General features: G+C 41.6%; 4 protein-coding genes and 2 long non-coding RNA genes across 16 annotated transcripts; 4 read left to right on the top strand and 2 right to left on the bottom strand.

The window, feature by feature from the left end:
- Positions 1–6,594: 6,594 nt before the first annotated feature.
- On the bottom strand, positions 6,595–600,423 carry OPHN1 (oligophrenin 1). Of its 9 annotated transcripts, none has more exons than XR_009350083.1 (25): positions 600,122–600,422; positions 599,425–599,595; positions 429,577–429,672; positions 391,555–391,616; positions 386,235–386,306; positions 314,886–314,987; positions 294,028–294,138; positions 291,420–291,524; positions 289,544–289,673; positions 286,770–286,870; positions 282,682–282,773; positions 274,476–274,554; positions 269,750–269,783; positions 269,184–269,246; positions 267,755–267,829; positions 186,855–186,939; positions 181,850–181,908; positions 180,359–180,464; positions 149,078–149,237; positions 98,349–98,496; positions 68,754–69,080; positions 41,724–41,889; positions 40,639–40,689; positions 27,302–28,294; positions 6,595–10,552 (listed from the first exon to the last, which is right to left on the bottom strand). XR_009350083.1 is itself a non-coding variant. In XM_059158455.1 (25 exons), the coding sequence occupies exons 2-24, from the start codon at positions 599,576–599,578 to the stop codon at positions 29,547–29,549; spliced, it is 2,412 nt and encodes an 803-aa protein (XP_059014438.1). In that variant the 5' UTR covers positions 599,579–599,595; positions 600,122–600,422; the 3' UTR covers positions 6,595–10,552; positions 29,539–29,546. The 9 variants fall into 9 exon arrangements, 8 of the variants coding, with proteins under 8 accessions (XP_059014438.1, XP_059014439.1, XP_059014437.1 ...); XM_059158455.1 differs by lacking the exon at positions 27,302–28,294 and adding an exon at positions 29,539–29,580; XM_059158454.1 differs by lacking the exon at positions 6,595–10,552 and adding an exon at positions 29,539–29,580 and having other exon boundaries at positions 22,912–28,294.
- A 23,190-nt stretch (positions 600,424–623,613) lies between these two features.
- YIPF6 (Yip1 domain family member 6) lies at positions 623,614–661,821 on the top strand. The gene is made up of 7 exons (XM_059157075.1): positions 623,614–623,769; positions 640,602–640,730; positions 642,015–642,093; positions 651,914–651,956; positions 654,633–654,758; positions 655,389–655,546; positions 657,306–661,821. Exons 1-7 carry the CDS (start codon positions 623,713–623,715, stop codon positions 657,422–657,424), a joined length of 711 nt encoding a protein of 236 aa, XP_059013058.1. The 5' UTR covers positions 623,614–623,712; the 3' UTR covers positions 657,425–661,821.
- A 38,788-nt stretch (positions 661,822–700,609) lies between these two features.
- LOC131821810 (uncharacterized) lies at positions 700,610–701,421 on the bottom strand. Its single transcript, XR_009349991.1, has 3 exons — positions 701,342–701,421; positions 701,101–701,220; positions 700,610–701,008 (listed from the first exon to the last, which is right to left on the bottom strand). It is a non-coding gene; the product is annotated as an uncharacterized LOC131821810 (long non-coding RNA).
- A 39,256-nt stretch (positions 701,422–740,677) lies between these two features.
- STARD8 (StAR related lipid transfer domain containing 8) lies at positions 740,678–781,588 on the top strand. 3 transcript variants are annotated; one of them, XM_059156989.1, is made up of 14 exons: positions 740,678–740,866; positions 768,120–768,191; positions 770,335–770,416; positions 771,374–771,437; positions 772,592–774,006; positions 774,620–774,793; positions 775,840–775,999; positions 776,444–776,642; positions 777,300–777,510; positions 777,797–777,911; positions 778,171–778,395; positions 779,430–779,647; positions 779,748–779,924; positions 780,076–781,588. In XM_059156989.1, the coding sequence occupies exons 1-14, from the start codon at positions 740,806–740,808 to the stop codon at positions 780,191–780,193; spliced, it is 3,291 nt and encodes a 1,096-aa protein (XP_059012972.1). In that variant the 5' UTR covers positions 740,678–740,805; the 3' UTR covers positions 780,194–781,588. The 3 variants fall into 3 exon arrangements, with proteins under 3 accessions (XP_059012972.1, XP_059012974.1, XP_059012973.1); XM_059156990.1 differs by lacking the exon at positions 740,678–740,866 and adding an exon at positions 748,058–748,260; XM_059156991.1 differs by lacking the exons at positions 740,678–740,866; positions 770,335–770,416 and adding an exon at positions 748,057–748,260.
- A 101,663-nt stretch (positions 781,589–883,251) lies between these two features.
- EFNB1 (ephrin B1) lies at positions 883,252–896,179 on the top strand. The gene is made up of 5 exons (XM_059157728.1): positions 883,252–884,174; positions 892,690–892,967; positions 893,763–893,855; positions 894,044–894,172; positions 894,334–896,179. The coding sequence occupies exons 1-5, from the start codon at positions 884,047–884,049 to the stop codon at positions 894,744–894,746; spliced, it is 1,041 nt and encodes a 346-aa protein (XP_059013711.1). The 5' UTR covers positions 883,252–884,046; the 3' UTR covers positions 894,747–896,179.
- Positions 896,180–1,029,145: 132,966 nt separating this feature from the next.
- LOC131821578 (uncharacterized) lies at positions 1,029,146–1,034,783 on the top strand. The gene is made up of 3 exons (XR_009349947.1): positions 1,029,146–1,029,285; positions 1,029,598–1,029,735; positions 1,034,533–1,034,783. It is a non-coding gene; the product is annotated as an uncharacterized LOC131821578 (long non-coding RNA).
- The last annotated feature ends 118,650 nt before the right edge of the window (positions 1,034,784–1,153,433 follow it).

A 1,153,433-nucleotide genomic window follows, 5' to 3' on the forward strand; every position in this document is an offset into this window, starting at 1 on the left:
GTTAGCATTTCTAAGACTCAAAGTAATTGTGAATCTTCTATTCCTATTGAGAATTAGTTGGCAGGGGCAAGGGTGGGTGGATAGTATAAGCTAGACATGGTACTCTATAGGAATAAAAATCAAAGGCTTTGGAGATTCTGTAAGAAGCAAAGACTTAAAGGAGGGCCTGAAGAATCTTCTGTGAGGGTCATCTCCCTTGGCGGGTGAAGCTTTCCTGACAAGACAGGTCTGAAATAATCACAAAATAAATGCACAATTGTAGAATATGAAAAGTGCTATTAAGGAAAAATAAAGAATGGGATAATAGACCATAACAGAGAAATTGTCTGGCTTAGTTTGGGAGTTCAAGACAAAATTCTAAGATATTAACATTTAACTAGGTAGTTAGAGCTGAAAGATAAGACATTAACTCATGCAAAGAAATTGTCCAAGTTTAAAGAAAAAGTATGTGTTAGGGCACCTGGGTGGCTCAGTGGGTTAAAGCCTCTGCCTTCAGCTCAGGTCATGATCCCAGGGTCCTGGGATCGGGCCCTGCATTGGGCTCTTTGCTCAGCAGGGAGCTGCTTCTTCCTCTCTCTCCACCTGCCTCTCTGCCTTTTTGTGATCTCTGCCTGTCAAATAAAATCTTAAAAAAATAAAAAGTATGTCTTAAGGCTCTGAGACAGAGAGGAGGATGGTATGTTTGAGGAAAAGAAAATAGGCCAGTATATCAGGAGGAATGTGAGCATGAAGGGAAAAATACTGTGAGATGAGCTGGAGAAGTCCTCTTGGGGGATAATGTGAGATTGTAGGGCATATTAAAAATTTGGGTGTCAAGTAAAATGGAAAAACACTTCTAGTAGGGCTGTGGCATGATCTGATTTACATCTTTAAAAATCACTTTATGGTACTGGCACAAAAACAGACACATAGATCAATGGAACAGAATAGAGAGCCCAGAAATAGACCCTCAAATCTATGGTCAACTAATCTTCGACAAAGCAGGAAAGAATGTCCAATGGAAAAAAGACAGCCTTTTCAATAAATGGTGCTGGGAAAATTGGACAGCCACATGCAGAAAAATGAAATTGGACCATTTCCTTACACCACACACAAAAATAGACTCAAAATGGATGAAGGACCTCAATGTACGAAAGGAATCCATCAAAATCCTTGAGGAGAACACGGGCAGCAACCTCTTCGACCTCTGCCGCAGCAACATCTTCCTAGGAACAACGCAAAAGGCAAGGGAAGCAAGGGAAAAAATGAACTACTGGGATTTCATCAAGATCAAAAGCTTTTGCACAGCAAAGGAAACAGTTAACAAAATCAAAAGACAACTGACAGAATGGGAGAAGATATTTGCAAACGACATATCAGATAAAGGACTAGTGTCCAGAATCTATAAAGAACTTAGCAAACTCAACACCCAAAGAACAAAGAATCCAATCAAGAAATGGGCAGAAGACATGAACAGACATTTCTGCAAAGAAGACATCCAGATGGCCAACAGACACATGAAAAAGTGCTCCATATCACTCGGCATCAGGGAAATACAAATCAAAACCACAATGAGATATCACCTCACACCAGTCAGAATGGCTAAAATCAACAAGTCAGGAAATGACAGATGCTGGCGAGGATGCGGAGAAAGGGGAACCCTCCTACACTGTTGGTGGGAATGCAAGCTGGTGCAGCCTCTCTGGAAAACAGCATGGAGGTTCCTCAAAATGTTGAAAATAGAACTGCCCTATGACCCAGCAATTGCACTATTGGGTATTTACCCTAAAGATACAAATGTAGTGATCCAAAGGGACACATGCACCCGAATGTTTATAGCAGCAATGTCCACAATAGCCAAACTATGGAAAGAACCTAGATGTCCATCAACAGATGAATGGATCAAGAAGATGTGGTATATATACACAATGGAATACTATGCAGCCATCAAAAGAAATGAAATCTTGCCATTTGCAACAACATGGATGGAACTAGAGCGTATCATGCTTAGCGAAATAAGTCAAGCAGAGAAAGACAACTATCATATGATCTCCCTGATATGAGGAAGTGGTGATGCAACATGGAGGCTTAAGTGGGTAGAAGAATAAATGAAAGAAGATGGGATTGGGAGGGAGACAAACCATAAGTGACTCTTAATCTCACAAAACAAACTGAGGGTTGCCGGGGGGAGGGGGTTTGGGAGAAGGGGATGGGATTATGGACATTGGGGAGGGTATGTGATTTGGTGAGTGCTGTGAAGTGTGTAAACCTGGTGATTCACAGACCTGTACCCCTGGGGATAAAAATATATGTTTATAAAAAATAAAAAATTTAAAAAAAAAAAAAAAGATATCAAGATACATCCAGGAAGAATAAAAAATAAACTTCCTCACCCACAAAAAAAAAAAAAAAAAAAAAAAAAAAAAAAAAAAAAACTAAAAAAAAAAAAAAATCACTTTAGTATTTATGTGATATATTATAAAGTGAGATGAGAGGAAATATGGAAACTAATTAGAAGGATATGAAAATAGTGAGAGATAGTGGTGGCTTAGTCCTAAGCGATGGTCATAAAGAAAAAAGTGCATAGTTTTTGGATGTATTTTGCATGTAAAATTGACAAAACTCACTGATGCATTGGAGTGGTGAATGAGAGAGAAGGAGGCATATAAATTATGCCCAGGTCTTTTGACATGAGCAATTGCATGATATAAAACTGAGTCCCCACCCTTAAGGAGACAGCATGACAAACAATCCCATTGAGATACAGTATACAAGTAGCATTTTGAAAGTGCCTGGGTGGTTCAGTGGGTTAAGGCCTCTGCCTTTGGCTTGGGTTATGATCCCGGGGTCCTGGGATGAAGCCCCGCATCGGGCTCTCTGCTCCATGGGGAGCCTGCTTCCTCCTCTCTCTCTGCCTTGCCTCTCTACCTACTTGTGATCTCTCTCTGTCAAATAAATAAATAAAATCTTGAAAAGTGCCTGGAGTATACGTGAAGGAGATTTATTTACTGATCTCAAAGTTTCTGCTGGGGAGGCAGGGATCATACTTGGAGATTTCTCCAAGAACAAAAGGGCTGCAGGTGTTGATTCTCTCCCCCTCTCCCTGGCCTAGACAACTGGTGTAGGAATCTGTGAGAACAACTTCCATCTAACTTGCTAACATTGTGCACCCTGCCACCACATTCTCTTATGGATCTGCATCATCCAGACTGTCCCACCAGATAGCAATCCCTCCAAAGGAGTTCCTGTCCCCTTTCATCTTCTAAGCAGCCCCTGCAGGGAATGGTACAACTCCAAAATCACTTCTGCCCTGGGGAGAAGGGAAGATAATAAGACACACCAGCTTGAGTGCAGTCTCAGCAGCCAAAATTTGTAACTGGCAGTGTGGAGAGAGTGCTCTGACAGTCAGTATGTCTGCAGCCAGGTCAGACTGACTGGGGACAAGTCTCTCATCTGACTTTCAGATCCATCCACCAACAAAAATCTCTCAGGGGATGATGCAGGGAGAGAGCCTTGCAGTTAGGGACAACAACAGACCTGGCAAGCAGCATGAGGGCAGGCATTTGGTCCAACACAACTGCAAGCCCATGGAAGACCAAGACAGGCCCTTATTAGCAAAGGGACAAAATTCTGCCCACAATAGGCAAAGTGGGCCATTGCAGCCAACTAGACTGAAAGCAAGTAAGACTCAGCCACAACATTTGGCCACACACAACACAAATAGGAGACACTCCTGAAGTGCCTGGTTCAGGTGAATAGGGAACATTGTGGTACAGGGCAGCACAGGACATCTTCATTAGGCCAATACTTGCAAGATCAGGAGATATAACTGAACTTCCTAATACATAGAGTAGAGATAGACAAAATCAGAGACAGAGGAATATGTTCCAAATGAATGAACAGGACAAAACCACAACAGAAGAGCTAAGTGAAAAAGAGATAAACAACATGCCTGATAGATAATTCAAAGCAATGGTCATGAAGATACTGTACTTGAGAAAAGAGTGGAAGATTTCAGTGAGACCTTCAACAAAGAGAGAGAAAATATTAAAAATAACCAATCAAAAGTGAATAATTCAATAACTGAAACAAAAAATACACTACAGGAAATAATTGCAGATTTGAAAAGGCAGAAGGATGTGTCAGGTGAGCTGGAAAACAGAGTAAGAGAAAGCAACCAAGTTGAACAGAAAAGAAGAAAAGAATAATAAAAAGATGATAATGGGTTAAGAGAACTCAGTGACATCATCATGAATAAAAAAATTTGCATTATAGGGATCCCAGAAGACAAAGAAAGAAAAGGGGGCAGAGAATTTATGTGAATAAATAATAGCTGAAACCATATCTAATCTGGGGAAGGAAAAAGATATCCATATCCAGGAGGCACAGAGATTCCCCAACACAATCAGTACAATAAGGTCCATGCCACGATACATAATAATTAAAATTGCAAAAAGTAATGACAATGATAGAATTTTAAAAGCAGCAAGACAAAAGAACATTACCTACAATGGGAAGGTCCATAAGGCTGACAGCTAATTTTTCAGCAGAAACATTCCAAGTCAGAAGGAAGTAGCATGATATATTCAAAGTACTGAAAGGGAAAAATCAACAACCATGAATACTATTTCCAGCAGAGCTAGCAGTCAAAATATAAGAGGAGATAAAGAGTTTGTTAAAGGAGGTTATCACCACTAAATCAGCCTCACAAGAAATGTTAAAAGGATTTTGGTCGTGGAAGGAGAAGGCTATAATCAGGAGTGGAAAAAAAAAGAAGAAAGGGAAAAATTACACAGGTACATACAAACAATAAATGTAGTAAATTAAACACTTATAAAACAAATACAGAGTTTAAAGCACAAAAGAACTGAAATCAATTATTCTTTTAAAGATTTTATTTACTTATTTGAGAGTGAGAGAGAGAGCATAAGCCAGGTGGTGGTGGTGGGGACATAGGGAGAGGCAGACTCTCTGCTGAAGAGGGAGCATGATTCAGGGCTCCATCCCAGTACCTGGGATCATGACCTGAACTGAAAACAGCCAATTAACTGAGTGAGCCATACAGGCACCCTAACACTTAAATCAATTGTATCTATAAAAATTAGTCAAGGGTCTAACAAAAAAAAGTGTGTAAAGCATAACACCATACATATAAAAGGGGAAGTAAAAATATAATGCTCAAATTTAGGTGGCCATCAACTTAATATAGACTGTAAGGTGTCATATATGAGTCTAATGGTAACCACAAGTCAAAAATATGATCACTGGGTGTTACACACAACTAATGAATCCCTGAACACTACATCAAAATCTAATGATGTACTATATGTTGGTTAACTGAACATAATAAAAATAAAATAAAATAAATGAAATAAAATAAAATTTAAATAAATAAAATAAAAATAAATAAAATAAAATCCTTAAAATCAGAATCCTTAAAAAAATCTGTAACAGATACACAAAAAAATAAAGAGAAATGTATACAAGCATATCACAAAAGAAAGCTATCATACCACAACAGAAGAGAGCAAGAGAAGTAATAGAGAAGAGCTATAAAAACAAGTAACAAAATGGTAATAAGTACCTACCTATGAGTAATTACTTTGAATGTAAACGGACAAAATAATTTGATCAAAAGACTTATGGTGACTAGATTGATAAAAAAAAGAACTATCTATATACTGCCTACAAGACTTCAGCTTCAGTCCTAGAAACACAGACAGATCGAAAGTGAAGGGATGGAAAAATATTTACCATGCAGATGGAAGCAAAGAAAGCTGGAGTAGCAATATTCACATTGAAGAAAACAGACGTTATTTTTTTTTGTAGCTTCAAGGTTTTATTTAAATTCCAGTTAGTTAACGTACAATGTCTATTAATTTCAGGTGTAGAATTTAGTGATTCATCACTTACATTCAACACCCAGTGCTCATCGCAAACACCCTCCTTAATACCACTGCCCATTTAACACATCTCCCCTGCCCATCTCCCCTCCAGAAACCCTCAGTTTGTTCCCTATAGTTAAGAGTCTGTTTTCTGTAAGTCAATCAGAGAAAGACAATTATCATGTGATCTCACTGATATGAGGAATTTGAGAAACAAAACAGAGGATCATAGGGGAAGGGAGGGAAAAATGAAACAAGATGAAACCAGAGAGGGAGACAAACCATGAGAGACTCTTAATCTCAGGAACAAACTGAGGGTTGCTGGAGTGGAGGGGGGTGGGAGGGATGGAATGGCTGGGTGATGGACATTAGGGAGGGTATGTGCTATGGTGAGTGCTGTGAATTGTGTAAGACTGATGAATCACAGACCTGTACCCCTGAAACAAATAATACATTATATGTTAATTTTTAGGAAAGAGTCTGTTTTCTGGCTTGCCAATATGTTTTTAATTTTCCCCTATGTTCATCAGTTTTGATCTTAAATTCCACATATGAGTGGAATCTTATGGCATTTGTCTTTCTCCAACTGACTTATTTTACTTAGCATAACTCTCTAGATCTAATCCATGTTTTTTTAAGACTTCTTTCCTTTTTATGGCTGAATAATATTCCATTGCATACACACACACACACACACACACACACACACACACACACACATAACTTGGAGTATATATATATCAATATTTTTATTCATTCATCAGTTTGTGGATATTTGGGCTCTTTCCATACTTTGGTTATTGTGGATAATGCTGCTATAAACATAAGTGTGCATGTATCCCTTAAAATCAGTGTTTTTGTATCCTTTGGGTAAATACCCAGCAGTGCAATTGTAGGACTGTAGGACAGCTCTATTTTTAACTTTTTGAATAGCCTCCATTTCCCAGAGTGGCTGCACCAGTTTGCATTCCCACCAACAGTACAAGAGGTTTCCCCTTTATCTAAATTCTTGCCAACATCTGGTATATCCTGTGTTGTTCATTTTAGCCATTCTGACAGGTGTGTGGTGATATCTCAATGTAATTTTGATTTGTATTCCCCTGATGATTAATGATATTTAGCATTTTTCATGTCTGTTAGCCATCTGTATGTCTTCTTTGGAAAAATATATATTCATGTTTTCTGGCCATTCCTTAACTGGATTATTTGGTTTGGGGGGTAATGGATATGAAAAGTTCTTTATAGACTTTGGATACTAACCATTTATCAGATATGTCATTTGCAAATATCTTCTCCCAATTCCTATAGCTGCCTTTTAGTTGTATTGGTTATTTCCTTTGCTGTGCAGAAGATTTTTATTTTGATGAAGTCCCAAAATTTACTTTCCTTCTGTTTCCCTTGAGTAATGAGACATTATCTGGTAAGAAGTTACTATGGCTGATGTCAAAGAGCTTACTTCCTGTATTCTCCTCTAGGATTTTCTTTAAAGATTTTATTTATTTATTTATTTGATGCAGAGAGAGAGATCACAAGTAGGCAGAGAGGCAGGCAGAGTAGAGAGCTGAGTAGAGAGCCTGATGTGAGGCTTGATCCCAGGACCAGCAGACCATGACCCGAAATGAAGACAGAGGCTTTACCATCTGAGCCACACAGAAACCCCTCTTTAAGATTTTGATGGTTCCCTGTCTCATATTTAGGTCCTTCATCCATTTGAGTTTATTTTTGTGTATGTTATATGGAAGGGGTCCAGTTTAATTTTTTTGCATGTTGCTGTCCTGTGTTCCTAATACCATTTGTTGAAGAGACTGTCTTTTTTCCTTAGATATTCTTTCCTGTTTTCTCAGAGATTAGTTGGCCATATAGTTGGGGGTCCATTTCTGGGTTTTCTGTTCTGCCCCATTGATCTGTGTCTGGTTTTGTGCCAGTACCATACTGTCTTGATCACTACAAGTTTGTAGTATATCTTGAAGTTCAGAATTATGATGCCTCCAGCTTTACTGTTCACTTTCAAGATTGCTTTGACTATTTGGGGTCTATTGTGCTTCCTTACAAATTTTAGGATTGTTTGTTTTAGCTCTGTGAGAAAGTTTGGTAGCATTTTGATGGGAATTTCATTAAATATATAGGTTGTTTTTGGTAGTATAAACATTTATAACATATTTGCTTTTCCAATCCACAAGCATGGAATGTTTTTCCATTTCTCTGTATCCTCTTCAATTTCTTTCATCAGTGTTTTATGGTTTTCAGGATTCAGATTTTTACTTCTTTGGTTAGGTTTATTGCTGGGTGTCTTATGGTTTGGGGGGCAGTTGTAAATGGGATCAATTCCTTGATTTCTCTTTCTGCTGCTGCATTATACGTGTATAGAAATGTAACAGAGTTCTGTACATTGATTTTGTGACTTTACTAAATCCGTGTGATTTCTGGCATTTTTTGTTGTATCTTTTGGATTTTCTACATAGAGTTTCATGTTGTCTGCAAATAGTGAAAGTTTGACTTCTTTATGATTTGAATGCCTTTTATTTCTTTTTGTTATCTGATTGTTGAGGCTAGGACATTCAGTACTATGCTAAATAACAGTGGTGAGAGTGGATATCCCTATCTTGTTCCTGACTTTAGAGGAAAACTCAGTTTTTCACCATGGAGGATATTAGCTGTGAGTTTTTCATATATGAAAACTCACATATTTCATATATGTGAGGTTTTATTATGTTGAGGTATATTTCCTCTAATCCTACTTCATTGAGGGTTTTTATCAAGAATGGATGTTATAGGGATGCCTGGGTGGCTCAGTTGGTTAAGCAGCTGCCTTTGGCTCAGGTCATGATCCCGGCATCCTGGGATCGAGTCCCACATCGGGCTCCTTGCTCAGCAAGGGGCCTGTTTCTCCCTCTGCCTCTGCCTGCCATTCTGTCTGCCTGTGCTCACTCTCCCTCTCTCTCTCTGATAAATAAATAAAACCTTTTAAAAAAATGGATGTTATACTTTGTCAAATGCTTCCCCCCACCGTGTCTATTGAGAGAATCATATAGTTCTTATCCTTTCTTTTATTAATGTGGTTTGTCAACATTGATTTCTGAATATGGAGCACCCTGGCAACCCAGGAGGAAATCCCAGCTGATTATGGTATATGATTTTTAAATTTATTTTTATTTATTTTTATTTTTTATTTTATTTTTTAAAAGATTTTATTTATTTATTTGACAAAGAGAGATCACAAGTAGGCAGAGAGGCAGGCAGAGAGAGGGGGAAGCAGGCTCCCCACTGAGCAGAGAACCCAATATGGGGCTCAATCCCAGGACCCTGAGATCATGACTTGAGCCAAAGGCAGAGGCCTAGCCCACTGAGCCACCCAGGTGCCCCTAAATATTTTTTATTTTTTCAGTGTTCCAAGATTCGTTGTTTGTGCACCACACCCAGTGCTGTGTGCAATACATGCCCTCCTTAATACCCACCACCAGTCTCACCCACCTCCCCACCCCCCCAAAACCCTCAGTTTGTTTCTCAGAGTCCACAGTCTCTCATGATTGGTCTCCCCCTCCAATTCCCCACCCTTCATTTTCTCCTTCCTTCTCCTAATGTCCTCCATGCTCTTCCTCAATTTAAGCAAAACTATATGATAATTGACTTTCTCTGCTTGACTTATTTCACTCAGCCTAATCTTCAGTCCCATCCATGTTGATGTAAAAGTTGGATATTCATCCTTTCTGACAGCTGAGTAATATTCCATTGTATATATGGACCACATCTTCTTTATCCATTTGTCTGTTGAAGGTTGTCTTGGCTCTTACCACAGTTTGGCAATTGTGGACATTGCTGCTATGAACATTGGGGTACTACATCTGTATCTTTGGGGTAGTGCAATTCAGGGTCATAGGATAGCTCTATTTTTAATTTCTTAAGGAATCTCCACACTGCTTTCCAAAATGGCTGTACCAACTTGCATTCCCACCAACGTGGAAGAGGGTTCCCCTTTCTCCACATCCTCTCCAATACTTGTTGTTTACTCTCTTGCTAATTTTGGTCACTCTAACTAGTGTAAAGTGGTTTCTCAATGTGGTTTTGATTTGAATCTCCCTGATGGCTAACGATGATGAACATTTTTTCATGTGTCTGTATCCATTTGTATGTCTTCTTTGGAGAAGTATCTGCTCATGTCTTCTGACCATTTTTGGACGTAACTATCTATTTTTTAGGTGTTGAGCTTGAGGAGTTCTTTATAGATCTTGGATATCAGCCATTTGTCTGTAGTGTCATTTGAAAATATCTTCTCCCATTCCGTGGGTTGCCTCTTTGTTTTGTTGACTGTTTCATTTGCTGTGTAGAAGCTTATGATTTTGATGAAGTCCCAAAAGTTTATTTTCACTTTTGTTTCCTTTGCCTTTGGACACATGCCTTGAAAGAAGTTGCTGTGGCAAATGTCAAAGATGTTATTGCCTATGTTCTTCTCTAGGATTTTAACAGATTCCTGCCTCACGTTGAGGTCTTTTATCAATTTCGAATTTATTTTTGTGTATGGTGTAAGAGAATGGTCAACTTTCACTCATCTATACATAGATGTCCAATTTTCCCAACACCATTTATTGAAGAGACTGTCTTCTTTCCACTGTATATTTTTTTCCTGTTTTGTGGAAGATTATTTGATGATAGAGTTGTGGGTCCATATCTGGGCTCTTTACTCTGTGGAACTAGAATTTGAAAAAACAATTAAAAAGATATTAGTTGGGCTTTAAAAAAAGCATATAAAACAGTGGAGAATCCCTTACTAGAGAAATAAAAGTACTAAAATGTAATCAGACAAAAATGTAAAAATGATATTACTGAGGTGCAGTAAAAAAAAAAAAATGGAGGCTCTAACTACTAGGATAAGTGAGGCAGAAGAGAAAGTCAGTGATATAGAAGACACAATGATGGTAATAAAGAAGCTGAGAAAAAAAAGAGAAAAACAAGAGGTCCTTAATCTACAGGCTGGCAGCAGACATGTTCTCAGAGACCAGGCAGTCCTGAAAGGACCAGCATGATATATTCAATGTGCTAAATGGGAAATATATGCAGCCAAGAATTTTACCAGCTGTCATTCAGTATAGAAGGAAAGATAAAGAGTTTTCAGGACAAACAAAATGTAAAGGAAATTGTGAACACTAAACCAGCCCTGTGAGAAATATTAAAGGGATCTTTTGAGCAAAGAGAGAGCCCAAAAGTAACAAAGACTAGAAATGAAGAGAGACAGTCTATAGAAACATAGACTGTACAGGTAATACATTGGCACTAAATTCATATCTATCAATAATCATTCTGAATGTAAATGGACTAGATGCTCTAATGAAAAGACACAGTATAACAGATTGGATTTAAAAAACAAGACCATTGATATGCTGTCTAGAAGAGATTCATTTTAGACAAAAATATCACCCTCAGTTTGAAAGTGGATGGGGTGGAGAACCATTTATCATGCTAATAGACATCAAAGGAAAGCTGGAGTAGCAATCCATACATGAGACAACCTAAATTTTAAACCAAAAATTGTGTTAAGAAACAAGAGAAGGACACCATATCATCATAATAGGACCCAACAAGAAGATCTAACAATTGTAAATATTTATGACCCTAACTTGGGAGAAGCCAATTAATAACAAAATTAAAGAAACACTTTGATAGTAGAGGACTTTAACACCCCACCCAGAGCAATGGACAGATCAACAAGGAAAAAAGGGCTTTGAATGAAATACAGGACCAGATGGACTTCACAGATATATTCAGAGCATTTCATCCTAAAGCGAGAGAGTATACACTCTTTTCAAGTGCCCACAGAACATTCTCCAGAATAGATCGCATACTGGGTTACACATTAGGTCTCAACGAGTACATAAAGACTGAGATTATACAATGCCTATTTTCAGACCATAATGCTTTAAAACTTGAACTCAATTATAGAAGAAAATTTGGAAGGAACACAAATACATGGAAGTTAAAGAGAATCCTACTGAAGATTAATGGGTCAACTTGGAAATTACAGAAGAATTTAAAAAAAATACATGGAAGCAAATGAAAGTGGAAACACAACATTTCAGAACCTTTGGGATACAGGAAAGGCAGTCCTAAGAGGGCAGTATATAGTAATATAGGCCTTCCACAAGAAGCAAGAAAAGTCTAATATACACAACCGAACCTTACACCTAAAATATCTGGGAAAAGAACAGGAAATAAAGCCTAAATCCAGCAGGAGAAGGGAAATAATAAATATTAGAGCAAAAATCAATGAAATAGACATCAAAACAGTAGAACAGATTAATGAAACTAGAAGTTGTTTCTTTGAAAGAATAATAAGATTAATAAACCCCTAGCCAGACTTATCAAAAAGAAAAGGGAAAGGAACCAAATAAATAGGATCATAAATGAAAGAGATCACAACCAACACTGAAGAAATACAATTATAAGAACATATTATGAGTAATTATGTACCAAATAATTAGGCAATCTTGAAGAAATTGATGTATTCCTAGAAACATAACCTACCAAAACTGAAACAGGAAGAAATGAAAACCTGAACAGTCCCATAACCAGCAAGGAAAGTGAATCACTGATCAAAAATCTCTGAACAAACAAGAGTCCAGGGCCAGATGGCCTCCCAGCTGAATCAATACCTTTTCCTCTGCATCTGTTTCAAAAAACAGAAATGGAAGTAAAACTTCCAGTCTCATTCTATGAGGCCAGCATTAGCTTGATACCAAAACCAGACAAACACCCCACAGAAAAGGAGAATTACAGACCAATATCCCTGATGAACATAGATGCAAAATTTCTTACCAAGATACTGGCTAATAGATCCAACAGTACATTAAAATGGTAAGTTACCATGATCAAGTGGGATTTTTTCCTAGGCTGCAAGGGTGGTTCCACATCTATAAATCAATGTGATACACCACATTAATAAAAGAAAAGGCAAGGACCATATGACCCTCTAACTAAATACAGAATGCCAGAAAAAGCATTTGATAAAATACATCTTTTATTTATTTTTAATATTTTATTTATTTATTTGAGAAAGACAGAGAGAGAGGGAAATCATGAACAGGGGGAGGGGCAGAGAGAGAGAGAGAGAGGTACAAACAGACTCCCTGCTGAGCAGGAAACTTGTCACAGGACTCCATCCCAGGACCCTGGGACCATGACTTGAGCTGAAGGCATATGTTTAACTGACTTAGCCTTCCAGATGTCCCCTATAGCACCCTTTCTTAATTAAAACTCTGCAATGTAGTGATAGAGAAAACATATCTAATGTCATAAAATTCATATAGGAAAAACCCATAATAGGGGTCCCTTGGTTGCTCAGTGGGTTAAGCCTCTGCCTTTGGCTAAGGTCATGATCTCAGGGTCCTGGAATTGGGGCCCAAATCAGGCTCCTTGTTCAGCAGGGAGTCTTCTCCCCATCCATCTCTCTTTGCCTGCATTTCTGCCTACTTGTGATCTCTGTCTGTCAAATAAATAAATAAAATCTTTTTAAAAAAATCACAATGAATATTATCTTCAGTAGGGAAAAACTGAGAGCTTTTCCCCTAAGATCGGGAACATAGCAGGAATGTCCACTCTCACCAATTTGTTCAACATAGTACTGGAAGGCCTAGCCTCAGCAATCAGACAACAAAAATAAAAGGCATCTGAATCAATAAGAAGGAAGTCAAACTTTCACTCTTCATGGAGGGCATGATGCTCTATGTTGGAAATTCAAAAGAGTTCACCCCCAAATTTCTAGAATTCATACAAGAATTCAGCAAAGTGGCAGGATATGAAAATCGGTGCATAGAAGTCAGTTGCATTTCTATATACTAGCAATGAGGCAGAAGAAAGAGAAATCAAGGGATTGATTCCATTTACAATTGCATCAAAAACCATAAGATACCTAGGAATCAACCTAACCAAAGAGGTAAAGGATCTATACTGGAAGAACTACAGAACACTCATGAAAGAAACTGAAGAAGACACAAAAAGAGGGAAGAGCATTCCATGCTCATGGATCAGAAGAATAAACATTGTTAAAATGTCTCTACTGCTTAGAGCCATGTATACTTTCAATGCCATCCTGATCAAAATTCCACTGGCATTTTTCAAAGAGCTGGCACAATCCTAAAATTTGTATGGAACCAGAAGAGACCCCAAATTGCTAAGGAAAAAAGAAAAACAAAACTGGGGGCATCATGTTACCTGATTTCAAGCTTTACTACAAAGCTGTGACCACCAAGAGAGCATGGTACTGGCACAAAAACAGACACATAGACTAGTGGAACAGAATAGAGAGCCCAGATGTAGACCTATAACTTTATGGTTAAATAATCTTTTATAAAGCAGGAAAAAATATATGCTGGAAAAAAGTCTCTTCAATAAATGGTGCTGGGAAAATTGGACAGCAATGTATAGAAGAATGAAACTCGACCATTCTCTTACACCATATGCAAAGATAAATTTGAAATGGATAAAAGACTTCAACGTGAGGCAGCCACCCATCAGAATCCTAGAGGAGAACATAGGCAGTAACCTCTTCGACATCAGCCACAACACCTTCTTTCAAGACGTCTCCAAAGGCAAAGGAAATAAAAGTGAAAATGAACTTTCGGGACCTCATCAAGATCATAAGCTTCTGCACAGCAAAGGAAACAGTTAACAAAACAAGGAGGCAACCCACAGAATGGGAGAAGATATTTGCAAATGACAGTACAGACAAAGGGTTCATATCCAAGATCTATAAAGAACTCCTCAAACTCAACACACACAGAACAGATAATCATGTCCAAAATGGGCAGAAGACATGAACAGACACTTCTCCAAAGAAGACATATAAGTGGCTAACAGAAATATGAAAAAAATATTCATCATCATTAGCCATCAGGGAGATTCAAATCAAAACCACATTGAGAAACTACCTTACACCAGTTAGAATAACCAAAATTAACATGACAGTAACAAGTGTTGGAGAGGATGTGGAGAAAGGGGAACCCTCCTACACTGTTGGTGGGAATGCAAGTTGGTGCAGCCACTTTGGATAACAGTGTGGAGATTCCTTAAGAAATTAAAAATAGAGCTACCTTATGACCCTGAATTGCACTACTGGGTATTGACCCCAAAGATACAGATGTAGTGAAAAGAAGGGCCATCTGTACTCCAATGTTCATAATAGCAATGGCCACAGTCACAAACTGTGCAAAGAACCAAGATGCCCTTCACAGACAAATGGATAAAGAAGATATGGTCCATATATACAATGGAGTATTAGGCCTCCATCAGAAAGGATGAATACCCAACTTTCATATCAACAGGGATGGGACTGGAAGAGATTATGCTGAGTGAAATAAGTCAAGCAGAGAGAGTGAATTATCATATAATTTCACTTACTTGTGGAGCATAAGGAATAACACAGAGGACATGGGGAAATGGAGAGGAGAAGTGAGCTGGGGGAAATTGGAGGAGGACACAAACCAGAAGAGACTGTGGACTCTGAGAAACAAACTGAGGGTTTTGGAAGGGAGGGGAGTGGGGACATGGGTGATCCTGGTGGTGGGTATTAAGGAGGGCATGTATTACATGGAGCACTGAGTGTGGTGTATAAACAATGAATCTGGGAACACTGAAAACAAAATGAAATTTTTTTAAAAAAGAAAAAAAATGTATGAAAGACCTAAATGTGAGACAGCAGTCCATCAACATCCTATAGAAGAACAGAAGCATCAACCTCTTTGACCTCAGCTGCAGCAACTTCTTGCTAGACATGTCTTTGAGGGCAAGGAAAACAAAAGCAAAAATGAACATTTGGGATTTTATTAAGATAAAAAGATTTGCTCAATAAAGGAAACAGTTGACAAAACTAAAGGCCAGCCTACAGAATGGGAGAAGATATTTGCCTATGTCTTATGAGAGAAAGAGGTAGTATCCAAGATCTATAAATAACTTATCTAACTCAACACCCCCCCAAAAAAAACACCCAGTCAAGAAATGGGCAGAATACATGAACAGACATTTCTTCAAAGAAAACATACAAATGGGCAACAGACACATGAAAAAATGCTCCACATCACTTGACATCAGGAAAATACAAATCAAGCCACAATTATACCACCTCACAGCAGTCAGAATGGCTAAAATTAACAACTCAGGAAACAACACATGCTGGTGAGGATGTGGAAAAGGTGAACCATCTTATACTGTTGGTGGGAATGCAGACTGGTATATCCACTCTGGAAAATATTATGGAGGTTTCTCAAATAGTTAAAAATAGAAATACCCTATGATCCAACAAATGCTCTACTAGGTATTTATCCAAGGATACAAACATAGTATTTTGAAGGTGCCTGTGTACCCCAGTGTTTATAGCACCAATGTCCACAATACCCAAAATATGGAATGAGCCCAGATTTCCATTGACAGATGAATTGATAAAGAAGAGGTGGTATATATATAGTTATCTATATAGATATCTATATATCTCAGCCATCAAGAAGGAAATCTTGCCATTTGGATGGAACTAGAGGGCATTACGCTAAACAAAATAAGTCCATCAGAGAAAGACAAATATCAAATGATTTCATTTATATGTGGAATTTAAGAAATAAAACAGATGAACATAGGGAAAGAGAAGGAAAAATATCCCACTCAGAGAGGGGGATAAAGCATAAGAGACTCTTAACTATAGGAAACAAAGTGAGGGTTGTTAGAAGGGAAGTAGGTGGGGGGATGGAGTAACTGGGTTATGGAGATTAAGGAGGACACTTCATGTAATTAGCACTGGATGTTATATGCAACTGATGAATAACTAAACTCTATCTCTAAAACTAATAATACACTATATTTTAATTAATTAATTGACTTTAAATAAAAAAGAACACAATGGAATATTAGCCAAAAAAAGAAATGGAATCTTGCCATTTGCAATGGCGTAGATGGAGGTAGATTATTGTGCTAAGTGAAATACATCAAAGAAAACAAATACCATGATTTCACTCATATGTAGAATTTAAGAAACAACAAATAAGCAAAAGCAAAAAGTAAGGGTGAGACAGACAGAAATGAAGAAGAAATCTTAACTATAGAGAACAAAGTGATGATTATCAGAGGGGAAGTAGGGGGCAGATGGTAAGGAGTATAGTTGTTGTGATGAGTACTGGGTGATATAGGGAATTGTTGATTCCCTATATCATACACCTGAAACTAATATCATACTGTATGTTAACTATATTGTAGTTAAAAAAAAAAAAAGACTTGGAAGAAAAAAAAAGACTGGTAGAGCTTCAGTTTCTACATATCTCAAATTAGTATAGCGTTGTCTTTCCCAGAGCTATTATGAGAAATAAATGAGAAATAAAGTGTATAAGAGCCTAGCAGAGGGCCTTTACCTCTTTCATTGCTTAAATCTTTCTCTTAGCTACCCGTCAGCAGTGCAACGCTTTCAGGGCTTCAAAAATGTAAGTTAATACTGTAAGTTCAAAGCCCTTCTTTCCCTCTAACTTGGCTTCCATAATTCTTTTCCCTTAGAACCATGTAGGCCTTAATAGGTAGAATAATCTTCTAGTCCTTAGATTGATCTGAGGCATACTCATTAATGCCTGAGTTGTTTCATGATTATTTCACCTCCTTTGCACTTCTGGGCACCTCTTCAGGGCCACAGAATGTGGCTGTGATGGCCACATCTCACCTTTCAATCAGAGATCTGTCTACTTATTAAATTTTTCTGGTGGATGGCCATAATGTGTCTTGAGCAATGGGTATTTTTCTAATTCCCACAAAGTCTCCATGTAAACTAGAAGTAGTCCCAGAGCACCTGGGTGGCTCAGTCCATTGGTGTCTGCCTTCAGCTCAGGTCATGATCCCTGGGTCCTGGATGGAGCCCCATATTAAGATCCTTGCTCAGTGGGGGGTATGCTTGAGGATTCTTTATTTCCCTCTCTGCCCCTTGCCTCCACTCATTCATTCTCTCTCTCTCTCTCTCTCTCTCTCACACACACACACACAAATAAATAAATACCATTTTTAAAAAGAAATAAACTAGAGGTAGTCCTGTACTTCCCTATGCCAAACTTGCTTCAGGCACTGGTTCTATACTCATTACTTCTTGCTCCACCTCTTAAAGCACTATAATGAGAAGTTTCTTTTAGAGATCAACTAGTTTGGGGGCCCTCAATGTTAAAAACGTTTCAGTAATGAGAATATGCCATCTTTTTACAGGATCAGGATTCCCATAAGTCTACATTCCTATCTTGGCTTCTACTATTTAATCTCTATGTGACTGAGCAAGTAACAATTTTTCTGGATCTCAGTCTCTTTATCTGCAAAATGGGACTAAATGAGGTATTGGAGAGGCTCAAATGAAATAATGTACATACAGCGTGTGTAATGTGCCCCCCAGATGGTAGTACTGTTTTTATTTTTCATTTTTTCACCCAGTTATCACTCTAACTAAAATGCCAGATCTCCTGGAAAGGATTCAGGCTCCTTCTACTTCATGCTTGGCTCATGATAGATACTCCACAATGTTTGTTTCCTTCCCTTAGTGTCAGGGGACCTGCCAACTTCATTGTGGGTCCTGTTTCAATTCCCAATGACCTGAATTCTAGAAGTACAGATTGTACAATGTCTCTGGATCTGATTCTCATAACCTATGTATTTGTGGTTAGGGCTGGGCCCTTTTCTGCCTTTGTCGCAGCAGGATTGTCCTGGCTCTTTAGACTCATTTCCCAACACATTTTGTGATGTCTTATTTATTACAGGGAAAATAATGTGATCTTTTCCTGGACATAAATACACCCTGGACAGCCAACCAAGGATTAATTTACAATTAAGCATGAAATAGCCAGTAGCAGGATAGGGCTTCTTTCTATCACCCCTGTAGGACTTGTCTACCCTTTTACTGAATGCATTTGAGGAAGTACTATAAGCACAATTATAATGGCAGTAGGATTAAAAAAGGTAAGAGGGAGAGTAAAAGAAAGTGAGGGAGAATGGAAAAAGAGCTGCTCTCCAAAATATCCTAAGAGATGCACAAAAATGTGCAGATACCCTAGCTACATCACCAGGAGCATAATTGTCGTAGGAAGAAAAAGCACCTGTCAGACCTCAATTCATAGGACTCCTCCAGACCTGGCTGTTGGCAACTGCACAGGGCAGAGGAGTTGGAACTGTTTTGTTTTGTTTTGTTTTTTTAATTTTTAATTTTTTAATAAACATGTAATATATTTTTATCCCCCAGGGTACAGGTCTGTGAATTGGAACTGTTTTTGGCATGAAACTCCTGTATGAGAACAAGTTTGGGGGGGAACTGAGCCAGTTCTGGGAACAACATAGGGTAGTAGTAGTGGTCAGGATGGCTAGTTACCAGTACAAAGGACATAATAGTTCCCAACCAAACAGGTTACACTGCATTGTAAACAGGTTACACTACACCGTAGGGAAGATTCTATTCCTGGATAGCAGCTGAGGCAGCTGTGCTACCATCATCACCACCACCATCACTCCTTCTATGACTACTTCGGGTTACTACTTCTATTACTATGGCTGGTTATTAATTGAGCATTTATTAAGGGTCAACCACAGTTATTAGGGTGAAATAACTTCCCCATGGTGAGTTAGGCATGAATATAGATAATAGTGTTTCAAATTCCTTCCATAGAATTAGAGGCCAGGGTCTGATCTGCAGGGGCTAGCAAAGAAGACACAGGGAGCAATAGAGAAAATCAGTCTTTATTGTGTCCTTCTAGATCTTAGCCCCATAAGGGAGACAGAATTCTAAGTCCTGCCGGATGATAGTAAGGGTGGAGAAAAGGTGAGCAACAGTTTTGACTGAGGTGGTTCATACTCAACCTACCTTTTTTAAAAAAGATTTTTATTTATTTATTTGACATACAGGGATCACAAGTAGGCAGAGAGGCAGGCAGAGAGAGAGGGAGGCAGGCTCCCCACTGAGCAGAAAGCCCGATGCAGGGCTCGATCCCAGGACCCTGAGATCATGACCCGAGCTGAAGGCAGAGACTTTAACCCACTGAGCCACCCAGGTGCCCCCCTACCTCATATATTAATGGCTCTGGGAACTACAATAGGTTGGTAGCATCATGGGACCTAGATGGGAGTAGCTGAAGAAGCAGAAGCCAGAGGAGTAAGTCTAGGTCTGACAATTCTTGAGTAAATTCAGTACCCCCAAGCTTGCCAAAGGCTGGGAAAGAGCCAGCATAGAGAAGATTACTGCCTAGTTTTGTTCTCCAGGACCAGGAAAGCCCTCTTTTGCAGGCTTAATTTTAGGTATTTTTTTGGAAATTATGAGGGCTTGGGCCTTCAGGAAATGTGCTTCACAGAGAGTCAGAAAAAGTAGTACAACTTCAACACACCTCTCATGTGGACAGAGCATTCCTGAGGTCAATCCATCTTGACCCCATTCACAAGGACTGACAGTCACCTGTTCTTCCAGCCTCTGAGAAAAGACTGGACACCTTTGCTTTGTGGTCCATTGGCTCTGTAAAACCCAAGAAGCCTAAATTTAACATACTCTTTCAGAAAGTTCAGCAGTGTTCACTTGGGTTCCCAGAATTCCAGGACCCTGAGGGCAAGCTTAGAGAATCAAAGGTGCAAGGGACTTTTAAATCAATTTGGCCTCAATGTCTCTTTTCCTCTTTTCTCTGTCTGATGGAAGCCACAGAGGATTAGCCACAGAGGAATTTAACTTTTCCTGGCGCTGAGAAATTGGGCAAATGACATAATCATTCTGTGCCTCAGTTTTCTCATCTATGAAATAGAGTTATCACCATTACTTACCTCTTAGAAATATCAGGACAAATTCAAAATCAAAATCACATAAAGACATATTTGGCATATAGTATATGCTATATAAATGTTAGCACCTCTGGTCAAGTTATATGGGGTGTGTATATCTTAATATATATGACAATATATATCTCATCTTGGGCCTTTGGGGGAAGCTGCTTCCCCATCCTAGATAGAATGAGAACAGTTAAGGAATTGGTCACCAGCATCAAGGTGACATCTAGGAATACCATCAGCTTCCAGAGAGCCGCCCTTACACTCCAGCTACCACTTTCTTTGGAGTGCTGCCCAATTGTGTCTGAGTGAATTTGAGAGTTGGGAGAAGTTGAACAGCTTCAGAGTTTCCAACTGCTCATGTAAGTGGGATGAAAATGTTAATTTTTTTTCATCCACAGGATAAAGATCTTGATAATCATGTGTCTTTACAGTGAAAGGTAGGGCTTCTGTAGGTAGCTGCTTCAATGTAAAGAAAAGTTATGACCCCCAAGAATATTTTATGTTCTAATCTTTAGAACTGTAATTATATGGCAAAAGAGATGCTGAAATATGATTAAGGTTACTACTGACTTTAAAATGGGAAGACTACCCTGGATTATCTGTGTGGGCCCAATGAAATCACTCCAATAAAAGAGTAAGCCCTTAACAGAAGAGGCAAAAGAAGTTAGAGAGATGCAAAAGGGGAAGCAGGAAGATTTGACCTGCCATTGTTAGCTTGAATATGGAGAGGAGCACATGTCCAAAAAAATGATGACCTCAGCCATATAACATGGAACTGATTTCTGCCAATAACCAGCAAGCTTGGAAGAAGATTCTTAGCCCCAAATGACAACCACATCACCAGCTGCTATCTTGATTTTAGTTCAGCAAGACCCTAAGAAAAGAATCCATCCACACTATGCTGAACTTGAGACCTACAGAAACTTTGAGAGAATAAATGAATGTTGTTATAAGCTGCTCAATTTGTAATCATCTGTTACAGCAGCAACAGAGAACTAATACAATGCTCTGAGCCTCAATTTGTACATCTGTCAAATAGTGCAAAATGCCTTGTCTTGTCTAACTTTGGGCTGTTATGAGTATAAAATGATGGATCTAATAGGGCTCTGTAGTTTCAAGTTATAAGACTGTTAGGATATTCTCCAACAGGGAAAAAAAGGTCCATCTTTCTCTCTTTTTTAAGATTTTATTTATTTATTTGAGACAGAGATCGCAAGTAGGCAGAGAGGCAGGAAGAGAGAGGGGGGGAAGCAGGCTCCCTGCTGAGCAGATGTGGGGGCTCAATCCCAGGACCCTGAGATTATGACCTGAGCTGAAGGCAGAGGCTTAACCCACTGAGCCACTCAGGCACCCCCAAAAGTCCATATCTTTTGAAGCAATTGGACTGAAGCAATTTAAAGCTTAGAGCTGAATTTTCCAGAAGTGCTGAAGGTTTGGAGAGCTGCTTCTCCTCTCCTAGAGAAGCAGTGCAATATAGATGAAATCAGAAAACCTAGGCCTATTTATTTTTAACTTGCATGTCCTTAGTCATTTTGTGTCACCTCTCTAAGCATCAATAAAATGAAGGTTATCATATCTGCTCACCTAAGTGATATGGCTGTGCGAGGCTTGACTGAAATAATGACTGTGAACATGTGATGAGGACAAAATACCCAGATGGAAGGTCTATTACTCCTCCCCAGTGTGTGCTCCGATGCTGGAAGCAGATATGATTTGGGTAAAGTAAGCACCCAAAGAAAGTAGAGTTGAACTTTGATCACTTGTTTCTTGCCATTGTCTCTGGTATGTGGCCTTAGACATATCCCTTCTCCTCTCTGGGTCTGTTGTCCCATAATAAGAGGTTATATTATAACCAGTTGTCTTCAGTTAATAGACATCAAAATCATTTCTAGAGATGAGTGGCAGATGGGAGATAAGTAGAAGTCCTCTCTTTTTTATATGTCTCCTCCTACCCCAAATAAGCTATCGCCTAAAAGTCAGAGCAAGTGTACTTTATTAAATCACACAAAATAAGCCCATTTAGGATATAAGATTTGAATCCCAAGTATGTGGTTTGAAGCAATTAGTTCTCAAATTTCAAAGTTTTCAAATTTAAAATTTTCCTAGCGAATTTCAAGCTGGTTAACTAGAGTCATGCCCTCCCCACCTCCTTGGAGTTCCCATTAATGTTGCTTTGTTGTGACTGAGATTTCCTCCCAGAATATCCCTTCTAATGTGAACCGAGGATGCCAAATTAGGGTCAGACATAAACCTATAGATTTGTCCATGTTTTAATTAAATGTAGTCTGTAGCAAAACCCACAGTGGAGAATAACAGAATGTCAAAACTTAAAAGGAACTTTGAGACTATCCTGTTTAAAGACACTCACATGTGGAATATAAGGAATAGTGCAGAGGATCACAGGGGAGGGGAGGGAAAATAAAATAAGATGAAATCAGAGAGGGAGACAAACCATGAGAGACAGATATTGGAAACAAACTGAGGATTGCTAGAGGGGAGGTGGTGGGAAGATGGGGTAAGTGGGCAATGGGCATTAAGGAGGGCACATGATGTGATGAACACTGGGTGTTACATGCAACTGATGAACCACTGAACTCTACATCCAAAACTAATGATTTACAATTTGAGACCTACAAAGAGGGAGATACTTGCTGAGCATAAAGAGAGTTAGTGACAGAAGCAAATCTGGAACACCCCAAGGCTTCTGAAAGGAGTTTCTTCCACTGCTGCATGTGGTCTTTCCACTGGCTCCAGTGGCCAGAGATTTGAAAATCAGGTGATTTTCAGTCTTTTTCCTAGGCTGGTTTCATTGTTCTTTGAAGTGGAGAAACTTCATTTGCATCTCATTGAAGTACAGGGCCATGTACAAAGCACTCTAAGAAGCAGTCAGATATGGACACAATCTTTGTAAATACTCCTAACATAACCAGATTGGCCTTATCCACCATTTTTGGTCTTTGCCTCACCCAAAGTCTCCTTCCTCAACTTGCTTTTTTGTTTCAAGTGCCTTATATCAGCATTTCTTAAAATTTAGTGTACATAGAAATATAGATATCTTATTAAAATAAAGGTTCTGATTACAAATATCTCTGGTGGTGCTCAAGAATGTGCTTCTAACAAGCTCCCAGGTAATGATGATGCTGAAGGGGATGATGGACCACATTTGGAGTAGCAAGACTTGTAGATGTTGTTTCCACCAGCCTCATTTCTAAGCATCTTCTCTATTTACCATCAGGATTCCTTTACTACTAAGGGGGGGGGGGTAGTGTGATGTATTAGAAACAGTAAAGCTTCTGGAGCTTCCAATCCTGAATTTTTACCAGTCATTAGCAAAGTCATTTCTCATCTCCCTCATCTCCCCCACAACATTCCTTATCTGTAAAACGGGGTTATTAACCATCATGCAGCAATATTGTGAGGCCTGAGGGAATGACAAGGACTTGGTGCAAAGTAGACTGTAGACTGAGAATCCCAGTTATAAAAAGATTCTGTGCCTGGGTTTCCTTAGGATTGCAAAAGATGACATGAGCAGGGCATGGTGGCCGCATCATCATGTCTAATAAGCTCAAAGCTTTTTTTCCATGAAAAAATTACAGCTGGGTATATACAACTGATAAATCACTAAATTCTACCTCTGAAACTTATAATACATTGTATGTTAACTTGAATTTAAATAAAATTTTAAAAAACTGCAGATGGATGCCATCAGTACCGGAGAGTCTGCATATTTTATTGAAAGTCACATGAATGGGCCCCAGGATCTCTTTCTTTTGTCTGATGTTTCCCTTAAGAAGTCTTTCTAGCATCTATTAATGTCCTTGGTATCAAGTGCTTCTCTTGCCTATGAAAATGAAGACCTTTCTTCATCCAAAACATCTCTTCAAGCTATCTTGCTCCTTTCTGCAATTTTTAAATGCTCCGGAAGCTTTTGGGGCTTGTAGTGTGTAGTGTAGTGTGGCTATGTTAAAACTAGTATCATTGATCTCCATTCTTTTGAGAGCAATTTTTTTTTTTTTGGTCACAGAGATACATCTCCTTCTACTACTTTATTCTACTTATTACATAATCAAGGAACTTCTAGAAAAGGGAGAGATATTTCCCCTTGAAAACCAATTATTTTAGAAATACTAGAGTATTTCCATATGATGCTGTTTTATTACTGAAGTCGGATGCTGAGTGGCTGGAAAACCTCTCTGCCTTTTTTAAGCAAAAACTTCAATAATATCTTTTATTCTAAATCATCTCTTAAACTTTTTTTTTTTTTTTTTTTTTGTCACCACAGAAAACCTTGTAAAGATTTGACCCCAAGACATTAAGTACCAGAGAGGCATCAATACCTTTTTTCCTTCTCAAACTGTATGTGTAGATGTCTTCAGACTCTTGGACTGAAAACACACACCTTAGTAAAGTACATAGACACATACAGGTACCATTTTTCTTTAATAAACAGCTAATCCAAAGACTTAGTAACTACCAACTAAAAAGATAAATCCTTCATTTCACAAGGTAAATTTGAATGATCCTTTTAAAAACATTACCATATGAGTATACAGAAGGTGAGGAGAAAGCCCAACTTGGAAATCTCCTCCAGCCCAGTTTTCATTCCCCTGTAAACTAGACCTGCCCTACTCCCCTTCAAATGCTTGCTTTTTAATATTTTATTAGGCAGAAAAAGTCAGAGTCATACAGTTCTAATAATGTAGCCTCTGTGTGGCAAAGAGAAAACAGCATGGAGTACAGTCAGAAAGACCTGGATTTGAGTCACAGTCCTGTTATTTATTTTCTGTGAGCCCTTGAGCCAGTTACTGTAGCCTCCTGTGCCATAATTCTTTTATCTGTAAACTGAGGGAATAGCATCTACCTGCATCATTGTTGTAAAGACAAAGGAGATTATGTATATGAAGCACATAGAATTTAATAGGGGCTTAATAAATATTGTCAGTTCAAGGTTTATGGTTCATCCATTGCCAGTTTCTCTAACCTGCTGGCCAACGTATGCAGATAATTTCCTATACTTGTCACTCTTCAATTATCATCCCATTCCCATAGCCTCTTCTGAATGACTATTCATCCAAGCTTGGGCCAGGCCAGTCTCATTTCCGTGACAGTGTGCCTCACCACAGATTTTCTCTTTAAATTAGAGTGCAAAAGCGGGACGTACTGAGGTTCATTTCTGGGCATTCTTTGGGTATATCCCAGGGCAGGGGCAGAGCTATCCAGCCACTGCTTCCTGGTCTCCAGCCAGCCTGTGGTCCCAACTTTCTAGGCCAGGCTCTTATCTATATCCCAGGAAACACACAGTAATCTCATGGTTACATTTCTGGGACATCTATTCAACTGGGACTGCAGTGGCTTTCTCTGGTTCTCAATAATCTTTTAATATTTGTAGCGGCGATTATGGTATCTCCCCCTCCACAAGGAAACAAGAGCAAAATGATGTCTCCACCATCTTCAAGTGTACTGAAACCCCATTGGCCACTGCTTCTGTGGCCAAAATCTACACTTACTTGCTTTAATTAGTTATCTAGTGGGATAGAGTAAGCAGAGGGGCCACAACTCTGACAACAGGGCTCAAAAAGCACTTCCTGTGTGAGGCCAGCGGTCTCACAGCAACTTCCTTTGGAGATGAGCCTCAGGTAGAATGGTGATCACTTGGCTCTCTTGCTCCTGGTTCTTATTAACTTGGACTCTGACACCAGGTAGAGCTGAGAGAGTTTTACATGGCCACCTGGGCATGTCTTTGTTGGGAACAGCATCAAGTTTCCACTCAATTCCTTCCACAAAGGCCTACATGTTACTAATTCACCAATGGGTGATATTGAGTTCAGTCTTAAAAGTGGCTATAATTTTTTAGTAACACTGCTTCAAAGGCATCTCAGAGTTGGTTTGGGCATGTGTATATTCTCTCTCTTCCCCTTCCTCCGTCTCCCTCTCCTTTCTTCTCTCCTTCTCCTCCCTCAACCCATCTCTGTGCTTCTCTCTCAGTTTCATAGTCAGGGTCTTGCTAGAAGGGTCCAAGTAGAAAAGCTCTTTTTCTCATACTTGGCCATATTATAATTTCATAGACTCTAACGACAGATTATGGCCCAGAGAACATGGGAACACACGCAGTGACACTTTCCCCAGCAGCTTCCCATCAATAAACAAGAATCAGAAATATCTACTCAGATTTCTGAGTCACTGCACCAGTTGTGTTTTAGATGCTTTCCAGTGATTGAAATGGCAAATGGAACACCAGGAGCTTATGTATGAAAGTTTTCCACTTGATAATGAATATGGGAGGCTCAAGATAGAGGGTAAAAGCCAAAAACACTCAAAATGATGACCACTAAAGCCACTAATCATAAGCTCCTCATTAGACAAGTATTGTATAATGGGAAGAAACTTGTACAGGAGCCCAGGGACCTAAGGACTTGTTTAGGCATGGCTGATAATTTTCTAGTTTCTTCAATAGTAAACTAGACACTTGGACTAAATAATTTTGGAAGGCCCTTCCAATCAAATACTTTATGGATTGTAAAGAGTCTTTTATCTCAAGTGCTGTAGTTCTTAACCTTTATTGGGTCACAGGCCCATCTGAAATTCAGTAGAATTTTATGGGCCATCTCCCCAGAAAAGGCACATTGTCATGGAATTCTGCATACCATTTTAGAAACTTCATGGAGTTTCTGAATCCACCGACACTGGGCCAGGGGTTGCTTCTTGGAGGAGATGAAAGAGCTTATCTGCAGAAGGCAAATATGAAGCAACATGCCAGCTGCCTGGCCTCAATCCATCTTAACTATTTTTCCCAGTATTTGATCCAAAAATGGAACTTCTGCAGGACAAATATAGTCTGTCTTTTTAAAAGAACTGTTTTCAGCTTTTGTTTCTTTCTTGATTTCTTAGAAATTAAGCTGTTGGGAAATAAATGGGAAGAAAAATAATCCAAACAGACCTAGGCTTCAACATGCAAGATATTCTTTGCAGATTTGTCCTAAGTGGTTGTATGCAAAAACAGAAAGGCCGCCATCCTGAGTTCACATGAAGAAGTTGTGGTTGGTATCACACATACTGTCTGACCCAAAAGGAGCAGACAGGTTCTTGGCAATATACTACAGTGCCAGAGCTCCAACCTGGTGCCAGGGTCATTATCTTCAGTAAGAGACATGTTAAGATTCACCAATGTTTGACAAACATTCCTACACTTCTAGTTCCAAGGCAAGCAATGGCCCCAACTCAAGTAGCTTTTAATTCAGGGTAAGACCTCTGAGATCAGTCTTTAGTCCCAATATTTCAGAGTTTGATGGTCTTTTGAGGAGACAGGAAATTCAGAGAAGAGTTGAAAACTAAGCTCCTTTCTTCGACTCAGGTTAGTAGATAGTTTGGTTTCTGCAGTCTGGCTTGAGGGACTTCAGCCATTCACAATCATATAGGAGCTCAACATAGACCTTCCGAGGGAGCAAAGAGAGAATACATAAGAGAAATAAATCTGTGTCTAAGATATGTGCCCCTTATTTTATAGCATCCTAGAGCCTGAAGTTGCAGGGCCAGGAAGGAGGTGCTCTCTTCAGCACAAAATAATTCAGCATAGAAGAGTTTGAAGAAGACCCTTCCAGAACCTGTGAAGGGTCCTCTGAGGCCAAGGATTGTAAAACCTGAAAAGGAAAGAAGAGAGTAAGTAATTGGCTAGGACTGTTCAAGTACTTAATAGCCACTGAGAAGTGAGGCCTGTCTTGTTAGGTAGCTAATTATATAATTGGTAGCTAATCTTCTGAGCAACAGAGGTTGGCTAGGAAAAGACCCTTAAAACTCAGAGCCCCCCCCCCAAAAAAAAACCCCTCAGATCCCATGAAATAGGCCTAAGATGTTGCTATAATCAGGGCTGGAAACTGTGTGCATTTGACCTCAATTCTAATCCCTCAAAAGTCTACAGAAGATGAAGCCTGACATGTTTGACTACCCATCCACAACATAGCCACTTCCTTAATGGTCCTATACTGACTCCAGATTTCTTTTCTGGGATTTCACTTCCATGAGGGATAATAAGCAAAATCTTATTGACCCATGTACCTCTGAGGACTGTAAGTGATAGGAAGTAAAGGAAAGCTGGGGGAAAATGGAAAGCTCTTCTCCAGATACCCAGATCTCATTTATATGTATATTGGTTCATTCATGCCAGCAATCTGACAGTCAAACAATTAGAACTCCTAAGTGGAGAAAAAAAATTCTATGATCTCTGTAGCTCCTGTGACCTTAGCAAGTTAATTTATCCCCTCTGAACCTTAGTTCCTTTATTTGCTAAGTTAAAATACATATTATCCTCCTTATCCTGACATTTGATATGGATCAAATCAAATAATGGAAGTGAAAGGTCATTACACTCATTAAGTTTCATCAAACAATGATAAAGGACTAAGGATACAGGTTTGGGGGATAAGACTTAAATACTGATTTGGTCTGATTTCATGATGTGGACTCATGGTACTTCCTATGATACCAAAAGAGAGGTTACGATTTCCTTACAAACCCAAAGGATGTCGGAGTCACAGGTTTCCAAACTATTAATTTTACAGATTAGAAAATTGGGGTTAAGAGAACAAAATGTACTTGCCACGAATGTCACAGTTTAGGATTCCTAATGAATTTTATCCAAAGGCAACTTGTAAAATTACCGTAATTTGTTTGGGGGAGAAAGAAAGAAAAGAGGAGAGACTTAAAAACACAGAGAACCTCAGAATTGGAAGGCAGTAAGTCACATAATTATAGGTTAATGAACTGAGACATGGAGTGTGTTCCTACCCTCTGGACCTACAAGACATTTTAGTTCTCGAAAGCTCAGATCCCACAAAGAAGGCTTACATATTACAAGGTTCTGTAATCAGGAGTGGAGACTACATACCGGAGGCCTCAACTCTCATCTCCAGGAACTCTGCCTTGAGAACTGTGGGTAAAGGAGGAAAAACATTTCACTAAGTCTCTAGAAATCAGAACTGGAAAGGTGAAGCAAAGGGATGGGTGACCCTTCCAGGCCAGTGCCAGAGTCCATTTGAAAAATAGGAAGTGATTCTATCCAAATGTTTCAGAACATCTAGGTCTATACTTATAAGTTGGGCTATCTCTGGCAGATTTAGAAAGCCCAGTAACCGAGATACAAAGAAATCCCTCAGATGTCGGAACAATCCTTTAAGTGTTAGACTATGGAAGGCTAGTAGAGCCCAGAGAAACTGGCTCAAAGACTATATTCTGTGATTATCTCTCACAGGTAGAAGGGCAAGCTGGAAGGGCAAATGTCATGCAAAACATGAATCATACTTTGCCTTGAAGATCAAACCAGCTTTCTCCAGCCTTTTGGTGGGCTTATATCAGTACTAAATTAGCTTTGTCTAGGAAGAGCTGGAGGGAAGAGACAATCCTACATATTGTTACCAGAACATCACAGAAAAGAGCTGGGCCCTGGGCTATTTCTGGCTTTGTTTTTCACTTCTTTCACAAGTCCGTTTATACTTACTTCTTGAGTGATCTTATTCCCACTCATGGTTTAAATCACCTCTAAATGCTGGGAAACCACCAAGGGGCCACTATTCACATCATGGTGAATATAAGTGCCCCATGAAGTTGCACAGTGGCTGTAATCAACAGTTCTACCCTTAAATCTCTGTGGTTCAACCCCAATTACTATTTTAAGTTGCAGTTACCCAGTGGACATTTCCCTTTTTATTTAAGTTTCATTTTAATTCCATTGAGTTGACATACAGTGTAGTAATAGCTTCAGGTGTACAACACAGTAATTCGACACTTCCACCATACCGGGTGTGAATCACAAGTGTCCTTCTTATGCCCACCACATATTTAACCAATCCCCACCCCCCTTTCCTCTGGTAAACATATTGTTATGTATAATTAAGAGTCTGTTTCTTGGTTTCTGTCTCTCTCCAATTTTTTCCTCTTTGCTCATTTGTTTTGCTTCAAAAATTCCATTTGAGTGAAATTATACAGAATTTCTCTTGCTCTGACTAATGTATTTCCCTTAGCATAATACTCTTTCCCTCCATCCAAGTAGTTGCAAATGGGAAGATTTCATTCTTTTTTGTAGCTGAGTATTATGCCTGTGTGTGTGTGTGTGTGTGTGTGTGTGTGTGTTTATAATATGTATATATCACCTCTTCTTTATCCATTGATCAGTCAGAAATGGGCTGTTTCCATATTTTGGCTATTGTAGATAATGGTGATATAAACAACAAGGTGCAGGAATCCCTTTGACTTAGTATTTTTGTATTGTTTCAGTAAATACCTAGCACTGCAATTCCTGGATGATAGTGAAGTTCTATTTACCTTCTTAATAGCAACCTCCATACTGTATTCCAGCATGTCTAAACCAGTTTGCATTCCCACCAACAGTGTACGAGGGTTCCCCTTTCTCCACATCTTCACCAACTGCTGTTTCTTGTATTGTTGATTTCAGCCATTCTGACATACGTGAGATGGTATCTCATTGTAGTTTTGATTTCCGTTTCCTTGATGAGTGATATTGAGCATCTTTTCATGTGCCTGTTGGCCATCTGGATGTCTTCTTTAGAAAAATGACTATTCATGTCTTCTGCCCATTTTTTAACTGGATTATTTGATTTGGGGGTGTTGAGTTTTACAAGTTCTTTTTTTTTTTAAATTTTTAATTTTTTATAAACATATATTTTTATCCCCAGGGGTACAAGTCTGTGAATCACCAGGTTTACACACTTCACAGCACTCCCCAAAGCACATACCCTCCCCAATGTCCATAATCCTGCCCCCTTCTCCCAAACCCCCTCCCCCCAGCAACCCTCAGTTTGTTTTGTGAGATTAACCACTTATGGTTTGTCTCCCTACCAATCCCATCTTGTTTCATTGATTCTTCTCCTACCCACTTAAGCCCCCATGTTGCATCACCACTTCCTCATATCAGGGAGATCATATGATAGCTGTCTTTCTCTGCTGGATTTATTTCGCTAAGCATGATACGCTCTAGTTCCATCCATGTTGTTGCAAATGGCAAGATTTCCTTTCTTTTGATGGCTGCATAGTATTCCATTGTGTATATATACCACATCTTCTTGATCCATTCATCTGTTGATGGACATCTAGGTTCTTTCCATAGTTTGGCTATTGTGGACATTGCTGCTATAAACATTCGGGTGCACGTGCCCCTTTGGATCACTACGTTTGTATCTTTAGGGTAAATACCCAATAGTGCAATTGCTGGGTCATAGGGCAGTTCTATTTTCAACATTTTGAGGAACCTCCATGCTGTTTTCCAGAGTGGCTACACCAGCTTGCATTCCCACCAACAGTGTAGGAGGGTTCCCCTTTCTCCGCATCCTCGCCAGCATCTGTCATTTCCTGACTTGTTGATTTTAGCCATTCTGACTGGTGTGAGGTGATATCGCATTGTGGTTTTGATTTGTATTTCCCTGATGCCGAGTGATATGGAGCACTTTTTCATGTGTTTGTTGGCCATCTGGATGTCTTCTTTGCAGAAATGTCTGTTCATGTCCTCTGCCCATTTCTTGATTGGATTCTTTGTTCTTTGGGTGTTGAGTTTGCTAAGTTCTTTATAGATTCTGGACACTAGTCCTTTATCTGATATGTCGTTTGCAAATATCTTCTCCCATTCTGTCAGTTGTCTTTTGATTTTGTTAACTGTTTCCTTTGCAGTGCAAAAGCTTTTGATCTTGATGAAATCCCAATAGTTCATTTTTGCCCTTGCTTCCCTTGCCTTTGGCGTTGTTCCTAGGAAGATGTTGCTGCGGCTGAGGTCGAAGAGGTTGCTGCCTGTGTTCTCCTCAAGGATTTTGATGGATTCCTTTCGCACATTGAGGTCCTTCATCCATTTTGAGGCGATTTTTGTGTGTGGTGTAAGGAAATGGTCCAATTTCATTTTTCTGCATGTGGCTGTCCAATTTTCCCAGCACCATTTATTGAAGAGGCTGTCTTTTTTCCATTGGACATTCTTTCCTGCTTTGTCGAAGATTAGTTGACTGTAGAGTTGAGGGTCTATTTCTGGGCTCTCTATTCTGTTCCATTGATCTATGTGTCTGTTTTTGTGCCAGTACCATGCTGTCTTGATGATGACAGCTTTGTAATAGAGCTTGAAGTCCGGAATTGTGATGCCACCAACGTCGGCTTTCTTTTTCAATATCCCTTTGGCTATTCGAGGTCTTTTCTGGTTCCATATAAATTTTAGAATTATTTGTTCCATTTCTTTGAAAAAGATGGATGGTACTTTGATAGGAATTGCATTAAATGTGTAGATTGCTTTAGGTAGCATAGACATTTTCACAATATTTATTCTTCCAATCCAGGAGCATGGAACATTTTTCCATTTCTTTGTGTCTTCCTCAATTTCTTTCATGAGTACTTTATAGTTTTCTGAGTATAGATTCTGTGTCTCTTTGGTTAGGTTTATTCCTAGGTATCTTATGGTTTTGGGTGCAATTGTAAATGGGATTGACTCCTTAATTTCTCTTTCTTCTGTCTTGCTGTTGGTGTAGAGAAATGCAACTGATTTCTGTGCATTGATTTTAGATCCTGACACTTTACTGAATTCCTGTATAAGTTCTAGCAGTTTTGGAGTGGAGTCTTTTGGGTTTTCCACATATAGTATCATATCCTCTGCGAAGAGTGTTAATTTGACTTCTTCTTTGCCGATTTGGATTCCTTTAATTGAGTTTTACAAGTTCTTTTTACACATTGGATACTAACCCTCAATAGGATATGTCATTTGCTAATATCTTCTCCCATTCTGTAGGTTGCCTTTCAGTTTTGTTGATTGTCTCCTTCACTGTGCAGAAACCTTTTATCTTGATGAAGTCCCCAAATTTATTTTTGTTTTTGTTTCCCTTGCCTCGGGAGACATATCTAGTAAGAAGTTGCTATGGCCAATGTCAAAGGGGTTACTGCTTGTGTTCTCCTCTAGAGTCTTAATGCTTTGCCGTATTAGGTCACTAAGGTCTTTCATCCATTTTGAACATATTTTTGTGTATGGTGTAAGAAAGTCATCCGCTTTCGCCCTTTTGCATGTTGCTCTCCACTTCTCCCAACACCAGTTGTTGAGGAGACTGTCTTTTCCACATCAAATATTCTTTCCTGCTTTATCAAAGATTAATTGACCATATAAGTTATGATTCATTTCTGAGATTTCTATTCTGTTCCACTGATCTATGTGTCTATTTCTGTGCCAGTACCATACTGTTTTGATCACTACAGATTTGTAATATATCTCGAAGTCCAGAATTGTGGTGCTACCAGCTTGGCTTTTCTTTTTCAAGATTACTTCGGCTATTTGGGGTCTTTTGTGGTTCCACACAAATTTTAGGATTGGTTATTCTAGCTCTGTGAAAAATGCTGTTGTTATTTTGATAGGGATTGCATTAAACATGTAGATAGCTTTGGGCAATATAGATTTTTCATGGTATTTTTTCTTCCAATCCATGAGCATAGGATCTTTTTCCATTTCTTTGTGTCATCCTCAATTTCTTTCATCAGTGTTTTGTAGTTTTCAGAGTACAGATCTTTTACCTCTTTGGTTAGGTTTCTTCCTGGGTATCTTACAGGTTTTGGTGCAACTGTAAATGGAATCAATTCCTTGATTTCTCTTTCTTCTGCCTCATTGCTAGTGTATAGAAGTGCAACTGACTTCTGTGCATTGAATTTATATCCCGCCACTGTGCTGAATTCCTGTATGAGTTCTAGCAACTTTGGGGTGGAGCCTTTTGAATTTTCTATATCGAGTGTCATGTCATCTGCAAATAGTGAATGTTTCACTTCTTCCTGGTGATCTGGATGCCTTTTATTTCTTTTTGCTGTATGCTTCCTGTGGCTGGGCCTTCCAGTGCTATGTTAAATAACAGTGGTGAGAGAAGACATCCGTTGTCTTGTTCCTGACCATAGAGGCAAAGCTCAGTTTTTCCCCATAGGGATGATATTAGCAATGGGCTTTTCATAAATGGCCTTTATTACACTGAGGTATGTTAGAGGGTCCCTCTAACCCTACTTTGTTGAGGGTTTTTATCATGAATGGATGTTGCACATTGTCACATTTTTTCCCTGCATCTATTGAAAGGATCATATGGTTCTTTTCCTTTCTTTTGTTAATGTGGCATATCCCGTAGATTGATTGTTGAATAGTGAGCCACGCTTGCAGCCCAGGAATACATCCCAGTTGATCCTGGTGAATGACTCTTTTAATGTACTGTTGGATTTGGTTTGCTAGTATTTTATTGAGAATTTTTGCAACCATATTCATTAGGGATGTTGGCCTCTTGTTCTCTTGTTTAATGGAGTATTCATCTGGTTTTGGTATCAGGGAAATGCTGGCCTCAGAGAATGAATTTAGAAGTTTTTCTTCCTTTTCTATTTTTTGGAATAGGCATTAACTGTTCTTTAAATGTTTGGTAGAATTCCGCTGGGAAGCCATCTGGCCCTGGACTTTTATTTGTTGGGAGACTCTTGATTGCTGATTCAATTTCTCTGCTGGTTTTCAGTTTGCTGAAGCATTCTATATCTTCCCGTTTCACTTTTGGTCATTTATATGTTGGGAATATAAATGTATCTATTCAGGAATGTATCAGTTTCTCCCAGGCTGTCCACTTTGCTAGCATATAGTTTTTCACAATATTCTAATTGCTTGCACATCCATGGTTTTGGTTATTTCTCCTTCTCATTTGTGATATTATTTATTTGGGTCCTTTCTCTTTTCTTTTTTGGTTAAGTATGGCTAGAGGTTTATCAACTTTATTTACTTTTTTTCAAATAAACAGTTCGTGCTTTCATTGATCTCTTTTATTTTTTTTAAGCTTCTCTTTCATTTATTTTTACTTTAGTCTTTATTATTTCCTTCTTTCCCCTGTATTTAGGCTTTGTTTGATGTGCTTCCTGCAGGTGCTTTGTGCTTATGCTGAAGGGTGGGCAGTGAAATGGCACCATCCAACTCCTCTATTCCTGGAGGTATCTCTGTGAACACTGTCTCTCAGAGATGTACTCTGAGATAAGTGAACAGTCTCCCCTCTGTGTTCTACAGGTGTTCTTCAGATCACTTTTTCCATGCTGTCTGTTTCTGGGTTGTTTGCCTGCCTTCTTTCCAGGAGCAACACAGTGCCTTCAGGCCTCTAGCTCAGCCAAACCCATTCTCCTTTAAAACTCCAGGTTTTAAGCCCTTCTGAGTGAAAGAATTCAGGAAAATCAAACACTCTCATTTTTCAAGCCAATGACTTTAGGGAAATGTTCTTTTTGTACATCCCTCTGTGTGCTGGTCTCTCTCTTGCCTTTGTCTATAACTACAACAACCTCCCCTCCACAGCACCTGGGATCCCTTTCTCCCCTAAGCCTCCTCTCCCCTTCTTACCTTCTTTAATGGGACCTCTTCTCTCCCTTTACTTGAGGAGTTTTTCTGACAGTCTTCATGTCTATTTCTGGGATATTTAGGATGATTTTTAGTTATCTAGTGCGTTCATTGGATGAGGCAAGCCAAGGGTCCTCCTACTCCACTACCATTTTTCTCTCAACCTGTACTGGGCATTTCGGTCTGGATATCTCACAGGGTTTTCAAAACACTGTGTCCAAAATTGAGGAGAGCAACTTTCCCACAAAACCTGTTTTTTGATGATTATTACCATCTACTTAATTTTCCAGGCTAGACTTTTTTCCCTCTTAATCCTTCTCCAATGCTCCATGTTTTTTTTTTTTCAGATATTATTGATTTATTTGAAAGAGAGAGAAAGAGAGATATCAAGAGCACAAGTGGTACGGGCAGAGGGAGAGGGAGATGCACAGTCCCTCCTGAGCAGGAATCCCAATGTGAGGCTCAATTCTGGGACCCTGGTTTCATGAACTGAGCCAAAGGCAGATGCTTAACTGACTGAGCCACCCAGCTGCCCATCAAATGCATTTGTGTGTGTGTGTGTGTGTGTGTGTGTATGTACCATAATTTATTGAAATCAACTCTCATTGGCCATTTGAATTACTTCTTTTTTTTATATTCTAAGCAGTCTAGCAATGAATAACCTTATTAGTTAACCTTCATGCACTTACATGATAATTTATATGTATGATAATTTTCTTAGGATACATTTCTTTTTTTATTTAATTTAATTTTTTTTCAGTGTTCCAAGATTCATTGTTGTTCCAAGATTCAATTCACTGGGTGTGGTGCATAAATCTGCCCTCCTTAATACCCACCACCAGAGAGTCAATTATCATATCATTTCACTTACTTGTGGAGCATGAAGAATAAAATGTGAGGACATTGGGAGTTGGAAAGGAGAAGTGAGTTGGGGGAAATTGGAAGGGGAGACTAACCAATGCTCTCTGTTTGAAAAGTCACAGGTCTTCTTGTGTCTACCTCACATCTGTCCTTTTCCATTTCACTGGCAATGCCATAGATTAGGGCCTCATCAACTGTTGTGATGATGATTAGTCTCCTAATTGATCTCTGTCTCCAGTCTTTGCTTTCCCACCTTCTTTCCCATTATTAAAATAATGAGGTTTTTTGTTTTTGTTTTGTTTTGTCTTGTTTTGCTTTTTACAATGCAGTCATCTCTGAATATGCATTGTCATGCTTACAAGTTCCATGATTCCCTAAGGATTATAGTCTAAGGACCAAATTCCTTACCTTGGTATTTCCTGTAAGGTCTTTACAATCTGGTCCAAGTCTATCTTTCTGGCCTCACCTCCAGGTAAGCTTCCCTCTTTTCACCCCCATACTGTAGCTAAAGTGCAACATTAATCACTTACTGAACCTGTCTTGCATAAGCTGTTCTGCCTTGCTGAAACATCTTCCCCTTCCTTCTCTTTTTTGATGGACCACTTCTCATTTTCACATAAGTTCTAAGTTTTTTATTGGTTGATGAAGAGAGATGAATGAGGAAGTAACATGATTCAAATGTCAGGCTACAGTCAGGTAAAAATGGGAAGCATAAAGGTACAATCAAAATTGAAACAGATCATTATTTTCATCACAGATGAGAGAAGAGCTTGCAAACAATGTCTGTAGATGGTACTGATGTGGATAATCTGAGGATCTTGACCAGTGTCCAGCATGTAGATGTACTGGTGTAAGTGGTGGTTACAAGGTGGGACCATAGACAGAAGAGGTGTTTTTTCCTATGTGGATATAAATGGGAGAAACCCGTATGGCTTTATGGCTCATGACACACTGGAGGACAGGTGTATTCACTTCACTCTTGTCCACACTCCTGCCAAGATGGAATCTGGGGTTAAGGAACAGGATTAAATTTAGGTTCCAGAGGCCTAAATAGAGGATAAGTAGAGTGGTACTCTAGCCTGCCATTCCTGGTTTGGCATTAGCCCCCTTATTTTCTGGATTGGTCCAAGAATTCCCTGAACAGTAGGTGACAAAGCTCAGATAGAATTTACCAATTTTCCACACTCTCAACATCAGTTTGGCTATAGTTTACCTATTAGAAATTGGCCTGAGGAATTAATCAAAATCCTAGAAGAGAACATAGGCAGTAACCTCTTTGACATCGGCCACAACACCTTCTTTCAAGACATGTCTCCAAAAGCAAATGAAACAAAAGCAAAAATGAACTTTTTGGACTTCATCAAGATCATAAGCTTCTCAACAGCAAAGGAAACAGTCAACAAAACAAAGAGGCAACCCACAGAATGGGAGAAGATACTCACAAACGATGCTAGAGACAATGGGCTGATATCCAATATCTATAAAGAACTCCTCAATCTCCACACTCAAAAAACAGATAATCACATCAAAAAAATGGGCAGAAGACATGAACAGACACTTCTCCAAAGACATACAAATGGATAACAGACAAATGAAAAAATGTTCATCATCGTCATCAGGGAGATTCAAATTAAAACCACAATGAGGTGCCACGTTACACCAGTTAGAATGGCCAGATTTAATAAGACAGTAACCAACAAGTATTGGAGAGGATGTGGAAAAAGGGGAACCTTCTTACACTGTTGTTGGGAATGCAAGTTGGTGCAGCCACTTTGTAAAACAGTGTGGAAATTCCTAAAAAAAATTAAAAATAGAGCTACTCTATGACCCTGCAATTGCACTACTGGTTATTGACCCCAAAGATACAGATGCAGTGAAAAGAAGGGCCAACTGTATCCCAGTGCTCACAGCAGCAATGACCACGATCACCAAATTGTGGAAAGAGCCAAGATGCCTTTCAATAGATGAATGGATAAAGAAGATATGCTACAAAGCTGTGATCACCAAGACAGCATGCTACTGGCATATAAACAGACACATAGACCAGTGGAACAGAGTAGAGAGCCCAGATATGGACCCTCAACTCTATGGTCAAATAATCTTTGACAAAACAGGAAAAAATATACAGTGGAAAAAAGACAGTCTCTTCAATAAATGGTGCTGGGAAAACTGGGCAGCTATATGTAGAAGAATGAAACTCGACCATTCTCTTACACCAATCACAAAGATAAACTTGAAATGGATAAAAGACCTCAATGTGAGACAGGAATCCATCAGAATCCTAGAGGAGAACACAGGCAGTAATCTCTTCGATATCAGCCACAGCAACTTCTTTCAAGATATGTCTCCAAAGGCAAAAGAAACAAAAGCGAAGATGAACTTTTGGGACTTCATCAAAATCAAAAGCTTCTGCACAGCAAAGGAAACAGTCAAGAAAACAAAGAGGCAACCCACGGAATGGGAGAAGATATTTGCGAATGACAGTACAGACAAAAGGTTGATATCCAGGATCTATAATGAACTCCTCAAACTCAACACACACAAAACAGACAATCATATCAATCCATATGATGGTCCATATACACTATGGAGTATTATGCCTCCATCAGAAAGGACGAATACCCAACTTGATGAGTTAGGTCTCAGAGTTTTGACTAGATGATGTTAAAGTTACCCTAGCTCCACTGTTGGTAAAGGCACATTGTTATTTTAACTGACCACCTTGAAGATTTATACTCTTATCAACCATCAGGAAGCGCAATTTCAAACTCTCTAAAAAGCAACATGGAGCAAACTCACAAAAGGGCCCCTAAAAGCTAAGCAACTATTTCTTTAGGTATTTTTGTCTAAAGGGTCCCAAATGCCAGGCTTTGGACAATTTGTACCAATACTTTAGAAGTTTTAAAAACAAACTAACTGGAAGGAAGGTAAAAAAGAAGGAAATAAAAAAAATAGATTCCCAGGTCCCACTCTTAGAGATTCTGTTTTAGTGGGTCTAGAGTGGAAAGAAAGAACCTGTTTGTATTTTTGTTCCCTCAATTGTTTCCAGGTTATTTATATCACACCACCTAGTGTTTAGCTATGCTTATTCTAAGGCTGTTTATGTTAGAGTGTAATGTTCTATATATTCCTATTAGCTGCCCTTTTAGAATATAATAGAGTCTAAATAAGTAAATGAACAAAAAAATAAGACCGACATTGAATGTCATGCTTTTGTGCAATTTTACTTAGTGAGAACTGTATGTGTGTGTGTGTGTGTGTGTGTGAGAGAGAGAGAGAGAGAGAGAGAGAGAGAGAAAGAGAGAGAGAGAAGCAGAAGAGAGGAAGAGATTGAAAAACATAGAGACTGAAAGATACAACAGATATAGAAGCAGGCAAAGAAAGAGAGACAGAGGGGGGAGATACAGAAAAAGAGTAAAACGAACAAATAGGGAGCCAGAGAGACAAAGACAGAAACAGAGATGTACAAAAACACAAAGAGAGACAGAAAGAGACTGAGAATGACAAAGACACAGAGAAAGAAACATCATGAGAGAGACATATAGAAAAACAAACACAGAGAAACATATGTACAGAGACAAAAACAGATGTACAGGGAGAGACCAGGAAACAGAGAGACAGAACTAGGGGAGAGAAAGGGATAGAGAGACAGAGATGGAGCTGCAGAGAAACAGAAAAATAGAATGTAAGAGCAACTGTGATGCTCATGATCCATTTAGTAAAAAGTAATTTGATTTCTCTTCTGTCATCTATGTGTCTTACCTTCCTGTTTTTCGGGAAGCTGTTTCAAAGAACCTGGTCCTGGAAGCCACCCTGCAAACAGAGGCCAATCAATTCTCATGAGTTGCTCTGGATTGTGTATGAAAACCACAGCCAATGGACAAGACAAAAATTATAAACCAGACAGGCCACCAACTGAAGGGTCTTTCCTCACTTGCAAAGGACCTGGGTCTAAGGAGAGACTCAAATATCGGAATGTGAAATGACTCAGAGATCATAAGCACCCCAAGGCTATGCCTAATGCCCTTTGCTTTCCCATGGTTCAGAGTGGCCTAAATGTGTTTTTTATTCAGGTTATTCTTTTGAGAAATAAGTGAAACAAATCCTTGGGTTCAATGTATAAATTTTTGACATTTTCATAAATATACTTAGCTACTTAATCAACATGATAGAGGCTTTGTTATTCTTATTCCCACATCTTACAGTTATGGAAAACAAGAGACACAAGAAAAAGGAATACTGGGAGGCAGTGTATGAGAGGGGTCCCAACACTAGCTGAAGAGGGACCAGTCAGGCTAGTCGCGACCATACAAGGCTGGTCCTTGAGAGGGCTGTGGCCCTGCATTAGCTGCTTTATACCTTGTTCCTTAGCTTCCAGTCCCACTTCAGGAAAACCTGCTGCACATTGGCTCAGTTCTTACCTTACAAGAGGCTCTCTGGAGAATCTGAGTCATTTTGGAAGATTTTTAAAAAATCATATCATTGATTTAAAAAGAAAGCCTGAAGGCACAAGTACAATGAACAAATCTGTTCATTAAATTTCTTTAAAAAACAGTAGCCATAATAAGAAAGTATGAAAAATTTCCAGAGCCAAGGGAGCATGAAAACAGAAGGTAATCTTATTACCCAACATAAATCAGGGCAGCATTAGTTAAATCTCTCACCCTTGGGTGCTGAGTGGAACAGTACAAACAGGACTTGTCTGTGAAATTTCCTTAGACTATGAAGTGAATGATATCCTGGGGTTGTGCACTGTGTACCCTTCAAAACCATTATGATGATCCTGAAAGAACTCCTGGTGGCCTAAGATGAGCCTTACGCCAAGGTTTAGGAAAAACTCAACTTACACAGATGATGGGATTTCCCCTGCATTGATAACCACAATATCTGGCTTTTGTTCTGGCTTTTGGGGAGTAGTTGTCCGGCACGGAGGATCTGGAGGCCTCACTGGGGGACGAACGATGGTAGGCTTTTCTCCTGGAGGCCGCACTTTGCTGAAACTGTCAGAGTCTCCTGAAAGAGAACACATAGTTCAATGATAAGCCAAATGGAACACTATTCATGAACAAGCACCCAGTATTGAAGTTATCTGGGCTACCTCCCTTAGCACCCACTTATTTTTGGTCACTAACAACTCTGGATTTCTTTTCTTTTCTGTGTGTGTGTGTGTGTGTGTGTGTGTGTGTGTGTGTGTGTGTGTAATTCTTCCTACAGCTTAATCCTTCAGAAAGTCTGTTTGAAACCCAGCTCTAGAACTTCAATTTTTGTGACCTAGGGTATGTCATATCAATTTGCTAAGTCTTAGTTACCTCATCTATATAATGAAAGCCAATAATACATTATGTTACAAAGATATTAAAATTTTAATTAGATACTAACATTTTTAGTATGAGACTGGCACATAGTGGGCATTTAGTCAATTATTGATGATGAATTTGAATGTGTTAAATTCATAATTACCCAAACTCAGACCCTTTTAACTTAGATATTGACTATCACAGCAGTCTCCTAACTTGCCTCCTTGCACCTATGTCTCTGGTTGCCAGGTTAGTCAATATAAAATAAATATATATAATTTTTTAATGAAATGGATTTAGCAGGAGCTTTGGCATGAGAGACACTAATGTACTTGCTGGAAGCATTGTACACTGTACACTGGGCTTTTTCTATCTACATAGCCATAAAAAATATATCTACATAGCCATAAAGAATTCTGGAAAAATGTTGATTAAATGTAAAATCATACATTTGAGATACTTCATACTTGTTGATCCAGTGGATCCATTTTGGGGAACAGGCCAAGGGAATTAACTGCCCAAAAATAGGAGAAACAATTGGCACAAATATATTCTTCTTAATAGCAGAAACTTGGGCCCAACCACAAAGCATAAGCAAACCCATTTTGTACAAGTACTTAGCCAATACATATTGTACATGAACTTACAAGGTCAGGTCAAAAAAATATGCATTTAAGTGGAAAAATCCATAGAAAGTACTCATGGCCTAATGAACACCAGGCATGTGTACAACTATGCAAAGTTGTTAGCTGGGGGTGGGAGGGCAGAGATGGGAGCTAAGATGGTAGTGGAGTAGGACTCTAGACTCATTTTGTCTCTCAAACACAGCTAGATAATGATAATTATCTATATCTATAATATAGATATAGATATAATATATCTATAATATTATCTATATCTATAATATTAATGATAATTATCATAATCATTCTAAATACTCCAAAAATAAACCTGAAGCCAGGAAGAACAAACTCCACAATTAAGGAGAGAGGAATCAAAGAAGCTAGGAAGTGTGGACACTTGGTTTGGGAGAGAAATGGATCAGGGGTGTGGCAAAATGAAGGAGCCATGCTCGTGGAGAAAGACAAGAAAGAGAGGAGCACACACAGGGGAATGCACCACCAAAACCATTGGCTGGGAAAATGGGAACAGCTGATTTTCATGAGTTCCAACCAGGGGTGTTTAAAGACTGCTGTTTTAAAGTTTGGCATGCTTGGCTGTGATAGAGCTCTGAGGGAGCTTCCTAATCCTGGAGAGAGGCAAGCAAACAACCAAGGGGGAGACAGCAGGGAAACAGTGATCTGAGGAACACTTGGGGCACATAGAGGGGAGATTATTCACTCTTCCTGGAACACCATCCTGAAAGCAGAGTTCATGGAGATGCCTCTTTGGGGACAAAGGAGTTGGCTGGTGCCTCTTTCTTCCCCGACCCTTTAACACAAACACAGAGCTACCTACAGAGGGCAGCTCTGCCCTTACACTGGCTGCTTAACTTGCTTATACCAAGTCCCACACTCCCGCCCTCTGGCACAACTGCTCTTCTCTGTCAAGCTCACCTCAATCCCAGCATGGTGGGCCTCTTCCCAAGCAGAGCAGCAAAGGCCCCTGCTCACACCACATTACTAAAACCTAGAGTTTTAAAAGTCAGCAGGCTTGAAGTAATGAGCACTTGGTGTTACATACAACTGATGAATCACTAAATTCTACCTCTGAAACTAATAATATGTACTATGTTAATCAAATTGAATTTAAATAAAAATTTTAAAAAAACAAGCACCTAATGAACTTTCATTTTCAATTTAGAAGATGCATTTGTGGTTAATATTTTGAAAAATTAATTATACTGGCCGTTTTGATTTGCCAAAATGATGGAGGGACCCACTGGCATTCAAAAGGATAGGTCAGTATGCTGGCCAGTCCACATAAGGAAGAACTATCTCACCTGTTAATGTTCCTTGATGAGCACCTCGTCACAGGGTAATTATACATACATTGGACATAATACTGTGGTATTGCACATAGATACCTTTTTCTTTTCACAATTTCCATTAATGCTATTACATATAAAATTTATCTGGAAATGAGGAAGAGCTAAGCAGGGTCGGGCCTGGTTAGTACTTGGATGGAAATGAGGAAGAAACTTATGTAAATGATCCGAATTGAAGAAACTAGAGAAACCCAAATATGGAAACAGAGTTTATTCAAAAAACAATTAACTCCATTTTCTCCAGACACTGTGCTGGGTGCCCTAGAGGATGCAAAGATGAATAAAATATGGCTTTTGCTCTTAAAAAGAAAATAAAGTCAGCAGGCTTCATTGGGATAGAGCCTGAAGAGTACTGTGCTGCTCCCAAAGAGAAGGCAGTATACAACCCAGAGTGTGGAAACAGCAATCTGAAAAATGCTTGGGACACGTGGTGGGGAGATTATTTGCTCTTCTTGGAGTGCTTTCCTGAGAGGCAGTGTGCACAGAGGCACCCCTCCAGGGACAAGATATCTGGCACCATTCCCCCTGCCCAAGCCCCCCAGCATAAACAAAGAGCAACCTGCAGGAAACACTACAACACCAAAACAAGCTGCTTACACCAGGTCCCACACCATTGCTCTTTGGTGGTACTGCCCTTCTCAGTCAAGCTTTCATCAATCACAGTGTGGTGGGCCCCTTCTGTAGAAGACCAAAGAAACCCTTGCCCACACTACAACTCCTGACCAGAAAACTCTGCAGTGCTTCAGTTCCAGTGGAAGAAGTATTAGCTCTCATTTCAATAGCAGACCAGAGCACACATAGTTAAAACTTGCCATATTTGGGGGAAGGATCAAACACTGCCCACAGCAGGCAAGGAGAACCTCTGAGGATGACTGGTCTGAAGGATAGAGCAGCAAAACACAATAGCAGAGCACATGCAGCACACACGAGTGACAGTCTCTGAAGCTCCAGTCCATGGATACTGTATGACCTCTTCTTCATAAAGCCATTACTTTCAGGAGCAGGAAATATGACTGGCTTTTCTAACACAGAGAAGAAGACAGATACGTAGGAAAAAAAATGCAAAGACAGGGATTTATCCCAAATGAAACAACAAGATTAGGTCACAGCCAGAGATCCAAATGAAACAGATATAAGTAACATGGCTGTTGGAGAAATTAAGGTGGCAAGGATATTTGCTGGGCTTGAGAAAAGAATGGAAGATTTCAGGGAGGCCCTTACCACAGAGACAAAAGAGTTAAAAAAAAAAAAGAATCAGTCAGAAATGAAAGATGCAATAACTGAAATTGGAAACAAACTTGATGGAATGAACACTAAAAAGTGAATAAGTGAGGTAGAGGACAAAATAATGGGAAATAATGAAGCTTAACAGAAGAGAAAAAGTAATTATGGAACATGAGAATATTTTTAGAGAACTCAGTGACTCCATCAAATGTAATAACATTTGTGTTTTAGCAGTCCCAGAAGAAGAGAGAAAAGGGGGCAGAAAATTTGCTTCAGCAAATCATAGCTAAAAATTTCCTTATCTGGAGAAAGAAACAGTTATTCAGATCCGAGATACACAGAAAACTCACATCAAAATCAACAACATCAGGCCAACGTTAGAATATGCTGTAATTAAATTTTCAAAATATAATGATATAGAAAATATCTTAAAGCAGGAAGATAAAGAACTCCATAACTTACAGGGGAGACTCATAAGGCCAGCTGCAGATTTCTCAACAGAAACATGGCAAGACAGAAGCAAGATGTATTCAAAGTGCTATATAGGAAAAATATGCAGCCAAGAATACTCTATGTGGCAGGGCTGTCATTCAGAATAGAAGGGGAGAAAAAGAGTTTCTCAGAGAAGCAAAAAATAAAGGAGTTCATAATCACTAAAACAAGAAATATTAAAGGGAACTCTTTGAGTGGAACTCTTTGAGTGGAAAGGAAAGACCAAAACTGAAAAGGACAAGAAAGGAACACAGAATATGTCCAGAAACAACAAATAATGAAATGGCACTAAATATGTATCTATCACTAATTACTCTGAATGTAAACAGACTAAATGCTCCAATCAAAAGACATAAGGTGTTGAAATGGATAAAATAATAAACCCATTAATATGCTGCCAACAAGAGATTAATTTTAGACTTAAAGACACCTGCATATTGAAGAGACGATGGAGAATTTTTTATCTTACAAAAGGATATCAGAAGAAAGCCAGATTAGCAATACTTATATTGGACAAACTAGAGTTTAAACCTAAGACTGTAACAAGAGATAAAGGAAATATATCATAATAAAGTGGGCAACCCAAAAAGAAGATATAACAATTGTAAATATTTATGCCCACAACATGGTAGCATGGAAATATATAAAACAGTAACAAACTTTAAGGAACTCACTGAAAGTAATACTATAATAGGGGACTTGAACACCCCAACTTACATCAATGTACACATCATCTAAACAGAAAACCAACAAGAAAATCAAGAAAACAATGGTGTTGAATGAGAACCTGGACCAGATATATTTAACAGATATATTCAGGACATTCCATCCTAAAACAGCACAATATGCACTGTTTTCAAGTGTGCATGGGACATTCTCCAAAATAGATCACATACTATGTCACAAATAAGACCTCAACAAGTATGAAAAGACTGAGAACATACCATGCATCTTTTCTGACCACAAGGCTATGAAACCTGAAGTCAACAACAAGAAAAAATTTGGAAAGGCCACATAGAGGTTAAACAATATGCTACTGAACAATGAATGGGTCAAACAGGAATTTAAAGAATAAATTAAAAAATACATGGAAACAAATGAAATGAAATGAAAATGAAAATATGATGGTCCAAAATGTATGGAATGCAGCAAAAGTGGTCCTAAGATGGAAGTATATATAGGAATATAGGTCTACCTCAAGAGGCAAAAAAGATTTAAATTACCTAAACTTATAATTAAAGGAGCTAGAGAATGAATAATAAACAAAGCCTAAAACCAGGAGAAGGAAGGAAATAATAAAGACTAAAGCAAAAATAAATGAAACAGAACCTAAAATATACCCAATAAAACAGATCAATGAGAGAAGAGGGAGCAAGATGGCAGAGAAGTAGGAGACCCTGTTTCAACCAGTCCCCTTAAGAGAGTTAATTATCTCCCAGAAGACTTTGTACACCCATGAAATAAGCCTGAGATGTAGGATTATACACTTCTGGATGTCTACAGGGACAGAACACACCAGTGGAGAGGAAAAACAGAGTGGGGACGCTCGGTCTGATATCAGAGGATAAACAGACGGGGAAGGGAGCCACCAGAAGTGACCCATTGGAAAGTAATATGCAATATGAAAGTGCCCTGTGATTGGGGACCAGCATTAACTTGGAGTCTGGTTAAAAACACTCAAAAAAAGCAAAAGATCTTAATGGGAAACTGGTGAAGTTGGGCAGTCATGGGCATGGGCCTAAGCCCACAGACCCAGGACAGCTATCACTGTGACCACCTGGGCCAAAGAGAGTGTGGTGAAGCCTCCAGTTCCTGGTCCCTGAGCCCCTGGGGTTGGGCAGTTTGCACCACCACTTGGCTGGGCACGCTCCCGTCCCTGCATGAGAGAGTCTGGTGTGGTTGCCAGCCTGAACTCTCTAGAACTACAGCCTTTTGTACTCTATGAGCACTGCACAACCAGGATCTGACCCACTCCCCACCCACACCTGAGAAAGCTCTGTGCGAGTGCTAGTCAGCAGTTTCAAGGACCAGAGGAGGGTCTGGATGATCGAAGCCCGGGCCTGAATGAACTCAGCACAATCTCTGGCCGGGATCCTTCAGAGGCAACCTGTGTAACCCTGAGGTCTGAACCCCAGATAGCAGTCTCAGCAAAGGCAGCTACAGGAAGTGGGCTCCCTGGACCAATACTACTTGTGGTTTTAGTGGCATGGGGGTGCAAAGACAAGTGGGCACTTCAGGTGACCCCTGAGATGGTGGCTGGGTATGTGCACTGCCTATGGGAGGTTGCAGGGTACAGCAGTTTGCGGAGGTGGAATCTGGTGTGTTCTGGACCACCCAGAAGGGAACAGTCTGAGGCTTCTCTCTGAGGCAGAAGTCTGGGTGCAGTTTGCTTTCCACCAAACCTCTGAAAAGCAGCAGAAAGCTTCCAAAGAACAAAAACCTCCAGAAAACAAAAGCCTGAAAAACTGGTTTCCAGAGAGCCCAGCCCCTTGATAGGGGGCAGGAGGACTAAACCCAAGCAACACTGAAAAAAAAATGTGGCAGGTCCCTCCCCCAGAAAGCAAGGAAGAGAACAAGAGGACAACCACCACAGTGTCCCCATAAAACTGTAAAACCCAAACATCAGGGGAAAACAATATAATAAGCACCCGGTATTGCCTTAAAATCTGTGTATTTCATAGATACAACATTTATTCTTAATTCGTTCTCATTTTTCTTGTTCTTTTAAAAATTTTTAACCTGCTTACCATTACAACTAGAGGTTTAATACAACATATTCCATAATAGACTTTTTTCATTTTTTAAAATTTTTTGTAAACATATAATGTATTTTTATCCCCAGGAGTACAGGTCTGTGAATCGCCAGGTTTACACACTTCATGGTTTACACACTTCACGGCACTCACCAGAGCACATACCCTCCCCAGTGCATAATAGCCTTTTAACTTGAACTTTTTAAATACATATACCTGTGTTTTTCCTTTCCTTTTCTTTTCTTTAATATACATATAAGCTTCAAGGTAATCCTCTTTCGCTAATCAATACTACCCCTATATATAAACCAGTTTTAATTTCCCTTTATCTCTGGGAAGTTGAGATAAAGGGAGTAAAGTGTGTAGAGATACATCCACTTTCATTTCAAGGTTTAAAAGAGTATGTGACCCAGGAAGAATCAAAATACCCTTCCTTGCCACACTGAGGATTTATAACCACCCTCCCAATTTTTTCTTCTGTCAGTGTTTATGTGTATTTGTTATTGTTCTGGTAGAATATAAATCTCATCCTTGGGGTTCACTTTGACTAGGTTCTTTTTTTTTGTCATTTATCTGTCAGTCTTTTTGTTTCTCGGTTTTTGTTTTTATACCATATCAATCTTACTTGTGGGGGCTTATTCTGGCTTGGTCTTCCCTTTGCTCGCTCTCTCTCTCTTGTTCATCCTTTCTCTCTCTTTTTCTTTTTTTCTTTCTTTTCAATGGTGACTCTGATTGCTCTGAAATGTTCCAGGGTGCACCTTGCCTGGATTGTAGTTGATATATTCAGCTATACATTTTCTCAACCAACTCTCACCAAAACGACTAGGAGGAGGAACACACAACAGAGGAAAAATTCAGAGATTGTGCCCTTTCCATCAGAACTCTTGGCTATGGATATAAACAGTATGTTGGGAAGGGAACACAGAGTAACAATAATCCAGGCAATGGTGAGGTTGGAGGAAACCATTAGTGACAACATAGAATCTCTAAGGGCAGAAGTGAAAGCCACCCAGAAAGAAGTTAAAAGTGCTATCAATGATATCCAATCTAATCTAAATACTCTAACAGCTAGGGTAACCAAGAAGAGCATAGAATTAGTGATCTAGAGGACAAACTGATAGAGAAAAAGGATCAGAAGGAGGCATGGAAGAAACAACATAGAAGCCATGAAAACAGAATTGGGGAAATAAATAACCCCATAAAATAGTCCAATATTAGAATTATTGGGATCCCATAGAGGATGGAGAAAGAGAGAAGACTAGAAGATATAGTTGAACAAATTCTGGATGAAAATTTTCCCAGTTTGGGGAATGGAACAAGCATTCATGTCCTAGAGGCAGAGAGAACACCCCTCAAGATCAACGAATCTAGAAAGACCTTGAAACACTTGACTGTGAGACTGACAAATCATAATTTTAGACAGGAGCTTCTGACAGAAGCTAGGGGGAAGAGATTCCTTGTGTACAGAGGAAGGTCAGACCTGTCCACAGAAACCTGGCAAACCAGAAAGGGCTGGCAAGACATATATAGGACAATAAATGAGAAGAAGATGCAGTCAAGAATACTTTACCCAGTAAGGCTGACATTCAAAATGGATGGAGAGATAAAGAGCTTCCAAGACCAGCAAGGTTTAAAAGAGTATGTAACCACCAAGCCAACATTACAAGAAATATTAATGGGGATTCTATAAAAGAAGAAAAAAACCTAAGAAAGACATAGAACAGAAACTTACAGAGACAATCTATAGAAACAAGGGCTTCACAGGCAACATGATGTCAATAAAAACTTACCTCTCAATAACCACTCTCAATATAAATGGCTTAAATGCTCCCATAAAATGCACAGGATTACAGATTGGAAAAACAATAGAACCCGTCCATATGCTGTCTACAAGAGACCCATCTGGAACCTAAAGATTCATTCAGACTGAAAGTGAAGGGATAGAGAATCATCTTTCGTGCCAATGGGCCTCAAAAGAAAGCTGAGGTAGTGATTCCCATATCAGATAAATTGGATTTTAAACTAAAGACTGTAGTCAGAGATACAGAAGGACACTACATCATTCTTAAAGGGTCTATCCACCAAGAAGATCTAACAATTCTAAATATTTATGCCCCCAATATGGGAGCGGCCAACTACATATGCCAATTGTTAATCAAAATAAAGAGTCATATTGATATGATTACATTAATAATAGGGGATCTTAACATGATACTCTCAGTAATAGATCATCTAAGCAGAAAATCAGTAAACAAGAGCTTTGAATGACACGTTGGACCAGATGAACTTCATAGATATATACAGCACATTCAACCCTAGAACAACAGAATACTCATTCTTCTTGAGTGCACATGGAACTTTCTACAGAGTAGACCACATATTGGGTTACAAATCAGGGTCCACCTGATAACAAAAGATAGAGATTATTCCCTGTATATTCTCAGACCACAATGCTTTGAAACTAGTATCCAATCACAAGAAAATTTTGGAACAAATTCAAACACTTGGAAACTAAATGCTACCCTGCTTAATAATGTTTGGATCAACCAGGAAATCAACAAATAACATAAAAAATTCATGGAAACCAATACGAATGAAGACATATTGGTCCAAAACCTATGGAATATGGTAAAGGCATCCCTAAGGGGGAAATACATAACCATCCAAGTCTCAGTCAGAACAACTGAAAAATCCAGAATACACAAGCTGTCTACACCTTAATGAACTGGATAATCAACAACAACTTAAGCCAACACAACACACAAGAAGGGAAATAATCAAGATTAGAGCACAGATCGATGAGATAGAAATTAGAGATATGGTAGAATACACCAATGAAACTAGAAGCTGGTTTTTGGAAAGAATCAATAAGATTGATAAACCATTGGGCAAAATGACCCAAAAGAAAAGAGAGAGGACCCAAATTAATAAAATTATGAATGAAAAGGGAGAGATCACAACTAACACCGATACAGAAACAATTATCAGAAATTCTTATCAAAAGTTATATGCCCCCCCCCCAGCAACCCTCAGTTTGTTTTGTGAGGTTAAGAGTCACTTATGGTTTGTACAGTAAGACACAACTTGTTAGATCAGTTAAGATTACTAAAATCAGCTGACTGACAGTACCAAATGTTGGCGAAATTGTAGAGCAACTGGAACTCTCATCCATTGCTGGTGAGAGTATAAAACAATAAAATTCCACTCCTAAGCAGTAGTATACCGAGGTGGGGGCAGGGTGGTGTGAGTGATACGCCCCAGGTCAGGCAACAAGGGGGTGTGATATCTGCAGAGAATTTAAACACAATAATAAAACCAAGCCATCTAAACAAAAAAAAAAAAAGTTATATGCCATTATGTTAAAATAAAACCAAAATTTGGGGCATCACGTTTCCTGATTTCAAGCTTTACTACAAAGCTGTGATCAACATGAAATGGATGCATTCCTGGAAACCTATAAACTTCCAAAACTGAATCAGGCAGCAGTTGACAACCTGAATAGACCAATATCTAGTAACAAGTTTGAAGCAGTGATCAAAAACCTCCCCAAAAACTAGAACCCAGGACCTGACAGATTCCCTGGGGAATTCTACCAAACATTCAAAGGAGAAATAATACCTAGTCTTCTGAAGTTCTTTTAAAAATAGAAACAGAAAGAAAACTTCCAGACTCTTTTATTTATTTTTTCTTTTTTAGTATTTAATTTATTTATTTGATAGAGATCACAAGTAGGCAGAGAGGCAGGCAGAAAGAGGAGGAAGCAGGCTCCCTGTAGAGCAGAGAGCCTACTGAGCCACCCAGGTGTGCCCCAGACTCTTTTTATGAAGCCAGCATTACCCTGAAAACCAAACCAGGCAAAGACCCCATCAAAAAGGACAATTTCAGACCAATATCCCTGATGAATATGGATGCTAAGATTCGCAACAAGATCCTAGCTAATAGGATCCAACAGCAAATTAAAAAGATTATCTACCATGACCAAGTAGGATTCATCCCTGGGTTGCAAGGATGGTTCAACATTTGCAAATCAATCAATGTGATAGAAAAAATCAATATAAGAAGAGAGAAGAACCACATGGTCCTCTCAATTGATGCAGAAAAAGCATTTGACAAAACCCAGCATCCATTCCTGATTAAAAGACTTCAAAGTATAGGGATAGAGGTAACATTCCTCAACTTCATAAAATCTATCTGTGAAAAACCCACAGCAAATATCATCCTCAATGGGAATAAGCTGACAGCCTTCCCTTTGAGATCAGGAACATGACAAGGATACCCACTCTTACCACTCTTGTTCAACATAGTATTAGAAGTCCTAGCAACAGCAATCAGACAATGAAGAGCAATAAAAAGTATTCAGATTGGCAATGAAGAAGTCAAACTCTCTCTCTTTGCAGATGACATGATATTTTATATGGAAAACCCAAAAGACTCCACCCCCAAACTACTAGAACTCATACAGCAATTCAGTGATGTGGCAGGATACAAAATCAATGTACAGAAATCAGTGGCTTTCTTATACACTAACAATGAAAATACAGAAAGGGAAATTAGAGAATCAATTCCATTTACTATAGCACTAAGAACCAAAAGATACCTGGGAATAAACCTAACCAAAGAGGTACAGGATCTTTACTCGAAGAACTACAGAACACTCATGAAAGAAATTGAAGAAGACACAAAAAGAGTACTCCATGCTCATGGATTAGAAGAATAAACATTGTTAAAATGTCTATACTGCCTAGAGCAATCTATATTTTCAATGCCCTTCTGATTAAAATTTTACCGGCATTTTTCAAAGAGCTGGAACAAACAATCCTAAAATTTGTATGGATCCTGAAGAGACCCTGAATTACTAAGGAAATGTTGAAAAATAAAAACAAAATTTGGGGCATCACATTTCCTGATTTCAAGCTTTACTACAAAGCTGTGATCAACAAGATACAAATATAAACTCAAAATTGGTAAAAAATTTCAACATGAGGCAGGCATCCATCAGAATCCTAGAGGAGAACATAGGCAGTAACCTCTTTGACATCGGTCACAGCAACTTCTTTCAAGATATGTCTCCAAAGACAAAGGAATCAAAAGTGAAAAGGAACTTTTGTGACTTCATCAAGATCAAAAACTTCTGCACAGCAAAAGAAACAGTCAACAAAACAAAGAGGTAACCCACGGAATGGGAGAAGATATTTGCAAATGACACTACAGACAAAGGGCTGATATCTGAGATCTATAAAGAACTCCTCAAACTCAACACACACAAAAGAGATAATCATGTCTAAAATAGGCAGAAGACATGAACAGACACTTCTCCAAAGAAGGCATACAAGTGGCTAACAGAAGTATGAAAAAAATGTTCATCATCATTAGCCATCAAGGAGATTCAAATCAAAACCACATTGACTCTGAAAAACAATCTGAGGGTTTTGAAGGGGCGTGGGGTGGGAGGTCGGGGTACCAGGTGGTGGGTATTATAGAGGGCATGGATTGCATGGAGCACTGGGTGTGGTGCAAAAATAATGAATACTGTTATGCTGAAAATAAAAAATAAATTTAAAAAAAAAAACATTGAGATAACACTTTATACCAGTGTGGCCAAAATCAACAAGACAGTAAACAACTAATGTTGCAGTGGATGTGGAGAGAGGGGAACCCTCTTACACTGTTGTTGGGAATGAAGTCAGTGCAGCTACTTTGGAAAACAGGGTAGAGATTCATTAAGAAATTAAAAGTAGGGGCATCTGGGTGGCTTAGTGGGTTAAGCCTCTGCCTTCAGCTCAGATCATGATACCAGGGTTCTGGGATCAAGCCCCACATCGGGCTCTCTGCTCAGCAGGGAGCCTGCTTCTCCCTCTTTCTCTGCCTGCCTCTCTGCCTTCTTGTGATCTCTGTCAAATAAATAAATAATATCTTTAAAAAAAAGAAATTAAAAGTAGAGCTACCCTATGACCCTGCATTTGCCCTACTTGGTATTTACACCAAAGACACAGGTGTAGTGAAAAGGAGGTCCAATGTTCATAGCAGCAGTGGCCACATTCGCCAAACTGCCGTACAACAGACAAATGGATAAAGAAGATATTGCCCATATATACAATGGAGTAGTATGCCTCCATCAGAAAGAATGAATACCCAACTTTTGTATCAACATAGACAGGACTGGAGTAGATTATGTTGAGTGAAATAAGTCAAGCAGAGAGAGCCAATTATCATATGGTTTCACTTACTTGTGGAGCATAAGGAATAGCATGGAAGATATTGGGAGATGGAGAGGAGAAGTGAGTTGGGGGAAATAGGAGGGAGAGAAAAACCATGAGTGACTGTGGACTCTGAGAAAGAAACTGAGGGTTTTGGAGGGGAGCAGGTAGGGGGTAAGCCTCCTGGTGGGTACTATAGAGGGCACGTATTGCATGGAGCACTGGGTGTGGTACATATAAGATGAATTTTGGAACACTGAAAAAAATTAAAGTAAATTTTTTAAAAAAGAAAATATTTGAGAGACACCGGTGTGGCTCAGTTGGTTAAGCAAATGCCTTCAGCTCAGGTCATGATCCTGGAGTCCTGGAATAGAGCCCCACATCGGGCTCTCAGCTCCAAGGGGAGTCCGCTTCTCCCTCTGACCTTCACACCTCTCATGTTCTCTCTCACTGTCTCTCTATCAACTAAATATTTAAAAAAAAAAAGAAAATATTTTAAAAAAACCCCAGATCAATGAAAGCACGAACTGTTTATTTGAAAAAAAGTAAATAAAGTTGATAAACCTCTAGCCATACTTAACCAAAAAAGAAAAGAGAAAGGACCCAAATAAATAATATCACAAATGAGAAGGAGAAATAACAAAACCATGGATGTGCAAGCAATTAGAATATTGTGAAAAACTATATGCTAGCAAAGTGGACAGCCTGGGAGAAACTGATACATTCCTGAATAGATACATTTATATTCCCAACATATAAATGACCAAAAGTGAAACGGGAAGATATAGAATGCTTCAGCAAACTGAAAACCAGCAGAGAAATTGAATCAGCAATCAAGAGTCTCCCAACAAATAAAAGTCCAGGGCCAGATGGCTTCCCAGCGGAATTCTACCAAACATTTAAAGAACAGTTAATGCCTATTCCAAAAAATAGAAAAGGAAGAAAAACTTCTAAATTCATTCTCTGAGGCCAGCATTTCCCTGATACCAAAACCAGATGAATACTCCATTAAACAAGAGAACAAGAGGCCAACATCCCTAATGAATATGGTTGCAAAAATTCTCAATAAAATACTAGCAAACCAAATCCAACAGTACATTAAAAGAGTCATTCACCAGGATCAACTGGGATGTATTCCTGGGCTGCAAGCGTGGCTCACTATTCAACAATCAATCTACGGGATATGCCACATTAACAAAAGAAAGGAAAAGAACCATATGATCCTTTCAATAGATGCAGGGAAAAAATGTGACAATGTGCAACATCCATTCATGATAAAAACCCTCAACAAAGTAGGGTTAGAGGGACCCTCTAACATACCTCAGTGTAATAAAGGCCATTTATGAAAAGCCCATTGCTAATATCATCCCTATGGGGAAAAACTGAGCTTTGCCTCTATGGTCAGGAACAAGACAACGGATGTCTTCTCTCACCACTGTTATTTAACATAGCACTGGAAGGCCCAGCCACAGGAAGCATACAGCAAAAAGAAATAAAAGGCATCCAGATCACCAGGAAGAAGTGAAACATTCACTATTTGCAGATGACATGACACTCGATATAGAAAATTCAAAAGGCTCCACCCCAAAGTTGCTAGAACTCATACAGGAATTCAGCACAGTGGCGGGATATAAATTCAATGCACAGAAGTCAGTTGCACTTCTATACACTAGCAATGAGGCAGAAGAAAGAGAAATCAAGGAATTGATTCCATTTACAGTTGCACCAAAACCTGTAAGATACCCAGGAAGAAACCTAACCAAAGAGGTAAAAGATCTGTACTCTGAAAACTACAAAACACTGATGAAAGAAATTGAGGATGACACAAAGAAATGGAAAAAGATCCTATGCTCATGGATTGGAAGAAAAAATACCATGAAAAATCTATATTGCCCAAAGCTATCTACATGTTTAATGCAATCCCTATCAAAATAACAACAGCATTTTTCACAGAGCTAGAATAACCAATCCTAAAATTTGTGTGGAACCACAAAAGACCCCAAATAGCCGAAGTAATCTTGAAAAAGAAAAGCCAAGCTGGTAGCACCACAATTCTGGACTTCGAGATATATTACAAATCTGTAGTGATCAAAACAGTATGGTACTGGCACAGAAATAGACACATAGATCAGTGGAACAGAATAGAAATCTCAGAAATGAATCATAACTATATGGTCAATTAATCTTTGATAAAGCAGGAAAGAATATTTGATGTGGAAAAGACAGTCTCCTCAACAACTGGTGTTGGGAGAAGTGGAGAGCAACATGCAAAAGGGCGAAAGCGGATGACTTTCTTACACCATACACAAAAATATGTTCAAAATGGATGAAAGACCTTAGTGACCTAATACGGCAAAGCATTAAGACTCTAGAGGAGAACACAAGCAGTAACCCCTTTGACATTGGCCATAGCAACTTCTTACTAGATATGTCTCCCGAGGCAAGGGAAACAAAAACAAAAATAAATTTGGGGACTTCATCAAGATAAAAGGTTTCTGCACAGTGAAGGAGACAATCAACAAAACTGAAAGGCAACCTACAGAATGGGAGAAGATATTAGCAAATGACATATCCTATTGAGGGTTAGTATCCAATGTGTATAAAGAACTTGTAAAACTCAACACCCCCAGAACAAATAATCCAGTTAAAAAATGGGCAGAAGACATGAATAGTCATTTTTCTAAAGAAGACATCCAGATGGCCAACAGGCACATGAAAAGATGCTTAACATCACTCATCAAGGAAACGGAAATCAAAACTACAATGAGATACCATCTCACGTATGTCAGAATGGCTGAAATCAACAACACAAGAAACAGCAGTTGTTGGTGAAGATGTGGAGAAAGGGGAACCCTCGTGCACTGTTGGTGGGAATGCAAACTGGTTTAGACATGCTGGAAAACAGTATGGAGGTTGCTTTTAAAAGGGTAAAAATACCCTGGAGCAAATAATATATTATATGTTAATAAAAATAATTTTAAAAAACTAATGATCTACTTATGGTGACTAACATAACAGGAAAAATTAGATGATAAAAAAATTAAATGAAATGAAATTTTGTAAGAATTTAAAAAAAGAAAAGGTAAAAATAGAACTTCACTATTATCCAGCAATTGCAGTGCTAGGTATCTACTGTAACAGTACAAGAATACCAATTCAAAGAGATTCCTGCACCTTGATGTTTATAAGCGACATTATACACAATAGTCAAAATATGGAAACAGCCCACTTCTGACTGATAAATGGATAAAGAAGAGGTGATATAGACATATCATACACCCATATACACACCCATCTCCCCCACAGCAGCATTATTACTCAGCTATTACAAAGAATGAAATCTTGCTATATGCAACTACTTGAATGGAGGCAGAAAGTATTATGCTAAGTGAAATACATGAGTCAGTGCAAGAAAAATACCATATAATTTCAAGAAATTTAAGAAACAAAACAAATGATTATGAGTAGGAGAAAAAAGAGGAAAACAGGAAACAGTCTTTTAATTTACAGAGACCAAAAGATGTCTGTCAGAGGAGAGATGGGTGGGGAAATATGTTAAGTAGGTGATGGGGATTAGGTTGTGCACTTGTGACGAGGAGAGGGCTTTTATATATATATGTATATATATATACACACATAGTGGAATATTGTATATATTATGTATATATAGACACAATGAAATATATATGTGTACATATGCATTCAATATTGTGTGTATATATATCTTTATATATACACATACATACATACACAATGGAATATGACTCATCCATTATAAAGAATGAAATCTTGCTATTTTCAATGATGTAAATGGAGCTACAGAGTGCCATATAAGCAAAATAAATCTGTCAGAGAAAGGCAAATACCATGATTTCACTAAAATGTGGAATTTAAGAACAAAAAAAATGATCATAGGGGAAAAAATGTGAGTTGCACACCAAGAAACATACTCTTAACTATAGAGAACAAACTGATGGTTACCAGAGGGGACATGGGGAGTGGGTGGATAACTAGGTGTTGGGGATTAAGGAGTGCATTTGTGATTAGTAGAATGTTTTAAGTGTTGAATCACTAAACTGTTCACCTGATACTAATATTACACTCTATGTTAACTAACTGGAATTTAGATAAAAACTAAAAAATAGAGGGGCGCCTGGGTAGCTCAGTGGGTTAAGTCTCTGCCTTCGGCTCAGGTCATGATCTCAGGGTCCTGAGATTGAGCCCTGCATCAGGCTCTGTGCTCAGCAGGGAGCCTGCTTCCTCCCTTTCTCTCTACCTGCCTCTCTGCCTGCTTCTGATCTCTGTCTGTCAAAATAATAAATAAAACCTTTAAAAAAAATCTAAAAAATAAAGAAGAAGAATATTGTTGGTAGATTTTTATATTTCTTGATTTTTTTTTGTTTAGTATGTCTATATTTTCAAGTTTTCTTCTATAGAGTTTTAAGGTAAATATAAAAAAAAAACTTTAATCCATATAATATTGTTATAAGGTTTACCCTAAGTATTTTAACATTGTTTTTCTTCTTAAACGTCATACAGTAGCTATAAAATGTATAGGATGAAGTTCAAATTCCTTAATATATATTCAAGGCCCTCTATGAGCTTCTCCCAAGTTATAATCCCAGGCAGCAAATCTGGACTTTATCTTCCAGCTCTACTCTATTCTAACTGGTCTCCTAATTGCCCTGTCAAAGCAAGCCCTTGATTCTTTCTTTCTTTTTTTTTTTTTTAAGATATTATTTATTTATTTGAGAAAGAGAGCAAAGAGACAAAGAACATAAGCAGGCGAGAGGGCAGAGGCAGAGGGAGAAACAGACCCTGCACTGAGCTGGGAGTCCAATTCAGGACTCCACTTCAGGCCTCTGGGATCATGACCTAAGCCAAAGGCAGATGCTTAACTAACTGAGCCACCCAAGCATCCTGCAAACCCTTGATTCTTACTTCTAGGTGAGCCATTATGGTATAGTGGAAAATACTGAAAGTTTAGAGTTGAGTAGACCTGATTTTGAGGTATTGAGCTGCTGCTTCCAAGTTAGTGGACTCTGGGCAGTTATTTCCCCTTTTTGACCATTCCCCTTTTGACCATTTCCCCTTTTTGACCATTCATTTGCAAAGTGAGTATAATAACCTCTCACCATCAGGTGATCGTAAGGACTAAATGTGCCTAATGAGACTTCCTAGCATATAGTAGGGATAAGTAAGTGTTAGACTCTGCTTGCTTCCTGCCTGATATATGCCCCAGCTCTCTTGTCTTATCTGTACTGTAAGCATCCCTCAAAACAGCTCCGATTTCACCCCGCTGAACATTTCAGGTAACACTCATGAAGTACTTATATATTGCCTTGTGGGTTTTTTTAATTCCTCCAGCTAGCCAGCCATTCTGGTGAGGGTGACAGATATGAAAAAAGACAACGATAATACAATGTAATACCTCTAATGGAAGAATTTGTTTATACACATACAAATTCTGTCTCCCCATCTAGACTGTATCTTTTATTTCTGAACATGCCATTCCCCCTAGCACCAGGCTAGGTACACAGAATTGCAGCTAAAAAATGACCAAAATTATAATGATAATCTGATTTTTCTAACACACTTTATACTGTTCAAACCAGTCTTCCAGATAACTATTTGATGTTCACAATAAGCATGGGAGGGAAAAAGCAGTGGGTCTTATCTTCTTCATTTCATAGAGAACAAAACTTAGGTTGAGAAAGATGAAGTAATTCAAGTCACATAGTTAGGTAAGTGATAGAGTGAGGGTTGAAAGCCCTATCTCTTGTTCCTGCATCCGCTGTTTTTCCTAGTGCCTGCTGTTTTGTTATTATTAATCATATAAAAATTATAAATGGTAAAAATAATAGTAACGGTGATAACATAACTGGTAAAAATTTTAGCTATTTTTTATTGAACACTTGCTCTGTTCTAGATATTGGGATACTATACTCAGTATTTTATGCATATATTCTCCTTAAACATAGGTCATAAACTTCCAAGGTAGAAAGTGTCCTATTCTGCAGTTGTGAAAACAGAGACACAGATAAGAAGTAACCTCATAGATAATTGGCAATAGATTCAGATACATCTGATTTCTGAAGTCCATGTAGACCTAAGTACCAGTAGTTTTCAACCTTGGCTATACATTGGGAACATTAAAATCATATAGTATCTGAACCCAATCCCCAGAGATCCTAGTTTAATTTATTAGGGTAATGACTTGGGTATGGGTATGTTTAAAAGCTCCTCAGGTGGAATGCCTAGGTGATATAGTTGGTTGAGCATCTAACTCTTGGTTTCAGCTCAGTATGTGATCTCTGGGTTGTGAGATCAAGCCCTGTATCGGACTCTGCACTGGGCTGCATGAGGTACTCTCTCCCTCTGCCCCACCCCCCCTCCACTCTCTTTCTCTAAAATAAATAAATAAATAAATCTTAAAAAAAAAAAAAAGAAAAACAAAAAAAGTTCCCCAGGTGATGCTCTGTGTAGCCAGAGTTAGGAACCACCAGGACACATGACACTAATTTTGTCACTGCAGATCAAAATGATCAGAGCTGATAATGCTGTTCCATTTCAACTGGATAGTGGAGGGGGTGTTGGGCAGGAAGTATGTGCTGTAGTCAGAGTCAGAAAACACTTCTACCCAAACATGGGTCCATCTTAGTGTGACTGCTCTTCTTTATAAGAGAGCCAGATGATGCCTCCTTAAATATGAATCCCATTTCTTTCCAACTTACAGCCAAATCCAAATGGACATCAAACCAAGGCCTTAGAAAACAAACATTAGTCTCTTCACTGATGATTCATTACAAGTCAAAGTTTGAAGTCACAGCAAAGGGGTTTCTTGGTTGAAAGACTCCAGTGTTATTCTCTCTTAACTCTAATTTGCCACAGTAAAACCACAATGAGGAGGCAGAGGTGGAAGAGTAATGTAACTGGGAGTCAAGAGAGCTAGATTCCAGTTTTAATACTAAAACTAACTTGTTGTATGACCTTGACAAGATCACTTCAATACCTGTGAAATGTGGATTTGGACTGTTTCATAGATCAGTGGGTTCATGATATAAGTCTATAGACCTATCTATATCTCTCCCTGCTGACTTTTAAATGCTGTTTTGGCATACTTTAGAAGCCAGTTCTGATCATGTACTTAACCAGCCTGAAGAAAATCTCTTCAAAAATAGATTATTTAGATTTAGACTCTATAGTTCCCTGTTGCCTGCAGAATAAACTCAATCATTTTTAACCTGGAAGTCACTATCCTCTTCCACTTGACTTCAACTGATCTTTGTGATTTGCCTTTCTGCTATTTCTCTTCACATATCCTACAGTCCACACAAACAGTATTATTTGTTGTTCCATATACCTGTTTCACAATTGATCATATTTTCCCCAGGTTCCCTTTACCCTATTCCCACATGCCTAAATTTACATCTGTTAAGATTCAGCTTAAGTGCTCCAAGACTAAGATGCTCCAAATTCTTTTCTCTGACTCCTAAGGTGCTAATCATCTTGTACTTTGAATCAGTGCTCTTTGTTTTGGTGTCTCTATGTTCCATATTATAATGGAAGCAACCTGATGACAAGATCCATTTCTGTAGTCACTAAAAGCCCAAGTAAATTGCTTTGCACATAACTGATATTCAATAAATATTGAGTAAAAAAAAAAATGATGTACTTCAGTCCAATAGAAGGACAACATACAGAGGTTTTCTTTTTTAAGTTCCCACTTGTGACATCTTTGACACATACAAACATGATATAGCCAAACTTCAGGGCTATTCTGAAACCTAAATTGAAAGGTTTTCAATATGTTGTGTTTCTTGAGGGCTTTTGTGCCCAGTCTTAGTGATATGACATAGACCTTGCCCTCCAGGGGCTTAAAACAGAATTAGACAATGAAGTCATACATTTGGGAAATAAGTGTGAATACTGTAACTCAGCATCCACATTAAAGGGTCAAACTTGAATGTCAGAAGAAATGAGGTAAGGTAGAGTTCCCTGGGGCAGAAGGCTTCATGGAAGGAATAGGACTTGAAGTGGACCTTGAGGGATGGCTAAAAATCCTTCCTTGTCCCTTCCCTTCAACAATGGCCCTCCTCTTTCTCAGTGTTTGGCAAGGTCAGAAGAAGTTCAAGGGTGGAAAGAGTATCTCTGAGTTCTTTGATGACATCTATGCTTGAGGCTTGAGGCTTCCCATAGGCTCCTAAATACAAAAGAGTAAACATGTACCATCTTCTATGGCTGCCATTTCCTGAGAAATTGTTACCCATCCAGTAACATCACTTTTTGAACTTCTATTGTATTATTGTATAAATGTTTTCTATACATAATCTTAATTTTTACCCACAAAAATGTTTCCTACAATGTAGCCCTTGTTCCCATTTACAGTTAATAAAACTGGCTGAAAGAAGTTAAGTTTACCTAAGATTATGTAGCTAGTATTTAGCTTCCTGTAAAAGCAAATCAACTGCTACCACTTACTGAGTACTCATTATGTGCTATGCACATTGATACCTTATTCCACTGTTGCAATAATCTCATGGGCATAATTATTATCTTCATTTTATAAATAATACTAAGACTTAGAGAGGTTGTGGCTTGCCAAAAGTCCCACACCTCTGAGGCAGAGCTAGGAATCAAAATCATATCTGGGAGACTCTGAAGCCTGTCAAATCTGAGACTTCACTAAGCCTTCTGAGCCTATGATCTCTCTAACAAACTGTACATCCCCTTAATTTCCTTTTCAATTTGGTCCACAACATGACTTTTACTACAAATTTGACCTCCCTCTCCAGCCCAGACTCTTCTCTCCCTCCCCATTCTCTGTAAAATGACCATAGCCAATCTTAGCACTTATTGATTTCTTACCTCAAGAGGTACTAAGAAATCACTTTAAGCAACTTTCTCCGATCTTTTCTTATATTCATCTACACCCAACCTAACAGCATGATAAGGAGTGGTTCTTTCTACTTGCACATTCTTCCAATTTTCTAGAATCATCTCTTACTTTCTAGGAAATTCTGCCATGCTCACCTGAAAGCCTCTCTACTCCTGTAGCCACTAATTACTCTTTTGGATCACTTGGGGGTTAGGCTCTAGGAAAGGCAGAGAATTAAAACCAAATGCAGCAGATTTTAAAGCATAATGAATTCAAACAACCAAATGTGAATAATGGCCAGCACAGCCAATTATTTCAAGAACAAGTCGGTTTCTAATACCTCTGGAGAAGATGCAAATGCTATTCATTGAAATAGTTACCGTAGTGGAGAATTAATGGCCCTGTGGCTGAGCAAGGCCTTACAAGCATGCTTTCTCCAAATCCTAGAACACACCATCATAATGACACCATCAGAATGCAGTCTTTTCTCTCTAGTAAGGCAGAAGAAAGAGCCAAGAAGTGCTCCTAAGCACATATATTATAAGTTTCCAGTGTAGTTATATCCTTCATTTTTATCTCAGAACCTAAGGCAGAGTGAAGGGCTCCTTGCCCCATACTCCAACAGGAATTAATTCTCACCCACATCAGAACATGGGTCATACTGGATTGGGACTGGTTGCTTACATGCCAGCCTCGCCATGAACCTCTGGAGGGCAGAGACCATGCATGGTCTTTCATCTCTTTCTCTCCCATTGCATAGCACTATGCTGGAATACATGAACAAATGCAGGTAAATAGATATCTTCCCCACCTTATTCTCAAAAGGAAAGTCCTAAGTCCCTTTGTAGAAACTAGAGAAAAGTCCTCTTCAAAGCCAAGCCTGGTTAGAAGCAGTGATATCAAGAAAGGATAGGATATTGGCTTGTATAATTTTTCTCTCTTAACAGCTAATGCTTCTTAGACAATATAAAGGAGAAGGTAGATAAAGCTGTTTAATAAATAAAAATGTGATACTCAAGAAGCCAAAGTTCAAGCTCTGTCCTCCTATCTTACAACATTGGTGACGCTGGAAAGTTGTTTCACTTCTCTAAGCCTCAGTTGTTCCTTAATGGGGGAAATAAATGTGAAATGAAGAAAAAAGAGACTATCTCATAGGTTTCTCATAATTAGATAAAATAGAAAAAGAGAAAGTATCCAGTTCTATGTCTGGAACAGAAAAAAGTCCTTGACAAAATTGTAACAGCAAACAATTTTGATTTTATTTTAAGCCAACTGCCATAGAACAATGTGATTTAACACACAGCTTGTGTTTGCTATTTTTAATTGCTGAGGAAAAATGTAAAGAATATCAAGTCCACTCAAATGTTGGACTGTGACAAAGGATGGAGATGGAAGACAAGACAGTGGCACAGTTGGATCACTAAAGCAATGAGGCCTTGCACTGGCTCTTGACATGTAGGTAAAGCTCTGAATAAAAAGAGCTGAAATAGAGTGACAACTGGAAGGTGCAGAGTGGGTCAGCTCAGGTGGCAGTTCCTTCCCTCTGACTGTCATTTAGGCTGCTGGCCAGCACTTGGGGAGATAACAACTACCAGTTATATGTCAGGACAGTCTTTTATAGCATTTTCTTAACTGATATTTGTTCTGATGCCTGGAATCTATCACTGGAGTGACAGCCAAAATGGGGAGGAAGGGAAGGAGAAAGAGGTGAGTAGTGAGCAAACTTCAAAGAGGCAACTACAGAGACTTATCTAGTAAGAAGTTGCTATGGCCAATGTCCAAGAGGTTTCTACCTGTGTTCTCCTCTAGGGTATTGATTGTTATAGCAGCATTATATATAGTTCCCAAATTATGGAAAGATCCCAAATGTCTATGTCTATTGACCGATGAATGGAAAAAAGTCATGATATATATATATATATATATATATAAAATGAAATATTACTCAACTATCAAAAAACCTGAAATCCTGGGCACCTGGGTGGCTCAGTGGGTTAAGCCGCTGCCTTCGGCTCAGGTCATGATCTCAGGGTCCTGGGATCGAGTCCTGCATTGGGCTCTCTGCTCAGCAGGGAGCCTGTTTCCTCCTCTCTCTTCTCTCTCTCTCTCTGCCTGCCTCTCTGCCTACTTGTGATCTGTCTCTGTCAAATAAATAAATAAAATCTTTAAAAAATTAAATAAATAAATAAATAAATAAAGACCCTGAAATCCTGCCATTTCAATGATGTGGGTAGATCTAGCGCATATTAGGCTAAGTGAAAATAAGTCAGAGAAAAACAAGTACCATAGAATTTCAGTCATATGTGGAATTTAAGAAACAAGGAAGATGAACATAGGGGGAAATAAAGAGAGAGGCAAACCATAAAAGAGACTCTCAACTATGGTTGCTGCAGGGCAGGTGTGTGGGGGGTATGGGCTAAATGGGTAATGGATATTATGGAGGGCACTTGTGATGAGCACTAGGTATTATATGTGAATGATGAATCACTAAATGCTACTCCTAAAATGAATGTTACACTGTATGTTAACTAACTAGAATTTAAATAAAAGCTTGAAAAAAAGGAGGCAGAAGTTTGCCTGATTTTCCACCAAGGCCAGAACCACTACCTCAGTTCTGTCTTCTGTAGCTAAGGCTGGAGGCATGGCGCCTTGAGAAAAGCTGCATCACACTAGTCTGTTGCTGACTGATTTAAGATATAAAGCAAAAGCAGGCAATTATGTGGCCCAAATTTAGATATTCTGGCTGATACTGGACAGTAAGATCAGTACTTACATTAACTGAAACTGTTACTTGCTGCCAGAAGTCTGGAGCAGGACTGTGGAGAAAGGGGAAGGGGGAATGCATCTGGAATTTAACTTCGCAGTAGATGATGGAAGAAAGAGGGCTAAGTTACTGTGTGTGCTAAACTTATAGGATCTAGCTGACCTCAAGGCTTGGCAGCAGGCAAGACAAACTTCACTGTGATGAATATAATTTGAGTTACCCAACTCTGTAACAGATTGATGTGAAGGTCAACACATGACCTATAATTTGAAACTGTGTCTACATAGAAGTCCGGTTCTAGTTGGCTATTTTCCTGAATAGAAAAATCTTAGGAAGAGGAAGGGCAGAGAAAGGGAATTAATAACATATTTTGAATATTGGTTATATGACAGATATTTTGTTATTTCTTTTAACCTTAGCAATAGTTCTGTGGGATGAGCTGTTAATCCTATTAACAGATATAGAAACCAAGGTGCACAGATCTTAAATAACCATTAATCATACAGACAGACGCATCACTGGGTCAAGCCAAAGAATTCATAGTCAGTTACTTAGTGGAAATCTTATCAGACTCTCATAGAATAGATTTTACTGAATTGTGACCAGAGACAATGTCATCAGCCCATATGCAATAATCCTTGAGATAAAATGCTTCTTAGAAGTATTCTTTGGCTTCAAAAATGGATGAGTTGTGTTTTTTTGAACAACTTGCTTATTATTACCTCAAGACCATGGATTTATATGACTATTAAGTTCTTTCTCTTTTCATTTTCTCTAGAAAGTTTGGAGCCAAATCTGTGACACTGTTCTGGCAAGTGTGTAAGGCTTCACAGCAAACATTTTGTGGACTAACTTCATTCTTTCCATATCCCTACTATCCTACCATTTTCCCCCTCTCTTGGCTTCATTTTTTCTCACCTGCACTCTCTAGAATCTAAGGCAGAAGTCAGCAAACATTTTCTGTAAAGTATCAGATAGTTAATATTTTAGGACTTGTGGGCAATAAGATCTCTGTTGCTACTACACAATTCTGCTGTTTTAGTGTGAAAGTAGCTTTACACAATATGTAAATGAATTGTTGTGCATCTGTTGATGGGCACAGAAATTTGAATTTCATATAATTTTCATGTGTCATGACATATTATTTTTCTTTTGATATTTTTCAGTGAAGATCATAGTTTGCTAAGCTCCGATATAAGTCTCAAGAGAGTAGGGACCTTATGTCTTATTCATTCTTATGTCCTCAATACCAAGAATGGGGCTAGACAAACAGCAAGTACTCGATAAATACTTGTTGAATAAATTATTCTTACTATTTTTAAGTTCTTATATTTTCTATATTGTGAAAGCCTTAAATCCTTTCTGGAACAAGACAGGATAAAAATCAAGGCACATTTTTAGAAGGTCATCTAGCTAGAAAGTAAGAGTCACAATTTGGGTCTGAGCTTTTGTGATATCAAAGTCCATATTCTGTCCATTATATCATATTAGCTTCATGGAATTATGTACCACCCTCCAGATACCCTCTGGATTAGCCCCCAACCTCCAAACATGAGTCTCGAATTAAATTTACCAAAGTCAGCCACATCTTGGATTTGTAATTTAGAAAGTCCAGAGTTTTGCAGAAGTTGTGCCCGTTTGTCTGTATTTTGACTAATCTGAAAAGTGAGAATGAGAAACCACTAGTTCATGAATTTCAAAGCTTCTTATATGAATTGATAGTTCTGAATTATTGGAAATAACACAGGCTTTGGTACCTGCCACACTTGGTAAGACTGAGATTCCAGCTCTGCCAGTTAGTAACTGTGAACCTTTGGCAAGTCACTTAGCTCTAGGATCCTCAGTTTTCTAGTAGGAAAGAAAAAGAGTAATGTGTTCTTCACAGTAAGGTGAAGGATCAGAAATAATTTGTCAATATCTAGTTCAGTGCCAGGGATACAGTAGATATTCAATGGCAAAAGCAGCAATAATAACATTGATAAAAATATTATTATTATTATTAATTTATTTTACAAACAATTAGTGCTTACCTTGTGACAGTCAAACATTGTTCTAAGTACTTGGGATAAAGAAGTAAATAAAGCAGGTCCCAAATCCCCACCCTCATTAGCTTTACACTCCAGTGATTATTGTGAATGGTTTTTATGTTCTTACCCACAATTCCAATATTAGTGACAGTAAATTGGAACTAGATTCCTATTTAATTATCTCCAACCTCAGAAAGATCTTAAGATGCAAAATTGCTGGTTTCAATTCTGATTCCAATGGAATTCTCAAGCACTTACCCTCCTTATGGTGAGCCAGGGGCCGAGGAGCTGGTCTCTTTATGTGGAAAGAGGGGACTTTTGTGGGCCCAGTGCCTGGTACAGGTCCATTGGTGGCCTTTGGTATGGACTTGGTCCCACCATCCTGCAGCCTAGACACCAGCTTCCCTACATCCACTTCAGGACAGGACTCCAACTTGCCGTCTGAAACAGACCAGTTGCTTGGAGACTTCCTCCCAGTGTCAGATTCCCCACTCCTCTGAATAGGCAATTTGGGGTATTGTGGTAGCCTCGGGGGTTCTATACTGCTGGTGATAATACCATTGGGTGTTTGATGTTGGATTTCATCTAGGAAAAGGTGGTGCAAAGAGGGAAGATTAATGCTAACTTTATTGCCATTTCATTTTTATAAATGTATATATAATATCAAAGAATTTTACACATACTCAATGGAGTTATTATTGTGGGACAAATCACTGATAACTTGCATAATCAGTCTCTACCTACCCCAACCCATGTGGAGTCACAGATCCTATCAAATAGGGAATTCATTACAAGATGAGAGTTTGGTTTTCACCACAACTTAGTAAAATCATAATATACCAAGATGCTTTATTCAAAGAGATATGTAATTTAGTGAGAAGAAGGGCCATATGTACCCCAATGTTCATAGCAGCAATAACCACAATTGCTAAACTGTGGAAAGAGCCAAGATGTCCTTCAACATGGATAAAGAAGATGTGGTCCATATATGCAATGGAATATGACTCAGCCATCAGAAAGGATGAATACCCAACTTTTGTATCAACATGGATGGGACTGGAGGAGATTATGCTGAGTAAAATAAGTCAAGAAGAGAAAGTCAATTATCATACGGTTTCACTTACTTGTGGAGCATAAAGAATAACACGGAGGACATTAGGAGAAGGAAGGGGAAAATGAAGGGGGTAGATGAACCATGAGAGACTGTGGACTCTGATAAACAAATTGAGGGTTTTTTGTTAAAGATTTTATTTATTTATTTGACATCACAAGTAGGTAGAGCAGCAGGCAGATACAGAGGAGAAGCAGGCTCTCCACTGAGCAGAGAGCCTGATGTGGGGCTTGATCCCAGGACTCTGAGATCATGACCTGAGCCAAAGGCAGAGGCTTTAACACACTGAGCCAACCAGATGCCCCCAAATTGAGGGTTTAAAGGGGAGAAGGATGAGGGGATGGGGGAACCAGGTGGGTATTAAGGAGAACATGTATTGCATGGAGTACTGGGTGTGGTACATAAACAATGAATCTTGGAACACTGAAAAAATAAAATAAGATTATTTATAAATAAATAGATAGATGATAGACATAGATGGATGGATGGGTCTTAAGAGTCCCCAAGTATAACCCTGATCTTTTTAGGAGACATTAGTCAATCCTTAACTATTTCTATTTCTCTCAAAAGTAATTTGTTAAAATCTCTCAAATTTAAAGTTAAACAACAGAATTTAACTTCATTCTCCACCCTCATGAAGAAACCTCCAACTAGCCACTTTATGTTCCTCCCTTAGCTTTTGTGGTCCACAATTTTCTGTGACAATAGTATCTACTTTACCGTTGTTATGAGTCTTACTTAAGACTTTGAGACTTTAATAACAGCCAAATTAACCCACACAAACATGAAAAATTTTAAAAACTATTTTTAATTTAAAGAGATTCATAGAGTCCCTTAAAGCTTTTAATCCCTGATTGAGAACTGCTGTAAGGAAACTGTCACATTTCTTCATAATAGAAAACCTAGATTAGAGTGCAGTGGTTAAGAATAGAGGTTCTTGGATGCAATTGTAAATGGGATTGACTCCTTAATTTCTCTTTCTTCTGTCTTGCTGTTGGTGTAGAGAAATGCAACTGATTTCTGTGCATTGACTTTAGATCCTGACACTTTACTGAATTCCTGTATAAGTTCTAGCAGTTTTGGAGTGGAGTCTTTTGGGTTTTCCACATATAGTATCATATCATCTGCGAAGAGTGATAATTTGACTTCTTCTTTGCCGATTTGGATGCGTTTAATTTCCTTTTGTTGTCTGATTGCTGAGGCTAGGACCTCTAGTACTATGTTGAATAGCAGTGGTGATAATGGACATCCCTGCCGTGTTCCTGACCTCAGCGGAAAAGCTTTCAGTTTTTCTCCATTGAGAATGATATTTGCGGTGGGTTTTTCATAGATGGCTCTGATGATATTGAGGTATGTGCCCTCTATCCCTACACTTTGAAGAGTTTTGATCAGGAAGGGATGCTGTACTTTGTCAAATGCTTTCTCAGCATCTATTGAGAGTATCATATGGTTCTTGTACTTTCTTTTATTGATGTGTTGTATCACATTGACTGATTTGCGGATGTTGAACCAACCTTGCAGCCCTGGAATAAATCCCACTTGGTCGTGGTCAAAACCATAAGATACCTAGGAATAAACCTAACCAAAGAGACACAGAATCTATACTCAGAAAACTATAAAGTACTCATGAAAGAAATTGAGGAAGACACAAAGAAATGGAAAAATGTTCCATACTCCTGAATTGGAAGAATAAATATTGTGAAAATGTCTATGCTACCTAAAGCAATCTACACATTTAATGCAATTCCTATCAAAGTACCATCCATCTTTTTCAAAGAAATGGAACAAATAATGCTAAAATTTATATGGAACCAGAAAAGACCTCGAATAGCCAAAGGGATATTGAAAAAGAAAGCCGACGTTGCTGGCATCACAATTCCGGACTTCAAGCTCTATTACAAAGCTGTCATCATCAAGACAGCATGGTACTGAGACAAAAACAGACACTTAGATCAATGGAACAGAATAGAGAGCCCAGAAATAGACCCTCAACTCTATGGTCAACTAATCTTTGACAAAGCAGGAAAGAATGTCCAATGGAAAAAAGACAGCCTCTTCAATAAATGGTGCTGGGAAAATTGGACAGCCACATGCAGAAAAATGAAATTGGACCATTTCCTTACACCACACACAAAATCGACTCAAAATGGATGAAGGACCTCAATGTGCGAAAGGAATCCATCAAAATCCTTGAGGAGAACACAGGCAGCAACCTCTTCGACCTCAGCCGCAGCAACATCTTCCTAGGAACAACGCCAAAGGCAAGGGAAGCAAGGGCAAAAATGAACTATTGGGATTTCATCAAGATCAAAAGATTTTGCACAGCAAAGGAAACAGTTAACAAAATCAAAAGACAACTGACAGAATAGGAGAAGATATTTGCAAACGACATATCAGATAAAGGACTAGTGTCCAGAATCTATAAAGAACTTAGCAAACTCAACACCCAAAGAACAAAGAATCCAATCAAGAAATGGGCAGAGGACATGAACATACATTTCTGCAAAGAAGACATCCAGATGGCCAACAGACACATGAAAAAGTGCTCCATATCACTTGGCATCAGGGAAATACAAATCAAAACCACAATGAGATATCACCTCACACCAGTCAGAATGGCTAAAATCAACAAGTCATGAAATGACAGATGCTCGCGAGGTTGCGGAGAAAGGGGACCCCTCCTACCCTGTTGGTGGGAATGCAAGCTGGTGTAGCCACTCTGGAAAACAGCATGGAGGTTCCTCAAAATGTTGAAAATAGAACTGCCCTATGACCCAGCAATTGCACTATTGGGTATTTACCCTAAAGATACAAACGTAGTGATCCAAAGGGGCACGTGCACCCAAATGTTTATAGCAGCAATGTCCACAATAGCCATACTATGGAAAGAACCTAGATGTCCATCCACAGATGAATGGATCAAGAAGATGTGGTATATATACACAATGGAATACTATGCAGCCATCAAAAGAAAGGAAATCTTGCCATTTGCGACAACATGGATGGAACTAGAGCGTATCATGCTTAGCGAAATAAATCCAGCAGAGAAAGACAGTTATCATATGATCTCCCTGATATGAGGAAGTGGTGATACAACATGGGGGCTTAAGTAGGTAGGAGAAGAATCAATGAAACAAGATGGGATTGGGAGGGAGACAAACCATAAGTGACTCTTAATCTCACAAAACAAACTGAGGGTTGCTGGGGGGAGGGGGTTTGGGAGAAGGGGGTGGGATTATGGACATTGGGGAGGGTATGTGCTTTGGTGAGTGCTGTGAAGTGTGTAAACCTGGTGATTCACAGACCTGTACCCCTGGGGATAAAAATATATGTTTATAAAAAATAAAAAATTAAAAAAAAAAGAATAGAGGTTCTTGTTAGTTAAATGAGACTTGAGAAACATGTTGAGCAGTTGTAATACATATATCTTTTTGGATCCTGATTTTAAAAAAATATGGAGTATTTGAACATTGACTAGATAGCACTCTTAAGGAATTACTGTTTGTTTTGTTTTATTTTCTTTTAGGTATGATGATGGTATTTTAATTTTGGTTTCAAAAAGTCCTTATCTTTTAGAGATATATATTGAATAATTTATGGATGAAATACATACATGATGTCTTGGCTGGGGATATGGGTAGGAGTACAGATGAAATAAGAATGGGCATATGGGTGGTAAATGTTGAAGCTGGGTGGTAGGCACATGGGGAGTACATTATACTTTTTTTTTTTAACTTTGGTTTATGTTTGAAACTCTTCATAGTAAAATGTTAAAAGAAATGCAGGCTTTGGAGTCAGATAGCCAGGTTTGAATCTCAGTTATGCTTTTTATCAACTGTAGGACCTTAAGCAAATTCATAATCTCTCTATACCTCAAGTTTTCTCCTCAGTAAAGTGGAAGTAATAATAGTAACTACTTTATGAGGTTGTAGTGAGGGTTACATGAGATTGTATACTTACTTCAGTGCCTGGGACATAATAAACACTCTATAATTGTTAGTTATTATTTATGCTATTATGCTCTAAAAGGGCAGTGAAGCAAGAGATTTTATGTGGGAAGGAAGGGCTAAGATTTGCTGCAAAGACTTTCTCCCCCAGAGAACTTTCTTCTCCTTGAGAACTTGTCACCAATCAGTGCTGCCACCATTATAGGGATCAGGGACCAAAGGATTCCCTCTATAGTTTCCCTACTCTGTACCAAGGTAGGTATATAGTCCTGCTTTTATTAATTCTAGCACAATTGCTGTAAGAATAGAACATTCAAGCAAAAATTCACTAAAGGATCACAAATAATAGTAGGGACATAAGCACAAAGGAGCCATGTTAACTAGATCACATGCAACTAGACATGCCTTAAGCCTGAGGTAGCTTGCAAAGCTCTAGCATTTAGGAGTAACCCTAACCACATTTACCCTCTCAGAACAATGAAGGGAACAGTGACATGAATTTTTTCTCTCATGTGCCTAAATATTTTTAGGCCCCAAACCTCAGTTACATGAATACTTTCTTCTAACTTCAGAAGACACCACAGGGGTTGGCTGTTCCCTACAGGCCATAACAGCATTGTTACCATCTCAGTACATTTAGGGAAGTCCAATCTCATAAAGATGATCCACATATACAGTCTCAGAGAGGTCACTACTTTCCACATGAGAAAGGATCATTTCCTGACTCAAGGAAATAGGGGATGGAATGATAGCAGCAATGGGGACTCTGAATAAGACCTTCTGCCAAGGGAAACTAATTCTAGGTTCTGGAATATGCTGAATTATTATTGACAAAATGAGAAAATGGTGATGATAATAATGATAGTGATGATGATGGTAACAGATACCATTATTTGAGCACTTTATCTGCACTAAGTCCTGTTCTAAGTGCTTCACAAAGATTATCTCACCATTATCTTCAAAACTACTCTATAAAGTAGTGAACCCTTAGTCTCATTTTACAGATAAGGAATCTAAGACTGATACAAGCTCAATGTCACAAAACTAATGCGGCAGAACCAGTTTTCAAAGTCTGAAGTCTGTTTCCAGAGTCCACTCTTCTTGAAGAGAGTTTATTCCACTATAGATAATAAGAATTTAGTGTCATTCTCTTTCTTTAACCAGCCATCAATTTCCACAGGAAAACACATAGAACAGCTTCAGAAACTGCAGAAAACTGGGAATGGATCAGGACTGACAGGGAGGGCTCACAAATAGGTAAGTAGCCAATAGAGGGGCCTCTCTTCTATGTGTGGGTAAGTGGTAGGAAGAATCTTCGAGATGTAACATACTAGTGCAGCAGGAGAAAAATAATAGTTACTATAAGACAAGTAGAATCATGCAAATAAGTGCTATGAGGAGGACCTGCTAATTCTGTCTGCAGGGGCTTAAGAAGGTTTTGTAAAAGAGGTACCATTTGAACTGGGCCTTGAAGTAATGCAATAGGTAGAAAAGTAGGAAAGTGAATTTCAGTCAGAACAATTTGGAGGAGTGAAAGATCATGGTTCACCAAAGATTATGCTGAGTGAAGTAAGTCAAGCAGAGAAAGCCAATTATCATACGGTTTCACTTACTTGTGAAACAAGGAATAACACAGAGGGCATTAGGAGAAGGAAAAGAAAAGTGAAGTGGGGGAAATTGGAGGGAGAGAGACCAACCATAAGAGACTGTATACTCTGAGAAACAAACAGGATTTTAGAGGGCGGGGGAGGGGGGGTGAGCCTGGCTGTGAGTATTAAGGAGGACATGAATTGCATGGAGCACTGCCTGTGGTACATAAAAAGAATCTTGGAATACTGAAAAACTAAAATGAAGTTATTTTTATATAAAATAAAATAAAATATAAAAATATTTTTAAAAATATAAAATAAAAAAATTTTAATTTAATTTAAAATATTAAAAAATGTGATCAGAGCCTCAAAATCACCTAATCAGGATAATTGGAAGATGGCAGAGGAGTAGCAGGCTGAGGTGACATCAGGAAGGAGGAGATCAGCTAGATATTTTATCAAACGATTCCGAACACCTACAAATCCAACAGGAGTAAAGAGAAGAAGAGCAGCAATTCTTGAAACAGAAAATCAACCACTTTCTCAAAGGTAGGACCTCTGGAGAAGTGAATCCAAAGTGACAAGAAGATAGACCATGGGGGTAGGGGCCAGATCCTGGCAAGTGGTGGAGCAATGGAGCACAAAATCAGAACTTTTAAAAGTCTGCTCCACTGAGGGACATCGCTCCAGAGGCTAAGCCAGGGTGAAACCCACACAGCAACAGCGTGGTCGCAGGTCCCATGGGGTCACAGAAAGATTGGCAGAGTCTGAGTGTCACAGAGCTTGCAAGTATTAGAGGGGGGAAGCCGGCTACAGAGACAGAGCCAAGGAGTGAGCTCTCAATTGGGGGGTTACCTTAAACTGTGATCCATCACACAGCCAGACCACTGCTCTTTGAGCAGGGATCCCACAAGATCTGGGGAGACCCCCCCTGGACGACTGCAGGGATCTGCTGGGTTTGGAGACACCAGACAGGGCTGTGTGCCAAAGACAGAGACACTTGGTCACAGGCTGGGTGAGCTCAGAGCATGGCCGGTGGCCAGGGAGATGGGAGTGACTAGGTGCTTTCTCGGAGGGCACACTGAGGAGTGGGGCTCCGAGCTCTCAGCTCCTTCAGGCCAGAGATTGGGAGGCCACCATTTTCATTCCCATCTTCCATAACACTATGGAAAATGTTCATGGAACAAAAACTCCCAAAACTGAACCCCAGCAGATTACTTAGCCTGGCCCCTGGTAAAGGTGGTGCAATTCAGACTCGGGCAAAGACACTTGAGAATCACCACAACAGGCCTCTACCCCAGAAGATCAGCAAGAAATCCAGCCAAGACCAAGTTCACTTACCAAGGTGAACAGCAAAATCCGAGAGGAGGAGAAGGCAAAGCATGGAATTCATGGCTTTCTCCCCATGATTCTTTAGTCTTCCAAAGTTAATTAATTTTTTTCATTTTATTTTTTTCTTATGCTAAAAGTTTTTTAACTTTTATTCTTTCCTTTTTTACCTTTTTTAACTAATTTACCTTAACAATACCTTTCATGAAAAAAATCTTTTTGATCCTTCATTATTATAGTCCTATTTTATACTTCATTGTATCTAAATTTATTTTTTGTATACACATAGGGTTTTTCTTCCAAAAAAAATTTGGGATACAACTTTTAATAGATCAAAATATACCATAAATGAAGCACAGGGCTTTGCTCTAGTATCCAGCCTGAGCAAATTCTCTCCACTTTCTTTTTCTTTATTCTCCAAACCAACTTATCTTAACTCCTTTTTTAGAAAATTTTTTAAAATTTTCATCTTTATAGTCATATTCCATCTCTTCATCGTGTTTACCCTTCTTGTGTGTGTGTGTGTGTGTGTGTGTGTGTGTGTCTGTGTGTGTATACATATATATATTCATTCTTTAAAATTTTGAGAGGTAGTTTCTTCTAAGAGACCAAAATACTCCAAAATTAAGTGGGTGACTCTGTTCTATTCACCAGTCTAATATATATTTTTTATTTTTTATATTTTCTCAATTTTTTCCCCTGAACTTCTTTTTTTAAAAGATTTTATTTATTTATTTGACAGACAGAGATCACAAGTAGGCAGAGAGACAGGCGGGGCGGGTGGCTCCCCACCAGGCAGAGAGCCTGAAGTGGGGCTCGAGCCCAGGACCCTGGGATCATAACCTGAGCCAAAGGCAGAGGCTTTAACCTGCTGAGCCACCCAGGCGCCCCTCCTGAACTTCTTTTTACCGTCTTTCTTCCCCCCATGATTTGAATTCTCTTCTTATTTGGATAAAGCACATTTTACTGGGGTATTTGCCACCCTTTTAGTATTTTATTCTCTCCTTCATATATTCTTACTTGGATAAAATGAGAAGACTAAAAACTCACTATAAAAGAAAAAGAGCAAGAGGCAGTACCGAAGGCTAGAGACCAAATCAATATGGACATTGGTAATATGTCAGATCTAGAGTTCAGAATAATGATTCTCAAGGTGTTAGCTGGGCTTGAAAAAGGCATGGAAGATATTAGAGAATACCTGTCTGGAGAAATAAAAGCACTTTCTGGAGAAATAAAAGAACTAAAATCTAACCAAGCAGAAATCAAAAAACCATTAATGTGGTGCAATAAAAAATGGAGGCTCTTACTGCCAGGATAAATGGGGCAGAAGAGAGAATTAGTGATATAGAAGAACAAATGACAGAGAATAAAGAAGCTGAACAAAAGAGAGACAAAAAACTACGAGACCATGAGGGGGAGAATTCGCGAGATAAGTGATACCATAAGACGAAACAATATTGAAATAATTGGGGTTCTAGAAGAAGAAGAAAGAGAGAGGGGTTCAGAAGGTATATTGGAGCAAATTATTGTAGAGAATTTCCCTAAAAGCATCAAAATCCAGGAGGTGCAGAGAACCCCCCTCAAAATCAATAAGAATAGGTACACACCTGTCATCTAATAGTAAAATTTACAAGTCTTAGTGACAAAGAGAAAATCCTAAAAGCAGCCAGGGACAAGAAGTTTGTAACAAAAAATGTTAAAAATATTAGATTGGCAGCAAACTTATCCACAGAGACCTGGCAGGCCAGAGAGAACTGGCATGATATATTCAGAGAACGAAACGAGAAAAACATGCAGCCAAGAATACTATATCCAGCTAGGCTACCATTGAAAATAGAGGGAGGGATAAAAAGCTTCCAGGACAAACAAAGCCTAAAAGAATTTGTAAAGACCAAACCAGCTCTACAGGAAATATTGAAGTGGGTCCTCCAAGTGAGAGAGCCTAAAAGTAGTAGACCAGAAAGGAACAGAGACAATATGCAATAATAGTCACCTTACAGGCAATACAGTGGCACTAAATTCATATCTCTCAATAGTTACCCTGAATGTAAATGGGCTAAATGCCCCAATCAAAAGACACAGGGTATCAGAATGGATTAAAAAAAATCAATATGCTATCTACAAGAAACTCATTTTAGACCCGAGGACACCTCCAGTTTTAAAGTGAGAGGGTGGAAAACAATTTACCATGCTAATGGACATCAAAGGAAACCTGGGATGGCAATCCTTATATCGGATAAAGTAGATTTTAAGACAAAGACTATAATGAGAGATGAGGAAGGATACTATATCATACTCAAAGGGTCGGTCCAGCAAGAAGATCTAACAATTTTAAATATCTATGCCCCTAACATAGGAGCAAACAACTATATAAACCAATTAATAACAAAATCAAAGAAACACATCAACAATAATACAATAATAGTAGGTGAGATTAACACTCCCCTCACTGAAAGGACAGATCATCTAAGCAAAAGATCAACAAGGAAATAAAGGTCTTAAATGACACACTGGACCAGATGGACATCACAGATATATTCAGAACATTCCATCCCAAAGCAACAGAATACACACTCTTCTCTAGTACGCATGGAACATTCTCCAGAATAGATCACATCCTGGGTCATAAATCAGGTCTCAACTGGTATCAAAAGATTGGGACCATTCCCTGTATATTTTCAGACCACAGTGCTCTGAAGCTAGATCTCAATTACAAGAGGAAAATTAGAAAGAACCCAAATACATGGAGACTAAAGAGCATCCCTCTAAAGAATGAATGGGTCAACCAGGAAATTAAAGAATTGAAAAAATTCATGAAAACAAATGATAATGAAAACACAACAGTTCAAAATCTGTGTGTCACAGCAAAGGCAGTCCTGAGAGTAAAATACATAGCAATACAAGCCTTTGTCAAGAAACAAGAAAGGTGTCAAATACACAACCTAACCCTACACCTAAAGGATCTGGAGGAAGTACAACAATGAAAGTCTAAACCCAGCAGGAGAAGAGAAATAATAAAGAGCATAAATCAATGAAATAAAAACCAGAAGAACAATAGAACAAATCAATGAAACTTGGAGCTGGTTCTTTGAAAGAATTAATAAGATTGATAAACCCCTGGTAAGACTTATCCAAAGGAAAAGAGAAAGGACCCCAATAAATAAAATTATGAAAGAAAGAGGAGAGATCAAAACCAACACAGAAGAAATACAAACAATTATATGAACATATGTGACAATCTGGAAGAAATGGATGCATTCCTAGAGACATATAAACTGCCACAACTGAGCCAGGAAGAAATAGAAAACCTGAAGAAACCCATAAACAGTAAGGAGATTGAAGCAGTCATCAAAAATCTCCAATCAAACAAGAGCCCAAGGCCAGAGAGCTTCCAGGGGAATTATATCAAACATATAAAGAAGAACTAATTCCTATTCTCCTGAAACTGTTCCAAAAAATAGAAATGGAAGGAAAACTTCCATACTCATTTTATGAGGCCAACGTTACCTTGATCCCAAAACCAGACAAAGATCCCATCAAAAAAGAGAATTACAGACCAATATCCTTGAGGAACACAGATGTGAAAATTCTCACCAAAATACTAGCCAATAGGCTCCAACACTAAATTAAAAGGATTATTCATCACGACCAAGTGGGATTTATTCCAGGGCTGCAAGGTTGGTTCATCCGAAAATCAATATGACACATTAATAAAAGAAAGAACAAGAACCATATAATACTCTCAATAGATTCTGAAAAAGCATTCAACAAAGTACAACATCCTTTCCTGATTAAAACTGTGCAAAGAGTAGGGATAGAGGCTACATAGCTGAATATCATCAAAGCCATCTCTGAAAAACCCACCGCAAATATCATTTTCAATAGAGAAAAACTGAGAGCTTTTGCGCTAAGGTCAGGAACACGGCAGGGATGTCCATCACCACTGCTATTCAACATAGTACTAGAAGTCCTAGCCTCAGCAATCAGACAACAAAAAGAAATTAAAGGCATCCAAATTGGCAAAGAAGTCAAACTATCACTCGTTGCAGATAATATGATACTATATGTGGAAAACCCAAAAGACTCCACTTCGAAACTTCTAGAACTCATTCAGGAATTCAGTAAAGTGTAAGGATATAAAACCAATGCACAGAAATCAGTTGCATTTCTTTACACTAACAACAAGACAGAAGAAAGAGAAATTAAGGACTCAATCCCATTTACAATTGCACCCAAAGCCTACCTAGGAATGGTTGAGATATCTAGGAATAAACCTAACCAAAGAGGCTAAGAATCTATCTCAGAAAACTATAAAGTACTCATGAAAGAAATTGATGAAGACACAAAGAAATGGAAAAATGTTCCATGCTCATAGATTGGAAGAACAAATATTGTGAAAATGTCTATGCAATCTACACGTTTAATGCAATCCCTATCAAAATCCCACCCATTTTTGTCAAAGGAATGGAACAAAGAATTCTAAAATTTATATGGAACCAGAAAAGACCTTGAATAGCCAGAAGAATGTTGAAAAAGAAAGCCAATGTTGGTGGCACCACAATTCCAGACTTCAAGCTTTATTACAAAGCTGTCATCATCAAGACAGTATGGTACTGGCACAAAAACAGACATATAGATCAATGGAACAGAATAGAGAGCCCAGAAATAGACCCTCAACTCTATGGTCAACTAATCTTTGACAAAGCAGGAAAGCATGTCCAATGGAAAAGAGACAGTCTCTTCAACAAATGATGTGAGAAAATTGGACAGCCACATGCAGAAAAATGAAACTGAACCATTTCCTTATACCACACATGAAAATAGACTCAAGATGGATGAAGGACCTCAATGTGAGAAAGGAATCCATCAAAATCCTTGAGGAGAACACAGGCAGCATCCTCTTTGACCTCAGCCGCAGCAACTTCTTCCTAGGAACATCGCCAAAGGCAAGGGAAGCAAGGGCAAAAATGAACTATTGGGACTTCATCAAGATCAAAAGCTTTTGCACAGCAAAGGAAACAGTCAACAAAACCAAAAGACAACTGACAGAATGCGAGAAGGTATTTGTAAACGACATATCAGATAAAGGGCTAGTATCCAAAATCTATAAAGAGCTTAGCAAACTCAACACTGAAAGAACAAAGAATCCAATCAAGAAATGGGCAGAGGACATGAACAGACATTTCTGCAAAGACATCCAGATGGCCAATAGACACATGAAAAAGTGTTCCACATCACTTGGCATCAGGGAAATGCAAATCAAAACCACAATGAGATACCACCTCACACCAGTCAGAATGGCTTAAATTCACAAATCAGGAAATGACAGATGCTGACAAGGATGTGGAGAAAGGGGAATCCTCCTACACTGTTGGTGGGAATGCAAATTGGTGCATCCACTCTGGAAAACAGCATGGAGGTTCCTCAAAAAGTTGAAAATAGAGCTACCCTACAACCCAGTAATTACACTACTGGGTATTTACCCTAAAGATACAAATGTAGTGATCCGAAGGGGCACGTGCACCCAAATGTTTATAGCAACTGTACACAATAGCCAAACTATGGAAGGAACCTAGATGTCCCTCAACAGACGAATGGATAAAAAGATGCAGTGTACATATATACAATGGAATACTACACAGCCTTCAAAGGAAACAAAGTCTTGCCATTTGCAAAGACATGGATGGAACTAGAGGGTATTATGCTTAGTGAAATAAGTCAATCAGAGAAAGACAATTATCATATGATCTCTCTGATATAAGGAAGTTGAGAGACAGCATGGGGGTTTGGGGAGTAGGAAAAGAATAAATGAAACAAGATGGGATCAGGAGGGAGAAATCATAAGAGACTCTTAATCTTACAAAACAAACTGAGGATTGCTGGGGGTAGGGGGGTAGGGAGAAGATGGTGGGGTTATGGACATTGGGGAGGGTATGTGCTATGGTGAGTGCTCGGAAGTGTGTAAACCTGGCAATTCACAGACCTGTACCCCTGGGGCTAATAAAACATTTATGTTAATAAAAAATTAAAAAAAATAAAAAACGTAAAATAAAATTTAGTGTGGCTTGGGCACAGTAACTTATTTTAGATGAAAAGTGTGTGTAGTTGGAGATGAGGTTGTTAAGGTGGATTGGGAATGTATCATTAAGGCCATAAATGCCATGTTTAGGGATATAAACTTTATCACTGGGTTAAAGAGGTTATTTTTGGGCCGGGAAGTGGCATTATCACATGTGTTTTTAGAATATCACTTTTGGGTCATATTAAAACATAGGAGTAGAGAGACTAGAGGTAGGGAGGCAAGATAGGAAACTGCTGATGAGAAGGATCTAAATTAGAATACCAGCAGCAAAGAGAGACAGAGTCAAGAGATGTAAAGAGTGGAATGGACATTGTTTAGATATGTGGGTGTGCAGGAGTCCGTGATGTTGGTGAAAAGACTCACTGAAATACTCTATAGAGTGGAATAACAAGTTTGGGAGTGAAATAATGAAATGTTGCTGGTAAAGAACAGTGGTGAGTAGGATCAATGGCTTCTCGGAAGAGTGTTTAGACACTATGTAGTAGACAAATGAGTTTTCGAATGAGGTGGATGCAAATTGCTGCTCTGTCATTTAGAAACTATGTGGACTTAGCAAACTACTTACCCTCTCTGAGCATCCAATGATGTCACTACAAAATGGATCTCAACTTACCTATCTTAAATGGGAAGTCATAAGAATTAAAGGTGTATGGATTCACATCCACTTATGACAGCAAGAATTAAAAAGATAACAAGATATAGAAACAATTTAAGTTTCTGCTAACAGATGAATGAAGAAAATATAGCTATATAATCACATATATGAATATTATTCAGCCTTAAGAAAGGAGGCTATCCTGCCATTTGCAATGATATGGATAAAACCCGGAAGACATTATGCTCAGGGTAACAAGGTAGACACAGAAAGGAAAAAAACCTGCATGATCTCATTTATATGTGGAACCTTAAAAACTCAAATACACAGACTTGCATTGATTCTGTAGATAATCCTTCCAATACATGAACACAGAATATCTTTCCATTTATTTATGTTTTTCTCAATTTCTTTCATCGATGCTTTCTAATTTTCAGTGCACAGGTCTTCAACTCCTTGGTTAATTTTATTCCTAAATATTTTTTGATGCTATTGTAAATGGCATTTTTTAAAATTTCTTTTTCTTTCTTTTTTTTTTTTTTTGATAGTTCATTGTTAGTATATAACACAAGTGAATTTTGTATGTTGATTTTGTATCCTGTACTTTGTTGAATTTGCTTATTAGTTCTAACAGTCTTTTGCTGGAGTCTTTAGAGTTTTTTATTTATTTTATTTAAAAAATATTTAATTTACTTATTTGAGGGAGAGAGAAAGAGTGAGAGCAATCGAGAGAGAGCGTGCACAAGCAGGGGGAGTGGCAAAGGGAGAGAAGATGCAGGCTTCCCACTGAGCAGGAAGCTTGACCTAGGGCTCAATCCCAGGACCCTGGAATCATGACCTAAGCTGGAAGGCAGATGCTTAACAAGTTGAGCCACCCAGGACCCCCTAGGATTTTTTTCTATATAAGAGCATACCACCTACAAACAGACAATTTTACTTCTTGCTTTCTAATTTGGACACTTTTCTTTTTTCTTTTTCTTGACTAACTTCTCTGGCTAGGACTACAATATTATGCTGAATAAAAGTGGAGGCAGTGGACATCCTTGTTCTTGATCTTTCTAAGATCAAGAGCTTTCAGCTTTTCACCTTTGAGTATAATATTAGCTGTGGGTTTGTTATATATGGCCTTTATGATACCAAAGTACATTCCTTCTATATGTAATTTGTTGAGAATTGTTATCATGAAATAATTTTGATGAATATGCTTTTTTCTGGATCTACTGAAAAGATCATATAATTTTTATCATTCATTCTACCAATGTGATGTGTCCCATTTATTGTTTTATTTATACTGAACCATACTTGTACCCATCCTAGGGATAAATCTCACTTGACCATGGTTCAAGATTCTTTTAATCTGCTGTTGGATTCAGTTTTCAAGTACTTTGTCAAGGATTTTAGCATCTATATTCGTCAGGGATACTGGCCTACAATTTTCCTGTTTTATATTGTCTTTCATGGCTTTGGTACCGAGGTAAGCCTGGTCTCAAAAAATGAGATAGGATTGTTCCTTCTTCTTAAAGATTTGCAAGGGTTTTAGAAAGATTGGTATTAATTCTTCATTAATGGTTGGTAGAATTCTCCAGTGAATACATTAGACTGTGAAGCTTTTCTTGGTTGGGAGGTTTTTGGTTGCAATTCATCTCCTTACTCATTATTGGTCTATTCAGTTTTTCTATTTATAATTCAGTCTTGAGAGCTTGTATGTTTCTAGAAATGTATCCATTTCTTCTAGCTTATCCAACTTGTTGGAATTTAATTGTTCACAGTTGTCTCTTTATGAATCTCTGAATTTCTGTTGTAATGTCTCCTCTTTCATTTTTAATTTTATTTAAGTCTTCTCTTTTTTTCCCTAGTCTAAATAAATGTCAATTTTCTTTGTCTTTTTTTTTTTAAAGATTTTATTTATTTATTTTACAGACAGAGACACACAGAGATAGAAGGAACACAAGTTGGGGGAGATCTATCTGTTGATAGATATCTAGGCTTTTTCCATATTTTGGCTATTATGGACATTGGTGCTATATAAACATTGGGGTGCATGTGCCCCTTCAAATCACTATGTCTGTATCCTTTGGAAGAATACCTGGCAGTGCAATTGCTAGATTGTAGGGTAGTTCTATTTTTAACTTTTTGAGGAACCCCAATACTGTTTTACAGAGTGGCTACACCAGTTGGCATTCCTCTTTCTCTGCATTCTCACCAACATTTGTTGTTTCCTGACTTGTTAATTTTAGTTATTCTGACCAGTGTGAGGTGATATCTCATTGTGGTTTTGATTTGTCTTTCCCTGCTTCTGAGTTATGTTGAACATTTTTTCATGTGTTTGCTAGCCATTCGTATGTCTTCTTTGGAGAAATGTCTCTTCATATCTTCTGTCCATTTTTTAAAAATTGGATTTTTTTTGAATGTTGAGTTGTATAAGCTTTTTATATATTTTGGATACTAACCCTTTATCTGATACATCATTTGTGAATATCTTCTCCAATTCCATAGCTTGCCTTTTAGTTTTGTTGATTGTTTCCTTTGCTGTGCAAAAGCTTTTTATCTTGAACTCCCAATAGTTCATTTTTGCTTTTGTTTCCCTTGCATCTAGAGATGTGTCTAGCAAGAAGTTGCTGTGTCTGAGGTCAAAGAGGTTGCTGCCTGTATTCTCCTCCAGGATTTTGAGGGATTCTTATCTCACATTTAGGTCTTTAATCCATTTTGAGTTTATTTTTGTGTATGGTATAATAAACTGGTCCAGTTTCATTCTTCTGCATGTGGCTGTCCAATTTTCCCAACACCATTGGTTTTCCATTGAATAGTCCCTCCTGCTTTGTTGAAGATCAGTTGATCATAGAGGTGAGGGTCCATTTCTGGGTTCTCTATTCTGTTCCATTGACCTATATGTCTGTTTTTGTGCCCAGACCATACTGTCCTGCTGATTACAGCTTTGTAATACAGCTTGAAGTCTGGAATTGTGATGCCACAAGCTTTGGTTTTCTTTTTAAACATTCCTTTGGCTATCTGGGATGTTTCCTGGTTTCATACAAATTTTAGGATTGTTTGTTTCAGCTCTGTGAAAAATGCTGATGGCATTTTGATAGGGACTCTATTGAATGTATAGACTTTTTTGGGGTAGCATAGTTGTTTTAACAATATTTGTTCCTCCAGTTCATGAGCATGGATGATTTTTCCATTTCTTTGTGTGTTCTTCAATTTCTTTCATAAGTTTTCTATAGTTTTCAGAATAAAGACACTTTACTTCTTTGGTTAGGTTTATTTCCAGGTATCTTATAGTATTTGGTGCATTTATAAATGGGATCGATTCCTCTATTTCTCTTTCTGCTGTGTCATTGTTAGTGTATAGATATGGAACTGACTAGTGTACACTGATTTTATATCTTGTGACTTGGGGAAAATAGGCTTTAAAAAAAAAGACTGTAGCAAGAAACAAACAAGGACAGTGTATAATAATAAAGGGGAAAATCCAACAAGAAGTTATAACATTTGTAAATATTTATGCACCTAACATGGGAGTAACTAAGTATATAAGACATTTAAAAGCAAAAAAAGGAACAAATTGATAGTAACACAATAATAGTAGGGGACATTCACATTACAGACAGACAATCCAATCAGAAAACCAACAAGGAAATAATGGCTTTGAAGGAGACACTGGACCAGATGGATTGAGCAGATATATTCAGAACACCATCCTTAAACAGCAGAATACACATTCTTTTCAAGGGCACATGGAACATTCTCCAGAATGGGACACAAATTATGCCACAAGAAAAGTCTCAACAAATTAAAAAATATTAAAGTAATAACATGCATATTTTCTGACTACCACACTATGAAACCACAAATCAACGAAAAGAAAAAAATCTGTTAAGAACATAAACACATGGAGACTAAATAACATCCTACTAAAGAATGAATGGGTCAACTAATAGATCAAAGAAGAAATATAAAATTACATGGCAACAAATGAAAAAGAAAACATAGCAGTCCAAAAATCAATGGGATACAGCAAAGGGAATGCTAAGAGGGAAGTTTATAGCAATATATGCCAAACTCTAGGAGCAAGAAAATTTTCAAATAAACAACCTAACTTTATACATAAAGAAGTGAGAAAAAGAAGAATAAACAAAACTAAAACCTAAGGGGAAGGAAGGAAATAGTAAATATTTGAGTAGAAAAGAAAAGATACAGAAGCTTAAACACAAACACACACACACACACACACACACACGCACACACACACACACACACACGTAGAACTAATCAGTGAAACCAGGACTTGTGTCTTTGAAAAGATAAGCAAAATTGATAAAACTTTAGCCATACTCACCAGAAAAACAAAGAGAAATTACTCAAATAAAATCACAAATGAGAGGGGAGAAATAGGAACCAACACCACAGAAATACAAGCAAATGTAAGAAAATATTATGAGACACTATATGCCAACAAACTGGACAACCTAGAAAAAACAGGTAAATTCCTAGAAACATATAACCTACCAAAACTGGAGCAGGAAGAAAGAGAAAACTTGAATAGACCAATAACCAGCAAAGAAAGTGAATTCAATTATCAAAAAACTCCCCAAAACCAGAAGTCCAGGACAAGACAGCTTCATAGGCAAATTCTACCAGACATTTAAAGAAGATTTGATACCTATTCTTCTCCAGATATTACAAAAATAGAAAAGGAAGAACTTCCAAATTCATTCTATGAGACCAGCATTACCCTGATACCAAGACCAGATAAAGACAGCACAAAAAAAAAGAATCAAAATCTGACATTTCTATTGAATATAGATGCAAAAAAAATCAACTAAATACTAGAAAACTGAATACAACAATACTTCAAAACATTCATTCACCACGATACAGGGGAATTTATTCCAAGGATGCAAGAGTGATTAAATATAAGCAAATTAATCAATGTCATACATCACATCAATAGAGGAAAGGACAAAAACCATATGATCATTTCAATAGATCCAAAAAAGACATTTGACAAGCACCAATCCATTCATGAAAAACAAAATAAAACAAAATAAAATCTCAACAAAGTAGGTCTTAAGGGAACATGCCTCAACATAAAGGTCTTACATGAAAAACTCACAGTGAACACCATACTCAGTGGGGAAAACCTAAGAGCTCTCCCCCTAAGATCATGAACAAGACAAGGATATCCATTCTCACTGCTTTTTTAAAAAAAAATTTATTTTAAAAAAATTTTATTGAGATAAAATGTCCATGCAAGAAAATGTATCTATTTTAATTTTTAATTTTTTTATTTTTCTTTCTTTCTTTCTTTCTTTAACTTTTTATTTTTTATAAACATATATTTTTATCCCCAGGGGTACAGGTCTGTGAATCACCAGGTTTACATACTTCACAGCACTCATCAAAGAACATACTCACCCCAATGTCCATAACCCCACCCCCCTTCTCCCAACGCCCCTCCCCCCAGCAACCCTCAGTTTGTTTTGTAAGATTAAGAGTCACTTATGGTTTGTCTCCCTCCCAATCCCATCTTGTTTCATTGATTCTTCTCCTACCCACTTAAGTCCCCATGTTGCATCACCACTTCCTCATATCAGGGAGATCATATGATAGTGGCCTTTCTCTGTTGGACTTATTTCGCAGGCAATATACGCTCTAGTTCCATCCATGTTGTCGCAAATGGCAAGATTTCATTTCTTTTGATGGCTGCATAGTATTCCATTGTGTATATATACCACATCTTCTTGATCCATTCATCTGTTGATGGACATCTAGGTTCTTTCCATAGTTTGGCTATTGTGGACATTGCTGCTATAAACATTCGGGTGCACGTGCCCCTTTGGATCACTACATTTGTATCTTTAGGGTAAATACCCAATAGTGCAATTGCTGGGTCATAGGGTAGTTTTATTTTCAACATTTTGAGGAACTTCCATTGTGTTTTCCAGAGTGGTTGCACCAGCTTGCATTCCCACCAACAGTGTAGGAGGGTTCCCCTTTCTCCGCATCCTCGCCAGCATCTGTCATTTCCTGACTTGTTGATTTTAGCCATTCTGACTGGTGTGAGGTGATATCTCATTGTGGTTTTGATTTGTATTTCCCTGATGCCGAGTGATATGGAGCACATTTTCATGTGTCTGTTGGCCATCTGGATGTCTTCTTTGCAGAAATGTCTGCAAATGTCCTCTGCCCATTTCTTGATTGGATTCTTTGTTCTTTGGGTGTTGAGTTTGCTAAGTTCTTTATAGATTCTGGACACTAGTCCTTTATCTGATATGTCGTTTGCAAATATCTTCTCCCATTCTGTCAGTTGTCTTTTGGTTTTGTTAACTGTTTCCTTTGCTGTGCAAAAGCTTTTGATCTTGATGAAATCCCAATAGTTCATTTTTGCCCTTGCTTCCCTTGCCTTTGGCGATGTTCCTAGGAAGATGTTGCTGCAGCAGAGGTCGAAGAGGTTGCTGCCTGTGTTCTCCTCAAGGATTTTGATGGATTCCTTTCGCACATTGAGGTCTTTCATCCATTTTGAGTCTATTTTCGTGTGTGGCGTAAGGAAATGTTCCAATTTCATTTTTCTGCATGTGGCTGTCCAATTTTCCCAGCACCATTTATTGAAGAGGCTGTCTTTTTTCCATTGGACATTCTTTCCTGCTTTGTCGAAGATTAGTTGACCATAGAGTTGAGGGTCCATTTCTGGGCTCTCTATTCTGTTCCATTGATCTAAGTGTCTGTTTTTGTCTCAGTACCATGCTATCTTGATGATGACAGTTTTTAATAGAGCTTGAAGTCCGGAATTGTGATGCCACCAACTTTGGCTTTCTTTTTCAATATCCCTTTGGCTATTCGAGGTCTTTTCTGGTTCCATATAAATTTTAGCATTATTTGTTCCATTTCTTTGAAAAAGATGGATGGTACTTTGATAGGAATTGCATTAAATGTGTAGATTGCTTTAGGTAGCATAGACATTTTCACAATATTTATTCTTCCAATCCAGGAGCATGGAACATTTGTCCATTTCTTTGTGTCTTCCTCGATTTCTTTCATGAGTACTTTATAGTTTTCTGAGTATATATTCTGTGCCCCGTTGGTTAGGTTTATTCCTAAGTATCTTATGGTTTTGGGTGCAATTGTAAATGGGATTGACTCCTTAATTTCTCTTTCATCTGTCTTGTTGTTGGTGTAGAAAAATGCAACTGATTTATGTGCATTGACTTTATATCCTGACACTTTACTGAATTCCTGTATAAGTTCTAGCAGTTTGGGAGTGGAGTCTTTTGGGTTTTTCACATATAGTATCATATCATCTACAAAGAGTGATAATTTGACTTCTTCTTTGCCGATTTGGAAGCCTTAAATTTCCTTTTGTTGTCTGATTGCTGAGGCTAGGAATTCTAGTACTATGTTGAATAGCAGTGGTGATAATGGACATCCCTGCCGTGTTCCTGACCTTAGCGGAAAAGCTTTCAGTTTTTCTCCATTGAGAATGATATTTGAGATGGGTTTTTCATAGATGGCTTTGATGATATTGAGGTATGTGCCCTCTATCCCTACACTTTGAAGAGTTTTGATCAGGAAGGGATGCTGTACTTTGTCAAATGCTTTTTCAGCATCTATTGAGAGTATCATATGGTTCTTGTTCTTTCTTTTATTGATGTGTTGTATCACATTGACTGATATGTGGATGTTGAACCAACCTTGCAGCCCTGGAATAAATCCCACTTGGTCGTGGTGAATAATCCTTTTAATGTACTGTTGAATCCTATTGGCCAGTATTTTGGTGAGAATTTTCGCATCTGTGTTCATCAAGGATATTGGTCTATAGCTCTCTTTTTTGATGGGATCCTTGTCTGGTTTGGGGATCAAGGTGATGCTGGCCTCATAAAATGAGTTTGGAAGTTTTCCTTCCATTTCTATTTTTTGAAACGGTTTAAGGAGAATAGGCATTAGTTCTTCTTTAAATGTTTGGTAGAATTCCCCCGGGAAGCCATCTGGCCCTGGGCTTTTGTTTGTTTGGAGATTTTTAATAACTGTGTCAATCTCCTTACTGGTTATGGGTCTGTTCAGGCTTTCTATTTCCTGGTTCGGTTGTGGTAGTTTATATGTTTCTAAGAATGCATCCATTTCTTCCAGATTGTCAAATTTGTTGGCGTAGAGTTGCTCATAGTATGTTCTTATAATAGTTTGTATTTCTTTGGTGTTAGTTGTGATCTCTCCTCTTTCATTCATGATTTTATTTATTTGGGTCCTTTCTCTTTTCTTTTTGATAAGTATTCCCAGGGGCTTATCAATTTTATTAATTCTTTCAAAGAACCAGCTCCTAGTTTCGTTAATTTGCTCTATGGTTTTTTTTTTTGGTTTCTATTTCATTGATTTCTGCTCTGATCTTTATGATTTCTCTTCTCCTGCTGGACTTAGGGTTTCTTTCTTGTTCTTTCTCCAGCTCCTTTAGGTGTAGAGTTAGGTTGTGTACCTGAGACCTTTCTTATTTCTTGAGAAAGGCTTGTACTGCTATATATTTTCCTCTCAGGACTGCCTTTGTTGTGTCCCACAGATTTTGAACTGTTGTATTTTCATTATCATTTGTTTCCATGATTTTTTTCCATTCTTCTTTAATTTCCCGGTTGACCCATTCATTGTTTAGAAGGATGCTCTTTAGTCTCCATGTATTTGGGTTCTTTCCAAACTTCCTCTTGTGGTTGAGTTCTAGCTGAAAATATACAGGGAATGATCCCAATCTTTTTATACCGGTTGAGTCCTGATTTAGGACCCAGGATGTGATCTATTCTGGAGAATGTTCCATGTGCACTAGAGAAGAATGTGTATTATGTTGCTTTGGGACGAAATGTTCCGAATATATCTGTGATGTCCATCTGGTCCAGTGTGTCGTTTAAGGCTTTTATTTCCTTGCTGATGTTTTGCTTGGATGATCTGTCCATTTCAGTGAGGGGAGTTTAAAGTCCCCTACTATTATTGTATTATTGTTGATGTGTTTCTTTGTTATTAATTGGTTTATATAGTTTATATAGTTGGCTGCTCCCACGTAGGGGGCCTAGATATTTAAAATTGTTAGATCTTCTTGTTGGACAGACCCTTTGAGTATGATATAGTGTCCTTCCTCATCTCTTATTATAGTCTTTGGTGTAAAATCTAACTGATCTGATATAAGGGTTGCCACTCCTGCTTTCTTCTGATGTCCATTAGCATGGTAAATTCTTTTCCACCCCCTCACTTTAAATCTGGAGGTGTCTTCGGGCTTAAAATGAGTTTCTTGGAGGCAACATATAGATGGGTTTTGTTTTTTTATCCATTCTGAAACCCTTTGTCTTTTGATTGGGGCATTAGCCCATTAACATTCAGGGTAACTATTGAGAGATATGAATTTAGGGCCATTGTATTGCCTATAAGGTGACTGTTACTGTATATGGTCTCTGTTCCTTACTGATCTAGCACTTGTAGGCTCTCTCTTTGCTTAGAGGACCCCTTTCAATATTTCCTGTAGAGCTGGTTTGGTGTTTGCAAATTTTTTCAGTTTTTGTTTGTCCTGGAAGCTTTTAATCTCTCCTTCTATTTTCAATGATAGCCTACTGAATATAGTATTCTTGGCTGCATGTTTTTCTCGTTTAGTGCTCTGAAAATATCATGACAGCTCTTTCTGGCCTGCCAGGTCTCTGTGGATAAGTCAGCTGCCAATCTAATATTTTTACCATTGTATGTTACAGACTTCTTTTCCTAGGCTGCTTTCAGGATTTTCTCTTTGTCACTGAGACTTGTCAATTTTACTATTAGGTGATGTGGTGTGGGCCTATTCTTACTGATTTTGGGGGGTGTTCTCTGAACCTCCTGAATTTTGATGCTTGTTCCCTTTGCCATATTGGGGAAATTCTCCCCAATAATTCTCTCCAGTATACCTTCTGCTCCCCTCTCTCTTTCTTCTTCTTCTGGAATCCCAATTATTCTAATGTTGTTTCGTCTTATGGTGTCACTTATCTCTCAAATTCTCCCCTCGTGGTCCAGTAGCTGTTTGTCCCTCTTTTGCTCATCTTCTTTATTCTCTGTCATTTGGTCTTCTATATCACTAATTCTTTCTTCTGCCTCATTTATCCTAGCAGTGAGAGCCTCCATTTTTGATTGCACCTCATTAATAGCTTTTTTGATTTCAACTTGGTTGGATTTTAGTTCTTTTATTTCTCCAGAAAGGGCTTTTATATCTCCCGAGAGGGTTTCTCTAATATCTTCCATGCCTTTTTCGAGCCCGGCTAGAACCTTGGGAATTGTCATTCTGAACTCTAGATCTGACATATTACCAATGTCTGTATTGATTAGGTCCCTAGCCTTCGGTACTGCCTCTTGTCCTTTTTTTGTGGTGAATTTTTCCGCCTTGTCATTTTGTCCAGATAAGAGTATATGAAGGAGCAAGTAAAATACTAAAAGGGTGGCAACAACCCCAGGAAAATATGCTTTAACCAAATCAGAAGAGATCCCAAATCGTGAGGGGGGAGAAAGAGGATAAAGCGGTTCCGAAAGAAAGAAAGGGACAAAAAAAGGAAAAAAAGAAAAGAAAAGAAAAGAATTAAAAAAAAAGAAAACGAATAAAGAAAAATATAAAGACAAATATATATATATATATATCAGATAAACTAGTTAAAAAATGCTAAAAAAGAAAAGGGTACAAGTTAAAAAAAAATTTTTAGCAGAAGAACCGAAAAAAAAAAATGAAAAAGAAAAAAATTAAATTAACGGCAAGACTAAAAAGATCAAGGGAGAAAGCCATGAGTTCTGTGCTTTGCTTTCTCCTCCTCTGGAATTCTGCTGCTCTCCTTGGTATTGAAACCGTACTCCTTGGTAGGTGAACTTGGTCTTGGCTGGGTTTCTTGTTGATCTTCTCGGGGAGGGGCCTGGTGTAGTGATTCTCAAGTGTCTTGCCCTAGGTGGAATTGCACCGCCCTTACCATGGGCTGAGTAATCCGCTCAGCTTTGCTTTCAGGAGCTTTTGTTCCTTGAGCGTTTTCCGTAGAGTTCTGGAGGATGGGAATACAAATGGTGGCCTCCTGGTCTCCAGCCCAGAGGAGCCGAGAGCCCGGGGCCCCACTCCTCAGTGCGCCCTCAGAGAACAGCGCCCAGTAACTCCCATATGCCTGACCTCTGGCCGCGCTCTGAGCTCACTGAGCCTGCAACCGGTTCAAGGTAAGCCCGAGGTGTGAGCTTACTGTCAGCTCTGTCTCTGTAGCCAGCTTTCCCGTTCCAATACCTGTAAGCTCTGCGACACTCAGACACCCCCGAACCTTCTGTGACCCTGCGGGACCTGAGGCCACGCTGACCCCGCGTGGGCTTCGCCCTGGTTTAGCCTCTGGAGCAATGTCCCTCAGCGGAACAGACTTTTAAAAGTCCTGTTTTTGTGCTCCGTTGCTCTGCCACTTGCCCGGAGCCGGCCCCTCCCCCGGGGTCTATCTTCCCGTCACTTTGGATTCACTTCTCCGGCAGTCCTACCTTTCAGAAAGTGGTTGTTTTTCTGATTCCAGACTTGCTGTTCTTCTCTTCGATCTGCCAATGGATTTTCAGGTGTTTGCAATCTTTAGACAAGCTATCTAGCTGATCTGCTAGCTGAAGTAGTCTCAGCCTGCTACTTCTCCGCCATCTTGACTCCTCCTCCTATTTATTTATTTTTTAAAGATTTTATTTATTTATTTATTTGACAGAGAGAGAGAGATCACAAGTAGGCAGAGAGGCAGGCAGAGAGAGAAGGAAGCAGGCTCCCTGCTGAGCAGAGAGCCCGATGCGGGACTGAGCCGAAGGCAGCGGCTTAACCCACTGAGCCACCCAGGCGCCCAATTTTTTTATTTTTTAAATTACTTTTCACTGTACTAGAATTCATTGTTTATGCAACACACTGAGTGCTCCATGCAATATGTGCCCTCCACAATACCTACCACCAGGCTGGCCTAACTTCCCACCGCTCCCTCTCAAAACTCTTAGATTGTTTTTCAGAGTACATAGTCTCTCATGGTTCATCTCCCCCTCCAATTTCCTTCAACTCCCTTCTCTCCAACTCCCCATGTCCTCTGTGTTATTTCTTATGCTCCAGAAATAAGTGAAACCATATGATAATTGACTCTCTCTGCTTGACTTATTTCATTCAGCATAATTTCTTCCAGTCCCTCAATACTTTTTTAAAAAAGACTTTATTTATTATTTATTTGACAGAGAGAGGGAACACAGGCAGGGGAAGAGGGAGAGAGGGAAAACAGGCAGGGGGAGAGGGAAAAGCAGGCTCCCCACTAAGCAGGGAGTCTGATGTGGGTCTCAATCCCAGGACCCTGGGATCATGACCTGAGCTAAAGGCAGATGCTTAATGATGGAGCCACCCAGGGTCCCCCATTTTCACCAAGTCCTAGCTACAACATTCAGACAAGAAAAAGAAATAAAAGGCGAGGAAGAAGTAAAATTTCACTATTTGCAGATGCCATGCTAGTATATATAGAAAAAACTGAAGACTACCAAAAAACTAGTAGTACTGATAAATAAATTCATAAAGTTGCAGGATACAAAATCAATGTTCAGAAAAGTCAATGCATTTCTATGTACTAATAATAATGCAGCAAAAAGAGAAATTTAAAAAACAATTCTTTTTAAAATTGCACCAAAAATAATAAAGTATCCAAGAATAAACATTGTGAAAGAGAAGAAAGACCTGTACACTGAAAACTACATAACATTAAAGAAATTAAAGATGACACAAAGAAATGGAAAGACATTCCATACTCATGGACTGGAAGAACAAGTATTGTTAAAATGTCTACACAACCCAAAGCCATCTAGAGATTTAATGAAATCTCTACCAAAATACCAGTAGTATTTCTCACAGAACTGGAGAAAATAATCCTAAAATTTATACAGAACCACAAAAGACCCCAAATAGCCAAAGCAATCTTGAAAAAGAAAAACAAAACTGGCAGCAGCACAATTCCAGACTTCAAGTTATGCTACAAAGCTCTAGTAGTCAAAAGAGTATGTTACTGGCACAAAAATAAGTAAATAGATCAATGGAATAGAATGGAAAACCCGGGAATAAATGCACAATCGTATGATCAGTTAATCTCCAAAAAAGGAGGACAGAATATACAATGGGGAGAAGATAGTCTTTTCAACAAATGTTGCCTCTAAAACAGCGCAGTTATATGCAAAAGAATGAAAATGGACCAATTTCTTACACCATATGAAAAAAAAACCTCAAAATGGATTAAAAATCTAAATGTGAGAGCTGAAACCCTAAAAATCTTAGAAAAGAACATAAGCAATAATTTCTCTGACATCATTTTTTCTAGGTATGTCTCCTGCGGCAAGGGAAATAAAAGCAAAAATAAACTATTGGGACTACCTCAAAACAAAAGCTCCTGCACAGTGAAGGAAACAATCAACAAAACTAAAAGGCAACCTGCTGAATGGGAGAAGATATTTGCAAATGACATTTCTGATTAAGGGTTAGTATCCAAAATATATAAGCAACTTACACAACTCAACACCTAAAAAACAAATAATCAAATTTAAAATGAGCAGAAGAAATGAACAGACATTTCTCCAAAGAAAACATACAGATGGCCAACAGACATGAAAAGATGCTCAACATCACTCATCATCAGGGAAACGTAAATCAAAATTACAATGAGGTATCACCTCAAACCTGTCAAAAGGGTGAAAATTAAAAATATAAGAAACAGCAAGTATTGGTGAGGATGGTCAGAAAAAGGAAATCTGTGCACTATTGGTGGGTGTGCAAACTTGTACAGCCACTGTGGGAAACAGTATGGTGTTTCCTCAAAGAATTAAAAGTAGAACTACCCTATGATCCAGCAATTATACTACTGGGTATTTACCCAAAGAATACAAAAACAATAATTCAAAGGCATACATGCACCCTTATGTTTATAGCAGCATTATTACAAGAGTAAAATTGTGGAACCAGCCCAAGTGTCCCTCAACAGATGCATGGATAAAGAAGTGTTCCTTGATAGATGAATGGATAAAGAAAATATGGTATATATGTGGAATATATATAACGCAATATTACTTATCCATAAAAAAGAATGAAATCTTATCATTTGCAATGATGTGTTTTGAGCTAGAAAGTATTATGCTAAATGAAATAAGTTACTCAGAGAAAGACAAATACCATATGATTTCACTCATATGTGGAATTTAAGAAACAAAACAATCCAGCAAAGGGGAAGAGAGAGAGAGAGAGAGAAACAAAGAAACAAACAAAAAGAACAAGTAACAGACTTTTAACTATAGGGAGTAAACTAATGGTTACCAGAGGGGAGGTGGGTGTAGGAATGGATAAAATAGGTGATGGGGATTAAGGAGTACATTTGTTGTGATGAACACCAGGTGTTGTATGTAAGTTTTGAACCACTATATTGTATACCTAAAACTAATATAGCACTTTATATTAACTATTTTGGAATAAAAAGCTTAATAAATAAAAGAATACTTTATTGCTTAAAAATGCTAAACATCATCTGAGATTCCAGCAAGTCATAATATTTATGCTGGAGAAAGCTCTGGCCTTATTTTTGATGGCTGCTAACTGATCTGGGTGATGGTTTGGTTAGCTGTAGCAATTTTTTAAAATTAGACAATAATGAAGTCTGCTGAAATGATTGACTTTTCTTTTTACATGCCATTTCTCTTTAACATGTAATAGTGTTTGATGGCATTTTACCCACAGTAGAACTTTCAAAATTGGAGTTGATACTCTCAAACCCTGCCACTTCTTTATCAACTAAGCTTATTTAATATTCAAAATCCTTTGTTGTCATTTCAACAGTCTTTACAGCATCTTCATCAGTAGATTCCATCTCAAGAAACCACTGTCTTTGCCCATCCATAAGAAGCAAATCCTCATCGGGGCGCCTGGGTGGCTCAGTGGGTTAGGCCGCTGCCTTCGGCTCAGGTCATGATCTCAGGGTCCTGGGATCGAGTCCCGCATCGGGCTCTCTGCTCGGCGGGGAGCCTGTTTCCTCCTCCTCTCTCTCTCTGCCTGCCTTTCTGCCTACTTGTGATCTCTCTCTGTCAAATAAATAAATAAAATCTTTAAAAAAAAAAAAAGAAGCAAATCCTCATCTGTTGAAGTTTTCTCATGAGATCGCAGCAATCCAGTCACTTCTAATGCTATTAAGAAGCTAAGGATATACCTCAGTACTGACCTTCACGTTCATCCAGGGAAGAAGTATAAAAAATTGCTCTTTCTCGCAGCAAGCGTTTTGAAATTGTGATTGGTTTGTGCCTTCTTGCTGTCACTCGAGGTGGAGGCACTGGGGGTGTACAACTTTCTTCAGGTGGACCTGAATAGATCTGTAAAAGAATATTTTGAGGAAACAATGAGAAAGTCCAAGTTTTGTCTCCCTAATTCTAACTACCCATTGATGCCTACCAACATTACACCTAGAGTTTGCGATAGCAATTCTAATATGACTAAAGGAATTGGGATTTTTAAAATCATTCCAGCTACAAACAAGTGTTTAGAAGTCTGCCATCATGTTTAAGACACAGTACCCGGCCCTTCACATTGTGGAGGAAAGAATGCAAACAAAAACTGCACAGTCAATCCTGGATTTTCACTTACTCCCTGGAAAACCTTAGGCAAGTCACCTCCTATCTCTGAGTTTTAGATTCCTCATCTGTAACATCGGGAGATCACCACTACCTCACACGGTGTGATAAGAATCAAGTGAAAAGGGTAGTCAAGGTACATTGTATGGGTAGGGGTTGGTTGTGGAGGGTTACTAAAATTCACCCAATATTTCTAAAAGGATACCAAAAAAATTGGTTAACTTGTTTGCTTCAAGATAGGAATAATAAGTGGCTGAGGAAAGGATGGCGGTAACTTATTTCTGTGCAGGGTCCATGCCCAGCACAGAGCTCAACATGGGGCTTCAACTCATGACCCTGAGATCAAGACCCAAACCGAAATCAAGAATCAGATGCCTAACCGACTGAGCCAGCCAGGCACCCCCAAATGATTACAATTTTTATATAGTGTCATATGTATTTGAAAACCTTTCTTGGCTCTGGGAGAACTGAGCTTTTGGCCAGAGTGCACACACTCTGGGAGGACACACACATGGTGAGGGAGGAAGGTGACAAATGAAATCAACCCAAATGATTAGTGCAAAAAGAAATGCCAGAGACCAATATTGTATCAGGCTGCAATGTCACAGAAATTACAGGATTGGGAACACAAGGAAACCCTGTGTAAAAGCTGATCAATGATAGAAAACATTGCAAGCACAATCACAAGGCAATACACGTCTCAATGTCTCATGGCATAGGAAAGAGAGAATATGACATAGTAGCAAGCAAATAAACTTTGAGGCAATACAGTTTCAACACTAATAGTAGTAATATTCTGAATAATTACCATTTTGTGAGCATATGTTTATGCACTATAGGAATTGTTAAGAATATCTCTTGCTGGGGTGCCTGGGTGGCTCAGTGGGTTAAAGCCTCTGCCTTCAGCTCAGGTCATGGTCCCAGGGTTCTGGGATTGAGCCCCACATTGGGCTCTCTGCTCAGTGGGGTGCCTGCTTCCCTCGCCCCCCTCTCTGCCTGCCTCCCTTCTTACTAATGATCTCTTTGTGTCAAATAAATAAAAATCTTTTTTTAAAAAAAGAATATCTCTTGCTATTTATCAAACACACCACGGACTTTGTACTGAGTGTTTCATCTACCTGGAGTGCTCTTCCTCCAGATATTCATATAGCTTGCTCTCTTAATTTCAGTAGGTTATGATCAAATATACTCCGTTCAGTGAGCCCATACCTCCTGTATGCAATGCGTCCTACCCCCCCCTTTTTTCTCCTTAGCATTTTTTATTACTTCCCAACAAAATATATTGTAATTATTCATTTTTTTGTTTTTGTGTCTGCCACTCTAATCTATTGTAAGCCATAGGGAAGTACATTATCATATTCACTGTTATATCTCCAGCAACTAGAAGAATGACTGGAATTGCTGAGTCAAAAGAAAAACACATTTAAAATACTGATATAAAAGGCCAAACTGTCCTCTGAAAACACTATAATAGCTACTTCCACTTCTAGTCAAGGTAGGACTACAGGTATTAGGTTTACATCTTTTGCAACTAATAATTTAAAAACTAGAAAAAATACACATGACAATGGGCTTTAAGACATTGGAAATCTGATAATGAAAGACGGTGATCCATGAGAGACAGGAAAAAGAAATGAGGTGAGTCTCATGATATTTCCAGCTTACAGCATGGAGAAAGTCTATAAGCCATAATTTATGGAGGAAAGCTCAGAGGGAGCCCATCAGTCAGCTTAAGTTGAAGACACAAGTTGCAAGTATGGAGAGGGCAAGAAAGAGAATTTTTCAGGGTAAAATATCAGAGAGAAGGTAGCTGCACAAAGAGCTCTGGAGAGCTGCAGAAGTTCTCTTTAAGACTTTAGCTGAGGTATGATTAATACTTATGTGTGAGGAAAGAACCACACAATTGAATTAGAGGGATTAATTACCTAAGATCACACAGTGCCTAAGAGAATTCCAGCTCTCACCAGCCACAGTGGAAAATCAAATAATTAAGTGCTATGGGTGGTGGGCACTGCAGATGTGCATCATGCAGGCATCTGGCTAGCTCCAGCAGCATGAAGGCTGAGTTGTGACTTGGGTGTCATTATTCTTTTGTCTTAAAGTGAGTGTTCATCAGCATAAAATTCCCTCTTAGAACTGCTTTTGCTGATCCCCTAAGTTTGATACACTGTTTTTCTACCGTCATTTATTTCAAAATATTTATTTCCCTTTTGATTTCTTCCTTGACCCAATCGTTATTCAAGAGTGTGTTGTTTAATTACCACATATTTGTGAATTTTCCTCCTGTTACTAATGCCTAGTATCATAAAATCCTGGTCAGAAAAGATACTTGGTATGATTTTAATCTTCATACATTTGCTAAGGCTTGTTTTGTGACCTAACCTATGATCTATGCTTTAGAAAGTTCCATGTGCACTTGAGGAGAATGTGTATTCAGTTGCTGTTGGATGCAGTGTTCTATAAATGTCTGTTAGGTTCATTTGGTCTGAGGTATAGTTCAAGTCCAATACTGCTTTATTGATTTCCTATCTGGATGATCTATATGCATTGATGAATGTGGGGTGTTTAAGTCCCCTACTATTATTTTTTGTTATCTATTTCTCCCTTCAGATCTGTTAGCATTTACTTAATATATTTTTGTGCTTTAATGCTGAGTGTATATATACTTAAAATTGATACATCTTCTTGAAAAATAGACTTATCATTATATAATGACCTTCTTTTTCTCTTGTTATAGTCTTTGGCTTAAAGTTTACCTTGTCTCATGAAAGTGTAGCTATCCCTGCTTTCTTTTTGTTTCCATTTGCATGGTATTATCTTTTTCCATCCCTTTATTTTGGGCCTCTGTGTGCCCTTAAAGCTGAAGTAAGTCTCTTTTAGGCAGCATATTATTGGGTCTTATTTTTAATACAATCAGCACTCTATGCCTTTTGATTGAAATTTTTAATATACTTACATTTACATAATTATTGATAGGTAAAGATTTACTAATTATATCTTTTTTATTATTTAGATTATGTTATGTTAGTCACCATACAGTACATCATTAGTTTTTGATGTAGTGTTCCGTGATTCATTGTTTATATATAACACCCAGTGTTCCATACAATACTGTGCCCTCCTTAATACCCATCACTGGGGGGCGCCTGGGTGGCTCAGTGGGTTAAGTTGCTGCCTTCGGCTCAGGTCATGATCTCAGGATCCTGGGATCGAGTCCCACATCGGGCTCTCTGCTCGGCGGGGAGCCTGCTTCTCTCTCTCTCTCTCTCTCTGCCTGCCTCTCTACCTACCTGTGATCTCTCTCTGTCAAATAAATAAATAAAATCTTAAAAAAAAAATACCCATCACTGGGCCAACCTATCCCCCACCCCATCTAAAACCCTCAGTTTGCTAATAACTGTTTTCTGGCTCTTTTGTAATTCTGCTGTTCCTTTCCTCTTCTCTTGCTGTCTTTGTTCTAGTGAACTGATCATTTTCTGTGCCGGTATGTTTTGATTCCTTTCTCTTTATCTTTTGTGTATCTACTTTTAGTTATTGTTTTGTGGTTACCATGAGGCTTTCCTAAACAAAAATATCAATATAAAAACCTCTTTTAAGCTGAGAACAACTTATCTTTGATCACACACAGAACCTCAACCATTTTACACCTCTTCACATATTTTGTTTTTGACGTCAAAATTTACCTCTTTTTTTTTTAAGATTTTATTTATTTATTTGACAGATAGAGATCACAAGTAGGCAGAGAGGTAGACAGAGAGAGAAGGGGAAGCAGGCTCCCCGCTGCATGAAGAGCCTGATGTGAGGCTCGATCCCAGGACCCTGAGATCAAGACCAAAGACAAAGGCAGATGCTTTAACCCACTGAGCCACCCAGGCACCCTGAAAATTTACCTCTTTTTATATTGTGTACCTATTAAAAATTATTGTACCTAAAGTTTTTTTTAACACTTTTGTACTTTAACATTTATACTAAAGTTACAAAGTTAACATACTACCATATTACAGTATTAGAGTATTCTGAATTTGAGAATATACTTATCTTTACCAGTAGATTTTTTATTTTCATATATTTTTATATAACTAATTAGTGTCCTTTCATTTCAGCATGAAGAATTCCTTTCAGTACTTCCTGTAAGGCAGGTCTAGAGTTTATGAACTACCACGGCTTTTGTTTGTTGGCAAAGTCTTTATCTGTCCTTCATTTCTGAAAGATGACTTTTCCAGGTAAAATATTCTTGGTTGAATTTTATTCCTTCCACATTTTGCATATGTCAACCAACTATTCCTAAGCCTGAAAGACATATGTGGGAAATCTTCAAATAGCCTTATAATGTTCCCTTATAGGTTTTACTTTCTCTCTTACTGCCTTGAAAATTCTTTTCATTTTTCATTTTACATGATATCTTGGAGAAGATTGTGTCAGGTTGAAATTTTTTTTTAATTTATTTTTTTTCAGCATACATCCCTAGGAGAGCCCCATGCACTATGAGTTTCCCCTTCCTTTAGGATTTGTTTCTTCTACCTTCAAAGGGTATACTGTTATTCCTTTCTCAGAACATGGTTAGATGATTGTCTTTTCATGGATAATCAAGAAGTTGATAGGGAATTGAGTAGAGCAGAATGGGTTTCTTTTCATGTGCCTTTCTTAACTCCCTTTGTCTCTAAAAGTTATCCCCTCATTAAAACTGGGCTGCCAAAAGTGAGTCCAGAGACCATAGGCCCATCATCTCTCCCTTCTCCTCTCATAAGAGAAACTATGAGGATTTTCCCAGGATTTCCTTCTGAGGGTCAGTAGTTAATCTGTAGTTTATAGTTCTATTTTTGAAGAGCTAATGATATCTGTTAGTTAAATGAGTACTTACTAAATTCTTATTGTATATACCTATAAACAAAACAAAGGATCTTATATTCTACTTGGGTAAGACAAATGATAAACAATTTGATATATTTGCCAGGTGGTGGTAAGTGCTCTGAAGAAAAATAAAACAAGGTAAGGGATTGTCATCTTATAGAAGATGATATTAATATAATATGATATAATATAATATAATATATTTTAGGCAAAAAAGTAAATTAATTAAGGGTACAAACCATGGTGGATATCTTGGGGAAGAACTGCTCCAAGCATATTGAACAGCAAAGGCCCTGATGCAGAAGATTTTGGCATGTTGAACAGCAAAGAGGCCGAAGTGGCCAGAGTTGAATGAGCAAGCAGGACCATTTACTCCATTTCCTTGTGAATAGCAGTAACACATAGGTTAAAGCTCATTTAAAAAGAGATGCGAAATGAGACCTTTGGAGGGCCCACAGAACAGAGAGAGGTAGTGGATTATTCTTACAACAGTAATTGCCAGTATTTCCACATTAAAGCCTCTCTTCAAGGTTTGCCTCTGCAGGCCAGCTTTGGAGAAGATGTTGTAATCTGTGTTGACTATAGGGTTGTAAAGGCCATGTTTTAATTTTAGAGAGGATGCACAGCAGAAAGTGTCCTCTCTGTTTTTCTAGACTTTTCTCACTTAGAGAGAGTGTGAACTTAAGCCTAATAAGCATTTTTTCTGGCACATTGGCAAAACTGGTCTCAAAAGACTCCCAACCAATGTCTTAGTCTATTTGGTGGAGACAGGAACTATAGCCAGCATCCTGTACAGGTAAATTTGGAAGCTCTCAGTACAAACCCTAGAATTTGGTGAGCCCATATCCATCTTGGGGCCTGGGTAATTCCTTGAAGAGCAAGCTGTAAAGAAGGAGATTTTATCCATTCATCTGTTGATGGACATCTAGGTTCTTTCCATATGCTCTTTACATATATCTTCTTTCCATTGTGGAAAGAACCTAGATGTCCATCAACAGATGAATGGATAAAATCTCCTTCTTTACAGCCTGTTCTTCAAGGAATGAGAAGTGAATAATTTGTGTAACTGGAAGAAGGAAATGAAATCATTTAATCTGCCAGAGACCTCAAGGAACCAACAAGTTCACATCCCCTGATTTGATTAGCACATAACCACTTCACCTCTTATTCTTCCAATCTCTGCTTCCCTTGTGCCCCAGCTACTTATCACCCTTACCAAGGAAACATGGGTTTAAGTCCTTTTTAGGATTGCTAATAGTTATAATTTATTGAGTATCTCATGTGTTGAAACTATGCTCTTTACATATATCTTCTTATTCAATCATTACAAAAACCCTATAAAGTAGATGGTATCATTATCCTAATTTTGCAACTGTTTGCAAAATGCAAACTGAGCTTCAAGTGTCAGGCTCATATAGTTTAAGTACCTTGCCTGAGGTTGCTTAGCTAGTAAGTGGTAAAGCCCCAACAAAATCAAAGCTGTCAGTAATCTATATAATATGCTTTCTTTTCCCATTTGCAGTTGGAGAAGGAATAAGTGAGAATAGGCTCTATTATTTAATAGGCCTTGAGGGGCCTGGCAGCCGAGATTCATTTATTAATTCTGAAAACTGCCATTGAGCCACTAACTTTTGTCTGGTGCCCTAGTAGGGCTCTTACTTCTAAAGATGAATGAGACAAAAATCTTAACTATTAGGAAACTTATGATACTGACAGAGAATTTGGACCAGCTAACATTCAGGATATTGTATAATAACTACTGAAGATGAGGATATATATCAGATGCTATGAGAGCACAAGGAAGGGGAATATATCTCTGTTTGGGAGTCAGAGAAGCATTCATACATTGGGTAATGCCTGATTTGAGTCCTGAAAGTTAAAGAGGAGTAGATAAATTAAAGTACAAGCTAATTCCTGTAACATAAAGGACCACACATTCAGTGATACAAATAAGATAAGAAAAGTTCGTTTCTCTCATGGAGAAGTCTAGAGGTAAACAGTCCAGAATTTGTGGGGCAGCTCTGCTCTCCTCACCACTTGGCTTCAATCTCTTGGTACTCATCAGTACCACCCACAGAGAAGAGGGAAAAGAGATAGAATGGAAAAAAGAAAATTTCTTCATAAAAACATGTACCAGAAGTTTACATACATAATTTTCACTTGTATTCTATTACCTATAACTTCAGTACATGTTATGTAACATGGACTTACCTAGTTGCAAGGGAGACTAGAAAATATAGGCATAGATACCCAGCTAAAACTCAGTGACTTCTATGAATAAAAGCAAGAAGAAGGGATAGACACTAAGAAACAATTAGCAGTCTGTGCCATAAGAGGAATGGTGTTATAAGCACAGAGAATTCTGTATACACAAAAGAGTAAGAAAACATGATATGTAAAGAACTATAATAATTCAGTATGACTGTAGTATAGTATGAATATAAAAATAATGGAAGATGAGACTGGAGAGTGCAGGCAGTGGCCAGATTATAGAACACCTTGTGTACTAAGGAATTTAGAATTTATGCCAAAGATAGTGTAGGGTCACTGAAATATTTTAAGCAGAGGAGGAGCAAAATTAAATGTTGAATTTATACAGGTCACTCAATCTATACTTTGGTAGACATATTAAAGGAAGAAGTGAGAGGAGGCACAGAAAAACAGGATACCATTGTAGTAATATTAGAGAGACATGATGAGATATGAAACTATGGCAGTGAACATAGAGGATATATTAGAGAGATTAAGGAAGTATAACTGATAGAACTTGGTGATTAAATGGATGTGGGATATGAGAGGGAGGATACAAGGATAATAATGTTCAGATTTCTCTCTTGGATATTAACAACACTTTTTAGTAATAAACAGTTATAAGGGAAGAATTAAATGTGTTTAATTTTCAGAATATTGAAGTTGAGATATCCAAATGGCATCTACTGAGCAGGTAATCAGATATACTGGTATAGAAATTATTAGAGAAAACTCATAATGCAAACCATGAGAGTAGATTAAAGTGCTGAGAGAGAGAGAGAGAATGAGTCTAGATAAATGAGATCATTAGAGGACTGAAAACATAATTTTTGGGAAGATCAACATTTAGGAAGAGCCAGTGAAAAAGACTGGGCAGTGTTCAGAGAGGCAGAAATATGTTCATTCAGAAAGGTAAAGAGTAAGGCATTTATAGAGCAGGAATGTAAACTCTGTCAAATGCTGGAGCAAAGTCAAAATAAGGATTGAGAAAGGACCATTGGATTTGGCAGTTAAAAGGTTGGTGGTAATCATTGTATAAAGAGTTACAAGAGTGGTATGGACAGAGACCAGGTTGAGGAGCAAATGGGCTGTGAAGAAGTAGAAGCCAGGAGATTGTGGAATGACATCGGCCAAATGGCAGTATAGGAATTTCTAGCTCCAGTCCTTCCCCAGAAACATAAATTTGAACAGTTGTCTATATGCAAAAATATGTTCACAAGAACTAAGGAATCCTGGTTAGGGATAGCAACACCTGGGTGAAGCATAGAAATAAGAAAAGACACACCAAGTAGGATAGATTGTTATGTTATTTCTGTCACCCCTCCTGCAATCTCTGACAGCCCAGTGCAGAGATAGACACATGGGAGGAGAGTAAAGTGAGCATCTGACTTCACCATGGACCCAATAGCTGGCACTCCCTAGGACCAGACCAATTCCTGCAGGATGGGGTGTTTTCCATGGCCCTAATCTCATGGTGGGCTCCTAAAAACCCAGTTCCTTATGCCACCCATGTGTCCTCTAGCTTTTGTGGTCCCAAGTAACTCTTGTAGCCCCAGAAAGTTTCCACAGCATCAGGCCTAGCAGGTTCTTGTGAACCCAGTTCCTCAAGCCTCACCACCATCACCCAGATCCCATGCCCCTAGGCAGCTCCCAAGACATCAGGCTATGGGTAGGCTGTCACAAACCAAGGCTTTTGGCCCACCCACTCACAGTCAATCCCCATGTCCCCAGGCTCCTGGTGGGCTCCAGTGCACACAGACTCTTGGTTGATTACAGAACTCACAAGCTTCCACAGAACTAGCCTTTAGGCCACCTCCCATAGACCCAGACTCCTGGCCTGCTCCAATACCAGGATTGTCCCTGTGGCTCAAGCTCCATGTGGGGTCCTGTGGATCCAGCCTTCTGGTCTACCTCAGTGCTAGGCCAACAACTGCCGCTTCAGCCTATAGGCTAACTCTCATGGACCTAGGCTCTTTGTCTGCCTTAGTACCAGGCCAGGCCTCATAGACCCAATCTTCAGGCTGACCCCCAAGACCCCAGGTTACAGGTCAACTTCCATGGTCCTAGGCTCCAGGCTTACTCTAGTAGTAAGCCAGCCCCCATGGCCCTAGTCTTCAGGCCAGTTCCTATGAAACCAGTCTCCTGGCCCACCCAGCATCATGCCAATTCCTGTGGACCAAGATACCAGGACCATCCCAGTAATCTCCTGAGCCTAGTGAGCCCCCATGGACCCAGATCCAGGTTTAGATCCATCCACATAAACTCAGATTGCAGGTCCATCATCATAGACTCAAGCTCCAGGCCCACCCCCTTGGGCATCAGGCCTGCCCATCTACTCACCCACACACTAGATATACCTGTCAAAGAACTCCAGCAGCAAGTCACCCCACAGACACCACCGATGGCCCATCAGGATCTCAGAATGAGCTAACTGCTGAAGGGTTCTGCCTGCTGAAGCCAGTTTACAAAAAATGGAACAGGTGCCTACTTGGACAAATGCACAGACACAAATGCAAGGACACAATGATCATGAATAATGGAGGAAACATGACACCATCAAAGGAAACTAATAAAACTTCATAACTGACCCTAAAGAAATGAAGATCCAGGAATTGTCAATAAGGAATTCAGAATAATAATCTTAAAGAAATTAGGTGAATGTTAAGAGAAGAAAGATAGACAACTAAATAAAATCAGGGGAAAAATACATGAACAAAATGAGAAGTTCAACAGAGAAATAAAAACCATTAAGGGAAATTCTAGAGTTCAAGAAACAGTGACTGAAGAATTCAATAGAGAGCTTCAGCATCACACTTGACCAAACAGAAGAAAGATTTAGTGAAGAGTGTTTAAAATCATACATTCAGAGGAGCAAAAATAAAACAAAAAAGAATAAAGATAGTTTGTGTGAACTGTGTGATCCATTAAAAGAAACAATCTGTGAATTATTGAAGTCCTAGAAATCCCAGAAAAAAATAGGAGAAAGATTATTTAAAGAAATAATGCCTGAATATCCAAAGGGAAAGAATATCTCTTCATCAAATGGTATTGGGAAAACTGGTCAGCTACATGGAAAAGAAAGAAACTGGACCACTTTCTTACACCCTGCACAAAAATAAACTCAAAATGGATTAAAGGCCAAATTTAGAAAGAGCCAAGATGCCCTTCAACAGATGAACTGATAAAGAAGATGCGGTCCATGCTAGAACTTATACAGGAATTCAGTAAAGTGTCAGGATATAAAATCAATGCACAGAAATCAGTTGCATTTCTCTACACCAACAGCAAGACAGAAGAAAGAGAAATTAAGGAGTCAATCCCATTTACAATTGCACCCAAAACCATAAGATACCTAGGAATAAACCTAAGCAAAGAGACACAGAATCTATACTCAGAAAACTATAAAGTACTCATGAAAGAAATCGAGGAAGACACAAAGAAATGGAAAAATGTTCCATGCTCCTGGATTGGAAGAATAAATATTGTGAAAATGTCTATGCTACCTAAAGCAATCTACACATTTAATGCAATTCCTATCAAAGTACCATCCATCTTTTTCAAAGAAATGGAACAAATAATGCTAAAATTTATATGGAACCAGAAAAGACCTCGAATAGCCAAAGGGATATTGAAAAAGAAAGCCAACGTTGGTGGCATCACAACTCCGGACTTCAAGCTCTATTACAAAGCTGTCATCATCAAGACAGCATGGTACTGGCACAAAAACAGACACATAGATCAATGGAACAGAATAGAGAGCCCAGAAATAGACCCTCAACTCTATGGTCAAGTAATCTTCGACAAAGCAGGAAAGAATGTCCAATGGAAAAAAGACAGCCTCTTCAATAAATGGTGCTGGGAAAATTGGACAGCCACATGCAGAAAAATGAAATTGGACCATTTCCTTACGCCACACACAAAAATAGACTCAAAATGGATGAAGGATCTCAATGTGCGAAAGGAATCCATCAAAATCCTTGAGGAGAACACAGGCAGCAACCTCTTCGACCTCTGCCGCAGCAACATCTTCCTAGGAACAACGCAAAAAGTAAGGGAAGCAAGGGCAAAAATGAACTATTGGGATTTCATCAAGATCAAAAGCTTTTGCACAGCAAAGGAAACAGTTAACAAAATCAAAAGACAACTGACAGAATGGGAGAAGATATTTGCAACGACATATCAGATAAAGGACTAGTGTCCAGAATCTATAAAGAACTTAGCAAACTCAACACCCAAAGAACAAAGAATCCAATCAAGAAATGGGCAGAGGACATGAACAGACATTTCTGCAAAGAAGACATCCAGATGGCCAACAGACACATGAGAGGAACCCTCTTCCACTGTTGGTTGGAATGCAAGTTGGTGCAGCCACTTTGGAGAACAGTGTGGAGATTCCTCAAGAAATTAAAAATAGAACTTGCCCATGACCCTGCCATTGCACTCCTGGGTATTCACCCCAAAGATACAGATGTAGTGAAAAGAAGGGCCATCTCTACCCCAATGTTTATAGCAGCAATGGCCACGGTCACCAAACTGTGGAAAGAACCAAGATGCCCTTCAACGGACGAATGGATAAGGGAGATGTGGTCCATATACACTATGGAGTATTATGCCTCCATCAGAAAAAAGACGAATACCCAACTTTTGTAGCAACATGGATGGGACTGGAAGAGATTATGCTGAGTGAAATAAGTCAAGTATAGAGAGTCAATTATCATATGATTTCACTTATTTGTGGAGCATAACAAAAAGCATGGAGGACATGGGGAGTTGAGAGAAGGGGGTTGGGGTAAATTGGAAGGGGAGGTGAATCATGAGAACTATGGACTCTGAAAAACAATCTGAGGGGTTTGAAGTGGCAGGGGGGTGGGAGGTCAGGGTACCAGGCGGTGGGTATTATAGAGGGCACGGATTGCATGGAGCACTGGGTGTGGCGAAAAAATGATACTGTTATATGGATGGGGACAAACACTAGATGCCATAGGATACAAAAATCGCTCCTCTGTATCTCATGCAATCATTTCAAAGGGGAAGTGACATCAGTGGCAGGAAAGGGCATAAATGGTGGGACTAGATGCTGACCTAGAAGACTTTCTAAAAAATGGCTTTGGTGGCACAAAATTTTTTTCCAAGTTCAAGCCGAGGGTCAGAGCTGTTTTTAATGACCAACTCCTATACAGTGTTTATTATGTACCAAGCACAGTTTTAAACATTCTGCATATATGAATTCATTTACTGATTTTTCACAAATTTCTTTCTCTGAACTTCCAAAGGGAATTTAGGGTTGATCAACTAGCATATTAGGGTAACCACATAATAAATTCCTCTATCCACCCTTTTTCATAGGATTAAAAAAGGGGAGAATAACTGACAACATAAATGGAAAGTTAAAGAAACTCACTAAAACTTGACAGGATCCCTTACTTTCCTCCACTCTGGTCACTGGAGTAGCTTTTCTGTAGGTGAAAACCAAGCTGGGATTTTTAAATCTTAGACAGACTAGGTCAATTCACTAGAAAGAAGGCTAGACAGAGGATTTGAGGTCAAAGAGTTGGCTAAGAATAGTATGCATTTTCCAAGGTATCCTGATCCTAAGTAGCAGGACCATGATATGAACTCAGTTGTATCTGACTTCAAAGTTAACATTTTTCTACTATATAACGTAGAAGGAAACATTTTAAGCTTAAAAAATAATTCCTTGGGTGGAAAGGGTATTGGGCAAATGGGGGGTTATTTTCCCACCCTCCAAAACTCCAGCTAGAGAACATACTGATCTGGCTTTCTGTGGACTGGTTAGGAACACTTAGTGTTTTGTAGTCTTTGATAGTGACTTCAAGAAAAATACCAGAGGGAGCCAGAGCAGAGTCTGTGGATAAACCAGTGCTTGTTTGCTGGGTACATGGTGGCACTGAATTTATGTTAGCTGAGTTGAATTCTAAAGGCCTGGTCTAAAAAACTCAATATTGAAGAAATACTATTTCACTCTGTTGGGCCCTGGGCATTGTCTAGGTTGTAATCAGGAGTCCAACTCCTGGAAATTCTTCTGAAAGCTTCTGAGAGCTAACACTGGATGATAAAATTTGTAGAGATTTGAGGGACAGCCAGAGAAGGATCAACATAGGGAAGGGGGTTCATGAACTTCTTGCCTGACTGGCCATATATTAACCCTCTTCTGGTTTCTTCTCTTCCATGTATTTAGGTGGGAAATAGAGAAGAAATTCAACACAAAACAATCATTTTTCAATTGCTAATTGTCATGAGGTGAAGATTCATTCAAATTCTCAGAAATTTTGGCAGAACTGAGCAACTATTCAAATTCTTTCCAGATGTTGCTTTAGGGCTACAAATACTAGACTGTATGAAAAGCATCTTGCCTTTCTATAAATCAAGGCTACAAGATTTGGCCTTGATGAGATCCATCTTTCCACTGAGTCTCCATTTATACTCTAGCTGAGGCTGTGTCAGGCTTTCTGGTGTTTGGTTATATTAGCAAAAGCTGTACTCTGAACTTCATCAGAAAAAAAGTGGTATTGGGGTTAAAATAATGAGCTCTTAGCATTTGGCAGAGATCACTTTAAACATCAAGCGTGTCACCAAGTTTTTTTAGGGTATGCACAGAAATTTGAAAATATCATGTCTGTTTTTACCAAGAGCCAACTTTTTAAAGAGGGCTGTTACCAGCTCTGTCTTTGGTCTCTTCAACACATAGTCTTTAAGGCCCATCTTGATGTAATAATCTAGAATCCTATCTAGTCTTACCCATACATCACACTATGTGAAAACTAATGTCCAAACAGGGGAAGTGACTTGCCCAAGGCTACAAAGCTAGTAGGTGGAAGAACTGAGATAAGAACCCAACAATTCTAATCCTCAATCTGGTACCCTATTCCCTTAAAACATAGTACTTCCTATATAAAAGTTTATACTCCCACTGATTATATCTAATAGGTCTATATTCCATGTTCTGTCTGTCCGTTCATTCCCCTGTCGAGTTGACTTGGGAAGAGAATACTGAGAGAGAGAAACAATAGTCAAATTCTGCTAAGGACACACCCATGTACGTGGCATGGTTTATGTTTTCTACTAAGAATGAGATTGCATATTTCAAATGAAATTTTCCTTTTAGATATATTTAGGATGCTTTTAGGCGGGGGAAGTGAAGTTTTTGTATCACTTAACAACCAATAATTAAGAATGGTCTAGTGACAACTGAGGAAAGCTCATTTCACTACAAAGACTTAACAGATACCAAGGGAAAAGGATTGTGGAAGAAGGTCATCACTAAGATAAAGTTAATTTCCTATAGTAGTATATGGCAAATGGAGGTATTAAAATTTGGTGGGAAATACTACCTACAAAGTACTTGACATATTTATCTCATTGAATCCTTCCAACAACAGAGTGAGGGAGATCTAATTATTAGCTCCATTTTTAAAGTAATGGTAACTGGGCTCAGGAAGGTAGACTAGCTTGTTGAAGACCACCCAGCTAGCAAAGGAAGGAGATAGGATTCAACCTCAGGACCATCTGGTTCCAAAGCCTTTTTCCATTCTTTCCATCATATACTTACCTTTAGTAGTATTTGGCAAGGCTAGAATTGGCCTTGGCATTTTCAGGGTTATTTTAATACAAGAAAGTAACAGTGATCTAGCCATCAGTTCCAAAATCTCAGAACAAAGAAAAAGTCCACCCAATTTCAATGGTCCCTGACTGATTCCTGGTTTTTAAAGTTTCTATAGGCAGTACTACCAGACTGAGGAACTTCAGTCTGCTTCATGTCTAACTGCCAAAGTACACACCTGGCCCTCTAGCACACTGGCCACAGTCTTACCATCTTATTTAGGCTCTGATTTTCAAACCTGAGAATCAGACCACTCAAAGGACAACAGGAAAGGCAAAAGTATATTCTTAATTCTTAATTCTCAAAAGTCTCTAACTCTATAATTCTCTCTCATTCTCTCTCAACAAGTGCACACATGTACAAACATATGCAAGCAAACTACAAAAATACAATAAAAACAGATACCTGACTTTGGTATTCCCTAACAAATTTAGCCAGCCTCTTTAGACCTCAGTTTACCTCAAGTAAAATGAGGGGATACCTCATAAAAGTTTCAAGGATTCAATGAGATGTTGAATGTCAACTTCTTACCATAGTATATGGCACATAGCAAGCTCTCATTAATGCTATCATTTTTGCTGTTGCAATTATTGTTTCAGTGCCAGCTGAAGGGAGAAAATGGAAGGAGAAGGCATTTCCACCTTTTGCTGAATCTTGAATTAGGGTGACAAGAATCAAAAGTGTGACTCATGGGCTATGTTTCAGCTCTCTGAAGGTTGAAGGGTAAATAAACCCCAGATCACAGCTGCATTCTACACTTATCACACTATCTCATCAGGCTTGGACATGTTTATTCATTTCAAACAGGTCTTTGACTTAACTTCAAAGCTAAGACAACTAGGCTTTTGGAAAGTGTGTGAAGATCCTCTTTTTTTTTTTTTTTTTTTTTTTTTTTTTTTTTTTAAGATTTTATTTATTTATTTGACAGAGAGAAATCACAAGTAGATGGAGAGGCAGGCAGAGAGAGATAGAGAAGCAGGCTCTCTGCTGAGCAGAGAGCCCGATGCGGGACTCGATCCCAGGACTCTGAGATCATGACCTGAGCCGAAGGCAGCGGCTTAACCCACTGAGCCACCCAGGCGCCCGAAGATCCTCTTGATTTAGCCAGAATTGAAAACTTGAAGTTATGTTTTCAAAGATTCACTATGACTAATGAACACATCTGAATTTCTCAATCTTAATAATTCTCTGTTCAAAGATGTTTTCCTTCAGGTTACAGTTTGCTCTTAAAGATATTTTTTCTGAAGATTCATTTGAAAATGCTTGCCAAATCCCAGCTAACTACATATTAGACTGAAAACGTGTTCACATGTAGAAGCTAACAAGGCATTATTTTTAATAATTTTTGGGTTAACTTTATCATTTCGGAAATGAAAGACAATGAAGTAAAGACCCGGCTTAATTAGATTCTCTTGCTCTCTCCATATGCATATATGTGTGTGTACACATATAGGTATATATGTAGTTAGATACATAGATATATATTTTAAAATATATAAAACATAAATCTATATCTATATTTACTTATATCTTAAACCATGCATCTATCTACCTATTATTCCAGAAAGCAGAGGTGGAGGGAAACATTCATCTATGCTCTTGCTGCCCTCTGGTGGCAGACCAAAATTCACAGAAGCCACATTTCAGACAAAGAGGAGGAACAGACTAGGACTAGAAGGGTCTGTTTCCTCTGAATTGCTAGAGTGGGTGTCTAAAAAAATACATAAATCAGAGCTGTTCCTTAAAAGGGACTCTTGTTTGATTTCCAAAATCCATTATATTGCTACGATGTTGAGTTTTTCTTGGACAAGATCCCATTTGGCCATTAGGGAACTAGGCAACAATTGAGTTCCCCCAAACTGTACAAAGAACAACCTAGCTTACTCTGGCCAATTTACAGAAAGATCTGCCCTCAGCCATATAGCTCTGTAGCAAAGACTATACTGTTTAGTTTCCTCAACCATGGCTTCTAACCATACATATTTAGAAATAAGAATAAAATCCATTTCATATATACTGATAATAGATTTTCCAATTGTCTTGAAAATAACTATTTACCCAGAAAACTGCACTTAAGGCATTAAGGCATGATTCTGTAGGATTAAAAGGCAGCCTGTCACCCAGTAAAAGGAAAAGATTGGCAATGTGGATAGAGCTCAAGGGATGTTAGAAAAGCTAAGTCAACATCAGTGATGCAAAGATAAGTACCACAACTTGCTACTGTTGTTAACATCTCACATAAAACAGATTCACATTCTCTGAAGTCCAGCCTTACCATAACAGACCTAGATTTAAGTCATGGCTTTGCCACTGACCACACTCAGTGCCTAATCCAAAAAAAATGAAAATACTAATATCCATCATTCACAGAGTTATAATAAGGAATAAGTGAGTTTAAAAAGTACATTGCCCTGGGGTGCCTGGGTGGCTTAGTGGGTTAAAGCCTCTGCCTTCAGCTCAGGTCATGATCCCAGGGTCCTGGGATAGAGCCCCACATTGGGCTCTCTGCTCAGCAGGGAGCCTGCTTCCCCCTCCTCTCTCTCTGCCTGCCCCTCTGCCTACTTGTGATCTCTGTCAATTAAATAAATAAAATCTTTTTAAAAAAAGTACATTGCCCCACACTGGTCACATAGCCTGATTTCATGTTCCTTGAATACAAATCTAAATCTAAAGAGGCAAACTTGCTGGTTCCTAGCTCCAATATAATGATCTCAGCAGTAGTAAAAGGAAAATGCCAGTTTGCATAACTGAGAAGATGAGTTTGCAAAGCACAAGTGAAACAGCTGGTAAGACTTTGGGGCTGGTACCAGAGTCCTTTTATAAACTAGCTGGGAAGAACTGTGGAAGAAGGTGAGAGGGGGTGGGCTAAAGTTCCAAAAAGTAGATGACTGGGGATGGAGTTGGAGAAATGCAAATTTGTTACCGCTATTGCTGCATGCAAAAAGGGACTGAATTTAAATGATGAGCCTAGACCAGAAGATCTTCAAAGTCCCTTTCCCAGTACTAATATTTAAATGGATCTATCCTATATTTTGTCTTCTGAAGTGAAATGACTTGCTGTCCTCAAAACAAAATTGACCTCCCTTCCACTCTATTTCCTGAAAGTTTCCCAAGACAAAATGTTCAAAAAACTGGTCAGCTTTCCTCTATCAGTCCAAGTTGCCTCTGTATCTCAAGACAGCAGCATCAGATTTGGGCCCTGACACATACTGCTCAATGAGGTGGGAAGAGAGAGAACTGAAGAATAATTATTGTTGTTCTAGGGATCAGAGCAGAGGCAGATCTTCCCCAATCATTTACCTACCTACCAACTCAGAGAACAAATAATTTAGAAAAGATGATTCAAATTGTTTTAAAAATACTTTTAAAAAGCCTTGCAAATAGACTCCTTAAGTATCAATTCTTTTGATGCATTTAAATTTTATTTACAAAACCTGGACATTCTTTTTTTTTTTTTCCTATTTTTATTTTTTTATTTTTTTAATTTTTAATTTTTTATTTTTTATAAACATATATTAAAAGAAAGGCCGAAGGAAAGGAATGACAGGGAAACTTAAAACCAACGTGATTAAGCCCTTTTCTATTTAAGAGCAAGTATAAATGGAAAAAAACACATTACTGAAATTATAACATGTCAACTGAAAAATCATATCCCATTAACAGAACAACTTGGCAGGAACATATAATCCCTAATACTTATAGAGCAGTATCAGTTCTCATATATATTATCTCTTTTAATCCTTGCAACTATCCTATAATGTTATACCTACATAAGGTCCAGAATTTCTGAAACAATCTCACCCACACATCATTTTGTTCTTTTTTAAAAAGGCAATTCAATATAAATGTATAATAAACTGTGAATTCATTTCATAGTATTTCATATGAAATACATTTATAAGTCAGGGAAGATCCTTGGTTACCATGTCTTTGTTTGGAAAACATGGTCAGAGTATATCTCTGGTATCACACAAAGGTCAGAACTTCAATCATTTAACACATATTTACAGGTTACAAGAGTATAACAGCTTCACTTAAAAGCTGACCATTGGTTAGTAGAAATGACTTCCTATTAGATCCTGGGGATAACAGATTATCAACACTTTAATCGCTCCACAGAATACACTTTTGGTGTCTTGGCCAAAAGCATAGCAAAATCACACTAACAAACTCAGTGGGGGTTGGGTTATTCACTAAAAAAGGACCTTCTGGTAAATTGAAGTTGACATTTTCCCTAAAAATTATACAGAATAACAATACAAAAGCCCCTATTTTGTTAGATTAATGAAGAGAGACTGAGCACACTGTGCCAATCTTGTATCCACTTATTAATTAATTATAACATTTAAAATGCAATGAATCATGCAATGAGCGTCCATGTCTCCCTACTACCTTCAAAATATAAGACCTAACCACTTAGCCAAGCATACCAGATGCATGATCTGACCACTAAATGCTAAAATTAGAAGAAAATCTCCTAATGCAACTTGTCATGGTCTATGTAGGTGACTTCTCAGCAACTCTTGACTCAAAGTTCCTTAGTCTTTTCATCACCAATGACCTTCACCTCCATTTCAGGTACCTATTCTTATGAAAGTAACAAAGATCTTGAAGTAGTAAAGATCTGAAGTCTATGGTTCCAAATTTGAGCTCCCATACTTACTCACTCTGTGACCCTCAACAAGTCACAACTGCTCTGTGCCTTGTATTTTTCTTATGTGAAATTAGGTGTAAATTTCCTAACATGTGTAAAGTGCTTCAAACAGTGTTTGGCATATAGTAAGGACCTTGTAAGTATCAGCTAGTATTGTTTTCATTGCCTGAAAATTTACTTCACCTTTGATATTTAAAATACTAGCCATTTGTGGAGGCTGTCGGAGGCAGGCCCCTGGCCAGGGCGGCCTCCGCCATTAAAAGATGGCACCTGGCTAGTTGCCAGGTTAGGATTGCCTCGTGAGACTAAGCGGAACGCCCAAAGAGGAAGTAAACAGCATTGGTTGCTAGCGAAGTTGTTCGTTTAGGTGCACAGCCTGATTTGCTCCCTCCTGTACCCTGCTCGCTGATTGGTCATGTAAGCGTATATAAGTGTGTAGACTTGCGGAAATAAAGAGAAAGAAGAGAGAGAAGATGCATCCGAACCAGGGCGTCTTGTCGTCCTTGCGGGGCGAGGGCGATAAATGGCGCCGGCACCCGGGAACTAAAAAAAGGAATCTTGCAAGGTAATCCGCAGGAAATCGGGGAGTAAAGGTCCGCAGGTAAGCAGGGACATTAGCCATGTTCAAAAGTGGGAATTCCGCGGTAAAGCGGGGAGTAAAAATAGAAAAACCTTGCAAGGGAGAAGTCCGCAGGTAAGCGGGTAAAACCACGACAAAGGTGGTGGGAAACTTGTACAAGACCGCAACAAGAAGCGGGGCGGCCATAGAGCCGCGATTTTCTTATTGAAACCGCAGGTAAGCGGGGAAGGGACCACGATCAAAGTGGTGGGAATCTTGTACAAGTCCACAATAAGAAGCGGGGCGGCCTTAGAGCCGGGATTAACTTGTACAAATCCTCAATAAGAAGCGGGGCGGCCTTAGAGCCGGGATTTAGCGAGTCCGCAATAAGAAGCGGGGCAGCCTTAGAGCTGGAATTTAGCGGCGAGTCTTTAACATCCGCGTCTGTTGTCTGTGTGTTCAATGGGATCTAAAGTGCGGTTGGAAGGTCTTTAGAAGACCTGTTGAAAGCCAATGGAACTCCACTAAAAGCAAAAACTGCTTGGGCCTTTTTGAATACAGTGGAAAAGGCGGCTCCATGGTTCCTAGATGAAGGCTTGCTAAACATACCTCAATGGGACCACTTAGGGGAGGATTTGAAGAAACAGTGCTTTAACTCTTTGCCCCAAATTTAACATAACAAAAGCACAGGCACGGGACATAGTAGTCTCCTGCGGAAATTGCGTGATCTTATTACCTGCACCGACCTTGGGGGTTAATCCTAAGGGTTTGTTACCTAATCATATATGGCAAATGGATGTTACACATGTTTCAGAATTTGGAAAATTAAGATATGTTCATGTCTCTGTAGATACCTGCTCTGGAATAATTTTTGCCTCAGTGCATATGGGGGAAAAATCCAGAGATGTTATTACCCATTGCCTACAGGCTTTTGCGGCATGGGGAAAACCACGCCAATTAAAGACAGATAGGGGTCCAGACTACATATCACAACCCTTTAAAGCCTTCCTACAACAACTTGACATTCACTTGATACATGGAATACCCTATAACCCACAAGGACAGGGTGTTGTGGAGCATGCGCGTCTTACAATAAAAATTGTGCTTTATAAACAAAATGGGGGAATAGGGGACACCTTCAGGTCCCCTAAAGATAAGCTCAACACCATTCTCTTTATTTTGAATTTTTTAACGTTGGACAAAACGGGTAAATCAGCTGCAGACAGACATGCAAGTGATGCTGCTGCTTCCCCTAAGCCTTTAGTACTTTGGAGGGACATCCTCACAGGAAAGTGGAATGGACCAGATCTATTGTTAGTATGGAGTAGGGGGTTTGTATGTGTTTTTCCACAGGAAAAGGAGGCTCCAATTTGGATCCCAGAGCAGCTGGTGCGTGCAGCCTTGCCTCCAAACACCAGTCATGATGCTGAAGATGCTGATAACTCCGGGGATGCTACATCTCCTGTGGCAGACTCAAGCCAGAGAGCTGTGGGCAGTGGTTAAAGCATGGCTATATCCTTTACCAGTGACTAACTCTTCTCTCATATTCCCTCCTCTCCCTTTGATGCATGGCAGGTCTGTAACTTGCTAGGAGCATGTACTGATATCTCAGCAGTGTCCATGTTAAATGGTGGCAAATTCCTCAACTGTTCTTATAAACAAAATGACTCTAGTATCTTTGAGACAACAGTTAATGTGTCTTGTCCCAATAATATTACTTATCAGCCCACTCCCATATGGGTCTCACCACCATTCCTTTTCCTCGTAACAAATGCTAGTGAGCTGAATGATACGTTGAATTGCACTAAGAATTGCTATCTTTCCCAGTGCTGGAATGTCACGGCCTTCAAGCTGGCTGTGATTATGCGGATCCCTACCCATGTTCCTATCCCAGTTTCCATTCCAGAGGACAAGTTACTGGTGGTGCTATCCAGAAAGAAGAGAGATTTTGGAATCACAGCCGCCGTTGTGAAAGCATTGGCTATATCTACAGCAGCTGCCACGGCAGCAGCAGTCTCACTTGCTGCAACTATACCCACTGCGGAAGCTATGAACACCCTTGCAGAAGGAACGGCAGATGCCCTTCAAACATAGACTCAGATCAATGCACATCTGCAAGCAGGAATCCTGATAGTCAACCAGAGAGTGGATTTGGTTCAAGAACAAGTGGACATATGGGGGGCCCTATTGGGACTGGGATGTATAGCACCCTTCCCGGCAATTTGTGTAACTCCCATAGCCTATACTAATATGAGTGACTTACAGAATGTCTCCCGACAGCTCTCCCAATACTTGCAGGGGAATTAGTCCTCAGAATTCCAAAACTATACTCAGCACCTGCTACTAGGCATAACAAGGATAAATAACACCAGAGGTGAGCTTGCAACCCTCCCAGAGATAATCAAAACATTGCAAGATGTGTTAACCTTTATGAAACAATGGGCTAGCGTAATTGGTCTGATGACAGTCCTCGTAGTGGGCTTGATTCTGCTAGTAAGGAAACTGCAAATTTGGAGGCGACAGCAATCTAGGCAACAGCAAGCCATGGTGCAGGCCTTGTTAGCCATCGAAGCTGGAACATCCCCCCAAGTGTGGCTAAGTATGCTGGATCGGTAGTCAACGACGGGTAAGATTGGTGGGGGAAATATACCAACCTAAGACAGGACGCAGATCATTGATATCTGCCGTCTGATGACGGGTAAGGATATTCCCCGCCACTGACAACCTAAGACAGGCACGATCCCTGCCATAAAAGAAAAAAGGGGGAGATGTCGGAGGTAGGCCCCTGGCCAGGGCGGCCTCCGCCATTAAAAGATGGCGCCTGGCTAGTTGCCAGGTTAGGATTGCCTCGTGAGACTAAGCGGAACGCCCAAAGAGGAAGTAAACAGCATTGGTTGCTAGCGAAGTTGTTCGTTTAGGTGCACAGCCTGCTTCGCTCCCTCCTGTACCCTGCTCACTGATTGGTCATGTAAGCGTATATAAGTGTGTAGACTTGCGGAAATAAAGAGAAAGAAGAGAGAGAAGATGCATCCGAACCAGGGCGTCTTGTCGTCCTTGCGGGGCGAGGGCGATAGGAAGCAAAGGAAACAAAAACAAAACTGAACTATAGGGACTTCATCAAGATAAAATTTCTGCACAGCAAAGGAAATCATCAACAACACTAAAAGACAACTTACAGAATGAGAGAAGATATTTTTCAGTGACATATCTGGTAAAGGGTTAATATCCAAAATCTATAAATAACTGATCAAACTTAACATCCCCCCAAATCCAAATAATCCTGTTAAGAAACAGGCAGAGGACATGAATAGATATTTTTTTCCAAAGAAGACAAATAGATGGCTAAGAAATACATGAAAAGATGCTCAATATCACTTATCATCAGGGAAATACAAATCCAAACCATGATGAGGTTTGGCTTAATGGCTAAAACGGACAACACAGGAAACAGCAGGTGTCAGTGAGGATCCAGAGAAAGAGGAACCCTCTTACACTGTTGGTGGGAATGCAAATTGGTACAGCCACTCTGGAAAAACAGTTTGGAGGTTTCTCAAAAAGTTAAAAATAGAACTACCCTATGATGTAGCAATTGAACTACTAGGTATTTATCCAAAGGATATAAAAATATTGATTCAAAGGGGCATGCACATGCACACTGATGTTTATAGTAGAATTATCAACAATAGCCAAATTATAGAAAGTGCACAAATGTCCATTGACTGATGAATGGATAAAGAAGATGTGGTGTGTACACACACACACACACACACACACACACACACAAACACAACAGTAGCACTCAGTCATCAAAAAGAATGAAATCTTGCCATTTGCAATGACATAGATGGAGCTAGAGTGCATTATACTAAACGAGATAAGTCAGAGAAAGACAAATACTATATGATTTCACTCATGTGGAATTTAAGAAACAAAACAGATGAACATCGGAGAATAGATTAAAAAAGAAGATAGGCAAGCAAACCATAAGAGACACTTAACTATAGAGAACAAACTGAGGTTTGATGGAGGGACATGGGTGGGTGATGGGCTACATGAGTAATGGGTATTAAGGGGGGCACTTGTTGTGATGAGCACTGGCTGGTATATGTAAGTGATGAATCAGTGAATTCTACTCCTGAAACCAATATTACTCTATATGTTAAACTAACTAGAATTTAAATAAAAACTTGCAATGAAAAATTAACGCTAGTATCCAACTTTGAGGATAACTTCTTTTTTTTTCTTCAAAAGTTCAGAAGTTGATTGAAAAGCAGAAAGTAACTTTTTAAAATTAACATATAATGTATTATTTGTTTCAGGGTACAGGTCTGTGATTCAACAGTCTTATATGACAACTTCTTATCCTTCTAACAAGCTCATGCTTTCACTCTCTCTATTCCTGGTCTTTAATAATAAAACCTCTACTTCCTTGATTATTCTGCTTTCAGCCTACCAATTCCCTCAATTCCTTCCCCTCCTTCTCAGATTGGTCAAAATGGTGGAATAATAAATAACTATGTCAGCATTTTTGGTCTTTGTTCATTTTCTGCACTTCCTTAAAAACACCTGAAGGCAGCACATAATCAGTCTTTTCTAAATGTTCACACTGGCTTCTGAGCAGTGCTGGGTGGAAAAGTAAAGCCCCACCAAGGATGGCACCACTCTAGATTTATGGTGTGCAGTTTCCCTTAATAACAACCCCATAACGTGTCCTGAGTCAGCTTCTCCATTCCCTTCATAGACTGTTCTAAACCTTCTCCTACTCACTTCAAGCTTCCAGCCCTACACCCATTTTCCCTTACTCTCAGCAGATAAGATAAACTTACATTTTATTTGAGAAAATGGAGTACAGCAATCATTATCTTCTTCAGTTTTCACAGACACTGCCTTCTCATGCCCCCAGTTTATAAACTCACATGCATTTAATCTCATTTTCCCTCCCTCCTAAAAGGTCATTCAAAACAATCCTTCTTGCAGTAATCTGGAGGCCCTCTGCTCAAAGCTCCTTAGGGACCTCCCTCCATCAATTATCTTCTCTCTCACTTAGATCTTTAATTGCTTCTATCGTAATAATTCTATTCACCCTGGTTTAGAAACATGTACAGGTTTATCAGTTTTAAAATTATTATCTCTTGAATCAATGCCTCTTTAGCCATTGTCTTCAATTTTTCTTTCCTTTTATAACTAAGTTACTTAATGTTCACTTCCTTACCTCCCACTAAATATTTTAAAATAATTTACTATGAAATATTTAAGATAAGAGATTAAAAATATAACAAAAAAACCTGTGTAACTACCACTCATTTTAAGATTAATAATCCTCACCAATTGCACTCCCTTTCTTCTCACAGAAGCAACCACTATCCTGAAGAGAAGTTTTTAGTGATTAAAGATTAAATGGGTAGGGGTGCCTGGGTGGGTTAAGCCTCTGCCTTCGGCTCAGGTCATGATCTCAGGGTCCTGGGATCAAGCCCCACATTGGGCTTTCTGCTTGGTGGGGAGCCTGCCTCCTCCTCTCGCTCTGCCTGCCTCTCTGCCTACTTGTGATCTCTATCTGTCAAATAAATAAATAAAATCTTTAAAAAAAAAAGATTAAATGGGTATACAAGAATAATAGGCACACATCCAAATTTCAACCCAGTAAAAACAATCTGCCACCCCCATCTCTCAACTAAAATAGATCGCTGTTATGGACTGAAATGTGCCCTCCCATTCATATTTTGAAGAATTTACCCCCAATGTGACTGTATTTGGAGATAGGGCCTTTAAAAGATAATTAGGGTTAAACAAGGTCATAAAGGTGGAGCCCTAATCTAATATTACTGGTATCCTTAAAACATGAGGAAGAGACTCCAAGGAGACACACACACATAAAATGCTACATGAGGACACAGTGAGAAGGTTACCATTTGCAAGCTAAGGAGAAAGGTCTCAGAAGAAACCACCCTGCCAGCACCTTGATTTTGGACTTCCATCCTCAAGATGGAATTTCTGTTGTTTAAGTGACTCAATATGTGCTATTTTGTAATTACAGCCCTAGTAAATTAATAGAACCAATAAACATATGAAAGGATAACTAATCTCATTCATAATTTCTAAAATTTATTGAAATCAATGAAATATAAATATTCATTTACAATCTGGATAGCATTAAAACATTTGGTAATATCCTAGTTTATTGACAATGTGAAGAAGACTAAATAATGATGGTGTCAATATATATCAATAAAAGTGTTTTTAACTTTTTATTTTGGAGTGATTTTTAGACTTACAGGAAAATTGCAAAAATAGAACAGATTCTCGGTATAACTTCCACCCAGATTTCTCTAACATTAACATCTTATATAATCATAATGCATTTATCAAAATAAGGAAACTAATATTGACCAATATTAACTAATCACAAATTTTGTTTGAATTTGTCAGTTTTCATATTAATGTCTTTTTTTTTTTTTTTGGTTTAAGATGCAGCCCAAGATCCCATGTAGCATTAGGTTGCCATGTCACTTTAATCTCCTCCAGTCTGTGATAATTCCTTCATCTCTCTTTGTCTTTCATGACCATAACACTTTTCAAGAGTACTGGTATGATAGAACAATGACACCCAAGATGTTCATGTGTTAATCCCCAGATACTGTTATTATGCTATCTTACATGGCAAAAGAGACTTTGCAGATATGATTAAGGTAAGGATTTTGAGATGAGAAGATTATCTTGGATTATCTGGGTAAACCCACTATAATCACAAGGGTTCTTATAAGTGGGAAGCAGGAGGGTCAGAGAGATAAGCTGATGTGATAACAGAAGCAAAGGTGAGTTAGTGAGTAAGGGAGTGAGAAAGAGAGACAAAAAGACAGAGATTAAATTGAAGATGCTATACTTTGAAGATGAAGGAAGGGACACAAGCCAAGGAATGCAGGAGGTCTTTAGAAGCTGGAAAGGGCTAAGAAAGAGAGATGCAGCATTGCCAACTAATTTTATACTTCTGACTTTCATACTTGTTAAGATAATACATTTGGTTTGTTTTAAGCCACAAAGTTTGTGGTAATATTTTACACCAACTGTAGGAAATTAATATAAATTTTGGTACCTGGAAGTGGTATGCTGTACACAAAATATATAAAAATTGTGTAAGTTGAAGTTTTAATAAAATTGTGGAAGTGGCTTTGTAATTGGGCAGTGGTCAGCATGATAGAAGCATGATAGAAAATTGGGCAGTGATCAGCATTATAGAAAATCAACATGATAGAAAAGGCTTAGACTGCCTTCAACAAAACTGTTGGAAATGTGCATATTAACAATTCTGCTAGTGAAGGCTCAGAAGGAAGTGAAGGGCACAATAGAAAAAAACTGTATATTGTCTTAGAGAACACTGAAATTGTTATAAACAGACTCTTAGTAGACTTATAGATATTAAAGATGCTGTTGCTGAGAGTTCAGAAGGAAATGAGCATGTTAGTAGAAACTGGAGGAAAAGGGATTCTTGCTATACAGTGGCAGAAAACTTAGCTGAGTTGTGTCCTACAGCAAGGTGGGAAGCAGAACTTAACAGTGACCTGAGTTATTTAGCTGAAGAGATTTGCAAGCAAAGTATCAAAAGATGTAGCTTGGTTTCTTCTTGCTGTTTATACTAAAACACAAGTGCAAAGACATAAATTAAGGAAAGAACTGTTAAGCAAAAGGGGATAGGTCTTCTATGACTAGATAATTTAGGAAATTATCAGCCTGTGCAGACTGTAAAAGATTCTAAAATTAGGGGATTCACTGTCAGAAAAGCATGTTCTTGAGAGAAAGACAAAGATGTGGCTAGATAGCATTTTGCTAGTGACTCAGAAGGATCAAAAGAGCACAGTAGTTACACAGGGGACTCTTTAAAGAGATTATGCATATGACTCATGGATCCCCTTAATTATCTCAGTAAAAGCCAAAATTAGAGATGGTATGGCTAAGGGGATTATTTAGGAAAGACTTGTGGAGAAACTTCTTGTCTCATAGAATGAATCTAAATGACATAGTTGGGGGACCCACAAGATTTTGAGGATACTTATACCAACGTAAACACTACCAGCTTGGCCTCAAGAGAGTAGATGAAATGAAAGAAGGCTCAGACCCTCAAAATTCTACAAGTAGGAAACAGGCTGATGAAACTACTCAGCTTCGAACATAGGCTACTTTTCATGAAAAAGGAAGGATGACTCAGAGGGTGGAGCTGCAAGCCCAAAGGATTGAGCCACATTCACAGAGACTCCATAGATTCCAGGCCTTGAAACCTAAAAAAAAAATTGCCCAGCTGGATTTCAAAACTGCTTGGTATTGGTGGCTCATTGTTCCTTCCATCTTCTCCCCTTTTTTCTTGGGAATATCTATAACTGCTTTTTTGTATCTGTCCTACCACTATATTTTGGGAGAAAATTACTTGTTTTGTAGATTCACAGGTGGACAGATGGTAAGAAATTTCACCCTAGGATGAATTATAATAAGAGACTCACCATATATAGTTTAGATAATTTAGATGATGAAATTTGTGACTTTTGAGCAGATAATAATTAGATGAGGTTTTGGACTTCAGTTGATGCTATTAATCAGTTGAGACTTTGGGGGAACTTGGAATAATTTGGATATATTTTGTATGTGGGATGGATGTAAAACTTTTGGGTCCAGAGGGTGAATTGTAGCAGGCAGAATAATGACCCCCACAAAATGTCCACATCCTAATCCCCAGAACCTGTAAATAGGTCACCTTACATGGTAAAAGTGCATACAACTGGGCAGTTATTTTGTAGGATTCAGGCAATGTGGGATTTTATGATATTGTCTCATGATTAGATTTAGGTTATGCATTTTTAGAGAAGATGTGATGCTGTACCCCTCCCAGTGCATCATATTAATGACACAAGATATTAATATATCTAATTACAGGTGATACCAGACTTTCCACCATAAAAATACCACTTCCCTGCTTCTCATTAATAAGTATCTTGCAGAGGGATATTTTGAAACCATGAAGATATCTTGATTCTGGCCATACTTTGGTCCACTAATTTTAATATCTGTTAATGGTTCTTTCCTGAAAATACTGTGCTATTTACTATAGTGATTTTCTATTTTTCTTATTCATTCTAATTTGTGATATAAAATTCTATGGTAAGAAAGAGCTGTTAATTCTCCCTCCTATGTGTTGGTTTATATCAGTATGAGATCATATATAGTTACCTTAATCTATGGCTTATACTTCAATAATAACACTATTTTGTTGCTCAAATATTCTCACTTTGACCATTGTGATCAATTTCATGGTGGTTCCTGTGTCCTTTCATCATATCCTTGTAATTACTTTTTAGCTTTTCCTTACTTTCTGACATCACAAGACATTCTAATCTCATCTTGTATTTTCCATGCTCCAGATCTGGAATCTCCTATTTCTCTAAGAAATCCTGGTTATTTTTTGGAGAATGGTATTTAGAAACCAAGATCTGGCTGTTAATGTGCTCATTGCTACTGGAGTGGCATTGCTTCTAGGCTTTCTCAGGAGACAGACATGGATACATACTTACCTGTATTTACTTCTATATCTATCTGTGTACTTTTTTAAAAATTTATTTGACAGACAGAGATCACAAGTAGGCAGAGAGGCAGGCAGAGAGATAGAGGGGGAAGCAGGCTCCCTGCCAAGCAGAGAGCCCGATGCGGGGCTCGATCCCAGGACCCTGGGATCATGACCTGAGCTAAAGGCAGAGGCTTTAACCCACTGAGCCACCCAGGTGCCCCTATCTGTGTACTTTTTAAAAAATGAGTTTACATTGATTCTTTCCATTCTAATCAAATACATGATAATCATTGTAACTTCCCCCCTTTGTTTATTTTTAATGTCCATCTCCAGTAGTAACAAATCTAATTTTTAATATTCATAACATACTTTTTTTGAAAAAAAAATTATTTGTCAGAGGGAGAGAGAGAGAGAGTGAACAAGCAGGGAAAAATTCAGGCAGAGGCAGACAAACAGACTCCCCACTGAGCAGGGAGCTGAAACAGGACTTGATCCCAGGACTCTGAAATCATGACCTGAGCTGAAGGTAGACACTTAACTGATTGAGCCACCCAGGCATCCCTATTCATAACATACTTACTTATGTAACCTTAGAATATAAGTATATTAATTTCAGAATTCCTAGCCCATACCAACTGTGAGCAATAAATTTACCAACTAGAGTATGTTGTTATTGTACAGTTCTTTTTTTAATCTTTTTTTTTATCTTTAGTCTTATAATACAGAGTAAAAATACTATTTTCCAAATTACTGTTGTTAGTTCTTTTTGTCCCATCCTCTTCAATTACTATTACTGATTTGTAATATAAGGTTAATTTGTTACTGTGTGTACTTCACTTTAGGTTCTTCTCCCTACCTAGTTGATCTTATTTATTTAGTTATTTTGAGTACATGAAATGTTACTGTGATTCTATAAGTCAGACCAATGCAAAAAAAAAAAAAAGTATGCTCAAAGAGTTGCTCCTCTCTCCTCCCTACCATTCTCACTATCCCATTTTTACCAACCTTTACTCACCAGATGACTACACATAACTAATTCATTAGGTTCTGGTTTACCTGTCCTGTAAAATTGTACACAACATGAAGACACATTTCTATTTTTTTCCATCTCCTTCTTTCTTATTTAAAGCAGAGTATATTATAGATATACTTTAGCACTAGTCTGTTTTAGTTTAAATGTATATAATGGAAATCATCCATATGAGCATGTTGAGAATTTCTTCATTTAAAAAATTTGTATAATATATTTTATTAAACCAGTTATGTCCAAAATATTATTCCCACATGTAACCAATAAAAAAATTTGAATTGATTTACATTTTCTAACTTTTTATTTTGAAATAATCACAGGTTCACAGGATGCTGCAAAGACAGTAGAGAGATGCTGCACATACCTCTCACCCAGTTTCCCCCATAAGATGACATTTTACGTAATTACAGTATAATATCAAAACTAAAGAATATTAGCACAATGTGTATATAGTGTTATGCCATCTTATCACATGTAACCACAATCACAATCAAGATACTATTTCATCATCTCAAAGATCTCCCTGTATATCCTGTGTGCTCACACCCATCACTCTTTGCCCCCACATCACTAAAAAATGGCAACCACTAATATGTTTTCATCTCTATAATTTTGGCATTTTGAGAATATTATACAAATGGAATTATACAGTATGTAACCTGAGATAGGCTTTTTCACTCAGCATAATGCCCTTGAGACCCATCCCAGTTGTTGTGTATACCAATAATTCATTACTTTTTATTGCTGAGTAGTATTCTATTGTATAATTACTGCAATTTGTTTAACAATTCACCCATTGAAGGACACCTAAATTGTATCTACTTTTTGGCTATTGTTTACAAATAAAGCTGCTATTAAAATGCCTGTAGAGATTTTGTGTGGACATGTTATTATTTCTCTGGGATAAATGCTCAGGAGTGTAAAAGATGATCTCTATAGTAAGTACATGTTTAGTTTTCTTTTTAAGAACTTGCAAAACTTTTTTAGAATAGCTATACCATTTTATATTCCCAACAGAAGAATAGGAGCGATCCAATTTCTGTGTATAATAACACCAGCATTTGGTGTTATTGCTATTTTTGATTGTTCTAATAGTTATGCAGTGATATCTCCTTGTGATCTAAATTTGCATTTCCCCAATGCCTCATGATCTTAAACACCTTTTCATGTGCTTATTTGTGAATCACACATCTTTTTCACATCTTGCTCATTTTCTAATTGGATTGTTTGATTTTTACTATTGACTTTTCAGAGTTCTTTATATATTCTAAATATGAGTCATTTGTCAAATATATGGTTTGCAAATATTTTCTCTACATTGGTAGCTTGTTTTTTCATCTTTTTAAAAAGGTCATTCACAGAGAAAAGTTTAATTTTGATGAAGTCCAATTTATTGATTTCTTTAATGGTTTGTGCTTTTGTTGTCATGTCTAAAAGCTCTTCAATAAGACTCTTCAACAGATTCCAAACATTTTCTCTTATGTATCTTCTAAAAGTTTTATAGTTTTACATTTAAATGCATAATCATTTTGAGCTAATTTTTATATAATGTGAGGTTTAGGTTGAAGTTTACTTTTGTTGCCTATAGATAAGCAATTGCCTTTTCCAAGAACAATTTGGCTGTACTTTGTGAGGCTATTTGTGGATTCTCCATTCTTTTCCATTGATCTATGTGCTTATCCATCTGCCAATCTTACAGTGTCTTTCTTACTGCAGCAATATAGTAATAATTAATATTAGTAATACCTCCTAATTTATTCTTTATTTTCAAAACTGCATTAGCTCTTCTAGTTCCCTTGTTTTTCTATATATATTTTAGTATAATATTGTCTCTATTAAATATTTTTAAAGGTCTTATTTATTTATTTGTCAGAGAGAGAGAGAGAGAGAGCACAAGCAGAGGGAGTAAGTAGCAGGCAGAGGGAGAAGCAGACTCCCCACTAAGCAAGGAACATGATGTGTGACTTGATCCCAGGACCCTGGGATCATGACCTAAGTCAAAGGCAGATACTTTACCAACTCAGTCACCCAGGTGTCCTTCTATCTACAAAATATTTTTTTGAGATTTTGATATGAATTACCTTAAATTTATATATCAGTTTAGGAAGAACATATTCATTACTAGGAATCTTCCACTTCATGAGCACAAGATGTCTCTGAATTTATCTGTATTGTCCTTTACTTCTTTTATCAGCATTTTGTAATTTTCAGCATATAAATCCTGTAAATGTTTTATTTGATGTAAAGCTACTTGTTTTACTTGTTTTTGAGAGTTTGTAAATTGTATTTCTAATTCATTTTCCACACATTCATTGCTAGTATATAAAAATTCAATTGATGGGCACCTGAGTGGCTCAGTTGTTAAGTGTCTGCCTTCAGCTCAGGTCATGATCCCAGGGTCCTGGGATCGAGTCCCACATCAGTATCCCTGCTTGGTGGGAAACCTGCTTTCCCTCTCTCACTCCCCCTGCTTGTGTTTCTGCTCTCACAGTCTCTCTCTGTCAAATAAATAAATAAAATCTTTTAAAAAATAAAATAAATAAAACAAAAATGCAATTGAGCTTTGCATGTTGGCCTTGTACTCTGTAACCTTGATAAATTCCCATATTCGTTGTAGGAGGTTTTGTTAATATATTCTTTATGATTTTTTTATGTAGAAAATCATGCCATCAGCATATAGAGAAACTTATATTTCTTTCATTCTGACCTGTATGTGTTTTATCTTCTTTTCTTGCCAAATTGCACAGGGTAGAATTCTATTACTATGGTGTATATAGCAGTGGTGAGATAAAGCATTCTTGTGTTATTCTCAATCTTAAAAGGAAAGCTTTCACTATCTCACCTTATAGTCTGATGTTAGCTACAGGTTTTATTTATTTATCTATTTATTTTTATAGATGTTCTTTACCAAATTGAGATAATTATCCCCTATCCCTAATTTGCTAGGTTTTTGTTTATTTCTTTATGAATATATGTTGATTTCTTCAAGTACTTATTCTGTAGAAATAGGTATGATCATGTGATTTTGCTTCTTTAGCCTGTTAATATAGTAGTTTATATTGACTGATTTTTAAATCATATTTGGCCACCTTTCATTCCTGGAATAAATTCCACTTGAGCATAATATATATATGTATATGTATATAGGTATGTATATGTATATACATAAAATAATACAATGTTTATATAAATATGTATTTATGTAAAACCTAACCTCACAATTATATAAAAATATATAACTCAAACTTCACATATTATATAAAAATTAGCTCAAAATGATTATACCTTTAAATGTAAACCTATTATATATATATATATATATATATACATATATATATATATATATATATATCTGGTAACATTTTGTATGATTCTTACCCCTAAATTATGAGGGACATTGGTCTATGGTTTTCTTTTTTTGTAATTTTTTTCTGGTTTTGGTATCAGGAGAATACTGACTTCATACAATGATTTGGAAGGGGTTTCCTCCCATTCTATTTTCTAAAAGGAATGATTAGAATTAGTCTTACATTTTCTTTAAACAGTTGGTAGAATTCTCTAGTAAAACCATCTGGGCCTAAAGATTTCTTCAGATGCTACTTTAATTATGAACTGGATATTGTTAATAGCTTTAGTGCTATTCAAATAATCTATTTCGTGTTGGGTGGGTTTTGGTAGTCTGTGCTTTTTAAAGAACTGGTCTGTTTCATCTTAGTTGTCAAATTTATGTACAGAGAATTGTTTATATTATTCTCTTATTATCCTTTTCAGATCCACAGGATTAGTATGATACCCTCTACTTTTCCCTCTTATTGGCAACTTATGTTTACTGTCTGGTTTTCTTTCTCAATGCTTTAAGAGGATTGTCAATTTTATTGGTCTTTGGATACTTGTTCTTTGTACCCAGCTCTTTCACTGGTTTTCTCTACTATTCTGGTTTCAATTCCAAGGATTTCTATCTTATCTTTATTATTTATATTTATTATTTCCTCCTTTCTACTTGCTTTGGATTTATGTTACTCTTCCTTTTCTAAGTTCTTAAAGTGGGCAATTGAGATTACTGACTTCACACTTTTCTTTTCCAAAATAAGTATTTAAAATAAAATAAAATAAAATAAAATAAAATAAAATATTCAATCCTATGATTTCCCTATTCTCACTACTTTAGCTGTTTTCTGTAAAATTTTGACATGTATTTATATTGTCATTCAGTTCAGTGTAATTTCTTATTTCTCTTGAGACCTCCTTATCTACACATGAATTACTTGGAAGTATGTTTAATATTCATGTTTTTGGAGTTTCTCATTTTGCCTTTCTTTTTTTCACCTTCATTGAATTATAACTGACCTATAACATTGTGTAAGCTTAACGTATACAACATGTTTAATAGATTTTTATATTGCAGAAGGATATCACCACAACATTAGCTACCACCTCTATCCCAACACATAATCACTATTTTTCTTTTGTGTTTAGAGCATATAAAATTTACTGAGGAACTTTCCAGTATACAATATAGACTATTAGCTATAATCACCATGCTATACATTAGGTCTCCAGAACTTGCTAATTTCATAACTGGAAGTTCATACTCCTTAACCAATCTCTCCATTTTCTCCACCTCTCATCTCCACTCTACTTTCTGTTTTCTAAGTTTGTATTTTCAGTTTCCACAAAATATGTAATATCATACAATATTTTTTTTCTCTGACTTATTTCACTTACATAATGCCCTGAAAGCTTATCCAGTTATCACAAACCACAGATTTTCCTTCTTTCTCATGGACACTTAGCTTGCTTCCATATTTTGACTATTGGGAATAATGTTGCAATGAACAAAGGGGTACAGTCATCTCTTTGAGAACCTGTTTTCATTTCCTTTGGGTATAGACCCAGAAATGGGATTTCTGGGTCATATGGTAGTTCTATTATTAATTTTCTGAGGAATATCCACAGTTTTCCAATTTGTACTCCCACTAAAAGTGCATATGGGTTCCCTTTTCTCCACATCCTTGCCAACACTTGCTATCTCTTGTATTTTCAAAGATAGCCATTCTAAATAGTGTGAAGTGATTCTGATTTTCATTTCCCTATTAATTAGTGATGTTGAACACTTTTTCATGTACCTATTGGCTACTTGTATGATTTCCTTGATAAACTGCCTGTTCAGTTCCTATGCTTTCTTTAAAATTGGGTTGTTTCGATTTTTACCATTGAGTTGAGCTCTTTCTCTATTTTGGATATTAACCTCTTATCAAAAATATGGTTTGCAAATATTTCCTCCAATTTTATACTTTGCCTTTTCACTTCATTGATTGTTTCTTTTACTGTGCAGAAGCTTTTGAGTTTGATGTACTCCTACTTATTTTTCCTTCTATTGCTTATGTTATTGGTGTTACATCTAGGAATTCACTATAAAGACAATGTCAAGGAATATTTTCCCAATGTTTTCTTCTAGGGTTTTTATGGTTTCAAGTCTCATATTTAAGTTTTTAATCCATTTTGAGTCAATTTTTATAAGTAGTGTAAGATAGGGTTCCAATTTCATTCTTCTGCATGTGGTTATCCAGTTTTCTCAGCACCATTTATGGAAGACACTACTCTCTCCCTAATGAGTACTCTTGGTTCCCTTGTCAAATTCTACTTGACCATGTATGTGAGGGTCATTTCCGAGCTCATGCTTCAGTTCTATTGGTCTGTGTGTCTATTTCTTATGCCAGTACCATATAGTTTTAATTACTACAGCTTTATTTAGTTCAAAATAAGGTAGTATGATACCTCTGACTTTGTTCTTTCTCAGGATTGCTTTGGCTATTTGGGCACTTCTGTTACTCCACAAAAACTCTGGTTTTTTTTTTTCGAATTTTGTGAAAAATGTTATTGGAATTTTTATAAGGACTGCATTAACTCTATAGGTGGATCTGGGTAAACAGACATTTTGACAATATTACTTTTTTCAAACCATGAATGCAAGACATGTTTCTATTTGTGTCTTTTCCAATTTCTTTCATTAAAGTCTTAGAGTTTACAGGATATGGATACTTCACCTCCTCATTTAAATTTATTCCTAAGCATTTTATTGTTATTTATGTTATTGTGTGTGAATGGGATGTTTCCTTTCCTTCTTTTTCACATTTCTTTTTGCTAATGTGTAGAGACACAATTGTATTCTGTATGTTGAGTTTGTACCCTGCAACTTTACTAAATTTTTAAAAAAGATTTTATTTATTTATTTGACAGACAGAAATCACAAGTAGGCAGAGAGAGAGGGAGGGAAGCAGGCTCCCTGCTGAGCAGAGAGCCTGATGTGGGACTCGATCCTAGGACCCTAGGATCATGACCTGAGCGGAAAGCAGAGGCTTTAACCCACTGAGCCACACAGGTGCCCCTGCAACTTTACTAAATTTGCTGATTAGTTCAACCAGGTTTTTGGTAGAGCCTTTAGGATTTTCTAAATATAAAATCATATCACATGCAAATGAAAACAATTTTAGTTCTTTTTTTTTCCTATTTGGATGCCTTTATTTTCCTTGCCCAACTGCTCTGGCTATAATTTACATTCTATGCTAAATAAGAGTGGTGAGAGTGGACACCTTGTTCCTGATTTTAGAGAAAAGGTTTTCAGATTTTTACCATTGAGTACGGTGTTGGCTGTGGGTTTGTCATATATATCCTTTATTGTTTGGGGGTATGTTCCTTCTTTACCCAATTTGTTAAGCATTTTTATCATGAAATGATGTGTTTTCTCAAATGTTCTTCCTACTCTTATGCGGATGATTTTTTTAAAATTTTCACTCTATTAATGTGGTGTATCATATTTAATGACTTGGTTAAACCACCCTCGCATCCCAGGGATAAATCCCACTTGATCATGTAGAATGATTCTCTTACTGTACTACTGTGCTTCTGTTTTCATTTATTTCAAGATATTATTAGATTTCTCTTTTTTTTAATTTTTTATTTTTTATAAACATATATTTTTATCCCCAGGGGTACAGGTCTGTGAATCACCAGGTTTACACACTTCACAGCACTCACCAAAGCACATACCCTCCCCAATGTCCATAATCCCACTCCCCCTTCTCCCAGCCCCCCTCCCCCCAGCAACCCTCAGTTTGTTTTGTAAGATTAAGAGTCACTTATGGTTTGTCTCCCTCCCAATCCCATCTTGTTTCATTTATTCTTCTCCTACCCACTTAAGCCCCCATGTTGCATCACCACTTCCTCATATCAGGGAGATCATATGATAGTTGTCTTTCTCTGCTTGAAACTTATTTCACTAAGCATGATATGCTCTAGTTCCATCCATGTTGTTGCAAATGGCAAGATTTCATTTCTTTTGATGGCTGCATAGTATTCCATTGTGTATATATACCACATCTTCTTGATTTATCTTTTGATTTTTTCTTTGACCTATTCATTATTCAGGATCATGTTGTTTAATCTTCACATATTTGTGAATTTTCCAGCTTTCTTCTAGTTATTGATTTTTAGTTTCATTCCATTGGGGTTGGAAAAAATGCTTGGTATAATTTCAGTCTTCTTAAATTTGCTAAGATTTGTTTTATGACCTATCATGTGATCTATTCTGGGGACTATTCTAGGTACACTTGAGAAGAATGTGCATTCTGCTGCAGTTGGAATAAATGTGCTATATATATCTGTTAGTTCCATTTGGTCTAAAATATGGTTCATTTCTGTAAGGACCTACTTAGCAAGAGGCTTTCATTAAAGTTAAACTGTCCCTGCTCCCCTTCCCCCGGGGGATTCACTTAAAACAAGTCCTGGAAACCAGCTCCAGGTAACAAAGCCCAGATACAAGGGAGGGGCAGGCCAGGTAGAGACATCCAGTCAGTGGGGGGATGCATACTGTCTCCCTGGTTAACAAGGAGTATAGGCCCCGCCCTTTGGGAGCCTTTTGGGCGCCAATCCTAACCAAGTTATGATAGGCTAAATCAAATGTCTACTAGGGTAAATTGTAACTCATTTGGTAACCTGGCATCACTGTGGAGTTTACTGTGTGTGTTACAATCTCTTTGTTCACCTGTGCGTGGCCAGGCCCGACCGCATGGCCTTTGCCCTTAAAAGCTAGTCTGTGAAACAGAAGGGTCGCCCTCTCTTGTAAGAGGTGCATCCCCAAGCATTCGGTTAGATTCTTGATGCTTGGCGTGAAATAAAGCTTTGCTTGACCTTCGCTTTATATCAGTCTCCTCCTTTAATCACGGACCCATTATTGGGGCATAACAATATCCATTGTTTTCTTGTTGATTTTCTGTCTGGATAATCTTATCTATTGTTGAAGTGGAGGTATTTAAGTCCTCCACCTATTGTACTTTTCTCTATTTCTCTCTTACAGTTTTTGCTGATAGTGATTGCTAATTATATATAGGTGCTGTCATATTGGGTACACATATATTTATGATAGCTACATATTGTTAATGAATTGACCCCCTTATCATTATAGAAAGTCCTTCTTTATCTTTTGTTATTATTTTTAGTTTATTCTATTTTGTCTTATGTAAGTATAGCTACCCCTGCTCTCTTTTGGTTTCCACATGTCTGAACTATTTTTTGGCCTCTTTTCACTTCAGGCCTGTATGTCCTTAAATCTGAAATAAGTCTCTTTTAGCATATCATAGGGTCCTGTTTTTTTTTTTTAATCCATCTAGCCACTCTATGCCTCTTGATTGGAGAATTCAATCCATTAATATTTAGAGTAATTATTGATAAAATCTTACTAATATCTTATTAATTATTCTTTGGCTATTTCTAGCTCTATTTTTGTTCATTTCTTGTTGCCCTTTTTATGGATAAATTGATTATTTTTTAAGTGGTGTGTTTTGATTTTCCTCTCTTTATCTTTTGTGATTCTACTGTAAGTTTCTTGTGATTGGTGTGAAACTTACATAAAACATTTCATATAAAACAGCCTATTTTATGCTAATAATTTAACTTGGATCTCATTCCAATACTCTATACTTTTAGATTTTATGTATTTATTTGAGAGAGAGAGAGAGCAAGTGCACAAGCAGGGCAGGGGCAGAGGGAAAAGGACAAGCAGGCCCCCCACACTGAACAGGGAGCAGGATGCCTGTTTTATTCCCAGGAAACCAGGATCACGACCCAGTCCACAGGCAGACACTCAACTGACTGAGCCACCCAGGCACCCCCATTTATGCCTTTTTAAATATTGCATATCTATTAATGTATTGTTGAAACTAGCTAGTTTTCAAACTTTTGTCCTTTAGCTTTTAGAAATAAGTAGCTAACACATCACCATATTATAGTATTAGGGTATTCTGAATCTGCCTATATGCTTACTTTTACCAATGTGCTACATATTTTTCACATTACTGATTAGTGTATTTTTGTTACAGCTTAAAGAACTCTTCAGAATTTCTTGCAAGGCAGGTTTAGTGGTGATGAATTCCCTCAGCTTTTGTTTATTAGGTTTCACCTTCAACTCTGAAGGACAATTTTGTTAGGTAAAATATTCTTGGTAGGCAGTTTCTTTCTTTTAGCACTGTGAATATATCATCCTATTTCTCCTGAACTATAAGGTCTTTGCTGAGAAATTCAGGAATGGTCTTATGGGGGTTCCTTTTTATGAGAGAATAATTCTTTCTTGCTGCTTTAAAAATTCTCTGATCTTTAGTTTTAGACAGTTTTATTATTGTGTCTTTGACAAGTTGTTTTGGAATGAAATTTTGTGATAACTTATTAGCTTCATGAATGTAGATGTCCAAATCTTTCCCCAGGTTTGGGAAGTTCTCTGTCATTATTCCTTTAAGCTTTCAATCCCTTTCTCCCTCTCACTTCCTTCTGGGAGTACATTATTTTGCTGGAAGTACATTATTTTGCTTGATGTTGTCCCGTAAGTCCAATAGACTTTTTTCACTCCTTTCCATTCTTTTTTTTTTCTCCTTTTACTGGATAATTTCAATTGGTTTGTCTTCTAACTCACTGATGCTTCTGTTTGCTCAAGTCTGTTTTTGAAGTTCTTTATTGAATTCTTTTGTTCAGTCATTGTATTTTTCAGATCCAAATTTGTTTCTTTTTTGTTTTCTCTTTGTTGAAATTCTCATTTTTAAAAAAGATTTATTTATTTATTTTAGAGAAAGAAAGCATGAGCAGGAGGGGCAGAGGGAGAGGGAGAGAGAATCTCAAGCAGAATCCATGCTGAGTGTGGAGCCTGACATGGGGTTCAATGTCACGACCCTGAGATCATGACCTGAGCTGAAACCAAGGGTTGGACACTCAACCAATTGCACCACCCAGGTGTCTCTCAACTTCTTGTTTTGTTCTTGAATTGTTTCCTGATATTGTTACACTATTTATTTGTGTTATCTTATAGTTTCTGGGCATCTGTATAACAATTATTTTAAATTCTTTGTCAGCAATTCCTGGATCTCAATTTCTTTGAAGCCAGTTATTGGAGGTTTACTGTATTCCTTTGGTGGAGAAATGTTTCCAAATTCTTTCAGTCCTTATAGCCTTGTGTAGATATCTGCTCACTGGAAGAAGAAGTCACCTCTTTTAGACTTTATAGAGTTACTTTTGGAAAAGAAACCTTTCACCTATAAGTGGGGGCATGCTTAGGTGTGCTATGATCCTTAGTCTAGCGGTACAGGCTTCTAAGTGTGGGAGAACATGGTAGCACCAGGTCTAGAGGGAGTATGTTGTCTCTTTAGTTCAGGCTGCTGGGCTCCACAGGATTATCAACTGTGTGACCCTTAGTGAGCACTTCAGGGGGTCCACAGTGGATGCAAGTGTTGCTGAGTTCCCAAGTGTCACCTCTGGGTCCAGCAGCTAGAGATAATGACAGATAGCAGTGGTGGTTTGACCTGGTGGTATACACACAGTCAGCTGTAAGATCCAGTTAAAGGTGCCCATGTATAGGCAGGGGTCATTTGCAGACATACACATAGGGACCAGAGCAGACAGCAAGGGCTGGGGCTATCTATGGGCTCACTGGCTACTGCAGAGTTCCTGGACATCACTGTGATCTCACACGGGTGCACATTCTACCCTGAGGCATATATACATCAGTGGAGCTTGGTGATGGGGTTCAGGCTAGGGTGTGCAGATGCACAGCTAGAGGGACTAGCTAAAGGCAGGCATAGTAGTGTCAGCTAGTGATCTGCTGTGATCTGCCTGATCTGGGTCCACAAACAGCTGTAGAGGCCCTGGTTGTTGGTATGCTCACACTCTGCCCAAGGGCATGCACACTACAGTGTTACTGGTGATAAGGGTTGGGCTAAGTGCATGCATGTGCATGGAGGGCCAGCTACCAGTGAGCATAATGGTGCTGGGGGGACCAGGCTTTTGGCATGTTCAACCATGTTTGCACATTCATTTTTTAAAAATATTTTATTTATTTATTTGACAGAAAAAGACATAGTGAGAGAGAACACAAACAGGGGGAGTGGGAGAGAAAGAAGCAGGCTTCCCACCAAGCAGGGAGCCTGATGTGGGGCTCGATCCCAGGACCCTGAGACCATGACCCAAGCCAAAGGCAGATGCCCAATGAATGAGCCAGCCCGGTGCCCCATGTTTGCACATTCTTACCTCAGAACGTATGTGCTGTGGTAGAAGCCAAAGACAGGTATCAGACCAGTGGTATGCAGCTGCACAGCTGGACTAGACTAGCCCACAATGAGCGCACAGTGGTAGTGGTCAGCCTAGGAGACCTAGGCTGGCATTTTCCACTCATTAAGCCGCAGAGGCCCAAGCAGGCTGTAAGCATGTCTCTTGGGCTCCAGTAGGGGTGGCACAAGTCCCAGGCAGGTACCATTTTAAACTTGGGCATCTGCAGAGATCTTGGATGACTGCCAGTGTGGTTCCTGGGCTCCATCAAGGGTGAGGGAGTAGAGAGTAACTCAGGTGGCTGGCATTAGGGAACATGACTACTATGGGGAGAAAGCTGGTGAAATCTACAGTGGGTTCACACTGTTGAACACATACCACTGTTGAACTGTTGGCTTTAGCAGTGATGAAATCTGCTGAGTTTGCCTGCAGAGCAGGTATCTGTGAACTGTGATCACTCCCAGTGCATGTCTGTAACAGCCTACGCTTTTCTTCCTTATTCCTAGCCAGCTATGTACATCTCAGCTTTGCTAATCTGAGTGGGGTAAAACTGAAGATGGACCTTCACACAGTGCCCTGAGAGGATGGAGAAGCTGGTTGTTCACATTATTCTTCCTTTCATGGTGAGGGGAAGATTTTCTAGCTGGGAAGTTCCTTCTTGGCACTGAACAATGACACCTTGGAGAATGGGATGATATAGGCAAATGAAGTCAGTCTTTTTTCTCTTCTAGCACAATTATTCTCAGGTTTTTTTTTTTCTCTTGGTTCCACTGTGTTGCTAAAACTTCCTAAGTGAACTCTATAGGTATGCCAAAGCTATTTGTGTTCACAAACATCTATCCAATCATTGATCTTTGTGGGGAGGATGGAGAACCCGGGTTCTTCAATGTTGCCATTTTTCCCTCTAAGCCTTATGTTGCCTTTTGTTACTGATTTTTAGTTTGATTCCATTGTGGTCAGAGAAGACATTATGCATAATTCCATTTTTTTGCATAATTCCATTTTTAAGGTCTTTTTAAAGTTTGTTTTATGGCCCAGGATATGGTCTATCTTGGTATGTGTTCTGTGGCCACTGAAAATAAATTTATATTTTTCTGTTGTTGGTTGGAGCATTCTGTAAGTTCTTTTGGCTGATAGTATTCTTGAATTTTTCTAAATAATTTCTGATTTTCTATTTAGATGCTCTTTCAGTTGTTGAGAGAGATGTGTTATTTTTTAAAAATATTTTGAGTTTTTATCTAAATTTTAGTTAACATATAGTATAACATTAGTTTCAGGAGTAGAATTTAGTGATTCATCACGTATATACAATACCCAGTGCTCATCACAACAAGTGCCCTCCTTAATACCCATCAGCCATTTAGCTCAATCCCTGCCTGCCTCCCTCCATCAACCTTCAGTTTGATAATGATCATTAAGTGTCTCTTATGGTTTGCTTCCTTCTCTTTTTTCTTTTCCCTTATGTTCATCTGTTTTGTTTCTTAAATTCCACATATGAGTGAAATCATGTGATATTTTTCTTTCCCTGAGTGACTTATTTCACCTGGCATAGTACATTCTAGCTCTGTCCACCTTGTTACAAATGGCAAGATTTCATTCTTTATGATGGCTGAGTAATATTCCATTGTATAAATACACCACTTCTTTACCCACCCATCAGTCGATGGACATCTAGGCTCTTTGGGCTCAACAATTTGGCTATTGTTGATAATGCTGCTATAAACATTGGGGTGCATGTGCCCCCTTTGAATCTGTATTTTTTTATCCTTTGGGTATATATATACCTAGTAGTGCAATTGCTGGGTCCTAGGGTAGTTCTATTTTTAACGTTTTGAAAAGGTTTATTTATTCATTTGAGAGAGAGAGAGAGGATGAGAAAGAGAGAGAAGAAAGAGAGAGAAGGAGAAAGAGAGAGAGAGAAAAAATGAGCAGGGAGCAAGGAGCCTGATACAGGGCTCTATCCCAGGACCTCAAGATCATGACCTGAGCTGAAGGCAGAAGCTTAACCCACTGAACCACCAATGTGCCCCTCTTTTTAACTTTTTTGAGGAATCTCCATATTGTTTTTCAGAGTTGCTGCACCAGTTTGCATTCCTACCAACAGTGTAAAAAGGTTCTAAGAGAGGGGTGTTAAAATCTTTGAGTATAATTGTAAATTTTTCTACTTTTCCTTTCAGCTCCACAGATCTTTGTTTCATGTCTATGGAAGTTTTGTTGTTTACTACATAAAACATAAAGGCTTAGGATTTCTGTGTTTTCTTGAGCACTTTTTATAATTCCAGTTTGATTTATCTATAGTGTTTCTGAGTATATCTCATTGTATATATTTTTAGTGGTAGTTTTAGGTATTACATTTTACATATATAACTCATCACAGGCTACTGGTTTCAACATTTTACCTGTTTGCTGAAATGTACAAACCTTACCTCCTTTTAACATTCTTTATGCTCCCCCTTTTATAATGCAATTGTCTTAAACTTTTCTGTCGTATACATTGAGAATCACATCAGATCATACTGTAAATTTTGTTTTATCCCAATAGAGCTAAAACACAATTTGCTTTAACCATCAAACACAATTGGGAAACTCAAGAGGAAAAGGAAAGTCTATAAAATTTACCCATATATTTGCTTTTTCTATTGTTAATTTTTCTTTCCCGATATTTTAAGATTCCTTCTTTTGTTGTGTCTTTTTTGTTTAGAGAACTTACATTAGCCATTCTTCTAGGAGAGGTCTGCTAGCAACAATTTCTCTTAGTCTTCTGTTGTTTGGATTGAATAACTTCTGTTATTCTAAAAATTCAGTTTCTCTCCCCTGTCCTCTCCATTCTATTGTTGAGCCCATCCATTGGATTTTTAAGTTTCATTTATTGCATTTTGCAGTTCTATAATTTTTGCTTAGTTCTTCTTTATTTATATCTTCTATTTATTTGCTGAATTTGTATTTATTTTTTTTAAGATTTTATTTATTTATTTGACAGATAGAGATCACAAGTAGGCAGACAGGCAGGCAGAGAAAGAGAGAGGAGGAAGCAGGCTCCATGCTGAGCAGAGAGCCCAATGTGGGGCTTGATCCCAGGACCCTGGGATCATGACCTGAGCTGAAGGCAGAGACTTTAACCCCCTGAGCCACTCAGGCACCTCTGAATCTGTACTTCTTTGCAGAAACTTTCTATTACTTGGCTGAGATTCTCTATTTTTTCTTCAAATGTATTCCTAATGGCTCATTAAAGCATTTTTATAGTGGCTACTTTAAAATTCTTGTCAGATCATTAACATCTGTGTCATCTTGATGTTGATTTCTATTGATGGTCTTTTCTCATTTATGTTGTGATGAATCATCTTGGTAAGATTTTGACAAATGATTTTTGACTGAGGCCTGTACAATTTGGGTACTATATGAGTCTTGTTCTTACTTATATCTTCTGTTATAGCAGGCCTCCTCTGACACTACCACTATAAGGTAGGAGGAGCACTGCCTCATTTCTGCCAGGATGGAGTCAAAGTCCAGGTTTTCCACTTGTCTTCCATTGACATCTCAGTGGAAGGTAAGAACTTGTTGCTATTGCTAGGCAGGTGTAGGTGTTCAGACTTCTCACTACACCTCTGCTGATACCATTCTGGCTGGAGGAGGAGGGGTAGCTCATTACTGCTCCCCAAATGGTCTCTTCTCCACTGAAATCATAGTGTGCTAACCTTATTACCACTGAGTGGTGGTGAAAGTCCTGTATTTCTACCAAGCCTCCTCTGATGTTACTCCAATGCTAAATAGGCATGGGCGTCCAGGTGCTTCATGTAGTCTCCACCGATACCATTGAAAGTGGAGGATGGGGTCTCATTACCACCAGGTAAGGAGGAAAGTCTGGGTCCCCACTTGGCCTTCTTGACAGCACTGCATGGAATCAGGGGAGAAAGGCTCAGGTGATTGCTACAGCCTAGAAAAGGTAGAAATCTAGATTCTCCACTCAGCATTTGCTGGAAGGGGTGGAGGTAGGGCTGCGTTTTTCTTCTGTGCTATTTTGCTGGAGTAGAGAGGTTATTATCTAAATTGTTTCTGAGTTTTAGGGCTGTTCCTTTCCAGGTCCTTTGTCTAAAGAGAGTAGGCTTTTGTTGATACCTCTTTTGACTGCATCTGTTGGTGTTCTCAGGTTGTCAGCTTCTACACTACCCATCTGGGAGATGAGGCAAAGACAAAATCCAGGTGAGTTGTGGTCATGTCATTCCTCAGGTCCTAAGGTCCCTAGCCAGTCTGGTTCACCTTCTTCCTTCCATATTTGAGAGTCTTCTTGTGTTATTTTTATATATAATGCCCAGAGATTTTAGCTGTACTAAGTAGAAGAATAATATATGCATATAAAATATATCAAATATTTTAGTGCATGTATATGTGTATATATGTACTTTTTTCCATCACCAAAGTGACAAAAAATTATTTAAATGAGATTGGAATTAGGAGTTGAGCATAGGTAAAGGATAGAAATGTGTTCTATTCTGTATAGTTTGTGTTTTTTGCCAGATACATATATTGCTTATATTTTTAAAAAATCACCAACATTTAGAGCAGTAGGTACTTTTCAGTGCTTGTCCGACATGATATGTCTTGAGAAATTGAAACTTCTGTCCTCTCTTTCTTCTTAAGACTCTCTCATTTCCAGGGCCTGTGTCTCCTAGTTCCATCACTGACCAATCCTTCTCAATCTGTTTTGTAATCTCTTCTATTAGCCCTTCAAACACTGGCACTTCTTAGTTTAACATTTATTCTCTCACACAAGTATTCATTAGGCAAAAATATTCATTCATATTGTCTTAAACACCATCTCTATGCTGTTAAAGGCCAACTCTATTTCTCTAATCCTGTTTCCTTGTTTCCTTCTCTGACCTTAGATGTCACACAGGCTGAAATGCGTTTTTTTTCCCCTTTCAAATCTGTCCTCCTTCATTCTTATATATCTCAGTAAATGGCAACTTCATCCTTCCAATTGATCAGATTAAAAACCTGGAAGTTACCCATGACTCCTCTCTTCTATATTCCACATGTGATTTGTCAGCAAATCCTGTTGGCTCTGACTTCAAAATACATTTAGAATTTGACCACTTCTAATTTGACCATCTCCACTATTACTATCCTCATCTAAAATACAACCATTTTCTGATTGCACTGTTAAAACAGCTTCCTAATTAGTTTCTTTCCTTCTACCCTTATTTCTACACAGTATCCAGAATAGTCCTGTTAAACATAAATCAGATTGTGTTATTTCTCTTAAAAACCTCCCTTTTATCTTACTCAGATACAGTAAAATCAAAATCCTTCCAAGGACCTATAGAATTTACTCAGCTTTCTCTATTTTCTTTCTGAATCCATCTTCTTCTATTTCTTTTTTGTTTGTTTGCTTAATCTTTTTTAGCTGTTTTAGCTAAAAACGATTTTTGCACTTTGAACATGATAGGCACATTTCTTCTTCAGGGATATTGTGCTTACCATTATCTCAGCCTAGAATGCTTTTCTCTCAGATTATCTGAAAAAAAAAATCACTCCTTTATTTCCTATGAATCTCTGCTCAAAATTTGTCCTTTTAGTGAGTCCTTATTGTATTTTAAAATTGCAAAATCACTTTCCAACCCTTCCTATTCCTCTTCTCTGCTTTATTTTTCTTCTTAATGTTTATTACCATCTAATATACTATGTATTTTACTTATTTTGCATATTGTTTTTCTACTTCCTTTAGAATGTAAATTCTAAAGATGAATGTAAAGGGCTGTACCTCCAGGGCCTAAAATAGTACCTGGCAAATAGTGGGTACTCAATACATATTGGTTGAATGAATATCACTCAAGTAATAAATCAATAAATGAAATTTGGGCTTTAGACCAAGAGTCAAGAAATTACAGCCCATAGGCCTGCTCCCTATTTTATAAACAGAGTTCTATTGGAATATTCATTTGTTTATATGTTATCTATGGCTGCTTTTCCAATATAAAGGTGGAGTTGAATAGTTGTAAAAGATTTCTGTGACCTGCACAGCCTAAAATACTTACCATAAATATTTTCTTTGAGTAAACTTTGTTATTCCTTACTTTATTCCAGCTACTTCCTAAATACTGCTTTCTCAATATCCTTCAGGAATCTGACTTTCAACTCGCAGCAAATCGAGTTTTTTTTTTTCCATCTTCCCCCAAACTTTCCCATTCTCTATTTCTTATATTTATGAAAGACAGCCCCATCCATCTAGTCAGCCAAGTCAGAAATCCAGAGTTCAGACATCTTCCACTCCCGCATTTTCCACTTCTAATCACTAAGTCCTATGCTTTTCCATACATGTTCCTCTTCCCACCACCCTGACTCAGACTACAGTTATTTATTGATCTGACAATGGCACTACCCTCTCTCCTGTAATCTATCCTTCACACTACAGACAAGATAACATCTCCTGAATGTAAGTCTATCCATCATACTATTCTACTTTTAAGCAATGCTTTCCCAAGCCTGTAGGAACAATGACAAACATTCCAAACTCTTCAACGAGACAAGACAAGGTCCTTTTAGGACCTGGCCCTGTTTGCCTCCATTCACATCTCTGGCCACTGCTATTTTTATTTCATGTTCCAACAATACCAAATTTCTTGAAGTTTAAGGTGTTTGGCCTTTGTTCATGCTGGGTCATCTCCTTGAAATTTCCTTTCCCTATTTTCCTTTATTTCCACATTTAGTACTTACATAGGTTGTACTTCTCTGCAAGTACCCATCCTTGATAATCCCAAATTGTCCTCTATGCCCAATAATATCACCATTCAAAAATGATTCATCAGGCAGCATTTCATAGTGATTAAGTACATCAACTCTAAGCCGGGCTACTTGGATTTAAACCCTGTCTCTCTTACTAGCTAAGTAGCCTTGGACATGTGACTTTCACATAGTATAGGTTTATTATCATCTTCACATTTCAGCTAAAAAAATGACTATCAGAGAAGTTGTTTGATGTTACACAGATAATATAGAAGAGAATGCCAGTTGTAATCCAATATATATTATCTTATTTTCTTTTAGAAAAAGAACTAAAGACTAATCTGGGCACTAGAGGGCCCCAAATGAAAACTATACTTCCTTAACTCATCCACCAGATGTGACCACTGGATTATTTTGGAATGTTATTTACATACCATTTATTTACATAAAAGTGATATACGTGGTTTCCAGGTCCTGGCCTTAAAGGAAAGTGTTATATCCTTCATTTGACTTTCTTTCATCCTTCTCAACTGATATAATATAGAAGGTATTTATATGGTCATGCAGGTGAAGCAGTACCTTAGAGATGGCAGAACAACAAGAAAGAAGGAAACTGGGTTCTTGCCCCTGTCAAGTCACCATACCAGCACTGGAATACCTTACTGGACTATTTCCTAATCAAGTAATAAATGTTTCTTTTGTTGGAGCCACTGTGTTTGTATGTAGAGTCTTAGAAACCTAACCTGTATCCCACCAAATATAGGTTAGTGGTAATATAGGTGGTAAGTGGCAGAGCTTGGGTTTAGACTGTGTCATTAGACTCCTCCCCCTGCAGAAAAGTTTTTATTGAATTATACCTTCCTAGGATGTTACTGGCTGCTAGAAAGCTTAGAGCCAGATGAAGGGCCATCTGTAACAAGTGCACAGGACTTGTTAATGATTATTTCTTGTCTAGCCTCATTCCTGGATTCATTTTCTGTCTCTATACTTAATTTTTCTTTTTTATTTGACCTAATTATAATGTATAGTACCTTGAGTTTTATATACCATATAAAATATACCACGGTATTTTTGTTTTTGAAATGAGATGAGGTTTAAAAAGAATAGGTATTTCTTTATGGTTTCATTATACATGCAACACTTTTATATCTATCATCTTCATTTGTATATATGGCTATCTTCATATTAAGCTGTTAACTCTGTAAAGGCAGGAACAATGATTTTTTTTCTTCTTCTATACCAAGTACATCTGATAATGGTGTCTGATAATAAAATAGTTACAGAATTGAGCCTGGTGTCTGATAATAAAATAGTTACAGAATTGAGCAATATTTGCTAAATGAATTTCACAGTGTCAGAAATGCTATTAAATGCCATTGTGTCATAATGGAATTTCCTTCCATTACCAGCTTGAGCAAGGGAGGGAGACACAACTCTAAAAGTTGGTTAGGAGAAAGTGTCACATGCTTGGAGAAGTGATAGTGAGAACAGGGAATACATACCTTGATGAAGTGCTCGATTAGAATTTCCACCACAATGTTCTGGAATTTGATGTTCATCATGGCAGCAACAGTGTCCTCCTGAGCTCTCATCAGAGTGGGCCCAAAGATAACACCCATGTTGGAGGGGGTCATAAGATTCTCTTTGCTGTGCTCACATACACTGCCAAAAGAGAAAAAAAAATGATTAACAAAATTCTCTCCAAGAACTCCTTGTAACCAAGACTATGTTAAATGATATAGGGGGAAAGAGAAACTAAAAAGTAGGAGAAAAGGCAAGTCTAAAATATATACGAGAAGAAAATACCACAAAGAAAACAAGTAGCAAAGAATAAAAGATAGTATATTATTAGGTACCTAAGTGAGACATAGCTAACTTAGTAGCATTGTAGGAGTTAAGAGAAGGAGAGTAGGCAGCTATAGTTAGAAAGTTATTTAGAAAGACAGGAAAGAAGCAAGACAACATTCTAGGCAACAAATATAGCATGTATAAAGGATGCATAAAAAAACCAAAACACTTAGAGAAGTACCTACCAGCTTCACCAGTCTGACTTCAGTCAGGAATCTAGCCCCTCCCCCACCCCTAATTTGAAAGTAAAAAAACTCAAAGAGCTAGAAGGGATCTTTAAAATTAGCCCTTTATCATCACTGTCCTCAATTTACAGATGAAATCTCTCTCTCTCTCTCTCACACACACACCCCAAAACAAAAACAAAACGAACAACAACAAAAAAAAAACCCAGAGGTCCAAAGAAGAAAGGGGATTTCCTTGAAATCAGTCAGTCAGTCTCATCAGAGTAAAGCCTGCAATCACCAATATTCTGATTCCTAATCACTCTCCTTTCTAAAATTCTCTGTAGGGGCTTTGTAGCTCTTATAGGATAGGGCCGACTCTCTTCAAAGTTGCAATTTATAGCCTATTTTCTAATCCTAGTGTACAGGTTGGACTCCGAATCTGACCTAGGTTTGAATCCTAACAGTACCACTCAATTTTGCAACAGTATTAGTGACCTAACTTCTCTGGACTTCAGTTTTTCTGCATGCAAAAATAGTATCCACCTCAGAGGGCTGTTACATAGAGTAAATTGCTTTAGAATGGTATCCTGGAAATATTGCATTAGAAATCTCTGCTATTATTATTACCTCTTTAGGAGTCTCCATCTGAGGACTGCTGACCTCTGACACTCTCGATACACTATACCGCTTAGATTAGGTTTTCTGGCTATACCATGTTGTTTCATGCCACTCCTTCTGCTTAGAATGTCCTCTTCCTTCTGAATCTAAATAATGTCTATTTATCCTTTAGGTGACATCTCCTTCAGGGCTATCACAGCCTATTGTCCTCTTCTTGACTGACACCATTGGCAAGCAAATACATTACAATTTTCTGTTTCTTATCTGCCTCCCTTACCAGGTGGTAAACTTTCAAGTGCAAGTGCATGTGACGCATACAAAGCAGGTATCAGTTAATTATTTTTAATGGAACTGAGTGCCTCCACTGATCTTTCAAATAGTACTAGAGGCAGCAAATAAAGTATAGGAAGCTGTTTGGGGGCAGAGAGGTGAGGCAGTGAGACAACCCATCTCAAACACTAATTTTCAAACTCCCCACCACCAGGTAAATGCCCCTGAGAGACTGACCCCATCAATAGGCATGCTCTTTTTACTAAGTGGGTCATTGCCTGAGACAGAATCCTTAGACAAACCCTGATGAAATCTGTTAAGCCACTGACAAAGGCTGGGTTCCATTCACGTGATAATGAACAGCAACTATTCACAGGCATTTTTACTTTGGGGCTGGTGATGGGTCGCTTTAACAGTTTAAATATTTTGATAATTACCCTTATTATTTAACAACAATATTTTTGAGATGTTAAAATGGAAAAGCTACTCCATACCACCACCAAGTGGCTAAACCACTAGTAGCAAGGCAAGGACACTTATGTAACAGCCTCCAACATGTGTGAATGCTTATCTCCTTTTGTGAACTCTGAAAGGAATGGACTTCTGGTAAACGTGACAGAGCTCACTTAATATTCCCAACTCCAAAAAGGCAGAGTGTTTTATCTCTGAACGCTACATTCACAGAAGGTAAAGCACTTAATCAAGGTCACACAGTTTGTGACTTCATGGCAATACAAGGATTCAAATTCATATTTGTTGGGTCACAAGTCTTACAGTCATCCTATTGCATCTCAGTGCTTGCTTATCTAATTCCTGTTAAGGAAACACGCTTACAGGGTTCCCTTTAAGCTAATGCCACATTCTATTTTTCTAAGTGAGGTTCCTGGTATCCTATTCAGGACATTATTTTTCTTCTTGTCCTTCTTACAAGATTTGGAAGGTAAGCTATTTGGGAGGGAGATTTTTTTGCATTTGACATCTCTCTTTTTATTATACATTATCATTAAGAGGTATAATTCACACTCAAAAGTGTGAGATAATGAGAGAAATAAAATAAAAATAAGAGCATTGTTAGTAGTGAATTAGGTAGGAGTTTGTGATATGACTTGGCAGCAAACAGATCTTAAATTCTCTAGTCCACATGGACTAGCAAAAATGGATACAACTTCTGGAACATCAAAATTTAAAATAAAAAAAATGGCTATCAGAGAAGGTTGTAAAAAGCATCCAGTTTAGAAAAATAATTTTGATTAGAGGGCTTAGATCAGAGGTCATAAACTAAAATGTGTATAAAATAGAACTACCTTATGATCCAGGAATCCCACTTCTGGATATATACCTTGATGAGAGAAAAGCTCTCTCAAGGACTGATATACAAGGGAAGCCATTTTAGATTTCTTCTTTAGTTTTAGCATGACTGTACACAAACATTGTTTAAATCAAAAGCCTGATTTATGGCTCAACATGTATTCATTGTACACCTACTTTGGGAATGCACAGCCTAAAGGAAAACCATCATGTCCTTGAGATGTCAGTCAATGTTCCTACTCCCTATGATGTGGAGAACAAAGGCAAAAGAAATGTAGATAAAATTAAATTTCCTTACAACTTGCAGCCCACTGAGAAATAACCTGAGATATGCAGGGTGTGACATTCCACAAGGAACTCATTGTTACTTTAGTGTTGATGTTTTGCTAGAGATTTAAAAGGGACTTTAGCTTGACAATAGCCAGACCTCCAGGATCCTTTAAATTCTCTTTAACATGTGGAAATCCCTTTATTGACCTCCCTTATCTCTCTCCCTCAACTTGAATGTATATAGTCAATTGCTCCACACAGTCACAGTACACCAATTTTACCCATGGGTCCTATTCCATGCTTTAATAAAAACCTTCTGCACTGAAAATGTGTCAAGAATTCTTTCTTGACATTTTTCTCTCAGAAATTCAACATCACCTGCATTACTGTATGAAAAAACTTGTGATCCCTGTCTATGTGCTAATCTATAATATTTTGAGCCTTTATAAGACGTAAAAAAAGGATATAGACCCACAAAAAATGTTCATTTTCTGGAGCACTTCCTTCCTTGTAAAGACCATGTTTCCTGGTCAGCTGTCCTAACTTGGGCTCAAATGAAACTCTCTTTCTACTTTTATTAGGGATTCTGAAAGGTTTGTTCATTTTGCATAGACAATCCAAAGGAAATGAAAGAACTATATCAAAAAGATATGTGTAGTCCCATTGCAGTCTTATTCACTTTAGCCAATATATGGAAGGAAATTAAGTGTTCAACAATGGACAAATAGATAAATATATACATATAATAGAATGTTAATCAGTTTTTAAAAAGAAGGAAATTCTGCCATTTGCTACCATCTGGATGAACCTAGAAACATGTTAAATGAAATAAACTGGACATAAAAAAACAAATACTAAACAATTTTGCTTATATGTAGAATCCAAGATAGTCAGACTTAGAAGTAGAGAGTAGAATGGTGGTTGCCAGGAGCTGGAGGGAGGGGAAAATGGGAAGATGTTAGTCAAGAAGTACAAAGTTCCAGTTTTAATAAGATGATTATAGAATTAATAATACTGTATTATACTTAAAATTTGCTAAGTGGGTAAATGTTATGTGTAATCCCCACAAAAAGAAGAAAATTAAATTAATTATGAAATTAGATATATTAATAGCTTTCTTGTGGCAATTATTTCACAATGTATACATACACCAAACATTAAGTTGTATATCTTAAATATATATAATTTTTACTTGTCAATTGTACCTCAATAAAGACAGAAAACATAAAAACTGAAGCAGTTCATTAAAGCTGGTTCCATCACTTATGTGATTTTTGGCTTATTTTTTTTATCCCACTTATGTATTCTCTCATCTGTAAAATGAGACAGTTACTAGGTCATCGGAAGATGCTTCCAGCTCTGCCATCTAATGAATCTAAGAAAGTCCTTCTCTTGAAAGTAATGGGGGGGGGGGGAGTCATACATTATGTGTATATTGTTGGAAGAACAACAAGTGTGCTTGTCTTTCCCACAATAAACACCACCAACAACAGCACTATAAAAATACCAAAACAACACAAAACAAACCCAAAAGCAAATATCTCAAAACAACAAACAAACAAACAAAAAAACCCTAAAATCAAATAGCTAAAAAAAAAAAAAACTTGTATCAGGAAAGAGAAAAAGAAAAAAGAACTGGAATAAGCACAAGCCTCTCGATCCAACTTTAAAAAACAAATGATCACTTTTCATTAAAAAATAAACTAAAGGAAAAAAAGATGTAGAAATCTATAGATTGGGGACACAGTAAAAAGATAGAAGCCCACTAGTGCCTGGAATGGGTCAGCCAGTTAAGAATCTGACTCTTGGGGTGCCTGGGTGGCTCAGTGGGTTAACGCCTCTGCCTTCAGGTCAGGTCATGATACCAGGGTCCTGGGGTCTAGCCCCGCATCAGGCTCTCTGCTCAGCAGAGATTCTGTTTCCCTTCCTCTCTATCTGCCTGCCTCTCTACCTACTTGTGATCTCTGCTTGTCAAATTAAAAAAAAAAAAAAAAGTTCAGGGCGAGGAGTCAAGGTGGCGGAGAAGTAGCAGGCTGCGACTACTTCAGCTAGCAGTAGATCAGCTAGATAGCTTGTCTAAAGATTGCAAATACCTGCAAATCCATCGGCAGATCGAAGAGAAGAACAGCAATTCTGGAAACAGAAAAATAACCACTTTCTGAAAGGCAGGACTGGCGGAGACGTGAATCCAAAGCGACGGGAAGATAGACCCCGGGGGGGGGGGGGGGAGGGGCCGGCTCCCCGCAAGCGGCGGAGCAACGAAGCACAAAATCAGGACTTTTAAAAGTCTATTCCACTGAGGGACATCGCTCCAGAGGCCAAATCAGGGTGAAGCGCACGCGGGGTGAGCGTGGCCTCAGGTCCCGCAGAGTCACAGAAGGATAGGGGGTGTCTGAGTGTCGCTGAGCTTGCGGGTATTGGAACGGGAAAGCCGGCTACAGAGACAGAGCCGACAGTAAGCTCACACCTCGGGGTTGCCTTTAACCAGCCACAGGCTCGGTGAGCTTGGAGTGCAGCCGGAGGTCAGGCAGACGGGAGTAACTGGGCGCTGTTCTCTGAGGGCGCAATGAGGAGTGGGGCCCCGGGCTCTCGGCTCCTCTGGGCTGGAGACCAGGAGGCCGCCATTTTTATTCCTGTCCTCCAGAACTTTACAGAAAGCGCTCAGGGAACAAAAGCTCCTGAAAGCAAACCCCAGCGGATTACTCACCCCGGCCCCTGGTAAGGGCGGTGCAATTCCGCCTGGGGCAAAGACACTTGAGAATCACTACAAAAGGCCCCTCCTCCAGAAGATCTACAAGAAATCCAGCTAAGACCAAGTTCACCTACCAAGGAGTGAGGTTTCTTTCTTTTTTTTTTAAAGATTTTATTTATTTATTTGACAGAGAGAGATCACAAGTAGGCAGAGAGGCAGGCAGAGAGAGAGGAGGAAGCAGGCTCCCTGCCGAGCAGAGAGCCCGATGGGGGACTGGATCCCAGGACCTGATATCATGACCTGAGCGGAAGGCAGCGGCTTAACCCACTGAGCCACCCAGGCGCCCGGAGTGCGGTTTCAATACCAAGGAGAGCAGCAGAATTACAGAGGAGGAGAAAGCAAAGCACGGAACTCATGGCTTTCTCCCTGTGATTTTTTTTTTTTTATATACATATATTTTTATCCCCAGGTCTGTGAATCACCAGGTTTACACACTTCACAGCACTCACCAAATCACATACCCTCCCCAATGTCCATAATCCCACCCCCTTCTCCCCAACCCCCTCCCCCCGGCAACCCTCAGTTTGTTTTGTGAGATTAAGAGTCACTTATGGTTTGTCTCCCTCCCAATCCCATCTTGTTTCATTTATTCTTCTACCCACTTAAGCCTCCATGTTGCATCACCACTTCCTCATATCAGGGAGATCATATGATAGTTGTCTTTCTCTGCTTGACTTATTTCGCTAAGCATGATACGCTCTAGTTCCATCCACGTTGTTGCAAATGGCAAGATTTCATTTCTTTTGATGGCTGCATAGTATTCCATCGTGTATATATACCACATCTTCTTGATCCATTCATCTGTTGATGGACATCTAGGTTCTTTCCATAGTTTGGCTATTGTGGACATTGCTGCTATAAACATTCGGGTGCATGTGTCCCTTTGGATCACTACATTTGTATCTTTAGGGTAAATACCCAATAGTGCAATTGCTGGGTCATAGGGCAGTTCTATTTTCAACATTTTGAGGAACCTCCATGCTGTTTTCCAGAGTGGTTGCACCAGCTTGCATTCCCACCAACAGTGTAGGAGGGTTCCCCTTTCTCCGCATCCTCGCCAGCATCTGTCATTTCCTGACTTGTTGATTTTAGCCATTCTGACTGGTGTGAGGTGATATCTCATTGTGGTTTTGATTTGTATTTCCCTGATGCCGAGTGATATGGAGCACTTTTTCATGTGTCTGTTCGCCATCTGGATGTCTTCTTTGCAGAAATGTCTGTTCATGTCTTCTGCCCATTTCTTGATTGGATTATTTGTTCTTTGGGTGTTGAGTTTGCTAAGTTCTTTATAGATTCTGGACACTAGTCCTTTATCTGATATGTCGTTTGCAAATATCTTCTCCCATTCTGTCAGTTGTCTTTTGATTTTGTTAACTGTTTCCTTTGCTGTGCAAAAGCTTTTGATCTTGATGAAATCCCAGTAGTTCATTTTTTCCCTTGCTTCCCTTGCCTTTTGCGTTGTTCCTAGGGAGATGTTGCTGCGGCAGAGGTCGAAGAGGTTGCTGCCCGTGTTCTCCTCAAGGATTTTGATGGACTCCTTTCGTACATTGAGGTCCTTCATCCATTTTGAGTCTATTTTTGTGTGTGGTGTAAGGAAATGGTCCAATTTCATTTTTCTGCATGTGGCTGTCCAATTTTCCCAGCACCATTTATTGAAAAGGCTGTCTTTTTTCCATTGGACATTCTTTCCTGCTTTGTCGAAGATTAGTTGACCATAGAGTTGAGGGTCTATTTCTGGGCTCTCTATTCTGTTCCATTGATCTATGTGTCTGTTTTTGTGCCAGTACCATGCTGTCTTGATGATGACAGCTTTGTAATAGAGCTTGAAGTCCGGAATTGTGATGCCACCAACGTTGGCTTTCTTTTTCAATATCCCTTTGGCTATTCGAGGTCTTTTCTGGTTCCATATAAATTTTAGAATTATTTGTTCCATTTCTTTGAAAAAGATGGATGGTACTTTGATAGGAATTGCATTAAATGTGTAGATTGCTTTAGGTAGCATAGACATTTTCACAATATTTATTCTTCCAATCCAGGAGCATGGAACATTTTTCCATTTCTTTGTGTCTTCCTCAATTTCTTTCATGAGTACTTTATAGTTTTCTGAGTATAGATTCTGTGCCTCTTTGGTTAGGTTTATTCCTAGGTATCTTATGGTTTTGGATGCAATTGTAAATGGGATTGACTCCTTAATATCTCTTTCTTCTGTCTTGCTGTTGGTGTAGAGAAATGCAACTGATTTCTGTGCATTGATTTTATATCCTGACACTTTACTGAATTCCTGTATAAGTTCTAGCAGTTTTGGAGTGGAGTCTTTTGGGTTTTCCACATATAGTATCATATCATCTGCGAAGAGTGATAATTTGACTTCATCTTTGCCAATTTGGATGCCTTTAATTTCCTTCTGTTGTCTGATTGCTGAGGCTAGGACCTCTAGTACGATGTTGAATAGCAGTGGTGATAATGGACATCCCTGCCGTGTTCCTGACCTTAGCGGAAAAGCTTTCAGTTTTTCTCCATTGAGAATGATATTTGCGGTGGGTTTTTCATAGATGGCTTTGATGATATTGAGGTATGTGCCCTCTATCCCTACACTTTGAAGAGTTTTGATCAGGAAGGGATGTTGTACTTTGTCAAATGCTTTTTCAGCATCTATTGAGAGTATCATATGGTTCTTGTTCTTACTTTTATTGATGTGTTGTATCACATTGACTGATTTGCGGATGTTGAACCAACCTTGCAGCCCTGGAATAAATCCCACTTGGTCGTGGTGAATAATCTTTTTAATGTACTGTTGAATCCGATTGGCTAGTATTTTGTTGAGTATTTTCGCATCTGTGTTCATCAAGGATATCGGTCTATAGCTCTCTTTTTTGGTGGGATCCTTGTCTGGTTTTGGGATCAAGGTGATGCTGGCCTCGAAAATGAGTTTGGAAGTTTTCCTTCCATTTCTATTTTTTGGAACAGTTTCAGGAGAATAGGAATTAGTTCTTCTTTAAATGTTTGGTAGAATTCCCCCGGGAAGCCGTCTGGCCCTGGGCTTTTGTTTGTTTGGAGATTTTTAATGACTGTTTCAATCTCCTTACTGGTTATGGGTCTGTTCAGGCTTTCTATTTCTTCATGGTTCAGTTGTGGTAGTTTATATGTTTCTAGGAATGCATCCATTTCTTCCAGATTGTCAAATTTATTGCCGTAGAGTTGCTCATAGTTGTTCTTATAATAGTTTGTATTTCCTTGGTGTTAGTTGTGATCTCTCCTCTTTCATTCATGATTTTATTTATTTGGGTCCTTTCTCTTTTCTTTTTGATAAGTCGGGCCAGGGGTTTATCAATTTTATTAATTCTTTCAAAGAACCAGCTCCTAGTTTCGTTGATTTGTTCTATTGTTTTTTTGGTTTCTATTTCATTGATTTCTGCTCTGATCTTTATGATTTCTCTTCTCCTGCTGGGCTTAGGGTTTCTTTCTTGTTCTTTCTCCAGCTCCTTTAGGTGTAGGGTTAGGTTGTGTACCTGAGACCTTTCTTGTTTCTTGAGAAAGGCTTGTACCGCTATATATTTTCCTCTCAGGACTGCCTTTGTTGTGTCCCACAGATTTTGAACCGTTGTATTTTAATTATCATTTGTTTCCATGATTTTTTTCAATTCTTCTTTAATTTCCCAGTTGACCCATTCATTCTTTAGAAGGATACTGTTTAGTCTCCATGTATTTGGGTTCTTTCCAAACTTCCTTTTGTGGTTGAGTTCTAGCTTTAGAGCATTGTGGTCTGAAAATATGCAGGGAATGATCCCAATCTTTTGATACCGGTTGAGTCCTGATTTAGGACCGAGGATGTGATCTATTCTGGAGAATGTTCCATGTGCACTAGAGAAGAATGTGTATTCTGTTGCTTTGGGATGAAATATTCTGAATATATCTGTGATGTCCATCTGGTCCAGTGTGTCGTTTAAGGCCTTTATTTCCTTGCTGATCTTTTGCTTGGATGACCTGTCCATTTCAGTGAGGGGAGTGTTAAAGTCCCCTACTATTATTGTATTGTTGTTGATGTGTTTCTTTGATTTTGTTATTAATTGGTTTATATAGTTGGCTGCTCCCACGTTGGGGGCATAGATATTTAAAATTGTTAAATCTTCTTGTTGGACAGACCCTTTGAGTATGATATAGTGTCCTTCCTCATCTCTTATTACAGTCTTTGGCTTAAAATCTAATTGATCTGATATAAGGATTGCCACTCCTGCTTTCTTCTGATGTCCATTAGCATGGTAAATTCTTTTCCACCCCCTCACTTTAAATCTGGAGGTGTCTTCGGGCTTAAAATGTGTTTCTTGGAGGCAACATATAGATGGGTTTTGTTTTTTTATCCATTCTGATACCCTGTGTCTTTTGACAGGGGCATTTAGCCCATTCACATTCAGGGTAACTATTGAGAGATATGAATTTAGTGCCATTGTATTGCCTGTAAGGTGACTGTTACTGTATATGGTCTCTGTTCCTTTCTGATCTACCACTTGTAGGCTCTCTCTTTGCTTAGAGGACCCCTTTCAATATTTCCTGTAGAGCTGGTTTGGTATTTGCAAATTCTTTCAGTTGTTGTTTGTCCTGGAAGCTTTTAATCTCTCCTTCTATTTTCAATGATAGCCTAGCTGGATATAGTATTCTTGGCTGCATGTTTTTCTCGTTTAGTGCTCTGAAAATATCATGCCAGCTCTTTCTGGCCTGCCAGGTCTCTGTGGATAAGTCAGCTGCCAATCTAATATTTTTACCATTGTATGTTACAGACTTCTTTTCCCGGGCTGCTTTCAGGATTTTCTCTTTGTCATTGAGACTTGTAAATTTTACTATTAGGTGACGGGGTGTGGGCCTATTCTTATTGATTTTGAGGGGCATTCTCTGAACCTCCTGAATTTTGATGCTCGTTCCCTTTGCCATATTGGGGAAATTCTCCCCAATAATTCTCTCCAGTATACCTTCTGCTCCCCTCTCACTTCCTTCTTCTTCTGGAATCCCAATTATTCTAATGTTGTTTCGTCTTATGGTGTCACTTATCTCTCGAATTCTCCCCTCGTGGTCCAGTAGCTGTTTGTCCCTCTTTTGCTCAGCTTCTTTATTCTCTGTCATTTGGTCTTCTATATCACTAATTCTTTCTTCTGCCTCATTTATCCTAGCAGTGAGAGCCTCCATTTTTGATTGCACCTCATTAATAGCTTTTTTGATTTCAACTTGGTTAGATTTTAGTTCTTTTATTTCTCCAGAAAGGGCTTTTATATCTCTCGAGAGGGTTTCTCTAATATCTTCCATGCCTTTTTCAAGCCCGGCTAGAACCTTGAGAATTGTCATTCTGAACTCTAGATCTGACATATTACCGATGTCTGTATTGATTAGGTCCCTAGCCTTCGGTACTGCCTCTTGTTCTTTTTTTTGTGTTGAATTTTTACGTCTTGTCATTTTGTCCAGATAAGAGTAAATGAAGGGGCAAGTAAAATACTAAAAGGGTGGCAACAACCCCCGGAAAATATGCTTTAGCCAAATTAGAAGAGATCCAAAATCGTGAGTGGGGAGAAAGGGGATAAAAAGAGGTTCAAAAAGGAAGAAAGAAAAAAGAAAAAAAAAAAAAAAGAAAAGAAAAGAAAAGAATTTTTTTTAAAAAAGAAAACACCTAAGAAAAATGTAAAAATATAAATATATATATTAGATAAACTAGTAAAAAATCGTTAAAAAAGAAAAAGGTAACAGTTAAAAAAAAAAAATTTTACCCGAAGGCGAGAAAAAAAAAAAAAAATGAAAAAGAAAAAATTTAATTAACTGCAAGACTAAAAAAAATCACAGGAAAAAAGCCATGAGTTCCGTGCTTGGCTTTCTCCTCCTCTGGAATTCTGCTGCTCTCCTTGGTATTGAAACCGCACTCCTTGGTAGGTGAACTTGGTCTCGGCTGGATTTCTTGTTGATCTTCTGGGGGAGGGGCCTGTTGTAGTGATTCTCAAGTGTCTTTGCCCCAGGCGGAATTACACCGCCCTTACCCGGGGCCGGGGTGAGTAATCCGCTAGGGTTTGCTTTCAGGAGTTTTTGTTCCCTGAGCGCTTTCCGTAGAGTTCCGGAGGACGGGAATACAAATGGCGGCCTCCTGGTCTCCGGCCCGGAGGAGCCGAGAGCCCAGGGCCCCACTCCTCAGTGCGCCCTCAGAGAACAGCGCCCAGTTACTCCCGTCTGCCTGACCTCCGGCCGCGCTCCGAGCTCACCGAGCCTGCGACCGGTTCAAGGTAACACGGAGCTGCGAGCTTACTGTCGGCTCTGTCTCTGTAGCCGGCTTTCCCGTTCCAATACCCGCAAGCTCTGCGACACTCAGACACCCCCGATCCTTCTGTGACCCTGCGGGACCTGAGGCCACGCTGACCCCGCGTGGGCTTCGCCCCGGTTTAGCCTCTGGAGCGATGTCCCTCAGCGGAACAGACTTTTAAAAGTCCTGATTTTGTGCGCGGTTGCTCCGCCGCTTGCCGGGAGCCGGCCCCTCCCCCCGGGGTCTATCTTCCCGTCGCTTTGGATTCACTTCTCCGCCGGTCCTACCTTTCAGAAAGTGGTTGTTTTTCTGTTTCCAGAATTGCTGTTCTTCTTCTCTTCGATCTGCCGATGGATTTTCAGGTGTTTGCAATCTTTAGATAAGCTATCTAGCTGATCTCCGGCTAGCTGAAGCAGTCTCAGCTTGCTACTTCTCCGCCATCTTGACTCCTCCCCCCTCCCTGTGATTTTTTTAGTCTTGCAGTTAATTTAATTTTTTTCTATTTCATTTTTTTTTTCTTGCCTTCTGGTCAATTTTTTTAACTCTTACCCTTTTCTTTTTTAACGTATTTTAACTAGTTTATCTAATATATATATTTTTTCTTTTTTATATTATTCTTTATTCGTTTTTTTAAATTCTTTTTTCTTTTTTTTTTTTCTTCCTTTTTGAAGCTCTTTTTATCCCCTTTCTCCGCCCTCACGATTTGGGATCTCTTCTTATTTGATTAAAGCATATTTTCCTGGGGTTGTTGCCACACTTTTAGTATTTTACTTGCTCCTTCATATACACTTACCTGGACAAAATGACAAGACGGAAAAATTAACACACACACACAAAAAAAAAGAACAAGAGGCAGTACCGAAGGCTAGGGACCTAATCAATACAGACATTGGTAATATGTCAGATCTAGAGTTCAGAATGACAATTCTCAAGGTTCTAGCCAGGCTCGAAAAAGGCATGGAAGATATTAGAGAAACCCTCTCGGGAGATATAAAAGCACTTTCTGCAGAAATAAAAGAATTAAAATCTAACCAAGTTGAAATCAAAAAAGCTATTAATGAGGTGCAATCAAAAATGGAGGCTCTCACTGCTAGGATAAATGAGGCAGAAGAAAGAATTCGTGATATAGAAGACCAAATGACAGAGAATGAAGAAGATGAGCAAAAGAGGGACAAACAGCCACTGGACCATGAGGGGAGAATTCGAGAGATAAGTGACACCATAAGATGAAACAACATTAGAATAATTGGGATTTCAGAAGAAGAAGAAAGAGAGAGGGGAGCAGAAGGTATACTGGAGAGAATTATTGGGGAGAATTTCCCCCATATGGCAAAGGGGGAACGAGCATCAAAATTCAGGAGGTTCAGAGAATGCCCCTCAAAATCAATAAGAATAGGCCCACAGCCCGTCACCTAATAGTAAAATGGACAAGTCTCAGTGACAAAGAGAAAATCCTGAAAGCAGCACGGGAAAAGAAGTCTCTAACATACAATGGCAAAAATATTAGATTGGCAGCTGACTTATCCACAGAGACCTGGCAGGCCAGAAAGAGCTGGCATAATATTTTCAGAGCACTAAACGAGAAAAACCTGCAGCCAAGAATATTATATCCAGGCAGGCTATCAATGCAAATAGAAGCAGAGATTAAAAGCTTCCAGGACAAACAAAAACTGAAAGAATTTTCAAACACCAAACCAGCTCTACAGGAAATATTGAAAGGGGTCCTCTAAGCAAAGAGAGAGCCTACAAGTGGTAGATCAGAAAGGAACAGAGGCCATATACAGTAACAGTCACCTTACAGGCAATACAATGGCACTAAATTCATATCTCTCAATAGTTTCCCTGAATGTTAATGGGCTAAGTGCCCCTGTCAAAATACACAGGGTATCAGAATGGATAAAAAAACAAAACCCATCTATATGTTGCCTCCAAGAAACTCATTTTAGCCCAAAGACACCGCCAGATTTAAAGTGAGGGGGTGGAAAAGAATTTACCATGCTAATGGACATCAGAAGAAAGCAGGAATGGCAATCCTTATATCAGATCCATTAGATTTTAAGCAAAAGACTATAATAAGAGATGAGGAAGGACACTATATCATACTCCAAGGGTCTGTCCACCAAGACGATCTAACAATTTTAAATATCTATGCCCCCAACGTGGGAGCAGCCAACTATATAAACCAATTAATAACAAAATCAAAGAAACACATCAACAATAATACAATAATAGTAGGGAACTTTAACACTCCCCTCACTGAAATGGACAGATCATCCAAGCAAAAGATCAGCAAGGAAATAAAGGCCTTAAATGACACGCTGGACCAGATGGACATCAAAGATATATTCAGAACATTCCATCCCAAAGCAACAGAATGCACATTCTTCTCTAGTGCACATGGAACATTCTCCAGAATAGATCACATCCTCGGTCCTAAATCAGGACTCAACCGGTATCAAAAGATTGGGATCATTCCCTGCATATTTTCAGACCACAATGCTCTAAAGCTAGAACTCAACCACAAAAGGAAGTTTGGAAAGAACCCAAATACATGGAGACTAAACAGCATCCTTCTAAAGAATGAATGGGTCAACCAGGAAATTAAAGAAGAATTGAAAAAAATCATGGAAACAAATGATAATTAAAATACAACGGCTCAAAAACTGTGAGACACAACAAAGGCAGTCCTGAGAGGAAAATAAATAGTGGTACAAGCCTTTCTCAAGAAACAAGAAAGGTCTCAGGTGCACAACCTAACCCTACACCTAAAGGAGCTGGAGAAAGAATAGGAAAGAAACCCTAAGCCCAGCAGGAAAAGAGAAATCATAAAGATCAGAGCAGAAATCAATGAAATAGAAACAAAAAAAAAAAAAAAAAAAAACAATAGAACAAATCAACTAGGAGCTGGTTCTTTGAAAGAATTAATAAAATTGATAAACCCCTGGCCAGACTTATCAAAAAGAAAAGAGAAAGGACCCAAATAAATAAAATCATGAATGAAAGAGGAGAGATCACAACTAACACCAACGAAATACAAACTATTATAAGAACATACTATGAGCAATGTTACGCCAATAACTTTGACAATCTGGAAGAAATGGATGCATTCCTAGAAACATATAAACTACCACAACTGAACCAGGAAGAAATAGAAAGCCTGAACAGACCCATAACCAATAAGGAGATTGAAACAGTCATTAAGAATCTCCAAACAAACAGAAGCCCAGGGCCAGATGGCTTCCTGGGGGAATTCTACCAAACATTTAAAGAAGAACCAATTCCTATTCTCCTGAAACTGTTATAAAAAATAGAAATGGAAGGAAAACTTCCAAACTCATTTTATGAGGCCAGCATCACCTTGATCCCAAAACCAGACAAGGATCCCACCAAAAAAGAGAGCTATAGACCGATATCCTTGATGAACACAGATGCGAAAATTCTCACCAAAATACTAGCCAATAGGATTCAACAGTACATTAAAAGGATTATTCACCACGACCAAGTGGGATTTATTCCAGGGCTGCAAGGTTGGTTCAACATCCGCAAATCAGTTGATGTGATACAACACATCAATAAAAGAAAGAACAAGAACCATATGATACTCTCAATAGATGCTGAAAAAGCATTTGACAAAGTACAGCCATCCCTTCCTGATCAAAACTCTTCAAACTGTAGGGATAGAGGGCACATACCTCAATATCATCAAAGCCATCTATGAAAAACCCATCTCAAATATCATTCTCAATGGAGAAAAACTGAAAGATTTTCCGCTAAGGTCAGGAACACGGCAGGGATGTCCATTATCACCACTGCTATTCAACATAGTAATAGAAGTCCTAGCCTCAGCAATCAGACAACAAAAGGAAATTTAAGGCATCCAAATCGGCAAAGAAGAAGTCAAATTATCACTCTTTGTAGATGATATGATACTATATGTGGAAAACCCAAAAGACTCCACTCCAAAACTGCTAGAACTCGTCCAAGAATTCAGTAAAGTGTCAGGATATAAAATCAATGCACAGAAATCAGTTGCATTTCTCTACACCACCAACAAGACAGAAGAAAGAGAAATTAGGGAGTCCATCCCATTTACAGTTGCACCCAAAACCATAAGATACCGAGGAATAAACCTAACCAAAGAGGCATAGAATCTATACTCAGAAAATTATAAAGTACTCATGAAAGAAATCGAGGAAGACACAAAGAAATGGAATAATGTTCCATGCTCCTGGATTGGAAGAATAAATATTGTGAAAATGTCTCTGCTACCTAAAGCAATCTACACTTTTAATGCAATTCCTATCAAAGTACCATCCATCTTTTTCAAAGAAATGGAACAAATAATTCTAAAATTTATATGGAAGCAGAAAATACCTCGAATAGCCAAAGGGATATTGAAAAAGAAAGCCAAAATTGGTGGCATCACAATTCCAGACTTCAAGCTGTATTACAAAGCTGTCATCATCAAGGCAGCATGGTACTGGCACAAAAACAGACACATAGGTCAATGGAACAGAATAGAGAGCCCAGAAATAGACCCTCAACTCTATGGTCAACTAATCTTCGACAAAGCAGGAAAGAATGTCCAATGGAAAAAAGACAGCCTCTTCAATAAATGGTGCTGGGAAAATTGGACAGCCACATGCAGAAAAATGAAATTGGACCATTTCCTTACACCACACACGAAAATAGACTCAAAATGGATGAAGGACCTCAATGTGCGAAAGGAATCCATCAAAATCATTGAGGAACACACAGGCAGCAACCTCTGCGACCTCAGCCGCAGCAACATCTTCCTAGGAACATCGCCAAAGGCAAGGGAAGCAAGGCCCAAAATGAACTATTGGGATTTTATCAAGATCAAAACTTTTGCACAGCAAAGGAAACAGTTAACAAAATCAAAAGACAACTGACAGAATGGGAGAAGATATTTGCAAACGACATATCAGATAAAGGACTAGTGTCCAAAATCTATAAAGAACTTAGCAAACTTAACATCCAAAGAACAAATAATCCAATCAAGAAATGGGCAGAGGACATGAACAGACATTTCTGCAAGAAGACATCCAGATGGCCAACAGACACATGAAAATGTTCTCCATATCACTCGGCATCAGGGAAATACAAATCAAAACCACAATGAGATACCACCTCACACCAGTCAGAATGGCTAAAATCAACAAGTCAGGAAATGACAGATGCTGGCGAGGATGCGGAGAAAGGGGAACCCTCCTACACTGATGGTGGGAATGCATGCTGGTGCAACCACTCTGGAAAACAGCGTGGAGGTTCCTCAAAATGTTGAAAATACAACTGCCCTATGACCCAGCAATTGCACTACTGGGTATTTACCCTAAAGATACAAACGTAGTGATCCAAAGGGGCACGTGCACCCGAATGTTTATAGCAGCAATGTCCACAATAGCCAACTATGGAAGGAACCTAGATGTCCATCAACAGATGAATGGATCAAGAAGATGTGGTATATATACACAATGGAATACTATGGAGCCATCAAAAGAAAGGAAATCTTGCCATTTGCAACAACATGGATGGAACTAGAGCGTATCATGCTTAGCGAAATAAGTCAAGCAGAGAAAGACAACTATCATATGATCTCCCTGATATGAGGAAGTGGTGATGCAACATGGGGGCTTAAGTGGGTAGAAGAAGAATCAATGAAACAAGATGGGATTCGGAGGGAGACAAACCATAAGTGACTCTTAATCTCACAAAACAAACTGAGGGTTGCTGGGGGGAGGGGGGTTGGGAGAACGGGGTGGAATTATGGACACTGGGGAGGGTAAGTGCTTTGGTGAGTGCTGTGAGGTGTGTAAACCTCGTGATTCACAGACCTGTACCCCTGGGAATAAAAATATATGTTTATAAAAATTAAAAATTAAATAAAAAGTCCCTTAAAAAAATGAATCTGATCTGACTCTTGGCTTCAGCTCAGGTTCATGATCTCATGGATCCTTTGATAAAGCCCTGTAACAGGCCCCATGATCAGTGGGTTGTCTATTTGAAGATTCTCTCCCTTTGACTCTTGCCTCACTCATGTGCATTCATGCTCTTTCTCTCTCAAATAAATAAATAAATCTCTTTTAAATCCCATAGAGGCCTTATCCTATATAAAGACCTGGCCTCTGTGTTTATTAGCCCTCTAAGTGTTTATGATACACATCAAAGTTTGAAAACTACTGCTATAGATCAGGGTTCAATGAAGTATGGCTCTTGGGCCAAATGTAACTTGCCATCTGTTTTAGTAAATAAAATTTTATTGGAGCATAGCTCTGCCCATTTCTTCACATATTATCAATGGCTGTTTTTGTACTACAAATGTAGAAATAAATAGTTGGGACAGAGTCTATATAGCTCACAAAGCCTAAAATATGCATAACCTAATCATTCATGGAAAACATTTGCTGACCTCTGCTAAAGATTAAAAGAGGTTTAAGAAACATTTTAACAGATGTTATGTGTGGATATTATTTGCATCCTGATTCAAGGAAAAAAACCCATAACATGTTTGAGACTTAGAAATTTAAACACAGAATATTTAATAATAAGTAATTATTACTAACTTATGTTTAGACATCATAATTGTGTTCATGTATACAAATAATTTTCTTTTTTCAATATACATATTAAAATATTTATGGATAAAATAATACGATGTCTTGGATTTACTTTAAAATAATATGGGGGAGGGTAAATGGAAATATTGATGAAACAAGATTGGCCACATGTTGATAACTATTGAGGTTGGGTGATAGGCACATGAGAGGTCCATACATTGTTCCTTCTATTTCTGCATATACTTGAAATCTTGCATAATAATAAGTTTTTTAAGGGATAAGATACTAAGAGAGGGAGAGTGAGTCAGTGTCTGTCACAAAGTGAGAAGTCCCCATTCTTGAGGATAGTGCCCTTAGGGCAGACAAGTTTGGTTTCCTCCACTGGTGTTATATTAACTTCAATTTATTTTTTTATTTTATTTTATTATCTATAATTTACTTTTTTCTTTTTTATTATTATGTTCATTAGTTTTTGATGTAGTGTTCAATAATTCATTAGTTGTGTATAACACTCAGTGCTCATCACATCATGTGCCCTCCTTAATACCTATCACCCAGTTACCCCATCCGTCCACTGTCCCCGTCCCTTCTGTAACCCTCAGTTTGGTTCCTGGAGTCCAGGGTCTTTCATGGTTTGTCTCCCTCTCTGATTTCTCCCCCTTCAGTTTTCCCCCTCTTTCCCTGTGTTACTCTGTGCTATTCCTTATGTTCCACATATGAGTGAAACCATATGATAATTTTCCTTCTTTGCTTATTTCTCTTAATGTAGTCCCTTCCAGTTTCATCCATGTTAATGAAATGGTGGGTACTCATCCTTTCTGATGGCTGAGTAATATTCCATTGTATATTTGAATAAAGAAAATGTGGTTCATATCTCCAATGGAATATAATTTCCATTTAAAAGCTTCAACACAGTCGGTGTAAATGTCCTGAATTTCATCAATGTCATCATTTGTAACCACACCAACATTTTATGGACCACTAATAAAAAAAAATCACTCTATTGTCAAATTATTTAGTATTTTTAAAACCTTTTAAATAGAAAATAAACCCAACAATGAACAAAATTTTACCAAAATGACTACAATATGAATGGCTAGGACCAAGTTCATGAATATAAAGGTTATGATAATTAAACCAAAACTGCTCTGCTGCCATTCCCTTAGAATTGATAAAATTTGGGGGCACCTGGGTGGGTTAAGCCTCTGCCTTTAGCTCAGGGCATAATCTCAGGGTCTTGGGATTCAGCCCTGCATTGGGCTTTCTGCTCAATGGGGAGCCTGCTTTCCCCCTCTTCTGCCTGCTTCTCTGCCTACTTGTGATCTCTCTGTTAAATAAATAAATATTAATAAATAAAATCTTTAAAAAAAGAATTGATAAAATTTGATATATGTTTGTTAGCTTTCATGTATATTCTAGGATAGTTATAAATATAGTATTCTAATTATAAATACATACTTACTATACTAGGAGTGATTAATCAGTATTTTAAAAACTCTAATCAGAAGGCAGAGGAGTTACTATAAGCCTCAAATAACTGGACCTTCAATCAACACCAGTAGCTTTGTTAATTAGCATCATTGATGGTAAAGTGACTTCCCATTGTTTAGATGTGTCAAGATATATGGATTGGCGGGGTGCCTGGGTGGCTCAGTGGGTTAAGCTGAGCCACTGCCTTCAGCTCAGGTCATGATCTCAGGGTCCTGGAATCAAGCCCCACATTGAGTTCTCTGCTCAGTGGGGAGCCTGCTTCCCCCTCTCTCTCTGCCTGCCTCTCTGCCTACTTGTGGCCTCTCTCTGTCAAATAAATAAATAAAATTTTTTAAAAAAGATATATGGATTGGCTACAAATATTGTATATATACTCTCAACTTCCACAGACAGGTTAGAAGAATAGTGCAATGATTAATCATAACATCACTAAGGTAGACCAACAAATACGCATCTTCAGATGTGATATAGCATAAGGGACACAGTATTGCTTATGATGTGTTCTGGCCAAAAAAATAGTTAAACTGAATTCATCTGTCTTTAAGTATAATCTCCACTTTATAAGAAATAAAGAAAATGGGGGAACAAGCTCAAAAATATAACACTGAAGAAAGTAGACAAAACTAGTAAGACTCTGTAGGACAACTGGTGGATCTAGTCCTATCAACAAGCCACTCGTTAAAAAAAAAAAAAAAAAAAAAAAAAAAGACCTGAGCTAGAATTTTTGAAAAATGAAAAGAATATAAAAAATAGTGTGTGTGTGTGACACTATATTGAGTACTAGTTTGGGCACACCACCTATAAAGGGCATTTTTGGGTAAACTAGGGAAATGTTAACATTGTATGGAAAGGTGGAAATTATAGAACTGAAAAAAAATAAGCTGCAAAACACCATAATCTCATTTTGGTAAAAAATGTGAATGCATGTGTGTGTGTGTGTGTGTGTGTGTGTGTGTGTGTGTGTAGAAATACACACTAACAGAATGATCTGAAAGAAAATAAGCTAATTATTAATAGTAGTGATTTTGGATACTGGGAAGAGAAAACTTTTACTTTTTAAATGTTTCTGTATTTTCTAATCTCTAGAGTGCACATTATTGCTTCAAAAGTAACAGAAATATTATTACAAAAATAAGACTCTAGTAAGCTTAGTAACCTACAACTAAATCAGCAGTGAAGAAATGAAACTCTTAATATTCACTGAGGATATGATACTTTATGTAGAAAACCCGAAAGACTCCACCAAAAAATTGCTAGAACTAGTCACAGGATACAAAATAATGAACAGAAATTTCTGAAATTTTATACACCAATAATTAAGCTGAAGAAAGAGAAATCAAAGAACTGATCCCATTTAAAATTATACCAAAAACCATAAGGTACTTAGGATTAAACCTCACCAAAGAAATAAAGGATCCATACTCTGAAAATTATAGAACATTTATGAAAGAAACTGAAGATGGCACAAAGAAATGGAAAAACATCTCATGCTCATGGATTGGAAGAACAAAATACTGTTAAAATGTCTATGCTACCCAAAGCATTTAATGCAATCCCTATCAAATACCACCAGCATTTTTCACAGAGCTAGAAGAATCCTAAAATTTGTATGGAACCATAAAAAGCCTCAAATAGCAAAGCAAGCTTGAAAAAAAGAGCGAAGCTGGAGGCATCACAATTCTGGACTTCAAGTTATATTACAAATATGTAGTGATCAAGACAGTATGGTTTTAGCACAAAAACAGACATATAGATCAGTGGTACATAAGAGAACCGAGAAATGGACCCCCAACAGAAAACCAAGAAATGGACCCCTAAAGTATATTATCAACTAATCTTCAACAAAGCAGGAAAGAATATCTTAGAGAAAGAAGAGTTTCTTCAAGAAATGGATAGCACAGGGGCGCCTGGGTGGCTCAGTGGATTAAGCCGCTGCCTTCGGCTCAGGTCATGATCTCAGGGTCCTGGGATCGAGTCCCGCATCGGGCTCTCTGCTCAGTGGGGAGCCTGCTTCCTCCTCTCTCTGTCTGCCTCTCTGCCTACTTGTGATCTCTCTCTGTCAAATAAATAAATAAAATCTTTAAAAAAAAAAAAAAAAAAAAGAAATGGATAGCACAACAGTGGACAGAAAGATGCAATAGAATGAAACTGGACTATTTTCTTTTACCATAGACAAAGGTAAATTCTAAATGGATGAAAGACCTAAATGTGAGACAGGAAACCATGAAAATCCTAGAATAGAACACAGGCAGTAATTTCTTTCATAACATCCATAGCAACTTGTTATTAGGTATGACTCTGGAGTCAAGGGAAACAAAAGAAAAAATGAACACTGGACTTCAAGAAAAAAAGCTTCTGCACAGTGAAGGAAACAACCAACAAAACTAAAAGGCAACCTTCAGAATGGGAAACGATATTAGCAAATGACATATGTGATATATGGTTAGTATCTAAAATATATAAAGAACTCATCAAACTCCACACCCAAAAACCAAATAACCCAGTTAAGAAATGGGTAGAAGACATGAATGGTCATTTTTTCAAGGACATTCGGATGGCCAAAAGACACATGAAAAGATGCTCAACATCACTCAGCACAAGGACAATACAAATCTAAACTAGAATGAGATATCACTTCACACATGTCAGAATGGCTAAAATTAACAACACAGGGAAAAGCAGGTGTGGTGAGGATGCAGAGAAAGGATAATCCTGTTACACTGTTGGTGGGAATGCAAACTGGTGCAGTCACTCTGGAATACAGTATGGACATTCCTCAAAACTTTAACAATAGAACTAGCCTACAACCCATCAATTGCATTAGTAGGTATTTACTCAAAGAATAGAAAAATATTGATCTGAAGGGATACATGGACCCCAATGTTCATAACAGCATTATGAATAATAGCCAAATTATAGAAAGAGCCCAAATGTCCATCAACTGATAATTGGATGAAGATGTAGTCCACAAATACTATGGCATATTACTCAGCCATCAAAAAGAATGAAATTTCGCCATTTGTAATGACATGGATAGAGCCAGACTGTATTATGCTAAAGGAAATAGAGTAAGACAAATACTGTATGATCCCTTTAATATGTGGAATTTAAGAAACAAAACAAATGAACATAGGGGAAAAAAAGAGAAGCAAATTAGGAAACAGACTTTTTTTTTTAACGATTTTATTTATTTATTTGACAGAAAGAGCTCACAAGTAGACGGAGAGGCAGGCAGAGAGAGAGAGAGACAGAGAGGGAAGCAGGCCCCCTGCTGAGCAGAGAGCCCGATGCGGGACTCGATCCCAAGGCCCTGAGATCATGACCTGAGCTGAAGGCAGCGACTTAACCCACTGAGCCACCCAGGCACCCAGGAAACAGACTCTTAACTGAAGAGAACAAGCTGAGGGTTACTCTAGGGGAAGTGGGGGAGACCACTTGTGATGAGCACTGGTCATTGTATGGAAGAGATGAATCATTTCGTTCTAGCACTGAAACTAAGATTACACTATTAACTATCTAGAAGTTAAATAAAAACTTAAAAAGAAAGAAAGAACAAACTGTTCTACAAAAATCACAAAATATTTTAATACCCAAGAAAATTTACAGTGTCATATTATCCAATTAGTGGTCCACCTTCAGATTTTTCTCAAATGTCATGCAAAAAATTATTTTATACTTGGGTTTTTTCAAACCTAGATCCAGAGTTCATGCACTACATTTGTTTATGTTTCTTTAATCTCTTGATATAGAACAGTACACCTACCTCTGTTTCCCGGACAGTGAAAAGTCCAGGCTAGTTTCTTAATAGAATATCAAGGAGTCTGTATTTTTCCTATACCCTCTACTTTTTGTAAATTGGAATGATTTAATTTGATTCAGGTTAAACCTTTTTGACAAAATTATTTAAGTTATATTGTGTACTTCTTCCTGTATCCTATCAAGAGGTACATAAGGTCAATTTGTACTATTATTAGTGATGCTAACTTTGCTCAATTAACTAAGATGATGTTTGCAAGATAGCTTGATTATAAAGATACATTTTTCATTTGTAATTAGTAAGTAATCTGTGGGTGATACAAGGGAATTATGTGAATATGTTGTTCCTGAGCAATCTTTTACCCAATGGTTTTGATGTATGCCTGAAACAGGGTACTGAGATTATAAACTACTGGTTTATCTAATTCTATTATTCCTCCCACATCTATTAGCTGGCATTCTTCTGTAAGGAAGAGCTTTCCTTATTGTACTCATCTCCAATAAATATTTATTCAAAAAGTTATACTCAAATATAGCACTTTTGTTTTTGATGTTTATGTTGACTCCAGATGTAATCAATGTCAGCCTTTTCAAACAGGTTGCTGTGTCCTTGTGACACAACTGTATCAGTACTTAAGCTCTCATTTGTTTACAAAGGTATACTTTATCCTAGGCTCACCTTGTATTTTCCTTGCCTTAGACCAGTAGTCCGCCATTTCTCTAGGAAGTGAATGTTGTTTAGAAACAAAGATCTGGGCATTATGTATGCTCATTGCTTTTTTGGAGGGGTATAATCACTTCAAGACTGGTTCAATGAGTAGAAGTTTTGTTGTTTTGCTGGGGTTGTTTTTTGTTTTATTCTATTTAAATTCCAATTAGTTAACATATATTAGTTTCAGGGTAGAATTTAGTGATTTATAACATATAACATTTATACATATATCACCCAGTGTTCATTACATCAAATGCCCTCAATGCCCACCACCCAATTACTCCATCCTCCCAACCACCTCCCCTCCAGCATCCCTCAGTTTGTTCTCTATAGTTAAGGGTCTCTTATGGTTTGCCTACCTCTCTATTTTTACCTTATTTATTTTTCTTTCCCTTCCCCTATGTTCATCAGTTTTGTTTCTTAAATTCCACATATGAGTGTAATCATACAGTATTTGTCTTTCCCTGATTGACTTAATTATATTAAAATAATACACTCTAGATCCATTATTTTCTTTTTTAAATCATGAGTTCAGGGGCTCCTGGGTGGTTCAGTTGTTAAGCATCTGCCTTTGACTCAGGTCGTGATCCCAGGGTCCTGGGATCAAACCCCATACTGAGCACCACATCATGCTCCCTGGTCAGTGTGGAACCTGCTTCTCCCACTTCCTCTGCTTGTGTTCACTCTCTCACTGTCTCTGTCAAATAAAATAAATAAAATCTTAACAAAAGGAAAAAAATTAAAAATAAATCACTAGTTCATACTGGCTTTCTTAATTCGGCTTTACCATTATAGATTTTATCTATTTATTTATTTGACAGACAGAGATCACAAGTAGGCAGAGAGGCAGGCAGAGAGAGAGGGGGAAGCAGGCTCCACACTGAGCAGAGAGCCTGATGTGGTGCTCAGTGTGGGGCTTGATCCCAGGACCCTGAGATCATGACCTGAGCCAAAGGCAGAGGCTTTAGCCACTGAGCCACCCAGGCGCCCCATTATTATAGATTTTTAATATCTTACATTTTATATCCTTATCTCTTTTTCTTACAGCATAAATCTTCTCTTGTGATAATATTAATATACTCACTTTTTAACTTTTTTCTTTATCCTTGTGATACATAAGTATAAAATAGTTTAAAATTTAATTACAATATTATTACTAAACCTACTGGGTGATGCTTACTACTTTTTTGTAGCTTTTCCTGTTTTTAAATATTATCTCATTAAGGATGAGTCAGAGGACTACACAGTAAATTAGTTGAAATAACTATTTTCTTTATGTGGTTATGTTATCAATTTGATAAACATTCAGACTCATTTGCTTTTTAAAATATTTATTTATTATTTATTTATTTGAGAGAGAGAGCATGTTTGCACATGAGCAGGGGGAGGGGTAGAGGAGAGGGAGAAGCTGACTCCCTCTGAGCAGGGAGGAATCCCATTGAGGGGCCTTATCCCAGGACCTGGAGATCAATGACTTCAACCAAAGGCAAAGGCTTAAATGACTAAACTACCCAGGTGTCCCTCATTTACTTTTTAATCTTCAATCTCAGGGTTTATAATCCTTGGTTGCATTTTACTTTTTGGATATATAAAATATTAGTATGGTTCAAAAGTCGAAACCATACAAGGAGGTGGATTTAGAGGAATGTGGCTCTCATCACCTTTATCACTTCTACCCTATTCACCACCTACTCCCTTTAGTAATCATTTTCATTAGGGTGTTTTTTTTACCTTTTGGATATTTGTACCTCTTAATCTCCTTCATCCATTCCCCCACCCACCTCCTCTCTTACGAATACCAGTTTGTGCTCCATATTTAAAAGTCTGTTTTGTTTGTTTTGTTTTTATATTCCACATTATTTGTCTTTCTCTGTCTTATTTCACCTAGCATAATACTATCTCCATCCATGTTGTTGCAAATGGCAAGACTGTGTTCTTTATGACCAAGTAATAGTCCATTGTGTGTGTGTGTGTGTATGTGTGTGTATGCACATACACAACATGCATTATACATATAATATATGTAGTATTTATATAAAATATCTCATATCTTCTTTATTCATCTATGGAGGGGGCACTTGGATTGCTTCATTACCTTGCCTATTGTAAATAATGCTTCAGTAAACACAGGGGTGTATATATCTTTTTGAGTCAAAATGTTTTCGTATTGCTTTGGTAAATCCAGTAATGGAATAGAATTACTGTAATTCTATTTTTTTAACTTTTTGAGGAAACTCCATACTGTTTTCCACAGTGGTTGCACCAATTTACATTCCTGCCAACAGTGCATGAGGGTTTCTTTTTCTCCATATCCTCACCAACACTTGTTATTTCTTGTCTTTTTGATATGAGACATTCTGCCAAGTGATACCTGATTATGGTTTTGATTGGTCTTTCTCTGAAACTAAGTGATATTGAGCATCTTTTCATGTGTCTGTTGGCCATCTGTATGTCTTCTTTGGAAAAAGATCTATTCATATCTTTTACACAGTTTTAAATCAGATGGTTTGGGAATTTTTGTTGTTGAGTTGTATGATTTATGTGTTTTGGATATTAACTTCATCTTCTTCCATTTGATAGTTTCCCTTTTTGTTTTGTTGGTGGTTTCTTTTGCTGCACTTATTAGTTTGTTTTTATAAGAGCTTTATTGAAATATATTACATATACCATACAGTTCACCCTTTTAATGTTTTTTCCCAATTGTTTTTAGTATATTCACAGAGTTGTGTAACCATCATCACTATCTAATTTCAGAGTATTTTCACCACTCCAGAAAGAAACCCCATAGTAATCACTACCCATTCACTCCCACGTCTGCATATCCCAGTCTTAGGCAACCACTAATCTACTTTTGGTCTTTGTAGATTTTTCTGTTCTGAACATTTTATATAAATGGACCCATATAATATGTGGTGTTTTGTGTCTAGATTCTTTTACTTAGCATAATATTTTCAAATTTCATCCTTGTTGTAGCATGAATCGGTGCTTCATTTCTTTTTTTTTTTTTTTAAGATTTTATCTATTTATTTGAGAGAGAGAATACCAGTGAGAGAGCATAAGAGGAAGGGCATGAAAAAATGGAAAGATCCAAGATGACCTTCAAGAGACAAATGGATAAACGTGATGTGGTCCATATACACAATGGACTATTACTCAGCCATCAGAAAGGATAAAATACCCAACTTTTGCATGAACATGGATAGGACTGGAAGAGATGATGAGTGAAATAGGTGAAACAGAGAAAGTCAATTATCACATGGTTTCACTTATCTGTGGAACATAAGGAATAGCATGGAAGACATTAGAAGGAAGGGAAAAAGAAGGGAAAGAAATTGGAGTGAGAGATGAACTATGAGAGACTATGGACTCTGGGAAACAAACAGAGGGTTTCAGAAGGGATGGGGTGGGGGAAATGGGTGAGCCTGGTGATGGATATTAAGGAGGGCATGGATTGCATGAAGTACTGGGTGTTATATGCAAACAATGAACCATGGAACACTACATCAAAACCTAGTGACCCATTCATCTGTTGATGGACATCTAGGTTCTTTCCATAGTTTGGCTATTGTGGACATTGCTGCTATAAACATTCGGGTGCACATGCCCCTTTGGATCACTACGTTTGTATCTTTAGGGTAAATACCCAATAGTGCAATTGCTGGGTCATAGGGCAGTTCTATTTTCAACATTTTGAGGAACCTCCATGCTGTTTTCCAGAGTGGCTGCACCAGCTTGCATTCCCACCAACAGTGTAACCATAAGTGACTCTTAATCTCACAAAACAAACTGAGGGTTGCTGGGGAGAGGGTGTTTGGGAGAAGGGGGTGGGATTATGGACATTGGGGAGGGTATGTGCTTTGGTGAGTGCTGTGAAGTGTGTAAACCTGGTGATTCACAGACCTGTACCCCTGGGGATAAAAATATATGTTTATAAAAAATAAAAAATTATATTTAAAAAAAACCTAGTGACAAACTGTATGGTGACTAACATAACACAATTAAAAAAAATAAATGCAAAAAAAAAGAGTAAGGGCAGAGGGAGCGAGCATGAGTGTGGAGGGGAAGGGCAGAGGGAGAGGGAGACACAGACTCCCCACTGAGTAGTGAGCCAGATTTGCGGCTGGACTCCAGGATACTGGGATCATGACCTGAGCCAAAGGCAGATGCTTAAATGACTGAGCCACCCACGTGCCTTAGTGCTTCATTTCTTTTTATCACTGAATAATATCTCATTGTATATTTATACCACCTTTTTTAAATTTATCACTTGGTGGTCATTTGGGTTATTTCCACTTTTGGGTAACTACGAATAATTTTACTGTGTATATTTGTGTATATGTTTTTGCATGAAAATATGTTCTCATTTCTCCTTATTATATACCTAAGAATAGAATTAGTGGGTCTTGTGGCTTAACTTTTTGAGTCATTCGTTTTTTATCTTACTGCTTAATTTGACAAAAGTAAGAAAACATGTGTTTAATATTCTTATATATTCTTATTTCCCTCTTTTTTTCTTATAGAAAGGGTAGCATACTCATATATCTTGTTTTAAACTTTGGGTTTGTTTTTGTTTTTGCTGTTGTTCTCTGTTATACACCCTGACATTTGCAATGCATTCTAAATCACTACAAAATAAAGTTTGTAGATATTTTCTTAATACTTTTTTGACTGTATTTTATGACTACCTACAATGACTACATTGTTTGAATATACCATTATTTATTCAAATAGTCCCCTATTGTTGGGTGCTTCTGCTATTTCCAATATTTTGCTATTAAAAAATTATGCCACAGTGTTGAACCTTGTGTATATGTTGTTTGGTACTTGTGGAGGTGTGTCTTCAGAGTGTATGTCTAAAAGTAGAATTTCTAGGCATAGGGTAAGTGAATATGCAGATTTGTTAGATCTTGTCAAATTTGCCTCCTCTAGTTATATATTGCATTAATGTCAGCAATGTAGTTGAATACCTATTTGCCCCAAAGTCTCATCAATAGATCATGTATTAGGTTTCAAGAATAAGTGGTATCTCAGTGCAGGTTTAATTTGCATTTTTCTCCTTTGAGAAAATGAGCAGTTTTTCATATACTTAAGGGTATTTGTTTTCTATTTCTGTGTCTTCTATGTTTGTGTCTCTTGTCTCTTTTGTTCTAGGCTTTTTGAAGATCAAGATCGTTGAGATAAGGTAGTAGCCAGACATTGGGTGAATGGAAGTAGGTGCTCCTCGATAACTGCTAGCAGGATAATCCTTAGCTAAGTCCTTGTCACATACTAAGAATCTTAGAAAATCAGAGCAGGAATAACTATTTCAGATTAGCTAGTTCAGTCCTCTCATATTATAGATGAATAAAAGGAAGCCCAGAGAGTGGGAGGAACTTTCCTTCGTTCACACAGAAAATTAGATATAATGTGGAACTTGAACCCAATTTCTCTTTCCCCCAGGGTAACTTCAAATTAATATGCAAATGATTTATGTGTTGTTTTTTGTACTTTCACTAAGATTATCACAAACAACATTTTGGGAAGAAATTGCCTCTCAATTAGCCCAAATTACAAATATTGGCAATAAATATAAAAGGTATCCTCTTGCTAATTCTGCCTTTTTATCTACATTAGTGTCTATAATGCTAATTTGTTATAGAAATATAAAAAAAAACCCAGACTGTCAGAGTTTCACTGAATCTTGGTAATATCTCATTATATCACAGGGAAACCTGAGATCCAGAGATGCAGAATTTATCACAGGGGGTGACCAAGAGGGCCATTGAGCCTGGAGCCTCACCTTCACTAAGGGTTTCAGGTTTAGGTATTTGAGATCTTCTCCAAATGAGGTTAAAAATGTATGATTACTGCATTTTTGTGAGTGTGATGATAGCTTTATTTTGAAAAATAGACACACATAAAATCCATTGCAATTTTTCAAAGCTTGTTGTCTCATTTCTGTACTTTTTAATATACCAGGAGAAGCCTTGAGGGTGACCTGTCCATGATTATCAAGAAAGCTAGTAACAGAACTGACACCAGAACTCAGGTTTACTGACCTGTCCATAGTCCGAGTGCTTTCTGCTGTACCATACTTCTTCATAAGAGCAACTGGCTCTTATGAGTCAAGTAAATTCATCTTTATCCACAAAACTGAATCCTCTGGCCAAAAAGTACGACCCATGCCACATAAACACACCATCTCGGAGCTCATCACTAGGCCTACTCTCTACAATATGTCTTTCCTGTCTGCCATACCCAAGCAAAAAGTTGGCCACAATCTTAATAACTCCCATTTCTTGAGAATCTCTTATGTGCTATGCACTTTATCTGTGTTCATTCAAATACACAGAACAGTCCTGCATGTTGGGCAATACTATTTTCATTTTACAGATGACTAAACAGGCTAAGAGAGATTATCTAAGATTATATCTAAGAGGTTAGATGATATCTAAGAGGTTATGTAAGATTATACAGGTAAATAAGTGATACAGCTGGAATTTAAAACCAAATTTATCTCACTACAAAGCCCATGTTCAGCCCACTTTATCTGGTAATACCCTTCAATTGAGATGGATGATGACACTGGGAGGATATATATACAAGGGCCAAGGCAAAATCACCTTCTTTATAGAGCACTCAGCCTGTCCAGGATTAAACAGTTGGTGGCTGGGATTTAAGGAGATAAAAAACAGTTTCTCTGCGTACCCTGTGGGCCAATCCTCAAATAGAAACTCTTCCTGAAAACTCAGAAGTTACTTACTTGACCAAGTGTCTTATAAGAAGTTCCAGCATCTCTCGATTCTTTTCAGGTAGCTTATATACCAGGGAATGAATAGCTCCCAGCCGGTAATCCAGGTTGTCAGACTCTGAGAGAGAACAGAGAGAGACAGTTTTGCCTTTTAGGCAACTGGATCAAGCAAACTCTCATATAGGCACCCGTGCGCGTGCGCGCGCGCGCGCGCGCACACACACACACACACACACACACACAATCAGAAACAGAGAGATGAAAAGAGAAAGAGAGAAGCAGGTACAATGAAACAATGGCAAAGAGACACCAAGGAAAAAAAGACATTGAGACAGAGAGAGAGAGGGAGAAAGACAAAGACACCAAAAGAGAGATAAAAGACAAAAAGAGAGATAATAACAAAGAAATAGGTCTGGGAGTTTTGAGAGAGAGAGAGAGAGAATAGAAAGATGAGAACACAAGACTATCTCTGAGGAAGTCAAAGTTCTAGGTACAGCAGGTTGTTCTACCCTTTCACATGTAAACTTACGCTGAAAACCCTTGCCCATCCATCTTTTTGTGGTGCTGGGAGGGGTACTGCTACCTTTGGGTTTATGTGAAAATCCCTGAGACAGTTTAGAGGTCTAAGGTCAGATCAAAGGTCCATTGCCTCAACAAATATTCATTATGAGGTCAAGTCTTATCAGTCTTTTTCCTGTACACCACAGAGAGCACAGAATAGAAGGGTCATGTAAAGATAGGGAGGGATACCCATACAGTGGCCTCAGCCAAAACTTTTAATACTTCTTCAGCTGCTGACTTTTGGGGTGATTCTATATGCTTTATTTCCCATGCAATGTTCCACTGCACCCTCAGTTTTATCTAGAAAATATGATTCTAGCATTAACACATTAGGAGTAATAATTCATAGCACAAATGAAAAACATTCAAAAAGGCAAAGCTATGAAAAAAATCTAAAACAGCAACTATAATGAAACCATTCTGCTGCCCCCAGTTATGTGAATTAATGCTCTTATTCTGGCAGAAGAGGCATATGCAGTCAGTAAAGCCCTCACACCCGTAACATCCCTCATGTTAGCCAGTTTTATCCAACCTACTCAACTTCTACTTATTTATGAAAAATAATATAACACTTGAGTTAGACAGCAAGCAAGAATACTCTCATTTGGTAGTGGACAAAAATCTATGGATATTTTTCCCCTCACTTTTTCTCAAACAGTTTTCTAGGTTTATTGCTAATGAACATTATTTTTTTTAAATATTTTATTTATTTATTTGACAGAGAGAAATCACAAGTAGATGGAGAGGCAGGCAGAGAGAGAGAGAGGGAAGCAGGCTCTCCGCTGAGCAGAGAGCCCGATGCGGGACTCGATCCCAGGACTCTGAGATCATGACCTGAGCCGAAGGCAGCGGCTTAACCCACTGAGCCACCCAGGCGCCCCTACTAATGAACATTATTAAGAAGCCAAAACAACACAATTAACTAGCAACATAAATACTTACTGGCAGCAGAGACCAGCTCTTTGTGAAGTCTATAGGTCATGACAGGTTCAGAAAGATTCCTGAAATTAATGAAGACTGTAAGTTCCTTTGGGGAAGCCTTGGATTTTCAGTTCTGTGGGCAGCAAGGCTTAAAGTTCCTAATCCCTATAGCTTAGTGAGATTACATGTATTTCTCTCTTCACCTGAAACTTTGTCAGAGGAATGCCACTTACTGGTAAATCAATAGAAGACCTGCAAAAGTATAAGCCAATTAGTCCTGCAGGGTCCCTAATTAGTTTTCAAAGGTGAAAGGAGTCATAAACCAGCCCTGAAAAATTCCAAAGTGGACCCAATCTGAATGCTGTTATAAAGTCCTTGCAGTTTGATAGTTCCTTAGTTTTCAAAGTACTTTCATATCTATCTTCCCATCTGATCCTTCCAATGATCCTGTGACATGCAGCAGTTATTCAAATCTCAGCTTAATGGAGGAGAAAACTGAGGTCCAACAGATTTCTTTATTTAGTTAAATATATATATATATATATATATATATATATATATATATATATATATACATAGGCTGAGCACCTACAGATACCTGACATTGTGCCAGATATTAGGATCCAAAGATGAGTAAGAAAGACCCCCAAACCTTCAAGAGCTAATAGTCTAGTTGAGAAGAGTGCCATATACAGAATTAACAATGTAAAAGGACCAGTGTGATGATAATAATATTAGTAAATGCTTCACTGTTCTAAATGATTTGCATATATTTACTAATTTAATCCTCATGACAACACTGTAAGGTAGATATTGTTATTATATCCATTTTATAAATGGGGAAACTGAAGTTCAGAAAAGTTAAATAAGTCATCCAAGACCACGCAAAGCCAATAAGTGGCAGAACTAGGCAGTCTTTCTTGAGCCTATGCTCTTAATCACTATGTTATATGGTCTGACATTACTATTATCATAGTAATCCAGTTGAGAGGTAATAAAGACCTAAACAAAAATAGTGGCATCAAAGAAAAAAAGAAATGATAAGGAGAATTATTTAAAAGACATTAAAGACAGAGCTTCTTCAATGATTGGGTGTACTGGTAAGGGAGAGAGTCATCTGGTTTGTGAGACTAGATAGAATAGAAATGGATTCAGAAGGAAGTAGAGACGTTAAGCCAGAGGGACTTTTGGGGTAGTCAAAGGCACTTGTCTATTAGGCAGATGGATGGAATGCCCTTCTATATCTGAGAAGTAAATATGAAAATCATAAACCTAGGTGAGTGTTTAAAACCATGAACATAGGTGAGCAGTTAAAACCACAAGAACAGATACCACTGCTCAAGGAGAGATGACCAACTCATAGCCAAGAGGCCTTCCAATTATTATTTGTTCAGAATAGTGTATTAAAAAGACAAGTTGTATTAGGTGTCAAAATATAAAAAAAAACTGAGATACCTCACATAAAATCTGCATTTTCTGCCTCTATTGAAAAATGGAAAGACCTGGTTATATTGAGCCCATATGGTTATTTGTGGAAATAAATATTATGGCTGATTATATATAAACAAAGGGATCACTATGCAAATACAGGTTCAATATGTAATGTTTTAATAGGAAAGTAGTCTGCTTCATTCATTTCTGTGGATATTTGAATTTTTTAACCCTCAATTATAGTAAAAAGAGAGGAGAATCCTGGAAAATATCAGGTAGAAAGTCCATAAAGGGAACTTCTAAAAATGGTCAAAAAAGGTATGAGGAAAGCCAAAAACAAGTGATACAGTAGAATCCAAAAGGGGAGAAAGTATCAAGGAGGCTTCATTAACAGCTTCAGATGTTGCAAAGAAATCAAGTAAGGACTGACAATTGTACATTGTGTTTAGCACTGAGGGAATCACTCGTGACCTTGGCAAGAGCATTTGCAGTGGAGCAGAGGTGTTGGGACGGTGACTGCAATGGGTTAAGGAGAAAACTGGGAGGTTAAGAAGTAGAGACACTGGGACACCTGGATGGCTCAGGTGGTTTAGTGTCTGCTTTTGGCTCAGGTCAGGAACCCAGTGTCCTGGGATCAAGTCCAGCATTGGGCTCTTTGCACAGCGAGGAGCCTGCTTCTCCTTCTGCCTGCACTCCCAATTTATATGCTGTCTAACAAATAAATAAATTTTTAAAGTCTTAAAAAAAAGAAGTAGAGACACTGTATGTAGATTACTTCATGTATTGATGCTTGGATAGGAAGGCATGAATTATCCCTCTTATTAGGAAATCTCATCCAAGCTCCTGCCTCCCAATTATCATATACATTGTTGATGACTCACAGTTTTAACTCAAGCTCAGAATTCTTCTGAGTTCATTCCCATATATTCAATTGCTCACTTAATATCTTGCCCTGATGTCGTTAGACACCCACATTTGACATATCTAAAGTCCATCTTGTCATCTCCCCTGAATCTAGTCTTTTTCTTGTGTTTCTCAAATCAGCAAATATATGGCTACCATTTGGTTATATGGGCCATAAACTTAGAAGTCATGCTTTTATCTCCATCTCTCCTATTCTCATATCTAAGTTTACTCCCTAAATTTCTTGAATATGCTTATTTCTACCAATCTACACTGCTAGTTCAAGCAGAGGCATCATCCCTTTCATAGAGCACAGCAATAGCCTACTAACTGGTTTCTATCTCTACCTATTTTGATTCCCTCTAATCTGATCTTTATATGTTTTTTTTCAAAATGCAAATCTCATCATATAACCTACTGCTTAAAATCTCTCAATTTATTCCCATTCCTTTTAAAATAAATCCAGACCCCAATTCTTATGTCCCATATGACCTTGCATGATCTGGCTTCTAATATCTCTCCCTCCCTCTCTATACTGGTACACATAGTTTCTTGAAAGGATCATTCTCTCTTGTGCTTCAAGGCCTTTGTGTATATCTCTGTCTGGAACTGCCTCTTCTCAGCTGACTGTAAATTATAATTCAAACCTCGGTTCAAAAAACCACCAGAATAAATCAGGTATTCCTATTACATGCCTTCATAACACCTTGCACCTTTTCTTCAGAGCACTTATTATGGTTTGTTATATTTGTATGATTATTGATTATATGATTATATCATGTTGATATGATTATTTGTTTTTTACTGCTTTCCTAACTGGACTATGACTTTTTTTAAATTTAGAGACCACATCTATTCACAATTGTATGCCTAATGCCTAGTATCATGCTAGGCATAGACTAGATACTCAAGAAATGTTTATTGAATGGTTTAATAAATGGCAGAATGAATTTATTCATTTATGAAAAAACACACAAGGTCAAAGAGATGTGTTTTATAGGAGTATATTTATATGCTGAGAGGAAAGAGTTGAATAAGAGAGAGTAAAGATATTAGTGAAAGAAAGGATAGTTTTAATGAATCTTAGAACACTGGAAAAATAAATTAAAAAAGGAAAGGATAGTTTTAGTTTTTAGGGTACTTTCCTGGTAATGTTGGAGATAAGGAATAAGTTATGTATGTATAACACAGATGAAGAGTCCCCTTTCTGAAAATACTGAATTATTTGAGAAACCTAAAGGGTGTTAACTGGTTAATGCATATTAAAGGCCCATACATTAAGTGTTAAGGACAAATCTCTTATTGGAGGTATTGCTCATTCAGGCTTTCAGGCTTGATCTTCCCATCTTTAAAAGGGGCCACACTGCTTATTATGGGATGAGTTGGGAAAGATTTAATGTGGGGAGTTACTTAACTTATATAAAATTTTGGAAAAAACTGACTCCTTTGAAAAAGGCTACAGACATAGAATCATTTACTCTCATTATTATCATCACCAGTCTTCTAAAAGTATGCAGAGTAGATTGCTCTCTGTCTTCACTAATATGACCCAGGCAACTTCAAGAATGCTATAGCCCCTGAGGATGGGAAATGGGAAGAAGATGCTCCAATACCAGTGACCTATATGTCAGGGATACTTAGGTTGAAATAATGTGAGCTGTGAGCATGGATAATACTTAACTGGAAAGTGGTGCCTTTCAATTTCCTCATCTGTAAAATTAGTTATGATACCACATACCTTACAGGATTATTGTAAAACAAAACAAAACGAAACAAAAAACGATATTGTCAATGTAAACCTAGAACACCTTCTAACAACAGTACATTTCTTCTTTGGCAGATGCTAGAGAAATACTCCTGGAAAGAGCACTCAAGTTTATATAAAGTTCTAAGATGATAATACAGCAAAACGTCATTTAACAGCAATATCTGGGACCCAATTTATTTTGGATTAATGATATTCAAGTATCTATCCAAGTACCTAAAGAGTACAATAATTGAAAAAAAAGACGATTAGTAAATAATGTATGATACATACAATTGGACATAAAGAATAGAAAGAAATGAATGAGTATATGTCCCCCCCAAAAAATATATGCCCCAAATATTTTTACATGATATAAATTTATGCTAGTGAACTAAAAGTTCTATTCATCACCATTATGTACCACCAAATTTTGCTGATAAGGTAAATTTTGTTTTCTTATTGCTCTCAATTCACTCAGTTCTAACATTTGTGTAACTGTATTTTCTTGCTTTTTATTTCTATTATATGGATGAATGCATAAAACATGACACATAACACAGAAACACAAATATGTTTGTCCAAACACAATTTAATGTTTCAAAATAGTTATTATTCAACCAAGCATGTTAACAACTTTGAATTGTCATAAATACTGAGCACATTGTGACATCACTCTACGCACAATGGCAAAACTTCCATTACTTTAAGGAAAAGCCATTTTTCAATAATAATTCTATTATTTTGATGCTTAATTTGCCTAAATTCCCAAATTAAAGGTTTTCTAATACACGTTCTTTTTTGATGGAAATTCTTTTCACTTTTTTTTATAACAAACCTATCTAACCTCCTGAGCTCCTGAGCTATCCAACCACATAAGCTCCAATCTCCACCTAGACAAATTTCACCAACTATGAAAAACAAATTCCCAAATTGTATCAGACATACCTGAGGTAGAATTTCAAAGAGCTGGTGATTGTCTTAATGTCCCAGTCACTACTATGAAAATCAACGTCTCCTGGGCATTTAGGATCTATTTGAGGAAAAAAATTAAAAAGTTAATATTCCAAAAGTTCTTACTTTTTACCCCTTGCCTGGGTGGCTCAGTTGGTTAAGCAACTGCCTTTGGCTCAGGTCATGATCCCAGGATCAAGTCCCACATCGGGCTCCCAGCAACATGGGGAGTCTGCTTCTCCCTCTGACCTTCTCCCCTCTCATGCTCTCTCTCTCTCATAAATAAATAAAAAAAAAATATTAAAAAAAAAAAAAAAGAAAAAGGAAGTGGGGTGTCCAGGTGGCACAGTTGGTTAAGCATCAGACTCTTGGTTTCTGCTTGGGTCATGATTTCAGGGTGGTGGGATAGAGAGCTGGGATGGGCTCTGTGTTCAGTGCCTCAGAGTCTGCTTGAGACTCTTTCTCTCTCTCTCTCTGCTCCTCCCCCACCTTCTCTCTCTAAAGTAAATAAAATCTTTAAAGAAGAAAAATAAAATACATTATATTAAAAGATAGTCACTCTACCCAGTTTTCAAGAGATGGAAACTTTGTACAACAACCATGTCTTTGATGTCTTAAAAATTCCCTTGCATTCCACTCAGGCATGTAAGACATTTGGAAGTCATGTCTTCCAACCACACAAGGAAAAAAGTATAATAAACCAAAAATCAACTCCTCTTAGATCCATCAGCGATCTGAGGTCACACAACAAACTACTGTCCTCAAAACTGTAGAGAGAGACTGGGAGAGCCAGAAAATAGAAACTTACTAGAGGAGAAGCCACGGAGCAGAAAATTCTATGGGAACAGTACAAGGTTAGGAAAACCTAACCTACAGTTGATTTGCTAGAGGCTCAGTGGATAAGTTTGAGAGTTAAGAATTCTAAGGGGGACTGGTCCTGGGGTACCTGCACACTTCTGTGAATTTTGCCTCCAGGAGCCCTATGAGGTTCTCACAGTGAAGATCTAAGAACAATTCACTCATGTTTCTGGGCTCTTTTTTTCTTTCTTTCCTTCTCTCTCTCTTTCTTTCTTTCTTTCCTTCTTATTTTCAGGTTTCAAGAGAGCACAAGCAGGGGGAACAGCAGAGGGAGAGAGGAGAGAGAGAAGGAGCCTGATGTGGGGCTTCATCCCAGGATCCTGGGGTCATCACCTGAGCTGAAGGCAGATGCCTAATGACTGAGCCACCAAGATGCCCCTTCATGCTTCTTTTTAATAAAAGGATAAGAACCATAAAATTCTCTCAATAGATGCAGAAAAAAGCATTGACAAAATATAGCATCCTTTCTTGATAAAAAATCTGCAGTGTAGGGACAGAAGGAACATACCTCAATATCATAAAAACCATATAGGAAAAACCCACAGTGAATATCATTCTTAATGGAGAAAAACGGAGAGGTTTTTCCCTAAAGTCAGGAGCACAACAGGGATGTCTGCTCTCACCACTGTTGTTCAACATAGTACTAGATCCTAGCTTCAGCAATCAGAAAATCAAGAGAAATAAATGACATCCAAATCAGCAAAGAAGAAGTCAAATTCTCACTTTTCACCAGAAATAGCTATGCTGGTGGATCCCAGCTATTTCAGACCTGGATCCTATTATATACATAGGAAAGAGGGACGTGACCTTATAAAAGGGTAGAGACTACATTAGCAGCTTAAAGTAAATTCATCTGTGAACTATTGGTTTTCCCTGGATTCAAATTATATCAAGATTATTAATAACATTTATAACCCTGAAGCAATAATTCTATGTCAGCAAATTTACCCAAAGTATATATCAGAATAGACTCATCTATAAATACGTCATCACAAAAAAGGAAAAAAGTAAAATGCTCAATAATAAGGAAGTTATCAGATAAATATTTGTTCTTTCATTTACTGTAATTTTATGTACCAATTAAAATATTTACAAAGTATTTATAACCATATGTGATGCATATGTCAAGATAATGTGGTTAGCCATCTAAGCCTAAGTAACCCTACACATCCTCCAGAAAACATAGAACGAAGAGAAAAACAGGGTTACACAAAGCCATGTCCTCCACATAACAGAAACATAGAGAAAAACCAAATTCCAAATCACTTGAAATTAGAAATATAAACACTAAATCCCAGGGAGATATCACTAATATTCCATCTCCACAAACATTTGCAGAGAGCAAGCAAAATGCCAGCAAATTTTCATTCATAAGAAAATAAGAGGTCTGGAAGACTAAAATTAAACTAAAACCAGCACCAGAAAGACAAAGTCTAAACGAAGTATAAAAATACTGAAAAATAGAGCTAATCAGAGCACTTGTGGAAGAGTGTTCTAAGTGCTCTTCAAAAAGAAGTCATGGAAAGAGGAGGAGTCAAGATGGCGGAAAAGTAGCAGGCGGAGACTACTTCAGCTAGCAAGAGATCAGCTAGATAGCTTATCTAAAGATTGCAAACACCTGAAAATCCATCAACAGATTGAAGAGAAGAAGAACAGCAATTCTGGAAACAGAAAAACAACCACTTTCTGAAAGGTAGGACTGGAGGAGACATGAATCCAAAGCGACAGGAAGATAGACCCCGGGGGGAGGGGCTGGCTCCCGGCAAGCGGCAGAGCAATGAAGCACAAAATCAGGAATTTTAAAAGTCTGTTCCACTGAGGGACATCGCTCCAGAGGCTAAATCGGGGCGAAGCCCACGCGGGGTCAGCGTGGCCTCAAGTCCCACAGGGTAAGAGAATGATCAGGGGTGTCTGAGTGTTGCAGAGCTTGCGGGTATTGGAACGGGAAAACCGGCTATAGAGACAGAGCCGACAGTAAGCTCACAGCTCGGTGTTATCTTGAACCAGCAACAGGCTCGGTGAACTCGAGCGCGGACGGAGGTCAGGCAGACTGGAGTTACTGGACGCTGTTCTCTGAGGGCGCAATGAGGAGTGGGGACCCCGGCTCCTGGCTCCTCCGGGCCGGAGACCAGGAGGCCGACATTTGTATTCCCGTCCTCTGGAACTGTATGGAAAGTGCTCAGGGAACAAAAGCTCCAGAAAGCAAACCCGAGCCGATTACTCAGACCGGCCCCTGATAAGGGCGGTGCAATTCCGCCTGGGGCAAAGACACTTGAGAATCACTACACCAGGACTTTCCCCAGAAGATCAGCAAGAAATCCAGCAAAGACCAAGATCACCTACCAAGGAGTGGGGTTTCAATACCAAGGAGAGCAGCAGAATTCCAGAGGAGGAGAAAGCAAAGCACGGAACTCATGGCTTTCTCCCTGTGATTTTGTTTAGTCTTGAAGTTAATTTAAATTTTTCTTTTTCCTTTTTTTTTTTTCTCGCCTTCTGGTAAAAATTTTTTTTAACTTTTACCTTTTTCTTTTTTAACTTTTTAAACTAGTTTATCTAATATATACATATATTTTTTTATATTTTTCTTTATTCGTTTTCTTTTTTTAATTCCTTTCTTTTCTTTTTTATTTCTTTCTTCCTTTTTGAACCTCTTTTTATCCACTTTCTCACCCGTCAGGATTTGGGATCTCTTCTGATTTGGTTAAAGCATATTTTCCTGGGGTTGTTGCCACCCTTTTAGTATTTTACTTGCTCCTTCATATACACTTACATGGACAAAATGACAAGACGGAAAAATTCACCACAAAAAAAAGAACAAGAGGCAGTACCGAAGGCTAGGGACCTATTCAATACAGACATTGGTAATATGTCATATCTAGAGTTCAGAATGACAATTCTCAAGGTTCTAGCCGGGCTTGAAAAAGGAATGGAAGATATTAGAGAAACCCTCTCGGGAGATATAATAAAAGCCTTTTCTGGAGAAATAAAAGAACTAAAATCTAACCAAGTTGAAATCAAAAAAGCTATTAATCAGGTGCAATCAAAAATGGAGGCTATCACTGCTAGGATAAATGAGGCAGAAGAAAGAATTAGTGATATAGAAGACCAAATGACAGAGAATAAAGGAGCTGAGCAAAAGAGGGACAAAAAGCTACTGGAGCATGAGGGGAGAATTTGAGAGATAAGTGACACCATATGACGAAACAACATTGGAATAATTGGGATTCCAGAAGAAGAGAAAGAGAGAGGGGAGCAGAAGGTATACTGGAGAGAATTATTGGGGAGAATTTCCCCAATATGGCAAAGGGGGAACAAGCATCAAAATTCAGGAGGTTCAGAGAACGCCCCTCAAAATCAATAAGAATAGGCCCACAACACATCACCTAGTAGTAAAATTGACAAGTCTCAGTGACAAAGAGAAAATCCTGAAAGCAGCCCAGGAAAAGAAGTCTCTAACATACAATGGCAAAAATATTAGATTGGCAGCTGACTTATCCACAGAGACCTGGCAGGCCAGAAAGAGCTGGCATAATATTTTCAGAGCACTAAACGAGAAAAACCTGCAGCCAAGAATACTATATCCAGCTAGGCTATCATTGCAAATAGAAGGAGAGATTAAAAGCTTCCAGGACAAACAAAAACTGAAAGTATTTGCAAACACCAAACCAGCTCTACAGGAAATATTGAAAGGGGTCCTCTAAGCAAAGAGAGAGCCTACAAATGGTAGATCAGAAAGGAACGGAGACCGTATACAGTAACAGTCACCTTACAGGCAATACAATGGCACTAAATTCATATCTCTCAATAGTTACCCTGAATGTTAATGGGCTAAATGCCCTTGTCAAAAGACACAGGGTATCACAATGGATAAAAAAACAAAACCCATCTATATGTTGCCTCCAAGAAACTCATTTTAAGCCCGAAGACACCTCCAGATTTAAAGTGAGGGGGTGGAAAAGAATTTACCATGCTAATGGACATCAGAAGAAAGCAGGAGTGGCAATCCTTATATCAGATCCATTAGATTTTAAGCCAAAGACTATAATAAGAGATGAGGAAGGACACTATATCATACTCCAAGGGTCTGTCCAACAAGAAGATCTAACAATTTTAAATATCTATGCCCCCAACATGGGAGCAGCCAACTATATAAACCAATTAATAACAAAATCAAAGAAACACATCAACAATAATACAATAATAGTAGGAGACTTTAACACTCCCCTCACTGAAATGGACAGATCATCCAAGCAAAAGATCAGCAAGGAAATAAAGGCGTTAAACGACACACTGGACCAGATGGACATCACAAATATATTCAGAACATTTCACCCCAAAGCAACAGAATACACATTCGTCTCAAGTGCACATGGAACATTCTCCAGAATAGATCACATCCTCGGTCCTAAATCAGGACTCAACCGATATCAAAAGATTGGGATCATTCCCTGCATATTTTCAGACCACAATGCTCTAAAGCTAGAACTCAACCACAAAAGGAAGTTTGGAAAGAACCCAAATACATGGAGACTAAACAGCATCCTTCTAAAGAATGAATGGGTCAACCGGGAAATTAAAGAAGAATTGAAAAAAATCATGGAAACAAATGATAATGAAAGTACAATGGCTCAAAATCTGTGGGACACAACAAAGGCAGTCCTGAGAGGAAAATATATAGCGGTAGAAGGCTTTCTCAGGAAACAAAAAAGGTTTCAGGTAAACAACCTAACCATACACCTAAAGGAGCTGGAGAAAGAACAAGACAGAAACCCTAAGCCCATCAGGAGAAGAGAAATCATAAAGATCAGAGCAGAAATCAATGAAATAGAAACAAACAAACAAAAAAAAAAACCACTAGAACAAATCAACGAAACTAGGAGCTGGTTCGTTGAAAGAATTAATAAAATTGATAAACCCCTGGCCCGACTTATCAAAAAGAAAAGAGAAAGGACCCAAATAAATAAAATCATGAATGAAAGAGGAGAGATCACAACTAACACCAAAGAAATACAAATAATTATAAGAACATACTATGAGCAACTCTACACCACAAATTTGACAATCTGGAAGAAATGGATGCATTCTTAGGAACATATAAACTACCACAACTGAACCAGGAAGAAATAGACAGCCTGAACAGACCCATAACCAGTAAGGAGATTGAAACAGTCATTAAAAATCTCCAAACAAACAAAAGCGCAAGGCCAGACGGCTTCCCGGGGGAATTCTAGCAAACATTTAAAGAAGAACTAATTCCTATTCTCCTGAAACTGTTATAAAAAATAGAAATGGAAGGAAAACTTCCAAATTCATTTTATGAGGCCAGCATCACCTTGATCCCAAAATGAGACAAGGATCCCATCAAAAAAGAGAGCTATAGACCAATATCCTTGATGAACACAGATGCGAAAATTCTCACCAAAATACTAGCCAATAGGACTCAACAGTACATTAAAAGGATTATTCACCACAACCAAGTGGGGTTTATTCCAGGGCTGCAAGGTTGGTTCAACATCCGCAAATCAGTCAATGTGATACAACACATCAATAAAAGAAAGAACAAGAACCATATGATACTCTCAATAGATGCTAAAAAAGCATTTGACAAAGTACAGCCATCCCTTCCTGATCAAAACTCTTCAAAGTGTAGGGATGGAGGGCACATACCTCAATATCATCAAAGCCATTTATGAAAAACCCACCACAAATATCATTCTCAACGGAGAAAAACTGAAAGCTTTTCCACTAAGGCCAGGAACATGGCATGGATGTCCATTATCACCACTGCTATTCAAAATAGTACTAGAGGTCCTAGCCTCAGCAATCAGACAACAAAAGGAAATTAAACGCATCCATATCGGCAAAGAAGAAGTCAAATTATCACTCTTTGTAGATGATATGATACTATATGTGAAAAACCCAAAAGACTCCACTCCAAAACTGCTATAACTTGTCCAGGAATTCAGTAAAGTGTCAGGATCTAAAATCAATGCACAGAAATCAGTTGCATTTCTCTACACCAACAACAAGACAGATGAAAGAGAAATTAAGGAGTCAATCCCATTTACAATTGCACCCAAAACCATAAGATACTTAGGAATAAACCTAACCAACGGGGCACAGAATATATACTCAGAAAACTATAAAGTACTCATGAAAGAAATCGAGGAAGACACAAAGAAATGGACAAATGTTCCATGCTCCTGGATTGGAAGAATAAATATTGTGAAAATGTCTATGCTACCTAAAGCAATCTACACATTTAATGAAATTCCTATCAAAGTACCATACATCTTTTTCAAAGAAATGGAACAAATAATTCTAAAATTTATATGGAACCAGAAAAGATCTCGAATAGCCAAAGGGATATTGAAAAAGAAAGCCAAAGTTGGTGGCATCACAATTCCGGACTTCATGCTCTATTACAAAGCTGTCATCATCAAGGCAGCATGGTACTGGCACAAAAACAGACACATAGATCAATGGAACAGAATAGAGAGCCCAGAAATAGACCCTCAACTCTATGGTCAAGTAATCTTCAACAAAGCAGGAAAGAATGTCCAATGGAAAAAAGACAGCCTCTTCAATAAATGGTGCTGGGAAAATTGGACAGCCACATGCAGAAAAATGAAATTGGAACATTTCCTTACACCAGACATGAAAATAGACTCAAAATGGATGAAGGACCTCAATGTGCGAAAGGAATCCATCAAAATCATTGAGGAACACACAGGCAGCAACCTATTCGACCTCAGCCGCAGCAACATCTTCCTAGGAACATCGCCAAAGGCAAGGGAAGCAAGGGCAAAAAAAAACTATTGGGATTTCATCAAGATCAAAGCTTTTGCACAACAAAGGAAACAGTTAACAAAATCAAAAGACAACTGACAGAATGGGAGACGATATTTGCAAATGACATATCAGATAAAGGACTAGTGTCCAAAATCTATAAAGAACTTAACAAACTCAACACCCAAAGAACAAATAATCCAATCAAGAAATGGGCAGAGGACATGAACAACATTTCTGCAAAGAAGACATCCAGATGGCCAACAGACACATGAAAAAGTGCTCCATATCTTTGGCATCAGGGAAATACAAATCAAAACCACAATGAGATATCACCTCACACCAGTCAGAATGGCTAAAATCATCAAGTCAGGAAATGACAGATGCTGGCGAGGATGCTGAGAAAGGGGAACCCTCCTACACTGTTGGTGGGAATGCAAGCTGGTGCCGCCACTTTGGAAAACAGCATGGAGGTTCCTCAAAATGTTGAAAATAGGGACGCATGGGTGGCTCAGTTGGTTAAGCAGCTGCCTTCGGCTCAGGTCATGATCCCAGCGTCCTGGGATCGAGTCCCGCATCAGGCTCCTTGCTCCGCAGGGAGCCTGCTTCTCCCTCTGACTCTGCCTTCCACTCTGTCTGCCTGTCCTCGCTCTCGCTCGCTCTCTCTCTGACAAATAAATAAATAAAAATCTTTAAAAAATGTTGAAAAAAGAACTGCCCTATGACCCAGCAATTGCACTACTGGGTATTTACCCTAACGATACAAACATAGTGATCCAAAGGGGCACGTGCACCCGAATGTTTATAGCAGCAATGTCCACAATAGCCAAACTATGGAAAGAACTTATATGTCCATCAGCAGATGAATGGATCAAGAAGATGTGGTATATATACACAATGGAATACTATGCAGCCATCAAAAGAAATGAAATCTTGCCTTTTGCGACAACATGGATGGAACTAGAGCGTATCATGCTTAGCGAAATCAGTCAAGCAGAGAAAGACAACTATCATATGATCTCCCTGATGTGAGTAAGTGGGGATGCAACATGGGGGCTTAAGTGGGTAGAAGAAGAATCAATGAAACAAGATGGAATTGGGAGGGAGACAAACCATAAATGACTCTTAATCTCACAAAACAAACTGAGGGTTGCTGGGGGGAGGGGTTGGGATTATGGACACTGGGGAGGGTATGTGCTTCGGTGAGTGCTGTGAAGTGTGTAAACCTGGTAATTCACAGACCTGTACCCCTCGGGATAAAAATATATGTTTATAAAAAATAAAAAATTAAAAAAAAATAAAAATAAGTCATGGAATGGTACTGTTCCTAGGAAATGAAAGGGCAAAACATAATGGAAAGACATCAGCCAAAGGGCAGTGAAGCAAAAGATAAAATTTAGGAATGGGCAAAGATCTAGGGACGCCTGGGTGGCTCAGTTGGTTAAGCAGCTGCCTTCTGCTCAGTCATGATTCCAGCATCCTGCGATCAAGTCCCACATCGGGTTCCTTGCTCAGCAGGGAGCCTGCTTCTCCCTCTGCCTCTGCCTGCCATTCTCTCTGCCTGTGCCTGCTCACTCTCCCTCTCTCTCTCTCTGATAAATAAGTAAAATCTTAAAAAAAAATGATCTACCAGGAAAATGCAATCAGTATCAGACAAAGTAGATTCCAAGCACAAAAGTACGAAATGAGACAAAGAATACTTTTTAATGCTAAAAGCCATAGTGAAAATGAAAGTAAAGCAGATGGATATCTGCACATCAAATAACATGGCAACCAACTTATAAAGCAAAAATACAGGGTATAAAAGTAGTCAACAATAGGGACTTCCAGTGGAGAAGGAGGACTCTAAACTCACCTCTCCCAAGGATACAACTAGGTAACAATTGCACAGAGCAAACAACCCAGAAAAAGACCCAGAGACTGGAGGAATAACTCCATAATTAAATGTAGAGAAGAAGACACATTGAAGCAGATAAGAAAGGCAAGGATTTGGTGGGAACATAAAACCTATGGGTCTGAATGCTGGAAGGAGGGAGCTGCAGGCTCAGGGGGGAGCAAGAAACAGACTAGCACACTGTGGAGCCTACAAAGGAAAAGACATCCCCAGAGAATTTGGCTTTGAAAATCAGAGGGGCAGAATCTTGCAAGTGCTTATGGCCAGTAGGACGTAAAACCTGGAACTACAAAAATCAGCAGGCTCTGAGAAGGCAATAGGAAACTGAGCCCCTTTCCTTAGAGACAGCACATCAAACAGCTCATGGGGGTACAGATTGGAAGCAGCAGTTTGAAAGGTACCTGGGACTTACAGGAGGGAGAATTAGTTACTAATCTCAGAGTTCACTTGAGGGACTTCTCCAGGAACAAAGTAGCTGGCAGGTGACATTTAGCTCCCCAGTCCAAATTCACAGATGCACAGCCATGTGTGGGAAGTATTGCAGCACCAGCACTCACTACCTAACATGCTTACACCAGAGCACATGTCCCCAGCCATACCTCCCTCAGTCCCAGTGCTACAGATCCCCTCGCCTAGAAGACACATGCAAACCTTGCCAACCCTTTATCAGTCAACCTCTCAGAGAGGATGTACAAAACTTGTTAAAACTGCACCTGCTGTCCACCATGAGGTATGGAGCAGTGAGCCCCAGTCTCTGTAGCAGATGTGCATCCCCAGTGGAGGAGGGCCAGTGTGAACAGTTTTTGGCACAGTGCTCCCATCAGTCCACTTAAGTTTTGTGCAGTGGCCTTTGCCAGTTCCAGGCTTCACAGTGGCTGAGTATCTCCTATGGTGGAAGACAAGTGCCACCTAGTACAAAGTACACACTCTGAACACTACTTTCTAGAACAGTAAGTATAGCTGACTTTTCTAAAACACAGAAACTGACACAGAAAGGTAGGCAAAATGAAGAGACAGAAGGATATATTATAAAGGAAGGAACAGGGCAAAACCACTGTAAGAGACCAAAGCAAAAAGGATCTAAGTAACATGCCTGATAGAGAATTTGAAATAATGATCATAAAGATACTCACTTGACTTGAGAGAAGAGAGGAGGACATCAGTGATATCCTTAATATAGGGGAAATAAACAGAGATGAAGAAAACAATAAATGAAACTAGGAATACAATTGATAGGACAAATAGCAGGCTGCAGAGGAATGAATTAATGACCTAGAAGACACAGTAATGTAAAGTAAATAAAGATGAACGAATGAGAGAAAAATAATTATGCAAGGTGAGAATACACATAGGGAAACTGGTCACTCTAGCAAGGATAACATTCACACTATAGGCATCCTAGAAGGAAAAGACAGAGAAAAAGGGCCAGGACATTAACTTTTAAAAAATTATATCTGTAAATGTCCCTAATCTTGGGAAGGAAAAGGATATCCATATTTAGAAGGCACAGAGATCCACCAATACACATAGAAATTAAAATGGAAAAAGTAGTGATGAAGAAAAAGAAAATTAAAATCAGCAAGAGAAAAGAAGATAGTCACATAAAAAGGTAAATGCATAGGGCCATGAACAGATTTTTCAACAGAAATCTTACAAGCAAGAAGAGAGTGGCAAGATATAGTCAATGTGTTAAAAGGGAAAAAACTACAGCCAAGAATATCCACCAAGGCTATCATTCAAAGTAGAAGGAGAGAGAGAGTTTCTTAGATAAAAAAGAACTACAGACGTTTTTGACTACTAAACCAACCTTACTCTGCTTGACTTATTTCGCTAAGCATGATACGCTCTAGTTCCATTCATGTTGTCCCAAATGGCAAGATTTCATTTCTTTTGATGGCTGCATAGTATTCCATTGTGTATATATACCACATCTTCTTGATCCATTCATGTGTTGATGGACATCTAGGTTCTTTCCATAGTTTGGCTATTGTGGACATTGCTGCTATAAACATTCAGGTAAGGGACACTTTGAGTGGAAAGTAATGATGAAAAGTGAGAGTATGAAAAGAAGGAAACACAAAAGCAGTAAAAATAAGTAATCCTATAAAAAAAAAAGTAAAGGGAGCCACAAAATAAAAGGTTTTAAAATATAACAAAATGTACCTAAAATGGGGTACAGATGAGAAAAGAGAGGTTTCAAATGTAAGTGACCATCAACTAAATAAACTGCTATAGGCAGAAGATGTTATATACAAACCTAATGGTAACTATGAATCAAAAACCATCAGTAGATATATAAAAAACAAAGAGAAAGAAATCCAAGAAAACCAAGAAACTATGAAAGACAGAGTAGTAATACTTCTATCAGACAAAATAGACTTAAAAATAAAATCTATAAAAACAGACAAAGAAGAAAATTATATAATAATAAAGGGGGAAATTCAATGATAAGATATAACCATTGTTAAGTGTTTATGCAAACAATATAGGATAACCCACATACATAAAACAGATAATGAAAAACCTAAAAGAACTTATAAATAGTAATACAATAATTGAAGGGGAATTTAAAACCCAATTACACCAATGGGTAGATCAGCCAAACTCTGTTTGACTTTAGGAAGGAAATAGTGGCTTTGAATGACACACTGGACCAGATAGACTTAACAGATATATTCAAAACATTCCATCCTAAAACAGCAAAATACACATTCTTTTCAAGTGCACATGAAACATTCTCCTGGGTAGCTCAGTTGGATAAGCAGCTGCTTTCAGCTCAGGTCATGATCCCAGTGTCCTTGGCAGGAGGCCTGCTTCTCCCTCTGCCTCTGCCTGCCGCTCTGTCTGCCTGTGCTCGCTCACGCGGTCTCTCTCTATCTCTCTCTCTGACAAGTAAATTAAAAAAAAAAATGAAACATTCTCCAGAATAGATGACATAAAACAGGCCTCAACAAATACAAAATGACTGCATGTACCTTTCCTGAGCACAACATTATGAAACTAGAAGTCAACAACAAAATTTAGGAAAGACCAAAAATACATAGAAGTTAAACAATATGCTACTAAAAAATGAATGGTTCAACCAGGAAATCAAAGAAGAAATTAGAAAATACATGGAAAAAATGAAATTGCAAAGACAACTGTCTAAAACCTTTAGGATGCAGCAAAAACAATACAGGTCTACATCAAGAGACAAAAAAAATTTCAAATAAACAACCACGTTACACCTAAAGGAGCTAGGAAAAGAAAAACTAAACCCCAAACCAGCAGAAAGAAAGAAACTATAAAGATTATAGAAGAAATAAATGATATAGAAACTTATAAAAAAAGAACTTATCAATGAATCAGGAGCTGAGTCTGTGAAAAGATAAATAAAATTCATAAGCCTCTGGCTAAACTCATCAAAAAAAGAAAAAGAGAGAGAAAGAGGACCAAAATAAATAAAATTACACATGAAAGAGGAGAAATAACCAAAACCACAGAAATACAAACAATTGTAAGAAACTATTATGAAAAACTCTTTTCCAACAAATTGAAAAACATAGAGGAAATGGATAAATTCCTAGAAACATTTAACCCACCAAAAGTGAAGCAAGAAGAAATAGAAAATTGAATAGATGGATACCAGCAAGGAGATCAAATCAGTAATCAAAAAACAAACAAACAAACAAAAAACAAAAAACAAACACCTGACAAACAAAGTCCAGGACCAGATGACATTATAATTGAATTCTACCACAGATATACCTATTCTTCTCAATATATTCCAAAATATAGAAGAGGAAAAAAAAAAACTTCCAAATTCATTCTATGAGGCCAGCACTATCCTGATACAAAAACCTGAATAAAGACAAAAAAAAAACCAAAAAACCAACCCACAGAGAACTATAGGCCAATATCCTTGATGAACATAGATGGAAAATTCCTCAAAAAGATACTATCAAAAAGAATCCAACAATATATTAAAAAAAAATCATTCACAATGATCAAGTGGGATTTATTCCCAGGATGCAAGCGTGATTCAATATTTGCAAATCAATCAACATGATGCATCACACCAATAAGAAAAAGTATAAAAACATATAATCATTTCAATAGATGCAAAAAAAGCATTTGAAAGGAGCACCTGGGTGGCTCAGTCATTAAGCATCTGCTTTCAGCTCAGGTCATGATCCCATGGTCCTGGGATAGAGCCCCACATCAGGCTTCCTGCTCTGTGGGAAGCCAGCCTCTCCCTCTCCCACTCCCCCTGCTTGTGTTCCCTCTCTCACTGTGTCTCTCTCTGTCAAATAAGTAAGTAAATATTTTTTTTTAAAAAAAGCACTGGACAAAGTACATCCATTCAGGATTAAAAACCTTCAACAACGTAGGTTTAGAGGGAACATGCCTCAACATAAAAAAAAAGAACATATATGAAAAACTCACAGAAAACACCACACTCAATGGAGAAAAACTAAGAGCTATTCCCTCTAAGCTCAGAAAGAAGACAAGGAGGTCCACTCTCACCACTTATATTCAACACAGTACTGGAAGTCCTAGCAACAGCAATCACACAACACAAAGAAACAAAATGCATCCAAACTAGTAAGGAAGATGTAAAACTTTCATCATGTCATTGCAGATAACAAGATACTCGAGATAGAAAACCTTAAAGACTCACCAAAAAACTACTAGAAATGGTAAATGAATTCAGTAAAGTCATAAGATGAAAAATCACTGTGAAGAAATGTATAGCATTTCTATATACTAATGATGAAGCAGCAGAAAGAGAAATTAAGAGAAAAATCTCATTTACAATTGCACCAAAAATAATAAGATACCTAGGAATAAACCTAACCAAAGAGGTGAAAGACCTGTCCTCTGAAAACTATAAAGTGCTAGTGAAAGAAACTGAAGATGACACAAGGAAATGGAAAGACATTCCATGTTCATAGATTAGAAGATATTGTTAAAATATATTCTATATTTTATATTTATATATACCTACATATTATATCTATAATATGTATATTATAGATATAATATAATATATATTACCCAAAGCAATCTACACATTCAAAGCAATCCCTATCAAAATGCCAACAGCACTGTTCCCAGAGCCAGTACAAAAATCCTAAAATTTATATGGAACTAGAAAAGACTTCTGCTAGTGAAAACAATCTTGAAAAATAATGGCAAAGCTGGAGGCATCACAATTCCAGACTTCAAGTTATATTATAAAGCTGTACTAATAAAAAAATTATGGTATTGGCACAAACATAGACACACAGATCAGTGTAACAGAAGAGATAACCCAAGAACAAACCCACAATTATATGGTCAATTAATCTTCAATGAAGGAGGAAATAATATGTAATGGGCAAAAGACAGTCTGTTTCACAAATTTTATTGGTAGAGCTGGACAGCTATATGAAAAAGAATGAAACTGGACCACTTTCTTTAGTATACACAAAAATAAATTCAAAGTGGATGAAAGACCCAGATATGAGACTGAAACCATAAAAATATTAGAAGAGAGCATGCCAGTAATCTCTCTGTATTAGTATTTTTCCTAAATAGTCTCCTGAGACAAGGGAAATAAAATTAAAAATGAACTATTCGGATTACAATAAAATAAAAAGCTTTTGCACAGCCACAAAACAATCACCTTAAAAGCAACTTACAGACTCAAAGAAGATATTTGTTAATGACATACCTGATAAAGAATTAGTATCCAAAATATATGCAGAACTTATAAATTTGAATATGGAAAAAATAAATAATCCAATTAGAGATAGGTAGAAGATATGAAGAGACATTTCTCCAACAAAGACATAGATGACGAACAGAAAGATGTTCAACATCATTCAGCACCAGGGAAATCTAAATCAAAAGTACAATGAGATATTACTTCACACATGTCAGAATGATGAAGAAGAAGGAGAAGGAGAAGGAGAACAACCAAGAAGCAACAGGTATTGGCAAGGATATGGTGAAAAGGAACTCTTGCCTTTTAGGTGGGAATGCAAACCGGTGTTAGCCACTCTTGAAAACAATATGGAGGTCCCTCAAAAAATTAAAAATAGGACTAGGTATGATCCAGTAATTGCACTATGAGGTATCTATTCCCCCCAAAATAACACTACTTTCAAAAAGATACATGCACCCCTATGTTTATAGCAGCATTAATTACAATAGCGAAATGATGGAATCTGCCCAATTATCTACTGATGGATAAATGGATAAAGAAGATGTGGTATATATACAAAATGGAATATTATCCTGCCATAAAAAAGAATGAAAACTTGCTCTTTGAAATGATATGGGTGGAGCTAGAGTGTATAATGTTAAATGACATAAGTCAGTGGGAAAAAAGAAATACCACATTATTTCACTTGTATGTCAAATTTAATAAGCAAAACAAATGAGTAAAGGGGGAGAGAGAGAGAGAGATAAACCAAGAAACACACTGTTAAATATAGAGAACCAATTGATGGTTACCAGAAGGGAGTGGGTGGGGGTTGGGTTAAATAGGTGATGGGGATTAAGGAGTATACTTGATGAGTGCCAGGTGACATAGGTAAATGTTAAAGTATATTGTAAACCTGAAACTAATAATAATAAACTATATTGTAAACCTGAAACTAATAATAACACTATGATAGCTAACTGGGATTAAAACAAAAACTTTTTAAAAAACAATTTTAAGGGGCGCCTGGGTGGCTCAGTGGGTTAAAGCCTCTGCCTTCGGCCTAGGTCATGATCCTGGAGTCCTGGGATCGAGCCCCGCATCAGGCTCTCTGCTCAGCGGGAAGCCTGCCTCCCCCCCTCTCTCTATCTGCCTCTCTGCCTGCTTGTGATCTCTGCCTGTCAAATAAATAAATAAAATCTTTAAAAAAAGCAATTTTAAGAATAAAAACTGGACAAAACAAAAACAGGTGGAGGCTAAACTACATGCTACTAAACAACCAACAGTTCAATAAAGAAATCAAAGAAGAAATTTAAAAATACATGTATATGGAGACAAATGAAAATAAAAACACACTGGTCCAAAATCTTTGGGATACAGCAAAAGCAGCCGTAAGAGGATAATTTATATCAATACAGGACTATCTCAAGGAACAAGAAAAATCACATTACCACTAAAGGAACTAGAAATAGAAAAATAAACCAAACCCAAAAGTTAGTAGATGGTAGGAAATAAAGATCAGAGTGGAAATAAATGAAATGAGACTAATGAAACAATAGAAAAGATCAATGAAACCAAAAGCTGATTCCTTGAAAAGGGAAACCACATCAATAAACATTTATACAGACTCATCAAGAAGAAAGGAGAGAAAGCTCAAATAAATGAAATATGAAAGAAAAAACAACCAATACTATGAAATACAAATGATTATAACAAAGTACTATAAGAAATTATATGTCAAGGCGCAGGTCATGATCTCAGAGTCATGGGATCCTGCCCAGCATCGGCTCCCTGCTCTGCAGGAAGCCTGCTTCTCCCTCTCCCACTCCCTGTGCTTGTGTTCCCTCTCTCGCAGTCTCTCTCTCTCTCTCTCTCTCTCTCTCTCTGTCAAATAAATAAAATCTTTTTAAAAAGAAATTATATTCAAATATATGTCAAATAACTGAACAGTTATTTGACAACCAACAGTTGAACATATTTCTAGAATATCTAAGGAACATATTTCTAGAATATCTAATCTTACATAATTGATTTAGGAGGAAATAGACATTTTGTTACCAATTACTAGTAACAAAATTGAATCAGTAAACAAAAAACTACCAACAAACAAAAGTCCAGGAGAAGATGGCGTGTGAATACTACCAAATAGTTAAGGAAGAGTTATAGAGTGCCTGGCTGGCTCATCCAGTGCAGTGCGTGACTTTTGATCTCAGAGATGTGGGTTTGAGCCCCACGATGGGTGGAGAAATTGCTTAAATCTTTTTTAAAAAGAGGGTTAATATCTATTAACCCTCTGTTACATTTATTATGTAACATAGTCAATATGTGCAAATCAATGTGGTATACCACATCAACAAAATGACAGATAAAAATCTCAATGCAATCTTTATTAAAACACCAGTGACATTTTTCACAGAAATATAACAAAAAATACTAAAATATGAGTAGAACTACAAAAGAACCCAAATAGCCAAAGCAATATTGAGAAAAGTACAATGCTGGAGGTATTACAACCCCAGATTTCAAGATATACTACAAAGCTACAGTAATAAAAATAGTAATGTTATTGGCACAAAAGCAGACATACATCAATGGAACATAACAGAGAACCCGGAAATAAACCCACACTTACACAGTCAAGTAATCTATGAAAAAAGTGGCTGGAATATACAATGATAAAAAGACAATCTCTTTAATAAATGCTCTTCAATAAATAAGTGCTGAGAAAACTAGATAGCTACATGCAAAAGAATGAAACTGGACCACTATCTTACACCACACACAAAAATAAACTCAAAATGCACTAAAGACCTAAACATGAGAGTGCAACCATAAAACTAGCAGAATATACAGGCAGTAATCTTTTTGACATTAGCCTTAGCAACATTTTCTAGATAGGTCTTCTCAGCCGAGGTAAATAAAAGCTAAAATAAATTATTGGGACTGCAAAAAAAAAAATTAAAAACAAAAGAACCACAACTTTTGCATAGTGAGGGAAAACATCAAGAAAATGATAATGTAACTTCCTGAGAGGAAGAGAATATTTGCATATGCTATATATGATAATATTCAAGATATATAAAGAGTGTATGCAACTCAACACCAAAAACCAAAACAATCACAATAACAAATGGGCCGAGGACCTGAATAGACATTTTCCCAAAGAAGATATATCAATGACCAACACACAGGATAAGATGCTCAATATCACTAATAATCACAGAAATTCAAATTAAAAACACAATAAGATGTCAAATTATATCTGTTAGAATGACTAGTATCAAAAAGATAGGAATAGCAATCTCACTCCAGGATATATATCCAAAAAAACTGAAATCAGTATCTTGAAGAAATATCTGCAACCCCCGTGTACACTGTAGCACTATTTACAACAACCAATACTTGGAAACAGTCTTGTTAAGTGTTCTTCAACGGATGAATATATAGAGAATATTATTCAGCTATGAGAAAGAAGGAAATCCTGCCACTTGTGAATTTGTGACAACATGGATGGACCTTGAAGGCCTTACTCTAAGTGCGGTAAATCAGACAGAGAAGGACAAATATTTTATGATATCACTTACATGTGGAATCCAGAAAAAAACTGAAGTTGTTTTTCTTTTCATTTAATTTCATACAGGTTATGTATATATTTGGAACAGCATTTTGAAAGTATAAAGGGCACACTATAGTAAAGAAAGTCTCCTTCTACCCTTGGTTCCTAATTGTCCAGTTTCCAACCCAGGAAGCAACAGCAGTCACCATTTTCTCTACTATCCAGTTCTTTATTTTGTTGTTGTTTAATTGAAGCATTGTTGACACCTAATGTTACATTAGTTTCAGGTGTACAACATAGGGATTCAACAGGTTTATACATTATGCTATATCTACAAGTATAGCTAACATTTGTCAGTATACAATGCTATTATAATACCACTGACTACAGGAATGCCTGGGAGGCTCAGTTAGTTAAGCGACTGACTTTAGCTCAAGTCATGATTTTGGGGTCAAAAATCAAGCCCCGTGCCAAGTCCTATATTGGGGTCTGGAATCAGTAGGGACTCTGTCTCTCTTCCTCTCTTGCTCATGCTCTATCTCAAGTAAATAAATAAAATCTTTTTAAAAAAACAAAATAATATCACTGACTACATTCCCTATGCTCTAATTTTTATCCTCATGACTTATTTATTCTGTAACTGGAGGCCCATATCTCCCACTCCTCTTCACCACTTTTTGTCTATCTCCCCACACCTTTCTGCTCTAGAAACCACCTTTTTTCCTCTCTATTTATAGGTTTGTTTCTGCTTTTTGATTTGTTTCTTTGCTCTTTTGTTCGCTTTTTAGATTCCAAATATAAATGGAATTGTATCATATTTGTGTTTCTTTGTTGGTTTATTTCACTTAGCATAACATCTTCTAGATCCATCCATGCTGTCACAAATGGTAAAGTCTCATTTTTATGCCTGAGTAATATTCCGTTGTATGTATATGCCACAACTCCTTTATTTATTTACCTATCAATGATGGGCTAATTTTGTATCTTGACTATTATAAATAATGCTGCAATAAATATAGGGATGCATTTATCTTTTCTACTGGTGTTTTCATTTTTGGGGGGTAAATACCCATTAAGTGAGGTAATGGATCATAGATATTTCCATTTTTAATTTTTTGAGACACCTTCATACTGTTTTCCACAGTAGTTGCACTGATTTACTTTCCAATAGTGCACAAGGTTTCCCTTTTTCTCCACATCTTTACCAACTTTTGTTATCTCATGTTTATGATAAAAGCCATCCTAACAGGATTCTTAAAAAACTGAACTCATAAACATAAAGAGAATGGTAGTTTACCAGGGGCTTGGGTTGGGGGATTTGGGGAAGTGTTGCTTAAGGGTAAAATATTACAATTAGTAGATAAATAAGTTTTGGAGCTTTATGCACACCAAGTGAGTATAGTCAACAATACTATGTTATAAACTCTAAAGCTGCTGAGACAAATTCTTAACTCTTGTTAACAGAAAAGAAATGATAAATGTGTGACATGATAAAGGTGTTAGCTAATGCTACTATAGTAATAATGCAACAATATATAAATGTATGAAACCAACCATTGTATACCTTAAACTTATGCACTGTTATATGTCAATTGTATTTCAATTTAAAAAAAGAAAAAAGTACAAAACCTCAACATGGGCAAGGCCCCACCAAGAGAGTGCATGTTGGCTACTTGCTGTCCCAAGAGGAAGTGATTACAGATTTAACCAGAGAACACTAAGAAAACAGGGCACTCAGAAATCTCTATCCAAACACCAACATTCTGAGGATAATTTTACTCAAGATAAGAAATAACAGCTTACCTTTAGACCTAGCAAGTTTCAGCTGACACATTCTCAGTGGGAACTTTCCTTGAGCTAAATAATGACTATGTGTAAAGAGAAAAACTAAACTCTGAGGCAATTCCACTGAACTTGGTATAGATACTTTAGAAGTTTGACAATGACAGATACAACATATTAGATCCACACACTAGGAAGAAAGCCTCAGCAGTAACTGATGAGGCCATGAAAGAGATGGATCAGCTTGAAACAGTCATCCCACCTGCTGCCATATCTTTACAAGTTCATTGGACATACAAAATAATCACCCAGAATATTTCCTTCCTTATGGAAGAGAAAAAGACTGAGGAACCTAGATACCAGAGGAACAATTGCATGATCTGACCAATGATCAGAATTTGAAAAAAAGCAAAGACTGTGCCTGGTTTTGCTCATATTTCTATCCTTAGCATTTATCACCATGTTTGACACATAGAATTTATTCAATACACACTCAACAGAAGGACTTACAATAGGCCAATATAACAGGAAACACTCATAAGGGCAGTATGAAGAATCTCTGTCATGTTGCTTTAGTAGGCCAAGATAAAGCAATGTGGTAAGATCAGGGCAGAAACAAGGGACTACATGTAAACAAAATTTCTGTGTGTGGAAGTTACCAGTATGACTTTGTATACTTTCTTAAATTACTACTACTTCAAATCTAAGATAACTTTAAATAAAATTTCTACCATTACTTCTGTATTATTAAGAGAAAAAAGAACTGTCAATTATACTATAACATACCATCATTTATGAAATAAATCTCAACTTAATAAATGCTAAAATGTGAAAAATGCATGGTTCTTGGAATCAATGAAATATATTTATGGTTGCTGGGACTGGCTCTTTACCAGTGTGGGTACAGCTATTCATAAAGAGGGTCAATGGATGAGACGTATGGGCAAGAGAGGCCCTAAAAGAATCCAGAATTGCATTCTGACCAGGAAAAGCAAAGTCAAAAGAGGGAGAGAAATTGAAGATAGGTATGATTTAATAGCAGAAAACATGGTGTTGCTAAGAGAAAAGGAATTGGAGAGTCAAGGGCCCAGCTTGTCAGAGTTACAAATGAAGAGAGTTGCCTATGGATCTGAACAGTCTTTGAGATGATACCTACAATTGGACCCCTGGCAAACAGCCCTTTGGTCCTGACATTGTCCCCTCCTTCAAATATTCCTACATGGTTTCCTAAAACTTATGAAACATCTATTCAGCTGAATGAATTATAACGGTGCCTATTCCATGTTTTAGATGGTGCTGACACAAGACTTAGGACACAAACAACAATATTCTAAGACATAATACCCTGGGGAATTCTTATAAGAGTATGATGACATAGGTGTTATACAAATATAGATGCTAAAGGATTATTCAAAGTTTTAAGAACATACATGAAGATAAAGTATTACAGTGTGATAGGGATAAGTATGTGATTAGTAGTTAAGAGGAATGAAACATTTTTTCCAGATAGTTTTAATTTGAGTAAGGATGGATATTTTATTGGTAAACAGAATCATTATTTTAGAAATTTATGATATAAAATCTTGAGATAAATTACCCATTCTCTGCTTGATAATTTGCAGTGAAAAAATATAAAACTGGAGAACAATTATGGCATGGTAAAATTTTGTGAAAATCTGGACCTGGCAACCACTCTCAGTAGGATTCATCAAACATAAAGTTTTACTTTATACACATCCCTATTCCCTGCTTTTGTTTGATTTAACTTCTGAGATGTTAACAAAAGTGAATAGGAATTATTTATAACAATATTTAGGATATCTGGGATGTTCTATGTGTGTGAAAAATTTTTGCTTCTTATGATGGATTATGTTCAGTACTTGAATTGTGCCTATGCTTCTTTTTCTTTGATAAAAATCTATGATCAGATTTATTCCACCAATAATACATTGTCAAATGGAAATTACATAGCTTTAAAAATGTCAATAAGCATCAAGCACTGTTCTTGGTATATATTATCCTACAAGGACCTTTTTGTCATGTCTAATTTCAATTGCTCAGATTAATAGATAAACATGATTTGTGGTCTCTTACCTTCTATGTTAACCCTTATAGAATAAGTCTTCTCTGTGAGTTCCTTTATTCTGGATTTAGACTTGAAAACCACTTATTTTGGTAAGGAAATGTGGGCTCTCAAAGAGGATTCTTGAAGACCCTAGGGTTCTTAGAGTAAACAAGAAAGTACTTTTTGGAATCATACCCTATCTCCGGCATATAACCAGACTACTGGGACTCAGCAGATGCAATTTTCTTTTTAGTTTTTCTGTAATTCAACTGACAATGACTATGGCCACTGTACCATAATAAGTGACAATAATAGAGAGTAATGAACTAAAACAATGAGGCAATGACAGCACAGATATAAGCATCAAATGTGAAAAAAAAAGTTTGCAGAGTCACACAAACAAGTTTCAACTAAGTAACCAAAAATTCACATTTAAATATAAAGGTTTATAAAACACATTCAACACATGAAATTGGGTGAGGTAATAAATAGCATATTACACAGAATCTGATATATGCCTGTTGTATATGAAAAAATAAAAAAGGAAACAGGATCTCAAAAGTAAAATCATACTAAAGTAAGAAATAAAAAGGGAACTGGTATGAAACTCTAAGTTAATCAGTCACAAAGCACCCAGAGCTTTGAGTTTCCACCTTCCACTGTGTTATCTAAAATTGCCTTCAGAATAACCCCATATCTCACTAGAAACCATGCAGAACTATGCCCTCTGAAAGGAATAACATCATTCATTTTTTTTTATTCAACACATGTTTCTGAAGTAATTTTTCTGTGCCAAACACTTTCAAGGTTCTAAGAACATAGCATTAAATAAAATAAAATTTCTGTCCTCATGGAACTCAATATACAGTTCATTTCATAACTCTTCACCAAATGAATTCAAGGTCAATAGAAAAGAATGCCAGCCTTGATTTGGAACAAGAAAAGCAATGGTTACAGAGCATCATATTATTAAAAAGGCACAATACTGTTCTCCAAATTGAATATAGTTCAGTATCAGGCTATTTTTGGAGACAATAAGAAACATAGGAAGGACAGAGTATCTTGAAGGATATCAACAAGGAAGGCTTCTGGGAGGAGATGGGACATTGGATGGATATTAAGGAATTATCAAGGTTTTTTTGTTTTGTTTTTTGCTTTTTGTTTTTAGAAATTATCACGTTTTAATGCTGTGATGTGCTTACTTGTCACTGGCCTTCAAAGAGTATTATTCCTGCTGTTAAAACCTTGCTCACTATCTTTTCTGCTTGAAAAATTCCTTCCATATTGAGCCTATTCAAATCCTACCGATCTTTTTTTAAAATTTTTTTTAATTTTTTATAAACATATATTTTTATCCCCAGGGGTACAGGTCTGTGAATCGCCAGGTTTACACACTTCACAGCACTCACCATAGCACATACCCTCCCCAATGTCCATAACCCCACCACCTTCTCCCAACCCCCCTTCCCCCAGCAACCCTCAGTTTGTTTTGTGAGATTAAGAGTCACTTACGGTTTCTCTCCCTCCCAATCCCATCTTGTTTCATTATTCTTCTCCTACCCCATTAACCCCCCATGTTGCATCTCCACTTCCTCATATCAGGGAGATATGATAGTTGTCTTTCTCCGTTTGACTTATTTCGCTAAGCATGATACCCTCTAGTTCCATCCACGTTGTCACAAATGGCAAGATTTCATTTCTTTTGATGGCTGCATAGTATTCCATTGTGTATATATACCACATCTTCTTGATCCATTCATCTGTTGATGGACATCTAGGTTCTTTCCATAGTTTGGCTATTGTAGACATTGCTGCTATAAACAGTCAGGTGCACATGCCCCTTCGGATCACTGCGTTTGTATCTTTAGGGTAAATAACTAGTAGTGCAATTGCTGGGTCATAGGGCAGTTCTATTTTCAACATTTTGAGGAACCTCCATGCTGTTTTCCAGAGTGGTTGCACCGGCTTGCATTCCCACCAACAGGGTAGGAGGGTTCCCCTTTCTCCGCAACCTCGCGAGCATCTGTCATTTCCTGACTTGTTGATTTTAGCCATTCTGACTGGTGTGAGGTGATATCTCATTGTGGTTTTGATTTGTATTTCCCTGATGCCGAGTGATATGGAGCACTTTTTCATGTGTCTGTTGGCCATCTGGATGTCTTCTTTGCAGAAATGTCTGTTCATGTCCTCTGACCATTTCTTGATTGGATACTTTGTTCTTTGGGTATTGAGTTTGCTAAGTTTTTTACAGATTTTGGACACTAGTCCTTTATCTGATATGTCATTTGCAAATATCTTCTCCCATTCTGTCAGTTGTCTTTTGGTTTTGTTAACTGTTTCCTTTGCTGTGCAAAAGCTTTTGATCTAGATGAAATCCCAATAGTTCATTTTTGCCCTTGCTTCCCTTGCCTTTGGCATGTTCCTAGGAAGATGTTGCTGCGGCTGAGGTCAAAGAGGTTGCTGCCTGTGTTCTCCTCAAGGATTTTGATGGATTCCTTTCGCACATTGAGGTCCTTCATCCATTTTGAGTCTATTTTCATGTGTGGTGTAAGGAAATGGTCCAATTTCATTTTTCTGCATGTGGCTGTCCAATTTTACCAGCACCATTTATTGAAGAGGCTGTCTTTTTTCCATTGGACATTCTTTCCTGCTTTGTCGAAGATTACTTGACCATAGAGTTGAGGGTCTGTTTCTGGGCTCTCTATTCTGTTCCATTGATCTATGTGTCTGTTTTTGTGCCAGTACCATGCTGTCTTGATGATGACAGCTTTGTAATAGAGCATGAAGTCCGGAATTGTGATGCCACCAACTTTGGCTTTCCTTTTCAATATTCCTTTGGCTATTCGAGGTCTTTTCTGGTTCCACATAAATTTTAGGATTATTTGTTCCATTTCTTTGAAAAAAAAAATGGATGGTATTTTGATAGGAATTTCATTAAATGTGTAGATTGCTTTAGGTAGCATAGACATTTTCACAATATTTATTCCAATCCAGAAGCATGGAATATTTTTCCATTTCTTTGTGTCTTCCTCAATTTCTTTCATGAGTACTTTATAGTTTTCTGAGTATAGATTCTGTGCCTCTTTGGTTGGGTTTATTCCTAGGTATCTTATAGTTTTGGGTGCAACTGTAAATGGGATTGACTCCCTAATTTCTCTTTCTTCTGTCTTGTTGGTGGTGTAGAGAAATGCAACTGATTTCTGTGCATTGATTTTATATCCTGACACTTTACTGAATTCCTACACAAGTCCTCGCAGTTTTGGAGTGGAGTCTTTTGGGTTTTCCACATATAGTATCATATCATCTGTGAAGAGTGATAGTTTGACTTCTTTGCCAATTTGGATGCCTTTAATTTCCTTTTGTTGTCTGATTCATGAAGCTAGGACTTCTAGTACTATGTTGCACAGCAGTGGTGATAATGGACATCCCTGCCGTGTTCCTGATCTTAGCGGAAAAGCTTTCAGTTTTTTCCCATTGAGAATGATATTTGTAGTGGGTTTTTCTTAGATGGCTTTGATAATATTGAGGTATGTGCCCTCTATCCCTACACATTGAAGAGTTTTGATCAAGAAGGGATGGCTGTACTTTGTCAAATGCTTTTTCAGCATCTATTGAGAGTATCATATGTTTCTTGTTCTTTCTTTTATTAATGTGTTGTATCACATTGATTGATTTGTGGATGTTGAACCAACCTTGCAGCCCTGGAATAAATCCCACTTGGTCGTGGTGAATAATCCTTTTAATGTACTGTTGGATCCTATTGGCTAGTATTTTCTTGAGTATTTTCGCATCTGTGTTCATCAAGGATATTGGTCTGTAGTTCTCATTTTTGATGGGATCCTTGTCTGGCTTTGGGATCAAGGTGATGCTGGCTTCATAAAATGAGTTTGGAAGTTTTCCTTCCATTTCTATTTTTTGGAACAGTTTCAGGAGAATAGAATTAGTTCTTTAAATGTTTGGTAGAATTCCCCCAGGAAGCCTCGCTTGTGTGAATTTTTCTTTTCCAGTCTACCTACGTTGTCTCCTCAATGCTACAAGAGGAGATCAAACATACTGAATGTTTGTTTCATTCTGAATGAATGTTTCATTCTGAATATGTTTCCTTCTGAAACATACTGAGCCAAAACCTGCTATGCCAAGCAAAAGGCCTTATCTGATAAAGGCTTTCCAACACCTGAGACTTCAAATTGTACCAAGCAGGGTATGAGGAGAAAATAAAAAATAAAATGGAACCAGCTGAAATTGCAAAGTGATTTTGAGTCCATGATAAAATTGAAGAAAAATGACAAGTTTAACATGATCTGAGTTATCGAAGACAGATATTTCAAAGTAGGTGTAAGGAGCACATTTTTATTAGGAAGTAATCACTATAACTATTAAGAACTCATATGCCAATGACAATAAAATCACAAAGAGCTATATGATATCACAAGGGAATTTGTCCAAATATCCAGGACAGACATCTACTGTGCAGAGTAATAAGCACAATCCCAAGGGCCCATGATACTTTCAGAGGTTCAAAAAATAACTTTTTTAAAATAAAAAGAAAATATTAATATAATTCAGTCTCTATAAATGCCTTTATAACAAAACATCATAAAATAGAACTTTTAGGAGTACCTCCATGGCTCTGTTGGTTAGGCATGGGCTTTTGGCTCAGGTCATGATCCCAGGGTCCTGGCATTGGGCCCCATGCTGTAGTCTGGCTTCCCGCTCAGTGGGGAGTCTGCTTCTCCCTCTCCCTCTACACCACCTCCATTCGTACTTTCTCTCTCAAGTCAATAAATAAAATCTTTTATAAAAAGATTTTTTAAGGGGCACCTGGGTGGCTCAGTGGGTTCAGCCTCTGCCTTCAGCTCAGGTCATGATCTCAGGGTCCTAGGATCGAGCCCCGCATCCGGCTCTCTGCTCAGTGGGGAGCCTGCTTCCCTCCTCTCTCTGCCTGCCTCTCTGCCTACTTGTGATCTCTGTCAAATAAATACATAAAATCTTTAAAAAAAGGAATTTTTAATATTTCTTATGGAAGAATGTCCCATGAAAGCAGAAGTGCCTAGGGCCCATGAAAACCATAATGTGGCCCTTAAAAGAATTCCCAAATTCAGGAATATTATAATGAAAAATAACAAAGCCACAGTTGAGATTTATATGCTTAAGACTCTTCTGGACTCACTTCAGTAAATAATTCCTTGCTTCTCTGGCTTCAGTCTTAAAACCCATACCACAGAAATAATTAACTGTACCAAATAAAAAAATCACCACATATACTGACCATTTCTGGGAAAGAATCAAAATAATTATTACATCTTTGAGTGTCAGGCTCTAATGAATGTGGGAGAAAACAATTTATAATAAGTTATACCAAAGTTTGAGCCAACATGCATTAAAATAACCTCCAGGTATATTGTTCATGACAAGTTAAGATGTCACTGACCTTAAAGCTCATGATTTTTATTAACATATAATGTATTATTTGTTTCAGGGGTACAGGTCTATGATTCATCAGTCTTACACAATTCATGGCACTCACCATAGTACATACCCTCCCCAATGTCCATCACCCAGCCACCCTATCCATTCCACCTCTCTCCCCTCCAGCAATCCTGTTTGTTTTTTTAATAAAAACTGTATTTATATGCAATCTGTTCCCTAAAATTGAGATAGAAAAGTGGAAATGTATACAAGAATACATCACTAAAAAAGACATGCAAATGGCTACCAAGCATATGAAAAAATGCACAAATCATTAATCATTAGAGAAATGCAAATTAAAATGACAATGAGATGTCATTTCAGAAACAAAGTGATGGCTATAATTTAAAAAAGCAGAGAATTACAAGTGTTGGCAAGGATGTGGAAAATTGGAACACTTGCACGTTGTTAGTGGGAATGTAAAACTGTCTGGCTGCCACAGGAAACAGCTCAGCTTTCTTCAAAAAGTTACAGAATTACCAAGCAATCAAGAAATTCTATTTCTAGTTATATAACAAAAAAATTGGAAACAGGTACTTAAGTACATGAACATGCATGTTTATACCATCAATGTTATAATAGCAAAAAGGCAAAAATATCCCAAATATCCATCAATAGAATATCATTTAGCCATAAAAAACATGAAATATTCACATATGCCACAACATAGATGAAACTCAAAAATATTATGCCAAGAAGCCAGACAAAAGATTACATATCATAAAATTCCATCTACATATAATATCTGAATATGGAATATCTAGAATAAGCACATCTACATAGAAAAAAATCAGATTTTTAGGTACTAGGGCAGAGGGAAGGGGGGCATGTGGAACTAGTGCTTAATGGGAATTGGGTTTCCTTTTAGAGTATTAAAAACGTTTTGGAACCAGATAAAGGCAGGTTATCCAACACTGAAAATTCACTAAATTCCACAAAACCATTTACTTTAATTTTTAAGATTTTATTTATTTATTTGATAGCATGCTCACAGGTATGGCTAGGCAGAGAGGCAGGCTCAGATAGGGGGAAGCAGGCTCCCCACTGAGCAGAGAGCCCAATGCAGGGCTAGATCCCAGAAACCTGAGATCATGACCTGAGCCGAAGGCAGAAGCTTAACCCACTGAGCCACCCAGGTGCCCCCAAACCATTTATTTTAAAATGGCTTATTTTACTTAGGTGAATTTTGTGTCAATAATTAAAAGGAATGCATTAAATCACTTTGAAACATTTAAGTCATTCTCTACATTTATCCTGAAGAGAAGGTACAAAATGTAGGGTAGAGTGGGCTACAATAGAATAAAATAATAAATTATAGCAAAAATCTAACCAATCACTATTTTAGTAATAAAGTACAACAGCAAAGACTTGCTTAGTAGTGGTGAAGGAGACAATAACAACTTAATGTGTAGCAGGGAGATTTATAGAAAAGAATAAAGAACTTACAAAAGACTATCTGAGAATTTATATTGGCATTTTTTTACTTAAGACTAAAGGAGATGAAAAGTCAGTAGATTGATGACTACCCTTGGACTTGTCAGGGACTGATTTTTAAAATGGATTAGCAATGATAATTAAGTCATAGTAAATGGATTCTAAAATGATGAAAGAATGGCTTCAAAATAGAGCTTTTTAAGGCCATTTTATCTAAACCACCTTTTGAATGTGAAACTGCAAATTGAGGAAAATGAAGAGATAAGTCTGTATAGAAGCATGGCTATATATTTGTGAATAAAATTTTATGATAAGAAATAATCGATATGATAAGAAATAATTTTATGATAAGATTTAATTAATTTATCATAATTAATATGATAAGAAATAATTTTATGATAAGAAATTTGAATTCTAATATTACTCCAATAAATCTATTTATTATTAATAGACTTACTAAAATTACTTAAAATTCAAAAAATTAATCTAATAAGTCTATTCTACTATTATTCTAATAAGTCTTATTTAAGACTTCACACTGGTAGAACTAATAAGGTAAAAATCATATATATAATGTAACAGAGGAATTGAAAACACATGAATTATATCTAAATAAGAAAATGGATTAAAGACAGCAATGTAAGACCACTAAACCACCTGAGTGAAAGAAGGATGGCAAGTAGCCCACAGTGTAGCTGTGGCTTCTGGATTCAAGCACCAGTTTGAGGGCAGGGGTCAGCAAACTTTTTCAGTAAAGGACCTGATAGTAATTACTTTAGATTTTGCCAGCCAATATAGTTTCTATTGCAACTATTCAAAGCTGCCATTGTACAGCAAAAGCAGCTATGAACAATAAGTGAAATAATTGGTGAACCTTTACTTCAGTAAAATTTCATTTATAAGAACAGGCAGTAGACCATAGTTTGTTTACATGCCCAAAAGGACAGCTACATATATAATGTCTTTCCTGTCTCTTAATAAGTATGAGTCTGCTGTTTCATATTGAAACCCATTCTCCATCAAACTGCAATGAAAATAAAATGATGTTTTGTAAAAAGAGACCCTAAAATCCATAGGTACTAACATTTGTACCTGTTATAACACTATACAGTTTTTAGAACACCACAATGGGGAAAGCCTAATAGTAACAGGTCTTCTGTGTGAGGGTTTACCCCATCCTGCACAGGAGCAAGTGCATTACTTTACTTATAGCCATGAAGGAAATTCCATAATTGGGACACCTGGGGGCAGCTAAGAACAAAGGTAAGAGATGGGTTGCTTAATACAGGGACATGGATTTGCAAGACTGGGTGAAGGTACACAGTACTGAGGCTTTTCTCCCAGGACAGAGCGAAAGGAGTGAGGAACATACATCCTCAGAAAAACTTTGAGAAGCTCCTAGAGTCTCTAGCACACTGATTGGTGGTCTTTTCCAGTCAAAACCAATCCAAAAAGACTAGGAAGGTAGCTGTTGTTTGAAATGTGCAGAAACTAAACCAACACCACAAGGAACATTAAGAATGAAGAACTATGATGCAACTAAAGGAAGTACTGGCAAGCTACCCTAAAAAACATGGAGATCTATGGATCTCTGAAATGGAGATATATGCAAAAAAAATAGTAATTCAAAATAATCACCTTAAAGAAACTCAGTCAGTTATAAGAAAACAAATGTAGACAATTAAAGGAAATCATGGGGAAAAAAGAGAAACCATATAAAAAGAACCAAACAGAAATTTTGGAGGTTAGAAAACAATGAGTGAAATGAAAACCTCAATAGAGAGCCTCAAAAGCAAATCAGATCAAGAAAAAGAAAAGAAGCAGTGATCCTGAAAACAAGTCATTTGAAATTATCCAATGAGAGGGGCATAAAGGAAAAAAAAAAAAAAAAGCCTAAAGGACTTATAGAACTCCCATCAAGTGAACCAATATACACAAGCTGTACCAAAAGGAGGAGACAGAAAGAAAGGAACAGGAAATCTATTTAAAGAAATAATGTCTAGGGATGCCTGGGTGGCTCAGTTGGTTAAGTGTCTGTCTTTGGCTCAGGTCACACTATCCCAGGGTCCTGGGATTGAGCCCTACATTGGGATCTCTCCTCAGTGGAAAGCCTGCTTTTCCCTCTCCCTCTGCATGCCACTCTATCTACTTGTGATCTTTCTCTCTCTGTGTCTGTCAAATAAATAAGTAAAACCTTTTCAAAAATAAACATTTTAAGAAAAAAATGTCCAAAGAAGTCCCAAATACAAGGAGGAAAACAGACATCCAAATTCACGGGGTCCAAAATCCCCCCCAAAAGATAAACACAACAAGACCAAAATGAAACTCATTAAAATTAAATTGGTAAATGTTAAAGAGATACTTTTGGAAGCAGGAGGAAAAAAACAAATTTTCACATACAAATTAGCCTTCATAGGACTATGGGCAGATTTCTCAGCAGAAACCTTGTGGGCCATAAAAGGAGTAGAATAATATATTGAAAGTGCTAAAAGAAAAAAAAATACTGCCAAAGAAGAATATTTTACCCCATAAAACTGTGCAAAAATGAAGAAGAGATAGACTGTTCTAACAAAGAGCACTTAACTGTGCCAACCAGGAACCCCTATTTATTTATTTTTTAGTTTTAATTTTAATTCACTTTTTTTTTTACTTCCAACATGACAAGATAGAGGAATTCACTCCAAAAGAAAGAACAGGAAGAATGATGGTCATAGCTTTAATCAATACAGATATAAGTAAGATGTCTGAACTATAATTTAAAATAATAATTATAAGGATATTACCTGGGCATGAAAAAAGGAATTAAATTTAGTCAGGCTGAAATTAAAAAGGATATAACCTAGATGCAGCTGAATGGATGTCAGAAAAATGAGGCTGGACAAAGCAGAAGAATGAATCAATGACATGAAAGATAAAATTATGAAAAAAGATGAAACTTAAAAGAAGAGGGAAACAAAGATCATGAAGGTAGACTTAGAGAACTTAGCAACTTTTTTTGAAGATTTTATTTATTTGACAGAGATAGACACAGCAAGAGAGGGAACACAAGCAGGGGAAGTGGGATATGGAGAAGCAGGATTCCCGCTGAGCAAGGAGCCTGATGTGGGACTCGATCCCAGGACCCTGGGATCATGACCTGAGCTAAAGGCAGCCGCTTAATGACTGAGACACCCAGGCACCCCAACTTAGCAACTTATTAAAATGGAATAACATTCCAGTGAATTCTGGAATTTCAGAAGAAGAAGAGAGACATAAAGGGCCAGAAGGTTTTTTAAAGCAAATTATAGCCGAAAACTTCCCTAACCTGGAGAAGGAAAAAAAATCAGAATCCAAGAAGCACAAAGAATTCCATTAAATTAAAAAAAAGGTGAGCTATTGCCAAGTTATATAATAGTCAAATTTGCAAAATGCACAGAAAAGGAAGGAATCCTGAATGCAACAAGGGGGAAAAAGTCCTTATCCTATAGGGAAAGACAGATCAGGTTTGCAGCAGATCTCTCCACAGAGACTTGGCAGGCCAGAAGTGAATGGCAGGATATATTCAAGGTGCTGATTGAGAAAAACCTTTAGTCAAGAAGACTTCATCCAGCAAGGTTGTCATTTAGAATAGAATGAGAGATAAAGAGTTTCTCAGACAAAACAAAACAAAAACTAAAGGAATTTGTTGTGACCACTTAACCCGTCTTGAAAGAAATATTAAGAGGTATTCCTTAAGTGGGGGGGGGAGGACCCAAAAGCAACAAAGACTATAAGGGAACAAAGGAGATCACCATAAACACCAACTTTACAGGTAACACAATGGTACTAAATTCATAGTTTACAATAATAACTCAATGTAAATGGACTAAATGCTCCAATCAAAAGAAATAGGGATTCAAAAATGGATAAAAAAATTAAACAAGATCCATCTATAAGCTGCCTACCGGAGACAGATTTTAGACCTAAAGACACATGCAGATTGAAAGTGAGAAGATGGAGAACCATTTATCATGTTAATGGATGTCAAAAGAAAACCAGGATAACCATATTTATATCAGACATACTAGATTTTAAAACAAATTTCTGCACTTTTAAAAATAAAGGCTAACAACAAATGAAGAAGGGAATTATCTCATAATTAAGGGGTCTATCCATCCAGAAGATCTAACAATTGTAAATACTTATGCCTCCAACAAGGAAGCATATAAATATATAAATCAATTAATAAAAACACAAAGAAACTCCTTGATAATAATACAATAAGAGTAGGAGACTTTGACCCCCACTTACAGCAATGGAAAGCAGATCATCAAAGCAGACAATCAATAAGGAAAGAATGGCTTTGAATGATATACACTGGACCAGATGGAGTTGAGGAATATATTCAGAGCACTTCATCAGCAAGCAAAACACATATTGTTTTCGAGTGCACATGGAACATTCTCCAGAATAGATCACATGCTGAGTCACAAAACAACCATCAACAAGCACAAAAAAGTTGAGATCATAGCATGAATATTTTTAGGCCAAAGTGCTATGAAACCTGAAGTCAATTAAAAGAAAAGAAAATATGAAGAGACTATAAATACATGGAATTTAGAAAACTTTGTACTAATGAATCAGGGGTTAATCATGAAATTAAAGACAAAATAAAAAAGTACATGGAACCAAATGAAAATAAGAATATGACCATCCAAAACCTCTGTGATGTAGCAAAGGCAGTCCTAAGAGGAAGTATATTGTAATACAGGCCTACCTCAAGAGCCAAGGGAAGTCTCAAATACACATCCTAATCTTACATCTAAAGGAGCTAGAAAAGGAATAGCAAATAAAACCTAAAAGCAGAAGAAAAAGGGAAGTAGTAAATATTATAGCAGAAATAAATGTTAACAAATATGTTAACAAACATGCTAAAAAAAAAACTCTCAGTACAATAGATAAACAAAACTGAGAGCTCGTTCTTTGAAAGAGTAACAAGCTTGATAAACCTATAGCCAGATTTATCGAAAACAAAAGAGAAAGGACCCAAACAAAATCATGAAAGACAGAGGAGTAATCACAACAAACACCCTACAAATACAACAATTATAATAGACCATTATGAAAAAATTATATGCCAACAAAATGGGTACTCTGGAAGGAATGAACAAATTCCTAGAAACATACAACCTACCAAAATTGAAACAGGAAGAAATAGAAACCATTAACAGACCCACAACCAACAAAGAAATCGAATCAGTAATAAAAAATCTAACAACAAACAAAAGTCTAGGGCCACATGCTTTCCCAGGGAAATTCCACTAGAAATTTAATGAAGAATTAACACCTATTTTTCTCAAACTACAACTATTCTTCTTAAACTATTCCAAAAAATAGAAATGGAAGGAAAATTTCCAGCCTCATTCTATGAAGTCATCATTACTTTGATTTCAAAAACAAAGACCCAACTGAAAAGAACTAACAGGCCAATATCTCCTACGAATATGGATGTAAAAAAATTCTCAACAAGACACTGGCAAATCAAATCTAACAGTACATCAAAATAATTATTCACCACAATTAAGTGGGATTTATTCTTGAGTTGCAAGGCTGGTTCAATATTTGTAAATCAATCCAACATATTATACCACATTAATAAAATAGCAGATGAGAACAATTTGAACCATTCAGTAGAGGCAGAAAAAGCATTTGACAAAATACAGCACCCAATCTTGATAAAAACCCTCAACAATGTAGAATGTAGGGATAGATGGAACATACTTCAACATCATGAAGGCCATCTACAAAAAAAAAAAAAAAAAAAAAAAAAAAAAACACAGCTAATATCATCCTAAATGGGGAAAATTGAGAGCATTTCTTCAACAGTCAGGAATAAGACAAGAAGGTCTACTCTCACCATTTCTATTAAACACAGTTCTGGAAGTCTTGGTCTCAGCATTCAGACAATAAAAAGAAATAAAAGGCATTAAAATTGGCAACAACAACAAAAAAAGGTTTACTATTTGTAGATGGCATGATACTCTATACCAAAGACTTGAAAGACTCCACCAAAAATTGCTAGAATTGATACATGAATTCAGTGAGGATGCAGGATAAAAAAATATATATATGTACAGAAATTTGTTGTATTTCTATACACCAATAATGAAGCAACTGAAAAAGAAACCAAGAAATTAATCCCATTTACAATTACACCCAAACCCATAAGATACCTAGGAATAAACTTAATCTAAGAGGTAAAAGACCTGTACTCTAGAAAACTGTAAAATACTGATGAAAGAAATTGAATATAAAATAAAGAAAGGGGAAAATGTTACATGTACTAGAAAAGAAAATATTGTTAAAAATCTAAATTACATAAAGTGATCTATACATTTAATGAAATCCCTATCAAAATAACAGCATTATTCACAGAGTTAGAGTAAACCATCCTAAAATTTTTATGGAGCTACAAAAGACCCCAATTAGCCAAAGTGATCTTAAAAAGAAAAGAAGCTGGAGATGTCACAATTCTGAATTTCAAGCTATATTATGAAGTTGTACACATCAAGACAGAATAATACTGGCATATAAATAGACACACAGATAAATGGAACAGAATGAAAAACCCAGAAATGGACCCAAAACTATATGGTCAATTAATCTTTGACAAAGCAGGAAAGACTATCCAATAAAAAAAGATAGACTCTTCAACAAACAGTGTTGGGAAAACTGGACAGTGACACAAAGAACAATGCAACTGGACCACTTTCTTACACTACACACAAAAATAAACTCAAAATGAATGAAAGACCTAAATATGAGATAGGAATCCATCAGAATCCTAGAGGATGACACAGGCAGCAATTTCTTTGACCTCAGCTGTAGCAACTTATTAGACGCACTGCCAGAGGCAAGGGAAACAAAAGCAAAAATGAACTATTGGGACATCATCAAGATAAAAAGCTTTTGCACAGTGAAGGAAATAATCAACAAAACTATAAAGCAGCCTATGGAATGGGAGAAGATATTTGCAAGTGACATATCTGATAATGGATTAGTATCTAAAATCTCTAAATAACTTATCAAACTAAACACCCAAAAAACAAATAATCCAGTTAAAAAATAGGCAGAAGACACAAATAGACACTTTTTCCAAGAAGACATCTAGATGGATAAGACATGAAAAGATGCCCAACATCATTCATCATAAGGGAAATGCAAATCAAAACCATGATGAGATATCCCCTCACACCTGTCAGAATGGCTAAAATCAACAATACAAGAAATAGCATGTGTTGACAAGGACTCAGAGAAAAGGGAACCTTCTTACACTGTTGGTGGGAATGCACACTGTGCAGCTACTCTGGAGAACAATATGGAGATTCCTTAAAAAGTTATAAGTAGAACTACCCTACAATCAATCAATTGTACTACTAGGTATTTAACCAAGGACACAAAAATATAATTTGAAGGGGTACATGCACCACAATATTTATAGTAGCATTATTAACAGTAGCCAAACTATGTATAGAGCCCAATGTCCATCAATCGATAAATGGATAAAGAAGAAGTGGTACATACACACAAACACACACACACACACACACACACACACACACAGGAATATTAGTCATAAAAAAAATGAAATCTTGCAATTTGCAATGATGTGGCTGGACCTAGAGTATATTATGCTATGCAAAATAAATCAGTCAGAGAAAGATTAATGCCATATGTGGACTTTAAGAAACAAAACAGATGAACATATGGAAAGGTGGGAAAAGAAAAAAAAAAGAGAGGGAAACAAACCCTAAGAAACTCTTAATAATACAGAATAAACTGAGGGTTGATGGAGGGACATGGGTAAAAGAAGGGCTAGATGGGTGATGGGTATTAAAGAGGGCACTCATGATGACCACTGGGTGTAGTTATGTAAGTGATGAATCACTGAATTCTACTACTAAAACCAATATTGTGCCACATGTTACAGAATCAGTATTAAAATAAAAATTAGGGGTGCCTGGGTGGCTCAGTGGGTTAAAGCCTCTGCCTTCGGCTCAGGTCATGATCCCAGGGTCCTGGGATCAAGCCCCACATCGGGCTCTCTGCTCAGCAGGGAGGCTGCTTCCTCCTCTCTCTCTGTCTGCCTCTCTGCCTACTTGTGATCTCTGTCAAGTAAATAAATAAAACCTTTAAAAAATAAAATTAAATTAAATTAAAAATTAAAAAGATACTTCTCAGCCTCAAGAAAGAAAAAAAGAATTCCATAATACTTTATTGGTGGTATCTAACTTTTTAGTATAAAAGTTAAAAGACAAAAAATTTAAGAATCACTTCAATTAAAAATTATTAATGGATATACAATATAAAAAGATATCAGTCATATCAATAGCAAACTGTGGGGCACAGAAGCAGAAGCATAAAGTTCTTCATAGATTGAATTTTATTTTTAGCTTGAAATAAACTTTTAAAACTTTAAGATGCTTTACAAAAACCTCTGGTAGCTACAAAGAAAATACTTACAAATTAAAAAAGAAGAAGAAAACAAGAGTGCATGTTATGTGGTAGAGTAGGAGGATCCTGAGTTCACTTCATCCCACACAGTCACTGAGACAGGAGCTACATTTCACCTAACTCTGAAAATAACCTGAAGACCAACAGAAAAGATCTTCCACAGATAGTTGTAAAGAGAAGGCCACACCAAAAAGGGGAGGAGGGCTGTAGAAAAGGTTGGGAACCAAATTCCCAGTATGATTAACCACAAACAGGAAGGGTATGAAAAGCACAGAGAAGAGAGGGTGTCAAACACTTCAGGCATCCCCAGGTCTGGGGACCCACATTGGGAAGATAAGTCCCCAAAATGTGTGGCTTTGATAGTGGGGTTGAGTGCTGGCATGTTAGAAATTAGTGGCCCTTAACTCAAAGAGCCAGAGGGCTACAGAAAACCAGACCACACCTTTAAAAAGACAGCACACTAAATAACTCTGCCTGAGACACAGCAAAGGCACATTAATTTAAAATGTACCCGGAGATAGAGTAAAATGGCAACAGAGTAGGAGGACCCTAGGCTCCTATCTACCCACTAATACAACTAGATAATTATCAAATCATCCTAAATGACCCAGAACTTGACCTGAAGACTGACAGAACAAACTCCACAGCTTAAGGCAGAAAAGAGGGCACACCAATAGGAAGCACAGAAACAAGGCTTAGGGAGAATAGGGATGACAGGTACTGTAGAAGGGAGGGAGCCATGGTCACAGAGCAGAGCAAGTGAGAGGGGAGCCCATGGGAATGCACAGGTAGAACATTTCCCCAAAGTCACTGGCTTGAACAGTGAGAGGAGATGAATTTTCTGAGTTCTTGCAACCAGTGGGGCTTAAAGCCTAGAGTTTTAAAGGACAGTGGTTTTGGCTGGTCTAAGTCTGGAGGGTACTGCATTGCTCCTGGAGTGAAGGCAGGCAAACAATCTGGGGGCAGACAGCAAAGAAACAGTGATCTAAAGAATTCTGGGCAAACAGGAAGATTATTCTGAGCACATCTCTGATAGGCAGTATTCACACAGATGCCTATTCTGAGGCAGGGAAATGTCAGCATCATTCCCCTTCCCTTAAACTCAGCATAAACACAGAGCCACCTGTTGGAAGCAGTACAGACCAACACTAGCTGCCTAAGTAGCTTACATCAAACATCATTCCCCTTTGCTCCAGTGAAACTTCCCTTCTCAGTCATGCTTCCTTCAGTTCGAACACTATGAGGCACCACCCCCAAAATATCAGTACAAAACCCTGCCCACAGAATGACTCTGAACCAGAGAGTAAAGCAGAGCTTCAGTTCCAGTAGAAGTGGTGTCAGATTTTATGACACAAGCTGACCGGAACATACCTACTTAACACTGGCCATATTAAAACCAAACACTGGCCTACTGCAGGCCAGAAGAGCCTCTGCAGATGACTGGCCTAAAGGACAGAGCAGGTAAAACACAACAGAAGATCACATAAAGCACATACCAGAGACACTCTGTTAAGTGTCTGCACTTCACACCATGGACACTATATGACTTCTTCATAAAATCATTTTTGGTAGGACCAGAAAACACAACAGGCTTTGCTAACACACAGAGGAAGGCAGAGAGACAAAATGCAAGGCCAGAGTGATCTATTCCAAATGAAACAAAATATGGTTGAGGACAGAGATCTAAGTGGAACAGACATAAGTAACACATATGATGGAGAATTTAAAGGAACAATCATAAGGTTACTCACTGGGCTTGAGAAAAGAATGGAAGATTTCAGGGAGACCTTTACCACAAAGATAAAAGAGTTAAGGAAGAATGAGAAATAAAAAATGCAGTAACTGAAATTGGAAACAGATGATGCAATGAACAAAATGCTGGAAGAAGCAGAACAAGTAAGTGATATACAGTCCAGAATAATGGAAAATAATGAAGCTGAACAAAAGAGAGAAAGAGGAATTATGGAACACAAGAAGAGACTTAGGAAACTTGGTGACTCCATCAAATGTAATAACATTTGTATTTTAGCAGCCCCAGAAGAAGAAGAGATAGAAAAAGGGGCAGAAAATTTGAGGAAATCACAGCCAAAAAACTTCCCTAATCTGGGGAAATGGACATCCAGATCTAGGAGGCACAGATAACTTTCATTAATATCCACAAAAGCAGGCCAATACCAAGATATATTGTAATTAAATTTGGAAAATACAGTGATGAAGAAAAAAATAGAAAACGCAGCAAGGCAAAAGAAGTCCCTAATACACAAGGGTAGACCAATAAGGTTAGCTGCAGCTCTCTCAACAGAAATTTGGCAAGCCAGAAGAAAGGGGCATGATATATATAAACTGAATGGAAAAATCTGCAGCCATGAATACTCCATCCAGCAAGGCTATATTTAGAACAGAAGGAGCAATAAACAGTTCTCCAGACAAAACAAAACAAAACAAAACAATACAAAACAATAAAAACTAAATGAGTTCCTGACCACCAAACCAGTCCTGCAAGAAATATTAAAGGGGATTCTTTGAGTGCAAAGAAAAGACCAAAAATGACAAAGACAAGCAAATATCAGAGAAATCTCTAGACATAATGACAAAACAAGTAATAAAATGGCAAAAAAACCCACATATCTATCCAGAATTACTTTGAAAGTTAACGGACAGTCAAAATACACGGGTATCAGAACGGATGAGAAACAAGAGCTATATATATGCTGACTACAAGAGACTCAATTTATCTCTAAAGATACCTGAAGATTGAAAATGCCAAATGCAAAAGAATGCCAAAATTAAGCCAGAGTAGCAATACTCAATCAGACAAAGCAGATTTTAAAACAATGACTCTAGGGGCACCTGGGTGGCTCAGTCAGTTAAGCGGCTGCCTTCAGCTCAGGCTATGATCCCAGAACCCAGGATCAAGCTCCACATTGGGCTGCCGGTTCAGCAGAGAGTCTGCTTCTCCCTCTCTCTCTTCCTCCCGCTATGCCTACTGCCTACTTGTGGTGTCTCTGTATCTCTCTGTCAAATAAATAAATAAGCTCCTTAAAAAAATAAAAAATAATAAAACAAAGATTGTAGTAAGATAGTGTACTATAAAATCATAGCAGGGATATTCCACCAAAATATAACAACTGTAAAATATTTATGACCCCAACAATTGACCTCACAAACATGTAAAACAATAACAAACATAAAGAAACTCATTGATAATAATACAATAATAATAGATCCCACTCACAGCAATGGACAGATCATCTAAGTAGAAAATCAACAAGGAAACAATGGCTTTGTATGACACACTGCACCACATGGACTTAACAGATATATTAAGAACATTCTATCCTAAAACAGCAGAATACACATTCTTTTCAAGTGCACATAGAACACTGTCCACATGGGTGCCTACGTGGCTCAGTGGATTAAAGCCTCTGCCTTCAGCTCAGGTCATGATCCCAGGGTCCTGGGATCAAGTCCCACAACGGCTCTCTGCTCATCAGGGAGCCTGCTTCCTCCTCTCTCTCTCTCTCTGCCTGCCTTTCTGCCTACTTGTGATCTCTGTCAAATAAATAAATGAAATCTTAAAAAAAGAACACTGTCCACAATAGATCACATATTATGTCATGAAACAAGTCTTGACAAATATAAAATGACGGAAATCATACCATACTCCTTTTCTGATCCCAACACTATGAAACTAGACGTCAACCACAAGAAAATTTTGGAAACACCACAAATACAAATACGTGGAGGTTAAACAACATGCTACTAAATAATGAATGGGTCAACCAAGAAATCAAAAAAGAAAGAAGAAAATACAGGAGTGCTGGGTGGCTCAGTTGCTTAAGCGTCTTACTCTTGATTTTGGCTCAGGTCATGATCTCAGGGTTATGAGATTCATCCCTACATTGTGCTTGGCACTGGGCATGGAGACTGCTTAAGATTCTCTCTCTCTCGGGGCACCTGGGTGGCTCAGTGGGTTAAGCCGCTGCCTTCAGCTCAGGTCATGATCTCAGGGTCCTGGGATCGAGTCCCGCATCGGGCTCTCTGCTCAGCAGGGAGCCTGCTTCCCTCTTTCTCTGCCTGCCTCTCCATCTACTTTGATTTCTCTCTGTCAAATAAATAAATAAAATTTAAAAAAAAAAAAGAAAAGATTCTCTCTCTCCTTCTACCCCTCCCAGTTCCACCACCCCAGCTTGTGAGCAAGTGCTCTCAAAAGAAAGGAAGAAAGAAAGAAAGAAAGAAAGAAAGAGAATTTAAGGAGAAATAAGAAAATACATGGAAACAAATGAAAATGAAAACACAACTCTCCAAAAACCTTTGGGATGCAACAAAAGTAGTCCTCAAATGGAAAAGTAAACCAATACAGGCAACGTCAAGAAGCAAGAAAAATCTCAACCCATCTTACACTTAAAGAAGCTAGAAAAAGAAAAACAAATGAAGCCTAAATCCAGTGGAAGGAAAGAAATAATAAAGATTAGAGCAGAAACAAATGATACAGAAACTAAAAAACAGTAACAAGAACAACAATAACAACAAAACCAAAAACAATAGAACAGATAAATGCAGGAGCTGTTTTTTTTTTTTTTTTAAAGATAAACAAAATTGATAAACCTCTACCCAGACTTACCAAAAATAATAGAGAAAGGGCCAAAATAAATAAAATCATAAGTGAGGGAGGAGAAATAATCAACAAGCAGGTTACTGCCTGTGTTCTCCTCTAGGATTTTCATGGCTTCAGGTCTCATATTTAGGTAATACATTTTGAATTTATTTTTGTGTATGGTGCAAGAGTGGTCTGGTTTCATTCTTTGCATGTTGCTGTCCATTTTCCCAACACCAATTATTGAAGACACTGTCTTTTTCCCAATGGATATTCTTTCCTGCTTTGTCTAATATTAACTGACCATATAGTTGAGTGTTCATTTCTGTTCTCTTCTATTGATCTATGTGTCTATTTTCATGCCAGTACTATGTATTTTTTGTTACTACAGGGTTGTAATATAATCTGATGTCCGGAATTATGCCAGCTTTATATTTCTTTTTCAAGATTGTTTTGGCTATTCAGGTTCTTTTGTGCTCCCAGAGAAATTTTAGGATGATTTGGTCTACTCTGTGAAAAATGCTGTTGGAAATTTGATAGGGATCACATTAAATGTATAGAATGCTTTAGGTAGTATATACATGTTAACAATATTTGTTCTTCTGATCTGGAAGTATGGAGTATCTTTCCATTTTTGGTGTCCTCTTCAATTTCTTTCATCAGTGTTTTATTGTTTTCAGGATACAGCTCTTGCATCTCTTTGGTTAGATTTATTCCTTGGTATCTTATTAATTTTGTGCAAATGTAATGGAATTATTTAATTTCTCTTTCTGCTGCATCAGTATTGGTGTATGGAAATGCAATATACTTCTGCATATTGATTTTGTATCCTGTGAATTTTATGAACTCAACCTATCAGTTCTACTAGATTTTGGGTGGAGTCTTTTGTGTTTTCATCTAGTATCTTGTCATCTATAGATAGTGAAAGTTTTACTTCTTCCTTATGGATTGGGATACTTTCATTTCTTTGTGATATCTGATTGCCATGGTTAGGACTTCCAGTACTATGTAAAATAACAGTGGTGACAGTGGACAACCATGTCTTCTTCCTGACCTCAGGGGGAAAATTCCGTTTTTCCCCCATTGAGTGTGATATTACCTGTGAGTTTTTTCATATATATCCTTTACTACACTGAGGTACATTTTATCTTCAGCTACTTGGTTGAGGAGTTTTATCATAAACAGATCTGTATTTTGTCAAATGCTCTCTCTGCATCTACTTAAATGACCTTATGGTTCTTATCCTTTCACTTAGTGATGTGATATATCATGTTGATTGATTTGTGAATATTGAACAACCTTGTGTCCCAGGAATAAAATCCGCTGTGTTTAATGATTTTTTTTTTAGTGTACTGTTGGATTTAGTTTGCTAGTATTTTGTTGAGGATTTCTGCATCTATATTCATCAGAGATACTGGCCTATAGTTCTCCTTTCTTTTATGGTGTCTACCTCTGGTTTTGATTGATATTGGAGTTATACTCATTTCATAGAATAAATTTGGATTTTTTTTTTCTGGAATGATTTAAGAATAGGTAAGAATTTGCCTGTGTAGCCACCTGGTCCTGAAATTTTATTTGTTAGGAGTTTTTTGATTACTGAGTCAATGTTTTTGCCAGTAATCAATATGTTCAAATTTTGTATTTTGTCCTGGTACAGTTTTGATGGGTTATATGTTGTCTAATCTTTACCATATAGTTTTTCCTAATATTCTCTTATAATTGTTTGTACATCTGTGGTGTTATTTCTCCTCTTTCATTGGTGATTTTGTTTATTTGAGTCCTTTCTCTCTCTCTCCTTAAATGAATCTGGCTGTTGGTTTATTAATTTTGTTGAACAGCTCCTGATTTCATTGATCTGTTCTACTATTTTTTAGTTTCTATATCACTTATTTCTACTCTAGTCTTCATTATTTCCTGCTTTCTGCTGTTTAGGTTATGGTTATTTGTTGTTGTTTTGTTCCTTTAGGAATAAGGTGAAGGCTTTGGTATTTTCTTGCTTCTTGAGTTAGGCTTGTATTGCCAGAAACTTCTCTCTTAAAACCAGTTTTGTTGCATCCATAAGGATTTGGACCATTGTGTTTTCATTTTTATTTGTTTCCATGCACTTTTTGATTTCTTCTTTGATTTCTTGGTTGACCCATTCATTGTTTAGTGACATGCTGTTTAACATCAATGAGCTTGTGGTCTTTCCAGATTTTTTTTTTCATGGTTGGTTGATTTTTAGTTCTTATCATTGTGGTCAGAAAAGATGCATGGTATGACTTTGGTCTTTTTTAATTTGTTGAGGCTGGTTTTGTGAGCTAATATGTGATCTATTCTGGAGAATGTTCCATGTGCTCTTGAAAATATTAGATCATTCCATTTATTATTATATAATAAGGCGTATAAAATATGCCTTCATTTTAAGGTGCATTTTGTCCAATTATGATATTGCTAGTCTGGCTTTCTTTTGATATTCATTTGTATGATGTATATTTCCCCATCCCCTCACTTTCAAACTACAAGTGTCTTTGGGTCTGAAATGAGCCTCGTATAAGCAATATATGCATGTGTCTTGCTTTTTCATGCACTCTGTCTCCCTATATCTTTTGATTGGAAAATTTGGTCCATTTACATTCAAAGCAAGAATTGATAGATATGTATTTATTGCCATTTTGTTACTTATTTCATGTTTTTGTCTTTCATATCCATTCTTCTTTCTCTCTCTTTCATAGTTTGCTGGTTTTCTTAGTGATATACTTGACTTCCTTACTCTATTTTTTGCATATCCATTCCTATTTTTTCCTTTGTGGTTACCATTCATTGTATAAGTAACATCTTTTGCATATTGTAGTCTATATTAATTTAATTTTATTTTTTTAATATTTTATTTATTTGTCAGAGAGAGAGGGAGAGAGAGCGAGCACAGGTGGACAGAATGGTAGAGGCAGAGGGAGAAGCAGGCTCCCTGCCAAGCAAGGAGCCCGATGTGGGACTCGATCCCAGGATGCTGGGATCATGACCTGAGCTGAAGGCAGCGGCTTAACCCACTGAGCCACCCAGGCATCCCTCTATATTAATTTTAAATTCATTATTTACTCCTCTTGCCTCCACATTTCCTATATTTGGTTCATATTCTGAATCCTTTTTTGTGCTTTACTTGACTGATTTTTACAGATATACTTATTTTTTCTGCATTTGTGCTTATTTTTCTTACTCTTACTTATGGATTTTGTTTTCCACTATCAGATTCCCCCTTAACATTCTGCATCTGTGCACATGGAACTTTGCCCAAACTCAATCATGCAAGCACCAATAATGAAAAACCTACCTCAAACCAGATTTGAAAAACCTAGTACGTATACACTCCCTTTGATTTTCCTCTTCTGAAAGGATACTAAGACAGTATCCTACAGAGATGTTTTAGCGCTCATGAATTATTTTAACTTTTGTTTGGGGAACACTTTATCTCTCCTCTATTCTGAATGATAGCCTTGATGGATAGAGTATTTATTCTTGGCTACAGAGTTTTCCCTTTTAGCACGTTATATACACCATGTCCCTGTCTTCTGGCTTGCAAAGTTTCTGCTGAAAAATAAGCTAAAGGTGTTATGTGATTTTCTTTCTATGTAACCGTATTGTTTTCTCTCATAACCTTTAAAATCCTTACTTTATACTATTTTTGCCATCATAATTGCTGTATCTTGGTGTGGACCTCCTTGGGTTGAATATTTTGAGGGATCTCTGTGCCTCCTGAACCTAGGTCTCTGTTTTCCTCCCTAGATTAAGGAATTTTGTTATTATCTCTTCAAATACATTTTCTGCCCCCCTTCTTTCTCTTTTCTTTCTGGGATCCCTATAATGCAAATGTTATTATGCTTGATTTTGTCACTGATTTCTCTAAGTCTATTCTCACTACGCAGTATGTATCTATCTTCTGATTAGCTGAGACTGACTACTTTCCATTACTCTATCCTCCAGGTCACAGATATGTTCTTCTGATTCCTGTAGCCTGCAATCTCTTCCATCTATTGTATATTAATTTCATCTATTGAGTTCTTCATTTATGATTTTTTTTTTTTTAGCTCCCCATCCTGTTTTTCGGTACTGTCCTCCATGCTTTTCTCAAGTTCAGTGAGTATCTTATGGTCATGTCTTTAAATTATCTACTGGGCATATTACTTATTTCTCCTTTTCTTTGATCTCCTGCTGTGAGTTTGTCCTGTTCTTTCATTGGGATACAATTCTCTGTCTCTTCATTTTATCTATTCTTTTTTGTTTGTTTCTTTTTGTTAGGAAAGTCAGCTATGTCTTCTGCTCTGCAGTACAGTTCCCCTGTTCACCAGAACCTGGCACTTCATAGGATTTTCCTATGTGTTCTGCCTGTGTCCTGCTGTTAAGTCTAAGTCACTTTTCCTTTTAGTCCAGACATTTGAACTGATTCTTTGCCTGTTGGGAGTTTTGCTTTCTCTCTCTGATGTTAGTGATACCCAGGCAAGCTGGCTCTGAGGGAGCCTGAAAGCAGAAGGAATCAGACTGGCAGTATTAGCAAAGTTTGCACTGAGCCCCTAGTCATAGGCCAGATCCCCCACAATCCAGTGGCTGCCAGGTGCATAGTGCACAGCCACAATTCTGGCAACTTGGGATGCATGGCATCTGTGTGTTCTGAACTCTGCCCAATATGAATTACATAGGCATGAATACCCATAAGCTCTGCGACACTCAGACACCCCCGATCCTTCTGTGACCCTGCGGGACCTGAGGCCTGAGACCTGCCTCAAAACAGATTCCAAGAATCTCATAATATGCACTCCTTTCTTTGATTTTGTCTTCTGCGAAGATACTAAGACTAAGAAACTAAGCATTTTAATCATTGTGGCCTTCCTTACAATAGTGCAACAAACTTGGATTTGCTTGATCCATGGATTAATGCCTCATGGAATCATAGGTCAATAAAATGTAAACCTAATTAATAAAACTTATTTTAAAATATTCTTTCATTTCTCATTTTTCTTATGCTAAGGAATACAATATTAACATGACTTATTAGTTCCTGTAGCACCTGACCCCACATTTAGGTTGCCAGACAAAATATAGGATACCTGAAGATGGCGGAGAAGTAGCAGGCTGAGACTGCTTCAGCTAGCCGGAGATCAGCTAGATAGCTTATCTAAAGATAGCAAACACCTGAAAATCCATCAACAGATCGAAGAGAAGAAAAATAGCAATTCTGGAAACAGAAAAACAACCACTTTCTGAAAGATAGGACCGGCGGAGAAGTGAATCCAAAGCAACGGGAAGATAGACCCCGGGGGGAGGGGCCGGCTCAGGGCAAGCGGCAGAGCATCGGCGCACAAAATCAGGTCTTTAAAAGTCTGTTCCGCTGAGGGACATCGCTCCAGAGGCTAAACCGGGGCGAAGGCCACGCGGGGTCAGCGTGGCCTCAGGTCCCGCAGGGTCACAGAAGGATCGGGGGTGTCTGAGTGTCACAGAGCTTGCGGGTATTGGAACGGGAAAGCCGGCTACAGAGACAGAGCCGACATTAAGCTCGCAGCTCGGTGTTACCTTAAACCAGTCGCAGGCTCGGTGAGCTCGGAGCGCGGCCGGAGGTCAGGCAGATGGGAGTAACTGGGCACTATTCTCTGAGGGCGCACTGAGGAGTGGGGCCCTGGGCTCTGGGCTCCTCCGGGCCAGAGACCAGGAGGCCGTCATTTGTATTCCCGTCCTCCAGAACTCTACGGAAAGCGCTCAGGGAACAAAAGCTCCTGAAAGCAAACCCGAGCGGATTACTCACCCCGGCCCCTTGTAAGGGCAGTGCAATTCCGCCTGGGGCAAAGACACATGAGAATCACTACAACAGGCCCCTCCCCCAGAAGATCAACAAGAAATCCAGCCAAAACCAAGTTCACCTACCAAGAAGTGCGGTTTCAATACCAAGGAGAGCAGCAGAATTCCAGAGGAGGAGAAAGCAAAGCAGAGAACTCATGGCTTTTTCCCTGTGATTTTTTTTAGTCTTGCAGTTACTTTAATTTTTTTCTTTTTCAATTTTTGATTTTTTTCTCGCGTTCTGGTAAATTTTTTTTAATTTATACCTTTTTCTTTTTTAACGTTTTTTTATCTAGCTTATCCAATATATATATTTTTTCTTTTTTATATTTTTATTTGTTTTCTTTTTTTAAATTCTTTTCTTTTCTTTTTTTTTCTTTTTTCTTTTTTTTTCTTTCTTCCTATTTGAACCTCTTTTTATCCCCTTTCTCCCCCCTCACGATTTGGGATCTCTTCTAATTTGGTTACAGCATATTTTCCTGGGGTTGTTGCCACCCTTTTAGTATTTTACTTGCTCCTTCATATACTCTTATCTGGACAAAATGACAAGACGGAAAAATTCAACACAAAAAAAAAAAGAACAAGAGGCAGTACCAAAGGCTAGGGACCTAATCAATACAGACATTGGTAATATGTCAGATCTAGAGTTCAGAATGACAATTCCCAAGGTTCTAGCCGGGCTCGAAAAAGGCATGGAAGATATTAGAGAAACCCTCTTGAGAGATATGAAAGCCCTTTCTGGAGAAATAAAAGAACTAAAATCTAACCAAGTTGAAATAAAAAAAGCTATTAATGAAGTGCAATTAAAAATGGAGGCTCTCACTGCTAGGATAAATGAGGCAGAAGAAAGAATTCGTGATATAGAAGACCAAATGACAGAGAATAAAGAAGCTGAGCAAAGGAGGGACAAACAGCTACTGGACCATGAGGGGAGAATTCGAGAGATAAGTGACACCATAAGATGAAACAACATTGGAATAATTGGGATTCCAGAAGAAGAAGAAAGAGAGAGGGGAGCAAAATATACACTGGAGAGAATTATTGGGGAGAATTTCCCCAATATGGCAAAGGGAACGAGCATCAAAATTCAGGAGGTTCAGAGAACGCCCCTCAAAATCAATGAGAATAGGCTCACACCCCGTCACCCAATAGTAAAATTTACAAGGCTCAGTGACAAAGAGAAAACCCTGAAAGCAGCCCAGGAAAAGAAGTCTGTAACATACAATGGTAAAAATATTAGATTGGCAGCTGACATCCACAGAGACCTGGCAGGCCAGAAAGAGCTGTCATGATATTTACAGAGCACTAAACGAGACCATATACAGTAAAAGTCACCTTACAGGCAATACAATGGCACTAAATTCATATCTTTCAATAGTTACCCTGAATGGGCTAAATGCCCCTGTCAAAAGACACAGGGTGTCAGAATGGATAAAAAAACAAAACCCATCTATATGTTGCCTCCAAGAAACTCATTTTAAGCCCGAAGACACCTCCAGATTTAAAGTGAGGGGGTGGAAAAGAATTTACCATGCTAATGGACATCAGAAGAAAGCAGGAGTGGCAATCCTTATATCAAATCAATTAGATTTTAAGCCAAAGACTATAATAAGAGATGAGGAAGGACACTATATCATACTCAAAGGGTCTGTCCAACAAGAAGATTTAACAATTTTAAATATCTATGCCCCCAACATGGGAGCAGCCAACTATATAAACCAATTAATAACAAAATCAAAGAAACACATAAACAATAATACAGTAATAGTACGGGACTTTAACACTCCCCTCACTGAAATGGACAGATCATCCAAGTAAAAGATCAGCAAGGAAATAAAGGCCTTAAACGACACACTGGACCAGATGGACATCACAGATATATTCAGAACATTTCATCCCAAAGCAACAGAATACACATTCTTCTCTATTGCACATGGAACATTCTCCAGAATAGATCACATCCTCGGTCCTAAATCAGGACTCAACCGGTATCAAAAGATTGGGATCATTCCCTGCATATTTTCAGACCACAATGCTCTAAAGCTAGAACTCAACCACAAAAGGAAGTTTGGAAAGAACCCAAATACATGGAGACTAAACAGCATCCTTCTAAAGAATGAATGGGTCAACCGGGAAATTAAAGAAGAATTGAAAAAAATCATGGAAACAAATGATAATGAAAATACAATGGTTCAAAATCTGTGGGACACAACAAAGGCAGTCCTGAGAGGAAAATATATAGCGGTACAAGCCTTTCTCAAGAAACAAGAAAGGTCTCAGGTACACAACCTAACCCTACACCTAAAGGAGCTGGAGAAAGAACAAGAAAGAAACCCTAAGCCCAGCAGGAGAAGAGAAATCATAAAGATCAGAGCAGAAATCAGTGAAATAGAAACCAAAAAAACAATAGAACAAATCAACAAAACTAGGAGCTGGTTGTTTGAAAGAATTAATAAAATTGATAAACCCCTGGCCCGACTTATCAAAAAGAAAAGAGAAAGGACCCAAATAAATAAAATCATGAAGGAAAGAGGAGAGATCACAACTAACACCAAAGAAATACAAACTATTATAAGAACATACTAGGAGCAACTCTATGGCAATAAATTTGACAATCTGGAAGAAATGGATGCTTTCCTAGAAACATATAAACTACCACAACTGAACCAGGAAGAAATAGGAAGCCTGAACAGACCCATAACCAGTAAGGAGATTGAAACAGACATTAAAAATCTCCAAACAAAAAAAAGCCCAGGGGCAGACGGCTTCCCGGGGGAATTCTACCAAACATTTAAAGAAGAACTAATTCCTATTCTCCTGAAACTGTTCCAAAAAATAGAAATGGAAGGAAAACTTCCAAACTCATTTTATGAGGCCAGCATCACCTTGATCCCAAAACCAGACAAGGATCCCATCAAAAAAGAGAGCTATAGACCAATATCCTTGATGAACACAGATGCGAAAATACTCAACAAAATACTAGCCAATAGGATTCAACAGTACATTAAAAGGATTATTCACCACGACCAAGTGGGATTTATTCCAGGGCTGCAAGGTTGGTTCAACATCCGCAAATCAGTCGATGTGATACAACACATCAAAAAAAGACAGAACAAGAACCATATGATACTCTCAATAGATGCTGAAAAAGCATTTGACAGAGTACAGCATCCCTTCCTAATCAAAACTCTTCAAAGTGTAGGGACAGAGGGCACATACCTCAATATCATCAAAGCCATCTATGAAAAACCCACCACAAATATCATTCTCAATGGAGAAAAACTGAAAGATTTTCCGCTAAGGTCAGGAACACGGCAGGGATGTCCATTATCACCACCGCTATTCAACATAGTTACTAGAGGTCCTAGCCTCAGCAATCAGACAACAAAAGGAAATTTAAGGCATCCAAATCAGCAAAGAAGAAGTCAAATTATCACTCTTCGCAGATGATATGATACTATATGTGGAAAACCCAAAAGACTCCACTCCAAAACTTCTAGAACTTATACAGGAATTCAGTAAAGTGTCAGGATATAAAATCAATGCACACAAATCAGTTGCATTTCTCTATACCAAAAGCAAGACAGAAGAAAGAGAAATTAAGGAGTCAATCCCATTTACAATTGCACCCCAAACCATAAGATACCTAGGAATAAAACTAACCAAAGAGGCACAGAATCTATACTCAGAAAACTATAAAGTACTCATGAAAGAAAATGAGGAAGACACAAAGAAATGGAAAAATGTTCCATGCTCCTGGAATGGAAGAATAAATATTGTGAAAATGTCTATGCTACCTAAAGCAATCTACACATTTAATGCAATTCCTATCAAAGCACCATCCATCTTTTTCAAAGAAATGGAACAAATAATTCTAAAATTTATATGGAACCAGAAAAGACCTCGAATAGCCAAAGGGATATTGAAAAAGAAAGCCAACGTTGGTGGCATCACAATTCCGGAATTCAAGCTCTATTACAAAGCTGTCATCATCAAGACAGCATGGTACTGGCACAAAAACAGACACATAGGTCAATGGAACAGAATAGAGAGCCCAGAAATAGACCCTCAACTCTATGGTCAAGTAATCTTCAACAAAGCAGGAAAGAATGTCCAATGGAAAAAAGACAGCCTCTTCAATAAATGGTGCTGGGAAAATTGGACAGCCACATGCAGAAAAATGAAATTGGACCATTTCCTTACACCACACACGAAAATAGACTCAAAATGGATGAAGGACCTCAATGTGCGAAAGGAATCCATCAAAATCCTTGAGGAGAACACAGTCAGCAACCTATTCGACCTCAGCCGCAGCAACATCTTCCTAGGAACAACGCCAAAGGCAAGGAAAGTAAGGGCAAAAATGAACTATTGGGATTTCATCAAGATCAAAAGCTTTTGCACAGCAAAGGAAACAGTTAACAAAATCAAAAGACAACTGACAGAATGGGAGAAGATATTTGCAACGACATATCAGATAAAGGACTAGTGTCCAGAATCTATAAAGAACTTAGCAAACTCAACACCCAACGGACAAATAATCCAATCAAGAAATGGGCAGAGGACATGAACAGACATTTCTGCAAAGAAGACATCCAGATGGCCAACAGACACATGAAAAAGTGCTCCATATCACTCAGCATCAGGGAAATACAAATCAAAACCACAATGAGATATCACCTCACACCAGTCAGATGGGTAAAATCAACAAGTCAGGAAATGACAGATGCTGGCGAGGATGCGGAGAAAGGGGAACCCTCCTACACTGTTGGTGGGAATGCAAGCTGGTGTAGCCACTCTGGAAAACAGCATGGAGGTTCCTCAAAATGTTGAAAATAGAATTGCCCTATGACCCAGCAATACACTATTGGGTATTTACCCTAAAGATACAAAGGAAGTGATCCAAAGGGGCACGTGCACCCGTATGTTTATAGCAGCAATAGCCAAACTATGGAAAGAACGTAGATGTCCATCAACAGATGAATGGATCAAGAAGATGTGGTATATATACACAATGGAATACTATGCAGCCATCAAAAGAAATGAAATCTTGCCATTTGCAACAACATGGATGGAACTAGAGCGTATCATGCTTAGTGAAATAAGTCAAACAGAGAAAGACAACTATCATATGATTTCCCTGATAGGAGGAAGTGGTGATGCAACATGGGGGCTTAAGTGGGTAGGAGAAGAATAAATGAAACAAGATGGAATTGGGAGGGAGACAAACCATAAGTGACTCTTAATCTCACAAAACAAACTGAGGGTTGCTGGGGGGAGGGGGTTTTGGAGAAGGGGGTTCGGATTATGGACATTGTGGAGGGCATGTGCTTTGGTGAGTGCTGTGAAGTGTGTAAACCTGGTGATTCACAGACCTGTACCCCTGGGGATAGAAATATATGTTTATAAAAAATAAAAAATTAAGAAAAATAAAAAAAAATATATAGGATACCCAGTTTAATTTCAATTTCATATAAACAATGGTTAGGGCTTTTTTTTTTGTCTTATTTTGTATATGTGTGTCCCAAATCTGTTTACCTAAAATTAACGTTCTACAGGGCATCCTGTAGTTTTGCTTGTCATATTTGGCAACCTTCCTCCATCTTTATCTTAGGGTCACTTTTCATTTTTCCATTTTTTTAGAGGTCAGTTCTCAGTATTTATCCATGGGGTACACAGATACCATATGTAGAACATTGGGCAGAGGCTGGATGGAGGCAGTAATGCAGGTTATTAGTCTCTGCAGGAGGCAATTAACTAACTGAGCATTTGGGCTCAAGAGTGGGATGATCTCCCAGAATGCTGGTGATTACATACAGATATAGGAGAGTGGCTGCACAATGGGCACCAGAGTGAAGTAATTACAGTTTGATAAAATCTTAGGACTGACATAGTAAAAATCTCTGTATCTTCTTTCTCTAGGGTGACAGTTTCTTCACTAGGGGGGTTGCCTATGTGTGCGTAAATAATCAATATACACTGAGCAGATGTCGGAGGCAGGACCCTGGCCAGGGCGGCCTCCGCCATTAAAAGATGGCACCTGGCTAGTTGCCAGGTTAGGATTGCCTCTTGAGACTAAGCGGAATGCCCAAAAAGGAAGTAAACAGCATTGGTTGCTAGCGAAGTTGTTTGTTTAGGTGCACAGCCTGATTCGCTCCCTCCTGTACCCTGCTCGCTGATTGGTTAGGTAAGCGTATATAAGTGTGTAGATTTGCGGAAATCAAGAGAGAGAAGATGCATCCGAACTGGGGCTTCTTGTCGTCCTTGCGGGTCAAGGGCGATAAATGGTGCCGGCACCCGGGAACTAAATAAAGGAATCTTGCAAGGTAATCCCCAGGAAAGCGGGGAGTAAAGGTCCGCAGGTAAGCGGGGACATTAGCCACGTTCAAAAGTGGGAATTCCGCGGTAAAGCGGGGAGTAAAAATAGAAAATCCTTGCAAGGGAGAAGTCCGCAGGTAAGCGGGGTAAAACCACGACAAAGGTGGTGGGAAAGTTATACAAGACCGCAATAAGAAGTGGGGCAGCCTTAGAGCCGGGATTAACTTGTACAAATCCGCAATAAGAAGCGGGGCGGCCTTAGAGCCGGGATTTAGCGGCGAGTATACGTGGAACAGCAATTAGGTTGGGATTCTAATTATGGGATCTGGACTTTCAAAGTCGAGGTTAGAGAGTTCCCTTAAGGACCTTCTAAAGGCCAATGGCACGCCGTTAAAAACGAAAACTGCTAGGATAAAAACAGTCAAGCAGCAGCTGAAAGACATTCAGCCCGTATGGATTCTTCCCCCAAGCCGTTAGTTCTTTGGAGGACACTGCCTGCCGTAATGCAGCGGCTGGAAATCCTCAGTGGGACCTAAAAATGTTAATGGGAATAGGACCATACATGGGAAAGCAGGCCCAAATACAATACAACCCTGCGGTGTATCTGCAAATAGCCGTGGCAGCCACTAAAGTATGGAAGACAATTCAGGGCAGTGGGGATTTACACGGTCAGCTGTCTAAGGTAATACAAGGACCAAATGAAGCATATGCTGATTTTGTAGCAAGGCTGATGCAAACAGCTGGTCGAATATTTGGGAGGTAGAGACAGCCATGCCATTGATAAAACAGCTGGCTTATGAGCAGGCTAAATAAATGGTGTAAAGAAGCCATCAGACCTTGGAAAAGCAAAGACTTGAGTACATATATTAGTGTTTGCAGGGATATCAACGACAGTGTTATTCAAGGGCAGGTTATGGCTGCAGCTATCACTCAAGGTTTACAAGGATTACAGGGAGCTCAACAATATAAACATAGGGATACTCCTGGAGTTTGCTATTACTGCAGGAAGCCAGGACACCTGTAGGAGCTATAGTTACCAAAGAAGAGAGTTGGACCTTCCTATTTCAAAGCTCCTCTCCCCAAGAAACCAAGCTTCTCACAGTGATAAAAGCATTTCAAATGTTTCATCAAGAACCCTTCAACCTTTTATCAGATAGAAGATATGTGGTGCAAGCTGTCTCTAATATGAGTGACTTACAGAATGTCTCCCGACAGCTCTCCCAATACTTGCGGGAAAATTAGTCTGCAGAATTCCAAAACTATACTCAGCACCTGCTACTAGGCATAACAAGGATAAATAACACCAGAGGTGAGCTTGCAACCCTCCCAGAGATAATCAAAACATTGCAAGATGTGTTAACCTTTACGAAACAATGGGCTAGCATAATTGGTCCGATGATAATCCTCGTAGTGGGCTTGATTCTGCTAGTAAGGAAACTGCAAATTTGGAGGCGACAGCAACATAGGCAACAGCAAGCCATGGTGCAGGCCTTGTTAGCCATCGAGGCTGGAACATCCCCCCAAGTGTGGCTAAGTATGCTGGATCAGTAGTCAACGACGGGTAAGATTGGTGGGGGAAATATACCAACCTAAGACAGGACGCAGATCATTGATATCTGCCGTCTGATGACGGGTAAGGATATTCCCCGCCACTGACAACCTAAGACAGGCACGATCCCTGCCATAAAAGAAAAAAGGGGGAGATGTCGGAGGCAGGCCCCTGGCCAGGGCGGCCTCCTCCATTAAAAGATGGCGCCTGGCTAGGTGCCAGGTTAGGATTGCCTCGTGAGACTAAGCAGAACGCCCAAAAAGGAAGTAAACAGCATTGGTTGCTAGCAAAGTTGTTCGTTTAGGTGCACAGCCTGATTCGCTCCCTCCTGTACCCTGCTCGCTGATTGGTCATGTAAGCGTATATAAGTGTGTAGACTTGCGGAAATAGAGAGAAGATGCATCCGAACTGGGGCTTCTTGTCGTCCTTGCGGGTCGAGGGCGATAAGCAGGTCCTAATTTGACAACTCTGAGAGACATGAAGGGCCCTAGGGAAACTGATTGCTTGGAAAATGGAGGCTTCGTAAACAGAAGGACTCCTATTGGAAAAAGTTAAAATAGATAAAGAGAAGTCAGGAGAGAAGAGAAAAAAAAGGGGGGGAGAGGAAGAGAAAAGAATGGGAGAAGTAGAGGGACTCAAAAGGAACAGAGAAGAGAAACAGTAGAATCATCTCTGGCCTTTTTGAAATCTAAGAGTTGTGAATAGTTGATATCCAAAAAGTACCCAGAGATAAAGCATCCAGCTGGGACCATGCAACAGATAATAGACTGGTCTAAGGGGTCATTGAAAGGACTGAGGTTAATGTTGAAAATAGAGGTCCTGTCCAAGAAGTTTGTAGACCCTTCTGCTTACATATCATTTCTAAATATTCAGGAAATTTGTGGTAAGAGTGTCTGTCACAAATTCCAGATATCCCCAGGAACTCCAGATGGAAGTGAAAGATTTCAAAGGCCCACAGTCATATCCCACTGAATTAAGATTCTAGAAATTCTTGATATGCATATATACATTATGCTAAACCAAGATTAAGCAGTAGTCCCTCTCCTTAAGACACAGTGAAACAGGACAGATAAGTCTCAAAGTAATTACATCACAGTAGGAAATACACAATAATAGAAATTGTGTAAAGTACAGAACTAGTAGAGAAAAGAAAGTGATTAACTGTTTTGAGTAAGATGTGGTTTGGCTTCCATGGGTACAGAACAGAATTCTAATAGGTGAATAAAAATTGACAAGGTGGACAAATATGGAACTATGGCCAAACTGCTTGGCTTTAGAATGTACATATATTTTTTTTCTTTTTCTGAGATGACAGTTTCCCCACTAGAGGGAGACCACAATATGCTCTTTAAAAGAATTAAGATGAATTGGGTGGGAAGAATAATCAAAACTGAACTAACTAGCCAGGTAAGAACAGCCTATAGAAAGGCTGGATATGATCATCAGTCAGCAAAGGGACAACAGTGAGGGACAGATGAGGGAAGTATGAAGAAAAAATGAAAAATACCTTCCAACAGAGAAAAGAAAAGCTGTTATTTCCTTTTGCCAATTCTAATCTACATACTTTAAATGAGGGATAGCCTCTGATGGGGATTTAGGCATCTTTGAGAATTCTGGCTTCCCATGTGAAAATATTACTAACTTGTTAATTACTATCCGTTATTTCCAAATATATAGTTTAAAGATTTTATTTATTTATTTGACAGACATAGAGAGCACAAGGCAGCAGGAAAAGGAGAAGCATGCTCCCTGCTGAGCAGGGAGCCTGATGTGGGCTTGATCCCAAGAGCCTGGGATCATGACCTGAGTTGAAGACAGATGCTGAACTGACTGAACCTTCCAGGTGCCCCTGTTATTTCCAAATATTCATTACATGTCAGTTTAGATAACATGGTGGTACTGATGCTATCTGTAGAGATTCACAGAAACTGTATTTTATAAAACTATATATAGTAGGAATTTTATTCAATGGTATGAAGTACAATCATTTATAGAATGGTTTCTATTTTTTGAGAAACAAATTCTCCTGGGACAGATATGCATCAAAAAATAATTTCAATACAACATGATAGGTGATAAGTACAACAAAAAAATGTGTTCATGATATGAAAATAGTTCAGAAGAGTAAAACATTTATTACTTTAATTCTGAGCAATAGAAATCCTTATTGTTAAATTTGTCCATTATTTATGGGTTTCATGCTTTTAGTCATGATTTATTAGTTCTCTTCTCTGTATTCTATAGAAATTTGAGTTATTAAAAATTAGGACAACAGGCCCAGAATGGAATCACTTATGTTAAGTCCATGTTACCAAAGTGAAACTTAATTACGGTTTTGGCTCTCAAGAAAAATGGAATTTTTAAATAACCAGGAATCACTCTTACAGCACTAGTTAGATAATCTCCTTAATAAACTGCTGCCATCCTTTATAAAAGAAATAAGCTTGCAATAACCAGCATGCTGTTTTGGTAGTATAACGTCCTTGTTCCTGCTTTCTGCCCATAAAAGTATTTCATTTTGTACAGCTCTTCTGAGCTCCTTTCTATCTGCTAGACTGCATGATGTCTGATTTGAATTGATTTTTGCTCAAATACGGTTAAAGTTTTTAATTTGCCTCACTTTATCTTGTAACAGTTCTGATGTCACAAATAGGATCTGAAGGAGAACTGACTCCCAAAGGCTTGCTTGTTGTCCAGGAACAACAAGCAGCCACACAAGGGTACCAGTTGAGTCCCCTGAGCTTGCTGTTTTCTTGCTGCCTCTGGAGTTTGTGGGTAAGTCCTTTTTGGATCCTGGCTCTGCAGCCTTTGCATTATAAGTTTTCAGAATTTATTTGAGCATATATTTTTCTGGATTGAGTCTGATGTGGAAACCAGACTGGGCCCAGCATCAGAGATTGATTTAGAAGCCAGACTGGGTAGGATCAGACCGAGACTGACTTAAGCTGGACTGGCTCCAATGTGAGGCCTCAGATGGATGAAATTTTATTTTAAGGATGAACAAGCACATTAACCTTACTAAAATAATCTTGCATTGCAACGACTACAACGAAGAACTTTTAACTTAAGTATGCGTATCCTAAATAGGAAATCTTCTAGAGATAAATGGGCCTCCAGTCAAACAGTCACCATAAAAGTAGAGGGAAAATTATCTTTCCTCTCCTATAGTATCTGTTGACTATGATAATACCAACTGGGACACCCCACTCACATCTAGAGTCTACAGATGTGATCCCAGAAAAATGGGCAGAAGCCAGCAAATGGTGAAAATTCTTACCAAAATCAGCTCTCACAGATCTCTGTAGTGCCTGGTCCAGAGAGAAAGGTAAACATTTACAGTATCCCTTCCTTCTCAAATTCAGATTTCCAGAATTAAACTTTTATAAGAATTAAATTTGGGGGAAAAATTAAATTTTGAACTGTGATTCATGACTTTGCTTTCAGATACTTTTGTCATGGATTGTTGATCTTTACCGTGGACAGCCATTGCCTTCTTTGTCTTGTTTTGTGTCCTAAGAGTTTGGCTTGACAGTTGTCAGGTTGGGGAGTCTCCCAAATGTGGCCAGACAGAAATGTGGTCTCTACCTCAATTACAACTAGCTATGGCTGAACAGAAATGCAGGTCACGTTTGATTTGCATCTAGGGTCCTACCAACTATTGCCTACTCTCAGGGGAATTGATTACATCTTTCTTTCTGTTTTTTTTCAGCTATTACTTTCTTTCAGTTCTGTATCTTAGGAGGTAGCATCTTCTCTTTTGGGACAATTCTTACATCCAAAGGGTTGTTCAGTATTGCCAAGAATATTTACTATTCATCCCAGTTGAATCCTGACAAGATACTGAAATGATTTTTTTTTAAGATTCTTATTTACTTATTTGACAGGCAGAGATGGTAAGTAGTCAGAGAAGCAGGCGGGGGGGGGGAGTAGGCTCCCTGCTGAGCAGAGAACCCAATGTGGGGCTCGATCCCAGGACCCTGGGATCATGACCTGAGCCGAAAGCAGAGACTTTAACTCACTGAGCCACCCGGTGTCCCTGAAATGATTTTTTTAAGGTAATTCTAAGTTCAGAAGTTGGTTAAATTGGAAGTTTATATTCAGAGCCTGATAGAAAGTTTTTAGGCCTCCACCCCTAGGCTAAAATGAAAGATGAAAGATCTCCTTTTGTGATTGTACATTTATGAATGTCTATATATGTATGTTATAGATGTGTGTTTCCTAAATCTTTTTGGTAAAATAAAACATAAAAATTATACTGAGGTAAGTTAAATGATGGATATTCACTGAATATCTAGATCATTTCCAAATAAGAAAAAACACTGAAACATCAATTAATAAACATAAGTTTATCTACCTTTGGCTTCCCTTTATAGAGGAACAGATATGTGAGCCTATAATTAAATATATTTTGTGCCACTCTGGAAAATTCACTATGAGGGAGAATATACTTCTAGAAATTATTAAATGTACTTATAAATGTTCCAGTCTACTATCATTTACTTCTTGATATTTACTAGAAATCAAGGATTCTAAGGGTTAAGAATTCTAATTAATATATGTAGTTAAAACTACTAGAAATAATAAGGGTTTTAAAAACAAGCTAGTATACTTATGTAAAACTAAAGCTAAAAATTTTCTTTCATATTCTAAAAGGAAAAAAAAATTTCCTAGATTATTGGTCTGCTCTTGATAAGAACTGATGAAAGGTTTTTCTTTGCCTTTTAATAAAATAATCTACAAGGAACACAAAGATTTTGTGTCTGACCAAAATAACTTACTATACTTCACACTGTCTTGATCAGGTCTTTAAGATTAAGAAAACCTAGTCTTCTCAATATTAACAGAACTAAATTTTGTTCAGAACTATGTAACCTTCGGGGCACTTGGGTGGCTTAGTCCTTAAGCATCTGCCTTTGGCTCAGGTCATGATCCTTGGCTCTGGGGATGAGCCCCATGTCATCAGGCTCCCTCCTCCACAGGAAAGCCTGCTTCTCCCTCTCCCACTCTCCCTGCTTGTGTTCCCTGTCTCACTGTCTCTCTGTTAAATAAATAAATAAAATCTTTTTTTAAAAAAGAACTATGTAACCTTCTGAGTTTGCCTTTACCATCTTCTATGTCACTTTGCTTAAATATATAAAATATTATTTCAAAATGATCTTTGACACCTTTTAATCAAATGCTCAAAACTTTGACACTTTCTCAAAATCAAATTCTAAATGGCATCTTTTTTTACCTCAAACTAACTTTGAAATTTCTCACAGGGACCTTGAAAAATCTTGAAGGATTTTTCTCTCACCTTGTAAAAGAGAAATGTTAGGCTTATTTGGTATGTTAAATTACATGGAGGATATTGTTAGATAAATGATGATAAACTTTCTTAGGTGATATTGTATGGATGCATGTTATCAATATAAGTGATCTAGAAATCAGGTGAAATTCCTAAAAATCTGATACATCTTGGTATAATTCCATCAGTCATAATTCTAGTAATTACCATAAAATGTTATATGTCACAGATATAGCCAAATTTTGTTGACAATTCTATTATACTGAGCTATCATTAGCTCCTTAACCACAGACATTTGTCTTCTGCCATTTACAGGCAGTTATTTACTCTGATGTCTTTGCAAATGCACTTCCTCATTGAAAACATTCATGAAAAAAATCTGAAAAATACGCTAGAATATGGTAATGTTACCATTATAAACCTGAACTGAGCAGGAATGTCTAGAACTAATGGAAAAACTGGACTTAAGTAAAACAACAATAACATGATGATGAATGAATTAATGAGGACAACTGTATTTTTTAAAGCTTTTTGTTTGAAACATTACTAGTTCCTTCATGTTTTCTTTTATCCAGATTTAATGAAATCTTTTTCTCTTAAGCTATCTATGAATTATAGGAGTTTTATAAAGTATAACTTTTTAAACAGAATGTAACTATTTACTGATTCTCTCTACCTGGCTTCTCTAGAATTTGGAAAGTTACTGAGTTTTCTTATTTTCAAGACAATATAGTTATTTGAATAAGTTCAGTAAGAATTTGTTCTCCTTAAACATAACTGGAAACAATGATTATGTTACCAATGCTTTCACTGGAATGTTGTATTTGAGAATATGTATAGAATCAAATACGAAGAGACAGCTTTAAGGAACTAAGGTTGACGGTATGGACTCAATACAGTCCCTTGGAAAAGGATCTATAAAGAACTCCTCAAACTCAACACATACAAAACAGATAATCATATAAAAATGGGCAGGGGCGCCTGGGTGGCTCAGTGGGTTAAAGACTCTGCCTTCAGCTCAGGTCATGATCCCAGGGTCCTGGGATCAAGCCCCGAATAGGGCTCTCTGCTCAGCAGGGAGCCTGCTTCCTCCTCTCTCTGACTGCCTCTCTGCCTACTTGTAATCTCTGTCAAATAAATAAATAAAATTTAAAAAATAAATAAATAAAAATGGGCAGAAGATATGAACAGACACTTCTCCAATGAAGACATACAAATGGCTATCAGACACATGAAAAAATGCTCATCATCACCAGCCATAAGCCTGGTACCTTACTTATAGGATTCCTGGCAGCCTAACCAGTGAGTAAAGGAAGTTACTTCCTGGCAGGACTAGGGACTTCAGAATATATTGGGGACCTCATGAAGAGAGGAATTCATACAAATCTAAATGTATTCCAGAAGTCTGGTGGTAAGTCTTTGGATTGGTTTCTTAGCCTTGAGAGGGTTTTAAAAGTCTGCTCTAAGATTACTTATGAAAAATTCCAGTAAAGCAGATCTAAAAAGAGCCAATATGGTCGATGATTCTTTTGCTACATTCATATAAATAATCAGGCCAGTGTAATGAGACTAGACTTATTGTGAAAACAAATTAATCTCACTGGGATTATCTTTGATAGAAGTGAGAGTGATTGTATAAAAAAATGAGTGTTACTCAAGAAAATTATAACACAACTCTGAAATATCTAATTCTAGTCCTATTTATTGTCATTGAGATTTTGTTATAACTCTACACTGGAGTAGATTTTAAATTTGCTACTTTCCTCAATTATCCAGGTTTCAATCTATAATTTTTCCAAAATAATACTTCCAATTTTTCTCCTATTCTTCTAGTTTAGAATCATTAAGAATAAAAAGTGTTCTTGATCCTCCTTGAAAGGGATTATACTATGGACCCATCACCACCCAGACAGGAGTCAAACTTCTGGAACTTGAACCTCCCAATTTATGAAAGCTCCTCGACTCTTGGAGCTGCACACTGGCTGGAGATCTAAAATTACTATTGACTAGGGAGGTTCCTCCCCAGAAATAGATGGCATCTTGAAGTGAAGAGCTCTCCGAAGGTTGTAGATCAGGATCTACATCTCCAATAGGAAGCCTTTATTCCTTTTGCCTTTCACTACTTTCTTTTTCTGTTAATACACAGGAAAATAATGCTCCTTATCTCTGGTGACTATACCTGAATCTATTACTTGAGCAATAACTGTCCAACAAATAACTGTCCTAGACTCTGGATAAAATTGTTCTTGATAATAGGGTAGGCTTTGATTATCTTTCGAGTAGGCGGGTGTTTGTGCTATGGTTCATACCAAATGCAGCACGTGGATTGACGCTTCTAGGGAAGTTGAGGCTTAGCTACATAAGATTACTGAACAACTCACTTGGGTTAAGAAGGCAACTTCAATGGGGTCTTTCTTTGACTTTCTTTGACTCTGATTGGTTTGGGTATTGGGAACCATGGCTCCAATGTACACGCCAGACATGGGGAATTATCTTCCTTGTAAAAACCATAGCAGTCTCCCTCATACATTGTATTTCTCAAAATCTAAATGCAAACTCACAGCTGCTAATCACCAAGAAAATAAACTCCCTGAGATTAGAATGTCAGAAAAAGAGTGAAGAGAATGACCAACTTAAAGAATGTGAACCTGATGTCATGACATATGAATACCACACAGATTCTAAAAAGAAAAAACCAAAAACATAAAGTGAAAAAGCTGTGAGCACTTCAGTGCAGGAGCTGGAAGTAGCACTAGTGCTTTAAATTTTGATCACATCTTTCAGTTAGGCTGAAGGTCTGTTAAAAATAGGTGGACTTCTTTAAAAAAATGACAAAAGGCCCAAAATAAAGTCACTTATGGTAAGCCGCATACTGCTCAAACTGAGAATTATTATTTTGCTTTCCCCAGAAAAAGAATTTTAAACCAGTCCATCAGAAATCACTTGATCAGCTCTAGTTAGATTATATGTCTGATAGACCCCTGTCATTTTCTAAAGGAAAATAACCTTGCTGTAAACAACCTACTTTCCCCCTAATATAACTTCCTGTTACTGCTCCCATCTGTTATAGTCTTTCATTTTCTCTGCTTGACTTAATTCACTTAGCGTATTCCCCTCCAGTTACATCCCTGTCGATACAAGTGGTGGGTATTCATCTTTCCTGTTGGCTGGGTACAATTCCATTGTATCTATGAAACACATTGATTCTCTAATTTCCCTTTCTGTATGTTCATTGTTAGTGTATAACAAAGCCACTGATTTCTGTACATTGACATCGTATCCTCCACGTTGCTGAATTGCTGTATGAGTTCTAGTAGTTTGGGGGTGGAGTCTTTTGGGTTTTCCACGTAAAGAATCATGTCATCTGCGAAGAGAGAGAGTTTGACTTCTTCTTTGCCAATCTGGATACCTTTTATTACTCTTTGTTGTCTGATTGCTGTTGCTAGGACTTCTAATACTATGTTGAACAAGAGTGGTGCGAGTGGGCATCCTTGTCTTGTTCCTGATCTGAATGGGAAGGCTGCAAGCTTTTTCCCATTGAGGATGATATTTGCTGTGGGTCTTTCATAGATAGATTTTATGAAGCTCAGGAATGTTCCCTCTATCCCTATACTTTGAAGTGTTTTAATCAGGAATGGATGCTGGATTTTGTCAAATGCTTTTTCTGCATCGATTGAGAGGACCATGTGGCTCTTCTCTTTTCTCCTATTAATTTGTTCTATCACATTGATTGATTTGCGAATGTTGAACCATCCTTGTAACCCAGGGATGAATCCCACCTGGTCATGGTGGATAATCTTTTTAATGTGCTGTTGGATCCTGTTTGCTAGGATCTTGCTGAGAATCTTAGCATCAATATTCATCAGGGATATTGGTCTGAAATTCTCCTTTTTGGTAGGGTCTTTGCCTGATTTGGGGATCAGGGTAATGCTGGCTTCATAGAAAGAGTCTGGATGTTTTCCTTCTGCTTCAATTTTTTGAAAAAGCTTCAGGAGAAAAGGTGTTATTTCTTCTTTGAAAGTTTGATAGAATTCCCCAGGGAATCTGTCAGGTCCTGGGCTCTTGTTTTTTGGGAGGTTTTTGATCACCGCTTCAATCTCGTTACTAGATATGTCTATTCAGGTTGTTGATTTCTTCCTGGTTCAATTTTGGGAGTTTATAGTTTTCCAAGAATGCATCCATTTCATCTAGGTTGCTAAGCTAATTGGCATATAACTGTTGATAATAACTTCTGATGATTGTTTCTACTTCCTTGGTGCTGTGATCTCTCCCTTTTCATTCATAATTTTATTAATTTGGGCTTTCTTTTCTTTTGGATTAGTGCAGCCAGTGGTTTATCTATCTTATTGATTGTTTCAAAAAGCCAGCTTCTAGTTTCATTGATATGTTCTACTGTATCTCTGGTTTCTACCTCATTGATCTCAGCTCTAATCTTGATTATTTCCCTTCTTATGTGTGGAGCTGGTTTGATTTGTTGTTGATTCTCCAGTTCTTTAAGGTGTAGAGACAGCTGCTGTGTTCTGGATTTTTCAATTTTTTTTAAAGATTTTATTTATTTATGTGACAGACAGAGATCACAAATAGGCAGAGAGGCAGGCAGAGAGAGAGGAGGAAGCAGGCTCCCCTCTGAGCAGAGAGCCCAATGTGGGGCTTGATCCCAGGACCCTGAGATCATGACCTGAGCTGAATGCAGGGGCTTTAAACCACTGAGCCACCCAGGCGCCCCTGGCTTTTTCAATTTTTTGAGGGAGGCTTCGATGGCTATATATTTCCACCTTAGGACTACCTTTGCTGTATCCCATAGGTTTTGGACGGAAGTGTCTTCATTCTCATTGGTTTCCATGAATTGTTTCAGTTCTTCTTTGATCTCCTGGTTGATCCAAGCATTCTTTTTTTTTTTTTTTAAGATTTTTATTTATTTATTTGACAGAGAGAGAGAGAGAAAGAAATCACTAGTACGCAGAGGGTGGGGGGGAAGTGGGGGAAGTGGGCTCCCTGCTGAGCAGAGAGCCTGATGTGGGGTTCGATCCCAGGAGCCCGGGATCATGACCTGAGCCGAAGGCAGAGGCTTAACCCACTGAGCCACCCAGGCGCCCCAATCCAATCATTCTTAAGCAAGGTGGTCTTTAGCTTCCAGGCGTTTGAGTTCCTTCGGAACTTTTCCTTGTCATTGAGCTCCAGTTTCAAAGCATTGTGATCTGAGAATATGTAGGGAATCATCTCAGTCTTTTGGTATGGGTTGAGTCCTGATTTGTGACCCAGTATGTGATCTATTCTTGAGAAGGTTCCATGTGCACTTGAGAAGAATGAGTATTCTGTTGTTTTAGGGTGGAATGTTCTGTATATATCTGAGGTCCATCTGGTCCAATGTGCCATTAATGCTCTTGTTTCTTTATTGATTTTCTGCTTTGATGATCTGTCTATTTCTGAGAGAGGCGTGCTAAGATCTCCTACTATTAGTGTATTCATATCAATATGACTTTTCATCTTGATTAACAGTTTTCTTATGTAATTGGCTGCTCCCATATTGGGGCATAGATATTTACAATTGTTAGATAATCTTGGTAGATAGTCCCTTTAAGAATGATGTCGTGTCCTTCTGTATCTTTGACTACAGTCTTTAGTTTAAAATCTAATTTATCTGATATGAGAATCGCAGCCTTCTTTTGAGGCCCATTGGCATGAAAAATGCTTCTCCATCCCTTCACTTTCAGTCTGGGTGTATCTTTAGTTTCCAAATAGGTCTCTTGTAGACAACATACGGATGGGTCCTGTCATTTTATCCAATCTGCAACCCTGTGCTGTTCTATGGGCGCATTTAGGCCATTCACATTAAGAGTGATTATTGATAGATAGGTTTTTATTGACATCGTGTTACCTTTGAAGTCTTTCTTTCTGTAGATTGTTTCTATATTTCTGTTCAATGCTATTCTTAGGATTTTTCCTCTTTTATGGAATCCCCCTTCATATTTCCTGCAGTGTCAGCTTGGTGGTTGCATAGTCTTTTAAGCCTTGCTGGTTGCATAGTCTTTTAAGCCTTGCTGGTCTTGGAAACTCTTTATCTATGAAACACATCTTCTTTATCCATTCCTCTGTTGAAGGGTATCTCAGCTCCTTCCACAATTTGGCTATTGTGGACATTGCTGCTATAAGCATTGAGGTGCATGTGCCCCTTCTTTTCCCTGTATCTCTATCATTGGGGTAAATACCCAGTAGTACAATTGCTGGGTCATAGGGTAGCTCTATTTTTAACTTTCTGAGGAACCTCCATATTGTTTTCCAAAATGGCTGTACTAGCTTGCATTCCCACCAACAGTGTAAGAGGAACCCTCTTTCTCCACATCCTCATCAACATTTGTTGCTTCCAGCCTTGTTAATTTTTGCCATTCTAACTGATGTAAGGTGGTATCTCAGTGTGGTTCTGATTTGCATTTCCCTGATGGCTAAAGATGTTGAACATTTTTTTCATGTGTCTGTTAGTCATTTGTATGTCTTTTTAGAGAAGTGTCTGTTCTTGTCTTCTGCCCACTTTTTGACTGGATTATTTGTTTTTTGGGGTGTTGAGTTTGAGAAGTTTTTTTATAGATGTGGCTTCACTCATATGTGGAACATAAAGAATAGCATGGAGGATATTAGGGAAAAGAAGGGAGAACTGAAGGGGGGAATCAGAGAAGGAGATGAACCATGAGAGACTACAGTGTGAGGGTTTCAGAGGAGTGGGGGGTTGGGAGGATGGGGTAGCCTGGTAACAGGTATTAAGGAGGGCATGTGCTCTAATGAGCATTGAGTGTTATATGAAAATAATGAATCCTGGAACACTACATCAAAAACTAATGATGTACTGTATGGTGACTAACATAACATAATAAAAAAAACGTTGGAGGCGGGTTGTGAGGAGTTATTGCTTAATTGCTATACAGTTTCTGTTTGTGATAATGAAAAAGCTTTGTAAATAAATAGTGGCGATGTTTGCTCAACACTGTGAATGTAATTAATGCCACAAAACTGTATGCTTAAAAATGGCTAAAATGGCAATTTTATGTTGTATATACTCTATGACAATAAAAATGTTTTAAAGGAAAAAAAAAACCTGTCATTTTCTACAGATCCTTGCAGCTCTTTTCTAACTGTTAGACAGTATGTTGCCCAATTTAAAAGGATTTTTGCGCAAATTAGCTCTTAAAATTTTTAATATGCCACAGTTTATGTTATAGCAGTACATGTACCTACCATGGAATGTAAAATTGTGAGTGCAAGTATAGACTGATCAATCTGTAAAATCAATTTAGAATGTATACTCACACTACAATGGTACTTACTGAGCATTCTTATTCTACAATTTTGCTAATTTCTAATGTTTATTTTTATTTGAAAAAGTATGTGAACGATTGCTAAATGTAACTGGCAATTAATTATTTGTACCATGATTAAAACTATATGAGAGTTTGCGCATCAAAAAAAGTACATGATAAATATATGAATATGGAACTATAGCTCGATTTTGCTGTGGCTAACACTGTGTCATATGTTTTGGACTTTTGGAATTATCTTTACAGCACTCATTCATTCTACAAATATTTATGTCAGTCATTGTGCTGGATATTAGATTGCTAGAGATCCAAGAGAAAAAAATCTTGTGAAAAAAAAAATAGATTGAGGAATGCTACAGCATGTACTACCTACCTGAGAATTCTATAAATGAAATTTTCCCAGATGACAACTAGCTTTGATCTAGAGAAGACTAGTCTTTCATTTCTGATTGACTTGAATGGTTATTTGTATTTGAAAGGGTCTCCAGTGTGAGCTAATGGGAGACATATTATGAAAGTAAATTGATAGTCTCAATATATCAAAATAGAAGGCAAGGGATATGTGAAGAACAAGAGAAAAAGAAAAAGATAGAGAGGTAAAGACCAGCCATAAACACTAATGTCTATAATATAGTAGACATTCAATCAACACTGGATGAATCAATGGATGAAATGTCATTAACTGAAAGACTGGTCTAAGGAAAGTAGAAAGGGGTTCACAAGCCAAGACAGGAGGAGGCAGAAGATAAGCAATAAGATTAGGAACAAAATGAGAATCAGTGGAGTTCAGACAGAGGAAATGAAGCATATATACTCTCTATCAGAAAAAAAGAATATATCTACATTATCCCAAAGTTAATATATTCTTCTTATATGCTTCAGATAAATGGTACAAAGACTTTGGTTCAAGAAGCAGAATGGTTCTTCATAAGGGAACACTGTGATTTCTATTTTCCAATTGCCTATACTGTCAGGTGGAGATCAATAGAACCCTGGATCTGGGATATTCCAGAGTTTATTCTGAGGGGAAAATGGAGGACTATATCCATGAACTATATGGCAGCTGCTAAACTCTATGCTTCATGAGGAATGAGATTTTTGTCTGTTTTTTTTACTAATATACACCTACCACCTGATACAGGTGATGGCATATAGGAAACAAGGAAAACTGCCATCTCCTAGAAGCTGCAAAAGGCAAAGGAACAGATTCTCCTTTAGATACTCCAGCGTGAATGCAACCCCACCAATAACCTTGATTTTAACTCCCTAAGACTGATTTGTTACAGTAGCGATAGGACATTAATGCAAAAAGTTCCCCGGTTCCTTATTCATAGTGAGATAGCAAATAGACTATCCAGATTAGAAACCCAGCAGCAGGGAGCAGGTACAGTAAGGAGGCTACCAGATTTACATGTCAACAATTTAACTTTTTTTGTAAGTTAAGATACTTCTGACACAAGTATTTCTATCCCCCTTTTCACACATTGACAAGAATGCTAGAAAAGGGCAATATGTTCGTTGGGAACTAAAGATGAATTTGGTATCTGTTTTTTTAGTTTTTAAGAAAACAATCGATAAAGAACAAATATTCAGACCACAAACTTTATTTCTAGCTTCAAAACTGGAGGCAAATAAATAATTTCAAAAAGGACAACATTAAATAACTATTTACCAATTATTCCAGCCTCTTGTAGTACTGTGCTACATGTGTAGCACACATGATCTGAGAATACTCAAAGTACCTATCTAGGTTACCAAGTATAATTGTGATTAATGTGCTGAAACTATATAAGTTTTTAAATACATGCACGTGTGCACATATACACACACCTGACTTTGGGAATAAAAATGCCTTGATATATATTGAAAAGTAAAGTTCCCCACTATACTTGAGTATAAAAAAAGTGATTAACCTACAGAATTGCTTTACAGATAAATGCATAGAGTTCAAGTTTTACAGCTCCTAAAGTGGAGTGTGATATGGTTTTGTTTTACTTGCTAGGGGTATTATTTCACTGTTACTCAAAGAACTCATATAATTTGAAGTTGCTTCTTTTTGATACATATTTATTATCTATTTGTCTAGATATATGTGAGGTTTTTTTTTTTTTTAATTTTTTATTTTTTATAAACATATATTTTTTATATACATATATTTTTATCCCCAGGTCTGTGAATCACCAGGTTTACACACTTCACAGCACTCACCAAATCACATACCCTCCCCAATGTCCATAATCCCACCCCCTTCTCCCCAACCCCCTCCCCCCGGCATCCCTCAGTTTGTTTTGTGAGATTAAGAGTCACTTATGGTTTGTCTCCCTCCCAATCCCATCTTGTTTCATTTATTCTTCTACCCACTTAAGCCTCCCTGTTGCATCACCACTTCCTCATATCAGGGAGATCATATGATAGTTGTCTTTCTCTGCTTGACTTATTTCGCTAAGCATGATACGCTCTAGTTCCATCCATGTTGTTGCAAATGGCAAGATTTCATTTCTTTTGATGGCTGCATAGTATTCCATTGTGTATATATACCACATCTTCTTGATCCATTCATCTGTTGATGGACATCTAGGTTCTTTCCATAGTTTGGCTATTGTGGACATTGCTGCTATAAACATTCGGGTGCATGTGTCCCTTTGGATCACTACATTTGTATCTTTAGGGTAAATACCCAATAGTGCAATTGCTGGGTCATAGGGCAGTTCTATTTTCAACATTTTGAGGAACCTCCATGCTGTTTTCCAGAGTGGCTGCACCAGCTTGCATTCCCACCAACAGTGTAGGAGGGTTCCCCTTTCTCCGCATCCTCGCCAGCATCTGTCATTTCCTGACTTGTTGATTTTAGCCATTCTGACTGGTGTGAGGTGATATCTCATTGTGGTTTTGATTTGTATTTCCCTGATGCCGAGTGATATGGAGCACTTTTTCATGTGTCTGTTGGCCATCTGGATGTCTTCTTTGCAGAAATGTCTGTTCATGTCTTCTGCCCATTTCTTGATTGGATTATTTGTTCTTTGGGTGTTGAGTTTGCTAAGTTCTTTATAGATTCTGGACACTAGTCCTTTATCTGATATGTCGTTTGCAAATATCTTTTCCCATTCTGTCAGTTGTCTTTTGATTTTGTTAACTGTTTCCTTTGCTGTGCAAAAGCTTTTGATCTTGATGAAATCCCAGTAGTTCATTTTTTCCCTTGCTTCCCTTGCCTTTTGCGTTGTTCCTAGGAAGATGTTGCTGCGGCAGAGGTCGAAGAGGTTGCTGCCCGTGTTCTCCTCAAGGATTTTGATGGACTCCTTTCGTACATTGAGGTCCTTCATCCATTTTGAGTCTATTTTTGTGTGTGGTGTAAGGAAATGGTCCAATTTCATTTTTCTGCATGTGGCTGTCCAATTTTCCCAGCACCATTTATTGAAAAGGCTGTCTTTTTTCCATTGGACATTCTTTCCTGCTTTGTCGAAGATTAGTTGACCATAGAGTTGAGGGTCTATTTCTGGGCTCTCTATTCTGTTCCATTGATCTATGTGTCTGTTTTTGTGCCAGTACCATGCTGTCTTGATGATGACAGCTTTGTAATAGAGCTTGAAGTCCGGAATTGTGATGCCACCAACGTTGGCTTTCTTTTTCAATATCCCTTTGGCTATTCGAGGTCTTTTCTGGTTCCATATAAATTTTAGAATTATTTGTTCCATTTCTTTGAAAAAGATGGATGGTACTTTGATAGGAATTGCATTAAATGTGTAGATTGCTTTAGGTAGCATAGACATTTTCACAATATTTATTCTTCCAATCCAGGAGCATGGAACATTTTTCCATTTCTTTGTGTCTTCCTCAATTTCTTTCATGAGTACTTTATAGTTTTCTGAGTATAGATTCTGTGTCTCTTTGGTTAGGTTTATTCCTAGGTTCCAAAAAATAGAAATGGAAGGAAAACTTCCAAACTCATTTTATGAGGCCAGCATCACCTTGATCCCAAAACCAGACAAGGATCCCACCAAAAAAGAGAGCTATAGACCGATATCCTTGATGAACACAGATGCGAAAATACTCAACAAAATACTAGCCAATCGGATTCAACAGTACATTAAAAAGATTATTCACCACGACCAAGTGGGATTTATTCCAGGGCTGCAAGGTTGGTTCAACATCCGCAAATCAGTCAATGTGATACAACACATCAATAAAAGTAAGAACAAGAACCATATGATACTCTCAATAGATGCTGAAAAAGCATTTGACAAAGTACAACATCCCTTCCTGATCAAAACTCTTCAAAGTGTAGGGATAGAGGGCACATACCTCAATATCATCAAAGCCATCTATGAAAAACCCACCGCAAATATCATTCTCAATGGAGAAAAACTGAAAGCTTTTCCGCTAAGGTCAGGAACACGGCAGGGATGTCCATTATCACCACTGCTATTCAACATCGTACTAGAGGTCCTAGCCTCAGCAATCAGACAACAAAAGGAAATTAAAGGCATCCAAATCGGCAAAGAAGAAGTCAAATTATCACTCTTCGCAGATGATATGATACTCTATGTGGAAAACCCAAAAGACTCCACTCCAAAACTGCTAGAACTTATACAGGAATTCAGTAAAGTGTCAGGATATAAAATCAATGCACAGAAATCAGTTGCATTTCTCTACACCAACAGCAAGACAGAAGAAAGAGATATTAAGGAGTCAATCCCATTTACAATTGCATCCAAAACCATAAGATACCTAGGAGGTTTTTTTTTTTTAAAGATTTATTTATTTATTTGACAGACAGAGATCACAATTAGACAGAGAGGCAAGCAGAGAGAGAGAGAGAGAGAGAGAGAGAGAGAGAGGAGGAAGCAGGCTCCCCACTGAGCAGAGAGCCCGATGCGGGGCTCGATCCCAGGACCCTGGGTTCATGACCTGAGCTGAAGGCAGAGGCTTTAATCCACTGAGCCACCCAGGGCCCCGATATATGTGAGTTTAATACTAAACTTAATTCTTCAGATGCTGAACACTTAAGTATGAGGGATTTTTTTTAAAAGTCTATTCTCATCTCTACTCTATTTAACTGTCTACATATGATTACATTAGGTGCTCCATTTGGTTTCTGAAAATTAAATGTATTTTCTGTTAATAGTGTAAAGATAAAAGGAGAAATTTTAAAACCTAAATAAGTAACATCTTACCAATGGTTTGTTACTTTACTCACTATATTCGTTTCTCCTCTGTTTAGTTCAGTAAATAATGATTTTCTGTGGATGACTTCCTAGCTAGAATCAACTTCATAAAGGACACATGTCAATACTGCTCTATCTCACCCCTCTGTTTCAGTCATTGTGAAATACTCTCTAGAGCACAAGATTTTAGAGTTCCAGTGAAGGAACAGTTACTGAGTACCTGCAATGTGCTAGGTACACTGGTATTGTCACGAGCATGATTATAATTATTAAAATTATAATATAAATATATGTAATTATTATAAGAGGCATTATCATTAATAAGATGACAATGACTTGATAAGAGGTGGAGAAGCAGAACACTTAGATGCAGTACCAAGCTGTTTCTGAGGTAATCAGATTAGCTTCTCTGTGACTTGAGTGGTTTATGATGGATTAAGCATGAGTGAAGATGCTTCCCATCAGTTTGTAGGATATGTTAACATAAAGCATAATGCAACAATCTTGGGTGGGGGAGAAATGTGACTAACCCAATGGTGGACTGAATGAAAAATAATTATTTATTGTGGATGTGTTTCCCCCTCCCACTGACTTAGCAGTCTGTGTTGCATTTTATTTGCCAAAAAGACAGATTTTCAGGTGGGGAAAAAATGGAAGTCTTTAGTAAACAACAGAAAAAAGCCCACAGTCATGTGTTGTAGGAAACACTATAAAGAAAGTAGTCTAAAGGTTGTTGAAGTTAAAAAAACAATACTAGAAGTGTACTTTTGATGGGCATAGAGCACAAGACTTAAGGAAAAAAGAGAGGAAAACATGCTGTGCTAGTAAGAGGAATGTTCTTTCTCCCAGAATAAATCATGATGAGTCTATACAAAGCCAAAGCAGTCAGCCCCTAATGGTGTGAGAATAGATCAGGGAAGGGTGAAAAGAAGCAAGACAACTTTGAGGATCCCATGAGAATCCCCGGAAGATAGAATATAAAAGAAGCTTAGAAGGGAGATCACTCCACACAAAGATAAATTGTAAGTTAGCAGAAAGTCAGTCTATCCTACAGAATGTAAACTCCACAAAGGTAGGAAATGCTAGTGGTATGTTCACTCTAACCTATACCCTTGAGCAAAATGCCTGACCCTTAGTAGATTCATTTGCTAAATGAATAAGGATCATCAAATCTAGAATTGGAATTAGGGAAAGAATCAGGGATTACTACTTTTATGCAGAAATATGTAAAACAGGCACTGTTTTATATTGTATGTATAAATATTTATATCCAGAAATTCTTGGGCTACTTTTCAGATATTCACGTAAGTAATATTTGGAGCTGGATGTTGAATAGATGCAATATGCCAACCCTGCCACTTTCTATGATACATGAATCAAATCATATTGCCATGTACGATTTGAAGGAATCATTTCAGTCCTATTGAAGCCTGTAAGAGAATCAGTAGGATGCCGAGCATGGCACATGTTTCAGCTTATTATATATTAGGTAGAAGAACGAAATTAACTAAACAGTTAATGAGTCCAATAATTTTTCAGAAACTAAATATTCTGGGCCATGCTCTAAGCCCTTTCCCAAACAAAAAAGTGTCCTATAGCTTATAAAATGTGCTGTAAAAGGCCAGGAATAGGACAATGTGAATTTTTAAGTCAAGAATATAAAGTGATAAAAGCAAGCAATGCTGAGGCAATAATAATGTACTCTATAATACAAAAACTCTACATTCTGCTATTACTACATGTTGTTGCATCCTCATGTACTAACAGGGTTATGTTGTCAGGCCTACAGGGTTATGAAAATTAAGCTATGCATCACAGAAGAGACCAAATATATGTGCTTTATTCAAACTGCAGCTCTCCACACTCAGTTTGTTTTCTGATGCTTTATGAAAACTGAGATTATCAGTTCACTACCATTCACAAAAGGAAGAACAACAGGTTTGCAGAAAGATAAAAACAATTAAGTTTAGTTCTGGACATGTCAAATATATGTATCTGTGAAACATGTATATACAGACAGAGACTATGACAAAGACAATTCCAATTCTGATTCCTTCAGCCTTTGGAGATTAACATCTCTGCCATGCCATGATGATTTAACAGACTATGCTATACAGATATGATCACTCTATGTTTAGTAAGCACAGGTTCAGTGAGAAACTGGAGACACTGAGTTTAGAACTCAGGAAATGATGTCTAGACTAGAGATTTTTGGGTGCTGTTAGCATAGAAGTGCTAGTAAAACCCTGCAGAGGGACTTTATGCCAGGCCATGTTGGAATAACTGGCACTAGACTTGCTCTCCTGTTGTGACAATAAGAACACTGGACAAAATGTAAGTAAGAAAGAGCTATTTGTAGTTATTGAACAATGGACAGCATAGGACTATGACTCTGAAAAAAGGGGAAACAAATAAAATAAGTCCTACCATTGTCACACCTTGCTACCTAAAAGCACTTTCTGAATAGTAGCATCAGGAATAAGAACTCAAAGCTCAGCATGGAAGTCTTGCTCAGGTGGAAGAGAAAAAGCCTGGAGTTCAGAGAGGCTATGGAAGCTAGAATTTGCAGGGCATTATGCCAGAAAAGAGGGAGCTGTACAGAGAAAGAACAACAACAACAACAAAAATTCCGTGGATCTCCTTGAGTCTGTCCATTGAATACTAAGCTATGAGTGGCCAAGATAAAACTCTATGAGGCTAGGGGCACCTAGGTGGCTCAGTCAGTTGAGCATCCAACTCTTCATTTTGACTCAGGTCATGATCTCAGGGTCATGGGATCAAGCCCTGCATTGGGCTTTGCACTCAGTATGGAGTCTGCTTGAGATTCATTCCCTCTCCCTCTGCCTCCCTCTCTGTTGCTCCCCTGGCTTGTGAATTCTCTCTCTCTCTCTCTCTCTCTCCCCCTCAAATAAATAAAAAATCTTTTAAAAAAAAGTCTACAAGGTTAGCCAATGGACAGATCAAGGAATTTTAAGCTGAACAATTCCAAGAAGTGATGCAGAGCTGGCAGATGTTTAAGTTCCAAACAATAAGAATGAAGAGACAAAAGAAGACAGACTTCAGTAGTAGGGCTAACCTAGCCAGTAAAAGATACCTTATTTTGGTCCTTACAAGCTTAAAAAGAAGCATCAAATGGATAGCTGATATACAAATAACTACCTAAAAAACAAATTTCAATACTCTTTAATAGAAGTCAACAAAATAGACATGTAATACCCATGATTTTCAGAATCCTATAAAAATTGCTAGACATACTCTTAAGAGGGCAGTATATACCAATGTAGACCTACTTCAAGAAGCAAGAAAAATCTCAAACATACAAACTAACCTTACACCTAAAGGAGCTAGAAAAAGGCATAAATGAAGCCTAAAGCCAGTAGAAGAAGGAAAAAAAAATTAGTGCAGAAGAAATGATGCAGAAACAAAACAAACAAATAGAACAGAACAATGAAACCAGTAGCTGGTTCTTTGAAAAAAATTAATGAAGTTGATAAACTCCTAGCCAGGCTTATTAAAAAGAAGAGAAGAATGACCGAAATAAATAAAATCACAAATGAGAAAGAATAAATAACAACCAAAACCACAGAAAGATAATTATAAGAGAATATTATGAAAAAAAATGCCAACAAATTGGACAACCTTGAAGAAGTAGATAAATTTCCAGAAACATATAAATTACCAGAACTGAAACAGAAAGAAATAGAAAACTTGAACAGACTGAAAACCACTAAAAAATTGAATCAGCAATAAAAAAATCTCCCAACAAACAGAAGTCCAGAGCCAGATAGCTTCACAAGGAAATTCCAGCAAACATTTAAAGAAGAGTTAATACCTATTCTTCTCAAACTATTCCAAAAACTAGAAGAGGAAGAAGACTTCCAAATTCATCCTTGAGGCCAGCATTTTCCTGATACCAAAAGCAGATAAAGATTTCACTTAAAAAGAGAACTACAGGTAAATATCCTTGATGAACATGGATGTAAAAATTCTCAACAAGATACTAGCAAATTGAATCCTTAACAGTACATTAAAAGAATCATTTGGCATGATCAAGTGGAATTTATTCCTGGGGAGCAAGTGCTTCAAAATTTGCAGATTAATCAATGTGACAAACCAGATTAATAAGAGAAAGGAAAGAACCATATGATCCTTTCAGTAGATGAAGAAAATGCATTTGACAAAGTACAATATCCACTCATGATAACAATCCTAAAAAAGGTAGGATTAGAGGAAATACCTAAGCAATGTAAAGGCCATATATGAAAAACCCACAGCTAATATAATTCTCAGTAAGGAAAACCCGAGAGCTTTTCTTCTATAGTGAGAAACAACAGGGGATGCCCACTCTCACCACTGACACTTAACATAGTACTGGAAATTTTAGCCACAGCAATCAGACAAGAAAAAGAAAAATTTAAAAAACATCCAAATTGGCAAGGAAGAAGTCAAATGTTCACTACCTGCCAATGATATGATGCTATATTTAGAAACCCTGAAAGACTAGACCAAAAATTTGCTAAAAACAATAAATGAATTCAGTAAAGTTGTAGGATACAAAACCAATGTAAAGAAATCTGCTGTGTTTCTATATACCAATAGGGAAGCAGGAGGAAGAGAATTCAAGGACTCGATCCCATTTACAATTCTACCAAAAAGCATAACATACATAGGAAGAAGCCTAACTGAAAAGATAAATGATATGTACTCTGAAAACTATAAAACACTGATGAAAGACATTGAAAATGACACAAAGAAATGGAAAAAGATCCCATGCTCATGGATTGGAAGAGGAAATATTATGAAAATGACTATAGTATCCAAAGCAGCCCCTATCAAATTACCAACATCATTTTTCACACAGCTAGAACAAACAATCTTAAAATTTGTATGGGACCACAAATGACCCGAAATAGCCAAAGCAATCTTGAAAAGCAAAGCTGAATTCATCACAATTCTGGACTTCAAATTATATTACAAAGCTGTAGTGATCAAGACAGCATGGTACTGGCACAGAAAAGGACACATAGATCAATGGAACAGAATGGAAAACTTGGAAATGTACCCACAATTGTATGGTTAGTTAATCTTCAATAAAGCAGGAAAGAATATAAATGGAAAAAAGACTGTCTTCAAAAAATGATATTGGGAAAACTGGTAATCTACATGCAAAATATTAAAAGCAAAAATAAACTACTGGGACTTCATCAAAATAAAAAGCTTCTGCACAGCAAAGGAAACGATCAATAAAACTAACAGACAGCCTACGGAATGGGAGAAGATATTTGCAAATGACACATTGATAAAGGGTTAGTATCCAAAATTTATAAAGAACTTATAAAACTGAACATTTAAAAAAAAATGGGAACACATGGCTAGACATTTTTTTCCCAGGAAGACAAATAGATGGCCAAAAGACACATGAAAAAATGCTCAATATCACTAGTCATCAGGGAAATACAAATCAGAACTATTATGAGATACCACTTCACACTAGTTGGAATGGCTAAAATTACAACACAAGAAACAACAGGTGTTGATGAGGATGTGGAAATGGGGAACCCTCTTACAGTGTTGGTGGGAAGGCAAAGTGGTGCAACCACTCTGGAAAACTATACGGAGGTTCCTCAAAAAAGTTGAAAACAGAACTACCCTATAATCTAGGAATTGTGCTACTGGGTATTCACTCAAAGAATATAAAAATACTAATTCAAAGGATAAATGCACCCCAGTGTTTATAGCAGCACTTGAATATAAGTCAAAATATGGAAAGAACCCAAATGTCCATCAACTGACGCATGGATAAAGAAGATGTGGTATATACACAATGGAATATTACATAGCCATCAAAAGGAATGAACTCTTCCCATTTGTAATGGCGTGATTTGAGCTAGAGAGTACTACACTAAGCCAAATAAGTCAGTCAGAGAAAGACAAACACCATACGACTTCACTCATTTGTGGAATTTAAGAAGCCAAACAAGTGAGCATGGGGGGAAAAAGAGAGAGGTAAACCAAGAACAGACTCTTAACTGTAGAGAACAAAGTGATAGCTATCAGAGGAAAGTTGGGTAGGGATAGGTTAAATAGGTGATGGGGATTAAGCACTGCATTTGATGAGCAACTGATGTTGTATGGAAGTATTGAATCACTATATTATATATGTGAAACTACTATCACACTGTATGTTAATGAACTGAAATTTAAATAATTTAAATAAAAACTTTAAAAATTACTTGACATGTAAAAAGTGAAAAAATGTCATGCATAACCAGGTTAATATTTCTTCATTGGGAATACATGTAGAGGAAGAAATAAAGGGTGGTAAAGAGGGAATGCTGGAAAATACCCAGCCAAGATTTAAAAGATGAGAAGAAAAAGGACCTGAGAAGAGTCACTTGAAAGTTTTAACACAAGATTTTAGAAAAATCACAAGATGTTGAATCACAGAAGTCACATAGGGAGAAAGTTTCAAAAAGGAGGGAGTAGTCAACAAGGAGATCAAGCCAGATAGATTGTGAAAACCGTCCACTGTGAATATCTTCAAAACTTTAAGCAAGACAAACTGTGAGAACTATCTGCTGTGAATATCTGCTGTGATATCTTCTATGCCTGGCAAAAGTAGTTCCAGTGGAGAGGTTGGGGTAGAAGCCAGACTGCAAAGGTTCTCAGGTGTCAATATGATGTGGTGAAGAAGAAATGCTAGTTGTATCAATGCAAGATTGTCTCTGAGCCAGGGTAGGCAAATATGTGTATATTTTTCCTTTGAAAATATTTCTTAAACATTCTATAACCTTTTTTAGCAATGTCTCCTTTCTCTTTTAGTCACATTTATTTTTAATACACAATTTCCAATAAGAATTATGAAATTAAAATTGTTACCAAAAAAGGCATTCAGCAGCTTCTGAACCTGAATGTTGCTGCCCACAGTACGATACAATCCCTCTGTCTTGATCCCTAGGGAAAGAAATTGAGATCAGTTTTGTTTCACAGCTAGAGCTTTCATTTCCCTCAGGGTAAAGAAAGTAGGTACTTACATCCTAGTCAGTTCAAACAGAAAAGTGTCTCCCTACCCTCTCCATGCTCTCCAGCCTTTCCCTACAATAGGGGAACAGTTTTGAAACCTCTCTCCAAATTATTCTCTCTACACTTTCATTTGGATTATACCAAAATTTCATTAATATGAACAGAAGAGAATATACTCTATAGTAAAAAGAAAAATATGCTTAGGTGGGTAGCAGCGGGTGGCTGGGAAAAGTGCCACCATCTTGGAAGGGAGCTAGGTTTTAATTGAAAAAGGAGGAAATACCAATCTCCGAGTTGCCTGTGAGCAGTGATATAAAGGAAGAAAGGGATGGACTATGGCATATGTTAAACAGAGAGGCTTGGCTCATATACTACCTGCCTACATTCTAACAATTCTCAGAGAGAGACTAGAGAGTTAGAGTTTTTTAAGGATTTTATTTATTTATTTGGAAGAGAGAGAGATCACAAGTAGGCAGAGAGGCAGCCTGAGAGAGAGGGGGAAGCAGATTCTCTGCTGATCAGAGAGCCTGATTTGGGGCTCAATCCCAGGACCCTGAGATCATGACCTGAGCCGAAGCCAGAGGCTTAACCCACTGAGCCACCCAGGCGCCCCTAAACTGATATGTACTGTGGTAGAAATTGAACTCTTATTTATTTATGATGGAATGGTAAGAACACTACTTGAGGAGTGTTCAGTAGTACTTTAGAATATCTTATAAGATGTTGGAAGCTCTTTCTCTTTATTTATTTTTTTGAAATACAAGAGGCTGTACATATTTAATATATACAACTTGGTGAGTTTGGAGATAAGTGAAACCATCACCACAATCTACCCATCACATACCCATCACCTCTAAAGCTTTCCTGTAGCCCTCCTTATTCATTATTTTTTTGTGATAAGAGCTCTTAACATAAGATCTACCGTCTTAGCACATTTTAAAGTCTACAATACAGTATTGTTAATTACAGCTTTATGCTGTACACCATATCTCTAGGACATAATTATCTTGTATAACTTAGAACTTTGTACCATTTGATTAATTAAGCTCTTTCTCTTTAAATGCAGGAAACCACAAATTATCCCAATATACTTGGATACCACTGGCTTGAAATTTGCTAGAATTTTAGAAATTTATGTCTAGTGTTCCAGGTTTATAAATAGTCTTTATCGCTAAAATGAGTCCTGACCAACAAACAACATCATTGCTAATTTTAAGAAATTTCCCTAGAATAAATTCAGAGTGACCAAATTCAAACACCACCAATACTCTGGTTCATTTCTTACCTTTGGTCTCAATGACATTGATGCACTTCCTAACAAACTTGAACCCCACTTCATTCAGTTCCACTATTTGAAACAAAGGAAAACAGAGTTAGATCCTGCTATAATAAGCTTTACCTACCAACCATTTATTGATCATGCTAGGAGACTGCAGTGAGAGATTAAGGGGTATGGTTTTTCATCACTAATACCCTTAAATAGAAATATTTTCCCCTTAAAAGAGTTTTTTACTCTTCTACCACAAAACACTGTTACTGATCTCTTTGCATTATGTTTATTTTAGGCATGAGCAACATCAGACATGAAATGTCAGGGTAGAAATGCGCATAATTTCTATCGTGTGTTTAGAATAAGAAAGATACAATGTTCTTCTCTATATTACTATTACTACCTATACCATAAACTAAGATAAAGTGACTTCCTTATTTCACTAAGTATACATACTAAAAAATAGGTATGAATTTTATTCCACACAGAGTCATCAACACATTTGCGTCAGTATTACAGAACATTAACTGATTAGGACAGCAAACAGTTTGTAATGTCAATAGACCATAAATTTGACTCACTTTCTTCCTGTTTTGTTATGGGGCTGTGGTAGATCTACAAAAGAAGAGAAAGAAAAAGCCAAGGCTATTGTCAATCACTATAGATAAGTGTGGCAAATAATACTAATCTATTTTCTCAGGTAGTCCATCAAAACCATTGGTGTCCCTGAAGCTTTAATAAGATGAAAAACTGGGCTAAGCAGAATCTTTGCATAGGTCCCCAGAAAACACTTGGATTAACAATCTTTGAAGCAGATTCCAAGTAGCTCACTGCAGCTGAAGTTGTAGCCTACCCATCTTAGAAATTTACTTATGTAAAGCCTGGAGAATTTTTCTGATGGAGCAAGAGAGCATGCGAGAAAAGAAACAGTTTTCTAATAGATACATGGCTAATGGGCATTGGCAGTAAAATGTAAATACTTCCAGTAACAGCCTCCTACCCCAAAGGCTAAGTAATGGGTGTTTCTCTGTAGAAAAGCAAGTGTCCAGCTGAAAGACACCCCTGCACTGATCAAGATTTGTCTGAGTCATATTGAAGAACACACTGAGAGCTACATGAGACACCAAAGGGGAGATCCTCAACAAAGTCTAGTCCTGGTTCCACCTCTATCTCATTAGGATATCTCGGGCATGTCCTTTTTGTCTCTATACTTTAAGACTCGTATCTCTAAAATGATGAGGATTGGAACAGATGCCCCTTCAAGTTCTGATCTTCTTTGACACTTTAAACAAAGGCATGTATACCACATCTAAGATTAGTGAATTGGGGTGTTTAGTAAATCAGCAAGAATAATAATGTGAAACTGCAGGAAGGAAGCCTTCTCTATGGGATTTGTTAGTCGGCTTTAACAATCTCTCCTTTTATTTATTTTTTTAAAGATTTTATTTATTTATTTGACAGAGATCACAATTAGGCAGAGAGGCAGGCAGAGAGAGAGAAGAAGGGAAGCAGGCTCCCTGCTGAGCAGAGAGCACAATGTGGTGCTCAATCCCTGGACCCTGAGATCATGACCTGAGCCGAAGCCAAAGGCTTAACCCACTGAGCTACCCAGGTGTCCCAGCAATCTGTCCTTTTAAAAGAAAATCATCTGCATATGTGTGTATGCCCATGGACAATTCAATGAGGGAGATTTCTGTGCTGACCAGCCCTAGCTGCCACTTTCATTAACAAGCTATTTGCGGAAACACTATCAAAGTCAAGTTGTTAGGGATCAATATTTAGTGAATCCATATTCTAATGTCATTCTCCACAAAAACCCATCTGTATCCTTCAACCTCTAAAACCTAAAGAGAGAACAAATTTAAAAGAGGGAATCAAGAATAAAATGCCCTGCTGAGCCTCCTACCATCTTCCTAAAGAAACATCAGAGGCATGCAATAGTTAAGCTCCAGGTTTCTGGGAAGGAGGGAGAGACAGGTCATGGACTACTTTCTGTATGCCAGTCCTCACAGTACCACTTCCCTCCTGCTACCTTCTTGGTTGCTATAAATGCAGTCTGAGATCTGACCACTCCTCTTTAGTCTCCAGGGCACTGAGGAGACACAGAAAGAAAAGTCTGTGGTGTGTTTCCCCTCTTAACAAATTTTTGCCTTGAATAAAACAAGAATATTAGACTATATTCAAATATTATTGAATTGCAGTAGCCTTGCACTCATTCTTTAGTCCAGTTAGAAGCACCTAAAACTAATACAGCACATTACAGTTGACAGATATCCCATTCATTTGATTTTTCAAAGCAATTCTGTGAGTTAAGTGGAACAGAGATTATTAAACCCATTTTACTGAAGAGAAGAAAACTGAATCTCAGCTACAATGACTTGCTTGAAGTCACACAACTGCTGAACAGCACAACTAGGATCCAAATTCAGGCTTTTGGAATTCCAACACTAGGAAGGTAATATTAGTTCATATGCCACTAGAAGAAACCCACATGGAAGATACTGAAGAGAAAAAGTGCTTTTCACTCGTTTCTGACTCCTCATATTGGTTATTCTATGATAGTCACTAAAACATTTAAGGTATTGCTTGTACTCCTGTGTAACAATGTTCTAAACAGACTGGTACATCTTGAAACATAGGATGACAGTACCATCTTTCCCACCAGCTGTACCCTTCAAGAGAATAAGCTGATTTGGGAATGTAAGATGGGGGCAGCAAAATAATTTTGAATAAAATCTTAACAAATGCTTATTCAGTTATGACAATTATTTTCCATCTTTCTATATAAATACATATTAGTTTTATAAACTGAAAAAGCTTAATTTTCTTTTTTTTTTAATTTCTTTTCAGCGTAACAGAATTCATTGTTTTTGCACAACACCCAGTGCTCCATGCAATCTGTGCCCTCTCTAATACCCACCACCTGGTTCCTCCAACCTCCCACCCCCCGCCGCTTCAAACCCCTCAGATTGTTTTTCAGAGTCTCTCGTGGTTCACCTCCCCTTCCAATTTACCCCAACTCCCTTCTCTTCTCTAACTCCCCTTGCCCTCCATGCTATTTGTTATGCTCCACAAATAAGTGAAACCATATGATAATTGACTCTCTGCTTGACTCATTTCACTCAGCATAATCTCCGCCAGTCACGTCCATGTTGCTACAAAAGTTGAGTCTTCATCCTTTCTGATGGAGGCATAATACTCCATAGTGTATATGGACCACATTTTCCTTATCCATTCGTCCGTTGAAGGGCATCTTGGTTCATTCCACAATTTGACAACCGTGGCTATTGCTGCTATAAACATCGGGGTCCAGATGGCCCTTCTTTTCACTACATCTGTATCTTCAAGGCAAATACCCAGTAGTGCAATTGCAGGGTCACAGGGAAATTCTATTTTTAATTTCTTAAGGAATCTCCACACTGTTTTCCAAAGTGGCTGCACCAACTTGCATTCCCACCAACAGTGTAAGAGGGTTCCCCTTTCTCCACATCCCCTCCAACACATGTTGTTCCCTGTCTTGCTAATTTTGGCCATTCTAACTGGTGTAAGGTGATATCTCAATGTGGTTTTAATTTGAATCTCCCTGAGGGCTAGTGATGATGAATATTTTTTTCATGTGTCTGATAGCCATTTGTAGGTCTTCATTGGAGAAGTGTCTGTTCATATCTTCTGCCCATTTTTTGATATGATTATCTGTTTTTTGAGAAGTTCTTTACAGATCCTGGATATCAACCTTTTGTCTGTACTATCATTTGCAAATTCCTTCTCCCATTCCGTGGGTTGCCTCTTCGTTTTGTTGACTGTTTCCTTTGCTGTGCAGAGGCTTTTGATCTTGATGAAGTCATAAAAGTTCATTTTCGCTTTTGTTTCCTTTGCCTTTGGAGACATATCTTGAAAGAAGTTGCTGTGGCTGATATCGATGAAGTTACTGCCTATGTTCTCCTCTAGGATTCTGATGGATTCCTGTCTCATCTTGAGGTCTTTTATCCATTTCAAGTTTATCTTTGTGAATGGTGTAAGAGAATGGTCGAGTTTCATTCTTCTACATATACCTGTCCAATTTTCCCAGCACCATTTATTGAAGAGACTGTCTTTTTTCCACTGTTTATTTTTTCCTGCTTTGTCGAAGATTATTTGACCATAGAGTTGCGGGTCCATATCTGGGCTCTCTACTCTGTTCCACTGGTCTATGTGTCTGTTTTTATGCCAGTACCATGCTGTCTTGGTGATCACAGCTTTGTAGTAAAGCTTGAAATCAGGTAACGTGATGCCCCCAGTTTTATTTTTGTTTTTCAACATTTCCTTAGCGATTCAGGGTCTCTTCTGATTCCATACAAATTTTTAGATTATTTTCTCCAGCTCTTTGAAAAATACCTGTGGAATTTTGATCGGAATGGCATTAAAAGTATAGATTGCTCTAGGCAGTATAGACATTTTAACAATATTCATTCTTCAGATCCAAGAGCATGGAATGGTCTTCCATCTTTTTGTGTCTTCTTCAATTTCTTTCATGAGTGTTCTGTTGTTCTTCGAGTACAGATCCTTTAGCTCTTTGGTGAGGTTTATTCCCCAGGTATCTTATGATTCTTGGTGCTATAGTAAATGGAATCGATTCTCTAATTTCCCTTTCTGTATTTTCATTGTTAGTGTATAAGAAAGCCACTGATTTCTGTACATTGACTTTGTATCCTGCCACGTTACTGAATTGCTATATGAGTTCTACTAGTTTGGGGGTGGGGTCTTTTGGGTTATTCACTTAATTTTCTTTCTTAAGAAGAAGATTTGTGGGTCAGATACCTGAGTGGCTCAGTGGGTCAGATACCTGAGTGGCTCAGTGGGTCAGATACCTTCAGCACAGGTCATGGTCCCAGCATGCTGGGATCGAGTCCCACATTAGGCTCCTTGCTCAGTGAGGAACTTGCTTCTTCCTCTACCTCTGCCTGCCACTCCCCTGCTTGTGTTCTTTCTCTCTCTCTGGCAAATAAATAAATTAAATCTTAAAAAAAAAAAGATTTTGTGGGCACAGCTGCATAATGTAACACTGAAGCAAGAAGCTCAGAAACCTGAATTTTACGCCCCACTGTTATGCCTTTTCTGAGAAATCCCAGATAAGTCCTTCACTCTCTCTGGAACTCAAAATAGCTTACTTTTTAAACAAGAAATGTCAAGTCAACAATTCCTTCTAGCTCTAAAATTTTGAATCTGACAATCTGACTATTTAATTTTCCTAGACCCAGTGAACCACTAAGGGCCCTCACACACTGTACTATGGTGCTGAGGTTTCTCTAGTATCCTGAGGCAACTTACAGGTTCTTTTCCATCCATGGCTTCCATCCATAGCCTTCTGTTAGCTTCTGAAAGGGCCTGCAAAGTGATGGTTCCTGGCCTAATGGGGGAAAAATGACAAGTTAAAAGTAGAAAACTCACTTGAGAAATTGGAGTGTTGTGATCTAGGGTCCCTCTCAGCCCTGGGAGGTATCACACTGAGCAGGCACATACAGAATTCCAATTTTTCAAAATCTCTTTTACTCAAAAAACCAATGGAACATTTAGAGAACAGTAACTTTGGGAACCCTAGGAGAGATGGTATCTTGGCAGCATCATGCCAGGGTCAGGCAAGGAGATAGGAAGGTAGATGCCAAGACACTTCACCATAATACACAATTAAATTAGCTCCATTGTACTTGAGACAAACTGTGTCTCTCTACTTTTCTCTTTGGGAAGGCAGCAGTTTCGTCTGGGCTCTAGGAGTAAGCATATTCAGCATGGGCACATCCATCCACCAAAACCAAAACAGAACAAAAACGGCTTTCCTACTTCCCCCATCTATGGTGTCTAAAGAGTATTTCCAGTTGGAAAGAATTCAACAACATGCACGCTGGCTCAGCACAGGGAGGAGGCCTTCTGGCTGACTAAAGCAATCTATGACTAATAATAACGGTTACTGAATGCTCACTAGATTGGTACTTTCTAAGTTTCTAAGTACTTTATAGGTATTAATTCATGTAATCTACCCAGGAACCTATAAAGCAGATACTATGTAGGAATCCTTATTTTACAGAAGGGGAAACTGAGGCATTGAGGTGTTCCTTAAGTTCATGCAGTAGGTAAGTATAGAACCAGGATATAAAATGTAGGAATTCTGGTCCAACAGCCATCTTCTTTCTTTTTTTTTTTTCTTATTTTTTTATTTTTTCTAAACATATATTTTTATCCCCAGGGGTACAGGTCTGTGAATCGCCAGGTTTACACACTTCACAGCACTCACTGAAGCACATACCCTCCCCAGTGTCCATAACCCCACCCCCCTTCTCCCAACCCCCCTCCCCCCAGCAACCCTCAGTTTGTTTTGTGAGATTAAGAGTCACTTATGGTTTGTCTCCCTCCCAATCCCATCTTGTTTCATTGATTCTTCTCCTACCCACCTAAGCCCCCATGTTCCATCACCACTTCCTCATATCAGGGAGATCATATGATAGTTGTCTTTCTCTGCTTGACTTATTTCGCTAAGCCATCTTCTTTCTTAACCACTATGCTACAACACTTTTTCTGTATCGAAAATGGTCTCAACCCCCTTTTTTTTTTTTCCTATTTAATTGTAAGCTATGTATAACCAAAGATACCCCAAGGTGGTATAATCTGTATGGTCTTTTTAAACCTTCATGACCAAGCTCAAAATTTCAGATTGATCGTATTATGCAGATGTAAAGTCTCCTTGCATTCTCTGTATATCTGCATCATTATGAGAAACTCGTCCCTCTTATTCCTTCTGTTAAGAAAAGACCTCTCTGACTCATGGAATGGTGCAAACAATGACAAGAGTTCAGAGAGCCTGGAATAGTAACTGGGCCTCTATGGGCCTCAGTTTCTTTATTATAAGGGTGCACAGAAATCAGTTGCATTTCTCTACACCAACAGCAAGACAGAAGAAAGAGATATTAAGGAGTCAATCCCATTTACAATTGCATCCAAAACCATAAGATACCTAGGAATAAACCTAACCAAAGAGACACAGAATCTATACTCAGAAAACTATAAAGTACTCATGAAAGAAATTGAGGAAGACACAAAGAAATGGAAAAATGTTCCATGCTCCTGGATTGGAAGAATAAATATTGTGAAAATGTCTATGCTACCTAAAGCAATCTACACATTTAATGCAATTCCTATCAAAGTACCATCCATCTTTTTCAAAGAAATGGAACAAATAATTCTAAAATTTATATGGAACCAGAAAAGACCTCGAATAGCCAAAGGGATATTGAAAAAGAAAGCCAACGTTGGTGGCATCACAATTCCGGAATTCAAGCTCTATTACAAAGCTGTCATCATCAAGACAGCATGGTACTGGCACAAAAACAGACACATAGATCAATGGAACAGAATAGAGAGCCCAGAAATAGACCCTCAAATCTATGGTCAACTAATCTTCGACAAAGCAGGAAAGAATGTCCAATGGAAAAAAGACAGCCTTTTCAATAAATGGTGCTGGGAAAATTGGACAGCCACATGCAGAAAAATGAAATTGGACCATTTCCTTACACCACACACAAAAATAGACTCAAAATGGATGAAGGACCTCAATGTGCGAAAGGAATCCATCAAAATCCTTGAGGAGAACACGGGCAGCAACCTCTTCGACCTCTGCCGCAGCAACATCTTCCTAGGAACAACGCAAAAGGCAAGGGAAGCAAGGGAAAAAATGAACTACTGGGATTTCATCAAGATCAAAAGCTTTTGCACAGCAAAGGAAACAGTTAACAAAATCAAAAGACAACTGACAGAATGGGAGAAGATATTTGCAAACGACATATCAGATAAAGGACTAGTGTCCAGAATCTATAAAGAACTTAGCAAACTCAACACCCAAAGAACAAATAATCCAATCAAGAAATGGGCAGAAGACATGAACAGACATTTCTGCAAAGAAGACATCCAGATGGCCAACAGACACATGAAAAAGTGCTCCATATCACTCGGCATCAGGGAAATACAAATCAAAACCACAATGAGATATCACCTCACACCAGTCAGAATGGCTAAAATCAACAAGTCAGGAAATGACAGATGCTGGCGAGGATGCGGAGAAAGGGGAACCCTCCTACACTGTTGGTGGAAATGCAAGCTGGTGCAGCCACTCTGGAAAACAGCATGGAGGTTCCTCAAAATGTTGAAAATAGAACTGCCCTATGACCCAGCAATTGCACTATTGGGTATTTACCCTAAAGATACAAATGTAGTGATCCAAAGGGACACATGCACCCGAATGTTTATAGCAGCAATGTCCACAATAGCCAAACTATGGAAAGAACCTAGATGTCCATCAACAGATGAATGGATCAAGAAGATGTGGTATATATACACAATGGAATACTATGCAGCCATCAAAAGAAATGAAATCTTGCCATTTGCAACAACATGGATGGAACTAGAGCGTATCATGCTTAGCGAAATAAGTCAAGCAGAGAAAGACAACTATCATATGATCTCCCTGATATGAGGAAGTGGTGATGCAACATGGAGGCTTAAGTGGGTAGAAGAATAAATGAAACAAGATGGGATTGGGAGGGAGACAAACCATAAGTGACTCTTAATCTCACAAAACAAACTGAGGGTTGCCGGGGGGAGGGGGTTGGGGAGAAGGGGGTGGGATTATGGACATTGGGGAGGGTATGTGATTTGGTGAGTGCTGTGAAGTGTGTAAACCTGGTGATTCACAGACCTGTACCCCTGGGGATAAAAATATATGTTTATAAAAAATAAAAAATTTAAAAAAAAAATAAATAAAAATAAAAAAAAATAAAAAATAAAAAAAAAAAAATAAGGGTGTGGAACCAGATGAGCTGGGAGGTCCCATCCAGTTTTGAAACCATAGGATTCCTATTTGACTTTCCATCTTTTACTCCATTCAAGTGCATCTTAAAAAAGAAAAACTCCAAATGATCTTTAAGCCAAAATCAACTGAAAACCAGGACTTGGCTTTGGGCACTGGATTCTTTCAAGTTTACTTTTCTCTAACCAATAACCAACCTTTTGGATATATCGCATGGGGCTAGAAAGTCTAGAAATCCTTGTAAAGACATCTACACACCTGAATCCTAAAGCCAGAGGAAGAACAAGGAAATGGGCAACAGACATAAAAGCAGACAGTACAGACCAGATATGATACTAAACCCATTCTGGGGGCGCCTGGGTGGCTCAGTCAGTGGGTTAAAGCCTCTGCCTTCGGCTCAGGTCATGATCCCAGGGTTCTGGGATCGAGCCCCGCATTGGGCTCTCTGCTCAGCAGGGAGCCTGCTTCCTTCTCTCTCTCTCTGCCTGCCTCTCCGCCTACTTGTGATCTCTGTCTGTCAAATAAATAAATAAAATCTTTAAAAAAAAAACATTCTGGAACTCAGCTTCCCTATCTGGGAAATGAAAAATCCAATGTGTATGTCTCCTCTTAACCTTACAGAGCGCTTAAAAGAATGAATAAGTGATTATCCAAGAAGCACTGAGGAATCTTAGGTGCCACAGAAAGTCAAAGTAACAGAATAATATTTATAAGAACAGGATGACAAAGTAGAAAGAACACTGACTTCTAGTCCAGGATCTTCCATTGACTATCTTAATGACCTTAGACAAATCCCCTGTACTTCCTGAGGTCCCAGTCACTCATCCAGAACAAAAAGGCTTATATAGCATATATGCAGTACAATGCAATGGTTAAGAGTATGGGTTTGAAGACTAGAATTCCTGGGTTTGAATCCTGGCTCTACCATTTGCTATCCATGTTACCTAAATTGCTTCATTTCTCTCTCCTTGTCTTCTTTTGTGAAAATGGGATAAAACCACATGCCTCATGGAATTTTAGTGAGGATTAAAGGAAATTATGCATTTCAAGGACTGAGAATAGTGCCTGGTATGGAGGCTATTGTTAGCAGTTGTTATGTTGTTGTTGTTATCATTGCACTTCAAGCTCTATGAGCTATAAACCTGTGATTTCAATATTGGCAGAAAAGCTAATTATTTTTTTAAAGATTTTATTTATTTTATTTGACACAGAGAGAGAGAGCAAAAACAAGCAGGGAGAGTGGCAGGCAGAGGGAGAAAGAGAAGCAGGCTTCCTGCTAAGTGAGGAGCCCGATATGAGGCTCGATCCCAGGACCCCGGGATCATGACCCAAGATGAAGGCAGAGACTTAACCAACTGAGCCACCCAGGCACCATGGCAGCAAAGCCAATTAAAAAAAAATGCCCTCTATTGCTGAAATAGTAAAAGGGACTCAGGAAGTCCTTTGTTCTTTGTGCTGCAGTGACATGAGTATAGGTACCTAATGCCTATTGGGAATGCTGACTTTGTTTCTTATATCAGATTTACTAGCCAGGAAAGCAGATGCCACACCCCTCAGAAAACTCCATGTCCACAGAGGTACCTCAGCACCCATTCATTAATATTTTGACCCTTCATTTCACAGCATGTTTATTCTCCTTATAAGACAGTGGAACAAAATTAAACAACAACAACAACAACATGGACCTTGAAGAACTATAAATGGGTGTTTGAGCTCAGCCTTGCCACTGTGTGACTTTGGGCAACTTACTTAACATATTCAAGTCTCATTCTCCTCACCGGTAAAATAGGGGAGGGGGATTAAATGAGTGAATGTTGTTTATGTGCCCAATATGTGGTAATTAAAATCATAGACACAGCAAAACTTTAATTCTTGGGTTCTAGTCTCAGAATTCCCCAGTGTTATGGGGTGGGAAAATGCATTTAAAAATAAATACATGGAGCACTGGGTGTGGTGCATGACAATGAATCTTGGAACACTGAAAAAATATTAAAAAAATAAATAAACACACGCCAAATTTAGTACCTATCATGAGCCATGCATACCACTAGGTAGAAGATACATGAAGATAAACTGGCGAACCAAGAGAGACTGCAGACTCTGAGAAACAAAACTGAGGGCTTTAGAGGGGAGGGAGGTGGGGGAATGGGTGAGCCCAGTGATGGGTGTTAAGGAGGGCATGTAGTGCATGGAGCACTGGGTGTTATATGCAAACAATGAATCATAGAACACTACATAAAAAACTAATGATGTACTGTATGAGGACTAACATAACATCATCATCATTATCATCATAAAGATAAACTGTTCCCAGCACATAATCTCAGGGCCAAATTGTCTGTAACTGCTTTGAGTCTATGGGGATATTATTTGCATACAGCTTGCAAATTTAAGCTGAAGGGGAATCAGAATGAAACTGGACACAGAAAATTTTAATTTCTTTTAAGCATCTTGATGATACATAGCAAAAGACAACAAAGGTTCATGAAAAAAAAGCCAAACTCAACAGTCATTTTCTGCAGTATATAGAAGTATAGTTCAACAGCCTGAAGCTGTTGGAAAAATAAGTGACAGCTGCATGGTTTCCAGTAACAATGTTTACTATCACAACCATCTTTGGTCAGGACAATCCATTTTTAACAAAGAAATCATATGGATTGACAAATAGAAATTTCAAATGGGGAAATGGACTTTTTACTTATTACCAGACTAAAAAGCAAAGCCCTCATCTCTTAGTATAATCTTTATAATTCCATTCATTGATAGTTTTGTTCATATGATATTATAATTCAACCTTTAAGTGCCTTTCTAGGAATCTGAGCATTTTTTAAAATTCTCTTCTACTATGCAGAACACAATATATAGAAATACTAGAAAGAAATAATATATAGTAACATTTATTCACTGAATTTTGGATCAACCTCTCACCTGCATAATATGCTTTCCTCCAAAGTAACTCCAAATGTTCTAATTTTAAAATTTCAAGGTTAAATGCACCTCTGATAAAACTGCCCAGATCCAGAAAACAAAAAGGGGGTACTGGAGAGAAACAAATATAACATAGTACAAAGTTTGAAAGCCTTAACTGAAATCAGAAAGTTGATAATCCAACTATTTCCAGTTTACCTGAAAAGTAGAAGTCTGTATCATGTTTGCACCAAGTGGGGGAAAAAGACTCCCCAATATCACTATCACCCTCCATCCCTTCTATCTCCCCTTAAAAAGGTGTTCTAATTCACTTGTTCTTGTATGTTATATTAGGAGATAAAAGAATGAATTTTGCTGAATGGGAGAAGATACTTGCAAATGACATGTCTGATAAAGGGTTAGTATCCAAAATATAGAAAGAACTCCTCAAACTCAACAACCAAAAAACAAATAATCCAGTTAAGAAATGGGCAGAAGACACGAATAGACATTTTTTCCAAAGAAGACATCCAGATGGCTAACACATGAAAAGATGCTCAACATCACTCATCATCAGGGAAATACAAATGAAAACTATAATGAGATACCATCCCACACCTGTAGAATGGCTAAAATTAACAATACAGGAAACAACATGTGTTGCCAAGGATGCAGAAAAAGGGGAACCTTCTTACACTGCTGGTGGGAATGTAATGTAGTGCAGTCACTCTGGAAAACCATATGGAATTTCCTCAAAAAGTTAAAAATAGAGCTATCCTATGATCTAGCAATTATATTACTAGGTATTTACCCAAAAGATACAAAAATACTTATTTGAAGTAATATATGCACCCCAATATTTATAGCAGCATTATCAACAATAACCAAACTATGGAAAGATCCCAAGTATCTATTGACTGATGGATGGATAAAGAAGATATGGTGTACACACACACACACACACACGCACACACACACACTGCAATATTACCCAGCCATCAAAGAAAGAAGGAAGGAAGGAAGAAAGGAAGGAAGGAAGGAAGGAAGGAAAGAAAGAAAGAAAGAAAGAAAGAAAGAAAGAAAGAAAGAAATCTTGCCATTTGCAACCAAGTGGATCGAGCTAGAGAGTATTATGTTAAGTGAAGTAAGTCAGTCAAAGAAAGACAAATACCATATGATTTCACTCATGTGGAATTCAAGAAACAAAACAGATGAACATGGAGGAAAAAGAGATGCAAAATAGGAAATAGACTCTTAACTCTAGAGAACAACCTGGGGTTGCTGGTGGGGAGTTTGCTGGCGGGGGGGTTAAATGGGTGATGGGTATTAAGGAGGGCATTTGTGATAATGAGAACTGGATGTATATAAGTGATGAATCACTAAATTCTACTCCTGAAAATAATATCATACTATATGTTAACTAACTGGAATTTAAATATCTAAACTTGATACTACAAAAACAATGAGTTTTGTTATGTTGTCCTTATAGTGTTGCCGAATATTGACCATTGCATATCTGATAGCAAATTAAATCCTAGGAGTGATTTATTCTGCCTAGAGGAGGTGAGGCAAAGCTGACTGAAGTTTCCAGTCAGTTCTGGGCCAGGTCTAACAGGGACCCCTGTGAACAGCAGCCAGAAGAGCCAAGACAATAATGTCATAAATAGATTTGCTCATTTTCATCACAAGAGATGACAGAGGAAAATAAAAGTTCTACTCAGGCTTAGCACCTGGTACATGAGGACATTACCCATTCATACTAGCACAGCTTACCTTTCATTAGTTTCTATATCAAAACAGAACCTTTTGTCGATAGACTCTGTCTTCCTCCTCACGCAGTACTTCAGGGTTAAGTCCAAAGGCCCCTGATATAAGAGAAGGATTAATAGCCAATTTGAAAAAAAAATGCACAGAAGCTTCTTATGCCTCCTGCAGTAGCCTCAGTCAGTTGGAAGGCATCAGTCAGGGCAGCAGGAGCAATGTTTAGCCTCACCAAGAACCTTGTCCCTTCAAACAGTATTTACAGCAGATGGGTTTCTTCTTGCTCCAGTAATTAATGGTTGAGATCAGGACAAAATGCTACAGGTAGGTCAGTACTCTTTTTTTTAGCATGGTAGATTAAATAGGAAGCTCATTATACATAATATAAGGGGAATATAGGACAAATGGGCTGACCAAATGGCATTAAGTGTACTGAATAAAATTTTCATAAAACCTGCAGGTTGGGAGTGGCCTTATGCAGTCTTCCTTCCATTAAACTGGCAGATGGAGGAAGGGAGAGAAACAGTTTCATTCCCCACCTCCAGACTCTTCAGGAAGACAGAAATCACAAAAGCAATCTCTCCAAAGATAGGCAGAAGTACAGAAAATGAGCAAATTTATATATTACAAAGTTCCATTTGGTATTTCATATATGCAAAACAGCGTAGCCCACCTTAGTCTTATGGTCACTTAATAAGGCCATTGAAGTCTGCTGTGTCCACAGATTAAAATTTCCCAATCCAACATTGTTCGGTTTCCCTCTATTATCTCAACAGAGACAATAGGAAAGAGAAGAAACACTTAACAATTACTACTATTTGACACACATTATGCTAGGTATCTTTAAACCAACTTTCTTCATAACAACCCTTAGAAAGAAGTAAATAAAGCTCAGAGAGGTAAAATGGCTTACCTAAAGTCACCCAAGTCAGTATAGTGGAAATAGTATTAAATTAGGAAGTTTAAAATTTGGGGTTTTGTCTCAGTTACTCCATTTACTAGCTTACAATCCAGAGCAAATGACTTTCCTCTCTGAACCTTAACTTCACAATCTATTAAATGGGAAAAATGCCAACCACTTTGATGCCAGAAATTCAGAAATAATTCCCAAGTGTCAGTTCTGGGTCTAGGTACTATGCCACCCAAACTGGTCCATACAGTTGATCCAACTGATCAAACAATACTTTTTTATTTATTATTTATTATGTTCAGTTAGGCAATATATAATACATCATCAGTTTTTGATGTTATGTTCGACAATTCATTAATTGCTTGTAATACTTATTTCTTATTGGTACACTCAACTCCCTTTCAGGCCTACCCTTTTACTGCCCCTATACTATAAAAACTCAACTCTAAATTCATCCTTCAATCTGCCTTATTTACCCTAACACTGAGGGTATCAAGAATTACAAGTCCTTCAGGATGACAGCAACTAACAGCATCATATACTCACCCTCCCCCTTTAAACTCTCAACTCTCTCAGATTCAGAGGCATCATAGCTCAGGGGCCTAGGCCCTGTCTATTACTCCAGGTTACCCCTAGCCACCCCCATCTGTTTTATGCCCCATCCATGCAGAAGTGCTCTCATTTCACACATGTCATAACTCTCATGACTCCATAACTGCAAATAATGTTTCCTCCACCTGCAATGACTTTATCTATATTCTTGGTCTGGCTAAACTCATAATTGTTCTACATACTGCAGTTCAGCTTTAATTTCCTCCAAAATTCTTCCCCAATCCCATACACTGTTCACTATGTATTTTGCGCATTATATTAATGCTTCCCGTTTTCATGCCTTATTTCCCCAACTGACTGAGAATTCAAGGGCATGGGCAGCATCTTATTTATCTTTTTATCTCTAGGATCTAGGAATGATTAGTGCCCAAGAAATTTTTATGAACTACAGTATCATTCTTGCCATTTTTCTGATGAGGAAAATGATACTGAGCAATATTACATAATTTACTTGGGGTCAAAAAGCTACTAGGTCATAGAGGTAGGATTTAAACCCAGTTGTTGAAAGTCAAAAGATAGCACTCCTTCCTCTTACTACAACTGCCTGACAGGGAAATGATGGGGATCCTATAAAAGAGAATTTGGGAAGATAACCTATAAAATGAGCAGCACAACAAAAGTGGAAGTTGATAGGCTGAACTAGTAGGGAACACTGTTAAGTACCATAATCAGAAAGAGGGATCCGTCTTCAAACTGAACTACTAATACTTAACAGGCATACTGAGAAAGTAAATGAAGTGCTTGACCAAAAGTGTCTAGCTCAGTGCCAGGCACACGTAGATGTCAATAAATAGTGGATTTTATGGTGTTATTATAGTCTCACTTCCTTGTATTATTTACCTTTCTAAAACACAAACCAGGAATAGGAACTGAGAGAAATGACAAGAAGAAATCATTTCCAACTTCATTTTAGGGAAATTTAAGTTACTAATTTACCTTCCCCTCCTTCTAAATAGAGAACCAAGTTCTTCTTTCCACTCCATAAGGAATCCCATATTAAAACTGCTTAGGCTGACTATTGCAATTTTACAAGCAGCCACTCAATGAAAAGGGAAGAAGGAAAGAAAAACTAAAAGGAGAGCTTGTGCTCATCTCCTAGGAGGATATGAAAGTGGGATGACTGCTTCTGTCTTGAGCTTTTCAGTAAGTGCTTGAGCAGAAAAGGGCCTAATCAGCTTATTTTAAAGTCTGGGACTGGGAAAGAAATGTGTGTAGGAAAAGGAAAGGAAGAAACTACAGGACAGTGCTTATAAGCACTAGTCAATAAGATACATCAGCTAAGTACCGACAGAAATGGAAAAAATGCTGTGATAGAGACCAAGATAAATTTAATGAAACTACTTGGAAGGTACTTTGGCAATTAACAGACTGGAAACTAAGAAGAGTTTTGGAGTCAAGAATGAGTAACTGGCCCATATAGAAGCATGGATGAGGGTTCTGGAAACCCTATTTGGTATCCTTCATTAGAGGTGCATTCCATCTCCAATACCCATTCAAAACTGAATGACAAAATTCTGGGTTCAAGACAAAAAAGGCAATTTTCTATAGCCTGACACCAAATCTCAGTCCTCTCTAATTTTCTGTGAACAAGTCACACAGGAGAGATCTTCCAGGGAAAGCACCAGCAAAGGAGACAGAATGGCCCAGTTTTTCTCCAAATTTCTGCCTACCAAAATTAGGTTTTTTCATGCCACCAAGGTTCAGTGCTAACAAAATGAACCTTGTTTGACTTTGTAAACAATTTATAAAGAATAGAAATCCTTAAAAATAATGCCTTACAACCCAGTCTGAGAGACAGTTTAAAGGGACACACTAAACTACTTTTAGAATATGAATATTCTATCAGCTTTTATCTTAATAAACCCTTGAGAGACAGAATTTCCAAAGATAGGCAAAAAGTGAGATAACAGAATAAGTTTTTTGGCTGTGTTGTCATATATATAATATACTATAGCATAGTAGAGTAAGTATAGTATAGTATGTAATATATAAGATTAGGTTCTTCCAGGTAAGTAACTATCTTCTTAGTGTGTTAAACTCATCTTGACATTTTAGGGGATGGGGAAGGTTTGAAGGACAGAAGAAGAAGCATTACCTGCTTAAATATATCTGAAAATTATATACAATAGGGGGTACAGATTATTCTAACTTCAGGAAACAGACATACTTCTCTAAAAAACAAGGAATTTCAGAAAGTATTTTAAACACTTGCTATTTAAAGGAATCCTAAGAATCCTAAGAAGTAGAGACTTCTTAAAGGCAAGTAACACTATCCTCTTGCAATTCATCCATATTCTTGCAAATTTTCTTGTACAATGTGACAAGAACTTGTAATAATTTAATAAATGATCTGAAAAAGCACAGGCATTTTCAGAAGGCTTGACATAATTAACAGACATATTTCACTCACCTGAGTAGTAGCTGGCCCAATGCAAATTTGTGTCAAGAGGAACATACAAAATCATGGCTTCACATAACCATGCTGGACTTGATTCTTTGAAACTAAGTCAAGATATACTCTTTTCTAAGATACAGTCACAGATGCATTTCAAAAAATATGGCACACAAAAGAACTGACCTGTTTAGCACCTGGCTTCTGCTCCATAGGTGTCATGGTGAGCATTTTGGTCTCCTTCTCATACTGGCAGTAATATTTCACCCAGGATATTCCCAAAGCCCCTACAATGATAGGCAAAAGTGAGCTGACAGACTATATCCATTTGGCTGTCTGGTCAATACACTCCTAAGATGGAAGTGGTATAGCCTGCTCTTCATAATCACAGGGCTTTGGATCTAGCTCTAATCTTCCCCTGAACTCCAACCCTGTGGGCTATTGATGCACAGCACATACAGAGATCCTAATCCTCATCAAATGCTTTCCATATCTGCTCTAGCTTGCTCCAAATAACTCTTTTTGTCATGTCTCTTCTAAACGCTTCTGCTGTTCATCCTATTGTATGAGTTGGAAACATGTGTAATCTTCTGCTTCTTCTTCCCTGTAACTTGTCTCTTTTGACTGGTGGCTGGGAACTGCTCATTATTTTTCCAACATGTCTCTCCTTCAGCTGTTTCTTCTCTCCATCCCTTCTAGAACTGAATTAGTTCAGGACCCTATTGCTGAATTCCTTATAATGTTTTATGATCTACTTCAAACAAAATAAAAATTGAACATTTCACTAATTAATTATGACAGTGACCTTCTCTCTGATTGCTCCCATCTCTGATCACTCCTTTCCAGTCCATTCTCTATTCTTTAGCTAAAGGAATTATTTTTTAAATACTGATGTCTATTATATCATTTTTCTTATAAATCTTGCATGGCTTCCCCACTGTCTCTAAACTCATGTTGGCCCACAAGACCCTTCCTAATATGACATTTACCTTTCCTACTTTGTCATTTGCCACCCTCTATGGTCCTGTCTCATTGAATTACTTTCAGTTACCAAATAAACAGGTGACCAAATATTTTTAGTCCAAATTCAATACATATTTAAGAGTGAATGGGTCACTATTAATAATTACATCAGGATGGAAAGTGTATACCAGGGCTATTCTTTGCAAACTATGACCCTGAAAATTAACTACATCCTCATACCTTTGTGCCTGAGTAACATGCAATGGTATATACCTGGAATTCCCCCCTTTTTTTGTCTATCAACCTTCCACTCATAATTCAATTCCTAATTTAAACATTGCTTCCTCAAAAAAGCCCTTCAATATATGCCCCAAATGCAGTGTTCAACACATTTCTTTATAATTCTTGATATAGTTGTCTGTCTTCCTCATCACACTATGAACTTCTTGAAGGTTACTAACAGACCATAATAAAAGAATAACAAAAACTAAAAATAAATAAAAATAAAAATAATGTTGGATTTCAAAAAAAATAAGATTGGTTCATATTTTTTAAAATCCTCAATGCACTACATATCACCTGGCAAAAAGGATGTTCGGTAAACATTCAACTGAATAGCAACATCATATCCATTCGACACATTAGAAAACTGGGGCACAGAAGCACCACATAGCTAGTTGATATTAGAGCCAAGATTAGAAAATCATTATTCCCACATCATTTATAATATAGCAGTAGTTTTCAACCAAGGACAATTTTGCCAAAGAGATATTTGGCAATGTCTGGAGACATTTTAGGTTGTCATACCTATGAATGCTATTAGAATAAAGTGAGGACAGGCCACAGACGCTCCTAAATATCTTATAATGTACATGACCCCCCTCTCAGAACAAAGAACTACCCAGCCCAAAAAGTCAATTGCACTGAGACTGAGAAATTCTGCAATGCACAGTTGTAGAGATAAACCCAAGAGATTAAAGAACATATGTTTGAAAACCACCAGAAGTTAATTTCTCTTAGAGAAGAAAAGATGATACTATCACTGCCTGAATGCCATGCTTTGTGAATTGCAGTAGTTTTTGTCACTGGTAACATGTAAATAGCCTCCTTTGCCTCTTCTTCTCAGGTATAATAAGTCTGGGCAGGGCTGAAACCACAGGCTTTGAAACCATTGGGTCATAGTTCATAAGGAAATCAAAGAGCACACATAAGTTTTCATAAAGTAATTTAGGAAGTAGGAAGGCTTAAATACTCTGCAATATTCAGTGAATGGAGAAGTTAATCCATGGGCCTTGGTTAGCAATGAACAACTGTCCTGCCCACTGAAAGCACAATGGTTGTTGTTTACTGCTTTAAGAGCAATCATGTATTCCTAAGGCAGTGGAAGGTATAGGGTATAGTGATAGGAGGATAGGTTTTGGCATTTCATAGAACTGAGTTTACTCAGGCTTGCTAGTTGATAGTTGGGTAACTTTTTTGTTGTTGTTGTTGATGGTTTTTAATTATGTTCAATTTGCCAACATATCACTGGGTAGCTTTCAACTAGTGATCACTATAAGCCTCAGTGGCCTCAAGTAAAATGGTATGGTAAGTGGTTTTAAAGATTAAATGAGATAGTATATTTAATGCACTTTGCACCATGCCTGGTACATAGTAGGTATAATAAATACTACTTTTCTGCCTCCTTTCCCCTACCTCCTTTTCCCCCCCAGTCATAGTCATCAGAAGGATTAAACAATTAACAATCCCCACTTTGGATCACAGAGAAAAACCTTAGATCTTATCATCCCCAAGTCTTCAGAAGACAAATCCTTAACTACTACCCCTCGAATTTCTCCTTCCTTTTCCTTTTTTCCCTCTGTTCCCAGACTGTTCTCCAAAGAGGTATAGCTGTCAGGGGTCTATGAACAATATGGGTGCCTGGAGTTTGGAGATGCCAAGTGGCAGTAGGTGCTAGCCTACTGAAACCCAGTGTGTATCCCTGTATTCCCACACACATTTCTCTTGTGTATAGAGATAGCCTTCAATGGTAGGCTGTCCTGGAAGTTTGCATGTCTGGGGAGCTTCCTTCATCCTTTTCTTAAGTTCTTCCATCTCTTCTCGGGTACTGGAGAAATGATTTCTTGTCTGTGAAGACATTATCATCATAATTATTCTCATTATCACCATGGTTATTAAAAAGCACTTATTGGTTATAGATCCAGTGCAGAGTTTTCTTGGTTTGCATAATATGCTACAACATAGCAAAAACAACAACAAAAATGTTGAATAGCATCGTGACTAGAAAACAACTTTACGAGATTAACAGTGCCAAAGACTAAAAGGGAAACAGAAACATAAATAGCAATATAACCATAAAAATACATCTGGGAGACTTTATTCTAATGGAAATCACATAAGCCAATAAATAAAGGTTCTTAGAATTCTAAGCGCCAGACTGAACTCTGCTTTACAAAATAGGAAATTGTAAAAGTTTTCAAAGGTAATATTATCATGGCAACTTCTAAGCTCTCCCTCAAGTAAAGTTACTGCCTACTTGACTCTGAATCAAATTCTGGCTTATTAGGATAAAATACATGACAAGGTGCTATCTTTGAAGATGTTAATAACAAAAACTAATGGTAAGAAGAAATCTATTTAAAACTGCACAACTAAAACACAATAGCAAAACACTGCTTGAAATGTGGGTATGAAAATCATTAGAGATAGGTTCTTAATGTCCAGTCTCAAGATTGTTACATCAGTCACAAAGGTGATCTGAGCTAGCTATCTTGTTAGGCCCACACTATTGATTATCTTGTGAATGAGTTCATCATATACACAGATACAAAACATTGCTATTAAACTCATACTTTTCAAGTTCTATTTGGAGGAAGATTCAAATGATTAACCTGGTTATAGGAAGATTTTAAAAATCCATAGAAATCAGGGACTCACATTCTGGTGAAGATGAGTACCCACATAGAAAGAAACAAAACAACTGTAAGTCAGGATCCTCCTAAACAACCAGGTGAAGTTTATTTTCCACTAACAACCTTATTAGCAACTTTTTCGTATAAAAATACTCTACAAATTTCATGTAATGTAACAACTAGTCCAAAGTCACTATCTCAGCGATGCCTTCTCTGTGTCAGGCTGTCAAATGTTCCACTTTCTGTGCTTCCTTAAAATTTCTGGTCTTGATGCTATTCAAACACTTATCACAAGGAATTATGGTGTGTTCCAGTGTTTATGTATCTTTCCTGCAAGAGACTGTATGTTCCCTGAGGACAGAAAACCTAACATACTTCATTATGGTATGTCCATGCCTGGCACAGAGTATATGTTATATCCATAGCCATTCACTGAATAGTGGGTTAAATAAACAAATGAGAAAAAATATATATGTTACGAAGATGGGAAGGCTATGCCTATGGCCATCTATAAGAACCAGATGGGAAAGAAGGTGAATAAAACCTTTATATATAATTTATATATAATTTAAAGGAAGAGAGGGAAAAATGGGCATTCATGTCATAAAACTCACAAGTGCCTTGACTGACCAACATGGAAGTAGCATAAAACCTGTGCTTAAACAAGCCCATAGTTGTGTTCTGATCTGAGAGGGATGCAGTAAATTAGCAACATTTAATGTTTACTGGATAGATATAAGTGTCAGAGGGTAGAAGGGTAGGTTTGAACAACAATAAGCCTCAAAGACTGGTAAGAGTTGAAACTGGAAGAGAAAGCATACTAAAATAATTATGATCCACATTAGTATGTCCTGACAAATTGGCTAGAATGCAATAAGCTGGAATTTCAAGATCAAGGTCATTGCAGCTGAGATCCAGCTGGAATGCAGGGACAGGTGAAGAAATCCACATGCAAACTCACATTCTGCAAACTGAGCTGGAGCTGCTGTTTGTATGGGAGGAAATCCTGCGTGAGCGCCACAGTCAAGTTGTTGGAAATGAAGAGACTATGAAGAAAGGCCAAAACCTAGGGGAAATGTGTAAAAATAACTTCATCATCAGTACCTTCTCATTACTAAATAAAGGAAAAAGAAACTTGGAAAAGAAACTCCATATACCAAGTATAGTGTTAAAAGTAATCATGAAAACACAAGCAGGTCTACACATAGCTATTCTCTTATTAAACATTTATGTTGAACTTAGTTCCAGAAAACAAGAACTACTAACAAATGTATTCATTCAAATCCTTTCCAGATAGCATATAAAACCATTCATTGTTTGGACCATGGAATAGACTGTGCATTTTCTCTCTATATCCTCAGAATTGTCACAGAATAGTTGATCAATATTTGTTGGGCAAAAAAAAAAAATAGGTGAATAAATGAGTAAAGTATGTACCTTAATGAAGAATGTCCTAATGCTAAAAGATTCAAATAGTATGAACCCATTTTCAAATTAAAAATATTTCAGAGGGGTTTAAGAATTAGACATAAAATAACTAATTTTTTTAATGTTCCAAATATTCAAATTCATTAATAAATACACAGAAAAACAATGAAAATATGATTTCATCTATGAAATACAAACCTTTAAACAATAATGCTCACTTCTGGCAATAATAAAGTATAATAATAGGAAGTAATAATAATTTCTCTATTCTATTTAGAAAATAAGTGGATAGGTATATGTAAATATGCACAAAGATACACAATATGCATATACACATGCATATATTATACATATAAACACAAACTATGTATACACAAAAACACAATAAAGGTACATATATATACACATGTACATATATACATTTATTTATATATAAATGTAATTGGGTTTGTGTACTACATACCTTGTCATATACACAATCTTTCTGTTTCTCTTCCAAGCTTTCTCATCTCAGGAAATGACACTACCACTTACTCAGTCAAGCCAGAAAGTAAAGAATCATCCTTGATTTCTTTTCCACTCACATCTCAATCCAAATTCTGTCAGTTTTACCACCAAAATATATCTCTAATCCAGCCATTCTTTTCTGTTTCCACTTTCAGCACCCTAACCCAAACCAAGCTCTTTTCTTGCCTAGACTGCTGTAGTAGCCTCCTAATTGGATTCCTTGCTTCCACTGTTGATCTCTTCCAAGCCATTCTCCACACAACAAAATCAGCTTATATCATATCCTGATTAAAAAACTTATATCCATGGTTTTCCACTACACTTAGACTACTATCCAAACTCCTTACCATGATTACAAGTCCTATGCCTTCCTATCATACATTATTTCCTGCCAGTCTCCTTTTCTATTACCTATATCTAAAGGCACTAACATTTTCATTCCTCAGGCACACCATTCTTTCCTAACTTAAGGATCATGCACATGTGTTTTTTTCTGCATCTTTAATATTATTTCCCCATTATGCATGTGGCTGCATCCTCTCTTTCTTTAGAACTTATCTTAAGTGATACTTTCAGACTTCCTCCTTGACCACTTAATCTAAAGTAGTTGCCCATTCTTGTTATTTGTTTTAGCCCCTATTATAACTTACAATTAGTTATATTTATATATATTCTTCTTTCCCTTCTGTCTACCCAATAAGAGTGTAGTCTTTATGAAGACAGAAACAGAGTTTGTCTTATTCACTATAAGATACCCAGTGCTTAGCACAGTGCCTGACATATAACAGAAGCTAACTGTTTTTTGTATAAATAAATAAACACTTGGTTGCACACAGATATACATGTTCATATACATGTATACATGTATATACATATACATGTTCATGTGAAAAATATATACATGTGTAAACAGACCTGCACACATGTGTACATACATCCACATCTAAAGTACAAAGACAGACATATATAGAGAGAGAAATATAACAAATACAGAAATTTTGGAAAGAAAATGCCAAAATATCAACAGTGATTATCTCTGTATGGGAATTTGTTATTTTTGTTTTTTCCTATATTTTTTTCTAGATTTTCTTTACTAAGAATTAAAATTCAACATAGCTGTCATATCAAAGCACACCCTTTTTATAGTCAAGGAGATGTAATTAGAAAATAAAGAAGATCAAAGTAAAAATAGTACAATAGGAAGTCATTAAGTGCAAGGGACATGTGCTCCTAGGAAATTGACAGGCATATTATAGGCACTATAAAAGTGTTATGAAAGCATGAGAGCAAGGAAGGGAAGAGAAAAAAAAAAAGAAAGGGTGTCAGAGAAATCAAAGAAGGGAGAAAAGGAGAAAGGAAACAAAAAAGAGAAGGAAAGAAAAATCATAGCTGAGGGGACAGAAAATGGGAGAGGAAAAAAAGGCAGGGGAGTAGAGGTAAAGAAGAGAGAGAAAATACTGTTAGTAAGAGAGCAAGAGCAACCCAAGCTACTGTGTTTATTTTCTTGACATTCATTATTAAGCATTAAATATCCTTCAGCATCTTTGAAATCTCAATTTTATGGTCAAAGTTCTCCATATTTACCTGGTATTTGGTAAATATTTTTAGACTATTCATCAACAGATAGAACTTACTGGCTCCACAATGTTGAACTTCTTGGACTCCTGAACTTCCTGGATTTGATATACATAATCAAGGGAGGACTCAAAGAAATTCTGCCTCTCCTTGTCCACCTGGAGGTCTGCCTGTAAAGAAGAGTAGCAAATGTCACATAACAGCACAGTCACTTTTGCAAGTCACTGCTTATGGACTCAACAGAATGCTAGAGCTAGGGGAGAATTTAGCCACCAAGTAATGATCTTATTCATTTATTTTACAGACAGAGAATTATAAACCAAGAATTAAAAAGTGATCATTGTGAAACTTCTGATTTCTGGTTCAACAATTAAAGATCTTGAAAGTTACCTCACCCATCCTCACAAGAAAAATGATGAACAAACTGAAAATGAATAATTCCCCTTAGAAACAACAGAGAAGTAAAGTCAGAAGGAAAACAGTTGCCTCCAATATTAGATAGACAGTTGAAAATAGAGAATCAGAGATTACCAGAGCAGAAGCACAGAAGCAGAAATTAGACTACCAGTTATTTAAGAATAATTCTCAGGGTGCTTGGGTGGCTCAGTTAAGTGTCTAACCCTTGCTTTCAGCTCAGGTCATGATCTCAGGATCATGAGACTAAGCCCCACATCCGAATCCAAGCTCAGCAGAGAGTCTGCTTGAGATTCTCTCCCTCTACTCCTCTCTGCCCCCCAAATTCACTCCCTCTTCCTCTCTCTCTCTCTCTCAAATAAATAATTATTTTTTTAAAGAAAAAAAGAATACCTCTCTAAAGAAAGCAAAAGACAACAGGGAAAACAGAAAAAAAAAATACCAGAGGAAATTTTGGCTTCAGAACAATAGTTAGAAAAAACCAAGCATAGTCGAAAAGCAAACTAAGCCCAGCCTAACTCCTAGTAATGTAAACATAAAGCCTCATACTACAGGCCTATTTATTTCAATTCCTTTTACCTGGAACATCATGCCTGGCTTTCAACAAAATAGTACAAGGCATTCAAGAACAAAAACCAGTTGAAGATGAAGAACAAACATCAAGGGGCACCTGGGTGGCTCAGTGAGTTGGGCCTCTGACATCAGCTCAGGTCTTGATCTCAGGGTCCTGGGATCAAGCCCCACATGGGCTATCTGCTCGGCAGGCAGTCTGCTTCCCGTCTCTCTCTCTGCCTAGCTTTCTGCGTACTTGTGATCGATCTCTCTCTCTCTCTCTCTCTCTGTCAAATAAATGAATAAAATCTTTAGAAAAAAAGAACAAACATCAAAACCAAACTTAGATAAGGTCAAGATAGTGGATAGTGGAACTATTACACCAGAAATTACAGCAAAGGCATTAATTGAAAAAGAGGAAAACACACAAGAACATGTGAATAATATATGTGGATATATGAAAACTTGAAGTATTAATCAAAAGGAAATGCAAGTAATCAAAAACAATAGCAGAAATGAAGAATGCCTTGAATGGGCTTATCGACAGCCTAAAAAAGACTACAGAAAAAATCAGTGAACCTGAATGTATGTTTAATAGAAACTTCAAAAACTGAAATGCAAAGAGAAAAAAGAATCAAAAATACAGAAATATTTATGAAATGTTGGACAATTATAAAAGGTATAAGATATATAAAGGAGGGAAAAATGGAATATAAGAAATACTTAAAGTGATGACTGAAAATTTTCCAAAATTAGACAGGTACCAAACAAAAGATTGAGAAAGCTCAGAGAACAGCTGTATAAATACAAAAAAAAAAAAAAAAATACATGTAGTCATATCATATTCAAATAACACAAATTTAAAGACAGAGAAAATCTTGAAGAAGAAGAAACACCTTATCTAAAGATGCGTAAAAATAGAATTTCTCTCAAAAGACCATGCAAAAAGAAGAGTAGAGTGAGATATTTTAGATATTGAAAGAAAAATCACAAATTGAGAATTCTGTATCCAGTGACATTATATTTCAAAAGTGAAGAAGAATTAAGGATTTTCTCAAACAAACAAAATATGGAGGAATGTGTTGCTAGTAAAATTGTGACCCAAGAAATATAATAAGAACTTCTTCAAAAATAGTGAAAACAATGTGAGAAATGCATACCAACATAAAGAGAAGAAGAGCGGGGAGGAGTCAAGATGGCAGAGAAGTAGCAAGCTGAGACAACATCAGGTAGCAGATCAGCTAAGTAACTTAACAAACCATTCCAAACACCCAAAAATCCAACAGGAGGTCGAAGAGAAGAAGAGCAGTAATTCTAGCAATAGAAAATCCATCACTTTCTGAAAGGTAGGACTGGCGGAGAAGTGAATCCAAAGCGACAGGAAGATAGACCGTGGGGGGAGTGGCCGACTCCCCGCAAGCAGCAGAGCAATGGAGCACAAAATCAGAACTTTTAAAAGTCTGCTCCACTGAGGAACATCGCTCCAGAGACTAAACCGGGGTGAAGCCCACATGGGGACAGCCTGGTCTCAGGTCCCACAGGGTCACAGAAGGATCGGGGGTGTCTGAGTGTCACAGAGCTCACAGGTATTAGACCAGGGAAGCTGGCTACAGAGAAGGAGCTGAGGAGGGAGCTCTCAACTCAGGGATACCTTAAATTGTGATCTGTGGCAAAGGCCACTGCTCTGTAAGTGGGGACCCCACAAGATCTGGGGAGACACCCCTGGAAGAACACAGGGATCTGCTGGGTTTGGAGACTCCAGGCAGGGCTGTGTGCCAGAGACAGAGATTCTTGGTCACAGGCTGGGTGAGCTCGAAATGCAGCCAGAGGCCAGGGAGATGGGAGTGATTGAGCATGTTTCTCCGAAGGCACACTGAGGAGTGGGACCCCGAGCTCTCGGCTCCTCCAGGCTGGAGACTGGGAGGCGGCCATTTTCATTCCTGTCCTCTGGAACTCTACAGAAAGTGTTCAGGGAACAAAAGCTCCCAAAAGCAAACCCGAGTGGATAACTTAGCCTGGCCCCTGGTAAGGGCGGTGCAATTTCATCTTGGGCAAAAGCATTTAAGAATCACTGCAACAGGCCCCTCCCCAACAATATCACCAGGAAATCCAGCCACAACCCAGTTCATTTACCAAGGAGAACAGTGGAATTCCAGAGGAGGAGAAAGCAAAGCATGGCATTCATGGCTTTACCCCATGATTCTTTACTTGTACAAAGTTAATTAATTTTTTTTAATTTTATTTTTTCCTTCTGCTAAATTTTTTAAACTTTTACCCTTTCCTCTTTTAACATTTTTAACTAGTTTGTCTTAACAATACCTTTCAAAAACTATTTTTTGAAACTTCATTATTATAGTCATATTTTATCCTTCATAATATCTAACTTTACTTTTTGTATACACACTGGGTTTTTTTATTCTAAAAAATTTTGGGATACAACAACTTCTTCAAATAGATCAAAATATAACATAAATCTAACACAGGGCCTTGTTCTAGTCTGCAGCCTGAGGAAATTCTCTCCACTTTCTTTGTCTTTATTTTACCACACAACTTATCAATTCCTTTTTTAGAATTCTTTTTTAAAAAGTTTTTCAACTTTATACTCATATTGCATCCCTTCATCGTGTTTACCATTATATACGTTTTTCATTCTTTAAAATTTTGGGAGGTAGTTTCTTTTAAGAGACCAAAACACTCCCAAAATTAAGTGGGTGACCCTGTTCTATCCACCAGTCTAAAATATATATATATATTTTTTTCTTTTTTTAATTTTTTGTTCTGAACTTCTTTTTACCCCTTCTCCCCCGCACCCCAGGATTTGGGGTCTCTTCTGATTTAGATAAAGCACATTTTATGGAGGTCATTGCCACCCTTTTAGTATTTTATTCTCTCTTTCATACATTCTTACCTGGATAAAATGACAAGACTGAAAAACTCACCACAAAAAAAAAAAAAAAAAAAAAAAAAAAGGAATAAGAGGCAGTAGTACCAAAGGACAGGGACCTAATCAATATGGACATTGATAATATGTCAGATCTAGAGTTCAGAATGACAATTCTCAAGGTGCTTGTGTGCCTCGAAAAAGGCACAGAAGATATTAGAGAAACCTGTCTGGAGAAATAAAAACCCTTTCTGGAGAAATAAAAGAACTAAAATCTAACCAAGTTGAAATTAAAAAAGCTATTTATGAGGTGCACTAAAAAATGGAGGATCTCATTGCTAAGATAAATGTGGCAGAAGAGAGAATTAGTGATATAGAAGACCAAATGACAAAGAATAAAGAAGCTGAACAAAAGAGAGACAAACAACTACTGGACCCTAAGGGGAGAACTTGAGAAATAAGTGATACCATAAGACAAAACAATATTAGAACAATTGGGATTCCAAAAGAAGAAGAAAGAGAGAGAGGGGCAGGAGGTATATTGGAGTGAATTATTGTAGAGTATTTCCCTAAAATGGCAAAGGGAACAAGCATCAAAATTCAGGAGACTCAGAGAGTCTCCCTCAAAATCAATAAGAATAGGTCCACACCCCATCATCTAATAGTAAAATTGACAAGTCTTAGTGACAAAGAGAAAATCCTGAAAGCATCCCAGGATATGAAGTCTGTAACACACAGTGGTAAAAATATTAGATTGGCAGCAGACTTATCCACAAAGACCCGGAAGGCCAGAAAGAACTGGCATGATATATTCAGAGCATTAAATGAGAAAAACACACAGCCAAGAATACTATATCCAGCTAGGTTATAACTGAAAATAGAAGGAGTGATAAAAAGCTTCTAAGACAAACAAAAACTAAAATAGAGTTCGTAAACACCAAACCAGCTCTGCAAGAAATACTGAAAGGGGTCCTCTATGAAAAGAGAGAGAATAAAAGTAGTAGACCAGAAAGGAACAGACAATATACAATAATAGTCCCCTTACAGGCAATACAATAGCACTAAATTCATATCTCTCAATAGTTACCCTGAATGTAAATGGGCCAAATGCCCCAAGCAAAAGACACAGGATATCAGAATCGATAAAAAACCAAACCCATCAATATGCTGTCTACAAGAAACTCATTTTAAACCCAAAGACACCTCCAGATTTAAAGTGAGGAGTGGAAAACAATTCACCATGCTAATTGACATCAAAAGAAAGCTGGGGTGGCAATCCGTATATCAGATCAATTAGATTTTAAGCCAAAGACTATAATAAGAGATGAGGAAGGACACTATATCATACTCAAAGTGTCTGTCCAACAACAGGATCTAACAATTTTAATTAACTATGCTCCTAACATAGAAGCAACCAACTATATAAATCAATTAATAACAAAATCAAAGAAACACATTGACAATAATAAAATAATGTAGGGTACTTTTAAAAAAACTCACTGAAATGGAAAGATCATCCAAGCAAAAGAGCAACAAGGAAATACAGGCCTTAAATGACACACCGGACCAGATGGACATCACAGATATATACAGAACATTCCATCCCAAAGGAATAGAATATTCATTCTTCTCTAGTGCATATGGAACATTCTCCAGAATAGATCACATCCTGGGTCACAAATCTGTTCTCAACCCGTATCAAAAGATTGGGATCATTCCCTGCATATTTTCAGACCACAATGCTCTGAAGTTAGAACTCAATCACAAGAGGAAATTTGGAAAGAACCCAAATACATGGAGACTAAACAGCATCCTTCTAAGAATGAATGGGTCAACCAGGAAATTAAAGACTAATTGAAAAATGTCATGGAAACAAATGATAATGAAAACACAATGGTTCAAATTCTGTGGGACACAGTAAAGGCAGTCCTGAGAGGAAAATATAGAGTGATAAAAACCTTTCTCAACAAACAAGAAAGGTCTCATATACACAAACTAACCCAACACCTAAAGGAGCTGGACAAAGAACAACAAAGAAAGCCTAAACCTAGCAGAAAAGAGAAAAAAATAAAGATCAGAGCCGAAATCAATGGAATAGAAACAAAAAACAAAACAAAGCAAAATAAAACAAAAAAAAAATTAAAACAATTCAAAACCAATAGAACAAATCAACGAAACTAGGAGCTAGCTCTTTAAAAGAATTAATAAGATTGATAAACCCCTGGCCAGATTCAAAAGGAAAAGAGAAAGGACCCAAATAAATAAAATCATGAATGAAAGAGGAGAGATCAAAACCAACACCAAAGAAATGCAAACAATAATAAGAACACATTAAGAGCAACTATATGCCAGCAAATTTGACTATCTGGAAGAAATGGATTCATTCCTAGAGGCATATAAACTACCACAACAGAACCAGGAAGATAGAAAACCTGAACGGACCCATAACCAGTAAGGCGATTGAAGCACTCATCAAAAATCTCCGAACAAACCAGAGTCCAGGGTCAGACAGCTTCCCAGGGGAATTCTACTAAACATTTAAAGAATTAATTCCAATTCTTCTGAAACTGTTCCAAAAAATAGAAATGGAAGGAAAACTTCCAAACTCATTTTTTGAGGCCAACATTTACCTTCATCCCAAAACCAGACAAAGATCCCATCAAAAAAAAAAAAAAAATTACAGATCAATATCCTTAAGAACACAGATGCGAAAATTCTCACTAAAACACTAACCAAAAGACTCCAACAGTATATTAAAGGATTATTCACCACGACAAAGTGGGATTTATCCCAGGACTGCAAGGTTGGTTCAACATCCGAAAATCAATCAATATAATACAATGCATTAATAAAAGAAAGAACAGGGGGGAGGAGTCAAGATGGTGAGAAGTAGCAGGCTGAGACTATTTCAGCTGGCCGGAGATCAGCTAGATAGCTTATCTAAAGATTGAAAACACCTGAAAATCCATCGGCAGATCGAAGAGAAGAAGAACAGCAATTCTGGAAACAGAAAAACAACCACTTTCTGAAAGGTAGGACTGACAGAGAAGTGAGTCCAAAGCGATGGGAAGAGAGACCTCGGGGGGAGGGGCCGGCTCCCGGCAAGCGGCGGAGCAACGGCCCACAAAATCAGGACTTTTAAAAGTCTGTTCTGCTGAGGGACATCGCTCCAGAGGCTAAACCGGGGTGAAGCCGGGGGGTCAGCGTGGCCTCAGGTTCCGCAGGGTCACAGAAGGATCGGGGGTGTCTGAGTGTCGCAGAGCTTGCGAGTACTGGAATTGGAAAGCCGGCTACAGAGACAGAGCTGACATTAAGCTCGCAGCTCCGTGTTACCTTGAACCGGTCGCAGGCTCGGTGAGCTCGGAGCGCGGCCAGAGGTCAGGCAGACGGGAGTAACTGGGCGCTGTTTTCTGAGAGCGCACTGAGAAGTGGGGCCCTGGGCTCTCTGCACCTCCGGGCCAGAGACCAGGAGGCCGCCATTTGTATTCCCGTCCTCCAGAACTCTACAGAAAGTGCTCAGGGAACAAAAGCTCCTGAAAGCAAACCCGAACAGATTACTCACCCCGGCCCCTGGTAAGGGCGGTGCAATTCCGCCTGGGGCAAAGAAACTTCAGAATCACTACAACAAGCCCCTCCCCCAGAAGATCAACAAGAAATCCAGCCAAGACCAAGTTCACCTACCAAGGAGTGCAGTTTCAATACCAAGGAGAGCAGCAGAATTCCAGAGGAGGAGAACGCAAAGCACGGAACTCATGGCTTTTCCCCTGTGATTTTTTTTAGTCTTGCAGTTAATTTAATTTTTTTCTGTTTCATTTTTTTTTTTTTCTCGCCTTCTGGTAAAATTTTTTTTTTAACGTTTACCTTTTTCTTTTTTAACGTTTTTCAACTAGTTTATCTAATATATATATTTTTTCTTTTTTATATTTTTCTTGTTTTCTTTTTTTTAAATTCTTTTCTTTTCTATTCTTTTTTCTTTTTTTTTCTTACATCCTTTTTGAACCTCTTTTTATCCCCTTTCTCCACCCTCATGATTTGGGATCTCTTCTAATTTGGTTAAAGCATATTTTCCTGGGGTTGTTGCCACCCTTTTAGTATTTTCCTTGCTCCTTCATATACTCTTATCTGGACAAAATGACAAGACAGAAAAATTCAACACAAAAAAAAGAACAAGAGGCAGTACCGAAGGCTAGGGACCTAATCAATACAGACATTGGTAATATGTCAGATCTAGAGTTCAGAATGACAATTCTCAAGGTTCTAGCTGGGTTCGAAAAGGCATGGAAGATATTAGAGAAACCATCTCGAGAGATATAAAAGCCCTTTCTGCAGAAATAAAAGAACTGAAAACTAACCAAGTTGAAATCAAAAAAGCTATTAATGAGGTGCAATCAAAAATGGAGGCTCTCACTGCTAGGATAAATGAGGAAGAAGAAAGAATTAGTGATATAAAAAACCAAATGACGGAGAATGAAGAAGCTGAGCAAAAGAGGGACAAATGGACTACTAGACCATGAGGGGAGAATTAGAGAGATAAGTGACACCATAAGACAAAACAACATTGGAATAATTGGGATTCCAGAAGAAGAAGAAAGAGAGAGGGGAGCAGGAGGTATACTGGAAAGAATTATTGGGGAGAATTTCCCCAATATGGCAAAGGGAACGAGCATCAAAATTCAGGAGGTTCAGAGAACGCCCCTCAAACTCAATAAGAATAGACCCACACCCCATCACCCAATAGTAAAATTTAAAAGTCTCAGTGACAAATAGAAAATCCTGAAAGCAGCCAGGGAGAATAAGTCTGTAACATACAATGGTAAAAAAATTATATTGGCAGCTGACTTATCCACAGAGACCTGGCAGGCCAGAAAGAGCTGGCATGATATTTTCAGAACACTAAACGAGAAAAACATGCAGCTAAGAATACTATATCCAGCTAGGCTATCATTGCAAATAGAAGGAGAGATTAAAAGCTTCCAGGACAAACAAAAACTGAAAGAATTTGCAAACACCAAACCAGCTCTACAGGAAATATTGAAAGGGGTCCTCTAAGCAAAGAGAGAGCCTACAAGTGGTAGATCAGAAAGGAACAGAGAACATATACAGTACAAGTTACCTTACAGACAATACAATGGCACTAAATTCATATCTCTCAATAGTTACCCTGAATGTTAATGGGCTAAATGCCCCTGTCAAAAGACACAGGGTATCAGAATGGATAAAAAAACAAAACCCATCTATATGTTGGCTCCAAGAAACTCATTTTGAGCCCGAAGACACCTCCAGATTTAAAGTGAGGGGGTGGAAAAGAATTTACCATGCTAATGGACATCAGAAGAAAGCAGGAGTGGCAATCCTTATTCAGATCAATTAGATTTTAAGCCAAAGACTATAATAAGAGATGAGGAAGGACACTATATCATACTCAAAGGGTCTGCCCAACAAGAATATCTAACAATTTTAGATATCTATGCCCCCAACGTGGGATCAGCCAACTATATAAGCCAATTAAAAACAAAATCAAAGAAACACATCAACAATAATACAATAATAGTAGGGGACTTTAACACTCCCCTCACTGAAATGGACAGATCATCCAAGCAAAAGATCAACAAGGAAATAAAGGCCTTAAACGACACACTGGACCAGATGGACATCACAGATATATTCAGAACATTTCACCCCAAAGCAACAGAATACACATTCTTCTCTAGTGCACATGGAACATTCTCCAGAATAGATCACATCCTCGGTCCTAAAACAGGACTCAACCGGTATCAAAAGATTGGGATCATTCCCTGCATATTTTCAGACCACAATGCTCTAAAGCTAGATCTCAACCACAAAAGGAAGTTTGGAAAGAACCCAAATACATGGAGACTAAACAGCATCCTTCTAAAGAATGAATGGGTCAACCGGAAAAGTAAAGAAGAATTGAAAAAAATCATGGAAACAAATGATAATGAAAACTAAACGGTTCAAAATCTGTGGGACACAACAAAGGCAGTCCTGAGAGGAAAATATATAGCGGTACAAGCCTTTCTCAAGAAACAAGAAAGGTCGCAGGTACACAACCTAAACCTACACCTAAAGGAGCTGGAGAAAAAACAAGAAAGAAACCCTAAGCCCATCAGGAGAAGAGAAATCATAAAGATCAGAGCAGAAATCAATGAAATAGAAACCAAAAAAACAATAGAACAAATCCACCAAACTAAGAGCTGGTTCTTTGAAAGAATTATAAAATTGATAAACCCCTGGCCCGACTTATCAAAAAGAAAAGAGAAAGGACCCAAATAAATAAATTCATGAATGAAAGAGGAGAGATCACAACTAACACCAAAGAAATACAAACTATTATAAGAACACACTATGAGTAACTCTACGCCAATAAATTTGACAATCTGGTAGAAATGGATGCATGCCTAGAAACATATAAACTACCACAACTGAAACAGGAAGAAATAGAAAGCCTGAACAGACCCATAACCAGTAAGGAGATTGAAACAGTCATTAAAAATCTCCAAACAAACAAAAGCCCAGGGGCAGACGGCTTCCCGGCGGAATTCTACCAAACATTTAAAGAAGAAATAATTCCTATTCTCCTGAAACTGTTCCAAAAAATAGGAATGGAAGGAAAACTTCCAAACTCATTTTATGAGGCCAGCATCACCTTGATCCCAAAACCAGACAAGGATCCCATCAAAAAAGAGAGCTATAGACCAAAATCCTTGATGAACACAGATGCGAAAATATTCAACAAAATACTAGCCAATAGGATTCAACAGTACATTAAAAGGATTGTTCACCACGACCAAGTGGGATTTATTCCAGGCCTGCAAGGTTGGTTCAACATCCGCAAATCAGTCAATGTGATACAACACATCAATAAAAGAAAGAACAAGAACCATATGATACACTCAATAGATGCTGAAAAAGCATTTGACAAAGTACAGCATCCCTTCCTGATCAAAACTCTTCAAAGTGTAGGGATGGAGGGCACATACCTCAATATCATCAAAGCCATCTATGAAAAACCCACCACAAATATCATTATCAATGGAGAAAAACTGAAAGCTTTTCCGCTAAGGTCTGGAACTCGGCAGGGATGTCCATTATCACGACTGCTATTCAACATAGTACTAGAGGTCCTAGCCTCAGCAATCAGACAACAAAAGGAAATTAAAGGCATCCAAATTGGCAAAGAAGAAGTCAAATTGTCACTCTTCGCAGATGATATGATATTATATGTGGAAAACCCAAAAGTCTCCACTCCAAAACTGCTAGAACTTGTACAGGAATTCAGTAAAGTGTCAGGATATAAAATCAATGCACAGAAATCAGTTACATTTCTCTACACCAACAGCAAGACAGAAGAAAGAGAAATTAAGGAGCCAATCCCATTTACAATTGCACCCAAAATCATAAGATACCTAGGAATAAACCTAACCAAAGGGGCACAGATTCTATACTTAGAAAACTATAAAGTATTCATGAAAGAAATTGAGGAAGACACAAAGAAATGGAAAAATGTTCCATGCTCCTGGATTGGAAGAATAAATATTGTGAAAATGTCTATGCTACCTAAAGCAATCTACACATTTAATTCAATTCCTATCAAAGTACCATCCATCTTTTTCAAAGAAATGGAACAAATAATTCTACAATTTATATGGAACCAGAAAAGACCTCGAATAGCCAAAGGGATATTGAAAAAGAAAGCCAACGTTGGTGGCATCACAATTCCGGAATTCAAGCTCTATTACAAAGCTGTCATCATCAAGACAGCATGGTACTGGCACAAAAACAAAGACACATAGATCAATGGAACAGAATAGAGAGCCCAGAAATAGACCCTCAACTCTATGGTCAAGTAATCTTCGACAAAGCAGGAAAGAATGTCCAGTGGAAAAAAGACAGCCTCTTCAATAAATGGTGCTGGGAAAACTGGACAGCCACATGCAGAAAAATGAAATTGGACCATTTCCTTACACCACACACAAAAATAGACTCAAAATGGATGAAGGACCTCAATGTGCGAAAGGAATCCATCAAAATCCTTGAGGAGAACACAGGCAGCAACCTCTTCGACCTCAGCCGCAGCAACATCTTCCTAGGAACAACGCCAAAGGCAAGGGAAGCAAGGGCAAAAATGAACTATTGGGATTTCATCAAGATCAAAATCTTTTGCACAGCAAAGGAAACAGTTAACAAAATCAAAAGACAACTGACAGAATGGGAGAAGATATTTGCAAACGACATATCAGATAAAGGACTAGTGTCCAAAATCTATAAAGAACTTAGCAAACTCAACACCCAAAGAACAAAGAATCCAATCAAGAAATGGGCAGAGGACATGAACAGACATTTCTGCAAAGAAGACATCCAGATGGCCAAAAGACACATGAAAAAGTGCTCCATATCACTCGGCATCAGGGAAATACAAATCAAAACCACAATGCGATATCATCTCACACCAGTCAGAATGGCTAAAATCAACAAGTCAGGAAATGACAGATGCTGGCGAGGATGCGGAGAAAGGGGAACCCTCCTACACTGTTGGTGGAAATGCAAGCTGGTGCAGCCACTCTGGAAAACAGCATGGAGGTTCCTCAAAATGTTGAAAATAGAACTGCCCTATGACCCAGCAATTGCACTTTGGGTATTTACCCTAAAGGTACAAACGTAGTGATCCAACGGGGCACTTGCACCCGTATGTTTATAGCAGCAATGTCCACAATAGCCAAACTATGGAAAGAACCTAGATGTCCATCAACAGATGAATGGATCAAGAAGATGTGGTATATATACACAATGGAATACTATGCAGCCATCAAAAGAAATGAAATCTTGCCATTTGCGACAACATGGATGGAACTAGAGCGTATCATGCTTAGTGAAATAAGTCAAACGGAGAAAGACAACTATCATATGATCTCCCTGATAGGAGGAAGTGGTGATGCAACATGGGGGCTTAAGTGGGTAGAAGAAGAATCAATGAAACAAGATGGGATTGGGAGGGAGACAAACCATAAGTGACTCTTAATCTCACAAAACAAACTGAGGGTTGTTGGGGGGAGGGGGTTTGGGAGAAGGGGGTGGGATTATGGACATTGGGGAGGGTATGTGCTTTGGTGAGTGCTGTGAAGTGTGTAAACCTGGTGATTCACAGACCTGTACTCCTGGGGATAAAAATATATGTTTATAAAAAATTATAAAAATATAATAATAATAAATAAAATAAATTAAAAAAAATAAAAGAAAGAACAAGAACCATATGATACTCTAAATAGATGCTGAAAGAAATATTTGACAAAGTACAGCATCCTTTCCTGATTAAATTCTGCAAAGTGTAGGGATCGAGGCTACGTAGCTGAATATCACCAAAGCCGTCTATGAAAAACCCACTGCAAATATCATTCTCAATGGAGAAAAACTGAGAGCTTTTCTGCTAAGGTCAGGAACATGGCAGGGATTTCCATTATCACCACTGCTATTCAACATAGTACTAGAAATACTAGCGTCAGCAATCAGACAATAACAACAGAAAGAAATTAAAGGCATCCAAATCAGCAAAGAAGAAGTCAAATTCTCAATCTTTGCAAATGATACTTTATGTGGAAAACTCCCAACCTGTGCAAATGATACTTTATGTGGAAAACCCAAAAGACTCCACTCCAAAACTTCCTGCACTCATACAGGAATTCAGTAAAGTGTCAGGATATAAAATCAATGCTCAGAAATCAGTTGCATTTCTCTACACCAATAGAAAGAAGAAATAGAAATTAAGGAGTCAATCCCACTTACAATTGCACCCAGAACCATAAGATACCTAGGAATAAACCTCACCAAAGAGGCAAAGAATCTGTACTCAGAAAACTATAAAGTACTCACTAAAGAAACTGAGAAAGACATAAAAAAATGGAAAATGTTATCATATGTTCTCCCTGATATGAGGAATTTGAGAGGCTACATGGGGGATCTGGGGGGTAGGAAAAGAATAAATGAAACAGATGTGATTGGGAGGGAAACAAACCATAAGAGACTCTTAATCTCACAAAACAACCTGAGGATTGCCAGGGGTAGGGAAGTAGGGAGAGGGTGGCTGGGTTATGGACATTGGGGACAGTATGTGCTATGGTGAGTGCTGTGAAATGTGTAAACCTGGCGATTTACAGAACTGTACTCCTGAGGTAATAATACATTATATGTTAATAAAAATTTAGAAAAAGAAAAAAGAAAAACCACATGACGAAATACAGCATCTTTTCCTGATTAAAACTCTTCACGTTGTAGGTCTTTCAACCATTTTGAATTTTTTTATTATATCCTATAAGAAAGTGGTCCACATTCATTTTTTTGCATCTTGCTGTCCAGTTTTCCCAACACAACTTATTTAAGAGACTTTGTTTTTTTTACACTGGATAGACTTTCCTGCTCTGTCAAAGACTAGGTGACCACAGAAATCTGGGTTTATTTCTGGATTCTCTATTCTGTACCATTGATAATGTGTCTGATTTTATGCCGATAGTATACTTTCTTGATGACTACAACTTTATAATATAGCTTGAAATCCAGAATTGTGATGTCTCCACTTTTGTTTTTGTGTTTCAGAATTGCTTTGGCTATTGTGGGTCTTTTGTGGTTGCATACAAATTTTAGGATTGTTGGTTCTAGCTCTGGTGAAAATGATGGTAATATTTTGATGGGGTTATATTTTGTAGTATTTTGACTGAGACTATAGATCTTTTACTTCTTTAGATAGATTTATACTAGGGATCTTATTGTTTTTGGTACAATTACAAATTAAATTGGTTCCTTGACTTCTTTTTCTTGCTGCTTTGTTATTGGTGTATAAAAATGCAACAGATTTCTGCACTTGATTTTACATCTTGTGGAATTACCAGGTCATTTATGCATTCTGGCAATCTTTTGACAGTCCTTTGGGTTTTCTACATAGAGTATCATGTCTGCACATAGTGAAAGCCTGACATCTTCCATGCTAACTGGGATGCCTTTCACCACCTGAATATCTTTAATCCAAGCATGTCCTCCATGGTAGTGAACTTAGAAGTTCACAACCATTTTGCACTCCATTGCTTCTAATAATTTTTGGTAGGCTCTGTAATCACGCTTCCTCCGTGCTGCCACATCCACAGCTATGTCTCCTCCAGGTGAACTTCCATACTTCCTACCTTCTAAAAAACTGGTTACTTTTCTACTTGTACTTGAAGATTTGTTCTCTCAGAATTCCAATTGACTTCTTGGGTGCTCAGAATAATTTGATAACTAGCTAGATGTGTTCAAGGGATGAGACAAGTTTAGGGTCATTCTACTATTCTGGTGACAATTTTTTAGATATAATATCAAAAGCATAATACACAAAAGAAAAAACTGATAAGTTGGATTTCATTAAAAATAAGAAAAACTATGTCCACTTTGTGAAACACTCAGTTAAGAGAATGAAAGACAAGCCATAGACTGGAAGAATATCTTTGCAAAACACTCATCTCATAAAGGTCTGATATATAAAATAGGCAAACAAGTAATAATATCAACAATAGCTGAATTATTAAAAAGCCCACATGCCCATCAATTGATGAATGTATGAAGAAATGTGGTCTGTGTGTGTATATATATATATATATATATATACATATATACATATATATGTATATATATATATACCACATTTGTATGTGCGGGTATGTGTATATATATGTGTGTGTATGTGTGTGTGAAGAACCACTAAATTCTACCCCTGAAACCAGTATTACAATATATGTTAACTAACTAGAATTTAAGTAAAAACTTTAAACAAAAACCCATGTTAAAATTTTATTTTTACTCCTAGGGGTGGGGTGGGGGGTGGGGGGCAGTGACAGGTGGACAGTAGTAGGATATTGTTTTAAAAAAAAGGAAATTAAAAATTTATTAAAATTAAAAAATAAAAATAAATGTCTTTTAAGAAAAGCCACCTGGGTGGCTCAGTCAGTTAATCAACTGCCTTCAGCTAATGTCATGATCCTAGGGTCCTGGGATCAAGTCCCATATTGGGCTTCCCACTCAGTGGGGAGTCTGTTTCTCTCTTTTCCTTTGCCTCTCTGCCCCCTCCACCCTCACACATGAAAATAAAAAATAGAAATAAAAATAAAATAGACATCCAGCTCTTGAAATGCAATAGTAAGAAAGCAGTCCAATTAAAAAGGGTAAAATATTTGAATAGACACTTCACCAAGAGATCTATACATGGCAAAAAAAGCATATGAAAAATGTTCAGCATCATGTCATTAGGGAAATGATTTTTTTTTGGTGGGCAGCAAAGCAAAGTGTATTGAGAAATAGGGTCAAGCAATAGTACAAAGCTCCTGAAGAGGGAAGGGACCCAAGAAAATTGCCCAGGAAATGAAAATTATAATCGCAAAGAGGTAACAGTGCAGACCTATTAGAATGACTAAATTCCAAAACACAAACACCAAATGCTGGCAAAGAGAACAAGAGCAACAAGAACTCTCACTCATTGATGATAGAAATAAAAAATGGCAGTCACTTGAAAGAAATTTCAACAGCTTCTTACAAAACTAAATTTACTCTTACCGTGCAATTCAGCAATTGTGGTTTTGGAAAATTTCCAAAATTATTTGAAAAATTATGTACATAAAAACCTCTTCACAAATGTTGATAGCAGCATCATTAATAACTGACAAATCTGAGGGACACCTGGGTGGCTCAGTCACTTAAGCATCTGCCTTCAGCTCAAGTCCTGATTCCAGGGTCCAGGAATGAAGCCCTGATTCAGGCTCCCTGCTCAGTGGGGCTCCTGCTTCTCCCTCTCCCTTTACCCCACTCCCATTTGTACTCTCTCTCATATGTGCTCTCTCGCTTTCAAATAACAATCTTTAAAAAAAATTGACAAAGTTGAGAGAAAGCCAAGATATCCTTCAATAGGTGAAAAGATTGAAAAAAAAAAGCCATGGCAGGGGCACCTGGGTGGCTCCGTGGGTTAAGCCTCTGCCTTCAGCTCAGGTCATGTTCCCAGGGTCCTGGGATTGAGCCCCACATCGGGCTCTCTGCTCAGCAGGGAGCCTGCTTCCTCTTCTCTCTCTCTCTCTCTCTCTCTCTCTCTCTCTCTGCCTGCCTCTCTGCCTACTTGTGATCTCTGTCAAATAAATAAATAAAATCTTTTTTAAAAAAAGCCATGGTAAATCCACACAATGTAATATTATTCAGCACTAAAAATAAGTGAGCTATTAAGTCATGAAACGACACAGAAGAAACTTAAATGCATAGTGCCAGATGAAAGAAGCCAATCTGAAAATGCTACATGCTGTATAATTTCAACAATAAAATATTCTTGAAAAGGCAAAAATATGGAGACCATAAAAAGACCAATAGTTTCTATGGGTCTGCAGGTTGGGGAAGGATTATGAAGGAATGAATAGGTGGTGCTCTCAGATTTTGCTGGCAGTGACGCTATTCTACATGATAGTATAATGGTGAATTCATGTCATTATATATTTGTCAAAACCCACAGAATATACAATACATTGGCTCACCAATTTTTTCAATATATCTCACTAATACAAATGTTACTAGTAGAGGAAACTGCATGCTGGGAATTAGGGATATATAGGAACTCTGTACTTATGTTCAATTTTTCTGTAAACCTAAAACTGCTCTAAAAATAAAGTTTCTTATTTTTTTAAAAAAAAGTGACACTGGGTCCAGATTATTTTTAGTTGAAGAAGTACAAAGGCTACATTCTTGCTCTTTAGGAAAGTCACCAGGAACATCTACATAAAACACGAAACTTCTAGGACATTCCAGAAAGCTTTCATTGCAAAATCCTCAAAAAGAATAAAGTTTGGACTGTGTCCAGGGTTACAAATCCCCACCTTTGGTAATTCTCTAGAGGGACTCAAAGGACTCAGCTAAGAGTCATACTCATGGCTAATATTTACTTTAATGAAAGAATATAGAGCAAAATCACCAAAGGAAAAAATATATGGGATGAAGTCTAGAGGAAGCTAGGTGAAAGCTTCCAAGGGTTCTCCCTTAAAACAGTCACACAGGACACAATTAATGTCTCCAGCAGCAAGTTATAACAACACATGTGAAATTTTGTCTACTGTGGAAGCTCTTTAGACTCAGTGCCCTAGGTATTTGTTGGGGGTTGTACAGAGGCACCCACTGCTAAGCATATACCAAAATTCCAGACTCCCAGAAGAAAATAAGATGTTCAACATAAACCACATTGTTTGTATAGGCAGTCTAGGCACAGTGAGTCACTCTAACCATTTAGGGAAAATTTTATATCCTGTGTAAGAAACTGTTCACAAGCCAAGTTCCCAGATACAAGCCAAGAGCTAATCTTGTAGTCAGATTTTTCTAATCATAGTAGACTTAGGCCTATTATGTTAACTCCTTTCTGCTTAGGAACCTAATCAAGAATAGATGCAAAAGGAAGAAAACAAAAAACTGCAGAAGGAAAATGACAGAAGACCTCAGACTATTCCACTTTATAGAAGAAAAGTAGTCCTTCACCTTTTCAATACTAACTCTATTCACCACTGAGGCTCCTGACATGATATAATTAATGGAGAGTCACCAAAGCACATATCAGGAGATAAACTTCAGCTTTATCACAATCTGTATAACCTTGGACAAGATAATTTCTAAGAACTTTCATAGCCATGTCAAAGACTTTACTCAATTGAGTGTCTCCTTTTATACTTGAATCTAAAATATCTCCAACTTTTACTGGACCTATTATTCAACACATAGATCTATCCATTAAAAGTTTTATTTTTTAATGTTTTATTTATTTTAGAAAGAGAGAGAGAAAGAGAACTCACATGGGGAGAGGAGCAGAGGGAGAGGAAGAGAGAAATTCTGAAACAAGCTCCTTGCCCAGTACAGAGCTCAATCCCATGACCCTAAGACCATGATGTGAGCTGAAATCAAAGTCCAGTGTTTGACTGAGCCACCCAGGCACGCTACCACTGAAAACAGTTTTAATCAGTTAATTCCTTCCCTTCCTTCTCCAGTGCCACTCGTGTGACTTAGGCTCTCTCCTCTAGATCACAGCAATGGTTTGCTGACCTGGTTTTCTTGCTTCCACTCTCTCTCAGATCTAATTCATCTTACAACCTCAGACAGTTTAAGATTCTTAAAAGAGAATTCTACTCATATTGCTTGTACTACCAAAAGCTCTCAATGATCCTCCCAGGGCGAAAATAATTCAATACAAACTCCTGAGCCTATTACTCTATAATATGACCTCAACTTGCCTGATCCTATCTTGTCTCTCACTACTCTCCAATAGCAATAAAAATTCTGGTCAAACCATATCCCAAACATACTCCATGTTTTCTATTCTTGGGACCACTTCCCTCCATGTGAGAGGTCCATTTCTCCATTTCTGTCAAAGACTTTACCTTTTGTTGAATGGGCACCACTATGGTACCACATCCAAATGTAAGTATTTTTTATCTTTCAACACCTTCCCACCTCTACAAGGACACCGCATGCACATTTTTGTTACAGTCCGTAAAAATTCTACTTGTTAAAGTATCACGTGTATTCTTTTTTAAAAAAAAAAAAAAAAAAAGATTATTTATTTATTTATTTAACAGACAGAGATCACAAGTAGGCAGAGAGGCAGGCAGAGAGAGAGGGGGAAGCAGGCTCCCTGCTGAGCAGAGAGCCCGATGTGGGGCTCGATCCCAGGACCCCAGGATCATGACCTGAGCTGAAGGCAGAGGCTTTAACCCACTGAGCCACCCAGGTGCCCCTATCATGTGTATTCTTATTTTAGCAGTCCAATTAGAAGCTGCAGAAGGATAAGAAGTATGTCTCATTGTCTTTGTAGTCCTGTTGCACCCAGCACACACTTGGAATGGTGGCTTAATTGAATTGAAGTCACTGAAAGCCAATTTTTAAAAAAAGCTAATGTTGGAATATCTCAGGAAAAATGTAGATTTGCTCCTGATCTTTCAAATACAGCCTTAGTTTTACTTTATCCTCATGTAGATACTGGAATCAGAAACATAGAACTGAAAGGAACTTTGGATATCACTGAGTACCACTCCTCCTTTGACAGGAACATGAGGCCAAGGAAAAAATGTTCTGTAGTCACACCATGAAAGACAAGAAATAACAAGTGTCAGGGAAGATGTGAAGAAAAAGGAACCCTTAAGTACTGTTGGTAGGAATGCAAACTGGGGCAGCCACTGTGGAAAACAGTATGGGGGCTCCTCAAAAAATTAAAAATTAGCATTACGATATGATCCAGAAATTTTACTACTGGATATTTATACAAAGAAGATAAAAACACTAATTCAAAAAGGTATATGCACCCCTATCTTTATTGCAGCATTTACAGTAGCTAAGATATGGGAAAAAACTAAATATTCATTGATAGATGAATGGATAGGGAAGATGTAGAAAATGATGAGATCTTGCTGTTTGTGAAAATATGGATGGCTCTAGAAGGTATTATGTTAAGTGAAATAAGCCAAACTGGAAAGATTCATAATCATAATTTTACTGATATGTGGAATTTAAGAAGCAATACAAATGAATAAACAAACAAAAAGCAGAATGAGACCTATAAATACAGAGAAAAAAACTGATGGTTGCCAAAGGAAAGGGGGTGGACAAAATGTGTGAGGGGGAGTGAAAAATACAGACTTCTAGTTATGGAGTGACTAAGTCACAGGAATAAAAGGCATAGCATAAGGAATATAGTCAATAGTATTGTAAGAGTGTTGTATGGTGAAATTTTATTTTCTCATACTTGCATTTTATTCCTTTCATAAACACTATGTATTAAATTATTTATTCTAAGGTCCAAAAAACAAACAATAACAAGAATGTCACATGGTAAGTTACTGGAGGAGCTGCTTTGAGAACTCAAGTCTCCTGAGTCCCAGGCAAAAGTTTTAACTGTAAGCACTAATATTATAATGGAACCCTGCTGAGGCAGGGCAGGAGGAAAACTTTTTAATAGGAAGATCCCAATGTTACCAAGGCACAGCCAGCAAAGGAAGGTGGGAACAAGCTTTTTGAACATACCTCTTGTAACTGAGATTCTTTCTTTTTGGATGATAGATGTAAGTGCCGATCCAGCAAGGAATAAAACCGCTCACCATCCTTTTCAAATTTTTTTTTCCGTTCCTAGATGTGAGAGAGAAAGCACACATTAAGATATCTATCTATTTTGGGGGGCACCTGTGTGGCTCAGTGGGTTAAGCCTCTGCCTTTGAAGTCAGGTCATGATCTCAGGTCCTGGGATCGAGCCCTGCATCGGCAGGGCTGCTCAGCAGAGAGCCTGTTTCCCTTCTCTTTCTGCCTACATGAGATCTCTCTCTGTGTCAAATAAATAAAATCCTTAAAAAAAGATATCTACAGTTTTTAATTCACTCCACTCAGAACTGAGAATAAAGAATGCATTGTCAGGTTTCATGTGTCAGCTTTCCAATCTCTCTAGCCTCTGGAAAGAACAAAGAAAGAGAGAATTTGCATTTGCATTGGTCTCAGCAGTTTCAGTTTCCTCAAATATAACCCTGAACCATTCCACCTACACAACTGGCAATTCCTATTAGTAGAGCTGAAAGCTCTGGGAGCTGCTGCTCAGAAAATGACACTTAAGATGGGCATGTACACTTGTTACTTTTTCTTCTTCCCAATATTTTTGTTTTTTTTTTTTCACATGCATTAACTACTCATTCATTTTTTTCAAAGGAGAAAGAAGGAACATAGTGATAAACTAAATATATGCCTTTAAAAGTAAGATACAGGGACGCCTGGGTGGCTCAGTTGGTTAAGCAGCTGCCTTCGGCTCAGGTCATGATCCCGGCGTCATGGCATGAGTCCCACATCGGGCTCCTTGCTCCGCAGGGAGCCTGCTTCTCCCTCTGACTCTGCCTGCCACTCTGTCTGCCCGTGTTCACTCGCGCTCGCTCTCTCTCTGACAAATAAATAAATAAAATCTTTTAAAAAAATTAAAAAAAAATAAAAGTAAGATACAATGCATTTAGACAGACTAATACTAAGTAAAACATTTCCAAGGCAATAGGAACCTTGGACCGCCTCTATAAATGATGAGTTCTTTCACACTGTTTAAGTTTTTGCTACTGCCTATTAAAAGATGATATAAAAAATGAGGAAACAATCCTGGGAAGTGTAGCTAGAGAGCAAGAGTCAAAAAGCTTTATGGAAGATGGAGAACTCAGTCATCACTCTCATTAAGTATGAAATTTAATTAAGTTCTCTGCCTCAGCACAACCAAAAGTCACACAGCCCCAGAGGAGCATTAAAAATGTTCATCTGTTACACAGTAATGCTGACACTCTGCAATCCTCTCAACACCATGCTGGGAAATTCATGTAAAAAGACTGCTGTATCATAGTAAATCCAAATTCACTGAGCGCCTACAGTGTGCCAGTTACTGCAAGAGACACACAGCCAAAACGAAGAAAGAAAACAAAAAACAAAAAACAAAATACATCCTCCATGATTTATATCTAGAGGCAATCTGATCCCAGGCAGAAAGCCAGGACAGAAATCAGTGACCTCTGACCTGGAAAGAAAGTGCTTTTTACCAAAGATAAAGAAGTTGAGAGGAAGCTATCATTAATTGAGGCCCACATCAGGTCAGGCAGTGAAGTAGGTACTTCTAATCCATTATTTCACTTAGTCTTCAAAACCCTGAGAAATAGATGTTGTAAAGGAACTTAAGGTTCTAAAAAAGTGAACTAACTCGCCCAAGGTGACATAATATACAGATCTATTTAATTTCTTCCACATAGTCAAATAGAGCCCAGATGACCATACAAGGAATTACACTCAGGAGGCCTGTAAATAACCAAGAAACTTTGTGAATAAAACTGAAGCAGGTCTATAGCCCTAGCACAAACTCATACCAAAACACATGAGATAGAAATTTTCACACAAAACATTGGTAAAATAAGCTGTTCTTATAGCTGGTGAATTTTTCAAAGTAGCAATTCCTTGAAGATAGCATTAGGGCCAGAAAATGTCTGTGACTTTTCTAAGAACAGATAAAGTTCTGTTGGTCATTTCCTCCTCCAATTCCTTTTTTAAAATAAAAACTATGAAATTTAATTCACATATCATAAAATTCATCCTTTTAAAGTGAATAATTCAGGAGTTTTTAGTGTATTTACAAAGTTGTGCAACCATCACTGCTGTCTAATTCCAGAATATTTCCATCACCTAAGATAAACCCTATACCTATTAGCAGTCATTTCCTCCCTTCTCCCAAAACTCACCTCAAGAAGCCACACTTTAATTTTTGTCTCTATGGATTTGTGTATTATAGAGATTTCATATAATTCTAGCCATACAGTATGTGACCATGTATGCGTCGTCTTATACTTAGCATGTTTTCAAGATTCATCCAAGTATCAGTACTTCATTCTTTTTTATGACTGAATAATATTTGATTATATGGATATACCATGTATTCCTTATAAATTTATCAGCTGATGAACATTTGGGTTATTTCCATTTCCTCAGCAATTATGAATAACGCTGCTGTGAACATTCATGTACAAGATTTTCTGTGGTCATGTTTTCAATTCTTTTGGGCATATATACATAAATAGTGGAACTGCTGAGTGATATGGCAACTCTGTGTTTGACTATCTAAAAAATGGCCAAATGGTTTTCCAAAGCAGGTGTATCATTTTACATTGTTAACAGCAATGAATGAGAGTTCCAATTTCTGCACATCCTCACCAACTCTTATGTGCCTTTTTGGTTACAAATAACCTAGTGGGTGTTAACTTGCATTTATTGTAGTTTGACTTCAAAATGTCTAATGATGTCTTTTCATGTGTTTATCGACCCTTTGTGTATACCTGTATACATACACACATATGTATACTCTTCGAAGAAATGTTTAATTATTTTCCCCATTTGCAAATTTGCTTTGTATCTTTATATTTTCAAGTTACAAGAATTTATTACATAACTCTGGATGCCACCTGTGGTGTATTTTCTCCCATTCTTTGGGTTGTTTTGGTACTTTATTGGTAGTGTCCTTTGAAGCATGAACATGTTTAATTTTGTGAAGTCCAATCAGCCTATTTTCTTCAATTTCTTGTGTTTTTGGTGTTATATCTCAGAAAACGCTGCCTGATTAAAGGTCATGAAGATTTATAGCTATATTTTCTTCCAAGAACTTTATATTTTTTGGTTTTAATTTTTTTTATATATTTTATTTATTTTTTTTGAATTTTTTATTTTTTATAAACATATATTTTATCCCCAGGGGTACAGGTCTGTGAATCACCAGGTTTACACACTTCACAGCACTCACCAAAGCACATACCCTCCCCAATGTCCATAATCCCACCCCCTTCTCCCAACCACCCTCCCCCCAGCAACCCTCAGTTTGTTTTGTGAGATTAAGAGTCACTTATGGTTTGTCTCCCTCCCAATTCCATCTTGTTTCATTGATTCTTCTCCTACCCACTTAAGCCCCCATGTTGCATCACAACTTCCTCATATCAGGGAGATCATATGATAGTTGTCTTTCTCTGCTTGACTTATTTCACTAAGCATGATACGCTCTAGTTCCATCCATGTTGTCGCAAATGGCAAGATTTCATTTCTTTTGATGGCTGCATAGTATTCCATTGTGTATATATACCACATCGTCTTGATACATTCATCTGTTGATGGACATCTAGGTTCTTTCCATAGTTTGGCTATTGTGGACATTGCTGCTATAAACATTCGGGTGCACGTGCCCCTTTGGATCACTACGTTTGTATCTTTAGGGTAAATAACCAGTAGTGCAATTTCTGGGTCATAGGGCAGTTCTATTTTCAACATTTTGAGGAACCTCCATGCTGTTTTCCAGAGAGGCTGCACCAGTTTACATTCCCGCCAACAGTGTAGGATGGTTCCCCTTTCTCCACATCCTCGCCAGCATCTGTCATTTCCTGACTTGTTGATTTTAGCCATTCTGACTGGTGTGAGGTGATATCTCATTGTGGTTTTGATTTGTATTTCCCTGATGCCGAGTGATATGGAGCACTTTTTCATGTGTCTTTTGGCCATCTGGATGTCTTCTTTGCAGAAATGTCTGTTCATGTCCTCTGCCCATTTCTTGATTGGATTCTTTGTTCTTTGGGTGTTGAGTTTGCTAAGTTCTTTATAGATTTTGGACACTAGTCCTTTATCTGATATGTCGTTTGCAAATATCTTCTCCCAGTCTGTCAGTTGTCTTTTGATTTTGTTAACTGTTTCCTTTGCTGTGCAAAAGCTTTTGATCTTGATGAAATCCCAATAGTTCATTTTTGCCCTTGCTTCCTTGCCTTTGGCGATGTTCCTAGGAAGATGTTGCTGCGGCTGAGGTCGAAGAGGTTGCTGCTTGTGTTCTCCTCAAGGATTTTGATGGATTCCTTTTGCACATTGAGGTCCTTCATCCATTTTGAGTCTATATTCATGTGTGGTGTAAGGAAATGGTCCAATTTCACTTTTCTGCATGTGGCTGTCCAATTTTCCCAGCACCATTTATTGAAGAGGCTTTTTTCCATTGGACATTCTTTCCTGCTTTGTCGAAAATTAGTTGACCATAGAGTTGAGGGTCTATTTCTGGGTTCTCTATTCTGTTCCATTGATCTATGTGTCTTGGTTTTAATTTTTGAACACAGTGTGATTTTAGGGCTCTAACTTCATTCTTTTGCATATGGAGAGTGAGTAGTCTCAGAACCATTTCTTCTAAAGACTATTCATTCCCTATTTATTTGTATTGGCATTCTCAGAAAATATCAATTAGCCTTAAATATATAGGTTTATTTCTGGACTCTCAGTTCTATTCTATTAATCTATATATCTATCTTCATGTCAGCACCACACTGCCTTGATTACTATAGCTTTGTAGCAAGTTCTGAAATTAAAGACTGTGACTCTTTTTTTCAATATGTCTTTTTCTATCTAGTCTTCTGTTTGGATTTTAGGGTTACCTTATCAAGCTATGAAAAATGGTCAGCTGGAATTTTAGTAAAGATGACACCGAATCTGTAGATCAATTCTGTGACTATCCTATCTTAGCAATATGAAGTCTGACTCATGAACACAAGATGTGTTTCTATTTATCTTTCTATTTATTTGTCTTAGTTAATTTATACCATTAATGTTTTGTATTTTTCAATTTATAAGACTTGCATTTTTTAAAATTTATCTGTAAGTACTTTAATATTTTGATGTTACTGCAAGTGGGAATTTTTAAATTTAATTTTCAGATCATTTACTAATAGTGTATAGAAACACAATTTATTTTTGTATATTGATTTTGTTCCTGCAACCTTCATGAACTAATTCCAATGGGGTGTGTGTGTGTGTGTGTAACAGGATTCTATATATAAGATGAGGTAATCAGCAAATAGAGACAGTTTTACTTCTTCCTTTCCAATCTTGGCTATTTATCCTGGGTAGAACCCCCAGTACAATGGTAAATAGAAGTGCCAAGAGTGGACACTCTTGATTTCTTGATATTAGAGGGAAAGATTATAGTCTTTCACTATTATGTATATGGTATTAGTAATGGGTTTTTATATTTCTCAAATTATCAGGTTGAGAAAGCTCCCATCTATTCCTAGTTTGTAAAATATTTTTATCATAATAGGGTGCTGGATTTTGTCAAAAGACTTCTTTGTGCTGAGATGTTCATGTACTTTTGTCCTATAACCCATTAATATGCTATACAGTATTGATTGATTTTTGTTGGATGTTAAACCAACCATGCATTCAAGGGACAGATTTCACTTGGTTATGGTATACACTTATTTTTATATGCTGCTGGATTTGGTTGGCCTGTATTTTGCTGAGAACTTTTACAGCTATACAGTAGTACACCGGTATCCACAATTTTGATTTCCACATTTCAGTTACTGAAGTCCATCAAAGTCTACAAGAAGAACATCCTCTTTCTGATTTAACATCAGAAAGTCAAAAATAGCCTAAAAATATGTCACAGTGCTTATGTCATTCATGTCACTCCATCTGATCACACAGGAATTTTATCATGTCACATTATCAAAATAAGGGTAAAGAAGGGTAAATAGAGTACAAACAGTATTTAGAGAGAAAGAGAAAGCACATTCTTACTACTTTCATTATAGTATTGTTCTATTTTAATTTTAGCTATTATTGTTAATCTCTTACTGTACATAACTTATAAACTTTATAACTATATAAAACTTATAACTTTATAAATATATATTATATATATTATAAATATGTATGTATGCATAGGAAAAATTATATATATATATATGCACACACACATGCAGATATATACATATATACATACATATACAAACATACAGCTTGGTACTAAAAATTTGGTATCTATACATACATACATACATACATGGCTTGGTACTATCCATGGTTTCAGGCATCAATTTGGGGGGGTCTTAGAATGTATCTCTCATAGATAAGGGGGAACAACTCTATTCATGAGACATACCAGCATGTAGTTTTTTTTTTTTAAGACTTTATTTATGTATTTGACAGAGAGATATCACGAGTAGGCAGAGAAGCAGGCAGAGAGAGAGGGGGAAGCAGGCTCCCTGCAGAGCAGAGAGCCCAATGTGGGGCTCAATCCCAGGACCCTGAGATCATGACCTGAGCTGAAGGCAGAGGCTTAACCCACTGAGCCACCCAGGCACCCCACCAGCATGTAGTTTTGATTTCTTGTTATGCATTTGTTTCCGTATCAGGATAATATTTGCCTTATAGAATGAGTTGGGAGGCAATTCCTCCTCTTCTGTTTTTGGAAGGGTTTGCAAAAGATAAGTGTTAACTCTTTAAACATTAGGTAGAATTCCCAGTGGGTCCAGTTAGTCCAGAGTTTTTCTTTCTAAAAGTCTATTAAGATTTTCTATTTCTTCTAGAGTTCACTTACATTTAATTCCACTAATGTCAAAAATCAGTGACATCAACCTACTATTTCCAGGACATTCCAATATCGGTTAAAAAGAACTTTCATTTCAGGGATAATTTGACTCCAAAGTCAAATATAGCAGAGGCTCTGATCAACAGTCACTGTCCATCATCAAGCTAATTGTATTAAGACAATTGTTAGACAGATGAAGAAGGAAAGGAACCCTATACATTGATAATACAACTTTCCCAAGCAGGAAGTGAGTTTCTTTATTGTATGTCAACTACCAACTCTAAATGCTAGGTTTAAATTTAACAAAATTTCTTATTTAATAGAAATTTATAACTAAAGAGAGACTGAATAGAGAAAACAGAACCAAAAATTTGCTTGCAGCATTACACTCATAATGCCCATGTGATCACTTAAGAAGCATTCATGTTTAAGACTTTTATTATTTTTTTAAAATTCAAATTATCATCTAGTTCCATGCAGTAGGCTAAGACAAGCAGCTATCCCCAATCACATTTTCCTATTTCCTCTTCTCTAGAAATAACCTCTTTCTGTCTCTAAGCTAATTACCTAGTATTTACTCCTGTATTTTTAATATCTCAAAATAAATTTATATTCCTATTATGAATTTTTAAGTTTTGTGCATTATCTATTAACTTCCAAAGAAAGATGAGGATTTAACTCTTTCCTCAGTCTCATCACCACCATCTCCTTTGCTCCCAACCCAAAACCGTTTCCTGATACACCCAATATACTTTTAATGAAATTTTTCTTAATTTATAGTCAGTAGTTATATTTTTATGACAATCTAAGTATTACTTATAGCTCATATATATATTTCATTAATGTTAATTTCCTGTAGAACTAGATAACTATCAAACCACCCTAAATACCCAAGAAATTGACCTAAACACAGGAAGAATAAACTCCACAGCAAAAAATAGAGGCCACATGAAAGAAGGTAGGAAGAATGGAGATGTCCTTTGGGAGAGAAACAGATCATGGCTGCTGCAGTCACAGGGAAGGGTGAGAGACACACTAGCATACAGGGGAGTTCACAAGGAAAATGAATTCCTGTAGCAATTGGCTTGGAAAACAAAAGGGGCCAATTTCTTGAGTTCTTACAACCAGCAGGGTTAAAACCTGGAGTTTTAAAGGTAAGCAGGTTTCGCTGGGATAGAGTCCAAAGGCACTGCAGTGCTCTTGGAGAAAATGCAGGCAAACAATCTGGTGACGAACAGCCTGGAAGGAACAATATGAAGACCCAGAGGCATAGAGTTGGGAGATTACTCATTCATCTCAGAGCATGTCCCAGAGAGACAGAATTCAAGGAGAGACACCTCTGGGAACAAAGAATCTGGCCAGTGACAATTCTATCCTCCAACACCTCCACATAAACACAGGGCCACAAGCAGAAACCAGCATAAAAAACAACCCTTCCTACTTCACATGCTTACAAGTCTTCCATCTCCCACACTCTAGTGGAACCACCCTTTTCAGTCATCCTTGACTCAGTCCCAGTGTGGTGGGGACCCTCCCTGGGAAGAGTTGCCCACACCCCTGCTCATACCATATATCTCAATATGAGAGTTTTGCAGAGCCTCAGTTCTGGAAGCAGGTGGGATAGGTGTCATTTCACAATCATAACAGGGCACATCTTGTTAAAATGCACCACACTGAGGCTAAGGACTAAACACTGCCCATAACAGGCAAAGAGAACCCTGATAGACAACTGACCTAAAAGATAAATCAGATAGGACAAAACAGAACACATGCAGCACACACTGGGGACAGTACTGAAAGTGCCAGAACCTGGGGAACAGGGGACATGACATGGCAAGACACAAATAAGAACTCTTCTTCATAAGGCCATTAACCTCAAAAACAGAAGATGTAACTGATTTTCCTAACACAGAGAAACAGGCACAGAGACATAGACAAAACGAGAAGACAGAGAAATTTATCCAAAATAAATGGACAGGACAGGCCATGGCCAGAGAGCTAAGTGAAACAGATATAAGTCACATGCCTGATAATTTAAAGCTCATAAGAATAATAACAGTACTTGAGAAAAGAGAGGAAGACATGAGTGAGACCCTTAAAACCTGGATAAGAAATAACCTAGGAGAGTTAAATGACTCAATAAATGAAATGAGAACCATGACTGATAGAAGGTACAGAAGGCTGGAAGAAGCTGAGGAAGGAATTGATGACATAGAAGACAAAGTAATGGAAAGAAATTAAGCTGAACAAAAGAGAGAAAAAAGAATTATATAAAATGAAAATAGACTTTAAAAAATGAAAATAGACTTAAAAAATATGAAAATAGACTTAAGGAACCGAGTGCCTCTATTGAATATAGTAACATTTGTATCACAGGAGTTCCAGAAGAAGATGTAGAAAAGAGGGCAGAATATTTATTTGAAGAAATAATAGCTGAAAACGTCCCAAAACTGGGGAAGGAAACAGATACCCAGATCTAGGAGACACAGAGAACCTTCATCAAAATCAACAAAAACAGATTAATTGTAATTAAATTGACAAGGTATAGTGATAAAGAAAAAATTTTAAAAACAGCAAGACAAAAGAAGTAAGTTACAAGGAAAACCCTATAAGGCTATCATCTGATTTTTTAGCAGAAAATTTGAAAGCTAGAAGGAAGTGGAATGATATATTCAAAGTGCTGAATGGGAAAAATCTGAAGCTAAAAACACTATATCAGGCAAGGCTATCTTTCAGAACAGGAGAGAGAAAGCCTTTCTGAGATGAACGAAAACTGGAATTCATGCACTAAATCAGCTCTGCAAGAAATATTAACAGAACTCTTTGAGTGGAAAGGAGAGGCCCAAACTGATGGCATAAAGGTAGGAATCACAAAAGCAAATAAAAATCATAAAAGCAAGTAAAAATCAGTCAAGGAAATCACAAAATAAAAGTATATAAAATAAGACAACACATACCTAATGTGGGAAGGAGTAAAGAATGGATTCAGGGGTGCCTGGGAGCTTCAGTTAATTGTCCAGCTCTTGGTTTCAACTCAGGTCATGATCTCAGGGTTGTAGAATCAAACCCCTCATGATCAGTGTAGAGTCTGCTTGGAATCCTGTGCTTTTTTTTCCCCATATTTTACTTCCTTGTCCTCTCACTCTCTCTCAAATGAATAAATAAATAAATAAATTTTTTGGAAAAAAAAAAAGAATGGGTTCAAATTTAAACAGCCATCAATATACTATAGACTACTATATACAGAAGAGGTTATATATAAATTTAATGTTAACTATATATCAAAATCCACTAATAAATATGCAAGGAGTAAAGAGAAAGAAATCCAAATATGTCACTGAAGAAAACCAGCAAACCTTAAAGGAAAGACAAGATAGGATTACAGAAAATCTTCATAAACAAGTAAAAAACAATAAAATGGTGATAAATGCTTATCTATCAATAAGTACATTGAATGTGAATGGATTAAATGCTCAAACAAAAGACACAAGGTGACAGAATGAATTGAAAGAAATAGACCCGGGGCGCCTGGGTGGCTCAGTGGGTTAGGCCGCTGCCTTCGGCTCAGGTCATGGTCTCAGAGTCCTGGGATCGAGTCCCGCATCGGGCTCTCTGCTCAGCGGAGAGCCTGCTTCCTCCTCTCTCTCTGCCTGTCTCTCTGCCTACTTGTGATTTCTCTCTGTCAAATAAATAAATAAAATCTTTAAAAAAAAAAAAAAAGAAAGAAAGAAAGAAATAGACCCATCTATGTGCTGCCAATCGAGAGACTCATTTTAGACCAAAAGAAACCAACAGAATGAAAGTGAGGGATGGAGAAACATCTATCATGCAAATGGATGTCAAAAGAAAGCCAGAGTAGCAACAGTTATATTGGACAAGATAGAGTTTAAAACAGAGTATAGCAAGAGATGAAGGACACTATAGAATCATAAGTGAGAAAACACAACAAGAATATGCAACATTTGTAAATATTTCTACATCCAATATGGGAACATGCCAATACATAAAACAGATAATAAAAAATATAAAGGCCCTAACTGATAATAATACAATAAAGGTAGGTGATCGGAAATAAAAAATGCACTTCTCCTGATGAGCACTGGCTGATGTATGGTATTGTTAAATCACTAAATTATACATGTGAAACTAACATTACACTGTATATTAACTAACTTTAATTTAAATTGAAACAAACGCATTGATAACTCAAAAAAATGAAGGAAAATTATGTTATTTTACATAAGATGAAGGCATCAATACCCACTTTCAATAATGGATAGAATATATAGACAGAAGATCAATAAGGAAATACAAAACAAACAATACCATAAATTATCTATACCTAACAGACACATGTTAAACATCTCACCTAAGAAAAGCAGTAAACACATACCTCTCAACTATACATAGAAAATTTTCTAGTCTAGAGGAGCAAGATGGTAGAGGAGTAGGACACCTAAATATCATCGAGTCCCAGGACTTCAGCTAGATAGTTATCAAACCATCCTGAACACCTAAAAACCCAACAGGATATTGAAGAGAAGAAGTGATTCTAAGAATAGAAAACTGACCGCTTTCTGGAAGGTAGGATGTGCAGAGAAGTGAATCCAAGGTGATATATGGGAAGATAAACTGTGGGGGGAAGGAGTAAACTCAGTAAGTGCTAGAGCACCAGAGCACAAAATCAAAGAAGTCTGCTCCACCAAGGGACGTCCCTCTAGAGGTTAAGCTGGGGGGTGGAGGCCTTGTAGGGTCAGAGTCATCTCAGGACCCACGGGGTCTCCAAAAGACCAGGTTGTCTGGATGTGGCAGAGCTCCCAGGTATTAGAATGGGGAAGCCAGCTACAGAGACAGAGCCAAAGAGTTGGTTCTCAGCTCTGGGTTGCCTTAAACTGTGATGCGAGGCACAGTTGGACCAATACTCTTTGAGCAGGGACCCCACAAGTGGCAGAGGCGGGAAGACACCCCTCCTTCCTCCTCTAAGAGGAAAGGCGTGGGAGCATGAAGTATGAATCTACAGGGTTCAGAGACTCCAAAAGGAGCCATGTTCCAGAGACAGAAATGCACAGTCACAAGCTGAGTAAGCACAGAATGCATCTGGAAACAAGGGAGACAGGAGTGAATAACTGCTGATCTCTGAGGACACATTGAGGACTGGGACCCTGAGCTCTCAGCTCCTCTGGGCCAGATATTGGGAGGCCACCATCTTCATTTCTGTACTCCAAAGCTGTGTGTAAAGTGTTCAAGGAACAAAATATACTGAGAGCAAAACTGAGCAGATTAGTCTGGCCCTTGGCAAGGGTGGTGCAATTCTTCCTTAGACAAAGACATTTGAGAATCACTGCAACAGGCCCCTCCCCCAAAATATCAATAAGAACATCCAGGGAAGAACAAGCTCACCAATCAATGAAAACTGCAAAATCTCAGAGCTATGGAAATACACCAAATAGAATGCATGTGTTTCTTCCCATAATTCTTTAGTCATTCAAAGATAAATATTTTTATTTTATTTTTTTCTTATTCTAATTTTTTAAAAATTATTCCTCTTTCCTATTTTAACATTTCTTAACTACTTTATCTCATCAATAAGTTTTTAGAACTCTTTTTCAATTTTCATTGTTATAGACATTTTATTGCTTCATTTTATTTAACCTAATTTTTTGGATACATATCGGTTTTCCTTCCTTTGAAATTTTGGGATACACTTTCGTCAAATAGATCAGAATATACCCTAAATCTAGTGCATGGCATTATTCTAGTCTCCAGCCTGATCATATACATTCCTCTTCTTTCTTTTTCTTTTTCAAACAACTTATCTTCTCAATTTCTATTTTAGAATCTTTTTAATTTTCATCTTTACAGTCATATTCCATTCCTTCCTCACCTTTACACTTATTTATATTTATATATTTTTTGCTTTGAAATTTTGGGAGGCAGTTTCTAATAACAGACCAAAATATGACCCCAAATCAAGTGTGTGGCTCTGCTCGATTGACCAATCTAATATCCATATATATATACATATACATATATATGCATGGATATATATATTGTGATCACAGTGTGTCACACACACACATATATATATTTTATATATGCATATATGTATGTATATATATATATTTTTTCTTCCTTCTTCTCCCACCAGTTCTGGGTCTCTTCTGATTTGGTTACTGTATATTTTTCTGGAGTTGTTGCTACCATTTGAGTATTTTGACTCTCTCATTCATCTATTCTTATCTGGATAAAATGACATGGTGGAAAAACTCACCTCAAAAAAAAAAAAAAAAAGAGAGAGAGAGAGAGCAAGAGACAGTACCAACATCTAGGGACCTAATTTATACAGACATTAGTAAGATATCAGACCCAGAGTTCAGAATGACAATTATCTAGGTGCTAGAAGGCCTTGAAAAAAGCATGGAAGATACTAGAGAATCCATTTCTGGAGAAATAAAATCCCATATGAGACAGGAATCCGTCAAAATCCTTGAGGAGAATACAGGCAGCAACCTCTACAACCTCAGCCACAGCAAATTCTTCCTAGAAACATCGCCAAAGCCAAGGGAAGCAAGGGCAAAAATGTACTATTGGCACTTCATCAAGATCAAAAGCTTTTGCACAGTAAAGGAAGCAGTAATCAAAACCAGAAGAGAGAAGAAAAACAACAGAATGGAAGAAGATATTTGCAAATGACATATCAAGTAAAGGGCTAGTATCCAAAAGCTATAAAGAACTTATCAAACTCAACACCCAGAGAACAAATAATCCAAACAAGAAATGGGCAGAAGACATCAAAAGCCATTTCTGCAAAGAAGACATCCAAATAGACAAGAGACACATGAAATAGTGCTCCACAACCCTCAGCATCAGGGAAATACAAATCAAAACCATAGTGAGATACCCCCTCACACCAGTCAGAATGGCTAAAATTAACAAGTCGGGAAATGATAGATGTTGGCAAGGATGCAGAGAAAGGGGAACACTTCTACACTGTTCGTGGGAATGTAAGCTGCTGCAGCCACTCTGGAAAACAGTATAGAGTTTCTTCAAAAATTTAAAATAGAGCTACCTTACGACCTAGCAATCCCCCTACTCGGTACTTATGCAAAAGATAAAAATGTAGTGATCCGAAGGGGCACATGCACTCCAATGTTTATAGCAGCAATGTCCACAATAGCCAAAGTACGGAAAGAGCCCAGATGTCCCAGATGAATGGATAAAGAGGATGTGAGATATATATATATATATATATATATATATATATATATATATATATATCTGTCCTCTAGTTCCATCCATGTTATTGCAAATGGCAAGATTTCAGGGTTTTTTAATAGAAATATATATATATATATATATATATATATATATATATATATATTGCCATTTGCAATAACATGGATGGAACTAGAGGGTATTATGCTAAGTGAAGTAAGTCCTTCAGAGAAAAACAATTATCATAATATTTCTCTGATATGAGGAATTTGAGAGGCAGTGCAGGGGGTCATGTAGGGTAGGGAGGGAAAAAATGAAATAAGATGGGACTGGGGAGTAGGACTAACCGTAAGAGACTTTTTAATTTTTTTTATTCTTTATTAACATATAATGTATTATTAGGCCCAGGGGTACAGATCTGTGAATCACCAGGTTTACACGCTTCACAGCACTCACCATAGCACATACCTTCCCAATGTCCATAACACTACCACGCTCTCCCTAACCCCCTCTCCCCGGCAACCCTCAGTTTGTTTTGTGAGATTAAGAGTTTCTTTTTTAAAAAATACTTTATTTATTTATTTGACACACAGAGATCACAAGTAGGCAGAAAGACAGGCAGAGAGAGAGAGAGGCGTGGTGGGCGGGGAAGGAAGAAGCAGGCTTCCCGTTGAGCAGAGAGCCCGATGCAGGACTCGATCCCAGGACCCCGAGATCATATGTCCATAACCAGTATCCATAAACCAACCACCCTCTCCTTACCCCCTCCCCCCGGCAACCCGCAGTTTGTTGTGTGAGATTAAGAGTTTCTTTTTTAAAAAATACTTTATTTATTTATTTGACACACAGAGATCACAAGTAGGCAGAAAGACAGGCAGAGAGAGAGAGAGGCGTGGTGGGCGGGGAAGGAAGAAGCAGGCTTCCCGTTGAGCAGAGAGCCCGATGCAGGACTCGATCCCAGGACCCCGAGATCATATGTCCATAACCAGTATCCATAAACCAACCACCCTCTCCTTACCCCCTCCCCCCGGCAACCCGCAGTTTGTTGTGTGAGATGAAGAGTCTCTTATGGTTTGTCTCCCCCCTGATACCATCTTTCATTTTCTTCTTTCATTCCCCTTTCTCCACATCTTGCCAGCATCTGTCATTTCGTGACTTGTTAATTTTAGGCATTGTGACTAGTGTGAGGTAGTATATCATTGTGGTTTTGATTTGTATTTCCCTGATGCCAAGTGATACAGAACACTTTTTCATGTGCCTGTGGGTCATTGGGATGTTTTCTTTGCAGAAATGTCTGTTCATGTCCTCTTCCCAGTTCTTAACTGGATTATTTGTTCTTTGGTTGTTGAGTTTGGTAAGTTCTTTGTAGATTTTGGATACTAGCCCTTTACCTGATATGTCATTTGCAAATATCTTTCCCCATTCTGTCGGTTGTCTTTTGGTTTGATGAATGCTTCCTTTACTGTGCAAAAGCTTTTGACCTTGATGAAGTCCCAATAGTACATTTTTGCCCTTGTTTCCCTTGCTGTTGGTGATGTTTCTAGGAAGAAGTTGCTGTGGCTGAGGTTGTAGAGGTTGCTGCATGTATTCTCCTCAAGGATTTTGATGGATTCCTTTCTCACATTTTGGTCCTTCATTCATTTTGAGTCTATTTTCGTGTGTGGTGTAAGGAAATGGTCCAGTTTCACTTTTTGACATGTGGCTGTCCAATTTTCCCAAAACCGACTGATGATGAGACAGTCTTTATTCCATTGGACATTCTTTCCTGCTTTGCTGAAGATTAGTTGACCATAGAGTTGAAGATCTATTTCTGGGCTCTCTATTCTGTTCCACTGATCTATGTGTCAGTTTCTGTGCCAGTGCCATACTATCATGATGATGACAGCTTTCTAATAGAGCTTGAAGTCTGCAATTGTGATGCCACAAACATGGCTTTCTTTTTCAACATTCCTCTGGCTATTCAAGGTCTTTTCTGGTTCCATATAATTTTAGTATTATTTGTTCCATTTCCTTGAAATAAAATGGATGGTATATTGATAGGGATTACATTAAAGCTGTAGATTGCTTTAGGTAGCATAGACATTTTCATAGTACTTGTTCTTCCAATCTGTGAACATGGATCATTTTTCCATTTCTTTGTGTTTTCCTTAATTTCTTTCATAAGTACTTTATAGTTTTCTGAGTGCAGATTCTTTGCCTCTTTGGTTATGTTTATCCCTAGATATCTTGTGGTTTTGGATGGATTTGTAAATGAGATTGACTCCTTAATTTCTCTTTCATTTGCCTTTCTCTTGATGTATAGAAAAAAAAACTGAGGGGCTCCTGGGTGGCTCAGTGGGTTAAAGCCTCTGCCTTTGGCTCAGTTCATGATTCCAGGGTCCTGGGATCGAGCCCCACATGGGGCTCTCTGCTCAGCAGGCTCACTGCTGAGCAGAGAGCCCACTTCCCCTCCCCCCACCTCTGCCTGCCTCTCTACCTACTTGTAATCTCTGTCAAATAACTAAATAAAATCCTTATTTAAAAAAAAAATGCAACTGGTTTCTGTGCATTGATTTTATATCCTGACACTGTACTGAATTCTTGTATGAGTTCTAGCAGTTTTGAAGTGGAGTCTTTTGGGTATTCCACATAAAGAATCATATCATCTGCAAGGAGTGTGAGTTTGATTTCTTTGTTGCTGATTTGGATGTCTTTAATTTCTTTTTGTTGTCTGATTGCTGAGGCTAGGACTTCTAGCACTATGTTGAATAGCAGTGGGGATAATGGACATCCCTGCCATGTTCCTGACCTTAGTGGAAAATCTCTCAGTTTTTCTCCATTGAGAATGATATTTGTGATGGTTTTTCATAGATGGCTTTGATAATATTGGCTTATGTACCCTCTATCCCTGCGCTTTGAAGAGTTTTGATCAAGAAAGGATGCTGTACTTTGACAAATGCTTTCCCATCATCTATTAAGAGTATCATATCGTTCTTGTTCTTTCTTTTATTAATATATTGTATCACATTGATCAATTTGTGGATGTTGAACCAACCTTGCAGCCCTGGAATAAATCACACTTGGTCATGGTGAGTATTTCTTTTAATGTACTGTTGGATCATATTGGCTAGTATTTTGGTGAGAATTTTCAAATCTGTGTTCATCAGGAATATTGGTCTGTAATCCTCTTTTTTGATGGAGTCTTTGTCTGAAGGTACATGTTCGCCTCATAAAATGAGTTTGGAAGGTTTCCTTGTATCTCTATTTTTTTTTTTAACAATTCAGGAGAATTGGAATTAATTCTTCTTTAAATGTTTGGTAGAATTCCCTTGGAAAGCCATCTGGCCCTGGGCTCCTCATTGTTGTGAGATGTTTGATGACTGCTTCCATCTCCTTACTGTTTATGGGACTGTTCAGGTTTTCTATTTGTTCCTGGTTCAGTTTTGGTAGTTTATATGTCTCTAGGAATGCATCTATTTCTTCCAGATTGTCATATTTGCTGGCGTATATTTGCTCATAACATGTTCCTATAACTATTTTTATTTCTTTGGTGTTGATTATGATTTCTCCTCTTTCATTCATGATTTTATTTATTTGGGTCCTTTCTCTTTTCTGTTGGATAAGTCTGGCCAGCGGTTTATCAATCTTGTTAATTCTTTCAAAGAACCACCTCCTAGTTTTCTTGATTTCTTCTTCTTCTTCTTCTTCTTTTTTTTTTTTTTTTTTTTTTTTTTTGCTTGTTTCTATTTCATTGATTTCTGCTCTGATCTTTATTATTTCTCTTCTCCTGCTGGGTTTAGACTTTATTTCTTGTTTGTTCTCAAGTTCCTTTAGGTGCAGGGTTATGTCATGTACTCAAGACCTTTCTTGTTTCTTGAAAAATGCTTGGATCACTATGTATTTTCCTCTTAGGGCTGCATTTACTGTGTCCCATAGATTTTGAACAGCTGTGTTTTATCATTTGTTTCCGTGATTTTTTTTTAATTCTTCTTTAATTTCCTAGTTGACTCATTCATTCTTTAATAGGATTCTCTTTAGTTTCCATGTATTTGGGTCCTTTCCAATTTTCGTCTTGTGATTGTGTTCTAGATTCAGAGAATAGTGGTCCTTAAATAAGGAGTAAATGATCCCAATACTTTGGTACCAGCTGAGACCTGATTTGTGACCCAGAATGTGATCTATCCTGGAGAATGTTCCATGTGCACTAGAGAAGAATGTGTATTCTGTTCCTTTGATATGGAATGGTCTAAATATATCTGTGATGTTCATCTGGTCCAGTATGTCATTTAAGGCCTTTATTTCCTTGTTGATCTTTTGCTTGGATGATCTGTCCATATCAGTGAGGAAGCTGTTAAAATCCCTCACTATTATTGTTTGTTGTCAATGTATTTCTTTGATTTTCTTATTAATTGGTTTATGTAGTTAGCTGCTCACATGTTAGGGGCATAGATATGTAAAACTGTTAGATCATCTTGTTGGACAGACACTTTGAGTATGACAGAGTGTCATTCCTCATCTCTTATTATAGACTTTGCCTTAAAATTTAATTGACCTGATATAAGGATGGTCACTGCAGCTTTCTTTTGATGTCCATTAGCATGGTAAATTGTTTTCCAACCCCTCACTTTAAATCTGGAGGTGTCCTTGGGTCTAAAATGAGTTTCTTGTGGGCAGCATATTGATGGGATTTGTGTTTTGTTTTGTTTTTTCCATTCTGATACCCTGTGTCTTTTGATTGGGGCATTTAGCTCATTTAAATTCAGGGTATGTATTGAGAGATATGAATTTACTGCCATTGTGTTGCCTGTAAGGTGACTGTTATTGTATATACTCTGTTCCTTTCTGGTCTACTACTTCTAGGCTCTCTCTTTGCTTAGTGGATGCCTTTCAATAATTCCTGTATAGCTGATTCTGTCTTTAAAAACTCTTTTAGTTTTTGTGTGTCCTGGAAGGTTTTTATCTCTCTTTCTATTTTCAATGATCACTTAGCTGGATATAGTATTCTTGACTACATGTTTTTCTCATTTAATGCTCTGAATATATCATGCCAGCTCTTTCTTGCCTGCCAGGTCTCTGTGGATAAGTCTGCTGCTAATCTAATATTTTTATCATTGTATGTTTCAGACTTCATATCCTGGGCCGCATTCAGGATTTTCTCTTTGTCACTAAGACTTCTAAGTTTTACTGTTAGACGATGGGGTGTGGACATATTCTTATTGATTTTGAGGGGGGGCTCTCTGAGCGTCCTGGATTTTGATGCTAGTTCCCTTTGCAATTTTAGGGAAATTCTCTACAATAATTCACTCCAATATACCTTCTGCCCCCCCTCTCTTTCTTCCTCTGGAATCCCAATTATTCTAATATTATTTCATCTTTTGGTATCACTTATTACTCAAATTCTCCCCTACTAGTCCAGTAGTTGTTTGTCTCTCTTTTGTTCCGCTTCTTTATTCTTTGTCTTTGGGTCTTCTGTATCACTAATTCTCTCTTCTACCTCATTTATCCTAGCAGTAAGAGCCTACAGTCTTTATTGCATCACATTAATAGCTTTTTTCATTTCAGCTTGGTTAGATTTTAGTTTTTTATTTTTCCACAATCCAGACAGTGTTTCTCTAATATCTTCCATGCCTTTTGTGAGCCCAGCTAGCACCTAGAGATTCATCATTCTGAACTCTAAATCTGACATATTATCAAGGTCCGTATTGATCAGGTCTCTAGGCTCCAGTACTGCCTCTTCTTTTTTTTGTGGTGAGTTTTTTTGCCTTGTCATTTTATCCACATATGAATATATGATTTAGAGAATGAAATAATAAAAGGGTGGCAAAGACCCAAGAAAAATGTGCATTAACCAAATCAGAAGAGAACACAAATTGGTGGTGGGGGGGGGAATAAGGGTAAAAAGAAGTTAAAAAATGTTTAAAAGTAAAAGAAAATACATATATTAGATTGGTGAATAGAACAGAGCCACCCACTTGATTTTGGGAGTATTTTGATCTCTTAGAAGAAATTACCTCCCAAAATTTTAAAGAAAGAAAAACTTATTTATATATAGAAAAATAAGAGTAAACATGATGAAGGGTTGGAATATGACTGTAAAGATTATTTAAAAAAAATCTAAAAAAGGAATTGATGAGATAAGTTGTTTGGCAAAAGGATGAAAAAGAAAATGTAGAGAATTTGCTCAGGCTGGAGACTAGAACAATCCCTGTGCTAGATTTCGGGTATATTTTGATCTATTAGAAGGAGTTGTACCTCAAAATTTTTTAGAAGAAAAACCCCTATGTGTATACAAAAGATAAAATTAGGTAAAATGAAAGATAAAATCTAACTATAATAATAAAGGCTCAAGAAATATTTCTGAAGAAATTTATTGTTAAGATAAAGTACTTAAAATTTTTATTTTTTTTAAAGATTTTATTTATTTATTTGACAGAGATCACAAGTAGGCAGAGTAAGGCAGAGAGAGAGGAGGAAGCAGGCTCCCTGCTGAGCTGAGAGCCCGATGTGGGACTCGATCCCAGGATCCTGGGATCATGACCTGAGCCAAAGGCAGAGGCTTTAACCCACTGAGCCACCCAGGTGCCCCCTTAAAATTTTTAAAAGAGGAAAGAGCAATGGCAGGGTCATAAGGAAGTTCTATTTTTAATTTCTAGAGGAATCTCCACACTGTTCTCCAAAGAGGCTGCACCAATTTGCATTCCCACCAACAGTGGAAGAGGGTTCCCCTTTCTCCACATCCCCTCCAACACATGGTGTTTCTTGTCTTGCTAATTTTGGCCATTCTAACTGGTGTAAGGTGATATCTCATGTTTTAATTTGAATCTCCCTGAGGGTTAGTGATGATGGCAATTTTTTCATGTGTCTGATAGCCATTTGTATGTCTTCCTTGGAGAAGTGTCTGTTCATATCTTCTGCCCATTTTTTGATATGATTATCTGTTTTGTGTGTGTTGAGTTTGAGGAGTTCTTTATAGATCCTGGATATCAACCTTTGTCTGTACTGTCATTTGCAAATATCTTCTCCCATTCTGTGGGTTGCCTCTTTGTTTTCTTGACTGTTTCCTTTGCTGTGCAGATGCTTCTGATTTTGATGAAGTCCCAAAAGTTTATTTTCGCTTTTGTTTCCTTTGTCTCTGGAGACATATGTTGAAAGAAATTGCTGTGCCTGATATCAAAGAGATTACTGCCTATGTTCTCCTCTAGGACTCTGATGGATTCCTATCTCACATTGAGGTATTTTATCCATTATGAATTTATCTTTGTGTATGCTGTAAGATAATGGTCGAGTTTCATTCTTCTACATATAGCTGCCCAATTTTCCCAACACCATTTATTGAAGAGCCTGGTCCATATACACGGTGGAGCCTCCATCAGAAAGGATGAATACCCAACTTTTATAGCAACATGGACGGGACTGGAAGAGATTATGCTGAGTGAAATAAGTCAAGCAGAGAAAGTCAAGTATCATATGGTTTCACTTATTTCTGGAGCATAACAAATAGCGTGGAGGACATGGGCAGTTAGAGAGGAGAAGGGACTTGGGTTAAATGGGAAGGGGAGATGAACCATGAGAGACTATGGACTTTGAAAAACAATCTGAGGGGTTTGAAGTGGTGGGGGAGTGGGAGGTTGGGAACCAGGTGGTGGGTATTATAGAGGGCACGGATTGGATAGAGCACTGGGTGTGGTGTAAAAATAATGAATACTGTTATGCTGAAAATAAATTTAAAAAATTAAAAAAATTTAAAACAAAAAAGAGGAAAGAGCAAAAGTTTTTAAAAAATTAGAATGAGAAAAAAAATTAAAAAATTTAACTTTGCACGTGTAAAAATTCAAATGGAAAAAGCCATGAATCCCATGCTTTGCTTTCCTCTCCTCTAGAATTCCGTTTTTCTCCTTGATCAGTGGGCTTGGTCTTGGCTGAATTTCTTATGATCTTCTGGGGGAAGGGCCTTTTGCAGTGGTTCTCAAGTGTCTTTATCTAAGGTGGAATTGCACTGCCTTTGCCAGGGGCCAGGCTAAGGAATCTGCTCTGGTTCGTTCTCAAGAGCTTTTGTTACCTGAAAGCTTTCCATACAGCTCTGGAGGACAGGAATGAACATGGCGGCCTCCCAATCTCTTCCCCAAAGGAGCCGAGAGCTCGGGACCCCACTCCTCAGTGAGCCCTCGGAAAAAAAGCGCTCAATCACTCCTGTCTCCCTGGCAATGAGCTGCGCTCCAACCTCACCCGGCCTGTGACCAAGTGTTTCTGTCTCTGGCACACAGCCCACCTGGAGTCCAAACCCAGAAGATCCCTGCTGCTCTTCCAGGGGTATCTCCCCAGATCTGCCACTTGTGGGGTCGCTGCACAAAGAGCTGTGGTCTAACTGTGCCACGGATCACAATTTAAGGTAACCCTGAGCTAGGAGCTTACTCCTCTGCTCAGTCTCTGTAGCCAGCTTCCCCACTCAAATACCTGTGGACTCTGTGACACTCAGACACCCTCGATCCTTCTGTGACCCCGTGGGATCTGAGACCATGCTGTCCCCGTGAGGGCTCAACCCCTGCTTTGCCTCTGGAGCAATGTCCCTCAGCAGAGCAAACCTCTTAAAGTTCTGATTTTGTGCTTCATTGCTCCACCGCTTCCCAAAGCTAGCCCCTACCTCTGTGTTCTATCTTCCCGTTGCTTTGGATTCACTTCTCCAGAGGTCCTACCTTTGAAAAAGTGGTCGATTTTCTATTTCTAGAAATGCTTCTCTTCTTCTCTATTATCTCCTGTTGGACTTGTAGGTATTTGGAATGGTTTAAAAACTATCTAGCTAAGGGGGAGGAGTTAAGATAGCAGAGAAGTAGCAGGATGAGACTATTTCAGCTAGCCGGAGATCAACTAGATAGCTCATCTAAAGATTGCAAACACCTGAAAATCCATAGGCAGATCGAAGGGAAGAAGAACAGCAATTCTGGAAACAGAAAAACAACCACTTTCTGAAAGGTAGGACCGGCGGAGAAGTGAATCCAAAGCAACGGGAAGATAGACCCCGGGGGGAGGGGCCGACTCCCAGCAAGTGGCGGAGCAACGGCGCACAAAATCAGGACTTTTAAAAGTCTGTTCCACTGAGGGACATCGCTCCAGAGGCTAAACCGGGGCGAAGCCCACGCGGGGTCAGCGTGGCCTCAGGTTCCGCAGGGTCACAGAAGGATCGGGGGTGTCTGAGTGTCGCAGAGCTTGCGGGTATTGGAACGGGAAAGCCGGCTACAGAGACAGAGCCGACAGTAAGCTCGCAGCTCGGTGTAACCTTGAACAGGTCGCAGGCTCGGAGAGCTCGGAACGCGGCCGGAGGTCAGGCAGACGGGAGTAACTGGTTGCTGTTCTCTGAGGGCGCACTGAGGAGTGGGGCCCTGGGCTCTTGACTCCTCCGGGCCAGAGACCAGGAGGCCGACATTTGTATTCCCGTCCTCCAGAACTCTACAGAAAGTGCTCAGGGAACAAAAGCTCCTGAAAGCAAACCCGAACAGATTACTCACCCCGGCCCCTGGTAAGGGCGGTGCAATTCCGCCTGGGGCAAAGACACTTCAGAATCACTACAACAAGCCCCTCCCCCAGAAGATCAACAAGAAATCCAGCCAAGACCAAGTTCACCTACCAAGGAGTGCAGTTTCAATACCAAGGAGAGCAGCAGAATTCCAGAGGAGGAGAACGCAAAGCACGGAACTCATGGCTTTTCCCCTGTGATTTTTTTTAGTCTTGCAGTTAATTTAAATATTTTCTTTTTAATTTTTTGTTTTTTTTCTCACCTTCTGGTAAAATTTTTTTTTAACTTTTAACTTTTTCTTTTTTAACATTTTTTAACTACTTTATCTAATAAATATTTTTTACTTTTTATATTTTTCTTATTTGTTTTCTTTTTTTAATTCTTTTCTTTTTTCTTTTTTTTTCTTTCTTCCTCTTTGAACGACTTTTTATCCCCTTTCTCACCCCTCACGATTTGGGATCTCTTCTAATTTGGTTAAAGCATATTTTCCTGGGGTTGTTGCCACCCTTTTAGTATTTTCCTTGCTCCTTCATATACTCTTATCTGGAAAAAATGACAAGACGGAAAATTTCAACACACACACACAAAAAAAAGCAAGAGGCAGTACCGAAGGCTAGGCACCTAATCAATACAGACATTGGTAATATGTCAGATCTGGAGTTCACAATGACAATTCTCAAGGTTCTAGCCGGGCTCGAAAAAGGCATGGAAGATATTAGAGAAACCCTCTCGAGAGATATAAAAGCCCTTTCTGCAGAAATAAAAGAACTAAAATCTAACCAAGTTGAAATCAAAAAAGCTATTAATGAGGTGCAATCAAAAATGGAGGCTCTCACTGATAGGATAAATGAGGCAGAAGAAAGAATTAGTGATATAGAGGACCAAATGACAGAGAATAAAGAAGCTAAGCAAAAGAGGGACAAGCAGCTACTGGACCACGAGGAGAGAATTCGAGAGATAAGTGACACCATAAGACGAAACAACATTAGAATAATTGGGATTCCAGAAGAAGAAGAAAGTGAGAGGGGAGCAGAAGGTATACTGGAGAGAATTATTGGGGAGAATTTCCCCAATATGGCAAAGGGAACGAGCATCAAAATTCAGGAGGTTCAGAGAATGCCCCTCAAAATCAATAAGAATAGGCCCACACCCCGTCACCTAATAGTAAAATTTACAAGTCTCAGTGACAAAGAGAAAATCCTGAAAGCAGCCCGGGAAAAGAAGTCTGTAACATACAATGGTAAAAATTTTAGATTGGCAGCTGACTTATCCACAGAGACCTGGCAGGCCAGAAAGAGCTGGCATGATATTTTCAGAGCACTAAACGAGAAAAACATGCAGCCAAGAATACTATATCCAGCTAGGCTATCATTGAAAATAGAAGGAGAGATTAAAAGCTTCCAGGACAAACAACAACTGAAAGAATTTGCAAATACCAAACCAGCTCTACAGGAAATATTGAAAGGGGTCCTCTAAGCAAAGAGAGAGCCTACAAGTGGTAGATCAGAAAGGAACAGAGACCATATACAGTAACAGTCACCTTACAGGCAATACAATGGCACTAAATTCATATCTCTCAATAGTTACCCTGAATGTGAATGGGCTAAATGCCCCTGTCAAAAGACACAGGGTATCAGAATGGATAAAAAAACAAAACCCATCTATATGTTGCCTCCAAGAAACACATTTTAAGCCCGAAGACACCTCCAGATTCAAAGTGAGGGGGTGGAAAAGAATTTACCATGCTAATGGACATCAGAAGAAAGCAGGAGTGGCAATCCTTATATCAGATCAATTAGATTTTAAGCCAAAGACTATAATAAGAGATGAGGAAGGACACTATATCATACTCAAAGGGTCTGTCCAACAAGAAGATTTAACAATTTTAAATATCTATGCCCCCAATGTGGGAGCAGCCAACTATATAAACCAATTAATAACAAAATCAAAGAAACACATCAACAATAATACAATAATAGTAGGGGACTTTAACACTCCCCTCACTGAAATGGACAGGTCATCCAAGCAAAAGATAAGCAAGGAAATAAAGGCCTTAAATGACACACTGGACCAGATGGACATCACAGATATATTCAGAATATTTCATCCCAAAGCAACAGAATACACATTCTTCTCTAGTGCACATGGAACATTCTCCAGAATAGATCACATCCTCGGTCCTAAATCAGGACTCAACCGGTATCAAAAGATTGGGATCATTCCCTGCATATTTTCAGACCACAATGCTCTAAAGCTAGAACTCAACCACAAAAGGAAGTTTGGAAAAAACCCAAATACATGGAGACTAAACAGTATCCTTCTAAAGAATGAATGGGTCAACCGGGAAATTAAAGAAGAATTGAAAAAAATCATGGAAACAAATGATAATGAAAATACAACGGTTCAAAATCTGTGGGACACAACAAAGGCAGTCCTGAGAGGAAAATATATAGCGGTACAAGCCTTTCTCAAGAAACAAGAAAGGTCTCAGGTACACAACCTAACCCTACACCTAAAGGAGCTGGAGAAAGAACAAGAAAGAAACCCTAAGCCCAGCAGGAGAAGAGAAATCATAAAGATCAGAGCAGAAATCAATGAAATAGAAACCAAAAAAACAATAGAACAAATCAACGAAACTAGGAGCTGGTTCTTTGAAAGAATTAATAAAATTGATAAACCCCTGGCCTGACTTATCAAAAAGAAAAGAGAAAGGACCCAAATAAATAAAATCATGAATGAAAGAGGAGAGATCACAACTAACACCAAAGAAATACAAACTATTATAAGAACATACTATGAGCAACTCTACGGCAATAAATTTGACAATCTGGAAGAAATGGATGCATTCCTAGAAACATATAAACTACCACAACTGAACCATGAAGAAATAGAAAGCCTGAACAGACCCATAACCAGTAAGGAGATTGAAACAGTCATTAAAAATCTCCAAACAAACAAAAGCCCAGGGCCAGACGGCTTCCCCGGGGAATTCTACCAAACATTTAAAGAAGAACTAATTCCTATTCTCCTGAAACTGTTCCAAAAAATAGAAATGGAAGGAAAACTTCCAAACTCATTTTATGAGGCCAGCATCACCTTGATCCCAAAACCAGACAAGGATCCCACCAAAAAAGAGAGCTATAGACCGATATCCTTGATGAACACAGATGTGAAAATACTCAACAAAATACTAGCCAATAGGATTCAACAGTACATTAAAAAGATTATTCACCACGACAAAGTGGGATTTATTCCAGGGCTGCAAGGTTGGTTCAACATCCGCAAATCAGTCAATGTGATACAACACATCAATAAAAGTAAGAACAAGAATCATATGATACTCTCAATAGATGCTGAAAAAGCCTTTGACAAAGTACAACATCCCTTCCTGATCAAAACTCTTCAAAGTGTAGGGATAGAGGGCACATACCTCAATATCATCAAAGCCATCTATGAAAAACCCACCACAAATATCATTCTCAATGGAGAAAAACTGAAAGCTTTTCCGCTAAGGTCAGGAACACGGCAGGGATGTCCATTATCACCACTGCTATTCAACATCGTACTAGAGGTCCTAGCCTCAGCAATCAGACAACAAAAGGAAATTAAAGGCATCCAAATCGGCAAAGAAGAAGTCAAATTATCACTCTTCGCAGATGATATGATACTCTATGTGGAAAACCCAAAAGACTCCACTCCAAAACTGCTAGAACTTATACAGGAATTCAGTAAAGTGTCAGGATATAAAATCAATGCACAGAAATCAGTTGCATTTCTCTACACCAACAGCAAGACAGAAGAAAGAGATATTAAGGAGTCAATCCCATTTACAATTGCATCCAAAACCATAAGATACCTAGGAATAAACCTAACCAAAGAGACACAGAATCTATACTCAGAAAACTATAAAGTACTCATGAAAGAAATTGAGGAAGACACAAAGAAATGGAAAAATGTTCCATGCTCCTGGATTGGAAGAATAAATATTGTGAAAATGTCTATGCTACCTAAAGCAATCTACACATTTAATGCAATTCCTATCAAAGTACCATCCATCTTTTTCAAAGAAATGAAACAAATAATGCTAAAATTTATATGGAACCAGAAAAGACCTCGAATAGCCAAAGGGATATTGAAAAAGAAAGCCAACGTTGGTGGCATCACAATTCCGGACTTCAAGCTCTATTACAAAGCTGTCATCATCAAGACAGCATGGTACTGGCACAAAAACAGACACATAGATGAATGGAACAGAATAGAGAGCCCAGAAATAGACCCTCAACTCTATGGTCAACTAATCTTCGACAAAGCAGGAAAGAATGTCCAATGGAAAAAAGACAGCCTTTTCAATAAATGGTGCTGGGAAAATTGGACAGCCACATGCAGAAAAATGAAATTGGAGCATTTCCTTACACCACACACAAAAATAGACTCAAAATGGATGAAGGACCTCAATGTGCGAAAGGAATCCATCAAAATCCTTGAGGAGAACACGGGCAGCAACCTCTTCGACCTCTGCCGCAGCAACATCTTCCTAGGAACAACGCAAAAGGCAAGGGAAGCAAGGGAAAAAATGAACTACTGGGATTTCATCAAGATCAAAAGCTTTTGCACAGCAAAGGAAACAGTTAACAAAATCAAAAGACAACTGACAGAATGGGAGAAGATATTTGCAAACGACATATCAGATAAAGGACTAGTGTCCAGAATCTATAAAGAACTTAGCAAACTCAACACCCAAAGAACAAATAATCCAATCAAGAAATGGGCAGAAGACATGAACAGACATTTCTGCAAAGAAGACATCCAGATGGCGAACAGACACATGAAAAAGTGCTCCATATCACTCGGCATCAGGGAAATACAAATCAAAACCACAATGAGATATCACCTCACACCAGTCAGAATGGCTAAAATCAACAAGTCAGGAAATGACAGATGCTGGCGAGGATGCGGAGAAAGGGGAACCCTCCTACACTGTTGGTGGGAATGCAAGCTGGTGCAGCCACTCTGGAAAACAGCATGGAGGTTCCTCAAAATGTTGAAAATAGAACTGCCCTATGACCCAGCAATTGCACTATTGGGTATTTACCCTAAAGATACAAATGTAGTGATCCAAAGGGACACATGCACCCGAATGTTTATAGCAGCAATGTCCACAATAGCCAAACTATGGAAAGAACCTAGATGTCCATCAACAGATGAATGGATCAAGAAGATGTGGTATATATACACAATGGAATACTATGCAGCCATCAAAAGAAATGAAATCTTGCCATTTGCAACAACATGGATGGAACTAGAGCGTATCATGCTCAGCGAAATAAGTCAAGCAGAGAAAGACAACTATCATATGATCTCCCTGATATGAGGAAGTGGTGATGCAACATGGAGGCTTAAGTGGGTAGAAGAATAAATGAAACAAGATGGGATTGGGAGGGAGACAAACCATAAGTGACTCTTAATCTCACAAAACAAACTGAGGGTTGCCGGGGGGAGGGGGTTGGGGAGAAGGGGGTGGGATTATGGACATTGGGGAGGGTATGTGATTTGGTGAGTGCTGTGAAGTGTGTAAACCTGGTGATTCACAGACCTGGGGATAAAAATATATGTATATAAAAAATATATGTTTATAAAAAATAAAAAATTAAAAAAAAAAAAAAAAAGTCAGGAGGTTCAGAGAACGCCCCTCAAAATCAATAAGAATAGGCCCACACCCTGTCACCTAGTAGTAAAATTGACAAGTCTCAGTGACAAAGAGAAAATCCTGAAAGCAGCCCAGGAAAAGAAGTCTGTAACATAAAATGGTAAAAATATTACATTGGCAGCTGACTTATCCAAAAAGACCTGGAAGGCCAGAAAGAGCTGGTATGATATTTTCAGAGCACTAAATAAGAAAAACATGCAGCCAAGAATACTATATCCAGCTAGGCTATCATTGAAAATAGAAGGAGAGATTAAAAGCTTCCAGGAAAAACAAAAACTGAAAGAATTTTCAAACACCAAACCAGCTCTACAGGAAATACTGAAAGGGGTCCGCTAAGCAAAGAGAGAGCCTACAAGTGGAAGATCAGAAAGGAACAGAGACCATATACAGTAACAGTCACCTTACAGACAATACAATGGTACTAAATTCATATCTATCAATAGTTACCCTGAATGTTAATGGGCTAAATGCCTCTGTCAAAAGACACAGGGTATCAGAATGGATAAAAAAACAAAACCCATCTATATGTTGCCTCCAAGAAACTCATTTTAAGCCCAAAGACACCTCCAGATTTAAAGTGAGGGGGTGGAAAAGAATTTACCATGCTAATGGACATCAGAAGAAAGCAGGAGTGGCAATCCTTATATCAGATCAATTAGATTTTAAGTCAAAGACTATAATAAGAGATAAGGAAGGACACTATATCATACTCAAAGGGTCTGTCCAACAAGATCTAACAATTTTAAATATCTATGCCCCCATTGTGGGAGCAGGCAACTATATAAACCAATTAATAACAAAATCAAAGAAACACATCAACAATAATACAATAATAGTAGGGGACTTTAACACTCCCCTCACTGAAATGGACAGATCATCCAAGGAAAAGAGCAACAAGGAAATAAAGGCCTTAAATGACACTGAACCAGACGGACATCACAGATATATTCAGAACATTTCATCCCAAAGCAACAGAATACACATTCTTCTCTAGTGCACATGGAACATTCTCCAGAATAGATCACATCCTCAGTCCTAAATCAGGACTAAACCGGTATCAAAAGATTGGGATCATTCCCTGCATATTTTCAGACCACAATGCTCTAAAGCTAGAACTCAACCACAAAAGGAAGTTTGGAAAGAACCCAAATACATTGAGACTAAACAGCATCCTTCTAAAGAATGAATGGGTCAACCGGAAAAGTAAAGAAGAATTGAAAAAAAATCATGGAAACAAATGATAATGAAAATACAACGGTTCAAAATCTGTGGGACACAACAAAGGCAGTCCTGAGAGGAAAATATATAGCGGTACAAGACTTTCTCAAGAAACAAGAAAGGTCTTAGGTACACAACCTAACCCTACACCTAAAGGAGCTGGAGAAAGAACAAGAAAGAAACCCTATGCCCAGCAGGAGAAGAGAAATCATAAAGATCAGAGCAGAAATCAGTGAAATAGAAACCAAAAAAACAATAGAACAAATCCACGAATCTAGGAGCTGATTCGTTGAAAGAATTAATAAAATTGATGAACCCCTGGCCCAACTTATCAAAAAGAAAAGAGAAAGGACCCAAATAAATAAAATCATGAATGAAAGAGGAGAGATCACAACTAACACCAACGAAATACAAACTATTATAAGAATATACTATGAGCAATGTTACGCCAATAAATTTGACAATCTGGAAGAAATGGATGCATTCCTAGAAACATATAAACTACCACAACTGAACCAGGAAGAAATAGAAAGCCTGAACAGACCCATAACCAGTAAGGAGATTGAAACAGTCCTTAAAAATCTCCAAACAAACAAAAGCCCAGGGCCAGACGGCTTCCCGGCGGAATTCTACCAAACATTTAAAGAAGAAATAATTCCTATTCTCCTGAAACTGTTCCCAAAAATAGAAATGGAAGGTAAACTTCCAAACTCATTTTATGAGGCCAGCATCACCTTGATCCCAAAACCAGACAAGGAACCCATCAAAAAAGAGAGCTATAGACCAATATCCTTGATGAACACAGATGCGAAACTATTCAACAAAATACTAGCCAATAGGATTCAACAGTACATTAAAAGGATTATTCACCACGACCAAGTGGGATTTATTCCAGGGCTGCAAGGTTGGTTCAACATCCGCAAATCAGTCAATGTGATACAACACATCAATAAAAGAAAGAACAAGAACCATATGATACTCTCAATAGATGCTGAAAAAGCATTTGACAAAGTACAGCATCCCTTCCTGATCAAAACTCTTCAAAGTGTAGGGATGGAGGGCACATACCTCAATATCATCAAAGCCATCTATGAAAAACCCACCCCAATATCACTCTCAATGGAGAAAAACTGAAAGCTTTTCCGCTAAGGTCAGGAACACGGCAGGGATGTCCATTATCACCACTGCTATTCAACATAGTACTAGAGGTCCTAGCCTCAGCAATCAGACAACAAAAGGAAATTAAAGGCATCCAAATCGGCAAAGAAGAAGTCAAATTATCACTCTTCGCAGATGATATGATACTATATGTGGAAAACCCAAAAGACTCCACTCCAAAACTGCTAGAACTTGTACAGGAATTCAGTAAAGTGTCAGGATATAAAATCAATGCACAGAAATCAGTTGCATTTCTCTACACCAACAGCAAGACAGAAGAAAGAGAAATTAAGGAGTCAATCCCATTTACAATTGCACCCCAAACCATAAGATACCTAGGAATAAAACTAACCAAAGAGGCACAGAATCTATACTCAGAAAACTATAAAGTACTCATGAAAGAAATTGAGGAAGACACAAAGAAATGGAAAAATGTTCCATGCTCCTGGAATGGAAGAATAAATATTGTGAAAATGTCTATGCTACCTAAAGCAATCTACACATTTAATGCAATTCCTATCAAAGTACCATCCATCTTTTTCAAAGAAATGGAACAAATAATTCTAAAATTTATATGGAACCAGAAAAGACCTCGAATAGCCAAAGGGATATTGAAAAAGAAAGCCAACGTTGGTGGCATCACAATTCCGGAATTCAAGCTCTATTACAAAGCTGTCATCATCAAGACAGCATGGTACTGGCACAAAAACAGACACATAGATCAACGGAACAGAATAGAGAGCCCAGAAATAGACCCTCAACTCTACGGTCAACTAATCTTCGACAAAGCAGGAAGGAACGTCCAATAGAAAAAAGACAGCCTCTTCAATAAATGGTGCTGGGAAAACTGGACAGCCACATGCAGAAAAATCAAATTGGACCATTTCCTTACACCACACACGAAAATAGACTCAAAATGGATGAAGGACCTCAATGTGCGAAAGGAATCCATCAAAATCCTTGAGGAGAACACAGGCAGCAACCTCTTCGACCTCAGCCGCAGCAACATCTTCCTAGGAACAACGCCAAAGGCAAGGGAAGCAAGGGCAAAAATGAACTATTGGGATTTCATCAAGATCAAAAGATTTTGCACAGCAAAAGAAACAGTTAACAAAATCAAAAGACAACTGACAGAATGGGAGAATATATTTTCAAACGACATATCAGATAAAGGACTAGTGTCCAGAATCTATAAAGAACTTAGCAAACTCAACACCCAAAGAACAAAGAATCCAATCAAGAAATGGGCAGAGGACATGAACAGACATTTCTGCAAATAAGACATCCAGATGGCCAACAGACACATGAAAAAGTGCTCCGTATCACTCGGCATCAGAGAAATACAAATCAAAACCACAATGAGATATCACCTCACACCAATCAGAATGGCTAAAATCAACAAGTCAGGAAATGACAGATGCTGGCGAGGATGCGGAGAAAGGGGAACCCTCCTACACTGTTGGTGGGAATGCAAGCTGGTGTAGCCACTCTGGAAAACAGCATGGAGGTTCCTCAAAATGTTGAAAATAGAACTGCCCTATGACCCAGCAATTGCATTATTGGGTATTTACCCTAAAGTTACAAACGTAGTGATCCAAAGGGGCACGTGCACCCGAATGTTTATAGCAGCAATGTCCACAATAGCCAAACTATGGAAAGAACCTAGATGTCCATCAACAGATGAATGGATCAAGAAGATGTGGTATATATACACAATGGAATACTATGCAGCCATCAAAAGAAATGAAATCTTGCCATTTGCGACAACATGGATGGAACTAGAGCGTATCATGCTTAGCGAAATAAGTCAAGCAGAGAAAGACAACTATCATATGATCTCCTTGATAGGAGGAAGTGGTGATGCAACATGGGGGCTTAAGTGGGTAGGAGAAGAATCAATGAAACAAGATGGGAATGGGAGGGAGACAAACCATAAGTGACTCTTAATCTCACAAAACAAACTGAGGGTTGCTGGGGGGAGGGGGTTTTGGAGAAGATGGTGGGATTATGGACATTGGGGAGGGTATGTGCTTTGGTGAGTGCCGTGAAGTGTGTAAACCTGGTGATTCACAGACCTGTACCCCTGGGGATAAAAATGTTTATAAATAATAAAAAATTAAAGTTAAAAAAAAAGAAGTGGGCAGAATACATGAACAGACATTTCAGCAAAGAAAACATCCAGATGGCCAACAGACACATGAAAAAGTGTTCAGCATCATTCAGCATCAGGGAAATACAAATCAAAACCACAGTAGATACCACCTCACACCAGACAGAATGGCCAAAATTAACAAGACAGTAAACAACAATTGTTGGAGAGGATGTGGAGAAAGGGAACCCTCTTCCACTGTTGGTGGGAATGCAAGTTGGTGCAGCCACTTTGGAGAACAGTGTGGAGATTCCTTATGAAATTAAAAATAGAGAACCCTATGACCCTGCAATTGCACTACTGGGTATTTACCCCAAAGATACAGATGTGGTGAAAAGAAGGGCCATCTGTACCGCAATGTTCATAGCAGCAATGTCCACAATCATCAAACTGTGGAAAGAGCCAAGATGCCCTTCAAGAGACAAATGGATATAAAAGAGATGGTCCATATATACAATGGAATATTGTGCCTTCATCAGAAAGGATGAATACCCAACTTTTGTATCAACATGGACGGGACTGGAGGAGATTATGCTGAGTGAAATAAATCAAGCAGAGAAAGTCAATTATCATATGGTTTCACTTACTTGTGGAACATAAGGAATAACATGGAGGACATTAGAATAAGGAAAGGAAAAGTAAATTGGGGGAAATCATAGGGGGTGATGAACCATGAGAGACCATGGACTCTGAGAAACAACTAAAGGTTTTAGAGGGGAGGGGTAGGTGATGGGTGAGCCTGGTGCTGGGTACTAAGGAAGGCATGTTTAGCATTGAGCACTGAGTGTTATAGGTACACAATGAATTTTTAAACACTATCTCAAAAACTAATGATGCATTGTATGGTGCGTAACATAACACAATGAATATTTTTTAAAAAATGAATATGGGTTCTAATTCTAGCTCTCCCACTAGCAGATATCACATATAGTGTTTGCCTTTCTCTGATTTATTTCCCTTATCATAATACTCCCTATTTCTATGCATGTCATCACTAAAGGCAAAATTTCATTCTTTTTTATATAGCTCAGTAACATTCCACTTTATATATACACCATATATTCTTTATCCATTTATTAGTCAGTGGAAATTTGGGCTCTCTCCATAATTTGGCTATTGTTAATAATGTTGCTATAAACATTGGGGTGTATGTATCCCTTCAAATCAGTATTGTTATATCCTATATACCTAGGACTGCAATTGCTGGATTGTAGGGTAGTTCTACTTTTAACTTTTTTAGGAACTTCCATAGTGCTTTCAAGAGTGATGAGCATTGGGTGTTATACACAATCAATTGAGCACTACACCAAAAACTAATGATGTACTATATGTTGCCTAGTTGAATTTAAATAAATAAAAAGAAAGAGTGGTGCACCAGTTTGCATTCTCACCAACAGGGTAAGAGGTTACTTTTTGTTCATACCCTCACCAAAGCCTGTTGTTTCCTGTGTTCCTAATTTTAGCCATTGACAGGTGTGAGAATGGTGATATCACATTGTAATTCTGATTTGTATTTTCATGATGATGAGTGATGATGTCATCTTCTCCTATGTTTGTTAGGCATCTGTATGTCTTTCTTAGAAAAATGTCTATTCATGACTTCTGATCACTTTTTAACTGGATTACTTATTTTGGGTTTTTTTTTTTTAAGTTCTTTATAGATTTGGGAAAGACCCCTTCATCAGTTATGTCATTTGCAAATATCATTCCATTTCGAAGATGGCTTTTAGTTTTGTTGTTTCCTTCAGTGCACAGAAATTTTTATCTTGATGAAATCCCAATAGCTTATTTTTGCTTTTGTTTCCCTTGCTTCAGGAAACATATCTAGTAAGAAGTTGCTATGGCCAATGTCAAGATGCTACTATTTATATTCTTTCAAGGATTTTGATGATTTCAGGTTTCACATTTTAGTTGTTTTTTTTTTTTAAGATTTTATTGATTTATTTGACAGATCACAAGTAGGCAGAGGCAGGCGGGGGGTGGGGGGGAAGCCGACTTCCCGCTGAGCAGAGAGCCCGATGCGGGGCTCGATCTCAGGACCCTGGGATCATGAACTGAGCAGAAGGCAGAGGGCTTTAACCCACTGAGCCACCCAGGTGCCCCTCACATTTTAGGTTTTTAATGCATTTTGAATTTCTTTTTCGGAATGGTGTAAGAAAGTGGTCCAGTTTCATTCTTTTGCATGTTGCTGTCCACTTTTCCCAACACCATTTGCTAAAGACATTGCCATTTTTCCATGGGATATGCTTTCCTTCTTTGTGGAGGATCAGCTGACCATACACTTGTGGGTACATTTCTGGGTTTTCTATTCAATTCCATTGATTTATGTGACTGGGTTTTGTTTGTTTGTTTGTTTGTTTGTTTTGTTTTGTTTTGTTTTTTTCCCCAGGACCATACTCTCTTGATCACTACAGCTTTGTAGTACAACTTGAATTCTGGAATTGTAATGACTCTGGTTTTGCTTTTAATTTTCGAGATTGCTATGGTGATTCAGGGTCTCTTGTGGTTCCATACAAATTTTTAGGCTGTTTGCTCGAGCTCTGTGAAAAATGCTGTTGCTGTTTTGACTATTTTGGACTGCACTAAATGTGTAGATTACTTTGAGTAGTCTAGATATTTAACAATATTTGTTCTTCCAATCCATGGGCATAGAATGTATTTCCATTTCTTGGTCTTCTCTTCAATTAGTTTCGTGTTTTATACTTTTGAGAGTACAGATCTTTTACCTCTTTAGTTAGGTTTATTACAGGCTATCTTTTAGTGTGTGTGTGTGTGTGTGTGTGTGTGTGTGTGTGTGCAATTGAAAATGGGAGGAATTCTTTGATTTCTATTCCTGCTGCTTCATTATTGTTGTATAGAAATGCCACCTATTTCTACACACTGATTTTGTGTCCTGTGACTTTACTATATTCGTCTATCTGTTCTAGCAATTACAGTGGTGATAGTAGACATCCCTATTTTGTTCCAGGCCATAGAGAAGAAGTTCTGTTTTTCCCACTGAAGATATTAGCTGTATTCTTTCTTATATGGCCTTCATCATGTTGAGGTATGTTCCCTATATCCCTATATTATTGAGGATTTTATCATGAATGTATGTTGTACTTAGTAGATGCTTTTTCTGCATCTATTGAGAGGATCATATGGTTCTTATCCTTTCTTTTACTAATGTGGTGTGTCATGTTAATTTGTGAATACTGAAGCATCCCTGCACCCCAAATATAAATCCCACTTGGTGGTGGTAAATGATTCTTTTAATGGACTGCTGAATACAGTTTGCTAGTATTTTGTTTACAATTTTTGCATACATGCTCACCAGAGATATTGGTCTGTAGTTCCCTTTTTTAGTCGGGTCTGTCTGGTTTTGGAGTCAAGGTAATGCTGGCCTCATAGATTCAGTTTGAAAGTTTTCCTTCCATTTCTGTTTTTTGGAATACTGAGAGAAGAATAGGTATAAACTCTTCTTTAAATGTTCGGTAGAATTCCCCTCAGAAGCCATCTGATCCTGTACTTTTGTCTTTGGGGAGGTTTTTGATTAATAGTTTATTTTCTGGTTATTGGTCTTTTCAAGTTTTCTATTTCTTCTTGTTGCAGTGTTTGTAGTTTATACATTTCTAGGAATTTACCTGTTTCATTGAGGCTGGTCAATTTATTGGCACACAATTTTTCATCATATCCTCTTATACATGTTTATATTTCTGTGGTGTTGGTTGTGATCTCTCTTTTGTCATTCATGATTTTATTTGTTTGGGTCCTCTCTTCTTCTTAATAAATCTACCTAGGGTTTTGTCATTTTTATCAGTTTTTCCAAGGAGCTAACTTCTGGTTTAATTGATCTGTTATACTGTTGATTTTCTCTGTATCATTTATATTGTCTCTATTATTTGCCGTCTTCTGCTGACTTTAGGCTTCATTTGTTATTCTTTTTCTAGCTCTTTTAGGTGTAAGGTTAGGTTGGTGTACTGGAGATTTTTCTTGAGGTAGGCCTGTATTGCTACATACTTCCCTCTTATGATCACTTTTGATGAATCACACAAGTTTTGGATAGTGCTATTTTCATTCTCATTTGTTTCCATGCATTTTTTAAAATTTCTTCTTTACTTATCTGTTTGACAAATTCCATGTTTAGTAGCATATTATTTAACCTCCATCTATTTATAGTCTTTCCAATTTTTTTGTGTGTGTGGTTAACTTCAAGTTTCATAGTGTTGTGGTCAGAAAATATGTATGGTATGATCTCAGTTTTTTTGTACTTGTTGAGGCCCCATTGGTGACCTAGTATGTGATCCATTCTGGTGAATGGCCCATAGGCACTTGAAAGGAATGTTTATTCTACTGCTTTAGGATGAAATGTTCTGAATATATCTGTTAAGTCCACCTGGTCCAGTGTATCATTCAAAGCCATTTTATCTTTTTTGATGTTCTGCTTAGATGATCTGTTCCTTGATGAGCATGGGGTGTTAAAGTTCCCTACTATTATAGTATCATTATGATTGGGTTTCTTTATGCTTGTTATTGTTTTACATATTTGGGTGCTCCCATGTTGGGGGCATAAATAGTTATAATTATTAGATCCCCTTGTTGGGCAGACCCTTTGTTGATATAATGTGCTTCCTTGCCTCTTATTAGTTTTTGAATCAAAATCTGGTTTGTCTGATATAAGTACTGCTCCTCTGGCTTCCTTTTGACATCCATTTGCATGACAAATGTTTCTCCTTGTCCTCACTTTTAATCTGCAGGTATTGAAAATGGGTCTCTTTTGGACAGCATATAGATGGGTCTTGTTTTTTTTTTTTTTTTTTTTTTTATCCATTCTGATACCCTATGGCTTCTGATTGGAGCATTTAGTCCCTTTACATTCAGAGTAATTATTTATAGATATGAATTTAGTACCATCTTATTGCCTTCTATTGTATCTGTTCCTTTCTAGTCATTTTACCAAAGACTCCCTTTTTTTTTATTGTGTTATGTTAATCACTATACAATACATCATTAGTTTTTGATGTACTGTTCCAAGATTCATTGTTTAACACCCACTGTTCCATGCAATACATGCCCTCCTTAATACCCACCACCAGGCTCACCCATCCCCACACCCTCCTCCCCTCTGAAGCCCTCAGTTTGTTTCCCTGAGTCCATAGTCTCTCATGGTTCATCTCCCCCTCTGATTTCCCCCCTTCACTTTTCCTTTCCTTCAACTAATGTCCTCCATGTTATTCCTTATGTTCCACAAGTATGTGAAACCATATGATAATTGACTTTCTCTGCTTGACTTATTTCACTCAGTATAATCTCCTCCAGTCCCACCCATATTGATTCAAAAGTTGGGTATTCGTTCTTTCTGATGGCTGAGTAATATCCCATTGTATATATGGACCACATCTTCTTTATCCATTCATCTTATGAAGGGCATCTTGGCTCTTTCCACAGTTTGGCTATTGTGGCCATTGCTGCTATGAACATTGGGATGCAGATAGCTCTTCTTTTCACAACATCTGTATCTTTGTGGTAAATGCCCAGTAGTGCAATTGCCAGGTCATAGGGTGGTTCCATTTTTAATTTTTTGAGGAATCTCCACACTGTTTTCCAAAGTGGCTGCACCAACTTGCATTCCCACCAACAGTGGAAGAGGGTTCTCTTTCTCCAAATTCTCTCCAAAATTTGTTGTTTCCTGCCCTGTTACTTTTTAACCTTCTACCTGGTGTGAGGTGGTATCTCAATGTGGTTTTAATTTGATGGCTAGTGATGATGAACATTTTCTCATGTGTCTGATAGCCATTTGTATGTCTTCATTGGAGAAGTGTCTGTTCATTCCTTCTGCCCATTTTATTGACATGACTATCTGTTTTTTGAGTGTTGAGTTTGAGTAGTTCTTTATAGATCTTGGATATCAGTGCTCTGTCTATAGTTCAAGACTCCCCTTTAATATTTCTTGCAGGGCTGGTTTAGTGGACATGAACTCCTTTAGTTTTTATTTGTCTGGAAACACATTATCTCTCCTATTCTGAACGATAGCCTTGGATAGAATACTCTTGGCAGCATATTCTTCCCAATCAGCATGTTGAATATATCATGCCACTATCTTCTGGCCTGCCAACTTTCCATGGAAAAATCCACTGCCAACCTTATTTGTATCCCCTTGTAAGTTAGGGACTTCTTTTGTATTCCTGCTTTTAGGGTTTTTTTTTCCTCATTATCTCTATATTTTGCAATTTTAACTACAGTATTTTTGGTGGCCTGTTTTTGTTTATTTTAATAGGAGTTCTCTGTGCTTCCTGGATTTCAATGTCTATTTCCTTTCCCAGATTAGGGAAGTTTTCAGCTATAATTTCTTTTTATTAATCTTCTATCCCTTTTTGTCTCTTTTCTTCTTCTGGGACTCCTATGATATGAATATTATTATGTTTCACTGAATCACTGAGTTCATTCACTAAATCTAGTTTCATGATCCAAGATTTTTGTTTCCCTCTTTTAAACGGTTTCATTATTTTCCATATTCTATTTTATATATCACTTATTTGTTCTTCTGCTTCTTCTACCCTTGTGGTCATTACATATACTCACTTTAAAATCTTGGTTTTATGCTCTTTTAATGCTGCAGTAAGAGAATACCTGATGCCATCTTTGATTTTCTCAAACCAGCTAGTATCTTCATGATTGTTGCTTTAAATTCTGAATCAGGCATACTATTTATATCTGTTTCAATTAGATTTCCTGGCTGTGACCTATGCTTATTCTTTCTTTTGGGATGAATCCTTCCCTATTTACATTTTGTCTAGGTTTCTTCCATATGTTAGGAATGGCTGTTATGTTTCCTGCTCCTGAGAGTAATGGCTTTATGATGAAGAGGTCATATAATGTCCAGGGCCTGGTGCTTCAAGAAGTGTCTCTGGTGTATGTCACATGCACTCTGCTGCTCTGTTATGGCTTCTCTATCCCTCAGGACTATTTTCCACAGAGTTTCTCCTTGTCTGCAGTGGGTTGTGTTTGGGCCTTGGCCAGAATGCAGCAAGTTTTAACAAGGTGTGATCTGGTCTGCTTGTTAGAAAAGACCTGATGGTATTTCCACTAGAACTGAAACTTTGAGGAACTCTACTGTCAGTAGACATAATATGTTCAGGGATTTGCACTGGTCTTCTGGGGAAGGTGTCCCCTGTGCTGGTTCTTAGGCTCCCTTGCCTATGAAAAGCAGTACGAGCAGAATGCAGGGGCGGGGGTTGTAATCAGGTTAGGCAGCTTGTATTGTCACTGTGCTATTTACTAACATTAGTTTATACTGCAGGGCAGGAGAGGGACATGTTGCCAACCAGCTCCTTTGTCCCAGCAGAGTGGAGTCTGGCTCACTGCTGTAAGGGAAGCCCCCCCAAAACTGCAAATGATTTCAATTCATGTGCTGTACGTGTTTTTCAGATTGCTGTTTTCCCACTGTTTTTGGGTTGCTTGCCTACCTGGACCAGCACAGTGCACTTTGGGTTCTATGCCAGCCAGGCCATCTGATATTTAAAACTCTAAACTTTAGGGAACTGATGTGGTGGGATGTGCACTGGCCTTCTGTGAAAGGGTCTCATCACACTGGAATTGATGCAGGTTTGATCCAGAAGGGCAATCACACCAGGGTACAGGAGAAATGGGTTTGGAGCAAAAGCACTAAAGAGGCAGTGCCCTAGTTAGCTACCCTCAGCAGGTGTCTCTGTGCCTATGCTAAGGGGCAGGAGAGGTAAATGGTGCCTGCCATGCTACCTCTCTCAGATGCACACCAGGAAGGTGGAACTGTCTTTCCCAGTCCGTCTTGGGTACTCCACAGTTTGTACCCTTTGCCCCCAGGTCACCTGCCTGCCTTCCCTACAGGAGCACTGCAGTGCCCTCAGGGCTTTAAACCATCCAAACCACAGACCTCCAAAACTCCAGTTTTTGAGGCCTAATAGTTGGAAAAACTCATGAAAATCTTCCCTGCTTTCTTTCCAAGTTAATGGTTTTGGGGAAATATTTTCCTTGTGTGATCCCCTGTGCACTCCTCTCTCTCCTTGCCTCTCTCCATGATCAGGGCTCCTTCCCCTCTGCAGCATCCAAGATCTGTTTCTCCTCCAAACCACATCTCTGCACTGGCTACCCTCCACGATGTGGTCTCCTCTCTCCATCTGTTTGTGCAGTTCATTCTGTCAGTCCTCAGATTGATTTCTGAGGTATTCAGAATTATTTGATATTTACCTACCTGTGTTCAAGGGGTGAGAGAAGCCTAGAGTACACTTACTACTCCACCATTTAGCTTCTCCAGGAATTATTTTTTGCTTCAAGTTAAGAAGAAGCCCAACTGACTCAGTCACTTTATTCCTGGCTACTTACTATTCTTCCTGAATTTCTTACTAAAAGAAAAATCATCATCAAAGCCCTTGGAATCTAATGTATTGACAAACCAATTTGTTAATGCAAATTAGCAGTTAAGAATTTGCAACTACCTGTGTTACAGGGCATTGGATTTAATTTTAATTTTTTATTTTTAAAAATTTCTAAATAAACATATTATGTATAGGGCATTGAATTTTAAACTTTCCTTATTAATAGCTAGAGCCAAAAGGAAAGAACAAAACTGTATCCAAAACATACAAGATGAATAGAATGACTTTGGAATTGGAGAGACCAGGCAGACTGGAGTATAATCTTGGCTCTACTATTTTGTACCTGTGAAATGTTGGACAAGTCCTTACCCTCTCTGATCCCTGGATTATTCATCTGTGAAATAGGGATAATAATGTCTTCACAGGTATTGTGAGAATTAAATGCCAATATAGACTGCAATGCATAGTAAGTGCTGAACAAATGTTAGCTCCCCTATTTTTTATATTGAATATTTTTTATATTGAATTTTTTTTATATTGAAGTACAGTTGAAACATAATGTTACATTAATTTCAGGTGTAGAACTCAGTGATTCAATGAATCTATTATATATTATGCTATGCTCACCACAAATGTGGCTAGTATCTGTCACCATACAACATTATTACAAAGCCATTGATTATATTTCCTATCCTGTACACTTCATCCATATGACTGCATTCTATAACTGGAAGCCAATCACATTCCCTATCACCCATTTTACCTCTCCTGCTACCCCCTCCCATCTAGAACAGTTTGCTCACCATGTAGGTTGGTTTCTGGTTTCTTTATTTGTTTATATTATTTTTTAGGTTTCACATATAAGTGAAATCACATGGTATTTGCCTTTCTCTGGCTAATTTAATATCACAGTATATTCTAGGCTCATTGATGGAAAAAGTTCATTCTTTTTAGGGATGAGTAATATTCCATTGTATATACATAACACATCTTTATGCATTCATTTGTCAATGGATACTAACTTATGGTGACTAATGCAAATTGTATTGCAATAAACATTAGAAAATATGTATATTTGAAGAAGTGTTTTTTGTTTTCTTTGGGTGAAGACCCAGTAGTTAAATTATTTTATCATATAGTATTTCTATGTTTAATTTTTTGAGAAACCTCCATACTATTTTCCACAGTGGCTAAACCAGTTTGCCTTCCCACCAACAGTCCACAAGGTTCATTTTTCTACCTATCCTCACCAGCATATATGGTTTCCTGTGCTTTTTATTTTAGTCATACTAACCAAAAGGTGATATCTTATCATACATTTATTTTGCATTTCCTTGATGACTAATGTTGGTGAGCATCTTTTCACATGTCTCTTGGCCACCTGTAGATTTTCTCTGGAGAAATGTCTAAGTCTTCTGGCCATTTGTTTAATTGGATTATTTGTTTTGGGGTGCTGAGTTGTATAAGTTATTTATGTATTTTTGGATACTGACCTTTTATCAGAGAAGGAATTTGCAAATATGTTCTCCAAATTAGTAGGATTCCTGTTAGTTTTGTTGGTTGTTTCTTTGGGTGTGAAGAAGCTTTTTTGATGAAATCCCAAATACTTTATTTTTCCTTTTATTTCCCTTCCTTAAGACACATATCTAGAAAAATGTTGCGGGGTGCCTGGGTGGCTCAATGGGTTAAATCCTCTGCCTTTGGCTCAGGTCATGATCCCAGGGTCCTGGGATCAAGCCCATCAGCCTCTCTGCTCAGCGGGGAGCCTGCTTTCTCCTTCCTTTCTGCCTGCTTCTCTGCCTACTTGTCATCTCTGTCTATCAATTAAATAAATAAAAACTTAAAAAAGAAAGAAAGAAGAGTGTTGCTATGGCTGATTTCAGATCCATTACTGCTGTGTGCTCCTCTAGGATTGTTATGATTTCAGGTCTCACATTTAGGTCTTCAATCCATTTTTTTTTTTTTAAATTGGAAAGGCACTGACTGTCTCTTTTATTTATTTATTTATTTTCAGCATAACAGTATTCATTGTTTTTGCACCACACCCAGTGCTCCATGCAATCTGTGCCCTCTCTAATACCCACCACCTGGTTCCCCCAACCTCCCACCCCCCGCCACTTCAAACCCCTCAGATTGTTTTTCAGAGTCCATAGTCTCTCATGATTCACCTCCCCTTCCAATTTCCCCAACTCCCTTCTCCTAACTCCCCTTGCCTTCCATGATATTTGTTATGCTCCACAAATAAGTGAAACCATATGATAATTGACTCTCTGCTTGACTCATTTCACTCAGCATAATCTCCGCCAGTCACGTCCATGTTGCTACAAAAGTTGAGTCTTCATCCTTTCTGATGGAGGCATAATACTCCATAGTGTATATGGACCACATCTTCCTTATCCATTCATCCGTAGAAAGGCATCTTGGTTCTTTCCACAGATTGGCAACCGTAGCCATTGCTGCTATGAACATTGGGGTACAGAAGGCCCTTCTTTTCACTACATCTGTATCTTTGGGGTAAATACCCAGTAGTGCAGTTTCAGGGTCATAGGGAAGCTCTTTTTTTAATTTCTTGAGGAATCTCCACACTGTTCTCCAAAGAGGCTGCACCAACTTGCATTCCCACCAACAGTGGAAGAGGGTTCCCCTTTCTCCACATCCCCTCCAACACATGTTGTTTCCTGTCTTGCTAATTTTGGCCATTCTAACTGGTGTAAGGTGATATCTCAATGTGGCTTTAATTTGAATCTCCGTGATGGCTAGTGATGATGACCATTTTTTCATGTGTCTGATAGCCATTTGTATGTCTTCCTTGGAGAAGTATCTGTTCATATCTTCTGCCCATTTTTTGATATGATTATCTGTTTGGTGTGTGGTGAGTTTGAGTTCTTTATAGATCCTGGATATCAACCATTTTTGATTTATTATTCTGTATGGTATAAGTGGTCCAGTTTTATTCTTGTGTATGTAGCTCACCAGTTTTCCCAACACTATTTGTTCAAGAGACTGTCATTTATCCACTACATTTTTTTTCCTGCTATGCCAAATATTAATTGACCATATAACTGTGACTTCATTTCTGTTTTTTTTTTTTCTGTTCCATGGATCTTTGTGTCTATATGTGTGCCAGAACCACACTGTTTAGGATACTACCGCTTTGTATTATAACTTTTATTCTGTAATTGTGATATCTTCGATTTTGTGTGTCATTTTCAAGGTTGCATAGCTATTTGGGCTGTTTGGTGGTTCTATATAAATTTTAAGATTGCTTGCTCCAGTTCTGTGAAAAATGCTGGTGGTATTTTGCTAGGGTTTGCATTAAATATGTAGATTCCTTTTGGTAGTATAAACACTTTAACAATATTTATTCTTCTGATCCATGAGCATGGAATATTTTTCCATTTGTTTGTGTCATCTTCAATTTCTTTCACCAGTGCTTCATAGTTTTCAGAGTACAGGCTTTTTACCTCTTTGGTTAGATTTAATCTTAGGTATCTTATTGTTTATGGTGCAATTGTAAGTGGGATTGGTTCCTTAATTTCTCTTTCTGCTGCTTCATTATTAACATATACAAATGCAACAGATTTCTGTACATTTATTTTGTATCCTGCAAATTGACTGAGTTCATGTATTAGTTTTCATAGTTTTTTGGTGGAGTCTTTCAGGTTTTCTACACTTAGTATCATGTCAGCTGCAAATAGTGTAAGTCTGATGTCTTACTTACCCATTTGGATGCTTTTAATTTCTTTTTCCTTTCGGTTTGCTGTGTCCAGGACATCCAGTACTATGTAGAATAAATGTGATAAGAATTGACATCTTTGGGGCACCTGGGTGGCTCAGTGGGTTAAGCCTCTGCCTTCGGGTCAGGTCATGATCTCAGGGTCCTGGGATTGAGCCCTGCATCAGGCCCGCTGCTCAGAAGGGAGCCTGCTTCCCCCTCCCTCTCTGCCTGCTTCTCTGCCTGCTTGTGATCTCTCTCTCTCTCTCTGTCAAATAAATAAATAAAATCTTAAAAAAAGAGAATTGACATCTTTGTCTTGTTCCTGACCTTAGGTGATAATTTCTCAGTTTTGCCCATTAAGTGTGATGTCAATTGTGTTTTTCATATATACTTTTATGATGATGAGGTATAATGAGGGCTTTTTATCATGAATGGATGTTATATTTTATCAAATACTTTTTTTCTGCATCTATGGAAATGATCATATGGACTTTATGCTTTCATTCATTAATGTGATTTATCACATGCATTGATTTCCAAATATTGGACCTCTCTTGTATCCCAGGAATAAATCTCACTTGATTGTGGTGAATGATGTTTTTAATGCATTGTTGGATTTGGCTTGCCCGTATTTTGTTGAGGATTTTTGTATCTATATTCATCAGAGAAAGTGGCTGGTAATTCTTTTCTTTTTGTGGTATCTTCACCTGATTTTGGTATCAGGGTTATATTCACATCACAGAATGAATTTTAAAGTTTTCCTTCTTCTTGTATTTTTTGGAATACTTTGAGCAGAATAGGTATTAACTCTAGAATTTGCTTGTGAGGCCATCTGGTCCTGGACTATTGAAATTTTCTATTTCTTCCTGTATCAGTTTTGGTAGGCTACATGTTTCCAGAAATTTATCCATTTCTTCTAGGTTGTCTAATTTTTTGGCACACAGGTTTTCACAATATTACCTTTAAATTACTTGTTATAAGTGTGTTGGTTGTAATTTTACCTCTCTCATTTGTGATTTCATTTATTTGGTCCTATTTTTTTTTTCTGATGACTCTGTTTAGAAGTTTACCAATTCTGTTGATAATTTCAAAGAACCAGCTCTTGATTTCTTTGACTGGATATATATGTTACATATATGTTATATATGTTATTTGTTATAATAAAGTTATCAAATATTATATACATTAGTGTATATATATAACATATGTTAATGTGACCATCAACAATATAGACTTCTCTATGCAGAAGATGTTATATATAAGCTGAATGGTAACTTCAAATCAAAAACAACATATAGATATGCAAAGAATAAAGAGAAAATTTTACCACTAAATAAAACATATAGATATGCAAAGAATAAAGAGAAAAGTTTACCACTAAATAAAACCAGCAAAACATTAAAGAGAAAAAGACAAGAAAAGATCAGAGAAAAATTATAAAAACAACCATATAATGAACACCAAAATGGCAATAAATACATATTTATCACTATAAATGGACTAAATTTTCCAGTCAAAAGACATTCTGTGACACATTCGGCAAAAAAATAAAAATAAAAATAAAAATAAGGACCCATCCATACAGTGCCAACAAGAGACTCATTCCAAACTTAAATATACCTGCATATTAAAAGAGAGGGGATGGATAAATATTTATAATAATAGCTGTTAAAAGAAAGCTGGAGTGGCAATACCTATATCACAAGAAATGGACTTTACAACAAAGTCTGTAATTAGAGACAAAGAAGAACACTATATAATAAAGGGACAATTCAAAAAGAAGACATAAAAATTATAAATATTTATTTATTCAACATGGGAACACTCAAATATATAAAGTAATCAATAAAACTTTAAAGAAAAAATCAATAGTAATAAAAGAATAGTACAGGACTTTAAAACAATACACACATCAATGGACAGATCATCTAAACAGAAAATCAATAAGGAAAGAGTGGCTTTGAATATCACACTGAAACAGATAGATGTTAACAAATATATTCAGAACATTCATCCTAAAATAGGACAATACACATTTTTCTCAAGGTGCACACTGAATATTCTCCAGCACAGTCCACATATTAGGATGCTAAACAAGGCTTAGAATACTCAAAAAGATAAAAGTCTTACCATGCATCCTTTCTGATCACACTGCTATGAAACTTGGAATCAGCCACAAGAGAAAAGATGGAAAGAATACAAATATATGGAGGTCAAATAATATGCTACTAAACAATAAATGGGTCAACCAGAAGTCAGTGAAATCAAAAAGTACATAGAAACAAATGAAAATGAAAACACAATGATCCAAAATATTTGGGATACAGCAAAAGCATTATAAGAGGGAAGTTTATAGTAATACAGGCCTATCCAAAGACTCGGGCAAAATCTCAAATAAACAATCTAGCCTTATACTTAAAGGAGTTAGAAGAAGAACAAAAAAACCCCACAAAACTTCAAGCTGGTGAAAAGAAGGAAATAATAACAATTAGAGCAGAAATAAAGATATACAAACTAAAAAAGCAATAGAAAAGATCAAAGAAACCAATAGCAGGATCCATGAAAGATCAACAGAATTTGAAAATCTTGAACCAGTTTAATCAGAGAAAAAATACTCAAACAAAATCACAAATGAGAGAAGATAAATAACAACCAACACCACAGAAATGCAAACAATTTTAAGACAATATGATGAAAAATTGTGTGCAACTTATTTGTGGAGCATAACAAATAACATGGAGGACAAGGGGAGATGGAGAGGAGAAGGGAGTTGAGGGAAATTGGAAGGGGAGGTGGACCATGAGAGACTATGGACTCTGAAAAACAAGCTGAGGGTTTTGAAGGGGCAGGAGTTGGGAGGTTGGGGGAACCCGGTGGTGGGTATTAGGGAAGGCACGGATTGCATGGATCACTGGTTGTGGTGCAAAAACAATGAATACTGTTACGCTGAAAAGAAATTAAAATTTTTTTAAACACTGAAAAAAAATGTGTGCAAACAAATGGTACAATCTGGAAGAAATGGATAAATTACTAGAAACATATAAACTACCAAAACTGAAACAGGAAGAAATAGAAAACATGAACAGACCAATAAAGCAAAGAAATGGAATCAATAATCAAAAAACTCCCAAAAAACAAAAGTCCCAGGCCAGATGGCTTCACAAGTGAATTCTAGCAAACTTCTAAATTAATACCTGTTTCTTTGAAACTATTCCAAACAATAGAAAAGGAAGGAAAACTTTTAAATTCAATATTTGAGGCCAGCATTACCCTGATAACAAAACCAGATAAAGATTCCACAAAAAAAGAAAACTATAGGACAGCATCTCCGGTGAGTACAAATACAATAATTCTGAATAAAATACTAGCAAACTGAATCAAACAATACATTAAAAGAATCATTCACAACAATCAAGTGGATTTCATTCCAGGGGTGCAAGTGTGATACAATAATTGTAAATGAATCAATGTGATAATTACATTACTAAAAGAAAGGATAAGAAGGTATGATCATTTCAATAGATACAGAAAAAGCATCTGACAAAGTACAACTTCATTCATAATAAAGTCCATATGTGAAGCTCCCACAGCTAACATGGTCTCCAATCAAACAAGATAGGGATGTCTACTCTCACCACTGTTATTTCACATAGAACTAGATGTCCTAGTCACAACAATCAAACAACAACAACAAAGCTTCCAGATCAGCAAAGAAGTAAAAATGTCCCTATTTATAGATGACATGATACTCTATATAGAAAACCCAAAAGACTCCATCAAAAAACTGCTAGAACTGATAAAAAAAAAAAATCAGTAAAGTCACAGGATAAAAAAACCAACAACAGAAATCTATTGAATTTCTATATACCAATAATTAAGCAGTAGAAAGAGAAACTGAAGAAACAATGCCGTCTTAAATTAAATCAAAAACAATAAAATACCTAGAAATAAACCTAACCAAGAGGTGAAAGACCTGTACTCTGAAAACAGTGAGGAACGAAACTGAAGATGACAAAATGAAATTGAAAAACATTTCATGCTCATGGACTGGAAGAACAAATATGTTTTAAATGTCTATACCACACAAAGCAATCTACATATTTAATGCAGTCCTTATCAAAATACCAACAGCATTTTCACAAAGCTAGAACAAACAATGTTAAACTTAGTATGGAATCACAAAATACCCTGAATAGCCAAACCTTGAAAAGGAAAGGCAAAGTTGGATGTATCACAATTTCTGACTTCAAGTTATATTACAAAGCTATAGTAATCAAATCAGTATGGAACTGGCTTATAAACGACACATAAACCAATATAACAGAATAGAAAACCCAGAAATGTACCCACCACTATATGGTCAGTTAATCCCCAATGAAGCAGAAAATAATATCCAATAGAAAAAAGACAGTCTCTTCAAAAATGTTGCTGAGAAAACTGTAGAACAACAAGCAAAAAAAAAAAAAAAAAAAAAAAACCGAAAACAAAACATAAAACATTAAAAACCCCAAAAAACCTGAACCAACATTTTGCACCAAACACAAAAATAAATTCAAAATGGATTAAAGACATAGATGAGAGACCTGAAACCATAAAAGTCCTGGAAGAGAACACAGGCAGTAACATCTTTGACATGGGTCATAGCAAATTCTTACTAAATATGTCTCCTGAGACAAGGAAAACTGATACAAATAAACTATTGGAACTTCATCAAAATAAAAAGTTTCTGCACACTAAAACTAAAAGGCAACCTATGGAATGGGAGAAGATATTTGAAAATGGCATATCTGATAAAGGGTTAGCAGCCAAAATATGTAAAACTTATAAATCACCAAAAAACAAATAACTCAACCTAAAAAGGGGTAGAAAACATGAATAGACATTTCCAAAAGAAGACATCCAGATGGCTAACAGACACATGAAAAGATGCTCAACATCACTGATCATCAGGGAAATACAAATCAAAACTACAATGAGATATCACCTCACACATGTTAGAATGGCTAAAATAAACAACACAAGAAACAACAGGTGTAGACAAGGATGTGGAGAAAGGGGAAAATCACACTCCAGGTGAGAATGCAAAGTGGTTCAGCCACTCTGGAAAACAGTATGGAAGCTCATCAAAAAGTTAAAAATAGAACTACCCTATGATCCAGAAGAATGCAAAAATATTAATTCAAAGGGTACATGCACCCTGATGTTCATAGCAATACTACTTACAATAGTGAAATTATGGAAACAGCCAAAGTGTCCATTGATTAGTGAATGAATAAAAAATATGTGGTATATGTATACCATGGGATATTATTCTGCCATAAAAAAGAATGAAATCTTGCCATTTGCAATAACATGGATGGAGCTCTAAATTATTATGTTAAGTGAAATAAGTTCATCTTAGAAAGACAAATACCATATGATTTCTTTCATATGTAGAGTTTAAGAAACAAACAAATAAACAAAGGGGTAAAAAGAGAGAGTGATGCAAAGCAACAAACATACTTTTCATTATAGAGAACAAACTTGTGGTTACCAGAGGGGAACAGGGTGGGGAGGGTGGGTTAAATAAGTGAGGGTTATTAAGGAGTGCATTTGCTTTGATGAGCACTGTGTAGAAGTGTTGAATCATGGAAGTGTTGAATCATTTCTATACCAGAAACTAACATTATACTGTATGTTAAATAAGTGGAATTTAAATAAAAACATGAAAAAAAAAACTAAAATAGTGACCTTAACTATTCTCAACAGGATAAATAAAATGGGCTAATAATGAATACACAAACAACAGAGAAATAAAAACTATAATAATCAATGTAGTTCTAAAAGTGAAAAATTCCACTTTTAAACATTTACCCAATAGAAATTAAAACATACACACACAGAAACCCATATTCAAATGTTTGGAGTAGCAGTGTTTATAATGTCTCCAAGGGGGAAAAATACAAATGCCCATTAACTGGTTAATGAATATATTCATACAATGCAATATTACTAGGCAACAAAAAGGAAGACACTACTGATATGTGAAAAAAAATCCTGAAATATATAAAATACTTATAAAATTTAACACCTAAGAACAAACAATCCACTTAAGAAGTGGGCAGAAAACATGAACAGACATTTCTCCAAAGAAGACATACAGATGGCCAAAAGACACATGGGAAGATTTTCATCACTTACAATCAGGGAAATACAAATAAAAGTACAGTGACATTTCACTTCACAGATGTCAAAATGGCTACAATCAGCAACACCAGGAAAAACAGGTGTTGGCTAGGATGCAGAGAAAGAGGAACCTCTTACAATTTTGATGGGAAAGCAAACTGGCGTAGCCACTCTAGAAAACAGTATGGAGGTTCCTCAAAATGTTAAAAATAATCTCCCCTTGGGTCACCCGGGTGGCTAAGATGATTGGTTGTCTTCCTTCATCTCAGGTCATGATTTCCACGTCCCGGGATTGAGCCCCATGTTGGGCTCCCAGCTCACTAGGGAGTCTGCTTCTCCCTCTCCCTCTGCCACCCTCCCTGCTTGTGCTCTATCTGTACCCTTCTTTCTCAAATGAAGGAATAAAATCTTTTTAAAAAATAGGGGGTAGGGAGGTGGGTGAGTCTGGTGATGGGTATTAAGGAGGATATGGATTGCATGGAACACTGGGTGCTGTATATAAACAATGAATCTTGGAACACTGCATCAAAACTAATGATGTATTTTATCGTGACTAACACCACAATAATTTTTTTTAATACATACATACATACATAAATATAAAAAGACTGTACGAAGAAAGTAGAAAAAAATAAAGACCTAAATCAGGGAAAATATCTCAGTTCATTTAAATGAAATAAAAATAAAATATCTCAAGTAAACACCCTCTGTGTGTCCAGAGTGGTTTTCAGATAAGTTTCCATTATGCCTGCCTCTGGATTGTTAGCATGTCTTCATTCTAGGAACAGCACAGTGCCCTCTGTACTCTACCACAGCCAAGCCTCCTGACTTTAAAACTCCAGGTTTTAGGGGTGCCTAAGCATCTGATTCTTGATTTTGGCTTAGGTCATCTCAGGGTTGTGAGATCAAGCCTCATGTCATGCCCCATGTCAGGCTCCATGCTGGATAGAAAGCCTGGTTAAGGTTCTCTCACTCCCTCTCCCTTTACTCCTCCTTCCACCACTGCTCACATACAGTCTCTTTCTAAAATAAACAAACAAACAAACAAACAAATAAATAAATAAATAAAACTCCAGGCTTTAGAGAGGCAATGTGGGTAGGGCCCTGTGCTGGTCTTCTGGGAGAGGGGCCTGCTACACTGGGACAGAGAGGAGCTTGAAGAAGGGCAATCACACCAGAGTGCAGGGGTATGGGACTCGGTGTAAGCTAGTTAGGTAGCCTCTGAGCTGCTTCCCTCAGGTAGCTCTGCGTTTGTTCATGCTGAGGGGCAGGGAAGGGAAATGACACCAGATGGATTCCTTCTCCCTGGAGAGGCGGTCTCCCTGAACTTTTCCTCTCAGGGATGCACTCCAAGAACAGCAAATAATCTACTCCCTGTGTGCCCCAAGAGTTCTTCAGAACCCTCTTTCCATGCAGTCTTCCCCACAGTTCTTTGCTTGCCTTCTCTCCTGGAATAGGGCAGTGCTCTCAGGGCTCTAGCCCAGCCAAGCCCACTAACCTCCAAAATTCCAGTCTTTAAGCCCTGTTGCTTGCAAGAACTCATGAAAATGAGCCCCTCTAGGGATATCTGGGTGGATCAGTCAGTTAACTATCTGCCTTCAGCTCAAGTCATGATCTTGGGGTCTTGGGATCGAGCTCTACATCAGGCTCCCTGCACAGGAGTCTGTTTCTCCCTCTCCATTTTTCCTTCCCTCCCCTACCCCATTCATGCTCTCTCTCTCTCTCTCTCTCTCTCTCTCTCTCAAATAAATAAATGAAATCTTAAAAGAGAGAGAGAAAATAAAAGAAAAGAAAATAGGCCACTCTTATTTTCCCAGCCAGTAGCTTTAGGGAATTGTCCTCCTTGTGCATTCCCCTCTGTGCTCCTCTCTATCTTGCCTTTCTCTACAACCACGATTCCCTCTACTCTGCAGCACCTGCAATCTGTTGCCCCCCCAAAACCAGGTCTCTACACTTTCTGCTTCCTTCAGTATGGCTGCTTCTCTCCTTTTCATTGTGAAGTTTGTTCTGTCAGTCTTCGGGTAGATTTCTGGGGTACTTAGAATGACTTGAGAGTTATCTAGCTGTGTTTGAGTGAAGAGATGAGCTTAGAGTCCTCCTATTTGCCACCATCTGACTTCCAATCTTCCAGACCCTATATTTCTACTTGAATGACAATTAGGTTTAAAACAGATTACTATGGGGCGCCTGGGTGGCTCAGTGGGTTAAGCCGCTGCCTTCGGCTCAGGTCATGATCTCAGGGTCCTGGGATCGAGTCCCGCATCGGGCTCTCTGCTCAGCAGGGAGCCTGCTTCCTCCTCTCTCTGCCTGCCTCTCTGCCTACTTGTAATTTCTCTGTCAAATAAATAAATAAAATCTTAAAAAAAAAAAACAGATTACTATGTTAGAATTTATTTTCCATCAGAATTTTGAAATCATTGTTCATAGTGTCCTTGAGATCTGTTCTTTCTCCCTAGAAGCTTTTAGATCCTTTCTTTGTTCTTCTCGTTGTGAAATTTCACAGTGTAGTTGTTGTTACCCACTGTGTCGGGCATTTGATGGACCATTTCAATCTAGATTCAATCTAGAATCTAGAAGTAATACCCTTAAGAACAGCCTTCCCTTTGAGATCAGGAACACAACAAGGATGCCCACTCTCACCACTATTGTTCAACATAGTACTAGAACTCCTAGCAACAGAAGTAAGACAACAAAAAGAAATAAAAGGTATTCAAATTGGCAAAGAAAAAGTCAAACTCTCTCTCTCTTTGCAGATGACATGATACTTTATATGGAAAACCAAAAGACTCAACCCAAAAATTACTAGAACTCATACAGCAATTCAGTAATGTGGCAGGATACAAAATCAATGCACAGAGATCAGTTGCTTTCTTATACACTAACAATAAAACCCTAGAAAGAGAAATTAGAGAATCAATTCCATTTACAATAGCACCAAAAACCATCCAATAATTTGGAATAAACCAAACCAAAGAGGTAAAGGAGCTATACTCGAGGAAATACAGAACACTCATGAAAGAATTCAAAGGAGACACGAAAAGATGGAAAAGCATTCCATGCTCATAGATCAGAAGAATAAACATTGTTAAAATGTCTTTACTGCCCAGAGCAATCTATACTTTCAGTGCCATCCTATTCAAAATTCCACCGGCATTTTTCAAAGAGCTGAAACAAACAATTCTAAAATTTGTATGGAACCAGAAGAGATCCTGCATTGCTAAGGAAAAGTTGAAAAAGGAAAAACAAACTGGGGGCATCATGTTGCCTGATTTCAAGCTTTACTACAAAGCTGTGATCACCAAGACAGCATGGTACTGGCACAAAAAAGACACACAGACCAGTGGAACAGAGTAGAGAGCCCAGATATGGACCCGCAACTCTGTGGTCAAATAATCTTCAACAAGGCAGGAAAAAAATACCCCTTGGAAAAAAGACAGTCTCTTCAATAAATTATGCTGGGAAAATTAGACAGCTACATGTAAAAAAATGAAACTTGACCATTCTCTTACACCATACACAAAGATAAAATTGAAATGGATAAAAGACCTCAACATGAGGCAGGGATCTGTCAAAGTCCTAGAGGAGAACATAGGCATTAACCTCTTTGACATTGGCCACAGCAACTTCTTTCAAGATATGTCTCCAAAGGCAAAGGAAACAAAAGCAAAAATGAACGTTTGGGACTTCATCAAGATCAAAAGCTTCTGCACAGCAAAGGAAACAGTCAAAAAAACAAAGTGGGAACGCATGGAATGGGAGAAGATATTCGCAAACGACACTACAGACAAAGGGCTGATATACAAGATCTATAAAGAATTCCTCAAACTCAACACACACAAAACAGATAATCACATCAAAAAATGGGCAGAAGACATGAATAGACACTTCTCCAAAGAAGATATATAAATGGTTAACAGACACATGAAAAAATGTTTATCCTCATTAGCCATTGGGGAGATTCAAATTAAAACCACATTGAGATACCACCTTACACCAGTTAGAGTAAACAAAATTAACAAGACAGTAAACAACATGTGTTGGTGAGGATGTGGAGAAAGGGGAACCCTCTTCTGCTATTGGTGGGAATGCAAGTTGGTGCAGCCATGTTGGAAAACAGCGTGGAGATTCCTGAAGAAAGTAAAAATAGAGCTTCCCTATGACCCTGCAATCGCACTACTAGGTATTTATCCCAAAGATACTTATAGTGAAAAGAAGGGCCATCTGCACCCCAATGTTCATAGCAGCAATGGCCAAGTTGCCAAACTATGGAAAGAATCATGATGTAGTTCAATGGACAAATGGATAAAGAAGATATGGTCCATATATACAATGGTGTATTATGCTTCCATCAGAAAGAATGAATATCCAACTTTTGTATCAACATGGATGGGACTGGAGGAGATTATGCTGAGTGAAGTAAGTCAAGTAGAGAGAGTGAATTATCATATGGTTTCACTTACTTGTGGAGCATAAGGAATAACATGGAGAATATTGGGAGATGGAGCAGAGAAGTGAGTTGGGGGAAATTGGAGGAGGAGACAAAGCACGAGAGACTGTAGACTCTGAGAAACAAACTGAGGGTTTTGGAGGGGACGGGGTGGGGAGTTGGGTGAGCCTGGTGGTGGGTAGTATGGAGGGCACGTATTGCATGGAGCAGTGGGTGTGATGCTTAAACAATGAATGCTGGAACACTGAAGAAATAAAATAAAATGGAAAAAAAAACCCAACTTCTAAAAAAAAAATTCTTCTCTTATCTCACTGAGGACATTACATTTTTTAAAGCTTTCTTCTCCCTATGGAGTATGTATGTTCAAATCACTTTGCTGTTTGTGATTTTAGTCTCAGCCTTCCCTGTGGCAGGATTCTCCCATGTATTAGGCAACTCTTGGCTGTCTTCCCACAGTGAGGGAAGTCTAAACAATGAAAGCAAACTGGATATACAGGTGTTACTTATTGACTTTGAGCTTCACTTTAAGGCAATCTGGGCAGGCCATCCACTGAGGAACCGTAAGTCAGTCTTTTTGGATTGGTCAAGTTCAGCTGTACAGTCTTCTGATGACTTCTTTGGAAGATGGAGGTTCTAAAGCTGATAGGCCAGGTCAGCTTGTGCTTGGCAGGTGTTGACCTCAATGTCATATAATTCTTTCCTTAGCCCATAATTTCCCTAGGCCTTGGCCATCTTGATCTCTCTGGTACTAAGTGGATACCTTTTGCTGCTTGGCTTTGGCCTCCCAGATCCCAGCACCTCTTTTGGCATCCACTTCCCCAATCTAAGCATCTTATTTAACATGAGCTGTTCAGGCATTCCCTGAGGAGTACAAATTGTCATGATCATCACGAATGTCCTTCAGGTTGTAGCTAACCATACTGATGCCCATGTTGACCAGGTTTGAGGAGGCCATTTTGAAAACTTGCTCTAAGAATTTCTGCCTGTCCTGATAGATTTCCTCCACAGTCATATGGGACATGATAGCCCTCTGGTGGCCCTCCAGAGTCTCCAGTGCAATGTGGACAACTAGAGAAGTTTATAGCAATACTGGACCTATCTCAGGAATAAGAAAATTTTCAAATAAACAATGTAACCCTATATCTAAAGGAGCTACAAAAAGAAAAACAAACAAAACCCCAAACCAGATAATAAAGGAAATAATGAAGATTAGGACAGAAATAAATTATATAGAAACTTAAAAAAAAAAAAAAAGATGAAATCAACGAAACTAGGAGCTGGTTCTTTGAAAAGATCAGTAGAAACTGATAAACCTCTACCCAGACTCATGAAAAAAGAAAGATAAGAAGAAAGGACCCAAATAAATGAAATCACAAATGAAAAAGAAGAAATAATTACCACTACCAGAGAAATAAAACAATTATAAGAGAATGTTATGAGAAATTATATGCAAACAAATTGGACAACCTAGAAGAAATAAATAAATTCCAGGAAACATATAGCCAACAAAACTGAAGCAGAGAGAAATAGAAAATTTGAACAGACTGATGACCACCAATGTAATTGAATCAGTAATCAAAAACAAAAGGCAAAGACCAAAGAAGTTCACAGGTGAATTCTAGCAAACACTTAAAGAAGAATTAATACCTATTCTTCTCAGGTACTTCCAAAAAAATAGAAGAGGAAAGAAAATGTCCACATTCACTTATGAGACCAGCAATACTCTGATACCAAAACGAGATGAAATCACCACAACAAAGAGAACTACAAACCAGTATCTCTGTTGAACATATAAACAAAAATCCTCAACAAGACACTAGTAAACAAAGTCCAACAATACAGTTTAAAGTATTATACATCATAATCAATGTGATTTAATTCTGGGATGCAAGGGTGGTTCAGTATTTGCAAATCAATCAATGTGATATCACATCAATAAGAGAAAGCATATAGCGAAATAAGTCAAGCGAAGAAAGACAACTATCATATGATCTCCCTGATATGAGGAAGTGGTGATGCAACATGGGCGCTTAAGTGGGTAGGAGAAGAATCAATGAAACAAGATGGGATTGGGAGGGAGACAAACCATAAGTGACTCTTAATCTCACAAAACAAACTGAGGGTTGCTGGGGGGAGGGGGGCTGGGAGAAGGAGGGTGGGTTATTGACATTGGGGAGGGTATGTGCTTTGGTGAGTGCTGTGAAGTGTGTAAACCTGGCGATTCACAGACCTGTACCCCTGGGGATAAAAATATATGTTTAGAAAAAATAAAAAATTTAAAAAAAAATAAGAGAAAGCACAAAAAATATGATTATTTCAATAGATATAAAAAAGCATTTGACAAAATACAACATCCATTCTTGACTTTAAAAAAAAAAACTTCAACAAAGTAGTTCTATAGAAAACAAACCTCAAAATAATGAAGGCCTTATATGAAAACCCTACAGCAAACATACTCAATTGGGAAAACCTGAGCACTTTTCCCCTAAGATCAAGAACAAGACAAGGATGTCCATTCTCATCACTTTCATTCAGCATAATACTGGAAGTCCTAGCCACAGCAATTAGACACTAAAAAGCTGTAAGAGGTATTCAAATTGATAAGGAAGAAGTAAAAATGTTGCTATTTGCTGATGATATGATATTATATATAGAAAACCCTGAAAATACCACCAAAAAATACGAAAATAAATGAATTCAGTAAAGTTGCAGGATACAAAATCATCATCAGGGAAATGCAAATAAAAACCACAATGAGGTATCGCCTCACATCTGCCAGAATGGCTAAAATGAACAACACAAGAAACAACAGATGTTGGCATGAATGCGGAGAAACAAAGGGGAACAACACTCTTGCACTGTTAGTGGAAATCCAAAGTGGTAAAGCCACTCTAGAAAACAGAATGGAGGTTCCTCAAAAAGTTAAAAATAGAACTACACTATGATCCAGCAATTGTGCTACTAGGTATTTACCCAAAGAATACAAAAATACTAATTCAAAGGGATATATGCACCCTGATGTTGATAGGAACATTATCTACAATAGACAAATTATAGAAAAAACCCAAGTGCCCATCAACTGATGAATGGGTAAAGAAGGTGTGGTGTGTACACACACACACACACACGAATATTATTCAGCCATAAAGAGGAACGAAATCTTGCCATTTGCAAAAACAATGATGGAGCTAGAGAATATAATGGTAAGTGAAGTAAGTCAGTCAGAGAAAGACAAATACCATATGATTTCACTCACTCATATGTGGAATTTAGGAAACAAAAGAAACAAACAAATGGAAAAAGAGAACATGAAAAAGCAAGAAACAGACTCTCAATTATAAAGAACAAACTGATGGTTATCAGAGCGGAGGGAATGATGTGTTAAATAGGTGATGGGAAGTAAGGAGTGCACTTGTAATAGAATTGCTGAGTCACTATATTGTACACCTGAAACTAATACAACACTGTATGTTAACTATACTGGAATTAAAATGAAAAACTTAGTAAAAAAAATTGTAACATACAATCTGAAAAATACACTATTCTCAATAAATATTCACAAACTAAATATACCTATGTAATCAGCACTCATATAAAAAGCCAAAATATCACCACCACCTTTAAAGTTACTCTTGGGCCTAAGTTTCTCACTTATACCCTCACTCTTAGGTAACCAGTATCCTGGCTTCTAACACCATCACGTATTTTTGCCTGTTTCTGAGCTTTATAAAAATATGTACATACAGTAGGCAATCTTTTTGTGACTAGCTTTTTTTCCCCTTGACCTTATATCTGTCAAATTCAACCATGTTGTTTTATACAACAGGCCTAGTTCATTCATTCTTATTAGTGTAAAATACTGTGATTTTATCAAAATGTATTTATCCATTAAATTGTCAGTAGGCATTATTAATCTATCTTTATAAATTTTTTCATAGCAACCCCACAAAGCTGGGTTCAAGATACATAAAATAGAAAAATATAATTTATGGAGTTACAAATATCTAGCTGAAACTTGTCTGTTAATAACTTTCTGTCTTTGGACAAGTTATTTGGCCATTATGGGTCTTGACTTCCTCATCTGTAGGAAGTGGATAATGATGCTTAATTGAGATAATATAGAACAAGTACCTAGTATGTGATAATTATTATTATACAGCATATAAAGTATTTGATGTTGGCTTGAAAATCACTTACGGACTACTGTCAAACAGCTTAGCTCTTGAGCACATTAAGTACTCGACTCTCCCTGCTAATACATTATGGGGCCATTGAAACTCAAACAAGGGATGAGGGGATCCGAAATTCAAAACTGTTTGTAGCTTTTCAAGGTTATTTTCTCCTGCTTCCCTTCGCTCTGTCCCACACATTTGCAATCCAAGGCAGATTAATACCCTTGGCTTCACCTACCCTATCAGGGTGCATTCTGTTCCATCTTCTTTATTTTTCCAACATTATCTATCTCCAGAACAAGCCCTTTTCCTAAAGTTCTTTCTATGATCTCTGTTCACAAAAAAAAAAAAAAAAAAAAAAAAAAAAAAACCAGTAAGACTGGCAACCTCATACATTATTGTCAATGCCCACTTGCCTGACAACTGTTGGGTGAGAACATACTATATCATAGCTTCCACACAAGCTCCAACTCTCCAGAGATTCAGATGTCTTGGGCCATTTGGCCCTTATTCTTACCAGAGAATACACAAAGGCTTGATTCAATGACTGTTCTTTGGCAAGAGCATCCTTGAAAAAGAACTGAAAACATAATACTGTGGGCAATTCTGACAAGCCCCAAAAAATATGAATCAAAGGGTACAAATACTTTCTCTGTCATGTGTCTATGGTGGATGACTAAGTCTTTCTTCTGCCATCTCCAATGGGCAGTTCAGCATTCTACACTGCAGGATGAAAGACCCATTATGAACAGAACTGGACTGAGGTTGGTTTGTCCTTCTTTGACCTTGGTGCAGGAGGTTCAGGGAAGTTGAAAGGTGGTGAGAAGGGGAATAGTGGTGAGATGGGTTCTGCTAATCAAATAATAGCTAAAATATACACATGGGAAACTACTCACAAGATTTTCATGTGCCGGGACTTTAGAGAGGTGAGAGGAATAGAAGGAGTTAACCAAATAGGAATCTAGAGCAGGTAGACAAAAAACCTCTAAGCCTAGTAGACAAGAAATTAGGAGAAAAGGGTAAAGAAAGGGATCATCCTTGATCTATCCTAGCCACCAGAAATTAATATTCATATTAATCCAATATAAGAAATGTGAAAATTCATGGACTTGCATCTGAGAAACTTGAGTTCAAATCCTGGATTTGTCACTTGCATTTCCCACTATAAAATGAGTTTAATAATAACCACGGACAGGATTTTATTAAGGCTCCAGAGTAGAATAGTAATGTGATCAACCCTATGAGTGAATAGTGAAGGTGTGGCTGACAGGATTTGAGGGTTTAAAGGTAGTAAAGGAAGACAGAAGTGTTAATATCTCCGTCTTACAAAGCCACAGTCAAAAGCTGATGAAGTAAGAAACAGGGGTTAAGTATATTATTTAAAGTAACAGAGAAAAAAAAATTAAAGTAACAGAGATAAGAAACAGAAGAAGTAAAAGGATGTTATAGTTAACAAAAATTTAAAGTGTTAGAATAGACAGTTCGGCTTTAACAGGATGTCTGGCGGCCAGTAAAATGGTAGTCATGGCCCATTATCAAGAAAGTTAGAAATCTGTATTGGCAGTACTCCAAACACAAAGCCAAAGGAAGCCAGATCACATGAGATGGGCCCTAGACAAAGAAGGCTTGAGAGCCTGACCAAGTAAGGGAGAAAAGGCTCCCAAAGAAACCCCCTCCACAAATAACAAATATTTTACCCCTTCGTTAATAACTGTTAATAAAAGATAGAGACCCCAAAGTTAGCACAGCTCTCCCTTGAGCTCACCAGCTCTCAGATCTCGAGTGTACTATCACTTTAATAAACTTTTCCACTTGCACCACTCACCCACTGTGTCTGATCCATCCTTGAATTCTTTCTTGTAATGAAACAAAGAGCCTCTGGCAATAACCCAGAGATAGGCTGGGAGGAGGTGTCAGGGTCTGGGGGGTCTCCCCTGTCCACCCAGCAACAGAAGGGGAGGGAAAGAGAGACATAAGCAGTGATCTCCTCTGTTCCTAGCAAGACAAAATAAATAATTTCTCAAGTAGATAATGCAAACAGCAATAAAAGCATTTTTTATCTGAAAGTAACCACCAAAAGAATACAAATGGTTAAAAATGTGTGACTTTGAGGAGTGGGGAAAGAATGAAGACTGTTGAGGTTTTTAATAGATCTTATTGTATTATTTTATTTTACATTTTTGTGTAAGTGTGTGTTGCTTTTAAGTTCAATTTTTACAGTAGAAAAAATAAAGACTTTTTTCTCAAAACTCAAGAGCTGTAAAATTAGTCTGATTACATTGCAGATGATACACTAACATCTACCTAATTGCCTAAGTATCCTAACTACCATACAGAGACTAGAAGACATACAGACTTATATTTAATTGGAAAAGGGAGACCAATCAAGTTTTAGCATAAAGAGGTGGTTTGCAAATTTTTTAGCTAATAGAGTCCTATTAAAAAAAATATTGCCCCAAAAGTTCATTATATAAAACAGATCCAAGAGAAACCGCTCTGGCTAAAGTAGGGAGTTAGGAGCCCTACCAGCACAATTGCCCCTGGGGAAAAAGTCCTCTGATGGAGAGGATACCTGTAACATCATTTGGCCCATGATTCTATGCTTAGGAAGCCTACCATCTGAGGCATTTAGTAGCTATTATATAACAAAAGCTGGTATCCAAGGCATGACAGAAAGGCTAAACAGATAAAGAAACTGTTGTCTTTGTGAAATATCTCGGTTACAAAATGGCCTTTTGAGATTCTGATTATTGAAAGAGCCTGTCCACTGGGACTCAGTCAGCCAAGTGGAACTGACAACAGAGTTCATTCGTCTGCAAATGGACTCTGTGAACAGAGTAACTTGCATTACCTAGCAAAATTCCTAACCAATAGCTCAAAATTTATTATAGGAGCCAGAGAAGAGTATTATTTGAGTATTATACATCAATAACCACCATGCATGTCCCAAAATTTTCCACAAATTTCACCCAAGACATTTATTATTTCAGTAGGTACTATCATCAGTGTCATTTGAAAAGCCTAATCCTCTTTGAACAACAAGAAGAATTTATTCCAAATATGACCCCTCTTAGTTCCCAACACTCTCAGTTATTTGTCCCTGACCTTTTTTTGAAATTCCTATGACAAAAAGACATCTCCCACATCCTGCAGAGCCAGAGACACAAATCTGGAGATCTAGTGACATGAAACCCCTCCATATACCAGTAATCATGTGGGAAACATTCATTGCCACTATCTTTCTCTTCCTGTCTCATTAATTTCTCTTCTTGTGAATTTTTAATCAGCGTAAGATCATCACCAATTGGACAATTTCATGGAGAGTATTCTATTTTCTTTGTTTTATAGCCAATAAAAATGATAATGATGAGGATGATGAGGATGATGATAACAACAACAGAAAACACTAATATGTATTACATGCTAGGTGTTATTTGAATAATTTTATGTTAGCTAATTTAATTAATTCTATATCTATGTGTATATGATTTTTCATCAAACGCTGCCTTCCTGTTGATTCTGAATCCAGAGAACATATGAAATGGCAGAAGCTTTCTACCAAAAGTAAATACTTGGACCTAAATATGAGACCTGAAACCAAAAATCTCCTAGAGACAGTATAGACAGTAAACTCTTTGACATCAGCCAACATTTTCCTAGATATATCAACTTGGGCAAGGAAAACAAAACCAAAATTAAACTACTGGGGGAGGGAGGCAAGATGGTAGAAGAATAGGGGAACTCCTTTCATCTGGTCCCTTGAACTTAGCTAGATAACTATCAAACCATTCTGAATACCCATGAATTCAGCCCAAGATGTAAAAAACGAATTGCTGGAATTCTACAAACAGAAAAGTGACCACTTTTGCAATGTAAGAGGTACAGAGAAGTGAACCTGAGGGGATATATGGGGAAATAAATGTTGGGGGGAGGGAGCCTCTGTAAGCCAGCTACTGGAAACTGATATAGCCCCAGAGTGCCAAATTGAAACCTTTGGAAGTATGCTCCAGTGAGAAATGTCCCTTCCTTAAAGATGCTCAGGTGGTGACGCAGGGCAGAATGCTAGCTGGGACACTGTGAGTGTGGTCTCAGGAACCCAGGGGTCACAGAAAGAACAGGGGTCCCTGAGTTCGCAGAGTTCCTAAGCATTGGAATGGGGAAACTGGTTGCAGTCAACAAGCCCAAGAGGGGGCTGTTGGCTCAGTTTGCCATAAATCCTGAACTGTGTGCAGCACTATCGGGTGACCACTTTCCATGTGGGGCCCTGAAAGGGGCAAAGACCCAGCAACAATTTACCTTGCCCCAGGAAGGGCATCATGGATGCGTGCAGGGCTGGGCGACTGCTCTCTGTGTGGGGAAACAAAAGCAAAAGTGAACTACTGGGACTTCATCAAGATAAAAAGCTTCTGCACAGCAAAGGAAACAGTCAACAAAACTAAAAGTCAACCCACAGAAAGGGAGAAGATTACTTGCAAATGACACTACAGACAAAGGGCTGGTGGATAAGGTCTATAAAGAACTTATCAAACTTAATCCCCAAGAAAAACAAATAATCCAGTCAAAAAATGGGCAGAAGACATGAACAGACACTTTTCAAAAGAAAACATACAAGTAGCCAACAGACACCTGAAAAATCTTCCACATCACTTGACATCAGGGAAATACAAATCAAAACCAAAATAAAATACCACCTCATACTAGTCAGAATGCCTAAAATTAACAAGAATGGAAACAACAAAAGTTGGTGAGGACGTAGAGAAAGGGGAACCCTCTTATACCGTTGCTAGGAATGCAAGCTGGTATAACCACTCTGGAAAACAGTATGGAGGTTACCCAAATGTTGAAAATAGAGCTACCCTACAACCCAGCAATTGTACTACTAGGTATCTACCCCAAAGATATAGATGTAGTAAAAAGAAAGACCACAGGCACCTCAATGTTCATAGCAACAATGTCCACAATAGCTAACCTATGGAAGGAGCTGAGATGACCTTCAAAAGAGGAATGGATAAAGAAGATGTGATTCATAAATACAAAAAAATATTACTCAGCCACCAGAAAGGATGAATACCCACCATTTGCATCGACATGGATGGAACTTGGAGGTATTATGCTAAGTGAAATAAGTCAAGCAGAAAAAGAAAATTATCATATGGTTTCCCTAACATGTGGGATATAAGGAATAGGGCAGAAGACCATAGGGAAAGGAGGGAAACCTCAATAGGAAGAAATCAGAGAAGGAGATAAACCAAGAGAGACTCTGGACTCTGGGAAACAGAGGGTTGCAGAAGGAAGGGGGTGGGAGATGGGGTAACTGGGTGATGGACATTAAGGAGGGCATGTGATCTGATGAGCACTGGGTGTTATACACAACTAATGAATCATTGAACACTACACCAAAAACTAATGTTAGCTAATTGAACTTAAGAAAAAAAGAAAAAAAAAAAGAAGATGTGGAATATATGTACAATGGAATATTACTCAGCCATCACCATTTACATTGATATGGATGAAACCAGAGGGTATTATGCTGAGCAAAATAAGTCAATAAGAGAAAGACAATTTTGATATCGTTTCACTCATATTTGGAATGTAAGACATAGTACAGAGAATCATAGGGGAAGGGAGGGAAAACTGATGGGAAGTCATCAGAGAAGGAGACAAACCATGGGAGACTCTTAACCATAGGAAATAGGTTGACAGTTGCTGTAGAAGAGGTGGTGAGGGGATGGGGTAATTGGGTGATGAGCATTAAAGAGGACACATGTTATGATGAGAAGTGGGTGTTATGCACAAATGACAAATTACTGAACACTAAAAAAAAATAAAATATTGGATGACACCAAAATAAATAGCTTTTGCACAACAAAGGAAACTATCAACAAAATGAAAAGGCAACCTAGTGAATGAGAGAAGATATTTGCAAATGGTATACCTATAAGGAGTTATTATTCAAAATATATATAGAACTTGTACAACTCAGTATCAATAAGCAAATATCCAAATAAAAAATAGATAGAGGATCTGAAGAGTCATTTTTCCGAAGAAGACATCTAGTTGGCAAACAGTCACAAGAAAAGATGTTTAACTTCACTAATCACCAGGGAAATGCAAATCAAAACCAGGATGAGATACTACCTCACACCTGTCAGATGGCTAAAATCAGCAACACAGGAAACAACAAGTGTTGGCAAGGATACAGAGGAAGAAAGGGGAACCCTCTTGCACTGCCGCTGGGAATGTAAGCTGGTACAGCCACTGTGAAAAACAGTATGGAGTTTCGTCAAAAATTCAAAATTAGAAATACCATATGATTCAGTTACTCCACCACTGGGTGTTTACTCAAAGGAAAAAAAGAGCACTAATTCAAGAATATATATGTAGCCCTATATTTACAGCAGCATTATTTACAATAACCAAGATATGAAAGCAATCCAAGTGTCCATTGATAAATGAATGGGTAAATATAGTGATATTACTCAGCAATAAAAACAGAATGAGATCTTGCCATTTGTGACAACATATATGGACGTAGAGGGTATTATGGGAAATAAGTCAGACAAACACAAATACCATATGATTTCACTAATATGTGCAATCTAAAAAACAAAACAAATGATCAAATGACAAAACAAACCAGCCAAAAAAGAGACTTTTAAATACAGAGAACAAACTGGAGGTTGCCAGAGAGGAGCGGGGTGGGGGATGGGTAAAATGGATAAAGGGAATCAAGAAGTACAAACATTCAGTTATTAAATAAATAATTCAACTGTAATTCCTTTGTTTAGTTCAGTGTTACCAAATAGAAATTTAATGCAAGCCATATCTATAATTTTTACCTTTCTAGTAATCATATTAAGAAAAGGAAATAGAAACAGGTGAAATTAATTTCAATGGTGTATCTCATTTTACCCACTATATCCAAAATACCATTTGACATGTGATCAATAAAAACACTAAAGATATTTTACATTTGTCACACTGCCTTCAAAAACATATTTTATATTTATAGCACAGTAAATTCTGACTAGACAATTTCTACTACTGAATAGATGCACATTTAGTTAATTACCCTTAGAATCTCACACAGAAGATTAGATAAGAATTATTTATCCATTGTTTTTGTAGTACATATGAGAAAACTGAGGCCAAGAGAGAAGTGTTATCTCTCATAAGGACTTTTTTCCCCCTTGGGATTCTTGTGGGAAAAATAATGGCCTACATTTCATATTATTTGAATAATTTCTGCTAACAATATTTACCTGAGAATTGAATTATTTATTATGAAATACTGGACATGTAAGCCTGCCTTTATTAGAAAAGGTGATTCCTTGATATGAAGCATATAAAATTGGAGTTATTTCTCAGAACATGCAGGCAGACGAAACTGGACCCTGCTGCAAAGGTTTTTTTGTTTTCTTTTGTTTTATTTTTCCTCTAGGCTCAGAGCTTTTGGATTACTTGGCAAATTGAAGTAGCACATCTAATTGTGGTATATGTTGTGTATGTTGCCTCTAAATATTGAAGTAGTAAATTGAAGTAGCACATCCAATTGTGGTATATGTTGTGGTGTACATTGCCTTCTAAAAACAGAAGAGATCAACTTAGCATTGCCCCTCTTAGCAGGCCATGCTAAGTGGACGGGTAACAAGGAATCCCTCCCTTTTTTTAAAACTTTTTAAAAAAGTAATCTCTATGTCTAACATGGGGCTTGAAATCATGACCCCAAAATCAAGGGTCACATGCTCTACCAACAGAGCCAGCCAGGTATTCCCCAAGGAACCCTTTAACCATTAAAGTTTTCCATTGAGTATTACCAAGATATGTACCTGCAGTGGCTCCATCTGGACCTGCAACCTGGGATCCAAGGTGTTTCCCGCCCCCTACACACACACTTACAACCAAGAGAAATGAATTCAAATCCAAGCTCTGCCACTTCCTGATTGAATGACTTTAGACACCACACCTCACCAAATCTTAGTGTCCTCATCAGTTAAAAAAGGACAGTAAGTTCTTCTTTACAAGGTTCAAATGAGAACATACATCTATGTTTTTAAGGGCACATACCACTCACTACCAGTTAAGTCACAGAGCCAACTAACAGCAGCGCTGGTTGTATCAGTCTAGGCCTAATCAAAAGATAAAAACCACTATACAAAATTAATAAGCTACTAACTTACTAAACTAAAAAAAAAATACTAACTATAATATATAAGGAAATTCTTTACAGTACTCTGAGGCTGAGGGAAGGCACCCAAGGAAGGGCAAATTTGGACAGGGCTACAAACTCATTGGAAACAGTGTGATTTAAGCAGAGCAGTTAGCTTAAATTGGTTTGGCCTGGTGGTCTAGAGTTGCTACGTAAGTAGGAGGCAACTCTCCAGAGTGCAGGTGTGGAGCAATCAGCATCCAGTGGTATAGGAATAGAGAGAGAATGGGGACCTTTTAGGTTACCAGCAAGCTTTGCAGGACCAGTCTGCCTCATTGGAACCTCCTAAGGAGCAAGCATATTGTATGGGGGCTGGTGGAGGAAGTAGGCAGCAGCAGCTCCCTTAAAAACCTTCATTCAGCAGGTGGGAAAGGGGTGGGAACTACAGAGGGAAGCTGGGGGGTGGAGGGACAGAACGAGTGGGTAGGTGTTCAGGGAAAGACCTAAATTGAGAGACGTGCAGATAAGTTATCTATTGCCAGGCCAGGCAGAGGCTTCAAAGTCATGGAGCGACTATGTACTCTAGATGTGTGGCTGGGTCAGAGACCACACCAGATAGCTCACTCCTCTACTGACCCCCACTTTGCAGCAGTTGGAAACTACAGGAGAGCCCCTTCTTCCTACAGTATCCCTCCAGCACCCTCTACTGAGAAAGTTTAGCAGCTTCATCACTGTAAAGGAGAGATGCTTAAAGGAATTCCATCCATGTTCACTAAATAGGTACTGAGAAGTGTTGGAACTGATAGGCAATAATTTGAAAACACACAGGCGTAGACCAGAAGCTGCATTTTCTAGTCCTTAGTTCACTGCTCTTTCTATTACCCTAAATTTTACTACCAGGATAATTCTAGATAGTTTCTTGAAAACAACACTCACACGGAGAGTTGGTCACTCTCCTTTTAGGTGTGCAAATTGACCCTCTGGTAAAGAAATAGAAAAAAAGGCTGAAACTGAGTCTGTTTCTTCATCGAGATAATGGATATTATACATCCTACTTCATAGGTTTGCTGTAAGAATTAAGGAAGACAACATATGTAAAATCCTCAGCACAGGCCTGGAACATAGGAAATAATAGAAATTTGTTTTCTTTCTTTCAGAGGACATGAGGTCAACCATGGCAGCATATTCTTTCCTTTTTCCAAATCTTATCCAGGAGTGAAAGTACACTGTGGGAGGATTTTCACATTATCTATCCTTCTTCATACTCTTTATTCATTGTTACTTAATACCTGTCACGTCACTTAACTATTTTCATACCACACTTGTGACTTTAAAGGTTCTTCTCTCCTTCAATTATATATATTTTCCAAATTAAGTACTTATGTTAATGAGATTCCAGATATATCAAGTGGAATCTAGAAATGCTGGGCTATCCAGATTAACTTATTTAGCCTGAATGTCACTCAAATAATGCCCAGGTCAAGATGACTGATGACATCCAGCAGTGACATCACATCCACTAATCTCATCTTTCCACTTTCCTCTCTGAACTTGATATGGTCAAACACAAACTGCTTGTCACAATATTCCAAATAATAACCAGATGGTGTGTTCTCACTCCTTTTTAGGACAAGATGCTTAGTCAAGATGCTACATTTAGTTCTGGAAGACCATCTAGGTTGCATAGATATTGAAGTTCACAAAATAGGTCTATACCTAGCTGAAAAGAATAAATTTACAGTTTTCCATACCTTTTTATGAGACACTGGGGAATCAGATCCATGAGTGGTCAAGCTGAAAATAATCTGAAATTATCTGGCACAGTGCTGATCAGTAGAAATTTCTACAATGATGGAAATGTTCTATATCTGTGCAATCCGACATCGTAGCTCTACTAGCCACATGTGGGTACCAAGCATTTGAAATGTGACTAGGATGATTGAGAAAATGAGTTATTAATTTTATTTTATTTATATAGCTATGGGTACCATATTCGACAGTAAATATCTATACAGTATGACTTAATGGAAAAAATGTAGAATTTGAAGATTTTAAAAAAGTCCTAATGTCTAAATGCTGGCTACTGTCACTAACTATATAACTTTGGTCAGGTTTTTTTTTATCTTCCCCAAACCTCAGTTGCCTCATTTGTAAACTGTGGAAAATACCAGAACTTCACACAATTGCAGTGATTAGAGAATGACTGTAAAGCATGTAGCCCAGTGTTTAGCAAGCACATAGTAAGAGCCCTTTAAATAATGCCTATTATCAAGCTCCTCGTTTTACAGATGGAGAAACTGAAGCTCCAAAAAGAGAAGAGACTTGTTCATAGTTGTATAGCTGGCTGGAAACACTTTATCAAAAACTAATGATGTATTGTATGGTGACTAACAGAACACAATAAAAAATAAATTTTAAAAATAGCCAGGTGCCAATTCCAGCTTTTTTCACTTTTTTGAATAGATTTTCTTATATATATGAACCCTCCTCATCCCTAAAGAGTGAAGAGTGGTAGCCCAAACTACTCAGCTATAAAAAATGTCTCATATATTTGGAGAAAATGTACCTTGGTGAAGCCTATTTGCTCCTTCCGAAAATTTTCCAGGGGTTTAATCAGCAAATCACTAGCATTGTGTACCTGGAAAGGAGAAAGAACACATAAAACAACTTTCAAATTAGAAAGGATCAGATTCAAGTTTCCTTGTTACTAAGGCATTAGCATGTAATACATCAACCTGCAAGATGCAAACCAACTGGCGTTGTTTTTGTTTTTGTTTTTGTTTTTTTCATTGTTGTTACTGTCTTTTTTCCCCATATTGGTCTCTTAAAATCAAATGTTTTTTTGAGAGGAAATGAGAGAAGCAACACTGGGGGCATTTCTCTGTAACTAGTAGTCTGATCATTGATAAATATCTATAGCCATGTCCAGAAACAGATACAGGGGGCCTGAAGTATATGTGGAAATGAGAAAGAGAATGGAAAATGTATGAAAATACCAATTGCACCAAGTACAAACCATTTTACGGGAGGTAAATGAGTTAGCAATAATAGCATCAGGATAAATCCCAGGATAAATTGTTTCTGGTCCTGCCAGGGTATGTCATAAAATTAGAACATTTCCTTCGGAACTTAAGAGCATCTTACAGCATCACAGAGAGCACCAGATCAGGCCTTCAAACTACCTATATTTGCTCCAAAGCGGATAAAAACAGCCTGTTCAAGAATGAAGAATATTGACATTAATATGGTTCTAGAGATATAAAAACACCATTTGCAAACCATAGCCCTTGCTCAGCAGGCAAGCAGAGATATACAAAGCTTTGTGTTCATATAATCCTCTTCAAAGATTGCATCTGTCCAAGGCAACAATATACAAATCAGCTGTATATTAATGGAGGACCTAAGAGACTACATCTAAAGGGCTGGATTTTAGGACCCATTCCATTAATTTTGATATAAGATAGGGAAATGAGGTAGTGCCTTTCTTGTCAAATGAGACAAAGTGTCAGTAAGACAAGATATAGCTTCATAAAAAAAAAAGGTAGAAAAAAAGAGTAGAAAGCCAGTTTTGACCAGTCCTATATTCTCCAGATTAAGAAGCAGTTTTTAAACTACTACCAAAATGCATGGCAAGTTGGGGCATTAGTACATATTTTTAATCTGTGTCCTGCAGGTACTTTGGGTCAAAGTCCAGGAATGAAGAGAGTTCAACCAAATGGCCAAACTCCCATCTAATCAAAGCTCTACCAGAACCCCTAGTACCAAAATTAAGGGCAGCAGTGATTCTCCTTGATCAAAACTAAGAATTATTCTATTAAAAGTACTAACCCAATTGAGGAAGGCATGTGATAGGGTGAGCATTGGGTATTATACACAACTAATGAATCACTGAACATGACATCAGAAACTAATGATGTACTATATGTTGGCTAACAGAATTTAAATTTTAAAGTACTAACCCATCTCTCTCACCCAACACAATCTACAGTTCTATGGACTGTGAGTTACATGATATCAACTTTGTGTATATACTTGGAAACAAATTATGTCACTAGTGTCATAGATCCAGTACAGAAAGTCATTTTACTTCTCTCCTTTTGTAAAAGCTTTAAAACATGGCCACGGAATTTGTGACACTTCCCCTGTTGAGAGGTGAGGTCTCTGTCCCCTCCACCTTTAATATGAGTGGGTTTATTACTTCTTTGAACCAATGGAGTATAGCAGAAGTGACACTATGTGACTTCTCAGACTAGGTCATAAAAGGCCAACAACTTCCACCTGATTATCTTGTAACACTCACTCTGGGGAGCCCTGAGACACTCTATAAGAAGTTAGACTCCCCTGAGACTACTAACCTAGAGAGGCCAAATACACACTTGCTAGTCAAAAGTCCAGCTGAGCCCAGCCTTCCAGCCATTCCACTAAGACGCCTGATAGGTGAGCAAAGCTGCTTTGGACTCTCCACTTCAACCAGCCTCCCAGGTGTATGCTACCACATGAAGCAGAAAAATTACCCAGCTATCCCCTGCCTGAATTCCTGACCCACAACATAATGAGATGAAATTAAATGGTTTGTTTAAGCCACTATATTTTGGAATAGGTTGTTATGCAGCAACAGATACTTAGAAAAACATTTTCGACTTTCACAAAGGTGACACAAAAAGTGATGACCTGGGACACACTGAGGAAGTTTAGCTTTGACTACGAAGTGAACATACCATTTCTCAGGAGAACAGTATCTCTCAAACTTCCATATGGACTTTCAGCTGAGCCCTTGCATACACAGGCAGCCCAAGGATGGCACAGTTGCCAGTTTTTATGTTTCAAAGAGAATTTTCTTCTATAAGCGGGTGTGCCAGCCACTGCTTATGAGGGGTCCATAAAGCCATAAAGCTTTTTGAATGTTTGGCCCTGTCTCTGTCTAGAAAAATAGTACATGATTCACTGAAATTGGAGACCATAGTACTCCCTTGATCACATTGATTATAATATTACTCCCAGTCTCCAACAACTCAAATAGATACTCTGAGCATTTACTCTCTTTGACACTCATTGGTTATTATAATACTTTATGCCAGAACACAGAGCTAGAGATATAGGAAAACATCACACTGAAGCTTGGCTTGTTTTTGTTTTTTTCATTTTATTTTATCCTTAAATCCCTTAGAAGTCTAGCAACTATTCAAAAAAGAACTTTTAATTAAACATGATATTTATTCCCCTTTCTGATCACTGAATCCATTCCATAAGCTCTCTAGCAGAAAAGCTCCTACCTGCTATCTCAGGGTAGAACCCCCAGCATGATAAGCGACACTCTAAACATATTAGTAAGTTTAGCTAATCAGGTACCTATTGCATGAATCCCATTTAACACTAGATAGTCATTTAGCAGATTAGAGTTGGTACTCAATCCAGCACGTTAGGACTGTTCACAAATCTTTGATAGTTGACTAATTACCAAAAGGAGTCTTTGAGGATATACTGCTTGAAACAATATGGTTCTCTTTAGGTCATTCTCAACAGTCCTCAAAGACAGAACTTGCACATTGCTAATAGGATTCCCTTCAGAGTCAGAAAGTCAAGCCAAAAGTTAATCAAACAGGAAGTCTGTTATCCAGACTTTCCAAGGCCATCTTCTGAGTTGATACAATATCCCTAGGATACTATTTAAGAACATCATAGTTGGAATGCCCCCCCTCAATTCTTTCCTCCATAATTGCTTCCACAATTTAAGTTCATTTACAGGAATGACTAGACATTTGCAATTATTACAGGCTAGAGCTGTGAACTTACTTCCTATTCTAAAGCTTCTTTTGGTCTCTTCTTATAGAAAGGATAAAAAGCTGTTTAACACCTCCCAGATTATCCATGTTGGGATTAGAAGTCTTTTTACCACAGTTCTAGAAAAAGGGAGAGGTGCAGTCAAGCAATGAATTCCTGGCATGTTGTGAAAGGCCCTCATTGAGCCTAACCTTTACGGCATTCCTAGAATTAAATGGGAAATGGAGAGCCAACACTCAATACATGATTGAAGAGTTGTGGGGACAAAAAGGCATGATATAATGAAAGACAGAAGAAAATGAGTCAATCCTGTGGAAAAGAGCCAGCAAGAAGGGTGAGAAAAACTATCTTAAGAGATGAGTCCTACTTTAATATTTTAGAGCTTTGTAATTGGATAAATAAAAGAGATCAAGAAACAACAAGAGCTAAAGAGAAGTACAGTTAAGATTTCTAGTGGTATATGAATGAAATGCAGTTGAATGCCTTTGAGATCAACATTGGCAGTAGTCCACAAACTCTTCAAGCAGAAGAAAACATTTAGTAGAGTACAGATTAGCTATGGAGACCATCTACCAGACTCCAGGGAAATTACCCATATTGGTCTCTCATTAATATTCTTAGAAGCAAGTCTCTTAATCTAAGAAAATCCCCAAGTCAAATTTCCATAAGCAGAATCTTGGGAGTAACAAAAGTAAACTACAAACAACACTCACTGAATAAGTGTTTTTTGCTATTCATAGAACATTTTTATATTCATTATATCATTTGGAGTTCTTATAACAACCTTAGGAGGTGGGAATTATTTTCCTCATTATACATACGGAAAAAGAGAGACAATGAAATACCATAATTAATTTGAAGTTAACAATTAGTGGCACTGACATTGTAGCACCCAAGTCTCTACATCCCCTACCTTCAAGTCCTGCCTTCAATCCCACTTCTCTAGGAGCCTAGTTGATATGATAGCAGTATTCTTGGAAGCCAGTATCACACTGTTGAAAAGGATGAGTAATAACAGATGAAAGAACTCTGGCTATTGAATAGGCTTAACAAAACTGAACTGCCCACAGGAAGTCATCCTATTAAGAAAGGGAAGATAGAATTCTCATTGCCCTCTACAAAGTTCCATCATTACCCTCACAACCCTAGTAAAAATAAATATTGACCAATTTAGGTTAACTTCTAGATTTAGTCCAAACAGGTCTGGGGTGGGGCCAAAGACCTGCATTTCTAACAATTTCCCAGGTGACACTGGTGCTGCTTGTCTGGGGACCACACAAAAAGATTATTTTTAAAACTGATAAAATAGAATTCACAAAAAATGAAATACTTAAGAATATATCTAACAAAATAAGTACAAGATCTATGTAAGGAAACTACAAAACAGATGAAAGAAGTCAAATAAGGGTTAAATAAATGGAGAGATAACCCATGTTCATAAATATGAAGACAATATTCTTAGGATGTCAGCTTATCCCAACTTGTTCTATAGATTGAATATAATCCTGATAAAAATCCCAGCAATTTATTTTGTGGGTACTGACAAACTGATTCTGAAGTTTATATGTAACATTAAGTCTTACTACAAAGCTACAGTAATCAAAACAGAAGAAAGGGATTATGTGAAATCTCTCTATACATTCCAATCAGTGTTTTTGTAAAACTAAAAGTGCTCTAAAAAATGTCAATTATTTTAAGAAATAGAATTTAAATATAAGGAAAAGTCTTCACACAGATTTAAATAAAACAATTATATGTCAAATATAAATAAAGCTTTCTAAAAGCAGAGAAACAGATAAATAAATGAATAATTTAAAGAATTAAGGGCCACAGTTTCTTTCTACATGTTCAATAGCTCGGTTTAATGTCTTTCAAACCACTTGTCCCTGATATGAACAGGAATGGAATTTCCACATTAATTTCTCTCTACCTAATGCTAAACTCCCAGGGTAAATCTTGAAATAGAATAATCAGATCTATTTCCTAAATATTTTTATTGTTCTAAACAGCCATGAGACAGAAACTGAAACAATAGACTATTAATCCAATGAATGAGGACAGAAAAATCTCCCATATCAGTTCAAGATCCAGTGTTAGAGACCTACCATCATCATCCTCTCATTTTCTACTTCGTTGAGCAATTCGGCAAATTCCTTGAAGGATTCAGCTAGGACAGAATAAAAATAAACCAAATTAATCAGAGTACTTGGTAGGGAAGTGGGCAGAGATCAGTGCTACAAGGTGGACACTAGGGGAAGGCATCAAACCTAAGGCCAATAGGAGAATGTGTTCAATGCATGTTGAATATTACTTTTCTTTTCTTTATTCTTTCTTCCTTCTATTTTTAATGTTTTGAGGGACCTCCATTCTATTTTTTCCACAGTAGCTGCACAAATTTGCGTTTCTACCAACAGTGTACAAATGTTCCTTTTTCTCCACATCCTCACCAGCATTTGTCATCTCTTTTTGATGAAAGCCATTCTAACTGAGGGACATTGTGGCTTTAATTGCATTTCCCTTACGTTTACTGATGTTAATCAAGTTTCATGTACCTCTTGGCTATTTCAGTATCTTCTTTGGAAAAATATCAATTCAAATCTTTTGCCCATTTTTATTTACTTTTTTTTGTTTGTTTTGCTATTGAGTTGTCAGAGTTGTTTATATTGAGTTTGTCAGAGTTGGCTATTAACCCTTACCAGATACATGATTTGTAAATATTTTCTCCCATTCCTTAGGTTTCCTTTTCATTTTGTTGATTTTTTTCTTTGGCTGTGCACAAGAATTTTAGTTTGATATAATCCCTCTTGTTAATTTTTTTTTTAATGTTGTTGCTTTTCCTTTGGTGTTATATCAAAAAAACTGTCAAGACCCAATCAAGAAGATTTTTCCCCATGTTTTCTTCTAGGAATTTTATGGTTTCAGGTCTTACATTTAAGTCTAATCCATTTCAAGTTAACTTTTGTGAACAGTGTAAGATTAGGATCTACTATCATTCTTTCACATGTGAATATTCACATGTGAATAGCTTTCCCAGCACTAGACTGTCTTATCCCATTATATATATCTCTAAGATGTCAGGAGCCAGTACAGGAGGCCTACTCTAAGAGCCGTAAGGGACTGAATATGATTGGCTGTTCATTTAGGTCCACTCTCGTGGGAGGTGCATGAGCACTGCATTTTGATTGGTTAACACTGCCTGTATAAAAACGCATGCGCCGAGGGTAAAGGGGGAGAAGAAGAAAAAAGCGATTAAAGAAGAAGGTTCGCCGCTACGTGAGTCTCCGAGTCGTTCTTGCGGGCCGAGAGCGACAAGTGGTGCTGAAACCCGGGATTCTCATCGTGAGAGACGCACGGAGTCGGCAACGATCAGGTAAGGAGTGCACCTATTTCTGTCTAGTGAGCGACAGGGAAAGTTCCTAGGATAAGGACGAGAGTAAAGCTTTCCGGGATGGGAAACGAGATGGCTGCATATAAAATGTTGGGGCCGCTAACTGACGTTCTTAAAGCAAATGGGACCCCTTTGAAAAATAAGAAGGCTCGCTTATTTCTAAAAGAAGTGGGTCAAACCGCTCCGTGGTTCTTAGAGGAGGGATTGCTTAATATTCCCCAGTGGGAATATCTAGGGGAGGACCTCAGGCGTGACCCGCGCACTATGCCGGGAACTCTCACTGTTTGGTCCTTAGTGAAGGTCTGCTTACTATCGTCCTGCGAACCCATACGCAAGGCGGTTCTACAGGGAGGAGAGATCTTAGAACAGGTAAAAGAGGAGTCTTGCAAAGGATCCTGGAGAGATTCCAGTTCTGAAAGTGAAAGCTCAGAAGAAAGCTCGGACGAGGAAAACGCCCGTCCGGGTGATAAGAGAAAAGTGACGGGAGGGGGTCCCTCTGATGATCAGAGAGTGGAAGAAATGAAAAGAGAGCTTGCAAAAAAGGAGGAGGAACTAAAAAAGGCTATGGCGCAGCTCAAAATGAGGGGGAAGTTATGGCGCAGCTGAAATTAAAAGTGAAAGAAGGAGCCATGGCGCAGTTACAAACAAAGGAAGTGGTAGATAACTTAGATCTTTTGCCCACGCGCCCAGCCCCAACAGCGCCACCTTACGAGGGGCCTCCTCCGTATAAACCTTGCTGCACCAAGGCCTGCTATTGTGCGAGCTGCACCGCACAGAATTGGAGAGAAGTATTAGGGCCAGAAAAAGGGTTTTTCCCCGTCATGGAAGATCAACATCAGCAAAGATATCATCAGCCCCTAGACTTTAAACTCGTAAAGCAGCTGAAGGAAGCAGTTATGTCCTATGGGCCTCAGGCTGCTTTTACGGTTTCTTTGGTTGAAACGCTAGGTAGCCTTTACCTCACTCCTGAAGACTGGAGTAACTTGGCTAGAGCAGTTTTATCTGGTGGGCAATATTTAGAATGGAAGATTCATAATCAGGACAATTGCCAGGACACGGCGCGAAGAAATGCAGCAGCAGGTAACCCACAGTGGAACCTAGACATGTTAACAGGTGCGGGACAATATTTTGGGTCACAGGCACAAAGTAATTATCCGCCAGGGGTATATCTCCAGATAGCAACCGCAGCTTTGAGGGCATGGAAGACGTTAAGGGGTGCTGGAGATTTGCAAGGACAGTTATCCAAAGTGCTACAAGGGCCGAATGAGCCCTATGCAGATTTTGTGGACAGGTTGATACAAACAGCTGGTAGGATGTTTGGGGACGTAGACCAGGCTATACCCCTAGTTAAACAATTGGCTTTTGAAAATGCCAATAAATGGTGCCGAGAAGCCATTAGACCCTGGAAAGCGAAAGACTTGTCAGCGTATATCAAGGTCTGCAGGGATATCACAGGACCTCTAGTTCAGGGCCAGGTCATGGCTGCTGCTTTTGCACAAGCGTTGCAAGGTGCAAATGGGGCTAGGACCAAAGGGTGTTTCTTATGTGGGCAAGAAGGTCATATGAAAAAGGACTGCCCACAGCGCAACAGCCAGGCACGAGGAGGAAGACAGAGTCAACCAGTCCAATTTGTGAAGGTGGAAGAGGCGCATCCAAATAAAGGTCATGGAGGACCGAAACCACAGCTATGCCCCAGATGTAGAAAGGGGAATCACTGGGCTAGCGATTGCCACTCAGTCACTGATATGGACGGAAATCGGCTGCCACCAAATAATTGGGGGAGTTCAAAAAACGGGAAGCAGGGCCTTTCCCCCCGGGGCCCGAACCAAATGTACGGGGCGGTCATGGCGCTGCCGCAGAAGGCGAGACAGATGTTTCCCCCTACGGACCCAGAAGAGCCACCACAGGCTCAGCAGGACTTGACCTGCGTGCCACCACCCGAATGGTCTTAACCCCTGAAATGGGTGTGCAGGCGGTGCCCTCGGATTTCCATGGGGGCCCGCCAGAGGGCACTGTGGGATTACTTCTGGGTAGAAGTTCCACCACTCTTAGAGGTCTCGTTATCCACCCAGGGGTTATTGACCCAGATTTTTCAGGGGAAGTAAAAATTTTAGTTTCCTCTCCAAGAGGCATCACCATTATCAACCCTGGGGATAGGATTGCTCAACTCCTAACCCTGCCCAGCCACCATGACAGATATAAGTCTACAGGAAGGTTGAGAGATGGAGGGCTTGGATCAACAGGAAATGATTTGATGTGTCTGACTATGGATATGAGCAACAGGCCCATGACAGTCTTAAAAATAAGAGGAAAACCCTTCTGGGGGCTGTTAGATACAGGGGCAGACAAAAGTATTATAAATTTAGCTGATTGGCCAAAACAATGGCCCCTTGTCAAGGCCAATCAAACATTAAGAGGACTAGGAATTGCTCACAGCCCAGATGTCAGCGCAGCATCTTTAGATTGGGAAGATGATGAGGGTCATAAAGGAGTCTTTCAGCCATATGTTTGTTCTCTCCCTGTAACCCTTTGGGGACGAGATGTGTTAGAGCAAATGAATATAGTATTAACTACTGAGAATCATTATAGTGAAAATGCAAGAAACATGATGAAAGCCATGGGATATGTTCCAGGCCGAGGTCTTGGGCCCAAGGGACAAGGGACCCCTAACCCAACACCCATGGGAGGTCAGGGTTTTCCCCAGCGGCCACTGAGGCAATAAAAATAGATTGGAAGGAAAGTACTCCACGGTGGGTGCCTCAGTGGCCGTTAACTACAGAAAAACTTAGGGCTGCTAGACAATTAGTTAGAGAGCAAGTTGAGGCAGGGCATTTACGTGAATCAAGATCCCCATGGAACACCCCTATATATGTGGTAAAGAAAAAGTCAGGCAAATGGAGATTATTACATGATCTGAGACAGATAAATGATCAGATGCAAATAATGGGGCCTGTTCAGCTAGGCCTCCCCGTTGTTACTGCCCTGCCCAGAGATTGGCCTTCTATTGTTATAGATATTAAAGATTGCTTTTTCTCTATCCCGATCCATCTGGACGACATGAAGAGGTTTGCTTTTACCTTGCCAGCTGTTAATCATTCCGAGCCTGACCAACGGTATGAATGGACAGTGCTCCCTCAGGGTATGGCTAATAGTCCCACTATGTGTCAGCTCTATGTGGGCAAGGCTCTTTTGCCAGTACGGAATAAGTTCTCAGATGTTTGCTGCTACCATTATATGGATGATATTCTAATCTGTCATAGCAATACATTGGTTCTCACCTCAGAATTCACCTTTCTGCAGCAACAGTTAGCGATGTGGGGGCTAATTGTTGCTCCTGAGAAAATACAAACAGCAAATTTAAAGGACTATCTGGGCCTACAACTCACTGACTCCACAGTAAAGCCTCAAAAGGTTCAAATTCGCAGAGATCATTTAAAGACCTTAAATGATATCCAAAAACTCCTGGGGGACATCAATTGGATTCGTCCCTATCTGAAACTGACAAATGCAGAATTTAAACCATTATTTGATATTTTGCCAGGAGACTCCAAATTAGACTCTCCACGGGCGCTCACGCCCGAGGCTATAAAGGCACTACAATTGGTTGAGGAAAGATTGGCTTCGACTACAGCAGATAGGTGCGATCTAGACAAACCAATTTATGCAGTTGTTGTACCATCCCCAGGTTCGCCCACAGGAGTACTATGGCAAGGTGGGCCTCTTCAGTGGGTGTATTTACATAATAGTCTTGCCCGAATCATCACCCCTTATCCCGTTGCTGTGGCAATAACGGCAGGCAAAGTTATCAAGACTGGCATACGAGTTCTCGGGAAGCTACCCGACTCATGCATAGTCCCCTATGACAAGAGCCAGCTATCCACCCTTGTGAACACTATAGATGAGTGGTCCATCCTGGCGACATCCTATCCCATACCGTTTGACAATCATTATCCATCACATCCATTGATTGAGTTCTGTAAAGATACACATCTTATCTGGCCAAAAATTTGCAAATCAGAGCCCTTGGCCAATGCCATCACTATATTCACTGATGCCAGTAAGAAAGGAACAGGCGCTTATGTGGTTGAGGGAAAAGTCATAACAGCGGTAGTACCAGGTGAATTGGCACAGCGAACAGAACTATTAATCATAATGCTGGTTCTACAAAGGTTTCACAATCAAAACATCAATATATATTCAGATAGTAAGTATGCAGTACTAGCCGTTAGGCAGATAGAGACAGAAATTTTTTCAGCAAGCCAATCACCTATCGCCTCCCTACTAAAAAACCTCCAAGAAACGGTGCTGGCAAGGCCAGCCCCCTTTTATATTGGGCATGTAAGGGCTCATTCTGAGCTACCTGGACCAGTAGCATCTGGAAATAGAATAGCTGATAATAATGCAAGGTTTGAATTCTGTGGAGCAATAGAAGAAGCAAAAGATTATCACAGGAAATGGCATGTGAATTCATTAACGCTAAAAACAAGATTCAATATATCAAGAGCAGAGGCCCGTGACATTGTAAAAAGCTGTGGCAACTGTTGTGTTCATCTTCTGACGCCTTCCTTGGGTGTAAACCCTAAAGGCCTTATGCCCAACCACCTTTGGCAAATGGATGTAACTCATGTGCCCTCGTTTGGTCAACAATACTTACACCTTACCATCGATACTTGCTCCGGAATCATCATGGCTACCCCTTTAAGGGGTGAAAATGTAAAAAATGTAATGAGCCACTGCCTACGCAGCTTTGCGTGCTGGGGAATACCTAAAAGTCTGAAAACAGATAATGTCCCGGCCTATACCTCAAATACCTTTAAAAATTTTCTAGCATGCTATAATATCCAACACAGCACTGGCATACCATATAATCCCCTAGGTCAAGGAATTGTAGAACGAGCACACCTAACATGGAAAACTACCCTACAAAAAATAAAAAAAGGGGGAATAGGGGAGAGCTACTCAACACCTAATGACCTCACAAACCTTGTAAATTTTATTTTAAATTTTTTAACGCTAGATCAAGATGGTCTCTCTGCAGCAGAGCGACACTGGGGGCAACAAAAGCATATGCAAGCAATGGTAAAATGGAAAGATATACTTACGGGCCTATGGAAAGGCCCAGACCCGGTGCTTCGATGGCACCGAGGATCTCTTTGTGTTTTCCCACAGGATGCGCCATCACCCATCTGGGTGCCAGAGAGGCTCACGAGATTGGTGGCCATGGAGCCCATGGATCCTGTGGATGATGTCATCTAGTCTCTCTTGTGAACCCCGACAACCTGCCGGTGCTGCTTCGACATAAACGAGACTTTGGAATAACAGCAGCCATTATTGCAGCTATCGCAGCATCCGCCGCCGCTGCTACTGCTGCCGTGGTAGCGTTGACAACCTCGGTACAGACAGCAGCTGCGCTCAACAACGTCACAGGAATGGTCGCTGAAGCATTGGCTATGCAAGAACAAATTAACAGACATTTGCATGCTGGGATCTTTATTGTAAATCAAAGGGTTGATTTTGTACAGGAACAACTTGATATCCTAGAGTCAATTGTGTCGATAGGATGCATACATAATATGGCCGGACTTTGTATCACCCCTATAGCTCATAACAACTTATCCTTAGCAGCTAACCTCTCTAGACAGTTAGGAAATATGCTTAATGGTACCTGGAACCGTCAAATTTAACTAGGCAATTACGGGCTCAAATTATATCCATATATTCTACCAAAGTAACTATTGCACCTGTTAGTGAGTGGAAAAAAAAATGTTACAGCAATCTGTTTCATTCCTCAAATAGTGGGCCAGACTTGGTGCCATGGCTGTTCTCTTAATCACAGCTAACGTACTAATGTTACGTTGGGTGTGTGGCCGTGGCCGTCGCAATCAACGACAATAACACCTCATGGTTCAAGCCATGATGGCTCTTGAAGCTGGTACCTCCCCCCAGATATGGCTAAGTATGCTAGATCGGTAGTCAAAGATGGGTAAGACTGATCCCACACCATAGCAACCTAAGACAGGGGCTCTTCGACCAGGGAGAGTACCCGATGACGGGTAAGCATGTGTGCTGAGGATTGGCAACCTAAGACAGGCACGATCTCAGCCATTATAAATAAATAAAAAAGGGGGAGATGTCGGGAGCCAGTACAGGAGGCCTACTCTAAGAGCCGTAAGGGACTGAATATGATTGGCTGTTCATTTAGGTCCACTCTCGTGGGAGGTGCATGAGCACTGCATTTTGATTGGTTAACACTGCCTGTATAAAAACGCATGCGCCGAGGGTAAAGGGGGAGAAGAAGAAAAAAGCGATTAAAGAAGAAGGTTCGCCGCTACGTGAGTCTCCGAGTCGTTCTTGCGGGCCAAGAGCGACACTAAGATACGTAGATATACAGATAAAATATTAATACACACTCATACCATATCTTCTTTACCCATTCATCTATCAAAGGACACTTGGGCTGCTTCCACAATTAGGCTATGGAAAATAATGCTGCTATAAACATAGAGGTGCATATAACCCTTTGAATTAATGTTTTCATATTTTAGAGGTAGATATCCAGTAGCACAATTACTGGATTGTAGGGTAGTTCTATTTTTAATTTGAGGGGGAACCTCCATATTGTTTTCTACAGTGGTTGTACCAAGCTGCATTCCCACCAATAATGCAAAAGGTTTCCTCTTTCTCCATACCTCATAAACACTTTTTTCTTGTATTTTTTATTTTAGTCATTCTGACAGGAGTGAAGTGATATTTCATTTTAGTTTTGATTTGCATTTTCATGATAATGACTGATGTTGAGCAACTTTTCATATGTTTGTTGACCATGTTTATGTCTTCTTTGGAAAAATGTCTGTTCATATCTTCTGCCCATTTTTTATTGGATTATTTGTTCTTTGGGCATTGAATTGTGGTAGTTCTTTATATATTTTGGATATTAACCATTTATTGGATATCCCATTTACAAATATCCTCTTACATTTGGTGGGTTGCCTTTTAGTTTTGTTGATTATTTCCTTCTTTGTGCAGAAACTTATTTTAGTGTAGTCCTGATAGTTTATTTTTGCTTTTATTTACCTTGTCTCAGGGCACATATCTAGAAAAATGTTGCTACAGCTGATGTCAAGAGATATTGCTATCTGTGCTCTCTCTAATGGTTTTTATGGTTTCAGGTCCTACATTTAGGTCTTTACTCCAATTTGAGTTTGTTTTTTGTGTATGGTGAAAGAAAGTAGTCCATTTTCATTCTTTTGCATGTTGCTGTCCAGTTTTCCCAAACACAATTTGTTGAAGACAGTCTTTTTTTATTGGACATTCTTCCTCTTTTGTCAAAGATTAACTGGCCATATAATAATGGGTTAATTTCTGGGTTTTCTGTTCTGTTCCATTGACCTATGTTTCTATTTCTATGCCAGTATCATACTGTGCTGATTACTATAGCTTTGTAATATAAATTGAAATCTGAAATTTCAATATCTCCAGTTTTGTTTTTCTTTTTCAAGATTGTTTTTTGTGATTCCATACAAATTTTAAGATTGTTTGTTCTAGCTCTGTGAAAAATACTGTTGGTATTTTGATAAGGATTGCATTAAATCTGTAGATTGCTTTGTGTAGTATAAACATTTTAACAATATTTGTTCTTCAAACACATCAACATGAAATGGTCTTCCATTTATTTACATTGTCTTCAATTTCTTTCATAGTATAGGACTTTAGTTTTATAGTTTTCATAGTATAGGTCTTTCACCTCCTTAGTTAAGTTTATTCTTTGATATTGTAGTGTTTATGGTGCAACTGTGAATGGGATCGATTCCCTCATTTCTCTTTCTGCTGTTTCATTATTAATGTACAGGAATGCAACAGATTTCTGTACATTTACTTTGCATCCTGCAGCTTTACTGAATTAATTTATCAGTTTTAGTAGTTTTTTGGTGGAGTCTTTAGTGTCTTCTATATAGATTATAATGTCATCTGAAAATAGTGACATTTTTACTTCTTCCTTACCAATTTGGATACCTTTTATTTCTTTAGATTGTCTAATTGCTGTGGCTAAGACTTCAATACCACATTGAATAAAAGTGGTGAGTGATCATCCTTGTCTTCTTCCTGACCTTAAGGGGAAAGTTCTCAGTTTTTCAACAGGTATGATATTGGTTATACAGTTTTCATATAAGGCCTTTATTATGTTGAGGTATGTTCCCTCTACACCTGTCTTGCAAAGGGATTTTATCATGAATGGATATTGTACTCTGTCAAATGCTTTTTCTATATCTATTGAAATGATATAGAAATGATATCCTTTCTCCTATTGATGTGATGTATCACATTGATTGCTTTACAAATATTGAACCACCTTGAATCCCACAAATAAATCCCACTTAATCATGGTGTATGATTTTTTAATATATTGTTTGATTTGGCTTGCTCATATTTTGTTAAGGATTTTTACATCTATATTCATGAGAGATATTGGCCTATAGTTCTCTTTTTTGTGGTATCTTTATCTGGTTTTGGTATATGGGGTGATACTGGCCTCACAGAATAAAGTTTTCCTTCTACTTGCATTTTTTGGAATAGTTTGAGAAAAAAAGGCTTTAGTTCTTCTTTAAATATTAGATAGAATTCACCTGTGAATTCTGATCCTGGCCTTTTGTTTTTGAGAGTTGTCAAATGGTTTTACTGCATCAATTGAAATGATCATTGATTTTCCTTTCATTCTATTAATGTAATATATAAAATTTATTGATCTTCATTTGTTGAACCATCTTTGCACCCCAGGGATAAATCCTACTTGATCCTGATATATGCTTCTTCCAATGTGCTTCTGAATTCTGCTTTCTAATGTTTTGGTGAGAATTTTTACATCTGTATTTATCAGGAATATTGGCCTGTGGTTTTCCATGAGTTCTTTCATAGCTAGAATTTAATTTAATCTTCACAGACATCATCACCACAGACATCCTTAGGAGTAGCTAGGGTTTCACTCCTTTCATAGACAAGCAAAATGATTAGGTGAGGGGCAATGGGTTTGCTGTATTTAAAAAAAAAAAAAAAAAAAAGCAGAGCTAAAATCTTGAGACCTGAGTATGAATCTCTGCTCTGCTACTTAAAAACCTAGAAAAATTTCTCAATTTAACCCTTCCATGTCTCAACTTCTCCATCTGAAAAATGAAGCTATTAGTAATTGTTACATCAGAGACATTATGGAGATATAATTGAATAATGAGTTGCCAACAGATTTTATAAAGGTTGAGTGTTTTTTCTTGTTTTTCTTGTTTTTAATCAGCACTATGGCTGATTAAAAAGCACATTCAACATACTAGCTATGACCTTTGACAAGTTACTCAAATTCCCTGAGACCAAATTTACTTGCCTAGAAATAGTAATTCCTATCTCACAGGGTTATTTGATGATGAAACAAGATAACATCAAGTACAGGTCCCAGAACATACGATAGTGATTCAATAAATGTTAGTTCTGTTCCCTCTTTGATTTAAGGTCGTGATACTTGACACTGGCTAAATATTAGAATTATCTGGGAAGCTTAGATACCATTGCCACTGCCCCCCCATTGAGACAACTTAAGCTCAGATTCACTTGTTAAATGTCATATAGCTTGACTGATACAATACAATTGCAGTGGTGAACACTCAGAAGCTGAGTCAGAAAATAAAACTTAATTACCCAAGAGTATATTCTTATATTGAAATAACACAAAAATGAATGAACAGGACAAAATAACGATAATAAAACTATATTGTGTGGTACAGAGAGCAGTAAGACCCAGGTACTCTTTTGTTTCTTTTTTGTGTTGTTGTTATTATTATATTTAACTACCAGCCTTCAGACCTAATTTTATCAGAATTTGGATATTAGCTCCAAAAAACAAAAACTAGGTAAACATCTTGTTCTATAGTAACAGAATGAACTCAGATGGTCTTATCTTCATGCAGTGCTTCAAACCTTGAGGAACTATCCAGTCTATGCTAACACTCTTCCAGTGAGAGTAGTGATGACCAACTTGTCGTCTTGTGCCAAGGACCGTCACAGTTATTAAACTGGAAGCCCCTTGTTCTAGGAAATCCCCAAGCCCTAGTTTGCCAAGTACTGTAAGTCACCTAAATGACAGGACTCACTTTTTCCTAAGGCAGGCCATTCCTTGCTTTCAGGATGTCTTTATTTAAATCTCTTTCCTTAATATTAAAATAAATTCCAACTCCCTGCATTCTAATTTTGTTTTTCCTCAGGTTCCTGAAGAGTTTTTGTGGGATTATAGATAAGAAGGGCATGTGACATGATAGAACATCTATTATTAGGGTGATAGATATAGAGGATTCTAGTTTAGGGGACAGCTTAGTGAAATAAAAAAAAAGCATGACTTAGAGAGAGAATTAGACTTGCAGCCACATTTTATCATCTTCTTGCTGTACAACTTTTGATAAGTAACTTAACTGAGTTCATTTGCCTCACTTGTCAAAGAGGCATATCTATCTGAGAGTGCTGTTATAAAAACTAAAAGGTAAATCCAAAGTGCCAACACACAGTAGGCAATAAACCTAATCCCTTCTTCCCCCTCCCAACTTTCTACTCTTCTACTGCCTGTTCTGCCACCTACTGGCAAGGTGAGTGGGCAAGTAACTTCTTGGACTTCATGGTCTTCACATATAAAAAGAAAGATGAGTTAAATAGTCTTTAGTGTCCTTTCAAATTCTGGTAACTATTATTTTAAAGTTCACAACTTCTCACTAGAAACAGGAAGTATATTCTCAAATGGTATCTGAATTAAAGAAAACGTACTGAAAGCTTAGAAAATAAATATATTCATATTAATATTTTTTAATCAAAAATAGATTTCCCCTGGGACGCCTGGGTGGCTCAGTTGGTTGGACGACTATCTTCAGCTCAGGTCATGATCCCGGAGTCCCGGGATCGAGTCCCGCATCGGGCTCCCAGCTCCATGGGGAGTCTGCTTCTCCCTCTGACCTTCTCCTCGCTCATGCTCTCTCTCACTGTCTCTCTCTCTCTCAAATAAATAAATAAAATCTTTAAAAAAAAATAGATTTCCCCTCCCAAGAGAACTGGACAACTAATCCAGAACTCCTAGTACCAAAGAAACTAAGTTCTAGGTCAATACAGGACACCAATGACATTCTTTTCTTCTAAGAATCAAGCTGCTGCACACACACAGGAAGGTCACCTTTGTAAAGACTGCAAATTAAAAGCTTAAGCTCAACACAGAAAAAAAAATAGTCTAATCAAGAAGAGTAAATAGGAAGAAAAGGGAAATGTTCTCTGACTTCTGTCCCCAAATACTGTATACTACTTTGAAAATTAATAAAGGAAAACCTAACTAAACTGAACTCAGGATGCTTTAGAAGGGCTGGAAGGGGAAGGCATACCACTCAATGTCAATTAAGGGACCAATCATCAATTACAGCCCCTAAGGGAAGATTACCCAGAAGGAAAGAATAATCAATTATAGGCCTCAACAAGGAAAAATGTACATTGCATCTCCTACAGATATCAACTACCCCTACAACTCAGCCAAGGAAAGAGTCATTACCCTAAAGTCTTGCTTTTTTTCCAATGGACTTTTACAACCCCTCTTAACTTTCTCCTTCCCATAAAATAATGTTTCTTTTCTATGTTTACTGAACTTGTCTACGTTTTGCCATAACTTACTTGTCCTGAATTGTAATCCTCTCTTATTCCCAAATAAATAAATAAATAAATAAACAAAATAAAACACTACAGAAGGAGTCAGGGAGATTTTTTTTTTTTCTTATTCTAGCATTTTTCCAGGCAAGATCAGTGTGCCTCTAAAAGAAATGCAATGCATGTCATTTTGGAACGTTTAAAGGAAAGGGTTAATTTCCCAAAATATAAATAGACAAAGCCCTTTGGTTGACAGCTTAATACTCACAATAACTTTATTAGGGACATGTAATTATCCTTAAATTGAACATGAGACTATGAAGGCTCACCGAAGCTAAGTAACTTGTTCAAGGTCATGCAAGATGTAAATGACAATCTTACCTATCAAATTCTGACCTGTCTTGCTGCAGGATCTAAGGTCCTTCTACTGTCTGACTGCCCACAACTCTCCAGGTAGAGATAACTGAAGATTAGGTTACTAAATACCATCTGAAGAGATTATCAAAAAGAGATGGGGGAAGCTACTACTACCAGCAGGTAGATTTTTAAAATTAGTCAGGGTTCATCATTCATGAGGGAAAAAAAATGAAAAATTTGACAATATTTAACGTTAGCTAAATGGTAACACTTTTTTGAGACATCATTCACATACCATAAAATGTACCATTTTAAACTATCCAACTCAGTGGTTTTTAGTATATACTCAAAGTTGTGCAACCACCATCATCATATAATTTCAGATCATTTTTATCAACCCTAAAAGAAATTACAAACTCATTAGCATCACTCACCATTTCCATTTTCCCCCTACATTAGAACTAATAAATGATTTCATTAAAGTTGCAGGATAAAGAAATTAGTTGAATTAATATACAGAAATCAGCTGTATTCTTCAATACATATAACAGAGTTGCAGAAAGAGAAATTAAGAAAACAATTTCATTTACAATTGCACCAAAAAGAATAACATACCTAGGAAAAAAATAAACCAAGGAGGTGAAAGACCTATACTCTGAAAACTTTAAGACATTGATCAGAGAAATTGAAGATGACACAAAGGAAAAGATATACCATTCTTGTTCACTGGAAAAATTAATACTAATAAAATGCCTAGTCTACCCAAAACAATCTACAGATTCAATGCAACCCCTATCAAAATACCAATATTATTTTTTACAGAACTATAACAATCTTAAAACTTATATGGAACCATAAAAGACTACAAATAGACAAAGAAATCTTGAGAAAGAAGGACAAAGCTGGAGGTACCTATAGTACCCAGAACAATATAGTATGGACACAAAATAGAACATAGACCAATGGAACAGGATAGACAGGCCAGAAGTAAACCCATAATCATACGGTCAACTAATCTACAAGGAAGGAAGCAATAATATACAATGGGGAAATGTAGCCTTTTCAATAGTGTAGAGAAAACTGTACAGCTACATACAAAAAAAACTTTATTACACCATACACAAAAATAAACCCAAAATGAATTCAAGACCTAAATATGAAAACTGAAACCATAAAAATACCTTAAAAACACACATAAGGGAGGGGATTGGGAGATGGGTGAGCCAGGTGGTGCGTATTAAGGAAGGCACGTATTGCATGGAGCGCTGGGTGTGGTGCATAAACAATGAATCTTGGAACACTGAAAAAAATAAAATTAAATTAAGATGTTAAGAAACAATAAAATGGAATGGAAAGATATAAAAAAAACACACATAAGCATTAAACCTTAAACACCAATTTAAGCAATATATATATCTACATATAGATATAGATATAGATATAGATCTCCCCTCAGGCAAGGGAAACAAAAGTAAAAAGTAACCTATTGGGAATACAACAAAATAAAAAGCTTCTGCACAGCACAGACAGCCATCAACACAACAAAAGGCAACCTACTGAATGGGAAAAGGTATTTGCAAATGATATATTTGATAAGGGGTTTATATCCAACATACATAAAGAATCTGCACAACTCAGTATCAACAAGCAAATGGATGAAAGACCTAAATATGAGACCTGAAACCATAAAAATCCTAGAAAAAAACACAAGCAACAATTTTTCTGACATCAGCCATAGCAACATTTTTCTAGATACATCTCCTAAGGCAAGGGAAACAAAGACAAAAATAAACTATTGGAACTAATCCAAAATAAAAAGCCTTTGCATAGCAAAGGAAGCTATCAACAAACAAACAAACAAAAACAACTGAATGGGAGAAGATATTTGCAAATGATATATGCAATAAGGGGTTAATATCCAAAATCTATGAAGAACTCATAACTGAACACCATAAAAACTAATAATCTGATTAAAAAATGGGCAGATGATCTGAAGAGATATTTTTCCAAAGAAGACATACAGATGGCCAAAACAAACATGAATAGATGCTCAACATCACTAATCATCAGGGAAATACAAATCAAACCACAATGAGATGAGATATCACTTCACACCTGTCAGAATGGCTAAAATCAAGAGACAAGAAACAACAAGTGTTGGTAAGGATGTGGAGAAAAAGGAACACTGATGCATTGTTGGTGGGAATGTAAATTGGTTCAACCACTATGGTAAGCTAGATGGAGGTTCTTCAATATATTAAAAATAGAAATTCCAGTAATTTCCCTACTGGGTATTTACCAAAAGAAAACAAAACCCCTAATTTGAAAAGATATATGCACTCCAATGTTTATTGCAATATTATTTACAATAGCCAAGTTGTGAAAGCAAGCCAAGTGTCTGCTGTTAGGTGAATGGATAAAGAAGATGTGAAACATAAACACACATACACACACACACACACACTCACACACACAAGAATATTACTCAGCTATAAAAAAGAATGAGCTCTTGCTATTTGCAACAACATGGATGGATTTAGAGGATCATCTAGAGGATATTATGCTAAATATGTGCTAAATTATGCTAAGACAAAGACAAATACCATATGATTTCACTTAAATGTGCAATCTAAAAAAATAAAACAAATTAATAAGCAAAAAAGCAGAATCAGACCCATAATTAAAGAGAGCAAACTATTGCCTGAGGGGAGAGGGGTGAGAGTAAGGACACAATGGGTGAGGAGGAATAAGGCATGGGAATAAAGATACAGCATAGGAAATACAATCAATGATACTGTAATAGTCTTTTATGGTAGTCATTATAATTGAGGTGAGCATAGCATAACATATAGAGTTGTTGAATCACTATGTTGTAAACATGAATTCAATATAATATTTATGCCAAATATACTTCAATAACAAAATGAAAAAAAAAAAAAAAGAAAGAAATGGCTAGAAAAAGAAGAAAACAGACCTGCATAACCACCAGTGTCACCACCACCGCTGGCAACAATATCCCCTGCCCTCCTCACCACAAGACATAGCTTAAGAAATTGACTGAAATACTGTTGGTTTGCAAACTCCTAGGGAGCCTCCCAGGAGTATCTGAAATTGGTCTTCATAAGCAGAGATTGGGGAGAGACTGAAGAAAGATTAGTAGGTGATAGTTTAATTAGACAAAGGAAACATACATGCAATGTTTGTCTTGGCTGACAATGAGATGAGGAGATACCTGCACCCACTTACCAGATCTTAAAAGGTTTTATAGAGGTCTTAACTTGGTTCAATCACATATACTATCTAGATGGTCTTACCACCACATCACTTTCTTAAAGCTATATCCTTGTGGCAGCCTTGGGAAGCAGAGAAGGCAATTTGGACAGAGGTAGGGGACATAAGCCTCCAATTGCCAGGATCCAGCTCATGGGTGCAGAGGTCACATATTCTCGATGACCTCCTCCAAAAAATACTCTTCAATAATGCCTACCAGCCCCAGAGTATTAAAATGATAGTCCAGAAAAAAAAATAACTATCCCTAGAAAATTTCAAGGGAGAAAGAGCAAAAGGTTAAGGGAGAAAAGAAAGACAATATGCTAGATGCTTCTCATGTCTTATTCATTATTACCATTTTATTAATGAGAAAACTGAGGTTTAGCAAGGCCAATACTTCCTTACACTATTATACCATGTCATCCAAAAAGGTTGTAACTTTCCAATGAAGGCTGACAATATGGATCAAAAGGCTTAAAACTATACTCTTTTAGCCAGTAAATTCATTTCTAGGAAACCAGATCTAAAAAGTAATCCTATACAGAGGAAGAAACATTGATGTCCAAAGCCATTCAACATTATTAATGATATTGAATAACTGTTAACAAATAAAATGTTCAATGATTGCAGAATGATTAAGTACATCTACTTAATGGACTATTACTATAGCAATTAAAAAGGAGCAGTACACATTTTATAAACATGACAAAATGCTTAAGGTGAAACATTATATGAAAAAAGAATATAAAAATTGTAAATAAAAAGTGTACATAAAATATGATCATAACTATATACAGAAAATTATGCTTAGACCAAAGAAAAGGAGTGGAAGGAAACACATCAAAATTATTGTAATTCGTTGAGTGGAAAACATGTATCTATAAACTTTAGAATCAAGAACTGACTTTAAATCCCACTCAAGCTAAGTATTAGCTCTATTATGCTGGGCAATTTTTTTTTAATCTCCATTAGCCTGTCTCTTAGAAATGTTCTGAAAATTAGATAACACAGACAAAGCATTTTGCACATAGTAGCCAGTCATCAAATGATAGCTATTTGTAATCTGTCTTAACATAGAGAAGTTAAATGTCAAACTTCAGATAAATGCTAAACTTTATCTGAGCCCTGGGCTCCAAGAAAGCAGCAACTGTCAAGACATGACTCACCCTTCTGTATTCTGCAAAAGAGCTAACCTGCTAAGGACCATCCTGCCTTCAAATATAAGACCCACTTTCATCTCTCTTTGTGACTCCCATAAGACTCACAGATGTCTCCCTTGTCTACTCACCCCTATATTACTCCACGTTTCCTTTCTTTGAAATGTTCGTCATTAATTAAGTTTCTCCCTAATGGCAGTAATCTGAATACACCACATCCTTAACTCTCCAGTGCACAGCTTTGGTGCTTTTAGTTTTATCACCTGTGTTGCATAGGAAGCACTGTCAAAACAGAAAAAAAAAAAATGCTTAGCCTTCCCTAGTTTAAATTTGTATTCACTAAGTGCTTCAATATACATGTTTCACCTAGAGAATTATCAATGCCCTCCTTGTCCATGATTTGTTTCTATTTATCAGAGTCCTGGGGCTGCCTTGCCTAATATTAGACAATACAATAGTGTTATCAGTTTTAACTTATTTGTTAATGCCAACTTGATTGTAACATTACTTCTATAATATGAAATTAGCATTGTCTTGTTAGTGGTTTCAACTGGAGACACACATCATTTATCTATGCAACCTTATCAATATATAGATATTTAGGACCTACTCCAGATTATTAATTTTCTTTACTTGACATTCTTGATGTATTCTTGGTATATTCTAACTATATGATTGTTATGTCAGCATTATTACAATATAGCTGTAGGTCTTTTCCTTTGTAAAGATTGTATTCATCCATTTTTATAAATTACATTTAATATCCACTCCTTGAAAAATAGAATTCATTATGTTCATACATATTTTCTCTAAAATCTTTCCTTAGATTGACTTTTACGTTGTTTTGAATGTCACAGAGACAACCACATGTCTTTGTTAGTTGCATCATTTTTCTTGTAATGAACTCTCATCAGATCTTTCACTTTTGAAAATGATTAGTAGTAAGGCACGGTCATTTAAATCCTTTCCTTATCTATAATTTTTATATATATTTTAAACTGATGTACCCAAGAAAATACTTGCAATGGGCTACAAGCCAGAGTACTTTACTGTTAACAAAGTAGAATTTTCTCAGAACCCCATGGAAAAGGGATGTACCATGTACTTCCGTGTACATGCTTCTGATGGTACTTATTTAAAAAAGTTTTATTTATTTATTTGACAGAAAGAGAGAGATCATAAGTAGACAGAGAGGCAGGCAGAGAGAGAAGGAGAAGCAGGCTCCCTGCTGAGCAGAGAGCCCGATACAGGGCTTGATCCCAGGACCCCGAGATCATGACCTGAGCCAAAGGCAGAAGCTTAACCCATGGAGCCACCCAGGTGCCCCTGATGGCACTTTATAAAGAACTCTGAGGTTATACAAGTGAACTGAATCAGGATTTCTAGAACTCTAATAGAGAATTAGGTAAATTAATATGACTGTTAATGCACAATGAAATGGAACAAGAATTAATTTCTTAGGACTAAATAAACTGATAAAGGATGACTGAGGGTTTTGTTCAGAATACTACTGACGACATAATGTTCCATTTTTGGAAATATAAGGAATGCATTTCTCTTATTTCATAAGCTATGTATAAGTCATAACAATTAATGGATTATGCTTTTATAATATGAAATGAAACATTTCTAAATGATATCTTATTCTCTCTTCCAAAACCTCTCCATGATTAATAAATTCACATTAAATATTCTTATTTCCAAAAATATATAATTATTGCATAGGTTTAATGATAGCCTGACTGCTTCATCATCAGGACAGGATTGAAAATATTGGTTATGCAACCAAAGCCTTGCCTGGAACGACATATCTGAAAATGATGTTCATTAAATCAGATATATGTGACCAGGTATCTAAGGAGGAAAGGTTGACTTTATAAAGCCAATGAATACAGAGCCCTCTTGGGGAAACCAGGCTGATACCTGGTTACACAATTTCCAGTCTTATAAGTAGGAATATCTCCTCCTGGCAGGCCCAAACACTTTGGGATATTTTGGGGGAGCTAGTGAAGAAAGAAATTCATCCAAATTCAGGTAATACAGATGAAATCTGGTAGATTTAATTCTTAGATCAACTTCTTAGCCTGAAGAGGTTTTACAAATCCAATCTGAGAGTCTTTATGAAAACTTCTGGCAAAGCAAATTTAAATAGACCCATAGGACAAATTACCATCTCTGCTCAGCAGACAGCCTGCCTCTTTGCCTGCCTCTCTGCCTACTTGTGATCTGTGTGTGTGTGTGTGTGTGTGTCAAATAAACAAAAAAATCTTTTTCTTTTTTAAAAAGAGAGAGAAATTTTGTTTTAATGGATAACAATGCACTGTCCATAGCACACCCTTTTGGATTATCGGTTTTACCCTCTTTTTTGTCTTTGAGCTAGTTGAGCTTTTGGACCTCTTGTTAATTGTGGGTAATTTTTGAGCACGCAAATTCTATCTTCCCTGGTTGAAATTTCACTGGTTTTCTCCCCTTCTCTGTTAAAAAATTTTAAAAAACCCCAAAACAAAACAAAACAAACCACAGTTTTCATACCTATCTGTATATCAGACTGGATCCTGTTGTTGTGCCCTATTTGTAAATACCAAATTTTCAATCCTTTCTATTTTCTTTAATATCTAGTTATAATCCTCCAAACTAACAATTCCAATTTTTCCCCTCTGATCTGACTCAGGCTCATGAATAACTAAAACCTGACAGTGCAGTTTCCTATAAGGATTCCACGTTGCCTCACAACTGGCCCTTTCCCCAAGATCTGAAGAAGATTTGTGAAATAAAGTCTGATAACTTGGTATAAACCTCGAAGGGCTTGCCACAACAGGAGACCATGCATTGAGCTAGACTTTCCCTGGAGAAGACATTGTCTGGATTATGGAAGTCTGGTGAAATGTTCAGGTTATGTATGTCCTTATATATAAAGGTAGCCAAGACTGGGGGGTACAAAATGGCGGGGAAGTAGGAGGAGGCGCCTTTTCAACCTGTACCCTAAAGTGAGCTGATTACCAAAGAACTCCGATCACCCATGAAATCAGCCTGAGATCAGAATTATACACATCTGGATCTCTACAGGAGCAGAAGACACCAGTGGGCAGGTAAAGCAGAGCGGGAACATCTGACTGATATCAGAAGATAAACAAAAGGGGGAGGGAGCCACCAGAGGCGACCTGTTTGAAAGTAATAGCCCCAATGTGAGCAAGAGTGTCCTGCATCTGGAGACCAGCATTAACTTGGGGACTGGTTGAAAGCACTCCAAAAGAGCAAAGGATCCCGGGGTGGAGGGAGGGAAACTGTGGGAATCAGGGCAGTTAGGGACAGTGGCTTCAGTCCCCCGGACCCAGGACAGCCACCCCTGGAGCTGAGCCAGAGAGAGTGCGGCGGAGAAACCAGGTCTTGGTCCCTGACCTGCCAGCAAGCCCAAGATTGCCTGGGGTCTGGCTCCTGTGAGGGGATGGGAACCAAGCCAGATGGCAGAACTCGTGAGCCCTGCTACAGAGCCTAAGATGCACGTGCCCCTCATCATCCCCTGAGAGAGGTGCACAAAGGCCCCGGCAGCGCTCTTAGACCCGCGCCATTGTTTCAGAGCCTGAGACATGTGCAACCTACAGCTTCCCCTGAGAGAGGTGCCAGCAAGCCGGGCGCTCTTAGACCCAGAAAGACCAGGCATTCCCAGCCCAGGCCAGCGGGAAAATCTCAGTGTGTGATTGCTGGTTGGAACCTCTCTGGCAGTCTGGAGCTGCCCAGACAGTCACCGCTGCCATAGTTTGGGGTACAAGCAGAAGATCTTGTGTCCCCAGGGACCGCGACTCATAACCTGCTCTGCCAGAGGCCAAGGGGAAATTTATATGGGCTCTGCAGCACCCAGAGAAGAACAGACTGAGCCTTCTCTCTGAAAGGGAGATCAGGGTGCAGTTTGCTTTCCTCTAAACCTCCAAAAACCACCAAAAGCGGTCAAGGCAAGAGGAAAAAAAAAAAAAGTGAACAAACATAAAAACCTACAGAGAACAAAAGCCTGAAAAAAACCGGTTTCCTCAGAGCCCACCCCCTTGAGGCGGACTGGAGGACTTAACTCAGGGAACATCACTGACTGAAAACCAATGTGGCAGGTCCCTCCCCCAGAAAACCAACCAGGAAAAAAAAGAAAAAAAAAGAGTGGAAGAGAACCACCACCACTCCTTCATAGGACAACTTTTATGGTTAATTTGTTCCCACAATTCTGGCTCATTTTTTTTATATAGATAATTTTCTAACCTATTTACCATCACAGTGAGCTGTCCAGTACATAAAATTCCATAATAACCTTCTAACCTGAACTTTTTGATACATAGACCTGTGTTTTTCTTTTGCCTTGCTATTTTTTGAATTTCTTTTTTTTAATTTTAGTTTAGTTTACTCTAGTTTATTCCTTTTTTATTTTTATTTTCTAATATTCATATAGAGTTAAACTTCAAAGTAATCCCATTTCCCCAATCAATACTAGGCCTATAGGTAAACCAATTTTTACTCCCCCTTTATCTCAGGAAAGTTGAGTCCTTTAACAAAGATATCAAGATACATCCAGGAAGAATCAAAAGAACCTTCCTTGACAACACTGAGAATTAATAACCGCTCTCCCATCTTTTTCTGCCACCACTGTTTCTGTGTTTTTGTGTTTGCCCTGATAGTATATAAATCTTACACTTGGGTTTTTTTTTTTTGACGAGGTTCTTCCTTTATTTGCATATCTATCTATCTATATATAGATATAGATATAGATATAATTTTATTTCTCTTGTCATATACTTTTATCAGTCCTTTTGTTTGTCTGTTTTTGTTTGTATACTTCATAAATCTTACCTTGGGGCCCGTTTGGGCTGAACCTTCTCTTTTTTTTTTTTTTTAAAGATTTTATTTATTTTATTTGACAGAGAGAGAGATCACAAGTAGGCAGAGAGGCAGGCAGAGACAGAGGGGGAAGCAGGCTCCCCGCTGAGCAGAGGGCCCCATGCGGGGCTCTATCCCAGGACACTGAGATCATGACCTGAGCTGAAGGCAGCGGCTTTAATCCACTGAGAAACCCAGGCGCCCCTGAACCTTCTCTTTTATCTTCCCTTTCTTTCCTGTCTCTCTCTCTCTCTTTTTTTTTCTTTTTCCTTTCTTTTTTTCTCTCTTTTGGGTGGGGAATCCTGATTGCTCAGAAGTGTTCCAGGGTGCACCTTGACTGCACCACGGTTGATACATCCAGCTACATCCGTTCAGCCATCTCTCACCAAAATGACTAGGAGGAGGAATGCCCAACAGAAGAAAAATAAAGAGGATGGACTTTCTGCAACAGAGCTAACGGCTATCAACATAGACAATATGTCGGAAAGAGAATTCAGGCTAACAATTATCCAGGCAATAGCTAGGTCGGAGAAAGCCATGGATGAACAAATGGAATTGATTAGGGCCGAACTGAAAGCGACCAGAGATGATGTTCACAATGTTAGGGCTGAGCTAAAAGCTACCAGGGAAGAGGTTCAAAATGCTCTCAATGAGTTCCAATCTAATCTAAATTCTCTCAAAGCTAGGGTAACTGAAACAGAAGATAGAATTAGTGATCTGGAGGACAAACAGATAGAGAGAAAGGATCAGAAGGAAGCCAGGAACAAACAGCTTAGAAACCATGAAAACAGAATCAGGGAAATAAATAATGCCCTGAAACATTCCAATGTCAGAATTATTGGAATCCCTGAAGGGGAGGAGAAAGAAAGAAGTCTAGAAGATAGAGTGGAACACGTTCTTCATGAAAATTTTCCCAGTCTCACGAATGGAACCAGCATTCATGTACTAGAAGCCGAACGGTCTCCACCCAAGATAAGATTCTAAAAAAACATCAAGGCACCTGATAGTCAAATTGAGGAATCATAATTATAGGTATAATCTCTTGAAAGCCACTAGGACAAAGAGGCTCCTTACTTACTGAGGAAAGCCCATCAGAATAACGTCAGACCTGTCGACAGAGACCTGGAAAGCCAGAAAGGGCTGGCAAGATATATACAGGGCACTAAATGAAAAGAACATGCAGCCAAGAATACTTTATCCAGCAAGACTGACATTCAAAATGGATGGAGAGATAAAGAGTTTCCAAGACCAGCAAGGCTTAAAAGACTATGCAAACACCAAGCCAACACTGCAAGAAATATTAAGGGGGGTACTATAAAAGAGGAAAAATCCTAAGAATAGCATTTGACAGAAATATAGAGACAATCTACAGAAAGAAAGACTTCAAAGGTAAAATGATGTCAATAAAAACGTATCTATAAATAATCACTCTCAATATGAATGGCCTAAATGCGCCCATAAAACGGCACAGGGTTGCAGATTGGATAAAACGACAGGACCCATCCATATGCTGTCTACAAGAGACTCATTTTGAACCTATAGATACACCCATACTGAAAGTGAGGGGATGGAGAAGCATCTTTCATGCCAATGGGCCTCAAAAGAAGGCCGGGGTAGCGATTCTCATATCAGATAAATTAGATTTTAAACTAAAGACTGTAGTCAGAGATACAGAAGGACACTACATCATTCTTAAAGGGACTATCCACCAAGATGATCTAACAATTGCAAATATCTATGCTCCTAATAAGGGAGCAGCCAATTACATAAGAAAACAAATAATCTTTGACAAAACAGGAAAAAATATACAGTGGAAAAAAGACAGTCTCTTCAATAAATGGTGCTGGGAAAACTAGACAGCTATATGTAGAAGAATGAAACTCGACCATTCTCTTACACCATAGACAAAGATAAACTCAAAATGGATAAAAGACCTCAATGTGAGACAGGAATCCATCAGAATCCTAGAGGAGAACATAGGCAGTAATCTCTTCGATATCAGCCACAGCAACTTCTTTCAAGATATGTCTCCAAAGGAAAAGGAAACAAAAGTGAAAATAAACTTTTGGGACTTCATCAAAATCAAAAGCTTCTGCAAGGCAAAGGCAAAGGAAACAGTCAAGAAAACAAAAGAGGCAACCCACAGAATGGGAGAAGATATTTGCAAATGACAGTACAGACAAAAGGTTGATATCCAGGATCTATAAAGAACCCCTCAAACTCAACACACACAAAACAGACAATCATATCAAAAAATGCGCAGAAGATATGGACAGACACTTCTCCAAGGAAGACATACAAATGGCTATCAGACACATGAAAAAATGTTCATCATCACTAGCCCTCAGGGAGATTCAAATTAAAACCACATTGAGATACCACCTTACACCAGTTAGAATGGCCAAAATTAGCAAGACAGGAAACAACATGTGTTGGAGGGGATGTGGAGAAAGGGGAACCCTCTTCCACTGTTGGTGGGAATGCAAGTTAGTGCAGCCTCTTTGGAGAACAGTGTGGACATTCCTCAAGAAATTAAAAATAGAACTTCCCTATGACCCTGCCATTGCACTACTGGGTATTTACCCCAAATATACAGATGTAGTAAAAAGAAGGGCCATCTGTACCCCAATGTTCATAGCAGCAATGGCCACGGTCGCCAAACTGTGGAAAGAACCAAGATGCCCTTCAATGGACGAATGGATAAGGAAGATGTGGTCCATATACACTATGGAGTATTAGGCCTCCATCGGAAAGGATGAATACCCAACTTTTGTAGCAACAAGGACGGGATTGGAAGAGATTATGCTGAGTGAAATAAGTTAAGCAGAGAGAGTCAAGTATCATATTGGTTTCACTTATTTGTGGAACATAACAAATAGCGTGGAGGACATGGGGAGTTAGAGAGGAGAAGGGAGTTGGGGAAAATTGGAAGAGGAGGTGAACCATGAGAGACTATGGACTCTGAGAAATATCTGAGGGTTTTGAAGGGGCGGGGATTGGGAGGTTGGGGGAACCAGGTGGTGGGTATTAGAGCGGGCACAGATTGCATGGAGCACTGGGTGTGGTGCCAAAATAATGAATATGTTATGCTGAAAATAAATTTTAAAAAATTTTTAAAAAAAGGTAGCCAAGACTGTGGACAATGTCACATAGAAAACTGACAACCAGCTTGGGAACTTCAAGAAACTCCAGGAGTGGTATAACACAATAGTTGAAAGATTTTCCCCAACTGACTTTTAGAAACCACTGAAACTTCAGGGTTTAACTCCAAGATCTTTTCTTTAATACACACTTCAATATTAGTATTTCTCTTTTTCACTTTAGGTATCTCTCTTCTTTTAAGATGCCTCGTAGGAAGTGCCATCAGAAGCAGTAAGATGCTTGATCGTAAAACAACTGACTGACCTTTGCCACCCCTCTCAAAAAATGATCCAACCAGTTTTATAGAAAAAACATCAAGAAAAATCCTCAAGAGATTAATTCCTTTCTAATCAGGTGGTTTATGATTGCCTGTGAGTTTTTAGTAATGAATTTTATGCATGTTGATTAAACATATGGGGCCTGGGGGGTTGGAATGACAATGTTGAACTTTATCTGAGCTATCTGCTCCCAGAAGGTAGTAATCAGTGGCTGATGAAATTTTCTACCTGCAAGTTTGACCTTAAGTCAATATTCTTGGTCCACAAAGGAGTTTCTTCAAAAATGTTACGATTAGAGTGGAAATGTGATTTGTAGTCTGAGATTTTACAACACTGTTTTTTTCTTTCTCTAGACATAAACAACTTGCTGAAACTTAATAGTTTCCAACTTCTGGGAAAGAGGTAACAAGCCAGTTGCACTAAAGAGGACTATGCTACCAGGGTTCACCCAGTGGACAACCGGCTTAGTGATGACAAGACTTAAACTCAGGGTTAAAATACAAGGCTCTTTGCAGAGACATGGTTTGGGGGAGAAATGGATCTCAGATGCTACAAAGGGGATGGAGACCCAAATGCGGAGAAAGACAAGAGAGAGAGGAGCACACAGGGGACCACACAAGGAAAACACTTCCCCAAAGCAACTGTCTGGGAAATCAAGAGGAACTGAGATTTTTGTGAGATTTTGCAAACAGGGGTACTCTAGAACTGGAGTTTTAGAGCTCCACAGTATCGCTGGGATAGAGCCCTGAAGGTGTTGCCCTACTCCTAGACAGATGCCAGGCAGGTAACCTGGGTCAGATGGTATGACCTGAAGATCACTTAAGGCACACTGGAAGAAACTGTTCCTTCTTCTTGGAGTACATCTGTAAAAGGTGGCATTGCTTCTAGAGGAACAAAAGACCCAACTAGCACCATTCCCCTTCCCTGTCCTTCAGCATAGGTACAGACATACCTGCTAAAGGTGCCTAACCTAGAGATTGGCTGTTTAGCATGCTTTGCTCCAGGTCCCATGCCCTCATGCTCTGGCAATGACTGCCTTTCTGGGTTAAAACTGCATCAGTCCTGGCATGGCCAGACCCTCTCCCAGAAGACCAGCACAGCTCCCCACAACACCAAGTCCCCAAAGTATGAAATCTTAAAAATCAGCTGGCTTGGCTGGGATAGAACCCAAAGTGAACTGTGCCATCCAGGTAGGAAAGCAACATGGAGACACTGAAAACAATTTGAAAAACACCGGGGACACATGAGGGAAAATAATTCACTCTTTTGGGAGCACTCCCTGACAGCACTAAGCAAGCACTCTCTCGAGACAAGGAACAGGCTGTTACCATTTCCATACCCTGCTCCTCGGCATAAATGAACTTCAAAAAACAGCACAACACCAACCCTGGCTGCCTAACCTGCATACACCAAGTCCCACCCCCCTGCACTCTGCTAGTACTGCTTTTCTCAGGAGAGTGTGTCTAAGGACCAGCACAGCAAGCTCCTTCCCAAGAAAAACACACACATCCTCAAAAGCACTATGTCTACTGACCACTGAGTTCTGCAAAACTTCAGTTCTAGTGCAAACAACATTAGGTTTCATTTAAAAAGCAGAACAGAGCATACCTAGTTAAAATTTGCCATACTCTGGCCAAGGATCAAACACTGCCCACTGCAAACAAGGAGAACCACTATAGAAGACTGATCTAAGGGACAGAGCAGCAAAAACACAACAGCAAAATGCATACAGCACACACTAGAGACACTTCCTGAAGCACCAGGCCCTGGACATTATACAACCTCATCTTCATAAAGCCACTTCTCTCAGGAGCAAGAAAGATAATAGGATTTTCTAACACAGAGAAGACAAAGACCTAAACAAAATGCAAGACAGAGGAATACATCCCAAAAGAAAGAACAAAAAAACATTATGGCCAGAGATTTAATTGAAACAGATATAAGTAATATTTCTGCTGCAGAATTTAAACTAAGAGTTATAAGGATACTTTCTAGGCTTCAGTAAAAGCATGGAAGACATCAGGAAGACCCTTCCCACAGAGATAAAAGAACTAAAAACAAATCAGTTCTAAATTAAAAATGCAATATCTGAGATTTGAAACTGACTAGACCATGAGGATGGAAACACCAGAGGAATGAATAAGTGATATAAAAGATAAAATAATGAAGCTGAACAAAATGGAGAAAAAAGAAAGATGCATCATGGGAATGTAATTAGGGAACTAAGTGACTCCATAAAACATAATAACATTCATATCATAAGAGTCCCTCAAGAAGCAGAGAGAGAAAGAGGGCAGAAAATTTATTAAGGAAATAATAGCTGAAAACTTCCCTTATCTTGGAAAGGAAACAGACATCCAAATCCAGGAGGCACACAGAACCCTCATCAAAATCAACAAGAGCAGGCTAACACCCAGATATATTGCAGTTAAATTTTCAAAAGAAAAAAAAAATTCTTGCAAAACATAGTGATGAGGAAAAATTTCTAAAAGCAGCAAGAAAAAGGAAGTCCCTAATGTACAAGGTAAGTCCACTATGTTAGCAGCAGATGTCTTCACAGAAACTTTACAAGACTGTACAGAGTGGCATGATATATTCAATGTGCTGAATGGGTAAAATCTGTGGCCAAAAACACTCTATCCAGTAGCAAGACTATCATTCAGTATAGAAGGAAAGATAAAGAATTTCCCAGACAAACAATACCTAAAGGAGTGCATGACCACTAAACCAGTCCTGCAAAAATTATTAAAGGGCACATATTGTGATGAACACTGGATGTTATATGCAACTAATGAATCATTGAACACTACATCAAAAACTAATGATGTACTAGATGCTGGCTACCAGAACGTAATAAAAAAAAATTAAAGGGGATTCTTTGAGTAGGAAGGAAAGACCAAAAGCAACAAAGATTAGAATGGAATAGAGAAAATCTCCAGAAACAACAAAACAAATAATAAAATAGCACTAAATAGTACGTATCTTCAATAATTACTCTGAATGTAAATAGACTACACCATATGGTTTACTAATCTTTGACAAAGCAGGGGAGAATATCCAATGGAAAAAAAGACAGTATCTTCAACAAATGGTGTTGGGAAACCTGGACAGCAACATGCAAAAGAATGAAACTGGACCACTTCCTTACACCATACACAAAAATAAATTCAAATTGGAAGAAAGACCTAAATATGAAACAGGAAACCATCAAAACCCTAAAGGAGAACACAACAAGCAATAACCCCTTTGACATCAGCCATAACAACTTCTTACTAGATATGTCTCCTGAGGCAAGAGAACAAAAGCAAAAATAAACTAGTGGGACCTCATCAAGATAAAACACTTCTGCACAGCAAAGGAAACCATCAGTAAAACTAAAAGGCAACCTTCAGAATGGGAGAAGATACTTGCAAATTACGTATCTGACAAATGCTTAAAAACAAATAATCCAATTAAAAATTGGGCAGAAGATGGAGAAGATATTTGCAAATGACATATCAGATAAAGGACTAGTGTCCAGAATCTATAAAGAACTTAGCAAACTCAACACCCAAAGAACAAAGAATCCAATCAAGAAATGGGCAGAGGACATGAACAGACATTTCTGCAAAGAAGACATCCAGATGGCGAACAGACACATGAAAAAGTGCTCCATATCACTCGGCATCAGGGAAATACAAATCAAAACCACAATGAGATATCACCTCACACCAGTCAGAATGGCTAAAATCAACAAGTCAGGAAATGACAGATGCTGGCGAGGATGCGGAGAAAGGGGAACCCTCCTACACTGTTGGTGGGAATGCAAGCTGGTGCAACCTCTCTGGAAAACAGCATGGAGGTTCCTCAAAATGTTGAAAATAGAACTGCCCTATGACCCAGCAATTGCACTATTGGGTATTTACCCTAAAGATACAAACGTAGTGATCCAAAGGGGCACGTGTACTCGAATGTTTATAGCAGCAATGTCCACAATAGCCAAACTATGGAAAGAACCTAGATGTCCATCAACAGATGAATGGATCAAGAAGATGTGGTATATATACACAATGGAATACTATGCAGCCATCAAAAGAAATGAAATCTTGCCATTTGCGACAACATGGATGGAACTAGAGCGTATCATGCTTAGCGAAATAAGTCCAGCGGAGAAAGACAACTATCATATGATCTCCCTGATATGAGGAAGTGGTGATGCAACATGGGAGCTTAAGTGGGTACGAGAAGAATAAATGAAAGAAGATGGGATTGGGAGGGAGACAAACCATAAGTGACTCTTAATCTCACAAAACAAACTGAGGGTTGCTGTGGGGAGGGGGTTTGGGAGAAGGGGGTGGGATTATGGACATTGGGGAGGGTATGTGCTTTGGTGAGTGCTGTGAAGTGTGTAAACCTGGTGATTCACAGACCTGTACCCCTGGGGATAAAAATATATGTTTATAAAAAATAAAAAATTATTAAAAAATTGGGCAGAAGACATGAATAGACATTTTTCCGAAGAAGACATCCAGATGGCCAGAAGACACATGAAAAGATGCTCAAAATCACTGATCATCAGGGAAATACAAATTAAAACTACAATGAGATACCACTTCACACCCTTCAGAGTGGCTAAAATCAACAACACAGGAAACAACAGATGTTGGCAAGGATGCAGAGAAAGAGTAACCTCTTACACTGTTGGTGGTAATGCAAACTGATGCAGTTACTCTGGAAACAGTATGGAGGTTCATGTAAATGTTAAAAATAGAAGCACCCAATGATCCAGCAATTGCACTACAAGGTATTTACCCTAAGATACAAAAATACTAATTTGAAGGGATACATGTACCCTGATGTTTGTAACAGCATTATCAACAATAGTCAAATTATGATAAGAGGCCAAATGTCAACTGACTGATGAAGATGAATGGATAAAGCAGATATGAGAATATACAAATATATGTATATATACGCAGATACACACATACATATATAGTGCATATTGTGTATACATATGCATATGTGTATTTTGTGTACACACATATATACACATTGTACACACATATATCTATCTTTTCACACACACACACATAGACACACTCAAACTCACATACAATGGAATATTACTTGGTTCTAAAAAGAATGAAATCTTGACATTACAATGATGTGGATGCAGCTAGAGTGTGTTATGCTAAGCGAAATAAGTCAGTCAGAAAAAGACAAATAGCTTATGATTTCACTCATATGTGGAATTTAAGAAACAAAGGAGATAAACATGGGGGGAAAAGAGAGAGGCAAACAAGGAAACAGACTCTTAACTATAGAGAAGAAACTGAGAGTTGCTGGAGAGGAGGTAGGCAGGGGTATGGATTAAATAGGTGATGGATATTATGGAGAGCACTTGTGATGAGCACTGGGTGTTATATATAAGTGATGGATGACTTAATTCTATACCTGAAACTAATATAATACTGTATGTTAACTGGAATTTAAATAAAAACGTGAAAAGAAAAAAATATATATGTATAAGGTTCTCCAGTGAGGTCCATCAGAATTTTTAGGATTAAGTCAAAACTTTTGGGAATCTGCCTAGGTCTCCTTCCTGATCTTTTCCCATCTGTGTCTTATTCCCCATAAACTTCAGGGTACAATCCAAAATATTTCATGAGGTATTCCAGGCCCCTCACTGTCTAACCCAGGCATCAACATCACAAACCCATCCACCCATCCACTGTATTTGGCCAATAGGTATGTTTTTCTTGGTTTGGATAATGTGGGTTTTTTTTTTTTTTTTCAGTTGAGTTATGTTAGTCACCATACAATACATCATTAGTTTTTTTTTTTAATTTTTATTGTTATGTTAGTCACCATAAAATACATCATTAGTTTTTGATGCAATGTTCTAAGATTCATGATTATGTACAACACCCAGCTCCATGCAATATGTGCCCTCTTTAATACCCACCACCAGGCTCACACATCACCCACCCCTACCCTCCAAAACCCTCAGTTTTTTGTTTCTCAGAGTCCATAGTGTTTTTATTTGACTTAACTGCTGACAATTAATACTATGCATAAAATATCTGGGTATAATTTTCTGAAAAAAAAATAAGAGATACTGTCAACATAGATGTACATTTTTAGATGGCAACAATCACTGGAGCCCATTCAAGATGCTGCTCTTAGATGTAGCATGTCTTTTTCTGTTTGTCACAAGTCCTACCTCTCATTACAAGCCACAGAGACAGAATATCAATTGCCATCCTATATCCAGTCTGATTTGCTCATTTCCATCACCTGCCAAAACTCGCATAGCCTTTATGCAACCTCTCCGGTCTTTATCTCTGACTCCCCCTCAACTTTTTCCTGTCACATTCAGTGTCTTCCAGTTTTAAGAAAGATATAATTTTACTCCCCTCAACTGTACTTTTGTATATTTGTTTTCTCTGTTGTTTTTTCTTAATTCTCATTCATCCTTTAGAAATCCAACTCAGATCAGGACCAGGACAGGAGAAAGGCAAATTGCAAAATTTGGGAGGCACTCACAAAATGGTGCCCACCTGCACTTTGCATGAACCTGAGAATAAGTGCTTTCTTAAATTTCAGCCCTAGCATCCTCACTTGCCTCACCCTAGCCTTGCATCTAACTTCGGTTATCATTTCCCTGAAAAGCCTTCCTTGTTTATTCTCCCTATCTCACACACACATACACACACACACACACACACACACCGCTGTGGAATAGGGGCTACTGTGTGCCTACCTCTATCATAGTACTTATTATATTGTCTTGCAATTGTCTGTATACTCATCTGCCTCCTTTAACAGACTGAGATCCTCGAGGACAGGGAGATTCATTGTATCTCTGAGTCCCCAGTCTATGGCATTTAGTGGATACTTTCCACCTATTTACTAATGAACAAATGCATAGCAGGGTTCCTCAGAAAAGAGCAAGGAGGTTCTCTGATGCCTATGTGGAAAGCACCCACCTTTCTTGCTCCTAGTACTGCAATGATATAGGAAGTTATTTGCATATATTTCTTCCCAAAACTTAACTGAATGGAATTTCCATGATGGCAGGATTCATAGCAGGTGCTCAATAAAAATTAGTTGAATAAATCAGTTGGGCTTTAGGAGACTTTGGTTCTGGCACTATCTTCAACAATCACTAGCCCAACTCTGGACATCAGTTTCCCTATCTGTAGGATTGGCAGGAGTTGTGGTGGGAGGGTTAGTAAACCAGCTTAGTATATTCTCATTTTTTCCCTCTCTCACTGTGTATGTGTGTATGTGTGTGTGCACACATGCTCGCATTCACCTGTCTCTGCCTCTCTCTCATCAGTTTATGTAAAGTGCTTAAAACAAGATGTGGTACTTGGTAAGCACTCTGAAAGTATCAGCTTATTTTTTTTCACCTGGAAATGCAATTCTTCAAGTAAATTCTTAACCTGCTTCATTTGAGCTTTGGTGGATAGGAGAAATTGAGGATCCAAGGAACAGTTTGAAAAAACCTGAAAACTGACATGGGGTTCCAAAATGCTCACTGATGACTGTGTAGGAATCAGAGCCTGGGGCTCCATTACAGAGATTCCGATTCATTTGATCTAAGAGAGGTCCTGAAACTCTGGATCAATAAGAGCTTCAGGTCACTCTGACACATATTAGAAATAACTAAGCTAGATACTCTCTAATGTTCTTGGAATATTAATATTTTATTTTACCTTTTCCTTCATAGTTATTCAAGAAATATAACTTCAAACTGAGATTTTCCAAAACTTAGTTTCTACCACCTTCCTGGTAACAACTATGAGATACTGAGCACCAATCATAAGTCAGACACTGAGCCTAATGATTTACATATACTCTCTGGTATATGTACTTAACTGGTTTATATCCCACAGTCCATGTGAAATAGATTATACTTCCTGCTTTACAGATGAGGAAAACAGAGGCCCAATAAGCTTGGGTAATATTGCTAAGATACCATAGCTAAGAAATCTGATGTATACACAAAACTACCTAAACACCTGAAATTTCCTTTGGTTACTAAGATATAGAGGTAGAGAAAAAGCCACACAATGCCAATTGAAGGCATAGATGTCTTGCTCTAGAGCAGGGACAAATGTCATCAGGGCAGTGAGACACTTCCTCTCACTTGTCCCTATTACATACAGACTACTCAAGTTAGTTACTAGTGCTGATTATCAAGGGAAGGGACTCTTCAGAGAAGTCTCAGGTTTTACTCACATCCTCTAGGAATCACTTCTATCTCTGTTAGACAACTGGTATCTACAAGGGAGTTAATGGTACTGAGTTGCATTTTGCAGCCATCAACAAAATTCATTATGAAAAGCACTTCAAGGTTCTCTTCACAGATAATATGAAATCTAAATCTCAACCCAAAATTCTATTATAACTGTACTTTTACCAATTTTTCTGGTTAAACAGAAGATCTATCCACTCTGGGCTAGTAGTGTTGACAATTAGAGGGTATGGCACACTCTCCCATCTCAGCTTCCAACACAACTGTTCTTTCCTAGCAGTGCCCTCCCAGTAGGATCGCTAATATTTCTTCTCAAAGCCTACAAAGAGCATCACCTTAAACTGTTGGAGCACTGGTTGTTCTTCTCACTACTACCACAAATCCCAGTTCTCAAAATGGCATACCCAACAAAGATGACTATGTCAGGCCACTTAAAATCTCAAAATCTTTTTTCAGTCCCCATCAATAAAGGTCAATTCATGATTCATCATCCCTAAAGGCAATGACCAGATGATAATTATGAGTTACTGGACTTGGCAGGCAAATGGTAACTGAGTTAAAGTGTTATTGTAAAGCACACATTAAGAAGCAAATGTGTCACAGCTAGCAAACTTACATGGAGCTCACAAACACCCACAAGAACATGGTATCACTGGGGGGTGTTGTTTTGTTTATTTATATTGTTTTATTTTGTTTATAAGCCATCATGCTCAAACTCACACACCTTTTTCCTAAATGGCACTGGTTGACATTTATGGTAAGGTAGGTGTTGTACCCTCAGTGGGCCCACCCCTACAGCTCCTTAGGCATTGGTCTCATCCTTTCAAATCTAGTGGGAGGCCACAGGGCCTCTAGACTCTAGGCATCTGATAGAAATGGCAACCCTGATGATCTCTGGATTGGCTTCAGAGTCCTTCTTCTCTTGTCATTGAAAAATAGTGCATGTTCATAGCCAAATAGCTGTATGGTCGGGTCTTACAGGGTCTAAGAAGTCAAAGAGTCTTCCTTCATTTTGTCCCATTTTTTTGTTTCCTATAGTCCACCACACCCTTGGTGTTCTCTTTCAAACACACTGTCATTTTTTTGTAATATGGACAGGAAGAGAAATGTCCACATCTTGAAATTCTTGTTCCATTTTGTTTAATAATTCCATCTTTAATTCATTTTTCTCCCCTTAGTTTTTAGTAGAAACAGGGGGAACCAAGCCATTCTTTTAACACTTTGCTTAGAAATTTCCTCAGCCAAACATTCAATTTTTTCAGTCGGAAAACACTACCTTCCACAAAACACCAGAATATAAACACAGTTCAGCCAAGTTCTTTGCCTACTTTATAACAAGGATTGCTTTTCTCCATTGTCTAATAACATGTTGTTCATGGAAACTTTCTCTAAGGCTCGCCTCTTTTCTTTCTGAACTCTCACCACAATTGCCTTTAAAATTCCATTCATGGCAATCTAAGCTTTTCTTAGCATGCACTTCCAAACTTTTACAGATTCCTCCCATTACTTAATTCCAAAGCTACCTCATTTTTAGGTATGTGGTACAGCAACACCCCAACTTTTCAGTACCAATTTCTTCTGCCTTACTAAGTTTAGGATGCTATAACAAACTACTATAGACTGGGTGGCTTATAAACAAGAGAAATTTATCTCTCACATTTCTGGAGGTTGGAAATCTGAGAACACGGTGTCAACATAGTTAGGTTCTGGTGAGAGCCCTCTTCAAGGTTGCAGACTGACAACTTCTTGTGTATCTTCACATGATGGAAGGAAGGTAAAAGAGCCCTCTGGTGTCTCTTTTATGAGGACACTAATCCCATTCATGAGGGGTTCCACCTTCATGGCCTAAGTACCTCCCAAAGACTCCAGCTCTTAATACCACCATATCAGGGGTTAGTATTTCAACGTGTGAATTTTGAGAAGGACACAGAAACATTCAGTCCATTGCAAAGCACAAAAAAAGCAAATATTATATTAACAATGATTAAACAGTTAACATGTATTTAGGCACTGTGCACACTTGGCATTGATCATCTCATCCCTATTTCCATATGAGAAAAATTTACACTTAGAAGGGGAGTCACCTACCCAGGTGATAAGTTCATTATTACACAGATAATAATTTCCAAAGCTAGAGTTCAAATTTGGGCTATCTGACTCTCAAGCCCATGATATTAATTTTTAAATAAGTCATGCCCTTAGACAAAAATAGATTTATAAAATTAAAATGAAGTGAATAAATAATATAAATGCAAATGTGTGCTTCATTATTTATACCACCATATTTACTAAAAGTCATCAATCTTAGTCTCACAAAAGTACTCACTGATGTATTATTTATAATAGTGAAAAACTGGAAATAAGCTAAATAGCTGAATACTATATAAAGTATGGCTCCTATAATAAAAAGATCTGAATGCATCCATTATATTTTTTTACTCAGCAAACATGTACTGAGCATCTACTATATGTTAGGTACTCCTCTACACACTGGGGAAACAGCAGTGAATAAAAACAATTCCCTTGCCCCCGCCACCATGAAATATACAAAGAATTTTAAATGCTATCAGAAGATGATTATGATAAAATGTTAGGTTAAAAAGATAAAACTATGTATTTAGCATGAACTAAATTGCATACACATAAAAGAGATACATGTACAAAAGAGAGTTAAAATATAATATGCCAATAGCATTCAATACATTGTTTCTGTACTGGAATATCTTACTATCATAGGTAATTTTATACTTTTATATACGATTCATATTTACTATAATGACCATTAAATAATAATACATTTTTATATTTTAATGCTGGGGTTCATAAATACAACTGCCTAACTAACTTGTTTCAGTGACATTAAAGCATTCGCAATAGTTCTGTGGTTCAATGATCTTGTCTAGCAAATGCTTTACATGAATTCTTTAACTTGCTGGTTACCAAACTTTTTCTTAAATGACCAGAGCAAATATTTTAGTCTCTGCCACTTCTATTCAATTTTGTTGTCCTACCACAAAAGTACCCTTAGACAATATTTTTCCCTTAGACAATATTTAAATGAATAAATGTAGCTGTGTTCCAACAAAACCTTAATTTATCGAAAAACAGTGGCAGGCAAGATTTGGGCCAAGGGCCAGAGTTGGCCAACAACACTTTAACTTCATAGTAACTAACACAAAAACAAAGTTCTTTAACTTCCACTGTTCAATCTCTTCCTAGTAACACTCTTGATATTAATATTAACCACATATTATAGATGACAAGACTAAGGCTCAGAAAAAGGAAGTATCTGTCCAATATCACACAACTCACACAGTGAGTTGTTAAATTCAATTCCCAAGAGGTTATGTCAAATGTCCTGTTGTCGGAAAAGCTGGACCTATATAAATGCTACTTTTAAACATTCTAGAGTTTATTCCTTGGAGGACTGTTACTCTAAATCATTTTGGAATTTTTTTCAAAAAAAAATCACCTTTACTTTATCCTTCACAAAAATATCTATTTTCATGTATTAGATTCTTTAAAGAAAAAGTCCCTTGCAGACTGACTGAGTCAAAGACCTCAGTGGAGGCTTAAGGGATATCTTTTTATTGCTTTTGTGTGAGAGGGGAATGGGACTGGAAAACAGTGTTTCTCTATCCTTCTTAAGCAGCCTCCCATGAGATTGGCACTAGACCACAGAGGATGAAGATGTCCAAGTTTCCTGTATCCAGAAACCTAGGAGACTCATGGTTTCAGAACTGCCTCAAGAGGCACAAGGCCACATGCAGCTGAAGACTTACCAATGTTAATCTCATCATCAGTCAGAGTGTCTCCAATAAAATCAAACTGAAAGGACTGAAGTGTCTGAGAAAATTTCTGAACAGCTGAAGAATAATCTGCAAAGTAAGAGAAACAGAAGAAATTGTCAAGACTGTCCTTTAACTGATTTACTCATATCTGTTAGGGCTGATAGGACAAAAGCAAAGAGAAGTGCTCTCAGTAGTTAGCAACTTGCATTTAATAAAGTTAAACAATGAATTTTGGAACACTGAAAAAATAAAATAAAATTTAAAAAATAAATAATTAAAGTTTAACAAAATATTAAAACTTCAGTAGAAGATTCGAGGAACTAAACCCATTAAAGAGGAAGGAGGGCAGTTTAGTGAAGTCCTTCTTTTAAATTATGAGATATGTTTTAATCTCAATTCCTGTCCTCTCTGACTCCTTCTATCCAAAGCCCATAAGAATTAAAACTACTTAGTTTTACTCCTTAAAGAGTCTCCTTAAGCATTAATTGAGCACCAATTATGGGCAATGGACTAAATGTTTTCTTACCGCTCACCAAACAAATACCCACAAACATTCTACAAAGGAAAAAGCTGAATTTTGGAGTTGTGGTACTCAAGGGCCCTAAGCTAGCCAGCAGTGTCAAAAGTAGAAGCCAGACAGTCTTTCTGTTTCTCTAGGGCCTTTTCCATGGCAACACAGGCACAACTTGGATATTTTACACATTAACCATATGGCAGCCTGGGTTAGGTTACGATCAGGCAGGACAACAAATTTAACTTGTTCACAGAGTATTCAGCAAGGGACCTTACCTGAAGTAAGGAAGCAATTAATGAAAAACTTCAGGGTCGTAAGGCCAGACAAATGCTTATATTTTGGGGGAATAATTTTAAATTTTATTAAATGAAAGTCTAATGAAGGTACAAAATTAAATAATATTTAGCTAGCCTTTTGACATATCTCTAGTGAAATTTTAAAAATATTTCCTTCACAAAGAGGTCCAGCCACTCTCCAGCCTTGCTACTCTCAGTGGTTCTCAGAGCAGAATCATTATCACCTGGAAGCTTTATGGAAATACACATTCCCAGATCAAACCCCAGACTTACTGAATCACAAAATGCAGTTTCATATAATCCCTAGGGGATTCATATGTCCTTTAATGTTCAAGGAGCACTGCTCTCATTAATTAAAGTAATCCATTAGACCATCTTCTAGGAAAGCTCAAAATTTTGGTTATTTTTGGTTCCTTTTTTTTCTATTTCTTCTTTAACTCCATAGTTTCATCATCCTCCACCTTTACATCTATGAGATACATAGGTCTATGAGAGTTTTTGCTCTCAGACCAACAGAAAGGGAGACAATACAGACAATATCTATTCCTTTCAATAAAAAGCTAACATGGTTAAGCACAAACACAATAAAACATGTTCAGACCTTTGGTTGGAACAGATTAACCTGCCTAGAATTTTATTGCCATCTTGTTTACATCCCATTTCCAGAAAAGCTTATTTTCAGTATTTAGAGCCTTGAGCCTTTGAACACATCATTGGCAAGAAGGAGGTAGAGAGAGGAGGACGTGAAGCAGAAGTAGCAGAGAGAGAAGCAGGAGAAAGAGGAGAAGGAGGAGAGGAGTGCCTCGGTGGCTCAGTCAGTTAGCACGGCGCCTGGTACACCGGTGTTCAATACATGGTAGCTTTCGTTTTACTAATACTTAATACATTAACTGGAGACAAATAAAGGATCAGTGACTTTAAAAAAAAAAAAGTGTCTGACTCATGATTTCATCTCAGGTCATGATCTCATGGGTAGTGGGATTGAGCCCTGTTTCAGGTTCCAAGCTCAGCATGGAGTCTGCTTGAGAATTTCTCTCTCCCTCTCCCTCTGCCCCTCCCCCCACTTGCTCTCTCTCTCTCTCTCTCTCTCAAATAAATAAATAAATATTTTTTAAAAAGAAGAGAAAGAAGAAGAAGAAATGTTTTACAAAGAATAGGGACTGCAGACTAGGTTACCATGCCTTCACAAATTTCCACACTTTGCAGTAACATTTTCTACTTCAAATCTGGTCCACACCAATGTATTTTTCATATTTCATCAGCAAAGAGAATGCAAAACTGGCTCCATGGCTGGAAAATAATAACTTTTCTCTGGTCTCCTTGGCCAGCAGCAGAAAAGGACAAGCCCCATGTGCTTTCTGTGTCACTCAAGGAAATTAAATAAGAATATTCTTTATATTGCCCTTTCACAAATACCTGGATTCTTTCAGTTTTTTTCTTGATAAAACAAGGTATAGTCAATAACCACTCCTCTTTTAGAATTATCTGAACATCTCAGAAACCACAAATATTATGATTTTTTTACAGTTATATTATTTTGTAAGTGAAGCCATGGGATAAGAAAGGAGCTGCATTAATTTCCATTTTCATTATTTGCACCAACTTCTATTCTCCAGACCTTTGGTCTGATTGAAAACACTACTTTACATTTGCACAGAGCTTGAAAAAGTTTATGAAGGACTTACCAAAAGCACTCTCATTTATTCCTCTTGAATACACAAAGGTAGGTATTACCATATTTACCTTATAAACAAACAAAAAACGAGACAATGCAGAGACAAATCACATTCACAAATATGAACAAGCATAAATTAGGAGCTCTTCATTAAAAGAAAGTCTCATATATTCAGCCTCTGTACTAAGAAAAGTGTCAGGAATGAGCCATGTATTTCAGATAAATGAGTTGGGTAACTATTGGACTCCAAAGAATCAATAGATAACATAGAAATGCTTGTTATGTATGAGGCCTTTATTTCCTTATTAAAATAAAATTTACTACATCATTCTAGACCATGTAAATTCATTATTTTATCTTCCCTAATACTTCTGCATCCCTGTCCACCAAGCTTCTATCTCATAATTGTTCAAGATATCTTTGAGGATTCTCTCTACACCACCTTCTTATTCATGGGATTTCTATGTTTTTCCCTCACTCCTTCTAGAATGTAGCTGGATAGTTTATTTTAGGCAACTGAAGTTTTCTGGGAATACGGTAGAATAAACAGGATTAATTAGGCAGGTAATTAATGCTGTACAGAAACCAATTTACTTATCACTCTTCTGTTCTATGGAATCATAATGGAATATACTCTTATATCTAGATTACTTTGGTCTGCACAATATCTTAGAAATTCATCTATCTGTAATTCATTATTTTTGTTGCTGAGTAGGTTCCATTGGATAAATATACCATTATTCATTCATTCACCTATTTATGGACATTGTGCTGTTTCTAGTTTTTCACTATTGTGAAGAATGTTACTTTAAAAATTCATGTATAAATCTTTCTAGGACATACATTTTTACTTATCTTGGGTAAATACATAAGGGTCCAATAAATGGGTTTTAAGATTAGTTGTAAGTGTATCTTACAACATATAAGAAAATGTCATAGGAACAATGCAAAAGGCAAGGGAAGCAAGGGAAAAAATGAACTACTGGGATTTCATCAAGATCAAAAGCTTTTGCACAGCAAAGGAAACAGTGAACAAAATCAAAAGACAACTGACAGAATGGGAGAAGATATTTGCAAACGACATATCAGATAAAGGACTAGTGTCCAGAATCTATAAAGAACTTAGCAAACTCAACACCCAAAGAACAAAGAATCCAATCAAGAAATGGGCAGAGGACATGAACAGACATTTCTGCAAAGAAGACATCCAGATGGCGAACAGACACATGAAAAAGTGCTCCATATCACTCGGCATCAGGGAAATACAAATCAAAACCACAATGAGATATCACCTCACACCAGTCAGAATGGCTAAAATCAACAAGTCAGGAAATGACAGATGCTGGCGAGGATGCGGAGAAAGGGGAACCCTCCTACACTGTTGGTGGGAATGCAAGCTGGTGCAGCCTCTCTGGAAAACAGCATGGAGGTTCCTCAAAATGTTGAAAATAGAACTGCCCTATGACCCAGCAATTGCACTATTGGGTATTTACCCTAAAGATACAAATGTAGTTATCCAAAGGGGCACATGCACCCGAATGTTTATAGCAGCAATGTCCACAATAGCCAAACTATGGAAAGAACCTAAATGTCCATCAACAGATGAATGGATCAAGAAGATGTGGTATATATACACAATGGAATACTATGCAGCCATCAAAAGAAATGAAATCTTGCCATTTGCAACAACATGGATGGAACTAGAGCGTATCATGCTTAGCGAAATAAGTCAAGCAGAGAAAGACAACTATCATATGATCTCCCTGATATGAGGAAGTGGTGATGCAACATGGAGGCTTAAGTGGGTAGAAGAAGAATAAATGAAACAAGATGGGATTGGGAGGGAGACAAACCATAAGTGACTCTTAATCTCACAAAACAAACTGAGGGTTGCTGGGGGGAGGGGGTTTGGGAGAAGGGGGTGGGATTATGGACATTGGGGAGGGCATGTGATTTGGTGAGTGCTGTGAAGTGTGTAAACCTGGTGATTCACAGACCTGTACCCCTGGGGATAAAAATATATGTTTATAAAAAATTAAAAAATTAAAAAAAAAAAGAAAATGTCAAACTGTTTTCCAAAGTCAATGTACTATTTTGTACTCTTATAACAATATATGAGAATTTCAATTGATCCACATATCTTCCAACATCTGGTAACTTACCTTAAAATCTTTTTAGTAAAGTATTGCAGACATACAATGTTATATTAGTTTTATGTTTACAACATAGTGACTCAATAACTCTATACATTATGCTATGCTCACAAGTATAGCTACCATCTGTCACCATATAATGCTATTAAAACGCCACTCACTATATTCCCTATGTCGTACCTTTCATCCCAGTGATTTATTCATTCCATAGCTACAAGCCTGCACCTCCCACTCTCTTTCACTCATTTTGCCCATTCCCCCACTCACCTCTAGTCTGGCAACCACCAGTTCCTTCTCTGTGTTTGTGGGTCTGTTTCTGCTCCTTTTTTCCCCACTATGAGTGAAATCATATGATATTTGTCTTTCTCTGACCTATTTCACTTAGCATAATCCTCTCTAGCTCCATCCATGTTGTAATAAATGGCAATATTTCATTCCTTTTTATGGCTGAGTAATATTTCATTGTATGCATATACCACATCTCCTTTATCCATTCGTCCATTGATGGACACTTGAGTTCCTTCCATATCTTGCCTATTGTGAATAAAGCTACACTAAAAATCTGATAACTGACTTTTTAATTTTAACCATTTCAATGGCTGTGTGGTGGTATCTCACTATAGTTTTAGTTTGCATTTTCTTGATGACTAATGGTGCTAAGTAGTTTATCATTTACTTGTTGGGTATTTATCTTTTTTCATGAAGGGTCTGTTAAAATTCTTGCCAGTTTTATAACTGGATTTTTGTCTTCTTATTGCTGAGCTCCTGACGTATAAGACTTCTTTATAAATCCTGGATACAACTTTTTTCTGTAATATATATTATAAAAAACAGATTATATAATATATATGACAGATTATATAATATATATGATATTCTCTAATAAACTAAAGGTTTAAGAATCTAAGGATCCTCTGTTCAAGATAAAAGACTAAATCTTGATAATACCAGTGTACTTTGCTGTGCATTAAGTATAGTCAATCAGATCACTCTTTCCCCAGCTCTGCTGTAGCACTGAAAATCAACAGTATCACAACAATGATAGCTGTGAAAACCAACAGGCTAGCAGCCACCAGAGAGGGCAGAATGGGGCTGGAGTTTCACAAGGCTGCACTCTTACAGAACTATCACTATTTGTCCATTTTAACAGGTCCTGAAGGCTCCATTCTTAAGGCTTGTCTCTGTCTTAACCTAAAGCTCATTCTGTATAAACAGTGCTTGGGGGGGGCATTTGTCAAAAATAATCATCTCAAGTTTTTAAAATTGTAGTAGCCCAAAGGAAATGTAAAAGTTGGAGTTATCAAGAGGTTGACCAAAATATTTGCTTGCATATATAAATTGTGATTTATAAGAAATATATATTTGATCAATTCAGATGCCTAGAATATATTTCTCATATATATTTTGTCTTCATCCACCATTCCCAGCTCACAGCTCCCAAAACCCTTGAAATTTCCTAAGTGATGACAGCCATGAAATTGCCTTTTGTTAGGTTAATGGCATGACTTTTAGACCAACCTAAAAATGGGGACTGGTTGTCAGGACAACTAACCATGTGAGTAGAGCATTAGACCTCTCATTCTCACTCTCATTCTCACTCCCCTGACCTCTGGAGGGAGAGAGGCTGGAGGTTGAATCAACCACCAATGAATGATCAATCATGCCTATGTAACAAAACCTCCATAAAAACCCAAAAGAAACTTCCAGATTAGTAAACATGTAGAGAAGTGGGGAGAATGGTATGCTCAGACAGGGCATGGAAGCTCCACACCCTTCTCCCATAATATGCCTTATATATACCTTCTATATGGCTGTTCTTATGTTATATTCCTTTATAATAAAACTGTATTCTAGTAAGTAAAATATTTCTTTGAGTTCTGTGAGTCTTTCTAGAAAATTAATCAAACCTAATAAGGGCATTGTTGGAACCTCTAGTTTACAGCCAGTTGATCAAAAGAACTGGACTTGTGACAGACATCTGAAAGCATTAGTGCAGTGTTGTACAACTGAAAACTTAACCTGTAGAATCTGGTTTCCAGGGAGATAGTGTCATCTACCTGGTATTGATATGATATATGATAGTAGTACATGATATATCATGATATATTATATCATGATATGATATGATATGATATATGATAGTAGGACATCTACCTGGTATTCAGAGAATTGCTTGTTAGTGTGGGGAATCCACTCCCAAAAATACATTGGAATTGGGTCCAGGAACCCAAAATGCTTCATAAAGATTTAGAGAATGACAATTTGGAGAATAACATGTGCACATGACCTATGCAAAGCAACAACCTATCCCTAAAAAAATCTAGAAAGACATGTGCATGTGAAGGTATGTGTGCACACCCCAGGCTGTGTCTATGTCCATGAAAGGTTTGAGATGGACCCAGTCGCTCACTTCTATCTGAACTGAAGGCCCTGAACAAGCAGGGAGAGAATGGTAGGCAGAGTTGCAAACTGACATAACATACACCAACACAGCCCTTCACCAAAGGCTAGGAAACTTGCTGCCTCAAGGTATCTCATGGAATCCTTATCCAATCAGTAGGTGATCACTAAGCTAAACTACCAAAGACTTCAGCAGTTAAACACAATAAAAATATAGAATTTAATACAGAATTTGTTCAAGAAGGAAAACAAGGAAACAACAACACATAAACCATGGGGAAAGAGAGAGGTTCTCATTTCAAGAATTGTCACATTACATAATATTAAATGCATACTTTTCAATAAGAAATTAGGAGATACACAGAAACAGGAAACTTTGACTAACTAAAAAAAAAAAAAAAAAATGTAATCAAGAGAAACTGTCCATGAGGAAGCCCAAACATTGGGTTTACTAGACAAAGATTTTAAATGAGCTATTCTAAATATATTCAAAGAATCAAAGAGCACCATATCTAAAAAAACTAAAGGAGAAAATGAGAAAAATGTCTCAACAAATACAGAATATCAATAGTGAATTGAAGAATACTTTTAAAGAATCCACTAAAAATTCTGTAGTTAAAAAAACACAATAACAGACATGGAAAATTTACTATATAACCTTAAGATTAGAATTGGGCAGACAGAAGAATCAGTGAAGCTAAATAGAGGTCAACTGAGACTACCAAATCTACAGAACAGAAAGAAAAAAGAAGGCAGAAAAATCAACAGACTCTCAGAGACCTATAAGGCACCATAAACATAACAACACACACAATGGGAACCTAGAATAGGAAAGGGAGACGAAGAAAGAATATTTGCCACATTTGATAAAAATTAAAAATCATCTTCATTCCCAAAAAGCTCAATAAACACCTAAAGAAAGATAAACTCAGACATACATACCTAAAACTATCACAGTCAACTGCTGAAAGATAGAGACAAAATCTTTTAAAAAGGCAAAAGAAAAAACTCTTCATCAACAAGGAATCCTCAGAAAGATTACCAGCTGAATTTTTCATCAGGAATCATGAAGGATCAGACAGTAAAGTAGCATACTCAAAATACCAGGGTAGAGGGAACTATCAAGATAATGAGTAAGGGACAGGCGAGGCTAGGAAGTGGAAGACAGGTAGGGAGCTACATGACTAGTATCAAAGAAATCCCAGATGTGAAGAAATGTTATAGATGAGATTAACCAGAGAGAAGGGAAGGTAACAAATCCACCACTTTTGTTCTAAATATAGACAGGATAGTCCCATGATATTTACAAATCTATCATGTTTGTTTTTACATGTTATTGACAAGATATGGTCAGATTTCTATAAAAGACAGACCATAAAAGCCCTCAGTGGCAACCCATTCAGGACCTCTCTCACACTACAGAGCTCACACTACAGAGCTCCTTTTCTTTACTTTCTATTCTCAACTTTACTTAATAAATTTTCACCTCACTTCACCCTTTTGTGTCCAGGAAGATTCATTCCTCGACTCTGTGACACAAAAACCCTGCAACAATAATATTGTACATCTAGCAAAATTAAATTTCAAAAGTGAAGATATTCCCAGATAAACAAAAACTGAATTAGTTGCTAGTATATCTACCCTACACTAAATACTAAAGAGAGTCTACCAGGCTAAAATCAAAGATAAATAAACCAGTATTTGGGACTATGCAGTCAGAACAGAAAGACCCTAGGTTGGTCTAGACTGATGAATAAAATACAATAACTATCAAATCATCTTAAATACCCAAGAAATCAACCTCAACACTAACAGAACAAACTTCACAACTAAAGGGAGAGAAAAGACCACACTGAAGAAGGTAGGAAGTGGGGAGACATGGTTTGAGGGAGAAATGGATCATGTGTGCTGCAGATGAGAGGGAGCCATGGTCACAGAGAAGGGGGAGAGAGAAGCACACAAGGGAACACACAAGGAGAATGTTTTCCCAAAGCCATTGATTGGGGAATGTGTGGGGGGTTTTGAGTTTCCTGAGTTCTTGTAACCAGTAGGGCTTAAAGTTTGGAGTTTTGGATGTCGGCAGGGTTGGCTGGTATGAGACTGGAGGGAACTGCACCGCTGCTGGAGTGAGGGCAGGCAAAAAAAAAGGGGGGGGGGGAGGCAGACAGCCTGGAAAAAGCAATCTGAAAAATATCTGGGACACACAGAGGGGAGATTATTCATTCTACTGTGAGTGATTCCCTGAGAGACCTTGCTCACAGAGATGTTTCTGTGGGGACAAAAGAGCAGACTGGTCCCATTCCATTCCCTCTCCCCTTACCATAAACACAGAGCCATCTGCAGGAAGCAGCACAGGGCCTACACAGGTTGCCTGACTTGATTACAACAATTTTCACCTCTGTGCTCTGGCGGGACTACCCTGCTCAGTCAAGATTGTCTCAGTCCCAGCATGGCAGGACCCTCCCCCCCAAAGTCCAGCATAATCCCCTACCCACAACAGTTCCTTAAAGCATGCAGTATTAAAAGTCAACAGTCTTGACAGAATTAGAGCCCAAAGGTCAGTGGGCTGCTCCTGGTGAGAAGTAGTCAAAAAAAACCTTGAGGCAGACAACAGGGAAACAAAAATCTCAAAAATCTCTGGGGCACAAAGGGGAAGATTATTCACTCTTCTCAGAGTGCTTCTCTAAGAGGCAGCCTTCAGTGAGACACCTCTCCAGGAACAAAGAAGCTGGCTAGAGCCATTTCCCTTCCCCCTCCAGCATAAATGCAGAGATACCTGCAGGAAGGAGCTCAGGGCTGACACAGGTTGCCTAACTTGTTTATACCAACTCTTGGATCTCTGCACTTTGGTGGGACTGCCCTTCTCCATCAAGCTTGACCCAGTCCCAGAGTGCAGGCCATTCTCCCAGACCAGAAGAAAACCCTACTAACACCATGTCTCCTGACTAGAGTTCCAAATGCTTTCGTTCTAGATAAAATAGGATCCACTCTTTTTGCATGAGCGCACTGCAGCATACATAGTTAAAATTGCCACACTCTGGCCAAGGACTAAATACTGCCCACTGCAGGCAAGGAGAGGTTTACTAATGACTGGCATAAAATATAGAGCAGACAAAACATAACAACAGAGCAGAGAAGCACACACTCTGAAGTGCCAAGCCCAGGACACTACATGACCACTTCTTCATAAAGCCATTACTCTCAAGAACAGGAAACAGAACAGGCTTTTCTAACACACAGGAGAAGACAATGACTTAGACAAAATGATAAGATAGAGGAATTTATTGCAAATGAAAGAATAAGATGAGGTCTTGGGCAGAGTTCTAAACAAAGCATATATAAGTAACATAATTGATAGAGAATTTAAAGCAACATTCATAAGGATACTCACTGGACTTGAAAAAAGAATGGAAGGCAACTAGGAGAATTTTACCAAAGATATAAAAGTTAAAGAGGAATCATTCAGAAATGAACAATGCAATAACTGAGACTGGAAAGAAGCTTAATGCAATGAACAAAAGACTGAAAGGAGATTTATGAAACACAAGAATAGACTTAGTGATTCCATCAACTGTAATAACATTCATTTTACAGGAGTCACAGAAGAGGAAAAGAGAGAAAGATAGGCAGAATATTTATTTGAGGAAATAATAGGTAAAAAGTTCCTTAATTTAGGAAGGAAAGAGACATCCAGATCTAGAAGACAGTGAGAACACCCATTACAATTAACAAAAGCAGGTCAAAACCAAGATATGTTACAATTAAATATAGTAATAAAGGAAAAAAAAAACTCTTAAAAGCAGCAAGACAAAGGACGTCCCTAACTTACAAGACAAGATGCATAAGGATAACTGCTGCCCTAGCAACAGAAACTTGGCAAGCCAGAAGATAGTGGCATAATAAATTCAATGTACAGAATGAAAAAAAAAATCTGTAGCCAAGAATACCTATCCAGCAAGGCTATCATTCAGAAAGAAGAGTTAAAGGATTTCCCAAACAAAACCTAAAGAACTTCATGGTCACTAAACCAGCCCTGCAAGAAATATTAACGGGGATTCCTTGAGTGGAAATGAGAGGCCAAAACTGACAAAGACAAGAAAGGATCACAGAAATCTCCATAAACAATGACAAAACAAGTAAAAAAAAAATCACTAAATCCATATCAATAATTACCCTGAATGTAAATAGACAAAAGTTTCACGAAAAGATATAAGGTGGGATGCCTGGGTGGCCCAGTTGGTTAAGCGGCTGCCTTTGGCTCAGGCCATGATCCCAGCATCCTGGGATTGAGGCCCACATGGGCCTGCTGAGCAAGGAGCCTGCTTCTCCCCCTGCCACTCTGTCTGCCTGTGGGCACTCGCTATCTCTCTCTCTGACAAATAAATAAATAAAATATGTTTAAAAAAGATAAAAGGTGTCAGAATGGGAAAAAAAAAACCCTATATGTGGCTTACTCATTTAAGGCCTAAAGATGCCTGGGAGATTAAAAGAAAGGGGATGAAGAAATATTCATCATACAAATAGACATCAAAAGAAAGCTATTGGGATTGGGAGGGAGACAAACCATAAGTGACTCTTAATCTCACAAAACAAACTGAGGGTTGCTAGGGGGAGGGGGGTTCGTAGAAGGGGGGTGGGATTATGGACATTGGGGAGGGTATGTGCTTTGGTGAGTGCTGTGAAGTGTGTAAACCTGGCGATTCACAGACCTGTACCCCTGGGGATAAAAATATATTATATGTTTATAAAAAATAAAAAAATTTAAAATAAAAATTTTTTTTTAAAATTCTTTTTTTTTTTTTTAAGATTTTATTTATTTATTTGTAAGAGAGAGAGAGTGAGAGTGAGCACAGGCAGACAGAGTGGAAGGCAGAGTCAGAGGGAGAAGCAGGCTCCCTGCGGAGCAAGGAGCCCGATGCAGGACTCGATCCCAGGACGCCGGGATCATGACCTGAGCCGAAGGCAGCTGCTTAACCAACTGAGCCACCCAGGCGTCCCTAAAATAAAAATTTTTTAAAAAAAGAAAGCTATTGTATCAATACATATATTGGACAAATTCGACATTACAACAAAGACTGTAACAAGAGATAAAGAAGGGCAATACAGGGGCACCTGACGGCTCAGTGGGTTAAAGCCTCTGCCTCTGGCTCAGGTCATGATCCCAGGGTCCTCAGATCCAGCCCCACATTGGTCTCTCTCCTCAGCAGGGAGTCTGCTTCCTCCTCTCTCTCTGCCTGCCTCCTCCTACTTGTGATCTCTGTCTGTCAAGTAAATAAATAATAAATAAAATCTTAAAAAAAAAGAAGGGCACTACATAATCATAAAAGGGAAAGTCCAACAAGACTATCTAACAATTGTAAATGTTTATGCACCCAACATGGGAGGACCCAAATATATAAAATAATTAATAACAAACATAAAGGAATGCAATCATAATAATACAATAACAGTAGGGGACATTAACACCCCACTTACATCAATGGACAGATGATCTGAAGAGAACAAAAGGAAACAACTTTAAATGATGAACTGGACCACATGGATTTAACAAATAATATTCAGAACATTCCAACCTAAAGCAGCAGAATACACATTCTTTTCAAGTGCCCATGGGCCATTCTCCAGAACAGATCACATATTAGTTCACAAAACAATACACAATATATATGAAAAGACTGACTCATACCATGTATTGTTTTCTGACCACAAATCTATGAAACTTAAAGTCACCCACAAACCCAATGCGGCGCTTGATCCCAGGACCCTGAGATCACAACCAGAGTTAAAATCAGATGCTTAAGTGACTGAGCCACCCAGGTGCCCTTTGCATTTTTATTTATAAGGGATATTGATTTCTAGTATTCTATTGTTGTGATGTCTTTGTCTAGTTCTGGTATCAAGATAATACTGGACTCAAAAAATGAGTCAAGAAGTGTTGTCATGTAATTTATTTTGTGAAAATTTTAGGAAGGTTTAGTATTGATTCTTTTCTATGTGTTTTTGTAATGTTTACCAGTGAAGCCTTATTGCCCAGAGATTTTTTGTTTGGATAATTTTTTAGATTATTTATTCATTCTCATTTCTTGTCATATGTCTGTAAACATTTTCTATTTCTTTTTGAGTTAGTTTAAGTAATTTGTGTGTATCTAGGAATTTCCATTTCATCTACATTGTCTAATTTATTGGTGTCTAATTGTTCATAATATTCCTCTATAATGCTTTTTTATATGTCTCATCTTTCATTCCTGATTTTAGTAATTTGAATCTTTTCCCTTTTTCTTCTTGGTCCTTTTAACTAAAAGCTTTTTAAATTTGATGATTTGGTTTCATTGCTTTTATTAATTTTTCTATTATCTTATTTTCTAATCCCTTTTATTATTTCATTCCTTCTGCTTGCCTTGTGTTAATAATTCCTTCTTTTTCTAGTTTCTCCTGATATAAAAGTATGTTGTTGATTTCAGATATCTCACATATTTCTGATATTTCTCCTTTTGTAACTTGAAACCATGTATCTTCCTGTATAAATTGTGTTAATTTTATTGCAGAAGTTTTGTATGTTGTATTTTTGTTTCTATTTATCTCATAGTATTTTCTAATTTATCTTGTGGTTTCTTCTTTGATCCCTTGGTTATTTAGAAGTGTGTTAAATTTCCACATATCTGTGAATTTCCAAATTCTTTCCTGTTGATTTTTTAAAATTATTTTTTGTTTGTGTGGTTTTTTACTTATTTGAGATAGAGATTGTGAGAGAGAATGAGATCTTGCACAGGGAAGAGGGGGAAGGACTCCATCTCAGGACCCTGGAATCATGATCTGAGTTGAAGGCAGATGCTTAACTGACTGAACCACAAGCACCCCTCCTGTTGATTTCTAATTTTATTCCACTGTGGTGAGAGACCATATTTTGTAGGATTTTAATTCTGTTAAATTTTTGGAGGCCTAGCATATGTTTTCTTGAGGACATTCTTGTGCATTTGAGAAAAAGGTGTATTTTTCTGTTGTTGGGTGGAGTATTTTATAGATGTATGTTATGTCTATTGGTTTACAATGCTGTTAATGTCTTTTATTTCCTTGTTTTTTCCTACTTTTTCTATCCATCATTGAAAATGAGATATCAAAATCTCCATCTGTTACTGTTGATTTCTCTATTTCTTTCCTTTCTATCGGGTTTCTGCTTCATGTACTCATATCTCTGTTGATAGATGAATGTCTGTTTATAATTGTGATTTCTTTCTGTTGGATTAACAATTTTATCATTAGTATATGTTGTCTCTAGTCCCAATTTTTGTCTTAAGGTATATTTTGTCTTTTATTATTATAAACATTCCTTCTCCCTTTGGTTACTGATTGCATAGCATATCATTCTCCATCCTGTAACTTTCAAAGTACCCATGTCTATGATAGAAGAAAGTGTTTTATAGACAGCTAAGGGTCACTTTTTAAATCCATTCTACCACTCCCTGGCTTTGATTATTTTTTTGTTTTTGTTTTACTATATTCATGTTTATTTTAATACAGACAAGGTAGGATTTACATATGACTTTAATGTTCTGTATGCCTCACATAGCTTTTGTTCCTCTGTTCTACCATTATTTCTCTCCTTTGCATAAAGTAGCTTATCCAGTATACTCTTTAATTAGTTCAATTTACTATATATTTTCAGATATTTTCTTTTTTTTTTTTTTTTTTAAGATTACCGTTGTAATCATTTTTTTTTTTTAAGATTTTATTTATTCGACAGAGAGAGATCACAAGTAGGCAGAGAGGCAGGCAGAGAGAGAGAGGAGGAAGCAGGCTCTCCAACAAGGAGAGAGCCCGATGCGGGGCTCGATCCCAGGACCCCGGGATCATGACCTGAGCCGAAGGCAGAGGCTTTAACCCTCTGAGCCACCCAGGCGCCCCTTCAGATATTTTCTTAATGGTTGTCCTGGGAATTACAATTAATACTTCAGTGACACAATGTAGGGTAGATTAATACCAATTCCAATTGCATAAAAATCTTTTCTCCAATATAGCTGCTACCTACCCTTTCTTTTGTACCATATTTTCATACAAATTGTACTTCATATGTTTTAATTTGATAAATATAACTTTGTATGTATTGCTATACAGTTTCCTTCTTAACATATATAAGAAGAAAAGAGTTACAAATAAAATGCATTTATTTTGTCTTCTATATGTATTTGTGTATAGTTGTAAATGGGACTGATCCCTTCATTTCTCTTTCTGCTGCTTTCTTATTGGTGTTTAGAAATGCAACAGATTTATTTTAAGATTTTATTTTTTTACTTTGAAAGAGAGAGAGAGCATGAGCAGGGTTGGAGGGGCAGAAGCAGACTCCCTGCTGAGCAGGGAGCTCAATGCAGGGCTCGACTGCAGGACCCAGAAATAATGACCTGAGCCGAAGGTTGACATTTAACTGACTGAACTACCAAGGCACCCTAAAAGGCAACAGATTTTTGTACACTGATTTTGTATCCTGGGAGTTTATTGAATTCATGTGTCAGTTCTAGCAGTTTCTTGGTGGAGTCTTTCAGGTTTTTCACATAGAGTATTATGTCATGCACAAATAGTTAAAATTTTACCTCTTCCTAGCTGATTTGGATGCCTTTTATTTCTTTTTGTTGTCTGATTGCTGTGGTTAGGACTTCCAGTGCTATGCTGAGTAACACTGGTGAGAGTGAATATCCCTGTCTTTTTCCTGACAATAGAGAAAAAGCTCTCAGTTGTTCCCAACTAGAGATATTAGCTGTGAGTTTTCATGTATGGCCTTTATTATGTTGTGGTATATTCCCTCCAACCTTACTTTTTTGAGGGCTTTTATCATGAATGGATGTTGTACTTTGTGTAGTGCTTTTTCCGCATGTACTGAAAGGATCATATGGTCCTTTACCTTTCTTTTATTAATGCGGTGTATCACAGTGATTGATTTTTAGCAAATATTGAACCACACTTGCAACCCAGGAAAAAATCCCACTTGCTCAGGGTCAATGATTCTTTTAATATATTGTTGGAGTCTGTCTGCTAGTATTTATTGAGAATTTTTGCATCCCCATTCACCATGGATATTGGCTTAGAGTTCTCTTTTTAGTGGACTCTTTATCTGGTGTTAATATATGGATAATACTGACCTCACAGAATGAACCTGGACGTTTTCTTTCCTTTTTATTTTTTGGAATAGCTTTTTAGGTATAGATATTACTTTTTCCTTAAGCATTTGGTAGAATTCACTGGTGAAGCCATCTTGTCCTAGACATTTGTTTTTAGGATTTTTTTTATTACTGATTCAATTTTTTGCTGGTTATCAGTCTTTTCAAGTTTTCTATTTGTTCCTCCTTCGTTTTGTTAGTTAATATATTTGTAAGAATTTATCCATCTCTTCCAGTTTGTCCAATTTTTTGCCATATAGTTTTCCTGTGGTGTTAGTTGTTATTTATCCTCTCTCCTTTCTGCTTTTATTTATTGGGTTCTTTTTTCCTTTTTTAAGTCTGATAGACATTTATAAATTTTATTAGTTTTTTTCAAAGAACCAGCTCCTGGTTTCATTGATCTTTTCCACTGGGATTTTCTTAGTTTTTATATCATTTATTTCTGCTTCAATCTGTATTCTTTCTTTCCTTCTGCTGGCTTTAGACTTCATTTGTTGTTGTTGTTGTTTTTCACACCTCCTCTAAATGTAAGGTTAGCTTCTTTATTTGAAATATTTGCCTCTTGAGGTATGCATGTATTGCTATCCCTTCCCATCTGAGGACTATTTTTGTTGCATTCCAAAGATTTTGGACCACTGTGCTTTCATTTTCATTTTTTCTGTATTTTTTATTTCTTCTTTAATTTCCTGGTTGAGCAATTCCTTGTTTAGTAGCATGTTGGTTTTATGATCCTAAGTATGGGGCTTTATGATCCTTCCAAACCTTTTCTGGTGGTTGACTTCTAGTTTCATAGAATTGTGGTCAGAAAATATGCCTGGTATGATCTTAATCACTTTATACTTGAGGCCTGATTTGTGACCCAGTATATGATCTATTTTGAAGAATGTACCATGTGCACTTGAAAAGTATATTCGCTGCATTAAGATGGAATGTTCTAAATTTATGTTAAGTCCATCTGGTCCAATATGTCATTGAAAGCCATTTTACTTTGATGATTTTCTGCTTAAATAATCTGCCCATTGATGTAAGTGGAGTGTTAAAGTCCCCAACTATTTTTGTATCATGATCAATTATTTCTTTTATGTTTGTTATTGTTATTGTTTTATATATGTTGGGTATATGAGTATTTACAATTATAATATCTCCTTGTTGAATTGTCCCTTTTATTAAGATATAGTATCCTTTTTTCATCTATTATTTCAGTCTTTGGTTTAAAATCTAGTTTGTCCAAAATAATTATTGCTACTCTGGTTTTCCTTTGATGTCCACATGCATGATAAATTATTTTTCATCCACTCACTTTCAATATCCAGGTGTCTTTGGGTCTCAGATGAGTGTCTTGTAGGCAGAATGTAGATGCACTTTTTTTTATTCTGTTCTGAAACCCTGTCTTTTGATTGGTACATTTAGTCCATTTACATTCAGAGTAATTATTTTTTTTTAATTTGACACAGAGAGAGAGAGATATCACAAGTAGGCAAAGTGGCAGGCAGAGGGGAAGAGGGAAGCAGGCTCCCTGCTGAGCAGAGAGACTGATGTGGGGCTCGATTCCAGGACCCTGGGACCATGACCTGAGCCACAGGCAGAGGCTTAGCCCACTGAGCCACCCAGGTGCCCCCAGAGTAATTATTGATAGATATGTTTTTGGTGCCATTTTATTACTTGTTTTGTCATTATTTCTGGGGATTTTCTCTGATCCTTTCTTATCTTTGTAACTTTTGGTCTTTCCATTCAAAGAGTCCTCTTTAATATTTCTTGCAGGGATACTTTACTGATCACGAACTCCTTTAGTCTTTGTTTGTCTGGGAAACTCTTTATCTCTCCTTCTATTTTGAATGATAGCCTTGCTGGATAGAATATTCTTGGCTGCATATTTTTCCATTCAGCAAGTTGCATATGTCATGCCACTCCCTTCTAGCTTGCCAAGCTTCTGTGGAGAGAGGTGCAGCTAGCCTTATTTGTCTTTCCTTATAAGTCAGGGGCTTCTTTTGTCTTGCTGCTTTTAGGGTTTTCTTCATCACTGTATTTTGCTAATTTAATTGCAGTATGTCTTGGAATTGGCCTGCTTTTGATGGTTTTGTTGGGAGTTCTCTGTGACTCCTAGATCTAGATATCTGTTCCCTTCCCCATATTAGGGAAGTTTTCAGCCATTATTTACTCAAATAAATTTTCTGCCAACTTTCCTCTCTCTCTCTTCTGGGACTCCTATAATACAAATGTTACTATGTTTGATGTAGTCACTGATTTCCCTAAGTCTATTCTCATATTCTGTAACTCTTTCTTTTTTTAAGTTTCATTATTTTCTATTATTTTGTCTTCTATATCACTTATTTGTCCTTATGCTTCTGCTATTCTTGTTTTCATTACATCCAGTCTGATTTGAATCAGAATTACTGCATTTTTCATTTCATTTAACTTTTTTATCTCTGCAAGGGCCTTCCTGAAGTCTTCTATTCTTTTCTCAAGCCCAGTGAATATCTTTAATATTTTTGCTTTAAATTCTCCCTCATTCACATTGATTGTATCTGTTTTGATTAGATCTCTGGTCATGATTTTATCTTGTTTCATTGGGATGAATTTCCCTCTCTTGACATTTTGTCTAAATCTCTGACATCTTCTTTGTGTTAGAAAAGCCTGTTTTGTTTCCTGCTCCTGAGATTAATGGCTTTATGAAGAAGAGGTCATATGCTGTCCAGGGCCTGTACCTTCAGGAACTGTCTCTGGTATGTGCTGCATGAACTCTGTGTTGTGTTTTGGCTGCTCTGTACTTCAGGCCAGTTATCCACCGAGGCTCTCCTTGTCTGCAGTAGGCAGTGTTTGGTCTGTGGCCAGAATGTTATGAGTTTAACTAGGTGTACTGTGGTCTGCTTATTAAATGAGACTTGATGCTACTTCCTCTAGAACTGAAGCCTTGCAGAACTCTCTAGTTGGGAGATGTTGTGTGAGCAGAAGTACTTGCTGGACTTCTGGGAGAGAGGCCCACCATGTTGGGCCTGAGGCAATCTTGTCCAAAAAAGGCACTACAGCAGAGCACAGAGGCCCTGGTGTAAGTGGGTCAGATAGCCAGTGTGGGTGCTGTGCTGTTTACCACATTTGGGTGGCTCTGTGTTTATGGTGAGGGGTGGGGGTGAGGAGAATGGCACTAACCAGTTCCTTTGTCCCGAGAGAGCCCTATCTGTCAATATTGCCACTCAGGGTAGCACTCCAAGAGGAGCTAGTAATCTCCCCTCTGTGTGTCCCAGGCTTTTTTCACATCACTGATTCCACACTGTCTGCCTCTGTGTTGTTTTCTTTCCTTCTCTCCAGGAGCAGCACAGTTCCCTCTGGGCTCTATCTCAGCCAAGCCTGCTGACTTTTAAAACTCTAGGTTTTAGGGAATTGGTGTGGGCAGGGGCCTGTCCTCATCTTCTGGGGGAGAGTTTTGCCATGCTGGGACCGAGGGAAGCTTTACAGAGAAGTGCAGTCATGCCAGAGTGCAGGGCCACGGGACTTGGAACAAGCAGGTTAGGCAGCTAATACAGAAGCCAAGCTGCCCTTTGCAGGTGGCTCTCCATATATGCTGAGGGTTAGGGGAGGAAAATGTTGCCTGCCTGGCTCCTTTATCACTGGTGATATGTCCTGTGAATGCTTCCACTCAGGCAAGTGCACCAAGAAGGGTGAATAATCTCACCACTGTGAGCCTGAGGCATTCCTCAAATCACTGTTTCCTTTCAATCTACCCCTGGCTTGTTTGTCTGCCTTCTCGCCCTAAGTAGTGCACTGCCTTAAGGTTCTATCTCAGCCAAGCCCACTGACCTTTAAAACTCTACTCTTCGAAGCCCCCTGATAGCAAAAACTCAGAAAAATCAGCCCCTCTCATTTTCCTAGACAATGGCTCGTATACATTCCCCTGTGTGCTCCTCTCTCTCTTGCCTTTCTCTACAACCAGGTCTCCCTCCCTTCTTCAGTACCTGCAATACCTTTCTCCCCCAAAACATATCTCTGCACTTCCTACCTTCTTCCATGTGGTCTCTTCTCTCCTTCTAGTTGTGGAGTTTGTTCTGTCAGTCTTCAACTTGGCTTCTTGGGTTTTCAGAAATATTTGATAGTTATCTAGTTCTGTTCAAGGGACAAGAGGAGCCTAGGGTCCTAGTACTATGCAGCCCCCTCAGTTGCTTCTCTCCCTAAGGGTACTACTCATACCACAATAAACTGAGCATCAAAAGGGTCTGTGCAGAAAACTAGAAAGGCCAATACAAGAACCATCACCCTTTCTGTCCTGTACAAACATAGTGATAGCTCCTCAAGGCCAAAATGTATCACTCTTGAATAGGCTCATATTTTGTTGCCTTTTTTTTAGATATGCAGGCAGGCAGCAATTTTTATTTAAAGGAACTTTTCCTATTTTTTATAACTACTTGCAAGTAGTAACTATCTGGGAATTCTGATGATGGCTTCCCAAACACTGCACTTCTATTGCCTAGAAATTGTCCCACTTTTAAAAACCTTTATGCTTCCTAGTCAACTTAGAGTTACACTCTTCAGCAATAATTTGGGGATCCTCTTGCTCCTGCCTGTTCTGTTATTAACAGTCTAGCAGAGCAATGTCAGGATAATTTACAGATGCAAATAAATTTCATACTATAAGGTCCATAAAGTGTATGGTATGTTTTGACTATATAATATGGAAAGAGTTTATATGCATTTAATGTAAAGCATAAGCAATTATGCTATTCTGTAAGAGTAAATCTGTAACTATTCTGTAATAACTCACATCATTTCTTTTCCAGATAAGATTTGCAATTTTTTAATTGAGAAAAAAACATTTAAACTAATAAAGTTGAAAATGTCAAAAAATGAGATTTTTTTTTACAGAACTACTAAAAATAATAAGGGGGAAAGGTAGTGACTATATGTGAAAAGTAAATAAGGAAAATAAAATGTATTTTATAGATAAGGAAAGATACAAAGGACATGATAAGGGAGTTGTAATGTAAAATAATTGTTCCAGGAAAAAGGACAAAGCCTAAATAGATATAGAAAGTTGTAAAATGTTTATGGAAAAGAAATTTGGAGAAATGAATTATACATATGATCAAGTTAGCTAAAGACTGAATTGTTATAAGGGTTTTAAAATTGAGCCTTAATACCCATAATATACTAATGTCAAATTAAAAGCCTTGTTAAAAAGACAAAGCATCTTGGAGCATTGAGTTCCTTTTGATAAATATTGTGAATGGCATTCTTTATCTTTCAAAGTAATATATTTAAAAAACAAAGATTCTGTCTTTTATCAAAATAATTTCCTGTACCACTATGTAACCCTTATATTTGTCCTTGAAATCTTTTTTACTTTTTGTTAAAGATTTATTTATTTATTTTTGAGAGAGAGAGCATGTGAGCATGAATGAGAGAAGCAGAAGGAAATGGAAAGATAACCTCAAGCAGAGTCCACATTGAATGAGGAGCCCAAAGTGGGGCTCAATCTCATGACTCTGAGATCACAACTTGAACCAAAACCAAAAGTTGGATGCTTAACCAACTGTGCTACCCAGGTGCCCTTGTCTTTGAGATTTTTTATTGTCACAGTGGTCACATAGATAAATATTGTTTCATAATGATCTGTGATCCTATTTGGTCAAGAGAACCAAAAATTTTTGATACTTTTAACAGGCTTCCCAAAATCAAATTCTAGTAAACTCTTTTGTATTTTTTTTTAATTTGAGTATACTTCACACACATATTACATTAGTTTCAGTTGTACATAGTAATTCAACAAGTTTACACATAATTATGCTTTGTTCACCACAAGCATAGCCACCATTTGTCTCCATACAATGCTATTACAATATCAGTGACTATATTTCTGATGTTGTGCCTTTTATTCCCATGATTAATTCATTCTATAACTGGAAGCCTGTATCTATCTCTCATATGTCTTCACCCATTTTGCCCAACCCCCACCCCCATAACTCTGAGTTTTAGATGGTCCCTGGAACTTCTCAAAAGATTTGTTCCCTCTCTTATAAGAAATGAGATGTTACAATAATTATGATTACCTAATATGTTAATTTACATAGGAAGCATGGTCAAAAAGTAATACTTCTTTAATGTATTTGTGTAGGCATATATTCTAAGTCTTCTAGAAATAATGTAATATTCCTAAAATCCTAATATGTCTTGATATAAAGATAATTCTAGTTATTTTCTTGAAATGGTGTGCCACAGAAATCAACAAATCTGCTTGCCACTTGCTTGCATCATAATGAACTTGCTTCTGATCTCTAACTATTGCTATTCCTTTAAGTCTTTTGTCATTTATGGACAATTATGGTGTTAAGTACTTTATCTTCAAAGAGATTTATAATTTGACAAATATGCGAAAACATAGGTTTTGATAAATTAAAGATTGTTACACTGAAGTGGTAAGAATTTCTCAAACTCTAGTAGAAAACAGATTTCTTCAATGTTTTGTTTCTCCAATTTAAAGGACCCCTTTTTCTCCTCTCCTTTAAGCTATTTATAACTGAATGACTCGGTAAAGTGTATCTTTACAACAAAGGCTGAAGTTTTTATCTTTCTCTCCCTACATTATCCCTTCAGAATTCTGAAATTCTTTTAAATATTCTTATTTTCCATGACAATGTATGTATTTGCACAAGTTCAATAAAACACTGTTCTCCTTGTAAGAGGATGCCCAGTGCACCTAGCCGTTGATTACTTGCTGAACAAGGAGGCATGTAGACATGTATTTAATAGTAATACCACCTGTTACACATGGATAAATTTCTCTGGGAAAGTAGAAATGCAACTGCATAAAATCAGAACACAAGCACACTGGTACACTGAATTTAAAGTGAAGACTGCAGGTCTCTTAATCTATTTAACTGGTTACCTTCAGGTTTGGGCCCTTGGTTTAGAATTATCATACAAACTGTACTTTTAATTCTTTTTTATATAATTATTTTAAAACTTTGTACCTATTGCCTGTCAAATTTCTGCAAAAATAATGCACCAAATAGGATGATGGTAGCTCAGTGTTTTGAAGATTTCCAAAGCTTATGACCTTGATAAGTATATACTTTAGATGTGAAGTACATGAATGTTCTCTCTACTACCCTTCCTTGTTAAATGTGACCTCAGTGGTTTCTAATCATTATACACTAAACTGATTTCATTAAGTTTTTTATACTACTCTGTAATTTAATGATTCTTAAATGCATATCCAAACTTATTCTTTCTGCTCTACCCAGCTCAATCACATGCTTTTTCCCACATGACCATGCTCGGCATTACTAAAATTCACAAAGCTGACAACCCATATGAATCTACCTTCTTACTTAGGATACCAGAACAGGAACACTAATGTTCCCTTCCAAGGTACAGGAGGGACCCAGAGCAGGTATTGAAAACTACTCTGGCAATGAGGGGAAAAATGTTGACCTGTGATGTTCTACAGAGAAGATATCTCAATCAAAAGCAGGAAATGTAAATTTGTTTAAAACCTCTGAACATGAGACTTTATTTTAGGACTAAAAACTTCATCCTGCTTTTTAGAAATAGGAATGACACAGAACCTTTGAAGTGGGCAGAAGCATATGACTGAACCCAAGATGCTACACCCATATTCTTGAAAAAAACTTGACACTGCACATAAATTTTCCTAGTAACAGATACAAGGTACCCAAAAAAACAATGAGTTATAAAATGTAATTATATCTTCCATTCATAATCTTTGGAAAACAGTTTCCATGCATTTCCTAATAACTACACAATTTAGTAATGAAGACCCTGGACTTTTACTCCTCAACAGGACACATTTGTGATGCTACCTGAATCTGTGCTCCCTGAACTGCAATTCTAAGACCCCCCAAATAAATGCTTTTATTTCAGCACTTCGTCTTTTCTTGGTTGACAACAGAAAAAGAGACATAAAATATTTTATTAGTTTCTGCTATAGAACACAGTGATCTGATATTTATAAATATTATGTAATGGTCGCCACAATAAGCCTTTACCATATAACACAATGCAAAGTAGTTACAACATTATTTACTACATTCCCTATGTTGTACATTACTTCCCTTTAACTATTTTATAACTGGAAGATCATATATTACATTTAGTAGTCATATCTCCCTAGGTTCCTTTTAGCTGTGATAGTTACTCAATCTTTCCTTATATTAATGATCTTGACAATTTTCAAGCACACTAGTCAGGTATTTTGTAAAATATCTTCCAATCAGAATTTTCTGATACTTCTCTCATAACCTAGGGTTAAATGTTTGGGGGAACAAAACACAAAAGTGCCATTTTTATCACATCATATCATTGACACACACTATCAACATGACTTATCATTGCTAAAGTTGACACTGTCTACCTGGAAGAAGCAGTGTTTCTCAAGATTGTCCACACTAAAATTAGTGTTTCTTTCCTTTATTCCAAACTGTATCTTTGGAAGGAAAACACGGTATACAGTCCACACTCAAAGAGAGGGCAGTTATGCTCCACCTCCTCAAGTGTATAATATCTACATAAACTATTGCCCAACTGATTTTTATCTAAAGTGTAAAAACTATTGATTAAAAGAAGGATAGCTTTTTCAGCATAAAGTGCTGGAGTCATTAAACATGAGGCATAAAAATTAACTTCAATCCAAACCTCACACCCTATACAAAAATTAACTCAATATAGACCATAGCCCTAAACCTAAAACAATAAATTTTTAGAAGAAAACTTGGAGAAAATCTTTAGGTCATAGTTCTTGCTGAAAGTTCTTAGACCTGATACTAAAAGCATGATCAATTAAAGAAATACATTTATAAATGGAATTTCATCAAAATTTTAAAATTTTACTCTGCAAAGGACACTGTTAAGAGGATGAAAAGACAAGTTATAGACTGCAGGAGAAAATATTTACAAACCATATATATCAGAAAAGCTTCATAGAATATAGAATATATAAAGAATACCCAAAATTGAAAACTAAATACAAACAATCCAATCAGAAACTGGGCAACAGATAGAAAGAAATACTTCACTGAAAAGGATATATGGATTGCAAATCAGTACAAGATATGTTATTCAACAATTCATTAGCTATTTGGGAAGTCCAAATTAAGGCAATAGTGAGATATTGTTATATACTTACCAAAAAGGCTAAAACAGTAACAATATCAAAAGCTGACAATGACGCAGAAAAACTGAATTTCATACACCATTGTTGCTGCAAATGTAAAGCAAATGTAAATGCTGCAAATGTAAAGCAAATGTTGTTGCAAATGTAAAGCTGTAAGACCATTGTGGAAAACAGTTTAAAATCTACTTTAAAAACGACATAAAACCCAGCAATTGTATTTCTGGGCAGTTACCCCTTAGAAATGAAAATATATGCCTGCCCCAAGTCCTCTACACAAATATTTATTGCAGCTTTATTAGTAGTCAAAACCTGAAAACAACCTAGATATTTTAACCAGGTGAATGGTTAAACAAACTATGATATATCCACACCAAGGAATGATATTGGCAACAAAAAGGGGCAAACTGTTGACACAACTTAAGAGATTTTCCAAAAAATTGTTCTGAGTTGGGAAAAAAAACAGCCTCAATAAATCATATTCTATTTTATTTCATTTGCATAGCATTCTCAAAATGACAAAAATATAGAGATGGAAAACATATTCTTGGTTGCCAGGGTGTAAGGGTGGTGTCAGGAAGGTGTGTAAGTACAAATATAAAGGGGTAGCACAAAGGAGCTCTTTCTGGTAATTGGCTAGTTATATATCTTGATTGACATTATAGTCACACAAATCTACAAGTGTAATGAAATGCATAGGATGTTACATACACCCCATACCAATGTCAGTTTCCTGGTTTTGATATTTTATAATAGTTAAGAAGTAGCCATTGTGATAAACTCAATGAAAAGGACAAGGAATGTTTTTGTACTTCCTTTGTAATCCCCTATGATTCTTTTTTAAAAGATTTATTTATTTATTTGAGAGAGAACAGAGGGGAGGGGCAGAGGGAAAGAAGAGTCCCAAGCAGACTCCCTGCTAAGCCCTAAGAGTTGATCACTTAACTGATTGACCTACCAAGGCACCCTAATTTCCTGTGGTTCTATAATTATTTCAAAAATATGTATTTTTTTAAAAACTGAAAAAGCTATCCAACTACTTATTGGCCTGAGAGCAAAACCAGTTTTAGCTACAATGGTTTTCTTTCTGCTCCTTGAACTTAACCAGAAACATGCAAACTTTAGGACCATTAAAATTTCCCTCTGATATCTTCACTGAAATGTCACTTTAGAGTGAAAGCCTTCCTTATAAATCCTTATCTAAGATTGCATATACCATACACACACACACATACATACACTCTATCCCCATTCCTATTTTTTATCATTAACATTTGTCAATATTTAACATACTATAATATGTAATTATCTTGTTTATGATCTGTCTTCTTAGTAGAACATAAAGTTCAATGAAGGCAATGATTTTTACCTACTTTATTTATTACTATCTCCACATTTATTAAAACAATACATGGAACACAATATGAAATTAATGAATATGTATTGAATGAGTGAATTATTAAATGTACATGGAAAGAAAATTATGGACCAAATTCATTTATGAAGATAGATACAAAAATCCTAAACAAAATATTCATGTATAAGCAATGCATAGGAAAATCACTGTAAGAAGGAAATCCTGCCACATACAACAACATGGATAGACACTGAGGGCATTATGTTAAGTGAAGTAAGTCAAACAGAGAAAGACAAATACTGTATGACCTCACTTATATGGAGAATCTAAAAACAAAAACAAAAAAAACCCACCTCAGAAAAAGAAATCAAATTTTTGTTTACTAGAGGTAGGGAGTATGGAATGGGAGCCTGGGGGAATTAGATGAAGGTGGTCAAAAGATAAAAACTTCCAGTTTTAAGATAAATAAGTACCTGAGAAGCAATGTACAACACAATGGCCTATAGTTAACAGGGCTTATACATACAAGGAAATGGATGTTATATAAACTCATTGTGGTATTCTTTTTGTAATATAGGTAAATCAAGTCATTATGCTATCTTAAACTTATGTAGTGCTGTATGTCAAATATACTTCAATAAAACTGAAAAAAAGTCACTAAATATCATGTTCAAATAAGGTTTATTCTAAGAATTCAAGGATAATCCAATATTTAAAAACTTATTAGTGTAATTTACCACATTTAGTCTTTTTAAAGATTTTATTTATTTATTCGACAGAGAGAGAGAGATCACAAGTCGGCAGAGAGGCTGGCGTGGGGGTGGGGAGAGAAGGAGGCTCTCTGCTGAGCAGAGAGGCCGATGCGGCCTTGATCCCAGAACCCTGAGATCATGACCTGAGCTGAAGGCAAAGGCTTAACCCACTGAGCCTCCCAGGCACCACAGTTTACCACATTTATAAAATGATGATACCAAAAAAGCACTTGATAGAAGTGCCACACTCATTCATATTCATTATTACCAAAAAGGAAAAAAAAAAAAAAAAAAAACCAGCCTAAGATGAGAAAGAGGCATCCTTAATCTGACAATTACCATCTACTGAAACTATCAAATGCTAGATGTAACAGTGAATTTTTAGAAGCATTCCCATTAAAGTATAGACCAAATTCACCACACCTCTATAACTCTTACTGACAAACATCATATGGTAATTCCAGCCATTGTCGTTAGATAAGAAAAAGAAATATGAAGTATAAAATCTGAAAAGAAGGTCTTAAAATTAGAGGTGACATAATTTACTACTCAGTCAACCCAAGCGAACCTACAGGCAAATTGTTAGAACTAATGAGATTTATCAAGGTTCCTATATATAAAATCAACATATAAAAATTAATAGAATTCTTTTTATCAAAAATAATTAGAAAATATAGCTTAAAGGGATTTATTATAGCAACTAAAAGAATAAGCTACCTTGAAGTAAATCTAAGAAAAGAAGTTCATGAATTTTTTGTAAAACATTTTAAACAATGTTAAAAGACACAAATGTCCCCATATCAATATACCAATCACCCATTTCCATACAGGGGAAAAAGTGAATTATCATAATGGGCCAATTCTCTCAATCTATAAATTCAATGCAATTTTGAAATACTTAATCATTCAATAGAAAAGTGCCAGTCCAAGAATAGTAAGGAAAGTAATGAATAACAAGTTGGTCAAACTCTCCCTACCAATAGGCTAGATTTGTTATAAGATAAACCTAGATGCATTATGACCTAAATGTGAACATCAAATCTTTAAAACTTACATAAGAAAACAAAATATTTTTCTAACTTTAGTATAACAGTTTTTAAAGATACAAAATGTACAAGTAATAAAAGTATGAATATATTTAATAGTTAAAAACTTCTTGGGCACCTGGGTGGCTCAGTTGGTTAAGCAACCGCCTTTGGCTCAGGTCATGGTCCCGGAGTCCCGGGATTGAGTCCCGCATCAGGCTCCCAGCTCCATGGGGAGTCTGCTTCTCCCTCTGACCTTCTCGCCTCTCATGCTCTCTCTGTCTCTCAAATAAATAAATAAAAATATTAAAAAAATAAAACTTCTTTATGACAAAAGGCACCACAAACAAGATGAAAAGGGAGAGAAACTGAACGGTATTTGCCTTTTGTAACAGAAAAGACTAAGGAATGGGTGAAGTTTTTTGTAACATATTTAACAGAATTAACTTCTGGAATATACAAATAACACTTATAAACCAATAATAAGAACCAGCAAATCAAAAGACAAAATGGACAAATAATACAAAACTAAGCAATTCACATTGAAATACCAATGGCCAATAAATATTTTATAAAATGCTCAATTAATAGCTTGAAAAATATAAAGTCTGGTCCAAGATGATGAGGTAGGAAGACCCTGAACTCACCAGGTCTGTGGAACACACACAAATTACACCTATATATAGAACAATTCCTCCAGAAGAACTGAGGGTCAACTGAACAGCATCTGTACAACAAAAGACACAGAGAACAGCAAAGGAGAACACCAAGTGAGAGGGAAACACAGTAACAAAGGGAAACCCCAACCTGATGCTGAGAATGGCAGCAGGGATGGGTAATACTAAGGGACCAGGAACAGCTTTCTCTTGCCCGCCCACAGAGAAAAGGCATCATTTAAAAGAACAACTACTTTATCAGAGACAACACTAGAACTTTGACAAAAACCAGAAGAGCTTCAGCCAATTCCTATCTGAGTCAGAGAGACTGGAGATCTACACAATTTACATTCTTTCTCTAACATAAAAAGCCCAGACCAGAACTGGGTCTAGACATCAAAGCCAGAGGTTCTGGTCCACACAGTGAGCTTGATGTCTCAGTGAGATCCAGGTCTACAAGCCCACATCAGGCCAGGGCATACTGAGGCACAGAAAAAAAAAATCACAATTTAAAAGGACCAAGGAGGGAGCAGCACAAATTCTGTCTCCACTTTCACATTAAAAGCCCAGATAAAAAGAGAGTCCAGTGGATACAGTGAGCTTGTTGACTGAGTGAATTCAGAATCCACAAGCCCACAACAGCCCTGGTTATGCTGGGGCACAGAAAAAATGCTTTCTGGTTTTTTTTTTCTGTTTTAATTATCTATTTAATTTTTTTAATTAATTAAATTTTTTTAAGAGAGAAAGAAAGCATGAGTGGGGTGGGGAGGGGTGTGTAGAGGGAGAGAGAATCCCAAGCAGACCCCATGCCTAGTGCAGGACTTGATCCCATGACCCTGAGATCATGACCTGAGCTGAAATCAAGAGTTGGATGCCCAACAGAGTAAGCCACCCAGGCGCCCCCCCTTTTTTTCTTTTTTATTGGCTTTCATTTTAATTCCAGTATTGTTAAAATACAGTATTATATTAGTGTCAGGTATACAATATAGTGATTCAACAATTCTATTACATCACCCGGTGCTCATCATAAATGAACTACTTAATCCACATCACTGATTTAACACATCCCCCTTCCCACCTCCCCTCTCCTATTAGTTTGTTTTCTACAGAGTCTGCTTCTTGATTTGTCTTTTATTTTCCTTTGGTCATTTCTTTTATTTCTTAAATCCCACATATGAGCAAAACCATGTTATTTGTCTTTCTCTTATTGACTTATTTCACTTAGCATAATACACACTAGCTCCATCCAACCATATCCTTACAAATGGCAAGAATTCATTCTTTGTATGACTGAATAATATTCCAGTATGTGTGTGTGTTTGTGTGTGTACATGTACATATATATCACCTCTTCTTTATCCATTCATCTTTCAATGCAAAATTCCACTGCTTCCATCATTTGGCCACTATAAATAATGCTGCAATAAACATAGAAGTGAATGTACTCCTTTGAGTTTGTTTGTTTTTTAATAAAAATTTTAGTTAATGAGCACTCAGTGCAATATGGGTTTCTGGAGTAAAATTCAGTTATTCATCAATATCCCTTTGAATTACTATTTTTGCATAACCAGTAGTGGATCAAAAGGTACTTCTATTTTTAACTTTATGAGGGCTTCCACACTGCTTCCACAATGGCTATATCAGCTTCCATTCCACCAACAGTGCATGAATAGTCCTTTTTCTTGACATTGTTGTTTTTTGTGTTCCTGATTTTAGCCATTCTGACAGGTTTGAGGTGATATCTCATTATAGTTTTGATTTGTATTTCCCTGATGGTAACAGATTTTGAGCATCTCTTCATGTGTCTGTTTACCAGCCAGTTTATTCTTTGGAGAAATGTCTGTTCATGTCTTTTGCCCATTTTTAATTGGATTACTTGTTTTTTGGGTGTTGATTCATACATACACCAACATATTTGGGTGTTGATTATACAATTCTTTATACATTTTGTATTTTTTTTAAATTTAAATTCAATTAGCCAATGTAGAGTACATCATTAGTTTTTAAGATAATGTTCAATGATTCATTAGTTGTATACAACACCCAGTGCTCATCACATCACATGCCATACCAACCCTTTATCAGATATGTCACTAGCAAATATCTTCTGCCATTCCATAGGTTGTCTTTTACTTTAATTGATTATTTATTTTGCTGTGCAGAAGCTTTATATTTCGATATAGTCCCAAAAATTTTGGGGGGGATTTTATTGCCTTTTCCTCAAAAGACATATCTAGAAAAACTGTTGCTACGGCTAATGTCAGAGAAATCAATGCCTGTGCATTCTTGTAGGATTTTTATGGTTTCAGCTCTCACATTTAAGTCTTCCATCAATTTTGTTTCATTTTGTGTACAGTGTAAGAAAGTGGTCTACTTTCATTGTTTTGCATGTAGCTGTCCAGTTTTCCCAACACCATTTATTCAAGAGAATGTCTTTTTTTTCCATCTTTGTCGAAGTTTAATTGACCATATAATTGTAGGTTCATTTCTGGGTTCTCTATTCTCTTCCACTGATCTATATGTCTGTTTTTCCACCAGTACCATACTATTTTGATTACTACAACTGTGTAATATATCCTGAAGTGTGGAGTTGTAATACCTTCAGTTTGGGTTTCCTTTTTCAAGATTGTTTTGACTATTTGGGTCTTCTGTGGTTCTATACAAATTTTACTATTGTTTTCTCTAGTTCAGTAGAAAAAAAACTGTGGTTATTTTCATAGGGATTGCATTAAATCTGAAGATTGTGTTCTTCATCTGTTTTTTTTTTTTCATCTCTTTTTAAGGCCCTCACTTATGTCCTCTATTTTTTTTTTCTCAAATCCACTGAGTATCTTTATGATCATTATTTTTTTTTACCTTTTTTAAATCATGTCTTAAATTCTCTGTCAGATATATTACTTTTATCCATTTCAATTAGGTCTCTTGCTATAGATTTTGTACTGTCCTTTGGTTTAGAACATACCCCTCTGTCTCCTCATATTATCTACCTCTCTGTGTTTGTTTTGGTGCATTATGAAAGTCTGTTACATCTTCTGTTCTTAAAGGTAATGGCCTTATGAAGAAGAGGTCCTGCAGTTCCCTGCAATGCAGTATCCTCTGTTTCCCAGGACCTGTCATGCCAAAAAATGTTGACTATATATGTTGCCTATGTGCTCCTGCTGTGTCCTGGCTGTTTTCTTCTCCAATGCAGTCATCTACAGAGGCTCTTCACCTTTTATGGGAAGCATTTTGTCCCAGCCAGGGTGAAGCATGTTTTAACAAGATACACATTGGTGTTCTTGACAAGTGAGACCTGCCACACTGACACCAGACCTGCATCCATGCAAAATAAGCAGGTCAGAAATGGGTTTTTGTAGCATTTGTACTGGTCTTCTGGGAGAGTGGACCTATAGTGCTGTGGATTGAGGCAAGCATGACTTGGAAGGGCAGATAAGCCAAAGCACATGGGGGCAGGTCTTGGTAAAACCACTTAGGAAGCAAATGTCAGCATTATACTGGTTCCTGCAAGTGTCAGTGTGGTTATGCTGGGGGGAGCAGAGGGAAATGGTACCTATAAGCTCCTTTGATCCTGGATGGGTATCCTTGATATCCCTTTCTCTGGGACATGCTCTGAAATGATTAAATAAGTCCTCCTCCCATATGCCCCATATGTTTTCAAACTGGTGGTTCTACACTATATCTCCATGGGTTGTTACTCATGCTGTCTCTTTAAAGGTGGGGACTCAGATTCCTAACAACCTCCATGCTCTCCCAGAGCCTAGACTATACTGATTTTTTAAAATTCCAAACTTTAAGTCCCACTGGTTGTAAGAACTCATGAAATTTGGCCCCTCTCCCTTTCAAAGCCAAATATGGGACTTTTGTTTTCCCCCATACAAGTTCCCTGGCGTGATAGTCCATTTCTCGCCCTTTTCTGCACCACTGGTTCCCTCCAACCCACAGATGGCCACTCCCAAACTGTGTCTCTGTCCTTTCTACCCTCTCTGATGTGGCCTCTTCTCTACCTTTAGCTATGGAGTTTGTTCTGCTAGTCTTCAGGTCATTTTCTATGTTATTTACTCTGATGTGAGTGTTATCTAGTTGTATGTGTGAGAAGAGGCAAGTCTAGCATCCTCCCACTCCACAGTCTTCCCTGCATCATTCTCACATTTTGTTCTTCTTTCTTTTCTCTTTCCTTTTTGTTTTTTCTTTCCCTTTTACCCTTTTTTTCCTTTTACTTCATATTTTTTAAAAAGACTTAATTTAAAAAAAAAAACTATTGTTTTATTAAAGCCTCAGCCCTAGTACTCCACCAAATAATAGTTGGGTGTTAGAACATTTTCCAGGTGGGTGGGGCCAACAGACATGGTCTATACTACCCCTCCACTTTGAAAGCACAGACTAGTGTACAGTCTGGACACTCTAACTGGCCTGCTGCCTCAGTGAATCCCCAGGCCTCTAGCCACAGTCACCCAATGAAGGTGGTTATGGGGCAATGCACGTTGGAATGCCACTGGTTAGTACTCACTACAGCCCCAGGGTTCATGCCTGGGTGACATGGATGTAAAGTACCACAAATACTCCAGGCCCACACCACTTTGGTTTCAGACAGCTTATGAGGGCAGCCTTGGTGTGGAATGCTCCAGAATCTCTTGACTGATATCAGCCACAGATTCAATCACCCAGCCAGGATGCCCCTCAGGTGGAGGGCTCTGGGAACCCTAAGCTTATATCACATTGATTCCAGCCATTTCACCAGGGCTCCCCTACATGGGGCATCCTGGAGCACACTTGCCTGTACTGGCTTCAGCTCTAAACCAGTCAGGAACACAACCCCCACACCCCACCACGATAAATACCTTGGGATACTACAGCTTGTACCCATTTCAGCTTCAGTTGTCCTGACAGGGCATCCACTACGTAAAAAGCCCCATGACCCCCAACTCCTGCCAGCCATAGCTCCACTCAGCCAGGAAAAAGTCACCATACCCACACAGTCTATATAGGACAATCGTACACAAAACCATTCCTTCAAGTTTAGGAAAGGTAGCTGGTCCACCAAATCCACAGAAACAAATATAGAAAGTCAAGCAAAATGGAGAGACAGATATACTCTCCAAAAGAAGGAACAAGAAAAAAAGCTCAAAAAATAACTACATAAAATAGAGATATATAGTATCCTTGATAAAGAATTTAAAGTAATGATCTTAAAAGATGCTCACTAGACTGGAATGAAGAGCAGAAGAATTCAGTGAGACCTTTAATGAAGAAATAAAGAATATTTAAAAAATCAGAGTTGAAGAATATAATAACTGAAATAAAAATACACTAGAGAAAATCAATAATAGATTAGCACATGCAGACTATATCAGCAATCTGGAAGACAGGGCAAGGGAAATTACCCAAGTTAAACAGCAAAAAGAGACAAAGAATAAAATACAAATGGGAATAGTTTGAAGGGATCACCTGCACAAGTGAACAAACATCACAACATAGGGATCTCTGAAGAAAAAAGAGTGAGAAAAGGGGATAGAAAATTTATTTAAATAAGTAATAGCTGAAAAATTCCCTAACCTAGGGAGAAAAAATAAACATCCAAGTCCAAAATGACCAAGGAGTTCCAAACAAGATGAAGCCAAGGAAGTCCATACTACAACACAAAATAATTAAAATGTCATTTACCACATCAAGTAGAATTTATTCCAGGGATTCAAGGATAGGTCAGTATTCACAAATCAATCAACATGATATATCACATCAACAAGGGAAAGGATAAAAACTATATGATCATCTCAATAAATGCAGACAAAAATTTGATAAAGTACAATATACATTCATGATAAAAACTCTCAACAAAGCAGGTTTAGAGGGAGTATACCTCCTCTTAATAAAGGCTATATGTGAAAAACCCACAGCTAACATTGTACTCAATTGTGAAAAGCTAAGAGCTTTTCCTCTAATATCAGGAAAAAGACAAGGATGCCCACTCTTATCACTTTTATTCAACATAGTCCTGGAAGTCCTAGACACAGTAATCAGATAAGAAAAAAAACATTAAAAGCATTCACATTCGTAAAGAAGAAGGTAAACTGGCACTATTTGCAGATGATGTTATACTAATAACAAGGAGCAAAAAGGGAAATTAAGAAAACAACACCATTTATAATTGCATCAAAAAAAATTACCTTGGAATGGATTTAACCAAAGAGGCAAAAGACTTGTACACTGAAAACTATAAAATGTTGATGAAAAAAATAGAAGATGACACAAACAAATGGAAAGATACTCCATGCTTAACCAACATTGTTAAAATGTTCATACATTTTAAATGTTCATACAGCAATCTACAGATTTAATGTATTCCATATCAAAATACCAACAGCATTGTTCGAAAAATGTAACAAATAATCCTAAAATTTCTATAGAACCATAAAAGCGATCTTAAGAAAGAAAAATAAAGCTAGAGGTATTACAATTCCAGATTTCAAGATATACTACAAAGTTGTAATCATCAAAGAAGTATGGTACTGAGACATAAAACAGACACATAAATCAATGCAACAGGATAGAGAGCCCAGAAACCCATGATTATGTGGTCAATGAATCTATAACAAAGGAGACAAGAATATATAACAGGGAAAAGACAGTGTCTTCAATAGATAGTGCAGGGAAAACTGGGCTGCTACATGTAAAAGTAAAAACTGGACTCCTTTTAAACACCATACAAGAAATAAACTCAAATGAATTAAAGATCTAAATGTGACACCTGAAACCATAAAAATATTATAAGAGAACACAAGTAGTAATTTCTCTCACATTAGCCCTGGCAACATTTTTCTAGATGTATCTGCTAAGGCAAGAGAAATAAAAGCAAAACAAAACAAAAATACTGGGACATCATCAAAATAATTTTGCACAGGGAAGAAAACCATCAACAAAATGAAAAGGCATTCTACTGAATATGAAAAGATATTTGCAAATGATACATTCAATAAGAGGTTAAATATATAAAGAACTTCTATAAATCCAAAATATATAAAGAACTTATACAACTCAACATCAACAAAAAATCTGACTTAAAAATGAGCAGAAGAGGGGCGCCTGGGTGGCTCAGTGGGTTAAAGCCTCTGCCTTCGGCTCGGGTCATGATCCCAGGGTCCTGGGATCGAGTCCCGCATCAGGCTCTCTGCTCAGCATGGAGCCTGCGTCCTCCTCTCTCTTCCTGCCTCTCTGCCTACTTGTGGTCTCTCTCTCTGTCAAATAAATAAAATCTTTAAAAAAAAATGAGCAGAAGACCTAAATAGACATTTTCCAAAGAACACATGCAGATGTCCAATAGATACATGAGAAGATGCTCAATATCACCAAAAATCAGAAAATTGGAAATTAAAACCAGATTGGGATATCACCTGTTTGAATGGCTGAAATCAAAGACAAGGAATAACAAATGCTGGCAAACATGTAAAGAAGAAGGAACACCCATACACTGTCAGTGAAAATGTAAACTGGTAGAGTCACTATTGAAAACAGTGAGAAATATTAGAAATACCAAATGCCTTAAAAATTCCCCTACTGGGTATTTACCCAAAGAAAACCAAAACACTAATTTGAAAAGGTATATGCACCGCTATGTGTATTACAGCATTATATTTATAATAGCCGAGATAGGGAATCAAATTAAGTGCCCATTGATTCATGAATGGAAAAGGAAGATGTGATGTATACATACATAAGCACACACACACACATACACAGAGAGGAACATTATACAGCCATTAAAAAGGTCGATATGCCATTTGGTACAACATGGATCGATCTAAAGGGTATCATGCTAAATGAAGTAAGTCAGACTGAGAAAACAAACACCATATGATTTCACAATTATATGTGGAATCTAAAACACGAATGAATATATAAAGAAAAAGCAGAATCAGAAGTACAACTGCAGATAATAAACTGATGGTTATCTGAGAGAAAAGGGGTGGGGCATTAGAAAAATTGTGTGAAGGGGAGTAGGAGATACAGGCTTCCAGTTACAGAATGAACAAGTCATAGGAACAAAAGACGTAACATAAGAAATATATTCAATGTTATTGTGATAGTGTTATAGGGTGATGGATGGTAGGTAGCTATATTTGTGGTGAGCTTAGGATAACACATACTAAATTGAATCATTGCATTATACACCTGAAACTAATGTAACATTTTGTGTCAACTATACTCAAGTTTTTAAAAATAGGAAAATAAAAATCAATCAATAATGAAGATTCCATTTCAGAGTCATCAGGTTGGCAAAATGTTTTACGTACAATTGATATTGCACGTAAAAAATTGAGGATTGAGGACATGGATAAATGGAGAATCCCATATTTGTTGGTAGAAGTATAAATGGATATAAACACTCAGGAGTGTAATCTGGAAATATCTGGTAATGCCAAAAATGTTCAAAAATGTTCAGAAACTCTCGCACATCTTCCAGGAAGGCATATATGAGGATGTTTATTGGCATATTATTAGCAATAATGAAAAATTGGAAATAGCTTACAAGCCAATTAATAGAGAAATGAACAGATAAATATGTGGTATATTGTAGGATTGGATGTTTCTGGTTGTCACAAAGGAAAGACCTTTCCCCTCTCCCTTTTCTTAGTTTATTTCCTTGAGAAAATTTAATTGTAAAACTGCCTTCTACCCCTTGATATGTACATAAATTTTGTCAAAGCTAAATAAGCATTATAACCTAGGAATATTCTTCTTAGAGGCCTAAGAGCAATTTTGGAAATCTTAACATTAAGGTAGAGTAAGTCCTTATATCCGTTACCCTGAAGTTTATTCGAGGTGGCTTGCCTCAAGTTTTAATTGCCTGGTAGTCATAGAGACAAGAAAAGTTTTATTTTTTTTCTTTTCATAAAGGCAATTTAAATGTATAACCACTTCAATTACCAGGTGAATTTTGGATGACCTATGTATATCTAATAGTGCTGTCAAGTCACTAGTTGAGGACAAGTTATAGTTTAGCTTAGAACTTGTACATAATGGGAGACATGACTGGGGGAGGACAAGATCAAGGAGTAGGAGGAGGAGCCGTTTCACCTGTCCCCTAAAGTGAGCTGACTACCTACCAAAAGCCTCTGATCACCCATGAAATCAGCCTGAGATTAGAATTATACACATCTGGATCTCTATGGGGGCAGACAATGCCAGTGGGCAGGTAAAGCAGAGTGGGAACATCAGACTGATACCGGAAGATAAACAAAAGGGGGAGGAAGCCACCAGAAGCGACCTATTGGAAAGTAATGCCCCAATATGAGAGTGCCCTGCACTTGGGACCAGCATTAACTTGGAGTCTGGTTGAAAGCACTCAAAAAGAGCAAAGGATCATAGGGGGAAACTGTGGGAATCAGGTAGTTAGGGACAGGGGCGTAAGCCCACTGACCCAGGACAGCCACAGCTGGCGCTGAGCCAGAGAGAGTGCAGCAAAGAAGCCAGATCTTTGTCCCTGAGCCAGTGCACCTGAAAGCATCTGGGTGGTGGTGCCTGTGAGGGTGAGGGAGCCTCGCCAGTTGGCAGAACCACAGCCTTTTCCACTCTGCAGAGGCACGCGCTGTGTGACCAGAGTCTGAGACTCGCCCTACACCCTCCCCTGAGAGAGATGCATGCAGATGCCAGCCAGCACTCTCTTGGACACTCCCAGCCCAGGCCAGCATGAAAATCTCAGTGTGCTCTCTCTACTTGAGACCTCTCTGGCGGTCTGGAGCTGCCCAGACAGCCAAGGCTAGGGCTAGTATTTCTCGTGGGTGTGGGTAGAAGCTGGTGTTCCTGTGCGCCAGAGACCGTGACTGGGAACGTGCTCTGCCAGTGGCCAAGGGGGAATTTATGAGCTCTGGAGCACCCAGAGGGGAACAGACTGAGACTTCTCTCAGAGAGGGAGGTCTGGGTGCAGTTTTCCTTCCTCTAAACCTCCAAAAACCATCAAAAGCTGCCAAGGGGAGAGAAAACAAATGAACAAAAACTACCTCCAGAGATAAAAGGCCTGAAAAACCCGTTTCCTCAGAGCCCACCCCCATGTTGGGGGCAGGAGGACTTAACTCTAGGAACATCATTGCCTGAAAACCCAAAGCAGGCAGACCTCACCCCCAGAAAGCCAATCAAAAAAAAAAAAAAAAAGACAAGAAGACAACCACCACTACTTCATAGATACAACTTTTACATTTAATTCGTTCCCACTATTCCAGTTCTTTTTATTTTTTTTTAAATATATATAACTTTTCAACCTATTTACCATCACAGTGAGATGTTCGGTACATCAAATGCCATAATAACCTTTTAACCTGAACTTTTTGATATATATACCTGTGTTTTTCTTTTGCTTTTCTATTTTTTAAGTTATTTTACTTTATTTTATTTTATTTTTAATATTCATAAAGAGATAAGCTTCAAGGTAATCCCCTTTCCCAAATCAATTCTACCTCTATAGGTAAACCAGTTTTTAATCCCCCTTTAACTCAGGAAAGTTGAGTCCTTTAACAAAGATATCAAGATACATCCAGGAAGAATCAAAATTATCTTCCGCGCCCACACTGCAAATATATAACCACTCTCCCATCTTTTTCTTCTGTCAGTGTTTCTGTGTATTTGTTTTCGTCCTGGTAGTATATAAATCTTACACTTGGGGTTCTTTTGGATGAGCTTATTTTTTTTTTGTATTTATTTATTTATTTCTCTTGTCATCTACTTTTGTCAGTCTTTTTGTTTGTCTGTTCTTGTTTGTATACTTCATAAATCTTAACTTGGGGCCCATTTGGGCTGGGCCTTCTCTTTTATTTTATCTTTCTTTTTTTCCTGTCTCTCTCTCTTTTTTTTCTTTTTTCTTTCTTTTTGGTGGGGACTCTTGATTGCTCAGAAGCATTCCAGGGTACACCTTGATTGTACCACAGTCAATACACTCAGCTACACATACATTCAGCCATCTCTCACCAAAATGATTAGGAGGAGGAATGCCCAACACAAGAAAAATTCAGAGACAGTGTCTTCTGCATCAGAGCTATTGGATATGGACATAGACAGTATATTGGAAAGGGAATTCAAGTTAACAATTATCCAGGCAATAGCTAGGTTGGAGAAAGACGTTGATGACAAAATGGAATTGATTAGGGCAGAAGTGAAAGGCACCAGGGATGATGTTAACAATGTTCTCAATGAGATCCAATCTAATCTTGATTATCTAAAAGCTAGGGTAACTGAGGCAGAAGATAGAATTAGTGATCTAGAGGACAAACAGACAGAGAAAAAAGGATCAGGAGGAAGCCTGGAACAAGCAGCTTAGAAGCCACGGAAACAGAATTAGGGAAATAAATGACACCATGAAACATTCCAACATCAGAATTATTGGAATCCCTGAAGGGCAGGAGAAAGAAAGAAGACTAGAAGATATAGTTGGACAGATTCTCCATGAAAATTTTCCCAATCTCACAAATGGAACCAGCCTTTGTGTCCTAGAGGCAGAAAGGTCTACCCCCAGGATAATAGAATCTAGAAAGACCTCAAGACAAGTGATAGTGAAAATGATGAATCACAATTTTAGACAGGAGCTCTTGAAAGCAGCAAGGGCAAAGAAATTACTTACATAGAGAGGAAAGCCCATCAGAATAACGTCAGACCTGTCCACAGAAGCCTGGCAAGCCACAAAGGGCTGGCAAGACGTATTCAGGACACTAAATGAGAAGAACATGCAGCCAAGAATACTGTATCCAGCAAGACTGACATTGAAAATGGATGGAGAGGTAGAGTTTCCAAGACCAGCAAGATTTAAGAGTATGCAACCACCAAGCCAACACTGCAGGAAATATTAAGGGGGGTCCTATAAAAGAGGAAAAATCCTAAGAATATCATTGAACAGAAATATATGGAGACAATCTATGGAAACAAAGACTTCACAGGTAACACGATGTCAATAAAAACGTATCTCTCAATAATCACTCTCAAAGTGAATGGCCTAAATGCACCCATATAACGACACAGGGTTGCAGATTGGATAAAACAAAAGGACCAATCCATTTGTTGTCTACAAGAGACCCATTTTGAACCTAAAGATACATCCAGACTGAAAGGGAAGGGATGGAGAAGAATTTATCATACCAATGGGGCTCAAAAGAAAGCTGGGGTAGTGATTCTCCTATCAGATAAATTAGATTTTAAACTAAAGACTGTAGTCAAAGATACAGAAGGACACCACATAATTTTTAAAGGGACTATTCACCAAGAAGATCTAATAATTTTAAATATTTATGCCCTCAATATGGGAGCAGCCAACTACATAAGAAAACTGTTAATGAAGATAAACAGTCATATTGATATGAATACATTAATAGTAGGAGATCTTAACAGGCCACTCTCAGTAATAGACAGATCACCCAAGCAGAAAATCAATAAAGAAACAAGTGCATTGATCGACATATTGCACCAGATGGACCTCATAGATATATACAGAACATTCCACCCTAAAACAACAGAATACTAATTCTTCTAAAGTGCACATGGAACCTTCTCCAGAATAGACCACATACTGGGTCACAAATCGGGGCTCAACTGATACCAAAAGATTGAGATTATTCCCTGTATATTCTCAGATCACAATGCTTTGAAACTGGAACTCAAACACAAGGAAAAGTTTGGAAGGAATTCAAACACCTGGAACCTAAAGAACACCTTGCTTAAGAATGCTTGGATCAACCAGGAAATCAAAGAAGAACTGAAACAATTCATGGAAACCAATGAGAATGAAGACACTTCAAAACCTATGGGATACAGCAAAGGCAGTCCTAGGCAGGAAATACATAGCCTTCCAAGCCTCCCTCAAAAAAATGGAAAAATCCAGAATATACCAGCTGTCTCTACACCTTAAAGAACTGGAGAATTAACAACAAATTAAGCCAACTGCAAACACAAGAAGGGAAATAATCAAGATTAGAGCAGAGATCAATGAGATAGAAACTAGAGATACAGTAGAATGCATCAATGCAACTAGAAGCTGGTTTATTGAAAGAATCAATAAGATCAATAAACCATTGGCAAAACTAATCCAAAAGAAAAGAGAGAAGGCCAAAATTAATAAAATTATGAATGAAAAGGAACAGATCACAACTAACACCAAGGAAATAGAAACAATCATCAGGAATTATTTTCAACAGTTATATGCCAATAATTTGAGCAACCTAGATGAAATGGATGCATTCCTGGAAAACTATAAAGTTCCAAAATTGAACCAGTAAGAAATTGACATCCTGAATAGACCAATATCTAGTAAGGAGATTGAAGCAGTGATCAAAAACCTCCCAAAAAACAAGAGCCCAGGATCTGATGGATTCGCTGGGGAATTCTACCAAACTTCCAAAGAAGAAATAACACCTATTCTCCTGTAGCTGTTTCAAAAAATAGAAACAGAAGGAAAACTTCCAGACACTTTCTATGAACCCAGCATTATCCTGATCCCCAAACCAGGCAAAGAACCTATCCAAAATGACAATTTCAGACAAATATCCCTGATGAATATGGATGCCAAGATTCTCAACAAGATCCTAGCTAACAGGAGCCAACAATACATTAAAAAGATTATCCACTATGACCAGGGTTGCAAGGATGATTCAACATTCGCAAATCAATCGATGTGACAGAACAAATCAATAAGAGAAGAGAGAAGAACCACATGGTCCTCTCAATTGATGCAGAAAAAGCATTTGACAAAATCCAGCATCTGCTCCTGATTAAAACACTTCGAAGTATAGCAATAGAGGGAACATTCCTGAACTTCATCAAATCTATCTATGAAAAACCCACAGTGAATATCATCCTCAATGGGAAAAAGCCTTCCCGTTGAGATCAGGAACACGACAAGGATGCCCACACTCCCCACTCTTGTTCAACATAATATTAGAAGTCCTAGCAATGGCAATCAGAAAATAATTAAAAATTATTAAAAATAATACTGCTGGTCTAGGGAATACACTTCAAGATCTACAGATCTATGCCATACTGACAAGTCAGGAATATGTAGTCTAACATGGGTTAAAAATCTCAGGGGTAACATCACTGTTACAGTATCACAGAATGTCAGAACCACAAGGGACCTCAGAAAACCCTAGTCCAGTGGTTATAGCTCCTGGTTTATTATTAAAATAACACAGTATGATTTTTTTAATCAACTTTGCCTGGATCCACCCTCAAAGATGATTTAAACTGCATAAGTAAGATTCCTGTTCATGTTACAACAAATAAAAAATACTAAAGGACTTCTTCAGGCTGAAAGAAACTGAACACAGACAGTAATTCAAATTCACATGAAAAATTCAGATCTCTTGCAAAGTAATTATGTAATTATAAAAGAGTATAAATGCATATTTCTTGTTTGTTCTTCTGATGTAAAAAAACAATTGTGTAAAACAATATGTATATAATTGCATTTTGGATTTTGTGCCATAAGGAAACATATTTTATAATAAAATCACAAAGAACGAAGGTAAAGGCAAAGCTAAAATAGAGTAAGGAAATGATAAAAAATTGTAACTTAAATCCACAAAAGCAAATAAAGAGAACCAAAAACTGCACCCAAGAAGGTGAATATAACAAACTCTATAAATGTATGCCTATTCTCCTTCTTCTCTCAACCTTGTTAAAAGACAAAGCTTCATAAGGTAATTATTGTAGCAATCTATTATTGGGTTTTTAACAGATGTAATATTTATAATGATAATGATGATGACAGCATTTAATAGAAAAGAAAGCAGCAAAGGAATATATCAACAAAAAATGTATGAAACATTAAAACAGTAAAATGGCAGACATAAAGCCACTACATCAATAAAAACATTACATGTAAACTGATCTGACAGCCTAATCAAAAGACTGAATGCAAACTGGATTTTAAAAAAAGGAAAATTGAACAGTATACTGTCTATAGAAGATACATATTATATTCAAGACACAAATAAGTCAAAAGTGAAAAGATGAAAAACATAATGAGGATGCTTTACTGGCTACATAAGCATCAAATAAAATATATTTCAGAGCAAAAATGATACCAGAAATGATGAAGGACATTTTATAATGATTAAAAAGTCCAATCCATCGGGATTGTATAACCATTATAAACATATATGTACCTAACAATAGAGCCCCCAAAGTATATGTAACACAAACAATGACAAAACTGAAAGGAGAAATAAACAATTCAACAATAATAGTTGGAGAATCCAATATCTTACTTTCAATAATGGTTAGAACTAGGCAGAAAAATCAATAAGTACATACGAGACTTGGACAACGCTACAAATTAATTAGATCTAACATATCTCTATAGAACACTCCATCCAACAACAGCAGAAAACACATTCTTCTCAAGGGGACATAGAATATTCTCTCACATAGACTATATGCTAATCCATAAAATAATCCCCAATAAATTTGAAAGAACTGAAATCATAGAGTACGTTCTATGACCACATGGCATGATACTAGAAATTACTAATGGAAATAAAGTTGGGAAATTCACAAGTATGCAGAAAATAAACTCACTACTAAGTAGTAAAATGGGTAAAATGAGAAATCACAAGGGAAATTAGAAAATACTTAGTGATTAATGAAAATGAATACACAACACAACATAGGGCATGTAGCTAAAGCAGTGCTTACTATAAAATTTATAGCTATAAATACTTATATTAATAAAGAAGAAAGATGGGGTGCCTGGGTGGCTCAGTGGGTTAAAGCCTCTGCCTTTGGCTCAGGTCATGACCTCAGGGTCCTGGGATCGAGCCCCATATCGGGCTCTCTGCTCAGCAGGGAGCCTGCTTCCTCCTCTCTCACCACCTGCCTCTCTGCCTACTTGTGATCTCCGTCTGTCAAATAAATAAATAAAATATTTTTTTTAAAAAAGAAGAAGAAGAAAGATGTCAAATCATTAACCTTTCCTCTCAAGATACTGGAAAGAGAAGAACAAAAAAGAAAAGCAAGTGTAAGCAAGGGAATATTAAAGCAACATATAAAATGAATTATGCATTATGACCAAGGGGATTTACTTCAGAAATGCATGGGTGGGGGCATCTGGGTGGCTCAGTAGGTTAAGTATCTGCCTTCAGCTCAGGTAATTATCCCAAGGTTCTGCGATCAAGCCCTACATCAGGCTCCGTGCTGCTTCTCCCTCTCCCTCTTCCCCTGTTCATGTTCTCTCTCTCTGGCTTACTCTCTCTTTCTCAAATAAATAAATAAAATCTTAAAAAAAAGAAATGCATAGATGGTTTGACATGAAAATCAATGTCATGCATGACATCAGAGTGGGGCACCTGGGTAGCTCAGTCAGTTAAATGCCCAACTCTCAATTTCAGTTCAGGTCATGATCTCATCAGGGTCCTGAGATAGAGCCCCGTGTTGTGTTCTGTGCTGGTCATGGAGCCTGCTTAAGATATTCTCTCTCCTTATCTCTCCGCCCCTTGCCCACTCCCCTCTGAAAAATAGAATAAAGGAGAGAAATCATATAGTTATCTCAGTTGATAGAAATGAAGAATTTGACAAAGATCCAACAATTTTCATTATTAAAACACTCAATAAGGTTGGAATAGAGGAAATTTCTTCAACCTGGTTATAGAGCATCTATGAAAAACGTACAGTCCACTTCATAGTAGTGATGACTGAATAATTTCCCCATAATTCAAGAATGAGACAAGGATGTCCACTCCAACCAGCTCTATTCAACATTATATTAGAGATTCTAGCCAGGGAAGAGGAAGACAGAGAAGGAAAAGGAGGAGAAGGAGAAGAGAAAGGGGGGGAGGAAGAAAAGGAAGAAGAAGGAGAAGGAGGAAGAGGAGAAGAAGTAGGAGAAGAAGAAGAAGAAGAAGAAGGAGAAGAAGAAGGAGAAGGAGAAGGAGAAGGAGAAGGAGAAGGAGAAGGAGAAGGAGTAGGAGTAGGAGTAGGAGTAGGAGTAGTAAAAATGAAATAGAAGGTATCCAGATGGGAAAGGAAGTAGAAAAAACATATTTGAGGCAGCTGGGTGGCTCAGATTGTTAAGCATCTGCTTAGGTCATGATCAGATTGTTAAGCATTCGGCTCAGGTCATGATCTCCAGGTCCTGCGATTAAGCCCCGTGTCTCTCCCCACTACTCATGTTCTCTCTCTCTCTCTCTCTCTCAAATGAATAAATAAAATCTTTAAAAACAGGAGAAAAAAAAGAAAAATTATATTTGTAGATGACATGATCTTAAATACAGACTATTCAAATGGAATTGGTAAAAATATCAATTAGAACTAATAAACAACTTCAGCAAAACAAATCATGTGTTTATATACTAGCAATGCAATCCAAAAATGAAATTTAAAAAACCATTCCATTTATAATAGTAACAGATTCTGAACCTCATTTCAATGTGTATGTGTATGTTACAGGGGGCAGATATTCACACAAATAAGAATTTAATTATGACACTACCTGGAGATAGAATCAGATTCCATGGGTAAGGAATCAGTCCCACAAGACTGCCCTCCACTTCAGAAGTCAATTAGAAGTTAAGAAGTTCCCAGGATTCCTGTAGAGGGTTTAACTTGCTAGAGAAGCTCACAAGACTCAGGAAATCCATTTACTTAAGAGACTGCCAATCTATTACAAAGGATATTAAAAAATCTCATTTCTGGGAAAGATGGTGAAATAGGAAGACCCTAAGCTTACCTCATCCAATGGATACAACTAGATAACACCCATATCAGTGCAAACAACCCAGAAAACACCCCAAAGACTGGCAGAGCAGACTCCACAGCTAAATATAAAGAAGAGATCATATCTAAGAGGGTAGAAAAGGTAGACACCTGTGTTCTAGAGCTAAACCGGCCCAGAGGGCTGTCCAAGGGAGGGAGGGACGCCATAGGTAGCATTGAGAAAGGAGAAAAAGAGACACTTACACCAGGTAATCCAGACACAGGGAATCTGCACAGGGAAAATGAATCTCCTTAACATTTGGCTTTGAAAACCAAAAGGGCCCAATTTCACAAGTTCTTATGATCAGCGGAGATTAACACCTAGAACTTTAAAAATCAGCAAGCAGGACCTTGAAGCACAGGAGTGCAAAAGTAAATTGAGTCTCCATCTCTAAAGAGACAGCGCAACAAACAGCCCTGGGGAGACAGAGCATAGAACCAGCGATTTGAAAAACACTTAGGGTATAGAGGAGGGAGATTTGTTTACTAATTTCAAAGCTGTGCTGGAGGGGCAGAAATCTTACGGAGATTTCTCCAAGAACAAAAGAGCTGACAGGCACCACTTCCCTCCCACACACCCATCCTAGATACACAACACTGCAGGAAAGAGTGAAGCACAAAAAGCACTACCTACCTACCTTGCTAACAGCATGCCCTGCCCCATATTCTCCTGTGGCCACACCCTCTCCAGCCAAGCCACAGCTTCAAGTCCCCTCCACAGCAGACTTGAGCAACCCTTGCTAACAGGAGGCATTAAGCCCCATGTTCTTCTGCAGAACTACCCCCACCAATACGCCATTGGCTGGAGCCCAACAAAAGCAGTGCCACAACCAACAAACACATGAAAAGATGCGCATTATCACTTATCATCAGGGAAATGGAAATCAAAATTATAATGAAATAGCACTTCATACCTGTGAGAATGGCTAAAATCACCAACACAAGAAACAACAGGTGTTGGCAAGGATGTGGAGAAAAAAGAACATTCATGCACTATTGGTAGGAATGAAAGCTGGTGCAGTCACTGGAAAACAGTATGGAGCTTCCTCAAGAAGTTAAAAACAGAACTACCCTATGATCTAGGAATTGCACTACTAGGTATTTACCCAAAGAATGTAAGGACACTAATTCAAAGGGATACATGCACCCCTATGTTTCTAGTAGTGTTATTTACAATTGTCAAGATATGGAAACAGCCCAAGTGTCCATCAACTGATGAATGGATAAAGATGTAGTGCATATATACAATGAAATGTCATTCAGCCATAGAAAGGAATGAAATCTTGCCATTTGCAACAACATGGATGGAGCTAAGTGTATAAATGCTAAGTAAAATAAGTCACTCAGAGAAAGACAAATACAGTAAGATTTTACTCATATGTGGAATTTAAGAAACAAAACAAACAAAGGTAAAAAGAGAGAGAGAGAAACCAAGAAATAAGACTCTTTACTATACAGAACATACTAATGGTTACCAGAGGGGAGGTGGATTGGGGGATGAGTTAACTAGGCGATGGGGATTAAGGAATACACTCGTCAGGATGAGCACAAGCTAACATACAGAAGTGTTGAATTACCATGTCATACCCCTGAAATTAATATAGCATGGTACATGAACTATAACAGGAATTGAATTTTTTTTAAGTGTTAGAAATGTTAACCCGTGAAGAACCTAGGTTAAGAGTATGAAGTTTATATAGAAATTCCTTGTACTATTCTAACAATTTAAAATATATTTTATGTAGTTACATTACTTTTACAATGAAAATTTTTTTTCAAAAACATGCAAAAATATATATGGATAAAATTAGACAAGAACATAGAAAAATTAAAAGCTAAGCTTATGACTAAAAAATTTTTCAATATTATTACAATAAAATTTTGATAGTAAAACAAAAATACCCCTTTTAAAGAAAGTACGGAGACTATTAGCAGGGATACAAACTGCATGGCCTTGAGATACACATACTGTTATATTTGGTGGTGTTCCAGCTAAAATAAAATAAGAGTGGACTCCTCTGAGCACTGAATGGTTGTTCAGAACTGATGAGTTGAGGAGAGAAATGACAAAGAAGATAAACCTCTATTAACAGGAGAACAATAGAGTCTGATGCAAAATGAACTAGCAAAGAAACAACTGTGAAATTCAAGACCAAACAAAGGGATCTTCAGAAACGACAAGTGCAGCATGCCCATTAGTTTGTAGCATGAAACAATCTAATTAGGCAATAGGGAGAGAATAGGGGCCTCTCTTGGAATGCAGCAGATGGCTAGAAGGAGTGGCTGCCTCAGCACAATGCTAAAAATGCCTCTAGAACCTAGGATATCAACACAAGAAGATTCACGAGAGGAACCAACATAACATCTGATCTTAACATAAGAGGAAACCAAGGCCCAGAGAGCAGGAAAAGGGTCTTATGTAAAGTCCACAGTAAATTTGGACAGTACTAGGACTTAATCCCAGACCAGAACTCTTTCTACCAACACCAGCTGCTTTCCCCAAAGTATGCATGCTGAAAATATTACTATTTTTATGAGGGAAATCTAAAACTCCCAAACAATCACACAGTTGACCCTTGAACAACACAGGTTTGAACTGCATGGATACACGTACATATGGGTTTGTTTTTCATAAATACGGTACAGTACTCTAAATGTATTTCTCCTATTTTATTAATAACATTTTCTTTTCTTCAGCTTACTTTATTTTAAGAATATAGTATATAATACATCAAACATAAAATATTTGTTAGTTGACTATTTTATGTTAACAGTAAAGCTTCCAGTCAACAGTAGGCTATTAGAAAGTTTTGGGGGATTCAAAAGTTATATGTGGTTTTTTTACTGCACAGGGGAGAGGGGTAACTGCTCCTAATCCACACATTGTTCAAGGGTCAACTGTACTCCAAATTAGGTTCATCATAAAAATGGGGCAATGTCATCTCAATTTCTCTGTAGAGAATTTCTCTAGGAAAACAATCCAATTTTTTAGCCTGAGACAATTGCTCCTGTGTATTTACAACACAGGACTAAGGTGTAGGAAGCAAATGCATTTTTGTGGACCATTTCACATTTGTAAATATGATCATTGCTATTTATCACAGGAAAGAAACATATACAAAGCCCATCTCCTTTACCTACCCTCTGGCTTCTGCCTACATACATTCTCTAGTGTCTTCGATACAAATGGCAGGAGGCCTGAGCTCCTAGTAGTGTCTGCCATTTTACAGCTAAGTGATCTTAGCTCCATTTCCTTCATCAATAAAATAGGGAGCTGTACTAGATGACTTCAAAGGTCTCTCTCAATTCTAACGTCTTATGATCCTGTGAACCCAAGTTAACACTGCTATTAACAAACTTTCAAAACCTCCATATTAAACTTATATTTCCTTATGACAAAATTAGGAACTCTCTTCAGAGAAACCAGAGGGTCTTAATGGCCTAAATTCAAAATCTAAGAACTGAAGTTATAAATTATATTCCCAGCTCTAATAAGTTCTCCAGGTGAGCCTGGGAGAAGTCCCAAAGCAAGGAACCATTCTACCCTGGGTCATTTAGTCAGTCAAACTAATATGTGAGGAACACTAATTTTGCAAGAATTTTGATGAGAAAAGACCTGTAGATTTTGGAGATGAAAGGTATCTTCAACAACCAAACAACACTTGAACAAAGTAACCAATCAAGAATATACATTAACCTAGGAATCAGTCTTAATGTGTCAATTACCAGTGTGTGACCTTAGTAGGAATAAGAGGCTGGGAGTAGGAAGGACACTAACATTCACTGAGTACCTATCACGTGCCAGGCACAATGAGTTGATCTGAAAATGATGAGGACTATCTCTCCCAAGATGTCTTCCAGCTTAAACACCCAAATTTAATCTCTATCAGTGTTGAAAGAACAAGGTAGAAAAGCAGATGGATTTAATCATGCAAAATGTATTTGGAATTTTGATTTTATAACAGGCTTTAAAGGAAAACAAGATTAGTGAAACAAGATTAGTGGTGGTGGTCACAGCTAACAGAATACCATATAATTACATTTTCAGGAGGAAACCAGTAAGTATGAAAGTAGAATATGGAGAAAAGAGAGAAGATAGCAGCTGCATGAACATGCTGGAGAAGGGGGGAACAAACTAGGGGAATAATAAAACATGAGATTAAAAGGAATTAATAAAGGGAGCTTATTAAACATTTACCAAAAAATTCAAAACTATCTAAAGAATATAATTATGCTTAGAGAAAAAGACTGAAAGAAAACATGTCAAAAAAAAAGTGGTTACTGGGGACTGTGCATGATTCTTATTTATATCTTCTGTATTTTCCAAATTTTTTGGCAAGCATATATGGATATTACTATTATAGTGGGAAAGAGGATAAGCCTCATGTAAAATGTTTACTCAGTATCTATTTTGTGTCAGGAACTATGGCAGGCACTAGAGCTACAAAGACAAACAAGAGAGCAACTGTTTTGATCTAGGAAAGACTTCATAAAAGAGTAATGTGTAAAAAAAGAGTAATATATATTTGGTTGTGACTAAAAAATTAAAAGACATTTATCCAGGTGAGAAGGGATGAGAAAATTCTAGGCAAAGGAAATAGCAGATAAAGATATAATGAATATGAAAAATTAGAAATATTCTAAGAACCTCTAGGAGTTGGCAAGTAGAGGTATGTTTAAGAATAGTAGGAATTAAATCTGGAAAAGTCTTATAAGTAGAAGACCAACTATAAAGAGGATTGTGTATCACACAAAGAAGTTTAAATTTAAAAATATTTGAATTTCAACCTACAAAAGCTTTTATGAAGCAAAGAATAACCAAACCATATTTACATGGTAAAAAGAGCTTTTTAACATGCCAAGTGTTTGTAAAATATAAGACAGCCTCTGCCATATTTTCTTATCTTTTACATAATATCTTTTAGTACCTTCCTTATTTATTAGTGATTTTTATTGGCATTCCCTCAACTAGATTTTAACAACATGAAAATGTCAGGGGAGGGAGAAGAAAGAGGCAAGAAATTCAGTAAGCATTATTTCCTCTCTACTCATCACTGTCTATAAGTTCAGGGGTACTCTCAAAAGAAAATTACAAAATTCCTTTGTCTACTACTAGCACTAAGTGTCTCAGAAAATAAGAAATAGCACTCATTTAAAATAATCTATCCTGTTGTTACCTTAAGTACATAAGTACGTTCTTATTAATAAAGAGCATATATTTCAAATTTGGGTTCACTAAAAAGGGTGACCATAGTATGGCTAGTTGTAAATATGCCTCTTTCCCATTAGACCATGTGCCACCTTTAAGCTGGCACTGTGTTTACTTCATCTCTCTATCTCCTAGGCCTAGCACAGAACTTCAGGGTAGTCACAGCATCCAGTGGGTGTAACCCCCTTAAGAGTCTTAAACTTTGTAAAATTTCCCATAGAATATTCATCTCATTCCTACAAGTTTTCCCTGTTAAGAAGATTTAGTAGTTTGTTCCTAGAAAAATCCTTAAGGTTTTTTTTTTATTATTATTTCATATTAATTAACTAAAGAAATGGGGGGTGGGGGAACAAGCCCTCTCCAAAGCACATTACTGTTAGTAAGAAGTAAATTATCAGCAGAGCCCACTGACTTGCTATGTACACATTTCTCATAAGCTTTAACCTCTGTGTAAAGGAATAATATCACCAGGGCTACAATTACAATATGAATATTTATGGACAGAAAGATGAGGACAAGGCCTAGAATGGAAAGCAACTTGGGTTCCATTGGGGATTTTGATGAAACTGAAACACAAAACCTTTCATAAAGTCTTTTCAATGTCAGAATTAGAGACATTTTAATACAAATTAAAAAGAGATTCACAGACCTGTACCCCTTGGGGATAAAAATATATGTTTATAAAAAATAAAAAAAATTTTAAAAAAATTTAAAAAAAGAGAGAAAGAGTATGTTTTAAAACTAGTTACAGGAAGCAGCAGCATCCTAGGGCACAGGAGCTTCTCAGTGCTTTGGGATAAGGAAGAAGAATTGTTGACAAAGAGAAAGAAAAGTTTCTGCATTAGAAAGACATATAAAATCAGAGTAATGGGGAGATTAAGTGAATTTTTTAAAATACCTTTATTGAGATATATTTCATATGGCATAAAATTCACCCATTTAAAGTGTAAAAGGTAAATTTATGTTGTTTTTATATTTCCTACTTAAAACTACACTCTTTTTAGAATATTACAGCATGACATCTTCAAATAATGTCAAAAAATGACATTTCCTTATCATTCCCCCTCTAGTGAAATCATTTGTAAGATTCCAATCTACTGTAATAATTTTCACTGTATAACTTCTTCATTGCAATGTCCATAATTGTTTTAACATATACTCAATGTAGCTATACCACAAAGCATGCAGCAAGTCCTTTTTTCTTGCTAAGACATAATCTTGTAAAAAGTTAGCAAAATAGGCAGTCAGATCTTTCAATATTATCATTTCAACATCCCAGATCATAGTGATGAAGACTCCTCAAAATATATGTTCAAATCCAAAAAGTTATAAAAAAGTACATTATTTCAAAGAATGGGGCTTCTGATTCAGATATACATTTTGAAGTCACAAATATTCATACAAACTCAGTATCTATTTTGACAAAACAGCATTGTAATGATTTTAGCCATTAATAATGCCTCTGGACAAGATGTTGAATGGTATTTGAAAAGCCATGATGAAGTAAAAAGAACACTGGCTTTGTAGCTCAAATTCTGGCCATAGTTCTTACTGTCTTTGGGACCTTATGTAAGGTTGTCCTTATCCCTAATATTCCATACCTCTAGGCCAAATGGTCCTTCAAATGACATTGGACATATATCCTCAGCACATTATGGGGGACTAACAGACTCTCTCTCCACACACACAACTGTTGAGCCCAGGAGGGTGCTCATATATGTCAGTAGCATGGAGGCTGAAGAATTTGTTGAATAGGACAGTTTCCCTACATATTAATCAGCCTACAATTTTTTCAAATTCCACTGAGCTCTTTTATTGAAAGATCCTGAAGAATTTTACATTTTACATGACTAACTACAGAAGCTCCCTCTTGAAATGCAGAGACAAAGGGAAATCTTTCTAGCTACGTTAGATAGCCTGGTAACTACAATCTAGAGTCTGCAAGAAAATGGATTTAAGAAACCAATAGGGGAGGGGCGCCTGGGTGGCTCAGTGAGTTAAGCCTCTTGCTTTCAGCTCAGGTCATGATCTCAGAGTCCTGGGCTCGAGCCCTACATCGGGCTCTCTGCTCAAAATGGAGCCTGCTCCCCCCACCACCTCCCTGCCTGCCTCTCTGCCTATTTTTGATCACTCTGTCAAATAAATAAAAAAATAGAGACAGGGATAAAACACAGAAGAACCTAAAACATGACATCTGTCCAATGGGGAAGATCAATGTCTGCTATGGCATGTAAACCACTAAAACCTGAATATGGTCCCCACATTTGATAGTTAGTTTCTGGCTGATAAATGTGGCTTAATCTCTCTCTTTCCAAATTTATTTGGATGTGGGCTATCCATGACAGGAAGAAAGGCCTAGATGCTTTCAAGATGAAATACTTCCCTATTTCGAGGCAATGGGAAAAAAAAAGTTTTTTAGCTGAGCTTTGCGATGCCTGTACAAGATCAATATTCTTCTTTCTGCATCATTTCAAAGTCATGTTTTACCTCAGAGAAGTTGGTTACAGAAAGAGATACAAAATATAGCAATTTCTGGTGCTAATTTTAAATTGTACATTTCAAATGAAGACAAACCTCAATGTTAAGTCTGTTTACCTATTTACCAGATAAAAATAGACTGATCAAATGTAATGGTTAATTTTACACTTCCACGTGGCTGGGCCACAGTACCCAGATATTCTGTCAAACATTCTTCTTGATATTTTTGTGAAGGTGGTTTTTTTTTGTTTTTTGTTTTTTGGTTTTTTTTTTTTTTTGTGAAGGTGTTTTTGGATAAGATTTACATTTAAATCAGTAGACTCTGAGAAAAGCAGACTGCCCTCCACATTGTGGGTAGGCCTCGTCCAATCAATGGAAGACCTGGACAGACCAAAACATTTACCTCCCCAACCCAGGAAAAGAGAATTTTCCAACAGACTGCGTTTGAACTTTATTTTCAATATTGCCTCTTCCTGACTGCTATAGATTTAATGTTTTTGTCCCTCCAAAATTCATATTTTGAAACCTAATACCCAGGTGTAATGGTGTCAGGAGGTAAGACCTCTGAGGGGTGCTTAGGTCATGAGGGCAAAGCCTTCATGAATGGGATTTGCGCTCTTATAAAAGAAGTCCCAGAGAGCTCATTTGCCCCCGTCTGCCACGTAAGGTTACAGCAAAAAGTTACAATCTATGAACTACAAATCAGGCCCTCCTGATTTGCCAGTACCACAGCATACTGAATCTGCCTGTACCTCAATCTTGGTCTTCCCAGTCTCCAAAACTGGGAGAAACAAATTTCCGTGGTTTATATGATTCCCAGTTATAGTATTTTTGTTATATAGAAGACCAAATGCGCTAAGACACTAGTTCTACTGCAGATTGCGTTTGCACTAGAACTGCAACTCTTTCCTACATCTCCAAACTTCTGGCCTCCTCCAACAGATTTTGAATTTGGCAAACCTCCACAACTATGTGAGTCAATTCCTTAAAATAAATACCTTTCTATACATATACAAATCTTATTGCTTCTCTTTCTCTGGAGAACCCTGACTAATACAGCAAAGTCTCACCTCTAAATGCAGAAATTTTAAGAACAGGCTCCACAATGTGGCTGAACCTTGAAATGTTATGCTCAGAGGAGAGAAGGGAGGGAGGGAGAGAGAGGGAGGGAGAGAGGAAGGGATTAAGTCACATTGATCAGCCAGAAACTCAAATATTCAAATGCCAGGGCAATATTCAGGTTTTACTAGTGTATATTCCACTTTTCAGCCCCACCTTTTATCTCCTTTTTTTCTCCATTCTAATGACACAAATATTAGACATTTTGTCATAATCACAAAAATCCCTTAGGCTCTGTTCATTTTTTCATCTATTTTTTCTCTCTTATGTTCAAATTCGTGTGTTTTATTGTTCTGTCTTTAAATTCATGGATTCTCTTTTCTGTCCTCTCCATTCTGTTGTTGGCTTTATCCACTAAGTTTCTAATTTCAGTAATTCTTCAATTTCAAATTATCATTTTATTCTTTTTTCTATTGTCTATATTTTGTTAAGAATTTCTATTTCTTCATTTGTTTCAAGCATATTGACAATTACTTATCAAAGAAATTTTAAGATCGATGTTTAACATTTAATGACTTGGTGTAACAGAAGATTTTTTTATATTCTGGGCATTTAAGGTACTCTATTATGAGATCCTTGATCTCATTAAATCTTGTGTTTTAGAGAGCCTCCTCTGACACCTCTCTGATAGGTGAAGGAAAATGGCACATCCTGGGAAAATCAAGGATCTTGGCCTTCACTGACACCTAAAAGCAGAAGGGTTTCTCCTTACTGCTACATAGATGTGGGAGTTCAGGTTCCTCAGAACCTCAGTAGTGCTTCCACTGATACTACCCCAGCTGGAAAAAGTGGTTAAGGTACTTCATTCATTTCAGTCAGGCAAGGATGGTATAGATTCCTTAGCTGGTCTTTGCTGGAAGCAATGGAGGTAGTCATACAGTATTCTGTGGTATTTGACTTCAGAATAACCATTATGATCTTAAAAAGTTTTCTGTGTAACTAGGCTGCTCCCAGAGAGAGAGAGAGCAGATGTTGCTTGGGTTTTTGTTTTTGACTTTTGCTTCTGCCTATTGACATTATCTGGTTACCAGCTTCTACAGGTCCCAAACTGGGTATATGAAGACAAAAGAACACCCAGGGAATTCACCACCACGTATTTCTTCAGGTCAAGGTTTCTAGCCAGTCTACTTGTCTCTACTTATCTCTACTTAGTCTTCTTGTAGTGTATTTGTTTTATATACAATGTCCAAGGTTCTTATTTGTACATTGCAGGAGGGATAGGAAAAGTGCATCTACTCTATATTTCCAGACAGGGATGTCCCCTACAGAATAGGCTCCATTTCTAACTTCTGGACTGGTCATGAGCACCTACTGTGGGTATAGCACTGTGCCCGAAGTTATAGTGATATAAGATGAATAAAATGTGATTCTGGCCATTGAGAAGTCTATAATACATAAAGTGGAGAAAATCAGAGCAGAAACCACCATAATCCTGAATGAAATCAGGGCTATAAAAGAGTTTTTTTGTGGTAGTCCTTAGGAAAGAATAATAAACTTGGCTTATGGAGCCTGTAAAAGGTTTCCTGTTGGTGATCCATTTGGAGGGATGAAAGGAACTATTGCTAACTGATTTCCTATCATGTATTAGGTACTGCCCTGGGTACTTTATATCATCCCATATCATCATCCTACCAACCTATGTGAAAGTCGATATCACCCTATTTTACATATGAGAAAACTAAGGCTCAGTCATGAGTTCTGATCATCGGAATAAAGTTTACACAGCATAGACCTGGATGAAACTTCATAATAGAGAGTGTTGCACTACTGGACACAACTAAAAAATAGACCTGAAAAAAATCATTCTCAGTCAAAATCTAGTTTAATAAGATGGTACGGATACAAGAAAGAGTAATCCTGCAGATTAAAATATCTGTGACTACCAAATATAGCAGTAATTTGTTAGTGTCTTGGGAGCCATTTGAAATTGTGATCAGTAACCAAGTTCACAAGATTCAAATAAGAATATCCCATAAACTACTAAATAGTTGTATAATGAAGAAATATGACATAAAATGGAATTAAAACAGTATTTAGTATCCAGGATTAGAAAGATGACCTTCACCTTCCAGATGCATAACTTTAGTCAATTCATAAATCTTTATAAGCCTCAGCTTCCCCATCTATAAAAAAATTAAAATGAGGATAAAAGCATCTCTCTTGTTGCTTTATGATTCTATCATAAGAATTAAAATGACCTCTTCCATTAAAATACTTTCTACATCAATGACATCCAATAATAGATGTGTGCCACAAATGTAAACACGTAAATTATTTTAAATTTTCTAGTAGTCCCATTAAAAAATTAAAAAGAAATAAATCAATTGTAATAATTTTATTTAACTCAATTTACCCAAAATATAATTTCAACATATAATTAATATAAAAGATGGTATTCTGTATCTATAGAGGTAAAAATGAGATGTCTTATTTTATAATACCAAGTCTTTGAAATCCAATATATATTTTACACTTATAGTACATCTCAAATCAGACTAGACACAATTCAACTATTCAATAGCCACATGTAATCAGTGCCTACCATAGTATACAAGGTAGTTCTAGACATAAAAATATGCAGACTTCCTGGGTACAAATCCCACTCTACCACTCTGCCAAAGACTGAACTGTCACTTAGTGGACTTTGCTTAAACCATCTTTCAGACTGTCTTTAGACTCATCTTTAGTAAAATGTAGTACTTAAGAGCATAGATTCTGGAAATAGCCTGCCTGGGGTCCAGCTCTACTCATCACAGGCTTTTTAACCTCAAAGCAAACTGTTTAACTTGTCATGGCCTTAGTTTCCTCATCTCCAAAATGAGGATAATTATACCAACCTCATAAAATTGTCTTGAGGATTAAACTAATATTATAAAAATACTTAATACAATACCTGGAATATAACAGTGTCTACTGAGTTATTATAACTAAAATAATAATTATTACTCTTTACTCTCTAAGCCTCATAAAATAAACAACTGTAGAATGCATTTTATTCTGTTGTATGTTATTGCAAAATAAGTACAATATGCATGCTTCCAAAGTACAGGCAGAGAAAGGAGGAATAGTTTCCACTGCTTAAATCACAAGAGGCTTCTTTGAGGATGTATTTTTTTAGTGGGGCTTTAAAGATCTGCAATATTTCAACAGCTAAAAACTGGGGAAGGCATACCAAGCAAATATATATATATATATATATATATATATATATATATATATGCGCCAAAGAATGAATGTAAGAAAATAGACTTTCAAAGAGTAATATGTCTTCTAGATTAAAAGAGCAGGATCATATTGGGAAGTAATGTAATGAAAGAGAACACTCAGAAAAGCTGGCCAGGACAGGCCAGTCCGTGATGGTGCCAGAAAACCATGCTCAGATGTCCATACTTATTGTGTACATAATAGAGTCACTGAAGGTTCTGACAAGGGATGCCTCAGGGCAAAGGTTCTCAACACTGTTTACATACTAGAGTGACTTAGGAGCTTTAAAATTTCCTGTGCACTGAATGCACCCCTGACCAATTAAATCAGAATTTCTAGTTATGGATACCAGGCACATGTTTTGTAAATCCCTTGTTATAATTTCTATTACAACTAAGGTTAAGAACTACTGCTCTCAGGGGCACCTGGGTGGCACAGTCGATTAAGCCTCTGCCTTCGGCTCAGGTCATGATCCTGGGTCCTGGGATCAAGCCCTGTGGTCAGGCTCCCTGTTCAGTGGGGAGTCTGCTTCTCCCTCTCCACCTGCTCCCCCACTCCTGCTCTCTGTCTCACTCTCTAGCTCAAATAAATCAATCAAATCTTTTTTTTTTAAGAACTACTGTTCTCAGGATGCTTATTCAAAGAGCCATCATCCTTGGCAAGGAGATTAATTGAAGGTAATAATAATAATAATTATTACTATTATTATTATATAGTATTATTATTCTTCTTTTCCAGGAAGAAGAAAAGGATCTGCTATAAGGAGAGTTTGGTGAAAACAAGTGGTGCTCTCCACCATAAAATCTTAGTCCACAGTTAAAAGCAAAAAGGAGTCTAAAACTCATGCCACAAGTAGCCCAGAGTCAAAGGAAGATGTAACTAAGGTATCTAAGTATAAAAATAAATCATATCTCTACACACACACACACACACACACACACATATCCACATACAAAAACTACCATCTCTTTTGAACTTTAAAGATTTACTGAACTACAAATACATGTTAGGCAAGTTTCATTTGTGTTAGTATAATAATTATCAAGACTAGAGCCATTATTTTCCTGAAAACTTATGATATATCAAGCACTAAACTAAATGGCCTATAAGGATTTTCTACTTTACTACTCATAACTATATTGTGATAGGAGCCACTGCTAGTTCCAGTTGAAAATGTAGTGAGAGAGGTTAAGTAACTTCCTCAAGGTCAAACAAATATTAAGTGACAGAGCCAGGGTTTGAATCCCAGTCCATTTGGCTTCATGCTACCAAAACCTGAGTTCCTAGCCACCTTATTTTCTGTCTTACGTATTTTGTGATCTACTTTGCGTATTAAGAATTGCATTGTCAGATAAGGAAGCTGAGACAGATAGAGTGAGTAACTTGTCCCAAATAAAACAACTATTAAACACTGGAAATGTGATTCAAATCAAGAATACCAATCCCAAACTCTCCTAAGGTTAATATCCGTAGCACCACCTCATGTATGTCTTCTTTTCCTATTATCCCAAAAAGGCAGACCTGGTCAGTTTGGAAAACATTTTCTCACCTGGAAGAGCCAATGGGGATAGGGTTTCCCTTTCTCAACAAAGGTTCTGTTTTCTATTCATCTTTGCTCTATTATTTCATTCATACTCTCTTTAGCAATGTTTACCCTGTTCAGGAATGAAAAGAACATTTTTGATGCATGCCCACCCCCAAATTTTGGACCTTTTCACATGATTGCAATTATAATTTATAATATTCAACAAGTAAGAAAATGCCAGTGCATTGCTACTTGTTTTTTTTTTCCCAGTTTTTTTCCCAGTGTTCCAAGACTCATTGCTTATATACCACACCCAGTGCTCCATGCAATACATACCCTCCTTAATAACCAACCACGAGGCTCACCTATCCCCCTATGGCCACCAAAACCATGCTCCTCAAAGTCCACAGTCTCTCATGGTTCATCTCCCCCTCCAATTCCTCCCACTTCATTTTCTTCCTTCCCTTCTCCTAATGTCCTCCATGTTATTCCTTATGTTCCACAAGTAAGTGAAACCATATGATAATTGACTCTCTCTACTTGACTTATTTCACTCAACATAATCTTCTCCAGTCCCATCTATGTTGATACAAAGGTTGGGCATTCATCCTTTCTGATGGCTGAGTAATATTCCATTGTATATAGAGACCACATTTTCTTTAGCCATCCATCTATTAAGGGCCTCTTGACTTTTTCCACACTACGGTGATTGTGCACATTGCTGCTATGGACGTTGGGGTACAGATGGCCCTTCTTTGCACTACATCTGTATCTTGGGGGTAAATACCCAGTAGTGCAATTGCAGGGTCATAGGGTAGCTCTATTTTTAATTTTTTGAGGAATCTCCACACTGTTTTCCAGAGTGGTTGCACCAACTTGCATTCCTACCAACAGCGTAAGGGGAAATTAGAGAATCGATTCCATTTACTATAGCACCAAAAACCATAAGATACCTTGGAATAAGCCTAATCAAAGAGGTAAAGGATCTGTACTCAGGGAACTACAGAACATTCATGAAAGAAAATAAAGAAGACACAAAGAGATAGAAAAACATTCCATGCTCATGGATCAGAAGAATAAACATTGTTAAAATGTTTATACTGCCCAGAGCAATCTATACTTTCAATGTCATCCCAATCAAAATACCACTAGCGTTTTTCAAAGTGCTGGAATAAACAATTCTAAAATTTGTATGGAACCAGAAGAGACCCCGAATTGTTAAGGAAATATTGAAAAAAAAAAAAACAAAGCTGGGGGCATCACCTTGCCTGACATCAAGCTTTACTACAAAGCTGTGATCACAAAGACAGCATGGTACTGACATAAAAACAGACACATGGACCAGTGGAACAGAGCAGAGAGCCCAGATACAGACCCTCAACTCTATGGTCAAATAATCTGACAAAGCAGGAAAAAATATACTGTGAAAAAAAGACAGTCTCTTCAATAAATGCTGCTGGGAAAATTAGACAGCTATCTATAGAAGAATGAAACTCGACCATTCTCTTACACCATACATAAAGATAAACTCAAAATGGATGAAAGACCTCAATGTAAAACAGGAATCCATCAAAATCCTAGAGGAAGATAGGCAGTAAGCTCTTTGACATCGGCCACAGGAACTTCTTTCAAGACACATCTCCAAAGGCAAAGGAAACAAAAGTGAAAATGAACTTTTAGAACTTGATCAGGATAAAAAGCTTCTGCACAGCAAAGGGAACAGTCAACAAAACAAAGAGGCAACCCACAGAATGGGAGAAGATATTCGCAAATGACACTACAGACAAAGGGCTGGTTTCCAAGATCTATAAAGAACTTCTCAAACTCAACACCCAAAAAACAGATAATCACATCAAAAAAATGGGCAGAAGACCTGAACAGACACTTCTCCAATGAAGACATGCAAATGGCTAGCGGACCCATGAAAAAATGTTCATCATCCTCAGCCATCAGGGAAATTCAAATCAAAACCATATTGAGATACCACTTTACACAAGCTAGAATGGCAAAGATTAACAAGACAGGAAATAACAAATGTTGGAGAGGATGTGGAGAAAGGGGAACCCTCTTATTCTATTTATTATTTATATAAACTTAAAAAATAGTGTTCACACTATTATTCTACAGATAAAGTCTAGGGTACATATGGATTTGTTGATGCTTAATAACAAACACAAGCATCCAGTGATCTTATATCCATAGGACCTATGGCTTTTATGAAACAGAGTGACTGGAATGGAAAATGAGTAGTTTCTATTTTTTTAAGGAAGCACAAGAGATCACACAAGGAAAATATTAGAGATAATTAAAAAGGTATCTCCCCTGAAATAAGAGCTTCCTGGAGCATATTACAGGGAGGCCCCAAAAAAGGCACATTTACACCCATCCTAAATTCAGTAGTAATACTCATCACTTGCTAAGAATCATCTAGAAGAGAAAAAGCCTGATTGCCTAAGTTAAAATCTCTACTCTGAAAGGTAATAGGTTTGTGGCCATAGGCAAGTTACTTAACTTCTCTGTTCCTCAGCTTCCTCTTCTATAAAATGAGCATGATATTAGCACACTAATCTTATAGGTTTTCTAAAGTACTTGTAACAGTGCTTGGCATATAATAAGTGCTTGTAATTTACAAACTACTTGGGTATTACTATTATCATTGGATATTAGATAAATCATCACAACTCTCTTAAAGCAAGTGGCTCAAGCTGTAAAAAGAAAGTTTGATACAACTTTCTGGTTTCTAGTTAGGTATGTAAAGAGCGTGGAAGATGTCACTATAATTCTCACAAGAAAAATAAGAATGAACAAACTGAAAATCAATAATTCCTCTTATATTCTTCAGATAATTGAGGTCACAGGACAAACTGGGTCCTCAAATTTGGAGACAGACAGGTGAATACCAAAAAAAAAAAAAATCATCCCTTGGTAGACTAGTAGTTCAGGAGTACCATCCCACATTGGAGACAGTACCAGGGTAAAAAAATAAAATTATAATTGATAAATTTCTGCAGGATCAGTGTGGACCATACTTGAGATTTAAAAGCTCTGTTGGGGGGGGCAGCCTTAGGGAGTCCCCAACAATTCTGTGAGTTTTTGCACCAGGAGCACTACCAGGTTCTCACAATGAAGATCAGAGAAAAACACCCTTATGTTTTCAGCAAGAAAAGGGGGGAAATAACCATTCTGAAATACACCTAGAGAGTTCTATTCTTCTTAACAAGACCTTAACTCAAGGGAAATTATTTTGGGGAATCTAACTGACTAGGGTTTTATCAAAGCCTAACCAATCTGAAGAAAGAAAAATTCCCAACTCAAGCAAAATTTAGCCATTCACATACAGAATGAAAGTACGCAACTCCAACGACCTCTATTTTTTCATGCAATAAAAGGAAAATACCAACACTATGACCCACTAGCATTCCTCTCTAAGGTAAGAAAACTGAGAAACTCAGGAGTACCTGAGAAGGTAAGGTAAGAAAACTGAGAAACACTTGCAAAGGTCACAGCCCAGGGGCACAGGATCACTAAAACACTAAATTCTAAGCATATGACTACTGAATGCTTTCATCTTCCATCTTCTCCTCCCCCTAAAATTTGGCCAAACATCAACAGGGCTTATGTATAACATGAGGAAAATACAACTGAAAGTACTGTACCTTTCAAACCTTATTTAAGAAGAAATCATTAGAGAAGCCCAAAAACAATAAAGGAGACAAAAACAAGGACACAAAAGGAAATTTTAGCTTCTGACACCTCTAGAAACAGCTAACAGCAATACAACCCAAGTCTTATCCAGATAAACATAAAGTCTCACACTAAAGGTATATTTACCACAACTCCTTTTTTTTTTTTTGTACATCATGCCTGACATTTAACAACAAAAAAAAAGAGAAAGCATACTTAAAGACAAAAAACACAATTTCAAGAGACACAGCAAGCTTCAAAACTAGACTCAGATGTTTCACAAATGTTGTAATTATTAAATCAAGATTTTTTTAAAAATATGAGTAATATGCTAAGGGCTCTAATGAAAAAAGTGCACAAAATGCAAGAATAGATGAATAATATAAAGAAAAAGATAAACTACAGAAAGGAATCAAAAGGAAATGCTAGGAATCAAGAATAAAAATGAAGAAAGCCTTTTATGGGCTCATAAATAGATTGGAATAGACCAAGAAAAGATCAGTATAAGCTTAAAGATAAGTCAACAGAAACTTCGAAAACTGAAATGCAAAAAGGAAAAATAATTAAAAGACAGAATATCAAAAAATGGTAGGGCAATTAAAAATGGTGCGACATATGCATAATGAAATTACCACAAAAAGAGGAAAGAAAAGAACAAAAGAAATTTTTGAAGCAATAATGACTGAGAATTTCCCCCCAATTATTTTCAGATACCAAACTACAGATCTAGCAGGCTCAATGAACACAAAGCATGGCAAATACCAAAAATTCCTACCTTCAGGTATATCATCCTCAAATGACAGAAAATCAAAATAAGGGGAGAAAAAAAGAAAGAAGCCAGAGGAAAAAAACACCATACTTATGGAGGAGCAAAGATAAGAATTACATCCAAATTCTCCTTTGAAACCATGTAAGCAAAAATAAATAAAGAAAAGAAACCATGCAAGCAAGAAAACAGTGGAGTGAAATATTTATCATGCTGAAGTGAAAAAGAAAATCCACTGACCTAGAATTACGTGCAATGCAAAATTATACTTCAAAAGTAAAGGAGAGGGGTACCTGGGTAGCTCAGTGGGTTGGGATCAAACCCTGCAATAGGCTCCCTGCTTAGCAGGGAGTCTGTTTCTCCCTCTTCTTCCTTTGACCCTCCCCCTGCTTCTGCGTGCTCTCTCTCTCTAATAAATAAAATATTTTTTAAAAACACATTTACTGCTAATGAAAATACTACATACACTTTAGAATACAGTTTGACAGTTTGTCACAAAAGTAAACATAAGTTTTATCATATGATCTGGCAAACACCATCCTTGGTATTTACCCAAATGAGTTAAAAACTCATGCTCCACTAAAGCCTGAACACGTTTATATAGCTTTACTCATAATTGCCAAAACTTGGGAGCAGCCAGTATATCATTCAGTAGGTGAATGGATAAACTATGGTATATCTAGATAATAAAATATTACCTAGCAATTTACAAAATACTATCAAGCCATGAAATAACAAGGAGGAATTCTAAATGCATATTGCTAAATGAAAGTAGCCGATCTGGAAAGGGTCCTACCATATGATTCCAACTATATGACATTCTGAAAAAGACAAAACTATGGAGACAGCAGAAAGATCAATGGTTGCCAAGGACTCAGTAGGCAGGTGACACTTAAGGCTGAATAAGTGACATACAGGAGATGTTTAGAATACAACAGCTATTCTGTACGCTACTCTAATAGTGGATAAATATCATTATATATTTGTTAAAACCCAGAGCATGTACAACATAAAGAGTAAGCACTTATGTAAACTATCCAAGATTTTAATAAATGGGAAAGGTGGGGGCGTAATTAGGGAGCATATGAAAACTGTGTCCTTTCAGCTCAATGTTTTTATAAAATAAAATTGCTCTGAAAAGTTAACCCTAATTTAAAAAAAAAGATATAGTTTGAGGCAATCAAAAAATATATAAACTTGGACTGGGTAGTAGATGATATAACAAATTACTGATACCTTTTATTGAGTATAATGATCTGTACCAGTTATATATACTTAAAAATTACTTATCAGAGATATGTACTGAAATATTTGTGGTTGTAATGACATTCTTGAGATTTGTATTAAAATACTCCAGAAAAAATAATTTGTGTGTGTGTGTGTGTGTGTGTGTGTGTGTGTGTGTGTATGCACGTGTTGATGGCTTGTGGGGGAAGAGATGAAATAAGATTGAAAAAATGGTAAGTGATAGATACCTGGGGTTCATTATACCAGACTCTGGTTTTGGTATGCTTGAGATTTTCCATAACAATCTTTTTTAAATAGGTATGCACTGAAACACCAAAAGAGTTTAAAGTTTCCTTCTAGCTCTAAGGTTAAATAGCCTGGAAGATGTCCATCCTTATTCAATTCATGTTCTGTGTGGGAAGCTGAGTTTTTTCAATAATTAATAAAAATGCATTCTTCCTCAATCTGTAATATCCACTCATAAGAAGAGCCTGCAATGGATTATTTTTCTAGGACTTCTTGTCATGTCAGCAGCGACTTCGCTTACTGGGTGGTTTTCAGAATCTCCTGTTCCTTTAGCCCAAGGCCAATTGTCTTTGATGAGATGCTTAAGGCAGTAGTATTTCTGTGATTTTCAACTTCCATTGGAATAATTATTTTTACATGTTTGTGTTTCAGCCAGAGCTAAAACATTCCCCCCGCCCGTAACATCTACTGCAATGTTTCATTTTTGTGCTATATAATTAAAAATGGTAGAAAGACAGATTTTAAAGTAATGGCAAAGAATATTTATTCCTAATAACAATTTTTCCAATTTGCACAGCCTTAACACCTAGTCTTGATGATACTAACAAATTGCTTACGAAGAAAGAGCATGCTGAAAAAGCTGGCAAAAGACCTATGTGGCAAGTAGATGGGGATATGGTTAATGTATGAAAGCCATTACATGGTTAATGTAAGAAAAAACCAACAGAAAGCAAAAATCTCATAATGTACAAGTTGACATGAAGTAATGACCATTTTGTTCATTTTCCATAAGCAGCTGTCTTTTCCTCACTCAGCATTAGGAATGTCTCTTTGCCCAATCATAGATATGACTTTTTCCCTCATCCACAAATTCACTGAAGAGAATAATGCTAGTCTAATTTTACATGATAAAGTAATCAGATACAAGATTTAAGCTGAGATGGGAAAATGTCTACTTCTCTCTAAGAAGTAGAAAAGAAAACTACCAATTAGTAGATATATATCATCTACCAATCACTATACTTAGAAGTGATATCATTTCACCCTCTAAATAACTCTATGGATTAGCCATTATTTCCATTTTTGAGATTTCTAAAACTATTTGGCTGAAGGAGGTTAAATAGCTGTCCAAGATCTCATGGCTAGAAAATAACAGCTGATTTTGAGGTATGCTTTTAGAAAAGACTCAACCTGCTAGTTTTCAGCAGATTTATCTTTAAAAAAAAAATACATAAGCTACCCTACTTCCCCCTTTTCTTTTTACTTTGCTCACACCACTAACAAACATCAAACATACCTACACTGAGAGATTAGAAGGACATTATTCATAAGGTGAACTGATAGCTAGCTAACTGATAACTAGACTGGTAAATGGAACAAAAATCAGGGAACACAGATTCCAGATTTCCTAAAACATAACTTCCTACATATGTGTGATCAAGTCACTAATACTTTCTGGGCCTCAGGTGCCCTATCTGCTGAAAGTGAAGGATGAACCAGATACTGATCACAGTGATTATGATGACAGGATGACAACAATCATTACACCACCAACATACTTCATCAGTTATGAGATGTGTTTTTATTTTTAACATTTTTAAAATCAAGGTATACCTTATTATCCATGCCATGTCATATTTTATCGACTTCTTTTCTTTCCTAATGATTCATAAAATTATGGTGTGATTTTAAAAGATGGGAAACAACTATTGAGCATTTGAGCATGTGCCACACAGTGTTCTAAAAGTTTGACATGGGGCACCTGGGTGGCTCAGTGGGTTAAAGCCTCTGCCTTCAGCTCAGGTCATGATCTCAGGGTCCTAGGATCAAGCCTCTCTGCTCACCAGGGAGCCTGCTTCCTCTCCTCTCTCTATCTCTCTGCCTGCCTCTCTGCCTACTTGTGATCTATGCCTTTCAAATAAACAAATAAAATCTTTAGAAAAAAGTTTGACATGGATTTTTAACTTTAATTCTTATAACCATTCTCTCAGATAAGTACTTCTATTATACCGAATTTTTCTTTAGAGAAAACAGAGAAGTTGAATAACTAGTCCAAAGTTATAGAGTTATAAGTGACAGAGCCAGTATTCAAAAGTAGACAATCTGGATTAAAAAGTATATTATCAAAATGTCTATATTGCCTAGAGCAAGCTATATATACTTTCAGTGTCATTCTGATCAAAATTCTACCAGCATTTTTCAAAGAGCTGGAAAAAACAATCCTAAAATTTGTATGGAATCATAAGAGATCCCGAATTGCTAAGGAAATGTTGAAAAAGAAAAACAAAACTGAAGGCATCACGTTGCCTGATTTCAAGCTTTACTACAAAGCTGTGATCACCAAGATAGCATAGTACTGGCATAAAAACAGACCCATAGACCAGTGGAACAGAGTAGAGAGCTCAGATATGGACCCTCAACTCTATGGTCAAATAATCTTCAACAAAGCAGGAAAAAATATCCAGTGGAAAAAAGACAGTCTCTTCAATAAATGGTGCTGGGAAAATTGGACAGCTACATGTAAAAAAATGAAACTTACCCATTCTCTCTTACACCATACACAAAGATAAACTCGAAATGGATAAAAGACCTCAATGTGAGGTAGGAATCCATCAGAATCATAGAGGAGAACATAGGCAGCAACCTCTACAACATCGGCCACAGAAACTTCTTTCAAGATATGTCTCCAAAAGCAAAGGAAACAAAAGTGAAAATGAATTTTTGGGACTTCATCAAGATCAACAGCTTCTGCACAAGAAAGGAAACAGTCAACAAAACAAAGAGGCAACCCATGGAATGGGAGAAGATATTCACAAATGACAGTACAGACGAAGGGCTGATATCCAGGATCTATAAAGAATTCCTCAAACTCAACATACACAAAACAATGATCATGTTAAAAAATGGGCAGAAGACATGAACAGTCACTTCTCCAATGAAGACATACAATGGCTAACAGGCACATGAAAAAAATGTTCATTATTGAACTATTGGGATTTCATCAAGATCAAAAGCTTTTGCACAGCAAAGGAAACAGCTAACAAAATCAAAAGACAACTGACAGAATGGGAGAAGATATTTGCAAACGACATATCAGATAAAGGACTAGTGTCCAGAATCTATAAAGAACTTAGCAAACTCAACACCCAAAGAACAAATAATCCAATCACGAAATGGGCAGAGGACATGAACAGACATTTCTGCAAAGAAGACATCCAGATGGCCAACAAACACATGCAAAAGTGCTCCATATCACTCGGCATCAGGGAAATACAAATCAAAACCACAATGCGATATCACCTCACACCAGTCAGAATGGCTAAAATCAACAAGTCAGGAAATGACAGATGCTGGCGAGGATGCGGAGAAAGGGGAACCCTCCTACACTGTTGGTGGGAATGCAAGCTGGTGCAACCTCTCTGGAAAACAGCATGGAGATTCCTCAAAATGTTGAAAATAGAACTGCCCTATGACCCAGCAATTGCACTACTGGGTATTTACCCTAAAGATACAAACGTAGTGATCCAAAGGGGCACGTGTACTTGAATGTTTATAGCAGCAATGTCCACAATAGCCAAACTATGGAAAGAACCTAGATGTCCGTCAACAGATGAATGGATCAAGAAGATGTGGTATATATACACAATGGAATACTATGCAGCCATCAAAAGAAATGAAATCTTGCCATTTGCGACAACATGGATGGAACTAGAGCGTATCATGCTTAGCGAAATAAGTCAAGCGGAGAAAGACAACTATCATATGATCTCCCTGATATGAGGAAGTGGTGATGCAACATGGGGGCTTAAGTGGGTACAAGAAGAATAAATGAAAGAAGATGGGATTGGGAGGGAGACAAACCATAAGTGACTCTTAATCTCACAAAACAAACTGAGGGTTGCTGGGTGGAGGGGGTTTGGGAGAAAGGAGTGGTATTATGGACATTGGGGAGGGTATGTGTTTTGGTGAGTGCTGTGAAGTGTGTAAACCTGGTGATTCACAGACCTGTACCCCTGGGGATAAAAATATATGTTTATAAAAAATAAAAAATTATATTAAAAAAAATGTTCATTATCACTAGCCATCAGGGAGATTCAAATCAAAACTACATTGAGATACCACCTTACACCAGTTAGAATGGCCAAAATTAACAAGACAGTAAACAACACGTGTTGGAGAGGATGTGGAGAAAGGGGAACCCTCCTCTGCTGTTGGTGGGAATGCAAGTTGGTGCAGCCACTTTGGAGAACAGTGTGGAGATTCCTTAAGAAGGTAAAAATAGAGCTTCCGTATGACCCTGCAACTGCACTACTGGGTATTTATCCCAAAGATACCGATATAGTGAAAAGAAGGGCCATCTGTACCCCCAATGTTCATAGCAGCAATGGCCACAGTCGCCAAACTGTGGAAAGAACCAAGATGCCCTTCAACAGACAAATGGATAAGGAAGATGTGGTCCATATACACTATGCAGTATATGCCTCCATCAGAGAGGATGAATACCCAACTTTTGTATCAACATGGATGGGAATGGAAGAGATTATGCTGAGTGAAGTAAGTCAAGCAGAGAGAGTCAATTATCATATGGTTTCGCTTATTTGTGGAGCATAAGGAATAACATGGAGGACATGAGGAGCTGGAGAGGTTAAGGGAGTTGGGGGAAAATAGAGGAGAGATGAACCATGAGAGACTATGGACTCTGAGAAACAAACTGAGGGTTTTGGAGGGGAGGGGGATGGGAGGTTGGGTGAGCCTGTTGGTGGGTATTATAGAGGGCATGTATTGCACGGAGCACTGGGTATGGTGCATAAATAATGAATTCTGGAACACTGAAAAGACATTTTCAAAAAAATAAAGGCTATTTTAAAAAGAATATTTTTTTAAAAAGTGCAGTAAGAGGTTTTTAGAACATGGTAAAGGAATAAGAGGCCCCTAGGCTCATCTTGTCCCACAAATACAGCTTGATAACTATCAAATCATCCTAAATACCCTATCTATCAACCTAAAGACTGGAATAACAAATTCCACAACCAAAGGTAGAGAAGAGGCTGCATCAAAGAAGGCATGAAGTGTGGTGACATGATTTGGGAGATAAATGGTCACTGATGTGGGGAGGGAGGCACAGTTGTGGAAAAGGGCAAGAGACAGACAAACATATAGTGAAGCATGACTCTGCAAAGTAATTGGCTTGGAAAATGGAAGGGGCCAAATTTCATGAGTTCCTGCAAAGAGTGGGGCTTAAAGCCTGGAGTTTTAATGATCAGTTACCTTGGCTCAGAGAGAGCACAGAGGGCATTGTACTGCACTTGGAGAGAATCAAGGTAAACAGCCCATAAATACACAACAAAGAAACAGCAATATGAAGAGTTAATGTGACACAGTGGGAAGGTTACTGGCAGCTTTCACAGAGAACCCACCAGGAACAAAGAAACTGGCAGGCACCACTTCACTCCCCCCATCACTCAGTATAAGCACAGGGCTACCTATGGGAATGAGCGCAGTGCTGACACTCATTACTTAACTTGCTTAAACCATGCCCTGCACCACAGTGCTCTGGTGGAACTGCCCTTCCCAGTCACACTTGCCTCCATCCAGCACAGTGGGTCTCTTCCCCCAGAAAGACCAGCCCAAACACCAGAGAATTTTTCCCAAATGAAAAAACAGGACAGCACCATGGACACAGATCTAGAGAATCATAACATAACACATATAAAGGACTCAATAAAACAAATGAGAAACATGCTTAATGGAATAAACAGCAGGCTGCCTGAAGCAGAGAAAAGAATTAAAGACCAAGAAGACAGACTCATGGAAAATAATGAAAATAATGAAGCTGAACAAAAGAGAAAAAAATTATGCAAAAGAAGAATAGTCATAGTAGAGAACTCAGTGACTCCATCAAATGTAATAACATCTGTTATAGGAGCACCAAAAGAAAAGAGAGAAAAGGGCAGAAAAATTATTTGCAGAAATAATAGCTTAATATTTCCCTAATCTGGGGAAGGAAACAGATACCCAGATTTAGGAGAAACCGAGAAACAAAATTAACAAAATAAGATCTATACAAAGATATATTGTAATTGAAACAGCAAAACACAGTGATAAAGAAAGAAATATTAGGGGTGCCTGGGTGGCTCAGTGGTTAACTATCTGCCTTCAGCTCAAGTCATGATCCCAGTGTCCTGGGATTGACCCCCGCATTGGGCTCTGCTCAGCAGGTAGCCTGCTTCTCCCTTTCCCACTGTTTGTATTCCCTCTCTTGCTGTGTCTCTGTCTGTCAAGTAAATAAATAAAATAAGATAAAAAATTTTAAATAGCAAATCAAAAGAAGAGGTGATCAGCCATTTTCTAGCAGAAGCTTTCTAACAAGAAAGGAGTGGCATGATATATTCAAAGCACTGTAAGGGAATAATCTGCAGCCAAGAATTCTCTATACAGTAAGGCAATGATTCAGAATGCAAAAAGAGATAATGATTCCTAGACAATCAAAAACTAAGAGTTCATGAACATTAAACCAGACTTGAAAGAAACATTAAAGGGGACTCTTTGAGTGAAAATTAAAAACCAAAAGTAAAAGTATCAAGGAAGGAAACAAAAAAGCAGTAAAAATGAATACTTTTGTAAAATGTAAGTCAAGGAATTCACAAAATAAAAGGATGTGAAATATGAAACCATATACCAAAAACACAAGGAGAGTAGTAAAGAATAGGTTCAAACTTAAAACAATCAACAACTTAATATCAACTGCTATATGCAGAAAATGTTAATATAAAAACCTAATGGTAACCACAAGCCAAAAAAACACTAAAATAGGGGCACCTGGGTACTTCAGTTGGTTAAGGATACAACTCTTGATTCTGGCTCAGGTCATGAGACTGAGCCCCAAAACAGGCTCCATGCTTAGTGCGGAGTTTGCTTGAGATTCTCTCTCCCTACCCCTCTGTCCCTCCTCACCTCAAATAAAATAAATAAATGAAATCTTAAAAAAACATTTAACTTATGCAAAGAATAAAGAGACAGAAATCCAAATATATCAGTAAAAAAAAAGCCACCAACCAATGAGAGAAAGAGAAGAAAGGATCAGATAAAATATTCAGAAACACAAAACAAGTAATAAAATAGCAATATAACCATATTTTTGATAGGTCAAAAAGTACTTTGCATGTAAATAGACTAAATGCTCCAAATAAAATATATACAGTGACAGAACGGATTAAAAAACAAGACCCATCTATCTGCTGCCTACAAGAGATTCAGTTTAGACCTAAAGACACCTGCAGATTTAAAGTGAGGGGATGGAGAAAGATCTATCATGCAAATGGATGTCAGAAGAAAGTCAGCGTAGCAATACTTACATTGGACAAAATAGACCTTTTTTAAAAAGTCTGTAATTAGAGACAAAGTAGGACATCATACGATAATAAAAGGGACAACACACAAGGAGGTATAACAACGGTAGTTATTTATGCACCAAACATAGGAGCACCCACGTACATAAAAATGTTAATAACAAATATAAAAGAACTAGTTGATAATGATACAATAATTGTGGGGATTTAAGTCCCCACTTACATCAATGGACAGATCATATAAACATAATAACAAGGAAACAATGGCTTTGAATGACACACTGCACCAGAAGGATTTTAACAGATATATTCAGAACATTTAATCCTGAAACACCACAATACACATTCTTTTCAAGTGCACAAGGAACACTCTCCAGAGTAGATGACATATCAGTCCACAAAACAAATCTCAACAAATTCATGAAGATGGAAGTCATACCATGAAATCTTTCTGAGCACAATGTTATGAAACTAGAAGTCAACCAAAAGAAAATTTCTGGAAAGACCAAAAATATATGGAGGTTAAATAACATACTACTAAACAATGAATGGGTCAACCAAGTAATAAAGAAGAAATTAAAAAGTACATGGAAACAAATGGACATGAAAACACAACATGCTAAAAACTTTTGGGATGCAGCAAAAGCAGTTCTAAGAAGGAAGTATATACCAATATAGGCCTACCTCAAGAAGCAAGAAAAATATCAAATAAAAAACCCACCATTATACCTAAGGGAGCTAGAAAAAAAAAAAGACCTAAAACCAGCAGATGGAAAGAAATAATAGAGATTAGAGCAGAAAAAAAATGATATAGAAACTGAAAAGAACACTAGAAGAGATTAATGAAACCAGGAGCTGATTCTCTGAAAAAAATTATAAAATTTCTATAACTGGAATTAAAATAAAATTTTAAAAAAGTATGGTCAGAAAGTAACATTAGCAAAATGGCAGATAGGCAGCTCCAAGCTCTCGCCCCACTCCCTCAACCAGGAACATCAAAAAGCAAGCAGAAAATGTCAGAACCAACTTCATCAGAACTCTGGATAACAGTCAAAAGTTTACACCCAACAAAAAGTGCTGAATCAAAAATAAGGCAACCTCACAATAGTAGGAAGCTTTGTGGGATTTTTAACTTGCCTTTTACCCACCCCATATCTGATGTAATGACATCTGTGGTCTTAAAATAGTGGCAGCCTAGGTTCCTGGTGTGTGACCCTAGCCCTTTGTTCTTGAAGATGCAGATCAGATCTTTTTCACAAATCATCATGCATACCTGTTTGAACCTGTCTGGGAGATACCTGAAAAACTGAGGTCAGGTGCTTGTATTTGTTTCACATAACTCAAAACTCAAGCTGGGAAAGTGGTTGGGCAATAACTGAAAATACTGAAAGCTGAACTAACAACCTTCTGATACCTAAGACTGGAGATTATGTTGAAACAAACAATACACTGATGAAGGCCTGGGAGCAAAAGCTGAGGGGGAGTTTCCTTGGAAAATTAGAATATTTAAAAGCAACTGTGTATATGAAGAATCAAACAAAACCACATTCATGCCCAGAGCATTATGCATAGAAAATATCTGAGAAGACCCTAAACTTTCACCTTGGGCCAATCCCTAGTCGGTGCAAGCTTGGCTAATTGTTTAAAGGACAACTCAAGCACAGGGCCAATCATGAAAGACTGGGAGAGGTATTTGTTTATTGGTTTCTATATTTGTTTTCAGTTTTCAGCATTCAAGAAAATCTGTGTTAAAATTCAAGTTGAACACAAGCTAAGTAACAGAGACAATAGTGACCCCACAGGACAAGGACAAAGGATATAGTCTTTGCCAAACTAGTTAGAAAGAAAGAGGGTGGGGGGGTTGGGGAGAGAAAAAAAGAAAGTCAGTCAGTCCTGTGGAAAGGAGAGAATCTAATTTCCAGAGTTACCACCTTTTAATGTTCAAATGTTCACTTTCCAACAACAAAATCACAAAGCTTATGAAGAAACAGGAAAGTATTCTCCAAAGGAACAAAATAGTCAGAAACTGTCCATTAGGATGTACACATATCAAGATTTATCAGGCAATAATTTCAGAACAATAACTTTTTAAATATGCTAAAATGGCTAAAGGAAAACAAATAGCAAATAAAAATTAGGAATATGATAAACAAATGAGATTATCATTAAGTATATAGATATTAAAGAGTGAAGAGACTCTAAGAGACCCATGGGATACCATCAAGCACACAAGAATATACACTATAGGACTGCCAGAAAGTGAACAGAGAGTAAAAGGGGCATAAAGAATATGTGAAGAATAGCCCAAAACACACCAAATTTGATGTAAGATAAAAATCTATATATCGGGCGCCTGGGTGGCTCAGTGGGTTAAGCCGCTGCCTTCGGCTCAGGTCATGATCTCAGGGTCCTGGGATCGAGTCCCGCATCAGGCTCTCTGCTCAGCAGGGAGCCTGCTTCCTCCTCTCTCTCTCTGCCCGCCTCTCTGCCTACTTGTGATCTCTGTCTGTCAAATGAATAAATAAAATCTTTAAAAAAAAAAAAATCTATATATCCAAGAAGCTCAACAAACTTCAAGAACAAACGCAAAGAGACTCACAACTGAGACACATTGTAATTAAACTGCCAAAAGCCAAAGATAAAGGTAGGATCTTTAAAGCAGCAAGAGAGAAGTGACTTGTTATGTAGAAGGGACCCTCATTTATGACTAACAGCCAATTTCCCATCAGAAACCATGGAGGTCAAAACCGTCCTTCAAAATGAGGGAGAAAATAAGGCATTTCCAGATAAACAAACCTGAGGGAGTTCTTTAACACTATACTTCCCCTACAAGACATGCTAAATAGACTCCTTTAGGTTAAAACAAAAGGACACTAGAAAATAACTCAAAACCATATGAAGAGAGAAAGATCTCCCATAAAGGTAACTATATATGCAAATATAAATTATTGTATTTTTGGTTTGTAACACCACTTTTTAATTTCCTACATGATTTAAAAGACAAATGCATGCAAATAATTACATATCTATGTTTCCTGGACACACAGTGTATACAGATGTCATTTGTGAAAACAATACACAGGGAAGGATCAGAGCTGTAAAGAAGCAGAGATTTGTATGCTATTGGAGCTAAGTTGGTATCAATTCAAACTTGCTTGTTATAAATTAAAGATGTTAAATTTAATCCCCAAGGTGTCCATGAATAAAATATTTTAAAAACATAAAACATTAAAAACATAAAAACATAAAAGGAAATGAGATGGGAATAAAAATGGATCACTCCAAAAACTCAACTAACACAAAAGAAGATAGTAAGAGGAAATGAGGGACAAAAATAGTGGAGGACATACAAAAAACAACTAGCAAAATGGCAGAAGTAAGTTCTTAACTATAAATAATTACTTTAAATGTAAATAGATTAAACATTCCAATAAAAAGGCAGAATCCATAGGATTAAATAATCACATATAATTTAATCCATAGAATGGATTAAGAAACAGGATCCAACTACATGGTATCTACAACAGACTCACTTTAGATCCAAAGACAGAAATACATCCAAAGAAATAAGGGATGGAAAAAATTATTCCATACAAATAGTAATCAAAACAGTATGGCACTGGCATAAAAACAGACACACAAAGCAATGGTACAGAATAGAGAGCCCAGAAATAACCCCACATGTATACGTTCGATTAATTTATGACAAGGAAGGCAAGAATATACAATGGGGAAAGGAAAGTATCCTCGATAAGTAGTAATGGGAAAGCTAAACAACCCCACGAAAAGAATGGAATGAGAGTACTATCTTACACCATACACAAAAATTAACTCAAAATGGATTAAAGACTTGAATGTAAGACCTGAAACCATTAAACCCCTAGAAGAAAATATAGATGGTAAACTCCTTGACATCACTCTTGGCAATGATTTTTGGATCTGACTCCAAAAGCAAGGGAAACAAAAGCAAAGATAAACAAGTGGGACTACATCAGACTAAAAAACTTCTGAAGAGCAAAAGAAATCATCAAGAAAATGGAAAGGCAACCTACTGAATGGGAGGAAGTATTTGCAAATCATATATCTGATAAGGGGTTATTATCCAAAAAATAAAGGACCCCTACAACTAAATAGCAAAACAAAACAAAACAAAACAAAAACAAGAAACATATCTTATCTGATTTAAAAATGGGCAGAGAATCTGAATAGACATTTTTTTTATTCTTTTAATTTAAGTTAGTTAACATAGTATATTATTAAGTTCATGGTAGAGTTTACTAATTCATCAGTTGCATATAACACCTAGTGCTCATTATATCAAGTGCCCTCCTTAATGCCCACCACCCAATTACCCCATCCTCCCAACTACTAGCAACGTTCAGTTTGTTCACTATAATTAAGAGTCTCTTAATGGCTTGCCTCTCTATTTTATTTTATTTTTTTCTTCCTTTCCATCATGTTCATCTGTTTCATTTCTTAAATTTCACATATGAGTGAAATCTAATATAGTATTTGTCTTTCTCTGACTGACTGATTTTGCTTAGCATAATACACAGTAATTCTATCTACAACATCGCAAATGGCAAGATTTCCCTCTGCTCTTCTGACCACTCATGCTCTCTCTCTCTCTCTCTCTCTTTCACTGACTCTCTCTCAAATAAATAAATGAATAAAATATTTTTTAAAAGAATTATCACATGACCCAGCAAATCTACTTCTAGGTGTATAACCCAAAAGAATGAAAACAGGTATTCAAACAAAAACTTGTTCACAAATGTTCATTGTAGCACAATTCACAGTAGTCAGCATGTGAAAACAACCTAAATGCCTATCAACAGATGGATAAACAATGTGTGATATATATATCATATACACATATGAACCAAAGAATATTCATTACTTGGCATAGGAAGAAATGACATAGCGATGTGTGCTACAACATGAATGAGCCTTGAAAACATTACGCTGAGGGAAATAAGCCAGCTACAAAAGGACAAATATATTATTCCATTTACATGAAATATCTAGAATAGGGAAATTCATTCAGACAGTAGAATAGAGGTTAGTAAGGCTAAGGGGAGGGTTAATGGGGAGTTGTTTAATGGTTATAGAGCTTTTGTTTGGTGTTATGAAAACATTTTAAAAATGACGACAATGGTTATACAACATTATGAACATAATGCCACTGAAGTGTACATTTATGAAGGCTCGAAATTACAAACTTTAGGTTATATATATTTTACCAAAACACAAAAATTCAAAAATAAGTAGGCAATCTGCCCCCAGAGACTATGCTCTTGATCACAGAGTGATAACCCAGCCCATTCTAGTTCCAAGTCCCCGATAGCTTGCATATCTATAAAATATGAGTAATACGGGGCGCCTGGGTGGCTCAGTGGGTTAAGCCGCTGCCTTCGGCTCAGGTCGTGATCTCAGGGTCCTGGGATCGAGTCCCGCATCGGGCTCTCTGCTCAGCGGGGAGCCTGCTTCCCTCTCTCTCTCTGCCTGCCTCTCCGTCTACTTGTGGTTTCTCTCTGTCAAATAAATAAATTTTTTAAAAAAATATGAGTAATAATCCCTGCCCTGCCTCTCTTATCCTTGTTTTAAGAGTCAAATTCAATAGCGTACATCACAGGGCTTTCTAAACTGCAAAGAACTGAAGTTAGGTACCATTACTATCTTGGAGGTTTACACATAAACTATCACAATAAGATGATCGTCAGTACTATGCAAAAAAAAAAAAAACATATTTGTTTTGCTATTTCATACAGCTCAGAGGCAATTTCAATTGCACTATCAGTTTCCAATGACACTACCCCAGGTAAAACTTCACACTTGACCAGATAGGAATCTCTGGTCAGGCTTGTTGTGACTACAATTTTTCCATTGAATAGTATACTTCCTTCAAGATATCCTACATGTACTTATCAGAAAAGATTAATTCATGTGGGATCTCAGACTAAAGAGGAACACAGACCAAAGAGGAAATAAAAAGCAAGCAAACAAACAAAAAACAAAAACACTGAAGCTTTCAGCTCTTTCTCAGGGAGACTACGGAGAGTTCCTAGGGAGCCAACAAGGTATGCAGTCCCAAAGAGCATAGTGGGGATCAACAAAGTGGCAGTGGTATCCAGCTTTTGAAATGGCTTCTAGACCAAGACCTACCACAGGCACAATCAGCATCCTGAGAAGGTTCTTCAGGCTTTACAGCTTTATTAAGCAGTATGTTTTAGAAAGACTTCCCAGAAGGCACCTGGCACACCACCACACTATTGGCACCAAAGCAGAAGTGCTCACAGCAAAACTAGGTCTTGGACTAAATTCACTTAGAGAAGAGAGGGCAAAAGACTCCTCCACAGAGCTAGTAAAGAGCATCCTGAAATAAAATGCCAAGTCCAAGAACGTTAAAAAACGCTAAGAGGCCAGAACTCAGTAAGAGTGCATCCCAATATTTCGCTCTATACACACTCAAAGTCCAGAACCCTATTTGCCCTTACCTATTCAGAAAAAATTTCTTGAATTCTCTCTCTCATAACATTTGACTTCATTTTTTATTTCTTGTTTTTGGCTCCACACACTCTTGACTTGTATTGAACTGGCCTTGGCCTCAGCTTCTCTTCCCAATGGGAATTGCTGTCACTCCCTCACTACAAGTACTTTCAATCTTCATCACAACAGAACCCATCTGCCAGAATCCTACCTTAACACTGATCCATGTTCCCCAACATCCTCAGGAAGGATTAAAAGAGACAATGTATGTTATCAAATTTTATAAATCGTAAAGTAACATACCAAAATTTGAAACTCTGTAAGTAATGGTAATGGTTACTCCTAGCTGTTAACACATGCAGTCTGGAATCCTCATTTCAATCTTAGACATTAGGTCCTATTATTATCCCCATTTTTGAGGAAAGAAAAGTGAGGCCATGAGAAGCTAAATAAATTCCCAAGGTGTCACAGTCAAGAAGTGGCAGAGATTTTTGAACAAATGCTGTGGAGCAACTGGATATCCATAGGCAAAAATAAACAAACCACTTCAACCTAAACCTTGCACCTTATACAAAAATGAACTCAAAATAAACTACAGATATTTAAAACCTAAACTTGTGACACTTCTACAAGAAACCATAAGATAACATTTTAGTAACCTAGGGTTATGTGACATGTTCTAGGACACCATAAGCACAATACATAAATAAGAATTAAATATATCGGGCTTCACCAAAACCAAAAACTTTTGTTCTGTTGAAGACCCTAATGAGAAAACTTTCAAAAAATTAAGCCACAGACTAGAAGAAAGTATTTGTAAATTACATATCTGACAAAGAACTTATATCCATAATATATAAGTGATTTATTAAACCCAAACATAAGAAAACAAACAACCCAATAAGATAATGAGCAAAATATTTAAGCAGATACTTAGTGAAACAAAATATACAGATGGAAATTAAGCACATGGAAAGATATTCAACATCATCAACCAATAAGGAATAGCAAATTAAGGCCCAGATGAGCTATCACTACACACCTATTAGCATGGCTACAATAAAATATAGTGATAATACCAAATGCCGGCAAAGATACAGAGAAAATGGAATTATCATACATTGCTAGTGGGAATATAAATTGGTTTAGCCACTCTGAAAAAGGGTTAGTCAATTTCTTATAATATTAAACATGTACAAATATGAGCCTACAGTCCCATTTCTGGGCATTTATCCTCTAGAAATGAAAACTTGCATTCACATGAAAACCTGTATGACAATGTTTAACGCAGCTGTATTTGTAATCACCAAAAACTACAAATAATCCAAATGTCCTTCAACTGGAGAATGAATAAACAAACTACTACATCCATACAATGGAACACTTAGATGGATAACAAGGGCATCATGCTGAGTTAAAAAAAAAGCCAGTCTCAAAAGTTCACATTCTATAGGATTCCATTAAATGAGTATTCTCGAAATGACAAAACTATAGAGATAGAAACAGATCAATGATTGCCTGAGGTCAAAGAATTTGAAATTGAGACCTTAGGAAAGCCTACAGACACCTCTGAGAAATATACCAGTAGCTATATATGCAGAGATAAAAGGAATTCTTTGTTGGGTAATCACATGATGAACTGAATTTTTTTCAAGAAACTCTTATAACAAATGCTAATATTACATGTGGCTAAAATCTTAGAATGTCAAGGACTTTCTGCAAGAAAATTTTTCAAAACAAGAAGGAAAGACTCCTGAAGGCAGTAGACCAAATTTTATACAGCTCTGCCTCAGTACTTATATCATAGCAGGTACTCAGGAAATATCTGTTTTCAGTAATGCTGAAATTAAAGACATCACTAGACTTCTCCCAAATTGCCTTGTCCATAAATATGCTGGGTTACTCTATTTGGTTTAGGTAAGAAAAGCTAACACTTAGAGTACTTACTGTGTACTAAGAGTGTCGTATATGTATATTAATTCATGTATTTATATATATATATATATATATATATATACACACATATCTATGTGTGTGTGTGTGTGTGTGTGTATACACATGTAATTCTCAAAACAGCCCTAGGAGTTAGAGATGATTATGGTTCTCATTTTATAGACGAGAAAAGTGGGTCACAGAGAAATTAAAGGACTTACTTCCAGGCCCCATCTCCAGGAACAGAAGGAGCTACAATGTAACCTGGATCTAGAACTACCTACTCATAATTGTTACAAAGCCTTATTACTATATTCTATAGTCTTTCTGTAATACATTCTCCAGTCACTAGGTCTTTGGTTTATGTTTAGGTTCATTAAAGATACATGAACATAGGACTGTTGAAAATTTTCTTAGATGACACATAGGGATCTGTATAGTTATGGTTCCTTCAGTCAGCAAGCACTTGCTTAATACTAATTCCAGCACTAAGTACCAGGGACCCAAGGAGCGACAAAATACAATCCTGTTTTTGAGGAGCTCATTCTGGTGATGGTGACTCACATGGAAGAAGTGCAATTCAGTGCAGTAACTCTGACAGTGGGAAAAATATCAGTGAATGTTTCCTGGAGGAGAAGGATATATGAGTTGAGGATGTGAAATTAGATATTGTTACAAAAATATGGCAGGGAGGGCACCGAAGTGGCTCAGTGGGTTACGTCTCTGCCTTCAGCCTGAGTCATGATCTCAGGGTCTTGGGATTGAGCCCCACATCAGGCTCTCTCATCAGCAGGGAGCCTGCTTCTCCCCTCTCTCTCTGCCTGTCTCTGCCTACTTGTGATCTCTGTCAAATAAATAAAATCTTTAAAAAAATACAGCAGGGAAGGGTGCTTCAGGCAGAAGGAAATTTAGCTACAAACAAATGAATGATAGAGACAGAAAGACAAAGAGACAGAAAAAAGACAAAGACATATCAGTGATAACATGGTTCAGTGTGGTGGGAAGGCTGGTTGCAAGGCAGGGCAAGGCTGCAGAAGAAATATGGCAAGTACTGAATACACTACCTACTCCATAACAAAGTTTCTCTTCTTTCATACAGGCAGCCCTGAACAAGGAAGAAAGAAAACTTCCTGGGATAAACAGTTATCGGTCAGTATCTAGGACAGTGTCTTAGATTAATTGTACTTTGTGACTTAAAATTGTAATTTATGACTTCATTGACACAAAAAATTAAATGCTACTATCAGAACTGTAGATGGACTGAAAAGAATGAAAATGCAATTTTCACAGGCATTGTCCATAATAACTCTTCACCTCATACAGTAATACACAACTAATAAATTTTTATTCATATTATGCCAAGTAATCCAGAACAGTTAGTTTTATATTTCTATAGAAGAGGAAACAAAGCTTAGAGAATTGAAGTGACCTAAGGTTACTGGCAGAGTCCAAACCATACGGATTCAAATCCTGTGATTTTTCCACAATACCACAGCAACTAGACTCAGAATTAACAAGCTAGACCCAGCTCTGACTTGTCCTTGACCTTCCCACCTGCCTATACTTCTCCAAACCTAACTTCTCACCTCTAAATCATTTCTCTTAGGCAATCCCAAAGATAAATGCTCAGCCAAAACATAATACGAGAAGTTTGTTAACAGCTCTCTGCAATCTAAATGAAAAGTTAAAACTATAAATTTACAGCCACTACCTCCTGCACCTGACATACTCTACCCCCTATTTAATTGATCACACAATCTGATTATATAACTGATTTATTTGTCATCTACTTCCTCAAACAGAATTTAACTTTCTTTGAGGACGGGAATCTTTGTCTTCTACCTACTGTTCTACCTGAATATCTACACAAGTGCTAGTGCATAGCAATCACTTAATAAACATCAGTCAAATGAATGAATGAATGTACTCTTTTGTCTGATATGAAGGGCCCTTCACAGTCTGACTTGCACAGTAGTCTCCTTCACCATCTTCCAATCTCCAACCTATCTCAAGATCCTCCCAATATGTTTCCAGGCCTTTCCAACCCTATGCCTTTGATGTTATTCCCATCTACATTTAGGTAAAGCCTACTTCTTTCTGGAAATCTTTAATCACACCAACCCACATTAATCTCACCTTCCACTAGGCTTAACAGTATCAACTAACTGTGGCAAGCATATGGCACCTCTAAAGTGTGGTGCTACATTATAAACCAGCAACTAACTAGATTGGAAACCTCTTAAGGAAATGATCTCTGTTTCAGCCCTCTCTACATGCCACTTTGCTTCTGTACCAGTACCTGATATATAGCAAGTAATCAATAAATACTGAATTACTTCCTATTATTTTTATTTTATTTGGGTTAGTTGACACACAATGTCACATTAGTTTCACATCTACAACATGATGATTTCACAAGTTTAAACATTTATGCTATGTTCACCACAAGTGTAACTACAACATCTCACCATACAATGTTATTACATTTATCACTGACTATATTCCTTATACTGTGCCTTTTACTCCCATGACTTATTCATTCTATTAATGGAAGTCTCTTATCTCCCACCACTCTTCACCCATTTTGTTCATCCTCCCACCCCCCTTCTCTCTGGCAACTGTTATTTTGTGTTCACTCACCAGTTTATGATAGAACACCTCAAATCATGGTTCACATTGACAAAAAGTAGGGAAGACTGTGCTTGATCCTATCACATGACCAAAGTGTGACAGGGTGATGATCTGTTAAAAGATATGGAGTCAAGGAAGAAGAGAGAAAGATGGTGGCACTGCACAAGAACCCTAGGCTCACTCATCCCATGAACACAACTACATAACTATCAAATCACATTAAATAGCCCAGAAATCAACCCAAAGACTGGCAGAACAAACTCTCCACAAGTAAAGGTAGTGAATAGGCCACATCAAAGAAAATAGGGAGTACAAAGATAGGGACTGGGAGATAAAAAGATGGCCACTGCAGTGGGAAGGTAGCTGCAACACAGAGAAGGGTGAAAGACAGACCAACTAACAGGATAGCCTAACATGGGAAAAATGAATTCCCATAGCAACTGGTTTATAAGGTGAGAGGGGCTGAATTTCATGAGTTCTTGCAACCAGCAAGGCTTCAAGCCTGGAAGTTTAAAGGGCAATGGGCTCGGCACAAATATAGCCTGAAAGGTATTGTGCTACTTTGGAATGAAGGAAGGCAAACAACCCATAAACATTCAGCACTGAAACAGGGATCTGAAGAACACATGGGCACATTCTGTGGAGGGTATTTGCTCATTTTGAATCCTATCCCAGAGACACAGCATTCATGGAGAGATCTCTCCAGGAACAAAGAAACCGACAGATGCCATTTCCCTCTACCATCTCTGAGCATAAGCAGAGAGCAACCTATGGGAACCAGCACAGGACTGACACTGGCTACCTAGCTTGCTTACACAAAGCCCCACCCACCCACACTGTGGTGAAATAGCCCTTCCCAGTCACATTTGACATGGCAAGCCCCTCCCCCAGAAGACCAGCCCAAACCAACCTCAGATCATGTCCCAGTCACATTTCACATGGCAAATCCCTCCCCCAGAAGACCAGCCCAAACCACACCTCAGACCATGTCTGCTGACCCAGGAGTTTTGCAGAGTGGCAACAGGTCTCATGTGACAAGCAGACCATAGCATACGTAATACAACTTGCCAGATTCAGGCCAGGGACCAAATACTGCCCATAACATACAAAGAGAGCCTCTGGAGACAAGTGGCCATAAGAATAAAGCAGCCAAGACACAAATGCAGTACACACAGAGCACACATTGGCGACATTCCTAGAACTGCCAAACCCTGAGGAACAGGGGACATTACATGGAACAATGAAACAAGACCGCTTCTTCATAATACCTTTACCCTCCAAAACAGGAGATATAGCTGACTTTCCCAACAAACAGAAACAGGAACAGGGAGAGACAAGAAGAGAAGACAGAGAAATCCATCCCAAATGAAAAAATAGAACAAGATCATGACTGGAGATCTAAGCAAAACAGATATAAGTAACTTGCCTAATGGAGTAATTAAAGCAATGATCATGAGGCTACTCGCAGTAATTAAGAAAGAATGGAAGACATCAAAGAGACTCTTAACATGGAGATAAAAAAGAAAAAATCAGAGATAAAGAGTACAAAAAAAGGAGATTAGAAACATGTTTGATGCAATGAACAGTAGGCTGAAAGCAGAAAAATGAATTATTGACCTAGAAAACAGAGTAATGAAAAGTGGCCAAGCTCAACAAAAAAGAGAAAAAATTATGTAAAACAAGAATAGAGTTAGAGAACTCAGTGACTCCAGTAAATATAATTAATATTCATATTATAGGAGTCCTAGAAGAATAAGACAGAGAAAAGAGGGCAAAAAATTTATTTGAAGAAATAGCTGAAAATATCCCTAATCTGGGGAGAGAAACAAATATCCAGATCCAGGAGACATGGCACATTTCCAACAATATCAACAAAACACAATGGGAAAAATCTGTAGCCAAGAATACTGTATCCAGCAAGGCTATCATTCAAAATAAGAGAGATAAGGAGTTTTCCAGAAAAACAAAAACTAAAGGTGTTCGTGAACATTATTCAAAACCTGAAAGAAATATTAAAGGGCCACTTTGTGTGAAACAGAAAAATAAAAAGTAGTCAAAATGTAGTAAACACAAAAGCTGTAAAAGTGAATATTTATGTAAAAAATCAGTTATTTTACAAAATAAAAGATGTAAAATAAGACACCATATACCTAAAATGTGGGGAGGAGAGGAGCAAAGAAGGAATTCATACTTAAAGGACTATCACCTTACTATAGACCGCTATAAGAAGATGCTATATAAATTTCATGGTAATCACAAATCAAAAACCACTAATAAATATGCAAGGAATAAAGAGGAAGAAATGCAAATTTGTCACAAATGAAAACCAACAAACCATGGAAGAGAGAAAGGCAAAACAGATTCAGAGAAAATCTTCAGAAACAACTAAAAAACAAGTAATAAAATAGTAACACATACATAATCTATCAATAATAACTTGCAGAGTAAATAGACTAAATGCTCCAATCAAAAGACATTAAGGGTGGCAGAATGGATAATTACAAAAAAGATCCATCTATATGTTGCCTAAAAGACAACCATTTTAGACCTAGATACCTTCAGATTGAAATTGAGGGGATGGAGAAACATCTATAATGCAAATGAATGTCAGAGAAAACCAGAATAACAATACTTAATATCCAACAAAATAGACATTAAAACAAAGATTGCAGCAAGAGACATAGGACATATACAATAATAAAGGGGACAATCCAACAAGAAGATATAACAATTGTAACAATGGTAAATATTTATGCACACCAAATGGGAGCACCTAAACACATAAAGAGTTGATAACAAATAGATGAATTAAAAAAAATCTATAATAATACAGTAGCAGTAGGGGACTTTACTTCCCCACTTACATCAATAGACCAACCATCTAATCAGAAAATAAAAGGAAACAATGACTGAATGACACACTGGAACACATAGATTTAATAGATACTCAGAATACTCCATCCTAAAACAGCAGAATACAGTCTTTTTAAATGCACACAGATCATTCTCCAGAAGAGATCACATATTAGCCCACAAAACAAGCCTCAACAAATTCAAGAAAATGGAAGTCACACCAAGAAGCTCTTCTAACCACAATGCCATGAAACTAGAAGTCAACCACAAGAAAATTTATGGAAAGACTACAAATATATGGAGGTTAAATAACATGCTACTAAACGATGAATAGGTCAACAAGGAAATTTAAAAAAAAAGAAATAAAAAAGTACATTGAAACAAATGAAAATGAAAACACAATGGCTCAAAACCATTGGGATGCAGCAAAAGTGGTTCCAAAAGGTAAATTTCTAACTCAAGAAGTAACAATAATCTCAAATAAACAACCTAACCTTAAACCTAAAGGAACTAAAAAGAGCAACAAACAAAACCTAAAACCACCAGAAGGAAGGAATAATAAATATTAGAGAAAAAATAAATGATAGAGAAACTTAATAAAAAAAAAAGAACACATAAATGAAACCAAGAGCTGGTTCTTTGAAAAAAAAAATCAATAAAATTTACTAGACTGGCTTATCAAGAAAAAAAGAGAAAGGACTAAAAGAAATCACAAGTGAAAAAGGATAAATAACAAACAGCACAGCACAGAAATACAAATAATTCTAAGAGAATATTATGAAAAACTCTATGGCAATAAAGTGGACAACCTAGGGGGGAAAAGGATAAATTCCTAGAAATATATAAATTACCAAAATTGAACCAGTAAGAAATAGAAAATTTGAACAAGCCTCTGATCAGCAAGAAATAGATCAACAATCAAAAACTCCCAACAAACAAAAGTCCAGGGCCAGATGGCTTCAGAGGCAAATTCTACCAAATACTTAAAGAAGAATTAATACCTAGTCTCCTCAAACTATTCCAAAAAATAGAAGGAAAACTTCCATATTAATTATGTAAGGTCAGCATTACCCTGTTTAAAAAAAAAAAAAAAAAAGATAAATATACCACAAAGAAAAAAGGAACTAAAGACTAATATCTCTGATAAACTCAGATGCAAAAATCCTCAACAAAATACTAGCAATCAAAATTCAATAATACATAAGAGAATCATTCATAAAAGATCAAGCAGTATTTATTCCTGGGATGCAAGATTTCAATATTCACTAACCAATCAACATGATACAATAAGAGAAAGGATACGAACCATATGAACATTTCAATAGATGCGAGAAAAAGCATTTTACAAGGTATAACATCCATTCATGATAAAAAACCATCCACAAAATGGGTTTAGAGAGAACAGATGTCAGCATAATAAAGGCCATCTATGAAAAACACACAGTGCACATCATCCTCAATAAGAAAAATTGAGAGCCATTCTCCTAAGGTCAGGATAAGGATGTCCACTCTCAATACTTCCATTCAAAACAGTACTGAAGGTCATAGCCACAGCAATCAGACAACAAAAAGAAATAAAAGGAATCCAAATTGGTAACGAAGAAATAAAACTTTCACTATTTGCACATGACATGACACTATATATAGAAAGTGCTAAAGACTCCACGAAAAAACTGCTACAATCGATTAACAAATTCAGTTGATTTTCAGGATACAACATCAACATATAGAAATATGTTACATTTCTATACACAAATAATGAAACAGTAAAAGGAGAAAGTGCATAAACAATCCCATTTACAACGCAACAAAAAATAAGATACCTAGAAACAAATCTAAAGACATGAAAGACCTGTACTTTGAAAACTATAAAACAGTGAGGAAAGAAATTCAAGAGGACACAAAGAAATGGAAAAACATTCCATGTTTCTGGATTGGAAGAACAAACACTGTTAAAATGTCTATGCTAACCAAAGCCATCTACACATTTAATGCAATTCCTATCAAAATACCCACAGCATTTTTCACAGAGCTAGAACAAACAATCCTAAAATTTGTATGGACTCACAAAAGACCCCAAATAACCAAAGCAATCGACAAAGAAAGGCAAGGCTGGAGACATCACAATTCTGGATGTCAAGTTATATTACAAAGCTGCAGTAATCAAAACAGCATCATACATATACAAAAACAGACATATAGACCAATAGAACAGAATAGAAAATACAGAAATAAATCCACAATTATATGGTCAGTTAATTTTCCACAAAGCAGGAAAGAATACCCAGTGGGAAAAAAGAGTCTCCTGAACAAATGGTGCTGGGAAAACTGGACAGCCACATGCAAAAGAATGAAACTGAGCCACTCTCTTACATGATACACAAAAATAAATTCAAAATGGATCAGAGACCTAAATTTAACACCTAAAATCATAAAAATCCTATAAGGATTTTTTCCCTAACATTGGCTATAACAACGTTTTTCTAGATAGGTCTCCTGAGGCAAGGTAAATAAAAGCAAAAATAAACTATTGGGAGTACTCAAAAAAAAAGCTTCTGCACAGCACAGAACCAACAAAACTGAAAGGCAACTTACAAACTGGGAGACGATATTTGTAAATGATATATACAATAAAGGGCTCATATCCAAAATATATAAAAAGCTTATAAAACACAACACTCAAAAAGCAATCCACTTTAAAAATGGACAGAAGTCACAAATAGATATTTTTCCAGAGAAGACATATAGATGGCCAATAGACAGATGAAAAGATGCTCACCCACAGTAATTTTCTTCACATCACCACCTCTTCCCATTTTATATTATGCTCAGCATCAATCACCATCAGGGTAATGCAAATCAAAATCACAATGAGATATCACCTCACACCTGTCAGAATGGCTAAAATCAAGATCACAAGAAATAACAGGTGTTGGTGAGGATGTGGAAAAAGAGGAATCCTCTTGCACTGCTCATGGGTATGCAAACTGCTGCAGTCACTCTGGAAAACAGTATGGGGTTTCCTCAAAAAGTTAAAAATAGAGCTATCCTATAATCCAACAATTGCACTGCTGATTATCTACCCTAGGACCATAAAAATACCAATTCAAAGGGATAAATGCATTGATATATTTATGGCAACATTACTTACAATAGCCAAGTTATGGAAACAGGAAAGGTGTCCATTGGTTGATGAATGGATAAAGAAGATGTGGAATATACATACAATGGAATATTATTCAGCCATAAAAAGGAATGAAATTTTTGCCTTTTGCAATGACATGGATGGAGCTGACAGTATAATGCCAAGCAAAATTAGTCAATCAGAGAAAGACCAATACCATATGATTTCACTCACAGGTGAAATTTAAGGTACAAAACAAATAAGCAAAGGGAAAAAAGAGATGGAGACACAGAGAGAAACAAACCAAGAACAGACTGTTAACTATAGAGAACAAACTGGTGGTTACTGGGAGATGGGTTAAATAGGCAATGGGAATTAAGGAGGCACTTGTGATGAGCACAGAGTGATGTATGGAAATATGGAATTAGCATATTGTACATCTGAACCTAATATAACACTGTATTTTTACAAACTATAATTAAAAACTTAGAAAATGCTATGGAGTCAAATAGTCTGCCTTTGAATCCAGGCTTCACCACTTAAAACCTGTTTGATTCTGAACAAGTTTTAAAATGTCTCCATGCCTCAGTTTCCTCATTTGTAAAATGGGGATAGCATCAGTCCATACTTTATAGGGTTGTGACAAGTATTAACAAGATAATACATGCAAATATTCAGCCCAGTGCACAGAATACACGCTCAACGAACATTAGCCATTATGACTGATATTGACTTAGGCTTAATAGTAAGCCTTTGTAATGGGTACAAGGTTTCTTTTTGGAGCGATAAAAATATTCTAAAATTGACTGTGGTAATGGTTGTACAACTATGAATGTACTAAAAACCAGTGAATGGCACAATATGAATGGGTGAACTGTATGGTATGTTAACTATATCTCAATAAAGGCATTTTAAAAATAACCCCAAAAATAAAAGAGGCCTTGGATCTATTCATTAATTGGAACAGGAGGAAGAACATAAGGGGATCTTGGCCTAAAAGCAAATTATTAACATTATCTGCCCAAAACCTGTAGAATACATGAGGTTTACTTTATTTTCTGATGATAGGCAAGACCTTTATAGTTGTAGCCCACCTACAAGGAGGGGTGAGGGTCACCATGCTAAGCCTAGAGATTATATTAAAAATGCTACGGGGGGCACCTGGGTGGCTCGATGGGTTAGGCCGCTGCCTTCAGCTCAGGTCATGATCTCACGGTCCTGGGATCGAGTCCCACTTTGGGCTCTCTGCTCAGCAGGGAGCCTGCTTCCCTTCCTCTCTCTCTCTGCCTGCCTCTGCCTACTTGTGATCTCTCTCTGTCAAATGAATGAATAAAATCTTTAAAAAGAAAAATCCTTCAGCTTTAAAAAAAAAAAAATGCTACGGAATGAAATCAGAGATAAAGGGGTAGAAAAACATCACTTCTCATCTCAGACCAACTGCAGACTGACTGCAGACTGCCTAAGTCTATTTGGAAAACATTTTGGCATGATCAAAATGGAATTAAACGGGCAGTTGAAGAAAAATCCTCTAAAGGGAAGGTCAACATTGAAAACAAGGGAAAAATAAATGGAAAACAATGGGCTGTACAGAAGAGGACAAGTCCTCAGGGATCCTCCAAAAGCTCCAATGTATTCTTTCAATTCTTTCTCTTATCCACAAGAGATCTACTCCCATTTAGTAACCTCAAGCAGAAACTTCATGGCAGAGAAGACAGTTCTGTTTTTATTTATTTATCTCATTGTCACTGGTAAAAAAGGCAAGACGAAGCAAGATGCTACCACTTGACCTGGGAATATGTTCAGAATCATTTCCCCAAGCAGGAACATTTGCCAGGTACCTGATGAGTCCACACACTGACACAGGCTAATTAAACAGAAAACGAGAAGTTTATATGTCATCTATAACTTATGGGGGAAGAGTGACTGAAGAAAAAATAAAGCAGCTGGTGATCATACCTGATTCCTAGCGAATACTGGGAAGCAGCTATGGAGAGGAAAGGAGAGAATGGGTAGCAAATACTTCATTGCATTCAACTTTAAAAAAAAAGACCCCTTTCCAGATCCTTAAGTAATTTTCTTCACATCACCACCTCTTCCCATTTATATTATGTAAAAAGTAGAGGCTCATGAGAGGTACCATTTTTTTTTAAGTTGTCACACAGCAGACATGAGCTAACTTTCTTGTATAAGTAAAAACTGAAGCATATTATTCATTAATTAAATTCCAGATTCTACAACCTTCTGAATATATGTATGCCTGAGACTACCTTCCCACCAGTCAAAACTCCCTAAAAGCATGAAAGACATCAGCCTAAAGGTAATTAAATGAGACCTTCAAAATATGTGGCAAGAAAGGACACCAGGTGAATTTCAGGGGAACTAAATTTTCGTCCAGTTTTGTCACTAGTAGTATAACCTTTAATAGGTCTCTCCAGTCCTCAGTCTCCCCCTCTAAAATCTAAGGACTTTAAAATACATCAGTAGTTCTCAATCTCAAGGCAATACTACAGCCAGGGACACTTGGAAATGTGTGGAGGTGATTTTGGTTGGCACAATAACTTAGAACTACTGGAATTTATTCCAACATAATGAAGGAGAGCTAAGATACTGGACAGCTAGCAATGCCCAAAACAAACAAACACAGCGAAGAACTATCCTGTCTAAAACCTCAAGAGCATATTTATCTCCCTTTCCCAGAAATAAATGGACAAAACAATTAGATCTTGTCAACCTCTAAAATCCTTTGCCATAGGCAAATGTAAGAAAGAATACTGCAATACTGTGTTTGTCTTATCAAGACTGAATGGTGGGGAAACTTCAATCATATTTTTCTCAGTAGATGAGGAGAAAAAAAATTACTCTGCATTTCATGCTCTAAAACATGTAATTAACAAAATCTCTTCAGGAACATATCTGAATCTGGCAATGAGCCTTACAATAAAGACACATTAGACACACACACACACACACAGAGAACTATTAACTGTAACCAGATGTTCCTTAACAACCCTTTGTTTAAAAAAACACAAACAATAAATTCCATTAGACTTTGTTGTTCACATTTTAAATCCAAGTGAAACTAAGGAACAAGTAAGAAAAGGGGTTGGAAAAGTGTTCATAGAACAGCAAAATGTTTACTTTGCTGGATCCACGTGTTTTAGGCCAATAAAAAAACATGAGTGGTTGGTTATCAGCTGCAACCCCAAGAGTCAAGGGGGTGGAGTTGAAGAGGTTTTACTTATTAATGTAATTTACCATTTTTAATTCCTGCTCTGAAATTCTTCCCACAAATCTGTATGATGTGATCTGCCATATGGATCAGAAACAGTAAGCTACATTGTGTCTGTTACTTACCAATCTGGTAAATCAACTGGAATAAAAATTCGAACTCCAGGGTTTTAAGCATGAGCTGTTATAAACTGATAATTAACTCACTGATACAAAACCAGCAGGCAGAGGGAAAACATAAAAGCCTCTAGCAAATCAACAGAAGAAGGGCCAACAGTCAAATAGGATCTTTTGAGAAAATAGGTTTGAGAAAAAAAAATAGCTTTTCTGATTTTTCTGGACACAAACTATAATAACTCCATCCATACCCATTACTCATCAAAGCCAAATTTAACCGCTTCCTGAAACCAACCAAGAGATTATAGCAAATAAATCCTTTCAAGGATGTATTTCAAAAAGGAGTTATTTTCTGTGGCAGAAAAAGCAGATCTCTAAAGCAAACCCCACCTTGGCAGTAGTCTCCTAGAATACAGCCTGGAGTTTCAGAAATTTAAAAATCCTGAATCTGTGCTAGCAGTTTTTGCCACTGGCCTCACTGGGCTGGTATCCAAACTCTAGGGTCTAATGTCTCAAAATAAGCCAAACCCAATTCTGAACAATCACCCTTACTGTTTAGTAGCATCTTCTAAGAATATTTCGCTCCCCCAAAATTCTCATCTATACTGGGGAACTAATATCTGTATTTGCCTCTGACTAATCAGTTATTTTCCTTGCCACCCACCAGTTGACTTCTAGCCAATCTATCCACAACTGTTATTAACTTTCAAAGACCAATATGTCCCTTCTAAAGGGCCAGTTATGTGGATCAGTTTTTTTTTTTTTGAAAATTGAATAAGGAAAGGGAGAAGTAAATAGTTTGTCTCCATCTAATACTTGCAAAAGGTGAAATATTAAAAAACCTCTAGCAATTTTAATGCCTAAGGAAACCAATTTTCAACTGCCAAAAATGATTCCTTCTCTCACCTCTGCTCTCACAAATCAAAGAAATAAGCATGGGGAATGAAGTTTTGCTTATGCTATCCAGCTGATAAAAATTCTAGACTCACATAAACTACCCTTATTTTATTCATTTCAAATAGGCTTCTCAAATCTTTTATGTTCAAATAAAACCCTATCTTCTCTCTCGCACTCACTCTTGTTCTCTCTCTCTCTCTCTCTCTCACACACACACACATACACACACACCATCCAGGTTATCAAGCCAAGAATACTTGTGACTCATCCTTGATCTCTCTCCTTTCCTCCCTTCCCCTCCCTCTCCCTTCCCTTCTATATCTCTCAACCAATTCATTGGCAAGTAATAGTAAAAAAGAAATTAGAGTCACCATTACTTAAGTGGGCCCCATGCCCAGCGTGCAGCCCATTTTAGGGCCTAAGATCAAGACCTATGCTGAGATCAAGAATTAGACACTTAACCAACTGAGCCACCCACAGGCCCCATCGGTTCCATTTTCTAAACATCCTGAATCACTATGCACTTTCCACCACCTCCACCACTACTTTAGTCCAGGCCACCATCACCTTTTACCCAGATTTTTGTAATAGCATTTTAAATGATCTTCCTGCTTCCACTTTTAGTCCTATTTCATTAAACCTATAGAAGCTACAAGCAACTCTTAAAAATATAATACATATGATATTCTCTATCCTATTATCTTGTATTTTTTCATAGAACTAATAATTATCAAGAAATATTATATAAATAGAAAGAAAGAAAGGTAGGAAAAGGAAAAGGAAAGGAAAGGAAGGAAGGAAGGAAGAAAAAATATCTTATTATAGAGAACAAACTGATGGTTACCAGAAGGGAAGGATTAGGGGGCTGAATGAAATGGGTGACAGGGATTAAGGAGAGCACCCATCCTGATGAGCACTGGGTGATGTATGTAATTGTATTATATGCCTGAAACTGATATAACACTATATGCTAACATACTAGAATTAAAAAACTTTTGAAAAATGAAATACCTTATTTAATTATTTACTACACTTTATGTTTTTCCTCATTAAAATTCAAGCTCCATAAGAGAAAAAACTTGGTCTCTTTCACTACTGAATCTGCAACACCTAGAACATCTCATGGCATACAGGAGATGTTCAATAAATATGTGCAGAATTAATAAATGAATTATTTTTGAACACACTTTAAGTGAGCACTTACTTCACAAAACAGGTGCTATGGGTGATGGAGACAAAAAAGACAGTCCCTGACCTGGAAGAGCTCATATGAGGGATAAAGACATTAAATAATTATAATACAATGTCATGAATGTAACAATAAAAGTATAAATCAGAGGACCTGGAAAAATAAAACAGGGAGTCATGTGACTATACTTGCATGAGATGCAGAAAGCTTCATAGAAGAGAATAAATTTGAGGAGGAACTTGAAAAATGCATACATTTTCTAGACTGAGAAAATGTGCAATGTGTATGAAAGATAAAGGGGACAATAAAGGTTGAGAATGGAGTTGTAAGCAAGGATATGGGGCATAAGAATAACAACAACATTCAGGAAAAACTAAGTAGTTTGGTGGCTAGAATGGAGTGTATGTATGGGGGGGGAAGCTAGGAAAGGAAGCTTGAAGAGATGGGTGGCTGTCAGACTATAAAATGAGCATGCTTTGTTAAGAAGTTTGATATTAATTCTTGTACACAGGGAGGAGTCAAGTGCAAGTAAAGAGTGAAAAAGATTCATCCATTCAACAAATGTTTAAGTGTGTGGAGATACTTGTTTTTAAGGAAGATAAATCAGGTAACAACAGCAATAGTATACCAACATTTAGAATAAACTAAAGGGAGGCAGAAAATTGGAAGATGCTACCAATACCATACTGTTTTGATTACTACAGCTTTGTACTATATTTCTTTTTTTTTTTTTTTTAAAGATTTTATTTATTTACTTGAGAGAGAGACAGTGAGAGAGAGCATGAACGAGGAGAAGGTCAGAGAGAGAAGCAGACTCCCCATGGAGCTGGGAGTCTGATGCGGGACTCGATCCCGGGACTCCAGGATCATGACCTGAGCCGAAGGCAGTCGTCCAACCAACTGAGCCACCCAGGCGTCCCTGTACTATATTTCTTTACTCTATTTTTTAAATGATTTATTTTAATTCCAGTTACTTACCATACAGAGCAATATTAGCTCCAATTGTACAATATAGTGATTTAACACTTTCATACAACACCTGGTGTTCACCTCAGCTAGAGCACTCTTTAATCCTTACCACCTATTTTACTCAGCTCCCACCCCCCACCTTCCCTCTGTAACTGTTCGGTTATTCTCTATAGTTAAGAATCGGCTTCTTGGGGCACCTGGGTGGCTCAGTGGGTTAAAGCTGCTGCCTTCAGCTCAGGTCATGATCTCAAGGTCCTGGGATCAAGCTCCGCATCGGGCTCTCTGCTCACTGGGGAGCCTGCTTCCCTTCCTCTCTCTCTGCCTACTTGTGATCTCTGTCTGTCAAACAAATAAAAACAAAACAAAACAAAAAAAAGAATCGGCTTCTTGTATTGCTCCTCTCTCTCTTTTCTTCCCTTTTCCTTCCTTGTTTTGTTTCTTATATTCCACTTATGAATGAAATCATATAGTATTTATCTTTCTCTGACTGATTTATTTCGCTTGGTATTACACGTTCTAGCTATATCCACAAATTTGCAAAAGGCAAGATTTCATACTTTCCTACAGCTGAGTGATATTCCATTATGTATATGTACACCACATCTTCCATATGAATTCATCAGTCATCAGCCATTTGGGCTCTTTCCATAATTTGGCTATACTTGATAATGCTGCTATAAACATTGGGGGTGCATATTTCCCTTTGAATTAGTATTTTTGTGTGTTTTACATAAATAACTAGTAGTGCAATTGTTGGATTATAGGGTACTACTATTTTTAACTTTTTGAGGAAATCCCATGTTGTTTGCCACAGTGATTGCACCAATTTACATTCCAACCAAAGGTACAAAAGGGTTCTCTTGTCTCCACATCCTTTCCAACACCTGTTGTTCTTGTGTACTTGATTTTAGCCATTCTGAGAGGTGTGAGGTGATACTTCGTTGTAATTTGGATTTGTATTTCCCTGATAATCAGTGATGTTGAGCATCTTTTCATGTGTCCGTTAGCCATCTGTATGTCTTCTTTGGAAAAATATCTATTCCTATCTTCTGACCATTTGGTAAAAAAATATCTATTCCTATCTTCTGACCATTTTTAATTGGATTATTTGGTTTGGGGCTGTCGAGTTTTTTATAAGTTCTTTATATATTTTGGACACTAACCCTTTATTGGATATGTCATTTGCAGATACCTTCTCCAATTCAGGAGCTGCCCTTTAGTTATATTGTTTCCTTCACTGTGCAGAAGGGTTTTATATTCATTAGACCCAATAGTTTATTTTTGCTTCTTTTTCCTTTGCCTCAGGAGACATACCTAGATAGAAGCTCCTACAGCCAAAGCAAAACAGGTTACTGCCTATGTACTCCTCTAGATTTTTTGGTTTCTGGTCTCACATTTAGCCTTCTAATCCAATTTAAATTTATTTTATCATATGGTGTGATGAAGTGGTCAGTTTCACTCTTTTGCATGTTGTCCAGTTTTCCCAACACCATTTGTTGTTGGGACTGTCTTTTTTCATTAGACAAGTCTTTCCTGCTTTGTCAAAAATTATTGACCTTATGATTGCGGGTTAATTTCTGGATATTCTCTTCTATTCCATTCATCTAATGTGTTTCTTTTTGCCAGTAACATAATGTTTTGATTACTATAGCTTCATAATGTAATTTGAAGTCCAGAATTGTGAGGCAACCAGCTTTGTTTCTCTCTCTCAAGGCTGCTATCCCTATTTAAGGTATTTTGTGATTCCATAAAAATTTGAGAATCATTGGTTCTAGTTCTGTGAGAAATGCTATTGATATTTTGATAGAAATTATATTAAAAGTGTGCGTTACCTCAGGTAGTATTCATTTTAACAATATTTGTTGTTCCAATCCAGGAGCATGGAATGTTTTTCCATTTCTTCATGTCATCTTGAATTTCTTTCCTCAGTGTTTTATAGTTTTCAGAGTATAGGTCTTTCATCTCTTTGGTTAAGTTTATTCCTAGCTATCTTATTGTTTTGGGTGCAACTGTAAATGTAACTGATTCCTTAATTTCTCTTTCTGCTGCTTCGTTACTGGTGTTTAGAAATGTAACAGATTTCTTTTTTTTTAAAGATTTTTATTTATTTATTTGGCAGACAGATCACAAGTAGACAGAGAGGCAGGCAGAGAGAGACAAAGAGAGAGAGGAGGAAGCAGGTTCCCCACTGAGCAGAGAGCCTGAAGCAGGGCTCGATCCCAGGAACTTGAGATCATGACCTGAGCCAAAGGCAGAGGCTTTAACCCACTGAGCCACCCAGGCGTCCCTATGCAACACATTTCTATAGGTTGATTTTGAATCCTGCAACTTAACAGTATCTGTTTATCAATTCTAGCAGGTTTTTGGTGGTCTCAGAGTTTTATATAGAGAGTATCATGTCACCTGGAAATCATGAAAGTTTTACTTCTTCCTTGCCAAATTGGATGCCATTTATTTCTTTTTGTTAGCTGACTGATGTGACTGGAAGTTGCATTATTATGTTAAATATTAGTGGTGAGAGTGAACATCCTTGTCTTGTTCCTTGACTGTGGAGGGAAAGATCTTAGTTTTCCCCCATATACGATGATTGGTTTTTTGTAGCTGGCTTTTACTATTTTGAGGTAGGATGCCTCCAAACCACCTTTGTTGAGGGATGTCGTCATGAATGGATGTTGTACTTGGAACAATGTTTTTTCTGCATCTATTGAAATGATAATGTGGTTCTAATCTTTTCGTTTATTGATATAACCTATCACATTGATTCACTTGCAAATACTGAACTTTCCTTGCAACCCAAGAATAAATCCCACATGATGGTGGTAAATGATGCCTTTCCAATGTATTGTTGAATTAGGTTTGCTTTTATTCTATTCAGAATTTTTGCATCCATGTTCATCAGGTATATTGGTCAGCATTCCCCTTTTTTAGTGGAGACTTCATTTGATTTTGGTATCACATTAATGCTGGCCAGATAGAATGAATTTGGAAGTTTTCCTTCCTTTTTTAGTTTTCGAATAGTTGGACAAGAATATATCTTTGGTAAAATTATACCTTTGGTAAAAGATATATTATATCTTTGGTAAAAATATTATATCTTTCGTAAAAGATATATCTTTGGTAAAAAAAAAATATTATATCCTTAGTAAAAAAAAAAATATTGTATCTTTGCTAAAAAAAATCCTATGCCTTTGGTAAAATTTATTAGTGAAGACATCTGGTCCTGGATTTTCCTTTGGTGGAAGACTGTTGCTTACTGATTCAATATTTCTTGTTGATTATCAGTCTGTTCAAGTTTTTGTTTTCTTCCTGTTTCAGTTTTGGTAGTTTATATATTTCTAGGAGTTTATCCATTTCTTCAGGTTGTCCAATTTCTTGACATACAGCTTTCCATAATATTCTCATAGAATTATTTTATTTCTGTCATGTTCATTGCTATTTCACCATGCTCATTTGTGATATTATTTATTTGGGTCCTCTCTCTCTTCTTTTTGATAAGTCTGGGAAGAGGTTTTCAGGTTTGCTTAATTTTCGCAAAGAAATGCTCCTGGTTTCATTGATATGTTCTATTGGGTATTTTTTAAGTTTATGAATTATTTATTTCTGCTTTACTATTTATTATTTGCTTCCTTTTGCTTGTGTTAGGCCTTGTTTTTTTCTTTTCTAGCTCCTTTAGGTATAATGTTAGGTTGTTTACCTGAGATTTGTCTTGCTTCTTAAGGTAAGCTTGTAGTGTTGTATATGTCCCTTTTAGGACAGTTTTGTTGCATCCCTAAGTTTTGGACCACTGTGTTTTCATGTTCATTTCGTTCCATGTACTTTTTTTTTTTTTAATTTCACGTATTATTTCAACTCCAATTAGTTAACATAGAGTGTAACATTAGTTTCAGGAGTACAGTTTAGTTTCATCACTTACAACACTCAGTACACATCAGAGCAAATGTCCTCCTTAATACCCATCTCCCATTTAACCTATTCCCCTGCACACCTCCGCTTCAGCAACCATCACTTTGTTCTCCATAGTTAAGAGTCTGTTATTTTCTTATTTTTGTGTGTGTACAAATCATCTTTATTTTCTATTTAAATTGAATTAGACAACATATATCACCAGCTCCAGATGCAGAGCTTAGTAATCCACCAAGTGCTTAAAACACCGAGTGCACAACATACGGTGTGCCCTCCCTAATACCCATCCCCAATTAAACCATCCCCCGACCCACCTCCCCTCCAGCAACCCTAGTTAAAAGTCTCTCATGGTTTGTGTCCCTCTATAATGAATTCAAATTCAGTTTTCCCTCCTCTATGATTCTCTGTACCTATTCCACATGAGTGAAACCATATAATTGTCTTTCTCCGACTGACTTATTTTACTCAGCATAATATCCTCCAGTTCCAACCAAAGCAATGTAAATGCTAAGTATTCAGCCATTCTGATGGCTGAGTAATATTCTAGTGTGTGTGTGTGTGTGTGTGTGTGTGTGTGTGTGTGTGTGACATCTTCTTTATCCATCCGTCAATGGACATCTTGGCTCTTTCCATAATTTTAGATATTGTGCATATTGCTGCTATAAACATTGGGATGTATGTGCCTCTTTGAATCACTACATTTAGTTCTTTGGAGTAAATACCTGTCAGTGAAATTGCTGGGTTGTAGGGTATCTCTATTTTTAACTTCTTGAGGAACCTCCATACTCTTTTCCAGAATGGCTGTAACAGTGTGCATTCCCACCAACAGTGTAAGAAGGTTCCCCTTTCTCCATATCCTCCCCAACATTTGTTGTTTCCTATCTTGTTAAATTTAGCCATTCTGACTGATGTGAAGTGGTATCTCATTGTGGTGGTCTTTTAAAATATTTTATTTATTTATTTGACAGACAGAGATCACAAGTAGGCAGAGAGGCAGACAGAGAGAGAGGAGGAAGCAGGCTCCCCACTGAGCAGAGAGCCCGATGCGGGGCTTGATCCCAGGTCCCTGGGATCATGACCCGAGCCGAAGGCAGAGGCTTTAACCCACTGAGCCACCCAGGCGCCCCTCATTGTGGTTTTGATTTGTATTTCCCTGATGCCAAGTGACAGAAAGCATTTTTTCATGTGTCTGTTGGCCCTTTGTATATCTTCTTTGGAGAAATGTCTGTTCATGTTTTTTGCTCATTTCTTAACTGGGTTATTTGTTTTATGGTTGTTGAGTTTTATAAGTTCTTTATAGATCTTAGATACTTGCCCTTTGTCTGATATGTCATTTGCAAATATGTTCTCCCATTCTGAAGTTTGCCCTTTAGTTTTGTTGATTGTTTCCTTTGTTGTGCAGAAAATTTTAAAGTCCATTTTTCCTTTTGTTTCCCTTGCCTTTGGAGACATATCTAGCAAGAACTTGCTGTGGCTGGGAACAAAGGGGTGTTGCCTTTCTTCTCCTCTAAGTTTTTAATGGATTCCTGTCTCACATATAGGTCTTTCATCCTTTTGAGTTTATCTTTGTGTATGGTAGAAGACAATGGTCCAATTTCATCCTTCTACATGTGCCTGTCCAATTTTCCCAAAACCATTTTGAAACAATCCTTTTTCTATTGGATATTCTTTCCTGACTTGATGAAGATTAGTTGGCCATAATGTTGAGGGTCCATTTCTCTATTCTGTTCTATGGATCTACGTGTCTGTTTTTGTGCCAGTACTATGCTGTCTTGATGATTACAGCTTTGTAATATAGTTTGAAGTCCGGCATAGTGATGCCACCTGTTTTGATTTTCTTTTTTAACACTCTTCTGGCTATTTGGAGCTTTTTCTGGTTCCATACAGATTATAGGATTATTTGTCCCAGCTCTGTAGAAAATGAAGATGATATTTTGATAGGGATTACACTGAATGTGTAGAATGCTCTGGAAAGCATAGACATTTTAACAATATTTATTCTTATAATCCATGAGCATAGAATGGTTTCCCATTTCTTTGTGTCTTCCTCAATTTCTTTCATGAGTGTTCTGTAGTTTTTAGAGTACAGATCCTCTACATCTTTGGTTAGGTTTACTCCAAAGTATCTTATGGTTTTTGGTGCATTTGTAAATGGGATCAATTCTTTTATTTCTTTTCCATCTGTCTCATTGCTAGTATATAGAAATGCAACTGATTTCTGTGCATCGGTTTTATATCCTGCCACAATGTTGGATTCCTATATGAGTTCTAACAATTTTGGGGTGGAGTCTTTTGGGTTTTCCACATAAAGTATCAAGTCATCTGTGAAAAGTGAGAGTATGATTTCTTCTTTGCCAGTGTGAATGCCCTTTATGTATTTCTGATGTCTGACTGCTGAAACTAGGATTTCTAGTACTATATTAAACAAAGATGGTGAGACTGGGCATCCCTGTCATGTTCCTAATCTTAGGGAAAAATTTCTCAGTTTTTCCCCATTGAGAATGATATTCACTATGGGCTTTTCATAGATGGTTTTTATATTAAGGCATGTTCTCTGTATCCCCACACTGTGAAGAGTTTTAATCAAGAAAGGATGCTGCATTTTGTCAAATGCTTTATCTGCATCAATTGAGAGGATTATATGGTTCTTGTTCTTTCTTTTATTAATGTGATGTTTCACATTGATTCATTTGCAAATGTTGAACCACCCTTGAAGCCCAGGAATAAATCCCACATAGGCATGATGAATAATCCTTTAATGTACTGTTGGATCCCACTGACTAGTATCTGGGTGAGAATTTTGGCATCCATGTTCATCATAGAAAGTAGTCTGTAATTCTCCTTTTTGGTGGGGTCTTTGTCTGGTTTTGGGATCATGGTAATGTTGGCCTCATAGAACAAGTTTGGAAATTTTCCTTTCATTTCTATTTTCTGAAAAAACTTTAGAAGAATAGGTTTTAGTTCTTTAAATATTCACTAGAATTCCCCTGAGAATTTGTCCAGTCATGGACTCTTGTTTGTTGAGAGACTTTTGATTACTGCTTCAATTTCCTTGGCGGTTATGGGTCTATTCTGGTTTTCTATTTATTCTTGTTTCAGTTTTGGTAGTTTATATGTTTCTAGGAATGCATTCATTTTTTCCAGATTGCCTAATTTGTTTACATACATTTGCTCATAATATGTTCTTAAAATTGTTTCTTTTTCCTTGGTGTTGGTGGTGATCACTCCTCTTTCATACATGATTTTATTAATTTGGGTCCTTTCTCTGTTCTTTTTGATAAGTCTGGCTAGGGGTTTATCAATCTTATCAATTCTTTCAAGGAACCAGTTTCTAGTTTCGTTGATCTGTTCTATCGTTCTTTTGTTTTCTATTTCATTGATTTCTTTATTTTTATTCTCCTTGGTTTAGCCTTTATTTGCTGTTCTTTCTCCAGCTCTTTTAGCTCTTTTATAAGGTTAGCTTGTGTATTTGAGACTTTCCTGGTTTCTTGAGAAAGGCTTGTATTGCTATGACCTTCCCTCTTCGACTGCCTTTGTTGTATCCCAAATGTTTGGAACAGTTGTGTTTTCATTTTCATGTGTTTCTACGAATTTTTAAAATTTTTCTTTAATTTCCTTATTTACACATTCATTCTTCAGTAGGATGCTTTTTACCCTCTAAGTATTTGAGCTCCTTCCAAATTTCCCCTCATGATTAGTTCAAGTTTCAAAGCACTGTGGTCTGAAAATATGCAGGGAATAATCCCAGTCCTTTGGTACTGGTTGAAACCTGATTTGTGACCCAGTATATGATCTCTTCTGAAGAATGCTCCATGTGCACTCAAGAAAAATATGTATTCTGCTGCTTTAGGATAGAATGCTCTGTATATATTTGTGAAGTCTATCTGGTCCAGTGTGTCATTCACAGACCTTGTTTCATTGTTTATCTTCTGCTTAGATGATCTCTCCATTGCTGTGAGCTGCATGTTAAATTCTGCTACTATTATTGCATTATTATCAATATATTCCTTTAATTTTATTATTAATTGGTTTATGTAATTGGCTAATCCCACATTAGGAGCATAAATATTTATAATTGTTAGATCTTCTTGTTGGATAGACCCTTTAAGTATGACATAGTGTCTCTTTTCATCCCTTACTATAGAATCTGGTTTAAAATCTAATTTGTCTGATAAAAGGATTGCTACCCCAGGTTTCTTTTGGTGTCCATTAGCATTATAAATGGTTCTCCACCCCCTCACTTTCAATATGGAGTTACCTTTGGTCTAAAATGAGTTTCTCGTAGACAACATATGGATATTTTCTTATTTCTTATTTGACTTCCTGGTTGACCCATTGTTTAGTAACATACTGTTTAACCTCCATGTACTTGTGGTCTGTCCAAATTTTTTTTCTTGTAGTTAACTTCTAGTTTCATAGCATTGTAGTGAGAAAAGATACTTTCAGAATTTTTCTATTTGTTGAGGTGGAATATGTGATGTAATATGTGATCTATTCTGGACAGTGATCCATGTACACTTGAAAAGAATGTGCATTCTGCTGTTTTAGGATGGAATGTTCTAAATATTTCTGATAAGTCCGTTTGGTCCAGTTTGTCATTTAAAGTCATTGTTTCCCTGTTAATTTTCTGTTTACATGACCTATCTTTGATGTAAGTGGTCTTGGGCACCTGGGGGCTCAGTCAGTTGATGTAAGTGTATTATTAATACTAATATTAATGTATTATTAAGGTATTATTATCCATTAATATTAATGTATCATTATCAATTAATATATTATTGATGCACTAATGTTTATATTTATATTAATGTATCATCAATCAATATTAATGTATCATCAATCAATATTAATGTATTATCAATTATACATTAATTTCATATTGGTTATTAACATATTATTTTCTAATATTAATGTACTGTCAATTATTTATCAATAGTATTAATTATTAATGTATTATTAATATTAATGCCACTCCCTTCTACTTCACAGTTTTTATTAAGAAATGGACTGATCACATTATGAGGTTTCCTTTGTATGTTACTGTCTTCTTTTGTCTTGCTTCTTCTAAGACTCATTCTCTATCACTATATTTCATGAATTTAATTATAATATGTCTTGGTGTTGGCCTACTTTTGTGGATTTTGATGGGTGTTCTTTGTGCCTCCTGGATCTGGATGTCTCTTTCCTTCCCCAGATTAGGGAAATTTTCAGCTATTATTTCTTCAAATATGTATTCTGCCCCCTTTTCTTTCTCTTCCTCTTCTGGAACTCCTATAACATGAATGTTACTATATTTGATGGAGTCACTGATTTCCCTAAGTCTATTCCAATGTTCCATAATTCTTTCTCTCTTTATTTTTCAGCTTCATTATTTTTCATTATTTTATCTTTTATATCACTTATTCATTACTCTGTTCCTTCCATCCTTGTGTTCACTGAATCAGCCTGTTTTGAATCTTTGTTATTGTATTTTTCATTTGATTGTTTTTTAACTCTTTTATCTCTGTGGTAAGGGTCTCCTTGAAGTCTTCCATTACCTTTGCAAGCCCAGTTAGTACCCCTATGATTTTTGCTTTCAATTCTCCATCAGGCATGTTATATTTATTTCACATAGATCTCTAGCACTGACCTTATCTTGTTTCATTTGGGATGAATTCTTCCAACTTGACATTTTGTTTAAGTCTCTGTCTTCTTCGGGATGTTAGAACAGCCCATTATGTTAACTACTCCTGAGAGTAATGGCTTTACGAAGAAGAGGTCATATAGTGTCCAGGACCTGGTGCTTCAGGGAGTGTCTCTGGAGTGTGCTGTGTGTGCTCTTCTGTTGTGTTTTGCCTATTGTATCATTCAGACCAGTCAATCTGCAAAGGTACTCCTTGCCTGCGGTGAGTGGTACTTAGTGCTTGGTCAGAATGTGACTACTTTTAACCAGGTGTGCTCTGATCTACTTGTGAAATGAAACCTGACACCAACTCCACCAGAACTGAGGCCCTACAGAACTCTCTGCTCCAGAGATGTGGTGTGGACAAGGGTTGGTGCTGGTTTTCTGTGGCATGGCTCTGCTACACTGGGACTAATGCAAACTGAACTGAGAAGGACAGCCCTGCCAGAGCACAGGAGAACAGAGCTTGGAGTACGCAAGTTAAGGAGCCAGTATCTACACTATGCTGCTTCCAGCAGCTGGCTCTGTGCTTATGCTGAGAAGCAGAGGAGGAAAATGCCACCAGATAGCTCCTTTGTTCCCACAGAGGCATCTTCATGAATGCTGCCCATCAGGCAAGTGCTCCAAGAACAGTGAATGATCTCCTACTACGTGACCTAGAATTTCTTCAGACTGCTGCTTCCATGGGGTCCTCTCCACAAATTATTTGTCTGACTTCTCTCCAGGAACAGTGCAGTGCCCTCCAGAATCCTTCCCAGCCAAGACTGCTGATCTTCAAACCTTCAGGCTTTAAGCCCCTTGCAAGAACTCACAAAATTCAGCCCCTCATTTTCCAAGCCAATGACGTTGAGGAAATCTTTTCCCTGTGCATTCCTGTGGGTGATCCTGAGACCATGGCTCCTTTCCCTCCACAGCACCTACAATCCATTTCTTCCCTAAACCATGACTCCACACTTCCTATCTTGTTCTGTATGGCCCCTTCTCTCCATTTAGTTGCGTTCTGTCAGTCTTCAGGTCAATCAGGTCAATTTCTAGGGTATTTCAGATTATTTCATATTCATCTAGTTTTATTTGTGGAAGGAGATGAGCCCAGGATCCTCCTTATTCTCCTGCCATCTTCCTCTCTCTGTGGTATTTCTTAAAATCTAGAATTGACATACCTTCAGCACTCTTTTTCCTTCTCCAGATTGCTTTGCTTATTTGAGGTCTTTTGTGATTCCGTATGAATTTTAGTATTATTTGCCCTAGTTCTAGTGAGTAACATTGCTGATATTTTGGCAAGGATTGCATCAAATCCATAGATTGCTTTGGATAATTTGGACATTTTAATAATATATTCTTCCAATCCACTGGACAGGAAATCTTTCTATTTGTTTGTGCTGTCTTCAATTTCTTTCATCAATGCTTTACAGGTTCCCAAGTATATACTTTTTACCTCCTTAGTTTAATTTACTCCTAGGTATCTTATTCTTTTTGGTGCAATTGTAAATGGAATTTTTCTTTGTAATTCACTTCTTGCTATGTTATTGTGTATAGAAATGCTACCAATTTCTGGATATTACTTTTATATTCTGCAACCTTACTGGATTCATCTTTTACTTTTAGTAGTGTCTGGTGGAGTCTTTAGGATATTCTATGTATAGTATCATGCCATACACAACTAGCAAAAGTTTAACTTCTTCCTTAGCAGTATAGGTGCCTCATTTCTTTTTCTTCTGTGATTCCTGCGATTAGGACTTCCAGTAATATGTTGAATAAAAATATGAGTGTGAACATTTTTGTCTTGTTCACGACCTTAGGGGAAAATCTCTGTTTTTCATCATGGAGTATGATACTGCCTGTGGGTTTTTCATATATTGTTGAGGTTGACTCTGAAGACTTTGTTGAGAATTTTTATTATAAATAGATATTAAATTTTGTCAAATGTTTTTTCTCTATCTGTTGAAATGATCATATAATTTTTATCTTTTGTTTTTTTGAAGTGGTGTATCACATTGATTGAATTGTGAATATGGAAACACCCTTTCACCCCCAGAATATATGCTACTTGATTATGGTGAATGATTATTTCAACATATTCTTGAGTGCAATTTGCTAATATTTTGATGAGTATTTTTGCCTCTATGCTCATCAGAGATGTTGGCTTGTAGTTTCCTTTTCCTTTTTTTGGTGTGGTACTGACACAAAAATAGACATAGTAATCAGTGAAACACAACAGAGACCCCAGAAATAAATCCATCATTATGTGTCAATTAATCTATGACAAAGCAGGGAAGAATACACAAGATGAATATACAATGGGAAAAGACAGTCTCTTCAATAAATGGTGTTGAGAAAACTGGACAGCTACATGTAAAAGAATGAAATGACCCCTTTCTAACACCATACACAAAAATAAATTCTGGGGCGCCTGGGTGGCTCAGTGGTTTAAGCCGCTGCCTTCGGCTCGGGTCATGATCTCAGGGTGCTGGGATCAAGTCCCGCATCAGGCTCTCTGCTCAGCGGGGAGTCTGCTTCCCTCTGTCTCTCTCTGTCTGCCTCTCCATCTACTTGTGATTTCTCTCTGTCAAATAAATAAATAAATAAAATCTTTAAAAATAAATAAATAGATAGATAGATAGATTCCAATTGGATTAAAGACCTAAATGTAAGACCTGAAACCATAAAACCCTAGGAGAGAATACAGGCAGTAATTTCTCTGACAGAGGTCATCACTCATTTTCCCAGATATGTCTCTTAAGTGAAGAGAAACAAAAGCAAAAGGAAACTATGATTACATTGAAAGAAAAAGTTTTGTACAATGAAGGAAACCATCAATAAAACAAAAATGCAACATACTGAGTGGAAGAAGATATTTTCAAATGATCTATCTGATAAGGGGTTAATATCTAAAATAGTTAAGAACTTAGGTAACTCAACATAAAAAAGAATACAAACAATCCAGTAAAAAAATTGGTAGAGGACCTAAATAGACCTTCTTCCAAAGATATACACAGGCCAAAAGACACAATGAAAGATGCTCAATGTCACTCATCATCAAGGAAATTGCAAATCAAAACCACGAAATATCACCTTATACCTGTCAGAATGGCTAAAATCAAAAAGCTAAGAAATAAAAAATTCATGCTTTTTAAACAGGAGTGATAAACAATACAAAAAGGAAATTTTTAAAAAACACAATTCTATTCACAACAGCATCAAAAAGAATAAAATACTTAGAAATAAACCTAATCAAAAAGGTGAAAGCCTTCTACAGTGAAAACTCCAAAACATCAATGAAAGAAAGAAGACACAATACAAGGAAAGACGTCTTGTATTCATAAATTGGAAGACAATATTGCTAAGATGACAATCCTACCTAAAGCAATCTACAGAATCAGTACAAGCCCTGTCAAAATCCCAACAGTATTTTTTACAGAAATACAAAATTCACCCTAAAATTCATACACAATCTCAAGGGACCATGAATGGCCAAAGCAATTTTGAAAAGGAAAAACAAAGTTAGAGAACCCATACCTCTTTATTTCAAAACTTATCGAACAAAGGTTCGATAATAATAATAATAATAATAATAATAATAACCTTATGAAGGAGTGTCTGAGCGCCTCAGTCAGTTAAGCATCTGCCTTCGGCTCAGGCCACGATCCTGGAGTCCCAGGATGGAGCTCCATGTTGGGCTCCCTGCTCAGTGGGAGGTATGCTTCTCTCTTTCCCTCTGTCCCTCCCCCTGATCATGTTCTCTCTCTCCAATAAATAAATAAAATCTTTTAAAAAATACCATATGGAACTGACATAAGAACAGACATATAAACCAATGGAATAGAATAGAAATCGAGAAATAAATCCTTGCATATATGGCCAATTGATTTCCAATAGTGATATCAACACCATTCAATGGGGAAAGAAGACTTTCAACATGTGGTGCTGGGTAAACTGTACACATACAAAGAATGAACATAGCCCCTTATCTTATGATACATAGAAAAATTAACTTCACATGGGTCAAAGACTTAAATGTAAGAAGTAAACATGTAAAACTCTTAAGAGGAAAACATAGGGGAGAATCTTTATAGCATTTGATTTTGCAATGATTTCTTGGGTATGACACCAAAAGTATAAGTAACAAAAGAAAAAAATAAACAAAAATGGACTTTATCAAAATTAAAAATGTTTGTTCATTAAAAGATACTAACAGAAGATTGAAAAAACAACCCATGGAATGAAAGAAACTGTTTGCAAATCATTCATCTGTTAAGTGATTAATAGCCAGAATATATAAAGAATTCTTACAACTTAACAACAAAAGACAGTACAATTCAAATTGGACATGGGACTTGAAAAGTTATTTCTCAGAAAATGATATAGAAACAGACAATAATCACATGAAATGAGTTTCAATATCACTAGCCATTTAAAGAAATGCAAATCAAAGTCACCTGGGTGACTCAGTCAGTTGAGCATCTGCCTTTGGCTGAGGTCATGATCGCAGAGTCCCAGGATTGAGCCCCACATCTGGCTCCCTGCTCAGCAAAGTCTGCTTCTTCCTCTCCCTCTGCCCTTCCCCCTGCTCCTTTTCTCCTCCCACTCACTCTCTCAAATAAAATAAAACCTTTAAAAAAATAAAGAAATAAAAACAAAACCACAATGAGATACCACCTCATACCTATTAAGATATCAATTACTAAAAAGACAAAACAACAACAGCAACAACAACAAAAACAAAAACAAGCACTGTGGTGATGTGGAGAAACTGGAATCCTTGTACATTGCTGGTGGGAAAATAAAGTGGTACAGCCACTGCAGTAAACAGTATGGCAGCACCACAAAAAATTAAACAGAATTACCATATGCCCCAACATTTCTTTTTTTTAAAGATTTTATTTATTTATTTGACAGACAGAGATCACAAGTAGGCAGAGAGTCAGGCAGAGAGAGAGGGAGGAAGCAGGCTCCCTGCTGAGCAGATGTGGGGCTCGATCCCAGGATCCTGGGATCATGTCCTGAGCCGAAGGCAGAGGTTTAACCCACTGAGTCACGCAGGTGCCCCTGCTCCAACATTTCTATCTCTGGGTTTATACCCAAAAGAATTGACTCAAGTAGATAACTGCACACGAACATTCATAACCGCACTATTCACAATAGCCAAAAGGCAGAAACAACAGAAATACAAAATGTAGTAATACAAATAATGGAATATTATTCAACCTTAAAAAGAAATGGGAAAAAATGAATGAAAATCTGATACATGCTACAACGTGAATAAATCTTGAAACTATCATGCTAAGTAAAATAAGCCTGACACAAAAGGGCAGATACTATATAGTTCCACTCTATATTAGGTACCCAGAATAAGCAAACTCATGGAAAAAAAGTAAAATGATGACTGCAAGGGGCTGAGGGGCTAGAGTAACAGAATTATTATTCAGTGGGTATAGGGTTTTTGTTTGATATAATTAAACTGTTCTAGAAATGTACAGGGGTGATGGTTGCATAAAATTATTAAAATGCCACTGAACTGTATACTTAAGTATAGTTGAAATGATAAATTTTACATTGTGTATATTTTACCATAATAAAATAAAACTTCAGTGTCCCACACTTATCCTACCTAGACTAATAACATCAAAATCTCTGGAAGTAGTCTTGTCATTAGTATTTTTCAAGTACCTGGAGTTATTCCAGTGGTCAGCCAAGACTATGAATCATAGATTTGGACTTTTTGCTCTCTTGGGGCACATTCAATTATCACTGGCAGATCACTGATCATGAATGCCCAACTGTGCTTTTCCCAACCCAACTGAGGTCATCTGTTCTACTCATTTTCCAGGTTGTCTCTGAATACTAATTTCTACACTAATTTGAATTACTAAGCTACTAGGGTATTGTTGCTACAACTGAATAGTACAAAAATTGTGTTTAATACTAAAGTATTTACAGATAAATTTGTCTGTCTGAAAATTGGCTTCAATGAAATCCAGGCTCAGTTGTAAGGTATCAGGTGAGGATTATAGATTTAAAAAGACAGACCATATGTTAATAATTTATAAAGTTGTATGATGGCTACACAGGTGTTCTTTATATTCCTCTTGACTTTTGTGTCTATTTAAAATTTTCCATATTAAAACTGGAAACAAATTCAATTACGGTTACAAAGAAAGTACTAATATGATCTTGGTCCTATAAATTATAGTAGATATACATAATGAAATATTGAGCAGGGGTCCCTGGGTGGCTCAGTGGATTGAAAGCCTCTGCCTTCCGCTCAGGTCATGATCCCAGGGTCCTGGGATGGAGCCCCACATCGGGTTCTCTGCTCAGCAGGGAGCCTGCTTCCCCCTCTCTCTCTGCCTGCCACTCTGCCTGCTTGTGATCTCTGTCAAATAGATAAATGAAATCTTTAAAAAAAAAAAAAAAAGAAATATTGAGCAATATGTTTAAATGACAGTAAAAATCTATAATAATATGGAAAGATGTTTATGATGTGTGGTTTGGTAAAAATAAAAAAACAAGTTATCAAAATCAGCATATACAGTAAGAGCCAGTTTTTGAGCAGGCTGTAGAATGTAGTAGTTAAGAGTATTAGATCTGGGGGGTGCTTTGGTGGTTCAGTTGGTTAAGCATCTGCCTTTGGCTCAAGTCATAATCCCAGGGTCCTGCTCCCTGCTCAGCGGGGAGCCTGCTTATCCCTCTCCTTTTGCCTGCTGCTCCCCTCCTTGTATTCTCTCTCTCTGCCAAGAAAATAAATATTTTTTTTAAAAAAAAGAGTATTAGATCTAGAGTCTGACAGATCTGGGTTTCTGCCACTAACAAACTATGTGATCTTAGACAAGGGTGACAATAACAACATCTACCCCTCATGAGATTTTGATAAGGATTAAATTGAGATAATGTATGTAAAGCACTTCAGAGATAATTATATTATTATTATCAGCTATGTATGACAAGAGCTACTTTTGAAAAATCAAATCATTGGAAACAAGCTTAATAGCTAAATGAAATATTAGGAAGATAAATTATGGCATATTCATTAGTTTACTAAATAAATAGTTATTAAAGGGCCACTGTAGAAAAGACATTGGAAATATAATTGTAATCAAGACACAAACAGAAAATGGCTATGCTCACCACTATACAAAAATCAGCTGTTTCCATACACTAATAATAAATAATCTGAAAAAGAAATTTAAAAAATCCCATTTACAATTGTATAAAAAATAATAAAATACTTAGGAATAAATTTAACTAGAAAGATAAAAGATCTGTACACTGAAAATCATATACATTGATAAAAATTGGTGAACATACAAAACAATGGAAAGATAGCTCATGTTCATGGAATTGGAAGAATTAATATTGCTAAAATGTCCATACTACCTACCCAAAGACATTTGGCAATGCAATCCCTATCAAAAGTCTAATGGCATTTTTACAAATACAGAAAAAGCAATCCTGGGGCGCCTGGGTGGCTCAATGGATTAAGCCTCTGCCTTCGGCTTAGGTCATGATCTCTGGGTCCTGGGATCGAGTCCCGCATTGGGCTTTCTGCTCAGCAGGGAGCCTGCTTCCTCCTCTCTCTCTCTCTCTCTGCCTGCCTCTCAACCTACTTGTGATCTTTGTCTGTCAAATAAATAAATAAAATCTTTTTTAAAAAAAGAAAAAGCAACCCTAAAATTCATATGAAATAATAAAAGACCAATAGCCAAAGCAATCCTGACACAGAAGAACAAAGCTGAAGGCATCACAATACCTAATTTCAAACTTTATTACATATCTATAGTAATCAAAATAATATGGTAATGGCACAAAAACAGACACATAGACCAATGAAACAGAACTGAGAGCCCATAATCAATCCACACATGTATATGGTCAACTAATATTTGAACAAGGGAGCCAAGAACACTCAATAGGAAAACAACAGTCTCTTCAATAAGTGGTTTTGGAAAAACTGGATATACATATCGAAGGCATAAAATTGGACCCCTATCTTACACCATTCACAGAAATTAATTCAAACTGGATTAAACACTTAAATATAAGACCCATAACTATAAAATTACTAGAAGAAAACATAGAAGAAAAGCTTTTTCACGTTTATCTTAGCAACAATTTTTTTGGATGTGAAACCAAAAGTACAAGCCACAAATGCAAAATAGACAAATATAAGTGCATGAAAGTAAAGAGCTTCTGCACGGCAAAGGTGACAATCAAGAGTGAAGAGACAACTGTAGAATGTGAGAAAATTTTGCAATCCATACATTTGATAAGTTAATATCCAAAATATATAAGGAATTCAAATAACTCAATAGCATATATATATATATATATATATATATATATATATAATCTGATTAAAACATAGGCAAAGAATCCAAATAGACATTTTACAAAAAAAGATATAAAAATGCCCAAAATGTTCATGAAAAATGTGCTCAATATCACTGATCATCAGGGCAGTGTAAATGAAAACCACAATAAAATATCACCTCATACCTTTTAAGATGGCTATTGTAAAAAAGAAAAACTATAAGTGTTGAAAATGATGTGGAGAAAAGGGAAAACTTGTGAGCTGTTGGTGGGAATGTAAATTGGTGGAGCCAAGATAGAAAACAGTACGGAGGTTCCTCAGAAAATTAAAAGTAGAGCTAACATAGATCTAGCATCTCAATTCTGGGGATATATTGAAAGGAAATGAAATCACTACCTAAAAGAGGTATCTGTACCCCCAGGTTTGTTGCATTCACAATAGCCAAGACATGGAAACAACCTAAGTGTTGCATGGATAAAGAAAATGTGGTATAAATATAAATGTGGTATGTATTCATATACTTCTATATAGAATATTAATAAATGAAATATTATTCAGCCTTTAAAAAGAAGGGAATCCAGCCTTTTACAATATGGATGAACCTTGAGGGCACTGTGCTAAGTGAAATAAGTCAGACACAGAAAGACAAAAGCTATATGCTTTCATTAATCTAAAAAAGCTGAATCAAAGAGCAGAGTGGTGGTAGCCAGGTGTTGGGGGTTGGAGGAAATGAGTAGATTTTGGTTAAAGGCTACGAACTTCCAGTTTTAAGATGCATAAGTTCTGAAGATACAGTGTACAGCATGGTGACTATAACAGTACTATATTATATACTATTATATACTTGCAAGTTGTTAAGAATGTTGTTAAAATGTTATCACCACATACCAAAAAAAGGTAAATATATGAGGAGATAGAGGTGCTAACTAATATTGTGACAATTATTATACAATATATACATGTATCAAATCACCATTCTGGACATCTGAAATGTCAATATGTCAATAACATCTCAATAAAGCTATGGAAAAAATACATAAATGGTCCCTGCCCTTATACAACTTACAGTCTAGAAAATAAGGCAAATAAATAAACAAATGACAATATTAAAGGGCCACTATAGTGTTCATAAAAAGAGTTAAAGCATGTGGGGAAATGCTTATTTAAAGACCTTGCATTGGTTTCCTAATGCCAATGTAACAAATTACCACAAATTCAGTATTTTAGAAGGACATACATTTTTCTTACGGTTCCAGAGCTCAGAAGTCCAAGAGTTCAGTCCTCCCCTTTTTTGGCTGATAAAGGGTGTGCACATTCTTTGGCTCCTAGATGCATTACACAACCTATATAATCCAGGATTATCTCCCTATCTCACAATGCTTAATCACATCTATAAAGTTTCTTTTGCTATGTGTGGCATTGTATATTCACAGGTTCTGTGGAATAGGGCTTGGGTATCTATGAGAGTCCTTTATTCTGTCTACCAGAGACATAACTTTGAACTTAAAAAAATAGAAGGAAATATAGAAAAAATATTAACATTGTTGAGTCTGGATGGTTAGATTAAGTTTTACCCTTTTGCAATTTCTAAAATGGACATATGTCACCTTTTTTAAAGAGACAATACAGACATACAAACACAGAAAGTTCGAAGGGGCATATAGTAAATTGTCTTTGTCATGCTCTTGACCCTGAGCCCCAGGTTCCTCTCCATAGTGGCAATTATCATTAGTAGTTTCTTCTTCCAGACAGAGAATATTCAATATCCATGGCAGGCTAACAAATGGTCCCTCAAAGACATTCATGTCTAAAACCCCAGAACCTGCTAATATATTACCTTACTGGAAAAAGGACTTTGTGGATATGATTAAGGATTTTGAGATGGGGTGATTATGACCAACTGTCTGAATAGGCCCAATATAATGACAGGGATCCTTAAAAGAGAGAGGCAGGAATTAGGGGGAATGGACAGCTATGTGACAACAGAAGCAAAGACTGGAGACCTATACTTTTTTTTTAATTATGTTATATTGGTCAGCATACAGTACATCAGTAGTTTTTGATGTAGTGTTCCATGACTCATTGTTTACATATAACACCCAGTGCTCACAGCAATAGGGCCCTCCTTAATACCCATCACCGGGCTAACCCATCCCCCATAATCTCCAACCCTCTAAAGCCCTCAGTTTGCCTCCTGGAGTCCACAGTCTCTCATGGTTCATCTTCCCCTCTGATTTTCTCCCTTAATTTTTCCCTTCCTTCTCCAAATGTCCTCCGTGCTATTCCTTATGTTCCACATATGAGTAAAAACATGTAATTGTCTTTCTCTCTTTGACTTATGTCACTTAGCATAATCCCCTCCAGTTCCTTCCATGTTGATGCAAAGGGTGGGTATTCATCCTTTCTGATGGCTGGGTACTATTCCATTGTGTATATGGATCACATCTTCTTTATCCATTCATCTGTTGAAGGGCATTTCAGCTCCTTTCACAGTTTGGCTACTGGGGACACTGCTGCTAGGAACATTGGGGTGCATGTGGCCCTTCTTCTCACTACATCTCTATCTTTGGGGTAAATATCTAGTAGTGCAATTGCTGGGTCTTAAGGTAGCTCTATTTTTAACTTTCTGAGAAATCTCCATACTGTTTTCCAAAGTGGCTGCACCAACTTGCATTCCCACCACCAGTGTAAAAGTGTTCCCCTTTCTCCACATCAGGAGAGATATACATTAAAAGTGGAAGGAGGCCCACAAACCAAAAAAATGAGAAGATGAAAAAGGCAAGAAAACAAATTTTCCCCTCAGAGCTTCCAAAAAGAATCAGCCCTATTCATGCTTTGATTTGCCCAGTGAAACTGATTTTAGACTTAGCACCCCCAGAACTATAAGAGAATAAAGCTGTGTTGTTTTAGACCACTAAATTTGTGGTCACTTGTTCCAGTGGCAACATAGATCTGCTCTGTAGATGTATGGATATACTGGATATATCAGTAGAATAAACCCAAAGAATTAGAATTCCTGGGTTAAAGTATGTAGTTTTTCATTTTGATTTAAACTTCTAAACTTCCTACCAATCTCTACTGCAGTAATGTATAGTGTAACTCATTTGACTTTACCAGGATGCTGTTTTTCCATACAGAGGTATGAATTTCATGCATCTTTTCCTCTTATTGTTTCATTTTGATCACATTATAGAAATATTCACCCCAAACTTAATTTTTAAATACTTCCATATTTCCTATTAGTTTTATGGTCCAATATTTTGCATTTAAATTTTTACATTTAAATCTTTAAATCTTTTATCTAACTGTGGTTAACTTTGAGGTACGGATGCTACTCATTTTCCCTGCCGAGCAGAGAGCCTGATGCGAGGCTCGATCCCAGGACCCTGGGATCATGACCTGAGCCGAAGGCAGAGGCTTTAACCCACTGGGCCACCCAGGTGCCCTGAAATGCCATCTTTATCAGATGTTAAATTTCTATCTCATTTCAATCTATTCCTAGACTTTCTAGTCTGTTTCATTGATTTGTCCATAAAGTCATGTAGCAGTACCACACTGCTTTAAGTACTGTACCTTAAAGACATCATTTTAAATCTCTTATAAAACTAATCTCCCTTAACTATTCCCCTTTTCCAAATTTCTCTGGTTTTTCATGATTGCTTGTTTTCACATACAAATTTTACATCCAGCTTAACAAAAAAAAATGTATCTTTACTTGGACTGTCTAATTTATCCTACTATTTACTTAAGTCTTAAGTAAATTAGTATTTTATATTATTTTTCCACTTAAGAATATGCCATGCCTTTCTATTAGTCTAAATATTCTTTAATATTCCTCAGTAATATTTATTTTTTCATTCATGTAGAACTTAAGTGTTGTTTATTAAGTCTCCTTTTAGATATTTTCTTTTTTCTATTACTATTTAAATGTGGTCTTTTGGGAGACTTCTTGGAAGATGGCAGACCAGGAGGATTTGATGCTTGCCTCATCCCATGAACATACCTAAATAATAGCCACATCACTGCAACTAACCCAGAAAATGACCCAAAGACTGGCAGAACAGACTTTCTCCAGTTAATCACAGAAAGGGGGCCACATCAAGAAGGATAAGAGGGGAGGACATGCAGTCAAGAACCAAACTCCCAGAACTCCCAGTGATAGTAACTACAAATGGGAGGGATACCAGAAGCACAGAAAAGGGAGAGGAACAGACCCCACACCAGTCACACCAGACAAGGGGTATCTGCAGTGGAGAGACAAGTCCCAATAACATTTGGCATTGAAAACCACTGGGGCTTAACTTCAGGAGTATTTTTTTATAATCTGTGGGACTTAAAACCCAATACTTTAAAAATCAGCAGGCTTGCGGTGCCTGGGTGGCTCAGTCATTAAGCCTCTGCTTCCAGCTCAGGTCCTGATCCCAGAGTCCTGGGATAGAGCCCTGCATTGGGCTCCCTGCTCAGTGGGAGGCCTGCTTCTCCATCTGCCCCTACCCCTGCTTGTATTTCCTCTCTTCATGTCTCTTTCTGTCAAGTAAATAAATAATATCTTTAAAAAAAAATAAAATAGGGGTGCCTGGGTGGCTCAGTGGGTTAAAGCCTCTGCCTTCGGCTCAGGTCATGATCCCAGAATCCTGGGATCGAGCCCCACATCGGGCTCTCTGCTCAGTAGAGAGCCTGCTTCCCCCTCTCTCTGCCTGCCTCTCTGCCTACTCATGATCTCTGTCAAATAAATGAAATCTTTAAAAAATAATAATAAAATAAAAATCAGCAGGCTTAGCTCTGTGAAAGCTAGAGGGTGATATGAAACAGTCCCAGCCCTTAAGGAGCTAGCATAACATACAACCCTGCTGAGATATGGCATAGAAGCAACAGTTTGAAAAGTGCCTGGGGTATGCGGGAGGGGATTCACTTACTAATCTCAAACATGTTTAGAAGGGCAGGGATCTTTAGGATACTTCAAGAACAAAAGAACTAGCAGGTACCATTTCTTACCACCCACTCTACCAGCCTAGATAGCTGGACACTTGCAGGAACGAGCACTAACACCCATCACCTAAACTTGCTAACACCCCCTGCCCCACCTCCAGGTTCTCCTGGAGATCCACCCCATCCAATTCACCACACTCAGCAAGAGTCCCTCTAAAGTGGTTCCTGCCATGTCTCATCCTGTAAGCAGCCCCAGCAGGGACTAAAATCACTCCAAAGTGCTTTAGAGAAAGGGGAAGATAACCACATACAGCAGATGAACTAGGGGCAGATATCTGATCTGACTTCTGGTCCTACCCACCAACAGAAACCTCTCAGGGCACAGCACAGAGACAGAGCCCTGTAGTTCAAGGTCACTGTGGCTCCAGCAGACAGACCAGGCACAAGCATCTGGTCTGACTGCTAGCCTCATGCACCAACAAAATTATCTTGAGGGGCAAGGCAAGAAGAGCATCCTGTAACTCAGTGCTATTATATCCAACAAATGGACTAGGAACAGACATCAAGTTGAACTGCAAGACCCATCTACCAACAAAAGCATATCAGGGAGAGTGCCCTGCAGTTCAGTGATATTGTAGCCTCAGCAAATGGAATGAGAATAGACATCTGGTCTGACTGCTGATACTGCCCAACTATAAGCCCATGTCAGTTGCACAGGGACCAAACTCTACCCACAATAGGCAAAGTAGGTGATTAAAGCCAACTGGACTGAAGGCAAACACAGATCAGCCACAACAGGAGGGCACACACAATACATATAAGAGACAACCCTGAAGTGCCTGGTTCTGGTAAACAGAGGGCATTGCACAACAGTGCACTGCAGGATCTCTTCTTCATAAGTCCACTACTTTCAATATCAAGAGATTTAGCTGATTTTCCCAATACATAAAAACAAATATAGAGAGTTGGACAAAATGAGAGGTGGAGAAATATGTCCCAAGTAAAAGAACAGAAAAAGAACTAAATTTAATGGAGATAAGCAAATGCCTGATTAAGAATTTAAAGGAAGGGTCAGAAAGACACTCTTTAGACTTGACGAAAGAGTAGAAAATCTCAGTAAGACCTTCAACAAAGGGATAGAAATTTTTAAAAGAACCAATTAGAGATGAAGAACTCAATAACTACAATTAAAAATATATTAGAGAGAATCAAAGCACCTAAGTGGCACAGTTGGTTAAGTGTCCAACTTTTGGTTTCAGCTTAGGCCTTGATCTCAGGGTCATGAGTTTGAGCCCCGCATTGGGCTACATGCTCAGTGGGACATCTGCTTAAAATTCTCTCTCCCTCTCCCTCTGCCCCTCATCCCCTACTCTCTCTCTCTCTCTCTCTCTCTGTCTGTCTGTCTCTGTCTCTCAAATAAATAAATCTTTCAAAAAAATATGGGGAGCCTGGGTGGCTCAGTGGGTAAAGCCTCTGCCTTTGGCTCAGGTCATGATCTCTGGGTCCTGGGATTGAGCCCCACATAGGGCTCTCTGCTCAGCGGGGAGCCTGCTACCCCCCACCTCTCTGCCTGCCTCTCTGCCTACTTGTGATCTCTGTCCATCAAATAAATAAATAAAATCTTTTTAAAAATGTATTAGAGGGAATCAATAGATTAGGAAAAAAAGAGAATAGGTCAACAAACTGGAAGATAGTAATGGAAAGCAATAAAGTCTGAACAGCAAATGAAATAAAAAGAGCAATAAAATATATGAGAATAGGATAGGGGAACTCAGTGACATCATCAAAGAGTAACATTCACTTACAGGTATCCTAGAAGACAAGAGAGAAAAGGGCGTAGAAAATTTATTTGAAGAAATAATAGCTGAAAACAACCTTAATCTAGCAAGGGAAATAGACATCCAGAACCAGGATGCACAGAGAAACTCCAGAATAATGAACCCAAGGAGATACACCAAGACACATAATAATTAAAGTGGCAAAAAGTAGTGATACGAAGAGATGAAATAAGTCAAACAGAGAAAGTCAATTATCATATGGTTTCACTTACTTGTGGAGCATAGGGAATAACATGGAGGACATTAGGAGAAGAAAAAGAAAAGTGAATTGGGGGAAATCGGAGGCAGAGATGAACCATGAGAGACTGTGGACTCTGAGAAACCAACTGAGGTTTTTGGAGGGGGGTGGGGGGGATGAGTGAGCATGGTAGTGGGTATTAAGGAAGGCATGTATTGCATAAAGCACTGGGTGTGGTGCAGAAACAATGAGTCTTGGAGCACTGAAAAAATTAAATTAAAAAAATGAATATTTTTATTTATTTGCATGAGAGAGAATATGAGCAGGGGGAGGAGCAAAGGGAAAGGGAGAAGTAGACTCCTTGCTGAGCAGGAAGCCTGATGTGGGGCTGGATCCCAGCACCCTAAGATCATAACCTGAGCCAGAGGCAGACGCTTAACTGACTGAGCCACCTAGGCACCCTAGTGATACATATAGGATTTTAAAAGAAAAAAGAAAAAAGAAAACAGTTACATACAAGGAAAATCCCATCAGGCTATCAGCAGATTTTACAGCAGAAACTTGGCAAACCAGAATCGTGGCATGATATATATTCCAAGTCCTGGAAGGAAAAAAAAACTGTGTTTTTTCACTTCAAAAAAACCAAGTATCATCTTTCTTCCAAGGCTATAATTTAGAAGAGAAGATCACACAGAGTTTCCCAGATAAACAAAAGCTAAGGGAGTTTGTCAACACTGACCCAGCCTTATGAAAAACATTAAAAATAATTCTTTAAGTGGAAAGAGAAGACCATAATCAGGAGTAAGAAAATTAGGAAAGGAAAAAAATTATACAGTTGCATACAAACATAATAAATGTGGCAGATTAATCACTTATAAAACCAGTACAGAGGTTAAAGCACAAAAGCAATAAAATCAATTCTATCTATAAAAATCAATCAAGGGATTCACAAACTAAAAGGATGTAAAGTATGACATCATACACATAATAGGTTTTGGGACTAAAAATTTAGTGCTTTGGGAATGGGTTCAAATTTAAGTGACCATCAACTTAATATAGACCACTATATGCATAAAATGTTATATAGGAACCTAATGGTAACCATGATTCAAAAATAAGCAATGGATACTCTAAAATAGAGAGAAAGGAATTCAAGCATATTACTAAGGAAACCACAAGGGAAGAGAGCAAGAGAAGAAAGGAACAGAGAAGAACAGCACCTATTGATAATTACTTTTAATTTAAATGGACTAAAAGCTCTAATTAAAAGAAACAAGGTGGGGGCACATGGGTCCCTCAGTGGGTTAAAGCCTTTGCCTTTGACTCGGGTCATGATCCCAGGGTCCTGGGATCGAGCCCCGCATCGGGCTCTCTGCTCAGCAGGGAGCCGGCTTCCTCCTATCTCTCTGCCTGCTTCTCTGCCTACTTGTGATCTCTGTCAAGTAAATAAATAAAATATTAAAGAAAAAGAAACAAGGTGACTGAATAGATGAAAAAGGAAGACCCATCTATATGCTGCCTACAAGAGATTCACTTCAGACCTAAACACACATGAAAACTGAAAGGGTAAAAGGATGGAAAAGTATTTACCATTCAAATGGAAGCAAGAGGAAAGCTCAGGTAGCAATACTTGTATCAGACAAAGTAGACTTCAAAACAGACTGTAACAGTGACAAAGAAGGTAGCTACATAATGAAAAAGGGAATAATCCCATAAGCGAATACAACTGTAAATATTTATGCACCCATCATGGGAGCACCTAAATACCTCAAGCAACTATTCACAGACATAAAGGAAAAAATTGATGGTAATATAACAATAGTAGGAGACTTTAACACCCCACTTATATCAATGGACAGATCATCCAGACAGAAAATCCACAAGTGGCTTCAAATGAGATGGACCTAACAAATATATTCAGAACATTTAATCTAAAAACATCAAAATACACATTCATTTCAAGTGTACATGGAATATTCTCCAGAACAGGTTACATGTTAGGACACAAAACAAGCGTCAGTAAATGAAAAGACTGAAATTATTTCATGTATCCTTTCTGACCACAATGATAAGCAACTAAAAAACAATCACTAAAAAAAAATCTGGAAAGAAGACAAATACATGGAGGCTAAATAGCATGCTAATGAACAATGAATGGATCAACCAAGAAATCAAAGAAGAAATCAAAAAATACATGGAGACAACTGAAAATGAAAACACAACATTCCAAAATCTTTTGGTTACAGCAAAAGCTGTTTAAGAGGGAATATTATACAAGCCTACCTCAAGAAGCAAGAAAAATCCAAAATAAACAACCAAATTTTTTTTTTAATTTTTTTTTTAACAACCAAACTTTAAATACAAATGAGCTAGTAAAAGAACAAACAAAGCCAAAACCTACTACAGATTTAATGCAATTGTTACCAAGTACCAACACCATTTTTCACAGAACTAGAACAAATAATACTGAAATTTCTATGGAACCACAGAAGGCCCCAACTAGCCAAAGCAATTTTGAAAAAGAAAAACAAGGCTGAAACATCACAATTTCAGACTTCAGGTTATATTACAAAGCTATAGTCATCAACACAGTATGGTACTGACACCAAAACAGACACATAGATCAACAGAACAGAATACAGAGCCCAAAAAAAAACAATGATCCTGGGGTCAATTAATCTATGACAACAGAGCCAAGAATAAACAATGGGGAAAAGACTGTTTCTTCAATAAATGGTGCTGGGAAAATGAAACAACCACAGGTTAAGCAATGAAATTGGACCATCTTTTAACACCATCATCCACAAAAATAAACTCACAATGGATTAAAGACCTAACTGTGAAACCTAAAACCATAAAAATCCTGAAAAGAACCCAGGCAGTGATTTCCTTGACATCAGCCCTGGCAATATTTTTCTAGATACATGCCCTAAAGCAAAGGAAACAAAAGCAAAAAGAAACTATTAGGACTATAAGAAAAACAAAAAGCTTTTGCACAGCAAAGAAAACCACATCAACAAAACAAGAAAAGCAGCCTACTGAATGCAAGAAGGTATTTGCAAATGATATATCTAATAAGGGATTTATACCTAAAATATATAAAAAGTTTATGCAAGCCAAAACAAACAAAAAAACAAAAAAATAATCTTATTAAATATTGTGCAGTAGACCAGAACAGACATTTTTCCAAAGAAGACATACAGATGACCAATAGGTACATGAAAAGGTCTTCAGCATCACATTAATCATCAGGGAAATGCAAATTAAACCACAGTGAGATATCATTTTGCATCTGTCAGAATGTCTAAAATCAAAAACATAAAAATCTGTAAGTGTTGGCAAGGATGTGGGTGAAAAGCAACCCTCGTGCACTCTTGGTGGGAATGCAATTTGGTGAACCCACTGTAGAAAATAGTATGGAGAAAAAAAAATATGGAGATTCCTCAAATATTTAACATAGAACTACCATATAACCCAATAATTCCACTAGTGGGGAAAACGAAAACACTAATTCAAACCCCCTTATGTTTCTTGCAGCATTATTTACAATAACCAAGACATAGAATCAACCCATGTGGCTATCCATCTTTAAATGAATAATGAAGATTCCATTCTATATCCAATATATGGATACATATTGTGTATACATATATATATACACATACACACACACACATATGAATATTATTTAGCCTTAAGATAGAATGAAATCTTGCCACTTATAACAACATGGGTATACCTAGAGGGCACAATGCTAAGTGAAATTAAGTCATTCAGACACAGACAAAGACCATATGATTTCACTCACATGTGGAATTCAGGAAACAAAACAAATGAACAAAGAAAAGAGACAAACAAAAAAAGTCTTTTTATTTTAATTCCATAATAGTTAACATAGTGTCATTTTAGTTTCAGGTGTACAATAGAGCAATTCAACAGTTCAGTACATCACTCAGTGCTCATCACGGTAAGTGATCCCCCCTAACAGATACTTGAGGATCGAGAAAACCTGGTAGTTGCCAGAGGACAGATAGGTGGGGTGATAGGTGAAAAAGACAAAGGGGATTAAGAGTATACTTACCTTGATAAGCATCGAGTAATGTATAGAATTGATAAATCACTATATTGCACACCTGAAACTAATATAACACTAGGTTAAGTTTACTGGAATTTAAAATAAAATAAAATAAAATAAAATAGGTCTTTTATTTCATTATATATTCTAATTGTTACTACTTTACATGAAAACAATTTTGGGGGGGTGCCTGGGTGGCTCAGTGGGTTAAAGCCTCTGCCTTTGGCTCAGGTCATGATCTCAGGGTCCTGGGATGGAGCCCTGCATCAAGGTCTTTGCTTAGCAGGGGGCCTGCTTCCCCCACCCCTGGCCCCCCGCGCCTTTCTCTCTGCCTGCCTCTCTGCCTACTTATGATCTCTGTCTGTCAAATAAATAAAATCTTTAAAAAAAAAAAAAAAAGAAAGAAAACAATTTAGGGATTCCAGAGGAATCTGGAATCCTTTGAATACACAGCAAAGATTCAGATCAATAGATTACTGAAGGTGGAAGCTGGCTGTTAAGATCTTCAAACCATTCCTCCCTGAGACATAACAAGGGAGGATTTCCCTGTACAGGCAGTAAGCATCAAGAATGTGAAGGCTAGATTAAGGAGAGCACTGGATGTGATGAGCACCCAGTGTTGTATGGAAGTGCTGAATCACTATATTGTATGCCTAAAACTAATATTACACTGTATGCTAACCAAACTGGAATTTAAGTAAAAACTTGGAAAGAAAAAAATTAAAAACAAAAAAACAAAAGAATGTGAGGGCTGAGAGAATCCACATGCCTCTCCCCCATGTCTATCCCTTAAGCATTTATAGGAAGGACTACCAGGGAGTTACTAACTCTGAATGCTTGTCTTGCAGGTTGAGCCCCTGGTCAGTAGTAACTGGCTATAAGTTTACCCATCATTCCCTGCCTTCTTAAGGGAACTTGCTCCCAGAAGCACGTGATTCTATCTGGACTGTGGGGCTTGAGGAAACTGCAAATAACTGGATCCTGCTGTTAATCTTCTCTGGGTGGCTAATGAAAATTATGTCCCCATTGTGAGCAGCTCTCGCCTTGGGAGCAGTCCCAGGGCTCTTGAACAAAAGTTATGTAAACAGCCTCCAGTACAGTTCACTCAGATTTCTCTAAGCCTGTAATGGAAGCTCCATTTAGATAAATCATAGGAAAGTTAACAACTTTTTCCTCTTTTTCTTTAACCTCTAACTTAAAATTTGCTGTTAACTGGGGATCATATGAATTTGCTATAAGATTTTCAGCTAGTTTACAAAATAGGCTTTCCATCCCTCACCTTGCCTCAGGCCTTTTATCAGTGAAGCCAATTAAACTTCACTACAAGCCTGCAGTTTCTCAGGTAGCTTAATCCATTTCCACACTGCTGCCTCAACACAGCCTGTTTCTTTTGGCTTTTTTTTTATCTACTAGGTTAACTAGCTAACACTTAATTCCCTCAGTTGTGTGAGTTTTGTTTTTGTTTTTTTGTTTTTAGCACCATCTTGCCTGTGGCACTGCTCTTGCTTGCTACTTTTTCTTCCCAAATCAGGCTATTTCCATCCTCTAACATTCATAAAAAGGTAATTTCATCATCTTGCTTAGGTTTGGGAAGTGAGTCGAAGAACAGCTAAGAGGCCAGCTATTCCAGACCAGAATATTAACAGGAAAATTAGCAGGTTGGGACACAAGGACTGCAAAGAAACTGGAGCTGACTTCAATCTTATGTTGCCTCTTGCCTTTTCTCTGTACCTCCATTTACTGGCTTTTATTAGCTAGTATTTTTACGAGACACTTTTATAGTTGCTTATGACTGCATCTGTGTGCATTTTCCTCAAGTTATCCTCTGTCCAATAAGAGAAAGGTCCAACTAAAAATCACCCTCTTCCATAGTGCCCAAATACTAGAATGATCTTTGGAAGTTTTGGATTTGCATCTACTGCTCCATTAATTGATTACAGCTGCAGCTATAATAACCTTATGGAATGGTCGCCAAAGATTTCAAGCCAACACATTTTTCACTTGAAATTTTCAGACCTGCTAAAATGTTCTCCAGCTCCTTCTATGTGTTCCATTCCTGCAGTGAGGATGCATTTAATGGTGAAAAGGAAGCCACACAGGGCTATCAGGCTTATAAAGAAGTCACTTGCCCTGGTTCCCTTGCCTCAAATGAGGAGCACATTTACACAGGATTGGAGAGCCAGCCCTAACCTACAGGCAGTATGCCTGGACTGTGTGTCATGAAGGCTCCTCAATATATATGTAATCTAATGCCAAATCTTCCCAAAGAACTGGTCCTCTTTAGGATCCCGCATCTCAGAGACTGGCCCCAATATCCATCTAGAAACCAGATATCTGTGATATTTCCCTCTCTCTCATTTTGCATATCTAATCCATCACCAAACCCATTGATTTAAACTCCTAAGAATCTCTCTAATATGCTTTGCTCTGTCTCCCTCCAGTCTAAGCCATCATCATTTCACATGTACCCACTGTACCTACAACCTAACCAGTCTCCCCTTGTCCACTCTTGCCCATTCTGAATTCATTGTTCATGGTATAACTAGAGTAAACTGAAAATATAAATTACATCACTTGAACCTTCCTGTTTTAAACTCTCTAATGGGTTTAGACTTTCGATCCCTACCTGCCCAACAGGCTCTGAGTGAACAGGCAACTACTCAATACCTTCTAACCACATTGCTCTTCTTTCAGTATTTTGAAGGAGAGGAAAGGAAGCCCTTTGCAACCTCAGAGTCTTTGCACGCATTGTTCCCTCTACCTGCAAAGTTCTCCTAATCCCTTTGTGTGATTGATGCCTTCTTATCATTCAGTTACAAATTAAATACTACCTCTTCTAAGAAGCCTTTTCTGACCTCACTACCAAAAGAAAGTCTCCCTCTGTTAATTCTCTCAACCTTTGTGTAGTCCCATCACAATTTTTACCACAAGATTAGTCTGCTTACTGATTTTTTTTGCCTGCCTCCGGAATGTTAGTTCCCTGAAAGCAGAGACCATATTAGTCTTATTCATCACCCTATACAAATGCCTTGTATACAAAAGGTGCTCAGTAAGTACCTCTGAAGGACTTATATTCTGATTGAGCTGAACACTTCCTTATCCTTCTTCCATGCCCTCCCTAAGCATCCTAGGTTAAGTTTTTATATTATTTTCATGAAGCCTTTACTATGTATGGTCAATATTAGTGTTGTACACCAAATATTGCTGATTCCTACCTCAAGGCAGCTGTTAGGAGTGCACTTTCCCAACTTCTCTAAAGGCAGTTTTGACTAGGTGACTTACTCTGGCCAGTATAATCTGAGCAGAAGTGATGTGTATCATTTCAAGTAGAAGCTCTAAGAGCCATGGAGGAAACCCCCATTTTCCCCCTGCCCTAGAGATTATGAAAAGCATTTATGAAACGGAGCTCCAGACACACGAAAAGATGCTATACATCACTCATCATCAGGGAAATACAAATCAAAACCACGATGAGAGACCATTCACACCTGTCAGAATGGCTAAAATTAACAACACAGGAAACAACAGGTGTTGGCAAGGATGGCAACAGGTGTTGGCAAGGGAAACCCTCTTGCACCGTTAGTAGGAATGCCAACTGGTGCAACCATTCTCCAAACCAATATGGAGGTTCCTCAGAAAGTTAAAAATAGAACTACCCTATGATACAGCAATTGCACTACTGGGTATTTACCCAAAGAACACAAAAGTACTGATTCAAAGGAATGTTTATGGCAGCATCATCAACAATAGCCAAATTATGGAAAGAGCCCTAACACCCATTGACGATAAAGATGTGGTACATAATGGAATCTTACTCAGACATCAAAAAGAATGAAATCTTGCCATTTTCAACAACATGGATGGAGCTAAAGAATATTCTGCTAAGTGAAATGAGTCAGTCAGAGAAAGAAAAATACCATATGATTTCACTCATATGTGGAATTTAAGAGACAAAACAGATGACCATGGGGGAAGAGGGAAAAAAAGGAGAGGGAGGCAAACAATGAGACTTTTAACTACAGAGAACAAACTGAGGATTGCTGGACAGGAGGTGGATAGGGGATGGGCTAAATAGGTGACGGGTATTAAGGAGGGCACTTTTTGTAATGAGCACTGGGTGTCGTTATATGTTAGCAATGAATTACTAAATTCTACTGCCAAAACCATGTTACATTATATATTAACTGAAATTTAAATTTAAAAAATTGAAACAAGCAAAACAAAACAAAAAAAAATGGAGCTCCATCAGCCTCAGTCCATGTGTATCTATGATAAACAGGGCACCCAGACAAACTTCCATGGATATGTATCATGATAAAGAAATCAACCTTTGGGGCGCCTGGGTGGCTCAGTGGGTTAAGCCGCTGCCTTCAGCTCAGGTCATGATCTCAGGGTCCTGGGATCGAGTCCCACATTGGGCGCTCTGCTCAGCAGGGAGCCTGCTTTCTCCTCTCTCTCTCTCTCTGACTGCCTCTCTGCCTACTTGTGATCTCTCTCTGTCAAATAAATAAATAAAATCTTTAAAAAAAAAAAGAAATCAACCTTTGTTACTATAAGCCATTGATTTTTCTATAGGTTATTTGGTACTGTAGCATGAGATAGAACCATTCTCACTGATATATCTTATCACTGATTGTTAGTATTACACTCACAGAATTTTTTAAAGTCATAATCTTCTACTCTTACACACAACATCAACCCCAGATGTGTTCATATAGCCTCTACTTCCTAGTTGACACTGGAACTTCACCATTCATGACTTTGACAAAGAAAGGTTCTTAGAGTAGGTCTCAAGCAATTGGGAGAAAAGTTGTTCTGTATACTAATCACTCTATGAATATGGCTGATTGATCATAAGAATAGCTTTCTTGAAAAGAAGCTGAAAAAACATAAACTTTAGAATAATTACAGTTACTCAATTCAACTAATAGTCACTGAATATCTTTCTATGAGCTAGCCAATATGCTTAATGTCATGAGATATACAAAGATGAATCAGAACCAATCCTTCTCCCAGGAAAGGAGGGGATATATTCACAAATATAGCTAACTTAATAACAAGATAGATGGCTGTAAATACAGTATAAACAACAGGTATCAGTGGGGTAGTGCTAGTTCTAACTGAGAAGGTGGCATATGAGCCTGGCCTCAAAAATGTCAGATATACTACTGAAACAATAAAGATAACTAAAGAGAACTCTATTCAGTTTCACAAATAATAGTGGAAAGCCAGATACATGCAAAGCTCCAGGACTCATATTATTCAGTAATATAAAGATTATTAAGAAACCAAGGTTGTCTTTCAAGGACAATATCCAATGAAGCAGTAAAGATGAGCACCTAAATATCTACAATATCAAGAACCATACGAGCCTCATGAGATATAGATAAGCCCATGAAAGTTCAAATAAGGAAGAAATTACATTCAGTTTAAAGGATCTGGGAAGAAGAAGGTGAGATTTGACACAGGCCTTGTAAGATGGAAAGATTACAACAAAGCAAAAGAATGGCTAGGGCAAAAAGGACTAAGGTGGTACAGAGCTTGAGTACAGGTTTGGAAAACAGTGTGGAGTCCAATTTAGCTTGAAAACAATGGATACAAATGAATGTAGCAGGAAATGAGGCTGGAGAGGACACCTAGGTGGCTAATCTGGAAAACCTTTGTTTTGGTCAGACCAAACATTCTTTTTTTTTTTTTTTTTTTTAAGGAAGTTCACAGTATGAGAAGCCACTTAATGTTTCTGAACAGGAAGTGGCATGATGGGTGCTTTGACTTAGAACAGTTCATCTGGAATCAGTATAGGACAAACTAAAGTGGGTAAAAAAAAAAAAAAAAAAAAAGAGTTGAGGACCAGTTTTTGCTCAGGTAAAAAGTTGTAAAGGTTTGAGATGTACCAAGAAGAGCAAGGGAAAGGGAAAGTTAAATGCAAAAGACACTGCCAGAGATAAACCTACCAGATTTGGCCATTTAGTAGATGTGAGAGCCAAGGGAGGAAAAAAAAAAAAGAAAAGAAAAGCTATCTTTGAGGTTTCAAGTCTGGCCAGCTGGCAAGCTGGGGATACCAGGAACCAAAATAAGGAAGTCAGCAGGATGTGGGGAAAATGCTTAGCTGGGTTTTGACTCAAAACAGAGACAAAGTAAATAAAATCATTAAACCCCAGGTATAAATAAATCCCGCTGCATACCTTATGTTATCTTATTATTAAGTTAGCTATATGTTATTAAGTTAGCTATATGTTCTCTTCAAACAGTTCAATAAGAGTAGGTAGTGCTACACCAAGAACTAGGAGACAAAGAAATAAGCCCTGGTAGATATTCAGATGAGTGCTTACAAGATCAGGTTTGCAACATATTTTCATAATGAAAAGGGCCAAGACAGGTCCCACATATGGCCAGCAGTTTTCAGTCTTTGAACATTTATTGAACACTATGGACTTGCTCCCTGAGAAAAACATACATTAGTACATACTCACACATTAAAATATAAAATTGTGGGAAGGGGATGTCAGATGGACCTAAAGGATATAATGCTTAGTGAAATTACTCAGAGAAAGACAAATAACTTCTGATTTCAGAAAAATGTGGAATTTAAGAAATAAAACTAATGAACAAAGAAAAAAGACAAAAAAAAAAAACCAACAACAGACTCTTCAATACAGAGAACAAACTGGTGGTTGCCAGAGGAGAGATATGTGGGAGGATGGGTGAAATAGATAAAGGGGTTGAAGTATACACTTATTGTGATGAGCACTGAGTAATGTATACAAGGGTTGAATCATTCACTATGTTGTATATTTAAAACTACTATAACACTGTATATTAATTGTACTTCAGTAGAGATGAAAAATAAATAAATGGGGGGGGGCATGTTCCCACAAAACTCCTAATGTAGAGTTGTAATTATATAGGAGTAGTTGAAGTAAATATTCAACAATGTTTTGATAGCCTGCCTAGAAAGAACGATAGTGTCTTTAAAGACGGAACTTGAACAAGCCAGCACTAAATCATAAGCAGGTAAGATGGGAAGATGATAAAGAAACAAAGCCAAAGACAGAGAATTAAGATACAGTCCCTGCTGCCAACTGTCCCTGTGTGCTGAATAGGAAGAGGAACACAGACACCAAATGTTTCAAGTCTGCAGACTCCAGGACACTGTTTACTTAGCAATCTATGGCAGCTTAGGGAGATTGGTTTTACATGCTGTCACACCACTAACCTCAGAGCCCAGATACAGAACCAGTATCAAATGCCTTTCACTTTAGCAAAAGAGAATATCCAAAATGATCCTTATGGAAGAAGAAAAAGACACCAAATAAATTAAAAACCACATTACTCAAATCAGGGAGACACAACCTGTGGTAAGAAGCATTCTTAGAGAGAAGGGTAATGTTTTCTACAACTGAAATATAAAAATTGTATGCCTTATATATTTTAGAAGTGTCTCCCTTCCCTACAGATGAGCAACATTTTCACATGTGTGCAAGCATGTATTATTTTTGGAAGTGTTGATTTTGAAATAATTCCTGCTTTAAATCAGCAGAAACCTAAGGGGTAGGGTTCAGTGCTCAGCAACTAAATCCAAGACTAACTATGTCGTTCAACTCTAAAAAGAAAAATTCCCTATCACTGACCTATTGCCACATAGATTCACAGAGCTGTTACAGTTGGCTGCTTCCTTGTGTTTGACCCCGAGTTCAAAAGCACAAGGCAAAGGAGCAGTGATGAGTCTCAAGTGGGGCAGCATTCTGAACTCTAGGAAGTCAGGTACTATACCAGATATACTGTTTGATAGGTGGGACATTTCTTGAGCAAAGGGAACAGCGGTACCACACAGTCTCAGGAAAAATTCTAAAACAGAAGTAACACAATCACATCAGAGGACCTCTGGTGGGAAGGCAGAAGCAGGGAGGTAATAAAGGAAGAAATGAGATACTGAATACAGAGTAAGATGACCTGGATTCAAGTCTCAACTTTACCACAGGGTAATTTTGTATAATTAAGTTATTTTGCTTCTTTATCTGTTATCCACAGTTAATGACAACAACCCTATTTCAAATAATTTGTATGAAATGCAAATAGAGTCATTAAAGTAATATATATTATTTTGAAATAATAAAGTCCTACATAAAGGTACCACATTTCTTGCTCATCATCTATCCCCCAATTTCACTCATTACAGTCCCTGAAATTATTTTATTTTTCTTCTATTCTGGCACAGCCACATTCCTGTAATACAACTGACATCATACCTATACATGACTAGGATTTCCTAGATGCCAACAGGAATGCTGGAAGATGCCCAAGTCCTTGCCTTGTTGAAAGCAGAAGCGACTACTAAATAAGTGATCTCTATCTTCAACAGTTCTGGGTAGTAGGTGAGGTTTCACAGAGGGTGCAAGCAACCTGAGGTGAGTTCAAAGGAAAGAGGGTGGCCGTATTCCCATTTTTGTTCTAGGCATCATGTGACCCTTGGGGAAGTTACTTGGCACCTTTCAATTCAATTTCTTCAGATGGTAAAATGGAAGCAATGATAACTATATGCCCTACTTACTTTCCAGAAATGTTCCAAAGTGCAGAGCATAATGATGCTGACTATGTGGAAGACTTGGAAAAAAAAAAAAAAGCTTTACAGTCTAAAGATGTAAACCCAGTGTTCTACCACTTTGTTTTATTAATTAATTTATTTTCAGAAAAACAGTATTCATTATTTTTTCACCACACCCATTGTTCCATGCAATCCGTGCCTTCTATAATACCCACCACCTGGTACCCCAACCTCCCACCTCCCCGCCACTTCAAACCACTCAGATTGTTTTTCAGAGTCCATAGTCTCTCATGATTCACCTCCCCTTCCAATTTACCCCAACTCCCTTCTCCTCTCTAACACCCCTTGTCCTCCATGATATTTGTTATGCTCCACAAATAAGTGAAACCATATGATAGTTGACTCTCTCTGCTTGACTTATTTCACTCAGTATAATCTCTTCCAGTCCCGTCCATGTTGCTACAAAAGTTGGGTATTCATCCTTTCTGATGGAGGCACAATACTCCATAGTGTATACGGACCATATCTTCCTTATCCATTCGTCCATTGAACGGCATCTTGGTTCTTTCCATAGTTGGGCGACCGTGGCCATTGCTGCTATGAACATTGGGGTACAGATGGCCCTTCTTTTCACGACATCTGTACCTTTGGGGTAAATATCCAGGAGTGCAATGGCAAGGTCATAGGGAAGTTCTATTTTTAATTTCTTGAGGAATGTCCACACTGTTCTCCAAAGAGGCTGCACCAACTTGCATTCCCACCAAAAGTGGAAATGGGTTCCCCTTTCTCCACATCCTCTCCAACACATGTTGTTTCCTGTTTTGTTAATTTTGGCCATTCTAACTGGTGTAAGGTCATATCTCAATGTGGTTTTAATTTGAATCTCCCTGAGGGCTAGTGATTATGGGCATTTTTTCATGTGTCTGATAGCAATTTGTATGTCTTGGAAAAGTGTCTGTTCATATCTTCTGCCCATTGTTTGATATGTTTGCCTGTTTCATGTATATTGAGTTTGAGGAGTTCATTATACAATCAACCTTTTGTCTATACTGTCCTTTGCAAATATCTTCTCCCATTCCGTGGGTTGCATCTTTGTTTTGTTGATTGTTTCCTTTGCTGTGCAGAAGCTTTTGATTTTGATGAACTCCCAAAAGTTTATTTTCGCTTTTGTTTCCTTTTCCTTTGGAGACATATCTTGAAAGAAGTTGCTGTGGCTGATATCGAAGAGATTACTGCTTATGTTTTCCTCTAGGATTCTGATGGATTCCTGTCTCACCTTGAGGTCTTTTATTCATTTCAAGTTTATCTTTGTGAATGGTGTAAGAGAATGATCGAGTTTCATTCTTCTACTTATAGCTGTCCAGTTTTCCCAGCACCATTTATTGAAGAGACTGTCTTTTTTCCACTGTTTATTTTTTCCTGTTTTGTCGAAGATTAATTGGCCATAGAGTTGAGCGCCCATATCGGGCTCTCTACTCTGTTCCACTAGTCTATCTGTCTGTTTTTATGCCAGCACCATGCTGTCTTGGTGATCACAGCTTTGTAATAAAGCTTGAGATCAGGTAATGTGATGCCCCAGCTATATTTTTGTTTTTCAAAATTTCCTTAGCGATTCGGGGTCTCTTCTGATTCCATACAAATTTTTGGATTATTTGCTCCAGCTCTTTGAAGAATACGGTGGAATTTTGATCGGAATGGCATTAAAAGTATAGATTGCTCTAGGCAGTATAGACATTTTAACAATGTTTATTCTTCCGATCCAAGAGCATGGAATGGTCTTCCATCTTTTTGTGTCTTCTTCAATTTCTTTCATGAGTGTTCTGTAGTTCCTCAAGTGCAGATCCTTTACCTCTTTGGTTAGGTTTATTCCCAGGTATCTTATGGTTCTTGGTGCTATAGTAAATGGAATCGATTCTCTGATTTCCCTTTCTATATTTTCATTGTTAGTGTATAAGAAAGCCACTGATTTCTGCACATTGACTTTGTATCCTGCCATGTTGCTGAATTGCTGTATGAGTTCTAGTAGTTTGGGGGTGGAGTGTTTTGGGTTTTCCATATAAAGAATCATGTCATCTGCGAATAGAGAGTTTGACTTCCTCATTGCCAATTTGGATATCTTTTATTTCTCTTTGTTGTCTGATTGCTGTTGCTAGGACTTCTAATACTATGTTGAACAAGAGTGGTGCAATTGGGCATCCTTGTCTTGTTCCTGATCAACGGGAAGGCTGCAAGCTTTTTCCCATTGAGGATGATATTTGCTGTGGGTCTTTCATAGATAGATTTGATGAGGTTCAGGAATGTTCCCTCTATCCCTGTACTTTGAAGCATTTTAATCAGGAACAGATGCTGGATTTTGTCAAATGCTTTTTCTGCATCAATTGAGAGGACCATGTGGTTCTTCTCTCTTCTCATATTAATTTGTTCTATCACATTGATTGATTTGCAAATGTTGAACCATCCTTGTAGCCCAGGGATGAATCCCACCTGGTCATGGTGGATAATCTTTTTAATGTGCTGTTGGATCCTGTTGGCTAGGATCTTGTTGAGAATCTTAGCATCCATATTCATCAGTGATATTGGTCTGAAATTCTCCTTTTTGGTAGGATCTTTGCCTGGTTTGGGAATCACGGTAATGCTGGCTTCATAGAAAGAGTCAGGAAGTTTTCCTTCTGCTTCAATTTTTTGAAACAGCTTCAGGAGAATAGGTGTTATTTCTTCTTTGAAAGTTTGGTAGAATTCCCCAGGGAATCTGTCAGGTCCCGGTTTCTTGTTTTTTGGGAGTTTTTTGATCACTGCTTCAATCTCGTTACTCGACATCGGTCTATTCAGGTTGTCGATTTCTTCCTGGTTCAATTTTGGGAGTTTATAGTTTTCCAGGATGCATCCATTTCATCTACGTTGCTAAGCTTATTGGCATATAACTGTTGATAATAACATCTGATGATTGTTTCTACTTCCTTGGTGTTTGTTGTGATCTCTCCCTTTTCATTCATAATTTTATGAATTTGGGCTTTCTCTCTTTTCTTTTGGATTAGTGTGGCCAATGGTTTATCGATCTTATTGATTCTTTCAAAAAAAAAAACCAGCTTCTAGTTTCATTGATACGTTCTACTGTATCTCTGGTTTCTACCTCATTGATCTCAGCTCTAATCTTAATGATTTCCCTTCTTATGTGTGGAGTTGGTTTGATTTGCTGTTGGTTCTCCAGTTCTTTAAGGTGTAGAGACAGCTGGTGTATTCTGGATTTTTCTATTTTTTTTGAGGGAGGCTTGGAAGGCTATGTATTTCCCTCTTAGGACTGCCTTTGCTGTATCCCATAGGTTTTGGACTGAAGTGTCTTCATTCTCATTGGTTTCCATGAATTGTTTCAGTTCTTCTTTGATCTCCTGGTTGATCCTAGCATTCTTAAGCAAGGTGGTCTTTAGCTTCCAGGTTTTTGAGTTCCTTCTGAACTTTTCCTTGTGATTGAGCTCCAGTTTCAAAGCATTGTGATCTGAGAATATGCAGGGAATAATCTCAGTCTTTTGGTATCAGTTGAGTCCTGATTTGGGACCCAGTATGTGGTCTATTGTGGAGAAGGTTCCGTGTGCACTTGAGAAGAATGAGTATTCTGTTGTTTTAGGGTGGAATGTTCTGTATATATCTATGAGGTCCATCTGGTCCAATGTGTCATTCAATGCTCTTGTTTCTTTATTGATTTTCTGCTTCGATGATCTATTTCTGAGAGAGGCGTGTTAAGATCTCCTACGATTAGTGTATTCATATCCATATCTGATATGAGAATCATTACCCCAGCCTTCTTTTGAGGCCCATTGGCATGAAAGATGCTTCTCCATCCCTTCACTTTCAGTCTGGGTGTATCTTTAGGTTCAAAATGGGTCTCTTGTAGACAACATATGGATGGGTCCTGTCGTTTTATCCAATCTGCAACCCTGTGCCGTTTTATGGGCGCATTTAGGCCATTCACATTGAGAGTGATTATTGATAGATACGTTTTTTATTGACATCGAGTTACCTTTGAAGTCTTTCTTTCTGTAGACTGTCTCTATATTTCTGTCCAATGCTATTCTTAGGTTTTTTCCTCTTTTATAGAACCCCTCTTAATATTTCCTGCAGTGTCGGCTTGGTGGTTGCATAGTCTTTTAAGCCTTGCCGGTCTTGGAAACTCTTTATCTCTCCATCCATTTTGAATGTCAGTCTTGCTGGATAAAGTATTCTTGGCTGCATGTTCTTCTCATTTATTTCCCTGAATATATCTTGCTAGCCTTTTCTGGCTTGCCAGGTCTCTGTGGACAGGTCTGACGTTATTCTGATGGGCTTCCCTCTGTAAGTAAGGAGCCTCTTTGCCCTGGCGGCTTTCAAGAGATTATACCTACAATTTTAATTCCTCAATTTGACTATCAGGTGTCGTGATGTTGTTTTGGAATGTATAATCTTGGGTGGAAACCGTTCAACCTCTAGTACATGAATGCTGGTTCCATTCACGAAATTGCAAAAATTTTCATGAAGGACTTGTTCCACTATATCTTCTAGACTTCTTTCTTTCTCCTCCCCTTCAAGGATTCCAATAATTCTGACGTTGGAATGCTGCATGGCATCCTTTATTTCCCTGATTCTGTTTTCGTGGTTTCTAAGCTGTTTGTTCCAGGCTTCCTCCTGATCCTTTCTCTCTATCTGTTTGTCTTCCAGATCACTAATTCTATCTTCTGTCTCAGTTACCCTAGCTTTAAGAGAGTTTAGATTAGATTGGAACTCATTGAGAGCATTGTGAACCTCCTCCCTGGTAGCTTTAAGCTCTGCCCTAACATTGTGAACATCCTGTCTGGTATCTTTCAGTTAGGCCCTAATCAATTCCACTTGGTCATCCATGGCTTTCTCCAACCTAGCTATTACCTGGATAATTGTTAGCCTGAATTCTCTTTCTGACATATTGTCTATGTTGATAGCCGTTAGCTCTGTTGCAGGCGGTCCACCCTCTGTATTTTTCTTCTGTTGGGCATTCCTCCTCCTAGTCATTTTGGTGGGAGATGACTGAACAGATGTAGCTGGATGTATCAACTGTGGTGCAGTCAAGGTGCACCCTGGAACACTTCTTAGCAATGAGGATTCCGCACCCAAAAGAGAGACAAAAGAAAAGAAAAAGGAAAAGGAAATAAAAAAGAAAAGAAAAAAAAAGAGAGAGAGAGAGATACAGGAAAGAAAGGGAAGATGAAAGAGAATGTTCAGTCCAGATGGGCCCCAAGATAAGATTTATGAAGTAGACAAACAAAAAGAGACAAACAAAAAGACTGATACAAGTATATGACAAGAGAAAAATATATATATGCAAATGAAGAACGTCGTCAAAAAGAACCCCAAGTGTAAGATTTATATGACAAACACAAAAACACAGTAACACTGGTGAAAGAAGATGGGAGAGTTCTTATAAATTCTCAGTGTGTGCGAGGAAGGTTGTTTTGATTCTTCCTGGATGTATCTTGATATCTTTGTTAAAGGACTCAACTTTCCTAAGATAAAGGGGATTAAAAATTGGTTTACCTATAGGGGTAGTATTGATTGGGGGAAGGGGATTACTTTGAAGTTTAACTCTATATGAATATTAGAGGATAAAAATAAAAAGGAATAAACTAGACTAAACTAAAATTTTTAAAAAGGAATTCAAAAAACAAAAATGTAAAAGAAAAACATAGGTGTATGTATCAAAAAGTTCAGGTTAGAAGGGTATTATGGAATTTGATGTACTGTACAGTTCACTGTGATGGTAAATAGGTTAAAATAATTACCTATGTGTAAAAAAAAAAAAATGAACCAGAATAGTGGGAATTGAACAATAAAAGTTTTCCTATGAAGTAGTGGTTGTTCTCTTGTAGTCCTTTTTTTTTTCCTCTTTTTTTTTTTTCTTTTTTGGTTTGTTTTCTGGGGGAGGGGCCTGCCACGTGGGTTGTCAGTCAATGATGTTTCCTGAGTTAAGTCCTCCCACCCCCCTCAAGGGCGTGGGCTCTGAGGAAACTGGTTTTTTTCAGGCTTTTGTTCTCTGGCGGTTTTTATGTTTGTTCACTTTTTTTTTCTCTCACCTTGACCGCTTTTGATGGTTTTTGTAGTTTTAGAGGAAAACAAACCGCACCCTGATCTCCCTCTCAGAGAAAGGCCTCAGTCTGGGTGCAGAGGCTAAATAAGTTCCCCCTTGGCCGCTAGCAGAGCAGGTTCCAAGTTGCAGACCCTGGGGACGCAGGATCTTTTGCTTGTACCCAAAGCCAAGGCAGTGGTGGCTGTCTGGAAGCTCCCGACCGCTAGAGAGGTTCCAAGCAGCAATCACACACTGAGATTTTCCCGCTGGCCCGGGCTGGGAGTGCCTGGTCTTGCTGGGTCTAAGAGTGCCCGGCTTGTGCGCACCTCTTTCAGGGTAGGCTATGGGTCACGCACGTCTCAGGCACTGAGAAGGGGGCGCAGGTCCGAAAGCCCCAAGCTGGGCTTTTGTGCACCTCTGTCAGGGGAGAGAGTTTGGGGCGCGTGGCTTAGGCTCTGAAACAATGGCGCGGGTCAAAGAGCGCCGGCGGGGCCTTTGTGACTCTCTCAAGGGAGCATGAGGGAGGGGTGTGCATATCTCAGGCTTTGTAGCAGGGCTCACGTGTTCTGCCACCCAGCATGGCTCCCATCCCCTCACAGGAGCCAGACCCCAGGCATTCTCCGGCGTGCTGGTGGCTTAGGGACCAAGACCTGGTTTCTCCGCAGCACTCTCTCTGGTTCAGCATCAGGGAGGCTGTCCTGGGACCGGGGACTTAAGCCCCTATCCCTAGCCGCCCTGATGCCCACAATCTCCTCCGCCCCCCCCCCCGCCCCGCGGGCGATCCTTTGCTCTTTTGGAGTGCTTTCAACCAGTCTCCAAGTTAATGCTGGTCCCCAGATGCAGGGCACTCTGGCTGGTATTAGGGCTATTACTTTCCAACCGGTGGCCTCTGGTGGCTCCCACCCCCTTTTGTTTATCTTCCGATATCAGTCCGCCATTCCCTTACCGCTTTACCTGCCCACTGGCATCTTCTGCCCCTGTAGAGATCCAGACATGTATAATTCTGATCTCAGGCTGATTTCATGGGTGAATGGAGTTCTTTGGTAGGCAATCAGCTCACTTTGGGGTACAGGCTGAAAAAGGTGCCTCCTCCTACTCCCCCGCCATCTTGTCCCCCTGTTCTACCACTTTTATGAACAGATTGCATGGATCCTACCTTAAGCCTCAGCATCCTCATCTGGAAAATGGGAGTAACAATATGTATCGCAATGGATCACTGTGCAGTTTGTAAAATGAGACAATGCCTATAGGGAAGTCCTTTATTTATAGAGGGTGGCAACATACCAGAAAAGATAAGAACCATGTGTTCCTCTCCAGATGATGCCACAAATCTGGCATAAGAGTGCCTTGTTAAGGTCCTATACCTATAAATTACCTATACCTATAAATTAACTGTAATAATACTAAAGTATCCAATTGTAAAAAGTAAAAAATTATTTTATAATATAATGATCACTAAAATATTAACCTAGTAGTGTCCTATTTATTCAGCATTATTAGATAATACATCATTAAAGAAGTTAATTTTCAATTTGAATAAGACTTAACCCTTTAAGCACAGATTTTCTTCATTTTAACCATTATAATAGAAAGCTATCATTTAATACTTCTTTCCAAAGAGATTTTGGATGACTCAAATTCATTATCATGATACCATCAATCAAACTGAGATTGTCATATAGTTAACAAATATTCAGGTACATAGAGCTGTTTATCTCTCCACAAAATAGACCCAAACAAAATGTTTTGTAGACTTTGTACCTGTTTTTCAGATATTTTAAGTTTCCTCCCTAACCTTAATTCAATTAAATTTGGTTACTTATTCTTCATATCAAAGTTCTGTTTCTAGACCCCCTCCTACTTCACCTTCACATCCTTAGTTTTTGCCTCTAAATTTCTGAGGGGTAGGAAACTACATGCTCTTTCAGGGAGTAGAATGTCCAGTGAAAACCACTTTAGCTATTTAAGACCATTTGGGGCCAGCCTTTAGACTCCTGGTTTTATTCTGGATATTGAGATTAGAAAACTAACCTTCAAATATATAGTGCTACTACTACAATGAGGCAGTAAGAGCAGCTTTATGCATGTTAGTTTAGTTACTCTAATTAGCACCTGGTCCAATGGCTTATAAATAAATCAGGAAAGCAAAATTATTTGATACACCCTATAATATTTAATCAATCAACATTTCCCACCAGTGTACAGCACTTAATGAAAAAGTAATCTAACTTCTATAATTTCACTTGATTCTCAGAATAATCTTAAGGGGTAAACAGGGAAGGTGTTTTTTTTTTTTTTAAAGATTTTATTTATTTATTTGAGAGAGAGAATATGAGCAGGGCGTGGGGAGAGAGCATGAGCAGGAGGTGGGGAAGAGTAGAGGGAGAAGAAGCAGACTCCCTGCTATGCAGGCAGGGCTTGATCCCAGAACCCAGGGATCATGTCCTGACCCAAAGATAGATGCTTAACCATCTGACCCCCCTCGGCACCCCTGGGGTAGGGCGGGCAGATGCTCTTGATTCCATCTCACATATATAGAAACTACGGCTCTAAAAGATAAACTGTACTTAGTATCTGGGTAGCAAAGATTTAGGACTTGACTCCTGGTTCTGAGAATGCTAGGCCAGTCTTCATGGTACTAGACCACATTGACATGAACACACCAAAGCATCTCCATAAGTATCGCAACTCTGAATAATATCTTATCAGCTACAATCCTGAAAGGGATGAGGTATGGACTGTTTCCAAAAATTACAAGCCCAACAAAACAGTGATTATCACTGGGCAGGCAATTATACACCTTGCAGACTAAAATCTCCTCCCTAGGCTTCAGCACTGCCCTGGAATCCTTAGGACAATGTTCAGAATGTCATATGAGACCAGAATATGATCCAGAAAGAGAGGACAACATGTTCACCAAGCAACTGATTTGTTTTAAAATGAAATGCTAATAGAATAATTACAATTACTTTATTTGACAAGAGGAGGACTGATAGCTGAAAATAGAAACTGGCAGAGTCACACAAGGTAAAGAGATGTTAATATGTGGGGTTTTGTGGGGGGGTTTTGTTTTTGTTTTTTAGCAAATCTAAAAAACCAAAACTTAAGTAGGCATCATCTTGAAATTCCAAAGAATCAGTTTAAAGAAAAATTAGAGTCATATTAGAACAGAGAAAGCCCAAAGCCAGTAAAAGAAGGAAATGAAAAATATTAGAGCAGAATTAAATGAAGGAGACTAAAAAACAATAGAACAGATCAGTGAAACCAGGCACTGGTTCTTTGAAAAGATGAACACAACTGATTAATGTTTAGCCAGGCTCATCAAAAAAAAAAAAAAGAGAGAGAGAGAGAGAGAGAGAGGACTCAAATAAATAAAATCAGAAATTAAGGAGAAGAAATAACAACCAATACCACAGAAACACAAAGGGTTATAAGAGAATACCATGAAAAATTACATACCAACAAATTGGATAACCTAGAAGAAATGGGTAAATGCTTAGAAACATATAACCTTCCAAAACTGAATCAGGAAGAAATAAAGAAGTTGAACAGATGAACTACTAGCAATGAAACTGAATCAATTATCAAACACCTCCCAACAAACAAGAGTCTAGGACCACATAGCTTCACAGGTGAATTTGACCAATCATGTCGAGAATGGTTAATTCCAATTTTTCACAAACTATTCCAAAAAAGAGAAGAAGAAGAAAAGCTTCCAAATACATTCTACAAGGCCAGCATTACCTTTATAACAAAACCAGATAAATGCACTACAAAAAGAGAAAACTATAGGTTAATACCTCTGATGGATACAGATGTAAATAATCTTCAAAAATACTTACAAACCAAATCCAACAATGCATTAGGAAAATCATTCAACATCATCAAGTTGGATTTATTCTGGGGATACAAGGGTGGTTCCATATTCACAAAATCAGTACACATGATACACCATATCAATGAGAGAAAGGATAAAAGTCATATGATCATCCCAGTAAATGCAGAAAGAGCATTGTACAAAGTACAACATCCATTCATGATAAACTCTCTCAACAAACTAGGTGTAAAGGGAACATACCTCAACATAATAAAAGACATATGAGAAAAGTCTACAGCTAACATCATACTCAATGGTGAAAAAAGTAAGAGCTTTACCCCTAAGAGATCAGGAATAAGACAAGGATGTCCACTCTCCCCACTTAACATTAACACAGTACTGGAAGCGCTAGCCATAGCAATCAGATAAGAAAAAGAAATAAAAAAGCACCCAAACTGGCAAGAAAGAAATAAAATTTTCACTGTTTGCAGACAAGATACTATATGTAGAAAACCCTAAAGACTCCACCAAAAAACTACTAAAAGTAATAAATGAATCCAGTAGAGTTGCAGGATAAAAAATTAATACCCAGAAATCTGTAGCATTTCTGCATACTAATAACAAAGTAGCAGAAAGAGAAATTAAGAAAATGGTACCATTTACAATTATCCCAGAAGGAATAAAATACCTAAACAAAACCTTAACCAAAGAAGTCAAATGCCTGCAATCTAAAAACTGTAAAACACTGATAAAAGAAATTGACATGACACAAACAAATGGAAAGATATCCCACACTTGTGGATTAGAAGAATAGATGTTATTAAAATTTCCATACTACTGAAAGCAATCTACAGATTTAAAGCAATCCCATCAAAATAGTAACATTTTTCACAGAATTGGAAAAAAATACTAAAATCTGCATAGAACCTTAAAGACCGCAACTAGCCAAAGCAATCTTGAAAAAGAAAAACAATTCTAGACTTTAGGTTTTATTACAAAGCTGTAGTCATCAACACAGTATGGTACCGGCACAAAAACAGACACATAGATCAACAGAACAGAATACAGAACCCAGAAAGAAACCATGATCCTCGGGTCAATTAATCTATGACAAAGGAGCCAAGAATAAACAATGGGGAAAAGACCATCTCTTCAATAAATGGTGCTAGGAAAACAGAACAGCTATAGGTTAAACAATGAAACTGGACCATCTTTTAACACCACCCACAAAAATAAACTCACAATGGATTGATTAAAGGCCCAAATGTGAAACCCAAAACCATAAAAATCCTCAAAAAGAACCCAAGCAGTGATTTCCCTGACATCAGCCCTGGCAATATCTTTCTAGATACAGCAGCCCTAAGGCGAAGGAAACAAAAGCAAAAAGAAACTATTAGGACTACATAAAAAACAAAAAGCTTTTGCACAGCAAAGGAAAACATCCCAACAAAACAAAGCAAACAAATAATAAAAGCAACCTACTGAATGCAAGAAGATATTTGCAAATGATATATCTGATAAGGGGTTAATATCCAGAACATAAAATGAATTCATATAACTCAACAGCAAAAAAAAAAAAAAATTATTTAAAAATAGAGAATCTTAGTTAGAGCACTTAGGTGGCTCAGTCAGTTAAGCATCCAACTCTTAATTTCGGCTCAGGTCATGATCTCAGGGTCATGAGCTTGAGCCCAATGTCAGGCTCCATGCTCAATGGGGAGTCTTGCTTCAGACTCTTTTTCCCTCTCCTCATGCCCCTACTCCCCCCAACTCTCACTCTCTCTAAATAAATAAATAATCTAACAAATAAATAAATCTTTTACAAATATATAAATAAAAATAAAAGGACATCAATAGAGATTTTTCCAAGACCTCAGACAGCCAAGTGGCACATGAAAAAGATTTTAAACATCCCTATCCATCAAGGAAATACAAATCAAAGCCACAGTGACATATCACTTTATACCTGTCAGAGTGACTAGTATCAAAAAGATGAGAAATAACAAGTGTTGGCAAGGATGTGGGAAAAAAGGAATACACTGCTGGTAGAAACATAATTTTGTATAGCCACTATGGAAAACGAATGGAGGCTCCTCAAGAAGCTAAAAACAGAACTGCCATTTTATCCAGCAATTCCATTTCTGGGTATATATCAGAAGAAAATGAAAACACTAATTCAAAAAGACATATGTACGCACGTGTTCTTTGCAGCATTACAACGTACATACAACATACATACAACAGCACCCATGTGTTCTCTGCAGCATTACAACATACATACGACATGCATACAACTACGTACAACAGCATTACAACTCTGCAGCATACAACAGCCAATATATGGATATAATCTAAAGATCCATCAATGGATGAATGGATAAAGAAAATGTGGTATATATTTGTGATGGAATATTACATAGCCACAAAAAAGGATGAGCTCATGCACTTTGCAGCAACGTGGCTAGACCTGGAGGGTATTATGCTAAGTGAAAGAAATTAGTCATAGAAAGACAAATACTGTATGATTTCACTCATATGTGGAATCTAAAAAGGGAAACAAATTTTTTAAAAAGCGGAATCAGACTTACAAATATGGAGAGCAAAGTAACAGTTGCCAGAGGGGAGAAGGGAAGAGTTTGGTCAAAATGGATGAAGGGGAGTGGAAGATAGAGACGTCTAGCTATGGAATCAATAAGTATGGCGATGGAAGGTACAGGATAGGGAATCTAATCAATTAAATTGTTATAACATTGTATGGTGACAAATGATAGCTACGGTTGTAATGAACACAGCATAACATATAGAGAAGCTGAATCACTATGTTGTACAACCCAAACTGATGTAACATTGTGTGTCCACTATATTTCAATTTTTTAAAAAGTCTTCAAAAAGGAAAAAAAAAAAAAAAAGGAAGAAAAGAGCCGCTGCAGTTACTCAAAAGCAGACGGGAAGCAAAGAAAGAGGAAAAGACAAAAACACACTGCCATCGAATGTGAAATTATACCTCTCCAACTTGTTTAGGCCCACTGTGTAACAGACCCTGTTTATGTATTTCTGCTGGGGTTTCCAAATTACTTCTGCAACAATTGGGGCACAGTGAGGAGTTCAAAAAGGGGCCAGCTTTCTAGAGACAGAGGATGTCTGTATATTCAGAAAGAGGATTTCTATACACAGTTTTATTAATGTACATTAGCCCTACCCTGTGGCTCTATCAGAATAACTCACTTTAATCAATGCCATGTCCCTGAGGAATGTAGTCAGATCCAAGGATTCAAAGCTGTAGAATGAGATATACCCTTTATACTGATATTCACATATCACTGTTACCATACTTTTCTTCAAAGTCAACACCTATAAAATCCATGCCATGACACCCATCCTTCTCCATACTTTCACATAGGCCCCTTTGTTCAACCTCTTCTTTGATTATATAGACAAAAAAGGGTCCTCCCTATTTGTTGCAATTTCACAACTATGAAATTCTAGATAAAACACTGTACTTTGAATTGCCATATAACATTCTCACTGCATTTTTTTTTCACTGCATTTTTAACCCACTCTTCCTAATTTAGGTAGGAGCTAATCAACAGCTGGTGAGGGGAAAGGAAATATGCATGGGGCAAGAGGGAAGAGACTGGAAAGGGAAGGATCCGTGAGAATAGGTCCCAGTAGGGACAAGGCCACAATTTCTATGTTAATCCTTGCATAAGCCACTTAACTGTTCTTTGCCTCAATTTACCTGTTGTAAAATGGCTCTCATTATTCATTCAAATAGAATACTTAGAGAATCCTGAGGGCCAGGCACTATGTTAGGCATTTTGACCAGACCTAAAGTACGTTCCCTTTCTCAGTGCCAGTAAACTGTAACAAAAATACGACATCCAACAGCACTGTAAATAGCAATGCAAATCTTTCTCAAATGATTACTATAGAAAAGAAGCCCAAGATCAGGCGCACGGTACCTTCCTCGTGAGTGAAATTGCTTTTATATGCTATATCAGAAGGCTTTCTGATCAGTCCCTACTCTACTATCATTGGGGCTGATAGAAAGCACTATGACTCATGTTCCTTTGTTCTTCTCTTTGTAAAACGTATTCCTGAATTCTCAATTAATGGACCATATCCAAACTCCAACCAAGTTGTTTATTACTACAATCTAACTTTATTTATGGCACAAGCATTGCCACAAATATGTTTTTAAAAAATACTTAGCAGATCTTAACATTTATTAAAAGCATGTTACTTTTAAGTATCTTATTTCATTAATACACTCAATGACCAAGGTTGGTATTACAATCTCCATTTATGGTTGAGAAAACTGAGACTTTAAGAGGCTGATAGTTTGCCATGCCACACAACTAATCAAAGGCAAATATGGAATTTTAACCCAGGTCTATGTGCCTAGAAGGCCAGTGTTTATTCCCAAAACATCAAGCTACTCTGCTAAGCCTCACTGTGTCATTCTTTGCTAATAAACTCTATTTCCTAGACAGAGAATATGTTGAAACCTAAGCTCAGTAATATAACCTCAACCAAAAGCATATCTTTAACTACTTCAGTCCCAAGTGTCCTTTAGGTATGGCTGGGAAAAAAATAGAAGTTAATTAAAGCCCTGGGATCCAAAAGTTATATTTTCCCTAACAAACTGGTACCCAGTACTCCCAAAAGGACAGAAGTTAATGATGGAAAACATCACTAAGGCAACAATCTAAATCCATTCCTTTTCTTCTCTCATCTGTTTTGGCTGAGTTAGGTACCTGGAAAAAAGAGCTGTTGTTGACTCCATTACCTTCCAGACCTCTTCTAACACTGTAATTCTGAAAACCTTACTTATATAGGGGATCTTGTGGTTATTCTCTAAAACTAGGTTTTAGAAGCCAGACTGTTCCATTACAGTAGCAGTACCACAAGTAACATGAAATCACATCTAGCAATTGCCATGCTGTTAAAATTTATATGAAATCATACCAAAATGCCAAAATCATACCAATTAATCACAAGGAATAAATAAAAACCAGGAACGCTGAGAGGTACTTGTGTTCATAAAAGTCCATTTCTTTGAACCTCTGAAATGATATTTGACCAGTTGGAGAAAGCCTGACTGAGCAGCATGCTCAGTTGTGACTTTTATGGTTCCTGTCCTGTCACCTTCATTGTTAACTACCAAGGTAACTGCTATCTGGCCCCTTTAATAAATTGGAAGTTCCCAAATCAATCAAGGTGGAGAAAAGATTCCTGTTATTCTATGACAAATAATATATCAGAAATCATGCATTTCCCTTCTATCAAAGCCACAGATTACACCTGAGGGCTTAATATACCAGTTCAAATTTCAAAATCAACAAATACATACAAACTATTCAGGGGAATAGAGACTAATGATGGTCTCTAATAGGAGAAAACAGGGGTTCGTGGCCAAACACTGAAAGATGATCAATTTCTGTACTGGAGAAGCAATGTGCTTCTGACTGGTAACTGGGGAAAGCAAAAACCCTGGATGATAGTTTCTTGAGACTAGAACTGAGATTGAGTCAGGCCCTGGGCTAGGCGTTAGGAATGTATCACTAACGATGGCGGCTTTTACCTATTCAAACAAACATACAAACAAAAACACCTAGCAGCACCATATGGATTCTAAGCCTTCATTGTGTATTAGGAAGGAGGCTCTTTCTAAAACCACTTCCTTATACATCTCTCTACACAAACCCAGATGAAGCTGGACAAAAACTAAAAGGTCCAAGGAATTTTCAAAGAACTCATGTCTTACCCTACCCAACAATAGCCAAATGTTACACAGACTATTTTAGTTACCGAGGGCTATATTGTCTCTGCCATTTTAGCACAAAAGAAGCCTTAGGCAATATATAAACAAGTGGGTATGGCTCTGTGCCAATAAAATGTAATTAACAAAAATAGATATTATTTATTAAAATAGGCAGTGGGTAAGATTTGGTCCATGAGCCACAGTATGCTGACCCTTGCTTTTATGTAAACAGAGCAAGGAGACCTCTCTGAGAAATCAAGTAATTCCTTATCCTCTCTCCCTTCAGCCCAGGACTTCTAAGAAGGAGCAAAGAGCAAAGGCACAAGGCTAGAAGTTTTCCCTCAATCACTTATTCTTAAAGTCAGAGCCTACAAAACACTTGGAAGCATACGATGCCTATGAGTATCCATTCCACCTATTTTTACTTGTCACCATTAGAAAACAAAAGTCTTTTCTAATCCAATAGAGAGACCAGAGTGACTTCTGACATGCCAGTAGAATGATACTTTTTTCCTTTAATTAAACATCACGTTAATGGGGCTCCTGCGTGGCTCAGTCATTAGGCGTCTGCCTTCAGTTCAGGATGTGATCCCAGGGTCCTGGGATTGAACCCTACATCTTTCTCCCCTCTCAGCGGGAGGCCTGCTTCTCCCACACCCCCTGCTTGTGTTCCTTCCCTCGCTGTGTGTGTCTGTCAATTAAATAAATAAAATCTTTTAAAAAATAAATAAACATCACATTATTAACTCTTGTCTGGTGCAGAAATTCAGACAGCACCCCGTAAGAAACATTAAAGCCACAATTGTCCAATAGCCTTCACAAACACCCAGAAGCTCCCGGAGGGCCATACTTTGGGAAAGCCAGCCCTAAAGAGGAATACTAACTCCTTCAGGATGAGACTGCTACTGAGATAAAAGAATTCTCCCTAGAAAAAAGACCTGCCCAGCAAGTGCCTCCTTGCCCAGTGACTGGTTCAGTGCTTTAATCAGCCAGATCCTGCTGGACTTGTTAGACATGACCAAACAACAGCAATAACTTTGGTAATCATGCCAGACACGGTTCAGGGCAAAATGGCCTGCTGCAAAGGAAATCTTTATAATGGGCTTTGCCCAGGAAACACGCCGATTATTGTCATATTACCATGGAAGCAGAAACTGATTAAAGGCACGGGGGGTAAGAAAGAGGCAAAGGATTGGTCCTAAATATCACCGGCACACCCTGGGATCTTTATGATCTCCTTTGAATGGGGGCTGCCTAACACATGGCTTGAGGGAGGGGCCCAAAGACTTTAAATCCCAATTTGGAGGGTGGTAGGCAAGTCATCAGAACAGAAAGAGGTGGTGAGGCATACAAACAAGGCACAGTAAGGTAAGGTTTCTGAGAGGGTTTCCTATGATCCAGAAGGCAGGAGATGACAGCTGGCAATGGGCAACACAAAAGAGTGAACAGTAAGAATTTGACAGATAGTGAGATACACATGGAAATGGTGTTGGAAGAGCAGGCTCAAGGAGCCTGGGTGGCTCAGTGGGTTAAGCCTCTGCCTTTGGCTCAGGTTATGATCTCAGGGTCCTGGGATCGAGGCCCACATCAGGCTCTCTGCTCAGCAGGGAGCCTGCTTCCCGCTCTCTCTCTGCCTGCTTCTAATTTCTCTCTCTCTGTCAAATAAATAAAATCTTTAAAAAAAAAAAAAAAAAAAAAAAAGGAGCAGAAGAGGGCTGCGTACAAAGCCAGGCCAAAGCTGGGACACATATCAGGGAGAATCTGGTATCCCCCCCCCACCCCCTAGCAAGAGACCATACAAGAAAGCCCAGAGACATGGACTTCCCAAACCCACCCCATAAGGCAGAACCACTGACCCCATTCTACAGAGAATCCATGGGAATACAGAATAAAATCTGAAGCCCTCAAGAGCCAGAAAATCAGGGTTTGGACCCCAATTTGCCACACATTAGCTGAATAACTCTGAGCAAATAACTCCTCTGAATTTCAACTTCCTCATCTATAAAACTGGGAGACAGTTATTTGCCCTTGGTCACTTCACCTGTATAAAGAGGAATGCTAATAATACCCTGCCTGATTAGCTCTTCCAGTTGCTGTAAAGATCAAATTGAAATCATAGGTAAAACAGGCAAACTGAAAAATACTAAGAAAGATGTTTTATTTCCAATATTTTTATGAAGTGTTGTTATGTATGCTATCAGGGCAAACACACAACTCCATCTCAGGATGAAAAACTGTTTTTGAACAAGATCTGTATTAGCCTGGAAAGTCAACATTCACATAACTTGGACTAGATAATATCTGCACCACTCATGAAACCTCTAGAAGAGTAAACTAAGTGGCCCTATTAAAATATCCACCTTTCTTCTTTATTAACTAATTCCCTATTTTAAGCTTCATTTTACATCCCAAATCCGTAACGAATGTTGCCCAGGGCCTTCCCCTCGTCCATCATCAGTATGAGGCGTCTTCAATTCTTTTTAACCACCAGCATTGGCTTTAGAGAATTCTCCTTTAAAGACCTCTACCCTGGTCCAGACTGTCTTCTTCACAGCAGCCTTCCTAGAAGAGCACACAGTTGGTTGATGATGCCAGAAACTCTACCACAAGCTCTGAGCCATCAATCCTGCCAGCTATCCACTTCTTTACTGCTCTTCTCCAGCTTCTTAATGGCCACTTCCCTGTACACGCATTCTGGTGGCCACTCCTGTTTCTCTACAGAAGGCGACATATCTCTTCTTCACATTGGTTCTTTCTAAACTATCCATTCCTCTCAATAGCACTTAGATTCTCTATCATCATTAAAGGGAATAAAAGCAAAGTGGAACAGCAAACAGATGACTCAGAAAATCTAAGGCTTAGCCCTATGACTGACTAGCAGTGGGAAAATACTTCAGCTCTCTAAGCCTTAGTTTCCTCATCTATAAAATGAAGATAAAAACATTTACCTTCCCAGATTAAGCTACATAATATATGTAAAAGTGCCTTGTAGGGGCGCCTAGTGGCTCACTCAGTTAAATGGCTGCCTTTGGCTCAGGTTGTGATCTCAGGGTCCTGGGATCAAGCCCCGCATTGGGCTCCCAGCTCAACGAGAAGCCTGCTTCTCCCCCTCCCACTCCCCCTGCTTGTGTTCTCTCTCTCTCTCTCTCTCTCTCTCTCTGTGTCAAATAAATAAATAAAACCTTTTTTAAAAGTGCCTTGTATGCTATAAAGTACTCTGCAAATGTTGATTTATACCCATATCTATACTCACAGTTTAGGCCTATATCTATATCCACATCCAGGTAATCGGTCAACCTGAGTAAGATCACATCCACAGATCTCAGTCTTGTCATTGCCCAGCACAAACTTCACCATACCTGAAACAACCCAATCTGTAGTAGAATTACTTCTTCCTCATTCACGACTGGATTCTCTAAATTCCACATATCTGGAGGAGAATTCTATTATGAGAGATTGTTCTCTTGATCTTCTGCTTCATCAAGCTAGGAAAGCACCAACTAGAAAAAGTACAGCAGTAACTTTAGCCTTCCTGAACCTTCCTTCCCCTACTCCATTCCTGCATTTCAGATCTCTGAAATGCATGGCTGTCTTCAGACCAACACTGAAGGTACCTTCTTGGCAAGAGGCACTAAAGAGAAAGCAAGTCTTTTCTTTCACAATCTGAAAGTGATTCTGAAAAATAATCACAGGCCCAGCGAAGAGGCTGTGAAGAGTAGAGACTGTTTTGTGAGGCACGGTGATACTGCACAGAGCCCAGGAATGGGAACTGGTTACTGTGTGCCAGTTCTGATTCTCTGACCAACTGGCTCCATGATCTTGGAAAGGAACATGCCCTCTTAAGTCTGCTTCCTCATCTGAAATATGAAAGAGTTAAATGTTCTCTGAAGGGCCCTTGGAACACTATGCGTCCATTTCCAGCAAGATAGTGTGCATTAGTCAAAAAGAAAAGGAAATGAACAGCAACTGCTTTTCACAAAGGAAAAGCAAACAAAATGCCATTAAGCCCCAGCTTTCCCTCCTCTTCCTTTCTCCTAGTACAACCATACAATCCCTGGCAGAGGTCTTAAACAATTAGCACACTGATTACCTTCTGCTTTCCTATTTAGTGCCATAACAGAAATATCATTCCCATAAATCCTAAAACACTGGGCATGGGTATGGATTCTAGAAGACAATTCTCTCCAGACAAACCAAATACAGAGAGATATCACTATCTCCAGTGTTAAAAGCAAGAGAAATTCAGCATGGTGACAATGGTGGTAAGGACATTCTCTTTACAACTCCCTTTGGAGTTTTTTTTTTCCCTGCTCTAAACAAAAGTTGTAAGGGGCAGTAATAAAACACCTTGATGGCTGGCTCCCCCCACCTAAGAAATTCAGGGTGGATGAACTAGGGATTAGTCCCCAGCTGTCAACTGCCACATGCATAATACATATTTTTCCAATCACACGGAAAGACTTTTCGACAACAGCCTGGCTCTGGAAAGAGAATTGGAAGCTGAAACGTGGCCATCCTATTTCTGGGAAATCCTTAATGAAAACCTTTTGCAAAGAACTGCCTTTAAGTTCCTAATATGGTACTATACTGTGGGGCCTACTGCTTGTCACTTAGAAGAAACGTCATGCTGCCTTACAATAAAAATCATATGAAGGGAGGACTTTGTCACCCTTTAGTAATGCCACATATTTCCCAATTATATACTACCCACTATAAAAAAAGCAGCTGCTTTTGCCAAAAACATCAACAAATGAGCAGAGAAAAGGGGAGGCCTCTAGATCTGCCAAACCAGCTGGTGTAGGCTCTTAGGGAAGGAAACAAAGAAGACAGGCATCACACCATCAGAAGGTACAGCCATTCTTCTATGACAAAAGACAGAAAACACAATCACATCATAATTAAATTGAGGCTAGTCTGCTTAACAGGGAAACCTTTAATCCCAGCCATGATGGTAGGATGGGGGAAGGGAATGAAAGGAAATTCACTTCGGGTTCAGTTCTTTACTGCCAACTGGGTCATTTCAAAGAAAAGTACCCCCAACCCCAGTAAAAAATATCCAGGCAGTTTTAATGCAAGATACCTGCTTTAAAGTACAGTACAAAAAGAACTTTAGAATGGAAAATCTGACTCTGGTTCCCATTTGGATGCCAACTCCAGGTCCCTGAAGGAGTCAGTTCTCTCCCTTGGCTTCCTTTTCCCTAGACATAAACTCAACAGAGTGGATATAAAGTTTTCTAAAAAACCTTCCAGGTCTGTTATTCTATAAGAACCAAAAGAAAGGGGCACCTGGGTGGCTCAGTGGGTTAAGCCGCTGCCTTCGGCTCGGGTCATGATCTCGCGTCCCGGGATCGAGTCCCGCATCAGGCTCTCTGCTCGGCAGGGAGCCTGCTTCCTCCTCTCTCTCTCTCTGCCTGCCTCTGCCTACTTGTGATCTCCCTCTGTCAAATAAATAAATAAAATCTTAAAAAAAAAAAAAAAAGAACCAAAAGAAAATGTAGGACTATAAGCCAAGCACCTCTGTTTCACATGCACAATGTGGGAAAAAATATCCTTAAGATGTAACTCATATATCATAAAACTCACTCATTAAAGTATTCAATTAAGTGGGGTTTAGTATAGTCACAGAGTTGTACAACTATCATCACAATCTAATAGAAAATTTCACAACCCCAAACAGAAATCCTTTGCCTATTAACAGTCATAATACATCCCCACCCTCTCCCCCAGCCCTAGACAACCACTAACCTGTTATAACTAGTTTGTTTAATGTTTTCAACATCATAAGGTTTTTAAAATAGCTGTATCATATCAAGGTGCCTGGGTGGCTCAGTTGGTTAAGCATCTGCCTTCAGCTCAGGGAGCTCTGCATTGGGCTCCCTGCTCAGCAGGGAGTCTGCTTCTCCCTCTCCCTCTGCCCTTCCCCCAGTTCATGTTCTCATGATCTCTCTCACTGGTTTTCTCGCTCCAATAAATAAATAGAAGTCTTTAAGAAAATATATCTGTACCTATTATATTTTTTTCTCTTATTACAATTATTTGGTATATTACATTATTACACTGATTGATTTTCAGATGTTAAACTATCTTTGGATTCCTGAAATAAATTCCACTTGATTATAGTATATAATCCTTTTCACGTGTTGCTGGATTTGGTTTCCTAGCATTTTGTTGAGGACATTCGTGTCTATATTATTAAGGGAATTTGGTCTATAATTTTATTTTCTTGTGATATCTGGTTTTACGATCAGGCTACTACTGGTCTCAGAGAATATGTTAAGAAGTGTTCTCTCTCTTTTTAAAAGAGTTTGCAAAAGATGGGTATTAATTTTTACTTAAATGTTTGGAAGACTTTACCAGTGAAATGAGCTAGGCCTGGGCTTTTCTTTGTGGATAGTATTTTGATTACTAATTCAATGTCTTTACTTGTTATAGGTCTCTACAGATTTTCCATTTATTGTGAAGTCAATTTTTGGTAGTCTGTGTCTTCCTGGAAATTTGACCATCTCATCTAAATTACATAATTTATTGGCATAAAGTTATTTATAGTATTCCCTTTAATTTTTTTTATTTTTTTGTAGGGTTGGTAGTGTCCCCTCCTTCATTCCTGCCTTTAATAAGTCAAACCTTCTATCTTTTCTCTTTGTCAGTCTAGCTAATGATTCCTCAATGGTGTTGGTCTTTTTAAAAATCAACTTATGATTTTTTTAATTGTCTCATTATTTCATTTAATTCCACTTTATATTCGTCTTTTCATGCCTTCTACTTTCTTTGGGATTAGTGTATTCTTCTTCTAGTAACTTAATGTGGAAGGTTAGATTACTGAATTGTGGTCTTTCTTCTTTTCTAATGTAGGTGTTTAAAGCTATAAATTTTCCTCTAAGCACCAATTTTCCTGCATCCCCTAATTTCTAGCGTGTTGTGTTTTCACTTTTATTCATTCCAAAGTATTTTCTAATTGCCATTATGATTTCTTTGGCCCAATGTGTGATATTAGTCACACATTGTGATTGTGATATTAATTTCCACATATTTGTGAACTGCCTAAATGTCCTTTTGTTATTAATAATTTCATTCATCTATAGCTAGAGAATATACTTCATGTGAACAAATATACGTACACATGTTTTGTGGCCTAGCAGAAGGTTTATCCTGAAAAATGTCCCATGTGCACTTGAGAAGAATGTGTATCTGCCTTTGTCATGTAGTGTTCTACAAATGTCTGAAAGAGGTCTAGTTGGTTTATAGTACCATTCAAGTCTTCTATTTCCTTGTTAATCTCTGTCTAGTTAATCTAGACTTTATTGGAAGTAGAATACTGAAGTCTCCAACTACTATCTTCAGAGTTATCTATTTCTCTCTTCAGTTTGGCCACTGTCATTTCATGTATTGTGGAGCTCTGTTGTCAGGTGCATATGTTTATAATTTTATATCTTCCTGATATATGAACTGTGTTTACCATTATAAAATATTTTTCTTTGTATGTCAAAAGTACTTTGTCTTGAAATCTATGTTGTCTGGGGGCACCTGTGTGGCTCAGTCAGTTAAACATCTGACGTGGTTTTAGCTCGGGTCATTATCTCCGCATCCTGAGACTGGACCCCACTTTGGGTTCCACATTCAGTACATAATCTGCTCGCCCCTCTCCCTCTGCTTGCTCTCTCTCTCTCTCAGGTAAATAAAATCTTTTTAAAAAAAATCTATGTTGTCTGATATTAGTATAGCCACCACCACTCTCTCTGGTTACTATTTGCTTGGAATATTTTTCCATCCTTTTATTCTCAACCATCTGTGTCTCTGAATCCAAAATGTAACTCTTTTTTAAGATTTTATTTATTTATTTGACAGAGAGAGCCCAAGTAGGCAGAGAGGCAGGCAGAGAGAGCAGGAGAAGCAGGCTTCCTGATGAGCAGAGAGCCCAATGCAGGGCTCAATCCCAGGATCCTGAGATCATGACCTGAGCTGAAGGCAGTGGCTTAACCCACTGAGTCACCCATGTGCCCCCAAAATGTAACTCTTAAAGACAGTACATGTTTGTTTTTTTTTTTTTTTAAAGATTTTATTTATTTATTTCACAGAGAGAGATCACAAGTAGACAGAGAGGCAGAGAGGCAGGCAGAGAGAGAGAGAGGGAAGCAGGCTCCCTGCTGAGCAGAGAACCCGATGTGGGACTCGATCCCAGGACCCCGAGATCATGACCTGAGCCGAAGGCAGCGGCTTAACCCACTGAGCCACCCAGGCACCCGACAGTACATGTTTTAATCAATTTACCCATTTTACTAATTCCTGCCTTTCTACTGCAGTGTGTATTCCATTCACACCTAATTATAGATAGGCAGGATTTATGTTTACAATTTATTTTCTATATATCTTGTTTCTTCTCTTCCTCCATTACTACCTTCTTCCTTGTTAAATATTGTCTACTGTACTATTTTAATTCCCTTGTTTCTTTCAGTATTTTTTTAAGTTATTTTATTAGTGGCTGACCTCAGGATTACAATTACCATCTTAATTTAAAACAATCAAGTTCAGATTAATTTTAACTTAATTTAGAAAGCATATAGAAACATGGTGCCTGGGACGCCTGGGTGGCTCAGTTGGTTAAGCGGCTGCCTTCGGCTCGGGTCATGATCCCAGCGTCCTGGGATCGAGTCCCACATCGGGCTCCTTGCTTGGTGGGGAGCCTGCTTCTCCCTCTGCCTCTGCCTGCCACTCTGTCTGCCTGTGCTTTCTCTCGCTTCTCTCTCTATGACAAATAAATAAATAAAATCTTTAAAAAAAAAAAAAAAAAAAAAAAAAGAAACATGGTGCCAGTATAATTATTTCCTTCCCCCCATACCACTTTGTGCTGTATTGCCATATGTATTGCATCTTTATGTATTATAAGCTCATTAACACAGCTTTGTAAATATTGCATTATGCAGTTGTCATTTAAATAGGGTATGAAAAAAGGAGTTACTAAAAGACAGACTGTCTTTTATACCTTCATATATAGTTACATGCACTGATACTCTTTATATTTTGTACGATTTAAGTTACCATTCATCATTCTTTCATTTCATCCTGAAGGATTCCCATTAGTATTTCTCATAGGGCAGATCTCCTAGTGACAAATTCTCAGTTTTTGGTTTTGTTTACCTGAGAATGTCTTAATTTCTCCCTTGTTTTTGAAGGAGGAAGGATGGTTTTCATGAATACAGAATTCTTGGTTGATATTATTTTTCTTTCAGCACTTCGAATTTCACCAGGGCTGGCTCCTGGTCTCCATGGTTCTTGATAGGTTTGCTTTTAATCTTATAAGGAACCCGGTTATTTTTCTCTTGCTTCTTTCAAGATTCTGTCTTTGGTTTCCAGCTGTTTAACTATAACATATCTAGGTATGGCTCTCCTTGAGTTTCTCCTATGCAGAGTTTTTTTGAGCTTCCTGAACCTGGAGATTAGTGTTGTTCATCAAATTTGGGAAGTTTGGGGCCATTATTTTTTCAAATATTCTTTATGCTCCTTTCGATCTATCTTCTCCTGAGATTTCCATAATGTGTATGTTATTGGTGTTCCACAGTTTCCATTATGTCCCACAGTTTGGGGGGCTCTGTTCATTTTTCTTAATTTTTTTCTCTGTTTTTGCTGAGACCAGGTAATCTCAATTGATTTATGTTCAAGTTCTTTGCTCTTTCTTCTGCTAGCTCAAATCTGCTACTGAATTTTTCACTTCAGCTATTTTACTTTTCAATTCCAGAATTTCTCTTGTTCTTCTTTACCATTTTTATTTCTTTGCAGTGTCTGTTAATACATTGTTCTCATGCATTCCTTTAAATCTTTAGACATGGTTTCCTTTATTTCTTTGATTATATTAGCTGATTTTAATTTTTTATCTAAATTCCAACATTTAGGCCACATCAGGAACAGTCTCTACTGACTGCTTTTTTCCCTGAATAGAGGCCATAATTTTTTTGGCATGCCTGATTAACTTTTTTGAAAATTGGGCATTTTAAACAATATAATGTGGTACCTCTGGAAATCAGATCTTGACCCCCAGGTTTTGTTGCTATTGTTGTTGTTATTATTGTTGTTGCTGTTGCTTTGTTTAGTGTCTTTCTTGGACTATGTCTGTAATGCTTGTATTCCTTGTATTCCTTGCCACTGACTCTCTGCTTGGTTAGCTTAGTGGCCAGCTAGTGACTTCAGATATCTTCTTAAATGACTTGAACCACTAAGACTGCCACATTTTGCCAAGGAGCTCTGTGTGTATGTTGGGACATTCCCTCAACACTCAGCCAGGTAGTTTACAACTTTGCCTCAAGTTCAAGCATAGGGGAAAAATTAGAGCCCCCTGAGGTCTTTTCTAGGCACACAAACAGCCTAGAAAAGAACATGCATGTAGCCTTCTAGATCTTCAGGAATATGTCAGAGTTTACCAAAACCTCCAGTAGGTATCTCATTTCCCCATTTCTTCCTTTCATGTTTTTGCCTAGGCTCTTGCTTGCCCTACAGGTACTGCAGTCTCAGGCAGCTGTAATGTTAAACACCCTAGGGATAGAATTTTTCTCACTGAGCTAGCCCTAAGTCAGGTGAAGTAAAGAGAAGCCCTATTAATGGGATTTTCTAGGTAGCTTTGAGACAGGTTAAATAGTGACAAGACTCTGGGTATGTGAGTTCCTGAGGAGCTACCAACACAGTCTTCCCCCCACCCCCCAGATGTTAAAAGGACTGGCTTCCACAGCTAATGTGGTTATAAGGCTGTGGATTTTCAAGGTTACCCTGAAACTATGGAGAAGGGAAAATGAGGCAGTTTAAGTTAAAATGCCACAAACTCTGCTGCTACAAAGGTTCAACATCTTTTCATCAGTAAACACTCTTTCGATTGTTGCAAGCCTTTTGGTTAATTTCCAGAGTTCTGAAAAGTTAATTTTGGCAATTTTTTCCAGTGTCCTCTTTGCTTTCACAGAGTCAATTTTCTGAGGTATTTAATTCCCTCCAAACACAAATTTAAGGTTCTCTTGCCCCAGTATGGCTGGAAATTTTCCTACAATGAAACACATTCCTGAGGAAACAGAAGTTAAAAGAAGCAATGGGGTAAAGAATAAACAAACAGCTACCCGTTGTTGCTGCTAGGGTGGAGAACTGGGGAAATGGGACATAAGAGGAGGCAGAAGGTTTAGCCTTTTGTACATTTTGAATTTTGTACCATGTTCATGTGTTACCAATCAAAAAAATTGTAATATACTCATAAAAGGAGATAGTAGGTACTTCAGATCTTCCCTGAAAACTCCATGAGATGTACTATACTCTGTCTGTTTCTGAGAAAATTTCCACTCACTTGATGTATCTGTTAACTACCATTAGCCAGGACCATTAACTACCAAGGGTAGTAAGACAGGTAGCTATGACTTAGGAACTTTTCCTTTTTCAGTTCATTCTTTTTACTATGGGAAATTACATCCCCATGGTCTTTTCTCCCCCACAACACCCCTCCTCGTAACATCAGATAGAATATACATCATACCCTGAAATTTTCATTGCTATTTTGTAATTAATTGTAATTAAACTATTTATTTTTTTAAAGATTTTATTTATTTATTTCAAAGACAGAGATAGGCAGAGAGGCAGGCAGAGAGAGGGAAGCAGGCTCTCTGCTGAGCAGAGAGCCCGATGCGGGGCTCCATCCCAGGACCCTGGTATCATGACCCGAAGGCAGAGGCTTTAACCCACTGAGCCACCCAGGTGCCCCTAAACTATTTAAGTGAGCAATCAGATGTTTTATGTTTTATGCTCCAAGATGGAGGGCCCGTAGCGGCCTTATTCACCATTATTCCCCCAATTTCCAAGATAGTACCTGACACATACAAGTGCTTAGCAAATCCATGTTGAATTAAATTGAAATGCCTTTACATTGTGCAAGGCTCTAGTACTTGATGCAAGTCCAGTCAAGCATCATGAGGGCGCTCTATCCCACTAGCCAAAAAAAAAAAAAAAAAAAATATCAGCTTAAGATTTCCAGGGTACACCCCTGGAAAACCATATTTCCTTCTAGATCTTCACGGGCTTTAGAAAATTCCTATAGTAAATGATTAGAGAAACAGATGCCAGAATAAATGAGTCTGTGGCTATGCTTTAACAAGTGGCTATAAAAATTAAGCTGAAAAGCAACTTTCCTTCATCACTATTTCCTTCATCACTATTAAAGCTTGTTTCACTTCTCCTTCCAAGTCCCTACATCACTACTCGTCCAACTGCTTTAGACTTTGGAATCTGGTGTTCTGAGGGCCTTCAATGAACATGGCAATAATGCCTCCACCAAATTCTATTTGACACTGGTTAACACCTACTGATAACAGTACCATATAACATACTCATTACATTGATCTGACTTCAGAGAGTATTTAAAATAACCCCATGTGTTCTAAGGCACTAATTAAATATCACCAAGATAATGACAGGATATCTACTGAGAATGTATATTACATCACCAACTCTTCCCTGCACAGCATGGCACTATACCCACCCCAAAGGAATTATAAGTTTTGGGTTCTCTCACTACAGAGCTATTCAGGACAAAATGAAAAGCCACCAGGGTGACACCTTTCAGGAAACATTCATCAAGAAGATAATCAGATAAGTTAGCATGATTCAAGTCATCTAGTTATGCTGGACTTATCAGTTTGATATTCCCCTTGCCTGCTCTTCCAGAGTAAAGGTGATGGGCTCTAAAGTTCATAACAGAATCAATTTAGGCTGCTTGACTATGAGCAAGACAGCTGCAGCCCAGAAAAAAGAGAATGATAAAGCCAGGAGGAACACTAAGGCTTACTGACCAAAACTCTAATTTTACAAATGGGAAAACTCAGGCTCACAAAGCTAAATACTTATTCAATATCATACAGCAAGCTAGTGACAGAGCTGGAACTAGCAACCAGTTTCTCTCTGTGTCAAGCTGGAGATGACTCCCCACTGAGGATATTCAAGATCAAATTTGCCTCACAAAGGTAATCAATCCATTCTTCCAGGAAAGCATTCACCATATAGGTGCCCCAGTTGCCAAAGCAAGAGGTAAACAGATACTCCAAAAGGTCACCTTAATGTAAACATCTAAAACTCTGGTCTATAAAGTATAGAATGTAAGTACAGAATATAAGAAAGTGGCATTTTTAAAGAATTTAAGACTAGGTTATAAAAACTATACAAATTACATGATTTCTACTTTATCAACTTCATGTACATTTTTAGAATAGAATGCATCTTTGATATTTTTAGTTTTTTAATGTTGTTGTTTATTTTTGTAAGTAGTCTGTACACCTAACATGGGGCTCAAACTCATGACCTTGAGATCAAGAACCACATGCTCTACTGACTAAGCCAGCCAGACACCCCTTTTTTGAATTCTTATAAAACATAAGTCTTAATTAGTCCCAGACAGCCTATGTATGTGTGACTATTCATGTATATGTGTAGATTTGTGATATAATTATTTTTTTCTGAAATCTGCTTTATATATACAAACATACAAAAAGTATGTTATCCTTGGTTTTTGAAAGACTAAAATTTTTGTTTAAATGTTTCTATTTAAATACTGACATGTACACTAAAATAATGTGAACATTTACATAGGCATAAAATAAGTTCCTATAATTGGGTTAGTCATTCCTTTCCCAAATGATTAAACTACAATATACAATACAAAAAAAAGGCATGGAATGTTAGAGCTGAAAGTGAGCTTACAGATTTACTGCCCAACCCTACCTTTATAAAGCCGCAGACCTGGGGCCCCAGCAAAATGATTTATGAAGGTCACAGATCCCATTAGTAATAGAACCATATCCAAGTATCTAATCTTCATGTCTAGGGTTTTTTCCATTATACTTTCATTCTGCCTTCACTCATATGCCAACAGTGCCTAGTAGTGCTTCCCAGGAGAAATCTCTATCTGGAGACTACTGCCTTTCATTTCCCTAGCACATTAGCATCAAAGATTCCTAGACTAATAGAGTTAGATCATCTAGCTCAGGAGTTGCAACCTGATTAAAAATAGGCTGTGAATGTATTTTACTTAGTTAGCACGTTTTTTTAAAAAAGAAGAAAGTAAAGGCCGTTTGAATGTGGTGAGGCTGCTATATTTTACCCCAATCATTCCAGCCCTATTAACTCATTTCCAACAGCTTTAAACTTTTCCATTTTCTCCTTGGCCCCTGACAGGACTTGAGGCTGTGATCCCCAAATCTGGATCAGGCATAGTTAACAGCACACCAGAGTAAACCTAGTTGATGGAAATGCTACCATTAGCTATTTTAATTGCCTTACAAATAAAATTCCATTGAGCTTTTTTTTTAGGTTAACTAGTTGTATCAAAAGTCTGCCAACTGCTACCAGTCAGACAAACCCAACCTGCTGCCTATTTTGTATGCCTCTGTCCCTTAGCTGAGATGACATGGTTTTTATATTTTCAAACAGTTGAAAATTCAAAAGAATAATATTTCATGACTTGTGAAAATTAAGTGAAATTCATATTTCCATGTCAACAAATAAAGTTGTATTAGAGCACAACCACTTTCATTCCATGTATATATTATCTATGATTGCTTTTTCACAACAACGGCAGTTAAATAATTGCCACCAAGACTGTATGGCCTGCAAAGCCTAAAACATGGCCCTTTACAGAAGAGATCTGCTGCTGACCCTTGAGCTATATCAAAGAGAATTTAGGGGCACCTGCGTGGTACAGTCCAGTTAAGTGAAGGACTCTTGGTTTTAACTCAGGTTGTGATCTCAGGATCATGAGATCGAGCCCCATGTTGGGCTCTCCGCTCAGCATGGAGTCTGCCTAAGACTGTCTCTCCCCTGCCCCTCTTCCCTCTCTCAAATAAATAAATGAATCTTTTAAAAAAGGGAATTTAAAGCTGCCAAATAACTTCTGAAAAGTCACAAATATTTGTGTGGAATTGCTCACCCCTCACACATCACTATCAGATGAATCTTCCCGAAGCACAACTCAAATCATGCTTCTCTCCTACCAAAAACATTTTTAATACTCCCTCTCTCTATCAAGAAAAATCTGAAGTACTTAACAGGTCCCTGCACAGTAAGGCCTCAGCCTGCCATTCCAACTTCATCTCCCCAAAACGCCCTTCCTGCGACCTATCCATTGCAGATGACTTGAATTATCTGCTGTCCCTTTACATCCTCTGGGTCATTTCTACTACATGAAATACCTCATCCTGAATACAGTGCAACACAGTAAAGTAAGCAAGGCCTTCAGACTCAGGTCTGGGTTCTAAATCAGACTCTTGCCCTTATTTGTTGAGAAAGTTATTTAGCACCTCTGAACTTCAGTTTCTTCATCTATATAATGGGAATAATCATCCTTACCTCATAAGGCTGTTATAATATTTCAATGCCTGGCACTGTGAACAGTTAAACATGCAATAAGTATGAATTCAGACAAATTCCAATGCCACTTCCTTCTTTCCTTTTCCTTGCCCTCTCACCAAGAAATGAGCTCTCCTGCTGGTCTTCATGTGCCACGATATCCACCTGTTCCATTCGTATGGCTTGGATCCACATCCACTGATAGTGACCTCTACCCACATTTGATAGGGATAGTGATAGTGATCTCTACCTGATAATCATCTCTACCCATGTCTTTTCTCTCCCACTAGTCTAGAAACTCTGAGGGCAGGAACCATTGTTACAAAGACTGTCACATTTGTGACAGCCCTGAGCATGGCAGCCTGAATACAGTATGTGCAGAGGCATTTCCTGAATGAATGGTATGTGTTCACTGAACTATATATAACATTTATTAGATGTATCATGTTGCCTTGTGATATAAGCAGGAGCCACATCAATTGTTCTGAATAATTCCTAGCCTGAGTGCTTAGAAAATATTCAAACAACATCAGGGACCAAAACTGCCAACAGAAAGCCAAAGGACAAACAGAAAAGCAAGCAATATGTTCACCTTTCAGAGTCACAGTATTTTTATCTTCCATTAGTTTAAGTTATAACCATCATATTGTACTCCAACAATTATAAATAGATCACATTTAAAGGGGGGTAATCAACCACTTCCCTAGGAGAGAGACATGTTGAGTATTGTTAATAACATCATTTACCTCTGAGGACAGATGTAAGTAAACCTAAATGTTCAAAAGGGACCCATGTTTAATGAATAAATCATCACACAAAGTTGACTTAAACCTTATCTGGAGCTCTGTACAAAATCAGACACAAACAGGATAAATGCAGAAATCCAGTTCCACCTAGGCTCACAACTTAAAAAAAAAAAAAAAAACTGCACCTAGTTTTTGCAACACAATGCACCAAGTTTCATTGGTTCCTAGAAACACTAGCCATTTGATTTTCTAGTCAACAGAGTAAGTCAAAGGGAAAGGTGTCAATCATTGTTTCTGACAATCAGCCTTTCATGCCAGGCTCCAAATGCCAAAATGAATCCCCACACATGAAGACAAAATTAATTGCTGAGACATGTCAATGTATAGAGTGACATTTTCCAATAAGATGACAGTAAAAAATATGTTTCCAATGACTTCTGCTTATTCATTGCCCTTCAGAAACCTACTGAGAAACATACACTCACCATCAGATACATTATTAACCTAAAGATGCATTATCAACAACTTTCTATGTTTGACTGTTTCCATTTACAAAGCAGTTTCATAATCCATTAACTCCTTTGAGTCTCGCAACAACCCTGTGAGGTGGGTGTAATCAACCCCATTTCACAGATGAAGTCAGTAATCTATGCCATCTTATCCCAAGATGGAAAAGTCACGTCTTCTAACTCCAGTTCCAGCCTTCTCTTTTTCCTGTTTCCTTCACACAAAGAAAAGCTTACCTTTGTTTTGCTTCCCCACTCATTCTCAAAAAGCTAGCAGTGTAAGGAAGTGGAGTGGGAGGATTAACATTACTGTGATCAAGACAGTGGGAAACATCCCGCCTATGCTTCTACCTAATCATGTTTTTAGAATCACGCAACTTAAAGGAAAGAAATGGAGTGTGGGTTAGCTGCTGGGTTTTATTTCCACCCTGCCCTATTTTGGCTTTCTATGTATATTCGGAAACAGAAAACCACCCTGAATATCAAGAAGCCCCATGGGCCAAAATATTTTCTTGGATCTTCCACCCATCTGCAAAGGTTTAGGCCTTAAAAACTGCTGATTCTTACCAGTTTCCGTTCCAGAGAAGGAAAGAGTCAGAACCACTATTTGCCCTTAGCATACAAAAATCTACTCTTCCTGGGGCGCCTGGGTGGCTCAGTGGTTTAAGCCTCTGCCTTCAGCTCAGGTCATGATCTCAGGGTCCTGGGATCGAGCCCCACATCGGGCTCTCTGCTCAGCGGGGAGTCTGCTTCCCCCTCTCTCTGCCTGCCTCTCTGCCTACTTGTGATCTCTCTCTATCAAATAAATAAATAAAAATCTTTTAAAAAAAATTTTAAAAAATCTACTCTTCCTCAAATGTGTTATTGAATTGTTTATTGTCTCTTAAAAATCTTAATCTCTCTGTAGCTGGTCACTTTTTAGCACAGTTTCAGCTTACCATACACTTCACACCCCTTTCTGGGGTTCATGAGGAGCTACATATACCAAGCAGCTTATCATAATAAGTAAATTTTTTTAAAAAAATCCAAACATTCTCCCCTTTTCCTTTCAATGAACCCTCAATCTGTCTAACTAGTCTTGTGTCTTATCTTTAACCCCTCAGTGAATTCTATTAGGTGACAACACACCCCAAAGGCCTATATGCCTCTAAGAACCAGCATTTCCAATACCCCATCTTTCAGTTGCTGCCGAGAGTGTGCTCTTCTTTGGACAACAATATGACAAAAAAATTAAATAATCAGACTCCATCAAATAACCAGCAGGGACGTGGGCCACTTATATATTCTGACCAAAGTGGGCAGACAACACTGGCAGTGAAAGCAAAGGCCTGCCAGGAGCAAATCAAAAGAGCTGCACAAAAATATCAAGCCTTTCTCCCCACTCTTCTTTGACTCCATCTGCCTTAAGAAGGTCCTTGCACAGGACTTAGACACAGTTTTTCAGGGATAAATGCGTTCAGAACAAAGTCATAAGCTGACAGGACACATTTACCAGTAACTCTGAGCAGTGACTTTCTTTTTTGAAACCATTTTGCAGCCAAGAAGAGAAAAAATTATCACTCCACCCAAATGCTAGCCTCCATTCTTCTGGGTATATATACTTTGGCGCAAAGGGCTGGCTCGCCTGCGCTCTTGTTGGGAATGTTTATTATTCTTTCTCTTACTCCAAGCCTTCTGCCAACTAGCAGAAATAAAAACTCCACACAGTGGGGAAGGGGGGGTAGGGTCCCACAGACATCAGTTGTGACCACTGGCAAAGCCAAGCTAGATGAGGTTCCTTCAGACCAGTGGTCCTTAAGCCTAGCCCTGAAGTATGCTCTCTGGGGACTGGGTCCCTTGTGCCAGGTACTAGGCAGGTCTTTGTTTCACCCCCAAGGAGAATTCAGTGGCATGTGAGGCCATCCAAAATTCTGAGCTCAGACTGACTCTGACCAAAACCACAGCTCAATGCCTTATTTTCTTTCTTTCTTTTTTATTTTTTTTTTGAAATTAACATATAATGTATTATTGGCCCCAGGGGTACAGGTCTGTGAATCGTCAGGTTTACACACTTCACAGCACTCACCATAGCCCATATCCTCCCCGTGTCCATAACCCCACCACCTTCTCCCTGCCTCCCTCCCCCTTATTTTCTTTTTAAATTTGTGTTTGTGGTAACTTTTTTTTTAAAGATTTTATTTATTTATTTGACAGAGAGAAATCACAAGTAGACGGAGAGGCAGGCAGGCAGAGAGAGAGGAGGAAGCAGGCTCCCTGCTGAGCAGAGAGCCCAACATGGGGCTCAATCCCAGGACCCTGAGATCATGACCTGAGCCGAAGGCAGCGGCTTAACCCACTGAGCCACCCAGGCGCCCCTGTGGTACCTTTTTTTTTTTTTTTAAGATTCTATTTATTTATTTCATAGAGAGACACGCAGTGAGAGAGGGAACACAAGCAGGAGGATTGGGAGAAGGAGAAGCAGGCTTCCCACTGAGCAGGGAATCCAATGTGATCCCAGGACCGCAGGATCACAACCTGAGCCAGATGAGCCATCCAGGCACCCCCATAGCTCAGTACCTTAAAAGAAAAAAAATAAATCTGGGGCGAAGGAACTTTCCTTAGAAAACAGGTTGATACAGGGAATTTTCTTTCACTACCTCAACTCTCATTCGTTAGCAACCATAGGCCAGGACAAAACCATTACTTGTTCTGCCAGCTTCTAATCTCTCTTATTTAGAAGGTGCTAGGGCAGTTCCTTGGTCAGCTTGAAAATCTCCTTACCCTTACCCAAATATATAGAGAGATATACAGTACACATGAGTACTAAACACGTCCAACAGTACAGGCAAATTGTCCCTTCAGAACAACAATCCTCCAAGTAATGATAGTTGCAGAGCAAGAAGGTCCCTGGCACAGGTACTGATCGTCTTGTAAGGTCAAGGCCTTCTAATTACAGCCACCGCCTTCCACTGACCCCACTTCCGAAGTGTTCGGAAACCCACTCGCCTCAGAGAACTGAACTGGAAAGCACTTTGAAACCTCCCTTCCCCCTGTGGTGTGGAAGAGCTTAAAGGCCAGAGCCACCAGCTCATCCACCAAAGCCTCCCACTTACTTCTCATTGCGCTGATAAGCGCGTTGCCATCTTTGATCACGTCCTTAATGAATTTATTGGTTCTCTCCAGCTCCTGCTCATAACACTTGAGCCTCTCACGGAAATCGGGGCTGTCCAGGTAACAGTCGCTGAACTCCAGCGGGGGATGCCCCATGGTTCTGATGGCGAGGGCTGAAAGGAGCGAGGAAACACACAAAGACCAAGAGCATCAGCGGGACAGTAGGGGAAAGGAGATGGGGGGAACTGAGTGCGGGACCCGCCTGGGAAACTCATAGCCTCCCTCCCTTTGAAGGACAGGTACCTGTTCTTTTGAGATTCCTGGGTAGAACTGGCTGGTCTCCACCGGAAGCAGGCAGCCGGCAATTGCTTCAGGTGACACAGAGACCTAACTAATGCAGTCCGATCCTGGAGGGGTTCTGCCTAGCAAGCAGCATGCCCCCAAGGCATTGCCTCCCCAGACAGGCAGCCCAGCCTGCCTCCGGAGACCAGTGGGATCCTTCCTGAGCAACTGCAAACGTGACACTTTAGCCCGCCCAGGGTGGAGGCTGGGGTGGACGCTGGGACTGGAAGCTTCCTCTCCCCGCTCCTCGTTCCCGAGCTAACTGAAGATTTCCTTTGCTGAACTCCGCGGGCAACCCTGATTGCACTATCCCCTCCCCCTTCTTAAAGCCAGAGCTCCCGCCCCGCCCTAGCGAACCTTTGCGCCGATCCCCAACACTCGGGCTCCTTCTTCAACTGTCTTCCACGCACCCTGGGATTGCGTTACCAAACTGTTCTTGCTCCTAAGAGTTCTTCTTGGTCCAAGGGAGCCGGCCTGCTGTCCTGTTAGGCGTCGGAGGGGTTAAGCCCTGGCGGTAGTTGAAACGTAGCCTTCCTCACTAGACACCCGAGAGGGAAGGGGAGGGCGATATCGCTACGCACAAAAGCTGCGGTAGCCTGGCGCTTCCCTACGGAAACTGGAGAGCACTCGGAGCCCTAGGACTCCAGCTGGGAAGCGTGGCGGCCTGGGAGATGTAGTCTTTCCGTTTCTCGCCCCTTGACTCCTCCCTGCAGTCTCCCCACCACCCCGCCAGGGCGGAGGCTTTCCAGGCAAGACTTTCCCACCCTGCCCCAGGCTCGCTCCTGCGGCCCAGCCAAGAGAGGCAGGTGCACTGCCCTGGAGCCTAAAGAGGGAAAGTTTCCAAAACGAGCGAGAGAAGCCGGGAGGCGTCGGTTGCGGGAGGCCATCTCTCACTTCCCATTACTTGACTGTGTTTTTGTTTTTGTTTTCCCTTACACTCTTTCCAGCATCCCTCTGTGAGAGCAACTTCCTTTCCCCTTCCCTTGCCCATTTCTCCCTATCCTAGTGTTCTAATTCTCCTGGGCCCTCGACCTGAACAACCTCAAGGGTTGGCTCCTACGCGAGGATCGCAATGTTAGGCTCAGAACTCCCTGCCAAAGGAAGGGAGGCCATAATTAGGAGTTCACTTTTTTCTGAAAAGGACCTCAGAGCATGGATTTTGTGATTCCACTCATCCCGAAGGCTGTTCATTAAAGCACATGATTTTCCATGTGTAAGTGGAAAACCTAAGAACAGGATGTTATAAATTGTCTTGCGGCTTAGTTGAGAGACCTCTTGTTCATTGTCAAGGTGGGAGAACTGTGGCTACTCTTTACAGTTGGACGCCTTGAGATTAAGAGCAGCTTTGCGTTGGAAAATCATGTGTACATGGGCAAAAGGATCCATTTTTATTTTGGAGAAGTGTTTAGATTACATTGCCCTGTGAAGAAAGCCAAGAAAAGCCAGAATTGAAGGGGGCTGTAAATAGAGTAATAATGGCTAACCCACCTGTATGGGGGTCATATTTCTGCTATTAAAAAAAAAGTCACCAGAAACTTGGTGACTTAAAACAACATAAATTAATTGTCTTAGAGTTCTTGAAGTCAGAAATCAGAAATGGACCTCACTGAGTCAAAACTAAGATGTCAGAGGGCTGTGTTCTTTTCTGGAGGATCAAGGGCGAGAATCCACTTCCTTTCCTTTTCCAGCTTCTAAAAGCTATCCACATCCCTTGACTCATAGCCCCCTTCCCTCATCTTCAAATCCAGCAATGCCTAATCAAGTCTTCCTCCCACTGCATTGCTCTGACACTGACTCTCCTGCCCTCTTTCACTTAAAAGAACCCACCAAATAACTTAGGATAATCTCCCCATCTCAAGATCCTTAACTTAATCACATCTGTGATTTTTTTTTTTTTTTGGTCACATAAAGTAATATATATACAGGTTCCAGGGATTAGGACATGGACATATTCCGAGGCAACATTGCTCCACTTTCCACACAACCTGTAATTCTATAAACCCATTTCTGACTTCAAGAACTCTAAGACAATAAATTTATGTTGTTTTAAGTCACCAAGTTTCTGGTGACTTTTTTTTTAATAGCAGAAATAAGACCCCCATACAGGTGGGTTAGCCATTATTACTCTATTTACAGCCCCCTTCAATTCTGGCTTTTCTTGGCTTTCTTCACAGGGCAATGTAATCTAAACACTTCTCCAAAATAAAAATGGATCCTTTTGCCCATGTACACATGATTTTCCATACTCAAAATAACCCTATGAGATTGGTATCCTTATTATACCCAGGTAAAGATACCCCACTTGAAGAGAAGTTAAATGACTTGCCCAAAGACACACAGCTAGTTAAGTGGCAGTGTTGGAACTTGAGCCTAACCTAGCTGGTTCTTTAGAACCCACTGCTCTTACACACTATACTATAATGCAGTATGGTAAAGAGTCCAATGAAGAAATGCCTTCAGAAAATTAATAAGTAGCCACATCCCAGGGAAGGACTTTATTGCCTACTCATTTTATATTTATGAGAAAATGTCCAAATTGGACTTTTAAAACACTATTGCAGGTACTAGGGAAGGTGTCCAATAAACAGGCATATGTTCTTTCATTCTAGCAAGGTTCTGTATAGCATTCATTCACTAATTTGACAAGCATTTATTGCATATCTGCTATATGCCTTGACTTACAGAGTCTATACCTGTTTTCATCACTATGAATATTACCACTGACATTATTGATGTTAGGTACGCTCTTGCTTGTCTAACTTCTTATACTTAAAGTGTTTTTACAGCCATCTGTTTTATCCTTTATCTAGACAATGAGGCCAAAGTGCCTGGATCAAAATGCCCTGGATCAAATACCAGAGAAGAAAAGGACTAAAATTAGAACTCAGTCCTCAAATAATAGCTGCATTAATTGAGCATTATCCTAGATGCTTTGCACACATTATACTTCACCCTCACAAAAGCACTATAAGATTTGGATCTTCAAACTTTTATTCACATAACCCCTAGAAGAATTTTGAGAAGTTATGTACTCCCGCACATATTTTTAGGTTGACAACGAAATTTTTCATCAAGTTTAAATAGTTGCAAAAGGTATAATATCCAGTATACTATACATATTGACAACTTAGAATAAAACCTTTATGTTGTGCTTTTAAAGATTTTCACTGGATTCTAAATACCAAAGCAATTTGATGCCCACTCTCAACATTAAACACAAAAGTGTAAACTTTCTTTTAACCTTCAGAAAATTTGCATTGTTTCTTTCTTCTCTTCTCCTTGAAATCGAATATACTTGCATTCTCCCCAAAGAATTGTATTCCTTCATAATATATTTTTATACTTGAAAGTCTCCTATTGATCACCATATTGAATTTCTCTGCAACAAAGTTTTATCCATAAATAGAAATTGAACTATTTTTATTTCTTTGTGATCATAGCCTCCAAGTATAAAAAGTCTTCTAGACTCAGTTACAATCACAATTGTTATGCATACACAATAGATAAAAAACACATAAAACTCTTATACATTGTGATCATTACTTTTTCTCAGATCTCATAATCTTTGTAACAACATACCTCAAATAGCCATTACACAATTAGGGTAACCTGAGATCCAGCATCAAGATCATAAAACATCCTATCAATATGAACCATGTAATAGGATTATGCTGCTATCCCTAAGTTATCTTGTTCCATGGATCAAAGATTTGAGTCAATAAATGATCCAGTTTGACTGGGTAAGTCTAAGTGTGGTCATTCAGAGGTTTTTCTTTTTTTAAGCTTTTGTGTAAATTCCAGTTAGTTAACATACAGTATAATATCAGTTTCAAGTGTACTGTATGGTGATTCGGCACTTCTGTACATCACCTGTGCTCATCACAGCAAGTGTCCTCCTTGATGCCCATCACCTATTTAACCCATCCCCCCACCCACCTCCCCTCTGGTAACCAACAGTTTGTTCTCTATAATAAAGAGTCCGTTTCTTGGTTTGCCTCTCTTTCTTTTTTTTCCCTTTTACTTGGTTGTTTCGTTTCTTAAATGCCATATATGAGTGAAATCCTATGGTATTTATTATTATTAAACATAAAACATAAACTTTATTGGAAATTCAGCTCTTAGTGAGATGGATGGGAAAGGGGTAGCACAGGACCTTGACTTAAAGAAAATTTCTGGGCATCGATTTTTGAAATTGCACTTTACTTAGCACCAAGGGTTTTTACACCCTGAATCAATGTACCTTAGTAAGATTTTTGACCTTTGAAAGGTAGGCTTTCATTTTTAGAGACTTAGAAAGAGAAGGAGGAAAGGCAGAGAAAAGGTGAGAGAAGGCAGATAGTTTTTTTTAAGGAAGTAGGACTAAAGAAAGTTGAGGATTTGGAAACTGGTCCCCTTTCATCTTTATTCATAATCACCAAGACCTGGAAGGAACTAAGAGTCTTTCTGTAGGTAAATGTATAAATATGCTGTGGTACATCCATACAATATAATATCATTTAGTTCTAATAAGAAAGGAACCATCACTAACTGCCTTTGGCTCAGGTCATGATCCTGGAGTCCTGGGCTCGAGTCCCACATTGGGGTGCCTGCTCAGTGAGAAGTCTGTTTCTCCCTCTAACCCTCTCCCCTCTCATGCTCTCTCTCTCACTCTGTCTCTCTCCCTCTCTCAAATAAATAAATAAAATCATAGAAAAAAAAAAAGAAAGGAGCCATCCAGATAAGAAAAGACATGGAGGAAATGTAAATGCCTATTAGGGAAATAAACCAATCTGAAAAGGCTACCTACTGTATGATGCCAACATTATGATATTCTGGTAAAGGCAAAACTGTGAAGACAGTTAAAAGACAGGTTGTGCTGAAGGTTATGTAAAGGAGGGAGATAAATGAATAGGTAGAGTAAAGCAGAATTTTTAGGGCAGTGAAAATATTGTGTATGATGCTATGATGGTGGATACATATCATTATATATTTGTACCAAGAGTGAACACTAATGTAAACTGTGGACTTTGGATAATCATGATGTGTCAATGTAGGTTCATTAAATGTAACAGATGTGCCACTCTGGTAAGAGATGTTAATAACAAGGGAAGCTATGCATGTGGGGGATGGAGGGTATATGGGAAACCTCTGTACCTCCCTCTCAGTTTTGCTGTCACCTTAAAATTGATCTAAAAATAAAGTTTAGAAAAAAAATGTTTGGGGAGACAAATCTCATTTCCCCTATTTCTTGTATGTAAAGGTAACATCACCTCTACAGTCTTAATACAGGACAGTATCTCTCTCCTAAGTAATCTCTCTATTTTAGCTGTGATGTTGTGGGAAGAACACAGAGCTGGAACAATATAGGTAATACAGAACTGAAATATGGTCCAGCTCCACCTGTGACCTTGAGTAAGTCATATGAACTCTCCTTGGAATAATATCTTCTTCAAAAGTTTTCCTAAGGATTAACTATAGATAATATATATGGAAGTATATGGCATATAATAACTCCTCAATAAATATTGGTTGAGCCCAAAGCTTTTTTCATTTTTCTTGGTCGATGGACAGCCTCAGAGGCAGAGAGTCAGATTGCTTACAATGATAGTCTTAGAAAAACATTGCTATTTATATAACAACCCAACTTGATCCCTGTTCTTTATCATTATAGGAAAACAGAAACAAAAACATGCTCAGAGAAATTTATACTTCAACAAATACAGAAACTATATCCTGATTTGTGGTCTGGTGTGCTTTCTTTAAATGTACTTCCTTAACTTTCAGGACACTCAGAGTCTGCAGCGTAACAAGGCCAAGACTCCCTTTCAGATTTTAAGAACCAGAACCTGAAATCCCCAGGAGTCAATCATTTTAGTGGATTCCTTTATGGTAGAGTTTCAGGACAGCTATAAGTCTCCACACTGTTCAGTTCAGATCCTCCAGGATAGGAGCTTGTCAACTTGATGTGTCTGTCTGTCCTTCATGTTGGAATCAGAGCCATAAACTTTTAACTCAGTGAAACAGATCAGCCTCTTATAAATTTAAAATTGTTTTCACAGTTTGAAAGATATAAGTAGTGGGAAAATAAAGAAACCATAAGTCATAGATTTATAGAAAAGGCAGTATACCTCCCTGAGAAAAATCAAATGAATATCCAATATTAACTTAATATGCCAACTTCTGTTTCACCTCTTCCATCTGGGACCACAATTGGCTTCATTAAAATATTTCAATACAATGCTCATTAATCATTTGCTAATCATTTGTTCTTATCCACATGTGAAAAAATATAAATATAAGGAGGGGTTTTTTTTTAATGCTCTGGGAACCCGGAAAAAAAAGTAATTTTTCCAAATGACATTTTGAGCTTTAGTAACTTATGTGATGTGTTTTAAGAGAGTTTTATCCTAAAGATACAAAATAATATTTTATAATCCTTCTGCTTCTTATAAAAAATCATAAAGATGGGGCACCTGGGTGGCACAGTGGGCTAAAGCCTCTGCTTTCAGCTCAGATCATGATCCCAGAGCCCTGGGATCAAGCCCCACATAAGGTTCTCTGCTCAGCAGGGAGCCTGCTTCCCCCTCTGCCTCTCTGCCTGCCTCTCTGCCTACTCGTGATCTCTGTCTGTCAAATAAATAAATAAAATCTTTTAAAAAATCGTAAAGGTGTTTGTCCTAAAATATTATAGTCCTTCATTCACAAAAACACAGAAAAGATAACAGAAATTAACTGGGTTGTGTCAGTAACAAGAAGAGAAACTAGAGGGGAAGTAAGAGTAAGAATTGGAGGGCTAGGGGGCAGCACAGGCTGATCACTTCTCTTATGCCAGGCACTTGAAGCAAGTGTTCTCATTTACTTTGCGTGACAACTCAGTGAGAAAGGTTCTATTGTTAACTTCATTTTACATATGAGGAAATTAAAACTCAGAGGAGTCAAGCTACTTGGCCAAGAAATTAAATGATGTACCAGAGATTTAAATCCATGTATGAATCTGAAACCATTTTTTTGCCATTGCCTTATAATGCCTTCCAGTCTAATAAATCAATATCTAATCTCCATTCCCTCCTGTTTATGTGTCTGTGTGTACTTAGTACTGTGACACGGAAAAAAATAATTCAAGGTCATTTGTTGGTCATTGCAGCAAATAATTTGAAATTATCCTAGGTTTAATATTAACGAAGTTTTTATGGTGAATTCTTTGAAGGCAGAAGCTGACAAATCTGACTTCCACGTTATATATGCCCAGCCTTCTAGATTTTCCAGACTTGAACTGCCTGGAACATAAGACAAAGTGCATATCAGCTTCCCAGCCCCACCACGTGGCTAGCCTTGCTCCTAGTTCTAGCCTAGCCTAAATCCTATACTATTGTTGGCACCATTCCCAAGTCCCAGCCTTGGCTCTGACCCATTCCCTCCCTGTTTTGACAAGACTTGGCCTAGTTTCTTTCCTTAGCCTAGGCCAAGATTTTAGTAGCTATAAGTGGCAAATGGTAGAAGGAAGGGAAAATCTTTTTCCATAGTTATCCAGATGTCCAACTCTCCACTTAACTTCCCCCCTCAAGTCTCCCCTTATGATGTTTCTTGGTGAAAAAAAAAATCAACTTATAGCTTTAAAATTGTAATCTATTTAATCCATATGATTTACCATCCACCAAAATTCTTTGTTCCTAGAATTTAGCATTTTCATTACACTTTCATATCAGCAGAACTACATCAAAACTGTCTATTGATAAAGATCTGAGGAGGGTCTCCTTGTGGCCATTTTCTGTGTCCATTTTGATTCTTAACTAACCACAGTTCCAAAAAAAGAAAATCCAAACTGAGCCTATTTCAATTCTGAGAGATATTCTAAGGGAGATGAAGGCATGGCTGTTTAAATTTAAAATCCCAGAAAGGGTCACCTGGGTGGCTCATTCTGTTAAGCACCTGACTCTTGGTTTCCTCTCAGGTCATGATCTTGCTGTCATGAGATCAAGACCAGCTTAGTGCGAAGTCTGATTCAGATTCTCCTTCTGCCCCTCACTACTCACACACATGCATGCTCTCTCTCTCTCTCTAAAATAGACAAATAAAATATTTTTTAAAAACCTCCTGGAAAGATATCAATACCTACGATTTCAGTACAGCCTACTGGCCTACCCCATTTTTTAACATCTTAGAAGGTAGTGTGATGATGGGGCACCTGGGTGGCTCAGTGGGTTAAGCCTCTGTCCTCTGCTTGGGTCATGATCTCAGGGGCCTGGGATCAAGCCCCACATCAGGATCTCTGCTCAGAAGGGAGCCTGCTTCCCCTTCTCTCTCTGCCTGCTGTTCTGCCTACTTGTGCTCTCTCTCTCTCTCCCTCTGTGTCAAATAAATTAATAAAATCTTTAAAAAAAAAGAAGGTAGTGTGAGGTACTGAGGGTCCAGAAACTTTCCAACAATTTTTAAAGTCTCTTACTATATAGTGGAACCTAAGTCATGTTGTTCAACTAATTTTTCTTGAACTTTGAGTCATATAAGAATCACCCAGGGTGTTTGTTGAAAATGAAGACTTTCCTGAATCCCTCTCCCAGAGTCTGACAGTATAATATGGATTTGGGTATGGGTTGAGGTCAAATGATATGGACTGAGGCCTGAAAGTAACAAGGAATAAAATAAAATGGGGGAGAGAGGAGACCTAGGTAAGTATTTGGGAAATCTCAATTTTAAACAAGTACCAACATGTGATTTTGTTGGAGGGGGTCCACAGTCCTGTCATCCAGTCATTGATAGAGTTTTATCTATTAAAAACTGGTTTAGACATGATATTCCTCAAACAACAGTGGTTTTGAATAATAACATGAGTGAAAGTTTTTCACTCCTCATTTGGCAATAGTTAGACTTTCTGACATCTTATACTCTAAGCTAAAAATTAAATACATGTGATTCAATAACAGTAGCATTTGTTTAACATTTTATATGCAGTCATTTTTACTCATATCACATAGCACATTACCTACTTTTTAACAGAATTACTAAAATAACTTGAGAAAAATAAAACAACTAAGGTATTTTCCAACAGGTTTCTGGCTCTGAGGGTAATAAGACATGAGGAAGCCTTCAGGCAATTGAGGCTAGCAAGTTATTTTAGTTTCTCTTACAGTAAAACAACACAAGATAAAACATACAGTTCTTTCCAAATTTTAAATCTCTTCCTTTTTTTCATCAGTAAAACAAGTAGTAGACAAATGTAAAAATTTACATATCACTGACTGCAAATGGATATGTAATTATAGTAAAATATTAAGATATAAAATAAAGCATTTTAATAATTCTAGAGCAATATAATTGGCCCTTTCCTACAAATTTGCAGTAATTTTATACTAGTAACTTTATAAATGGAAACATCACACCATGAACATAAACACAGTTGTCTAAAGAAGGGAACAGTACAGTGACAATGCTCTGGAAAGGTGGCAGGAGCCAGTACATGTCAATCACACTTTCTCTTTCCCATTGTTAAACCAACATTACCACAGGAAGGAAACTGGTTGCAGAATTATACTAAAAATGAATTGTGGGTGAATTCACATTTCAACCTTCAAAAAGCCTGATTAGACCACTAAGTTACTCTACTTTCTATCCTTTAAAAAAACTTTGAATTTTAAGTTAATAATGTTAAATACTGAAAGGTAAATAAATACTAACACTTACTGTGTCCAAGGTACCTAGGAATATCATTCCCATTCCCTAGATGAGGAAACTGAAACTTAAAAAGATGAAGTAATTCAACCTAAGTCACACAACTTGGAAGTTGTTGAGCTGGGAATCAAATCTAGCTGCTGGGACCCCAGGATTTCATTATTAATTTCTATGCTAGACTGCATATGTGCTGGTGATATTATTTTCATCAAACTGGACAAGATTTAAAAGTTTTCTAAAAACTGATGCTGATGAAGAAAAACAGGAACCATCATAGACTGATTATGGAAATGTAAACTGGTGTAAACACTTTGGAAGGCACTTTGGCAACATATATCAAAATTTAAATGCATATTCCCTTGACCCAATAGTTTTATTTTTAGGAGTTTGTGCTATATATTTCATCATGAAGGAATGCAAAGATGTGGACAAGTATGTATACTACAGCATTTTTTTGTAGCAGCCAAACAGGAAACCTCTGATATGGCCGTATAGAACTAGATATATAAATGATATACATTCATTCAGTAGGAGATTATGCACACATAAAGAACAATTTAGTACAAAAATCCACCCAAGGTATGTGAGTGAATCAAACTAGTTGAAAACTAGTTTTACTTTAGTATCTAGAGTATGATAAATTTTGTGTTTTGTATTATATATTATAATTTATAATATTTTTAAGTTGTATCTAAATAAAACTGGGACTGTGTGTATATATATATATATATATATATATATATATATATATAATGTTGGATCCTGTTAGCTAGGATATTAATCAAGATTAGAACAGAGATCAATGAGATAGAAATTAGAGATACAGTAGAACACATCAACAAAACTAGAAGCTTGGTTCTTTGAAAGAATCAATAAGATCAATAAACCACTGGCCAAATTAATCCGAAAGAAAAGAGAGAGGACCCAAATTGATAAAATTATGAATGAAAGGGAAAGATCATGACTAACACCAAGGAAATAGAAACAATCATCAGAAATTAGTATCAACAGCTTTATGCCAATCAGTTAAGTAACCTAGAAGAAATGGATGCATTCCTGGAAACCTATAAATTTCCAAGACTGAAGCAGGAAGAAATTGACAATCTGAATACACCAATATCTAGTAACAAGATTGAAGCAGTGATCAAAAACCTCCCAAAAAACAAGAGCCCAGGACCTGACAGACTCCCTGGGGAATTCTACCAAACATTCAAAGAAGAAATAATACCTATTCCTCTGAAGCTTTTTCAAAAAAAAGAAACAGAAAAAAAATTCCAGACTCTTTATAAGAATCCAGCATTACCCTGATCTCCAATCCAGGCAAAGACCCCATCCAACAGGAGAACTTCAGGCCAATATCCCTGATGAATATGGATGCCAAGATTCTCAACAAGATCCTAGCTAATAGGATCCAACAGTACATTAAAAAGATTATCCACCATGACCAGGTGGGATTTATCCCTGGGATGCAAAGGTGGTTCAACATTTGCAAATCAATCAATGTGATAGAACAAATCAGTAAGAGAAGAAAGAAGAACCACGTGGTCCTCTCAATTGATACAGAAAAAGCATTTGACAGGATACAGCATCCATTCCTGATTAAAACGCTTCAAAGTATAGGGATAGAGGGAACATTCCTCAACTTCATAATATCTATCTATGAAAAACCCACAGTGGATATCATTCTCAATGGGGAAAAGCTGACAGCCTTCCCTCTGAGATCAGGAACAAGGATGCTCACTCTTGCCACTGTTGTTCAACATAGTACTAGAAGTCCTAGCAACAGTAAAAGAAAGTTACTTTAAATATAAAAATCTATTCTATTAAAAGTAAGAAGATAGCAAAAAAATAACATGCAAACACCAACCAAAAGAAAGATGGAGTACCTCTACTAACCTCAGAGAAACTAGACTTTAGAACCAGGAATACTATCAGGAATAAAGAAAGATATTACATAATGGTGAAAGTGTCAGTTCTCCAAAAGCCTAAAAATCCTAAATGTGCATGCACCTTCAAAATATATGAGGCAAAACTGATTAATCTGAAAGGAGTAGTAGATAAATTCACAAGTAAAATTGAAGACTTTAACACTCCTTTCTTAGTAATTGATAGAACAAGTAGGCAGAAAATGTTAAACATAGATTACACAAACAACACAATCAGTCGACTTGACCTAACAAATATTTATAGAGCACTCCACTCAACAGCAGCAGAACAGACATTCCTTCCAAGTACACTTGAAACAATCACCAACATAGACCATATTCTAAGTCATAAAACAAACATTACATTTTAAAAGGATATAAATCATGCAAAATGTGTTCTCAAATTATAATGTAATTAAATAAGAGATTAATAAAAAATATCTTGAGAAATTCTCAAATATTTATAAATTAAACAACACACTTCTAAATATCTGGTACATCAAAAGGAAGAATTGGGGAAATTTAAAATATTTTGAACTAAATGAAAATGAAAATAAAACATACCATTTTTTGTAGGATGCAGCTATCACAGTGCTTAGAAAATTATAGTATTAAATTCTTATATTAGAAAGGAAAGAAGACCTTAAGTGGGTAACTTAAGTCTCTAAATTATAAAATTGGAGAAAAAAGAGCAGAAGAGAATTGAACCTAAAGCAAGCAGAATGAAGGAAATAGTATAAATTGGAGGAGAAATGAATGAAGTTAAAACTGGAAAAATAATATTGGAAATAAATAAAACCAATAGATGGTTCTTTCAAAAGATCAATAAAATTGACAAACCTCCAGCAAATCTGAATAAGGGAAAAAAGACACAAATTACCAAAATCAGAAATGAAAGAGATCTCTACTGATTGCAAAGACATTAAAAGGATAATAAGAAAATTACTACAAAGAACCCTATGCCCATAATTTAACAACTTAGATAAAAGGAACCAATTCCTTAGAAGAGATCAACTATCATAAATCACTCAAGAAGAAATAGCCTATATAGTCCTGTAGTCCTATGTCTATTAAAGAAATTGAATTTAAGTTAAAAAAAAAAAAAAAAAGACAAGGGGTGCCTGAGTGGCTCAGTGGGTTAAAGCCTCTGCCTTCAGCTCTGGTCATGATCTCAGGGTCCTGGGATCGAGCCCACATTGGGCTCTCTGCTCAGCAAGGAGCCTGCTTCCCCCCTCTCTCTGCCTGCCTCTCTGCCTACTTCTGATCTCTGTCTGTAAAATAAATAAATAAAATCTAAAGAAAAGACAAAACAAACAACAACAACAAAAACTTCTATCAGCCACCAAAAAAAAATGGAAAAGAAAAGAAATCTTGGGACACCTGGGTGGCTCAATAAGTTAAGTGCCCACCTTCAGCTCAGGTCATGATTCCCCTTCCCTGGGATGGACCCCCACATCAGGCTTCCTGATACTTCTTTCTCTCCCTCTGCTTCTGCTCTCTTTCTCTCACTTGCACTGGTTCTCTCTCAATTAAATAAATAAGAAATTTTTTAAAAAAATCTTTAAAAACAACTTCCAAAAAAGAAAATTGAGGCCCAAATAGTTTCACTGATGAATTCTACCAAATATTGACAAAGAAATTATACAAATTCTAAACACTTTCTTACAGTAAATAGGATATTGCACACTCCCTGTCTCATTTTATGAGCCCAACATTCCTTTAATACTAAAGCAAAGATATTAAAAGAAAACTGCAGATTGAAATACTTTCTTCAACAAAATCTTCACAAAACACTAACATTAAGTCCAATGATATATAAAATGGATAATACAATAACACTAAGAAGGTTTCATCTTAGGATAGCAAGACCGGTTCAACATTTGAGAAATCAATCAATGTAATTCACCATTTTAACAAACCAAGTAAGAAAAGCCATATGATCATGTTATATGGTATGCATTTTCTACAATCAATATGGAAGAAGTATTGAACAAAACAACACCCATTTCCAATAATAACTTTCAGCAAACCAGAAATAGACAGGAACTTTCGTAATCTAATACAAAGCATTGGTGAAAAATCTACTCTAATGTCATATTTAAAAGCAAAGCAAGATGTACTCTCTCACCACTTCCATTTAGTGTCATACTGGAAGTCCTATCATGTACAAAAGACAAGAAAAAGAAATGAGACATTTAGATTAGAAAGGAAGAAATAAAATTGTCCTATTCACAGATGACATGATTGTTCTCCCAGAAATCTCAATAAATCTGCAAAAATCTCCTAAAACTACTAAATGAGTTTAGCAAGATGGCAGGATAAAAATTCAATACAAATACTGGCAATGAACAGGTAGAATTTGATAGTTTAAAAATACCATTTACAATAATGCTGGAAATGAAATGCTTATGTATAAATTTAACAAAAATATGTACATATTTTGCTGAAAACTACAAAATAATGATGAAAGAAATCAACAATGTAAAAAAACCCAGATATATTCTATATTCATGTGTTTGAAGTCTCAATATTGTTAAAAATGTCAGTCTTCCCCAAGTTGATGTATAGGTTAACTGTAATTCCAACTGAAATCCCAATAGAATTTTTGGCAGATACAGACAAGCTGTTATCAGACCAAAAATAAACAAAACAAAATAAAACCATTCCTTGATCTCATCAAAAATGTCAGTATTGAAATTATCCAGATTGTCTCAAATGGTGTTTTTTTTTTTTTAACCTGTTTGCTTTTTCGAATCAGGATCCAAGTAAAATTCACACACAGCAACTGACTTTTGCTTTTGCAATTTATTTTCAAAGTTGAGACTGAAGAGATGTTGAGCTTCTGAGGATACACCACAAACAGGTTGTTTGTAGATTAGAGTTTCCCTCAGTTCAGATTTTGTTGATTGCATCCCTACAGTAGCATTGAACATGTCCTTCTGCCTTCTGTATATCTTGTAAATAAGTAACTAGATCTGAAGTAGGAATTGGCAAACTAGAGCCTGCAAACAAAATCCAGCCTGCAGCCTGTTTTTTTGCTGCTGCTTAAGTAAAAAATGTTTTTTGTGGGCTATGGTCTATAAGTTTGTATCCCCTCTCTCTGATTCATATGTTGAGATTCTAACCCCAAAGGTGATGGTATTAGTAGGTGGAGTTTTGAGGAGGTTATTAGGTCATGAGGGTAGAGCCCTCATGAATAGGACTAGCAGTTTTAGGAAAGAGAACCCACAGAACCCTCTAGCTCATTCCACTATATAAGGACGTAGTGAAAATGTGCCAGCTATGAACCATAAAAAGGGCCTTGGTGCTAGTGCTTAGATCTTGTACTTCCAGAAACCAGAACTGTGAAAAATATATTTCTATTTTTTATAAGGAACCCAGTCTGTGATATTTTGTTGTAGCAGTTCAAACAGGTCAAAAACATTTACCGTCTGTTCTTTTACAAATAGCATTTTTCAACCTCTGATTTAGAGAACAGATTCTCTGACTAGTTAAAATGCCTTTTTTTTTAAAACTGGGCACCAATACTAAATCAGAGAAAATACACTTTAAAATGAAGACTTTAATGAACCACACACACACACACACACACAAATGTAGGTTGTAAAAAGGTGAAAATTTACAAAAGTCTGTAGTCTAGTTCTCTAGTTCTTGGTAGTGTAGTTCGCTGATGTCAATTTTCTGGTTTTGACATTATACTACAAGTATATAAGATGTCATTCTGGGGTCAGAGTTACCTGGGACTTTTGTACTTCGAAATTTTCTGCAAGTCTATAATCATTTCAAGATAAAAACAAAAAAAAATTCTTTTTTTAAAAAATCACTTTTAGGGGTGCCTGGGGGGCTCAGTCTGTTAAGTCTCTGATTTGGGCTCAAGATGTGATCTTGGGATTCTGGGATGGAGCCCCACATTAGGCTCACAGCTCAACAGGGAGTTCTTTTCTATCTCTCCTTCCCCCCCCCCAAATCCCCTGCTTATGTGCTTACTCTCTCTCTCTCAAATAAGTAAATAAATAAAATATTTCTTAGAAATCACTTTTAAAAATGTCTGTTAGAAAACAAAGTGAAAAAGTAAACAAAAAGAATATTTTAAATTTTCCAAATATTTAAAATTCACAATATTCATGGGATTAAAATAGGATTTAGTTGGCTTCCAAGTAAAAAAAAATGATCTGTCATCCCATCACTCAAAACCACATGTTACCTACGTATGTACATAAAATACATAAAATTTCACAGACCTGGGGATAAAAATATATGTATATAAAAAATATATGTTTATAAAAAATAAAAAATAAAAAATAAATAAATAAATAAATAAATAAAAAAAAAAATACATAAAATTAACAATTAAAAAAACTATAACAAGAGACAAAGAAGGGCATTACATAAAGATAAAGAGATTAATCCAACAAGAGGAACATCTGAATACATAAAGCAATTCTAATGGACATACAGAGACATGAATGATAATAAAGTAATAGTAGGGCACTTTAACATTCCACTTACATCAATGGATATTGAGGTAGTCAACAAATGAACAGTATCTTTGAATGACACATTATGCCAGATGGACGTAACAGATTTATATAGAACATTGTATCCAAAAACTCAAGTGCATATGGAACATTCTCTATAATAGATCATATATTAGGTGACAAAACAAGTTTCAATAAATTTAAGGGGACTGAAATTATACCGTGCATCATTTTCAACCAAAGTGATATGAAACTATAAATCAATCACAAGAAAAAACTGGAAAAAACACAAACACGTGGACATAAAGCAACAAGTTAATTAAAAAAAAAACCAATATGTCAATGCAGAAATTAAAGAAGAAATTTTTAAAAATACATGATAAAAATGAAATGAAAATGCAAATGTTCTAAATCTTTGGAATGGGATGAAATCAGTTCTGAAGAGGAAAATAAATAGGGATTCAGGTCTACCTCAAGAAACAAGAAAAATCTCAGATAAACAATCTTATTTTCCACCAAAAGGAACGAAAAAAGAACAAAAAAGGCCCAAGGGGAGTAGAAGAAAAGAAATAATAAAAATCAGAGCAGAAATAAATCACATAGAGTCCAAAAAATCGAAAAAAAAATCAATGAAACCAGGAGTTACTTCTTTGAAAAGATAGATAAAATTGATAAATCCTTAGGTAGACTCATCAAGAAAAAAAATATAAAGGACCCAAATAAATAAAATCAGAAAAGTAAGAGAAGAAGTAAAAACAGACACTATAGACAAATGAAGAATTATAAAAGAATACCACAAAAAACTATTGTCCAGTATATTGGACAACCTATAATAAATGGATAAATTCCTAGAAACATGAATCAGGAAGAAATATAAAATCTGAACAGACCAATTAGTAATAACTAAACTGAATCAGTAATAAAAACACAACCAAAAACTTAAAAGTCCAGGACCAGATGGACTCACAGGTGAATGCTCCCAAACATTTAAAAAAGAGTTAGTACCACATATACAATGTAATACTATGCAGCCATCAAAAAACCCCCAAATCTTGCTATTTGCAATGACATGGATGGAACTAGAGGGTATTATGCTAGGCGAAATAAGTCAATGAGAGAAAGGCAATTATTATATGATCTCTCTGATATGAGGAATTTGAGAGGCAGGGCGGGGGGTTGTGGGGGGGTAGGGAGGAGATAAAAATGAAACAAGATGGGACCAGGGAGGGAGACAAACCATAAGAGACTCTTAATCTCAGGAAACAAACTGAGGGTTGCTGGGGGGTGGAGGGGAGGGGAGGGGTAGGGTGGTTGAGTGATGGACATTGGGGAGGGTATGTACTATGGTGGGTGCTGTGAATTGTGTAAGACTGATGATTCACAGACCTGTATCCCTGAAACAAATAATGCATTATATGTTAATTAAAAAAGAGTTAATACTTATTCTCAAATTATTCCAAAACAGAGAAAGGGAAGGAAATCTCCAAATACGTTCTGCAAGGTCAGCATTACCCTGATACCAAAACCAAAAAACCACAAATAGAATTTATTCTAAAGATGCAAGGATCATTCAATACCTGCAAATCAATCATTATGATACATCACATCAACAAAACGAAGGATAAAAATCATATGATCATCTCAATAGATGCAGAAAAAGTATTTGACAAAACTCAACATTTATTCATGGGGGGGAAAAAACTCAACAATGTGGGTTTAGAGGGAAAATACCTCAGTATCATAATGACCACATATGAAAAACAATTAACACCATATTCAATGGTGAAAAACTGAGACATTTTCCTCTAAGATATAAGATATAAGGGATATTCACTCCCAGCAATCTTATTGAACATAGTACTGGAAGTCCCAGACACAGTAATTAGACGAGAAAAAGAAATAAGTCATCCATATGGCTAAGGAAACTGTCATTATTTGCAGATGACATGATACAATAAATAGAAAACCCTAAATATTTCACCAAAAACTTATTAAAAGTAATAAATAAATTCAGTAAAGTTGCAGGATACAAAACTAATACCCAGAAATTGATAGCATCTCTATGCACTTAATAATGAAGTAGCAGAAAGGGAAATTAAAACAATGCCACTCATAATGCACCAAACAGAAGAAAATAACTAGGAATAAACCTAACCAGGGAGGTGAAAGACTTATACTCTGAAAACTAGAAAGCATCCATGAATGAAATTGAAGATGACACAAACAAATGAAAAGAACTCTATGCTCATGGATTGGAAGAATTACTATTGTTAAAATGTCCATACTATCCAAGGCAATCTACAGGTTTAATGCAATCCCTACCAAAATACCAAGAATATCTTTTACAGAACTGGAATAAATAACCCTAAAATTTGTTTTTTAAGATTTTTTTTTTTTTTGGACAGACAGAAATCACAAGTAGGCAGAGAGGCAGGCAGAGAAAGGATGGGGGAGAACAGGCTCCCTGCTGAGCAGAGAGCCCGACCCGGGGCTCAATCCCAGGACCCTGGGATCATGACCTGAGCCGAAGTCAGAGGCTTAACCCACTGAGCACCCCATAAATAATCCTAAAATTTGTATGGAACCACAAAGCAATCTTGAAAAAGAACAAAGTTGGAGGTACTGTAGCCCTAGATTTCAAGATGTACTACAAAGCTATGGTAATCAAAACAGTATTGTACTGGCACAAAAATAAACACATAGATCAATGGAACAGACTAGAGAGCTCAGAAATAAATCTATGCTTAGATTTTCAATCTGCAACCAAGTAGGCAAAAATATCCAATAGGAAAGCTGAACAATGACATGCAAAGAATTAAACTGGACTACTTACTTACACCATACATACAAATAAACTACAAATCATTAAAAACCTAAATGTGAGACATGAAGCCATAAAAGTCCTAGAAGAGAACACAGGAAGTAATTTCTCTAACATCAGTTATAGCCACATTTTTCTAAGCATGTTTCCTAAGGCAAGGAAAACAAAACTAAAAATAGACTGTTGGGAATACATCAAAATAAAAGGCTTTTCACAGCAAAGGAAACCAAAAAAACAAAAAGGTAACCTACTGAATGGGACATGATATTTGCAAATGATGAATTCAATAAAGGCTTAATATTCAAAATATATAAAAATTTATTCAACTCAACACCAGAAAACCTCACAAATAATCTGATTTAAAAATGAAAGACACTTGAATAAACATTTTTTAAAAGATTTTATTTATTTATTTGACAGACAGAAATCACAAGTAGGCAGAGAGGCAGGCAGAGAGAGAGGAGAAAGTAGTCTCCCTGCTGAGCAGAGAGCCCGATGTGGGGCTTGATCCCAGGACTCTGGGATCATGACCTGAGCCGAAGGCAGAGGCTTTAACCCACTGAGCCACCCAGGCGCCCCAAATAAACATTTTTGTAAAGAGGACATAGAGTTGGCCAAGAGATATATGAAAAGATGTTTCATATCATTATTCATCAGAAAAATGCAAATTAAAACCATAATGAGATATTACCTCACACCTGTCAGAATGGCTAGTATCAAAAAGACAAGTGTTGGCAAGGATATGGAAAAGAAGGAATCTTCATGCACTGTTGGTAGGAATGTAAATTAGTGCAGCCACTCTGGTAAGACTTGTGGAAGTTCCTCAATAAATTAAACATAGGAATACCATACGATCCAGTTATTGCACTACTGGGTATTTACCAAAAGCAAACGAAAACACTAATTTGAAATGATATATGCACCTCTATGCTTATTGCAGCATTATTTAGTAGCCAAGATATTGAAGTGACCTAAGTGTTCTTTGAGATATATGTAGTGAAATGTTACACAACCATAAAAAGGATGAGTTCTTGTCCTCCAAATGGTGTTTTCATATTGCAGGTTACTTAAAGAAAGGGAAGCAAAGCTGTTCCACACTCCTTAAATTGTTCTTTCCTTTCCCATCCTTCCTCCTCCTTTCCTTATTTACAACCTCCATTTTTGAAAAAGAGATGTTGGTAAAGGGTGGGAAAAAGAAATGTGTGGCCCAGCAGACACATTTCTCTTTGCTCTGTGTGTAATTTTAATGAAAATCTAATTGCAAAGGTTTTGTTCATTTTCAAAAAGTACACTTTTCAGATGAACTTATCCAGAACAAACATTGACCATTTTTAGTTCTTTTTGTCCACTGAGCCAAGAAATTCTCTCACAGCAGTCCCGTATCCTCCTTCTTCCTAGCTACAAAAGAGGAGGACATTGCTGCTAATAAGCAAGATAGTGAAGGATAAGAAAAAGAGGTGGAAGGAATAACCAAAGGGGGTAAGGGGAGGAATACTCTTCCTTGGCTAGCTAGATACTAACACGTACTACTCAGTTTACCTGCTTTGTATTCCACTCTTCAGTTTCCTTCAACCCCTTGACATGACATTGCTGACAGAATAGTTTTGTGTCACCTTCCAACTGCCTGAGCCCAAGACTTCCTACCTCAATATTCCATCCATGTCCAATGCCTCATTGTCTGCGGCTTGATTTTCTTTCACTTGAAAACAAAAGCATCCTAACAGATACAGGACACTTTGTGTTTTATATACTTATGTATTTTGATTCTTTTCAATAAACATATATTTCTGTTTTAAGTATTAATAACTACTGTTTAGGGTGCCTGGCTGACTCAGTTGGTTAAGCGACTGCCTTCAACTCAGGTCATGATCCTGGAGTCCTGAGATTGAGTCCCTCATCCGGCTCCCTGATCAGCAGGGAGTCTGCTTCTCCCTCTGACCCTCTCCCCTCTCATGCTCTCTCTCTGAAGTAAATAAATAAAATCTTAAAAAAAATAACTACGGTTTAACTCATAGTCCTTAAGACTCTATAAGGCAGCTATTGTTCTTTTCTCCATTTTATAGATGCTGAGTCTGAGGCACGAAGAGTTTTAGTAACTTGACAAAAGTCAAGTAAAAAGTAAATAAGTAAAAGGTGGAGTTGAGCTTCCTACCCAAGTGTTCTGGTTCCAGAGTTTGCGTTCTTATTCGCTTCACTAAGTTGCCTCTTTTTATAAATGCAAATATAAAAATAAAGAAAAAAGGAAAGTGAAAGCAAAATTCTCCCTTGGCATTCCTACTGCCGCCACCACTATTTTTCAGATGTCCATCATCTTGTGTTTAGACTAGGCATCTTCCTCTCATGCCCTGTCTCACATCCTCTCAGCCCTCCATTCTGCCAGGTTGAACCGATAAGCACTTGTCTATGCTATGCTATATCTCACTTTCTGTCATAGGCCTGTGGAAGAATTGTTGGATGAGTAGTTAGAGATGTAATGAGGCAGAAATAGCAAAGTGTGAATTGTAGAAATCTAGGCAGTGTGTATATGGGGGCAAGCTGCACTATTCTTTCAACTTTTCTATATATTTGGATATTTTCATAGCAAAATTTTGGGGAAAGTATGAAACAACTTGAATAATATGGACAAATGTACAAGTATTAAAAATAAATTATCAAAATATTTCTTTGGTACAAAATTACAATTTGGACTCATGCTAAGGGTGTGAATGTAATTTTATGAATTAAAAAATCAAATGTACGGGGTGCCTGGGTGGCTCAGTGGGTTAAGCCGCTGCCTTCGGCTCGGGTCATGATCTCAGGGTCCTGGGATCGAGCCCCACATCGGGTTCTCTGCTCAGCAAGGAGCCTGCTTCCTCCTCTCTCTCTGCCTGCCTCTCTGCCTGCTTGTCATCTCTCTCTGTCAAATAAATGAAATAAAATTAAAAAAAAAAAAAAAGAAAACTCCCTCTTAAAAAAAAAATCAAATGTAAACTGGTCTATTGAAAATATCCACGATTTGGGGCACCTGGGTGGCTCAGTGTGTTAAAGCCTCTGCCTTCCGCTCAGGTCATGATCCCAGGGTCCTGGGATTGAGTCCCGCATTGGCTCACTGCTCAGCGGGAAGCCTGCTTCCTCCTCTCTGCCTACTTGTGATCTCTGTCTGTCAAATAAATAAACTAAAAAAAAAGAATACCGAGTTTGGCAATTTTGTAAGATATATTTGCATCTAAAAATATAAAATAATTCCTATTTTAGGAGCTTGTCCCTATGCCATCATCTTCCTCTAAAACCTTTCTGAGTTTTTTTCCTTCATAGCGTATTACCTCATATTTAACCTGTACCCTATTAGTTAAATGAAGAAAACTGACATTTTAGACTGAAATAATGCCTAGGTAACCTGAACACTGACTGCCTCAACAATTGTTTTCTGGTCTGTCCTTTTCTTAACCCAGCATCAAGGCCATCCTGAAACCAGTAGCAAAGAGGTCAAGAGATGAGGGTAGGTGGCGGAAGTTGGAGCTTGGGGTTAGGGAGAGATAACTAATTTTGGAGGTTGGCAAGGAAACAAGAGATTATCAACAGCCTCAGGAAAGCCGGAAAGGACTTGGTAACCCAATAACAAGTACCAAAAATCTGGACTGGGTGGAAGTGGGAGGGATACAGTGGGTGGCCAAGCTGGGACTGGGGAATTGTACATAATATTCTCTTGGGGGGAAAAAAATGTTTCAGGGACAGCCTGAGCCCCTCAGTCATTAAGCATATGCCTTTAGCTCAGGTCAAGATGACCCTGTCTTGGGATCAGCCCCACTTGGGCTCCCTGCTCAGCGGGGAGCCTGCTTCTTCCTCTCGCTCTGCCCTGCTACTCCTGCTCTCTCGGCTCTACATCAAATAAGTGAAATCTTTATAAAAAAATGTTTCAGGAAATGTTTCATTTCTACTGTCTCAATTTTAAGATCGCTCCCATCAGTACCTGAGGAAGTACTGAAAATGTGCTGGATCTGAAGAATTATGAGAATATTTAAACCAAAGAAAACCACACAACAAGTCCCCTATACACACACACCCCAACCATTTATTTGAGAATTTCGTCCCACCATATTCCACATTCTTCCTTCTTAAATTTAAGGCTTGATTTCTTTCTAGATTGCCTATACAAAAACATAAAGCACTTTATTGCACACCCATCCCTACCCTGTTAAAAGCGGGGGAAACCCGATATTCACACCACCAAAGGACACTCAAGATATCCTGAATCCTTCTTGCATCAAAAATGACTGTATGTCCTGATCGCATTTTAACCTGGCGCCGAGGTAAAGTGGAGTGAGAAAGACCCAGAATTAGGTAGGGAAAAGAGGTTGGGACACGCCGAGTTTTTGTTTGTTTGTTTTTGGTTTGGTTTTGTTATTCCTACAATAATCATCCTCTTTTAGACATTAAACATTTTTAGTACTTGCTCCAAATCACTTAGCAATTTTAGAAGTTGTAGTGAGATTAACATTTTGGCCAACGTATACAGAGAAGCTAGCTTCACCCCTCCTCAAAGGGGGTGAGGGAGAAATAAAAGTAATCTTGTATAGTTTATAAAAACTGAGAAGTGGAAAAAGGCTGGTAGCGGGGTGAGTGGGGGATGAAGGGAATGCGCCAAGAATCAGAGAAGCAGGAGCGACGGCGGAGGGAGGAGTTGATCGCTTTATTCAGGAGCAGGAAACTGCCAAATTGTTCTGCGGCCTGTGGAGGCGCAGGTTTTTCCGTGAAGTGCTAGCTCTGCGGACCCGCCCTGAGAGCGACAAACGGATGCGCGGGTGCGTTGGATTAAAAGAAAACGCAGACGTGGAGCGATCCCAGGATCGGGGTTGAGTATGAAAAGGGGGGCACGTCTAACGGGACCTGTGGTCCCTAAGAAGCGAAGCGAGGCGCAACAACTCGCCCCTCTCCCGGACACCAGGAGGACGGAGACAGCAACGTGACCGCACTGGCAGCCGCTGTCGGGCGCCTTTCGGTGACGCGAACGCCGCGCGATGACGCGCTGACCAGCCATGGCTTACACGTCTCAGGTTCCGCAAAGGCCTGTGGGAGCGACCCGGGAGAAGGAGGGCCAAGATGGCGAAAGCGGCCGAGTCTTCAGGAGACCCGGGGACAACATCGCCCAGGCCCCTGGTGAGCTTGGGTTCTGAGGCAAAAGGGACTGAGGGTGAGGCAGAGTGCTCTTAAGGAAGTTGGATGATGGGCTTCCTGGCCGGAGAAGGCTGGAACTCCTTCCTCCCGGTAGGCCCGTCCTATACCCCATGCTAGAACCAGTCTCAACATTGCACCTGCTCTTAGGGCTAACCTCTTTACCCTCCTCGTTCCTTTCACGCCTTCTTGTGAAACTCCTATTCACTTTCTTGTCCCATACTCTCAGGGCTTGTCCTCCTCCCGTACATTGTGTGAATGCCGAGCTTTAGGTGATTTCTTAATTATCTTTTTTTTTTTCTGCTGCCCTTCATGTTATCAAGTTCTGTCACTAGTTGTTGTTGGAATAACAGCATTCTTGGATTAATGAGACTGCTTCCCATAGGACCTTATAACTTTATTATTGATTTGTTCAATGACCTCAGTAGTCTTGATTTAATCCCTGTTCTCCGTGTTGCAGCTCCTCGCAGTGCTCTTCATGATGCTATCTCGCTCCTGTCTCTTGTTTCTACACTGGGTACGAATTCCATTGCAAGTACAAGCCCAAAGCCTGGGCGAGTATTACTTACGGACACAGGTTTTGGAGTTAAAATTATCTGGGCTAGAATCACCCGCTCTGCCTCTTATGAGAGTTAGGGCAAGTCATTTCATGGGGAGTGTTTCTTCATCCATAAAATGGATATAAAAATGCCGAAAAGAGTTTTTAGGAAAGTGAAATGATATAATTTCAAGTGTCAAACACAGTGTCATGAACTGAGGAGTGTAATTATTCAATGTTCTGCTCTAAAATCCCTCTTCCCAAATGGTGTTCAGTTTCTTCACAGTTATTTAATAAATGGTACATCCTTTTCCTCTTTTAAATTGGCAAATTAACAAGAGAGGACTGAACTGGGAGTCAGGTGAAATTGCTTCTAGTCCTGGTTCTACTTACTAGCACTATTTTTTCATCTCTTCATTCACTCAACAAGTTATTTATTGAGCATCTATGTTCCAGGCATTCCTTTAGGCACTGGGAATGCAGCAATGAAAGAGAGTGAGTGGGTCCAAGTTGTCATGGAACAATTGTGGCCTTGAGGAAGTCACTCTCAACCCGTTTTCTCATTTGGAAAATGGGATGGTAACTCATCACAGAATTAATGAGATTACTAATGAGCTATTATACACACAGTGTATAGTGACATAGTTACAAGTGCTTAGCTGTTTTTAGTTCCTGTTACACCTCTTTTTTTATGATGTTTCCCCCCGATTAATTTTAGTGGTTCTGGTCATTCATTACTTAATGTCCAATCCAATTCTATTCAGTAATGTTTATTAAACTCCCACAATGCAGTGCATTATGCTAGCTGTTTTAGGGCATACAAATGGTTTGCCCTTATGGTGCCTACAGTCTACTATGACAAATGTACAATGGTAAAATAAGGTAGTAAATCAGAAAGAGTTACACATAAAATATTAACAAAATTTAAAGGGAGTTGCTATTATGTCCACTTTGGGTGACAAAGCAAGCTATGCAGTAGAAGTAATATTTGAAAGGGTGTCAAAGGGTGGGTAGGATTAGAAATTTCAGGTGAGTGTAAGAGCTGTCAATGATCGAGCACCTGCTGTGTGCCAGGATTGTACTAGACATCCTCAGCATTTTTTCTAAACTTCACAGCAACCATTTCACTTAGGTGGTTTTTAAACTGTGTTTTACTTGCAGATGAGGACAGGAGACTCAGAGAGGTTTGATGATTTTCCTAGGGTCTTAGAGCTAGTTAATGACCAGGCCTAAAATTTGAAACTAGGTCTGCTTCTGAAGCCCAGATTATTTCCATTAAGACTACACAACCATCAAGGGTGAGGGTACAGAAGTTGGGAAGTGTTAATGTATTTATAGAACAACAGGTAGATCACTTTATAAAGTACAGGGAAGTCTTAGGAGGTAAGCCTTAAAAAAATAAAGCTACTGATTAGGGAGGCACCATGAAACAGTGGTTAAGAATTTGTGCACTGAGGTCAGATTATCTAAGTTTGATTCTCAGCTCTGTCATTTAACCTCTCCATGCCTCAGTTTCCCCATCTATAGAATGAATATACAGTAATAATTAGCTCATAGGGTTGTTAGGTGGATTAAATGAATTAAGAGATGAAAAACACTTGGTAGAGTGCCTGGCATGTAATGATTATACAATAAGTGTTATTTCTTCTTGACTAGTAAACTTGGAGGTTTAATAGGCAATGAGGAAACTGGGAATTTTTGAGGAGGGAAGGGTTTAAAATCATGAATTTGACAACATAATTGAGAGAGAGTTACCATGAGGAATGTTTGGAATCTAGACCAGCGAAACCAGTAGTTCTAGAACAAGTGATTGCTACCTGCACTATAGCAGTGGTGGAGTCATGAGTACTGGAGATAGCAGGTTCCTTGAGGGTTTGGTGTGCTAGGGAGGCTGTGTCTTGGATCAGAGCTTTTTGAACTATAATGTGCCTAGCAGTCATCTGGGGAATCTTGTGAAGTTGCAGATTCTGATTTGGTAGATCTGAAATGAGACCTAAGATTCTGCATTTCTGACAAGCTTCCAGGTGATACTGCTGCTGCTACTGCTTCCATACCACATTGTGAAAAGCAAGGCTATAGACAAATGGGAGCATACTGATGCCCCTGCACAGAAATACATAAGAGGAGGATGAGGACCCTAAATGTTCACTAATTCACTTTTGGACGTGTTTGGTTTGAGTTATCGGCAGGCCTTCCAATAGGCAGTTTTAAAACCTGGACTTCAGGGCTCAGAAGTCAGGACTAGGTTTAATTAGGAGTCATTTGCATAGAGTTGAGAAGATAGTCTTTGGTAATGCCTATCTTTGTCTGTTTGGAGAGCAGGAAAAAGAGCTGTAATAATGGCTTTAGCCTGAGGTCTGGAAGGATGTTGGTCTCAGGTAAAGGGGCTGGCTGAATAGCACACCAGCAGTCACCCCTCCCCACTTCTTGAAGCCAAGCCTCTTGGTCTGAGCTGGTTTCTGCTTGATGCCCCCCTCCCCACTTACTGACTCTCTTCTCTAGAATTTTGGTCAGTAGTATAACCTATTTGGACTCAGCTGCTCTCTTAAGGCTGCAGTCCCTGCTTTTACTATATCTTTTTGGCCCTGCCTCTATCTGTCCCCTCATTGGTCCAGGCCAGACAGCGAAGTGTACACATGGGTTTCTGTGCACACATGTGCGTACATGTGCAAGAGCCTACCTGCACAAGGAGAAGGGAAGGGACATTGGCTCCAAGTCACCTTTCATCTGCACTGAGAGGCTAATCAGAGAGCAAGGTCCACTAGCTGAGGGCCTAGAAGCCCTGTTTGTTATATGTGGGGCTTGAAGTCCACAGATCCTGGCTCAGCTCTCTGAACCACATCACTAATTCTTCTGAAAAGAGTTACTGAGGAAATGTTGGGATGAGGGATATGATAGGAACCACATGGCACTATAATGACTGCAGTGACTTACAAAAGCAATTACTTGGAGTTAGGCCAAAGTTCACAGGATAAGGGCACAGTCTTCCACAAGACTGCCCTTACTTCAGACACCAGCCACAGGTTTGGATGTTCCCAGGACCACCCTTACTTCTGATCTACTGGCTGTAAATTCAGGGGTTCCCATGATCCCCTTGAGCTCCATACTTCACTAGAATGGTTCATAGAATTCAGGATAGCACTCTGCTTAAAATTATAGTTTCATTATAGCAAAAGGATACAATCCAAACCAGCAAAAGGGGGAGATACATATGGTGAGGCCTAGGAAGGTCTCTAACACAAAGCTTCCTTGTCTTCTCCCTGTGGAGTCAGGACCTTGTACACACTGATACATCAGTCTGTGGCAATAGGCAGAATATTGCCAATCAGGAAAGTGCACTCATGTATCGAGAGTCTTTATTAGTGTTTCTTTCTGTAAGCATGATTGACTAGATTATTGACTCCTCCCGTCCCTGGAGGCCAGGTTTATGTCACTGGAGTCAAAGGTTCAACCCTCTAAACTTGTGTTTTGTCTGTCTGGAATGGTTTGCCCCCATGCTGAGTCATCTCATTAGCATAAAGTGTCTAGGGGCCTACCATGACTCACCTGTTAGCTAAACTGTTAGGGCCCACCATGAGTAACAAAATTAACACTATCATTTAGGAAATTCCAAGGGTTTAGAGGCTACCTTCCAGGAACAGGAGACAAAGGCCAGCCAAATTCTTCGTTATACAAGTGACAAAACTGGAATTAACCCCCTGGGCATCTTGAGCTAGAGCTAACATGTATGTAACCCCGCTGTGAGCCTCCTACTGAGTACTTTATGCATAGTAACACATTTCTTCCCACAACAATCCTGTGATGATGATACTATTCTCTCAGTTTTATAGATGAGGAACTGAGGTATGGAGAGGTCAAGAAACCTGCTCAGTGTCACATAGGTAGTTGGTGATAGAGCTGGATGGCTTCCTACAGCACTCTTAACCAGTACTCTTCAAATGTCATATATCGAGGGCTGACCACGGGCTAGGTGAAATGCTGGTCTTGCCTAAATCTTATGATGGTGTCGTCTCCAAGTGAGGGCAGAGCTGAATTAGGCTTTGAAGCTCATTCCTTCTATACTGCTTTGCCTTCCCTAGCAGTTGCAGACAGCATAAAAACTCAGAGCACCAGTCCTGGAGCCTGAAAGATCAGTGTCATAGTAGTGAGACAATACAGCTTCAAAAGAGTGATTGACATATTAAGTGCTGAAGAATATTCAGAGGGTGAAAGGATCCTTGTACTTCTTGGTTATGAGGTCACTGTTCCAGATCCGTGGGGAAAGTAAAGTTGTGGGAAGGCGAAGTGCCAAATTACAAAGGATTAAGGGAGTGGGTGAGTGCAGAGCAGTTTGATCAGGGAAGAGGAGAGGAAGGAGAGTAATTTGAGAGAATAGCAAAAACAAGAAAGTGATGTATTTAAAAATCCTATTACAGAAGCTTTTAAGTATGTAAATAAAATAAAGAGTGGTACCTTTCAAAATTCTGCCATTTTTATTTCATTTCCCCAACATTTTTTTTCTGGGGTATGATTTTTTTTTTTTTGCTTAATCTTTTTTTAAATTTATTTTTTAAGTTCAAGTATAATTAATGTACAGTGTTATAATAGTCTCAGGTGTACAATATAATAATTCAGCAATTCTGTACACATTTCAGTACTCATCACAATAAATGTACTGTTAATCCCCTTTATCATTTTCACCCATCCCTGCAACCAGCCCCCCCCATCTTGCAACCACAAGTTTGTTCTCTATGTTTAAGAGTCTGTCTGTTTCTTTGGTCTTCCCCCCCTGCTTTGTTCATTTTTTTTTTTGTTGTTGTTTCTTAAATTCCGTGTATGAGTGAAATCATTCGGTACTTGTCTTTCTCTGACTTTTTTTATTTGGCAATACTTATCCTTTAGATCCATCCATGTTGCTGCAAATGACAAGATCTCATTCTTTTTTATGGCTGAATGATATTCCATTGTACATAGACACCACATCTTTATCCATTCATCTATCAAAGGATAGTTGGTATGCTTCCATATCTAGGCTATTGTAAATAAATGCTGCAGTAAACATAGTTCTCAAATTAGTGTTTTTTTTTTTTAAATTTGTAATTTTTTATAAACTTGTAATATATTTTTATCCCCAGGGGTACAGGTCTGTGAATCGCCAGATTTACACACTTCACAGCACTCATCAAAGCACATACCCTTCCCAAAGTCCATAACCCCACCCCCCTTCTCCCAACCTCCCTCCCCCCAGCAACCTTCAGTTTGTTTTGTGAGATTAAGAGTCACTTATGGTTTGTCTCCCTCCCAATCCCATCTTGTTCCATTTATTCTTCTCCTACCCCCTTAAGCCCCCATGTTGCATCACCAATTATTTTTGTTTTTTGAGTAAATACCCAGTAGTGGAATTCCTGGATCCTATGGTAATTCTATTTTTAACATTCTGAGGAACATCCATACTGTTTTCCATTGTGGCTGCACCAGTTTGTATTCCCACCAACAATGCACAAAGCTTCCTTTTTCTTTGGAGTATGATTTCTAACCTGTTTATTTTTAACTAATTTTATACATACAGAAAAATTGCAACAGAGAGTTCCTAGATAGCCCTGATCCCATTTCCTCCAATGTTAACGTTGTACATAACCATAGTATACAGTGATCATAGTAGACAGTGATCAGATCAGAAATTAACATTCGCACAATACTATTAACTAAATCACAGATTTTATTTGAATTATACCAGATTTTCTACTAATGTTCCAGGATCTTATCCAGGGTCTTACATTGCCTTGAGTTGTTATTTTTCCTTAGTTTTATTTGATCTTTAATGGTCTTTTTATTGTCTTTCATGATCTTTTCTGAGTGTTTGTTTATTTATTTATTTGACAGAGATAATAAGAGAGGGAACACAAGCCAGGGGAGAGGAAGAGGGAGAAACAGCCTTCCCACTGAGCAGGGAGCCTGATGCCGGCCTCGATCCTAGGACCCTGGGATTACGACCTGAGCTGAAGGCAGACACTTAATGACTGAGCCACTCAGGCACCCCTTTTCTGAGTGTTTAAAAGCAAATCCCAGACATATCACTTCACCTGTGAATACGTCAGTGTGTTTCTCTAACAGGGAAGGACGTTTTCTTTGTTATCACAATAACAAAACTCATAATTTCTCAGTATCATCTAACCCTTGCTCATCATCTCACAATTTTCTAAAAACATATGTTTTTATAGTTTGCCCAAATCTGGATCCAAACAAAGTCAACAAATTGCTTTTGGATAATAAATCTCTCTTAATATTTAAATGTTCTTCTGTTTTTAATTTAATTTATTTTTTAAAATTCAGTCATTTGTCTTGTAGTCCTCTCCACTTTTCTGTATTTGGCTGATTGTATCCTCATGGTATTTTTACTATGTTCCTCTATCCACATAGTTCCTGTGAACTCTAATAAGACACAGGAGCTGGATTGTATTCAGGTTCATTTCGGATGGAGGAGGGGCAAGAATGAAAACTCAGATGGCCCCTAAAATTAGCAATGTTTACTTTTCAACTATTAAGAAGTTTCAGAGATATAAAAGTACAGTGGTAAAATATGCCCTCATGTCCTAACCTTCAATACTTAATTTATGGCCAATCTTCTTTCTTCTGTAGCCCTATCCATTTCCCTTCTATTATTTTGAAGAACATATCAGGCATCATTACTTTAGTAAATATTCAACATGTTTCTCTAGAAGGAAAGGAGTCTGTTTTTAAAGAACATAACCACAATGCCATTAGTACATCGAAAAAGTTAGTAATTCCCTAATATCAAATATCTTATCAGTGTTCAAATTTCCAGTTACCTTCTAAATGTCATATTTTTATGATTTAAAAATCTGTCCCACTACCTATTTTTATAAATAAGGTTTTATTAATTGTTTATGTCTTGTCTTGGACTGCTTTCATGCCTCAGCAGCAGAGTTGAGTAGTTGCCACACAATCTACATAGCTCTCAGAGCCTGAAACACTTACTTCTGAGGCCCTTTACAGAAAAAGTTTTGTGGCCCTTGCTCTAGGCCATCATCTTTTAGAATAATTTAAAACAAGAAAAAATATTTTTTATATTTATCTTCATTTTAACCATTTCTAGAGATCTTCTTTTCCGGTGTAAATCCAAGTTTCCTTCTGATATCCCATTCCTGACGATCTTTCTTTAACATTTCTTGTAGTGTGTGTCTCAGCTTTTGCTTTAAAAGTACTTTGCCTTCGTTTTGATAGCTGTTTTTCCTGGGTTCGGAATTCTGGATTGACAGTTTTTTTGTAGCATTCTAAAGGTGCTTTCATTTTTTTCTAGCTTGGGTAGTTTTGGGTGAAATGTCTGTTATTTATCTTTGTTCCTCTGAATGCAGTGTCTTTTTTCCTCTGGCTGCCTTCAGGATTTTCTTTATTTTTGGTTTTCAGTAGTTTGATTGTGTCCAAGTTTGTGGATTTTTTGTTTTGTTTTGTCTTTAGGTATTTATCTTGAGTGGTGTTCTCTGGGCTTGAATCTGTCATTTGATGTTTGTCATTATTTTTGGGAAATATTCAGTCATTATCTTTCCAAATACTTCTTCAGACACATTTTCTCTCTTCTGGGATTTCAATTTTTTATTTATATATAAAATCATTTAATATTGACCCACAGCTCTTAGATGCTTATTCTGTTTTCGATTTTGTTTGTTTTTCTAGTTTAATTGAGATAATGATTGACATAATAACACTGTGTAAGTTTCAGGTATACAACAGTGATTTGGTATATTTTTTTCTCTATAAAAATTTCTCTTTTTGTTGTAGTCTGGATAATTTTGACTGACCTATCACTGATTTTTTTCTCTGGCTGTGTTGAATCTGCAAATAAAGCTGTCAGAGGCATTCTTCATCTGTTACTATGTTCATTTATTTCTGGGATTACCATTTGACTTTTACAGTTTCCAACTCTGCAGAAATTCATCATCATTTGTGCATATGCCCTTTCTACTAGAGCCTTTAACATATTAATCATAGTCCTCTTGATTTTATTCTGATAATTCTAAAATCTGGGTCATCTCAGAGTCTGTCTGGTTTTATTGATAGCTGTGTCTCATCATAGTGGGTTGTTTCTTCATTGTAGGGGGGTAATTTTTTTTTATTGAATGCTGGCCATCATGTATAGAAGAGTAGAGACTGCCTGGAAGTGGCACATCTTTTCTGCTATGTTTTTACTGTGGGGATTAGATCAGTCTGGTCAGGGGGTGAACTGTGCTTGGGTTTTTTCCTTGCTATGGGAACCTTCAATGTGTCACCAGCTTCAAATTCTTTTTCTATTACATGGTCCATGGGGTGGGTGCTAGATCATCCCAGTGTTTTACCTAATATTCCTGTTCTATTCTAAGCTTTCTTTTTTTTAAAGATTTTATTTATTTATTTGACAGATAGAGATCACAATTAGGCAGAGAGGCAGGCAGAGAGAGGAGAGGATGCAGGCTCCCCGCCGAGCAGAGAGCCCGATGTGGGGCTTGATCCCAGGACCCAGGGATCATGACCCGAGCTGAAGGCAGAGGATTTAACCCACTGAGCCACCCAGGCGCCCCTATTCTAAGCTTTCTATATTTTCCCTTTGCCCTTGCATAAGATAGTGGTTCTTCCTTCGACCTCTAGCCCCTCCCCTAGCAGTAGACTGCTGTTTGTTTTGATGCCCTACTTATTGCCTGGGAGGAGGGACTCCTTGCTGTCTTGGTCCAGGCTTTGTCTTAGGTAGTCCCTGTATCCCTGTGTCTCCTGAGTGGGACTTTGTCAGTGATTGTGTTTCTCCCCCAGTCGAAGGAGACTGTAGTGGTCTGGCCTCAGGCTGTTTTCCTATCCCTCCCCCAGGAGTAGAGAGATTTGTCTTTTCTCTTTCGCCAGTTGCAGTGGGTCTTCACCTGTTCCCTGGAGATAGCAGAGTTCCCCCAGTTGCTCTAAGGATCTTGTTCTGTAGGGGAGAAGGGTCCAAGCAGGGCTCTTTGCTTTTCTCAGAATTGGCAGCTGCTCCCTTCGCCAAAACCTAGACCTAGTGGAAGTCTGTGGAGAAGACTCTTTAGGTGGGTGTGAAATTCCCTTGTGTCTGATGCTTCCAGGGCCTCTGTGCCGTCGTACAAGTCCATGCTTGGCCTTTAGCAGTTCATTTTCACTTTTAGCAGAATTCTTAAACATCTGTGTGGTGCACAGCGTCATTCTCTGTGTTGTGCTACAGTGTGCAAAGTAGTTCCCATGTCCTATGTTTTCCTGAAAGCACCTTTTTTTAAATTTAATTTTTTAAATTTTTTTATAAACAAATAATGTATTATTAGCCCCAGGAGAATAGGTCGTTCAATCGCCAGGTTTACACACTTCATAGCACTCACCATAGCACATACCCTCTCCAATGTCCATAACGCCACCACCCTCTCCCTACCTCCCTCCTCCCGGCCACCCTCAGTTTGTTTTGTGAAATTAAGAGTCTCTTATGGTTTGTCTCCCTCCCAATCCCATCTTGTTTCACTTATTCTTTTCCTAACCCCCAGACCCTCCACGTTGCATCTCCACTTTCTCATGTCAAGGAGATCATATGATAGTTGTCTTTCTCTGATTGACTTATTTTGCTAAGGATAATACCCTCTCGTTCCATCCACGTCGTCACAAATGGCAAGATTTCATTTCTTTTTTTTTTTCTTAAGACTTTATTTATTTATTTGACAGAGATCACAAGTAGTCAGAGAAGCAGGCAGAGAGACAGAGGAGAAAGCAGGCTCCCTGCTGAGCAGAGAGCCCGATGCGGGGCTTGATCCCAGGACCCTGGGATCATGACCTGAGCTGAAGGCAGAGGCTTTAACCCACTGAGCCACCCAGGTGCCCCAGATTTCATTTCTTTTGATGGCTGCATAGTATTCCACTGTATATATATACAACATCTTCTTTATCCATTCATCTGTTGATGGACATCTAGATACTTTCCATAGTTTGGTTATTGTGAACATTGCTGCTATAAACATTCGGGTGCACGTGCCCCTTCAGATCACTACATTTATACCTTTAGGGTAAATACCCAGTAGTGCAATTGCTGGGTAATAAGGTAGCTCTATTTTCAACTTTTTGAGGAACCTCCATGCTGTTTTCCAGAGTGGTTGCACCAGCCAACAGTGTAGGAGGGTTCCCCTTTCTCCCCATCCTCGCCAGCATCTGTCATTTCCTGAATGGTTAATTTTAGCCATTCTGACTGGTGTGAGGTGGTATCTCATTGTGGTTTTGATTTGTATTTCCCTGATGCCAAGTGATGTGGACTACTTTTTCATGTGTCTGTTGGCCATCTGGATGTCTTCTTTGCAGAAATGTCTATTCATGTCCACTGCCAATTTCTTGATGAGGCTATTTGTTTATTTATTTGGGTCCTTTCTCTTCTCTTTTCGATAAGTCTGACCAGGGGTTTATCAGTTTTTAATTCTTTCAAAGAACCATCTCCTAGTTTTGTTGACTTATTCTGTTGTGTTTTTTTGGTTTCTATTTCATTGATTTCTGCTCTGATCTTTACTATTTCTCTTCTTCTGCTGGGCTTAGACTTTCTTTGTTGTTCTTTCTCTAGCTCCTTTAGGTATTGGGTTAGGTTGTGTATTTGAGACCTTTCTTATTTGTTGAGAAATGTTTGTATTGCTATATATTTTCCTCTCAGGACTGTCTTTGCTGTGTCTCACAGATTTTGAAACATTGTCTTTTCATTATCATTTGTTTCCATGAATTTTTTCAATTCCTCTTTAATTTCCTGATTGAACCTTTCATTCTTTGGAAGGATGCTGTTTAGTCTCCGTGTATTTGGATTCTTTCCAAATTTCCTCTTGTGATTGAGTTCTAGCTTCAGAGCATTGTGGACTGAAAATATGCAGGGAATGATCCCAATCTTTTGGTACCCGTTGAGACCTGATTTGTGACCCAGGATGTCATCCATTCTGCAGAATGTTCCATGTGCACTAGAGAAGAATGTGTATTCTGTTGCTTTGGGATGGAATGTGCTGAAGTTATCTGTGATGTCCATCTGGTTCAGTGTCATTTAAGGCCTTTATTTCCTTGTTGCTCTTTTCCTTGGATGATCTGTCCATTTCAGTGAGGGGATTGTTAAAGTCCCCTACTATTATTGTATTATTGTCAATGTGTTTCTTTGATTTTATTAATTGGTTTATATAGTTGGCTGCTCCCATGGTAGTGGCATAGATATTTAAAATTGTTAGATCTTTTTGTTGGACAAACCCTTTGAGTATGATATAGTGTCCTGCCTCCTCTCTTATAGTCTTTGGCTTAAAATCTAACTGATCTGATATAAGGATTGCCACCCCAGCTTTCTTTTCATGTCCATTAGCATGGTAAATTGTTTTCCACCCCCTCACTTTAAATCTGGAAGTGTCTTTGGGTCTAAAATGAGTTTCTTGTGGGCAGCATATTGATGGGTTTTGTTTTTGTTATCCATTCTGATACCCTATGTCTTTTGATGGGGCATTTAGCCCATTTACATTCAAGGTAACTATTGAGAGATGTGAATTTATTGCCATTGTTGCCTGTAAGGTGACGATTACTGTATATTGTCTCTGTTCCTTTCTGATCTATTACTTCTAGGCTCTCTCTTTGCTTAGAGGACCCCTTTCAATATTTCCTTTAGAGCTGGTATGGTGTTTGCAAATTCTTTCAGTTTTTGTTTGTCCTGGAAGCTTTTTATCTCTCCTTCTATTTTCAATGGTAGCCTAGCTGGATAGAGTATTCTTGGCTTCATGTTTTTCTCATTTAGTGCTCTGAATATATCATGCCAGTTCTTTCTGGCCTGCGAGGTCTCTGTGGATAAGTCTGCTGCCAATCTAATATTTTTACCATTGTATGTTACAGACTTCTTGTCCCAGGCTGCTTTCAGGATTTTTTCTTTGTCGCTAAGACTTGTAAATTTTACTATTAGATGACGGGATGTGGACCTATTCTTACTGATTTTGAGGGATGTTCTCTGCATCTCCTGGATTTTGATGCTTGTTCCCTTTGCTGTATTAGGGAAATTCTCTACAATAATTCTCTCCAATATACCTTCTGCTCCCCCTCTCTTCTTCTGGAATCCCAATTATTCTGATGTTGTTTTGTCTTATGGTATCACTTTTCTCTTGAATTCTCTCCTCGTGGTCCAGTAGCTGTTTGTCTCTCTTTTGCTCAGCTTCTTTATTCTCTGTCATTTGGTCTTCTATATCACTAATTCTTTCTTCTGCCTCATTTCTCCTAGCAGTAAGAGCCTTCATTTTTTAATTATACCTCATTAATAGCTTCTTTGATTTCAATTTGGTTAGATTTTAGTTCTTTTATTTCTCCAGAAAGGGCTTTTATTTCTCCGGTAGGGTTCCTCTGATATCTTCCATACCTTTTTCAAGCCCAGCTAGAACCTTGAGAATCATCATTTTGAACTCTAGATCTGACATATTACCAATGTCCATATTAATTAGGTCCCTAGCCATTGGTACTGCCTCTTGTTCTTTTTTTTGTGGTGAGTTTTTCTGCCTTGTCATTCTGTCCAGATAATATATGAAGGAGCAGATAAAATACTAAAAGGGTGGCAAAGACCCTATGAAAATGTGCTTTAACCAAATCAGAAGAGACCCCAAATTGTTGGGGGGGAGAAAGGGGGGTAAAAAGAAGTTCAGGAAAAAAAAATTAAAAAGGAAAACAAGTAAAGAAACAATATAAAAAATAGTGTGTATATATATATATATATATATATATATATATATATATATAAAATACTGGTGACTAAAACAGGGTCACCCATTTAATTTTGGGAGTATTTTGGTCTCTCAGAAGAAACTGCCTCTCAAAATTTTAAAAATGAAAAATGTATATAAGGGCAAACATAATGAAGGGATGGAATATGACTATAAAGATGAAAAAAAACCTTTTTTTTTGTATTTCTGAAAAAGGAGTTGATAACGTAAGTAGGTTGGGAGAATAAAGAAAAAGAAAGTGGAGAGAATTTTCTTGGACTGGAGACTAGAACAAGCCCGGTGCTAGATTTAGGGTGTATTTTGATCTATTAGAAGAAGTTGTGCCCCAAATTTTTTAGAAGAAAAAACGCTATGTGTATACAAAAATAAAGTTAGATACAATGAAGGATAAAAGATGACTATAATTATGAAGGTTCAAAAAATTATTTTTTTAATGAAAGGTGTTGTTAAGATAAACTAGTTTAAAAAACATTAAAAGAGGAAAGGGTAACAGTTAAAAAAAATTAGCAGCAGAAAAAAACAATTAAAAAATATTAAGTTTGCAAGACTAAAGAATCATGGGGAGAAAGCCATGAATTCCATGCTTTACTTTCTCCTCCTCTGGAATTCTGCTGTTCTCCTTGGTAAGTGAACTTGGTCCTGGCTGGATTTCTTGTTGATCCTCTGGGGGAGGGGCCTGTTGTAGTGATTCTCAGGTGTCTTTGCCCAAGGCTGAATTGCACCACCCTTTCCAGGGGCCAGGTTAAGTAAGCTGCTCGGGTTCGCTTTCAGGAGCTTTTGTTCCCTGAATGTTCAGGAGGATGGGAATGAAAATGGGCATCTCCCAGTCTCCGGCCTGGAGGAGCCAAGAGCTCAGGGCCCCACTCCTCAGTGCATCCTCAGAGAAAAGCGCTCAATTACTCCTGTCTCCCTGTCCTCTGGCTGCACTCCAAGCTCACCCAGCCTGTGACCAAGCATCTCTGTCCCTGGCACACAGCTCTGCCTGGGGTCTCTGAACTGCAGCTGCCTGAGCTCTTCCAGGGGGGGGTCTCCCCGGATCTTGTGGGGACCCCACTCACAGAGCAGTGGCCTGTGCCACGGATTGGGTTCGAGGTAACCCCGAGTTGAGAGCTCACTCCTCAGCTTCGTCTCTGTAGCTGGCTTCCCTGCTCTAATACCTGTGAGCTCTGAGAGACTTAGACACCCCCGATCCTTCTGTGACCCTCTGGGAGCAGAGGGCACACTGTCCCTGTGTGGGCTTCACCCCAGTTTAGCCTCTGGAGTGATGTCCCTCAGTGGAGCAGACTTTTTTTAAAAGTCCGGATTTTTTGCTCTGTTGCTCCGCCACTTGCCAGGATCTGGCCCCTCCACCCTATGGTCTATCTTCCTGTTACTTTGGATTCACTTCTCTGCCCATTCTACCTTTCAAATATAGTCGATTTTCTTTTTCTAGAATTGTTGCTCTTCTTCTCTTCGATCTCCTCTTGGATTTGTAGGTGTTTGGAATGATTTGGTAAGCTATCTAGCTGATCTCCTGCTACCTGATGTCGTCTCAGCCTGCTACTTCTCCGCCATCTTGACTCCTCCCCTCTGGAAGCACCTTTCTTTCCTTGAATTTTATGCAGGCTGCTTGGTTGCCCTACAACCTTAACTCTTTGATGGGTTCAAGAAAAGTTGTGATTTTGTAGTTCATCTAACTTTTTCTCATTCTGTTGGCAGGGTAGGGGGAACATTATTCTTTCCAGCTCTCCACATCCTAATCACAAGTCAAATTATAGTGTTTTAAAGCCACTTGAAATAGTTGCTCTCTGTGTGGTTGTGAATATTTAATTCCTCATACCATAGGTTCATTTATTTTATTTTTCTTTTAGTTTTAAGGACTTCTTTTAAGTTTTAATTTTGTTTCATAGTTATGTGAACTATTTATATGATTTCAAGTCATATACATGGAACAACTTGTATTTGAAAAAGCCTAGCCTCTTTCCCTGTCTCCTCTACCTTATCCCTCCCTTTCTTTAATAGGAGACCTCTTTTTTTAAAAATCATATGACTTACATTACACTGCATGATTTATTTCTTTCACATTTCTTACATTTAAAAGATAACATTCGGGATGCCTGGGTGGCTCAGTTGGTGAAGCATCCGCCTTTGGCTCAGGTCATGATCCTAGGGTCTGGCGATCGAGTCCCACAACAAGCTCCTTGCTCCACAGGGAGTTTGCTTCTTCCTCTCCCTCTGCTCCTCATGCTCTTTCTTTGTCAAATAAATAAAGTCTTAAAAATAACGTTCAGGTGTGAGAGTGTGTATTTGTATTCTCTCCTTTCTTAGATAAATGGTAGCATATTTTACAAACTTTTCTCCACATTCCTTTTTTATTTAACACTCCATAAATAGTACTTTGAAGATACTCCCATTTCTTTTACAGCTGCATAGAGCTCTGTTATGTCCATATCCCATACTTTATTCAAGTAATCCTCTATTAGTGGGCATATGGGTTATTCTCGGGTTTTTGCTTTTATAAGTAGTGTTAATAAGTAGCTTTGAGTATATGTGTTTTTGCCCTTTGTCTTTAGACTCCTAAAAGTGGCATTGCTTAGTCAATGAGTGATCCATGTATAAATTTTGCTAGACATTGCCAGATTCATCTTCGTAGACTGTAGTATTATTTTTCATTCCCACCAGATGTGTGTGAATACTTCATTCCCAGAGTATGTTGTCATACTGTTGTATTTTTGTCAGTCTTAACAGGGAAAAACATTTATTACAAGTAGCTTTAATTTGCATTTCTTATTAAAAGTGTGTTTGAGAAGTTATTTTTCATAAGTTCTTTGAGCAACTTTATTCTCCCTAAAATTTCAGTGTACTGTCTTGTACTTTATTTACCTGCAACTGCTACCCTTTAAATATTGTGCCTGTTGGGACAATATCCATGTGAGAAGGGATTATTTTCTTAGGGACTTGAAGATTTCAGAGTTTTAGTTATACTAATAAAATTTGGCATTTGAACATAAGAGTTTATGAGCTTGCAATCTCACAATTCACTTGGGAAATGTTACTTGATCTGGTTTGCTAGGTAACCTGCTAGAAAGAGTAGAGATGAGAATTTATTTTGATATTTCCTTGTTCTTCCCAGTTTCCCGTTAGGCTTCACTTCATGCTACTTTGTAGCCGGCAGAGGCCACCAGAGCCTACCACAGAGCAAAAGAGCTACAGAATTGTGGCTGTGTGAAGATGCAATTCCCAAAAGGTTGTTTTCAGATAACTTTGCAATCTTGCTAACTTGTGCCATGTGAAGGTTTCATGCTTGAAAGAAAGCAAATATTTGAGAGCAAGAAAGTGTCTATGCCGTTTACTTTGTAATTTTTTCTATCATGTGCCATCTCCTTATTTAAGTTAAAAGAAAAAACCATTTGAGAATTTTAGTTGAACACATTGCGTAATGTCTGGTAAACTAATACCTTACTTTAAAAACTGTGTAACACCCCATGAAAAGACATAGTCTCTACTCACTAGGAAATGATGTCTTTGAAAAATGCTGCAGTTGATTACAGACTTTAATTTTTTTCCCCAACTCTTCTCAGTTTGCAGGCCTTTCTGATATATCGATCTCACAAGACATCCCTGTGGAAGGAGAAATCACCATTCCTATGAGATCTCATATTCGGGAATTTGACAGCTCCACATTAAATGAATCTGTTCAGAATACCATTGTAAGTTAGCCTAGCTGAGAGAACTTCTGTTCAGTATCATGGGACTAAGTAACTATAGGATTTTTTGGTTTGGCTCACTGATTTTCAGTATATCTTATTTATTGAAATTTAAGATTTTCCCCTAGAGAATAACTCGTACAGCCTTTTTGGAGAGCAATTTGGCTGTAATGAGTATTAAGAATCTTACAATGTTCGAATATTTTTAAGCTGGTCATTCTGCTCCACATAGGGTATATGGAATTTAAAAAAATATATTTTTCAAAATACAGAAGAATATTAATATACAAAGATGTTTATTACAGCATTCCTTATAATAAGGGTAAATTGAACAACAGAAGGGATTTCAGTTAAGTAAATTGTGTTATATCTATGGGATGGAATACTAAACATTTGTTAATATATTCATAAAGAACTATTAATTACATGAATAAATTGATAGGTGAAAAAATTAGGACAGAATTATCTCAACTATATTTGACAGGTTATATTTATATTGCTGTACTCTTTTACAAATGTCTAGATTTTTTAAAAGTTTTATTTATTTATTTTTTGAAAGAGAGAGGAGATTGAACAGGGTGGGGGAGAGGGAGAGTGAGAAGGAGAAGCAGACACCCTGCTGAGCAGGAAGCCCAACAGGGGGCTTGATCCCAGGACTGTAAGATCATTACCTGAGCCACCCAGGTGCGCCTCAGCTGTCTTGATCTTTAAAAATCTTGCTTCTAGGATTCATTTACCAGTTAAATTGGGAATGTTGGAAATTAATTTGTTTTATTCTGTATAATATGGTTGTTAGGGAGCAGGCTCATTGGCCCTTAGGACTTCATCAGTTATGAACTGAAAGTCAGATGCCATGTGTTGCAGAGTAGATTTTAATAGTTACATTATTTTAGTTTCTTTAAGTAACATATTGGTACAGCTGTGTTTCTCCTTTACAGAGCTTTAAAAATCAAAACAGAACAGGTGTATGTGGTAAAGAGTTAAATGTTGGCTTAAGGACTTAATTAAAAAGTTAATAGAGCACTGAGTAGTATATAAGACTGATGAATCACTGACCTCTAACTCTGAAATGATTATGCATTTTATATTAATTAATTGAATTTAAGTAAATTTTTTAAAAGTTAGTAGAAATACATTACCTTTCTGTTTGTATAGTGAAGGTGTTAAACTGACATTGTAGTTCCCAAATTCAGTGAACCTAGGAGGTTAAAATAAATTTGAGCAAATTAAGTGAGGGGACTACTTCGTAACTTGGTCAGGACACTACAAGTTGCTTATGTCTTTCAGATGCGTGATCTAAAAGCTGTTGGGAAAAAATTCATGCATGTTTTGTACCCAAGGAAAAGTAATACTCTGTTGAGAGATTGTAAGTATATAGTTTTTTGAGGATTTGCTGTTTTTCAATGTACCTTATCAAATACGTTATGTGGCTACATTTCTGTGATAAGAAAACTGGCATTTTGCAAAATGAAAAATATATAAAAGAATATGTAAATGAACGTTTTGGAAGAATTTAAACATTTAGAATTGAATTTCAGAGATTGGAAGATTTTGTGTAATGTATCATCTTCAATAAATATAGACAGTATATCTTTTTTTGTTTGCTTTTGTTTTTGTTTTATTAATTATTTTTATTAAAGTATAATGTATTATTTGTCCCAGGGGAACAGGTCTGTGAATCATCAGGCTTGCACACTTCACAGTACACACCAAATCACATACCCTCCCTAATGTCCATAACCCAGCCACCTTCTCCATACCTCCTGCCCCCCTAGCAACCCTCAGTTTGTTTCATGAGATTTAGAGTCTCTTATGTTTTGTCTCCCTCCCAATCCCATCTTGTTTCGTTTTCCTTTCCCTAACCACAAATCCCCCCCATTCTGCCTCTCAAATTCCTCATATCAAAGAGATCACATGATAATTGCCTTTCTCTGATTGACTTACTTCGCTCAGCATAATACCCTCTAACTCCATTCACATTGTTGCAAATGGCAAGATTTCATTTCTTTTGATGGCTGCATAGTATTCCATTGTGCATATATACCACATCTTTATCCATTCATCTGTTGATGGACATCTAGGTTCTTTCCATAATATGGCTATTGTGGACACTGCTGCTATGAACATTCATGTGCACATGCCCTTTCAAAATCACTACATTTGTATTTTTAGGGTAAATACCCAGTAGTGCGATTACTGGGTCATAGGGTAGCTTTATTTCTAATTTTTTGAGTAACCTCCATGCTGTTTTCCATAGTGGTTGTACCAGATTGCATTCCAACCAACAATATAGGAGGGTTCCCCTTTCTCCCCATCCTCGCCAGCATCTGTCATTTCCTGAATGGTTAATTTTACCCATTCTGACTGGTGTGAGGTGGTATCTCATTGTGGTTTTGATTTGTATTTCCCTGATGCCGAGTGATGGTGAGCATTTTTCCATGTGTCTGTTGGCCATCTGGATGTCTTCTTTGCAGAAATGTCTATTCATGTCCACTGCCCATTTCTTGATTAGGCTATTTGTTCTTTGGGTGTTGAGTTTGATAAGTTCTTTATAGATTTTGGATACTAGCCCTTTATCTGATATGTCGTTTGCAAATATCTTCTCCCATTCTGTCCGTTTTCTTTTGGTTTTGTTAACTGTTTCTTTGCTGTGCAAAACCTTTTGACCTTGATGAAGTCCCAAGAATTCATCTTTGCCCTTGCTTCCCTTGCCTTCGGCAATGTCTCTAGGATGAAGTTGCTGCGGCTGAGGTCGAAGAGGTTGCTGCCTGTGTTCTCCTCAAGGATTTTGATGGATTCCTTTCTCACATTGAGGTCCTTCATCCATTTTGAGTCTGTTTTCGTGTGTGGTGTAAGGAAATGGTCCAATTTCATTTTTCTGCTTGTGGCTGCCCAATTTTCCCAACACCATTTGTTGAAGAGACTGTCTCTTTTCCATTGGACATTCTTTCCTGCTTTGTTGAAGATTAGTTGACCATAGAGTTGAGGATCTATTTCTGGGCTCTCTGTTCTGTTCCATTGATCTATGTGTCTGTTTTTGTGCCAGTACCATACTCTCTTGATGATGACAGCTTTGTAATAGAGGCTTGAAGTCTGGAATTGTGATGTCACCAACTTTGGTTTTCTTTTTCTATATTCCTTTGGCTATTTGAGGTCTTTTCTGGTTCCATGTAAATTTTAGGATTATTTGTTCCATTTCTTTGAAAAAGTTGATGGTATTTTGATAGGGATTGCATTATATGTGTAGATTGCTTTAGGTAGCATAAACATTGTCACAGTATTTGTTCTTCCAATTCATGAGCATGGAACGTTTTTCCATTTCTTTGTGTCTTCCTCAATTTCTTTCATGAGTACACTATAGTATTCTGAGTATAGATTCTTTGCCTCTTTGGTTAGGTTTATTCCTACGTATCTTATGGTTTTGGGTGCAATTGTAAATGGGATTGACTCCTTAGTTTCTCTTTCTTCTGTCTTGCTGTTGGTGTATAGAAACGCAACTGATTTCTGAGCATTGATTTTATATCCTGACACTTTACTGAATTTCTGTACAAGTTCTAGCAGTTTTGGAGTGGAGCCTTTTGGGTTTTCCACATATAGTATCATATCATCTGCAAAGAGTGATGATTTGACTTCTTCTTTGCCGATTTGGATGCCTTTAATTTTTGTTGTTGTTGTTGTCTGATTGCTGAGGCTAGGACTTCTAGTACTCTGTTGAACAGCAGTGGTGATAATGGATATTCCTGCCATGTTCCTGACCTTAGCGGAAAAGCTCTCAGTTTTTCTCCATTGAGAATGTTATTTGCGGTGGGTTTTTCATAGATGGCTTGATAAATATTGAGGTATGTGCCCTCTATCCCTACACTTTGAAGAGTTTTGATCAGGAAGGGATGCTGTACTTTGTTAAATGTTTTTTCAGCATCTATTGAGAGTATGATATGGTTCTTGTTCTTTCTTTTATTAATGTATTTTATCAAATTGATTGACTTGTGGCTGTTGAACCAACCTTGCAGCACTGGAATAAGTCCCACTCGGTCATGGTGAATAATCCTTTGAATGTACTGTTGGATCCTATTGGCTAGTATTTTCGTGAGAATTTTCGCATCTGTGTCCATCAAGGATTTTGGTCTGCAATTCTCCTTTTAATGGGATCCTTGTCTGGTTTTGGGGTCAAGGTGATGCTGCCCTCAAAAAATGAGTTTGGAAGTTTTCCTTCCATTCCTATTTTTAGAACAGTTTTAGGAGATTAGGTATTAATATTTCTTTAAATGTTTGGTAGAATTCTCCTGGGAAACCATCTGGCCCTGGGCTCTTATTTGTTGGGAGATTTTTGATGACTTCTTTAATCTCCTTACTGGTTATGGGTCTGCTCAGGTTTTCTATTTCTTCCTGGTTCAGTTTTGGCAGTTTATAGGTCTCTAGGAATGCATCCATTTCTTCCAGATTGTCAAATTTGCTGGTGTATAGTTGCTCATAATATGTTCTTCTAAGTGTTTGTAGTTTTTTGGTGTTGATTGTGATCTCTCCTCTTTCATTCATGATTTTATTTATTTAGGTCCTTTCTCTTTTCTTTTTGTTAAGTCTGGCCAGGGTTTATCAATCTTACTAATTCTTTCAAAGAACTAGCTCCTAGTTTCGTTGATTTGTTCTACTGTTCTTTTGGTTTCTATTTCATTGATTTCTGCTCTGATATTTATTATTTCTCTTCTCCTGCTGGTTTAGGCTTTCTTTGCTATTCTTTCTACAGCTCCTTTAGGTATAGGATTAGGTTGTGTACTTCAGACTTTTCTTGTTTCTTGAGAAAGGCTTGTATTGCTATATATTTTCTTCTCAGGACTGCCTTTGCTGTGTCCCACAGATTTTGTACGGTTGTGTTTTTGTTATCATTTATTTCCATGAATTTTTTCAATTCTTCTTTAATTTCCTGGTTAAACCATTCATTCCTTAGTAGAATGCTCTTTAGCCTCCATGTATTTCAGTTCTTTCCAACTTTGCTTTCATGATTGAGTTCTATCTTCAGGCCATTGTGATCTGAAAATATGCAGGGAATGATCCCAATCTTTTGGTACCAGTTGAGACCTGATTTGTGACCCAGGATGCGATCTATTCTGCAGAATGTTCCATGTGCACTAGAGAAGAATGTATATTCTGTTGCTTTGGGATGGAATGTTCTGAAGATATCTTTGATGTCCATCTGGTTCATTGTATCATTTAATCCCTTTATTTCCTTGTTGCTCTTTTCCTTGGATGATCCATCTATTTCAGTGAGGGGGTTGTTAAAGTTGCCTACTATTATTGTATTATTGTCGATATATTTCTTTGATTTTGTTATTAATTGGTTTATATAGTTGGCTGCTCCTATGGTAGGGGCATAGATATTTAATATTGTTAGATCTTCTTGTTGGACAGACACTTTGAGTATGATATAGTGTCCTTCCTTATCTCTGTATAGTGTTTGACTTAAAATCTTTAAATTTTTTTTTTAAATCTTTAATCCTGCTTTCAGGATTTTCTCTTTGTCACTAAGACTTATAAATTTTACTATTAGATGATGGGGTGTGGACCTATTCTTAATTGATTTTGAGGAAGGTTCTCTGCACCTCCTGGATTTTGATGCTTATTCCCTTTGCCCTATTAGGGAAATTCACTCCAATAATTTGCTCCAATATACCTTCTGCTCCCCTCTCTCTTTCTTCTTCTTCTGGAATCCCAATTATTCTAATGTTGTTTCTTCTTATGGTATCACTTATCTCTCTCATTCTCCCCTTGTGGTCCAGTAGTTGTTTGTCTCTCTTTTGCTCAGCTTCTTTATTTTCTGTCATTTGGTCTTCTATATCACTAATTCTCTCTTCTGCCTCATTCATCCTAGCAGTAGGAGCCTCCATTTTTTTATTGCACCTCATTAATAGCTTTTTTGATTTCAGTGTTGTAAGATTTTAGTTATTTTATTTCTCCAGAAAGGGCTTTTATTTCTCCAGGCAGGGTTTTTCTAATATCTTCCATGCCTTTTTTGAGTCCGGCTATCACCTTGAGAATCGTTGTTCTGAACTCTAGTTCTGACTTATTACCAATGTCCATATTAATTAGGTCCCTAGTCATTGGTACTGCCTCTTGTTCTTTTTTTAGTGGTGAGTTTTTCTGCCTTTTCATTTTTTCCAGATAAGAATATATGAACAAGTGAATAAAACACTAAAAGTGTGGCAGAGACCCCAGAAAAATGCATGCTAACCAAATCAGAAGAGATCCTAAAACTGGCAGGAGAAGAAAGGGGGAAAAAGATAAAAATTTAAAATAAAAACAAATTATATATATATATATATATATATATATATATATATATATATGAATGACTGGTGAATAGAACAGAGCCACTCACTTGATTTTGGTATCTTAGAAGAAACTACCTCCCAAAATTTTAAAGAAAGAAAAAGTTATATATGTAAGGGTACATAAATATAAGGGTAAACACAATGAAGGGATGGCATGTGACTGTAAAGATGAAAATTTAAAAAAAAATTCTAAAAAAGGAATTGATAAGATAAGTTGGTTGGAAAAAGAAAAAAAAGAGGAAGGAATGTGCTCATGCTGGAGACTAGAACAAAGCCATGTGCTAGATTAGGGTATATTTTGATCTATTAGAAGAAATTGTGTCCCCAAATTTTTTAGAATAAAGAAAAAACCTATGTGTATACAAAAAGGAAGGTTAAATACAGTGAAGGGATAAAAAACAACTATAATATTGAGGGTTTATAAAGATCGTTTTTAGAAAGCTATTGTTAAGATAAACTAGTTAAAAAAACGCTAAAAGAGGAAAGAGGAGAAGTTAAAAAATAGAATAAGAAAAAAAATAAAAGAAATTAACTTTGCAAAAGGAATGGATCATGGGGGAAAAGCCGTGAATTCTCTGTGTTGCTTTCCCCTAGCTCTGGAGTTCTGCTGTTCTCCTTGAGCCACCTGTGAGCTTGGTCTTGCCTGGATGTTCTTGCTAATCTTATGGGGGAAGAGCCTGTTGCAGTGATTCTCAAATGTCTTTGCCCGAGGTGTAATTGCACCTCCTTGCCAGGGACTGGCCTAAGTAATCTGCTCGGGTTCACTCTCAGTAGCTTTTGTTCCCTGATCGCTTTCCACAGAGCTCTGGAGGACAGGGATGAAAACGGTGGCCTCCCAGTCTCTGGCCTGGTGGAGCTGAGAGCTTGGGGCCCCACTCCTCAGTGTGCCCTCAGAGATAGGCAGTCAGTCGCTCCTGTCTCCCTGGTCTCCGGCCACACTCCGAGCTCACCCGGTCTGTGACGAGCATTTCTTTCTCTGGTGCATGGCCCCTTTTGGAGTCTCCAAACCCAACAGATTCCTGCCGAGCTGCTCCTCCCAGAGCAGGAAGGTAGTCTCCCTGGCTCTGCCACTTGTGTTGCCCTGCTCAAAGAGCTGTAGCCCGACTGTGTCTTGGATCATGGTTTAAGGTAATCCTGATCTGAAAGCTCACTCTTTTGGCTCTGTAATTGGCTTCCCCGCTCCAATACCTGGCAGCTGTGTCACACTCAGACACCCTCAATCTTTCTGTGACCCCGTGGGACCTGAGAGCACACTGTCCCATGAGGGCTCCACCCCTACTTAGCCTCTGGAGTGATTTCCATCAGTGGAGCAGACTTCTAAATATTCTGATTTTGTGCTCCACTGCTGCACTGCTTTCCAGGAGCTGGACCTTCCTCTCATGGCCTACCTTCCCTGTCACATCGGATTTCCTTCTCTGCATGTCCCACCTTTCAGAAATTAGTCAATTTTCTGTTCCTAGAATTGCTGCTCTTCTTCTCTTCTATCTCCTGTTGAGTTTTTAGGTGTTCGGAATAATTGGACCTATATAGCTGAACTCCTGGGATGTGATGTTGTTTCAGTCTGCTACTCCTCTGCCATCTTGCCTCTCTCTATAGACGGTATATCTCTATCTGCCATTGGAAAAAACAAACAGTTTTGGAAGCTATAAGCACATAGGGACTTTATTCGACCTGAGCTGACAATCTCCAAGGGAAAGGCAAAATGTTTCAATATTAAATTAGAATAACAGCCCAGGATTAACAAATTAATAGTATCTTTATTGACATTTCTATTTGCAGAACTATTACTTAGTCTGATGACTATGTTTTTTTGACCAAGAGGACTATCAAAACAGTTTTTGCAATAAATTATGGTCTATTTAGAATTTATTATTAAAATCATTAGACCTTTTATATTTGCTTTCATAATACCCTTTATCAGAAAAATTGAATCAGTTGTTTGAGAATAGTGACAATGATGTACATGAGTGCACCTTCTATTTGGGCAGCAGTTCAGCTATAATGTAGGGATGCCAACGTGTGGCACATGGATGCAGCATCAGAATCTTTCTTAACATAGTACACGGTGGGTTAGAGCTGACATGATTTGTTACTACTGGTATGTAGTGGAAAGAGCATGGACAGATCTGGGTTTGAATCATGGTTCCATTACTACCTGTGTGATCTTGAATAAGACAGTTAACTTTTCTGAGGCTCAAGTTTCTTTCTCTGTTAAAGAGGAGATAATAATGTATATCTGCTGGTGAGGCTTAGAGGTAATACATATCAACCACCTCTCACAGCATGTGACATTTGATAGTTGCACCATAAATGGTAACTGTTAACTCTAGTGCCATGCCCTCCTGCACGCGCGCGTGCACACACACACACACACACACACACACACAATCTTTTTTAATCCTTAACAACAACCCTGTGAAGTAGGAATTATTGGTCCTGTTTTACAGATGAAGAAAATGAGTCTCAGAGAAGCTAAGAGTCTGGTTAGGATGACACAGGCAGGACTAGAACCCAGTTTTCAAGTTCATTTTCTTTCCATTCTACCACTACTCGCCCAGGTGTAAGGATACCCTTTCAACTGCTGATGTGGCTCAGTCCAAAACAAGTTTGCTTTAGTGGCAATGCAGAACCAGTGTGTTATTTTGCTTATTAGTGATGATGATTAGCTATGTCATGTGTTAAAGTCCATTTCCAGACCTTGTGGGGATAGACAGATAGGCTGGCACAAAGGGTAAGTTAGTCATGGCCCAAATTTGTACTTCTGCCCTGCCCTGTTAGCATAGCCCTTGGCAAAGTGTTAAGGAAAAAAATCATGACTTAAAAAAACCCACAATGCTGTATCACTCCACACCCAATAGGATAGCCATTATCAAAGAAATAGAAATAACAATTATTGGTGAGGATGTGGAGAAATTAGAACCCTTTTGCATTGCTAATGGGAATGTGAAATGGTGCAGCTGCTGTGCAAAATGGCATGATGGTTCCTCAGAAAATTAAGCATAGAATTACTGTATGATCCACTTATTCCACTTCTAGGTATATACCCCAAAATTGAAAGCAGGAACTCAAGCAGATATTTGCACAGCCATGTTCATAGCAGCCTTATTCACAATAGCCAAAAGGTGAATGGATGGATAGATAAGTTGTGGTATACACACCATGACATATACCATATACTAACGGACTATGACTCAGTTTTAAAAAGGAGTAAAATTCTGATCCATGCTACAACATGGATGAGCTATGAAGACATTGCGCTAAGTAAAATAAGCCAGTCACAAAAGGACATATTGTTTTTCACTTCTAGTAGGTTCCTAGAGTAGTTGAACTGATACAAAGTAAAATGATGATTGCTGGAGGTTAAGTGGGAAATAGGGTTGGAGTTTTAGTTTAGGAAGATGAAAAAGTTCTGGAGATGGATGATACAAGGTTTGTAAAACAGTGAATGTACCCAAAGCTTGTACACTTAGAAGTGACTAAAATGGCAAATTTTGTGAGATATATATATATATATATTTTTCTTATTTTAGTAGAATATATATATATATTCTACTAATATTCTACTAAAATAAAAAAATAGTTTTAACTATTTCAGACTTTTTATGAATTAAGAAAAACTTAAGTGTATTTTTTTTAAAGATTTTATTTATTTATTTGACAGACAGAGATCACAAGTAGGCAGAGAGGTAGGCAGAGAGAGAGAGAGAGGGAAGCAGGCTTCCCGCATAGCAGGGAGCCCGATGCGGGGCTCGATCCCAGGACCCTGAGATCAAGACCCGAGCAGAAGGCAGCAGCCCAAACCACTGAGCCACCCAGGCGCCCCTTAAGTGTATTTTTTTAAATGTGTATTAGTATCAGTTGTACTTGAATTTACTTTTTTAGTTGATAAGTTCAAAAATTTAACAAGAAAAACAGTATTTTATCAGAGTGGTAGGATTATGATTTTTCTTTATACCTTTTCCAAACTTTCCACAGTGGTGTCAAAATTACTTATATAATGTGGGAAAAAAATGTAAATATGTACATATGCATACTTCTTTAAAGTTATGTACGTAAGAAGTGAAAGTTAGAAATGGTATATGTATCTTTTTTCATTTTTGTTGGGGAAGGTTAATTTTTTTGTAAGCTGTATGTTACTGAACTGTTGGATGATGAATTTACCTAACAGCTATTAATTGAGAACCACTGTGCTTAGACCTGATGTTGGCAGAGCCTTTTATACTTTTCTAAAAGTTGCCTGTTATTTGCTAAGGTTTGACCTTATGAAATTACCAATATAGACTTGTTTTCTCACCTATACAAACAGCAGTTCCATACTAGTTCAGTGTAATAATTTTGAAAGGGAAGCAGTGTGGCAGAGTGGAAAGAACTTTGGAGTAGGACTCAGAAGACTGAGGTTCTGGTCCCACTTCCATACCTAACTATTACATATATATGTGGGGAAGTCACTTCCTTCTCCGCTTCATTTCTCATATTCTTGAGGTGAACTTGATTATACTAATGTAGTCTCAGTTTGATGGAGTGACTTGGCTCTAGTCTTTCTGAGGATGGGGCACCTAAGTCTTTTGACCTCTGGCCCATTGGTCTTTATAGCATGTTGGAATGTGGCTTAATAGGTGGAAGAGGGGTGATTTGTGGTCTATGAAGTCAACAAAATTGAAAGGATATATGAAGAAGGGCATTCAGAATCAGGGGGCAGGGAGGGCAGGTAGAGGGGTAGGAGAGGTTGGGTAGGCTTGGGCAGACAGAAAGAGCCTTGATGTCTGAATTCCAAGAGTGGGAGAGGTAGATAATTGGAATAAAGATAGAAAATACTACATAGTTGTTTAACAGTCTTCTGGTTTTTTTCTTGCCTTGTAGGGGATCTGTGGGGCCCTTTGATCCTTTGTGTGACACTTGCATTGTAAGTACTTACATTTCCTTCCTCTGCAATTTGAGATAGACTATACTTTCTTGTGTGGAGTTTCAAAATTGAAGGAAATTTTGAATATTTTATTTAGGATATCTATGATATATTGTACTCCTTATGATTTCAGTCTAAAAAGTCAAGTAGTTTTCCAGATCAATTCAAAGAGTGATATAATTAAAGATGTGAAAATTATTCTCCTCTCTCTTTACCAATAACTTCTTAGCCTGTTTAGCCATTTCTCTTGAAATGACATTTGTTTACTCTCATGCACCTCTCCATCAGTAAACTAAGTGAATTAAATATTTGTAGGTTTAAGTACTGTTTATTTGTAAACCTAATTCTTCTTAAATCTTAATAATATGAATGAGAATGAGAATAAATTAGGAAGAGTAGAAGTGTTCAAGTTCAAAGAAAGATCATACTTTAAAGTGTTAGGCTTTCCATACACATTGACATAAAGGGAGAGGACAGGAGAGCATAGTTCCATTGGAGAGGGGAATATAACCATTGGTAGTGTGGAAAAAATACTGCATTAGGATTCACTTCTGGGTTCTCATCCTGACTGTGCTATCACCAGAGCAATTTTGGACTACTTAGAACCAAAATGTGTATAATTATTTTTTTTCCTATTTACAGAAAACTTTTAAATACCTTCTCTTTATTTTATCCTCATAGCAAGAATATTATTTTCTTTTTTTGACAAACAAGCTTAGGTTCAAAGAGAATGGGGACTGAACCGAGATCACACAATCAGTGGTAGACTTGGGATTCAACCTTAGGTTTCCTTGACTGCCCACTGTCTTCCTCTGTGATTATTTTACATCTCTGCCCACCTAACCCCTCTGGGTCTCCTTTTCCATATCTATAAAAGGAGATGGCTGAGGATCCCTTCTAGGCTTGACTTTTTATGATTCTAAACTGAACAAATTTCTTAATGGCTTCTCTGCCCATTTTTTAAAAAGATTTTATTTATTTATTTGACAGAGGGAGAGATCACAAGTAAGCAGAGAGGCAGGCAGAGAGAGAGAGAGGGAAGCAGGCTCCCTGCTGAGCAGAAAGTCTGATGCAAGGCTCAATCCCAGGACCCTGAGATCATGACCTGAGCTGAAGGTAGAGGCTTAACCCACTGAACCACCCAGGCACCCCTCTCAGCCCATTTTTCAATGAGAATTAAACATCTGGTAATTTAGGCAGTAATGTAGAGTGCTGTTTCTTACGCCTTTAATAACCACATCAAGGGCAATACTCCAGTGCGTTGATGGACAGGTTTATATTAGAATGACTGAACATATGCTTTTTAAGTTTTAAAAGATTAACATTAGAGATTATGTAGTTTAGCCCAATTTATTTGCAGAGAGGAAAACTGGAATCTCAAGACATCCAGTGATGTACTCTAGTTAGCATACCTAATGACAAAACTTGGATCACTTTCTGGATCTCCTGCCTTCGAGGCCCATTAATGTTCTCTCTTCATACCAGGCGAAAGCAGTAGAGATTCCAGACAACAAGTGATCAGTGCCAGCATTCCTTGCATCGGATTGTTAGGACTCAGAATGGAGTACATACAGGTATAGAATACGGAAGCCTGCCCTGGCAAGCAGCATAGCAGGGCAAGACTTACTAAAAGAGGTTGTGAGTTTGGTGTTACTGGAAAAAAATAACATTCAGTCCAAGTGTTCTAGTCCACAATTCAAAAGTTTGTAGAATTCTTAGACAAAGAGAAGATATATCAGTGCCTGCTGAACTACCCCATTTTTTTTGAACTACCCCATTTTAAAGTGAAGTCTTTTAGTAATAATCTGTGTTTTGATTCAAAAAAATAAACTAGATAGGTTTATAGACTCTTTCCATTCTGAAATGTCAGAACTAGGGGTGCCTGGGTGCCTCAATCAGTTAAGTGTCTGCCTTGGGCTCAGCTTATGATCCCTGGGTCCTGGCATCTAGTCCCCAGTCGTGCTCCTTGCTCAGCAGGTAGCCTGTTTCTCCCTCTCCCTCTGCCCCACCCCAGCTCATTTTTTTTCTCTTTTGCTCTGTTCTCTCTCATATAAATAAAATTTTAAAAAATAATAAATAAATGTCAGAACTAAAGCCTTAACTGAAGGATTATAAATGCAAATGTATCTAAGGGGTAGAGAAGTAACCTGAATGTGTACATGATTTGGTGACCTGAAGCCCCTTGTGAAGGGACCTGCTGCTATGTCAGTCAACTGCTCCCAGTTGTTGCCATGTAGGAACGTAGGCCCACTGTTAGAAATTCTTCAGGTTTTTTAAGAAAATCCAGAAATATGTATTTTTAAGTGAAACCTCCCAATTTTAAAATATTATCACTTGAATTGAAACCCATTTTAAATCTTGTATGGACTAATAACTCCATGTCTGTGAGCCACATTTGACCCTTCAGTTTTTAACCTCTGCTTAACCAAAAACGTCTTCAGTAATCCATTTACACATCCCAGCAAGGCCAGATGTGGTGACCCATGCAGTCCTGAGGCATTTGGAATTGGAAATAAGGGAGCCATACCAAATATTTCTGACGTCTTGCTTTCGTACAACCTATATATTATAGATCTTCAGGTGAGGTTTAGGACAGCTCTCTGATTCAAAGTTTGCTTTAACTTTATTGCCGTAAATAAAAGATGAAGCAATTCTCATGCCATTTCCTTCTCACAGAATGCTTCAAAGAAGCTCTATAGATAGTGAAAAGGATGGAGGACCCCAGTTTGCAGAAGTGTTTGTCATTGTCTGGTTTGGTGCAGTTACCATCACCCTCAACTCAAAACTTCTTGGAGGAAACATGTGAGTATTATTAAAATGTACTTTTTGCCTTGCCAGATAGCATATCTTAGACTTTTAAGGAAGTCTGGCTAGTTAGGTATTTTTTTAAAGAAAAATGAAAATAAATGAGGGCTAAAGAGAAATTCTCTTAAACCCACCGAAAAGAGATCACCTAGTTTAACTTACCTTAAATTATCTAGGGTCCTGTGATAAGCTTCAGATGCTCTCTCCAGCTCCTGAAATCATGTGGAGACTTTTTTTGTGTTAGAAGATTATGTCCATTTTGTGGAGGAGATGGTCCATAGCTTCCAACAAATTCTCAACTAGGTCTTTAAACTAGAAAAGATTAAGAACCACTATCTTAGAAGTTCATCGGGAGAAGGAAATCTCTAGGAATTAGAGTAGATCATCTGGTACCTTAGGTGGTTGACTCTCAAGGAGTTTGAGAGGAAGGGAGAAAGAGTAGAGGGAGAGAAAAATTAAAGCTTATGCTTAATACAGAAGCCTCCTTATAGAATGAATCTTAGGGTATAGGTATTACATATTTGAAGGAAGGTAACAATCTACGTATATAGAAACCTGTGAAATAAGCCATATCATGATACAGATCAACTATATTTATGATCTTTAAAGATGTATGTTATTTTTTAGATCTTTTTTTCAGAGCCTCTGTGTGCTGGGTTACTGTATACTTCCCTTGACGGTGGCAATGCTGGTTTGCCGGTTGGTGCTTTTGGCCGAGCCAGGACCTATAAACTTCATGGTCCGTTTTTTTGTGGTGATCGTGATGTTTGCCTGGTCTATAGTAGGTAAGAATGTACTTATCTCTACAGTAGCAAAGCATACAAAAACATGAGTTAGAGATGACAACCAGATGAGGTGCAGTGTAACTCCTGAGTCATATGAGAGTGATAGGATTCTTGCCAGTATCATCCACAGAACCCTCTTCTCCAAGTAGGCAACATCTTATCAGAGTTGGATATCTGGCCTTGTGAGATACAGAGGGTCATATTCTTTCTTTTTTATTCTTAAATAATTGATAGGGTCAGGAAAGGAGATTATACTAGATCTAGCTCAGATCCTAACATATAGGAGGCATAGGTGACTTGAGAAATGACTTGGGCCTTTTCCTAACAAATTAATCATGATAAGAATAGTAGCCAGCATTTACAGATTGCTTATTCTAGGCCAAGCACTGTTGTGAGTGCTTTATATGTATTATCTCACTTAACCCTTATAACTCAAATAAAAAGTAGTATTCTTAGTCCCTTTTTTTACATATGAGGAACAGACCCAGTGAGGTTAAAACACTTGCCCTAGGACACATAACTAGTGAATAGGGGAATTATGTTTCAAACCCAAGCAGGTGACACACCTGTTTAGAACTGTATTATACTACCTCCCAGTATAGGTTGTTATGAGTATTATCATGTAGTACATTTCTGCTTCAGTAGAAAATTCTGCCAAAAATTAGGAAGAGCCTATAGTGGTGGCAGTGAATGCTATGTGCTCATTGTTTTTGCATTCCTAAAATTCTACCTTCAACTAGAACTGCTCACTGGCTTCTTACTTCATGGGATAGACAGACTGCCTAATATTTTTAAGTGCATTAACATACACATTTGCTCTGGAACATGGTTAAAATCCAAGAAGTAATCCAAAAATACAGTCTGAGAATGCCAGAATTAATATTATAAAGACTGTGTGTTAAGCTCGAGTGCTTTACCCATGGAGAACCCCCTCATTCCCTCACTTAGCGTCTGATAACTTACCATACTTGTAGTTGTGAATATCTGGTGTCCAGGCTTATAGCTGTTCAGGAAGTAGAATCTTAGAAGAGAGAGAGGCTCCTATAAGCATTCCATTTTCTAATTCAGCAGATAGTTCTTGAGCACAAACTGTGTGTCAGGCATTGTGCTAGGCACAGTCTCTATCCTCAGAGTTCATAACATAGTGGAGCAGCCAGACATGTAAACACTTAAGGGCAATAGGTGTCCCAGGTGGGAGATGGAAGTGTGTGCAGGGTATGGTGGGGACACAGAGGATGTACGTGGGCAGTTCTGCCTGCAATGGGAGGATATGTGATGGTTGCTCAGGAAAGATTGCCTGCAACGGATGATCAGATGTGTGAAAGGTTGAGTCTCATTTCCTGGGTGGACAAGAATAACATCTAAAAGAGCCAATAACTGAATAATGATAACAATTACTCAAGAAGCATAGCAGTATGAGGCCATTTGCCATAGGAGCAACTCGCCTTAGACATTTTTCTCAGTGTATTCATCACAGGTCAGTAACTTCTCAGAAAAGGTTAGGAAGCCCCTTTTAGAAAGATTTTCATGTGAAATGGTTGACAACTTTCAGAGTTTAGTATTGGAAACAAGTAGCTCTCAACTGTCTGGAAAAACTATGCCGCAGAATGCGTTTTTCCCCAAAGGTCACAAATATAACTGAACTTTTTGTGTAATTCTGTGTTCCAGACTAGGCCAAGCACATTAAAGTATAGTAAATGTTAGTGGCTGTGACAATCTTATATTAAAGATTCCATTTTGTTTTGTTTGTTTTGTTTAGCCTCTACAGCTTTTCTTGCCGATAGCCAGCCTCCAAACCGCAAAGCCCTGGCCATTTATCCTGTTTTCTTGTTCTATTTTGTCATCAGTTGGATGATTCTCACATTCACTCCTCAGTAAATCAGGAAATGGAAATTAAAAACCAGTGAATTGAAAGCTCATCTGAAAGATGCAATTCACCATGGAGCTTTCCCTCTGGCCCTCTTTTGTGTAATTTTGGAGGTATTTGGTATGTGAGGATATTAAAAGGGAGCCATAAAGCACCATCACTGCTTATAAGGAACTGATGTTTGAAAGGCTGTCCTTTGCCTCTTGATGTTATTTCTTTAAAATATGTAGTATATGCAGTATAGTGCTGCCTTAAGGCGTGATAGGGTCACTGTGGTCCATTCAAGTGACAGCCAATGATTTGGGAAGCACATGAATGCATCCTGCAAGTTGAGTGGAATTAACTGCTGTATTTTCAGTTTTGAGAATACCAGTTCAGGTGCGGATCTTAAACACATTGCCTTATGACTATTAGAATATGCCTCTCTTTTCATACATAGGAATGGGTAGTCTATCCATTTTGTTTTATTTCTTTCTTAGGCTTAAAAAGGCAATGACAGAGGTTGGGAAGGGGCTTCATAATTGCAGAGGAGAAAACATGCATTAACCAGTATTCAGATTTTGACTGGAGAAAATTCTGCACTTGTTGCTTTCTAAAAAAGCGAAGGACAGGTAAAGAATCAGCTTCTTTAGTTGTTCTGTATGGTTCCCTTTCCACCATGCTTATTAACAGTACCTCATTGACACTCTAGTTTTTAAATCTTGCTCCCTAGCTCTGAATATGCAAGCTGTTCGTAGTCAATATGTAATTTTCCTGTCATTGAAGCTCTTGGTGGACCAGTGCTTGAACTTATCCAAGTGGGAGACCTCAAGAATTTTAGATCAGTAGGCCCTTAATGCATATTATCATTTGGGCACTTGTTCTTCAGGGTAGATTGAGGCATTTTGGACACAGCATAGCTCTAAGGAAGCCCTCGTTATTCTGTGTAGTCTGGACTTTAACTAGAAAGTAAAGCTAAATCAGAAGCCTGCATTTAACCCCATGCACATGGACGGATTTAGCGTTCTGATGGCTGGTTCACAGAACAGCTAGATGCTTAGAGCATGACGTTGGATGCCATGGGTTTACAGCTGCCACCTCTTCATAGTGGGCTTAGCAGTTTTTTCATTAGTTGTGCTTTTTGTGTTGGGGAATAGCAATTTATATTCTTGGTTTTAGACTATATTTGTAAAGCTGCTTAGCTTTTCTTTAGACGAGTACTTTTTTTTGCACATGTGCACCTACTTGTATTCTCAGCTATTTATACACACAAGTGTGAAGGCTTTTCAGGGAGCAGAGTGTCTGGAAAGGCTGATTCGAAGCTAAACATATTCCTTTAGGGTAATATGAACTGCTGCCATCTATAAATTGCACATTGAAGAACTCTTAATAGACAAAAGATTAGGAGTCAGGCTGAAAACATTCATTGTTAAAGATAGGAATTTATTCCATGGTTTTTCTTTATCATGGAATCTAAATATTTATTCATTTTTTTAATCTAAAGACTATCTACACATGGATATATAATTTTAAAAACGTATTTTGTCCATTCCCAGATTAACCAAGAATACTACTAGGACAAATGGGTTCTTGGAGTTATCACTAAATTACTGAGCATTTCAAAGTTGGTCCTCTCAATACCAGCCTTCTCCAGACGTTTTGGTTATTATATATTTGTATTCATTTTAATTTCTCTTCTAAATTTTAAAATAAACCTGCTGAGCACAAAGCCAATTTTTCAGTCTTGAATTGGTAAAGACAATATTTTGAAACTGGCTTTGATTTTGAAATTGGTCCTTAAGTTATCATCGTCTGAAATTTCCATCGTCTGAAATTTCCCAACCTTTACTAAAAACTTCTCTTTTCCAAAGTTATTTCATTATCTGTCCCAGTGGTTATAATGTAAAATTAAAGAAATGATCATGTTTTTCAAAAGGGAATTGCCTACCGAATTTTACTCAGGCTAAATATTTTGATCAGAAATGTTTAAGGTTACAACAGGGGTGGCAGTTTTATGGTGGGGAGGGGGTTATATTGGGTGTTAAGGCAGTTTGTTCTGTGTGTTAATCTCTTGCTCTTGGGTGATTTAAGGAATGGTTTTATTTGATTTAAATGAAGATGGGTAAAATGGAGATTATCTTTCTGAAAATGAATGGTCAGTTTTATGATATAAATGATTATTTTCTTAATATATGCAAAAAAAGTGCATTGCTCTCTGTGGCAGAAGACCTGATTATCTGGAAGTTATAACCCTCAACACAGCTTTCCCTGGTTTGCTGCAAAGGCACATGGCTAATTATAGAAAGAAGGACTAGAAGAGAAAGGGATTTTAACAAAGGAAATCCTGTTCTAGGAATTGGGAAGTTTCATGCTTTAGTTGAAACTCAAGTGTATGAGCATCATTACCCAAATATACTGCATCCTTGCCGAATGTGGTGCATCACTGACTTGGGTTGTCATTTGCTGACCCTACTTCTGAGACTGAGCCTCTGTTGTAACATTCTTTAGCAATAGAAAGGTGAAGACTGGATATAATTGCTCTTCAGATTATAAAAACTCAACTGATGCAAACGTATTTGAATGTGCAGTGTAGTCTTAAATGTCAACCATTAATTGTCAAGTCTTTTGCCTCTTGGGAGTCTTATTACATGAGTTGAATAGGATCTTTTTATTGTGATGGATTTTTCTGTTGTTGGGCAAGGTGGGCTTGTCACAGGACATAGGACCAGTCAGCATTTTACTGTTTACTGTATTTGTCTTTTTATAAAGTATTTCCCAGATGTGATTAGAAGGCTAGCAAGCCTGTAGTTAAAGATTTAATTGTATACTTCTTATAATCAAACTACTTACTCTACCTGGACTTCCTAAAGATGAAAATGAAAATCTCCTGTCATTTCAAATCCTTGGGTGACGTCAAGTCATTGGAATTTATCTACATGCTATAATGATATGATCAGACATCCATTGCATGAGCTGTTTTATTCCAGAGTAAGATACTGAAATTGTTATTCTTAATTAGACTGTTAATTTCTGAGACAGTTTGGATAGAGATAAATCTGTGAATGTTAATTCATGTATGTAAATTATAAATACTTTTCTAGATTCTGTGGGCTTTTATTGAAAATAAAGAATTTCTAGGGATTTACTCAGGCCATAAGATGGCTAAGTAATAATAATGACAATAATATTACTACTAATAATGGCTAATATTTATTGGGCACTTACATTGTGCCAGGCAATATTCTATTTTTTTAAGAATTTTTATAACAGCTTTGTTGAGATATACTTTACCATAAAATTCATCCTTTTAAAGTGATGTACAATTAAGTGATTTTTTCCAGTATATTCACATAATTGTGTATTATCACCACTAGCTCATTTTAGAACATTTTCATCACCTCCCAGTAAAATCCCATATCCAGTAGCATTACTTCTTTTCCCCTTCTCCCCAGCCTCTGGCAACCACCAGTCTGCTTTCTGTCTCTATTGATTTGGCCAGGCACTATTCTTAAGTGCTTTTTATGTATCTCCTCTACTCCGTAACAAAAAGTGCTACAATTCTCATTTTATAAGTAGAAAATTGAGTCACAGAAAGGTTAAGTAAATTGCCCAAGGTCACACAGTAAATTGATTTAAAATAGGAAAACACTAAATGGGAGCATAGTAGGACACAGTTTTGAACTGCATTGTTATGTACATGAAATGAATATACCCTTTTCCCAGGGTATGGGTATGCTCCCTGTCATTAGCCATTACACCCTACAACTGACTGGAGATAGATAACTCTCATTCTTTTTATCCCCCCTGAGTAATAGAACACTATATTAGCATCTGAGAAAAACACAAGAGCAGTTGTATATTGGAAAGAGTTAGGTTTCCTGCCTTCCCCCACCTTCAGCCCCTTTTGTCTCCTTTCCCCCACCTGACACATGCACGCATGCACGCTCCTCTTCTTTTTCCCAAAGTCTTAAGAGTCAACCAACTTCTGCCTCTTTCATTTTAATTCTCCCAGAGGGAAGATTAGTGCATCAAAATTTAACCTGTTTATTCAGGTGCTTATAGTCAGGGGATGCATCTAGTCACTTATAATACCAGTTATATTTCTAAGACCTCGGAGAGCAGTAGTGTGAGAAAAAATCTTTTTTAATTGGTTTAAACTAGGTGGGGAAAATAACAGAGTAAGGGCTTTGCTTTAATGAGGTCAGTGGTTCCAACTGGTAGGAAGTAACCACATGCTACTCTTGTTCACTCTGTTCTGTTTACTTCAGAGCCTTTGTGCTCTGTGCCATCACTGCTGGTAATTTCTTGGTTCTCTTCAATACTCCATTTTAATCCTGATCTTTCCTGTAAATAATGAACCTATGGAAAGAGTAAATCTGTAAGATGATTTGTGAATGTTAAACGTGCAAATAAAAACACTGGAAAAGGAGATTTTGTACATGTCCATTCTTGAGGGGAAAGACACAGAGATATTTGCTACATACTGTTTTCAGAGGTAATATATTGTCATCAGACAGTACTGAATGCTGTGTAGGATTGGACAGGCAGTAATTTTAAATCACATTTACTGAGCAAGTAATATACACCAGGTTATTATGTTAGCTGCTTTATAACAGTATCTTCTAATCACAGCCGCCTTTTAAAGTTTTGTTATTAACCTTATTTAAAAGTTTTGAAACCTGGGAATTTGGGGAGGTTAAATAAATTGTCCAGAGTTGCAGTGAGTGGTGCAGCCAGGGTTCAAACTCAGGTTTTATGACTCCATAGTCTTCTATATTAGTTCCTTGCCAAATTAAAATCATACCTACCCACTTAAACTAAGCCACATCAATCAGGTAGCTTAATAATATGGTGGGAAACTGGGATTTCACCCATCTTCTGGGGACAATACTGGTTTCTGCCTTAAGTTTATGATCTACTTGGAAAAACCAAATTCCTCACCATCCGTGCACACTCATAGTTGAAATGCATTGTGATTCTTATTTTTGGTACCACATAAAACCTTAGAATGGTCAGTGAATATAGGAGAAAGTCTTTGAAATATTGGGAGAATTTGTATCATCCAAGAGGAGAGGGGGACATTCCAGATGGTAGGGAATATTTAAGAAAGATGAGAGGTAGCAGCCAAGTCTAAAGCCATGTATCTACACATGTGCAAGTGTGTCACTGTCCTGTACATATCAGAATGTGTTGTGAAAATTTTCTAGCTGCCTTTATATATTTCACTTTACAAGGCAGATAAAACTTCTAAGCTTATAGCTAAGGAGGTAGGCTCAAATAAGTGAAGTAGTATGCCTTGGGTGATAAAGCCAGTCTCAAGAACACAATTGGAAAGTTGATCTTCATGTAAATATTGACCCTTTTCTAATGATAGCTTGCATACTGAAATGAATTCAACTAACTTTGGGAAATAAAGTTGATGGATAAGATGAGACCAAGTCATTGAGGGTAAGTATTGAAAAGTAGGAAATTGTGAGTAGTTGTGATAGGATTAGTGAGTACTGTGGTAGGAAATAGGATGTTTTCAAAAGTTCTGGAGCAGGGGACTATCTCAAAGAAAGTTACTTATAAAGGAATAAATGAGGACATATCGAAAAATTGGATTGCAAGTAGGGTAGAGAGAAGAAAGGAGTGCCAATATATTTCTAACCATGGGTCTGGAAGAATGGTGTGTTCTGAGGAGAGTTGCTGAGTTTGCTATCAAAGTGGCCATATCCTAAAAACAACTGGAAATATGAGTTTTAAGTATAGTAAAAATCATAGCTAGAAATGTAAATTTGAGTCTGCAGATGCGATTCATGTTGAGAGAATGTACTGTTTCAGTCTTATTGACAGGTATAGTTGCTAAAGAGCAGGACTGAAAAAGAATCAAAGATGAGGAGGAGGGAATGAATCTTATTTATGTGCTGTGGATTTCTACATGCTACTTTTTAAAGATTTTTATTTTATTTATTTGACAGAGAGAGAGCACAAGTAGGCAGAGAGGCAGGCAGAGAGAGAGAGAGAGGAAAGCAGGCTCTCTGCTCAGCAGAAAGCCCGATGCGGGACTCGATCCCAGGACCCTGAGATCATGACCTGAGCCGAAGGCAGCGGCTTAACCCACTGAGCCACCCAGGCGCCCCTCTACATGCTACCTTAATCTTACATGAGCCTTTTGAGGTAGTTTCCTTCATTTTTAGAGGAGGAAGCAGTTTGGATTTGGTAAGCAGCAAAGGCGGAACATGAACACAGCTCTCGTTTTTACTCAAAAGCCTATGCTCTTCCTCCTGTGCTCTGCTACCCTTACAGAAAGTTTTATACTCCAACAACCTAAGAATGAGTGCCTTGCACAAAGCAGGTGTTCAAGAAACATGTTGAGTTAGTTAATTGAGAAAATATATTTGGCTAGAAGAATATAGTAAGTTGATTGCACTAGTGGCCCAGTGTTTTACCCCTCTCTGAATCCCTACTCTTTGCCATGTGACTTTGGAGTTCCGCTCAATAAAAGGCAGAACCTGTTCTCTACCCCTTCTTTCTAGGTGGTCTTCATAGCTTGCTTTGCCTAATAAAATCTGGCAAAAGTAATGGTGTGCAATTTCTGATCCAGAATACCTGAGGCTCTATGTGTTTTTTATTTGTCTCTCATTTCATGGCCGTATCCTGAGAGAACATGCCTGAGTTCGCCTGCTGGAACATAGCCTAGTCATCCTAGCCATAGCTATTCTAGATTAGCCCACTACCAAATGACTGTCAGACAAATGAGTGAGCCCTCTAAGACTAGAAGAACTTCGCAGCTGTACCCAACCTAAGTTGCCAATCTGCAGACTCAAGGAGAAGATGAATGCTTATTGTTTTAATCTATTGAATTTTGAATGGTTTGGTATGCAGCATTATAGTGGCAATAGATAACTGGATACAAAAGCCATTCTTTAAAATTTTTTTTGATGTTTCCTGTTACTAGGAGATGGAGGCACTGAGTATTGGTTTCTTATTTGTAGAGTCATATCAGGCACAGAACATTGGAGATGAAAGGAATTTTAGAGATAATTAATTCTATTTTCTTATTTTACAAAATGAAAAGCTGAGGGCCGGAGAGGGAAGGCTACTTACCCAACACTGTTAAAAGAAGCCAGAATAAAACAGTTTTCATTTCCAGTCCACTGCTCTTTATATAACATAACACAGTAGAGTAGCTGAAAGGGCCATAACCTAATGCCCCCCCCAAAAAAAAAAAAAAAAAAAAAAAAAAAAGAGAGAGAGAGAGAGAGAGAGGAGGAGGAGTCAAGATGGCAGAGAAGTAGCAGGCTGAGACTACTTCAGCTAGCAGGAGATCAGCTAAATAGCTTATCTAAAGATTGCAAACACCTGCAAATCCATCGGCAGATCGAAGAGAAGAAGAACAGCAATTCTGGAAACAGAAAAACAACCACTTTCTGAAAGGTAGGACTGGGGGAGACGTGAGTCCAAAGCGACGGGAAGATAGAACCCGGGGGGAGGGGCCGGCTCCCGGCAAGCGGCAGAGCAACGGAGCACAAAATCAGGACTTTTAAAAGTCTGTTCCACTGAGGGACATCTCTCCAGAGGCTAAACCGGGACAAAGCCCACGTGGGGCCAGTGTGGCCTCAGGTCCTGCAGGGTCACAGAAGTATCGGGGGTGTCTGAGTGTCGCAGAACTTGCGGGTATTGGAACGGGAAAACCGGCTACAGAGACAGAGCCGACAGTAAGCTCGCAGCTCGGGGTTACCTTGAACCAGCCACAGGCTCGGTGAGCTCGGAGCGCGGCCGGAGGTCAGGCAGACGGGAGTTACTGGGCACTTTCTCTGAGGACGCACTGAGGAGTGGGGCCCTGGGCTCTCGGCTCCTCTGGGCCGGAGACCAGGAGGCCGCCATTTGTATTCCCATTCTCCGGAACTCTATGGAAAGCGCTCAGGGAACAAAAGCTCCTGAAAGCAAACCCAAGCGGATTACTCAGCAATTCCGCATTTCCACCTGGGGCAAAGACACTTGAGAATTACTACACCAGGCCCCTCTCGCAGAAGATCAACAAGAAATCCAGCCAAGACCAAGTTCACCTACCAAGGAGTGCGGTTTCAATACCAAGGAGAGCGTCAGAATTCCAGAGGAGGAGAAAGCAAAGCACGGAACTCATGGCTTTCTCCCTGTGATTTTTTTTAGTCTTGCAGTTAATTTAATTTTTTTCTTTTTCATTTGTTTTTCTCACCTTCTAGTAAAATTTTTTTAACTTTTACTCTTTTCTTTTTTAACGTTTTTTAACTAGTTTATCTAATATATATATTTTTTCTTTTTTATATTTTTCTTATTTGTTTTCTTTTTTAAAATTCTTTTCTTTTTTTTTCCGTTTTTTTTCTTTCTTCCTTTTTGAAACTCTTTTTAATCCCCTTTCTCCCCCCTCACGATTTAAGATCTCTTCTGATTTGGTTTAAGCATATTTTCCTGGGGTTGTTCCCACCCTTTTAGTATTTTACTTACTCCTTCATATACTCTTAACTGGACAAAATGACAAGACGGAAAAATTCACCACAAAAATCAAAACAAAACAAAACAAAACAAGAGGCAGTACCGAAGGCTAGGGACCTAATCAATACAGACATTGGTAATATGTCAGATCTAGAGTTCAGAATGACAATTCTCAAGGTTCTAGCCGGGCTCGAAAAAGGCATGGAAGATATTCGAGAAACCCTCTCGAGAGATATAAAAGCCCTTTCTGGAGAAATAAAATAACTAAAATCTAACCAAGTTGAAATCAAAAAAGCTATTAATGAGGTGCAATCAAAATAGAGGCTCTCACTGCTAGGATAAATGAGGCAGAAGAAAGAATTAGTGATCTAGAAGACCAAATGACAGAGAATAAAAAAGCTGAGCAAAAGAGGGACAAACAGCTACTGGACCACGAGGGGAGAATTCGAGAGATAAGTGACACCATAAGACGGAACAATATTAGAATAATTGGGATTCCAGAAGAAGAAGAAAGAGAGAGGGGAGCAGAAGGTATACTGGAGAGAAATATTGGGGAGAATTTCCCCAATATGGCAAAGGGAACGAGCATCAAAATTCAGGAGGTTCAGAGAACGCCCCTCAAAATCAATAAGAATAGGCCCACACCCCGTCACCTAATAGTAAAATTTACAAGTCTCAGTGACAAAGAGAAAATCCTGAAAGCAGCCTGGGAAAAGAAGTCTGTAACATACAATAGTAAATATATTAGATTGGCAGCTGACTTATCCACAGAGACCTGGCAGGCCAGAAAGAGCTGACATATATTTTCAGAGCACTAAACGAGAAAAACATGCAGCCAAGAATACTCTATCCAGCTAGGCTCTCATTGAAAATAGAAGGAGAGATTAAAAACTTCCAGGACAAACAAAAACTGAAAGAATTTGCAAACACCAAACCAGCTCTACAGGAAATATTGAAAGAGGTCCTCTAAGCAAAGAGAGAGCCTACAAGTGGTAGATCAGAAAGGAACAGAGACCATATACAGTAACAGTCACCTTACAGGCAATACAATGGCACTAAATTCATATCTCTCAATAGTTACCCTGAATGTTAATGGGCTAAATGCCCCTGTCAAAAGACACAGGGTATCAGAATGGATAAAAAAACAAAGCCCATCTATATGTTGCCTCCAAGAAACTCATTTTAAGCCCGAAGACACCTCCAGATTTAAAGTGAGGGGGTGGAAAAGAATTTACCATGCTAATGGACATCAGAAGAAAGCAGGAGAGGCAATCTTTATATGAGATCCATTAGATTGTAAGCCAAAGACTATAATAAGAGATGAGGAAGGACACTATATCATACTCAAAGGGTCTGTCCAACAAGAAGATTTAACAATTTTAAATATCTATGCCCCCAACGTGGGAGGAGCCAACGATATAAACCAATTAATAACAAAATCAAAGAAACACATCAACAATAATACAATAATAGTAGGGAACTTTAACACTCCCCTCACTGAAATGGACAGATCATCCAAGCAAAAGATCAGCAAGGAAATAAAGGCCTTAAACAACACACTGGACCAGATGGACATCACAGATATATTCAGAACATTTCATCCCAAAGCAACAGAATACACATTATTCTCTAGTGCACATGGAACATTCTCCAGAATAGATCACATCCTCGGTCCTAAATCAGGACTCAACCGGTATCAAAAGATTGGGATCATTCCCTGCATATTTTCAGACCACAATGCTCTAAAGCTAGAACTCAACCACAAAAGGAATTTTGAAAAGAACCCAAGTACATGGAGACTAAACAGCATCCTTCTAAGGAATGAATGGGTCAACCAGGAAATTAAAGAAGAATTGAAAAAAATCATGGAAACAAATGATAATGAAAATACAACGGATAAAAATCTGTGGGACACAACAAAGGCAGTCCTGAGAGGTAAATATATAGCGGTACAAGCCTTTCTCAAGAAACAAGAAAGGTCTCAGGTACACAACCTAACCCTACACCTAAAGGAGCTGGAGAAAGAACAATAAAGAAACCCTAAGCCCAGGAGGAGAAGAGAAATCATAAAGATCAGAGCAGAAATCAATGAAATAGAAACCAAAAAAACAATAGAACAAATCAACGAAACTAGGAGCTGGTTCTTTGAAAGAATTAATAAAATTGGTAAACCCCTGGCCCGAATTATCAAAAAGAAAAAAGAAAGGACCCAAATAAATAAAATCATGAATGAAAGGGGAGAGATCACAACTAATACCAAAGAAACACAAACTATTATAAGAACATACTATGAGCAACTCTACGCCAATAAATTTGACAATCTGGAAGAAATGGATGCATTCCTAGAAACATATAAACTACCACAACTGAACCAGGAAAAAATAGAAAGCCTGAACAGACCCATAACCAGTAAGGAGATTGAAACAGTCATTAAAAATCTCCAAACAAACAAAAGCCCAGGGGCAGACGGCTTCCCGGGGGAATTCTACCAAACATTTAAAGAAGAACTAATTCCTATTCTCCTGAAACTGTTCCAAAAAATAGGATTGGAAGGAAAACTTCCAAACTCATTTTATGAGGCCAGCATCACCTTGATCCCAAAACCAGACAAGGATCCCATCAAAATAGAGAGCTATAGACCAATATCCTTGATGAACACAGATGCGAAAATACTCAAGAAAATACTAGCCAATAGGATTCAACAGTACATTAAAAGGATTATTCACCACAACCAAGTGGGATTTATTCCGGGGCTGCAAAGTTGGTTCAACATCCGCAAATCAGTCAATGTGATACAACACATCAATATAAAAAGAACAAGAACCATATGATACTCTCAATAGATGCTGAAAAAGCATTTAACAAAGTACAGCATCCCTTCCTGATCAAAACTCTTCAAAGTGTAGGGATGGAGGGCACATACCTCAATATCATCAAAGCCATCTATGAAAAACCCACCGCAAATATCATTCTCAATGGAGAAAAACGGAAAGCTTTTCCGCTAAGGTCAGGAACACGGCAGGGATGTCCATATCACCACTGCTATTCTACATAGTATAGAGGTCCTAGCCTCAGCAATCAGACAACAAAAGGAAATTAAAGGCATCCAAATCGGCAAAGAAGAAGTCAAATTATCACTCTTCGCAGATGATATGATACTATATGTGGAAAACCCAAAAGACTCCACTCTAAAAGTGCTAGAACTTGTGTAGGAGTTCCGTAAAGTGTCAGGATATAAAATCAATGCACAGAAATCAGTTGCATTTCTCTACGCCAACAACAAGACAGAAGAAAGAGAAATTAAGGAGTCAATCCCTTTTACAATTGCACCCCAAACCATAAGATACCTAGGAATAAACCTAACCAAAGAGGCACAGAATCTATACTCAGAAAACTATAAAGTACTTATGAAAGAAATTGAGGAAGACACAAAGAAATGGAAACATGGTCCATGCTCCTGGATTAGAAGAATAAATATTGTGAAAATGTCTATGCTACCTAAAGCAATCTACACATTTAATGCAATTCCTATCAAAGTACCACCCATCTTTTTCAAAGAAATGGAACAAATAATTCTAAAATTTATATGGAACCAGAAAAGACCTCGAATAGCCAAAGGGATATTGAAAAAGAAAGCCAACGTTGGTGGCATCACAATTCCGGAATTCAAGCTCTATTACAAAGCTGTCATCATCAAGACAGCATGGTATTGGCACAAAAAGAGACACATAGATCAATGGAACAGAATAGAGAGCCCAGAAATAGACCCTCAACTCTACAGTCAACTAATCTTCAACAAAGCAGGAAAGAATGTCCAATGGAAAAAAGACAGCCTCTTCAATAAATGGTGCTGGGGAAATTGGACAGCCACATGCAGAAAAATGAAATTGGACCATTTCCTTACACCACACACGAAAATAGACTCAAAATGGATGAAGGACCTCAAGGTGCGAAAGGAATCCATCAAAATCCTTGAGGAGAACACAGGCAGCAACCTCTTCGACCTCAGCCGCAGCAACATCTTCCTAGGAACAATGCCAAAGGCAAGGGAAGCAAGGGCAAAAATGAACTATTGGGATTTCATCAAGATCAAAAGCTTTAGCACAACAAAGGAAACAGTTAACAAAATCAAAAGACAACTGACAGAATGGGAGAAGATATTTGCAAACGACATATCAGATAAAGGACTAGTGTCCAAAATCTATAAAGAACTTAGCAAACTCAACACCCAAAGAACAAATAATCCAATCAAGAAATGGGCAGAGGACATGAACAGACATGAACAGACATTTCTGCAAAGAAGACATCCAGATGGCCAACAGACACATGAAAAAGTGCTCCATATCACTGGGCATCAGGGAAATACAAATCAAAACCACAATGAGATATCACCTCACACCAGTCAGAATGGCTAAAATCAACAAGTCAGGAAATGACAGATGCTGGCAAGGATGCGGAGAAAGGGGAACCCTCCTACACTGTTGGTGGGAATGCAAGCTGGTGCAGCCACTCTGGAAAACAGCATGGAGGTTCCTCAAAATGTTGAAAATAGAACTGCCCTATGACCGAGCAATTGCACTACCTGGTATTTATCCTAATGATACAAACGTAGTGATCCAAAGGGCCACGTGCACCCGTATGTTTATAGCAGCAATGTCCACAAGAGCCAAACTATGGAAAGAACCTAGATGTCCATTAACAGATGAATGGATCAAGAAGATGTGGTATATATACACAATGGAATACTATGCAGCCATCAAAAGAAATGAAATCTTGCCATTTGCGACAACATGGATGGAACTAGAGTGTATCATGCTTAGCCAAATAAGTCAAGCAGAGAAAAACAACTATTATATGATCTCCCTGATATGAGGAAGTGGTGATGCAACATGGGGCCTTAAGTGGGTAGGAGAAGAATCAATGAAACAAGATAGGATTGGGAGGGAGACAAACCATAAGTGACTCTTTTTTTTGTTGTTGTTTGCTTTTAATTTTTTGATTTTTTATAAACATATATTTTGATCCCCAGGTGTACAGGTCTGTGAATCATCAGGTTTACACACTTCACATGACTCTTAATCTCATAAGTGACTCTTAATCTCACAAAACAAACTGAGGGTTGCTTTGCAGAGGGGGTTTTGGAGAAGGGGGTGGGATTATGGACATTGGGGAGGGTATGTGCTTTGGTGAGTGCTGTGAAGTGTGTAAACCTGGTGATTCACAGACCTGTACCCCTGGGGATAAAAATATATGTTTATAAAAAATAAAAAATTTAAAAATATGTACAAAAATCCAGTTAAAAAATAAATGTCTTGACAATGAAGAGTACAGCCTGTTGACTGTTGATATTTAATTAATACAGTAACACATATGTGAAAGTTGCTGAGAGTAAATTCAAATGTTCCCATCACATAAAATAACATTCAGTGAGCTCGTATTGTGATTTATGTTAACTAGACTTATTTTAAAATATGTACAAATATCAAATCATTATATTGCAACCTGAGACTAATATAATTTATATCAATCAATTATACTTCAATAAAAACATTGAACGTTTGGGCATCATGAGAATTGTTTTGGTGAAAAAAAAGAAATAAAATGTATTCCCAAGTATTTGTTTTTCAAGAGTGATGTAAATTGAATTGTTTTCTTAATTTAGTTTTGAGATTGCACATTGCTACTACATGGAAATACAGTTGATTTTGTGTGTTGATCTTGTACAACCTTGCTGAACTCATTTATTAGTTCAAATAGATTTTTATGGTTTTATATATAAAAGATCATGTTCTGTGCAACTAGAGATTGTTTTACTCTTTCTTTCCAAACTGGATACTTGTAATTTCTTTTTCTTCCCTAATTTCTCTGATTAATACTGCCATTACAGTGTTAAATAGAAATAACAAAAGCAGGGGTAACTGGTTGGCTCACTCAGTTAAACATCTACCTTCAGCTCAGATCAGGATCCCAGGGTACTGGGATCGAGTCCCACATCAGGCTCCCTACTCAGTGGGGAGTTTGCTCCTCCCTCTCCCTCTGCCCCTCTGCTGGCTTATGTTCCGCTCTCAGTCACTCACTCTTGCTTACTCTCTATCTCTCTCTCAAATAAATAAATAAAATCTTAAAAAAAAGAAAAAAGAAAGAAATGCTAAACACAGATATCTTGTTTTAATCCTGCTTTTAGGTAGAAAATTGTCTTTCCCTTTAAGCATGATGTTATCTATAAGATTTTCAGAGATTTCCTTTATCAGATTGAGAAAGCTCCCCTCTAATCCTAATTTGTTGAGGTCAAATACTTTATTTTTAAAGAAGATTATGAGGTTTTTGTTCTTTATTCTATTGCCATGGTGCCATTGATTGGTTTTTATATGGTAAACCAACCTTGCATTTCTCACATAAATACCTCCTATTCATGCTTAAAAATCCTTTTTATATGTTGTTAGTTTGCTAGTGTGCTGTGTTGAAGATTTCTATGTCTATATTCATAAGAGATATTGATCTGTAATTTATTTTCCTATAATGTCTTTTTCTGGCTTGGGTATCCAGGTAATACTGTCCTCATAGTATGAATTGGGAAGCATTCCTACATCTTTTATTTACTGGAAACATATTTTAATGATTGGTGTTAATTTCTTAATAAATATTTCATAAAAGTAATCAGTGAAATCATTTTGGCCCTGTGATTTTCATTTGTTTTTTTTAAATTACTAATACAATCACTTTGCTTGTTCTAGGCCTATTCAGATTTTCTATTTCTTCTTCAGTTGTTTTGGTAGTTTTGTGTGTTTTTAGAAATTTGTCTATTTCATATGTTATTTTTGGCATAGAACTATTTATAGCATTTCCTTATAATCCTTTTTTCCCTTAAAACTGGTGGTAATATCCCCCTTTTAATTTCTAATTCTGATCATTTCAGTTTTTTCTTCCCCACCCCTTTTCTGCTAGGTCAAATGTATGCCAAAATTTTTGGTGTTCTCTAAGCTCTATCTCTTGTTTTCTTTGATTTTCTCTATTTTTTTTCTGTTCACCATTTCATTTATTTTCCATCTAATCTTTATTATTTCTTTCCCTCTGGTTACTAGGGGTTAGTTTGTTTTTCTATTACTAGCTTCCTAAGGTGGAAATTTAGATTAATGATTTGAATTCTTTTAAAAAATATATAGGCTTATATCTATAAATTTCCCTCTAAACATTGCTTTAGCTTCCTCCTATGCTGTGAACTGAATATTTGTGTTTCCCAACATGCACATATTGAAGCCTAACCCCTGACGTGATGGTGTTGGGATGTGGGCTTTTGGAGAGGTGATTAACTTGTGAGGGTAAAGTGCTCTTGAACAGGACTAGTTTTCTTTTAAAAGAAACCCCAGAGAAGATGTCCCATAGGTTTTGTGTTTTATGTTTTTGTTTTCACGCATATCAAAGTTTTTTTCTCATTTCTGTTATGATTTATTCTTTGGCCCATTGGTTATTTAGAACTGAGTTGTTTAATTTACATATATTTGTGAATTTCCTAAAGTCCCTCTGTTATTAATTACTAATTTTATTGGATGCCTCATATGACAAAATTTCAAAACATTAAGGAGAAAGAGGAGATCCTAAAAGCTTTCAGAGTATAAATCACCCACAGGTCACATGCAAAGGATTAAGAACCAGAATAACCTTAATATTCTTATAAAAAATTCTGCATTCTAGAAGACAATGAAAAGGAAAAAATGGAAAAAAAATAGAAGACAATGAAGCAATACCTTGAAGTAATTATGAGAGACAATGTTTCATACCAATAATTCTATACCTAGCAAAGCTATTCATTAAGTATGACTGTAGAATAAAAGACATATTCAGACTCCTTAAGACTTATAAAATTAAGCTCACACACTTTTTATTGGAAAATTTCTTAGGATGTGCTCCACCAAATGTGTGCTTCTTCTGGTACTATAGCTATTAGACAATTCCTAATGGAGCAACTGATAATGCTCCATTGGAGCATGGCAAACCACCACCATAGGTGAGCTATAAAGAACATTTTGAACAGACAAGTCAAAAAGACATTTAAGATTGTGATGAAGACAAGTTATGGAATGGCATTTTATTGAGACGTTGGTGAACAAAAGTCCCACTTGCTTATATTGAACAAATACCATGTTACTTCCATGGAGAGATAGACTGCAGTGCTTCTCAAACTTAAGTAAGCATAGGAATCATCTGTGGATCTTGTTAAGTGCAGATTCTGATTCAAAAAGAATCAGAAAGGGTTGGGTCCTAAGACTCTATTTCTAACATGTCCCTAGACACTTCAAAGAACAAGTGGGTAGATAACCACTTTGGGATCACATCCTCTGGAGATGATTACTCATCTCTGGGACAATGGGCTGACTGCATACTTTGTTTTTCTACTTTAATTCTAAGTCAGAGCCTGGTAGTAAGAAAGAGCACAGGGCCCTACTCTGGCCAAGGAAGTGGTGGCAGAGCAGCAGCATAAAAGGACCGAGGTTATATAAGGAAATTTCCTACCCATGGAACCCTCTTCTTCCCTAATTTTTGAAGGTCCCAACCAGCATGGGCTGAAGCAGGGAATTGAGAGGAATAAACTCATTACCATCTCACTTGCCCAGCTGGCTTGGTTAGTTCATTCATGTCCTCATTGATTCATGAATCCATCTAATAATCAATTCACTCAATAAGCATTTACTGAGTCCCTTCTCTTTACCAAGCCTTGTGATGAGCACATTCATTCAGAAGTGAATTGGATATAGCCTCATCCCTCAAAGGACTCACATCTAATGGGAAAGATAGACACATTAAAAAATAGCAATTTAGTGTGATAGATTTTATAATAAAATGTGAGCAAGATGAAATATACTCATGAAGGAGGGATGTTCTGGGTATAGGTTGATGGTGAGAAAGACTTCATAGAGAAAAAAGTGACACTTACAATGGGACTTGGCATATGAGTATTTGTCATGCAGATATGGTAGTGGCTGAACTCCAGGCAGAGGAACCAACATGTACAAAGGCATATACTGGTGTATTAAGGCAACTATCAATTGTTGAATATGGTGTATATTAGTTAGGATGCTTTCAACTGCAGCTAAGTGGATATTCAACTAAAAGTATCATTAACACAGGGACAATATATTAGTTTATTATGTCACATGACAAAAAGTCCAAAAGAAGTTGGTTCCCAGGCAGGTTCAGTGGTTCAATATTGTCAGCAAGGTGCCAGAGGCTTTCTTATCCTTCTGCTTTACCATCCTTGTTTTTTCAATGTCTTCTGGATTGTAAGATGGTTATCATGTCACATGCAAACGAAACCACATCCAGTGAAGAACAAGAGGACCACTTCAATCTTCATGTGTCCCTTTATTAGGCAGCAAAACCTTTCACTGAAGGTCTCCATCAGATGTCTCTTCCAGTCCTCTGCCCTTGTTCTCAGTGCAAGGAGGCGAGGAAAGTGAGTATATTGCATTTTTAGCCTTTACAACAAGATGCTCTACCACAAGGAAGGAATGGTGGGAACAGAGCCTGAAGAATCCAGGTTCTGAAGGCCTCATATGCCTAAGAATTTTCCATTTTCTCCTACAGACCATTTGAGATAAATTGGATCAGAAGAGTAATATAATCAAATCTGCATTTTGGAAGATAACATTGCTGTATAAGTACATAGAAAGAATCTGGAATGATAGATGTCAACTGATACTAATAATTATCTCTGAAGAGGGGAGTGGGATTGGCAGAAATGAAGGGGAATATGCACATTTTACTCTTTAGCAGTGGTTCTCAACAGGGGAAGATTTTGCCTGCAGGGGATATGTGACAGTGTCTCCACTTTTTTTTGTAGTCATGGGTAGGAAAGTGCCATGGGGAATTAGTGGACAGAGGCCAAGAATGTTGGTAAACATTCTACAAAGCATAGGACAACTCCCACAACAAAGAAGAATCCAGTCCAAAATGTCAGTGGTGCCAAGGCTGAAAGACTATGGTTATAGACATTTTTATTATTTTGATTTTTTACTACAAACCTATATTCATGTAGTATTTATGTTTTAAAGATGTTTAGGGGTAATTGAATGGTTTATTCAGTTAAGTGGTTGAGTCTTGATTTCAGCTCAGGTCATGATCTCAGGGTCCTGGGATCGAGCCCTGCATCAGGCTGTGTTCAGTGTGGAGTCTCTTTGAAAATTCTCTCTTCCTCTGCCCCACCCTCTCACACTTTTTCTCAAATAAATAAATCTTTTAAAATGTTTAAAATATTATTTCATAAACCAAAATTCACAGGCATTTATTGGAAAGCAAATGGGAAGGGTGGAAACTAGAGATGAGTAGACCAATTAGGAAGCTATTGAAATATTTAATTCAATGGTTTTCATTTTCTTTCTTTTCCCTCCCCCCATCCTCCCTTCCTCCCACACTTCTTTCCTTTTCTCCCTCTGTCTTTCTCTTTCTTTTGGTAGTTGGAACACTTTATTTCAGTGAAATTTTCCTGGACCCCAGTACATCTATCAAGGAATCAATCAAGCAAGCAATCAGCACTGCTCTGGTTGAAGCAGAAATGGGGTCTAGAACCCTAGTTTTTGATGCTCTCCCTCTCGCCTCATGGTGGCTTGATATACTTTTACAGAGTACTTTGAATGCCCCCAAATAGAAGCTGAGGCCTGGCCTAGGTCAAGGATAGTAGAGATGGGGAGGCTGAGAAGATTCAAGAGTTAAGTGTGTGTAGTATATTTGTCGGACAATCATGATAATAACTCAGGTAGCTAATTACAAACTGTTACAGTTTTGTCAATAAGAAGTGGCATATTTTGGGCCACTTCTAATTTCTAATTTGCTACAAATAACTTTTACCATTTAACACTGAGGAAAGGAAAAATAAATAACAAACTAAGAGAGATTTTTAACAGACAGAACTGATGAAACATGGTAATTGGATATTAGAATAAGAGAGAGAGAAAGCTTGGAGGATTCCCAGGTTTCTGGCTTATGTTACTGAGTATATAGGGAAGCTATTCATTAAGGTGAGGAATATAGGAAAGGGCTAAATTATGAGTTCAATGTTAGATGTGTTGCATTTGAGGTGCCTGTGACAGATTCAGGCAGATGTGTTGAATAGGCAATTAGATGTATGGGTCTGAAGCTCAGGGATCGGTCTGACCTAAAGACAAATATTGGGAATCATCAGGAAGGAAATGGTGAAACCTTGGAATTAAGTGAGATTATACAGGAAGAGTAGAGTGATCCTAGGATAGAACTTTAGAGAAAAGCAGTAGTTAGGGAATAGGCAGAAAAGGAGGTCTCCCTGAAGGACATGGGGAAGGATGAACCAGAAACAAAGAGGAGAATAATGAAAATGCACGTCTTCAATGGAAGAAAAGTGTTTCAAGAAAGAGAAAGAAAAAAAAAGAAAAAGAAAGAAATAGAAGTAAAAGAAAGAGAAAACAATCAATAGTCAAATTCAGTGGAGATGTCAAATTAAAAAATGAATAAAAAGTAAGTTTCCTTTGTTTCTCTTTCAAGGCCTTTTGTGAAAGATTTGAAGATGAAAAACCAAAGATAGGAACACCTGAGTGGCTCAGTCATTGAGCATCTGCCTTTGGCTTGGGCCATGATCCCAGGGTCCTGGGATTGCGTGCCCCGCAATGGGCTCGCTGCTTGGCAGGAAGCCTGCTTCTCCCTCTTCTCCTGCTTGTGTTCTCTCTCTCACTGTGTCTCTCTCTATCAAATAAATAAATAAATAAATAAATAAATAAAATCTTCAAAAGAAAAGAAAAGAAAAACCAAGGATAGAAAATTTTTAAGACTTACTTTGTTAGAAACTGTCCCAAACAATTCAATTAAAAGTAGCATAGGCAAAAAAATGTAATGCAAGGTTGAACAACCAAACCTCAGGAGAAGCAGGGATACAGCTGGACCTCAGGAACAACTGGAATCAAGTCTTTGCACACTGCCAAGACTTGAATCCACTGTATCTCAGTAATAAGTTTATCTCTACATATAATCTTCATTATCTCCAAATGCAGCCTGGCTTTCTTCACATGATAGCATGGCCTCTGTGCCTTGTATAATCAGAGTGACAAGCCCTTTCCCAAGCTCCAGTTTGAAAAGCTAAATGGTAGAATTTGCTAATCCATAATTAAGTAAGCCAACCATCCCTAGATTCATCTCTGGGTCAATAAGCTATTATCAGGAAGTATGTTTTAGAAGGGAATGGTAGTACTGGGTATCTAAGAATATAACAGGTTCCATTAAAAAATGGAGAGTAGAACATTTCACAGAAGAGGGAAAATTGCTGAGCAGGCAAAGCAACTGAGCATGAGAGATTAGTGAGGGGCCCCTGAAATCTTTCAGCTCCTGAGATTTCACATGCTTCCCTCTATATTTTCTTTTTTCCCAATGGAGCCAAGTCTGAACACAAACATGGACACAGGAGGCCATGTAGTATCTCTTAAGCCTCATAGTCCTATCCTAATTCCTGTACCCCTTGGTCTTTATACTCCAAATGCTAAGGAAGGAGACTGAATGGCTTATATTTTTGATGTTTCCAGATCAACTCCCTCTCTTCCTGAGCTCTTCTTTCTCAGTGGGGAAGCAATCAGTACCTCTCCCCACTATGGCCCACCTACTGTAGCTTGGTCTCCTTCTCTGTGGACCTCAGCTGAGCCCAAGGAACCCACATCATCTTACCACTGTGACCCATCTCGTCCTACCACTGTGACAGATGCACTCATCTTTGATGCCAAAATGACCTTAATTGCCAGACAATTAGGCCATACTGGACTGCCTAATTTCAAATTAAAGGATTCTAGAAGGAAATGTGATGAAATCTACACTTAATAGTAATGACACATTTCCATAGTATTTTCCAATTTACAAAAAAAAAAAAAATCCTCATGCATAATGGAATTGTATCCATTTGTATACTTTAAAATCATATGTGAGTTTTACATTTGATTTAAGTGTTTAACTTAATAGAAGTTCATGTTAAAGTCGAGCTGCTTTCATAGTCTCATTTTTGTGAAAATAAGTATAAATATGTTGAAAAGTACAACGCTGTCCTTGTCTCAGTTAACCTATGCCATTGCCAGCTTAGCTGTTCAGGCTAAAGGTAAGTATCTCCCTCTATTTGCATGGCACTTTACAGATCTCCAATACTTTTACACCCACCATTTCGTTTGATTTTAAAAATATTTTTAGCAGGTGGACAGGACAGAAATTATCCAGATTTCTCATAAGGGGAAACTGAAACATGGAGACATGCAGAGATTTGCCCAAGATTACTCATATATAAGGGACTGAGCTGGGATTACATCTATTGCCTCTAAACCTAGGGCTTCTTCCCTTCGAATACAAATGTCTGTTCTGTTTCTGAGACTAGATTGATTGCAAGCTCTTTGAGGGCTGGATTGTGTCTTATTTATTTTGGGTAAACCCATATGGCTGATGCTCAAAAAGATTGGTGACTGACTGATTTATCAAATGAGGCCCAGATTCACCTGCTTCTGAAAGCTGAGGGGCTCAGTGCTAGAGAGTTCCAGAATTTATGAGAAATTTATGAGAAAAGTAGCCTCTCCATCTATTGCTTGGCCTTGCCACCAGGGGTCAGCACTAGTGCTCCTGGGTCCAGAAACTAGGGCAGCAGGAAGGAGAGAGGAAAGACAATGGTAACCTTGAACTTCTGTTCCTAATGGCTAGTGAGGGGACTTCCATTGCCCGTGGGAAGAACCAGTCCACCACATGCACTGAGCCCTGGCCTGAGTCAGGTAGGATGTGACAGAATCCAGGACTTTTGGCAACGGTTGGTGATACGTGGGCTGGAAGGTGAGGATACGGAATAGGACAGTGAAAGGAAGCCTGGATTAGCACAGAGACATTGAGGCTCCAGTTACAGCCCTGGTGCTTTGACCTGCTGTGTGACTTCAGGCAGACACATTTTACCCTCTGGTCCTCAGTCTCCCTATTATATGGCAGGTTAAACTAGAGTGTTAGTTCGTGACAAGACTTGCTGACCAGCATAATCTGAAGAGCTTTTTTCAAAACACAAGTATCCCAAGACCTCACTCCAAATCTACTGAAGCAGAATCTCCAGGAGGTAGGAACCGTGGTTCTGTCTTTGGCTACAGATTCCCTGCTGATTCTACTTACACATCCTCCATTTGAGAACTTCTGGGCTGTGTTGTTGTGAAGAGCCCTGCCAGCATGTGGCCACTACCTTTTCACGCAGTCTAAGGCAAGGGAGATCACAAGACATCTGAGCATTCATAACTCCAAGCTGTTCTTTTACTCTACTCCCAGGAGTCACACTGGCTATCTGGGGAAAGGTTCTTTCCCCACTGTCCTCCCTCTCACACCCTGGCTCTCTGACCTTGCTGAGGTGGAAGCCACAGGACTTCAGAAGAGCCACTTCCCTTGCCATGGGAAGCACACCTCAGGCCCCTGGTATCTGATTTGCCTTCTTTCCTGGGAAATGTCCTTTATATGCTGGAGAGCTTCAGTAGGATCTTAGAATGAACAAGCACAGGACTGGGAGAGGGAAAGGAAACATCCATGAGATAGAAGCTGAGAGAATGGTTCTCTGTTATGACTAAAAGCAAAAAGTAATAAATAGACCCTCCTGTCACTGAAGATAGTAGTAGGAATAACTCCTCCCATTTGGGCATTTTTACAATTTCCAAAATACTTTCACAGTCATTGACCACTTTGTATTTTGAACCTCAACAATCAACAATAGTCCTTAGAGGGAAGGGCCATTATCTCCAGGTCTGAAGGCCCTGCTTTCCTGGCCACCCTAGATAAAATAGCACTTCCTCTAACCCTTCATTTTTCATCTTCTTCCTTTGCTATATTGTATTGCCCTTATCACTACCTGGCATTTTATCTTACCTTTATTGCATATATACTTGTTTATTTATTATTTATCTTCCTCACTAGAAGGTAAACTTCAGGAAGGCAGGGACTATAGTCATCTCATTCACTGTTGAAGTTCCAGTGGTTAGAAGAGTGTTTGGCAATATGATGACCCCCAAGTAAATATTTGTTTAATTAATAAATGAAATCTATAAATGGGGAAATCAAGCTCCACAAAAGGAACAGCTTTGTCCCAAATCACACAGCTGGTCCCCGTTTCACAGAGAACAAGATACCATGTGCTTCTTTCTCTTGACTCTCAGGACAGTGCTCTCTCTATTCCCATGGAGTCATAACTGCTGCACAGTGTTTTGCTCTAAAAGCACTCTGTTGGTTTGGTGGCTAGGGCACTAGAAGTGGGACACTGAACTTGGTGGTCAGGACCAATGATAACCACTAGAGTCTTGAAAATGGTCATTTGCCTTATAAGAAGGAAAGCTCTGGCATTAGCCATAAGCTAAGCCCCTGGGCCTGGCCAGATAGCATCCCCTCAGTGGTCCAGGGAACTGAGTAAGAATATGGATAACTATTTCCATACCCACTGTTGAAGGCACTCCTACCAACTGTGGATGGGCTAGCAGGGGTGGCTGGGAGTTGTTTTTCATTATTCCCCTTTTTGTGGAAGGCTGATGAGTGTGAGAGTTATTTATACAGGCTGAGAGGCCAGCCTGCCAAGATTAGGAAGCTGGTTCTACCACTTACCAAGTATATGAATTCTGGCAAACATCTCCTAACCACCTCCGTTTCCTCATCTCTACCTACCAGATAGAGTTACTGTGAGAGTTAAATGAAGTAATCCGTGAAAAGTATTTGGAGGGGTATCTGGGAAGACTGCACGCGAAGTAACCGCTTGAGCTAAAGCCGACCCTGGAGGGGTATCTGGCACAGAATAAGTACTTGATACATGTTAGCCATGATTGTCGTTATTTTGCTAGAAAGCATTATTTTACTTTCTTCTTGTTCTATTATTTATTTTATTTCACCATCCTCATTATTGTTATCATTTCTTTTATTTTGCCTTATTTTTTGTTCCATATATTCTATGTACTTTTCTTCCTCCAGCCTTACAGATTGATGGTAGATGGGGAAATGGAGGCGCAGAAGCTCCGTAGTGGTTTGTCCCAAGTTTCATAGTTTACCAAGTCACCAAGAAGGCCACACTTTCCCAGCTGAGGGCTTGCTTTTGATGAGTTTGGGCCTCTTGGGAAATCTTCTTGCCACTAAGTTAGGATCTGAGTCATGCTATGCAAAATGAATGATATCAAGCACAAGGAGACAGATGCTTCTGGGCTGGACTTAGCACTATGGAGGTCTATTATCCAAAGGTTTCCTGAGACCCAGCCACTGTTGGTATCCATCTCCTATAGTTGAGATTTTTGATCCCAGCTGTAGGCCCAGCAGAATCCTTGGCAGCCATCCTGTTACTGGGCAACCCTAGTCTCACCTATCAGCTTCAAACATCAGAGCCTTGCTATGGCTTGGTTCTGAACCTGTGCCCTAGTTGGAGTCACTGGGCTCTTACTGATAATATGACAAAGTCTCCACTTTGCCCACCCCAGTTCTGATCCCCAGTTCCATCCTTGATGATTTGAAAACTGAACCCTACCTTGCCTTTGCTGGTCCCCTCACAGACTGAAATCTGAGACTTTTCCTCTGCTGGAATCCTGCTGTGTGTAGACAGACACCCTCCACCTGTAACATCCCAGTTGCCCCCTAGGGTGTTTGGCATCATCTACCCCCAGACTTGTTATCAGTTGCCATGTTTTCTGCTGAGAAAGTCTGAATGAGACTGAAGACCTCCACTGCCCCCATAGATGTCCCATTTCCAACTGTTACCCAGCTCTCCAGAGAGCCTGTTCTTCCTGCCTTACTGCAGCAGTAGGAAGGCCTATTTCACACTGCCTGTCCAGGTCTTGTCTTCTGTCAGGGCATCCAGGTTTGCTTCAGCAAACTGAGTCCATGAGCCCATGACAAGGAATTTGCACCTATTAAGTCTGTTAAAGAAGTTCTCAAGTATCAGATGCTACTACCCAAGGGTCTCCCTGAGTTCCTGAGACAAGCCCATGGGCCATCCTGTGGTCCAAGGAGACATGTCTGCTGTTTGGACTAGACTTTGTTCTCCTCCCTTGCTTGCTGCATTAACTGGGCCAGGCTTTATCTGACTCATGAGAACCAAGGCAGCAGTCATTATGCCAGAACATTTGGAGCCACCACTTCATGCAGAAAATTATTCATGTGCTGGACTGATAATGACCAATAATTCTGCTGATAATCAGATCCTCATGGGATTCAGCCCTCAGTTATTATCACTTCTTGTGAGGCCCTGCCAAGCCAGCTGTGGCCCTTAGGGGCCATTAACCTTCAGAATGGAACCCAAGACCAAAAATAATAAAATACCTAGGTAAACTTAAGCAAGAAGGCAAAACACCTATACTCTGAAAACTATAAAATGCTGATGAAAGAATTTGAAGACCGCACTAACAAATAGAAAAATACTCCATGATCACGGATTAGAAGAACCAATATTGTTAAAATGTCTATGCTACCCAAGGAACTTACAGATTTAATGCAGTTCCTATCAAAGTACCAACAACATATTTCACAGAAGTAGAGAAAACAGTACTAAATTTATATGGAACCACAGAAGACTCCAAATAGCCAAAACAATCTTGTGAAAGAGAACAAAGCTAGAGGTATAACAATTCCAGATTTGAAAATACACTAGAAAGTTGTAGTAATCAAAACAGTATGATGCTGATGAAAAAAATAAGACATAGATCAATGGAACAGAAATAAACCCATACTTATATGGTCAAATTATTCTATGACAAAGGAAGCAAGAATATACAATGGGGAAAAGACAGTCTCTTCAACAAACAGTGCTGGCAGAACGGGACAGCTACATGCAAAAGAATGAAACTGTACCACTTTCTTAGACCACATACAAAATGGATTAAATGGATGAAAGACCAAAATGGGAGACCTGAAATCATCAAATTCCTAGAAGAAAACATAGACAATAATTTCTTCAAAGTTGGCTATCGTAATATTTTTGCTACATATGTCTCCTGAGACAGGGAAAGCAAAACCAAAAACTATTGGGACTACACCAAGATAAAAAGCTTCTGCACAGTGAAGAAAATCATTAACAAAACAAGAAGGCAACCTACTGAATGGGAGAAGATATTTGCAAATAAATATCTGATAAAAGGTTAGTATCCAAAATATATAAAGAATTTATACTAATCAACACCAAACCCCCCCAAATAATCTTATCAAAATGGGAAGAAGACATGAATGGACATTTTCCCAAAGAAGACATACAGATGGTCAACAGGCCAACAGGCTCATGAAAAGATGCTCAACATCACTAATCATCAGAGAAAAGCAAAATAAAACCATAATGAGATATTACTTCACACCTGTCAGAATGGCTAAAATCAAAGACAGGAAATAACAAATGTTGCTAATGTTGTGGAGGAAAAGGAATCTTTTTTGCACTGTTGGTGAGAGTGCAAATTGTTGGTGCAGCCACAGTGAAAAGAAGTATGGGAGTTCCTCAGAAAATTAAATGCAAGTTAAAAATAAAATTACCATATGATCCAGTAATTCCACTACTGGGTATTTACCCAAAGAAAACAGAAACATCAGTTCAAAAAGATATATGCACTCCTATGTTTATTGCAGTAGTTAAGATATGGAAACAACCCAGGTGTCCATTGATGGATGAATGGATGGATGAATGGATATATATATATTTTTTCTTCATATATTTATAATCTTCATATATAGTACTTCATATATATATATATATATATATATATATATATATATATATATATTACTTCATTACTCAGCCATAAAGATGAATGAGATCTTGCCATCTACAATGACATGGATGGACCTGGAAGGTATAATGTTAAGTAAAATAGAGAAAGAAAAGTACCATATGATTTCACTCATATGTGGAATTTAAGAAATAAAACAAATGAATAAACAAAGAAAATAAGAGAAAAACAAAACAGCAGACTCCTAAATATAGAGAATAGCTGGTGGCTCCCAGAGGGGAGGTGGGAAGGGGAATAAGTAAAATAGATGAAGGAAATTAAGAGTACATTTATCTTGATGAAATGCATAGATTTTTAAATCATATTGTATACGTGAAACAAATGTAACACTGTATGTTAACCATACTTGGAAAAAAAAAAAGAAAGGAGTCCAAGGCTTCCCCAGAAAGGCAGAGTAGAGTGGCCCAATTTGTAGGCTGCTGGGCCTGGCTAGGTCACTGAGCTTGGTCCTTAGGGATCATGTTCCCTGCCCTTCTTCTAACTCTCAGCCTACAGGCTGGTTGAGGTAGGGGCAACAGGAGCTAGGAGGTGCTGAGCTGACCTCTTATGGGCAGAGCCACTGTGGCAGTGTGCAGGGACACTGTGTTCCTGAGCTAGAAAGTCAATATTTCCCACCCCAGAGTTTCACTTCTCCAAGGGTCATTTAATGCCTTTTCTGGGCATCACCTTTTGCCCTGCCTCAGTCTCTGGCTGCCTACACTGATGGTCCTGTGACGCAGAGAGCTCCAGTCTACATCTCATCTTCCAGCCATCCCTGGTTCCCTGCCTTGGGCAGTAAGAAATTCCTGCCAAGGCAAGGGTCATTTTTCAGCAAAGAAATGATTGGCTCCTTCCCATCTGCCAGAACTCCTCATAGTGTGGGCATTTGAAATGGGAGTCTTCTGCCACAGGGAGAATAGAAGGGGAATTCTGAAGTCTTTTGTGGTAGGCCTCCCTGGTGAGGAAACCTGAGGGACAGCCAGGGCTTAGGGATTTAAAAGCATAAAGGTATATCCTGCTTCTCCAGTATAATCAATTCTTGGGTTGGTCACAAAGAACATGAGAGGTAGAAGGACCCTTAGAACCACCTGGCCCATTGGTTTCCAAACTGAGATATTCATCAGAATCACCACAGATCCAGGCCCTCCCCCTTAAGGTTCTGACACATAATATCCAAAGAGGGGCCTGACAATCTATATTTTTAAATATAGATGTGCAGCTAGGTTCAGGAAGCACTGGTCTAATCCAGTGCACTCACATTACAGATGGGGGAACTGAGGCTCAGAGAGGCATATTTTCCAGGTCATATGGCAACAACCTAACCTGATGTCGAAGGCCCTCCATGATCAGTTTTAATTTATCTTTTCTCATTCTAGCATTTCATTTATGCACCCTTATGGTTGCTATATAATATTCAGGATGCTAGTTAAATTTTAATTTCAGACATACTTATACTGAAAAGATTATTCATTGTTTATCTGAAATTTAAATTTAATTTAACTGAACATCCTGTACTCAAACTCACTCAATCGGGCAACTCTAAGTGTCCTACACCACAGACCACCTGAATGAACTTTGTCATATGTGCCAGATATAATTTCTGAATTTTTTCTTCTAGGCCTTTGCTTATGCTGTTCTCTCTGTCTGGAATACTCATCCCATTATTTCCCCCAAACCCTGCCCATTCTTCAACATTAATGCCGCATCCTCTCTTAAGCTTTCTTGTTTTTTGAGCTGATCTTCATCTAGCCTTCTTGTCTCTCTACTTCTGCATCCTCATGCTCTATCTTGAATGTGAGTTCTTTATCTACTTGTCTTAACTCTCCTGTGGATCATAGATCAGCCTGCCGTCACAGCAGGGACCATATTTGAGTACAGAGTAATGTGTAAACACATAAGCTCTGGAGTCAAATGGGTTTTTCTTGAATTTCAGCTCTGACACTTACCAACTGTATGAACTTGGGCAAGATTTTTTTAAATCTTTTTGGTACTCAGTTTCTTCATCTGTAAATGGGAATTTTAGGAGTAATTTCTACATAGTGTTGCTGTGAAAACTAAATGAGATGAAGCTTTGAGAGCACTTAAAAGAGAGCTAGTATACAGAAACTGCTCAGTGTATGTTAGCTATTGTTATAAATCATCATCTCTGTAACCTCAAGGTATAGCTCAGAGTAGTTATCAGTAGAGTCTTCTCAATGAATAAATGAATACATGAATACACGAATAAAAGTAGAAGTCCTGGATATAAGATCCTGTGCCTACTGACAATGCTAGACACCAATGTGAACAGCTTTGCATTGAAAATACATGTACATTAGAAAACCATGTTCCCTCAGGAGAAAGTTTCTGCCCTTGAGGAGCTGTATATAATATCATATTCCTCTGTGGGAATAGAGATTGTTACAGTTTGTCTCTTCTATAGTACTACTAGAAGAGACAAATTTCTAGTTTGTCTCTTCCAGTGTACAGTTAATTATTGGAAATGAAAATCTAGACTTGTGCCTTTCACTCTATCCTTACCTTCCTATGAATTGCCAAGAAACTTTATTTCCATTGGGCTTTGCTCTCTCCCTTTGTTACACTGAAAATAATTGATTGGAATATTGGCAAATACTTGGAATTCTCAAGGGGGAAAAAGATGAGATAAATGCCATGTTCTGTTCAGGTTCACTTTTCTGATTCCTCACCATTGCCGACCCCAACAAATACAGTATTTGAGGGTTCATTGATTCTATGGCATTTATTGAAATGAGCATAAAATAAACAGGTAGAACTTAAAACAAAAGGAAGTAAGGTAGGTGGTTTTCTAGTGCAGTGGTATATATTATTATCATCTGAAATCACAATGACTTTTGTTAGAAGATACTGAGTATATTGCTTGATATATAGTAGGTGCCTATCACATTCCTAGTTCAACCTGGAAAAGTGACTGATCAGGCTCTGCCACAGGAACACTGCCTGAACTTTGGTGCAAGTACCATTTATAGTCACCTCCGGTAGGCTCTTGAGGCCAATAAGAACGTGGGAAGTTAGTTGAGCTAAATTTTCCTTTGTTTATGTCTAGTGATGGGGGCTCACTACTTTATAATTGTTGCTATGTTCTTATCTATGCTATGATCTTTGAGTGCTCTAGAAAGGTCTGACTGTGGCATCAATGACAGATCTGGTACTAGAACCCAAACCTCTCTATAAGTCAGACTAGGGTACTCTCCATTGTACTACCCTTGGAATTATAAAGCTATATTTATTCAGAGGTGTTGGGAAAAGAACTTTCCTAAGCAGGAGGTGACCTGGGTCCAAGTCTGAGCTCTGCCACTGACTTGCTGTGTATACTTGGGTAATCTCTTTCCTTATATGGCTCTCATATTCCCTTTCTGCACAATGACAGGTTCAAACTGGCTGATCTGTAAGACTCCTCCAGCTCACATGTTCTCGGATCCTGTAATGAGGTCTAATCAAGATCTCATAATACAGTGTATCTCAAAGTGTGGCCCCAGAATCCCTATGGATACCTGACACCATTTCCAAGGTTCAGTGAGGTCTCCCTTTTCAAACTACATAGCTGTGGAAGGAAGTATTCTTTTCATATACTTCAACCAAAACAGCATATTACAGCAGACTGAATGCAGAAGCATCTACGAGAATGCAATTCTCTTCTATTAAGGCAGACGTTAAAGATAGTATCAAAAATGTGAAACCATATCCCTCTTCTCAGTAAATTTATTTTATCTATAGAAAATATTGTTGTTATTTATAAACTATATTAAAAGCATGTTCTAGAGATAGGGAGGAAGTTTGTGGTGGAGTAGGAGGACCCTAGGCTTGCCTCATCCCATGAATACAGCTAGATAGCTGACAAATCATCCTAAATTACTCCAAAAATCGACCTGAAGACTGACAGAACAAACTCCACAACTAGAGAGAGAGAAGAAACCACACCTAAGAAGGCAGGAACTGTGGAGATGTGCTTTAGGGGAAAAATGGATCCTGGATACTACAGAGTAGCGGGAGGTGGTGGAGAAGGGCAATTGAGAAAGTGGTGCACACAGGGTATCCCACAAAGAGAACATTTCCTCATAGCCACTGGTTTGAAAAAGGAGAGTGGCTGAATCTTGTAAGTTCTTGCAGCTAGCGGGGCTTAAAGCCTGGAGCTTTAAAAAGTCAGTGGGCTTGACTTGGATAGAAATCATTGTGCTGCTCTTGGAGAGAAGGCAGGCAAACAAACCAGGACAGACAGTGTGGAAACAGTGATCTGAAGACTGCCTGGGGTACACAGTGGGGAGAGCATTTGCTCTTCTCAGAGGGAGTTCATGAGAGTCAGCATTCACAGGACACCACTCCAGGAACAAAGGAGCTGGCTGGCAACAGTTCCATTCCCCGCCTCTCAACATAAACACAGACCCACCTGCAGGAAGCAGCTCAGTGTGGACAATGGCTGCCTAACTTGCTTGCACTAATCTCCACCCCTCCCTGCACTCTAGCAGGTCTCCCCCTCTGAGTCAAACTTGATTCAGTTTCAGTGAGGTGGTCCCTACCAGAGAAGACCAACACAAACCCTTAGTCATACCACATCTCCCCAAAACAGAGTTTTGGAGGACATACTTCCAGTGGAGATGGTCACAGGTCTCATTTCACAAGCAGACCTGAGCACACCTTGTTAAAACTCAACCACATTCAGGCCAGGGACCAAACACTGCTCATTGTAGGCAAGGAGAGCCTCTTGGCCTCAGTATCCAAGAGTATCATGGAGTATCCAAAACACAACAGCAGAGCACACATAGCCACACTGGATGCACTTACTGAAGCATCAAGCCCTGGGCACTACATGACCTTTCCTTCTCAGGACAGTACTTTCAGGAGAAGGAGGCACAACAGGCTTTTCTAAAACAGAGAAGGCAGAGACTTAGACAAAACGTGAATATGGAGGAATTTATCCTAAATGAAAGAACAAGATAAGGCCACAGCCAGAGATCTAAGTGAAACAGATATATAAAAAAATGCCTAATGGACATATAAAGCAGCAATCATAAGGATACACACAGGAGTTGAGAAAAGAATTGAAGAGTGGAGACCCTTACCAAAGAAATAAAAGAATTAAAAAGAATCAAAGATAAAGAGTGCAATTAAGGAGATTAGAAACATGCTCCATGGACTGAATAGCAGGTGGGAAGAAATAAAGGAACAAATTAATGACCTGGGAGACACAGTAACAGAAATCAATGGAGCTGAACAAAAGAGAGAAAGAATTGTAGAACACAAGAATAGACTGAGGGAACTCAGTGGCTCCATCAACTATAGTAATATTTATATTATAAGAGTCCCAGAGTCCCAGAGAGAGAAAAGAGGGAAGAAAATTTATTTGAGGAAATAATAGTTGAAAATTTCCCTAATTTGGGGAAGGAAACAGACATCCAGATCCAGAAGGCATGGAGAATTTCCATCAAAACCAACAAAAAGTAGATCCACATAAAGACATATTGCCATTAAATTGGCAAAATACAGTGATAAAGACAGTCGTAAAAGCAGCAAGACAAAATAAGTCATTAACTTATAAGAGAAACCCCAGAAAGCTAGCAGGGGATTTTTCAGCAGAAACTTTCCAACATAGACGAGAGTGGCATGATATATTCAAAGTGCTGAAAAGAAAAAAAATTGCAGCCAGGAATACGCTATCCAGCAAGGCTATCATTTAGAATAGGAGATATAGAGTTTCCCAAACAAAAACTAAAGGAGTTTATTACCACTAAAACGGCCCTGCAAGAAATATTAAAAGGGGCACTTTAAGTGCTAAGAAGAGAGAGTATAAAGGCAGGAAACACAAAAGCAGTAAAATAAATATTTCTGTAAAATAACAGTCAAGGAACTCATAAAAAAACAAAATATAATAACATATACCTAAAACATGGGGAGGAGAGGCATAAAGAATGTATTCAAACTTAAATGACCATTAACTTAATAGACCACTATTTGCAGAAGAGGTTAAATACTAACCTAATGATAACCATATATCAAAAACCACTAATAAACATGAAATGAATAAAGAGAAAGAAATCCAAATATATCACTAAAGAAAATCACCAAAACATTAAAGAAAGAAAGACAAGAAAAGATCAGAGAAAACATCTAGAAACAACAACAGAACAAGTAATAAAATGGCACTAAATACAAATATATGAATAAATTGACTAAATGCTCCAATCAAAAGTCATAGGGTGGCAGAATAGATTTTTTCTTTAAACCTACAAGAGACTCATTTTAGACAAAAAGAAACCTGAAGATGGAAAGTGGGGGATGGTGAAACTTTATCATGCAAATGGATATCAAAAGAATACTGGAGTAGCAATACTTATCTCAGATAAACTAGACTTTAAAACAAAAATGGTGGCAAAAGACAAAGAAGAGCAGTATATTAGATAGTAAAGGGGACAATCCAACAAGAAGATACAACAACTCTAAATATTTATGTACCCAATATCGAAGCACCCAAATATATAAAAATGATTAATAAAAAACATAAAAGAACTAATTGATAACAGAACAATAACTGTAGGGGACTTTAAGATGCCACTCAAACCAATGGACAAATCATCTAAATAGAAAATCAAGAAGGAAGCAAAGGATTTAAATGACACACTGGAACATGAGCTTAACAAATATATTCAGAACATTTCATCCTAAAACAGCAGAATACACATTCTTTTCAAGTACACGTGAAACATTCTCCCATATAGATCACATATTAGGCCACAAAGAAGGCCTCAACAAACAGAAAAGACTAAAGTCATACCATGCATCTTTTCTGACCATAACGCTATGAAACTAGGAGTCAATCAAAAGAAAAAATATGGAAAGACCACAGATAAATGCAGGTTAAATAACATGCTACTAAACAATGAATACATCAACCAGGAAATATAGGAATAAATTTAAAAAAACATAGAAATAAATGGAAATGGAAATGAAAATACAATTGTCCAAAACCTCTGGGATGTAGCAAAAGTGGTCCTAAGAGGGAAGTATATAACAATACATGTGGACCTCAAGAAGCAAGAAAAAAATCTTAAATAAAAAACCTAACCTTACACCTAAAGGAGAAAAACAACAACAAATGAAGCCTACAGCCTGCAGAAGGAAGGAAATAGTAAAGGTTAGAGCAGAAACGATATAGACACTAAAAAACAAACAAAACAGCGGAACAGATCAATGAAACCAGAGTTGGTTTTTTGAAAAAAATTAAGAAAATTGATAAATCTCTAACCAGACATACCAAAAAGAAAAGAGAAATGATGCTAATAAAGAAAATCATAAATGAGAGAGGAGAAATAACAACCAAAACCATGGAAATACAAATGATTTTAAGAGAATATTATGAAAAACATATGCTAACAAATTGGACAACCTGGAAGAAATGGATAAATTCCCAGAAAATATAACTACCAAATCCCAAACCAGAAGAAATAGAAAACTTGAACAGACTGATAACCAGCAAAGAAATTGAATCAGTAATCAAAAATCTCCCAACGAACCAAAGTCCAGGACCAGATGGCTTCACAGGCCAGTTCTACCAAACATTTAGAGAATAGCTAATACCTATACTTCTCAAATTATTCCAAAAACTAAAAAAGGAGGAGAAACTCATTTGATGAGGCCAACATTACCATGACGCCAAAACCAGATAAAGACACCACAATAAAAGGGATGATAGGCCAATATTTCTGATGAACATAGATTCAAAAGTCCTCAACAGAATACCACCAACTTAATCCAACAGCACATTAAAAAATATTCACCAGAATTGAGTGGGATTTATTCCTAGGTTGCAAGCATCCTTCAATATTTGTAAATCAATCAATGTGATACATCACATTAATGAAAGAAAGGATAAAAACTGTATGATCACTTCAATATATGCAGAAAAAGCACTTGATAAAGTACAATATCCATTCACGATAAAAACTCTTTAAAAAGTAGGTTTAGAGGGCACATACTACAACATAATAAAGGCCATCTATGAAAAACCCACACCTAACATCAGGTCAGGAACAAAACAAGGATGTCTACTCTTACCACATTTATTCAATAGAGTACTGGAAGTTCTAGTCACAGCAAGCATACAATAAAAAAGAAATAAAAGGCATCCAAATTAACAAGGAAGAAGTGAAACTCACTATTTGCAGATGACATGATACTATATTTAGAAAACCCAAAAAACTTCATCAAAAAATTACTAGAACTGATACACAAATTCAGTAACATCACAGGATACAAAATTATATACAGAAATCTGTTGCATTTCCATACACCTATAATGAAGAAGCAGAAAGAGTAATTAAGGATTCAATCCCATTTACAGTTATACCAAAAACAATAAGATAGCTGGGAATAAACCTAACTAAAGAGCTGAAAAATCTGTGGTAATTATAAAACACTAATGAAAGACATTGAAGATGACAAAGAAATGGAACAGCATTCCATGCTCATGATTTGCAGGAACAAATATGTTTAAAATGTCTATACTACCTAAGGCAATCTACATACTGAATGTAGTCCTTATCAAAGTACCAACAACATTTTTCACAGCGCTAGAACAAACAATCCTAAAACTTCTATGGAACCACAAAAGACCCTGAGTAACCAAAGCAATCATGAAAAAGAAGAGCAGAGCAGGAGACATTATAATCCTGGACTTCAAGTCATATTACAAAGCTGTAGTAATTAAAACAGTATGGTTCTAGCATAAAAAACAGAATCATAGATCAATAGAACATAATTTTAAAAACCCAGAAATAGACCTACAATTCTATGATCAATTAATCTTCAACAGAACAGGAAAGAATATCCAGTGGGAAAAAGATAGTCTCTTCAACAAATGGTGTTGGGAAAACTGGACAGCAACCTGCAAAAGAATGAAGCTAGATAGCTTTCTTACACCATATATAAAAATATATTCAAAGTCGGTTAAAGACCTAAATGTGAGAACTGAAAACATAAAAATCCTAGAGAGAGCATAGGCAGTAAGGTTTCTGACATCAGCCAAAGCAGCATTATTTTTTTTAGATATGTCTCTTGAGCAAGGGGAATAAAAGCAAAAATAAATTGCACAGCAAAGAAAACAATCATCAGAACTTTTAGGCAACCTGAAGAATGAAAGAAGATACTTGCAAATGGCATATCCAATAATAAAATGTTAGTATCCAAAATATATAAGGAACCTATACAAATCAACACCCAGAAAACAAATAATCCAATTAAAATGGGCAAAAGAAATGAATAGACATTTCCCAAAGAGGACATCCAGATGGCCAAAAGTCACATGAAACAATGCTCAAGATCACTCATGATCAGAGAAATGCAAATCAAAACTACAATGAGATATCACCTCACACCTGTCAGAATGGGCAAACGATGCAAGAAACAACAGGTATTGGTGAGGATGTGGAGAAAGAGGAACACTCTTGTACTGTTAATGGGAATGCAAAGTGGTGTAGCCACTCTGGAGAAAACAGTATGGAGGTTCCTTAAAGGGTGAAAAATAGAACTACCCTATGATAAGCAATCACACCCCTGGATATTTACCCAAAGAATACAAAAACACTAATTCAAAGAGATACCTGAACCCATGTTCATAGCAGCATTATTTATAATAATCAAGATGTGGAAGCAGCTCAAATGTCTGTTAATTGATGAATGGATAATAACAAAATCAAAGAAAAACATCAACAATAATACAATAATAGTAGGGGACTTTAACACTCCCCTCACAGATCATCCAAGCAAAAGATCAGCAAGGAAATAAAGGACTTAAACGACACACTGGACCAGATGGACATCACAGATATATTCAGAACATTTCACCCCAAAGCAACAGAATACACATTCTTCTCTAGTGCACATGGAACATTCTCCAGAATAGATCACATCCTCGGTCCTAAATCAGGACTCAGCCGGTATCAAAAGATTGGGATCATTCCCTGCATATTTTCAGACCACAATGCTCTGAAGCTAGAACTCAACCAAAAGAGGAAGTTTGGAAAGAACCCAAATACATGGAGACTAAACAGCATCCTTCTAAAGAATGAGTGGGTCAACCGGGAAATTAAAGAAGAATTGAAAAAAATCATGGAAACAAATGATAATGTAAATACAACGGTTCAAAATCTGTGGGATACAACAAAGGCAGTCCTGAGAGGAAAATATATAGCGTTATAAGCCTTTCTCAAGAAATAAGAAAGGTCTCAGTTACACAACATAACCCTATACCTAAAGGAGCTGGAGAAAGAACAAGAAGGAAACCCTAAGCCCAGCAGGAGAAGAGAAATCATAAAGATCAGAGCAGAAATCAATGAAATAGAAACAAACAAACAAAAAATAGAACAAATCAACAAAACTAGGAGCTGGTTCTTTGAAAGAATTAATAAAATTGATCAACCCCTGGCCAAACTTATCAAAAAGAAAAGAGAAAGGACCCAAATAAATAAAATCATGAATGAAAGAGGAGAGATCACAACTAGCACCAAAGAAATACAAACTATTATAAGAACATACTATGAGCAACTCTACGCCAACAAATTTGACAATCTGGAAGAAATGTATGCATTCCTAGAAACATATAAACTACCACAACTGAACCAGGAAAAATAGAAAGCCTGAACAGACACATAACCAGTAAGGAGATTGAAATAGTCATTAGAAATCTCCAAACAAACAAAAGCCCAGGGCCAGATGACTTCCTGGGGGAATTCTACCAAATATTTAAAGAAGAACTAATTCCTATTCTCCTGAAACTGTTCCAAAAAATAGAAATGGAGGGAAAACTTCCAAACTCATTTTATGAGGCCAGCATCACCTTGATCCCAAAACCAGACAAGGATCCCATCAAAAAAGAGAGCTATAGACCAATATCCTTGATGAACACAGATGCAAAAATTCTCACCACAGTATTAGCCAATAGGATTCAACAGTACATTAAAAGGATTATTCACCACAACCAAGTGGGATTTATTCCAGGGCTGCAAGGTTGGTTCAACATCCGCAAATCAGTCAATGTGATACAACACATCAATAAAAGAAAGAACAAGAACCCTATGATACTCTCAATAGATGCTGAAAAAGCATTTGACAAAGTACAGCATCCCTTCCTGATCAAAACTCTTCAAAGTGTAGGGACAGAGGGCACATACCTCAATATCATCAAAGCCATCTATGAAAAACCCACCCAATATCATTCTCAATGGACAAAAACGGAAAGCTTTTCCGCTAAGGTCATGAACACGGCAGGGATGTCCATTATCACCACTGCTATTCAACATAGTACTAGAAGTCCTAGCCTCAGCAATCAGACAACAAAAGGAAATTAAAGGCATCCAAATCGGCAAAGAAGAAGTCAAATTATCACTCTTCGCAGATGATATGATACTATATGTGGAAAACCCAAAAGACTCCACTCCAAAAGTGCTAGAACTTGTGTAGGAGTTCCGTAAAGTGTCAGGATATAAAATCAATGCACAGAAATCAGTTGCATTTCTCTACGCCAACAACAAGACAGAAGAAAGAGAAATTAAGGAGTCAATCCCATTTACAATTGCACCCCAAACCGTAAGATACATAGGAATAAACCTAACCAAAGAGGCTAAGAATCTATACTCAGAAAACTATAAGGTACTCATGAAAGAAATTGAGGAAGACACAAAGAAATGGAAACATGGTCCATGCTCCTGGATTGGAAGAATAAATATTGTGAAAATGTCTATGCTACCTAAAGCAATCTACACATTTAATGCAATTCCTATCAAAGTACCACCCATCTTTTTCAAAGAAATGGAACAAATAATTCTAAAATTTATATGGAACCAGAAAAGACCTCGAATAGCCAAAGGGATATTGAAAAAGAAAGCCAACGTTGGTGGCATCACAATTCCGGACTTCATGCTCTATTACAAAGCTGTCATCATCAAGACAGCATGGTACTGGCACAAAAACAGACATATAGATCAATGGAACATTATAGAGAGCCCAGAAATAAACCCTCAACTCTATGATCAACTAATCTTTGACAAAGCAGGAAAGAATGTCCAATGGAAAAAAGACAGCCTCTTCAGTAAATGGTGTTGGGAAAATTGGACAGCCACATTCAGAAAAATAAAATTGGACCATTTCCTTACACCACACATGAAAATAGACTCAAAATGGATGAAGGACCTCAATGTGAGAAAGGAATCCATCAAAATCCTTGAGGAGAACACAGGCAGCAACCTCTTCGACCTCAGCCACAGCAACATCTTCCTAGGAACATCGCCAAAGGCAAGGGAAGCAAGGGCAAAAATAAACTATTGGGATTTCATCAAGAACAAAAGCTTTTGCACAGCAAAGGAAACAGTTAATAAAATCAAAAGACAACTGACAGAATGGGAGAAGATATTTGCAAACGACATATCAGATAAAGGACTAGTGTCCAAAATCTATAAAGAACTTAGGAAACTCAACACCCAAAGAACAAAGAATCCAATCAAGAAATGGGCAGAGGACATGAACAGACATTTCTGCAAAGAAGACATCCAGATGGCCAACAGACACATGAAAAAGTGCTCCATATCACTGGGCATCAGGGAAATACAAATCAAAACCACAGTGAGGTATCACCTCACACCAGTCAGAATGGCTAAAATAAACAAGTTCGGAAATGACAGATGCTGGCGAGGATGCGGAGAAAGGGGAACCCTCCTACACTGTTGGTGGGAATGCAAGCTGGTGCAGCCACTCTGGAAAACAGCATGGAGGTTCCTCAAAATGTTGAAAATAGAACTGCCCTATGACCCAGCAATTGCACTACTGGGTATTTATCCTAAAGATACAAACATAGTGATCCAAAGGGCCATGTGCACCCGAACATTTATAGCAGCCATGTCCACAATAGCCAAACTATGGAAAGAACCTAGATGTCCATCAACAGATGAATGGATAAAGAAGATGTGGTATAAATACACAATGGAATACTATGCAGCCATCAAAAGAAATGAAATCTTGCCATTTGCGACAACATGGATGGAACTAGAGCGTATCATGCTTAGTGAAATAAGTCAAGCGGAGAAAGACAGCTATCATATGATCTCCCTGATATGAGGAAGTGGTGATGCAACATGGGGGCTTAAGTGGGTAGAAGAAGAATCAATGAAACAAGATGGAATTGGGAGGGAGATGAACCATAAGTGACTCTTAATCTCACAAAACAAACTGAGGGTTGCTGGGGGGAGGGAGGTTGGGAGAAGGGGGTGGGATTATGGACATTGGGGAGGGTATGTGCTTTGGTGAGTGCTGTGAAGTGTGTAAACCTGGCGATTCACAGACCTGTACCCCTGGGGATAAAAATATATGTTTATAAAAAATAAAAAATAAAAAATAAATAAATAAATAAATAAGAAATGGGCAGAGGACATGAACGTAGTGATCCGAAGGTGCACGTGCACCCGAATGTTTACAGCAGCAATGTCCACAATAGCCAAACTATGGAAAGAACCTAGATGTCCATCAACAGATGAATGGATCAAGAAGATGTGGTATATATACACAATGGAATACTATGCAGGCATCAAAAGAAATGAAATCTTGCCATTTGCGACAACATGGATGGAACTACAGCGTATCATGCTGAGTGAAATAAGTCAAGCAGGGAAAGGCAACTATCATATGATCTCCCTGATATGAGGAAGTGGTGATGCAACATGGGGGCTTAAGTGGGTACGAGAAGAATCAATGAAACAAGATGGGATTGGGAGGGAGACAAAACATAAGTGACTCTTAATCTCACAAAATAAACTGAGGGTTGCTGGGGAGAGGGGCCTTGGGGGAAGGGGGGTGGGGTTATGGACATTGGGGGGGGGTGCTGTGGGGTGTGTGGACCTGGCGATTCATGGACCTATACCCCTGGGGATAAAAATATATGTTTATAAAAAATTTAAAAATTAAAAAAAATTGATGAATGGATAAGGAAGAAGGGATGTGTGTGTGTGTGTGTGTGTGTGTGTGTGTGTTTGTAAGTATATACATATATATGTGTATATATATATATATATATATATACACACACATATAATGGAATATTTTTCAGCCATTAAAAATAATGAAATATTGCTATATATAAGGACATGGGGAGACCTATAGCATAATGCTAAGCAAAACAAGTCAGTCAGAGAAAGAAAAATGCCAAATGATTTCACTCATATGTGGAATTTAAGAAATGAACAAATGAACAAAAGGGCAAAATGAAGAGAGAGATAGACAAACCAAGAAACAGACTCTTAACTATAGAGAAAAAACTGATCCTTACCAGAGGGAAGGGTATGGGGGGATAGGTTTAGTAGGTAATGGGGATTAAGGAGCACATTTGTGATGAGCACATGGTGATGTATGGAATTGTTGAGTCACTGTATTATACACTTGAAACTAATATAGCACTCAATGTTAACTAACTGGAGTTAAATTAAAATGAAATGAAGTAAAATACAGACATGTTCTAACATATGTCATTTATGTTAACATGTCTAAATTCTAAATATGTTTTTTAAAAATTTTTTAAGGATTTTATTTATTTGTCAGAGAGAGAGAGAGAGAGTGCTCACAAGCAGGGAGAGTGGCAGGCAGAGTGAGAAGCATGCTCCCCACTGAGCAAGGACACCCATTGTGGGACTTGATCCCAGGACCCCGGGATCATGACCTGAGCCGAAGGCAGATGCTCATCCGACAGAGCCATCCAGGTGTCCCTTAAGTATGTTTTTTAAATGAATAAATCAATCAACAAATATTCTTTAAATGTCTCAGTTTTAATTTCTAGTATGGTACATATACATAGATAGAGCCCACATAAATAAAATTTCTGGTCTTTAATAACTTTTAATAGTGGAAAAGTGTCTGGAGAGCAAGTTTGAGAATGGCTGTTCCGGTATGTCTCTGACTTCCTGTCTTCATTTGGTACAGCCTTGTCCTTCCAGTGGTTCCAGTTGTGATCTGCTCAATATCTGGCAGAAGGATGGACACAATTACCTTGAGAGGAAACCCATTCTTCCTAACTCACAGGTCTCAACGATACCAAGATTTTCTTCTCCTTTACCTGGGTTCCTTCGCTTAGACTGGTGATCCTGGCCTTAAACAAGACACCCTATCACAGGCAGTGCCACTTCCTGGGTAAGGAAATAGAGCAGCTAGCCTGGTGAATGTTAATGTGATAGATAACTCCCCCCACCACCTGCTTGTCTCCCTGCCCTAAATGCTGCACTTTCTATAACTCCAAACACCTTCCCTGACATCCTCCCAATGACCACCCCCTAACCACCATCAAAGAAAGCAGGCTTCATGTCTGCTATACTGATCTTGGGAGGTATTGGGTGTGAGGCAAGGGAGGCACCCATAGATTCAGACTCCTTATGGAGTGCAGGAGGCAGAAGGAAGAAAGAGAGGAGGGAGGATTCATGTTAACTGAGAGAAACCAGTACATGTCAGGTTCTTCATGTCTCCCATTCCAAAGCTGGGAGGTGAGTAAATATTTTTATCCTCATTCTCATGTTACAGCCAGGGAAACAGTCCTGGAGACAAAGTGGCTTGCCTTAGATGGGTACACAGTCAAAAAGTAGCTGGGCGTGAATCTGAACTCAGGTTTGGATGAAGCAGGGAGAGTCAGGAACATCCAGGAGAGGAAGAGAGAGAGCAAGGGAACTAATAGCTATTGAACACCTACTATGTGCTGAGTGTGCTAAGTATAAATAGGTATTATCTCATTGATACCTGGCAGTAGCCCCCTTATGTAAACAGTGAACCCACAGTTCACGGATGAGGCACCAGGCTTTGAGAAGTGAAGTGTGTTTCCTAAGCGAACCCTGCTAGAAGGTAACAGAACCAGCACTCAGATCTAAGTCTGTCTGATCCCAAAGCCATAGATTCTTCAATAATAACAAATAACATCTATTGAGAATTTACTTTATGCCAGGCATGATACTAAATCTATACTAAATGCTTTAACTCATTTAACTTAAACCTCCCAAGTAGATAGGTGCTGCTATTATTCCCCATTTTACAACTGGGAAAACTAAGGCCATAGCAAGCCCGACGTCACCAGGTTAGAAAGTAACAAAGCTGCAGTTTGAATCCAGGCAGTCTACCTCCAGAGTTCATGGGCTTAACACTGTTTTCTAATATCCTCAAAGCTAAACTGGTGTGAGAAACCCAGAACTGAAACCAAACTCCTGGCCTCTCAGGTCACTGTTTTGTGCACTATTGCCTCTACAGTAAATGTCCAAAGCCCCTTCCTCCCAGTAGCCTGAATCTAAAGAAGGAGATAGACTTCAGGGAGCAAGAGTCATGTCGCCATCCTTGGAGGTCTGTTCTCCTGCCATTCAGCCTCTTCTCCAAAAGTTGGTTCATGGTTCTCCATCCTCAGGTCCCTGGCTGTAGGGGAAGAGGGCATATTCTCAGAAGAGGGAACAGTACTCTGCTCTGGGTCTTCATGTTACTCTCCCACCCTGTGCAAGGGGCTTTACCTTATAAGACTGTGTCCAATGGGAGGTGAGCGGGAAGGAGCCAGTTGTCTTGTCTATGGCTGACTGTCATCCTGACAGGGCCCAACAGAGCAGACATTTGAGGCACCACAGAGGCCAGAGCTAGAGAGAAGATGAGAGATCAGTTATTGTAACCCCCCCAGGAGACAAATGGGGAAACAGAGGGCCACAGAGTACATTGTAAGCAGAGCTGGAAAGATTCTCACAGACTCCTGGGACAAACCTCTGGACCAAACCGCTAATGAAGAAAGTCCTCAAAGAAGCAGTGGCGTCCTCAGAGATTCCCAGGATTTGGTCTTTTGCCCGAACAGCTGGGGTCTCTGAAAGGGAAGTGAGGTCAGGGGGAGTTAGTTATTCTGGGCCTTGTGATGACACATGCCCCCAGAGATTCATGCCTGGCTCTTTGCCATGGAGTTCCTAGGAGCCTTCTGGCTGCCAGCCACAGCACCCTGCCTGCTGAGCTTGGGGGAGGGGAGAATCACTGCTTCTTAATGGCTTCCTGTCCATAAAGCCCCTAGAACTGCCTGGTGCCAACTTTATTTTTGTTGAAAGAACTGACTTCAGTGTTTCCAGGAGGTTCAAATTCAGATTCCAAGCTGAACTTCTGGATCTGTTCAGCCTGGAGTGCTCAGGTTTCTGAGCATGGAAATAGATGAAGGAGGAAAGCTATCATTTCCTCAGATGTTCAGAAAAGGGCATACACCTGGGTGATCCAAGGTAGGAGAGAGTTACGATGGCCTGAGGCAGGTAGATCAATGAAATGGCCTTTGTGGACTCAGATTCTCTTTGGAACACTACCTGACTTCTTACAGGCAGCACAGGAGGTCTAAGAGGAGCTGTAATTATTGTCCAGAATGCAGTTTCTTCTAGACTTGCCCAGTACCTAACCCCCAACGGGAGTCATACTAAAGACCTGAGACTTAGACAACTGTGACCCTGCCTCTCACTGCACAGCTGGGAAAACTGAGGTCCAAAAAGGAAAGTGCCATCCCATGGTGCCAGAGTGATTCACGATTCTTAACTTGAGAGTGGGGGTTGGAGAATGAGAATGACCCAGGGACCAAAGGCCCAGAGTCTCATGGCTGAAAAAGTTTCCCAGGCTCATAGCTTTTCCGCTTCAACCAGCTGTCTTCACAGTTGCCTAGGTTCTGCTTGGGTTGACTGTTGGCCTCCCTGGGCTCTTTTCCTGGCACTCTTTCCACAGCCCCTGTGTGGTTTTGGTTGTACACAGAGACCCCCAGGGAGAGCTGGTGTGTCATTCAGCAGGAGGCAAGAAGGCATGCATGCCAGAGTGCAGGTGGCAGAGTGACGGGGGAGCCAGCAGGCAGGACAGACTACTCCAAGCTTGCAGACTGTTATGTTCAATGAATTTTGACTGGCATTGCTCTCCACTCCCAGCCAACCGGTTAACGGTGCTGAGTTTGAATCAGTGACCCGCCTCCTGGTCCCTCCTCCTTAGCTAGCCTCTCTCTCCCTCCTTCCCTCCCACCTTCCCTCCCTGGGGCCCTCTGGGAGGCGCCTGAAGAGGAGGCAAGCAGAGCTCAGGCCAGCAGCGCTGCTCTGTTTCTCTCTCCTTCTTGCTGGTGCACTGGTGCAGTAGATGGAGCGCAGGGCCGGGGCTGATTCTCACGAAGGCAAGCATCCTCTCCAGTCTAGTCCCTAGAGAGAAAAAGGCCTGTGCCCATCAGGCCAGCTCCCTGCACCCCACCATGCCTCTGCTGGATGTTTTCTGGGCTTGCTTCAGGGAAGTGAAGGTAAGTGATTGCACAGACCCAGCCCGCTCTGCTGCTCAGAGAGGAAGGAGGCAGCTGGGGACCACTGAGTCCCAGCGGGAAGGCAGCTGGGCTTCTGAGACTAGCTTGGAGCTGGAAAGAATTGATTCAAATCTTGCTTCTGTCACTTTAACCAGCTCTGTAAATATCTGCTGTTTTCCCATGAAAGTAAGTCGACTAGCTGACTATCATAAAACCTGCCTCCATTGCTTCCCAGGCCTTGCCACAAAGGCAATATTCTTAATTCCTTTGAGCCTCAGTTTCCTCAGCTTTAAAATGAAGCCAGTAGTGGTACCAACCTCTGTAAGGTGATGAGGTTGGTATTATTGTTTATATATGAAATGTTTGCAAATAAAAGAGATAATGCGTGTTAAGTTCCTAGCATGATGCCTTGCATATAGCATCCATATGAGTAACAATTACTATTATTATGATTATTATTATTCATTTCCATCAACATATATCAAGCTCTATGTTAGGCACCATAGGAGTTCCATGAAGACAAAAAGGGACATGGCTTCTGTCCTCAAAGATGAGGTAAGAAAAATGACAGATCTTTATCAAGCACCAGTAGTGCTAGACACTATGCTGGATAGTTGGTCAGTAAATATTTGTTGAGTGCCTACTGTATCCTGGGCATGAGGAATAAATGAGCACAACAGGACCCACAGGGATTTGCAGGGCATAATTTCTGCTCTCAAGATCCTAGGAACTGATATTTATTTAGTATCTGCTATATATCGGACAGAGGCACTTTCAGTTCATTAACTGTGGTGGTAATCTTTACCAAAACCATTGTTTTCCTGTTCTTATAGATGCAGAAGGGACACTGTAAAAGATTAAGGAAGATCACTCAGCTATGCCTGACAGAGTTAGGATCTGAACTCCTAAGTCCATACCTCTCTTGAGACTGTGTAGCTTCCCACAATTTAATTCAGGAGGGAAACTTTTAACTAACTAGCCTGACTGAGGGAAGGCTAGGACCCTTGGAAGGAAAAATCACTTCCACCAGAAGGGATTTGGAAAGGTTTCGCCAGAGGTCACATTTGGGCTGAGCCTGTGGCTTGAAGGAGAAGACTTTGTCAGTCCAAAAATCGGGGAAGGGCATTCCAGGCATGCCTGGCAGAGGGACATTTGTGAGCAAGAGTCTGGAGGCAGTCAGATGGTGGTGAGTTTAGGGGAGGGCTGGTTTCATGGCATCCCTCAAGTACAGGGTCTAAAGGGAGAGAAGTTAGAGAGGGGGAATGGGGCTGCCTCCTGTAGGGTTTGCAATTGATCCATGAGGCTGTGGTCTTCACCTAGTCGGGGGTCCTAAATGAGATTTTCACCCATCTGCGGTGAAATGGAAGAAAAGTGGGAATAATGTACAATTTTCAGAAAGCTAAATTAATTCAATTCAAAAGACTGTTCTTTATTTAGAGATTATTATGTCCTTCTGATGGGGTGGGATTCAAGAGCAAGATATTTTAAAATATGAGCAAATAAAAAGTTTGCAGCAGTCTGTTCCCTTATCTGTTTATTTAAAAATTGTCTTTCTCATCTATGAAATTCTGAAGTCCAGAGACTGTTGTCTTACGGGATTGGGAGGATTTCAGTAAAGTAGGGATATAATTCAATGGACACTTTTAAGAAATGCACCCCAGGGGTGCCTGGGTGGCTCAGTGGGTTAAAGCCTCTGCCTTCGGCTCAGGTCATGATCCCAGGGTCCTGGGATTGAGCCCCACATCGGGCTCTCTGCTCGTCAGGGAGCCTGCTTCTCCCTCTCTCTCTCTCTGCCTGCCTCTCTGCCTACTTGTGATCTCTATCTGTCAAATAAATAAATAAAATCTTAAAAAAAAAAAAAGAAAGAAAAGAAATGCATTCCAGCAGTCTTCCACTCCGGTGTGGAAAGGCCCAAGTGATGATGCCGAGGACAGGAAGGTGGGTGTGATGGCAATGAGGCTGGGTGGGGAGGAGAGGATGGGAGATGTATAATGGTAAAGAGAAGGTGGCGGGGGGAGCAAAAATGTCTGTGAGATTTGACACCTGATTGGTACCACTGTCCTCTACTCCAGCTAACCATTCTGGGTGCATGGTAGGGATTGAAATCACTTTGCAGTCATTACCTCAGTCTTTCAGACTCCCAGCTAACACTCCCTGCCCATGTCAGCCTCTTAGAAATCGTTAGGACAGAAGAGTCCCCCAAAAGGCTTGAGACCTCTATCCCTGTCCCAGACAATAGCATACACACACACACACACACACACACACACACACTCACTCATTCATGCATGCCCACAAACACAGGATGTACCCATGTGTATGTGTTTATAATTACACACTCATGTGCATAGACACACCATTCAAGTGTGCACACACATGCATAGCAAGACAAACACATACACATACATGTTCACGCACAGTGCACATCCCCAATTACATAAACTCATGCACATATGCCTGCATACACATACAGAGACAGGTACACAGGTACACAAAGAGACACCCTCCCTTGCATAAGCATGCAGACACACACAGACCTAGACATGTACGCAAAATCACGTAGATGTACAAAAGTGTGCACATGGCACAGAGGTACATGTGCACGCATGCCCACACACAGGGCTGTGGCAGATGTTATATCTCAGGGTTAAGAGGCAGCCTGCCACACCCACCTACATGCTGCTTTGCCAATGCTACTGCTTTGAGGTCCCAGTCAGATAGGCAGGCCTTTTGGGCTTCTAAGCCTGGTCAGGGGCATGGGCTGTGCTGAGCCACCCTCACTTTCTGAGGCAGGTTCCTTGCGAGCAGACACCTGACTATGGGAGACCTGACTGCAGAAAGGGGCATAACTATAGCCAAGCTGGCCATGCTGAGAGGGATCTTTTGTATTGTCTCATTCAAACTTCTTTTGGTCCTAACAGAGAAACCGAGCCCCCTATCTTCCCATACCATGTGGTTCTCTCCATCAGCTGAAGAGGTGTGAATGGGGGTGGAAGCAGAGAAACTTAGGTTTGAATTACATCCCCCTGATACACACACACACACAATAGCTTTGTGCCTTTGAGGAAGTCCTCTCTGAGCATCTGTTTCCTTATCTTAAAAAAATGATACAAATCAGTGCCTGCCTTACAGAGATGCCATGAGGATTTGGGGAGGTTGTGTCTTTAAAGTGCTTAGTATGGAGAAGGTGGTCAACACATGACTTGTTGGAAGCATATTTCCAAACTGTACACCGGGGGCACTGAGGCAAAGAACAAGGATTATTCTCTATTTGGAAACTCCAGGGTTAAGATCTCATGGAACTCTCTTTGTATCAGGTGGGCATATCTTTTCTTGGAGGGCACTGACCTGGAAGGTGGAGAATCTGACTGGAGCTCCATCTCAGCCACGACCTACCCGTAGGTGACTTTGAGAGGGTCAATTCTTCCTGCTGTATCTCAATTCTTTTCTCTTAGAACAGATAGTCATAAAATACCAGAGATGGAAAGATCCCCAGAAGTCACCTGTTCCTCCCCATTCCCTCCCTCTAAACTACAGATGAGACACAAAATGGAAAGATACATGCTCAAGGTCACAGGGAAGGGGGGCAGCCAGGACACGGCTGGGTCCACACATGGTCTATGTAATAGACCATAATCTCCTTCCTTCCACTGCGGCAAAATCCAAACACAACTTGTCTGCAGTAGAACCTAAGGGCAATACCAGGTGGGACTTTTACACACATATCACATATACATATACACATAAGCATACATGGTAATACCCATATCTCACCCAGGAAGCAAAGCAAATTATGGACAGAAAAGTCCTTTGTAAACTGGGAAGCCTTGGAGAGTTTAGCCGTTCAGTCATGGTCCAACAAGCAACACCATTTTTCCCCAATCACTTTACTCACATACTTAGTCATGCATATGAGTGCATAGGTGCACAAGGGCTCTTCTGATTCACCCAAGGACATATTCTCAAGCACCCTGTCCTGTGAGTGCACTGCCAGAGTGTACAAGAGACTTGTATGTAGCTGTTCTTACACCAGACTCTTAGGTACCTTTTTATATGAGTGAGTGCTTTCACACTCCCTCCACCTGCTCATATTTATGTACCTACATACACTCACAGGAACACACATACTCGTGTGCTTCTTCACCCTGGGGCTTTTTCTGTCCCCAGGCCAATTCACAACTCCCCAGTCTTTGTGCAGAATCAGCCTGGCAGAATATGGTGTGAAAGTGTGATGGGAACTGGGTGATTCAGCTGTTGTACTCTCAGCCTCCAGGATGTCTCTGCTTTTCCAAGCCTTTGTCCTTATTGTCCCAAGGGAGACCAATTTGCCACATGTACTGTGTACTCATTGTGGGAGAGGCAGGAAGGAGTGTAGAGAATTCAGGAGAGGATATGAATGTATAGAAACTCTTAAATGCTTCTGGATGGCAGTCCCATATCCCATGTAGGAGTCCTAGCACATCTTGCCAAAAGGATGGCCAGATATTGTTGCATGCCTCCAGTGATGTAGAGCTAACCACTTCTTCAAATAGGCTGTTTCTTTTTTCTAAGGGTTGTTTATTTATTTGAGAGAGAGAAAAGGGGCAGAGCAAGGGAGATAGTGAGAAAGAGAGAAAGAGAATCCAAAGCAGACTCCCCACTGAGCATGAAGCCTGACTTGGGGCTTAATCTCACAACTCCAAGATCATGACCTGAGCAGAAACCAAGAGCCAGATGCTTAACTGACTGCACCACCCAGGCACCCCTCAAACAGCCTATTTCATCTGAAGACACTGTCACGGGTTCCTTAACCAGTGTGTGTGTGTGGGGGGGGTAGGTACATCTACCTCAGATGTACCTCAGATGTACCTCTCAGATGTACCTGTACATCTGAGACTTGTACATATAGTCACCTTCCAATTACTGGATTCAAAGACAAGAATTATGACATACTCTCAGGTCATGGGAAAGCCACTTAACAACTGCAGGGCAAGGCCTTATACCCCATAGAAGGAGTCTTCACCCTCAGGATCTCTCTTTGCAGTTCCACAGTTTAGTCAACTTGAGTGGTAGGTACTGGCTCCTGACATAGGTGAAAAATCCACACTATGGTTTGCCCCTGTGTGGCTAATGGTAAATCGCCAAGTTGCTGGCATATGTCACATATTTGTGAGACACAAATCAATAGTCTGAAGTAAAAGAAGAGGTGTGCTAACATTATTGGCACACATGGACTTAAAGAGAGTTTTGAGTTGGTTTCTGGGTGATCTAGAAAGCTTTCTGGGAGGAGAATTCTGACTCAGAACAGAAAGCAGATGTGCGGAAAGAACACTGGACATGGAGTCAGACTGGCTTGGATGTAATGCCCAGCTCTGCCATATCTAAGCTGAGTGGTCTTGGGCAAGCCGTCTCTCCTCAGTGGATCAGACTTAGTGGAATTGCCAATGAAATAATGTGTATACAAGCCCAACACATAGCAGGTGCACAATTGGATCAGAATCTGAAGAGTAGGGAGGATTCTTCAAGAAGGAGTAAGTTTGGAGACCCAAGAAAGAGGAGGCACAGAGCCAGGGGGCTTGCCCTGGATATAGAAATTGGGTGTGGACAGTTATAGGAGCAGGGGTCAAAATGAGAGCAGGGGTCAAATTTGGGTGGGGAGTTCGACTTTACTGAGAGTGCTCTTAATGCAGTAAAAAAGCCAGGGTCTCTACAATAACAAAACATGGAGTCAAGCCCTTCACTCTCTGAGCCACAACTTGCTAGCTGTGTGAGCTGTGTGACTTTGAGAAAAGCACTTCACCATTTTGAGCTTCAGTTTCCTGCTCTGTGAAATAGAGGTGATAATAGTGCCCACTTCATAAAGTTGTTATGAGGCTTAACTGAGTTAACATATATAAAGCACCTGACACCCAGTTAGTGAGCATTAACCATTTTTATTATTTGTACACTGGGGAAAATTATAACTCTTAACCTCATGAGGTTGTAGTGAGGATCACATGAAATAATGACGGCAAGACCTATTGACATGTTTATTTATTGTTATCTTGAAGAAAATGGGAAGTTTCCTTGAACTGGGTACAGTCTTGAGGAATTCATTCCTTCACTCATTACCAAGCAATATTTATTCAGGGCCTACTATGTGCCAGACACTGTGTCAGGCCCTGAAGAGATAGACAAGCGTTAACAAAACAGCTTTGGGTCTCTAACCTCATGGAACTTACTGTCTAGTGGATATAAAATGAGTGTTTTTCATACTCACAATCCCCAAGTATCCTGTTGGTGGGAATGACTGATTAAGTCCAGAAAATGCCAAGGTATTAAACTGTTCACTTCACAATTTTAGTCTATCTAGCACCAGTGCATGACAATTCCCATCTAGTCTTCAAGGCAAAACAATGGCTAAGCTGGAGTCCCAGGTACTTCCTGCAACAGCATAGCCAGAACCATCTTAAAAGTGGGCCCAGACTGGAGATGGAGATAGAGACCTCCAGAACTTGCCTGATCTGAACTCTTAACCCTGGTTCCTCTCTCCCAGTTGCTCATTTCAGCAGAATTGATACTGTTTGATCAAGTCATCAAGAGATTGGACAATATTTTTCTGAGAACTGGGAGAGATGGAGGTGGGCACTGGGGAATTGAGATGGAATGGGAAGCAAAGCTTTGACTTTGACTTATGTCTTGGACACTAATTCTTACTTTACCTTTAGTTTCATTGGCACCAAAAGGAGTATGAGTTGGGGGCTGGTGGGAGTGGAAGACATATCTGACAATATGGCTGGTGAAGACAGAAGTAACTGGAAGAGGTTGCAGATTGGCAATGCCAGGTTTGGTTTTTTTTCCCCTCCAAAGTACTACAGAAAGTTATTAGCTAACATTTACAGAGAAAGGAAGCCCTGGACTTGGGGAATGGGGTTTGACGTCCTGAAAATTGGTGTGGGCTGACTTTCCCTGGACTCTTCTCTGCCCTGGGCTGGGTCACCCTTGAAGCTTGGGAGAAGAATATGGTACAATATTAATATAATATTAATATATTAATTAATATATTAATTATAATATTATTTACATTTACAGAGAACACATTATGTGGTAGACATGGTAGACACTGTTCCATATAATATAATATAATATATTAATTATGATATATTATATATTAATATTAATATATGTTCCATATATTAACTAAGTTTATCATCACAATAACTACAAGGCAGTTATTGCATCATCCTCATTTTACTGAAACACAGAAAAAAACTTAGGACAACTAACCCAAGGTCACACAACCATTATTGGGATTTTAAACCCATGTAATCCAGGCCCAAAGTCCATGTTCTTATCCACCATGTTTATGTAATCTCTGCTCAGTTTCTGCACCTATCAAGTGACTATGTTAGACTGGTTTATCTCTGTGAGTTTTTCCAGCTCTTTCAGTCTCATCATTTTTCATATATAGTTCTTTCAACTTCCAAGCAAAATGGAAAGCAAAACTGCCCTCCAAATGTCAGTGATGTCTATTCAAGGTCCCTGGGGAAGGGGCAGGGAGCCCAGGCTCAGGAAAATGAGCCTGCCCTGGAAGTTGGTCCTCCCAGCAGCCAGCAGGGCCTGAGAACAGCTGGAGGCTTGGCAAACTCTGGGAGCCATGGCCTGGCCTGCATTTCCAAGTTACTAGGATCAATAAGAGGGAGCATCAGCCCGAGTGGCCTATGCTGGGATGTGGGATCGAGGTTTCACAGAGGGGTGGAGGAGTGGAGTTCCTTGACCCCAGCTCTCTGGCCCACCCCTCAAGCTGCTGCTGCTGCTGCTGCAACCTGGGACCTTGGAGTCCACTTCAACTGGCATTTCCAAGGTTTGTGTTGCCAACGGGCAGAAGAAAGGAAGCCCTGGACTTGGGGAATGGGGTTTGATGTCCTGAAAATTGGTGTGGGCTGACTTTCCCTGGACTCTTCTCTGCCCTGGGCTGGGTCATCCTTGGAGCTTGGGAGAAGAATATGGTATAATATTAATATAATATTATAATATAATATAATCCAGTAGCTGCTGGAAATGGGACACTAATCTTCTAGCCCAGGTCAGCATCTACTTCCCCTCTCCAAGCCCCTGCTTCCTCAAGTACCACATGGGGAGCATATTCTTTACTTCAAAATTAATTACAATGATTACATATATGGAAGGGCCTGCCATACAGTAGGAGCTCAGTAAATCTGAATTAAATTTGAAGATAGTTGATTGGATGTTCTAGGTGATACTGGACCTATGGTTTGTGCTCTGAGTTTCCTCGTCTGAAAAAATAAGATTTACCTGCTTGAGGAGAGCCTGGATTCAGGAACATCCTCTAGAAGTGAAGATAGTAGGAAACCTGATGTTACTTCCCCAAGGCTCAGGAAATGGGCTATTTAGGTGACTCCCTTCTTCTCTTCTCCCCACCCCTACTCCGATCCCTTGTTGAACTAGATGTAGAGTCTGTAAAAAAGGCTTTGCTTCACCCTGGAACTACTGTGTCTCTCCTCCTCTTCAGTCTTTCCCTGCACTCACTCCATCCAAGGCCCCTCTCCTGGAAGGACTCTCAAGCTCTGGACAGGAAGAAGGGTCTCTGTTGGCTGGTGGGAAAGTCAAGCCTTAGATATATGACATTCCTGAGATTATCCAGAGAACCCCTGGGGGTTGCAGCTGTGAACTCACTCTCCTCCCTGGCTCTCTCTCGCCTACTGTGGAGGCAGAAGGACAGGAAGGAAGGACAGAAGGACAGAAAGAGCCCCAAAGGCAAAGAGCTGGTCCTGGAACAGCCCTGCTGACCAGGTGAGAAATGGGGAGTGAGAGAGAAGGAAAGGAGGCCCTTCCACAACTGGCAGGAAGGAATTAAGGTGAAAAGAGTTCAAGGCAGCAAGAATTGCTGTCATGAGAGGAGTTATAAAATGATACACAAATCAGCATTCCTGAGGCTACAGATCAGATACTTTCTTGGGGGGGTTGGTGAGGTGAGTAGATATGAGACCACCATAGTTCTGGTGGCTAGGAAAGGACAGTCAGGCTTTCTAGGGCCACACTCCTAGCAAGCATAGGACACTTTGTACCCTCAGAGAGGGCATAAAGGAAGTAGACCCTCTGGGGATTCCTCACAAGGCTGTCCCAGACTCTGTTCTACAAAGATCTAGAAATTATGTCTTCTATTGCCCCTTCCCTGCTGGGATTGTCCCTTGCCCTCCTCCCTGTGATGGGAGGATGAGAATTATGAAGGACTCACCTATCATTATAGGCAACAAAGAATTGGAGGACCAGCAAAGAATTGGTCGAAGGCACATGGTCAGGCCTAGAATGCCTGTGTGGGTCAGTCTTATTCTAAATTAGGTCTCCTTTCCTCTTTCCAGGAAAGAGATTGGCATCCCTGAGGGCTGTAGCACCCTTTATCAACAGACATCACACCATGAACAGGAGCACATGTCCCCAGGCCTCCAGGATGGGGTTTAAAAGTGGTATCATGACACCAATGCTCCAATTTAGGACCTGGTGGCAGGATGATTCCAGACTCTGCCCACACAATGCCCTTCATTACCCAGATGTCTCCATACTGGACTCCGGGCTCCTCTAAGGACCCAGCCTTTGTCTTACCCACCCCTGTGTCCAGCTCCACACAGCCCCTATTCTGGGCCTAGCCTAGAGGGACTTGACTGAGTGTATAGGACATACATACATACTCAGACACATACCACTGGCCAGATCCACTGCACCCCATCCTAGCAGAGAAACCCTAAGATGCAGAGATGTCAGCTCTGAGGAATCAGAAAACCCTGCTTCCCACAGTGGCCACAGTCTGTGTTGGCAAAACACCAGCTGGGGCTGAGCGGAGGTGGTGAGGGCCCACTCTGGAGGCCAGGAGGGGCAGGCTGTGAATAGGGTTCTGTGTGGCCTAGCTGATAGGGCTGGGGGAGGCTGGAATGTGAAGAACGTGCTCTCATGACTGGCCCCAAGCTTGGGCCTGAGGCACAGAGTTGGCCAGGGGATGAGGGGGAGCAGAGAAACCAGGCAAATAAGGTTTGAATAGTCTCCAGGCTTGCCCTCAGATAGCAGGGCAAGGGCTGGTCACAGGACTTGCAGGCCCAGCAGAGAAGTTGCTGGAGAGAGTGAGGTCCATTTCTGCTGCTTATGGCTGAGGACTCCTCAGGTTTGGACAAGGTCTGCCTTTGCAACTTGTCTCCAAACCACCCCACTCAGACCTCCCACCTTCTCACCCAGCAGCAAGCTTTCTGTTCCCATCCCCTTTTTAGCTCATGTTCTCTCTTTTTCACACTTTCAACGTGATTTCCAGTTTCAAAAACTCCTGATTTGTCTTTTTATTACCCACTAGACTGCAAGCTCCTTGAAAGGCAGGGACTACATCTGCTTCTGTGGGACTTTGCATCTGTGGGTCTACCACAGTGCCTTCTGGAGAGCTCTGAGCAGATTCTCCACAGACCCCTCAAATCCAACAAGTTCAAAACCGTGATTCATTATAAAAGGAAATTCCCCTGTCCCCTACCCCCAACCATGTCTTTTCCTCCCTTCCTGACCTCAGTTAATAGCCCTGTTATCCACACAGTTGCATAGGTCAGAAACTTTGGATTCATCTTTGACTCCATTTTTATATTTCCACATCCTGTCATTGACTTTGGTTTTACCATGTAAATAGTTCATATATTTGTCCTCTCCTTTTTTGTCCCAAAGGCCATTGCTGCAATCTGCTCTGGCCTCTCTGTCTCTAGTTTTGTCTAACCTCCCCCAGTCCCATTCCCAATCTATTTTCACCCATATAAATCTGACTATGGTACTCTTCTCTTTAAGCCCCTTCAATGGCTCCCCAGTGGGCTCTGGATAAGGTTCAAGCTCCTTCACATGACCTACAAGGTCCATAATCTGGTCCCTACCCACTATTCTAGACTCATTTCTTACTCTGCTCTCCAGCCAGACTATACACTTGCACAAATCACATGCTTTTATACCTCCTTGCCTTTTCTATGCTTTTCTTTCTACCTGCTGTGCTCTTTGCCCTCTTGCCTGCCTCATAAACAACTATTCATCTTTTTTAAAAAAAGATTTTATTAATTTATTTGACAGAGACAGCGAGAGAGGGAACACAAGCAGGGGGAGTGGGAGAAGGAGAAACAGGTTTCCCGCAGAGCAGGGAGCCCAACATGGGGCTCGATCCCAGGACCCTGGGATCATGACCTGAGCCGAAGGCAGAACCCCAACCAACTGAGTCACCCAGGTATCCCAACTATTCATCTTTTTTTTTTATATAATTTTTTATTTTTTATAAACATATATTTTTATCCCCAGGGGTACAGGTCTGTGAATCACCAGGTTTACACACTTCACAGCACTCACCAAAGCACATACCCTCCCCAATGCCCATAATCCCACCCCCTTCTCCCAAACCCCCTCCCCCCAGCAACCCTCAGTTTGTTTTGTGCCAACTATTCATCTTTTAACACCTGTTCCAAATATTGCTTCCTTCATGAAGGCCCTCTTGACAATGCATCTGCATTCCCAGCACTCTGTTTGCTGATATCCACAAGGTTTCATGCTTTCCAATAGCACTTACATGGAACTGTGATGATTTGTGCATGTGGCTTCCCCTCCCACCCACTTGGTTGTGATTTGCTCAAGGGCAGGGAATGTGCCCAATTTGTCTGAATCCCTGAAAACCTAGCACAGGGGCTGGCCCTGACAAAGCCTGTAGGGAGTGAATGAAGGAATGAATGAATGAGTGATTGGAACACTGTCACTATTAATCCTGGTCCTTTTCCAGAGTGGCTATCTCTGTAACTGCTAGGTTCCCGGGTTCAGAACAGCCCCAAGGACGGGGAATATGTTCTACAACAGGAAACAAAAAGAGCCTACACTCTGTAGCAGAACACTCTGATGTAGAAGTTTATGCCTCACCTTTCCCTGTAAAATTCTCAGCCACTAAGATCAGGATCCAAAGCAGAGTGGAACTCATAGTTCTAGCCCAGTCTGGGTTATCTGGGTCCCCACAGAGAAAAAAAATAGCATACAATAAAATTGGGAGCTCCATAGGCCTAAGGTATAAACTTGGTTCTGACATTTGGATAAGTCATTTCACTTCTCTGGACCTCATTTTCCTCATGTGTTACATGAGAATAATAATAATAAAAAACTTACCTTGTGGAATGTGTGTGATGACCAAGTCACTTATTTGTAACCTGTAAATTCCTGTGTAAAATTGAAGCCTAACTAGCACCTGAACTATCTTTAATTCTGTCATACCCATGATGGGTTGGGAGATAGGGTGGGAGAAGAGGGAATTGAAAGTGCATAGAACAGGACTGCAGAGTAACAGTCTGCTCCACCTATCAGTTCATCTCCTAATTTCTCAGAATGGTCACATTTAGGACCTCACAGGGGACTGCTTCTTCCTTCTCTCCCACTCCTTTATCCTTTTCTTTTACTCCCCTTTTGTCCACCACTGAGAATTACATTAACTTACTTAATCATAGGTCTCATAGCTTGTAGGGGAATACTGTATCTGTCCCTCTTGATTGGTCTTTCCCCTCTTTTTCCACCTATCTCATTCTATTATTTAACTCACTCATACTAGCATCCCTCAAGGTCCTTGTCAATTAATACTGGGGAACACCATCCATCCCTCTCATCTCCTGTGGCCAATTGTAGGTTGAAGATTCACCAGATTATTTTGTGGTCTACCAAGGTGGAGCTGAACTTTATCCATTTTAAAGTGATGTAGGGCTGAGACTGATCTCCTAAGACTAGCAATCATTGTAGTCAAGGGTCTGCACCTGGTGTGGCAATCACTCTTCAGGGGATAGGAGAGATGACAAATAACTATGACAACTCCTTTCCTGATAAGCTTTTGATTGGCTGCATCTCTTCTTTCAAATTAACATCCCAACATTTCCTGAACTACTGCAAAAGCCTCCTAAAAGTTCTCCCTGCTTCCACTCTAGCTCCACAATGCATTCCACACACAGCAGCCAGAGAATGATCTTTTTAAAGTGAAAATCAGATATTGTCATTCTCCTCTACACCTTCCAATGGCTTCATAATGCAATTTAAATCAAAGTCCCAGTTATCACCCTGGCCCTCAAATCCCTTGCCTCTCTCTTCAACCTCTGCCTGGAATATTCTGCACCAAGATTGTCACAAGACTGGCTTTGTCTTATCATGCAAGCCTCTGTTCAAATTTCAGAACCTCTGTATAATAATAAAGGGGACAGTCTGACAAGAAGCTGTAACAATTGTAAACATTTATGCACCCACCGTAGGACCACCAAAATACATAAAACAGTTAAAAACAAACATAAGGGAACTTATCAGTAATAATACAATAATAATAGGGGCCTTGAACACCCCACTTACATCAATGGACAAATCATCTAAACAGAAAATGAACAAGAAAACAATGGCTTTGAATGACACACTGGAACCGATGGATTTAACAGATATATGCAGAACTTTCCATGCTAAAACAACAGAATGCATATCCTTTAAAGTGCACATGGATCATTCTCCAAAACAGATCACACATTAGGCCACAAAACAGTCATCAAAAAGTTCAAGAAGATCAAAGTCATGCCATACATCTTTTCTGACCATAAAGCTATGAAACTAAAAGTCAACCACAAGAAAATCTCTGGAAAGACCACAAATACATGCAGATTAAATAACATGCTACTAAACAATAAAGGAAGAAATAAAAGTATATGGAAACAAATGGAATTGAAAACACAAAGGTCCAAAGCTTTTGGGATGCATCAAAAGTAGTTCTCAGAGGAAAGTATATAGCAATATGGGCCTACCTTAAGAAATAGAAAAAACCCCAAATAAATAACCTAACCATACACCTAAAGAAGCTGGAAAAAGAAAAACAAACAAAACCTAAAATCAGCATAAGAAAGGAAATAAAAAAGACTACAGCAGAAATAAATGATACAGAAACTAAAAAACAGCAACAAAAAACCACAGTAGAACAGATCAATGAAAACAGAAGCCAGTTCTTTGAAAAAAATCAATAAAATTGATAAATGCCTATCCAGACTTATAAAGAAAAAAAGGAGAAAAGATTCAAATAAATAAAATCACAAATGAGAGAGAAGACATAATAAACAAAGCCATGGAAATACAAATAATTCTAAGAGAATATTATGAAAAACTATATGCCAACAAATTGGAAAAACTAGAAGAAATGGATAAATTCCTGGAAACATATAAACTACCAAAACTGGAGCAGGAAAAAATAGAAAATTTGAGCAGACCAATAACCAGCAAAGAAATTGAATCAGTCATCAAAAAACTGTCAAGAAACCAAAGTCCAGAACCAGATAGCTTCACAGGACAATTCTACCAACATTTAAAGAAGTGTTAATACCTATTCTTCTTGAACTATTCCAAAAAATTAAAAAAGAAGGAAAATTTCCAAATTCATTCTATGAGGCCAGCATTACCCTGATGATACCAAGATACCAAAACCAGATAAAGACTCCACTAAAAAAGAGAACTACAGGCCAATATCCCTGATGAACACGGATGCAAAAATTCTCAACAAAAACTACCAAACCAAATCCAACAATATATTTTTAAAAAATCATTCATCATAATTAAGTAGGATTTATTCCTTGGGTTGCAAGGGTGGTTCCATATTTACAAATCAATCACTGTGATACATCACATCAATAAAATAAAGGATAAGAACCATGTGATCATTTCAATAGATGCAAAAGAAGCATTTGACAAAGTATAACAACCATTCATGATAAAAGCCTTCAAAAAAGGAGGGCTAGAGGGCACAAACCTCAACATAATAAAGGCCGCCTATGAAAAACCCACAGTTAACAGCATCCTTAATGGGCAAAAGCTGAGAATTCTCTCCCTAAGATCAGGAACAAGACAAGGATGTCCATTCCCTCATGTATTCAACATAATACTGAAAGACCTAACCACAGCAGTCAGACAACAAAAAGAAATGAAAGGCATCCATATCAGTAAGGAACAAGTAAAACTTTCACTATTTGCACATGGCATGATACTCTATATAGAAAATCTGAAAGATTCCACCCCAAAACGGCAGGAGCTAATACATGAATTTAGTAAAGTCACTCAGGATACAAAGTCAATGTACAGAAATCCGTTGTCTTTCTATATACCAATAATGAGGCAGCAGAGGAAGAAATTAAGAAAAAAAATCCATTGTACAGTTGTACCCAACCAACATAAAGAGAGAGATACCTAGAAATAAACTTAACTAAAGGGGTAAATAACTATACTCTGACAGCTACAAAACATTGATGAAAGAAATGGAAGATGACACAAGGACATGGAAAGACATCTTGTGCTTATGGATTGGAAGAACAAATGTTTTTAAAATGTCCAAAATACCCAAAGCAATCTACGCATTTAATGCAATCCTTATCAAAACACCACTAGCATTTTTCATGTAACCAGAACAAATAATCCTAAAATTTGTATAGAACCACAAAGACCCCAAATAGTCAAAGTAATCTTCAAAAAGAAAAGCCCAGTTGGAGGCATCAAAAGTCCAGACTTCAAGTTATATTATAAAGCTGCAGTAACCAAAACATTATGATACAGTCACAAAAATAGACACATAAATCAATAGAACAAAATAGAAAACCCAGAAATAAACCCACCACTATATGATCAATTAATCTTTGACAAAACAGTAAGACTATCCAATGGGAAAAAGTCTCTTCAACAAATGGTTTTGGGAGAACAGCATACCAACATGCAAAAGAATGAAACTGGACCACATTCTTACACCATATACAAAAATAAATTCAGAATGGGTTAAGACCTAAATGTGAGACCTGAAACTGTCAAAATCCTAGAAGAGAGCACAGGAAGTAGCCTCTTTGACACTGGCCATAGGAACTTTGTAGATGTCTCCTGAGGCAAGAGAAACAAAAGCAAAAATAAACTACTGGGACTTCATCAAGACAAAAGATTTCTGCACAGCAAAGGAAACAATGAACAAAAATTAAAAGACAGGGGCACCTGGGTGGCTCAGTGGGTTAAAGCCTCTGCCTTCGGCTCAGGTCATGATCCCAGGATCCTGCGATGGAGCCCTGCACCGGGATTTCTACTTAGTGGTGAGCCTTCTCCCCCGACCCCCCACTGCCTGCCTCTCTGCCTGCTTGTGATCTCTGTCTGTCAAATAAATAAATAAAATCTTAAAAAAAAAACTAAAAGGCAACCTACAGAATGGGAGAAGATATTTGCAAATGATGTATCTGATAAAGGGTTAGTATCCAAAAAAAATATAAAGAACTTATGAAACTCAACAACCAAAAAACATATAACCTAATTAAAATATGGGCAGAAGCATTGAACAGCCATTTATCCAAAGAAGACATACAGACAGCCAACAGACACATGAAAAGATGTTCATCATCATTTATCATCAGGGAAATGCTAATCAAAACTACACTGAGATATCACCTCGCACCTGACAGAATGGCTCAAATGAACAACAAAAGAAACCACTGGTGTTGGCGAGGATGTGGAGAAAAAAGAAACTTCACACACTGTTGGTGGGAATGTAAACTGGTGCAGCCACTCTGGAAAACAGTAAGGAGGTTTCTCTAAAAGTAAAAACAGAACTGCCCTATGATCTAGCAATTACACTGCTCAGTATTTACCCAAAGAATACAAAAACACTAATTCAAAGGGATACATGCACCACTACGTTTATAGCAATATTATTAACAGTAGCCAAATTATGGAAGCAGACCAAGTATCCATTGACTTATGAATGGATAAAGAAGATATGGTGTGTGTGTGTGTATATACATGGTGTGTGTGTGTACACACACACACACATGAATATTACTCAGCCATAAATAAGAATGAAATTTTGCCATTTGCAATGACACAGATGAAGCCAGAGAGTATTATGCTAAATGAAATAAGTCAGTTAGAGAAGGACAAATACCATGTGATTTTACTCATATGTAGAATTTAAGAAACAAAACAATAAGCGAAGGGGGAAAAAAGAGAGACAAAGAGACTCTTTATAATGATAGAGAACACCCTGATGCTTACCAGAGGGGAGGCAGATAGGGGTGATGATGGGAATGAAAGAGGGCACTTGTGGAGATGAGCAAAGGTGATATATGGCATTGGTGAATCACTATATTGTACACATAAAACTAATATGTTAACTAACTGGGATGAAACTAAAAACAAACAAAAAAATTCAGCTCTTCCGACACACCCTCTCTGTCCACCTTTTCTAAAGCAATTATCCCTATTACTCCCCCCTTTTTTTTACCCTATCACTTCCTACCTCATCCTGTTTTTTTAGTTTCACCTTCTTGGTTCTAAGTGATGTCTGAAAATTCCTTATTTGTTTTTTTGTTTGCCTATTCATTGTTTGTCCCTGCTCTATGAGAACAGGGACCTTATCTGTCTAGATGATTGCTACAGCTTTAGCATAGTGGGTAGTGCTCTACAGGGTACTGGTGCTCTATAAATATTTATTGAATGAATGACTTTAAAGTGTGTTTTATTTTATAAAGTGCTTTCATGTAAACTGATTTCTCACAAAGCTTATGAGGTTGGGATTATTACCATTGTAGTCTTAGGGATGCAGAAACTGAGATTCAAGAAGGCATGTCTAATATTACATAATAAGGTAGTCCTGAACTTGAGCTTTCCAATTCTAAATACTGCTCTTCCCACCAACATACCATGTTTCTAACCAAGGATGGTATGTGCAAAGCAACTGTTAACTGATTCTTTGATAATCCTTACTGTTGGGTCTTGGAACAGCCTTGTGAGCTGCCGCAGACTGTCTCCACTCTCCTGACTTAGGGAAACTCCTCAATCCATGAGAGTGAAGTGAACCAGGGGAGTCAGTGGAGTGGGACAAAATATTATGGATCAGGCAGTCAAAAGTCTGGGCTTTTAGGCTCTACTTGGCTTCCCATTGTACTTCATTCTCCTTTTCTGTAAGACTCAGTGTATCTTTCTGTAAAATGAGTAGATTGAACTTGCTGATTTCAAAGATTCCTTCCAGTTCTGACACTGAGTAGGTCTCTGCAATGTATTGACTTCTCTGTTTCCTTTGCAGTGCTTCCCATTGCTGCAGAGGAGGAAGAATACTGGTAAGTGTGTGAGGTGGGGGTCACAAGTGTCATGTGATGGGGCAGAGCTTCTCAGTGGTACTCATGGCCTGGCTGATCTTGTTCCTGAACAATGGACTAGATGCAAAAATCTGGATACATCCTCTGTCTCCCTCCAGTGGGCATTTTCTGACCTCTTTCAGTTTTTCCTTTTGGAAGGGAGTAAGCTTGCAGAACTTCTTTATTTCTCAGACGGAGGGTTTTCTCTAGTCAGGGAGCCAGGGAGGATTTTCCTAAAGATATATCACCAAGTGTACCCATCCATATGCTTCCCTTGTTCCCAGGTGCCTACTTCCGACCAGGATGTATATTAGGGGTGGGAGGTATGTTGGGAAAAGGAATAAGTAAGTGGAAGATAAAGGAAAGAAACACGACATTTAGAATTCAATGTCTGTGATATTCCCAACACTTGCTTTATCTTAAAGGCTTCTAGGAGGTTTAGTTAGGATGGAGGGAATATACATAGCCTTTTTCTAACAAGTTTCTTTGAGCCCGACTAGATATTTGCCTTTTGTCGCTGGTGTCCTACTTGGGTGTGGGCAAGTTAGTGGTGTTCTGGGAACAACTCCCATTCATTGAGGAGGACACAGTTGTCTGGAAGGGATACCTGGTTTGGGGAGGAAGAGAAAGAAGGATCCTGGCCAGGAATGAATTTGCTGCCAGAGTCTGAACTCTGGGTATTGGCTGAGCTTTGCTGAGGTCATTTAGGCCATCCTCGGAGCTCTAGCCCAACCTCAGCCATTCCCACTGCGTACAGTTTTTCAGGATGAGCTCAGGACTTGACTGAGCATCGTTTCTAGGTGGAAGTTAGGGCTGAGGGTCACAGAAACAGAAGGCATCAATGAACAAGTGGCATGCTAAGGGCCTGTGTGAGGCGCCTTAGGGAGACTTTAGAAGCGACCTGATCTCTTGCTCCTGAAGACCTCCCCAAGCAGTTGGATCCAGTTTGGGCACAGTTTTACCTGAAAGCAGAAAGGGGATCTAGTGACCTTCCAAATATCTTCCCACCTTAAGATCTTGAGTTCTTGGGTAGTGGCTGCTAGAAAAAAAGAAGAGTTGTCAGGGCGAGGTGTTTGTTTGCATTGCCATGACAGCAGATGAGAGAGGACCTATTTTGAAGTAGGATCCCTGCAGTGATCAGCACAGAGCCTACATCTGCTCTTCCACTCCCCACCTCCTCCCCCATCATCATTCCAGCATTTCTTGCAGAGCACAGTTCCTGCTTTGCAAAAGCAACTTCTGGGTACACAAGATCTGTGAGCTGTCCATCCTGGGAGAAGAATAAACTTCTCCATTGCAGATACACCAGCTGCAGAAGCTAAAAGGAAGACCCTAAGACCCTGAAATAATGACCCTCTCAGATGAATACACTTGCTGCTGCCAAGTTAGAATGTCTGTGCCAAGCTCAGTCAACCGGGCTGAATCCTGGAAGGGTGGGCACCAGGTGGCTGAGAGCCTGTGGCTTCCTGAGGAAAAAGAAGAGTGTCTTTTAGGGGGTGGGCCCAGGCAGAAGAACTTGCCACCTGCAAAGCTTAGCTAGTACTAGTTTTTGTCCTACTTCTTTAGGTTAAAGTTTGAAAATGACTATTGAAGGGCAAAGTCAATCCAAGGACCGTCTGGCACAAATTATGACTTTATGTGGATGTGGCAACAGAAGCAACAAGGCACTGGGAATCAAAGGACCTAGATTTTAGTCCAAATTTCATTACCAGTTCACTGTGTGAGCCCAAATAAGGAACTCCCTATCTCTGGACCAGTGTCCATTTTATAGTTCATCTATACAATGGAACTTAGTGCATGAAGCTCTTGTATGCATCATACAAGATAGTGCGTTAAGAGGTCAAAATGCTGAACAAATGTTATTATTTCTGCGATCTGGCTCAGGGAAGGAAGAGAACTCTTGGGATTTTTATTCATTTATTTTTGGAGTATGTAATACCTTCATATACCTCAAACTTCAAGAGATAGGAAAATAAAAATTCTTTCCACCCCTGTCCCCCAACCATCCAGCAGTCCTCTTGGAGGTGGCAAATGTTACCAGCTTCTTGGACCCTTGAGGAGTTTAAAGGTCTCAAGTGAGTTTGCTAGACAGGACGTCCCCAGAGGTGGCTGCCTGATTTGGGGTCGGGTGGCGGGGCGGGGTTGGGGGGGGGGGGGTTCCTGATGAAGGGAATGTGTGGAAAAGGCAGTGGAGAAGGAACTGTGGAGGGGAAATGTGGGGCAGTAGTGGAAGAAGCACGAATATGGATGCCAGAAGGTCTGGGATCCAGTCTTGACTGTTCCAATCGTGGCTGAATTATCTTAAGAACCTTCCCCTCTCTGACCCTCAATGTTCCATCTGCACATGAAAACTATTGTGTTCTCGTATGCCATTCTGACAAGTTCCACAGGAGTTGAACAGATATGATTGAAGAGAGGACCAACTAGGGACACTGTAGAAAAGAAAAAGCCAACTCAAAGTTGACAATTGAATATGATTTACGTGTCATCTTCTTCATATTAAGATCAGCCAATTGAAGGTTTCTCTGACATGCTATTGCTTTTGTCCTGGTGGTCTTACTGACAGAGGAAACCTTTGGCACTGTCTTCACAGGAAACTATTAGGAATGTCCAACTGGCTTTAACATATGTAGTGCTGCCCAAGCCCAAGAGGATGAGCTGAAGGACCTTTGATAGCTGTCAAGGAATCCACCAGCACAATGTTTCCCAGATTTTACGTATTTGTGAATCAACTTCACAATTTTTGCCATCACTTCATCCTGTGCCAGTTCATACTTAATTTTTTCTTTATATCAATCAGATTTTAAACAATAACCTTACTCAAAGCCATAATATCTATGAAATTAGTGTTTGCAGTACTAGTTACATCTTTCTTAATACATGTTGAATTCAGTCTATATCTATCATGATTCAAAATGTATCACTCCAAATCATCCTGTGCATTGGAAAACACAGAGGTAGCCGTAACACAACCAGCAGGTCAGAAGGAGGTTCAGGCCTTCAGGGCCCACTCCAAGACTCACTAATGCTCTTGGGCTTCCTAAAACACTTCATACTCCTTCCAAGTCCTTGTATCATGTTATGCAAGCATGAATTGCTCCTGAGATAGAAAAAGGTTCTGGAGGCCAAAAGGAGCTCCCTACCTCCAAACAAAATCTATAATTCTAAATGGCCTCACAGGTGCTGAAGTGAGGCCATTTGACTAGGGAACCAGGAGCTCTAGGTCCAGTTTTGGCTCTGCTGTTTGCTAGCTGTGTGACCTTGGGCCTGTCTCATTCCCTCTCTGGGCCTTAGTGTCCCCAACTATAAAATGAATAATTTGGTCTAATGATCTCAAAGGTATCTTGCTGCTCTGAAATTCAATGACTTTTTCACTGGTACCCCATACTTCTGCTTACCCATTGACTCCCAACAGCTTGCAGAGGTGAGAAGCTGCTGAGCTGAGCTTCTACTACCTCTGTGCCAAATCCTCCCTCAGGTCCCTTGCTCCCAGTGTGCAAAGTCCCTTTTGTTGCCTGAAGCCATTCAGGGCTCCTCTCCAGGCTCCTGCAGAAGTGACTGAGGTGACCTGGTGGGTAATAGTTGGCCTGTAACAAGAGTCTGCTTCCCCAACCCCGCTGGCTGCAGGCTTGGCCTTAGCACTAGATTCTGTGTATCAGTTGCCCCAGACCCCTCCCTCGGGCTCTGAAGGAGCAGGGAAACCAGTTAAAAGGGGAAAAAATATAAACAGATACATTAATTTAAGTGCATTTATTTAAGCTGCTAGTTAGTATCACTTCCAAGTCTCAGGAGGGCAGGAGACTGAAATACTGAGCCAAAGAAAATCAATAATAATGTTTCAATTAACTTTCTTTCTTTTGAAAATGACCAAATCATTCTTGTAACAAACTCTTGACAGACTTGGCCATTTGACATTTGCTATTTCATGAAGAAAATTTGCAGGGTATAACTTATTTAGCATTTGACAAACAGCTTATCCAGCAACTTTGAATAGTATAAAGATCTACTTAGTTAGGGGATATCTGGAATTTATTATCATTTGAAACAGGAAACCTTACAACCATGACCTATAATGAATTCAGCCAATGCAAAAATACTGGACTGTGAGTTGAGAATTCCAAGATCTAGTCCCAGGTCTGACATTAGCTCTCTCTGTGACTTTGACTTAGTCGTTTCTTTTCTCTGGGCCGCAAATTTCTTGTCTGAAAAATAAAAAGGTTGAAATAGAAGGTCCCAAAGTCCTTTGTACTCTGTTTCTGTGTCATCCTTGACCACTGCCAGAGTCAGAGTGAAAGGAGGGAGAGGTTGAGATAGGGTCAGTAGAAAGGGCAATTTCAAGATGTTCTTTGGGATTGGGGGAAGGATTTACAGACCTGTGGAGGAGTGTAACAGCTTCCTTCTGGGTCAAAAGGGGCTGAGAAGCCCAGGTTCCCAACACTTGTTTTCAGAAGTGCAAAACAGAAAGTCAGGCCAAGGTTTACAGACATAGGTCAGGCAAATGTCCTGAAGCACAGCCTAGTGGGACATTTTTATAGCCTGGACCAATCCAGAATATAAGAGCAAGGGCTGGATGGCATGGGATAAATACCCAGGGGCTAGGAAGGGAATGAGAATTGCAGGAGGAGTGACAGGTCTGGAAAAGACCTGGGAAGTGTTATTGGGCACTTCTACCAGAACATCCCATTAATTCTTAAGACTCAAAAATCAGCATCATTATTCATGATCATTCTCCTGGAAACCTTCTCCTTCTACAGGACTCCCTTTCTTGATTAATGCACCATCATCATCCACCCAGTCAAGCAAGAATCATGGGAATCATCTGGACTCCTCCATCTCTCTCATTTGTTGTCATCCACTTCTTTGTGATGTTTCCTACTTCTGCCTCTTTTTTTTCCACCCACACTAGGATAGCCCTCCATCTCAGGCCTTAGTAGCTCTGGCATGGAAGGTTGCTATGGCTTCTTAACTGGTCTCCCAGCCACCATGCTTTCCCTTCCAGTCCATTTCCCATACTGCTGCCAGAGTTCACCCTTTAAGAGAACAATTTGGTTACGCTCAAAAACTTTTCATTGTTCCTTACCTTTGGTCAAAGTCCAAATTCTTTGCAGTGGCATTCAAGAGCTTTCACAACTTAAACAACCTATCTTTCTTTCATCTCCTGCCACATCCTCACATTTCTGAGCTCCATGGGGCAACTCCTTATTTCCTATACATACAATGAGTTCTCATATTGGACTCTTCACTGGAAGTGTCTTTGATAGCACCCCCACACACAAACACAGAAAAACACTTGGCCTGTTAAGCCATCCTCTAGACTCCCTTTCCGTCAGTTCTACATCTCTATTATAACACCTTATGTTGTTCCTCATTTGACTCCTTTCTTTCCTATACCTCCTACAGACCATGAGTGTATGAGAGGTATATCTGACTGACCCCTGTAGTCCCAGAACTGAGCATGGGGCTTAACACAAGCAATGAATCTGGCAAGGACTGTCTTTTATTTTTGATGGCAGCAAAAGAACTGCTGGTAATCAGGCTAATGAGTTCTTCTCAGCAGACTTTCTTCTCTGTCATTTCAGCTCTGCATTAGATATTATAAATTGACAAACAGACCCCGCTGTCTCCAGATGACAAATTGTCTGGAGATGAGGCCCTGAGGTTCCTGTAGTTCCAGCTAATGGTGCAGATTCATGTAAAACACATCTCTACCAAAACCTGGAAACTTTGAGGTTGCCTTACATATCAATGCAGGAAGGGCACTTAAGGACCTTATTAACCAGTTGTTTCAAACCAAATACTGAGGGACTCTAGAGTTCCCAGAGAGTCAATGGGGTATGTGAAAGGAGGAGAGAGTTGAGGGTACTTCATTTAACCAAGTATATTTTACCTTTTGGGGATTTCATGAGGATTTCATTTGGAGACTGGAGTTGACCACATAAAATTAGATGTTGGAGACCACTGCTCTAGCCCAGTGCTTAACTGCTAATAGCCTCCCTTTTATACCATTCCTGCTATGCATCCACTTGGGCTTGGACCAAACTCTCCAGCTATGGTCAAGTATCCCTTTTTGTTCTGTCCTTAGTGGAAAGTTCTTATTTATGTAGAACCAGAATCTGCCTTACAACTTTCACCCAGCTGTCCCATTTTCACCCCTTGGAGTCTCACAGAAGTTGTTTTTTCTTCCCTATGACCAATCTACTGGCATAGAATTTCTCAAAGTCTTAGATGGAAGTGACTCTGTAGTTCATACAGTCCAGTGTCTTCACTGTGGTTGGGGAGCTTAAAGCCCAGAGAAGGCGGGGATTTGCATGACAAAAGACAACTCATCAGTGGTAAAACTGAGACTAGAAGCCAAGTTCCCATTCCCACTCATCTATAACTCATTCCCACTCATCTATAACATCTTCCCCTGAATCTGTCTTTCCCCATAGTAAATAGCTCCAACCCCTAAAATGATTTCTCACAATCCTGATGACTATGCCCTAAACTTGTTTCTGATTGACAGTAGCCAGTGCTTGAAGATCAGCAGCTCAGCTGGTGAAAACTCTATGGTTCCCAGGCTTTTGTTGGCCTGGGGTAAGGGCAAAGGCACAGGAAAGCAAACTGCCATCAAAAAACGAGCTGTGCCCACTGGGCAGTCTGGATGCTATTCTCCTCCTCTTTCCATAGGACCAAATTCCATTCAAACAGTGCTCCTCCCATGTCAGGGCAGCTTAGGGACAATTTTCAGAGGCCCCTTCTGACCTGTTTGCTAGAGGGACCCTGCTGTGTGACCTTCCAACATCCCAAACCCAGAAACAGGAAGAGCTGGTTTGGTTTACAATTTGAGAAGAAAAATGAAAACATAGGAAGTGGGGCTCCTGAGAACAGGAGCTTCCAACTCTGTGTCCATGTGCCCCTGGAACAGGATATTTCAGAGAATACATTCCATAAGAGAAGGGAACAGCCTCCTTATTAAAAACAAAGCACAAAGCCCTTCAAGGTTTGGAAAGAGAAAAAGGCCAAAAGGAGACTCTTAAAGAGAGGAGGGGCAGCCTGTTCAGAATCTCCAACCCTTCTCCCCTATCCAGCACTTGGAACTGTTGTACTTTGATCTTACTGCTGTTATCACCACATCTGGTCCACAGAGATCCCCCTGCTCTCTTTAACCTATGGCCCAGAAGAAGGTCTAAGCCTCTTTTCTTGTTTATCTGAGTATCATCAAAGTAGGCTCTCACTCAGAACCTTCCTTTATAAACCAAGAAACAGAAGACATAAATTAATTACACAACCTACAAGCAGCAGAATAATATTCAGGCTTTACAAAGTAAGTGCCTCTTGTCTTAAAGCCAGCAAAAGGAGGGAAGCACTTTATCAGTCCCCATATATCTCCCAGGATCATTGCTTCATCGCTCCACATGAACCACTGTTAAGTTTGCCTGGCTTTCTCCCCTCTCAGCTTTGTCTCTGGGAGGCGGGTTCTATCTTGTTTCCCAAGCGCAATTACCAAAAGAGCCAATGCAAAAAGTCTTTTAGAAAAAAACCTCCCACCCTTCCTCCATGCTCCTCTGTTTTGATTCTTAAATTCCACACATGAGTGAGATCATCTGAAAATTGTCTTTCTCAGACTGACTTATTTTGCTTAGCCTAATACCCACTAGTTCCATCCATGTTGTTGCAAATGGCAAGAGTTCATTTTTGACAGCTGAGTAATAGTCCATTGTATATATTAAAACAAGATGAAATCAGAAAGGGAGACAAACCAGAAGAGACTCTTAACCATAGGAAACAAACTGAAGGTTGCTGGAGTGGGGGGATGGGTTCATTGGGTGATGGACATTAAGGAGGGCATGTGATGTAATGAGCACTGGGTGTTATATGCAACTGATGAATCACTGACCTCTACCTCTTAAACTAATTATGCATTATATGTTAATTAATTGAATGTAAAAAAAATTTAAAAAAAGAAAAAAGAAAAGGAAAATGCCTTCCAGAACCCCTTAGGTCCTTTCCAGTTCTGGTGTTTGCATCTAGGAACATGATTAGTTCACAGGTAGTCAGCAGGGTAAAAGTGTGGCATCTGGATGCCAAAGGAACACGGTCCTACAAAGAAACAGTGCTGGTCACCTCTGGAGCTTCCACAAGCACACACAACCACATGTTATACGCATCTATGTGCACACACACACAGCATCTTTACCAAAAATCTTAGTTTTGCAGAGTAACCGCTGCTTTAAAACACAAAACTTTACTCCTGTCTCTTGCTTCTCAAAGGGGACTATATGTCCCCTTGGGCCAGGGGTAAGCAGAGCCTCTTCATGGAAGATGAGTCCAAGACCATCTGCTTGGAATGGCTCATTCTCCTTAAAAGATCCAGGTTGGAGGGAGCATTATTTTTATATTAAAACAAGCATAGATATATTTTATGGAATAGCATGCAAAATTCACATGAATTTGTGAGCTAAAAGTGGAGCCTTCAAAGGAACTTTGCACCTGTGGATGACTACATGGGCTTCTCCATCTCCTTGGGGCCAGGTGCAGAATGGGTCTTTTTCAGTTCAACCATTTGGTATTTGGGTGCAAAAGTTTGAGAAGCACTCACTGGAATGGTGGGCTTCCTGAAAGTGGAAACTTCATTTCGCCTCTCTCTGTATCTTCATGCCCAATACAAAGCAAGCCACAGACAGCGTGTGTTCAAGAACTGTTTGCTTCATCTTTCCATCTACCCATCGGCCCATTCGTCCTTGTCAAGGAACAAGTAAAAAAATATAGTCTTAAAATGGTGGAAAGAACTCAGTTTCTGGAGAATCCAGACAGCTCTGGGTTGGATTCTGACTCTGTCACTTATTAGCTGTGTAGTGACTTCTCTGAGCCTTGGTTTTAAAATGAGGATCGAAATACCCATCTCCTGGGTTGTTATAGGAACTAAGTGTGGTAGTAGGTGTAATAGTGTTCTATGAGGCTCCCAGGCAATATGCAAATCATAGTTATTAGGATTATAAAATGACCACCATGCCTATCCCAGGCAGGAGGGTAAGGGAAGGGAGAGATGTTTTCTGCAGCCCAGAAGTCTGATTTGAGATTAAGAAAACAGGATTTGAAGCCTCGGGAATGAGCCCCTGGGCCTCTGGGATGGGGAGGGTGGATGTTGAAACATGGCTCTAGAGCCCCACCCCCCCCACTTCAGGGAAGCAGTGTGCAGGCCAGAGGGCAACTTCTTCCACTGGAGTGACGGAAGGGTCAGATGTACCGGATAGACCTCAGCTCTTCAAAGGTTAGATGCGCTTGTTCCTCATGTCTGCCGAAGAGCTCCTAGGTGGCCCAGCTCACAGCAATGGTCATTTGTCAGTAGAGGCTAAAGTATAACCAGGCATGATGATTTGACTACTAACAAATTCTGTGACCTTGGGTAAGTCTTCTTCGACATTAAAATGAGGAGATTGGAGAGGGTGGGGTTCGAAGGCCCTCAATGGCCTACACACTGTGGTTATGTGACCTCTAACTGAAAAGGTGTTTGACTTTCATTCTCAAAAAAAAAAAAAAAAAAAGTTATCAATCTGATCACCTGATAGTTTGATACTGGACCCCAGTTTAAAAAAAAAAGAAAGTTGGGCGCCTGGGTGGCTCAGTGGGTTAAGCCGCTGCCTTCAGCTCAGGTCATGATCTCAGGGTCCTGGGATCGAGTCCCGCATCGGGCTCTCTGCTCGGCAGGGAGCCTGCTTCCTCCTCTCTCTCTCTGCCTGCCTCTCTGCCTACTTGTAATCTCTCTCTGTCAAATAAATAAATTAAAAAAAAAAAAATAAAATAAAATAAAAAGAAAGTGAAAAGTGGTGTGGGGAGGCCTTGCTAGAACCCCCTTCTGTTTCTAAGGCTGCTGGTCCTTCTGCCTGTGTTAGGCTGAACTGGCACTGTAGGATAGCAGCCCAGGTGAGGGGTGAGTGGATAAAGCAGGTGTTTCCCAAGCCCTGGGCTCTGACCCAGGTACCCCACAATGTAAAATGAGGAAAGGGAAGAAAACAGGAAATCCTGTCCACTATACGCACCTAATTGTTCAGGAAGAATGCCTTCTAAGCCGGCATGTTGTCTCAGAAGTCAGTAACAGCTGCTGAGCTGTAAAGCTGACTGCTGTGGTCTCTGGGACTCTGGGACTCCCCACCCCCATCTTAGCCTGTTTAGAGCTTTGCCATTCTTCCAAGTTCATTTCCAATACTGTTCCCCGCCCCCCTTCAAATCCCTAGCATACTGTGTGTGTGTCTTCTAGCATGGATTGTGTTCTACCTCACATTGGAGCTATTTTCTTTCACATGTGGATAAGAAATAAAATACATTCCCCAAGGAAAGATTTCAACCTGTAATCTAGATACAAAATGGAGAACCCTAGTCCTATAAACCCTCACTCCCACTTTCCAGAACTAACCACTGTTTGGAGGTTTCCTCGCAGCTTCACAGAAAGCTCCTATTGTTGAAGCGACTGAAAAGGCCAGAGCCTGATGCTTTGGACAGAGTGCTGGCTCTGAAGACTAAACACTTGGGTTTGTGCCTCAGCTCTCCATTTGCTGATCAGATAAGCTTGGGTAAATTCGGTCTCCTCTTGAGTCTCAGTCTTCCACTCTGTGAAATGGGATAACAATTCCTCTCCTGTTATCTCCCAGGACTGTTGTAAAGACCAAATGAGACAAAAGAAATAAAAGCATTTTGGGAAACTATAAGGGGTGCTCTATTTCTCTCCATTCTTGTGTCTGCAGCTTGAATGTAAGCACCTTGAGCACAGAAGTCTTTGTCGCTCTGGGGCTGGCTTTCCATTGCCCTTAGTCCAGACGACTTGTCTATAACATGCAGGTAGTGAATAATAGGAGATAGGGAACTGAATTCTGGATGGTGTGCTATACCTAGATGGGTTGGTGCTTTGTTCCTATCCTGCTTCTGGGCTCATAGTTCTTGACCTTCCTTTAGAGATCAACCCAGCCGAGAGGACCATTATTTTGTAAAGTTTACTTGGCTTTACTTTGAAAATCCTGCAACTGTTATTTCCAGCCTCTACCTCCCTCAGCTCCCAGTTCCTCAGACTCTGGCCCAGCTAAAGCTTTTGGAGTTCTCTCTCTCTCTCTCTCTCTCTCTCTCTCTCTCTGTGTGTGTGTGTGTAGATATTGATACAAATATAGGTGAGCGATAGAGAGAGCTGACTAAGAAGATTCAATTTTTTATTTTTTATGACTTTTAAATTTTTAAAAAAGATTTTATTTATTTATTTGACAGAGAGAGAGACAGTGAGAGAGAGAGAGTAAAATCAGAGGGAGTGGGGGGAGGGAGAAGCAGGCTTCCTGCTGAGCAGAGGAGCCCAATGCAGGCTCCAACCCAGGACCCAGGGATCATGACCTGAGCTCAAAGGCAAAAGCTTAACAGACTGAGCCACCCAGGCTCCCCAAGAAGATTCCATTTTTTAAATGGACCGCCTGTAAATGGTTAGAAAAGAGAGCTGGAAAGCTCCTCAGGTGTCATTTAGTCCAATCACTAACCTGTAACCTCTATGAAAACGGAGGCCCAGAAAAGGGAAGGGATTTTCCTAGGAGGCTAGTGGCTCTGACAGCCAAGTTACGGAGGAAAAAGGCAAGGCTCTGGGTTGAGGGCACTCAAGTTAAGGGAACTGGCCTGGAGAGAGTGTGTGGGGCCCCAAAAGAGATGAATGTGGGCAGGGGGCAGGGCATCAATCAGGGGAAGCAGATGGGACCATCTGCAAAATTCCCCTGGAAAGTGGAAATATAAGAAACACGAGGGGCGTGGTTTAGCAAGTTATTAGGAGTCTGGCTGAGCAAGGAGGAGGAGAAAGGGAGAGAAAAATAGAGTCAGAAGTGGGTGGAGAAGGAGAAGAAGGAAGCCTAAACCAGGCAGACGGAAAATATTTAGAGTAGTAGGCTCAGTAAGAGCTGAACATAGCACGTCAGTAGTGTTTTGTGGTGTGTGGAACATCTAGCTATCTTCTAAGTTCCCACCAGCTCGGCTGCCTGACTTCTTTTAGACTCCCATCATGCAAGCTAGTCCTTATTTTCTCAGTAGATGCAGGAGTTTTCCATGGCACTGTTTGCAGAAATGGTCCCACACTGTAGGTGTGGCCTCAGATGTGGCAGGTGAGGGCACTGTATGTACAACCTGGACTAGTCGTCAGAGCGGGACTGCACCGGCTCTGGGGCTGCAATCCCATTTTAGGCACACAGTCACATTGTGAGGTGAACTCAGCCCATTTTTCCAGATGAGGGGTAACACCATTTGTCAGTGAAAATTATAACCAAAAAAAAAAAAAAAAAATACAGATAGCTACGTATGTATTGAGAACCCATAGTTCATCATAGCTGATGAACAATGAGGGCCCCAGAAGCCCCACCACCTATATTCTAATGCCCAATGCGCCTCTCATCCCTGGTGTGAGCTTGGAAAATTTGCTTAACCTCTCTGCCTCAGTGTCCTTATCTGTAAAGTGAGGATAATGATAATGCCTTCTTGAGAAGATTTGTAAGGATTAGGTGAGTTGACCCAGGTACAGCCTTGGCACAATTCCTGGCACCTAGTTTTATGCAAATGAGGGTTACAGTTGACATCCTCATTATGGCTGGGCATGGTGCTAAGTGTTTTACTTATATCATGGTGTATAATCGTCACTTGGGAGGTAGCTGAGGCCCAGGTGCAGGAGGAACATATCAAGTCACTGGCCTTTAAATTTTCCTTAGAGGCAGACTCTTTTCCCTGGCCCAGACTGAATTCTGTGTAGAACTCTGATATATAGAATAGATTTAAAAAGCAGCACGGCTCTGACTGATGCAGTCGGGTAGGGGTGGGAGTTAGAGCCTCCAGCCTCAACCTTCCCATGTTTTCCCCTCCCCCAACATCCCCAAGGCTGGCCTTGAGGGTCTTCTTTGGTCACTGTGAGGAAAAATCTGCAAGCCCACTGATGTAGTCCATCCCACCTTGTTATACTCAGATGAAGATATCATGAACCCTGAAAGGGTGGCACAGCTAGCCAAAGGCAGGGGGGGCACAGGTGGCACCACTGGCATGGAGGAAATAATTTAGTTGAGGAGAAAAGCCTCCTTGGTTAAGCTAGAACACAGAGACTGCTAGGCCTGGGCAGAGAACAGCTAGGAAAGGAAGGTGAGCAGGCGGGAATGGGAGGCTGAGCCAGAGGCCTTGCCCCTGAGTTCTAGATGTGAATAGACCCTGGGAACCCTCATATCCTATGGGAGCCACCCTAGATCTCAAGACAATAAGACAGCACCCTACCATCACAGGACCTCTCACAGGCTTTGGGGATCTGTTTGGCAAGGGACATAGTCCCTGAGGTCTCTAGTCTGTGGGATGCATCTGCCGTGGGGCTAACTTTTACCATTCCGGCTGGACTCTTGGCATTAGCAAGGCATTTTTATAAGGCTCCTTTGCCTCCAGGAGTCTGGGAAGGCAGCCTGGCTTCCAGTGCACTAGAATGGCCCAATGCTCTGCCCCTCTTACAGCTGTGCTTGCGGGTGCCCGTCTCTATTCAAGGTGTGATGCTCCTGAATCTAAGAACCTGTGTGTTGCCAACTTTTATTTCCAGATTTCAGCACGGGTTACCTGAGGACACCACATGGAGGAGAAATTACAGAAGTTCCTCCCAGAGAACCTTGGGACTTCTCTGGAAATCCCTTCTTCTGACCTAATCTCTTGATCAACTCAGGCCCCATGAGAGCTCTGGAAGACTGAATCTTCCAGAGGCAAAAACTGGAGGGCAAAGCCTGAGGGAGGGGCCCTGAGTTGCTTGCCCTCCCTGGATAGGCCTCAAGATCTTCATCTGGACCACGAAGGAGTGGAGCAGATGTGCTCTGCGGGCCCACCAGCTCCAGGCTAGTCTTCTGTGGAAGTACCCCCCGCCCCCCGCCCCAGACTTGGCCGCTCCCTCATGTGCTGGTCTAGAATCTCCAGGGAACCCACCAGGCAGTAAATGCATAAATAAATCTTGCTCCCTGCCACGGTTTGCTGGCCCTTTGGACCAGTCATAAGAAGGCATGGATGCAGGAGGCAGATTAACGATCCCTGACTCGAAGACTACTCCTCTGACATAAACGCAAGGCCAGCTGCTAAATGGACAGAGCCCTCAACCCCTGAGCCATAGTGCAAGATAAGCATTACCATGGGACTGGTGGTGCACCCTGCCAGAGGATGGGAAGAGGAGGAGAGGACTCTGTGAGTTTTGACCGGGATAAAGGTGTAGGTACTAAGGCTGGGGGGTGGGGGTGGGGGGATGGCCAGGGGTAGACCCAGATAAAGGCAGAAAGAATTGTTGAAGTTTCAAATCTGCAGCCTACATGATTCAAGGGCAGGAAGAAAGACACGAAGCAGGGTGAAGGGCTAAGGGGCAATCCTGTCACTCATAAAGGCATATCACTGACACTTGCACTTTTGATCCCCATAACATTTTAGAGAGGTAGGTGTTATTGTCTCCATATAACAAGTGAGGAAACTGAGGCCCAGAGAGGTGATATAACATGTCATCAAGTGTTCAGGCTGGCATTCAGGGGAGCCCAGAGGTCTCAGTTGGTTAAGCTTCTGCTGTTGGCTCAGGTCATGATCCCGGGGTCCTGGGCTTGAGCCCTGTGTGCATCAGCCTCTTTGCTCACCTAAGAGTCTGCTTCTTCCTCTCCTTCTGCTTCTCCCCCTGCTCATGCACTTTCTCTCTCTTTCTCTCCCTCCCTCCCCCTCTCTCATGCTCTCAAATGAATAAAATCTTAAAAAAAAAAAAAAAGCTGTTTTCAAACCCAAGGGTGCTTTGAGAGTTGCAAAGCAGAGTTGCTTCCCATCCAGCTACCTGCTAAGACTTGGCCTCAGGGGCCTGGGAATGATCTTTCCCATTTTACAAAGGCCCGGAAAAGGTTAATTGTCATACAGGAGTCATACTGAAGCAGGGTGAGAGAGGGGAGAGGCTGAGGCTCAGGTCCCTCACCTATCTGCCTTCAACTGGAAAACTGCAGAAAGCTGCTAAAAGCAGTCCTCCTACTGTCATTTTCTCCACATCTGGTCAGGTTTCCCTTATAGAGGCCCTCAGATCCATTATCTCAAGTTTTGTTTGCGGGGCAGAAAAAATTATTTCCATTTTCTAAGTTCGGTAACTTGCCAAAGGTCACAGAGCTACTGAGTGGTGGAACCAGGACTTGAGACCAGAGCTGTGCCCAGACTCCCCTCTGCTTTCCCACAAAGCGCATTTGGCCAGCAAGAGACAGACAGAGATATGTTCACTGAAGCATAATGTCTGAGACCCAAAGCAGCAAACTGGGGTAACAATTCAGCCCTTTGCACTTTTCCATCTGAACCTCTGAAGTGCCAAGGCAGTCCTGGGGCCTCTGAAGGAGAAAAGCAGAATCCAGTGAGCTCAGCTTTCCAGAGCAGATCCCAGAGTGCCAGCTTCTGTGGTGTACTCAATGCCCCATCAGCCCAAAGTCAGTCCAACCACACAAATGGCAGGATGGTGGACGGGCATGAGGGGGAGGGAGGCAGTTCTCTCTTCCCCTCTCCCTACCCGTGGTTGCATTTCATGCTCAGTCACCTTTACACTCCTCTATCCCGGTGACACTGGGGAAAGAAAACCCCAAATGTCTCAGCCAGCATTTGATTTGGTCAATGCCACTTTGGGGCCAGTCACTCATTCGTCCTCTCAATTGTCATCAGTCCTTTAGCCAATATCCCCTAAGTGCCAACTCAATGCCAAACTCCTTCCTGAGTAGCGGATATGCCATAAGTAATATAACACAGTCCTGGCCCTCAGAGAATTCACATTCTTATTGGAAAAGATAACTGAACTCAATATAGAATGACTGCTGAATAAACTGAGCTGTGGGAATATCCAGGTAAGGAAGGGCCGACGGTATTCACAGGAAGGGCTGCAGGAATATGTAGGACTTTGCCAGGTGCAGGAGATAGAGCAAATACCTTAGCCTCTTTTGTGCCTCAGTTATCTCATCTGTAGAATGGGAGAGTAACTATGTGCAGGGTTTCTGTAAGAGTCCATGAGTGAAAATATGCAAACAGCTGAGAGCAGGACCAGGCACACAAAAAGCACCAATATACGTGTTTGTTAAAAAATAAATAAATAAATAAATAAATAAAAAGAGGGGGCGGCAAAAGAAAGAAGAATGAGCATTCTTGTGAGAGAGAAGATCCCATGTAAACAAACACATCTGGAGGGGTAATGAAGTAGAGGGTATTCTGGGAATGCTTGCTGATTTGGCTGGGTGAGCTTGGGTGGCAGTTTGAATGTCAATATCAGAGGCATGGACTTGTCCCCTGTAGCTGAGTGGCAGCCATTTCCAAAGCTGGATCTTTGCCGCGGAGAGTGGCAGAGGAGTCCTATGTGAATCGTTAGCACTCTGGCTATCAGCCCAGTAGGTGCGAGGTCCGAGAGACTGCCACAGGCCAGAGTGCAGTCAGTTGCCACACATGAGAGGACAGGCCCTGTGCTTGGCCCCAGACCCTGGTTCAGCATCATCCGGGACAGGGTGGCTTGGTAGGGGAGACACTATGTATCTGCCCTCAAGGAGCTGCTCCTCTAATGGGAATGTGTCATGCCAAGAATCAACTCAATCATCCTGGTGGCAAGTGGTGGAGATGGGTGGGGAAGAGAGGCTCTGTTGTGGCCCAAGAGGCGCCATCCACAGAGCGGTGACAAGCCAAGGCTGTCAGTCTGTAGGGGTTTAAAGCCTAGGGGTCACTTACTTACAAGCTGTGTGACCTGGGGCTCATTGCTTAACCTCTCTGTGCTGTGGTTTTTCCACTAGAAAATAAGGGCAATAATAATCATCTTCCCTCCTCGTAGAATTGTCATGATGATTAAGTCATAAGTGGAAAGTGCTCAGAATGTTGGTTCATATAATAAGCTCTTCATTAATGTTAGCTCTTCTCAGTGACTAGGGGCCCACCATGTGCCAGGTGTGTGGTACCCATGAGGTAAAAGGCAGTTGCCTGGAGCACACAAATGCACAGGACCACTGAAGTGTCAACTTTCCTCAAAACAACATGGATGCGCACCAGAGTTAACCAGGAAATTCAAGTAGGTGTTTAAGATAAGACCAGGGACTTCAAAGACATCCTCTGCATGGAACCAAAGCTTCCGGTTATGTCTTTGGCTCCCCCAGCGTTTCTAGGCATTCTTCCCCCTGAGCCATTAGGATTGTTGTGTATAAAAATTCTAGCCACACAGACACATGTGAGCTCACAGGACTTTAACGAGGGATCATTCTCTGGGATAATTCTGTCATGATACAGGTGAAAACTGAGGATCAGGGTTCAAATTCTGCCATCATCACTTATTAGCTGGGGGAACCTAGCAAGTCACGTTACCTTGGTCATCCCTCAGCTTCTCCATCTGTGCAAAGAGGGTGATGGCGATGATGATGACAATCGTAACAGTAACCTACTTTTAGAGGGTTGTGGTAAAAATTAAATAGACGAATTCCCAAAGGACACCTGGAACCAGGCTGGGTATGTAGTTAGTGCTAAGTGCATGATAGCTTTTACTAAATCTGTTCTCACATTCCGTCCCACAACACTGGCAGGTAGATGTCTTCCCGTCCATTCCTTCAAGGAGGAAATTGAAGCCGGAAGTGGTTAGGTCACATGCCCCCCTCCTCTCTGCTCCAGAAGGCGCTCCTGCTGCGGGGAGAAGGTGGGAATAAATGAGCTCTGAGGTCTTTCCAGTTCCAAGTTTCTATGACTCAAGGAAAACTTTGGAGTCCCTTTCACACCACTGTTCTGGCTGGGGCTAGAGCAGCAGAACACAGGAAACGGGAGGGACTAGCCAGGGAGGGAGATGACTTAGCAGGGTAGGAAATGGCTGCTGCCGCCCTTCCTTCGAGGCCACTGCTCTGAGAGGCTGTGTCCTGCACTCCCACCCCACAAGAGAGCAAAAGGGAAACTCCTGTTTTTGGAGGAAGCTGACTGGGACCTCCTTTTCCTCAGAGGGGAACTTGGCCCCTGGGGCAGAGGCAGTCCCAGGACTTTGAGAAACTCAGAAGTCAAAGGCTTGGAAGTACCAAGCTGGGCGCAGACTGGGGCCTCCCTGTGGTTGCTTCTCCTGGCTAAGCTCGACCAGAATGGGGATTGTCAATAGACCAGAGGGTCCTGGGGGAGAGGAATGAGTTCCCCACTGATTTAGGATCGAATGGGAGAAAAGAATTCCATCAAGGAACAGGGCCTAGTAGAAGGAGTAGATGTGAGATCTCTCTTGACTGTGAAACAGACTCACTGTGTGATTTTGGGCAAGTTTTCTTCCCCGGGGGGGGGGGGGGGAAGAATACGTTCATTCAATACTTTGTGAACCCTACTGTGTGCCAACACTGCTCCGGGGCAAAGGGAGACTGGTGTGGAGATCAACATGTTCATTTCTCATTCCTTTCCAGCTCTGACATGGCATCTATGAAAAGTGAGTGCAAATCTCATGCAAATAAGCACATACCAAGTCACAAACTCCTCTTCTGTTTCCTAGCCTGTCCCTCACAAATGGCGTTGCTTGGCCCTAGCCTAGTGGCACAAGGTATGGAGATGGGAAAGGGAAGAAGCTGTGACCTTCACCTGCGTATCCCTTCACCTGAGTCATGGGATTATTATCCTCATGTTACAGACAAGGAAATGGAGGCTCAGAGAGGGAAAACCACATGGGTTTTGCCCAGTAAGTGCAGAGCCACTATAAGCTCTTGCCTCCTTACTGGCCACCACAAGAAGTGGAGCAGAAATAGCCAGGTCTGTGAGCTACTCCATCATAAACAAAGTCGGACAGAACTCCCCACCATCCCCAAATCAGGGCATGCAAATTTGCCTGCCCTGGGTGGGTGGAGGTGAGGGTAAGGAAAAGGGTCATGGAATTTAGGGTCCTGGTCCAGGTTTTCTTCGTGGCAGATCCTCAGCACTGATATCTTTGAGAATAGAAGTTAATCTTTCTTTAGAGCCTCGAAACAGCACTGCAACAGAGATAATTGTCCCACTGAGATGACAACCAAGTCATTTGCATTTTAGGGCGTCAGTTTTGCTTTCTCTAATGCAAGAGAGCCTATAAGAAAGGAATGCTTCTTCTCCTAAGGTCCAGGATATTCTGGGTGCTAGAAGGATTTCAGGTCATCCTTGTTGGAACCTAGGGTCCTGTTGCTCTGGTCAGACAGACAGAAAATGGGACTGGGAGAGTGCTAAGAAGCAGGGCGTGGAGGGGGCTGAGGAGCGAGTGAGTCAGTCAGTCCACCAAGTGGGCTAGAGCCACTGTTTCCCTCTCCATCCGGCTATTGCACAAGGTCTTCTGCCATGTCACGTGGTTGGCGAGGTGTGGGGGAGACAGGAGGTGCAGCGGCTGACCCTAGTGATGAGATTTGGGGGAGGCGGGAGGTGGAGGGGCTGACTCTCACTACCTTGCACTGGCAGAGGACAGCAAAAAGGAGTGGGATCTGTGGTGAGATACCCCTCAAATTGGGGGCCAGTATGGGAAAGGCCAGACCCCAACCCGGGAGTGGAGACCTGATTGTGAGGCGCGAGGCAGACTGGCAGAGCTCAATAAGTAACCTGAGGCCAGTGGAGGCTAGAGAAGGGGGGTTTTCTGCTCAAGGTGGGGGCGTGGAACTTTCTAGTCGTCGCTGAGTGGGCGGGGAAACTTGGGCCGTCATTCCCTCAGCCCCTCCCTACCTCCACTTGGCGCCGTCCTCGCCCCAGGCTCAGTGCGGGGACGACAACCCGAGGGACCAGCGCTCCGCTTGGGAGTCGCCGGTGAACTCTTGGCTGAAGCCCCGGGCAGGGGGCCAGGCTTGCGGCTCCCAAAGCCCCGGACGAGGATGCCGTGGAAGCTGCGGGGTGCGAAGGGCGCTCGGTGGGACCCGCCGCACTGGAAGCCAGGTGAACAGAGCTGGGCGGACCTCTGCGGGAGGTCAGGGCTAGGCTTGCAAGTCGCTGGGAGCCTTGGCGCTGCCCTCCGGCTAAGCAGAACTCCAGTCCCCCTCGCCTCCGAATCTTTGGTTCCGGTCCCGCTTTCATCTATTTAGTTCTGCGTCCGTTTGTCTGAATCCCATCCCGGACTGGCACTCTCCTTTTTTCAGACCTTGCGTCCCCGCGCTCCTGCTTCCTTCTAATTCTTAGGCAGTTCTTGCTGTTTTTCAAGGTGCCCCCATCCTTTTATCCCAGCTGTCCATCGGGCTGCGCCCCTACCTGCCTCTCTCCCTTTGCCTTTATCCGCTACTCCAAAAAGACCAACATTTTAGTTGTTAACACATAGTAGGGATTTAATGAATTGTATGTCCCTTATCACTAGTCCTCTAGCACTTTTTTGTCTCCACCACTGGCGTCACACTTCCACCCTCCTGTCTGTCTTCCTGTTCCATTATATGTCTGACGACCTGCTTATGTTTTGACTTCATCCCTTCATCCTTCTGTGCTTCTATCCCTCTTTTTGTCTCTGGATCCTTGGGTCTCACTACCTAGCCAGTAGCTCCACACAGCCCCTGTCACTCCAGGGGACCCTTACTGCCTCACTCTGTCTCCTAGTTGCATGATGTGGGCCCGCCACCCTGGCAGCACCTTGATTGCCTAAAAGCTCCATCCCAAGGCCTGTTTCCACTCCAGTGGGTCTCCCAGTCTACCTGGCACTTTGTCTTTTTAAAAATTGAAAAAAGTACTGATTTTTCTGTGCTGTAAAAAAAATCTCCAGGCTCTGCTGCTTCCTTTTCCCCCAGTAAGTTCTCCCTTGCTCCTGCCGAAATGGCAGGGAGGAAATAGCAAACTGGGTTGGCTTTCTCAACATGGGTTTGTCATGGAACATGAACACTCTTGAAGGACAGGGCCTGCAGAAACCCTCCACATATGTGGAGCCCAAGGCCCAGAGAGGGCAAGACTCTCAGCCAGGTCACACAGCTCCTCAGTAGTAAAAGGAGGGTAGAAGCCAGAGTTGCAGTGTCCTGGGCCCTGATCCAAGAGCCTTGATGGGGCCCAGGAGCCACTTTCCTGGTGTTTCCTGTGGGGTCTGTTCATCCGGAGATATCAAGTGTGAAACATGGGGGCCTTGCTGTCCCCTCTCTCCCTGTCCTCTGGGACCTGATCTGGCTGCCCCCTTGCCTGGGTTGGGTATTCTTTATCTGGGGACCACTGTTGTCCTTCCAGTGGTGTCAGAGCTCCATAAGGCAGAGACCCTGGCTGTTGGACCTACCTGCCTTGTTTTCTCCTCCCGTCCACCCCACCCCAATGCCTGGGTGCCCATGTTGACTGATACATTGATACATATGAACAGGGAATATATATATTCTCTATATGGGAATACACATATTCCTTCAGCCAGGAATGCCTGGCTGAAGATCAGCTCAGAATTTTTATTTAGTGAGTATGCGTGTTTGTGTTTTGGGGTGTGTGTGTGGAGGGGGTAGCTATGCTTGGAGAAGAGCACACTGAGAGGGGCTTTAAGAGCTCAGAGCCTTAGATGAGTGGCCCTCGAGCATCACCATACATCCTATGCCTTCTCTGATGTCCCCACAGGCCTCTGTAGGCTATTCTTCAGGGGAAATAGATAGGGTGGGTGGCCCAGGGATCATTCTGTCTGCTTGAATTGAGAATACCAAGCCCTAGATCCTGGTAATCACAGGGCTGAACTGGGACAGACTCTGGGCAGGCCTGTGAAAGTGAATCCCCCCTCCCCCACCAGCCACCCTCCAACTTCATGGACACCATATCTGGTTGCAGCATGACGTCAGACCACAGTGGGTTGATGGGACAGCCTGTTGGGTAGGAAGGAAGAGCCCACTCATCCTCCTCCATTTCCTCCTCACCCTTTCTGTTTTGTCCCAGGAGCTGCTTCCCTTGAGGGACAAGTGGATAGGTCCCAGGCAAGGGGGCAGGATCCTGAGCTCTGTTCTGAGGCCATGGGTGTCCACTGCTACCAGGTGAGCTGGAGGCAGTGCTGGAGGCAGGGATCAGGTCTCTAGACTTCTGGGCTCATTTGGTCCCAGCATCTGCCCTGCCTCTTTCTCTGCCTTTTACCTCAGCCTTCTCCTCCTTCCTTTTTCTCACTTTCCTCAACTTTTTCTCCTCATCCTTAGAGAACTCTTACACCCCCAAGTACTTCTAGTCCTCTGCAAAAGCTCCAGAGATGTTGGGTTTCTGGGATCCTCACCCCCTCCACAGGAACGAACACACAGAGAACCTCACAGAAGCAGAGAATGTTATGGAAAGAAGGTCCCTGGGGCATCTGGGTGGCTCAGCCAGTTAAGCATCTGACTGTCAATTTTACTCAGGTCACCATCTCAGGGGTGTGAGATTGCGCCCCTCATTGGGCTCTAGACCCTCTACCCCTCCCCCTGCCCTTCCCTCCCCATTTCTCTCAAAAAGAAGAAAAGAAAAGAAAGAAAGCACCCAAGAAACCAGGACGCAGCTCTGTTTTTCCAGATGAGGAAACTGAGCCTGGCCAGGAAGGAGTGAACTCAAGGGCTGAAACTAAGTCAGGCAGAGGGGAATGTTGTTGAGGGAGCACTGGGAGGGTTTCTCTGGTCTCAGCTGCTTGCAGGTGTGCCTAAGGATGGAGTGGGGCAGGGAGAAAGCTTTCGTGTTAGAAGTTGACTTGTTTTTACTCATCTCACTGCACGGTGACTATCCTCTGAAGGGCAAGAATGAGGTGGGGGGTGGGGTGGGAGTGGACATCCTGCTCTGGGTATCTGTGGCAGGTTCACCAAGGGCTTAGCCCCTCTGTTTGTTCGAGAGGAGGCAGGCAGACCTCCCTGAGAGAATGGAGGGGTGCTCCATTTGCTTGCAGCAGAAAACCTCTGGCCTCTTTGAGACTGGCCAGTAAAGCCAAGTCAGGGGCCCATCCTGGGTGTGAAATGGTGCCTACCACACTGTCATGGCTCACTTGGGTTTGTTGCGTGGATGCTGGGGGCTGGCTTTCTAGCTGCTGTCGCTTTGCCTAGTATCTGTTGGAATGATGCGGGCAGGCTCTTGGGTGTCTGGAGAATAGTGGGAGGCAGAGACTGAGGGGGCTTGGGTTCTCCCTTTCCAGCTGCTTAGTCCAAGTGCTTGGAGGTTCATCATGAGCTGCCACCTACATTCCTTTCAATAGTTCCAGGAGGCAGGTGAGAGGGAATAAATGCATCTGAGTCCTAGCTTGGAGTTGGGGGGAGGGGATGTCCTGAGAGAGTAAGCAATCCCTGAAACTCCCCTGGCCTGTGCCTGGCTTAGCCAGTACCCCAGCTTTCCTCACAGCTAGCCCAGTGCTCCCAGCCCAGCATGGAGCTCCCCCTTTCAGGGTACTCTCTGGTGTGGGGTGGGCACAGCCATGGTGATCTCCTGGGCTGTGGGCTGAGAGGTGGTCTTTGTGCTCCTCCCAGGACTTAGCTCCATCTCCACTCCCACTTAGCAATGCACAGTGGAGTTCCTGTTACCCCTCACCTTTTCAAGACCCTCCCACTACCAATCCCTTTCTTCCTACACTGGCACTACTCTGGCTGCCTGTCTTGGTGCGAACGCCCCTACCATGGCATGGCATTTTTTTTTTTTTAAAGAGCTGTAACTGTCTCATGTTGTGGGGATCTGAGCAGTAGCCCTCGTTCATGAAGCTGGGCAGGGGCCCCAAAAACTTTGAAGAGCAGGCCTTTACCATCCCAGGCTTGACTGGAGGCCTTTCAGACCTCAGACTGGAGGTCTGAGAAAATGTGTGCAGGTGTGAGGGCATCTGTGGTCCTGTGCTGTCCGGGGCTGGTCCAAGTGTAATTCATTTCCCCCTCATGGTTCCTACCTGCCTTCTTTCTTCTCAGCTGGGTTCCCTGGGAATTATTTGCTGCTGCTGCTGCTGCTGCTGCTTTAGCTCCATGGAAAAAGGTAGTGGAAGCACCTGTTTAATCACCCTCAGCTGTTCCAGAGTGGAGCTACGGGTCTGCCTGCCACAGTCTGAAGGATGTCCATTCCTAGGCAGTAAGGGATCTAGGGGGCATTAGAAGTCCAGATAGACACTTATTGGAACCCATGTGTCTTGGAGTGTGGCTCACAGTCACGGCATCTGGAGTTTCTCTCTGCCACCTCCTAGAAGAAATGAGCTGGTTGGCCTTGGAAAAAAGCTGAGCTGCCCAACACCTTGCTTGCCCATCCCCTCACCTGCCACCACCCTTTACAGCCCACCCTCACATCCATTGTCTTAATTTTGCTTGATAGGGATTATGCTCTATCCTCATTTTACAGGTGAAAATCCTGACGGTTGGAGTGGCACAATGACTTTCCCTCCTTGACACAGCCAAAAAGTGGTAGAACTGGGAGTAGTATCCAGCACTTTCTCTTTATTGCTTAGTACCTCTGTCACTGTATCTAACACTTAGGAGCACTTACTGTGAGCTAGCCACCATTCTAAGTACAATTTAGCCCAGAGGATCCGCTTAACAGCCATATAAAGTCCGGACTGTGATTATCAGCCACATTTTACAGGTGAGGAAACTGAGACACAGAAAGGTGGAAAATAATTTGCGTGAGGTCACATGGCTAATGAGTAGCAGAGTTGGGCTTTGGGCTTTGTGCTTGGGCTGTCTGGCTCCAGATTCCATCATACGGCTCTTTGTATGACACACCTGGGCTTGGATAGTGATAGAGGGAAGCCCTATGTCTAGGGCGTGGAAATGCATACATGCACCCCAAGGTTTTTCCACCTGCCCTCAGTCTGCCCTCATGCACTCTACATTACCCTGCTTAATGGCTGAGCTGGCATCTAAGGTAGTAGCAGCAGCAGCAGCATCACCCTAAGATATCCAGGCAGTAGTAGGGGCTTGTGGGAAAAGGGACACCTAGGGCCTAAAGGCTCCAGTTATCACCAGAGCCATTCAAGATGCAACCCAGGAGACTGTGAAGAGGTACCATTTCCTCATCTGTACCAGGCCCCATTACTGTATATCTGCTCCACACAAGACTCTGACTTAGGTAAGGGCCTGGGGGTAGATCAGAGAGCAAGGATTGAAGGCAACGAGTTATCTCCTTCTGAAGAGACTGAGTTCTTGCCTTTCTAAAGCTCATGGGTTAAGAGAAAGAGATCAAGAAAGACCCAAAGAAATAGCCTAGATATGGGCTACTCTATGCCAGGCACTGTGAAGTTCTTGTTCCACTTATTTATAGCAATTGCTATATTTTTACTTCTGTAGTTTTTCCTTTTTTAATTGTCTGGTTTGATTATTATTTTTTTAAGACACTACTGGGTGTCTCAGAATCCATCATCTCTGAGTCACTTAAATATATCTACTAAAAGGTTATTGGGGTTTGGTCATTATTTATGTGATTGCAATTTCATTTCTTCATGGTTGGTTGTCCCTTGAATATCTTTCAACATTACTGAGAAACTACTGTGGACACTGCTTGGTGCTATGTGGTGGATGAAATTGGCTCTGACATGGCTTCCTCCCCATAGGGAAGCTATAAAGATACTGCAGGACCCACACTTTTTATATCCTTTTTGCATTTTTCAGAAACAAAATAAATTTGGCCCCAACTCAGGACCTTAGGGATGTCCACAAATATAACAGCCCAGCCTCAGGAAGGAGGTCATCTACCTTCCCACCCTTTACAGACATTCCTGACTCTGGGTAGGATTTTGTTTCCAGAAGTGAGTTCTGAAGTCTCATCTACAGGTCTCATCTACATCCAAAACCCACAGGGACCTGACTCATCTTGAACAAAGTGCCAGCTCCCGTCTTGCCATTGAGAGGAAAGAAGGGGTGCACCCTGGGCGTAGCCTTGCTTCAGCATTTCTCCTCTGATTCTCTCAGGACCACTAGGGAAGGAAGGTGGGAGAATTCCAATTTGTCTGAAGACCAAGACAGGAGGGGGCACACTTGCGGCTATGCCTATCTTTGCCATTGCCTGGGTGACCTTAACAAAGTTGTTGTCCTAATAAACATGAATTTTTGCTCTTGTCTGTGTTGGGTACTCTAGCAAAGAAATTAGGTGGATGTGGCCCCTGCTTTCCAGGAACTTCAGCTTCATTTCTCCCGTCTGTTAGGTATGGAGAAAATAACCCATGGATCTGATAGGTTAGCTTGAGTGAGTCATGTCTTCTCAGTTTCTGTATCTGTAAATGTGGAGGAGGGCAGCTGGATGGCACATTGTCTTGAGTACTCCCAGTCCCCACTAATAGGAGTCCTCAATTCGACAATAAAGTCATGGTTGTGAACTTGTAAACTTCGTGAGGAAAGACAAGAGGGAAATCAAATCTTAACACTCTTTCTCATAGAATTTAAATCAGCGGGGCACCTGGGTGGCTCAGTGGGTTAAGCCGCTGCCTTCGGCTCAGGTCATGATCTCGGGGTCCCGGAATCGAGTCCCGCATCGGGCTCTCTGCTCAGCGGGGAGCCTGCTTCCTCCTCTCTCTTTCTCTGCCTGCCTCACTGCCTACTTGTGATCTCTGTCAAATAAATAGGTAAAATCTTAAAAAAAAAAAAAAAAAAAGAACTTAAGTCAGCTTTCTGATGTCACACTCTTGGAAGCCCTCGCCTGTCATGAATAATGCATATGCCCCAAGTTGTCCATGCATTTCTCCCCGGAGGTAGAGTTTGGACTTGAGGCAGAGAGCTGGGGGTAGGCGGGAAGTTGCAGAATGCCGGGGGCTGAGCAAGGTGGGAATGGCAACTTCCTGCTCAAGTATTCAATGTCCAAGTTTCCCTCTCGGTTGTCCCTACTAATCGGAGATCTCACTGAAGTCTTCGGAATGCTCCATAAATTACCCGCAGCAAGCATCTGAACCTTGACGTGCACAGGCACATGTATTTAAATTCCCCAGACCGTGCCAGGCACATTCAGAACCTAATAAATAGTCTGTGCGCCTGGCCAGCCGCTTGCTCCTTCACCCCGCGCTGCTAGCTCTGGCTGTGGCTTCTCCCCGCCTACCCCTCTTCCCACCAGCGGTGTGACCTGAGGAAGAGGCCCCAGAGCGGTTATTATTGGAGGAGCTGGAAGGCAGCGCCCCGCCCACCACAATTTGGGCAACTTTCTGGGAAGTCCGGTGGGCCGGACTGCGCCTTCATTGGTGGAGGGGCCCGTAGGTGGGCGGGGCGTCCCTACCGCCCAACTTGCAGTCGTTCCCTCCCAACCTGAGCCGAAAGTGGCCTCTGGTTGACAACAGCTAAGCAGCCGCCGCAGCTGCTCCTCTGGCTGACACCATTACCCCCGCCCGACCCCAGGCTCCGCGCGTGCCCCAGCCAGGAGCAGTCCTTCCTGCACTCACCTCCTGCCCACTGGCCGCTGTGTCAGGGTCTCGAACCCCAAGTGGTGGACGCGGCCTCCAGGTAGGAGTGGGGGTGAAGTCAGGCAAAAATCCGGACCCACGGGGCCTCCCGGGGCCTTCCTGGGCCCCCTGGCCCGGCCTAGTCCCGGGAGCGCTCTGGCCCGCCCCCGCTCTTAGCGGTTCGGCCAGGCAGCGCACTCAGGAGCCACTTTCGCCCCGCCCCGGGATTTGGGGTCGGAGTCCCCGAAATTGGGGGATCCCCTGAGCCCGCTGGCAGCGCTTCTCCCCACGGAAGCCCCGCCAGTCGGGTGGTAGAAGGAGACTTTCCCTCGTTATCCCGGGCCTGGCCGGAGTCTGGAGCCCTAGCTCTGGGGCTTTGGAGGGGGGCTTGAACAGGGCAGAGGTGGCGGCCCTTCGGGCTCTGTGCCACCTCGCCTACCCTTTTCCTTCCTCTGCTATTGAGGGCATTTCCAGGAATCCCGGGTAGGGCCCTGTGGGCTTTCCCCTTGGCCATTGTCCTCCCTTCTGAGAAGCGCTCGTACTTTCCTGGTATTAAGGTGGCTGTGGGGATCAAGTAAAAACCTTTGGATAAGTCGCATCTTTCACGGTTCTGTGGCCCCATGAAGTCCCAAGTGGGTTTGGATTATGGAAGCTCTGAGGAAAGGCTTCCTTTTAGTGGAAGTTTTTGGGATTTCCAAATTAGGTAGTCTGGGGTTCTCTCCATTTCTCTTCTCCCAAGGCTCTTTAAAGTGGAGCACTGAATTAGGACTCAGGAATCTGGGGTTCGGCTACTAATTCATGTGACCTTAGGTGAGTCATGCTACTTCTCCGGGCCGAAGTGTTTTCAACAGCGCTCAACCCGAGGTCGTGGGCTGGATTTCAGTATCTAAAGGGCCAGTGTTTTCCATGACATTTTGACTTGTCCCACGGGTCCAAGCTCCTCACTGGTATAGGTAGGTAAAAGTTTGTCTTGGAGGTGCTTGGGGCGACAGGAACTATACAGATGGAAAGCTTTGTGGTGATTGTGCAGGCAAATCAGCAGGCAAACCAGCGGGAAGGGTGAGTAGGACAGCAGCCAGATTCAAGGTGGGGAGGAGTGGGGCCAACTCAGAGCCTGGGACCCCAGAGGTTGGGCTGGAAAAGCCTGGCTTTCTCTGTCCCCCTTGGAGCCCCGAGGTCTGCCCACCTAGGAGGAGAGGGTGATGAGTCACACCCAGGGCTATTTTCAAACCCTGACTCCTACTGTGGGACCTGTTGCCGCCCCCACTCTGAGGGTTGCTCTCTCCACCCACCATCTTTTCTTGTTGCTCTCTGAATTTTCCCCTCATTTCCATCTGCCTGGAATAAAGGAGAGGCAATTTCTATCTGGGGGTGGAAAGGCAGACAGCCCAAGGGCATAGAGAAAGAGGCATGGCTGCAAGTGGTTTATGAATGGAAGATGGAGCAAGTGGGTAAGAGTGTGATGGGAATGGTGTTGGGGTTTGGGGGTTTTTTACCCTAAAGCTGTAGCTACCATATCACTGGGCATTCTGGGTTTGGAGCTCATTTCCGGGATTTGATGTCCAATTTTGTTCCCGATTTGGGGTTTGGCATTTCTGCTCCCTGGACCTCTGTCATTAGGGCTAGTAAACACCACATGGACAGAATCCCATTTGCCCTCATCGCTGGCCTTATGTCCACCTCTTAAGCAACTCTTTGAGAAGAATGCTCAACCTCCCTGTGCATCTGCAGCTCCCCTGCCCCACCAGGAGAGGAGACAGGGTTGAGAGATAGCTGGAGATGCTTAGAGCAAGAAGAGGAGCAGAAGGTGCACAAAGGGGCTGTGTATCTTGTGGGAGTGCTGGAGAGTGGGGCATGAGTTGAGCAGGGTGGATGGAAGAACTTTCTTAATTAAAGCACACTTCGGGAGTTTGAGCACAGGAGCAAAGAGGGTGCCACAAAGAGGCCTGAACTTTGACCTTCTCTGCCTTCTTGAAGTTTTAAAGTTCCACCCTTAGGGATAGGGATTGGAGAGGGAGCATAGGACCCCTGGAGCCAGCTACAGGGATACCAGCAGCAACACAAAAGCTAGAAGGTTCCACGGGAGCAGAGGATTGTTTCTGTAATCTGGATGCTATTGCAGCTGCTGGTGCTGTTCTGCTAGGACACTCTTGGAGTTCACTGTTCTGGAATGTTCAGGTTCAGTGGATGGCAGGTTTAACAAATGAAGACTGTGCCCTCACTTTTTTGGAGAAGGTGGGGCAAGGGGTCTTTGGCTGGAAGAAGGAATTGCCTCTAGCTTGAATAAAAGAGAACTTTTTCTTTGGACTCTAAGTTTGGGTAAGATGGAGTGTCTTGGCCCTGGGCCCAGGCCCTGGGGAGGCCATTATCAGATAAAATAGAGATAAATGATCTAAAAAATCCAAGGGCTCTAGGATGGGAAGTGTGAGCTCCCCCACTCTGCAGCCCTAAACAAAGTAGTGGAGAATAGGCCTGAGCACATAATCGTTGGTGTCAGCTGTGTACTAAGGCTCTCTTCATCTGTGACCCATGGCCTTGGTTCGTGTGTATGGGAGGAGAGGGGGACTCATCCCAGAATCGGTCCATTGCAGGTCTGAAATGCTGTGTTTGTGTGTGAGTCTTCTCTTGCCCAGCCCCCTACTCTGGGAACTCACATTTCATTGACTGCTGTCCCTGTTTACCCCCAACCCTCAGGGTGCTGGTATGGGTAACTGGACGTTAAGTTCCTCAGGAATCCAGGGTGGTGTGGGGCAAAGCACAAGGGAGTGAAAGCTGGACATATGGGAAGTTTAAATCTGGGCCCTGCTGCTCCATTTGTGACTTCCCCAGCTCTTGGTTTCTCCTCACTGTTTCTACCTCATTGGATTAGATGAGAGAATCCATGGCTAAGTGCTTTGTAAACTACCAAAGACCGTACAAATTATTAGTCATTAAGTTCAGGCTTGGCTAGGTCTTAGAGGACACAGAGTGTAACCCCCACCTTCAGGGAATCGACCAACTAGTTTGGGGGTTAGTGGCATAAATCATGCGTGGCAAACAAAGCCTTTACCTCAGTGAGGACTTTTCAAAAAAGATTATTTATTATGAAGGCTTTCAAACATATATAAAAATAGAGGAAATTAGTGTAGTAAGAGCCCATTAGCCCATGGGTATAATCCTGCCTATTAATACCTCCATCTGCTTCACCTTCTTTCTTGTTATTTTGAAACAAATCCCAGACATCTTATCAATTTATCTATAGTGCAATATATAGATCTCTAAAAGATAAGGCTTCCAAAAAAAAAAAAAAAAAAACCTACTGTACCATTAACACATCCAGAACAGCCCCTTAATATCATCAGATATTCTGACAGTGTTCATCTTTGCAGCTGTCTAGGAGGGCTGTTTTGCCTGGGGATGCCTGACTAGAGAGCCTGCTTGTTGCTTTTGACTGAGGGGAAGGTGACTGACAGAGGCGAGGCAGTGATATTTGAGCTGAACCTTTGAAGAGGGGCCTAGGCAAAGTCAGAGCTGGAGCAATTAGGGAATCCTGGGCCCTCGTTTTACAGCACTAGCCCCAGTCCCTGGGACTGCCGCTCCGGAGGCTGATTTGGGGAAGCTTCTTGCCGAAACTTTGTGCCTTGCTCCTCTAGCAGTAAATGGGGTGAACTTTCCCACTTGCCTCCCCAGTTCCAGGGCCACCCAGGACCTTGAGGTCAGTAGGCCTGGGAGAATTCCTGGGAGGCTCCTCTCCTCCTGGCCCCTCCCCTGACCCCTGAGGCCACTTTGGAGCAAAACAGGATGCATTCAGGATGAGTGTCTTTCCCAGCTTGTCAGCTAATCACCAAGGCCCAGCTTGGAGCTTCCTCTCTCATTCATGATAAAACCTCTCACTGTCTCCCTTTTCCCTCCACCTCAGTGAGGGTGTGCTGACTTCCTCCACATCCGGGCCAGCCCTCCTCCACCCTCCTGTGGAGCTGAGGGAGAGGCCCTCATCCAGGCCTTTCTTCTGACTGCTCCAGAGCTGGCTGTGAGACCAGAGCAGGCTGTGAGAGGGCCGGGAGACCCCATGAGCGCTCTCCCTGGCTGCAGCCTCCTGCTCTTGGGCCGTCCTTGGGAAAGGAGTGGCTCCATTCCAACAAGCCTGGGGTCCTGCCACTGCCTGGTTAATGATTGAGCCACATAATAACCACCTTGAAAAGTCACCTCTGGGGGATGGCCATTAACCAACTCCCCGTCCACCCCTGGCCTTAAGGGGGATCCCCTCTTAACACTCACCTCCCTCAAGGGGACACTAACAAACATTCCTTCACGGGAACTTCCCGGAGCCAATTAAACTTCTGGCCCTCTGTTTTTGCTTGGGCAAACAAGTTCATTTGGGTGGTTATTGAGAAGGTCAGGGAATTGATAGGGATTCGGATGGGCAGTGAGGTAAGGGGAATCTTTAGGCATGAGTCAGAAGGGTCTGGGGGTCTTTCCAGGAGTCCCTCACCCTCTCAGGTCAATTTGAAAGAGCAAGAAATACCCACGCAAAGGATCTGCCGTTAGTGGGGCTGTGTGCCTGTCTGTTTTCAGTCCAGCTGTGGGTCACTCCTCCACACTAGGCAGAGACATGAGCCGTCAGTCATGCTGCTGCTGCTCCTGCTGTAAGGCTGAGGCCTCCACGGTGGAAGAGGAGACCTCCCTCCAAGAGCCTGCATCTTGACGAACAGTGGGAATTGGGAAGGGTCAGGTTAGGTCCCATTTGGAAAGCTCCGGACCCCAAGCAGTTTTCTGCAGTTTCAGTGAGAAGAGACGGAACCAGCATTTAGGGAACCAGTGGGGGCCTCCTACAAGTCAGGAAGCCTGCCCTCTGGTTGTGCCTCTCTGTAGCTACCTCAGCATGAGTGACTGTTACTTTCTCTGGGACTCAGTTTTTACAGGTGGTGTGCACTCAGTGGTCTCTCAGGTTCCATTCCAGCTGTAAGATTATGCATTCCCAGGCAAAACCTTTTGCTTGTCCACAAGGCAAAGGTCAGTTGGCTTTAAATTCTGCCAGGCCCGGTTACTACATTGTGCCAGTTGGCTGGTCAGTTTGAGCTGACCAGGCCTTGAACTGCCATAGCTTGGGTTTTGCTCGAGCATGGGCTTTTGTGCAGTTGCTCTCCAGTCCCCTCCCCGTGTGTGTGTGTGTGTGTGTGTGTGTGTGTGTGTGTGTGTGTCCCAAGGGGCTACCCTCTGACCCATTCAGCTACAGGTTAATGAGTGACCTGTTGGCCCTGGTTAGCAGCTGAAGGTGCTCCTGGGATCCCAGGTCTCTGAGGGAAGCGGCTCAGGGCTTAGCCAGCCCCACCCACCTTTATGCACAATACCCCAGAGGTAGAGAGCCAACCTAGCTCTGGGGAGAAGGGTCTTTAGGGGGCACTCAGTCCAATTCTCCTTATGAACCTAGATCTTCCTACCAGGGATTTGTGCAGCTCTTGTGCCCCCATCTTCAGTACCTGAGAGCTCAAGTTTTCAAAGCAATTGCTTTCATTCCTGGAACGTCCAAAAGCATTTGCTTATGTCGAACTGCACACCATATTCCTGTGGCTTCTACAACCCTGGATCCCAGCTCTGCCCCCTGGGACCATCTAGCCAGGGGCCATTCTCGCTGACTTCCAGAGGTCTGAGGACGGAACCCAAGTCCCCTCGCTTCTTCTGTAGGCCAAATAGCTTCAGTTCCTCCAAAGACTTCTCAAGGGACCTGGGACCAGTCCTCTTCCCAGCCTCATTACTGTCTTCTGCACGTGCTACGGTTTGTGGCCCTGGGAATGGGAAATGGGGCTCTGGAAGCCCCTCACTCTCTGTTTATTTCTAGCCTGAACTTTTTTTTTTTAAGATTTTATATATTTATTTGAGAGAGAGAGGGAGAACACAGGCAGGTGGAGCAGCAGACAAATGGAGAGGGAGAAGCAGACTTTCCACTGAGCAAGGAGCCAGATGTGGGACTGGATCTCAGGACGCTGGGATCATGACCTGAGCCGAAGGCAGATGCTCAACAACTGAGTCACCCAGCAGCCCCTAGTCTGAACTTTCCTACAAGACTTCTCCATTATCTTTTTCTGGTGGCTCCAGCAGTTGCATTCTGAACCCCCAGGGTCCTGGGTCCAAACAGCTCCTGCAGCTCTCTGATTTGTTTGTTGGTTAGGTCTGGCTGGCCTTCTTCTTGGTGCCCTCATAGCAGAAGGCAAGCCTGGTGAGAGGAAGTGCTCACTTCTGATGAGCTGTCTGCAGTGTATTCTGTGTGGCCTGTCAGTATATCCTGTTTTCCTGCCACTTACTTTCTTCCCTTGAGCTGGTGGAGGTCAGGGGGAAGGGAGTGTTTTGAGGAGCATCAAAGCCGGAAATGAGCATGAGCCATGCCCACACTGGGGCGTAGAAGGGTGAATCAGATGGGGAGAAACACCAACTCAGCCATTCCTCCTCTGCAGTTGATGATGAAGACCACGATGAGTATTCCCATTTCTTTCCATTTCCAAGGTACTTTCACTTCTACAATTCCACCCTTTTCTCAGAGCGGCCCTGGTAAGAGAAGCAGTGTGATCATTGCAGGTGCCCACCTGGGGCCCAGATGGGGGACAGGCTTGGTGTCTGAGGAGGGAGGATTCAGAGCCCAGGTCTCCTGATGCTCAGCCCTCACTATTTCCCCCAAACCACACCCAGCAGCTGAGGCAGCTGGGGCTGACTCCGCTGCTTCCTCACCACAGAGGAACCTCTGCCCAGGCTGAAACTCTGTTCCCATGGTGGAGGGAGCAATCTTCAGGGGAGGTGGCCAAGGATTTCCTGTCTTTTATCTGGGCTGGCCAAAGGCTGGCCTGTCTGAGGTGTGAGACACGCACTCACAGCCAGCTTTTCTGCTCCCGGTCAAGGTCACGTCAGGCTGGGGCTATGAGCAGGCAGCTTGGGAAGTGCTTCGCCACAGACATCTGCCCTGAGCAGCCCTCACCTGAGCAGGGCCTTCTAAATGGCAAAACCAAGAAGGGATGTGGGAAAGGGGCCAGAATGGAGATGAAGTGAAAGGCATACAGAGCTGTACATCCAGAGTTTGGGGCAGGAAAGTGTGTCATGGTGGGGAGCAGGGGCTCTGGGATAAACAGCACTGGGTGACTTTGGGCCAATCACTTAACCTCTGGGAGCCTCCATTTTGTCAACTGTAAAATGGAGCTATAGGTACCTACCTCATGGGGTTGTTGAGTCATAAATCCAATAATATGAACAGGATTCTTCTTATTGTTGTTGTTTAGTGGCACTTTCTGCCACCTTATCTCTTTGCTGTTTTTCACTGACCTGGGACTGTGCTGCACCCAAACATGTGGCCCCCGAGGCCTTAGGTCTTCTCTGTCCCTCAGATTCCACTTCCTCACAAAAAACATTCCTGGGCCACACTCACCTGGAGGGGAGGGATCCTTCTGGTCTCCTCGAGTGAGGAGTGACATTTATGATCACGCTAACAACAATAATAATAGTAAACTCTTCTAAATTCTTGACACCTTTGAACTTAATTAGCTCCCATGGTAATTCTGTAAGGTAGGTACTGCTATTCTCCTCACATTTTACATATGAAGAAGTATACAGGGAGAGGCTAAAAGAAGAACGGACTCAAGGTCACATGGCTAGGGAATCATGGAACTGGAATCAGGACCCAGGTAGGCTGAGTCTACCACCCACACCCTTAGCAACGGTGCCATGCCTCTCCTCCCTTTTTGGGGTGGCCAGCCAGGAGGCCAGAGCTCGGGCTTGGGTCTCCCTTCCACCCCTGACTGCTTATTTTACCCATCATGATCAGTCTTTCCTGGGCAGACAGTCCCTAGGTCCTTGCCTGCTCCCTCCCCAGCAAGGCAGACAGATGGAGGGGAGAGAAAATCAAAGGGCTGGGTATTGAGGCTTTAAGCAGAGCTGCACAGTGGGGGCGGGTATACAGGAGGAAGCTGGGGAGGTGGTTCTGACAGCAGCAGGCCTGCCTGATTAGCACCTTCCAGGACTAAGGGTGCTGGGTGGCATCAGGGAAAGGAGACACTCTATTGAGCTCTCCTGACAACCAGAGTTCATTATTTAGAAGGTGTGGGTGGTTAGGGGCAGGTGGAAGGCTGGCTGAATTAACTTGCTTGACCCTTCCAGCTTGGTGTGGTCCATGCTGGTATTGGGCATGTGGAAGGGTAAGCTTTTGTCCAGAAGCTCTGCCTTCCCCACAACGTTCCCACCTCTGGGCCCATGGGGGGCTAAAGACTTCCTTCCCATAGGCTGTACCTCCTTTAGAGCTCATTCTCTGTGATCTTGCCTGCAAACAGAGGCCAGAGAGTGCTTCAGAGGATAGCCGACCTTAGCATCTGCTTCCCTGAGAAGTATGGGCCTGATAGCAGCTCTGGTACTGTACTCCAGGAGAGTTTGGCTTTTGCTCAGTTTCAGACCCTGGTGCCTAGCATGGGGCCTGGCACAGGGTAGGATTGGATTTGGAGGGGAGAGCCTAGGGAGACAACATGGGAACAGATCAACAGGTTGGTTGTGGTCATTTAGGCAGGCTCCTGGTCCTCGTCCATAGTCCAGTGGAAGCCACTTGACCTCCTATAGCCTCAGTTTTCCCATTTGTGCAGTAGGTCTGTTTCGGACAGGGCTGTCATGGGGACCACAAGAGATGTGGGATGGTCAGGTGTTTTCTCCACTGATGGGAAGTTACTTCAGGCTCAGGGTTCATACTGCACAACTCCTGGCCTATGTTTCTTGTGTCCACAGCCAAGGCAACTTCTATTTAATGAGTATTCTAACTTGGTGGACTTGGAGGACTCTGGATCTAGACTGCCTGGATTTGCACCTTGACCCACTACTTCCTAGTTGCTGATTTAGGGCAAGTTACTCAATATCCCTGGGCCTTAGTTTTGTCATCTGTCAAATAGAAATTTCATAGCACTTAGCCCCTGCAGGGTTGTTGTCAAGATTCAGTGAAATAAACCATATAAGAAGTACTTATGCTGGGGACCCAACAATGACTTGGAACCCTTTGCTTGTTATTATCTCATTTTATACTTGCAAAAACCTCCTGACATCAGGGATATAAACATGTCACTATTTTACAGCTAAGGACACTGAAGCCCAGAGAAGCTAAGTCTTGCCCAAAGAGATCTGTGTAAAGTTCTTAGCTTGGGGCTTGGCACATATTAAGTGCTCAGTAAATATTAATGTTTAATCTTAATTATTGTTAATAATGACATTCGGTATCCTTAGTATTATTATTAGTAAGGAACACAACCACAGCTAAGAAGTAGCAGAGCCAAGACTAAAAGCCACAGTCACTAGCCTGTTAGTCTTCCAACTGCACCTGAAAACCTCTATTTCTAGATATTACACAGTTATTAGGTTGCCATTTAGATTCTCCTTCCCTTCACCCCAGGTGGCCTAAGCATGCACATGGCCACCCCTGCCCACAAAGCTAAGCCCCCCCCCCCCCTTTCTGCACAGAATCACAACCCTCCCTTTGGCTGCAGAGCTCAGGGGAGGCTTGTATCCATTGGCTTCTAGAGGGGGAACAGACCCTGTGAAGAGGTTACTTCTCTTGGGCCTATTTTCTTTCTGTAAGAGACAATATTTTTTTCTGGGTCTCAGGGTGGGGCCAGGCTCCTTCAAGGCATTTCCTGCCTGCGGGTTTATATTTGGCCTCAGCAAAAGGAAAAGGAAGTAGGCAAGGGGGGTGGGATGTAGAAGTGGAGACACAGGTTCAAGATGGGTGAGTGCCAAGACTTTGCAGGCCAAGAGAGGAAGCAGGAGACGGTGCATGTCCCTTGCCCTGTGGGCTTGGGGGCCCTCACAGGAGCTTGGGATGGAAGAGCTGAGGGTTCCTTGGGGCCAGAATGTCTTTGTCCCTAGGCAGAGATTATTTTCACATCTTACACCTCTGGGCCTTGGTTCTTGGCCGTGGTTTCTGCCCTGGGGCAAAGTGTTCTGCTGGTCATCTAGTTGGCTGAGTTGCAAGCGTGTCTCCTCAGTTCTGTGTCTTTGCTGTAGTGATATCAGAGGAATGGGTGGAGGCAGAGGCCCGCACACTGTTTAGTTGGAAAGCAGGACTTCCTGCCTAGGTGTTGCCAGAACATTCTGTAGCCCTTACCACAATGCAGTGGGGATACTGAGACCGATAGGACCCAGTGCCGTGGGACTCCAGTTGAATGGGGCAGACAGTCTCATGTGCAGCTGAGAAGGTAATGGAAATGCGTAGGGGGTAGGGGTCACTTAATTTAAGTGATCCGTTAGTTGGTAGGGGATTTAGTGAGAGGTCAGGGAAGGAAGATCTCATGGGACGTTTGACCTCCATCTTGATGAATACTGGGAGTTTGCAGCTTCGAGTCAGACTGAGTCTGGGGTGCTGAAGGCCTCACGTGCCAGGTGAAAAGCAGTCTGGTTGTTGCCCTGGGCTGTGGGCAGGGGAGCCTGCAAGGCAGAGTGGAGTGTGGCCAGGTCAGAACTGGGTTCTTGTAAGAAGAAGATGGCAGGACAACTTATTGAAAGGAGAGACTAGAGGCTGGGAACTTGGAGGCTTAAGTGATCCAGGCATGCCAACCTAGAGCACAGTCAGGTGTGGGAAACCATGACCACTTGATGGAAAAGTTGATAGAACTTAGTGATTAAATACACAAGTTGAGAGAGGACAGACCAGGATGACTGGTAGGTTAAGCCTGGGTGTTCGGGTGCCTTGGGAGGCAGGAAAGCCAAAGAGCCAGGTTGGGAGGGGAAGATGGATTTGGTCTTGGTGCCCACTGAACCGTGGGTCTGCCACTCAGACTTACTGGAGTCTGCCAAAAGAGTGTGCAGGAGGAGCACAGCTCCTCTACTGAACCAGCCAGGGAGAGTCATACACACTCCCCTCTGGGTTTAGATTTTGGTTAGTGGCCACTAGGAGACAGAAAAATGGAGGCCCAGACAGAGTTGGTGGCTTGCCTGAGGTCACCCAACAGGTTTCTAGCACAGTTAAGGCTCTTAGAATGTAGTTCTCTTGACCTTCAGTCCGATAATCTTTCCAGCCATACCATAGTGGAGAGCAGTTCGTTGGTCTACCATCTGCCCCAGACTAGTTAGGTGGGCATCTCTTGCCTACAGCTTGGTGACTGGAGGTGTTGGAGTAGTGCACAACTTATGAAAACACCTGTCCTTTCTTGTAACCATGACCTTGTCAGAGCACTTGGGACTGGGTTGGGGGCAGGATTCCCTGAGGGTAAGAAAGTTAATGGAGTGACTGCCCCTGAGCAGGTGGCAGCTTTGACCTTCACTGTCACAGGAAAGCCCTGGGCTGGGTCAGAATGTCCACCGCCTGCTTTAACCCTGCTGTACCCAGTGACAGCCTGGGAGACCACAGACTGGACTCTGGTCTCAAACTTTTAAGCAGCCCCGGGAGGCCAGAGGCCTGGTTTTGGTCCCAGTACCCTCCTGTTCCTCCCTCACTTAAAGCTGTACACCAAATCTCAGACTACAGCTCCGTCGGGGAGAGGGGTGCAGTTGGGGATTTCTTGTATAACTTCCATGTTTTTAAAAACTCTCAACTCAAACTGCCACCTGTCCCTGGCTGACCTGCGGGATCAGTGTTTCCACAGACAAGGGACCTCCACTGAATCATGCATCCAGTCTTTGCCTCATCCCTCAGGACATCTTCAAGGAGTGGTTGCCTGAGGCCCCCAGGTAAGGTGGAGACTGACCTTGGGGTCACAGTTCAGGACTGGAGTCTGCCTTTCTTTCATTGTGGCGACTGTCCTGGAGCCAATATATTTCTAGACATTGCCAAAGGTCCCCCAGGGCATAACGTTGTCCCTGGGTGAGACTCCCTGAGGTCCTGTGGCTTTGGTGCAGACATGTAGCATTAAGGAGAGAGGGCTATTTGAATGGAGAGCCGCACGTGTCAAACTGCCACTAGTCAGCCGGAAGATGCAGTGGATTCAACATGCTGCCACCCAGCCGCATGGTACTGTCCCTTCCTGGGCTGTGTGTGTCGGTGGTGCTGCAGTTCTGATGGGGAGACTCCCTTGCATGGGCTTGGGAGCTTGGTATCCAGCTGCAGCTCTGGCTAAGATTGACACAGCATCCCAACAGGTGCAGCAGGGGCCCCATGTCCTGCCTGTGACCTAACAGGCTTGAGGCCAGCCAGTGGCTAGCGCAGCCAAGCTGGCTGCTTAAAATCCAGCAGCCTTTCCTGTGCCCCTGCCTCCTGTGGGGTTTGGGATGTGGGATGAGAGCTATTTTGGTGTTGCTGCTTTCTCTCCCTTTGCCCCCCTCGCCCATGAGAATCAAGTAAGAACTGTCATTCCTGCTATGAGCAGCAGTAGTGGGGAGACGAGTATACCCAGTGTCCCGCCGAACAGGGTACTGCAGACCCCTCCCCCCCACCGAATGTCCCATTCAAGGTCAGGAAGTGAAGTCTTGGCAGTCGTAAAAGTCATGACAGCTGTTACAGCTGTTAGTATGAGCCCTTGTGAGAGCTCCTCTCCCTCTGTCCCTTGGTGGGTGGGGGATAGCCAAACAGACACCTGTTGCAGCATTTGTGCAAATTTGAATGGAGCCCCACCTCTGAGGGATCCAGGGATCAAGGCTGGGTGGGCACCCTTCTTGTGGCCTAGGCTCCTTAGCTTATATCCTTACAGGAGGGTGAAATGAGCTGCTAATAAGCATTTGAGGCCAAGTGAGATCCAAGCCCCCTGCCAGAAAGACAACATCTCTTCCTTAGACAGGATCCCTCTCTGGGAGTGAAGGTGGGAAAAGGAGGAGGGCTTTGCATTTCCCAAGAGAAATGGGCCAAGAAGCCATTTGCCAAGACCTAGCATTTCCCAACTATAGTAATGGGGCCGGGGTGGGGTGGGGTGGGGGGCTTCTGCCTACCTGGAATACCAGCTTGACCTTACAAAGTCTACCTCGGAAACTTGGGTTGTCACACAGACATCAGCATCCCAGGTCTTTCTCTACTCCCTCAGAATGCTGGCTTTCCCTCCTGTGCTCACTAAAGTTGGGAGAGACCATGCTGATCCCAGACCTTGTTTGGAAGACACTCGTCCTACAGTGAGGGCCAGTGAAGGAGATGTTTTTCCAAACATAAAGCAAAGTAAGGTAAAGGAAATTGGCACATTTGCTGAAAGATTCTTTATGGAGTAGGACAGCTAACTGTTTGACTAAATTACCTTCACAGACACCCACAGACTCGCCCTCCCCTGTCCCACCACATGCATTTGTATTACCACTCATGGCTCTCTTGCTCCTTGTCTGGGGCCTGGAGAGAACATGGACCAGTGATTAGAATGGGCCTGAGTCTGGCCTCTGGCTAGAATCTTTCCAGAGACCTATGCTGTGGCTTTTTGGCTGACTGTGTTTGTTCAGGGCAGTGGTGCTCTTTCTTGCCTGCACTCAAGAATCATGTAGAAAACTCTCAAAAACAAATGAAAGCTTTCCCATAGATTCTAATTTAATTGGTAATGACTGGGGCCCAGACATGGGAATTTTTAAAAAGAGTTTATATATTTATTTGAGAGAGAGAGAGAGAGAGAGAGAGAGAGCACACACACATCCACATGCATGTGCTTGTGAGCATGAGTGGTGGGGGGCGGGGCAGAGGTAGAAGCAGACTCCCCACTGATCAGGGAATCCCAATGATGATGATGATGATGGTGTCACCACTGCCTAGGATCATGCCCTGAGCCTAACCGAGGGAGCCACCCAACTAACCCCCAGGTCCTGGAATTTTTAAAAACTCTCAGACTATATAATGTGTGGTCTGAGTTGAGAGGTTACTATTTTGGTGGTAACAAGGATCCTGTTGACTGGGGCCTCTGTAACATCCACCCATTGCTTGTCCTGGGTTCTGAGTCTTACCTGGTACCTATGCCTGGAGATGGGTTTTGGGTTGGGAAAGAGTAGGCAGAGTGGGGTCTGAGCAGCTCTCTCATAGCCCACTGAGTGACCACAAAGTAGAAGGACTCAAGTCCCCTGAATGTGGCATGAAGAGGGTGGGGTTGGTGATATTGGCTAGGTGAGGCCCAACTTCCCTAAACTTAGTTGGCAATTGCTTTTTCTTCCCCTCCTAGCTCATGCTCACTTTTTAAAAAGTAGGACAAAATCTGAGCTGAGGCTCACCAACTGTGAATGTGTGCATACCAAGGTCAAGGAGTCTTTTTTTTTAAGTTTTTCTTTAAATTCCACTTAGTTAACATACAATGTAATAATAGTTTCAGGAGCGGGGGGGCAAGTTCAAGTAAACTTAACAAAAATTGTGCTCTCTAATGATAACTTTCATACAGCCACTTTCAAAACCCGGCAAAACCTGACCCATTCCATGCAATAACCATGGACGTAGGCAGGAAAGCTTTTGGTCATCACTACCTAGTTCAAAATCCAAAGCTTAGGGAAAGAAGCAAGTTGGCTAAAGTGACTTAGGCAGCGAGTAGGGGAGCTGGCTTGATGGGAAAAAGCTCGCTCTTCGACTCACTTATCTATCATCTTGGAGCATGATTGCATTTCCTCCGTGGGAGATGTTGCTCGCCCTTTCCTGAGTGTGTAAGCTACCCTTGTTCATGCAGCATTTCTTGGGAACAGAAATGCTTTTCTCTGCGTTCTCTCCTTCTCAAAATAGAAGAGAGCTCTGTGCTAAGAGGCTCCTGGTACATGGCCTGTTTAAGTGTAGGTGTAGATCCTGTCATTGACCTCTAAAACCTTCTCCTGCTGTTCAGCCATTTTTCTTTGACACTCCCTCCAGGAAACCTGTGGGCATGGCCTTGAGACCTAATTTGATTCTGGAGCTTTTGAGTATGCCCCTGGCTCTGATTCTTATGGCTCAGATCACCTGGGACCATCCCCAGGTTTAGAGTCTGAGCCTAAATCTCTGTGGAATCCAGCTTGTGCCAGCTGAGTGCCATTCCTGACCTGTCCCAGCACATCATCCTAGCCTTGGCCAGAGCACAGCCTGCAAAATATAGCAGTTGAAAACTGCTAAAATCTGTACATCTGGACACAGAAGCAGGACAAGGGGACACAGACATTCCTTCATCGCTTGCATCGGCCTGCCCGGTGTCACTCTCCCTACCAGGCACAGAAGGCAATTCTGAGTCTGGAACACCTGGGCCCTAACCTCAGGGGAGTGGACTTGCTTGGGGTGAGTGGTCACTTCTGGTCCCAGCCTGGGCAGGCTGGGGTGGGTGGGAGGAGTAAACGCAAAGTACTTTAGCTCAGTCCTTAATCACCAAGACATATGTCTCTGACTGCTTCATCTGGGAGGAGCCTTAGGGCCTCCCCGACCTCCACGAGGTGGTGTAATGCTGGGAGGCAGTGTCCCTGACATCCTGTTGGGTAATAACCCATTACATTCTCCAGATTCCTGCCAGGGAGTACTTGCTGGGGATTCAGTCCATAGCCCTGCTTCAAACTCCTTGGCTCCTTTGTCTTTTGGAGCTATTGTGGCCTCTTTGAAATGTCTGCCTCTTAACTAACCTCACTTCCCAGAGCCATTTCGCTATAATTTTGACAGTAATGTGGATGCAGTCACTTTACAGACCCAAAAGGAAATGCCAGCTGGGTCTCTTTCTTCTGTTTGTTCTTTTTCCTTCAGACCCTTCAGTTAGTTGCAAGTATTTATACTATGTGTCAGGGGTTTTTGGTTATTGTTTTTTTTTCTCCCTCTTTAGTATTTAACTTAATGCTCTCAGTAGCTATTCCAAGTAGACTCTATTACCTCCATTTTACAGAGGGGGAAACCGAGTCTTACAGAGGTTAAATAACTTGCTCAAAGTCAGAGGGCTCATGACTGGTAGCACCAGGATTTCAATTCAGTCTTGTAACTCTACTCTATCAGAAGGGTGGAAAAAATTTAGGGGACATGGAGTTGGTTCCTTTGAGTGTGGGCCCTTGGTTTCCCTGGCATTTGAGGGCAGGTGGCATAACTCCATGGAAAAGAGAACTGGACAGGAAATGAAAAGATCAGGGTTGTACATGAACAGATATTTCTCCAAAGAAAAATCCAGATGGCCAGCAGGTGCATGAAAAGATGCTCATCATCACTTACCATCAGGGAAATGCAAACCGAAACTGTAAGGAGATACCATGTCACTCCTGCCAGGATGGCTAAAATCAACAACACAAGAAACGCCGGTTGTTGGTGAGGATGTGGAGAAAGGGGAACCCTCTTGCACTGTTGGTGGGAAAGCAAACTGGTGCAGCCACTCTCGAAAACAGAGTGGAGGTTCCTCAAGAGTTAAAAAGAGAACTACCCTATGACCCAGCAATCACACTACTGGGTATTTACCCAACGGGTACAAAAACACTAGATGAAAAAGGATACATGCAACCCTATGTCTATAGCAGGATTATTTACAGTAGGGAAGCTATGGAAGCGACCCAAGTGTGATGAATGGATAAAGAAGATATGGTGTGTGTACACACACACACACACACACACACTTACAGTGAAATACTACCTAGCCATAAATGAGAATGAAATCTTGCCATTTGCAACAACATCGATGGAGCTAGGGGGCTTATGCTAAGCGAAATAAGTCAGAGAAAGACAATTTAGGAAACAAAACAAATGAGCAGAGGGAAAAAGAGAGAGCAAGCAAGCAAGAAACAGACTCTCAACCATAAAAACAAACTGGAGGTAGGTTACTGGAGGGGAGGTGGCTGGGGGGATGGCTGTAATCAGTGATGGCGATTAAGGAGGGCACTTGTAATGAGCACTGGGGGATGCATGGAAGTGTTGAATCGTCATATTGTACACTTGAAACTAAAATAACACTGTATGTTAAGTAATGAATTTAAATATAAAAGAAGGGGCGCCTGGGTGGCTCAGTGGGCTAAGCCTTTGCCTTCAGCTTGGGTCATGATCTCAGGGTCCTGGGATTCAGCCCCACATAGGGCTCTCTGCTCAGCGGGGAGCCTGCTTCCCCCTCCCCCTCTTCCTGCCTCTCTGCCTACTTGTGATCTCTCTCTCTCACTCTCTCTGTCAAATAAATACATAAATAATCTTTGAAAAAAAAAAGAAAAAGAAAAGATGAAGGTTATAGTCTCAACTGTGACACACAAATAACTGTGGGAGTTGGAAAAGCCTCTTGGGCCTCAATATGTCCCATACTATAACTTTTTTAAAGTGCTGATTTGGGGGCATCTGGAGGGCTCAGTCAGTTAAGCATCTGCCTTCGGCTCAGGTCCTGATCCCAGGATCCTGGGATCGAGCTCCATATCGGGCTCCCTGCTTAGTGGGGAGTCCACTTCTCCCTCTCCTCTGCCTGCCGCTCTGCTCTCTCTCTCTCTAGATCTCTCCAATAAATAAATAAAATCTTTTTAAAAAATGTTGATTTGGAGAATCTCACCACAGAACAATTAAATCAGCCTCTGAGGATGGGGACCCAGGAAACTGGTATTTTTTAAAGCTTCCTAGCTGATTGTGATATGCATCCAAGGGTGAGAATCCTTGAGCTAGGTAATATAGGCCAGTACTTCTCAGACTTTAATGTGCATGCAGATCAACTCAGGATCTAGTTAAATAAATGTCAATTCTGATTCGGTAGGTCTGGAACTCTGCATTTCTAACCAGGTTCCCAGTGATACTGATGGCTGCCGGTCCAGGGATCACACATAGAATAGCAGGAGGCTTGAGGGCTCTAGGTAGCAGTGAAAGAACTTGGTGCCCTCTTGTGTGACCTTGTTTCCTTCCCAACAACCCTGGCTAGAGCCTAACACAAGAGGAGCAGGTGGCTCGCCACTCTCCTGTGGGCTCTGCCTCCGTGGCTTGGGTAGATTGTGCAGGTATTTGAGATGTACACTTAATTATTGCACTCTCCCACCTCCTTCAGGCTTAGGAAGGAGCCCAGGAGTCATGGACAGGCTAGTGCTTCTCTCCTTCCTTTCGCTCTTTGTTCTGCCGCTAACCACAAAGGACTGAGTGGACTTTGAAGGTGTGTCCTTGCCATGCAGGCCTATCTCTGGAGTTCACAGCCCTGCCTGGGGTGGCCATCCCAAACCCATGGTCCTTTAGGGGTGACTGTTTCCTTCTGTGCCTGCCTTTCTGGAAACTCCTAGCAGATCCCTCCTTCGGGACCTTCTCTTTGTCCTGATGATGGGATAGCAGAGCTGGCTTCTGGCAGGGGCTCTGAGGATGGATAAGGGCCTTCTCCTGGGGCTGTGGTAGGATCAGAAGACAGGGAGATGGTTATGGCAACTGGCTCAACTGTCCTTACAGCAAAACCATGTCCCTGAAATGCTTCCTGGGCTGAGGCAAAGTCCCTTCCAGCAGCTCTTAGCACAGTTCTCCCAGACTGCCTCTTGTCTAGAGACCTGAGTCCTCTCCCAGGCCTGCATTGCCCCCTGCCAGGGGGTCTGGGGGACTGCTGGCTGAGCTCTGTGGAAACAAATGCCTTCCAGGACCTCTCAGAAGTCCTGATGACCCTTAGATCTTTGTCATAGGTTAGAAGGTTGCAGTAACAAAAAACATGTGCATGTGCACAGATTCGGTTGCATGCACAGACTGAGGGGCCTGTCCATGTGCATGTACAGGAGTGCCATCCCACATTGATATTCATGGATCATGGACCTGAGCAGACTTGGCTGCAACTGTGAGCAGAGGGAGATGCTGGGGGTGGCCCTCATTCTGGGAAATGCACAGATGTTCATCTCCACCACACTCCTGTTTGCCCCCAAAGCTGTCAGGGGAGCCAGAGCCTTCTCCCCTCCCCTCCTCAAATCCCCATCAGTGTGTGACCCTTGAGAAGCCTGTTGTTTTTTCTAACCAGCTTCCACCTTTCTGTCATCTTCCCTCCCTTGGCTCCCCACCCGGCATTCTCTCAAGTACTGTTTTGTCTTTTAACTTTCCGGTCCCAGCTTCTAGGGCCTCATCCTGGATTTTCCTGCAGGAAAGCCCTGGAAAGCAAGAGCTATCCCAGTCTCAGAGAAACCTCACCAGTCTCCTTGGAGTCCCCTGGTCATGGGTGCTAAGGACCAGGGCTTTGCTGATGGTATTCAGCCCACCCAACCTCCTTTAGTCCAGGTGCATGTCTCTGCTGAGGCTAGTAGGGGTGCTGAGCCTTCCCAGCACAGAGGTAGGAAGCTAATCCCACCACTGCCCTCTAAGATTCCCACAGGTCTGCACTGCGTTATCAGGACAATCAGCACTGGATTATATCACATAGGCCTAACCACTGGGGAGAGCTGGAGCAGTCCCAGGAGGCTCCCCGGGGAGGGAGGGCTAGAAATCGATGATGATGTGTGGCCAGGGAGGGTGAGCACCGGGGAGGCTGCCAGATCAGAAGGGTAGGAGCCCTGAGGAGGAGTCAGACTGAGTTTGAACTCTGGCCCCAGCACTGCTACTTTGGTCAACTGTGAAACTATGGAGGAGTCCCTCCCTTCCTGAACCTGTCTAGAGAGCCATAGAATAGAGAGAATACAACCTTCTTCATGGCATGTTGTGTGTGCTAAGTGAGATTCAGTTATCAAAGTGCTGGGGAATATTACATAGAATAATGGTGGGAAAGAGAAGGCTAATCCTTGAATATTTTGTATCCCTGACTGGAGTAGGATGGCCTCCCCAGGGCCATGGAAGGGGGACAGCTTCCCGAAGAAAGGAAAGGTGAAGACACAGCTGTGGCTTCTTCCCCCAGCAGTACTCCTTGACTCCTTCCTTTCTTGGGGGTTGCTGCTGGTGGGTTCTGTTCTTGGGTAGGTATGGTAGAGTGAGAGGAGCAGTGGGACAGGCAGAGAGTGAGGCTCAAGAAGGGTGTGCCAGGACATACAGAGGGTTGGGTGTGGGAAACTGAAGGTAAATCCTAGCAGCGAATATGCCAGACCTCACCATGTTCTCCTTGCCATTTCTGGATCACGAGAACTCGAGGTGAGGCAGTGTACACCCAGGGTGGCTCCATTCCAGCACCCAGCTAACCCCATTTCTTGGCCTATTCCTGTCCCTCTGTTCCATTTTAGAAGCTGAGGCCAAGAGAGCATGCAAGTGGCTCCGAGCGACAGGATTCCCTCAGTATGCGCAGCTTTTTGAGGGTAAGGCTACTCTGTTGCTCCCCTTTCCCTACCCCCAAATCTTGCCTTATCCCTCTTGTTTTTTGTTTCTAAAATGAGGCCAATCAGATCCTTTCTCCAACCACACAGGAAGCTGTGAACATTGGTCCTGCTCCCATCACGACCCCATCATCTCCAGTGGGTCACTCTGATTGGCTCTCCTAAGCTCTGGTGTCACCTCTATGTTCAAGTACATTGTCTCAACCAGGGGCCCTTGCACTATACTGCTTCTGAGGGTTGAGCCTCTGCATGGCCAGAATTTCTGTTTCCCTTCATTCTTCTGTTTTTCTTTAGAGTTGTTTATATTTGTTGTTCTAACTTTCCCTCTTCTTCCCACACCTCCCACTGTACCCTACCTTCACTCCCACTTTGCCAATAAAACAATCCTTGTCCAGGTCGCTGTGGACTTGCACATGATCAAATTCAGTGATCCCTCCCCAGTCTTAATCTCTTAAGAGCTTTCAGTGCAGTTGGCCACTCACTTCAGCTTCTGGAACACTCGCTTCAGCTTCTGGAACACTCGCTTCTCTTGGCTGCCTCTCTCTAGCTGCCACTGTAAGTCTTCTTATAATAGACTCTGCTTTCTCTAACTGGTGTCTAAATGTTGGGGGTATCCCAGAGCCCAATCTTGGCCTTTTTTCCCTCTCCACCTTTCTTTCCCAGGTGATCCTTCTCCAAGTACCACGTATCTTCTGGTGCTTCCCAAATAGTTCTGTTAGACCTCATTCCTGAGTTCCAGATTCATCTAGCCAACCGCCAATTCAGTATCTCATCTGTCTGATAGGCATCTCAAATGGAGCAGGTCTCAATTCCATCTCCTTAGGGCACTACCGTGCACTCAAGCCCCACAGCCAGGAATCACCCCTGAGTCCTCTTTCTCCTTCATCCTCCATTTCTCCTCCAGCTGGTCACTTTCTCCTTCCATGCTATATATCGAATCAGTCCACTTCCTACCACCTCTGCTGCCACCTCCTTTGTAACCCACCATCACTGCTCTCCTGTCTTAGAGCACCAGCCTCCTTCCTGCATCCCCCTTCTCTCGCCTCTCATCAGCCCATGGCAGCCAGAGGGACCCCGGGCCTCACTCTGTCATTTCTCTGCTGCTTTCCTGGCACACTCAGAATGAGGGTAAGCTCACATGCTTTATTCTGGCCAGCAAGACTATGTCACCCAACTTCTGTCTAGTCCCCTTCCATTTGCTTGCTACATCCCAGGCTCCTTCCTACCACTCCTTCACACCTTCCCTTCCTCAGAGCCTTAATGTTAGTCCTGCCTGGAATCCTCTTCCCAGGCTCTTGGCCCAGCCAGCCCCCTCTTACTCCGCAGGACTCGGCTCAGAAGTCACCTCTCTATGAGTGCCCCCGACCCCGCCAGCCTTCCTTGGCCCTATCATCCTGGCTAATGTCTTTTTGTGGCATTTAGAACTGTCTTATCTTGTTCCACACACGGTCTCTCCATGAAGGCAGGGATCATTTTTATCTCATTCACTGTTTGATCCCCAGTAGCTGGCACCAAGTAGGTGCTCAGGTAATGTCAGTTAAAGGAGAAAGTGGGTTTCTTTTGGCAGTCAGGCAGAGAGGTGTGGGATTTCCTGGATGCGTTGTCCTCCGACCCTACTCCTTCCTCTCTCCCCTCCCCTTCCTACATCCTAGGGAGTGGGCTCTCCTGTTTGGACAAGTAGGAGGAAATGAGGTATTGTTTGGCTGCACACTGCCCTCTCTGTCCTCACTCTCTCCCTGCTCCCACTTCACCTTGGGCCTGGAAAGAGGTTCCCTGTCTGAGTAGCCCAGGATTCAAAGGGGACTGGGGGCGGGGGGGGGGGCGAGCTTGGCTCTTGACGGTCACCCAAGTCCTCGGGCCCGCCATCTCCCAGGGACCTGCTTATTGCTGGGTCCTCTCATCCAGCTCAACCCTCCTTTCCCTCAACCCTGGACTTGCCTCTGATGGTCAACCCCAAGCTCCCTGGGCTTCTCCTTTACTCCAGGCTTGCTCCTTCTGCTTTGCTTTTTGCCTTCCAGCCTCCTCTCTTCCCTGGCCTCCCCTTTTTCTTCCTCAAGGGTTGCTGGCACTGAGTTTCTGACCTACTACTACCGTGACTCATCTTGGCTTCTTTTCCGCCATACAGAAGGTCTGTTTCCTCTGGATATTGGCTCTGTGAAGAAGGACCACGGTTTTCTGGACGAGGACTCTTTGGGGGCCCTGTGCAGGTAGGGGGCGCTGGGGGCCAGGCCTGAGAAGTCAAGGCCCGGCTTGTGGGCTTTCCTGGGAAAGAATCAGTCCCCAGCCCTTTCACCAGAGGAGGAGCCCAGCCTGTAACAAAGCTTCTCTGCAGCAGTCATACTGCTCACTCTGTTTTCTGTGTCCGTGTCCGTGACTCCTCGCCACACAGGCACTCGAGCCAGAGAGCCAAGATCTGGCCTTGATTCATTTTCTCCCTTCAGTTCCATTCCCCAGACATTCCTCTGCTTTGTCCCCCCTCTGCTTACACTGGTTTGGGCTGTGTTTCAGGCCAAACCACAACCTTTTGGATCCAGTTCTGTAGCCTACTAACTGGCCTTCCTGCCATTCCCCTCCTCACCCTGATCCAGACTCTCTCTCTACAGCTCCCAGTTTCAGCTTCCAAGCAGGTGCCCCTCCGCTTGGTGTGTGCAGCTGCCTACAGAGGAAAGTAAAGATTTTTAAACACGAGGCAGCTTTGCAATTGGGCTCTGACCAACCGTATCAGCCTCAGCGCCTCTGTCATACCAGCACTGGTCTGTTTACTGACTGTTTTCCTCTCTACCTTGTCACAGCCTCTTGTGGAAGCCTGGGATAGAAGTTCCCAGTTTTTTTTTTCTTTTTCTCCTTCCGAATCCCATCCCCCTTTGCGGAAGTTCCTTGTCCCACCCTCTGTATGCCTGCTGTACCTCCCTATATACTGTTCTTAAACTTGCCCCATGTCTGTCGTGGTTTATTTGCATATATGAGCTCCCAGAGGACAGAAGCCATGATCTCCCTAGCACTGTGTCTGGCACTGAAAGCTTCCTGAACACCAGGTCTTTGGAGATGTTCTGATGGCTCAAGCATGTAAAGTAGTGGATGGCATCTTGGGACTGTCTTGGTAGATCATTCCCTGCAGGCTTTGGCTGGGACCCTTGGTTGAGTGCTACTTTCTTTCCTTACAGGAGGCTGATGACCTTGAACAATTGTGCCTCAATGAAACTGGAAGTTCACTTTCAAAGCAAGCAAGTGAGTCATGACAAGGGTAGGGCCTGGGGACTTGTGGCACCATGGGGGAACCCAGGATATATGCAGACCACTTGCAAAAGTAGCTCCAGGGTCCTGGGACTCTGGGGTGTACAGAGCAGTGCCTTGGTCTAGCCTGGGAGTGAAGTATAAGGGACTCTATGATCCTGCTGTGTTTTGGCAAGTGTGGCTTAGAGGTTGGAGTCTGAGAACAAGTACCCTGGCCCATGGCCTCACACACCCGCCTTGGTACCCCTCTCCCCACTGAGTTTACTCATAACCTGATCCAGTGATGGCCCTTCCTCAGGGAAGTCTATCTGCCTCGTCTGCTTTGTGATGGCAAGAAATCCTTGCCTAGGGAGCAGAGACAGAATAATGTGGTAGAAAAATCACAGTCTATATGAGCTGAGGAGTCAAGATCCCCAGCCATGTCCCCATGAGGTCTTATACCCCTGAGCCTCATTTTCCCCATCTCTGCACTGAACTGGAGGGGAGCATTAATAGCCTCAAGGGGCCTTTCTGACTCTACCAATGTGAGACTGAAGAGACGGAGAAGATCCTCAGTCCACATGTAGCCCTGATGACCTCGTCCTTCTGTAGGGTCCGGCTTCATAGGTTTCTTCTAGGGCTTTCTCCACTAGAGATCTGGAGCCAGGAGGTTCAGCTAAGCTGGACTGGGAAGCAGGAAACCCCTGGAACCTGGTCCCAGCTCTGCCACCAACAGCTCAGTGGCCTTGAGCAAGCCTCTTCCCCTCTCTGGGCCTTGATTTCCCCATATTGCAAAGGAGAGAATTAAAATCCCCTTCCAGTTCTGGCATTACATAGTTCTAATCTAAGACCATAGCCTAGAGGCTTGGGGAGCTGCTGAGGACAAGAGGTCAAGACACCTGGATTCTAACCCTGGCTCTCTCACTGACTCACAGCATGCTACTGTATGACCTTGGGCAAGTGGCTTCTCATTTGTGGGTCAGGGTTTCCCCATCTTATTCTGTTGCTTCCAGAGCCAGCTCCCCACCTAGGACATGTCCTCTGTCAGAAAGCGGGGCCCTTTGCCTCAAAGTCCCCCAAGAGTTTGGAGGCAGAGTGTTGGGGGTACTAACAAGGGCTTGGGGAGTGGACTTCTCTGACTTGACCTGACCCCATGGCTCCGTCCCCAGAATGAAGACTCAGAAGAAGAAGAGCAGTGTACCATCAGCAACCATTGGGCTGTCCAGCAAAAAAGTAAATTCTGGTCCCACGGAGGGTCCTCTGACCTGCTGGCCCCCCCGAGCCCTGGCCTGCCGGGGACCTCCAGCTGTGAGAGTGTCCTCACAGAGCTCAGTGCCACTTCCCTGCCAGCCATCACTGTGGGCCTATCACTGGAGCCAGAGGACCTGCCCTCACCCTGCCATGTCCCCAGCCCAAGTAATCAGCTCCTCCTTAGCCCCACCCAGGGCCAAAAGGGTCCCCGGGACAAAGCCAAGAAGCACCGTTCTCGTAGCTTCCTTAAGCACCTTGAATCTCTCAGGCGGAAGGAAAAGGGTTGTGGTCAGCAAGCAGAGCCTGAGCGTGGCCCAGCCACCTTAGAGAAGACCAGCAAACCCTCCTCTTTCTGCAGTCGCCGCAGTTTCCTCTCTGCTGGATTCTACAAGGCCAAGAACAGGGCGGCCACCTCAGCTGGTGACGGTGGCGCTGCAACCCCGAGGGCCTGGGAGGCCTGGCCTGTGGCAGCATTTCAGCATCCACAGCGGGCGCACCAGGGTGACTGCCTTGTACACGTGCCCAGGGACCACAAACCAGGCACATTCCCTCGCTCCCTGTCCATTGAGAGCCTGTTTCCTGAGGACGGACACCGCCTGGCAGATTGGCAGCCAGGGAGGCCCCGGGGCTGTGAGGGGCGTCGGGGCTCCTGTGGCTCCACAGGCAGCCATGCCAGCATCTATGACAACATGCCCAAGCTGTACCCAGTGGAGCCTGTCCTGGCTGGCGCTGAAGCTGAGGAGGAGGAGGAGGGCAGCAGCAGCTATGCCCACCTAGATGACATTCTCCAGCATGTGTGGGGGCTGCAGCAACGGGTGGAACTCTGGTCTCAGGCCATCTACCCAGACCTGCGGACTAGAGAGAAGGAAGAGGAGGAAGAAGAGGAGGAAGTCATTTCATCCGTAGAGATGGCCATGGTTGAGGTCGGAGGGCAAGCTGAGGCTCTGGCCCAGGTGGAGGCTCCAGCCCGCCAAGGGTCCTCGGCCCTGGACCAGGCTGATGTCCAGCCAGTAGTCCCAGCTCAGATTCAGGTTAGGGCTGAGGTTGAGCCCCTGGCACAGGCACAGGCTGAGGCCGATACTGAGGCCCTGGGTCCAGCCCAAGATAATGGTCAGGAGGCGAATTCAGGTGGGGAACCCACCTCAGTCTCCAGCCTGTCTATGGAAGAAGGACACTCCATTCCTGACACCGTGGCCTCCTCCAGTGAACTGGACAGTAGTGGAGCCTCCGTGAATGAGCCCGAGGCCAGAGGCTCACCAGCTGAACTTCGGGCATCAGCACCACGTGAACGACGAGATTCAGGCGTTGGGGCCTCGCTTACTAGACCCTGCAGGTGGGAGTTTTGAGCAGGGGTGGGGACAGAGGACTCTGTCATGTCTCTCTGTCTCTCCCCATCCCCGTCCCTCCTCCTCCTTCTCTTCCTTTCCCTCTCTCCCTCATACAACTCTCCCTCAAGCCAGTATGTTAGTCCTGAGGCCCAGGGGCAGGGTCTGTGTTCCCTCCAGGTTAAGTTCAGGGCCTGCCTCTGCTGTGATTTTGAGCAAATTCTAGCTCCTCTTTGGGCCTTGCTTTCCCCATGTGCCAATCAAAGGTATTAGAGAAGATGGTCTCTCATCTCCAGCTTTGCCACCTTGGGTTCTCAGAGCAGCCCCTTTGCTGCAGTCTTGGAAGCAGAGTAATGGTGCTGCTTATTGGCCCTAGATGGCCCTAGATGGGCCTCAGCTCTGGGCCACCCACCCCGACGGCATCTTGGCCACCAGACAGCCCTGGAAACTGGCGTTCAGTTTTTCACCTGGGGGCCCAGTAGCAGTGCTGACAGTGGTCATATCTCCCCGCATTTGCTTTCTTTGGGGGAGAATAAAGGGACCAGAAGAGTGCAAACTTTCCTAAGATTTATCTGCACCTGTTCCCTTGGCCTTCTTGGCCCACCTCCTATCTTTTATCAGGAAGCTCCGCTGGCACAGCTTCCAGAACTCCCACCGGCCCAGCCTCAACTCAGAGTCCTTGGAGATCAACCGCCAATTCGCCGGCCAGATCCACCTCCTGCACAAGGGCTCACTGCTGCGGCTCACTGCCTTCATGGAGAAGTACACTGTGCCCCACAAGCCAGGATGGGTCTGGTGAGCACTCCTGGGCCACAGAGGGTTGGTGGGGAGCTTCTTGCCCAGGTCCCAACTCCCTCCCTGTTCCCAATCCAGGACCCTGGGAGGGTCAGCCCCCAGAAGGTGGGTACAAGTAGGAGGGGCCCAGAAGCCAGTAATGGTAGGTTGTGCCAGGCAGCTGGAGAGGCTGAGGCCCGAGAGGCCAGCATGGCTTGCACATGTGTCTGTGTGTGTGTATGGGGGGGGGTGTGCTCCTGGGATGTGTGTGCATGTGTGTGCTGTGTGCAAGGAGGAGTGGGGGTAGGGGACCCTAGGTCCTCAAGCCACACCTCCTCCATCCTAGCCTCCAGGCTGCCACCAGTGAGATTGTCCTGAAAGGCAGCTTTAGTTGCTGCTCTCCTGATAAACACCCTTCGTGCCCCCGTCTCCCTCTTCCCTCCCCCACAACCACTGCTGGAACCAAAGAAGGTCCAGCTTCCTTCCTATCATGACCCTTTCATGTTCTGGCCCTGCCCCAGCTGTTGGGTTCCTTAGCCTGCTGCCCTCAGGCAATGCCACCAGGTAGGCCACTGGGGTCATTGCTCTTCCCTCAATATGCCATACTCTTTTCTTCCCCTGCTTCTTTGCCTTTGTCCATACTCTTCTCTCTGCCTGGAATACCTTTTCCCCATTTCTTCTCTGGGACAACACCTACCTGTCCCTCAAGAGCCTGCTGAATGCCCACACCCTCCCTGAAGGCTTCTCTGATCCACTAGGTATGGTTCCCCTTCCTCGTAGGTCTTCCCCTAAGTTCTTGCTTGTTCCACCCCCGACCACATATAGTGTCCCTGCCTGTCGATGCAGTTATCCCCTCAAGCAGCCCGAGAGCTCCCTGTGTTCCTCTGGGACTCTCTAGGGCCGGGCCCTGAACAGGTGCTCAGGGAGTGTTGGCCCTGGGGACACGGTGTGTTTCTTACCCCACCCCCCCCATCCCTGCCCGAGACCCCTGAGACTGCACAGTCTCCAGGCTACATCTGGACTGGGCCCATGGCTCTCAGTGGACCTCTTGTTACTGCCCCAAACAGGTCAGTGCCCAAGTTCATGAAAAGGAACAAGAGCCCAGACTACCGGGGCCAGCACGTGTTTGGGGTGCCGCCCCTTGTACATGTGCAGCGCACAGGCCAGCCACTGCCGCAGAGCATCCAGCAAGCCATGCGCTACTTGCGCAGCCAGTGCCTGGACCAGGTGAGCCCTACTGGGGGACCTGCAGGGAGACAGCCCTGGGGAAGAAATCCAAGGCCAAGGAACTGGGTGGGGGGACCACTGGGGACTTTCTAGCCCACGAGAAACCTTTCTGGACTTTCCTGAGCTGAAGCTCCCCTCTGCCCAGCTCTCTGACCACTTCTTTCTGGCCCAGGCACTGTAGGCGCCATCTGTGGAAACCTGCCTTAGCCTAGGTCCTTTTCCTGCTCATTCCTGCTACAGCTATCTTTCTCTTTGACCTTGAGGCTGTAACAACCCTTCTCTTTGGTGTTGCCATTTTCCAGGCAGGAAGCCTGGCAAGCTTGGAAGTCTCTGGGGTGGACTACACTCCTGACACCCAGCCTGGGCCTGGCCTCATCATAATCTTCCTCCCCACCCCACCCCTGCCCTGCACGTCTCCTTCCCTTCCTTTCCTGCATGGGCCAGGTGGGCATATTCCGCAAGTCGGGGGTGAAGTCCAGGATCCAGAACCTGCGCCAAATGAATGAGATGTCCCCAGACAATGTTTGCTACGAGGGCCAGTCAGCTTATGATGTGGCTGACTTGCTGAAGCAATATTTCCGGGACCTACCAGAGCCTATCTTCACCAGCAAGCTCACCACCACTTTCCTGCAGATCTACCAGCGTGAGTCACCTGCAATTGCCGCCAGATGCCTGCCCCGTTCTCAAGCTCCCAGAATCCTGGGGCTTGTGAGAGATAAACCCCATGTGGGCAAATCTAGCCATACATAGGAATGAGCTCGTTGGATGATCTGCTATCTGGAGTTGGAAAGGCCCTCCCACCCTTGAAGGGAGACCACATTCTTAAAAAAAAAAAAAAAGGATTTAATTTATTTATTTGACAGAGAGAGAGAGAGAGATGGTCAGAGAGGGAACATAAGCAGTGAGAGCTGGAGAGGAAGAAGGAGCCTGTCTGCTGAGCAGGGAGCCCGATGCAGGGCTTGATCTCAGGACCCCCGGATCATGACCTGAGCCAAAGGCAGACGCTTAATGGATGAGCCCCCCCCAGGCACCCCGGGAGACTACATTCTATTCCCCAAACCCATTATACAGAAAGATGGTCTAAAGCCCTGAGGAATGACAGGGGCTTCCCTAAATGTACATTGTCCATTAGAGTGGGGTTTGGTCTAGGACCCAGAGACCTCCCAGAGCCCATCTTTACCTTTTCTTCTCACTGACTTCCTTTGGGACTGCTGTGCCCTCTGCATTCCTAGAAGTAGGAAATTTGTTGCCAGAAGCTTTAGGGGTGTAAGAAAGCCCTTCTGCCATTCCTTTCTCACAGTCCTCCCCAAAGATCAGTGGTTGGCAGCAGCGCAGGCTGCCACCTTGCTGCTCCCTGATGAGAACCGAGAGGTCCTACAGACCCTGCTCTATTTCCTAAGTGACATTGCCTCTGCTGAGGAAAACCAGATGACAGCCGGCAACCTAGCCGTGTGCCTGGCACCCTCCATCTTCCATCTCAACGCCTGCAAGAAGGATAACCCCTCACCCAGGTGAAAAAGGGCAGAATGTAGTAGGGCGCGGTGTGATGTGGGAGCTGGAGGGTTTGGCTCCCTTTGGATGGCAGGCCCTCTAGGGCTGGCCCTTCAGTTCCCAGGCATCACCACAAGGGGTCAGCCTGACTCTTCAGGGGCCTGGGACTGCATGGATGTTTTCAAAGCAGGTCCTTCTAAAGGGTTGCAGTTATTTTGTGTTGATTGGTTTGGGGTGGGGGGGGCGCTTGAAGCCAGCCATATTGTCTTGAGCCAATGCACCATCCTCTCCTCCCCTGCCCTCCAGGATCAGGAGCAAACGCAGCCTGGTTGGCCGGCCAGGCCCTAGGGACCTGAGTGAGAACATGGCTGCCACCCAGGGCCTATCACACATGATCAGTGACTGCAAGAAACTTTTCCAAGTGAGTAACCCTAGGCCCAGATCAGGGGAACCACCAGAACAGAGCTTCACACCCCCGGTCAGGGGCAGGGCCCAGCTTGACACATACCCCCTCAACTTCCCACTCCTGTCCTATCAGGTTTTTTATCTACCTCACTCCTACAGCCAGACCTCTCTAGTGGCCCTGAACATGGACCTGAGAGATCCCATGGGTTCTGGGATGGATGGGCCCCAAACCTTCTGTTGCTGCCCATGGCCCCAGTGTGTGTGTGCTCTCCCAGGTCCCCCAGGACATGGTGCTGCAACTGTGTGGCTCCTACAGCGCAGCTGAGCTCAGTCCTCCTGGGCCAGCCCTGGCCGAGCTGCGGCGGACCCAAGCTGCAGGTGTGAGCATGAGCCTCTACATGGAGGAGAGCATCCAGGAGCTGCTCCGCGATGCTGCCGAGCGCTTCAAGGGCTGGATGAGTATGCCAGGGCCCCAGCACACGGAGCTGGCTTGCAGGAAGGTAAGGAACACAATGCCCGTGGCTGCCACGGAGCGGGTAGCGTGGGCAGTGCACACAGGGAGGTGAAGAGGCCCCAGGGAGGGAGCCACCCTGCCAGTCTCAGCATGCCTTGGCTTGACCTTGGAAGATGTCAGCTGGAAGAGTCGAGGACCTTAAGGAACCAGGACCCTGATGAGACCAGGGGCTCTCTGTTGGGCATCATGGGCCAGAATTCCTGTACCAAAGCCCCACTGCAGACATTTCACTCTTTGCAGAGCCTCGCTTCTCGTATCTTTCTGCACTATGGCCGTGCTGAGCCCCTCACACTTGCACCTTTGTGCTTCCGCCCCTGCCGTCTTGCTACTTGGGCTGACCTGGCCTGAGCATTACCAAGCCACAGGAAGCCTTGATTTGATATGCCTTCTCCTTCATTCAGAGCCTCCTGTCATGTCCCAAACTGGAGATGACTTCTCTGTCGTTCTCTTGGCACTAGCCATCTTCTTTCTTGAATTGCAATGACAAGTAAGACTGCAAGCCCAAGGTTTGCTCTGTTTGCGCCAGTCATAGTGAAACTTTCCTTATGGGATGGGGACGAGAGGCTCTGATTGCTATGCCCTTGGCCTCCTGCCTGGGCTCAATGGTGAGTTCCTTCAGGACGATCACCATCTTCTCTTCCTGTTCACCTCCAGGAATTCTAAGCCCCGTGTCCCTTTCATGGTAGAGCCTAGTAGGCCCCAGAGGATGTGCGTCTCAACATCTCTCTGTGCTTTTGACTAGGTGGAGAAGCAGACATCCAGAAAGGACTGAGAGGACAGGGCACAAAGGGACTACCTGTCTGGATGTGGCTAGGGCTAGCAGAGTGCCCCTGCAAGACTTCCATTTTCAGGAGATAAAATGAGGACAGCCTGGTTGGAATCGGGGGATGTGGGTGCAGAGTGGGTGTTCTCCGGCTCTGACGGCTGTCCCCCATCCCCACTCCCATGGCTCACTGGGTGCAGAGTGGGTGTTCTCCGGCTCTGACGGCTGTCCCCCATCCCCACTCCCATGGCTCACAGGCACCAGACGGGCACCCCCTGCGTGTGTGGAAGGTGTCCACTGAGGTGGCAGCCCCTCCGGCCGTGGTGCTACACCGTGTTCTGCGGGAGAGGGCCCTCTGGGACGAGGACCTGCTGCGAGCCCAGGTGTTGGAGGCCTTGATGCCCGGCGTAGAGCTGTACCACTATGTTACCGACAGCATGGCGCCCCATCCCTGCCGTGACTTTGTGGTGCTCCGGTGAGGGGTTCTGGCTGGCAGCCTGCTACGCATGGGGGACTAGGGAGGTGGACCGGGAATGGATGCCAGGAACCTGACTGTGCATGTCCCTTTCCTGCAGGATGTGGCGCTCCGACCTGCCCCGTGGTGGCTGCCTGCTAGTCTCCCAGTCCCTGGATCCTGAGCAACCGGTGCCAGAGTCAGGGGTGCGGGCTATGATGCTCACTTCCCAGTACCTCATGGAGCCTTGTGGCCTGGGTCGCTCCCGGCTCACTCACATCTGCCGTGCTGATCTCAGGTACTGGGTCACCTGCAGCCCTCGCACTCTCCCCACCTCTGTCCCATGCCGTCTGTCCCAGGGGGCTGAGGGCAAGTCCTTTCTTCCTTCCTCTGGGCAAGGGCTCCAGGCCATAACCATGGCTCATGCTGGCCTGCTTCTACCTCCACAGGGGCCGTTCTCCTGACTGGTACAACAAAGTCTTTGGGCACCTGTGTGCCATGGAAGTGGCAAAGATCCGGGACTCCTTCCCCACCCTACAGGCAGCTGGCCCTGAGACAAAGTTATGAGCCTCACCCCATACCAGGCCCCTTGGCACCAAGGGAGAAAGAAAGCGGGTAAGGGGAGGAGAGCAGCCCTCATGTGTTGCTTCCAGGGGCAGAGCCCGGCCCTTGCTGATCTGGCAGCCTCCTGTCCCCTTGGCTGCCTGAAGCTCTTCCACATGTATAAGGGAGGGGAAGAGAATTTCAAGTGTCCTGACTCTACTCCACCTGCACCCAAGAGCCCGTGTTCTGTCCTCCTAAGAGGGAGGAGTTATTTTCCAAAGAAGACGACTGCTGCGACACTACTGGCCCACAACAAGGCACCATCCATCTGAAACCTTGCCAGCTCCCCCACCTGCAGGGGGAAGGAGATAGACAGCAGGGTGTGCGTCCAGGTCTCTGCCGCTCAGGGAGGCCAAGCCATCCTTTTGGGTGCTCAGTTCCCTTTGAGGTTGGCAGGAGGCTCTGATCCTGCCTTTGGGTCTAATATTTGGCTCTGAACTGACTTTTTCAGAGAAAGGGAATTAGAGAAGGTGAGCACAGGGCAGCCCAACCACCGTGAACTGTTTGATTTGTGTCAATACGATACTGATTTTTACGAGGCTGATTTAAAGAGTGGCACTAGCAGTAGGCAGCAGGATGGTTTGGGGCAGCCTGGGATATGGGAATGGGGGTGAAAGGGGGCTCCCTTTCTCAGGTCTCAGGATACCAGTGAACCAGTCTCCCTGGCTTGGGCCCCCTACTTTATCTGCCACTCGCCAGTGTCCTGTGCGGCCTTTGGTCACATACTCTTATGTTTGGAGAGCAAATGGGCTCAATCCCACTACATAGGCCCAGCAAAAGCAGACAGTAGTGAAGAGACACATATCTGTGTCCATGTCCCTTCTCCTGCTCCTCCTGCCTGTGGTAACAGGCTGACACAAGAGCCCCATCATCAAGCAGAGACCTGGCGCCTGCTTCAGGCAGCTGGTCCTCCAGATGGAAGGGCCGAGTGTCACCTCAGCCAGCTGCGGCTTGATCTAAACCTGATCCATCCCCACCCGGCAGCCATCTTGGCTTATGTGGAATTCCAAATGACATTCAAATGCCAACAGGTGCTTCATTTTTCTTTCAGCTCAGTAAACTGGAGTGGGATGGGTGCCAGCCAATGCTGTAATTTTTAAGCCTATTTTATTTGTACCTATAAATACTGTACAGCCAGAATATATATATATGTATTTGTGTGTATATATATATATAGATAGATACATATATATGCACATCTGTATATGCACACGTATTCTGTTGTGAGTATATTATAATCCGTGGGTGCGAGCAGGGGTCAGGAAAGCCTGAGGGGGACAGGGCATTTAAGATGACGGGGGCTGAAGGCAGGAACCATGTGACCCCTCAGCAGAACAATAAAGCAATACTAGAGATGGACTTTGGTTGTGTGGCTGTCTTCCCTGAGATGATGGGTTAGGGACCAAGGGCAGGTTACAACTGTGGCCTTTGTGTTAGTGTCAGACATTGTGAACATTACTGGTGTAGGATTTGGGGGTAGGCCACGGTAGGATTGGGGAGGGCCTCAGTTCTTCTCTTTGGGAGGTGATTTGGGGGTGGGGAATGTGGGACTCCCAGAAGCCAGGGTGTGGGCAGAAGCCACAGATTTCTATCCTATCCCTTGATCTGGCCAGGGTCTCCAGTCTGTGTGGCACACAATCATGACCGCAGGCATCCTAACAGTAGCCCTAGGGAGAAATGCCCCTGGCTATGCTTTCCTTCCTTCACCTGCTACCCACAGCCCAGGCTTCAGGATGAAGAGTGAAAAAACTCAGCCCCTGACAGCTTGGAGACCATGTTTTCCCCATAAAGCAGCCTAAGAGAGGTCAGAGTGCCCGAAGGCAGCCTCTGGTCTGGCACCAGTGGCCAGCAAAGCCCAGGGGGCTAGAAAGGCCCCCTCACCTTTATTTTCCTGCAGGAAAGGGGTATCTTGGCCCCACTGCTGTGGCCATAAAGTTCCCAAGCTCCTAGGGGCTGCTAGAGAGGAAGTATAGGCAACGCGATCCAATCTATGTTTGTACCCATTGAGTGCTGCTGGGTTGCCTGGGGCAAACAGGTCCTGCTGCTCTCCCTCTAGCTGAAGCTCAGCCTCCTCATGGGCCAAGCAGGCCAGTGACAGCTTGGCACAAGCTTGGCTCAGTAAAAGTGTTGTGTTGGGCCTGCCCTGCTCCACCTGGACAGGTTGGGGCATCTGTCAAGTCCCACTTCTCTGTTACCTTTCGTTCTCTTCTCTTGGGTTCGGCTGTCCCTACATGCCTTTGGCCTGTCTTCACTGCTGCCACCTGGGGATCTCAGCTAGCCTCAGGAGGGAGTGAGGTGGAACAGAGGTCCCATCAGCACTTTGCCTGTGGGAGAACAGTGGAGTTACCCCTCATTTAAGTATGGGAGATGGGAGATGGCTCAAGCCGTGATGGTGTTAAGGGACACTAGGGGGAAGCTCCAGCCAGTAGTTTGAGGCAGACAAGAGCAGCCAGGGGACCTTCTGACCTTTAAGCACCACCTGACCTGGTCACGGAAGGAGGCTATGGCAATGGTACAGAGCATAGCGTTGAGCATGCTGTCAATGGGTGACAATCACAAGGAGACAAAGAGTTGTGTATGAGGGGGATTCTTGGAAGAGCCAGAGAATTCCTCCCACCTTCCAGCTCTTGACCCATGCCCGGCACCAACTTCCCAGGGTGGTTCCCCATATCTGGCATTCTGGGAGAGTTAGTGACAAGTAAGGGAGCTTCTCTGGGCCTTAGTGTCATTCCCCTCCATAAAGCAGCCTCTCTGACGGGCCCACTGTGCAGTCAACAAATGGACCACCGTGGCCTGTGGGTGCGGTGATGATGGGGCCTCTCAGTTCCATGCACATGGGAAACACTGCCTGTGACCATTTCTAGCCCTCAGTCGTGTACCTCAGCCTGTCCTAACTTGATCTTTTCTTTTCCCCAATGCTAGACGATTCTCCCCTTCAAATTCTCAACCCTGTTTCCTGTATTCTCTCCTCCTGTGTTTCCCCTGTTGCAGCTCCTCAAAGAAGCCAGGCAGCTGGCAAGTCTCACGTGGAAACTGGACAATGTATCTCAGAGCTTCAGTTTGTTAGCTTTGAATCCCCGGTGCCCTGTTGCCAGAGTGGCTGAGAATAGATGGTAGACCCAGGTTCACACTGAGCTGCGTCATTTCCTGGCTGTGATCTTCAGTGACACATTTAACCTTTCTGATATCTTTTTCCTCACAGAAGATAAGGCTGATAATTACTTACATACTGCAATGTTGTCATTAGGGTTGAATGAGTCAATGGCCATGACTGTGGCCGCACAGTGTGTAGCACACAGTGGACGCGAATAAATGGTAGACACGAATAAATGGTAGTCGCCTCTACCCAGCCTCCTACTTGCCTCCCCCTTGCCAGGCAGCTTCTGTGCTAAGGGCCTGGGCTTGGGTGGGTGGGCGGGTGTATGGATTATGTTCTCCTTGGCATCGAGGTCCTATATACCTCCTTGGCTCTTCAACCTCCGTAACCTCAGCTGCCCCCATGCTGGACAAACCCACCTCTTCATCAGGTTCAAAACATCCCAGTGGCCTTTTTGTATCCTAAGTACTGATTGTTTTTTCATTCCACTTCCTCCTTGAGAACTTGGCTCCCTGGACCTATCTTCCCTCCAGAAGCCCTCCTTTCTCCATTCAAGGAGAGCTCTTCCCACTTCTTTGACCACAGCTCATGACCCTCTTCCCTTGCCCCTTTCATTTCTCTTCTCCCTCTGGCCCGCCTCAACCTCGGTCATTCCCCCGAGTTCTTCCTTTTCCTCCTCTCTGCCTCACCTTGCTCATCAGAGACCTCACTGGTGCCCATGGTTTCAGTTTACACTTTGGGGCAGATATTCCCTGTCCCTCCCAGAGCCTCATCACTTCCTTGAGCTCAGGCCAATATTTTCCACTGTGTGAGTGGGCCTGTCTACCTATAGGCCCCTCCTGCATATCAGACTCACCAGGCCCAAGCCAAACTCCTCATCTTCCCACATGTAATCTGCTCCCCACTGCCTGCCCTACCTCTGTTGGCAATGTTGTCATCCTCGCCCCAATCTCTAAATCAGCCAGAACTCTGCCCTCCCTCTCCCCTTTCCCCATGACCAATGCATACAGGTATCCATCCATCAATCTGAGCTCTCATACATTCTGCCATTCAACAAGTAGTTGCAGAAAGTCTGGCATATATGGCAGCCTGGAGGTACAGAGAATGCAGCAGTGACCACAAGCCCCACAAGGTTCCCATGAGCCTCTAGCACACATCTTAGTAGATGGACAAGTGGAGGGAGGTAGATGATAAACACACGCACAAGCTAACATCAGCTATGATAAGAGTGATGAAGGCAGTCAAGCTGGGGAAGGCAGTGGTGACTGAGCCTTTACCTCCACAGGATGATAAGGGAAAGCCTCTCTGTGGAGGTGATATGTAAGCTAAGACCTGAGGAAGGAGAAGGAATCAGCTACGCAAAGTTAGAGGAAGGGGAGGAGCTCTGGGCAGAGGAAATAGCAAATGCAATGGGCCTGGGATGGAGGCAAAGTTGGCATTTTCTGAGGGTGAGCATGGCTGGCATGCAGGAGCAAGGGGAGGGTAGAAGGAGAGTGGAGTAGAGGTCTGGATCATGTGGGTCTAAAAGGGGAGGTAGCCACATGCTGCCAGATCTACCTCCACTGTGCCTCCTGCATCTAGCTTCTAACCAATGTCCAAGGCACACTACTCACATTGCACGCCTTTCCCCCCAGACATTAGCACGAGGCACTCACCTCACTTCTCTCTTCTCCCACCCCTTTCACCTACATTTAGAACCAGGTGAATCATTCAAAAGTCAAAATGTCAAGTATCATCTATGTTTTTCAGGTCCTGTCATTCAGGACCCATGATGTGGCCTTGACTTTTCCACCAAGTTTCTTCTTTTCACTTCCCTTCTTCTGCCACATGCCTGACATGCTCCTTTTCTTACCTCTGCCATGAGCAGATATAGAACTGTCATGGACTGGGAGGACACAGGTTCAAGTTTCAGCTCTGCCACTTCGCAGCTGTGGGACTGTGGGCAAGTTATTTAATCTTTTGGGAGCCCAGTTTGCCCACACATTAAATGGGGAGATGTGCAGATTACTTAGCAACCTAGGTCAATTATTACAAAAAGCTAGTACTCCCAAGCTTTATCAGTTTGGCAATCCCCACTGTGAAGTTGTCCCTGAAGCTTCCAGCAAGGTTTCTTCACTCCCTCTTCCAAGTCATCATTGCCCTTTGTATCTATTTCCAAGCTTCTGTCTCACTTATGTCTCCTCTTATGATTGTTCTTTGGGTACCAATCACATGCCCCTCATTAACCTGGGAGCCCCTGGGATCAGGATAGCAGTGAGGTTCATCTCTGAGTCCTTCGTGGTATACAGCCCAGAGAGACAGGGAGGCTTGATGGAGGGCATCTGGAGACACACAGAGGTGGGTTCAAATCCTGGCTCTGCCATTTCTTAGCAGTATGATCTTGAGCAAGCCTGCTTCGCCCCCTGAGCCTCAGCTTTCTCATCTGCAAAATGAATGTTGAGAGGAGCCCAGGCACCTAGCACAGTGCCTAGTACATTGACAGGCATAAATGGAGTGTTTCATCACCTTTGACTATGTTGGCTTGTTCACTCCAAGCCTTCGCTCTACAAGGTTCCCTCTCTTTGGCTTGCTCTCCTTTATCTCACACCCTTCCAGCCTCAGCCAGCCTTTTCTAACCAACCCACCTCTGAGCTCCCAAAGTACCTTTTGAGTGGATGACTCAAGCAGCACTTTTCATCACACAAAACCTCAAATGGACAAGCCTGTCTCTTTGCTTAGGCTAGGACGTCAAGGACAGGAACCAAGTGAGAGTCATCTCTGTGGCCCCAGGGTCCAACACAGGGTCTTAGGGAGGGTGTGCTGAATGCATTTACGTATTTGTGTGTAGCAGCAGGGAGACATGAGAGAGCATGAGGCACGGAGTGTGCAGTGCACTGGAACCCAAAGAAGCATGGTAGAGTGGGTGAGAACTGTACCAAACCCTTCCACTGCCTAAGAAGGGATGCATGGATACAGATCTGAGTGTCTACTTTATAGCATTTTCCCCTTACAGGATGTCCTTTCAACCTCAGAAGTCTCCTGTGAGGTATTAGCACCCCCCCCCTTTTCCTAGGTAGAGATTTCAGAGTCTGAGAAGCAAGGAGACATGCCCTGGAGCACATAGCAAGTAAGGGACTGAAAGGGGACTTCTGCCCAGATTCCTGAGCCTGTGTTCTTTCCACTGGAGCCCAGTGCAAAGGGAGAGGACACTCCCACCTCCCACTGCTAGCTTCAGTGTGTGTGTGGTGGGGGCGGAGGGGGGGCAGTGGGGAGAGAACTGGGAGTGGTAGGTATGAGAGCTGTTGAACAAAGGAGGAAATGTGTTTGAGGAATGCTGGCTGAAGGGCAGTCTGGCCAGGAGAGAGGGAAAAGGGCCAGGGATGGTAGAAGGCACAGTGAGGTAGAGACTGCCCTCCTCTGCCCCAAGACCACCCTCACAGCCTGCTGGGAGTTGGCCTGCTTTGCTCTGCCCTGCCTCCTGGATCCCTGCAGTGCTCCTGAGGGCCCTAGGGTCACCTTGGGCAGCTGCTGTAACTCTAAGACAAGAGGGTGGTGCTTCAGCCAATGGGAAGGGCCTGGGACTGAGCAGAGTCCAGGGCTGCATGTGGACTTTCCTGGGCCTTTCCTCCATAAACAATGCTTAAACTTCTATTTTACAACTGCATTGGTATAAAGGTAAACATTATTTGGGCTGCACTGTTCATTACACATATGCCATTATTATTCCCCCTTTCTCTTCTGATGTTAAAATCAATGAAGAGGAAGACATTTTCATGGGCCCTCAATGCCAGGCCTAACATATGCCTAACGATAAAGTGGTCCTGGCAGAGGGCAGCATGGAGCCTGTATTAAAGTTAAAATGTCACCACTCCAGGGGAGCAAGGCACTCAGTCCTGGACTGCTGGATGCCTGACCCTACACTTCGGGTGATCTAGTTTGTGCGACTGGTAGGGACATTTCCTGTCTCTCTTGTTGGAGTGTAGACGCCCCTTATCATTTTCTAACTACCCCCAGCTACGCTTCCTAGTTCAGGGAAGCAAGCAGGTTTTTATCAGGGCCTCTAACTGGCTTCTATGGCCTTGGACAAGTGTTTTGCTGACAAATGAGAGCAATATAGCTCAGGGCTCGTGACTGGGAGGCAGAGGTCCCAGGGTTCCCAGCCTTCTTTCTTCTGAATCAGCAGCTGAATCAGTGGGTACAGCTTGTCCATGGACACCATGGACACCTTGTTCAGGTCACCAAAAAATGTTGGCATAAACAAATGTAGAGTAAATGGCTGTGTCCTGGTCTGTGACAGCTTTATGTGGGTGGGGTGGTGGTGAAGGGGAGGTAAGGGGAAGGTGAGATTGGGGGCAAGAGGACAGAGTAGTAAGAAGGGAGGCAGGGCCCACCCAGGGCCTATGCAAAGGAGGAGGAACCACAGAAATGAAAAGCATCCTCTCTCCCATGTGATTGACATAGCACACATTCCTATTTTCTTATTACTCACAAAATCCTGAAGGTGGGTATAATTTTGATCCCCACTTTAGAGGTGCAAAAACTAAGGCTCAGCGAGGTGAAGGAAGGTGATTGGCCAATGTTACATTCAGCTAGTTGGTACTGGGAGCTACATTTGAACAAATTGGGTCTGTATGACTCAGTGTTGGGTGGGTGGGAAAAGATTAGTCAGTGAGGTGGGTAGGGAGAGTGAGTGAGGCAGGAGTGCCATTTCTCATGGTTTCACTTGTCTGGGGGCCGGGGGTGCAGGTCAGTCTCCTTACTGCCTCCGGTAAAGTGTACTTGACTTGCTTCCGAAAGATCTTCAGGTGGGTATCAGCATTAGAGTAGCTATTAATTATTTATTTATTCATTTATTCCATGCCTACTATATGCCAAGCACTGTTTACACTGTTTACACATCTTTCCTCTCCTGATGCTTAGTGTGCAATTATGATGCCAAGCGGTGTTGAGCCCTTTATATGCATGAGCTCATTCCCTTGCACAACAATCCTATGATTAATAGCCCCACTTTATGGACAAGAACACCTGCAGCCCTGAGAGGGTAAGGGAACTACCTGAGGTCACAGAGCTAGCAAGTGAAGGAAACTGAATTTGAAGCTTGGGCTGTCAGACTCTAAAGACCAAAGAAAAGCTGTGGTTGGGCACAGCAGTGGGCACAGGTTTGAGTCAGGCTGCATATTTGATTATTTACACCAGAGTGGCAAACTTACTTCCTACTCTGAGGCTTAAAGGCCCAGCCTCTCAGAAGCCTGTGCAGCCCCCAACCTCCCACAAGATGGAGAGCTGGAGGACAGTGCACAATGTGGTAGCATCATTGAACTAGACGAACCACCATTGGAGGCCTTAGGTCACTGGGGATGGCATGGTGATGAAGGGCAGCAGGAGAACATTGTCAAACACCTTCACTCTACATAGGCTGCTTTGCTCTGAATTCCACAGGAGGCTCATGTGCTGAAGGTTTATAGACTCATTTTTCAGGCCAGGGAAACTGAGACTCAGGGAGTGCTGGAATGTGAGAGGAGACATGGGAGATATGCCAAGGGGTGCGGGCTTAGAGGAGGCAAGATTGCATTCTAATGGAGTCATGCTGGGGGAGCATCATTTTAAAGTAGCACTTAAGAGAAGCTAGAAGAGGAGGGTGATTTGGGGAGGATGGGAGGAGGAAATCCCATGGAGGAGAGAAGAGTGTGACCCAGAGTTGGCAGGTGGGAGAACACAGGTCCCGCCTAGTGAACTTGAGGATCTGAGCTGGCAGGTAAGAGCAGTGGAAGCAGAGAGAGAAGGCAGATAGGTCTGGAGAAGAGGCTCCCCAGAGAGCTACTTTGAATTGAATTCCCTAGGGCCTAGGCCACAGGGAGCCTTTGAAGGTTTTTGAGCAGTGGAGGAGTGTAATGAAAATTGTGCCTAAGCAAGAAAAACCTGGCAGCATAGTGAAGTGAAGTTAGAAGGGGAGCAGGAAACCCAAAGAGGAAACTCCTGGACTAAGAGAAGTTAAGACTCCTGGAAAGAGAAGTTAAAGGTCATGAACTGAGACCCAAGAGGCATCAGTTCTAGAGACCATATAGCCACTGAGTCATTATCCCTCTTCTCTTGGCCTCAGGGTTCTGATCTGCACAGTGATTTGGACTTTGTTTCTCCAAGGGTCCTACAGTCAAGACCTCCTATAGCTCTAACTTGCCAAGTTCCCTCCAACAACTTCTGGCGGAACAACTCAAAACCTTGGTTAGTCCTACCACAAGGGCCACAAGACTGAAAAGGTGAAGGTGCCTGAGGGCTGGTTAAGCAGGGTAGGTCTTACAGACAAGTGTGTGTGGAGAATACAGTCACTTACAGCACAAAGAAGGCCCTACAGCCCTGATACTCGGAGGTGCTCAGGCCACTGAGAGTGTCACACAACACTCAGGGTAGAGGAGTTGGAGGGTAGATCCCAGGAATACTGCTGGCATCACTGGCTTTGCCCAGGCACCATATAGTGATGACAGATTGCCTAGAGAGGAGAAAAACAAGGAGTTATGAAGCTCAGCCATCATGAACACCTAGCAGGAGAGGTAAGATCTTAAAAAGACCCAGCTGGGCTCTAGAAGGAAAGTGGCACATTGCCCTAGGGGTTGCTGGCCTTGCAAACAAACACCATTTCACTATTAATACACTGGCAAATCCCAGTGTCCTCCCCTAATCTCTGTCCCCTTCCCACCCTATCAGATCTCATCCCAGTCTACTTCCAAGTACTCCCAACTTGTATAGATGGGAATGCTCAGGGCCCAGCTCACAAGTTCTGGCTCCTGGAGCTCTGGCTTTTAGCCCCAAGCAGGCAACGGACTTGGCAGGAAGAGGGCCTCAGAGAGGTATGGGAAACACTGGAGCTGGTCTAGTTCACCACCCACACCACAGCCTTCCCAGGAAAGGGAGGCAGAACCAGAGTAGCTGCATTCAGCCTAACCCAGTGGTTCTCAACTGAAAACCATTTTTTCTTCCCAGGGGACATTGGACAATGTCTGGAAATGTTTTTCGTCAACCCAGCTAGGGGACAGTGAGGAGAAATGTGGTAGTGGCACACACTAAATGCCATGTAGAGGCTCAGGATGCTGCTTTTCAGGACATAAGACAGACTCCACAATAAAGAATCTCCCTACCCAAAATGTCAGTAGTACCAAGATTGAGAAATGCTGGCCTAAACCAAATCCTTCCAGTTGCAATTGGGGTTAACTGGCCAAGGCCATTGGTACCGAAGACTGTAAATCCAGAAAATCAAGGTTGAGAAGATAAAGGAAGATGAAAGGAAGGGCTGTGGGGAGCTGACTGTAAACCACCCAACCTTATTCCCAGAGCTCTGAAGCAGGGGCCCTCACAGCCAGTTCAGCTTGGGTCTCTAGGTACAGAGATGAAGTGGGCATGGAGCTGAGAGAATTGTGTAGCAGGAAGCTAGAAGGTGACAAGCAAGTAGACAGGACTTAGTGCTTACCAGGGACTCAGGACTCTGCCAGAAACCCAGGGAGACACAATGCCCAAGAGTCACCTCTCACAAGAACACAGGCAACAACCTCTTCAACCTCAGCTGCAGCAACTTCTTCTTAGAAACATCACCAAAGGCAAGGGAAGCAAGAGCAAAGATGAACTCTTGGGACTTCATCAAAATCAGAAGGTTTTGCATAGCAAAGGAAACAGTCAACAAAATCAACAGCCAACCAACAGAATGGGAGAAGATATTCACAAATGACATATCAGATAAAGGGCTAGTATCCAAAATCTATAAAGAACTTACCAAACTCAACACCCAAAGAACAAATAATCCAATCAAGAAATGGGCAGAAGACATGAACAGACATTTCTGCAAAGAAGACATCCAGATGGCCAACAGACACACGAGAAAGTGCTCCACATCACTTGGCATCAGGGAAATACAAATCAAAACCACAGTGAGATACCACCTCACACCAGTCAGAATGCCTAAAATTAACCAGTCAGGAAATGACAGATGTTGGTCAGGACCTAGAGAAAGGGGAACCCTCCTATATTGTTGGTGGGAATGCAAGCTGCTGCAGCCACTCTGGAAAACAGTATGGAGGTTTCTCAAAAAGTTGAAAATAGAGCTACCTTATGACCCAATAATCACACTACTAGGTATTTATCCTAAAGATACAATTGTAGTGATTCAAAAGGGCAAGTGCACCCCAATGTTTATAGCAGCAATGTCCACAATAGCCAAACTATGAAAAGCACCTAGATGTCCATCAACAAATGAATGGATAAAGAAGATGTGGTATATATATACAATAGAATACTATGCAGCTATCAAAAAACAAACTCATGCCATTTGCAATGATATGGATAGAACTAGATGGTACTATGTTAAGCAAAATAAGTCAATCAGAGAAAGACAATTATCATATGTTCTCTCTGATATGAGGAATTTGAGAAGCAGGGTGGGGGGTTATGGGGGAAGGGAGGGAAAAAATGAAACAAGATAGGACTGGGGAGAAAGACAAACCATAAGAGACTCTTAATTTCAGAAAGCAAACTAAGGGTTGCTGGGGGGTGGAGGGGAGGGGTAGGGTGGTTGAGTGATGGACATTGTGGAGGGTATGTGCTATGGTGAGTGCTGTGAATTGTGTAAGACTGATAATTCACAGACCTGTACCCCTGGGGATAAAAATATATATTTATAAAAAATAAAAAATTATATTTAAAAAAATATGCTGATAAAAAAAAAAAACAACAGTTACACGCATTAACTCATTTGAATCTCAAGTAACCTTGTAAGGTAGGTAATATTAGGGAAGCAAATAACACATTATATGTAAAAAAAAAAGTCACCTCTCACAGGTACATGGCCTTTGACACCCAACTAAGCATTGTTCTGTCCATGGGTTCCTACAAGCTTCATAGGCACTCCATGGGACCTGACAGGATGAAGATTCTTCTCTCTGCTCTGGGGGAGTAGGAAAAACACAGCTCTGAGAATCAGGAGGCATGGATTCTGTCACAGCTCTGTGACTTCTGAACTATGTGACCTTGAGCAAGACCCTCTCACACTCAGCCTTTCCTCCAAGCCCACGCAGTTTAAGTGGAGACATGGTCTAAGGACCTAAACCAGGGTCTGTCTTCCATACCCCCACCTCTTCTAGGGGATAAGGTGGGGACTCCTGGGCTTCTGTTCTCTGGGAAGAAGCTCCTGCCCCTCTCCTGGTTGCAAGGTAGGTCTACGCATACACACACATGCTCCCAGACATGTTTACTAGACATGCATGCTCATGTGTGCACACGTACAGTTACCAGACTTTTTGCTCCCTCGCTGGAGCAAATGTGGGGGAAAAAGGAGAACAGGATTAAGAATTTACAGAAAGTTGAGTTCCTTACAAGTAACTCTGCTCCAAAATGTACCCAGGAGCAGCTGGGTGAGGTTAATGCTATTGAACATCCTGCAAGACGCAAGCCTCAGCAAGTGGGTACAGCAGGGGGGCACTGCCCAGGCAGGAGGCCTATGTCAAAGATGGGGTACAGACAGAGGTGTGGTTTCTGATGAGCCTTTCCCTGAATTCCAGGAAAATGTCCCGGAATTGCCCTGATGGTGGAGCCAAAAATTTGTTGAACATTTGAGGTTAAGTCCCCTTCCAAGGGTGGGCCTTGCCAGGCCCTCAGCCTTGCTTTGTTCTAGTTCATCCGAACACCAGGGATGACTGCCCATAACCAAGGCATGAACTGGTCTCACTGTCTTACTGTTCATGGGATGCTGAGGCTATGAAGTCAAGGTGAAAGCTGCCACCCAGGGAAGAAACCAGTACATGATTTGAGGTCATTGAGAATAGACAAGATGCACACCAGGCTCAAGTGGCATAACTCTTACCACAAGAGAGGAGAAAGTGTAGGGGTGCCTGGGTGGCTCAGTTGGTTGAGCATCTACCTTCGGCTCAGGTCATGATCCTGGAGTCCTGGGATCGAGTCCAACACCGGGCTTCCTGCTCAGTGGGGAGAATGCTTCTCCCTCTGCTCCTCACCCTGCTTGTGCTCTCTCTCACTCTCTCTCTCAAATAAAAAATAAAAATAAAAATCTTTTAAAAAAAAAAAAAAAGGCAAGGAGAAAGTGCGGTCTTACCCACTGTGGGGTTTGAAATACAGAAAGCTGAGTACATGCCTGAAAGCCACTAATGGGGGGAGCTTAAGCAGAACACATGAGTATGCAATAGGCCCAGAATAGGCAGAGATAGTCCCTCACAAGGCTAGAAGCCCAGTACAATGTTCTAGGCCCAAGACCCAGTGGAGGCAGGGTTGGGGTGGAAGACTACAGGAGACTGCCTTTCCCAACACTCACTGAGCCTTTCTTGACTCCCTTCTCCTTCTCACTCTCATACGAAGCCACTCACAGACACTTCAGGGAAAGGTCCTAAAGAGCAAGGAAGGGGGTGCCATAGGGGTCCCAAAAGAGCTGAGTCAAGGACAAAGGCAGGACTGGGCATGGGGCTTACCTGGGCAGTGGGTGTACTCATGGGTCAAGGAGGACTGGCTTGAGTAAAACAACAAGCATCAAAGAGTAAATCTAATGTAAGTGAGAAATACATGGTAAATTCCTAGTTGGCCATGAAAGACACAGACCTTTTTCTCTGGTGAGTCTTCCCATGGAAGATTAACTTTTCTAAAAGTAACTTTTGCCCTACAAGGTATATTACTGCTTCCTTACAACAACAACTTCTCCAAAGGGGTCAGTCAGCTCACAAAATGCCCAGAGTTGTCAAGGGAACAAGTGAGAGTGGTGATGGTTCTCTCGGTCTTTAGACCAAGAATGAAGACTAAAGTTTTGGTCACTTTTGTTAAGGAAGAACTTGGTAAGGTCTGGGACAGAAAGCAGTAACAGATGTCCCTTCAGACCTGATCCTTAGGATCAGAGACAAGTGTAATCTTTGGGTACAAGGTCACTTATAACTGGGGACTGAACACACTTCCCTTTCTTTTCACCTCTGCTAAAGGCTAATAACCAGTGGCCAGTTGACATAGGCTCCAAACATTCCGAGGCCACCTCAAACTCAAGTTTCTCTCTGGACTGGGCTCCTAATCTCCCCTATTACCCAGCCAAACCGTTGAACATTTCCATCTTTCTCTAGCTCCCAAAATCTCAATCCCATCCGTACTCCCTAACCACTAAGCTCCAACCAGGAAACCTGGCACTCAAAGCTTTCTCAGTTCTGACAAACCTTTGAAAGCCTTGGGAGTGATAGAGTGGATTCAGTTGTCTAAAGGAAAATGTTAGACAAAAGAAAGGTGCTACGGTACCTTATGATATCAAATGCTCTTGTGCCCCAGAGAAGCCCAGGGCTCAAGGGAAGAACCAGATCCCCAATGTGTTATCCCTGGGCCCACTGACTCTCCCAGATTCCCGCATTTCTATCCGGGCCTGCCAGATATCTCATTCCCTTTCTTCTAGCAAAATACGAGGGGCTTCCTTAAGTCAAGCAGGACCTGCAGTGGGGGCCTGCACTGAGGAGGGTAAATGGGCTTTGCAGGAACTTGGTCTACCTTCACCATGCCCTGAAAATTGGTTTGATTATTTGCAGCAACTAGCAATAAATAGCAGCTCCATCTTTCCAGTTGCTTCAGCCAAAAGCTTCTCTTTCTTGCATGCCCCACATTCAATCTAGGTTCTGTTGGTTCTCTTTTCAAAATCCACCCAGAAACTTCCCGCTGCCTACCACACCCACTGACCCCACCCTAGTCCTTGTTAATATCATCTCTCCCCTGGGTGATTGCAGGAGCCTCTCAACTGGCCTTCCTATTTCCACCCTAGCCTCCTACAATTCAGTCTCAATATAGAAACCAGAAAGACCCTTTGCTTAAAATTCCAATGGCTTCTGATTTGCTCAAGTCTTTGCGATGGTCTACAAGGCCCTGCCCAAGTTTGCCCCTTGTTACCTCTCTAACCACATATTCTATTACTTCCCCCTCATTTTATTTGCACTGGCTACACTGACCTCCTTGATCTCCCCTGTCAGGCCTACTCCTGCCTTGGTGTCCTTACATTGGTGTCCTTATATCCCCAGATAATCAGCATACTTTTCTATCTTACCTCCTTAGAGTTCTTACTCAGATGTCAGTAAAGCTTTTTGTGACCACTTATTTGAGATGGAATTGTATACCCCCATCCTTGGCCCAATACTCTCTATGTAATTTTTCTGCTTTACTTTTCTGACATACTATGTCATTGATGAATTTCATATATTGTCTGTCCTTCCCCACTCAGCAGAAGCCCCACTAAGGACAGAGATGTTCAATAGGTTTGGTCTCTTCTTTATCACCAGAATCAGGACAATAGCTAGTACACACTCAGTGAACAAGCACTGAATGAATTAGCAGTGAAACCCTTCAAGTGAAGTTGGGAAACCCTATCCTTCTTCAGTTGGGTTGGTGCCCAGGTGGAAGCATCTTCAACATGGGTTGTGAGTTCCACAGAGCAAGGACTATGCCCACTTGATACAGGACTGCCACTTTGTATGTCCCCTGTGTTTGATCAATGAACAGATCTAGGGCAAATTGATAAGTAGATACGATGGGACTAAATACTGGTTTCTCCTCTTTGGTAATATGTTTGCATTTCAAATGAGTCCTCTCAAAACACAATGCTTCCCCAGGGGTACAGGTCTGTGAATCACCAGGTTTACACACTTCACAGCCTTCCTCCACAGATGTAGCAGATACTTTCACTATACTCTAATGTCTCGAGGACAAAATATGAACTTAACATTGCAACATGGCCCGGATCCATAAAGTTTATATTTAGATCACTATTACAAATTAAACTTTTTCTTTATTAAACTAAAAACAACAACAACAACAACAAAAAAACAAAAACAATGCTTCAACCCCAAGGGTGGAAACTCAGGCTTTGCAGCCACCTCAGAGAGTTACTTTTGGAAAGAGTGAGGTTTTCATTCCAGCCCCCAAGATCACATCTCTTGGCCTACATTCAATTATTTAACAAAGATTCCTTGGGTACTTTTTTTTTTTTTTAAGATGTTATTTATTTGACACACAGAGAGAGAACAAACAGGGGGAAGGGCAGGCAGAGGGAGAAGGAGAAGCAGACTCTCCACTGAGCAAGGAGCCCAATGTGGGGATCAATGCCAGGACCCTGGGATCATGACCTGAGCCGAAGGCAGACGCTTAACCAACTGAGCCACCCACGCATCCTTCTTGGTTGCTTATTTTATATCAGGTTCTAGGAAGGCCAGGGCTCTGCCCACAGGGAAGTTCACTGAAACCCTACCTTTGGACTTTCTAGTGTCCTTCTTTTCTTCACTTCCAAAGTCTGAGCCTCAGAAGGAAGGAGAGGGAAATGGACCCAGAGAAGCAAGAGATGCATCACCTGTGTGGAGGCCAGGATGCCCCAGTGCCCTTCTGTGGAGATGGGGGAATCCTCAGGCCCTTCCTCCCACTGAGGCACTACAGTAGCTTGAGGGCAGGGCCCCAGTGGAGTAGAACCTGACACTGACACATGCTGCCTTTCAGCCAAGTGGGGGCTACCTGACCAGGGGGATGACCTTCCTGAGCATTTCAGTAGACATTTTTTTTTTCAAATTAGTGATCACTGCTGAATTAGTAGGACCGACTTGCCCAATGTATCGGCCATGCTGCTGTGTGTGGGCTATAGCATCACTGGATGCCGATAAGCTATTCTTACTAAATATCATCCATTCTTACTAAAGCAGCATTAAGTATCTTATGTAATGTCTGCTGTTAAATTTCAAGTCCATTAGCTTGAAACAGAACCTGGAGTATTCTGAAGGCTTCCTAACAGAAACTTCTGTATAGTTGACACTTGAACATATGGGGATTAGGGCATCGATCTCCCAACTAGTCAAAAATTCCTGTGTAAATTTTGACTCCCCCAAAATTTTACCAATAACCTACTGTTGAGTGGAAGCCTTCCTGATAACATAAATAGTTCATTAACATGTTTTGTAAGTTTGTATTATATACTATAAACTGTATTCTTACAATAAAGTAAACAAGTGAAAAGAAAAGGTCATTAAAAATCATAAGGAAGAGAAAATACATTCACAGTATTGTACTGTAAAAAAAAATCCACATGTGGGGCTTCTGGGTAGCTCAGTCTGTTAAGAATCTGCCTTCAGCTCAGGTCATGATCCCAGCGTTCTGGGATCAAGTCCTGTGTTAGGTTCCCTGCTCAGCAAGGAATCTGTGTCTCTTCTGTCCCTCTCCCACTCATTCTCTCAATCTCTCTCTCTCTCTCTCATAAATAAAATCTTTTTAAAAAATCCACATATAAGTGGACCCATGCAGTTCAAACCCATGTTGTGCCAGGGCTAACTGTACTTGCTGTTACTCCCCCATTCCCTTTTTCTTTCTATCTTTCTCTTTCTTAAAATTTCTTTCTCCTTCTTTCTCTGCTGTTCTTTCTGTCCCATCTTTCTATCCAGCATTCACTGAGAACTGACAGGCCCTATGCTGGGCTCTGGGGGCAGAGTAGAATAAAGCTGAAACCCTATCTACAAGGAGCTAAAAATCTCATGCAGGAGACAAATATAGAAATCATTTCAATACATGGAGATTACTGACAAGGCAGAGATAAGCACAGCTGGGAGAGTGAGTGATGTGTAGTGGGTGGGGGTAACCATGGTGGGTTTCCTGGAGGAGGCACAAGTATAAGAGTCCTCAAAGGTAAGTAGGAATTAGGCAGTAGAAGGGCCGAAGAAGGCATCTGAGTTGAGGGAACAGCATTAGTGAACACAAGGGAGCTGGAGGTGCAGGCAGGAACCAGGTCCCGGAGACCTGTCAAGAAAGTGTTTCCCAAACTGTGTTCTGCTGAACACAATGTCCTGTGGGAAAAATAGTAGAGAGGGTTTTGGCGAGCCTCAGTATACATTATCATAGTACAGGTGCTGATCTGTTCTACAATAAAGATACTTGCTTTACTTTGTTGAACCCAGCGTCTTCTTAACTTATTTAACTTTGGATCTCCTTTTGTCACAAGTCCCAGTGATCATCCCTGGCCAAGGAGTTTGAGAAATGTTGCTATAGACATTAGGGAATGAGCAGAGGGTTTCAGTCTGGGAATGATGAGATTGAGCCTGTTTTAGAAAGCTCATTCTGGACACTGAGTGGGTCATGGACTGGAGAGGGTGAGAAGAACTGCAGGGAGATCAGAAGAGACCACTGCAATCACCCAGGCAAAAGAACTGAGAGTCCCATCCATAGCAATGGTGCAGAAGGGATGACAGATAGCACTGAAGCTTGTATCATCTTTGAATTGGGCTCAGTCCATGTGACTTGAAACTTGCTCACAGACTAATACTGAGCCCCCTCAGTCAGCCTAGTCTCACTGTAAGTCTGTCTGCCCTAGTCACCTCCCTCTAGTCCCAATTCCTTCAGACTGCCAAGGATACCAGTGTGCTGGCACTTACAAAAGCTGGGTTCCTGGCCTATTTCTGCCTTAAAACCTTAAAAGGCTGAGATCTCACAAGGCTCATACTCCTCAATTTGATTTCTCCCTAATGGGATTTGCAGCCTTAGCGACCTGGCATCAAGCTTCCTTCTCTTTTATGAGGCATTTTAAGACTTTCAACTAGAGGTACTTTCTTGGGAAGGCTGGCTGGCCTGGTAGAAGCAATAAAAGAGTCGGAAAGGGGGGCGGTGTAAAGAGCAGCTATTCGCCCCATGGATCAGCCCTACCTCCTCATCCCAGTCAAATGGCCACAGTCGCCAAACTATGGAAAGAACCAAGATGCCCTTCAACGGACGAATGGATAAGGAAGATGTGGTCCATATACACTATGGAGTATTATGCCTCCATCAGAAAGGATGAATACCCAACTTTTGTAGCAACATGGACGGGACTGGAAGAGATTATGCTGAGTGAAATAAGTCAAGCAGAGAGAGTCAATTATCATATGATTTCACTTATTTGTGGAGCATAACAAATATCATGCAGGACAAGGGGTGTTAGAGAGGAGAAGGGAGTTGGGGTAAATTGGAAGAGGAGGTGAATCATGAGAGACTATGGACTCTGAAAAACAATCTGAGGGGTTTGAAGTGGCGGGGAGGTGGGAGGTTGGGGTACCAGGTGGTGGGTATTATAGAGGGCACGGATTGCATGGAACACTGGGTGTGGTGAAAAAATAATGAATACTGTTTTTCTGAAAATAAATAAATTGAAAAAATCTAAATAAATAAATAAATAAATAAATAAAAAAAATGCGAATTCAAGATCACAGATGGAAACAATCTGACAGACTGTTTCTGTGGACAATGGTGACAGGCAACTTTGTCCACATGGGCACACACTATGTACACCAAACAAGGCCCCCAGGCCTTCAGGTACTTGGGCTGCCCCAAGGGTTCATAAAAGGAAACACGTAGCCAGTGATCCTTATTTATTCACACAGAGGAGTGCTCTCTCTTTCTCTCTCTCACACACACACATGCATACACAGGTACTTGACATTTTGACCTGGTTGCTTTGATGCATCCATTTGGACACCAGAAACATTTTGTCCTGACTGCTTTAATATGGTGGATTTGACATAAAGATCATTTTTAAAGGCCTAAAATTAAATGAGTAAACTTTCAGCTTTAAAAAAAAAAAGATTATTATTATCAAATGCTATTTGAAATGTACATCTTAGGGTAGATTCTGCAATTTGGTAATGGTAGTGAATAATTCACTTAAACTGTACTTTAAAAGTTAAAAAATGAGTGTAGCAAAAATAACTATAACTATAATAATCTGTTACTAGTTACACAGTATAAAAATGTATAACTTTCACCAGCAATAACCAAAAATGTGAGGGGAAGAGAAGTGAAAGTATAAAGTTTAGAAGTTCTATTAAAGTTAAGTTGTTATCAGCTTAAAATAGGGTGTTATAATTTTAAGATATTTCATGTAAGCCTCATGATAACTACAAGGGAAAAACCTATAGAAATTGCACAAAAGAAAATGATAAAGAAGTCAAAGCATGCTAACACCAAAAGACATCAAAACATTAAAAAAGACAGGGGGGCGCCTGGGTGGCTTAGTCGGTTGGGCGACTGCCTTCAGCTCAGGTCGTGATCCTGGAGTCATGGGATTGAGTTCCATATTGGGCTCCCTGCTCAGCAGGGAGTCTGTTTCTCTGGCTCTCCTCTCTTCTCTCATGTTCTCTCTCTCTCTCTCTCAAATAAATAAATAAATAAAAATCTTTAAAAATAAAAAAAATAAAAATAAAAGAGAACCTTCAATTGAAAGACATAGAAAAGCTGAATAGATTTTTTTAAAAAGAGATAAAGTAGTGTTGCCGCCAAGAAACTCACCTTTGCCTTAAAGACTCACATAGAGTGAAGGGATGAGAAAAATCATTTCAAGAAAATGGTAACAACAACAACAACAACATCAAAACAGAGGTAGATATATCAGAAGAAATGGAATTTAAACTTAAAAATAAATACAAAGAGGAAAGAAGGCCCTTTTTAAGGCCATTAAAAAGGGGTTAATACATTAAGAACATAAAACAATTATAAATATTTATGAACCCAACATTGGAGCACCTAAATATATAAAGCAAAATCTAACAGAACTAAAAGGAGAAACAAACATTAAAACAATAATAGTTGGAGACTAATACCACACTCCCAACGATGGATTGATCATTCAGACAAAGAATTAATAAGGAACCAGTGGATTTGTACACACTATAGAACATATGGGCCTAACAGATCTATAGGAAACATTCTATAAAGAAACAACAGGGGCACCTGGGTGGCTCTGTGGGTTGGGCCGCTGCCTTCGGCTCAGGTCGTGATCTCAGGGTCCTGGGATAGAGTCCCGCATGGGGCTCTCTGCTCGGCAGGGAGCCTGCTTCGCCCTCTCTCTCTCTCTCTCTCTCTGCCTGCCTCTCCATCTGCTTGTGATCTCTGTCAAAAAAAAAAAAATCTTAAAGAAACAACAGAATGTACATGGGACATTATCTTTGACAGACCATACATTAGGCCACAAAACAAACAAGTCTTAGTAAATTCAAAAAGATAGAAATCATATCAAGTATCTTCTCTGACCACAATGGCACAAAACTAGAAATCAATAACAGCAAGAGGAAAACTAGAAAATTTCTGAACACATGAAAATTAAAAAACACTCCTCTGAAAAACCAATGGACCAAAAAAGAAATTAAAGGGGAAATAAAAAAGTTTCTTGAGACAAATGAAAATGGAGATACAACATACCAGAATTTATGGGATGCAGCAAAAGCAGTTCCAAGGGGGAAGTTAAGAGCATCAACACCTACAGTAAGAAGAAAGAGCCCACCCCCAACAACCTAACTCTATCTGTTAAGGAACTCAAAAAAGAACAAACTGAGCCTAAAGTTAAGAGAAGAATGAAAATAATAAGGATTAGAGCAGAAATAAATAAAATAGAGAACAAAAACAATACAGAAGATTAAACAAACTAAGAGCTGGTATTTGAAAAGGTAAACAAAATTGACAAACTTTTAACTAGACTAACCAAGGTAAAAAGAGAGATAACCCAAATCAAAAAATCATAAATGAAAAAGGAAACATTGACAAGGCAAGAAACAACAAATGTTGGAAAGGTTGTGGAGAAAGGGGAACACTCTTACACTGTTGGTGGGAATGCAAATTGGTATGGTCACTCTGGAAAACAGTGTGGAGGTTCCTCAAGATGTTAAAAATAGAGCTGCCTTATGACCCAGCAATTGCACCCCTGGGTATTTACCCCAAATATACAGATGTAGTGAAAAGAAGGGTCACGTGCACCTCAATGTTCAGAGCAGCAATGTCCACAATAGCCAAACTGTGGAAGGACCGAGATGCCTTTCAACAGGTTAATGGGATAAGGAAGATGTGGTTCATATATAAAATGGAATATTACTCAGCCATCAGAAAGGATGGATACCCAACTTTTGCATCAACATTGATGGAGCTGGAGATAATGCTGAGTGAAATAAGTCAAGCAGAGAAAGGCAATTATCATATGGTTTCACTTGCTTGTGGAACATAAGGAATAGCATGGAGGACATTAGGAGAAGGTAGAGAAAAATGAAGGAGGGGATTGGAGAGGGACAAAAACACGAGAGGCTGTGGATTCCAGGAAAAAATTTGAGGGTTTTAGAGGAGAGGGGAGTGGGAGCATGGGTTAGGCTGGTGATGTGTTTTAAGGAGGGCACATATTACATGGAGCACTGGGTGTTATACACAATGAACCATGGAACACTACATCAAAAAATAATGACGTATTGTATGGTGACTAACATAATATAATAATAAAAAAAAGAAAAAGGACACATCATAACTGATACCACAGACATACAGTGGATCATAAGAGAATACTATGGACAAATATATGTTAAAAAACTAGAAAATCTAGAAGAAATGAAAAAAAAATCTTAGAAATATGAAACTTACCAAGACTGAATCAGGAAGAAATAGAAAATCCGAATAAGCCAATTATTAGTAAAGAGATTGAATCAGTAATAAGAAATCTGCCAACAAAGAAAATCCCAGGTTCAGATGGCTTCACTGGTGAATTTTACAAACATTTAAAGAAGAATTAACACCAAATCTTCTCAAACTTTTGCAAAAAATCAAAGGGGAGGAAACTTTCTCAAATTCATTTTATAAAGCCAACATTATCCTGATTCCAAAACCAGAAGAGGCAACTACTAGAAAAACAACAACAACAAAACAACAACAAGAAACAAAACAAACAAACCAATTACAGGTCTATATCCCTAATGAATATAGATGCAAAAGTTCTCAACAAAATACTAGCAAACTGAATTCAACACACATTAAATGAAACATTTACCATGATCAACTTGGAGTTATCCCTAAGATGCAACAAATGCAAATTAAACAATCACATTAATCGAGTAAAAATCGTAAGATCATCTCAGTAGATAAAGAAAAAGCATTTGACAAAATTCAACATCCATTCATGTAAAACTTTTTCAAATTAGTCATGGAAGTAACATATCTCAATGTAAAAAGGGTCATATGTGACAAGATCACAGCTAATTCACTCTCAATGTTGAAAGTTTGAAAGCTTCTCCTCTAAGATCAGGTATAAGACAAAGGTGCTCACTCTCACCAATCCTATACAACATGGTACGGGAAGTCCTTGCTAGAGCAATCAGCCAAGAAAAAGAAATTAAAAGGGCACCTGGGTGGCTCAGTGGGTTAAGCCACTGCCTTTGGCTCAGGTCATGATCTCGGGTTCCTGGGACTGAGTCCTGCATTGGTCTCTCTGCTCACTGGGGAGCCTGCTTCTCTCTCTCTCTCTTTGCCTACTTGTGATCTATCTCTGTCAAATAAATAACAAATAAAATCTTAAAAAAAAAGAAATAGGGGCACCTGGTTGGCTCAGTGGGTTAAACCTCTGCCTTCAGCTCAGGTCATGATCTCAGGGTCCTGGGATTGAGTCCCGCGTCGGGCTCTCTGCTTGGCAGGGAGCCTGCTTCCTCCTCTCTCTCTCTCTGCTTGCCTCTCTGCCTACTTGTGATCTCTTTCTGTCAAATAAATAAAATCTTAAAAAAAAAAAAGAAATAAAAAGTATCACAATATGAAAGGAAGAAGTAGAAGTAACATTGTCTCTATTTGCAGATTTTATATATATATATATATATATATATATATATATATATACATATATATATGTTTTTTCCATATACATAGGGTTTTTTCCATATACATAAGGATTTTCCATATATATATATATATATATATATATTAGATCTAATCAATGAATTCAGTACAGTTGCAGGATACAAAATTAACTACAAAAATCAGTAGCATTTCTATATACTAACAACAAAATTTCTTAAAGTGAAAGAAATTGACCCTATTGACAAAAGCATTAGAAACTATAAAATACTTAGAAACAAATTCAACCAAGGAGGTGAAAGATCTCTACTCTGAAAACTACAAGACATTGATGAAAGAAATAAAAAAGACACAAATAAATGGAAAGATATCCTGTGTTCATGGAATGGAAGAATTAATATTGTTAAAATGTCAATAGTACCAAAAGCCATCTATAGATTCAATGCAATTTCTATCAAGTGTTCAGTGGCATTTTTACATAGGTATAACAACACTCCTAAAATTTATATGGAACCACAAAAGACCCCCCAAACCACAGAAATCCTAAGAAAGAAAAATAAAGCTAAAGACTTTATTTTCTGATTTAAAGTTATAGTCATCAAAACAGTGTGGTACTGCCATAAAAACAAACAAATGGACCAATGGAAGAGAATCAAGATCCCAGAAATAAATCCAAGCAAGCACAGTCAACTAATATTTGACAAGAGAACCAAGACTATTCAATGGAGAAAAGAGAGTCTCTTCAATAAACAGTGTTGTGGCAATTGGATATTCATATGTAAAAAAATGAAACTGGACCTTTATCTTACACCACTCACAAAAATTAACTTGAAATGGATTAAAGACTTAAATGAAAGTCCTAGAAGAAAACTTAAGGCTCCATGACATGGGTCTTCATGATGATTTTTTGGATATGAAGGCTAAGTCACAAGAAACAAAATAAAAAATAAACATGTGGGACTACATCAAACTAAAAAGCTTCTGCACAGCAAAAGAAACCATCAATAGAGTAAAAAGACAACCTATGGAATGGAAAAAATTATATGCAAACCGTGTATCTGATAAGGGGTTAATATCCAAAATATACAAACTTATACAGAGAACTGAATAATGTAAAATAATGTATAGAATTGTTGAATCACTATATCATACACCTCAAAATAATGTAACGCTGTATGTTAGCTATGCTGGAATTAAAAATTTTAAATTAAATTAAACTAAAAAAATAAAGACTTCATACAACTCAGTAGCTAACACAAATAAACCAACCAACTAAACAATCGGCAATGAATCTGAATATTTTTTCAAAGAAGACATACATACAGTTACATGAAAACAATGCTCAACATTAGTAGGCATTAGGGAAATGCAAATTAAAACCACAGTGACATATCACCTCATACTTGTTAAAATGGCCATCATCAAAAAGACAAGAGATATCAAATGCTAGCATAGATATTGAGAAAAGGGAACCATTATAAACTATTGATGGGAATGCAAATTGGTGCAGTCATTATGGAAAATACAAAGTTCCTCAAAAAATTAAAAATAGAACTACCATATCATCCACCAATTCCACTTCTGGGAATATAGCTAAAGGAAATAAGAACACTAACTAAAAAGGTATCTGCACCCCCATGTTCATAGCAGCATTATTTACAGTAGCCAAGTCATGGAAATAACCTAAGTGTTCATTAAAGGATGAATGGATAAAGAAGATGTGATATATATAGCTAAAATAGAACAACATTCAGCCATAAAAATGAAGAAATCCTATCATCTATGACAACATGAGTGGACCTTGAAGGCACTATGCTTAGTGAAATAGGTCAGACAAAGACAAATATTGTATAATCTAACTTACATGCAGAAATCTAAAATAAATAAATAAATAAATAAATAAAAATAAGTACTCATAGAAAAATAGATCAGACTTGCAGTTACCAGAGGTGAGGTAGGGGAGGGGGAAGTTGAAGAAGGTGGCCAAAAGGTACAAACTTCCAGTTATAAGAAGTAATATGCTGGATATAGCTAACACTGCTCTATGATATATATGAATATTGTTAAAAGAGTTAATCCTAAGAGTTCTCATTAAAAGGGAAAATATTTTTTCTATTTTCTCTTCTTTTTTTGTATCTATATGAGATGATGGAATGTTACCTGGACCTATGGTGGTAATCAGTTCACAATTTATGGAAATCAAACCATTATGATGTACATCTTAAACTTACATAGTGATACATGTCATTTTTTTTTTTTTCTCAATAACACTGACCGGGCAAAAAAGAAAAGAGACCAAAATAAAAATGATAAAAGATGCATTATGGGAGCATTTTATGCACCAAAAAGATGAAGCATAAAATCAAATAAGTGTTGACCCTGCTTCAATAAAAAATAAGAAATAAGTGCAGATTAATGGTTTATTTTTTAAGAAAGAAAAAGAAAAGGACATCCTCATCGCACCAATTCACCTCACTCTATTGGTGACCCTGGCTCTGATGGGGACTAAGAGAGGGATTCATAGGTGAAGGGAGGCTCAGGGGTGTTTCAGAAGTCCATTATGTGGTAATAAAATCATGGTGATTTTATGTTGTAACCGAGTCATCTGGGTATAGTGTGTTAGTGGCTCCAGTAGAATGGCCTTCAAAATATTCTGTTAGGATGTGCTGACTATGGCAATGCATGAAGATGCAGGGTGCAGAGGTATATGTGTACACGGTGGCACAGAAGAACAAACCCAGTCACAAAGACACACAGGTGCCTCCACAAACACACAGGAGTCTCTAACACACATCATTTCCTCTCCTCATTTACTTATTTATGTAATTCTGGGTTGTAGTGTGCTGCAATCAGGGTATGTGTTGGGCACCCCAGTAATACAGCAAGGACAGAGTCATGCAGGCCCTTGTAGGCCTTCAGAAATTGAGTACTGGATGAACTGTTCATCCAGGAGCTAGTGGGGCTGGAGGAGTGCTGGAGACCCAGGACTGGTTGCAGCCATTGGCCACCCAAGAGTTCTCCCCCAGGGGTGAATCACACACACAGTCAGGCCCATCAACAGAAGCGTGTATGTGGGGATGCTGCTCTGTATGCCCCTTGCAGTGTCCTGCAAATGTCTTTGTTCTCAGGTGCTTACACTGTATGGAAAGAGGGCAGCCTGTCTGGGAGAGAGAAGGGAGAGAGTCTGGTCCTCTACCCAGCTGGGGGCTGTGGAGAAGAAGCAGTTAGGAAGGCAGTGATCCTTAGGCTGAAATAAGCTGTTGGTCCAGACAGCTCATAGGTGAGGCCTTCTAAACACCACATTAACAGGCGATGAGGTGAGGGGTAAGCATTTACTCCTCATTCAGGACAGGCTCACCCAGATTATGTGGGCAGGGGTCTCTTCCTGGAGCACAAAAGTCTTCATACAAGACCCTTCCATAGCCACTCTTCTCCTACTCAGCACCTGGAGGAGATTGGCCTGGTATAGGCACAGTCTCTCATTCCTCTGTACACATACACACACAGAGTCGGTTAAGTGTCTGCCCTTGGCTCAGGTCATGATCCCAGAGTCCTGGGATTGAGCTCCGTGTTGGGATCCCTGCTCAGGGGGACCCTCTTCTCCCTCTTCTCTCCACTCATGCTTCCTCTTACTACTTGTCCCTATTTCTGTCTTTCTCTCTCCAATAAACAAGTAAAATCTTTAAAAAGAGAAATTATGCAAATTGAGACCAGTCTAAGGAACTCAGTGACTTCACCAAGCATAATAACATTCATATTATAGGGATCTCAGAAGGAGAAAGAGAAAAGGGGTCAGAAAATTTATTTAAAGAAATAATAGCTGAAAACTCCTCAAATCTGGGGAAGGAAACAGATATTTACATCCAGGAGGCACAGATCCTCCCCCAAATTCAAGGAGGTCCACAACAAGATATTTAGTAATTAAAATGGTAAAAAGTGGCGACAAAGAAAACATTTTAAAAGCAGCAAGAGAAAAGAAGACAGTTTCATACAAGGGAAATCCCATAAGGTAATCAGCATATTTTTCAGTGGAAACTTGGTAAGCCAGAAGAGAAGGACATGATACAGTCAAAGTGCTGAACAGGAAAGATCTGCAGCCAAGAATACTCTGTCCAGCAAGGCTTTCATTCAGAATGGAAGGAGAAATAGAGTTTCTCAGACAAACAAAAACTAAAGGAGTTCATGACCAATTAAACCAGCCCTACAAGAAATATTAAAGGGGATGCTTTTAGTGGAAATGAAAGATCACAAATGAGAATATGAAAAGTAAAAAACCACAAAATCAGTAAAAATAAATATTTCTGTAAAAACCAGTAAAGGGATTCATAACACGAAAGGATGTAAGATATGATATCATATACCTAAAATGTGTGTGTGGGGTGTAAAGAATGGGTTGAAACTTAAGCAATCCTCAACTTAATATAGACTGCTATATGCAGAAGATGCTATATATAAACCTAATGGTAAGCACAAGTCAGAAAACAGTAATAGATATGCAAAAAATAAAGAGAAAGGAATCCAAGTATATCAATAGAGAACGTGAATGAACCATGAAGAGAGCAAGAAAAGAAAGAATCAGAGAAAATCTACAGAAGAACCAAAAAACAAGTAACAAAATGGAAATACATACATATCTATCAATAATTACTTTGAATGTAAATGGACTAAATGCTACAATCAAAAGACATAGGGTGATGGAGTGGATAAAAAAAAAAAAAAAGACCCATCTATACACTTGAAACTAATATAACCTGTATGTTAACTAATAGGAATTTAAATAAAACCTTAAAAAAAAGACCTATCTTTATGTTGCCCACAAGAAACTCATTTCACACTGAAAGATACCTGCATATTAAAAGTGAGAGGATGGAGAAATATTTATCATGCAAATGGATATAAGGCATACTTCTATCGGACACAATATTTTTTAATGTAGGCTCCTTGCCACGTGTGGAGCCCAACATGGGGCTTGAACTATGAACCCTGAGAACTGTGCACTTAACAGACTAGACCACCCAGGCACCCTACGACAAAACAGATTTTAAAACAGACTAAGTAGATACAAAGATGGACACTACATAATAATACAAGGGACAATCCAAGAAGATATGACAACTGCAAATATTTATGCAATTAACATGAAATAGTTAATAACAAACAGAAGGGAAACAAGTGATAGCTAATACAATAGTAGTAGGGGACTTCGACATCCCGCTTACATCATTCAAACAGAAAATCAACAAGGAAACGCTGGTTTTGTTTTTGATTTTGTTTTTGTTTTTGTTTTAAGATTTTTTATTGGACAGAGAGAGAGAGCACTAGTAGGCAGAGCAGCAGGCAGAGGGAGAAGGAGAAGCAGGTGCCCCGTTGAGCAGGGAGCCCAATGTGGGGCTTGATCCAAGGACCCTGGGATCATGATCTGAGCCAAAATCAGCAGCTTAACTGACTGAGCCAGCCACTCAGGCTCCTGAAACACTGGTTTTGAATGACACACTGGAGCAGATAGATTTAACAGCCATATTCAGAACACTCTATTCTAAAATAGCAGAATACACATTATTTTCAAGTGCACATGGAAAAGTCTCCTGAAAAGATTACATATTATACCTAGATTAGATTACATATTAGACAAAACAAGCCTCAACAAATATTTTAAAAAATCAAAATCATACCATGCATCTTTTCTCACCACAAAACTATGAAAATAGAAAGTAAATCACCCCCCCCCACATACATTTAGAAGACCACAAGTACATGGGAGTTAAATAACATGCTACTAAAAAAATGAATGGGTTAACCAGGAAGTCAAAGAAAAAATTTAAAAGTACATGAAAGCAAATGGAAATGAACACACAATGGTCCAAAACCTTTGGAATGCAGCAAATCTAGGCAGTGGTTCTAAGAAGAAAGTTTATAGCAACACAGGCCTACCATAAAGCAAGAAAAATCTCAAATAAACAACCTAACTTTGCATGTAAAAATGCCAGAAAAAGAACAAATGTAGCCTAAAACTAGTAGAAGAAAGGAAATAATAAAGATTTGAGATGAAATAAATGATATAGAGGACAGGAACACGATGATGGAGGAATAGGAGACCTAAATTTCATTGGTCCCAGGAATTCAGCAAGATAGTTATCAAACCATTTTGAACACCTACAAACTCAACAGGAGATTGAAGAGAAGAAGAGTAGCAATTCTAGGAACAGAAAATCGACCAGTTTCTGGAAGGTAGGCCATGCAGAGAAGTGAATCTGAAGCGATGGGAAGAGAGACCATGGGTGGAGGGGCTGGCTCCTGGAAAATGGTAGAGGAGTGGAGCACAAAATTGGAACTTTCAGAAATCTGCTCCACTGAGGAACATTGCTCCAGAGACTGAGCGGGGGCAGGGAGGGAGGTCTTGCAGAGATAGTGTGGTCTCAGGACCCGCAGGATCACAGAAAGACCAAGGGTGCCTGAGTGTGGCAGAGCTCCCAGGTATCAGAGCAGGAAATTCAGCTGCAGAGATGGAGCTGAGCAGGGGGTTCTCAGCTTGTGGTTACCTTAAACCATGATCAGAGGCACAGTTGAGCCACTGCTCTTCAAGCTGGGACCTCACAAGTGGCAGATCCAGTAAGACCCCCTCATTCATCTGGGAGGAGTGGCATAGGACACTGCAGCAGGAATCTGCTGGGTTTGGAGTCTCCAAATGTGGCCATGTACCAGAGATAGAAATGCTTGGTCACAGGCTGGGTGGGAATGGAGTGCATTTGGAGACCAGGGAGACGGGAGTGATTGACTGCTTTTCTCTGAGGGCGCACTGAGGAGTGGAGCTTCAAGCTCTTGTTTCCTCCAGCCAGATATTGGGAGGCCGCCATTTTTATTCCCATCCTCCAGAGCTCTATGGAAAGTGTTCAAGGAACAAAACCTCCCGAGAGTGAATCCGAGCAGATTACTTAGCCTGGCCCCTGGCAAGGGTGGTTTACTTCTGCCTTAGGCAGAGACATTTGAGAATCACTGCAACAGGTCCCTCCTTGAGAAGATCAGCAAGAACATTCAGCCAAGACCAAGTTCACTGATCAATGAGAACGATGCAACTCCAGGGTTAGGGGAATGCAACACATAGAATTCATGGCATTTTTCCCATTATTCTTTAGTCTGTCAAAGTTAAATTCTTTTAATTTTATTTTTTCTTATTCAATTCTTTTTTAATTTTTCCCCTTTTCTATTTTAACCTCTTAAACTATTTTATCTTATCAATAACTTTTTAAAAGTCCTTTTAAAATTTCATTCTTATAGTCACATTCTCTCCATTTTTTTTCTTTTTTCAACCAACTCTTATCAATTCCTTTTTAAAAATCTTTTTAAATGTTCATCTTTTTTAAAAATTTATTTCTTTTCAGCGTAACAGAATTCATTGTTTATGCACCACACCCAGTGCTCCATGCAATACATGCCCTCCATAATACCCATTACAGTCATAGTCCATCCCTTCATTGTATTTACCTTTAATTTTGTATATATATAAGTTTTTATTTCCTCAAAATTTTGGGAGACATTTTCTTCTAACAGACCAAAATATACCCAAATCAAGTGTGTGGCTCTGTTCTATTCACCATTCTGAATATATATATATATATATATATATATATATATATTCACACACATATATAGATATTTACATATTATAGATACCTAAATATTATATATTATGTATAATTATATATTATTTAACATAAAAGTATAAATAATTATATATAAATAATATATAATAAATACAAACATATTTATATGTATATTATATATAATATATTATATTATATTATATTATATATTATATTATACATAGTATATTTTATATATATATATAATCTATATATACATTTTGTTGTTGTTGTTCCTTTCTTCTCCCCCTGGTTTCAGGTCTCTTCTGAATTGGTTAGTGTATATTTTTCTGCGGTCATTACTACCCTTTTAGTATTTTGTTTTCTCATTCATCTATTCTTATCTGGATAAAATGACAAGGCAGAAAAACTCACCTCAAAAAAAAAAAAAACAACAAGAGACAGTACCAACAGCTGGGGACCTAATCAATACAGACATTAGTAATATGTCGGAACTAGAGTTCAGAATGATGATTATCAAGCTGCAAGCTGGGCTCAAAAAATGCATTGAAAATACTTAAGAATACCTTTCTGAGAACCCAAATAAATAAAATCATGAATGAAAGAGGAGAGATCACAACGAACACCAAAGAAATACAAACTATTATAAGAACATACTATGAGCAACACTACGCCAACAAATTTGACAATCTGGAAGAAATGGATGCATTCCAAGAAACATATAAACTACCACAACTGAACCAGGAAGAAATAGAAAGCCTGAACAGACTCATAACCAGTAAGGAGATTGAAACAGTCATTAAAAATCTGCAAACAAACAAAAGCCCAGGGCCAGACGGCTTCCCGGGGGAATTCTACCAAACATTTAAAGAAGAACTAATTCCTATTCTCCTGAAACTGTTCCAAAAAATAGAAATGGAAGGAAAACTGCCAAACTCATTTTATGAGGCCAGCATCACCTTGATCCCAAAACCAGACAAGGATCCCATCAAAAAAGAGAGCTATAGACCAATATCCTTGATGAACACAGATGCGAAAATTCTCACCAAAATACTAGCCAATAGCATTCAACAGTACATTAAAAGGATTATTCACCACGACCAAGTGGGATTTATTCCAGGGCTGCAAGGTTGGTTCAACATCCGCAAATCAATCAATGTGATACAACACATCAATAAAAGAAAGAACAAGAACCATATGATACTCTCAATAGATGCTGAAAAAGCATTTGACAAAGTACAGCATCCCTTCCTGATCAAAACTCTTCAAAGTGTGGGGATAGAGGTAACATACCTCAATATCATCAAAGCCATCTATGAAAAACCCACCGCAAATATCATTCTCAATGGAGAAAAACGGAAAGCTTTTCCGCTAAGGTCAGGAACACGGCAGGGATGTCCATTATCACCACTGCTATTCAACATAGTACTAGAGGTCCTAGCCTCAGCAATCAGACAACAAAAGGAAATTAAACGCATCCAAATCGGCAAAGAAGAAGTCAAATTATCACTCTTCGCAGATGATATGATACTATATGTGGAAAACCCAAAAGACTCCACTCCAAAACTGCTAGAACTTATACAGGAATTCAGTAAAGTGTCAGGATATAAAATCAATGCACAGAAATCAGTTGCATTTCTCTACACCAACAACAAGACAGAAGAAAGAGAAATTAAGGAGTCAATCCCATTTACAATTGCACCCCAAACCATAAGATACCTAGGAATAAACCTAACCAAAGAGGCACAGAATCTATACTCAGAAAACTATAAAGTACTCATGAAAGAAATTGAGGAAGACACAACGAAATGGAAAAATGTTCCATGCTCCTGGATTGGAAGAATAAATATTGTGAAAATGTCTATGCTACCTAAAGCAATCTACACATTTAATGCAATTCCTATCAAAGTACCATCCATATTTTTCAAATAAATGGAACAAATAATTCTAAAATTTATATGGAACCAGAAAAGACCTCGAATAGCCAAAGGGATATTGAAAAAGAAAGCCAAAGTTTGTTGCATCACAATTCCAGACTTCAAGCTCTATTACAAAGCTGTCATCATTAAGACAGCATGGTACTGGCACAAAAACAGACACATAGATCAATGGAACAGAATAGAGAGCCCAGAAATAGACCCTCAACTCTACAGTCAACTAATCTTCAACAAAGCAGGAAAGAATGTCCAATGGAAAAAAGACAGCCTCTTCAATAAATGGTGCTGGGAAAATTGGACAGCCACATGCAGAAAAATGAAATTGGACCATTTCCTTACACCACACACGAAAATAGACTCAAAATGGATGAAGGACCTCAATGTGCGAAAGGAATCCATCAAAATCCTTGAGGAGAACACAGGCAGCAACCTCTTCGACCTCAACCACAGCAACATCTTCCTAGGAACATCGCCAAAGGCAAGGGAAGCAAGGGAAACAATGAACTATTGGGATTTCATCAAGATCAAAAGCTTTTGCACAGCAAAGGAAACAGTTAACAAAATCAAAAGACAACTGACAGAATGGGAGAAGATATTTGCAAACAACATATCAGATAAAGGACTAGTGTCCAGAATCTATAAAGAACTTAGGAAACTCAACACCCAAAGAACAAATAATCCAATCAAGAAATGGGCAGAGGACATGAACAGACATTTCTGCAAAGAAGACATCCAGATGGCCAACAGACACATGAAAAAGTGCTCCATATCACTCGGCATCAGGGAAATACAAATCAAAACCACAATGAGATATCACCTCACACCAGTCAGAATGGCTAAAATCAACAAGTCCGGAAATGACAGATGCTGGCAAGGATGCGGAGAAAGGGGAACCCTCCTACACTGTTGGTGGGAATGCAAGCTGGTGCAGCCACTCTGGAAAACAGCATGGAGGTTCCTCAAAATGTTGAAAATAGAACTGCCCTATGACCCAGCTATTGCACTACTGGGTATTTACCCTAAAGATACAAACATAGTGATCCAAAGGGGCACATGCCCTCGAATATTTATAGCAGCAATGTCCACAATAGCCAAACTATGGAAAGAACCTAGATGCCCATCAACAGATGAATGGATAAAGAAGATGTGGTATAAATACACAATGGAATACTATGCAGCCATCAAAAGAAATGAAATCTTGCCATTTGCGACAACATGGATGGAACTAGAGCGTATCATGCTTAGCGAAATAAGTCAAGCAGAGAAAGACAACTATCATATGATCTCCCTGATATGAGGAAGTGGTGATGCAACATGGGGGCTTAAGTGGGTAGGAGAAGAATCAATGAAACAAGATGGTTTTGGGAGGGAGACAAACCATAAGTGACTCTTAATCTCACATAACAAACTGAGGGTTGCTGGGGGGAGGGGGGTTGCGAGAAGGGGGGTGGGGTTATGGACATTGGGGAGGGTATGTGCTTTGGTGAGTGCTGTGAAGTGTGTAAACCTGGCGATTTACAGACCTGTACCCCTGGGGATAAAAATATATGTTTATAAAAAATAAAAAATTAAAAAAAAAAGAATACCTTTCCGGAGAAATAAAAGAACTAAAATCTAACCAAGTTGAAATAAAAAAGCTATTAATGAGGTACAATAAAAAAATGGAGGCTATTACTGCTAAGATAAATGAGGCAGAAGAGAGAATTAGTGATACAGAAGACCAAGTGATCGAGAATAAAGAAGCTGAGAAGAAGAGAGATAAACAACTACTGGACCACTAGCGGAGAATTCAAGAAATAAGTGATACCATAAGATCAACAATAGTAGAATTGGGACCCCAGAAGAAGAAGAAATAAAGAGAGAGGCAGAAGGTTTATTGCAGAAAATTATAGTAAAAAAAGTCCCTACTTTGGGGAAGGTAACAAGCATTGAAATCCAGGAGGCAGAATAATATGGACTGGGGGGAAAGATGGCGGAGAAGTAGGAGATGCTGGTTCAACCAGTCCCCTAAAGTGGGCTGATTATCTACCAGAATACTCTTAACACCCATGAAGTCAGCCTGAGATGTAGGATTATACATTTCTGGATCTCCACAGGGTCAGAAGACACCAATGGACAGGTAAGCAGAGTGGGAACATCAGACTGATATCAGAAGATAAATAAAAGGGGTAGGGAGCCACCAGAGATGACTCATTAGAAATTAATACTCTAATACGAGAGTGCCCTGTGATTGAGGACCAGCATTAACTTGGAGTCTGCTTAAAAACACTAAAAAAGAGCAAAATATCTTAAGGGGAAATTAGTGGAATCGGGTGGTTACGGACAAAGGCTTAAATCCATTGACCCAGGACAGTCACAGCAGGTGCAGTGTCAGAGAGTGTGGCAAAGCATCCAGGCCATGGTCCCTAAGCCACCAGCTCATGTGAGAACATCTAGATGGCAACGTGTGTGAGAGAGTCTGGTGTGGACACCAGCCAGTGCTCTCTAAAACAGCAGCCTTTTGTACTCTGCATGCGCTCTGCAAGACCAGGGTCTGAGTCGCACTCCACACACTCCTCTGAGAGAGCTCCTTGCAGGCAATAGCCAGAACTCTCAAGGACCAGCGAGAATCTGAACACTCCCAGCCTGGGCCAACATGAAAATCTCAGCGTGCTGTCTCTGGTTGGGATTTCTCCAGTGGTCTGAACCTGCCCAGACATCTGCAGAAAAGGCAGCCACTGGAAGCGGGCTCTCTGGACTAATATTGCTCACAGTTTTAATAGCACCAGGGTACAGAGACAAGCAGCAGCTCCTGCTATCCCTGAGACTAGCTGGGGACGTGCTCTGCCAGTAGGAGGTGGCAGAGGGGAAGTCTATGTGCTCTGGACCACACAGAGGGGAACAAACAGGCTTCTCTCTGAGACGGAGGTCAGTGCACAGTTTGCTTTCCTCTAAACCTCCAAAGAACCACCAAAAGCCACCCAAGGGGGGGGACAACCTTCAGAGAACAAAAGCCTGAAAAACCGGTTTTCTCAGAGCCCAGCCCCTTGATAGAGGGCAGGAGGACTCACCTCTAGCAAGACTGTCTGAAAAATCACACAGCAAGCCCCTCCCCCAGAGTCAGCCAAAACAAACAAACAAACAACAAAAACAAACAAACAAACAAACAAAACCAAGAGGACAACCACCACAGGGTCCCCATAAAGGAGTAAAACCCAAATATCAGGGGGAAAAGAAGATATTAAGCTCCCATATTGCCCTAAAACCTCTATACTTCATAGACACAACTTTTATTTTTAATTTGTTCCCACTATACTCATTCATTCTAATTTTTAAATAATTTTTAACATTTTACCATCACAATGAGAGGTTCAGTACAACACATTCCATAATAACCTTTTAACTTGAAAGTTTTTGATACATATACCTGTGTTTTTCTTTTGCTTTCCTATTTGTTTTTACTATTCATATAGAGATAAGCTTCAAGGTAATCCTCTTTCCCCAATCAATATTACCCTTATATATAAACCAGTTTTCATTCCCCCTTTATCCCTGGAAAATTGAGTCCTTTAACAAAGATATAAAGAAACACCCAGAAATAATCAAAATAACCTTCCTTGCCCATACTGAGGATTTATAACCACCCTCCCATCTTTTTCTTCTGTCAGTGTTTCTTTGTGTTTGCTTTTGTTCTGGTAGTATATAACTCTTATACTTGGGGTTCATTTTAGCTGCGTTCTTTTTTTCTTGTCATTTACTTTTGTTGGTCTTTTAGTTTGTCCGTTTTTGTTTGTATACTTCATAAATCTTACCTTTGGGGCCAATTCTGGCTGGGTCTTCTTTTTTTTTTTTTCCTCTCTCTCTCTTTTTCTTTTTTCTTTCTTTTTGGTGGGGACTTCCGATTGCTCAGAAGTGTTCCAGGGTGCACCCAGCCTGGATCACGGTTGATACATTCAGCTACACATCCATTTAGCCATCTCTCACCAAAATGACTAGGAGGAGGAATGCCCAACAGAAGAAAAATTCAGACACTGGGCCTTCTGCTTCAGAGCTATGGGATATGGACATAAACTGTATGTCAGAAAGGAAATTCAGGTTAACATTTATCCAGGCAATGGCTAGGTTGGAGAAAACCATTAATGACAACATGGAATTGATTCGGGTAGAAGTGAAAACCACCCAGGAAGAAGTTAAAAATGCTATCAGTGAGTTCCAATGTAATCTAAATACTCTTAACAGCTAGGGTAAATGAGGCAGAATATAGAATTAGTGATCTACAGGACAAACTGATAGAGAAAAAGGATCAGGAGGAGGCTTGGAACAAACAGCTTAGAAGCCATGAAAACAGAATTAGGGAAATAAATGGCACGATGAAATGTTCCAACGTCAGAATTATTGGAATCCCTGAGGGAGAGGAGAAAGAAAGACAACTAGAGTATATAGTTGAACAAATACTCCAAGAAAATATTCCCAGTCTGGGGAATGGAACCAGCGCTCATGTCCTAGAGGCAGAAAAGTCTTCCCCCGAGGTCATAGAATCTAGAAAGACCTTGAGACACCTGATTGTGAAATTGATGAATCATAATTTTAGACAGGAGATCTTGAAAGGAGCTAGGGGGAAGAGATTCCTTATGTACAGAGGAAGGTCCATCAGAATAACGTCAGACCTGTCCACAGAAACCTGGCAAGCCAGAAAGGGCTGGCAAGATGTACTCAGGGCACTAAATGAGAAGAGCATGCAGCCAAGAATACTTTATCCAACAAGGCTGACATTCAAAATGGATGGAGAGATAAAGAGCTTCCAAGACCAGCAAAGTTTAAAAGAGTATGTGACCACCAAACTGGCACTACAAGAAATATTAAGGGGGGGTTCTATAAAAGAAGAAAGAACCCAAGAGTGTCATAGAACAGAAATTTATGGAGACAATCTATAGAATCAAGGGCTTCTCAGGCAACACAATGTCAATAAAAACATATGTCTCAAAAATCACTCTCAATGTGAATGGCTTAAACACTGCCATAAAACAGCACAGGGTTCCAGACTGGATAAAATGACAGGACCCATCCATATATAGTCTACAAAAGACCTATTTTGAACCTAAGGATACATCCAGATTGAAAGTGAAGGGATGGAGAAGCACCATTCATGCCAATGGGCTTCAAAAGAAGTCTGGGGTAGTGATTCTCATATATGAGAAATAAGATTTTAAGCTGAAGACTGTAGTCAGAGATAAAGAAGGACACTACATCATTCTTAAAGGGCCTATCCACCAAGAAGTTCTAACAATTGTAAATATTTAGGCCCCAAATACGGGAGCAGCCAACTACATAAGACAACTGTTAATCAAGATAAAGAGTCATATTGATATGAATACATTAATAGTAGGGGATTTTAACACACTACTTACAGTAATAGATCATGTAAGCAGAAAACCAATAAAGAAACAAGGGCTTTGAATGACACATTGGACCAGATGGATCTCATTCCATCCTAAAACATCAGAATACTCTTTCTTCTCAATTGAACATGGAACTTTCTCCAGAATAGACCACATACTGGGTCACAAATCAGGGCTCAACTGGTATAAAAAGACTGACATTATTCCCTGCACACTCTCAGACCACAGTGCTTTGAAACTAGAATTCAGCCACAAGAAAAAGTGTGGAAGGACTTCAAACACCTGGAAGCAAAAGACCACCTTGCTTAAGAATGTTTGGATCAACAAGGAAATCATAGAAGAACTTAAACAATTCATGGAAACCAATGAGAATGAAAACAATTTGGTCCAAAACCTATGCGATACAGCAATGGTGGTCCTAAGGGGGAAATACATAGCCATCCAAGCCACCCTCAAAAAAATTGAAAAATCCAGAATATACCATATCTCCTTACACCTTAAAGAACTGGAGATTCAACAACAAATTAAGCCAACCCCACACACGAGAAGAGAAATAATCAAGATTAGGGCAGAGATCAATTAGATAGAAACTAGAGATATAATAGGATGCATCGAAAATAGAAGCTTTTTTTTTTTTTTAAGCATCAGTAAGATTGATAAATCATTGGCCAAGCTAATCCAAAAGAAAAGAGAGAGGACCCAAATTAATAAAATTATGAATGAAAAGGGAGAGATCACGACTAACACCAAGGAAATAGAAACAATCATCAGAAATTATTATCAACAGTTACATGCCAAAAAGTTAAGCAAACTAGAAGAAATGGATGCATTCCTGGAAACCTATAACTTCCAAAACTGAATCAGGAGGAAATTGACAACCTGAATAAACCAATATCTAGTAATGAGATAGAAGAAGTGATAAAAAACCTTTTAAAGGGGCACCTGGGTGGCTCAGTGTGTTAAAGCCTCTGCCTTCGGCTCAGGGCATGACCCCAGGGTCCTGGGATCGAGCCCCACATCAGGCTCTCTGCTCAGCAGGGAGCCTGCTTCCTTCTCTCTCTCTGCCTGCCTCTCTGCCTACTTGTGATCTCTGTCTGTCAAATAAATAAATAAAAATTAAAAAAAAAAAAACCTTCTAAAAAACAAGAGCCCAGGACCTGACAGATTCCCTGGGGAATTCTACCAAACTTTCAAGGAAGAAATAATACCTATTCTTCTGAAGCTGTTTCAAAAAGTTGACGCAGAAGGAAAACTTCCAGACTGCTCTGCTCTCCACTTCCAGGCAAAGACCCCACCATAAAGGAGAATTTCAGACCAATATCCCTGATGAATATGGATGCTATGATTCTCAACAAGATCTTAGCTAATAGGATCCAACAGTACATTAAAAAGATTATCCACCACAACCAGGTGAGATTTATCCCCGGGTTACAAGGATGGTTCAACATTCGCAAATCAATCAATGTGATAGAACAAATCAATAAGAGAAGAGAGAAGAAACACATGGTCCTCTCAATTGATGCAGAAAAACCATTTGAGAAGATACAGCATCCATTTCTGATTAAAACACATCAACGTACAGGGAGAGAGGGAACATTCCTCAACTTCATAAACTCTACCTATGAAAAAACCACAGCGAATATCATCCTTAATGGGGAAAAGCTGACAGCCCTCACTTTGACATCAGGAACACGACAAGGATGCCCACTCTCATCACTCTTGTTCAACATAGTATTAGAAGTCCTAGCAACAGCAATCACACAACAAAGAGAAATAAAAGATATCCAAATTGGCAATGAAGAAGTCATAATCTCTCTCTTCGTAGATGACATGATTCTTTATATGGAAAACCCAAAAGACTCCACCCCCAAACTACTAGAACTCATATTGCAATGCAGTAATGTGGCAGGATACAAAGTCAATGTACAGAAATCAGTGGCTTTCTCATACATTAACAATGAAAATACAGAAAGGGAAATTAGAGAATCTATTCCATTTACTATAGCACCAAGAACCATAAGATACCTGGGAATAAACCTCACCAAATACGTAAAGGAACTGTACTCAAGGAACTACAGAACATTCATGAAAGAAATTGAAGAAGACACAAAAAGATGGAAGACCATTCCATGCTCATGGATCAGAAGAATAAACATTGTTAAAGTGTCTATTCTGCCTAGAGTCATTTATACTTTCAATGCCATCCCGATCAAAATTCCACCATCATTTTTCAAAGAGCTGAAACAAACAATCCTAAAATTTGTATGGAATCAGAAGAGACCCTGGATTACTAAGGAAATGTCAAAAAAGAAAAACAAAACTGGTGGCATCACATTGCCTGATTTCAAGCTTTACTACAAAGCTGTGATCACCAAGATAGCATGGTACTAGCACAAAAACAGATACATAGACAAGTGGAACAGAGTAGAGAGCCCAGATATGGAACCACAACTTTATGGTCAAATAATCTTCTACAAAGCAGAAAAAAATATGCAGTGGAAAAAAGATGATCTCTTTAATAAGTGGAGCTGGGAAAATTGGACAGCTATGTATAGAAGAATAAAACTTGACCATTCTCTTACACCATACACAAAGATAAACTCGAAATGGATTAAAAGAGCTCAACGTGAGGTAGGAATCTACCAAAATCCTAGAGGAAATCATAGGTAGTAACCTCTTCGACATCGACCACAGCAACAACTTTCAATATGTGTCTCCAAAGGCAAAGGAAATAAAAATGGAAATGAACTCTTGGGACTTTATCAAGATCAAAAGCCTCTGCACAGCAAAGGAAACAGTCAACAAAACAAAGAGGCAACCCACAGAATGGGAGAAGGTGTTAGCAAATGACAATAGAGACAAAAGGCTGATATCCAGGATTTATAAAGATCTCCTCAAACTCAACACACACAAAACAGATAATCATATCAAAAATTGGGCAGAAAACATGAACAAACACTTCTCCAATGAAGACATACAAATGTCTATCAGATACCTGAAAAAATGTTCATCATCACTAGAGATCAGGGAGATTGAAATCAAAACCACATTAAGATACCACCTTATACCAGTTATAATGGCCAAAATAAACAAGACAGGAAACAACATGTGTTGGAGAGGATGTGGAGAAAGGGAAACCCTCTTCCACGTTGGTGGGAATGCAAGTTGGTGTAGCCATTTTGGAAAACAGTGTAGAAATTAAAAATAGAGCTATCCTATGACTCTACAATTACACTACTGGGTATTTACCCCAAAGATACAGATGTAGTGAAAAGAAGGGCTATCTGTACCTCAACATTCATAGCAGCATTGGCCACAGTGGCCAAACTGTGGAAAGAACCAAGATGCCCTTCAATGGACAAATAGATAAAGAAGATATGGTCTACATATACAATTGAGTATTATGCCTCCATCAGAAAGGATGAATACCCAACTTTTGTATCAACATGGACAGGATTGGAAGAGATTATGCTGAGTGAAATAAGTCAGGCAGAGAAAGTCAATTATATGGTTTTGCTTATTTGCACAGCATAAGGAATAAGACAGAGAACGTGGGGGAGCTGGAGAGGAGAAGGGAGTTGGGGAAACTGGAGGGGGAGATGAACCATGAGAGTCTGTGGACTCTGAGAAACAAACAGATGGTTTTGGAGGGGAGAGGAGTTGGAGGTTGAGTGAGCCTGGTGCTGTGTATTATGGAGGACATGTATCGCATGGAGCACTGGGCATGGTGCATAAACAATGAATTCTGGAACACTGAAAAGAAATTTAAAAAATAAATAAAATTAAAAAAAATCCAGGAGGCACAGAGAACCCCCATCAAAATCAATTAAATTGGTGAACACCCTTTCATCTAATAGTAAAACTTACAAGTCTCAGTGAGAAAAAGAAAATCCTGAAAGCAGCCCAGGACAAGAGGTCTGTAAAATACAATGGTAGAAATATTATATTGGCAGCAGACTTATCCACAGAGATCTGGCAAGCCAGAAAGACCAGCATGATATATTGAGAGCACTAAAGGAGAAAAATATGCAGCAAAGAATACTATATCCAGCTAGGCTATCATTGACAATAGAAGGAGCATAAAATCTTCTAGGACAAACAAGAACTAAAAGAATTTGCAAACACCAAACCAGTCCTATAGGAAATATTGAAAGGGGTCCTCTAAGCAAAGAGAAAGTGTAAAGAAACACACAGACCAGAAAGGAACAGAGACAATATACAGTAATAGTCACCTTGCAGGCAGTATAATGGCACTAAATTCATATCTTTCAATAGTTACCCGGAATGTAAATGGGCAAAATGCCCCAATCAAAAGATACAGAGCATCAGAATGGATAAAAAAAAACAAGAACCATCAATATGCTGACTACAAGAAACTCACTTTAGACCCAAAGCCACCTCCAGATTTAAAGTAAGGGGGTGGAAAACAATTTATCATGCTAATGGACATCAAAAGAAAGCTGGGGTGGCAATCCTTATATCAGACAAATTAGATTTTAAGTCAAAGACTATAATAAGAGAGGAGGAAGGACACTATATCATAGTAAAAGTGTCTGTCCAAATAAGAAGATCTAACAATTTTAAATATCTATGCCCCTAACATGGGAGCAGCCAACTATATAAACCAACTAGTAACAAAAACAAAGAAACACATCAACAATAATACAATAATAGTAGGGGACTTTAACACCCCCTTTACTGAAATGGACAGATCATCTAAGCAAAAGATCAAGGAAATAAAGGATTGAAAGGACATATCGACCAGATGGCCATCACAGATGTATTCAGAACATTCTATCCCAAAGAAACAGAATATACATTCTTCTTTAGTGCACATGGAACATTATCCAGAATAGAACACATCCTGTGTCATAAGTCAATTCTCAACTGGTATGAAAAGACTGGGATCATTCCCTGCATATTTTCAGACTGCAGTGCTTGGAAACTAGAACTCAACCACAAGAGGAAAGTTGGAAAGAACTCAAACATATGGAGGCTAATGAGCATCCTACTAAGGAATGAATGGGTCAACCAGGAAACTAAAGAAGAATTGAAAAATTTCATGGAAACAAACGAAAATGAAAATACAACTGTTCAAAATCTGTGGGACACAGCAAAGGTGGTCCTGAGAAGAAAGTACATAGCGATACAAGCCTTTCTCAAGAAACAAAGAACCAGGAAGATGTCAAATACACAACCTTACCCTACACCTAAAGGAGCTGGAGAAAGAACAGCAAAAAGAGCCTAAATCTAGCAGGAGAAGAGAAATAATAAAGATCAAAGCAGAAATCAATGGAATAGAAACAAAAAATAACAGTAGAACAGATCAATGAAACTAGGAGCTGGTTCTTTGAAAGAATCAATAAGATTGATATACCCCTGGTCAGACTTATCAAAAGAGAGAGAGAGAGAAAGGACCCAAATTAATAAAATCATGAATTAGAGAGGAGAGATCACAACCAACACCAAAGAAATACAAACAATTATAAGAATATATTATGAGCAACTGTACACCAGCAAATTTGACAATCTGGAAGAAATGGATGCATTCCTAGAGATGAATAATCTGCCAAAACTGAACCAGGAAGAAATAGAAAACCTGAGCAGACCCATAACCAGTGAGGATATTGAAGCAGTCATCAAAAATCTCCCAACAAACAAGAGCCCAGGGCCAGATGGCTTCCCAGGAGAATTCTACCAAACATTTAATGAAGAATTAATACCTATTCTCCTGAAACTGTTCCAAAAAATAGAGAAAATGGAAGGAAAACTTCCAAACTCATTTTATGAGGCCAGCATTACCTTGATCCCAAAACCAGACAAAGACCCCATCAAAAAGGAAAATTACAGACCAATATCCTTGATGAACACAGATGCAAAAATTCTCACCAAAATACTAGCCAATAGGATCCAACAGTACATTCAAAGGATTATTCACCATGACCAAATGGGACTTATTCCTGGGCTGCAAGGTTGTTTCAACATCTGTAAATCAATCAATGTGATACAATACATTAATAAAAGAAAGAACAAGAACCATATGACACTCTCAATAGATGCTGGTGAAGCATTTGATAAAGTACAGCGTCTTTCTTGGTCAAAACTCTTCAAAGTGTAGGGATAGAGGGTACATAGGTCAATATCATCAAAGCCATCTACGAAAAATCTGCAGTGAATATCATTCTCAATGGGGAAAAGCTGAGAACTTTTCCCCTAAGGTCAGGAACACAGCAGGGATGTCCAGTATCACCACTGCTATTCAACATAGTACTAGAAGTCCTAGCCTCAGCAATCAGACAACAAAAAGAAATTAAAGACATCCGAATTGGCAAAGAAGTCAAACTCTCACTCTTCACAGGGGATATAATACTTTATGTGGAAAACCCAAAAGACTCCACTCCAAAACTGCTAGGACTCATAGAGGAATTCAGTAAAGTGTCAGGATATAAAATCAATGCTCAGAAATCAGTTGCATTTCTATATGCCAACAGCAAGACAGAAGAAAGAGGAATTAAGGAGTCAATCCCATTTACAATTGCACCCAAAACCATAAGATATCTAGGAATAAACCCAACCAAAGAGGAAAAGAATCTGTACTCAGAATACTATAGTGTACTCATGAAAGAAATTGAGGAAGACACAAAGAAATGGAAAAACGTTCCATGCTCATGGATCGGAAGAACAAATGTTGTGACAATGTTTATGCTACCTAAAGCAATCTACGCATTCAATGCAACCCCTATCAAAATACCATCAATTTTTTCAAAGAAATGGAACAAATAATCCTACAATTTATATGGAACCAGAAAAGACCCTGAATAGCCAGAGGAATGTTGAAAAAGAAAACCAAAGTTTGTTGCATCACAATTCCAGACTTTAAACTCTATTACAAAGCTGTTATCATCCAGACAGTATAGTACTGGCAGAAAAACAGACACATAGATCAATGGAACATAATAGAGAGCCCAGAAATGGACCCTCAACTCTACAGTCAACTAATCTTTGTCAAAGCAGAAAAGAATGTCCACTGGAAAAAAGACAGTCTCTTCAACAAATGGTGTTGGGAAAATCAGACAGCCACATGAAGAAAAGTGAAACCATTTCCTTACACCACACATGAAAATAGACTCACATTGGATGAAAGACCTCACCATGAGACAGAAACCCATCAAATTCCTCGAAGAGAACACAAACAGCAGCCTTTTCAACCTCAACCACAGCAACTTCTTCCTAGAAACATAAACAAAAGCAAGGGAAGCAAGGGCAAAGATGAACTCTTGGGACTTCATCAAGATCAGAAGGTTTTGCACAGCAAAATAAACAGTCAACAAAACCAACAGACAACCGACAGAATGGGAGAAGATATTTGCAAATGACATATCAGATAAGGGCTAGTATCCAAAATCTATAAAGAACTTGTCAAACTCAACACCCAAAGAACAAATAATCCAATCAAGAAATGGGCAGAAGACATGAACAGACATTTCTGCAAAGAAGACATCCAAATGGCCAACAGACATATGAAAACACGCTCAGCATTACTTCACATCAGGGAAATACAAATCAAACCCACAATGAGATATCATCTCACACCAGTCAGAATGGCTAAAATTAACAAGTCAGGGAATGACAGATGCTGGTGAGGATGCGGAGAAAGGGGAACCCTCATACACTGCTGGTGGGAATGCAAGCTGGTGCAACCACTCTGGAAAACAGTATGGAGGTTTCTCAAATAATTGAAAATACAGCTACCCTATGACCCGAAAATCGCACTACTGGGTATTTACCCTAACAATACAAATACAAAGGGGCATGTGCACCCACATATAACAGCAATGTCTAGAATACCCAAACTATGGAAAAAGCCTAGATGTCCATCAACAGATGAATGGAGAAAGAAGATGTGATACACACACACACACACACACACACACACACACACACACATATATATATATACATGTATATATATAGGCATACTATGCAGCTATTAAAAAAAAAACAAACCCTGGAATCTTGCCATTTGCAATGACGTGGTTGGAACAGGATATTATGCTAAGTGAAATAAGTCATTTAGAGAAAAACAATTATCATATGATCTCTCTGATATGAGGAAATTTGAGAGGCAGGGTGGTGGGTCATGGAGGGAAGAGAGGGAAAAATGAAACAAGATGGGACCAGGAAGGAGGCAATCCTTAAAAGACTTAATCTCAGGAAACAAACTGAGGGTTGCTGGAGTGGAGGGGGAGAGGAAGGATGGGGTGGATGGGTGGTGGACATTGGGGAGGGCATGTGCTGTGGTGAATGCTGTGAGTTGTGTAAGACTGATGATTCCCAGACCTGTACCCCTGAAACAAATAATACATTAGATGTTAATAAAAATAACAAAAGAAATAAATGATATAGGAACAGAAAAACCAATAGAAGAAATCAATGAAACCAGGAGCTAGTTTTTGAAAATAGCAACAACAAAGATAAACCTCTAGCAAGACTCATTGAGACTGAAAAAAAAAAAAACAAAATTATTAATGAAAGAGGGAAAATAACAACCAACACCAAAGAAAGACAAACAATTGTAGCAGAATAATATGAAAACCTCCATGCTGACAAATTGGACAACCTCAATGAAACGGATAAATTCCTAGATACATAATAATTTACCAAAACTAAATCAGGAAAACATAGGAAATTTGAACAGACTAATTACCAGCAACGAAATTGAATTAGTAATAAAAGAAACTCCCAACAAACAAAAGTCCAGGACCAGATGACTTCACAGGTGAATTCTACCAGACATTTAAAGAAGAGTTGATACCCATTCTTCTCAACCTATTCCAAAAAATACAAGAGGAAAGAAAACTTCTTTTTTTTTTTTTTTTTAAGATTTTATTTATTTGTCAGAGAGAGCGAGCAAGAGCGAGCATAGGCAGACAGAGTGGAAGGCAGAGTCAGAGGGAGAAGCAGGCTCCCCGCAGAGCAAGGAGCCCGATGTGGGACTCGATCCCAGGACGCTGGGATCATGACCTGAGCCGAAGGCAGCTGCTTAACCAACTGAGCCACCCAGGCGTCCCGAGGAAAGAAAACTTCTAAATTCATTCTATGAGGCCAGTGTCACCCTGATACTAAAACCAGATAAAGACCCTACAAAAAGAGAACTATAGGCCAATATCTGTCATGAATATAGATGCAAATATACTCAACAAAATATTAGGAAACCAAATCCAACAATACATGTAAAAAGTCATAAACATTTGGGGTACCTTGCTCACTCATCAATATAGCACATGACTCTTGATCTCAGGGTCCTGAGTTCAAGCCCCACACTGGGTCTGGAGCCTACTCAAAAAATAAAAAATAAAAAACAAAAGATCATACACTATGATCAAGTGGGATGTATTCCTGGGATGCAAAGGTTATTCCATATTTGAAAACAATAAATGTGATACATCATGTCAGTAAGTCAAAGGACAAAAGTTATATGATAATTTCAGTAGATAAAGAAAAGGCATTTGACAAAGTGCAACATCCATTCATTCTAAAAATCCTCGCCAAAGTAGGTGTACATGAAACATACATCAACATAATAAAGAGCTTATGTGAAAAACACACTGTCAGCATCATACTCACTGGTGAAAAACTGAGAGCTTTACCTTAAGGTCAAGAAGAAGACAAGGAGGTCCACTCACCACTTTTATTCAACATAGTACTGGAAGTTCTAGCCATAGAAATCAGACAAGAAAAAGAAATAAAAGACTTCCAAATTTGTAAGGAAGAAGTAAAACTCTTATTCTTTGCAGGTGATATGATACTGTATATAGAAAAACCTAAGGACTCCAGCAAAAAAAACTACCAGAACTAATAAATTAATTCAGTAATGTTGCAGGATACAAAGTTAATGTACAGAAATCTGTTGCATTCCTGTATGCTAATAATGAAGCAACAGAAAGTGAAATTAAGAAAACAGTCCCATTTATAATTACACAAAAAATCAATAAAATATCTAGGAATAAACCAAACCAAAGAGGTGAAAGACCTATACTCTGAAAACTATAAACCACTGATGAAAGAAATTCAGGATGATACAAAGGAATGGAAAGACCTATTACACACTCATGAGTTGCAAGAACAAATAATCCTAAAATGTCTATACTGTCCAAAGAATCCATGCATTTAATGCAATCCCTATCAAAATACTAACAGCATTTTTCACAGAACTAGAAAGAACAACCCTAAAATTTGTATGGAACCAAAAAGACCATGAATAGGCAAAGTAATCTTGAAAAAGAAAAAGAAACCTGGAAGCATTGCAATTCCAGATTTCAAGTTATATTATAAAGCAACAATAATTAAACCAGTATGGTCCTAATACACAAAAAAGACACATAGTTCAATGACATAGAACAGAAAACCCAGAAATAAACCCACAATTATCTAGTCAATTAATCTTTGACAAAGGAGGAAAGAGTAAAAGGATACTCTTCAACAAATGGTGTTGAGAAAACTTGACAGCCATATTGAAAAAAATGAAACTGGACCACTTTCTTTCACCATACACAAAAATAAACTCAAAATGGATTAAATACTTAAATGTGAGATCTGAAACCCTAAAAATCCTTGAAGAGAGCTTAGGCAGTAATCTTCATATCAGCCATAGTGACATTTTTCTAGATATGTCTCCTGAGGCAAGGGAAATAAAAGCAAAAATAAACTATTGGTACTACATCAAAATGAAACATTTATGCACAGGAGAGGAAATATTCAACAAGACTAACAGGCAATGTATATAATGGGGGTAGTTATTTGCAAATGTTATTTCTGATAAAGGGTTAGTCTCCAAATATAAAGAACTGATATCATTCAATAGCCCCAAGAAACAAATAATCCAACTAAGAATGGGTAGAGGACATGAGTAAACATTTCTAAAAGGACATAAAGATAGCCAACAGACACATCAAAAGATGTTCATCATCACTTACCATCAGGGAAATGCAAATAAAAATGAGATAACACCTCACACCTGTCAGAATGGTTAAAATAAAAAAGACAAGAAACAACAAGTGTTGGTGAGGATATGGGAATAAAGGAACCCTCTTGCACTGTTGGTGGGAATGCAGATTGGTGCACCCACTGTGGTACAGTATGGAAGTTCCTCAAAAAATTAAAAGTAGAACTACCATACAATCCAGTAGTCACACTACCCCAAAAATACAAGACCACTAATTCAAAGGGCTATCCTCACCCCTATGTTTATTGCAGCATCCTCTACAATATCCGAACTATGGAAGCAGTCCAAGTTCCCCTCAGTAAAGGAAACAATAAAGAAGATGTGGTGAGTGTATACAATGGAATATTACTTAGCCATCAAAAAGAACAAAATCTCACCTTTTGCAGCCACATGGATAGAGGTAGAGAGTATAATGCTTACCGAAATAAGTTAGTCAGAGAAAGACAAATACCATATGATCTCACTCATATGTGGAACTTAAGAAGAAAACAAAGGAGCATAGGAAAGAAGAGATAGAGGGAGTGTGAAACCAAGAAACAGACTCTTAACTATAGAGAACAAACTGATGGTTACCAGAGGGGAGGTTGGGGGGGATGGATGAAATAGGGGATGAGGATTAAAGAGTACACTTATTATGATGAAATAAAATAAAATAACAAAATATTTAAAAATTTTTTAAAAAATGTGAAATGGATGGATTGGATTACTAACCCATCACACACAACCCATTTAGCTCTAAAATACTTTTGTTCTATGATTTTTCAGCATCCAGGGATTTCAAGAGACAAAAGTAATGTGATTCTCCCATAAACCAAATGTCTAAGAGATTCAATGACCTTGAGGTAATATTAAATTTTGCCATAGCTGGCCTCCAAGAATTGCCCAAATAACTCAGGTTGTTTAATGAGTCTAGGTGCTCCTGAGCTTGAATAGAAGATGTGACGCTAAAAAACAACATGCAAATCAAACATAGGCATGCCCAGTTACGCTTCAAGTGCAGATATGAGGAGGGATGAAGTGGCATTTTACACCAAGGAATCCCATAGTAAGCCCCTTCCTGGAACAAAGTTACCTCCTAATTGTGTTATATATGATTCCATTTTCACATCAGGTCTTGAAAGCGCTGGAAAGGATCCCTGTCTCTGAAATAAAATAGTACCCAGCTCTGTGAAAGCGCTACTATGAAGTCACAAAATACAGCTTAATACAGTGGGGAAAGAAAAGGCAAGAAAGAGATCACTGGTCATTTTTAAATTAATAAGCAAGGATACATTTGAAAGCTGATGTCAAAGCTTGCATAAATTTACTAAGAAAGAATGCAACACCTCAGAGCAGTTCTGGCTTGTGGCTATGCAGTGATTAATCCTCAGATTTCTAGGGGTCGCTCTGCACTTTCTTTTACTATTAAAGCTTTGTGGCAGCCCAGAGACCAGGCACCAGAAAGAAAACACACAGGAGTCTCCACACTCTACAATGTTACTCAGTGATGCATAGGGTTTAGAGGTTGAGAGAGGGACCTGACTACAAGGGAGCATTTTGGGGGATGATGGAACGGTTCTGTGTCCTGTGTAATTGAGGCACTGCATATTAAGACCACAATAAAAAATGGATGCCAAGGACAGAGGAGAGAAACCAGGAAAATATAGAAAAGGGGAGAAAGGTGAAGAGAAAGTAAAGGAGAAGAGCAGAGTGTTAGAAATACCTCCAAAACTCCTGGAATGGAGATCCTGGGATCTGGGTATTAAATAAATAATGTTTCTTTAATAAGAAACAGCCCAGAAGAAGTCTTGACTATCAGAAGCTAATAACAACCTTGTATTAGGCTGCCTGAAAATTCTCTCCATTCAGAGGTTTGTGAATCAAATCAAGAGGCTGGACTGCCTAGCTGATTCTGGATGACTGGGCTGAGCAAATCTCTGAAAAGCTAGTAATGTGGTGGGGAAGAAAGAGGAAAAAAGAGAAAGAGAGATTGATGGATTGATGTGGAGAACAGAGCTTCCTGCTTATGAAACCCAAATTAAAACCATGTCCTTGTAGCTGGAGTTGAAAGAGATCTGGGACCCAGTCCCTGGAAAATGGTTTCATAAATGGGCATCTTTGAATCTACTGTGAAAATGGCTCTTTCCTTTTTGTGGGTCAATGTCTCTTTGTTTCCTAGAATAGTCCAGTTTTCATTGGTCACCCTCCTTACTGTACTCACTGTAATTGACCCAGCCCAGGCTACTCAGTGAGATAGTAATAGAGGAGGATCCAGATGCCAGGATTCCAGGTGCCTTCCTTCTTCAAAACTTTTTTGCTCTGCCAGTGGAAAAAAATCTTTCTTGATGAAAAGATGGGGGTGGTGGGGTAGAGTCTTCAATTATTGTGGATCTGCCATTTTCTTATGGCTGGAGGAATCAACAGCCCAGCAAGATGGCAGAGCAGGTATTATTTTCCGTCTTTACAAACCAATCTACTGAGACCAGCAATGGACAGTAAATGACTTACCCAAGCAGAGTAGTGGTAGAGTCAGGATCTGAACCCAGGTCTCCTGATTCCAAATTCTGAAACTGCCAATGTCTTGGAGGAAATGGGGTGACAGGTTATTATGGCTTCAGGGTTCTCCAGAGAAATAGAACCAACAGGATAAATAGATCCATTAATTATGAAGAATTAACTCACACAATTATGGAGGCTGAGAAGTCCTAAGACCTATCATCAGCAAGCTGGAGAGCTGGAGACCCAGGAGAGCCCATGTGTATGTAGTTCTAGTTCAAGTCTGAGAACTAGGAGAGCTGATGATATAAGTTCCAGTCCAAAGTTGGCAGGCTTGAGACTCAAGAAGAGCCAATGTTTCAGTTTAAGTATAAAGACTGGAAAAGATGGGTGTCCCAGTTCACATAGTCAAGCAGGAGTCCCCTCCTCTCCTGGGAAGGTCAACATTTTGTGTGCATTTCTGGTCTTCACCTGATTGGATGAGGCTTTTCCATATCAGGGAGGACAATCTCCTTCATTCAGTCTTCTATTCAAATGATAATCTTATCTAAAACACCCTTACAGGGTGCCTGGAAGGCTCAGTGGGTTAAAGCCTCTGCCTTCAGCTCAGGTCGTGATCCCAGGGTCCTGGGATCGAGCCCCACATCAGGCTCTCTCTGCGCAGTGGGGAGCCTGCTTCCTCCTCTCTCTCTCTACCTGCCTCTCTTACCTACTTGTGATCTTTGTCTGTCAAACAAATAAATAAAATCTTTAAAAAAATAAAAAAAAAAACACCCTTACACACCCAGAATAATCTTTGACCAAATATCTGGGCACCCCATAGTTCAGTCAGGTTGACACATAAAATTAACTATCACACCCAGGGAGAGGGTGAAGGTGAGACTATGGTTCCCTTCCTGTTGACAGCTGGTCCTCTTTTACCCACATTCATACTTGCTTCACTTTCTGATCAAGTCTAAAAGCTGTACATATTCACTGATGTTCACTGGGAAGGAGACAGGAGAGAGAAGAGCTGGGGCAAGGAGAATGGACAAACCCCAAGCAGAGCCTCCCTGCCTCCTCACTGAAAGTGTTCCCATGTGCCAAGAGACTCCATGGATCTGACACTTGAGTGGGGACTCTGTGGACAGGAACTTGAATATTCTCTCTTAATAACACTCTGGGAGGAAGTAGAACCAAACCAACATGAATTCGCTCCCTGGTAAGTCACAGATATACTAGGTGGATTTGTTGTACAACATAAACTTTATTTGCAGCAAATAAGGAGCTCACAGGAAATAACTCCCAAAGCCATGACTTCCTGAGCAAGGGTGAATGGGGTCCTTTAATTTAGGGTTAGGTGAATGGGAAAGACTTTTTATCATATGTAGAAGTGGGCATAAGGCCTTATATGTGCCTTAAGGAAACATGCCTATACATCCATTGTATGCTATGTAAATGAGGCTTGTGCTCCTCCTTGGGTGGAGATTTTAGTATTATAATGAGTTAAAGGTAGTTGTCCATCATTTAGAAGTCACTCCATGGTTCATTTTTGTAAATGTAAGTCAAGGATTACACTTAAACTGGTCTGGGTGGTCTGGGTTTGGCTGGAGGTCTTGTCAGGGCAGGTGTTCTTGCTTGAGGGGTGGTTTTGGTTTCCATTTGCCTGAGTTAAGAGATAAGCTGGAAAGAAGATCTTAAGGAAAAATGTTTGGATAAAGGTCAGAGGTTGCAAGCAGATGGGCAGTAATGGTCAGATTTTGGGTCTAACTGATGACAGAAGGAAACCCAGTTAGAAAGTCACTCATTTGGAACCTAAACACCCAAGACATCTGAATAACAAAGGACTAAAGGGGATCTTTTAAATGGACATAAATTTTTCTTAACACCATAATAATGCAATGATGATTCATTGAGCACCACAGCTCATCACAAGATGATAGTGGATAATGTTGGTTGAGTAACACTGGCCCAATTCATGTAGTATGGACAGAATGGTGTGTATGGCACCTGAACCCAGTAATACCACAATGAGTCTCACTGGTAATACATATTTAGTAATAACAATGACAAGTTATTTATGTGTCTTCATGGTTAACATAAATTATGCATATATAAATACACTTTTTCAACATTTGAATGGATCAAGAAGATGTGGTATATATACACAATGGAATACTATGCAGCCATCAAAAGAAATGAAATCTTGCCATTTGCGACAACATGGATGGAGCTAGAGCGTATCATGCTTAGCGAAATAAGTCAAGCAGAGAAAGACAACTATCATATGATCTCCCTGATATGAGGAAGTGGTGATGCAACATGGGGGCTTAAGTGGGTAGGAGAAGAATCAATGAAACAAGATGGGATTGGGAGGGAGACAAACCATAAGTGACTCTTAATGTTACAAAACAAACTGAGGGTTGCTGGGGGGAGGGGGGATGGGAGAAGGGGGGGTGGGTTTATGAACATTGGGGAGGGTATGTGCTTTGGTGAGTGCTGATTCACAGACCTGTACCACTGGGGATAAAAATACATGTTTATAAAAAATAAAAAATTAAAAAAAATAAATACACTTTTTCATGTACCTTTAAAAATTGTTCTGTTTTGGGATAAACGTTCCAAACTTTGGAAATACTATTAATGCATAAAGTGAAGGATCAACCACCATAGATAAAAATCTTTCACAATGTTGTTATCCCTATTTTTAGAGGAATTGGAACTGGCCTGCAATTATACAGCTCCTAAGTGGGGGAAGTGGCATTTAAACTCCATATCTGTCTGACTCCAAAATTATCATGTGACTGATGAGGAGCCAGGGATTCAGAAAAGGGAGGTGGTGGATTTGTGTGGTGAAGACAAACCACTCCTATTTCCCCTCCCCAAGCCCCAGAACCCACTTCTTATGTATAGTCCTTCCTGATGGCTAGACAATATCAGTTCTTGGGATGTGATAAAGTATGTCTGTGGGAAGGGAGCTTTTGGGGTGGGGAGAGGGTGAGAATGGAAGAGCAGTCCTCTGGAAAGGAATAGGATAGCCTATGGGTCAGGTGCCAGAAAACTAATTGGAGGCCATGGAAGACCAAGAGCTAAGTATGTTTGAATGCTTATAGTGGGGCCACCAGGGGCTTCCAGGGTGGGCAAGTTGGCTAAGGGTGGGGAAATGGGCATATAGGATTCATCATGACCCTCCTCATCAGTACCAATTGGCACACTCCAGGCCACCACGGCAACATGAGCTGGGGGAGGCAACCACAGGAAAACTGGCCCAGGAAACAGGGATGATGGGGTCACTTCCACTGAAACTGGAATGGATCAGCAGGAAATTTGCCTAAGGGAAATACAGAGTATATGGGGGGATATATATTAGTTTCTTAGGGCTGCTGTAATAAGTTACTACAAACTGCATTGCTTAAACCAACAGGATTTTTTGCTGGTGGGAAGAAGTCCAAAATCACAGTGTTGGCAGTGCCACACTTTCTCCTAAGGCTCTAGGGGAGAATTGTCCCATGCCCCATGGTGATTTCTTGGCAATTGTTGCCATCCCTTGGCTTGCAGTTGCATCAGTTCAATCTCTGCCTCTTTCTGTACATTGCCTTCTCCTCTGTACATCTCTCTAAAACCTTTCTCTTATATATGTGATTGCATTCACAGCCTACCTGGATAAGCCAGAGTAATCACCTCATCTCAAAATCCTTAACTTAATTACATATGCAAAGACCCCTTTTCTAATGATTAGGACTTGATACCTGTAGGTAAACATTATTATAGGAATGAGGATGTGTATCAAGATGATTGCATGATTTAGCTGCCTGTGGCTCCTCTCTGTCCATTTGGTAACTTCAATCTGTGTCTGGTTCCAAGATGGCTGCCACTGCTCTGGATATCATTTCCAGCCCAATGACATCCCACAAAACATGGGAAGGATCATCTCTTCTTATGTAGTTTTGTTATAAAGCAAGGGAACCTTTCCCAGAATGGCCCCCAGTAAGCTTCCCCAAGTATCTCATTAGTCTGAACTGTGTCACAAGCCCATGCCTAAGTCAGTAACAGGCCAGGGGTCAATGGCTCTACAATAGTTTTAAACCAATCAGGACCCACCTCTTGAATCACATGACCAAGCAGAGGAGGGTGATTACCTGAACAAAATCAGGGTTCCAATAAGAGAGAAAAAACATGGGGGAGCTCTAGTTTTCATACTTTGGGTTGGCTATAAACAGATTGGCTAGGGGATACTATTTGCATCTTTGAGCTGCTGTTGGTTATCAAATTAGGCTTTGAATGTATAGAAAATGTGTTGCTCATGCAATAGAATGCCACATGATACTAGATCTGAGGTGCTGACTGTTCAGGTTGCATGTCTTCTACTTAATGATGGCAACTGTGACCTCATCATTTTTTTTAATTGAGGTGAAATTCACACAACATACAATTAACCATGTTAAAGTATAGACTTCAGTGGCATTTAGTGCAATCACAATGTTGTGCGACCACTACCTCTCTCTAGCTTCAAAACTTTTCACACCCCCAGGAGTATACCGCATATGCATTAGGCACTCACTCCTCAATCACCCTTCCTCCATTCCCTGGAAACCATTAATCTGGTTTTTGTCCCTATGGATTTGCCTATTCTGGATATTTCATATAAAAGGAATCATACATTATGTGATTTTGTGTCTGGCTACTTTCACTTAGCTTATGTTTTAGAGGTTCATCCAAATCTCTTTCTATATATATTATCGGTATTTCATTTCATTTATTTTTTTTCTTATTTGATGTGTGGATAAACCACAATTTGTTTATTCATTCATCTGTTGATAGACATTTGGGTTGTTTCCACCTTTTGGCTATTATGAGTAAAATTGCTATGCACATTTGTGAACAAGAGTTTATTTGAGTACCCATTTTAATTCTTCTGGGTATATATTTGTAGTGGAACTGCTGGGTCATATGTTAACTCTATTTAACTTTTTGAGCAAGTACCAAAATGTTTTCTATAGAGGCTGTATTATTTTACATTCCCACTAACACTGTACGAGGGTTCTACATCCTTGTTAACACTTGTTGTTTTCTTTTTTAAATATATATGCTATATATTTAAATATATACATTTATATATAATTTATAGCCATCCTAGCCTTAGTGCCCTAGTGGGCACGAATTTATTTCTCACTGTGGTTTTGATTTGTATTTCCTTAATGGTCAATTATATTGACTATCTTTTCAAGTGCTTGTTGGCCATTTATATCTCTTCTTTGAGGAAATACCTGCTCAAGTCCTTTGCCCATTTTTGAATTGGGTTGTGTGACTTTCTGTCATTGAGAAATAAAATTTGTAACAGGTCTATTCTAATATTAAACCCTTACCAGGTATATGATTTGCAAGTATTTTATCCCATTCTGTAAGTTATCTGTTAATTTACTTGATAATGTTATTTGCTGCATGAAGGTTTTACATTTTGATGAAGTACAATTTATCTATTCACAAATGATTTATTGTCCACAGATGCTCAGGGCTCCTTACTCTCATGTATCATGAGAGAGGTTATCTCCAAGTGCCCAAACCATTCCAGAGTTCAGCCTGGGCCCCCTTCAAGGACTGTTAGATATATATTTTTTTAAAGTTTGACTTTTTCCCTCCATCTCACCTTGCATCACTCTCAAGTCCATCAAGTTCTATCCAGAGAAATGTTGCTTTTCAAGAAATCCCTAGTTTTTTAATACTCCCTGCTCTCCCAATTCTCTTCTTTTAGAACACACAGTGCAACAAGCTCTTGTTTTCCTTACCTTCCTCTTTTCTCTCCTCTCCTTTATTCTTTCCTTACCTTCCTCCTTCATCCCTCTTTCCTTTCTTTCCATCATTTCTTCCCCAGTTTCCAGGCTATCTAAGTATACTGGAGATGGACAGGAAATAGACTGAGGGTTGCAGGAGTGGAGGGGGTGGGAGGGCTGGGGTGGCTTGGTGATGGACATTGGGGAGGGTCTGTGTTATGGTGAGTGCTTTGAGTTAAGACTGATGATTTACAGAACTGTACCCCAAAACAAATAATACATTATATGTTAATTTAAAAAATAAATTAATAACTAAATAGACTGGAGATGAAGAAATAGAGGTCTGAGGTGAGGGAAGCCTGATGTAGTGAAAATGACCTTCAGACAGTTTTGGGAAGCCCTCAGACAGTCATTGGCCCAAGCTCCTGTTCTGCCACTGACTGCATGAGTCCCTTCTCTCTTTCAAGCCTCAATTTCCTTTTATCTGGAGTATGAAAACATTGGAACACATTCGTGGTTTCTGCACTTAAAAATAATTTTTAAACGCTATATTCCATTGAAATCTATCTTGGAAAAAGGTATATGAAACAAAGAAAGGCAGACTAGCTCTAGTGAAGAGACTGTCCGGCCAGTTTGCCCCTCAATAGCTGCTCCAGAGGCATGTCCTTAGAACCTGAAAGCTTGGCATCACTCATTTATTGAACAAATATTTTTTGAGAGTCTACTATGGCTAAACTTAAAGTTTCCACTCTGTAGTGCTCTGTGACATTAGATAGCAAAGGGATATGTTACAGGTTCGGGCACTGGCTTTTGTTCCTCTGCCTCTGTGTCTCTGATGTCCTGTGAGGGCATACTCCATTGCCCACTCAGTACCTTGAACCTACTCTTTTTCTGCTCCCTATTTCTTGCTCCTCTCCCTCCACAACCAGTCTCTTGCTTATATGCCCAACACTATGTGTTCCAAGGCAGGAGGGGAAAGCTATCACTGGGAACTAATCCAGCTCCCTACTCCTATCTTTCTAACCAGATCATCCTGGAATTTGCAGCTGCTAAAAAGGGGGGCATCCCCTAGGGCTGAGGCATCATCTACACTTACAGTTGTTGAAGCTATGAGAATCTGCTTGCTGCTTAATAAACAAGCTAACATATAATAGTCCAGGGCAAATGGCCCTATGAGAGGCCCCTAACTCCAACTCTTCACCCACAACCTGCATACAGTTTTCCCGGGGGGGGGGGTCATCTCTGTGGATGAAGAGAAGCAAGAAGAAGTCATCCACATGCTGGGAACCCTGTTCCTAAGTCTAGACAGAAAGAAGCCCATCTAGATTTTTTAGGTAGAGCCAGAAATGTGTAGGTTTAATAAGTACCCCCGGAAATTCTTACCGTCAGGGATGTTTAAGAAACCCTGAATTGGTAGTTGTCAGACCTGGTTGTGAGCCAATCAACTGATGCTCAGGCCACACCCCAGACCAATTACTTCAGAGTCTCTTGGGGCAAAATCCAGGCATCAGTACTTTTAATGTTTTCTAGGTGATTCCAGTGTGTAAGCAGAGCTGAGAACCACTCTTGGATGGTCTGGGAAGCCCCTTACAGTCCTAAATTCTATGGCATAGAGACTGTATACAGTTGATAAGGCTCCTCATGGAGGGGAGAGGACCCTGCAGGGAGAAAGGAGCCTCTCTGGAAAGACCATGTGTTGAAGGGGAGAGAGCACTGAAGTGTGTCTGGCCATCTGCCAGAGGGTGGAGGAGGAGGGCGGCAATAATGCCTGCCTGTGCACAAGCAGAGTCCAAATATCCAGCTTGAAAGCCCAACATCTGGAGTGATCAGTGACTTGGATGAAGTACCCAAAGGGAAGTAAAGGCTAATGTGGGAGTTTGATGGTCTTTTGCCCTGGGCTCCATGCCCTGGAACTCTCTTTAATGGAACCCATGCCCTGATGTCCATACCAGCAGACAAGTACCCAGGCAGAGGGAAGAGCTCTGGGGAGGGTAACATTTTCCTAAACACTGCCTGTACTAACTACCTCCCCCCAGTAAAATGCATCTATGTTTTCCCTTTACCTTCAAAACCAAGCCCATACTTAGATGGAGTTATAGGCCATTTGCCATCTGGTCTTAGCTTATCTGTCCAGCCTTGTCCCTCATCCTCTTTTCCTTCCCCGCTGTGGGCAGAACTCAGCCACACCAGATTACCTCTTGATTTCTCTCAAATTACAGGCTCTTTCAGGCCAGCATCCTTTTGCTTTCACTGTGCTCTGCCTGTGCTGCCCTTATACCCCAGAGTCTGCCTAGAAACTCCTAGTTTTCCTTCAAGACTAGGTCAAATATCACCTCTTCTAGGAAGCTTTTTCTGATATGCCCCTCCTTCAATTCAGGCCCAGATGCTTAGGCACTTTGTCCTGGCTGCTTCCCCACCCCACCTTTAGTTCAATATGCAACAGGCCAATGCCACACACATTGGAGTCTGAGACAAAGGGAAAAATCAGCAGTACCCAGCCTGCCTCCTTGTATAGTCCTAATGTTTTTATCGTGGATTTCTTGCATTCATTTTGATTTTAAAAATATTAGTCTGGGGGGGTGCCTGGGTGGCTCAGTGGGTTAAGCCTCTGCCTTCGGCTCAGGTCACAATCTCAGGGTCCTGGGATCGAGTCCCACATCGGGAGCTCTGCTCAGCAGGGACCTTGCTTCTTTTTCTCTCTCTGCCTGCCTCTCTGCCTACTTGTGATCTCTCTCTCTCTCTCTCTCTCTGTCAAATGAATAAATAAAATCTTTAAAAAATATATTAGGCTAGAATACATAAAGATTACTGAGACTTTTTTGGCAATGCCTTAAATTTCAGCCCAAGGCAACTGCCTTACCCTAGTTCAGGTCCTGGGATGTTCTGTCTCCCTTAACATTGTGCCTGGCTTTCTTACTTTACTCATGTTTCAGCTCACGCCAGAAATGGACTCACATGAACATGGTCACTGACTTACAAAAAAGGCCCTCACTGTGATTCAATGGAGGAAACATTTCTCTTCTTCTTTTTTTTTAATTTTATTTATTTATTTTTTAAATAAACATATAATGTATTTTTATCTCCAGGGGTACAGGTCTGTGAATCGCCAGGTTTACACACTTCACAGCACTCACCATAGCACATACCCTGCCCAATGTCCATAACCCCATCCCCCTCTCCCAACCCCCCTCCCCCCAGCAACCCTCACTTTGTTTGGTGAGATTAAGAGTCACTTATGGTTTGTCTCCCTCCCGATCCCATATTGTTTCATTTATTCTTCTCCTACCCCCTTAACCCCCCCCATGTTGCATCTCCACTTCCTCATATCAGGGAGATCATATGATAGTTGTCTTTCTCCAATAGACTTATTTTGCTAAGCATGATGCCCTCTAGTTCCATCCACATCGTAGCAAATGGCAAGATTTCATTTCTTTTGATGGCTGCATAGTATTCCATTGTGTATATATACCACATCTTCTTTACCCATTCATCTGTTGATGGACATCTAGGTTCTTTCCATAGTTTGGCTATTGTAGACATTGCTGTTATAAACATTTGGGTGCACATGCCCCTTCGGATCACTACGTTGGTATCTTTAGGGTAAATACCCAGTAGTGTAATTGCTGGGTCATAGGGTATTTCTATTTTCAACATTTTGAGGAACCTCCATGCTGTTTTCTAGAGTGGTTGCACCAGTTTGCATTCCCACCAACAGTGTAGGAGGGTTCCCCTTTCTCCGCATCCTCACCAGCATCTGTCATTTCCTGACTTGTTAATTTTAGTCATTCTGACTGGTGTGAGGCGATATCTCATTGTGGTTTTGATTTGTATTTCCCTGATGCCGAGTGATGTGGAGCACTTTCTCGTGTGTCTGTTGGCCATCTGGATGTCTTCTTTGTAGAAATGTCTGTTCATGTCTTCTGTCCATTTCTTGATTGGATTATTTGTTCTTTGGGTGTTGAGCTTTCTAGGTTCTTTATAGATTTTGGAAACTAGCCCTTTATCTGATAGGTCGTTTGCAAATATCTTCTCCCATTCTGTCAGTTGTCTTGTGGTTTTGTTAACTGTTTCCTTTGCTGTGCAAAAGCTTTTTTAAAAATTTTTTTTATTTATTTTCAGCATAACAGTATTCATTATTTTTGAACCACACCCAGTGCTCCATGCAACCCATGCCCTCTATAATGCCCACCACCTGATACCCCAACCTCCCACCCCCACCCCTTCAAAACCCTCAGATTGTTTTTCAGAGTCCATAGTCTCTCATGGTTCACCTCCCCTTCCAATTTACCCCAACTCCCTTCTCCTCTCTAACTCCCCATGTCCTCCATGCTATTTGTTATGCTCCACAAATAAGTGAAACCATATGATAATTCACTCTCTCTGCTTGACTTATTTCACTAAGCATAATCTCTTCCAGTCCCATCCATGTTGCTACAAAAGTTGGGTATTCGTCCTTTCTGATGGAGCATAATACTCCATAGTGTATATGGACCACATCTTCCTTATCCATTCGTCCATTGAAGGGCATCTTGGTTCTTTCCACAGTTTGGCAACCATGGCCATTGCTGCTATAAACATTAGCATACAGATGGCCCTTCTTTTCACGCCATCTGTATCTTTGGGGTAAATACCCAGGAGTGCAATTGCACGGTCCTAGGGAAGTTCTATTTTTAATTTCTTGAGGAATCTCCACAGTGTTCTCCAAAGAGGCTGCACCAACTTGCATTCCCACCAATAGTGTAAGAGGGTTCCCCTTTCTCCACATTCCCTCCAACACATGTTGTTTCCTGTCTTGCTAATTTTGGCCATTCTAACTGGTGTAAGGTGATATCTCAATGTGCTTTTAATTTGAATCTCCCTGAGAGCTAGTGATGATGAACATTTTTTCATGTGTCTGATAGCCATTTGTATGTCTTCATTGGAGAAGTGTCTGTTCATATCTTCTGCCCATTTTTTGATATGATTGTTTGTTTTGTGTGTGTTGAGTTTGAGGAGTTCTTTATAGATCCTGGATATCAACCTTTTGTCTGTACTGTCATGTGCAAATATCTTCTCCCATTCTGTGGGTTGCCTCTTTGTTTTTTTGTTGACTGTGTCCTTTGCTGTGCAGAAGCTTTTTATTTTGATGAAGTCCCAAAAGTTTATTTTTGCTTTTGTTTCCTTTTCCTTTGGAGACATATCTTGAAAGAAGTTGCTGTGGCTGATATCGAAGAGATTACTGCCTATGTTCTCCTCTAGGATTCTTATGGATTCCTGTCTCATGTTGAGGTCTTTTATCCATTTTGATTTGATCTTTGTGTATGGTGTAAGAGAATGGTCAAGTTTCATTCTTCTACATATAGCTGCCCAGTTTTCCCAGCACCATTTATTGAAGAGACTGTCTTTTTTCCCACTGTATATTTTTTCCTGTTTTGTCGAAGATTAATTGACCATAGAGTTGAGGGTCCATATCTGAGCTCTCTACTCTGTTCCACTGGTCTATGTGTCTGTTTTTATGCCAGTACCATGCTGTCTTGGTGATCACAGCTTTGTAATAAAGCTTGAAATCACGTAACGTGATGCCCCGAGTTTTATTTTTGTTTTTTAACATTTCCTTAGCGATTCGTGGTCTCTTCTGATTCCATACAAATTTTTGGATTATTTGCTCCAGCTCTTTGAAGAATACCGATGGCATTTTGATCGGAATAGCATTAAAAGTATAGATTTCTCTAGGCAGTATAGATATTTTAACAATGTTTATTCTTCTGATCCAAGAGCATGGAATGGTCTTCCATCTTTTTGTTCTTCTTCAATTTCTTTCATGAGTGTTCTGTAGTTCCTCAAGTACAGATCCTTTACCTCTTTGGTGAGGTTTATTCCCAGGTATCTTATAGTTCTTGGTGCTATAGTAAATGGAATCAATTCTCTAATTTCCCTTTCTGTATTTTCATTGTTAGTGTATAAGAAAGCCACTGATTTCTGTACATTGACTTTGTATCCTGCCACGTTGCTGAATTGCTGTATGAGTTCTAGTAGTTTGGGGGTGGAGTCTTTTGGGTTTTCCATATGAAGAATCATGTCATCTGCGAATAGAGAGAGTTTGACTTCTTCATTGCCAATTTGGATACCTTTTATTTCTCTTTGTTGTGTGATTGCTGTTGCTAGGACTTCTAATACTATGTTGAACAAGAGTAGTGAAAGTGGGCATCCTTGTCATGTTCCTGATCTCAACGGGAAGGCTGTGAGCTTTTTCCCATTGAGGATGATATTTGCTGTGGGTCTTTCATAGATTGATTTGATGAAGTTCAGGAATGTTCCCTCTATCCCTATATTTTGAAGCATTTTAATCAGGAACAGATGCTGGGTTTTGTCAAATGCTTTTTCTGCATCAATTGAGAGGACCATGTGGTTCTTCTCTCTTCTCACATTAATTTGTTGTATCACATTGATTGATTTGCGAATGTTGAACCATCCTTGTAGCCCAGGGATGAAACCCACCTGGTCATGGTGGATAATCTTTTTAATATGCTGTTGGATCCTATTTGCTAGGAACTTGTTGATAATCTTAGCATCCATATTCATCAGTGATATTGGTTTGAAATTCTCCTTTTTGGTAGGGTCTTTGCCTGGTTTGGGGATCAGGGTAATGCTAGCTTCATAGAAAGAGTCTGGAAGTTTTCCTTCTGCTTCAATTTTTTGAAACAGCTTCAGGAGAATAGGTGTTATTTCCTCTTTGAAAGTTTGGTAGAATTCCCCAGGGAATCCATCATGTCCTGGGCTCTGTTTTTTGGGAGGTTTTTGATCACTGCTTCAATCTCGTTACTAGATATCGGTGCATTCAGGTTGTCGATTTCTTCCTGGTTGAATTTTGGGAGTTTATAGTTTTCCAGGAATGCATCCATTTCATCTAAGCTGCTAAGCTTATTGGCATATAACTGTTGATAATAACTTCTGATGATTGTTTTACTTCCTTGGTGTTAGCTGTGATCTCTCCCTTTTCATTCATAATTTTATTAATTTGGGCTTTCTCTTTTCTTTTGGATTAATGTGGCCAATGGTTTATCGCTCTTATTGATTCTTTCAAAACACCAGCTTCTACTTTCATTGATATGTTCTACTGTATCTTTAGTTTCTACCTCATTGATCTGTGCTCTAATCTTCATTATTTCCCTTCTTATGTATGGAGTTGGCTTAATTTGTTGTTGATTCTCCAGTTCTTTAAGGTGTATAGACAGCTGGTATATTCTGGATTTTTCAATTTTTTTTGAGGGAGGCTTGGAAGGCTATGTATTTCCCTCTTAGGACTGCCTTTGCTGTATCCCATAGGTTTTGGACCGAAGTGTCTTCATTCTCATTGGTTTCCATGAATTGTTTCAGTTCTTCTTTGATCTCCTGGTTGATCCAAGCATTCTTAAGCAAGGTGGTCTTTAGCTTCCAGGTTTTTGAGTTCCTTCCAAACTTTTCCTTGTGATTGAGCTCCAGTTTCAAAGCATTGTGATCTGAGAATATGCAGGGAATAATCTCAGTCTTTTGGTATCAGTTGAGTCCTGATTTGTGAACCAGTATGTGGTCTATTCTTGAGAAGGTTCCATGTGCACTTGAGAAGAATGAGTACTCTGTTGTTTTAGGGTGGAATGTTCTGTATATATCTAGGAGGTCCATCTGGTCTAATGTGTCATTCAATGCTCTTGTTTCTTTATTGATTTTCTGCTTTGATGATCTGTGTATTACTGAGAGAGGCATGTTAAGATCTCCTACTATTAATGTATTCCTATCAATATGACTCTTTATCTTGATTAATAGTTTTCTTATGTAATTGGCTGCTCCCTTATGGGGGCATAGATATTTACAATTGTTAGATCATCTTGGTGGATAGTCCCTTTAAGAATGATGTAGTGTCCTTCTGTATCTCTTACTATAGTGTTTAGTTTAAAATCTAATATATCTGATATGAGAATCGCTTCCCCAGCCTTCTTTTGAGGCCCATTGGCATGAAAGATGCTTCTCCATCCCTTCACTTTCAGTCTGGGTGTATATTTAGGTTCAAAATGGGTCTCTTGTAGACAACATATGGATGGGTCCTGTCATTTTATCCAGTCTGCAACCCTGTGCCGTTTTATGGGCACATTTAGGCCATTCACATTGAGAGTGATTATTGATAGATACGTTTTTTATTGACATTGAGTTACCTTTGAAGTCTTTCTTTCTTTAGACTGTCTCTATATTTCTGTTCAATGCTATGCTTAGGATTTTTCCTCTTTTATAGAACCCCCTTTAATATTTCCTGCAGTGTCGGCTTGGTGGTAGCATAGTCTTTTAAGCCTTGTCAGTCTTGGAAACTCTTTATCTCTCCATCCATTTTGAATGTCAGCCTTGATGGATAAAGTATTCTTGGCTGCATGCTCTTCTCATTTAGTTCCCTAAATATATCTTGCCAGCCTTTTCTGGCTTGCCAGGTGTCTGTCGACATGTCTGATGTTATTCTGATGGGCTTTCCTCTGTACATAAGGAGCTTCTTTGTCCTAGCTGCCTTCAAGAGGACCTGCCTACAATTATAATTCCTCATTCTTACTATTAGTTGTCTCGAGGACTTTCAAGAATCTATAATCTTGGGGAAAGACCGTTCTGCTTCTAGTACATGAATGCTAGTTCCATTTGAGAGATTGGGAATATTTTCATGGAGAACTTGTTCCACTATATCTTCTAAAGTTCTTTCTTTCTCCTCCCCTTCAGGGATTCCAATAATTCTGACATTGGAGTGTTTCATGGCATCATTTATTTCCCTGATTCTGTTTTCGTGGCTTCTAAGCTGTTTGTTCCAGGCTTCCTCCTGATCCTTTCTCTCTATCTGTTTGTCCTCCAGATTCTATCTTCTGTCTCAGTTACCCTAGCTTTTAGAGAATTTTGATTAGATTGGAACTCATTGAGAGCATTGTGAACATCATCCCTGGTGGCTTTCAGTTCTGCCCTAACATTGTGAACATCATCCCTGATGTCTTTCAGTTCTGTCCTAATCAATTCTGTTTTTTCATCCATGGCTTTCTCCAACCTAGATATTGCCTGGATAATTGTTAGCCTGAATTTCCTTTCTGACATATTGTCTATGTCAATAGTCATTAGCTCTGTTGCAGAAGGCCCATCCTCTGAATTTTTCTTCTGTTGGGCATTCCTCCTCCTGATCATTTTGGTGAGAGATGGCTGAATGGATGTAGTTGGATGTATCGACCATGGTGCAATCAAGGTGCACCCTGGAACGCTTCTGAGCAATCAAGAAGCAAGCAATCCCCACCCAAATTAAATAAAAAAGAGAGAAAAAAGGAAAGAGAGAGAGAGAGAGAGAGACAGGAAAAAAAAAGAAAGATAAAAGAGAAGGCTCAATCCAAATGGGTCCCAAGGTAAGATTTATGAAGTATACAAACAAAAACACTGATAAAAGTATATGACAATAGAAAAAAAAAAAATATATATATATATAAAAGCAAAAAAAAAAAAAAAAAGAACCTCATCAAAAAGAACCCCAAGTATAAAATTTATATACTATCAGGACAAACACAAATACACAGAAACACTGGCAGAAGAAAAATATGGGAGAGTGGTTGTAAATTCTCAGTGTGGGTGAGGAAGTTTATTTTTATTCTTCCTGGATGTATCTTGATATCTTTGTTAAAGGACTCAACTTTCCTAAGATAAAGGGGGATTAAAATTTGGTTTACCTATAAGGATAGCATTTATTGGGGAAAGGGGATTACCTTGAAGTTTAACTCTATATGAATATTAAAAAATAAAAATAAAAAGTAATAAATTAAATAAAATAAAATTTAAAAATATTAAAAAATAGAAAAGCAAAAGACAAACATGGGTATAGGTATCAACAAGTTCAGGTTAAAAGGTTATTATGGAATTTGATGTACAGGACATCTCACTGTGATAGTAAATAGGTTAAAAAAATTATATAAAAAAATGAACCAGAATAGTGGGAATGAGGTAAAAATAAAAGTTGTATCTATGAAGTAGTGGTGGTTGTTCTCTTTTCGTCTTTTTTTTTTTTTTCTGTTTAGCTTTCTGGGGGAGGGGACTGCCATGTGGGTTTTCAGGAAGTGTTCCCTTACTTAATTTCTCCTGCCTTCCCTCAAGGGGGTGGGCTCTGAGGAAACCAGTTTTTCAGGCTTTTGTTCTCTGGAGGGTTTTGTTTGTTTGTTTGTTTTTATTATTCTCTATTTTTATTTATTTTATTTATTTATTCATTTTCAGCATAACAGTATTCATTGTTTTTGCACCACACCCAGTGCTCCATGCAATCCATGCCCTCTTTAATACCTACCCCCTGGTTCCCCCAACCTCCCATCCACCGCCCCTTCAAACCCCTCAGGTTGTTTTTCAGAGTCCATAGTCTCTCATGGTTCACCCCCCCTTCCAATTTCCCTCAACTCCCTTCTCCTCTCTAACTCCCCATGTCCTCCATGCTATTTGTTATGCTCCACAAATAAGTGAAACCATATGATAATTCACTCTCTCTGCTTGACTTATTTCACTCAGCATAATCTCTTCCAGTCCCATCCATGTTGCTACAAAAGTTGGGTATTCGTCCTTTCTGATGGAGGCATAATACTCCATAGTGTATATGGACCACATCTTCCTTATCCATTCGTCCGTTGAAGGGCATCTTGGTTCTTTCCCCAGTTTGGTGACCATGGCCATTGCTGCTATAAACGTTGAGGTATAGATGTCTGTTCTTTTCACTACATCTGTATCTTTGGGATAAATACCCAGGAGTGCATTTGCAGGGTCATAGGGAAGCTCTATTTTTAATTTCTTGAGGAATCTGGAGGTTTTTATGTTTGTTTGTTCATTTGTTTTCTCTTGCCTTGACAGCTTTTGGTGGTTTTTGGAGGTTTAGAGGAAAGCAAACTGCACCTGGACCTCCCTCTCAGAGAGAAGTGTCAGTTTGTTCCCCCCTTGGTGCTGCAGAGCACATAAGTTCCCCCTCAGCCACTGGCAGAGCACATTCTGAGTCGCGTCCCTGGGGACACAGGAACTCCTGCTTGTACCCAAAACCACGACAGCAGCGGCTGTCTAGGCAGCTCCAGACCACCAGAGAGGTTCCAAGCAGCGATTGCAGACTGAGATTTTCCCACTGGCCCAGGCTGGGAGTGCCTGGTCTTTCTGGGTCTGAGTTAGCCAGGCTGGTGCCTGTGCAGGCCTCTCTCAGGGGATGGTGTGGGGCGTGACTCAGGCTCTGAAAGCATGGCACAGCACATGCGTGGGGACTGCAAAAAGTCTGTGCCTCTGCCGGCTGGTGAGGCTTCCAGCCCCTCACGAGAGCCGGACCCCACGTGCTCTCAGACGCCCTTGCCGCTCAGGGACCAAGACCTGGTTTCGCCGCTGCACTCATTCTGGCTCAGCGCCAGGGGTGGCTGTCCTGGGTCTGGGGACTTAAGCCCCTGTCCCTAACTCCCCTGATTCCCACAATTTCTCCCCACGACCCTTTGCTCTTTTTGAGTGCTTTCAACTAGACTCCAAGTTAATGCTGGTCCCCAGTTGCAGTGCACTCTCGTATTGGGGTATTACTTTCCAATGGGTCGCTTCTGGTGGCTGCCTCCCCCTTTTGTTTATCTTCCAATATCAGTCCAACGTTCCCAGTCCACTTAACCTGCCCACTGGCGTCTTCTGCCCCCATAGAGATCCAGATGTGTATAATTCTCCAGCTGATTTCATGGATGATTGGAGTTCTTTGGTAGGTAATCAGCTCACTTTAGGGTACAGGTTGAAATGGCGCCTCTTCCTACTTTCCCACCATCTTGTCTCCCCCTTGGGATTATTTTTGTTTGTTCTCTGAGTTGACACACAATTCCTCCAAGTTCTGAAGTGGCTCTTCAACCAAATCCAGACTGCTTATCGTTTTGTCCTTCTTGGTGATAAATTCCCATTCTTGGCTTATCCACCCATTGTGGCAGCTGCCAAGAAGTAGTCTTTGCCAGGGCCCACAAAATGAGCTTTGGGGGGTATCTTCCAGGGTCTAGTGGGCAATGAGAGCAGCCACAATCTTTCTAGAAATTGTGTGGGAGGGAGAGGACCACTGAAGCCAGGGACTATAGGGGCAAGAATGTCTGAAGGGTGCCTGTAAGGTGGGTGGCCTAACCTGTGGAGTCTTTTGTTCATGAGCAGGAGATCCCTGTGAAATTCTGGTGGACAAAATTTGGGGGAGGCAGAGACAGTAGAACCAGTCGGCAGAGGTGGATGTTCCTCTGCAAGGTGGAAAAAAAAATGTGGAAACAAAGACAAAGAATACCTACACATGATTTTTCCACACTCTTTCCAAAGTATACCAACTGACATTGCCTTCCCCTTCCCAACAACTGTCCTTAAGAGCTAGATAGAGCAAGGGTTATGGTGCTCATTTGAAGCAAAAGGAAAATGAAGCTCAAAGAAGTCAAGTAACATACTCAGTGAGGAGAACCCATCACCCATTCACTTGATGGACAAAGTCAGGCACTATGCTGGTCACAAAGATGAATACAACTCAATCTTTATCCTTTACTGGGCAATATCCATGTGATAGAAATGGTAAATCAGAGAGGTGTGGTCCCCACTCTCAAGAAGAAGCATTTTTGTCTATAAGCACCTTGACCATCCAGTTAGCTGCTTGTACAGACTGCCCTGCTCAGTCTCTTGCATGGACTATATATGAGAGTACTGATTAGGGTTCCTAGGACTTTTGGAGGCCTGGCAGAGGATTCTGGGCCCCCATACCTCTATGTTCCCAGCCTGAGTGACAGATAATTCCCCTGGACCAATACCATTCCCTTGAGATGGGATCTGAGCTGTGACAGCACATCCAGTAGATAGGGAAATGATAGAGCAGAGAGTTTATCTTTTCCTCCATCAGGAGTAGTAAGCTCCCTGTGGCTGGGAATGTGCAAACAAAAGTTGTGAGAAAACCTGCTGGGGATGCTACAGCATGGGGCATCAGGGGTCAATGACAGTGGGCATGGAGTGGAACCAGGTGAACTTCCATATATTTTCCTGCTTTAAGAGCTGAAATTTGGAGATTCTGCCCAGTTGTTTTCCAGAGATGACCCCTCAGTGCTTTGCCATAAACAGATAGTGAGGCACAGTCCCCCAGCCAGGTCAACAAATTTCCCTGATGCTAGTGAGTAGTGTCTGAGAGACCCCTCTCCCTGCCAGTCTTCTTACTTGCCCCATGCAGTTGAGTCCTCACCCTCAACATAAGATTATTTGCTAGGTAACAGGGGAGCCTTGTACATCAGACCAGTCCCCACTGTGTTTTGGCATTTGGAGGAAGTAGGAGATGCTGGGGGTCAGGTAGCATGTTTTCTGCCTCCTAATGTGTGCTTACTCAGAACATGGCATAGCCCAGCCATGCTCATCACTCCTGCTGACCCATCTGGAGTCTTAGTGTCTGAAGTTCTCAGTAGAAGATGTATATCTAGGGAGGAGTTTCCTTCTCTCACTTACTTCCCTAGTGAGAGAAGGAAGGAAGAAAGGAGAAGGGGAAGGAGGAAGGAAGGAAAAGAAGGATGAGGGAGAGAAGAAACTTTTATCAAACTTCCCCTATGTGCCAGGTGCTGTATTAGATACCAAAGGAAACATGGTTTAATGGAAAGAGCAAAGGTTTTAGAGTTAGACATTCATTCATTCATTCACTCATTCATTCATTTGTTCATAATTTTATGCATTTACTTAACAGACAATTATTGAACCTACTATGCATTGGGCATCTGCTAGATACTGGGGTTATGCAGTGGAGAACCATGATCTCTGACATCATGAAACTACAGTCTACTGGGAGAGACATAAAGCTAATCATTCCCCCAATTGATTCTAAATTACAAAGTGTGATAAATGCTCTGAAAAAAAAAAAAGAGAGAGGCTTTGAGAGTATATAGCAAGGGAAGTACAATTCAGATTGCTGGGGAGGGGAGTGTCAAAGAAATCCCCTGTGAGGAAAAGGCCCCAAAATGAAACCTAAAGGATGAGTAATAATTGCCAAATGAAGACTCAAGGAAAGAATGTTCCATAGAGGGACTACTTTAAGCTCTGGCCTCAAAATGGGGAAGAGATCAGATTGCTTACAGAATTAGGAGACTGGTATGACTGAGGCAAAAAGATTCTGTCACCCTGTGGGATTTGTTCCTTCCTAATTCCCTTCCAGGTACCCAAGGGTCAGGGACAGTGTTCCCCATTTGAAAGGAGAAATGAGGCTGTGGAGGAAACCAGCTACCCAGTTCCTGTGGAAATAGCAGCTTGTCAAGCTTCCCCAGGCCTGAGCCCAGCTTTGCCTTTCATCAAGCAGCCAAGCATGGTGTAGGAATGCTTAGTGGGGCATTCTTTAACCCGCAAGGGGTCTAAGCCAGCCAGGCTATCTCCACCTTCTTCTTAAATATCTGCTCCTAGTGCCCCCACCCCAAATGTTTTCTGAGTGCCTGCTCTGTGCCAGGCCTATGCTGGGTGCTGAGGATCTAGAAGTGAAATTAATAGTGTCTCTCTCAATGAATAGGGAGACAGACATACAGCAACAATTATGTTTATCATCAGGAAGTCTTCAGTATCTAACTTTAATCTCTCCTGCTGCTTTCTGTGATGATGTCACCCCAGATTCCTCTATATAAGCCCTCCCTCAGTTTCCTGACATCACCTGGGTAGGCTGTGATAGAAGCTTCAGCCATCAAGTTGAACTACTACTACTGTTCTCTTCTCACCAGGAGTGAGGACTTCCAATTTCCCTTTGGGCTTTCTGTCTCCACTGCTCTATATGCCAGCACCCAAAACTCAACAAGAAAATATTCATGTGAGCCTGAGCTAGTGGCAGGAGTAAGGTGTGGTGAGGTTCACAAGAAGCCTATGCACTCCTATCCCTCCAAGTTCAGAGAATAGAAGGGGACACTGGACTTAGACTTATTCCAGGAGTGCAGATAGAAAACACCCTGGGATCATGAGGGATTTGGTGGAAAGAGTCACAGAGAGACACTGAAAAGGCACAGAGAGGCCTGAGTCTCCCACTCCTCCCACCCCAAATCATGTCAATTGCTAACTCTCTCACAGGAGAAGTGTCAGCCATTCTTCTTGGGGTGCACAGGAGAAGACAACTCAAGCTCAGTGGTAGAGGGGAATCTTGAGAACAAGGCAGCCAGAGGTTAAATCTGTGCCAGGTGTGGAATTGTGATAGACATTGCTGACATTCATCAACAGTAGGCTCTCTTTGCATTTCTAGGGACACAGAGGATTATATGTCCCTACTTGATTGAAGTTAGATATGGACATGGGACTGGTTCTGGCCAAAGGAGTGAAGACAGAACTTACTGGGGTCGCATCTGGATCTAAACATTTAATGGTACATCTTCAACTGTCCACTTTGTCTTCCATAGTTTTGGCAATGGTGGAAGCCCAGGTTGAGATGGTGGTATCACTGTCATAAGATGGTGATTGCCCCCCCAACCTGGGTCCTAGACCCCTCCTGTGACCCACAATGAATGTATAAGCTGAGTGAGAGTAAACTTTCTTTTTAAGTACCTGAGATTTAGGTGATATTTATTAATTCAGCATGACCTGGCCTGTACTGCCCAAAATGGGAATTATGGGCAAGTTACTTAACCTCTCTGTGCCTCAGTTTCCTCATCTGTAAAATTAGAGTTGTAAAAAATCCCAACCTTCTGTAAGGATTAAGTGGGTCATGCATAGGGGCTTAGAACAGTCTGGGACATATAATAAAGGATCCAATCAATGTTAGATCTATAACTATGATCTCCTACCTGGAAAAATCTGTGTCTTGATTGGATTAAGCAGAGAGCTAAAGAAGCAGACAGTTAGGGATGACAAAGACTTTACAGTTTTCTGCTTCTACCCTTATTTTGTATTGGGGCTTTCTGTGCAGCATCCCTATCAAGTGCTATTCAGCACTTCTTGAGGTCCTAGCACTGGTAGCAGAGACAGAGCTGCAAACTGTTCATAGATACTTTCCCTCTCCCCATCCTTCAAACATTTATATTGGGGGTTGCACTCAGATCTGGGATTCCTGCTTCCTTGTCTGGTGTGTGTTTTATGACACTGACAAAAGGCAGTACACCAGTTTGTGCTGTCAGTGATATAGTCATGGAGGAAAGGAGCTGGCAGATTTTCCTTGCAAGCTATTTGGAAATCATATCATCCCCATCCCCACACAGTCCTCTGCCTCATGCTGTCATTGGACTTCCCTCAGTGACACCTCCTACATGCCTCCCAGGACTCTGACCAGACCCCTTGGTTGCTCTATCTCCTTTCCTCTTATGTCCTCTTTGAAAGGGGTTTCCTACTGCCTTCCTCCATTAAGCCGCTGTGTGTATTCTTCCTAGACTTACAAAAATTGACTTTGTGCCTCTCCGTTATTTGTGCTTCCTGTGGTGTTCAGAGCCCCCCAGGCTGAACTGTAGCAAGGGCTGGGGACAAACAAACTTGTTTGGCTCAAACATGGGAAGACCAAAGCATATTTGCACCTTGTGGGACCCTGTGGTCACATTCATGAGGTACCATCTGAGAGAATCGGAGGGGCTGGACCCCAAATGTCACTCCCACCTGTTACTCACAATGTCTCACCGCCATGATGTAGGATAGGTAGTGCCTTGCAAGGAACCTAGGAGGGCTACTGGCCCTGTCCATATAGATTAATTAAGACAGCTCTCTGGTCTGGGAAACTCTGCATTGGAATCATCTGAAGTGTATGTTAAAAACGCAGATTTCTGGGGTGGCTTCTTGGGGCTTGTCATCTGCTGGATGGGCTAGAAGGGCTGCTAGGGGAAGGGAAGAAGCAAATTTTGAGCATGGGTCCTTATCTTTCCTACCCTGGAGGCCACCGAGATCCCATCTACAACCTCTGCCCGTGACAATACCTCTGAGGTCTCAAGTCAGAGATCATGTACTTTTAAGTGTCTACTTTTCAGTAAAATGAGAGTGGGGGTTCCACAAGATTCGGGAAAGCAACTATACTCTTTGGAAGCTACCTAATGCACCTTTGAAGAGTAGGACTCATAAGAGGGCATGGGCTGACACTATAGCAAGAAGAGACCATGCTAGAGGTGGGACTGCTGGTCAAACAACAATATAACCCCAGTTATATTCCTGGCAATATAACTTCCTCCCATTTGTGCACTGCTTTACAGTTTATGGAGTTCTTTCATATTCCCACTTCTCTTTAAGCATCTCACTACCCTGTGAAGTGGATACTAATTACTTCTATTTTACATAATTAGCAATTGGAACTGCTAATTCCAACTACTAAGATAAAGTAACTTGCTTAAGATCACATAGGTACTGGGGCGCCTGAGTGGCTCAGTGGGTTAAGCTGCTGCCTTCAGCTCAGGTCATGATCTCAGGGTCCTGGGATTGAGTCCTCCATCGGGCTCTCTGCCCAGCAGGGAGCCTGCTTCCTCCTCTCTCTCTGCCTGCCTTTCTGCCTACTTGTGATCTCTCTCTGTCAAATAAATAAATAAAATCTTAAAAAAAAAAAAAGATCACATAGGTACTAAGTAATGGAGAAGAGATTGGATTTTAGTTCTCCTGCCTCTCAGTCATTCTGTCAGTTGGATGGATGCTGGCACAGATTTCAGGTCTCAGAGAGGCCACCAAGTGGGCTGGAAGCTCCAGAGGGTCTCTTATCCACCATTGTGATGTTTTCCTTCTCCCTAAGGAAGGTCTGGAAGAGGTAGACCCTAGTCCTCATGGATAATTTACCCTTATTGTTCACCATTGGGCTCCCAGCTCTCAGAAGTCACTGTTTGAACAAGTGTGTCATCTCAGGATGATCTCTGGATTGGCCGATAAGACACTTATATCTCTAATGGGATACTGTTGGAGTAGAAATACCTGTCTCCATTATCTCCCCATGGTCTGGTCCCAATAACTTAGTTACTACTTGTTAGGTGACATTCAACCTAGTGAGAATGTATATAAGGGAGATGTCAGCCTAGTAAAATTCCTATTTTGAAGCAGAAGAGCCAAAGTCAATTGAATAGCAACTCTCTGCTGAGAGTTTGGAAGAAGAAATTTCATAGCTCCTTTTTATGTCTTCATGGCAAGTAAGCACCCTCTTCATTTGCTCAGTATCTTAAACAGCCCTTTTGGTGCTAGGAAGAATCCACTGCATGCACTCAGCATCAGCCTGGGGTGTAGAAAGTACCAGGTTCTGGTCCCCTTTCAACTACAAACTCATAGTTGTGATCTTGAAGTGACCTTAAAAACTCACTTCCCCTCTTTGGGTTTCACATTCCAAGGGTATTTCTATTTAGTAGTTCAAAAGCCTCTGATCAAATGATGATATGTCAAGAGTTAATATGCATGTTTGCAATTAAAAATTCGCTATGGGGAAGAAATTGACTGATGGAAAATAGAATCACATATTAATTGGAAGTATGCATTTCCAATTCCAAGATGTACTGAGGGATATTCAGTTGGGATGAAACAGAGAAGAATATAGTGGGATAGAGGTGGGCAGACAAACTGATGGCCTCAGAAAGAAGATTGAAGAGAGGTATGGACACAAAGATCTAGTAAAAATGACAAAGCAAAGGGATGAAAATTATGTAGACAGTGGAGAACCCAAAGATGGGCAGTACTGAGCTATTTGAGAAAAATGTCAGCACTTAGAAGTTTATCTGCCTACTGGACATCTTCCCTCAGAAGTGCCACCAGCATCTCAAAGCCACAATGCCTTTCATTGGGCCCAACCCAAATCAGCATCCCTTTTCTTTGAATCATATCCTTCAGTGAAACTGTCTCCAAGTCCAGGGTTGTTGGATTTTGTTTTTGTTTTTGACTTTTGTCTCCTCCTTCCACCTTAAGTTTGAGTCTGGCCTGTCCTCCATATCTACACTGCTACCACAAGGTCATCATCATCTTTTATCACTCACCTGGAATATCATAGTTCCTCTTAACTGACTTCTTTTGAGTTCACTCTTGCCTCTCCAAGCCATGCTCTACATCCCTGAAATACCCTTCATTAGTTCCCCATTGCTCTTTAGGTAAAATCCAAACTCCTCACCATAGCCTACAAGGCCCCCCCACAGTCTGACACATGAGTTCTTCCCAGTTTTATCTCTCCCACTTCCTAGTAGATGGCAAAACTTCTATTTTACAAACCACTCTTGCCCATCTCCAGACTTTGGCACACACTTCTTGCCTGAAACATCTTCCTTCCTACTTTATCATTTGGCAAATTCCTCATCCTCTTAAGCCTCAGCTTACCCTACTTCTTTTTTTGAAAGCCAGTCTGGGTTTTCCCCATCTGGGCTCCCACAACCCCTGACTTCTCTTTGTCCCAAAATTAATCACACTAATTAGTATTAGTATGAATCTAGTTACATTTCAGACTCCCTTACTCAACTGGGATCAGTTTGAGGACAGGAACTGAGTCTTATTTGTCTTCATATGGCTTCTTGTAGGTGCTTAATAGTTGTGTGTTGAATGAACATTCTGGAAATGTGCACCCTAAGCCAGTGTTTATTAGATTGAATTACTACTCAGGAAAGTAGTGGTAGATGTAGATGCCAATGAAAGTGGATAGGACTGGGATAGAGTTTGAGGTAGTCAGGCAGCGTTTGGGCTGAAACCTGAGGTTTTTAGCTAGGAAGGACTAGGTAAATTGAGAGAAGGGGAAGACTGTCCAGGCCACAGAGCTGGGCAGGTGGGTGTGAGGTGCATGCCCTGACATAGAAATGAGAAGGAAAGATACCAGCTTTATCCCTTCAAGGGGATCAAGCAGTTCTCTGTAACTACATTCTCCATTCCATACTTCATGGACTTGTAGCATGTGCACGTAGTGCTGCTTTATAGGCTGGGTGGCTGACAGTGGAGGATTTGGACTGTGAGACCCCATCCATCCCACAAATATTTACTGATCACCCATGATTTGCCAGACACTGTTCTTGCACTGAGGAACACAGCATGGAACTGGACACTGAGGAACAGACAGTGACTGCTATGAGAGGTGAAAACATATAAAAATCCCTTCCCCCTTGGGGCGCCTGCGTGGTTCAGTTGGTGAAGCCTCTGTCTTCGGCTCAGGTCATGATCCTAGGGTCCTGGGATCCAGCCCCACATCGGGCTTTCTGCTCAGTGGGGAGCCTGCTTCCTCTCTCTCTCTCTGCCTACCTCTCTGCCTCCTTGTGATCTCTGTCAAATAAAAAAATAAAATCTTAAAAAAAAAGAACACCACTTAAAAAAAAAATCCCTTCCCTCGTGGAGCTCATATTTGTGAAGGAAGACAAACAATAAAAAAATAAAATGTAGGGGCGCCTGGGTGGCTCAGTGGGTTAAGCCTCTGCCTTCGGCTCAGGTCATGGTCCCAGGGTCCTGGGATGAGCCCCGCATCGGTCTCTCTGCTCAGCAGGGAGCCTGCTTCCCTTCCTCTCTCTCTGCCTGCCTCTCTGCCTGCTTGTGATCTCTGTCTGTCAAATGAATAAATAAAATCTTTTAAAAAAATAAATAAAATGTATAGAATGTTAGAAGAAAAAGTAAGGATCAAAGGGAACTAAGAGGTTGCTAGGTGAGGTGTATGTTTCATTTATAAGTAGAGAAGTCAAAAGCTTGCAGAAGGTGAGAAGTCTCTCCTGCAAGAGGATGTTGTACAGGGGAAGAGCAAGGCCAGAAAGAGGTGAGCTCCCTACCAGACCTATAAGTGGAAACCACAGCGAGGAGCCAGGGACCTAAGCGCATACTCTGGAGATTGGTGTGATCCTGGAATTTCATGGTGCATGCATTCTCATCTCTTCTCATTTCCCACTACATCACCCCTTAACCCCACCCTGCCTCACCACGCATATATGTAATAGTACCTCAGCCCTCACAGTCCAGAACTGCTTCTGGGTAGCTACCACCTTTCAGCAGAAACTAAAACACTGGGAATGTGACTAACAAGTCTGATTAACCAATGCAGATTGTACGTGCTATCTCAGGTCTCTGCATTTATAAGGATGGCAGGAATGAATATGGGTAAGGCACCACCACTACGTATCTACAATGTGCTCTGGGTACTATGTGTGTGTGCTGGAGCTGGAATTCCACATGCAGCCTCAGTTACTCTGTGAAGTTCCTGTTCCTCCTCTGAGCCTCAGTTTCCCCTTTTAAAATATGAATCTCCTGCCCTACCTCCTTTGCAGGATACTTAAGGATGAAAATGATGTGAAAAGCTTAAAGCAAGATATAAAAATCATTGGTGGATGCCAGCTTCATTCACTCTTTGCTGAGAGGTAGAGATGTCCAAGCTCCTCTAACTATCCACATATGTCTGGACCTTGGATAAACCTTTGGGTGGTTTCACTTAATTGATGGGCAGATGGGTCTATATATGCCAGAGAGAGCTGCTGGTGGCCCATGGCAAGGAAGGAAAGGATACTGCTTTATCAGCCGGTAATGGAGAGGTGCCCAGGCTCATGCCTAGGGGCACAGAAGTATGTGAGTGTAGCGGTGATGTAGGCCTTTTTCTCCTCACATACATACCATATTTGGTGAATAAGTTGAAATTTCTCTTTGGTAGACCCAGGATATTTAAGAAGCCTTTGTCATACCAGGCACTGCATGGATGTGTGTTTCTTTTTTGGTGATGGTAGGGAGAAATAGAAAGATAAACAAGGTCTGGTCTCTCCCTCAAGGGCTCACATTTTAGTAAGAGGGAGAGATAGGGAGTCTTGAAGGCAAATTCTGCCAGGTTTTTTTTTTTTTTTTAAGATTTTATTTATTTACTTGACGGAGAGAGAGATCACAAAGAGGCAGAGAGAGAGGAGGAAGCAGGATCCCCGCTGAGCAGAGAGCCCGATGTGGGGCTCGATCCCAGGACCCTGGGATCATGTCCTGAGCCGAAGGCAGAGGCTTTAACCCACTGAGCCACTCAGGCGCCCCCAGGTAAGGTTTTAGATTCACCCTAGGTGTGAGAAAGGGGTGGCTGGAGGCAAGGTTACCTAAGAGACTTTCGCTGTGGTCTAGGGAAGGGATGTTAGTGTGTTAAACTAAGGTAGAAAGAATGAGAATGGAGAGGGGGGCATGGGTGGAAATGGCTGCAGCCTTACTTGGCAAATGGTTGATTAGAGGGAATAAAGGGAAAGGAGCAAGTTCAAAGGGCTTCCAAATTCACTGCTGCTAAGACCCACCTTCCCTTTCTTAGACATGTGTCATTGGACTGAGGGGTGAGGGGTGGGGTTAGTTACAGGTTACATTTGGTGCTATAATATTTCACCTTTTCCATCTCAACTTATTATTCCAGCCTGCAAAGAACTCTCTGATGCTTGATTCACTGTCTTTGCTACTAGTCCACTGGTTTTCATGTAATTTGCAGTCTCAAGAGCGAGGCTGCTATGTTTAATTCTTAGCTCTACCACTTATTAACTGTATGATCTTGGGCAAGCTACTTAACTTCTTTAAAGTAATAGTCACCTCATCAGTATTATCAGAATAATAATAGTATTTACCCTATAAGGTTGATGTGAGGGCTAAATAAGTTAATACATGAAAAGGTCTCAATGCCTGCCATATTGTAAACATGTGAGACATGCTATTATCATTAGTGTTGAATGCATTTTGACTTAGTACCCATATTGTGTCTGACTGTACCAGATTTCCCTGGGAGAAGGAGCAAAGAATTGGGCCAGGTTTCTGGGAGAGAAATGTATACTTACTGGCCAGAATCCAAGAGGCTCAGGACTATAATAGAGAGAGACTCAGAGTGCTGTGGGAGCAAGGAAGAGAAGAGGAAATAATTGAATCTGGTGAGGTGGAGTACTGATGACCATGGTTAGTTGAATCAGGTTGGTTAATTGACCAAAGGGCAGTCCACTTGGTGGTACCTTGAAGGTGGTCTGGCACAAAATTCTATGCAAAAGAAATTCTGATACAGGAATTAGAGAAAATTGTCAAGCAGCCAGCATTGAATGTTGGAACTGAAAGATGAAAAGAGAGGCTAAGAGTGATTATTTAAACTCCTGCGGCTGGGATCTGTGGAGTAGCTTAGAATCCCATTCCATTCTCCATGGGGCTAGAGCATTCTAAGCTTCTCTCTTCAGGTCCCATATTTATTTCCTTATTGCTCTATACATGAGATCTCCACTACTGAGCAGGTCTGAGTGAATCACAGCTTCTTCTTCTTCTTTTTTTTTTAATGGTCTAAGTGGAGCTTTAAAAAAAAACAGCTTTATTGAGATATAATTTTCATACTATACAATTCATCCATTACTGAGTATACAATGCAATGGTTTTTGGAATATGTGCAATTTTCACCACAGTCATTTTCATCACCTCAAAAAGAAATCTTGTACCTGTATTAGCAATCATCCCCACTTCCTCCTTTTCTCCAAGTCCTGACAATCAGGAGTATCTGTGGACTTGCCTATTACAGACATTTCAAACTATTGGAATCATATAATACATGGCTTTGTGTGACTGGTTCCTTTCACTTAATGTAATGTTTTCAAAGTTTATCTGTGTTGTAGCTTGTGTCTCAATTGTATTTCTTTTTATTGTTAAATACACTGTCACTATAAGGATATAGCACATTTAATTTATCTATTCATCAGTTGATAGATATTTGGGTTATTTCCATCTTTTGGTTATTATGAATAATGCTGCTATAAACATGCATAAACTGCTCAACTGCTTTCCAAAGTGGCTGCTCTATTTTGCATTCCTTCCTTCAATATATGAGGGTTCTGATTTATCCACATCTTCACCAACTCTAACTTTTTGATTGTAGCCATCCTAATAGATGTGAAGTGGTATCTCATTGTGGTTTTGATGGTTGACTAATGATTTTGAGAATCTTTTAATGTAATTATTGAACATTTATATACCTTCTTTGGATAAATGTCTACTCAGATACGTTGCCCATTTTTAAAAATTGGATCATCTATTTGGAGTTTTGAGAGTTGTTTATATATACTACATACAAGTCCCTTGTGATATGCAAATATTTCTTCCATATGGGGCATTGTTTTTTCACTTTCTTGAAAGACCTTTATATCATAAAAGTTTCTCATTTTGATGAATTCAAATTCAAATTTGTCTATTTGAGTTGTTTTCTTGTGTTTCGGTGTCATGTATGAGAATCATTGCCAAATCTGAAGTTAGAGGATGTCATGGAAAGGACATGACATCAATTGACTGGTGAGCTGGACCAGGGAAATCAGAAGCTCCTCATCCACTTCTCTGTCCTTGGAATGTGCATTCTGATTGCCTTTCCTGCTCCTAGAGGCTGTCCCCAAGGATATAGCTTTGAGATAGTAATGTGACCATCTGAATGGCATATGTGACTGAACTCAGATCTCCAAATATGTGAAGCCAAAATTTACAGAATTAAAGGGAGGAATAAATGATTTTACAATAATTTTTGGAGACCCTAATATTCCACTTTCAATTATGGATAGAACAACCAGACAAAAGATCAGTAAGGAGATAGAGAACTTAAACGACACTATAAACTAACTAGACCTAACAGAAATAAACAGAATCCTCCATGCAGCAGCAGCAGAATACATGAAAAGCTATGTAAGAAAGGGAAATGAGGGCACTGAACTACTTGGCTTTTTAGGAACTTGGCTTTTTTAAGGAACAAAATGTTCAAGTCACAATAATTAATACAACCATTGTTTATTTTGAATCAACCTATAGAGAAAGTATGGAGGATTTAATTATGCTTGTAGAACATAATGCAAATATCAATCTTGACAGTGTAAAATTAAAAATACAGGTGACAGAAGATAGGATGTAGAAAGGATAGAAGAACATTAGGGAAAAGCAGGGTCACTAATATACTCATCTCACAGAATGGAGAGTCAAGAGATGTTTAGTGTTGATGAAACAAGAAATACAGGTACAAGTATATTGTCTAAAGCTACACAGAAAAGCAAGGGGGTGATTGAAACTCTTATAAGTTGCTGGTGGGAATGTAAATAGTTGTGTCTATGGAAAGATGGGAGTACATAGATAAGAGTATGATAAGAAGATAGAGTGTTTATTGCAGAGATAAAAGATAAAAGTAGGGAGGTTGTGTCTTAAGTTGATAGATCAAGAAATAACAGCTTATATATATTATTAGGAATAAATGAAGGAACTAATTACCAGGAGAAACAAAAAAGAGGAGAGGGTCTGACATGGGACAAATGGAGCAAGAGACTGCTGGTCGTTATAATAAACACGTCTGAACACAGATGTGAAAATTCTCACCAAAATTCTAGCCAATAAGATCCAACAGTACATTCAAAGGATAATTCACCATGACCAAGTGGGATTTATTCCAGGGCTGCAAGGTTGGCTCAACATCCGTAAATCAATTAATGTGATACAATACATTAATAAAAGAAAGAACAAGAACCATATTGAACTCTCAATAGATGCTGAAAAAGCATTTGACAAAATACAGCATCCTTTCCTGATCAAAACTCTGCAGACAAACCATAAATGACTCTTAATCTCACAAAACAAACTGAGGGTTGCTGGGGGGAGGGGGTTGGGGAGAAGGGGGTGGGATTATGGACATTGGGGAGGGTATGTGCTTTGGTGAGTGCTGTGAAGTGTGTAAACCTGGTGATTCACAGACCTGTACCCCTGGGGATAAAAATATATGTTTATAAAAAATAAAAAATTAAAAAAAAAACTCTGCAAAGTGTAGGGATAGAGGGCACATACCTCAATATCATCAAAGCCATCTATGAAAAACCCACCACAAATATAATTCTCAATGGAGAAAAACAGAGATTTTCTGCTAAGGTCAGGAACACAGCAGGGATGTCCATTATCACCACTGCTATTCAACATAGTACTAGAAGTCCTAGCCTCAGCAATCAGACAACAAAAGGAAATTAAAGGCATCCAAATTGGCAAAGAAGAAGTCAAACTATCACTCTTTGCAGATGATATGACACTATATGTGGAAAACCCAAAAGACTCTACTCCAAATCTGCTAGAACTTGTGAAGTGTCAGGATATAAAATCAATGGACAGAAATCAGTTGCATTTCTTTATACCAATAACAATATAGAAGAAAGAGAAATTAAGGAGTCAATCCCTTTTACAAATCCCATTTACAAACCATAAGATACCTAGGAATAAACCTAGCCAAAGAGGCAAAGAATCTATACTCAGAAAACTATAAAGTACTCATGAAAGAAATTGAGGAAGACACAAAGAAATGGAAAAATGGTCCATGCTCCTGGATTGGAAGAATAAATATTGTGAAAATGTCTATGCTACCTAAAGCAATCTACACATTTAATGCAAGTCCTGTCAAAGTACCATCCATCTTTTTCAAAGAAATGGAACAAATAATCCTAAAATTTATGGAACCAGAAAAGACCTCGAATAGCCAAAGGGATATTGAAAAAGAAAGCCAAAGTTGGTGGCATCACAATTCTGGACTTCAAGCTCTATTATAAAGCTGTCATCATCAAGACAGTATGGTACTGGCACAAAAACAGACACATAGATCAATGGAACAGAATAGAGAGCCCAGAAATAGACCCTCAACTCTATGGTCAACTGATCTTCGACAAAGCAGTTAAGAATGTCCAGTGTGATAAAGACAGTCTCTTCAACAAATGGTGTTGCGAAAGTTGGAAAGCCACATGCAGAAAAATGAAACTGGACCATTTCCTTATCCCACACATGAAAATAGACTCAAAATGGATGAAGGACCTCAATGTGCAAAAGGAATCCATCAAAATCCTTGAGGAGAACACAGGCAGCAACCTCTACAACCTCAGCCACAGCAACTTCTTCCTAGGAACATCGCCAAAGGCAAGGGAAGCAAGGGCAAAAATGAACTATTGGGACTTCATCAAGATCAAAAAGATCAAAAGCTTTTGCACAGCAAAGGAAACAGTTAACAAAACCAAAAGACAACTGACAGAAGATATTTGCAAACAGCATATCAGATAAAGGGCTAGTATCCAAAATCTATAAAGAACTTATCAAATTCAACAACCAAAGAATACATAATCCAATCAAGAAATGAGCAGAGGACATGAACAGACATTTCCGCAAAGAAGACATCCAGATGGCCAACAGACACATGAAAAAGTGCTCCACATCACTCGGCATCAGGAAAATACAAATCAAAACCACAATGAGATACCACCTCACACCAGTCAGAATGGTGAAAATTAACAAGTTAGGGAATGGCAGATGCTGGCGAGGATGCAGAAAAAGGGGAACCCTCCTACACTGTTGGTGGGAATGCAAGGTGGTGCAACCACTCTGGAAAACAGCATGGAGGTTCCTCAAAAAATGGAAAATAGAGTTTACCTTATGACCCAGCAATTGCACTACTGGAAATTTACCCTGAAGGTACAAATGTAGTGATACATAGGGTTACACGCACCTGAATGTTTATAGCAGCAATGTTCACAATAGCCAAACTATGGAAAGAACCTAGATGTCCACCAACAGACGAATGGATAAAGAAGATGTTGTATATATATACAGTGGAATGCTGTGCAGCCATCAAAAGAATTGAAATCTTGCCATTTGCGATGATGCGGATGGAGCTAGAGGGTATTATGCTTAGTGAAATAAGTCAATCAGAGAAAGACAACTATCATATGATCTCCCTGATATGAGGAAGTGGAGATGCAACGTGGGGGGTCTGGGGGGTAGGAAAAGAATAAGTGAAACAAGATGGGATCGGGAGGGAGACAAACCATAAGAGACTCTTAATCTCACAAAACAAACTGAGGGTGGCCGATGGGAGGGGGTAGGGAGACGGTGGTGGGGTTATGGACATTGGGGAGGGTATGTGCTATGGTGACTGCTGTGAAGTGTGTAAACCTGGCGATTCACAGATCTGTACCCCTGGGGCTAATAATACATTATATGTTAATTTAAAAAAAACCACTTCTGTTCCTTGATTTTTAACCATATACATGTATACCATTGATTTAAAATTACTTTTTAAGAAGATTATGTATTCATTCATTTGTGAGAGAGAGCATGAGTGGGGGTGGGCAGAGGGATAGGGAGAGACAGACTTGCCACTAAGTGGGGAGCAGAGCCAACCTGGGGCTCAATCCCAGAACTCTGAGATCATGACCTAAGCCAAAGGAAGATGCTTAACTGAGTGAGCCACCCAGGCACCCATACAAATACTTTTTAAAGTATTTAAAAATACATGGTTTTAACCATGCCAACTCGTGGCCTTAAATTCTAAGGCTCTGCAGTGGTCAGGTTAAATTATGAATTCTTTACATGCCATTCAAAGCCTTTCAAAATCAGGCCCTGACCTACATTAGCAGTATTACAACTGCCCTGTGACTCTGACCACACCAATCTGTTTGTAGTAGTATCTTGGGTGCCATTTTCTTTCATGTTTACATGCTTTTTCACATTTTGTTGCTTCTGCTTAGCATTTTTCTCCTCCTCCATCTCCTCCTTTCCTTCTTCCTCATCAACCTGATGAACCCATACTCATCTTTCCTGACTCTGCAAATGTAACCTCCCCCAGGAAACCTTCCCTACCACCCCATGGGAAGACTTTTGGTCTCTTCATCTGAGCTCTCTCAGCAGTTTGTAAATCTCCCTCTACTATAGCATAGACCACATGGAATTGAACTTGATGTGTTTGCTTTCCCCACCAGATTGTGGGGTCATTGACAGCAAGGGCCAGCTTTTATTTATATTTGTATTCCCAGGGTCTAACCCATGCCTTATTGACCAAAACACATTTTTAAATAGATACCTGAAAAAATAAGCTTTACTGAGAAACTGAGGGAAAAAATAAAGCCTCAGAAAGCTAGTACAGATGATTGTATTACAGCAACACCATAACATGAAGAAAGAAACATTGAGAGTCTGGTAGTTCCTCAAAATGTCAAAGAGTTACCACATGACCTGGCAAGTCCACTTCTAGGTATGTACAATATTCAAGAAAAAAAGAAAATATGTGCCCACATAAAAACTGAATAGTAGCATTATTCATAATAGTAAAAAATGGAAATAACCCAAATGTCTATCAACTGAAGAATGTATAAACAAAATGTGGTATATCCATACAGCAAAATGTTATTTGTTGGAATTAGGAATTCCTAAGGAATGAATTACTGATATATACTATGACATAGATGAACCTTGAAATCATGCTAAGTGAAACCAGACACAAAAGACTTCATTTATATAAAATGTTCAGAATGGTAAGGTCTATAGAGACAGAAAATAAAGTAATGGTTAGTTAGGGCTGGACATGAGGTGGAGGTAAATGGGAGTGACTGCTAATGAGTACAAAGTTTCTTTTTGGAATGACAAAATGTTCCAAAAATTAGATAGTGATAATTATCACACAACTTTGGGAATATGTTAAGAAATGATAGTGTATACTTCAAAGAGGTAGACTTTATGGTAGTCAAATTATACCCCAATAAATCTGTTTTTTTTTTTTTTTAAGAAATAAACTTAGAGAAAATCCTGGGAAAAAATACACCAAAATGTTAAATTGTTGTTACTTTTGAGCCACGGGAAATTTATGAGGGTGATTACTATTCTTTTCTTCTTCATGGTGTCTTTCATTTATTCTATGATGAACACATAACACTAAAAACCAACACTTCATGTTTGAGAATATCAAGGAGTCAGGGAGAGAAGAGAATTAATGTGTCCAGAGTACCTACTATATGGTAGATAGGACAATCCCCACAGCATCCCTGTCAGGTTGCTGTTTTTATTTTGAGTTCATCAATGTGACAGGGAAAAATGAGGCATGAGGATTCATTGTCTTCCCCAATGAATTTGTCTTTTTCTCCTTCTAAGAAGCTTCTTAAGTTTTTTAGCTTGATTTGGGGCCTTTTGGTTTGTTGAATTGGTACTAAATAAAGGAAAATTGAAAGAGGCTTTGAAAGGTTGGGGTGATTTATAGTAAAAGGAGTAGAGAGTGGCCAGAGGAAGCAAATAATGCCTCTGGTGAAATATCACAGGACAGAGAAAGAGAAGAGGTGGCAAGGGCTGAATGCAGGAGGAATGAGCCTTGTGTGTAGAACAGTGGACTGGAATCTGGGTGCCTGGCTTTTTTTTTTTTTTTAATCACTCTGCTCTTAGGTCAGACATGGCCTCTTCAAAGACCCCCTGATTGCCTACATCTATAGGAACCCCACCCACCTCTATGTCCCTCTCTTCTCAGCCCATCCATTACCCTTCATTATCCTCTACATTATATTGATTACTATCTGAAAGGGTCCTGTCTCCTCTCACTGCAATGTGAGTGCCATTCTAGAGCCAGGGTCTCCTCTGGCTTGTTCACTGTTCTACTGCAGAGCTGAGAACAAGGCATGTTACCATGGTGGTGTCCAGAAAATCAGAACTGCTGTTGCTGTTGTCATTTGTTGACTCCTCTCTCTTCATTCACTTCCACTTTTTCAAATGCTATTCATCCTTCAAAGCCTTGCTCAAGACCCCATAACTCCCAGAACTCATACTTCTTGGCTGGAAGTGACCTCCTGGCCATGACACATGAGCCCCCAACTACTCTTACACCTGTATCATAAGTTCTTTGATGCTAAGGTCCATTTTTTATACATCACAGCAACAAATTTTACTCTGTGTGTGTGTGTGTGTGTGCATGCCAGAAAGTAAGCCAATAAGGAAAATGGTAATTTTAGACTGTGATAACTGCTATGAAGAAATAAACACGATAATTGCTTAGGCAATGGCTAGGGTTGGGGGAGTGGCACTAATTTAGTCTGAATGGTTGGAGAAGGTTCTCCTAGGAGGTAGCAATTTAGCTGAGACTTGACTGATGAGAACCAGATATCTTTCTGCACGTCCCATAATTCCTTGTCTCAGGAATGGAAGGTTCCTAATGATTATCTGGAGAAGGTCCAATCCTACATGGATTTTATCTTCCAACAGTAGGTTACTGCTCCCAAGTAAGACAACCCGCCTCAAGGTTGCCGAGGATTCACACCAAAGTTGTTTCTCAAGACTCCGTCATGGATAGCTGCAGATCAAGCGTTTTCTAGTGCACCTGCTGTGCACCAGACACTTCTACACCCACTATCTTACTTGACTCTTACCTAGTAGTACAATTATTATTATGACCCTTTGAATGATGGGGCAAATCAGAGAGTTTGAAGACTTGCGCATGGCCACACTGCCAGCAAATGCTTGGTGAATGTGCGTGACTCTAAAGCTGGTGCATCTTGCTGCCATTTCTTGCTCTTTAGATTCTGAAGTAAACCATCCTGTTCAGGCTAGAATTTCTTTGAGATTTCTAATCTCCAAACAGGCTTGATTTCATCAGATCTTTCTCATCAGAGCTATCAGCTTAGCTTTTTCCACATACTAACCCTATAGACACATGAAACTTTGCTGCCTTTATTTTTTTGAAGATTTTATTTATTTATTTGTCAGAGAGAGTGAGCACAGGCAGGCAGAGTGGCAGGCAGAGGCAGAGGGAGAAGCAGGCTCCCTGCCGAGCAAGGACTCAATCCCAGGACAGTGGGATCATGACCTGAGCCGAAGGCAGACACTTAAACAACTGAGCCACCCAGGTGTCCCTGATGCCTTTATTTTTCATAATTAGAACATGAAGACCGAGATCTAGTGTTACCCGAAATGCTCCCAACTGGACATTCTCATGCCTCACTCATGTTCTCTTCCACAAATCTGGGACTCCCTCATAATTTCTGTGTGCGTGCGTGTGTGTGTGTGTGTGTGTGTGTGTAATAGACTAATGCTGTTTACTTGCCTAGCCTGGAGGCTAAGAGGTCATTTCAGTCCCTTGTATTGTGACTTCTTCCCTCCCCCCTCTACCCCCAAATGTGCTGAGCCAGTTCTACTTTCCCTTTTACTCCCTTCAGTGGGTTGACATCAGGTATCTTTTGTGCCCCAGAGAGGGACCTGTTACTCCTAGACTTTCTCCCTCCCTCCATCAGCCTCTTTCTCAGTCACAGGGTCTGGGCCTGCTGTCCTAGAGATAGAAACAAGGGAGCAGGAGCCTGGAGCTTCTCTGGGAGTCTCTGAATCAGCCTGTTGTGAGAATCACATGCCCTCCTGTGTTCACCTCATGTTAATTCAGCCTGAGATGTCAACATATAACCCTCCTGGTAGAGTCTTCTTTCTCCAGGGCCTAGCCAAGGGTCCTAGGTTATCTCTGTCTATTTGTACCACTGCCTTCCTGACATTTGAATCAGCCTGGGTCTTAGGGACTCCATCTGGTCTCACTCCAAATATAAGTCCTCCTGGTCATTTCCCCCTCTTTCTCTCTCTTTCTCAGCTATAACTATACAATAATAAAAATAGCCATCATTTGTTAAAGCTGTAGTATGTGCCAGGATATTTATATACATGAACTCATTCAATCTGCACAGCTTGCTGATGGATAAATGTTATTTTCTTGGCACATAGTAGGCATTTAATGAGTGAATAAATGGTTTCTCCCCAGTTTATCATGGGGACGTTCAGGGGGATCACACAAGTAATAAGGGGCAGGGACAGAATGGGAACCTAAGTCTATTTGATCTCAGAGCTCAGGTTCCCAAAAATCATACCAGAAGGCTTCTAAAACCGCTGTCAGTGCACTGAATGTCAATCTCCAGGCCTGTGTGAGGGGGAAGCTGAGAGTTGTGGTTAGGGATACTGGATGTGAAGTCAGGCAGCTAGTAAGCAAGCACACCATTTTCTGCCTATGTGAATGTGGTCAAGCTGCATAACTTCTCTGTACCACAGCTTCCTCTTTGGCAAATGGGGGTAATAATAGTAACAACTCAGAGGGTTGGGTCACTTTAATGAGATAATATACATAAAGGGCTTAGCACGGAGCTTGATACATGGGTATCACTACATAAATGTTTGTAGTGGTGATGATGGTGATTGAGACAAAAACAGCACAATAGACCCTTTTCACACCTTCTCTGCACTTGGTCCTCACCCCATCCTCTGAATGGTAGTCACCAAAAATACATGCCCCTGCCCTACTACTATGTAAACTATGAATGTTATCTTATTTGGGAAAAGGATCTATCTCTGCAGGTATGATTAAGTTTATGAGCTTGCGATGAAGAGATCATCCTGGAGTATCTGGGTGCATTCTAAATTCAGTGACAAGTGTTCTTAAAAGAGAAAGGCACAGGAAGATTTGAGTATCAGTATCTAAGTATTGTTAACTTTACATTGTATTATTTAAATTTGGGGGATATTATAGGGAAAGTAAACGTCACTCAATGACTTTACCCCTCATCTGAGAAAGGGGTTAGTGTGCTTTTGGTTGTAGGCAGGATAATTGCATCATACTGGTGGTATTATAACCTTGTTACTGTCTTTATTTGGAGACGAAGTATGGTTTAAGGAGATGGATATGGGTGTCAATTGATAAGGTGGGCTTGTGATAGAAACTTTTATGTGCCAGCATTATAGGGTCATGGGATACCTAGATATTTGGTCAAACATTATTTTGGGAATGTCTGTAAAGGTGTATTTTTGGGTGAGATTAACATTTAAACTGGCATACTGAGTAAAGCAGATTGCTTTCCATAATATGGATGGGTCTCATCCAATCAGTTGAAGACCTAAACGGAATAAAATGCTGATTCCCGTCAATCTTACTTGGCTTTGCCCCCAAATAATTTTCCTGCCTGACAGCCTTCAAGCTAGAATGTCAGCCTCTGTTATTGCATAAGTGAATAAGCCAATTCATATATATACTCTTGGTTCTATTTCTTTGGAGAATCCTAGTACAAAGAGAGAATCCTTTTCAATTCATTCAGTGAAGTAAATATTACTGATATTAGAGCTAGAAAAAGACATCATAAGAAAACTACAGACCAAACCATATCCAGTAACATATAAATAAAAATAACTAAGTATTCTGAATCAGTGGAATTTATTCCTGGAATAAAAGTTTTGTTAAATACCCATATTAATTAAGGACAAAACTAAATGAGCTTCTTGATAGACACAGAAGTACTTGATAAATTTGTCATTCTTTCATGATAAATAAAACCCCCCAAACTCAACAAACTAGGATGAGAAGGAAACTTCTTCAACCAGATAAAGAGCATTTACAAAAAATTCACAGCTAACATCTTTCTTTTTTTCCCATTTATTTATTTATTTATTTTTAATTTAAAAATATGCTTTCATCTGTGTAGATGGGTAACACACCCAGTTTTTTTTCTTTTTAGCATAACAGTATTCATTATTTTTTCACCACACCCAGTGCTCCATGCAATCCGTGCCCTCTATAATACCCACCACCCGGTACCCCAATCTCCCACCTTCCCGCCACTTCAAACCCCTCAGATTGTTTTTCAGAGTCCATAGTCTCTCATGATTCACCTCCCCTTCCAATTTACCCCAACTCCCTTCTCCTCTCTAACTCCCCTTATCCTCCATGCTATTTGTTATGCTCCACAAATAAGTGAAACCATATGATAATTGACTCTCTCTGCTTGACTTATTTCACTCAGCATAATCTCTTCCGTGAAAAGAAGGGCCATCTGTACCCCAATGTTTATAGCAGCAATGGCCACGGTCGCGAAACTGTGGAAAGAACCAAGATGCCCTTCAACGGAAGAATGGATAAGGAAAATGTGGCCCATATAACACAGTATTATGCCTCCATCAGAAAGGATGAATACCCAACTTCTGTAGAAACATGGACAGAACTGGAAGAGCTAACATCTTTCTTAATGGTGAAAGCCTGAGTTTTTCTTATCTAAGTTAAGAAGTAAGACAAGGATGTCTGCTTTTGACACTTCTTTTCAACATTTTTATTTGAGGCTCTAGCCAGGGCAATATGGCAAGAAAAATAAATAGAAGGTATCCAGATAATGAAAGAAAAAGTAAATCTTTATCTCTATTTATAGAGTAGAGAGTAGATAATTTTATGTATAGAAAAACATAACAAATCTACTAAAAGCCTACAAAAGTAACAAATTAATTAAGCAAAGTTTCAGAATACAAGATCAATGTACAAAAATGTATATTTCTGAACCAATCTGAAATAAAATTAAGAAAACAATCTCATGTATGATAATATCAAAAGAATAAAATAAGAATAAAGTTAACAAAGGAAGTACAAGACTTGTAATCTGAAAACTACAAAATGTTATTGTCAGAAATTAAAGAAGACCTAAATATGCAGAAAGTCATACTCTGTGTTCATGAAATGAAAAACTTAATATTTTAAATTTTATTTGTAATTGATCTATAGTTTCAGTGCTACTCCCATGAAAATCCCAGCTGGCTTTGCTTTGTCGATTTTATGGGCAGATCCTAAAGTTCACATGGAAGGCAAGGGACCCTGAAAAGGCAAAACAGTCTTGGAAGAGAGAAACAAAGTTAGAAAATTTACACTTTCCAATTTCAAAATGTACTACAAAGCTATAATAACCAAGATGCTATCATACGGGCATAAGAATAGACATGTAGATCAATGGAATAAGACTGAGAGCCCCCAAATAAATATTCTCACATATAGTCAGTTGATTTTCAGGAAGGGTGCCAGGACAGTTCAATGGGGACAGAGAAGTCTTTTAAACAAAAGTGCCAGGATACCTGTATATCCCCTTGCCAAAAAAAGAAAAAGAAAAAGAAGAAGTTGGACCCCTACCACACACCAGCCACTAAAATGAACTCAAAATGGATCAAAGATCTAGATATAGGAGCTAAAACTATAAAACTCTTAGAAGTACCTTATGAATAAATCTTTAAGACCCTGGGTTATGCTGTGTGATGTCAGAAACATAAGCAACAAAAGAGAATGGGAGAAAATATTTGCAAATCATATACCTGAGAAGGACTTGTCTCCATAATATATAAAGTATATTTAGGACTCAACATTAAAAAGACAGATAACCCAAGTAAAAATGAGTAAAGTATCTGAATAGACATTTCTCCAAAGAAGATGTACAAATGTCCAATAAGCACAGAAAAAATGTTCTCAACATTACCAGTCATCAGGGAAATGTACACCAAAATCACAGTGAGCTGTCACTCCACACTCACTAGGATAACTATAATCAAAAAGAAAGGAAATAAATGTTGGGGAGGATGTGGAGAAATTGAAATCCTCGTACACTGCTGGCGAGAATGTAAAATGGTACAGCTGCTTCAGAAAACAATATGGCAGTTTCTGAAAAAAGTTACAGATAGAATTACCACATGACCCAGCAATCCCACTCGCAGGTATGTAACCAAGAAAAAGGTAAATATATGTCTGCACAAAACTCTGTGCATCCATGTTCATGGCAGCATTATTTATAATACCTAAAAAGTAGAAACAACCCAAATGTGCATCAACCAATGAACGCCTAAAAATTGTGGGTATAGCCATGCCATGACCTATTGTGTGGCAATAAAATCAGGAAAGCTAGTGACATGTACTACAGCCTGGATGAACCTCAGAAACACTATACTACATGAAAGGAGCCAGTCTCAAAAGATGTATGTATTGGATGATTGCCTTTATAGGAAATGTTTAGAAGAGGCAAATCCACCAAGACGGAAAGTCAACTCATAGTTGCCGGGAACTGAAGGGAGAAAGGAATGGGGAGTGGGGAGTGGATGCTGATGGATATATGGTACTGTGGGGCATGATGAAATATTCTGAAATTAGATAATAATGATGTTTACACAACTATATAAATATACTAAAACCTACTGATTTGTACATTTTATTTATTTTTTAGTAAAGTTTATTGAATGATAGAATATAAAGCTCCCAAAGAGGAAGGGGAGGAACCCCAGAGGGTTGCCCTGATTTGTACATTTTAAAGGGGTGAATTTTATGGTATGTAAGTTATGTCTCAATAAGGCTGTTAGAAGGGATAATCCAAAAAGCTAAAACATAATAAAAATAATTTGAGCTCCAAGTTCAAGAGAGTTTCAACAAATAATTAATATTCTCAACAGATAAGTTGTTCTTACAAATTAATTTTAAAAAACCACAAAGTCAAAAGAGAGAAATATGTAAGCTAAGAAGAAATACAAATTGGCTGATAAATATTTGAAGAGGACAAAAAGATAGTTAATAAGAGCTAACACATCCATGGTGTGTGCTGTGTAAATGTTTCACATATATTACCCATTTAACCCTCACAACAACTCTGTGAAATAAGTTCCCAGCCCCTCACAGTGAATGCCACCAGGCTACCCAGTATTGTGTGACACCCCTGCCCCATTCACGGGGGTCTGCTGACTTGTGTGATTGATGTGTGCCCCCACAATATCCATCTGAATGCCATTGATCCCAGGGATCTGATTTCATCAGACAGGATATCAGATCTGATTTCATCATCTTTAGGATAGCTTACTAGACTGCAAGACTTCTGACAAGGCTCCTAGGGACATTATTTCTGAAAGCATATGTTTTGCTATGTGCTAGGTGGCAGTGTGTGAGTCCAGATTCCCTAATGAGCTCCTGGAGTGCAAATATTCTTTGTGGCAGGGTACGTGCACACCCATCAGTCTTAGCAATCAGCCAGGCTGGGAGTGAGGTTGTTCACTGCTGATGGAAGGTAGGTTTCCCGGTGAGGGCACATATGCTCCTGGAAGAAGATCACTATGCTTCTGCCCAGCAGTGGCCCTGGGAGGCCCTGCTAGCAGGGCTGAGATTTCTTATGGGAAGCAGTTCTATTTTGTACCCATGTGAGAAAGAAAGAAAGAAAGGGAGGGAGGGAAGGAAGGAGGGAGGGAGGGGAAGGGAGGGGAAGGAAAGGAAAGAAGAGAGAGAGAGAGAGAGGAAGGAAGGAACGAACGAATGAAAAAACTGGTTTCAGAGTCAGAGACCTGTGCCTGGTCATTTCAGTCTGGATATTTTTATTTTTTAAAAGATTTTATTTAGTTATTTATTTGAGAGAGAGACAGAGCACAAGAGGGGAGAGAGGCAGAAGGAGAGAGCAAGAGACAAGCGGACTCCCCTATGGAACCCAAAGACAGACACGGGTCTTGACCCCAGGACTCTGAGATCATGACCTAAGCCAAAGTCAGACACTTAACTGACTGAGCCACCCAGGTAACCCAGATTGGACATTTTCAAAATCAGGTGTTACCACTCATCCTATTTTTGGTGGGGGAAGCCCTTAATAAACTGTCTGTGGAAAGTCCAATCCGAAACCTGAAGGCACTGCTCCTTGTAGAATCTGACTGGAAAACTAAGCTCCCTGCTTTCCAGGGCTGTCAGCTCTAAGCCAGGGCCTTGCCTTGTTGGAACCTTAGTGGTAGAAGCAGGCAAGGGAGAGGGAGCTTGAACCACCCAGACACCTACAATGGGCTCTTTCCCTTTTCAGCCCCAGCAGGTAATCTTTGCACCAAGGACTATTATGAATGGAATGACTGAAGGAGTCTCAGTTTCACCTGGGGAAGAAGGGAGGGCAGGCATGAGATGACTCAGTTTCTCCTTAGGTCACCAGGCTGGAGAAAGGCAAAATGGCTCAGGGAAGTCCGGACAAGAGTAAGGTTCAGATCAGTGGGTGCTCTACTCCATGGTGCTTATTGGCCTGGGACTGTTAGCTAACTGGGCACGGCACGGAGAGAGGGGAAGTAACACACATTTCTCTCATTTCTTTAAACCTCAGATTTCAGCTCCTGTCAGGCTCCCAGAGAAGGTCCAGTGGTGTTTGTGAATTGAAATGACCCATGTTCATTCTTTTTTTTTTTTTTTTTTTTTTTTTAAAGATTTTTATTTATTTATTCGACAGAGAGAGATCACAAGTAGGCAAAGAGGCAGGCAGAGAGAGAGAGTGAGAGGAGGAAGCAGGCTCCCTGCTGAGCAGAGAGCCCGATGCGGGACTCGATCCCAGAACCCTGAGATCACGACCTGAGCCGAAGGCAGAGGCTTAACCCACTGAGCCACCCAGGTGCCCCGACCCATGTTCATTCTTGAGAGGGTCTGAGTACTCTACTGATAGCAATCTCTGATGGAGTTTTCCTGGATTGGAAGATCCAGGAAGAGTCCAATGGCACTGGATTCTTCACTCTTTTAAGCACTCATTGTCCATAGAAGTCTTCTGGTTGGCCCCAGTCTCTTTGTGTGATGAGACCTGGGAGACTTGCATCTGGGCTTGGCGATCTGCTCTGTCAAAGAGCAAACTAGAGAAAAATTGGAAGCATGTGGAGCCAATTCTTCCATGCTCCATGGAGCGTATCATCTTTGCTGTGGCCCACAGCATGCTTTCTTGTTGGGGACTGAGTCCTAGTCATCCCCATGTCCCTTCCAGGAGTAAGGACAGTGTATGGGACACAGGAGATAGTGATACCTATAGCTTGGAGCCAGAGAAATCCACCTCAAGCCTTGGAGTTGGCCACTTACTGCATGTGAGGTGTTACTGAGGTCGGTTGACTTCTGATGACATCAGTTTCCTGGTCTGTATATAAAAAGGACTTTTGAATGAGAAAATGGATATGAAGTACATGGAAGGTAGTAGGCGCTCAGGAGACAGCAGCTGTCACCATCACCATCATCACCAGTAACATTAATTGCACACCTTCTGTATGCCCATCCTTATGCTTGACCTTGACATGGAGGCTAAAGGAGAAGCAGTGATTTCTTCCCCAGGTTAGTATGTAGTGGGAGAGAGAGGATGTACACAATGAAAATTTAAGTGCCAATCACAGGGAGTACGGTCATGATATGGACCTCCAAAGAAGGAAAGGCTTCTAGGACCTGCCAGTAAGGCTGCCCAGAGGACGTGAATGCTAATGTAGGCCTGGATAGATTGGATTTATAGTACCTGGAGCGAGGATGGGGAGGAGAAGGAAGGATGTTCTTGGCCTGGCCCAGCCCAGGCCAACACCCAAAGCTGGCAGCGTCCCTTACTTCCTCTTGGCTGTCAGCGCTCAGATTTAGTGCTAGATCAGCTTTTGGGGTGCAAATACTGGGCTGGCCACTGGAGGTCGACAGAGATTGAGGAATAGGGAAGCTACCAGGGAGAGAGAATTTCCTTGGGGTACTCCTTTGATTCAACAACCTACCTAATGCCTCATTTCCCCACCGCTGAAATCCCACCTCCTCCTTCCCACACCTTTAGAGCCCTAATCACCTCTTAGTTCAGAAGCCCCCAGCTTCCTGACTTCCCCACCCCTTCCCAGGACACCAGTCCAAGGAAGAAAATTCCTCCTGAGGTTGAGGACTGCTGTCGGCTCTATTTTGTGTCCTGGAGAGGGTCTGTGAAAGAAAAACATCCAGGCCAAGAAAATTCATGTTCCCCAGAGAATCTGGCATCCTGTAAGATGCTGGATGGTTCCTTAATTGAAGTCTTATCCCAACCCCAAGTTAGGCAGCCTTCTGGGGAGGTGGAGATATGGTGGGGGCAGGGTGGGAGAAGCTAGGTGGGGAGACTAACGGCTTAGAAGGGAACTGGGAGCTCACTGGGAGGTACACTGAGCCCAGGAGGGAACACTGGGACCCTCCTGACTGAGTGTAGGACGGGAGGTCTCTAAATCAAATGGACTAAGTTGTGAACAGGGAGGGGAGGTTTCAATGTCAGAGGTCCTGGCTATGTTGGCCAAGGGGCAGCTGTAGGCTGGTGGGCCTCAGTGCCATACATCTGTCAGTGAGTATCTGGCCAGCTGGGTTCAGCCCCTTATCTCTCCTCAGGATACTCCCAGGGGCTCATGGCCTCTCTATCAGTGGGCCTGGGTTTATCAGTCAAGGAAGCCCGGGGGGTGACTCTTTAGCCCTCGAGGCAGGGTAGGATGTAGGAAGTTAGCTCATGGGCTGATGAGAGGTCAAATCTAGGAGGGCTGGAGAGATGAGGAAGCAGCTACTCTTCCTTTTGCTCCTTGGGTTGTCCAGATGTTTGCTCTGCTTCGGGTGTTCCTCCAAGGGAATTTTATTCCCTGCATTTATAGGGCCTGACATGTCCAGTGTGTTCTCTAAGGAGCCAGGAGCAGGACTGGGCGAAGACGCTATTTCTCCAGCTAGCATCATCCTCCCCCAGGCCTGCTGGCCTTCTGAGATGGGGAGCCAGGCTGGGGTCAGTGACAGGTGGGGACCGCTACTGCTTCCCCTCCCCCAAACTCCTGAGACTTTGACAGTGATGAATGGCCCAGACCTGCTTTGCATACTCTCCACGTCTTGGGAGAGAGAGAACAGGAGACCTGCCCCCACCCATAGTGCTGTGGGATTTCCCCCCTTTAGACTGCCCCCTGCTGGGCTAGAGAGCACAAGACAGGAGGGACTGCTAGAGGACACAGGAGGGCAGGGAAGTCCAAAGACAAGGCTTCCAAGGAACCCAAGGTCCCAGCTGCTGTTCAGACCCTTGTGCCCCCTTCTCTGCCACACCTAGCCATGCTCCGTCTCAGATGTCCTGTTCCAGGTTCTTTCCAGGGACGGTGGCAGGTCACTTGCCTGTATGGGACCTGAGATTTCTAGAAGTCCAGGGTAGGGTGAAGTGGAATAAGGAGGGGATAAGGAGATAGAGAGGGAGGGGGCAGGCAGGACCATCTCCAGAAGACAGGCTCCTTTCCCCAGTATCCCACCCACAGCCTGAGCAGGGGCCAGGCTGACACCTGGAAGATCAAGGCAATCTCAGTGCAAACATCTGTAAACCAGGTGTGAAGCTGGGGCAGAGACTGGGGGTTAAGAGTCTGGTTGAACCTTGGGCGTTGGGGACCACCGCCTCCTTCACCAGCCACTGAAAACTGCCATGGCTGCCGTGGAACTAGACCTGCAAGGTTTACCTCCCTGGGGCTGGATCTGACCTAGTCGTGGGGTGTGGTGCATGCAGGAGAGGGGAAGAGGGAGAGCGGGAGGGCTCCAGCCCCACCCTGGGTTTGCCCGGAGACTAACCCAGAGATAGAGTGATTTGGGAAAAACCAGGTATTTGTGGGGGAAGGAAGACAGCCTGAGTCCCACACAGATGGCAGCAAATGTCAGCCAGCAGAGCCCTGAGGGCAGAGGGAAGAACAGGAGAGAAATGGACAGTGGGAATGAGCCAGCAGGGCTCAAGAGAGGGCCTCACCGGTGGAGGCTGGCGGGGAAGGGGATGCAGACCATTTGAGCCTGCAGCCTCAGTTTTTCTCATCTCTAGATGAGAAAAACGTCTCCCTCGGGGACGTTGTGAGAATTAAACTCAGCTAATACAGCACCAAAGGTGAAAGTACCCAGCTACAGTGCCAGGCATACAGTGGGTATTCAAGAAACACAGCTGTGTCCAGGTGTTTGCTCTGCTTCGGGTGTTCCTCCAAGGGAATTTTATTCCCTGCATTTATGGGGTCTGACATGTCCAGTGTGTTCTCTAAGGAGCCAGGAGCAGGACTGGGCCAAGATGCTACAGCATCCCCCTCTCCCTATAGGGAATGGTTGTGTGTGTCTGTGAGGAGGGTATGCGCAGAGGCTGTGGGTCTCTGTGAGGACAGATAGGAGACCTAGGGCAGGCTGGGGATGACCCAATCTAATAGAGGGTTGCTAGCCTCACTGGGCTCGCCCAGCTTACATTATCCTGGGCCTGGAATAGGCTGCCCGTGCTCTGACCCTTTGGTATGCAAGGCCCACACCTTGGCACATACTCCTTTCCAGAGCCTTGGGATATCAGTGTAGATTCACAAGAGTCATTGGTTATAACACAAATTGGGTAGCTCAATAGCCTAGGTTAAAATCATGACATTTCTACTTCCTGGCTGTGCGGCTTTAGGCAAGTTAATTCACCTCTCTCGTCTCAGAATGTAGGGCAGGCAAGGACAGGTCGAGGACAAGGGCCACAGAAATTGAGGGTGTGTGTGTGTGTGTGTGTGTGTGTGTGTTGATGCTGATCTGGGAGGCCCAGGGAGGGGTGTGACTGCTACTGGAGCAGTGAGGGCTTGGATAAGAGAGGATCCATGTGCTGTATGGATTCCAAGTTCTTCTCAGTCTCCTCTTGGGGGGTGGTAATTTCTCCCTACCTCAGGGGCCTGAATCCTTACATCTGAGGCCCTTCTAGGGTGGCACAGACAGTGGGGGCCTGGAGTCAGTGATCCTGGCTGCAGCTGAGAATAAGTCTGGTCCTACTACTGAGGCCCCTAGAGCTGGAGTGGACAGGCTGAGGCAGAAAGGTTGTGCTGTGACCAGCAGTGACCAGCATGTAAAGCAGGCCTCAAGTCCTCTCCTCTTTCCTCTGCTGCCATCTCCACCCAGAATTAGGGGGTGCCAACGCACAGTCAGGAGTTGCTTAGGGTTCCCAAGTCTGGCACCATAGCCTCATTTCCCCCTTCCCCTACCTGGTTTCGGGCTTGCCTCCCAAGAGACACTGGGGGTGTGTTGGCAGCAGAATGTGAGGCTGGTGTTGGGGTTTGGTAGTGGTGATTTTAGGTGGGAATCTTGAGATGTGACCAGGAATACAGATGGATAGTCCCAGGCCTAGCAACCTGTGAACAAAGAGTAGAGTCCTGACCCATCCTGACGCTGCTCCCTTCCAAGTGTGATTTGGACCAGGAATGAATTACATAAGCAAGTAGGCAAGAAGGGGCTGAACATGTGACAAGTCAGTATGGTACAGGCTTTGGAATTGGTTTAGGCTTTGGAGACAGAAATGCCTGGGGAAATGTCTTGCTTCTACCACTGATTAGTTCAGTGACCTCAGTGGAGCTATTTCTCTTCCCTGAGCCTTGTCTTCCCTCTTATGTGAAATGAGGGGTGTGGAACTTATCCCAAGGGACTATGAGAGGAAACCCACCTAACATGATTCTTGGCACAGAGTCAGCACTCAGTAAGCAGCAGGCTTCTTTCCATACTCAGGTGCTATGCACACACTTCAAGGGATCCTAGTCCCCAGGCTGGACTATTGGTGTGCCCTTGCACCTTGTTCTCATCTCTCCTTGTTCACACCCCAATAAGGGGTCCAGCTGTCAGGTGAGAGACCCGACTTAGCTTCTCCTGGTCTCTGTGCCCCCAGAACGTTTTCACCCTCCAGGCCCTGGCCCTAAAAGGAGGAGGGGCCTAGCTTCTCCCTTCTTATTCCATCCCCTCCAAATCCAGGTCCACTCTAAAGCCAAAGAAATCATCATAGGATCCAGTGAGAAACACCTACTTGAGTGCGATAAGGACATGAACCTGTTTAGTAAACGGTAGAACCCTTTGGGAATGTTGCTCACCTGTCTCCATCAAGTAGCCCCAAGGAGACTATACCCCAAAGCCAACCCCAAACCCAGATCTTCCTCCTAGTGCTTTCCCTTCCACCCCATACTGGACCGCGGTTCTTGCCAAGGCTACCACGCCCGTCCTAAGTCTCAAGTTCAAGTGAAGCGCTAGGTTCCTGGATGAGAGCTTCCCATTTCTCCCGGGCTCCCGCAGTGCTATGGAAGACCAGTAGGGGGAGACATTAGCACGTGGGTATGCCTGTTGGGGTCGGACCAGGAGAGCGGGCCGGACCGGGAGGGTCTGAGCTGTGGGATGGAGCCAAAGTTATAGGCAAGGAAGCGAGGAGGGGCGGGGAGAATGGGCCAGGGCTGGGAGACAAAGACCCAGATGGTGAGGCCGGGAGGGCCTAGAGTCTGGCGTCTTGGGGCCAGGACGCTCGCTTTTGCTTTTTCAAAAGGCGTCTGCCTGCACACTTTCCTCTTTGCCCAGGAGGTGTCTTTCTTTATCGAAGAAAGATAAAAGTCTTTATTCCCGCTGGCCTGTTCCGGGGTCTTGCCTGCCCCTTCAGACAGGACAAGACTCTAAGTTTGGGCTCCCAGGTCCCACAAAGCTCTCCCCTGAGGCTGAGATTCCAAAGACCTGGTCCCCAGGGGCACCTCCCACCCACCTCCATCTGGTACTTGATCTCTTTTGAGTCTCCATCACCCATCGGATCTGTGTGTTTAGGACTCCAGGTCCAAGTGCAAGCAGACACTGCATTGTGAGGTAAGAAGGAGGAAGGCCCACCAGAGCCCTAAGTGAGATGGGACATGGGACGGGGAGCAACCAGGGTACTTTTGTCACAGAGGTGGGCACAGAGCAGGACTTCAGGGTTCCTGTATAAAGAGAATGGAAGTACGTTCCCGGGATACTTGCGACAGGGCCTATCTGGTTCAGTGGGCCGGAGTGTCGACTAGGCGCGCGAGAGGAGAGCAGGCCGACAGCCCTAGAGGAACGCTAACTTCCACCCGCCGAGCGCTCTGGGAACGGGACTAAACCGGACCAAGCCCTAACCACAAGACCCGCACTCTCAAATTGGTGCCATCGTGAGCACGGCGTCCTTAAGAGCTCCCAGGAGCCCCGCCCCCTTCCTGTTCTAGGGGCGTGACAGGAGACAAGGACCCCGAGACGGAGCTTCCTATTGGCTAAGAGGAGTAGGGTCGGCCTTGCGTTCGCCTGAGCAGGGGAGAAGACAGCTCCGCGGCAGCCGGGGGAGTCTATGCGCGCTGGACAGCAGTGGGAGGCGTGTGAGAGTCGCACTGGCCGAAGACCTTCGGGTGCAATCGCCGGGGAGCTAGGACTCGGCGACGGGGCTGCGGAGCGACCCGGCCGAAGCTTCAGAAGCGCAAATCGATGGGACTATCTCGGTCCGCTGCGTCTTCCCGCTCTTCTGAGTACACTGAACGGGGCCCCCGCTGAAGTAGAAGCTGTCGGTGGGGCGCGCAGCCCAGAGTCCCAGTGTGGCCTGGAGGAACGGAGACCGTGCCAGGGCGACCCAGCCGGGAGCCCCCGGACTGAGCTCGCATTGTGGGGAGACTCCCACTTCTTCCAAGGGCCGTCGATCCCGGGACAGTCGAGGCGTCGGTGCGGCCACCGAGTCCTCAGTGGGGAGACCCAGTCAGGGAAAGGGCGCGCAGACCCGAACAGTCTCGGGGAGCCCAGCGGAATCGGGCCGGATCACCGGGGGCGCAGAGCCCCCGTCGCGCCTCGTGCGGCGGAGAGACCAGAGGAGCAAGACCTCGGAGGCCGCGGCCCATGCCCGGGCTGGGGACGGCTGCCCAGTGAGTCCGCCTGGCCCGCCGGCCGGAGAAGAGCGACGCCGAAGCCGGCGGGAGGGGAGCACTTCAAGGCCGGTGACTGCGGAGGATGGGCGCCTGAGCGGTTCAGAGCGCAGCGCAGCACGGGAAGGCGAGGCCAGTTTGCTGAGGAGGCGCCAGGGGATCCCAAGTGCAGCCTGCTCCTGGGAAGATGGCCCGGCCTGGGCAGCGTTGGCTTGGCAAGTGGCTTGTGGCGATGGTCGTGTTGGCACTGTGCCGGCTCGCCACGCCGCTGGCCAAGAACCTGGAGCCCGTGTCCTGGAGCTCCCTCAACCCCAAGTGAGTAACTTATTGGCTCAGATCCCTAGGGGTGGGAGGCACTCCTGCAGGGTGAGGCCACGCGCCCCCGAGTGCGTGTGGGGAGGTGTTTCGAGGAGGAGCGGCGCCCCATTTTGTCTCTGGCGTTTTCGAGTGTGTTTTCCTGCGGGCGGGTGGGGCAGGGTGCGGCGGAGTGGGGTGGGGGGCGCTCGGCTGGGTTGTGACCCCTTGGCTTCCGCGCTCTCTCCTTCGCACGTCCTGGATCAAGTCGGGATTGCCGCGCCTGGCGGAGCTGGGAGTCTGGGCGCTCGAGGGCGCACCCGAGAGCTGGGTGGGGGAGAGAACGTATTCCCCTGTGGGGCTCCTGGGAACGTGGCGGTTTTCTCCGAGAGCCGCTTTAGGGGCGAGCTTGACCTGGGTGGGGGACGAGGTCGGAACACAGGTTTCTCGTTTGTTTGGCTGTGAAGGGACCACGGCTCGGGACTCCGCGCGTGGGGCGGGTGGCTGCGCCTGTATCCCCATTCGGGCTTCTCCCATTTCCATTTCTCTTTCTTCTCTCTTTGCTTCCCTAGCTTTTCGCTTTGCCCTCTCTTCTGGCCCTTCTTTTCTCCCTATGGGGGCCATGGAAGGGCGGGCGCCGCTCCCAGGCTCACAAAGGCGGCTGGTGGAGAGGGGCGGAGTGGGAGAGGGATTTGTTGGGGAGGGGAGTTCAATCCAGCGCCCGTCGGGGGACCAGTGGAGCCAGCGGCAGAGCTTCGAGGGCCAGCCCAGGCAGAGTGGCGTCGGAGTTGGCGAGGGAGGGAGGGTGGGATGGAAGGATCCCTGGCCAGGCGGGTCCCGGTGCCCCCCCCCCCGCCATGTCCCTCAGATTGGGAAGCTATGCTTAGCTTTTCCCAAGGGGTTGGGGATGTAGCTATGTAGAGGAGATCCTTTCTTTTCTTCCTCTTCCTTCCCCTTCACAATCCCCCCACCCCCAAACAACACACACACCTTTTAGGGCGGTGGCTCAGTGGTTTCTGGGCTGTTAGTGAAGAGTCTGGGGCTATGTAGTGACCTCTGGACCTTTTACTCTTTTGGCATTCAGAACTGGGGTTGGAATCCAGCGTCAAGATTGCTCTTCCTGTTTTGTGGAGGTCCTGGTAATGTGCAGATACCCCTACTTAGTAGGAAACTGGGGGGCTTTGGCCTGCCCTCTGTGCTCTCTGATTTTTGTATCTGTAATCTCTTTCCACTCTTCTGGGCTCCCCGGCTAACTTCCCGGGCTCCTGCCTGCCTTGGCCTCTTACATTCCAGGGACAGTGGCTCTCTCAGCCCTGGAGTGGGAGAAGGCCGCTTCTCTAGTTCTATTCTTGGGTTAAGGTAGGGTCCTATTTACCAGTTTGTGGGATGGCTAAAACAAGGTCAGTGTAGAGGGTTCCGGAAAGGAAACAAGGTACAAGCAAAGGGATTGACAAGAATTTCTTCCCCACCCAGGAGCCAGACTGGGTGCAGCGCTCTCCTAACAGCAGGGAGTTAAGATAGTCTGGGGGCCCTGAGCTGTTTAGCTCAAGGGAAAGGGTTGTGAAGAGCCCAGTTTCCCCCCACCCCCTGCTTACAGGGGAGGTGGAGGCTGGAAATGCTCTCTCTCCAGTCAGGATAGCTGAAATCCGCCTGGGGTAGCCCATTATAGGGGCTCATGGGAGTGACCTAATTGCTCTCTCGGGTCTCTAACCAGTGATAGCAGGCAGCTCTGCAGCTGGAAAGGAGCCCTCCTGCAGAGTTGGAGGGGGGGGCTGGGAGAAACATCTCTCTGAGCTTCTCCCTTTTTGTGTTTTGAGCCTTTAGTGCTGTGGACCAGTTTCCAGGTTTTTGAGTTCCACCCACCCCACCATCCACTTCAGGCTGAGGGCAGGCATCTGGGTGCAGGGTGAGGACTCAGTAGGACTACGTAGGACCCGCACAAATTCTGTCCTGTAATTGAGCAGATCCCAAGAATGGTGGGGGACTGATGCTGGTGCCTCTGCATGCCCCCCAGTTCCATCCAGGCCCGGGGGTCTGTGTGTGTTGGTGCATGGGGGGCTGGGCAGGAGGACAGGAGGGGGGCACTGCCCTCAGCTCCACAAGAGCTCCAGGGGCTGCTTCTGCCACCGCACCCAACCCTCAGGCTGCCACAGCCTTTCAAATAAACAGTCTGTCTCTGTCTGTCTCTCCCTCTTTGCCTCCTGCACGAGTTCTCCCTCTCAGGTCTCTATTGGTTCACCCTCTCACACCCTCTATGAGCCTCACTCACCTCCCCTCTCCAGTGAGGCTCACCCTGCTCTCCCTCTTTCTCACACTCCCTCTCACTCTTAGTCACTCTCTGCCTCTTTTTCTCAAGTCCTTTTGTTTCTCGCACATGCCCGTGCTCTCCCTCACAGGCTCATTTTCTCTCTTCCCTCCCCTCTTCCTCCGTGCTTTTGGTCTCTTTCCTCAGCCTTGTCAGGAGCTGGCACCCCCCCACACACACACTCAAATCTCCCAGTGCCTATAAACCTTGCTTAATTGCTTCCTTCTTGGGGAAAAGAAATCAAAATAAAGAAGTGGTGGGGCTGGGGGTATGTTTCCAGGTTCCAGGGTGCATGCAGCCCCCGCCCTGACTGAGAGGGGAGCAGGAAGCGCTGACTTAAGACTTCCAGGCTCTTTCCCAGAATTGGTGCTGGGGTCTTTCAGCGTGAAAGTCTCTGGGTGGTGAGGGCTTCTGCCTCTCCTTTGCCCCTCTTGTCAGATTTGCCTGATGAGCATGGGGGGTGGGTGGTAGGTTTAGTCCCACTACAGGTTGGGAGAAACCAGAGGGTATGCATGTGCTTGGTTGGGGTGGGGGCTGTGATGGAAGGTCCCAGAGTGGCCCCCTCCCCCTAGCCTCTTCCCCAGAGAGCTTGGGGCAGCCGGCAGGCCTCACACTTGAGTCCTCAGCCAAGTCCAGCTGCTGCAGTTCAGTCTCTCTGTCCCATTCTGACCCCTTCCTGCCCCCAACTCAGGTTCCCCCACCTCCAGGGAGTGGGAATGTGCCTGAGATCACATTACACCTTCCCTATAAGGAGGTGGGGGTGGGGGGTTCAGCTTGGTGTCCAGGACCCTTGACTCCAGCCAGCATGGGTGGGGGCAGCTGCAGACCCCAACCTAGGCTTGCCTGCTAGGAGCCAAAATGTTGGTCCCAGCCCCCTCACAGCTGTTCCAGCTCACAGTCCTGGGGAGGCCAGCTCAGGGGCCCCTTTCCGGGGCAGCTAGAGACCTGACCTCTTCTACTCTGGCTGATTGGCCACAGGTGGGGGCTTGAGAGTGATGGGAACCCAGCAGCTCCTAAAGTTTCCTGTTCCCCTCCCTCCCCACCCCCACCCCAGGCAGTTGGGCAAAAGCAAGAAGGGCCTGTGAGGCTGGGGTGGGGGCTAAATGGAGGGTTCCCTGTCTCCCCTCAGGTTCTCCGCTGCCTCATCAGCTCAGGTGGATGGGAATGGACAGGCCCTGGACACTACTGTTTTCTGGGGTTGGGACTGTGGAAGGGATGGGCCAACCGGGAGGCTGCTTGTTGCCATGAAAACACCAGGTTTGGGGGAGGGTCCACTCTGTGATTATTAGGCAAGTTGAGGTGGGGGGCGTTGCTCACCAGCCACATCCTGGATTCCTGGCCCTGGAATAGCAGCCCCTCCTGTGTGTGTTTTCATAGTGGGCATTTTGGGGCGGGGGTGCCAGCAGCCAGGAGTGGAAGCTCCTTTAGCTTCTTCTAAATGGTATTGTGTTTGGCAGGCCAGCTTAACAGTCAGGCAGCACCTTGCTACTTACTTACAAAGCATCCTCCTATGTGAGTTCGTTGGTGGTTCCCATGAGCCCTGGGGAGTAGGAATTGCCCCCTGCCCCCTGCCGTCTGTTTCCAGATGAGAAGGCCTGTGCCTGGAAGAAGGAAGTGACTTGTCTAGACTCAGCTCACAGGGGACAGAGCTTGCCGTATGCCATTCTTTCCATGCCATCCTGCTCCCTCAGGATCTAGGAGAGAGAGGAATTCAAGGTGGGGTTTGGAAAGAGGAGCCGGCTCCCTGCCCTTGGGTTCCCCTCTTTACCTCACAGGTGTGCGTGCATCTGTCCTTGTGACTCAGGCCCTGCCTGTGTGGGACGAGCAGTGCCCTGGCTTCCTTCTTCGATTTGGTTAGGTTTGCCTCTGAGGGCAGCCTGCTCCAGTCACCTGAACTCGGGGCGGTCAGCTCCTGCCTGGCACTCTCCCTCCTAAGCTCAGAGTGGTACCTTGGGTTCCTCTCTGGGCCAGGAGCCTCACTTCCTCTCAAGGATCCCACAAAAAGCAGACAACAAGGAAAGGGGTGTGAGGCCCCCTCCATTGGACCCAAGTATGAGCCTGGGAGGGCCGAGGGAGGGCAGAGTTCAGTGTAGGTGGGGAGGGTGACTTCCTCTGGGATTCTCCTGGCTTCTCTGTCTCCAACGGTGTGTGTGTGTGTGTGTGTGTGTGTGTGTGTGTGTGTGCCAGGACCCAGCTGCTGTTCCTGCCCACCCACGCCTGGGCGGGCACTGCTGGGACACGCCAGGCCTGCTCCTGCTGCCTCGGGGGCTGGGTGGAGCTGGAGGAATGAAAGAGGAGCCTTTAATTTGGGGGCTCCCCACCCTTGCTGGGATGGGAGCAGACTTGAGCTTTGGCTTGGGGTCTGTCCTCCACTTGTCCTACCACTCTGTGGGTACAGGCACAGTGCCGCCGGGGTCTCCGCATCAAGGCAGTGGCTGGAGTCTACTACCAAACTTGGACTGGTGCGTCCTGGGACCAGGCTCTCCCTTCGGCCACTCTTTGACCACAAGTTTCTAGAGCCTGAGGGAAGGAAAGCATGAGCCTGGTGGAACATGGGCACATTTCTGGGCATGACCCCCATAGCTGCAAGCTGCCCCCACTGCAGATTGTTTGTGTTTGGACAGAGAGGGGCTCAGCGGAACGAAGGAAGCAAGAGGGCAGTTAGCCTCTGACCAGGATACTGCCCCAGACCCTTCAGTCTTCTCGCCTCCCAGGATTTGTAACTAGCAGTCATGGCAACACTTCTCAGCAGAAAGGCTGAGGGAGAGACTTGGGCTAGGGTGGAAGGGAAGAGGTAGGCCATAAGAAGGAGCTGGAATGCTCCAACAGCCTCCCCCAAGTCCTTTTCCTCCCTGGGGTGGCTCACTGGGGTCCTGGGGCTATCAGAAGCTGAGAAGGGAAGGCCTCAGGGGTTACCATGGCGACCTGCTTTGGGCTTCCTGCTGGGCCTTGTCAATCCCCTTATTTTCCAGAAAAGGGCTTTGTCTGGGGGTGGCCCCAGGCAAGAAAGCTTGGCCTGATAATAGTTTTTGAAAAGTGGGGGATAAAGAGTTTAACTTGGGGACAATCTCTTTGTCCTCCGCTCTTGCCCCTACTCCTAACCTGACATGTATGAGGGGAGACCTGCAGGGTCCCCCCCACCCCCACCTGAATAGTATGACTAGTGTTTATGACTAATGTTGTAGGCTTCACTCTTGCTGGCTACACACCTGCCCCTTATGTCCCCTTGCCATTTTCCTGGGCTTCTCGTAGGCCAAGAAGCAGTTCTGATGTTTGAGAAGATGCTGTGGAGGCACCATTATAGGGGATCAGGGTCAGGGAAGGCAGGTCTCATCAGGCTCCTCTTCCTTCTGCACTTTAGGGGAAGGTGAGTTTCCCTCTGCCAGCTGCTATGCAAATGAACTGATGAATATTCATGAAGTCTTTTGCTGAGGTTGAAGAGAGTCTGAGCGGTGTTAGGGGCCATAGTTCTTTTTTCTACCCCCTCCTCCATCCACTGTATAGACATCTGTTTCCTCGATGGCTCTGGATTCAAGGTAGAGCCCCCAGTAGCTGGAAGCCCTGTGTTTCAGATCCGGAGCTCCAGACCCTGAGCGGCCATAGATGTGCTTAGAACAGCTAAGCCCCCGGTGAGGAAGCAAGGGCCAAGTGGCACGAGAGGTGAGATGACCTATATCCCTTCGCATGCCCTCTGTGCACCTGCCATCACCTCCATGGAAGGTCTTGTTGAAGCGCAGCTCTGAGGAATCAGCCAAGGCTTTAGGTCTTCTTAGAGCCCCAGGACTTAATGTCCCGGCAGAGGGTAGCGTCCTCCAGTCAGCTTGGAGCACCTCTCTTACATAGGAATTTTCAACTGATCACACCATCCCTCATATGAGGGACCTGGACTCAGTAGGTCTCAAAGTTTCCACTGGTTCTAAGAAGTTAGAAGTCATTGAATCCAGCTATCAGTGTGAGGCTGGGGAAATGAAAATGGCCTTGGGAATTATGGGGGCCTGGGGTGAGGCTGTTCCCTCTTCAGTGTTTATAGGGGCCTTCCTCCCATGCCTGCCTCCTTTTTGGCCCTCTAGAATCTAGGTACTAAGGGAAAGACCTTCTTGTTGTGGTTTTTACCCTCCTGTAGAGGAAGATGGCAGGTCTCAGCTTGTCAAAGCCTCGTTTAACACAGAAGGAGGACTGCCTTTCTTCATCTGCTTGGTCTAGACTCACCTCCTTGTGTATCATTTGCCTCCTTTGAGTGAGGGCCCTGAGCTCCCGGGCAGGCCCTCGTACCTTGTGGTCCCCAGTGAGCAACAAGCCCCCAGGAAGAGGAGCCATGCTCTCCTGCTGTCAGCTCTGTTCCCTTGAAGTGCTACTTTCAACCCTCCATTGTCCTTGCTAGAAGGTCTGTCCCCAGTGGGATGCTTGTTGTGACACTTGAGGCCTTTCAGACTCGCCCCAGCTGAGCTTTTCCACCCCCTCTTCTGCTTCTCTCTACCAATTGTGGGACCAGCCACTGGCCTGGGGTTTGTGTTCTTGCCACTCCTGTCCATTCTTGCTCTGTGTTAACTTCTTATTTTCTTCCTCCCTCCCCACCCCACCCCCGCCCCGCCAGGACCCACTTGCATTCTGCTCCTTCTGAGGAACCATCTCCTATCAGATGAATTGTCTCCTTCCTCTCGCTGCTTCCAGCCCTTGCGGTTTGAGCCACCATCCTCCCACATAACCTACAGATAGCCTGGTACTGTCTGTTGCTAAAGCATGGATCCTTTTTACTTTTCTGACCCACAGCAGTCAGAAAAATCCTCAAGGATGGGGTCGTAGCTTCTCTTCCCAGCCAGCCCCCGCCCCCCCCCCCAAAAAAAACCCAAGACTGGTGTCATAGGCATTTGCTGTTGGTATCTTGCCTCGTGGCAGACTAGACTGTTTCTAAGCAGGAGTCAAACATGTTGAGTACCTACTATGTGCTAGGCACTCTGCATGCACCACTGTACCCACTCCACAATCCTGGGGCAGGGGTGATGGATAGGGCTCTTACCACTGCTAGTTTATAAGTGAAGAAGCTGAAACTCTGTGAGATCATACAGCTCATTCAAGGTCGCAGAGCTAGGAAGGGCCATGTCTGTCTGGTTCCAAAGTCTGTCTACTTTCTCCTTCCTCCATGCTATTGCCTTGCTCCCAGCTCCAGCCTGCCCAGGCTCAGAAATGGCCAAGATAGCACCATGGTTTGACTATAAGCTTACGTAAGGACAGAGTGATAGGGGTAGATGGGCTTGGGCAGTTGCCCTCCCTCTGCTACTCCCTGATCCCAGCCTTCAAAATTAGAAGATGAACCTGGCTCAGAAGGCATTTGGCCTGCTCCCTCAGGGTCTATAACAGGGGCAGATGTGGAGGTGGGGGTATTAGAACACAGATGTGTGAGGTTCCTGGGACCATCTCTTACATGATCTGTTGTCGGTGTTTGGGCCATTTCTCCCCTCCGTCTGCTCTTTTTTAGGATTGAGACTAGTCAAGTTTGGGGACTCAGGTCCTCATGCTATGGGGGTTAGATGGGTCCCCCCTCTAAGACACTGGCCTGTAGGGAGTGGGGAATGCTGTGTAGAGTCTCACCTCGCCAGAGACTACCCATTACTCCTTGGTTCCAAGCAATGCCTATTCCTCTCTCACTATCAGGCCCAAGATTAGCAAGGATGGGAGAGAAGGCTTGGGTCTCAGACAGGTTGAGCTCCCCCAGTTGTAGTTTGGGAGTCACAGGGGTGGTGGCTAAGGCATGTGTGGGCTCATTGTATGTTTGTGTGTGTGCAGATGCACACATACACACACACACACGCGCGTGCATGCACACATGTGCTGGGGAGATGGTAGCAGTGGCTCTGAAGGGATGTAAGTGTGACGGGGGAAGGAGGAGAACAGGGCTACCACCTCCAAGCAGCCCAAGTCTGACACCTTTGGCCATGTCAGCCCCCTGCGGAAATGCCACATTAGGACAAAAGGCTCCCCCAGGTAGGCCGTGCCCCACCCTGCCGAGCAGTCAAAGCCTGGCAGCCTTGCCTATGGGCCACCCCTTCCACACCCTGCTGGCAGTGTGATCGTCTCTCCTCACCCCAGCCTGAGGATGGTAGAAGGACGAGATACCTCTCCTTCCCATCTCCACCTAGCAGGCTCAGCCTGGTTCTCATGGTGTGCGCCCCCAGTTCAGGGGAAGGCCCCGGACCCCCGACCCTGAGGCTGACTGTCTTCCCTTCTGGGCAGGTTCCTGAGTGGGAAGGGCCTGGTGATCTACCCAAAGATTGGAGACAAGCTGGACATCATCTGCCCCCGAGCGGAAGCAGGGCGGCCCTACGAGTACTATAAGCTGTACCTGGTGCGACCGGAGCAGGCGGCTGCTTGCAGCACTGTGCTTGACCCCAATGTGCTGGTCACCTGCAATCGGCCAGAGCAGGAGATCCGCTTCACCATTAAGTTCCAGGAGTTCAGCCCCAACTACATGGGCCTGGAGTTCAAGAAGCACCATGATTACTACATTACCTGTGAGTCCCTTCCCATCATAGGGTTCTCTCGTATGTGGTAGCTGCAGAAGTTTCTAAGTAGTACAGTAAGCTAGCACATGGCCTGTCTTGGTCTGGATCCCTCTGAAGACCGGTGTGCTCTCCTTCCAACCCGGCCTGGGATTTCTGGCCCTAAAATTCACCAAGAGGGTGGCTGTCAGTCCCCTTTGCTCTAGAAGTTGGGTGGGGGAAGACTCCCAATTTGTGGTGCCCACCTGAAGTCCTCATTTTCTTGGCCTGCCTAAGGTCTAATCTCAGGAATGGCAGAGTTGGCAGAACTCTTTGGGATCAGCTGGCGGTTGGGCCTTTCTCTTCATGAGAAATTGGCCCTAAGATGTGAAGGAGCTTCTTGCCCCATGTCACTCGGGGAGTTAGGGACAGTATTGGGACTCCAGCCCAGTTCACCTGACTGGGTTCCTTCCAGTCTGTGCAGGAGCCTCACCCATATTCTGGTTCTGATTGTTTTTCCTCTGAGCAACATGGCTCAAAGAGAAGATGCCTTAGTGTCCACTGAGAAAGAAGGGCTAAGGCCTGGTCATGATCAAGGAGTAGCATCCTTGGGGGAAGCGCTAGTCTCTGATGTGGGCTGGGTCTGGGGCTGGCTACTCTGTTCTCAGTGCAAGGGAGACAGGCAGAAAGGTTCGCAGGTAGGTGGGAGCTGCTTGCCACCGCCCGCAACTCCCAGTTCTGTTCTTATGGGATAAGACAGCACTAGGATTTCTAGGTAGTGTAGGCAGACCTTTCTCTCCTGCTGACTTCTCTGGCTTCTTGCTACAGCTACATCCAATGGGAGCCTGGAGGGCCTGGAAAACCGGGAGGGAGGCGTGTGCCGTACACGCACCATGAAGATCGTCATGAAGGTTGGGCAAGGTGAGTGCCCGGTGTGAGGGCTCCCCAGTTGAGCCTTTGCAACAGATGTCCCTGGCTTGGTATGCGTGCTTTTGGGAGTAGGGGAGGGGCAATGGGGTCAGAGTATCTGAGGTCTGACTTATAGGTCACTGTTGGCTTGTGCTAGATGACTGAGGTCCCTGGCTCACCCGTCCTCTCCCCACCCCCAGACCCCAATGCTGTGACGCCTGAGCAGCTGACCACCAGCCGGCCCAGCAAGGAGGCAGACAACACTATCAAAATGGCCACGCAGGCCCCCAGCGGCCGGGGTTCCCTGGGTGACTCTGACGGCAAGCATGGTGAGTGCTGTGGGTGTCTCCCAAAAGGGCAGAAGCCATTGCCTGGCCACCCTTTCAGGCCCTGTCTCTGAAGCAAGGCAGGACGGGGCCCAGCCAGGAATGGGCAGTGTGTCCCTGGGACCCATGGCCAACCATGTCTCCCCTCCCTCCTCCTTCCTCAGAGACTGTGAACCAGGAAGAGAAAAGCAGCCCTGGGGCAAGCGGAGGTGGCAGTGGGGACCCCGACAGCTTCTTCAACTCCAAGGTGGCATTGTTCGCAGCCGTTGGCGCTGGCTGTGTCATCTTCCTGCTCATCATCATTTTCCTGACAGTTCTGTTACTCAAGCTGCGCAAACGGCACCGGAAGCACACCCAGCAGCGGGCGCCCGCCCTCTCCCTCAGTACCCTGGCCAGTCCCAAGGGGGGCAGTGGCACGGCGGGCACCGAGCCCAGCGACATCATCATCCCCTTACGGACTACAGAGAACAACTACTGCCCCCACTACGAGAAGGTGAGTGGGGACTACGGGCACCCTGTCTACATCGTCCAGGAGATGCCACCCCAGAGCCCAGCGAACATCTACTACAAGGTCTGAGGGCCCAGCGCAGCCTCGGGTCCCCAAGAGACAGTCGGCCAGGACTGCATCTCTCCTTTATCCCCCACACTCCCTCCCCTGACCAGCTGTGCCCACCTTTGTATTTAGTTTTGTAGTTTCTTGGCTTTTATAATCCCCCTTTTGCCCTGTCCCCTGGGCTTCGGAGGGGGGTGCTTGTGCCCCCAGCCCCCACGCTCTTGTGCCTTCCCCCTCTGGCCAGGCCTCTGGGCTCTGCAGGGGCGCCCCTTCTTGGGGGGCAGGGTTGGACGCTGATGGACAGCAGGCAGGAAGATGTCCCCCCGGCTCTGCCCCCCTTCCCCCTTCCCCTCTTTCCCAGGACTGTTTGTCCACTATGATCACTGTTTTTAATGTTTTTGTGTTCATTTTTTAGCTGTCAACTCATTTTCATCTGTTTTTTAAAGAAAAATGGAAAAATGTAAAAGCCAGCCCCTCCTTGGGCTTTCTGAGCCTGGCCCGGCCCAGTTTAAGGGAAAAAGGGCAGGATATGGCCAGCCAGGAATCATAGGATGGTATCTCTTTTATAAACTCCTTGGTGTTTGGGGGAGGGGTGGCTTGGCCAGAGCTATTCTTGCCCAGGAGGGAAGATGAGAGTGCCATTGGGCAAAGCATCTCACCATGCCCTCCTGACCCTCCTACAAAGCTGATCTTGGCAATGGGGTAGTGGCTGCCACCCTTCCACCACCCCCCTCAAAAAAAAAAAAAAAAAAAACCTCTTCCTTGTGGGATTCCTGGGCATCTCCTGCCTCCCTCACTCTCACGGTAATTAACGTCTTAATTGGCTGTTGCCTGGGGAACAGGAGAGCTGCTGCAGGCAAATGACCTCATGGGGGTGGAGGGAGGTGAGGTGCCCAGGTGGCTATTTGCCCTGCAGAGCTGGGAGTTCCCCCTCCCCCTCCCCGTCCTGTTCTCTTCTCACCTTTGGCATCCTTTGGCCTAGTGGGAAACAGAGGCCCAGGGCAGAGACCTAAGCGGGTATAAAGCCAGGTGGCCTGCTCCTTTCCTGGGCTCTAGCACAGGCAGGTGTCCCCCTCAACCCAGCTTCCCCTGGCCCCTCCAATCTTGGGCCAGGGCCTGGAAAGAGGAAGAGGCTGCCCAGGGCTGGGCCAGCATGCCGTGCACTTTGACCCCGGTTCCTTGCCAGCACGGCTGCTAACAGACTGCCACTGGAGTGCGCTTTGTAGGCGCTCCCCAAGTGGCCATGGAAGGAGCTGGGCCTATCACCACCCACCTCTATACTGCCTCCTGGCCAGCTGCCCACCCCAGTGCCAGGTGGGAAAGGGAGCGAAACAGCCAGCCCCTTCCAGGTGGCAGTTGGAAGGGTTTTTTGTTTTTGTTTCTGTTGCCATTTGTGTAAATACTAGTCTTTTTGGAAGAAATAATGTAAAGATGTTTTGTATAAACTCTGAATTATTTTCTTGTTGCTTTTTTCTTAGAAAAAAAATGAGAACTAAAAAAAAAAAAAAATTAACCACATGGAGAAATGGGTGTAAAATGGTGTCATGATATTGGGGAATGAGCTGTGAGTATGTTAGTGTTTGTGTGTGTGTATGTGTGTGAGAGAGAGAGAGAGAGAGAGATTGAGAGAAGGAGAGAGAAAGATTTCCTGTGCCCAAATCACTGACAATCTGGGCAGGTATGGGAAAAGGGTGGCTTTCCTAGTGGAACAAGATGTTTCAGGTGACCTAGGCCTATTCTATTTTCCCCCACCCCCTACCCCAAGTTCCTCTGCCCTCTTGTTCTGCTAGAGCCTGCAGCCCTTTCTCCCTGTCTGTCCCATCACCTCCGTGGCACAGGCCATGAGCATCCGCCCAGTCTGTCATTAGGCTCTGCTAGAGAGAGTTGATGGGGGAGGGGGTGTTCCCATGGGGACCTGGGTGTGTCCACAGGCACTGCCACCACTTGGCTGGAACTACATCTGGGACCTGCTGGCAGGCCTGGCCCTGTCCTGCCTCAAGATACCTAAAGGTAGATAGAAATAACTTTACAAGAGTTGGGCCTCAGCTGTGGCCCACTGGGGACTGGGGTTGCTTCAGGCCACCCAGTTCACTTCTTAGCCAGAAGAATCTTCTTCTCTTGTCTTCAGAGGTGGGCTACCCCAGAGTCCTCACCGTGGCATACTCAGGGGCTTCTGGCTGGCAGGCAAAGCCCTAGAGCTAAGCAGCCATGAATAGCCGTGAGCACCCAGTGTCCCACAGGCTGAGGGTGCAGGAGGGTCTGGCCCCAATCCCTCAACAGAGAGGCAGAGTGGCAAGGGCCTGGAGCCTTCCTGCTCCAGTCTGGGGGTGGGGAACTCCCTGTAGAGCTGGCCAAGGCAGATGTCAGGAGAGGAGGCAAGTGAGATCCCAGTAGCTAGAAATGGATAAGAAGGCACTAGAGGAAAGAAGAAGGAGGAAGGAAGGGGAGGGCTTGTTAGTGATCCAGAGCAGGAACTCTTCAGAGAACAAGCCAAGGTACAGGCAGAGCTATGAGGGAAGTGGGAAGCACAGGGAGAGGAAGGGGGAGGAGAGCTATGGGACCTGTAGGGTGAAGGGAAGGGAGGCTGGGCTGGAGCAGGGCTGGGCCTGGCTGGGGTGCTCCTGGAGCCAGCTGGGGCAGAGGCTGTTTATTTGGTTTCTCATTAACCAAAGGAAGTGCCTGGATCAGATGGGGCCTCTGTTACTTGACTGCCTGCCCAGAGTGGGGCCCCCAGCCTGGGTCGGGGGTCTTTAACCAGGGCTTGGTTTTCAGGACAGGTTGATGTCTCTAACTGGGGTGGAGCCTGACCGGCTTGATTGAGCCCTTCATGCACTTCTGAAACTCAATGTCCTTGGGTGGTCCCCCACTATCAGCTATCAGCTACCCTCTTGCCCTGCCGGTGGGGGGGTCAAGTTCCTGGGGGCCCCTTGGGAGTAGCTGTGGGGGTGTGAAGGCAAGTCAGTGGGAGAAAGCTGGGGAAAGTGTGGGGCCGTCTCTCTAACAGCCCAGATCTGTGACTGGCTCTTCCCACTTGCTCTGGCCTGAGGGCTGTGGCGGGTGCTGGATTGGGCTCGGTGCCTGAGCAGTGCTGGCCACACAGTGGTGCTCAGTAGCTCCTTGTGGCAGTGTCCTTCACCTGGCCCGCGCCTGCCACTTGTCTCAAACACTTACCTTACACACATTATGTCACCAAGTCTCAAAAACCTTCCCGTGAGGGTGGACAGTGGGGAATTCTTTGCCTCCTATCTGAGATGAGGAAATTGAGACCCTATCAGATGCAGTGACTTGCCCAGGGGCACCATCAAGTGATCCAGAGCACTGGGATTGGAGCCCAGGCCTTTTCTACACTGTGAGCAAATAGAAGTTCCTCGATGGTAATTCTCCTCCCCACCCCCTTGCCCCTTGCCCTGTCTGGAGTGAGACCCAGCAAGCTTGCTTCCTTAGGGACCTTGAAGAACAGGAACCCTCCCCCACCTTCCCTTCCCAGCTGTGTGGGTCAGAGAGAGACCAAGCTGAGCTAGGTGGAGGCTGGAGGTGTGAGCCTCCTGTGGTAGGGCCCAGACTAGCCGCACCCTCAGCTCTCCTTCCTGTTCCAGCTGGGCCAAGCTCCTGGTGAGTCAGGGATAGACGATGCTTTCCAGGTGAGGGTGGGGCTGCCTGGCTTCCTCTGCAGGCTGAACCCAGATCACCAATGAGGCAAGCTGGACAGGTGCTAACCAGGTCTCAGTTTCCCTCGAAGGGACAGGCCTCGCATGAGCTGGAAAACCAGGGCTCCTGTGATTTATTGCACTGGTCCACTTTATGCTCATAGAAGGCCTTGCCGAGGATGTGGATGGCCTGGCACATTCTAGGCAGGGACTGAGTGTGGGCTGAAGAACTCAAGGAGAGACCCGGGCCCCACTGGGGCCACCCTAGTTTGCCCCAGCTAAACAAGCAGCCCTTTGGCCACATGGCATCAGTCGCTTTCAGAAATCCAGCCTTGCCTGGACGTCACAGTCACCACTGACACCCCTGCTGAGTCAGCCCCAGCCGGCCTGGGGACCCTCCTTGCCCATCTGCTGCTGGTCTCCTGTACAGCTGGCCATTAGATCTGGGGGGGCTGGAGCCCCAGCTGGTGCTTGTTAGGTTGGATCCCCCTCTGGGAGGCTGCTGATGGGGAGACCAACCTCCACCCAGGACAGGGGTCACGGATCCCAAACTGAAAACAATTTAAGGGCATGGGGGAGACAGTAATTATGGGTTCGGTTTCCAATGGTTAATTACCCAGCTGGCAATGAGAAAGAAAAGAGGAAAAGCTGGCGGGGGGGGGGGGGGGAGGAATGTGTGAAGGGATATGGGAGGATGGAAGGAGTTCACTGCAGGGCGCTTTGATAAAGGGGAAAGAGCCCCAGCATGGGGGCTTGAGACTGAGGGCCTGTGCCAGCTCCCACATAACTCTTGACCAGAGGCAGGCAGGTCCCTGTTTCTTTGGGCCTCAGTTTCCCTGTCTGGGTAATGAGGAATAGAACAAGATTTCTTCATCGATTCAGAAAATATTTACTGAGCACCTACTATATGCCAGCTTGTGGTCTAGACATTGGGGTACAGGGATGAACAGAATAGACATGTAGCAGGGACCTTACGTTCTAGAAGGGCCTTTAAGACCCTAGTTAGCTCTTAAGTGTTTGTGATGGGCTGTGGGAACAGGAGAGGCAGAAATAGAAGGTACACAGATCAGGAACTAGGGTTCTAAAGTTAGCCTTTCACGCATTCATTTACCCATTTTCTTGCCCCATAAAATGTCAAATGCCGGGCACGTAGTCAGCACCAATAAATGGTACCTGTTGCTTTTCTGGCGAGGCAGGGAATGGGCAGTTTGGCTGGACTTCCTGGGGACCCCAAGTCCCCGGCTGTTATCATCATCACTGACCAAAGCTGGCCTTTTGCAAAGTTTCTGAACATCCTCATCAGAAGTTATCCTGAGGCTCCAGTCTCCAGGCTGCCTCCACTAGCTCCAGTCCCAGGTTCCTGGGCTGGAGGCTGGCTGAAATAGACCCATGATCAACACTTCCAAAGCCAAAGTAGAAGAGATGTGTGTCCACAGCCCTTGCTACCCCTGTAGCTCCATGGGCTGCTGCCTCCCTAGAGGCAGCACTTGAGGAACTGCCTTCTGAGGGAGGAGTTGCCCCCTTTTCTCCATCCAGGGTCCTAAGGGAGAGGCTCCAGGTGGCTCCCTAGCTTCCAGATTACCAGGAGAAGCCAAGGAGATCCTGGAACCCACCCTGCATCAGGGGGATTTCACACCAGCTGGATTCTACTGGGCAGAGCTTTTGCTCTCAGGGGGGACGAGCCAGATTTCCCTGGTTGCCGTCATGCCTGTTCAGTAGAATCTGAGAGGTAAGAGGCCAGGAAAGGGTGGAGCTAGGACTTTCCCAAGAGCTCCTTTCCAGACCAAGCCCCTTAGGGGGAAATTGAGGCCCAGACACATGAGGGGACTTACTAACCCAGGACTGGCAGAGCCAGGCATCAGAACCAGCAACTTTGCCTCACAGGCCAAGATCACTTGCTCTTTGTTATGCATTGTTTCTTTCTTCTCTCAGAATCCGCAGAAGTTTGTGCCTGTGAGTGAACCCAGTGTATCTCTATATACACAGTATTTATACTGACAAACTCTGTAAGTTGACAGAAAGCAATTACCAAAATAGCATATTATCTATATAAACCCCGAGGGAAGCACGGCCCTGGGAGGTTTAGGCCTGGTCGCAGCAGATCTGGAAAATGCAGTAGGAGTGTTCCCCGGTAACCCCATGCTCCCCAGCCTCCCGTGGCACCTCACACAGCTCTGAAGTCACTCCGTAAGATAGATGGGGGGCGGGTGTGAATGTAGAGACCGGCCCCAGAACTGGGCATCTTAGTTGGGCGGGGCCTTAAACGGAAGGCGGTTCGCCCTTCCTGGGGAGACAAGTGTCCACCTCTGGGACCTTCCACCCACTTTCTCCGCTAGCCAGGCGGCCAGCCTGGGCCTCTCAGGCCAGCCTGACAGTTAGCTGTCTTTGCCCTGTCTTCAGCTCCCCACCCCCTACACACACTTAACAGCCATGGCAGTAACATGCTTTCACATGCAAATTGCTATGGAATTCTCAGCCCCTGCCGGTGCCCCAGCCCCCAAGGCCTCCCCCCCCCCCCCCCGGGCAGATTCAGAGAAGAGAATGGAATCTTTCAAGTTGTTAGGGCGTTTAGAGATCTTCTAGTCCAGCCCCCTTGGTGGATGGATGGGAAAACTGAGGCCCAGGGAGGGGAAGGAGGAACAGCCCACAGTCACGCAGAAAGTTCACCGAGACTGGCCTTCACCCAGGTCTTCTGATTTCTAGCCCATTGCCTCTTCAAACCACTGCAGAGCCTCCCAGTACTCCTGCCACTGGTGTTTACTGTGGACTCTGGAATCCCCTCCTCTAGCACAGAGGCTCAACCAGAGGTACCTCCCCCTGGGGCCTGGGAGGGTCAAATCCAGAGAAGAAAAGGCCAGAGGTACCTATGACCTAGGGGCATTACCCAGGGAAGGGAGCCATTCTCCTCTGAAACAGCCAGCACTCAGGATTTGCTCATTTCTCACCCTATACAACACCCCATTCACCCTTATCCCCTCCCTAATCCAGGCCAAACTGCTCTTGCTACCCTCCCACCTACATCCCTCCCCCACCCACCCCAGCTCCCCTCCTTCCGCCCCGCCCACCCTAGCAGGCCTGCCAAGCCACACCAAACCTCCTGGGCCCTAGCCTCGCCAGATCTTCCTAGCTTTGTGTATGATCCCTCTGCTGGAGCGGACACCAATAAAACCTGGCCCTAGGAGGTTCGGGAACCCAAGTCCCAGCTGCAGGATGGAAAAATCTCCCTTTTTTTTCAGTTCAGCTGAAAGAAGATCAGAATTGTCTGCAATGAATTTCACAAGGAAACCCACACAAATACCAAAGGGGAAAAAAGAGACCAGTTACTTCCACCTCAGCCGTGGTCTTGTCGCAGATGGGCCTAAGCTAGAAACTTACAGGTTAATCCCGTAGTTTCTGCCTCTGAAACAGCTCTTGACTCTGCCCATTGCTGACCACCCCTAAGGCCAGCACTCTGGTTCAAGCTGCCTTCACCTCCAGCCCGGACTATGACAATAGCCTCCCACCTAGTCTCCCTGCTTCCAGCTCGTGCCCCTCCCTTGACAAAGAGCAGCCAAAATGATCTTTCCCAAACTCAATCTTGATATTGTCAATCTCTGTCTACCTTTCAAATGTGTCAATCATCCACCTACTCCTGAGTCGTGGGTATCAGGGCCCCGGGTGATCTGACCCCATGCCTATACCCGTATTGTAAGCTTCAAAGCTTTCATCTTTCCACGCCATACTCACCTTACCTTCCAACGACACACTCACACTCACTGGTCCTTGACCAGGACAGGCACCCTTAAGCCTCTGAACCTTTCTGAATGTTCTTCTTTCGGTCAGAAATGCCCACCTACTTGGTCTTGGCCTGGGAAACCCCTGTTAATCCTTCAGGGACGCTTCTCACCTACAAATACAGGTGAAGGTAGGGTTCTCATCTCAGTTCTCATGGTGTTTCTGCTCATGCTGTGTAGACTGTGTCTGTTTCCCCCACTAGACTGTGAGCTTCTAGAGGCCAGAAACCCTGTCTGGTTCATCCCTGTATCTCACCTAGAGTGAGGCCCAGAACAGAGTGTAGTCCAGAGACAGTGTCAATACCCTTTTGAAAGGTTTGTTGAGTTGAAGGGGCACTTGGATGGGCTGGAGCGGTCATCCTAGGGCCCTGTCCCTGCCCCTCTACCTGCTTACCTTACTTCCCAGCCAATCTGGAGCACCAACGTCCTACTATATTACCTTACAGTAACAGGGGACATTGACTTAGTCCTTATTATGGGCCAGGCACTGTGCCGGACACTTAACATGCATGACTCCATGGACACCTCAGGTCTCGATAAAGTTCTAGAGAGGTCCTTATCTGAGACAGGGCTGTGATTAGCCCTGAGCAGCAGATACGGAAGCAGAAGCTCAGAAAGTGAAAGTACCTTGTCCTTGAGCACACCGCTAGGAAGTTGCAGAGCAAGGATTGGAACTCAAGAGCCTTGATTCCAGAGTCCAAATGCTTAGGTCCTTGGCCATGCTGCTGGCTTGAGGTGGTAGTGGCGGCCAGAGGAGAGGGCAAAGCTGGGCCCAGCGGCCTGCACGGCTTGCGTTCAGCCACATGGCATCAGAGGCCGGTTTCCGGTGGTTGGTAAGAGCGCAGACTCTGGAGTTATGCTGCCAGGGTTGGCACCCAAGCTCTACGGCTTTCTGGCTCTGAGTTCTTTAGCAGGTTGCTGAAACCCCTCTGTGACTTTGGTTTTGCCTCTGGAAGACGGGGCTGAGAGTAGCAGCTGCCTTCGAGAGATTGCAGCAAGGATTCCGTGACTGCACGCCTAACAAGCCCTGGGAACGGAGCCCTGGGAACTGCTTGGTGCATGCCACTTACCAGCCTGGGAGTCCCGGAGCAGCCTTCGGTGCTTCTCAACCTGCTGGAGGCACCAAGCCTACTCCAGGCTGGTCTCTGGGCAGCCACTGAAAGCAGGGGCTCAGCAGCCAGAGAATCTCTGGCCTCAGTCTCAGCCTGGGTCACTCGGGCTCCACTGGGAGTGGGCGGTGGTAGGCTGCCAGCCCCTCCAGGCCTGAAGGAAGAAACTTCCAGTCTGTTGTGCTCCACCGCCCCAGGAGCCTGGACTAAGTGTCGGGAGGACTGCATCTGAGGCCTGAATCTGCCACTAATACTTCAGTAATTTCTCTCTTGGGGCCTGGTTTCTTCTTCATCTGTTGGGAAAGGAATGATATAAGCAAAAAATGGTAAAAAAAAAAAAAAAAAAAAAAAAAAAAGAAGCCCCCACTGAACTTTGATGTAAGGAGCCACCGCTTCCCATCAGGATGTGGGATCCTGGGGCACCTGGGTGGCTCAGTGGGTTAGGCGGCTGCCTTTGGGTCAGGTCATGATCCCAGGGCCCTGGGATCGAGTCCCATGTTGGGCTCCCTGCTCAGTGGGGACCTTCTTCTCCTTCTTCCCAACTTGTGCTCTCTCTTTCTCTTTCTCAAATAAATAAATAAAATCTTTAAAAAGAAAAAAAAAGTGGGTTCCGTTGGGCCAGTGAACCTGGCACTCAGCAAAGAGCTGATGAGTGAATAACTAAGCAAGTGTCTTCCACACCACCACCCCACCTTCGACTCTACACCCATCCTCCTGCCAGGCTCCAGCAGCCAGAGGTCCAGCTCCAAAGCAGGAGTGCTCTGGTAGTGGTCTGCAGAGCTTCTGGGAAGTCAAGAAGCATGTGTTTCCCTGTTCAGGAGAAGCCCATGAGATCCAGGGACTCTCTTGTTCCCATTGTCAGCAGGGTCACGGGAGCTCCCGTTTACCCTTGAACTGAAAGACGCTACACTAGATGGCTTCTTTCTACACCTATGAGTCTGGTGAACTGTAAACTAGTGCAGTCGTTCAGGAGGTCACTTGGATAGTGATATACATATCAAAAGCCCCCAAAAGGTGCAAGCCCTCTGACCTAGCAATTCCACTGTGGATTAAGGGCCTGTGTAAAGGATTTTCATTGCAGTTGTACATAGTTTTAGGGTTTTTCTAAAATAAAAAAAAAATTGGAGAAACCTCAAAAGCTACCTTCTCTGGTATCTTTCCTTCATCTACTCAAACACACACACATGCACGTGCGCGCGCGCACACACACACACACACACACACACCCCTCTAGTAAATGATGCAGATGCTTTGAGGTAGCATATATTAACTGTTTTCTCCATTAAGAAACCTTCCCGATTCTTTCTCTGAGCTCTGTGGGTGTCCCTGGGCTCTAACACACTGGATCACAATTGCTGAGTTCCTCACCCCTCAGTCATTCTGTTTTCTCTTCTGTAAAATGGGACTGCTGATACCACTAATGGTGCTGGGTTGTTACAGAGATGCCATGGCAAGCCCTAAGCACAGGGCCCAACTGGCTATCAGCACTCAATTCATTTTATTATGATGATTACTATCTCAATGCGAGATAGTTCCATGACTTCCTCTATCATTACACTGTGATCTCTTCGAGGGTGAAGAAAATACTATGTTTCTTTCTCCTCTCTGAATATACAGGACCCAGTACAGAGCTTGGCACAGAGTAGGTGCTGAGGGAGTTTGATGAGAGAAGAAATTTAGTCCAGAGCCCTCAATGCAAAGAGGCAGCTGAGGATCAAGCAGGGGGCGCATCAAGGGTTAGGCCTAGAACTTGGGTCTTCTGTCCTTAGATTGTTGTGAGGGTGAGGGTTGGGAGCAAATTTCTGGATTCCTTGAGCTGAACTGCCTGGACTCTTTCCATGCTTTGGGTCTGGGAGCCTGTGTGCTGGGTCTCCTCCCCATTCTTGCCCTCATTCTCTCCATCTCAGGCTCTAGCCTGGCCCAGCCAAACAGGAAGATTCATTAACCGTCTAAATATACAGAGCCCAGGGGCCATGTGCAGCCTGCAACAGAGCTGGGGTCCCACCAGGGCCAGAGCCCGAGGCGGTGGTGCCTGCAGAGGGCTGGCTGAGAGGGGCCCAGCAAAGGGGAAAGCCCTAGAACAACTAATGTGATGATTGATGGGGAGGTGAGTGAAGCCAGGCCAGTACCAGGCCCTTGGAACTCCCAGTCTCTGGCCCCATTTGTAGCCATCTATCCCTGCACCAACCCCCCAAAGGTCTGACTGGTCTCCATGCCAGCTTCGGTACCATCCCCCTCTCCATGCTCGCCAACCCCTCAGTCCAGTTTCAGAAGCATGGAGCTTAAAAGGTGGGCAACCAGGATTGAGGGAGGGTTTCCCTAGGCTCCCGCCTGCTTATTATTTTAAGGGCTATTTCTCTAATCAAAACTCCCCAATTACCCAAGGGCCCCTCTGATTAATATTCCATGATAACAGGAACAGGTCACATCTGGCTGCAGGAGTTGGAATTTGACACTCCAGGAGCCCCATGATTGGTCTGCAGGAAGAATAATAAACTTCCTTTATCCTGCCCCCCTTTTCCTTCCTTCCCATTCAGAGACTCCCCTTTTCTTCCACCTCCCCTTCCCCAGCCCCTTTCTGCCCCTCTCCACCCCCATCCAAGTTCCCTGCCTCACCCTCTGCCCTCTTTGGATGTAGAAGTCACCTTCCCAGTCTTGGGCCAGCCCCCTGGTCATTATCTACCCCTGCTTTGCTAGGCTGACTCTTTGGCTAGGGAATATCTTATGCTGGGGTGTGGTGTGCTAAGCAGGGAGGGCAATTTCTGAGTTGTCCTGGGTGCTCTGAATTTCTCACATCCTCAAACCCTCATTACCATCTCCTACAAGGAGGTCACAGTGTCTCTGAGAACCCTCCGGTCTTGCCCACATCAAACAGACTGTACATGACAGAGCTGGCATTTCAAACTCAGAGCTTCCTGCTTCCAAGACTCCTCTTCTCCCTGCACCCCAACCTTTGATCTGCTGAGGATGGTTGCAGTCTCTGGCTGCTTGGATTAAGATGGCACCCGTTGACATGACTCAGAGTCAGTGCCCAGGGATGCCAGCCCCCCAGGCTTCCATTGACTTCGAGTTGGATTTTTAGGAAAGAAGACGCTGAGAACTCACAGTTGAATTCTACAGGCCAGAGAGGAGAAAAAACTCAGCTTCATTCACGTAGGGAGGTGGCGGGGAATATGGGACTTGGTCCTGGGTCTTCTAACATGCAGATGAAAGCCCCTTCCATTTGCTGTCTTGTGGAGGGCTCTGAGAGAGAGGTTTCCCATCATACCTACCTGCAAGAGAATGCCAGATGCCATCGTTCTCTGACCTGACCCCCTGACACACACACACACACACACACACACACACACACACACAGAGAGAGAGACAAGCTGCGAAGAGGCAGCTGAGGATCAAGCAGGGGGCGCATCAAGGGTTAGGCCTAGAACTTGGGTCTTCTTCTGTCCTTAGAACACATAGCTGCTTGTGTTGTTTCTGTCTTCACCAAGGAGCCTGGGCAGAAAGCAGTCTCTGCTTAGAGTGGGGTAGGAGCACCAGAGAAAGGGCTGTGGTCACCATTGAAGTCCAGAAAGGAGTTGCTTTCCACCCGCTCTTCCCTATGCGGGGTGTGCCTCTGGCAGCTGCTTCCTCCTTTCCCACCGGGATTCTTCATAGCCAGGAGAAGGGGCAGGCCCCTGTTCTCCCGTGTACCTCAGTGGTGGGGTGCACACAGGCTCTGTGAGTGCCCAGGGGCCAGATGGCAGCTTGATTTTTTGAAGGAAGGTCAGGGCTGTGGAGTGTGCCTCCCATTACCTCACCCGGTGTTTCCTTGCCCCTCACCTTGCTCTTACCTCCTCTGTGTGCTCCTTTGCCCAGTGTTATTTAGAAACACCCTGGAAACACCTCCCTGATTCATAATTGGGTAAACTGAGGGCCCTGGGTGAGGAGACTGATTAAGGCTTGACTATGTCAGTGGCCCCGGCTCCAATGGCTCTTCCCACTCCCCTCATTTCATGGCTGGGATGGTCCTGGCCAAAGGGCTAAAACACAGGGCTGCTCAGTCTTTGTGTTCTACACTTTGGTGGGGTGTGAGACCCATGGGGCTTTATAGGAAGCCATGAAGCTTCTGGGACACAAGGACCTCAAGATTAATGGAGGTCCACACAAGTCTTATGGATCTTGATCCAGGCCTGAAGAGCAGAGGCCCAGAGCTCCCTCATCCCTATATTGTCTTCCTGAGACTGCTTGTGTCACCGCATAGCCTCTCACTTGAACCCCTGCCTCCGCCTCCCTCCTGGTCCCACTTTCCTTTTAGTTGCCCCTATAATTCAACTGCTACACATTGAAGCCGGGCTGACCTTCTCAAACTCTAGACCCAGGTTACACACCTACTTTCTCTAGGCCTCAGCTTCCTCCTTTGTGCAGTGGGGATAATGATCAGACCTGGATTGTGGGGTCGTGGGGATGAACCAAGAGCATGATGTAAAGTACGTAGCTCCATGCATGGAGGAAGAGAAAGTGCTTGGTACTGTCATCTCCTCTGCTAATAATGAAAAAGGCTGATGCCAACTGAGGGATTACTGTGTGCCAGACACTGTTCTAAGGGCTTCCTGTGTGATAGTTTCTTTAATCTCCATGACAGTTTTACATGTAATCACTGCTATTGTTCTCGTTTCACAGATGGGTATACTGAGGCATGGCAATGTGCAACTTGCCGCACCTCACACAGTCACTAACCTGCTGATCAAGCATTTGAATCCAGTTTGACTCCAGAGTTTGGCCTCTTAACCACTCAGCCATCTTTCCTCCCTAGAAACAGTCTATGACTCCCCAGTCATAGGGATTTGTGATTTGTCGGGTGAGGAGAAGGAGGGGTGAGCATTGAGCATTGAGTGGCAGCTTAAAGAATTGGGACTTTATCCTGTAGGTACTGGGGAGTCATAGACTGTTTCTAGGGAGGAAAAGTAGCTGAGTAGTTCAAAGTGACTGCTTCCAGAACATCAAGGGCCCTTACCTGCTTCCCAGTCCTGGCTTAGGCAGTTTCTTCAGCTTGGAATGACCCTCTTGCCAAAAATAATCTGTGCATACACGAACATGAAGCCTGTCTTTCCAGGTATTTATTCTGAACCCACCTCCATAGTCATTGGTTCACAGCGAGCACCTGGAAAGGCAGGGTTTGGGGGGTTTTGAGGGTCAGGGGCAGGGAAGACTTAGAGGGACACTTCGGGTGGGACTATATAGGGTGCTCAATGTTAGTGGTCCTTAACCATTTTACCACCTAGGGCTGTCCTTTGGAATTCTTCCTCCCCAGGCCTCTCTCCTCCCTGCCCTCCATACCGCAGTTTTGGAAGATCTTGTCTACTAAACCCTTTGCATTTAAAAAACATAAAGCAGGGTTGGGGCTGGCAGTTCTCCTGGGAAATCAGAGACTGCCCTTGAGAGGTATATGGATTTTGCCTTCTCCACACACCCCGGTTCTTCTGAACTTGAGTTTGAATGAGTCCATATGAGTTCTGGGCAGAGCAGAGGCCGGGGCTGGGCCCCCTGCAAATGAGAATAGAAAGATCAGTATTTTTCGCTCTGCTGTTGATTTGGCTTTATTGTCATGCTGTAGGACTGACTGCAACAGACAATTTATCCGACTGCCCAATTATTATCACAAAGCACACCTTAAGATCAACTACCCGAAAACCCAGATCATCGGCGTTGGCAGACAGCCCCAGGCATTCAGCTGGTTTCTCTCCAACAATTTCATATAGCGGGTCAAATCATTTAGTTACCTGGGGGTGCAATTTGCAGCTAATTCATCTTGGAGGGTTCACCAGGAAGCTATATTGCCTAAATTAGATGTTCTAGGGGTGTTTTATTGAGTTTTTAAATAGCCACAGTGGCAATTGGTAACGCCTGCTTTGAAAGCATTCCAGACAGAAATGGCTATAGGCCTGGCTCGATGGCAGAGAACTTTGCGTGTTGGAGGGGATTCAGAACTGTTTTCAGGAGAACACTGCCCTTGCACATGGGTTCCCCTCTAGGCCTCCCTGTGAGTATCACTCCCAGGCCCTTTTGATCCTTGTAAGCCCTCCCCTCTGTCTAGCTCCCCAGCCAAGCCTGGGGCTCTGCCCTGCATCAAGGACTCACAATCACAACACTCCAGGATCTTGCTCCAGATAACTCAGCCTTGAAGCCCCTGAGGCCCCAGCCTTATGAACAGCTCAGTTGGGAGAACCAGTATTTATATGGGGGACAATCCGCAGAGTGGAGTATCTAGCCCATGTCCTGGAGTCTCATATTAGCCTTAGCCTAAGGCAGCTCATCAGAAGGCTGGGTGTTTGGAAGACAGCACCATGGCCCTTCTGGAGGCCATGGTGGCCTTCAGGAGGGTATAGTGATTACAAATCTGGGTTCTGGGTACAGACTGGTCTGGGTTTTCATCTAGCCCTCCCACCTCCTGCCTGGGTGTCCTTGAACAAATGATTCCATCTGACCCTCAGTTTCCTCCTCTGTAAAATGGGCATAATAACATTTCTCACCTCTTGAGTTTATCTGGGGGGGGGGGGTGGATTCAATCCCTGGCATGTAGTAGATGGTGGCTGGCGTTATTTATTGTCATCATGGGAAAAATTGTTTTGGGTCCTTGTGGTAGATGCCTAGAGGGAACACTGTGAGAAAATCAGCCTGGAATTCACTGGCTGCAAGGTTGTTGAAGACACTGTGTGGTCATTTCTCCCAGGGTCCTCTTTGTGAAGGGCCAAGGAAAGGATGTGATTTCTTCTCTGACTAGGGAAAGCCATGCGTCTCTGGAATACTTGCTTTATCTTTATCGTACAAATGTCATGAAGCTTATAATTGCTGATGTTTCCCTCTTTTATGAGGCTACCGGAGGAGTGGAATCCAGTATCTGTATAGAACTTTAGAGAAGGTCTTGTGTGTGCGTGCAAGCTCTGCTCGTGTGTGTGTGTGTGTGTGTGTGTGCGTGTGCGTGTGTGTGTGTGTGTGTGTGAATCTTACTTCTGGTTTTATTTCCTGACCTTGTTTTTCCTTATCTTGATTTCTCTCAAGTACATATTTTCTCATTTTGTATTTTATAACATTTGCTCAGTTGTCCCAAATCCTTCAATGACTAACTTGTGATATTAATGACTGTTGTTAAGAGCCACCATCATTTAGTGATGAGTACTCCCTAAGAATTAGCCTATTTAATCACACAATAACCATATGAGAAAGGAGCTGTTATTTTTTTTTAACCTTTTAATTTTTAAGGGTTTTTATTTACTTAGTTGAGAGAAAGAGAGCACAAGCAGGGGGAGTGGGAGAGGGAGAAGCAGGCTCCTTGCTGAGCAGGGAGCCCGATGTGGGGCTTGATCCCAGGACCCTGGGATCATGACCTGAGCCGAAAGCAGATACTTAACCGACTGAGCCACTCAGGTGCCCCAGGGACTGTTATTATTATTCAGCTTTTATAGACATGAGAATTGAGGTTCTAGAAGACTAAGTTACCCATGTCAGATCATACAGCTTTATACGTCTGGGTAGGGACCTGTGCCGTCCAACTCCAGAGCTGTACCCTCACTCTGCAATGTGCTTCTGATAAATGGAAGGTAGGTACGCAGGTAGGTATCTAGGGGATATGTGTATACAGATGACAGGTTAGATAAATAGATAGAGGCATATATGATAGGCATAGATGACAGACAGACAGTGAGATGAAAGATATGATTGGTTTTTCCATAAGATAACCAGAGTTGCCTCCTCGGAGTGATACACTTCTAGTGTGAGGTGAAAGAACTTGATGCCTTAGCTTGAACAATACTACCATAAAGAAATGGTCATTCTCCCTTAGGGCTTTTAAAAATTGAGATACTTGTGCATGTTCATTAATGCCTTTGTGGACCTCTATTCATTCATGCATTCATCCATCATGCAATTACTACATGGCTGGGCACAGGGGACACAGAGATAACTAAGCCACGATCTGTCCCCACCCTTGAGGGGCTCCTGACTCACTGAGTGAGTCACGCTGGTTTGGAGAAGCCACGTAAAGTGCTCAGACAAGGAGACCAGGTAAGAGGTGGTTTCCACCACCCAGTTCGGAGCCTGCTACCATTGGTGGGTCACCGCCTCAACAAATATCTATAGAGCACCTACTCAGCACCAGGCTCCGTGGTTGGCATTGGAGACCCGGCAGTAAACGACTGGGACAAAGCCCCTTGTCATATAGAAGTGATTTCTATATGACATGAGAAGGGGAGGAGAGCTGCAGAAAAAGGCAAAATAGAGCACAGTATGGAGAGCTGGCACCTTGAGGTTGGGGCTGGCTTGAGACCTTTTCGAGAAGGTCTCAAAAACGTGAAGAAAGCAGAGGCCATATGAAGGACGCTTTCCTTGTTGGATTCCTACAGACTTTCACAGCCCAGGCCAGTGGACTTGGGATCTGACAGGCCTGGGTTCCTTGGGAAGGAAACTGCCCCTCCGAGCTTCCCTTTCTCCTGTGCACCTTGTCTGCTGAGGCTGTGGCAAGAGCCTGAACACAACGGTGCTTTCTATCCTGACAGGCAGGGCCCAGACGTTAAGGGGTTATGACAAATCTCTCTGGCTTCCCCTTCCAGGCCTCTTTGTGCCGGAGGAGCCAGTGGAAGAGAAGGCTGGGAGACTTGCTGACGGCCTCTTGCTCAAGGGAGTGTGAGCAGCTTGTCTCAGCTCCAGTGAGGATGGGCTTGTGGCATTGTGGCTGTTGCCTTCACCATGCACCACGGGGCATAAACCCACCATGTGGCAGAGCTGGAAGAAAGCCCTGCTGAACAATCCAGCTCAGCCCCTATGGGATAGATGGGGGTGATGAGCCCAGGGAAGGCAAGGGACTGACCCATGGTGAAGAAGTCAGAAACACCTGGAACTGGGCTCTAGGTCTCCTGCCTCCCAAGCGGGTCGTGGTTTAGCTGGGAGGCTCCTTTGAGCTGAGTGAATATGTGAATAGCTTGGGCCTGCCCCAGCTTTTTTTTTTTTTTTTGTCTACTGAGGATTCCTTTGGGGACCTGGGGCCCACTGCTAAAAATTAGAAGGATAGCTAACATTTAGCAGTCTTCTAAGAGATTTCATTCATGACCTCACTGACCCAATAACCCTATGAACTAGTGGTAACCCTATTTTTATTGGTGAGAAAGTCAAAGCTCAGAGCAGTAGAGCAGTTAAGTGACTTGTTCAAGGTTATATGCTTGAAGTTGGGGAGCTGGGGGCACCTGGGTGGTTCAGTTGGTGAAGTTTGTGCCTTCAGCTCAGGACATAGTCCTAGAGTCCTGGGACAGAGCCCCGAATTGGGCTCCCTGTTCAGCGAGGACTCTGCTTCTTCCTCTGCCCCCCACCCTGCTTGTTCTATCTCTTCCCTGCCAGAGTAAATAAATAAAATAAAAAAGAAATGGGGGAACTGAACAATTTGGGCAGTTTTGTTTATGAGTTTTTGTACTTGGCCACTAGGTTATAGGTGTGAGATGAGTGTATGTGCATGATGATTTCATGTGTGTGTGTGTGTATGTGTGCACACATGATGGTTGTGAGTTAGGAGGGGTTCTTGGCTAACTCCCAGTTGCTCTTTCATGCTCCACACAGGGGGTATCTGGGGCACAGGGCGAGCTATCTAAGACTGGGGGCTGGGTGCCTGTGGTTCAAAATAATTGTGACCTCATGTCCAGGTCCCTTTATCCCTGTTACAAGAGCAACAAATAGCAAGAACGTTCCCAGATACCGTGGTGGATGGAAAAGCATTAGCGTGTGGTTCTCTAAACTGCAGTCCCAGGACTGGCAGCATCAGCAACACCTGGGAACTTGTTAGAAATGTTAATTCCTGGGGTTCCTGGGTTGCTCAGTCAGTTAAGCATCTGACTATGGGTTTCAGCTCAGGTCCTGATATTGCAATCATAGCTCTGCATTGGGCTCTGTGTTTAGCATGGAGTCTGCTTCGAATTCTCTCTCTCCCTCTACCTCTCTCTCAAATAAATAAATAAAATCTGGAATACCAACTGCTCAGTTGGTTAAGCATCTGCCTTCAGCTCAGGTAATGATCTCAGGATCCTGGGATTGAGTCCCACATTGGGTTCCTTGCTCAGCGGAGAGCCTGCTTCTCCCTCTCCCTCTGTCCCTCCCCTTCTTGTGCTCTTTCTCTCTTTCTGACAAATAAATAAACAAAATCTTTAAAAATCAATCAAAAAATTCTTTTTTTAAAAAAAAGGAAATGCAAATTCCTGGACCCTAGCCCAGTCCTACTGAACCAGAGACTTGAGGTGGGGCCCAGCAATCTGTGTTTTAACAAGCCCTCCAGGTAATTCTGATGCCACTCAAGTGTATGCATTAGATACAGGCGAGAGGGGCCCAAAGCCTGCCGGGATGCATGCTTCCATGTACATGTCCACACGTGCCCAGGGCCCAGCACTTTGCAGTTTACCAAGGGCCTTCTCACCTATAACCTCCTCTGATCCTCTTAACAACGAGGATCCCGCCCACTTCCCAGATGAGTAAACTGACTTCCGGGGAGGTGAGGTCATACAGCAGCTAGTCCTTGCTGGACGCCAAGCATGGCAGTTCTCTCTTCACCCAGTGCCTGTCTTAGATCCTCCTACCGTCGCCCCCCATGCTGGTCCAGGTCTTTTTCTGACCACTGCAGCCTCCCAGAGGAAAGAGAGCAGAAGGATGGCTGACCTTGGCTTTCTGCCCACCCTGCTCCACCCCCTTTTCCTTTTGTCAGCAGCACCTGTAGAACAAGTTCCCCACTTCCCCAGGTGACTTCACCCGCCCAGGAAGGATAGCAGTGTCCACAGAAGTAAAAGGAGCTCCAGGAGCCCAGTGGCTACTTTCCAGGGAGTACCTAAAAGTGGATCTGGGGGCAGTGGAAAAGTTTGCGCTCAGAGTCCCCTCTCCATTTTCCCCTTTATAAGGGAGCTCCACTGGAGCTGGCCCAGCCCCAATGGGAGGTGAAAGGTGGGGCCTTGAGCTGATTTCTCCCCAGGCCCATCTCCCATTCTGACCACACAGCTGCTCTGGGGGCCCTGGCGGCAAAGTTAGAAACCTATCTAGTCTGGCAGAGGGCCTGGGGGTTACAAGAAGAGATAAAGAGTGGGGGCATGTCTGGGTCCATAGAATTAAGTTATATACACAGCCAAGAGACCATAAAAGTAGGCATGGGTCCAGAGCATGTTGGCAAACATCTGGCCCAGTGATTCTCAGCCTGGGATTTGTGTGATTTCTTGGGTGGGAGTGGGGGGTCCATTCTCAGGGGTCACGAGTTCTTTGAGAATTGAACTCTTATGTTCTTATTTTGATGGTAATCTAAACATGATTTTTCTTACAATCACAACAACAGCTATAATTTACACTGGAAGACATTTTCATAGCCTCTGTTCAATTCTGAAGACATTTCTCAAATGACAGACATTCAGATCTGGGTGTGGGAGTTGTACTTGTTCAAAGATACTGTTTCAGGGGATGGTTCCACTGGAATGTTCGTCCTATAAAGGGAAGAGCTGTGGATTCCACTCCACGGTTGAGAAGCACTGACTTGGTTCAGTCCCTTTATGTTTCAGTGGAGGACACTGAGGCGGAGTGAGGGCTGAGCACTTGCCTGAAGTCTTCTGGGAAGACAGGAGCAGGGCTGAGACCGGAGGGCTGGGCTCCCACTGTTTGGCCCAGAGCTACTCCTGTCACACTTGTAGGGGTCGTGGCTCAGGCGGTGGCAGGGACAAGCAGAAGGGTGCGCCTCAGAGAGTTTCATTAAGATTCATCTGGTCCTCCTTCTCTTCGTGGGATTTGCATGGAGTCATTTGGATCTCTTTAAGAGATCTGGCCAGCCAGAGGGTAAATGGGGGAGAAGGATGGACTCAAATTTTCATGCCACGGTGACTATGGTATCTCCATTCTGTGAGACACATACACGGATGGGCCAAGGGTACCCCCTGCTCTCTCCAGGTTCCAGCCGTCTGGGGAGGCAGGTGCAAAAATCGTGGCCATGCCCCGCCACTCCTCAAAGCAGACTCTCCCATCTGTCTTGCTAACAGACATTTATTGAATGTTTACGATATGCCAGGTACTTTACCTGTAAGATGTTGAAATGTCATTGAAGAAGGTGTGGCCTCATTTTGTAGATGGGAAAAATGAGATCTGGGAAGGTTAAGTAAATGGCTTCTAGGTGGCAGAGCCAGGTGGACTGATTCCCGGGCACATCTTCTTAACATTTTCCTGTCTCATGTGATCTTTGTGGTAATAGCCCTGGAAATGGGTCTGGATGAGTCATTATTCCCCATTTCATAGAAGAGAGATGTGTGGCTCAGAGACGGGGACAGTTGGACCCTAGGGGATGAAGCTAGAAGGTACTCTATCTGCTTCCTGATGTAGTGTCTGCTTACCAGCTTTATGCTGCCCCATTGGAGACCTGAGACAGTCAAGTCTTTGCGGATCTGGTAACAGGTCACAAACAAACTAGTGAGAAATCAGTGGCAACCGCAAATTCATTAGGATTGTAAATTTGTTAAAAATAAATCTGACTAGCTAAAGGTTTTCCATATAATAATAATTTCCAGGGACTATGGGGAAAGTTTTTTGTTGTTTTGTTTTGTTTCTTTGTTTTTGTTTTTTTTGTTTGTTTGTTTTGCACTTGAAGCATGTTTACCTATTTTCTGGATTCTTCAGTTTTTATATTTCAGGGGAGAATAACTTGGGGATTCATTTTCAACTCCTTCTTCCTGCTCTGGTCATTCAATTATATTTGCACAAACTTTGAAATCTTACCTCTTCTAAATAAATTGCTCCCAAAGCAAGTAAGTTGAAAATGAAATGTTTCCATCTGCTAGTCCCAGCTTCCATAAGTCTAAGCTAAGATGAATATACAACCTTTCAATGCAACACAATCTGCTTTTCAAGTGATTTGTCTTTAAGTTTTGCAAATCCAATTTTATTTATTTATTTGTTTGTTTGTTTTCCAGTGATGCTCACATTCTTTATCTTTAACATACTCTTTCACCAGTTTCAATATACGTCCCTTCTCAACTTCAGGGGCTTTGGCTTAGCATCTTTTCAACTGTGCCATGGTAATCATTTGTTCCTACTGGGAATGCCACTTGCTGTCAGGACTGAAGCACTATATGGTTTCTGGGACAGGGACAGACTTGGGCTGAGCTTTGTTGGTGTAATGGTGCTTGAAAGTATTATTGGCAAGGAAAAGGCCAGCAGGCATATTGTCCACACACACAGCACACCAGGTGGAGTGTAAGGTCAGGGAAGCATCAGAAGGCCATGAAAAGGCTCGGGGCCTGTTGTTCATGGTGGCCCATGAACCACTGCTTCAGTGTTGGTCCACCCCATCTGAGCCTTGCTGCCCCCCACCTTGGCTTTCCCTGAGAAACTTGATTTGGGTCCCACCCCTGGGTAGCATCAGAGTGGAGTCTAGGCGCAGAGTGGTGGCCCCTTGGGGCCTGCATGTGTTGATCCTTCCACCAAAATGAAACAAATACCCTTCAGCACACCTGACTGGCAAGAATGGACGTTTCAATGAATTAGAAATAATTCCCCACAAGTAAATAATGAGCTCCTCCCTTCAAAGTGAACGGTGCACTAAAAATGCTGAAAAATGTCAAAAAAATTTGTTAAAGCATCACGCAGTATGTCAAAAAGACCAATAACTGGAAAAATAATCACTAAGGATATATGATATTTTTTCTCTAGTTTATTGTTTAGAACCAACTTTTTTTTCCCCCATCATTTCACTTGGAGCCAGACCAGATGGGTTGGAAGAAAGGTCCTCATCTCTTTCTCCCTGGAGTTGCCTAGAGCACCACTGGGTCCATGCTTGAATTGCGTTCAGCAGGGCCTCATGCCTCCTTTTTCTACACACTTGCTCTGCAGTATCTGTCTTGAAGTAGATCCTCTGGCTTCAGAAATCAGAGGAGAAAAGCATGTTGACAAATCGAGGTAAAATCAACCCTTTAGCTAGTATGGATTCAAAGGAGATTTCTTCCTTTTTAAAATAGGTTTTTCTGGGTTTCCTAAATTTCCCACATTACCATGTATTACTTTTGTAATTAACAAACATAAATCCCAAAATAAAAAGCTGAATGCATGTATTCAAAATGCGGAACCAAACCATGTACCAAACACCGTGTTGGGTACTTTAGAATTAGGACTGTGGGTCCCTGTCCTGTGCCATCTGATCCTACTGGAGACTTACTCTCAGCTAATAACTGGGCTCCTCTCAAACCTCCACAGTGCCTTCATCTGTCAAGAGAGCCAAGGAAGGAGGTAGTGTGCTCAGGTCTCTGACACCAGGGAAGTGAAGTGACTAATATAAGGGAACACATAGTACAGTGAGACTCAGTTGGGATAGGACCACAACATGGAAGACAGGAAAGTATTTCCACCCCAAAGACTAACGGCCTGTCTAGGCAGGCATCTCTTCTCTTGCCCCCAGCTCCCTTGACCCTCAGGCAGGCCTAGAGCCCCCCCTTCCCACGCCCCCTCCCCTAGTCCAGGGAAGACCTCTTTTGCCCCCTCCCTAACAGTCTGTCTGGGCCAGTCTGTCTCCCCAACCCCAGCACAGCATTAAAAATTGAAAGCTCCTTTGAAGAAAAAACAGCTTAATAAAAGCTCTATCCATTTTTCATGAGGGGATCAGGAGAAGGATGGTGCAGAGAGGAGAGGCAGGATGGGGGAGACAAACGAAGGTGGGGACAGCGGGCAGTGAGGGGCTTGGGGAAATTCCTCATGGGGGATCAGCAGAGCAGAAGCCAGGAAGTGCCACCTCTCCCTTACCTGAAGCTCTGATGGTCCCAGTGCCCTCTTCTTTTCTCACTTCCTCTTAGCAGGATCCATGCCAGGCCCGTCAATACTAGGAAATATGGCTTCCCTTCTGAGGAAGCCTCCTGCTTTCTCTTTGGGAAAGGCCTCAGAGGACCTCAGAGGAGTGGGAGCATTAGATAACCTTGGGCCCGGGGCGGGGGGTCTCTTCCACCACTGAGCAGCTTCCCAGTTTGGGCAAGGCGAGGCCTGTTACTTGAGCCCTGGCTGCATATTTGGTACCCAGAGGACTGGGGAGGGCAGGGCCAGGCCAGGCCACCAGGCTGGTGGTCACCGGGCAGAAGGCTGAGCTTTGGGAAGAAGAAGAGAGAGTTTGGGGCGTCAGTGGGGGGGGCTAAGAGAATGAGGTACATTCCCCGGCTCTTGTTCTTTGGACCTTAGAACCTTCTCCAAATAAAAGAGACAGAGTTTCCTTCACTGTCCGGCTTAACCTCCACCTTTTCTTATCACTCCCACCTCAACAAAGACAGGTCCACCCGGGAAAGAGTCCTCACACACTGGCCCTGGCAGGAGAGATATGTGTGTGTAATAGTGGCATGTGCATGAGTGAGTGTCCATAACCGGTGGTGTGTGTGTGTGTGTGTGTGTGAGAGAGAGAGAGAGAGAGAGAGAGAGCTAGGATGTGGGATGGTGACCATGGGTGACAGCCTTTGTTCCCACTGCTCCCTGCTTTGGAACAAAAACAAGCCCTTCCCTGAGCCCATGCCAGAGGCCAAGTACAACAGCGAAGGCTCGTAAGAGGGAAATGGGAAGCAGGGAAAGGAGTGCAGGCCCCAGGGAACTGAGCAGCCTCTGGGGCCTGGAAGACAGGCAGGCCAGATGTGCCAGCCCCAGCCACAGCCACTGTTCCTGTGGGCCCTGGCAACTGAGGAGGAGTTTGCTCCCTTAGTATCCCCAACTCAGGAGGGCAGGAGAGCGTGCACATGTGTGTTTGTACAATGATCAGGGGCTTCTGCTTCATCAGCATGGTTGCAGGGGTTGGTTTCAGGGAACTTTCCTGGAGTGAGGGTTCGGGAGGAGAATGAGAGGTTCATCGGTGGTACCTCTACAGGTTTGGGGGTGAGCTTTCAATGAGAGCCCCAGGACAATTTTGGCAGAATTTCTTCCCCACTCTTCTCTGCCCCCAGCAAGAGTCAGGTCCCCAGGGCCCAGCCTCCAGGTGGCTGGGTAAGGAGTGAGGCCCTGGATCTGGGAGAGAATTTAGGATGAGGGTTGGGTATCCTACCTGAGCCGCCTTCTGGGTGTGCTCCAAACATGTGTCCACTTAGCTATTCTTCCATCCATCCACTCAACGCTTATTTACTTAGCCTTGCCTCTTTTGCCAGGGATCTCATCAGAGCACTGATGGGGCAGATAGGTCCTTGCTCCCCAGGACCATGGAATCCAGTGCATTCTTAGCCATATTTTTCCATGACTTCATATTTGTTGCCTCCTTCATGGCCTGTGAGGCAGGTGGCTGAACCTTGTAGCAGCAGTTCACTTGACAAGCCAGGAAGCCAGAAGACAGAGAACCTGTCATTCCCCCATGTGACCTTGCCACCATCCCTGCCAGATTCTTTGTTTTCCCATTTATACTGGGACTGGTTGCCCTGCGATGGGCTCAGAGGGCCTTTCCTGCTTCAGTGACTGTTCTTGACTTTGGACAAATGCTATAAGACATCACTGACAATTCCAGGGGAATTTTTCCCTTGGCCAGTGGCTCTGGGTGGCCTTAGGCAATTGATGTCATCTTGGCATCTCTTTAAGCTTCGTTTCCTCAACTGAAAAGAGGGCATAATAAAACTACCTTCCTCAGAAGATCTTTGGAGTCATTAACTGTGGGTACTCACATGTCCAGAAATCCTAACACACATCCTGTGCGCCGAGAGCAGCATAAGGCCACTGGGCCAGGACTGGTGGCAGCATTGCTGACTGTGTTCCCAGTCCCGCCATGCTTGGCTCCTCCTGCACACTGAGGCAGGAATGTGAGTTAAGGTGGTGGGCATGGGAATTGGTAGTTGAAGGAACTGGTCTGCGTCTTGAGGAAATCTGGCAAGGGAGCCAGGGAGAAAGGCCATACCAGGTATAAGCTCCACTAGTCCTGTTGACCTGAGCCCAATGTTGGGAGGTTCCCATAGGCCCCGGGGCAGATACAAGGGTTGGTTGCAATACCCCATTTCATTGCTTCTCCCTTCCCTGGCCCAAGTCATCCCTTAAATGTGAAGGCCAGAGCTGAAGAATAGCCACTGGCATTGTCCTTGATGGGGAAGGCATAGCAGAACAGGAAAACAAAACAGGAGGCCAGTGGTCATGGGCTTGGATCCTCTTTCCCTTCTTCCCTCTTCTCAATGGCCCTCCTCCATTCCTCACCCCTACCCTCTCCAAAGGAAGGAGTGAAAAAGTGGCCCTTCTCCTCCGAAGTCTGACAAGCCCAACCCTTAGAGGACCATGCTCCAGTCATTTTCTCCCCTCTGCTGCGTCCCTGCCTTCAACCTGCAGATACATTCCAGTTTTTTTCCCATCTGAAAATATCTTCTCTATGCTATATACCCCCTCAAGCTCCCAAGCTTCTGCTTGTCTACCCAGTCATAGCCAAGCATCTATGTGCACTGTCTCCTGGCCTGGAGGGCCTTCCACTCTACTCTCACCACAAAAGCCATTGTTGTCTGTAGGACTCCAAGTCATCTCCTCCCAACTTGGCCTTGACAACATCTGTTCAGTTTTGACACCATCATCCAGCCTCTCCTTGCTGTGGCCCTTTCCAGGCTTTCTTTGGAACTGTGCTCTCCAAATTCTCCTTTCTCTCAACTAGTCCTCCTCAGGATTCTGCATGCCTTCCCTTGGATTCTTTCTCTTCTTCCAATATCTTCCTCTGGGAAACTCATCTGTTCCTGTGGCCTCAACTGTTTCCCCATGACAGAGGAAGAGTGGGCACGTAAGGCCGGACCAGGAAGGGAAGTCCTCTAGCCTCAGGAAGGAGAGACAAGCGCTGAAGAGGAGATGGTCTCTGAGCTCCTCCAGGCCAGAGCCTGTGATGTCAATGAAGTGCTGTGTCTGAGTTTCCAATGTTCCTCCTCCCCTTCTCTTTCCTCCCTGCCCCATCCACCTTTCTTCTCCTTCTTTCTTACCTGCCACCTAACATCTTCTGAGTGTTCACTATATTCTAATAGCTTTGTCATGTTGAAGGACTCAGCAAGGAGGAGGTTGGTGGCATCGGAGATGAGCAAGTAAGGGGAAGAAATGGTGAGGACTGAGTGGGAGAGCTGGGCAAGAGCCAGAGTAGTCAGGGCCCTGTAAGCCATGGGGAGGACCTGGGGCTTTGTTCCAAGGCAAAGGAGAGGCCGTTGAGGGGTTGTGAGCATGAAAGTGACTTGATCTACTTTGCATTTTTAAAAACCCTCTCTGGTCTCTGTGTTGAGAATAGACTGGAGGTGAGAGGAGGTCCACTGGGGCGAGCAAGGATGGGCATGATGGCTTGCGTTGGGCTGGTAGAAGCAGAGGTGCTGAAGAGTGGATGGATTCAGATGGATTCAGTGGATGGAGTTAGGGTGCCTAGACTAGCTGATGGAATGCATGTAAGAGGTGAGAAAAAGGAAAGATTCAAGGGGCTGGGTCTGGAACAACTGGTTGGATGGTGATACCATCCAACCAGTTCTCTCAGCTCGGCAGTGTGGAGCCGGGGAACATGGTGGGGAAAGAAGATTTGGGGGACACTCAAGAACTCTGCCTTCACTGTGTTAACTTCAAGATCCTATTAGACATCCAAGTGTGGGGGGGGTTGTTATGGGGACAGTTGTCTGGAGCTCAGGGCAAGAGGTATAAACATGGAAGTGATCAGAGTTTTGACCTGGGGCCTTTGAACTTGCTCTTCCCCCTAACAGTCTTCCTGTAGGTCCCAGCTCAAACATTGCTTCTCACCCCAGGCATGCTCGATTTCACCATTTATTTCATTTCCTTCCCTGCACTCATCATTTGCTGAAGTAGTCTTGTCACTTACTCATTTACATGCTTCTCCACAGCACCAAATTGTAAGTTCCATGAAGGCAAAGGCTGTCATCTGTGCTTGTTTACTGCTGGGTCTCCATGGCCTAGAACTGTGCCTGGTACATAGTAGATGATCACCAAGTATTCGTGGACCGAATGAATAAGCACTTTACAATGTGTCAGCTGCCTTCATCCTGACAACAACACCGTGAGAGTGGTAATGGTAACCCTCAGCTTTCAGAGCAGGAAGCTGAGCCTTAGGGAGCTAACTGAAAGTTCTAGGCCACCCGCTAGGAGGTGGTGTAACTGGGAATCAAACCCAGGTCTCTGGCTCCAAAGCTTGAAAGTACTTTTGAGAGAAGGCTTGGGTTAGAGTCCTCCTCAGCCACAACTTTGCTCTGAGATATTGGACCAGCTCTTAAGCAGTTCTGACCCTCAATCTTGTCTTCTCTCAGCTCGGCAGAATAAGTATCCCTTACTTCCGGGATTATTCCAAGTACTCCATGTGGAAACATGTGCTAAAGAGCTTTGTCCACTCTATCAATGTATAGATGTATATATGGGGTTAATAAACTCTCTGGGTTTCAGTCTCTTTATCTGAATAGTGGGTTGGAACTGAAGAGAGTACAGAGGGGACTAGATCATCTCTGATCAACCTTCCTGAACAGACATCCCAAGAATCCTGGGTCTCCAACATTTTTAGAGAAAAATTGAGCTTACACACTCAAACCGCAAGTGTTGTGAACACCGGGGCCTCTACTTTGGCCACAGAAACTTCAGTTCTCTGGATGTGGGAGGCCTCTTTGAAGCTTGAGGGAGGTAAATTGAGGACAAATCAAAGGAAGTCCTTCCTCACCCCAACTTAATGAGCTTATGGCTTTCATTACACACAGGAGTGGTCTAGGCAGGAAACAGGAATGGCTTTGGGATGGAATGATAAATGCCAGAGACATGGATGGTTCTGAGCAGGAGCTGGCAACACTGACCTCTGAGGTCAATGGGAGGAAACTGGCCCCTTAGGGCCCAGGGCCCAGCCCTGGACTTGCAGAGTGGCAGTCATGGGCAGTGGGAATTGGGTGGGTGGGGGAAGTCTCTGAGACCATCTACCTGGACTCCCTCCCTCCAGCTCCCTGAACCTAGCCCCAGATTAGGGGTTGGTAGGTAGAGTAGGGGTGGGAATTACAGGAGAGGAAGTAAGATGCAAAGATTCCAACTCTGAACCTCCACCCACCTCCACAGGAAGGCTTGGGCCGGCTATGCCAACACTCCCAGCTGCTGTAAGGAATATCTGGCGTATGATCTCTCTTTCCTTCTGCCTCACCCCCCACCTGCGCCTGGTGACATCAGCTGGAAGGAAGGACTCCGTTCCTTCCACACACTGTGGGACAGGTGGAGATTGGTAGCACTGGGAAATAGGTGCGGTTTGGCCCTGGTGCCTTGCTCTCGACCATATCAAAGCCCTCTATTTCTCCTATTTCTGTCCTCCTTCTTCCAAAGCCAGTACTGTAGGGTCTTGCTCTCAGCTGGCTGTCAACTAAGGTGTTAGCTGTCAACTAAGGTGTTAGCTGTCAACTAAGGTGTTAACTGATATCTAAGGTGTTACCTGATAACTAAGGTGTCAGTTGACAACTAAGGTGTTAGTTGATAAGGCTTAACACCCCCCAAGGGGTATGTGCATTTTAATAGGGGATTGTTGAAAAGGACTGGCCTTCAAGACTCAGATAATATGTGCTATATTGGTGGAATTTCAGGCAATGGTGTTGATTATGGCTTGGAGGTGTGGGTAGTCCCCTCTAAATCATACAACTTAGGTAATCACTTATTCATAAGGTCACGTGTGTGCACGCACACACGCACACATCTCTATTACTCTTGCAGAAAGGTTCTGAATTGTGTGTATATAGCTGTACGTGTTTATGACATGCAATAATAACAAACACATAACACTATGATAGGCACTGTTCTAAGCACTTGACATATATTAACTTAATGTCATCTGTGCAGCAGCTTCGGGGGTACATGCTATCATTACCCTGATTTTACAGTTGAAGACTTGGAGGCTCAGAGAGAGGGGACATAACTTGCCATCAGGCCACACGGTTAGCGGCAGGCAGACTATGTAGATAGACGGCATTCGGGGTCTTCACTACTGTACCCACAATTTCTCACCCGGGTACATGGTAGAGCATGTTTGCTGTAGTATGGGTATATCCTAGGGACTGATGGTAGTGTTCTCCTTTATAAGTGTGCGCTCCAAGTTTTTAACCCCTAAAGGACAGGGCTCGGGAGAGGTCTCTGAATAGAGAGAATGTGTGCATTGTGGGAGGTGTAGATGTGTGGGGTGCGAGGGCTCTGTGGGCTGAGGTTGGCTGCTGTTGGAGGTGTACACTGATTGGGCAGGGCTGTGTGCACAGTGGTGTCCTGAACTTGCCAATCACGTGACACAGTCCTGTGATCTCTCTGCCCTGCCCTCAGTCCCTACTTTGCAATTCACCCTTCTGCTCTTCGGAGTTGCCTCCATTAGCAGGCTGGGCTCTAGCGGATTCTACTGGGGAACATCAAGAAGCAGCTTCTGGTTGGCCAGTGGGGAACATGACCCTGGCATCCAAATAAAGTCAGACAAAAGGAATGGATTGGAAATGAATAAAGAGAATGTGTGTATGAAGGGTGGTGTGAGTTATGTTTTGGTAGCGCTTCTGCCAATTGGAGTGGGATGATAGAAACAAGGGTGAGACACGTGTGTGTACATACACATGTGCACATGTGTGTGTATGTGTGTGTGTTCCTCCTCCTTGGAGGAGGGGATCCTGAGAAATGAAGTTTTCAAAGAGGCTGGCAGCCCATAGCTCTTTTCTTATGGGCACTTGGGAACCTCTGGTTTGTCTTACAGGTGGGGGAAACATGATTGGATAAACCTGTTAACAAAGGTTGTCTAGATCCCAGCATGAGGAAGGTGGGGTGGAGGGGGACAGGCCGGAGGCTATAGCAGCCTGAGCTTGGTGTGGATGCATGGCTGTGGGGAAGCTGGGAAGGGCATGGGGTCAAGACTGTGGAATTATAGTTGCTGCAGCTCTAAGAGGGGTAGAAGCCTGTGATCCCATGGAAACCAACAGCGGGTTTTGTAGCCTGGAGGTCAGGGGAAAAGTCTGGGTTGGAGATGAGGCTTTTTGGGTAACTTTCATATTGATTTTTCTTATTACAAAAGCAATACATGCTTATTTAAAGATGTAGGGCAAATGTAGACAAGCAAAAATAAGACAGCAATAATTTGCAACATCCCTGCCAGAGTTAACAAGTGTTAATGTTTTGTCATATTTCCTCCTTCTGGTCTTTTCCTCCCTGTATGTGTTTACTGGTTTGGTTTTTCTAAAGGACCTTTAAGGTAGATTGTAAATACTATCTGGCACTAAATTTAATCCCTAGGTTCTTTATGTTACAAAGCAGTCAACACTGGGTAAACTAGAATTTACACAACTGTTGGACTTTATGTTGTTTTTAATGCCTCTCGATCATAATGATTATTGTCATGACTATCACTTTGGTCAGTGAGATGAAGATTTGGAGACTGTCAACTCTCCCTCTTGGCCCCCGCCCTTCTCAGGGCCCACTGTGATAGTTTCTCTGGGCTTGGCCGTTTACAACCCTGCCAAGGACAGTCTGTGGGGTCTTGAGCAAGTCTCTTTCTCACTCTGGGGTCTCAAACTCCCCATCTACGCAATGGAAGAGATTAGACTTGGTGAAGTTCTTGGGTTTTCCTGGGCAATGTAAGCAATATCCACTCTGAGCACTTACTTTGCTTTCATTCTTTTTAGTAGCATTCTTGCCCCCCACCCATCTCTGGGCTCCCTATTTCCTTTTTTTCACCTCCTTGCTTCTCCCCACCTGTTTTTTGGTCCACTTCACCTTGGCTCTCCTATTGGGTCAAACTGCCTGTGAGCCATTGCCTACTTTGGAGCTGGCCTGCTGGCCCGACCCTTCCATTCCATGCCAGCCCTGCCTGGATAGTAGAGCCCCTGGGGTCGTTCTCGCTGCCCCAGCGGCTCCAGTGACACGAGGCTTTCCTGGCACTGGTTGTCTAGTAACTGGGTAGGCAGGTGAGACCCACGTGAAGTGAAAACTGAGGCTCTGGGAAATGATAGGGAGGACTGAAGACTTCTTGAGTTTATCCTAAAGGGGTAGTCTTTCCCAAGAGGAGTGCCACCATGCAGGGAAGAACCATTGGAGCAGAGTTTCTGGATTCCAGTTGGTGACCAGGATCTCTGGGCAACTTCTGGGGATCTGGGGACCAGATCTTTGAAATGAATTGCAAACAGGTTGTGGGTGTGTGTTCCCAGGCTTCTCATCAAGATACTTGAGAGGCACATGACTTCAGAAAAAAGATTAAGAAGACCCCTCCTTAGAGGTCTTCTTGTCCCACCCCTTGTCTTCAAGGATCTACCCTCTGGTACCCAACACAGACATACATACAGACACATGTAAGTCCAGACACTGGGGATTTACTTCAGTGATATCTCATCACCAGGAAGGTGACATCAGTGTTGCTCAGGGATGTGCTCCCCTCATATTGCTTTGGGGAATCCCTGTACTCCTAGCCACCATCCAGTGCCTTCTGCCTCTTCCAAAGTTTCTAGTGATGAGAAGTTTCTCAGCCTGGAGGCCAGGGTTGGGGCATCTGCAAGGGCCAGGACATCTGCTGCCTGGGGCCTCTGGAAGTGCCTGAGGATGGGAGTGTGTGGAGCAATGCAGAGCTGGAATGGAGAGGATTAGATAATTGACCTCATAATTGACCTAATTAGGGAGTGGCTGTGTGGAGAGCCCTTGGGGATGCTGGGCCTGCAGGTGGCACAAAGGCCAGGCAGAAACACATAGAGGCTGTGATAACCAAAGCCTAGGCATTTGCCAGCAGTTGGAGAAGGAACTGCATTGCGGGGAGAGGGGTAGGACCCGAGGGCACCTAGAAGAGAGGGGCAGGGGCAAAGAGGGGGTCACTGAGAGGGAGAGGGGCAGGAGAGACCTTGAGAACAGAGGGATGGCAGCTGGGCAGCCAGTGAGGGGAAGGATCAAGATCTGGGGATACCAAGGGGAGGGAAGCAGGGACTTTTGGGGAAGAGAGGGGGAACAAGGTCTGGGGACATAGGGAAAAGGGTCAGAGGAGGGAAAGGGAAGAGCTCAAGGGCAGAGAGACAGAGGTTAAGGGGCCTGGCCAGGAAAAGGGAGCTATTGGGGGAACAGGAGCAGCAGGTAAGAGAAATTTAGGAGGAGAAGGGCAGGGTTTGGCAGTTCTCTGGAGGTGGAACCAAAGAACCTGACCCCAGTGCCCACATTTGGGCAGTGTGTGTGTCTGCACATGCACACACGGGCACACACATGAACACATATACACTTGTGTGCACAGTCACTCTAATCCCATTTGGGGCTGGGAGGAAACTAAAGGCATCTTTGTAGGAGGTGAGGTGGTTGGGTGGCATTGGAAATAAGGCCTGGAACTCTTAGATCCTAAAATAAGCTTTAGGAAGAACTTGGCCTTTGGGGTTTCCTCCCCAGGATGCAGTCTTCCCTCCTAGTATGCATATTCACTGGGTGTCTATGAGATGCCAGAAGATGTTTCAGGAGCTGGGATACATCAGTGATTAGAGCTGACAAAAATCTCATGGAGCTGACTTTCTAGTGAGGAGAGACAATAAATAAACATAACACACAAGGGAATCCTTCAGTGTGCCAGGACGTGATTAAGTACTATGGAGAGAAAAAGGATCGGATTATGGAAAACAGGGAATTCCAGGGTAGGGTGGGCAGTGATCCGTGATTTTGAATGGAGTGGTCCTGATGGGTCCCATTGAGAGGGTGACAGGAGGCATATGAGTAAATAGTGAAGGGGGGTAGTGAGCCTTGTGTATATCAGGGAGAAGAGCCCTCCAGACAGAAAGAGTAGCAGATACAAAGGCCCTGAGGCAGGAGGATATCTGGTTGCTGGAGAAACAGCAAAAAGGCCCGTGGGGCTGGAGGCCAACGAGCAAAGGGGAAAGTTGGAAGAGGAAGTCTGAGAAGTAATGGCAGGGTAGGACAGGGGAGACACATATCCTGCTTAGGGCTGCAGTAAGGATCCTGGAAAGGGCAGTGGCTTTTCCTCTGAGTGAGGTAGGAGCTACCGCAGGGTTTGCAGCAGAGGACCTGACCTCATTTTTAACAGACCCCCCCCCCCCCGACCCCGGACTGGTTTGTAGCTCTTATTCTTTGGCAGCGTCAAAGGAGAAGACAGAGAACAGTGAGGAGTCTCTGTAGTCATCTTGGGGAGACAGAGAGGAGGCTCAGCCAAGATCGTGGGGGACAGGTGGGCCGAAGACCCCATCATTGCCAGCCTCTTGTGCTTGCGTCCCTGACTCAGCTTAGTCAGGACAGAGTGAAGAGCCCTGTCTAGGAAGAGAATATGAATCCAGGTCCAGAAGTTCTCGCTCATCAGGATTCGGGCATATTTGATGGAGAGCCACGTCTAGCTAGGGATCCTGTGTGGGAAGCTTGGTCCTTGGCACTTGGTGAGCAAGGCGTTTATGGGAGAAACGGCACCCACAGTCCCTGTCCTTGGGGTGCTGTCAGTGTGGTTGAGGGGACCAAATACATACAGGGAGACGCCAGCTGAGGAAGAGCCTTTCCCCAGCCCTGATGTCTGCTGGGAGCAGAGAGGGGCAGGGAGAAAAAGGGCTTTTGGAGATGGCTCAGGAGAACCCCGGGGGACTTTCTGGAGGAGGCGGCTTTGGAGCCTCCCACCCACAGATATGCAGATATAGAAACACACATTGGGATACAGATGCCCATCATAGAAGTGACCGCCATTGCATATGCACATAAGCAGGAACGTGTGCTCAACTCACACCTATAGGGACGGGCACGAACTGACATTAATTCACGGCTCACACTTCCATATACACATACAAAATCTTCGTCACGGGCCACAACCTCCTCCCCTCCTCATCTTCCACGAGCCTCTGCCTCTTTCCTTCACCACCCCAACCAAACCACCTTTCTTGAATGGGCTGTGCATTTTCACACTACTTCACTGTGCTTTTGCACATTTCCTCTGCCTGGAGTGCTCGTCTTTATTTTCTCCGACCTCCTTCCACAACAGCTGGTGGGCCCCCTGCTGCCGCATGGAGCACACGGAAGTGTTAGTACCTGCACATTTGTGTTTCTTCTGCCCTGTACTGGGAACCTCCTGGGGCCTTGTCTATCTTCACCACTAGAGCCCCAAGATCGGAGCCTGCCACACACGAAGTGCTCAATCACTTGTTGAACGAATGAACATAGGTCTTGAAGGGGTAGAGATCTGTGATAGGCTAAGGAGGAAGACAGACCCAAGGTGGGGTGGACAGGGCAGATGGTACATCTTTCTCTGAGGGACAACATGATGGCAATTTGAGGGAGGAGGGAGTGCTGTCTAGTGTCCCTGTTGCAGCTCTGTGAGCTCCAGGGCCTGGTCTCCCTCCACCTCCAGGCCCGAAGGAACTTCTTGGGGCTGGGGGAGGAGAAGGTACAGGGGAGGGCACATGCAGGGGAAATGGATTAATCTGGGTATTAATTGGAGGACTTGGTGGCCTGGCAGCGCATGCTTGGGTTAGCGGCTCTAATGGCTTAATCAGATTACAGGCTTCGGCATTTGGTGTGTCCCAGCAGTGCCCAGCTCACCCTCAAGAACATCCCCATTCCGGGGCTCTCCAGGATGGAGCCCACAGCCTGTGGACAGAACCCACTCTGAAGCTTGGTGTCTTGAGCACCTGCTGTGGAGACCTCTTATCTATTCAGTCTAGCTGGGTCTGGGCCCACTAGATGAGCTGATTTGAAAGGCATACCTTTGCAGTATGCAAAGGTAAAAATGGGTTCAGAACTCAGCCCCACCACTTCTTAGGCGTGTGATCTTGAGAAAGATGCATAACCTCTCAGAGCATCAGTTTTCTCATTTGTAAAAGGGCCCAGTAACATCTCCCTTGAGGCACTGAGAATGTGAGAATTAAAAAGATGCATGAGAAAGCATGTTGCCAAGTGTTCCTTACTGCTTGCTGGGAGAGCTGGTCAACCCTTTTCTCCCTCTAGTTCAGTCTCACTGAGGCCAGAGGTGGAGGATACAGAAGGGGCAAGAAAGAATAACAATAAAACCAATAATAATCAGCAGCCGTCCCCCATATCAACCCCTGTCTGGGACTTTAAAGTCGAGGAAGCACTTTCCAGTCCACAGCCTTATGTAATACCCAGAAGAGCCCTAGGAGGCAAGTGATGGGGGATGGGCAGCAAGGCCAAGAAAAGAGATGATTTGTCTCCTCAGTGGCCAGAGCTGGGCCCTACAGAGACAATCCTGCCCACCCAGATGCTGATAGAACGACTAGGCACCAAGTAAGTAGGGGGCCTCCAGCCCAATCTCCTGGACGAGATAGCCTGAGGGGCGGGAGCCCTTGGCCTTGCCACTTCTCCTGGCATGCCAGACAGTGCCGGGAAGAGTGCCCGGGTTCAGGGAAGATGAGAGCCTCTGGCCTGGGGGAGTCCCCATGGTTCTGACGACTGGGGAATCTCAGATCCCAGGGCTAGGATTGGGGTGGGAGAGGGGTGGAGCTTAAGACATACTCTGTGTAGGCCTGAAAAGCCTATGGCTGCCCTGGGAGTGGCCAGGCCCACCTGGGCACTGATGGACGGACTGCTTTGGGAACAGACTGGCTTCTGGCCTCCCTTCCTCTAGCCCCCAGTAGTCTATTAGGAGTAATTTGTAAAGCTATTCCAACTTGTCAACAGCCAATTCAATGCCTCTAGATCCTGATTGCTTTTTTCGGGGGGTCCAAAAATGTCAAGAGCTGAAGGACAGGCTGGAAAAGAGGAGGTCATGTGAGAAACAGGCTTTTTGAGGAAGGGGGTGCTCAGGCCTCTCTCCATCTTGAGGCCTTACCTCCACAGGATGCCAAGTCTGAAGGGAAGAGAGATGGGATAATTAATCGATTGCCCTCATACCCCTGTCGCCTCCAGTTGTGCTCCTGTCTCAGGAAAAGAGAAGTCTCCAGAGAGGAACAGGTGGCTGGGGTGGGGCAGGCAGGTGGGGTGGCCTCTGGCCAACTGGGGTGGGGACTGGGCCTGGAAAGGAGGTGATGGCTAGGAGGTGTCAGGCTGTCCTGTGGTGCTTGGCTTCAGAGGGGATGCCAGGCCTCAGGAACCTGCGTGAGTAGAAAACTAGATATGGTCCCATTGTGCGAGGTACTGGGTTCTAGGTTTCACTGCAATCAGCTCAGTTTATCTTTGTAATCTTGTCATTTTACAGGTGGAGAAACTGAGGCTCAGAGAATTAAAGCAACCTACCCCAAGTCACACAGCTTGAACAGAAGTGGTAGGGCTGAATTTGAACACAGATCTGGCTGACTCCAAGGTCTTCAGAGTACTTAGGACTGCTTTGGATGGCAAAAAAAAACAAGATGTTCCATCAGGGAGGTGAGAGAGTAGCTCACTGGTTTGCCAGGACTCTGGCCCTGACCTGGTTTCCCACCCTTGTGAGAAGCAGTGGGGACTAGAACGGAGTGTTCTGATGGATTCTGGCAACTCTGAGGATCAAGGATTTCCCAGGTCTTTTTTTTTTTACTCCTTGTGATGGCCAGTCTGTAAGGCAGGTGGGGCTAGGGGACAGGAAGGCAAGCATTGATGAGCGTGAGCCACCCTGGGATGAGGGAGGTGTTGGGGGTTATTTTTCATGAGACAGCCAGGCTCATAGTACCCGGCCAGGTGCAGCTTTGAGCAAGACTTGGCAAGAGGAGACAGGTCTGAGGCGAGTTTTGGCTCTTAATTACTGCTCCCCTTCCTCCCGCACACGCTGCCACCCTCCCAGGGGCTAGGCGCCATGGGGGGCTGGGAATGGAAAGGGCCTGCCCGCCACATCCCCTGCCCGGCCCTGCTCCCTGGACTCTGGGGGAAAGCTCATTAGCTTGGGGGGGGGGGTGCCCTGGCCCTCCCCTCACAGCTTGTCACACAATTAGCCACCCTCTCTGTATAAGTTGCTGTGTAATTATTGGGTCTTGGCGGGCTTAGGGCCATGTAATTAGCCTGCCCCAGCCTCCAACCAGCTCTCAGGGTCATTAGTGGGCCCACTGAGGGCGGGCAGGCAAAACATCTGCATGACAATGCACACATTGTGGACCCCTCTGCCCACATCCAGGGCAGAGGGGCCAGCTGGTGCCACTGTGTGGCCAGGCTCCTGGGCACATCCGCCTCTACCCAAACAGCCAGCTCGGAAGCCCTCCCAACAAACCCTTTCCCATCTGGGCTCATCCATGAGCCTCACCACTACCCTGGAGGCAGGAACCCTGCTTATCCCCATTTCACCGATAAGATAACCAAGGCTTAGAGAGGGGCCAGGATTCTGGTAAGATCACCGAGCTCTCAGGTGGAGGAGCCACGCTTGGTTCTCAGATCCATGTCACTCATTCTCTTTCTCCCCACAGTGAGCCTGGGAACAGACGGGCTCCCGAGGGCAAGTGCTTGCCTTGTTTGCTCCCAGGGGCCTCTGCAGGGCCTCTTTTTGGGCCCCAAAGACCTCTGCTGGCTCCTTGGCCTCTCCAGCCTCTTCCAAGACCCTCCTTCAGGAGTCCTGGGAATTCTTCCCCAAGCCAGCATGAACAGGTGACGTCCCTAAGCGTTCAGCTTTCTGAGGTGAGGGCCACCAAGATCCCCTCAGGATCTTTGACTGCTTGGAAATGTCTCTTCTGTCTGTAGCCAGTTGCCTCCTTGAAGGGATAAGAGTGGGCACTCCAACCCAGCTTCATAAGAATATCCCAGCACTGAGACACTGTCTCCAGTCTCCCTCCCAATCTGCTTCTCCCTGCCTCAAAAGGTCTTTCCCTATCTCCCACCCTCGCCTGCCGTCCAAAAGCCTGGGTCGTGACTTCTTCCATTAGGCTGCTCTGCACGGTTGACAGAGGTGGGGAGGGACAGACACGGCAAGGGCTCCTGGATGCTTAAGCCATCGGCCTCGCTTCGTAAAGGTAGGAAGGCACATTCGCCGTGGGACCTTGCCTGGCTAATAGCTCCTTACTCTGGCCAGCTAGAGCTGTGTGATCTTGAGCAGGTTCCTGAACCTCTCGGACCTGGCAAGGACTTACTGTGAAGACTGACTTACATAACTTTGGCAAGTGCCTGGCTCTTGCTGGTGCCGGGCATGAAGTGAGAAAGTGAGTTTCCTTCCCAGTTTGCAGCCCCTATTGGCCTCTGAAGCCAATCCCACCTTCCATCTCTCCCAGGCTCCAAACAAAGTCCCCACAGAGCCCCACTGTTCTGCACCTTGCCCCCCTCTCCCCTGCTGCCTGCCCCTGGCGATCCCCAGACACCTTCCAGCTCCCCCTGAACCCTCTCCCTGGTTTGAAGGCTGCATTTTCCTGGCTACAGGGAAATGAGTTGTTCCCTTGAAACCCCATGCCCCGCCCTCCCTGCCCCCCTTCCCAGGGCTGGTGACAAGTATGTGGGACTTAATTGGCTGGCATGAAAGGCAGCTCTGACATTAATTGGCTACATTTGGCAGACAGGCCCTCAGCGTCCCCCTTCTCTCTCCAAACCCCTACCGCTTCCCAGGAACCTTATCAATCCCACCACAGGGACCAAGAGCTTCGAGGCTCCTGCCAATTAGGCACTTTTTGCTTCTTTTCTTTCCCTGATGGGGTTTCGTTAGAATTTATGACACTCTATAGGGCTGGGGGTGAGGAGGGTGGGGAGCAGGAGATGGGAAGACTGGGGGAGGCCCATTTCTTTGGAGAACAGGCTAGGGGAGGGGGTGGGGTGCGGATGTGAAAAGGACACTTGGGATTAGGCCCCTGAAGCTGAAGAGGAGGGGGTCTGTGATGCAGGATATAGGGTTTGGGGGAAGGGCTTTGGCCAGGCCAAGAAGACTGATTTAATAGGCACTGCATGCACACTTGAAGGAAGGTTTGGGAAAGTTTCAGGCAATGCAGTGACACAGCTAGGGGACAGAGTCCGAAGGCCCAAGACCTGGCTTTTATTCCTGGCAATCCATGTGTGCCCTTACATCAGTCACTGGCCCTTTCTGGGACACGAAGTGTTGGGGCAAGGTCTGTAGTTCCCATCCCAAGCCAGTGTCCGTGAAGAGACCAGCTGCAGAGCCCTCTGAAAGTCACCCACACTGCTTCAGAAAGTCTGTCCTGGGTTTGGGCTGTCGTGCCAATGACTGATTGGTCTTGGCCAATTTCATGCTGGCCCGAAGCTTTGATTGGCAGCCCAGGATGTCTATACAATAAAACCAGGAAGACAAATAAAACGTTGCTCCACCAATTCTGTGCGTGGGAGAATAAATCTTCCAAAGTCTGAAGAAAGGGGTAAAAGAGATTCCTGGTGACGTTGAGGGGGACGCACCGGCCTGTGTAGGCTGGCATGGGTGGGGAGGAGGCAGAGACGAGGGGCCACCTTGTGTCACACTCTGAAATCATCCTCGCAGCCAACATAGCCATCCTTGTTGGCAATGGGAAAAAGTTCAGCTAATTCAGGGCTCCCGAGGACACTGAAATACAGATGTGCTCTTTCGGGAAAGGAAGGCCTCGGGCATTTTGGATCTAAACCAGGATTTTGGTGTTGATGAGTGGGTCAGATACTATTCTTACAGGCCTCTGTTTTTCCCTGTTTTCACATGGGTTTATGAACCTCTTCTTACTTGTTCTTTAAAAATATGCCTGCTTCCATTTTTGTTTTCCCCTCTCTTTCAGGCCACACACGAACCTCTCGTTCTTCTCAGAGCCTTGGAATTGCCTCTCTTGTCCCCACAGCACTGTTTCCCAGTCTTTTCTCTGACTTCTCTGAGCTCTGTGTTCCTGGTGCCCCAGGGCCCAGGCCCTCTGTCATGGTGGGAGCCAGCCCGGCTCTACCTGTTGACCTCCTCCAATGGAACCCAGTTCCTCCTCCTCTTCCCCCAAGGTCCTTCTTGTGGGTCTGATAAGAAGAAGCCCCTGGCCTCAGGTTCCCCTCTGGCAGCCAAGAGGCTGATGCTCACCAAGGGCCACCAAGGAGCGGGCAGCCATTTTGCTTCTAGCAGCAAGAACCTGACGCTGGCAGGGGTTTGGAGAGGGAATGCCAAACCACAGACCCCCACTGCTGCTCTGTTTTAACAAGGGATAGCTTCCAACTGAAGAAAAAAAAAGAAAGAAAGAAAGAAAGAAAGTAAAAATTAAACTAACTAAAAAGAAGCCCCCTCTCCCCAACCTTTGCAATTCCATCACTGGGGTCTCTAGGCCACTTAGGACTACTCGCCATGGGCTTTGTCTGATAGTCTCATTGACCTCTGCATGATGCATCAGTACTAGGTAGTAGGACGTTGGCCCTGAGGAACCTTGGCAGGCTCCTTCAGACACATCTTGAACATAGCACACCTCTCACACGTGCCCCATTTGTCTCCTTGAACAGATGTTTCCCACTGCCCAAACTCATCTCTGTTTCTCCTGATGATGGCTAACTAGACCATTACAGCAAGCACTGTTTCTGAGGGCACACTAGGGCCAGGCATTATTCTAAGCACCTCATCTCTATCCTTCGTGTACTTCTGATTCCCATGTTGCAGATGAGGAAACTGAGGGAAAAGTCACTTGTCCTGGGGTCACATAGCTAAGAAGACGTGGAGCTGGGCTTTCCAGGCAGATCTGTATGACTTTGAATCTGGGGCCTCTGTGCCTTTGGAGTGGGGAATGCTGGGGGCACTCGTCATAGCTCAGGGGATCGGGCACCGCCAGCTGGTGTGTATGCGTGCTGACTGGAGCATGTGGAAAACACGTCCCCTTCCTTTGTTCCGCCATTCCGTGACACTGATGTCCCTCCAGGTCCTCGGACCCCCTTTATATCCGTATGGCATCTAGTATCCCATCTGAGAAAATCGAATCTCATCTGCGGATCCTGGATCCTGGGGGGAACAGGGGAGAGCCTGCTAAACACACACTTGGCCACAACCTCAGGCCCTAAAGCTCTGGGACACAGACTTCAGTGGCCACCAGGGCTGGGTTTTAAGACCTTTAGAGGTCTAAAGCTCTAAACAGCCGGCACAGCCCCTGCGCCCCTGTGGCCCATATATAATTAAAATTAAAAACAATATTAACCCATAAAATACATGTAAGGAAGTCCAACAAAGTTTCAATTTTTCCCAAGATACCACTTTGATGCTTGAAAAAATATATCAAATTCTTTCAAAGTTTTTGGCTTTCCCTCTCACGTGTATGCATGGATGCGTGCACACTGCTGTTCATGCCTTGAGCACACTCAGGCTGCCTGCCATTCCTGGAATCCAGTACTCTTGCCCTCGTTGTGGTCCTCACCCTGCCATCAAAGGACTACATCCTCACCTCCTCACGGATGCTGCATTTGGTACCCGAGCCCTGCACTCCCCTCCCCCAATCCATTTACCTCTGCTAAATTGCCAACCTATTGGTTGGGAGGGACTGGTGACCACTTCTCTAAGCCATGCTACGCCAGGTGTGGGGGGTGGAGCAGCAGCAGCATCTGGGAGCTTCTCAGAAATCCAGAATCCCAGGCCCCACCCCAGACCTGCCACAGTCACACAGCTTCCCCAGGAATTCTGATTCTCAGGCCCCACCCCAGTCCCACTGAATCAGAAACTCTAGGGGGTGAGACCTGGCAATCTGTGTTTCCATAAGCTCTCCTGGTGATTCTGGTAGACTCTAGAGTTTAAGAAGAACTGTTGCTCTATGTACATAAGGCGGGAAGTTCTCACAGAGAAGTGTCAGGCCCTTGGACTTCCCTCCCCCTGACAAAGATGAATATCAGGCAGGCCTCAGCATCTGAAGGTGGCGCGGGGGTGGGGGGTCCTGCACTGTCCTGATGATTATTCAGGCATCTGGTGTAGTCTCTGGGAAATGATGTTTGGTGTTGTGGAGATTTCAGAAGGCTGTCATTTCCACAGCCTTGACTATGTGCTGGGGATAGCCAGATGTAGTCACAGACATTTCTTCACCTAATCCACACACCATACTGTGGGCTAAGAGTTAGTTAGTCCACCACCCTCAGACAAGGAATCTGAGGCTCAGAGAGGTCAAGGGAGAAACAAAGGGTTTGTGCCAGATCTGTCCGAACCCAAGTTTCATGTCTTGTCCATAGAACTTCCCGTTGCCCAAACTTCAGTGCTTTAGAAACTTCAAGAGCTGACTGTGTGCTGGACCCCATTCTAACTGCATTACCAGTATCAAGCCATTTAATCCCACAATACCTCCATTTCACAGATGAGGAGAGTGAGGCCTGGGGAGGCTAACTTACTTGTCCAAGTTCTCACAGCTAATGAAAGGTAGAGCTGAGATTCCAACTCAGGCAGAGCGGCGCCAGAGGCCTCGCCTGAAAGACAGACTTAATTTGCTGTCCCTTTAGAAGCCAAGTACAGGTCAGGCAATGGGAACAAAAGAGGGAGTTTGTTGGCCTTGACAGGTTTATTGAGGTGGTTTATGTTTGATTTCCCCGATTTCCAGCTCAGCTGTTTAGCTCACATCCCCTCCGTCCCAGGCAGGATCAGCCTGGCTGCAGGCCACTCCCCTGCTCTGTCTAGTGCTTCTCCCACCACATTCTCCAGGCTCCTTAGGGTTCCCTGTAGCAATCACCCTCAGCTCAGCCTGGTTTGGGAGGCTTCCTGCCCAGCATCCAGTTGGCCAACCTGACTCCCCCAACCACCCGAAAGGCAAGAAATAGGAATCATAGATGTTCTGGAATTCCCAGGGGTGAGAGCAGGGCTGGTTGATAGCTAGATGAATGCGTCTTCAAGGATCCTCCCCATGCTTCTCACTCTTCAGCGTTCTGGTTCCCCACCCCCTTTTTCCACTGGCCTACAATCTGCCAGGAGCATCAGGTCCCTGGCTTGGCAAAGTTCTAGGATGCCAGCTTCCTGTACTGACAAATGGGAAGGTGAGCCACTGCACAGGCAGGTGAGCTGAAGGTCCACAGTCTTCCTCCCAGGGATAATGAGATTCTCCCAGCTGCCATCTCTGTAGTGACCAACAGTTTACAAAGACTCCTCAGGGCATTCTCTCAGTTAATCATCACAAATGCCTGGTGAGGAAAGCCTCCTTAAAGACAGAGATTTTTCAGGTCAGGAAACTTGAAGAGGTTCAGAAACAAAAGCAATGGGGCAGAACTCATAGGCCTGCTTATACTGTCCCGAGCTGCTATGGAGCTATGGTGCCAGGTTCTTGGTAAATGAAATGGAGTGACTGGACAAGCTGAGGAACCTCCAGAACCTGGGAGACTTGACATGCTTTGCGCTGGTCAGCTTCAGGGACCCAGGCAGGCTCACTCTCTTGTCTCTTACATTTGGCTCTGCTGGGAAGAGGTTGGACAAGCTGCTGTGGTCATACTCCCAGAGGACTGCTTGAAGGACAAATGGCTCTCTCAGATGCCATGCAGTCGCTCATCCTTCCTACCCAAGCCTGACTTCACCCTATCACAGCCCTGAGTGTTCTCCATGAAAGCCTGTTGTATCAGAAACAAAGCCACCAGGCTCTAGATTTTTACCAACACATTCTCCCTTTACCCTCAGATCAGAAGTGAAACCCAGTATTACCATTAGCGACTCTCTCCAAAGGAATCCCTGCTATTACCTTTCTCCAGCTTGGCTTCTAGGAGCAGTTGGGAGACTGGTGTAATTGCTGCTCATGGCTCAAGTCTCCTATGCCTAATTCTAATTCTCCTTCTTCCACAGGGAGCCCCACTTTTGACCAGAAGCCCCCTCCCCTTGCTCAGCCCCACTGCCCACCAGAATATTGACTGGTCTTCAGGTCCCAGAGTACCAGGTCCCAAGCTTTTCTCTCTAGTCTAGCCCCTGCTGGCTTCCCTACTGGCTTTAGCACCTTCATGGGCATAGCCTCAGCCTGGACCCCGGCCATCCTGCCTCCATGGTATCATCTACATATCCTCTCTTGAAGTTTCCCACTTGTGTGGCCACATCTGAAACCTTGTCATTACTTGGGTTGGGCTCCAGCTCCAAAATTTCCTATCTTCAGCTCTTCTACCCCCATGCCCCAGGTGACTGGCTGCTTTATTCTTCCTGAACCTGCTTTTGGTTCCAGCACTTGGTACTGAGCAAAATAACCATTTGCTGGATAAACAAGAAAAAGGAACTGGTCGTTCCACTCCTGAGTGCTTTAGTCTTTCATCCCCATGCCCTATCCCATTCTCCCAGCACTCAGTCCTCCTCGAGTCCCCCTCACCTCCCTGTTCTATTTTTTCTGGACCCTGGTGCCAGCCATGACCTTCATGACTTGGAGCCACTCAAGCTTTGCTGTTTCTGCCTTCTGTCCCTTGTCCTGGCCAGTTAGATTGTAGTACTTGTAAGCTTTCCAGCTTCAACAGGAGACACTTGCTGATGCTGCTGTTCCATAATTCTTCGAGTCATCCCATGGGGATTGCTATTCCCCTCTTCTGCTTTCCTTACATTCCAGACTCACGACTATACCCCTCCTAATACTTGGCTTCCAATTTTGCTAAGATAAAGGCTGTCCATCTCAGAATTTCTCTGTATTCCCTCTGACCCTCCCAGGCTCTCTTCTTCCTTAACCTCCCTCCTTCCCTTCCCCCTCTCTCCCTCCCTCTCCCTTTGTCTCCTAGGAAGACATGTCTATTCTCCTCTCTGTACCTCACCTCTAACACCATCAATTATTACCTTTCTCTTATATCTCCATCTCTCCCCCTCTTTTGAGAGCTGTTTCATCCTCATCCTTCAAGGATTTTCAGGTCTCCCCCATCCTTCAAAGAAACCCTCCCTTGACCCTTCCTCCCTCTTAAGCTATCATCTTCTGCCTTGCCTTCTTTTCGCAGCCAAACTTCTTGGAAGCATTGTCTACTGTCACTGTCACTGCTTCCTCCCCTCCCAGTCTCTCCTCAGTCTACTGCATCATGTCCTCTCTCCCTCGCCCCTGAAATTCTTCTTTTAATGGGCACCAGTGGTTTCCTTATTGCCAAAGTGAGGGGCCTTTTTCCATCCTCATATCTGCCATATGTCCTTTCCTACTTGATATTCTCTCTTCCCTTGGCTTTGGAGACATAGGGTGGCTCCAGGTCTCTTGCCCCATTGCAGCTCCTTTACTCTCTTCTTGTGTCATGCACGGGTCAGTTTTGTTTTAGCTTTTGTTTCTGGTCTTCTCTCTCGATGCTCTCAGAGCAGTCATGTCTACTCTCCTGCTTTCGACCATTCTGATCCCATCCCATTATTTATCGCTAGCCCTGATCATTCATTCAGTCCCAAACTCAGGTCCCAATGTCCTTTCTGGGCATCTTATTATGTCAGACAGGAACCCTGAACTCAAAGTATCAAGCTGAAGTCATCATTTGCCACACTCCCCAAGCTGGCCCCTTCCCATATTGTTCAGTTTCATAAATGGCACAACCATCCCTTCAGTTAATAAAGCCAGAAACCTGGAGTCATCCTTGCCTCATTTCTTCTTCTCCCCACATTCAACCCAACACCGAATCTTAGCATGACTGCTTCCTCAGTCTCTCTCTAGCTTGGCCCACTTTCCCCCCAAGCCCCACATTCTGTTTTGCCTCATTTATCCATTCATTTAGCAGTTATTTAATTCTTTGTGACCGTCACTGTGTCAGACTCTGGGGGACACCTGGCAAACAGGACAGCCAAGCATCTGTCCTCACGACACTTACATTCCGGTGAGGGAAACAGACAGTGAAGAAACAAACAAATACATAAAGAAAAATGAAGGGAGTAAATGGATGGTCATGAGAGAGAGCAACAGGGGGACCTATTTTAGATATGGTGTTCAGGGAAGGCCTTTTAAAGGAGGCCTTCTTTAAGCTTAAGGCCTGAAGGCTAATAAAGGGCCAGTGATGTGAGGAGCCAGTGACTAAAGTTTGCAGGCAGGGGGATCAACAACCTCAAGAGTCCTGAGGCCAGAAGGAATTCAAGTATGCTATGAAGCGGAAAGGATGCCAATGTGACCAAAGTGGAGTGAACAAGGGAGTCAGCAGGATGAGACGTGGTCAGAGAGGGAGGCAGGGGCCACATCTCCAGGGACACTGTAAGCCCAGGTAAGAAGATCACATTCTTATTCCAAGGACAATCCAAAACGACTGCAACGTTTTCATTTAGGGAGAGACATGGTCTGGTGTGCATTTTGTAAAACAATTACTCTGGCCATTGTGGGGGTAGGAGAGTAGTATTGTGAGGGAGGAAGCAGGATGGTGCAGAAGAGTTCTGTGCTATTGTCTGTGAGAGAGAAGATGGTGATGGTGGAACAGGTGGAGAGATATGGATGGACAAGATAATAAGCTCAAGGTAGAACAGAACCTACTGACAGGTCAGACAGGGGGAGCGAGGGAAAGGAAAGAAGCAAGGATAGCTCCTGGAGTTTGGGCCTGGGCAACTGGTCAATGGTACCATTTACTGAGATGGAAAGCCTGGGCGAGGTTTCAGGGTGGATTCGGCCTCTTTCCTTGGCCATATTGAATTTGGAATTTTCTTTAAGCAATCAAGTGAAGATTCCAAGTAAGTGGTTGGTCACATGAGGCTGGAGGGCAAAGAGGTTTGGGACAGACATAGACATTTTGGAGTTACGAGCATATAGATGGGAATGGGTGTAGTTACCTAGAGGAGACAAAGAATAGAGGAAAGGAGAGAGCCCAGAATGGGTCTCAGGGATTTCAGCACTTAGAGGCTGGATAGAGTGGGCGTGAACAGAGGAACCAGTGAGGTAGTGGAAAGGACTGGGAGAGTATGTGGTCACAGGGTTGAGGGAAGGGACATTTTCCAGAAGGAGGAAGTTGATCCATGCTGGTGAAGTCAGCTGAGAAGACAGGTCACATTAAAGCTACTGATGGAGCCTGCTCGTAGGGAGCACCTGCTTACGAGTCAAGTCTTATGTGAATGTACTCAACATGTGTCACAGTTTACAGATTAGAAAATTGAGTCCCAGAGAGGTTAGGTGTCTTTCTCAAGGTCAGAGTCACACAGTTGTTCAATGATAGATCTGGGGTTTCAACTTCTACAGGCTGGCTCCAGAAGACCTGTCCTTTTTTTTTTTTTTTTTTTTTTAAGATTTATTTATTTATTTGACAGAGAGAGATCACAAGTAGGCAGAGAGGCAGGCAGGGGAGGGGGGAAGCAGGTTCCCTTCTGAGCAGAAAGCCCGGTGCGAGGCTCAATCCCAGGACTCTGAGATCATGACCTGAGCTGAAGGCAGAGGTTTAACCCACTGAGCTACCCAGGAGCCCCCAGAAGCCCTGTCTTAATCACTACACTGGCCTCTCATAGTATCAGCTTCTAGAAGTGTCTGCTGAATTTGGCAATCTTGTAGTTGTTGGTGCTTTTGACAAGGGTGATTTTAGTGAAGGGGTGAGGGTAGAAGCTAGAGTGCAGGGGTGGACAGAAGAAGGGAATATGAGGAAGTGGAGACTGAATGTATATAGAAGGCTCTTTCGAGAAATTTCCCTGTGAAAGAAAGCATAGAAATGGTGTCATAGCTGGAGGGAGTTGTGGATCAAAGGGAAGTCTTGTCTTTATTTTTTTTTCTTTTTCCCTTTCCTTCCCTCGCTTTCCCTACCTCTTCCCCTTTCATCTCCCCTTTTTCTTCTTTATTCAGAAGAAAGACAATGAACTTGCGTCTTTCTTCAAGAGAATGAGTCAGAGAGTAGAAGAAACTACCCAAAAAAGCCTTGGGAAGGTGAGAAGGGTGGTCTCTGGAGGACGGTTTGAGGTTTGAAGCGCTGGTCTGAGATGGGAGAAAGGCCTCATCCTCCATGGTGATAGGAGGGAAAGAGGAAAGATGGGGATACAGAATTTGTGCGAATAAAAGGAAGTTCCCATCTGACGGCCCTTGTTTTCTCAATGCTTAAGGAGGTGAGGTTGTCACCGGTGAGGGGTGGGGGTTGGGGAAAAAGGAATCGTAACTCCATCAATTTGTCCCCTGAACCATTGCAATAATCCCCAGCAGGCCTCCCTGTCTTTACCTATTCCTCCATCCTCTGGAAGGAAACTAGATTACTCTTTCTAAAGATCTGAAAGCTTAACCTCTGCTCCAAAACCTTCAGTGTCTTTACACATGTCTTCTCATTTACCTGGAATGCCTTCTCCAATGGCCCATCTCTGCCTGTTGAAGCCTCTTTGAGTGGATATAACATTTCTATCCCGATGGAACTGAATGCTCCCCACCCTTTGTGAATAACAGATCGACAAGTCTGGCTCTAAGCTCTCAGAGAGCAGGGGTTCTGCCATATTCACCTCTGCGCCCCTTCCATACCAACACAATGCCTGGCACATAATAGGTGCCCTAGTTTCTGTTTATCTACACAGGAGATAAATGCATATTAACTGGAGCCCACGCATGGACCTGAGAGTCACAAGAGCAAGTTTCCCGTCTCCCCTCCTGCACCTCCATTTCCGTATTTGTAACATGACCAGATGGGATCTGAAAGCTTCTAAAGACTCAGTCCTGATACTTTTTATGCCTCCACCATTAATGAATTCACCAGAGCCTTTGGGAAGCCAATGCCATTGCCAACCTGTAACCAAAGTTTACAAGCCTCTGGGTGGAGAGGGATGGCTTTTGACCCATGTTCCAGTCTCTGCCCGAATCTGCTTTTCTAGCTAACAAAGATGATAGACAGCCTTTTGTGGGGCACTTACTGTGTACCATGCTAAGATCTTGGTGCATTATTTTTTTTTCATTTCATCCTTCCCACCATTGTGGTATATTTTATGGATAAGGAAACTGAGGTTTGACAAGATTAGGTAATCTGCACGGTGAGACACAGTTAAGTAAGTGGCAGAGCTTAAATTCAAACACAGGCCTGCCTGCTTGCAGAGCTCCTGTTCATTATTTTTTTTAAGATTTTTTTTTATATATTCATTTGTCAGAGAGAGAGAGAGGGAGAGAGAGCATGAACAGAAGGAGCAGCAGGCAGAGGGAGAGGCTGGCTCCCTGCTGAGCAAGGATCCCGACGTGTGACTCCCTCCCAGGACCCTGGGATGGTGATCTGAGCCAAAGGTAGCTGCTTCACTGACTGAGCCCCCCAGGCGTCCACACAGAGCTCCTGTTCTTATCCCCTCTGCTGCATGCTAACCTTCAACTGTACTCTCCACCTCGGCTGCACAGTAGATTCACCTGAGGGGCTTTAACAAATTATCCATGGCCAGATCTGACACTCGGACATCCCAACAAAATTGGTCTGTGGTATGACCTGGTCCCTTGTGGGTATTTCAGACCTCCCTAGATTACTTCATTGTGCAGCCAGGATGGAGATCACTGACCTAGAGGCCCAGCCCTCAGGCCTGAAGCTGATCTTGACCTGGACCACCTTGGAAGAGGGGTGGGAGTGGATCTTGGGGTAGAGGCAAAACATGGGGTCGGGTTGCGGGGAGGGGTGGTATAATGGGAAAGGTACCTGGAAGTTCTCTTATTAATATAGGCTGTAGCACCAGGAGCTGAGAGAGAATCCCAGGCCACATTTGTGTCCATTGTGACTTTCTTGCCCCCTGCAGCCATACACAGGTCCAAACCATATGACTCGTTGATCAAAAAGCATATTTCAAAAAGCATATTTCTTCCTCATGGGGTTGATGCTCTGCCCAAAGCTCCCCTCCTTGCCCAAAGCCTCAGACGCTACTTCACGGATGCTCAGGCCATGGCTAGAATGCTGTCATCAGTGCAGAGTACCTAGAATTCTACCAGTCTGATACCAACAGTCACCTACCCCCCGGCTTCTTGTCATTGGACCTGCCCCAACACTGAGTCTGACCGAGGTCAGGGTCCACATTCCACTGGACCAAGCCTCCTCCTCTGGAATCAGTTTCCTGGTCTCAGCTTCCTCAGGCTCTGGCTTCCTTTCCCCTGCCCCACCAATCCCAATGGCTGAGGTCTTTACAAAATGTCTGTACAAAAACCCACCCAAGTTATGGCATGACAGGGTCAAGCAGCCTCTTTCCAGAAGGCCAGGATGCCCTTTTGAGGATGGTGCCAGGCTGGGGAAGTCCTGTGCCCCCTAGAAACTGGCCTCTGCATGCCTGTGTGCCAGGGCAGGGTACCCCTGAGGTGGAGAGGGCCTGGTCGGGGGAGGAAGGCTGTGAGCTGTTGGGTGGGCCAGGTGGGTGTGGAGAAATTCTCTGTCCAGCTGCACATCTTTATTCATAATGCTTGATTGTTCCTGGCTAGGGAGCTGATCATGCTGTGTGCATTGGGGTGGGGGGAGCCCCAGGAAGGCAGGCAGTGGGCTCACCCTGCTCCCTTCTTCTGTAAGTGCAGTGGGAGTGGGGGTGGCCACGAGCCCGGGGCTCTCAGGCTGCTCACAGCTGGTCCCGATTTGCGGACAATGGGAACTCAGCTCACAGTGCATCTCATCCAAGCTGGGCTCAGTCTGGGATGGTTTGAAGGCTCGCACAGGAATGCGGGGCGGAAAGGCTCAAAGGGCACACTGCAGAAGAGGCTGCAAGAAAAAGCTCTAGCAGAGAGAGGAGTGAAGGGGTGCGGGGAAGGGCAACGCATGGCAGCTGACCTCACTGGGCCAGACAAGGCCTCCACAGGGACCCCCACTTTTGTAACCTGGAGCCCCACCACTGGGGGAGAAGGGGCCAGCTGACACCCATATAAGAACAGGGACTCAACCAAGGGCCCACAGGTTCCCTGGCAAATCTGGGACTGGATCCAGTCTTCAGGACCCCAGCCATGCCCTTCCCACTCCTAGAGCTGACTGCTCCCCATGCTGAAGTCCCAGGCCCTGACCTCAGTGCCTAGGCCATCCAGAGTGCCTGTGAACCTAATACCCCCAGGCCTGCTGGAGAGCACAGGGAGGAGCCCCATGGTGACATGAATTTCTGAAGTCCTGGCCCCGCTCCCTCCAAGCAGGGACTTTCTTCCTTACCCTCTGTACTGCCAGGCACCAGAGCACTTGGACTGTTCTGAGGGGATTCAGGTTCAGGCTGCATCAGATGGGGCGGGGGAGGTGTGGGGTGATGGAGGCAGAAGGGATATGATAATAATATCCCAGTGTGTTCTTATGTTGATGTCCACTACTCTTAGAGGGGTCATCATTTCACAATAGATCTGTGTATTAATCATTATTGTTGAACACCTAAAATGAATACAATGTTACATGTCAATTATATATCAAGTAAAAAAAAAAAAAAAAAAGGCAGGCCAACATCTTGATCATCTAGTGTGTGCCAGATGTAGTGCTCAGCACTTTGCACATAAAAGATCTCATGTCATCCTCATAGGTACCCTAGAGTGTAGTGTGGTCCTTAACCTCATTTGTAGAGGAAGAAACTGGGGCTTAGAAGAGAGAGGCAACTCACTCAAGGTCTCATGGCCAGTGATTTGTAGGGCGGAGATTTGAACCCGGGACTGTCTGATTGCCAGATGATCGTTCTTGCCACTAAGTTGCTTTTATGAGTGCTTCAAGTTAAGAGTGCTTTCCAAGCATCATCAGTTCTATGCTCTGCTCTCAAACAGGGGTACAAACACCAGCCCCAAAGGCACTGACTGAACTCACATCTTTGAAAGACCGGTCAGAATCTGCTGAAAGCCCACTTTTTCTGGATGGAGGGAAGGACAGTCCTGCCTGGAGGTGGTGACGCCTGTCCTAGGACAGGCAGTGGGGCCAAGGGTGGAGGGGTAGTGTCAGTTACTCCTCATAGGACCTCAGGAAGGCTGAAATCAGCCAGTGAGGGATGGAGTAGTAGATATTCCAAACTTTGGTCTTCTCCTCCATCCAGGACTGGGCTAAAGTGATGTGAAAGGCAACCTTGGCACTGAGCTGGGCTCCTGCCTTGGGAGATGTGAGTTACTAAGAAACTAAGAATTCTGGGGTGGGGGAGAGAGCAAGCTAGAGTTAGTTCATTGAGGATATTTGGGAACTTCGTGGATCTGCAGAGGCCTCCCCGCCATGGGCAGCTTTGTCCATTGCCCAAGCAATGTTTCATGAAAGCAGCCTCGGCCAGGGGCGTAGGGGAACAGGCCAAGGATGGCAGAAAGGGAGGGAGCCCAGCAGGCCCTGAGTCCCAGCATAGAGCTACCCCTGGCTCGAGAACAGCTCAGCCAGGTCTGACCTGGGCTGGGCTCTGACCAGAGGCAGAGGCTTCGCTGTGAGTGGAGATGCCCCTGAGCAGAGGAGTTTCTCTGTGCCCAGGCACCCTGCTGGGCTCTTTGAATGGAGGGCCCCTATTTTTTCCTACCAGCCTGGGGAAGTGGGCCTGAGGATTCTCCTCCTGTAACCAAAAGGAAAGCCAGGTCCTGAGAGGAGACCAGGCTGAGGTCACAGAGCTCTTGAATTGCCGAGCCGATCTGGGCTGTTTCATCCTCACACCTGGCCGCCCTGGGCACTGGAAAGATGGCCCTGGTTTTTGTGCCCATGTAGGACCTGTCAAGGCTAGGCCAGGGTCGGGCCGCGCAGGCAAGTGCCATGAAGAAGGGTGCGGGCTGCCAAGATGGAGAGCTGTGTGTGCTTGTGTGTCTTTTTGTGGGCGTGCATGTGCCCGTGTGATTCTGTGTGTGTGTGTGTGTCTCCCAGCGGCTGTTCTGCTTCCTCAGAAAGCCTTTCCCTCCCCCCTCCACTCCGTTTCTCTTTCTTCTTCTCCTTACTCCTCATTGTCGTCTTCTTTTTTTTAATGAGACTTAATTAGCGTCGAGTTCCTCCTCTGGCTCCCTCTCCGCCCCCTCCCCGCCCCTGCCCTCTCCTCCCTCCTCTCTCTCTTTCCCGAGGTACAGGCCAAGCGATCTGACAAATGCACTTGAGAACAAAGCGCCAGGCTAATTCGGGGCCTGCTCAGGAAGCAGGAGCTGAGCTGAGATAATGGGTCTGAAATAGCCCAGCATGATTATGCTTCCTCAGCCTGTGGCCAGGCGGGCGCAGGCTCAGGCTGGCGGGCGGGTGGCAGGTGGATGGCGGGCGCCGGACGCTGCTTGCCTATGTCCTGCCGGTAGGACCCTGCCAAGTCCCGAGCCCTTCCTTAAAAACCCTCCAAATGCTCTGGGTCATAAGGGCCGTGCTTCTGCCCCCACGTCAGTCCTCTTCTGGCCCTTCCAGGAGCTGCTATGCCTCCTGAAAGCCTACAGACCCCAGCAGGGACAATCCTGAGTCAGCAAGGGCCAGACACTTGACCATAGTTGCCCGATGGGCTTATGACAATGCTTCTTCAAGAATCCAAGGGGCCAGGCCCCTTGCCCTAAGTCCCCTTTCCTTGGTCATGCCTGGCCCCATCCCAGCTTGGTGGGAGAGGAGTGGGAGGGATAACACGGAACAAGCTTGGGCCTCCAGGCAGGGCCCCTTAGGAACTTGAGCACTGGGGAGAGACAGCGCTCCCCTTGAGATGACCAGAGAAGAAGGGGAAGCTGGGTCTGTTCCGACATCCAAAACAAGACAGGACATTGGCGTGGTGCCCACCAGAAGGCTAAGTTCAGATGTCACTTGGATATCCTCTGCCTTGGCTTCCTGGAGTTTGTCCAGAGCTTGGAGCCAGACTATGGAAGGAATGGTCCAAAGGCTAGGCGCAGGATGAGCAGGAGTTCGTTCCTGCAGGCCACTGGCCCATCCCATCAGGTCCTTGCCCCTGCTGCCATGCCTTCCTCCTCATCCACACATGGCCTGGAACCCTGCAATGAGAACAGTCATGGATCTTTATCCCCTGGCCCAACGGTTAAGTTTGCCGCCTTTCCCAGACCCGTTAACCAGGGCGCTGTGTGTGGACATGTGTCTGTTTTGCCTCATTCATGCGGACAATATGCAATTCTTTAGCTCCTCCTAGCACCAGGCTCAGAGCCAGGCTGTGGGGATTCAGGCAAGTTGGACAGAGGCCCCGTTCTTAGGGGCCCTTAGTCTGGTGGTGTAGACACACAAAAGCAAGAGATATAAGGCAGTGAGATCTATCTGGAGGCAGTCTGAGCCCAAGAAGTCGTGGGACCTGAGAGGGTATCAATGGTGGGGCGTCAGGGAAGGCTTTGTAGAGGAGGTGACGTCTGAATTTTGAGGGGGCTCAAAAGATGAATAGGGCTCCGCTGGGGTAAGATAGAGAGGATAGAGTTTGGCTTCCTTCAGGGCAAAAGGGAGTTGGAGTGTGAAAGTGCTAAACACATGCATTTTAAGGTTCTAATGGTCAGTCGTTAACAACCTTGGGGGCCTGGGGCTAGAAGGAGGCAAAGGAATGGCTCCAGCTGTATGCAGTCTTGGGGGGCCACCACCTACTGTCCCTGCCCCATGGTGATCTGACCTAACACAGGACTAACGGTTCTTTCCTCAGACCTACAGCACCAATCTCTCTGATCCTCGATCAGACCTCAGCCCCAAGCCCCGGGCCTTACAACTCAGGTTGTCATTTTGAACTTCATTTCTGACCCCCTTGAGCCAGCCTGCCCTCAGCCCTGAATCACCTTTCTAGCTACCAGGATCCCAGAGATGACTCTCCCTTCCACATATTTGCTTCAAGCAGGCACATCTGTGGAGTGAGCTGACCACCTTCCTTTGCTGTTTTTCCATCTCTTGAGCTCTTCTGGGACTTAATATAACCAGCTTGGCTTTTCTTGTAGCAAAGGTGTCTAAAGGAGCCCAGGCCAGGCTTTCTGAGCTTGCAATGAGAAAGCTCAGACTGTCTCCCAGAGTCACCATGTATGTTTGTACAGGTTGTGAACTGCACAAGAGGGTCTGGCTGAGGGTGTCAGTGGGAAATGACATCCTGCCTGCCTTCTGTTTACCAGTCTTGGGCAGACTGGTGCAGGCTGTGTCCGCCAACAGGGGGTACCCTTTTTTAATGAGCACAAAAGTACTGGATGGGTGGAGGTGATGGGCCCTGGCTCCTTCCCTGTATCCCATCCCCATCATGGAGCCCTGGATGAAGGGGACCGTAGTCGATGAACTCTGCAAGGCCCTCCCAGCTAAGAAATCTAGGTTTGTGAGCTGCAACAAATATCTGGTGCGTGGAGCCAGCTCCGGTACAGAGGCTGTTCCGGGCTGTGCAAAGGGACTGTGTGTGAGGATTAGTGAGAGGAAATGAAAATTGGGGATGGCCCTCAGGGGAGTTGACTGAAGATGATGTCAGAGAGGAGGCTGCCTCCTGGAGAGCAAGGGACCCGAACGGCTACAGGAACAGGGGAAGGCGTGGGAAGGAGGGGGCTCTTCCCACTGTCCCCAGCACCTAGGCAGCCTGCCCCCTCCGAGGCCCAGGTCCCAGTCAGCCCACCTGTTTTTCTGACCCCTAGCTGCCTCCTAGCTCTCCTGACGCCTCGGGAGCTGAAGGGGCACATTCCTGCTGAGGACCTCCAAGGACCCAGAGGGGGAAGGCAGAGAGAAGGGAATCATCAGGACAGGGTTTTACCTCCTGGCCGCACATTTCACAGCTTGCAGAATGATTTGCTCTTCGAAACGTGTTCCTTGTAGACTTCTTTGGCCATGTCGCAAGGTGGGTATCATCACTGCCATTTATGGATGAGGAGACTGACGTTCAACGAGATAAGAAGTGACCTATCTAGGCTCACTGAGCTAGCAAGTTGCAGAACCTGTATTTGAACTCCATTCTGCTCACTCTTTTCCCATTTCACCCCACTGCCCCTTCCCCCGTGTGGGCAAGAGCCAGAGGCCAGGGGTTCCCTGTTAATGATTTTAAACACCCAAAACATCCCATTTGAGCATGCATGCCTCCATTTTCCAGATGAGAAAAACTGAGGTCCTACATGGCTGGCAAGTGGCAGTTATCAGTGATGACCTTGGAGGGGTGCAGGGAATGGGAGTGCTTTAGAGAAGGAAGGAGGAAGTGTGTGTGTGTGTGTGTGTGTGTGTGTGTGTGTGTGTGTGTGTGTTGGGTTGGGGACCAGGAGGCATCACGGAGCGCTCAGACCAGTTAAGCAGATGAACCTAGACAGGAGGGCCCAGCTAGAAGTGGCTTTGGGCTGGGTGGAGAGTGGAGAGGGTAGCATGTGGGTCCGGCGTTGTGGCTAGAAGGTTGTACCCTGGAGAAGGGCAGGCTCCATTTATCATGATATTTCCCCAAGTTTGCAAACAGTGCTTTCTTCTTTTTCAAGGAGGGCATTCTCTCCAAGGCTTTGCCACTGCCTGCCCCCCACCCTCTATGGGGGCTTTGCTTGGTCCCCAGCTGGAACCCCCAGCCCAGCTCCCTAATTCCAACGGGGCAAGCGGCATGCCAGCATGCCCAGTTGATTCTCCCAGCACACACAGGTAATTCATCTCAGCTTCCCTTTCAGACCTCCACCCCCAGATGTGCGGCCTTCCCAGCAGCCAGAGGCCAGCTCACCCCACCCATATCCCCGGCCAGCTGCAGCCCCTTATTTCCCAGGGAAGAGAGAACTAATAAAGGATAGTCTCTGAGCCCCAGCCCCTTCCCACCATTCTTTCTTGCCACAGCCACCCCATAAAACGAAGGGGAAAGATATAAAGGGAGCAAGTGTGAGTGGAGATAGAGTTTCCATGTGAGGAGGGATGTGGAAAGGTGGGGATGTGTGGCTAGGGCTGGGACAAGAGTGGGCCAAGGCTGGGGCCTGAGCAGATATGCGAGTCCCTATTAACACTCACTTTGGCTGCTACACCGGCTCCTAAAGAAGGGAGAAGGGTAATATAGGCCTGTAACAGATGGTGACAGTGAATATGCCAAAGGTTGTAGGCCTGGTATGGGCACCCAGGAGGGGTCATCCTGAGAACATCCTTTCTGTCTTTCCCTTCCATTCCCTGATCTGTCCCAGAACCTGGCAGGAGAGTCCCCAGCCCTGACTCCTGAGCCTAGCTCCACACTGACCCAGAGTGACTCTGGTCTGCTCCTTTACTCTTCTCCCCAGGCTGTGGTCTCTTTGACTGTGGAATGGGCTCAGCCAGATACCCTACAAATTGGAGTTAAGACAGAATGTGCTACTGGCTGTGCCCTATGGGAACTCATAGAAGCCCCTTGTTCCTCTCCTCTCAGGTCTGGCATAGCCCTTAGGAGAAGGTAGGGTCTTACAGGTATATAGGCTGAGTGCTCTGGGGCAGAGTCTGAACTCTGCAGGAGGTATGCCCTCTCCCCATGTGTCCAAGAGAAAGAGGGGAGCAAATCTTAGGATGTGAAAGCCTCCCCACTTGTGGGACTCCGGATATAACATTTATTTATTTTTTTGCTTCAACAGTTACTTACCAAGAACCTTCCATGTGACAGCCACTGTCGTACGCACTGCAAAAATGCACAAATCCCTGTCCTCAAGGAGCAAGAATTATAGTGGGGACAGGGAAAGATGATAAAAAGGCAAATCTTCTTCTGTAAACCTGAGGTTGGGAGCTGGGGGTAGGAAGTAAGACTGGGGGTCTCTGGGCCACATGAGGGCCTCTCCTCCCTGGTATTACTCTCAGGAAGGAGCCCTAAACTATTCTCCCACAGAAAGTCCCTTGCCAGCACTAGGCCAGTTTGGACTGGGTTCTGGATTTAAGGGTAGGGCGTAATGTCCCATCTCTTGTGTCTAGATCCTAGAATAGGAGTATGTTCTTACACCGTCCCCTGGCTTCCACCTGCTGGAATGGACCTGAAGTTTGGTCCTGTGCGTGCAGCCTGAACTGGCCCTGGTGTAGGCCCCAATGGCTGATACCAACATTCCTGGTGACAAAGGGCCCCAGCAGCCTGGGTCCCCTTGCTGCCAGGGAGCATGGCAGAAAGAGCGCTGGATCTGGGATTGTATGCATAGGCTCTAGTCCTCTCTCTGCCATCGATTCCTTAGCAGACAGTGGGCATAAGCTTCATCATCATTTACCCTGGTTATTAAGAAGGTGTCCATTGTGACAATGTATGAGAGGGTCTTCTGGAAAGGGTAAAACTCTCACCAGATATTTGAGTCTGTTAGTCTCTGGCTGCTTATCCCTGGGTTCTTCCTCAAAGCGGGACCTCAGTGTTCATTGACAAAGCTTTTGCAGGAGAGAACACCCACCTGCTCCTTTGCCCCTGGTTCTAGGAACAGAGTTGGGATGGGACAGTGCAAGGCTGGTGGATCTTTGCTGAGTAGTTTTCACCCCTCCCTGCTCTAGATCTGTCACCACCTGGCTGCATGGCCTGGGCCAAGTCCTCTGACTTGTTGGAACTCAGGATTCTTGTCTACAAAGCAGACAGCAGGATCTCCTGTTCTGCCTTCCAGAAGTTTCCAGTGACAGTGAGCTAAGACACTATCAGATATGCCTATTATTAAGTGGGGAATGGAGGGCAACAACTCCATTGCTGGAGACCCACAGGGCCGACGGGATGCAAGGAGAATTTCTCAGCCTCAGCAGCCCCAAAGTTTAATTGAAATGGTGATTCCCAGGGCTGGACTCAGGAAGGGCCTGGAATGGAAGTGGGGAGAGGCATTTGCCAAGCAGAGCCAGGCCTAATGCTGCCATTCCTTGCCCTGCCCCCATTGGCCTTGGCCCCCTGGGAGGACTCTTGTGCCCTGAAGGCCTTGCTCGTGCTTGTTCCAGGAACCCCTTGCTCACTTCAGGGAGGAATCAGGCAACGGCCATCCTCACCCCTCACAGAGCAAGAGAAAGAGAGAGAGAGAGAGAGAGAGAGAGAGAGAGAGAGAGAGAGAGATCCAGAGAAGGTGTAGGATTGCAGGATCCAGACCCCAAGAGAGAGGAACCCCCAGCTAGTGAAATAGATAGGGAAAACGGAAGAAAGAGATACAGTGTAAGAGATAGAGAGAGGCGGAGGATATCGTGACAGAGAGACTGGCAGAATGAGGAGAGAAGGAGAGACTGAGCGATAGACAAGGGAGAGAGGAAGATTCAAGAGAGAGCAATATTATGTTTGAGAGAGACAGGCTGAGAGACAGCAAAGGGGGCAGAAGAGAGCCCTCAAGACACTGATGAGAAAGAGGGTGAGTGTGAGTGCCACCAGAAACCAGAGGCAGAAAACAATCCAGTTTTTCTTCTGCTGCCTTGCCGAGGTGTGGGTCCAGGACTCGGGGGGTAGCCAACCTGAGCTAGGCAAGGTGAGCCCCTTGGAGTAAGGAGGTAGGTGTGACGCAGTGGGTATCTCAAATTGCCTGACTTCCTGGACCAGGAGAAGCCCCTGGGAATTGTCCCAGTCCCCTGCTGCTTCAGAGAGAGCCTGGGAACATGCTAGAAGGGGGCCCTGGCATTGGAGAGATGCAGACAGGGTCCTCAGGTGGGAACTCTGGATTCTGGTTCCAGCTATGCTACCACTCAGCTTTGAACCTGAGGCTGGGCCTTTCCCTTTTTTGGGCCCCAGTAGGCCTTTCTTACAATGGATGTGTCTGGGGAGAGTTGAATTGAATAATCTCTTCCATCTCTAATGTTCTAGGATTCATCTAAGGAAAGGCAGGAGAAAATGAGATCCCTTAAAATACAGAAACCCGTAGGTGGAGAATTTCCAGGCTCCATATGGATATTTATTTTTTCTGTAGAGAAGGCTAAGAAGTTAGAATTTTCAGTCTCTGAGGGAAACACAATTGGGTGTCTGAGATTTGGGAATGCAAGGAGGCTCTGAGGAGGGACTGCTTGGTGCTGAGCAGAGGGAGGCTGCCTCGGGTGGAGAAGAGCTTCACTTGCCTTCAGGTAGGGGAATGGGGTGATTCACTGCAGTGGCCTCGATCAGTGTTTTGAGGGTTGCTGGGGAGAGTTTGGGTACCCTGAGAGCTGTGCCACCCTGAAGCAACCCAGGGAGCCTGGTCATGGTGGGACATAGTCTTGCCCCCTCACCCCGCTTTAGCCACTAAAAACTCAGTTAAAGGATAAAGGGAGATAACAGGGCGTTGCTTTCATTCCCAGGAGAGGGTCAGCTGGGGAGGGGCTGACAGAGTCCTATTGGCCTGCTGTGCTGCAGTAGTGGACACCCACAGATATTTCCCAGCCACTGCCCCAAGCACCAGGAACCTGGGGTGTGATGAAAAAGGTGACCGAGGGTTGGCCTGGTTGGTGGGCTGGGGGAGAAGTGGGGCTGGCTCCATGCAGGCTCTTTCCAACAGACTCCGTGTTCCCTCCTCCCCACCGCCTCTTACAAGCCCGTCCTCCCCACCTGTGCCCACAGGTGCCAGTCTTGCCCTGGGGATCTTTGCTGTGGCCCAGTGGGCAGGCATTGCTGGGGCAAGAAGGCTTTACCCAGCCCAGGAGCTTCACCCTCGCCCACTCCGGGCTTGCTCACAGCACTCTCATTTTCCATGTTGATAAACCGAGGCCCTATCCTCCCCTTGTTGTTGTTCTTCTTCTTTAATAGGTAAACACATATTTGAAGAATGCAGTGAATGGTTTTCTTTTATAAAGATTTTATCTATTTATCTGACAGAGAGAGAGAGAGAGCTGAGCAGGGAGCAGGGAGCCCAACATGGGACTCAATCCCGGGACCCCGGGATAATGACCTGAGCTGAAGGCAGCCGCTTAACCCACTGAGCCACCCAGGCACCCATCCTGCCCTGGTTCTTAATTTGGCCGGAGAAAGACAAGCTAGTTGTGCCCGGTGGCCACACCCAGGGCTTCCTTGTATATTGGCAGCTTTGTCTGCGGGCAAGGATACCAGCTTTTCTAGCTTTGTTCTTGATCTCCCTGGAGGGACCCAAAGAAAAGGTAAGCCGGCTCCACAGCAAAGACAGAGAAATGTGGTATCACAACACTCATCCCAGAGGTGAGGTGTTGGAGACTCAGAGAGCCTTGGTTGACTTGTCTGCAGTCACGCAGGGAGTGGGAGCATGGCTGTAATCTTCTGTGTTTCGAGCTCTATAGCATCTGCCGAGTTTTGGTGGTTGGTTTGTTTCTTTGGGGCTTTTTTATTTCGAGGAAGGAGAGGGGGATGATAAATGTAATATCTATTCACTGTAGAAAATGTAAAAACCGCATAAGAGTGTTACCAAGAAAATATTACCTATAATCCCACTAACTAGGGAAAAGCACTGTTCACTTTTTGGTATCCTTTTTTTTAGTCATTTTTTTTCCTCTGCGTGTGCGCACAAGCTCGCGCGCGCGCGCGCGCGCGCGCGCGCACACACACACACACACACACACAATCTTACCTTTTACCAAAGTGATAATACTGGTCATTCTGTTTTTGTTTTTTGTTTTTTTAATTGTGGTTTAAAAAAACCTCACGTGACATGAAATCTACCCTCCTAACAAGTTTTTAGATGTAAGTGTAGTTGACTATAGGCACAATGTTGCGCAGAATAGCTCTTGAACTTTTCTGCCTCGCATAACTTAAATAAGCCATCGAACGGCAGCTCCCCCATTTCTCCCTCCTCCAGGCTCTGGCAACCACTATTCTATTCTACTTTCTGTTTCTAGGACTGACTATTTTAGGTTCCTCATACAAGTGGAATGAGGCAGTTTTTGTCTTTCTGTGACTGACTTTTCTCAATGAGCTTAATGACCCTCAGGTTCATCCTCGATGTCACATACAGCAGGATTTCCTTCTTTTTAAAGGCTGAATAATATTCCATTGTGTGTGTATGCATGTGCATGTGTGTCTCTGTGTGTGAGTGTATTGTGTTGTTTTTATCTGTATGTCTGTTGATGGATCCTTATGTTGTCTCCTCCATTGGCCATTGTGAATAGCGCTGCTATGAACATGGGATGCCAATGTCTCTTCAAGATCTGGATTTCAATCCCATTGGGTTAAATACCGAAAAGTGTAACTGCTGGATCCTAGGGCAGTTCCCTGGTTAAGTTTTCGAGGACCCTCCATCTTGTTTTGCACTGCGGCTGCTGCACTCTGCATACCTACCAGCGGGTGCACTAGGTTTCCAATTTCTCCACCTTCTCACCAGTGGTGGTTATTTTTCATTTTTGTTTTTCCCAATGGAGGTGTGACGATGGCCATCCTGACAGGTGTGAAGTGGTCCCCCTTGTGGCATTGATTTGCATTTCCCAGACGATGAGGGATGCCCAACGCTTTTCACATATGCGCCAGTCATCTGCGTGTCCTCTTCTGGCCCCTGTGTTTTGTACCCTGAGTTTCCCACATATCATTGAACCAGAAGCATTTCTCCACCTCATTAAGTATTTTTGGCACCACCCCTTACTTCACCCTGAAGGCAGGGGCCTGAACTTGGAGAGCCTCAAGGTCCTGCCAGGCTACTGTTGGTGCCTGGTGCATCATCAGGCCCGTGGCTTGGCAGCAACAAGGGTGGAAATACATCCAAGAGAGGCCCTGGAGTCATAATAGCTAAGAGTGGAAATTTGGTGGCAGACAACCCTCGGTTCAAATCCAGATTTTGTCACTTCCAGGCTGCCTGGCTTTGGGCCAGCCAGTTTCTTTCTGAGCCCTGGCTTCCCCATCTGTAAAATGGGGATAACGGTAGAATCTATTTCACAGCCTCTTTTGCTCAGCCTCACTGAGCATGCAGGGACCTAAGCTATGGCAAGTCCCCTGTCACCAACCAACAGTTATTATTGTGGGAAGCTCAAGAAGCCTGAGCAAGTTCCTTCCTCTCTCTATGACCTCGGTTTCTTCATCTGTACTGTGGGAGACTATATTGGGAGTCCCCTTTAGGCTCTGTCTTGAGATGTCTTTGAACAAAGTGAGGAAGAAGGTGCATGTCAGCTGTGGAGAAGCTGGGTATTCCTCCTCCAACCTCCTTGTCTTTATGGTCCTCGGCCTTTTCCTCCAGCAGACCCTTTCCCCCTGCTCTGAGGTCCAGACAGGCTCTCAGGTGGCCCTGGCTTGGGGACCTCTGGGAGTAGAGCAAGGCTGGGCCATATTGCTACAGACGGCCCTTCTGTAGGCCTGGGTAGCATCCATCAACACCCTAGAGAATGTAAGCATTTAATTTTGGCACTTGTTAGGAGAGTCGCGGGGAGGGGGAAGCCAGCCCCTCAGAGGCTGGGATTGGGCAGAACTGGGCTCACTTCGTCCAGATATTCAATTGGGTTTTTTTTTTTTTTTTTAAGATTTTATTCATTCACCTGACAGACAGATCACAAGTAGGCAGAGCGGCAGGCAGAGAGAGAGGAGGAAGCAGGATCCCTGCTGAGCAGAGAGCCCAACTCAGGGCTTGATCCAAGGACCCTGAGATCATGACCTGAGCCGAAGGCAGAGGCTTCAACCCACTGAGCCACCCAGGCACCCCTTCAATTGAGTTTTATAAAGAGAGAGACAGAATCTAATATGGGGTTCCTGGCAGTCCTTGAGATCTTGTTTTCTTCTTGCACGTAGAAGGAACTCAACCAAGGGAGAGCCTTCAGAACATATTGAAGCCAATTCTCCCCATTGTACAGATGGAGACACTGAGGCTGGGAGGGAAGAAAGGATCAGTTTACACTGCCCATATCTTCCATATTACTGAGCAGGAGGTGAAGATCAGCTCTGTTTTAGCTTCTCTGGAGGTTATGAATGAGCTGTACCAGAAGATGCTTGGGATATCAGTTAGATAAGCAGATGAACTTCCTGGCAAGACCCTAAGCCCATGGAATCTTCCAGTGTCAGGGTAGAAATAAACCATGAGAAGTCATTCCTTTTGGAATTTTAAAAAAGATTTTATTTATTTATTTATTTATTTGAAAGAGCACAAGTAGGGGAGGAGGGGCAGAGGGAGATGGAGAGAAAGAATCCCCAAGCAGACTCCCTGTCTGGTGTGGAGCCTGACGTGGGGCTCGATCTCAGGACCCTGACCTGAAATCAAGAGTCCGATTGCTTAACGGACTGAGTCTCCCAGGCGTCCCGAGTGGTCATCCTTTTAAAAAAAAAAGAAAAATAAATATATATTTTTTAAAGATTTTATCTATTTATTTGACAGAGAAAGAGAGAGAGATAGGAAGCACAAGCAGGGGGAGCAGCAGAGAGAGAGGGAGGGGCAGGCTCCCCATTGAGCAGGAAGCCTGATGTGGGGCTCAATCCCAGGACCCCAGGATCAGGACCTGAGCTGAAGGCAGTCACTTCACATACTGAGCCACACAGGCACTCCCTGAGAGGTCATTCTAAGCTAAAGTTTGGAAGCTAATTTTAGCCACACACATTGTATAGCTTGAGAGTTAGGTCTGACCCCAGTCCCTGCACCAAATCCTAGCAGCACTCCCAGATGCACCTGCAAAGAACCTTGGAGCTGAGTTCACAAAGAGGGAGGAGCTGGCTCAAGATCCCATGAGGAAGCATCGATGGTGCACTTTGGCGCCCTTCCCAGGACACACACGGTCCTTCAGTTAGTTGCCTTTGGCCTGCCCCCTGCCCACATGCTCGCTCCCTGGGGACTCCAGCTCACAGTGTCTTTACCATCTGTATTTGCCACCGTATGGCACATCAGGGGCTCAGCCTCATGTGTGCCGCCTGAGTTCGTGAAGACCAGGGGGTACTGGACAAAGAGGGGCCTGGGCAGAGCAGCTGGCAGAGCTCTGACAGCTGTGACCGTATGTGCCCTGACACTGGAGTAGCTCTAGCCCCAGGAGCAGCAACCTGGAGCCTTTCCGAGGCAGTCCCCAGGTACCTAGGAGTTGCCCAAAGGAGTGTGCCTGTTGTCCCTAGGTCACAGAACCTAATCTAGCCCTCACATCTGAGGGCTCATAGCCACTTTGGAAGTCCAAATAGGTGGCGGCAGGAACCGCCCACATGAAAAGCCAAAGATGAGGCTGGGGTCACGGGCCCCATCAGGAAGATTTTCCTTTTTTACCCGACTTCATTCAGCAGCCAGTTTTGGATCATTCCTTCTTAGAGATTAGGAGTGGCTGACCCATCTCTATGGATGATATTAGAGAAGAGGCAGCCAGTGTTCGTGAATCTGTTCATATGTATTATGTGCCAGGCATCAGGCTAGGGGCTTCTTTTACATGATTTTATTCACTCCTCAGACAATCCCACAAGGCAAGAATGAGGGTCCCCATGTTACAGCAGAATTAACCAAAGCTCAAAGAGTTGGCATTACTTCCCTAAAGCCAGGCGGCAAATAAGGGAGCAAGATGGGACAGAGCCTGGGGTACTCATTTTATTGCTCCTACAAGTCTCTCAGAGAAACTTAGAAAGCTGATGGCCATTGCGGTAGGGCAGGGCAAAGAGAGCACTGAGGTTGGGCACCTTTGTCTAGGGCCTCTGGAGCACAGCCTTGCAAACCCCTCTCCCTTTTCCTGGAGTTCTCCAACCCTGGGAAGGGCCTAAAGGGGTTGGGGGGCAGGAGAAGCAGGGTGGGGACTGCAGAGAGCTGCCCCCAGCCCCAGGAGCTCCTTTCTTGACCCCTGCCCACAGGGTAGCTCCAGAGAAACTTCTGGGAATAGAGAGAAATTCATTAGTGGATGTGCAAGTCCCAAACCGATTAGCGATTTATACTCTGGGCTCAAACGGCAGGTGGCTTAGTTTTATTACCTGACAGCCCGAAGGCCACCCAGTTCAGCCCCTCCCTTCTTTTTTCCCTTCTAGTGGTCATCAGAATTATATCCTCGGCCTGACTTGTCTTAGGACATTTCTTTAATGCACAGAGCCTAGGCCAGTTCCCGGGGTAGAATGAGCTGGGGGTGGTAGTGGTGGGGAGTGACAGGTGGCAGGCTGCCAGGATGGCCTCCTGAACAGGAAGAGACTTTCTAATCTGAGAGCTTTGTTCATTCAGGAACCAAAGAAGGCTCCGTTTCCATTTTGGGGCAAGGCAGGAAGAAAGAGGGTGATGTAGGTACTGCAGCAGGAAGGATGGAGGATAGATATTAAGGGGAACATCCAGAATGCTTGAGTTTTAATTCCTGGCCTGGGATAAATGCACTGCTTGGCTGAGGGAAAGGGGCTGGAATGGAAATGACACAGGCTGGGCCTATAGCCAATGGGAACCTCCCCACAGAAGATGCCACTTAAAAGTGTTATTAAACCCTCAGGACTTTTAAAGTAGAGAACAAGGTAACTATGAACACCCTTTAAAGCGATATCGAGAGTTCCCGAGAGAGCTCTGTGTCTTTCTCATTCCCCTCTGCCTTGGGATAGAGATATGTGGTGTTCCCATATCCACACCACCCTCCCACACACACACACACAACCCGACACTGCCCCCACCTGCACTGTGTCTACGGTCAAGGCTGCCATTCCCTTCTTTATCCTCCAGCCTAACCCTGTCTTCAGCTCTGAGCCAAAGGGCCAGCATTGATTTCTGGGCTTCTCTGTAGTGAAGCTAGAGGGTGGACCTGGGTCTGTCTGCCTTAGCTGGGTTCTAGCCCCTGGGCAGCCTCTGGGGAGATAGAGGCTGTGGTGGCCTTGAGCTTGCGCCTGCTAATCAGCAGTGTCAGCATTGGACTGGGGACATTCCTAGGTAGCTTTAGCTTCAGACTACTAGAGTGGAAATGAGGTGAATTGACTTTTCCCACTTGTCCCCCACTTCTCCCCACTTCCCAATGCTGAGCTCCAGGCTTAGGGATCCAGGTGAAAAAGTCGATCAGCTTGCCCTTGCCCAGCTCTGAATGTTACTCCCCCCCCTCCAATGGGCTTCCAGTTCAGGGCAGGAGAATTCAGATTCCACCTGGATTGCTTCTGTGGGGTTCAACCTTCAGGAAGTTCTTCCTGGTGTCTGACCTGGAGCCTTCTTGCTGTAATTGACTCTTTATTTTTTTTTTCTAGTTTCGTCCAGAGAATAATGAGGGGAAGTGTTCTTTTAAGATCATGCTGTGTGCAGAGCTTAGAAGACTGAGAGGCATCAGTGGAATCTGCAAGCCTGAAGGGGCTCAGGATCTGTTGGAGTGGTTGCTGAGATGGTGGCCCCTCCCCCCTTGGCTGCTCTGGAGATTCCTCCCCAGTCCCGTGAAGAGCAGCACCACTTCTTCCTAGCCGTGTGACCTTTGAACGGAACCAGTTCTAGAGCCCTGGTCATTTGCCTTCTGGTTCCCGGTCTTGTCACTCAATCTCTCCTGGTACCATTAGTCCTGCCCGTTAGTCAATTATTCAGCCAAGGGTTGTATGCCCATCCCAAAATGAGGTGCTGCTGGGGGTAGGAGTGGTACTGACAGGAATGTGATCAAAGACCCTATCTTTCAGCATCTCCCAGCCTAGCAGCCCTTCCCAGACTCACCTTCTGGGCTGGGATAAACCATCTGGACTGGGGGCACAAGTGGGGGTGCTTCCAACCCAGCTTAACTGAGTAATTAAAATCTCTCCTCTTCCTCTGACAGATGACCTCCAAGGTCTCTTCTAGACCTGTGAGTCTATGATTCCAGCTGGGGGTATCCAATTAACCCTTGTCATGCTTGGCTGGGCTTCGTGGGCTGTAAAATGGGAAGGGGTGGTGATGCACTCACCAGGATGGTCCACCCCTTCTTCTTCTCCTCCCCTTCCCCCACTCCATCTTCCCCAGCCCCCACGACAGTGTTGTGCTTACCTAGCCTGGGGAAGTAAAGTCAGAGTGTCAGAGTAAGGACAAGCCTACTGGTAGACCTGGATCTGGGGGGGCTGCCTAAGGGCAGATGGTACCAGCTATGTCTTTGCATGGTATCTCCCTGGCCCTTGGTCCAGGCCCAGGCAGAATGTGCTCCCAAAGGATGGTTCTGAAGGGCTGGTCTGAGGTAGTGGGAGGTACAGGCTTTGGGAGCAATACCACTGGCCAGAAAACAGTTTGTCTGGAAGAGTAACATCTTGGGTCACACACACCCCCACCATGCCAATGCAAGGCAACCTCCTTGTGGTGGTACATTCTGCCCATTCCCCAAGGGCATGGCATTTGGGTAAGGTTCAGACTCCACTTAGGACGGTGGTAGAGCCATAGATGTGCTGATGTGCTGATTGAGTTGATATGGACCTGTAAGACTATCATAAAAAGGCACCTTTTGGGCCACTTAAGTCCCTTGGACGTGTTTTCTTTGCCTCACACAATGCCTACGTTAAGAAGAAATTAGCTGCCATCATTTAAAATTCAGATTTCAACATAAAAATCCAGATTTAGAATTTCTAAAAAATCCAAAGATCTAGTAACACTGGGCCCATCTTCTACCAAGGCAATGGCTAGAGCCGAGTGGCAGCTGTCTCCATAACCAGGGCAGATACACGGTCTGCTTCTCTGCTGTCACTGCCTGCTTGCGTTTGCCCTTCATGAGAGCAAATGGGGAAACTGAGGTTCAGAAAGAAAGAAAGGAGGGCCCTTGCCCAAGTTCCCCGAGCCAGGATTGGGGGCCAAGCCGAGATTCAAACCTAAGCCTCCTGCCTGCCAGCCAGCCCCATAAGCTCCCCAGAGCTCAGCAGAGGCTTCCAGACCCCTGCCACTGCCATCTCCTCTATTCCTGAGGCCTGGGTAGCCTCAGCGGCCAGGCTTTGTCTGGTTGCCTTCCTGCATGGCCCTTTTAGTTGGTGGGCCCCAGGCCCAGCCCAGGCCCCCTTCGGGTGAGAGCAGAGGCACTGCGGGGCCTCCGAAGCCGGCCCCATCTCCCGCAGCTCTGAACAAGAATCTCATTAAGTGCAGGGGGCGGCCGCCGCTGGGCCTGGGGCGCCCTGACCACAGAGCTGGCTTCCTTCTGCAAACAGCCCCGGCTGGGCCTGGGCCTGCTGTGTGTATGTGCATGTGGGGCTCTGCGGCGGCCCATATCCAGCCCGCCCTGCAGCCTCTCAGGCTGCCCTGCACTTCTTTCCCCCGTGCCCCTCTGACCACCCCACCCCGGTTTTTGTCTCCCCACCAGTCCTCCTGCCCCCGTCCCCTTTCTCGCTCTCTCTCCTACTCCATTTTCTTTTTTTCTCTCAGCCTGGCTCTGTCTGTGTCTTGCTTTTGTCCTCCTCTCTCAAACAGCCCCAGTTCTTCATGATCTGGTTTCCCACCTCAGCCAGTCCTGCCTACTTTCCTCAGGCACCGTCTTGCTGTCCCAGAGAGAGGCCCCCTTCCCTTCTGTCTCATCCTCTCTCTCTCTGAGCTTCACTATGTCTCTCTTCCTCAGTCTCTCCAAGGCTTGCTTTCCCTGAGGCCTTCCTCACCAGGAGCCTCTGAGTCACTCTGTGTCTCCCTTACTCGGACTCTCTGGCCTGCTCTGAGTCTGTGTTTCTGAGGCTGCCACAAGACGCTTCTGGGGAGGTTTGCTGTACTGGATAAACATGGCCCCAACAGCAGGACGTGAGGAATTCTGCTGACGGCGCTTTCCTCAAGGGCTGGGAGGGGGGCGTGGGTAGTGTGAGCCGGAGGCCAGGGGCCCCAAGGAGACAGCGGTGTCCTTTCCAAGCCGGTACCCCCGACTTCCTAGCAGCTCAGCCCAGCTCAGAGTGCCTCCCCAGCTGGAGAAAAGGAACAGACCCCAAGGGGCTGCTCACCCAGCCTAGCCCACTCACCAACAACCCCCTCCCCACACGCTATGCTACTAGCTACTACGCACACACTTTCCTCTAGTATCAATGCCTGGAGCCAACTAAATGGAATTCAGTCCCGTGTTTCTCCTGGCCTGGCCTGCCTAAGTCTCAAGGGCAGGGGCGATGGGGAAGGAAAATAACCCCAGGGACCTTTGATGTGAGGGAGTACATGCGAGAACCCATTAGAGGTCATTGCAGCCACCCCTCTCCTCCCAGACAACACCCTGCCCTTTTTAATTGTTCTACGTTTAAAATGCCTCCTCTCAGAGGAAAAGCGTATTGACTTCCCCATCTAACCTAGTCTGAGGCCTTACCCTCCTCTCTGTCAGAAGCTTCCCGAATCAAACAGAAGTCCTTCATCCTGAGGCTCACGTGAGAACAGATGTGCCTGATGTTTGTGGTGTATAGTGCCTGTGTGTTGGGGTCTGGGGGAGGCTGAATGCCTGGAGAAAATGAAGAAGAGACCCTTTATTTGGGGGCGTGGCGGGGGATGAGACAAAACACACGGAGCTCAGAGGAAAGGCTGAGACAGTAGTCCAGGGGAGGGAGAGACCATGGGGTTCAGTGGCAGAGGGGCTGAAGCAGGGAAAGCTCTGGGGATACAAACACTGAGGAAGGAAGCACAGAAGAAGGCTCTGTGTGGCACGAGGCCAGGAAGCTATCTGAGGAAGAACCCGGGGACAGACCTGGGAGAAGAAACTTTCAGACTGAGGAAGGTCAAGTGTTTGGAGGCATGTGGGGAAGCGAGAGGGTCTTCAGAGGCAGGCAGCTTCTAGGAATAAACATTCATCTGACCGACTCATCCCAGTTTGCTCAAAACAGTCTAGATTTTAGCCCTGAAAGTCCTGCATTCTAGAAACCCCTCTATTCTAGGTAAATCAGGATGGTGGGTCACCCTAGCTACCTATCTAACCCCACCTACCAGGCAGTATGCGCAGGATCGCTCCTGTCAACCTCACAACAACCCTGTGGGACAGACTGTATTGGCCCCATTTTATAGATGAGAAAACGGAAACTCAGAAAATTAAAGTAACTTGCCTTAATGGCACACAGTGAGTGGCAGCTTTGAAGCCAAGTTCCGTTGTCTCCCCGCATTGAGTTGCTTTATCCTAGACTCAGAGACCTTCAGGGACAAACTTAGTAACAAACCTCCCCCCACCTTCTCCCCTGCATGCATTCCAACCTCAACAGTCTCAAAGTCTTGACATGAGCCAGTGTCGTTTGGACCTACTGCCAGAGTCCCACTGGACTGGGGCTGGTAGTGGGAGTGCGCTGGAGGAAGGGGGGCTTCATCCCTTTCAACACACGGCCCACCAGGGCTTCGCTATGAACTGCCACCTGTTGATTCTTTGGCTTCTCCCCCAGCTGGGGGCAGGACCAGCTGCTGGGGGACGGGGGCGGGAGGCGGAAACTGGGGGAAGTGCAGGCGGTGGGGGGGTGTCTCCAGGGCCTTGCTGGGTTCCTGGGCTCCAGGTGGTGGGTCTGGAGAGGGCTGGCCCAACATCTGAGATCAGGCTGGGGGCCGAGCCCCAGGAGTCCCACACTGTTGGTCAGTGCCTCCGGTGAGCCGGGGTGTGAGGAAGCGGCCACAGAACAAACAAACAGACCCTGTGAGGACAGGAAGCAATTACGGACCACCCGGCCTAGGCCGCTGAGGAGCTCAGGGTGGAGAGAGGCAGGCTGAGGCGAGGATCGGTGGAGGATAGGCTGCCCGCTAGGTGTGGCCCGGGGTGAGGCCTGAGAAACAGCATGAAGAGGTTCTAGGCCCACAGGATTCTGGAGAGGCCGTTGCAGGTGTTCCCCTCTTTAGGGGACATCTCTCATGATAAGAAATAACTCCAGAGAAGGGGCTACCTTAGGAGGCATGGGGTACAGGCTTCTGGTCAGAAGGCCTTGGTCCTAGGTCTAGCTGCGGCACTCCTGTGCTTTGGTCGAGGCCTGTCCCTTCCACTCCCTGAGCCTCAGTTTTCCCATCTATGTAATGACATGGTTGGAACAAATGATCTTCAACTGTCCCCCCAGATTTGATAGTCCACAGTGCTATAAAGTTGCTTAGAGTTAAGGATTTTTAAAGGATTTTATTTATTTGCGTGTGTGCGTGTGAGAGAGAGAAAGAGAAAGAGAGAGAAAGGGAGAGAACAGGGGAAGGAGAAGAGGTGGGAAGGAGAGGGATAGAATTTCCAGTAGACTTTGGGCTGAGCCAGAGCCTGACATTGGCTCAATCCCACATCCCTGAGATCATGACCTGAGCTGAAACCAAGAGTCATTGGCTTAACTGACTGAGCCCTACAGGGGCCCCGAGAGCTAAGGAATGCATATAGCTGGGGCTACATGGTGGGGTTGGGGAAAGACATTTGGAAGTTTCAGACCTGGGTTCTGTCCTCAAGGAACAATATTATCTGAAAAAATAATATGTATTGAATTTTGGCTGAGAAGTGTATTGAAATGACACCATCAAATTTCTTCCCAAATCCTGCAAAGCAGGTACTATTATTATTTTCATTTTCTAGATGAGAAAACTGAGAGTAGAAAAAGGTAAGCAACTTGCCTACATACATGTAGGAAGAGGAGAGCCACACTTCGACCCAGGTCAGTCTAACTCCAGAGACAGGGCTCTGAACCCCGATTCTAAATTGCTTCTAGTACAGATGAGAAACAACAACTCTCCACAGTCTGCATGACGTGTTTGTCCGTTCATGGGCTTATTTCAGCTTCACAAAAGCCCTGTGGACCCGGTCATGTTATGCCCACTTTACAGAGAAGAGGACTGAGGCTCAGAGACATGAAGAGCCCAGCTGCCCTCCTTCTGATGCCCGATGTGCAGTGAAGTGAAGCCAAACTCCCTGTTCCCCACCCGGTGGCTCCAGCAGAAAGTCAGCTGCACCCCTGCAGTTGCCAGAAAAGCATCGGGTCTTGTCACCCCCTGTGTGGTGAGGGGATAGGCAGTCAGACACTTTGCTCCCCTCCCTTTCTTCCCCACCCCAAGGGCTTACTAAGCACTATCATGCCCCAGGGATTGTGTCGGGGGGGGGGGCTGGTTCTTTGCCTCCTTTCTTTCTTTTTTTAAAGATTTATTTTTATTTCAGAGGGAGAGGAGTGCAGGCGCACGGAAGGTTAGGAGGGCCATGGGTCAAAGGAGAGGGAGAGAAGTTCTAGGAGGCTCCCCGATGAGCACAGATCTAGGTGGGGCTCGATTTCCCAGACCCATAGAAAGATCACCACCTGAGCCGAAACCAAAAGACAGACACTTAACTGACTGAGCCACCCTGGCACCCCCCTGTGCATTATTCCGTTATTCACACAGCTCCCCCATGAAGTAATTTGACCCCTCATTGTGCAGATGAGACAATTGAGGCTCAGGGCATTCCGGTGCCCCCCCCCACACACACACACCCGGGGCCCTGGGCAGGGCCTGCAGGGACTAAAAGGCCCTCGGGAGTCTGTGATTACAGTTCTGTCCCTTTTCCAGGACAGCCTCCGTGAGCCTCCCAGCCAGAGCTAGATCTTTCTCTTGGCTCCTGGAAATGAGGCCATGTTCAGCCTCTCTCACAACACCCTTCCTCTCTTCCTTTCTGACTTGCATGGAGCTCAGGCTCAGGCTCAGGCCCACTCAGGCTGAGGCTCTTTTGGGTCCCAGTCCGTAAGTGCTTTTGTGTTGCTGGGACCTCAGCTCATGGGTACTGTCCCAAGCCCTGCTACCTGAATTACCTCATTTACTCCTCTCTGCAATCCCACGAGATAGATGGTTATTATCACCATGATTCCCGTTTTCCAGATAAGGCAATTGAGGCACAGGGAGGTAAATGGATCACCCAACCTCATCAGCTGGTAAGTGGCAGAGCTAGGATCCACACCCAAGCCAGCTGGTGCAGGGCCCCTCTGCCAAGCCAATTTGCGAAATTTTTAAGCACCAGCCTTAAGGAGCATGGCCTTGATCCTGAGGCAGGAGGAAGTAATTGAGGGGCTTAGCCCAGGGTAGGGGACATAATCTGCTTTGCCTATCTATGAGAATAATCAGTCTGGCGGCCATAAGGAGGGGATATGGAGGGGCAGACAAGAGGTAGAGCGGCTGGAATCCCTGGGAAGGGTGGATGGTAGCAGTGACAATGGCCATGGACAGAAAGGGACAGAGACGGAGGACATTTGGGACTTGAAAACAGAGCCACTGCTCTTCCAAAGGACAAGTGGGCCTAGAGTTCTGCTTCTGCTCCTCCTGCTGAGCTGCATGCCCTGGTGTGCAGAAGCGTCTGTCCTCAGGAAGGGGCATTCTTCTCTGAATTGTCTGCCTGGAGGGGCACCTTCTTTAAGTCTGGCACAAGACACCATACAGGCTATCTGAGGACCCTGACTGGATGCCTGCAGAGGATCCCGCCAAGCCCTTTCTTCTCCCACCAAGCTCCCTCTTGTGCCTTGGAGCTCCCTTCAAGTTGGGGCAGATTGTGACAATAGGAGGAAATGCCACACGTGCGTGTGCACATGTGTGTATGTGTGCAAAGGGGGAAGTCTAGATAGAGACAGCAAACTGTTAGTAGTTGTTCTTCTGGGGAGAAAGGAAAGAGCTGGGAGAACTTCACTTTTTTCACCATCTACGTTTAGGCACAGTATGAATTTTCTTACAAGAAGCATGCTTGGTCTAAGAGAAGGATAAAAGCACTTCTAAAGGGAGCACAAACTTAAGGTTCAGGGTGTCAGTTGAGATAATGGACAGCACTTTGCAAACTGAGGGCTTGGATGACTGATTAGTGATATTCCTACCACTCCATGAAAAGGGAAAGGGCAGAATGTCCCTGGGGCTGATCATTCCCAAATGCAGAGCCCTAGATGGGCCAAACCCTGGGAAATAAGTGGTCAAACTCTGCTGCCCTGGGCTTCTCAACGGTTGCCCTTATCCCATCAGTACCCTGGGGACCAGGCAGAGTTTGCACAAAAGGGAGCTTTAGTTGTAGGCCTTTGCTGGGGCCCTGGGAATCAGTGACAAATTGAATGGGATAATAAGTTAATTAAAGCGGTCCAATATGTGAGGCATCCCAGGGCAGAAGAAAGAGGCTTGGCCAGGGAGTCACACAGGGCACCTGGATTCCTGAGCCACAGACTCCCTGAGGAACCTTGGGCCAATATCTCCCCCTCTCTGGGCCTCAATTTCCCCACCTATACAATAAAGAAACTGGCAAACCTGTTCTCTTAGGGCTGTGCCAGTGTTAGCATTTCAGGAATCTCTAATTAAAACTGTCCCCTGTGTATTAATCTTCTTGTCAAGTTTTAATTAATGGCTGATGGAGCCGAAGCAGGCACCAGCTGCCACCCCCCTGCTAGGAGGCGGGGGACACCTACAGGATGCTTGACCTGATAATCATCACTAAGTGGTCTCTATCTTCATCTCTCCACCCCAGGCTTGCTCTCATAGCTGAATGCTTTTTCCACTACACCACACCACCTAGGGTTTGAGGGCCTCTGTGTGTGTGTGTGTGTGTTTGATGGTGGTAAAGGGTATAGCCTTTCTCTCAACTCTGTTCCTAACCAGTTCTGTGATCTTGGTTTGTAACTTAACATCTCCAATCTTCAGTGTCTTCTTGCATCAAATGGGGATAGCAGTTGGCTGCAAGTAACAGAAGAAATGCTTGAAAATGCCTTCACAAGAAGTACAGCTATTATCCCACGGAGGAAGTCCCGACAAAGGGTGCTTCAAGGGTTGGTTTATTCAGCATCAAGAACTCCAGTTCATTCCATATTTCTGCTCCACCATTCTTAGCTTTTGGCTTTTGTCCTAGGACCTGTCCCCTCCTGTCATAACATGGCTGCAGGAGCTTTGAATATTTCACTCTAATTCAATAAAATCCAAAGACTCAAAGAAGTAACAATCTGGGCTACATCCCCTAAGTCCCTTTCCAAAAACAAGGCAGCCTTCCCCCGAGTCTCACAACAGCTTTCTGTCCATGCTTGTCATTGGCCAGATTGTGTCACATGCCCAAGCTGAGCCCAACCACAAGGCAAAGAGGTTGGAACAATGGCGGAACTAACATGACTGGCTAGAACAAGTATTGTCAACCATGGCTACACACACAAATTTTCTGGGGTGCTTTCAAAAAATGGCAGTGCCCAGACTGTACTCCCAGGCCCATTTATTCTTTGGAGGTGGGGCCTGATTACCAGTGTTTCTAAAAAGCTCTCCAAGTGAGCCAAACATGCTTAGGCCAACCAAGATTAGCCTTCCACATATTAGTTCCAATAGAAGACAGGAAACGGTGGCAAGTGGCTGTTAGCTACCCACTATCCACACACAGCCTTTGTCTCATATTAGCACTAGGAGTGGGGTTTAATAGCGTGCAAATGTTTGTCCTCCAAAGATTTCCTTCCAGGACTCACCCTGCCTATAGAATCCAAGGCTCTCTTAAAGCAGTTGCTTCCAAACCAAGCTACAGTGGAGATGCTCCTGAGATGATTTTTAAAAATACTGATCCTTGAGCCTACTTAACGGCTATAGAATTGGAATCATTAGAATAGAGCCCAAAAGGGGTGCCTGGGTGGCTTAGTCCATTAAACTCTTGATCTCAGCTCAGGTTTTGATCTCAGGGTCATGAGTTCAAGCCCCAAGTAAAACAAAACAAAACAAAAAATAAAATGGGGGTGCCTGGGTGGCTCAGTTGGTTAAGTGTCTGCCTTCAGCTTAGGCCATGATCCTGGGGTCCTGGGATCGAGGTCCACAATGGGACTCCCTGCTCAGTGGGAAGTCTGCTTCTCCCTCTCCCCCTGGCTTGTGTTCTCTTTCTCTCTCACTCACTCTTTTTCTCAAATAAATAAACAAATAAACAATATTTTTAAAAAAGAATGGAGCCCAAGAATACATACACAGTTACGTACACACATGCACACACACACACACACACACACACACACACACACACACACACACATGCATTTGTTAATTCCTCAGATGATTCTCAGGCACTTATCCATAGAGTGGCGTTTTGGAATGACTACTCTATGTATCTTCCTCATGGGCCTCAAACGGTACCTGGAAATCCACCATTAGGGTCTGTCTTCCAAGTTATCCTCCCTAATGTTGCCCCCTGCCCCTGCACATTAACACGTGTTGCATTATTGGTCATTAAAGAAAGGTAGCTAGAAAGTCGCTGAGAGTCTCTTGTGTCACTTTCCTTTTTTCTTAAAATGAGGGTAATCATGCTTACTTCATCACTAATTACAAAAAGGGCCCAGGAGACAACAGGAAGTAGTTTGTCAACCTCGACGTGCTGAAGGGACAGTGGGAAAATATCCTTGGACCTGGAGACCAGACCTGAGTGTTCTGTCCTGTTATTGGCTCATTTTGGCCAAGTCTTTTCTCCTTTCCAAACCACCAAATCTCCATTTTGTAATTCGTGAAATGTGAAGGGTTGCATCCATGAATAGAATTATTTTTAGCATCATTCTTTTTCTTTTCACTGCAATATCATTGACATACAATGTTTTATGAGTTTCAGGTGTGTAACAGTGATTTGCCAATCCTATATAGTATTCAGTGTTCATCATAAGTTAGTATACTTACTGTCTGTCACCAAAGTTATTCCAATATTGACTACATTCCCTGTGCCGTACTTTTCATCTCTGTGTCTTATTTATTTTATAACTGGAAGTGTGTACCTCTTTATCCCTGTTATCTATTTTACCCATTCCCACCCATAGGTCCCCTTCTGGCAACCGCTAGTTCTCTATATTTAAGAGTCTGTTTTTGATTGTTTTGTTTCATAGATTACACATACAAGTGAAATCATATGGTATATATCTTTCTCTGTCTGACTTATTTCACTTAGCGTAATAACCTGTAGGCCCAGCCATGATGTCACAAATGGCAAGATATTGTTCCTTTTTATGGATGAGTAATATTCCATTGTAGATATATACCGCTTCTTTATCCATTTGTCTGTTGACGGACACTTGGGCTGCTTCCATATATTAGCTATTGTAAAAAAAAAAAATGCTGCTTTAAACATAAGGCTGCATGCATCCATTTGAATTAGTGTTTTCATTTTCTTTGGCTAAATACCCAGCAGTGGAATTGCTGGATCACAGGATAATTCTAGTTTTAAATTTTGGGGGAAACTCTGTACTGTTTTCCAGAGTGTCTACACCAATTTACATTCCTACCTGCAGTGGACCCGAGTTCCTTTTTCTCCACATCCTCTCCAAGACGTGTTAACTCTTGGTTTTTTTTTTTTTTTTTAATTTTTTAAATTTTAGCCATTCTAACAGGTGGAAGGTGATACCTCGTTGTGATTTTGATTTGTATTTCCCGTTGAGCCTCTTTTCATGTGTCTGTTGGCCATCTGGATGTCTTCTTCGGAAAAAATGTCTGTTCAGGTCATCTGCCCATCTTAAGTAGATTACTTGGTGGGGGGTTTGGTAGGTGTTGAGTTGTATCAGTTTCGTAAATATATTTTGGATGTTAACCCCTTATCAGATATGTCTTTTGCAAATATCTTCTCCTATCTGCTAGGTTGCTTTTTCATTTTGTGGATGGTTTCCTTTGCCATGGAGAAGCTTTTGTGTGTGTGTGTGTGTGTGTAGTCCCAATGGGTTACTTTTTTTTTATACTTTTCTTAATGACAAGAAGAAGAAACTCTTTCTTCAGAAATAATACACCAATTTAGCAAGTTGCCTTGCTGTGTCCTGTTGGGTAGTAATAGAAGTCCTCTGTTTTGGGAAAGAAGACCATGGGGTACCAGGCCACTCTGGATGTGGGGTGGGAAGGGGACCCTGAGGATCTGCCAAGGAGGCTTCTTCTGCCTGAAGCAGTCTGAGGAGTGGAGCAATCCAAGATGGAGAATGAGGAATCCCAAATCTGGTCCTCTGAGCACCACTCTTTGTGTGGCCTTGAACATGACCTTGCCTCAATCTCACCTGTAGCATCAAGGGGTTGGATTAGAATCCCAGAGTCATGGACTCTCAATGTTGAAAGTACCCTTAGCAACTATCTAGTCCCAGCCCACACCCAGAGCTTAGACCCTTCTACAGCATCCTGTGCAACAATTGTCCAAACTCTGCTTGCATACCTCCAGTGGTGGGAAGCTCACTTCTTCCAGTGGTATCCTGTTTGTTCTCAGCATAGACACCCATTAGATGTTCCACCTGAAATTGGTTTCCCTGTCGCTTCCCTCAGTAGGTCCTAGTTTTATCTCTTACAGCCGCATACCTCACCTTCCCTGTGACAGCTGCTCTGAGGTCTGAATTCAGAGTTCAAGTTCCCTGAGTCTACTCTTCTCCGGACCAAAGAGCTCCTTCATCTTCACCTATTCTCACAAAGTCTTGTCTGTGACTCTTTCACGTGTAGAGACCATAACTGGACACGGTCCCCCAGGTGGAGTTTTGGCAAGGCTGCACGGGACTGAACTACCTCTGGATCCTTTTACAAGCAACCTGAGTTCCTAGTGGATTTTAACCCCTACAGGGTCTCCCCTAGCCTATGAGCTCTGTGATTTTTCTGAGGGATTTTCTGAGGGGGATTTTCTGATTCCTTTCTGTTACCCAAGGTCCAGGCATGGGGCCTTTCCCAGAGTTGGCATCACCACTTGTGGCTTGAGGTAGCTGGGAGCAAGGTGCATGTGGGAATGCAGACCAAACTGGAAGAGCAGGTGAGGCTGTGGAAGAGCCCAGATTCACCATATACATTCAGGCAGCCTCTTCTCAGCCCTGCACCAGTGACATGGGCCCACAGGGAGGGCCCAGCATGTTGGTCTGGTGGCGCTGGTGTTCATCAGTGCCCAAGCCTGAGGGGAGGCTGAGATCCGTATCTTCGGCCTCTCAGGACTCCGAGGAGCCTGGCCTGCCTCTCACAGCTCTGTGTATGACTTGCTAGTGTTGTGCACATCTGTGTGTGGCTGCCAGAGGTACCTCTGGCACCCAACAGAGGAAGGTGGAGGCAGCTGTAGCCCATCCGTTGGCAGGGGTGACCTGGGGAGCCACCAGAGGCAGGACGAAATGTGCCCTATCAGTCAGCAGGGGTGTTCCCTGCTGGTTGATGAGAACGGTGACTATTGTTTGAGAGCGGTGTTCCCAGCTGTGTTCATGAAGAGGGGGAGGCAGCTGCCCTGGCAGGCAGGCAGCTGGGGTATCCTGGGTATGCCGACCCTGATGTGGCCCTCCCATGTCTGCATGTGTGTATGTCCTCCTGCCACTCAGCTATCATCAGTCCCAGCCACCACAAGGGAAGTCAGCCCCACAAGAGCTGAAGGTCATGGAAAAGACACTTCAGTTATTCCACCATCCTCTGTCAGGGTCCCAGTAGGGTGGGCAACCACTGGCTTCCTGGATGACTGGATGATGTGTGTACCAGGGAAGAAAAGGACAGATGAAGGGAAGGAGAGGGAGGATCACAGAGAAACCCAGGAGCCATCCTGAGCAACGGGAGCCCGCAGAGGCTCTTCCAGACACAAGGCCAGAGATGGGGCATTTCCAGAGCCAATTTCTGCAGCTGCTAGAATGGCAAGGGCCATTCTATGACTCCCATTTGGGAGTCAAACAGACCCAGTTCTGGTCCTGGTTCTGCTGCTTCCTGGCTCCCTGGCCATTTATTTATTTATTTATTTATTTATTTATTCCAGCCGAGAAGCAGGGATGTTGTAAAAATGCCATGTCAGGCCCAGGGAACATGCCCAGGAAACAGAAGTCTCTTTCCCTCTCCTCTCTCTAAGGCTACCCACGTGAGGCTGACAGTAGCTGGCAAAGGCAGAAACAGGAACTGCGTTGGGGTGGGGGTCTCTGTCGGGTATGTCCTGAGCCCAGTCAGGAGTCTTCTTTTCTCTTTGCTTCTTCTCTTTGGCCAGGAAACCTAGTTGTTATAGAAGACCAGAAGGGGTGACGGGGGCAGCAGCTAGAGTGCGTCTAAGTGACTCTCTGACCAGCTCTAGCTTCTGCCTGGGTGTCTTAGCATTCCTCAACTCTGGGATCTTTCTAGAAACATAGCCAGGAGCTAATGACACACCAACTCCACAGGCTAAAAGGTCTATTCTTCCATCCCCTTCCCATAGTGGAAGGCAGGTCTTGGTGCAGATGAAGAGACTGAGGCTCTGTTTAGTGAGTTGTCTAAGGTCACACAGCTGTGGGATCGACACAGGACTCAAACACACCAGACCCACTGTACCTCTGATCTTCCTTCTCATCAGTCTACCTCCCCCATCCCAGCCCCAGCATCCTAGACCCCAGTTGACAACTCATGACTTCCACAATACTCCCTGCATTGTCCTGCCTTCTGTGGTTCTCCTCAGTCCCCTCTGGTCTGGAATGCCCACTGTGCCCTGCCCTGCCCCACTTCTTCCACTTTCCCCCACCCATCTCCCCTCCTGGGCCTGTGAAATTCCTCCTTACTCTTTAAAGCTCTAATGCATCTTCCGATTCCTGAGAGCTGAAGGACTTCCTGTGTTCCCAGAAGGCTTTCCTTCGCTCTTGTCTTATGTTGCTAGTTGCTGTGCCCATGGAACAAAAGAGATCTTGGAGATCATTGAGGAAAACCCTCTCAGTGAAGGAGCTTAAGAGAACCAGAGAGGAGAAGGGGCTCCAATATCTTCCTGCTTTTCTCTCCAACCCTTTGGCTACTGGTTCACAGTCTTGTTCCTATTGGAGGTCTCAAGGCTTTAGGTCACCCCTCTCCCCCTCACTCCTCCCCTCTCCTCCCCCCTTCTCTCCTCCTCTCTCTCCCTAGGTGGACTTCTCTATGATGAGGCCTTAAGGACAACATTTCTAATTGCCTCCAGGTCACTGCTACTAGGATGTGCCCTACTTACCTCAAATTCAACACACCACAACTAAATCTACCAGGTACCTTCCTTTCCAAACGTGCCCTTGTTTCTGTGTGCCCTGTCTTAGTGGATGGCATTATTACATCTCCACCAAAAACTTAGAGGCATCCTTCAATACCTTTGTCCCCTTACCATTGTCACATCCAACAAGCCACGAAGTCCTACCCATTCGACCTCCAACACATGCTGAATTCTCTGGCTTCTCTTTCTCTGGCTCCATGGTTTTCAGTTTGGTCTGAACCTCATTGGCTGTTGCTGCATTGGCCTCCTCCATGCCCTTTAGGTCTGAGCTCAGGTGCCAAACTGAAAAACTTTTCCTGGAAAGTTTTCTCTGACTTCTCTTCTCCACAAGTCTGTGTTAGACACCCTTCCTGGGAGCTTGGATCCTCTTCTGTGACTCTTGCCTGCTGCCCTGTGGATCTCCGATCACAGAACAGTCCCCAGCCAAAGTCCGATCCCCTATCTGTTTTTGTAAATAAAGTTTTATTGGAGCAAGGCCATACCTCTTTGCTTATCTATTGTCTACGGCTGCTTTTCCAAAATACGACGACAGAGTTCAAGAGTTGTGACAGACCACAAAGCCCGAAATAATTACTACATGGCCCTTTAGAGAAAAGGGTGATGAGCCCTGGGCTGGATCATCTGTCCCAATGAGGGCAAGGGTAGTGTTCTCCTGGCTCATTGCTGGGTCCTCATCACCCAACACAATGGCTTGTGGTTTGGCAGGGAGCATCTAGAAACATTTGTCAAATAGTGCTTGAAGTGTAGATGATCCCAGGGTAAACCTGCAGGCTGCCCCCCATCCTCCGTCCCGGGTCCCTGAAGCCCGAAGTGGGCTCTGACCTTTGATTTCTCAATATGCGTCCCCGGGAAACAAGAACGAGGTCAGAAACCCATTCCCAGCCTTCCCCAGAGCAGAGCCAGGTCCAGAGGACAGAGACGCTAGGTCGCTGTGAGCCACCAGAAGGGCTCAGGAGAGGACAACAGGGCCCTGGGGCTGCTCTGAGAGGGCTGTGCCCACATCAGAGATGTGCACATCCACCTTCAGACTGTCCCTGACACTACAGCAGCGGACTTCAATCAGGACAACTTTGCCCCCAAGGGATATTTAGCAAAGCCTGGTGACATCCCTGCTTGTTATAGGTGAGAGGCTGGAGGGAGGCAGCTGCTACCAGACCCTGGTGGGTACTGTCCAGGGATGCTGGTAAACGTCCTACAAATGCATAGGACAGCACCCTCCCCCAACACAGATTACCTGGCCAAACATGCCAAGATTTCCGGAGCTGAGAAATTCTGCTCAAAGCAACGGTCTGGGCATCCCAGGGCTCCAGCCTAGGTCAATTAGAACAGAAAATCTGAGCTGGGACCCAGGCATCAACATTCTTAAAGTCTCCCCAGGGGATTCTAATGCAAAGCCAGCACTGAGAACCTCCAGGCTAGAGCCTCCCTTCTGGGAAAATTTTCCGAAGATAGACCTGCACACAAGCCCCAATCACCTTGGACAGTCTATGCCTCAAACGTTGGGTCCCACTGCCAGGCCCTGGGGCCAGTTGGTCATTTGAGAAAATCTGACTGCTGCTCTCCTGGGGTATCTCTGAACACTGAGGCACCAGCAGAGCCCTCTTTCCGCCCTTCCTTCCCTGCCCATCTCTGAAAGAGGTGGTGTGCTTGTGGAGGAGAGGGGAGGGGCTCGGGAGTACAGCTGGGATTCCCATCACCTCCAACCACAAAAATCCGTATCAAGCCATCTCTCTCCCTTCTCCCCCTTCCAAGATGAGCTGTAGAGAGAAGCACCCCCTTCCTGAAAGCAACCCAGAGGCCCCAAGCTGATGTGGAGAGAGGAGCTCAGCAGTGTGGATGTTGGGGAGGAAGAACAAATCTCCTATCTCCCTTATTTGGCCCTACTTTGGGGGATGTGTATGTCAAGTTCACCACACCTCCTAAATCCAATCAGCCCCCGGTCCTGAGCAGCCCCCAACTCCAGTCCAGGAAAGGAAGGGGCTGGATGTGTGGGAAGATAGGTTCCTCCACCATGGGACAAACTTTTCTTCTTCCTCTAAGACAGTGACTCCACAGGGGCGAACACAGTCTCCCCCATCCTCTCCCCAAGAGGGAGCTGGGTATCCAACCAAGACCTCAGGCCTTCCTCTCCAGGGAAAGCCCCTCATCAGCTTCCACTTTTCTCCTGGGCTAAGCAAGCCCTGACCCTGTTCTAGGCAATTCTAGCCAAGGCTGCTTTGCCACCAAGTGCTGGGAGGAGGAGGAGGAGGAGGAGAGAAGGGCCAGTCTTCCAGGGGACTCTCTGACCAGGAAGACTTCTGCAGTTTGGAGGCTGCTGGAAATCAAGAGAGGCCACAGTTCAGCCGGGCTCTGACAATAAGCCTGCAAGGAAGCAAGCAAGTGAGGCCAGATCTGGGCTTTGGGGTAGATTCCTGGGGTCTAAGCTGGGAAGCCGTTGCCAGAGGGACAGAGGAGAAACACAAACAGAATGAAGCTGAGCAACGGATTCCTGCTGCTCAGACTGAACCCCGGCAAGGGTGATCCAAAAATGACAGGCAAGGCTCCCAGGAGCACTGAAGACGGAGCAAGATGGTAAATGCCCTACTTTGGGGAGGGGAAACGAAGGGAGTTGGGAAGTGACAGGCAGGGGACTTGGGAGCTCTTACCTTGAAGCATGAAGGAGAAAGTCTGTCTTTGGCAGAAGACAGAGAAGATTGGCCAAGTGGGAGGACACAGCAGAGGCACACACCAGGAGGGGTTCTGGTCCTGGGTGCATGCTTATAGATAGAATATGTGCTATGAATAGGCCAGAGAGGGGACTCCGGCCCTCTGCAGGCATGCTCAGAAATGGGAAGGTCTGTGTGTCCACCCGGATGAGAAACCTGACTTTATCCTGAGAGCTGTGGGGAGCTCTGGATATTCTTGAAGCGGGGAAGTGATATGATCGCCTTTGACACTGACAACTGTCCTTCCCCTCATGGTTGGAGGCTGGATCAGAGCATGGGAAGGTCCAAGGCATCAAGACAGAGGACCATCTGGAGGCCAGTGAAATGGTCTGAGTGTAGGCCCCCATGGACTCTAGTCACCATTTGGACATCAGCTTTCTGGGAGGTCCTATGTGAGCCCTACTCTTCTTTGAGGCTCCTTTGGGCCCTTGGACTGCTCCCATCTTGGCCCTTAGTAACATGGTTGGCAGTTTTCTGTAAGCTGTGGGAGGGCTGGGGTCATGAGTGCTTGTTCACCACTGTTATCCACCTCCCGGCTCAGCACTAGCACATGCCCCATGCATGTGGAAGGAAGGAAGGTAGGAAGAGGAGAGGCATGTCAAGAACAACGCTCAGCTGATGGATGGTAATATTACTGCTAGGGGCAGAGGATGGATTTCATTTTGCTGGTGGACAGAAACAGTTTCGAGCTGACCTGGAGGTATCTGAGGGTCACCCCAGAAGACATACTGGGTAAGCTGTCAACTCTGTGGGCCTGCAGCTCAAGGAGCCACTTGGACTGGGCCCATCCGCTGAGAGATGTGAGCTAAAGCTGTGGGAATGTATTTAAGACTTGATATTGTTGATTCCTAAGGAAACAGCCAGCCAAGAACCAATATATTTTGAACCATTGGCGGCCAAGGACGTGACAGGAAGAGGTAGAGGGAGGTGGCAGGAGGTGGCGCCCTCCCCCTGTGGGGTTGAGGAGGGTTCCTTCTCTGAAATTGCCCCGGCTGTCACATAGCTCTGTAGGGAGAGAGAGAGTGAGCCCAGGTCAGAGGGGTCCTGGCTTGGGAAGGAGAACGGGACAAAACAAAGGTCTCCTGGCCTCCCTGTGTCCTTCCCCCACTAGGTGCTCCCCACTCCCCATGCTCCCTGGGTCCTTTCCCATGGCCAGACCCTGGGGATTCCAGTTTGCTATGAGCCTCCCATCTCCACGGATTTACCCACACTCCCTTCCCCACTGCCTCTCCCTTGCCCCAGCCAGCCTCCGTAACTCAATGCTCCTTCTTCTTCCTCAGCTGGGCCAGGAATCCTGCCAAACATTGTGCTTCTTGGCCTGGGGATGACTCAGGCTTCCCTCCCCGGCACCACTCCACCCCCAGCCCCTGAGCCATGCCATAGGCTGAGCAGGGAGACTTTCTGACCGCCGCTGAAGTAGAGGAGCCAAGGTACTGGGGAGGTGGGTCCAGGCTCCTGCCCCTCAGGCCAAGCAAGCAGCATCCACAGGGGCTAGGGGTACTGCAGGTGAGAGGGCCCAGGGCCGGGGATTGCTAGGAGGCCTGGCAGGCTACCACAAGCCCTCCTACACAATAGTACCCTGGGAACCAAAGGGTCCACTGACACATATGAAGATGCAGGCCAGGCTGTCTTCCTTAAAGCCTTCAAGTTTTCCGTTGAAGATGGCGGGGGTGGGGTAGTCATCCAGGGGTTCTAGGGATCACAGGCTTGATATAAAATCCTGGTGCCACCTCTTCCTAGCTGAGTGACCCTAGGTAAGTAAGTCGCTTTGACTGAATGCCACTCAGTTTGCTCATCTGTACAATGGGGCAAAGAATGATAGCCGGCCGCCAGGTTGTTGAGAGGATTGAACACATGGAAAATGCTCTGTAATAAACAGGAACTGTAACAGGAGGGGTGTTATATTTATCTGCATGGCTAAGATGGAGAAGAAACAGGTGGTTTTCTGCTTTTCTGTCATCTGTGGGCACATTCCCCACTTGATACTCTGGGATTCCTTGAGGCCTTAGCCCATGGAAGGAAGGTCAGGGCTCAGAACGATGGTGCATATTTTGCTGGAGGACCTTCGGCAAGAGGCTTGACTTTTCTGAGCTTCAGCAAGCTGCATTCAGGGCAGCGGCAGGCAGGGATGCGGTGGCGGGGTGGGGGGAGAAAGGGAGAATCTCTCCTTCCCTCTCTTCCCTCCCAACTTCTTTCCTTCCCCTGGGGCTGGTGTGGTGTTCAAAGAGGAGGTTCACACAGAGGTGAGGCCCAAAGGCCGGGTCCTCTTCCCAGATGTGCTGGGCTGAGGGGAGGGCAGAAGAAATGTGGACACGTGGAGGGCAGGGCCAGGACTGGCCCGTCTCTGTGATCAAAGGCCCAGGGTGGGGTGGGGCAGGGGGTGGAGGGTGAGTTCTTTGCATTGCTGAGGATTGAGTCCTTTCTCTTGGTTGCCTGGATGCCTTGGTATCCACCTCCCTCCTGCCCTCAAACCCCAGTATCTGCCTTGGACCTATGTCCATAGCCTCCACTCAGGACTAGCGCGAGTAAAGAGCAGGCTGCTTGCCCGGCCACTGGGGAGCAAGTTGGTGGATCCCCTGCCTGGCCAGCTGTCCAAGCCCCACCTCGCAGACAGCCGCTTAACCTAGCTGTCGCATGTGTAGCCAATGGTTGCTAGCTTCTTAAGTGGACTGTCTGAGGGCTGTCCCACCAGCAAGCTGCCCTCAGCCAGACTGTGAGGCACCCTGCTGTCCTGCTGCCCGGGGCATACCAGTCTCTGGCCTATGTGAGAAGGTGCCAGAGCCACGGCGGGGTCTAGGCCTCTCAATCTCTTGGCTCATGGCAGCAACCCCTGTGTGGCAATGTAGCCCTCTGGAAGCCTCCCTGGGCCAAGAGGCCTCCCTGGGATCCTCAGGGAGCATAGCTCTACAGGCCTGCAGCTTCCCCTGAGGGAAGGAACATGGGAACCAAATAGAGGCTTTGTTCTAGAGGAAGAGAGGACAGGTGCTGGCCCTCCTGGGCTCACTGCAGTACCTTGGGGGCTCTGACTGTCAACTCATCCAGGAAATGTGCCTTCAAAACAATACCCAGGACAGCCTGTCCCAAACCCTACTTCCCATCCTTGGTGGGAGTCCTGGGGGAGACACCTCTGAATCATTTTCCCAGGGACAACTCACCAGGGTCAGGTCTAGGCCAAGCCAGGGTCCTGAGCCTCCACACCCTGGGAAGAGGCACATGATGTCCCGGAGAAGTGGTTCTTCCAGCCTTTGTTCTTGGCTGGGCAGGCAGTGACTTGGGATGCCATGGTTTGGCGGGAAGACGGGTTGGTGTAGACAGTGCTCCTTTATCTTTCCTTTGGGGGGGGTGTACAGGGTGTAAAATGAGGAAGAGAGCAGACACTTGACCCAGGATCATGGCACCACAAAATGGAAGGAACCCGTGAAGTGTGCTTACTTGTTCTCTGGAGTTTTGGCTCCACTGGGGGAGGGATTTTGCTCTGTTCCTGGTGGCATCCTCAGTGCCTAGAACAATGCCTGGCACATAGCAGTGCTTGGAAAATATCTGTGACTCCATGGACCCCTCTGCTTTCCCATTTGATGCTCCACCCATATGACTGAAGGCTGCTGATGCTCAGGGCTCTGGGCCCACAGACAAGGCTGGTTTCCGTTCTGGTCTACATTACTTTTCAGCTAGGTGGCCTCAGGACTCAGTTTCCTTATCTGTAAAGTGGAGATATCCATTCCTCCCTCCAAGTTACTGGGAGGATTTTTGGAGATAGATCTGAGAGCTTTCCTGGGACATGCCCCAGGATGCCCTGCAAATGTTAGTTCTCCCCCCTCCCTTTCTTTTTACAGAGACTTCTCACGTTCAGGCCAAACAACCCAGCAGCCTCAGTCACTCCTTATTATTTCATCTGATCCTCACAACAGGGCCTGTCAACTGGGGGGCTGTCCATATCCCCATCTTACAGATTGGGAAACCAATGCCCAGGAAGGAATATTCTGATCCCACAGAAAGTCCTAGGGGCAGAATTTTTATGGCATCCTTTCTGGCTCCTGGCCTTTCCCTCTAAGGCACGAGTTGTCTCTAGCTTGTGTCTCACATTCTATCCATGTGACCTCAAGCTCCTCACTACATATCTGTGAGCCTCAGTCTCTTCAGCGGTCCAATGGGAATAATCATTCTGACTCCCTGGGCCTTGATGCCAATCCAGGGTGCTTGGCTGTTATCATCCATTCTTCACCTTCCCCATGCTTCTCTTCCAGTGACTGACAGACGATGGGCCTCTGACCACCATCCTCCCCAGGCATTCCTGGCAAGGCGGCTTGAACTCCAGCCCTTTCCCTCTCTTTCCAGGAAACATATCTGAATGCAAGTGAGTGAGAGGGACATTGTTAGAGGGATAACGTTGGGTCAACTCTAGTTTATCAAAACAGCAGTAAATCATTTTTTAAACTATTAGCACCAAAGAACTTTCGACACACTGTACAATCATTGTGACACACCAGCGGGTCATGGCTCCTTGGGGAGAACGGCTGGGGTTTCTGATAGCTCTTCTGTGAATACGTAGAGTCCTGTGGAAATGCAAGGAGTGATTGGTATTATTATAAAAATTACCATTGTTCCTATCCTGGGAGCCATGCTGCACCATGGGCTTACAAGCCAAACTTCTTGGGCTCAGATACTGGCTCTGCCATTTCCCAGCTCTATAGCACTGGGCAAATTATTGAACTTCTCTGTGCCTCAAGTTCTCCGTATTAACAGATGGGAGGAGTAGAAGAATCTACTTCTGAGGGTTGCTGGAGTTTCAAATGAGATAATGGAACTAAAATATGTAGCCCCTTGTTGTTCTGTTTTGTTTTGTTTTTAAGATTTTATTTATTTATTGAACAGACAGAGATCACAAGTAGGCAGAGAGGCAGGCAGAGAGAGAGGAAGGGAACCAGGCTCCCTGATGAACAGAGAGCCCAATGTGGGACTCGATCCCAGGACCCTGAGATCTTGACCTGAGCTGCAGGCAGAGGCTTTAACCCACTGAGCCACCCAGGTGCCCCTGTAGCCCCTTGTTTTATTCAGGGACCAGCAAGCTACAATCCATGGGCCACTTTTGGATGTCTGCTTGTCTTTGTAAATAAAGTTTTACTGGAATATGGCCAGGTTGTTTATCCATGGTCTGTCTGTGGCTGCTCTTGTGTTATGTAACAGCAGAGTGGAGTAGTTGCAACAGAGACTGTACTCTCTGGTCCTTTACAGAAAGTACCTGCCAACCTCTGTGCCTGTTCATAGAAGAATTGTTCCGGAAATGTGAGCTGTTATTTCATTTCTTTATCGTAAAATCCCGTTCATTGTAAGTATGGGGGTACAAGTCTGGAGAGGAGAAAAGATTGGCGCAAGGCTACATAACTAGGATGGTATAGGACTGGGCATGGAACCCACGCCTCTTGACTTGTAGTCCAGGAAATTAGCTAGCATTTGACATTGACCAAGGATCCCCCTGTGCTTGGGATCATTGCATTCAAAGTTCTTCCTTAAGGACATGAAAGGAGCTGGCTTACCCCCCAGGCCACAGGATGCCAGCGACAAAGCCCATGGACACTCCTCCCTCCCTGTGTCAGAGGCTCTGCCAGATCTTTGCCCCATGCTGGTCCATTAGGACCCTGTCCTTGGGTCCATTGCCCTAGTAGTCTGGGCTGTGGTAGCTATCTTTCTGAGTGATTAATGTTTCTGTCTCACACTCAGGACTCTTATCTGTTTGCTGGCCTTGCCCTTGCTCTTATAATGAGCTGGTTTAGGCCATTTACATTTCCTTTGGTTGGTCTCCTGTCCAATAGCAACTATGACACAGTTATGTTGATCTCCCTTATCCTTAATCCTCTCAAACAGCCTAGTTATCTTTAATTTCCTGTCCATTTTCCTTATTGGGGAGCTATGTGGAACTAAGTCAGGCCAAAACTTATGGGATAGCGTGGGAAAGCTCGTAGAGGCTCACCCCATGTCCCCAGAGCCCAGAGAGGTAGCTTGGACTCCAGAGTCTGTGAAGGCTGGTAGGACGTACCACTTCCGAGTCTGGACCTCTGCTCTTAACAACTATGAATCATTGGTAGGGGCAGGGAGGGAAGACCTCTGAAGTCCCTTTCTCCCAACTTGGGCGGTTTGGGAGTCTTAAAACCTAATTTTAGTGGACTCTCTAACCTTCAGCCTCTCTGCTTCCCCTTAGTACTTATATCAAGTGTTATTCCCATCCCTGAAGACTTCCCCAGGTCTCACAGCCCCAGGAGTGGGAGGCCCAGGACTGATTCTAGCTAGAGTAACTGTGTGTGTTTGTGTGTGTGTGTGTGTGTGTGTGTGTGCGCGCGCGCGCATATGCATGTGAAGGTTCACACATGTTCCTGTGATCATGGACTCCCTTTGACACATAGTAGGCACTCAAGACGTTCTCATTTTCTTCTTCTCTTGGATGACCTTAGTGCTTAACATGGGACAGAGATGGTTGGGTGGGAACATAGTAGATGTTCAATCAGTATCTATCAAATGACTAGTTTGAGTAGGGAGCGTTCTTCCTGGGAGTATGTTCTGTGTTGCATATGCACGCATATGTGTATGTGTGTTTCTGTGTGTAGTGTACGGAATGTGTGCTCTTTGGGTATGGAGTGTGCTCTCCGGGAGCATGTGTACTATATGTGCTTGGTATGTAGGCACAAATGTGCATGGCATGCTGCTGTGTATGTGTACAAGGGAGTGGGTGTAAGTATGAAAGTGCAGTAGTTTTGAGTTCAGTTCACAAGCTCTGAGTGACCTGGATTTGAATCCCAGCTCCCTACTTTCTCATGGTGTTACCTTGGTCACCATTCCCTGATCTGTAAAAAGCAGAGAGGTGGGGGTTTGGGGACCCTGGGAGGCTCAGTCTTTTAGGCAGTTAAGCATCTGGTTTTGGCTCAGGTCGTGATTCCGGGATGCTGGGATCAAGCCCTGGGCACATTGGGCTCCCTGCTCAGTAGGGAGCCTGCTTCTTCTTCTCCCTCTGCTCCCTGCCCCAACCCTGACTCATGCTCTCTCTTTCTCTCTCAAACACATAAATGACATCTTAAAAAAAAAAAAAAAGCAGGGGGAGGTTATCAATGCCAAATTCACAGGGATGTAGAGAGCATAAAATGTGTTAATGTAGCAAAACTAGCACATGACCTCGCACATGGTGAGAGCACAACAGCTGATAATTGTTGTTGATGATGATGATGATTAGTATGTGGAGACCATGGCTTCCAGGGAGGGTATGAGCTGTGTGGCGAGTGTGAGTGTGTGTGTGTGCACGCATGTGCACACACATGCGCGTCAGTGCAGGGCAGAGTGTGCTGAAGGAAGACTCAATGGTAGAGGCTGAAGGTATTGGCAGACCCTGGGGATGCGCACCTAGAAGGTAAGCCTGGAAAGCAGGAGCAAAAAGGCCACATGCGTGCACAGAGGGAGCAGAGAGAAGCATGGACCCCAGTGTATGGATATATGACTTAATGAGCCTCTTCCCCTGTCAACAGCAGGATTAATGGGATGAAAGTGGGCAAATAACAATGTAGCTGGAGATTCAGGAACAAATCCCTGATAGAGCAGTGTATTAGCTTAAGAAACAATCTCTCATAGGACCCTCTGTGGCTCTCACTCAAGGCATTTTAAAGCCCTGCCAGCCTGAGGGGAGGAAAAAATCTAGAAAGATGAGGAAAAGACAGCAAGGAGGCAGGGAAATAGTCTGAGAAGAGACCAGGAAGCAGGGCAAGTTTTCAGGGGGTACCAGAAGGGGTTGGAAGAAGAGAGGGTGGATTTGAGAAGGGGAGAATAGAGGGGGTTGGGAAAGAAGGAAAGAGAAGAGGAAGGCAGTGGCACTGGGAAAGCCACCTTTTTCCTCTCCCTAGGCATGGTGGAATATCGTTTAGACCAGGCATTGTAGCTTCTTTGTAAATCACAAGGGCTGTTTCCTGCTCAGTGAGAGGGTTTATAGTTGAGAATATGGAAGGTGACCGAAATTCCAGAGTGATCCAGGGCCACCTCGATATGTAGAAGAGATGCTCCTCTACCTGGGACTGAATCTAAAAGCCAGACACTCTACAGTTCCCTAGTTTCATTCCATGGCATTTTCAGCCTACCCTTGGGGCCTCTCCTTTGGTTTCAGTCTCTTAGTACACCATCTAGCCTAGCCAGACCCTTACTCACTTCTGAGAGTCAGCTGAGGCTGCTCTGCCATATACTTGGGGAATACATGGCTGGCAGCCCTTACCATCTGCTATTGTAGGTTTGAAGTCCTGCCCCACTTTCCTGCACTCTCCCGGGTAGACCTGTACCCCTGAATGGGGCGACCTTGTTGACCGCAGTTGAGATGGACATCTGGGGAATATCCAAATTTGCATACTTTTGGCCTCTGGCATCTGGCCTCATCCTCTTAGCTTTCTGTCTGAAAACCCATCAATTTTCTATGGGCTTTTGGAGGTAGGAGTCACAAGAATACTTCCATTAATGACAAAAGTGGTGGCAATGATCATAATATTACCACCAATAAAGATAATGACCGTGTTGATGGTGGTAATGAAGGTGCTCATAATAATACCATTAATGATGGTGGTAAAGGCAATGGTGAGGAAGGCAATAGAAGTGGTGATGGTGATGGTAAATGTGGTAACACCAACAGTGTTAATGGACTTGGTAATGGTGACAGACCTAGGGATGATAATGATGGTGATAATGGTGGCAGAGGTAATGAGAATTACATTAGAGATAGAAATGATGGTCAGGAAGAGAATGAGGGTGATGATGGCTGAGGTGTAACAGTAATAACAGTCTCAGAAGTGGAAATAGTAATGTAGAGGTAGCAATGGTGGTGTTGAAAGTGGTGAGGATGAAGGGACACCTGGGTGGTGCAGTCAGTTAAGTATCTGACTCTTGGTTTTGTCTCAGGTCATGACTTCACTGTCATGAGACCAAGCCCCACATTGGGCTCTGTGCTCAGTGGAGAGTCTGCTTTGAGATTACCTCCCTTTGCCCACCCCCTCTCATATAAATAAATAAATCTTAGGAAAAAGAAAGTAGTGCTAATGGTAGATGTTCTTGAGATATTAGAGGTGGTGATTGATGGGTGTGAGTGATGTTGACAGTAATGGTGGAGGCAGATGTGGTGATAGTGGTAAAGAAGGTGACAGTCAGGACAATGATGATGATAATTGTGATAGTAATAAAAATGGCAATGAGGATAGAAATGGTGGTGGCAGTGGTAATGGTGACTGGTGAAGACAGAAACAGTTGATGATGGTGATGTTGATGACAACATGACAACCAAGGGTCTATTAGGTCTCCTCACTAGGTCTATAATTTTCTACATTATTCATAACTTTTCCTCTTATACCCTCTCATCTTAGCTTTACCTTATCTTTCATCCTTCACTATTCCTGGGGAGTTTGAAAATTGGGCCAGCCATTAAAGACAGTATACAGCTATTGGTTTCCAGAAGACTAGCTGACTTGCCCTATTTCTACTAAAGACAAAACAGCAAAGACTTGGCGCATCAGGAACTAAAGTTAGGTATATAAAAAGCACCCTAATGATGAGAAATACAATGTTGGGAAGTTACCTGAGGAAAGCTATGGAATGTCTTTAATACTTTTGAGCTGGCACAGAACAAGAGAGAGACCCCCAGTGGTCTAAATGAATCATGCTTAAAGGCAGGAAGCATGAACATAATAATCTCTGTAGGTCAGGACCAACTTCAGGAGTCTGAATCTTTTGCTTGCTAGTCAGGGAAAGAAGTTCCAACTCTGAAGCTAATGGTGAGGAGATGAGAGGTTTGGGAAGGGAAGTAGCAATGAAATCTGGTGGTTTAGAAAAATCTTGGCATTCTCATCCAGATTCCTTGTGGCTCTGAGTGGGAGGTGACCCAGGATGTGGGCCCCTGTGGCACTGCCTCCAGCTTTGAATCTACCAAGAGCCTGCCCTTTAGGGCCATGATTCCCATACCTCAGCCAGGCTGCGGTAAGAAGGAGGGAGAGGAAGGAAAGAGAGAGGGACACTGCTCATTGTTCTTGGGAGGTATCTGCTTTCTCCCACAGCCTCTTGGAGCTCTAACCTTCCCCCATGGGTTATCTATTCTCCCCCTTCCTCTCAGTTTCCTGAGAGGAAAAAAAAGCCCTTCAGGTACAGGCTTCCTGAAGTGGCTGGATGGGTACCGAGGTAATGGCCAACCTACCAAGGGAAGGGGGCAAAGAATGGGCTTTAGAGTCAGAACCAGGACCAAGTTCTAACTTCCTTACTGAATCACTGTGTGACTTTTGACCTGGTGTGCCACTCTCTGAGCCTCAGTTTCTCACTCTGTAAAATGACTACCTTACCTTACAGAGTTTTATGAGGATTAAATAAGATCATGTATGTAAGATTCCTATTATATTTTGGCACCTAGTAGATGTTCAGGAAGCGTTAGTTTACTCCCCACACCCAACCCTTTCTGAAGGGGAGAACATAGAGATACCTGGGAGACTCAGTGGGTTGAGCATCTGACTCTTGGTTTTGGCTCAGGTCATGATCTCAGGGTCGTGGGATTGGCTCTGTTCTCAGCAGGGAGTCTGCTTGAGATTCTCTCCCTCTCCCTCTGTGCCTCCACACCTCTTTAAAATAAACAAATGAATCTATTAAAAAATTTAAAAAATGAAGAAGAGGAGAGCATAATCTTGAACTAATCCTCTTGCCAGGCTCTCTGGGCACAGACCCTCCCCATCTTGTTATACCATCCAAGTCTCCTTCCCATATTTCCCATGAGACTGGGAAAGTCTGCATAAGATGAAGGGGCAGGCTCTCCTTCTAGCCTGGGTGCTGGGTTTGAAGTCAGAGGACCTGCTATTGGTGTGACCTTGGTTATTGCCTAGCTTCTCAGAGCCTCAGTTTCCTCATCCGAAAACAGGGATAATAATCCCTGCTTTGCTGGCCTTGCAGGATTCTTATGAAACTCAAATGAGATCATGGTTTGGGAAGTACACCATTCTGGTTACATGTGGGTGTTATTAGCTTAGTCCAGGAGGGAGGTAAAGGATGATTAGTCCCTGGAGACTTAAGTTAGTGCCCAATTTAGGGGATTTTTCCCCCCTGGGGATACCAAGGCCAAAGTATTCAGGGATTCACAATGGCTGGGGATATAGAATTAGAACCCAGCCCTGAAGCCATCCAAGTTCAGCTTGGGTGGAAAGGTACAGGGGTTATTTATTAATTTATGTCCTTTAGCATAAGTCACATGTAAATATGCCAATCATGGGTTTTGAGTCAGCTGCCTGGGGACTTCTTTAGCCATATGCTAACCCCAAAAGACCACAGGACTCCCCTCTTTCTTACCCCCAACCTTCTGGTTCTACTGAGGTCAGAACTTGACTTGACCAGTGCCGGAAGTTGGCCAATCCTTCCCCACTTGGCATTGAAATCTGTGGGCCAAGCCATTCTGGGCCACCTGAAGTCAGAGTAGAGTTTTCTAAGTTGGGAGTTCTGACGGGATACAGATCTTTATGGCACCCTCTGCCTGTTGGACCATGAACCTGGTATTTGTAGCCTGACAGCTCTTCATCAATGGTCTTTGGCCCACATGTTCTTCTCCCTTGTTTTCCTCATTAGCATCCCACTCCTCTTTCTTACAGTGATGGCCAACTTCTGCATACCTTAAGCTTTCATCAGTGGGTCCTCTTCTCCCTGACTGAAGTCTAATTCTCCACCCCCACTTCTGGGCAGCAGGAGTGCCCATGGCTGTCACATGCCCCAGGCTGACTCTTTAGCCCCCAAGTGCATTTCTTTGCCCTTTGTCCCTGTCTACCTCTCCCCAGCCTCACATTATTTTTTGGAAGCCTCACTTCCAACCCCCTCCCATGCCAGCCTCCAGCTCTGGCTCCTCCTGTCTCCTCTGCCAACACCTGCCTCTTTCACCTTCCTGAGGGCAGGCCAGAGGAACCTGTGTATTCTCATTTCACCCTTTCTTTCCCCACCACCCTTCTTCCTGTCTTTCCACCAGTGTCTTTTCTTACCTCAGGACTCAGTTTCTATCTCAGGTTCCTGCCGGGGATGCATTCTTGTGCTCCTCTCACCATGAGCAGCAGCCTGGATTCCAGGCACCCCCTCCCCACCCCAAGTTTGTTTGGGCCCTACCTCACTCCACCCACAAAACTCAGTCCAGCGGGTCCCTCCCTGTGGGCATCCCATGGCAGCCAGTTGCTGCCTTCAGTTCATTGATCGGGACCACATATCAGCCCACTTGGAGCTGAGGTTCAAATGTGGACCTCCTATCATGTGTTTGATCTGCTGCCACCAAATCGACAGGCTTCTAGGAAATAGCACCTACCAGGTCAGCTGTGCTCTGGATCCAGGGTCCTAAGACAAGTTAGGCATGGCCCAGTGGCCCAAGACCTGGGGAGGGGAGGAAGGGCGAGAAGAGAAGATATCTTTTCCACTCTTCTGTGTGCATGGGTGTGTGTGTGCATGCATGTATGTGTGTGTGCCACACACACACACATGTGTAATGAGCAGGGGCACTGGTGATGCATGTATTGTGTCACTGAGTTGGAAACTGCTGCATGCATCAGGAGTGTTTCTTGGGCTGTCACTGTGTTGTGCAAGTGCCGAGTACTTACTCCGTGTATCATGTACCAGAGGTTGGCGGGCTGCCATGCTTTGAGGCTGGTGTGTGTGTGTGTGTGTGTGTGTGTGCGTTTGTGTGTGTTAGGTGTCACTGTGTCTTGTGTGCTCTTATGCTAAGTCTGTAATGTGTGCTGTGTCCATGGTCTGGGGTCTGGTAGCTGCTATGATGAGTGTGTTATCTCACTGAGGTTGGGGTCCTGTGGAGAATGCATCGTACTTGGCTGCAGTGTGACATGGGTATGCGGGGAGACTTGGGTGTCATGGTGCTGGTGTGTAGTAGGGACGTGCTGTGTGTCACAAAGTGTGCATGTCTGCTGGAGGCTGTGATCTGTGTGGTGTGAGGTTTATAAACCCTAAACCCAGTTCCCAGTGCCTGCAGCTCAGACCTGAGAGTCTCCAATTTCAGGTGAACTGGGGCCAAATTCTTGTATCCATTGTCCCACTTCCCACCCCACCCCCACCCTGCAGGTCAGGTCGTCCTTCAGTTCCTGTGGTTAATCCAAACCGCTGGCTGAAGTTCCATGAAAACTCAGCTTATGATAACCAGAGTGAAAGGAGGTAGAGGAGAAGCAGTGGGAAAGAAGGAGGGGGAGTTCGGGAAGGGGGAGCAGGATGGTGGGGAGGAGGGAGAGAAAAGGGAGAAGAAGAGAAGGCAGAGAAGAAGGAACAGGAGGAGAGGAAGGGTGGAGCAAGGAGAGCCAATTGGAATGTTTGCCTGAACCCTGAGACACACTTCTAGGCTCTGGAGAGGTCATAAATTCAAGCGAGGTCAGCACTCCTGAGGCCAAGTTCGGAGGGCCATGGGAAAGTTAATCAGGTGAAGCTGATTTAAACGGGGAGCACAAAGACTTAAAAAGAAAGAGATGTTCGACTTGGTGTCCGAAGGTGTGATGTGTGTGTGTGAAATCTCTGGCTTTCTGATTCCAGCACTTGGGAACATTTCCAATTACTTTCTTGGTTACCCAGGCTCAAGATGAGGGTGTTATCTTTGGATTATTCCTCTTCCCCCACATCCAATCAGGTTGGCAAATGTTGCAATGGCTCGTGCTTTTAATCATTCACTGAACAAATAGTCACTGAGCCTGGGCTCTGCTAGGCACAGTGCCAGGCCCTGGGAAGTCATCAGCTAGCAAGCAGGACTATGTTCCCGCTCTCACGGATCCCGCCTCCCCTCAGTGCTGCCCTCCCCTATCACTGCTCTGGGTCAAGCTTAAAGGCCTCCACCCAGGGAGGATTCGGGCAGTCTTCTCCCTGCTCCTCTACCTCCAGATTCTTCCCTCTGGCTCACCATCATAATTACAGCCAGGGGAGCTAGAAAGAGCTGTGTTCATTCTAGGCTCATTCACCAAAATTCACTGTGTCTGTGTGCCAGATACAGTTTGGGGAACTTGGATCAACTTGTTCTTTTGGAGAACAAAACAAAGTCCCTTATGGAGTTAACAGTGTAGCGGGAGAAGATGAATACACAATAACATAATAATTAAATTATATAGGACGTCAAAAGGTGGTACAGCTCAGGGACTGGGGATAGTAGAGTGAGAGGTGCAGAATTACTTAAGGTGGTCAAGGTGGGCCTCATCAAGAAGGTGCTATTTGAGCAAAGACTTTAAAGAGGCAAGAGAATTAGCATGCAGGTATCTGGGGGAAGATCATTCTGGGAAGAGGGAACAACCAGTGCACAGGCTGGGAGGTGGGAGCATGTCTGGCAGGGTCCAAATACAGCTGGGAGACCGGTGTGGCCAATGTTCTGTGAACAAAGAAGTAGTTGGAAATGCTGGGGGGGTCAGATCGCAGGAGATCCCAGAGGCCAGCGTAGGTACAATAGTGTTTACTCTGAGTGATACAGGGAACCTTGGGAAAGTTTCAACTTACGTTGTAACAGGATCTCTTGGGCTTCTCAGTGAAGTGTGTAGGGGGCAAGGGCAAAGGCAGAGAATCAGCCAGGAGGCTACTGCAGTGATCCAAGCAAGCTCGAATAGCTCAAATGGGAAAGGAGCTGTGATGGGTTTCGTGTGCTTGACAAAACAAGCTAGATAGGCAGGGCCAGGGAGATATCATTGCTGCTGGCAAGGGAAAACTACAAGATGTTGCATAGAGCCCTTTCTGCTCAGGCTAAGACTCTTGGCCCATCGCAGCCTCCAGATCCAGTCAGTAGCACTGGGCCAGGTAGAAGCTGAACATGCACTTTCATCATGAGAGCTTACAGAGCCCTTGCTAAGTCATTGTCTTACACACTCTTCCCATAATCCTGTGCAGGAGAGGTTTGTATCCTCAGTTTTACAGCAACGGCAGTGGCTGCCACTTGTGTTGTGCTTACCATAGTGCAGGCACTCATTCTCAGAGCTCAACGTGCAGCCGGTTAGTTGACACTCATGACTCTCCTATGAGCTAGATATTGTTATCCCCCTTATACATGGGATGAAATCGAGGCACACAGAGGTTGACTCACTTGTCCAAGTTCACACTGTTGGTTTAAAAAAAAAAGCCAGAATTCATTTTATTGAAGATTTTATTTATTTATTTGAGAGAGAGAGAGAGAGAGAGAGCGCGTGTATGCATCAGTAGGGGGAGTGGGAGATGGAGAGGGAGAGAGAGAAGCAGGCTCCTCACTGAGCAGGGAGTCTGGTGTGGAGCTAGATCCTAGGACCCTGGTATCATGACCTGAGCCAAAGGCAGACAATAAACCACTGAGCCGCCCAGGCACCCCTCATAGATAGATTTCAAACTGGGGCATCCTAACTCCAGAGTTTGTGCTCCTCATCCCTACACTGATAGGAAAACCAAACTCCGAGAAAGAAGTGACTTCCCAAGGTTACACAGGCAATCTGCGGTGAAGTTCATATTTGCGCCAACACACCTGACAGCCAACTGATTCCACTGACGTGCCACACGCTTCCCGAGCTTTTCACCATAAGCAAGCTCACACAGACTCTGAAGGTTGACTATTGTCTTTGGATTTATTGTCATTGCAAAATTTTTTCTTTCGCCTCATCCCCTCCCCCATCTGCATGTTTCCAAGCAGAAACTTGGAGCTTTTGCCTAGCCCAATCCCTGAATGGTGGAGGCCAGAAAAGGAGGCTGAGCTGACGCCAAGTGGGTGGCATTTGCTGGAGGCATTTTTCCATTCAGTTAGTGTCTTCGTCCCCCAAACACTAAAGGAGAGATCTAAGGGAAGCATGCTGTGCTGTGGGCTGGGCTGAAACAATCCCTTCCAAGCCTCCCCGGAAGGTACATGCATATCTGTGGGTGTCCATGCATGCGTGTGCCTGTGTTTTCACCCATGTGTCTGGATGTATGAGGGTGTGGGGAGACAGTGTGTGTAGGAGCTTCTACGCGTGTGTCTGGGCATGTGTGTATTTAGGGGTGTGTGTGTGTGTGTGTGTGTGTGTGTGTGTGTGTATGTGTGTATGAGTATGAGTAACTGTAGCTGGGTGGGTATGTGTTTATGTGTGGGCCTAAATGTGTGTATGATGGGAGTGGGGTGGGTATGTGCGTGTGTCTGTGGGTGGAGACGGGTGTCTGGGGCTCTGGAGCATAGGACTAACCAACTAGGCCCTTCTGCTGACCTCGGCCTCGCCTCCCCCTACCCCCCCACCCCTGCCTCAGGCACACTTGTTGGCCCAGTTCTGCAGCCCACCTCAGAGATCACCTGGCTCTCTGCTTCAGCTTCAGCTTCAGCCTCCTCCTCACTCCCTGCCTGGTTCACAGCCTCTCCCTCCAAGCCTTCAGGCCTTGCCCAGAGTAAGCAGAGACCACTGGGAGGGAGGTATGTACACTGTAGCCTAGGACCCTAAGATCCAGCACGGAAGTGTTCCTGGGGTCCTGAGGGCATGGGACCAGGCACATGTAGCCTGCCATTGTCAAGATGGGAGGGGTTATTCCTGTTGAAGCACGCTCTGACACCCTCTTCTCTTCCTATGGCACACAGGGAGACTGTGTCCCTTAGAATGTATTCAGAACAAGAGAAACCACTCTAGGTCTTTGGACAGAGGAATTTCTTCCAGGGCTTTAATCCAGACAGTATAGACTTGAGAGCCAGACAGCTCAGCTTCAGGTCCCTGTTCCCCTGTTTATTTGCTGTTTGACTTGGGGAAAGAGTTACTTAACCTCTCTGTGCCTCAGTGTCCTCATCTGTAAGCTAGGCAGAGTAATAGTGGTATGTGGCTCACAGGCTCCTGGGGAGGGGATGTTAAATAAGCTAATGCAAATAAAAGTGTTCAGAGCTGTGCCTGGCACATGGGAAGTACCGTCTAAGTGTAGGATGGTAGCTATGGGGTACAGATAGGACTTTGGGGTTTCTAGGACTTGTCCCACCTTAGGCAGGTGCTTTCCTCTCTCTGCATCTCCTCCTTCTCCAGCATCTGATCAGAAAAATCGTTGCACACTGCTGGGAAGAGGCCATGGACCGACAGCATCTTGCCCCTTGGCTCAGAGCTAGGGTTCTTTGTCCTCCTTTTCCCAGAGTGCTCTTACCCTTCAGCTTCTAGGTGCACATGCACATCTGGAGGTACCCCAGAGGCTCAGCCCATCCTGGGCATGGCCCCAACGCTGTAATCCCAGGCCCTTGGAACATCCCCACACACCTGCACAACTCATGAATCATAAAGGGCTCTCCAGTCATTAGCTCATTTGGCAGGCCCAGCAATCCTGGGAGGAGGATTTGAAACTTTCTTCTTCTTTATAGACAAAAGCCGATTCTCAGAGAGGTTGAGTAACTCGCCCAGGGGCACACAGCTAGGGCACGGCAGTGCCAGCACATGAACTCACATCTGTCTGATGCCAGGCCCACATGTACAACCACTGAGCCATGGCCCCCCTGAGGGTCTGTGGACACATCTGTCTCCCCCACAGGACTCTAAGCCCCCTGAGACCTCGGTGTCTCTTTGCCTAGCACTGCCCAGTGGCGTCTGGCACAGAACCGAGCACTTGGTGGGGTGCAGCTCGCACGCCCAACTCGGCCCAGAGATATGTTTTGTTTGACTAGCAGAATATTTCTGAGAACTTTAAGATTGGTGGTCAAGATGGCAAAATGGGGTGATTTGGTATAAAAATACAAATTTTCTGCTCTTCTTGAATAACTCAGTAGCTCTGGCAACCCCGGGGTTTGCGTTCCAACATGGAAACAAACCACTGTATTTGAGGACCCACTGCTCCTCGAGATCCCTGTCATTGTCATCCCCGCTGCTGTCCCTCAAGCAGCTTGTACTATGGCTTCCTGTCACTTACTCGATTTCTTCACTTACAACCCTCACGTGGCCTGAATGGGCATCTGGGTTGGGGCCTCCTGGGGCAGAGTGTGAACACAGAGGAAGTCCTGGGGGCCAACATAGCTGTCTACTTTCATGAGCTTGCCGGTATTAACTACCTATTCATTTACCCTCCGGCCCATGCGCGCAGGCCTCTCTCCCTCCGCCCCATCTATCAGGGATGGGACCTAGCCAGTTTTGCTGCTCACAGATGAAGGGCTTGGAGTGTTGGAGGATATGGGCATTTCTTCTGGCCAGAGTGAAATCAGGGAAGCTTTGAGGGAGGGGTTGCTTTTGAGCCTAGAAAGATGGGCACACTTTGGACAGATGGGGATGGGAGCAGAAGCAACAAAGGTAGGGAGGTGGCTGTGTCTGGGTTGTGTAATTGAATGGTGGAGTATGTGACTGGATCCTGGGGTGACAGAGGGAAGCAGGGAAAGGGGATATGGGATTTGGCAACTCCTCACCTCCAGAGACTCCTAGTCCCTGCCCGGCACCCTGCGAGGGACATGCACCAAGAAACTGGGTTAGTTCTCACAGCAATCCTGTGAACCTGAAACTGGGGAACAGTTATTATAAATGAATGAGTTGAGGTTCAGAGGTTGGGCCATTTGCCCAAAGGCAATGGCAACTCTAAAAGCTGGGATGCTCCCTGGGGAGAAGTAGGACTGGTGAGCCATAGAAGATTTTAAGCAGGTTGGTGGCTGCGTCTGTTGTGACTTCGGGGCTCTGGGCAGGTAAACCAGGGGACACGGGAGGGGAATCCCAATCTCTCCCGTCTCCTCCTCTCACAGTTAACCCTCTCCAAGTCTGTTGACAATACCTCCTGAAGGGCTCTTCATCCCTACTTCCTTGCCCCTAATCTAGGCCCCCATACAGCTCATCTGGACCACAGCAGGAACGTCCCACCTGGTCTCCCTGGCCCCATTTTTTCTCCCTTCCCATCCAACTCCCCGGCCACAGCCAGAGCTCCTCACCCAGCATTCACAGCTCTCCAAACAACCCTGTGTTGCCTGAGGGGATCTGCTTTTTTCGTGAGCCCTCCACCCTTTCAGTGCCTGGTGCATTCCTTGTGTCTTTTAGGACTCAGTTCAGGTGTTACTTCCTCCTGGAAGCTGGCCCAGACTTGTCTCCTTCTCCTGTGTCTGTGTTAAATGGCCCTACACTGGACTCCCAGAGCCTCCTGGGCTTGTCTCCACCACGGGCCTTTCCAGTGCATCCTGTAATAAGAGCACCTTCCTTCGTGATTTCCTACGAGACTGGCCATTCCTCCCTGGCAAAACCAAGGCCCAGTGTGCAGGGCTTTCTGCCTGTCTTTGAACCCTCATACTGCTATTTAGTAGATGCCTGCATTTGAGTAAGTCGCTTTGCCACTCTGTGCCTCAGTTTCTGTCTCTAAAATGCAGGTTACAATAGAACCACCTTGCCAGAGGGTTTTAGCGACAAAGAAAGGAAAGTCCATGGAGAGTGCTTAGACCAGCGCCCAGCTTCCAGCGAGTGCTCAGTAAGTGCAACTATTGTTACTCATTTCTGTATCCCCAGGACTTGGCACAGAGTAGGGGTTTGGTGGCTGAAGAGAGGTCCAGAGTACCCTGGGTCAGGGGAGATTGCCTTTCTTGGAGGGAGACTGTGCTGAAAGATGAGCCCCTCGCTAAATGGCTGGGAAGGGGCTGGGGGGAAGAGGTGGCCCCCAGGGAACAGCTTCAGATCTAATGGCCACTGCATGTGGCAGCTCCTATCTGGTCCAGTCGCCAGCTTCCCCCATCAATGTGGTTCTAATAGTCAACTGACACCTCATTAGCTCAAGTCCAGGCCCAATTCTGCTGCTGCGCAGTAAGCGAGCAAGCCGCTGGGGGGCCAGAGGCTCGTTAGGGCCAGGCCTTCATCAGGGCCAGAGGGCCCACAATGTGATACCGGCTCAGGGCCCAGTCAATGTGTTTTCAATCAGCAATTAGTCTTTAATTAATGAGGCTGCAAAATGATTGTTTTCCCGTCTGAATGGCGGCGTGGGCAGGGAGCCGGCAGGAATGGCCATCTGGGGAGTGTTAAGCTGGAGTTACAAGAGGAGACATAAAGAAAGGAACCCAACACCCCAATTTGGGCCCAAATCATGGCCCTGGGCAAGCTGCATGGCGCCCAGCCCCGTGGCAAATAAAAGCCAGGCCTGGGCTCCTGGAGGCACCTGTTCTTGCTCAGGCTTTTATGTCCCCAGTGGCTCTGGAGATAGCCAAGAGGATATCCTCTGGCATACCATGAGGAGTTTCTTGATGGTTCTTGAGGGGCCCTCACAGCCCTGGTTCTCCAACTGGCTTGCACAAGTCACACAGGACTTAATGGGAAAGGCAATCTTTAGCTCATGCTCCCTGACATCCCAACCAGGCCTTCTCTCTAAAATGGTGACCACCATTCCTACTTCCTGGGCCTGCTGGGATGGAAAAGGGCTCTGCAGACTGCGAAGTGCTGTGCTGGTCCCCTGTAGCCTGGGGATGGGAAGTCACCCATCAGCTCCTGGGGTTTCCTGTCCCTGAGTGCCTCTGAGCCTGCTTCTAATACCCTCTACTCCCATCAGCTAGAGAAACATCTAATGAGGATGGAAGTCACTGTATGTATGGATCATGACCTTATCAAGTCTTCACTCTAGCCCTCTAAGGTGGATAAGGGGATTGTTTTTATTGCCCCCATTTTACAGAAGAGGACTCTGAGCTATGAGCAGTTTACTGAGTGGCAATTTAGCCCAAGGAGGTCTCACTCTGGATCCCGTTCTCTTTGGAAGACCCTGTCTTGGACAAGTTTGACAGTCTCCTCTGACATCTAGAACCACAGGCAAAGAATATCAACCATGGCTGAGCCATTAATGATAAAACATACTCAGCACTCGTGTGGTGTGGATGAGGAGACTGCGAGATCCAGGGAGGATCTACGGATGGGCCCAGGACCATGCTAGATGTTCCTGGCAGTTCTGAGGTTGGGACCCAGGTTATTGACTCTTAGGTCTGAAAATCTCACCCCCTTGGGCTCCTTCCTTTCCTTCATCCCTGCCATCCTGTTGATTCCACCTCTTAGGTATGTCACTAATCCATCAGCCCCTCTCCTTCTGCTCTATACCTGCCTGGGGTCAAGTCTTCTCCTATTCCCTGCCCTTGCCCCATCCCTATCTCCTTCAGTGGCTTCTAGATGAGTCTTTGAAGTGTACACCTTGGATACTATTTCACACTTGCTTAGAACTCCTCGGTGATTTCCTATGACCTTCTAAGTGAAGTATAATTTCCTTAGCCTGCCATCCAGGGCCTTCTACATAAAGCTCCAATACACTTTTCCAGCTTTAACTCTGTTTTCCCACTAATAAATCTTATGCCTTAGCCAAACTGGACTCATCAAAGACTGGTCTCCTGCTCCATAAAACTGCTGTGAGATTTAGTTGCTCCATGTAAAGCCCTTGGAATGGTGTCTGGCCCAGAGCAAGAGCCATATCAGTGTCAGTAGATACAAAGGGAAATATGTGGACCTGTCTGATCTATGCCCAACTCCAGGCTTTTCTGCTCACTGGGTTCCCTTGACCTGCAGTGCCCTTTCCAACACTCTCTCTACCTGGCCAAACTCTACCCAGCCAACAACGCCTTCAGCTGTTCCATGTTACTTCCTCCAGAAAGGCTTTCCTGATGTCTTCTGCCTTGAAATCAGCACTCTCCTCATCTTCTTCCATGACTACTTAGTCAGACTTTTATTAATGGTGTGTGCATATGTTCCTGAGTAGCCTCAAAATAACTCGAGAGTAGGTTGTATGATGTGAGGAAGAGAGCACAGGTATAGGCATCAGACCAACTTGCATTTAAATCCCAGCCCTGCCAACTTCCAGCTGTGGAACTAGCCTCTCTAAGCCTCAGTTTCCTCAGTGATAAAATAGCCCTTACCTGATAGGTAGTTTTAGATTTGGCCTGAGAGGGCATGGATTATCTGGCATACAGTGGACCTCTCACCTCTTATCCTTTTGTGCTGAGGAGCTAGAAAGGAGCCCTGGTGGTCATGGGATGAAGCCTGGTCACTTCTGACTTAAAAGGCATTTCATAGGAGACATGACGTCTTCCCATATCCTGAGGCCCAGGTTACTATGTCCTATCCCAATCTTTCCATAGTCTAGCCTCCAGCACTTACAGCAGTGACCTGAGCTGGTCAGAATGAGAGCCAGTTGACTTGTGTTTCTTAAAGTGAAATTTGCCATTGATTGAGGAGGGGTGGCCACTCTGAGTTAGTGTCTTCTGGCAGTTTTTTTTCCAATAACTTTCGTGGGAATCAGAATACAGAAACCCTGGGAATTCCCCATGGGCTCCAGCCCACCTGCCAGTTCCCCATGACCTTGCCCAGGTTCCTTCCTTGGTCAGACTATGGGCCAGCCCTACTACCATTCCCTGCATTGAGAGAGCTTAAGAATGATGCCATGACTGGCCTCACCTTCTGAGGATTCCCAGGAGGGCAGATGTGGAACAATGCAGATTGATTAGGAAGCTAAGAGACCTAACTGTGGTATTCATGCTACCAGTGATGCCATAAATCCTAAGGCTTGTCGTTCCCCCTCTCTGAACTTAAGATTTCTCAAATGACACAATCTGGGCCTCCATTATCTCTCACCTGAATGACTACTAGCCCCTGACTCATCTCCCTGCTTCCACCCTCTCCTACCTCAGTATAGTCTCAAGACAAAATTGGTAGGATCTTGTTAAAACATATACCACATCATATCATGCCTGCACTCAAAACCATCCCTTGGCTTCTCAATGACCATAGTAAATGTCAAATGCCTTGCAGTGATATAGAAGACACTGCATCATGGGTTTCCAAATTTGGCTGCCCACTGGAACCATCTAGGAATTTTTAGTATTTAGATCTCTACTATTTTTTTAAAATACTGATATCTGGGTTTCATCCCCAGAGATTCTGACTTAATTGGTCTGGGATGCAGCCTTGCTGCGGGGAGATTAAGAGGCTCCCCAGATAAGTCTAGGTGAGACTCACTGCCCATGTGATTTATCTCCACCACCACACTGGTCTCTCTGACTTCATCTCCTGCTCTCCCTCTATTTGCTCTTCTCCAGGCATTGCCCTTGCTATTCCTCAGACATTCCAGGCACACTCCCACCTGAAGATCTTTGCACTTACTCTTCCCACTTCTTGGGATACTTTTTCTCTAGCTGTCTGTATATCTAGCTCTCTTCCTTTATTCAGATTTCTGCTCAGATGCCACCTTTTCAGAGAGGTCTTACCTGTTCATCCAAGCTAAAATAACAACTTCCATCACCACCACCATTACTTTGTGACCGTTACACTGCTTCATTTTTCTTATAGCACTCATCACATTAAGCATATTGTTTAGTTATTATAGTTATTATAGATTTGATTATTTGTCTGTCTTCCTCCACTAAGGTATCAGCTCCATGAAGGATATTTCTTTGTTTATTGCTGTATCCCCAGCATCTATATTAGTGCCTGTTACATAGTAACAGGCACTTTTATGTTTCATAAAGGTTTTTTGGGTAGGTAAATGAATCAAAGCAATGGAAAAAAAGCAGCTTGGGAATGAGGCCCATATAAATTGGAATTTCCAGCTCAGCTCTTTTCTAGCTCTGCAACTTTGGGCAAATCATTGACCCTCTCCAATCCTTAGTTTCCTCAGCTGTTAAATGGACCCAGGGATGTCCACTTTATAGGGATATTGTACAGAATGTTTGTTCATAAACAGGTGATAGACAGTCTAGGGGCTACAGGGCAGCCAAGGCAGGTGAATGGTCATTTGTTAGTATACCTATAGCCTAGGGTTTCCCTTAACAATACTTTTTAGATTTTTACATTGAAATAATTATAGATTCACAGGAAATTGCAAAGATAGTACAGATATTCATTAACAAGAATGATGAAATAACTACTTCCAAAAATCCCCTCCTCCACAAAAACGACCAGAACAATAGTAGAAATTATTAGGATCAACTTTTTTTTCATAACTCTGGAAATTAGCCGAAGGCTTGCAGCAATCCAGGGAGTGTTCATTCAAGAAAAGAGACTGTATCTTGGTAAGGATAAGTGAGCTTTTTGGTATTTTAATTTCCCTTATCCCCATCCACACTCCCCAGCTTTACAGCAGCCTTAAACATGAACAGTATGAAATCACAAGGAAAACCAACAATGTAACAACCACTGTACAAAAAGGAATAGGATAACCCTGTTCTCACAGAATTGTCACTCTAACCTATCTCATGGTTCACATGAAGACACTACTTGCAAGGCCTATCATTATTTAACCATACTTAGAGTTCACCCAGTGCAAATAACTTTTACCTCGGGGACATTTTGTTGAAAACAATCAGTGGAAATTTTAATTGCTTAATATCGTGGTTGCCTAAGGTAGTGACAAAGAGTTAGAACAAACAATAGGCTAACCAAAAAGCTTAATAAAAAAAGGTGGAGAATGATATGTTGAGATAAGAGGTTTAGAAAATCTCTCAGATATTCCTAGGAATCTAGAAGACCACACAAGCCTGTACCCCTGCTTGTGAAATAACTGAGAAGGCCCTAAGCTTTCAACTCTGACATTGAGCCTCCGCACAAGCAGAAAGTGAGGGCTAAGGTGGCGTTGTAAATTGTCTGGCTGAGTATTAAAGATGTGCTCCCAACATGCGCACAGATATCTTTCACAAGGGCTGAGAGATTTATTAGTTCCAAGCATTTCAAAAACTTTCTGTCTAATCATTAGCTAGCCATTAAGCTAACCAAGCAGAGACTTCACTGGCCACACATGACAAAGAATATACACTTTATGGAATTAGTTCAGAAAACTCACTAAACAAATGAACAACAACAACACACTCTGGGATAGGAGATAGTCTGATTTTCAAAGTTGTCATTTCACATTATTTTAAATGTTCAATTTCCAATAACAATAAAATAAACATGAAAGAAAGAAGAAAGTATGGTCTATACACAGGGAAAAAAGGAATCCATGAAAGCGTCCTGAAGGAAGCCCAGACATTAAAAATATTAGACAAAGATTTTCCTATGTTCAAAGAACTGAGGAAGACCAAGTTTAAATAAAGGAAACTATCACAATGTCTCACCAAATAAAGAATATAAAAGATAGATTACATAAAAAGAACCAAATATAAATTCTGGAGGTGAAAAGTATAATAATTCCAAAAAAATTTGCTAGAGGGGTTAACATCAAATTTAAGCAGATAGAAAGAGGAATCAGCAAGCTTGAAGATAGGACAATTAAGATTATTCTGTCTGAAAAACAGAATGAAAAAAAATGAAAAAAAATGACCAGAGCCTCAGAGAGTTATGGGAAATCAGTAAATATATCAATATGTTCATACAGGAGTCCCAAAAGATAGGTGAGACAGAAAAGGATAGAAAGAATATTTTAAGAAATAATGACTGAAAACTTCCCAAATTTAAGGAAAAACAATAATCTATACATCCAAGAAGCTTCATGGCTCCAGGTAGGATAAATTCAAAAAGAGATCTATAGCTTGACATGCTATGATCAAACAGTCAAAAGCTAAAACCAAAAACAGAACTTCTCAAAAGCAACAAGAAAAAAGTGACTCATCACATAAAAGAAATTCTCAATAAAATTCCTAGTTGATGTCTTATTAGAAATAATGGAGGCCAGAAGGAAGAGGGATGACATATTCAAAGTGCTGAAAGAAAAATATTTCAACTAAGAATGGATAAGGAAGATGTGGTCCATATACACTATGGAGTATTATGCCTCCATCAGAAAGGATGAATACCCAACTTTTGTAGCAACATGGACGGGACTGGAAGGGATTATGCTGAGTGAAATAAGTCAAGCAGAGAGAGTCAATTATCATATGGTTTCACTTATTTGTGGAGCGTAACAAATAGCATGGAGGACAAGGGTAGATGGAGAGGAGAAGGGAGTTGAGGGAAATTGGAAGGGGAGGTGAACCATGAGAGACTACACACTCTGAAAAACGATCTGAGGGTTTTGAAGGGGCGGGGGGTGGGAGGCTGGGGGAACCAGGTGGTGGATATTAGAGAGGTCACGGATTGCATGGAGCACTGGGTGTGGTGCAAAAACAATGAATACTGTTATGCTGAAAAGAAATTAAAAAAAAAAAAAGAATTCTATATCCAGCAAAACAATCCCTCAAAAAATGAAGAAGAAATTAAAACGTTCCCAGATACACAAAAACTGAAAAGATCCATCATTACCAGACCTGCCCTGTTAGAAATAAAAATTCAGGTGTAAATTAAAGAATGCCAGACAGTAACTTGAATCCACGTGCAGAAATAAAGAACTATAGTATTTTTTGTTTGCAATGCTTTTTCTCTCCCATCTGATTAGAAAGGCAACTGCATAGAACAATAATTACAATTCTGTACATGTGTATACAATGCATAATAATGTAATTTGACAATAAAAACATAAAGGAGGGAGGAAGGAATGGAGCTATGCAGGAGCAAAGTTTTTTTATACTATTGAAATTAAATTTGTCTTAATCTGAACTTGATTGTTATAAACTAAGATATTGATTATAATCCCCAGGGCAACCAGTAAGAACATAACTAAATAAATAGTAAAAGAAACATAAAGAAGATTAAAATGGTACACCAGAAGATACCTACTTAACACAAAAGAGGCAGTAATGGAGGAATAAATGATAAAAAAAGACAATACATATGGAAAACAAATGGCACAATGGCAGATATAAATCCTATCACATTAGTAATTGCATTGAGGCAAATGGATTACATATTCTGCATAAAGGTAGAGATTGGCAAAATGGATTAAAAAAAGAAACCCCGTGACTCAATTATATACGACACACTTTAGATTCAGATACAAATAGATTGAAAATAGAAAAAGATAGATCGTGCAAACGTGAATCAACAGAGATCTGGAATAGCTATACTAATAAAAAGCAAAATAGACTTTATGCCAAAGTTGTTACTAGAGATAAAGAAAAATATTTTATTTTGATAAAAAGATTAATCTAGCAAGCAATGTAACAATTATAAAAATATGTGTACCTAACAACTGAACTCCAAAATACATGCATCCGAAACTGACAGAATTGAAGGGAAACATAATAGCTGGAGACCTCAGTACCTTACTTTTCATGATGGATAGAATAAGACAGAAGATCAACATGGAAAATGAAGACTTAACACTGTAAACCAACTAGGCCCAAAGACTTCTATAGAACACTCTGCCCAAGAAGAGCAGAAAACATATTCTGCTTGTGTCTATAAAACTTTCTCCAGGTAGACTATATGTTAGGTCTTAGAAAAGTTTTAATAAATATAAAAGGATTTAAATTATTCAAAGTATGTTCTCCAATCACAATGGAATGAAATTAGAAATCAATAACAGAAATAACCTTGATCACACCTTGTATCACAAATATATGGAAATTAAACTAGTTTCCAAGCACACTCCTAAATAGCCAGTGGGTAAAAGAAAAAAATCACAAAGGGAATTAGAAAATATTTTGCGATAAATGAAAACAAAACCACATATACCAAAATGTATGGGATTTTACACAAATTGACAGGCGATGCTGAAATTTAAATGGAAATACAAGGGCCAAGAATAGCCAAAACAATTGTGATGGTTAATGTTATATGTCAACTTGACTGGGCCACTGGATGTCCAGATAGCTGGTTAAACGTTATTTCTGGGTGTGTCTGTGAAGGTGTTTCTGGAAGAGATTAGCATTTGAAATAATAAAGCAGACAGCTCTCTCCAATGTGGGCATCATACAGTCTGTTGAGGGCCTGAATAGAACAAAAAGGCAAAGTATGGTTGAATTCATTCTCTGCCTGACTGTTGAGCTGGAAAATCAATTTTTTCCTGCTCTCCATGTTTCTCATTTTCAGGCCTTCGGACCTTACTGGAATTTACACCATTGGCTCTCCACCTCTTTGGCCTTCAAACTGGAGCACCAACTTTCCCGGGTGCTCCAACTTGTGGATGGCAGACTGTAGCTTCCAACTTGTAGATGACAGATTGTAGGACTTCTCAACCTCCATAAATCACATGAATTTATATATAAATATAGATACATATATATGATATATAGATATATCATATATGTAATATATATATATATATAATATATAATGATATAATGATATATCATATATTACACATTATATGTGTATGTATGCATATATACACACACACACACATATATACCCTATTGATTCTATTTCTCTGAAGAACCATGACTAATACAACAATCTTGAACAAAGTTGGTTCTTTGAAACTCCCCAATTTTAAAACTTGCTATAAAGCTGTATTAAACCAAGTCTGTGTGGTACTGGAATATAGATGGGCAAATAGATGGATATAAATGAATTGAGAGTCTAGAAATAAACCCGTACATTTATGTTCAATTAATTTTCAATGAGGGCATTAAGACCATTCAGTGGGGAAAGAATTATCTGTTCAACAAATGGTGCTGGCACAGATAGGCATCTACAAGCAAAAGAATGGATTTGGACCTCTACTTTACACCATATAAAAATACCTCAAAATAGATAAAAGACTGAAAGTTAAGAGCTAAAATAATATAACTCTTAGGAGAAAACATAGGTGTAAAACTTCTTTTTTTAAAAAAAGATTTTATTTATTTATTTGACACAGAGAGAGAGATCACAAGTAGGCAGAGAGGCAGGGGGAAGTAGGCTCCCCACTGAGCAGAGAGCCCAATGCGGGGCTTGATCCCAGGACCCTGAGATCATGACCCGAGCTGAAGGCAGTGGCTTAACCCACTGAGCCACCCAGGTGTCTCATAGGTGTAAAACTTTTTGACCTTGGATTAGACAGTGGTTTATTAGATATGACACCCAAAGGACCAGCAACAAAAGAAAAAGAAACAGATAAATTGGATCTCATCCAAACTGCTGTGCTTCAAAGGAGGCCACCAAGAAAGTAAAAAGACAACCCACAAAATAAGAAAAAAGAAAATATTTGCAAATCATATATCTGATAAGAGACTAGCATTTTTAGTATATAAAGAACATTTAAAAGTTAACCATACAAAATGTAATTTTAAAACAGGCAAAGGATTTGAGTATCCATTTCTCCAAGAAGATATACAGATGACCAACAAGCACATGAAAAGATGTTCGACACGGTTAGTCACTAGTGAAATGTAAATCAGAACAGTGAAGTACCACTTCACACCCACTAGGATGGCTAGAATCAAAAAGTCAGATAACAACAAATTTTGGTGAGGATATGGAGAAATTTGAATCCTTGGACTTTACTGATGGGAATGTAAAATGATGCACCCTCTTTGGAAAACAGTCTGGCCATTCCTCAAAATGTTAAACATAAGTTACAACCCAGTAATTCTACTGCTAGTGTAGATACCCAAGGAAACTGGAAACATATGTTTACACAAAAACTTGTGCATGAATGTTTATAGCAGCATTATTATTCACAATAGTCAAAAAATGGAAAGAGTTTATATGTCCATCAACTAATGAATGGATAGAAAAAATGTGATATCTATATCTATAGATATATATTCATATACAAGGAAACATTATTCAGTCATAAAAAAGAATGAAGTACTGATACATGCTGCAGTATGGGTGAACCTTAAAAACATATGCTAGATGAAAGAACTCAACCAAAAGCACCACAAATTATATGATCCCATCTATGTGAAATGTCCAGAATAGGCAAATTCACAGAGATAGACAGTACATTAGTGATTGCCAGGGATGAGAGAAAATGAGGAGTGACTTACTTCTAATGGGTACAGAGTTTCCTTTTGGGGTGATGAAAATGTTCTGAAATTAGTGAAAATATTTGTGCAACATTGTGAATGTACTAAAAATAGTATACACTTTAAAGGGTGAATATTATGGTACATAAATCATATGTTAATAAAAATTGTATAAGGAAAAAAAAGAGACTATAGTGGGGTTCCTTGTATCCTCTATCTACTGTTTTCCAATAGCTACATCTTACATAATTAAAGTAGAATATCAAATCCAGGAAACTAAAAACTGGTATAATGTGTTCATATAGTTTTATGCTATTTTATCACATGTAGCTTTGTGTAACCACCACCAAAATCAAGACCCAGAATTGTTCCATCACTACAAAGTCCTCCTTCATGCTGCCTCTTTCTAGTTATACCAGTCCCCTTTACCCCACCGTTCCAATTGCTGGCAACTGCTAATATACTCCCCAATTTTGTCATATCAAGAATCTTATATAAGTGTAATTCTATAGCACTTGACTTTTGGTATTAGATTTGTCACTCAGCATAATTCCCTGGAAATTCATTGATGCATATATTAAGAGTTTGTTTCTTTTGATTGTGATATAATATGGATGCTCCAGTTTGTTTAACCAAGTACCTACTTAGGGCTAGTTTAGTTGTTTCCAGTTTTGGGCTGTTACAAATAACACTGCCATGAACAATAATGCAGAGGTCTTTGTGTGGACAAGTTTTCATTTCTCTGGGATAAATATCCAGAGGTGCAACTGATGGGCCCTATGCTTAGCTTTTGAAGAAACCAACATACTATTTTCCAAAGTGGATATACCACTATATGTTCCCACTAGCAATACAGAAAACTTAGTTTATCTTCATCCTCATCAGCATTTGGTATTGTCACTATTTTCTTTCCTTTTAGCCATTTTAATTGGTGTGGAGTGACAGCTCATCATTTTCCTCATTTGTATTTCCTAATGGTTACGGATTTTGAACATCTTTTCGTGTGCTTATTTGTTATCCATGTATTTTCTTCAGCGAAGTGTCTCTTCATGCCTTTTGCCCATTTCCCAATTAAATTGTTTGATTTTTGCTATTGAGTTTTGAGATATCTTTATATATTCTAGATATGTCTTTTGTTAGATATGTGATTTGCAAATATTTTCTCTTACAATGCAACTTGTCTTTTTATCCTCTTTATATGAACTTTTGTAGAGCAAAACATCTTAATTTTGATGAGTCCCAAATTTTTTATTTTTTAGGTAATAGATTGTGTCTTTCATGCTAAATCTAAGAACTCTTCATCAAGCCCTAGGTACTGCAGACTTTCTCCTGTGTTTCCTTTGAAAGTGTTTTCCAGTTTTACATTTTACATTTAAACAACTGGCCCATTTTGAGTAATTTTTGTGTAAGGTGTGAGGATTAGATCAGGGTTCATCTTTTTGCCTATGAATGTCCAATTTCTCTAGCACCATCTATTGAAAAGGTGATTGATCTTTCCTCTACTGAATTGCTTTTATGCCTTTGCCAAAAGTAAGTGGGACATATTTGTGGACCTATTTCTAGGGTATCTATTGTGTTCTATTGAAAAAAAAAAATATATATATATATATATATATATATATATACTGTCTATTTCTTCTCTAACACCACACAGTCTTGATTACAGTCCCTATATGATAAGTCTTAAAATCAGGTAGAGTGATTCTTCCCATTATGGTATTCTTTTTATAAACTGTTTTTAGCTATTCTTGTTTCTTGGCTTTTCCATATGGATTTTAAAATAATCTTTTTAGTACCTACCAAAAAGAACCTTGCTGGTATTTTTTTTTTAATTTATTCACCTATTTGAGAGACAGAGAGAGAGAGAGGAGGGGAAGAGGGAGAGGGAGAATACCTGAGCAGATTCCCTGCTGAGTGGAGAGCTGGATGTGGGGCTCAATCCCAGGACCCCCAAATCATGACCTGATCTGAAATCAAGAGTGGGCCACTTAACTGAGCTCCCCGGATGCTCCCCCCAAAACCTTGCTGGTATTTTGATAGGAATTAATGTTAAACCTGTATTTCAACTTCAGAAGAACTGACGTATTTACCATATTGAGTCTTCTAATACATCTGGATGTCTTCTTTGCAGAAATGTCTGTTCATGTCCTCTGCTCTTTTCTTGATTGGATTATTTGTTCTTTGGGTGTTGAGTTTGCTAAGTTCTTTATAGATTTTGGACACTAGTCCTTTATCTGATATGTTGTTAGCAAATATCTTCTCCCATTCTGTCAGTTGTCTTTTGATTTTGTTAACAGTTTCCTTTGCTGTGCAAAAGCTTTTGATCTTGATGAAATCCCAATAGTTCATTGTTTCCCTTGCTTCCCTTGCCTTTGGTGATGTTCCTAGGAAGATGTTGCTGCGGCTGAGGTCGAAGAGGTTGCTGCCTGTGTTCTCCTCAAGGATTTTGATGGATACCTTTCTCACATTGAGGTCCTTCATCCATGTTGAGTCTATTTTCATGTGTGGTGTAAGGAAATGGTCCAATTTCATTTTTCTGCATGTGGCTGTCCAATTTTCCCAACACCATTTATTAAAGAGGCTGTCTTTTTTCCATTGGACATTCTTTCCTGCTTTGTCGAAGTTTAGTTGACCATAGAGTTGAGGGTCTATTTCTGGGTTCTCTATTCTGTTCCATTGATTTATGTGTCTATTTTTGTGCCAGTACCATGCTGTCTTGATGATGACAGCTTTGTAATAGAGCTTGAAGTCTGGAATTGTGATGCCACCAACTTTGGCTTTCTTTTTCAATATCCCTTTTGCTATTTGAGGTCTTTTCTGATTCCATATACATTTTAGAATTATTTGTTCCATTTCTTTGAAAAAGATAGATGGTACTTTGATAGGAATTGCATTAAATGTGTAGATTGCTTTAGGTAGCATAGACATTTTCACAATATTTATTCTTCCAATCCAGGAGCATGGAGTATTTTTCCATTTCTTTGTGTCTTCCTCAATTTCTTTCATGAGTACTTTATAGTTTTCTGAGTGTAGATTCTTAGCCTCTTTGGTTAAGTTTATTCCTAGGTATCTTATGGTTTTGAGTCCCCCTCTATTTTTAATTGTCTGGGAGTTGTTAATGAGCACTGAATTTTGTCAAATGTGTGTTCTGTATCAATTGATGTGACTATGTGCTTTTTCTCCTTTTGCCTGTTGATACACTAATTACATTGATTAATTCTCAAGTTTTGCATCCCAGGAATAAATTCTACTTCAAGTTACACAATTCTTTATTCCCCTCTTCTTTCTTCTTCTTTTTCAAAATTTATTACTTGATTATAATTGACATAAATGTTATTTAGTTTCAGGTGTACAACATATTGATTTCACAACTTGTTTCTCAATGTTCACCATGAAAACTGTAGTCACCATATGTTATAACAATATTATTGGCTATATTCCCTAAGCCGTACTTTTCATCTCCATGATTTATTTTATAAGTTTATAAGCTACTCTCTCTTCTTTCCTGATATTCCAACACCTATTCTTTTACCATTTCTTTTACATTTTTAGAGCTTCTTCTAGCCATTCTTTTAGTGTAAGTCTGTTAGTAGCAAATTCCATAGGTTTCCTTCTTTGAGAATGTTTTGTTTTATCCTTCATTCCTGCAGATTATTTTTGCTAGATAAAGAACTCTGGGTTGATAGTTCTTTTCTTTTATCTCTTGAATGCACTGTGCTACTTCCTTCTGGCTTCCATGGTTTCTAATGTGAAATCTACTGTCATCTGAGTTCTTTTCCTTCATAAGTAATGTGTTCTCTCTTGCAGCTTTCAAGATTTTTTCCTTTGTCTTTGGTTTTTAGAAGTTCAACTAGGTGTGTCTTGGTGTTGATTTCTTTGGGTTTATCCTGTTTGGGATTTGTTCAGCTTATTGAATCTGTTAAGTTTAGATCTTTTGCTGAATTGGGGGAATTTGTGCCATTATTACTTTATGTAGATTTTCAGCCTCATCTGTATTCTCCTCTCCTTCCAGGACATGGATTCCAATGACAGGAATGTTAGACCTTTTGTTATAGACCCATAGGTTCCTGAGCCTCTCATTTTGTTTTTCAGTGTATTTTCTCTCTGTTGCTCAGATTGAGTAATTTTTATTGCTCTGTCTTCAAGTTCGAGTATTTTCCTTATCCTCCCTATCATATTTAAAGCCCTCTATTGAATTTTTCTCTCAGTTGTTTTATTTTTCCACTCAAAAATTTTTCATTTGGTTCTTCTTTATATCTCATATTTCCTCTCTAAGACCATTTTTTGGTCATTTGTTTCAAATATGTTTGTCATTCCTTCCTGAGTGATTTTTATGACTGCTTTAAAATCATTGTCAGATAATTTTAATATCTGTGTCCACTCAATTTGGGCATCCATTGCTTTTCTTTTCTCATTTGAGATTTTTGTGGTTCTTGGTATGACAGGCTACATTTATTGAAATCTGGATGTTTTGTGGATTATCCTACAAGACTCTGGATCTTATTTAAATCTTCTGTTTTAGCAGGAAGCCTCTAACACTGCACTAGCAGAAGAAGAAAGATACTCCTAGGTTGGGGTGAAAGTCCAAGCTCCCCACTCTTCCTCCTTTGATATCCCAGGGTGGGGAGGAGTGCTTCATTACTGCTAAGTAGATAATAGGATTTCAGGCTCCCCACTAGGTATCTGCTGACAGTGGGAGCAGAGAAGGCCTCATGGCCACCAAGCAGAGATAAAAGTCTGAGATCACCACTCAACCTTTTCTGATACTCACCCAGTCAGGGAGTGGGGGAAGGATTAGAGCATCTTGTTATAGCCTGGTAAGGGTGGAATTCTAGACTCCCCCACTTAACCATAAGGAAAGACCATAAGGAAAACTACAGATCTACTCTAATTTGGCTTTTACAAAAGGAAAGAAGAAAATAACAGGAAACAATTACAATACTTAACTCTTTAACTGTAATTAGTGAGTGACTTAGTAAATTTCTCATAACACCCAGAGTGTCTTGACAAGGAGATTGAGATCTAGACTCTAGTTCTCAGAAAGAAAGATACTGAGACAGTGATTTCATTTTAATACATGCAGAGATCAACCCCCTCTCACCCTTTAAATTTTCTTCCACCTTTTCCCCTTACCCATGCCTATCCCATTCCTGGTTGGGGACAGTTTTATGGGTGTGCCCACAGAAGCTTGGTCCCTGGCTTCCCCTGTCCTGTGAGTATGGGCACAGGGAACAGGTAAAGAAGTCCAAGTCTAATACATTTTTCTTGGCCTTGTCTCTGGGGCTACCGTGTATAGACTTTCACCCCCAGAGGATTTGGCCCTTGGGATCATCCCTTTTCTTCATTTATAGGCTGTCCTTTTATTCTCAGCTCCTTCTCTGCAGGACACCCCCTCACATACTACCCACTCCCTAATGGCTCAGGGAAGCACATTCCATACTCCTTCTTGGGGCTGAGGCCAATGAAGTGATGGCAGCTGTTCAAGAATGCAGGTTTTGTGTGTGTGTGTGTGTGTGTGTGTGTGTGTTTGTGTGTGTGTACATGCACTCGCACATGCATAGAAGGAGGGCCTGCCTGCCTGGTTGACCTGGAGCTGGGGGTGGGGGATCCCCAAAAGGGCCACAGTTTTGAGGGCTGCTGAGAGAGCTGGGAGTTGAGGCCAATGAGAGGGCAACAGCATGTGTCATCTCCACACCTAGAGGTTTCAGTCTGGTGTGGGAGCACAGATATTTATTGCCTGTCTACTTCAGTCTTCGGATTACTGACGTCACTGCAGTCCTTCCTTTGAGGACGTTTGACAAATGCCTTGTGGAGCCAAACCTACCATAGAGCCTTGGTTGACTTGGCACATTGGTACCAGACTTTTGCTTGCACTGTAGCCTCAGTTCTTCCACTTGCAAAATGGGAGCAATATTCTAGGACACTTTATATTCTGGTTTCAGGGGTTTCTTTGGAGGCTCTGTCAATTCTATCCTGGCATATTCCCAAATCCCAAATGACCTGATGACCCCTTAACTGGGTACATAACCGTTATTGTGACCATACTGACAAACTAGCCATTGTCGGTTTTTTATGTTATTTATTTATTTATTTATTTTAAATCCCATACACTTGAGCAAGGGTATTTTCTTTTCTTTTTTTTTTAAAGACTTTATTCATTTATTTGATAGAGATCACAAGTAGGCAGAGAGGCAGGCAGAGAGAGAGGAAGGGAAGCAGGTTCCCCGCTGAGCAGAGAACCCGATGCAGGGCTCAATCCCAGGTTGGTGGGATCATGACCTGAGCTGAAGGCAGAGACTTTAACCCACTGACCCACCCAGGCGCCCCCATGGTCAGTTTTTTAAATACAGATTTGAATCTGCCATAGAAAATATACTTAAAAAAAAACACCACACATTTTTGCATGCCTTGATTTTTGGACTTGCCCATGGACCACTTAAAGGCCCCACAGACCACCACTATTCTCTGGACCACCCCCAAAGAACTGCTGTCCCAAAGGAGGTCTGTGAATGAGCCTTGGAGACTGAAGTGGGGCCTGGGGAGATGACTTGAGGGGAGGAATTGTCCTGGGACAAGGAAGTGAGTCAGGATGGCAAGCAGCAGAACTCTGGTGGGGGAGGGGCAACAGCCCCTCCAGCTCAGATATATCTAATGGGAAATGGGCTTGGTAGCTGTGAATGGAAGTCAGACTCTGGGTAGAAGAAGGCACCAGGGTAACTTGCTGAAGGGGTCTATCTCAAAGGGAGAAAACCTTGGATGGAGAACCTAGTCCTCCTGCCAGTTGTCTATGGGACAAACAGATCACAAAAATCAGAGTTGTGAAGGCAGCCTAGAAAAGCTCTGAGCTTAGGAATTCCCCCACTCTTGCAAGAAAGACTAGTACCCTCAGAGGGGTACTATTCGTTCATCCATTTGTTCAACAATAATTCATCTATCTACTATGTGTTTGGCCCTGTACTAGATGTCAGCTAAATAGGGCCCCCTCTCAAGGGACTTCCAATCAGTGGGGAAGACAGGTAAACAATTACAATACAGTTTCATCGGAGAGTTACAGGAGCTCATTGAAGAAGACTCAACTTAGATGTGTGGTCAAGGAAGCTTCCTGGAGGAGAAATCTAAACCAGAAACTGAAAGGTAAGGTAGCATCACCCAGGGGGAAGACAGGGGCAGAGAGGAAAAGTGGACTCAGCAGAGGGATAAGCATGTATAAGTCCTGTAGGTCACAGCAAGCATGATGAATCCTTTGGTCTTATTGGCTCATCCTTTAGGCTGGTTTTAGCAGGATTTGTCATGCCCTGGCCCAAAACCAAAGGTTACCTTGTGCTCAGGACGCCAGGGACCATACACATTCTTGATTGAATCTGATCCCACAGTAAAATGAAAGCATCTCTGGGTCCAGGGACCTCTGGGTATAGGTGGAGGAGAGCAGAGCCTCTAAGAGATCAGGGCCAAAGTATACAGGAACAACCACAGTGACCCTTGGCTGGGGGAAGATGTGGCTTGAACAACTGGTTCAGATATATTAACAGTGTCAGCGTTGGATCAGTGCCTGCTTGTGGCATGGTACTTTGTAGTGTGCAAGTACTGAGGCCACCACCATTGTCTGTGGGGCCTACAGTGGTTCTGGAGGGTACACCTGAAGCAGGATTCAACCACAGCTGGGCATGGGAGGAGTACTGTGAGATGGACAACAACCTGCTTAAGATTTTTCAGAGGGAAGCGGTGAGGCAGTGACTTTGCATTTCTGTGCCTCAGTGTCCTTCTGAGGTCTCCAGATTTGATGCTCCAGCAGGTGGCAATGCAGCCAGAGCTTGGCTCTGGCCTTCTAGGGAACAAGTTACTATAGCAACTTTGCAGGTGGGGCAAGTGTTAAGCGGGAATCTATCTGTTGGCTGACATATCAGAGTGGGAGCCAGGGGCAACCAGTGACAAATCACTTTCTTGTGTCTCCATCCAGAACGGCTTCCCCTTGGCAGGAGTGAAAGTCAACAAATAAGGGCCAGGGCAGCCGCAGCCCTGTGCAGGCTGCCAGGGCCAGGCAGCACCCCTGAGGACCCTAGCGAGCCTAGGTATATATTTGGGCAGCTGCTGAGGCCTCCTGCCTCCACCTTTGGCCTTTTTCCTTCCAAGAGCTGGCCTGTACTATAAGGGAAAGCCCCAATGGGGTCCACTCCTGCTCTCTGGACCAGGCCTGAGAATGAGGCATGTCTCCAGCCAGTGCAGACAGGGTTTAGCTCTTGCTCCATCCCTTGAACAACCCCTCTAGTCAGGATCCAACAGCTCGCTTTTTCTAGTATATCTGGGCCTGGCTGACTCCAATCCAGGACTACTGTCCCAGATCTGCCTGTTGTCTACTATATAACGTCCCTGCTTTCTCTGTGCCTCAGTTTCCTCACTAACAATCTGATGGAGGATGGTCTTGGCAGACTCTAAGAGCCCTTACAACTGTGAAATTCCAGGAGTTGGAGGTTACATTGCAGTTTCTGACCTTTGCCCAGGTTTCAGGAGAAGATTGAATCTGAGCATCTCTCTTACCTCTGGACTTTCAGGCTGAGCACGATGCCACTTGCACTGGTCTCCCTCCCCTAGAAGAAGCTCTCTTCAGCCATGCCAATGCAAACATTTTCTCACCTTTCCTAGAACCTCCTCCACTTTTGGGGGAGCCTGGACCACACAGGTGTCTGTGGCACACGCATCCATATTTGCACGCGTGCACACACACATGCATGCATATTTCTACTTCTCCCCATATTCCTATCTGTACTTAGAGAGGAAAGGTCACTTCTTGACCCCTCTTTCCATAGGGTTTACCCCAAGCAGTTGTAGACACATTCATGTAACCAAAATCCACACTCATTAGTCTGACTCTACAAGGAATTTGCCTTTCTTTGTCTTGGCTTCCCCATCTATTAGAATTCTCACTTAAGAGGATTTTAGGAGACTTCATCCATCCATCCATCCATTCATTCATTCAGCACATATATATGAAACTTTTCCTCTGGGGTCAGACATGGTTCTAAGTGGTGAAACTAAGTGAGATAATAATGTAAAGTGCTAAGTCCCATGCTGGGCATGGGGCAAGAGCCCAGTCAGCAAGAATTTTCTTTTCTTCATCCACACAGTAACAGCTAACATCTATGGGTCACCTACTACGTGTCACACGGTGCCATGATCACTTCTAGTCTCATATTCCTCACAGCAACACTCTGACATAGACCTTAATATTATCACCTCCATATTGGAGATGAGGAAACTGAGGCACAGAAAGTTTAGGGCATTGTTTCAGGGTTACATGGCTAATACATGGCAGTCTGACCCAAAGTCCATGGTCTTGACCACTCTAACGTACTGCCTCTCTGACAGGAGCTTGAAGCTTTTTCACAATTAGGGCCCAACTCACAGTCCCAGTCACAAGAGAAACGTACATGCACATTCACACACATCATGCATGCACATATTTATGCTACAAATATTACTGCTTGTGTTTGGCAGCCCAGGCCCAGTGCTGGCCCCCATAAAAAGGAAAGGGCACGCCCTCCACATATTTGCAATGCCTTCTCCCTACCAGACCCCAGATGCACATCCTCTACGTCACATAGCTCTGCCTTGTCCTGCTGGATATGCAAGCATGTGCATGCACATAGACAACCGTCTCATGCACACACCCCTTCGTTAGCCTCCATAGTCAGCTTGAGGGGGAAGAAAGGAGAAGGAATTTTATCTGCGATGTGAGGCTGTGCAGGGGGCTCAACAGAGGTAGTCAAGTTCGCATGTAGGGAGAAAAGGAACTGAGAGGTTTGCCTTGTCCAAAGACCAAGGGCCCAGAGAGGGAGGCGGCAACAGCAAGAGGAGGAGGAAGAGGAAGAGGAAAAGGAGGAGGAGGAGGGGGAGGAGGAAACCAGTATCTTGAGAAACCATGCAAGTCAGAGAGGGGGCATGTAAGGATTGGACTTGCAAGAACTTTCTCAAACCATAAATTTCACTGACTGCCTGAAGCCCAGAGCAGAGTCCAGAGGCTGAAAACCTGAGCAAACTCTGAGACAGCCAGTCTCAGGAGCGGCTGAGTAGGGGGAAGTGTGCAGAACTGCCCAACCTTATGGGCTCTGGTCCCTTGCTCTCAGTCCACAGCTGAACATGGCACCTGGGCTCCAGAGTTTGTTTCCGGGTTACTCTGGAGTGTTGACTCCCTGTGTGGTTCCACATGTTGAGGGATGAGGGCACTTGTATGCCTGTGTCTGTGTGCATGCTTCTCTGTGAGCTTCAGAGTGGTTTAAGAGCATGAGCTTCAGAGTCAGGTGGAATGAGTCTCCAAACTGCCTCCATAGCTTACCAGCTGGTCCAACCTTGGACACATTAGTCACGCTCTCTCAGCCTCCATTTACTCATCTATAAATGGAAATCACTGTAGCTACCTTATAGAGTTGTGAGAATGAATAGATATAATGCATGTGATAGGCTAAGTGTTCAATAACTTTAAGCATTAGTATTATTGTTAAACCCACCAACCCGGGGCGCCTGGGTGGCTCGGTGGGTTGGGCCGCTGCCTTCGGCTCGGGTCATGATCCCAGGGTCCTGGAATCAAGCCCCGCATCAGGCTCTCTGCTCAGCCGGGAGCCTGCTTCCTTCTCTCTCTCTCTGCCTGCCTCTCTGCCTGCTTGTGATCTCTCTCTGTCAGATAAATAAATAAAATCTTAAAAAAAAATAAATAAACCCACCAACCCAAGAGGCTCCCCAAATTCAGTCCGACGTAGGGGCCATGAATCCTTAACTCCCAGCAGAGGTGGGCTCAACCCTCAGACCTCCTCCATAGTCCTTCATCTTCCTCAGCAGTCCTGGTTGGTTGTGTCCTTCCTGCACATGCAGAGGGCCCGTTGGCAGCCCAGGATCCCACTAAGGCAGCAGACATGCAGGATGCATGCACACAGCTGCATAAAGCCCTGTGTCCACATGTGTCTACCCATACCTGCACGCACGTGTGCAACCACACACCTATGCACCTGGGTGGCTCCCGCATGTCTTCATGCATACTTGCCCGGGTTGCAAGTGCCCACACTTGCTCTCTGGAACACACACATCTGTTATTGTGGTCTTCAACAAAGTGCAGCCCCTCTCCAGGCCTCGCTCTTGTTATTCATGGAGCAGAGGTAATGTTGATCCTTGCTTTAGCCACTTGACAGGAGCCTTGAGCAGATCAAATTAAATACTGTTCAGGGAAGTGGTGAGGCAAGGCGCAAAACGCTTTGCAAACATCGCCATCAGTCCTCAAATCCATCTTCCTGATCCCCATTCTGCTGCCACCACACGAGCCCAAAGCACCATCATGTCTCACCTGGACAAATGCAGGGGCCTCCCTGCTGTGTGCGCTATTTCCTCTCCTGTCACCCTGCAGACCATGCTACCAGGGGGTACTTTTGCCAGCATATGGCTGATGAAGCCCCCTCCCCTGTCGAATCCCTTCAGTGCTTTCCTTTGTTTCCAGTTCTCTCCTGTTTCCAGAGGTATTTGGCACAGAAATCAGTCTCTGTAGTCAGACTGCCTGAGCTCCTGTTTCTGCACCTACTGTGATCTTGTACCATGACCTTGGGCAAGTCATTTTATCTCTCTGAGCCTCAGGGTCCTCATCTGAGAAATGGAATGAGTAATGGGCCTTGCTCTTAGGCTGGCTGATACCTCTAAGACCCTGAAATAGGGTTTGACCCCAAACTGCCATCATAAACACACAGAACTGATTCTGGAACTCTTCTTAGTCTGGTCTTTGCTGCCTTTTCTATCTGTGGCTTAAACAGCACCTTCTCGAGGGAGGCTGTCCCTGAACCCCAGCCTAGGGCAGGTCTCTCAGTTACAATCCCAGGGTACTCTGGGCTTGCTCTACCAGAATGCTCAGCCAGCTGTAACTTTTTGTTCAATGATTATTTCCCTCCCTGTTCAGGAAGCTCCATGAGTGTAGGGCCATGATTACTTCTGTCCCTAGGCCTTAGTGGATTGATGAACTTTCTAACACATACACAGTACCCTCAGAGGAAGGCAAGGGTTTCTAAGGAAGGAGAGAAGGATGAATGAAATAGAAGCTTGGGGTGTGTGTCCAGTGATGGCCACATGTAAAAGGAGGCCAGGAGTTTGGTGGAGGGGCAGCAAGGGCCCTTGTGTTCCCCATCTTGGGTTGGAGCTGAGGATTCTGTCGAAGGTGAGTCCTCAGACTTATTCAAGCCTCAGCCTGATCCAGGGGCCAAACTAAGGAGAGCTTCAGAAGGAAGGTAGGATGAGAACTTACATTTCTGGAGCACAGACTCTATACCAGAAAGAAAGCTGTGTGCGTGTTCTTGTTTTTCTCATATTGTCCTTTAGAGTCGGCAAGCCACTAGAATTCATGCTATCCCAGGCTGGTGGCCCAGAGTATAGCACTAGGACTGGGAGCAGTAATGACCACCTCCCACACGCTCGCTCTAAGGGAAAGCCAAGCATGGACATGGAAGACTAGAGGCTGAAGAAAACCCAAACAGACAAAAGTTGAGGCAGAGACATGAGATACAGATCATGCAGAGAGGACAGCAGATCTCACAGAAAAAAGACAGGTAGCTGGAGGAGGGAGAAAGAGGAAGCAAGGGGAGGGAGGGAGGGGAATGAGAGCAAGACCAAGGGAGAGTTGTGGGAAAAAAAGAGTTAAGTGTCTGGTAATGGGGCAGTGCCCCTGTTCTCTTCTGGTCCCTTCTCTGCCTGTGCCCATGCTGGTAATGAGACGGTGAGGTCGTGCTCCCACCAAACCATGGCCAGTCTACATGCAGAGCGAAATGAGATAGCCAGGAATCTGAGGCCTGGAGCCAGTTGTTTCCCTTTTGGTCCCAGGCCTGGTAAGGCAGGACTGTGAGCACTGGCTTGAGGCCACTTGGGGGCAGGCCCTAGTACTCTGGCCCGCAGTGGGAAGCAGACTCTGCTGCCCAGGGAAGGCCTTGCTGCCTTTATACTAACTACAGAAGAGAGTTCTTTTCTGGACTTTGAAGAGGGCTGCCCCACTCCTGAAGGGTGGGGTGGGGAGATGGCATCCCTTAAGATCCTATACCCCAGAGGGCCAGCGTTTTCACTGATGGGGACTAGCTCCTGGCTCCCCTGAGTACCTTCTAGGCTCTTGTTCCCACACACATTTACTGCGTCTGTGGTCTGGACCAGGTACTGATTTAAGTACTCCAGACACAGCTTTGTCTCATTCTCAAAACCACTCAAGAGAACTTCAGTGGCTTCATTTTAGGGTTGAGGAAGTGACACTCAGAGAGGAAAAGTGACTTTCCCCCAGTCACACAGCCAGGAAGCCGTGGGCAGGGCTTCGCTCAAGGTCTGCATGATTGGGGAGTTGATGGCTCTGATCCAAGATCTCCTGGAGGGGGAAGGGGGAGGGGTCAAAGTTCCCACAGCCAGCAAGCCCTATGTAATGTCCAGTAGGAAGTGTCACAGCCAGGGGTGGCCTTGAGGACAAGCAGGTTCTAACCTAGCTTCTCAGCTGAAAGATGAGGAAGATGGTGTCAAAGAAGAGAAAGGACTTGACTTGTTGTTTGGCTTGCCCAGGGCCACAGAGCCTAGTAAGTGCCAAGACAGGGACTGGAACATAGATATAACTCAGGTGGGGAGTCCTTGGAGGGAACTCAGGGGTGCCAGAAAGAACTTCAACATCTGAGTTCCAAAAATCTTGGTACTTGGGGGCTCATTTTCATGTTTTGGTGGAGCTATTGGGACCATATGCTAGGATTTGGTGCTATCCCAGAAGTTCCTTGCTGCATATTTGCCACTTTGACCCTGGACCCCTGCCAGCCCTAGGGCTCGAGGGTGAAGGGGAAGCAGATGTCTTGGTCACTGGCCTCTCAGACTCAGGGAGGCCCTTAAAGCTTCATCCGAAAGTAGTGTCTCCTAAGGGAGCAGGAAGGCCGGGAGTCGAAACAGAGCCCCTCCCGGAATAGGCAACAGGCTACCTGATGCACGCTAGCCAGGACTATGGCCTCGTGCTTGGTCCCAGACGGATGAACCCAGGGTGGCAGTCCTGGTTGGGGCAAGCCCTGCCTGCATCTTGGGACTTGTGAGCACTGGCCTCCTGGGAGCTTTCCTTTGAACTCCGTGAATGGGGCCAAGCTGTCTGGAAGCCCATGCAAACCTCTGCCAGATGTCGCCAGCCCGCTCTCCATACCCAGGGAGAGATCTGCCCGACTGGGTGCAGGGCAAGGGGGTGGGCAAGAGGGCCGGCAAGGTGCCCCGGGCTTGCCCCGGGAGGCACCTCCAGTGTTTCAGGGCCTGCTGAGAAGGAAGCTGGCACTCACTGCCACTTTGCCCCAGAGCAGAGCCCAACCAGGAGATTTTGCTGGTTAGGCCAGTGCAAGCTCACTCAGACTCCACACAGGCCTGAGGAGGTGACAACCCTATCGACCAGCTCCTCCTGCACCCCCCCCCCTCATTTACATCTTGATTACATTCCTTGGGAAACCATCCAGGCCACATTCCGCCTGGCAGGCTGCTGGGAAGACCCACAGAGCTCTATGGCAACGCTGGAGGGGCCAGGCCTGCCGGCCGGCCGGCCAAACAACAACCATGGGACAGGGGAACCTCCCTTCCCAGGCCAGCCTGGATTCCTCAACCCGGCCAACTCCAGCCGCCGCCCCGCCCTCCCTCCCCCGCTCCGCACACTCCTACTTCAGCCCTCCTCACCCCTGTTCCCATCTCCAGCCAAACCTACACATGCCCTACCCCCGGCAGGATTGGAAATAGTGCCAAGTCCAATGCCCATCTCCCCTTCCCCAAAGCTTCTGAGAGGGCTGCTCTATTCTTCCTGTCACTTCCCCAGGCACAGGTATTCAGGCCCCAGGAGGAGTCAGGGAAGGGGTCCACAGGTCCGGTGACCGTGGGGGCTGTCTCTTGTGAGCTGTCCACCAAGAGTGCTGGACCACAGCTGTAGCTTTCCAGCATTTTTTTTCTTCTTTCCCTTTTTAAAAACAGTTCCTAATTAGGACCCCAGTAAGTCAGCGAGAATAAAGAATAGTAGATAATTTCCCCAGATTTTTTGCATCTTTATAGTTTGGCAGAAAATACTTCTTTCTCTCCTCCTCTCCTTTTCTTCTTCTTCTTCTTCTTCTTCTTCTTCTTCTTCTTCTTCTTCTTCTTCTTCTTCTTCTTCTTCTCTCCTCCTCCTCCTTCTTCTCCTTCTCCTTCTTCTCCTCCTCTTTCTTCTTTCTCTTCTTCTTCTTCTTCCTTTTTTTTTAGAACAGTATTAGCATCTCCATAGACCATCCAGAGCTAATCAGAAAATGAGGGAAAACTTCCTTCTCCAGAAACCCTCCCCAAAACCCTCCCCAAGAGAAGCAATGAACCTTCTTGCTCTTGTCCTTTTTCTTTGGCAGCCCACAGTCCCTTAGGCACAGTCAGGACCAAGAGGGAGGGGAGCAGAGGCCTCCTTCTCCAACCCCTCTTTATCCCCCTGTTTGGGGACAGAGGATAGAAAATAATGTGGTTCCCATACTCCAAATCTCTCTCTCTCTTCTTCTTTCTGCCTCTTCCCTCTCCTTCCTCTGTCCCTCTCCTCTTTCCTTCCTCCCTTCTTCCTTCCTTCCTCCTTCCTTCCCTCCCCACCCCTCTTTCTTCTTCCTTCCTTCCCTTCCTCCTGTTCTATTTTTGCAGCAGAAACTTTTCAGTAAGCAAATCCTATGTGAAAGCCCAGTGTTGTGTCTGGTAATGAATGCCTTTTTTCCAGTTAGCAGCACTGGAACCCAATCGTTCCACCAACTGGGCTCCCGCTTGTGCCGCAGAGGCGCCAGAGCCATCTTAGCCTCCAAGGAAGAGAATTTGAAAACTACTTGTCTTGGGGCGCCTGGGTGGCTCAGTGGGTTAAGCCTCTTCCTTCGGCTCAGGTCATGATCTCAGGGTCCTGGGATGGAGCCCTGCATCAGGCTCTCTGCTCAGCGGGGAGCCTGCTTCCACCCCCCACCGCCCCCGCCCTACTTGTGATCTCTCTCACTCTATCAAATAAATACATAAAATCTTTTTTTTTCCAAAAAAAAAAAAAAAGAAAATAAAAGAAAACTACTAGTCTTGTCAACTCTGGCACTGTAAATAGTTGCCTCTGCTTCCTCTTAGCATGCCCCCTCCCCGCCCTCTTCCTCAACTTCCCTTCCTTCCTTCTTTTTTTTGGCCTTCTTCTCTTCCCTTTCCTTCCTCTGTGCCTCTCAGTGCTCATGAGCCCTGAGTCCAGTCTGGCGCTGCTTTTCTCTGCCCAGGGTGAGTGTGCAGGGGCCTCGTTCCAACGCTGGGCAATAATTTTAGGTCCCTGGCTTGGCCAGATAGTGCTTGCCAGGCATTTCTGCCTGGAGCCAGGCATTTCTGCCCAACCCTCGAAACTATAATCAGGGCGGGGGTGATGGCACCAAGTCCAAAGGGTAGTTGAAAACCTTTTGTTGTCATCTGGAGAAACTAGGGAAGGTCAAGAACGCCAAGTGTAGGCACATCCTTAGAGAGAAAACCTCACCTTTCCCACTATAGGGTGTAGGCCCTGATCATTGAGGAAGCTGTGGGCTGAAATTCTGCTTAGAGGCCAAAGCCCTCTAAAGGGCCATTCTGCCATGGAACTCCTCAGAAAGGACTAATGAAAGGGCCTTATTCGGCCAGAGACGGGAGAAGCAAAGGCTGATAGGAGCCGAGTGCTGAGATCTGGATCCAAAGCCTCCACTGGCTTCCCTGCCCCCATTGGGCCCTAGTCACCTGGGCTGTTGCCTTCAAGGGGCTGCTACGGGCCAAACAGACACAAATCCCTGCCCTCACGGAGCTGACTCCTTAGGGGAGACAAAAACAAAAACAAAAACAAATACAAAACAAAAACAAAACAAAAAACAAAACAAAACAAAAAACAAAAAAAACGTAGAACAGACAGATAGCATGAAGCATAATGAAGAAAAGGGAAGCTGGAAAGAGGAATGAAGGGGAGATGAAAGCAGAGAGCAGTTTTAAATATAGTGGCCAGGGCTTTCACTGAGAAGGCCACACTTCAGTGAAGGACTGAAGAAGGTGAGGCAATGACTGCTGAGATAGCTGCGGGAGAACATTTCAAAGAGAGGGAAGGTCAATGCATGGGCCCTGAGGTGTTTGAGGAGCAGCAAGGAAGTGGTTCTGGCTGAACAGAGAAATGGAGATAGGGAGGGGAAATTCTAAGAACTTCAGCTTTTGCTCTAAGTGAGATGGGAACCAGCACAGGATTTGCAGGCAAGAGAGGAAGGAGATCTGACTGAACCACATTAAGACAACCTGTCGGCTATGAGCCTGAAACAGACTTGGTGGGGGGGAGGGACAGGCAAGGACAAAAGTAAGGAGACTGGGCAGGAGTTTCCTACAGTGACCCAAAGGAGGGACAGTATGTTTTGAAAGTCAAGCTAGCAGGACTAGATGTGGGTAAAAGCATGAGAAGGAGCCCTCTGTGTGCCAGGCCTTGGATCAAGTTCAGGGCACATAGAACTAGGATGGCCAGGGCCCTACCCTCCAGGAGCTCACAGTTCAGGAAGGCCAATAGATCCTACAAGATGTCCTAGTGTGCAAACAATTCCAGGGGCCCACAAGAGCTCAGGGGGAGGTCTGGACCCCAAACGCTTAAGGTGCAGAGACAAACCAATCTATAGAGGCTGGGAAATAGTCCAAAATGTGGTCAAAGGGTCCCAGAGAGTCTCAGACGTAGGCAAAAAAAAGGTGGTGGGCCCTTGGGCTGTGGCGAGCAGCCTGATTTCTGCCCCAAAGTCACATATTCTTTTTTTCTCAGGGCTGGAGGGAAACTGGAGGCCTTCGAAGCGAGTCCCCTATGGGACTCCTCTGTGAAACAGTGCCCCAGCCAATCTCTTACTTGCTGAGTCAATCAAGAAACCTGGATTAGCCATCCCTTAATTTGTGCCAGGCCAGGCTGAGTTGACCAGCCATTCTCTACTATCCTATAGGATTTACAAGACTTTCTGGGTAAAAAGACAAGAGGGAGAAGTTGCAGCCCTAGGTCAGGGCAAAGTCTGGGAACTGGGTTGATACTAAAGGCATGGCTAATTTCCCCCATTGAAACCATTTTCCTGACCAAGCCCCTTTACCCCTTCACCCTGGCCACCTCCAGAGGCTCAAGACTTCTCTGCTCCCTGGTTCTCTGGAGGGCAGGGGTGCAGGACTATGCTGAGCCAAGCCAAGAATCACGAGCTTGAGGAAGGGTTGCTGGAGCAGAAGCCAAGGCTTCCCCAGCTGAGGGATATAGGCCTTTTGGCCCTGGGAGGAGCCGAAGTTCCTTGGCTCATGTCTGAGGCTGGACCCCTAGGTCTACACTCCTTAAACCAAAGGCATGTGGAGGGCTCATGAATCATGTGTCATTTAATCTACTAGTACAGGACAGTACTCTAGTAGTTTAATCTACTAGTACTCTCTGTTACCATATTACTTCACATACTCATGTCAGAAAGTGTACTGGCAATTCCAGATTCCGGAAGGCCTAGAAATACCACCAGCACCACCAACAACAAGAACTATCATTTATTAAGTCTTTTTGTGTGTAGGCACTGTGCTGGACACTTTGCATGTATTTTCTCATGTAAAGTCCCGTAGCCAGCCAATGAGGTTGTTGTTATTAGTATGCCCATTTCAGACAAGGAGAAACTAAGGCTCAGAAAAGTTGAGTTCCCTACCCAGTGCACATAGCTAGGAAGAAACAAAACTGGCATTCAAATCAACCCAGGAACACATGCCCATTTTGGTTAAGGCTAATTTAACTACGAGCCCAGAGTCATGAACCGGAAGCCCCCTGGCTACTTCTAGTGGAGAGGAGCAGAAAAGGATGGAAGTCCCTCTTGCTGGGACTGTCTTGTCCTCTCCTCCCTCACCCCTCCCCACCCCACCCCACTCAGCCTTCCCTCCTTCCTGTGTTTCTCTTCCCTCTTTGCTGGTTACACGGAAGCTGTGGAGACAAGGGCAAGGGGACTTCCATCTGCCAGATCTAGAGATGCAAGGGCTGGGGCCAGGGGGATCCAGAAGGGGAAATGTTTTAGCTTGAAGATCCAAGATAGAGGAGGGGAGACTGTGGAGGAGGGTGTCCCAGGGAAAGAAGATCATGCTACAGACTTGGGCAAAGCCCCCCAAAGCTGCAATGAGGGTCTGACCTGACTCCAAACCACTGTGGTCTGGCTCCTTCTTGTTAGCAAGGAATGATGAATTTGAGAAATTACTGGAGGAATTGGGGGAAACAATGAATTTCCTCATCCACACTCAGGGTGGGATTGGGGAGTAGGGAGCCTTCCCCAAAGGCCCTGAGCCCCATTCTTCAAAATTCCTCACAAATGCCTTATGGGGTGGGTACTGTTACTAGCCCTACTTTTCAAATGAGGAAACTGAGGTATAGAAAAGTTTAGGAGCTTGCCTGAAGAAACGTAATAAGTGGCAGAGTTCCGATGTGAACCCAGGTAGTTTTGCTCTGTGGCCTTCTGCCAAACTCCCTGTCTATGGCTCGGTGGGAGACTACCTCAGAGGACCTGGCTGAGGTGCTCCCCAAACTCCTTCTTTGGTGGACAGAGGAAAGGGGCCAAGGTCTGGGAAGGCCAGCTCTGCCATTCACCATCCATAGTGGAGCCACAAGCAAGCGAGTGAGCCTCAGTCTTCTTGTCTGTAAAATGGGGCCAAAAAATGACTCCAGCAAGGTTGTGTATGAAAGTGTCTCTCCCTGCTCCCCAGGAATAACAACTGGCTCAGTCCTACCTTGTTGGACCTCCGACTGGGCTTGACTAGGGACTGCTTTGTGAGTCCCCCAGATTCCTGCTAAGTGCTGTCTTACTGTGGCCAGCACCATGGGTTGGCTGAACTGGGAGAGGTGGGGCTAGTGGGGGGGTGGACCTGAGGTCTGGCTCTAATCTCCTGTCTTGGTTCTGGGTTCTGACACTAACAGGAGCCCAGACCCAATCTTGCCTACCGCTGCTCTTGGTTGCTGGGTACACTTTCTAGTGCTTTGGTGACCTGTCCCCTGAAGCCCTGAGGACTGGGCTCTGCCTTGCCTTTGCTGGTCTCCTATAGGGCTGGACTCCAACCTCCCAAGCCCTCCTGGGGTCCTGCTGCCACCTCCTCACTTTGCCAGTTGCTGTGTCCTCCCTCAGACTTCCTGTGCCACTGCAGAGCCCACAGCTCCCAGCTATGCCCCCCCCCCATTGGCCGTGGCCACAATCCTCCAGACAAAATTGCTGTGCAGAGGGAGAACTTGATTCTTGGGGCACCTTGGTGGGTTAAGCCTCTGCTTCCAGCTCAGGTCATGATCCCAGGGTCCTGGGATCCAGCCCTACATCAGGCTCTGTTCAGCGTGGAGCCTGCTTTCCCCTCTCTCTGCCTACTTGTGATCTCTCTCTTCAAATAAATAAATAAAAATAAAAATTTAAAAAAAAGAACTTGGTTCTTATCCTCTCCTCACTGGTGAATGGGTGAGGCACCATAACATAAGAAAAAAGAAGCAAGGAGCTTCCTACTTCCGGGTGCAATGGTCAGAACTGGAAACACTTCTACCCACCACAGGCATGCCCTCAAGTCGTTCCTTCCTGGGCCCAGGGCCTGGAAAGAGTGCAGGAGTGCAGGAGGCTGCTTCCCTGTCCAGTAGAGGCCATCTTCTTCGTGCCTGGCTCCAGGAGGTAGAGGTCAAATCCCAGCCACAGAGGAGCAGAGCAAAGCAGGAAAGAAGGGGAGGAGGAAATTTGAAGAGTCTGGCAGTGGAGGAGCTTGGGCCAGGGCTGGGGGGGGGGGGGGTGTTGGGATGTGAGGAGGAGGGGCTGGGCCCAGGGCTATTTCTGTACAATAATACAGGGGAAGAGGGCCAAGCTGACAGGACAGTGATTAGTCTTCAGGGAGCAAAGGCAAAGATACTGCCGGTGAGCCTGGGGCCGGAGAAGCTGGCCTGAGGCCCAGTCCGGTGGGCTGGAGCAATGATTTCAGAGGCCTGGAATCTGAGGTGAGCTGGGCCCATAGACAGGGAGCAAGGAAGGTGAGAACAGGGAGAGAGGAGCCAACCATCTTCCTGGTCCCACCTCCCACACAGGGTGCTGAGAAGGGGGTGTGAGCTGGCCTGGTCCTACTGTCTGCCACCATGGGGTTATCTGGCTGTGTGTGGGGGCAGAGTTTCTGCAATCCACACTTCCTGGGCTCTGGCCTGTGTGTTTGTGTGTGTTGGGGGGGTAGGGGGTGATGGCGTGAGAAAAACCCAGGAACACAAGGCTCAGAAACCTCAGGGGAAGTGTCAGACTTGCTTTTTTTTTTCCCACAGGATTTCCAGTCATAGGGTCTAGGAGAGGAGGTGTTGGAGGTCAGGGAGTGGGGCGGGCCCGCAAATCACATTTCTGAGGTCCTGAATCTGCTGTGCCTTACGCTGTGCATTACCATGCTGACGCCTCCTGCAGACTAGGTGAGTGATCAAACTTGGTTTGCACAGACAGAACTAAGGGGCAGAGCGGTGAAGTGATTTCTCAAATGTTGTGCCACTGAGAAGTGTCAGGTCCATCCTACTTCAAAAAGCCCAAGTCCATCCTATTTCCAAGCCTGGCTTTGGAGGCAGCATAGCAAAGTGCAGGGTTAGGAGTCCAAGCTCTGCTCTGGGACTATTGGCTTGGAATCTCCCACCTGTTCCCTGCCAGCTGCATAACCTGGGGAAAGTTACTTCACTTCTTTGAGCTGAAGTTTCCTCATCTGTAAAGTGGAGCTAATCATAGGACAGACCTCCCAAGATTGTTTGAAGGATTACAAGAGTTAATATGTGTACGGTGTCTAGAACAGCACATGGTACACAAGAACCCATCCATAAAAACTTGTATGAGTACTCACAGGGGTCCTCCATGGATTCGCTTAGAGGATGGAGTATGGGAGAGGTGAGGGAGTTGTGTGGAGGAAATACAGGACAGAGGGTTGCTCCAATCTCTTTAGAATCAGAGCCCTCCCACATCTGGACAATAGTATCAGAAGTCTTCCAATGGGGAGCCCTTGTGACCCAGGAATTCAACTTCTGGGAATTCATCTTAAGGAAATAATGGGTCAAGAGAGCAAAGACGTATGTACCAGGATGTTCATTTCCAGACTGGTCATTAGAGTGAAAAACAAGGACTTGTTTAAGTGAATTATGGCATATTCATACACAGCAGCCATTAAAAACAATGATGTCACTTTTTAGGTATTGATATGGAAAGAGATTCCTGATACAGTTGTCAAGGGAATCAAAGCAGTTTACCACACCGCAGGTAGGCAGGGTTTGGGAGAAGGGGTGTTAGAAGGTGAGAGTCAGGGAGGGGAACTTAGTCATATTTTTGGACCACATTATATTGGTTTACTATGAACATCTATTACTTTTATAATTAGAAGGGAAGAAGCAATAAAGCTATTTCCATTTTTGAAAAATATAATCTCAAAGATCCAGAACCCTCTAAGTGGAAAATGGTCATCCATTTGAGTCCTCTGGGACTTCAGATGAGGAGTTCCCTGGGCATGAGTGGTCCAGGGTTTCACATCCTCCCTGTCCTCCCTGCTAAGAAGAAGGGTGGGGGAGTAACAAAAACACCTGGTAGAACCAGACAGTCCTGGCATCTGCTGCTGAAAACAAAGCTTCAAAACCAACATAACCCTCTCAGGCCTATATGACCATCCATGTTCATTCATTCATTCAACAAATCTTTCTCGAGCACATACTGTGTAACCTGGGCTAAGTGATGAAGATGCAGCAGTGAACAAAGCAGACAAAAACCGGTGCTCTCATGGAGTTCACGTTTCAGTGAAGGCAGGCAGACAATAAATAAGATAGAGGCTCTAGTCTATGGGGTGGTGATAGTGCTCCAGAGAACAATTAAGACAGCCAATGAGAAGAGTAAACGTGAGGTGCAATTTAAAATAGAGTGGTCGGGGAGAGCATCTCTGACAAAGTGATATTTAGGTAAACACCTCAAGAAGATAAAGGAGCAAACCATGTGGCTAATTGGAGGAAAAACATACCAAGCAGAGGGAAGCGCACGTATAAGAGCTCTGGGGCTGGAGGTAGTTGGTATGAAGAGATATAGAAAAGAGTCCAAGCAGTGTCAGTAAAGGGGAAAGAAGTGGTAGGTGAATTCAGAGAGGAAATGCGCAGTAAAGCAGGCAGGACCACGCCAGACCAAAACAGAGTTTGGGTTTTACTCTGAGTGAAATGGGAACCAGAAGAGGGTTTTGAACAGAGTAGTGATAACTATTTTAACATGATTACTTTGGCTGCTATCATGCAAATAGGCTGAAGGCAGAAGAGTCAAAGAAGAACATGTGGAAACAAGTGGGGACATTGCTATGAGCAGCAATGACGGTAACCTAGGTGAGAGGTAATATGGCAATGGAGGTTGTGAGGAGTAACTGGAACCATAGCTCCCTTCTGCTTGATATTCTAGGTCCATAGTCCCCACCAAATCCAGAATAAATGAAGCAACCTTTCCTCTTTAGTGAGAATAAGACATACAGTATGTCTCAGTATAGAAATACCCTTCTCAGAAGGGGAACCCTCCTACACGGTTGGTAAGAATGCAAGTTGGTGCAGCCATTCTGGAAAACAGTATGGAGGTTCCTCAAAAAGTTGAAAATAGAGCTACCCTAAGACCGAGCAATCATACTACTGGGTATTTACCCTAAAGATACAAATGTAGTGATCCGAAGGGGCACGTGCCTCCAAATGTTTGTCAGCAATCCCTACAATAGTCAAACTATGGAAAGAATCTAGATGTCCATCAACAGATGAATGGATAAAGAAGATGCGGTATATATATACAATGGAATACTATGCAGCCATCAAAAGAAATGAAATCTTGCCATTTGTGACGACGTGGATGGCACTAGAGGGTATTATGCTTAGTGAAATAAGTCAATCAGAGAAAGACACCTATCATATGATCTCCCCAATATGAGGAAGTGGAGATGCAACGTAAGGGGTCTGGGGGGTAGGAAAAGAAGAAATGAAACAAGATGGGATCGGGAGGGAGACAAACCATAAGAGACTCTTAATCTCACAAAACAAACTGAGGGTTGCTGGGGGGAGTGGGTAGGGAGAGGGTGGTGGGGTTATGGACATTGGGGAGGGTATGGGATATGGTGAGTGCTGTGAAGTGTGTAAACCTGGTGATTCACAGACCTGTTCCCCTGGGGCTAATAATACATTAAATGTTTATTAAAAAATTAAAAAAACAAATGAATGGATAAAGATGATGTGGTATATATATACAATGGAATGCTATGCTGCCATAAATAAATGAAATCTTGCCATATGCAATGACGTGGATGGAACTAGGAGCTATTATGCTAAGCGAAATAAGTCAATCAGAGAAAGACAATTATCATATGATTTCACTGATAGGAAGAATTTGAGAAACAAGACAGGATCATAGGGGAAGGGAGGGAAAAATGAAACAAGACGAAACCAGAGAAGGAGACAAACTGTAAGAGACTCTTAATCTCAGGAAACAAACAATGTTGCTGGAGGTGAGGGGGAGGGATAGGGTGGCTGGGTGATGGACATTGGGAAGGGTATGTGCTATGGTGAGTGCTGTGAGTTGTGTAAGACTGAAGAATCACAGATCTGTACCCCTGAAACAAATACATTCTATGTTAAAAAAAAAAAAAAAAAAGAAATACCCTTCTTAGCCCCTCTCAGCCCCAACCTGATCCCAGGGCTCCACCTACATTTCCAACCTAGGCTAACACTGTCCACTTCAAGAAAGCATGGGCTTTTGTCTGTTTGGTTCATTGCTGTACCTTCAGTGCCTACCACAGAGTTTGGTGCTTACTTGGCACTGAATGAATGAATGAACGAATGAACAAATGAACAAAGAGTATTGTGGAAGTTTAGAGGAGAGAGAAGGAACTCAGCCAGATGGTGGGAAAGGAGAGGGATGGAGATGGGTGGGCTTATCTGACCTGCTGACTCAGCCCGACCCTGCATAGCAATCCCAGGCCTCAGAACACACACATAGGCTCAGGGGGGGCCCTTCCCTCCTTAGCCTGGCGGAGTGGGTATAAGTATGAATGTTAACTATCTCATTGATTGGTCACAGGAGAAAGCGAAGTGGCTGCCTCACTTTCTCACTTGAGGAGGATCACTTCTATCTTAGGAATAAGAAAACAAATCTAGAGGTATAAATAGAGTCAGGGTCCTGACTGGGAAACAGGAAGTCTGGATAGACAGAGTCCAAAGCGTGGGTTCTGGAAAACCGGAAGAAACAGTTTTTCACCCTGCTTCTCTGTTCTCCACTCTCCTATCCCTGCCCTCCTGGCACAGTCCTCCTGCCTCCCCTAGGAGCCCCATTCCCATTCAATAATATGCCTTCCCAACCTCTTTGTTCTCCCTCCTGCTAATTGTTCTTCAGATTCTTCGCCAGCCTTCTCATTCCTTTGAAAACCCTTCTCCTTTCCCATCATCTAACTGAGCTCCTTCTCTCTCCTCTAGACTTCCATAATACTCTTCGTTCATTCGTTTGTTCATTCATTCATTCATCCATTCAGTAATCTTAAAACTATCTCTAACCTCCTTTCTTACTAGCAATTTAATTCTCTACAGATACCACTGCCCTCATCTCTGTAGTCTGCTATGGAAGACTCACTTCCCCTCTAATTCAAGAGAAGAGCAGATTGGCTGTCTCATCAACTCATAGGTACACCACCATTTTCCTCCTATGTTATCCATCAGTATGCCGGGAGTTATTACTAATGTGATCCAGGGCAGGTCCTACAAAGATTTACCAAGCATACTACCAATAAGATAGGGAAGGAACTATCCCTCACTATTGTTTATTTTATACCTTCTTATTCATTGGTCATTCAGACTTCAAGTTAAGCATGGCAGAATGAATGAACATATTTGGCACTATTCCCTCCCCAAGTCCCACTAAGATGACAGTAAATGGATTTTAAAAAGACATCAGGTTAAAGGACTAAGAGAACAGAACTGGAGAGAGCCAACTGCAACAAAGTGTTGGAAGCCGGAAAGCAGATGAAGAGGAACAGAGAAAAGGGACACCCAAGATGGCAGTAGGGGAAACCCAGAAGCAGGCTAATTTACCCCAATTTACCCCAGAAATGTTTAGGAATTGAAACTCACCAGGTACCTCTGAAAATGGGGGCATATTTTGGGCTGTAAACAAGTAGATTGGTTCAAAGTATGTATAAGAAAAATTAGATATCTGAGTCTCTTCTTCAATATTGGCAGAACACCAGAGGTTTACTCCCCAGAGAGGCTGAATGTGCCTGGATGAGGCTGGAGGAGTCAGCCTCAGCTGAAGAAAAGGATGCATCACATGAACAGGAGAATCATGTGATAATCTACATACTGAACAGAGAGACCTCCTCCATCCTCTTCCCTCACTCAGTTTCAAAAATACTGGCAAGGTGATACTATATCACCTCCCTTCCCCTGCAAGAGGTCAGAGGCTTTCTCCCTGGGGAATCTGATATTTGGATATTTCCTAAAAAGCCCAGAAAACTCACTCTACTGGGACCAGTTAGAAAAAAAAAAAAAAAAACAAAAACAAACCTATACTCTGCGCACCGAGTTCCAATAAGCTTTTTATCTCCTCACTCTTAAAAATAAGCACACATGCAAGGATCACCAGACACTTGAGCAAAGCCTTTAATGTGGGAAACAGACTGAAACAAACAGAAAAATGAATTCAAAGGAAATAGACACAACGCAGGGAGCAGAAATATCTAAACACAAACACCAAACATCTCAGTGGCTTGCAACAACAAAGGGCAAACTTTTGCTCATGCCATATCTTTTCTGTATGCTGACTGCAGTTTTGTTACATGCTGTTTTCACTCCAGGAGTCAGGCTGAAGGAGAGGTGCTATCTGGTGTATCACCAGGCTCATAGCAGAGGAGAAAGCCATATGATAGAATCACACGGTGACTTTCAAAGCTCCTGCTCAAAAGTGGGACATGTCTCTTCCACTCACATTATGTTGACCAAAATAAGTGATGTGTCCAAATCTGATGTCAGCAGAGCAGGAAGTATAATTCTTCTGCAAAGACAGTCCCAATAGATGGAAGTAGCAAATATTTTAGCAATACCAGAATCTATCAGCATCCATAAAAGAAAAAAAATAGAAGGCAAAGAAAAATAAAAGAAAGTTTATAATTTGCCAATATGGAAACATAAGTAAAACATCATATCGAGTTTAGGAAGATAAAAGTTGACAGCAAGTAAACACAAAGACGAATAAATGAAAAAGACGAATAAATGAAAAAAAGAGAAAATTAGGACACTCCAAGAGACCCAATATCTGAATAAAAGCAGTACCAGAAAGAAAGAACAGAGACAAGAGAGAATGAGAAACTATCAATTGCATTTCTCAGAATGGAGGGATATAAATTTCTGAATTGAGAGGATACTTCAAGTATCCAGCACAAAAGATTCACAAAGACCAGCAACATGGCACATCTTTGTGAAATTTTAGTACACTTAGTAAAGAGATCTTAAATGGTTCCAGAAAGGAAAAAAAAAAAAAAAAACAGATGCATACAAAATCTCCAGAATCAGAACAGTATCAAACTCCCTCAACCACAAACTGAAAGCTTGGACATAATGGATTAACATGATCAAAATTTTAGGGAGAATGAGTTCCAGCTCAGAACTTTATACTCAAACTATCAATCAAGGATGTGGATAAAACAAAGACATGTTCAGACTAACAAGCTGTCAAAATATATATCTTGCATGGACTCCTTCCTATGAAGCTACTGTAGGATGCAAGCCAACACTAGGAACCCAGGAAACAGGGAAGCTAATATAAGAGGAAGGCAAGGTGATTCTTCAAATGGAAGTAAGAGGAAAAAGTCCCTGAGCAACAGGCAGCTAAGCAGCAGTCCTAGTAGATCTATGGATCACAGAGGGTTCCAGGAAAGGTGCTTCCAGGAGAAGGATGTTTGGACAGACTGAGATGAGATTTACTCTTCTGGCACTGTTTCCCAATGAATTAGTTATAGGTACACAGAAAACCAATCAAACACACACAAGAAACGGAAGCATTAATTGTGAGTAACACAAAAATTATTCAAGAATGGACATGTAATTATAGGACAACTCAGGCCTCAGTCACTCATGTCAGCGCTGAATACTGATACAGCTATATCAGGACTATGGGAAGAAGGGAAACATTTGCACATAGTCACGTGGATGAGAAGAGAGTGAAATCTGCCTTCTAGAATAGAAGTCAATAGATAATATCTAAACCTGAAAAATCAAGACATATCAGTACATAGGGAAGAAATATGGAGAAAAATATCAGAAAAAATATTTTTCAGCTAAAAGGGATGAAAACATTTACCTCTAAATGGTAGGAACTGGGCATAGAAAGTAGTAGGGCGGGAATCTTCTTTTTGTTTTTGTTTTTTTTTTTTAATAGGTTTGAGCATTAGAATAAAAGAGATATTTGTTCAAGTCTGGTTTTTGGTATAAACCTTCTAAACTATATACATTGATAAAATGCCTTTTATAATTTATTTTCCTAACTAATTGTGAGGTTAAATATCTTTAACGTGTTTATTGGCCGTATTTGTAGTTCCTCTTCTCTAAATTTCCCGATAATATCCTTTGTCTGGCTATCTTTTGGGCATTTTGCTCTTTTAAACCCTTATTTCTACAAGTTCATTATAAATTATAGATTCAAACATTAATTCATTCAACAAATATTTATTAAGCACCTATTATTTGCCAGGGACTGTACCAGGTATTGGGGATTTAGTAAGCAACAAGATAGGCTAAGTCCTTGATCTTATAGAGTACATGTCCTAGTAGGGTAAGACAGAGAACAAGTGAACAAATATGCAGACATGCTGCTTTCTGATAAGAGTTAGTGCTCTGAGGAAAATGGAAGAGGGTGACAAGATGGATTGTGAAAGGTGGGTTGTGGCTTTTTGGATTGGTCAGTCTGAGAAGGCCTATCTGAGGAAATGAAATTTGAGTCATCAAGGCCTCATGAAGATTCACAGACACATGTAGCATTTCAGAAAGGAAAAGGAGAACGAAAAGGAGAAGAGAGGTGAGGAGAGAAGGGGAAAGGAAAGGAAGTGAAAGGAAAGGAAAGGTAAACAAAAAAGAAAAGAGGGGAGAGGAGGGGCTGAGAGGAGAGAAAAAAGAAAAAGAAAAGAGAAAAGAAAAAGAAAGAGAAAAGAAGGGTGCTAAAGAAATAGAAGGAAAACCGCCGTGGATAAAAGTTGCCAATCATTTCCACAATCTGTCACTTGTGTTTAACTTTGTTAATGGTACCTAATGTTATACAGATTATTCCAGAATTTTGATGCCAGCAAATGTATCAATCTTTTCATTTAGATCTTTTGCATTTTGTGGATTCTTTAAAAGAAAAATTTCAATAATATCAATATTATAACCACAATATTGCTATTATACTAACTATATCATATAATTATAATGATATCAATATTATAACCATAATTTTCAATGTTTTACAAGAGTCTTATATTTTACATTTTGTGCTTTTAATTTGTCTGTAGTCTGAAGAAAATATTTTTTCCTAAATAGACAGCCAATCACCTGAATACCATTTGTTGAATAGACATTTTTTTCCCTCTGATTCGAAAGGCCACCTTCATTAAATACTAGATTACCTCATATCCATGGACGTGTTTCTAGTCTCTATTCAGTTGCTTTGTTCTATATCTCTTTCGCTGTGCTAGGTCTGATTATTGGGCCAGTAATCCTGCCTCAGGCCAAATTGCCTATTCAGAGCCCTTGTCCATGTTGATTGGTCTGAGTTTATGCCACACCCATTGTTAACTGTTTTGAATAAGAGCTTTAGCACACACTTTTCATTCTAAAGAATGCATAAAATATTTTGATATATGGTAAAGCAAGTCCCCCTCTCCATTATTCTCTCCTTTCAAAATTGTCTTAGCTATCCTTGCACATTTTCTCCCCCGCATGAATTTCCTAATCAATTTGTCAAGTTCTGTGAAAACGCCTGCTGGAAATTTGACTGTGATTAGATGAAATTTTTGGAATAGCTTGGGAAGAATTGATATCTTTACAATATTGATTTTCCCATCCAGGAACATATATATTTCATCATTTATTTATATCTCCTTAAATGTTCTTTTATAGTCTTCTTTTTACATATCTGGCATTTTATAAAATAAAATTTTATAGTCTTCTTTTTATATATCTAGCAGACTTCTTATTTGTTTTTTTCTTAGACATTTTAAAGTTTTGTTGCATTTCTGAAAGGAACCCATTTATCTATTTTATTTCTAATTGGTCTTTGCCAGTTTCTATTGATTTCTTTTTAAATAAACTTCATTTTAGGACAGCGTTAGATTTATAGAAAAGTTCTAAAAATAGTACAGAGTGTCCATATACCCCACTCCTCATTTTCCCTATTTTCTAAACAATTTACATGACTATGGTACATTTGTCACAATTAATGAACCAATATCAATACATTATTAACTGAAGCCCATAGCTTATTCATAATTCCTTAATTTTTCCCTAATGTCCTTTTCCTGTTCCAGGAACCCATCCAAGATACCATACTATGTTTAAGTGTCATGCCTCCTTAGTTTCTTCTTGACCGTGACAGTTTCTCAGATTTCATGTTTGATGAGTTGGGCAGTTTTGAGGAGTACCGGTTGGATATTTTGTAGAAAGTCCCTCAATTATGATTTATTTAATGCTTTTCTCATGATTAGACTGGGGTTATGGGTGTGGGGGAGGAAGCCCACAGAGATAAAGTGCTGTTTTCATCCAACATATAAAGAAAGCAATCAGTAAGACTTACCACTGTTGATGTTACTTAACTGTGACCATCTGGCTGAGGTGAGTTTATCAAGTTTGTCCACTGTAAAGTTACTTTCCCTTCCTTCCATACTGTACCCTTCAGGAGCAATGACTGTGGGCAGTCCACACTTCAAGAATGGGGAGTTATGCTTCACTTCCTTCAGGCCAAAGTATTTGCATAAAATATTTGGAGTTCTTATGCACAGGAGATTTGTCTCTTCTCCATTTATTAATTTAGTCATTATTCCTATCAGTATGAACTTATGATTATTTATTTTATAGTTTGAGCTATAATCCAATACTACTTTATTTTTTTGTCCAAATCTGCACTTCAGCCATTGAGGAGTGTTCTTGCAGTTGGTTCCCATGCTCCTTTTTTAACCTCCCCCCACCAACAATGTGTGAGTTTTCACGGGCACATGTGTGTGAAATGCACATGTTATTTTCAGAACTCTACATTTTTTATATTGAAGGATAATTAACATACAGTGTTTTATTAGTTTCATGTGTACAATATAATAATCTGACCATTCTATACATTCGTCATTGTTCATCATGATAAGTGTGCCCTTCAACTCTTTTATCTATCTTACCCACCCCCTCACTCACCTCCCCTCTGTCAACCACCAGTTTGTTCTCTGTATTTAAAAGTCTGTCTTTTTTTTTTTTTTGACTCTTTGTCTTTTTGTTTTGTTTCTTAAACTTTACATATGAGTGAAATCATCTGGCATTTGTCTTTCTCTGACTTATTTCCCTTAACATTATACCTTCTAGGTCCCCCTATGTTGTTGCAAATGACAAGGTTTTATTCTTTTTTATGACTAATATTGTGTATTTTATTAATATATTTATAAATATATATTTATATACATAAATATAAAATATATTTATTTTATAAGTAATGGCTATTAGCCATTATTTTGTGGCTAATATAATATATATTATAATACATAATATTCTAGCTAATATTATGACTAATATTAGGTACCACATCTTCTTTATTGTGTGTGGGGTTTGTTCGTGTGTGTTTGTTTTTTTTTGAATTCTTTCTTTCTTTGTGACACTACAAGATGCTTCAGGTTTATTTTGTATAATCCCGCTGTAGCCCTAAAATCAGCCACTTCTTTAGGAATCTCTGGTCTCTTTCCTTGAAGGATGATATTAAAAACCAAGATATAGGCCCTAGGTATGCTCACTGCCACCAGGTGTCATTGCTTCTAGGCTCTCTCCACTGACACAACAATGAAATACCTGTGTGTATACTAATCCATGTATGTATACATCTATAAGTAATTCCATACATAACCCTCTAGATCTATATATCAAATTGAACATCAGTTCACACTGATGTCTTGAACTCAAATCCATTAACACATAGCCTCCACCTCTTGCTTATCTGTAAACTCTCACTTCGACAGTGAGAAATTTGGCTCCCACCATCCACCATCCATTCACTTAGTTGTGTGATTGCAATATATATATTTAGTGGTTAGAATTATTAACCTGTACCTCTGTAAGAAACAACCTTATCAACTAGAGTATAGTGCATAGGTACAGTTTCTTTTATATTTAGTCTTACAAAGTATGCTGATTTCCAAAGTTACTGTGTCAATAACTCTTCCCCTCTTGTCCTTCAGTGAGATGGTCTCATGCATTTACAATACATCTAGCTTATTTTTGTCACATTCTGCATTCCACCCTGGGATCCCCAATCTCCTAAATGGTTTTTTAAAATGTATGCATTAAGGTTCTCTATAAGTTGTGTAAAGTTCTATGGCTTTTGAAAAAGGCACTTATATATCCACCATTACATATCATAAAAATATTTCACCACCCTAAAAATTCCTAGTGCTTCACCTATTCAACTCTTACCCTCTCCCTTTGAGCCCCTGGCAATTATTGATCTTTTTTACTCTAAGATTGTTACTATAGCTTTGCCCTTTCCAGAATGTCACATAATTCAAATCATTTGAATTGTGGCCTTTTTAGACTGGCTTCTTTCAGTTAGCAATATGCATATAAGATTCTCCCATGTCTTTCTGTGACTTGATAGCTCAGTTCCTTTTAGCACTAAATAATATTCTATTGCCTGGATGTACCACAGTTTATCCATTCAGTTATCGAAGAAAAATTTTCTTGTCTCCAGTTTGAGGCAATTATTAATAAAACTGCTATAAACATTTGTGTGCAAATTTTTGCATGGATATAAGTTTTCAAATTAGTTTGTTCAATACCTAGAACTGTAATTGCCAGGTTATATGTTAAGACAATGTTTAGTTTTGTAAGAAATTGCCAGGCTGTCTTCTGAAGTGGCTGTGCCATTTTGCATTCCCCTCAGCAATAAATGAGCATTTATTAACCCACATTACTCACCAAGAATTGTTATTGTCAGGTTTGGGGTTTTAGTTATTATTTTATTAAGATTTATTTAGTTATTTTAGAAAGAGAGAGCCAGTGAGTGTGGAGAGGGGCAGAGGGAGAGAGAGAGAGACTTTAGCGGACTCTGCACTGAGCATGAAACCCAACACAGAGCACGATTTTACGACCCTGAGAAGCCAAAACCAAGGGTTGACACTTAACAGACTATGCCAACCAGGGCCCTTGGGTTTTAGTTATGCAAATAGGTATGTAATGTTGTTTAAATTTGAAACTCCATAATGATAAATGATGCCGAACATATTTTCATATGCTTATTTGCTGTCTATAGACCTTCCTCAACGAAGTATCTGTTCATATCTTTCATCCATTTCTATTCTTTTATTTAAAAGAAATTAAAGTTTTGGGATGCCTGGGTGGCTCAGTTGATTAAGCCTCTGCTTCAGCTCAGGACATGATGCCAGGGTTCTGGGATTGAGCCCCGAATTGTGCTCCCTGGACAAAAGTGCAGGGCCAGATGGCTTCATAGGTGAATTCTACCAAACATTTAAAGAAGAGTTAATACTTACTCTTCTTAAACTATTCCAAAAACTAGAAAAGGAAGGAAAACTTCCAAATGCATTCTACTGAAGCTAGCATTACCCTGGCACCAAAACCAGATTAAAAACTCTACAAAAAAAGAGAAGTACAAGCCAATATCCCTGATGAACATGGATGCAAACTTTTTCAATAAAATACTAGCAATACAAATCCAACAATGCATTAAAAAAAAAACATTCACCAAGATCAAGTGGGACTTGGTTCAATACTCACAAATGAATCAATGTGATACAGCACATTAATAAAAGAAATGTTAAGGACCATAAGATCCTTTAAATAGATGCAGAAAAAGCATTTGACAAAGTACAATATCCACTCATTATAAAAACCCCTCAACAAAGTAGGCTTTAGAGGGAACATACCTCAACATAATAAAGGCCATAAATGAAAAACCCACAGGTAATATCATCCTCAATGGGTAAAAACTGAGAGCTTTTTCTCTATGGTTAGGAACAAAACAAGGATGTTCACTTTCACCACTGTTATTCAACACAGCACCTGAAGTCCTAGCCACAGCAATCTGACTTATCAAACTCAACACCCAAAAGACATGAACAGACACTTGTCCAAAGAAGACATACAAATGGCCAGCAGACCCATGGAAAAATGTTCCACATCACTTGTCATCAGGCAAATACAAATCAAAAGCACAATGAGATAACCTTATATTAGTTAGAATGGCTAAAATTAACAAGACAGGAAAGAACAAGTGTTGGCGAAGATGTGGAGAAAGGGGAACCCTCTTATACTGTTGATGGGAATGCAAGTTGGTACAGCCACTCTGAAAAACAGTATGGAGGTCCCTCAAGAAGTTAAAAATGGAGCTATCCTACAACACAACAATTGCACTACTGAGTATTTACCCCAAAGATACAGATGTAGTGAAACGAAGGGACACTTGCACCCCAATGTTCATAGCAGCAATGTCCACAGTAGCCAAACTATGGAAGGAGCTGGGATATTCTTCAACAGATGAATGGATAAAGAAGATATGACTCGTTTACACAATGGAATATTACTCAGCCATCAGAAAGGATGAATATCTACCATTTACATCAACATGGATGGAACTGGAGGGTATTATACTAAGTGAAATAAGTAAATCAGAGAAGCACAACTATCATATGGTTTCACTCATATGTGGGATAAAGGGGATAGCACAGAGGACAATAGGGGAAGAGAGGGAAAATTAAATGGGAAGATATCAGAGAGGAAGACAAACCATGAGAGACTCTTGACTCAGGGAAAGAACTGAGGTTGCAAATAGGGAGGTGGGTGGGGAGATAGAGTAACTGGGTGATGGGCATTAGGCAGGGCACATGATGTGATGAGCACAGTTATATGTAGCAAACGTATCATTGAATATTATATCAAAAACTAATGGGGGTGCCTGGGTGGCTCAGTGGGTTAAAGCCTCTACCTTCGGCTCAGGTCATGACCTCAGGGTCCTGGAATTGAGCCCCGCATCCGGCTCTCTGCTCAGCAGGGAGCCTGCTTCTCCCTCTCCCTCTGCTTGCCTCTCTGCCTACTTGTGATCTCTGTCTGTCAAATAAATAAATAAAATCTTTAAAAAAACAAATACAAAACAAAAAACTAATGGTGATGGGGTGCCTAGGTGGCTCAGTCAGTTAAGCAGCTGCCTTTGGCTCAGGTCATGATCCCAGAGTCCTGGGATAGAGCCCTGCATCGGACTCCCAGCTCAGCGGAAAGCCTGCTTTTCCCGCTCCCTCTGCTTGCTGCTCTATTTGTACATTCTCTGTATCTCTCTGTAAATAAACAAATAAAATCTTTTTAAAAAAACTAATGATGTACTGTATGTTGGCTATTGAATTTAAACTGAAAAAAAAAAAAAAAAGAAAGAAAAGGCATCCAAATCTGCAAGGAAGAGATAAAAGTTTCACTATTTGCAGATGACAATACTTTCTATATAGAAAATCTGAAAGACTCCACCAAAAACTAGTTGAACTGATAGACGAATTCAGTAAAGTCTCAGGATACAAAATCAACATACAGAGATCTGTTGTATTTCTATACACCAATAATGAAGCAGCAGAAAAAGAAAGTAAGGAATCCATCCCAAACTGGGCACAATTGCACCAAAAATAATGAAATCCCTGGGAATAAACTTAACCAAGGAGGTGAAAGACCTGTACCCTGAAAATTACAAAACACTGATGAAATGAAGATGACACAAAGAAATGGAAAGATATTCCATGATCATTGATTAGAAGAATATTATTTACAAAGTCTATACTACACAATGCACAATCTTTTACCCATTTTAATTGCTTTGTTTCCTTATTTTTGCATTTTGATTTCTTAGTGTGTTTTGGATATAGGTGTTTCTTTTTATTTTTAGTTTTGTTATGTTAGTCAGCATACAGTACATCATTAGTTTTTGATGTAGTGTTCCATGAATCACTGTTTGTATATAACACCTAGTGTTCCATGCAGTCCCTGCCCTCCTTAATACCCATCACCAGGCTCACCCATCCCCCCAACCCTCTCCCTTCTATTTAAATCCTTAGTTTGTTTCCCAGAGTCCATAGTCTCTCATGGTTCATCTCTCACTCCTATTTCTCCCCCTTCATTTTCCTCTTCTCTTAATGTAGGTGTTTTATTAAATACGTGTTTTGCAAATATTTTCTCCCAGTCTGTGGCTTACCTTTTGGTTTTCTTAACAGTGTCTTTAAGAATACATGTTTTGAATTTTAATAAAATACAACATATTAAGTTTTTCTTTCATGGATTGTGCTTTTGGTATTGTATCTAAAAACTCACCACAAACTGAAAGCCACCTATAATTTCTCCCATTTTTCTTCTAGACGTTTTGTGTTTTACATTTAGGTCTATGACCCAGTTTGATTTAATTTTTTTGTGAGAGGTGTAAGTTCTGTGTTTATGTGTTTTTGTTGCCATTGTTGCTGTTTTGTTTCTTTTGTTTTGTTGTTTTGTTTCTGCTTATGAGTTTCCAATTGTTCTAGCACCATTTATTGAATTTGCCTTTTCTCTTTTGTCAAAGTTCAACTGACTACATTTGTATGAGTCTATTTCCTAATCTATTCTGTTCTGTTTTCTATGTGTCTATTCTCTCACTAATGCCACATTGTCTTGATTACTGCAGCTTTGTAGTCAGTCTTAAAATCTGGCTATGAGTCCTCCAACTTTGTTCTTCCTTAATATTGTGTTGGCCACTATAGGTCTTTGCTTTTCCATATCAACTTTAGAATCTGCCTGTCAATACAAAACTCCTTATTGGTAATTTGATTAATATTGTATTAAATCTATAGATCAAATTGGAAAGAACTGACATCCTAAAAGCACTGAGTTTTCCAATCAATGAACACAAAGTATCTGCACATTTCATTTAGATATTTGATTTATTTCATCACTTTGTAGTTTTTCACATATGGATTCTGTACCTACCATTGGATTTATATCTAAGCATTTTAAATTTTGATGGTATTGTAAACAGTATTTTTTTTACTACAGATTTCGTTTGTTTCTTGCTGATATGTAGGAAAGAAATTGACATTTATATGTTAACTTTATATTCTGCAACTTTACTATAATCATTAGTTACAGGAGGCTTTTCTTGTTGATTCTTTGGGAATTTTTACATAGACAATCATGTCATCTATGCACAAAGAAAATTTTTTCCTCCTTCTCAATCTCTACACTAATTTCTTTTTCATGTGTTATTGGACTAGCTAGGACTTCTAATATGCTGTTAAGTAAGAGTAGTGAGAGAGAACATTTTTGCCTTGTTCCCAATCTTAAATGGAAAGATTGTATTTTCTCACCATTAAGTATAATGTTAGCCATAAGTATTTGTAGATGTGCTTCATCCAGTTGAAGAAGTTCACCTCTATTCTTGGTTTATAGAGAGCTGTTATGAATGGGTGTTGAATTTAATTTTTTTCTGCATCACTTGATGCAATCATGTGTGTTTTCTCCTTTAGTTTGTTGATATGTGGATGGATTACATTGATTTTTGAATTTTGAACCAGCTTTGCATAAATCCCTTTCAGTCATGTGTATAATTCCTTTTATATATTATTGGATTCAGTTTGCTAATGTTTAGGATTTTTGCATCTGTGTTCATGAGAGATATTGTTCTGTAGTTTCCCTTTTTTAGTAATGTGTTTATAGGACTTGGATCTTAGGTAATGCTGACCTCATAGAATAAGCACAGAATTTCTACTTCAATTTTCTGGAGGAGATTATGAAGACTTTGTATAGTTTCTTTCTTAAATGTTTGGTGGAATTCACCAGTGAAACCATCTGGACCTGGTGATTTCTTTTTTGGGATTTTATTAATTCCAGATTCAATATACTTTAATAGATATAGGGCTATTTAGTTTAACTATTTCTCCTTGTGTAAATGTTGGTAGTTTGTATTTTTCAAGAAATGGCCCATTTCATCCAAGTTATCTTATTTGTGAACATAACATTGTTCATAGTATTTCTTTATTATACTTTTTAAAGGTTTTATTTATTTGAGGGAGACAGAGAGAGCAAGAGAGAGAGAGAGAGAGAGAGAGAGCACAAGAGGGGGAAAAGCAGAGGGAGAGAGAGAAGCAGACTCCCTGCTGAGCAGGGAGCCTGATATGGGGCTCCATCCCAGACCTTGAGATCATCACCTGAGCCAAAGGCAGATGCTTAACTGACTGAGCCACTCAGGGACTCCTCTTTATTATACTTTTAATGTCCATGATATCAGCAGTCATGTCTTCTCTTTCATTGCTAATATGTGTAATTTTATAACTTCTCTCTCTTTTTTCATATTAACCTGGCTACAGATTTATCAATTTTATTGATATGTTTAAAGAACCAGGGGTGCCTGGGTGGCTCAGTTGGTTAAGTGACAGCCTTTGGCTTAAGTAATGATCCCAGGGTCCTCAGATTGAGCCCCACATTGGGCTCCTTGCTCAACGGGAAGCCTGCTTCTCCCTCTCCTTCTCCCTCTCCCTGCTACTCCACTTGCTTGTGCATGTGCTCGCTCTCTCTCTGCCAAATAAACAAATAAAAATTGTTTTTTAGAAAAATAAATTGAAAGAACCAGTTTTTGGTTTTATTGATTTTCTCTATTTTTTTCAGTTTCATTGATTTTTGCTCTAATTTTTATTATTTCCTTTTTTTTCTACTTTCTTTAGCTTTAAATTGCTCTTCCTTTTTCTAGGGTACTAAGGGGGAAGCTTAGATTACACATTTTAGATCTTTCTTCCTTTCTAATATAAGCATTCCCTCTAACCACTGATTTTGCTGTATCCCATAAATTTTTGATAAGCTGCATTTTTATTTTGATTTAGTCCTAATTTTTAAAAACTTCCCTTTAAACTTCTTCTTTGAGCCATATACATTGTTTAGAAATGTGTTGTTTAATCTCCAGATATTTAATCTCCAATCTCCAAATGTGTGGTTTAATCTCTAAACATCTCTATTGATGTTTAATCTTGATGTTTTTTATGTTTGGTAAAGCTGAATTTTTACTTGTTTTAATAAGTTTTCAGTTACTTCTCTTGGATTTTCTATACAGAAAATAATATCATGTGCAAATGATGAAGATTCATATCTCATTTTCCAATATTTATACTTGTTAATTTATATTTCTTACTATATTACGTTGGCAGAGTCTTTAGTATGATGTTGAAAAGGAATGGTAATGTTAGGCACCTGTATCGCGTTCTTGACTTTGTTAAGGAGGGTTTCTAATAATTACCCACTCTGTGTGATGTTTGCTGTAAATTTCTGGTATCTTCCAGTTTTCTGGGAGTTTTGTTTTATTTTAATGACAAATGGGTATTCAATCCCATAACATTTTTAAAGCATCTATTAAAATGGTGGTATTATTATTACCTTTTAATATGACAGTATAGTGGGAGAGGAGTCAAGATGGTGGAGAAGCAGCAGGCTGAGACTACTTCAGGTAGCAGGAGATCAGCTAGATAGCTTATCTAAAGATTGCAAACACCTACAAATCTAATGGGAGATCAAAGAGAAGAAAACAGCAATTCTAGAAACAGAAAATCAACCACTTTCTGAAAGGTAGGACTGGTGGAGAACTGAATCCAAAGCAATGGGAAGATAGACTGTGGGAGGAGGGGCCGGCTCCCGGCAAGCGGCAGAGCAACCGAGCACAAAATCAGGACTTTTAAAAGTCTGTTCCGCTGAGGGACATAGCTCCAGAGGCTAAACCAGGGTGAAGGCCACACGGGGTCAGTGTGGCCTCAGGTCCCGCAGGGTCACAGAAGGATCAGGGATGTCTGAGTGTCACAGAGCTTACAGGTATTAGAAAGGGGAAGCTGGCTATAGAGACAGAGTCAAGAAGTGAGCTCACAGCTCGGGGTTACCTTGAACCAGTTGCAGGCTCAGTGAGCTCGGAGCATGGCTGGAGGCCAGGGAGATGGGAGTAAATGGGCACTGTTCTCTGAGGGCACACTGAGGAGTGGGGTCCCAGGCTCTCGGCTCCTCCGGGCTGGAGACTGGGAGGCCGCCATTTTCATTCCCGTCCTCCGGAACTCTACGGAAAGCGCTCAGGGAAAAAAAAAAAAAAAAAAGCTCCAGAAAGCGAACCAGCCCCTGGTAAGGGTGGTGCAATTCCGCCTGGGGCAAAGACACTTGAGAATCACTACAACAGGCCCCTCCCCCAGAAGATCAACAAGAAATCCAGCCAAGACCAAGTTCACCTACCAAGGAGTGCAGTTTCAATACCAAAGAGAGCTGCGGAATTCCAGAGGAGGAGAAAGCAAAGCGCGGAACTCATGGCTTTCTCCCTATGATTCTTTAGTCTTGCAGTTAATTTAATTTTTTTTTCTCTCTTCCTCTGCTAAATTTTTTAAAACCTTTACCCTTTTCTTTTTTTAATGTTTTTTAACTAGTTTATCTAATATATATATATTTCTTTTTTATATTTTTTCTTTATTCGTTTTCTTTTTTTAATTGTTTCTTTTTTTTCTTCTTTATGAACCTCTTTTTATCCCCTTTCTCCCCCCTCACGCTTTGGGATCTCTTCTGATTTGGTTAAAGCATATTTTCCTGGAGTCTTTGCCACCCTTTTAGTATTTTACTTGCTCCTTCATGTACTCTTATCTGGACAAAATGACAAGACGGAAAAATTCACCACAAAAAAAAGAACAAGAGGCAGTACCAAAGGCTAGGGACTTAATCAATACAGACATTGGTAATATGTAAGATCTAGAGTTCAGAATGATGATTCTCAAGGTTCTAGCTGGGCTGGAAAAAGGCATGGAAGATATCAGAGAAACCCTCTTGGGAGATATAAAAGCCCTTTCTGGAGAAATAAAAGAACTAAAATCTAACCAAGTTGAAATGAAAGAAAGCTATTAATGAGGTGCAATCAAAAATGGAGGCTCTGACTACAAGGATAAATGAGGCAGAAAAAAGAATTAGCAATATAGAAGACCAAATGACAGAGATTAAAGAAGCTGAGCAAAAGAGGGACAAACAGCTACTGGACCACGAGGGGAGAATTCAAGAGATAAGTGACACCATAAGATGAAACAACATTAGAATAATTGGGATTCCAGAAGAAGAAGAGAGAGGGGAGCAGAAGGTATATTGGAGAGAATTATTGGATAGAATTTCCCCAATATGGCAAAGGGAACAAGCATCAAAATCCAGGAGGTGCATAGAACCCCCCTCAAAATCAATAAGAATAGGTCCACACCCCATCACCTAATAGTAAAATTTACAAGTCTTAGTGACAAAGAGAAAATCCTGAAAGCAGCCCAGGAAAAGAAGTCTGTAACATACAATGGTAAAAATATTAGATTGGCCGTAGACTTATCCACAGAGACCTGGCAGGCCAGAAAGAACTGGCATGATATATTCAGAGCACTAACTGAGAAAAACATGCAGCCAAGAATACTATATCCAGCTAGGCTCTCATTGAAAATAGAAGGAGAGATTAAAAGCTTCCAGGACAAACAAAAACTGACAGAACTTGCAAACACCAAACCAGCTCTACAGGAAATATTTAAAGCGGTCCTCTAAGCAAAGAGAGAGCCTAAAAGCAGTAGATCAGAAAGGAACAGAGACAATATTCAGTAACAGTCACCTTACAGGCAATACAATGGCACTAAAGTCATATCTCTCAATAGTTACCTTGAATGTTAATGGGCTAAATGCTCCAATCCAAAGACACAGGGTATCAGAATGAATTTTAAAAAAAGCCCATCTATATGTTGCCTACAAGAAACTCATTTTAAACCTGAAGACACCTCCAGATTTAAAGTGAGGGGGTGGAAAACAATTTACCATGCTAATGGACATCAGAAGAAAGCAGGAGTGGCAATCCTTATATCAGATCCATTAGATTTTAAGCCAAAGACTATAATAAGAGATGAGGAAGGACACTATATCATACTCAAAGGATCTGTCTAACAAGAAGATCTAAAAATTTTAAATATCTATCCCCCTAATGTGGGGTCAGCCAACTATATAAACCAATTAATAAAAAAAGCAAAGAAACACGTCAACAATAATACAATAATAGTAGGGGACTTTAACAGTCCCCTTACTGGAATAGACAGATCATCCAAGCAAAAAATCAACAAGGAAATAAAGGCCTTAAATGACACAGTGGACCAGATGGACATCACAGATATATTCAGAACATTTCATCCCAAAGCAACAGAATACACATTCTTCTCTAGTGCACATGGAACATTCTCTAGAATAGATCAATCCTGGGTCCTAAATCAGGTCTCAACTGGTACCAAAAGATTGGGATCATTCCCTGCATATTTTCAGATCACAGTGCTCTGAAGCTAGAACTCAAACACAAGAGAAAATTTGGAAAGAACCCAAATACATGGAGACTAAACAGCATCCTTCTAAAGAATGAATTGGTCAACCAGGAAATTAAAGAAGAATTGAAAAAATTCATGGAAACAAAGGATAATGAAAACACAATCATTCAAAATCTGTGGGACACAACGAAGGCAGTCCTGAGAGGAAAATATATAGTGGTATAAGCCTTTCTCAAGAAACAAGAAAGGTCTCAGGTACACAACCTAACCCTACACTTAAAGGAGTTGGAGAAAGAACAAGAAATAAACCCTAAACCCAGCAGGATAAGAGAAATCATAAAGATCAGAGCAGAAATCAATGAAATAGAAACCAAAAAAACAATAGAACAAATCAACGAAACTAGGAGCTGGTTCTTTGAAAGAATTAATAAGATTGATAAACCCCTGGCCAGACTTATCAAAAAGAAAAGAGAAAGGACCCAAATAAATAAAATCATGAATGAAAGAGGAGACGTCACAACTAACACCAAAGAAATACAGACAATTATAAGAACATACTATGAGCAACTCTACGCCAACAAATTTGACAATCTGGAAGAAATGGTTGCATTCCTAGAGACATATAAACTACCACAACTGAACCAGGAAGAAATAGAAAGCCTGAACAGACCCATAACCAGTAAGGAGATTGAAACAGTCATCAAAAATCTCCAAACAAGCAAAAGCCCAGGGCCAGATGGCTTCCCAGGGGAATTCTACCAAACATTTAAAGAAGAACTAATTCCTATTCTCCTGAAACTGTTCCAAAAAAATAGAAATGGAAGGGAAACTTCCAAACTCATTTTATGAGGCCAGCATCACCTTAATCCCAAGGAAATGGTCCAATTTCATTTTTATGCATGTGGCTGTCCAATTTTCCCAACACCATTTATTGAAGAGGCTGTTTTTTTTTTTTTTTTCCATTGGACATTCTTTCCTGCTTTGTCGAAGATTAGTTGACCATAGAGTTGAGGGTCTATTTCTGGGCTCTCTATTCTATTCCATTGATCTATGTGTCTGTTTTTGTGCCAGTACCATGCTGTCTTGATGGTGACAGCTTTGTAATAGAGCTTGAAGTCTGGAATTGTGATGCCACCAACTTTGGCTTTCTTTTTCAATATCCCTTTGGCTATTCGAGGTCTTTTCTGGTTCCATATAAATTTTAGAATTATTTGTTCCATTTCTTTGAAAAAGATGGATGGTACTTTGATAAGAATTGCATTAAATGTGTAGATTGCTTTAGGTAGCATAGACATTTTTACAATATTTATTCTTCCAGAAGAATGGAACATTTTTCTTTTTTTTTTTTTTTTTTCGTCTTCCTCAATGTCTTTCATGAGTACTTTATAGTTTTCTGAGTATAGATTCTTAGCCTCTTTGGTTAGGTTTATTCCTAGGTATCTTATGGTTTTGGGTGCAATTATAAATGGGATTGACCCCTTAATTTCTCTTTCTTCTGTCTTGTTGTTAATGTAGAGAAATGCAACTGATTTCTGTGCATTGATTTTATATCCTGACACTTTACTGAATTCCTGTACAAGTTCTAGCAGTTTTGGAGTGGAGTCTTTTGGATTTTCCACATATAGTATCATATCATCTGCGAAGTGTGATAGTTAGACTTCTTCTTTGCTGATTTGGATGCCTTTAATTTCCTTTTGTTTTCTGATTGCTGAGTAGGACAGTATAGTGAATTACTTGATAGATTTTTCTGACATTGGTCAGCTTAATGAGGTGGGTTCAAATCCCACTTCTTTCTCCATATACTCCTGTGGATTTATAAGTTTCTACCCCCTTCAGTTTTCTAGAACCTACCTCGTGAGACTGTGGTGTGTGTGTGTGTGTGTGTGTGTGTGTGTGTGTATGCCTCAAACTTAGAATAGATTCTAATTACATAAAAAGTACTCAATATTTTTTAAAAGTATTACTTTCTTGGAGGTAAATTCTACATGGTTATGATTCATTTAACATGCTTTTAGATTTTGTTTGCCACATGTTTATTTATTGCTTTTTTCATTGGTATGATTAGCTTGTTATATGTTTTACATACCCTGTTTTTGTTCACCTTTGGTATCAGGGCTAGGCTAACTTCCCTAGAGTAAGTTGGATAGCTCTTCATCTTTTTTTATGCTTGGAAACTGTTCACATAATAAAGAAAATTATCCAGGCCTGTTGTCCATATTTCTATTAGTTATACAATGCTGTATAATGAATTATCCCAAAACTTAGTAGCTTTAAACAACAGGAATTTGCTATCTCTGAGTTTCTATACCTCAAGAATCCAGACATGGCTTAGCTGGATACCTTTGACTTAGGGTCTCACAACCTGCATTCAAGGAACTGATTGGGGCTGCAGTTATCTTAAAGCTCGACTGGGAGAGGATCCACTTCTAAGCTCATTCATGTGACTATTGGCAGGTTTCAATTACTTGTGGGTTGTTGGGTTAAGAACCTCAGTTCATCACTAGATGTTGGTCAGAGGACTCCCTCAATTCCTTGCCATGTGAACCTCTCCACAGAGCAGCTCATGACATAGCAATTTGTTTCAAGGCCAACAAGGGAAAGGCAGAAAAATGCCAGCAACAGAAGTAACTTAATCTTTTTGTAACCTGATCTTGGAAGTGACACCCCACCGCTTTGCCACATTCTGTTCACTAGAGGCAAGTCCACAGGTCCAACCCACACTCAAGGAGAGGGGATTAATTAAATGTGTGAACAAAAGGAGGCAGGGATTATTGTGGGCCATTTTAGAGGCTGTCTATTGCAACTTTTACAGGTAGATCTTTGACTACCTTTCCAGTTCTTTCTCTGGCTATCAGTCTAACTAATTTTATACTACTTCTTAGATGATTTTGGTGATTTATAATTTCTTAGCAAGTAATTTCATCTAGGTTCTCATATTTATTTGTAAAATAAAGCAATCTTCTCTAGAGCCTAAATTTATTTATTATTTATGTCTTCTCTCTTTTTCTTTATCAGAAAGAGCACTTATATATTTCATTGACCACTTCAAACAACCAGTTTTTCATTTATTGTTCAACTTTAAAAAAATTTTTTCTTGCATTGATTTCTAGCTTTTATCTATATCAGTGCCTCAAGGTTTCCCTTGTGGCTTAATATATCATCCATTTTTATATGTTTTTAATGTGTATTTGAAAAGTGTCTGCATTTTCTGTTTGTTAGTACAAACATACATTTGTTCAAGTTTGCTGATTGTATTACTTAAATCCTACATGTTCTTGTTTAGCTAATAGGTTAGTTTGTAAGTTAGTTAGCACCTGATGTGATAAATCCCGTGGAAGGTGTGTTTTGATGCTACAATTAGCATCTCCATTTTAGATCTCTATTTTAAACCTAAATTGTAAAGGATTTTAATTATGTATTTGTGGTGGCTTGTTCCTATTATTGATGAAGTATTTTGATCTTTTTAAATAATTTTTGCTTTGAATTCTGTTTTGTCTGACATTAGTATTGCTATACCTGTATTCTTTTTATGGGCATTTGAGTATATTTTTCAATTCTTTTTTTTCAAGCTTTTGGTGCTATTTTGTTTTACAAATGCATCTTGTAAATGGTTTAAAAAGTATACATTTTATTTCTAAGCTTCAAGGGTTCAGCTGCACAATATTAATACACATACTAAAACATAAATTCTCTGTCAACATTAACTTAATCTGTTTCTCTATTCTCCCTCTAAACAAGGCAAGAGACTTAGTATGAATTTTCTTACCTCTTTTCCCTCTTTGTCCATGGTGCCAACACACTCACTTCTTGCACTGATATCTTCTCTTACAGATTTACTGATTCATTTGCTCATTTCTTACAATATCTCACTTCTTGTGTTCAAATGCATTGTGTTCCTTACCATAATATATTTACTATTGGCTATTTCACAGAGGATTTGTGATTTAGAAGCTTTCTGAGTGCTTGAATGTGTTGAAAATGCCTTTGTTTTACCCTCTTCATGGTCTCTTCCTATTGAGCATTAAGTGTATTCCTGAGTGGTAATATAGCTTTTAAAACATATAGTATCTATCATTTCTAGAGATTTGGGATATGAGAAGGAATATATTAGGATACTCAAGCCACCATTTACTCTCCCCATACCTATCTATTAACCCAGGTCTCACTAATATCTGTGGACAAGGGTGGGGAAAACTACCCTTCTACCATACCTTTCTTTATTCACCTGCCTCTACCAGGAAGATTGGTCAATTATCAGGATACTAACTGGGCCATCAATTACTGGGCCAAGTCACTATGCATCACATATTTGGATAAAGGTGTGGATTGGTCCTCTTTTTCTCTTTCACCCATGTGGGTGAAGCCATGTGCTACCTTAGGGACAGCTTTTAGTCAGCCATTACTCTTTTTTGTCTCTTTCTTCTGTGAAGTTAATGAAAGTGAGTTAGGATCCATTGGGGTTTGGCCTTTCAGTTTCCAACTGCGAACACTCAAGAATCTAGGCTAGGTTGTACATGTCTGCCTGGTGGTCTGACATACCTGAATTCACACAGAGGTTTGATGCCCAAAGCCCAGTTAACAACAAAGCATTATTCTGCTTTCCTTTGTTACTGTTCGATGTGGATATATCTCTTCTGGGAACCTTGTGGGGCGAGCTAGTTTTGGTCTGGGGCAATATTTTGGTATTTTTAGGAATCTTGGCCGCAATAGAACACTATTGGACTAGCACCAATCACTCTAGATTTCCACCAATAGCTTCAACAGTAACATTATTCATGATGTTACATGATGAATAATGTTACATTATTCATAATGAATAATTCATTATTCATTATTCGTTTTTACCTCATTAACAATATCAGGAGTAAAACTGAATATGCCTTCAGTGAAGAAGACATGGGTGTCACCTTCAATGTGCCACATCCCTAGGGCTATGGTATAAGTTTATAAAGGCTATGAACTACAAAGCTCTAGGGTGCTCCTTTCTAATCATAGACTATGTGCATGCACCCCCACCCCCAGATTGTGCACTGCAACACTGTGAGGTGTCCCTGCCCAGCCTTGCTGCAGCTACCTGTAAGGATGTTGGTCAATCTTTTTGTCTTCAGCAAATTATCCTGTAAATGTCTGCTGTCCTAACATTCCGGGTCTTGTTATGGTGTCTTATTCCATTCTCCTTGGATTATACCTGTCAGCCATTTGACACCTGCTTGGGTTAAACTTGAGGCTTACACAGGGAACATGGCCCAAATTATATAGATGGGAATTGGGAGAACCAGTGTTCCTACTGACTCCAAATCCTATACTCTGTCTACTGTAGGCAAAGGGCTGCAGAAATGCAACTGGCAAAATAGTTGAGATTTTATACCAGCTCGTGAAGGGCATGGTTTTCCCAGACCTATTGATTCATTTGTCACATTTTCCCTAAGTCTCCAGTGGACAATCAATCATCTAAGGTCTCTCCTTAACTCTAACATTTGGTGATAATAGAGTATCTCTAATCTCTCCTATATTAGTGAGTCCCCTTTTGGTTGCAAATGGCATGAATCTAACTCAAACTGGTCTAAGCCAAAACAGGATCTTGTTAATTCACATAAATATCAAGTAGAAGTGTGGTCTGGTCAGACAGTGCTAGATCCCAAGCTCTAATGAGGCCTATTCATCTCATTTCTCTTTGTAAGCATTATTCTCAGGCAGACTCCTCTCACAGAGTCCTGAAACTCTAGGCTTATGCCTTCTGGCTGACCAACCTCTAGTGTCTTTCTCCTTAACCTTTCATCAAAAGTTTTAGGGAGAATTTGTACTGGTCCATCTGTGGTCACATGACTCTGCATAAACCAATTACTCTGTCTGGTGTGATGGAATGCTCTGAGTGGCAAAGGCTGGGTCATCTATCAACCCTTGAAGCTGACTGACATGAATTCACAGTGTAGGAGGGGTAGTTCCCCCCCCAAAATTTGAGGTGCTGTTATTAGAAGAGAAGGAATGGATGCTGAGCAGATTAAAATAATGGCTTCCTGCATTTCTCATTTTATTTTTCATTTTTAAAATATTTTATTGATTTGTTTGACAGAGAGAGAGAGAAAACAAGCAGGGAGAGTGGCAGAGGGAGAGGGAGAAGCAGACTCTCCACTGAGCAGGGAGCCTGATGCAGGGCTGGATCCCAGGACCCTGGGATCATGACCTGAACTGAAGGCAGACACTTAACTGACTGAGCCACCCAGGTGCCCCTGCATTTCTCATTTTACAGATGAGAAAACTGAGACCCAGAGAAGGGTGGAGACTAGCCCTTAATTATATGATTTTGTATTAAATACTATTAAGTGACTTCTGCAGGCCAAGCATTATAAGAAGTGGCCTTTTGTTTCTGCCCCAGCATCAGAGATGCTAAGACACCACTGACAGGGCTGCAAATGTGTGTGGTGGAAAAATACTGTGGGATGGAAATCAAGACACCATGGATCCTAATCTTAGCCTTGCCATGAACTTGCTGAGTGAACTTGGGCAAGCCCATTCCTCACTCTAGGCCTCAGTTTCCCCATCTGTAAGCTGAGGGGGCTGTATTACATGGTCAGAAAACATACGATCAGAAAAAGATTGATGCTTTCTTCCACTCTTGGAGAGAGAGGGAGAGAAGGAAGAAGACCGAGGGAGAGTTTCTCCTCTCTGTCTGGAACCATGTGGAATTTCTGCTCTGGGGACATTCAACCTGACATTCATCTGAATTGAAATGTCTGATGTTTCTGATAGTAATAACGTGCCCTGGGTGGGGTAGGATGGAGCAAGACTCCCTGAAAAGAATGTCAAAAATCCCTCTTTCTTCCTTCTCTTAAAGCACAGACCCTGGCAGTCAGGGCTCTGAGCACCAGGGTCCCCGGAAGTGGGTGTTCCGAAGAAGCTGGGGCCAGAGGAATCCATCCCGGCTGGCAAGTAGCCATTATGGCTGCATGTCAGGCTTCCAGCACCTCCTTCTCCCCTCAGGGTGCCCTGTCCTGCCCTGCTATGCCTGTTGGTTGGCTTTAGGCTGGGCCAAGAAGAGTGGAAGGCTCGGGTGAGGGCAAAACAATGGACGGTGTGTGAGATGTCCCCTGAGGTGTCAGGCAAAGCAGAGAAGGGAACTGGTATGAGCACATGGGGGTGTTGGTGGACAATAGCTACGATGGTTTCTATTAGGTGTGCTCAACCCTTCCTAGATATCCACCCCATCCCCCAACTGGTTCCATCCCCTCGTTATTGGGAGGTCTCCTTGGCTGCCATCCCATACTTTCCTGTTGCAACACAACTGTTTCATCTTAACCCTCTCTCTGTCAGAAATTAAGCCCTAGCCAGAGGGGTGTGGGGAGCACAGTCCCTCATTCATTAAGAAATGCAGCTAAAATTTCTCAGCTCTCTTCACTACTGGCCTAATGCCCTGTATGTTAAACAATGAGAGTGGAAGTCCTGCCTTGTGTCTATCTTTGTCCCTTCATACTGTATTTATTCTCCTCTGGAGCTAGCAAACTGCTGGTCACCAGCCACTACATAAATAGTGCTTGGAGTCAGTAAATAAGTGATGCCCTTGCTCTCCCCACTTTCCAGGTTTCCCATCTCTCCCCCAGCCTGTTTTCCTGCCTTAATGATCCTTCTGTGATGGGGTGATGAGTGGGCACTGGAGAGCCCATGCTGACCGACTAGCCCAGAGCAGGCAGCCCTCCAATTACCCACAGCCACTCAGGCGAAGAGCAGGCAGGGGGTGGGGAGAGAGGGCTTTCTTCTTCCCCTTTAAATATATATATTTAAGCAAGGAAACAGATTTCACTTTCAATCTTCTTTCCAAGAGATTGTTATAAACAAAAGCAGGTCTGGGGCAGGAGGAGGAGGGGGAAGAGAGGAAAATGATTTGGGAGATTAAGGAGGCAGCCACGACAGCGTCCCTTTTTAAACCTCAATAAGGTTGTTTTTCTTGGTCGTTTTTTTCCTCCTTCCCTCTCCAGCCAGAATTACTTAAAAGGAACATTATGTTATCACAAATCAGATTTCCAAACATCATCTCCAGGTCACTGTGAACAGCTCAGCAATTTGGCTACAGATTCCTGGAGAAGGCGTCCCCTTTAACCTCAAACTCAGGAGGGAGCTGCCCCCCATTGCAAATGCTGGGGAAGCCCTCCGGGCTAAGAAGAGAGAGGAAGGGCTTGGGGGGCTGGGGTACACCCTTGTGCCTTCAGGGAGGAGAGTGTTTCTGGAAGCACTACCCATCACCATCCCACCCCACTACCATGTGCCTTCAGGGGGAAGTTGGGGGGTCTCACTGCCACTTGGGGGATATCCTTGGCTCTGCTGGGTGGGGGCTGGACCTAGTTGAGGCAATGTGGGTTTCATTTTTCCTCTGCCATAAACTTGGGGCTTACTGATGCCACGGAGCTGCCAGGGGAGATTAAAGTCAAGGTTGGCGCCCTAGTTCCACTGCATGGTGAGAGACCACAAGTGTTCCAGCTGTGACAGTGTGGGCCAGGGTGAGATAGGGGTGATGCTGAGGGTGTGGGGCAGCTGAAGGGTTTCTGGAAGAGTGATGCCGTGCCCACGATCTCCTCCCTCTGGCAAGGTACAAGGCTGCCTTTGCCCTCAACCCTATTCTCCCTTCCGAGGATTGAGCAAGAGTTGAGGAGGAGAAGAAAGGCAGGCTAGGAAGTGCCTGAAGTGTGTAGACCTGGGATGAAGCTGTAGTAGGAAGGACTTGGAGTAGACACAAAGGACTTCCAAATAGTGAAGACTCAGAACTGGTGGAGCAATTTTTCTCACAAGGAACAGAGATGAACCAGTGAACACTAAAGAGTTGGTGATCTTAACATCTAACCAAATGGAAGTAGCTGAGTGACAATAGTTGGGATTGGGGTCCCTGCATGTTTTGTGGATACTTCACCATCATAGAACAGAGCCAAGCACAAAAGGTTAAATTCCAGGTCCTCAAGCCAGAACATTCCTTCGAGGTTCCTACCTCCACTGACATTTATGTACTTCCCAATAGCCCTGGGGAACAAGAATTGGGACCTCCATTTTCTAGATAGGGGAAAAAAAAAGTTCAAAGAGGAAGTGGCTCAGGAAGACCACACAAAAAAGTGAGTTGAGGAGTGGGACTATACCTCCAATCTCTTGGCCTTCAGCCCTAGTCTCTTTTCTTTAGCCTTTGCCATTATGGGTAGACCTTTGCAGGCTGGTCCTTACTCCAGTGACTTCCTAGATGAAGTGGATGGCAAAGCCAGACCAGGAGCAAGGTCTGGGCTTTGAATAGTGTAGACATAGTGGAACTGTCCGAAGGACAAAGGATGGCCCTGACAGTGTGGAACCCACAGAAAGAGCTCCACAGGAAAGGACAAATCTCAGTGAGAGAGTAGGCAGAGAGGTCTACCTGACACCGTGAGGAGGGCTGGGTATGAGGTTGGGGTGCCAGAGATAGTTATAGACAGAAGAGCCCAGGGATTGGAGGCCCCATGGGGAGAACCTCCTTCAACAGCACTCTGAGAGTCTGAGAGATGAGTCCACCTGACCCAAGTGGCAAGGCCCTTGGTACTCTCAGAGTCACTCTGTGACGTTGGTGTGAGAGGAGCTAAGGGGACTCCTTAGAATCAAACTAGGAGCCACAGCTGGCCAAGAGTTCCTTCCTCTGGAGAATGGCAGTTTCATGGCAGCTTGAAATGGTGGCCCAGGGGCCACAGTTAGTGCAGGCAGGGAAAAACAGCCCAACCTTCTATGGACAGGATCTTTGCACATCATTATCCCATCAACTCCTACCAATGGTCTTGCGAAGTGATTTTGCTCTCCATTTCATGATGGGAAAGTTGGGCTTTACTTGTCAAGTAAAGTAAGGAGTTTGCTCAGTACTCATCAAGACTACAGCATGAAGACTGGATTTGAACCCAATTCAGTCTCGTGAAGACTTGTGCTCTTTCTGCTAAGCTATGACCTCAAGAAAGCAGTCTGAGACCTTTCAGGGGTTAGGGTGGAAGGTGCCTAACAAAGACCAACCAGGATCCCTCAGTTTGGAGATTTTTGGGTTTTTGATCCTCCCGGTTCCCCACTCTAAGGGTCCTCAGACTGTCTGATGGCAGGAGGTGGACCCAGGACCCTGGGCAGGCCAGAGATCTGTAGCTTGGGGGACTGGGTTTCTAGTTGGGGGCAGCCTCCTACCACTCTCCAAGTCTCTAGATTTCTCCTTCCTTTTAAGTTCCCTGGATCTCTCTCCAGAGCTCTCAGACTCAGCCCCACAAGAAAGCTGTGCCCCAGGAAAAGGAGCACTGAGGGGACATTCTGCTTTGCTCCTCATGCCATTAACTTCTGGGCAGCTGGCCTGGCTGCCTTTCTGCCACACTCCTTTGGGAAGAGAGCTGGAGGCTGCCTTGGGGTAGACTGATGCTCAATCCACCACCCCCATAACCAGGCCACTTAGCTCTCAGCACTGAGCATGGAGAGGCCTCTCCCTCGCTCGTTGTATTTATCTTGGCCCAAGGACAATGAAGCCGGATCTGAAGGGAGGATGGAGAGGCCATTTCCAATGTTTCCTCCTGGCCTCTCCTTACCCCTGATATGCCCCTTAGTACCGGGGGGGGGGGGAGAGGGCAGAGGTTGATGGTCTGAAAACAATGGCTTTAAGCAGGGGTGGGAGAGTGGGGAGGGAGGACTCAGTGTCCACAAGCCCTGTCATGGGCCTGCAGGAATGAATGCACACCAGCCCCAGAGTGGGATTGTTAGAACTGGCAGGGAGGCCCAAGGACTCGGACCTTAGACCTTCAGCTGAGCTCATCCCAGGGCCAGCCTCAGGCAGCTGCGGGTAGGACAAGGGAAGGGGCCGGCATCCCTGTCTCAGGGCCAAGGACCGCACAGCCGTGCAAAACCACCAGCCCTGGGAACCAGTGTGGAGAATCCTCAGTCTAGGCCAACAGAGGGAGGGGGCTTGTGGGCCCAGTCTGGGCCCCAGGAAGCTTCAAACCAGCATTTCAAGAGCCCGTTTGCCTTAGCGGAGTGGCCCCACTGTGGAGCTCCCAGCCATCTCCCTTTCTGGCTTGTTTGCACTGCTGGAATCCCTTCTCCATTTATCATGTCCCCCGCCACACCCAACGCTGTCCTTCAGCCAAGCCACACACATGGAACTGCTTTCATCTCCCTCCTCTACTGGGCCTGCCCTTTCCCAGGGGCTCAGGGACTTCACTCCTCTGAGTTCCCTTCAATTTGTCTCCATCACCCCCATGCTCAGGGATATTCAGCTGCACAGTGGCCTCCAGAGGGGAGGTGGGAGACTTGAGGGACACAGTGGGCTGTCCTGCTCCCCACGCCCCACTACCATTAGGGAGGGGAGGACATTTATAGTGTCTCTCAGCCTCCCTCTTCCCTTCCGGGCTCTACAGAGGCCTGAGGTGCTGGAGGGTGGGGGTTGTCCCTTCAGTTCAGTCAGCAAACACCTCTGAGCCATTCCAATAGGGGAAACCAAAGGGGTCTGACTTGGTTCCTGCCAATGAGGGTCTGGCAGACCAGTAAAGGAGGTCATATTACTAATAATAGCAATAATAACCCTGTGAGAACATTTACTCTGTGGCAGGCACTCTCCTGAGCACTGCACACGGATGAATCATTTCCTCCTTGCAAGGGCTCAGTGAGGCAGGAACTAGAACTATCTCCATTTTATAGGGAAAGAAACCGAGGTTTGGAGAGGTTGAATAAACTGTCCTGGGAACTGGGGATGCTCAGAGCTGGGGTTCCGCACCCAGGGAGGTTGACTAGCACAGAGGACCTGTGCTTCCAAGTGCTGAACTTCACCTGGCCAGAAAGTGAGGCTCGTATTTCCAACAGGACAGCTCAGGAAAGGCTTCCTGGAGGAAGCAGCATTTTCAAAGAGCCTTGAATTTGAAAGGCAGAGAGGTAGGAGCGTGTTCTGGCTGAAGGCAGACCGATGCACAGAGTCTGGTCCCCAAACGGAGGCCAGGGGTGAGGGAGAGCTAGGAGGCCACTGAGGGGGCGGGACACAGTGGAGGCAGTAAAGTGTTCAGTTTGGGACCTGGAGAGTCTGAGGAATCTCTGGGACTTCCAGCAAGGATGGAACAACAAGGGGGTGCCCTGTGCAGCTCAAGCGTGGAGTTCATGACTTCAAATGGTGCTAGGAAGGAAGACTGAAGCCTTGAACACCAAGTCAGTCATTAGAATTTGACTCTGTAGGCAACTGCTCATGGGTTTTTGAGCAGGGGAAGCTGTGTAATCAGATTTGCTATTAGGAAGGCCGCTCTGGTGAGATTATCAATATTATCAATACCGAGGACAGCTAGTGAGATGAGGCAACTTGAGGAAGCCTGTGGAGAGGACTGTGGACATGGGAAAGAAGGGACGGACGTGAGAGACATTTGGATGATAGAAAAGGTGGGACTGGAGAGGCGAAGCAAGGTAAAAAGAGCAAGCGAGACAGCCGCCACATAAAGAAGAAGCCAGTGAGAGAGCAAGAGTGGGGCCAGCCAGATGGAGACAGGTGCTGAGGGTGAGGCAGGGAGAAAGTGGGTGGCTGGCAGTGAAGGGGGAGGTGAAAGCAGGGCCTGTTGCTTCCTCTGCTTGTTTGCTCCCCTGGGGAACCTGGCTGCAAACCTTTGTTTGAGGACAGAAGAAATGCTTCCAAAGGCCATGCCTCAGGTTATAAATCTCTGAGGTCAGACACTCACACACACACACACACACACACACACACGCATGCACACACATGCACTCACACCTGCTGCAGGCCTAGGCTCGGCAGCTGGGCCACCCGGGTAGGAGCCAGTGCTTCCCCAAGACAGGAGGAGTTCCAGGCACTGTTTCCAAGGGAATTCCCAGCTTGTGAAAGGCCAGAGAGGAGGGAGAGAAGGAACCCGTGCATCCCTGAGCAGGGTTGAGCGGTTCAGGGAAGGGTGTGGTGGGGTGAAAGGGCAGGGAAGGGAACATAGGGCCAGACAGAGGGAGGCTTAATGGAAAGGAGTGGAACCCAGCTGGGGAGAAAGGCAGAGAAAGGGTGCATAGGAGGCTGGGGGCCAGGGATCTGAACTGAAAGAAGCCTGAGGCAAGGCAGCCAGCAGGCTGGGGATGGCCTCCTCTGGGCCTCAGGCCTCTGACATGTGGCAGGCCCTTGCTCGGGCTCAGGCCTTCCTGTCACAGGGAGGCACTGGTGTCAGTGACAGTGTGAGGTCACAGCAAACACAGACTGAGACCATCTTGGAGCTGGAAAGACTTTGGCAAGCGCTTGTATCCAACCCCAGTATGTGACAGGCAGGAAGCAGGGAGCTCTGAGGGTCCACAGTGAGGCAGTGGCAAAGCTGGGGCCACAACCCAGCCCTTGAAGCCCTTGAATGCCTGGGCCAGGGCTTTGTGGAAAAAAGTTCTGCCTTCTGAAGAAAGCATATGATGATGACAAAGATGACAATATCTTAAGATTCTTCAGCTACTGCATGGACAGAAATCTTTCCTTCTGTGATTTGCTGGAGACAGAGAGGACCCAGGGCAAACTACAGCAGTAGTAGCCGCCAGACCAATTAGACTTTGGTGATTTAAAAAAAAAAAAAGATTTTATTTATTTATATGACAGAGAGAGACACAGCGAGAAAGGGAACATAAGCAGGGAGAGTAGAAGGGGGAGAAGCAGACTCCTGCTGAGCAGGAGCCTGTGTGGGGTTCGATCCCAGGACCCCGGGACCATGACCCAAGCCAAAGACAAGCACCCAATGACTGAACCACCTAGGCTCCCAGACTCTGGTGATCTTTGGAGGTATCAAGTGTGGCAAACTTGAGACAACTGTGGTTGGAGGCCAAGGAGTCTTTCCGAGGAAGCAGAAAGGACGCGTTGGGGGCCATTGAGAGAAACAAGGGCACCAATCTAGAGGAGAGCAGGGTGCTTGCTGGAGGTTGCATGGCTGTTGGGAATGGCTCTTCACTAGAGCAGCAGAGTGGAAGATAGGGCAGGAGGTGGGGGACAGGGAAGGCAAGATGACCAGGAGTCCTCAGAAGGGAGACACTTGTTTCAGACAGCAACTCTAAAAGGGACCATGTGAGTCTGGGTCTCCAGGGAGCTGGGCTTCACCTGTGCTCCAGAAAACTCTGGTTTCCTAGGAGGCTGGTGATGTGGGAGAGAGACACCGGGTGGCCACACTCTGGGGACTCTCTCCAGAGAGAAGGCTTCTGCGATGGAAATCTAGCATTGGACTGGGTGAGTGGTGGGTGGGTGGGTGAGGCAGCTCTCATTCTCTTCAGCTCTGACAGACGGTGGAGGTTCCAGGCAAAGGCTAGCTGCCCACATTTCCTCTGGTGCACAGACAGGAAATGGGCATGCATTTTCTTGTGCATACCTTCTCCCTTACATGTGTTCTTGGGAAGGCCTGCATGCTCTCTGGACAGAAAGAAACCTCTGGGCCATGGGTGTCAGAGATGGCAATGCCTCCAGGGCCCTCCAGCCCAGACCCTGGGAGCCTGGCCTGGGCTGAATAACACAGGCCCCTCACTGACCTGGCATTCTGAACCCCAATTTCCCCCACTCATGCCACACTGGGGTGGTGAGGATTTCCTGCCTGGCCCAGTAATAACCTAGGCCGATGGGTACCCCACCCTCCTCTGCTCCCTCCCTCATGGTCCCCACCCAGGAGAATTTCTGGACATTTTGGGGGTTCCTTGAGCAACCTCTGGGCTGTAGGTCATGACCACTCTCCTATGGCTACCCAGACCCTAATGTAGACTTTTCCTATTTTGCCCCGGATTTGGCTCCTGGCTTTTGCAGAAAGCCCACTACCCAGACTCTTCCACTTCCTGGAAAATTTTCCCTTAGGAGTTCCCAGTTTTCAAGAGTTTTCTACCTTCTCTGCTAAAGTCCCCCTTTCTGATGCTCCAGGGCACACAATAGGCACTGATGCAAGCTTGTTGATGGTATCATAGAGACAGAAAAGATAAGGCTGAACATCTCTTGACCCCCAGCGCTTGGATGGTGGCAGCCAAAAGTTTTCTAAGGCAGCAAAACCTGGACAGGTCTCCTGGTATTACCACACTTGCCATCCATGAAGGCGGTAGTGGCTAGGCCTCATCTGGGGCATGATGATGTGAGGAAGGCATCAAGGTTGGGGTGGGGAGAGGGGAGAAGCCACAGAATAATTTGTCGTCTTCTGGCGACCAGTAGGAGCAAAGACAGAGCCTCCTTGACGCTGATGCTTGGTTCGCAAGTCACCACGGCCATCCCAAGTTAACAGTCGTAGTTAGAAGAGACCACAAGCCAGCCAGTGTCATCCTGTTTGAAAAGGGGTCTACAGTGTTTTGGAAGAGATAACAATGTGGCCTTTGTCTTCCTCCTTAGGAAGGACTTAGTTCTTAGGACTTTCCTTGTCCTCTAGTCCCTTATGTGGTAGTTGTCCAGCCCTCCTGTGAAAAGGGGAGGACAAGGCCACCGAGCTAGGCTGAAGAGGTAATTGGGGCAGGCCTCTCCCACTTGTGAACTGGCTGCCTCCTGTATCTTCTTTCCCTGATCTTGACAGTGGGTGAGAACTTTCTTTTAGACACATATATAGGGACTGACAAAGCCCTCCAGAGGTCATCATTTTCATTCCTCAGGCTTTGGACTGGAAAATTTTTCTCCCAGCTTGGTAGCCAATGCCTTTCTGCCATGCTCATGCATTCTGAGCTCAAAAACTGGCACCACAAGGCTCCAGTAACGTAGATCTCAGGTTGCTGCCTCAGCCACCTTCCCAGAAAGCTTGGGAGCTGTGCATGCTGTATTCTAAGGGCAGGACTGGGGACCCTCCAGGGCAGGTGAGGAAGGAGTCACTTGGCATAGCCAGGGAGCATCTTGGGGCCCAGGACCCCTCTTGTGCTGAGGATTACCTCAGAGTGAGGTCATTAAGGCTCCTGGGAACTGCCCCCTGCCTTTCTGGTAGTGTGCCTGCATCTCAGTTTCTAAGTGGAGCCTGGGGCCTGGCCTCAGGAGGAACCCAATTTCCACCCTAGGGCCTTCTGAGAGCCACAGAATGGAGCAGCCCCAATCAGCCTTTGGCTGCCTCGCTTCCCGCAGGAGGAAAAACCATTGTTTTTCCCAAATGGATTTGTCTGCTCAAACAACAAACAGACACAGAAATACACATGAAGTCACAGACACATGTGCAAAAGTCAGCTCTGTAGACACTCATGGAGTCCGTCTCTCTCTCTCTCTCTCTCTCTCTCTCACACACACACACACACACGCACGCACGCGCGCGCGCGCGCGCGCGCTTGTGCGCACACATATACAAACACACACTCTGTCTCTCTCTGTCTTTCGGGCTTTCTTTCTCTCTTTGTCTCTGTCTTCCTGTCTTCCACTCCACCTCTTTCTCTTTCCCGCGCTCACCCTTTCCCAAGCCCTACCTCCTGCCTGCCTTACGGCATTTATCAAAATGGCCTGACCTCATGTTGTAAAAATATACACTGTGGAACAAAATCCACCTTAAACTCTTTTCTAAATATATTAAAATAATAGGAATTCTCATCTGCCTGATTGAATTTGCTGCTTGATATTAGAAGCATGCCAGGCCCTTCTGGGCCCCGTCTGGGACAGGGGAGGGGCCGGGATTCCCTGCCTGACTCCCTTCTCCTGGCCAAGAGCTCGGCTCCCTTGCGTAGGTGGGGCTGGGGTGAGGGAGCAAAGGAAAGCTGTGTTCTGGCCAAGAGGCCTTGGGTGCCCCCCGCCAAGCCAGCAGCTAATGCAGTCCACTGAGCAAGTGCAGACAAATGCCATGTCTCCTTTGGCCCACACAGCCCCTCATCTCTCCTGGAAGCTGGGAGCCTCTGCCCACTCCAGTTGGCACCAAGGCTCACAAGCCATCCTGCTCTTACTCTCAGGCTCCGTTAAAGCTCACCTCCATGGCCCACAGGCCCAGCCACTCCTTGAGGTCAGGGGCCATATCTTCTTTTTCTCTGTATCACCAGGATCAAAAACGGCCTGCTACAGAGTAAAAACTTAGGGAAACATTTGTCAAATCCCCACATTTGTTCCTTCATTCGTTCAGCCTGTATTTATTGAGCCCTTAGCATGTGCCCAGCACTGATGAACACTGGCAACACAGTGGAAGACCAAAAGGGCCTCAAATTCCCACCTGCATGCAGCTTTTATTTAAGAATAAGTAAATAATAACAATGAACTGGCCCACTCATTGTCAAGTACAGAAGGCACAGCAAATGATGACACTTGCTAAATCTCAGACTCTCCTTTCTAGACTACAGCATCTGCCTACAGCAGCTCAGGACTTGGAGATGAGGCTGCTGGCTCCTTGGGGCAACACTGTACAGGCAGAGAAGAGGGAAGGGGCAGGGGCCTGCCATGAGACTCCCGAACCCCATTAAGTTGAAGGCTGGTAAGTAGTGAGGGGAGTCTCTAGTGTGCAAAGTTTGGTGCTGAAGGGTGGGGACTCAGACGACGGTAGGCCCTCGGTGTTCCAAGGGGAATAGCTACTGGCTGTGAATTCAATGGGGACCACTGCTGCATAAAGTCAGTTACTGGCGGATCCAGCATCTGAAAGAAAGCAGTCATCAGGTAGGGAGAAGCCCAGGTGCTATATAAAGGAATCCGTTGGTTGGTAAAAGTGGTGCTGTGCTGTTTAATGTTTAACAACTTGCTTACTGGGAGGTGAAAAAAAGCCTGGATTTGTAGCATTTATCCATCACCATGGAGTCGAGACTCCCACAGTGGCTGAGTCCAAGCTGTCAACACGACATCGCTGAACATAGACTTGGAAAGAAATGGGCATGAGCAGCTCTCTTGAGCTGTTCTCAGCCTTGCCGTGGTCTGGGGTCAGGATCAGTTTAGTTCTTGGAGAGGGACCAGCCAGAGGCTAAAAAGAGCAAAACAGACCAGGGCTGGGAAGCAAGGGATACTGGCATTAGGGAAAGCTCCAATTCTAGGGGAAATCTGGGGGGCCCCATCCATGGGCAGTGCCAGAAAGCAAATGAGGATGAGTGGTGACTGAGGCTGCTTATATCCTATGGCCTCTTCCAGGACTAGCTTGAAAACCTTTGGCCAAGGTGATGGCTGTAGAAGCCAAAGGAAATGAGCAGTAGGGAGCTGGTAGTGGTGGAGAGATGCTGATATGTGTGATTCTTCAAATAATTGCACACCTTTATTTAGTGTTTTCTCTGTGTCAGGCATTTTGCATATATAGGCACCCTAGAACCTGACAAATCACCCTGTGAGGCAGGTTGCTAAGATTATCCCAATTTTAGAGATGGGGAGAATGTGACCCAGATCAGGTGACTATCCCATGTCACCTGGCAGTCTGGTGGTTGCCAAACAGGCATCAAAACCCTGCCCTACATCAAAAACAAAACTCTGCCCTCAACCACTATGTTGTGTTGTCTCTAACTGTACTTCTTTGATGGAAGCTTCTGGAAGTAGACCGCTTGTCTGGGCCCAGAGTGGCCAGCAGAGCTCTCTGGTTTGGTCTACTGTTCCTAAGATGATTCCTCTCACATATTTCCCTATAACCCACCCACCAAACAGTTCCTGTTCCTGGCATTCCTGGGCCTATGGCCACCCACACCCCAGTAGACTCCCATTTTGGCCTCATCCTTTGTGGTTAATGGGAGAAGAGGAAGGACAAAGAAAGAGGAGAAAGAGATCAGAGGAGGGGGTGGTGGTACATCTAGGCCTAAACTTGGCAGAACCTGGTCTCTAAGCATCGTTGTGATCCCTGCACAGAGTGAGGTAGGAGTCACTGAAGTGTAAACAGGATGAGAGGATATGGGCTTTTGTGGGTAGCTTGTGAATTTAGCTGACCACTCACAGTGTGTGTGTGTGTGTGTGTGTGTGTGCGTGCGCACACATGCGCATGTGCATGCATATACACACACAGCATGCATACACACACACCTGCTCACACACCATATTCAAAAGAGAGGCCGTAGTTGAGTGTGATCGATGATACTGGTGAGAGGCTGGGAATGTGTAGGGGGAATACTGACATCCTCGATTCCTGGAATTTCCCCTGACCTCTGGAAAAACCCCAGCAGAGAGGCTTGGCAAGGGCTCCAGAGAAGCTCCGGGAGGGTGCTGAGAGGGCCAAAAGTGCTCCAGGAGGGGCTTTCCTCCGGGCCGAGGTCACCAGCCCTCTTCTCTGCCCTTCCTAGATCCAAATCTTTAGCCTTCCACAAATGCTTGGAGAGGTGAGGCATTTCCTTTGAGCCTTACTCTGTGAAGGGAAGAGACAGACAACTGAGAAAAAGTTCATTAGGAAGCACCTGGGGTAGGCACCTGGACTGGACTGTTGCTATCGTTGCCAGTGGCCTCAGGAATATTCCCAACACCCCGTCTCTCTCCTGCGTGTGTGGCACAGAGGAAAAAGCAAGGCCTCTGCAGTCTATTAAGACATAGGTTTTAATTCTTTTCCAGCAAGTATCTGCTTTGGGCCCTTGAGCCAGGTGCCGCACATCACGGAGCCACAGTCTCCTATCTATAAAATAGGAAATACCATCTACCCTACAGAATGGTCATGAGGAAGAAAGAAGGTCACAGATGTGAATGCCTCTGGCACAGTTCCTGTCATGCTCAGTCCCCCTTTCCCCTTCTTTGTAGCCAGACACTGAGAGCAATCTCCTCCCAGGTCGAGAATCTGGGGGATCCAGAAGTTTTCTCTCTATGTCTCTCAGAGCAAGGAGGATGGATCAAGAAGGGCTCTCTCGGGGCAGCTGGGTGGCTCAATCCTTTAGGCGGCTGCCTTTGGCTCAGGTCATGATCCCGGGGTCTTGGGCTCAAGCCCCACATCGGGCTCCCTGCTCAGTAGGGAGCCTGCTTCTCCCTCTCCCTCGGCTGCTCCCCCTTGTGCTCTCTCTCTCTCTCTCTCTGTCAAAGAAATTAAAAAGGAAGAAGAAGGGCTCTCTATCTTTCCACTTGAGCCTTCTCTGGACTTTCCTTGATTTATCCATCAATGGATGAATAATAGACCTTGAACCCAATGCCCAAGCAACGGCCCTCCTTACTCATACCCAAGGGCTCCGGTTGACCCAACATCCTCTGTCCACATGCCTAGAAAATTCTCTATCGAGAAACTCTTCTTCTGACATTTTTGGCAACACAAGGATTTTAAAAGATATATTCAGAATTTCATACCACAGAAAGCTTAAGACATTTCATCCTATTAAGTCTAGATGCTGTGTACATTGAAACAGGACTTCACAGAAAAGGCTGATTTGGGGACACAGGTACTCTCCTTGACCTTGTTCCTCCTCCAAGCCCACTGACACTAGGAGCATTTTGTCCCATAGCTCACACGAGCTGTGAGGATTTTTAAAAAGCAAGCGAGGGATGGGACAGGTAGCTGGTCAGGAATATACTAGGAGCACCTAGTATTCCTAGCTTGCTTTTTAGGTGACTACACCTAACAGGGAGTGGGGGATCTGAGGGCAAAGCCAGGAGGTGACCGAGAGTCCCCAGTGGAAATAGTCCCTAATGAGCCCCAGAGTCTTGGGCCCTGCCTCTGCCACTCCCATCTATCTGATTGTAGGTGAGGGATGTAACCTCTTTGGGCCTTGATTTCCCCACCCATAATACAAAGGGTCTGGGCTATTGTGGGTATCTCTGGTCGCTCAGAAAGCCATTGGATCAAATAGGAGAGCCCATCGGGCAGAGAATGACAAGATGCTCGGGTAACAAAGCTTTAGGCCACTCCTGGCTTCCTTGAGCTTGATGTCACCCATGCCTGAGGCTGGATCTGAGATGTTCTTTGCCCCCCCAAGTGACCTTGGATTTCTGAGCCTGCTAGAACTGGGCAGGACTGACTCTGGTGGATCTGGGGGTGATGAGGTGTTGGGGAGGTAAATTGCTGAGAATAGCAGAGAGAGGCCCTATGGCCTTCCCTGATGACCCACTGTATCCAAAAATTCTTACTCTGAGGAAGTTCTTCCTGTTACCTACCCTAAATTCCTTGCTACCATTTAAAGCCCATTCTTCCTAGTTTTATTGGCCTCTGGACTTTTGGACAAACAAATTTTCACTGTCTTTTAGAAAACCTCCTTCAGGAACCCTAGCCAGCAATGCTCCCATATTCTAGACAAAGATGAGGAGAGACCTTGCCACAGACTCTACCCAAGGAAATCATCAAGAGGGGTCTGAGCACACAAAGCCTGTGCTCATCTTCTCCCTCTGTCCATTGTTGCTTGTATAACTTGGGATGTGTTACTTCTCCATCCCACATCCCAGTTTCCCCATGTACGGTGTCAGTGCCTGACAAAAAATTGGTTATTCAATCAACAGAACTGTGGTCTAGTGTTAACAGACATGTCTGTACCTTGATGGCACTGTGCTCTCTGCTCATTGGTTCCCAGACTCCCCAGGCCAGCCCCTTTTCCTCTGAGTTGCCTGGGCCTGGATTTTGCACCTGCAAGTCCAGCCATGAGCCCCAGCCTAGTCTTGGGAAGTCTGCTGGAGCTGGGGAGTTGCCCACACCTATGTGGGATTTCTTCTGGGACTTCCAGTTGCACCTTCTTTCCCAGTGGCCACCCTGCCTGCCCCAGCTCACCCAACTGCTCTCAGAGCTCTATGGCCTCCCCATCTTCTGTTTCTCCAAAAGCATCTGTGGTTCCTTTTCAGCCAGAGTCATTATTGGGGGAGGGGGCAGCCTTCAGAAGCCATGTCACTCCATGCAGCTCTGTATCAATATTTGAATTTTCAAAGCCCAATTTACATTATAATCATCCTTGTCTAGTAAAGGTGGGGGGATTCCACACAAATCTAGGGGAGGACTTGGGACCAACTACAAGGACTGGCAGTCATATCTTGTTGGGCTTTATTCTCCTAGTACTAGGGTAATTTCTCAGTTTCTTAGGGTGACCCCCCACGTGACCATAGCTTTCCTTGTTACTCTTGCCTCCTCCCCGGTGGGCAGTATGCCTGAGCCCAGCCATGGCCTGCCCCTCCTCAGCCCCTCCGCTGGGCTCTAGCCTATAGGGTCTACTCTACTCAATAGCCTTCCCCTGACACTCCATCCCATTCTTGACACCAGTCAAGTGGAAGACAGAAAATGTACCTTTTTTTTGTCCATCTGTTCAGCAAAACTTCAAAATATTGGTCACAACTGCCGATGTTGCACTGAGATGGGTATCTCATAGGACTGCTGCTGGAAGTGTCCGTTGGTATAGACTTTCCCATGGGCAATTTGGAAACATCAAGAACCATAAATACAGGTAGACACTTCAAACCAATAATTCCACTTCAAGGAATCTGTGCTAAACAAGTATTTGCAAATTCGGGTTAAAATGTATGTAAAGGCTATCCCTAAAAATGTTCATAAGTTCAATGTCCAGCATTAGAAAATGGAGTAAATGGAATTGCATACAACCTGTAAGGGTGTTTGGAAGGGTATACATTGATATAAAAATGTTATGCTATAATGTTAAGTTAAAATATGCAAAATGCCAATTCATATATACAATAGAAACCTGATTATTTTTTAATGAACTACAAATAATTGAATACAAAGATGAAGAAAATTGACCAATTGTTAATGGTGTCTGAGTCTCGGTAGTGAAAGTGTAGTGGATTATAATAATAAAGCTTAATGCTTGTCAGGGTACCTGGGTGGCTCAGTCGGTTGGGCATCTGACCATTGGACGCAGCTCAGGTCTTGATCTCAGGGTCGCGAATTAAAGTCCCATGTTTTGTGACATGCTGGGCATGGAGCCTACTTAAAAAGAAAAAAAAAAAAAAAAACCCTTGATATTTGTATAGCACTTCTAAAGGGCCAGGAACTTTCATGTACGTACTCAGCTCTTTACTCCTCATGACTACTCTACAAGAAAAATACTATGTCATCCTCATTTTACAGATGAAGAGACCGAGATGCAGGAAGATAAAGTGACTTGCCTACAGTCCCATGGTTAGTCATTTTTTCCTTTGTACTGATCGTTAGTTTCCTGGTTATCCACAACAGTACATGCAGCTTTTATAATCAGAACAGAAACGCACAGGGATTGGAAGAAAAATCAGAGTGCGTTACTGGGTCGCAGAAGCTCGTCAACTTAGCTGGAGGCAGCTTTACAATGCGGCCTGTTCTGATCGAGGTATTTCAGGTCTCAGGGACAAGGCTCCCATCCTCGTGGGCTTCTCTTGGTCAGCCTGTCTGGCCAGAGTCCCCTGCTCAGGGCCAGCCCCTGCCCCTGCTTGATGAGTCTTTTGGCTAATGGCCTGCCTTCCCTGGCCTTCGTTCCTAACTCCCTTCTGGATGCACACCTCCACAACCCATCCCTAGGATGGCAGAGGCCTGTAGGGCTCTGACTTCACTTGTCAGCCCCACCTCAGAGACATAGCAAAAGTCAGGGGCGTGTGGGGATGGCAGAGGAGGATGTTTGTCCTCAGGTATCTGTTTCTGTGGGTCCCACCAAGATTTAAGTTTTTTCCTCAATTCTAACAGAGAAGTGGCAGCGTATCAGTAGAGAGGCTGAACTCCTTACATTGGCTCTGGGCACTCTGAACTCTGGAGAAGCCACTACCCCATCTTTTTCTGACCTAGATCCACTTCCGGCTGCTGGACTCCTTTTGATGTGGGGCACTGCACACCTATGTGGGTCTGAAATGCTACCACCCAGCTTCCCTGGGGTCACACCTTGCTGCAAGTAGGGTTCAAGTAGAAATGGAAGTTCTCTGGAGGGGAAAAAGGGTCGCCGCTCTACCTCTTCTTCCCATGCTCTCTCCAAGCCCTGGCCACTGTCCCAAATGGGGCTGTGGAGTGTGATGGAGAGGCCAGCCCACAGGACATGGAAAGCAGGAAGAAGGGGCCATCACTTCTCAATCTGGGCATCTCTGCTTGCTAGTTCTCCAGAGTGTGAGGACAAAATTGAATCTGGGGGCAAAGGCCATCAGTGGGAGACCTGGGATCTAGTCTTGATTTCCCTCAGCGGCTATGGGCCCTAGGCAAGGTCTTCTCCTTCTCTGGGCCCCAGAGCCTTTCTCTGGGAAATGACAACAATTGTACTCATCTCAAAGGGCTGTCCTGAGAATCAACCTACACTATGATGAGACAGCATTTTGTGTCATAGAAAACTCTAGAATCATGTACCGGTTTGGAAGCTGAAAGGCATGTCCCTGTCCAAGGCTTCATTTCCTTATCTTTACGACCTCGGACCTTTGAATAACCCAGTGAAAGCAACGAGGTCAGTTCCTATAAAAGCACACAAGCATACAAAATATTGCACATAATTTCAGGAAGCCCCCGAACCTGGTGGGTCCCTCTCATAGGCCACCTCCAGGCGAAAACCCCTGACCTGCGTGAAGGGGCCAATCCTCTCTCTAGCTTGCCTCTGCTCACACACCTACAATGATGGGGAACTCACTCCCCACTGAGCCACTTGTCCGCTTTTTTGGAACTCTTGACTTCCCTTCTGCTCAGCTAAATTCTGCCTCCCTGGAGCCTTTCTTGGAGGTTTCCCTGCTCAAGAATCCTGGGAAGTATCTGAGGCCAGGTGTCGTCATGGCTCTGAGTTATCTGGGCAGGAGGGTTGGGGTTTTCTCCACCGCAAACCAGGCAAACTACTTTGTTGCTGCTGCTGCTCCAAGGGGTGGATGCTGGATTTTCTGCCTCATAAAGTTGTCCTCCAAGTCACTCTGGAGCCAGCGTGTGGCCAGACCTTGGCAGCCAGCTGGTCTGTGCACTGTCCCCAGAGGAAAAAGGCAGCTGTGGGAGCCTGACGAGCTCTCTTCCCCCAGGCTTCAACCCTGTCAAAACCAGTGTTCAAAACAACCCCTCCCTCCCCTCTCCCACCCCTGCCGTCTCCACAGCATAGGATATTGTCCCCTTGTGAGCTCAGGAACCAAAGAAAATGGGTCAGGAATACAGACACTAACTACCTCATACAGATCAGGACCTCATAGGAGTCAGGAATACAGACACTAACTACCTCATACGGATGCAAGAGTATTACGCAAAGTAATTAATGGAAAAAACTGGGAATGTAACAAATGGCAGTTCCCTTCATCCTTCTGTCCCTCTCCCTAGGGGATCCTCATTTCAATGGGGTAGAGTTAGTGGGAAGCAACTAGAATGGGCATGTATTGACTCTGGTTCATGTTCTGGGCATGTTAGATCTTGACAAGAAACCCCACCAATATGTTGCCCTTGGTTCCTCAGTTCACACAGCTGGCACAGGGTCATGAGGGACTTGAACCCAGCTCTGGCATCCCCAAGCCCTGCCTCATACCCCCTCCTGAGAAGGGAGGATGGTACCTTCTCTTGTGAAGTAGCCTCTCCTTTAAGCCATCCCGCTTGTTCTGGGGTGAAAGGAGGAAAGCCATCTTTGGCCTCCCTTAGAGCCAAGTTCTCCCCATGCTACCTGACCTTCCATGGGTGTGAGACCCCTGCTGCACAGAGGAACGGGACCTGCGTTCCACGACCTGCTGGGCAATGACCAGATCCATGCATCACTAGTAAACAAGAGGACCCCTTCTGTCTTCAGCAGGAGGAACCGAATGGCCTGAGCATTCAGGTAGGAAGGAGAAGCCCAGGAAAAGGAGAAGTTTGTTCAGCTCAGATCGAGAGAGACCAATACATTTCGGGTGGCCGAGGGAGGACTTCGGTGGCCTGGGTGGGGGACAGGGATAAGCTGGAGAACCAGAGAAGCCTGGGAAAGAAGGTAAAGCTGAGCTGGAGGAGGGCTTGCCTGAGGCCTCTGGACCACTAGGTTCTAAGGGAGCTGGGGCTCCTGTGCTTGACCAGCATGCCCTGTAATGTGTCCACAGTCAGTCTCAGCTACCCTAGGTCGCTAGGAGCCTGGCCAGAGCCTAACTCAGCCCCAGGGAAGGCATTCTTGTGTCTTGGATAACAGAGCTGGAAGGCTGTTGCTATGGCAGCCAGGGGGGCTGAGAACAGGAACAGGAGAGCAGCAGCCCTCCCTGGCCATGGGTGGTTCCTGAAGGAAGGAGCTTCCCAGGTCTTTGGGTGCCCAACCAAAGAGGATGCCGCTGTCTGGGGCTTACAGCTAGTATTGAGGCGACAGCCTTCTTCAGCCCACCCAGGGCCAGTCTCCAGTGTGAGTGTGTGTGTGTGTCTGTGTGTGTCTGTGTGTGTGTGTGTAGCGGTGCTGGTGGTGGTGGGGGTGGTGGTGGTGGTGTGTGTGTGTGTGTGTATCTGTTCATCTGTATATGTGTGTGGGGACACAGAACCCCAGGGGACCATCTGTGTGTATGGATATGTGCTTATGTATACACTCAAGTGGGTCCACATAGGCCTGGAAGGGCTAGGGCTCTGTATGTGTGTGTGTCTTTGTGTATGTTTCTTAGACAGTAAGAAGAGGAGGAAGAAAGACAAAAGCCCTAAATGACTCTGGTTTTTGGAGGAGCCAGTCCCGGGATGGTGGATGTAGGGAGCAGAGTGGGCCAGTCAGGGGCCTGATTGGAACCAGACTTGGCAAGGAGGGGATATAAATGTTTTTTTCCTGCCTTTCCTGAGAAATTTATGTCACACCCACTCCATCATCCTGGCAGGGGAAGCCTCTCCCAGCTGCCTGTGGTTCTGGGCCTTCCAGCACCACCAGCAATCACTAAGGGAGTCCCCTGAGTTTCCTCTGGTCCTAGGCTTGAATGGACTCCATCCCATGATGGCCTGAGGCTGACAGGGATGAGCTACGGATGGAGGAGGAGAGAACATGGCCCCCACACGGCTTTCTTTCCCACAGTCTCATGTGGTGGTGGGGGAGCAGGCATAAGGAAGGGGTAGGGTTCCATTGAGAGTATCTTTCCTGCCTTCTCCTCTTAACAGGGGGTAGGCCAAAGGCAGACAGAAAAGGAGAAGATGACTCCTAAAGTAGGCTTCCCAGACTATCTGAGATACAGATAGAAACTAAAGCCCAGGAAGGGAAAGGGCTTGCCCAAGGCCACACATTGAAGGAGCTGACCCACTGCTGTATGTGGATCTTCTTCTCACCTCTAAGCTAGAGATCTCTCCCAACCTAGAATTAGGCATCACCTTTTTTTTTTTTTTTTTTTTTTTCTGACCATGTTACTCCATCCTTAAAATCCTTCTCTTGGGGCCCCTGAGTGGCTCAGTCAGTTGAGCATCTGACTCGTGATTTGAGTTCAGGTCATGATCTTATGGGTAGTGAGATCAAGCCCATGTTGGAATCCATGCTCTGCAAGGAGTCTGCTTGAGAGTCTCTCCCACTGCCCCTGCCCAACTCCACACTCTCTCACTCTCTGTCAAATAAATGAATCTTCTTTAAAAAAAATTCCTTCCCTGGTTTCTCTTTGTTTTTACAATAAAGGTAAGACTCCTGGGCATGGGTTACAGGTTCTGCATTGCCCTGGTCCCAGCCTACCTCTCCAACCACATCTTTTACCAAGATCCCTCCTGCCACTGGGCCTTTGCACATGCTCGGTCTGCTGCCTGGGATGATTTTCTGTTTCTCTTTCTGGTTTTGACTCCTACTTCTATGTTACCATGAGGTTCACTGAGGGAACTTCTCTCTATTTTCCTAGCTAGAACATGCTGCCCACCATTTCACTCTCATAGTACTGTGGACCTCTCCTTCACAGCATTTCTCATTATTGTAATTTTATTTTTGTTGTGTGCTTTGTGATTAATGGCCATCTTCCCTACCGTACTCAAAACTCCACAAGGACGGGGACCAGGGCTGCTTTTGTTCACAGCATCAGGCTGTCCTAGTGCTCAGGGCAGGCCTGGCAAACAACCAACCATGACAAGGACATCAGGAGTTAATATGTGAGGCTTACCATGTGCCAGGCACTCTTCCCAGTGCTTTACTTGAAATAACACAGTCTTCACCAACTCTGTAAGGTAACTGCTATCATTATCTGTGTTCTTAACCACTATCAGTTTAAGTGCTTAATCATAAATACTTATTGACTACATACTTTTATTTGATACCCCTGCCATTCCAATCCTGAAGGGAGGGGCCAGGCTTGAGCACCTCTCTGGATCTTGAGATGGCCCCTGCCCCAGGACTTCTGCTACTTGCCATAGTCACTCCTACCCTGTGTCCCCTCTCTCAGCTTGCCCTACACGCACTGCTTGCATCTGTCTGCTCCCTCGGATGACATGAGAAGCTTCTGGGGTTGGGCGATGCCTCTGAGCTTAGGGAAGTCCCTTTTCACACCCAAATACTTTCTCTGGTCATTATATCACAGCCAGAGTCCACTGACCTGTTCTCACCTTCTCAGGCTCAACCGCTTCCCAGCTGGGTACCTTGTCAATTCACTTCCCAAGCCTCAGCCTCAGTTTCCCCAACTGTAAAATCGTAATTTGCAGGACTGCAAAGTAGGGCTATGAAGATTCAATGAGTTTGTCCATGTGTGTTTGGTACCTGCCAAGCACAAGACTGCTACCAGTTATCACTTGAGTCATTATTAATAGTGAGTTTATAATGTAAACTTTCTCTTCATGGCTTCAAGCTCCAGAGATGAAAAGGAATACATGATATTAATGGTAGGTGTTCTGTGGGCCACCTTCCCAACCCTGGTCCACCACTCTGCTCCCCCTGCCCACCCTGTCAGCCTTCTCACCTCTGTCACACCAAGAATATGCTTTGGGCTGGTTAAGAACCCTCAACCCTGTATGGGGAAGGAGACGGAGCTGTTTCCCCACTGCTTCCCCTCCCTGTCAGCCTCCCACTCCACCGGCCTTACTGTTTTTCTGCTAGGCCAAGGGCAGGGAATGCATGGCCCCCTCGCATCCCCCCAGCAGGGCCCAAGAGTCCTGTCCCTCCCTACCATGGCATCTTGAGCTGAGTCTATGGCTCTTGGTGTGTGTGTGTGGGGGGTGGCTGTAGGATGGGGGGGCTCAGAAAGAGAAGAGTTACAAAAGCTGTGTCTTGCTTATCCAGTGGCCTAGGGGGAGGAGGGGGTAATGAATCCACAGAGCCACAGCCCAGGGTGGGGGTAGGCCCAGCCAGTGTGTTTTCATTTTGTTCTGTTTGTTTTCTGTTTAGATCATCTGCTCAGTTCTGCTTTGGGCTTCTGAGGGCTGATGGATTTTGGCAGGTAAGGATTTCTGGGGCCACTCATCTCTGTCTTGTACAGGGCTGTGGGCTCAGCTCCTGCCAGTGCCTGTAGGAGCAGGAAACCCAGCCTGCTCTACTTACTGGCCCCTTTCTTTCCATTTTTCTCTTTTCTCTTTTTCTTTCCCTTTCCCTCTTTCCTTCTTTCACTAGCACTCATTCTGTAGCTCTCTATTTCCTGTCTCCCCCCCTTACTCCCTTTCTCTCAGCTCTCTCTTAGAATTTATCCCTATCTCTTTCCTGCTTCCATGTGCCTCTTTTATTCAATAGTTCTTTCTGTCTTGCCATCTTCCCCCATTTTTTCTTTCATTTTTCCTTCTCAAAAGGAGAGGAAGAAATCAAGGCTTAGGTCACTAGGAGGTCTGAGTTCTGGCCCACCCTCTGCCATTAACTCTTTCAAAGTAACCTTCAACAGATGCTTTTCTATTTCTGGGCCTCAGTTTCCCCATCTGCACACTTTTATGACCTCTGAGATCTAAGCTAGAAAGTTTTTTGAGTATTTATTCCTGCAGGGGAAAGAGGGAGGGGATGGATCATTCTCTCTCTTTTCAGGAAACATGGCTCGACACGGAGTCTGGAGGAAGAGGAGGGAGGAAGTAGTAGGAGGGAGTTTAGCGCCATCTTGAGCAGTGAGGGTTTATGGAAAAGGGCAGAGATGAATTATATCCATACCACACCCCTCCCCCATGTGTGCCAAAATCAAATTTAGAGAACCCAAAGAATAAAGCTGGGAACTGGAGTCTGGAAAGGCTGAGACACCACTCCAGCAATGGCAGACAATAGGACTAAAGAACAGAACACCAGTCTTGCTTCTTGATCTGCCATCTGCTTTCCATACAGCCCTGGATCAGGCCAAAGCCCAGTTGGCCCCTATCTTCAAGCCCACCTCTCCTCTCATTATGACATTTGCCCAGTACTCTCTAGTGACTTGAAGACAAAGAAGTCAGGGCTTGGGGAGTGTCATACATCTCTGAATTGCCCTCTCTCTTGGTCCCACAGACATCTCAAATCCTAGTGCTGACCAAACTAAATTCATCCTCCATGCTCACCCCACACTTCTTCCTCCTGCAGCGTTTCTTTTATCAGTGAGTGGACAGCCATCCTCCTCGGACCCTTCGTTAGAGGGCCTTGGCCCAGGATTTTGCTTCCCCATCACCTCCCAGATCCCTCCCACCTCTAAGTCATGGGGCTTTATCTCCTTGTGGTGCTCCTGGCCCCCTCCAACACACACTGGGGCTTCAACCACCATTTCCTGCATAGCCTGCTGCCACACAGCCTCCTCCTGCTTCCCTGGTCTTCTGTCTCACTGTCTCCAATTCAGCTGCCCAAGCAACACTAATATTTTGGTATCAAGGTAACTTTAGGCTTTTGGCTATTATAAAGGAGACTGTTAAAAACATTCTTGTGCATTTGTTTTGGTAACAAAACTTTGGCTTGTAGGGTAAGCCTATGTTAGGGTTTGGCAAATACTGCCTCACACTTTTCCAGAGTGGGACAAATTTATACTCCCAGCCGCAAGGCAGGAGAGTTTGGGGTGCTTCTCGCTTTTACCAATAGTTAGTCATTTCCATTTTCTTTCCTTTAACTATTCTGATGGGTGTATGGTGGCATATCATTCTAGTTTCGATTTGCATTTTCCCTGTAACTAATTCAATTGAACACTTTTTCATGCTTATTGTCCACCTTGATATTCTCTGTTGCATAGTCTTCCGTTGGGCTGCCTAATATACTCTGGATTATGAGTCCTTGGTCATATATATATATATATATATATATATATATATATATATATTATAAATGTAGTCTCCCATTCTTTGGGTTATCTTATTATTCTCTTAACCCAGTCTTTTCATGAACAAACATTCTTTATTTTTATATACTCTAAGTAACTATTTTTTTTTCTTCATGGATAGCATTTTTTCATCTTGTTTAAGATATCTTTGTCTACTACAAGGTTACAAAGTTGTTCTCATACATTTCCTCTGAAACTTCATTGTTTTGGATTTCACATTCGTATCTGTAAACCATCTGGAACTGATTTCTGTGTACAATGTGAGGTAGGGGTCAAGATACTTTTTTTTCCTACATAGCTATCCAACTGACCCAGCACCATTCATTTTTTAAAAATACTTGCCAATATACCTACAGTGTCATTTTCATTATAAATTAGATGATTATATACGTGTAAGTCTGTTTCTGAATTTTCTCTTCTTTCCATTCGTCACTTTCTATATCCTGGTGCCAGTACCTAAATGTCTTAATTACTTCAGCTTTCTAGGTCTTGATATCTATTAGAGTCCTCCAGCTATAGTCTCCTTCAAGATAATGTGAACTACTCTTGGCCCTTTGTATTCCCATCTGAATTTTAGGACCAATTTGTCAATTTTGTCACCAAAAACAATTGCTTCGATTTTTAAATGAGATCACATTGACTCTGTAGATGAACCTGGAGAGAACTGACATCTTTATAAACTGAGTTTTCTGATCCATGAATATGGTTTAGCCCTTAAGTCTTCCTTAATTTTGGAGGGAGGTATTTATTTTTTATTAGTTTTCAGTGTGTATGCTTTCCACATCTTTCATTAGATTTATTCCTAAGTATTTGATGCTTTGCTATTATAAATAATGAAGTTTTAAAAACTTTCTTGTTCTATTTTTTGCTGGTATCTAGAAATACAACTGATCTTTCTGAATTCACTTATCAATTCTAATTTGTCTATAGATTCTTCTGGACTTCCAATGTACACAATCATGTAAAATAAAAATAATGGTAATTATATTTCTAAAGCTCAAATCTTTTATTTATTTTGCCTGCCTCATCGAACTGACTAGGACCTCCAAGGCAACATTGAACAGAAATGATGAGAGTGGCCATCTTTGTCTGACACTGACCCTCAGTATATGAAAACTTTCATTATTCTACCATTAAGTGTGTTATTTTTGATGGTTTTTATTTATAGATGCCCTTTATCAAATAGAAGACACTCCCTCCTTTCATAGTGTGCTGAAAGTTTTGCCATGAATGGGTGTTGAATTTTGTGAAATGCTTTTTTATGTATCTATCATGATTTCCCTCCTTATCCATGTTAAGTGATTTTCAATGATTGATTTTTGATTGTTATACCACCCTTGATTTCCCAGATTAAAACTCATTTGATCATGATGAATTATGTTTTTACTGTATTACTGAATATCACATCCAGGATATTGACATCAATACAGGCAAGATACAAAACAAAACATTTCCATCACCCCAAGGATCTCTCATGTTGCCTTTTGAAGCCATACTCACATCCTTTCCACCCCACCTCCTCCTCACCCCCTGGTAGCCACTAATCTCTTCTCCATTTTCATAATTTATCTTTCAAGAACATTATATAATGGAATCATACAGCATGTAACCCTATGGGGTTGGCTTTTTCTCTCAGCAAAATTCTCTGGAGATTCATCCAAGTTGTTACAGGTGTCAGTAGTTTGTTTCTTTTTATTGCTGAGTAGTGTTCTATGACGTAGATGTACCACAGTTTTTCTAAACACTCACAAATGAAGGATATCTGGGCTATTCTCACTTTGGGGCTATTACAAAGAAAGCCATAATAAACATTCAAATTTTGTTTGGATATCAGTTTAAATTTTTCAGTTGTATAGTACTTGCATGTTTTTTTTTAATTTTTTTAAATTTTTTATTTTTTATAAACATATATTTTTATCCCCAGGGGTACAAGTGACTCTTAATCTCACAAAACAAACTTGCATGTTTAATTTTAGAAGAAATGGACAAACTGCTTCACAGTGTCTGTGCCGTTTTACATTCACACTAGCAATGTATGAGTGATCCAGCTTCTTTGTACCCTCCCTAGCATTTTGTATTGTTATAGTTTTGTTTTGTTTTAAATTTCAGCCATTGGATAGATTTGTGGTGATATCTCATTGTGGTTTTAATTTACATTAATAATGTCGACTAATTTTTCATGTGCTTATTTGCCATCTGTACATCTTCTTTGGTGAAATGACTCCACAGGTCTTTTAATCATTTTTTAATGGATTGTTTGTTTTTTGTTTTGTCTTGTTTCAGTGTTGTATCTTAAAAATTCTTTATATATTCTAGATACAAATCCTGTGTCAAATACTTGGTTTACAAATATTTTCTCTCAGTTTGTCTTTCCATCCATTTTCATCACAGAGCAAAAGTATTTAATTTGATGAAGTCTAATTTACCCATTTTTTCTTTTATTTGATGAAGTCTAATTTACCCATTTTTTTCTTTTATTTGATGAAGTCTAATTTACCCATTTTTTTCTTTTATGGATCATGCTTTTGATGGTGTTATCTAATAATTCTTCACCAATTAAGTCCAGAAAATTTTCTCCTATTTTTTCTTCTAAATCATCTATAGTTTTCTATTTTATATTTAAATTTATGATTCATTGAGTTAATTTTTGATCTGTATGCCTCCTTCTGCCAATATCACACAGTCTTAATTCTGGTAGATATGTGAGTCTTAAAATCAGATAAAGTGTTTTCTCATACTGTTTTCTTCTTTTTCAAAATCATTTTGGCGATTCTAGTTCTTTCACTTCTCCATATAAATTTTAGAATAATCTTGTTTATATCTACAGAAAAAAACTAGAATTTTGATAAGGATAGCATTAAATGTATGTATCAATTTGAGAGAATTGACATCTTTACTATGTTGAAGCTTCCAGTCAATGAACCCTGGGTATGTCTCTTCATTTATTTAGATCTTCTTTGATTTCTTTCATCAGCAATTTTAAAATTTTCAGCATATGTTATGTTACATTTATATCTAATTATTTTATTTTTTGGTGACATTTTAAATGGCATTGCATTTAAAATTTGAGTGTTCACTTGTTCATTGTTAGTATATAGAAATATAACTGATTTTTGTATGTTTATCTCATATCCTGTGACCTTGAGGAACTTAATTATTAGTTCTTGTTCACTCTTTTCCTAATTTTAAGTGTTTTTTTTTATTATGAAAGTTGTTGGATTTTGTATAGAACTTTTCCCATATCAGTTGGTATATTTATTGATTTTTCTTTCTTAGCCTATTAATATTGTGCATTACATTGACTGATTTCCAAGTATCAAACTATTCTTGCATGTTTAGACTGAATCACTCTTGGTTGTAGTGTATAATTCCTTTAATATATTACTGAATTCTATTTGTTGATGTTTGGTTGAGAATTTTTCTTTTTTCATGTGGGTTATTGGTGTATGGTTTTCTTTTTGTGTACTGTCTTTGCCCAGTTTTGGTGTCTGGGCAATGTTGGCTTCATAAAATGTGTTGGAAAGCCTCCCTGCCTTTTCCTTTTTTGGAAGAGATTATATAGAATTTGTGTTCATTGTTCATTGTTCCTTCCTATATAGAATTTGTGTTCATTGTTCCTTCAACTTTCAGTAGAATTCTCCAGTGAAACCATCTGGTCTTAGAGATTTCTCTTGTGGGTATTTTTTAATTGCAAATTTATTTTTTGATTATTTTAATAGTTGATACTACCCACCATATTAGTTTCATATTGGATGAGTTGTGGTAGTTTGTGCTTTTCAAGGAATTAATACACTTTATCTAAATTGTCAAGTTTATGTGTGTGGAGTTGTTCACAGTGTTCTGTTATTGTCCTTTTGTTGTCTGCAGGGTCTGTATTGATGTCCTCTGTTTCATTTCAGATATTCACAATGTGTGCCTTCTCTCTTTTTCCTTTGTCTTATTAGAGGTTTGCTAATTTTATTAATCTTTTCAAAGAATCCACTCTTTTGTTTCATTGATTTTTTTTCACCCTTGAAATCCTGAAATACACTTCACATGGTCATGATGTATTGTTTTTAAATGGATTTTTAAATTTAATTTCCTAATATTTTGCTTTCTTATCTCTCACCCATATTTACAAGAGAGATTGATCTGAAATGTTCTTTTCTTGTAATGCCTCTCTTTAGTTTTGGTATCAAGATTTATCTAGTTATTTAGCTAGCCTCATAAAGAGTTGGGAAGCATTCCTTCTTCTTCTCTTTCTCTGGAAGGATTTGTGTAATATTGATGTTATTAGTCCCATAGAGTTTTATGCACTTGCATACGTTTGAAGGTAAATAGATTCATCTCTGTGTATGAAGGTAAGCAGAGCAAGGTAGCATAGTTTTGATCCCCTGCCTTCTGCCAGACACCATGTTAGGAATTTTACAGTCATTATCTCATTGTTTCCTTATAAAAATCTCACTGAGCAAGAATTTTTATATTTGTATCTGAGCACAGAAAACTGAGATTCATTGACTTGCTGAAGATCGTACAGATGTGGGATTCAAAGCTGTCTTACCTGGTGACTACCTTCTATTACAGTTGGGCACTATGCTCTGAAATGGTCATCTGCTATAGCGCTGAATCCTTCCAGAAACTTAGCGAGATTGTAATCATGTTTTTCATTGTAGAGATAAGAAAGCCAAAGCTCGGAGAATTTGAGGAAATTGTCCAGAGCTAAATGTCTAGGATGTGGCCAAGTTGAGCTCCAGGGTGGTATTTTGCCATTCTGCAGACAGACTGTGTTCTTTGTGCTGTAGCCAGAATGTTCATCTCCAGTCAATGAGCACATTTCTTGTGTGCTAGTGACTGCCACCATTGTTAGCAGCCCAGGAAAAGGGAGGGGTCATGATGTCCAAGACAGCTGCTGGCTCCAGGTTCCAGGTGCAAGAATGAATCAAAGCTGAAAACAGAGTTAGGGAGGTTAGCTGATGGGCAGCTGGAAGAAAAGGGCTCAGGCAATGGGGCCCTGAGCCTGAAGGACTGGGAGGTGGCTTGGCAGACCCGTATATAGACCAAGAGATGGAATGATGGGTGGGGTGGTGAATGGTGGCCAGACACTGGCAGGTCACAATACCGCCCCTTTATTACGTGAAACAGCTTTCCTAGGCTAGGACTGGCTGGAATGAATTTCCTTTTGTCCCTGCACAGCCCGGGCCCAAGCCAGTACAAACTCCTAGGAAAGGAGAGGGCAGAGAACATAGCTGAGGAACCCTGAGGATCCAGGCCCCAACCAGAGACCTGGAGGTAGAGTCTAGGATTAATGACATGGCAGAGCTAGAGGGTCCTTACAGATCACTTACTCCAGTCATCTCACTGTCTAGGGAGAAACCAAGGCCCAGAGAAATGAGGGCAAATTGATTTGCTTCTCCAAGGTCCCATGTAACCCTAAACGGCCACCTAAGGAAGACAGCATGGTCTTTGAGGCCCAACTCCACCATGTGTAACTTGTGACTCTAGGAGCAAGCTACCTGAATGTTCTGGGCCTCAGTTTTCTCCTGTGTACCTCATTGCAGTGATCACCTCTATGAGGTATCTAGTATTGCACCGATAAAATAAGTTAGTGTATACATGAAACACTTAGGACCATGTCTGGCACATAGGGACACTGTGTGTGTGTGTGTTATTATTCTTGGAGGCCCCTGGGTAGGATGGAAAGAGCCAGGGGCTCAAGATTCAGCCCGCTTGGGTTCCAGTCAAACTGCCATACAGACTGTGAGGCTCTGGGCAATTTCCCTCCCTCTCTGTGTGTCAGCAGCCACATCTACAATACACGTAAAGGCCGACTACTAAATTGTCTGCTGCTGGCGCTGGGAGAAAATTCAGGTGTATCACGTGAACAGATCACCTGGTTCACAGAAGGCTTTGGAGAACATGTGGCTCTTATGACTGCTCTTGAGACTGACAGAGAGGTGTTGTCCAGGGTTTCTGCTCCTTAGGCCTCACACACTCATACCTTTCAGGTGTGAGACCCTCCCTCCTCACTACCAGAGTGAGGCAAGAGCTTCCAACCCTCCAAATCTCAGGCCCGCAACCTCTCTGTCCCTGCCCTTCCCCCACCTTGGCTGACTTCCTGACTTCACTACTTGCTTTCTTCTCACCGCCCTGGGGGCCCTGAAAGTAACTCTGAAGAGACTTTGAGAGCCATTCTAGCTGGAAGCCCCACACCCTCACCGATGGCCACTGGAAACAGGGAGATAGGGCCTGCCTGCCAAAGCTCTCCCTCTACTCTGGCAGGGACCACTTTCCAAAGCCTTCTCTCTGTCTGACCTTGTTCTGGGGTCAGTGGAGCTGGAGCAGTCAGTTAGAACAGGAGTCAGAGACTCACAGTCCTTCTGAGAAGAGCACACTCCCTGTCCCCATGCACTGTGGTTTAGGGGAGGGGGAAACACCAGCGGAAAAAAAATAAGGAATGTGGCCATGGTCACACAGTAATAATTCCCATACTACAGAGGAAGAGGATGTGGCTCAGAATGCAAAGTTAGGATCACAATCCAGACCTCCCAACTGCTGTCTTTTCTAGAATCAAAGTATGTCAGAACTGGAAGAGTTCTTGGTTTGGGGACAATTGAGTCTAATCCCATTTTATAGATGAGTGACATTGAGGCCTAGAGAGGGAAAGGGACTTGCCAGAGGTCCAAAAGGAGTTAGTGGCAGAGGTGGGACCCCAACTCAGGGCTCCTGTTCTCTTGGCCAGGGCTCTTCCCATACCCCACAGCTGCAGAGTGAGTAGCAGTGAGCCCAAAGGCTTCTAGAAGGAGGGGAAACCAGCAACGTATTGGGATGCTCTTACCACCTCCTCCCCCCAAACACTGAGGTCCCTTTCTAACCAACCTCGCTGGCACCCTGCAGAAGGCATTCTCAAGTGGCTGAGCCCTAACGAGAATCAGAGACCTGAGTTCCAGACTGTGTGTCCTCACTCTAAGCCTCTGCTCCTCCACCTTTAAAACGGTGTGTGTGATGCATGGAGCCAGGCTCAAATTTATGAAATCAGGTCCAAGGGGTTGGTCTAAAGCCGGGTTGAGGCGTTCTCTAAGGGCTCTTTTACCCAATTTCTGATCAGATTCCCTGACCGACATCAGGTGTCCACAATTGGGAGACTGGACGGTCCCAACAACACCCCTCCCACAGTCCCCACATTGAGCATGATGGGCCAAACTACAGGCCACTTTCCCAGGGTTAGCAAATTGCTTTGGGGGTTTCCAGTGCTGTCTGCATTCCTCCCAGGATGTTGCTCTTATGGTAGGAGTCTGCCTGTCCACACCTTCCACCTCCTCTCTCCTTGACCCCAATCCCCTCCCTGGTCGACTGCATGTGGCAGAGAAACCATGCAGGCTCCAGGACCAGAAGGGGCTTAGAGTGAAGTCCCTGATTCACCACCAGGAAGTTTGCAGCCCTAAGCAAATCATTTCACTCCTTCAAGCCAGCGCTTTCTTAGTTCTAAAATAGGGATAGTAATAGTTCTTAGCTCACAGCACGCGCCTAATGCTTTTGGCATAGTATCCCTACCAGGGAGCACTCCACAAACAGTAACTCCCCCTAATGCTGCTTTCAGGCCCAGGGGCAACCTGGCCCCTGGGTCCCTCAGCGGAACCTTGGGAGAACTGTCGTGTTCTCCTTTGGAAGCCTCAACATCCTGAACAAGGCCCCATTCAAAGACAAAGGATGGCAAGTCTGCCCTCTGCACTTGGGGCTTTCTAGTTCATGAGACATGTTCATTTCCACTTGTTTATATTGCCTTCCCAGCAAGCCCTTGAGAGAGGAATTATAATCCTCGCAGGACAGGTGACAAAGCTGGAGCTCAGAGACAGTCATTGTCGAATAGGCCCTGAGATGCAGGGATTGTCCAAGTCTCTGCGGACCTGCTCTCGCCATCAGGGAGCTAACAGTCTAGTACAGGGGATGAAAGAGGTACAGAAATATGCTGATTTCCATGGAACGTGCTATGAAGGGAATAAAACAAAACAGCAAGGAGCTATGAGCAAGAAAACCCAGAGTGACCACTCTTATTTAGATGGGGAGGATAGTCCTGGGCATGAGCTTTCTGAGGAGGGGACATCTCAGCTGAGACCCAAAGGATAAGAAGAAGCCAACCAAGCAGAATAGAGAAAGAACATTCCAGGCAGTGAAAACAACAGATGCAAAGGTCCTGAGGTAGCAATGGATTTGGTGAATTCATGGAACTGCAGAGCAGACTGGAGCACAGTGTAGGATTGGTAGTACTGGGATCTGAACTCAGGGCCATTTGGTCCCAGAGACCAAGCTACATCTACTGTATCTTCACCATCTTGACCTGGCAAGATCAGGGAAGGTGCCACTTCACTGGGCACAGCCTGCACTGACACTCAGCCACCTCAGCATGGGTGCAATAACCAGCCTTTGTTTCTGTCTGGCTTTCTAACACATCCAGAAAAATGTTCTCCCATCTATCATCGCATTTTCCCCAATAATGTACTCATTTGATAAATATTTACTGAGCACCTACTATATGCCAAGCACTTCTCTAGGTACTTGAGCTATCAGTGAAGAAAATAGACAAAGATCTCTTTCCTTATGAAACCCATAATCTGGTGAGAGGGGAGGCCAAGAGAAAACAAGATAAATATACCATATAGTTGATGTTGAGGAGTGCTTTGGAGAAGACAATGAAGGAGAAGGAAAAAGAACCAGGATGTCTGAGGGCGTGGCATGGTTCTGAGTGTAGCTACTATAGCTAGGAAGATCACACTGAGAAGGTGACACTGGAGAAGTTCTCTGAAAGAGGTAAGGAAGTGACACACACCAATGCCTGTGGAAAGTCCATTCTATGCAGAGAGAACATTCCATGCAAAGAACCTGAGTCGGTTGTGTGTCAGACTGCTTTGAGGAACTGCAAAGAGGCCAGTGTGACTGGAGTTGAGTGAGCAAAGTAGAGAGGAACAAGGTATGAAGGTAGAAAGTTAATGAAGCACCGGATCTTGGAGGACTACTGGCCGCCATGGTGACGTTGGATTTACTCTTAGAGAGATGGGGAGCTTTGGGACCTGATGTGAGTTTGACAGGATCCCTCAGGCTGGGATGCAGGTGTGGAGAAGAGGCTGTGGGGGCGAGGTCTGAAGGGTGGCCCAGAGGGTGGAGATGGCGGGCATCGTGAGACGTGGTTGGATTTCGGAGGTGTTCTGAAGATAGAGACAAGAGGCTTTGCTGGAAGATGGGTTGTGAGGGGTTAAAAAAAAAAAAAGGAGTCAAGGAATACCTCATAGGGTATGAGGTCAACATGTCCCCACCTCTGCTATCACCAGCCTGGTCCAAGGCACCACTGCCCTCTTACCAGGACTTCTGCAAAGGCCTCTCATTTGGGCTCCTTATTCCAACATGGCCTCTCCACAATCTACTCTCCACCCAGCAGCCAGAAGGATCCTTTAAAAAAGTAAACCAGGCCCTGTCACTTCCCTCCTTAAAATCTTCCAATGGCTTCCCATGACACTCGGAAAAAGTCCAGGTCCCATACGAGCTGGCTCCTGTCTGCCTTTTCAATGATCTGTGATCTTTCCTATCTCTCCTCCACCCAGCTCCTGCTGTGCTCCAGCCTGCTCTGTAGTTCCATGAACTCACCAAATTCATCACCACCTCAGGACCTTTGCATCTGCTGTTTTCACTGCCTGGAATGTTCTTTCTCTATACTGCATGGTTGCTTCTTCTCACCCCTCAGGTCTCAGCTGAGATGTCACCCCCTCAGAAATATCTTGCCTGGCACTGTCCTCCTCATCTAAATAAGAGTGGTCACTCTGGGTTTTCTTGCTCACAGCTCCTTGCTGTTTTGTTTTAGTCCCTTCATAGCATGCTCCACGGACGAAAGTTATGGAAATATGTTAATTACCATAACTCTTTCATCCCCTAGACTATTAACTCCCTGAGGGCAAGGGCAGGACCTCACAGACTTGGCCTATCCCTGTATCTCAGGGCCTGGTTCCAAGACAGGCACTCAATATTGGTGTGTGTGTGGCAGGGTACTAAGTGATTTATAAGCATATGCTCTTTTAATACCTCCAGGAAGACTATGAAATAGGCTTTGCCGTTGTCCTCATTTTACAGATGAAACTGAAGCACAGAAAGGGCCAATGGTAGGCCCAAGTTTCAAACTTGTATCTGTCCAACCCCATCACATGTACTCTTTATAATCACACAAACACACACACACACACACACACACACACCACACACACACCACAGTGGGTGCTCTGGAAATACTTTTTAATGAATGAAGGATTGAAAAGGTTAAAAAGTTATTCAAAACCTCAGGTCCATTGGATGTAAAATCTATAGTCAACCTCCACCCCTTAGGCTGATATAGCAGAATGTCCCATACTATTTTTGATGTGAGACTGTGCAAAGAACATGGTCTTTGCAGCCAAGCAGCTCCATGTTCCAAGCCCTGTCCCACTAGTTACTATATGGCCTCAAGCAAGTTACTTCACATCTGACAACCACTGTTTGCTCATCTGCAAGTTGGAAATGATAGTTACCTCTAATTCTCAGGGTTTCTGGCAGAAGCGTGACTTTGGACAAGCCTCTCAGTCTATCTCTTCCTCCAGTATTCTCCAGTTTAGTGGCATTCTATGATTAACATCAGTCTGTCCTGTTGGAGCTTGTTTCGCCCATTCATTTTGTCCTTCTGTCCATCCATGCACCTGCCAGTCCATCCAGGCTTCAGCTCATCTACCAATCCATCCATCCATCCGTCCATCCACCCATCCACCCACCCATCCATCCCTTCATCCATCCCGATGAAGCCTGCTGCTGCGGAGCAGGCCCTTTGATAAGCCATGAGCTCCAGGGGACAGTCAAGTAGTAACAAAGTTTGTAGTCTAAGGTCCAAATAGCAGTGGACATCTCTATCATGCCCTCAGCTACCACTGGGAGAGACCTAAAGCCTGAGAGAAAATGGTAAGTTAGTTCATTGAGATTGAGTGGTAGATGAGAATTAGGAGACGGTAGTGAGAAATGAAAGCTGAGGAAGTTTGGGCCCTGAATGGCACAGGAGCAAATTTAAATGGTGGGCAGTTAAATAGAAGAGCTGCCTTGGAAGGCACACTGGCAGCTTCTATTGACATTACAAATGCCACAACAGTTGCAGACCTCAGTGTCTAAGAAACACTGAGCACCCTGGAGAAGCATTTGCCACACGACTATGCACAGTGATTGCTCTGGTTTTTTTTTTTTTTAATATATTTTTAAAGATTTTTATTTATTTATTTGACAGACAGAGATCACAAGTAGGCAGAGGAGATTGGCAGGGAGAGGAGGAAGCAGGCTCTCCGCTGAGCAGAGAGCCTGATGTGGGGCCCAATCCCAGGACCCTGGGGCCATGACCTGAGCTGAAGGCAGAGGCTTTAACCCACTGAGCCACCCAGGCACCCCGATTGCACTGTTTTGATAATGTAAAATAAAATGTGTAATCGTATGAATAGCCACTGAGAGGAAACTGTTTAAATGTGATTTGGATCCACCTCTGCTAAGGAATATGAAGTAAATGAAGTAAATCTCTTGAGGACAGAACAAGAGTCACTGACATTCTTAAAATTGCAACCAAATGAGCAGATTCACACACACAGATTTCCTGGCTCTACTGCCTGAGAGGGCCTGCAAGCAAGAGCAGCTCAGTAGCAATGAACATACCTGGTGACCAGATCTTGGTTTCTAATTCCAACCTCCAAGTAAAGGAGTCAGCGCTTCTTGAAGAAATGGCTGAATCATGTCTAGGGCAGGGAAAAACCAAGATATGCCTGGACCATCTTGCAGTGCCAGAAAATAAGGAAGCTCGTTAAAGAATGAGGGATTGTTGTAGTAACTCAGGAGCCAAGCTGAAGGAGGTTTCAACTAGCCAAAGCGAGAACAATTTGAGCATAAAATAAACAATGATAAGATTGGATTTTTAATATCTCTGTGTGTGTATAGATAGATAGATAGATAGATAGATTTGAATTTTAGAATAGTTTTAGATTTACAAAAAACATGGAAAGGTCATATAGAAGGTTCTCCTCTACTTGGCACTCAGTTTCTTCTATTGTTAATACCTCCCATCAGTGTAGCATATAGGTTACAATCAATGGACTGATATTGATGCATTATTATTATTTTTTTAAGATTTTATCCATTTATCCGACAGACAGAGATCACAAGCAGGCAGAGAGGCAGGCAGAGAGAGAGAGGAGAAAGCAGGCTCCCCGCTGAGCAGAGAGCCTGATGTGGGGCTAGATCCCAGGACCCTTGGGATCATGACCTGAACTGAAGGCAGAGGCTTTAACCACCTGAGCCACCCAGGCGCCCCGATACATTATTATTAAGGAAGGACCATACTTTCTTCAGATTGCCTTAGTTTTTCACTTAGTGACAAGTATCTGTTTTACCATCCTATTCAGGATACACCACTTGCCTTTAGTTGTCTGTACTCCTTGAGTTTCTCTTGGCTATGACAGTTCTGAGAAATTCCCATGCTATTGATGACTTTGGCAGTTTTGAGGAGTACTGGTCGGGTATCTTGTAGAATGACCCTCAGTTTGGATTTGAAAAATCATGATGCTTTTCTTATGGTTCAGGTGGGGAGTTGGTGTTACAGCGGGGGCAGGAGGAATGGCACAGAAGTGAAGCACTCTTTTAACACATATCACTTCTGGAAATTATCTACTGATGATGTTCACTGAGATCACCTGGCTGAGGTCATGTTTGTAGGGTGTCTCCATGTTATTTTTTTTAAGATTTTATTTAATTTGCCAGAGAGAGAGAAAAGGAGAGAGAGTGAGAGAGAGAGTGGCAGGCAGAGGGAGAAGCAGGCTCCCCACTGAGCAAGAAGCCCGATGCGGGACTCGATCTCAGGACTCTGTGATCATGACCTGAGCTGAAGGCAGATGCTTAACCCACTGAGCCACCCAGGCACCCCATGGACTTGCATACTCTTAAAGTATCTTCCCAAGACATTTATCAACTACAGTTGACCTTTGAATAACACAGCATTTAGGGGTACTCATCTCCCTGCTCCATGTAGTCAAAAATAAGCATAGGGGCGCCTGGGTGGCTCAGTGGGTTAAAGCCTCGGCCTTCGGCTCAGGTCATGATCTCAGAGTGCTGGGATCGAGTCCCGCATCAGGCTCTCTGCTCAGCAGGGAGCCTGCTTCCCCTCTCTCTCTGCCTGCCTTGCTGCCTACTTGTGATCTCTCTCTGTGTCAAATAAATAAATAAGATCTTTAAAAAAAAATAAGCATATAACTTTTTGACCCCCCAAAACTAGACTGAATAGCCTATTCTTGACCAGAAACCTTACCAATAACATAAATAGTTGGTTAAAATATATTATATACTGCATTTTTACAATAAGCTACTAAGAAAATCACAGAAAAACACATTCACAACATTTTACTGTACTTATTGAAAAAAAAACACAAATAAGTGGATTGTGCAGTTCAAACCCGTGTTGTTCAAGGGTCAGCTGTATATATCAAAGGGAAGTAGAGTAACTTTATAGTGGGGAAACCCTGCAGACATCAGCTTAACCAAGTGATCAAGGGAGACATCACCAGTAAGAAGACATTGTCAATGTCACAAACTTCTTGGTATGATGAGCTGAGAAGGACCCAACGTCATTTCTATGGTATTCTTGCCAAAAATGGTTAATCTCACCCTAGTCATGAGAGAACGTTGGACAAGCCCAAATCCAGGGGCATTCTCCAGAACACCTGACTCGTAACCTTCACAAGTGCCAAGATCACGAGAGAGGAGGAAAGTCTTGAGGGCCGGTCACACATTGGGAGAGACCAAGGAGACACAGAAACTCAGTGCCACACGGGGTCCCGGAGAGAATCCTGAAACAGCAAAATGGCATGAGTGGGAAAACTGGTGAAATTCAAATAAGATCTATAGTAGAGTTAATAGTATGATACCAAGGCTAAGTTCTTGGTTTTGATCATTGTACTAAGGTTATGTAAGATGTTAATATCAGGGGAAGGTAGGTGTGGGGGGGTGTATGTGAGCTCTCTGAATCTAAAATTAGCTCAAAATAAAGTGTTTGAAAAGTTGCAGCATAGAAGATTGAGGGCAGATACCCTTCCAGGGAAGGCCTCTGATGGCAGATGTTTTCAGGGGACTTTTTGAAGGGGGCTTGTCTTGGGCTTTTAAGGAAAAAAAGGCCTGAGTGGAACCCTAGGGTATGCAGAGATCATGAGAATGCTCTGGCACTCTTTGGATCTGGGGTTGAGAGACCTCCTCGCCTCAGCACTGTCCCCACAAAGATTTGCTCAACATAGCAGCCTCAAGTGAGCTGGGTTGTGTTTCCAGAGAGACCTACGGAGACCCCTGTGTCACCAGTTGGGACTGTAAGCCCTGCCTTTCTCCCCTCCAGTGCTGTGAGTGGCAGCCCTCTTCATGCTCCCTCCCTTCCTGGGATTCCCACCCTGGACGGGCCGGGTGGCTACGTGAGGCTGACGCAGTTGGGGGAAGGACTGGAAGGCTTGGCAAGAAGGCCAGGGGCAGAGCTCCGTGCTCTGTGGGGAGGGCGGCTCAGACAGTGGTTAGCTTCGGAATGGGGCTTAACAGAGGGAAGGGGGGAAAGGGAGGAGGGCTCTCCTTCTCAAGGGGCCCTTTCATGTTGAAATCAGCCAGCGTGAATGCTGGCGGCCTAGGAACCCAGCCGGGGGAAATGTGAGAGCCCCCTTATCTCCCCTCTTGTCACAGCACCGTCTGCGGTTCCCAGCCAGCCAGGGAGGATGCATTAGGAGAAGTGTCGGTGGGCAGGGGAGAGGGGGGCGCTCCCATTGAGACCTCTGGCAGGGCCCACTCACTGAGGGGGGCTGGGGGAAGTGGGTTTCAGACCCATCTGGTGCTGGAGATGAGGGCGGACTGGAGGGCTCTGAATCTCGGAGCAAGAGGAACACTGCGGACTTGGGGGGAACAGGAAAGAAAGCCTCAGGCCCCACTTCTCTAAGCATCCCCTCCTCCACTCTGGGTGTGCGGACTGGCTTACACACCTGCAGGAACCTGGGCTCATTGCACTGCTTCTACCCTTGGACTCCTTTAGAATTTCTGGGCATAAAACCTGGGACATCCAACCAGGAAGTCTGGGGCCCCACCTTCCCTGGGACACTCTCGGCCCAGGAGTGACCCCTGCTGTCCAGACAACCTTGGAGGCTGAGGATGGAGCCTGCCAGCTTCCCGTTGCTTGCCAGTTCCTCTTGGGTGGCCCTTCCGGCCCCTTTCTAAGCCTCTGACCCAATGATCTTGTGTTTCTCCAAGATGGGCTGTGAGGTTCTCAATAAATCAGCTGCTGCAGGAGGGAAGCTGGGCGAGACCAACATCTGGGCTGCTGGGGGCATTGGTGGCCCCCATAGCTGGAGCTTTGAGCAGTCAATGCTTTCACAGATGCCATTTACCCATGCAAGTTCCCGGCCCCCAACACACCTCCTGCTGCCCAGGGCCCCAGGCCTCCTCCTTACAAACCCATGAGGACCTCAAAAAATGCTGTCAGGTCAGAGATGAGGTCATCCCAGCAGCCTCTGCTGCCCAAGAGAGGAAAGAGCACAGAGACCATGGAGCTCTGGGGAGGTACAGGTACTTGGAAAGCAGGACAAGGTAAAGACGAAAGCATGAGGGGCCCCAGAGACAGCCTGGTGTGGGGAGAGGCCTGGGACTGTAGGCCCCTGGGTCCTGCCCCACTTCCCCACTTCTGCCAGCACCTGTTGGGTGACCTTCTGCTGGTATATTCCTCTGTCTCTCTAAGCGCCCCTTAACACATTACTGAAAATTGCTTCCCAACCCTATCATGGTTTTATTCCTTGCATTTATCTCCTTCACAGTATGTGTCACCATTGGAGATCCTCTTTCACCTCCCCTGGGACACCATCTCCATGACAGCAGGGAACTTGTCTCTATCATCATTGGACCCCGAGACCCTCAACAGAGACAAGGTGGTCTTTCTAGCCTGCCAATTCCAGGCAGTCTCATTCCCAAGGAGATTCTGGGTTCCAGCCAGGGAGGGAAGAACCCTGATGGGGGTGGCAGTTGCCTAATGAAGGAGAATTTTCTCCTGGGGCTGTGTAGGAGTGGACCTTGGGGTGAGCCCAGGATGTGGAAGGCTAGGCTGATGCCCCTGGGGAAGGGGGCACAGGCCCTGCTGCCAGATCACAAGACCCACTCAAGGATGATCTAACTCACCTCGGGGGCAGGCCTTGGAGGGCAGGCCTTGGAGGGCAGGGACTGGGTTTGATTGCTCCAGGCATCCTAAGAACCAAGCTCAGCTCATGGCAGGGCAAAGGGACTCAGGCACTGTTTACAGGTTGGAGACAATTAATTGCTCACCTTTTTGCCCCCACCTTGCTGCCTCTCAACTTTGCCCCTGGGACTTCCTGACACCTTCCCAAATGGGCTCTGACATCCCCCACAGGCTGCCTGGGCTTTATGCATCACCCCACTGCACCCCCACAACAATGAGGTAGGTATTACAGTATTATCCTTATTCTACAAATGAGGAGATGGAGACTTAAGAGAGGCTCAGTAACTTGCCCAAGGCTACACAGATAGGAAAGTGCAGAGCCAGGATTTGAGCCAGGTCTGTGTTCTTCTTGTTACCTTGCCACCTTCTAAAAGATTTTATTTATTTATTTGACAGACAGAGATCACAAGTAGGCAGAGAGGCACCTTGCCACCTTCTATAAAAGGTGCTCAGGGCTCCAGTTCAAACTGCCTAAAACACATGAGTTCTAGCCGCCAGTGTTTCCACACATTTTTCTATCTCATAGCATCCTTACTCCTACCCTGTAAGATGAGCGAAACAGGCACTGTTACTCCATTTCCCAGTCTGGAGAGGGGCCTGTGGTCACCCAGCCAATAAGTGGCATCACTGGGATCTGAGTCCGAGTCATTTCCATGACGATCACGTGTTTTACCCTTTGTCTTTGGCCAGCCTGGGTTGAAGCTGTTGGCCCACTTGCTGGTCCAGGGCTCCTGCCCTCTGAGCCTGAGTTCAACACCACCTATGCCACAAGCACCCCAGGGACCTGGCCCTGAGCAGACATTGCTCTTTCTCTCCTCTACACAAGGGCCCTTCAGAGGCTTTTGTTGGCCCTCCAGTGGGGTGGCAGGTGACCATGGGAAGATAGGCATGAGATGGGGAGAGAAGGCAAATTTTGGGGTTCCACAGAACATCTATAAAGTTTGCTGCCCAAAGGCTGTATCTTGACTTTTGATCAGAAGCAAGCCTCAATTCAATTAATGTTTACCACGTGTCTACAATAGGCCCAGCATTTCAGAAAACGCTTTTTAAAGGAGGCAGTCACGGTTAATCGAGCTCTGCTTTATGGCTAATAGTAATTGGTAATGAATCTTCATTGAGTCCTGTAAGCTGGGCTTATGGGCATCACTCCCTATTTTGCAGATGGACAAATTAAGGGTGAAATGAGTCAGGACACATGCCCAAGGTCTCCCAGGTAGAAAGGGGAAGAGCTGAAAGTAAACCCCAGGCCCCCCAGACTAATAATTCTATGTTTTCGATCCACATGCCATCTCTCAGAAGGAGATCAGCCAGCTGGGGAAGCCCGAACGAGGAGAGCCCTGGCCAGGGTCCTCCTCGCTCCCTGAGTGCACTGGGGCCTTGGGAAGATGGTCGTGGTTTCCTCCAACACCCACCCCAGGCTTCTCAAGCCTGGGAACCCCACATCTGATTGGGGTGAGTCTCGCTAGGCAGAGTAACCCACCTCTGAGTGCATGTGAATTCTTCGCTGGTGTTCTCTCCACAGAGCTAATGGGCCCAGGACATGTGGATGGCAGCACAAAGCGCCTAAAAAGAGAACAACTCATGTCATGACCCCAAGGTCCTGGGATCGAGTCCCACATCAGGGTACTTGCTCAGCAGGAAGCCTGCTTCTCCCTCTTCTTGCTGCTCCCCCTGTTTGTACTCTCTCTCTCTGTCAAATAAATAAAGTCTTTTTTTTTTTTTTTTTAAAGGGAATAGACTTAAAGATGAGGGGTGTTCAGGGAAATTCTGGGTAGGAAATCCCTTAAAAAAAAACTTTCAAAGGAAAGCTTTGTGTGTCAGGAGCAGTTCGGAGGACGCAGGCAATGGGAGGTGCCAGATCCTGGCTCAGTAGAGGGCTGGTAGACCACGGGCAGCTTTTATAGACGTGATCTTCCCACCTTCTTTGCCCTTCCCTTCAAGGAAGAAGGGGTGGGATTGAGTAGTCCCATTTTACAGAGTGTGAACCAGTCTTTAAAAAAGGGACCTGAGAGAGCCAGCGTTGTCAAGTTAGCAAGTGGGCAGATCTGGGCTGTGAACCCAGGTCAGTCTGGTTTCAGAGCACTCCAAAGGCGAAAATGGAGAAATTGCCCTTGCGTGGTGGCAACTGACAGGTCCCCTGAGCCGAGTTATGCCCCTGGGGCCAGTATAGCTCGGCCTTGAGACTCCCTGGACAGCTGTAGCCCTTTCTGTGAGACACTTTAGGCTACAAGGGAGGTGGAGGACATCAAATCCAAAACCTTGCCTCTGCAAAATTCATGATCAGTGGCATTTCACGTGGCAGAAATAAGAGATGGCATTCCAGGGCAATAGCACAGCCTGGGCAAAGGGAGGGGGACTGGAGAGGTCTTGATAGGTACAGGGCATGTGATATTAGAGCAGCCAGAGCAAGACCTTAGAGAGAGATGAGGAGAAAGATAGGAAGCCAGTTGAGTCTTAGGCTGAAAAGTACCCTCAAGATTTTCTCTTCCAGATCTCCCCTCTGGGTCACACCCCTTATACAGCAGACCTAGGCCACATGGTAAATGTCTGCTTCCCCATCCCCCCGTCATCCTGCAGGATTTCCTGCAAGAAGTCAGAAGTGGCATTACAGCTCAACTAGCTTGGTGCCTTCATCTGCAGATGGGGAAACTGAGACCCAGAGAAGGAAAGTGACTTATGCAAGGCCACACAGCCAGCTAGTGGTAACCTGGGGGCAGAGCAGGCTTTTTGTGGGCACTCAGTAAATATCCATTGGATTGAAGTTTGGTTCTGAGCAAGAGTCCAGATGACCGTTGGTCAGAGAACTCTATAGATAAGCAGTAAGTTTCTTTTCTCCAGAGAAAACATCCCCAGTTCTTGGGGCCCCTCTACAATGTGTAGAATAGTGCCTAACTAGGCTCCTAGTAGGGACTCAATAAGCATCTGTTGAGAAAATAAAGATGGGATTTGGAAAATGGTGGGGACTTTAGGATGACCATGAGGGTACTCAGGCAAAGGGGACCATGGGAGCTGATCCAGCCCACGCTGCATGCACCAAGCCATGCATCTTGGTGCTGGGTTGCAGAGCCCCAAAGGAGGCAGCTTTTGCTAACTTGTACTAGGACACTGTATAGGCTGGTGATGGTGCTGGGGGCCTCAGAGGGCCAAAGAGAGTCAGTCTCCTCTGTAGGCTGCTCTCTCTCCTCCAAATAGTGGGATGCCATAGCAAAAAGGATGCCTTCACCTTCCTGGACCCCAGCCATCAGTTAGGGCAGGAGCTCGGAGGGCCACCATATCTGACTGTGAACTCGCATGAGCTTTCTGATCAGCTAATGCCAAACCCTTTGCTGCTCGCTTTCTTGCTCACCCCCACATGGTGCACCGGCCTCTTAGGGGGTCTTTCCTCCAAACGTCCTCAGATTGTGTGCGCCAAGTAGGCATTGCCCTTCTGGAATCTTGAACAGCACAGAGGCAAGCCTTGACAGATGGGGAAACCAAGACTTAGAAAGGTGAAATAACTTGGTCAAGGTCACCCAGCAAAGACATCACTACTTGGATTTAAACTGAGATCTGTCGATGCCAGGGCTCATGCTTTGCCCATTGCTCCCCTGCAGGGCTCTCCCTCTGGATGCCTGATGGCAGACCCTTGTCCATCATCTCTGGTACAAGGTATCTGTGTCAGGTTGACATTAGGATCTCTGGTCGTGCCCTATAGATGCCACCTGTGTGACTCTAGGCAGGAGCTCCCACCTGGCTTCCTAGTAGGAGACAGATGGACTTACATCCCACCCACCAGCCCTGCCACTTAGAGCCATGGCAGGACTTCCAAGAGTAGCTCCCCAGTCTGTCCATCCTGCAGCCTGCTCAGGTTGGGGGCAGAGGCTAGGCAGTGTGCTCAGGAGCCAGGCCCTGACTGTATGAATTCCTGCCTCTAATCTGGGCAAAATTTCCCTGGGTAGGGGTGTCTGAAAACCCAACCCTTCCCTAGAGGGAGAGTCTGTTCCAGCTCTGCCCTAAGGTTGGCTTGGCAAGGCAGGGAGGCAGATGGGAAGAGGGTCTGCTGATGCCCTATTTCAGAGAGACCCCAGAGCCATGTTTGGCTGGGGCTGCCTGTCTGGTAGGCTGATCTGACCCTGTCTGGTCAAGGAGACAGGAAGGAGGCTGCCCCACAGAAAATGGAACCATGCACAGGTCCAGCCTGCATGCTTCTCACTTTCAGCAGAGTGGGCCAGAGGATGCTGAACAAAGCTCCAATGAGCTGGGAGTCTCAATCACTCAGGTTCTTATTTTGGGGGATGAAGGGAATGGAGAATGCATGGCATGACAAAGGATGGAGAGAGAAAGATGGCACCAGATGGACAGAGAGGTGAGAGAATCAGGAGAACATAAGCCAGCGGATGAGCAAGGGAGACTGTGGGAGTCAAGGAGTTCTGGATTCTGGATTCTGGATTCTAGGCCCAGCTCTGTCATGTCTCGCATCGTGCTCTGTGAGTTACCGCCACTCCCTCTCTTAAGTCCTCTTAGTCCCATTTGGCTGGCTCTGGCATTCAGTGAGCATCTCTGAAACTCACAGTAATGACAACTAGCACAAACCAAACTTTGGAAACTCAGGCATGTCTGTGCCTGGGGGATGAGGGAGGCAGAGGGGTAGAACTGTTTGTCTATGACTCAAAACCTCTTGGGGGAGAGATTGCATGTTCTCAGGGGTAGAACTGTTTGTCTATGACTCAAAGCCTCTTGGGGGAGAGATTGCATGTTCTCAGGGGCAGGACTAGACTACTACCACCCCGGTTGCCCACCCAGCTTGACCTCAGTGGGGCCTGGGCCCCCGGCCCTGCCACCATCCACTGCCAGCTGACGCTTCTGGAAGAACTGGGGTTGAAACCAAGACCCATGGAGTCTTGCTAATTTGCCTGAGGATTCCCTGTAGTCTTAGATGCTAACCTTAATATCATCACTGTCCAGCCCTCCCTGGTGCCAAGCACCATGCCCGTCCCTTCCCAAACAGCATCTTCCTCAATACTCGGAACCTTCAAAGTGGGCCTTAGGGTGCCTGAAGTGGGCACTCTTACTAGCTCAAGGTCACCTAGGAGGCCATGGAGCTAAGATAGAACACTCAGATACCAGCTTTGTGTCACTGCTCGAGGGTCCTGTCGTGGCTGCAGCAGGGAACCTCCCTGACAGTTAGGTCTTATCACTCTGTCTCACTGTTTCCTTGTCCCACACAGGCCTGACCACAAGGCAGGGCCTCTGGCTACAACCTGGACAGGTTTATGGGAGTGAGCTAGACTGAAGACGGTAGCCCAGAGAAGCCTTGAGGGGAGGGAGCAATTATGGAGCGATCTGCCATGGGCAGTTGTGCCTCCATTTTTAGTGTCCCCTCCTCTGCCCAGAATACAGGTGGTGGCCATTGTCCCAGGCCTGGGATCCCAGGCAGGCCTGACTGACCCTGCTGCTCCACAGAAACCTGCCATTAGAGCTTCCATTTTAACTAGTGCAGGGAGAGTGAACTTTGCTGCTCCTCATCTAGGAACTGCCAACTGGGCCCAGGAACAGAGTGGAGCAGGTTACATGCACACAGAGTAGGAGCAAGAGAGGATACAAGAGGCAGAAAGATAGACCTGGAGAGAGACAGAGGGAAATGAGGAAGCAGAGAAAAGTAGAGACAGACCAGAGCCAGGGAGATGGTGAGAACCAGCAAGAGAGAGACTCAGAGGCAGAAAATCATGTTCAGAGACAGAGAGAAACTGGAGAGAGACATAGAATCAGAGAGACAATGAGAGGCAGAGAGAGAAGACACGGACAGGCCTAGAGGCAGAGAGACAGAGAAGCGAAGAGGGAAACAAAGACAGAGCATGGGAGACAGGGACAAAGTCATGGACAGAAGCAGTAGAAGGCAGAGGCCCGGAAAGGCAGAGAGAAGTGGCAGGGAGAGATGAGGAAGCAGTGATGGGAGCCCTGAGCTGGAGGCCAGGCCTGAGCCATCTCAGCTCTGTCCAAGCTGGAGAGCCAAATAGCAGGCCTGCCTCCCAGATCCCTGCTCCCTTCTCCCTACCTTTGTCTTGCCCTCCCCCAGCCTTTCCCATTCTAGGCACACAGAGGAAAAACAGTGCCATTTGTATGGCCAGATTGGCTAAGGCCTCCCTGGGCCTTTCTGAGAGCTGACGGGCTGAGACCTCATAAGACAGGTAACCCTTTGGGCCCAAGAGTTGAGAAGCCTTGTCCCCAAACACTGCTGGGATTCCAGAAGGGCACCTAGAGCCAGTCCACGGCTGGGAGGGAAGACTCCAGAACCTCACTTTGGTGCTTCCCCCTTTCTTCTGGGGTTCTCAGTTTGCCCATTGTTTTGGCGACCCAGCATACCTGGTCCACTGGCTGGGTTGAGAAGCCAAAAGGCAATGGGCCAAAGGCCACTGTGGGCCTACCAGAAACCCACAGTCTGTTCTGGCCACCGTTCTCCCCCTCTCCTCCTGTACTCATTTGTATACCCATTTCCCTCACCCTCAGCTCTGCCTTTTCTCTCACCTGATGCCTGCACCCTCCTTACACGCTGCCTTCTCCCAGCCACCACCTGTCCATTGGGACCCAGATCTTATCACCTCCTGCCAGCCAGGTAGACCCCAGGAAACCAGGCCTCTGGCCAAGGTTTCAAAGTCTCCGTGGCTGCCAGCTACCTAAGCCCAGGAAGAGGAGCCTGGGACCTCCAGGAAAGCCTCTTTCTTCCCTCCAAGCTTTGCCTGATTGGGCCAGTCAGGTAAGAACGAACTCTGCCTTGCAGGCCTAGATCTGGCGAGGGTCAGTGTGAGGGCACCTCCCTCCCAGCCGTCACACTTCCCATATTTCACCCTGCAACCCTGGAGCCTTCACAGTCTGTGTCTTCTCCCCTGGGTCCCGTAAGGCAAGGGCAATGTGCGCTCAGCCAGCAGTCACCAGGCCTGCCCTATGTCAGATGTTTAGGGTGACAGGACCCTAGAGCTCCATAAGATGTAGAGGATGGATCTTTCAGGCTCCAGGCTAAAGGGCTCGTGTGTGTGTGTGTGTGTGTGTGTGTGTGTGTGTGTGTGTGAATGTGTGTGTGTTTTCTGCATCCCAGCAGTAGAGAGAGAACCATGGGCTTTCTGCTGGGATGGGGAGGAAGGTGACAGGTTCTACTCTGAGGGCCTGGGGACCATACTTGACAAAGTGAGGTAGGACAGCTGCTTCAGCCGCAGAAGAAAGAATTCTCTATCTCAGCTGGAATGTCTGCCTGGGGGTGGTGGGATTAGACAAGGGGTCCAAAGCCCATTTACTCACTGCCTACAGGGACAGACAGACCAGGGCTTTCTTGGCGACAAGAAGGACAAGTGTCTCTCCTCCACCCCCTGCCCCCCATATCCCCTCTGCCCTGCAGAAGTTAGAGTGGTGATGGTTGATAGCTGATGGTTGGGTTGCTCAGGGGTGGCATGGAAGGGAGACAGGTCTCAGTGGGGACTGAGGGGTCTGGCCCTAATTCTCTGGCCATACTTTGGCCCTTTCCCAGACCACAGTTAGGCCCTTAGCTGGCATCCGAGGGCCCAAGCAGCAGGTCACACAGCCTAAGAAGAAATGCTGTTCCCATGCTGTCTACCCATTTCATTCTTTGAAATGCTGAGGCTCAGTCAGGAAGAATGTCAGGGTCAGATCTTCCTCAGCAGAGGCCCCAAGTGACCAAAACCTGCTCCTAAGTAAGCCTTGGCAGCAGTGGAGAGAACCCCCTAATCCTACCCTGGGGCGCACTTGTCACAGCTCTCACAAGGACTGCCCTTTGTCTTTGTAGTCCCTGTGCCCATGGAGGTGCCTGGCCAGCGCCCGCTACACAGCCAACCCAATTTACTTCTCTAGAAGAGGTAGCATAATATTGAAAAGAGAACATTCAAGTTTGTGACCCCTGGGTTTAAACCTAAGTAAGATCTGCCATCTATATCCTAGCTGTGTGACATTAGGCGAGTCCTTGAACTTCTCTAAGTTTCCACTTTCTCATTAGCAGAAACGAGGGTAATGTCTAGCGCCTTGCCTTCTTCACAAGCTCTGGCTGGGGGTGGTCATTGACTTCTTCATTCAAAAAAAGAAAAAAAAAGGCTTTATCTAGTACCTACCATGGACCAAACACTGTTCTGGGACCTCAGGGTGCTACCATGAAGGAGGGGAAAGAAATTCTTTGCCTTTGAAGAGCAGCCTTTCTTGAGGCGAGATAGCCAATAAACAAACAGCTCATAGAACCTCAAGTGGTTCTAAGTACTGTCAAGATGAAGCCAAACGAGGAGGCGGCCAGTGAGTGCAGCTGGGGGCCCTGGCTCTGTCTGTGCCATCTTCCCGCCCTGCAGAGCCCCCATGTTTCCTGGCTTGTGAGTGGCCCAGACAGGCAGGCAGAGCGGGGCACTGATCTGAAAACCCAGTGGCCTGGCCTATTTCTGTCCTGGGGCCCTGGCCTTGATCCAACCCAGATCCCAGTCTCCCTTGCTTCCCATACTTTAATTCATGAGCTGGGCAGAAAGCCGGCTCTGCCTTCCCTCCCGCCAGTCTCCTCATCCACCTCCCAGCGGTCAGCCTGGGCAACTGCTCAGGCCTGCCTTTCCCCTCCCCCACCATCTATGTGCTTCCCCCTCCCCCACCCTCATCTCCTGCTCTGGGTACCAGCGGGCCTGCTGCTTGCTGTCCTCCGCCCAAAAAGCTGAAAGGCAGCAGCTCTGAATGGCTCAGGCTTCCCTGAAGTGGTACTGATGTCACCTTCTATCACCTGACAGGAGACTAGGAAGGAATGAATTCAGCTAGGTTTCCCAGAGGCCCTCCAGAACTCAGCTCTTCCCCGCCAGGTTCCTTGCCAGGGGGGCCAAGGCCACTGTGGCAAGGAGCGGGGAGCACCCTCAGGGGAGCAGAGAGAGGGTGGGGGGGGGTCACCACAAATTGGAGGGAAGCTGAAGCAGCAGAGCAGAGGGGTTTCCTCATGAGGCTCCTGTTCAAGGCCTTCCTCTTGGCAGCTCTATCTTGGAACTAGGGGCCTAGCAGCAGTTCTCATTACCCATTCTCGAAGGCTTTGCTTTTCCTTTTGTGTGTTGGTGATTTAACATGGCTGGGTCTGCTACGCACGTGGAAAATTGTTGAGAAAGATCTTTTTTTCCTGTTTGCAAGTTAATCAAGCTTATTATAAAATTTGGGACATACAGAAAAGTATGAGGAAGACAAAATACATTTCCTACCGCCCACTACCCAGATACAATCCTTGTTCACATTTGGGTTTATTCCTTGCTGTCATTCTTCAATGCCTCAGTCTAGAGCCCCATGTAGCTCTATGATACCTATACACACACGCACTTTAATATACTTAGGAGCACAGATAGTAGTAATATCTAGCACTTACTGTAGGCCTGCTCTATGCTAAGCCTGGTCCTCTGCGTGCATTAACAGGATTATCCTTAATTATCCAACAATCCTTAGAGGTAGGTACTGTTATTAACCCCGTGTCCATCTGAGGAGACTGGGGGAAAGGGAAGTTGAATATCCAATCCAAGGTTATGCATCTAGTAAGTAGCAGAGCAGGGAAAATGTACCCAGACAGTCTTCTTGACTTTGACTGTCTACGTAGCTACTACCCTGCCTTAGCATGCATAAAATGATACCGTATATGTCCAAAAGATCGTATGCAATGTACATGCCCCATGTCAAAGACAGCAATAAAATGAGCATCTGTGGTATCACATAACACCTACCCCCCAGTTTATGAAATAGAGCCATCACCTTTCATGTTTTTCCCCCCTTTCTGCCTCACAGACTACCAGGCACATGTCCCTGTATCACTCCAACTCTTACATACTATGACTCTTTACACAGTGATGAGGCCTCCTCCTCTTTGGCCTCCAAAATCCCCCTGGAATCCTGGCCCACCAATGACTTACAGTAAAATATGGCACTTACAGCTCTGTCCCTTCTGAGACAGGCCCCAGGACATACAGTGGCTGGCCAACTGGGGTGGGTGGGTGGCCCATGTGGCCCTACAGGCTGGCTTTTTCTCTTGCTGGTGCCCATTAGTCTATCCTCTGACAGATGGGAAAGAACAGGAAGAAGAGATAAAGGGTGATGGGAGGACAAAGGAGGGAGGGAGGAGGTGCAAGGTGCATACTCACTGAGCTCCCAAGGTGGGTCCTGTGACCCAGACTTTGGGGCCTGAAGTGTTCTGGGAGAACACAAGTGGGATGTCCTCTCCAACTCAGTTGTATGGCCCAAGGTGGGAGACTATGTCCTGCAAATGGAGAGGTAGGTACAAAGCACTTCCAGTCTAGTGGGCTCAGAGGCATTCATTCAATACATTTTTGGACAACTATTGCCTGCTAAGCACAGTGCTGTGTTCTGGGACACGGTGGACAAGGAGATGATGGCCATTCCTGCTTTCATGGGGGGTGTCATCTAGTGGGAGGACAGACATCCAATAACTACCACCCAAATAATGACGTAATTCTGCTTGATGTGAATACTTTGAAGCGGACGTATGAGCTGCTAAAAGGAGGTATGACAGAGGTTCCTGACCTTGCCTGGGGTCAGACCTGGGTAGGGGAGCCCTTAAGAACTTGGCCTGCACCATATACTGCAGGTGGAAGACGGTGGGGATGGGAAGGCCAGGCAGGGCTCCTGTCCACTTGAAGTCATTCTAAAGGCCCAGAATCTGCTGGCTGGTGGGTGGACTTACCCCCAACCCCTTCTTCCTGTTCCTACAGTCACTCCCAGGGGAAGACTTGACCCAGCTCTTTTGTCTAGTCCTACACCTAGTGGCAGACACTCTGAATGAGTGTACTGGGCTGCCTCTGAGGCAAGTTACCCCAGTCAAGCCTCTCCCTGGTGATTAGGCATCCGAGTGCTGGGGCTTGCCCATGTTCAAGCTCTCCTTTTGGCCCAGCCCAGGTGGCCTTGAGCCTTGCTGGCGGCTTCTGCCCTTTCTGGGGGCTTCTCCTCCCCATTCTGCACTCACACAAGGGCCCAGACCCTTCCCTCTGTTCCAGGAGACGCTGGGAAAGAGAGAGGCTGAAAAGCCAGGCATCCAAAGCCCAGTCTGACTCACTTTGGGGGCCCCAGGTGGCAGAAAAAGGCCTCACCCTCTTCTTGCCCATCCATTTATCCTTTACGGAAAGTGCCTGAGCAGCAGGGTATAGTGGTTAAAAACACAAGCTCCTGGGGCGCACCTGGGTGGCTCAGTGGATTAAAGCCTCTGCCTTCGGCTCAGGTCATGACCCCAGGGTCCAGGGATGGAGGCCCGCATCCAGCTCTCTGTTCAGCAGGGAACCAGATTTCCACCCACCTTCCCCCACTCCCACTGCCTGCCTCTCTGACTACTTGTGATCTCTGTCTGTCAAATAAATAAATACAATAAAATAAATAAAAAAAAAACATGAGCTCCTGTGCCAGATGGCCGGAGTTTGAATCCTGGCTGTGCCTGTTATTAGCCATGTAGCCTTGGGCCAGTTACCTAACCATCCTAGGCTTTCTTGTCCCCTCTGTAAAATGGGGATGGTGATGCCAGTATCTCAATCACCGAACAGTCACAAAGACTCAATGTGTAACATGCTCACAAAGTGCTTAGAGTAGCACTTGGCACTAAACAACAGATGTGGAGATGAGCTCGCCCTAGCATTGCTGTCTCCCCCGGGGCCTGAGGTGAGAGGCAAGGGCTGCTCTGGGCCCTGCCACAGACATCCCCAAGCAAACCCATTGCCCAAAGTATGGAGGCTGAGAACAGCTGGCTTCTTTGCTCTGGCAGAGAGTCATAGACTCCGTACCAGTCATGGCTGGGAAAACCCTCAGAGACCATCCAGGCCAGCCACTTGCCCCTCCCCAATGGGTGAAACACTAAGTTCCAGGGAGGGGGCCCAGGGTGAATGGCTATGTCATACAGAGAGTGAGGGCTGGAGAAGGGGCTGTGACCTTGGTCTTTGAGTCACAGTGTTCATCTAGGTTGGTCACTCAGCCTTCTCAAGCTCAGATTCAAGTCTGGGCTTTGACACTTGGTAGCACTTGGTTGTGTGACCTCGAGCAAGGTACTTAACTCATGGGAGCTTCAGGTTCCTGATCTATAAAATGGGAAGGATCCTATGTACCTCATAGGGTTGTTGAGAGCATGAACTAGATTAACGCATGTGAAGTGTTCGAAGTAGGACCTGGCACAAAGGAACACATGTCAGCTGTCATTCTTAAGTCAAATGTCATTCACTGCACCCAGATGCTTGTGCTGGTGCTCATGTGAGGGTCACTGAGCAGGCCAGGCCAACCCCAGGGGCTCACCAACTGACTCCCCACCCATTCGGCCTGCCTATCAGTTCTTCCCCTCTGGGCTCAGGCCCTCCGTGCCTGCTGTGAAGGCAGCCTTTACTGGCTTAAACTGGAAGTGACCCATCAGGGCATCCAGGCTTAAAGACAAAGGAGATGGCAGGTGATGGTGTGAGGGTATTAGCCATACCCCCTGCCCTGGGAGGAGAGCATGGTTTTCTCTGTCTTCTCTCTTCCACTATGCCAGACAGGAGACCCAGCTTCCTCAGAAGCCATCTCTCAGGCCCCTTAGAACCAGTGTTGTTCCCTTCAGAGGCCAGCCCATGGGCTAGGTGGAGTTGGAACCCTTTGATGAAAAGGCTGTCATAGAATGTCCATTCCGGCACTTCTCCAGCCTGGCCACCTGTGGGAATGTTCATGTGCAGAGCCTTGAGCATTCTTGTGCCAAGGCTACAGCCCACCTGGACTCTGTTTGGGGGATTGGGACTAGGTCCTGGGGCACGGACTTTGTCTTTGCATCTCCCCACCTGGCTCTAATGCAGGGACCTGCACCAGACACTACAGAAAGCACGGCATGTGATTCCAAGATGCTTCGGCCAAGGTTCCTGGCCTGAAGGGACATCCGGGCTTGCGGGGTGATAAATAAAGAAATGGGGTGTGAAAGTACACTGGAAGCACACATGGGCTTTACCTGGGCTGTTTCACGGAGGAGGTAGCATTTGAACTCAGATCACACATGTAGACAACATTCAGGAACTATGTGTTGGGCACGTACGATGGGACTCGGTTACATTTCTAGGTGTTGGAGATACAGTTCTAGGGACAGTTCTGGGTTTTGGAGCTATGGCAGTGACCAAGAGGAAGTCCATACCCTCCTGGAGCTTCCACTCCAGGAAGAATGTCCTGTGGCCAACAGTGGGCAGTTGACAGGCAGGGAAGTGGGGCAAGGCATTCCGGGGAGATGGAACATCACAAGCAGATGGGTGGGGAAGAAGAGGGCTTGTTTTAATGCTAATGTTTGATGTGGCCCAAGCTATGGCATCAAAAGCACAAGTGGCAAGACAGGAAAAATGAAATGTGGGCAGGGCTCAGATGATGAGTGCGGGTGCAGGAAAGCCCAATCAAGGAGCAGGAGTGTATCCTGAGGACAACAGGAGCCGCGTCAATGCTGCGAGGAAAGGAATGACTCGCTCCAATTTGGGTTTAGAGTGATGACTCTGGGGTCCATGTGGAAGAAGCTGGGCCTGCGGCCCATCCTAGGTGGTTCTTGCTCCTGACCCTACTTCAATCAAGATCCTAAAGTGTTGATTTCCTCTTGAGGGAGGGCCTACATGAAACCATATGATAATTATCTTCCTCTGTTTGACTTATTTCTCTCAGCATAATCTCCTCCAGTTCCATCCATGTTGATGCAAATGGTGGGTATTCATTCTTTCTGATGGCTGAGTAATATTCCATTGTATATAAGAACCACATTTTCTTTATCCATTCCTCTATTGAAGGGTATCACGGCTCTTTCCAGTTTGGCTATTGTGGACATTGCTGCTATGAACATTGGGGTGTATGTGTCCCCTCTTTTCACTACATTAATATCTTTGGAATAAATACCTACCAGTGCAATTGATGGGTCATAGGGTAGCTCTATTTTTAACATGTTGAGGAATCTCCACACTGTTTTCCAGAGTGGCTGCACCATCCTGCATTCCCACCAACATTGTAAGAGGGTTCCCCTTTCTCCGTATCTCTGCCAATACTTGTTATTTCCTGTGTTGTTAATTTTAGCCATTCTAATTGGTGTAAGGTATTATCTCATTGTGGCTTTGATTTGTATTTCCCTGATGGCTAGCGATGTTGAACATTTTTTCCATGTGTCTGTTAGCCATTTGTATGTCTTTTTTGGAGAAGTGTTTGACACCCATTTTTTGGCTGGATTATTTGTTGTTTGGGTGTTGAGTTGAGGCTACTGGTTTTATGCTGGCTCAGACAAGGGGAGGAGGAGTTAGGAAACAGCAAGGGACACCAGCTGTTAAAAGGCCACTCAGTCAGGCATGGATTGGGGTCTCCACAGCCAGCTTCTCCTTTCCTCCACGCACAAAACTGCGTGTATCAGAGGAGACACACAACCTTCCTTGCAGATGGGGAAGTAGGCTCAGAGAGGAGAAAACAAGGCCAAGGCCCCTCAGCCCAGAATGGGTGAACAGTGAATGGAACCCCAACCTGCCTCACCCAGGTGTCTTATTCTCTCCTCCCTGCCATCTTGTCTCAAGGAAAGGCCTGGATCCCAGACTGGCGGGGCTCAGCCTTGTCCTGCCAGAGGGCATCCGCGAGTGAGGGGCCTCGGACACCCAGGCCCAAGTGCCTCCCTCCTAACCTAGTCAGGTCCCAGGCAAGCTTCGCTGCACTGGGAACAGCAGCCACCCATCCAGAGGGGGTGTGGAGCCGCAGCTGAGTTTATTAAGAGCAAAAGATAACTCCAGCTGCACAGGAAACTCAGTAACCCTGATTATGTGTTTATTCTTTCCCTTCCCTCCCTCCCACCTCCTTCTCCCCTTTCTTCCTGCCTCCTCCCTATCTGCCTTCCTACCTTCTATCTCTTCTCACAGCTTCATACTCTGAGTTACCCTCTACCCTCTTCTCCCACCACCAGCTCCAGATTGCCCGGCTCACTCTAGATTGCTCTTGTCCCCTGCCTCTAAAGTCAGGGATGATTGAGGAGAAAGAAAGAAGCTCGAGCCTCCTTCCTCTGGTAGGGAGCCATAGGCTAGAGGCACCCCTAGAGATCAGCTTGTCCAACCCTCCTCTCCCTTTTTTATAGCTGGGGAGACTGAGCCCAGAAAGAAGGGAGGACTGTGCTCAACAGCTGTCCCAGAGCCAGAAATAGAACTGCAGGTGCCCGAAGCAAGCTCGAGGCGGGGGAGGGGGACATCGGTGACATGAGAACACGGGTACTGGGGGAGATGCCAGGACCTCGGAGCCCCTGGGGCCACGCCTCCACTAGTGAAGGTCAGGATGGGCTGACACCCAGCCAACTGTTCCTATTGGTCTAGAATCCTAGAGCTACAGGCTATCTGAGGCCATAGGACCCACTAAGGTCATCTAGCCCAATCCCTTGTGACTCAGACAGGGACACAGAGGAACTTCCAGGAAGGTCTTTCATCCTGGGCCACGGAGCCCCATGGCAGGCCTGGAAGTGCTCCAGTGGGGATGAGCAACAGGAGGAAAAGGAAGGATTCATGCTTGGCAAGAAAGTACTTCCTGCCAGCAGGCTTTGTGGGCAAATGGAAATGGGTGAACAAAAGTGGCTAGAATGTCTCTTTCCTCAGAGAGCTCTCAGAAAGAGGGGAGCCCTGCCAAGGCCCCTCAAGATTATCGTACCTCAACAACAGCATCATGAGTGGCACATGGTTACAATACCTCCTTTGGGGAGGCGCCTGGGGTTGGAGGTGGCAGGAGGAGAAGGGGCCTTCACTCAACTCACTACAAAATCTCCATTAACCCAACCTGACACATTGGTATTAGCTTTTCCTCCACTACATTACACAAGGATAAACTTGGGGCTAAGTAAGAAACCACACCAATCAGTGTCAGCTCCAGACCCACCACTCCATGACCAGGGACAGGGATGGGCATTTGCAAGGCTCTTTCCCTACTTGGTTCTTCCTCCGAGCTTTTCTTCCCCTGTCTTCCTGTGAGGTGCCGAGAACACAGAATGGACTTGCCACATTCTCCACTGAGCAAACACGAACCCTCCCTGCAAGCTTGAATGTGGGGCAGCAGGAGCAGGAAGCATTCCGATGATCTCGGGGCTGGAGTGACTAGAAGAACAGGGAGGAAAAGAGGATAGCTTCATTCAAGACATTAGTGGGGAATACAATCAAATAGGAGCTTTAATAAAACTGGCTGGATCTTCCTCTGTTACCAGAGTACGTCTCTTGTCACTAGTCTCTGAGCCCTGGCCTCTCTGATGGGCTACATGGACAAGGCATGGCGGGGACTAGGAGCTGCAGCTGGGGTTCTGCTCTCAGGGTGGGGGCATGGGACCAGCATGCCCCAGGCACCACCTAACAGCCAGGACCCTGGCCAGGCACCTCACTCCACTTCTTTCATCAAAACCTCACAATCCCGCTCGGCAGTCGGGATCATTCGCCTCATCTCGCAGAAGAGAAAAACTACAGCTCAGAGAGATTGAACAACACCCCTAAGGCCACACAACTGAGAAATGGTAGAGACCAACTTGAACGCAGGTCTTTTGGACCCACCTCCCCCGGCTTCTATCACAGCCCATGGCATCAAACAAGTGTCCTTGGAAGGGAATTGGTAAGAAGAAAGAAGGAACAGAAGAATCCTTTTCTTTTCACCGATCACTGATCAGTTCTGGGGACCACGGTTTGAATGACAGAGCCCCTCAGTCTTCACCCAGTCTGCTCATTTGCTGACCCATCTCAGTTCCCGGGAACACGCCCTCTCTCTGTTGGCAGATGTAGGGGCAGGTGAGAACAGACCTCAGTCTGTCTGTAGCCCATGGCCCAGGAAGGAAGAAGCCTCTGACTCAGATATGGGGCACGTTCGAAGTGCAGACACAAGCTCGTGTTTCAGACAGCCTGGTTTAGATGTTAATCCTAGCTTACTGAGGTATGGGTGGTGAGGCCTCTGGCAAATAGCTTCATTCCCCTGTCTCCTCATTTCCTCTCTTATAAAAATGGGGGCAATTCCAGCACCCCCCAAGGGATAGTTGTGTGGATGACATAGATTCACACCCGTGAGGTTCTTAGAATAGGGTCTGGCACATGGGAAGTGCCATGTGGATGTTATGAAATGATCATTGAATTGCCATCATGATTCAGCCCATCATCACCAACAACAAAATGGCCCAGCAGGAAGCCTCAGGAAACCTATTGGAATGACTCAGCGAGAATTAGGATTGTGCGGTAGCAGGGCTAGGGTGCCTGCTCTAATGATTCAACAGCAAGGGCTACTGCTCTGGGCAGTGCTTGCAAAATCTGCTTTACCAGTTCCCTTGGAACAGTCAGGAACTATCAGGTTGAGCCATATGAAATTGCCAGTGCTTGACCATTGTTGCCCTAGAAAAAAAAAAAAAAAAAGACAATTTCAAATGGTTTAACCTAATAGCAGAGTTCATTTTGGGGTGGGTGAGGGTTGGCTCAATCCCACTCACTTCTTACGTCCTCAGCTGACAGAGGTTGGTAAGAGTATTTGACCCATTTCCATGAAGAGGAGTAAATAGTTGGTTTCCAGTTGGTACATCTAAAAGGCTTAAAAGCTGTACTTCCTAGAAAAGTTGAAACATTTCTCCTGAATCCAATTTTGCTCTATTAGAGCCCTTGATATTTAAAGCCAAGAGGGACTTTAGTGGGGGGGAAAAACATCATTTTTTAGATATCTGAAGATGAGTGCTGAGCCATCAAGGATGTATCGAGAGTATTGCTAAAGAAGCTGGGAGGTAGGGGTCATTGGAGATGGTGTCTGTGACCCTGGGACATGGTCACATCTCATATAAACCAAATAGAGGGGAAGACAACATGGCCTCTGCCATCTCTGCTCCTTGATGTCCCCCAGACTTATGGCAAATGGCTCAAGGAGGAAGAACGTGTGCATGTGGGGTGTGGGTCTTCCTCTTTCATCTCTGCCTTGCTGTTCATTCCAGTGATGTCAGTGGCACATTATGGACCCTCTGAACCTCTTGTTCCTCCAGAAGCTCCATGAACTTAAGGACCACATCTGTCTTGGTCTTTGAATCCTGAGCATTTCGCACATTGCTGGGCATGAGGAAAGCCCGCAGTAAACGTTTTCCAAATGAATTGCTTAATAAACTCATGAAGCAGGTGGGTTCCGTCTGGCCCAGCCATCACGGTTTCCAGGAGGAAACAATGAGGTCCTATGAAAATCCTTTCCAAGAACTTAAAGTGTCACATGAACGCCTGGGGATGTCATGGGTGTTGTCCAGGATTATGTCAAGGCCCCTGCAAGCAGTCAGAGCCCAAGTTCTCGAAATGATAAAAGCCAAGAAAGAAGAGGAGGCTGAAGGGGCAGGACATGGCTGCATGGCTGCCTTGGAATGCAAAAAAAAAAAAAAAAAAAGGTCAGTATGAGTCAGTAGCGAGAAGGATTTAGATCAGATCTTCCATACACTGTGAGAAGCTGAGGCTGAGTGTGGATATTCCTCTCTGGATATCTGGAAAAACAGAAGGCCTCTGCTCCTGTCCTACCAATACAACCACTTACAGGCAGTGGGACCTTGGGCTAATCTTTTTCCCTTCCTGGCCTCAGTTTCCCTATATGCAGCTGGGGTGCAGGGTCAGTAGCAGACCCCTTGGTCTCTACAGTTCATTCCAGCTCTTAAAGTCTGGAATTCTGTCTGGAGGCTGGGCGGTGCTGGCATCACTTCAGAAGGATGTAGACGGTCATAAAAGTGGTGGGATCCCTGGAGATGGAGAATCCTGCAGGGAAGACCCCTCCCCCATCCCTCCACCTCTCGCCCTTTTAACTGCTGCAACCACAAGCCTACCCTGCTCTCCCGGGTTTCTCCTCCCCATACCCCCGCAGCTCTGTCTGGAGGCCCCATTCTCTGACCAGCTTTGTTTGCTTTTAATAAAGTTAATCGCACTCCTAATTTGTATGTAATGAAAAGATAAAAGTGAGACACGGGGGCAAACCTTCCACTGGAGTGGGAGCAGTCCCGTTGCAGGGCTGGCAGCCACCTCCCCGCCTCTGCCCTCACCACTGCCTTGCCTGTCCCCAGAGTCTGGGCAGGGGGCTGCCCTCTGGGCCCTGGCCCAGCCCAACCCAGTGGTCCCTGCAGCTCCCCCAGGGAACCTCCTTGAGGCCCTCTTGCACTGGCCTCCATCTTGCCTGTGGTGGAGAGCCAAGATTCCCACTCCCTCCCCAACTCAAGACCTCATGAACCCCAGAGTCCACCTATGTCATACTCCCTGTAACCCAAAACTGGTCGGCTCCTTGAAGGCAGGGGCTGGCTCACGCACACAGCAAGTGGCACCAAAACTTAGATCATTCATTCTTGACCATGGACCTACCTGGTCTCTGGGAATGCTTCAGATGCCTTCAGGAGAACAGAGCAGAATGTATTTGCAGGGGGTAGTGGCTATTGGCTTCGATTCAACTGTGGGTCCACACTTCTCTCTTACTCCCCAACACACCTTCTCCTTCACCAGCCCCACTCAGCTGGTTGGTTGTCTCAGGCCCCGGTTCTCATCCCAGCTCTGCCACCAGCCTTAGCACCATTTTTTTCACCTCCCTGGACCTCTCAGCCTTGCCATCTCTCCATCCACTGCCAAGGCAGGTAAAGAGTTCAGTCACCAGGGGTGGTGGATGGAGACGTAGCTAATTGCATGAGGGGTGGTACCCAGGTCCCAGCATGCTGGAGAGGCCTGGGGGACTGCAACAGAGTTCCCAGCTCCTGGGGCAATTTCCCCTGTACCCACATCCCTCTATCCCCAGAGTCAACTTCCTCAGGAATCTATTCCCTGCGGTAGTGGTTTGGGGGAGATGGGGCAGAAACCCTAGGCTCCTCATGAGGACTGCTTTGTGACACAATCCAGTGAGAACTGTATCAAGGGATGGAGGCAGCGGGGGCCACCTCCATCTCTATCCCTTGTCTCAGACACCTTGGTCCCAAGCCATTGACTGTCTCTAGTAGAGGGACAGAGGTACAGCTGGTGAGGGCTGGGATGGCTTAATACACCAGGAAAAGGTGAGACTGCAGAGCAAGGAAGCAGCCTTTCCAGTGCCCTCCCAGGGCCAGGTCAAGCAGGGCACAGGCTGTGCTTTAGACCCAGATGGGGGTATGGAGAGAGCAACTTCACTGGAGGGGGGCTCCCAGCATGGCACGCCTGAGCAGCAATCTGGAAGCTATTGGGCTTGTGCGTTTCTGCTATCCAACGTGAATGCCATGCCCAGTTCATTTCCTCTAAGGAAACACAACCTCAGGGGATAATTAGAGCTTCTTTGTGTACACAATCCCATATTGTTTATCCAACACAAATTAAAAAACGTGAGCCCTGAGAACATGGAACAAGAGATAAAGGAGACCTCTTCCTCCTTCTCCTCCTCCTCCTCCTTCTCCCTCCCAGCTGGATCTCATTACCCTGCCCAGCCACACCAGGCCAAGCCTCAGTCCCTGCCTTGCCCCCCACCCTGCTGGCTCCTGCTCCTCACACAGCCTTTATGCATCCCCAGACCCAGACCCTGAAAGCCAGGGCCTGCTATCCTTCCTAGCCTTCCCCCGTGTCTGTCTGCCTATTGCTCTGTTATGAAAGGTGGCTCGGGGGCAGGCTTCTGCCTGCCAAATGATGCTTCACAAAGAGTGCCCACTTGTCCATGTGTCCCCTCAAGGACCCTCCCACCGAGGAACATGGGAAATGCCAGCCCCAAAACACGACTCAGCAGCCAGGAACAGAGGCAAGAGCCGTGCCCTGGGAATTTCTGGGACGGAAGGGATAGCTCTCTTGGCCCTGGCCTTGGCCCTAGGTCCCTTCCACTGCCCAGATGCACTCCACCCAGACAACAGGGAGCCCAGTCAGCCTGGCCTGGGGGCCACTCCATAAAGCCCAGCCCTTCTTTCCCCAGGCTTTAGCCCAACAAAGGAGGATTCTCCACTGGAGTGGCTCAGGGCGGGAGGCAGGAGGGCTGCGGGTGGAAAATAGCTCCAGAACCCAAGGTTGGCCATCTCCATGAAAGCCCTATTATTGCTGGGGTTGCTAAACATCTTGCTCAGCATGGCCAATTCAGCTCCCCTCACTTCCCTGTCTCCCCCTAGGAATAGCTCCACATTCCAACGCTGCACAGCCAGTCTTTCCCGACCATGGGAGGCAGAAAGGGAGGTGCATGGGCAGGGAGGGGCTACGGAGGGAGAACTCACCTTTCCCAAGCCTCGCTGGCTGAGAAGGCAAAGATGGCACAGCCTCGGCTCTGACCTCCCATTTCTCTCGTGTCACCTTCCGCTTCCCAGGGGGACCTAGTTCCAGGGGGTGCCTATCTAGGCTTTCCGTGGGGCTGGGAAGGTGTCTCTCTATCCGCTGACTGCTAAGCAGTATGGCTTCTCTGTCCTGGGGCCCAGGGCTGCCAAGGATGGGCTACTCTGGTCTGGGCCCCTGACCTGCCCCACTTCAATCACTAAGAAGGCAAGAGGGCTGGGAGAAGGAGGATTCTCTACAGGGGGCCAGGCCCTCCCACCCTTCCTCAGGCACAGCACAGGGAGCTGGCTGTCTAGGTGAGCAGAGAGTTTGACTTGAGGTAGAATTTTCTCTGGTTGAAGTAAAAAGGAAGTTGTGTGAGCTGAGAACACATTCCCTGTCTGGTCTGTCCTTTCAGCTCTCCTGGTATTTTTTTTTTCTTTTGGTTTGTCTCTGAGCTGGAAAGAACATGTGCTTGGCAGATTTTTTATTAACTCTGTAGCTCGCTCGCTTTCTCTCTCTTTCTCTCTCTCTCTTGCTCACTCTCTGTCTCTGTCTCTCTCCTTTTCGCTTGCTTGACAGAATTTAGATTAGACAAAACATGAGCTCATTTCTGCCTGAGAAAGGAAAAAAAAAAAAAAGAAAAGAAAACCACTTCTCCCCTCCCCCACCTTCTTCTCCTCTTTCTAGCCTCACCCACCTCTGCTCATGGTTGAAGGGGGAGGCATGCCTGCAGAGACAGCATCTCTAAGTCAAGGTTTGGAGTGTTATTGCCACCGTGTTGCACCAGCGATCAACTCTGGAGGGCAGACCACGGTCTTGCCCTCTGGGATAGCAGGATAGGAGGCAAGGGGGCCATCTGGAAGAGACGTGCCTGCAGTCCTGAAGGGTAAATAGGCAAAGTGGGCCCTGCTGGGGTTGGCCAGATTCCCGCTAGCATCCGCATCCAGCACCCAGGACCCAGACCCTAACCCCACCTGAACCTCCCCTCCCTCCGTTTCCCTTTTGCTCACTCTCATGGATATTTCTGGACAGATGTACCACTCCCCATCACTACGCCACCCAACCAGCTCATTACCTCCGAGCACTCACTGTGGCCCCCTCCTGAACTGCTGACAAAATCACGGGAGCCCCTCGTATCTATCTCTCTCCATGGATACAGGCATATGGGACAGTGGCTTGGAGGGCCCATCTGAAGTTGAAATCCTAGCTTTATCATTCATTTGCCAGGACTTGCTCTAATCATTTCCCTTCACAGAACCTCAGTTTCTTGTCTATAAGACGGGGATAGTAGGATCGACGTTAACAACTCATCCTGAGGTTTAAATAGCGTTTAAATCAATTTTGTCCTCCTGAAATTGGTGAAAACAACTAGCAGACTCTCTGATACATTGTGGATATGCAATAAATCTCCTCTTTCTTCTTCTCCTCTCTCCCTCTCTGTCTCCCCTTCCTTCCCTCTGCCCCTCCCCCTCCATCTGTGTCTCTCTTTCTCCTCATCACTGCCCCCACCAGCACCTGACAGAAGACAGGGGTGAAGGGCAGCAGAAAGGATTGTGGTCAGATGTAGGAAAGAACTTCCTAGGGGCTCCTGGGTGGCTCAGTCGGTTCAGCATCTGCCTTCAGTTCAGGTCATGATCCGGGGGTCCTGGGATCAAGTCCTGCCTCAAGCTCCCTGCTCAGCGGGGAGTCTGCTTCTCCCTTTCCCTCTACCTGCCTCTCCCCCTGCTTGTGCTCTCTCTCTTTGTCAAATAAATTAATTAATTAAAAAAAGAACTTTCTAGGAATGTAGAGGTTAGAACCAGAAAGAATGCCCACTGGAATCTGTAGATTCACCTTCCAGCATGAGATGTAGGAGACATGCCCACACTGGAAGCAGGTAGAACTCTTGGAATCCTGCCCTGGAGGATCTGAAGCAGTAAATGGCTCCTGACTGTGGTGGGACAGAACCTGGGTTTGGTCGTTCACCACTCTGACTTTGAGCTCCTCATCTATGTCATGGAAGAAGTATTCCCTTCCTTGGAAAGCTGTCATGATGTATCTTTGTGAACTTCCATGGGCTGCTCAGGGGAGTCTTCCCAGTCATTCCATAGCAGTGGGAAGGAAGGGCAGGTTTGGAGCTGAGGCTTCCGGGTACTCGGGGACCCTTGCAGTCATCCAGGCGAGCAACAGTCTGGTACAGTGGGGGCTGTGGCCCAGGCTGGACCACAGAGTCAGTAAATTCCCCCAACCATTCGCGGCCACCCCTCCCCAGCGCCACTGGCCCACCCGGCTGTGAGCTATCCTTTAGCTAAGCAGGGCAGTATTGCTCTTCTAATCTCATTTTATAAATGAATCCCTCTCTTCCCTTAATCATTTTCATTGCCTGCCTCTGAACCCATTCTAATCCATCTATTGCTCCTGTACCTTCTCCCACTTATCATCTTTTCCCCATCCTCTGGCTGCAGAGGGGGCCTCCCACGTGGTGTGTTGGGGCCTCCATAGTCATGGCCCTGGGTGAGAGGCTGGGCTCCCCCACCATGACCAGCGGGTCTGGCCCCCTTTACTTCTGGCTCTTGGGAGACAGGAGTATGTGGGCAGGACTAGTATCAAACCTGGGCAGAAACTCTAACGCTGCTGTCCAGGTTCTCAGCAGCCCTTGTGAAGTCCACCTACCTCTCTGGGCCTCAGTCTTCCTCATCCACAAAATAGAGCAACTGGCAGGGTCCTGGGAGAGGAAACAAGGGCACATTTCAGTCACTCTCTTCACTTCAAGAGAGGCTAGTTCTCCAGAGTTGGCTCTCCCCTAGGCTCTCTCTGCTTGTCTCCTCACCTAGGCCCTGCTCCAACAGCCCCGGAGCTCCCCAGTCTTTTGGGCATGGGTTCACAAGGCCCATCTCGGTCACAAATCAAGAACCCCAATCCCCAAGCTGCTGTCAGCCTCTCTGGGGAAGGCTTCCCCTGCAACAGGAAGGAATCAAGCTAGACCTGAGAATGCATGCCAGAAGTGGAAAGGGGCCCTGAGTGGTAGGTATGTAGTAGGGCCTTCTGGCCCAACTCTCCAAGAAAGGGATAAGATGCTGGAAGCTTCCATTGACCTCATCCCCTAGATTCTCTTTGGAGAAGGCTACCCCTCTGTTTGGCCACCTGTGTCTCAGGTAGGTAGGACAGGACTGAGGGGACTCACTCTATGTAGCACCTGCTTTGATAGGCCTTGGGATTTTCCAGACAGCCCCATGAGGCCAGCTGAGAGGGTCTTATCTCCATTTTTCAAATGGGAACACAGGCTCACAAAGCTGAAAACACTTGCCCAACAGAGTACCTCTGCCACGCCTGGCACTTGTGGATTCAGCAAAAGGGATCTGGGTTGACATGTGGTAGAAGTAGTTTAGACCCCAGGCCTGTCGGATGCCAATGCCTATGCTTACAAGCACCACACTAAGATGTTCCACAGACAGCGGAAATCAAAACCATTCTAGTCGTATGACAAAGGAGGAGGCAGACAGGGACCAAGAAGTTCCCCGGGGGCCAGTCCTGGCCCTCTATGAACAGAAATTCCTCACGCCATGTTGTGAGGAGAGGGATGAGGTTGTTGGGGCATGATGGGACTGACCACATCTGTGGGAGTCAGTTAGGCTCCGTGGACTGAAACTTCTAAGCTGGTCCTTGAGGGATACCTAGCCATTGGCCACGCTAACAAGGGAGGAAGCGACATCCTAGAGAGAAGACAACCTTGTGTAAGTACCAGAGTGAATTCCAGCAGACCCGTGCTTCTGGGGAAAGCGCAGTTGGAGGAGTCTGGGTCCCTCACTCTGCTTTGCCCTTTACTGGATGTGTGGCCTTAGGGAGGGACCGAATCTCTCTGAGCCTCAGTCCGTTGACCTGCATGCTGGGTACCTAGTTGGGGTGGGATGCTACGTAGTTGTTAGCATTGTTATCGCCATTGTTATCTTCACTGAGTGGATCATCTCAAAATGGACTAGGCTGCAGGGCACCCCACCCCAAGCAGTCCCTGCCCCAACCCCATCCTGCTCTGCGTGCCCTTGCCCTTGCCCCCAAGTGTTCCTTCACGCCACTTCCAGTTCTGGCTCCCTCCCTGAGCCCCGCTGCTCACTCCCCTCTATGACAGACCGGCTTAGCTCTGGATGAAGTCCACAGGGTCAGGCCCTAGCAGGCTGCTGGCACACTTTAGGGCAACTAACACCCTTCCTGCCATTCTGAGCCTAGGGGTAAGAGAAAAATAGCGAGGATTTGCAGCCAGGGAGAGAAAGAGCAGGAAGATTTTCTGTCCTGTTCCAGTTCAGATGGATGGATGGAGGTCTGTCTCCTTCATTGGGTTTGTCCACCTTGGAAGCAGGAAGGAGGGGAGTGAGGGTCGTGGAGAGCGGGAAGGTGAGTGCTGGACTATTTCCCACCAGTCTGCCCTAGACCTCCACCACTGACCCTCAAAGGCATCCCTGCCTGAGCAGCTCAAGGTTAACCCTTCATTGGACTCTTCACACTTCTGAGGCCTGGCCTCTCCCAGCCCTCTCCCTGGGCCAAGGAGACTGGGAGGGGGCAGTGAGGGAGGTTGGGAGGAGGCAGGGCCAAAAGTCCAGCCTGGTTCTGATTTCCCTGACTGGGGCTGGGAACCAGAGCTGGGTCTGTCTTCAATCCGCCCCCCGCCCCCTCGTGCAACACTTCTCTGCTTTCAGGAGCGGCTCATAACCGCGAACACATTTGCTAATGCTGCTAGCCTGCCCACCCTGGGACAGCTGGCTGGGCCCTGTGCCTGGGGCCAGGCCAGGCAAAGGGCATGGGGCCTGGCTGGGAAAGGGGCCTGAGGCTCCTCCTTCTCTGCTTGGCCTCCTGCATAGCCCCGTCCCTGCCTCTGTGGCTTCATAGCCCCTCTCCAGTATGACTCCTTCAAGGGCTCAGACGGACATCAGAGAAACTGAGGCCACTAGAGGGAGGGGATCCATTGCTGGCCACATGATATCCAGCCCAAGCACAGGGAAGCTATACATGCTTTTTGGCCAAGAAAGTACCTTGTCTGCCTGGGCTACGGGGGTTTCTGGGGCCGAACCTTCCCAATGGAAGGAGAGGGGCCAGCTAGAAGAATGGAAATTCAGGGCCCAGGGTGGGCTGGGAGTTTACCTGTTGCCCTGCAAGGCAAGGACAGAAGGCCAGGACTTTTCCTCTCTGCTACTGTGTGACTTGGGCAATCAGTCCCCTACTCTGAGCCTTAGTTTCTCCACCCTGCCTTGACTACTCCACAGGCTTCTGATATAGGAATGAAGAGGCAAGTGTGTCATTAACTGTACAGTGCTGTGTCCCTGAGAGTGATCATTCTGTAAGACCATAGGTTCTGTAAGGTCAAGCACCAGGGAGTTCTTTCCTAGATCAAACCTACTTCTGGATCCCTCCAGAAGTGACCTCCAGCCCAGAGTGTCACCGTGGGGGACTAGCTAGAGAGATGGGCTTGGGGACCGAGAGACACAGGTTGGTCCTATCTCTCATCAGCCTGGGTTTCCGCAGTCTTGGAGAAGCAACACTGAGTCCTGAGGTCCCTGAATTCTGGAGACTAGAGCCCACCCACAACCAGATGTCAATCCTAGGGCTCCAAGCCTCACTTGGCTGCCCCCATCCACCCTCCCCACCACCTCCTTCCATCACACACAAGGCATGCAGCTCAGCTTCCCCCTGCCAAGACGCCCCCACCCAACCTCACAGCCCCTCTCCAAATACAGGGGCCTTTCTCTGCCACGTTCCTGGAGGCTTTTCCACTTAACAGGGCCTTGAAATCCATTTGCCGCAGACTGTGAACTTCCTCTTCATGCTCCTGCCCGCTGGCCCTCTTTTGGGCTGACTCCCCCACTCCCACCCCCACCCTGGCGTCTGCCAGCCCATGGCCCAGCAGCTGTCACCCTGATCTCCCCCTCCCCTGGCCTCTGAGGCCAAGCAGGGGGCACCTGGAGGAGGTGCTTTGTTGAAAACGGGTAGCTGAAAGCTTGCTCCCTAGGAGTGCCCTAAGCTCTAGCAGAGACAAAAGGCCACTTTCCATTCTCCAAGCATAATAGAAAAAGGGGTCACCTCCTTCAACACAATGAAGCCTAGATGAAACCTTCATCCCCATAACCTTTGCCTCTGTTGCCAGTGGATATACATGACAGTGGCCTAATAACACTTCAGATGTAGCTGGAAAGGCAGGCAGTCTGACTTTTAGCCCTGCCTTAGCCAGAATCCATGACCTTGGGCCAATCACGTCCCTCCTTTGACCTCTGATTCCCTTGGAGTCCCTCCCAACCCCCAGCTCCACTCAGTCCTGACCTCCACTTGTTTCCTGAATTAAACTGCTGCCTGTTTCCCCTGAGTGGTCAAGTCCAGGTCTTCATGCCTTTCCTGGAGTTCCCAGGGTTTGCATGTTCTCACCCCAAACTGAATTCCCGATTCCACCAGTGCCTCTGGAGCTGTAGGAATGGCAAGCCATCACCATCCACAAACCACCTGCCGTGGCCATCTATTTCATGCCTTCTTTCTCATTCTGACATTGATAAATCCTTGTGACAGGCTGGAAGAACCAAAGCTCCAGAAGGAGAAGTGAATGAGCCACGGCCACAAGGCCAGGCGATGGTAGCGCCACAGTTCAAACCTGGGTATTTAAACTCTTTTTTTTTTTTTTTCTGTTTTCTTCCCTTGCCTGCCTTCCCACGCCTATGCCTGCACACCAACATACTTGGTGATGGAAAGTACTGGAGGACCCATTCACCCACACTTGCTGTGCAATAGCTATTCACAGAGCTCCAGATCTTGGTCAGGCTTCAGATGATGAGATCCAGGGTGACATGTGGGCAGCTTGTGACCTACTCTGACCTTGAGGCCCCATCTCAGCTCTATTTCTCTCAAATTTTATTATCCTAAATGCAATGCCAGAATTGAGGAGGAAAAGTGTGCCCCACGGAAAAAGCACTTGAGAGATGGGAGGACTGTCTAGTGGGCCTCTAGTTACCCCACCGAACCAAGCTCCTACTATGTGTCAGCTACTGGCAGCCACTCTCAGATGCCTTTCCTTGTTTCGATACTCACAACCACCCTTTGAGCCAACAATTATCTGGGCCTTGTTACAGGTTAGGAAACTGAGGCACCGGGGCGCCTGGGTGGCTCAGTTGATTAAGCATCTGCTTTCAGCTCAGGTCTTGATCCTGGGGTCCTGGGATCAAGTTCCACATTGTGCTCCCTGCTCAGCGGGGAGTCTGCTTCTCCCTCTCCTGCTGCTCCCTCCCTGTTTGTTCTCTCTCTCTCTCTCTCTCTCTCTGTCAAATAAATAAATAAATAAAACCTTTAAAAATAAATAAAAAGAAAAAGAAACTGAGGCACAAACACGAGAAGTAAACTGTCACAAACCACACAACGAGAAGGTGACAACGAGAAGTATTCCTCCCACTGCTACTCACACACTTCAGCCTAACCTGTCCCCAAGGGAAGAGAGGTGATATCTGCAGGAAGAGGTACTCCTGTCTCAAGGATGCAGGACCCAGACAAGGGTGCTGTAAGCCCAGGGAACCTAGATGGCTGGGGCAGGACTACAGCCCCTGCAGCCAAAATTTGCTCTCACCTTTGCAGCCTGGGGCTCACCCTTGTGCCAGCTTAGGGGGCTGCCTGTCTCTCTCCCTATCTGTCTTTCTCAGCCTTCCCCAGTCTGACTCTTAGCAATGAATCTGTACAAAACCTGCACTGAACTACCACCCATGACCCATTCAGCTTCATTCTAAATGCCTGGCATGAATGCAGTCAGTGGAGGAGACGCATTCCATTGGCAGCCTGTCCTGCCTGCCAAGGACTGACTTCCCAATGCTGTGGCACCTCAAGTCTCCCTCCTCTTTGCATGTGGATGCCCCTCCCCATCTTTTACACGTGCACTTGTCAACACAGAGAAGGTCCTCTACCTTCCTGAAAACTCCACTGAATAAAATACATATTTGCATATTCTGCCAGTGGCATGTATGGAACACCAGGTATGCTCCAGTCGCAGTTTCAAGGCACTGGAGATGCAGCAAGATGGACACAAAGCCTGTGTTTTCATGGACTTTAGAATCAGCCGAGTAGCAAGGCAGACAATAACCAAGCAAAGTATACACTAAGAAGAAAGTTCCAGACTGCGGCAGGATCTGGGAAGAAAATAAGCCAGGTTTATGTTAATTGTGATGTGAAGAGGGCTTGTTGGGATGTGAGTCACCAGGGACAGCCTTGATAAGGAGAAAACACTTGGACTCTGCTCCTTGTGAGGAGCAGAGGAAAGGGTTTGCAGGAGAAAGAACAGAAAGCATGAAGACGCTGTAATGAAATGGAACGTGGTGGACATCAGGGCTATGCACTGAAGTTGGAAAGATAGAAAGGGATCAAACTATCTAAGGCCTTAGAAATCATGGAAAGGGTTTGAGTTTTGGTCTAAGTGTGTGGTGAAGCCATTAGAGGGTTTTAAGCATGTTTAAGAACTGGGTTCATGTTTTAGACTGCTACAAGGAGAGTGGATTGTTGAGGGGCAAGGGTAGAAGTCAGTGTCTATTGCATGAATCCAACAAGAGCTGATGATGACCTACATGAAGCTGATGGCCACAGAGAGAAGCAGATACCAAGTAGGTAATTAGATAAGACAGTCTGGATTCCAGTGAAGATGTCAGGTTCTTCCTGCTAACTTCAGATGGATGGCTCCTCCTTACCTCCTCTTGGATGTGTAGGCAGGGATCTCAAATATGCCAAGGCTACAAAAGTATCCTTGATTTCCCCCACCAAGCCAGGCTGTTAGAAACATAAGCATGGGGGCTCAAAGGAGAGATCAGTGTTGAAGGTACAAATCTGGGGGAGTCATTGACATATGGATGGCATTTAAACCCATAGAGCACAATGATATCGTCTACTGAGAAAGTACTGGTAGAGAAAAGGAGAACACCTAAGACTGAGCTCTGACATTTGGAGGAGGAGCCTGAAAAGAACCAGAAAAGGGGCCATCAGCAAAATGAGTGGAAAGCCAGTGGCCAAGAGAGCATGGCTCCAGGAGGGAGTGGTCAACGATAGCAGATGATTCTGAGAGGTCCAAAAGGCAAGACAGATTTGGGGGTTTGGCAATGTAGGGTCGTTGGTGATTGTGGCAAAAGCAATTTCAGTGGAGACTGGGAAGTCCAGTCCAGCGGTGAGAATGGACTGTGAGGAAGCAGAGACATGGAGTGTAGAAATCCTTTTGGGGAGGTTCCATGATGAGGGAGAGCTGAAGAGAGGGGCAGAACCTGGACGAGTGTGTGAGCAAGGACACAGTCATAGGATCGATGGATGGGAGGCCTAAATGAAGGCAGAGCATTGCTGGATCCAGGGTACTAGAGGGAATAAGGATAAATAGGGAGTAGGCTCAAAGAGTAGGTTGATTGGAATCAAGATTATGAAAATGAAACAGTTGATAGTGATGGCAAGGTCAAGGGTATGGCTATGGGAATGGGAGACTGAGATGAGGTGGAGGACAAGACTGTTGGAGGTGAGGTACTTTAGGAACAAAGAAGCCAGGGCGGTGCGTAGGTCAAGTGTGCTAATGAAGAAGCCGCCAAGAATGTTGCCAGGATTTGGGAGTGGAGAGGGGTCAGTGGGCCACCTACTGACATCTCCATGAACAGAGGGCACTGACAGTGAAGGTGAAAAGATGGCAGCCTTGAGGAGGCATAGGGAATAAGGCAGTCGTGAGAGGAGCCATCATTCTGTAAAGAGGAAGACAATGACCTAGAAGCAGCCATGAGGAACAAGGAAGACATTATCCCACCTCTGCACCCAGAGATATTCAGTGTATAGGAGGAAAACAGAGCCTTCCCATTTGCAAGAGAGTTGCAAGAGAGTTGTATCCTCGGGGCATAAGAAGGAAGGAACTGGTTCTAAGAGATTGAGCATGTGAGAAGGGGAACTGCAGCTGACAGTGGACCCTGGGTACTGGAAGGCACAGTGTAAGGGCTTCAGGAGCTTGAATGGAATAGAAGATGAGGCCCAAATTTGGCAGCATGTATGGAACAATATAGGGATTAAAGCTGGGTGGCTTCTGTAGCAGTTAAGATAAACAGAGACAGGTGCTGATTCACAGACCTGTACCCCTGGGGATAAAAATACATGTTTATAAAAAATAAAAAATTAAAAAAAAAAGATAAACAGAGACAGGAATCCTGATGGGATAAATCAGGGTTTCTTACAGGAAGTGGTCATCACCTCAAGCCAGAGGCCTTGGGGAGCCTGAGCAACTGACTTCCTCCTGCTGGCTGGAGGTGGAGAGGCCAAGGGTGAGCAGGACCTGGGACCAGGGGAGGCTCAGCAGACCTCCCATGTAACCTGCAGGAGACAGCATCTCTGCTGCAGGAAAAGAGATTGAACCCCAAACAAGCAAAGCATGTAAGTACTTGTTGAACCAGGCACACATGACCTAATACTCTCTGTTGCATGCCCACAGAGAGGCCAGCTGCCTTCCCTAACACGAGCATGTGACCAAAATGCCATCTGCATATAAACATGTACGTATGCAGGCATGCACTTTCACATGTAGCCACACACCCCAAAACATCACACATATCCATAGTTCCCCATACCCCCGTGTACATACACACACACACACACACACACACAAGAGAAGAGACTGGGCTTTATTAAGTCTTGCCAAGCCACAGACAGCAGAAAATCAAGCTGAAGTTGAACAATCCAACCCAGAAAAGGGGGAGGAGATGAAGGGGCGTGAGAATGAGGTGTGCGTTGGGGGAGTCAGGCAGAGGGGAGCAAGGGAGCCAAGTGCTAGGGGAAAAAAAAATTGAGACCCTTTGAAAAAGGGAAAGCCTTCAGACAGAGCAGGAATGCAGGCTGTAATTAGAATCGCTTCAACCGTCTCTAGATTTGGAGAGGATAGGCAAACTCGTTGCACATGCAGCATGGCGATGCCAAGCCTAGATAATGTCGGAAAAGCACGTGTGTGCGCCCACGCATGCGTGCATGCCTGGGAGCCTGGGAGGCTGAGGAAACTGCACTTGATGACATGGCATTGGGCCTTTGGGGAGCCAGTGTGAGGAGCCCCCCAACTTGCCCCTGTAAGAGCCTGCCTTCAGGCTGGGCCCCTCACCCAGCCTAGGGCCACCACACACTGAGCTTGCACGTGCACATGTGCGCTCGCGCATGCACACACACACACACACATAACCTGTAAGGGTTGGTTCTTGCCCAAGGCCACGCAGCCACCCAAGTTGAGCCTATTGGGTGAAGCGGAGGTGAGGGCATTGCATCGAGGGACAGTATCTCTGTGTTCAAGCACCAGGTCCACCACTGACCAGCTGCCTGACTGGGGGGTACATCCCTCCCTTTCTTAGGGCCTCCATAGCCTAAGAGGAGACCTTGGGGTCCTTCCAATCTGGTCCTGAGTATTTATCCAGAACTGTTGGTTCAGAGCAGCTGGAAGCAGGCAAAGGAAAGAGATTTGTGGGGTGCCAGAAAGAAAGAGAAGGAGCAAGATTGGGAGGGATGTGAAACTCCCAGAGTCCCTCCCTGCCACCCCCGCTCCCTGGCTCCAGGTGGAGGTTGCACAGAGGGAAGACCTTTGCACGACAGCCTGGGCAGTGTGTGAGCCCAGGGACTGCTGCAGGCCCCAGAGGAGGGGGCGGCCATGGCAAACAGAATCCCTCATATTCCCTCTGGACCTCCCTTTACCTTCTTCTCACCTTCCTCCTCCCTGCTTGCTGGGAGGGCCTTGAGGCCAGCTGCTGTCATCACTAAAAATAGCCTGGTCAGCTCTGAGTGGGAAGGAACCCCTCTGACCTGCAGAGTCCCAGAGGCCTGGCAGGTGGCATTTGGTGTCTATGGCCTTACCAAGCCTGAGATACCAGATTCTCCTTTGCCAAGTGCAGGCCCAGTTCCAGCTCAAATCTCAGCTTCTCCATGCACTGCCCTCCTTGTTCCCCAGTATCCCCATGACTCTTCTGGACGGGTTCACCCAGTAGGTGGCTTGGGTCCTCATGCTCAGTGAATACCCGTCAACATCATCAACATAATCAACACTTGAACACTTACTGTGCTTCCAGCACTCTGCTAGGGGCTTTGCATGTCCTAAGTCATCACTCCTCCTGACTGCTCTTTGAGTTGTCCCATTGTTGCAGGTGAACAAACTGAGGCATGGACAGCTTAAGTGAATTATTCAAAGTTACACAGCTAGTAAGGGGTAAAATAAGGTATCTTTTTTATCCTTTTAGTTGCTGATTCCTTTGGGGAGACAGAAGTTCTGATAACAAGACGATGAAGAGGTAAGATTTATTCCTTTTCATGGGCAGTGGACCTCCCTGTGATCTTCAACCCTGCGATCTTCAACATTGGCTTTCTTTTCCCACTTGGGCAGCTGAAAGACCCTTGTAGCAAATGGGATCAAGAATTAAATACTCCAGTTGCCCCTCACTGGATGTGTGACCCGGAGCAAGTGCCTTTTGTTTCTGGAGCTCAAGTCTCCTGACCTGGGGAATGGAAGTAATAATGATAGCCATGAGGATTCTGGGAGACAGGGTGTGAGAATGAACTCAATGTGTTGGCGTCCACTTTACTCTCTCCTCCCTTATTAAAGACACCTGGGAGCTACTTTTATTGTTGTTAATAACCTGGGGGCTTCTTTGTCTCATTCTCTCCCGAGGCCAGATGGAGAGTCGCCCCCCCCAACACACACAAGCCCTGCATTCGGGTGCTTTTCTCCACATGGCACTGTGGGTGCACTACCCAGAGCCTCCAAGCTTCCCAGGGGCCTATGAAAACTTGCGAGCCTCAAGAAAATTTATCGCCTCTAAAATATGAAAAGAAAACAGCAGAATTGGAATTAATAAATGTTCTATTATGTGTCTACAAAATGTAATATAATATAGACCTCATTAATTGTTAAATTTAGTATTCCTAAAATTTTCATTACATTTGAAAACAATTTGTTGGTTAGATTTCCTCACTTAGCAAGAATTCCCAAGTATGCACGATGATTACCAAGAAATCATGGCCAATTGGGAATGAAACGAGTTACTCATAGGCAAATCATTTCAAAAGCAGAATTATAAAAATCCTTTGAAAGATTTTATAGGAAAAATTACATTTAATATGGGATGTGGGTGCATTTTCATATATTTGATATACTGGGGGGTAAAGCCACTAAAAGTGAGAGTGCCGAGGGCCTTAGGAGGTCTGGAAAGGGCCCTGCCCCTGAGTGGAAGAGGAGCGAGGACCCAACGAGGGAGGGAATAAAAGCGCCTCTATGAGAATGGTGATTTGGGGGAAAGAGTCTGTGAGCCATGATGTGTGCCCACTCTTTTGGTTGTTCTTCTCAATCTCAAACAAAACAAAACAAAACAAAACAAAACCCGCCCGGGCCACATGTGTCTAGGCGCTGGCAGAATGGCCCTCATGGAGCAGCTCTTTCATGTACTGCCCTCGGCTCTTATCAAAGGCCCTTTCAAGAAACAGGCCTGCCTGTGTGCCTTTCATAATCAAGAAGAGAAATAAACATTATCTGACGAAAAGTGAGAAGAAAACAGCCATGTGTAAACGGTGTCTGTTGGGTTGTCAAGCTGTTGCCCAGGACATTGTCCACTGGGCTGCTCAGTGCCCCCAGGCAAGGGCCCACATGAGGCATTTCTCTCCCAGTTGAGCCCCAACATCCACCGGGGGTCCCCTGAGGCCCTGTCAGTTTCCTCCTCTCTGATAGCGAGAGAGCCACAGAGCGCTCTGCCTCCCGCTGGCTCACCATGGGAGGCCCCCTCCTGCAGCCAGGGAAGGAGAGGGAGGCACACAGGCCACCATTCACTTCTACGAGACCTGAGGCAGGTCCCTTCCCACTGAGACTTCCTGTGCAGCTCTGGCACAAGGCACAGGGTTAGTGTGAGGATGCTTGAAGATAATGAATGTCAAGTGGAGAGGCTAGAATTCCGTATGGTTAAGAACTCAGGATTGGGAGTGGGTTTGCTCTCGAGGCCTGAGATATGAAGCCTCAGATGCCCTGTCCCAGGATGCCTCCCTGCTCTCTGTGACCTCTGACACCTGGGCTCCTGGCCGACACACACCAGTAGCTTTACTACGTCAAGGCTCTCCTATCAGATCAGCACATCTGGGAATCACCGAGAAGCTTGGGGGGCTGGGAGCAGAGACTTCCCAACCCTCAGGTCTCCAAAAGCTAAGATGACTCAGTGTCACCTACTCTCAATGTGGTTCCCGCTCTGGCTAGTTACTCTATCCTGCTTTCTGGCAACTCCTCATCTCTTCCCTGCAGAGACCCAGTAAGGATACAGTTCTGCTAAATGCTTCCTGTCCTACTTATTGCTGTGGCCAGCGCAGGGATGAAAGAGCCCAGACAAAAGGTTAGGGTGGCATTATGCCAGAGCACTGATGGCAGACCAACACTTGGGCTAAGCCACCATCTGCAGCTGCCCATCCCCCCCCCATCCTGTCTCCAGGTCAAACACCTTGCTGCCAACTCAGGAGCTCCACCCAGCCTTCTGAATGCTCTCTCTCCTCTGCCCACACACTGGCCCTCAGGCCCCCTGCCTCCCTCTGCCCCCAAATGCCACTGGCCCTCCCTCCTTTGTATTCTCACCACACTTTCTCTGTGGCCCCATTGCACGTTGTAGCAGCTCTTGGGTTCTTGGGTCAGCACTTCTGGGTCCCAGCATCTGTATCCCTGCTGCTGCAAAGGCAGCAGCTGTGTGGTTCCACCTTTGGGTATTCGGTTCCCTGCACTGGGCTTGGCACAGGCGTCTCTGCTGAATGGGAGGGAACTGGGCATAGGTAAAGGGAATAGGGAGAAAGGGAAGGAAGATTCTTTACCACTGGTCCTTCCATCTCTGGGAACTGGGACTCAGAAGATCTGAGCTCATATTTGTCTATGGGACCTTAGGCAAGTCACTTCTGTTTCCTGGGAGCTCCACTTCCCTCACCAGAAAAACGAGCCTCCCAAACCCTTCTCTGCCTTCTGGCAAGGGCTGTTATTGAGATCACATGAGAGAGTGGTTGGGATGGTCTGTGAACTGTTAGACCGGTGGCCAAGGCATTTGCCGGTCCCGGGAGCTCATCTGAGCTCATTATCATGAGGAGTGTGCAAACCCCTTTCATTCATTTAACACCTGCTCCCATGCCACCTGCTGGGCACCCTGAACCCCATTTGGCAGCTACCAATATGACTGATAGTAACGGCAGCTAGCACCACTTACCGAGGACTTACTAGAGCTCTGAGTATTTGGCATTTATTAACCAATCCTCACCATGACTCCTGCCATTTTTGGAGTTGGAGAAACTCAAAGTCAAAGAGATGAAGTAACTTGCCCAAGATCGCAGACCTAGAACACCAAAAAGTGGTGGCTTGCTCCTGGGTCTTCTAGCTCGAGAGTCTGTGTGTGTAATCACTTTGCTACATGGCCTGCCAGACAAGAAAAGAGGCAGAATGAGAAGAGGACTTGCCCAAAGTCAACATGCAGAGAGTCAGTGCCATTGCCGGATCTCCAGCTCAGATCATTAGTGCTCTCTACAACCCAGACGTTTCTATTGAGCAGTTAATGGTGTGTAAGTAACACTTAGCTGACTGGCTATATGGGAGGGGGTGGCCCTATGTGAAGGAAGTATAATCGTAGGTATTTCTTAGGTTACAATTCAACAAACACTTATGTTCACCTTCCAGGAAACATTCTAATATTCCACTGGAGTGACAGAGTTAATCCAGGAACTAACAATGGCCCTGCGGACAAAGGAAGGAGCCCTTCATTTTCCCTTGAGCTGGACCTGGGAGGATGCAAAGAGCTAAAGAGGTCGGAGTGAGGCGGGGGGTGCATTGCAAGCAAGGGGAAGTGGGTAAGGAAAAGTGCTGCCATGGGGAAAGACCTGGTGTGTTCAGGAAACAGCAAGGAGTCCAAAAGAACTGTGAGCCTTTACGGGAGAGAAGCAGGGCCAAATGGCTAAAGGACTTGAATACCAGGCTAAGGAACTGGGACTTGATTTCTGCAGCTGACAAGGACTCCACTTCCCTTCTTGCTGCAGAGAGAAGTCATGCCTACAGAGTTGTTCAGGAATAGACTTAGAACATCACAGTATGTCACAGCTAGAAAAGACCCTGAGATCTCAAGAGGGTTCAACTGGACAAGGTCAACCTTGTCTTTGACTTGGACAAGGTCAACCACTGAGTTTGTAGGAATCAGCCTTCAATTTTGGCCTCAGAAGACCTTGGGGATTTGTATTGTAGAAAGGGGGAAGGGGCACAAGAGCAGAGAAGAGAGGAAATGTGCCTGACTTTGGGCAGTCCCACAACCCATCCCTATACCCATTCAAGCTGTCAAGGATGGCCCTTAGTAGGGGGTTCCCTAAAAAGCTGCCAAGCCCTGGGATCTTGTTGGCTGCATAGAATCCTAGGCCAGGGCCCACATGCCAGGAGGACCCCAGAGCCACTGTGGGTCTCCTTCCTCTCAGTGGAAAGCCCACAGGGAAGGGGTTGTCAGGAGAATGGAGGTGGGGTTGATTGGGTCTGGCTGGCCAGGCCCGTGTCCTGGTTTGAGAGAAGCCAGACCTTGCTCGGAAAGGGCAATCATTCCCTAGGTTACCAGCAAGCCAGTGAGAGCTGGAGTGATATGGGGTCCTGACAGCCCCTGCCCTGGGTCCTCCACTCCCACCTGGCAATCATTAGGTACGTTTGGAGGATCCCTGTCAAGAGAGCTAGACTTCTGGGATGGATCAAGGTGAAGGGGAAGCTGGCAGAGAGGACCCTTGTGCCCAGACCTCACACCAAAGGCCCCCCACAGCTGCCGGCTCCCTTGGGTATGTCAGAAAGACATTACAAAGACCCAGCTGGCCCCTTATCAAGTTGCGTGTGCCCTCCTCCCCCCCGCGTAGCAGGCCATGTGTCCAGCTCTCATAGGAAAGTATGAACCCATGGGCCTGGAGGGGAGAGGCTGTATCTCAGAGCAAGGGACCGATAAGTTAGACAGAAGCTGCTGGGAGGGTGCTAACCTCTGGACCAGGGAGTATGAGATCCAGGAATCCCCAGGATGCATTACCCTGGGGGAAGTGTGTACCAAGGCTGCAACCTTGCCCCTTCTTCCCCCAACCTCCAGACTCGATGTCCTAAAGCCTCAATATCCTCATCTGTAAAATGGCTATACTTCCTTCTTCACAGGGCTGTGGAACTGTAACTGAAACAATGGAATATTCTCAGCATAGTCCCAAGCACAAAGGAAGTACCCAGTAAGTGTGAGGCCACCCAATCCACTTTCTGTCCCTGCAGAAAGGTCAACATAGAACAGGTGAAAAATCCACCAGCCCTGGAATCTCCTGCATATTAGAACTTCGAGGGCCCATATCATCTAGCCCCTATCTCCCCCATCCTACTGATGCAGTAGTAGAAGCCCAGAGAGGTTAAGTGACTCGCCCAAGACCATACAGCCCATTAGTGGTAGAGCTAGGACTAGGGTGCATGCTGCCTGAATCATAGGACACTGGAATGCTGTTTGTTCAATAGCCCTGTGTCAACCCCACAGCAATGCCCCGGGAATTTCAGTACCCCTGTTTCTCAGGGAGGGGAGGTTAGAGGTATTTCCCTGGGAAAGCTGAGGTTGGGGATCAGGGATCCTCTGGTTTCCCCCCGTGCTACAGCAGCCAGGCCCCGTGCAGTGTGTGTGTGTGTGTGTGTGTGTGTGTGTGTGTGTGTGTGACAGAGAGACAGAGAGAGAGAGAGAGAGAGAGAGAGAGAGAGAGAGAGAGAGAGGCCAACTTTATTGGGCTACTATATCACATTGCAAACTCCTATCTCATTTGCTGTTCCCCAGTCCCTGGCCCCCCTTCTTCCCTTGCTCTTTCGCAGACAGATCTGCATGGTTTGCATTATTCCCCTTCCCGCCCACCCCCTCCCCAGATATCTTGGTTCCATATTTTCCACGCCGAAGCTCAGTTTACTCCTGGCTGGGCTCCGGATCTGCACCTGGGTTCTAAGAGAGAAGTCTGTGGGATGTGAATGTTCTGGGGCAGGGAGCCCTGCTGGTCACCCTGCCTCTCTCTCTGCTGGGGACAGACCACTGGGGCATCCTCCCTACCCTCTGCCTTTCACTAATTGCCCCTGAGACGGAAGCAATTCTCAAAGTAAATGCCACAGATGCTTTCTCCTAAATCCCTTGATGCTAGTTGAAAATGAAGATTCCTGGGCCCCACCCAGTCTGACTGAATCAAATTTTTTTTAGGAGGGTGGCAGGAATCTATATTATGTCTGCTGTTTTATTTGTAAATGTTCTGCTTAATTATTTGCCTTTAACTCTTCAGGAGCAGGACACCTGGGTGACTCAGTGGGTTAAGCATCTGCTTTCGGCTCAGGTCATGATGCCAGGGTCCTGGGATCCAGTCCTGCATCGGACTCCTGGCTCAGCAGGGAACCTACTTCTCCCTCTCCCTCTGCCCCTCCCCCAGCTTATGCTCTCTCTCTTTTTCTGTTGACAAAGTTTTAAAAAAGAAAAAAATCTCTTCACGAGCAAGGGGATCATTTTAACAGTGGACCTTTGTCACTCCTATTCTAAATTCACTGACTTTCCCCAATGACTTCTTGGTTTCCCTTTTAGCTCTCTAGCTATTCTGTTTCCTTGGCTGGCTTCTCCTCTTCTCCTGTTCCTTGAATGCCAGAAGGCCCAAGGCTTGGTCCTTCCTCCTCTTTTCCATGCGACCATGTCTCCCTGCATGAGTGCATGTTTTCTCAGCTCCAGATCCTATGTTCATGCTGCTAAGCTCCCCACCAGGCCTCTAGCCCAGCCTTCTCCCCTGAGCTTCAGTCCTGTTCCCCAGCTTGAGCATCCTGCAGGCTCCTCAAAGTCAACAAGACCCATGCTGAGCCCATCTTCCTCACATACCCAGTGAACCTTCTGGAACACACATCTGATTACGTCACTGAGAAACCTTCTGGGAACTCTCCTTGGCCGGCCAGAGGAAGTCCCCACTCTGCAGGCACAAGGCCGAGCCTGACCCCTATTCAGCTCTCTAGCCGGTTCTTTCCACACTACTCTTGTCACCCCTCATCCCTAGCTTCTCTGCCCCACAGGGGCTGAATGACTCACAGCGCCAAGAGGCACCAGCAGCCCCTGTATATCTTCCTTCTTCTTCCTGGGACATGAAGGCATGGGGCAGAAGGGGACGTCTACCTTTAAGCACCCGTCTGTGGGGGTGCCTTCACAAGCATGTGGGGACCAAGGGTGCAAACACCTTCCTCTGGCATCTTTCCCCTAGAGATGACGTTGTTGAAATGCCCTTCTCCCTAGAGCCTGATGAGCCACGAGCCACGAACCTTCTTGCCTCTCACATACTTCCATCTCTCCTTATGCTTCCAATCTGGATTATTAGTAGGGAAATGGTCATAGATAAGCCTCTAAGGACAGGGCCTGGCCCATAATAGGCGCTCAATAAATATTTGCTAGTGATTGAGCGAATGCGTTCCTCTGTTAATATATCATGATCAACAATGACGAGATTGGTTCCCACTCTGGACCACGAGTTCCCTTCACCAAGAGCAGGGCAGCATCTTCTCAAACTGTGCATCCCCAGAGGCTAGCACACACCCATAGGTGCTCAGCAAATGTTGGATGAGTGAGCTTATTGAGGGCCCCGCCCCTCAGGTCCGGCACTGTAGTGTGTCCTGGGAAAGCAAGCAGTGATGAAAAAGCAGTGTTGGGGCCCCTGATGCTGAGACACTGGAAGCCCCAGCTGGTGTGCTAAGGGTAGAAAAATGAGTGAGTGGTTTGCTCTTTGAAGTGGGGTGAGGAGTAGGGGGGAGCAAGGAGAAAGCCCTCCCGGGGGAGATAGCTTTCCTCCCGAGCTTTGTCGCCTGTGACGTTCTCCAAGTCTCTTTCTTTGATCATGAACATTAGCTCTCTGGTCCATTCAAACTAAGTGCCATTCATTCAATATCTCAGTTCATCAAGAGGACAATCCTAGAAATAGGTGTTATTACCATCCCTGGGTGACTAACCAAAGGGAGACTCAGAAAAGATAGCAAAGGAACCCAGATCATTCATGCTGTGAGCAACAAAATTGCACCTTTGTCCCAGATTTCCAGACCCCAGAGTTCACGGGCTGATGCCATGTTCACCTTTCTCCAAATCCGTACACACACCGTAGAATGTGGCAAATGTGCTCTCTCCTCAAAATCACCCCTATCCTGCCCCCCCCCCCTGGAGAATGCCACTGTCAGCTTAGGCATGTAAGCCCCCAAGCGGCTTCTCTTGCTGCAGCTGCAAGAGAGGCAGCAGAGCGTGAGGACTCAAAGCGCAGGATCTGGAGCCAGCTCTGCCACTCACTGCTCTGTGTCGCCGAGCAAGATGAGGACCCTCTCTGGGCCTCCAGTTCTTCATCTGTAAAATGGTGATAAGAATGTTACCTGCCTTGTAGAGGAGTTATGAAGATTCAGTAAGTAACACAGTACTTAGGACAGTGCCTGGAACATAGTAAGTATTCAACAAGTATAAATCATTTTAATGTAGCTTTTCTATTTTTATGTACCTATATCTATAAGTGTGTGTGTGTGTGTGTGTGTGTGTGTGTGTGTGTGTGTGAATGTTGTATATTTGTAGCTTGGCATCCAATTTCTTCCTGCGGGAGAGGGTTTTGTCAGGTGGAGAAGGGCATTCTAAGCATGTGGGGAAATGAGCGCAAAAACTTGAGTTATGGGGAAATACGTGCTGTGTGTTTGGGGAAGTTGGGGGAGGAACAGCCCCCCCGGAATGGAAGGAGACAAGTCCCTGGGAGGCTTCCTTGGCATAATAGAGCTGGGAAGAAAGCCCAGGACCCCTCAAAGCTCCTGAGAGGGTCCTGTGAGGCCTGCCTTCAAGTTGTAGAGCAGGCTCTTGGCCTTCGTGTCCTCTGGTGGAACCTCTGGCAGGGTGGCTGGGACTAAGGCCGGCCCTCCCCAGAGACCTTAACAAGCCCATAGGGACCAGGGTTTGCATGGGGCAGGCAGCCGTCTGTCTCAGTCTGCCCAGGCCCCGGGCTCCGGGCTCGCTTCCCAGTGAGCATCAGAGGCCTTCTTTCCTCTTCAGAGAGAAGAGGGGGAAGGGGTGGCAGGGGCAGGGTCCCCTCAGCATCTGGAAGGTGCCACCTTGGGATGAGCTCGCCTCTGAATGCGGAAGGCCGGGTGAAGGGGCCAGGGCAGCCTGCCAGGGTGGGCTCCCCTTCTCAGCTGAGGTCTAATGGGAGCTGACAAGAGCAGCTGTGAGCCTTTGATCTGCCCTTCAGGTATGTGTCCCAGCTCGGAATGGGGAAGCTGGAATGAGGAATGTTGATGGGGGCGGAGATAAGAGAGGATCAGTCCAACCACGCAGAAAGGGCCCGGGGCCACCAGGCCAGGGCTGGGAGGGAAAAAGAGAAACTGGAAAGAGAAACGAGACTAGAAAAAGGCCTGTCCAGCGTCCAAAGGAATGGCTGCCGGTCCCCTTCTTTCCCCACTTGGGGAGAGGCCCCAGAGGTGAGAGACACTCCTCTGGATTCGGATGGGGCCAGGCCCCTTGTGTGGGTGGGGTTCACACTGCCATGTGGTCCTCATTTCAGGTCTGAGCACGGGCACTCCACCCTGCCGCACCTGGCCAGACAGTAGGTGGGGCCGGGCTCAGACTCGAGTCAGCCTCAGCAAGTGAATTGGGGTGGGGGCCCCCCTGAAGCTGCCAGCCCCGAGATCTGAGGCCCAGCCGGGGCCCAGTGGGTATTTTGCCAGTTGGCCCCAGCCCAGGAGACACCTGCTTGGTGTGGCCCAGACAGATCCATGGGCCTCCCCGCTGCAGATTCTGAGGCCACCACAGCAACCTTAGCCAAGGGGCCAAGCAGCATTTTCCTAAAGGCTTCTAGGAACAGGCTGCACACCACTTCTCCAGGTAGTTTGTGGACTTGCTCGGTCACCCTCATCACCTACCACCTGACCCCGGGCTGCCTTCCGGTCACCTTGACTTCTGCCTCTTTAAAAGAAATACCTAGACGCCGACCCAGAGAAAAATTAGGATGAGAGCCCGCAGGAAGACCAGGCAGCACACCAAGAGGGCTGGTGGGGAGCCTGAGTGAGATGCCCCTAGGCTCCAGCACACCTTGGGAGGGATCCCCAACCCAAGCCTCCCAGAGTGAGAGCTGGCCAGTAGGGCAACGAAGAAATCAAAGAGCCGAGTCAGGGAGTCCCCCAGGCACACAGCCCGCTGTAGCCCAGAGGACTGCTATCATTTTTGGTCCATTTCTTTCCCTGTTACAAATGAAGTACAGTTGACGTGCAATGTTGTGTTAGTTTCAGGTGTAAAAAAAACCTCAATTCGACAGTCTTCTACATTACGTGATGGTCACCATTAAGTGTAGTCGCCATCGGTCACCAAACAATGTTATTGCAATATTATTGACTGTGTTCCCCAGGCCGTACTTTTCAGCTCCATGACTTATTTATTTTATAACTGCGAGTTTGTACTCCTTCATCCCCTTCATCTATGTCATCTATCCTCCCAACACCCCTCCATGCCAGAAAACTACCACTTCGTTCCTCTGTATTTAAGAGTCTGTTTGCAATGGGGAAAAAAAAAAAGAAGATTCTTAGTCCACTTATCAGTTGTCTCACTGGAGCATCAGAGTGTTAAGGATGGGAGGAGGCTTGAAGGCCACGTCATCTTGTTCTCAGCTAATGCTCTGCAAGGCTTCTCCTTGCATAACCCCCCAACCCCCTCCCAGGGGGCTCAGTTTCTTTCCCTTCTTGGATCCCACTCTGGTTATCAAACAGGGATTCGCTGGTAATAGTCTGCATTATTCTCCCTGTCCCTTCGTCCTCAGGATTACTCTGCTTTCTAAACACTCCTTAATGGGGGGGGGGCAGCTTGAGGGGCCAAAAGAGTACCATGACCTGCACCCTCACCTCAAGCTTGCCCTGGCCTTCAGGCAGGCCACTCCCCTCAAGGATGGACCTGGTGAGTTTTCTCCAAATCCACTATTTTTTGTCAACTTTCTGCCCAATGGCAGCTCTTCAAATTTCTGAAAAGGAAAATGATGCCCCCCCACACGTGCACAGGGTAAAGAATGTCAGTTCCTTCAAAGGATCCTCCTAGCTAGGATGTAAGCGCTGTGTCCCACATCCCAGCCAGCTGATTCTTGCAGCGGAGAGGGAGGGGTGGAAACCCAGAGTGGCCTTCCTCAGGATCTCGAAATGTCTGCTTGGAGGAAGGTGGGCGAGGCCAATGTCCAGCTTGGGTCTTATCTGGTCTGTATCTCTGCCAATTGTTCCCGTTGCCCCTACTCCCAATGCCCCAAGCAGCAGGACCACAAGCAGCCACTGACACTTGGCCAAGACTCCATGTGCCCTCCTGACTCCCTCTCTTTCCTTCTGCCAGGGCGTAAACTTTGCAGAGCGGCAAGGAGCTGCCCAGAAAGGAAGCCCAGCACCAGAACCTAGATCTCGTTCATTTTCGCAAAGAACCCAGCTCCGCAAGCAAGGCAGGCTTGGTGACTTCTGTTCCATTTGCCTAGCCATACCATTGATCCCTCCCTTCTGGAGCCCCTCGGCTTCTTCAAAGGCCAGGCCTAGAGATCCGACATGCTGGTTTGGGGCAAATGGGGTCTAGTTCCATTTAGGAAGTTGCAAGCTGGCTGCCTCAAGCCCCCAGGGGTGGGTGCAGCGTTAGAGATGGGGCTGGACTCCTCAGTGATCCTGGGCCTCGAACCTCAGAGCCCTGAGACCTGAGCAGACCTCCAGGAGATGACAGTATGGAGGGAGCTTGCAAATGAATGGGGTCAACCAGCCTAGCCCATCCCCCCACCCCTGCCCTTTGGCCTCCTCTTTAGAGTGCTGAGGAGTTGGAATATTGCCCTCTCTCCCTGGGGTGGTCACCTGCTTCCTCCCCACCTGAGCCCCAGGCTGCCCAGGAGGTGGAAAAGGGTAGGGAAGGGGCTGGCCCGCCCTAGCTAACCTTGGCCTAGAAGAATATGCAGAACAAGCTGGGGACAGGGCCCCTTCCCCAGCCAAGGGCCCAGTGATAAGGAAAGGGATGGGGGCAGCTGGAGGCCGGCAGTGGGAGGGAGAGGAGAGTGTAGAGAATGTGCTGTGTCAGCCTTGTGCTGAGCCCTAAACTAACAACTCCCTCTTCCTCCCCTCCCGAGCCCCTCCCCCTCCTCCCTCCCTCCTCTCCCGAGCCCCTTCCCCCCTTCCCTTTTTTCCCATTCTAGGTCTCTATCGCCTTGGCTTCCTGCCTTTGTTTCCTTCTCCCTTTGTCTTGGGCTCTCGTGCAGCCGGCCTCTGTTTCTCTGTACCTCTCTATCTCCCTGTCTGCCTCGCTCCCGGCCTTCTTCTCCATCTGTGTGCATCTGTTGCCCTCTCTGCTTCTCTTCTCTGCCCCTGCCTCTCTCTCTTTGTTTGACTGTTGCCCAACCTGTTCCTACGTCTGTCCATCTTTCTGTGTCCTTGAGTGTGTCTGTCTCTATGGCATTTCTTCCATCTTTCTCTTTGTCTCTCTGCTTCTCTCCTGCTGTCTCTCTCCCTACCAGTATCTTTTTGTACCCGTCTCTGTCTTGCCCTGGCCCCTGCCTTCTCTCCCTTTCTCTCCCTTGTGTGGCTCCCAAGAGGCTTTCTGCAGCTGCTGAAGCACCAAGTGTGAACCCCAGGCCCCCAGTTGGCTGGCCATGCTTCAGAGAGGGCCTATGCCTGCTTTAAGCAGCACAGAGAAGGAGTGAGGGAGGGAGAGAGGAAGGCTCTAGGAAAGCTTGCCCCGGGAAGACTGGGGAAGGAAGACAGCAGTCTTTCGTAGCATCAAGCACACCACCACCTCCTTCTTTATCCTGTGATGGCAAGACTCTTTACCCCCATTTTCTGGATGACACAGCACTTGGTCTAAGTGAGGGAAGTAACTGGTCCAGGACTGCCAGGCATCAGTGGCAGAGCTGCTAGGGTTAGAACCCGGGACTCTCTGCCTCCGTTGCCCACTAACAGAGGGTCTGCCCTTTCAGGATTCTGAGGCCACCCTCTGCAAACCCATGCCTGCTTCCGCCTGATAGCTCTCTTCCTCTGGGACACTTGTGTGGACTCTCTGAGTAAAGGACCTATTCGGAGACTCACTGGAAAGCAGAGCTGCTGAGTTTCGAGGTCATCACAGAGAAGCCGCCCTGAGCTGGCCCCAGGAGAGACACTCCCAGGGCCTCTTGGGAGTCATGGCCGACAACGTGGCATTTGTTGGGTCACACAGAGAGCTCGGGCTGGGTGGTCCTCGTCCTTGTCTCAGCCCAGCCCCTCTTATTGCACAGATGGGAACATGGAGACCCAGAGAAGGGGAGTGGGCCCAGGCCAGCTCAGAACATGCCTTCAGCAGAACGGGGACAACATCCAAAGAGGGAAATTATCAGGGATGAGTTTGGCTTGTGAGACTAACACAGTAATTCCATGCAAGCCCGTCCACACCCCCAACGTGACTGCAGCCCAGGCACTTGGGGAGAAGCTGGGTCAAGTCCTTGTGCCCAAGCCCTTCTCATCTCTGGGGCTCTCCGGAGGTAGAGTTGGACCCTCCCTGAGGTCTCATGGTCTGTAGCCTTTGGCGTGCTGGCTCCCTCCCTCGGGGGACGGTGGGCACTGCCCCAGGCTGGCAGAACAGCTGGTAGGTAAGGTATTCTTCACTGACAGCTACAAAGAGAGACCAGGGGAGAGGAATGACCAACACGCAGAAGGGATGAAGAGAGACAGAAGCAGAGGCTACGAGCTGGCGAGCCAGCATGCAGGGCTGCGGGGCCCGCGGTGGGGCCGAAGGGAGTCTAGAGGTAGCTCCATGGGCATTCTTTCCTTCTTCTCGGGTCCTAGCCAGTCCCATCTGAGTCTCTACAAGGCTGTTCATGGGCTTGACCTCATTCTGTGCCTCACTGCATGCCTGTGTGACGTCGGCAGGGCTGGCACCATTGTTGCTCATTTGCCGGGAGAGGAAACTGAGGCCCAGCAAAGCCAAGCTGTTTGACCAAACCGGGACGGCAGCAAGGGTGCTGCCAAATCACAACCTTGAGCCATCTTCCCGTGGCCTTTGTGCTCCAGGAAACAGTGGCATGGGGTTACCCTGAAGAATTCCCAAGTAAAGAACAGGGTAGAGAAGTGGGGAGCCAGATTCGCTGAGGGGCATTTAGAGGGAAAGAGAAAATGATTAAGGGTGAAGAAGGATTGGCTGAGAGGGAAAGATGAAAGGAGCCAGCAGACAGGGCTGGGCGCAGGGATGAGTCAGGCCAACGGCCTCCTGAGATAGTGATCTACAAATATCTCTGAGGTGTCAACAGCCAAGTAGGCTTCAAGGAGGAGGAGGAGTAGCAGGAACACTGCACAGTAGAAAGAGGAGGGGACTGGTGGGAAGTGGAGTGGCATCCCCAGGCAGCACGGAGATAGCCTCTAGGGAACTGTGCTGCAAGAGGCACATAGGGCACTGGAGGGCCCCCCAGAGAGGGCGCTGTCCCCACCCCAGCATCTCCCACCAAGCAGTTAGCTCCACTGTTCATTTTCTGTGCCCCCACCCAGACCGGGACCCTGCACCAACTTGCGCCTCTTCTATCTCTAATGATTCAGTGAGCGCACACGGCGTATTCCCAGGCCTGGGCCAGATTGTCCATCCATATCCACCTTCCTCAGAGTTGTTCCACAGCCCAAGGGTAGGAGTTAAGGGGAACGGGAGCCCACCTGCCTAGGCCTGTTCCTTCCCGCCTCCCCCAAGGCTTCAGACGCTGGGAGGCCTGGGCGGCCTGAGCAGGGCACTCTAGGCACTCAACTGCCTCCACCTCAATACTTTGCTAAGAGCAAAAGGCAATCCTAGCCTGACCACCCCCTACCCCAACCAGGAACCTGCAAGTCTAATTTAACATAAAAATTCCTGTGGAAACTTCCTTTATCTCTAAACCCTCCAAGATATGTGCTGGCAATCATCCCCAACCATATGGCCCACCCATATATATACATCTGAAGGGTCTCAAGACTAAAGTTTTATTAGGTGGTAATAAATGACCGTTTCCCAACAAACAGCTAGCCCCTCAAGGTCCTGGACACCTTGCCTCCAAAATTCCTTAGAGACGTACTCTATTCCTGACCCCCTCCTATCTTGCAAATATATAACAGACCACTCCTTACAACTCTGGGGCAGCAGCTCCTTCTGCCCACGGGCCCTGTCCCTGGGCTTTAATAAACCACCATTTTGCACCAAAGATGTCTCAAGAATTCTTTCTTGGTTATCAGCTCCGGACCTCAGCCCACCGAACCTCACTTATACTCTAAAACTTCACCAGCTGCCACCCACAGAGAGCAGTGACCAGTGCCCAGGCCTCACACTCACACCTCCCGGAGCTCTGCTCAGCGTCCTGATGGGAGGGCCCGGAGCTCTGGTGCTGCTCTGCTGGATTGCAGCTCAGGGAGAGAGATGATGTTTCGGAGTTCGAACGCGAGAATGTTGACTGGAGAAAACAGACAAAATGGGATGGAGGCTGCTTTTATCGAGGGGTTAGAAATATTGCTGTACCCTCCCACCAGCCCGCGTGTGCCCAGACCTCACACACACAGACACACACGCTCGCATACGTGTGCAGGCCTCTCTTCTGCGCCCCCCGCACTGGAGTAAAATGGGAGAAAATGGGCAGGGTTCACAGGGGCCAGAACCGCTCCCTGTGTTTCTTTCCGTGTGGTAGCACAGCTTTGCAAGGTAGCACTCACGGTTTTGTGTGATACATGAGGAGACTGAGCCTTAATATGACCAAGGGACTCACTGAGGCTCTCACAGCTCAAGAGCCATGGAGCAGGGCCTCAGACCCAAATGTGTCTGTGCCCAAAGCCCACAGTCTCTGTGGCCTCCTCCCAGGGTATAGATTCTGCAACTTCCTCCCTCCCTCCCTGTCCACTTTGCTTACAAGCTCGGGCCCTTCAGAAGTTGCCCTCTGGGCCTCCCGCAAAGTCCCACCTTCCAGGGAAATGAAGCCAGGCCTGCCGGGGGCAGCAGCCAGGAGGAGGTGCCCCGGTTCTGCTGTTCCTGGAGCTGGGATGAGTACCTCCTGTCTGCCCCTCCTGGCACCCTACTGGGAGCAGGTGGGCGCAGCCAAGGCAGCCCTGCAGGGGCCTTCCCACTCTAGTCCAAGAGCCCCACATGGGAGACGCCCCGGCAAAGCCCATGCTGGATACCAAAACAGAATCATGAGGGGGCAAGCCTCAGGGGAATTCACCAACGGTCACAACAGCAACTCCTGCATACAGGGTCATCTCCGTCTCTAAGGTGCTTCCAGAGATATGCTTCATAGACGTCACCCCTAGCCATGAAGGAGAGAGGGAGGGATTATGGTACCTATTTACCAGGTAAGAAAAAAGGAGAACCAGAGGGGACAGTGGCTTGTTCATGGTCAAGTTAGACCACAGAGTGATGCTTTGAGGGTTTTTTAAAATTTTTATCGCAAGCCTCGTACAACAAAGAAACTTGTGTGTGTATACATACACGCATACGTGTGTGTATATGCGCGTATACATATACAAACGGGGATATACAAAATGGAAACACGTCTGGGGAAACAGTACTGATCATCACTGCATGGGATACTCCATTTCCTTCTTTCAGAATCCCAGTCAAGATTCACCTAATCAATGGCTCAACTTGCTAATGAGTTGCAATGTGCAGTCTAATAAAGACTATTCTGAGAGTTCCAGAACACGCACTCAGCTCTCCCACCTCAAAGCCAGAGAGGGCTCTTGGGTTATGTCCTACTGCCTCATGAAAAAAAGGGGACAGGACAGGCTTCATCAAGCAAGGAGATGGGAGGGCAGTAGAAGATTGGCCTAGGGTCCTGAGGCCTATGGGGCCAGAGGGAAGCCTCCTGGTGAGGACTACCTGCACCTCTGAGCCAACGCAAGAGTGAGAGAGACCCCAAAAGATGGTCCCTGAAGGTACAGAGGACCCGGATGCCAATACTGAGGCCTCATTGGATGGGGCCTGTGACAGAGCTGATAGGAGGGGACAGACAGCCCTGACTCTAGGGTGGTCCCCACATCCATGCCTGTTCTTGGGCTCTCCCTCCTGCCCAGAGTCTTTGGCTCCAAGGTGGCCTCTTCCACGAAGCCTTCCCTGACTGCCTCTCCACTGCCGATTAGCTCTTCTACCTCCAGACCCCTAAACCTCGTATCCACTGTCTTCACTGGCACTTGCCGCCTTCTACCTTTTATTAAGACTTGGCATGTCTCACCTCTCCAACTAGATGATCAGCTTGCTGAGTAGAGGACTGGCATCTCACTCCACCCCAGCTCAGCATGGTGCCCAGCCAGCGATGTTGAATGCATTCGTTGCCATTTCCACTGACATCGTCGGTGGGTCCAGGGTCCTAGAAGCAATTGCCGATATGAGGTCGGAACCATCATTATGACTCTAAGACCTCATGGAGACCAGGAGATTTACAAATATAATATTGGCTTTCAAACAGGGAGTAAAGGTAAACTTTGGTGGTATTGGGCCATTTGGCTCCGTCTGGAAGCCTAACAAAATTCTAGAGAATTGTCAAGTTGCTGGTTGGTGGGAAACCTGCAAATGGAGCCAGGAGGTGAGGAAGCAGGGGTTTCCTTATAAACAGGCCAGGGCCCATTAGTCCTCAGTTTATTTTGTGACTTTGCTGGTCTCTGGAGTGCAGCAAAGCTCTGACAAGGACCTCACACTGTTCCTGTAAACAAGATGGAAAATGGTGGGCTGGAAAAGGTCAGACGAGGTGCACTTGGAGCTCAACACCAGGACTCAAAGGGTCTTGGGGTGCCTGGGTGGCTCAGTCAGTTAAGCGTCTGCCTTCCCCCAGGTCGTGATCTCAGGGTCCTGAGATCGAGTCCCATATTGGAGTCCCTGCTCAGCAGGGAATTTGCTTCTCCCTCTGCCTCTGTCCCTCCTTCATTCTCTCTCTCTTTCAAATAAATAAATAAAATCTTAAAAGAAACTGAAAGAACCTTGATTGATGTCAACAAGGAAGGAATTACTTAGCATGCTGCCACAGGGCCCAGGGCTTCATCCCATCCCGCACATTGAGCTCACCAGTGATCTGGAGGAGAACGCAGAAGCCCTAAGCACCAGGAAAGGCCCCAAGACCCAGAGCCGCGAGGCCCAGCTAACACACTGAATTGAAAAATGAAAACAAAAACAAAACAAAAATCTCAACTGGCTGGGACCTGGGGCCCAAACCCGCCAGATAAACTCGAGCAGGAGTGAACGGAAAGTCTTGCTTTGAGAGTCAAAGCCCGACTGCACAAATATGGGGCTGGGGAGACAGGGCTTAACAGCCGCATGTGTGAAAAGGACGTAGGGCTTTGAGCTGACCACAAGCTCCACAGAAGCCAACAGTGTGACGTGGCGGCTAAAAAAAGCTAATGAAATCTCGGACTGTATGAATAGAAATACAGTTCCCAGACGCAGGGAGGTAATAGCTCTACTGTACTCCGCGTGTCCAGACCATCTGGAATACGGGGCCATATCATAGGCCCCCATATTTGCCAAGGCACATTGATAAACAGGCAGGGGAGGTCACCCGGGCTGGGGAACCACAATGTGTGAGAAACCATTGCAGAGACTGGCGCTGTTTACCTTGTCCAAGGGGGATCCTGAACCTTGGCCTAAAATAGCAACATTCTGCAGAGGCTCAATCACACTGAGCACTGACTTTGAGCTAGGCACTGTGCAGAGGGCTCTCCAGACGTGGAACCCCCACAGTGACCCTAAGGGAGTCGGACTCAGAGAGGTGGAGTAACTTGAAGGAACTCCTAGGAAGCCGCGGAGCCAGTGCATGGCCCAGATCTGCTTTAGCTCCAAAGACCAAGCTTTTGTCCAAATAGCTTGAAGGCCAATGTGGGGCAGAGGGAACAAGGGTGGTCTGTATGGTCCAAGAAGGCATACCTGGCACATGTGGGTAGAAACCACTGGAAAGTATGATTTCGGCTCAATACGTACATGGTGTTTGAGGGTTTTTGCTTTGCTTTGTTCTGTTTTGCTTTAACTTTTTATTATGGAAAATCTTAGATACATGTAAAAGTAGACACGAGAGTTCCACGAGCCGCCATGTGTTTGCCCATCACCCGTTCTCAACAATTAGCAACTCATGGCCAACCTGGTTTCACTTCCAACACCCCCACCCCGACTCCTCAGCCAATGGTTATTTGAAGGCAGATTCCAGACATCCCATCAGGGTGTAAACAGACAGTGATTTTTATCAGGCAGCCCTGTCCTGAGAGAGAACTGGCATCTAGGAGAGAGAAGGAAGAGGCTTATTGTTAATGGAGGGGTAAAAGGATCCCCGAGGACATTTGTCACTCATATAAACAGAGAATGGCCACTGCCAGCTCCTTCTCCTTTTGAACATAACCAAATCGATGGGGGCAGCTCGAGGAGCAGAGGCTGGTGCTGCCATCTGGGTGAAGGTGCCCTGGGCTTGCAAAGCTTTTCCCTAGCAGTGCAAGACAGGGAGTCCCTTACTCTCTCCGGCCTGGAGCTGACACATTATTACCCTTGATTCCCAAGATTTGCTCCAAGAAAGGGGGGAGGCACATATTTCCCTACCTCTAACTCTCTCTCTCTCTCCCCCCTCTCTCCCCTTCTCATATTCACATGCTCACATACCCTTTTAGAGTCTTTGGAAGACATGTCCTAGACTGCCTGTCACACCTTGCCCTGGAGCCTGGCATGAGTCACCTCCTCACTGTGGACATGTGGGCACAGGTCTTCATGGGAGCCAGCTGTGGGAGCAAGCAAACTTCAAGGCTTCAGGGACCGTCAACCCCCAGGCCTAGCCTATACTTCTAGTAGGTGGTTCTCCTGGGTTCTGCCTACCCTGGGCCCAGTGGCCTTCATGCACGGTCCTTCTTTACCTGCCCCTCCCCCAGCCTGCAGCTGGGACTTCAGCCATGGAGTGCCCACATCAGCCAGGAGCAGAGCATTTGACCCAAAGTCCCACATTTCCTCCATCTCAGAAAAGCTCTGGCCCCCACCTTGAGCATTCACCTCCAAATGTGTCCATAGCATGACAGGGTTACGGTTTAGTTTTGATGGATCCCAAACATGTGGGTTTGTGTTAGCTTCTCAGTCTTTGACTCGAGAGCAGGAGTTGTACTCCTAGTATCCTCTCTGAATGGGGAGCAATGACAGTTAGGTTTTTAAATAAGTAAGTGTACTCCCCAGAGAACATGGCGGAAGAGCTAAGAGGGGGGAATATGACTGGCAATGTTGGTGGTTTGTTGGTGATAACGGTGGTGGTACAGATGGGAAACTCGAGGCTGGTGAGGACAGTGATGTTGGCTTTTATTCAGTCAGTGAGCGTAGTGACGGAAGTGGACACAGTGACGATCAAGGTAAAAGAAATCATGGCAGTGGCAGGGGCTGGAGTTTTGGGCTCCAGGTAGCTATCTTCCGTGGTGTGGCAAATGCTCTCCACACCAATTCTGAGAATGAAGGTACCTCCTGAAGGCTCCCAGTCTCCCCTGAGAGCATCCCCCCGGCCAGAAGCTGATCCAAATGCTCAAGTTCCTGAGGTCCATCACCGGGGACCTCTGTTCAGCTAGGTCTCAGAAGAGGCAGGGACGGGTAGGCCACATAGAAGACTTCTCTGGGGGCGTCTTGACACAAAGACGCTGCACCAGGCCAGACAGCAGGTTCAAATCCACCCTGGTCACTGGCAATCCCCAGGTTTGGCTTCACCAAGTCTCAGATGCCAAGAGAGCTGTGCCAGACTCTGTAATTCTCTTGCATGTGAAATCCCTGTAGTTGCTGGGGGACAAGAGGCTGGATGACCAAGGGAAGCTGGCGAGGCTCTTTTTTGTGCCCAGGAAGACAGACCCCCATCATCCTGGGCAAGAGACCTATCTGGGAGTGAGATGGGTGGGCCTCTGACTCCCCAGAAGGCTGAGATGTCTGACCTGGCAGCCTGAGGTCCCTCAGGACAGAGAAAGTAATCTGGGATCCCATGAGGAGGGATTCACTCCTGCCTTGGCAGGTGGGGGGATAAGTGGGGGGGCAGACCCACATCCCTGTAGAATAAGTGGGAGGGGGCAGCCCTACTTATTCTATGGGGGAGTGAGAATAGTAGGGTTTTTGGAAGCCAGACAGATCTAAGTTGGAGTCCAGGCTCCAGCTCTTCCCAACATTGTGCCCAGCCATGCTCAAATCCCTTCATCTTGCCACAGCTCTGTTTCCTCATCTGGTTAATTTCCCTGACTAGCAGTTGTTCTTTTTCCTCCTTTTGCATCTTACAGGGGTACTACTGTCTTCCCCAATACCTTACCCACTCTGTGCATCCAAACAACCCTAAGTAAGAGACTAGGGTCCTCAAGAGCCTTGAGTTACCACCATTGGACCCAATGTACTGGGACAATCTCAGGTTAGGCACTGGTCCATAGAGAGGTTTCCTGGAATGCCAAACGGTGATGACCCCTTTGTAGCTGGGAGAGAGGAGAATGGCTCTTCCTCATCGCCAGAGATGGCAGGGATGGAGGAGGAAAGGACTCTGTGTGTTTTATCCCTTCTCTTGGGTCCTCTGGCACTTCCTCCCCAAGCTCTTCTTGGGACAGAGCATACGTCATCTCATGATGTCTTTTGCATGGTGGTTAGGAAACCTTGTATTACTTAACTTGGCGTGTGTGTCTGAGTGGGTGCTATGTCCTCCACTAGCCCTCAAGGGCCCCCGATAGCAGGGGACACCCCTTCCTCTCTTTTCTTCCCATTTAGCACAGGGCTGGTCACCTGGAAGTCTTTGGTCCAGCCCTGCTCTTGCTTCTGGGGTTAGACAGCTGCTCAGGAGCCTTCCAAAAAGTGCCAAGATTCCAAATCCCTCCTAAGCTCTGGGTTTCAGGGTGGTGGGGGATGGGGCAGGGGACAGCAGGGAGGGGGCTTTTTGTGGCTCTTCGAAAAATGTCTTCCTTATTCTTTCTTTCTCTGGGAAAATCTGTACAGTCCTCTGACCGTAGATCTCTCAGTCTCTTGGGTATGTCTCTGTACCAGCGTCTCTGCGAGTGAATGTCTTCCAGTCTCTGGGAAATGAGGGTGGGGCCAATGCAAACATTGCAGCTGAATAGAATCTTTGTGGCCTTAATGATTTTAGAAAATGATTTGCATGGAAGGCTTATTATTTGGAGGATGGGAACCAGCTGTTCCCCCTCTCCCTGACAGCAGGATGAGAAGGAGTAGATGAGAACTGCAGTTGGAGAGACCGAGCTTTCTGGCCTAAGCAAGGCAAGTGATACAGGAACTTGAGGCCCTAGGTTTAGGGGGCAGCATCCTCTCTAGAAGTCTCTAGGAACAGATCACCTAGCATTTACAGCAGAGCCCTTTCTGGTTCTAGGAGAGCAGGTGGCAGAGCCGTAGGCTCAGGAGTGACTGACAATGAGCCTGGCTTCATTC

The sequence above is a fragment of the Mustela lutreola genome, chromosome X, assembly GCF_030435805.1.
Source record: "Mustela lutreola isolate mMusLut2 chromosome X, mMusLut2.pri, whole genome shotgun sequence".
Lineage (NCBI taxonomy): Eukaryota > Metazoa > Chordata > Mammalia > Carnivora > Mustelidae > Mustela > Mustela lutreola.

Excerpts from the sequence above, each read along its gene's own strand:
- OPHN1 (XM_059158453.1), bottom strand. The coding sequence starts at position 599,578 with ATGGGGCATCCCCCGCTGGAGTTCAGCGACTGTTACCTGGACAGCCCC. Across the intron at positions 180,465-181,849 it reads AGAGCTGGTCTCTGCTGCCA|AGTCTGACAACCTGGATTAC; the intron begins GTAAGTATTTAT and ends GTTCTCTCTCAG. Across the intron at positions 69,081-98,348 it reads TTCCCTGGATGAACGTGAAG|ATGAAATCCAACATCAAACA; the intron begins GTCAGTACTGAG and ends ACCTTTTCCTAG.
- YIPF6 (XM_059157075.1), top strand. The coding sequence starts at position 623,713 with ATGGCGAAAGCGGCCGAGTCTTCAGGAGACCCGGGGACAACATCGCCC. Across the intron at positions 640,731-642,014 it reads AATCTGTTCAGAATACCATT|ATGCGTGATCTAAAAGCTGT; the intron begins GTAAGTTAGCCT and ends TATGTCTTTCAG. Across the intron at positions 654,759-655,388 it reads AAACTTCTTGGAGGAAACAT|ATCTTTTTTTCAGAGCCTCT; the intron begins GTGAGTATTATT and ends GTTATTTTTTAG.
- STARD8 (XM_059156989.1), top strand. The coding sequence starts at position 740,806 with ATGCCGTGGAAGCTGCGGGGTGCGAAGGGCGCTCGGTGGGACCCGCCG. Across the intron at positions 740,867-768,119 it reads CCCGCCGCACTGGAAGCCAG|AAGCTGAGGCCAAGAGAGCA; the intron begins GTGAACAGAGCT and ends GTTCCATTTTAG. Across the intron at positions 778,396-779,429 it reads CGGAGCTGGCTTGCAGGAAG|GCACCAGACGGGCACCCCCT; the intron begins GTAAGGAACACA and ends CATGGCTCACAG.
- EFNB1 (XM_059157728.1), top strand. The coding sequence starts at position 884,047 with ATGGCCCGGCCTGGGCAGCGTTGGCTTGGCAAGTGGCTTGTGGCGATG. Across the intron at positions 884,175-892,689 it reads TGGAGCTCCCTCAACCCCAA|GTTCCTGAGTGGGAAGGGCC; the intron begins GTGAGTAACTTA and ends CCTTCTGGGCAG. Across the intron at positions 892,968-893,762 it reads CCATGATTACTACATTACCT|CTACATCCAATGGGAGCCTG; the intron begins GTGAGTCCCTTC and ends TTCTTGCTACAG.